Genomic DNA, 1,153,433 nt, shown 5'->3' with positions numbered 1-1,153,433 from the left:
TACACCTATGAAAGGTGCAAATAACTGATTCTATCCTACGAAGATGTCATAGATGAAGAAACCATCCAGCAAAAGCACCATTTAATGTTGAAGCAATATTAGGATGAAGTCATGAAAGGCTACTAGATCAAAGCATGGGAACAAGCAAGTACAAAGAAGCATCCATGTGAAGAGTAGTTTGAAGCATAGACAAGATGACAAGGAATAATCAGACGACAAGAGAACCTGATATGTGACAAGAAGACCACTTTCCACAAAGGAAGCAATGACATGACCAAGAAGGAAGGAAAGTGATCGATGGATGGTGCCCTACCAAGAAGAAGTTCGAACAAAGACTTCATGACATCAAAGGAAGGAAGGAGATCAAGCAGCTAAAGGACCCATGAAGAAGAAGTTGTTGATGAATGGACAAGTCCCTAGCAAAGAGGGAGTTATAACAAGTTCCCAATTACAAAGGAACTTGGAAAAGTACCTTGTCAGAGGATACTTGGGCATGTCTTCCTCAATTGAGAGGAAGTGATAGACACAACATTCTTGTCTTCACTTGGGAAGAAAGAATGGGAGGATTGGGTAATCATCTGGCATCTGATACTCTTTGAGGATGTGTAGGGCATCCAAGACAAGAGTAGGCAAGAGGACTGATATTCTTTGAGGGTTGGGAACCCAAGATAAGAATAGTCCTAGAAGGTCATACTCAGTGAACACCCGGGTGGGTATGTACCTTGAGAGACAATGACTAAGGTGTCTATAAGTCATTGGTCTCACCAACATTGTGCTCTGATCTATTGAGAGATAGAGTTGTCAGTCAAGGCCTTGCTGTGGAAACAATGTTGGTTATTATGATGCTATAATAGATGGATTGCCAATCCGGTTTCTCTTATGTGAATTCTTCAAGATTGAAACATAGCCAAACACCTTGTAATGTTGTATGAATACCTCCCTAGTTAAGAGGGAGTGTTGAAGGAAATGTAACTAGGTTCGGTCTTCATAAATGTACTTTTGATATTTGTATTTATTCAAGAAAAGAAATATTATTTTTATAATATATGTCAATGAGTTTCTTGCTCATTGAAATAGGTCTAGCACATGTTAAAGTGCTATAGGTGAGTCAAATAGTCAAAAGAAAATGTTGAAGACATTAAGGCCATGTTACACTATGTATAAAATGGTATAAAGTTCAAAGGAATACCTCCAAGCAAAGTCAAAGTCATCTCCTTGCAACGAAAGCCTTCAAGCAGCAAAATAATGAAGAAATAGTCAAGTCGGCCTAAGGATAGCAAGTCGACCTCAAGTTGGCCTAAAGGAGGGACAGTCCTCTATATATAGAGGTTGTCCACTCCTCAACATCAATAAGCAAGCTCTGAAATTAGCGAAGGTAGAAGTTGAGGAAAGTGAAGGAAAAGGCAAGTCTAAGGGTCTCCAAGACAAGCGAAGAAAGGAGGACGAAGACCGAAGTGAAGAGGATTGTTTCTAGGGCTAGAAATAGTCACACGTGCGAAGAAAAGGAGAGCAAGTCTGCGGCATAACAGTAGCTAGAGAACAATCCATGAATTATCATTGTTTGGGTGAGAAATAAAGTCTACAAGGCCTCCCAAGCCTAGTGAAGGAGTCTCTGTCTCTAGCGAAGGAAAAGAACCCTAATTCTCTAGGGTTCCTACCACACGTGGAAAAAATAGGGATGTTGTTCAGTTACATCAGTTTGCAGACCTATCTCAAGAAGAACCTCGTTGGATTAAGGGAAGGGTGTCTTCATAAGTGAAGATCATCTCTAAGTAAAGAAGAAGCATATCTCATCAAGAAGCTCACATAAGCAAGGTCTATCTCTAGACAAAGATCGAAGGAAGAAGGACGAAGTGTCAGGAAGCAAAATGTCGGGAGATGGAAGATTAAGTGTCGGGGAACAAAGTGCAGAAAGGAGGAAGGACTTGACTTGTGCTTGGAGAACATTCTAGTTAGGGGTCTAGGGTTTGGCATTGATCGAGAAAGAAGCTTCAATAAGAGAAAACTTACCACAGGGTTTTCCTCCCAAGACAAGAGAGGTTTTGGCCCTGGTAGAGAGCCAACATCTTGTGTTCATGTTTTATGTTTTGATAGCAGTTTGATGAAGCACACACACATGCATTAATAAGAGAACAAGAACATTAAGCTAACAAAGACAAATTATAAAAAGAATTCACAAATTGTTATCTAGTCCCGAAGAATCACTCTACACCTAATTGCCCTAGATTCTTCAACACTATCATGGCATCTCATCAGACTTGTTCATCTATAGCCTCCTCAAAAGTGGAAGGCTCATATTCGTTGACGCTACTCGTTAGTGCCAAATAACTAGAAAATCTCGTCGATGGTCTGCTCTTCTTGAAAGTGTTGCTAGGAGCCTCCACATGCTCCTCAGCATCCCTCAAGGTTTGCTAGGCCCATCTTGGCCTCCTCCTAGTAGAGCTCGAAGGAATATATAACTCCTCCACATCTGCTGACTGTGTCCCTGCTACGAGTCCCTGCTCAGGCAAAGGGGCCTCTCGCTCTCGATCTTCTATTGTTGTCGGCTCCTTCTCATGAGACCTCCTAAGGGTCCTGCCCTCATCAAATCTAACATTCTGATTCAGGATCACCTTCCTTTGTCCTAGAATGTAGACTCAGTAGGCCTTTCAAACCTCACTGCAGCCTGCAAATATGCCCCTCTCAGACAAGGGCTGCAGTTTACTCCTTTTTTCTGTAGGAATATGGACATATAATAGACTACCGAATATGTGCAAGTGGCTCACATTTGGTTTCACTCCTGTAAACAACTCCTCAAGAGTTACATCCTTCAATACCCTATGAGGACTCCTGTTTTGCATGTACACAGTTGTATTGCAGGCGTCCACCCACACAAAACATAAGTAACTCCCGATCATAGATCATTGCCCTCGCTACCTCCATGATGGTCCTATTTTTCCTTTCGGAAACCCCATTCTGCTGAGGGTTGTAAGGTACTATGAGCTCCTTTTTAATCCCTGCTTCCCTGCAAAAATCCTAGAACTCATTAGAGATATACTCGTCACCATTATCCGTTCTTAACACCTTAATCTTCTTCCCAGTCTGGTTTTCCGCAAGAGCTTTGAACTCCTGAAACCGATCTAAGACCTCATCCTTGGTCTTCAAGGAGTAGATCCACGTTTTCTTGGAATAATCATCTATGAACATCATTAAGTATAAGGACCCTGTGATCGACGTCAAAGACATAGGACCACAAATAGTTGAAGGCACCAAGTCTAACACACCCTTGGACCTGGTGTCGCTATGAGGATATGCCACTTTGGCTTGCTTGCCAAGCACACACCCTTTATGTTGAAAGGTAACTAGTGCCAGTCTTCATTGTTCTTGAGTCATGACTAGAGGTAATTATTGATGTACTTGTCAAAAAAAAAGGAAAGAAAAATTATTTGTAAAAAGAAACATTAGGGGATTTTTGAGGTCTAAAATGGGCCTCCTAAGGAAATTATAAAATAATAGTGGAAATAATAAAATAAGATTAGATTACATCATCAAATTTTAGAGGGAAAAAAGACAAAACTATTTTTTCAACTCGTATTTTCAACTTATCTCCATATGGGTTTACTCAAATTTCGAGCAGAAACACTCGTTGGATGCAGAATTTGATTCCTCATCCAAAGAGTACCCATGTTTCATACTTTCGATGGACCCTGCTACACGAAAAATGAGAAATACATGAAAAACGTGATTGCAATCACATTTTTTCATGTATTTGTCATTTTTCGTGTAGCAGGGTCCATCGAAAGTATGCAACATGGGTATTCCTTGGATGAATTAAATTTTGCATCCAACGAGTACCCCCACTTGAAATTTGAGTAAAAACTTAGAGAGATAAGTTGAAAATATGAGTTGAAAAAGTAGTTTTATTATTTTATTATTTTTTAATCTTTGTACTTTTTTACTCCAAAAATGGTGAATCATCCCCCATGGTTGACATCATCATCTTGAATCCTTTTGGTTCTTATAAAGTTTATTTTGGTTGTACATTTTTCTTAGGAGGCCCATTTTAGACCTCAAAAATCCCCTAATGAATTATTTTATTAAAATGGGTTTCTTGCCCATTATATTGTGGTCCTAGGTCAAAGCACCCATTGTGTGCTCTAGGGGTCTTGTTGTCAAGTCAAGAGTCAAAGTCATGATGTACTAGCCCTTGGAGGGCCCATGTAACAAGAAGGAAAAATATGTAATGTAATATGTCATGTCTAGAAGCCTCCAAGTGTCGGCCAAGAGAGGCCTAATTTGCTCTCATGGAGGCCTATAAAAAGAATAACCTCACTTCATTTGAGACACACATCGAACTACAAGTTATCTCTGATTCTATTGAAGAAGAAAAGGTTTTGATCCAACGAATTTGTGTGGGAAGAAGAGCGAATTCTTGGGAGGCCAGTGAATCTATGGAAGGAAGCAAAATTTTGTCTTTGGTGCTCACACGTGTGAGTTTGAACGAGGGACCAGGGTTTCCCCAACCTAGTTTTTGCAGAGACATAGTTTGGGATTCAGCTGGCTCATCACTTGGGGTTTGGTCAAGGTCAAGGTCGTGGTCTAGGAAGTCTTCATTCAATAGATTCTATAAAAAGAGATTTCATGGGTTTTCCTCTCTAGGAGAGGTTTTGGCCCTGGCTAGCAGCCTACATCTGGTGTTCTTGTGTTTGTGTCTTGATCTTCTTATTGGCATTTGTCTTGATGATGGACAGAATTGGATAATAATGCTAATGCTCTAATATAACTCACAAGAAAATGTCAAGAATAACAGAGAAATCAACTTTTAAATACCCTAACAGTATGCCCTAGATTTCTCAACATGGAATCAAAGCTAGGGATTTGAACTAAGGCCAATAAGAAGATCAATTTGGTGTTACATCATCATCTACCATAGACTGAATTTATGGAGGCAAATAAAATCAAAGTTCTGCGCAACCCTAATTGCAAAAGTAAGGCCGCAAGCATTGTAAGAGTATCAAGAGCACTTTGAAGACATTTCAACCCTATTCAAGGAAATTTAAAGGCTAATCTAATAGCCCTCTCCTTACCGCACTCATTAGCAAGCAGATCAAAGCTTTTTGACACCATTATCTAGCCCTAATCTCTGCATCAAGGCCACAGACCTACGTTAGCAAAGTGAAGGCATAAGGAGCATTGTTGTGAAGGGTTAAAGGATTTATCTAGCAGCATAAGAGAGGTCGCACCTCTTGACATTAGAATGAAGGTTAAAAGGGAGACCTCTAGATCTGCATCTTTCATCCAAATCACCGAATTTCTGAAGCAACTTCACAACTTTGGTATGTACATTATAGTCATTGTTGATCAGTGAATTTACCAAAGTTTTGTGAAGGGATTGTTCTCATTTTGGCAAGGCATTCAAGGTCTTCCTATTAACAACCATATCAACCCTAGAAGACAAATCTTTTGTACATAGTCCAAAATTTCTATGATATGGTTTTGTGAATACATATCATTTGTATGCCCTAGAAGAAGCATCGAAATTCTCTCCCTTCACCTGTGCAAATAATTCATCCAAGATCGATTTTTGTTGAAGAAATATTTTGAAGCATAGTCTCACTATCAAAAATATTATCTTTACCTAAGCATGAGGTTCGAGTCACTCTTCATCAAAATTTTGAGCATAATTAGTGTGCAAGTAAAGTTAGAAATGGAGCCTAGTTCTTCTCTTAGCATAAACACTTTTCAAAATTCAAAGACAAGGAGTGGAGACTCCTATTACGTTTCTGTGTATAAGGAAGAAGGCACATTAGGCCTATCATCTAAATATAGTCCCTCGTACATCCAAAGGAGAAAACAAGATCCATTCTCTCCACCTATATTCAATCACTCAAATAATTAAGATCGAGATACTGAAGCATATCTGTGGGAACTCAAGAAACTCTAAAGGATACGAATAAAAGGCTATTGTCATAGGGAGGAGCCGAGATCTCCTGCAAGATTGGCTACAAGTATATTCTTCAAAGGAGTCCTAGATCGAGTTGCTCCAGCCATATCTTGAAAGGATAGCCACCATTGCTCAAAACTCGTTGACTTGAATAAGTGTGAAAAGATTTGTGTAATCAACAATGATAAGATTGGCACATATATATATAAATACAGTTCAATCCCACCAAAAGTCAGTATGTCAACCTGTGGTAACATTAATAGGGTACATCGATTTTTGAAATAGCAGTGAATCATTCTAGAAGTCTTGTGTTGGAATCATTGGCTCGATCTTGGAAGTCCTAATTCAAGGATCCAATAATTCACTTTGGCCACATTTAGAGATAAGGAAAGTCACAAGTAGTAGCTAAGGTCACATTATTGTGACAGTGACACCATAAGTATAAGGTAATTTTGGATTGTTGACAAGCGTTACAAGTCAACTTTTATTTGAAGAAGATTTTTTGGAATATTGTTGCACCTATAACAGTCAGCTCAATGAAACTTGAGCATATCAAAGTGGCCAGCAGAGAAGCAAAGGTTTATTGACTTTGAAGAGATAGCAGTCCAGAAGCAGGTCACGATGTTATGACAGTCATCTCTTGTTGACAGTAAAAGATTAGTTATCTCTGATTCTATCGAAGAAGAAAAGGGTTTGATCTAGCGAATGTGTGGGAAGAAGAGTGAATTCTTAGGAGGCTAGCGAATCTATGGAAGGAAGAAAAATTTTGTCTTTGGTGCTCACACATGAGAGTTTGAACAAGGAACTAGGGTTTCCTCAATCTAGTTTTTGCAAAGACATCTTTTGGGATTCGGTCGGCTCATCACTTAGGGTTTGGTCAAGGTCAAGTTCATGGTCTAGGAAGTATTCATTCAACAGATTCTATAAGAAGAGATTTCGTGGGTTTTCCTCTCTAGGAGAGGTTTTGGCCTTGGCTAGCAACCTACATATGGTGTTCTTGTGTTTGTGTCTGTGTCTTGATCTTCTTATTGGCATTTGTCTTGATGATGAACAAAATTGGTTAATAATGCTAATGCTCTAATATAACTCACAAGAAAATGTCAAGAATAAAAGAGAAATCAAATTTTAAATACCCTAATAGTATGCCCTAGATTTCTCAACAATTTACACACTCCATCTTGCTCCACCCGGATCTCTGAAAACCTAGTGACCATCCTCTGCACCATAGGAAGAGCTCTGTAGTGTAGGTGCCCATCCTCCTATGCCAAATCTTGCTCTGGTTGTCACTCTCATGTATGAGAGCCTTCACCAGGTGTCCTCTCAACAAATAGATATCTCTCTCCCTTCTACAAATCACCCGCTTCTTGCTAAAATCGGTCCCTTTCGGCCCAACTACCACTTCACCTCCTGTAAAGTTGACCTCGAGTCCTTTGTCTTCCATGGCCAAAACTGAAATGAGATTCTTTTCCAAACCCGATACAGATAACACCTCGTTCACCTCCATGATGCCACTTGAGTTCATTTGGAACTCGACACTCCCAGTGCCCTCAACTGCATACTTGGCCCTGTCACCAAGCTCCACATGTACATCTTTGGGCCCTCTGGTCATGTTGGCGAAGATGTCCCAAGATCCTGTCATGTGACAAGATGCTCAACTGTTCAACCAAACACCTCTTGTGATGGTTCCAGAAATGAAAGATACCAAGGCGAAGTTTTTCTCAAACTTCTCAGCCATTTCCTTGTTGGAAATACTGAGAGGGGAGTGAATGTTTCCTTTAATTTTACAATTGATTATGTTCTTTAACTTACCAAATCATTAAAACAAATACGAAACAGTGTCACATCACAAAAACAGTGCACAGAAGATTTCTCTCAACAAAAGCTTCATTATGTATGGTTACATACAAATTCACCAATCAGGACTGGAAGGAAGTAGAATACTCCCAGGGATTTTACCAACAAGCCCTCTGCTCAATACATCACCATGGTAAAACATTGAATCCACTTAGTTCTCAATCAAATCAATAATCATATTGCAACTTGTTGGAAAATGTAACTAGTTTCGGTCTTCATAATTGTCATTGTACTCATGTCATTATGTATATCTTATGTTACAAGCAAAAGAAGAAAGAAAAATATTATTTTTAAGCATGGGTTTCATGCTCTATTTGTATTGGTCATCTAGGTCAAGCATGCATTTCATGCTCCTAGGGTTTTTCTAGTTAAAAGAATATTTTTCTTGAGTCAAAAGAGTTTTTATCATTTGTATAAGACCCTATTGGGCAAGTTGTAACATGTAAAAGATATTATTTTTGAGTCTAGAAAGTCAAGAAGACCTCCAAGACCAAGTCGGCCCTAACTATGAAAAGTCGGCCTAGAAGAGGCTATTCGACCTCATGAAAGGCATATATATAGAAGCAGCTTTGACCTCATTTGACACATTCGATTTGCACAAGAAACAAGTTTGATCTGAAGCAAGGAAGAAGGAGGAAGCAAGAGCGAAGGTCAAGGAAGCAAGAAGAAATCAAGAAAAGGAAGAAAGATTTGATTTTATGCTTGGATTCTCTCACACGTGCGAAGATTAGGGTTTCTGCAATTTTTGAGAGGACGAAAAATGCAAGTTCGAAGTTGCAGATCTAAAGTGAAGGTCGAAACCTTGTTTGAAGCAGATTTGAAGGGTTTGACTTAAGTTGACTTTGACTCACTAAAGGAGATCTCTTGGAAGGTTGTCACGTGCAAAGAAACTAGGGTATTTGCAGCTATTGCAGGACTGAAAAGTTTGACTGAAGCAAAATCTTTGAAGTTTGACTTTCGTTGACCTTGTTGACTTGAGCTTGTTTGAGGAAGCATTACTTGGAGGGCTAACTTGGTGCTTGGAGGAGGTCTTGACTTTGGTCTTAGGGTCTTGGATTTCTCATTTGAATTGATTCTATAAGAAGAGAAGAGATTATTTATGGGTTTTCCCCTTTTGGATGGGTTTTGCCCTAGCTTGGAGCCTATATTTTGTGTCCTCTGTCTTTTATGTCATTATGGTTCATGCTCTTGATAATTATTTGATGAAGAGAATTTAATAAAGAACTTGAAGAAGCTAATTCAAGTTCACAAGTAATTATTAAGGATAAGGAGAATTGTTTTAATAGTTTCCCTACTAGATTCTCCAACACAACATAGCTTCTCTTCCAGCAATATCAACAAATAGTCACTGACGTACCAACCTTAGCAACAAATTCATCTCCTCGAAAACTCTGTCATTTAACTGCTCTATACATGATGTGGACTGTAATATTTAGGTATACAAAGAGAGACAGCCTGCTAGATTACTTCAAGGATTAAATGTTGCTACAAAGGATATGACCATGAACGCTTTTCAGAGTTCTGCAAATGATATGACAGTGAAACCCTTTCCAAGTGTTGTAAAATGAAATTTAAATCCTGAACAAAAGTGCCAACAAACTACCCTTTGTCTTAGACTGAGACTTCTCTGAAATCCTCACCAAACTTAATTGTCACAATGATATGCTTAAAGAAAATTTTCCACTACAGAGAAATCAAGCATAATATAGACTAATCTATCGCCCCTGTTAAGAAATCAAGAGGCTTGCATATTAAATTAGATTTCTATTTCTTTGTTAAATGTTTGCGAAATTTGTTGGCTTCTTATTAAGTTAATTATGTTCTTCTTCATTAAACAGTTATCAAATGTAGAAACATGAAGATCACGGTACAAAAGAAACACAAGATATAGGCTCCAAGCCAGGGGAAAACCCAGAAAAAATATCTTCTTATTGAATCAGATCAAAGTGAGATATCCAAGACCCATGACCAACCTTCAAGATGCCAAGTCAAACCATCCTTCTGCACAACGAATCCGTTAGCAGATCTTCAAAAAACGATATGATAAGGTAGAACTTCCACAAACCCTTCTTCAACTTCAGACTTTGGCTTTCCTTCTTCTGCAAAATTCCAGCGAATTGTGTGCGTCCAAATGAGCTCAAATCATCCTTTATTTATATTGTCCAGAGGGGTGAAAATAGACATGTCTTTTGGGGCAGGGCCGACTTAACAAGTAGGGTCGACTTAGCATCTAGAGGGTTTTTTGAACCAAAATACATATTTAAAAATTATTTTTCATTTTTCTTTACAATAGGTCAAAATAGGACTTTGACTCTTTGACTCAACAAGCCCTAGAAGCATGAAGAACATGCTTATCTAATAAAATAGTAACAATAATAATAATAATAAATTTATTTTTCTATTTTTTCTTCTTTTTCTTCTTTTTCTTTTACATAAAATATACGATGATATAAGTACAAAGATCATTATGCAGACCAAACCTAGTTGCATTTTCTAACACTCCCTCCTAACTAGGGAGGTATTCATGATTCCACAATCGATACAAGGATATTTCTCAAATTGAAATATTCTCATAAGAAGAGTCCAGATTTGATAAGTCATCTTTAACCATTAACATCATAACCAGCGTTGTCAAATAGCAACATAGCAATGCCTTGACTAACAAGTTCTAACTCTCCACAAGATTATGGCACAACGCTGGGAGGCATACATATGGACACAACCATAGCCTCTCAAGGCACATACCCCGTACGGATGTTCACAAGGCATGTCCTTCCAAGAATATTCTTATCTTGGATTCCCAATCCTCAAAGAATATTGGTCCTCTTTGACCACTCTTATCTTGGATACCCTGTCAAATCCTCAAAGAGTGTCAGTCCACGGGACTACTTCCTATCTTGGATTCTCAATCCTCAAGGAGTACTAGTCCCTAGATGCTTATCCAATCCTTCATTCTCCCTCCCAGTGTGATACACTAGATGTACGGCGGTTAGTCCTAGCCTAGTGCATGACACATATGGAGAATACGGTGTCCACCATCACTCCCTCTCAACCAGGGAGGAGGTCCTTACTCCTCAAACATGGAGGAGATTTCTTACTCCCTCTCAATCAGGGAGACATCATCACAATCCTTAGCTGGTCTCATATTTCTTCAATACATCATCTACTTGTTCTTCCGTGGAGATATAGTTGTAGTTGTAGAGCTCCTATTTCATGTTACATCATCCCGGAGCTTTGACCAAATTCTTTCACATTCTAGTTCCATGACAGGGTTTTTTGGCTCCTAACAGCGTCATGTTATATCAAACTTCGAGCTTCCTGGATCAAATGGTTCATCTGTCATCTTCAAGAAGCTGAGCTTCCTCACAACTGCTAGCATATGTCTTCTTCCTCATAACAAAATTCTGCTTTATATTCTTCAAAGTGTCATATTAGCTTTCCAATATCAATTTTGTCCTCATGCTTGTCTAAGCCATCAAACATGTTATCCACACAATGCATGTGTTCCATGATCAAACCACGCAGTTGTAGGTACATCAATATCATCCAACAAAATATGTCAATTGTTATCCTTCCAACCTTTGCATATATTTCTGCAATATGTCTTTCCAGGGAGCCAAATCATATCTCAAACAAATCATCAATATCGGACTTGCCAAATCATAATGGCCTTAAATCAAGGTGTCAAATTTTGCTACTTGCTCCTTCTGAAGTCAACATTCCTTTGCATGTTCTATATTGCAACAAGGTTTTGCTTCATCTTTCAATTATCAATGTGTTTCTAGAATATGCTCATCAGCTGGAAGCTTCAATATCATCAGGGTTCCTATAGCTCCCTCTTTCCATCATGCTCATCATTATTAAGAAGTCACCATCAAGCACGAGTCTTCCTTTACTTTGTTCTTCCAACCTTCTCATGTTGCTTCCACAATTTTCACAGCCTTCATAATGTGCTTGCAATTATCACAAGGAAAATATACAAAGACAAGAGCATGATGTCAAATATGTCAATCTAGGGTTTCTATGATTTCTCAAAAGGTATTTCTAGGGTTCTATTTACAGACCCTAGATACTACTTGACCTAACCCTTATAAGGGTTTTTACTTTTATCTAAGAGACATAGTCTGAGGGTTTTTGACTTTCAAAACTAGGATTTTAATATCAAAGAACATCAAAACCTAGATACCAATTCCCAAGAGCTAGGGTTTACTTAGAGGGAACAATTAATTAGGGTTAAGATTTTCACTCCTAGGGTTAATCCAATCTGAACAAGGGTTTAGAAACCCTAAATACCAAGAGTCTTCAAGACTTCACAAGATGCAAGGCCTATAAACCCTAGATTCTCAAGATGCACAGGAACAACTGCAAAACCCTAGATAATCTTGACCCCTAAAATGCACATAAAAATTGTACATGCCTCTGGGACCTTAGCATACCTTCTTTGGTCTTGATCAACTTCATTCAAAAGAGATAGCTTCTAAGCGCAGGAATGAGCTTCACCGATATTCAGATTTAGTACCACCATAGTTTACAAATCTTAGTCAAGGTAACATATTCAAGCTTTCTTCAGGTCCAAACTTCAGGTTGGCTTTAATGTATATATCCTCTGTTTATGTATTTGAAATGAGGACAACGTCATAGCTCCTCATACTTGTGCTTCTCTCGATCTTTGAGAGTAGGTTTACACTTAGAGACGATTCATTCTTCTATCCATCGATCATAGTGATGCTATTGAATATAGTACTAGTGTTGTCATTGTCCAATACGATCCATTGAATAATTTGATGTCATAGAGATACTGAAAACAGTCCGAGTCACATCAACAAGTGTGATGGAATGATGTCACATATTATAAGCGAGATCTTGTAGTGAGTGCGAGATCAGAGTTCTGTGATTAGTCATGAATGCGAGTTGTAGGTCATATAACGTTGATGCCATCAATTATTATAGATCGAGACCATTGTGCATGAACATGTGATGCTACCATAGAAAATGCGAGCCCCATTTCAAATGAATGTCATTGTTATAGTAAGTGCAAGTGGCCTCAAAAGCAAGTCAGAAACAGCGAACCACAAAAATTCAACAAGTCATGGTAATGAATTAATGTTTTTACGTCCAAAATGCATCCTCAGATTTGATACTTCGTTACCGAGCCATTATGATTACTAAGGAGGTAGATCTGAAGACTGTATGAGCCACAACGAACTACAGTGCCAAAGTGATGCCAATCCATGACGCTTCATCGTGCCATAGTGAGTGTGAGCTTTGCATATCAAGCTCGTCACTGCAATGTACTGTCACTGTGTTGTATGTAAACTAGAGCCATTATATAAAAAGAGAGACTTGAGCTACTGTCAACGAGATAATGTTACGTACCGCATGATCCTGAGCCAATGAAATCCTAGAACCAGACCATTGATAAATTTCATATGCTTACAGAAAAGCGAGTCTCATAACGATGCCATGCGAGATTGAGTCATTAGTATAATTGTTGCGAGATGGAGTCAAGAATTACGAGGCCTCAGAGCCAAACATTACAATACCATAAAGCCTCGATGCCTCTAAGTAGACTAAGCCAAGAATCACGATGCTACAGAATTATGATTCTTTTGTGTGAACCATTGTGCGATGTCATAGTATATATACATAGCCAATTACAGAATGCGAGTTTTGGATGTAAACCATAGAGCGAGCTACGATATAACCACAATGTCATTGGTTATTAGATATGACGCCATTGTAGATATGTGACCACTAATAATTATAGATAGAGCCCAGAACTTTGTATGTTAAGCCACTAAAACTTGCGAGGTCAACAATGAGGAAGGAATTAACCAATAAATAGATGTGTGCCTAGGAATGTGAGCTTTTGAATCTTCTAGACAATGTCTTACAAACATTTTCACAGAGAATGCTAGGGTTACCACAAAGATGTGATTATAGGAACCTGAACTTCATGTCAATGAGCCATATATGTGTTCAGAAATCTAGAGCAGCTAGATTAGGGTGATTTCTCTTTACTTTGATAACTGCTTGTGATGTTCTTTACTTCAACTTGTAGTATTTATAATTAGCTTCTTCTTCTCTTGATTATTATAGTGTTCTTATCATCAAATAGCTACCAAAAACATGAAGATCAATAGAACAAATGGACACAAGATGTAGGCTGTTAGCCAGGGCCAAAACCTCTTCTAGAGATGAAAACCCACAAGAAATTCTTCTCTTATAGAAACTTCAAATGACAAATTCCAAGACCCTTTAGACTCAACACTGAGACCCCCCTCCAAGACCAAGTCAACCTCCTTTAAATGAGTTTTTTCTTCCACAAAGTCAACAATAGTAAAACGGCTCCAAATTTCCGATTTTGACCTCTATTTCATAATTTCGGCTTTTGCTTCAGACTCTCTTGCAATAGTTACAACTTTGCACGTGTGGGAGAAAGAGGCTAATTTAGGCCTCCTCTCTTCTTCGCTTGGCTTGATCTTCTTTCCTTAGATACTCGGCCTTAGAACTTGATCTTTCAGCAACACTATTTCGACTTCTAGAAGGAGAACTTCAATATGATCTTGTGACTGCAGAAACCCTAGCTGCAATTCGCACGTGTGAGAGAATAGAGATAGAAATAGGCTTCTAAACTTTGATTTTTCTTCCTTAGTTCCTTCCTCTTCTTCGCTTGTTTTCTTATCTTTCTTTTGTGCTTCAATGAGATTGATTCATAATCTTCTTCAAATGAGGTCGAATGCTCTTTATATATACACTTTCTTGGAGCTCAAATAGCCCTAAACAGGGCCAAATTTTCACAGTTAGGGTAACTTGACCTTAGAGGGGTACTTTAACACTTTTTAACACAAAATAAATTATTTAACTAGTTAAAAGATGCCTAATAGGGTCTATTACATATGATAATAACTCTTTTGACTTCTAGACTCTATGACAAACCCTATAAGCACACAATGGGTGCTTGACCTAGAACATTTTGTCTTTGAGCAGAAAATCCCATTCTTTATATAATAACAATGATAATTGTCTTTTTCTTTTACATTAATCACATAAAATCAAGAGTACATGAGATATTATGAAGATCGAACCTAGTTACATAATTCAACACTCCCTCTTAACTAGGGAGGTATTCATAATACATTTATGGTACATGGACATTCTCATACTGAAGAATTCTCATAAGAAGAGTCAGATTGGTAAGCCATCTCATAAGCTATCTTTTCAACTTATATCAGTGCATCTCATCATATCAACCAGCATTGTCATATAACAAGGCCTTGACTAACAACTCTATCTCTCCACTAGATTAGAGCACAATGTTGGGGAGACAATGATTTATAGACACCTTCATCATTGTCTCTCAAGGCACATACCCCATCCGAATGTTCACAAGGTATGTCCTTTTAGGACCATTCCCCTCTTGGAATTACACATCCTCAAGGAATCTCCTCTTCGACTACTCTTGCCTATTGGATGCCCTACCTCATCCTCAAAGAGAGGTATCAGTTCCCGAGAATACTTCTATCCCAAGAAGTATCAATCTCAGATGCTTACCCAATCCTCCATTCTTTTTGCACGATGTGAAGACAAGAACGATGTGTCTATCTCTTCCTTTCAACTAGGGAGGATCTACTCATTCCTTTAGAAGAAAGGAATATACCCAAGCTCCCTCTTAACTAGGGATTGTTGAAATTTGTAACTAGGTGTGGTCTTCATAATATTCTATGTAATATTGATTTTATATATTTGATGTAAAAGAGAAAGAAAATTATTATTGTTATTTTATATAGCATAGGTTTCATGCTCTAGGTAAATTTGTTTTAGGTCAAAGCACCCAATGTGTTCTTCTAGGTTTTGTCATAGAGTCTTAGAGTCAAAAGAGTCATTGTCATATGTGCAAGACCCCATTGGGCATTTTGTAACAAGTCAAAGAAATTATTTTTGAGTCAAATATGTCAAGATACTCCTCCAAGACCAAGTCGACCTAGCAAAAAGATGAAGTCGGCCTGCAAGAGAAGAAGTCGGCCCTGTCTAGGGCTATTCGTCCTCCATGAACAACTATATATATATATATGTATATGTGTGTGTGTCACTTGACCTCACTTCAAGATCATCCATCAAGCTCGCTAAGGAAACAAGAAAAGAAGCTTTAAACCAGCGAAGAAGAGGAGAACAAAAGAAAGAAAGAAAATGGAAGTTTGAAGTCTGAATTTTGGGTAACATTCTCCCACACGTATGAAGGAATTAGGTCACATTTTGTTGCAGCAAAATCAAGGAGCTGAAATTTATTGTCAATTAGATCAAGTTTGAAAGCCTTATTACCTAGAAGAAGAGAGCAAGTCTAGCGAAGGAAGAAGAAGACCTTATTCTGCCCTAATATCACCCACATGTGCGAAAAAAACAGAATTGCAGAAAGGCCGAAAATTACAGGTCTGAAGTAGAGGCCGAAATTTGTTGCATGGGTCGAAGTTGTGCAAAAGAAGAAGTTTTGACTTGGGTTGACTTTGTGAAAGAGGAGTTTATCTGAAAGGAAGTTGACTTGGTCTCGGAGGGGTCTTGTTCTAGTTCTTGGAATTCGTCATTTGAAGATTCTATAAGAAGAGAAGAATTTCTTGTGGGTTTTCCTCTCTAGGAGAGGTTTCAGCTCTGGCTAGCAGCCTATATCTGTGTCCACTTGTTCTATTGATCTTCATGTTTTGGTAGTCGTTTGATGATAAGAGCACAATAATAATCTAAAGAAAAAGAAGCTAATTATAAATACTACAAGTTGAAGTAGAGAACATCACAAGCAGTTATCAAAGTAAAGAGAAATCACCCTAATCTAGCTTCCCTAGATTTCTCAACATGGTATCAAAGTTAAGGTGACAAGGAAAGCCAGCTTGAAGATCATAAGGGACGAATATAAAAGGAGGAACATCAAGGAGATCTAGTCATCACATCACAAAGACCCTATTATCTTGAAGGAAGAACTTTTGGAAGAAGAAAAGAAGACCAAAAGGACCCCACCTACATCTCAAAAAAGAAGGACTCTACACATTTCAAGTATTTTGGGAAGCCTCCACATTTTTCATCATCATCAACGGAATCAAAGTGATCACCCTCATATTGAAGAAAAGATCACACCTCAAGCACTTATGAAGGAAGAAGAACATCACATCTTGAAGAAAAGCAATTGTCATATTGAAGAAGGAAGATCATCCCTCCCTTATTCTAAATCTCACACTCTAGTGGAAGGCATCATCTTCATGGATACATCTTGATTGATCAAGTAAGTACTTTATATTTATGTCTCATCCTACAAATCAAACAACAACTTTCTGCAAGGAGAACAATAAACTTGTTGGTACATCAAACTACCTTGCATGGAAGAAGAGAATAGATTTGATTCTCATAGAAAATGAAGTTTTTGAGTATGTCAAGGGCTCCATCACAAAGCCTCCTCAAGAACAATCTCAAGCATTGTCAAAGTATATGAAAGGAGAAATAAGGGCTCAAAGAATCCTCATTGAATCTATCAAGGATTCTCTCATTCCCTTTGTAGCAAAATTGAAGACATCAAAAGAGATCTATGACAAGTTGGTAGAGTTGTACTTTGTAAGTACAGCTGGGGAAATAATATCTTTAAGAAATGAATTATACAAGATGAAAGTATCAAAGGAAGAAGGGATAGCTTCATATCTCATGAAGGTATCTCAAATTAGAGATCAACTACAAGAGTTAGGAGAAACAATGTCAGATCCAGAGATGACCACTTCAGTACTCAATGCACTACTAGATGAATGGGGCAACTTTGTATCAAGCATCTATGGAAAGAAGGAAGCTACACCATTCAGTGATCTATGGGAATTAGGTAAGGTTGAAGAATCCAAATTAAAAGCAAAGAATGATGTTGGATCAAATTAGCAAAAACAAGCATTTGCTGCTATGATAAGGAAGAAAAAAAGTTTGGAAAATTTGAGCCTCGAAAGAAATTTCAAAAGAAGATTGACATGTTTAAGATTCAGTGTTATGAATGTAATGAATATGGGCATTTCAAGAGGAATTGTCCTAAACTCAAGAAGGGCAACAAGAAAAGGAAAGAAAGAAGTGAAGCCCATGTGACCGAAGAAGTAGAAGAACTGGAAGAGAAGAAAACAAAGAAGGAAGAAGTGAAAGACCTCTACTATTAAAGGTCTCTCATACTTTAAGTTTATTTTCAAGTCAACAGTCATGATAGAAGCATTACAGTTATGGTAGGATGCATTGTAGCAGTGATTGAGATGGCATCATTATTAGAAGTATAGAAGAATAATAGAAGTAGCAGTTTGCACAGTTGAAGTAAGTCATCTAGCAAGATTGGAAGATAAGAGCTCATCACACCTCATCATCATTAGAATGAAGTATTTGTAGAAAAGGATCATCAAGATCCTCCACCAGAATCTTTGTTGAAAAGGTTCATCTCTACTTGGAAGAAGCAAGTGTTACATATATAGTCTACATTCCACCTAATGTGGGATCCACAGTTTAGAAGGATGAAGCTATGGTGATAGAGAAGTGCAGCATGAAAATTTAGTTGAAGCATTTTCATCTTCAAGCAAGGGAAAGGAAGTTGCTAAAGGAAGTCTAGATGACCACATAAAGGAAAAAGGTATGCATGTATTTGGTAATTTTTTAATAGATAGAGTCATGTCATCACTTAGTTGCAGATGGAATGGTTAGAATACTCTATCTCATGAGCATGGTTGAAGAAGAAGGAACTCTTCCTTATGAATGACACATGAAGGCATAAATCAATATGCCTTGAACTCTTCTACATTATGAAATGATAAAATCAACATCATATGACCTCATATGATAGACAACAAATTGTCTCTATGCAAGAAGAGCTATGTGTAGAGATCTCGAGGAAGCACTATGTGAAAGGAGAGTTCGTGAAGATGTGTCTACAGCTACTTAATCAACATATGATATTAAAAAGATTGGCTATGACGTCTCCATAAAGAAGTTATGAAGACCTCCTCTAGAATATAAGAAGGTGGGTCATAAGGTTTTTAATAAGAAGGAACTATGTATAGAGATACTGAAGAAAGGAGTATGTAAAGAAGTTATGAAGACCTTGATGAGTATGATGAAGAAGGGTAACCTCAATAATGGAAGCCTTCGAAATGGATTTGTAAAAGAAGGGATGCTGATATTGCAAAAGTAGATGCCATGACGAAAGGCCATCATAAAGAGGTAATTCTATTTTTGATGTTCACTTTTGATTTATGAAAGCATCTGGTTGGATTGGAACAGGGCTACCAGCAGAACGTTGTAGAAATTCACCTACAACTAGTACACATAAATTTGATAGATGATTCTGAGAAGAACATGACTTAGAAGAGGTAGCAGTATGAAGGATAGTCAGATGATGACAAAGAAGATCACTTTCCGATAAAAGAAGGATGACATGACTAGCATTAATTGGTTCAACACTATGTTTCGTTGAAGGGAAGTAATGTAAGAGATGGTCGAAGCCCTACGAAGAAGTTATGGAAGAAGATGGCTCCACAATGTAGAAGTTGAAGTTTGTTCATGACCTGATGATGCAAAAGGAGGAGCCCTACAAGCAGCTGATAGTACCATGATCTCCACGGAAGAATAGATAGTTGTTGTTTTAAACAAGTCCCTAGTTAAGAGGGAGCTTGGGTATATTCCTTTCATGTAAAGGAATGAGCAGATCCTCCCTAGTTGAGAGGGAGAGATAGACACATCATTTTTGTCTTCATATCATGAAGAAAGAATGGAGGATTGGGTAAGCATCTGAGACCAATACCGATACTCTTTGAGGATGAGGTAGGGCATCCAATAGGTAAGAGTAGTCGAAGAGGAGATTCCTTGAGGATGTATAAATCCAAGACAGGAATGGTCCTAAAAGGACATACCTTGTGAATATCCAGATGGGGTATGTGCCTTGAGAGACATTGATGAAGGTGTCTATAAATCATTATCTCCCCAACATTGTGCTCTAATCTAGTGGAGAGAGAAAGTTGTTAGTTGTTGATTTGGGGTAGCGTTGGATGTGCTCTAGCCATGAAAATTGGTGGAGAGGCTAAAGCACATGAGATTCCAAGACCCATAAATGGTTTGGACAGATTGTACCGGGTTTGGGAGATATTAAAATAATTAATATTTTTAATGGAGTTCCTAAGTCTAAACTTAGGAAAAATAAAATATTAATGGGTATTAATATAAAACTGGGTTAGAAGGTTCCAAAATTCATGGATCAAGCGAAATCTAATCTTAGCCGTTGATTAGAGATTTAATCTCGGTCATTGAAGGGCCAACGAGAAAAGTATAAGAAGAGGCTTGAGGGTCAGTTGGAGAACACACCAGGGTGATCAGTCATTCATTTTGCTAGAGCGGGGTTGCTAAGCAAAGTTGAATCAGTGATCAGCAACGAGGGGCAGTGAGTACGAGGCAGAGAGGCAAAGACAGTATTGAGAGACCAGCGCAGAAGCAGAGAGAGCGAGAGCAACAACCAATCCAGGCTACGCAGAGCCTAGCAGAGACAGCGCAGAGGCTAGAGGGACTGTGTCATCCACGCAGAGGCCATTGGAGTGACGCAAAGGATCCCAGAGGCTGCTGGAGTGACGCAGAGGGTCCCAAAGGTTGTTGGAGTGCCTCAGAGGGCTGACGCAAAGGGTCTTGGGACTGATGCAAGTCAGCAGGAGGCTGACACAGAGGCCAGAAGGGCCAACGCTGAGCTTCAGTTGTGCCGGAGAGGGTTTCATGGGACAGGTTTTCTGAATATAGAGGTATTGCTGCCGTGTATTTTTCTCTGTCGGGTGAGTTAGTTAGGCATCCAGTTGTACTCAGAAAGATTGCATAATAATATAACCCTTTGAATAGCTACACCAGTTTTCCCGCATTGGGTTTTGTCCGTGGATGTTTGTCCAAAAATAACGGTGTCACTTGTGTGCTTGTTTTCTTTCAGTTGATGATCTGTAGATTTTGTGATTGTATTGTGTTTATTTCGGTATTTAAATGTTTTAAATAACTTGTTCGAATTTAAAAAAATAGTAGAAATAAACCAGCAAAATACAAATTAATTTTCTGATGGTTGATATGATGAGATGCGTTGATATAAGCTGAAAAGATAGCTTATGAGATGGCTTACCAATCCGACTCTTCTTATGAGAATTTTTCAATATGAGAATGTCCATGTACCTTCCATGTATTATGAATACCTCCCTAGTTAAGAGGGAGTGTTGAAATTTGTAACTAGGTTCGGTCTTCATAATATTCTATGTACTATTGATTTTATATATTTGATGTAAAAGAGAGAGAAAATTATTATTGTTATTTTATATAACATGGATTAAATCATGCTCTAGGTAAATTTGTTTTAGGTCAAAGCACCCATTGTGGGCTTCTAGGTTTTGTCATAGAGTCTAAGAGTCAAAAGAGTCATTGTCATATGTGAAAGACCCCATTGAGCATTTTGTAACAAGTCAAAGAAATTATTTTTGAGTCAAATATGTCAAGATATACCTCCAAGACCAAGTCGGCCTAGCAAAGATGAAGTCGGCCTGCAAGAGAAGAAGTCGGCCCTGTCTAGGGCTATTCGTCCTCCATGAACAACAATATATATGTGTCACTTGACCTCACTTGAAGATCATCCATCAAGCTCGCTAAGGAGACAAGAAAAAAAGCCTTAAACCAGCGAAGAAGAGGAGAACAATAGAAGGAAAAAAAATCGAAGTTTGAAATCTAAATTTTGGGTTACATTCTCCCACACGTGCAAAGGAATTAGGTCACATTTTGCTGCAGCAAAATCAAGGAGCCAAAATTTATTGTCAATTTGATCAAGTTTGAAAGCCTTATTACCTAGAAGAAGAGAGCAAGTCTAGTGAAGGAAGAAGAAGACCTTATTCTACCCTAATATCACCCACATGTGTGAAAAAGGCAGACTTGCAAGAAGGTCGAATTACAAGTCTGGAGGAGAGGCCAAAATTTATTGCAGGGGCAAAGTTGTGCAAAAGAAGAAGTTTTTGACTTGCGTTGACTTTGTAAAAGAGGAGTTCATCTAAAAGGAAGTTGACTTGGTATTTGAGGGGTATTGGTCTAGATCTTGGAATTCATCATTTGAAGATTCTATAAGAAGAGAAAAATTTCTTGTGGGTTTTCCTCTCTAGGAGAGGTTTTGACCCTAGCTAGCAGCCTATATCTTATGTCCACTTGTTCTATTGATCTTCATGTTTTGGTAGTTGTTTGATGATAAGAACACAATAATAATCTAAAGAAGAAGAAGCTAATTATAAATACTACAAGTTGAAGTAAAGAACATCCCAAGCAATTATCAAAGTAAAGAGAAATCACCCTAATCTAGCTATCCTAGATTTCTCAACAAGGACTTGTTTCCAACAACTATCTATTCTTCTGTGGAGATCATGGTACTATCAGCTGCTTGTAGGGATCCTATTTTTGCATCATCATGTCATGAATAAACTTCAACTTCTACATCAGGGAGCCATCCTCTTCCATAAATTTTATGTAGGGCTTCGTCCATGTTTCTCATCACTTTCCTTCAAGGAAACATAGTGGTGAACCAATTAATTCTAGTCATGTCATCCTTCTTATCATCGGAAAGTGACCTTTTTTGTCATCATCTGGTTATCCTTCATACAGCTACCTCTTCCAAGTCATGTTCCTTTCAGAATAATCCATCCAAATTTATGTGTACTAGTTGTAGGTGAATTTATACAACCTTCTAACGGTAGCCCTGTTCCAATCCAACCAGATGTTTTCTTTCAAAAATCAAAAGTGAACATTAAACCAAAATTACCTCTTTATGATGGCCTTTTGTCAAATCATTTGCTTCTATAGCATCAACATCCTTTTCTATACGAATCCATCTCCAAGGCTTCCATTACCGAGGTTCTCCTTCATCATACTTATCAAGGTCTTCATAATTTCTTCATGGAGATATCATAACCAATCCTTCTTTACATCAGATGTTGATTATCCATGTAGATGCATCTTACGAACTCTCTTTTCAACTTCTTCACATACTGTTTCCTTGGGATTTTTATACATAGCTCCTTTTTAAAGGAACAATAGTTGCCCACTACCTCATATTCTTCATGAGGTCATATAATGTTGATTCTACCAACATGTAGAAGAGTTCAAGGCATATTATATATATGCCTTCATGCATCAAACATAAGGGAGTCTTTTTCTTCAAATATGCTCATGAGATAGAGCATTTCAATCATCCTTTTTTGAAACAAAATGAAGACATGACTTTGTCTAATTATCAAAAAGTTATCAAACATATGCATACCTCTTTCTTCGTATGGTCATCTAGAATTCCTTTAGCAGCGTCCTTTTCCCTTGTTTGAAGATTGGAAATACTTCAATCAAACCATTATGTTGCACTTCTTGTCATCATACCTTCATCCTTCTAAATTGTGGATCCACTTGGGCGCTAGGCATAGCTTTAGGTTCAATTCGTGCCATAGGATAGTTCAACAAATCAATTATGGCAACATTTATATTTTGCTCTATCTCAAAGCAAGGACCTTTGCTTTTGCCATGATTTTAGGCCCTTTGTCACAGAGGACATATGTCAAATGTCCATGGAGATATCTCACTTACCTATCAAGAATGGTATCATCAATTGGCTTATATCGCTCAGGGATCTCCTTGAGTAAGCTTTCAAATTTTTGAGTAAATTCCTTAACAATCTCTTTCTCAGTTTTAGTAGCTTGAAGGAACTTCTCAAGAAGGATAACTCCTTCCTTGGTTTTAGCCCATCTTTTATTGAAGGCCTGGTAAAAGGTATCCCAATGAGTAATACTACCTTGGGGTAAACTAAGGTACCAATCCCTAGCACTTCAATTTAAATTCAAGGCAAATAGCCTCATTACTATATCCTCTTCCATTATTAGCTTAACACTCACTGCCCATTAAAACTCATGCATGTGTTTTCCTGCAATGGTGGCATTAGTACCATTGAACTTAGGCAACCATTTGCAATATTTCTCAGGTAACGGATGCGAGGAATCAAGGAATTGGCTTACATCCAATTGCCTAAATGCAGCTATGAGCCATGGTTTGTCCATGGTATTAAGGATGGTGATGTCTACAAAGACTTATAACCACAGAGCTTTTAGGGATAATGGGGGATGTAGCTACTTCAGTAGTTTCTCGGGTAGTCTTCTTCTTTAATGGAGTTATAATATCTTCAAAATAAATACCACGAGTTGTGATTGGATTAGTTTCAATAGTCCTCAGAAGAGATTTTGTTTTGTCATCTTAAATGTTCTCTTCAAAGAAGGTGAAGCTTAATCTTCAAATCACAAGGAGGTTGAGTTAAATCCTCCCGACAACGGCGCCAAAAGATGTTACCTCAAAATTTAGCAGGTTTGGTGAGGGAAGCTCACAAGATAGAACTAGACTAAGTGACAACACTATGAGGGGTGGCCCATTGTCACCATAGCCACTACAACACTATGAGGTGTGGCCCACTATCACCATAGTCACTACAACACTTTGAGGTGTGGCCCACTGTCACCATAGCCACTACCTCTTGCTCTTTAGTGGACTTTCACCACAAGGGAGGCTTCCTTATGTTAGGTCACCTAAAGGATATATCAAATCCAAGGGTTAGAGGTAACAAGGATAGGCTTAGGAGAGATACTCTACTTAAGAACAGGGTTCAGCTCGCTTAATATGGCAATGTGCATTCTCCAAGAGGCCTAATTAGGGCACAAAGTAACCTAAGGTTTAAGAATAGGCAAGGTTAATAGGCTTGTCTAGGATCACAAGGCCAATTCGAGGCTTGAAATAGATGAATATGATCAATTTGTGGCACAAGAAGCCTTCAGAAAGCCCTAAGTTGAAGCCTAGGGCTTCGCTAGGGCAAAATTACCTAGGGAAAAGGACATCAACCCTAAAATGGAAAAATTAGCCATGGGAAATGGTTGATTTTGAGGCAATGACCTCACAACCAAATGTTGAATCCCTTCACAAGGAAACACAATCAACCCTAGTTGAAATTAAACCCTAACCCTAGCATAGTGGCTTTCCTTAAGAGGCCAAAAATTAAATTTAGGGGAGAAAAGTGTGAGTTAGAGATATTTTTTGGTGTAATCAACAATGTGAATAAGGCTAGCACCTTGACCTTGGGTGATGGAGTCTAAGGGAGGTCTACTTAAGAGAAAAGACTAAACCCTAGCAAGGAGTAAGGGATAGGAAACCCTGATTTCAAACCCTAGCTATCATTGAATGAGGGAGCAAAGTCAATGAGGAGAGCTAGTCATAAAGATTCACTCATGGGATTGTCACACAAATTCTACAAGGGTAATGCATACAATACCATTGCTAGGATTCCATAAAAAAAAAATCAATAATAACTAGCACATAGAAACCCTAGACAATAACCATTCCATGCAATAGCCATAAAATAAATTCCAATACAAAGAGAACTTACAAGATAGATGCATGAACCAATCCTTTATTGCTCCAAAATGACATCTCCAAAACCAAAGAATAGCTCCATAAGCAAAAACTCCACAATAGATCACATCTCCACAAGATACAAGACAAATTTCAGCTAGGTCGAAATCTCTAAGAGGGTCGAATTGATCCACAAGTGATGATCCAAATGAAATGAGAGTAACCTCTACTTATATGAGGTCTACCTCAAGTAATTTAGCCTAATGAAGCCCCTAATAACAAGTTTGACATGAAATGAACTTGGGTTACAAGCCAACCCACTAGCTAATGACAAAATAGACCATAATTGCCCACACGTGTGAGTCGTAGCCTCTCTAAATGTTGACATCATGCCCAATTAGGGCTCCAAATGTCATGCCAAGGTGTGTTGAGGTGTCCAAATGTGTGAAAGTTCCTGGATGATCCAAAATTTGAGGGATTGTGCTCAAATCCTCCTCTGGGGTCCTAAGTGCAGCTGGGGTACCATCAAGTGGTCTCCATGGGTCTCCAACTCTCAAATAATGTCTCATCCTCTCTAGTGTTAGGGCTTCCTCTAGTGCAACAAGCCCTCCCTAGTCTCTCACTGAGAGACCATCTTCATCTAGGCTTTGAATCAACTTTTTCCTGTCAAGTTGTATCAAGGCCAACCTAGGGGCACACTAGATCCAGTGGTGTCATCATGAAGAATCCTAAAATCTAGGTCAAAGTTGACCTACGTTTTGGTACCTGAAGGTACTATGGGACATGTAAGACCTACACATGCTATTATGAGGCTCCAGTCTCTCAACAGTGCATCTGCTTTGGCCATGTACTTCTCTGAAAAGCCTAGCTACTTGTGGACCCTCGAGGCCTAGGCTATTGTGTACAACCTGACAAAAACAACATGGACTCAAGTGAAAGCAACCATCCATCAGAGACTAGGATCATATGTGCATCTAAGTGGACCAAACTTGAATGTTAAGGGCATGTTAATACTTCAAACAAGGATCACCTTTTGATATCTAACTAGACCAAGTCCCGTAAATGTGTTCCCTACCTTGGTAGAGGTGGCTAATGGCCAACCCTATTAGGTGCTTCCAACCCTCAAGGGGAAGTGACAGTTCCAAGGTCAACCCCTCAATCAATAGGTGTTGGTGTAAATAATGTGGTAATGAGGGGAAGAAAGCCTCATGGCCAAGTGCCATGGTCAAAGGAATCAGCTAATGGGGGTGTCCACATCCTAAGTGTATGAATGTAAAGGAGGGAGCAATCATGGAGGCATGAGTTACCTGCTCAACCTGATTTTTCCACCCCTCTTGTGTGTCTTTTACTTCTTCTTGATTATTCCTTGTATTACCGCATATAGCTCAAGGGTTAGAGCTTGCTCTTTATGATATAGCAATTTTATTACCTCTTAAGATGAGTCGGTTCATTGCTCATCAGGGTTGGGACATGCAAGGGTTCATTTTTTATGTAATGGAGCATCATGTGCTCAAGAACAAAGGGATAGAAATATGAGGAAGAGAGAGCTCATGCTAGGCTTTTGCCCACTTGCTGATCTTTACGTCTCGGCCATCTTTTGCATTTTGATTTTCTTTCTTTTGTTTTGTTGTGGCCATGATATGCTTATTCTATTTTTTTAGCTACATCAACTTTCAAGGCAAAGTTCCCTCCCCCCTCGAGGAATGTGAACATATCAGTGCCAAATCCCAAAGAACTAATGACAAGTTGGACAGAAGAATGGGGTAAGATATGGAGCTTGTAAAGTGTGATGGAAAATGGCAAGCATGGTATAAGGTTAAACGAACAAGCTATCTCAATCATGGTTTTCCAAGTAGTGTCCCTCCTATAACCCTAAGGGGTTTTAAGGGAAGTCCCAATGGACTAGCACTAAATATTAACCCCCCTAGTAAGGTGAGAGAACAAAATTACAATCAAGATTGGTAAAACTCCCAGATCACCCCTTTATCCATACTAAATGCCCAAAACAAACAAGTATAAGCACCTAATTGCAACATGATCAAAGTACCTTTTCAATAGCAGCCCACCTTCATCCAAGTGTAAATGCTAAATGGTGAGAGGCACATGGTTGATGCAAATGGCATATCATCGTCAAATAGTGGCTGGTAGGGGTTGCTAATTAGTTTAGGAGAAAAAAATTCTCCTATGGGGTTACCCATTTTGGTGGGCAATAGAACCTATAGAAGAACACATAGGGTGCATCTTCTATATTTAATTTGTCCACTCACAAAAAAGATATCTAGGGTTTTACAAGAGAAAAAAAAATCACCCCTTTCTCCAATCAATTTTCATCTTCTTTAAAAATTTCCCTAGAACTCCATTAGCCCTTGTAGGATTAGGCACTAACCAAGGTTGTGTTGATAAAAAAACATTAAAACTTAAATATTTTTCTCTTCTTACCTCTCCTACACTTTTTAAGGCAAGTTGCTCGAGGTTTTTAGGGTTGATTTTCCATAGAGTTGAGCTTGAGTGGATGCTTGTGGATGAAATTCCAAGGTTTTCCTCAATAAACCGTTTAAACGCCAAATCTAGTATTTATTAAGGTGTGACCTCCCTAATTAGGGCTAACATCATCTTTTCCAAGGTCCTTTGTGTCATTGAAACCCTAGTCATTAGCCAAGATTCAACTTGAAGCCTATTAGAGGATTCCCATATTCCTTTGTTGACTTAATCTATTGAGGGAATCCTTTCTTTGACTTCTACATGTCTAGATACTCCTTATCATTGCATATCAATAAACCCTAACTTGTAGTAGTCCTTAGCTAATCTAGGGTTAGAATACTTGTTCCTTTATAAAGAAGATTTGAGTCTATTTTGGCTTTAAGGTATCTTTCCCTAGGCCATTCATATCACCTTAAGCCCTCTATTTAGAATACCCTTATAGGTGAATACAGGGAAGCCTCCCTTGTGGTGAAATTCCACTAAATATCAAAAGGAAGGTTTCTAAGGTGATAGTGGCAACCTTTCCTCATTGTTGTCATAGGGACTAGCCCTCACCTAATGAGTCCCATCACCAGGCCTGCTAGATTTGCAGCAACAGTGATCAACCAAAATCTCAAATATCCAAAATATCTCGTTGTCTTGGCTAGTGTAAAGAAGAAAATAATCATTGCTAAAATAAGAACAGATTCTCATGAGCTCCATGGTGAAACTGGGCATTAGTCAATTGAAAATTCACAAAACACCATGGTTTCAAAAAATCTATCACCTTTGTGATGCTAGGAGGGTTGAAGATGAAAAGTACTTTCTCTTAGATTGTCCAACTTATACTCACCTTAGATCTAGATTTCAAATATTTGTCACACAACCAACCTTCTTGACCTTTTAACTCAACAAAACTATAGTGATTTTGGAACACTTCTTTTAATGCTTTTCAAGCATAAAAACAAAATTCTAAGAGAATTCCAAGCAATCTCTTACCTTCTAGTTCCAATAGACCATTTGGTCTTAGTGGACATCAAACATCATCATCAAATAAAAATAAAATGATCACTAGAGGGTGGGTGTTAGAATAGATAATTTCGATCTTTTAGAGAGAAGCGTAAAAACTGAAGTGGCTTGTTTGCTCTAAAAGAAATAAGGAAAGCTATACAGTTATACACATGCAAGAAAATGTAAAATAATTTAAAGGCTTTTTTAGGATAGAACAACTTCTTATAGGAAAAGCCAAGGATCTACTTTTATCTTCAGTGAAGAATTTGGAAACAATCATATGTTATATATATGTATCTTGTTCAACAGAAATTTACTCTTGTGCAACTGGATTGAACAAAAATAAGAGTGGTCGATGCAAAGTTGGAGGAATTCAAAGAAGAAACCGGAAAGATCTGGCAAAATTTTCCAAAAATAACAGGGTAATGTGAAATTGAATACATCTACGAAACTTGTTGCTGAGGAGAATTGAAAGATTCGAAGGACAAGGCAAATGGATACAGCAACTACCTTCTTCAGTTACCTATTTGGAAACACATACGTATTATGAAAATCACTCTCTGCAAGTTGCTCAGACAAATCTAACATGATGGGTAAAAGCAGATTTGGAGGAGCTCAAAGAAGAAACTAAAAGATCAAGCAGACCCTATGAAGAAATAACAGAAGAATGTAAAATGAATACATCTAGAAGATGGACTGTTCAGGAATATCAAAAGATTCAGTGGCTAAGGAAAATGGAGACAGCAACTAACTTCTTCAGTATCCCCTTCTTCATATCTTGATTTTCTGTTCCTCTTTGGGTGTTTTTGTGATCTTTATGCTACTATTTAAAATCTGTTTATATAGCTCATATAGAAACTTCCTAATTTAATAGCTTTCTAGGCGTTATTGTAATCTCTGAAATCAGATTTTCTGGCCTCTCTAAGAGGCTCATTGTTGCATACCATCACCTACTTATTTTATATATTTAGTCTAATAAGATCTTGTTGCCTTGTTTTTTTTTTCAAAACCCAAAAGGGAAGTCATAGGAACTTAAATAGTAAAAAAAGAAACATCAAATCCATGTTCTAGGCAAAATGACATTAAACTCAATCCTAACACTGACATGAAAGGTGGAATGCAAAGGAAATAATTTCAATCACCTTAACATTGAAACCTAGTCTGTCCAAGTCAATTATTTGGGCATGGTCAACCTGCACGTAAAGAAAGTTTAATAAATAATACCTTCTCTTTGTTGTAATTAACGATTACTTATAGATGAACATCTTTATCTTGTCCAAAACTGTCAATGATACATAGACTATCAGTAAATAAGGCTTTACCCTTGTAATTTTCTACAAATGCACATTTTTACGATATCTAAAGCTATAGGCATCAGATATAATACATAATTCATTTCATCACAATCACGTACAAAAATTCATTTATTGGGCAGGAAGGGTGTTTCCAAAATAAGTACCTTAATCGATACAAAATGTTGTACAATCAATTTTGTGTCTTCTGCATGATCTCTGTTCATATGGGACTGCTTCAAATAGCAGATACATCAGTTTCCAAACAGCTTAGCCATAAATCAAATGTTCAAATAATCATGATATACTGTCAATTAGAAATTACCGCTACAGGGATTGAAAACTGGGATATTGGATCAACTTTTGCCTTTTTATATTCTTCCCCGGTGAACTCTGCATGGATTAAAAGATTAAATTTGAAAGCTGGTGCATATCTCATGCACTAAGAAGCACATTACTATGTTGCAATGAAAATGGTAAGAAAATGTATGTGTGCAAAATAAGAATACCATTTCATTCTTATCAAAATAATTGCAAGGTACTTTACATAATGGATGAAGTGCAGGCATGAAAAACAAACATGTATGTCCCATATGCCAAAATATATTAACAAATTCCAATATACTTGTATAGGAACAAAGTCATCATATGAAAGAAAATGTTAGGTACATAGTTGGAAAATGTGCACTTACCTCCTGATCCTAGCATGGCTGTTGCAACGCCAGAAACATATCTTACACACTTTGGTTCAATACGCACAAACTGGAAATCCCCAAAGTCAACCTTGAATTGAAATATTATCGTCTCAGAAACCAACAAAGATATAAAACATACCAACCAAAATCCAATCAAGCAATCATCGACAGGTATTAAAAGATAACTGGCATGTACACTAATGGCAGAAAGAATACAGCAACTCACCCAAAATGCTTCTGGATGCTTTCTTAAGTAAGATGCCCGGCTTGCTTCCCGTTCATTTTCTGGAACCTAAATGAACAAGTGACCATTTAAATGATCCACCTCCATACACATGCCATGTTCAAACTGTCACCAAAATGAAATATAGAATTCACACCACACGACAGTCCCCTGAGGTTAATTCCAAAGCCAAGGGCAATGAAATTTACTGAAGACAGAAAAGCTTCAAACTGATGAGGGATACCTACCATACAGGTAGCTTGGACATGCAGCAAATATAATTTCAAAAGAGTTGGCAAGTGACCCAAAACCATAGTGACAAAACGTTCATTTTCTGGAAACTAAATGAACAAATGACAATTTAAATGTTCTACCTCCATACACGTCATTCTCAAATTGTCATCAAAATGAAATACATAATTCACACCACATGACAGTCCCCTGACATTAATCTGAAATGCAAGGACAATGACATTCACTAGAGACAGAAAAGGCTTGAAAAGCTTCAAACTGATGAGGGACACCAACCATACAGGTAGCTCGGAAAAGCAACAAATATAATTTCAAAAAAAATGGCGTATGACAAAAAAACATAGTTACAACATACAAATATACAAGAGGTTTTACCTGACAAACAAGCACCCTTAAATTAAAGTCCAAAAGATTGGTATTAGCATATGGGCAACTAGGGTGGAGGCCAATGTCACCTCACCAACCCTCTTCCTACTTTATGTTGGCTCTTCTCCAACTCAAAAAAGTAGCCACCCTAAGGTGAGATTGCTAATGTTTAGGCATAGATATCCACCACCTGTGGGTGACACCCATAGGAGAAATTTTTCTCCTAGATTGTCTTCAGCCAGCAACCAGCAGCCCCTTGCAGCCACCAGATAGCTTGATGTGCCACCATCTCCACCACTTGAGCCAGCCATTATGTGCCCTCGCCCATCTTTTATGATCATATGTTTGAAGTTGGGCCTTCCATCCCCAAAGGTATGGCTTTCATTATGTAGTTGGGTATTTTTTCTTACTTATCTTGGACACCTTTGGGCATGAATTAGGGGGGGGATTTGGCAGAAATAATGGGCTTGGTTTGTACTCTTGTCTGTGAAGATTCGAGAATCCCACCTAAATCTACTACTGCAACGACTGATTAAACTTCTCCTATTTGTTAATAACTAAAACAAATTATTTACTGTTTCCTATAGAAAATATCGAAGCTAAAACAACTGCAGCCTTCACTTAATTAATTAATTTTCCCAAAACAAGAACAGAACAATAGAGAAAGATACACACAAGTGACATAGTATTTTTTGGACAAATGTCCCCGGAAAAATCCAATGTCGTAAATCCAGTGCAACAGATCTGACGGTTTTTAATATTATGTATAAGTATTCTGAATACAACTTTGGACGCCCTCCCAGCAATCCAGTTACAGAGAAAATCACTTGGCAAGAAAGATTGGTGAGATTACCTCACTCAACATTGTTGATCCCGGTCGATTCGGCAGCTGAACTATGAGTTCCTCGGCTACTTCTACGCTGCCCCTACGTGGGCCTGTGTCAGCCTCTGAGTCACTGCGTCAGCTCAACTGTGAATCGATCTGCCTTCGGGAGCCTTTTCCAGCCCTCCCAGCTCAGAAACGTCGGCTCCTTCAGCAAATTCAGACCTTTGCACTACACTGTGTGGGGTCTGCATGAGCCCTTCCTGGCTCTGCGTCAACCTCTCTGCCCTCTGTGTTGCCTCCTCTGTGTGTCTCTCTGCCTCTCTACTGAGTATTCTTGGCTCCGGAGAAGATCCTCCAGCCAAAACTCTCTCTACCCCTCTCTACAACAGCTCACTATCGAAATTCCCCCGGCAGTTGCTCTGCCTCAAAAAATCGAACTTCTCAACTCTCTGTGTGTTTTCCAAATGACCCTCAAACCACCTTAAATAGTCTTTTCGTTGACATTCAACAGCCCAGATTAGAAGCTAATCAATGGCTAAGATCATTTCTGCTTGATCCTCATCTTCTTTTAGAAGTTACACCCACAGTTAGATTAATACCCATTAATTATTTTAATTTCCTAAGTTTAGACTTAGGGTCCTATTAAAAATAATTAATTATTTTAATAAAATAGTCTCCAGGTGGAATTTCCCAAAACGCTTTATGGGTTTTTTGGAATACATGTGCCCAAGCCTCCCTACAAAATTTGAGACTTAGAGAACATCTGATGATACCAGAAATCAACACTCCCTCTTAGCGACGAATGTGCTCTCGTAATGCAACCTGCTGAAGCATCACTCTGTTATGTGAAATCTCCCTTTGCGTTGCTGATGTCTGACATGCTATCCACCAACCATTGCGCAAATGTTGCATTTGTACCATTGTTGACCTTGCCATTGTCAACACTACATCCGTATTGTAACTCCCTCTGAAATTTTGCATTCGTGCTACTACTGGCACTGCCACTGCACTGCAAACTGCTGCTGCTACTGCATCAACAACGAAAAATCATCCCAAATTACTGAACTAACTATCTTCAATATGATACCATGTGAATGTTGGAGCCTGATTGCTGCTAGTCTCTATGTTGACCCTCTGAATCTACTGCGTTGTTGCTGACTACTGCTCTGTACCATCTACATTACTGCCAACTCTGCTCTATGTTGTTCAATCTTTGGCGCTCTCTATGTTGTTCAGTCTTTAGCGCTCCTAGCCACTGCAAATGTCTCTCCGACACTCCTCGGCACCATCTGACACTAGTCCATCCTGCTACTTCTGATCTGGGCTCCCGTAGCAAGGAATTGATCCAAGAGGTGGGCTCCTCAAGGATCCTGCCCATCTGTAGCTCTTTCAAACTACAGCTCCAAATTAGCCCACCTCCCTCTTGGAGGTATCTCGGCTGTCATGGCGAACTCCTCCTCGATCTTCGCGGGTGCAGCCTTTGGATCGTGCTTCTCATCTTTGTCTTTCTTCCTGAGAGGACACTGAGTTGCGTAGTGATCCATCTCACCACACCTAAAGCACTTTATCTTCGAGACGTCCTTCTTACGTCTCTGTTGCTTCTACTGCCCCTTCGATGCAAGGGCTGCATTATACTCCTCCTCCTTGGGCTTCGACCCACTGTTGCTGCTTTCGTCAAGCTTATGTTGAAATTTCTAAGTCTAACCCGTTAGAAATCCCTACTGCATCTTCTAGCTTAAATTCTCCTACTTGTTTATTACATTAACAAGTTATTTATCAATATAAATACTGAAAAATAAACACGGATGCGGCCTTAACTCATATACAGATCAGCAACTGAAATACGGAGACAAACACACAAGGGACATCGTTATTTTTGGACAATTGTCCCCGAAAAAACCCAATGCGGGAAAACCGGTGCAGCAGTTCAGAGGGTTTTATTATTATGTAGATTCTTGAGTACAACTAGGGTGTCGAAATGGCTCACCCAACAGAGATTGTTACACGGCAGTAATACCTCTTCTCAGAGACAGATATTCAGCTAGTCTACCCCATGAAAATCCTTCTGGCGCTTCCTCTCAGCTCTGTGTCAGCCTTGCTAGCCTCAGCGTCACTCCTGAAGCCCTTGCATCAGCCTTCTAGCTCTCTGTGTCAGCTCTCTGCTTTCTGCGTCACACACAGTCTCTAGCCTCTGCACAGTCTCTAGCTGCCTCTGTGTAGCTTCTGCTGCCTCTGCGTCAGCCTCTTTGGTCACAGCGCTGACCCTCAGGCACTATCTCTGCCTCTCTGCTATGTACTCACTACCCCTCGCTGCAAAATATCACTTGTTCGAATTTTCTCAGCAAGCCCCGCTCCAGACAATCGAACTGACTGATCAATCTTGGTGTATCTCCAACTGACCCTCAAGCCTCCTCTTATACTTTTCCTATTGAGTCTTCAACGGTCGAGATTAAGTCTCTAATTAACGACTAAGATTAGATTTGGCTTGATCCATGTCATTTAGAACCTTCTCACCCAGTTTTATATTAATACCCATTAATATTTTAATTTTCCTAAGTTTAGACTTAGGAACTCCATTAACAATATTAATTATTTTAATATCTCTCTGACCAGGTGGAATTTCCCCAAACCATTTTTGGGTCTTGGAAATCTTGTGTGCCTTAGCCTCTCCGCCAATTTTCATGGCTAAACCACATCCGATGCTACCACAAATCAACACTCCCTCTTAACGAGGAACGTGCTCTAGTAATGTTCCACCACTGAACAGCACATTGATCCTTCCGCCCCGGTACTTGTGTTGATGCTTGGCCTGCTGCCCAACATCCACTGCACTATTGCTTCCTGTACTGCTACCCATGACACTACCACTGCCATTGCTACATCTGTACTGCAGCTCCCTCTCAAGTTTCAACATGCTACCCATGCTGCCCATAGCATTGTCACTGCTAACTGCTGCATTGCAACTCAATTACCGAGAAGTAAGTAACTGATCTACCCAACTTCTGACATCCTTGTTAGTCCGAAAGCCTCCTGATGCTGAAGCTACCTCTGCTGCTATCCTGTGTTCCCTCTGCTGCCTCTGCGTTGCTGCAATCACCTTTGTGCCTCTCGCACTGTTGCAATCTCTATTGTGCCTCTCACACTACTACAAACACCTTTGTGCCTCTCGCACTGCTGCAACCCCTACTGTGTTGCTACAAACCTCTGCACTCTAGCACTGCCTTGTTTCTCCATCACATCTTGCTTCACCCGACCTCTATCATCCAGCTACTATCATTAAGAGCTCCCATAGCCGGATATGATCCAAGAGTTTGGGCACCTCAAGGATCCTGCCCGTCATCTCCTGTAGTCCTCTTGAGCACTCATGGCACAGTCGTCATCAGTCTCGACTTCTTTCTCCGCCTTAGCCAGAGTTGCCTTGGAGTCAGAAGCCTCTCCCTTGTTCTTCTTCCTGGGACACTGGGATGCATAATGACCCAGCTCCTCACAATGGAAGCACTTTACATTGGAGATGTCCTTCTTCTTCCTCTTCCCTTGTTGTTCCACAGATGCTAAAGCCGCATCCTCCTCCTCTTTCTTGATTCAACTTCCTTTCCCACTACTCCTCGCCTTGGTCAACTGTCTGATCTCTTCTTGGCAAAGAGCTACCCACATCTCTTCCCATCCTAGAAGAGTAGCTCTGCCCAAAATGCCTTGGAAAAATGTCTCCCACTCCTCGGAGACTTCATTCAAGGCGGTCCTCACCATCAACTCCTGATCCGGCATGGCCCCTATGGAAGTAAGTTGGTCACCAATCTCTTGCAATCTGAGGAGGTATAGATCTATCTGCTCCCCCTTCTGCATTTGATACAACCGTAGCTGATTCTCTGATAGCATCTTCCGCTACACAAAAGTGCCCTGATACAATGTCGTCAAAGTATCCCACATCTCCTTTGCTATGTTCTTTTCAGCAATATGAGGTACAACATGATCCTTGACCCCATCAAGGATTATGCACTTTGCCCTCGCCATTGCATCCTCATACTTCTCATTATCAGTTAGGTCGGCTGGGATAGTCATGGTTCTCAAGGTGAAGCCCTTGATGCGATGTTTATCCAGGATTGCCAGGATCTTGGCCTTCCAGATGACTAAGTTCGAAGCCCCGTCCAACCTGTCCTGATCCCTCAGTCCGTTCACTTCCATCTCCACTCCTCTTCTGGACTCCCTCTGAGATTCGACTTCCCTCCTGGAAATCTCCCTCTAAGTCATGATTTACCTGCAGACAATCTTCCCGCCAAATGTCGAACCGCCTCTCCAATCCTCTTTGCAACTGCAACTCGGATCTGGATTTCTTGGCTAGAAATTCGTCAAGGTAGCGACTCCCTCTACCGTGGTTCTGTCCCATTAGGTATTGCTCTGCTTCGACAGAAACAACACCCCACCTAACCACAATCTGCCCGCAGCTCCCAAGGCCCCGACAACTGAAGAAACTGAGCCTTCCAGCTCTGCACACTCCGGCAATAGCTGAATCACTCCTCTGGCCAACTGCGTCAAGCCTACCTGGATGAGTAGGATGACATGGCTCTTCGTGGGCCTCTTCTGCTTCTCTCCGCCTCCGCATTAGCCCTCTCTATGGCTCGAAATGATGATGTTGTCCCTCTGCATCAATCCTTCTCTATTGCCTTCTGCTTAGGAGTAGCTTTGTCTCTCGGGACAGCTGCCACTGCTGCAAATTTCCGATATCACTGATGCCTTCAGTCCTCCTGTGATCGGCAACGCTCTGATACCATGTTGAAATTTCGAAGTCTAACCCGTTAGAAATCCCTACTACATCTTGTGGTTTAAATTCTCCTACTTGTTTATTACATTAACAAGTTATTTATGAATATAAATATTGAAAAATAAACACAGATGCAGCCTTAACTCATATACAGATCAGCAACTGAAATACGGAGACAAACACACAAGGGACACCGTTATTTTAGGACAATTGTCCCCGGAAAAACCTGATGCGGGAAAACCAGTGCAATAGTTCAGAGGGTTTTATTATTATGCAGATTCTTAAGTACAACTAGGGTGTCGAAATGGCTCACCAACAGAGATTGTTACACGGCAGTAATACCTCTTCTCAGAGACAGATATTCAGCTAGTCTGCCCCACGAAAATCCTTTCGGCCCTTCCTCTCGGCTCTATGTCAGCCCTGCTAGCCTTAGTGTCACCCCTAAAGCCCCTGCGTCAGCCTTCTAGCTCTCTGTATCAGCTCTGCTTTTTGTGTCACCCAGGAAAGAGCTAATCAGTCATATATTGGGTATTTAATGCCTTCAGAGCAGCACGCGACTTAACGCGATAACACGGGAGCGGGCAAATTCGGCATTAAATAATATTTGCCCGCTCCCGTGTTATCGGGCTAAGTGGCGTGCTGCTTTGAGAGCATTAAATACCCAATATATGGCTGGTTAGCTCCAGCCGTGTCACCCACGCAGGCCCCTCAACCTCTGCACAGTCTCTAGCTGCCTCTGCGTAGCTCTAGCTGCCTCTGCGTCAGCCTCTTTGGTCACTGCACTAACCCTCAGGCACTATCTCTGCCTCTCTACTATGTACTCACTGCCCCTCGCTGCAACAGATCACTTGTTCAAATTTTCTCAGCAAGCCCCGCTCCAGAAAATCGAACTGACTGATCAATCTTGGTGTATCTCCAACTGACCCTCAAGCCTCCTCTTATACTTTTCCTGTTGATTCTTCAATGGCCGAGATTAAGTCTCTAATCAACAGCTAAGATTAGATTTGGCTTGATCCATGTCATTTAGAACCTTCTCACCCAATTTTATATTAATACCCATTAATATTTTAATTTTCCTAAGTTTAGACTTAGGAACCCATTAAAAATATTAATTATTTTAATCTCTCTCTGATCGGGTGGAATTTCCCCAAACCATTTCTGGGTCTTGGAGATCTTATGTGTCTTAGCCTCTCCACCAATTTTCATGGCTAGAGCACATCCGATGCTACCACAAATCAACAGTTTACACTTGACCAAGTCTCTCCTCAGCTCCTCTTGCTTGAGCGCTGCCCACATCTCATCCCAACTCAGCAAAATCGCCCTGCCCAGGATACTCTGGACAAAGACTTGCCACTCATTTAAGACATAATTGAGAGCCTGTCTAACCAACTCTGTGTCTTGAGGTGTAGACCCCACAGCTGATAACTCATTTCGGGGCTCCTGAAGCTTCGTGAGGAATGGATCCACACGCTCCCCCTTCTGCATCTGATTAGATCTCAGCTTCTACTCCAAGTACATCTTCCACTGCTCGAAAGATCCCTGATATAGGGTAGACAACACATCCCACATCTCCTTAGCAGTCCCTTTGCTAGCGATGTGACAGAGAACATGATCCTTCACTCCGTCGAGGATCATTCTTTTTGCCTTAGCCATTTCAACTCGGTACTTCTTCAACTGATCTGCATGTGCAGGCACAGCCACCGTGGTGTCAACATATGTCTTGAGGGCATGCTCAGCTAGAAGGAATGACATTCTAGCCTTCCATATGACATAGTTGGATGCTCCGTCCAACCTATCCTAATCCCTCAATCCACTGGTTGCCATCTCTGCCACAAATGTCGAAAATCTCCTCTTTGGTTCTTACTGTTGTTGCTCAACCAATAAGAAAATGGACTTCTTGACGAGAAGTCTTACTGAGGAAGAAATCCCCTCAACCATGCCTAGCAAAACGGCCTGCAAAAAAGACTGCATCCCACCAGCTTCTCCTCACGCTGAGGTTTCAGTGTTGCTCCCTCTGCCACAACAAACTTTCAAATTGGGAGTCCTTCCTCTCTGTCGACTCACTTAGAGAGAGACTGCCTCGAAAATTCAGCCCTCCTGGCTTAGACTGCGCAAACCCTTAGAGAGATTCGAACTGTTGCCTCTTGCAACTGTTTCGATCTCCTTCTCTGCTCAGTGTTGGGTTCTCTGGCATTGTTCTACTTGCTTCTCCTGCACTCGCTCTGATACCATGTGAAGTTTCGAGAATCCCACCCGAATCTACTACTGCAGCAACTGATTAAACTTCTCCTATTTGTTAATAACTAAAACAAATTATTTATTGTTTCCTACAGCAAATATAGAAGCTAATACAACTGCAGCCTTCACTTAATTAATTAATTTGCCCAAAACAAGAATAGAACAATAGAGAAAGATACACACAAGTGACACAGTATTTTTTGGACAAATGTCCCCGGAAAAACCCAATGCGGGAAAACCAGTGAAGCAGATCTGAGGGTTTTTATTATTATGTAGAAGTATTCTGAATACAACTCTAAATGCCCTCCCGGCAATCCAGTTACACAGAAAATCATTTGGCAAGAAAGACTGATGAGATTACCTCACTCAACACTATTAATCCCGGCTGATCCGGCCGCTGAACTACGAGTTCCCCAGCTACTTCTGCGTGGGCCCTGCATCAACCTCTAAGTCACTACGTCAGCCCAACTGTGAATTGATCTGCCTTCAAGAGCCTTTTCCAGCCCTCCCGACTCAGAAACGTCAGCTCCTTCAGCAAATTCGCACCTCTATGCTGGAAGCTACTGCGCTGCTCTGCGTGGGGCCTGCGTGAGCCCTTCCTACCTCTGCGTCACCCTCTTTGCCCTCTGCACTACCTCCTCTATGTGTCTCTCTGCCTCTCTGCTAAGTATTCTTGGCTCCGAAGAAGATCCTCCAGCCAAAACTCTCTCTACCCCTCTCTATAATAGCTCACTATCGAAATTAACCCGGCAGTTGCTCTACTTTAGAAAATCGAACTTCTGAACTCTCTGTGTGTTTTCCAAATGACCCTCAAGTCTCCTTAAATAATCTTCTTGTTGACATTCAATGGCCCAAATTAGCAGCTAATCAATGGCTAAGATCATTTATGCTTGATCCTCGTCTTCTTCTAGAAGTTACACCCACAGTTAAATTAATACCCATTAATTATTTTAATTTCCTAAGTTTAGACTTAGGGTCCTATTAAAAATAATTAATTATTTTAATAAAACTGTGTCTGGGTGGAATTTCCCAAAACCCTTTATTTGGAATACATGTGCCCAAGCCTCCCTGCAAAATTTGAGACTTAGAGCACATTCAATGCTACCAGTAATCAACATTGTCCCATTGTCCAACTTGGTGGTTAGCCTTGTATCCTAGTCCCATGGGATCTCCTTTATTGGCCTACTAGCTTTAGGAGTGGCATTACATGGGAAATCCTGATTTTGGTTGCGAGGTCCTGCTTTTCGACACCACATACATCACTCTCCTCCGCTCTTTATGACCCCTTTCCACATTTGTCCATTGGGTCCACAAGGAGTTAGCCCCCCCTTCCCCTTGTCCACACTTTGGGTCGGGCTTGGAACGATATCCCGATGCTTTTCGACACCACATACATCACTCTCCTCCGCTCTTTATGACCCCTTTCCACATTTGTCCATTGGGTCCACAAGGAGTTAGCCCCCCCTTCCCCTTGTCCACACTTTGGGTCGGGCTTGGAACGATATCCCGAAGGTTGATGCAACTATAAAAGAAAAGTAAAAAGCATAATTTGGCCAATCTCAACAGGAAATGTGCCATAAAATGCAAAAGATTGCTGGGACATGCAAATTTAGCACGTGGGCAAAATCCAACATGAGCTCTACCCCTATCATCATGGCCATCACCCTCGTCCCTAGGACCCCTCATATTGACCCCCTACATCATTAAGGAATCCATGATTGTCCCAACCCTTGGTGGGCGATAAACTACCCAAATTTAAAGGGGTATTCACTACTATATCATTCGCATCATGCTCTCATCCCCTAGAGCCCCAAATAGTGTTAAAAGAAAAATTAATAAAAAGCAAAAGGCATATGAAGAAGGGTGGAAAAACAAGGGTCGAGCTTACTCATGTACCGCGATTGCTCCCTCTACATCTATACACCCGAATGTGGGCTTTCCTCATCGTAGCTACCCTTGTACCATGGCATGTGACTTGGAGCCTTCCCTTGATGCCCCACTCTGTTCCATCATTATATCACATGCCACCAGCCATACGACGGATGTACCATGGACCTATCACTCCCTTAGAGGTTGAAACCACCTAATAAGGTCCTTGATTAACCTCCCTCTTGAACTTGGAGATACATGTACACTTTAAAGCCCGTTATGGAAGGGCATGCCACTACGAAGTATCCACTTGGTTCCATGATTTGTAAGCTCACTTGCTCAATTACACTAATGATTTGTTATACGGGAAGGTGAGGAGACACATTGGATCTTATACAGGATTGCAAGTAGGTCTTCATCTTGGGGTTTGGTCTCCCTATATGGGGTTTGTTGCCACGTAGCACATACACCTAAGTTAGTGAGAAAATCCCTTAACCCCACAAGGTGTGGTCGGTGGCAAAACTAAGAGGTGGGGTTGTCACCTATTACCAACTCTCACCGTTAAAGCTCTCTCCTAGGTAAGCTAAGCGGGGTGGTCCCTAATGAAAACTTATATGATATGAGTTTCTAGAAGATTAAGTTAAGAGGGAGATGTTTATAAAAAAATTAACTTGACTCCAACATGTTAACAAGCATATAATATATAAGCATTATTCAATGATGTATTCAAAGTATAGACCATTGCCTCAAAGAAAATGACAATTGCTTGCTCAAAATGAAAATCAAGATACAATGAGAAAGAATCCTACAAAATCAAATGTTAGAAAAAGATGAGCATATAAACATCAATTGCAACTATAAAAGAAATAGTACTTGAAATTAAATGCTCAAATGACAAGATAATGACATCAATTACTCATGAGCTAAATAACCATCAAAGCAACAAGCATATGAAATAACTTGAAAATAGAGTTGCACCAACGAAGGATATCCCAAGTACAAGAAAGCAAATAGTTGCAAAAGTAAGGGATCCAATACTTTCAATATAAAGCAAATGCTTCTCGAGAAAAAGATAAAATTTGCTAATAAAACTCAAATAAATTCAAGATAGAATACATAAGAGACTTATATTGCAAGTGAAAATGTGATGTAGAGATGCTCTTGGTTTATTTTATTAGTTGCATTCTAAAGCAAAGTTTCAATTCAACTCTAGTCCCCAGACATCATCCTCGCTTGGAAATCCGTATTTCATAATGAGGACAATAGGGGTGGAGGGTCCCTAAAGTCTATACAACAACTTAAGTTCAAGGTTAATTTTAGAAATGCCAGTTAGCAATAAAATGTGCCTAAGTGAGATGCATGTAAGTTACTTGCTCTTGAAATCTTGATACCAATGCTTCCATAAATGAGGAAATACCCAAAGTAAAATTGCATTAATGATTTCAAAGTAAAAAAAATGGTAGCTTAATGTCAGCAAGTGAATTAAAGTGATGCAAATAAGTTGCTTGAAAAATAAATTTTTTCAAGTAGACAATAACAATATAATGCTCCAAGGAAATATCAACAATACTTAAAATAACAATGTAGCAAAAGTTGACAAAAATGAAGCATGTACTCAAGTAGTCATGAAACAATTTACCAAGCTTAATGGAAATGAATTAATAAACTAAATCAAAGCTTGCCAAGACTGTAAAGTGCTTGCATTTAAAGAAATATTTTCTCAAAGCAAAGCGTTAACTTGTAGCTCAAAGTAACAATGAGATAAAGGATGTCAAGCTCAAGTAAAAATGTAGCAAACTTAATTTAGTAAATGAAATGAAGTTTTGAGGTTGTGTTAATTCCCAAAATTTACCATGTGTGAATGAGTATTAACAAATGCAAATTGCATGCAAGAGAAACTAAATTGTGAAAGTCAAGAATGCAAATCAATCCACCCACAAAAGTCTTCCTTCTAAATAAGGAGGTGGGATACCATGGGATGAATCCCATGCTCCCTCAAGCCCAAGAAGATTATTCTATTTAGAGTTATTACAATAAGGAGGAGGCCTTAAAAAGCTGCCCAAAAGATGAATGAGAAATTTTTACACAACCGGAACTATAGGAGCTAGATTCTCCTTCTTGTACAATGTGAAAATTTGGAAAATCAGCCTTAAGAGACCCACAGCCTAGCTTTATGTGCAGCTCTCAAAAGAACTTGGCCTTGCAGAAAATGAAGGACTCCAAATGCTCACGGCCTCCTTGGGAAATGATCCAATCATGCAATGGGTCCTGCAAACACTTGTTATGAGTTTGTAGAAAATGTCCCTCAAAAATCTGCTCCAAATGAGTTATCAAATCCTCCAAATATGGGCTGCAAAACAAGAAAAATATTAGTGGACAAAAATCAGCTAGATGAAGTGTATATGTACAATTATAATTTACAAAGGATTAAGCTAAACAGTGTGAGTAAACTCTCACTCTTTGATTAGCCATTTTAAGCTCTTAGATAGCAAATGAAAGCAATTGGAGCACAATGTTTAATAAAAGTGATTTAAATTTAAAAGTACTTGGCTTGTGTACAAGTTATGTCCCGAAACCCCTGCAAAACCACTTTGTAAGATAAGACTATGAAGGCTCAAAGAACAAATGAGAACTCCTTTGAGAATGTATCAAGAGTGGGTTGGTCTCTCCAAAGAATTCCCCTCACGCTTGATTCTTTGATCCCAACAAGATGTTCCCTCTAAAAAACTTCAATCAATAATTAATTCCATATAGATTTAGCAATAAACAATGATAAGAAACTCCAGAGATTTATTTGAAACCAGTGTGAAAAAAATCGAGATAAAATCGGCAAAGTCCAATTTTTTGAGCTAGCCGATTTTATCGACCGATTTTTTGGCAACTTTTTGGAGAACGAAAAATTCGGGATTAAATCGGGAGATTTTCCAAAAAATCATGAGTGAGGTAGTTTCTTTAACGACTTTTTAAATTTATTTTTTTTTAAATCGAGATTTTATCGAAAAAGTCGAGATAAAAACGAGAGTTTTTCCAAAAAATCATGAGTGAGGTAGTTTCTTTAACGCTTTAATGAAAATGAATATATTTGTATTTTTTTAATTTTGCTGACTTTTTCAAAAACCTTGAGATTTTAATGACTTTTTCAATTTCTGGACCCTTGTCGATCTAATCTCGACTTCGACTTTTTCCACATTGTTTGAAACCAACTAGAGAATTCTATACCTAAAGTATATTTCTAAATCAAATGTCAATGCAAGATAGCTCTACATTAAAAAATCCACAAGAGCATATGGAAACAAATTAGATCAAAACATAAGTAAAAGGAATTATACCAACGATCAACAATTCATCACACTCCAAAAGGACGAACACCTCATGAATGAAACCCCAAAGTTTTTATTGATATTTCTGAAAGTGTACAAGGCAGCAGCGTTTCTGCAAGCACAATAGCTAGTAACAATCATTACATAGTGAGAGCCCATAGCTCTATTATATAGAAATTTGGGAGCCAATCCCAAGGCAAATGATGACAATCCCAATGCTCCTTCATGCAAATTCGAATTTCCCAAGTGGCAACTTGATTTCTTCCTTAGAGGCCCACGCAATCCTTGATGAGGGAGCTCGAATTAGATGAGAGGACATGTGGGAGAGTGAAGTGGAGTGGTAGGAGACCACTCTCCACCTCACTCAAGTAAACTCTAATCCATTCTCAAGTCAACTCATGATATCTCCTTGAAGCTCAAGTTAACTTCCTCAAATCGTGGATTTTGTCACTGGAATTCATTGTCTTCTCCACAAAAAAATCGATTTGTTTGATTTGTGGCTTATGTAGAGTCCACATCACTTGGTAACTCAACTTCGACCTTTACATGAATTTCCACCTCATTTCCACATCATTTGAACATGTGTGGATATTTATTTTTCTCCATTTATTTAATAGCTGGACTAATTTATTGCCACATTTTACACAAAACTTAGGAAAAGTGGGTTTTGAGAGTCTATAACTTATTTTTTACCCCTCAAAGTGTGTCATAGTAGAAAGTTAAAGGTGAGAGGTGTAATTTTGAGTACACATACCCCATACAAATTCTTTAGACATCACTTATTACATTTTACATTCAGATTTTATTCAAATTTCCGCTCTGCAAAAAAATTTTAAAATTTTAAAAATTGACCCCTAAACCTAATCAAATTCCACAAAATTTTACGAGTGATCTAGTATGGTAATATATAATGACTCTAGACACTAGGACTCACCCAAGGCCTCACCATCAAGCTGCACTCCGGCTTTGGGGTTATGCTTGGAAGAAAAACTCAATTAATTATTAACTCCCCCGTAAGGACTTAATAATTAACCAAGTGAGAAAAACCTCCCAGAGTAAACTCACTTGATAACAAGGTCCCAAGTTACTTAGGCCTGTTACATGACTCAACTCATCACACTAGCATCACTTTACATCATCCCTGCAGGGCTTGTGGAATCTGAGTACAACATAAGAAAAAGATGAGAAGAAGAAATAGAGTTAAAAACTCTGGTGATATAGTGAACTCTGATGGTACATGAAGCCTTTGACACAACCTCGGGCATGGAGTCTTCAAAAAATTTCAAGTACACTTTAGTTGTCAACACGGTCCAAGAACTCCAAAGGGTCTTATTGGCATTTGTAGGGTGTGCGTTGAGAGCCATGGGGCTCCACTATAGCAGAGAGAAGATTGCCATGCCATGGGATCCTTCAGCACCATTCATTGCTCGCTCGTGTTCCACTTGTTTGATGATAATGATGCACCTGGACCACCTTGCCCAACCGACTACACACTTGCACCACACACTTGGCAGTTGATCCAGGGCCCAGATGAGGTTGTGTCTCACCATGGGTTACAAAGGGAGCGCTTGCATCATTGTTCTAGCCTTTGCAGATGGGATACAGGGTTGTTCGATCCACTTGGAGACCCTTGAGGATGATTTTGTGCCCTCGTAACCACTTCGGAGCACCACAGGTCATTTGCTTGGAGATCAAGGGGCCATCCCCTTCATCACTATTTTTGGAGCCCTTCTACTCACTATAAATTCCTTGGTGACCTAGTAGCTGCCTCTTAGGGCTATGCGAAGTTGCCATAATGACTCCTTGGTTTTGTAAAAGAACTCCAAAAATTGAAAGCACAATGACTCCATCTCTCCCAATAGGCAAGGCACTGATCTAATCCTTGGTGATCACCTTAAAGATTATCTCCTTTCACCTCTTTTCCTTTTATAAAATCCCTAACCCTAGAGGTCTCCTAGGGCATCAAGCAAAATTCATTGGAGCCATCCATTCTGAGGTGAGTTGAACTACAACTGCGCTGGGGTTGTCCTTAGGCCCTCACAAGTTTTGAAGGATTTTCCATGGCTAGATTTGGAAATATCTCAAGCCCTAGCACCGACATCATTCTTATTCCTAGGTTTCCTTGGTTAGTGGCTTCCTCAAGGGTCATTGCACTAAAACTCAAGTGAAATTCAATTTCATTGACCCTCTTCTTCTCCCTTGCTTGGTCTAGATCTTTTGTTTGAAGTTTCACCCGAAACCCTAGGCCTTGCTTGGGTCCTCTTGGGCTTCTTTGTGGTCCCATACCTTTATTATTCCTTATCTTACAAGGCCACCTTATAAGACCATCCTCTCTTGGGAATCTTAGGTCTAGGGCATGGCCTATCAAGTAATATCTCTAATCCTTGGGTCTAGGCCTCCTTTGAGCCTTTCTCGAAGAGCCTTACACCTTGTTTCTTGAGCAAGTAAACCTTATCATTTGAGTCTCTCCTATGAATGGGCTCTTGAAATCACTATCTATCCCATCATTGAGTTATCATTCATAGTGATTTCCCTTATACTGGGACTCCTCCCATCTGTGAAAGTTCGTAAAGATCAGGGGGCATTGACTAAGGTGGCATTGGGTCCTTGTCCCATAGTTGCCACTTGGTCTAGTAGTTGCCCCTTTGGAACCCCTTATAGGACCCCTGCTAGATTGAGTGGTAACATTTTGGCGCCATTGTCGGGGACCAAGTAGATCTAGCTCCCTTCTGAATCATTGAGGAATTGATTCATTGACGACATTTCAAAATATTCCTCTGGTGACTCCATTCACTGTCCAATGCCCTAGTTTACTTGAAGTTGACAACTTTCCTCTTTAAACTAGGGTTGTTGCAAGAAGGGGAGAACAAACTCCATCACCTGTTAGAACTAACCTTCTCGCCTGAATTTGAAAAGGTTGGTAACTCAACTCCCAATATGGTGACCAACTCCAATGCCAACCAAAATCAAAACCAACCCAAAGCCCCAAGAAGCAAGAGACACTTGGCTAGTGTTTTTGGACCTTTGAAATTGAGTGATAATCTAGAACCTTCGCCTGAGAAGTATAATGATTGGTTACCCAAATTCAAAGGGGACACTACCCAAAGCACTCATGATCATGTTGATGATTTCCCCCAAATTCATAGAAGATGATGACAGGATCATGACGTTACTTGCCTTATCTTTTGAAGGAAAAGTTTGGGAATGGTACCTTAGTCTCTCTCCCGATAGCATAGAGGACCCTGACCAATTTCAATATGTTTTCATGAGAAGATGGTCATCCAATGCCCAGGGGGTCTTCCAACATTGAAAAATTTTACCACATAAGGGAAGGGAAGATATTAAGGAGTTCATCCAAAAATTTGATAAAGTAGTTAGAGACATCCTTGATAACCTTAGAGCTCCCAATGCAAATATCCTAGACAAATTCATTAAAGTTGTGGGTGGCCACCTAACCTATGCATTAAAAGATAAGAAACCTAAGACTCTTGCTGAGGCCAAAGAGACTATTATGAAAGTTGAACTTGAAAATTTCCAAAATGGAGGTGGATGAGCATCCTAAAGCTAAGGTTGAAGCTAAGAAGAACAAGTCTAAAGACCAAACTAAGGAGACCCTTGTTGTGGTCCTTAAGAAGCTTCAAAAGCTTTCTGAAGACATGAACTCAAGGGATAGGCTTTACATGAATAAGTTCACCGCCTTAGAAAAGGCTCAAAAGTCAAGCTTCATTCTCAAAAACAAGCCTTTTCCCAAAAACACTAATGATGAAGACAAGCCAAGTTCATCCCAAGCTCCTAACACTTTAGCTCCAACTAATGTTGTGGAACAAGAATCATCTTCTGAAAATGAACAAAGTGATGCAGAAGAAAGTGAAGATGAGGAAGAGGGTGAGCAAGCAAGCATTGTGGAAACTCGTGCCTTCAAAATTATGTTAGGTGCCACTTACGACCATCCCCCAATTAGTGAGGTGACTTCCAAAGAAGAGAAAGATAAGTTGATCCTCAATGTCGATAATCGCAGAAGGTTTAAAGCGGTCCTGTTGACCACTACGTGTCAACTACCTGTAGCAATACACCCCCTTTTTTCGCAAAAGGGATAGTGCTTGATCAATGTGTCCGTGCCATTCGACTGTCATCATCAACTCGATCATGTTATGTTGTAAACCTAGTCTGCATGTGTAAATTGTAAATAATCCTAGCAGATATGAGTCATGTATGTAAATTGCCTAGGTGGACCTAATTTTCTAGTGATGATTCACGTTCCGGAAGGTTTTTTGTCTCACCGATCTATGATCGGCAGAGTTTTCCTTCAGCCTAACCCCATAGCCGGAATTGATTTTGTCATTAGAATCTTAGGGAATCCTAACGTGCTTCAAGTCTATGTAAAAGTAATTTGGAAATAATTCTGACTATTTAGTTAGGTTATTACAAATTGCTTGATCTGCTAGATTATATTTGGTCGCAGAACTGGGTGGTCTATGAGGGTCTATGTCAAATGGGTTTTCCCCCTTGAGATGTAAAATTGTAAAAGTCATAATGTAAAGTGTCTTGAGGGTTAGAAAATGTTTTAATTCCCTCATAAGTCCTAAGTCCTAGGTCCTAGGTAATTTTTCCAAAGGCTAAGTTCAAGGATCCAAAAAATAAAAATTTAAAAAAAATAAAAAATAATAAAAAAATTTAAAAATAATTTAAAAATAATTTAAAAAAAATAAAAAATAAAATAAAATAAAATTTAAAAAATAATTAAAAAAATAAATAAAAATTTGAAAAATAAAATAAAATAATAATAAGTCAAAATTTTGAGTAAATAAATGCAAAATTTTAATTTTTAATTTATTAAAATTTCGACGGATGAGATTAAAAGATATCTTGATCCTCATTGACGGTCGAGATCATTTTGACATGGATCACTCGAACTAGCCGTTGGGAATTTTTCCTTTAAATAGGGTGCTAGGGGTCATTTGAGATCAGATTTGATCTGAGAGTCTGGTGCTAAAGAAAGCTCTCTTGTAGTCATTTTTTGTGCAATAAAGAAAGACATTGGAGTTGAAAATCTTGCTGGTGTTACTCTTCTGAAAATGCTGTAAGGTGATTTATTTCTCTGCATAATTTTATTTTTAGCCATTGATAATAGCTTGATGAAGATTGATTTAGGCACAGGTATCTTGTCTAATCTCTGGGGTTTGAATGATAGTTTAGATTCCTGAAATATAATGGCAGGTATCTCCATTTGATCTGAATTCCACTATTGTTTTCTCCCTCTATGTTAATGGTTGATTGTAAGTTGTGCAGGAAATCCTTTTTCTAGTTTACCGGGCGTTAGGGGAAGTTCTCCGCTGAACCAGCCAACTCCCGAATTGTGGTTTCTGAAAGAGCCCAGCCAGTTCTTAATTCTGGGCTTATCATCTGAAATTTTTTATGAATGCATGCAGAGTTTTTCTGAAGCATCTCACATTAAATTAAAATTCTGAAAATATTTATGTGGCATAACGAGAAATCTGGCTGTTTTAGAGCCTGCAGTTTATGAATATTGTAATTATTTAGTTAGGGTTTTCAGTTTCGTTTCTTGCACATATTATTTTTGGGTTTTCTGTTCTTTGTCATTGCAGGTGCAGATCTTGAAAAATTTTTTGGGGTTTTCATTAAACAAATCTGAAGCAGGGTGATTTAAGATTTACTGGAGAATTTGGAGGGTTTTCTGGTCCTTTTTACTGCTGCTACCTGGAGTCTTCAATTTTCAGAGAAATTTCGAAATTTTTTAAAGGGTGTTCACTGTCCAAACCTTCACACAGCTGCATGTTGTTTTCATTTCTCTACGCTGCCCACAGTGTTCAATTGCTCCGTTGCACAAGCCTTACCTTGCTCTGCGTGAATTCATTTTTATTCTATTCCGCTGTCCATTCCAATTTCAACGCTTCCCTCCCTTTGTGCATCTCCTGGCTCCGTCCCTCATCAAGTTCCAACACTGTAAATCCATTCTTCAAAACTAGCAGCCCCTTCTGCCCTCATTCACCATCGCACCATCTCCACGCTACTTTCAACTATTCAAATCCTCACATGCTGCCATATCCATGCAGTATTCATGCTGACCATTGCTCCAGCTCCCTACGTCCTCCATTCATCCGTCGATTTCCCTCACTTCCCAAGCCGCCATCGCTGCCAGATCCACGTCATCTCCATATCCTGTCGACTGCATCTGCAAAGAAAACCCGCATCTCTTCTGTCGAGTTGCTTTTCCCGCAACTATCCAAAACTGCGCAGCTTTCTTCACTCTCAACGCCTGCAAAACACGTGAGCTCCTCTTTAAACCCCACACAGTCACTTTCTGCTCCATTCTGGCTTGCACGTAACCCTCACGCAGTCCATCCAGCCCTCGACATCTCCAAAATCTGCTATCCTGTGTCGAACCCTCCACCATCGAGCTCTTCTTTCCATGCTCCTGCCTGCGTGCAATCTCCAGCTCTCTGCGTGCAGTCTCCCTTCCCTACGCAGCTCCTCGTTCGCAGCCGCAGCTCCTCACGCTTTCCTTCGGCCATCCGACCTGCGTAACATAAACAAAGCATTCGATCTTCATTCGATTTTTGACATATGCGTATGGTGTTGGAGTCAGTTAAGTTTCTCATACGTTTGGTTTCATATGTATATATTCATGCGTTAGGCTTCATAACTTTTATTTAGTTTAGTGTTTTGATTTAATTAAAATCATAAATTCTTAAGTTTTCTTTTTCATTTAGCTTAGATTTCATTTCTTTTAAAATTTAGATTTTTATTTGTATATAGTTCTTTAGTTTAGAATTAGACTTTTTTTGGTTCAGATTTGTTTCATTTAAAAATATAAAGAGTCGTAAAAAGGTCCTTTTAAGTTTCTTTGATTAGCTGTTAGATTTTTATTTTTTTTTAATATCAAAAAAAAAATCATAAATTTTTTTATAGAAAGTCCCAAAAAATTATAAAAGTTTTAATCATTAGTTTTGTATAGTTACGTTTACATTTAGTTTTGTTTTTTTTTATGAATCAAAAAATCATAAAAATATATAAAAAAATAAAAATCATAAATGTTTGAAAAAAATAAAAAAGATTTTTGATTTGTTCTTTTTCCAGCTTAACTTTTAATAATTTTAAGTTTTATTTAGTTTAGTTTAATTTAGAATAGTTTAATTTTATTTATTTTATTTTTATTTAGGATTTTAGTTTTGTTTTATTTTGATTTAAAATTTTATAAAAAAAATAAAAATATTTAAAAATTAAAAAATTAAAAAATATTTTGAAAAAGCTTAATAAAAAATTGAAAATTCATTTTTTGTGGTCCATTTTCTATAGCTAAACGCACTTAAAATGTTTATTTACAAGTTGGCTATATGAAAGTGGTAGCTGGTCAGCATTTAAATTTTATGATCATTTAAAGCATTTAATTTTTCTTTAAGTTTAATTGCTGGATCATCGTTAAGGCGTTGTGCATTTGTTGAAAATCTTACATCGTTTGGGTTATTTGATGATAAATGATTGTTCTACATGGTTTATATTTCTGCAATATTCAATAAATAGTCATTTAATCATTAGCTCCTTAAGGCACTAGTCTATTAACTTAATAAAATCAATTAAGTGCTTGTTTCCCCTCGTGTCTCCCAACCCAACTGATCCACAGTTGGTCATCCATTGTCCCATAGGGTCTACCCACCTTAGCCGCGGGAGACAGGCTTAAACGGAGAGATTGGGGATCAAGGTGACAGCCCCCGGTTAGAGCGTTGTCGTGACAATCTGTGTGACAACAAGTCCAATATTCACGAAAGAACAACGAAGATGCCTCCACAAGCTCAAAGGAACCTAGCAAGAAAGAATCTACTCCTAAGCAGCCTCCTCCTAAAGAACATTCTCCTAAGAAACCTCCAAAGAAGGATCCTCCCAAGAAAGATAATCCCAAGAAGGATCCTCCAAAAGTGGAACCTAAAGGCAAATACAAAGGTAAGAAGTGTTGATTTGAGGTAGCGTCGGATGCGCTCTAGGCCTCAAAATTTGCAAGAAGGCTTAGACACATGTATTCTCCAATACCCAGAAATCATTTTGAGGAATTCCACCCGGAGACAGTTTTATTAAAACAATTAATTATTTTTAATGGGACCCTAAGTCTAAACTTAGGAAATTAAAATAATTAATGGGTATTAATCTAACCTATGGGTGAAACTTCTAGAAGAAGGCGAAGATCAAGTCAAATGATCCTAGCCATTGATTAGAATCTAATCTAGGTCGTTGATTGATTAACGAGGGGATTATAAGAGGAGGCTTGATGGGCACTTGGAGAACACACCAGAGGCAGATACTCAGTTACCCGAGTAAGATCGATTCTCTCACTAGTCGAAGTTCGACAAGAGAAAATCGAATCAGACGGAGAGTTGCAGGTGAGAAAGGAAGAGAGGGCATCAGCATTTTCAGAGAGTGCAAAGGCAGTAAGACACAGCGCGGGAACAGGGTGATGCAGAAAGAGGCAACGCAGAGGCAGATTGATGCAGAGCCTACGTGGGCAGCTTGACGCTGGGCCAGTGTGAGAAGTTTGACGCAGAGGGACGCAGAGGGATTCCGGGGAAGAAGTACTTCACTTGGGTCAGAAATTTGTCAGGAAGCATCTGTAAAATTTCTCATTCTTGTTTTGTTGGTTGTAATTTGTACATGAGAATTTGCTGAAGAATAATAAAACCCTCATTTGCTGCACCAGTTTTCCCACATTGGGTTTTTCCGGGGATGATTGTCCAAAAATAACTGTGTCATTGTGATTGTATTTGTGCCAGTATTTTTCCTTACATTTACTTTCTGCAATGTTTTAATTGTGAAGGCTGCAGTAGAATATATTTCAATATTTGTTGTAAGAACACTGTGAATAACTTATTTCTGTGACAATAAGTAGAAGAAATAATATTAATCACTATAGTAGGATTTATATTTAGAAATTTTCACATGGTATCAGAGCTAAGGGAAAGCAGACGAAAGAAGTCGGAAGACCCAGCGCTGAAAGGAGAAAGGAATTCAAAATTTTTGCAGGGGCAGTAATTCGAATCTCCAAGGGGCTTGCGCAGTTCAAAGCCAAGAGGATTGGATTTCGTGGGAAAACTCTCTCTGAGTGAGACAACGGAGAGGTAAGTCTTTCCAATCGAAATTTGTCAGTGGTAGAAGGAACAACGCAGCAGAAGATTCAGCGAGAGGGGGTGTCTCAGGTGAGACGCAATTTTTTCTACAGCAGTGGTTGGGACAGGTTAGCGTCAAAAAATGGCACAATATGGATACTCAAAGTGTCTCAGATTTATCTACGAGATTAGATCAAAAATTTGCATGCCTAGCAAATTCAGTGTCAGCAGATGTTTGGTACATTGATAGCGGAGCTTCAGCTCATATGACTGGAGTACGAGAACATTTCTTGAGCTATCAAGAAGAACAAATGGACTTCCAAATTACCATGCGAAACAGAACGAAATGTACTCCAGCAGGGAGAGGCAGCATAGCATTTCAGACGGAAGCAGGGACTAGCATCCGAGCCACCAATGTTCTTCATGTGCCAGAATTATGAATGAACTTGATTTCAGTGTCCCAGTTATAGGACAAGGGATATGATGTATACTTCATGGGAAAGAAAGTATACGTCAAGCATCCAAGCTGGAAGAAGAAAAGGAAAATTGGGATTTGAAGCAACAAGTTGTATAGATTGCAGCTTGAGTCACCAATGGCACTGATAGGCGGCAACTATAATGGTGAGAAAGAGCGAAATGAATTATGGCACAAGCGAAAGGGGCATTTACACCACGGAGCACTGAGGATGCTCAGAAAGACTGTTACAGGAGTACCAGTCCTTAATAGTGAACATGATGACTTATTCAAAGGGTGTGTACTAGGGAAGTACACTAAAGCAGTTTTTTCTAGAAGTAACAATAGAGTTGAATGTGTATTAGGATTAATACACTCAGATATCTGTGGTCCTATGTCCACAAGAGCTCTTAGTGGTGGTGAATACTTCGTCACCTTTATTGATGATCACTCCAGAAAAACCTGGATCTATTTCTTAAAGACCAAGGATGAGATCTTTAATCGTTTCCGAGAGTTTAAAGCTCTTGTTGAAAATATGACTGGGAAAAAGATAAAGGTATTGCGTTCAAATAATGGTGGAGAATATACAAACAAAGACTTCACATATTTTTGCGCAAAGTAGGGCATCAAAAGAGAGTGGACAGCTCCATATAATCCGAAGCAGAATGGAGTAGCAAAACGGAAAAACAAAACTATTGTTGTGGCAGCCAAAGCTATGTTGTATGATCAAGATCTACCTAGGTATCTATGGGTAGAAGCTTGCAACATAGCAGTGTATATCCAGAATAGAACTCCTCATAGAGCATTGGGGAAGAAAACGCCCGAAGGGGTCTTCACAAGGAAAAAGCCAGAAGTCAGTGATCTCGGGATATTCGGAAGTGTGGCTTATTGTCACATTCCAAATGAAAAGCGCAGTAAACTGGATCAAACTACAAAAAAGGGGTATCTCGTAGGATACAGCGAGACCTCAAAGGCATACAAAATCTACATTCCTAACAGCAGGAAGATTGTAGTGAGACGGGATGCAAAGTTCATGGAGGACAGAGCTTTCAGGAAATCTCGTGAGATGCCTGTAGAAGATCAGTCAGGAGATGTTCCATTAGTCCAAGAGCAGCAGGGGCAGCAAGGAGGACAGGTAGGAGGACAGACACCTAGATTAAGTACAGTGACCAGTACCAATATCTCCTCAGAAGGAGGAAATGCAAATAGTTCTCAGCAGATGGAATGACAGGATCAGGAGGAGTTGGTTGAGCCTCCCACCACCAGTGGTAGAACCAGCAAAGAAATACAACAGACATTGAGGGACGCAAAGGAGTTTGTTGGAGCTCCTAGAATCAAGAAAAGGCAGCGTAGACAACCTGATAGATATCAGGCATTGGTAGCTCAAGTTGAAGAACCCTCTAGCTTTCAGGAAGTTGTTCAACACCAAGTATGGGTGGATGCCATGGTGGAAGAATACAACTCCATCATGACGAATGATGTCTGGGAAGTAGTACCTAGACCAGAAGATAGATCAGTTGTAGGATCACGATGGATCTACAAGATCAAGTATGTTGTAGATGGTAGTATAGAGAAGTACAAGGAAAGGTTCGTGGCAAAGGGGTATGCTCAGAAAGAAGGAATAGACTATGAAGAGACCTTCGCCCCAGTTGCTCGATACACCTCTATCAGATCTGTTATATCCCTAGTAGCTCAAATGGGATGGGAGATTCACCAAATGGATGTCAAGACAACATTCTTGAACGGGGTGATAGAAGAGGAGGTGTATATAAAACAGCTCGAAGGCTTTGAAACTCATGAGAAGAAAGCCCTGTACGGGCTCAAGCAGGGACCCAGAGCATGGTATGGTTGGATTGATAGTTACTTGCAGCAGTTGAGATTTGTCAAGAGTGATGTTAATCCCAATCTCTACTATTTGATGGTAGAGAATGAGCCACTTATTCTGGTATTATATGTAGTTACTTGCAACAGTTGGGATTTGTCAAGAGTGATGTTAATCCCAATCTATACTATTTGATGGTAGAGAATGAGCCACTTATTCTGGTATTATATGTAGATGACCTGTTCCTAACTGGGTCATCCAAGCTCACCAAGATTGCAAGAAGAATCTTGAAGCTGAATTCGACATGAAGGACATCGAGTTGATGCATTATTTTCTAGGGTTGGAAGTTTGGTAGAAGAATGGGGAGATCTTCCTTGGACAAGATACGCTACAGAAATTCTGAAGAGATTTAGAACGCAGGATTGTCGACCCATGGCCACTCCCATGATCACCAATTGGAAGAAAATAGATGCATTAGGAGACAAGGAAGTAGATCCCACCTTGTACAGGCAACTCATTGGGTCGCTCATGTATCTGGTCAACACTAGGCCAGACATTTGCTTTGTTGTCAACACTCTTAGTCAGTTCATGGTGGAACAAAAAAGGGTGCATTAGGCAGCAGCTAGGCACATTCTTAGGTATGTGCGCGAAACAGTCGAATATGGGTTGAAATACTCCCGAGGGGAGGACGTCAGATTGAATGGGTTCACAAATGCAAATTGGGGAGGTAGTTCAGTAGACCGAAAAAGTACCTCGGGGTACTGCTTCAGTGTTGGAAGGATGATAGCTTGGTGCAGCAGGAAGCAAAAGTCGGTACCTCTAAGCTTAGTAGAAGCAGAATATATGGCAGCCAGGACAGCTACGTGCGAAGCTATATGGCTTAGAAAATTGCTTGTTAGCTTGTTCAGAAAAATGATGGAAGCGACCAAGGTTTACTGTGATAATCAGGGTTGTATCAAAATCTCTAAGAATCCAGTATTTCATGACTAGTCGAAACACATAGATATCCGTTGTCACTTTATCAGAGACTGTGTTCAGCGTGGGGCAGCTCAGCTACAGTATGTCCCCATAGGAGAGCAGGTAGCTGATATAATCACAAAGGTTCTCGGAAGAGCTAAGTTCACTCAGTTCAGAGAGCAAATGGGTATGGTAGAAAATCCATTTCAGTAGCAGCAGTAATTTGCAATGCAGGGACAGCTGGCAGTGGCAGTGCCAGCAACAGCACAGATGCAAAAATTTAGAGGGAGTTGCAGTACGAATGTAGTGTTGACAGTGGCAGGGTCAGCAGCAGTATAGTTGCAACAACAGTGCAATATTTGGTGGACAGCATGTCAGATATCAGCAGTGCAGAGGACGATGTTTCAGAGTCAGAGCAGTATGCAGCAGCATATATTGCTAGAGCACTTCCTCGCTAAGAGGGAGTGTTTATTTGGGGTAGCATCGGATGTGCTCTAGGCCTCAAAATTTGCAGGAAGGCCTAGGCACATGCATTTCCCAATACCCAAAAATCGTTTTGGGAAATTCCACCTGGAGAAAGTTTTATTAAAATAATTAATTATTTTTAATGGGACCCTAAGTCTAAACTTAGAAAATTAAAATAATTAATGGGTATTAATCTAACCTATGGGTGAAACTTCTAGAAGAAGGCAAAGATCAAGTCAAATGATCCTAGCCATTGATTAGAATCTAATCTGGGTCGTTGATTGATCAACGAGAGGATTATAAGAGGAGGCTTGATGGGCACTTAGAGAACATACCAGAGGCAGATACTCAGTTACCCGAGTAAGATCGATTTTCTCACTGGTCGAAGTTCGACAAGAGAAAATCGAATCAGATAGAGAGTTGCAAGTGAGAAAGGAAGAGAGGGCATCAACATTTTCAGAGGGTGTAAGGCAGCGAGACGCGGAGCAGGAACAGGGTGACGCAGAAAGACGCAGTGCAGAGGAAGATTAACGCAAAGCCTGCGTGGGCAACTTGATGCTGGGGCAGTGTGAGAAGTTTCACGCAGAGGGACGCAGAAGGATTCCGGGGAAGAAGTACTTCACTTGGGTCAGAAATTTGTCAGGAAGCGTTTGTAAAATTTCTCATTCCTGTTTTGCTGGTTGTAATTTGTACATGAGAATTTGTTGAAGAATAATAAAACCCTGATCTGTTGCGCCGACTTTCCCACATTAGGTTTTTCCGGGGACGATTGTCCAAAAATAACTGTCATTGTGAGTGTATTTGTGCCAGTATTTTTCCTTACATTTACTTTCTGCAATGTTTTAATTGTGAAGGCTACAGTAGAATATATTTCGATATTTGTTGTAAGAACATTGTGAATAACTTATTTCTGTGATAATAAGTAGAAGAAATAATATTAATCACTGCAATAGGATTTCTATTTAGAAATTTTCACAAGGGGGCAAGCTTGATATTGATGTAGGCGTTGCTATAGGAAAGATGACCATGCAAGTTCCCTTAAAAGAGTTGTTTAAACTCCCACATCAACAATGGCAAGCCAAGAAAGCATTAGGGTTTGAAGAAGAAGAGGACACACCTATCACATTACAAAACATACACCTCTCTAATACTAACTCAAGCCATGAGCCATTTTTGCTCACCTTAGCTATTAATGACCTCTTACACAATTGTATGTTGGATTATGGGGCCTCCACTAACATCATGAAATTAAAAGTCATGAAGCAGCTAAATCTTAACATTACTCGGAGGTACACAAGTGTGTGTGGTTTGAACTCCCAACCTGTTGAAGTAGAAGGCGTTATCAAGGATCCCAAGGTGTCGTTAGCTATGAATCCTGACATTTCGTTGCTCATGGATTATTGGCCCTCATTTTTTGTCCAATTTTGCTTAAGAAAACATACTTAATTCTTATATTTTCCATCCATTTTCCATCACATCCACCTCATTTTCATGTATTTTATGCATATTCAGGTATTTAATTTTAATTTTGCAATTTCTAGAAGTTTTTAAATTCAATTTCAAGTGCAATTTTTCGACAGAATCAGAAATTCTCGTAATAGCTATATGGATGTCATATTTGCAGGACACCTGGGTACGATCTGGATACATTTATGAGAAACTTGGGAACTAATACTGAGCTAACTCCAATTGGTTCGGTCAAAATAAGCTAAATGAGGCCCAGTCAAAGCTAGTCAAACAGGACCAGTCATTTAGAAAATCCTTAAGAAATAGGGTAGTTTTATGATTTCATGGGATTTTCCATATTTTTAGTGATAGGATTGAATGGATTCGACTTGGATAGGTGGATATGGATAGATATAGTTGTTAGAGATACTTTAGATCAGTTTGTTTCATGATCTTCTATTTAAATTTTAAACCAAAACTTTGAAGGCTTATGTACGTAGAATTTTGTATAACTTATGTAGAGACATTTGAATATTTGAAATTAATTTGAAGAACCTGCTCTACTTCCATTTTGTTGTTTAATGTGTGGGTGATTGACTAAAGTTGCAGTAGTTGATAACATCTTCATGTGTGCAATGCAAGGGTGGAGGGCCCCCACTCCAAGCTAAGTACACTTCATTGTTTAACTAGCTTGATTTTCATGAACTAGTTGCTTCAGATTTGTTTACTTGTTTTATTTCAGATTTGCTTACTTGAATTGATGTGCGATGATTTATGTTTGCTACTGAATCTTAGTCTATTTATCATTTTGATATGAAAAGACAACACAATGTTCAAGTTGAACCCTCTTTTTATTGAATTAATGAATAAAAACTAGAATTCATCTTTCTTGTTTTCAAGTAGTTTTTTGCAATTCCAGTTTTCTAACATGAGCATAATAATGAATGAATTTGTGATGAGGAATATCAAAGATCTCCTAAGTTAGGAGCCTCTTTCATTGTTTATTTATGCATCTTAAGCTGTGTCAATTAATGGTTTTTTATTTCTATTCATCAAATAATATTGTAGAAGAATGACACAAATGGATCTCTTAAATTAAGAGCCACTTCATCTCATATATATTACAGAAGTGAATTAGAAATTATTTAATTAGATTTATATTTGTAATATGCAGTTCCTTAATTCTTCATATTTTATCTTCTAAGCTTGCCTACATTTGATATCCATACATTGTGGACATGCCTCCAAGTTTTACAAACCTGGATTGATAATGAAATACTTGTGTTAATTTGTGTTAATAAATTAGCTCAACATTTTGGCGCCGTTGCTAGGGACGCATCCATCAACATAGTCAAATAGAAGATTAAAACAAAATCTAAAAAAAAAACAACAAAACAAAAACAATAAAAAATCAATGATGTTATGTTTTTCTTAATTATGTTTCTTTATGCCTAGAAATAGAGATCATAAAGGTAGATTTATTTAAAGAAAAACCCATCCATAGAAGTAGAACCATCAAGACTAACTACACTAGTTGCTGGTAAACCAACAATAGAGGAATTAGAAGAAAAACAAAGAACAAGACAAAGATTAACTTTAATTGAAAGACAAACCTTGTTAGCCTGGGAGGTAAAAAGGAAACAAACTCCAAAAGCAACACCTACTTCAGAAAAACAAAAGAAAATTGTTAAACCAATAGATCAGCCCATTTTTGAGCCTATAGATCAACCTATTTTCGAAAACAAACAACAACCTGAATCTCAAATTGTCATCGAAATAGTTGAAACTATGACAGAAGAAGGGAAAGGATCTATTATTCTTACTCCAGAACAAAGACTTGAATATGAAAGACAACAAAGAGAATGGAGAAGACAAAGAGAGGAAGAAGCAAAAAGAGAAAATGATAGAAAGAGAGAAGATAGGAAAAGACAAAATGATAATGAACAAGAAAATATTGATGATCAAGAAGCTACTTTTGGCTTTCCAATATTAGATACAAGTGCAATATTAGGAGAAGATGTGAAAATGAAAAGAATTCCACCTTCTGTATTGCCTAACTTTTACGGAATGTCAACAGAAGATCCTGATTCATTTATGTTTGAATTCGACATCTTGTGTAGAACTTATAGATACATAGATGACACACACAAACTTCGTCTCTTTCCTGCTACTTTGAAAGCAACAACATTAAAATGGTTCATGGGTTTAGGAGAGCGAACAATAACTTCTTGGGATGACATGAAGAAAATATTTCTTAAAAAATACCAAGCCTATTGTAGGCCTAGGGACTCGAAAGAGGATGTTTTCAGAATGACACAACAAGAAGACGAAAGTTTAGAAGAATACTTAGAAAGATTTGCTTACAATCTACAAAAGTCTAAACAACACTCGCTAAACCAAGATACCATTCGAACAATCTTTCTTAAAGGTATAAGAGATGAATACCTTGACATTCTGAATGTAATGGGCAAAGGTGACATTTCAAATTTCCCATTTAATGAAATTGCAGAACTCTGTCAAAAATATTCTAGAGGAAGATCAAAAGCTGGAAGGAGAGATGTTAGTTCAAAGGTAGCAAAATCAGCAGCGGGAGGGGTAACAAGAGCAGAGAGAGGGAGCTTGCTGGAAAACTTCAAAACTGATCTTTTAAGTACATTAGGAACACAAGTAAATGTTCTAAAAGCAAACAACAACAAAAAAAGAAAAGAACAAATCTTAGCAATCTTTTGTCCCAAATGTAGAAAGAAGCATGCATTAAGAGAATGTCCTTTAGATAGTGTTCAAGTATGTGGCCTTTGCACAGAAAACCATTCAACAAAAAACTGTCTAAAGTTGAAAGAATTGCAAATGAATCCAATGGAAGAAGTACAAGGAGCAGAAGGTTTCTATTATGTGGCACCAAGAAGGCCTTGGCAACCAAGGATTCCTCAACAATTCCCTCAGCAATTCCCTCAACAAAACTATCAATATCCTCCTCAAAACTCTTGGAATACCCCAATGCCATGGCAAGCTTGGCCTCCACAACAATATCAAAACCAACCTACACAAGGTTGGAGAGGATATAGTTATGGAAACCAGCCACCTCAACAAATGTATCCTCAACAATACCAACAGCAATACCAGCAACAATATCAACAACCATTCCCATACCAACAGTTCCAACAATATCCACAATCCATGCCATTTCCACAATAAAATCCCGCACCATTACTAACACAACCACAGCAGCTATAGCTGCCTTCAAACCAGCCTAGACCAACTCAACTACCAGCTCAGCCAGTAGCAAATCCAAGCAACAAAATGGATAAACCTACATACAATGTGGAAGAAGCAACATATTTTCCAACATACTCCATTCTTCCCATAAATGATGTCCATTTAAGGTCTGGGAAAGTACAACATAAAAATTCTCCTCCGATCATAGAAGAACCAACAGAACAAGGAGAACAACCTGAAACATCACATTTAGAAAATCAAAGTCAAAAAGGAAAAACTATAATAACTCAAACACCACCCTATCTAGAGAGGTTAATAGAGCAGAAAATTCAAATGACCCTTCCTAAATTTGATATTTTGAATGAATTAAAAAATGCTTATGTAAAAATTCCTTTATTGCAAGCGATCAAAGAAATACCAATTTATGTTAAAACAGTAAAGGAATTATGCATCAAGAAAACTAGTAAAAAGAAGAAAGATCCTACTACAATCCAAGTCATTGGAAAACTAGCAAGCCTCATGTCTACAAAGACAGCAGTAGAAAAATATATTGACCTTGGTATCCCTATGGTTACTATTTCAATAAACAATTTTTCAGTTCCAAACACATTTATAGATTTGGGAGCAACTATAAAGGTAATGACTACAGAGACAATGAAACATTTAGATTTAAACAATATTAGATCTACTACTACCATTTTAGAGTTAGCAGATAGATCTAAAGTTATACCAGAAGGAATATTAGAAGATATCATAGTCTCTTTGGATTCATGGGAGTATCCTGTAGACTTCTTCATTTTGCAGCCAAAAACAAACTTGGGAGGACATCCTCTAATCTTAGGCAGACCGTGGTTAGCAATTGTTGATGCCTTTATAGGATGCAGATCTGGAAGTATGATTATTGCACATGGGGATGAGAGAAAACACATCACACTTTATTCTCCAGCACAAGCACCTTCTTTAGTATCATTGCTTGAAGGACAAGAACAACAGCAAACTAAATCAGTTATAAGTATTAACCAAGTTTTTGATCTTAGAGAAGAAGAGGAGAATGAAGATCTATTGGATCTTTTCATCTTAGAACCAAATATTTCAGAGTAGCTTAGAGTAGATCAGTATGAAGCTGCAAGTAATCTTTTGAACCACTGTTTTCAGGAAACCTACACAAATTCAATCATTACAAGAATCATTCACACATTACAAGAATCATTCACAAATATTTTTCCTGTAAACACAATTACCAATTCAACAACTAAAAGAGTTGAAATTTATCTTGGAAAACATTTGAACATTGGTAACAACTTACAATCGTCACAAAAGCAAGAGGTAATAGAATTATTACAGAAGTACTCAAAAGCTTTTGCCTGGGATTACACAGATATGCAGGGAATTCACCCCAGCACATGTATCCACCACATCTATACTGATGACCAGATTAAACCAGTAAGGCAGCCTCAAAGGCGGATGAACCCCATGATGAAGGAAATAGTGAAAGAAGAACTACAGAAACTACTGCAAGTTGGGTTCATCTATCCTATTTCTGATAGTCAATGGGTTTCTCCCTTAGTGGTAGTACCAAAGAAAAATGGGAAGTGGAGGATATGTGTAGATTACCGGGAATTGAATAAGGCAACATTAAAAGATCATTTTCCGCTACCATTTATTGACCAAGTCCTAGATTCATTAGCTGGGAAGAAATTCTTTTCTTTCCTAGATGGGTTTAGTGGGTATAATCAGATTAGAATAGCAATGGAAGACCAAGACAAAACAACATTTACCTGCCCATGGGGAACATATGCATACAATGTTTTGCCATTTGGGCTATGTAATGCACCTGCTACTTTCCAAAGAGCAGTTCTGGCAATATTTGTTGATCTGATCCATGAATGTGTAGAAGTCTACATGGACGATTTCACTATATATGGAAACACATATGACGATTGTTTGAAAAAGCTTGAAAAAGTTCTGAAATGATGCATAGAGACAAATTTGTCCCTGAGTAATGAAAAATGCTACATGATGTTAACAGAAGGGATAGTGTTGGGACACCATATTTCCTCATCAGGAATTAAGGTGGACCCAGCCAAAATACAAGTCATTGTGAATTTAATGCCACCTACAACTCAAAAGGAGGTAAGAAGTTTCTTGGGTTATGCAGGCTATTATAGACGATTTATTGAAAATTTCAGTAAAATAGCACAGCCTCTATTCAAGTTACTTGCAAAGGATGTTGAATTCCAATGGACAAATCATTGTCAAAATGCATTTCAAATATTGAAAGAAAAACTATCAGTTGCCCCCATCCTTCGAACCAATGTTACTTGGGAGCGGGAGCGGGAGCGGGGAGCGGGAGCGAAAACGGGAGCGGGAGTGACCATTTTCAGAAGCTCCCGGTTTGGGAGCGAATCCCGGAGCGATTTTTTAAAATATATATATATTTTTTATATTTTTTAATTTTTGATACATATATGTCAACAAAAACATGTAGAATGATGAATTAGTTATAAAAAACATAAAAAAGCATAGATTGAACCATATAACAACAATCATCTAGAAGTTATAATCTTCATCAACCACGTCCGCAAGTTAGTAACATAGTAACATACAACATATTGAGTCTCATGATTCATCAATCTTAAAGTTTCAAGCTTTTAAAATTCAATATATAACATTTATCATCATTGATCACCAAAGTTGTACTTGTAAGCTAAGTGTAACCATTACAACAAATAATATCTAACATGAAATGAAATGTTATAAAATGAAATGAAATGAAACAACTTTCAACTTTCATGAAGCATCATATTCATAATTCATTACTAATGAGTTATAATTGCCAACTTCAAACTTAAATTGTCATATATTGTTTAAAAAAATATCATAATAAATATGAAAGAGTCAATAGTTATAAAAGCTACTAGAAACTAGAAAAGAGAAGTAAATCTATTATCTATTCCTTATGCTTGGGCCTCTTGCCACCACGAGAAATGTCTAATTTTTTAGTCTTGTTGCAAAATCAGGATCTTTGTCATTAATATCACCCTCCAAGCATTAATATCCAGAGGTATCTTTGTCATTACCTTTGTATCTGTATAGGGATCTTTGTCATTAATATCACCCTCTAAGCATTAACATAAGATAGAAAAAGCATAGCATGTCAAGTCAAGATTTTGTTTGAGGGATGCGTACATTTTTAGAAGGGTCATGATAGAGGAGTTCGACAACCAATGTCACTAACATCAAGGTACATAGAGGGATTGGTACTCTTGATTAAATATGAGTTCCATACCCTAACACATGACAAAATTCAATGGAAACATTGCAATCCCCCAATCCTGAAATCCTGAAAAACTGATAAGTCTGCTGGATTTTGAATGAAATCTAAAATTCTACTTTTTCCATATGAAATCCAATGAGGACGAAACCACTCTCAAACATCCTGAGTCATTTCATGGTAATGTTAAAAATTTAAGTAAAAGGATGAAAATGAAAATTAAAGAAAATGTCACTTTTACTTTAAGAATTTAACATTGCCATGAATAGCATATCAATACTAGGGCCTAGACTTGATCATTAAGTTGCCCCACTCAAAAACTATTTGTTTCTTTCAAAAAAAATTGCATTTCGAACATTACTACAAAAAAAAAAAAAAATGCAAAAAAGGCAAAACGCTCCCGAAAAGGCAGGGAGCGAAATTTTTTTTAGGGAGCGCGCTCCCGACCCGCTCCCGAGTCGCTCCCGCCCGGAGCGCGGATCGGGAGCGGGAGCGAGGGGGGGGGGGGCGCTCCCCCGCAACACTGCTTCGAACGAAGACCGAATTGGTCTTTGCCATTTCACATTTCCATTGACGCATCTGATACTGCTATAGGTGCATCACTTGGACAGAAAGAAAACCTATTTAATTATGCTATATACTTCATAAGCAAAAACTTAACACCAGCAGAATTGAACTACACAGTCACAGAGAAAGAAATGTTAGCTGTAGTACATGCAGTAAACAAATTCAGGCATTACATAACAGGCTACCAAGTGTACATTCATACAGACCATTCAGCAATCAAATACTTAATGAACAAAGCAATCACAAACGGTAGAATTACAAGATGGTTATTGTTAATGCAGGAATTTAACATTACAATTCAAGATTGACCAAGGAAAGACAATCAAGTAGCTGATTTCCTTTCAAGGCTTCATACACCTGGTGATCCAAATCTTATTTCAGATAATTTCCCAGATGAACATCTGTTTGCAATAACTGCCAAAACACCATGGTTTGCAGATATAGCAAACTATTTATCCTCTAGAAAATTACCATCCCAGTTCACAAAGAAACAAAAACGAAAAATAATTAGAGAAAGCTCTAGATATAGCTAGGTAAATGGTGATCTATTTTATACTAGCTCTGATCTGATAATAAGAAAATGTGTTAGAGAAGATGAAATACTAGAAATTTTGAAAGCATGTCATGACGAGCCATGTGGTGGTCATTTTGCAGACAAGCGGACAACCTACAAGGTGCTGCAACTCGGCTACTACTGGCCAACAATCTTCAAAGACTCCAAAGCCTATGTCAAGAGGTGTGACAGTGGCCAAAAAATAGGCCAATAATATCAGATGAAATGCCACTGAAGCCACAAGTGCTCATAGAACCATTTGAGCAATGGGCTCTGGATTTTGTGAGACCAATAAATCCACCATCAAACAGAAAAAAGTACATCTTGGTATGTACAGACTATATAACTAAGTGGGTTGAGGCAAAGGCAGTAGCAAGAGCAACGGAAAATACAGTGGTCACATTCCTCTTTGAGGAAATCTTTGTCAGATTTGGGGTACCAAGACAGATTGTAACTGACCAAGGCACACAGTTCACTTCAAAACTTGTTCGTGATCTTACAAAAAAGTACAAGATCAAACACAGAAAATCAACTCCGTACCATCCTCAAGCAAACGGACAAAATGAGTTGACAAATAAAGTCCTGGAAAATATAATGACGAAGACAGTACAGATGAACAAGAAAGACTAGTCAGAAAAGTTAAGAGATGCACTATGGGCATACAGAATAACATGGAAAAACACAACTGGGTTCAGTCCATACCAATTAGTGTATGGAAAAGAAGTCTTGTTGCCCATAGAATTTCAGATACACACATTCAAGTTAGCAGCAAAGTTAGGACTGGAATTGTCTAAAGCACAACAACAACGGATAATGGAATTGAATCAACTAGATGAACAGAGACAGCAAGCAGTAGAACACACAACTCTGGTGCAACAGCAAAGGATGAAATGGCATGATCGATTCATCAAGAACAAGACATTCAACAAGGGAGACTGGGCATTATTGTTTGACTCCAAATTCAAAGATTTCAAGGCAAAGTTTACAACTCATTGGCTGGGGCCATATGAGATAGAAGAAATCTTTGATAATGGAGTTGTTCAGATAAAAACAATTGATCAAGAATCTACTTCATTTCTAGTTAATGGACATAGGCTTAAAGTCTACAATAAGCCTATCAATAAAGAAGATTTTGTGAAACAAATGACAAAAGAGACTGACCTAGAAGTAATGGAAAACATAGCAATATGCCCTCCAGTACTCCAGAAGAATAATAAACAAATAATAATAATAAAAAAACAAGAAAAATTATAAAAAATATATATATAATAAAAAGTTTGCTTGTGAAAACCAGGCAACTGGCACAAAGCAAACATGAATTCATAGAGGAAAACCAACTAGATTGGCCTGTATGAATTCACAATTTTTGTTTTACACTCACGACAGTTTGATTTTGCAGAATGAACCTCCAAAACAAAACAAGACTTGAGGACAAGTCTTCAGATAAGCAAAGGGAAGTTGCAAAAGAAACTTAGTTGAGCAGTTGAAAGTTTAAGTCGCTGAATTGAAGAAGGAACTTGAATTGTATCACAGAAGGGACCTGAAACATTATTGGAAACATTGTGCAGAAGGGACCTGAAATGTTAAAAAAACATGTATATACTGCATAAAAATATACATGACAATAGAGACCTGTGTTGGAATGTCTAATTCCTACTTGTCTCTAGTTGTGATTCTTACTAAGTAAAGGAGTTTGTTCCTAGTAGTTAGGATATATTTCCTACATTGGTGTGTGGTTGAGATATTCTCTCAACCAACATATTGTGTGTGCATGTATATATGTAATTGCATTTGATTAATGAAGATATAGACATTATCAGAGTTTATCATGGTATCAGAGCCCTTGAGGGCCTGGCCCCTCTTGGGCTTGGCCCATCCTAGGGTGAGGAAAATAAAAAATTTAATGAGTGTTTTGTTTGTTTTTCCATTGCTGGTTTGCCCATCATTTTGTTGATGCTATGTAGATGGAGCTAGAAAGAGGGTGGTATATCTGTAGGATCGAGTCGCCAGGCGACGAGAGAAGTCAGGCTTCGGGAGCAGTGAAGAGCCCTGATGTGACTGTGAATTATAGATCTGTTTTTTTTCCTGACCCGGAGTGACATGCGGCTTGGCCTGGATGCGTTCAGAAACTCTGATTGCATTGGATCTCGTTTGGTGGATCGGCTCTTGGTAATCGACGAGCGTGATTGCAGATCCGAAGCCTGGCCGCTAAGGAGGGCTCGTTGATCTACCTAGGCGGACTTCCGTGGGCATTGTTGCATATGCGTGTGTGTGGAGCCACAGAGCTGGTGAACGGTGGTGCGTTGGATGATCGAGTGTAATTTTGTGGAAGGGGATTGGAACCTGTGGCGTCCTAAACACATCGAGTTGCAGAGGCGGAGCAATGGCGAGCTCTGTAACTGCTACCCCCTGCCATCAGCCAGCGACCATTTATTTTTACATTCGAGCTTCAAGCCTGATTTCAGAAGGCTGCCAACAAGAGTTAAGCTGGGAAGGCTCCGGTTTAAAGTCTATGTCTCGCTCGCTGAAGGCGACAGAGTAATGGCGGACAATGAAAAAGACAATCCTGACAAAACGTTCATTGATTACGTTGGCAACAGAGGAGTGTGGAACTTTGTAAAAATGACCATCCCATAGGTCCAGAAGGTTTCATTGTCGTATCCTATCTCCCTCTCCTACATTTTGCTCTGCTCCTAGGAAGGATCTCGATTTCCTTCCCTCTATACTCTGCTCTGCCTTTGATATTGTAACGATGGGAATGGGAATTCCAGTGCATTTTCCAACCATTTTGTTGTTGATTATCGTTAGAGCTTGTCTGGTTTATGGGCGAATCCTAGGTGTTTATCAGCCTGGGCCTTGGAATGAAGCACATGCAACTTTCTACAGTGGAAGCGATGCCTCGGGCACCATGGGGAGTGCTTGTGGATATGGGAACCTGTACAACCAGGGATATGCAGTTCAATCCGCAGCATTGAGCACAGCTCTGTTCAACAGCGGGCTAAGCTGTGGAGCCTGCTTTGAGATCAAATGTGTGAATGACCCACAATTGTGTCACCCGGGTAACCCTTCGATTTTGGTCACTGCCACCAATTTCTGCCCTCCCAACTATGCTCTGCCTAACGACAATGGTGGCTGGTGCAATCCTCCTCGCCCCCATTTGCGAATTAATGATGCAGGCATGTGCAAAGGTAGAGAGGATATCCAGCTTCAAAGGCATGATATTTCTGCGGGAAGAATTAGGAAAAGCCATTTTTTTATTCACTCATATTATGTGTTGGTGATTTTGCATTAATGCATAGTCAATTTTAGATCATGGCTTGTGCTTTGTTTCATATTATTTTGAAGGAGAATATCTCTTGGAAGTTTGTACACATATTGAGATTAGCAACCTCAATATGCAGTCATGTTGTTAGAATTCGCTACTCTAACTGATGACAGGTAAAGCATAGAGATCCAAGACTCAAAAGTACAAATTCCATGATGGAAATATTCAAACGAGAAAGCAGTCCAGCATATGAATGGTGTGGTATATCCAGCATAAGTGATTAAAAAATGATGGACACTCAAATTTGCTTGAGTAGTTTGTCTGAGTTTGTAGAATAGACTCATGATTGTGATAAAGTGTGAGTCACACATTGTAATCATAGCAAATCTACATTTCATAATTTTTTTTGTTTTTTGAACAGTTGTGGTCCCTAAAAAATGCTTTATGTACCTAGTATCTTCTTAAGCTTGGAGTATACTAAAAGGGCATATGACTGTAAGACCTGGAGAGGCATGCATACCCCTTTGTTATGTGTTCCCTAGTGACATCAAGTTGTGGAATCAACCATTGGGTAGGTACGAGGGTGGCAGGTGTACTCGTATCTAAGCTTGATATGTAATCAGAGAATTGAGTCTTCGATTAATGGGGGAATTGAGAGATGTAACATATCTCATAGTGTAATGGACCGAGTGAAAGAAAGTTCATTAAGAGGTTGGATGAACCATGTATGTGAAGGACTTCCTAGTAGACTGGTGGTTGCAGCGGTTGGGAACCCATGCATTCCAGTGGATGGTTGTTCCTTTATATGGACATCGACAATTGCATAAACAAGGTACAAGGTATAATTACGAGACTAGATCAGATGTAGATTTTGCAGATTGATATGGAGACAAGTACTCATTAAGGGGGAGTGTTGGAATATCTAATTCCTACTTGTCTCTAGTTGTGATTCTTGCTAAGTAAAGGAGTCTGTTCCTAGTAGTTAGGATATATTTCCTACATTGGTGTGTGGTTGAGATATTCTCTCAACCAACAGATTGTGTGTGCATGAATATATGTAATTGCATTTGATTAATGAAGATATAGACATTATTAGAGTTTATCAACCTGAACCATCAAGTACCAGTTGCAGAAGGGACCTGAACGACATCAACAATCAATGAACCTGAATCAATGATGGATGCAAGAACATGAAGCAGAAATAAAGTCTACATTTCAATCTATCCTAGACAATTCATCAAAGACATTTGACCAGAAGACATCATCAAATACTATTAGGGAGTAAAAGTACAGTGAGTACAAAGTTTTTCTCTTGAAATTTCAAAATTTTTAGAAATTTTTTTAGAGATTGTTAAAATTGAGTTAGTACCTGACATGCATATTTTATTTACATATTCATTTCACTACCCTCATCATATTATCCTATTCATATATTTATACCCATTATCCTACATTTAATCCCATAAACATCCTCCAAATATTCATTTCATATTCTATATTCATATTCCATATTCCATTTACATATTCCATATTCATTTCATTTCATAACCCTAAGTATTTTTCTTTTGAAAAGCAAAAGGGATTCAAATAGAGGGTCCAATAGTTGAAACCCTAGAACCTACAAAAACATACACAAGATTAGTATCATGAAAATAATTTTAAATATGACCTAAACATGGTCATTTTAAAATTAAAAGACATATATTGAAATATATACATATGGAAACATGCGCATTATAAAGTAATACAAAGAGAGAAATCGAAATGATTTATTTTGATAAGTTATAATTCAAAGTGCACAAGAATGATGCTATTAAGTGCAAGGGTGATCATAATGCAAATCGTGTGATGACTGTACAACGCAAACAAACATTATGAAGTGTTTCGGAGGTATAAGCCGTAGGTAATGGAGGTAATGGATATGAGGGGAGGTACGATGATAGTTAAATGGAGATAGGACCATAAACCATGCAATCAAAACTATTAAAAGCGACGATCAAATCACAATGCACCATGAAATGCATAACAATATGAGCCAATGATAATAAAATGTATGGTATGCAGACTATACGATGAAATAAGTGATATATCAGTCAAAGGTCAAATAATAAATGCTGAAGACGTGAAGGTAAGTACTATGGGTTGGTATGAAGGACGACCACGATGAAACGAAGGACAGCCACGAAGGAAGGAGTCAAGAATATGCAGCAAATGGAACGGGCAACCGAAATTTGAAAACAACAAAGCGAATGTTTCAAAACAACACCGTGAGTTTTACATTCAACAGAGCTTATGCAATATACCTCCGCCATTTTTACACACAAAGCGTTGTAAAAATCGCCTTCTCTCCACCATCACAGCCGTTTTGCAGGCTCAGGGAGAGCAATGAAGGTTGCATGAGCCATTAGCGCACAGTTATGAGCCTGAGGTGAGTGGTTTGAGAGAGGAAACACGGAAATAGAGGAAATCAAACCAAGAAGGATAAGGCAAGAGATATAGCAGTTTGAAATCGGAGTGATAAAAAGAAAACACGGAGTTGATTGAGGGATAAGCCAAAGAAACTAGCAGAGGAAGCAGAGTTAGTTAAAGAAAATCTCGTGAGCAACAAGGTAAGACCGAAACTCAATAAATGAAACAGATGTTTTATGAGAAAATCTCGAGATTTTTAAAATAAAACACAAGTTAGAAGAAGTGCTCCAACCACCGTTTATCATTTGTTAAATGTTGTCTCTGCCATCAGTCAAAGAGTAAGGTTTTTGAAACAGAGTTTAATAGTGGCAACCATTATGAAACGTAGGTTGGTTGAGCCACTGCATAGAGAGAATCAGGGCAAATCATCGCAGACAGGTAACTCAACTTGGATCCTCCACGTTCACTTATGAATCACCAAATTGATTGATGAATAGTCAAAGATTTGATTTCACAAATAAATGTTTTCGCCGAGTTAAAACAGAGTATTTAGTTGTAGTCTTGATTACAAAAACACATGTTTTTGCCGAGTTAAAACAGAGTGTTTAGCTATAGCTTTGATTATATAAACACGTGTTTTCACCAAGGACTGGGTAATGAGACAAAGTGTTAAGTTGAAGTCTGATTGTATAGACACTTGTTTTCATCAAAATTGGTCAACGAAACAGAGTGTTAAACTTATAGTTTGTTATGATTTCGTTGAAAACACAGTGAGATATTTGTGGTTGATTGCATAAACAGTGGGTCAATTGCATAAACAGTGGGTTCGATTGCATAGACAGTGGGTTTAATTGCACACACAGTGGCCTTAATTAAACAAAAAATGAATGAAAGTATGACTCCAGTATGACATAAAAATGAGTTTGATAACCATAAGTAAGGTATAAGAGGAATGAAAATTGAAAAGAGGAGATATGGTATGATTTTGTTTTTATATAAAAAAATTCAAAATCAAAACAAAGTTCGATTTCTAATTTCTTTTCTTATAAACAGTGATATGCATAAAGAGGAATACTTCATTTATATCAACAGAGCAGAGTTTTGGTGAAAAAGGAACAGAACCAAGAATGGATTTTACATCAGAATAAGTAGTTTGTTTTTGTTTTTCATTCACAAAGATTTATGTTTTTTTTAAAACAGTGATTCATTGTTGCAGTGAGACAGAGACTAAAACAAGCCTGACTTTATTATTTCTAAAGAGTATCAGAAGAAAGGTAAGCCCTCCTACAAACTGAATCAAAAAGGATTTTTATGCATGAATGGTTGTTCTTTTCATTGTTAAAAATGAATTTAATGATAGTAGAAGGGCCTATCAAGTATGTCTTTTATGTAGCTGCGTCCCAATCTGGATGGCCTGAAGCTTCTGCAAAGGTGTCAAGGATCATAATTCGCTGAAGCTTGAGCCAGTAAAGAAGAGGCTCTATCGAACTGAGAATGTGTACATCGTTGATCTGTAGGATCACATAAGAGCACCTACTGCATCTCGAGTATCACGGACCCATTTTGGAAGCTGAGGAGCTAAAGGAGGATCCTGAGAAGGTTGGGGAGGATTGTCATCCTCGATGTCATCATCTGAAGAAGAAATATTTTCAGAAGTAGAAGGGATAGAGAAAGGTGGCACATCCGCTGAACTAGGCTCGTAGGCCTATATATTTTCAGCAAACTTTACATCTCTTCTAATGATAACATTTTTGGACTTAAGTGGAATAAGTCTATATCCTTTGACATCTTCAGAATATCCAACAAAAATACATTTTTCACTCTTAGGTTCTAAAGCTCTATGTTTTTCATCTGGAATATGGGCCCATGCTTCACTTCCAAAAACACGAAAGTGACTTACATCTCGTTTAATTGAGCTCCATGGTTCTTCTGGAGTGATATTCTTTAAAACCTTAGTAAGAGTGCGATTTACTATGTAATTTGCACAGTTAATTGCTTCTGCCCAAAAATTAAGACTAAGTCCTTTAGATTGAAGCATACAATTAATCATTTCCTTTAAGGTGTGATTCTTCCTTTCAGCTACACCATTTTGTTGTCGAGTATATGGAACAGTATGTTGCATTTGAATTCCATTCTTAGTGCAAAAGTTTATGAATTTGTTGTTAACATATTCTCTGCCATTATCATATCTTAGCTTAAGAATTTGATGTCCAAATTGTTTTTCAACAAAGGCCTTAAAGGCCAAGAACATGCTAAATACTTCACTCTTGAGTTTTAAGAAGTAGACCCAAGTGCGTCTGGAGAAAACATCAATGAAAGTTAAGAAATACTTGTAGCCAGAGAATGAAATAACTGGAAGTGGACCACATAAATCACTATGCACAAGCTGTAAAGGGGCTGAGGCGTGCCAAGAGGCATGTTTTTCAAAACTACCCCGATGATGTTTTCTGAGTACACATCCAAAACAAACACCATCTCTGCAAGATACCATAGGAAGTCCTGTCACCATATTTTCTTTACATAGATTTTGAAGGGAGCAATAGTTTAAGTGACCAAATCGCTCATGCCAATGTTTGCTCACTTCATCATTATGAGCAACAAATACCGAGGGAAGAGTTGATGACCCAAAGTTGTTAAACTTATACAACCTTGTAGAATCATCAGCAATGCCAGTAGCTAAAATCTGTTTAGGATTTCTTAGGTACTTAATTACAACATGGTGAGGTGAAAATTCAACGGTTTTACCTTCACCTGAATGAGTTATCTGATATACAGATAGAAGGTTGCAGGATAAGTTTGGAACACATAATACATCATTAAATTGACCATTGTCTAGATGAACAGTTCCAATCCCTACAACACTAAGAGATCTATCATCACCAACATATATATTTTTGGTGTTACAATCATTTAAAGAAGAAAACATGGCTTTGTTTTTTACCATGTGATAAGAAGCTCCAGAATCAATGAGCCACTCATGAGAATGAGAAGAAGAAGACACATTTAGTGCATAACCAGACCGAGATGCTTGACAACCACATGCAGAAAGTGTTATTCATGAATATGAAGTTGAAGTTGAAGAGTGCTCCAAAAGGATGTTATGCTTCTTCATTGCTGCTTTCAAGGCTTCCATCTTCTTAAAGCATTTGGATTCTAAGTGGTCATCTCGATTACAAAAGTGGCAATGTCTATCAGTCTTCTTCCCTTTGTTTTTATTTGCCTTTTCATTTTGTTGAAATGATTTTTCATTTTGAAACTGAAATTGCTTAGGACCCTTGTTTGGTTTAGGACCATTGTTTTTAGGATACTTCTTCCTAGGATTCTTTGAATTTGGTTGTTGATGGGCGGCTAAGGCTTTCTTAGAAGAGTTTCCAAAATTAAGAAGACCAAGATGTAAGAGTTTTTCTTATTCTCTTACTAAAGAATCACACAAGGCATCAAAAGAGGGGGACTTGTAGTCTTGTCCTTGAGAAATAAAGGCTTCTCTAATAGAATGGAAGGTGGAAACAAACACAGAGTAGGCTGGTCCCAACTTAGTAAGAATGGAATAGATAAGGCTACCATCTTCTTTCTTAACCTTAACACCTTCCAAGAGAAGTCTAAGGGTCTTGAACTTGGACAAAAAATCTTCAATGGAAGAAAAATTATTGGGGTCCAATGTAAGCAACTCATTTTCGAGTTGATGGGCTCTAATTTCATTTTTAATTCCAAAAACTTTAGTAAGTTGTTTCATTGCTTCATTAGGGGTATCAATTTCTGTGATATGGAATCTAAGGTCTGGAGAAATAGACATCCCTATCAACACACGTGCTTAATCTTGCCTATTTTCCCATTTGGCTGTCTTATCTTCATCTTTAGGTTTAGTTTCTTGGCCTGAGGCTATTATGTAAAGACCTTTACTTCTAAGTAAATCCACAATGTACGACCACAATTGGAAGTAGTTGGTGCTGTCAAGAATAACTTGGCATGGACTTTCCGTTTTAACATAAACTAAAGTTGTAGATGTTGAAACTAAGTGTCCCAATGGAAAGATTTCGAAAAATTAGGCTGATTCAAAAAAAACGGCTCTGAAAACGGTTTCTAGATGAAGAAGTTATGGCTTTTTGAAGAAAAATTGTTGAAGATGACGACGAAGTGTGTGAATGTGCGGAAGTGAATGATAATGTTATATTTAAAAAAAAAAAAAAACATTTTCCAAACTTAATCTAATAAGCTCACTTTAAAAAAGAATTTATGTGACCCACTTTTATAAATAAGTGAAAGTCACTTTTACAATGGTACTTTATGAACTACTCACTAAATTGTAACTTAAATAAAAGATAAAGAGACTTTAGAATTATAAGTGACTCACTTTTTATAATGGGTGAGAACACTTTTACATAAAGTAACTTTAAAACATAAGTTACATGTGCTTTTTGAAAAAGTAACTCAACAAAAAGAAACCCTTGAACCCAAGACCTCTATTCTAATAAAGTAACTTTGGACCAAGTGAGCTAGTTTAAAAGGTTAGTACTTTTTGGAAAAGAGGAAGGGGGAGTTTTTTTTTTATTAGTCACCGAAACTTTGGGGTGCATGCTTACTTGAAAAAGCTCTTTTCACTTGCAAAACAAAAAATCACACAACCCAATACGGACATGCAAAAAAACCAAACCTTATGGATTGAAGTTAGCTTTCGACAGAAACTATATATTTTTCTCAATGTTTCTGATTTTCTGAAATCACACTAAGGCACGGCGGAAAAGAGCATACGCATGAGAAAAATTCTTGTTTTCTATTTCTGATTTTCCCAGATCGCATAGAGTTGCAGGGCAAAGAGCATACGTAGAAATGAAAGGTATAGATCCGATAATAAAAAACAGAGAGCTAAATAAACCGAAATAAACAGAGAGATGAATAACTAAAATTGCAAATAAAGACTGTATACCTCCAGATCTTAAAAATGGCGTAGCTAGGGCTACTGGAAAACTTTTTGCGTGAAACTGTCAAGCCAAGCAGTAACTCCATAAGGCAAAAATGATTCGTGTGTTATATTCCATCAGGTAGGTCTTCATTATATACATGAGGGAGAGACTGTTCAGTTCATCTCCCGATGACTGTTCATATTTCTTATTTATCTATTTACATATATTTACCCACTCACAAGAATTAGGTGTCAACATTCCCCCCCTTAATCTGAAGGGATGTTGGTGAGTCCAAGCATCATTCTGAATCGTTCAAGCTTTTCTCTTCCAAACGCTTTGGTGAAGATGTCTGCAATTTGCTCATTTGTGGAACAATGACGGAGATGGATTGTTTTGGCCTCAACATGATGTCGAATCAAATGATATTTAGTATTGATGTGCTTCGTTCGATCATGGAACTTTGGGTTCTTAGCCAACTTTATTGCAGAGGTATTGTCAATCATGAGTGGAGTTGATTGTACTTGTTTTACCTGCAAATCTTCAAGAATTTTCCTGAGCCACACAATTTCTTTTGTTGCTTCAGCTGCTGCCACGTATTCTGCTCCTGTTGTGGAATCTGCTGGAACTGATTATTTGCGTGATCTCCAAGAAACAGCTCCTAATCCAAGACTCATAGCATATCCTGAAGTAGATACCCCAGTTTCTTTGTCTCCATCGAAGTCTGAATCAGAGTGTCCAATTAAGCTGAAGTCGTCCACCTGTGTATACTTGATTCCGAAGTCTTGAGTTCCCTAGTATCCCTTCAAGTACCTTAGAACTCTTTTTGCAGCAGACAAATGTCCCTCACAAGGCTTTTGCATAAACCTGGAGAGGATTCCAACAGCAAACGAAATGTCTGGTCTGGTAGTAGTTAGGTAGTTGAGACTTCCTACAAGCTGTCTATACTTTGTTGCATCCTCAAATTCTTTTCCTTCAATAGATGTGAGCTTTAAGTTTTGTTCCACTGGAGTAGTAAGAGGATTGCACTCTGTCATGCCAAACCTGTTCAACAGATCTCCAATGTATTTCTTTTGAGAAAGAAATATGAACTTTGGATGTTGGGTTACTTCAATGCCAAGATAGTAATGAATATAGCCCAAATCAGTCATTTCAAAACTTTTCCCCAATTCCTTCTTTATGGATGCAATGTAGCTTTCATTGTTCCCTGTCATCAAAAGATCATCTACATATACCACAAGATATACAACTGTTTTGCCAACTTTCTTGACAAATAAAGTTGCATCATCAAGATCAAAATGTTTGAAATTGAGTTTCAAAAGATGCTCAGTTAGTTTTTCATACCAGGTTCGCGGTGCTTGTTTGAGGCCATACAAGGACTTCACCAGTTTGCATACTTTATGTTCATGTCCTTTCACAGCAAATCCTTCACGCTGGGACATAAAAACATTCTCTTTTAGATCTCCATTTAAGAAAGCAATTTTTACATCCATTTGGTGGACTTTCCAACTGTTCTAAGCTGCTAGTGCAAAGAGTGTCCGGATGGTAGCCCATTTTGCTGTGGGGGCAAAAGTCTCCTCATAATCGACCCCTTCCTTCTGTGAAAAACCTTTTGCCACAAGCCTAGCTTTGTGCTTGTCAAGTGAGCCATCAACTTTATACTTGTTCTTGTAGACCCACTTGCAGCCAATTGGTTTGGTTCCTAATGGAGGATCAACCAGCTTCCAAGTGTCGTTCTTTATGAGGGCATCATACTCCTTTTGCATTGCTTCTTTCCATTCATCATGAGAAGCAACTTCTTTGAAGGAAGTTGGTTCAAAATCTGTAGACAAGTTCAATTCACAATCATAAAAAACATCCATATCAACAGATGAATTAGAGTCATCCACATCACTTCCATTTTGCCGGTTTGAATTTCTAGTTCCTGTCTTTCTAACCTCATCAGGATGAACACTTTCAAGTGTCTTTGTCAGCCACTTTGGGGGGCCTTTTTCAGATGGTCCAGGCTGCTCCGTTGATTGAGTTGGAACTGAATCAAGATTGAGTCTCCCAATTCTATCAATCACATCACTTAAAGCATCATCAGTTGTTGGAGTTTCATGTGGGGGAGAGTGTTCTTCAAAAGAAGATTCCACATGTTGATCTAATATAGGAATCCCCCCTTCAAGATGTGGAATCTAATTATCAAATTCTTGAAATGATTTTGCTTTTGCGAATCTATCCAAGCGATCAAGTTATCGCTCAACAACATTGTCAGTTTTGGATGATTCAAGAAAAATTACATCATCTCTAGATACAACAAACTTCTTATTTACTTCATCATAGAGGCAGTATGCTTTGGAGGTGTTTGAATACCCCAGAAAGATACACTTATGACTTCTAACACCAAGTTTGTTTCTATGTACCTTTGGTATCAAGGCATAACAAGTGGAACCAAATACCCTGAGATGCTTTATCAAAGGAACATATCCATACCACATTTCATATGGGGTCTTGTTTCTTATAGCATTAGATGGACATCTATTCTTTATATATGCAACACATAGAACAACATCAGCCCAAAACATTATCTTTACATTCTTGAAGAAGAGCATGGATCGTACCATATTTAAGATTGTCCTATTCATTCTTTCAGCTACACCATTCTGTTGGGGATTATAAGGCACAGTTGTTTGATGTTTGATCCCATGTTGGCGAAGATAGTTTTCAAATTCACTTGATGTGTATTCTTTTCCATTATCAGTGCGAATAGACCCAATATGAGATTGTGCATCATTTTCAATCCATTTATGAAAATTCTTGAATGTTTGAAAAGCATCAGATTTGTACTTCAATAAATAAACCCAACACATTCTGATGTAGTCATCAACAAATGTCATGATATATTTATTTCCATTTGCAGAAGGAACAGGCATTGGACCACATAAATCTGAATGAATGAGTTCAAGTTTTCTATGTGCTCTTGAATGTGAATCATGAAAAAACTATTTGCTATGCTTTCCTAGAATGCAAGCATCACATTGCTTAAGTTTCCTAGGAATTGTAGGCAAACCAGCAACACCATTTTTCTTCAAGCAGAAATTGTCATAGTTTAAATGTCCAAATCTAGCATGCCATAATAAACTTGATGGAAGTGTACCTTCTTCATGATGAGAATTGTATGAGAAATGTTGTGCACGAGCAAAGGTTCCTTATAGCTTGAGAAGCCTTTCTTCTTCTATTCCCCTCATGACAAGTGAGTGGTCAGATGCTTTTCTTACCTCAAGCTTGCCATCAAACATATGAATGGAGTGACCTTGCTGGCGAATGTGGACCAAGGACAGCAAGTTTCTCTTGAGCTGTGGGAGATATAGAACATAATGCAGAAGAAAGTCTGGAAGACCAGGCAGTTTAAGCCTGATTGTGCCAAGACCTGATGGCTTGATTTTTGACTGGTCTGCAAAGTATACTGATCCATCAACATTGTCAGTGAAATCTTCAAAAAAACTTTTTCTATGAGTCATGTGGCAGGTTGCTCCTGAATCAAGCAACCAATCATTTTTCCAAGAAGCAAGTGAAGCATTAAATAAATCTTCATTTACTTCAATGTTACATTGTGCCACAACATAGCGAGCGGATTTAGGTGTTTTACCTTTGTCTGTATCATTAGTTTTACATTTCTGTTGGTTTCTTTTCTGCTCAATTTTGTCCCATGGTAGCTTGCATGTAGAGGCATCATGTGATCCATTTCTTTTGCAGTGTATGCAGTGCAAATCTGCCTTTTCTCCTTAAGAATGTCTGCCCCCCCTGCCTCTGAAATATCTTCCTCTTCCTCTTCGACCACCTCTTCCTCTTGTAGAATCTTAAGCAGGATGCTTTTCTTTATGAGCAAGGCACACAGCCTCTTCAGAACATTCAGGGGTTGTCTTCTTTCCAAAAGCTTTCTCTCTTTCGACAAACTTTTTCACAAGAGAGTCAAAGGTTGTATCTTTGAGATTTCCATTTGCTTGCAATGACTCAAGATAATTGGAGTAAGTAGGATAAAGTGCCTTGAGAAAAGCGATAAGAGGAATATCCAATTCAACCTTAGTGGATTTGATATCATGCATTATAGACTTTACTTCAAATGCAAGAGCAAGAGGATCATTATTTTGCAGTTCAAGAGTGAAGAGTTTAATCATGAGTTGAACAACTTCAAGTGCAGAATGTGAGTCATAGAGTTCTTTCAGCTTTTGTAAGGCTTCAAAGGCAGTTGAATATGACGAAATATGGCAACTCACCTCTTCATTTACAGATGTTGCGATTAATGCATAAGCTTTGTTGTTCTTGTTTTCCCAAATGACGAGCTCTTTGTCTGAGGTAGGCTGTACTGGTTCATTGTCTCTGTCTCAGACACACTCTCCTTTCCACAATTCATTGAAAATGAGGGTGTATTTTATCATCTGGGACCATTCAGGATAGTTCTCCTTGCCAGTGAGAACTATTCCCACCATGGATATGATTGAATGCATTCTGTAAAAAAAAACTTCTGCTGCAAAATTTTACTCTTAATGGGAAAGAAAAATATAGTGTTAATACACAAAACTCTGTAAATATACAAAACTGCACAGTGTATTCAACTGGACAGCGCTCCAACAAAGGTACATTTGCATCTTCTCAATCACCAAGGGGCGGTGAGTGTGGATTGTAAGGCGCAGTTGGCATTCTCGGCTGGTGCACTCACATGAAAATGAGAAAACGAGTCTATATTCCCAATAAGAGACCCTGAGCTTTGATACCTCCTTGGAAACTTGAATAGATGAGGCCCACAAAATGTAACTAATTATGAAAACCAATCGCACAAATGAACGAACTTCGAAGCATGTGTTTATAGTGAAACTCTAATAGAAAAAGGCATCATCAAAATTTTCGCTTCAAAATGTTTCATGGTGCCTCCACGCATGAGCTCGGAACCCCGGCGCTAAGGAAGTGAAACAGTGTGCTGTCAAAGGTGAGGTCGTGGGTTTACCCGCATGGCGCAGTGGTAACACGACTTGGGTATCCCTCTTCCGCCCCTCAGACAAGAACCAACAGGCAATCGTAATGTGAAAAACTTCAAAGCATCATTCACGCAGCAGCGTTCTGTCAGCCAGCGTTAAAAAATACCGGAGCATTTATTCGAAAGTGTAAAGATTACCAAAAAAACAACCCTTTCCGAGCCAATTGACTGCGTATATGGAGCAACGCTTTGTATCAGCGTTCAACTCTTCCAGCATTCAACTCTTCCAGCATTCAACTATATTAGCGTTCAACTATACCAGCATTCAAGTCTTCCAGGGCAACTCTTCATGTCGGGTTGAGGTCACATTTCTTTCGAGCTATTTAGGTCATGTCGTCCCCAAAAACAATGTGCAGAGGGCTAACGCTGAGCACCTCGCATTGCTACGGCGGAATCATTGTATATACACTATCAGGTTGCTTGTCTTCTCAAAATAGAGTGCAGACCGCCACAGCAAGGAAAATGGAGAGTATTTTGTCGGCAATGGAGGGCACGCGGGGTTTGAACGTATCAGACATAGTGAGTAATCAGAATCGCACGGAAAAATGAAATTCCAGAATGATGATGCTACTCAGCGTTCAAGCCAATCAAAAATCAAGCCACTGACACCAACGTTTATGAAGCAGTGCTTTGTATGAAACGTTTATGGACAGTCCAGAGAGCCAGAGAGCACAGGTAGTGTCAGGCTCTGAATTATATGGATAGCTAATTGTATGGAGGAGCAGCGCTTCTATATGGAGAGCAGACTAGGGAGTTACAAGGGACATAAGAGCTAAAAAAAGGAGCTAGCTCTGATACCATGTCAGGCCAAGCAGTAACTCCATAAGGCAAAAATGATTCGTGTGTTATATTCCATCAGGTAGGTCTTCATTATATACATGAGGGAGAGACTGTTCAGTTCATCTCCCGATGACTGTTCATATTTCTTATTTATCTATTTACATATATTTACCCAATCACAAGGATTAGGTGTCAACAGAAACGAAGGGGTTCCTCACTGGAACAAATGCTCCTAACACAATAGAGCAGTCGTCTCCACCCGAAAGCAGTAAAAAACAATAGATCTAGGAAACGACAATCGGATGCATTTGTACCGGCTTCGGATTTGGATCACCAATGGATGTGGCCCTCAAATAGCTCCAATACCATGTAGGAATTTACAGGGTAAGTTCCTCAGATAGAACACCAAAGGACACCGCTCACAAACAGATCACAGATCAATACACCAGTATTCTTAACGTGGTTAAAACCCTCAAAGAGGGAAACAGTCCACGGTCTGAGCCAACGTGGCCACTTCAGGCAATTTATTAATAAAAAAAAGAAAATTTACATAAGCCTCTCTCATGAACGATCACCCTACAAATGACCCTCCATGCTCTTTAAATAGAGATCATGGACCAATCGGGTGTTAAGCCACGGATCAAGTGTCAGTAATACCGAGGAGAGAATGAATTGTCAGATCACTTCATGTCTAGAACATATCGTGACCGTCGGATTGTAAGTTACAAATGTACATAGTAAAGAAACACAGTTTACCTAAATCTACACTAGACCAAGTTATACTTAACTATTTCCTATGTGTCGGAATATCCTAACATGTTGTTGTCTAGGAAATTGGATGCTATTGTAGGTGCTCAACTTCAAATGGATCTATCTTATATTACCATACCACAATCCGAAGAAACCACCTTCATTCTCTATAAAGAACCCTTGTACTCAACTCATGTGGTAAAGCTAGGTCCCATTCCATATTATAAGATCCCTGAGACTGAGAAAATGTCCCCTATCCTTCCCTCAAAGGGATTCGTATTCTTATGTGCCAGCCACCTGAGCCATCCATTATGTGCCCTCACCCATCTGTTATGATCGTATGTTTGAAGTTGGTGTTGATTTCGGGTAGCATCGGATGTGCTCTAGCCACGAAAATTGGTGGAGAGGCTAAGGCACATGAGATCTCCAATACCCAGAAAGGGTTTGGGCAGATTCTAAACAGTTTGGAAAATATTAAAATAATTAATATTTTTAATGGAGTCCCTAAGTCTAAACTTCGAAAAAATAAAATATTAATGTGAATTCATATAAAACTGTGTTAGAATGGTCCAAAAGTCATGGATCAAGCCAGATCTAATCTTAGCCCTTTATTAGGGACTTAATCTCGGTCAATGATTTGTCAACGAGAAAAGTATAAGAGGAGGCTTGAGGGTCACTTGGAGAACACACAAAGAGATCAAGATTTCGACTTTCTGGGGCTGGGTTTGCTGAGAAAGTTGAGAGAGTGATCAGAGTTGCAGCTGAGGGGCGTGAATACAGAAGCAGAGAGGCAGAGATAGCGCCGGATGATCAGCACAGTAGCCGGAGAGAGGGACGCAGAAGTAGCCAAGGGTTCACACAGAGCCAGCCAGGGCTCACGCAGAGACAGCCAGGAACTACGCAGTGCCTCAGAGGGCCAGCATGTGTGACGCGAGGACCAGAGGGCTGATGCAGAGGGCCAGAGGGCTGGCGCAGTGCCTCTAGAGGCTGACGCAGGCCAAGCCAGAGTGACGTTGGGCTAACGTTGGGCTAGAGAGAGGCTGACGCAGTCCCTAGAGGCTAACGCTGGGGTTTCGTGGGGCAGATTCGAGCTGTGGAGCTACCGGAGTGTTTATCCAGGGTTTCAGCCGGAATATCTGCTTCTGAGTAGAGAGGTACTAATGCCGAGATTTTTCTCTGTTGGGTGAGCCGGATTTGGCACCCAGATTGTATTCGGAAACTACTTAATGAATCAAACCCTCACATAGTTGCACCAGTTCTCCCACATTGGGTTTTTTCTGGGGACATTAGTCCAAAAACAACGGTGTCACTTGTGTGCTTGTTTCTATTTCATTCAGTTGATGATCTGTGATGTGTTGAGCATGCATTTGTATTTATTTCCAGTATTTACATGGTAAATAACTTGTTAATTAACAGAACAAGTAGGTAGGAATAAATCAGTAAAGTGCATGAAGGGTTTCTAAGGTGTCAGACTTAGAAATTCCAACATGGTATCAGAGCATGGTTGCAGATCACAGGAGAATTAAGGACATCAGCCGAACAGAGCAGCAGCAGCAGAAAACAACTGTCCCGAGTGACAGAAGTTTTCCTAGCAGAGTAGCAGCAAAGAAGGGGTGATGCAGTGCCTATGTCATCAAGATTGAGCCAGGAAGAGGCAGTGCAAAGGCTGAGGGAGGAAAAGGCAGGCTCACGCAGAGCCATGCAGAGGCTAGGAGAGCTGACGAAGTTGGCTGAGGAGGTTGATTTGCCGGTGCCGGGATTGCGCAGAGCCTAGAAGTTCTAACCTTCAGTTTGTTAGCGTTTAGGAGGTTGTGCGTAAGTTGCAGAGTGGAGCTAGTGGGGTACTGTAGTCAGAACAGTACCTAACAGAGCAATACCAAGGTAGAGGGAGTTGCTGCTGAGGTGGATTTATAGCCAAGGAATCCATACCAGTGTTGCAGTTGCACAGACGATTGGAGAGGGGCATCTCGACATTGGTAAAAGGGTTTCTAGGAGGGAAATCGAGGCTCAAAGGAGTCATACCAAGAACTTCCAAGAGGGAAGTAGAGGAGCAGCGAAATGGTAGTGAACGGGGTAAGAGACCAGGACAGACTAGACGGAGCCTCAAACTTCGTAGTCTAGAAGGCCAGAATCCTATCTATTCTAGATCGGAATCGTGTCAAGCACTGTGCCTTGAGGACGATAGTTATCCCAATTGACCCAGTTGATAACGACAAGTACGAGGAGGCAATGGCGAGGGCCAAGAGCATCATTCTTGACGGGGTCAAGGACCATGTAATAACACATATTGCCGAAAAGGAAACGACAAATGAGATGTGGGAGGCCCTAAAGAAATTGTACCAGCATACTTCTGTGCAGAAAAGGATGTTACTAGAAAATCAGCTGAGATCATACCAGATGCAAAAGGGAGAACAGATCGACCCCTTCCTCGGTCGATTGAAGGAGATCAGGGATCAATTGACTTCCATAGAGGCAACGTCGGATCCAGAATTGATGGCGAGAACAGCGCTGAACGCAGTCTCAGAAGACTGGGAGGTGTTTCTCCAGAGCATACTGGGCAGGGCGACCCTTCCAGATTGGGAGGAAATGTGGGCTGCTCTTCGCTAAGAAGAGATCAGAAGGCTGAGCAAGGCAGGAAGCAGCGGCAAGGGGATCAGAATCAAAAAGGAGGAGGAGGTGGATGCTTCCCTAGCATCTTAGGGAAAGCAGAAGAAACAGAAGAAGAAGGACCTCTCCAAGGTCAAATGCTTCCACTGTGGGGAGTTGGGTCATTATGCAACCCAGTGTCCAAGGAAGAAGAGCAAGGGAGAGGCCTGTGAGACCAAGGCAGCGCCAGCAAGGGCAAAAAAGGAAGTGGAGACAGACGATGACTGTGCCATGAGTGCACATACACCACTTGAGCGGAAGTCGGGAGACATCGCGCTATAGTCAGACGAACTATAGGCGATGAGGGGCAAGATCCTCGAGGTACGCAGCCTCTTGGATTAGACCTTGCTACGGGAGCCCCAAAGAGAAGTAGCAGTACTGGCGGATGTCAATAGAGACGGATGCGGATGGAGCGACATAGGGAGCTATAGTGCAGGATTCCCAGGACAGCGTGAGGCAGCAGTGCGAGAAGCATGGGAGTGTTGCACCAACGCAGGATGGCACAGAGAGGTGTGCAACAGTGTGAGATGCACAAAGTTGTTGCAGCAATGCAGAAGTCAGAGAGGGAGCACTTGTCAGTGACAGAGGGAGCTTCAGCATCTGGAGTGTTTCTAGCCTGATGGAGATGTCAGATTTGGGAGATCAGTTACTTACTTCTCAGTAACTGAGTTGCAGTGCAGCAGTTAGCAATGGTAATGTTATGGGCAGCACGATGCAGCATGATGAGAGGGGTTGAAGTGCAGATGCAGTAGTGGCAGTGGAAGGGCCATGGGCAGCAGCACGGATGCAGAGGGAGTTGCAGTACAGATGCAGCAGTGGCAGTGGCAGGGCCATGGGTAGCAGTACAGGATGCAACAGTGCAGAGGATGTTGGGCAGCAGGCCTAGCATCAACACAAGGACCGATGTCGGATGATCAGGGTGATACTTAGTGAGGAGTATTGCTAGAGCACAATCGTCGCTAAGAGGGAGTGTTGATTTGGGGTAGCATCAGATATGCTCTAGCCACGAAAATTGGTGGAGAGGCTAAGGCACATGAGATCTCCAATACCCAGAAAGCGTTTGGGAAGATTCTAAACAGTTTGGAATATATTAAAATAATTAATATTTTTAATGGAGTCCCTAAGTCTAAACTTAGGGAAAATAAAATATTAGTGTGAATTAATATAAAACTGTGTTAGAATGGTCCAAAATTCATGGATCAAGCTAGATCTAATCTTAGCCGTTGATTAGGGCCTTAATCTCGACCGTTGATTTGTCAACGAGAAAAGTATAAGAAGAGGCTTGAGGGTCACTTGGAGAACACACGAAGAGATCAAGATTTCAACTTTTTGGGGCTGGGTTTGCTGAGAAAGTTGAGAGAGTGATCAGAGTTGTAGCTGAGGGGCAGTGAATACAAAAGCAGAGAGGCAGAGATAGCACTGAAGGATCAACGCAGTAGCCGGAGAGAGGGACGCAGAAGCAGCCATGGGTTCATGCAAAGCCAACCAGGGCTCAGGCAGAGACAGCTAGGAGTTGCGAAGTGCCTCAGAGGGCCAGCGTGGTTGACGCAAAGGGCCAGAGGGTTGACGCGGTGTCTCCAAAGGCTAACGCGGGCCAAGCCAGAGTGACGCTGGGCCAGAGAGAGGTTGACGCAGTCCCTAGAGGTTGATGCTAGGGTTTCGTGGGGCAGATTGGAGCTGTGGAGCTGCCGGAGTGTTTATTCGGGGTTTCAACCAGAATATCTGCTTCCGAGTAGAGAGGTACTACTGCCGAGATTTTTCTCTGTTGGGTGAGGTGGATTTGGCACCCATATTGTATTCTGAAACTGCCTAATAAATCAAACCCTCAGATAGTTGCACCGGTTTTCCCGCATTGGGTTTTTTCCGGGGACATTAGTCCAAAAACAACAGTATCACTTGTGTGCTTGTTTCTATTTCCTTCAGTTGATGATCTGTGATGTGTTGAGCATGCATTTGTATTTATTTCCAATATTTACATGGTAAATAACTTTTTAATTAACAGAACAAGTAGGTAGGAATAAATAAGTAAAGTGCATGAAGGGTTTCTAACGTGTCAGACTTAGAAATTCCAACAGTTGGGCCTTCCAACCCCAAAGGTATGGCTTTCATTATGTAGTTGGGTATTTTTGCTTACTTATCATGGACACTTCTGGGCATGAATTAGTGGGGGAATTTAGCGGAAAGAATGGGCTTGGTTTGTACTCTTGTCCCCTTGTCCAACTTGGTGGTTAACCTTGTATCCTAGTCCCATGGGATCTCCTCTATTGGCTACTAGCTTTAGGAGTGGCATTACATGGGAAATCTCGATTTTGGTTGTGTGGTCCCGCTTCCTAACACCACATACATCACTCCCCTCCGCTCATTATGACCCCTTTCCACATTTGTCCATTGGGTCCACAAGGAGTTAGGCTCCCCCGCCCCTTGTCCACACTTTGGTTCGGGCTTGGAATGATGCCCTAGAGGTTGATGCAGCCAAAAAAAAGTAAAAAGCACAATTTGGCCACTCTCAACAAAAAACGTACCATAAAATGCAAGAGATGGTCGGGACATACAAATTTAGCACGTGGGCAAAAACCAACATGAGTTGTACCCCTATCATCATGGCCATCACCTTAGTTCCTAGGGCCCCTCGTATTGGCCCCTTGCATCATTAAAGAACCCATGATTGTCTCAACCCCTAGTGGGCGATGAACTGCCCAACCTTAAGGGGGTATTCACTACTATATCATTCGCGTCATGTTTTCATCCCCTGGAGCCCCGAGCAGTTGTAAAAGAAAAATCAATAAAAGGAAAAAGGCAAATGAAGAAGCGTGGAAAAAAAAAAGATCGGGGTAACTCATGTACCACGATTGCTCCCTCCTATATCTATACACCCAAGTGTGGCCTTTCCTCATTGTAACTACCGTTGTACCATGGCATGTGGCTTGGAGCCTCCCCCTGATGCCCCACTCTGTTCCATCATTATATCACATGCCACCAGCCATAAGACGGATGTACCACAGACCTGTCACTCCCTTAAAGGTTGAAACCACCTAATAGGGTCCTTGATTAACCTCCCTCTTGAACTTGGAGATACTTGTACACTCTAAAGCCCATTATGGAAGGGCATGCCACTATGAAGTGCCCACTTGGTTCCATGATTTGTAAGCTCATTTGCTAAATTACACTAATGATTTGTTATATTGGAAGGTGAGGAGACGCATTGGATCTTATACAAGATTGCAGGTGGGTCTTCATCTTGTGATTTCGTCTCCTTATATAGGGTTCAAGCCCTCTAGAGGGTCTTATTGGCATTGGTAGGTTGTGCGTTGAGAGCCAAGGGCCTCCACTATAGAAAAGAGAAGATTGTCATGCCATGGGATCCTTAAGCACCATTCATTGCTCACTCGTGTTCCACTTGTTTGATGATGATGATGCACCTCGACCACCTTGCTCAGCTAGCTACACACTTGGTTGTTGATCTAGGACCCAGATGAGGTTGTGTCTCACCATGGGAGACAAAGGGAGGGCTTGTATCATTGTTCCAGCCCTTGCAGATGGGATACAGGCTTGTTCAATCCACTTGGAGACCCATGAGGATGATTTTGTACCCCCATAAGTATAACCACTTGAGAGCACCACAAGTCAATTGCTTGGACATCAAGGGGCCATCCCCTTCATCACTATTTTTGGAGCCCTTCTACTCATTTTGGCACATGAAGGACTTCACTAGGCCTTTCAAATGGCCCTCCTAGCTATTATATTACCATTTGACTCTTTGAGCCGTCTTGAGAGGCTTATTTTTCATATTATAGAGCTATTTGCTGGCCTTGTCACCAAAGGATGTTATTTTTGGACATTATTTTATTATTAGGGGCATCATTAGGCCTAATTAGGCAAATCGAATCCCTTAGAGGATCATATATATTGATGAGAGGATCATTTCATTCCTCATCATCACTTGGATTTGTATCTCTCTCTTCTTGAGAATTTCGCACTACCTTTTGATGGACGAGTTGGAGAATCATTGATGCATTTTGATGTTTGGATAATCTTTTCTTGATCTTGGAGCTTCACTTTGTCTCTATTTGATGATTGGATATATTTGCTATACTTGTAAGTGCTTTTTCATGCTTATCTTTATCTCTTGTATACATGATTAATGTGTGGAATCTTCGCTCATGAAATCTGAAATTGCCCTATTTAAATGTCAAATCATGAAGAGTTTGGATTCGTGAGGTATTGCATATGTTTCATGTTTGTAGTATGGTGAATGAATGTTCCTAGGGGTAAATTATCTCTATAATTGCCTTGAAAAGTCATCAAATTCTGCAATAAGAAGTATAAATTCCTTGGTGACCTAGTAGCTGCCTCTTAGGGCTATGCGAAGTTGCCATAATGACTCCTTGGTTTGGTAAAAGAACTCCAAAAATTGAAAGCATATTGACTCCATCTCTCCCAATAGGCAAGGTACTGATCTAATCCTTGGTGATCACCTTAAATATTATCTCTTTTCACCTCTTTTCCTTTTCTCCAAGCCCTAACCCTAGAGGTCTCCCAGGGCATCAAGTGAAATTCATTGGAGCCATCCATTCTGAGAATGAGTTGAACTATAACTACGTTGGGGTTTTCCTTAGGCCCTCACAAGTTTTGAAGGATTTTCCATGGCTAGATTTGGAAATATCTCAAGCCCTAGCACCAACATCGTTCTTGTTCCCAGGTTTCCTTGGTTAGTGGCTTCCTCAAGGTTCATTGCACCAAAACTCAAGTGAAATTCAATTTCATTGACCCTCTGCTTCTCCCTTGCTTGGACTAGATCTTTTACTTGAAGTTTCACCTGCAACCCTAGGCCTTGCTTAGGTCCTCTTGGTTTTCTATGTGGTCCCATACATTTATTATTCCTTATCTTACATGGCCACCTTAGAAGACCCTCCTCCCTCTTAGAAAATCAGAAAGGCAGAAAGATTTTCTTATTCTTAATAATTACTTGTGATGTTCTTGATTTGTTATTATGTTTCTTTATATCTTCTTTCTTTTAGTTCATCAAGCAATTATCAAAGCAATAGCACATAAAACAATGGACACCAGATGTACGCTCACAACCAGGGCAAAACCCCTCTCTAGGGGAAAACCAAGTTAGTAATTCTTCCTTCAATGGTTTTCCGGAGATATTCTAGGACTCTTGACCTTGACACAAACTTTCCTCCACACCAAGTCAGCCTTCTTCCTTACTTGCAAATGATCCTTCTTGACCTAGCAGCAAGAGCAGCGGTGGCAACACTTTCTGCGACCTAGCAACTTCGTCCTTGCCTTAGAGACTTCAATCTTCTCTGAAAAACTTCGATCTTGGCCCAATACAGCTTCTTGAGGTGACAACATCACACGGCGACTAGCTACGACATCAACATGGCAACTAGCTACGGCAACTAGCTATGGCATCAATAAGAGAACTTCGATCTTCCAAAATAGGGCACGAGAGAGAGAGAGAGATAGTTGCACCAAGGGTTCGATTTTCCCTTTCTCATTCTCCTAGACCAAACTCGCACTTCCTTCTCCTCCTTCTATTTCGCACTTCTTCCGGCTTTAAGAGAGATCGAACTTGCTTGTGAGAGAGAGTGCTTCTAATGGAATTCGAATGGCTTCACTTATGGCCCTTTAGTGAGGTCAAATAGCCTCCTTTGAGGCCAACTTGATCATCTTAAGGCCGACTTGGTGTGGAGAAAACTTAATTCATATTTGACTCAATACTTAACCTTTTTACATGATTCAAAAGCCCAAGAAGGGTCTCTTTAAAAGTACAATAACTCTATTGACTCAGAATAAATCCTAGAAGTCCTCAATGGGGACTTTGACCTAAAACATGGTGACCCAAGCATGAAACCCATGCTTTAATAAGTCATAATAGTAATAATAATAATTCTTTTCTTTATTCTTTTGACAAGTACATTACAAGATGATTCAAGTACATTTAATGAAGACCGAACCTAGTTACATTTTCCAACACTCACTTGGGAATCTTAGGTCTAGGTCATCCCCTATCAAGCAATATCTCTAATCCCTGGGTCTACGCCTCCTTTGAGCATTTCTCGAAGAACCCTACACCTTGCTTCTTGAGCAAGTAAACCCTATCATTTGAGTCTCTCCTATGAATGAGCTCTTGAAATCACTATCTATCCCGTCATTGACTATCATTCATAGTGATTTCCCTTATATCGGGACTCCTGCGATCGGTGAATGTCCGTAAAGAGTAGGGGACATCAACTGAGGTGACAGTGAGTCCTTGTGCCATTGTTGCCACTTGTTCTAGTAGTTGCCCCTTTGGAACCCCTCCTAGGACTCCTGCTAGATTGAGCGCTAACAGGCACTAATGGCTCAAGGTAAAATGAAGAGTGGTTTTAGCAAAACAAGGGTGATAGTACAGAAAATATAAAAGATGATGGGTAGATAAAGCCCAGTGCCTATCAATTGGGCATGGAGGCAAAGGATCAAACTATGAGTGATGTTTCTACCTATGATTAAGGCATGAAAGAGCTGAATGAAAACATCTACAATCTTCCTTAGCTTGTTAATATGAAATGAGAAATATGCTTGGAGAAACCATTTAAGGAGAATCTCTAAAGATATCTTGGAGGTGTGTTTATCAAATGCTAAAAAATAAATTCCAACCAACCCAAATTAGGAGACTTGACCATCACAATGACATTTCCATCAAATAAACATTGAAGTTATTGAAAAGGAAATCAACCACCAACAAGACACTTCTAACAAGTTTCAACAACTCAAATTTAAAAAGAAAGGCGCAATCTTACCCATGCATTATCCCTTCAAAGCATATCCTCTTGCAAGCATTTCCATCAATAATATTTAACAAATTGTTAAGTTATGGTATGTTCTATGCTTATAATAGTTTACTTCTTTTTCTTATTATATTCCACCGATTAGCAATCACATGTACATAAAGTAAAGTGCAGATAGAACATTAAACGATCGACAGAAAACAAGCCAAGACAAGAGACACAAGATGTGGCGGCTAGCCAGGGACAAACCCCACAATGTGTGGGGAAACCCTTTGATCAAATCTTCTTTTATCTTCAATAATTCAGCAGAGAGAAATAGTACAATAAATCTTATTCATATCAGCAGTAGCAAACCCTAGATCAGTAGCATCAGCATTAGCGGCTTCATTATCAAACTAGGGCAGACCATATCTCACAAACCGACACTCGGATTGACTTCATTCCACCACCAAAAGTTTCGGCTTCCAGAGGAGGTTCAGATGAACCTACAGCGCAGTTCAGATGAGGAGATCTTCTAGGCCACGCAAGTCAATCTTTACTTCTGCAGTTGCAGCTTCAGTTTCAGCAGTTTCCGGCTTCAAACTAGGGCAGTCGATATCTTGCAAACCGTTCGTCGGATTGACTTCATTCCACCACCAAAAGTTGCGGCTTTCAAAGGAGGTTCAGATGAACCTACAGCGCAGTTCCAAAGAGGAGATCTTCTAGGCCACACAAGTCAATCTTTACTTCTGCAGTTGCAGCTTCAGTTTCAGCAGTTTCCGGCTTCAAACTAGGGCAGTCGATATCTTGTAAACCGTTCGTCGGATTGACTTCATTCCACCACCAAAAGTTGCGGCTTTCAAAGGAGGTTCAGATGAACCTACAGCGCAGTTCCAAAGAGGAGATCTTCTAGGCCACGCAAGTCAGTCTTTACTTCTGCAGTTGCAGCTTCAGTTTCAGCAGTTTCCGGCTTCAAATGTGTGAGAGAGAGAGACCCATTTCAGCGCAGTAGAGAAGAGACTCATATCTGCGCAGTCGAGAGAGAGAGATGTGATGAGATGAGTGAGTCCAAATGAGGAAAAGTCCTCTTATATTTATACACAACGTTGGTGGGTGAATAGATGCGACTGTTGGGCTTCTAAGCCTACATGAGTTGTAGGTTGACTTGATAATAATTCCATAATCAAAATAAATTCATATCTTCATGAATACTTATCGGAATTGGATGATCTTTATGTCAATCCTACACCTCTCGACGAGAGGAATCTAATAAAAATATTATTAGCCATGAATAAGATGACCCACATGAAGTTTTGCCCTGGTTGCCAATTTTAACACAAATGAAGCCCAACATATACACCTCATAGGAGAGAAAAACTTTGAACTTGCATTACCTTCAACATATTCAACTAAGCTCTAAGGGAAGATTCCTCAAATCCAACCACACATCAAATGGGAGGAGCCACTCTTTCTATAGAGTTTTATTCAACTACCTCTACAATTAAAAAGTAATTGTTTCCTAGATCCCTTAATACAGTAAAGGAATAACAAAAGAATATTACGTTCAAACCTCCTCAACAACTTCCTTACTAAAAGTCAGAATGATTTGTTGAGATACACTTTCTTAGCCAAGAAAAAATTGTTAATTTTTCAATACCTGATTTAAGATTCTCAGCAAATTTTTTTTTTTTAACTGTAGAATAAAAAATACACTGTTATTTAACTTAAATAATTTGCAGCAAAATTTAATAGAAAATCAGTCACAAAACACAGCAGAAATTTGCCCAACAAATTCTCCTTCACTTTTCTATTACTCAAGAAAATTAGGGCTTCCCTAACAGGAAAAATGACCCTTAGAGAATACACAGAAAATACAGCATAATAGAACTTGGATTTTTGGCCCCCATAGGAATTTCAACTTCCTGAGGAATTCAGCCCTGGAAAATCTCAGCTTCTCTGCCTGCCTAAGTAGCCTCCTCTTCCTCGAGTCTATACAACCATCCTTCACGAACTCCAATTACTCTAGCAGAGTCTATACTTGAGCGCTTGGGCCATACAAGAACTTGACCATCAACAAATGCTACTCTAGATCCTTTATCTTCCAAACATGAAATAGAAATTAAATTCTTTTTCAACCGGGTACATATAGTATGTTGCTAAAATGAACATTTTCACCTGATTCCAACTCAATGGATGTTGACCCAACACCTTTGACTGCATAATTGTTGTTATCTCCAAGCTCTACCTTTTGTGATGATCTCTTTTCCATCATACTTGAGAGATTGTCACGATCTCTTGTCATATGTCTTGAGGCACCACTATCTACCAACCACATGTCATTACTATCTGCAACAAAACTTGTAAGAGCAAAGAAATAGAAGAAATCTTTGTCACTTGGATTTTCATTCTTGGATTTCTTTGGATGTTCATCAATGTTTGTTGTGGTAGCATGTTGCTTTCCCTTTCTCTTTCTATCATTCAATCTTTCAGGACATTGGCTTCTATAATGACCAAATTTGTTACAATGATAACATTGAATCTTCGACATATCTTTCTTCCCTTGAGGAGCAGGTCTTCTACCTTCATTTCTTCTTTGGAAGCCAAACTTCTTTCTTCCTCCAGCCTTCTTGGATCATGCTGCAAATGCTTGAGAGTCACCTTCTTCAGATCTCTGAATCCTTCCTTTTGATATAAGTCTAGATTCTTCTTGAGTACATGAGGTCCATAGTTCTTCAAAACTTGGAATCTTTTCTCTGCCACAAATACTAGATGCAAACGAGTCCCATGAATCAGGTAAACCATTAAGTGTTGTAGTCACAAGTTCTTTATCAGAAATGATTTCATCAATTGCTTGAAGTTGATCTCTTAGTTGAGAGATCCTCATGAAATATGAGGCCACAATATCATTTCTTGTCATTTTAACATCACGAAGCTCATTTTTAAACTCATTACTTGACCAATGTTATTGATAGTATTAAGTATATTATCCAACTAGGGCATCATACATCTTCTTTGAGGTGTCAAGATTTGATACATATGGAATCAAATGATCTTTGATAGAATCCACAATAATACTCATGGCAGTGATGTCATCCTTCTTGTATTTTGCTTTCCCTTCATTATTTGAAGGTTCAGTAACCTTGCCCTTCACAATATCCAAAACATCATTCTTTGCAAGAATGAGGTCAATCCTTGTCTTCCAAGCCCTAAAATTTGTAGCTCCTTCCAACTTGTTCTCTGACTTCATAGAGGAACCCATGGTTATAGATAAACAATCAAATTGCAGATGTAGGTCTCTTCAAGAGTGATCTCAATGCCCTTTCCTTCACCAAAGCTCTGATACCATGTTGATTTTTCAAGTGCAATAGATACAAGCACTAATTTCTAAAAACTGATAATTACTTCTAATGATGTAGATATTCTTTTAGCACTTCCAGTTTATCATTAAGCAATTACACTTCAGAAATTCAACCATAAATGCACAAGGACAGTAGAGATCACAATGCACAAAGATAACACAAGATTTACCCTGGGAAAACCCACTTGGGGGAAAACCCTAACAACCTTTTCCTTAGAGAAATTCTTCAGTTCAACAAGAGATACACCTAATTCTTCTAGTCAAATATGATGGTCAAACTGACCAACAATACAATGGTCAAACCTGGTCAAACTACCCTCTTGTCAAGTCTCCAATCTACCCAACAAACTCAGCCCTGCCTAATTTTCTTAGGCCGAAATTCAGCTTCCCAGAACTGCCCAAAAACTTGACCCTGTTGCCCAAAATCTACCCAGATTTCACACGTGCGAAGCGGCAAGAGGAGAGAGAAACAACACATGCGAAGTCAAAGAGATAGAGAGAGATCCTTTAGATGGTTTCATCCTTCTTCGTCCTTCTTATCCTTTTTCTCCTTTACTTGGATGCCCAAAATATACCTTATTGTGTGGGAGATCGAATTGTGCTTGAATGCGGAGGTTGAGTGAAGTATATATGGATAATTGGCTGGCCGAAAGGGTGTCTCTCTGCCTAGGGCTGACTTGACTTGAAGGAGGGCCAACTTGACCTTATTTGGAGCCATAAATTCAAATTTGAAAATTCAAAATTTTTCTTTTGAAACCGACATTAAGAACATGTCTTATATTTGTTATTACATATACATCAAGGGCTAAAATCTAATTATAAAGACTGAACATAGCTACAAAATTTACTTCCTGTATGGATTTATTATTTTGATGAAAAATATGGGCGATATCCTACGCCCAATGCACACGCTCCCAAACAGTTTGATTGTAACGTGTAGGTTACAAGTCTGTGGTCCCAAGAGATTGTTAGAGTTCTCATGAACTCCCCATTACATGGGTCATGCCCTCTACAGTGAACCCATGTCCCAGTTGGAGCCAGATGTTACACACCCAATGTGGGTGACCCCATAGTAGAATTTTTTCCCCCACCATCTCTTCAGTTAGCCAGCCAGCAGCCCCTGACAACCACTAGTAGTCGATGACAACGTGACATTTATATCTCCATCACCTGCATCAGTCATATGTTTCCTCACTCCCCTTGCAAGAGCACATCTTGGAAGGTGGGCTTTTGATCAAAAGGTACTTTATTAATTTTGTAATTGGGTGCTTATGCTTTTTTGTATTATGGCATTTAACATGGATTATGGGGTAACTTGGAAGAAAGAAGGGTCTTGGTTGTGATCTTGTTCCCTCACCTTAAATGGGGGGTTAATTTTCAATCCTAGTCCAGTGGGACCTCCCCTAATGGCCCAACGGGTATAGGAGGGGCACTACTTGGGAAGCCATGATTGAGATAGCATAGCCCCATCTCTCCCTATTCCATACTTACCACTTTCCATCTTACATTACAAGCCCCTATTCCACCTCCATTCTTTGGGTTCAACTAACCACTAGTTCATTGGGATTTGGCACCCTCACGTCCTAATACCTGGGTAGGGCTCGGAAATGTTGAGAAATCTAGGGCATTCAAAGTTAACAATTTCTCTGCTTGATAATTGCTTGTGATACACTTTTACTTCTTAGCTTATAATATTTTCTTTGTTATGATATTATTGTGTTTTCTTTCATCAAGACAATTACCAATAAGCACAATAAAGACAAATGACGCAATATGTAGGCTTCTCAGCCAGGGCCAAAACCTCTCACCTCTTGAGAGGAAAACCCGATCAAAATTCTTCTTCTAGATCTTCAATTGATAAGTACCAAGACCATGACACAAACCCTTGACTCTAGTGTCCTCCCAAGAACCTTGTCACTAACCTTGATGCTTTGCCTCTTCCTTTCCTTGCCTTTCTTCTTGACCTTGAATTGCTTCACCTCTGCTCCTTCTAGAGAAACTCGGTCTCTATCTTTTCTACTGCACCTTCACAACTTCCCTAGAGAATCTCGGTCTCTAGGTCTTCTATAGATGAACTCGGTCTCTACTTCGATCACCCAAAAGATACCTTCCTTCGCTATCCCAAAAGAAACTCCACTTCGCAGGTCCCAGAAGAATCCTTCTTCGTATGCCCAGAAGAATCCTATCTACTGCCTCTTTCATTGATCCATAAGATCCTTCTTCGCTGCCCCAAAAGAGTGACTTTCGTAACCCTAGAGGAAACTATTGAAGTTTCTAAGTTTACTTAGTTAGAAACCCTCCATGCACTTTATCTGATTTATTCCTACCTACTTGTTATTTTCCTTAACAAGTTATTTACAATGTAAATACTGAAAATAAACACTAGTGCATGCTCAACATATTACAAATCAGCAACTAAAAAGAAACAGAAACAAACACACCATATGACACCATTATTTTTGGACTAATGTCCCCGGAAAAACCCAATGTGGGAAAACCGGTGCAGCTATCTGAGGGTTTTCTTATTAAGCAATATCAGAGTACAATCTGGGTGCCAAAACTGGCCTACCCAACAGAGAATTTCCTTAGCAGTAATACCTCTCTGTTTCTGACAAATCTACTGGCTGAAACCCCGGATAATCCTTCCGGCAGCTACTCAGCACCAATCTGCCCCAGAAACCCCAGCATCTGCCCAATCTAGACTGCGTTAGCCTCTCCTAGCCCAGCGCTGGCCCTGTGTCAGCCTATCTTGGCCTGCGTCAGCCCCAGGAGGCCCTGCGTCAGCTACGCTGGCCTCTCTGGTGCTTTGCGCAGCACTTCGCTGCCTCTGCGTGGCCCTGCGTGAGCACTGGGTGCTCCTATGTCACTCTCTCTGGATGCTCTGCTACTCTCCCGACACTATCTCTGCCTCTCTATCTCTCTGTACTCAATGCCCCTCAGCTACTCTCCGATCACTGATTCTATCTCTCTTAGCAAACCCCGCTCGAGAGAATAGAATGACTGATCACTCTGGTGTACTCCCCAAGTGACCCTCAAGCCCCCTCTTATACTTTTCTCATTGACATATCAACAGCCGAGATTAAGTCCCTAATCAACGGCTAAGATTAGATCTTGTTTGATCCATGTCTTTTGGACCATTCTAACACAGTTTTATATTAATCCACATTAATGTTTTAATTTCCCTAAGTTTAGACTTAGGGAATCCATTAAAAATATTAATTATTTTAATATCTCTTGAACTATTTAGAATCTGCCCAAACCCTTTCTAGGTATTGGAGATCTCATGTGCCCCAACCTCTCCACCAAATTTCGTGGCTAGAGCACATCTGATGCTACCAAAAATCAACACTGCCTCTTAGCGAGGATTGTGCTCTAGCAATACTCCTCACTGAGTATTACTCTGATCATCCAGCATCAGTCCCTGCGTTGATGCTAGGCCTGTTGCCCACCATCCTCTGCACTGTTGTATCTTGTACTGCTACCCATGGTTCTGCCACTGCCACTGCTGCATTTGTACGACAGCTCCCTCTGCATCCGTGCTGTTGTTGGTCCTTTCTCCCAACATTGCATCTGCACTGCAACTCCTCTCATCATGTTGCATCGTGCTACCCACTGCTGCACTGCAACTCAGTTACTGAGAAGTAAGTAACTGATCTCCCAACTCTGACCTCTCTGTTGGGCTAGAGACCCTCCTGATGCTGAAGCTCCCTCTGCCGCTGACAAGTGCTCCCTCTCTGACCTCTGCACTGCTGCAACAACTCCCTGCATCTCGCATCGTTGCACACCTCTCTGTGCCATCCTGCACTGGTGCAACACTCCCGTGCCTCTCGCACTGTTGCAGCCTGCTAGCCTCGCGTTGTCTCGGGACTCCTGCACTGTAGCTCTCTCTGCCGCTCCATCCGCATCCATCTCACTCAGCCAGTCATGCTACTCCTCGACGGGGCTCCCGTAGCAAGGTCTAATCCAAGAGGCTGGGTACCTCGAGGATCCTACCCCTCATCGCCTGTAGTCTTCCTGACTACAACTCGATGTCTCCCCACTTCCGCTCAAGTGGTGCGTGTGCACTCATGGCACAGTCATCGTCTGTCAAAACTTCCTTCTCTGCTCGTGCTAGCGATGCCTTAGTCTCGGAAAACTCTCCCTTACTCTTCTTCCTTAGACACTGGGTCACATAATGACCCAGCTCCCCACAGTGGAAGCACTTGATCTTGAAGAGATCTTTCTTCTTCCGCTTTTCCTGCTTTCCCTCAAGATGCTAGGGCCACATCTTCCTCCTCCTGCTTGACTTTGATCCCCTTGCTGCTGCTACCCGTCTTCGACTGCCGTCTGATCTCTTCCTGGCGAAGACCTACCCACATCTCGTCCCAAGGTGGAGGTGTCCCTCAGCCCAGTATACTCTGGACAAATACTTCCTAGTCTTTTGAGACAGCATTCAGGGTTGTCCTCACCATTAGTTCCTAATCCAGTGTCGCCCCATAGCAGTCAACTGATCTCGAACCTCATTCAGTCCTCTGAGGAAGGTGTCAATCGATTGTCCCTTCTTCATCTGATACGACCTCATCTAATTCTCAAGCAACATTCTTCTCTGCACAGAAGTATGCCGGTACAGCTTCTTGAGAGCCTCCACAATCTCAAATGTCGTTTCCTTCTCGACTATGTGTGGTACTACATGATCCTTGACCCCGTCAAGGATAATGCTCTTGGCCCTCACCATCGCCTCCTCGTACCTGTCATTATCACTAGGGTCGACTAGGACAGCTATTACCTTCAAGGCGAAGTTCTTGACACTATTCCTATTAAGTACAGATAAGATTCTGACCTTCCAGACTGCGAATTTCGATACTCCGTCCAGTCTATCCTGGTCTCTTACTCCGTGTAGTGCCATGATGCTCCTCTACTTCCCTCCTGGAAGTTCTTTGTTCAACTCCTCTGAGTCTCTACTTCCCTCCTGGAAGTTCTTTGTTTGACTCCTCTGAGTCTCTACTTCCCATCTAGAAGTTCTCTTCCCTTCTACCGCTTGTCGAGATGCCCCCTACTCTGATCGTCTTGTGCAACCGCACCACTGATCCAGGTTCCTCGGCTGGAAACCCTCGGTAGCAACTCCTCTGGCCTTGCTCTATCAGGTACTGTTCTGACTACAGTACCTCACCAGCTCCACTCTGCAATATTCCTGCAACCTTCTAAACCCCAGCAATTGCCTATCTGTGGACTGCGTCAGCCCCTCTCTGCCTCACGCTGGCCCTGCGTCACCCTAGATGGGTCTGCGTCAGCCCTGGGAGGCCCTGTGTCAACCCTCTAGCCCTCTACTTCAGCAACGCTAGCCTCTCTAAGGCTCTGCGCAGCTCCCAGCTGCCGCTGCATGGCGCTGGCTGGCTCTACGTCACACTCCTTAGCTTCTGTGCTGCTAGAAACAGCTTCTGTCACCTCGGGAAAACTGTTTTCTGCTGCTATTGCTCCGCTTGGCTGATGTCTTTTAGTTCTCCTGTGATCTGCAATCACACTCTGATACCATGTTGAAGTTTCTAAGTTTACTTAGTTAGAAACCCTCCATGCACTTTATCTGATTTATTCCTACCTACTTGTTATTTTCCTTAACAAGTTATTTACAATGTAAATATTGAAAATAAACACTAGTGCATGCTCAACATATCACAGATTAGTAACTAAAAAGAAACAGAAACAAACACACCATATGACAACAATGTCTGCAGAAAAACCCAATTTGGGAAAATCGGTGCAGTTATCTGAGGGTTTTCTTATTAAGCAATATCAGAGTACAATCTGAGTGCTTAAACTAGCCTACCCAACAGAGAATTTCCTTAGCAGTAACACCTCTCCATTTCTGACAAATCTACTGGCTGAAACCCAGGATAATCCTTCCGGCAGCTACTCAGCACCAATCTGCCCCAAAAACCCTAGCGTCTGCCCAATCTGGACTGCGTCAACCTCTCCTAACCCAACGCTGGGCCTGCGTCAGCCCCAGGAGGCCCTGTGTCAGCTACGCTAACCTCTCTAGTGCTCTGCGCGGCACTTAGCTGCCTCTGCGTGGCCCTGCGTGAGCAATGGTTGCTCCTGCATCACTTTCTCTAGCTGCTCTATTGCTCTCCCGGCACTATCTTTGCCTCTCTGTCTCTCTGTACTCAATGCCCTTCAGCTACTCTCCAATCACTGATTCTATCTCTCTTAGCAAACCCCACTCTAGAGAATAGAATGACTGATCACTCTGGTGTACTCTCCAAGTGACCCTCAAGCCCCCTCTTATACTTTTCTCATTGACATATCAACAGCCGAGATTAAGTCCCTAATCAACGGCTAAGATTAGATCTGGCTTGATCCATGTCTTTTGGACCATTCTAACACAGTTTTATATTAATCGACATTAATATTTTAATTTCCCTAATTTTAGATTTAGGGAATCCATTAAAAATATTAATTATTTTAAAATCTCCTGAACTGTTTAGAATCTGCCCAAACCCTTCTGGGTATTGGAGATCTCATGTGCCCCAACCACTCCACCAAATTTCGTGGCTAGAGCACATCTGATGCTTCCACAAATCAACAAAAAGCCTTTCACTGCCTTTACTTCACACTTTCTTCTGCACCCTTCTTCGCACTTCTCCTAGACCGAAATCAGATCGAATTCCTTGCCTTGAATGGAGGTCGAGTTCTTCTATTTATACACCTCTTCACTGGGTCTTTAGGTCGACTTGACAGTTGGAGTTAGGCCAACTTCATCTAGAATGTTCTTCCATCATTTGTAGGTCGACTTGAAGAGGATAGATGACAAGTTCTTGGAGGATACTTTACATAGACAATATTGACCTTTTACAAAGTGTAACATGACTTCATTACATGACAATGACTCTAATATTTTATGACTATATGACAAATAAATCCTAAAGACTCTCAATGGGAGTCTTGACTCAAAAAAAAAATCCCTTGCTCATGAAACCCATGAAGCAAGTCAATATAATAATTTTATTTTTCTTATTTACATCTCATTACATAAAATCATAATTACATGTCATTATGAAGACCGAACCTAGTTACACTTTTCAACACTCCCTCTTAACTAGGGAGGTATTCATAATGGTACTTGGACTTTCTCAATCTGAATAATCTCTCATAAGAAGAATTCGGATTTGTAACTCATTTGTATAGCATCATATCAACCAACATTGTTATATAGCAAGGCCTTGACTAACAACTCTATCTCTCCACAAGATTAGAGCACAATGCTGGCGAGACCAATGATTTATAGACACACTCATCATTGTCTCTCTCGGAACATACCCCACCCGAGTTCTCTCAGGATATGCTCCATGAGCACTATTCTTTCCTAGACTCCCCAGTCCCACAAAGAATATCGGTCCTCCACAACTACTCTTATTGTTGGATGCCCTATCTCATCCTCAAAGAGCATCAGATGTCAAATGATTACACAATCCTCATTTCTGTCTCCCCTGGTAAAGATCAGAACGACATGTCTATCTCTCCTTTTCAAACCAAGAGGACATATTCCATTAAAGAATGTACTCATTCCTGTCACAAAGGAATGTACCTAAGCTCCCTGCTTAGGAATTTTCAAAGTTTCTTCCAAGTAAGAAACTTCTTTTCAAGCTCCCTCTTAACTAGGGACCTATCATAGCTCCTCATGTGGAGATCCGGAAACAACCAGCTGCTTGAAGAGCTCCTTCCTTCGATGTCATGAATTTCTTTTTCGTCAAGGAGTCTTCATCTTTTGGGAACTTCTACATAGGGCACAGATCATCCATCACTTTTATCCATGAGTTATTCATGTCCTCAGCTCATTAGAAAGTGATCCATCAGATTTTTCATATGGCTTTGCTTTATGTCATTTTTCTTTCATGCCATATTTTTCGGATGCACATTACATCCTTCTATATGGTCCACTTGGAAGTCATCCACAAATTTGCCTTTGGCAGTGCTACATAAGCCCATCCAGATATTAGTTCAAAAATAACCAATGAACACTTCAAATCAAAATTACCTTTGTAATGATCTTTCACCATGACATCGTCTTGTAAGTATCATCATCCTACAAGCAGATTGACACATCTCCCACAGATATCTATTGTCAAGGGTCTTCTATCTTTTTCCGACTTCTATCAGAGTCTTCACATCCTTTCGGGAGATATTCTAGTCAAATCTTCATGGACTTCGGATGTTGAATGCCTTCTACCATCGTTGCATATTATCTCGATCTCTTCCTTTCTTTTATCACACATTTCATTCCCAAGAGCTTCCAATCAGAGTTCCTTGATTGTAGTCAGCTTCCTCGTGATTCATATGAGAATATATTATGTTGATTTCATCTAGTGCGACTTATGCTTTTGCTACAATCTTTCGGAGGAGGAGATCCTTTCTTTTCTTGATCATATTTCCCAGGATGGAAATAGTGATCCATATTATCTGCAACCATATGACATGACTTTCATAATAATCTATGCAAGCATACATACCTCATCTTTCTTTCAGTCATCCAGACTTCCTGTAGCAGCTTCATTCGAAAGAACTTTATCCTTCAAACCTGCTTTCCTGTTATATCATCATATCATCATTTCCTTGAATCCCACGAGTTGGAATTCCTAATGAAAACCTTGCCTTTCTTTCTAAACCAATGAATCCTTTGATAAGAATTTCAGCAGAGAAGCTCGAGGATGTTTGATATCCTCACCCTGTAGGTGTTTTCTTTATTGACTATGAAGGTCCCAGTTGATGATGACTTTTGTTTCCTTTTATAAGTATCAATGAGGCTTACTAAGAGCTTCCTATTCTTTGTAATCAGTAGGATTTGTACTAGACATACTTTCTTCTTCCCATGTCATGAGCTCTTACTTCTAATGCTTCTATCATGCTATTTTCGAATCTGATGCATCCTATCTTATTTAAACTGCACCCTATCTATAATTTACAAGTGGAAAGTACCTTCTAGAGAAGAAGATAATCTCATTCATAATTGAGATCTTTGACTTCTTCATTTTTAGGCTTCTTTGACTCAGGCTCTTTCACTTCTTCAGTAATGTGTGCTTCTTCCCTATTCCTCTTGTCCTTACTATGATTAGGACAATCTCTTCTATAGTGCCCAAGTTCATGACACCCATAGCATATCTTATCCATGTTCTTCCTTTTCTTTGGAGGATCGAACTTTCCAAATTTTCCATTTCTTCTTGTTATTGCAGCATATGCTTGATTCTGCGCACTTGGTTCGACATCAATCTTTGCCTTCAAACTGGTTTTTTCGATCTTACAAAGTGACCATAGATCTTGAAATGGAGTAGTCTCTTTCTTCCCATATAGACTTGAAGTGAGGTTACCCCACTCTTCCGGTAGTGCATTTAGTACCACTGTGGTCATCTCTCTATCAAACATAACTTCTCCTAGTTCTTGTAGTTGATCTCGAATCTCTAATATCCTCATGAAGTATGAGGCTATTCCATCTTCCTTGGATATCTTCAGTTTGTAGAGTTCTTGCCTTAAGGAGATTACTTCTCCTACGGTACTTATGGAAAACAGCTCTACCAGTTTGTCATATATAGCATTTGCAGTCTCATATCGGGAGGAGTCGTCTCGATATGATAGCAGTTCCTAAAGAGTGACGATTGGGTTTTTCCGGGGACGATTGTCCAAAAATAATGGTGTCCCTTGTGTTACTGTTTTTGTTTACTTCAATGCATGATATGTATATTTGTGAAGGTTTCAACCCCCACTCCGGTTATCAGTTTTCCTTATCACTCCATGCATTTAGTTTTAAATCCAAGCATGATAAAAATTCTAATATTTGGAAATGAAAATATTTTTTGAAAACACAAATTTAGAGATTTCACAACCGCTAAAATTGCAGAAATAAAACACAACAAAATTATGACAGCCACACACAGAAAATAACACAGTGATTTTTGGTCAATGTTACCCTGGAAAAACTCCCTACAACTCTTGGGGAAAACCAGTTTGAGAGCTCTTCTTTATTTCTGAAAATGCTTCTACAGAGAAACTGAAATACATAGTAAAAATTCCAGCAACCACAAATTACAACTTATCTCAATTTCCGTGCTTGAACTCCAACTCGAAAATCGTGCCAATCAGCAAACAGCCAAAATAGAAATTTTTACAACATTAAATGTTGTACAGCGTGCCTCGAAAAATGTGCCCAAAACTTGTTGTATAGACTGTACAGATTTTAGCAGTACAGCTGCCTTGAAATTCGTGCCCAAATCTGCTTCAAAATTCGTGCCCTTGCTGCTGTCCCTCTTCCTCGATTTCTATGCCTTTCTCCTATTGTACGGTTTTGCCTTGGGATGCGTGCCAATAAATGTTGTTGTCCAGATTCGCTGAAATGTATTCTTGTTGCACCAGTTTTCCCGCATTGGGTTTTCCCGGGGACGATTGTCCAAAAATAATGGTGTCCCTTATGTTACTGTTTCTGTTTACTTCAGTGCATGATATGTATATCTGTGAAGGCTGCATTTGTGTTTACTTCGATGTTTATGCAATTAAATAACTTGTTAATGTAAAGAACAAGTAGGAGATAGTAAACCAGAAATTGTAGTAGGGGTTTCTGATGTGTTAGATTCAAGAATTTTCACATGGTATCAGAGCGATTGCAGATCAAAGGCGACTGAAGGCACCAGCCAAGAAAATCTGAGAATTTGCAGCAGAGAAGCAGTTGTCCCAAGAGACAACATTGTTCCAGAGCCAAAGACGCAGAAGGAGGAGGGACGCAGTGCAAAGAAGGTGATGTAGAGGCTCACGCAGTGCCTGTGTCAGCACTCTAAGCCAGGTGAAGGTGATGCAGTAGCTACGTCAGCTATCTAGGTTAGCACAGAGGCAGAGGGGGGACAGATCAGACCTACGCAATGCCAAGTCATCTTTCTCAGCCAGGAAGGATTGACGCAATGGCCAAGAGGAGCTAATCCAGCTCTCATTGTGATTGCGCAGAGCCAGAAGAGCTCAGATTCTTCAGTTGTCGGGCTAAGGGAGTTGTGCAGATTTTGATTTGTGGAGCTGGTGGGATGTTGTTTCTATGAGTGCACAGCAGTGTCTAAGGAGATTGAACTAAGGTAAAGGGAAGCACTACCTCGACGAATTTCTAACCAATAAATCTAGATCCCAGTTGCAGCGGCAAAGGACGATTGGAGATGAGTGATTCGAGTTGGCCAGATGATTTCCGAGAGGGAAATCAGGACTCGGAGGGAATCGAGAAGAGGAGCAGAGATGGTAGTGAACAAATTGAGGGATCAAGACAAATTGGACGGGGCTTCCAATTTTGTCCTCTGGAAGGCCACGATCCTGGATAAACATCGCATCAAGGACTATGCCTTGAAAACAGTTGTTGTCCTAGTTGACCCTAATGCAAATGAGAAGTATGAGGCCGAGGCAAAGGTGAAATGCATGATTCTAGATGGGGTCAAGGATCATGTCATACCACATATTGCTGAGAAGAACACAGCAAGGGAGATGTGGCAGACGTTGACCACCTTATACCAGGGCTCTTCCGTGCAGCGGAAGATGTTATTAGAGAATCAGCTAAGGTCATATCAGATGCAGAAAGGAGAGGAGATAGATCTGTTCCTTCTCAGGTTGCAAGGAATTCGTGACCAACTTACTTCCATGGGGTCTACACCGGATCCAGATTTTATGGTCAGGACTGCTCTGAATGCAATCTCCGAGCACTGGGAGACGTTTTTCCAAAGCATTTTGGGCAAAGCGACTCTCCCCAGTTGGGAGGAGATGTGGGTAGCTCTTCGACAGGAAGAGATCAGGAGGTTGACTAAGGCGGGGAGTAGCGATAAGGGAGTTCGAATCAAAAAAGAGGAGGAGGAGGATGCAGTTCTAACATATGCGGGACAGCAGGGGGTTCAAAAGAGGAAGAAGAAATATTTCTCCAAGGTCAAGTGCTTCAACTGTGGGGAGATGGGACATTATGCCTCTCAGTGCCCCAGGAAGAAAGGCAAGGGAGAAGCTTCCGACTCAAAGGCTGCTCTAGCAAAGGCGGAGAAGGATGTCGAGACTGATGACGATTGTGCCATGAGTGCTCATGCGCCTCTAGAGAAGAGGTGGGGAGACATAGAGCTGTAGTCGAGAGGACTACAGAAGGGGGGCAGGATCCTTGAGGTGCCCAAACTCTTGGATCACATCTAGCTATGGGAGCCCTTAACGACAGTAGCATGATGACAGGTGTCGGGTGGAGCAAGGTGTGATGGAGCAGCAAGGCAGTGCTAGAGTGCAGAAGTCTGTAGCAGCACAGTGGAGGTTGCAGCAGTGTGAGAGGCACAGAGGTGTTTGCAACAGCGCAGTTGCAGCAGAGGGAGCACAGGATAGCAGCAGAGGTGGCTTCAGCATCACGAGGCTTCCAGACTGACCAGGATGTCAGTGTTTGGGTGAAGTCAGTTACTTACTTCTCGGTAACTGAGTTGCAGTGCAACAGTTAGCAGTGGCAGTGCTATGGGTAGCATGTTGAGAGGAGCTGCAATACAGAGGTAGCAGTGGCAGTGGCAGTGTCATGGGCAGCAGTACAGGAAGCAGCAGTGCAGTGGATGTGGGGCAGCAAGCCAAGCATCAGCACAGAGGACCGATGCGGAGGATCAGTGTGATGCTTCTATGGTGAGGCATTACTAGAGCACATTCTTCACTAAGAGGGAGTGTTGATTTTTGGTAGCATCAGATGTGCTCTAGCCATGAAATTTGGTGGAGAGGCTAAGGCACATGAGATCCTCAAGACCCAAAAATCATTTGGAGAAATTCCACCCGGATGAAGAGATATTAAAATAATTAATATTTTTAATGGATTCCTCAGTTTAAACTTAGGAAAATAAAAATATCAATGTGTATTAATATAAAATAGGTGAGAAAGTTCTAAGTGATGAAGATCAAGCCAGTTCTAATCTTAGTCGTTGATTAGGGACTTAATCTCGGTCGTTGAATCGTCAACAGGAAAAGTATAAGAGGAGGCTTGAGGGTCAGTTGGAGACACACGAAGAGAGATCAAGAATTCGATTTTCTGGGACGAGGTTTGCTGAGGAAATCAAGTTAGTGATCAGTTGCAACAAGGGGCACTTCACCAAGGGATTTTCATCCAAGGTTGAAAAATACATAGCAGAGAGGTAGTGAAGTGTTAGGAGAGACAACGCAAGCCCAAGAAGGGCTTATGCAGAGGCAAGAGGAGGCAACGCAGAGGATGCAGAAGATCGTAGAGGCTGACGCAAAAGCCGTAGAGGCTAACGCAGAGGGATTCAGAGGCAACGCTGGGAAGATTATGTGGGGCAGACTGAGTGCAGATCAGCCGGGAGCGGGTGACGCAGTTCCTAAAGAGTGACACAGCTCCAGAGCAGTGCTTGGAGCAGCTTTCGCTATCCAGCACAAGGAACAGTCAGAGTCACTCTGGGGTTGATCATCCGGTCGCTGATTTGCCGAAATATCTGTCTCCGGATAGAGGTACTATTGCCAAGGACATTCTCTGTTGGGTGAGCCAATTCTAGCACCCTAGTTGTATCTAAGAATCTGCTTAATAATAAAACCCTCATATATGTTGCACTAATTTTCCCGCATTGGGTTTTTCCAGGAACGATTGTCCAAAAATAACGGTGTCCCTTGTGTTATTGTTTCTGTTTTCTTCAGTGCATGATCTGTATATCTGTGACAGCTGCATTTGTGTTTACTTCAATGTTTATGCAATTAAATAACTTGTTAATGTAAAGAACAAGTAGGAGATAGTAAACCAAAAATTGCAGCAGGGGTTTTTGACGTGTTAGATTCAAGAATTTTCACACCACTAAGCTACAATCCACAATTGACACAGAGAGAGAGAGAGATTTAAATAAAACATTATCTTGCAAGAAAATAAAAATGATACACATAAATAACACTTTAGAATGTGCTACACCCCAAGGGATAACTACCTCAAAGACACCCTCACATGAGTGTATGGTTGCTGATTCCACAAGCCTTCTTGCTTGGACTCTCTAGACTCGAATAGTTTTCTCATTTTCTCCTTCAGATACATCATTGTGCTAGTTCAACTGCAATATATCAGATGCTCCACCCTCACCTCTCAGATTACAAATACACAATGAATGGTATAGTTTGGTTACAGCATATTCTTTTGTGTTACTCCATGCATTGGTTGTTTTTCTTAGATGTGATACTATAACTTCTTTGATATTTCTGTGAAAGTCGCAAACTCTAATGAAATCTAATAACACTTCGTAACATTAGACTTTTATGCTTTGCCTCCTCCTACCATGCGGGACATGGTTTTCTTTTAGAAGTTATGTCATTTCTTGGGTCAGCTTGCACTACTTGGAAACTAGTTAAGATAGTGTCTTACACATCCATGATCATACTTGACACTTTCTGTTATACCTCTTCACTCCATTCCATCCACAAAAGGACTTTCCCCTTTCATTGTTGGCTCGTCAAAGATCACAAAAGGGCCTAAACAAAGAAAATCCTCTCACTAAAGCCAACAAGCCTAAGAGGTGTAGAGTAAATCAAATCAAAAGCCAAAATCCCAAGCTTAAAATATATAAACAATAATTTTAATCATTTGTTGACAATGTTTATCATTCCTTTGTGTGTGTAAGGTGGGGGGGGCGAGGGGGGGAGGGGCTGGTGGGGGTGCTAGTACTGTGCTAGTAAGTGCCTGGATCGAATCCCCCAGACCAACAGATCCAATAGAAATGCAATCCACAAATATGGAGAAGCATCCCTTAGGTTTCCCCACAAAGTTTTCCTTGAAAATTAAAAACTATATATAAATATATATTATTTTGAATTTTTTTATATTTCCAAATTTTTTAAATTTGTCATTTGCATGTTTCCTAACTTTTTGAAGGGTAAAATTTCCATGCCATCCCCATTCTGAAAACCATACCCGCTTCGAAGTTTCATGCAACTTTTATGTAAAGCCTACAATTCATTTCAACTTCAGAATTCTATAACGCTTTATGTTTTACTCATTCCAAACATCAAGTATAATATCATTTGCAGGTGTAAGTCTTGAACCTGTATGCTTGATAGATAAAAGGAATACTAGGCTCCATTTTATATTAATTACTCAAGCAAGCAATAGAGGTTGGTTCATTTGACACAGAAACAAGACAAGCAAATGGAAGTGTAGAGAGACGCACAAAAACTGCATCACCATGCACTGTGATCACAAGTTCTGTTCTATCTGTCGGATCCTTGGTTACAAGTAATGAACATTTTGGATTTGCCAGTAGATCCTGCAATCACCAGTATACGTCATACGGGCGTCTCTGATTATGATACAAACAAAATGTTGAAATCTGTGATCTATTGCAAGCTCAATGTAATTCTTATCATCATATTTAAGATGAAATGAAAAGGATGACAAACAATACCAAAAACTCAACATATAATTTTCACTGAAACTATGCCAGCAAACATAATCATGGACAAACCTTAGTATGAACTGCAAGGCTGCTAATTGCTAATATTGGACACCCATCTTCACCACAACAAATGTCAACCATTGATCCTGATGGATAGCCCTCGTAGTGCTGCACATCACAAGTTAATAAGTCCAGGAAATGCCTTTCGTATAATGAAACATTTAGGATAACAATACAATTAGTAAGTAAATACAATTTAAGCACAAAACCCAAATCCTGACAGAAAACAAAGTGAAATTAGACACGTAAAACCTGTCTTACCATTTGGATATCTTTAAGTTTTTTTCGACATCACAAAGAATTAAATCAATTCAAAAAAGATGAATGTATATTGAAGAAATCAGACTTACTAGTTGGTAATTACTAATTAGTAACAAGAGTTTAAAAATACTCATTGTTCTTAGAGTATGTTGACTCGTGGAATTGGATTATTTGCTAAACCGCCTGCAATTTTATATAATGTGATGACTGATACCTTCTCTAGAATAAAAATCAATGACAAAAAAAAGCCAAGGATGGCACAACATTACATTGCTGAAAGCTTGTGTGTTAAAAATTCCAATATATATGAGTATGAGGTCCACCACCATCTAGGTCATTATATCAGCCTTATATTCATATCTTGGAATATATTCTCTATACAGACCTAATTAAACGTTTCAGTATTTACATGATCAATTCACACGCCATTTCAACAGAACCTAATCCTCCAGCTGTAGGATTAATTTATCAAATGCCTACCATGCAATCTATGTTGGTTGATGACAAACAGAGAATAAGAGTGTTACCCACCAAAATGGGTAACCCCATAGGAGAAAAAATGTCTCCAACATTTGACAGGCGGCCAGACAGCCCCTGATAGCCACTATTTGACAACGGCCAGACAGCCCCTGATTTGCCATATATCTCCACCATTTGCATCAGCCATGTGCCTCTTGCCATCCGGCATTACCACTTGGATGAAGGTGGACTACTATTCAAAAGGTACTTTGATCATTTTGCAATCGGGTGCTTATACTTGTTTGATTTGGGCATTTAGTATGGATAAATGGGTGATCTGGAAGGTTGACCGATCATGACTGTAAATCTGTTCTCTGACCTTACTAGTGTTGAATTTTCTACAAGATGTACAGTAGAAACCAATTTTTTGATATAATAATTACTACCTAGTGATCTTTAACAATTTATCTCATGCCACTAATATCATTGAGCAATTATACACAGAAAATATCAGCAGTAAATGCAGCGAAAACAGTAAGATCATAAAGAGACAACCATGCACAATAGAAACAACAATTTTTTCCCTGCAAAACCCAACCTTGGTAGAAAACCCAGCGATTTTTCTTCTAGGAGAAATTATTCTTCAACAAGGTTTACAAATCCAAATCGTCTAGAAATCCATGCCAATATCCAAGACCAAATACCAGCCAAACCTGGTCAACTTCCAACAAGTCAATGCTGGTCAAACCAACCAAAAATAAATAAAAAATAAAATAAAAAAAGTCAAAGCTGGTCAAACAGTCAAATTTCAGCCTGCAGTGAAGCTCAATCTTGTGATAAACTCGGCCTGCGGTCAGATCTATACTATGGTCAACTCTGGTCAATAGTCAAACTCAATGAAACTCAAACTTGGTCAAATTTCAGTCAATTCGACCTCTTTCTGTTCACACATGCAGCTGCTCTAGAAGAGAGAGGATGTGATGATTGAATGATCAAGGTGAAGTGTCACATCATGTATATATACAAGTCGAATGGGTTGAATTTTGACCAAGGGTCACGCCCTTTCGTGGTGGTGCCTGTTACCACACAGTCTAGTAGGGCCCAAAGGAAGGCAAACTTAAAGGACAACTACTAGACTAAGTGACAACAATGGGACAATGACCCATTGTCACCTTAGTCAAGGTCTCATGCTCTTTACAGAGTTTCACTGATGAGAGGAGTCCCGATAGGAAAAGAATCACTTGGAATGAATAGGTCAATGATTTAGGTGTGAAGTGATTCCACTAAGCCCATTCAAGGAGAGACACAATAATGGTCCAATGCTTCAAGGAAGCCAAATGATCTCCAAGAAAGACCTAGGAAGAGGTCAATACTTAGGGTTTAAGATATGCAATGGTAATATGTATTTCTAAGGTCAAGACTCTAGGAGATGATGTAAGACCTTTCAAAGGAGCTCTATGTGACGATTTTAATGCTACTAAAAGGTTTTGGGCTCTCTTTGAAAGATCTAAGAAAGGCTTGAACTAGACCTAAGGTTTTGTGACTAAGTGTGGGAAGAAATGCTTCCAAGGTGCTACTAGGTCAAGGGAAGGGAGGAGAAAGCATCTCCTGTGATTTATTCCACCAAATATAATTCTCATACAACCCTCAAGAATGCCACCTATCCAAGGAAATACAAGCTAGGTTTCCCTTTATAGGGCACAAGAATTTATGGATGAGTCATTGTGAGAAATCAACCAAAATTGGAGATCCTCAAGACAAGACCTCAAGGAAGAATCTTGTCTGAACGAAATCCAAAAATTCCTCCTCTAAAGGATTTCGCTTGATGCCCTAGCTAGTCGTCCAAGGAAAGAGGGGCCAAAATTTTGGGAGGAGAAAAGGAAGAAAGAGAAGTTGATCACCAAACGACCTAGGCCACTGTCTTTTCCCTTGGGTTTAGGGAGCCCTAGATGTATTAGATAAGCCAAATTTGTCTTCAAGGAGGCTAAAAGATGATGCCCTAGCTACCAACTTTCAACTATTACCTACTATTAGAAATTTGAGGGATAGAGGAAGAACCCTCAAACTCATAGTGGGGGTTGGCAGCCATCATTCTTTGTATCTCCCTCTTCCTCCCAATTTCAGCTTGTATCTCTTTTTGCCTAGTCTTTTCTTCTTTAAATTTTTCAAAGCTTTCCAGCAAATTCTTTCTAATCTCCCCAATTTGATCAGAGGGACATGCAGTAATATTGCCTTTAATCCCTGCCAAGTGTTGTTTCAGCCTATGAATCCCCCCAGGACCTGACTTAATTTTCCTATGGCAAAACTTGCAACACATCTCACTATCAACCATTTCAACATATGCCCAAGCAGGATCTTTTGCTCTAGGTGCCATTTTTTGACTAGGAAAACAATCTGAAAATGAAAAAAAAAAAAAAAAATTGATTCAATGTTCATTTATTTGACTAAAAACACTCTCTAAGCTATCTTGATATGCACCTAAAATTTACTAAGTAAAAACAGATTTATAGAGGTGGAAAAAAATACCTCCAGGCACAAACTACCTCCTCAAGCTTGCTCCAAGAATCAGCTCCTCAATGCTGCTCCAAATGGCTGCCCAAGAAGCTCCTCACTCCAGCTACAATGCTCCTCCAAGACTCCTCACTGCTGCTCCAAAACAAGCTCAAGAACTGCTCACTAACTCTCAAAGAAGACTCTCACTCAAATGCATAAGACTGTTGTGAGTGAAATGAGAGCATTTGGCTGTCTTAAATAGAGTTTGGGAGGGGGAAATGGACCCCAAAAGCATTTAACAATCTACCATTACCCTTTGGAATCCACAAACCCTACTTAACTTTACCAAATATCAGCAAAAAAGTGAATTTATTTGATAAAATACGCTGCCCAGCCGTCCTTTTAATGACTCGGCCGAGTCAATACGGACCCGGCCGGGTTGACCGAGTCATAGCTGACTCGGTCAGCCGAGCCGGGTTGCTGGCCGGGTCAATGTTTTGGCTAGTGACTCGGTCCGAAACGGCCGTTTCGGTTTCAACTCGGCCGAGTTGTAAAACACTGATTAGAATATGAAGTTTCATGAAGAAAAATAACATCTCATTACTAGGAACATTCATTGCATGTTATATCATGAATAATATATGCAACAGCCAACCAAATAGCTTTCAAATTGATCTTCAACAAAACTAGGGCACAATAGAATTTATTCTAGTTGCAACAATTACATGCATTAGAAAATTTGCAAAGAAAGATTTCATCAACAAGAGAACTTACAAAATAGTCATGCAATATATCCATCCATATTCAAGAAGTAGCTCCAAGACTAGATCAAAAATCAGCTCCAAATATCATAGTGCATCCAAGGTACTCCAAAGATTCCAAGAGAAAAAGTGTGAATTGCATAAAAGGGTCGAAAATCCTGATGAGTTCTCACAAATGAGACTTTTTTCTATTCATATGAGTTTCTCTAAATCAAATTAGCCTAATGAGCCCCCAAAATTATAAAATAATGTGCTAAGAACAAGCCTTGGTCACAAGCCGACCAAGTAGCTATCACAAGTTATGAATAAGCCATCCATATGCAAGCTGAGTTGATGATGTCATGATGATGTAGGGCCGTTGGAGGGCCACGTTGAGTCCTCTAAGTGCCATGATGAGAGAGAGGGCTCCAATAAAGATGAATTAGGGGATGGCCCCTAATTTTCCATGCAAGTCATCATGTGGTGCCCCATAGTGGGTTTGGGGCACAAATGTTGGTCTCATGGGTCTCCTGATGAAAGATAAGCCTATAGACTGCTCCAAATGAGGGCTCTGATGATGGTGCCTGCCCTCCCAAGTCTCAAACGTGAGACAAACCTCCTTTGGGCCTTGGATCAGATGCCATGATCATGCTGGGTCGATTGGGCACACTGGTCAAAGTGCATCATCTTGCGAATAATGTGGGGCAATAAACAAGTTGTTGAAGGTGTTAAGGGTGCCCATGGCATGAAATGATGCTCTAACACATGATGGAGTCCCATGGCTCTCAACGCATCCCCTGAGGGTGTCAATATGATCTTTTGGTTGGCTTGGGCCCCAATTAAGTTGCCCAGCCCATGATGAAACCACCTACCAATTACATATAAGATCCAATGCGCTTCCTCACCATCAAGTACAATAATTCAATAGTGCATCTAAGTGAACAAAGCTTGTTAATCAAGGGCATGAATGAGACTTCATAATGTGCTTCCCTTCCAAATTTAGAGCTTAAGTATGTAACAGTGTTACCTCCCTAGGTAGGAGTGGCTAATAAACAACCCTATTAGATTATTCCCAGCCCCAAAGGGGAAATACAGGTCCAAGGTACATCCTTCAATTGATAGGGGTCATGTGAATAATGATGAGATGGATGGGGACATGGGGGTCTCAAAGCCAAATGCCATGGATTCAAGGGGGGTAATGATGAGGGATGTCCACATATTTAGATTTATAGATGTAGGATGGAGAAAACGTGGATACATGAATTACCTCGGCCTTTGTTTTTCCACCCTTCTTCATTTGCATTTTTCATTTTCTTGATTTTTCTTTGTATTACTACCCAGAGCTCCATGAGATGAGAGCATGTTGTGTACAATATAAGCAGTTATTACCCCCTTCAGGTGGGGCATTTCACTGCCCACCAGGGGTTGCAACTGTGAAAATTCCTAGACTCGAAGGAACCCCTACTGCAGCAAATCTGAATCTACTTCACCTACTTGATTTTTAAATCATCAAGTTATTCTTCTAAATACTGAAGCAAAATACTTCTATAGCCTACAATAATTAAATATTTGATCTCATGAAACAGAAAACAGAGCAAAGAACAACATACATAGGACACACTTACTTTTGGACACAATAGTCCCCGGAAAAACCCAATGCGTGAAAATCAGTGTAGCAGTTCAGAGGGTTTATTATTATGTAGGAGAAATATCTGAATACAAATCTAGAATGCTCATCTAGCAATCCTTTACAGAGAAAATACTGGCGGAAAATCTAAGTGAGTTTTACCTCACTTCACCGGGCAGAATTTCAGTTGATCTGGCACAAGACTGGCTAACCCCAGTTATTTCTGTGCTAGCCCTACGTAGGCCCTGCGTCAGCCTTGTGTCACCTCTTCTACCCTCCGCGTTAGCTATCCCGGTTGTTCCGATAATTCCCAACAATTCGGTTGTTCCCCGCAGTTCTGGATTCTGCGTGACAGGCAAATTTTCTGCTCTGTGCTGGCCCTTCTGGCTCAGCATCAGGACTGCGTGGGCCCAGACTAGCCCAGCGTCAGCTCTCCCGGCTACTTCGCTGCCTCTCTACAAGCCCTCTCTGCCTCTTTGTCATTATTCTCCGGAAAGTCCTCCCAGATTCTCACTGATCCTCTGCTGCGGAATGATCACTTAGTTCAAATTTCTCAGCTTCCTAGCCCTAGAAATCAAACTCTAGATCAATTCTCTCTCTTCATGTGTCTTCTCCAACTGACCCCAAGTCTCCATTTATACTTTTCCTGTTGAGAAATCAACAACCGAGATTAAGTCTCTAATCAACGGCTAACATTAAATTAGACTTGATCCTCATCTCTTAGAAGCTTCTCACCCATATTTTCATTAATACCCATTAATATTTTAAGTTTCCTAAGTTTAGACTTAGGAACCTAATTAAAAATAAATTATTTTAATAAAATACAATCCGGGTGGAATTTCTCCAAATGATTTCTGGGTCTTGGAGATCTTATGTGTTCTAGCCCCTCCACAGAATTTCGAAGCTAGAGCACATCCGATGCTACCCAAAAATCAACACTCCCTCTTAGCGAGGAATGTGCTCTAGCAATACTTCCTAGCAGAAGTATCACACTAATCCACTGCATCGGTCCTCTACGTTGCTGATGTTCAACATGTTGCCCCTCATCCACTGTGTTGTTGCAATCTGTAGTGTTGCCATGACACTGCCATTGTCACTGTTGCACCTATAATGCGGCTCCTTCTCAATATGCTACATCATGCTTCCCATAGCACTGCCACCGCTAACTGTTGCACTTCAACTCAATTGTTGAGAAGTAAGCAACTGAAAAGCCACCCAAAATTAGTCGAACTTAACTGTGTTCAACATCATACAATGAATGTTGGATTCTGACTGCTGCTGATTCTGACCCTCTGAATCTTTTGCGTTGTTGCTAACTCTTGCACTGCTGCCAACCTTGCTCTGCGCTGATCAGTCTCTAGTCCCCTACCACTACATCTGTCCTCCAAACACTCCACTGCGTCATCTGACACTAAGTCCATCTTGCTACTGCTGAATCTTGGGCTCCTATAGCAAGGAATTGATCCAAGAGGTGGTCTCCTCAAGGATCCTGCCCACATGCAATCCTCCCAACTACAGCTCAATATCGCCCCATTTCCCGCCTGGAGATGCGTGGGCACTCATGGCAAACTCATCCTCATCAATCTTTGTTGAAGCAGCCTTAGGATCATGTTTCTCATCCTTATCCTTTTTCTTCAAAAGACATTGGGATGCATAGTGGCCCATCTCGCCACAACTGAAACATTTCACCTTCGAAATGTCCTTCTCTCGCTTTGGCTTTTGTTGTCCCTTCGATGCTAAAGTTGTGTTCTCCTCCTCCTCCTTCGTCTGTGTGCCACTCCCATTGTTGCCATTGAGGTTGACCTTCACTAGGTCCCTCCTTAACTCCACCTGTTGAAGAGCCACCCACATCTCCTCCCATGAAGGTAGTTTTTCTCTGCCCAATATGCTTTGGACGAAAACTTTCCATTCATCTGAGACTCCATTCAGGGCTATCCTCACCATCATGGTTCGTTGAGGAGTGGACCCCACTACAACAAGTTGGTCTCTAGTGTCCTGAAGACGTTGAAGATAGAGGTTCACCCCTTCTCCTTTCTGCATCAAAGTCCACTACAACTTATGCTCTAAGTACATCTTCCGTTGTTCAGAAGAGCCTTCATACAAAGAAGACAAGGCTTCCCACATCTCTCGGGCTGTATCCTTGCCCTGCAAGTGTGAGACCACATGATCTCGAACTCCATCGAGAATGAGCCTCTTTTCCTTCCCTGCTCAGCCTTGTACTTCTTCTTTTGATCGTTGTCAGCAGGAATAGCTACAACACTTTTGACGTAGGCCTTGAGATCGTATTCTTCCAGAACAGCTAAGATTTTGGTCTTCCATATGACATAGCTGGAAGCACCGTCCAACCTGTACTAATCTTTGGGCCCATGCGATGCCATCTCACCTGAATGTCGAACAGACTCCTCTTGTCACTGCTTAGTACTTCTCAGCTGCTTAGCAAGTGAGAAATTCGAACTTTCTAGAGGAAAGTTCTCTGAGGAGAAAATTCCCCTTCTACGTGTCTTTGTTCTTTTCCAGCGGATTTCTACCCTAGCAGAAACTACGCCCTTCAAGCACTGCGCTAAGGCTCTGCGTCACTCCCTCTGCCTCTGCAAACTCACGAACTGGAAATCGTACCTCTGTCATCTCACTCAAAGAGAGATTTCCTCGGATCTGCTTCCCGGCAAGGACTACGCAATCCCTTCAAGGGGATTCAAATTGCTGCCAAGTGCAGCTTTCGGCCTCACTACTCAGCACTGGATACACTCTTCCTGTTTCAAAATCAATCCTCTGATACCATGTGAAAATTCCTAGACTCGAAGGAACCCCTACTGCAGCAAATCTGAATCTACTTCACTTACTTGATTTTTAAATCATCAAGTTATTCTTCTGAATACTGAAGCAAATTACTTTTGCTGCCTACACTAATTAAATATTTGATCTCATGAAAAGGAAAACAGAGCAAAGAACAAGATATATAAGACACACTTACTTTTGGACAAAATAGTCCCCAGAAAAACCCAATGCGGGAAAATCGGTGCAGCAATTCTGAGGGTTTATTATTATGCAGGAGAAATATCTAAATACAAATCTAGGATGCTCATCTAGCAATCCTTTACAGAGAAAATACTGGCAGAAAATCTGAGTGAGTTTTACCTCACTTCACCTGGCAGAATTCCAGCTGATCCGACACAAGACTGGCTAACCCTGGCTATTTCTACGTTGGCCCTAGGTAGGCCCTGCGTTAGCCCTGTGTCACCTCTTCTGCCTTCTGCGTCAGCTATCACGGCTATTCCAACAGTTCCGGTTGTTCCCAGCGGTTTTGGATTTTGCGTGACAAGCAGCTTTTCTGCTCTGCGCTGACTCTACGTCAGGACTGCGTGAGCCCAGACTGGCTCAGCATCAGCTCTCCCGGCTACTACGCTGCCTCTCTACAAGCTCTCTCCGCCTCTTAGTGTTGCGGAGGAGCGCCCCCCCCCCTCGATCCCGCTCCTAATCCACGCTCCAGGTGGGAGCGACTCTGTCAGTATTCTTCAAAAAATCCTTCTCCCGGATTCTCACTGCCCCTCTGCGGTTGAATGATCACTTAGTTCAAATTTCTCAACTTCCTAGCCCCAGAAATCGAACTCCAGATCAATTCTCTCTCTCCCTGTGTCTTCTCCAACTGACCCCAAGCCTCCATTTATACTTTTCCTGTTGTGAAATCAACGACCGAGATTAAGTCTCTAATCAATGGCTAAGATTAAATAACACTTGATCCTCGTCTCTTAGAAACTTCTCACCCATAGTTTCATTAATACCCATTAATATTTTAATTTTCCTAAGTTTAGAGTTAGGAACCCCATTAAAAATATTAATTATTTTAATAAAATACAATCCATGTGGAATTTCTCCAAACGATTTTTGGGTCTTGGAGATCTTATGTGTTCTAGCCCCTCCACAAAATTTCAGAGCTAGAGCACATCTGATGCTACCCAAAAATCAACAACGACATGCATGGGTTCCTTAATGATGTGAGGGCACTCATGGGCCCTAAGAACCAGGGTGATGGCCATAATGAAGGGGTAGAGCTCATGTTTGGCTTTTTCCCACGTGCTAATATAATGTCCTGGCCATCTTTTGCATTTTATAATATTCTTTTCTTTTGTTTCTTGCTTGTGGCAATGATATGTTTTTAACTTTTTTTTAACTGCATCAACCTCTAGGGCAACATTTCCAGGCCCGACCCAAACACGTGGACAAGGGGAGGGGGTGTACCAACGCCTTGTGGACCCAAAGAGGGAAGATAATGAAATAGGGCTTGTAATGTGTAGAGCGGAGTGAAAAAATGTGAAATGGGAAAGCGAGATTGTGAAAATTCCAAACCGGAATCCTATTGCAGCAACTAGAAATTATTCTCCTAATTGTTAATGTAATTTAACGAATTATTTACTATTTGCCATAGCAAATTTTGAATAAATCACACAACAACCTACACAAATAAAAATGCGGAAGAATAAACGCTGGAAGAAATGCTAGCACACACACATAAAATAACACAGTTACTTTTGGGCAAAAGTCCCCGGAAAAACCCAACTTGAGAAAATCGGTTCAGCAGCTGACGATTTTAATATTGAGCAGCAGTGAAATAATCTGAGTACAACTTGATGTCGAAACAGGCAATCCTAACGAGAAATATTGGCAAGAAAAATCTAGTGAGGAAATTTCCTCACTCCATAGGCAACTTCAGGCTCTGACCTCAGCTCAAAGTGAGCCATCCAAACTGGCTCTGCGCAGCTACTGCGTCACCCTAGCGCAGTCCCTTCTGCACTCAGTTTGAACCAGATTCTCCTCAAGTCATCTGGTCTTCTGTTGTCTGGGAAAATGTCTTTCCGGGCCTCCGTAACCTCTGTCCAGCTTTTGGCATTGAAACTCGTCTTTCCCCAGCATAATCGAAATTGCCTCTAAAGGCTGCTGCGTTGCCCCAGTGTCAGCCTCACTATGGCTCTTCTACCTCTCTATAAATGCACTCACCGGATTTAGAATCCTTCCACCGGCTTCACTGTCTCTGCCCCTCTTTCACTGCTTCGATCTCACTGGCTCTCTCTCTGGCAACTGACTATTGTTACTCTGGAAATTGATCTGCTCATGAAATCGAACTACTGAAGTGTCTTTTCCAAGTGCCCATCGACTTCTTCTTATAATCCTTTGTTGGGACTCCAATGGCCATGATTAAATCTTAATCGATGGCTAGGATTAACTTGCAGTTGATCCGTGTGAGTTTCTAGATCATTCACGCCTTGACTTAATCAATATTGTTTATTAACCATATTCCCTAAGTTTAGACTTAGGCAATATTTAAAAAACCGGTTAATAATCTAATTAAGTCATTTCTAGGCAGAATTTCCAGAAACAGTTTCTAGGTTTTGGAGATCTCATGTATTCTAGCCTCTCCACTAAATTTCAAGGCTAGAACGCATCTAATGCTACAAAAACTAACACTCCCTCTTAGCAAGGAATATGTTCTAGTGCCACTGCACACCTTGTAGCAGCACCCTGTCTCTACATCATCTCTTGTCACGTTGTTGATGTCTGGCTAAACTGCTCACCAATCACTACGTAAGTTTGATATACATTGCATCTATGTTGTTGCTAACCCTGTTGAACTATTGCCAACACTGCAACTCCCTCTTCATCTATTACTGTTGCAACTGCAACATCTACAACTAAAAAGCATCCTAAATACTAAATCAACTGTGATCAGAATGATGCATCTGTCTCCCAAGTCTCTGACTGTTGCTAGTATCTGCACTGCTACTGAAGAATCTAGGTTGTTGTTGACTCTACACTGTGCCAACTGCACTGTTGGCAACTCTGCACTGCGCTCCCCAACATCTGACTGCTACTAATCTCTACAACTGTCACTTTGGAATCTGACTACATCAACTACCATTGATCCATCCTACTACTAAAAACAGTGGGTCCTCGTATCAAAGTATTGATCCATGAGGTGGACTTCCTCAAGGATCCTACCCAATCTCTGTAGCTCTCTAGGGTTACAGTACCAAGTCACTCCACCTCACCCCTGGAGGTATGTCAGCAAACATGGCGAAGTCTTCCTCCAGCCTGGAAGAAAGCCTATTGATCTCTGTTGATGCTGCCTGTTGGTCCTGCTTCTCCTCTTTGTCCTTCTTCCTAAGAGGACATTGGGTATTGTAGTGACCAAGCTCACCACATCTGAAGCAATTGACCTTCAACAGGTCCTCCTTCCTCCTCTGCTTCCCCTGTCCTTAACTGGGACACTTCGATGTGAGGGCCACATTCTCCTCCTCCTTACCTACTTCAATCTGCTACTGCTACCACTGATTGAGCTCTTCAATAGAGCTCGTCTCAACTCCTCCTCCTGCAAATCAGCCCACATCTTGTCCCACCTTGGCAAGGTATCTCTACCCAAGATACTTTGGACGAATACTTGCCACTCCTCAGAGATATTGTTTAGTGCTAATCGCACTAGCTCTGTGGGTTGATGTGCTGCCCCAATAGCTAACAACTGGTCTCAAACCTCTTGAATCCTAGTGAGGAAGGGGTTTATGTCTTCCCCTTTCTGCATCCTGATGAGCCTCAGCTTCTCCTTGAGGTACATCTTCTGCTACTCGGAAGTACCCTGGTATAACGTGGAGAGAGTGTCCCACATCTCTTTGGCATTATCTTTGCCAGCTATGTGAGAAACAACGTGATCCTGAACACCATCTAGGATCAAGGTCTTCGCCCATGCCATCTCCTTTCTGTACTCCTTCAGCGGATCTGAATCCTAGGGAACTGCTACCATTACATATATATACATCTTCAAGCCAAACTCATCCAGAAGGAAGGATCCTTGCCTTCCAGATGACATAGTTGGAAGCTCCATCCAACATGTCCTGATCACGAAGCTCAGCAGTGGCCATCTCAACAAGTGTCGAAAATCTCCTTTTTTCCTTCTGCTCAGTTGCTGCTCAATTATTCACACTCCCTTCTAGAGTGAGAAAATATGCTCACAATGATTGTTGATCTGCAAGGAAAAAATTGAACTTCTTGAGACTAGAAGTTCCTTGAGGAAAATTTTCCCCCAATGTGTGCTCTTCTTCCTTCCACCCAACATTGGCTCTGCTCTCGCAAACTATTGCAAAACCACTACATTCAGCTAGAGATCTGCTCGACGAAAAACACTGTTGCTCCCTCTGCCTCTGGAATAACTTGATCTGGAGAGATCGAATTTTTCTACCCCACTCACAAAAATTGAATCTCCTCAGGTAACTCAGCCTCTTGGCAGAGTGACTGCACTGCCTCTAGGATTTCGATCTACTTCTCACACTGAACAGCCAAATCCCTTCTCTCTTCGCCTCTGAGCTATCCGGTTGATCAACTACGCTCTAATACCATGTGAAAATTCCAAACCATAATCCTATTGCAACTGGAAATTATTCTCCTAATTGTTAATTTAATTTAACAATTTTTTACTATTTGCTACAGCAAATACTGAATAAATAACACTGCAACCTACACAAATTAAACTACAGAAGAATAAACGTTGGAAGAAATGCTAGCACAAACACATAAAATAACACAGTTATTTTTGGACAAAAGTCCCCGGAAAAAACCCAAACTTGGGAAAACCGGTGCAACAGCTGAGGGTTTTGATTTTAAGCAGCAGTGAAATAATCTGAGTACAACTGGATGCCAAAACTGGCAATCCTACAGAGAAATACTGGCAAGAAAAATCTAGTGAGGAAATTTCCTCACTACACAGGCAAACCTGGGCTCTGACCTCAGCTCAAAGTGAGCCGTCCAAACTGGCTCTATGCAGCGATTGCATCACCCTAGCGCAGTCCCTTTTGCGCTCAATTTGAACTAGCATCTCCTCAAGTCATGTAGTCTACTGCTTTATGGGAGAATGTATCTCCTGACCTCCAGAACCTTTGTCCAGCTTCTGGAACTGAAACTCGTCTTTCCCCAGCATAATCAAAACTGCCTCTAGAGGCTACTATGTTGCCCCAGCGTCAGCCTCATTGTGGCTATTCTGCCTCTCTGTAAATGCACTCACCGGATCTGGAATCCTTCCTCTGACTTCACTGTCTCTACCCCTCTCTCACTGCTTTGATCTCACTGGCTCTCTCTCCGGCAACTAACTGTTGCTACTCTGGAAATCGATCTGCTCATGAAATCAAACAGTTGAAGTGTCTTCTCCAGTGCCCATCGACTTCTTCTTATAATCCTTTGTTGGGACTCCAACAACCAAGATTAAATCTTAATCGATGGCTAGGATTAACTTGAAGTTGATCAGTGTGAGTTTCTAGATCATTCACGCCTTGACTTAATTAATACTGATTAATTAACCATATTCCCTAAGTTTAGACTTAGGAAATATTTAAAAAACTTGTTAATAATCTAATTAAATCATTTCTAGGCAGAATTTCCAGAAATGATTTTTGAGTTTTGGAAATCTCATTTATTCTAGCGTCTCCACAAAATTTCAAGGCTAGAACACATCCGATGCTACAAAAACTAACAGGGACAGTGCTACCAAAATCAGGATTCCCCAAGTAGTGCCCTTCCTGAAGCTATAAGCCAATAAGGGAGATCCCACAAGACTAGGGTTGAGGATTAACCCCCCATTTAAGGTGAGGGAACAAGACTACAGTCAAAACCCTTCTTCCAAGTCACCCAATAATCCATGCCAAAAGTGCCCAAGGAAAAACAAGCATAAGTCCTTGATTGCACAATGAAAAACATACCTTTAGGATTAGATTGCCCACCTTCAAACATATGCTCTCGACAAATGGGCGAGGGGGCATATGATTGGCTCAGGGAGCGAAGACCAAATGACACAATATATCGGCTACACTAGTGGTTGTCAAGGGCTGATGGCTACCGGTTGAAGACAAATCTAGGAGAAAAAAATTCCTATGGGGTCACCCACTTTTGGTGGGTAACAGGGTCGACTTGTCCTTTTTGAGCCTACATGATGCCCAAAAAATAAAAATAAAATTATTTTAATTTTCACAATTCTTCTAGGCGGACTTAGATGACCTCTTAACATGCAGGAATACCTCTCGATGCTACGCAAAAATCAACACTCCCTCTTGTTAGAAATTAATGGAGAATAGGTTACGTAGTTATGATTTGCTCTTTATTTGACATTCAGTTCCTATTAATTAGGAATCTGTTTTTTGCCTATGTATCTATTTTTCCTGATGATTAATGAATAAGGCCGAAGCAAATGCATTTGCTGGTGGGAGCTCCTGGTGATCTGCACCTGTGAGCTCCCGTGTGTTTGTCTAAACTTCTGTCTTCTGCATTTCTTATCATGGTATCAGAGCTAGATCTGAACCTGTGTTGTGAGGAGGTGCATCTGGATGTTAAACCTATGTAACAGCTGCTTGTTAAGAGGAGAGGACGTGGATCGAACCGGTGACCGACACCTTAAGCTTCAAGACTGACATCTTGTCGGGCGATAAATACAGGTTGGGCTTCAACAGAACCGTTCATTAGAAGCAGAATTTCGCTATCCACAGACGATCCCTCGTCAAAAGACTGGTGCACCGCAGGCCGTGGTGAGGTTCGTGTCTTCGAGGAAGGGATGGACTCCGGTTGTGATTGGAGCCAGAGATCATAAAATCGGGAGGAGATGTGTGCCAGTGAATACGCTGTGCTGCCTGGAATCTGCCGGAGAGTCGTGATAAACTTTCTGCGTGGATTGTATGCCATTTGACGTAACTCGATCGAAGACCATTCCCATTCAATTGATGAAGTTGCAGAACTCTGTTTTTTGTGCAGAGTCAGAGAGCGACCACTGAAGGTGATTGTAATGGTCGATGTGTGGATATGATCGTGTGAAATGGTATTTGGGTTCAAATGAATTTGGTTGAAAGGAGATGCCATTAAGAGTTTCGCCAAACCAGAGAAGCCGAAGAGCTACAGCCTGAGGAGTTGCTGCTGAGGATCTGTGCTCGGAGGCCGTGTTGAAGGAGCTGCTCCATTATTATCTAGAGGCCGCCTTCGATCTAGCCTGCGATTTGCAAATTGCGCTGCACGAAGGAGCGCAGAGAAATTGCCAAAGTGGGCCTTCGCCTCTGCCTTAAGATCGAAGCTGTCAATTGGGCTGGTGATCTGTTGGAGGTTGCGTTTTGGAGAAGGCCCCGAGGGAGCAGCGTAAGGCAACGGTGTGAGAACATTGCTCGATCCCTTGAAGGATCTGTGATCTGCGCTACTGCCGGGGTAGCCTGTTTTTTTTTCAAAGATGAATTCTCAGATGGCAGATTATTTAAATGAAAGCAGCAAATTGGATGGTTCCAATTACATAAATTGGAAATTTAAGCTTCAGACTTTGCTTGAAGGTCAGAATACCTACAGCATTGTCATCGGTGATGAAGGTAAGCCAACTGTTGCAAATGGTGGAACGAATGCAACAACTCAAGAATGGGAGAAAAGGGAGCTGAAGGCAAAGGTCCTACTAAAATTGTCAGTTAAAGATTGCATCATTCCTCATATTCGGGATTGCAAGACAGCGAATGAGATCTGGACAACTCTCAAAGACATGTATGAAATCAAGAACACCAGCCGAACCTTGTTCCTCAGGAAGAAGATCCTCTCAATCAAGATGGAGGAGAATGAGTCTGTTTCGTCATTCTTATCTCGGATAAAGGAAGTTAAAGATAAACTATCTGATATCGGTCAAACCGTGGCAAATGATGATCTGGTGACAATCACCATGAACGGTATGACAGATGACTATCAGATGTTTATAACTGGATTGAATGCAAGGGAAAAGCCTCCAAGTTTTGAAGAGCTTACTGGAATTTTGCTACATGAAGAGGAAAGGAGGTCGTCTCTCAAGCCTCAAGATCCAGATCTTGCATTGATAACAAAGTTCAAGCCAAAAGGGAGAGCGATGGCTGATCAGAGGAGAGGCAACACATCAGAAATGACACCACAAGCTATGACCTCGTATAGAAATGACTCTGCTCCTAAATGTTTTTATTGTGGTAAGATAGGCCATATTGCTAAATTTTGTCGCAAGAAGAAGGCAAATCAAGAGAGGTACAATCAGAAAAGGCATGCAGGTCATTTGGCAGATGCAGATGCAGATACAGACCCAGATCAGAATCTGGATGTTAGACTATTTATGGCCGAGGGTGACACTGCTACTGAGGAGGATGAATCAGATATTTGGATCGTGGATTCTAGAGCCTCCTCGCATATGTCAGGTAAAAAGCAATGGTTCAGAAATTTTAAAGAATCCAACACTGGAGTAAAAGTCTATCTTGGAGATAATAGTGGGTACGAGATCAAGGGACATGGAGATGTCCTTGTTACTCTGCCTGATGGTAAGATCAGGAATATATCTGATGTGTGGTATGTTACTGGCATTAAGAAGAACCTGATTTCTGTGTCCAAGATTACAGATCAGGACCTCAAGGTAGAATTTTTTAAATCTTATTGCATTATTAAAGATTTGTTGAATCAGATGAAGCCCATTGTTATAGGTATTCGCATAGGAGGACTCTACAAGTTGGATGTGAAAAGTACGCCTCAGCAAGCCTTGATGACGTCAAATAAGTCTGCTGAAAATCTGTGGCATCGTGGTCCTGGGAGAACTCCGCTTGACTGGACAACTAGAATGAAAATAGCGTTGGGTGCAGTCCGTCGAAGTAGCTTTGCGGAGCGAAATTCTCTCAGAACACGTCGAAGAGAACAATATGCGAAGTTGAAAGCAGATTGCCACACAATGGATTCATCTGTAGGGAGTGGTGTTATTTTAACTACACCACGGATAAATCAGGATGGCAGTATTATTCACAATCCAGAATATCCTGAAGGAGGAGGCATTGCTCGTGAATCTTCTGCAGGTACAGATAGTTATGCAGACTCCAATACATCTATGATAGAAGTCAATCTGAACCAGACAGAGGTGGAAAGTTTGGTCCAAGTGGGTAGAAAGCATGATATGGACAGAAATGGAGATGATTGCAAAATGGAAATAGCAAGTAGCATGCCTATGGACAAAGAGATCATTCAGTGGATGATTATTTTACACCAAATAGGTTTAGATGTGGTCCGTACGGATAGGACACTGAAGTTCTATGAGAATTCAAGCAATTTAGCAAAACTTTGGGATATTCTGGCAGTATATGCATGGATGGACAAAAACATTGGTTACTGTCACGGAATGAGTGATCTTTGCTCTCCAATGGTTGTCCTTCTTGAAAATGAAGCTGATGCTTTTTGGTGCTTTGAACGTTTGATGCAACGAATGCGAGGAAATTTCAGATGCACCGACACTTCAGTTGGAGTGCAGAAGCAACTTCAGAAGGCAGATATTGGAATTGCAGTGGCAGATGCAACTGATGCAGCTAGAAGTGCGTCTGATATTGTGCTTACTGAGCCAGGGCTGAGTGTTATTATTAGTGCTGTTTTAACAAGTCGGGCAATCTTTCAGAGAATGAAGAATTACACGATATATGCTGTGTCAATCACTATTCGTATTGTGTTGGGTTTCCTCCTTATTGCCTTGATATGGCAATTCGACTTTTCTCCATTCATGGTTTTGATCATAGCCATTCTGAACTACGGTACAATTATGACCATTCCTAAGGGTCGCGTGAAGCCATCCCCTCAGCTTGATAGCTGGAAATTGAAGGAAATTTTTGCAACTGGGGTTGTTTTAACTTTTGGGAACATACCTTGCAGTAATGACGGTGATATTTTTCTGGGCTATTCACAAGACTAATTTCTTTTCGGACAAGTTTGGAGTAAGGTCTATCAGGAATTCTCCCCATGAGGAAACATCTGTGCTATACTTACAAGTCAGCATTGTGAGCCAAGCTCTCATTTTTTGTGAGGAAATGGTGGGCATGCTTCAAATCGCAATGGTCTGTGTGTCCGTGCCCCCTGAGCAACGCCCAAAGATGAGTCATGTTGTGAAGATGATTGAAGAAATAAGAGGAGAACAATCGCCTATGCATGAATCCTTCGATTCGCTATCTCAATCTCCTTCGGTGTCCAAGGACACAGGAACTACAATTCACTAAGCCACTAGGAAGACTGAAGTTTGATTTGTTTAGGGACATTTTAGGTGTGTTTAAAAATCCCTTTCTCCATTAAGGGGGGATGTTAGAAATTAATGGAGAATAGGTTACGTAGTTATGATTTGCTCTTTATTTGACATTCAGTTCCTATTAATTAGGAATCTGTTTTTTGCCTATGTATCTATTTAATTCCTGATGATTAATGAATAAGGCCGAAGCGAATGCATTTGCTGGTGGGAGCTCCTGGTGATCTGCACCTGTGAGCTCCCGTGTGTTTGTCTAAACTTCTGTCTTCTGCATTTCTTATCACCTCTTAGCAAGGGAAGTATTCTCCTTGGCTGCAAAAGACTTCCCCTTAGCTGAAATTTCTCCTTCATAAGAAAAGTTCATGAGTTTGTTATGTTGACACATGTCTGTAAATCACTCCATCCTGGAGAGGCTATATGAGTATCCTAGGCCATTTACCCCTGGACCAAATTAGCATGGCTGGGCCAAAGTCCTTTATGGCTCCTTAGGTGAATGTATCATTCTCCTCTAGTCAAATCAACATAACCCAACCCAAGTCCTCTATGGCTTCCTAGGAGAGGATCTGCCCCTAGACCATTCACCCCTAACCAAATGGCCCAGCCAAGGTCGTTTATGGCTTCTTAGGTGAATTTCATCTATCTCCTCTAATCAAATCAACATGACCCAGCCAGGTTCTTCTCGCTTTTCAAGGGAAGATCTATCCAATCTGTAATTTCCTTGGGCCATTCACCCATAGTCAAATTCGTATGACCTAGCCAAGTTCTTTTGGCTTCTCAGGTGAATGTATCCATCTCCCCTAGTCAAATCAGCATGGCCCATCCAAGTCCTTCTAACACCTCAGGTGATGGTCTACTCGATCCTGCAAAGAAATCAACACTCCCTCTCAATGAGGGAGACATTTTCCATCACGCCAAGCTTGTCTTTGAAGTATACAAACTTCGCTCTAGACAAAATCTAGGTGAGAATGTCCACAATAGGCTCATTTATGGATATGTATTGAAGCTCCAATGCTCCTCTCTAGACCATGTCTCGGATGAAGTGATATTTGATCTCAATATGCTTCGACCTGTCATGAAAATTTGGATTTTTTGAAAGCTTGACACAACTTTGATTATCACAAAATATCAAGGTTGACTCAAGCTCTTGATCAAAGAGCCCTACAAGTAGCTTATGAAGCCACACTGCTTCCTGACTTGTGGCACTGGTTGCAATATACTCTACCTTTGTTGTACTAAGTGCGACAAAAGTCTACTTCCTACTAAAGTTTAAACCAAGATATCATAGTTGATCCCACACTGAAGCAGCACCCTAATGTGCTCTTTCTATCCTCTGCACTCCTAGCCCAATCTGAATCCATATATCCCTACAACTTCACTTCACAACCTGAGACATATCTCAAACCAATCCAATTGTACCACACAGGTACCTCAACAAATGCTTTGCTACAACCCAATGCATTTGCCTCGACTCAACCATATATTGGCTTACGATGTTCACTACAAAGAAAATATTTGGCCTAATGTTAACCAAGCACATCAAGGATTTGATCAACTGCTTGTACATCATGGGATCCACCAAATCTAAATCTGAAGCAAAATCACTCAACTTCTTCGAATTTGTCACCATAAGTGTATCCTTTGACTTACATTCCATCATACCAAATCTCCTCAAAATCTGAACAATGTACTTCCCTTGTCCAAGGAAGATCTCGTCTGGTCTTTGCCACACCAATCCCAAGAAATAATGCATCAAGCCAAGATCCTTCATCTCAAACTTCGAGGCTAACTCCCACTTACACCCAACGACGAGTCTCTTTGCCTCTGTGATGAACAAATCATCAACATATAGCACCAAGATCAAAGGATCACCATCAACAACCATGTAGTAAAGGTTTGGATCCGCAACACTCTTGGTGAAGCCCAAACTCATCAAGTATCCATCAATCTTGGAATACCATGCCCTAGGTGCCTGCTTGAGTCCATACAAAGCCTTCTTCAATCTGCAAACATGGGACTCCTTCCCATGTACCTCAAAGCCCTGAGGTTGTTCTATGTACACTTCCTCCTCAATCACACCATTGAGGAATGCGGTCTTTACATCCATCTGATGTATCTTCCAACCCATAACAGAAGCAAGAGAAATAATAATTCTAATAGAAGTGTACCTGGCGACTGGAGCAAACGTCTCATCATAGTCCACTCCCTCTTTTTGGGAGAACCCTCTCACCACAAACCTCGCTTTGTACTTCTCAATGCTGCGATTTTGTATTTGGAAGTCACCATTGATTTCCCCCTTGATCTCGAAACTATCTCCCACACATTATTCTTCATGAGAGATTGATACTCCTCCATCATGGCATCCTTCCAAACTTGTTGGCCTGCTGCCTCCTCATAACTGGAAGGCTCAAAATCAATGATGTGGCTCATCAATGCCATATAGCCCGAGTACCTTTATGGTCATTTGCTTTCCTTGAAAGTACCACGGGGAGTTGTGTGCCCCTCTGCATCTTGCAAAGTGTCACGAAGCCATGTTGGCCTCTTCCTGGTTTCTGCAACATCTTTGGGTGGGTTCAATAGTTCTGCTGGTTCCTCTTGATCATCTGAAGGATGAACAACTAGAATGGAAGGACATGTACCTGCATCCTTCAGAGTCTCATGGTCCTCATTATCAATCTCCATGTGGGACTCTCTAGACTTCCTAAAGGCTACCTCCTCATCAAAAATAACATCCCAACTAACCTCAACCTGACGTTGTCTTGGAATGTAGATCCTGTAAGCCTTCAAAGTCTCGTTGTATCCCACAAAAGTACCCTTCTTCCCAGAAGGTTCTAGCTTCTTCCTCTTCTCCTTGAGCACGTGAACATATATTGGACAACCAAAGATCCTCAAATAAATGACCATTGGCATCACTCCTATGAATGCCTCCTCAGGAGTCTTCTCCTCCAATATCTGGTGAGGACTCTGACTCTGAACATAAACTGTTGTGCTAGCTTCCTCTGCCCATAAGAACAAGGGTAGACCTTGATCATGAATCATCACCTTCACCATTTCCACAATAGTCTTGTTATTCCTTTACGTAATTCCATTCTGGTAAGGATTGTAAGGAACTATCCACTCCCTCTTGATCCCTGCCTCCTTGCAGAAATCACTAAAGTCCTTGGAAGTATACTCCCCTCCATTATCTGACCTCAAAACTTTTATCTTCCTTCCTATCAAGTTCTCCACCTAAGCCTGGAACTTGCTAAAAACCTCATCCTTGGTCTTCATGAAATAGATCCAAGTTTTCCAGGAGAAATCATCAATGAATGTTACATAGTATAAGTAGCCACCCAAGGAGGATGCAGTCATAGGTCCGCATACATCTGAATGTACTAGATCCAAGATCCCCTTGGATCTACTATCACAGCTCAGAAACAATCCCTTGGCATTCTTGCCAAGTGCACAACCCCTACAAACGCCATCATGTTCTACCTAGAGCTCTAGAAGACCTGTAACCATCTGCCTCAATGCAGGTAAAGCCCTATAATGTAGATGAGCAAATCTTCGATGCCATAACTCACATAAACTCATATTGTCATGTACCAATGCCTAGGTTGGTCATCCTATCAATCTATATAGACCTCCCTCTCAAACACCAATTACTTCTACTGAGTCCATGCTTGAGCCCTTAGGCCATATAAGAACCTGACCATCCATAAATGCAACTCGATAACCTCTATCTTCCAGTGCTGAGATAGAGAGCAAATTCTTCTTCAATCCTGGTACATACAAAACATCTCTCATGTGTAGTGAATCTTCGGACTCCAACTGAAACAAAGTTGACCCAACTCCTTTCACTTTATACTTGGTATTATCTCCAAGTTCCACCTACAATGTTGAATCTCTCTTTGTCAAATCAGTGAGAGCATCTCGTAAACCAATCATGTACCTAGAAGCACCACTATCCATTAACCAAACATCATTGTTATTGGTAATAGTGCCTGAAAGAGAGAAAATAAAAACTTTCTCCTCAACTCCCTCTGGCTCTAGAATAGCTTCCTTCTTAAACTTGTTTTCCATTCTAAGACTTGGGACCATTTGGCAATAGATCAGAAAATCTAGTTAAGTTGTTGAACACTTCTCTCTTAGGCTAACTTCACTGGTTGCTCTTTCAACAAAGCTCTGATACCATGTTGAATTTTCTACAAGATGTATAGTAGAAACCAAGTTTCTAATCTGATAATTACTACTTAATGATCTTTAACAATTTATCTCATGCCACTAATATCATTGAGCAATTATATACGAAAAATCTCAATAGTAAATGCAGCGAAAACAGTAAGATCATAAAGAGACAACCATGCACAATAGAGACAATAAAATTTTCCCTAGGAAACCTAGCCTTGGAAGAAAACCCAGCAACCTTTCTTCTAGGAGAAATTATTCTTTAGAAAGGTTTACAAATCCAAATTGTCTAGAAATCTGTGCCAATATCCAAGTCCAAATATCAGTCAAACTTGGTCAAATTCCAACAAGTCAACACTAGTCAAACAGTCAAATTTCATCTTACAGTCCAGCTCAATCTTGCAGTCAACTCGACCTGTGGTTAGATCCATACTGAGGTCAACTCAGGTCAACGGTCAAATTTCAGTTAATTCTACCTCTTTTTGTTCACACGTGCGGTTGCTCTAGAAGAGAGAGGATGTGATGATTGAATGATCAAGGTGAAGTGTCACATCACATATATATACAAGTTGAAAGGGTTAAATTTTGACCAAGGGACACACCCTTTCATGGTGGGGCCCACTTGTCCTTTTTGAGCCTACATGACGCCCAAAACAATAAAAAAACTTATTTTAATTTTCACAATTCTTCAAAGACGACTTAGGTGACCTCTTAGCATACGAGAATACCTCACGATGCTACACAAAAATTAACAACCAAGGGGGTTAATCTTTAGCCCTAGTCTAGTGGGAACTCCCTTGAGACCTTAGGGTTATAAAGGGGGCACTAATTCGAAAATCCAGATTGAGATAGCATGTTCATTATCCCCTATACCATACTTGACACTTTCCATCACACATTACAAGCCCCATATGCCAACTCCATTCTTTGGGTCTAACTTGTCATTAGTTCTTTGGGATTTGGCACCCCACATGTCCACACTCCTTGAGTAGGGTCGGAAAACTAATGCCTTGGAGGTTGATGTAGCTAAAAAAATGAAAAAGCATATCATGGTGACAACAAAACAAAAGGAAGAAAATCAAAATGCAAAAGATGGCTAGGGATATAAATTAGTGTGTGGGAAAAAGCCTAGCACGAGCTTTAACCTCCTCATTAGCCATCACCCTATTCCTAAGCATGTGATGCTCCTTCACATCAACAGGAACCCTTGCATGTCCCAACCCTGATGAGCAATGAACTGTCTCATCTAAGGGGTAATATAAATGCTACATCATAAAGAGAAAGCTCTAACCCTTGAGCTCTATGCAGTAATACATAGCATTCTCAAGCATAAGTAAAAGGCACGCAAGAGGGGTGAAAAAATCAAGCCGAGAAGGGTAACTCATGCCTCCACGATTGCTCCCTCCTTTACATTTGTACACTCAGGATGTGGACACCCCATCAATCGGTCTCTTTGACCATGGCACTTGGCCATGAAGCATTTTTCCCCTCCATTACGTAACATCCCTTTCTAATTAACTGGCCTAAGAAAGAAGAACCGTAGGCTAATGTCTTGATAACGCAAGAAAACCTATTTTTTTCGATGTTTGGGGCAACATTGGGAAAATTCAGGGTCGGTTGGGGCAAAAAAGCCCAAATTGGGGGTTGCATTGCAATCCCTCACATTTGAGAAACCCCTTGAGGGAATCTAGAAATAGAGGGGACTTGGAATCAAATTGGCATCATCAATTTGGATCAAAATATATTTGTTCCTTGAGTTATGGCTGTGAGGGTTTTACGATGCCTTTCTCTTTACTACTTTTGATGGTGAAAGATTCCACCCTAGTTAGGCTTTATTCTCCATTCATATTATGTTATTATTTGTCTAGCTGTTAAAATTGGCAACTAGGGCCAAATTCCACTTTGGGCAGGTCTTTTGAAGAAGATAATTATGGCATTGAATTCCTCTTTTTGAGAGGACCAAAATCGACCTAAAGATCATCAAATTTGGATAAGGAGAAATGGGTTTTTGAATTTATGCCCACTCATATGTAAATTATCAAGGTCAATCTCACCTCTATGTAGGCTCATAAAGCTAAAACATCATGTCTCTTGACCCTCACCAATTTGTATATATAGAGGTGTCCTCCCAACTCATTTTGACATATCCAAGGGCTCCAATGTATATCTGAGGTAGCAGTGCTCTAGGAGGACGAAGGGCTGTCTTGTTTTTGGGTTCTACTTCTGCAACTAGGCTGAGACGCTTCAGATAGGACAGTCGTTGGTCTTGAGGAGAATTTTGGTCTCTTTGTATGGGCAAATTCATCATTGCAGGTCTCATTTCAAGAGCAGAAAGGTTGGCCAAATTTGTGGGTTGGCTTGTGGACAATGAGAGGAAGAATCTCCCTCCTAGTAAGGCCACACTACAGATCTGTTTCTTCAGAAAGGGCCAAAGGCATTCACCATCATAGATAAAGAGGCCAAGATACCTATCAAGGGTTTTGTCCAACTAGCGAAGGGCACCATCATGTTGGTCAAGGTAAGTCGCAGCTGAGATGAGGGGTTTTGGAACAGTTCAGTGAGACAGCAGTGATTTACAAGAAGCCCTAACCAAACCTTGCTTCAGGAGGGTACGATCTGATCATTGTGACAGAATGCTAGAATTACAACCTTTGATTAGGCCATCTACTTGTCTAGGGCAGTGATATTGGAAAGTTATTTTGACTTTAAAGTATTGTACTCTCCCTCTGTTGAACATTTGATATTGATAATAAGAAGAATTGATCAAGGGTTTCCCCACCTTGGGGTTTTTACCTGGCTTGAGCCATATTATTGTGTCCTCTTGTCTTGGCTTGTCTTCTGCATTTGTTGTATATGTTCTTTCTTCAGTTACTGTCAATATGATAATGATTCTTGTGATTGCTAATGGATTAATGAATGGGCTAATATGGAATATTGAAGTAACTGTCCTAAGCAAAGAACATGTTAACCTAAAATTAACATGGTATCAGAGCTTAGGAGAGGTCAAGCCCAAGCAAGAGTAAAATCAATCACTGAAAGGTTTGTTGACAATTTTGTGTGGCCTCCTTCCTCGTCAAGATCAGTCATATCACTGGCCCTAGCAAGGAAAGAAGATCACCTCAGTTCTAGGCTTCAGAGACCGAGCTCCTTAATTCTGGGCAGTCCAAGCTGGAATCTTATCAAAGGAGAGCGAAAACTTTTGAGGGGCATACAAACCCTGATCTGAAAGACCGAGGGGCTGATTCAGTAGCCCACACAAGGTCGAGTTTGTTGTTCAAAAAATCGCAGTCCTGGGCTCAATATACAAAGTTGAGCTGAAAGAAGATTTCAGAAGGTTTGATTTGAAGAGGTCTTGAGGTACAACTCACTCCAACTCTTCAGATGATGGCACAATTTTGCAATTCTTCACATAGCTCAGTATGATCTGGAATCAACATATGAACTACACTAATTCGTTGTCACTACAGGTCTATTCTATCTTGTCTCTACTCTCTTGCAGACTTTACAGGACCACACTCAGTCTCTCTCGGATGTTTTAGATTTGCTCTCGATCCCACATAATGGACTTCTATAAGATGAAAGTCTCTCACTTCTGGTATGATCTAATCGAAATGACAAGACTTCGAACCTTTGTACAGCCTCATTGTATTGACATATCTTCGCTATACGGTGTTTGAGTTATAGTCTTTGAGCTATAGTCTCACTTCACATAAATGTCCTTTGTGCATAGTCTCGGCAGTATAATTCAGCCTTTGTTATAAACATTTATTTCAGTAAAATGTGTGTCAATGAACAGTGATCTCGGTATAATGGTTGATCTCTGCACTTTACATATATTCTCGGCATCCATGGCTCAATAATTGTTTGATAAATGGCAGTGTCATATTATTGCTTCAAAGGGTCTGAACTCAAATCTCATTCCCTTAGAGATGAATCCATCAAATTTTGGGCATTCGTATTATAAGAAAGATCTATAACAAGTATCACTCCGAAGAAGGTCGAGTATCATTTATTAGACCTGTTCTAAAGGAAAATATTCAAACTATGGCTTATATTAGTAAGGAGACTGAGACCTAGTCTTGAGGCACATATACTTTCTCAATTTGAGCAAGTTCTTCCATCCGTAAAGCCAACCTTGGGATAGTTCCTTTGACAATGTGACAAGATGCCGAAACTTATGTGGAGGTTCTCCTCAAAGCCTTATCCATATACGTCAGAGCAAAACAGAAATTCAGCTGAAGTCACATTGATAAGTCAATTGAGAAGGAATGGTCTCCCTAGAAGCTCAAAGACTCGATGCCATCATAAAGTTATTCACCATTGAAGAAACAGTTCAAGAGAAGCAGAACCTTGTACAGTGAAGATATGTTACATAGGGTTAGCTTGCCCCTTCCCCTTACCCGCACCTTGGGTCATGGCCTGGAATGAAGCCCGAAGGTTGATGCAGCGAAAAAGAAAGTTAAAAGCATATATGGCCACATTCAACAGAAAAAGTACCACAAACTGCAAAAGATGGTCGAGACAAAAACATTTAGCACGTGGGCAAAAGCCAATACATGAGCTCTACCCCATCATCATGGCCATAACCCTGGTTCCTATAGGTTCTATGAGCCTTCTTCATCATATAGGAACCCATGATCATCCCAACCGCTGGTGGGCGATGAACCACCCCATCTTAAAAGGGGGATTTCACTACTATATCTTACACATCATGCTCTAACCCCTTGAGCGATTTCACTACTATATCTTACACATCATGCTCTAACCCCTTGAGCACTGAGCACCCAATCAAATAAAATCATAAAAAAGGCAAAAGGCAAAAAGAAGGGTGGAATAAAATGAAAGCTGAGGCACCTCATGTACCACCATTGCTCCCTCTTACACATTATAAACCCAAGTGTGGGCTTCCCACTTATTAGCTACCTGTGTATCCCAACATGTGACCCAGGACTGCCCCTTCTCATCCCCTACTTCATTCACCATGTCTATCACATGCCACCGCCTTTTGAAGGATGTACCTTGAATATTATCCCCTCTAGAAGTAGAAACCAGCTAATAGGGTACTTGGTTAACACCATTTGGAGTGTGGGAGACATTGGCACATCCCGAAGCCCATTATGGAAGGGCAGGGCATTATGAAGTACCCACTTGTGGTCCATGACTAGGTAAGCGCATTTTCTCGATTTCTCTAATGACTTGTTGTACTGGAAGGCTAGGGGACACATTGGATCTTATGCAGAATTGCAGATGGTTTCCATTTGGGGTTTGGTCTCCCTATACGGGGTCCTAATCCTCCAGAGGGCTACATTGGCACATGTAGGGTGAGCGTTGAGAGCCATGGGCCTCCACAGCAGCAGATTGCACTCCATGGATCCCCACAGTCATTCAGAGATTGCTCGTGGTTCACTTATTGGACGAGGAGGATGCACCTGATCCATCATGCCCAGTTGGCCCCAGATCTACACCATACACTTGGCAGATGATCCAGGACTTCCACGATGATGTGGCATCACCTACACCATCATCCTAGCCTTTGTAGGTGACCTACAGACATCTTCAATTTGTTTGGAGACCCATGAGGACACTTGTATGCCCCCACATGTCATTTGGAGCACCATAGGTTATTACAACGGGCCAACCCCTTGTTCACTGCTTTGAGGGTCCTATTCTTCATTATGGCACCCACGGACCTCATTAGGCCTCTTATACGGCCCTACAACATGCATAGATTATTATTTGACCTCTTGAGAGGCTTACTTTTTCATGTATGAGCTAGTTTGGTACGCTTGTCACCAAAAGTTGTATTATTAGAACATTATTTTATTTTCGGGGCTTATGCCAAGGAGGTTAATTCGAACTCCTAAGTGTGTATAAATAGAAGTGAGATGAGTTCATTTCTCATTATCACTTTGGTTTGGATCTCTTATCTCTCTTGAGATTTTCGCACTTTTTCTAAGGATCAATTGGAGCTTTATAGATGAGTTTTGATATGTGAATATTGGTCTATCTTCTCTTGGAGCTTCTTTATTGTCAATTGTGAATGGTTGGATATACTCTATTACATGTAAGTACGCACTTTTGATGTTATTCTTGTTTACTTTTGTCATATATGTTGGTCTAGGATTTTCATTGTTCTAGGGCTAATTGTTGCATGCATTTACTGCTTAATATTGTGGAAATTGTCTCTATCATAGCATTTCCTTGAATGTATGGGCCATGTAATGGGAGCAAAATCTCCTAGGGGTAAAATTTGACCATGACAAGCCATTCCTCTTGCACATTGAAGTATAAAAGCAGCAAGTTTGCTTCTTCTTGACCTAGAAGGCAAACGAAGTGATCTTGTGGCCTCCTTGACTGGGAACCAAGAAATCCTACTCTTACTCAACATAGACTCCATTCTCCCAAAGAACAAGGCACAGATCTACCGAAAGTGGTCACTAAAATCCATATTTTCTTACATCCTTTCGGGACTAGCCACATTGGGGAGCCTAGGGCATCAATTTCCCGACAAGCTAGCCATCAAAATAATTGGATCTCCTAGTGTATCCTTGTGAAAATTTCATCTATTGCAATACCTGAAAAATATTCTTCTAACTGTCAAATAAATTATGTAGTTTATTTGCTACGAAAAATATCGAATAAGTTTACTACTGCAATTTTCATAATAAATTACTGCGGAAAATAAGATGTTGGAAATAGAGAAATTCTAGCACACATAGAAAATATTAACACAATTATTTTTGGACAATTGTCCCCGGAAAAACCCAATGTGTGAAAACCTGAGCAGCAGATGAGGGTTTTCTTATTAATTTTCAGCAGCAAATCTGAGTACAAGAATTCTGGCAATCTAGACACAGAAAAAAATATTGAGATATTTTATAAGAAATTTCTCTCTCCACAACAACTTCCTGACCAAGAGATGGGCCCTTTGCCCATACGTTAGTGCCTCTGCGTCACTCTCTACACAGTGACTGCGCAGTGCTCTTGTGGAATATGCTCTTCCTCATGTTGCCTCTTCCTGAATTTGGAAATCTTCCTTTCCGACTTCTGTTGCTACCCTCTCTCTCACCTGCTACTCACCCTCTGGCTCTATCTCCTCTGCTGAATCACAAACACTGAGAAAATCGATCTGCCTGGGCAACTGAGTAACTACACTGGTGTATTCTCCATCTACCCATCGACTTCTTATAATCTTTTGTTGGAGCACCAACGACCAAGATTAAACATAATCAATGGCCTAGATTATTTCCCTGTCGATCCGTGTGAGTTTCTAGAACAATTCACACGACTTAATTAATTCTGATTAATTAGTCATATTCCCTATGTATAGACTTAGGAAATATTTAAAAAACGACTAATAATCTAATTAAGTTGTGTCTAGGTAGAATTTCCATAAACAATTTCTAAGTTTTGGGGATCTCATGTATTTTAGCCTCTCCACAAAATTTCGTGGCTAGAACCTATTCGATGCTACAAAAACTAACACTCCCTCTTAATGAGGAATGTTTTCTAGTGTTGTTGCCCCCTGTAGCACCACCCTGTCTCTGCATTATCTCTTGTCACGTTGTTGATGTCTGGTTGTTGCTACCCACCAACTACTGCACAACTCTGATATACATTGAATCTGTGTTGTTGTTGACCCTGCTGAACCGCTGCCAACACTGCATCTGCACTACAACTCCCTCTCATCTGCTGCGACTGCAACATCTGCAACTGAGAACCGTCTGAGATACCTGGTATTTGCTACTGAAACAGGTTCTCCACCATACCCATCTGTTCCCTGAACTGGATGAACTTAGCTCTCCCTAGAGCCTTCGTGAGTATGTATGCTACCTGATCTCCTGTGGGAACATAATGCAAATGGACTGCCCCACGCTGTACACAGTCTCTGATGAAAAGACATCTCATATCTATGTGCTTCAACCTCTGATGAAACACTAGATTCTCAGAGAGTTTTATGCAACTCTGATTATCATAGTAGACACTGGTTGTTCCCATCCTCTACCTAAACAAGCTCACGAGCAACTTCCTAAGCCAAATCACTTCGCACGTAGTTGTGCTCGCTGCCATATATTCTGCTTCTGTTGAGCTTAGTGCTACTGACTTCTGCTTCCTGCCACACCAAGAAACCATTCCTGATCCAACGTTGAAGCAGTACCCGAAGGTACTTTTCCTGTCCACTGAACTGCTTGCCCAATCCGCATCTGTGAATCCACATAATCTGACATCATCTCCTCGAGTATATTTCAACCTATACCAACTGTGCCGAGCACATACCTCAGAATGTGTCTTGTTGCTGCCCACTGTACCCTTTTCAGCTCAACCATGAACTAACTAAGGATATTGACAGCGAAACAAATGTCTGGCCTAGTGTTGACCAGATACATGAGAGACCCAATGAGTTGTCTATACAAGGTGGGGTCGACTTCCTTGTCCCCTGATGCATCTATCTTCTTCCAATTAGTTATCATGGGCATAGTCATGGGCTGGTAATCCTGCATTCTGAACCTCTTCAGAATATCTGTAGCATATGTCCCTTGCCCAAAACTTCCAATCCTAGAAAATAGTGCATCAACCTCATATCGTTCATGCTGAATTTTGCTGCAAGGTTCCTCTTACAGTCTTTTATGAGCCCTGATGATCATGTCAAAAAGAGATCATCCACATACAAAACCAGAATGAGTGGCTCGTCCTCTACCATCAAATAGTAGAGGTTGGGATCTGCATCACTCTTGACGAATCCCAACTGCTGCAAGTAACTGTCAATCCGACCATACCATGCCCCGGGTGCCTACTTGAGCCTGTATAGGGCTTTCCTCAACCTGCACACATGAGTAAGATTCTCATGAGTTTCGAAGCCTTTAGGCTATTCTATATACACCTCTTCTTCTATCACCCCGTTCAAGAATGTTGTCTTGACGTCCATCTGGTGAATCTCCCATCCCATCTAAGCTGCTAAAGATATAACAAATCTGATAGACATATATCTGTCAACTGGGGTGAAGGTCTCCTCGTAGTCTATTACTTCTTTCTGTGCATACCCCCTTTGCCACGAACCTAGCCTTGTACTTCTCTACACTGCAATCTGCAATGTACTTGATCTTGTAGATCTATCTGGAACCTATGATTGATCTATTTTCCGGCCTCAGCACTACCTCCCAAACATCATTTGTCATGATAGAACTATACTCTTCTACCATGGCATCCACCCACACCTGATGTTGTGTGGGTTCCTGAGAGCTGGAGGGTTCTGCAACCTGAGCTACCAAGGCTTGATATCTATCGGATTGTCTGCGCTCTCGTCCGTCCTAGAAGTTCCGATAAACTCCTCTGCATCTCTCAATGTCTGATGAACTTCCCTGTTGGCTCTATCACTGGTGGTGGGAGGTTCAATTAGTTCCTCCTCTTGTTCCTATTGTTCTATTTGCTGAGAACTCCCCAGATCTCCTACCCCTGAGTAAATACCGGTCCTAGTCACTGTACTTGATCCATGTGACTGTCCTCCTGCTGGTCCCACTAGTTTTCCCTGCTGCTAGACTAAGAGAACTTATGTTGATTGATTCTGATCACTTGCAAGCATCTCTCGAGATCTCCTAAAATCTCTGTCCTCCATGAACTTTACATCTCGTCTCACTACAATCTTCCCACTGCGAGGAATGTAGATCCTATATGCCTTTGAGGTCTTACTATACCCGATGAGGAACCCCTTCTCTGCAGTTTGATCCAATTTACTGCGTTTTTCATCTGGCACGTGGCAGTAAGTTGCACTCCCAAAAATCCTCAAGTGACTTACTTCAGGCTTCTTTCCTGTGAAGACTCCCTCTGGCATTTTCTTCCCCAATGCTCTATGAGGAGTTATGTTCTGAATGTACACTGTTGTGTTACATGCCTCTGCCCATAGAAATCTGGGTAGTTCTTGATCATACAACATAGCCTTTGCAGCCCCAATTATTGTTCTGTTTTTCCGCTCCGCTACTCCATTCTATTGAGGGTTATATGGAGTTGTCCATTCTCTTTTGATGCCTTCCTTCGCGCAGAAATCTGTGAAATCTTTATCAATGTATTCTCCACCATTATCTGAGCGAAGCACCTTGATCTTCTTCCCTATCGCGTTCTCTACAAGTGCCTTAAACTCTTTGAACCGATCAAAGACCTCATCTTTGGTCTTTAAGAAATAGATCCAAATCTTTCTGGAATGGTCATCAATAAAGGTGACGAAGTATTCACCACCACTAAGAGCTCTAGTGGACATAGGGCCACAAATATCTCAGTGTATCAGTCCTAACACGCCATTTGCTCTATTGTCACTTCTCGGGAATGCTGCCTTCGCGTACTTTCCAAGTATGCATCCTCTGCATACATCATCATGCTCCGTACTGAGAACTGGAACTCCTATTACAGTTTCTCTGAGCATTTTGAGTGCTCCATGGTGTAAATGTCCCATCCTCCTATGCCACAATTCGTTCAACTCCTTTCCACTATTACTGTCACCACCTATTAGTGCCATTGGAGAATCGAGTTGCAACCTGTATAGCCTATTGCTTTGAGCTCCAATTTGTTTCACCTTCTTCCAGCTTGAGTGCTTAACATACACTTTCTTCCCTACGAAGTGTACATCATACCCCTTGTCCTGCAATTGGGACACTGAAATTAGGTTTATATCCAATCCAGGCACATGCAATACATTAGTAGCGTTGGTGCTGGCTCCTAACTCCCTCTGAAACTCTATGGTGACTCTCCCTACAGGAATACATTTAGTTTTGTTGCCCATAGTGATCTGGAAGTCCATCTGCTCTTCCTGATAACTAGAGAAATATTCTCTAACTCCTGTCACTGAAGCTCCACTATCTATATACCAAACACCAGGTGAAGTTGATGCTGATAGGCAAGAAAATTCATCCTCCAACCTGGAAGATAAATCTAAATCATCCTGATTGTTAATTTTGTCCATAATTTTCTATGTTATTTCTCTTTCCTCCCGACGTTGAATCTGCGCAGCAAACTGCTGAAAAATTACTGTTTGGCTAGAGATTTCCTCCTCTGCATCTAGACTTTCTTGATCTGGAGAAATCAATTTTTTTTGTCGCTCTCTCAAAAACGCTGATTTTCCTCAAGAATTACGGCTTCCTAGCCAAGAGACTGTGTTGCCCTCTAGTGATTCGAATTGTTGCTCACGTTGAGCAGTGAACCTCTTCCTTTCTCTACTACTGAGCTCTCTGGCTGATCATATCTACTCTGATACCATGTGAAAATTTCATCTATTGCAATAACTGAAAAATATTCTTCTAACTGTCAAATAAATTATGCAGTTTATTTGCTACGGCAAATATCGAATAAGTTTACTACTGCAATTTTCACAATAAATTACTGTGGAAAATAAAATGTTGGAAATAGAGAAATTCTAGCACACACATAGAAAATATTAACACAGTTATTTTTGGACAATTGTCCCCAGAAAAACCCAATGTGGGAAAACTGGTGTAGCAGATGAGGGTTTTCTTATTAATTTTCAGCAGCAAATCTGAGTACAAGAATTCTGGCAATCTAGACAGAGAAAAAAATATTGAGAGAAATTTTATAAGAAATTTCTCACTCTCCACAGCAACTTCCTAACCAAGAGATGGACCCTCTGCCCATACGCTAGTGCCTCTACGTCACTCTTTGCGCAGTGACTGCGCAGTGCTCTTGTGGAATATGCTCTCCCTCATGCTGCCTCTTCCTGAATTCGGAAATATTCCTTTATGACTTCTGTTGCTACCCTCTCTCTCACCTACTACTCACCCTCTGGCTCTATCTCCTCTCTTGAATCATAGCCACTAAGAAAATCGATCTGCCTAGGCAATTAAGTAACTGCACAGGTGTATTCTCCATCTACCTATCGACTTTTTCTTATAATCTTCTGTTGGAGCACTAACAGCCAAGATTAAAACATAATCAATGGCCCAGATTATTTCCCTGTCAATCCATGTGAGTTTCTAGAACATTCACACCATGACTTGATTAATTCTGATTAATTAGTCATATTCCTTAAGTTTAGACTTAGGAAATATTTTAAAAATGACTAATAATCTAATTAAGTCGTCTCTAGGTGGAATTTCCAGAAACGATTTCTGTGTTTTGGAGATCTCATGTATTCTAGCCTCTCCACAAAATTTTGTGGCTAGAACACATCCAATGCTACAAAAACTAACAATCTTGCGTTGGCCTATCCTCTAGTACTCCTGCAATTTTGAAGTTATTCCAATGGTGGAGTCAAAAGAAAAGTCAAGCCCTAGCTCCAGGATCAAAACTTGCCCTGCCATCCCCAAGGCTAGTACCTCATAGGGTCAAGACAACATCTTCAAGTGAAATTCTTTCATTGATCCTTTCCCCCACCTTGTCTAGGGTAAGAATATCATTAGTTGCTTCACACTTTCCTCGTACCCTAGACTAGGTCCACTTGGCCCCGTGTGGACCCACTCCTTCAAAGAATCATTCCTCAAGAACCATCCGGGATACCAATTCTAACAAGGATTTTAGGGTTTGGGGAACTCCTTCACAAGCCTATTCCCATACACCTACCCCCCAAAGTCCTCTTTTCCTTTGCCTAGTATCTATACTACCTTGCTTAGTGAGCAAGCAAGCTCCATCTTTCAAACTTTTCTAGGAAAGAGTTTGTTTGGGTCACTCATATCCATTCACTTATCATTCATTAGTGACTCAAATACATATTGGGTCTCCTCCCATCGGTGAAATCTGTAAATAGAAGGGAGCCTTAGTTGAGGTGACAGTGGGCTAAGTCTCCATTCGTTACCCTTGGCCTAGCATTTTCCCTTTAGAGATCCCCCTTAGGTCCCCTGCTAGTTTGAGCGGTAACAGTACCAACTCAAGGAAATCAAGTAAGTATTGTCTACAAATCAGAGGTATGTAAACACAAGGTACATATGCTCATAAGCTTTTAGATTTTCAATATATCTAATCTTAAATGGTTCATGCAATCCTTGTTTATAGCTAGTCTAGGGTAAAGATTGTAATCCCTAAATAACTATTAGAAATCAGAAAGGCAAAATGATTTTCTTCTTCTTGATAATTATTTGTGATGTTTCTTGTTATTAAAATTCTTTATATCTTCTTTCTTTTACTTCATCAAGCAATTACCAAAGCAATAGCACATGAAACAATAGACACCAGATGTAGGCACTATGCCAAGGCAAAACCCCCCTCGAGGGGAAAACCCAGTGAAAAAATTCTTCCTTTCAATAGTATTTTAGACCAAGACCAGACCTTCCCTCCACACCAAGTCAGCCTCCCAGATCTTCGACCCCTTTTCAACAACTTCGACTAGGCAGTAGCATCCGGCAACAGTGAAACTTGGAAGACTTTGATCTCCTAATCTAGGGCACGAAACAAAGAGAGAGAGGCACCAAAATTTCGATTTTCTTCTTCTCCTTAGACTCCACCCAACTCGCACTTCCTTTGAGTTCCCAGAAACAGACTTCACACTTTTCCCAACTACAAGAGATATCTAACTTCTTGTGAGAGAGTGTGTTCCAAATGAACTCGATGTGCTTGTATTTATAGGCTCCATGTGAGGTTGAATTATGGTCCTTGGGCCGACTTGGTGTGGAGGATACATAACTCACATTTGACTCAATACTTAACCTTTTTACATGATTCAAAAGCCCAAGAAGGGTCTCTTTAAAAGTACAATAACTCTAATGACTCAGAATAAATCCTAGAAGTCCTCAATGGGGACTTTAACCTAAAACATGGTAACCCAAGCATGAAACCCATGATTTAATAAGTCACAATAATAATAATAATAATTCTTTTCTATTATTTGACAAGTACATTACAAGATGACTCAAATACATTAAATGAAGACTGAACCTAGTTACAATTTCCAACAATAACATACGAAAGTCTCATATTAGAACCTTCATCCTTATCTTCAAGGGTTCACAAGTAATCTAGGATGTCAAGTAAAAGTCCTAGTATTAATTAATGGAATAACTTGAGTTTCAATATTATAGGATTCCATCCTCCATGGTTATGTAGAAGATCTAACATGAGAAATTGAATCATGTTCTTGGTATCACATGTTTTGCTTGAATGTATGTATTACAGGTATAAAGATCATGGCTTAATACAAAGAGAACGCTTCAAGGAATCCTTACAAGGTTTGTCAAGGAACATCTCCAGGTATGTCTTAGACTATACACCTTATAAAATTCTCTTAATATAAAAAGTACATTCATCTTATTTTGAAATTTGTATTACTAACATCTTTTTGTCTAGCTTCCTTGAATCTTAAAGATTCTTGATTGGGTGATTCATCATTAGATAAATCTACCCTCCTCACATCCTTAATTGTTCTCATAGAACCCTAGAAAGGTTCTCTGGAAACCCCTAACTTAAGGGTATGCTAATGATAATGTGTGAAACCCTAATTTGCTTAGGGTTATTGAAAGAAAATGTTTGATGATTTGAAGAAGTCTAAAATAACTAGCTGATGCTTTGATGATGTCTTGTTTGGGGTTTTGGTATGATTATGGAAACCCTAACTTGTTAGGGTTGAATGATAATGTCTAAAATCCCGAACCTTTGAAGTATTGGTAATTTAGGGTTTGCTATGTCCTTATATTGAAACCCTAGCTCATTAGGGTTTGGTAATGTGTAAGAAAGACCCTTATAATGTCTTAGAAATGATTTCCTTGGGATGTGTGTGTTTGTCCAATCAAACCCTAGTCTAATCAAGTTTGTTATATGTCTAACTCTTATTGATATTTGTGAAGTTGGGTTTGACTAACACATGATATGAAATGCCTATGCATGATGATGAAGTCCTAGATGTATGAGTTGACCTGTTTGTCGGTGGTCATGAATCCTAGGGTTTGGAACTAAGCCCTAGTCAAAGTTTGTTTCTCTAGGATGATAGTATTTGTGCATTCTAGGGTTTTGAAGTTAAACCTTAGTAGAAGTAAAATATCTGGTATATGATGGCAATGTGATAATTTGAGATTTGTGTAAGATTGTTGCAATCTGAGTCTTAGTTATGATTGATATTTAATTGTTTGAGAAAATCTAGGGTTTGCAACAAACCCTAGTGGAAGCTAGTCATGTTATTGATTGATATGTGATTGGTTTTGATTGTCAAATCTCATGAAATCTAAGGTTTGTATGAAACCTTGGTGGGAAATCTAACATATGAATTCTAAAAATCATTAAATACTTTGTAGATCTATGTTTGCTTGAATTTTTTTCTAGGGTTTGCTATATGTTGTAGTAGGGTATGTTATACCTTTGGAAAAAACATTGAAACCCTAGATGTAATGAAAGTTGTTATGATGAAGTAGTCTAGGGTTTATGATAAAGTCCCTAGCAAGATGTTGAAAAATATGTCTCTTGTTTGTATGTTTTGGTATCTGATATATAAAGTTGAATGCTTCTGTGATTTCGATATGGTTAACTTCATGGTTTTATAGATTTGGTTGTACTTACTATCTAAGTTGTGCAAGTACGTGATCTTCAAGATAGTGAAGATGATCGTAAAGAAAATTTGATGTGATAAGCATGATGTGAATAAATTTGATAAGAAGGATGGATGCCATGAAAGATTCTCCGATGTCATAAAGAAGAAGTAGAACTCCCTAAATTAAGAGGGAGCCTGGATGAAATCTCCCTAGGTTAAGAGGGAGCTTGAATGAAAGAAATCTCCCTAGGATAAGAGGATGGTTGAGAATATTCCTTGTACAGGATTGATTAGATCCTCTCTGATTAATAGGGAGTGACGGATATAGTTCTCTACTTCATGTGTCATGCACTAGACCAAGACTAACAGCCGTAAGTTTTAATGAAGACCATGAGTGAGAGAAGAAAATTTGAGAATGTGATCGATTTGTGAAATATGTTGTTACATGGGAAGTAGGAAAGGAAGTTGCATGGTTGAGGAATCTTTTGTCAAGATTCATTGGAAAAGCTCTAAGTCCTACTACGGAAAGTTGAGAAGCAACATCAAGTTGTCTAGAAGACCCCGGAGGTTTGTATTTGATTATGTACATTTGAAAGTGTATTACTGATTGGGGTTGTGTTTGTACAGGTAAATCTCTCGAAGTTTTGATAGCATGTTGGTTACCGATCAGTTTGATCGAGAGAGATTTGTTGAGGCTTTGCAAGTGAAGCATTGCCTGGGAGGACATCTGGCCGACACTTTGTGTTGATGTCTAGGTCCCAAAGTAGGGAGGGTGGCATTGGTCGTAGAGCTCTGACCTTGGATACACACCTAGGTCCCTAGGTTGGTGGTTAGCAAGTAAGCCTGATGGTACCTAGAGAGGCTGAAAGCTTGAGTCCACCTTAGTCCCACTTGGATAGATTGCCCTGGTTAGGAATCTAGTCCATGGCATTGCAGTGCCTAAAATGTTGAGAGACCAATGGATAGATTGCCCTGGTCAGGAATCTAGTCCATGGCATTGCAGTGCCTAAACTCTTCATTGTTCATATAGTTTGAGATCTTCCATTATATTTGTATATTATGAATACCTCCCTAGTTAAGAGGGAGTGTTGAAGAATGTAACTAGGTTCAGTCTTCATAAATGTATTTGAGTCATTATGTAATGTACTTGTCAAAAGAATAAAGAAGAAATTTTTATTATTGTATCAATGACTTATTAAAGCATGGGTATCATGCTTGGGTCATCATTATTATAGTGAAAGTCCCCATTGTGAAATCCTAGGATTAATATTGAGTCAATAGAGTCATTGTACAGTTAAAGAGACCCTTCTTGGGCTTTGGAATCATGTAAATAGGTTTATTATTGAGTAAAATATGATTTATGTAACCTCCACACCAAGTTGGCCTAAGGGACACCAATTCGACCTCACCTGGAGCTTACAAATAGAAGGAGATCGAATTCATTTGGAGCATCTCATCTCAAGCAAGTTCGGTATCTCTGGTGAAGCTGAAAGAAGTGCGAAGTGGGCCAAGGAAGTGAAAAGAAGTGCGAGTTGCTCAAGGTCAAAGAGAAAAGGAAAATCGAACTTTTGGTGTTACTCTCTCTCTATTTTGTGCCCTAGTTTGGGAGATCGAAGTCTTTCAAGTGTTATTGTTGCCTGATGTCGTAAGTCGGTGCATAGTCGAAGTTGTTGGGGTGGAAGTGTTGTTGCAAAGGGGTCGAAGATCTGGAAGGGTTGACTTGGTGTGGAGGGAAGGTTTGGTCTATGTCTAGGTTGAAGAGTCTCAAAGAAACCTATTGAAGGAAGACAATTTTTGACTGGGTTTTCCCCTCGAGAGGGGTTTTGCCCTGGTATAGTGCCTACATCTTGTGTCTTGTGTTTTTGTGATCTTCATACACACATAATATGGTAATTTCTTGATGAAAGATAAGATAATAAAGAAGTAAAAGAAGCCAACATAACTCACAAGTAATTATCAAGAAAGAGGAATCAAACCCTAATCCACTTGCATTAATTTCTCAACAGGTCCTTTTGTTGACTACCATGATACATTATCTTCAAGAGTGCAGATCTATGATATAAAGGGTTTTATATCTTATTTTGAATTAAATCAACCAGAAGGATCATCCGACTTAGAGGGAGTTGGCACCTTGGTCTAGCCTATTTCTTTGGAGAAGTTTGCTCTCTTTTGTAGATGAAGCCTGAAATTATTTCTGTGTTTCCCTAGTGAAGCTCACAGCACTACTCTGAGCATCTGAAGCACTAATCAAAGGTCAAAGATTGTTAAAGGAGTTCTCTTAAAAAGGGGCATTGTGAATTTGTCTAACAGCTGATGAAATCTTATTAAAGATTAGTAGCAGTCATTTATATCTGCATCTAGTAGCTGAAGTAATAAAAGCTCATATTGGCACCCTTGAGTATCCTTGGAAGTCTGCTAGCTGGGAGAAGACGTGCAGGGCACTTTGAAGCAGTTCCTTTTAACAACCCTGATGAGCAAGAAAACAAAGGTGCCTTGAAGAAAGTGCATGTCCTACAAGAAGGCTCTGTTCTTGGCATCTTGGAAAAATGATCTTATGCCTGAACATGAAATCAAGGATCGAGTAATTCGATGTGTTGGTAACAGTACTCATAGCAAGGAAGGATAGGGTCGCTGTTTTTTTTTATGAGAAAAATTATTCTCCCTAAAGAAGGTCCATGATGATTCCTTATTGACCTGAAGCTTCCTAAAAGTTTGTTGTTATTGTTGCCACGTGGAAAGTCTCATCTTTGTAGCTTATGATTCAAAATGATCAACTGAAGCAAGGTTTTAGAGGGAGCTATAAAATCCCTGATGACTTCTCTTGCCTAAGATAAAGGCAAGTCACAACAGTGGTATATAATGAATCTGATGATGGACTAGAGACCGCATTTGATAATCCTCTTCTTTATCAGTATAAAACCTAGCCTTGATACACTTAAAGATCTGATGAAGAAGTTGCTGATATATATCTTGTGGAATCCCTGGTAAGCACCTATTAGATGCCTTGCTATAAAGACTTTGGATGGATCTATGGATAAGCCCCTTAAAGGATAGTTGCTTATTGAGATATTCTTAAGTAAATTGCCGAAAATTGTTGTCCATGGACGAATCAAAGATTAAAATCCGGGAGCTTCATTGAGGTTGAAAGTAGCTAGCCTGACTTATTATGAAGCCATTTGAGAAAGCTCTTCAGTGAGCCATTTAAGCAAGTTCTGGAACCCTTCATTGTATATTGCAATTAGGATTCGCTTTTCAGAAAATTCATGACCAACTCAAGCATATTGGCAACAGGTACCACTTTATTTTGATATGGTACATTGGAGAACTACCAAGCTCCATCATTGTTGGGTGGATGAATAGATTTTTGTATTCATAACCACTTGATAAGGTTAAGACTATCTTCCTTCAAAAAGAGGTTGGAAGTCATGTATAGACCCTATTAAGAAGGTCCCGATTGAACATTGAGCTCTTGGAGGTCTTGGGAGCCTGAGGTACTTCTTGATGCTATGAGCGACCATAGGGGGAGTGGTTCACCTTCCCCTATAGGTATGCTAAGTATAGTATGAGTGGTTCACCTTCCCCTGTGATACCTCATGATGATATACGATGCATAGGGTGAGTGGTTCACCTTCCCCTATGGTGGTGTTAATGTGTGTAGGGTGAGTGGTTCACCTTCCCCTATGATTGATGAGATATGTATAGGATGAGTGGTTCACCTTCTCCTATGGCATATGAGCAGGATGAGTGGTTCACCTTCTCCTACGGATACCCCAACGAGAGATGCATATAGGCATCTGCTTGTTTTCACATGTGGACATATCAGTGGGAAGTGGTTCATCCTTTCCCCACATGTTGGATGTTCGTTCGCTACGATTGATGCTTGACATGTCGGTGGTATGTGGTTCATCCTTTCCCCACGTGTAGGATCCTTCCTATTACCGCTCAAACTAGCAGGGAACCAAAAGGGAAAATGCTAGGCCAAGGGCAACAAATGAAACTTTAGCCTACTGTCACCTCAGCTAAGGCTCCCTTCTATTTACAGACTTTCACCGATGGGAGGAGACCCAGTATGTGTGGGGTCACTAATGAAGGATAAGTCAATGGATATGAGTGACCTGAATATCCCTTTCCCGGAATTTGAAGGATAAAGATTGCTTGCTTTGTAAGCAAGGTACTAGGTAATCTAGGGAAAGTAAGAAAGGATTCAAGGGATAGGTTTATGGGATAAGATTTGTGAAGGAGTTTCCCAATCCTGAAAATCCTTGTTAGAATTGGTATCCCGGATGGCTCTTGAAGAATAGTCTTTTAAAAGAGAGGGACCACACAGGGCCAAGTGGACCCGGTCTAGGGTGCGAGGAAGGAATATAGCAACCGATGATATTCTTACCCTAGACAAGGTAGAGAGAGGATCAAAGAAAATATAATTGCTCAAAAATGTTGGTTTTGATCTGGGAAGTGCTAGCCTTGGGGATCGCAAGGCAAGTTTTGGTCCCGGAGCTAGGGCTTGGCTATTCTCTCAACCCCACCGTCGAAATGTCTTCAAATTTGGAGGAGGGCTAGAAGAAAGGCCAACGCACAAGACCCTAGGAGATTGAAATTTTTTAGTGCCTAACTTGTCGGGAAATTGATGCCCTAAACACCCCAATGTGGCTAGACTTGGGAGAAGGTGAAAGAATAAGAGTTTTGGTGACCACCCTTGGTAGATCAATGCCTCAATCCTTGGGAGAATAGAGTCTATGTTGATTATGTGTAAGATTTCTTGGTTCCCAATCAAGGAGGCCTCAAAATTACTTCACAAACCCCGCTAGGTCAAGTGAAAGCAATCTTGCAACTTTTATACTTCAAATGCACAAGAGGAATGGTTTATCAAGGTCAAATTTTATCCCTAGGAGATTTCGCTCACACTATATGGCCCATACATGGAGAGAACGCTATAATAGAGACAATTCCACAATATTAAGCAATAACTACATGCAGCAATTAGCCCTAAAACAACGAAAATCGCAGTCCAGTATATATGACAAAAAGTAACAAGAAAAACATCAAAATTCCGTACTTACATGCAGTAGAGTATATCCAACCATTCACAAATGACAATAGAGAAGCTCCAAGAGAAGATAGACCAACAACCATATATCAAAATTCATCCATAAAAGCTCCAATTCATCCTCTAGGAAAAAGTAAGAAATTCTCTAAAGAAGAGAGAGATCCAATCCAAAGTGATGATGAGAAATGATCTCACTTCACTTGTATTTATACACATCTTAGGAGTTCGAATTAGCCTCCTTAGCCTACATAAGCCCCAAAATAAAATAATGTGCTAATAATACAACTTTTGGTAACAAGCCCACCAAACTAGCTCATAAATGAAAGATAAGTCTCTCAAGAGGTCGAGTAATAATCTATGCATGCCATAGGGCCCTCTAGGAGGCCTAATGAAGTCCATGGGTGCCATAATGAATAGAAGGACCTTCAAAAGCAGTGGGCAAGGGGGTGGCCCCTTGTAATAACCTATGGTGCTCCAAATGACATCTGGGGGCACACAAGTGTCCTCATGGGTCTCCAAACAAATTGAAGATGCCTGTAGGTTGCCCTCAAGGGCCAGGATGATGGTGTAGGTGATGCCACATTATCGTGGAAGTCCTGGATCATCTGCCAAGTGTATGGTGTAGATCAGGAGCTGGCTAGGCATGATGGATCAAATGCATCCTCCTCGTCCAATAAGTGAACCACAAACAATCTCTGAATGGTTGTGGGGATCCATGGAGTGCAACCTGCTGCTGTGGGGGCCCATGGCTCTCAACGCTCACCCTACATGTGCCAATATAGCCCTCTGGACGGTTAGGACCCCGTATAGGGAGACCAAACCCCAAATGGAAACTACCTGCAATCCTACATAAGATCCAATGCGTCCCCTACCCTTCCAGTACAACAAGTCATTAGAGAAATCGAGTAAATAAGCTTACCTAATCATGGACCACAGGTGGAGACTTCATAATGGCCTGCCCTTCCATAATGGGCTTCGGGATGTGCCAATGTCTCATAAACTCCAAATGGGGTTAACCAAGCACCCTATTAGGTGGTTTCTACTTATAAAGGGGGCAACATTCAAGGTACATCCTTCAAAAGGTGGTGGCATGTGACAGATATGGTGAATGAAGTGGGGATGAAAAGGGGTAGAACTCGATCACATGTCAGGGTGCAAGGGTAGCTAATAAGAGGGAAGCCCACACTTGGGTTTATAATGTATAGGAGGGAGCAATCGTGGTACATGAGGTGCCCCGACCTTGATTTTTCCACCCTTCTTTTATGCCTTTTGCCTTTTTATGATTTTCTTTGATTAACTACTAGGGGCTCAAAGGGGTTAGAGCATGATGTGTAAGATGTAGCAGTGGAATCCCCCTTTTAAGGTGGTGCGGTTCATCGCCCACCAGGGGTTGGGACAATCATGGGTTCCTATATGATGAAGAAGGCTCATAGAACCTCTAGGAACCAGGGTGATGGCCAAGATAATGGGGTAGAGCTTGTTGACCACTACGTGTCAACGACCCATAGCAGTACACCCCCTTTTTTCACAAGAGGGATAGTGCCTGATCGATGTGTCCGTGTCGTCTAGCTTTCATCATCAACCTAATTGTCATGTTATAATGTAAACCCATTCTGCATGTATATGATGTAAATAATCTCAGCAGATCTGTGTCATGTATGTAATTGCCTAGGTAAACCTATTTTTCTGGTGACAATCTACATTCCGGGAGGTTTTTTGTCTCACCGATCCATTCTTGGATGGTCGGCAGAGTTTTCCTTCAGCCTTACCCCAAAGCCGGAATGAATTTTGTCACCGGGATCTTAGGCAAGTCCTAGTTTTATAGATCGAGTCTATGTAAAAGTGATTTGGGAATAATCCTAACTATTTGGTTAGGTTATTTTATTACAAATTGCTTAATCTACAGAATTATATTTGTGTCACAGAAATGGGTAGTCTGTGAGGGTCTATTTCAGATGGGTTTTCCCCCTTGAAATGGAAAAAATGTAAAAATCATGATGTAAAGTGTCTTGAGGGTTGGAAAAATAATTTATCCCCTCATAGGTTAATTAATTAGATTTTTTGGCCAAAATTAATTAAAATCCTAAACCAGAAATTTAATTAATTCTAAGTCCTAGATAAATTTAAATTCTCCGAAAGAAAAATTCGTCGGTCCTTAAAAATTAAATTTTAAGAGGTCCAAGGACTAAGGTAAATTGATTATTTTGCTAAATTTTAAGCCTTTGGTCCCTGGGGTTAAGTCAAAGTCAAAATTTTGAAGAAATTAATTCAAAAATTTAATTTTTGAATTAATTAAAATGCATTTAATTGAAAAATTCGAATTTCCTCAATAATTTAAAATTTCGACGGATGAGATTAAAATAAATTTTGATCCTCATCAACGGTCGAGATTGCTTTGAAGAAGATCACTCGAACTAGCCGTTGGAGGATTTATCTTTAAATAGGAGATCATTTGTCAGTCAATTCATCCGATCTTTGAATCGTGTACTAAGCTCTCAAGCTCTCTTGTATACTTTTTTTGAATTAATGCAGAAGTCTTTGGGGTTTCAACGTGCTATAGTGTTCCTATTCATGAATTTATGGTAACATTGTTTTAATTTCTGCTTAATATTATGTTAAAACTATCAATCAATAGCTCTCTTAGAATAATCTGAATACAGGTATCTTATTCAATTTGTTGGATCTAGGGTAACATTTTTAATTTTGATTGAAGTAGCAGGTATCTCTATTTCTTCATAATTTTATTGTTGTTCTATTTCTCTACTTGATTTGATAGTTGATCTAGTGTTTGCAGAAGATCTCTCAGGTTCTCATTGAGCGTTTGGGGATAGTTCTCAGTTGGACCAACCAACTCTCAACACATATTTTCTGAAGAGCCTACTTCATATAAGCCTCAGAATTTATCTAATGATAATCTTTTTTTTGCAAGGTGTTTTTGGGTTGGTACCTCTCTAAAATTTCAAAATATTTTAAATATTTTGTGAAAATTTTGATAGATCTGGCTATTAAGAGCCTTAGATTATCAGATATGGGAGCGGAGTTGGACTCATACTCCTCAGATCTGATAGATTTGTAAATTATTTGTATAGATCTATAAATTATTTGTATAAATCTGTTATTTACTTGTGTAGGTCTGAAATTTTGTAACACAATTTTGAATTTTAACACTTGGGTTTTTTGGGATTTTCTCTATTTTTGTACATATTGAGTATTGGGTTTTTCTCTTTTCACTTGTGCAGAAATAGATCTAAAAAATCGGCCAAGAAAATCTTCAGATCTGAGCTAGATCTAGACCCTGGAGGGCAAGATCTGGGCTCAAAGATTGTGTGCAAGAATAGATCTAACAAATCAACCAAGAAAATCTTCAAATCTGAGCTCGATCTAAACCCTGGAGGGCAAGATTTGGGCTCAAAAATTGTTTGCAAGAATAAATCTGAGAAATCAGCCAAGTAAATCTTCAGATCTGAGATTTTTTCAAGCAGATCTGAGGGTTTTGAGACAGATCTAAGCCCTGGAGGGCAATATCTTATCCTAAATCTTTTTACAAGGCCAGCCATTAAAGATTTTGCAATAAATCTAAAGATCTTAAGCAAAATAATATTTTTCAGAACAAGGGTTTCAAGTTTTGGGGCTCCTAAGCCCAGATCTGTTTTCTCCTAGCCCTGTGCTAGCTCTCATTGGCCCTAGATTTCCCTTGCTCTATTTCTGATTTGAATATTTAATTTTCTGAAGCTAATCATTGGTGGGTTTTTGCAGAAAATTTGGTAAAAATTTGTGTTTCAGGGATTGAAATTTTTTTGGCAACTTGGGCAAGTGATATTCAAGGCCTAGGGCCTAAGGGTTTGATCTCTAAACCATCTTTTTCCTCACTGTTTGCTACAGCGGTTATATACCTTTCTAATAGTGGTGAAAAACACATCTAAGTGGTTTGAAATTAACTAAAAAATTGTTAAATACATTAATAAGTCATTTATGTTTGATGTGTATCAAGAATTTGGCTTAGATCTACATTTTGGGTCACTATTATCTCTAAATAATTCTGTTTCTGAATTATAAAATATAACAGTGGAAAAATTTCATGTGGGTTAGCCTAAAATCAGTTTCTAAGTTGTCTAATACATTAAGGAATTAATTTCTTGAGTTGGGCATTCATCATTAAGTTTATTTCGTGTTTTAATTGTTGGCTGTAATAAGTATATCAAAATTGATATAATTTCGAAAATCACATCACAACAGGCTGAAAAATTTTTATAATTCATGTGGGCAAGTTTGGAAAAATTTCGGTAAATTTTTGGCATAAAGATATCATTGATAGCTTACTGTTTTCATTGTCATATTGCTACTGTCATAAAGTTTTTCTTACTGCTGTCCTAAAAATTAATTTCTGAAAATTAAGTACTCTGTCATGGAATTGTGATAAAATGCATATCCTTTGTTTCATAAACTGAGTATTTTTTTTAGCATCTGTTGACATTGATATCGAATTGCAAAGTTGTTTTTGTTCTCTTTGAGCTAAATTGTATCAAGAAGATTTGAAATAAGCTGGTGTTTTAACTATAGTATCTTCAAGAGTTTATTTTCTAAGTCTTCATCTAAAAAAAGGCGAGCATTTCATTTGGGTAATTGAGGGCTTTTGCGGCATAAGTGTTTTCCCATTCTCGAGTCTAACTTCATCTCATCTTCCGGTGCATTTGCATATAAGTTAACTTTGCATAGATAAAATTTACTTCCAAGCATAAGCTTGGTTGATAGACAGATAGATCTTCATCCGTCTTTTCTTGAGAAGCTTGTTTTAATAGTACTTAAAACGGTGACCTTGCAGTTGTCAGAGCCACAGTTCTCTGCAGCGCCGGAGGCACCGAGTATGTTAGAATTTCAGGAGAGGTATCGTTAATCACACCTTAGTGTGCTTCTCCTAATCTTCTCTCTGCCAATTACTACGAAATCAAGCTCAACACAGAAAGGATTGAAGGGTTCACATTTAAATAGGCATTTAACTAAAATTAACCAAGATTTTTGCATCTCACATTAGTTTTAGGATCTGCATTGCATATAAAATAGTCATTCATCTAAGCAACAGTTGCTAATCGATTACTTGGTCTTAATTTCCCTAGCAAGATCGTTGACTCCATAAGGCACTGGCATCAATTGCTTAAAATCTAATCAAATCCTATAAGTCTTGCTAAATCTTAATCAAGTACCTGATCGCTTCACTGTGTCTCCCAAACTGGTTGGTTCCCAACTAGTTCTTCTTCATTCCACATTTCCATAAGGTCTACCCCCCTTAGCCTGCTGTAGGGAGACAGCTTAAACGGAGAGATTGGGGATCAGGGTGACAACCCCCGATCTGAACCGTTGTCGTGGTGCCTAGACATTCTGTGCGTCAACAGAGCTCATGTATTGGCTTTCACCCACATGCTAAAATGTTTTTGTCTCGGCCATCTTTTGCATTTTGTGGTACTTTTCCTGTTGAATGTGGCCATATATGCTTTTAACTTTCTTTTCAGCTGCATCAACCTCCAGGCTTCATTCCAAGCCATGGCCCAAGGTGTGGACAAGGGGAAGGGGCAAGCTAACCCTATGTGGACCCAATGGAGGAATGTGGACCCATGCGAGAAAAATAATGGATGGGGTAATAATGAGTGGAAAGCGGGTAATATAAGCGGATAAGGGAGTGGGACCACGCAACCAAAATCAGGGTTTCCCATGAAATACCATCCCTGAAACCAAATGGTCAGTAAAAGAGATCCACGGGACTACAATCCAAGGTAATTCCTAAAAGGGGTCTTGGAAACAAAAGCACAGACCTAGCCCATCCTTTTCGCCGAATCCCCCCATTAATCCGTGCCCATAAGTGTCCATGATAAGAAAACTACAATACTCAATTTCAAAATGAAAAGGCATACCTTTAGATTCGGGAGGCCCACCTTCAAACATACGATCATGGCAGATGGGCGAGGAGCCACATGTTTGGCTCAAGTGGCGAAGAAATGGCACAATGAGGTAGCTGATGGCTGCAAGAGGTTGTTGGCTGCCGATTGAGGACCATCTTGGAGAAAAAATTTCTCCTAGGGATATTACCCACAAAATGGTGGGTAACACTTCCTACGATTGTTGGTTGGCATGCATGTAGGACATGGTTCATCCTTTCCCTACTCTCGGTGATTTGCATGCGTGTAGGATGTGGTTTATACTTTCCCTACGATGGTTGTGATATGTGATTGTAGGATGCAGTTCATCCTTTCCCTACATGTGGTTGGGAGGAGGATGTGATTTATTCTTTCCCTACTATTGCTCCAGTATCATCCTACCCATGTAGTCCGGGATACATGGGAAGTACCTCTCATCTAGCTAATGAGTTGGGAAAAATGGATAAGGACCATAACACTACCGATGGACCAGTGTTGTGAAAATCACGATTAAATCGCGCTTTCTTCCCTAAGACGATTTAATCGCGCGTTTTATGGGAAAAAAAAAACGCTAAATTTTTTTTGCCCATTTTTTCCGAAAAAAACGCGCTTTTTTCGAAAAAAGCATGGGGTGTCGGGGCAGCGGGTTTTATAATCCGATTTTTGATTTTTTTTTGTTCATTTGGACTGTGGGCGCGCGTAGGAGGAGGAGAACGTCTTGGAGAGAGCAGCTGGAGGGTTTGTGAGCAAATCTAAGTGCTTGTAGGACAAATTCAAGAGGAGACCACCAATTTCTCCATAAAAACAGTATGTGGATTAATTTTTTTTTGTTTTCCTTGTTTAAAAACATTGTTTTTCATTGTTTTTGGTTGGGAAACTTCATATGGGCACCATTTTCCTTTTGTTTTCATTGTTTTTAAAGAATTTTTTGTATTTTTTCATTGATTTGGGATGGGTAAATTGGTATGACTATGGGAACCAATTTTTTATTTTTATTTTTTCATTTTTTTTAAACATTGTTTATGTTTTTTCATTGTTTTTGGCATTTGCCATTTGGTTGGGTAACTTGGGTTTGGAACTTTGGATTCTGGAAATTTGTAACTTGTAATTTTGTAAATGCTAAATTGTAACCCTAATTCCTATTTCCTAATCCTTATTTTCCCATAGGTTTGCAAATTCAAAATTCAAAAACAAATATGCCAAGGAAATTGGATCCTTTCTGGGAATATGGTGAACCTAAAGCTCCGAATGATAGACAAAACTTGAATTGCAAGTTGTGTGGAAAGGAGATACGCGGGGGGGTGTACAAGTTGAAGTTTCACCTTGCACAAATCCCTGGACATGATGTGGGGCCCTGTATAAATACAAATCCTGAACTTATCCAAAGAGCCATGAGAGCATTGGGAGAATTAGAGCACACTAGAGAGGCCAAAGAAGAACTCAACAGGCAACTAAAAAGGTCAGCTGAAGGAAGTGGGCCAAGTGGCACTGGTTCTACTGCAGCATCAGTCAATCCGGTAGCTGCATCATCATTTTTTGTTCCTCGAACCACACCTGGTTCACAACCATCTATCGGTTCAATGCTAAAAAGAACTGAAAAAGAACAAGCTGACAGGTTGATGGCAAAATTTCTCCTCTGGAGTGATATTCCTTTCGGCATTGTAAGGAATAATCCATTTTTCCAACCTACTGTTGATGCTATTGCCAGTGTTGGCCCTGGGTACAAAATCCCTTCTTATCATGATTTCAGAGGCCAGATTCTTCAAGATGAAAAGCATGACTGCACCCAAAGATTGGAGGATTTTAGGGCATCATGGGCACAAACAGGATGCACTGTTATGTCAGATGGTTGGACTGACCAAAAGGGGAGAACCCTTATAAACTTCTTGGTTAGTTGTCCCAAGGGGACTATGTTTATCAAATCTGTTGATGCATCTCATCAAATCAAAGATGCAAGAACTTTATGTGATTTGCTGGATGTGTTTATTTTGGAGGTGGGTGAACAACATGTTGTCCAAGTCATAACGGACAATGCTGCAAATTATGTTGCTGCTGGTAGAATTCTTATGGACAGGCATCCTACTTTATTTTGGACACCTTGTGCTGCCCATTGTATTGATTTGATGTTAGAGGACATAGGGAAAATTCCCTTTGTCAAAGATATTGTTGACTCATCAAAAAGCATCACAAAATTTATATATAATCATACATCTGTACTTAGCTTGATGAGAAGATTCACCAACAACAAAGAGTTGGTGCACCCCGCCATTACACGGTTTGCCACGAGTTTCATATCTCTTCAATCCCTCTTGAATTCTATGTGTGGATGTGAAGAGAATGTTTCTTTCAGAGGAGTGGCGTGCTATGTCAATGAGCCGCAAACCAGAAGGAGAGGCCGTATGCAGACTAGTTTCATACCGGGAAGACTTCTGGGCGGGAGTGCAGGAGGTGTGCGCCGTTACTGAACCTTTGGTAAAGGTTCTTCGGTTGGTTGATGGTGAGAAGCCCACAATGGGCTATTTGTATGAAGCCATGGACAGGGCCAAAGAAGCCATTCGGGCCTACTATGATGATAAGGGAGATGATGGGTTTCAGAAACAACTCCTTCTATGGGGAGTGATTGATGAGCGATGGAACAACACACTCCATCGTCCCATTCATGCTGCTGGGCTTTTCCTGAACCCTGCATTTTCTTATGCATGTGGGTTTGATTTTGATGCTGAGATCATGGATGGATTCTTATCCTGTGTCCAGAAGATGGTGCGATCTCCAGAACAACGTATAGAGATCTCTAAACAAATTGAGACATATAAGATGGCAGGTGGCACATTTGGCTTTGAGATGGCTGTCACTGATAGGACAATTAAAATGCCAGGTATTTTTTAGTTTGTAACTTTGTTTCAAATTTCATTGTCTCTTCAAATTCCATTTTTTTCTTATGTTTATTTAAAATTTTATTTGTAATTTTGTTGTAGATGCATGGTGGAAGATGTATGGTGGCAGAGTACCCCTTTTGCAAAAGCTTGCCGTACACATCCTCAGCCAAACATGCAGCTCCTCAGGATGTGAGCGCAAATGGAGTGTATTTGAAAAAATACATAACAAAAAGCGCAACAGGTTAACACTTAAACATTTAAAATATTGCAAATTTCCAAATAAATTTTTGAATTCATTAAACAATATTTTTTTTATAATATTAATTATTAATTATTATTTCATGATCTTTGTACAGGGTGGAGTCCCAGCGACTTAATGACATGGTCTACGTCTACTACAATCTTCGATTGTGGGTGAGGCAACTTGAGAGGACACCTGATGTGGATGCCATCTCATTGGATGGGATTGACACCACTGCTGCATGGAGGGTTGAGGCCGAGAGGCCTCTCATGGATTCTGCTGATGATTGGTTAGTGCAGGATGTAGTGGAGGGGGAGGAGGAGCAGGAGGAGGAGGTGACACCGCCTACCCGGGCTACCACTGCCACCAGTAGAGGACGTGGTCTACCTCCTGTAGCTCATACTTCTAGTTCTTCAGCTTCTAGAGCACATCAGACTCCACTGCCATTTCCACCAGCACAGGCACCAGCATCTACATCTAGAGGGAAAGGGAAAGTTGTGACATTTTCTCGCAAGAGGGGTAGAGGAAATCAATAGGATTAGACTTTCATTTTATTGTATATGAGTCTATGACATTATGACATGATAAGATACATTATCATATTTTTTGTTGATATTTTGAGGCTGAGCTGGGACTCAGGAGTCAGGACTTACTATTAAGGACATGATTCAATGTTATGTGTGATTTTAGTGCTAGAAATGATATTAAACATCTTATATATTAGTTTTTTTTATCATATTTATGTGTCAATGTATTTATTTTATGTTGTAGATGGTTTAGATATTAAAAAAATTGAAAAAAAATGAATATTTTTGTACCAAACGCTTTTTTCTCGCTTTTTTCCCGATTTTTCCGATTTTTTCCGCTTCATTCCCAGCGCCGATTTAATCCCGCTCGCGCTTTTCACAACATTGCGATGGACACATTGTGTATTGTCGTACTCCCTATGTCTAGGATGCATGATGTTCAACAACTTGATCACTTGGGATCAAGTCCGATTCGGGTTCGACCCCTGGTTATGTGGACTGCCTTTTGTCACTGGAGAGTGGCAAGGTTTTGTGACTCACTCTCAATCAATTCCTCTTCATTATCTATATCAGGGTTCAGCAAAGATGAGACGAGATGTGGAGATGGTTCATGATGAGAGGATGGCATGATAATGAATGGATTGCCAGGTGGAATTCTCCCTAGTTGAAAGGGAGTGTTAAAATTGGCAACTAGGGCCAAATTCCACTTTGGGCAGGTCTTTTGAAGAAGATACTTATGGCATCTAATTCCTCTTTTTGAGAGAACCAAAATCAACCTAAAGATCATCAAATTTGGATAAGGAGAAATGAGTTTTTTAATATATGCCCACTCATATGTAAATTATCAAGGTCAGCCTCACTTCTATGTAGCCTCATAAAGCCCAAACGTCATGTCTCTTGACCCTCACCAATTTGTATATATAAAGATATCCTCCCACCACATTTTGACATATCCAAGGGCTCCAATGTATGTTTGAGGTAGTCGTGCTCTAGGAGGATGAAGGGTTGTCTTGTTTTTGGGTTCTACTTCTGCAACTAGGATGAGATGCTTTAGATAGGACAGCGGTTGGTCTTGAGGAGAATTTTGGTCTCTTTGTATGGGCAAATTCATCATTACAGGTCTCATTTCAAGAGCAGAAAGGTAGGCCGAATTTGTGGGTTGTCTTTTGGACAATGAGAGGGAGAATCTCCCTCCTAGTAAGGCCGCACTACAGATTTGTTGCTTCAGAAAGGGCCGCAGGGATTCACCATCATAGATAAAGTGTTCGAGATACCTATCAAGGGTTTTGTCCAACCAGCGAAGGGCACCATCATGTTGACCAAGGTAAGCCACAGCTGAGGTGAGGGGTTTTGGAACAATTCAATGGGATACTAGTGATTTACAAGAAACCCTAACCAGACCTCGCTTCAGGAAGGTACCATCTGATCACAGTGACAGAATGCCAGAATTACAGCGTTTGATTAGGCCATCTACTTGTCTAGGGCAGTGACATTGGATCTCCTCGTTGGCAAGTCATTTTGACTTTAAAGTATTGTACTCTCCCTCTGTTGAACATTTGATATTGATAATAAGAAGAATTGATCAAGGGTTTTCCCCATCTTGGGGTTTTTCCCTGGCTTGAGCCATATTATTGTGTCCTCTTGTCTTGGCTTGTCTTCTGCATTTGTTGTATATGTTCTTTCTTCAGTTATTGTCAATATGATAATGATTCTTGTGATTGCTAATGGATTAATGAATGGGCTAATATGGAATATTGAAGTAACTGTCCTAAGCAAAGAACATGTTAACCTAAAATTAACATTAGCAAAATCGTAAAATCTAGCATATGTCTGGTCAAGCAGAATTTGGTGGCATCTCCAGTCAAAGGCATTAATTGTATGGGACGTTTTAAGGTTTTTGAGACAGCGAAGACAAAGATTAGGATTTTGTACTGATATCAGGGCATTTGAGGCTTTTCAACAAGGTTGCAGACCAAGGGCCGCAGTCATAGCCATAGGTACAAGCTTATTCAAGCCAACTAAGTCCTATCTGCCATTTGTCCAACCACCGAGATTAAGCGCATTGTTGAACAGCGAATCTCGTACAACACTTAAGGTAGTAAGAAGTTGAGAAAGGTCTACGGTTGTCCTCAGGTCAATTCGAGCTCCTGTTGTAGTAAGTTTAGAAGTAGGACTCCTGTTGCAACAGGCTTAGAAGTACAGTGGATCAGTATAGCATAATTGGGTTGGTTGTATATCAAATCAAGGGGATATTGGATATATTCAATGTTTTTATTGGTCAGTTATCCTTGGATTATTATGTCACTGAAGGATCTAACTAATTTTTATTGCTAGTGGATTATTGAAGAATCATATTGTTATATTGCCTGCTAAATGAACAATGTGTCATATAATCATTTATGTTTTATTGGAAATCTTGGATAAATATAAAACCTTAAGGGAAAGAAAATTACCCTAGGATATTACATTATCATACATTTACACTAACACATATCGATTGAGGGGTTGACCTTGGAACTATCACTTTCCCCTAAGGGTTGGAAGCAGCTAATAGGGTTGACCATTAGCCATGTTAGTTTTTGTAGCAACAGATGTGTTCTAGCCTTGAAATTTTGTGGAGAGGTTAGAATGCATGAGATCTCCAAAACCCAGAAATTGTTTTTGGAATTTCCACCTAGAAATGACTTAATTAGATTATTAGTCAATTTTTAAATATTTCCTAAGTCTAAACTTATGGAATATGACTAATTAATCAGAATTAATTAAGTTAAGGTGTGAATGTTCTAGAAACTCACATGGATCGACTTCAAGTTAATCCTAGCCATCGATTAAGATCTAATCTTGGCCATTGAAGTCTCAACAGAGGATTATAAGAAGCGATGGGGCTTCGAGAAATCACTTGAGCATATCAATTTCGAGAGTAGCAGCAGTTAGTTGTTAGAGAGAGACCCACTAAGATCGAATCAGTAATTGAGGGGCAGGGACAGTGAGCCGGAGGAAAGATTTTCCAGATTCAGGGAGGCAGCAACAAGTGAGTCGAATTATCCCAGAGAAGCGGCGTTAAGGGACTGCGCAGTGCTTCAGTCGGGCAGAACGATTCGGTGAGGAGAAAAATTCGTTCTCAGTTCCAGAGGCTGGGAAGGAGTCCCAGAGGGCCGAAGAGGCGATTTTCTCAGCATCCAGAGGCAGAACGACTTCACTGAGCCCAATCAAGAGCAAGCCATCCAGCCAGCTACGTAGAGTAGCACAGAGGTTGACGCAGTGCTCCAGGAGGTCGAGTTTTGATAGGGAAAGTCCAGCCAAAGGTTGCCTGTGGGAGAAGGGTAATTCCCTTCAGTATTTTAATCAAATTTTCTTCTTGTTTGGATTTTCAATTTGGCATCCATAAACATACTCAAATTTCACTGGTACATAATAAAATAAACCCTCACTGTTGCACCGATTTTCCCAAGTTGGGTTTTTTCGGGGACATTGGTCCAAAAATAACTGTGTTATTTTATGTGTGTGTTAGCATTTCTTCCAGCATTTATTTCTTTCGCAGTTTTATTTGTGTAGGTTGCAGTGTGATTGATTCAGTATTTACTGTAGCAAACAATAAATAAATTGTTAAAAATTTATTTAACAATTAGGAGAATTATTTCCAGTTGTTGCAATAGGATTCTAGTTTTCGGAATTTTCACATGGTATCAGAGCGCAGATGATCAGCTGGAGAGCTCAGTAGCGAAGGAAGAGGGAGTTTCGTTGTTCAATGTGGGCAGCAGATCGAAACCCCAGAGGCAGCGCAGTCACCTTGGCCAAGAGGCCGAATTTCTTGAGGAGATTCAATTTTTCTAAGTGTGACGCAGAAAAATTTGATCTCTCCAGATCGAAAGATTCCAGAGGAAGGGGGAGCAACCAGTATTTTTCGCAGAGCAGATCTCTAGCTGGACACAGTAGTTTTGAAGCAGTTGCTAGAGCAAAGCTAGCGTCGGGTGGAAGAAGAGCACACACTGAGGGAAAAATTTCCTCAAGGAACTTCTAGTCTCAAGAAGTTTAATTTCCCTTGCAGATCAGTAGTCGTTGTGTGCAAAGTTTCTCACTCCAGAAGGGAGTGCAAATCGTTGAGCAGTAGCTGAGCAGAAGGGAAGAGGAGATTTTCGACATTTGTTGAGATGGCCATTACTGGGCTTCAAGATTAGGATAGGTTGGATGGTGCTTCCAACTATGTCATCTGAAAGGCAAGGATGTCCTTCCTTCTAGATGAATATGGCCTGAAGACATTTATAGATGCAGTGGTAGCTATCCCCACGGATGCAGATCAACTGAAGGAGTACAGAAAGGAGATGACATGAGAAAAGAGGTTGATCCTTGATGGTGTTCGAGATCACATTGTTTCACACATTTCTAGCAAAGGCACTACTAGAGAGATGTGGGAGACTCTCTCCACGCTGTACCAAGGCACTTCCGAGCAGCAAAAGATGTACTTAGAGGAGAAGCTGAGATGCACCAGGATGCAGAAGGGGGAAGGCATAGACCCCTTCCTCACCAGGATTCAGGAGGTTCGAGATCAATTGTTAGTTGTTGGGGCAGCGCCTCAACCCACAAAGCTTGTGAGATTGGCACTCAACAGTGTCTCTGAGGAGTGGCAAGTCTTTGTCCAAAGCATATTGGGCAGAGACAAGCTACCAGAGTGGGACAGGATGTGGGCTGACTTGCAGCAGGAGGAGTTGAGACGAGCTCTAGTGAAGAGCTCCATCAGTGGCAGCAACAGCGGATCAAAGCAGGTGAAGGAGGAGGAGAATGTGGTCCTCGCATCTAAGGGTCCCAGTCAAGGATAGGGGGAGAAGCGAAAGAATAAGAAGGACCTGTCAAAGGTCAAGTGCTTTAGGTGTGGTGAGCTCGGTCACTACAGCACCTAGTGTCCTCTTAGGAAGAAGGACAAAGAGGAGAAGCAAGACCGGCAAGCAGCATCAATAGAGATCGATAGGCTTTCCTCCAAGCTGGAGGAAGACTTCACCGTGTTTGCTGACATACCCCCAGGAGTGAAGTGGGGTGACTTGGTGTTGTAGCCCCAGAGCACTACAAATGGGCAGGATTCTTGAGGTGGTCCACCTCTTGGATCAATACCTTGTTACGAGGGCCCACAGTATTCAGTAGCAAAATGGATCAGTGGCATTAGATGCAGTCAAATGCCAGAGTGACAGATGCAGAGTCTAGTAGCAGTCAGATGTTGGGGAGCGCACTGCAGAGTTGGCAGCAGTGCAGGTGGAAAAGTGCAGAGTCAGCAGCAGTGCAGATGCCTCAGTGACAGCGCAGATACTAGCAGCAATCAGAGACTTGGGAGACAGATGCATCATATTGATCACAGTTTCTTCAGTATTTAGGATGCTTTTCAGTTGCAGATGTTGCAGTTGCAGCAGCAACAAATGTGGATGGAGTTGCAGTGCAAATGCAGTGTCGACAGTGGTGTCAGCAATAGCACAAATGCAGCATATATCAGAGTAGCGCAATGGTTGGTGGGCAGCAACAGCCAAACAACAGCAACATTACAGGAGATGATGCGGAAACAGAGTGTTGTCACAAGATGTGCAAAGACAAAGTGTTGTCACATTCCTCGCTAAGAGGGAGTGTTAGTTTTTGTAACAACAGATGTGTTCTAGCCTTGAAATTTTGTGGAGAGGCTAGAATGCATGAGATCAGCGTTGCGAACATCGCGATTTTTTCACCGGGCCGATTTAATCTCCGATTTTTTTATTTTCAAAAAATCGCGAAAAATCGTGGCGGGCGGAAACAACGAGTTTTAAAGTGCGATTTTGAGTTTTTTTGTCATTTTTTTCAAACACAGGGCAAGAGTAAGAGCTGAGGAGGAGGAGAAGTCATCTACAAGGGCAAAAGAGGAGAAAAGTGAAGGAATTTAGCATCCCAAGCAAGAAAAATTCAAGTTTGGACCAAGTTTCTTCAACAAAGCGTGGTTTCCAGGTATGGGCATCAAATTTGGCCCTTTTTTTTGTTTTTTTCTTGTTTTTCCTTGGGTTTCTATAACCCATTTATTTTCAATGATTTTTGAGTGGATTTGATTGTGTTTTTTTTTTCATTTTTGTTGCATATAGTGGAGAGGGTTTATTTTGGTCAAAAATGCAAAAACTTGATTGTTAGATTTATAAGTTTAATTTCTTCTTGTGCCCTAGTTTTTTTCCATCATTTTTGCTTGGGTTTGAATGTGTATTTTTTCCATTATTGTTGCATTGAGTTGAGGTTTTTGTTTTGGTCAAAAATTCAATGTGTTGTATGTAAATTTTAATTTTATTTTTTTAACTTGCAATTCTTCTTGTGCCCTAGGTTCAACTTCAAACTTCAAACTTCATCTTACATTAAAACTCAAGAGTTCAACAAAGTTACAAACATGCCAAGGAAATTGGACCCTCTGTGGGAATTTGGTGAACCTGATGGAGGGTTTGACAGATCAAACTTGACTTGCAAGTTATGTGGGCATCATATGACAGGGGGGTATATAGATTGAAGTATCACCTTGCACAAATCCCTGGACATGAGGTAGGGCCTTGCACAAATACAAATCCAGAAATCATCCAAAGAGCCCTCAGATCATTGGAAGAAATAGAGCAAACCAAATTGTCCAAGGCAGCTCTGAAGAGTCAACTAACAAGGACTGGGAGTAGAGTGTCAGGATTGGGAGGTGAACATGAGAGTGGTACTGGTTCTACTTCAACATCAGTATCTACAACCAACCCTATAGCTGCCTCATCATATTTTGTTCCTAGAACCACACTTGGTTCACAACCATCTATCTCTTCAATTATTAAAAAAAAGGAGAAAGAAAAAGTTGACAAGTTGTTGGGCAAGTTTCTTCTTTGTAGTGATATCCCTTTCAGCGTTGCAAGGAATAATCCATTTTTTCAGCCCACAGCTGATGTTATTGCAGTTGTTGGCCCAGGGTACAAAGTCCCTTCTTATGATGACTTTAGAGGGTGCATTCTTCAAAATGAAAAGGTTGACTGCACCAAGAGATTGGAGGAGTTTAGGGCATCATGGGCACACACAGGATGCACTGTGATGTCAAATGGTTGGACCAATCAAAAGGGTAGAAGCCTTATAAACTTCTTGGTTAATTGTCTCAAGGGGACAATGTTTATGAAATCTGTTGATGCATCTGCACATATCAAAGATGCACGGTTATTATGTGATTTGTTGGATGTGTTCATTCTGGAGGTGGGTCCAGAACATGTTGTCCAAGTCATAACAAACAATGCTGCAAATTATGTTGTTGCTGGCAAGATGCTTATGGAGAGGCATCCTACCTTATTTTGGACACCTTGTGCTGCACACTGCATTGATTTGATGTTGGAGGACATAGGAAAAATTCCTTTTGTCAAGGATATTGTTGAATCATCAAAAAGCATTACAAAATTTATATATAATCATGCATTTGTGCTTCATTTGATGAGAACATTCACCAACAACAAGGAGTTGGTGCGCCTTGCCATTACACGGTTTGCCACCAGTTTCATATCTCTTCAATCCCTCTTGAATTCTATGTGGGATGTGAAGAGAATGTTTCTTTCAGATGAGTGGTGTGCTTTGGCATTTAGCCGCAAACCAGAGGGAGAGACCATATGCAAATTAGTTTCATACCAGGAAATCTTTTGGGCGGAAGTGCAAGAGGTATGCAACATTACTGAACCTTTAGTAAAGGTTCTTTAATTAGTTGATGGAGACAAGCCCCCATGGGCTACTTGTATGAAGCCATGGATAGGGTCAAAGCATCCATTCAGACCTACTATGATGATAAGGCGGATGAGGGGTTTCAGAAACAACTCCTCCTATGGGAAATGATTGATGAGTGATGAACAATACACTCCATCGTCCCATTCATACTGCAAGGATCTACCTGAACCCCGCATTTGCTTACTCCTGTGGTTTTTTATTTGATTTTGAGGTCATGGATGGATTCTTCACTTGTGTTCAAAGCATGGTGCCATCTCTAGCAGAACGTGCAGAAATATCCAAAGAAATGGAGATATACAGGATGACAGGTGGCATATTTAGCTTTGACATGGTTGTGGTTGATAGGAAGACTAAAATGCCAAGTATGTTTTAGTTTGTTTCAAATTTCATTGTTTTTTCAAGTTCATAACTTCATACTTTGCTTCAACTTTCAAATTTCATTTTTTTCTTATATTTATCTTATTTGTTGTAGATGCGTGGTGCAGAAACTATGGTGGCAAAGTACCCAATCTGCAAAGTCTTGCCATTCGAGTGCTCAACCAAACATGTAGTTCCTCAGGATGCAAGCGCAACTGGAGTGTATTTGAAAAAAAACACACCAAGAAGCGCAACAAGTTAAAACTTAAAATATTCCAAATTTCCAGTTAATTTTTTGAATTCATTAAATAATATTTTTTTTGAATTATTACTTTATTATTTATAATGTATTAATTTATGACCCTTGTACAAGTTGGAGTCCCAGCGACTTAATGACATGGTCTACGTCTACTACAATCTTCGATTGTGGGTGAGGCAACTTAAGAGGACACTTGATGTGGAGGCCATCTCATTGGATGGGATTGACACCACTGCAACATGGAGGGTTGAGGCCGAGAGGCCTCTCATGGAGTCGGTCGTTGATTGGTTAGAGCGGGAGGTAGTGGAGGGGGTAGAGGAGGAGTAGGAGCAACAGGAGGAGGAGGTGGCACCACCTACCCAAGCTACCCCTGTCACCAATAGAGGATGTGTTCTACCTCCTATAGCTCCTAGTTCTTCAACTTTTAGGGCACAGCAGAGGCCACTACCAACTCCACCGCCATCTACATCTAGAGAGAAAGCTATTGCATTTTCTCGCAAGAGGGGCAGAGGAAATCAGTGGTATTAGTTATTTGGTTCATTTCATTGTATATGACATTATGACTCATGATATGAGATACAATATTATATTTTTTGTTGATATTTTGAGACTAAGTTGGGACTCAGGACTTACTATTCAGGACATGATTCATTGTTATGTGTGATGTAACATTAGAAATGATATTACACATCTTATATATTAGTTCTTTTATCATATTTATGTGTCAATGCATTTATTTTATGTTGTAGATGCTTTAGTTATTAAGAAAATTGAAAAAAAATGAATATTTTTGTATTTGCCGATTTTTTCCCCTCACTGATTTAATGGCGATGTTTGCAACACTGCATGAGATCTCCAAAACCTAGAAATTGTTTTTGGCATTTCCACCTAAAAATGACTTAATTAGATTATTAGTCAGCTTTTAAATATTTCCTAAGTCTAAACTCAAGGAATATGACTAATTAATCGGAATTAATTAAGTTAAGGTGTGAATGTTCTAGAAACTCACACGGATCGACTTCAAGTTAATCCTAACCATCGATTGAGATCTAATCTTGGTGATTGAAGTCTCAACAGAGGATTATAAGAAGTCGTCAACGGGGCTTGGAGAAATCACTTGAGCAGTTCGATTTCATGAGCAGATCGATTTCCAGAGTAGCAGCAGTTAGTTGCCAGAGAGAGAGCCAATGAGATTGAAGCAGTAATTGAGGGTCAAGGATAGTGAGCCAGAGGAAAGATTTTCCAGATCCGGCGAGGCAACAGCAAGTAAGTCGAATTATCCCAGAGAGGCAGCATTGAGGGACTGCATAGTGCTTCAGTCAGGCAGATCGATTTGGTGAGGAGAAAAATTCATTCTTAGTTCCAGAGGCTAGGAAGGAGTCCCAGAGGGTCGGATATGCAATTTTCTTAGCATCCATAGGTAGAACGACTTCATCTAATCCTAGTCCAGAGAAAGTCATCCAGCCAGCTACGCAGAGCAGCGTAGAGGCTGACGCTATGCTCTAGGGTGCTGAATTTTGATAGGGAAAGTCAAGCCAAAGATTGTCTGTGGTAGAAGGATAATTCCCTTCAGTATTTTAATCAGATTTTATTGTTGTTTAGATTTCCAGTTGGGCATCCATAGATGTACTCATATTTCACTGTTGCATAATAAAATAAACCCTCACTGTTGCATAGGTTTTCCCAAGTTGGGTTTTTCCGAGGACATTGGTCCAAAAATAACTGGGTTATTTTGTGTGCGTGCTAGCATTTCTTCCAATATTTATTTCTTCCGTGGTTTTATTTGTGTAGGTTGCAGTGGGATTGATTCAATATTTACTGTAGCAAACAGTAAATAAATTAAGCAAAGTCTTTTGGTAGAAATCACATAAGAGAATTTTTTGGCCAATGCATTTCAAACCAACAAGTAAATAAATTGTTAAAAATTAATTTAACAATTAGGAGAATTATTTCCAGTTGCTGCAATAGGAATCCAGTTTTTGGAATTTTCACAAGCCACCTCTGTGAAGGTAGGGAACACCTTTACGGGACTTGGTCTAGTTAGATATTTGAAGACGATCCTTGTTTGAAGCATTAATATGCCCTTAACATTCAAGTTTGGTCCACTTAGATGCATATATGTTCTTAGTCTCTAATGGATGGTTGCTTTCACTTGAGTCCATGTTGTTTTTGTCAGGTGGTCCATAGCAGCCCAGGCCTTGAGAGAACCCAATCCATAAGTACCCAGGCCTCTTTAGAGAGATAGATGGATTAGCAGAAGCAGTGTTGAGAGAGTTGGGCTTCCTGATGACTTAAGCAAATGTTACATGTCCCAGAGCACCATCAAGACCCAGGATATTGGTCTACATTGACCTAGCATAGAGGATTCTTCATGATGACACCACTAGACCCAACATGCCCCCAGGCTAGCCTTGACACAACCTAATGGGCAAGACTTGATTCAGAGCTCAGATAAGGATGGTATCCCATTGAGAGACTTGGAAGGGCTTGTTGCACCTGGAGACCCATGGAGTTGACATTATGGCACCTAACTGGACTTGGGACCCCAAAGGAGGACTTGAGGTGTATTTTAGGGAACTTCCTCAAGTTTTGGATGATTCTAGCACTATGACATATTTTCACACCTTGACATGGCATTTGGAGCCATAAAAGAGCATGACATTAGCACTTTTGGAGGCTACGGATCACAAGTGTGGGTAATTATGCTTAATTTGTCACTTATCTAGTGGGTTGGCTTGTAACCCAAGGTTATTTTGTGTCAAACTTGATTTAGGGGCTTAATTAGTCAGAAATTTGTTGAGGCAGACCTCATGTAAATAGAGGTCATGTCATTTGTCTTAACATCATCATTGTGCATCAATTCAGCGTCTTTGAGAGGTTTTGGCCTAGCTGAAATAGACTTGTATCTTGTGGAGATGTGATCTTTTGTGGAGTATTTGCTTGTGGAGGCATTCTCTTGCTTTGGAGACATCATTTTGGAATAATAAAGGATTGGGGCATGCATTTTCTTGTAAGTATTCTATGTTGTTGAATGCCTTTATGGCTATTGCATGGAATGGTTATAGTTAGGGTTTTGATGTACTAGTTTTTATTGAATAATTTTCTATGAGATCTTGGCAAAGTATTGTATGCATTACCCTTTAAGGTTTGTGTGACAATCCCTTGAGATCCTTCATTTTAAGCTCTCCTCAATGACTTTCTTCTCTCATAAAATGATAACTAGGGTATGAAAACTAAGGTTTTTCATTAACCCTTACTCCATTCTAGGGCTTGATTTTCCATAATTAGATCTCCCTCTAGAGTCCATCACCCAAGATCGAGCACTAGCCTTTCTACATAGGTGATCACACCTTAAAGTTTTCCCAAAACCTAAATCTCTCTCTCTTCTCTAAATTTTCGGCCCTTTAAAGCAAGCCGCTACGCTAGGGTTAGGGTTGAATTCAACTAGGGCAAGTGCATTATTCTTTTGGAGGGGTTTTACATGTGGTGTGATACTCATTGCCTCAAAATATCAACTTTACCACGTTGAATTCATCCTTTTTAGGACTGATGTCACAAGCCCTAGGATATTTTTCCCTAGGGTAAACCCTACGCTAGCCCTAGGCTTCAACTTGGGGCTCACTGAAGGCTTGTTGTCCCAAACATTGATCATATTCATCTTGTCAAGCCTTTCTCGACTTTGTGTACCTAGATAAGCATGTTGCCACATCCCTATCATGCGACTATTGCAGCTTGGTTGCATTGACGTACCTAGCTCCTCATATTACCTCTACCTGGAAACCTCGCCCTATCTCGTCTTTTGCATCTACTAAATCTGCAAGGCGCCGACCCTTTGATTGGTGACTTGACCGCCTTGGTGGAGTCTAACGACCCTAGCTGTCAGCCTACAGTCTAATAGCCTCGAGCCTATCCCCTCCCTCTTTGTGGCTCTAACAATTGATCTTTTCTTACCCACGAAACTGCCTCTTCTAGCTCCGTTACTCTATCGCCTAACGGCTGAGTGGGTCTAACAACCCATTCAACCTGTCGACCCCCACTCCTTTTTTAATAGTTGATTTTTAACTTTAAAAACCTTTAAAAAAATTATTTTGATGTTGTTGTACAGTCCTTTGTACGGCCTTCTACACTCTACAAAATAAACAAATTTTCCACGTATGATCACTACAGAACATAGCGCCTTGAGATCAGTTCTCTGAGTTTATTGCTCTAATACCATGTTAAATTTTCTTGTGAACCTAACACCCGACAAATTATTAACCTAGCAAATTACAGACCTACTGAAGGAATGCACAACTAGGCTCTTAGTGAAAGTAAAAACATAACCAATCTCACAAAAATGACACAACAGATTCTACCCAGTCAAATCAATTGTTCATTAAAATATTTTCATAACCTACTTGGGCTCTTGTCCTAGGATAATGGCCCAATTGAGGAAATTACATGTACGACAATTGGATTTGATCCAGCCGATCAAACCCTCCCTAGCTAATCTAGATATCCTTGTTGCCCCCTTCCTTAGACCCAACACACTGGAGTATCACACTCCATATTGATATGCCTCTCTCAATCTTATGTTCTTCTATGGTGTCTTCTCCCTATCCTTAGCCTTGTTTTTATAACCTTTTGTTGAGTCAAATCCCTAACCCTAATCTCCAAAGTGATTGACAGTCGACATTAAATCTCGCCTCACTTGAGATCAAGGGCTAATATTAAAACATCATTTCTAAAGTAAATACTTTACTTTTTTTAATGTTTCTTTAGGTCAATTAGCCAACATAATAGTTATGTGTTTTTCCTAAGTTAAAACTTAGGCTAAGTTACAAATGCAAATTTTTCACACTAGAGCAAATGTCTGAGGAGATCTTGGGCGACTTCTACACGCCTAGACACTTAGGCCTGTGCAAAAGTACCTACCCAAGCTACAAACACAACATACCCATAGAAATTGAGTTTGTGCATTGCAAGCTAACTATTTCACAGATTATTTGAAGCATTGTATTTCAAAGACCAATCCATGGACCGTAATAGTTCCTAAAAGACAATGCACGCCAAGACTTATGTCATTGCCCTTAGGCCTAGCAAGAATAACCTATGTACTAGTTTCATGTTGCAACCAATGTTTTTACAAGTCCTAGAACCTTGTTTCATTATTACAATTTCCATATAAGAAGTCCACAAATATTCACTCTCTTTTACCTCTTCTCTTTGTAGTTAGGAGTTGTTCTGGTAATCCCGCATTACTATTGGGACTTGCTATACTCTTTAGTCCCATTGACCTATTTTGGTTATTCATGGGCATTAATAAAATTATCTTATCTATGTTATGTTGCTAACATCTTAATGCCTGCTTGCTAAGATGTGTACCATGGAAGTTTGGAAAGATGCAGAATGCAATCTTTCAATCTAGATGTGATAAATTAGAATTTGTTGCTAAAAAGGCAAGGAAAGAAAACTTTGAAAGAACTATCCCAACTATCACATAACCTACACTAACTCCTAAACTATTTCTAATTTACATATAGACATGTACATACACACAAGTAATACAAACAAGAATGAATACACATATATATACATCACACAAAAGTGCGCACACATAAGTGCAGAAGATGTATTGTCCTCCCCTTCCATGTAAATTTTTCAAAATGAACCAACCACACTCACACCCCTACCTACAAAGTCCAACCCTCCGACTTTCATAAAGAACCATAGCAATGACGATACTAAGATATACTCACACACATGCCAAAAAGTCCAAAAGGAGGATAACGCACACCAACAATGTAATATGAAGATATTGTATACGCTGTCAGAATCATCTTCACGTGCCTAATAATGCCCAAAAATCACCCAAAGACTTCTATAGATCACCTCAGCAGTCAGTAAGGCAGTTTCTGACCAAAAGAGCCATAAATGTATTCTTTTACAGTCAACCTTCCTCATGACAAATTTGTTGCTCCATGATAAAGAGTTGTGTTTCCTTACATTTGAAGGATGAAGAATTGCCCGTAACCTACTAGATAAATTTTGGTTTATAACCTAAAATGATAAGCCTTGAAAAAATCTAAAGGTTAGCCTTAATTTATTGAATAAGTTTGTAATTTTAATCTCCTATACTTTTACAAGTTTCTAATGGTAAAACTGCGATACAAATAAATTTTTAATGTGAGAGTAAGTTGTGACTCGCAAGCGATTATGTTTACAAGAACCATGCATCCCAAACATAAGCCCATTCAAACCAATTCGTAATATTGGAAAAATCAACTGCCATGGGAACTCAAAATCAAATTATGTCAGTATGCAACAGCCTTTCTCCAAGTTAGCCTCTGCAGTAACTATCTATTGTATTGAATTAAGACAGCAAACCTGGAATTTAAAGTTTGTATGACCTGGGAAAAGGTAGAAAGCATGCCACGCAGGCTGGAGTCCAAAAGTGTTCGAATCTCTTCAACTGCTGGAAGTCGAGCTGCTGTTTTCTGTCAGATAATTCCAACTCAGTCTGTCAGATATCTTTGCACAATGTCTGTGAAAACCTACAGCTCCTTGTAAAAGTCATTGGCCATATACAAGGAAATGTTTAACCATGGTGAAAATAGTTCCAAGTAAACAAATTCTAGGCATGTTCTCCTTCTGCAAGTAATTTTCCTTATGCATTTCTTTCGTTCTCTTTCTATCAACAATAAGTTATAATTAATATTGTTTTAACTTTTAATACAAGTGTGGGAATGCAAAGTTGTCAATTAAGTCTAGCTTGTGCAATTGCAAGAATGGAGTGTTATCCTCCCTGACCAGGTTCAATTCCCACAAGTGACATGTTGAGTTCTTAATCAGTATATTGATGTAACAGCCTTGAACCCTATGTTGACACATCCTCAAGCTTCTGCAGAAACTGGTTTACCTTAAGTACCATTCTCGGAATGAGGGGAAGTGTTTGGTGGGTTTCCTCGAGATAAATACTTAAAAAAAAAGTGTGGGAATGCAAAGCTGTGCAGGAGAAGAACAGAAAACTAATACCTGATGACTTTGGACTTGCTGCCAAAGTTTTGTCTCTTCATCCATGTTATCTGGAGCCAAACTCTGCAAAAAGAAAATTTCAGAAAAGATGGACACTAGCTAAGAAAAACAAACAATGTATATGAGGTACTTCTAATTACATCACATCATAATTAAAATCCAGCAATTGGCCAAGTTCAAAAGCTTCATATCAGAATTCCAGAGATCTAGAACCTATATTTATGCATCCTGAATTTTTTTCAAAAATGTACGGTATAAAGATTAGGCTAGAATATTTTCTGGTAATGAGTTAAAGCAAGGAAGAAAGATATTGCACAGTAAAGAAGAAGCGGGTGAGTAGAATGTCCATCATTGGAATATGACGGTTCCAGATAAAGTCATAAAGAAGAAAATGATACAGAAAGAAAAATAGGATCATTTTTGGTGTTTCTGCTCTTTTATATCTCCATATGAGGTATACAGGTCTGCATGATTCTACGATTTTGCATGCAATCATCTGGGCATCTTTTTGGTGCCGTGTGACAGGAACTTTGTACTAGTGTGGGGTCTCTCTAGAGTCTAAACAAGTTTAACACACCTTGCTGCATCATGAAAGTCAAGTTCTTCAAACGAGAATTGAACAATGGGGTAGGCAGTTTCACACAGGGTGAGCTTTCATGGCTAATAACCATAGTAACAGGAATCACAGATTTTACGTAGGAAACACGAGTCTGACCCGACTTGCCAGCTAAAAGTGTAGTTATGACTCACTGACAAGTCAAAACCAGGCTTGACCAGTACCACTTGACCAGTTTTACCCAGCGACCAAAAGTCTAACCCAACTTATTGACATAACAACTGATTATGACTTGGCCATAAGTAAACTGTAAAACCCAAGCTTGGGGATACAATTCATTAACCAGTCAACAATTTGTATTTGTTAAGCCCAGATTTGACTCGTTGACAATTCTATAAAGGCTCAGAAATAACCACAATGCACTTCATTTTCATGCTTTTCTGTTGGAGATTTTCACCACAGCTGTGACAGCTCTTCCAAACCTGACAGTGACTGAAATAAGGACAAAGTTGGACATCTAGGGAATCCACACCATCAATTTCTGACACACAAAAAGCAAGTGTTGGCACATAAACAGCAACAAGGCATCTAGGGCAAACTGTTCTAGCCATTTCTCAGACCCCAAATAATTTCTAGAGGTAGAATCCACCTCTCTAATTCGTTTGTTCACAGTTGCTAGTGTTTTAGGGCTTACAATTAGGGTTGTATTTTTTTCAAATGTTTATAATGTTTTTTCTGCTGTATTTTTAGGGCTTTTTTCCTGTATTTTCTCGAGAATATGCAGCTTTTGAGGAATATATCAACTGAAAATATTTAACATTGCCTAAAAGTTATAACCATAACAGAATTTTTGGATTAAACGCTAGGATTGTTAAAAGACCAAGGTAAAAAGATTTTGCATGGAATTATTGCAAAGTTCCAGGCACTATAAATAGAGTGATGCAAGTTTTTCCATAAAGATTATAGTGGCAGATAAATACATTTAAATATTACCTCCTGGAATTTGTCAGGAAAGAAGTTACTCCTTGCCAAGCAGCAGATCAAGATGTTAAACACCAAGCAAATTTTATCTTAGACACCTTTGGCCCTTTACTGAGAATAAGGCCAAGAAGGCCAAAATATATGCAGAAATTTCATCATTAGGGGTCTGACAATCATCTTCTAATACACCATTGTCAACCCTCTCTGCAGAATCTACAATTTCAACCACCCCTCATGCTTAAAGCTAACCTCACGGTCACCCAAGCCCCATGCTACCTCATACTGCTACAAATCTTAGCAGTGGAGGTGGCACTAGACATACATTGTTTCTACCTACACACTAGCAGGTTCTCAACCCAGCTTGGAAAGCACAGCATGGAGGAAGAATGTGCATATTCAAGGAAGGCCATTGCCAGTCTTGGTACTATTTTGACATTCCCTTCAACTGTGCCAGAAGCCCTTAATGGCAAGCTATGATTGGTGGAGTTGCTTTAGTGTGTCCAAGGTTCAAAGCCCCTACATCTAAAATGCTTCAGACTATTTTGTTGGTGGAAACAATCAATCATGTGAAACAAGTACTTGCAGAATACAGTTCCTCATGGGCAGGTACAAATTCCACTGTCATGAGTGATGGATGGACAGATATAATAAACATGACCTAATGATTTTCCTTATTTTTATTCCAATGGGCAGCAACATCAATGGATGACATTAAAACATTACAAAACCATCGAAGGTATGGAGAAGAGCACTCGTGTTTAACGATGGGTTTTGGAAGAATATTGATAACACTATTCCTATGACACAGTCACTTGTAAAAGTGCTCAAGTACTTTAATTATTCAAAGTTTATTTCATTTTTTAATTTCATTAATACTAATTTCATCATTCAAGAGATCTGCTAGGGTTTCTTTGCTCTAATGTCATTGGGGATTTTGGAGCTCAATTCCTACCCTGGTTGAAGTTATTGGCCATCCTTTCTCATTTACTGAATTTTGACAGCTTGGTTGTCATACAAATTGGCATTGTGGCTCTCTTAGCCCACCATATGGAGTGCAGGTGACCATGATATGGCCACCCTGCTACCTTAACTCTTCTCTTTTGGCTAATTTGGAAGGAGATATGCATAAGGAGTAAGTGTCGGTAGCATAGTTGCAGGAAGAACCCCCCCCCATTACCCCCTTGCTCCGGCCTTGGAATCGTGTTCCAAGTAGGAGCACTTAGGGAGGATCCTTGGGAGTGCACTCTAGACATTTTGGGCATGCTCCCAGCCAATTTGAGACTGTGACACTCCCTAGGATGCTCCCAAAGCCATAGAGCGTGCTCACTGAACACTCCTATATGCTCCCCAGGTGTTCCTTGGGTGCTCCCTAGGCACTCCTTGGAAGCTCCCTAGTGGTAATGTTAAATTTTTAAAATCTTTTTTATCCTTTTAATTAAATTTTCAACATTATCATTAATTGTTTCAAGATGTTTGGGAGTGGTTCCAAACTCATTAGACTTCCTATAGAGAAAATGGAATTTCCTATCCCATTCAAAATTTAGTAGACATAACAGTTTTTGGGATTTCAAGATGAATGGGATTGCTGCATTTTCATTGGATTCTATCACATATGAGAGTATGTGATTGGCATTTAATCAAGAGCACCTAGCCTTATATGTACCCCCAATGTTGCTGGTGTTGATTGTTAAACTCCTTTGTCATAGCCTTAGCAAAAATGTACCCTTCACTCAAACCAAAATCATTGATCAGGCATGTTAAGCATTTTCTACCTTATTTTAAGGCTTGAATTAGGCAATTTCATCAAAATTGGGTGGCTTCTATTGATGTCCCTAGAGGATTGAGGTAGAGGTAAAGGCTAGACATTAGACAAAGAATGAAGGATGATACTAATGACGAGGATTCCGATATAAACAATGGTCAAACATTGCTTGTCAAGGAGTGGTGGAACATGCATGGTGGTGCTACCTCACAACTACAACATGTAATGCCCATAATTCAAAATACAGGAAACATGTAAATACTCATAAACTGGAAAACAGGAAGCATAAAAATGTAATTTGCACTTACCTGAACTGCTAACTGATTGCTGACTCTGCTATTGAACTGGTGATTCCGCTGCTGGTGATGCCGTGGCTATTTTGATCCAATCTTCGGGAGGCCAATACCACCCAACCAGACTGAGCAAACCTAGCTGCTCAATCCAGAAAGCTTCCCAACAGAAGCCCTCTGTCCCTCTGTGCCCAGAACCTCAGACCACTTAAAGCTCTTCAATGGATAATTCCCTTCTCCTGGTTTCCTCCTGGTGAATTTATGCTTCTCCTTCTCTGCTGCTCCTCTCTGGTTTCCCCCCCCCCCCCCCTCAGCGGTTCAGATTAGCGATTTATAATGGCAGGCTCGACGGTGGCCACCCTCCTGCTTCCGGCCACCGCTCTCCTTCCTCCTGACACGCCCCGCATGCAATTTAAGTCTTAGATCTTTTCCCGGCCAGGTGCGCTCTGCCATAAATTCCAGGTATGCTACAACATATGGTTGCTTTACGCTTAACCTCTGAATATCTATACTTTCAGTTTATCTTATAACATTTAAATCTATATAATATTATAAAGATCCATTTATATAGTTTATATCTTATAACATTTAAATCTATATAAATATTATAAAGTTCCATTTATATAGTTTATAAAATTTATATTATAAAGTTCAGATATATATATTTTATAAATTTAATATATGTAAATTATAAAGTTCAATTATATTTTTTTATAAAGTTTAACTTATATATGTTTATAAATCTAAATTGTATTTATAAACTTAACATATTTATTGCTTAAATTTCATCACATTTGTTTTATTATAAAGTTTAAAACCTTATATAATGGATCAATTTAGCGGGGTCGTTACATACACCCCCCCTTCTGAGAACTTCGTCCCGAAGTTTAGAATTTTAGGTTCAAGGTTTTAATGGACATGACCCTTTTCTATCCAGGTCCCCAAGCTATTCAAAATCATCCTATCCTCCCTAATCTCTTCTGCTCCCATCATATCCGTCCTCTACTGGAGTATGCCATGGCGTCAATTTTACTGACCTAACCATTCATAAACACTAAGGTGACAGCGTCGGTTATACCGACCTGATTCCCAGTAGGCAGCCGGCAGTCATCATCACACGTCTAGGGGAGCGTGACTCGCACAGTCCTCCCATGACTCCAGGGTTCGGAGGATAAACGGTGGGTAACACCTCCACCCCTCCCAGTAGAATTAGGGCTACTACCCTATCATAGGATCATTTGAGCTTTAATTGTTCTGAGGTTCTGTCATCACGTGGTCATCTCGAAAATTGGATCATTTATCTGCAATCATACACTTACCCATGCATTCGTAAAATGTGCATCAGCATATTCAAAATAACTCATGTATTATTTACATATGTCACTACAACATAACATATTTTGCCATATTCCAAGTACGTCTTTGGCGTTCATCTAGAATGTATTCACTTCCTGATTTCTATCCTATTGATCATACTAACAATAAAATAAATCAGATCTATAATATCTTAATTTTTATCGGAAGAAAACTTATTCAACTGCCTTAACTTTACTTCAACATTTATAATTTAGTAAAATAAATCACATATATTGTTTTGGTATCCATGTACCAGCAGGAATTAAACACATATTATTTTGGTATCCATGTACCAGCAGGAATTTAAACATATATTACGCCACAAAATTTCATGTTTATCCCTAATCATTCAAATGTTTTTGGGTCCCTGATTGTAGTGAAGTAAATATATACTAAACATAGCGTAAAGTTCTTCAAAATGGACATAAACTAGGGTATCTCTGACATATGTCCTCTGTATTCTCCCAAGTTGCTGATCCAGGACTATACTTGTCCCATTGGACCTTAACTTGGTCCACCAGACGGTTCCTCAACTGTCGAACTCTACGTTCCAGTATACGTAAAGGTTCGACCGTTATGACTCCCTCGTCCGATACCTGCAATTCTTTCCACTGGATGTTATGAGATAGATCAGCTACATAATGTCTTAATACAGAAACATGAAATACATTATGAATTCTATGCAGGTGGGGTGGCAGGGCAAGACGATAGGCAACAGGTCCAACTCTTTCCATGACTTTGAACGGTCCTATAAATCGGGGTGACAACTTTGTCCCTTTTCCGAATCGAATAGTACTTTTATTTGGTTTGATGCGGACGAAGACCTGGTCCCCTACTTCATATTTCCTATCAGATCGGTGAGCATCAGCATAACTCTTTTGTCTATCCTGTGCTTCTTTTAATCGTTGTCTAATCTGGCTGACCTGCGCTTCCATTTCATGGATTAATTCCGGTCCTATTATCACTCGATCTTCTAACCTGTCCCAACTTAACGGTTTTCTGCATGGTCTGCCATATAAAGCTTCAAATGGAGGCATCCCAATCGAACTGTGGTAACTGTTGTTGTATGCGAATTCGACTAAGGATAAATACTTTTCCCAGTGTGATTGTTGATCCATTACATACATTCGCAACATGTCTTCAAGTACTTGATTTACTCTTTCAGTTTGCCCATCAGTCTCAGGATGGTAAGCAGTGCTTAAATTTAGCTGAGTACCTAAGGCTGTCTGCATGCAAGTCCAGAATCTGGAAGTGAATCGCGAATCTCTATCGGATATAATCTTCTTAGGTACTCCATGAAATCTGATAATTTCATTTATGAATACTCGAGCTACGTCAGCAACATCATAAGTATCTCGTACCGGAATGAAATGGGCGCTTTTTGTTAATTTATCCACCACTACCAGAATAGCATTGTGTCTTTGAGAAGTAAGAAGTAGTCCAGTGATAAAATCCATAGAAATGGTCTCCCATTTAGACATAGGAATGTCGTGGGGTTGTAAGAGACCCGCTGGGTGACAATGATCTGCCTTTACTTGCTGACATTCCAAACATTTTGCAACAAATTGAGTGATATCACGCTTCATGCCTGCCCAAAAGAAGAGTTTCTTGGTATCCGCATACATTTTCCCTACTCCAGGATGAGCACAATATACTGCTTTGTGAGCTTCCCTAAGGATGGTATCTCGAAGATCTTTGTCATCAGGAATGTACATCCTTCCATGGAATCGTAAGATCCCATCGCCTTCTAATTCATAACCCTCAAATTTAGATTCTTTAGCCTTAATACCCTCTAGACTTGCTCTCACCTTTAAATACCAGCTGTCTTTTATAAGACGATCCAGTACTCGTTGTCTTAAGTCTACTTTAATGGGTATGAGAGAAAATATCCGAGGTCTTCTGCTTAAAGCATCGGCTACTACATTTTCTTTTCCCTTAATATATGATATTCCGAAGTCATATTCACTTAGGAATTCACTCCATCGTCTTTGCCTGGCATTTAAGTCCCTTTGGATGAACAAATATTGTAGACTTTGATGGTCGCTTTTAAGTGTAAAATTTCGTCCCACCAGATAGTGTCTCCAGATCTTTAAAGCTAGCATTACAGCGGCCAATTCTAAATCGTGAGTAGCATAGAGTTCTTCATGAGGTTTTAGCTTTCTGGAAGCATAAGCTATCACTCCCTTATCCTGCATCAACACTGCACCCAACCCTTGCTTGGATGCATCAGTACATACCGTAAAGTCTTTGCCCATATCAGGGACTCTTAGGATTGGTGCACTGGTGAGTAGTCTTTTGAGTTCAGAGAATGCTTTATTACATTCCTCGGTCCACTCATACTTAACACCTTTATGCTGAAGGGCTGTGATTGGCTTTGCGATTTTGGAGAATCCCTCCACAAATCTCCGGCAATAACCTGCTAAACCCATAAAGCTTCGTATCTCATGTGCATTTTTCGGTATTGGCCATTCCATGATCGCTTTTACCTTCTCAGGATCTACTGAAATCCCTTCACCTGATATGATGTGACCCAGATAATGAATCTTTTCCTGAAAAAAAGAACACTTGGATAGTTTTCCATATAACTGACGTTCTCTAAGGCAGGACAATACTAGCCGCAAATGCTCTTCATGCTCTTCTTCATTCTTGGAATAGATGAGAATATCATCTAAAAAGACTTGTACAAATTTATCAAGATACTGACGGAAAACACTGTTCATAAGATTCATGAATACGGCTGGCGCATTTGTTAATCCAAATGGTACCACAGTAAATTCATAGTGCCCAAAACGTGTCCGGAATGCAGTCTTAGAGATATCACTTTCAGAAATCCTTAGCTGATGATACCCTGATCGAAGGTCAATTTTTGAAAAGACAGCAGCTCCTTTCATTTGATCGAAAAGATCATCGATTCGCGGCATAGGGTATTGATTCTTTACTGTAGCTCGATTCAAGTCTCGATAGTCTATGCATAATCTTAAGGATCCATCTTTCTTCTTCACAAAAATTACAGGAGCGCCCCAAGGTGAGGTACTGGGCCGGATAAGCCCTATATCGAGTAGTTCCTTCAACTGGATTTGCAATTCCTGAAGTTCTGGAGCTGTCATTCTATAAGGCGTTTTAGAGATCGGTTGGGTACCTGGCTTTAATTCAATAGTGAGATCCAATTCTCTTACCGGGGGTAATCCAGGTAGTTCCTTTGGAAATACATCCGGGAACTCGGCTAACACCGGATATTGTTCTAAGGATGGCCCCTTTTCCTGGCTCACTTCGTGAATTGCATAAGCCTGACAACCCTTTCTTAAACAACGCTTCACCTGCATTGCCGAAATGTAGCGTAAAGAAACTTCCCTCTTTATTCCTTGAATTTGGATTACTTCTCCCTCGTCGCTTATGCCCAGAATCCTTTTTCCATAACAGTCCACCCAAGCTTGGTGAGCTTCCAGCCAATCCATACCGATGATAAGGTCATACGTTCCTAAGACTGTGACATAGACTTTTAGTTTAGTAGAACAGACCCCTAGGTCAATATTGCATTGATCCACACTCAAGCCCACGGTTTGGAGTTCTCCTGAGGCCATTTCCACTTGGTGGAAATCATTTTGTCTACGAGCTGCCAACCCACATTTGTTTAATGCATATGACGAAATGAAACTATCTGTGGCACCAGTATCAAATAAGATTTTGAGTTTTACGCCATTGATAGTACCTGAAGATTCCACTACAGTGGATTGATGGGCTGCTTGGTCGTGGTTGACTACTGCATGAATTCTATGATTACTTTGATTGGCTGATATCGGCTCCTTCCCAGTCCTTTGCAATATATTCGATGAAGCTTCTGGGCAGTTACGCTGGAAATGCGGCCCCCCGCATCCCCAACAATTGAGCTGTGCTGATCCTCTTGAGTCAAGGTGTGAATTTCTAGAGAACGAGCCGCGTCCTCCCATGTTGATTCCTCTCGCACTCCTTCCTCTACCGGTAGTCCCTCGCGATGCCCATGGTCTGGTGTTGGACGATTCCGCAGCTATAGTGTTTACTGCCATGGGAACTCTTGTCCCCACACTTGGGGTAAACCTGTTACCGTAAGGTGGCCTCGAGCTACCTCCTCTGAAAAAGTTCCGGGGAGCCTTCCCTGGAAACCCTGATTGTAAAGGCCCTGCTGGCCCCATATCCTTTTTGATTCCAAGGTGCTCTTCTGCATAACGGCTACATTCGACTGCCTCGGCTACAGATGATGGTTTCCACATACTTACCAAGGCTCTGATGCGAGGGTTTAACCCAAATATGAAGCGTTCAGCTTGACGTTCATCAGAGTCTAAGTAGGGAATGTATTTTACCAGCTCCATAAACCTTATTTCGTACTCTTCCACCGTTTTACTTCCCTGAATTAGTGTATGAAAGGCTTTGGCTTGCTGTTGTTGAAAGTATGGAGGTAAATACTTTGCGCGGAACTTTTCCTCAACTAGTTCCGAAGGAACATTATCCGATGTAAGGCGCAGCTGCTTTTCCAGGTTTCCCCACCAAATCAAGGCACTTTCCTTTAGTTGAAACACGGCAATTTTTGTTTTTGCTGAAGGTGAATATTCTCTTAACTTAAAGCACCGGTTCATCCCTTCCAACCATGCCTCAGCGCGTTCACCAGCTCGACCACCCGAAAATTCTGGGAGTCTAATTTTCTGAAGCTCTCTAAAGATGTCTTCTCTCGACCTTCTGGGCTCCAAATTATTTGGTTCCGCTGAACTGGTGGCTACATGCTGAAATTCCTCTTTGTTTTTAGCCTTAGTTGATTCCTTTAATGTCTCCAATAAGGCTTCCAAAGAGTTCATTATCACAGTCAACTCTGGCGTTGGAGCGTTTGATGTTGACGGTTGCCTTGGTGGTGACGAAGGTGATGGGGATGATGATGGTGACGGTGGCGGCATTAATGGTGATGATGCTGCCTGGTCACGTCGTCGTCGCTCATACGTCCTTACCATTGTAATGGTCCCTGAACACAAAATAAAATTTATATATATAAAAAAAAATGAGGCGGATAACCGAATTTTAACACACAATTTTCTTTGCAACTTCACATTTATAAACGGGTATAGTTTTGCTATTTTTACCCGCTAGGCGGATCTTACTGGTACCGAGGTCAAGGAGGGTGGTCTCGCGACCTCCTTGTCCTAATGCAGGGTATTCTATCCTAGAATGAATAATGCAGAAGTATGGTTATAGACTCCTAACAATTGGGATAATTTCTCTGTCTGGGATGTGATTTGCTTCAATGGAGGAATCACATGAATAATACTGTAATGAATTCATTTAAAGATTTTTTTTTGTTTTTTTTTTTTTAAATTCAAAACACCCAGATTCCTTAACTTGGATATGGTGACAAGGCAAGGAGCATTAACAAGCTTGCTCGTTTGGCCCGCAAGCAAGGTCTTTATGATGTGTCACTGAGCTGAACAAAATGCTGGCTATTTCACACGGGAGTTCAAGCACGAAAGATTTGTGAAAATAAGAGGACAAGCAAAACTGATTTAGAAATGAGAGGGAAATTAAGAACTGGGATCAATTTAATTAATAGTACCAATCTGGAAAATTGTCCTAGTCAGCACCGGGCAGAGATTTTTTGCCTTAAGGGAGAATATTTCCAGAAAATGAATAACGGTACCTATGCTAATGAAATTAAGATATCTGATCTTGTTTCTTGATGAAATATTTCTGGTTTCAACAATAATTTCTGTTATCATATGATTTTTGTGTTTTAGATTTTACTAGTTTTGATTATGACTCTTGATTTTAATTTTGTCACATATTTGATATACACACATGCATATGGCACACTTGGGACACCTACTAACCTGGATTTTAAAATTGGCATCCCCATATATACCCGTACGACCATCAATGGATTTCGACAGCCGTGGGGATTTATAGGACTATAGAATATCCTTATCAAAGTTATATTCTGTGAAACTCACTATTTATGATAAAAAAAAAATGGTTTTGCAGATGAAGCATTAGAATAAGACTTTCGGGAACAGCTGGAAGAATGTGATAAGGAGTTGTTCACTGTCCTTCAAAAAGGGACCTACTGTACCTTTCTATCGAAGATGACAAGGCTGCTTTAAAGAGAATGCAACAGATCCACAGTAAGAACACCATGGCGCTGGTGTTCTTGATCAAGAATAGAATAATTCAAAGAACGATGGCATTGATGCTATGAAAGGCAATTGTGTCCCCCATGATACTACGAGGAAAAATAAAATCATAGGTGCTATGAAGAGCTATTAGATTATGCTTTAGTATCTACCATGTTCACAATCAGCTTAGGCATTATAACATCACGTTAAAGTATCAAATCTATACCATGAGATCAGGACCATGCATCTGTCAGCTGAAGCATGAGGCTGGACAGAGTTGATACAGGATGTCTGGGGCATCTGAGAGTGATGGAAGCTCTGCAGTCATGTAACTGAGGGAGAATAAGGAAAATCTACATCTAATAGGTATGAAAAGAGACCTCATGCAAGCTGGAACATGCCACACGGTTCATTGGATGGCTTGGGATTGTTACCCGTGAAGAGGCAACATTTGCAATCTAGAAATCCCCCTTAACATGAAATAACACTTTTTATGATTACCCAGATTGTATTTAGCTCACTACAAAATTTTTTAGCATACTGTCTCAATAATTTTATAGAACTATTGATGTGAAGACTGTTTATAGGTCAATTCCTGTCCAATGGGTCACCCAGGTAATCGACTGTGGTGTCCACTGGTTCTTTTAAAGAGTCATGTAGCTACATGCCACAGTTTTAATTCAATAATGACCGCATCTCCTCTCAGAGAAGATCCTCCCGAAAACGTCTTTAACATCAATGCAAACAATTCTGACTGACGTGCTCAGTGAAAGCGAAGTCATTTCGGAGCAATTATCGTCAATATTACTTAGCAGATTAAGAAGAGAAAAAAAATGGGGATATTTCTCTGGCTGCATATAGGCTAGCCATGAATGTTATGAGGTGTGTGGCAATTAAGCTTGAGAAAAAATGTGAATCTTTTTCTTACATCGGTAATGTCAGCCAAAAGAAAATCTGCAAATGATCTATGCAATTATCATGAGATCATTTTTTTTTAACATCTATCAGTGTGCACTCAAGATATTGCGGTCTGTCATCCCGAATTTGACTCAAGAGCTTCGGTCAGAGTTGTCAGATGTGCGACTGAGTGCAGTAAAGCTTCTTGGGAGTATCACTACGATTCCAAGTCATGAACTTGCAAAAGAGTTTCAACCACTTCTCTTAGAATTTTTTAAAGAGATTTACAGACAATTCTATGGAGGTTCGATTAGCGGCTGTCAAATATGCTAAAGAATGTATTTTGTCAAATCCATTTAGGCCTGAATCATCTGGCATAGTTGCTGCTCATACCGCGTGAAGTTCCCCGCGAAAATAACATGCGGTAATGTGGATGGAACAAGCCGCCTTCACTGCTCCTCGAACGGCGGATAGCGTGAATCGAACACGCGACCGCTGATGCTATTTGCGCTTTTGCAAGTTTGAAGGTTCTCCAGTATTGATACCGGAAAGGGGGCGACTTATGAAAAAGGTCTATAAACCATTCTTTTGGCTATCGATTGTAGAGCAGATCTCTCCGTGAAGAAATAAACAAAAAAAAAAGGCGATGAACGGAGCAGCGAAGCTGGGAGTTCAGAAAAGAGAAGTTCGTATCTTAAAAAAAAAGGGCTGAGACGGTTGCAGGTAAACGGCGGTGATGATATATAGCAGGAAATTGAGGTTTCAAGTTTCCTCAGAATTCAGTTCGATACAAACCCTAAGACTGTCGTATCTACTTATTCCAGAACGAATTAAATCATGGCAGAATTAAATCACAGCGTACAGGAGCGTAGGCCTGGGAGGTCCCGAAGGTTTGAACACGGGCTCCGATACCATGTGTAATGCCCATAATTCAAAATACAGGAAACATGTAAATACTCATAAACTGGAAAACAGGAAGCATAAAAATGTAATTTGCACTTACCTGAACTGCTAACTGATTGCTGACTCTGCTATTGAACTGGTGATTCCGCTGCTGGTGATGCCGTGGCTATTTTGATCCAATCTTCGGGAGGCCAATACCACCCAACCAGACTGAGCAAACCTAGCTGCTCAATCCAGAAAGCTTCCCAACAGAAGCCCTCTGTCCCTCCGTGCCCAGAACCTCAGACCACTTAAAGCTCTTCAATGGATAATTCCCTTCTCCTGGTTTCCTCCTGGTGAATTTATGCTTCTCGTTCTCTGCTGCTCCTCTCTGGTTCCCCCCCCCCCCCCCTCAGCGGTTCAGATTAGCGATTTATAATGGCAGGCTTGACGGTGGCCACCCTCCTGCTTCCGGCCACCGCTCTCCTTCCTCCTGACACGCCCCCGCATGCAATTTAAGTCTTAGATCTTTTCCCGACCAGGTGCGCTCTGCCATAAATTTTCAGGTATGCTACAGCATATGGTTGCTTTACGCTTAACATATGAATATTTATAATTTCAGTTTATCTTATAACATTTAAATCTATATAATATTATAAAGTTCCATTTATATAGTTTATATCTTATAACATTTAAATCTATATAAATATTATAAAGTTCCATTTATATAGTTTATAAGATTTATATTATAAAGTTCAGATATATATATTTTATAAATTTAATATATGTAAATTATAAAGTTCAATTATATTTTTTTATAAAGTTTAACTTATATATGTTTATAAATCTAAATTGTATTTATAAACTTAACATATTTATTGCTTAAATTTCATCACATTTGTTTTATTATAAAGTTTAAAACCTTATATAATGGATCAATTTAGCGGGGTCGTTACACAACATTTGGCAACATGGGTGATTTCATAATTGGTGAACACTTCTTCTATAGAGAGGTGCTTAGCAACTAGCTTAGATTATTGTTTGGATGACTGCACCTTTCAGTGTTCATGCTTCAATGTGCAGATGACCTATTTTGTAAACATAACTATTTAGTCGTGTTATTGTTGATAGTTGCTAGATAACCTATTTCATTCCATAAGTTAATGGTCTACTTTCTTTTATGTGGCTTAAAAATTTGTATGTTTGTTTGTAATTGCTAGAATCTAGATGGTTGATGCTCGAATAATTAATCATTAATGTACTATGGATGCCATTTCTATCTTCATTGATGTACAGATATGCATGTTTTCATATATTCTAAAACTAATTTGGCATTTTGGATTTTTTTAAATATAAATGCAATATATATAGTCAATTGGGGTATCTCCAGTGGTTGGGAGGAAGGAATGGAATCCTCCCACCCCAGGTTCAATTCCCGCAAGTGACACGACGGATGTTGACAGTGTTGGCAGTATACATATATTCTTCATATGGAATATACAGTGTTATACCTATACCTATACCTATATATATATCTCGAGTGGTTGGGAGGAAGGAATGGAATCCTCCCCACCCAGGTTCAATTCTTGCAAGTGACAAGACGGATGTTGACAGTATTGGCAATATACATATATTCTTCATATGGAGTGTTGTCGCGCAAACTGGCACGACAACGCTCAGACCGGGGGCTGTCACTCTGATCCCCGGTCTCTCCGTTTAAGCCTGTCTCCCGCGGCTAAGGGGGGTAGTCCCTGGAAAAGATGGAGGCCAACTGCCAAGCAGTTGGGCTGGGAGACGAGATGCACGATTGAAATAAGCACCGAAAACGATTTGATGAATTGAGCAGACCAGTGCCTTAGAAGATCTAAATGATTACTAGCTGGATGATATAAGAACGAGAGCCACAGACAGCAATCATCAGATAAAGAGAGCAACGCTTTAAATATCTAGTAAAATCACAACGCTCTTCAAGCAACAATATCCAGCAAACTAAAAGAAATAAATTGCTTCAAACAACAGAGAAACCAGATATCAATTTCGTGCTCAAATCTCAGCGTGAAAGATACAGCATGCATAAAAAAGGGCTGAAACTGGCAAAAGAATTTTTCCAAGAATTTTTTATTATTATTATTATTATTATTTTTTTTTTTTTTTTTTTTTAAAACAAAAGTAAAACTAAAATCTAGAAATCTAATTAAAATCTAATCTAACAAAAGAAAACTAAATTTTTTTTTTTTTTTTTTTTTTTTTTTTTAAAACAAAAAAGAAAATAATACAATTAAACTATCACACTAAAATTTAATTCCTAAATCAAAACAAACTATTAAAATCTAAAACCAAAGTCTATTTTAATATTAAATCTAATCCTAAAGCTAATACAAAATATAACCTAAGCTACAAAAAAAAATAAAACTAAATCTAAACCTAAACTATGATTAAAATCTAATTACAACACAACTATACGATTTGGATTTTTATGGATCTTATTCTAACTCAACGAATTTATCCAAACGAGCCCGAATGAAACCTAAACAAAATGCATGCTTACGGCTCTAAAAATGAATACTGCAGTCGACCACGCGAAAGGGAAATCGAGGATCAAAGTTTGCGGCGGCAGGAGGAATGCATACACCAGGCAACGTTTAATGAAGAAGCAGAGGTTTTCGAACTGGGCTATTTCCAAAACGAATGGAAACCACGCAAGCAAAACGCTGAAGAGAAACCCGGTGAGCTTGAGCACACGTCAATGGAAGCAGCAAAGAGAACGAGGATTGGCGTGATGGCTCTATGCGTGAACCGGTAATCAAAATCAAAACAGCGGGGTGCATTCAGATTTGGGCACTGAAAATTTAAATGAAAAGAAACCGGCTCAAGGTGAAAACGCAGTTCAAACCACAAGCAAAAAGACAACGCAGTCACAATATCAACGAGTGCGTTTGAATGAAGATCGGAGGCAACCTGACCAGTGATTGAAAGCGGTAGTAAGACAAGGTTTTCGCTGACAGGAGCAAGGAAATGGGCAATGCAAGCCCCAGCAACGCAGGAAAGAAGGCCAGCAGGGTATTTCGTGACCGCATTCAAGGGGGAGACAACCAGATGCAGGAGGTGTAAAACTGAAACACGACGGCAGAAATAAATCTTTTCAATGCAGCTGCACACAGATTTCCTAACAAGTTACTGAGTTTGGTTGGACTTGTCACTTGTGATGTTTTGTCTCAAGTGTACATACAGTGCCCAGAATGCAAACCAGACCTCAAATCAACAATTTATAGATAATATTGTGCTCAGAAATTGGCGTTGACATGGAAATATAATGCATTAACATCAAGCTGGAACTTACATAATCATTCTATATTCATTGACAGAGGCTACAGCAGTAAAGAAAGAATGGAACCTGGTATACAAGACAGCGCAGTAAACTTCAATACAATGACCAGCTCCTTGTACGATATCCGTAGTGTGTTTTACTGGTGTTGTCCCCTTCAAATTTCAGTGCTTGACCCCTGCTACAGCCACATAACCGCTATATGCAAGGGGTTAAAGTGAAACCCTCCAAAATTAACCTCAAATCAAAATTTTAAAGCTCTGGAACAGCCAGATTTAACCATAATGACAGTAATGTTCTTGAAATATCAGAAGAAAATTCACTGTGAACTTCACTGTAAATCAGAAAAATTTCTCAATGTAAAACATGAAATGAACTTGAAATAATTAACCCAGGGCACAATCAGCTGGGCTCTACACAGAACAGCCTGTGGGAGTCGGCTGGTTCAGCCCAGAACTTCCCCAACGCCCACAAATAACCTTCACCTAAAAGTTTCCTGCACACCTCAGACAAGCATCAGCAAAAGAGGGCAAGAAATGCTGCTAGATTTCAAGAGAAAATGGAGATACCTGCCACTTTCCAGAAACCCTACAACATTTCAGACCCTAGCACGTGAGCAAGATACCTGTACTCACAATGCTCTAAAAAAAATCAGCTATTTTAACTGTTGAAGATTGAAATATGCAGAAAAGACAACACCTCACAGCAATTCCCGAGAGTAACACCAGCCAGTTTGAAACCCCAAAGTCTTTTTATTAATCAGAAATCAGTTTACAAGAGAGCTTTCAGTACAGACTCACAGATCAGATCCCTGAAAATGACCTCCTAAGACCCTACATAAAGGAAATGATCCCAACGGCTAGTTTTGGGTGATCCACAAAAATATTATTATTTTATTGCTTAGGGTTTTTGCTTTATGCTTTTTTATTTTTTATTATTTTTTATTTTTCAAATTTTATTTTTTTTTTTTTTTTGTGAATTTATTATTTTTATTCATTAAAAAAAAAATTTTAAATTTATTTTAAGACGGATCATCAAACCCAGCCGTTGGAATCATCACCTAGCACCTAGCACCTAGGACTCATGAGGGGATTTACAACATTTTCAACCCTCAAGACACATTTCATCATGATTTTTTTACAATTTTTACAATTTACATCTCAAAGGGATGAATCCACTTTAACATAGACCCTCATAGACCACCCAGATCTGCGACACAACTATAATCTAGCAGAGTAACACGCTAGGATTCTCCTAAAGTCCTAATAACGAAATGCATCCCGGCTTTGGGGTTGGGTTTGAAGGAAAACTCTGCCGATCCATGGATCGGTGAGACTAAAAACCTCCCGGGACGCAGATCGTCATTAGAAAGTTAGGTCCACCTAGGCAACTTTACATACATGACTCTGATCTGCTTAGATTATTTACATTTCAAACATGCAGACTGGGTTTACAACAGAAATGATCAAGCTGTCGATGACTGTAGGCTGGCACGGACATGTCGCTCAGGAGCTATCCTTCTCTGCCAACAGGAAGGAGGTGTACTGCATGGGTAGTTGACCAGTAGTGGTCAACATCTGGCTCTACTTGGGGACACGTTGCTGCACTGGTAGGAATGTGAGAATCCAGAATCTGCATCCATACAACACACAAATAAAAATAAGTAGCGTCCATTCCCAAATCATCATATGCATCAAGTACAGGAAAAATAAAAGCTCTTCATTTATTGACTAACTAATAACATGAAAAGTAAATCTAATCCTAAAAACAGAAATAAAATGCTGAAAAGACAAGGAGTAGGGATAGAAATACAATACAAAAGATGCCCCATGGCATCAGATATCATCTCTGAAGAACAGCTTGAGCATTTGGCCGTTCGCTGGTAGATGAAGTGGTTCACCATCCAATCTGCTCAAGTGGAATGAGTTTGGTCCAGCTATATCTCTAATGATGTACGGTCCCAACCACAAGCTGTCAAACTTTTTATGCTTTCCTGGTTTTTCATTTTTGCGATCCCAAAGTAAAACCATATCTCCAACCTGCAAAGATCTAGATCTAGAGCATTTATCAAAGCTTTTCTTAATATTAGATTGATTTTTGCATATATTTTCAAAAGCTGTCCGACGTGTCTCATCTAATTCCACAATCTGATCTATCCTATTCTGAACAACATCTTTATCAGTGGAAAAATTTTGGAGGAGCTGATAGGCTGGCAATTTTAGGTGCACAGGTAAGGTAACATCCAAGCCATAAACCAATTCAAAGGGAGATTTACCAGTAGACTTCTTCTTAGTAATTCTGTCTGCCCACAAAGCATACTTGATTTTGCTGTCCCAAGACTTCTTGTTATCTCCTACTATTTTCTTGATAATGGTTATGAGATTTTTATTACTTGATTCAGCCAAACCATTACCCTGAGGATAGTAATTCGACGAATGAGATAAGATAATGCCATATTTGAAACAGAAAGATGTAAACTCTGAGGAACTAAAAGCCTTGGCATTGTCCGTAGTGATTTTAGCGGGGACACCAAATCTAGTAATGATGTTATTCTCAATGAAATCCATAATCACCTTTTCAGTGGCATTCTTAGCAGGAATGGCTTCTACCCATTTAGTGAAGTAATCAGTAGCAGTCAAAATCCAAGAGTAGCCATTGCTAGAATTTTCATGGAACTTCCCTATGAAGTCCAGACCCCAATGCTGAAAAGGTGCCTCTACAATAACAGGCTGTAGAGGAAAGGCAGCAAGCTTCTGTTTCCCAGTGAACAGTTGACAGGCTTGACAAGATCTAACAAACTTGTGCACATCAGAAAAAATCGAAGGCCAATAATAGCCAGCTCTCAGGATTTTGTGGGCAGTAGTTCTAGCGGCATAATGACCACCACAAAATCCTGAATGAAATTCGGAGATTAATCTTTTGGACTCAACATCGTCAACACACCTAAGCACTACGCCCTCTGGATTTCTCCATCCAAGGCCATCCTTCATAAGGCAGTACTTAGTGGCTTTTAGTCTAAGAGCCCTTCTTCTATGAGCGACTAAGTGGTTAGGACAAGCAAGATTTGTTAAGTAGTAAACTATGTCCTGATACCATTCATGCTCAGCTAACCTTCTTAATTCTGGTGAAGAAAGATCGTCAAGGCAGAACAAACCAAGAGTCTTTTCATTACTTTCAGTTAACATTTGAGCTAATCCTTGGCCTTTGATCAGCTTGGTGGGTCTAATTTCTAAATCATACTCCTGTATCTTAGTAACCCACCTAGCACGAGTCCCTAAGCAATCAGTTTGAGTTAATATGTCCTTAACAGCAGAATGAGGGACGAAAGCAATGATCTTAGAATAACCCACATAAGTTTTAAAATGCTTGAGAGACTTGACCAGGGCATAGGCCTGCTTCTCCATGGAATTGTACTTCAACTCAGAGTTTTGAAGTGCTCTACTCATGAAAGCAATAGGCTGCTCGTGACCCTCTCTATTCTTTTGAAGTAAGACACCGGCAATGGTATCCTCAGAAGCGAAAGAAAAAATCATGAAATCTTTGGAGTAATCAGGACTAACAAGGACAGGAGCCTTCGCGATAGCAGACTTGATTTCTTGGAAAGCCCTTTTGCCCTCTTCTTGCCAGACAAATTTCACATCCTTCTTCAGAAGACTTTGAATGGGCTTAGCTATTTCCGCATAATTCGGGATAAATCTTCTAATAAAATTTATCTTTCCAAGGAAAGACTGAAGGGACTTGAGGTTATGCGGGAGAGGAATCTTTTGAATTGCTTCAACTCGTTCAGGATCGACCCTGACTCCTTCCTTAGAGATGATATGACCCAGAAGTTTCCCTTCAGTTACCCCAAAGACAGATTTAGCCGGATTCAAAGAAATTCCATATTCTCTACATCTATCGAAAACTTGCCTGAGATGATCTATATGACTGATACCATCTTTAGAGAAAACAGTAAGATCATCTTGATATATTTCGATAATTTTCCCGATCAATCCTTTGAAGGCATAGTCCATGGCCCTCTGGAAAGTAGCTCCAGCGTTTGTTAACCCAAATGGCATTCTGATGTATTCAAAAGTGCCCCATGGTGTTGTGAATGTGGTCTTGTGTCGGTCTTCCTTTTTAACCCAAACTTGATTATACCCAGAAAAACCGTCTAGCAATGACATCATTCCAGACCCAGTTACTCTTTGCAACAAAGTTTCCATTTTTGGCAAAGGGTAATTATCCTTCTTGCATGCTAGATTAAGGTTTCTAAAATCGACACAAAGTCTTATTGTACCATTCTTCTTCCTGACAATCACCAAATTCGAACACCATGTCGAATGCCTAGTTTGAGCGATGATTCCTGCTGCAAGCATCTTCGCAAGTTCTTTTTGGACCAGGGGGGCTAACTTATGATTAATCTGCCTAAGTTTCTGCCGAAAAGGTTTAGCATTTTCGTCCTTTAAGGGAATAGTATGCTCCATAATATCTTCCCTGTAGCCCTTCAACTCATCATAGGAAAAAGCCAAAACATCTCGATATTCACGAAGTAAACCAATTAACTTTTTCCTTTCCTCCAGACTAGTACCTTTACCGATTTTAACCATTTTCGGATTTTCAAAAGTACCAATGTTAACTTCAAGGTACTCGCCTGGGTCCAACTTGTCTTCTTCTCTCAGCTTCGTGGCATCATGCCGATCAAAATACTGCTCTAAGGCAACTACATTTCTGGGAGTGGGATTTATGATATGTCCTTGATCTAAAGACCCATCCTCGCCAGAAACTAGCCGGAAATCCTCAAACTCGTCTAAACTATTGAGAAAACGAACGACTTGCTTTTCATCATTAAAAACTTGCCAATGCTCTGAGTTATCTGGGACAGATGGTCTGAATATTATCTCCATTTTAATTTTATCGTTGATTAACTCATCAGACAACTGGAAAGTGCTAGCAGCTACGGCAAGTTCATCTGCCGAACTATTTAGCTCTCTAGGAATTGCTTCAAGGTTAAGGGCATCCAAGTGCTCCATAGTATCCCACACAGCATTTCGATAGTTTCTTAATCTCTGATTTCTACATGTGAATTTGTTCTTAAGCTGCATGATAACCAGATCGGAATCCCCCTTTATGTTAAGCAATTTAATCTTCAAAGCTTTGGCCAATTCAAGGCCCAACAATATGGCTTCATACTCAGCGACATTGTTGGTTGCTTCAAATTCTAGACGATAGGCAAACTTGAATACGTGACCAAGGGAAGACTTAAGCACAATCCCAGCACCCTTACCATGACTAGAGAACGCACCATCGAAATACATATACCAGACTTCATCCTTAAGATCTTTAATCTCATCATCGGGAGGAATTATGAAATTGGACATGATAGCATAGTTCCCGATGTCAGATTTTTCTTTAATTATTTCGTTATGAGGCTTTTTAGGATTTTCAACATGAAATTTCCTCTCAGGCTCTCTATTTAGTCTAACAAAACCGTCACCGCTAGGAGAAGGAATCATAGCATATGACCAATTCATCTGAATGCTTCCCCCTAGATCAGAGGCCCACTTCCTAGATAACAGCATACCCCAAGCATCAGGTACATCAACAACAACAATATCCATAACAACCATGATGTCTGGGTAAACCGAAAGATGGACTTGCAAATCCTTGATTAAACCATGAACTTCGATTTTCTTAGAATCCATGGCACATATATTATAGTAGGGTCTGGAAACTCTTAAGTTAAGCTGTTCCATAACCCTTTTAGTCATAACACAAGCAGATGCACCTGAATCCAACATGCAGTTATTCAATTTATACCCATTGACTAACAAGGTGATAAAGAAGGGTTGATGATCCTTGTTATCAGCATCTACGCTTTGCAGATAGATAGGAGCATCATGATAGTCAACCTCACGAATCTTCTGTTGAGAAGCGTTGACTTGAGGACCCTGAATTGCTTTTAGTAACTTCTCCCTTTGGGAAGGGATCTTAGCGATCTCAGACACGGGAACCCAGATTTTAGCATTATTAAACCAATTCCCCAAATCGACATCTATTCCAGAGTTTATACCGGGCTCAAAGTTCGAGGAGGAATTTGATTTCCGCTCTGATCTTTATCCCTTCTCTGGTATGTTAAACCCTTATCTCTAGCAATTTCCAGAATTTTCTCAGGAGAGGGTTTCTCACCATATAACCTGGCCAAAATGTCATCTTCGTTTTCAAGGTTATTTATACCAAAAGCAGATTGAGGATTCACAACATCATAGCTCCTTTCCTTAACCTCTATCCAATCATTCATGGGCAAAGGGAACTTGCTCCCTACTACATTTATTTGCTCACCTGTCCCAAGCATTCCATTATCGAGAAGTCTTCTGATAATGGGACAAGAGGATTCTTCGTGAAAATCAGCACAAGCACGACAGTAGGGAGGAGCATCATCCACCAGATTGGTAAGCGGATTAGGGGGCCTCTGCTCACTAGTTTGACCCTTTCTTTGCCAGTTACTATTTCTGTTATTATTATTTCGAGGCTGAAAATTTTGCGATTGCGCTCTTTCCATTTGAATTAACCTATTCTGCAAAGTGTTTATCTCCTTGTTATGATTAATTTCCATGGTTTCAATTTTCTGAAGCAATTTGAGAACAAGTTCATTTTCAGGCTCTTGGGCTGCTTTTCCCTTAGTTTCCTTCAGTTTTGTAGCAGCCCTGTCATAACCTGGGATTTCAGACTTCCCAGAAGCTGCCTTGTCCTTCTCAAGTTCTACAGCTAAGGTTTGGCAAGTTCGATAATCAGTAAGTTTAGCACGCCTTAACTCATAAGATGGCTCAGGACCAAAGGCATCAATATAAAAATCTTGGAGAGTTTTATCTGAAGGTTTATAATCTTGAGGTAGTTCTTTAATAATGCTATTAAACCTTCTATTAAATTCCTCAACAGTTTCGTCTTCTCTCTTTCTCATTAGAGTAAGAGCTCTTACAAGATGTCGTCCCTCTCTTTTATCTCCATATTTTTCTCTAAATGAATTAATGATTGATTGTAAAGAGTCAAAAGAATTAGGAGGTTTTTCTGTAAACCAGTCATGAGCATCACCTCCTAGAGTCAAGATAAAAAGGGTCATCCTGACATCCTCATGATCAAAATCAGGAGATCTAGCGTACTTAGCCATCCATATGTTGAAATCTCGCAAATGGGAATTAACAGTAATGGCATTATCTCCATGAAAGCTAGGCAATTTGTCTATCCCAACAGATGGAATATCATTGGGGGCTCCAGGAATGTTAGAGAAATCACAAGGACCCAACAGACTCATGGTGTTGCGCCTAACTTGACCCCTAAAGAGCAGATGAACGTCAGAAAGGGCTTCTTGTCCAAGATTTGTAAGGAGTGCACGAGAAGCGAGTTTGTGTGATCGCACCCTGTAAACCTTTTCAGGATCCGGAGTGGGGTTGCACAGACTGCCTGGATGTCTTCTAGTGTACACTCTCGCAGATAATAATGGAAGTGGAGTCGCCACTTGAACAAGAAGTTAAGCACAGCAGAGCTTGAAAAACAAGGACCAAGGACAGAAAAACTCTATCCCTGGCAACGGCGCCAAAAAATGTTGTCGCGCAAACTGGCACGACAACGCTCAGACCGGGGGCTGTCACTCTGATCCCCGGTCTCTCCGTTTAAGCCTGTCTCCCGCGGCTAAGGGGGGTAGTCCCTGGAAAAGATGGAGGCCAACTGCCAAGCAGTTGGGCTGGGAGACGAGATGCACGATTGAAATAAGCACCGAAAACGATTTGATGAATTGAGCAGACCAGTGCCTTAGAAGATCTAAATGATTACTAGCTGGATGATATAAGAACGAGAGCCACAGACAGCAATCATCAGATAAAGAGAGCAACGCTTTAGATATCTAGTAAAATCACAACGCTCTTCAAGCAACAATATCCAGCAAACTAAAAGAAATAAATTGCTTCAAACAACAGAGAAACCAGATATCAATTTCGTGCTCAAATCTCAGCGTGAAAGATACAGCATGCATAAAAAAGGGCTGAAACTGGCAAAAGAATTTTTCCAAGAATTTTTTATTATTATTATTTTTTTTTTTTATTTTTTTTTTTTTTAAAACAAAAGTAAAACTAAAATCTAGAAATCTAATTAAAATCTAATCTAACAAAAGAAAACTAAATTTTTTTTTTTTTTTTTTTTTTTTTTTTAAAACAAAAAAGAAAATAATACAATTAAACTATCACACTAAAATTTAATTCCTAAATCAAAACAAACTATTAAAATCTAAAACCAAAGTCTATTTTAATATTAAATCTAATCCTAAAGCTAATACAAAATATAACCTAAGCTACAAAAAAAAATAAAACTAAATCTAAACCTAAACTATGATTAAAATCTAATTACAACACAACTATACGATTTGGATTTTTATGGATCTTATTCTAACTCAACGAATTTATCCAAACGAGCCCGAATGAAACCTAAACAAAATGCATGCTTACGGCTCTAAAAATGAATACTGCAGTCGACCACGCGAAAGGGAAATCGAGGATCAAAGTTTGCGGCGGCAGGAGGAATGCATACACCAGGCAACGTTTAATGAAGAAGCAGAGGTTTTCGAACTGGGCTATTTCCAAAACGAATGGAAACCACGCAAGCAAAACGCTGAAGAGAAACCCGGTGAGCTTGAGCACACGTCAATGGAAGCAGCAAAGAGAACGAGGATTGGCGTGATGGCTCTATGCGTGAACCGGTAATCAAAATCAAAACAGCGGGGTGCATTCAGATTTGGGCACTGAAAATTTAAATGAAAAGAAACCGGCTCAAGGTGAAAACGCAGTTCAAACCACAAGCAAAAAGACAACGCAGTCACAATATCAACGAGTGCGTTTGAATGAAGATCGGAGGCAACCTGACCAGTGATTGAAAGCGGTAGTAAGACAAGGTTTTCGCTGACAGGAGCAAGGAAATGGGCAATGCAAGCCCCAGCAACGCAGGAAAGAAGGCCAGCAGGGTATTTCGTGACCGCATTCAAGGGGGAGACAACCAGATGCAGGAGGTGTAAAACTGAAACACGACGGCAGAAATAAATCTTTTCAATGCAGCTGCACACAGATTTCCTAACAAGTTACTGAGTTTGGTTGGACTTGTCACTTGTGATGTTTTGTCTCAAGTGTACATACAGTGCCCAGAATGCAAACCAGACCTCAAATCAACAATTTATAGATAATATTGTGCTCAGAAATTGGCGTTGACATGGAAATATAATGCATTAACATCAAGCTGGAACTTACATAATCATTCTATATTCATTGACAGAGGCTACAGCAGTAAAGAAAGAATGGAACCTGGTATACAAGACAGCGCAGTAAACTTCAATACAATGACCAGCTCCTTGTACGATATCCGTAGTGTGTTTTACTGGTGTTGTCCCCTTCAAATTTCAGTGCTTGACCCCTGCTACAGCCACATAACCGCTATATGCAAGGGGTTAAAGTGAAACCCTCCAAAATTAACCTCAAATCAAAATTTTAAAGCTCTGGAACAGCCAGATTTAACCATAATGACAGTAATGTTCTTGAAATATCAGAAGAAAATTCACTGTGAACTTCACTGTAAATCAGAAAAATTTCTCAATGTAAAACATGAAATGAACTTGAAATAATTAACCCAGGGCACAATCAGCTGGGCTCTACACAGAACAGCCTGTGGGAGTCGGCTGGTTCAGCCCAGAACTTCCCCAACGCCCACAAATAACCTTCACCTAAAAGTTTCCTGCACACCTCAAACAAGCATCAGCAAAAGAGGGCAAGAAATGCTGCTAGATTTCAAGAGAAAATGGAGATACCTGCCACTTTCCAGAAACCCTACAACATTTCAGACCCTAGCACGTGAGCAAGATACCTGTACTCACAATGCTCTAAAAAAAATCAGCTATTTTAACTGTTGAAGATTGAAATATGCAGAAAAGACAACACCTCACAGCAATTCCCGAGAGTAACACCAGCCAGTTTGAAACCCCAAAGTCTTTTTATTAATCAGAAATCAGTTTACAAGAGAGCTTTCAGTACAGACTCACAGATCAGATCCCACTGAAAATGACCTCCTAAGACCCTGCATAAAGGAAATGATCCCAACGGCTAGTTTTGGGTGATCCACAAAAATATTATTATTTTATTGCTTAGGGTTTTTGCTTTATGCTTTTTTATTTTTTATTATTTTTTATTTTTCAAATTTTTTTTTTTTTTTTTTTTGTGAATTTATTATTTTTATTCATTAAAAAAAAAAATTTAAATTTATTTTAAGACGGATCATCAAACCCAGCCGTTGGAATCATCACCTAGCACCTAGCACCTAGGACTCATGAGGGGATTTACAACATTTTCAACCCTCAAGACACATTTCATCATGATTTTTTTACAATTTTTACAATTTACATCTCAAAGGGATGAATCCACTTTAACATAGACCCTCATAGACCACCCAGATCTGCGACACAACTATAATCTAGCAGAGTAACACGCTAGGATTCTCCTAAAGTCCTAATAACGAAATGCATCCCGGCTTTGGGGTTGGGTTTGAAGGAAAACTCTGCCGATCCATGGATCGATGAGACTAAAAACCTCCCGGGACGCAGATCGTCATTAGAAAGTTAGGTCCACCTAGGCAACTTTACATACATGACTCTGATCTGCTTAGATTATTTACATTTCAAACATGCAGACTGGGTTTACAACAGAAATGATCAAGCTGTCGATGACTGTAGGCTGGCATGGACATGTCGCTCAGGAGCTATCCTTCTCTGCCAACAGGAAGGAGGTGTACTGCATGGGTAGTTGACCAGTAGTGGTCAACATCTGGCTCTACTTGGGGACACGTTGCTGCACTGGTAGGAATGTGAGAATCCAGAATCTGCATCCATACAACACACAAATAAAAATAAGTAGCGTCCATTCCCAAATCATCATATGCATCAAGTACAGGAAAAATAAAAGCTCTTCATTTATTGACTAACTAATAACATGAAAAGTAAATCTAATCCTAAAAACAGAAATAAAATGCTGAAAAGACAAGGAGTAGGGATAGAAATACAATACAAAATATGCCCCATGGCATCAGATATCATCTCTGAAGAACAGCTTGAGCATTTGGCCGTTCGCTGGTAGATGAAGTGGTTCACCATCCAATCTGCTCAAGTGGAATGAGTTTGGTCCAGCTATATCTCTAATGATGTACGGTCCCAACCACAAGCTGTCAAACTTTTTATGCTTTCCTGGTTTTTCATTTTTGCGATCCCAAAGTAAAACCATATCTCCAACCTGCAAAGATCTAGATCTAGAGCATTTATCAAAGCTTTTCTTAATATTAGATTGATTTTTGCATATATTTTCAAAAGCTGTCCGACGTGTCTCATCTAATTCCACAATCTGATCTATCCTATTCTGAACAACATCTTTATCAGTGGAAAAATTTTGGAGGAGCTGATAGGCTGGCAATTTTAGGTGCACAGGTAAGGTAACATCCAAGCCATAAACCAATTCAAAGGGAGATTTACCAGTAGACTTCTTCTTAGTAATTCTGTCTGCCCACAAAGCATACTTGATTTTGCTGTCCCAAGACTTCTTGTTATCTCCTACTATTTTCTTGATAATGGTTATGAGATTTTTATTACTTGATTCAGCCAAACCATTACCCTGAGGATAGTAATTCGACGAATGAGATAAGATAATGCCATATTTGAAACAGAAAGATGTAAACTCTGAGGAACTAAAAGCCTTGGCATTGTCCGTAGTGATTTTAGCGGGGACACCAAATCTAGTAATGATGTTATTCTCAATGAAATCCATAATCACCTTTTCAGTGGCATTCTTAGCAGGAATGGCTTCTACCCATTTAGTGAAGTAATCAGTAGCAGTCAAAATCCAAGAGTAGCCATTGCTAGAATTTTCATGGAACTTCCCTATGAAGTCCAGACCCCAATGCTGAAAAGGTGCCTCTACAATAACAGGCTGTAGAGGAAAGGCAGCAAGCTTCTGTTTCCCAGTGAACAGTTGACAGGCTTGACAAGATCTAACAAACTTGTGCACATCAGAAAAAATCGAAGGCCAATAATAGCCAGCTCTCAGGATTTTGTGGGCAGTAGTTCTAGCGGCATAATGACCACCACAAAATCCTGAATGAAATTCGGAGATTAATCTTTTGGACTCAACATCGTCAACACACCTAAGCACTACGCCCTCTGGATTTCTCCATCCAAGGCCATCCTTCATAAGGCAGTACTTAGTGGCTTTTAGTCTAAGAGCCCTTCTTCTATGAGCGACTAAGTGGTTAGGACAAGCAAGATTTGTTAAGTAGTAAACTATGTCCTGATACCATTCATGCTCAGCTAACCTTCTTAATTCTGGTGAAGAAAGATCGTCAAGGCAGAACAAACCAAGAGTCTTTTCATTACTTTCAGTTAACATTTGAGCTAATCCTTGGCCTTTGATCAGCTTGGTGGGTCTAATTTCTAAATCATACTCCTGTATCTTAGTAACCCACCTAGCACGAGTCCCTAAGCAATCAGTTTGAGTTAATATGTCCTTAACAGCAGAATGAGGGACGAAAGCAATGATCTTAGAATAACCCACATAAGTTTTAAAATGCTTGAGAGACTTGACCAGGGCATAGGCCTGCTTCTCCATGGAATTGTACTTCAACTCAGAGTTTTGAAGTGCTCTACTCATGAAAGCAATAGGCTGCTCGTGACCCTCTCTATTCTTTTGAAGTAAGACACCGGCAATGGTATCCTCAGAAGCGAAAGAAAAAATCATGAAATCTTTGGAGTAATCAGGACTAACAAGGACAGGAGCCTTCGCGATAGCAGACTTGATTTCTTGGAAAGCCCTTTTGCCCTCTTCTTGCCAGACAAATTTCACATCCTTCTTCAGAAGACTTTGAATGGGCTTAGCTATTTCCGCATAATTCGGGATAAATCTTCTAATAAAATTTATCTTTCCAAGGAAAGACTGAAGGGACTTGAGGTTATGCGGGAGAGGAATCTTTTGAATTGCTTCAACTCGTTCAGGATCGACCCTGACTCCTTCCTTAGAGATGATATGACCCAGAAGTTTCCCTTCAGTTACCCCAAAGACAGATTTAGCCGGATTCAAAGAAATTCCATATTCTCTACATCTATCGAAAACTTGCCTGAGATGATCTATATGACTGATACCATCTTTAGAGAAAACAGTAAGATCATCTTGATATATTTCGATAATTTTCCCGATCAATCCTTTGAAGGCATAGTCCATGGCCCTCTGGAAAGTAGCTCCAGCGTTTGTTAACCCAAATGGCATTCTGATGTATTCAAAAGTGCCCCATGGTGTTGTGAATGTGGTCTTGTGTCGGTCTTCCTTTTTAACCCAAACTTGATTATACCCAGAAAAACCGTCTAGCAATGACATCATTCCAGACCCAGTTACTCTTTGCAACAAAGTTTCCATTTTTGGCAAAGGGTAATTATCCTTCTTGCATGCTAGATTAAGGTTTCTAAAATCGACACAAAGTCTTATTGTACCATTCTTCTTCCTGACAATCACCAAATTCGAACACCATGTCGAATGCCTAGTTTGAGCGATGATTCCTGCTGCAAGCATCTTCGCAAGTTCTTTTTGGACCAGGGGGGCTAACTTATGATTAATCTGCCTAAGTTTCTGCCGAAAAGGTTTAGCATTTTCGTCCTTTAAGGGAATAGTATGCTCCATAATATCTTCCCTGTAGCCCTTCAACTCATCATAGGAAAAAGCCAAAACATCTCGATATTCACGAAGTAAACCAATTAACTTTTTCCTTTCCTCCAGACTAGTACCTTTACCGATTTTAACCATTTTCGGATTTTCAAAAGTACCAATGTTAACTTCAAGGTACTCGCCTGGGTCCAACTTGTCTTCTTCTCTCAGCTTCGTGGCATCATGCCGATCAAAATACTGCTCTAAGGCAACTACATTTCTGGGAGTGGGATTTATGATATGTCCTTGATCTAAAGACCCATCCTCGCCAGAAACTAGCCGGAAATCCTCAAACTCGTCTAAACTATTGAGAAAACGAACGACTTGCTTTTCATCATTAAAAACTTGCCAATGCTCTGAGTTATCTGGGACAGATGGTCTGAATATTATCTCCATTTTAATTTTATCGTTGATTAACTCATCAGACAACTGGAAAGTGCTAGCAGCTACGGCAAGTTCATCTGCCGAACTATTTAGCTCTCTAGGAATTGCTTCAAGGTTAAGGGCATCCAAGTGCTCCATAGTATCCCACACAGCATTTCGATAGTTTCTTAATCTCTGATTTCTACATGTGAATTTGTTCTTAAGCTGCATGATAACCAGATCGGAATCCCCCTTTATGTTAAGCAATTTAATCTTCAAAGCTTTGGCCAATTCAAGGCCCAACAATATGGCTTCATACTCAGCGACATTGTTGGTTGCTTCAAATTCTAGACGATAGGCAAACTTGAATACGTGACCAAGGGGAGACTTAAGCACAATCCCAGCACCCTTACCATGACTAGAGAACGCACCATCGAAATACATATACCAGACTTCATCCTTAAGATCTTTAATCTCATCATCGGGAGGAATTATGAAATTGGACATGATAGCATAGTTCCCGATGTCAGATTTTTCTTTAATTATTTCGTTATGAGGCTTTTTAGGATTTTCAACATGAAATTTCCTCTCAGGCTCTCTATTTAGTCTAACAAAACCGTCACCGCTAGGAGAAGGAATCATAGCATATGACCAATTCATCTGAATGCTTCCCCCTAGATCAGAGGCCCACTTCCTAGATAACAGCATACCCCAAGCATCAGGTACATCAACAACAACAATATCCATAACAACCATGATGTCTGGGTAAACCGAAAGATGGACTTGCAAATCCTTGATTAAACCATGAACTTCGATTTTCTTAGAATCCATGGCACATATATTATAGTAGGGTCTGGAAACTCTTAAGTTAAGCTGTTCCATAACCCTTTTAGTCATAACACAAGCAGATGCACCTGAATCCAACATGCAGTTATTCAATTTATACCCATTGACTAACAAGGTGATAAAGAAGGGTTGATGATCCTTGTTATCAGCATCTACGCTTTGCAGATAGATAGGAGCATCATGATAGTCAACCTCACGAATCTTCTGTTGAGAAGCGTTGACTTGAGGACCCTGAATTGCTTTTAGTAACTTCTCCCTTTGGGAAGGGATCTTAGCGATCTCAGACACGGGAACCCAGATTTTAGCATTATTAAACCAATTCCCCAAATCGACATCTATTCCAGAGTTTATACCGGGGCTCAAAGTTCGAGGAGGAATTTGATTTCCGCTCTGATCTTTATCCCTTCTCTGGTATGTTAAACCCTTATCTCTAGCAATTTCCAGAATTTTCTCAGGAGAGGGTTTCTCACCATATAACCTGGCCAAAATGTCATCTTCGTTTTCAAGGTTATTTATACCAAAAGCAGATTGAGGATTCACAACATCATAGCTCCTTTCCTTAACCTCTATCCAATCATTCATGGGCAAAGGGAACTTGCTCCCTACTACATTTATTTGCTCACCTGTCCCAAGCATTCCATTATCGAGAAGTCTTCTGATAATGGGACAAGAGGATTCTTCGTGAAAATCAGCACAAGCACGACAGTAGGGAGGAGCATCATCCACCAGATTGGTAAGCGGATTAGGGGGCCTCTGCTCACTAGTTTGACCCTTTCTTTGCCAGTTACTATTTCTGTTATTATTATTTCGAGGCTGAAAATTTTGCGGTTGCGCTCTTTCCATTTGAATTAACCTATTCTGCAAAGTGTTTATCTCCTTGTTATGATTAATTTCCATGGTTTCAATTTTCTGAAGCAATTTGAGAACAAGTTCATTTTCAGGCTCTTGGGCTGCTTTTCCCTTAGTTTCCTTCAGTTTTGTAGCAGCCCTGTCATAACCTGGGATTTCAGACTTCCCAGAAGCTGCCTTGTCCTTCTCAAGTTCTACAGCTAAGGTTTGGCAAGTTCGATAATCAGTAAGTTTAGCACGCCTTAACTCATAAGATGGCTCAGGACCAAAGGCATCAATATAAAAATCTTGGAGAGTTTTATCTGAAGGTTTATAATCTTGAGGTAGTTCTTTAATAATGCTATTAAACCTTCTATTAAATTCCTCAACAGTTTCGTCTTCTCTCTTTCTCATTAGAGTAAGAGCTCTTACAAGATGTCGTCCCTCTCTTTTATCTCCATATTTTTCTCTAAATGAATTAATGATTGATTGTAAAGAGTCAAAAGAATTAGGAGGTTTTTCTGTAAACCAGTCATGAGCATCACCTCCTAGAGTCAAGATAAAAAGGGTCATCCTGACATCCTCATGATCAAAATCAGGAGATCTAGCGTACTTAGCCATCCATATGTTGAAATCTCGCAAATGGGAATTAACAGTAATGGCATTATCTCCATGAAAGCTAGGCAATTTGTCTATCCCAACAGATGGAATATCATTGGGGGCTCCAAGAATGTTAGAGAAATCACAAGGACCCAACAGACTCATGGTGTTGCGCCTAACTTGACCCCTAAAGAGCAGATGAACGTCAGAAAGGGCTTCTTGTCCAAGATTTGTAAGGAGTGCACGAGAAGCGAGTTTGTGTGATCGCACCCTGTAAACCTTTTCAGGATCCGGAGTGGGGTTGCACAGACTGCCTGGATGTCTTCTAGTGTACACTCTCGCAGATAATAATGGAAGTGGAGTCGCCACTTGAACAAGAAGTTAAGCACAGCAGAGCTTGAAAAACAAGGACCAAGGACAGAAAAACTCTATCCCCGGCAACGGCGCCAAAAAATGTTGTCGCGCAAACTGGCACGACAACGCTCAGACCGGGGGCTGTCACTCTGATCCCCGGTCTCTCCGTTTAAGCCTGTCTCCCGCGGCTAAGGGGGGTAGTCCCTGGAAAAGATGGAGGCCAACTGCCAAGCAGTTGGGCTGGGAGACGAGATGCACGATTGAAATAAGCACCGAAAATGATTTGATGAATTGAGCAGACCAGTGCCTTAGAAGATCTAAATGATTACTAGCTGGATGATATAAGAACGAGAGCCACAGACAGCAATCATCAGATAAAGAGAGCAACGCTTTAGATATCTAGTAAAATCACAACGCTCTTCAAGCAACAATATCCAGCAAACTAAAAGAAATAAATTGCTTCAAACAACAGAGAAACCAGATATCAATTTCGTGCTCAAATCTCAGCGTGAAAGATACAGCATGCATAAAAAAGGGCTGAAACTGGCAAAAGAATTTTTCCAAGAATTTTTTATTATTATTATTATTTTTTTTTATTTTTTTTTTTTTTTAAAACAAAAGTAAAACTAAAATCTAGAAATCTAATTAAAATCTAATCTAACAAAAGAAAACTAAATTTTTTTTTTTTTTTTTTTTTTTTTTTTTAAAACAAAAAAGAAAATAATACAATTAAACTATCACACTAAAATTTAATTCCTAAATCAAAACAAACTATTAAAATCTAAAACCAAAGTCTATTTTAATATTAAATCTAATCCTAAAGCTAATACAAAATATAACCTAAGCTACAAAAAAAAATAAAACTAAATCTAAACCTAAACTATGATTAAAATCTAATTACAACACAACTATACGATTTGGATTTTTATGGATCTTATTCTAACTCAACGAATTTATCCAAACGAGCCCGAATGAAACCTAAACAAAATGCATGCTTACGGCTCTAAAAATGAATACTGCAGTCGACCACGCGAAAGGGAAATCGAGGATCAAAGTTTGCGGCGGCAGGAGGAATGCATACACCAGGCAACGTTTAATGAAGAAGCAGAGGTTTTCGAACTGGGCTATTTCCAAAACGAATGGAAACCACGCAAGCAAAACGCTGAAGAGAAACCCGGTGAGCTTGAGCACACGTCAATGGAAGCAGCAAAGAGAACGAGGATTGGCGTGATGGCTCTATGCGTGAACCGGTAATCAAAATCAAAACAGCGGGGTGCATTCAGATTTGGGCACTGAAAATTTAAATGAAAAGAAACCGGCTCAAGGTGAAAACGCAGTTCAAACCACAAGCAAAAAGACAACGCAGTCACAATATCAACGAGTGCGTTTGAATGAAGATCGGAGGCAACCTGACCAGTGATTGAAAGCGGTAGTAAGACAAGGTTTTCGCTGACAGGAGCAAGGAAATGGGCAATGCAAGCCCCAGCAACGCAGGAAAGAAGGCCAGCAGGGTATTTCGTGACCGCATTCAAGGGGGAGACAACCAGATGCAGGAGGTGTAAAACTGAAACACGACGGCAGAAATAAATCTTTTCAATGCAGCTGCACACAGATTTCCTAACAAGTTACTGAGTTTGGTTGGACTTGTCACTTGTGATGTTTTGTCTCAAGTGTACATACAGTGCCCAGAATGCAAACCAGACCTCAAATCAACAATTTATAGATAATATTGTGCTCAGAAATTGGCGTTGACATGGAAATATAATGCATTAACATCAAGCTGGAACTTACATAATCATTCTATATTCATTGACAGAGGCTACAGCAGTAAAGAAAGAATGGAACCTGGTATACAAGACAGCGCAGTAAACTTCAATACAATGACCAGCTCCTTGTACGATATCCGTAGTGTGTTTTACTGGTGTTGTCCCCTTCAAATTTCAGTGCTTGACCCCTGCTACAGCCACATAACCGCTATATGCAAGGGGTTAAAGTGAAACCCTCCAAAATTAACCTCAAATCAAAATTTTAAAGCTCTGGAACAGCCAGATTTAACCATAATGACAGTAATGTTCTTGAAATATCAGAAGAAAATTCACTGTGAACTTCACTGTAAATCAGAAAAATTTCTCAATGTAAAACATGAAATGAACTTGAAATAATTAACCCAGGGCACAATCAGCTGGGCTCTACACAGAACAGCCTATGGGAGTCGGCTGGTTCAGCCCAGAACTTCCCCAACGCCCACAAATAACCTTCACCTAAAAGTTTCCTGCACACCTCAAACAAGCATCAGCAAAAGAGGGCAAGAAATGCTGCTAGATTTCAAGAGAAAATGGAGATACCTGCCACTTTCCAGAAACCCTACAACATTTCAGACCCTAGCACGTGAGCAAGATACCTGTACTCACAATGCTCTAAAAAAAATCAGCTATTTTAACTGTTGAAGATTGAAATATGCAGAAAAGACAACACCTCACAGCAATTCCCGAGAGTAACACCAGCCAGTTTGAAACCCCAAAGTCTTTTTATTAATCAGAAATCAGTTTACAAGAGAGCTTTCAGTACAGACTCACAGATCAGATCCCTGAAAATGACCTCCTAAGACCCTACATAAAGGAAATGATCCCAACGGCTAGTTTTGGGTGATCCACAAAAATATTATTATTTTATTGCTTAGGGTTTTTGCTTTATGCTTTTTTATTTTTTATTATTTTTTATTTTTCAAATTTTTTTTTTTTTTTTTTTTTTTTTTTGTGAATTTATTATTTTTATTCATTAAAAAAAAAAAATTTAATTTATTTTAAGACGGATCATCAAACCCAGCCGTTGGAATCATCACCTAGCACCTAGGACCTAGGACTCATGAGGGGATTTACAACATTTTCAACCCTCAAGACACATTTCATCATGATTTTTTTACAATTTTTACAATTTACATCTCAAAGGGATGAATCCACTTTAACATAGACCCTCATAGACCACCCAGATCTGCGACACAACTATAATCTAGCAGAGTAACACGCTAGGATTCTCCTAAAGTCCTAATAACGAAATGCATCCCGGCTTTGGGGTTGGGTTTGAAGGAAAACTCTGCCGATCCATGGATCGATGAGACTAAAAACCTCCCGGGACGCAGATCGTCATTAGAAAGTTAGGTCCACCTAGGCAACTTTACATACATGACTCTGATCTGCTTAGATTATTTACATTTCAAACATGCAGACTGGGTTTACAACAGAAATGATCAAGCTGTCGATGACTGTAGGCTGGCACGGACATGTCGCTCAGGAGCTATCCTTCTCTGCCAACAGGAAGGAGGTGTACTGCATGGGTAGTTGACCAGTAGTGGTCAACATGGAGTATACAGTGTTATACACACACACACACACATATATATATATAGATATATTAGATGTTGTCACTCTCAAAAATGTTCCGGCTTCATGCAACCCTGATTGGTAGCCATGGTTCCATTGAAAGACTTTGGAAAATTCACTTCAAATGTGGTGCACAAGGTAACGAGATTCCACCTAATGAAACACGCACAAAGTTGGATACATATGAGTGTTTCTTTTGTCTACGATGCTCAGAAGCAATGTATCATGTTAGGCTATTTTGTCAGTCATAGTGCACCAAAGTTTGTTATGAGGGCTTAGATAAAAGACGCAAGGAAACCTCATAGCTAGTTGTGTACAACCATGCAAGGCATAACCAAAGGAATTTTCCATTTTACACTTAAAGAGGAAAGTGATTGCCATGATGTTTTTACTCATGGCACTCGGATTTGTCATAACATTTTGGTTGTTTTGTCGAAGTGATTTGTGTCGTTCTCTGAGGATTAAGCTATGCACTTCTACTACCTCGTCTAGGTTGAATTTCTAGGGTTGCTTTTGCAGCTCTAGGATTGCCTAGAGTGCATCTCTAAGTTGATATGCCATAAGTTGTTTGGGTTTTCAACCCACAACCTCAAAAAAGGGTGTGCCTCAAGTAGCCTATCAAAAGACCTTAAGGAGTTTATCTAAATTCTAGTGGAAAACAAAGTCTTATATCAATGAATCCAAAACATCTATCTCTTGAATACTTTTTTCCAGATATAAAAACTCTAATCATAGAATTATGGATTATCCTTAGATGGCCAAAGAAGAACCATCTGATTATCAACCTACTAGGACTCAACAAGTTTAGGCCTTGATAAGGAAACAATGGACTTTCATGTTGAAGGTTCCTAATGAAGTTTGTATCATGGAAAGTACGGAACCAACTAACCCTTGCCACAAATCCATGGTGATGAGAGTTCATGAAGAATTTTCAAATTTAGATATTTTGTATTTGCAAAATGTAAAAGTTGTTCCTTTAATGTTGAGAACAAACCTTCATGTAATTTGGCCAAACATTATTATTAATTAATTTGTATACTAACCATGCAAAGAGAAAAGTTGCAAAGGTAGGTCCACCACTCTAGTATCTCCTAAGTTAGCTTCTATGGTTATTAGCCATTGATCCAACCCTTCACGCTGCTTAGCATGAATTCTATTTGATACGGATACCCAAGTGCTTGGGCTAGCCAATATATATGATTCAAATAATGTAGATCAAAGTGAGCTCTTCTAGGACTAATTGACTAATACGCTTCCAAAGCCTAACTTCTTGTTGTGTGGCAACATTAATAATATTGAGACATGTTAACCCCTAAATTTGTCCCTTGCAAATTTAAAGGATTATAGACTAGCACATCTCATTCAGTTGGAGGTCCACAAACAGATATGGATACAGGCTAGGGATTGACTCCCAGGATTATTAGCCTTAGGATTGACTCAATGATGATTGAGATACATTTTTGCACAGTTTGGAGAGGGTTGTTATTTTTAGCAGGATTCCTACTTTGGAGGAGAGGGAGTTCCAAGCATGCTACAGTAGTATTGATCACATATCCAAAGTCATTATGAACTTGGGATTCCAACGAGACCTTTCCTAGTGGCATGCATGGAACTTACTATTTTTAGCAGGTTTCATCTTGCTCGCATGTCAAAGATAACGGTATATTTAGAATCATTGTGAGATTCTTAGTCCAATGAGTTACTTATGGCTGACATGTGAGTATTTTCTATTTTTGGCAATGCTCGCATGTTGATTTTGATCACGGATTTAGATTCCTTGCTGAAAGATGAATCCAACGAGTATATACACAGGTGATTTGTTGATGTTTTGTAGCATTGAGAGGCATTCTCACACATGCCATTGATGTCGGACATGTGAGAATAAATTTCAGGCACTCACTTTAGGTTGTTGCCTTGAAAATCCATTGTGGACAATGTGTGTTATGAATCTATGATAACCCATGGTGTTGTTGAAGCTAGTGGTAGCTTCAAAAGGTCTTCAACATAGGCTTGATGTCTTAGCATGTGGGAGATGATTTATTATATCTATTAGGTGTTTGCTTTATGGAGTAAGTGACTTATGTCTTCTTTCCTAAGTCTAACTTAGAAAAAGTACAATAATTTAAGTCAATTAATTATTGTGGACTATTAAGTCATTTTCTAAGGATAGATAATTTAATTATTTAAGTGACTTAGAAATAATCTGAACTGTTGATGTCCAAGATGTTTTAGAAGGGAGATTAGGGTTAGGAATTTGGACTTAATGAAGATTATAAATGAAGCCTAGCAAAGAGGTTAAGGCACTAAAGAACTCAAGAGAGCGATTCATCATAGAGAGTGATTTTCTCTAGTGCAAGTGCTTCAATGGACTAGGGCGCAAAGGAGGAGAAGTACTGGAGAATTGAAGGCGAATCCAGGAGGCTGAGTTGAGGAGATTGCAGGGCCAAATTGTTGTGGAAAGGTCGATTTGATTTGGAGAAAGTTGAATTGTTGGGGGGTCGAGTTTTCCTAAGGCGCGGTGATAGCACACAAGGAGGGCGCATGTCGATTTGCTAGTTGATTGATTGGGCCAAATTTTTCCCAGTCGATTTCTTCCAAAGGCCGATTTACAAGTGGTCAAATTCCTTGGGTCGAATTCATCATGTGGGACCGAGTTACAAATTCCGATTATTGTATTTTTCCTTGTATCTCCATGGGTGGAAAACCCAGATTTTCCAGGTTAATAGATGACAAAGTATTGTTGTGGGTAAATTATTTTTGCAATGTGTGATTGATCTCTCTTATTTCAATTTCGTTGCATATATTCATTTCTAGAAGTTAAAAATACTAGTGATTTTATTTTTTGATAATTCAGTATTTATTTGGATAATAAATAAATTGTTGGGAATCAAAGAAATTGCCCTGAGAAAATAAATATGGTTGGTATTTGGAGATTTAATAGGTATTCTAGTTTATGATAACCCATGGTATTTTCTTTGGAAAAATATAAATACAAGGCAATGAGAGAGGTTGATTATAAGATTGGGTGATTCATTCTTGTGGCAAGAGAGCAAGAGAGGACGTCTTGTGGAGGAAAGAAGGACAAGTAGGCCTTAATCTTGGGCAAACCTATGAGGAGGCAGTTCTGTGCGAGGGCCAAGGAGGGCAGGGAGAGGGTTGAATCTGCTTTGTTGTGAAAAACAAGAGGAAGAAGGAGGGTCGTAACCCTGTTTGTGTGAAAGCAGACCAAGAAAAGGGAGGCAAAGACCTATGGAAGGGCTGGTAGAGAAGGCCTGAGCAAAGGGAAAGAGGGTCACAGCCTTGAAAAGGACAAACTGAAGTTTGTACTAGTTGGTCGCAGACCTAAAGAACAAGCTGACAGCTTATGGAAGGCCGCAATAGGGCCTGAGATAGGTTGCAGGAAAAAGAAGGACAAGCCCAGGCTTGTAGGGTGCTAGCAACACCAAGTTTAAGGGTTGATTGCAAGTCTATGAAAAAGATAGTAGCACAAGAGCGACAGGCCAAGGCCTAGAAGGTGTATTTTGCAGCCCATAAAAGAGGTTGTGAGGGCTAGTTTATTGTTGAGTAGTAGAACAATTAGAGCATTGAATTTTCCCTTGACTTCCAGTGATTGGACAGCTAAAGGAGTAGCAAAAAATGAGCAAACTATGGCACAGAGACCGAGGAGGTTTTCCGCAGTAAGGACAAGGGTTTTTTGGTGCAAGTTTTCCCTTGTAATTAGCATTTTACTAAGCATTGTAAAAGGGCCATTTTCCCTTGTACGAGATCCATAGATTCTTGTTGGACTAATAAGAAAGAAAAAATTGGGGGGGTTGAATTTTTGTGTTACTATGCAAGATCTGATTGTTGATTTTATAATTTTCGCTATGCAAAATTTATTTATGGTTAGGCACATCAGTGTGTTTCAGTTAATTAGTTAATTTGAGACTATTACCGAATCTAGGGTGTGTGTGTACACTGAGCATAGTGCCCACATGCCCAAAATCTAACACAATCCGAGTACTTCCTCTTTTTAGTAGTGGTCACATGTCAAGTCTAATTACACATCCAGGTTCCCCACTGCATTCTAAATCCCATGGTATTGTTCTCATCCAAATCTGAGAAATTTCTATTTTTAGCAATCGGAGCCAGGGATTAGTGATTACATATTTGGACTTCCCATTGAGTTATTAGTCTGATGATGGTGGTTGCATCCGATTCTAAGAAAAAAAAATTTGCAATCTCAATTTGGTAGTGCTGACAACAAATTTGTGTTCCTCGTCAGATTCCAAGACTAATGAGTATTATATTGTGGACATGCGAATATATCACTATTTTTAACAGTGCCTATTTATAGGCATGTCTATTTTTAGTAGCACAAGGTGGCAAGTTGACAGGTGGACACATGTCAATAGCTAAGGATGCACATGTAACATAGAATTGGATGAGTCATTGGTGACATGGCACTTGAGAAAATTTATTTTTTCTCTTAAATTTCTCTCTTTTCCTTCCCCTATAATCTCTCCTAATTTCCCTCAATTCATTCCCCTAATATTTCTCCACCATTATCTCACATTTTCCCTCCTTTCGCTCCTTAAAACTCTCCCTACTTCCCCTCTTTTTCTTTCCTAAAAATTCTTCCTATCTTTCGTCCAAGAATTCAATTTCATAACTCAAGTGATAAAAACAAAAATTATAAGTTAACTCAAGCTATTATTCTAAAATTGGAAAATAAAGAGAAAATTAAGGCGATTCAAATTTCTTGAAGGAAAATTATGGCTAAGGAAAATACTAAATTAAGGTGGCTCGAATTTCTAAAGAGAAATAGAGAACAAACTAGTAAAAAAGGAAGAAATTGTTGGAGTCACGATTGTCGTTACACCAAAACCTGTAGGTGTTATAGTAAACAAACGCATTGCCAGAGTTAACGGATCCACGAGAGGCGGTTAAGCCATGTCGCGAAACACACGAGAGCGCTGGATTATCTAATGCCCAACAATCTCCCCCCAGCGCAAGCTGGGTGTGATTCGAACTCGAGAACTTGGCTCTGATACCACTTGTTGGAGTCGCGATTGTCGTTACACCAAAACCCGTAGGTGTTAGTAAACGGACGCATCGCCAAAGTTAATGGATCCACGAGAGGCAGTTAAGCCATGTCGCGAAACACACGGGAGCATTGGATTATCCAATGCCCAATAGAAATGAAAAAACACTCAAGTTTAAATTGCCAAAATTATTAGAAAGTGATTTTTTTCTCATGTTAACTCCGAGAGAGTGTCAGTGAGCTCAATTTTTTCTCCACTCAAGTGAACTAAGGCTCAATAATAGCCATTCAACCTCTCCTAAACTTGGGTCAAATTAGTGAAGGAAAATATTATTCAAACGAGTAGAAGGCCATCCTTCCAAATCAAATTGTCTTCAGCGAGAACAAGCAGCCTTATTTTCTTCTCTCCATTATTCTTCTCTCTCTCTCTCTCTCTCTCTTCTAGCTCTTGGTACTTTCTGTCTAGGTATCATTGTCACAAATTTTTTCAAAGTCATCTTTTGTTTTATCTTGGTTACTAGTATGTTGTGTCTTGTCTTTTTCACCTTTCATTTGAATCCTACAAGTCAATAACTTTGTTGTCCATTATGTGTTGCGAATAAAATTATGAGTCCTATCTTATCTATTCCCCCAGCCATTCATCAGCTTATGTGTAGGTCAAGCTTGGATACAGGCTATTCATTACTTACCATTGATTTTTATGTTTGATAGGTGAGTAGTGTTGAAAAGACAAATACGATAAGTCCTAAGTTACAATTTTTGTCTTGTCTCTTTAGTCTGCATTGAGTCATTATCCCCAAGTCAGTTGTTATCCCCCTGATCTAGTACTAAGGACATGGTGCCACATTATTCATACTTCTTTATGATCACTTCAGACTGAGGATAAGGAATCATCATTTCCTTTCCTTTCGGTAGGTTTTCCCTCATTGACTCTAATACCTTATTTGAGGGGTAGTCCAGAAAATTGAGCTCCTTGGTGGTCATTAGCCTCATTGGCGATCACTTCACATTTGACAATGTCAAGTCTCATTGGGCCTGTTCTGCGCAAATTGTACAAGCACTGCGACAATGACTCAGGTCGGGGGTTGTCACTCTGTTCCCCGACCTCTCCATTCTAGTTGTCTCCCAACAGCAGGCTATGGGGGTAATCCCTATGGAAATGTGAAGATGAAGGACAAGTTGGCAACCAACATGTCCGGGAGACACGATTGAATGGCCTAGCTACTTGGTTAAATTTCGTAAGGCTTAAATATTAGATTAGATTTAAATGTGAGATTAGTGCCTTATGGAGTCAACTTCTTGCTTATTATCAATTTGATGCCAAGTAACCAGATGAACAATCGTTGCTTGGATGCTTGACTATCCTAGATGAAGTGCAAATCCTACAAGCTAGGTGAAATGCAAAATCTTGGTTGATTTTAAGTTAGATGCCTATTCTAAGTGTAACCTTCCTCTTAACTATTTTGGAACTAGTCTCTAGAGTAGGTTGTGGGATAGAAGCCAACGGGAAGCAAGCAGAGGCTTGATTAACGATACCTCCCCCTGTGTTCTAACCACTCGATGCCTCTAGCGCTACAGAGACTGTGGCTCTGACGACTGCAAGGTCACCATGTTAACCACTAAAGAGGTGCTAAGCCCCTCAAGCTAAATTGAGAAAGGTGGTCTTATTCTCTATCAACCAAGCTTATGCTTGGAGGTAAATTATTAATGCAAGAGGTTATCCCTAGTATGCAAGTGCAAGAGATGAATGCTCTTAAGGTGAGATTACTTAATTTGTTAAGTACTTAATGACAATGATTTTCAATTAAGAACAATAAGGTACTTAAACAATAAATGAATAAAATCTCAACCACAAGAGAAAGTGTTCAAGCTTAATAGTGCTAGAGAAATGCGGCAGTAATATAAATAGACAATTGCTCAAAGACAAGATTAATGCTACTTAAGACAATTAACAATCTCCAAGATTATAATCAATAAATCACCAATATGCCACTTAGATACAAGAGAGAAATTTAAATCTCTTATCACAATTATGATCAGAATAGCATCCACAAGAGATATCCAATTTAACAATGAGCAATGAATCCACTCAATGACAGTAATGGCAATGAGAAATTAAGAGCATTAATCCATAACGTCACTTAGAACAATTAGTCAATTAAACACTTGCAAACTTGATTAGAGCACTTGTGTGAATGCAAGAGTGTAAAAAATGTCAATGACTAAAATTAAGCCCAAATCACTTCAACCATGAATGATTATGAATTGTAAAATTTCCTTACCCAATTTTAAAAACTTATATGTGATTTATTATCATTGCAACCTTGTATTCAGAGGTCTGCAATTTTATATCTGTAGTCGAGAAGTGATGCAAGATGCCAATGATAAGCTATAAAATCAATGCATTTAACTTCCAATGATATTCAATTGATTATAGGACTGCTTAGACACTATAGATCAGATTTATTATGCTCAGATCAAACCTCAAAATGATGTATATCAGATCTATAATAACTCAGAAAATCAGTGATTCAATCCTTAATAAACCAACAAGGTGCCTAAATATTAATGTCAAATAAGCTCCAATGATTAGCTAATCAATTTGAGTGATTTTTAGATGATATTTAGTCAATTTTGATGATTCTTATTTAGTTTATATGACTGCATAAATGGTTGTAGCAAACATATCAGATCTGGAAATTGCCCAACAGTCCTCAAAAAATAACTTATATGCAATCAATTTAACCACAAGATTAATGTTCAATGCCTTAAGTGACTTGTTAATGAATTTAGGCTTATTTTATGTGTTTATGCCCTGAATACATTGTTGTAACAATTATATCAGACCTGAAACTTTCAGATCAGACCTTGAAAATTATATGACAGCCAACATAAAACAATAAAATTGATAGATCAAACCCTTGTAATTTATTTTGATGTCTTGTATGAGTTATTAGCTTAATGTGTGGGTTCTTTAGGCTTGTATTATGATGATTATGCCACTATTATATCAATATATCAGATCTGATATAAATTATGCAGTCAATTAAAATGAGAGATGAAGGCAATAGAAGCAAACCCCAAGGCCTAATGGCCTATGCCAAGTTTGGAGATGTGAGAGAAATCACTCCTCAACACCTGCACTCACAAAATGTTAGCTCAAAACCCAAAGATCGGATCTTTATGACTGCTGCAATCACAAATTATTAGAGATAAAATGTCAATCCCTTGAAGAAACCCTTGTTTGCAATGAGATCTAGCCCTTGTAGGGCTTACAACCTTCTTAATGCTTGCAAAATAGGTCCCAAACACTAGCCTTTTAGGTTGGGTAAGGGCTAGGACCTTCAAAAAATGGGTTTCTTCCCTAATTTGAAAATAAGCAACCTGCAAAAATGGGCTCAAAAACCCTAGACGTCTAGGGTTTTTAAGGGTTGGAAACTTCAAAAGTTTACTCTTTTCTTTGATCCCTTGAGAGATTTCACTTGTACAAATAAAAAGAAAATTTTCCAAAAAAAAAAAAAACCAATATATACAAAAATAAAATAAAACCCCAGTCGCTGCACAACAAGGGTTAGAAAAAATTATCTTACAAAAATAATTTACAAATTATATACAAATATACAATGCTTGGAAGATTTTTTGAAGAATAATATTTATAAAAAAATTGACAATGGCTAGATGTATTTCGAAAGATAGATATTAACCACAGCCTTAGCGAAGTAAGAAAATCACATAAAATATTCGAAGTCCAAACAAGGTCAGTCTGTGCCCACAATCTGTGAACTTGGAGCCCAAGGGTCGGGGAACCTGCAAACTCTATATATATTTCCTAAGAAAAATCGTTAGATCATACAATGAACCGAATCGCCTAAGATAAGCCCAAAACTTATCAATAGAATGTTCCTCTCATCTACAAATGAAATAACAATTTATATGATATTGAAGCAAAATATAGGAAAGCACATACCACAGATCAATGAGACAAAGACACCATGAATTGTACCCCAAAGTCTTTTATTATGAGATTCAAACGTTCTCAGCAGAACAGTGGCTTCACACTAGCATTTTACAAAATTACATTAGACCAAAGATCAATCATGATCAATAGAAGCTCAATAGTCTTCTATTTATAGAGAAATTCCTCCAAGTGGAAAATAACGGCCAGTTGGCTTGATCCCTGTCAAAATAATCTCGACCGTCGATAAATCTTTGATGATCTTTTAATCTCTGGTGTCAAAAATATTTATTTTTGAGGAATTTTCGAATTTCTCATTAAAACTATTTTTTATTAGCTCAAAAATAATTATTTCGAGCTAATTTTCTCAAAAAATTGACTTCGACTTAAGGTCCATGGGTCCAATTTTTCTTGAAATTTTCAACATTCCCTTTGGTGGAGGACCGCCAAAAATTTATTTCTTTTATACCTACGAATTTTTCCATTTGGAGAAATTAATTTCTCTAACATTTTAATTTTTAACTCTAAATTAATTAATTTTCTGGCTTAGGATTTAATTTTATTTTGCCAGAAAAATTAATTAATTGACTCATGAGGGGATGAATTATTTTTTCCACCCTCAAATATTTTAGCCATGGTGTCTAAGTATATACTATAAGGGACCACGCACTAAAATATTTTTTACATAAGATTTTACCAATTCAACCCTCAAATAATTATCCAATTTTGCGACACAATATGATCTAGTAGACCAAGTGATTTGTAATAAAATAATTTAGCCAATTAGCTTAAATTATTCTCAAATCATTTTTACAATAGACTCGACTAAAACACCAGGACTCACCTAAGGCTTCGACGATAAATTCCACCCTATCTTTGGGGTGAGATTGGAAGGAAAAACTTTACCGATCATTTGTGTTTAGAAACACAGATGAATCCATGAGATGAAAAACCTTCTACAATGAAATTTGCCGCCAAAATCATAGCCTTACCTAGGTTGTTACATAATAAAGCAGTCATACTAGCATCATTTACATTACAAATTTGCAAAATGGGTTTACAATGACATAATAGTCTGTTGGCTGATGATTCTTAACTTCAAAAAAAATGGTACAACTGCTTCCTTGGAATTGTGACAAAACATGTGCAACAAGGCCTTAATCGAATGATCTTGTTGGATGTTCGACTCCATCACATCTTTCACAGCTAGCGAGTTGCGGTCTTACCTTAGGACCCATTAGCCTCATTGGTGGGTTCCTTCGTGCCTGGCAGGTGTTTTCTTCATTGGCATCTAACCAAGTGGTTGTCTCCCATTTATCAACTTTAGCACATCATCCACTAGGAGGAGCGTACAAGTTATGTAGTTGCAGGTTGGATGGGCATGTGTATGGATGAGACCCCCTTTTCAACCGACTAGCTGAGGTTCCATACTTGTTGACTCCATTGCCCATTGGATAGGCACATGGGACCATGATAATTTTTCAAATGATACTCTTCAGTATATAGGCACAGATTTTGGACTATAGAGTTGATGGATACATGGTGAAATTCATATAGATATGCAAATATCACTAGGTTCTTAGTATCCCACAAGGGTATTCCTCCCCTTGAGTCGCCATTGTTAACTCTTAACTTTTCCCCTTGCAGATTTAGAGGATTAAAGACTACCACATCTCAAAAAGTTGGAGATCCAAAAACCAATACGAATACTAGTCAGGGAATGGTTCCCGGGATGATGACCCTCAAGAGTGATGATTTGAGACAAATTTTTGCATAGTTTGGAGAGAGTTGTTATTTTTAGCAAGTTCCCTACTTTGTAGGAGAGGGAGTTGCAAGCATGTTATAGCAGTTACAACCACATATTCAAAGTCCTTATGAACTCAAGAATCTAGTGAGGCCTTTACGGGTGACATGCATGGCACTCACTATTTTTAAAAGGTTTCGTCCAATAGCTCGCATGTCAAAGATAATGGTATACTTAGAATCCTTGAGAGATTTTGATGAGCTACTCACAGTCAACATGCAAGCAATTTCTACTTTTGCAGCGCTTACATGTTGATTCTACCACGGATTTGGATTCCTTGCTGAAAGACAAATCCAATGAGTATACTCACATGCCGTTGTTAGGTTTGATTACACATCCAGATTCCCCTCTACGTTCTGAATACAATGGTGTTGTTCTCATCCAAATCTAGGAACTTTCTATTTTTAGCAGTAGGAACCAAGCACTAATGATTACATATTCAGACTCCCCACTGAGTTCTGAGACTGATGGTGGTGGTTTCATCTAATTCTGAGAACTTTCTATTTTTAGCAGTCTCAATGTGGCAGTGTCGACAGCAAATCTAGGTTCCCCATCAAATTTCGAGGCCAATGAGTAGAATATTGTGGACGTACATACATATTGTTATTTTTAACAATGCCTATTTTTAGGCATGTCTATTTCTAGTAGCATGAGGTGGCAGTATAAGGGGTGGACATGTGGCATAGATTTGGATGAGTCATTGGCAACATTGAACTTGAACAAATTTATTCTCTCTTTTCCTTCCCCTACAATCTCTCCTAATTTCCCTCCACTCGTTCCCCTAAATTTTCTCCTTGATTATCTCACATTTTCCCTCCTTTCACTCCTTAAAACTCTCCCTATTTTTCCCACCTTTTCTTTCCTAAAAATTCTCCCTATAGTTCCTCCAAGAATTCAATTCCCTGACTCAAGTGATAAAATGGGAAGTTATAAGTTATCTCAAGCTGCCATTCTAAACTTGGAAAATAAAGAGAAAACTAAGGCAATTTGAATTGCTTGAAGGTTATGGCTAAGGCAACTACTAAATTAAGGTGGCTCGAATTTCTAGAGAAAAACTAGAACAAACTGGTAAAAAATACTCATGTTTAAATTGCCAAAATTATCAGAAAGTGATTTTTGTCTCATGTTAACTCCGAGGAGATCAGTTAACTCAATTTTTTCTCCACTTAAGAGAACTAAGGCTCAATAGTAGCCATTCAACCTCTCCTAATCTTGGGTTGAATTCGTGAAGGAAATTATTATTTAAAGGAGTGGAAGGTCGTCCTTTGAAGTCGAATTGTCTTGAACAAGATCAAGCAACCATAGTTTTTTCTCTCCATTATTATTCTCTCTCTCTTTTCTGTTAATTTTCTACTATTCTATGCTAGTACAATCACTTAGGCCAATTCTTTCTTCAATTAGCAATCACTTTTAAATAAATTTAATCTTCCAGTAACAATGAGCAATTGTAGATGGAATAGTAATTCAAATGCAATAGAAAACAGCCAAGAACATGAGACAAGAGAAACACAAGATTTGGTCAAAAACCAGGGGAAAACGCCACAAGGGGGGAAACCCTTACAAATTCTTCTTCTATTAGATTGTCATCAAATGTTCAGCAAAAAGATACAATGTTCCAAATCATCAATAATGAGTCAAAGGTCAACAGCTTTGACTATCCAATTCAACTAACCAATATCCAATAAGAGATGAGCCCAAAAGTCAAATCTGATCCAAAGTCAAAGTCTGCAATTTTTTGTCAAAGTCAACAGCAGTCAAAGATGCCCTAACCCGTGAACATTCAGCAGTCAAATAAGCTCCAAATCAGCTCAGTCAATAGTCAAACAATTCAGCCTCCTTTGGTGGTCAAACTTCAACCAAAACAGTCCCAAAAAGACTCAGTCAAAGGAGAGAGAAATCTTCGGTCAAACTTCAGTCAACCCTGTGGTCAACCCAAGTCAAAGTGCCCAAAATAATTTGGTTCCTTCACAAAGAAATTCGACCTCAAAAAATCGAAATTTTGCAAGTCTAACCAAGTCAAAGGTGGTCAACGACTGCCCAAACAAAAAGTCAACGCAAAAAATCAGATCAGCCTCCTTCCCTTCACACGTGTGAGCTCGGACTCCTTCATTGCAGACCTGTATGAACCAATCAAGAGAGGAGAGAGAAGAAGAGATGTGTTGATGTGATGTCTAAATGAGGTGACCTTGATTTTATATGTGACTTTGGAGACCCAACTTGTCCTTTAGGCCGACCTATACTTTTGTGTACTTGTGGGTTTTCCATTAAAAATTTAAAAATAATAATTTTCCTTGACCAAATTAAATTCTTCCAAGGGGAAAGAGGGTCTTATCTGGATGAAGAAGGCTGTCCAAAGGAGGGAATTTGTCCCTGAACTACCAAATTAACATTTTCTAACTCTTGGTACTTTGTGTTCAGGTATCATTGTCTCAAGTTTTGTCAAAGTAATCTTGGTGAAGCCAACCTTTTCGCTATTGCGGAATAAAATTCAATTTTGATCCACTCACTCTAGTTTGTTTGATTCAATTTTATCTTGTACAAATTACTAAGATTTTTCAGCTATTTATTTGGGTAATTAGCCACTTAAATACACTTTCTTCTTACACTAATTTTTCCATATAAACGGCTGATTTATGAAGGACTGTTCCACACTTTAGACTTAAGGATTTGTACACACTAATTTGGCCACCAACTTGCTGGTCAAACAGCTGTAAACTTGTTGTTTTTTCAGTCATCTATTGTAGATTTATAGGTTAGAACACCAGGTACAATCATTAGGAACACACCCTTGAGGTTGCAAGCACCAGGCCAAATGGCGAAGAGGATTTGTCAGTGACAAAGAGAGCAGATTTGCTGAAATATGTAACTAGGTTTGGTCTTCATAATGACATATGTAATTATGATTTTATTTTATGTAAAGAGAAAATAAATTTATTATTGTTGTTATTCTTGAGACATGGGTTTCATGCTCAAGGAAATTTATTTTATAGGTCAAGCTCCGATTGAGAGCTTCTAGGGCTTGTCATTGAGTCTACAAGTCAAGAGAGTCATTGTCATGTATGAAAGACCCTTCTTGGGCATGTTACATATTGTAAAGAAAATTATTTGAGTCAAAGTTAGAGTCAAAAGACCCTCCAAGACCTTGTCTATGTGCTTCAATTAAATCGGCCTCCAAAAGAAGCAAGTCGGCCTATCAAGAGGACATGTCGGCCTAGGAATGATATCAAGTCGGCCTACTAGCATGGGTGAGGAGCCTATATATATGAGGACTCGGCCTCATTCAAGAGTGTATCAACCAAGCATACAAGTCAAGGAAAGAAGTGTGAATAAGGAAGAAAGGAAGCCTCTTGAGCAGCGAGTAAAAGGAAGGAGAAGATCGAAGTCTTTAAGGATAGTTTTTGGGCCATTCACCTCACACGTGTGACTACAACTAGGGTTTCTGCAGTAAGGTATTGCAGACATTGAAAGAAGTCGAGATATAGCCTAAGAAAGGATCATTCTGCTAGCCGAATTCACAAGGAGAAGAGTCCAAGACAAGCGAAGGAGAGAAACCACTTAATTTTGCCTTTAGCATCTCATAAGTATGGCCTAGAGTTTCTGAAGCAAGATTGAAAAAGTTGCAGAAAGAGAGGTCAAAGTTGCAGTCAAGGTGTTGCAGGGCCAAAATTGAAGACAAGAAAGAAGTAGCTAATTTGACTTGGCAAAAAGAGGCAAGGTTGACTTGGTCTTGGAGGAGTCTTGGTCAAGGGTCTAGGTCTTGGAATTCGTCAATTGAAGATTCTATAAGAAGAAAAATTCTTGTGGGTTTTCCTCTCAGAGTGGAGAGGTTTTGGCCCTGGCTGATCACCTATATCTTGTGTCCTTTGTGTTATTGTTCTTTATGGTTTGGTAGTTGTTTGATGAAGAGAACGCAATAATAATCAAGTTGAAGAATAATTTAATAAGTAAAAAGACATCACAAACAGATATCAAGAAAAGAGAGATCATCTATCTAGCTACCCCTAGATTTCTCAACAAGATTCACTTATATGTTTGCTGATTTTTGCAACTGTTTTTTGAAAATTATGTCAGTTGTTTGTTGATTTTTCATAGGATCTCCTAATCTGATAATTACTTCTTATGTTTTTTCATATTAATCTTTCTTGCATTCACATTTATCATAAAGCAATTACACAGAAAATCTCAACCGCAGAAAAAAAGGATGCCAGTATGATCATAAAGCAAAAGCCAAACAAGAGACACAAGAATTTTACCCTGGGAAAACCCACATGGGGCAAAACCCAGCACCCCTGTCCTTAGAGAAATTATTTAATTCAACAGAGATACATCTAATTCTTCAAGTCAAACTGACTAGTAACATAGCCCTGATCAAACTGCCCTCTAAACAAGCCAATCTGCTGCCCAAACAATTCTGCCTGGCTGATATGCTAGGGCTGAAATTTGGCCTACTTCTGCATCCAAGAATCTCGGTCCTACTGCTTTGGTATGCCCAGAAACTCTTCCTTCAATTTGTCCTTACTCTGCCTCAGATTCGTCCAATACCTTGCCTCGGATTCATCTTATTTTCTGCCTCCAATTCGTCTTATTCTCTGCCTCAAATTTGTCTTATATCCTGCCTCAAATGGTCCGAATTTCTTGCTTGAGTAGAAGAACGAAATGACTTTCAATGGTCATCCAAGTAGCCCGAATTGGTGTCACTAAAGGGATCAGGCCGACTTGTCATTTGGAGCCAAAAATTTAATTTTTAAAAATTCAAAATTTTCTTTTGAAAATGACAAAGAATATGTCTTACATTTTTCATTATATATATTTTTCAAGGGCTAAAATATGAATTATGAAGACCGGCCATACCTACAAAATTCAACACTATTAAGAGGTAAAAATTACTGCCAACAAGATGCAAGAAGACATAGCACATATACTCCATGTTAGAATGTCACCAAGGGGAAATTGGCCTGGGATGGCATGAAGGCTGGAGTAAGACTATTTGATGCTTACAAATTCCATCGTCAAAACCTAGCTTTGGTTCACTTGGTCTTACTTTCAAAATGGTAGCAAAACAGTTTTGAAATGACTTGTTTGAGCCATGCTTGCTGAGAGGAAAATTTATTTTTCTTTGATTGCAATGGGAGGACGCTTACTCAAGTTCAGAGAAAGCTCACCCTCTCTAACCATTAGTCCATTGTTTTTTCTATTTTATGGGGAGTAACAAAAAAAATGAAAAATACCAAGTTCATGCTCAATAGATTTCACTTGAAACAGCCACCATATATTGAAGCTATTAAGTGGATATGGAACCGTATGCCGCGGCAAAGAGGGCCCAAGGTTTGAATAACATGGTGGGATGAAACTTTCAGTTGGGTTGCTGTTTTTCTGCAGAGCTACGCGAAGTAGATCATCGATGTTAGGCAAATGCAGCACAAGGCAGTAAAAGAGGAGCTTGAACAACTATCTCAGCAGTTGCAATTTACTCCTTGAGATGAGCAGACCCAGGCCAAGGCAGCCAAGATGAGAGACTTCTTGAAAATCGAGGAAATTCATAAGGCCCAAGGGGTGCAAACTCACATTTCGCTCTATTGGCTCAAATTTGGGGACAAATTTACAAAGGCCTTATTCAAAAGCCCGGCTACCAAAGAAGCAGCAGAGAGAATAATAAGATAAGACGGGATAATTTTATTAACAGTTCAACGAGTTACCACAAAGTTGTTCAGTGGAACTCAAAAGTACAGCCAATGAGACCACAATGGCAGTGTGAAAGCAACTCATATCACTCCTCTACTAAAAGTTGAAGAAAAACTAACTAGCCAATGAAAACACTAGAGATAGTGTAGACATAAAACCAAAAATAAATCCTTGTCAAGCTACAATGCTTATGTCAGGGCGTGCTGGAGTTAGAAATTAACTGATGAGAGAAAGAAGAAGAGCATGGCTCCTGATCCGAGTCGTCAATTATCATGATGGAAGCAATGCACTGGTTAATGATGTCTTATGGAGAATAGATTGAGGGAACCAATGCACTGCTTGATGATGTCTTTGGGAATGTATCCGGTAATAAAAGATAAGATTTAGAATTAACTTGCCCTTTACTATTCCCTTTGCTGGAAATACCCTTTATTGACTGTCAGTAGGTGTTATATTCTCAAGTCTCATTGAGGTGATTAATAAAATTTCAATTTCGATTTAGATTCTCGTCCTTATATTCTTGAGAACCGTTTAGCCCAATTTGGTGATTAATAAAATTTTAATTTCAATTCTCGTGGGGTGGAGCGGCAAGCTGAAAGCGTCCAACCAGACTGCATTCGCCATGGCCTTCATACACTCGTCTCCAATCAGTGCAAAGGGGGAACGCAGGGAGCCAATGCATGGATAACTCATGATCTCAACCTACACGTTTTTATTCCGGAACTCCGCTGATAGCTCATGCACGTCTCAAGCTCTTTGTGCTCGCCACCTGCCAGTATATGGCTCTCCTCCTCCATGCCATCCGATAGAATGACACGTTAACTCTTCCACTATCAAGCCTCGTTCCCTGGCAGCAGCTATAAGTTTCAGTCTCTTCAAGTAGTGTGAAAGTTTGGCCAGCTTTCCTCTTCCCCTGCGCGCTCTGGCGCAGGGACGTCCCTTCTGCTCGCTTTCTCAACATTCCTTTTCTCTCTCATCTCCGGCATCGTGGTTCTGGTTTTGGTCTCGCTGGAGGTTTACTGCTGCTCTACACTCGGCATACGCTCTGTAAGAGGTGATCTTAATATTACTTTAAGTCCGGAAGAACGATGGGAGAAGTGCAGAAAGAGAGATCCGCTCTCTGATAGAATCAAGTATGAATTTCTTCACAGGAATCTTGTAGATGTTGTTCCAACCAAAATGATGCCTACGTGGAATAATGGAAGAATAGAAGAAGCCTATATTGCAAAAAGGATAGACCGGTTTATTGTCCATGTCAGCATCATTGATAAAATGGGAATGCCTTTCTCAACCATTGAAAATGCGTTCATCTCCGACCATAGGCCAATATCTCTCTGCTGGAAGGAAAAGGGGTTCAGGAGTGGGTACCCCTTTAAGTTCAACAGATCTTGCCTAGAGGACCCTGCGTTCGAGTTAGAAATATCAAAAGTCTGGAAGGAATTATCCGCTAACTGCTTGGTTCCTCCTTTTATGACTTTTAGAGATAAGATGTCCTCATTGAGAAAAGTGGTAAAGGCATGGCAACACAAAAAAAGACAATCGGACAGATTGGCTCTTCAAGAAATACAAAAGGAGTTGGACGATATCTCTAAGTTATTGAAAGCCAACTCTCTCCCCTTCAGTTTGAAATGCCGACTAAATGAGCTTGAAAGGAAAAAACAGAATATTCTAAAGGAGGAGGAAGCCTTATGGAGGCTAAAGAGTAGGGCGATATGGCTCAAAGAAGGTGATAGGAACACCAAATTTTTTCACAGGTATGCAAATGCCAGGCGGGAGAGGAACACTATATGGAAAATTAGTGATGGTCAGGGAGGTTTTCTCTTCTCTCACCAAGAAATTTCAAAGGAGGCAGTGAGACATTTTAAAGATCAATACAAAAGAAGAGAGAATTGCAGCTTTCAGGATATTCTATGGGGTATTGATCTGGTCCCCCAAATGTTTGATGATGAAAAAAATGAAGAGTTGTTCCAGCCCATAACAGAGGAGGAACTTTTAGGAGTTATGAAGGCTTTTAAGAAGGATAAATGCCCTGGTCCGGATGGCTGGACAATAGAATTTTTCATCCACTTTTTTGACATCATCAAACTAGATCTCTTGAGGATGGTTGAGGCAGCAAGAATCTCAGGCAGCATCCATCACATTACTTCATCCACGCAGATAGCCCTCATCCCAAAGAAACTGGAAGCGGACACCTTTAAAGACTTCAGGCCGATCTCCTTGTGCAACATTACTTTCAAAATTATCACAAAAATTATAGCAGAGAGGATCAAAGCGACATTGGCCGGTTCATTATCAAGGGACCAGCATGCTTTTTTGAAGGGTAGGAATATAATGGATGCAGTCGCCAACACTCAGGAAAGCCTGTTCTCCATGCTCTCTAATCGATCTGAAGCGGCCATTCTGAAAATAGATTTGCAAAGAGCTTTTGACTGTTTAGATTGGGGTTTTATCAGGTGTTTATTAGCAAAGATTGGTCTGAAATCAAATGTCATTAATTGGATTATGGCATGCATTGAGAACGTGAATTATGCGGTCATTATTAACGGGATCCCTTCCCCTTTTTTCTCAGCAGAAAGGGGGCTGCGGCAAGGATGCCCTTTATCGCCGCTGCTGTTCATCCTAGCAATGAACTCTTTGAGCCTTCATATCAATAAGGCTGTTTCAGAGAACACTTGCAGGCCCGTGAAGATATGCAGGAACAATTTCGTTTCACACAATTTATTTGTTGATGATGTGCTTATTTTTGCAATGTTGTGCAGGATTACGTGGAGATGTCTAAACGACATTCTATACAGGTTTCAAAGGGCCACTGGCTTACAAATAAACAAGTCCAAATCCATTCTATACCACAACGACGCCAATATGGAATTAGTGGAATGGATTTCCGAGTTGTTTGGAGTCGGTATAAGGTCTATTAAGGATGGAGTAAAATATTTGGGTTTTCACCTAAAGGCAAAGGGTTATTCTAAAGATGATTGGAAATGGCTTATTGATAGATATTATAAAAAGATATCCGTCTGGGAATATAAATGTCTATCTCTGGCTGGAAGAATCGTCCTAACTCGAGCAGTACTTTTGTACTTTCTATTTATTGGGCTCACATTTTCTTCCTCCCGGCAAGCATCATTCAAAAAATGAACAAGATCACTGCAAATTTCATTTGGGGTGGCAATTCAGCTCAAGGAAAATATCATCTCGCCTCTTTGGAGAAGATTTCTAGACCAAAGTCTTCTGGTGGTTGGGGTTTATTGGATTTGAGGACCTTCGGGAAGGCACTCCTGTGCAAATCCTTGTGGAGGGGTATCTACGGGGAAGGACCTTGGAGCTATACCATTAAGATGAAATACATGAGAGGAAAAGGAATGGAATACTGGTTTCGTTTAGGAAGGATTGGGGCTAAGTGCGGCTCTGCCATCTGGCTCAGTTTCCGCAAAATAGAGAAGTATTTTTTAAGGAACCTGAAATGGTGCTTTCAGTCCGGCAATAGAATCCTCATCGGAATTGATCCCATCATGAGCGGGCGTGAGATCATATCAATTCCCGATAGGATTCTATTTTTCCTCCATGGCAAAGGCTTCTTCACGTGGGATAAGTTGATTGCAGGTTGGCAAGGCCCCCTCCCTATATGGAAATCGGCTGCTGATCTTGGTTTGCCGGAGTCGTTGTTGAGCCAATGGGACTCGGTCAGGAACGTTCTGAGAAGCTGCGGGTTTCTCAGGTCCATGCCACAGGACTTTTTGGTCTGGAATCTGACAAATGCAAATTTTCAGGTATGCGTAAAGGATATTTATACTGATATGATTGGTTCAAAGTCTATGCTCTCTTATCCCACTTTCCCATCAGCGTTTTGGAAATCAGGTTGCGCACCCAAATTCATATACTTCTCATGGCTGGTGTTTTATAATAAAAATCTGTCCTGGGAGAATTTGAGGAAAAGAAAGTGGCATGGGCCGAGTAGGTGCCAAATGTGTGAATTAGAAGAGGAATCCAATCTTCACATGTTCTTCCAATGCAACTCTATTCAGCAAATATGGCGGGATCTGGCATTTCTATATGGTTTCCCTCTTCTATCTCATGCTTCTACTCCCGCTGCATTTGATTGGTGGAGTAGGCAAAGAGAATCATGGAGATCGATCATTATAATTGCTTTATGGTGTGCCTGGAGGTGGAGGAACAATAAAATTTTCAATGAAGCAAAGGAGCCTCTCATGGATATATTACATCACATAATTCTCATATATGACTCTGTCCCCAAAAAGTTTCCAAAATTGAAAACTGTCAACAGAAGTGGGCTGGCAGATTCTTTTCTCAGGACCCCGAGGGCCTTCTTTGACGGAGCTGCCCAACAAAATTCATGCGGCTGTGGGGTGGTCATTATTATGGATGACGATCTACATTATAGCCTATCCTGGAACACAGGTAAGGGAACAAACAGCTTGGCAGAGGCGAAGGCCCTCGCGGGTCTTCTCGCTTTCTGTATTTTTTTTGACATCCATTCTATCTCAATCTTCGGGGACTCAAAATCTATGGTCGATCATGTCAATGGTAAAAGCCTCATCAGGTGCCCTCACCTCGCATGCTGGATGGATAGAATTATGTTTTTTTGGGGTCTTATGGGAGGGAGTTCCATTCAGCACGTCTACAGAGCCCAGAACCAGAAAGCGGATTGCTTGTCAAAGGAGGGCCTTCTCCTCGGCTCAGGTTCATGGTCCTTGAAGGTTTCAGCTGGCGAGGAGTCCTTTTCCATTCAGGACTTCTGCATTCCAGGTTTTTAGCTTTCTTTCTATCTGTCCTTATGATCTGTTTCTGGTTTCTCCTTTTTGATTTTCCTGGTATCTGTCGGATTATGTATGGCTTTTTCTATCTCTGATTTCTTTCCCAGTTGGCGCTGGAGGTGTCCTTGCATCTGTGTATCTTCGAGTTTTGGCAATCTGGCAATCTACTCAGAAGAAACTCTCCTCTGGTTTTTGTCCTATGTCTCTAATTTGCATAATATGTACCATCTGGAACTGTTATACAGACTCAATATAATACATTTCAGCTTTTTCTTTCTGAAAAAAAAAACTCTTTCTTATTGTATAGGGCAGTGAGCTCTTATTGACAATCGAACCCTTGTAATACGATTGGATAACATGTAATGTATTATGGTTATGATCTATTTTAATACTTGTGTTCAAATTTGTGGAATATCTCCTGAAAGAAGAAAAATTGAACGTCCATGGAATAACATACCTGAGGAGCTTGAGACACGGAAGCCATGACCAGGGAACGACTCGATCCGGACAACTTACGAACAGGCTTTTCCTTGATCCGAAGTGGCTGTTGAAGGCAAAGGGGAGTGAAATCGAATTGCCTTGCAGTGGAATTGCCCACCGATCTGCTAATGCACGGAGTGTCGTTGAACAGGCGAAGGAGGTGATGAGAGTTGGTAAAGGCATTTATTGTGGTGGTTGGGGGAAGAACCCGGAGACCCATCGTGTATTTCTGCATCACCGTTTGCATGGATTGCTGGAGTCAACAGGCAGCCCTGATTCTGTCCTAGCAATCACGCAAAAATGGTAAGGTGTCTCGTAAAATACCATCTTCAATCTCATTATCAATATTCAATTTCCAATATAATTTCCAATCCCATTATCGTTAACCGCGCAAAGATGGTGAGATGTCTGGTAAAAAAACACCCAAACAACCAATGGAATCTTGTAATTGTTTTTTGTCTTTTTTAAATATTAAATTTTGTGTGGTCGTCGAAACATTTTTTCCTTATTAAGTTTTTTCCCGACATCTTTCGTTCAATATCATATCCGAATCTGAACTTTTTAATTTTAATTTTCGGGTTATTTATTATACTTGGGTAGAAATGGTATTACTTATTTAGTTTTGATTGGGGTATTAGGTTTTTTTTTTTAAATTGGGGTTTTAGTTTGCTTTTATCAAAAATTTGTGCTGATTATTTATAGTTTAATATTAAGAATTCAATTTTCTTTATTTTTTATTATTATTTAAATTTATTTATTTGTAAAGTGATCGGTTGAGGTTTTTATGATGAGCTTATTAATTTTTTTGTTTTAGATTTATTTGTTTTTATTTAATTTTTTTATTTTCATTATTTTCATTTTCCTATTATTTCCATTTTCATAAATCATAATTTAAAGATAAATCAATAAAAAGTTTCATAAATCATAATTTATAGATAAATCAATAAAAAGTAATGTATTGATAGGTTGTCAAATATTTCTTTCACAAAAAAAATTAAATATAATTTTTTAAATTAAAATTTGAGTGAAAAGTTTATATTTTAATATAAGTTAAAGATCATTTTTTAATATATAATTGTTTATATTAATATAAAATTATAATCATTTTTAAGTATTAATTTTTAAATGTTAATAAAGTTATGATTTAATAAAGAAAGAAAGAAAAAAAAAATATTTTAATGTCCACGGGACAGATTGCTTCTTCATCTGGTTGATGTATTTAGTCATTTTCCTAAAACCTCACAATAAATGTTCCTAGCTTCTCAACAAACCCCTAATTAAATGGATTATCCCAAGAGCTAGTTGTCAGAATATCTGCATAACTTTCCGTGTAGTCTTTGAAGGCCTCGCATTCTAAAATGAAATGTTTTTTGTTTCCATTTTTCCCCAAGAATAAAAAATACATATTCTTTCCTCGGACACTTCTTTTGACCTTTTCCAGGGCCATGTTTCACAACGGAGTTGATGAGAATTAGTCCTTAACTGAGCAATAAGAATTTTGGCTCTCCAAAAAATATTGGCATCTATGCAAGCTTTTTGTTAATGAAGTTAATAATTTGAACTTAGTGAGCGTCACTCGCAAATTAACAAGCCAAAGAAAGGCATAGTCTAACTAATACATTAAATATATTTTTTTTGAACTCTATTTCTAAACAATTTTGTACAAAATCATGTAAAGATTTTTAAAAATCATAAGTTGAAGTTATTTAATTTACAAAGATGGAGTTCCTCAAGGGTTTTTCAGGGCATTGAATCCATTTATGAATTTAAAAGTGCATTCTAAGCAATAAAAAACCACAATCTTACTAAAAATTGTATTGTCGGATTCCACCAAAAAGTCATTTCATCCATTAGTTACACCACGCCCTAAATAAATAATGAAGTTAATAACATGTGAGTTTCCCTACTAATATTTAATTTACAAAGAGAAATAAAATAATAATTAGGCTCAAGTAAAAGTTTTAATTAAAAAAAAATAACAAATAAAATAAAATAAAATTTATTATCTTATTAGTCTATTTCTTATTAACCAATTGCTCATTGAATTTTACCTAGACATATGGTGTCATTTACTATGACAAGGACCATCCCCATGTGCCCTAAGTAGTTGGCTCTAAATATAAGCATGTGTGTGAGGTATGAGGTTACAAAGGAAAAGGTGGTCAAGGGCTATCAATGTTGAGCAAGCATGTCCATCTTATAGTTGTTGGCATAATTTTGTTAGCATGATGATATCATGTGCCATCATGGAAGAAATGGGGACTTTAGTTCTTTTAGTCCTCTCTAATTGTAGACAAAGGGTTAGTGGAAGACAATAGGGTACCCGGATGTAGTGTTGGTGATGGTCTCATGCTCAACACCCTTGGTTCGACTTCAAACTTGCAAGTTGGTTTCTTGATTCTCTACTCTATATTATATATTTTAGCCCTCGCTAGTCATGTTGTTTGTGCTTCATATCTACCACTCACTGAGATTGGGAACATTAAACTAGTTTTTTCTATGTGATGGGAAAAAATTTCTTACATTTAGTGTAATGTCCGAGGGTAATTTTTACCCTTATGGTCGTAAAATCATACGCTAATCTCTACAGATTTGTACAACACTCTTCAACTTTAGGCAAAGATAATATAAATCATACAATAATGCAGATGACAATACACATCAAGCTATTCACATCTATATGATATTTACAAAGGCTACTAAGACTTGTTGTATCAAGAGTAGTTATCTATGCAATTTAAATTGTCCACTTTCGTTCTTAGAGCACCAATCAATATCTAAGCAACAATATTGATTCCACAAATCAAATTAACCAACTTATAGAAGGATTTGATGAACTTAACAAGCTTATTTGAGCTAGCAGAGAGTTTGACTGCCTAATGACACTCTAATTGGACCAATCGTTTGGTTGTTTACCTAGTTCTACCTTCCAGGCTCATTCAGTCCCATGTGTATCCAACATCCCTTGGGAATTATAGGTCGTTGCCTTCCCCATACTCCTTCACAACCTAAACTGTCACTAGATATTTTTCGTCACAGGTCTGCTAGCACAGGGAATGTTCAGAATTGTTTGTCGCCCTTCAATAGCCATAGGAAGGTGTGTTGTAGCCTCGGGGAGGTTTAATAGATTAATATGTTACCCTAAGCAACCTTAGGGAGGTTCAATATATTATTTTACCACCCTAACAGCCTAAGGAGGGTTAGTTGACTGCAAAAAATGCCCCAAAGCCTTCATTATGCTTGATGTGTGTTGTTGCTTAATGTTTCCCTCATGAAGAGATTAGTGGATTGAGCAATTTCTTCTCTAATCGAACCACACAAAAATCTCCTTTTGTTTGTCAGATAAACTAGATGAGGGGGCATTTGTTGTTTTGATTCCCCTCATCCAGGACATCAAAGAGACAACCTTTATTGCTTCAAGATATTCCCATAATTGCCCCGGTGTTCTAAATCAAGGGGTTTCGTGGCTAAATATTACTCTAGGGTTGACCTTTACTCCAAGAGAGACCACAGGAATGACTTTTTCTACCCTTGAATAGATTCATTTGACCAATATGAAATCACAAAGGTTAGCATCCTTGCTTTAGCCAGACCAAAAACCAAGCTACTCCAGGAGAATATGTTGTGCCAAAACAAAAGAAAAAAGGTGTATAGGTAGGGTGGGATCAGCTCCACCGAAACTAGACACGATTAGCTAGGGTGGGATCAGCTCCACCGAAACTAGACACGACTAGCTAGGGTGGGATCACCTCCACCGAAACTAATCAAGAAGAAGGGGTCTTAAAACCCTCAGAGCCTTGTTGAAGACCAAAATTGTTCCTTTTTGACACCTTCCTTAAACTCCATTCTCTTCCTTTTTTACCATAATAACTCCAATTAAGTGTCAACTTGCAAGGTTATTGGAAAAAACAGGTATTTAATCATCTTTTATTCATAGTTTCATTGTTTCTTTATTATTTGATTTAATATTTGCACAAGCTACCGAATTGCATCAATTTTGCAGCTAATAATTGATTCTACAGCTTACTTGAAGAATCTACAGGTTCTGAAACATCAGTTGAGGAATGAAGCATATGAACAGGTAGTTAGCAACTAGCACAATGATATCCACCTATTCCTATGATATGGCAAGGTGATAAGGATGCCCGTATGAGCAGGTCAACGTGGAAGTCAACCCAGCGGAAAAGACCGAAGACAAATCAGGCGAGCAAGAAGATCGTTGATTGAAGCTGATATTTTGCCTCATGATTTGCTTCTTCAATAGCAAATCATGAAGAATCATTATCTTATTTAAGCAATGTTATTTTAAGATGTTATGTTGAGAAGGATAGGCTTAGAAATCTCCAAACAGTTTAACAAAGGAGGTTATAAAACCTGCCTCTTAGCACGATGATACACATGACTGGTTATTATTTTAAAAACTCTTTGCAATCGATTAATTGAGCTCTTGATTCCACTGTGTTGTGCGTATAAATGTGTGGTTAATATTTGTTGATCTCTACATACCTACACTCATGGGAGGGCCCCCTGGGAGTTGTAAGGTTTCATTTTTATTTCTGGTTAAGTTTTTTGTTTCATAGGATTAAGTTATCACAATGATTATAACTTTGATTTTTAGAAGAACATTAATAACAATTAAGATAGAATTTGTTATAGATTTCGTAATAGAATTTGTTGTACAATTCTTTCTATAGAATTTCTTTCATAAATTTAATCTCGTTGTGTGAAGGATGAAGAAAATAATCAAAGGGATTTATTATGCACATGTAAATTTTGATTGATAGACAGAAAGTAGAATCATTTGATTTGGAATTTGCAATTAGTTCAAGGTTTTATTTCTGATAATGTGAAGAAGATTTTGATTTTGATAGTGCGATATTTATTTCTATACTTTAAGATTAGCTTTATTTTATGTCAGTGTGAACAAGATTTAGATTTGATTTTTCTATTTATTTCTGCATTTCAGATTAGCTTTATTTCTGTAAGTGTGATACTTTCCTTTCCTGCAAGAGTGACAATATTTTTACTTTGAGTGATTCTTAGATAAACATGTGCATGAAAACATCCTAATTCAATTTGAAAATTACTCCCATAATAAAGAATCCTAGCGCAAATGGTGCATATACGCTTCATCAGTTTACAAGCCCTGGTCGATAATTTATGAAGTAATTTAAGATCAATTCAATTACCAACAAGCCTCAAGCTCAAGAAAACAGAGACAATTCAATTCCAAGTCGATGATGAAAATGTGATTCCAACTCTCCTTTATTTATAAATTTCCTCGTGGGGGTTCCTCAAATGTGAGGGGTTGCAAGTGCAACCCCCAATTTAGGCTTTTCCCCCCAACTATCACAAAATTTACCCAATGTTTCCCAAAACATTGGATAGTTGAGTTTTCCCCTTTATCAATGACTATAACCTATGGGGTTGGATAGGCTACTTCGTCCTTCTGTGGATAATTAATCATTAGGGGACGTTATAGTCCCCTCTTCCTGACATTACTTGTCCTTGAGAAATTGTGTGTATGGTTGTTGCAAAATCTGTCCCCTTGTGTTCAAGAATGAAGATTTATCACTTTCCTTGCATCCTTGTTTCTTGCCATTTTCAATATATACACCATCATAGGTCCTCCACCCTAACTTGGGAGATTTTGGGCGGGTAAGAGGTATCTTGTTCAACTCGACCTTTGGTGGAGCTACTTCATGATAGAATGAGGGCATGGGAGAGCTTTGAATGGCAACATTTTTCTAAGCATCTTTATCTCATATTTTTGCAGCCCCCTTGTTTTGACTTGCAATTGATTTTTATCCACTTCCTTTACATTCAATTTTACCTCTAATTATGAAAAAAACTCTTTACGCTTCCCAACTCTCTCTTTGCATATAAAGCAAAAAATAGCCCCAGAAGGAGCATTGCCAAACAAGCCCTTAGAATATCTTATTGAATTCGCACTTGTAGTTGGGGAAAAAATGGAATGGGTATCGTCCCCTAGATTTGTATGCTTGGGTGGATCCATCTTTTGGTCATGTATATGCAAATTTTCAAAGAGCAAATGATTGCAAACAACTTGTGTATCCATTTTCACTGACATATTTCCCCTCGTAGGAGTTGAAGAGTGTGGGGTGCCCCTTGCATCAATGTGTTGGTTCATGTCACTAGCCGCTACCTTGACAAGTTGCACCCCTATGGAATCCCTTTTGTCAGTGGCAAGAACAAATCGTTGTGGAATTGTATACTTCAACCTTGCAATTACACTTGATGTTGGTTGATGAACTGAACTTCCTATAGTTGGTACTGAGACTTCCATATGTTCCAATTGAGACTTTTCTCATATATTTCCATGTGGACTCAAGTCAATGCTACTCCTTGGTGCAACCCTTTTAATCCATTTGATCAAAGTACTTGGATGAAATGGCCTTAACTTCTTCATTTGAAAATATTCATTTTTACGAGGCACACTTGAAATGGGCTTGTGTGATTTAAACTCTATCATACTTCTACTACCGATAAAAACTCTACATTTTTCTTCGTGTGCCTCTACAATTGGGTCATGTATTTCAAATTAACATTGGTGGTCAACAATGTTGTAGGTCGGTCCAACAGATTCATTAGCAGGACCATTAGGCATTGATTTCTTGATTGTTACCTTCTAAAGACTTTGATGTCTATATGGCCAACTCCCATATTTAGTAAAAGTTGATGCGGAACTTTTGTAAAGCATATGTGTTGTCGATGCAAGTGCTAGAGGTGGCCACTCAATATCACATGTCAAATTTATAGATGATGCACGAGTAGAATCGTTAGAATGAATAGAACAAGTCCCATTTAACAAATTGGAGCTCTAAACATGAGCTAAAATTGAGTTGTATGATGATGACTTCTCAGAATCATCAAAGCATGAAGAGAATTTAGGGTCTTGATCATTGGACACAGAGTAAATATCAATGTTATTATCCACAACCAATGAGCTCAAACTCTTTTCCAGGATTCTGGTTTCTCCACCTTCCTGATCTTCATTCTCATAACTTTGTTGGCTGCCATCTTCCTCTATTTGAGGGCCACTCAAGTCATCAAGGCCAAAACATTCTCTGCTATTATCTGAAAAATTGAACTTGACTTCATGAGATTTATTCTTCAGAGACTTTTGATATTTATCATTGTAGTTCTTAGGTGATATAACATCCTAAGTTTCACTCTTGGCAAATTGTTCAATTGGTTACTCTTTTTGTCTATGAGATAAATTAAGATTGTAATGTATGTCAGGGTTGTTTCTCTCATAATTACAACTGTCATGTACCTTATAGTTATGAGAGGAGGGTGCCTCTATGTTTTCACTTTTGCATACACAATTTGTACTAAAGATTTCTCACTTTGAATGGAGATGTAGAACAAAAGTTTTCCTAGGGCTGCCATGGAAAATCTTCTCACCCTATCCTGTTTATCTTGAGAACCACCAAATAGCACTAATATTATTCTAGTACTCCCCATTTCATCTTCAATAAGAGTTGCATGTCAAATCAACAAACCCATCACACACAAAGCATAAACTTTTGTTATCCTCGACATGTTAACATGCATTGTCATTACTAGACCATTGGTTAAAATTTTGGTTGCATCAACGTTGATGTTTACGGTCTTCAAGTATCTCAAGGAATTTTGCTTTTCACCAAGAGTTTTGTTCCCATTAACACTTACAACAATACAGCTAATAAATGCTTCTATCTTAACTGGCAAGAATTTCAAGAAGTCAGAAGCAGAGAAAGCATCAAATGTAAGCATGTGTACATCAAGAACATGTTCAATAGCCTTATCACTTTTCTTGCGGAGAATGATTAGTCTAACAAAAAAATCGAATGGTGTCATAGAGTCAATGAATGATTCACATATACTTTGGAAGTATTTGCACTAGCTAGAGATATAAAGACCCCTTTACCCATATCATTAGAAAAATTTGTAAGATGTTAAGCTCTCTTGAAGACCAACGTAAGGAGGCGTTGTTGGGACTTCACGTTGTTGCAAGCATGTGCATTCTTCAATAGATTTTGAAGAGTAAAATTCATTGCCATCACTATCCTATAAGAGGTTAGGTGATACCATATTGGCATGACTTTCTTCTCATTAATGTCTATCTTACAATACATTAGTTGAGCGGGCTTGCATTAGAGTCTTACCTTCATAAACAGGGGTCAAAGAAACTGAGTTTTCAAACACATCACTCTCTTCAGGTACATTAGTTTCGATACTTTTAGTAAAATCTTATCCCACTATACCATTTGTCTTTGGAGTCAACAAAGATGGTGCCCTTACTTGCACAGGTTTCCTATTAACGGTCAAACTAGATACTCCATATTGAACAAAAGGAGATGACTCCCCTCTTTGACCAATAGACATTGGAGGTATTTCCTTAGCATTAGATTGTGCAAAAGTATTAAAAGAGCTAGGATTAAGGTTGTTTCTCCCTTCAACCCCATTCCTGTTACCAACATTCAAACCATTAGCAACATTGTTACCTAGATTGTTTATGTCCTAAATAAGTTGTGTCATTTGTTATTTTCCTTGGGCTATCTGTTGTTTCCTTTGCAATAAAAAATTAGTCATTTCCTGTTGTCTATGGATTAGTACTTTCAAGAGATCACTAGGATCTTGTTCTCCTTGACCTCCCCTATCCTTCATAGCTATACTACGGACAATCATTTTCTTCGAACTATAACATAACTTATATCTTCAAGGCTCATGCGCTCACAAGCTAGCAAGATGCACAACTTTGATACCATTGTAATGTCCTAGGGTAATTTTAACCCTTATGGTTGTAAAATCATATGATAATCTCTAGTAATTTGCACAACACTCTTCAACTTTAGGCAAAGATAATATAAATCATACAATAATGCAGATGACGGTACACATCAATTTATTCACATCTATCTGATATTTACAACTACTACTAAGACTTGTTATATCAACAATAGTTATCTATGCAACATAAATTGTCCACTTTCATGCTTACAACAGTAATCAATATCTAGGCAACAATATTGATTCCATAAATCAAATTAACCAACTTACGGAAGGATTTTATCAACTTAACAAACTAATTTTGACCGATAGAGAGTTCGCTTGCCTAATGACAGTCTAACTAGACTAGTCATTTGGTTTTTTATGTAGTTTTAGCTTCCATACTCATTCATTCCCATGCATATCCGAAAAACCTTGGGAATTATAGGCCAAAACCTTCCCTGATTCCTCCACAACCTAATTTGTCACTAGAGATTTGTCCTTGTAGGTTTGCTACCACAGGGAATGTTCAGAACTGTTATGTCGCCCTTCAAAAACCATAGGAAGGTGATTTGATTTAGAATATTAGTTTCCAGTGCTAAGATATTCCTCAGGTTATAAACAAAATTCTTTCATTATGCTTAAGGATTCATCAATTTTTGCAAGTAAAATGAAGAGTTTTTATGTTAATTTTATGAGAAATTTAACATAAACCAGAAACTGAACAACAGTATAAACATATACAAAACATCATCAAAAACACATTACAACAAGCACATGATAAAGGAGTTCACCCCTCCTGGGCTACGTCTCCTCGGTCTAGCTTCCAATGGCTCGGGCCTCTCCATTATGCTCAAAAGTGTTAAAATATGTCTTTACAATGCTCAAATGCTTCTGAAACCTGCTCCAATCAGTTTAGCATACTAAAAAATGGTTATCTAGCCTCTTTTTGCATCCAATTTGATGGAAAATTAAAGAAGTTATGACTTCCCCTTGTCTTCCCATTATTCGCTCCACAAATTGCTCCACATCTGACAGGAACCCACAATTTCTCTTCAAAAATCCGCTAACTGAGCAAGAATTTTGTTGCGCGGTGGGCCATAATCCATCGGCACCGACTGTCCATCGCAAATCGCAATTGGCAGAGTCTTGCGGTCTTATGGATTGTGAACTAGGCGGGCGATATGCGATTGCGATTACGCGGACCCGACGAAACTCTTAACTTGAGCTTATAAATGTATCACGTTCGGGATCCTTTCGCAATTGGCGGAGTATCGGGGTCTTGTATATGCGGGACTTTGCACCGTGTTGCTATTTGCGATTGCGATATCACATCGCAATCCAAACCTGTCGGGGCCAATTTTATAGTGTTGTGTGAGATGTTCGATTAGATCACAACCTAATACCTATCGGGGGCCGATTCTGTAACACCTCCCTTCACCGATGTGTGATTGCAATCCATCGCATCACACCTCCGGTCGATTCTTGAATGCCTTCTCGCCTGCATGATCGCATCACAACCCTTCCTTGCTCAGGGGTCAATTTTTAACGTTGACCTGCCTGTGATTGCGATTTGCAGGGCCCAATGGCAGCTTGCCACTTGGTGCCTCCTCATTCGCTGAAGGACCTTGCCACATCATCCAATCCTACCATGTGAGCAAGTCAAACCTGAACTTTGACTTGTTATAACTTTTGCATACGAGCTCAGATTTGAGTGTCGTTCGCACCGTTGGAATCAGAATGACGAGCTCTTCAATCTGAATCTAAGTTTATCAAGATTTTGACACTTTGATGTTTGAGCTTAATTTTGAGCACCTGATCACTCCTCCCCACTAGAAGTCTTTTGGACCCCAAAAGATCAATTTCAATTGACCAGCAGGTGAGGGTACAATTCCCTCACCTTTCCTATCTTGATCCATTAATCACTAAATTTGAACTTGTGATCTCCACGATCCTTGTCATGCCTTTCTATGTACTTGCCTTTTACCTTTTCAAGTTGTTCTTGGACTGTTTGATGTACCATTTGGAGTCGTTCAATGAACTCTTTGGCCTTGTCCATGTTACTATCAATAGAAACAACCTTCTTACCAAGATGATACAATACATTATGATGCAAATGGTAAAAAATTCCTCCACTTGATTCCTTTGACTCAAGCTTGAATATACATCTTGAAATTATGTATTTTTCTTAACATAACTTTCATGTAAAACAAAATGATGATTGCGGAAAGTAGTTATACAACTATAGGCCTAGAAAGTACATCAACAAACTTGTCGCTTATACCTTTCTTATACCTTTTGATCGAGTGGAATAGTAGAAGAAAACCCATCCAATGGAAGTGCCTTTACCACTGCAACTTAAACACTTTATCATTGAAAATTCCTGAATGAAAAGAAATGGGCTTACCATATTGCAAATAGACTGCATCCATGGCATAGTCACATATAACAACCCGAAACTTAAATGACTGTCTCAAGTCTAGAAGTGCAAGTACAGAAACTATACTGATCTTCTATTTTAAAGCATCAAATGCCTCTCGTTGTTTGCCTCCCCACTGGAAGACCTTTTTCACAACTACCAACGAATGCAAATGAGCTAAAATAGAAGAAAAATTAACAAAATTTCTCCTCCAACATTGGGTTTCTCCCAAAAAACCTCTTATCCAAATGACTATCTTGAGCCTGCCTACATAAATTGCGAGCAAAGAAAGTCATTTGTGGCTTCATGGGGATGTATGATTCTTTCACCTGTGTCTGCAGGAATGGAGTCAATACCACCACAGATTGTTACGAAATCAATCTTGGAGAGGTCTAACTTTAGCTCACCTTCTCCACGTCCCACGCAGAGTGCCAAAAAGCCTTTGGGAAAATGCACATGCTTGGAAGAACCAATTTCACAGCTCAAGTACATCAAAGAACTTTTATCCAACATACTTTGACATCTTCAGAAACAAATGTTGTTGACATACAACATCAAGTATTTTTTTCTCATACATGACATGTTCATAATGAAATTTTATGAAAATGAAAATGTCATCCAAATAGACTATCCTATCTAGAAATGGCTTCAACACATCTTTCTTCATATGCGTAAAAGTTGTAGGAGCATGGAAAAGACCAAAAATCATAACAAGCGATTCAAACAAACCTTGCCTGGTTTTGAATGTCATCTTCCATATATCTCCTTCAAAATCTCTATTTTGATGAAAACCACTCCTTGAATCCCTTTCAAGGAAATTCTTACCATTCTTCTCAGGCGCCAAAACAAGAGGTGCACCACAGGGTAAAGGAGTAGGCTTAATGATCCTTTTATTTAACGATCCCTGGATTTGCGTCTTAATTTCTACGCTTTCCATCACTAACATCCTGTACATGCCAATGTTAGGAAGAAGACACTTTTGCTGCAACTGTAACTCATGTTGGATTCCTCTCTTGGGAGGTAATCCCTTTGGTTCCTGAAACATTTCATCAGATTGGTTAACAGCGTCAACCAAATCAGTTTTCAAATTTGAATCACAACCATCAAACGCTTCATAATCAATATCATTCTCGGGTTTGATCATGAGAAGCACAAGATTCTTGCTCGAATTCACTAGTCTTTTCATCTGCCCTGCATTAACAAGCGAAAGATTTGTTTTCTTGTTGTGAGCTCTCACAATATATTCTACTCCATTTTTTGAATAAATGATATTTATTTTCGTGTCGATGGAAAATAGTTTTTCCTGTCATAAAGGTACGGGCTACCCAAAACGATGCCACAGATATCTAACATGACAACATCAAGCTCCACTTCATCTATGAAATTTGCAGTAATAGTGAATTTCAATTTGTACTTTCTAGTAACCTGCAATTGCACATTGTCACATACCCATCCAAGTGGATACGGTTTATGATGTGGAACAATTTCCATATTTAAACTGTTGACAATGTTTTTAGAGATAAGATTGGCTTGAGAGCCACTATTGAACAACGTATCAAGCTTGTTATGTTTTGAGATCACCCTTATGTGAAACAGTTCTATTCTCCTCTTTTCATTTGGAGTTTCATTTTGCGAGTTTGAAGAACTAGTGCTGACAATGGATTCCTTTCCTTGAAGCCCCATGGCTGTGATTTTAGTTTCATCACCCGATTTGGGTCCCAAATCCTCTTCTTCAGTGATTGCAACTGTCTTTTATTTTCCTTTGTTGTTGAATTTCTTTCATTTCAGGATGAAGCTTCCAATAATGAGCTTCATCGTGACCCTCTCTGGAACAATGTTTACATATTGTTTTCTCTCCTTCCTTTTTAATGGATGCATTTTTCTTCCTCTTGAAATCATTTTCTTTCTCTTTACCCTTAAATGGCTTTTTACTACCTTCTTCTAGGGTGTTTTTCCCTCTTGCCTCAAGATGAGTGGCTTGCACACACACATCATCTAGATTATTGGGATTAAACATTAAGATAGTATGCCTAAGGTAACTGTGTAAACCCCCTATGTACTTCAACAATGTGTCCTGTGATTGCAAATCTACACCTAACATCAGAGACCTTTTTCTGAATTCTTGGGTGTAATCTTGCACATTTTGACCTTTAAGCTGTCTAAATTTCTGCCAATTCATGATGGCTTTCTGCATATAAGCTAGAGGGTAGAATTGTCTTTTAATTGCAACAATGAAATCATTCCAAGAAATTGAGATCTTACCATGTTTTTTAATCTGCAATTGGGTCTTTGATTCCCACCATACCAGTGTTGCACCCTCCATTCTCAAGGAAGCTAACTAAATCTTTATGGCATCCTCTTGAAGGTTTTGAATCTTGCAATAGACCTCCAACTGACGAATCCAATTATCAAGCTTCTCTGCATTCACTTCACCATTATACATGAGCAACTCTAATTTAACATCAAGTTTTAAAAAATGTGATTTACCAGCTCCTTTTGAAGTATGATGATGAGTCTGAGTAAGGGTTGTATCAGTGGAAGAGTGTGAAGATGTTTGTGAAGAAGAAGATGAAGAAGATGGTGGAGAGGGTGGAGGATTGTCTCCATTCCCATTACCTCCTCCTGGAGAGCCTTCTCCTTTGGGAGGTTTGGAACTTTCTCCTTGCAACTTGCTATTCCTCTCTTCATAGAGGACCTTCATCGTCTTTGTCATATCAAAGAAATCATTTCTGAAGGTCTTCTCATCTTTTGTCATGTTTGTAGGTTCTCCTTCATGAGACATGATCTATGGAGTCTCAACTACAACTTGAGGCTGAACTGGTGTTGGAGATTGTGGCAACCTTTCTCTTCTTCCCCTTGACCCAACTTCAGGGCTTCCAACCAGCTTTCCTTCACCTCTTTTGAGTTTTAACCTTGTAAGCATGACATAAACTTGCAAACAATTAAATCCTCTTTCACAAAGCAAAACCTAGTGCTCTGATACCAAATTTGATCTGATTTAGAATATTAGTTTGCAGTGCTAAGATCTTCCTCAGATTATAAACAAAATTCTTTCATTGTGCTTAAGGATTCATCAATTTTTGCAAGTAAAATGAAGAGTTTTTATGTTAATTTTATGAGCAATTTAACATAAACTAGAAACTGAACAACAGTATAACATATACAGAACATCATCAAAAACATATTACAATAAGCACATGATAAAGGAGTTCACCCCTCCTAGGCTACATCTCCTTGGTCGAGCTTCCAATGGCTTGAGCCTCTCTATTATGCTCAAAAGTGTAAAAATATGTGTTTACAATGCTCAAATTCTTCTGAAACCTGCTCCAATCAGTTCAACATACTAAAAAATGGCTATCTAACCTCTTTTTGCATCCAATTTGGTGGAAAATTGAAGAAGTTATGACTTTCCCTTGTTTTCCCATTATTCGCTCCACAAATTTCTCCACATCCAATAGGAACCCACAATTTCGCTCCAAAAATCCGCTAACTGAGCGAGAATTTTGCCGCACGGCGGGCCATAATCCATCAGCACCAACTGTCCATCGCAAATCGCAATCGACGGAGTCCTGCGGTCTTATGGATTGTGAACCAGGCGGGTGATATGCGATTGCAATTCAGCGGATCCGAAAAAACTCTTAACTGGAGCTTATAAATGTATCGCATCTAGGATCCTTTCGCAATCGGCGGAGTACCGGGGTCTTGTATATGCGGGACTTTGCACCGTGTTGTTATTTGTGATTGTGATATCGCATCACAACCCAAAACCGTCGAGGTTGATTCTGTAGTGTTGTGCGATCACAATGCAACCTGGTACTCGTCGGGGGCCAATTCTATAACACCTCCCTTTGCTTATGTGCGATTGCGATCCATCGCATTGCGCCTTTGACTAATTCTTGAATGCCTTCCCGCCTGCCTTATCGCATCGCAACCCTTCCCTGCTTGGGGGTCGATTTTTAACACCGACCTACCTGCGATTGCAATTTATGACATGCGGGGGCCAATGGCGGCTTGCCACTTGGCGCCTCCTCATTTGCTGAAGGACCTTGCCACATCATCCAATCCTGCCATGTGAGCAAGTCAAACCTGAACTTTGACTTGCTATAACTTCTGCAGAAGAGCTCGAATTTGAGTGTCGTTCGCACCGTTGGAATCAGAAGGATAAGATATTTGATTTGAAGCTAAGTATATCAATATTATGACACTTTGATTTTTGAGCCTAATTTTGAGCACCTGATCAGAAGGTGTGTAATAGCCTCGAGGAGGGCTAATAAGCTGATATGTTACCCTAAGAAACCTCAGGGAGCTACCTTAACAACCTCATAAGGGTTATTTGACCGCAGGAAATGTCCTAGAGCCTTAATTTCCCTTTATGTGTGCTGTTTCTTAACGCTTTCCTCATGAAGAGATCAGTGGAATGTGCAATTTCATCTGCAGTCAATCCACACAAAAAAATCCTTCTGTTTTCCACATAAACCAGATGAGGGGGCCTTCGTTGTTTTGATTCCCCTCAACTAGGACGTCACAGAGACAACCTTTATTTTTTTAAGATATTCCAAGAATTATGTTGTTGTTCCCAATCAAGGGGTTTTGTGGCTAAAGAACACTTTGGCATTGACATTTGCTCCAAGAGAGGCCACAGGAGTGACTTTCATTTCCCATGAACATATGTTAGAAACAATGGAAACCAGGGCACTACTGGCGGGGGCGGGGGGGGTGAATCAGTAGTGTGGCCAAATTATACAATTCTTCACAGCTTACACTTTTTAGTCACTTTAATAAAGATTCATGGATCAACAACCCAACTCAATCATGTAGAACGTACCATCATAAACATCAAGCACATGAGAAACATATACACAAGACACCAATCTTATTTTTATTACAAGCTTCAACTTGATTACATCAATGCCCCACAAGCTACTACTTGTAGGTTTATCAGTTGTTACTGAAAGGAATTTCTATCCCTACTCATTTATTAGCTACCACTGAAATGGAATGCTACCCCTGCTTGTTTCCCTGTACTCATTGGAAGGGACTCTTGCCCTTGCTTATTTATCACTCTCTACTAGAAGGGGCTATTGCCCCTGAACATTTACTAGCACCCGCTAGAAGGAGCTACTACCCTTGATCTGCAAGCTACCACTTGCCAGCCCTGTTGATCCATCTTTCATCCATTTTCAAACTAGAACCAATATGCCACTTATGTCATAATCAAATAAATCTTTCTCACTAAAATTGCTCACCAAAGCCACCTTACAAACACCTTCAACAGTCTTTGATTACTGATACAAAAATCTTCAAAAATATTTGATTACTGGTACAAACATTTTCAACAATCTTTGATTACTGATACAAAACACCAATAAGATCACCTTCAGCAATTTCTGATTACTGAACAAATCATGCACCAACAACACCAACACCAATCACCAATGCACTTCTTTGCATCTTTAAAAACACCTTTTAGATACCAAGATTGGTCTTTGATACACCTCTAATGCATACCACCATTATGCATCACGTTGCACCAACAACCTATAATCCACACGCTCTACTCTGCCACTCCTATTAATTCTGCTTATAACGAATTCTGGATTTTTGGATTGGATCTTTTAGTTAACTTGCCTTCAAATATTTGCATGAATCTTCAATTTTTTCCTTTGTCCTATTCATTTTAGTCTTTTGTATGTCCTCTACAATTTCTCTAACCTTGATCATCCTTTTCTATTGGTTAAACTGCTTAATTTCTCTAGTTTTAGCAATTCTAGCCTTTTACAGGTTTTAGTTGGGCTTCTTCTATTTTTATTCGTAGTTATCTTTGGCTTAACTACCAATTTTGCTGCCAAACTGATAGTTCCGTTGAATTTTGAGCTTAAGCTCCTTTCATGTTGGCACCTTCCCACTTTCCTATCATAGAACCAAGTCTCCGCGACCACCGGTTCAAGGCTTTAGGCACTTAGCCATTTTAAGCCCTTCACGGGCCAAAATGGTTTGTTAATGGCTCTGCATTATTGGTCTTATTTATATGCGAAATGGCCATGGAGAAGCGCTTAGTTGCCTTAAGAGTCTTCACAACCCATTATAACCTTCACGCCCTTGGTTTCATTTCTACACGAAAATGACCACGGGTCAAGGCTTTGCCCGTAGTCTCGTTTATCCCGACGCATTACCTCATGCCCTCTTTACAAACCATCGGGGTCTATCTTTCAGGTTGACGTGTCCCATGGGGACCGCCAACCTATGCTTTGATTAGTGTTTTCTGACTTAGCTGTCTATGCTCTGTGTCTAGGCGCCCGCTACTCGAAACTTCCGTTGTGCTCTGTTAACAAACCCTCTAGGGTCTATCCTATGAGATGAGTTGTCTTGGTGGGGTCCTCCTGCTATAGCAAGAGCCAATAGAAAATATCTCCCGGTTGAATTAGCCGCCTTGTCATCTTGACGCCTCTTTCCTGACGCATCCCTTCTACACACTATTAACAACCCGTCAGGATGATGTCATGATGACATCACCTGTGTTATTTGTCGGCCTGTGATAGGTGACACATGTCACTAAAATATGGGCCCTTTGGGTACCTGAAATGCCAAAACTGACTGCCATGTGTCCACCTTTGATTGGCCTATGTTGACATCATCACTTGTGTCATCCGGTCCAGTGGTATGTTGCCACCTATCTTCTATCATAAAGGAGAGAGAAAGGGTTCCTAGGCCTTGGTTTTTCGCCAATTTGCTTTGTTAAAACTTTAACAGGATCCTGACCCTATCTTTTGTTTTTACATGGGGTCGATGCCGCATCGTATGCCACTTTATTATATCTTTGGGTTCAAGAAACCAACCTCGACACCGCTCCATTGTGGTTTATGGTATTTGGGGGAGTGGTCCCGAAGTGGTTCTCTGTCGTTGATCTACGTGTTTGGCAGTATGGGAAACCACCTCCCGACGCCTCGAGCCATGACAATAATGATGCCCATAGTGTTGTCAGAATGTCGCTGCGTGGCCCGGTGCTTAACCTTGCACTCACCAAACAATTTTCTGGGCTCACCTCAGTGGGATGAGTTGTCGTAGTGGGGACCTCCCGCTCGACTCCTCATTGGTTGATGCTCTATTTTCGTCTCCCAGCGTCCACCACCTAACGCTTTCACTTTGTGCGCCCTTTACAATCCTTCGGGGTGCACCCACCGGGGTAAGCCCATCGGGATGGCGTCATCCCCTGACATCATCATGTTCCATTCATCTCAGTGTTAAGACTTGTGCACCATAACTATACCGCCACGGTAAATCCGTTGGGCCAAGATGTTAGGTGGTCTCCTCCTGTGCCAATAGAAATGCTTCATGCTACTGCGTTGTTGGGCACGTTTGCCCAAAGCTAGGGAAAATTTTAGGGGCTAATATTCAAAAGTGGGCTAATTTTCCATGTTTTTTCCAAAAAAATATTCGTTTATTTCCATTTTTTCTAAAAGTTATTCACCCAAATTTTTTAGTATATATATATATATATTTATTTATTATTATTATTTTTTTTTGTACCTTAAAAGTCACCAAAATTTTATATAGAAAACATATAAAATTATTAACATTTTGAATACTTTTACAAAAACATTGCCAAATAGTTTACAAATTGCATATTATGCATTAGTGATATTCGCCAAGGTTTCTAAACTTTAAAATAATTTTTCATCCTTAAAATTTTTCCTGCTCGAAGCTCTATATAGTAGTGTAGGTTTTAACCCTGTATAGAAATTACCTACAAACAAATTCTTAAAAATAGAAAATATACAATGGCAAGAAACACAAAAAAATACACAGAGATTTTCCCTTGGATCCCAAAATCTGGACTACCAGATTGATTTTTCATTATGTTCCTTTCAATGTTACAATACATATATATACATGCCAAAGAATTCATAAACCCCAATCCATTAACCCTGGATTAGAACATAATCGTAGTTCCCTTGACCGGATCTACAAAATACCATGGGAATAAAACCATGATGCCCAAAACCATGTGCAAAACACATGCACAAAACCATAGGTAGGCCTTCCCACCTAATATAGGGTCCAAAAAAAATTTACTAGGGCGTTGCGCCCCCCTGTGACCCCCTTGCTGCACCCGACGCAACAAACACAAGGGGGGGTTGTCACCCCCCCCCCCCCGCGCACGTGCCTAGTCATGGAAAGAATATAACACACACCCAATAAGCAACTCTGCCAACCTTTGCTATCAGGTTTGGCATTTGTACCAACTTTGGATAGGTGCCAAAGGCTCACCCAATCACCTTTTAACTCTGGTATCATGGACTTAAGGTCACCAAACTTTGATTGGCTCTATCTTTTGATCCAAGAGTCCATTTTCAATCTTCCACATATCACTGAATTTTTATTTTTTTTCTGAGATCTTTCCATCTATGTGGGTTCCACCTACTTATGGGATGATCTGCTACTCGAAGACTAGCTCCAAAGTCTCCACACCATTCTCATCCATGTTGATCTTCTTGTGGCTGATCTTTGCCATGCTTTGCCTTTTCCACCTTTTCCATTGACTTTGCCTTTTCCTTTGCCAATAATGATGACGCCATTATAGTGCTTTGTAATTTCCATGCTTGCCTTTGCAACCTTTGTTACTTTTTCCTTTGTCACCAGTGATAACATATTTACCAATGCATTTTTAGTTTCCATAGCTCGCCTTTGATAATATTTTCCATTTCCTTGACCTTTGCCTTTGCCATCAATGACAACATATTTCCAACAACATATTCGTTTGACCAATACGAAATCATAGAGGTTAGCTTACCTTCTTTAGCCAGAACAAAAACCGAGTTACTCCAGGAGAATATGTTGTGTCATAAAAATAAAAAATAAAAGTTGTCTAGGTAGGGTGGAATCGACTCCATAGAAACTAGACATGATTAACTAGGGTACGATCACCTCCACCGAAACCAATCAAGAAGAAGGCGTATTAAAACCCTCAGAGCCTTAGGCTCAAGAAAACAAAGACAATTCAAGTCCAAGTTGATGATCAAAATGTGATTCCAACTCTCCTTTATTTATAGATTTCCTCACGGGGGTTCCTCAAATGTGAGGGGTTTCACCCTAATTTGGGCTTTTTGCCCCATCTAGCCCAAAATTACCCAATGTTGCCCCAAACATTAAATAATTGGGTTTTCCCTTTATAAATGACTATAGTCTATGGGGTTGGATAGGTTACTTCATCATTCCGTGGGAAATTAATTAATAGGGGACATTACATTTATAACCTTTCATCTAAGGCATTAAGGCTTTCCTTTGTACCTTTCCACTACCCCTTTCCATGGCCCTTGTCATCCTGTTGCATTTAACCACATCTAAAATGGATAATGAAACGAGTTTGGAATCCAACAAGAGAGGGCTCTTATGGGGGTTGCAAAATCCCAAAAATTACACCCTTTAGAAGCCTCCTCAATTCATAATCGAAGACTTCAAGGATGCCAAAGGCAATGAGTGATTACCACAAGTGGTTTTCCCCTAAATTGAAGGGATATATGGCATAGTTGCATAACTTAGTCCCACAAAAAGCAAATATAGTTTCTAAGGACCAAATTGAAGATGAATTTGAGGGTTGGATTCCTATTATGGGTTTCTCTCATGTAAGTGATGTTAAATTATTCAATCTCACTAAGCTGCACTTGCTCAAGAAAGCCTTTACAACCCATATTATGGAGGACAAAGGGAAACAACAATAGGTCATCCTCCACAAATCATATCTAATAGACAAAAAAATTGAAGTGGTCTATAGAGTTGTCTTTGTTATTGACATCATAGTGTCCAACTCCCATAATAGTGACTATGACCACCTAGTAACAATCGGTCACACTCTACGTTCATAAAGCACACCATAAAACCCTATTCTCATTAAAATACCTCATGGTACATGAAGACACATGGAATGGATAAAAGCAATCTCATCTGCTAGCCAATATGGTTCAATTTTGTTATGAATTATGCCCAACTAAAATTAATATTCTCTTATGATATATGCTTTTGATGTCTTAAAATGCTATTATTATTATATCACCTTTATTACTTTTAAGTACCTAAAAGTTAAAATCCTTCTCTATGAATTATGCCCAAACTAAAGCTAATATTCTCTTATGGTATGTACTTTTGATCTCTTAAAATGCTATTATTATATAACTTTTATTACTTTTAAGTACCTAAAAGTTATGCCCAAACTAAAACTAATATTCTCGTATGTACTTTTGATCTATTAAAATGCTATTATTATTATATAACTTTTATTACTTTTAAGTACCTAAAGGTTAAAATTCTTGTTCATTAAATTTGAGTAAAATAATTTTATTCTCAAATTAATTTAAAAAAAAAACTTAAATCAAATTGTAATGTATCATTATATTTAATAAATATTACTAATCAACTAAAATGCAATATCTCATAATACTAAATTGTTTATCTTAATCAAATTGTATAATATTAATATTGTATCTTGATTTTTTTATTTTTATTTTATTTTATTTATTTATTTTTATTTTTATTTTTTTATAACTAAAACGGTTAATATATTTATAGATCAACGGTTGGGCCGTAGCCTAATCAACTGACATTACAAGGAGACTTAAGTTCAATAAACCTTTCTACGCCTATCAATCTTTCCTTCAAAGTTTTGAGACTTGAAAGAACTTCGCATCGGCGATTGAAGTTTACAAAGTGGCGCCTTAAGACACAAAAGGGTGCGAATTGCGATCCCCGAGCAATCGCATCGGAGAAGAGTTGTCGGCGGTGTCAGAACAAAGACCAAGTCTTTTAGCGATGCGATCGGCCCCCGATGGTTAAGGCCCCTAAATACTTATCGGGGCTTTTAAAATTGGATGTATATAAATAACACATAAAGCCTTCCGTCAATGCTAATTCCTTATAAACCATTATAAAGGAAATGTCCGCAAAACAATCCTTTCCGCCTTAGTACGATCTTGACACACATTCTGAGGTTCCACCTTAATCACAATCGAGAATCGGCACCTCCGCGGCTCACTTTACAACACTCCTCCTCCGCATCCGATATGCGATTGAGTTGTCGGACTTCAATCTTTTTAGGCTCGCGCACATAACCACATCGGGTCCACACCCATCGGCCCTTCGCAAAAGCTCGTGACGCTACCAAACCCCGATCCCCGATCGACCAACTTGCATATTGAACCTCCGCCGTTGATCTACTCTTGTTAGATCCGACGGTTCTCGTTTGTTTCAGGTTGATAACACACCCGTGGGTTAACCACCTGATAAAGCGGTTTCCCCACACTCCGTCGCTGCTACGTGTCCTCCACTTAGTGGAATCGGAGCCAAGCTCACGATACCACTTACCACTGCTAATGCCGCCCGAAAAACCACTCGAGGTTAAAAAACCGCCTTTTCGCTGCGTTAACTTCTGCGCTCTTTCACGAGCGATGACCCTTGATCTGCTCCATCGGTTGGTTCTGATAGTTCTATTAGGTTCATCTATTGCTGAATCTGGACCGTTGATCACTGAGATCCAACGGTTGCTCGGGGCATATTTTGCTTGGCGCAGCGCTATTGAGCTATGGAATGGTGATCCACACGGGCTCATCTGAGTTTTTTTTTAAGAAACCCCTGAGTCAGACAACATCCCTCGTTGGCTTTGTTATCTGCCTCCTTATTTGAGCTGCGGAGGATGTGAAAGAAGGAGGAAGAGGTAAAAAACCCAGCAGGCCCCGCAACCTCTGGAGAGTATTGTTGAGAGCCGGATTGCTAAGGTGCTCTTCTGAGTTTAATGTCTTTATCAAGAGCTCTGAGTCCCCGAAGACCTGAAGAGCTGTGTGTCCATGCTCCTGATGCGATCTGGCAGCCTTTAAGAAGCCCGAGAATTTCGGCCTGATTGTTTGTGCTCTGTCCTAGTCCCCAGCTGTAGCTATCAATACGGGAGCCGTCCTGAGAGTAGACCACTCCACCTGCACTAGAGATCCCTGGATTGCCTTTAGAGGCGCCATCGAAGAAAACGGTTACCTTTCCTTGCTTCCTCCACCAGGTTTGGAACTCTGCATTTGGTGTTCTGATGCGCCAAGCAGGATTGAATGTGGGGCGAGCAGGAACTTTCTTGCTGACCCAAATGAGAAGGGTTCCCAACCAGCTTCGTTCTTCAGTAATGAGGGTATCGTCTAACTTGCTGGGATAGTTCCCTAGAGCTTCCATCAAGGACGCCTTAGCTTTGGCTACCACAGACAAGGGAGAGGACGTTACATTGTTGAATATCCAGTTATTTTGGGCGAGCCAGAGCTTCCAGCAAATGAACTTGGGAATGGAGTGCCAAATCCGATTCCACAGAGATTGTGTGCTGAGAGCCCTAGGGTACCTAGCAGTCTAGGTGGAGAAGAGTTCCACGACTGTGCACTGGAGAGGGGTGGGTGCATCGAGACCATGTAGGACGAGAGCCCATACCGATTGTGCAAAGGCGCAACTTACAAAGAGGTGATCCACGTTTTCGGATGCCGATCTACACAAAATGCACCAATGCAGCCCTATAATGCCTTTGTGGCAAGATTTTCACCTGTCAACACTTTCCTGTGGATAAGTAACCAAGTGAAAAAATTCACCTTGGGTATACCATATGTGTCCCATGTGTGCTGCCAGATGGAAGGGTTGAGAACTTGATTTTGTGTGGATTGCAAGGCTGCAAAGCCAAGCGCAGGGGTGTAGACCCCTGTCTTCCCCCATCTCCAGAGATCCGATGTATGTAGGTTAACTGGTGCCGAGCCCTTCAGCTTATCCAAGAGAAGGTGCTTTTGGTGAAGTAAATGTGCTAGCAGGTTGGGGAAGACCCAGTCTTCCTAGTTCCCTTTGTTGTCCCAAGTAGAAATGTCGACTAGATTGTGCAATCTATGCTGGGAGAGTGTTATCGAGAAATATAGACAGGTAGCTATCTTAGAAACAAACAGATTAAAGTTACTTTCATTTTCCTTTATGAGAAGTAGATAGGAGAAGATCAAAGAATACCAACCTCAGTCCTTCGCTCGGTTCTTTGCTTGTTCCTTCTCCTCACCGACCGGTCTTTTGCCGCTTCTCCCTTGACCACTTCGCTTCAAAGAGTACCTGTAAAGTCAAAGTAACATAATACCTTCAAAGTGCAGAGATCTACAATCATAAACAACATAGGACCATATATATATTGACCACACAAATGCATATACTATCAGACATACAAGAATGTGGAGGAAAACTTGAATAGCTTTATTAATATGAAGATTAGAAGAGAGGATTACAACCCATTGTTCTGACCCAGCGTCATCCTCCTAGCATGAAAGCCCTTCTTCACCTCATGAAAAGCTTAGATCACCCAACACTATGATATTCCACCAAGAAACCAACAACACTTCCTTACAAGATACAAAATTCCAGCCTCTAGATCTCTGGGATGAGGGATCCATATATAGATGATTGCAGGGAGGTGAGTCAGCTTCTGGGATTTTGATTAGTGTCTTCTCTTTGATAGTTCTTGGTTCCACTTGGAGATTGATGATCTCTTACTCATCCTTGGGCGAATTCAGAGAGGCAAGTGTCACAGGAGAAGTTTCTGGAAGATTCTATGATCATCCACCTCGCAAACTATCTCTGCCATTCGTCCACTCTCGCCCATCACACCCTACAAAAGGGCTTTTCAGTATGCATCACACCTTTTACACTAGGCAGGTGAGATGCATCGCACCCTTAGCACTGAGCAACCTGTATGGTCCAGTTTTGACCAGTTCTGAGCAGTTTCCTGTGGAGAACTTCTGGGAGATGATGTAATCAACTGACCTTGTTCCTTTAGGGCATGAAACAACACTTTTAGGGACTCAGAAGCCCTTGGTTTATGGACATATATGATTGGGGTTGTAGTGCCCAAAAATGTCTATAACAGTTGCCCCCTAAAGCATGAGGCCATTAATCTTTTGATGTCGGGTGAAATGCTTTATCATGAGGATCCGAGGTTTTTTGAATTGGAAGGCGACCTGTAATAAGATACAATACAATACATTATCTTCATAATATTTTCATGATCTAGCTGAGGCAGGCATTTCCATGCTCAACTTTATAAATTCATTTTCATGTGCATAGGACAAACAACCGTCTATGTAGCAGACTGATGATTCTGATAGAGCCATCATCCTTTGATTCGGATGATCATCTGTGCAGCAATGATGTACATTTGATGTCTTTATTTTCCTGAATATATCGCAGCCCAGATGGATGAAACTAGATCCGGGGTCTTCAAACTCGTCCAATCTTCACCCGAAGTACAAGTCGATCCATGTGAAAAATGTTCTGGATTCGAACATGGAAAGACATCGCCTGATTACCAGCCAATGATGTAAGCTATTAACAGGCGCGAGAGGAATCATCGATAATGATGATGACCCTCAAGGTACGACAGTACAATTCGCGTGGTGTGAGAATGGGACTTGGCGTCAAACACCACGCAAAATCTCTCGGTCGAAGGCCATTGATGTAAACCTGTCGCCGAAAGTGAGAAACTTGCCATTGAGGCATGCAAGCTTCAAAGTACTGAAAGGGTTGTTCCTAGGTCGACTTCTTGGATAATGAGCTGATGTCGACAAGAAGTGACCCGTCATAGGAGGGCCTTAATGAATCCCACATCTATGACACGGAATGGAGCAAATGACTTTTGGAGGTGAAAACGATCTGATGATACAGGGTTCAGGGTGGCAGTCATGAAAGAATGAAGCGTAAAGGTATTGCAGTGGATGAGACACAAGATGGGTTGGTGAATTCTCTGATCGACTTCTCTTGAACATATCGGCGACACTTGGAATGGATTGGTAGTGTTAACCCCAAAGATGGATGGTACGATGGACCAATGGTAATATGACCGGTGAACGGAATAACCCAACCCAACTCAAACATGGAGTGAAAGTGTCATGTTCAAGAGCGACTTTGCTACCAATAAAGTTTCTTCAAGTTTTCTTCCCAATTTTTCCCCAGTCATTGCTGACCAGTACCTCTTTATTTTTATCAAGCTTGAGGAGGATAACATATTCTTGTTCTATAATTTGCCCTTCGGGCAAACCCGCCTCTATGTTTTAACAAGCCTAGCGACAGTGAGACTCGTTCTTGTCTATATGGACAAGTTTGTCGCTATTGGTTTTAATGAGTTTAACGACAAAGATAACTCGGTCCTTTTCAATTTTAGAGAGTCTGAAAGGGACATAAAGGAAACTCCAATAATCCTTTTTCGTCATATAATCCCTTAAGTCCGAAAAAGTATAAAATAATACGAAAGGGATGAATTTTCGATAATTTTAACGAGCCGAACAAAACAAGCGCTCGATCTTTTTGTGTAATAATCCCTCAGGTCCAAAAAGATTAAAATCTAAAGGAGGGATAGCACTCCCGGTAGCTTTAACGAGCTGGAGAGGCCAACTGCTCGGCAATCTTTTCATATTTTACGAGTCAGACGAAAAGAGCTTAAAGGAGACTCGTTTTTTGAGGAACGAGTGATAATTTCGGGTAGCAGCTGATTCCAGGTAAGGTTTGGAATTTTCCAATCACGGCAGTGTCACAAGGATGGCTAACAGGATCACTCTTCACAGCTGTTCCTCAAAAAGGGGTAAACAATCAAGTGGAGGTGAATGATTGGCTAAAATAGAGTGGAGGTGATGATGAGAACATGACCAAGGCTCAGGAGCTGATGATAATGCATTCACAATGGTTATTTACCGGAGATTGGTTCATTTTTTAATGAGCTTAAACTCTAGGGAAACATTTGCTCATTGCTTAGGTTTAATTTTTAATGAGCTTGAACTTCACATAAAAACTGCTCGTGATAATGGTCATTGATTATTTGATTTCACCGCTAACCACTTTGTTCCTTCGATGGTTGTACTGCTTGTTCAATTGCTTCATCAAACCGATTAGAAATGAACAATACATGTTTGAAAAATGAGTTAAAACACTAATACTTTACTCGAATTACGTGAAAAGTAATTTAAAAGTGGTTTTTACCCCTCATTTTACCATTTCATTTGAACTTTGGTTTGTTGGAGCTCTGGAGGTGCCTTTCCCCCTTGATTTTCACTAGCTGACTCTGGGAGATTCTGTGGACGATTGTTGGCGCCGTCTGGACCAGGTAGGAGCTAAACCTAATCTCTTTAGTTGCATTCCTTCCTTTTTGAATTCTGAGCATGTTTCCCTATTTCACTGAGCCCCTGGGGTTTGAAAAATTCGCCCTGGCTCGATCTCACCCTTCCTATATCGAAAGGTGCGATGCATACTGGCCTGGCCATTGGCCAGTTAGTATGCATCTCACCCAGTACACTGCTGGGGTGTGATGGGCGTGAGAAGGGAAACTTTTGCACTGTTTTCTCATGGAATTTTTGTTTGTTTTTTGCCAAATCAGGACCCTGATTCTTCTCTTGCTTGTTTTGCAGAGATTCATCGGAGCAAAATGGTTGTTACATGGCGAGAACACGAGCATGAAGAAGAGGACATGGTTTCTTTACATGATCCAGGTACGGTAACTGCACTGCGGAACTGTGGCCTGCTCAAGTTTTTCCGCATCTCTAGCATGAGGCAACAAATCAACTTGTTGCAATATTTTCTCGATGCATGGGATAGTACCAACCAGGTGTTTTAGATCAGAGGTAAATCCATCCCCTTGATTGTCGTGGACATCTATTTTTTGACCAGTTTATCGAAGCGTGGTGCCCCTCTCTCATTATCAGGTTTCGCCCGTGGGGGCGAATCCATGAGAGATTATATTCGCTGGTATTACAGAGAGGGATCTCAGCCGAGTAGGGCGGCAAGATTAATATCTGAGATGTCACTGACCGGTCCTTGAGGGCCATTTTGTTCACTTTTGCTAGACTGGCTGGTAGTGCGGCTCTTCACGTGGCTAACAGGTCCTATATGTAGTATGCCTTGGAATGCCTTGAACCAAAGGTGTTCAACTGGTGTGACGCAGTACTCCCTGTGATGAAAGAACAACTGACCAAGGTAAAAAGTGGAAAATCCAAGAATTTCGACTATGGTTCTATTTGGACCGCTTTTGCCTTGGAAAAGATCCCACTGATGCACCCGCAATACATTTCACTTAGTTTACCTCCACCGACTGAGCCACGAATGCAGGGATGGGTCGACCTCATGGCCTGACACGCTAGTCAGTCCCAGGTTTCCTTCTCTGATACCTTCTTCGAGTGGTTCAACTGTTAGGAGATGGTTTTTTCCGAGTGTCGATATGCTGGTATGGATTTCCGGGGTGACCCGGATTTGGTGCTGCTCGCTGGTGAGCAGTGGGGTGCTATCGGTAAATTCTCTGACCATATCTCTATTTATCATTTTTTATAATGTTCTCGTGCCTTCTTCTATCAAGACTAATCAAAACTCATGTGCTCATGCAGATATTGGACCAGTTCGGCCAGCAGTACGTTTGAGAGCACCAACTGTCGTTCCAGCAGGAGAGACTGTGGGGAGGGCTATCCTTCGCGACCTTGATGTGGCTAAGACTCTTTCAACATTGCAGGATCAGGTCGAGGGTCTCACTCTTGGTATTCCGAACGTGAGGACCGACGAGTTGCCTCTGAGGTTGCAGCGACATACTACTGGCGTGCCGAGTCGATGGACTAGGCTTTTACGCATGATTGCATAGGCGGTGACTTGTTATCACTAGCATCATTAGACTAGGGTGCCCCCTAGCATTTTGAGTTTTGGGTCATTTGACCGATTTTGTCTTGGTTACAGAACATTATGTATAAACCATAAATAGTTATATATATATATATTTTTTATTTTCGGAGCTTTATTTTGGTTAAGTTACATGATCTTGATGCAAATATTGATGAAATGCTTCTTTTATAAATGTTGCAAATGTCTATCTAACACATAATTTGCCAATGAGTCTATTAATGTGTTTAAGTTTATGGAAATATGTTGATATTGAATAGAATCAAACTGCCTTTCCAAAATCTTGACCCTTAGGAACATGCGATAGATAGCTGGATTTCGTACGGAGTAGATACCGGTGAGCTGTAGGATGACGAGTTGTGAGTCTAGCTTGACGACGAGTTGGCGTATGCCACGTGTGATGGCATCAGAGAGGAGCTCTATCAACGCGTTGTATTTAGCAATATTGTTCGTTGACCGACCAATACATACCCCTCTGAAACTCACTAACTCGCCGCTTGGATCAAAGATGGCCCAGGCCACAGAAGATAGGTTCCGCGAACTACGACTCGCTCCGTCGGCATATCCAACAAATGATTCCAATAGGTCCAACATCTACAACAAATGTGAAAGCGGATCACTTAACCAAAACGATTACCCTTAGCGAAAACAAAAATGTAACAAAAGCAGAGGGGTTACTATCTTGAGTCAAGCATAGTAACGCTTGAGGTACAACCTGTTGCGGGGTTGTGCCAATGGAATCCCATCATAATCCGCTAACTCGTAGGCTCCTTTTGCTAATACACGCTTAACAATATAGGGGCCCATACATAAAGACTTGAACTTACCTACTCCCAATTATCAGACTCTTGGTCGTAAAGTAAGACCAGGTCATCTTCTGAGAAGACACAGGGTTTGACATTCTTGTCGAACTGCGCCTTGACTCGTTTCTTATGGGCTTTGTTAGCCAAAGCGGCATCACGACGGGTTTCATCCAATTGGATTAGTTCCAAGAAACGAGCCTCCTCTTTTGAAGTTCCGGGGAGAAGGTCGACCGCGAGTTTGAGGGACGAGATTTCACACTGAACTGGTAAGATCGCTTCCAGGCCATACACCAGTTGAAAGGGTGTAAACCCAGTTGCATTCCTCACCGATGTCCAGTATGCCCACAAGGTTGAGTACAGGATCAGGTGCCAACTCCTTTTATGGACTCCAATCATCCTTTGCAGCATCCGCTTCAGGACCTTGTTGATTGCCTCAACTTGTTCGTTAGCCTGCGGATAATACGGAGTAGAACTGTCGTGGGACAACCCTAATTTGGCAACCAACTCAACCATCATGTGATTGCGAAAATGCGATCCATGATCTGTGACTATGGCCTGTGGAACGCCGAATCTGGAGACTACATGATTGAAAAAGAAGAGGGCAGCCGTTTCGCTGCTGTTGTTTAATGTAGGCATTGCCTCGGCCCATTTGGTAAAATAGTCTACTGCGACTATGATATACCCATGCCCCCCGGCCGAGGTGGGGCTACATGTCATGAAGTCTATGCTCCATTTGGCGAATGGCCCAACAACAACTACTAGTTGCAGAGGTGCGGGTGGTATTCTGGTTTTGCAATCGAAGATTTGACAGGCATGGCAACTTCTGACTATGGTTATGCAATCTTTGAACATTGTTGGCTAGAAGTATCCTGCTCGTAGAATTTTTTTGCGTCGTAGCGTAACCAGATTGATGCCCCCCACAGAAGCCTGAATGGCAATCATTCAGGACTTTTTCAGCCTCCTCGTGGGTGAGGCACCTCCTCAGAATTGTATCGACACCACGACAGTAAAGTGTATCACCGACGATCATGTAGTCTTTTGCTTGGTATCGAATACGTCGTTGTTCCAAGTGGGAGGTATTAGACCTATATGTTTGGGTTTGGAGATATATTATTATGTCTCCATACCACAGATTGCTTGAAGATATTAGAAACAAAGATTCGTCCACGATCGCTTCTTCTGATGTTGCATCGTTGGACGACGATGGGAGATCGCATAGTAACTCCGCGAAAACCAGGGCTTTCTTTGATTTGGATTTTTTGAATTCCAGATCAAACTCTTGCAAAATTGCTATCCATTTTGAATATTTGCCCCCCAGTAACTGTCGCGACAATATATAAGTCATGGGGTTGCAATCTGACAAAATGGTAGTTTTTCGAAAGAGGACATAGTGTCGAAATCTTTGTATCGCTTGAACAGCTGCGAGAGCTAGCTTTTCAATGTAGGAGTACTTGACTTCCGTATCATTTAAGTTTCTACTCAAATAATATATAGGATGTTCAATTCCATTGTCTTCTTGAACTAAAACCATTGCGATGGTCGTATCTGCTGCAGCCAGATACAGGTTAAAGTCTTTTTGATAATCAGGAGCATACATTAATGATGCTTTTATTAGGGATTCCTTTAAAGCATCAAAGGAAGCTTGCACGACCTGATCCCAGATGAAGGGTACTTCTTTTTTCAATAGACGAGTATAACCTTTAGCAAGTTCGGCGTAATTTGGAATGAACCTCCTCAGAAATTTTGCTTTCCCTTGGAGTTTCTGAATTTGAAGCAGATTTGAAGGTGGAGGCAAATCAATGATTACTTGAACCTTACATGGGTCGAGATGAATCCCGTCCTTTGAGACCACAAAGCCAAGTAAATGACCAGAGCTGACACAAAACACACATTTGTGTGGATTGAGCCGTATCTTGTAGTGTCAGCGAATCAAGGGACATTTGTCCAAAAATAATGGTGTTATATTTTTCTGTGTGTGTGCCATAATTTTCTCAGTTTCTATTTTATCTTCCGCAATATTTTAATTTGATGAAAATTATAGTTGTGAGTTATTTTTGTTTGTACGAGAAAATAAACTGTCAATTAATTTATATTTAGAAGAATAATTTCTAGTGACTACAATAGAGCTGATTTTTTCACATGGTATCAAAGCATTGTTGATCAGATTAGAGGCTTAGAGATGAAATGGGAGAAAAGTTCGTAGTTCAGAGGGAGATCTGAGCGAATTTTTCCCAATTCTGAGCAGAGTGCAAATTGGAGAGGTAGGGGTTCAACTTTCAGTTTGTAGCCAACAAAAAAGTCGATCAGCCTTAGTAGCGAGAGGGCTACACTACCGGAATTTGCGCGTAATTGCAAGAATTCGCAGTGCAATTACAGGAACTCGCAGGAATCAATAGATTTGCTGGATAGAGGGTTCCGTTGAGCAGATCAGAAATTTAATTGAGTAGATTTGGGCACAGAGGGTTTTGCAACAATTTTCTAGGGCATAATCCGTGCCAGTTGGAAGAGAAAGAGCACACACAAAGGGCGTTTCTCTTAGAGGATTTCTAGCTTTAGAAATCCAAACTTCCAGTTGTAGATGGCAATAACAGCAAGAAATTTTTCTCGCTCCATAAGGGAGTGCAAATAACAGTGTTAATAGCCGAGAAAGGAAGAGAAGGAGCTTCCGAGTTTATTTTCTCCAGTTTTGAATTTCGCAAATTTTGCAGCTTTGTAGGGATGACCATACGAGATTGACATAGGAGGTTATGCAAGTTAGCTAGAATGCAGATTTGGGCTACAATTTGACTTCTAGTTGTCAGAAACAAGTGTTGTATGAAGTGTGAGTTGTCTAGTGCGAGTTGTAAAGAAAGGAAGGGTCCCAGCCAGGGAATGGGCTTGAAAGGAGATAATGGGGCACCAAATAAAGTTGTATAAAACACCAGCGTGTGAAATGGATAGGGTCCAACACAGTTGCAACAAGGAGATCAATTAGATCAGTTTTGGATTGTTGCAGCGGGACCATCACCTTTTCTATAGGAGCCCACAATGTCATAGTAGCAATTTTATTGTCAGCAAACACAATGTGTCATTAGACAGTTGGAAATCTAGTTGTATTCAGTACCCAGGAGACCATTGCAGAACTAGCTGCAGTGACATAGGTAGTGTGATTTTCCTAGTTGTAGTATACAGGTGCAATTCCATCAAGGAGATTCCTAGTGCATAGATATGCAGTCTAGTTTCCAGTGAAAGAGGACAATGCGAGTTGCTAGGAGGGAGCAAAGATATTTCCCATAGGGAGATCGAGACTTAGAGGGAGTCTAATTTAAGAGGGAGCATCCCTATCGAAGCTAGTGCTTCATGATCTGGGGAGATTAGACTCATTATTTCAGTAGTTGCAGTAGCAGTGCAAAGATAACATCAGAGTCGTAGTAGCAACAATATGCGTAGATCAGAGTTCAAAGTTGCAGAGATTGGGCAAGGCCCATTGAGGTGTCCTTATCATGGATCATTACCTTGATACAAGGGCACAAAATATTCAGTAACAGGATTGATCAATGTCAGTTGATGTGGTCACATTTCAGAGTGACAATCGTAGACTAGTTGCAGTTAGGTGTTGAGGAGCGCAGTGCAGTGTTGACAACAGAGCAAGTGGCTTAGTGCAGAGTTAGCAACAATGCAAATTCTCCAGTCGATAGTGCAAAGGCTAGTAGCGTCCAGATACTCAAGAGACAGATGCATCACATACATAATTGATTTAATATTTTAGATGATTCTCAGTTGCAGTAGTTGCAGGAGCAACAACAACGAATGAGAGGGATTTCCAGTGCAGGTGCAAAGTTGGCAGCAGTATAGTAGTGTCAGAAATAACACAGATGCAACATCACAATTGCGTAGTGGTTGGTGGGTAGTGGCAGGAAGTCATAGTGGCCAGACATATGCAGTGTGACATAGGGTGACATAGGGACAGGGTGTTGTAGCAACAATGCAACACTAGAACACCTTCCTCGTTAAGAGGGAGTGTTAGTTTTTGTAGCATTGGAGGTGTTCTAGTCTTGAAATTTTGTGGAGAGGCTAAAACACAGGAGTTCTTTAAAACCTAGAAATTGTTTCTCGAAATTCCACCTAGAAGTGTCTCAATTATATTATTAGCCTATTTTTAAATATTTCCTAAGTCTAAACTTAGGAAAAGGGGTTAATTAATCAATATTAATTGAGAAAGGTGTGAATAATCCAGAAACTCATACGAATCGACAAGGAAATAATCTTAGCCCTTGATTAAGTTTTAATATTGGTGGTTGGAGTCACAATAGAAGATTATAAGAAGAAGTCTATGGGTAGGTGGAGGAACACACTCAGTATGCGAGTTCCTTCGCAGATTGAGCTACCCAGTTGGAAAGATCTAGCAAGGGAGAAGTCTGAGAAGTGAGATTGAGGGTACACTAGTTGCAGATACTCAATGATCATGACATATTGATTTTCCTGTAGCAGGTGATTCAATAGTGAGATTGAGCCAGTGATTGAGTAGTAGGTGTTAGAGGGGAAAAGTAGCAGATGTCTGGAGGAGTTTCCAGTTCTGGAAGTGTCGGGAGAGAGGAGGTAGGCTAGACTGTAGGAATTCGCATGTGACTGCAGGAATTCACACGTGATTGCAGGAATTTGTGTGTAATTGCAGAAATTTGCGATTACAGGAATTCACACGTAATTGCAGGAATTTACAATTACAAGAATTCACACATAATTGCAGGAATTCACGATTAAAATAATTCATGTGTAATTGCAGGAATTCAGAGTTATAGGAATTCGCAGTGAATTTGAAAAAGGGAGAAAAATTCTCTAGAATATTTTTGCCAGTATTTCTCTCATATTGGATTGCCAGTTGGACATCCATAGATTGTACTGAAATTTTTTTCTACTCGATAATAATAATAAAACTCTCATTTGCTGCACCAATTTTCCCACATTGGGTTTTTCTGGGGACATTTGTCCAAAAATAATGGTGTTGTATTTTTGTGTGTGTGTGTGTGTGTGCAATAATATTCTCAGTTTCTAGTTTATCTTCCACACTATTTTAATTTGGTGAAAACTGTAGTTGTGAATTATTCGTTGTTTGTTTGGGCAAACAAATTGTTAATTAATTTACAGTTAGAAGAATAATTTCTAGTTGTTGCACTAGAGTTGAAATTTTCACATTTGAATTGAAGATCTATAAACCAACTATGCAATTCATGTTTGTAGTCTTATAATTCTTTGCTTGTAGTGTTTTGTAAACACTTTTTTGCTTTACCCATTTTTTTTTTTTTTCATTCTCGCTCATCACGTTCACTTATACTCACTCACTTGCACTTGTTTCTCTTATATCACATTAGTTTGATTTTATGTCACCTCAGGTTGTCAAATACTAGCAATCATGCATCCTAAAGTGTGACTACAATGACTCAACTTGGATAACATACTTGAACTCCTTATTCAATTTTTGGTAGGTCCCTTTTACAATTTCACAAGGATTCGAAATTGCACCCCTTTTGTAATTCAATTACTCAACTTGATGGTTTAAAAACTATTATTTTTTACATGAAGCAATTGAATAGTTAGCAATGCTTCATGATGACTATAGGAACAAACAACAATTTGTACTCTTATTACATGCTTATAATTCACAATTGCAATCTACCATTGTAGTTATTTGCTGCAACGCCATTTAAATTTGTGTGCTTGTTTTGTTTACCAAAGTAAAAATGAGTATGGAAAAATTAGTCATGGAAAAAGATAAGTATCCAAGGAATTATGCAAAATTGCACACAAGTACAAACGTCCTTAGATCCCCTTATTCAATTGGGTGGATTTAGGACACATGAGCCAAATAAAAATATGATTTTATTGTGATGTTCTTCTTGTGATCATTGTTGGGTAATTTAATTGATGGTTAAATTAAACCTTAAATTATCAATATAGGTTTGTACACTTGTGAAGTACACTTACACAATATATGCTAGTAAATTAACTCTCAATCGAAAAGGAAATTAACCTATATAAATGATTGCAAGGCTAAATGAAACCTATTCACGAAAATATCTAAATGAGCACACACACACACATCCTTTCTCAAAAGGCTATATCTAATGAAGCATCAAATTCAAAACTTGAAAGGTAAAGCAATTCATAACAAGACTATTGCAATTCTATACTATGAAAGTTTTGAAATTCTATTCTATTAAACATAAAAGCAAAACCTATTTTATTGGACTTTGAAAATAAATATAATTTATCGAAATTTTAAAAAATCTAATCTATTGAACTTGGAAGTAAATTTAATCTAATGAACTTAAAAGCAAATCTAATCTATTACACTGAAAGGTAAATCTAATTTATAGAAATCAATCAAACTCTATTCTAGGAAAACAACTAAACCTCATTCTAAATCAAGAAGCAAATAACTGAGATCAAAGTGCATAAAGCCTATTGAGATTACTGACGCGTGCATACCAAGTTAGAGCCAATCATAACTATCAACTATCTATAAATCTAAGAGTAAGCAAATTAAAGAGCAGTGAAATAAATGTTTTTGGTTACTTTTGATTTTTCTCAAGTGCTTGACCTGTGGAAGATAAAAGGAAACAAATAAGTAAAAATTAGAGTATGATCTAAAATAAGAAAAACATAGCATATAATCATAAATCAAAACAAAGCATGGATCCAAAATTTATGCATGGAACAAAGCATAAGAAACTGAAAGAACACTGTTGTATGGCTCACACTTCTGTAGGGGGCCCTCTTGAGATGTATGAGTGTGTGGAAACTTGAGAGCACGAATGTAAAATTAACACCAGAACTAAAAGAAATGCCATGACAAAGATTTATATTATATGAAGGGCATAAATAATAGTTCTCTTCACAACAATAAGTTTGAAAATATACCGATTTTTGAACTATTATTCACTTCCGCATGAAGCATTTATATATAGTTTCAAATTAACAACTTCGAGAGTCTATTGCCTAATAACTAGAATCTGAATTGAAATCTTAGCTTCTTAATTAAATTCAAAATCTTTATTCTCATGATTTTTCTATCGGAGAAATGAATTGTGAGAAGACACATTATCAACTTCTATCCTTTAAATCTTCATTATTGAACCTCGCTCGATTGATATCTTGACTGTTATAGGTGTTGGAAATAATACTGAGAGGGGGGGTGAATCAGTATTATCAAGTTCTTTTAATAAATCTTCCTTATTTATTCTTTGAATTATTTTTGCATGTCAGTACCATAAAATAATGAGCATGAACAAAGAAAACAGATAGTCACACCAAAGAACACAAGATGTAAAGTGGAAACCCAATGTGGGTGAAAACCACCTGCTGCAATATGTCTCTATCTTCTTTCAAATTAGAAACTCCTTTTACAATGGTTTTGTATTGGTGCAGTCCTTTACCAGTACGCAGGCTGCAACCTGCAGAGAGCTACAACTCTCTCTCGTTTTCCAGTCTCTCCTGGAAGGGAGCTACAACCCCCTACTTCTTTTTCTTTCAAGGACCACTTTTCATAAATTTTCAAACTGGATCCAAGAACATCAAAAACCCATCAACTACACTTGCATCATCAATCTCTGATTTCACCAAAGCCAACCCGCATACAGATCTGCAAATATTTCCTTATAACTTTGCAATTGTTACATCAGACATACCCAGATCATAACATGTGTAAAATAAAACATGCATCAATAATTCAAACCCAGATTATTAGATTTATAGATCAAGCGTATGCCACATATCACAGATCAAAATCATATAGAGATACCACTATTCCAGCCTTAAGATTTTGACCCATCAATAGAACTCATCCTTCTCCTTACACTCAGGTTCCTTCTTCATTCAGATCCAGATCTGCACCAAAACCCAATCACAATATTCCAGATCTAGCACTTTATCAGATATTCGATAATTCAGAAGATGCTTTGCCAAATGATCTCCTTCCTATTTTATAGTCTTAGGCCTTTCACAATACCACGGGCCAAAACCATAGGATCAAAAAACTGTTGGACTAATACCATGAACCAACCATGAAAGTACGTGAGATCAACACTTTTGGATGCAATACCACGGGCCAAAACCATAGGATCAAAAACTGTCGGACTAATACCATGAACCATCCATGAAATTGCGTGAGATCAACACTTTTGACGAGGTACCATGGTCCAAAACCATAGGTTCAAATACCAAGGACTAACTACCATGGACCAAAGGTAAGTTCTCCAACATATATGCGCTATTTCTTGCATGAAAGTGCGTACCATGGTCCAAAACCATAGGTTCAAATACCAAGGACTAACTACCATGGACCAAAGGTAAGTTCTCCAACATATACGTGCTTTTCCTCATAGGTTCAAATACCAAGGACTAACTACCATGGACCAAAGGTAAGTTCTCCAACATATACACGCTTTTCCTCATAGGTTCAAATACCAAGGACTAACTACCATGGACCAAAGGTAAGTTCTCCAACATATACGCGCTTTTCCTTGCATGAAAGTGCGTGAACTTTTTCTCTACATGAAAAAAACTTTTCTCTGCATAAAAGTGCGTGAACTTTTCTCTACATGAAATAAACTTTTCTCTGCATAAAAGTGCGTGAACTTTTCTCTACATGAAATAAACTTTTCTCTGCATATAAGTGCGTGAACTTTTCTCTACACTATAATTTATTATCTGAGATGAGTGGGTTGCCATCAAGTACAACATATGTATCATAATGCCAACAATAGGTGCGTCGCAATAGCTTTGACCGAGATTTGACTTAAGAGATATGTTGATCTTGTGAACTTCCACCTATGGCTAATAGGTGGATCACCACCTGGGCAACATTTGGCAGCCTCCCATATACTCCATCTAATTTTTAACACATGAGAACCTATAAAGCCTTCGATTCAACTACAAAATGTTAGAGTGGTTGCAAAATATGCACAATTCGATAACTTATGTCTAATCAAGTCAATTTTATAAAGAAAAACATATAGATTTGATATGATAATGGTCGAGATGACTCTTACCTCATGGAAGAGGTGTAATGAGACGAGAATAAGTGACAAAATAGGTGAAAAGAAAAGAGAAAATTGTGGAGGCTCAACATTCCCCCATGCTCAAGGTTTTGCATGTCCTCATGCAACTGTTGTTGACAAAAATCCAAAATTGCAGTGATATTCCTTAGAGGTCTTCTTCTAAAGTTTGAACGAAAACATCCAAATTTGATTGTATTCCTCTCTTTACATTCACTAACCACCTTGGCTTCCTCGTTAATAATTGGCTTGTAATCCTTTTGTCTTTTGCTGGAGAATTTTGTTGTTCTTCTTAATCTTCTAATTCTTTTTATACCAATAACACATGTATGGAATCATGGTCTCATTTTGTGCTTTGACCAACTAATTCTCATATTTTATATGGTTATTCAATAATTCCAATTCCAATATTTCCTGCTTCAATGTTTTAATAACTTATTCTTCCTTAGGACAAGAAATATTTGTTTATAATTCAGGTTGATAAAAAATTGGAATGTCATTATGCAATTTTGGTTCAAGAGGAAATTTTACATTTTCCTGTTGTGCTCCTTTCTCCAATTATTCAAAGTAATTGTAGGCTTTTTGTTGAAAAAAAATCTACCTCTAGAGTTTTTCTTGTAGAAGATTATGGTGGCACTTTTGTCTCTGTCTCATCAATCTATATAGTCTCGGGTGGATCATGATTGATTTGTCTAGCCATGCTTCTTGTCAACCTTCTACTCTTCCTTCCTTGTTTTTCAGCTCCACTGTTCCTTGGTCATTTTTATTTTAATATTCTTCCTCTGATGCTTTCTCATGTTCTTCTTTGGAGGCTCTACTTGTTTAATTTCATTGGATTCCTTTCTTCTAATGTCCCCTGGTTCCTTATTCTTCTCTATTTTATTTCCATGTTTCCTCCTTGGTTTACCCTTGTGGGGTTTTTCTTACTTTGCCAACGCTTTAAGTGTGATATCTTCGTCCATGTCTTCAATGTTATGAACCTCTGTCTCTACTACATTGTCAATGACCAAATTCTCATTTCCTTTAATTGATTGCTTAGGGTGAGGTTTTGAGGAAACCCTTCTACAACTCCTTCTGGTTTTCTTGAATTTTTCCTCTTCTTAACTTTCAACAAAGTGATTTTTCATGAGGTAATCTCGTTAATTATCATTATTGGCCTTTAATTCCGCCTTAAAAAGAATATTCACTAAACCATGATGATATAGAGCTCTGCCTATGTTTCTTGAGTCTTGTTGAATGTTGAATGCCATTTCCTTCAGACACCACATGAGATAATATGGTAAATTTAACTATTCCCCTTTGTTGAAATGTATTAATAACTGAGCATGATAAAAGTGAAGGGTTTTGTATCTTCCTTCATGGGTGAGGAATTTTTGTAGAATGAACAACAAATTATGTCATTTTGATTTTAATGGAGAAATAGGAATACCCTTCTTGAATGATGAAATATCCATACCTGGGTTATGTAAGAAGGATATATGTTTTTCATCCTTTAATCTCTGATTTTTGAACCAACTCTCACCATTTCTTGGAAGTTTTGTTGCTTCAACAATAAATGATTTGGTCAACTTCAATTTTATGCCCCTGATCTCTGGTTTTACCCCATCGAATTCTCATGCAAATACTCTGGTCACTTCTACTTCATAGCCATAAAAATTCTCAAAGAACTTTAACCAACCCACTTTATGTAACCTCTCTTTGACTTTAGTGTAGGAAAGCAATAATTTTGCACCCACAGGGTCATGGCGGATGATGACTCCCATTGTCGTAGAAGAAGTTTTGTTCCCAAATCGCCTATTCGACAATATATCAGTGGAAGAAAATGGAAAATCGTGGATGGTGAAATGAACGAAGTTCGATGAGGGATGTCAGGTTAAATGGAAGTGAAAGGATTTTGGTGGTAGTAATATAGTAGGAATCTCCCTTTTAAAATCATAATTACCCATGAACCATTTGGATGCGATCCTTTGATACCAACATAGGTTTAGGAATTTGAATTCTTTGATTAGGAAAATGAGATTTCCAAAATATAATAGAACATAATGATAGGGAGCGAGTTCGGAGTTATAATGAGTGTCATCATTGGAATATATGTGGGCCTTTTTAAACTTTATAACTAGTCCATCAACTCAAATATCTATAGTTTCTACTTTAATAAAATTGTTTGGTTGTCCATAGAGTACTCTTTTTTTATACTTCACCTTTGTGCTTTAGTTTTTCCTTGCTTTCAGGTCCAAAATAATTTTATGATGAATCAACTATCGAATGTTGACAATGTTCAAAAATTTGTTTCAATTGTTCATATTACTTTGTTGCCGCTCAAGGTTGATTATGTTGATGACCACTGATGATGTTGATAGATGCTAATGAATTCAATTTAAAAGAGACAAATTCTTCAAAACGATTATGTTGAATTAAAAAATTATTTTGAAAAAAAGAAGGAGAAAAAGAAATGGAAAAAAAGAAGGGAAAAGGAAAATCCAAGTTGCCAGAGGATTTTGGTTTTCAATTAGGATATTCTACATAATGTATGCCATCAATGTTGGTTTTCATAACTATGCACTTATTATTTTTTTTACACATTTTATTATTATTATTATTAGTTTAGAAAATAAATTACATATCTTTTGGTGGTAAAGGAGAAGGATCTCCTTTCCCTACCAATTTCAAATTAGAATTTTCTTGCAAACTTTGAACAAATTCTTCTCTTGTTAAGGGTTTATGATAAAGATTTAATATATGCCCATTAACAAGAAAAGTAATCCCTTATTCATCAATAGTCTTAATTCTTACTGCTCCATTGTCGAAAACAATTTCTATCTCATAGGGACCCAACCAATGTGTTTGAAATTTTCCTTGAAAATCTTTAAACTTGGAATCAAAGAGAAGGGCCCAATCACCTGGCTGGAACTTTTTGAATTTGATGAACTTGTCATGCCATCTTTTCCTTTGTTGTTGGATTATGTTTGTCCTTTGTATGACATCTTGTTAGATCTCATCCAATTCATTCAATTTTTCCAATCTTTGATTTTGGGCTTCAAAGAGATCCAACCCCAATTTTGTTGTTGTCTTGTAGGTCTCCACTTGGAATTCAGTAGGAAGCAAAACTTGCTTCCCATAAACAAGCTCATAAGGAGTATGTTCAGTAGTATTTCTCCATGTCATCTGGTATGCCCAAAGTGCTTTTGGAAGTCTATAAGCCCAATCTCTTCTATGTAGATGCACAGTCTAGGTCAATATGGGTTCAAGAATGTTGCTTGCAAATTCCACTTGTCCATCAACTTGTGGATGATATGGAGTGGATTATAACATCCCCTGGTTAACTTTTCATGTAAATAAAATAAAACCAAGGTCATGGGACACATATTCCAAGTTTAATGGTGGGTAAACATTGTAGTAGGCATCACTTGCAGTTAAATTATTAATGCCTATGGAAATTGGCAAAAGCAAAGAGGAAATAAATGACATTTAATGAAGGAAATAAAGGAAAATAGGAGAAAAGGGAGATGAAGAGACACAACTATGCATGCAAGGGAAATTAGAGAGAAAATGAATGAAAATGAAGAAAAAGCAAAAAGGGAAGGAAGAGACTAGACATCAATGATAAAAAGGCATAAGAGAAATAGTTCACAACTTTTGTCAGTTAACCTTTTGACAGTTTTTGGCTCAACCCTTATTCATTCTACCTCTCTTACACTCTTTCACACTTAAAGCATTCTTGGAGCATCCTAGCATTCACTTAGACTTGAAGAGAAGCAAGCAAAGGAATTGTGGGCAATAGAAAAGAAGGTTGGATCAACAACTATAATTGGAGTTCATTGCAGGTAACATGTTGCATGTGTGATTTCCTTGCTGAGATTTGGATGCATGGTACATGAATGTGATTATTTGGTTATTTTACTGTCATTGGCATGGAATTTGCCTAGATTGACAGTAGTTTTAGTCTTGCCTTGGCCATTTCCTGGATAGCCATGGTGTAGTTGGATCTTTAGTTGATTAAGCTTTGGATGGTTGGTAGGCTTGGATCACGGTAGAGGTGGTCTCAAGAAAATTCCCAAGGGTCAAGGGTGGAGATGGGCTTTCTCCTAGAACTCTTGACAGATGGGTAGAGACAAGAAAATTCTTTTGGAGTCGGTGAAGAAAGTCGGAAGCATCCAAGCTTGTTTTGATGTTAGTGATTTCTAGACCGGTTTAGGTGAAATAACTGTGGTTGAGGATTCAGGTGGTTTTGCCTTTGGAAGCCCTGGTTGGTTCTATTTTGGTTTAACCCATATGATGCCACATTCATGATTGGAATATAGCATGGGGGTGATTGGCTAAAAGACATATTTGGTTCAACCCAATCTATGGTTGTGTGGTACGTGGAAGTCCTTAACTTGGTTGGATTTTGCATATGATTAATATGAGTTATTTTCTTATTGTGATTGATGAGCACATGTACTGATTTTTATGTTGATCTTATGGATGGTTGTCATGGATTCTATTTTGGTTATATGTTGTTATAGTCATGGATGAATGTTGCGTTCTTGCTAAGGATCTTGTTCATGATTTGAGAAATTATTGAATGGTTAATGTATGCAAGGGCTAACAAGTGTTGTTGCTGCTAGCTTGAGAGGGATTTGAGTCTGATTGATAATTATTTGATGAAGTTAAGAGGATCATGATCAAATATGCATTCATGACCTATAGCTAATATGTTTACTACGTGTTTGACGAAATGTTTATCATGTGACTGGCATGTTTGATCAATTTCTATCCTTTGTATTCATTGTAAATACTTGTTTTCATTCTAGAATTAGTTCTGAAGAGTTCTGGTGGTACTATGTAGTGGCCTATTGGCTAGCACTTAAAAAGTGGCACAAATCTCGTAACTGCACCTTCTGAACTAGAGAATTTCAGTTATAACCGCATGCATGAAGGCTCATGAGTGTGGTTGAAGCTTTCCAATTGCATGCACAGTGTGTTAAGCATGCATTTGGGGTGTAAAACTTGAGAAGTGAAAGTTCCAGCTTATGGATTGATCACTAGTGGTTGTTGTCAATCATCTAGGTGATCTAGTCTTCCTGAGGGATAGTAATATGTTTTTGGTTAATAGACCCCACTTCCATAACTAGAACTTGGAGGTCGGGTCATGTCATAGTAACACTCAACTCATGTTTACCCTAGAGAGCTTGTAAAAGTGGGTAAATGTGGGATGGGGTGGTTATAGGGTGGTACCAAAGTAGTTTTGTAGCATTGGACCTAGGGGTACATGCAGATAGTTATGGTCATTATGTGTGAAATTATTGTTATAGTTTTGTATTATTATCATGCATGCATCATGATGTTGATATGTGTTGATATTATTATATATATCATTGCTAATATGAATTGAGTTGTGCAAATGTGATAGCCTCCTTTGAGATACACCGAGGTATGATTTTGATTATGTCTTCTATTTGGTTTATCTGACATGGTATGTTTGTAGGAAATAGAAGATCAAAGATGAAGAGTAGAGTGGTGGACTACAATTCACATGACTCCCCTTACAGGCATGATGTGAAATCAATGGAATGGGAAAAGTCAGTTGAGAAATAAGGAGAAGAGTATTCTCCTAATCTAGCAGATACACTGAGGAGTCTGAGGGCAGATATTTGAAGTTGCAAGGCAAATAATAACAGGTTGATTGAGGCATAGGAAATACTTGCAAAGGCTCAAGAAAAGAAAGTAGAAGTCAATGTAGTGATTCTTCAGAGCCTTATAGATTTGTAGAAGTAGGGACAACTGGGGAACAGTCATGGAGATAGGAAGGAGGAGAGGATTAATGGGGCATATGGTAGAAGGTATCATAGGAGACACATGGTGGACAAATATGATACAACGAGAGTTGATAGATCCTTGGATACACCTGACAGGAGGGCCAGCACTCATGGATTTTATTCTAGCTCCAGTTTTGAGAGACATCATCGCCATTACCACCAACATCCTTACAAGAGGAGTGAGAGGGGATACTTTCCAGATGGGTTCAAGAAATCTAAGCTTCCTACTTTTGACGGGGAAGTGAAGAAATTAGAAGATGCAGAAGCATGACTGGTTGAGATGAAGAATCTCTTCATATTGCATGATTATTTAGAGAACATGAAAGCCAAGATAGCTACATTCAGTCTCAAGGGAAAAGCAGATATCTAGTGGGAAGATGTTAAGTGTGTCAGAGGCATTGGGGAAGAGGAGTTGAGATGGCATGAGTTTAAAATACTATTTAGGAAAAATACTTGTATGAGAGATATTATGATGGAAAGGGCAAGGAATTCTATGAGATCAAGATGGGTTCCATGGCAGATGAAGAGTACACGTCCAATTTTTAGAGTTGTTGAGGTATGTTTCCTACCTCAAGGATGAGAAAAGAAAGGTCCAAAGGTTCATTAGAGGATTTCATTTAGCATTCAAAGATAAGATTGAATATGATGAGCCTTGGTCATTGGAGGAAGTCATCAGGAAGCTGAAGGATTGTTATGAGTAGTCTAAGCGCAAGCCTAAGTTCAAGCGTGACTAGAAATGTAATGAGAAGACTAAAGGGAAATGGCCTAAGAAGCACGCAAGATCTCAAGATGCAGGTGACAAGGAGAATGTGGGACCTCATAGGAAGTTCAATGCAGCTAAGAGAGGACATGGGTCTCAGCCTGAGGAAAAACAGAATAAAGGTGATGGAAAGAAACCTTTGAGGTGTTGGACTTGTGGTGGAGAGCATCGCAGGAAGGATTGTCCATCACATTAGGGTGGAAGGCCTTAGATTTATAGTGCTCAAGAGGTGCAAATAGTTGGAGATGTAGGCTAGAGTATTCCCCATATCTATGCAGCAGTGGATAATAGGCAGGAAGATCATTAGACATCTATTATCGAGATGGAAGGTAAGCTTTGTGATCAAGTTGTTTCTATTTTGATTGATCCTGGATCTAATTATAGCTATATTAGTCTTGACCTGGTGGATCAGTGTCGATTGAGTAAAGAAGTGCATGCAAAATCTTGGTTGGTGTAGTTGGCTACAGGAACTAAGAGAAGAGTTCATCATTGGGTGAGATATTGTGCATTTGAGCTTAATGGCATGCCTACATCAACACATCTAAATGTGCTTCCTTTGGGTTCATATATCATTCTTCTGGGCATGGATTGGTTGTTCATTCACAAGACCAAGGTAGACTACTATGACAAGGCCATTGAGTGCCTGAATGATGATGGGGAAAGGAGAATCTTGTAGGGAAAGAAGAAGCCTACATCAGTGAGAATGGTTACAACTATGCAGGAAAAGCACAGTCACAAAAATGGATGTGTATTGTTTGCAGTTCATATTTCCAGTGACAAAAGGAAAGAGGATGAGGATGATGAAGTCCTAAGGAGATTTCCTATTTTGCAGTAGTTTCATGATGTGTTTCCTTTATAGATTCCAGAGTTGCCTCCTCATAGAGTAGTGGAATTTTCAATTGAGTTGATTTCGGGAGAAACATCAACATCTAAGGCATCGTACAGGATGAATACTCTAGAATTGGTGGAACTGAAGTTGCAGCTTAAGGAGATGCTTGATAAGGGGTACATTAGGCCAAGTGTATCACCTTGGGGTGCACCAATGCCGTTTTTAAAGAAGAAGGATGGTACTCTCAGATTGTGCATTGATTACAAGTAGTTGAATAAGGTGATTATCAAGAACATGTATCCATTGCCGTAGATTGATGAATTGTTTTATCAGCTAAAGGGAGCTGCAGTGTTTTTGAAGATTGATTTAAGATTAGGTTATCATCATGTGTGCATCAAAGAAGAAGACATCTATAAGACTGCATTTCGTATAAGGTATGGGCACTATGAATTTGTGGTGGTTCCTTTTGGTCTTACCAATGCTCCAACCACCTTCATGTGTTTTATAAACAATGTGTTACACCCTTACCTAGATAAGTTTATGATAGTCTTTGTTGATGACATATTGGTATATTCAAAGAATGAGGAGGAGCATGCAGAGCACTTGGAAATAGTGTTGAGGTTGTTTAGAAAGAAACAATTGTATGCCAAGCTCAGTAAGTGCAATTTATTTTAGATTCATATTCATTACTTGGGGCATGTTATTTCCAAGGAAGGGATAGTAGTGGATCTAGGAAAAAATTAAAGCTATCATGGAGTGGCTAGATTCGAGGAATGTGGACGAGGTTAGATCATTCATGGGACTAGTAGGTTATTACAGAAGGTTCATAAATAATTTCTTGAAGATTGACTATCCTATCACATCTTTGCAGAGAAAAGGGAGGAAGTTTGAATGGACTGCTGAGTGTGCAGCTAGTTTTGAGGAGTTGAAGAAATTGCTTACAAATTATCCACTTTGAAGATTGCAGATCTTGATAAGGAGTTTGTGGTTTGTACAAATGCTTGCAAGGAAGGAATTGGTGGAGTCATGATGTAGGAAGGATAGGTGGTTTCCTATTAATCAAGAAAGCTGAATAAGCATGAACATAACTATGTGACTCATGATCTTGAGTTGGCAGCTATCATTCATGTATTGAATACGTGGAGACATTATCTCCTTGGCATGAGGTTTGTTCTGATGAGTGATTGTAGTGGGATGTGGCACTTATTTGACCAACACAATATGAAGGCCAGGAAATCTAGATGGTTGGCTACCCTCAGCGAGTTTTCTTTTGAGATTAGGTACATTGAGGGAAATAAAAACATTGTTGCAGATGCTCTCAGTAGGAGAGTGCAGGTGAACCATATTTCAACTGTGACCTCTTATGGGACAGACTTGTAGGAGCGTATCTTACATTCAGGGTGGCACGATGAGAAGTACCAACAGTTGAAGCAGAGATTGCAGCAACATGGTGAAGGTGATAGGGATGAGGAGTATCACCTCACGGAAGATGGCTTGGTTAGATTTAAGAGCGGGATCTATGTGTCCGATAGTGGTGATTTGAATAAACATATCTTAAGATAATTTCATGTCAATCCATATTCAGGACACCTAGGATACTATAATACTTTGACAATTGTTAAGGAGCTCTATTATTGGCTGAATTTGAAGAAACAGGTGGCTGAGTTTGTTGCAAAGTGCTTGGACTGTCAGTAGGTGAAAGATGAATGCAAGCATCCAGCTGGTTTATTGCATCCTATTCCGATTCCATAATGGAAATGGGAGGTCATTGCCATGGACTTCATTACAATATTTTTGAGGACATAAAGACAACGTGATTCCATCATGGTTATGGTTGATAGGTTGAGCAAGATAGTTCACTTAATTGGAGTGAAGTCTACTAATTCAACTAGTGAGGTAAATCAAATCTTCATTAGGGAGATAGTGAGGTTGCATGAAGTTCCCAAGAATATTATAATAGACATAGATGATAGTTCACTTCCAAGTTTTGGAAGGAGTTGTTTGTAGGCTTGGGGACAGAGTTAGCCTTCAGTACAACTTATCATCCACAGACAGATGGAAAAACAAAGAGGGTTAACAAGATCATCGAGGATATGTTGAGGGTGTATGTCATGTATCAACAAAGGAGGTGGGAGGAGTATCTTCCATTGGTGGAGTTTGCTTATAATAATGGGTATCAAGAATCCTTGAATATGAGTCCATTTAAGGCTCTCTACAGGCAGAGTTGTAATACTCTTATCAACTGGAGTGATCCAGTGAATAGGGTGTTGATTGGACCAGATATGTTGGCTAAGATGGAGCAAGAGATGTAGGCTATTAGAAGGAATTTAAAGGCAACACTAGAGATACAAAAGAGTTATGCAGATCAAGATAGAGAATTCAAGGAGTTTCAGGTTGGGGAGAATGTGTATTTAAGCATCAAGCCCAAGAGGATCTCCTTAAGGATTGGGTCATATGCCGAGTTAGCACCTCGATATTGTGGGCCTTTTGAGATCCTAGAGAGGATTGGACTAGTGGCCTATAGACTTGTACGGTTGCCAACAGCGAAAGTCCATGATGTTTTCCATGTTTCATTGCTTAAGAGAGGATGTTGATCATGTGATTGATTGGCTTGTATTGCAGGTGGAACCAAAAAGAGAGTTCCAACCAGAGCCACAATGCATATTGTAGCAGAAATAACTCATGCTCTGGAACAAAGGAATAAAGCAGGTTAAAGTGTAGTGGAATCACTTTGGGCCCATTGAAGCTACATGAGAGATGGCAGATCAGATGTAGGCTTTGTATCCTTCCTTGTTTGTTGGTTGAGCATATGTGTTTAGTATATGTGTTTTGGTTATATATATATATATATATATATATATATATATATATTGTAAATACTGTAATGAGTTGTGTTATAAAGCTCCAATAAGTAGTATGTTGTGAATATTGCATTGAGTTGTGTTATAAAGCTCCAATAAGCAATATGGTGATCATGTTTTTAGTAGTTTAGTATATTGTGAATACTACAACGAGCTATGTCATAAAGCTCCAATAAGCAGTATGGTCATATTTTCAACAATTTGGTATATTGTAAATATTGCAAACAAGTTGTGTTATAAAGCTCCATGGGCAATATGTTTTGTTGGTCATAAGCATCATAGAACACCGAGGACAGTGTTCCCCCAAGGGGGAGGGGTTTGTAACAACCACTGGTTGATTTTTCATGAATATAAAATAAAACCAAGGTCATGGGACACTATTCCGAGTTGAATGGTGGGTGAACATTATAGTGGGCATTACTTATAGTTTATTAATGGCTATGGAAATTGGAAAAGGCAAAGAGGCAATAAATGACATTTAATGAAGGAACTAAAGTAAAATAGGAGAATAGGGAGATGAAGAGATACAAATATGCATGCAAGGAAAATTAGACAGAAAATGAAGGAAAATGAAGAAAAAGGAAAAAGGAAAGGAAGAGACTAGACATCAATGATAAAAAGGCATTAGAGAAACAGTTCATAACTTTGGTCAGTTAAGATTTTGATAGTTTTTGGCTCAACTCTTGTTCATTCTATCTCTCTTACACTCTTGCACACTTAGAATATTCTTGGAGCATCCTAGCATTCGCTTGGGCTTGGAGAGAATAAAGCAAAGGAATTGTGGCCAATGAAAAAGAAGGTTGGATCAACAACTGCGATTGGAGTTCATTGCAGGTAACAGGTTTCATGTGTGATTTCCTTGTTGAGATTTGGATTCATGGTACATGCATGTGGTTCTTTGGTTATTTTGCTGTCATTGGCATGGGATTTTCCTGGATAGACAATAGTTTTATCCTTTCCTTACCATTTCCTGGATAGCCATGATGTAGTGTGATCTCTATTTGATTAAGCTTTGGATGGCCGGTAGGCTTAGGTCTCAAAAAAATCACCAAGGATCAAGGGTGGAGATAGATTTGTCCTAGAAATCTTGACAGATGTGTGGAGACAGGAAAATTCCTCTAGAGCCGATGAAGGAAGTTAGAGGCATCTAAGATTTTGTTGATGTTAGTGATTTTTGGACCGGTTTAGGTGAAATCACTATGGTTGAGGGTTGAGGTGGTTTTGCCTTTGGAAGCCCTAGTTGGTTCTATTTTGGTTTAACCCATATGATCCCACATTCATTCTTGGAATATGGCATGGGGGTGATTTGCTGAAAGAGAGATTTGGTTCAACCCAATCTATGGTCGGGTGGTACGTGGAAGTCCCTGACTTTGTTGGCTTTTTCATATCATTAATATGAGTTATTTTCTTATTGTGATTGATGAGCACATGTACAAATTATTATGTTGATGTTATGCTTGGTTTTCGTGGATTCTATTATGGTTATACACTGGTTATAGGCATGGTTGAATGATGCGTTGTTGTTATGGATATTGTTCATGATTTGAGAAGTTACTGAATGGCTAATGTATGTAAGGGCTAACAACTATTATTGTAGCTATCTTGAGAAGTAATTGAGCCTTCTTGATGATTCTTTGATGAAGTTAAGAGGATCATGATCATATATCCATTCATGACCTGTAGCTACTATGTTTACTACATGTTCGACAAAATGTTTATCATGTGAATGACATGTTTGAGAAAGTTATAGCCTTAGTATTCATTGTAAATACTTATTGTCATTATATAATTAGTTCTGAAGAGTTATGAGTTGTGACTGGGCAGTGGCCTGTAGGCTAGCCTTGAAAAAGTGGCACATATCTCGTAACCGCACCCTCTGAACTGGATATTTTCAGTTATAACCACATGTAGGAAAGCTCATGAGTGGAGTTGAAGGCTTTTAACCACACGCACAATGTCTCAAGCATGTGGTTGGGGTGTAAAGCTTGAAAAGTGAAAGTTCCAACTCAAGGATTGATCACCAATGGTTGTTGTCAGTCACCTAGGTGATCTAGTTTTCTTAAAGGATGGTAATATGTTTCCAGTTAGTAGACCCCACTTCCATAACTAGAAATTGGAGTGCAGGTCATGTCATAGTAACACTCATCCCAAGTTTACCCTAGAGAGCATGTAAAAGTAGGTAAATGTGGGATGGGGTGGTTACATGGATTTGCGATGCTTAAACTTCTATTGCTTCATAATATTTTTTTATTAACTTGGATGTGAATTTCATACCCTGATCTCTTATAATTTCTCTTAGAACACTGAAACGAGTGAAAATATCCTCAAAAAGAAATGTAAAAACAACATTTTCAGTAGTAAAATTTAGTGGATTAGCCTTTACCCATTTGGTAACTTAATCAATGTAAATAAGTATATACCTTTTTGGTTTGGATGAAGGATTAATGGGTCCAACAAAATTTAGAGCCCATTTTTCAAAAGGTTCTACTAGTACCTATGGTTGTAGAGGCATCTCGTGTGATTGGATAGGTCTCCCCATCCTTTGACAACAATCTAATCTTTTTACATATTCCTTGGCATCCTTAAAAAGAGAAGGCCAATAATATCTCAAAAAAAGTACTTTATATGCAGCTCGTTTGTTAGGAAAATGTCCTCAACATAGTTCATCATGACATGCTTTGAGTATATCAAGTATATCATCTTCTTGAATGCATCTTCTAATGATCAGATTAGGTCTTGTTTGGTAAAATTCTTCTTCGATCCAAGAATACGGTGCACTAGATTTGACGACTATTTGTCTTTCTTTTGGTGATAGTTGAGGAGGAAATTTTCGAATAGCTAAATAGTTATCAATATTTGCAAACCAAGGTGTTTTAGTAGATACTGCAAAAAAATATTTATCAGGAAAATTATCTACTACAAGAGTATCATTATTATCATTTTGCATCCAAGAAAGGAAATCAACAACTGCATTTTCTTTTCCTCGCCTATCTAAAATGGTAATATTGAATTCTTGCAACAGGAAAATCCATCTCGTAATTCTACCATTGGTAATTAGTTTGTTCATAAGATATTTGATAACAAAATGATTTGTGTGAATAAAATTCTCATAACGAGTGATGTAATGTCTAAATTTAATAATGGTACAAACAACTGCTAAAAACCCATTTTTTGCGATTGCATAATTTAACTATTCAGAAGTTTAATTTTTACTTGTATACTATATAACATAAGGAGTTAAGTCTTTTTGTCCCAACACAACTCCTAGGGCTGTATATGAAGAATCCGTAGAAATATGAAATGGAAGGGACCAATTTGGTCCTCTTCAAAATGGTGCTTCAAAGATTTTATGTTTCAAGTATTCAAAAGCTTTTTGACGATCATAATTCCAATGAAATTCACAATCTTTAATGAGTAATTTGAAAAGTGGTGTTGGGTCACTGATTTTTCATCATTTTCACTTGTCTTTGTCATCCATTAAGCCATTACTTCCAACCATCCATTGCACCATTTCACTCACTTGCCACTATTTTTAACATAATTCTTCATGATGTGTCTCTATATGTCTAAGTGGTTAATTAACATCGTTTTCCTTTATTTTTAGTAGATTAAGGAGAATTATGCATGGTTTTACTAATGATAGTTTGACAATTCAAGTTTTTGCAGTTTAGTCAAGTTTCCGTAGCCATCTCCATGGTTGAGGTATTAGCACCACTCTAGAACAAAATATGGCACATGGAAATTGTTTCTAAAGGTTTAAATATGTATTTATGTTGGTCAAACTCCATCTCGCACGTGTGGACCTCCAACAAAAGATGAAAGGAAAAACGCAACAGTTTTGACCAGTCAACTTCAAACGCGTTTCTGAGCAAATGAAAGCGAATTTTGGAAAATGAAAACATGGGTTTTTTTCATCACAAGCCCAGTTAGGTAAAATGTGAGCCATTTTCTCAAATTCGTTAACATTTGAGAGATTTTTGAGGTTCTTTGGAGCCTTATTTTGTATATTACGTAGATAAACGGTTTTTCAATTCATCATTTAATGCACATTCAACAAAGAGGCTAGAACGAGCTGTTCTTTAACAAATTCTTGGAAAGAAGATCATTATGAACAAATATGGGGTCATCTTTTTTCCTAAAATCCTTGAAAACAGATTTGATTTTATTCTCAAATTGATTTGTTGAGATCTCATGGCCATAATTCATGCAATGAAATTTTGAGTTTCTAGTTGCTTCAGAGATCTATAAAACATTGTAATCTATTTGATAAAGGGGATTGTTATTGTTTCAAAAAATTTGTTTTGCAATTAAAACTCTGTTTCACTTAATGCTCTTGTTGTGTGTGGTATCAATGCGTATATAGTCTTGTAGAGGAGTCGTGTTGTTGCCTACATCTCTCAGGAGGGCCCCCTCGAGTTGTAAGGTTTTTATTATTTGCAGTTAGCATTTCAATTTTTTTTTGGTAGAATTTCATTAAGTTGATCTAATTGCTTAAATTTTGATTTTGAATGAATATTTATATTGAGTTTGAAGCAGGATTCTTTTATAATTTTTGTTGTAGGAATAATGAGTGAGCCAAGACCTCTTATGCACATGAAAGTAGTTTGACAGAGTGTGGATTGATATAGATTTGTAGTGTAGTTTGAGTTATTTAGTGAAGAATATTTCAATTTCTAATTGGTGTGATTGTAGAGTTAGTTTCCTTTTGAGTGATTTAAATTTAATTTCATTTTCCATAAGAAAATGTGATAATTTCCTTTCTGCAAGTGTGATCTTTCATTCAAGCAAAGTGTGATCTTTATTTTGAGCAAATGTGATAATTTTAGTGTGATCTTTCTTTTAAGCAAGTGTGGTTTTATTCTTTTGAGCAAAGTATAGTGATTTTGGTTTGCAAATAATTTCTTTTAAGCAAGTGTGATCTCTTTCATTTCTGTTAAAGTGTGACATATTTAATTTCATGTAAGAGTGATAGTTGTTAAGAAAATATGCGTATAATGATATCTCAATTTAATCGCTTGAATAATAAGGACTTCTAGCACATACAATGCACATACACTTCATCAGTATACTAGCCTTGGTTGATAATTTATGTAAGTAATTTAACATCAATTAAATTACCAAACATTTTGGCGCCATTGCCGGGGAATTGTATATAGGAGTCTTTTCTTTTCATTAAAATAAAAATAAAAATTGTAATCACCTACCACCCCCACTATATCACATGGTGTAGTAAGAACCACACATCCACATCATGAATTCTTATTTTTCCAGGTAGAAGAAGAGGTAAAAAAAAAGAGGTTAAAGAAATGGATGGAGATGATGACAATGAGGAAGATCCTTTTGGATTTCCCATTCAAGTAATTGATATCAATGTTCATATGAAGAACATCGCTCCATTCATACTTCCTAACTTCAAAGGTATGAGATTAGAAGAAACAGAAACCTTTCTTTTTGAATTTGAAATAATTTGTAGATCTTATGGCTACTCATTACACACTCAAAAATTGAATTTGTTTACGACAATATTGAAGGATAAAGATCTTAAATGGTTCATGAATTTAGGAACAAATTCTATAAGGACATGAGATGATATGAAAAGAGTATTTTTTGGAAAAATATAAAGATTATTTCATACACCATGACCTTAGAAATGAAGTCTTTAAGATGAACCAAAAAGAGGATGAAAGCCTAAAAGATTTAGTGGAGAGATTTACTTATAATATCAAAAGATATAAATTGCATAATTTAGGATCATACACATTAAAAACTCTCCTACTAAATGCTATAAGGGATGAATGGATTGATCTTATTAACCTGGTGGGAAAAGGAGATGTCTCTCAATTGCCATTTCAAGAGATTTGTGAATTGTGCAAGAACATATCAAGAGGAAAAACAAAGTATGGAAGATCCCCTCAGGATCCAGTTATGGAAAGAGTAAGTAAGTCGACATCAGTATTGGTAAGTCAAACTGAACTTAACAATTTGTTAGACATTTTTGGTAATTTAAATGAACAATTGATATGCTAAGAATGCAAAACAAGCAAAAAGTTGAGATTGTTGCTTCATTTATATTTTGCCCTAAATGTTGAAAGAAACATGCTTTTCATGAATGTCCACTTGGTAACATTAAAATTTACGAAATATGTGCAGGATTACATACTACCAAAGATTTCCCATCATTACCAGGGTTAAAGGCAGTTTACCAAGGAGAAAATCAAACACTGTAACAATCCTATTATGTAGCTCAAAGAAGACCATGACAGGCTCATCAATCTGGTATGATGCAAGATATTAATTCACGCTATGCACAACAATCTCAAAGTAATTGGAAAACACCCTTGCCTTGGAAACCTTGTCCATCTCAATCCCAACCTCAAAACCAATCTTTGCAACAAGGTTGGCAAGGGCCTTACAGAGGAAATCCACCATAACCTCAATAATTTCCTGATTATCCTCAATACCAATCTCAATGTTATCCATACCATTCACCTCCACCACAACACTAGTTTCACCATCAGTTGACCTCAATTCAACATTTCTCATTACCAACCACACAAGCACCCCAAAGATCCATTCCCACTCAACTACCTGCAAAACCATTTCGAATCCCCAACAATAAAACACCTCAATCCACTTACAATGTTAAGGTATTGCAAAATGATTCTGCAACTGCCATTGAAGAACAACAACCAGAAGGAGATGATTCACATAAGGTCCAAAAATGATGGATGCTTGTAATGTTCCAAATTTGAAGAAATAGTGATACATAAAAGCCAATTCGATTATTGCACAGAAAAAATTAAACTATCAGCAAATACTCAATACACAACAAAAATGGGAACCAGCTGAGCCATTTTATTTAGTAATGGAGAAATGTACAATAGTATGGAAAGAGCACCTGGGCTTGCCTCAAGGGAAAGCTAGACAGAACCCAGGTGTCGACAGTAATCCCAAATGCTAGAAAGAAACTGCTCCTCTAAAGCTTTGCGCTGTCTCCAAGCTACGACAACTGCTAGCTAGAAAGGTGCTGCAAGAAACCCCACCTCTGGTGCTCAGAAAATTCTGAAATTTCAGCCACAAACTCCTTGGCCAAAACCCAGAAAAACCCAGAAAGGGTTTGGCCTATCTCCAACCACCCAATTTCGACCTCCTCTATGGCCTACGCCCTCCAAGCAGCTACAACAAAACAACCTGCAAGAAATGGCCACAAAGTCCTCCTCCAAGCTTTGAAATGGAAGCAAACACCACTCCAAATATCTCCTCTAACCTCCACGGAAAATCTCAGCCTCAAGGACTGATACTCTACCCACTAGATGAGCTCCCACACACTGCTTCTGCACTGGCCCAGGAAGTGCGAAAATCACACTGCCAAACCTGAAGCCCAATCAGCCCCCAAACTCCCCCAAAGGCTGCAATCCTCCTTAGCCTCTCCTCTGGAAAATCCCACAACAAAACTCTCCTACTCAGCTCCACAAACAACTCGACTTCCTCTCTCCCTGCGTCCTCCAGAAATACGCACCACCTGGAAGGAAATGCTACTGCTGGAAACCACAACGAGAATCTCCTCCTGAAGAAATGAAGGAAACCTTCCTAGGGTGGCACTCGAAGTCCCCCAAAGAAAGGATGAGCTCTCCACCTGAAGAACTCATGCTAAACAACCAGTGACTCGGCTAAGCAACTCGAGCAACCAAGAGAAATCGATATACACTCATGAATGATTTGAGAAGAGAGAGCTGCCCTCCTTATATAGTTTTCGTGGGGGAATTTTCCCTCCATTTCGTCCTCCATCATGGGCCCCACTTAACCAATGCCATGCAAAAGTTATCTCCCTCTCTATGCATATCGAACTAGGGAGTGCGTAATTCCCTAGTGAGGGTGGCCTCCATGTGTAACTTAACTTTAAAACAAAACATATTCTCCTAGTCTAATCTCCTAATAGCATCGAATGGGGTCCACTAACTCCAAAATTGGCCCCATAATACAAAATTAAATCTTGTTCCAAAATTATTTAGGAAGGGACATTACAGTTCTCCCCTCCCAAATGTTGCTTGTCCCCAAGCAACTTCAATGCCGGATGCTCCAGAATGTGCTCTCCCTCCCAAGTGGCATCCTCATCTAGTAGATCTTTCCATTGCACCAAATGTTCTCTAATTATCCTCCTCCTGAGCTTCCTCTCTCTGGTTTCCAAGTTGGCTTTTGGTTCTAAGATCAATGCCCCTCATCATCAAGTGGAGGCAACTCCATGACTGCTGTAACCTGCTGCCCCAACACCCTCTTGAGGCATGATACATGAAATATGTTATGAATCCTGCTCCCTGGTGGTAGATCTAATTCATAAGCCACCTCTCCAACTCTTCTTCTCACTCTATACGACCTAAAGAATCTCAGTTGCAACTTTTCTACCCCCTTCTGCTTGAGTGTGGACTGTTGGTACGATTGCAATCGAAGGTAGACCAAGTCACCCTCGTCAAAATGTCTCTCTCCTCGATGCCGATCAACAAACATCTTCTGTTGGTTCTGGTCTAGATGTAAGTTATCCTTAAGAGCCTTGAGGATATCTTGGCTCTCCAGGATCCAATCCTTGGCCTTTGGGGCCTTGCTGTCTCCAAAAACAATATCAACAAAAGATAAAGCATCATAACCATATAAAGAATGTAAAGGAGTCATACCAATGGACATATGATAGGTGGCGTCGTAACAATACTCTCCCAAGTGCAACAATCGAATGTAAGCCCTCTGCTGCCCTGTCACATAATTCTTGAGATAGCCCTCTAACCACTTGTTCACCCTCTCTGTCTGATCATCGGTCTGCGGATGATAGCTGGTGCTCGGGTGAGCTCAGTGCTGACTAATCTGAAGAGCTCCTACCAGAATCCTCCCATAAATTGGCTATCCTTGTCAATGACTATGGTCTTCAGAAGTCCGTGCAGACGAAAGACCTCCCTAAAAAACAACTCCGCCACCTGTGAAGCTAAAGATCGCGTTAGTATGGCAAAGAAGTGTGAAAACTTGGTCAGCCGATCGACCACTACAAAAATGCAATCCTTCCCATGTATTGAGGGAAGTCCAGTAATGAAGTCCATAGAGATTCTCTCCCATTTCCCCTCAGGGATGGGAAGAGGATGCAACAATCCTGTTGGATGGGTCAACTCTCCCTTATTCCTCTGGCAAGCTTCACACTCTTGTACATGCCATAGTACATCTCCCTTGAGAACCTTCCAAGTGAAACACTCTCTGACTGCCATACATGTCTTCCTAAATCCATGGTGCCCAGAAAAAGGAGAATCATGAGCTGCTCGAAGAATGTGCTCCCTCAACTGTGATCCTGAAACTAGAAATATGCGTCCCTTATAATAAATGACCTTGTCCATCACCCTGTAGCGCTCATCTGCATAGATACCCTTCAAGATGTCGCACGCTCGATGATCCTTGGAGTATTCTACCAGTATCTAGGCCTTCCAGTCATGACAGATGCTTATGAGTGAAAGCCGGGCTAGTCTCTTGGATGGTGCATTTTCCACTACATTGTGCTTTCCCCGCACATACTCAATATCAAAATCATAGGCCTGCACTTTGCTGACCCATCTCTGTTGTCTGCCATTGAGGCCCTGCTGCCCCATAAAATGGCTAAGACTGTTGTGGTCCGTCTTCACCTGAAATTGATTCTCCACCAAATGCTGTCTAAATTTGGCCAATGCATGCATTATGGCTAACATCTCCTTGTAGTAAATGGAAGCTAGAAGCTTCCTACTCTCAAAAGAAATGGGGTGCCCATCTTGGGACAAGACTACCCCAATCCCTACACCTGATGCATCGCACTCCAATGTGAAAGGCTGAGAAAAATTTGGAAGTGCTAGAACCGGACAACAACTCATCACCTCCTTGAGGCGATCAAACACTGTCTGATCTTCCTCGATCCACGTAAAGGCCCCTTTCTTAGTCAGATCAATAAGGGGTGTTGCCAACTGTGAGAAGCCCTTCACGAACTTCTGATAATAAGTACAGATGCCCAAAAACCCTCTCAATGCTGTCACATCCCGGGGCTCCAGCCAATCTCGAATGGCCCGAATATTCTCCTCATGCACCTTGACCCCATTTGCACCGATGATGTGTCCCAAATAAAGCATCTCTGTCAACCCAAACTCGCACTTAGACATCTTCGCATAGAACTGCTGCTCCTCCAATATACGCAAGACTGTCTCCAAGTGCTGCAGGTGCTCCTCCCATGTCCTGCTGTAGATCAGGATGTCATCAAAGAATACCAGTACAAACCTCCTCAGTTGGCCTCAGAACACATGGTTCATACATGACTGAAAAGTAGCTGGTGCATTGGTCAACCCAAAGGGCATGACTAGGAACTCGAAATGCCCATAATGACATCTAAAGGTTGTCTTCGGAATGTCCTGCTCTCTCACCCGAATCTGATGATACCCAATCATAGATCTATCTTAGAGAAGTACTTGGCCCCTCTAAGCTCATCCATCAACTCATCAATGCGTGGAATGGGATACCTGTTCTTCAACGTCTTCTTGTTGAGGGCCCTGTAGTCAATACACATGCGAAGAGTCCCGTCCTTCTTCTTCACCAGCACAACTGAGGAAGCAAATGGACTAGAACTCGGTCTGATGTGACCCAATGCCAACAACTCCTGGATGGCTCTCTCGATCTCATCCTTATAGGCTTTGGGATGCCTATAGGGTGTGGTGATGACTGCCTGCACACCAAGCTCCAACTCTATAGTGTGCTCAAATCCTCTATCAGGTGGTTGCCCTGGTGGTATATCTCCAAAAACTACCAGATATTTATCCAGTACTACCTGTATGTCTGGATGTGGTGGTGTGGCCTTCCCCCAACCTCTGAAATCCTCAGCTCTACTGCCCATGCTATGTCTCCATGCCTCAAATCAGCCTCCATCCGGTGAGCTGAAACTGTCTGAGGGGGGTACAAATGCATGCCCCTAAGAACCATTGGCTTGCCATCTGGCCTCATAAACTCCATCACCAATTGTTTCCAATCGGTGGTAACCTGACCAAGGGAATACAACCATTGGACTCCCAGCACCACATTGGTGTCTAGTACATCCACCATGAAAAAGTGGTCTGTCATCGAATAGTTCCCCATAGTCATTGTTAGAGCGAGAACATATCGAGTACACTACATAGTCTTGTCCCCTGGTATTAGGACTGAAAATCCCTCAAACTCTGTAGTGGTGATGCCCCTCCTCTGAACCATCTGAGCATCAATAAAATTGTGGGTGTCACACTATCTACCAAGATTGAGACACGCTGCCCCTGTACCATACCTTTGATCCTCAAGGTCAAGAATTTTGGAATCTCGCACAAGGAAGCTAGGACTCCCCTTGTTGGTGCGAAGGATGCTCCTCCTTGAGGTGGTGGTGGTGGTGGTCCTTTCCTTGTTGTCTCCTCGCTATCCCCGCCACCAAACTCCAACTCCACCTCATCTTCCCGATCACTGTCTGAGAAGACTTCGATGTAATGGCCCCTGCCTGCTCTGCACCGATGACCAGGTGCCCAAGGCTCATGACATGTAAAGCATAGCTTCTTCTTCCTGAGGTCTCTCCTTGTCTTGTCATCCAACGGGCCTCACCCTTGGGTTGCTCTCTGCTCTATAGGTGCATGAGTGTCACTTCCCTTCCATGGGTAGGGAGTGCGTATAGGAAATGGAGCTCGATCCTTGGGAATGGCCCCCTGCAAATCTCGAGCAAGACACTGCCTCCAGAAGAGTCGATGGTTTGTGAGACTTCACTAGTCCTCACAATGGCTCTGTCAATCCCTCCACAAATATGTATACTCTCCTCGTATCTAAAAAATCAGGTATCATGACGGAGACCCTCAAAAACTCTGAGATATAATACTATGGATACCTTGTCTGCTTGAGGTGGGTCAATTCCTTGAAGTGAGCCTCTGGATCCTGCTGATAAAAGTGCTTCACTACTCTTCGTGTGAACTGCTCATAGGAGGTCACGCTGGCATGTCCTAGAGTGGACAAACCATGAAACCACCAATCATGTGCTTCCCCCTCCAGGTGAAATGTGGCCATCTTGATGGCTTCTACTTCTGTCATTCGATTCAGCTAGAAGTATGTGTCCAACTTCTCCACCCAAGCACGTGTTGTGCACTTGGAAGTGCCATCATATGTAGGGAAATACATTTTCCCAATAGAACGATGTAGCTCATAGTTCTGAGTACCATAGCCTTTCCCCTTCTCGTTCTGCTTGAGCTTGCAAAAGTCTTTGAAGGTCAGAGCTTCTCTGAAGTCTGCCCCCATGGATTTCCATTCTCGGAAATGCTCCCCCATCAATGATGAATCCTCACCTCCACCAGTCTCTTCCTGTGCCAAAGGTATAAAAGAGGGTAAAGTAGCTCGAGTTGGCTCACTCGAGGATGGCCGTTGCGCAGTGAAAGAAGGATGATCGAACTGTTGAGAGGCCCCAGAAGTCTCTCCAACTACGAACTCCCAGTGAGTGCTTCGCTCCTGGTTCTGCATTTTGATCTCGTCCAACATCTCCTTCTGCCCCTTTGCCAAATCATTCAAAGCCTTCAAGAGACTATCGAAAGCCATCTCCTCCTTGCTCTTGGGCTCACCCATATCTTCTGCTACTGCAACCTTCCCATGATCCTCCGTGTCTGGAGTAATCTCCAACTCCCTTTCCCTGCTCTAGTACTTCTGCCCTCTGTAAGTGATATTCTGTCGGTCTTCTTCACTCATAGAAAATTTTCCCCATGGTTGAGCCAGAATCTAAGCTCTGATACCATTGTAATGTTCCAAACTTAAACAAACCATGATACACAAAAGCCAATTCAATTATTGCATAGAAAAAATTAAACTATCAGCAAATATTCAATACACAAAAAAATGGGAACCAACCGAGACATTTTATTTAGTAATGGAGCAATGCACAATAGTATGGAAAGACCATTTGGGCTTGCCTCAAGGGCAAGCTAGATAGAACCCAGGTGTCGACAGTAATCCCAAATGCTAGAAAGCAACTGCTCCTTTAAAGCTCTGCATTGTCTCCTAACTACGACAATTGCTGGTTGGAAAGGTGTTGCAAGAAACCCCACCTCTAGTGCTTAGAAAATTCTAAAAGTTTAGCCACAAAATCCTTGGCCAAAACCCATAAAAACCCAGAAAGGGTTTTTCCTATCTCCAACCACCCAATTTCGACCTCCTCTATGGTCTACGCCCTCCAAGCAGCTACAACAAAACGACCTACAAGAAATGGCCACAAAGTCCTCCTCCAAGCTCTGAAATGGAAGCAAACACCACTCCAAATATCTCCTCTAACCTCCATGGCAAAGCTCAGCCTCAAGGACTGATACTCTACCCACCAGATGAGCTCCCACACACTGCTTCTACGCTAGCCCAGGAAGTGTGAAAATCACACTGCCAAACTTGAAGCCCAATCAGCCCCCAAACTCCCCCAAAGGCTGCAATCCTCCTTAGCCTCTCCTCCAGAAAATCCCACAACAAAACTCTCCTACTCAGCTCCACAAACAACTCGACTTCCTCTCTCCCTGCGTCCTCCAGAAATACGCACCACCTGGAAGGAAATGATACTGCTGGAAACCAAAACGATAATCTCCTCCTGAAGAAATGAAGGTAACCTTCCTAGGGTGGCACTCGAAGTCCCCCGAAGAAAGGATGATCTCTTTTCCTGAAGAACTTGTGCTAAACAACTAGTGACTCGGCGAAGCAGCTTGAGCAACTAAGAGAAATTTACATACACTCATGAATGATTTGAGAAGAGAGAGTTGGCCTCCTTATATAGTTTTCATGGGGGAATTTTCACTCCATTTCGTCCTCCATCATGGGCCCCACTTAACCAATTCCATGCAAAAGTTACCTCCCTCTCTATGCATATTGAACTAGGGAGTGCGTAATTCCCTAGTGAGGGTGGCCTCCATGTGTAACTTAACTTTAAAACAAAACATCTTCTCCTAGTCTCATCTCGTAATAACATCGAATGGGGTCCACTAACTCCAAAATTGGACCCATAATACAAAATTAAATCTTGTTCCAAAATTATTTAGGAAGGGACATTGCAATGCCTGTTGATAAAGAGTAGTTGTTGGAACCTGAGATTGAAAAGTTTCTTGCATGCCTATCACCAGATTCTATGAATGGAAATCACATCTCTGAAGACTTGCATGGCATGATAGCAGGAAGCCAAGGAAGACAAGATTACATTGAATCTTGGTTCAAGATAGTCATTGGATCCCAGTACTCAATTCTTCAATATTTTCTGACATCATCTCAATCAAGGCAGTTGGTCTCTCATATACTGGTACATATCAAAGAGTATATTTCAAACCTGCATATGAGTTTATCTATCATCTTGTTACACACATGGTTCCATTGGAAGTATTCATATACTTGAATGAGATTTCTTTTTCAAGTAGAGTAGGACATAAAAAATAAAAAAATAAAAAAAAGTAAAGAGAAAAATAAGTCCTATTGTGAAAACCAGCTTGCTGGTGCAATTGGACATGAGATTTGCTTGAAAACCAGGCAACTGGCGAGCAAAGTTCACAATAAGTTTTGCAATTTTATGATGGTTTCAATATTTTATTATGGTTCTTCAAATAATTTTTGGTTCTATGCTCGAGTTGGCTGATGTGGGATTCCTTAAGGCCCACCTTCCAACAGATCTTGTCCCATCAACCTCAACACCTTATCTGGGATCAAGATCAGAGATTATTTGGAGTGCCTTGGAACTTGCATACATCAATGGAAAGCCTCCTCATTGAAAACAATGAGAATACAACAATGTCTCTTGATTGTCAGATCTTGCAGGCGACTCGACTTCAACACATTCATTCGTCCCTATCAAGATGCACTTAGGTACCTCGACACTGATTTACATTATCGGTGAGTTGTCTTGCATTGGTTAACAATTTTTATCATTGATCGATAATCCAATGATTTATTTCCATGATTGACTTCAGCACATTCATTTGCATGGTAAGAATTGTACCATGAATTTTGGTTTTGATGAAGACTATATGGTTTTATGGAATCAACAACAACTTGCAGCAGTAAATTTTATTTGTTTCTTGTAGCAACATGTTCATCTTGTTTTCATTCAACAATAGCATGCCATTACAACTCTTTTTCATTCATTTCATTTTCAAGCAAAACAATAAAATTGGGTCTATTTCAGTCAATATGCATTATGTTTCATGGTTTCTACTTTAGCATACAGTACACAATCCAAATCAGCAGTTCAAACTCGGAGAAAACAACTTTCTGCAAAAATTGACATTTTCTACAACAACTACGGAAAGTTGCAGTTTCTGCAGCTATTGCTGTAACAACCTATTTTTTGTTGTAGCAGCTTGTTCCAGAGGTAGTTTTGGCACAAATATTGCAAGAGATTGGAGCAGAAATAAATTTTTTTGAGCTACTGTGTTTTCCCAGAATATGGTAAATTGAGCATTTCGCGGGCAAAATTCCAAAAAAGTGTAATTTTCCAGGACTTTTCAGCAGGTTTTTAAGGCAGATTTTCATTTTTCACGATTGTGCACAGATTACGCTAGATTTCGGAATTTTTGCACAACAACGTCTTTTCTTCATTAAAATGCGTTTCTAAAGGTATGTGGGGGTAAAAAAAGGTAAAAATACACCATTTCCCTCTTGAAACACTCAATTTGGCCTTAAAATGAGTTTGTGGCATATGTTTTTGTGCAACATTGGATGACATGAAAAGTCATTTTCAGAATTTTCAAAAGCCCAAGATTCAAGAATCTATTTGTTGGTAGAATGGTTTTATTCCAACATCTACAACCCCTACTTCAACATTTCAAGCTCTTCAAAAGGTAAACTTGAGGTAAAAACTTGCATAAGGCTTTTTAGTTTATTAAAAATTTAGGAAAATATGATGAATAACCACTTTTCCATCAACCATTATTAGCTTCCATCTTTTCTATCAACCATTATTATCAATTATTTCTTTGGTTGTCATTTTCTTAAATCATTCTTGGGTTACATTATTCCACTTATGTTGCCTCTTACATTTTCTCTCCACTTTGGCGTATCTTGTTGCATGTAATATTGCTTTCATGAGATTGTTGGTGTCAAAATTAGTGAGAAACTAGTAAGCTTATTCTTGGTTGGCATTACTTTCACAAGTGCTTTTGTTGGCTTATTAGTGCAAAGGTAATTTGGAGAAGAATGAGTCAATGCTCACCATTATTATTGCAACTATGTTTAAAGAGGAAGAGCTGCATGAGGAGTTGTTTTAAATTGCAAGAAGTTATTAACAAGTAAGGATTTCCATATGTTGATTAAGGAATTGCAAATTAAATAGGGAAATCTTATTTCTAAGGCATTCCCATGAACAACGATCTCATGGAAGCAATCATCATTCACATATGAAAGTGAAAGCTTGAAAGAACTAATTGTGTGATTACAATACACAAAAATACATCATCATTGGAACTATTTGCAAAACTTATGTGGAGAAAGGATGGTTGCTTATAAAGGAAATATGGTTCAATGCATGTACATAAGAAGGAAAATAAATTTTACAGAGAGCATGGCATTATGGGAATAAACAACCTTTTGGTTGTAGGTTAGCAATTTCCTCAAAATATGAAAAAGTGGAAGTTGTGATAGTACAAAAAACAAAAACAGGGATAACGATATGAAGCACTTAATATGGTTGAATTGTGAGACTTAACAATGGTTTTTTTGTACAAGAATGGCAAGCATCAAAATTTGTAGCATGCTATAAGGAAGAAGGTTATGTCATAGATCTCAAGATTGATGTCCTTGTAGTGAATCAAGTTTTGGGATTTTGAAAGAAATGCATACATGAGAAAGTGATAACTCTCATCTACTTCCTTTGCATTTCATGGATATGTTGGAGCCTGTGGAATTTCACAGTGATTTGAGCAGCAACAAATAAATGTCCAAGCTAGAATTGTTGTTGGTAATGTGAATTTCAAATCTCATCATGATCAAGAGCACATGTACCGACATTTCAATTTCAAGATAAAAACATGTTTTCTAGGCAAATAAGAGCAGCTCCATTTGAATTGATAGAAAATGAGGAGGTATATGAGTTCATTTTTTTTAAGACACTAATTTTCATGAGGACATGCAAATATCTTAGTGTGGGGGAGATGTTGGGTCACTGATTTGTCATCATTTTCACTTGTCTTTGTCATTCATTAAGCCATTACTTCCAACCATCCATTGCACCATTTCACTCACTTGCCACCATTTTTACCATAATTCTTCATGATGTGTCTCTATATGTCTAAGTGGTTAATTAACATCGTTTTCCTTTATTTTTAGTAGATTAAGGAGAATTATGCATGGTTTTACTAATGATAGTTTGACAGTTCAAGTTTCTGCAGTTTAGTCAAGTTTCCGTAGCTATCTCCATGGTTGAGGTAGTAGCACCACTCTAGAAGAAAATCCGGCACATGGACATTGTTTCTAAAGGTTCAAATATGGATTTATGTTGGTCAAACTCCACCCAGCTCGCACGTGTGGACCTCCAGCAAAAGATCAAAGGAAAACGCAACAGTTTTTACCAGTCAACTTCAAACACGTTTTCTGAGAAAATAAAAGCGAATTTCGGAAAATGAAAACATGGATTTTGTTCAACACGGGCCCAATTAGGTTTTTAGGGAGCAATTTTCTCAAATTCGTTACCATTTGAGAGATTTTTGAGGTTCTTTGGAGCCTTATTTTGTAGATTATGTGGATAAACGGTTTTTCAATTCATCATTTAATGCACAATCAACAAAGAGGTTAGAACGAGTTGTTCTTTAGCAAATTCGTGGCAAGAAGATCATTATGAATAGATCTGGGCTCATATTTTATCCTAAAACCCTTCAAAACATATTTGATTTTATTCTCAAATTGATTTGTTGAGATCTCATGGCTAGAATTCATGCAATGAAATTATGAGTTTCTAGTTTCTTCAAAGATCTATAAAACACTGTAATCTATTTGATAAAGGGGATTGTTATTGTTTCAAAAACTTTGTTTCACTTAATGCTCTTGTTGTTCATGGTATCAATGCGTATATAGTCTTGTAGAGGATTCGTGTTGTTGCCTACATCTTGCAGGAGGCGCCCCTCGAGTTGTAAGGTTTTTATTATTTGCAGTTAGCATTTCAATTCTGTGTTTTCTATAGAATTTCATTAAGTTTATCTAACTTCTTAAGTTTTGATTTTGAATGAATATTTATATTGAGTTTGAAGCAAGACCGTTTAATCATTTTTGCTATAGGAAGAATGAGTGGGCTGAGACCTCTTATGCACATGAAAGTAGTTTGACAGAGTATGGATTGATATAGATTTGTAGTGTAGTTTGAGTTATTTAGTGAATAAGATTTCAAATTCTAATTGGTGTGATTGTAGATTTAGTTTACTTTTAAGTGATTTAAATTTAATTTCATTTTCCATAAGCAAATGTGATAATTTACTTTCTGCAAGTGTGATCTTTCTTTCAAGCAAAGTGTGATTTTTATTTCGAGCAAATGTGATAATTTTAGTGTGATCTTTCTTTTAAGCAAGCATGGTTTTATTCTTTTGAGCAAAGTATAGTGACTTTGGTTTGCAATTAATTTCTTTTAAGCAAGTGTGATCTCTTTCATTTCTGTTAATGTGTGACATATTTACTTTCATGTAAGAGTGATAGTTAAGAAAACATGTGTTTAACAATATCCCAATTTAATCGCTTGAATAATAAGGACTTTTAGCACATACAGTTCACATACACTTCATCAATATACTAGCCATGGTTGACAATTTATGTAAGTAATTTAACATCAATTAAATTAACAAACAAATGGTGAAGCAATATTTTGAAGTTTTCTATAAACTTTTTATAGTAACCTGTGAATCCGAGAAAACTTCTAACATCTCTTTAGCATGTTGGTACTAAAATTTTAGAGATAACCTCAACTTTTGATGAATCCACTTTGATTCTAGCACCTGAAATATGATGACCCAAAACAATTCCTTCATTAAACATCATAAAGCATTTTTCATGACTTAATGAAATATTAGCTTCTTTACATCTAACAAGGACTTTTTCCATTTTTTCAATAGCTTCTTCAAAAGTATTCCCATAAACAGTAAAATCATCCATATAAACTTCTACACAATCATGGATCAAGTTAGAAAAGATACCTAATATTGTTCTTTGAAATGTAGCAGGTGCATTACATAAACCAAAAGGAAGTACCCTGTAGGCATACATACCCCATGGACATGTAAAAGTTGTCTTATCTTGATCTTCATGTGCAAGTTGAATTTGATTATATCTGCTGAAACCATCAAGAAAAGAGAAATATTTCTTTCTTGCTAATGTATCCAATACTTGATCAACAAAAGGTAATGGGAAATTATCTTTTAAAGTTGCCTTGTTTAATTCTCGATAGTTTATGCATACTGATGGGCCTCTAAATTAAACATAAATTAAGGCCCATGCCTCTAAATTAGACATAAATTAAGGCCCATCTAACCATCCTTTAGCACATTAAACCTCTCTTTTTGCATTAGATAATGTATTTTTAACTTTAATATGTTCATTCAGAAGGTTTATAGATAATTGCATATTTGTGCCTAATATTATTTATTTTTGTGGAATATTTTGAGAATATTGAGCAGATTATGGAGATTTGGAGGAGGAGATAATCTAGGGACCTGAGATATTCTAGAATTATGGCAGAGATTGTGGAGCTCCAATGATTGGGAAAATCTAGGAATGTGTTCCCTGCCATTTAACGCATTTTCCTAGTATTGGGAACCAAATCCACTAATCAAGGGATTTTGGTGAGGAAAGCTTCATCATTTCATGGGGAATGATTTCTAATCATTTTTATAAATACCAAGTCGAATTTTCCTCTAGGGGTTGATTTTTATTAGTTTTATTGTGGAGATAACTCATATTTTTGCAACTCCACTGTCATTTCATGTAGGGATGTAATTGTATTAATGGAAATAATGAAGATTGGTGCCATGTTTAGCTTCTAGATCTTGGCCTCCTCCATAAGAATTTGAGTTTCCTTGGGCTTTGCCATCCCAGGAGTCCCAGAGCCCTTTTGTATCATTTACTTTTCTTAATTTTACTTTTAATTCACATGCATCTCTTGTTCTTGTTTTTTCATATTTCTGCATTTAGTATTAATGATTTCTTGTTGTAGTTAAATGGTTGATGTAAGTTATTTTGCAGGATCACAAGTATCATTTCATCATTGGAATAAGTTTGGAAGGTCATAGTAATCATTGAGCTACTTAGATTAGTTTGCTTATTTCCAAATATAGATTTCTGGAAGTCCTTTGTGGCAAATAACAATAAATTTCCACTATTTTTTAGAGCATGATAACGAGCTTCAATCGAGTTAATTCCACTTGCATTAGATTAAAAAAAAAACATTCTAGTTAATAAGAAAATTACCCCTTTGCATTTTCACTTGATTAGGTTAGAAATTTGATAGATTTACTAGCTCACTAGTTCTCGAATTTCTAGATTTTAGACTAGTAATTTTCTGCCATTTTTTAGCATGGGTTAACAGAGATATTTTTGAGTGATTCCACTTTGAATGGAGACCCAAGACATCCTAGTCAATAAAAAATTTGTCCCATCCAATTTGGATTTGATTTGGTTGGTCATTCGATGAATTATAACTCCCTATAGAAACTCTGTTGTTACCTGTAGTAAACTACATGAAACCTTATAGCAGCCTTTTAACATGTATATACTTACCCAGATTCACTCAAGAAGCTTGGTTATGATCCCTTAGGGTTGAATCAAGACCCCTAGGCTCTAAATCAATTACTATATAAGACTAAAGACCACTTAGGACTTGCCTCTTTACCCATGCAAAACATTTCAATGATTTGGGCTAATGGACACTTTTATGGATTGGATAATACAATGATGATTTTCTTGATTGCCACATCCAATGAACTCTGTTAATAGATCTAAACTCTTTGAAATGTAATGGTTGAAATTTAGTTCATGATCTTTACTTTATGCAATTAGAATAGGTTTCTTTCCTTGTATTTTCTTTCTTGCAATAGGTTAAGGTTTCCATTTCGAGCATTTCATTTTTTTCAATTAGTTTAGGATCTCATTTTATTACATTCACTCCATTACATCATGAAAACAAAGGAAAGACACATTGTATGCTGCACATATAATGTCGATACCTATTAAGTTTGCATGAACCCCGGGTTGATAATTAAATTTGGTAGCCTTGGGAGTTGCAACATTCTTGTTGCAATACCGGGGCTCATCACTTTTTGGCACCATTACCGGGGTGGTGTCAAAGTATGCATTATTTTATTCCCTAGCTGATTAATTTCTTTTACTTTCTGAAAAAACAAAAAAATATTTGCATTAGGCATATCTCATTTCAAAAATAGAAAATTGCATTGCATTAGCATTCCTATTAAAGAAAAATAATTAAAAATACTTCTCCAACACCAACCCCCCCATTCATTTTTGCAGGTAGAAGAAGAAGAGGTGACAAAGAATGAAGAAGAAATGGATGGAAATGATGAAAATGAAGAAGATCCTCTTGGATTTCCCATTCAAGATACTGATGTTAGTGTGCACATGAAGAACATCCCTCCATCTTTTCTTCCAAACTTTCATGGTCTGAGGTCAGAGGATCCAGAAACCTTTCTCTTTGAATTTGAAATCCTTTGTAGATCTTATGGTTACTTACTAAACACTCAAAAGTTGAGATTGTTTCTGGCAACATTGAAGGATAGAGCTCTTAAATGGTTCATGAGTTTAGGGACTAATTCAATAAGATCATGGAATGATATGAAAAAGATATTTCTAGAAAAATATAAAGATCGTGATCTTAAAGAAGAAATCTTTAGAATGAATAAAAAAGAAGATGAGAGTCTAGAGGATCTAATAGAGAGGTTCATGTATAATGTTAAGAGGGAAAATTTACATCATTTAGGATATGACACACTAAAAACCCTCTTACTTAGAACAATTAGGGATGAGTGGATTGATCTCCTTGATCTCATGAGTAGAGGTGATGTATACCAATTATCATTTGAAGAAATTTGTGAAACATGCAAACACATATCAAGAGGAAGGGCAAGAGTAAGTAAATCAACATCAAGATCAGTAAGTCAAGCTAAACTTGGAAATTTGTTTGATGACTTTAAAACATAAATTCTTAGCAATCTAACCAAACAAGTAGAAATGTTAAGAATGCAAGATGAGGAAAAAGAAGATGTTGATATTTGTGTTGTCCATGTAGAATCACATGCTATTAAATATTTCCCCTCATTACCAAGGTTGAAGGAAGTTTACCAAGAGGACAATGGAGCAAGTCAATTGCCAATGCAACTATGTTATGTAGCTCCAAGAGGACCATGGCAGCCTATTCAACCTGATATGATGCAAGAGCCTAATTCACAATTTCAAGCTTATACACATCCATCTCAAAGTAATTGGAACACATCCTTTCCTTGGCAACCTTGGCCATCTCAACCCCAAAGATAATCTTGGAAACAAGGTTGGCAAGGAACTTATGGGAGCCATCAACAATATCCTCAATATCCTCCATACCCAACTCCATGTTATCCATACCATCCACCTCCATCACAACCACAACCCCAACCACATCTATCTCAAATATCCACTCCCACTCAACTACCTGTACCACCATTTCCAAACCCACACAATGAAGTAGCTCAACCCACTTATAATGTTGAGGTACAACACTTCCAAATATCTCCTCTTGATCTCAATGGTATTCATCTCAGCTCAGGAAAAACATTACAAAAAAGAGATTATTTTGATGCCATTATAGGGCAACATGCAGAAAAAGAAGATTCAAAAGAGAAGATCAAAGAGTCATGGGCTACACTTGATGAAGAGAAGACATCAAAATCAGATATTGAGAAAGCTCCCTCATGGTTACCACCAAATCCTCCATGTATTCAAGAGAAAAATCAACAAAAAGAAGAAGATTTGAAGGTCATGGTAGAAGAAGACATGAAGAATGATCCAGATAAGCAAGCAAACCAAGGGCATCAAAGTTATATTGAGGTTTGGTTCCATAAAATCAACAAGATGGAGCATCACTCTCTTCTTCAACTGTGCTTGATATTTTCAAAGTCAAAGCATTTGGTCTTTGAAATTTAGGTACATGTCAAATCATATATTGCAAGCCTACACATCAATTTATTTGTCATCTTGATGTGCACATGGATCCATTGGAAGTATTCCTACACTTGAAAATGATTTTGTTTTTTTTCAAGTAGAGTAGGATAGGAAAAGAAATAAAAAATGAAAAATAAGAGAAAAAAATAAAAATATCAAGTGAAAAACTCCTTTGAGGCGCCTAATATTGACTCATTGATTGAAAACCTCCATGAGGCGGTCAATGGGTTGGAAAAAAGAAAAAAAAGAGAAAAAAAAGATCTTACGTGAAAACCTCCTTTGAGGCGCCTAGGCAGACCTACAAGTTGAAAACCTCATTGAGGCGGCTAGTAGGCCTAGAAAAAAAAGAGGGAAAGAATAAAAAATGTTTGCTTCATGTATCTCTCTGATGAATGTAGGTGCTCTCCAACATCTGCAAGCAACAAAAACAGGTTGGCACCAAAAAAAAGGAAAGAAAAAATTGGTCAAAATTATAGTCAAAGGAAGTCAAACTTGGAATTTCTCCTCCTTTTCTCGGATGCTCTAGAAGGACCAAGGCCATGCCAATCCATCACCCTCATCTATTTCCACCATCTACCCATCATTCCCAAGATTTTCCCATTCATTTTCCTTGTTGTCCTAAAATACTACAGGAAAGCTCTATTTTACAACAAAAATACATAGAGCATAAATTTATTTTTGTCTTATATTGAAAACCATGCATCCATTTGCCAAGATGTTTTAGGTAGAGATGCATATGGATGATGGTAACATGCTCAAGCAATTTCAACAAATTCCAGTGTACAGTTTTCGAGAAATCGGCCTCCATCACCTACAACCATTTTTGAATTTTCTCGATATTCATGCATCCATTTAAAAAGTTGTTTCATGGGGAGATTCATATGGATGATGGTAACATGCCCAAGAAATTTCAGAAAATTCTAGTGCATGGTTTCCAAGAAATCGACCTCCATCAACTTCAACCATTTTTATTTTTTCTCGAGATTCGTGCATCCATTGGCCAATTTTTTTTTATGGGGAGGTGCATAAGGATGATGACAACATGCTCAGAAAATTTCAGGTCAATCTAGTATACCATTTGGGAGATATGGGTTTAAACAAGTTGCTACAGGGTTTCCTGTAGTACTATGTCCTAGTTTACTACAGGAAACGGGTCGAAAGGTATAAGAAGGTATGGAAGGTGAAATAAAGTGTGGGAAAGGTGTCTAATGGTGGAATAAGGTATAGGGAAGGTGAAAATCACCCATGGCCAAGCCCAACACTCCAAGAAGGCCGGATTTGACTAAGATAACTTGCTCATGGTAACTGGAAGATAGAGGTTTAGAATCACCAAGCTATGAAAAATTGTGTAGAAGAAAACAAAGAAAATTATCACCTACAGAGGACCATGGATCAATCATCAACTCAGCAGCAGCATGCATGCCTCTCCAACAACCATCAGGTAGGTACAAGTATGCAATATTCTTAACCTCTTCTCTTGAGAATATTATAGTTAGAAATTTGTTGTCAATGCATGAGAGATGAAGTTTTATAAGCTAAGGATGTGTCAATAGTCTCGACCACCTTCAACTAGTTAATTGCAACTCACTTCTTCACTCATGCAATGTGGAAAAGCCAAATTAAGAAGGGTGATGATTTCGAGGAATGGGGACAACAGTTAAAAGAAGAAATTTCTGTAAAGGCCAAGTCACCACAACACTCCAAGCCCTCCATCCACTTCATATTCACTATCTATCCATCATTCATCCGTCCCAGTTCATAAGAAAAAAATTAATGTTTTTCAAGAACAAACCCTACACTCTATCTCACTCTGAAAATTTCTTGAAAAAACACATAGAGAACATCGTCTCCATTTTCACAAACCTACACTACTCCCTTTGAGCCCTAGCATCATCCTCTAAACCCTCTACATCATTTCTCATCACTCCCATACAGTTAGAAGACCTTGAAAGAGGAGGAATGACTATTACAGGAAGGTAGAATGTTGCTACAAGAAGGAAGAAAGGAACAAATTGTGCTAAAACCCAAAATGGTAGTGCCTAAGAGAGACTTAATCAAAACAGAGAACTCCAAGGCCATTAGGTAATCATCTAGGCCACGAAAGAGAAGAAGAAGACAACAAAAGGAAAGAAGACATTCGCCATGAAAATAGAACTCAAACTGCAGTGATGAAAAGAGGCTTTCAAAAAGGTATCTGATCTCTTTCTAGCTTTTGTCCAAGGCCTAAAAGATGTTATAAAAATGGGAGAAAGGCATGGAAGTCAAGTTGAGGGCCTACCCTAGGTTGAGACTATCATTTCTGCTCAAAACAAGTTTAAACAGGGTTTCCTATAGTATTACAGGAACTGTTACAAGGTTTCCTGTAGTTAGTACAGGAATTACTACGGGATATCCTAGTTCTCATATAAAGGCATTTTGAAGGTTTTAGAGGTGTCCAAATGGTAGAAAAAAGTAGCAAAAGGTTGGAAAAGGATGTGGAAGACCTTCCCAAACTGAAAAATATTCAAGAACCCATGTTGAATAAGGGGAAGAAGGCAGTCTAATGGTCTCAAGAAACACTAAGAGTTTTTTCTATGCATAAACGATTTTGGAAAAATGAGTGAAAATGGAATGAAGGTTTACAAGGAGAGGATACGAATGAAATGGATATACAAGCCAACAAAGTTCACTTGCAAAGATGAAAGTTATTTTTTTTCGCTTGAAAAATTGTTAAATAATCATGAAAAGAACAACTACAATTTTGTGCTTGTCCTTGCAGAACTTACAACCAAGATTCTTAAGAGAAAGGACTGAGGAATGCACAAGAGAGAGGCCACCAGGGTCATAAATGAGGCATAATGAGGTCACTAAGTTGCTTAGAGGATGAGCAACACTTTCAGCAGGGGGTTTGATGGGTCTCTAAATTAGACAATTAAGGCCCATGCCTCTAAATTAGACATAAATTAAGGCCCAATCTGACCATCCTTCAACACATTAAACCTCTCTTTTTTGCATTAGATAACGTATTTTTAACTTTAATATGTTCATTAGGAAAGTTTATGGATAATTGCATATTTGTGCCTAATATTATTTATTTTTGTGGAATATTGTGAGAATATTGGGCAGATTATGGAGATTTGGAGGAGGAGATAATCTAGGGACCTGCTTCCTACTACAGGAGGATCAATATTAAATAATAAATCAATAAGATATTCTGGAATTATGGCACAGATTGTGGAGCTCTAATGATTGAGAAAATCTAGGAATGTGTTCCCTGCCATTTAATGCAAATTCCTAGTATTGGGAACCAGATCCACTAATCAAGGTATTTTGGTGGGGAAAGCTTCCTCCTTTCATGGGGAATGATTCCTAATCATTTTTTATAAGTACCAAGTCAAATTTTCCTTTAGGGGTTGATTTTTATTAGTCTTCTTGTGGAGGGAACTCGTATTTTTGCAGCTCCACTGTCATTTCTTGCAGGGATGTAATTGTATCGATGGAAATAATGAAGATTGGTGCCATGTTCAGCTTCTAAATCTTGGTCTCCTCCATAGGAATCTGATTTTCCTTGGGCTTGGCCATCCCAGGAGCCTCAGATCCCTTTTGTATTATTTACTTTTCTTCATTTCACCTCTTATTCACATGCATCTCTTGTTCTTTTTTTTTCCTATTTCTGCATTTAGTATTAATGATTTCTTGTTGTAGGATTAGGTTAAATAGTTGAAGTAAGTTATTTTGTAGGATCACAAGCATCATTTCATGATTGGAATAACTTTGTAAGGTCATAGTAATCATTGAGCTACTTGGATTAGTTTGCTTATTTCCAAATCTAGATTTCTGGAAGTCCTTGTGGCAAATAACAATAAATTTTTGTTATTTTTTGGAGCATGCTAACGAGCTTCAATCAAGTTGACTCCACTTGCATTAGATCAAAAAAACATTCTAGTTAATAAAAAAAATTACCCAATTTCATTTTCACTTGATTATGTTAGGCATTTGATAGATTTAATAGCTCACTAGGTCTCGAATTTCTAGATTTTAGACTAGTAATTTTTTTCCATTTTTTAGCATGGGTTAACAGAGGTATTTTTGACTGATTCCACTTGGAATGGAGATCTAAGACATCCTAGTCGATAAAAAATTGTCCCATCCAATTTGGATGTGATTTGGTTAGTCATTCAGTGAATTATAACTCCCTATAGAAAATCTGCTATTTCATGTAGTAACTACAGGAAACCCTGTAGCAATCTTCCAACGTGTATATACTTGCCCAAATTCGCTCAAGAAGCTTGGTTATGATCCCTTAGGGTTAAATCAAGATCCCTAGGTTCTAAATCAATTATTAGGGAAGACTAAAGACCACTTAGGACTTGCCTCTTTACCCATGCAAAACATTTTAGAGATTTGGGCTAATGGACAGATTTATGGATTGGATAGTACAATCATGATTTTCTTGATTGCCACATCCCATGAACTCTGTTAATGGTTCTAAACTCTTTAGTATGTAATGGTTGATATTTAGTTCATGATCTTTAATTTATGCAATTAGAATAGGTTTCTTTCCTTGTATTTTATTTCTTGCAATAGGTTAAGGTTTCCATTTCGAGCATTTCATTTTCTGCAATTAGTTTAGGATTTGATTTTATTACATTCACTCCATTACATCATGACAACAAAGGAATGACACATTGTATGCTGCACATATAGTGCCGATACCTCTTAAGTTTGTACAAACCCCAGGTTGATAATTAAAGTTGGTAGCCTTGGGAGTTGCAACATTCTTGTTGCAATAACGAGGCTCATCACATACTCTTCACTTTCCATTTTTCTCAGGCATGATAACCAAGGGTGAAACCCATTGGATATATGAAATGGGATAAATACAATTCAATACATTGAGCAATTTCTATCACTTTTCTTTAACAATCTCCCTTATATTAGGATTCATCCTTCTCTAGGGTTATCTTACAGGTTTGGCATTGCCTTGAATATAAATATGATGCATACATGTATTTGGATTGATTCCTTTCATGTCAGTATATTCCCATGCAATAACATATGAATGTTTTTGTAGCGTCTTTATCAACTATTTCTTTTGAAATTGTTCCAAGTTAATGCTAATGTTTAATGTTTTACATGTATAAATTTCTACTAGAGAATTTCCAAAATTTTCCATTGAGTTCAATGATATTTTAGATTGTCGAGATGAAAAGTATCCAATACTACATTCATCTTGAAAACTTTGATCTAACATCTGTACATAATAATTATGATCACAATATGAAGAAAAATCATGATTATTCATTAAACTCATTAATTGGTCTTCCTCATCATTTTGTGAGATAGTTAAAACTGATTGAATATCTTCATACTCTTCATCATCTTCTTCAATCCATTCTTCAGTCTCTATTTTAGTTATTGCTCTTGTTGGTGGATACAATGTGATTTTTTTAGTAGAATTTCCATCAAAATGAACATATCACCATACTTACAACTAATGAATGCATTAATTGTAGCTAACCATGGTCTACCAAGAATCAATGGATGTCCTCCTAGATTGAGTTAATATCATAAATCGTTAGGATACTCCCATGAATCTAGGGATACATATACATCTTCTAATACAACCTTAGGTTTAATAACACTTATGTTTGCTAATTGCAATAAAGTAGGAGTATATTGAAGATTAGTTAATCTTAATTTATCCATAGTATTCTTTGTCATGATATTTATAGTTGCACCCAAGCCAATCAAAGTGTTTGGAATTTCAATGCCATTGATATGAATCTTTACAATGGGACTCCCTCAATCCAAGTATTTTATTGGTTTTCCAATCATAATGTCTGCAAATTTTCCTATAAGTTGTACCTTTTGAATTCCTTTTCTTTTACTTTGTTTCTTAACACACAACTCCTTTATTGTTTTTGCGAAAATATTAGTTTCCTTTATAGCTTGAAGCAGTGGAATTTTGATGCATTTTTTTTTCAATTCATCTAGCATGTTATAGTCAGGTAGAATTAATTGTTTCTCTACACTTTTATCAATTTGAAGTCTCTTTGGAAAGGGAAGATTTTGTAGGGAAATAGAGGGTCGCTAAACTATAGGAATTGTGGGAGTTGGTTTTATTATGTTTTCATCAATTTGCGTAGGAATATCTTCCTTTTGGGGAGTCTTTTCTTGTTCAAGGGATTCCTCCTTTTCAGGATTTTTTTCCTCTTTATATTCTTGGATGACAACTAAGGGTGTTTTATTTTGTAAAACTCGACCAAATCTAAGTTGGACATCATTTAAATCTAGAGGAGATATCATGTAAGATTGAAAATTTTGGACTTCAACATTATAAATGGGTTGCCGAGGCACTTTATTATTGGTAATGGGGATTGGTTGTGCAGGTAATTGATTTGATTTTAGAGGAAATGAAATGGATCGTAATGGAAGGGGTTGATTTGTAGTCATTTGAGGTTAGAATTGTGGTTGGGTATGTGATTAAGAATATTGTTGGACAGATTGAGGATACATGGGATTTCTACTGTAAGAACCTTGCCATCCATGTGACCAAGATGACTTTTATGGTTGAGGTGGCTAAGTTTTCCATGGTATGCGTGTGTTCTAAATAATTTGTAGTTGTGCATAAGATTGAAATTGTACATTATGATCTTGTGCCATAAATGTTTGACGAGGCTTCCAAGGTCTTCTAAGAGAAACATAACAAAGTTGTTTTGATTGACTTGTCCCAACTTCCTCTTGGTACACAACTTTTAGTCCTAGTATTGAAGGTCAATACTTTGTAGCATGAGTCTCTGCACATATAACACAAATTTCAACACTGTGAAGAGGACATTCTCGTAATGCATGTTTCTTTCTACATCTAGGACAAAAAATAGATAAAGCAACATTTTCATCTCTTTCCTTGTTTTGTACTCTTAGATTATCAATTTTAAAGTTATGAAGCAAATTACTGAGTTCTGCTCAACTTATGATTCCCGATGCAAATTTACTTACTGTAGACATAATCAGATCTCTTGGATTCCTATCATATTTTGAATTTCCTCTTGAAATATGCTTGTACAATTCACAAATATCTTGAAAGATAACTGAGACACATCTCCTTTACCCATTAAGTTAAGAAGATAAATCCATTCATCCCTTATATATTTTAGTAAGATAGTTTTTAATGTGTCAAATCCTAAATCATGCAATTTAGCTCTTTTAACATTATATGTAAATCTCTCTACTAAATATTCAAGGATTTCATCTTCTTTTTGAGTCATTTTGAAAACTTCTTCTCTAAGGTCATGATGTATGCAATAATATTTATATTTTTATAAGAATATTCTTTTCATGTCATCCCATGTCCTTATAGAATTAGTTCCTAAACCCATGAACCATTTGAGAGCCCCATATTTCAATGTAGCTGGAAACAATTTCAACTTTTGAGTATCAAGTAAATAATCATAAGATCTACATAATACCTCAAACTCAAAGAGAAATGTTTTTGGATCCTCAGTTCTCATACCATGAAAGTTAGGAAGAATGGATGTAGAAATATTCTTCATAGTAGCAGTAGTATCAATATCTTGAATAGGAAATCCAAAAGGATCCTCCTCTTCATGAAAACCTCCATCATCTCCTCTTCTTCCTCTTCCACCTTAACCCCCTCTACCACCTCCTTGTGGTATTCTACCTCCTCTACCTCCACCAATTCATGGTCTTTCCTCTCCACTACATATATGTCCTTCTCCTTCTTCCATTGTAGATTTTTCAGAACTTATATAAGGTTATTCAACATGATTATCTTGAACTAATTCCTCTATCAATGGTTGTTAAGGAAAAGTTTATTTCTCATCTTCCTCTTCACTAGGTGTTGAGAAGTCAATATGCTTATGTATTCAAGTTTATTTCTCCATCATGGTAATTACTTGTGACTTTGTTAGATTCTTTATTAAATTTTTATGTTTTCTTCTTTCATAAAAAATTACCAAAATATATTAAACATGAAGATCACAAGATACAAAGGACACAAGGATATAATATCTAAGTCAGGGAAAAATCCCCACAAAGGGGAAAACCTAAACAACTTCTCTTCTTATAGAATCAGATCAAAGTGAGATATCCAAGACCCAAGACTAATGCAAGAATCCAACCTCCAAGATGCCAAGTCAAGCCCTCCAAATTCTGCATCATCATGGTAGAACCCATCAATTTCAGTCACAAGAGATAGCATCAATCTCAGCCACAATAACTTGCATCAATCTCAGTTCATATGTCGCAGGGAATTCACTTTTACTTCGAATCATCTGCCACAAGGAACTCACGTTTACTTCGAATCATCTGCCACAAGGAACTCACATTTATTACAGAGAACTCACATTATCTTAGATCATTTCCCATAAAGAACTCACATTATCTTAGATCTTCTCCCACAAAGAATTCACATTATCTCAGATATATGGCCTGAGGAACTCACAAGTCTTCACAAGAATATAACTTTTGAACTTCGCATATCTCTACCTCAGAACACATCACATAGAAGCACTGATTTACTTGCCATTTGATGGAGGATGTATGCCAATATATAGTTGTTTTCATATGTGAAAAGACACATCTTTTGAGTGAGTCGACTTGTCATCTAGGAGGGATGACTTGGCTTCTTGAGGTGAATTGACCCAAATTACATTTTTTGAAAATTCTTTTTCCTTTTTCTTTACAAGAAGTCCAAATAGGATTTTGACTCAATTACAATTCTTTGACTCAATAAATCCTAGAAGCATGAAGAACATGCTTAACTAATGAAATAATAATAATAATAAATTCTTTTTCTTTTTTTTTTCTTTTTACATAAAATACATAATGATAATGATAATTATGAAGACCGAACCTAGTTAAACTTTCAACACTTGCTCTTAACTAGGAAGGTATTCAGAATTACACAATAGGATATAATGAAACTCTCAAATTGAAATATTCTCATAAGAAGAGTTCAGATTGATAAGCATCATCAAGAATCATCATCATAACCAACATTGTCAATTTACAAAATACCAAGGCCTTGATTGTCAAGCTCTAACTCTCTAGTAGATTAGAGCACAATGCTAGGAGGCATACATTTAGACACCACCACCACTGCCTATCAATGCACATACCCCATCCATATGTTCACCAGGTATGTCCTTACATGACTATTCTTATCTTGGATTTCCAATCCTCAAAGAATATTGGTCCTCCTCAGGACTACTATTGTCTTGGATACCCTACCCTATCCTCAAAGAGTATCGATCCTCATGACTACTCTTGTCTTGTATTCCCAATCCTCAAGGAGTATCAGTCCCATATGATTATATAATCCTCCATTCTCTCTACCAATGCATTCACTAGGCTTACGAATGTTAATCCTAGCCATATCGCATGACACATGGAGAATATTGTGTCCCTCATCACTCCCTCTCAATTAGGGAGGAGATCTTTACTCCCTCTCAACCAAGGAGACATAACCACAAGCCTCAACTTGTCTCATTCATCAACTACTTATTATTCCGTGGATATCTTAGTAGTATCTTGAAGGGCTTATTCACTTCTAACATCATCACATCATATCGAATTTCGACCTTCCTAGATCTTGACAATATTTGTAACAGCCTCCTCCCACATCTATCCAAGCAACCGACCAACTGGGGTAAACATGCGATGAGAGGCCACTATGATATGATTCAACCTCCTAAGTTGTGTTAAGGAAGTGGAACTGACAGAAACACACCATACAAAAATTCAACATCAACATTAGTACCCTTATGAACCAACCCAACCTCGTTGCCAATTAGCCCCTGGGTCCCACTGATATTTTGGACCACTTGACCTCTAGAAGCTCTCATGCTATGGACATGCCAGCATCTAGGGGCCTCTGGATGCTCTCACAAGCCTACAAGCCAGCGTCCAGGGACTATTTTTCTCAATGTTGTGCCAACGTCCCCGGGATTTGAGCCACTTTTTCAGGACCAGAGCCTAGGTCACTGCCCATAATTGAATGACACCTTCATAATAGAAAGATAACAAGGAAATAACAATACTAATGCAATTACTTGAATAATAGCTTGAATGGACCCCTACTATCCATTATAAGAATTTCGTCAAACATATCACGAATATGTAATATACAGGTGTAAATAACAAATTTAAGCATAGGGTTCTCATACTTATCTGAGATTCGCTATGAGGCATTGTTTCCTTGTCACTTTAGTTACAGTTTCATCCATTAGGCCCTAGATACATTGTTCATTCATATACAAGTAAAAACATGATGGGAGCCATACATAGCCACTGTCATAATACATATTCATAACCAACATAACAACCACAGAAATACTAGGGATACAATAGCCATATAATCCACATATAAACCAGTATAATATTGATGAGATAACAACGAGAAATAACCTCACATTAAGGATGCAAAAGCTAACTTGGTAAGGGACTACTACATTCCACTTGACCATAGAATGGCTGAGCAAAATCTCTCTTCAGCCATTCACCCTCGTGCCATACTCCAAGCATGAATGTGGGATCTCCTAAAACACATCAATCCAAAACTGTTATGAAACCAGCTCAAGAAAAGATAGAAAAGATAGATCAACGCCTTAGAATTCAGCCTCTTCGAGGGGGCAACCTCCTTTACATTACATAAATGAACAATTCTTCGATGATACAAATGAAAAGACCTCCTTTCTATATATAGGAGTCTAAGGGGTCATAACATAACCAGAGCCGACATAACAATAATAATGTAAGGGCACAATAATAACAATAGTGGGCTTCTATGGGGCACATTAGTAACAATATGGGCACTACATGGGTACATCAATATAATAAGTGGGTTGTACTAATAAAAATAAGGGGTTACACTAGTATTATAGGGGCCTAACATGCCCCTCTCCTTCAAAAAGCGTTGTCCTCAATGCTTGAGTAGTTCTTGATGCTTATGTATAAAATTCTTGTCCTCCCATGTGGAATCTTTAGCGGGTAAGTTCTTCCACTTGATGAGATACTCTGAAATTGATCGATTTCGTAGCTGTCGGGTTCTTGTTTCTATGACTGCTCCAGGTTCCAATATGATTTTTCCTTCCATTTCAATATTTGGCAATATTGTTTGAATTGGGATCTTTTGCAAGTTTTGAATAAGTGGCCATACTTCTTTGTCCTTCTTCCATTCATCCCTTGCTTCGTTTATCCAATCTGGTTGGATAATAGAAATAGCACAAAACAATGCTTCCACATCCTCATCCTTGAAGAGTCTTCCCATTCGATAAAGTCGCCATTTTTTAAGTGCATGTAGTATTGCCAACGTTTCCTTCTCATAAATAGCTTGCTTTAGATGTAGCAGTAAAAATACCCAATCGCCTATATCAAAACATTTTTCACTACGATGTTGATCTACCTGTTGTTTCATTTGATTTTGCACCGAAGTGGCGCTATCCTTTAAAAGTTGGAGAACTTGTTGTTGATGCTCGATGTGATCTTTCACTGCTTGAACCTTTTTCTTCTTGATATGTCCTTCTATCTTTAAATTTTGAGGAGTGGTAATTTCTTCCAATCCTTTACAAGATATGGTTGGATTCATTTCTTGACGCTCGATGTGATCTTTCACTTCTTGAACATTTTTCTTCTTGATATGTCCTTCTGTCTCGCTAGTTTGAGGAGTGGTAATTCCGACCAGTGAATTACAAGATATGGTTGGATTCATTTCTTCTTTCTTGATGTGATCTTTCACTTCTTGCACCTTTTTCTTCTTGATATTTCCTTCTATCTTGAGAGTTTGAGGAGTGGTCATTCTTGCCAATAGTTTACAAGATATGTTCTGATCCATTTCTTCTTTCTCTGGGGTCGGGTCCTGGCATATATCCTCTTCTTTTGATGTTTCTTGATCCTTTTCTTCCTCCTCTTCATACTCTATGTAAAATAATTTCTTCTCAGCACACTTATGACCTTTAGTGCATTTTCTATCACAATTGTAACAAAGCCCTTTTTCTCTTTTTTCTTCCAATTGTTGTGGTGTAACCCTTGTAGGTTGTGGAAGGCTGGGAGAAACAACACTTTCATCTTTATAGTTGTGAGGGGTATGCTTCCTGGTTTCCATAATTTTTCTTTCCATTATGTCACAAAGCCCTTTTACTCTTTCCAATTATTGTGGTGTTGCTCTAAAGAAGGTGTTGCTCTTTGTATCCTCATAATGTGCTATCATTTCCTCCGTGAAAATTGACCACGTAACAAGCTTTTTACGAGAACAAAGCCCTTCATACCATAAAAATTGGTCTAGTTCTAAATATGAAGATGCAATACATACCTTTTGTAACAGTTGTACACCATGTAGATCAAAATATTGCTCCATTTGAAGTATCCAATTTACCGGATCCTTGCCATCAAACTTCCTCATCTTGCTTTTTCTTGATTTTAGGAGCTCGACCTTGAAACAACTGTAACTTTGTACTTTCAGATCTTTAAGTTATGAAATTGTGAATTATAGTAGCCCTTTGTGTCCTCTTTCTAATGCCACCAGTCTGATCCAAATTGGATTCTCTAAGAAAGAGTTATGCACAATCTCCCAAGATGACCTGATTATAGACCTTTCCAGAAGAGCGAAGTTGTATGAAGTGCCACGTGTACAATTTTCGATATTTGGTTCTGAAAAAGTTATAAAAGAAACTACAGTCCGTCCTCTTTCTTTACCTTCTTACAAAAGTTCAATCCGATCCTCAGAAAGAAAGTTATGACGATTTTCCCCAGCTCACCTGTTTTGAATGTAATTCCGGAGTCTGCAAAAAGACCAACTTCCTCAGATCATATCTCCGAAAATATCATGCTAAAAGCTCTGAAATTCGGACCCAAGGTTCAGCACGATTTCTTCTCAAATGGGTTTTTTTTTGCGACTTCTGAAACAGCACAGAAAAAAAGTTATAGCGAAAATTCCACGATGACCTGTTTGGAGCAGCGAAACCCTAGAATCCAAAGCTCTGATACCAAATGTTATGAAACCAGCTCAAGAAAAGATAGAAAAGATAGATCAACGCCTTAGAATTCAGCCTCTTCGAGGGGGAAACCTCCTTTACATTACATAAATGAACAATTCTTCGATGATACAAATGAAAAGACCTCCTTTCTATATATAGGAGTCTAAGGGGTCATAACATAACCAGAGCCGACATAGCAATAATAATGTAAGGGAACAATAATAACAATAGTGGGCTTCTATGGGGCACATTAGTAACAATATGGGCACTACATGGGTACATCAATATAATAAGTGGGTTGTACTAATAAAAATAAGGGGTTACACTAGTAGTATAGGGGCCTAACAAAAACCATCAAGGGATTCCAATGGCCAACCACCTTACCCATCAAATAGTGATTCTGCCTCATGGTCGACATCACAAAACCATCATTAGATTGGTCTCTATCCAATTGTAACAAACCTCATGAAAAGTTCATGTAATAATGTAAATAAAGGCAAAAATAAGACCACGGGTAAGGGACAAATATTCCGAGCAAAGATATCCTAGTGAGCATCATTGGATGTGTGTTTTTGGCAAAGGCTAAGGAAAAAAGGCATTTTTGGAACATTTATTTATGAAAATAAATGTTTGTAGGAGAAAAGTAAGGTAAAAGGTCACAGGTTGCACATGAGGATACAATTAAAGGAAAATAATGGAAAATGAAGAAATTAGAGGCCTCATTGATAAAAAGGCTTCTGAGGATCAGTTGGCAGGCTCTTGGCTCAAGTTTAGTCAGTGTTAAGCTCTTGGTTAGTTTAAGTTTGGATCTCTCTCGTTATTCTCTCTCTCTCACATTCTTGGTCACTTATAGTTTTCTTGGAGCACTCTAGCTTTGGATCAAGGAAGGAAAAGCAAGGAAAAGAAAGGAAAGGAAAACAAGGATGAAGGAAGGAAAAGTAGGATCAAGCAGATTCAACAGGAATACTTGCAAATAACCTTTTGCATGTGTGATTTCCTAGTTGGTTTGGAAATGCATGGCTTTTCATGTTGGTGTATGGTTCACTTGTTGTTGGTGGCATGGTTTTTCCAAGTTCTGATAGTGGATTTCAACCTAGCCTAACCTTTTTCGGATGCCATGGTGTTGGGATGTTTGTTTCAGTTTTTGAGCTGTGGTTTGTTGGATGGGTTTCAGAATCCGGGGTGGAGGTGGTCTCAAGTTCCATTCCCAAAGGCCTAGGAATCCCTTGACTGGTTTTGGCGGGATACACAATAAAGCCTGAGGGAGAAGCCTCAGTTTAAGGCCTAGTGATCCGGGTTTGGATTGCGGTAAAGCCTAAGAGACAAGGAGACAAAAAATTACTCAAGGATAATAATGGATTCCGGATGGCATTACAAGTTTAGTTTGGTTGTGATCGGAGCACCAATTTTGGTGTGATCACAGTTTGATGAGGGTGGAGGTGGTTTAACTTATGGTTTCCCTTGGTTGTTCTTGGATTGGTTGTTCTATGAGATCCCACATTCACGCTTGGAATATGGCATGGGGGTGACTAGATGAAAGAGAGATTTGGTTCAACCATGTCTACAGTTGAGTGGTACGTGGAAGTCCCAAACTTGGTCAGATTTGTTTACGATTAATAAAAGCTAAGTTCTCTTACTTTTGCATTGATTTAATGTGGATTTAATTGCTGTCATATCTTTAATATTTATATGGTTATATGTTGGTTATAAGCATGGTTGAATGACTGGTTTATGTCATGGTTATTTCATATATTTACTTGTAACTGTTAAATGGATGGATGCAAGACCTAATTGATGATGTAGTAGTTCATTTGAGAAGGAGGTAATCCTTTTGGTTATGTTTCATAATTTGTTTCAGTCGTTTATGCTCTATCTTGTATCTTAGACCTGTAGGTTGCACTGATGCCAAGTGTTTGACAAAATGTTAGTCTTGGTTGGGGATGCTCAGGCTTAGTCTTGAAGATTATTTTTGATTGATCAACATTGTTATCAGGTTTTTAATGAATTCTGGAGGTTATAACAAGTTCTGGGCAGAGGCCAGGATTCTGGGCTAAAAAAGTGGCTTAAATCCTGGGGCCGCTGGCACATAACTAGCAATTTTGGTCCATAGTCGTTGGCAAGCAGGCTTGTGAGAGCGACTTTGGGTTTTTGGTCACTCCCTTGCCCATAAAATGAGAGCGACTATGGCCTAAGAGCTGCAAAATAGCAGTGGGACCCAAGAACATGCTTTCTGGGTGACTGACTTGTCTCCTGAGGGTTCTGTTGATGATGTTGGATGACTGTATGTGATGTTCCATCGATTCCACTTCCTTAAGGTGACATAGGAGGTCAAATATAATCATAGTAGCATCTCTCCTCATGTTTACCTTAGTTGGCATGATTACTTTGGGTAGACCTGGGAGGGGGTGTTACAGAGTGGTATCAGAGTGGGTTGCACTCTCTTTGGGTCATATTTGATACCATCAAAGGGAGTTGCGCACTCTTTGGGTCATATCTGATACCACAGAGTGGTATCAGAGCGGGTTGCGCTCTCTTTAGGTCATATCTAATACCACAGAGTGGTATTAGAGTGTGATTGCACTCTCCTTGGGTGGAAGTGTCGGTCATGCATGCATGTCAGTTGCATGTGTGTCTCTTACACTTGCATTCCATGGGCTTGTTGCATTACATAATGATTGATCATGATGGTAGTAAGGTTGTCATGAGGAACTTGATGTTGATTTTATGGAATGCATTGTCATGAGTATATCACTAGTTACATGATTATATGCAGCTTGATTACATCCTTGTATGTTAGGTTGTATTCTTGGTTGTTTGATCACATGTATCAATATTGTAGGTTGGTTACAAGAATTGATCGCTTATGCTCGACTACATGCATTTATGCGTATGTGTAGTTGATTAGGCATTGCTTATGCATGTTGATATCTGCATGAGGCAATGCGTACAATGGAGTAATGGTCGTGGTCATGCATGTATGGTATTGGTTATAGTTATGCATGAATAATAGGTCAAACTTGCCTTGTGAAGTCATGCATGGTATGAAATTTAGGTCCTCAGGGTGATATTGGTATTTATGATGCTAATGTGTTGGATGAGATAGAGCAGGAGATGCAAAGCATCATAATGAGGTTGTAGCATTGGACTTTGGGGTAAGAGCAGATCGCCATACATGTATTGTATGTTTGGCATGCAGGTATGTAAGTCAATGATTGTTATATGCATTATGTTTATATACATTAGGGTTATGTACATGTATTTTGATGTTATGGTTACATTCATGATGGATGCCAGTTGATTAGTGTAGTTATATGTGCATGTGTTAGATAGTCAAGAATGATAGTAACCTGTAGTCGTGTGCATTGCTATTATTGTTTTACATTAGATAACCTGATGATTATGTTATATGTTATTGATGAAGTATCCTATAGCTTAACTTGTTGATTGTTAATTGATATTTAGCTTGATGATTAGGGTTATTACATTAAGATCTTGATGTTATAGGTATCACACTAAGTTGGATTGGCCTATGCAGATGGTTATGGTTACGATATTAAGGTATGAGCCGACATATTTTTGATATGGTGTTGTACTAATCTAGACCGATCGTACATATGTGATTGCTATGCATAAATGATAATTGTTTATGAGTTAGGATGTGAACATGTTAGTTAGAGATTGTTATGGATAACATGATCTTATTTATGTTTGAGTTAATATGTTGTGAAGTTATATCATGCTAACTAGATTGATTGTGCAGACAAGATAGCCTCCCCTAAGACACAATAAGGTACGAGTTTGATTATCTTGTATATTTGGTGCTTGACTGTTTGATTACGTCATCTAGTTGATTTATTTAACATGGTATGTTGCAAGTTGGTTGAATGTTTGATGAATTGCATAATATGAGTATGTGTTCAAATGATCTTGTTTTAAGATGATTGTGCTAATACATATGAGTTGAGATAGCTGACATGTACTTGAGTATGATAGGTGATAGTTGTAGCATTATGTATTATGAATAATGACTATGAGTTGACTATGTATTATGACATGATTTCTAGTCCTAGTAAAGGTTGATTTCGAATTGATAGATATGATTGTCTTGATATGTGGAACATGTGGTTGACATGTGTGAGAAGTTGCAGGAAACATGCTTGGTATTAGCGTGACAAGGTAATAGTTGATGTGTTTATATAACTAACAATTGGGTGATGCAACAACGCATAGTAAGCCTCGATTGCAACAAGGAAAAAGGTAAAAGAAAGGAATTGGGCAAGAATTCCTTTGGCTATGTTTAGAAACCCTAATTCCAAAGAAATGAGTTCTTTGCATACATGGAGTCTTCTTAACCTTGATTTTGTTTGACATTACGTGGATATGTGCTAGATTCATGAGCATATACTTGACATGTATATTAGCTAGTCTCTAGTTACAGGTGGATCTGTTAAGATAATTGGAGTCCCTTGAGAGATGGCGTGGATGTGTTCAGTTGCAAGGCAACAAGCTTGGAATGACAAGATAAGGTAATTGATTTATTGTTATGTTTATTTATGCACTGACATTTTTTGTTTATGGTAGTATAATGCAGGGAGTTGCATGGAAAGAGAGATTGCCATGAATCTTGAAGAAGGCTCAGGTTGAGCTTTCCTTTGGAAGCACTGGGAACCATGGGGATTGAGTGATGGTGTCTATTGTTAGTCTTGTTATTTTGGTCTTTTGCAATTGTTGCGCTTGATTTACGATTTTTTGTGTGTCTGGTGCATAGCTATGCCACTTTGTTGTGGTGTCGTATTGTTGTTATGGGTTTTCATGATCTTCTTCTTGTTTGTTTCTTGGGTTGCCTTTTATGTTTTGAGTCTTGGGAATTGGTTGGGAAAGAGGAAAGTTAGTGGAGCTCGGGGAGAGTCGTATGGTACCCAACAGGTAAGGTAAGACTTAGATGAAGCTCTGTGCATGAGTAAGTGTAGTGGAAGGTAAGACTATGACAGTTGGTTGGACTGGTTGGTCCATAGTGGTAAATGGATGGTGGCAATACAAACATGTGAAAGGTAACTAGAAAAGGTAAATTAAATGGATCTGAGGTGTCAGATGCCTTGGCTATGTTGGGAATGATTGTTCTCAATGTTGTACATGTTGTACATGGATAAAGGAAGTTCTCTTAACCTAGACCTTATGTTATCTGGTAATTATGTCATGATCATGATTATGTTGATGTTTATATATGTATGCATGTATGTATGTATGTCGTTGTCTGATAGGATGATGATTTTTTTATGCTAATGATTATATATGTATGTATGCATGTTGTCACTGTCTGACATGATTGTTAGGGATCGTTCTTGTGGGGGAATGATTGCTTATTCAGGTGAATGGCATGAAGAGATTCTTGGTTCATGATGAATCAAGTGGGAAGAATAGTTGCGACAAATATACAAGGTCAGTATCATGTTGATATGAATTTATGTTGTATACTTGTATTATGCCTATGTGTATGACAAGTAATGTGGAAGGATACATCAACGAAATGAAAGCAATGTGGTTTGCGACATGCTAGGACAAGCATAGATAAGACACCGTGGGCAAGGTTTCTTGGTAGAGACAATGTGCTTTTGGATGTGAGGTACTATTATTGTGCATAGGTTGTATATGTTGTACATGTTGCATTTGTGATGTTCTGCACATGCGGTGTTGTGTATACATAACATGTGTACATGTTGTCTATGCAATGTTATGTACATGATGGTACATATAGTGTTGTATGAATATTGCATATGCAGTGTTGGGTATAGATGGTGCTATGTACATGATGGATATGCAGTGTTGTGTGCATATGGTGTTGTGCACATGTTGGATATGCAGTGTTGTGCACAGGTGGTGCTATGTACATAATGGATATGCAGTGTTGTGTGCTTATGGTGTTGTGCACATGTTGGATATGTAGTGCTGTGCACAGGTGATGCTATGTACATGTTGGATATGCAGTGCTATGTACATATGGTGTTCTATGCATGTTTTACATATGGTGCTATGTACATATGGTATTGTGTGCATGATTGAACAAGTGGTGTTGTGAGCATGTGGTGCCATGTACATGTGGTGTTATGTACATGTCATGCATGTGATGCTATGTGTTAACACTCCTCCGGATCTCCAAGGCTGAGGAAGAGTCCAATTGAGGTAACCACAAACCAATCTTTTGACTTGGTAGCTAGCCCTACCAAGCCGGAGAGGGCTCTCTCCAAAGGATCACAGCCAAGAGGGCTGGATGGATTAGGGTCTTAGGCTAGATATAGTAGCTCAGGGTTTTGATTTGATTTGATTGGGGTAATCACTGGATGAGTGAATTAGGTCAGAGAGTGAATTAGGTCAGGGCAAAAGAAAATCAAAATTGTAGACATCTGATGGGGCAAGGTAGGCAAGTACTTTAACACTTTGTAGTATCTTGATGGAATGGTTTAGACTGATGAGGTGCTAAAAAGAGCATGGAAATCATGAATTCTTTTTAAACTGAAGAAATGAAACAAATTATGATGATTTTCCCAAAACAGAGCATAGAAGATGAATTCTGCTTATCATACTTGAAAATCAAACATATTTAGAAGTGAAATGGATCATGGAAAATAAAAAACATTCACACACATGTAATTGAATAAGAAACAATGTCAAAATACCATGCCACAGGAATCCCACCAAAATAGCTGCAACTCATCCAATATATTCCATGCCAAAGTTTGAATACAAGAATGTCTCTGATCACTAGTACAACATCCAACTGAGTCCAACCTCTGAAAAGAGTAAAGAAAGGGAAGATATAGACATCAAAACAAACTCCTATCAACCTTAGGGGTCGAATCCATGAGAGGAGGAGCAGTTCCACCAAAATCTGAACTGATAGCTAGAGTGTAGGGTGGTCAAAGTGACTCATCCCTAATTACATTGAAATTGATTCATCTGACTTGATGAAGACTATTAACCTAATGTATTTACCCCTAGGTAATAGTAAAAGACCATAATTACATTTACCATATCAGTTACATCAGTAAAAATTGATTCCCAAGGATGAAAATCAAAATTGGAGCAAAACAGTGAAAAAATCAGGCAATTTGTCCTATGCACAGCACTAGTGCTCTATGCGCAGTGCCTTTAGCCTGTGCGCAATGCCTTCTTCTAGCTGATTTTTGAAGGGGTTTTTGATGTCCAAATTGAGCTCAAGATAGATCATTGGAAATCTTATCCTGTTGACTTTCCAAAAATATGCATGGTTCTAAAAAATGATAAGATTTGACCCTCCAAAAAGTCAATCTCCCAAGGCTGCTTCTGTGCACAGCGCCTAGCTGAAAAAGAGGGCAAAAATGTGATTTTTGAGGTGCTTTTGGCCATTTCTCCCTATTAAATGGTCCAAATTTGGTGTGCCAATAGTCAAAATTGTATGTTCATGGCCTTCTGAATCCAATGGTGGTCTTGGTTTTCCATTTGGAGGCCTCTAGAAGATGCGCAGTGCCTAGGGCACTGCGCATAGGACAGTTCAACTGTGCCACAACTGTCCAATGTTGCATAAAAAACCCAAAAATGCCAAAAAGTGCCCAGAATCCTGTCAAAATTGGTGTATGAGTTGTTGATGATGTGTGTTAAGCATGGAAAGAGGCCTCAGCAAGGATGTCTAGTTTTCCTTTCTCCTCTTGCACATTTAGGTTTTCAAGCTTTGACTTCACTTTCTTGAGTTTTGACCTTGCTATTTGGCTTCTTTGGCAATAATACTTTTCCATCCTCCTATGTATGTCATTGTCTCTTTTAGCCTTGTCTAGGAGATTTTCAAGATGGTTGTTCACCCTCTCAAGCCAATGCTCCCTGTTTTCATTGATCATTATGGTCAATTGCTCATTTAGGGTAAGCTCATTTGCTAGTTCAGCTTCTTTTTGTTTCTCTAGTTCCAATGCTCTCTTTAGGCCTTTGGTTCTTGGCCTTTTCCTTGGCACTTGTTCTTCCAGCTCATCAGGATCACCATATTTTCCATATGATTCATCAAGTAAGGCCTTAGCCTTGTTCTCTTCTCTTTTGGCTTTGAGAAGGTCCACCTCCATGATCAGCTGTTTTGTTTGCAATTGTTGGTTTTCTTGCTCAAGAAATGAAATGACATATTTAGCTCTTTCCAATTGAGTTTGCAATTGTTTGATTTGGGCTTCTTTCTCTTTGATGATCAAGCTTGTTCTTTCATGATCATCATCCTAATCCAAGTCAACAAGGTCAAACTTTGTTTCTGTCTCATGGAAGTCTTCATCCTCATGTTTGATCTCTGCCTGAACCTCTGCCTCTGTCATCTTTTGCTTGCCCTTCTGTACCTGCTTTGTTGATGAAGAAGGCAGGGCCCCTCCCACAATTTGTGGGGAAAACACTTGCCTATGGCCTCTCTGATAAGTATGTGCCAATGTGCTCAAATCTACCCTCTTAGGCTTGATGACCTCAGCTCTGCTAGGTGACCCTGCATGATCATAGAATGGTGATGATGATGGTGAAATAGGCTGAGATGATGGAGGGATAGATGTAGTGGGCTGAGATGGAGGGGGTAGTTCTTCAGCATGATGATCAGTGGGATGAGATGAAGAAGGCATATCTTTAGCATGTGGAGGTTTTGGAGCAGTGAAAATATCATTGGCAATGAAAGTGTCCTAGGAGATGTTCAACTGATTAAGGTGATGGAGGACAATGATCTTGATCAGAGAGTGATGAAAAAGACTGTTCATTTACTTCTCATACATTTTTCCTTGAAATGCGTATGCCATTTTCTCAATGTTCCTGAACAAATAATAATGGATATTTAGCATTCTGACTCTTGTGAAGTGCATGAGCAATCTGATATGGTATGTGTAGAGTCTGGAAAATCTGCCTTCACAAGTGAAGTACTTTATATGATTTTCATCATGGGAGCATATGCATCAAGAAGGTGGTTGAAAGGAAAGAATCTCTTTTTCTCACTTCTGTATCGAGGCTTCAAGTATGGCTCATAATACTGATGATCTAGGTTTTGAGCTTTAAACCACCTTTCACCCACATTAGGCATTCTAGTAGCAGCAACAATAATGGCTGAGGATATGGTGAAGGTTACACCAACAAGGGTCACTTGATTGTCCTCAAGATTTGAAATGAACACTCTGGTCAAAACAGGATGGCTTTGAACTCTTTGTACCATCACACAAAAATCAAAACATCCCAAATGTTTGAAAGAAGTGACTGTCATAGGTGAGGCCATTAATTCTCTGGTGTTGGTAGGTTCAAACCTCAAGATTCTTCCTCCTTTGTGTGGTTTTCTTTCTTCTTGGTATTCTTCCTCTGAAAAATCTCTGTTTTCTTCCTCCATTATGTGTTTTCTTTCGTCTTGCTTGAAACCCTAGGGATTGGGGAATAGGAGTGGGAATGGGGTAGGAAAAATTAGGGACTGGAGGAAGGGATTAGGGAACTTAGGGAAGTGATATAGGAGTGAAATGTGTTTGGGATTTAGGATTTGATATTTAATTACAGGTATGTAGTATGGCTGACCAGGGATTTCGTTGCCTAGGACTTTGGGTGTAAGGGAGAATGCACTTGGGATAGGGATTTAGCAACACATGGGTAGGGATGGAGTTTATTGTGATGTGGGAAGGGTAGTGGTGTCTTAGGAATAGTTTTTACGAGTGTAGGAAAAAATCTAGGGTTTGCAAGGATTTAGAATTCCCAATTTCACACAATGAACTTCATAGCATGAATGATGACTTTGAAAGATGTATGGAGGGATGGACATGGTTGTACTTACTTGATAAGAGGCTTAGAAAACATGTGCTGAGGGTTTGGAACCTTTGTTTGCAGTTTGAGAGCTTGTGGACAAAGTTTTACCAGTGCGCAGCGCTTTCAGCCCGTGCACAATGCCTTGAGCTTGTGCGTAGCACCTTCAACCCGTGCACAACGCCTTCAACCTATGCGCAGTGCCTGCCTCTGTTTTTCTAATTTCGCCCAAAATCGTGAGGAATGGTGCTTTGGGGTTTGTTCAAGAAATGATAGGAGGAAAATGGAGTTGGGTTAGATGCTAGGAAGGCCTTTATACTTGAGTGAAATTGATCATTAGCTTTTAAAAACCCACTTTCTAATGTTTCTCTTCTCCTTTTTGAAATGCTTGCTAATTTCCCTTTACACTCTGACTTTCTTTTTTGCAGGTGGATGATGCTGGATTTTTGGCACTTTTCACATTTGAATTTTCTTGGATGAAGTTGGCACATAGTTTTTTTGAGTTGACAAGTATGTAATAGTAACTTATTACATATAATGAACATAAAATTACATAAATTAGAAAAAAATATTACATCTCTGTTTTTAGAATAAAATTACAATCAGAACTAAAACTGATAACTTAGAATGAAAATTAGAACTTGGGAAAGCATAATTACATGTTTGCCAATCCTCTTTAAATGACAAAAAGATATTATTTTTCTCACTCTCATACTTTTTGCTGGCTTTATGCAGTGAAATGGAGTATTATTGGACCTTGAAAGAATGAAGCCTAGTGACGTGATGGGACCTTGAATGAGCAGGCTCCATGTGGACTTGACTGACACAAAACATGATGAAATGAGCTTTTATGATCAATGTATGCTCAGTAAAACACAAGAAGGTGGGCCAGAAAATATTGATTTTTGAGAGAGAGTTGGGCTTTTGACATAGGGCTACCATCAATGAGTAAATTTGTGAATGATGATCTAGGTGGAATGACAAAAATTTCAGAATGGGACCCTAATATGATATAAAAGAGGAGTTTTGATCACTGATGGCAGTATGAAAATATTGACTCTAACACTATGTACATGTGGTGTCGTGCACATGTCATGTGATGCTATGGACATTTGGTATTGTGTACACATTGTACAATGGTGTAGTGTATATGTGGCATTGTGTACATTTTGTGCAGGTGGTGCCATGTACATGTGCACACATTGTGCAGGTGGTTGCAGTGTATAGGTGGTACTGTGTACATGTGGTACATATGGGACTGGTGTAGATGCATGTATTGCATGGTGTTGAATGATGTGTGTGGCTGTATGTGTGTGATGCACACTATGTGTATGTGCACATGGTAGGAGAAGACATTGGGTGTTTTTCGGGTGTGGCAGCCAATCCAAAGTATGTACAGAATAAAGACAAAGGTGGAAGCTAAGGATTGATTAAAGCATAAGTATCAACATTTTATTTCAGTTTTATTATGCATGTGATTTATGATTATGGTGTATGATTATTATATGTGATCTATGATTCTGGTTCTGATGGTTACATGTGATTTTATGATTTGATGGTTATGTTGTGAGATAACCTGGCGTGATATTTTTATACATGTTGATTTAGTCAAATATGCTAGTTTGACTTGTTGTGATAGGAAGTGAACATGATTACAAGTGTACCTTATTGACAAACTACCAATGATGTATGATTTGAGGTTATTTCAATTTATATGAATATAACGGAAGTTATGTGTTTGGAACAGGAATGCATGAACATGCTCGGTTGAGTGGTTGAAATCGACTACAAGAATTGGCAGCAACAACAAAAGAAATTGGAACATGCAGCAGTATGCTGGTAGAGTACTTCAGGAGCAAGGCCATTATGGGACACTGGTACCCAATAGTGTCCATTGATTTCCATGAGCATGCTATGACCAATATGATGGTTTTGAGGCAAGTATATGCCTTGGTTGTTTGATATTCCGATGCGAGGAATCCTTGCCAAGGGATGGATCGCCTGGGATAGGGGATTCTGGGGAACTTGGAAGGTGAGTGACTGCACAGAAGGGGGTGACTAGATTTCCCGAGGGACTGTGTAGCAGAGAAGGGAAGGTTGCAGATATATTGGTTTTGGTCATTAGCATTGCCAGATGGAATCAGATGAACATTGGGAGTGCGCCTAGGAACAATGAGCTGGTAATTTTTCACTGAGAGGACAAGTGGCGTGAGATTGTAGCGCTGGACATTGGATGCATCTTTGACTGTGGCAGTGGATTCTGGACTTCCTGGAAAGGAGGTGAATCCTGGTACTACTTTTGAGGGTGGAGGTGCAACCCTTTGGATTCCGTTATTGATTGATAGCAGCATCATATCCTTTTATTTTCTGGTTTAACAAATGTGCATATGTGTATATATGGTTATTGAAAATACCATAATGAGATGTGTTATAAAGCTCCAGTATGCGGTATGGTTGTTATATGATCATGTTGTCATGATGTTTTGCTTTTGAGCAGGTCTTTCATTATAAACAATGCAATGAGCTAAGTTATAAATCTCCATGGGCAGTATGTTTGTTTTTCAACAATTTTTCTGAGGTCATGGTGTGGCTTAACACCGAGAACAGTGTTCCCTAAGGGGGAGGTTTCTGTAACAGCCCCAGTGAAAATTTCATGTAATAATGTAAATAAAGGCAAAAATAAGACCACGGGTAAGGGACACGTATTCCAAGCTAAATGTTGTGCAAAGATATCCTACTGGGCATCACTGGATGTGTGTTTTTGGCTAAGGAAATTGGAAAAGGCTAAGGCAAAGACATTAAAAGGAAAAAAGGATTTTTTGGCACATTTATTTATGAAAATAAATGTCTTTAGGAGAAAAGTACGGTGAAAGGTCATAGGTTGCGTGTGAGGAGGAAATTGAAGGAAAATAATGGAAAATGAAGAAATTAGAGACCTCATTGATAAAAAGGTTTCTGAGGACTAGTTCGCAGGCTCTTGGCTCAAGATTAGTTAGTGTTAAGCTCTTGGTTAGTTCAAGTTTGGAGCTCTCTCATTATTCTCTCTCTCTTACTCTTGGTCACTTAGATTTTTCTTGGAGCACTCTAGCTTTGGATCAAGGAAGGAAAAGCAAGGAAAGGAAAGGAAAGGAAAGCAAGGATCAAGGAAGGAAAAGCAGGATCAAGCAACTTCAGCAGGAATACTTGCATGTAACCTTTTGCATGTGTGATTTCCTAGCTGGTTTGGAAATGCATGGATTTGCATGTTGGTGTATGGTTCTCTTGTTGTTGGTGGCATGGTTTTGTCGGGTTATGACAATGGATTTCAGCCTAGCCTAGCCTTTTTCCAGATGCCATGGTGTTGGGATTTTTATTTTGGTTTTTGAGCTTTGGTTTGCCGGATGGATTTCAGAATCCAGGGCGGAGGTGGTCTCAAGTTCCATTCCCAAAGGGACAGGTTTTGGCGAGATACATGTTAAATCCCGAGGGAGAAATCTCAGTTTAGGGCCTAGTGATCTGGGTTTAGATTGCGGTAAATCCCGAGAGACTGGTCTCAGTTTAGGGCCTAATGATCTAGTTTGGATTGCGGTAAATCTTGAGAGGCAAGGAGACAAAAAATTCCTTAAGGACAGTGATGGATTCCGAATGGCATTCCAAGTTCGGTTTGGTTGTGATCGGAGCACTAGTTTTGGTGTGATCATGGTTTGATGAGGGTGGAGGTGGTTTAACCTCTAGATTCCCTTGGTTGTTATTGGATTGGTTTTTCTATGAGATCCCATACTCATGCTTGGAATATGGCACGGGGGTGACTGGCTGAAAGAGAGATTTTGTTCAGCCATGTCTACGGTCAGGTGGTACGTGGAAGTCCCAAACCTGGTCAGTTTTATCTATGATTAGTAAAAGCTAAGTTCTCTTACTTTTTCACTTATTTATACGTGGATTTAATGGCTTTCATATCTCTAATATTTATATGGTTTTACGCTGGTTATAAGCATGGTTGAATGACTGGTTTATGTCATGGTTATTTCATATATTTACTTGTAACTGTTATATGGATGGATTCAAGACTTAATTGATGATGTAGTAGTTCAATGGAGAAGGAGGTGATCCTTCTAGTTATGTTTCATAATTTGTTTTGGTCGTTTATGCTCTATCTTGTATCCTAGATCTGTAGGTTTCATTGATGCCAAGTGTTTGACAGAATGTCAGTCTCGGTTGGGGATGCTCAGGCCAGGTCTTGATGGTGATTTTTGATTAATTAGCATTGTTACCATGTTTTTAATGAATTCTGGAGGTCACAACAAGTTCTGGGTAGAGGCCAGGATTTTGGGCTAGAAAAGTGGCTTAAATCCTGGGGTCGCTGGCACAAAACTAGTAATTTTGGTTCACAGTTGCTGGAAGGTAGGCCCGTGAGAGCGACTTTGGGTTTCTGGTCACTCCCTTGCCCATAGCATGAAAGGGACTATGGCCCAAGAGCTGTAGAACAACAGTGGGACCTAGGAACATGCTGTCTGAGTGGCTGACTTATCTCCAGAGGGTTCTGTTGATGATGTTGGATGACTGTATGTGATGTTCCGTCGATTCCACTTCATTAAGTTGGCATATTGGGTTGAATGTGATCATAATAGCATCACTCCCCATGTTTACCCAGGTTGCCATGGTTACTTTGGGTAGACCTGGGAGGGGGTGTTAAACCAAGCCTTCTAGGGCTCCATAGCATTTTTTCCAACCAAGGCTCCAAGACTAGTAACGCAACCCACAACGTTTACCGGACTCCAGAGCGTTTGTCCAACCAAGCTTCCAAGACTAGTAACTCAACCCACCAAGGGCTCTAGAGAATTTTTCCAACCAAGGCTACGAGACTAGTAACTCCACCCAAGTTGTTACAAGGCTCCAGAGCGTTTGTCTAACCAAGGCTCCAGGAACTAGTAACTCAACCCAAGCTAAGTAAACATGAAAACCAACCAAAACAAAACAATGAAATGAACCCACAATATCCATGGCTATCCAGGAAATGGCAAGGCTAGGTAAATCCACTGTCAATCCCGACCATCCTCCATGCCAATGACATATTGTAACCAACAAACCACATGCATATGGCATGGATGCCAAAACTTGTGAGGAAAAAATACATGCAACTTGGTACCTGCAAGCAAGACCCACTGTAGCTTCTAATCTCGATGTCCTGTTGCGATTTCCTGCTCTTCCTTTGCCTTATTTCTCCAAAACTTCAAATATTCCACACTCCTCCAAGAGTTCTCTAGAAAACTATAAGTTTCCAAGAGTATGAGAGAGAGAATAATGAGAGAGCTCCAAAACCGAACTGAAAAAAGGTTACTATGACCAAGTCCACCCACTGATCCTCATAAGCCTTTTTATTAATGAGGTCTCTATTTTCTTAATTTTCCATTATTTTCCTTCAATTTCCTCCTCACAAGCAACCTGTGACCTTTCACCTCCCATTTCTCCTAATACTTGATATTATTCATTGACGATTTCTCCAGGTTTGTCTGGTTAGGACTTATGAAGCACAAAGATGAAGCATTCGAAAAATTCAAATCCTTCAAAGCCTTGGTTGAAAATGAATCAGGTCACAAAATTAAGTGCCTCAGATCCGACAGAGGTGGGGAATTTACTTCAAATGAATTTTTCGATTTCTGTGAAGAACATGGGATAAGAAGAGAATTCTCTACAGTAAGAACTCCTCAGCAAAATGGAGTTGTGGAAAGAATGAACAGAACAGTCCAACAAATGGCTCGTGCTATGCTTGATGAGTCAGGAACTCCCGCAACTTTCTGGGGTGAAGCTGCACATGCTGCGGTTGTTATTCTCAACAAAACAAATGTCCGGGTGAACAGCACTCAAACTCCTCATGAGCTCTGGAGTGGTAGGACTCCTTCGGTAAAGCACTTCAAAATCTTTGGGAGCAAATGCTATATCAAGAATACTGATGAGCAGCTTGGCAAACTTGAACCTAGAGCAGATGAAGGCATTCTTCTTGGTTACTCTCCACATAGCAAAGCATACAAATGCTACAATAAAAGACTTGGCAGAATTGTTGACAGCATTGATGTAGTGGTTGATGAGAAGGGATACATTCCTAGGCAAGTACATCATGAAGACATCGAAGAAGATGAAGGCTACCCCCAACGACAGAATGATGAAGAAGAAGAACCTCAAGAAGAACCAGAGGAGCAAACAAGAATAGAAGAAAAGACTCCATCCAGATATGTTCAGAAGAATCATCCAGAATCTCAGATTATGGGGCAGAAAGAAGCAGGTGTACAAACAAGAAGAACAGTTGCAGAAGCTTCAAGCTATTTGGCATTACTCTCCTCTAGTGAACCACAAAATGTGAAAGAGGCATGCAAAGATGAATGTTGGGTGAAAGAAATGGATGAAGAACTTGAGCAGATCGAAAAGAACAACACTTGGGAGCTGGTTCCTAGACCAAAAGATAAGAATGTTATCGGAACAAAATGGGTCTTCAAAAATAAATTGAATGAAAATGGAGAAGTAATTAGAAACAAAGCCAGACTTGTTTGTAAAGGGTATGCGCAGCAAGAAGGAATAGACTTTGAAGAAACCTTTGCTCCTGTTGCAAGACTTGAGGCCATCCGAATGTTCCTTGCTCTCTCAAGTTTTCAAAACTTCAAAGTATTTCAAATGGACGTGAAATCAGCCTTTCTGAATGGAGACTTGGAAGAAGAAGTGTACATTGAACAGCCAGATGGGTTCATTCTTGGAAATGATCCAAATCTTGTATGTAGATTGAAAAAGGCTCTCTATGGTCTCAAACAAGCTCCAAGGGCTTGGTACTACCATTTGGACAAATATCTTCATCAACAAGGCTTTTCAAAAGGATCAGCAGATAGCAATCTTTATATAAAAGTTGAAAATGACAAATTGCTAATACTTGTTGTGTATGTAGATGACATTATTTTTGGGAGCAATGAAGAAGCTATGAGTCAAAGCTTTGCCTTGGTCATGCAGAAAGAATTTGAAATGTCCTTGCTAGGAGAACTGACATATTTCCTTGGTTTGCAAATCCAACAAAAAGAAGGAGGAATCTTTTTATCTCAAACCAAGTATCTCAAACAGATTTTGAAGAAATATGGTATGGAAGATGCAAAACCAGTATGTACACCCATGGTCACAGGATGTAGCCTCAGTGCAAATGATGAATCTGCAGCAGTACATCAACCAACCTACAGATCTATGATTGGAAGTTTACTTTATTTGACAGGTACCCGACCGGACATCATGCATGCAGTTGGAATAGTTGGAAGATTTCAGGCAAATACGAAGGAGACTCATCTTCAGGCAGTGAAGAGAATTTTCAAATATCTTCAAGGGACTCAAAATTATGGCTTATGGTATCCTAGAGATACAGATCTTACACTTCATGCTTATACAGATGCAGATTGGGCTGGAAGCGTGGATGACAGGAAAAGCACAAGTGGTGGTGCGTTCTTTATGGGTTCCAGACTGGTATCTTGGTTCAGTAAGAAACAGAGTTCGATTGCCTTGTCTACAGCTGAAGCGGAATATGTTGCTGCTGCATCTTGTTGCACCCAACTCCTTTGGATGATGCAGACTTTGCAGGATTTTCAAATCACTTGTACACCACCAATCCCCATCTTATGTGATAACACAAGTGCAATCAGCATCTCAAAGAATCCTGTTATGCGTTCAAAAACCAAGTACATACCAATCAAGTATCATTTTCTCCGGGAACAAGTGCTTGAACAGAAGGTCAAGTTGGAGTATGTTCCTTCTAAGGAACAAGTTGCTGATATTCTCACCAAACCATTGCCCAGGGACACTTTTGAATACCTTAGGCAAAAGCTGGGGGTTGTTGATGCATCATCTTATTGCTGAACCTCTTCTGATTGATGGTACAGGTTCAAGGGGAGCATATAATGCATTGTTGGCATTATGGAGGATGTGCAGAAGGAGATCTTAGAAGTAGCTGCAATATGTCTCTATCTCTTTCATGGTGGATTATGGTTCTTCGTTGCAGATCTGGTTCATATTCAGGGGGAGCATGTTCTTAGGGGGAGCATAACCCTTTGCCCTTGATGTCAAAGGGGGAGAATGAAGCTGAAGTTTTGAGGTTGCCATCAAGTCGAAAGGGGGAGATTGTTGGCATTATGGCTAAAGTGTTGTCCTTGATGGCAACCCATTCAGGTGATAGATCACAGTACTTCAAGTCAGCAGCAGAGATTGATGATCAGCTATCAAATATTGAAGAAAATAAGGGGTACGCAGGTACACCTTACATAAGGTGCATACACGCAGGTCGGTGTTACATAAAGTGCGTACATACCCGCAGTTATCCCGTTCAGGAGGTGCGTACCCCCAGTGCACACATTTCAAGGCAAAGAAATTCACAGGTGGGGTTTCTTATGTTTAACCTTTGGTATTTAGCCGACGGTTTTGTGTTATTATGGTGTCGGCTCGTGGTATTAGTCCATGATTTAAGGAAGAGCTTTCCTATATAAAGCAAAGGAGATCATTTGGCTTGTGTATGTTTTTTGGGTTGAATATCTTATGAGGGCTAGATCTGAAATATTATGATCTCTTGGGAGTATGTCTAGATCCAAATAAGGTGAATCTACTGATGGATTGAGATCTTTTCGGCGCATGTTCAGATCTGTAGATCTGACTGTCTGGGTTATTTCTGAAGTCTTGAAATCATCTATGCCTGAAGGTACGCAGGTACAGTGAAAGAAAAGTGCGTACATACGCAGGAACGAAGCGTTTCAGGTGCGCCGGTACGCAGGCACAGAAGGGTTGCAGGTGCGCCGGTACGCAGGCACAGAAGGGTTGCAGGTGCGGAGGTCCGCAGGCAGTTCAATGGACTCAGAGCGAGGTACGCAGGTGAGCAGTTGACTACAGTGCGTACGTAAGCAGGCGAGCAGTTGAGCAGGGTGCGTACGTAAGCAGGCGAACAGTTGAGTAGGGTGTGTACGTAAGCAGGCGAGCAGAGTGCGTACTGTAAGCAGGCCGTACATGGGTGAAGCTGCTTACTTCTCTTAAAATCTCTGCTTATCATTCTTATGATCTGGGTTGTTGAAGTGATGTTTGGTTCTGATATTATGTTCAGATAACAGCAGTGATTGAGTGAATGATTATGATTAACTTCAGTTTTGTTGGATGAATGGATCGGTTTAAAATGACTTATCTTCATGTGATCTGATGTACTAGATCTGGTTGATAACTCTCATAATATCATTGTATATGTATGGATCTGATGGTTGTTTGATTATGAGCTTCAGAGTTGTTGTTGGGTCCAGTATGAAAATTGGATGAAATGTGGCCTTTCAGATTATGTGTTGTGCTTCAGTGTATCCAGTCTGAAAATTGATGAAATGTGGTACCTGGAGGAGAGAAGATTGTAGGTCAGCACCTACGTACTAGTATCTAAGCTAGTACAAGAGCTAAAGGAAATCTTTGGAGCATTGTAGCAGGTAGCAGCCTGCGTACTAGTAAATGGATCGGCTAGTACAAGAGCAAAGGGGGTTGTAGCTCCCATACTAGTATAAGACTGCACCAGTACAAATATTGTAAAAGGATTTTCTTATTAAGAAGAAGATTGAGATGACTTGCAGCAGGTGGTTTTCTCCCGCATTGGGTTTCCACCTTATATCATGGTGTTCATGTGTGTGCCTTATGTGTGATGATCTATTCTCTATTACTGCATGTACGCACCAAGAGATACTATCGCGTCGCGTACTTTTACTGTGTGTACGCACCTGAACCTTTGTCGCTCTGCGTACCTACGCAGCTCTCCTTCTTCTGCTCTGCGTACCCACGCAGCTCTCCTGTTTCTACTCTGCGTACCCTCGCAGATCTCCTGTTTCTGCTCAGCGTACCCACGCAGCTCTTCTGTTAAACACCTGCGTACTTCTAATTAGGGCCGAATTGGCAGTCCACCAGAGTGCTACAGTTAGTCGGATGCCCAAATCTGATCATGCGCTCGAGAGATCACCCTTCAAAGATCATCTTCACTTTCCCTACTGCCTTTCTTCAAACAATCATATACGCGATTGTGCAGTATCTAATTCGCGTATATACGCGACTTTCCTTTATGGAGTTTGCATATGAGATTCAGGACACTGAAGTTTTGTACTTTCAGCTCCCTCTGATTCTGATATGTCTATACATTGTGCTGTGCCACCTTTTTCAGACTGCACTTCCTTTTTCCTCCATATCTTCAAGCGTGATGATGACATTTTCTCCTTTTGATATGGTGCCCACACTTTGTTCCTGCATTCCTTAGCTATATGTCCAAGCTTGTTACATGCATAACATCTTACATGTTTCATATTCCTTCTGTAACAATCAGCAGCTTTGTGACCAAACATATTGCAAGCAAAGCAATATCCATAAAAGTATCTTGATTGAGATGACTTGTCTGCATAATGGTCTTGAACTCTTCTTCTTCTACATCTAGCTGCAACATGTCCAAGATTATGACATACATAACATTCAACATTATTCATAGGAGGAGAAATCTTCAATGAATAATATCACCGTTGTAATGAATGTATGTATTGAGTCTTTTGGTGATAGGAAGGTCATTTATGATATATAGAGTCATGTTCTTCTTGTAGAACATCTTTTTGCAGTCAAGGGGAGCTTGAGCATGAACAACACTATATAGCAGAGCAAATATCTCAGCTTGTTCTCAGAAAGAGCATTATCAGATTGGAGCACCATGGCATATACAAAGGGGGAGTTCATTCAGAGACTTCAGCAGATCTGGTTTATAGAGCATGTTCTTAGGGGGAGCATAACCCTTTGCCCTTGATGTCAAAGGGGGAGAGTGATTTGGTGTTGTTGCCATTAAGTCCAAAGGGGGAGATTGTTGGCATTATGATGCATGTGTTGTACTTGATGGCAACCCTCTCATAGAATATCATCTCACTTATATACATTCAGATGAATCTACAGAAGAGACATCAGATGTGACATAATACATAGATGCAGGACAGCTCAAAGGAATCAAATGGCAAGTTCTTAGTAAGCTTTGCCATCAAGTCCAAAGGGGGAGATTGTTGGCATTATGGCTAAAGTGTTGTCCTTGATGGCAACCCATTCAGGTGATAGATCATAGTACTTCAAGTCAGCAGTAGAGATTGATGATCAGCTATCAAATATTGAAGAAAATAAGTGGTACGCAGGTACACCTTACATAAGGTGCGTACACGCAGGTCGGTGTTACATAAAGTGCGTACATACCCGCAGTTGTCTCGTTCAGGAGGTGCGTACCCCCAATGCACACATTTCAAGGCAAAGAAAAGCACACGTGGGGTTTCATATGTTTAACCTTTGGTATTTAGCCGACGGTATTTGTGTTATTATGGTGTCGGCCCGTGGTATTGATCCATGATTTGAGGAAGAGCTTTCCTATATAAAGCAAAGGAGATCATTTGGCTTGAGCATGTTTTGGGTTGAACATCTTATGAGAGCTAGATCTGAAATATTATGATCTCTTGGGAGTAATGTCTAGATCTAAATAAGGCGAATCTACTGATGGATTGAGATCTCTTCGGCGCATGTTCAGATCTGTAGATCTGACTGTCTGGGTTATTCTTGAAGTCTTGAAATCATCTATGCCCGAAGGTACAGTGAAAGAAAAGTGCATACATACACAGGAACGAAGCGTTTCAGGTGCGTCGGTACGCAGGCACAGAAGGGTTGCAGGTGCGGAGGTCCGCAGGCAGTTCAATGGATACAGTGCGTATGTAAGCAGGCGAGCAGTTGAGCAGGGTGCGTACGTAAGCAGGCGAGCAGTTGAGCAGGATGCGTACGTAAGTAGGCGAGCAGTTGAGCAGGGTGCTTACTATAACAGCAGTGATTGAGTGAATGATTATGATTAACTTCAGTTTTGTTGGATGAATGGATTGGTTTAAAATGACTTATCTTCATGTGATCTGATGTACTAGATCTGGTTGATAACTCTCATAATATCATTGTATATGTATGGATCTGGTGATTGGGTGATTTAGAAGGTTGTTTGATTATGAACTTCAAAGTTGTTGTTGGGTCGAGTATGAAAATTGGATGAAATGTGGCCTTTCAGATTATGTGTTGTGCTTCAGTGTATCTAGTCTGAAAATTGATGAAACGTGGTACCTGGAGGAGAGAAGATTGTAGGCCAGCGCCTACGTACTAGTATCTAAGCTAGTACAAAAGCTAAGGGAGATCTTTGGAGCATTGTAGCAAGTAGCAGCCTGCGTATTAGTAAATGGATCGGCTAGTACAAGAGCAAAGGGGATTGTAGCTCCCGTACTAGTATAAGACTGCACCAGTACAAATATTGTAAAAGGATTTCTTATTAAGATTGAGATGACTTGCAGCAGGTGGTTTTCTCCTGCATTGGGTTTCCACCTTATATCATGGTGTTCATGTGTGTGCCTTATGTGTGATGATCTATTCTCTATTACTGCATCTGTTATCTGATAATATGGTTGATAATGTTCTAATGCACTCATTGAAGATCAATTAACTTAATCATAAGAAGTTGTGGAAGTTGCATATATGAATCTGATCATGGAAATGAAAAAGTTTTATTAATGTGATAATACTGATTCACCCCCCCCCTCTCAGTATTATTTCCAACAATTGGTATCAGAGCAGGTCCTTTGATAGAAGCTTGATCGCTTGAAGGAGATCCGTGGAACAATGGGAAAGAAGCTTAAGAAGAAAGCATCTAAGAAAAAGAAGTCATCTCAGAGGAACTATGACAGTGGGAGAATCGATTGGGGATTAGGCATAAGAGGCTCTTCAGATTCAGAATCATTATCAGGTATGAATGTGTTATCCTCTGATGTTCCAGCTATATTTCCTTGTGAAAGAGATGAAAGTGATAGCGAAACTACTGAATTAGCTCTTATGGGTGAACAAGAAAGAAATGAGATAGAAGCAGAATTTATAAGACTAACAAGCAAAATTAGAACTCAAGAAGACCTTCTGAACATAAAGGATAGTACTGCTAAGGCTCAACGAGAATTATTCAAGGAGAAATATCAAAAGTTGCAGGATGAAGTAACATCACTAAGAAATGAAGTCATTGAAAAGAACACAACAATCAAGGAGCTCAGAGATCGATCCAGTTATTATGAAAGTCTTGAAGCCACAATCCTCTCACTAAAGGAAGAACTTGAAGAATCAAAGAAGCAGAATAAAGATCTACACCAAGCAATTGAAAAACAAGACAACGAAGTCATCAGCTTAAAATCCCAGCTGGAATGTGCCTTCCGAGTTCGTCAAATGCAGCAGGATCTGAATGAAGAACAAGAAAAGGATATTCTCAAACTAAGGGAACAAATGGAAGAAGGAAGAAAAGCTGAAGAAGATTTGAGAAAGCAATCTCTTGAAAAGGAAGAACAGCTTCAGGTTGAGGTAAATATCTTGAAAGGTAAAATAGAAGAAAAGCTCTAAAGTTTACGATTTCAAGATAGCTCTAAAGTCTTGGATGATATTCTTAGTAGTCAAAGGTCTCCCGCTATAAAGACTGGTCTTGGTTTCCATGAATCTGTTGAAGGTGAATCTAGTTCACAAGGTGAGGCAAGGAATTCTAAAGAGAAATCTAAAGTGATCAATGAAGAAATGAAAGATCAATCTCATCATCAACCAAGGAAAGAGATTCCTCAAAGAAAATCCTTTACTCCTCCTATGAATAATGTTGAATGTTATGTATGTCATAATCTTGGACATGTTGCAGCTAGATGTAGAAGAAGAAGAGTTCAAGACCATTATGCAGACAAGTCATCTCAATCAAGATACGTTTATGGATATTGCTTTGCTTGCAATATGTTTGGTCACAAAGCTGCTGATTGTTACAGAAGGAACATGAAACATGTAAGATGTTATGTATGTAACAAGCTTGGAAATATAGCTAAGGAATGCAGGAACAAAGTGTGGGCACCATATCAAAAGGAGAAAATGTCATCATCACGCTTGAAGATATGGAGGAAAAAGGAAGTGCAGTCTGAAAAAGGTGGCACATCACAATGTACAGACATATCAGAATCAGAGGGAGCTGAAAGTACAAAACTTCAGTGTCCTGAATCTCATATGCAAACTCCATAAAGGAAAGTCGCGTATATACGCGAATTGGATACTGCACAATCGCGTATATGATTGCTTGAAGAAAGGCAGTAGGGAAAGTGAAGATGATCTTTGAAGGGTGATCTCTCGAGCGCATGATCAGATCTGGGCATCCGACTAACTGTAGCACTCTGGTGGACTGCCAATTCGGCCCTAATCAGAAGTACGCAGGTGTTTAACAGAAGAGCTGCGTGGGTACGCAGAGCAGAAACAGGAGATCTGCGAGGGTACGCAGAGCAGAAACAGGAGATCTGCGTGGGTACGCAGAGCAGAAGAAGGAGAACTGCGTAGGTACGCAGAGCGACAAAGGTTCAGGTGCGTACACACAGTAAAAGTACGCGGCGCGATAGTATCTCTTGGTGCGTACATGCAGTAACAGTACGCGGCGCGATAGTGTCTATGGGTGCGTACCTGCACTAACAGTACGCAGCGCGGTTGAAGAAGCAGTGCGTGGGCACGCTGTGCAGCAGAAGGCCCTCTGCGTGTATACGCAAGGAAGCAGAAGGTGAATTGCGTAGCGACGCAGGGCAGATAAAGAAAAACTGCGTACCTGTCTTAAGACATTTATTAGCTGTCTCTTCTTATTGATATGCATGATCAGATCTGACAGATGGCACCAGTTTAGGGGGAGCATATGTTCTTAATGCATTGTTGGCATTATGGTCCTTGGTGATGATGCTTATGATTCATCTTGCTATGGTTATGAGTTGGTCACATGGTTCTTGGATCAGATTTGTGGTTGATTCTCTAATGGTGCTTGCATGGAGTCTTTATTGTTCTTGGCACATATATGGATGAAGATTGTTGGATGGATACATGGATGATTATTCAAAGTTGCATTGTTGGAGACATGATGATGATGAGATCTTACCTATATGATGATAGGTTTCATTCATATGTTGATGCAGATACTCCCATTTGATGACTCTTAGTTCATGCAGATCTGGATGGCTATGGTGTTTCTCATACCTTGGAGATTCATGCATTAATGCAAGTTGATGTTGACAGATACTATGAAGCAGATCATACAGTGTTGATTGCTGATATTTATCTTAGGTGATTGGTCTTTATGTAATAGTGTGTCTCTTTTGTAGTTATCTCTTCAGGTCATGTAACGACCTTTGTTTCCCCACTATGCCTGGGATGAATGATATCATATATAAACTTTTGATGTATCACCGTTGTAATGAATGTATGTATTGAGTCTTTTGGTGATAGGAAGGTCATTTATGATATATAGAGTCATGTTCTTCTTGTAGAACATCTTTTTGCAGTCAAGGGGAGCTTGAGCATGAACAACACTATATAGCAGAGCAGACATCTCAACTTGTTCTCAGAAAGAGCATTATCAGATTGGAGCACCATGGCATATACAAAGGGGGAGTTCATTCAGAGACTTCAGCAGATCTGGTTTATAGAGCATGTTCTTAGGGGGAGCATAACCCTTTGCCCTTGATGTCAAAGGGGGAGAGTGATTTGGTGTTGTTGCCATCAAGTCCAAAGGGGGAGATTGTTGGCATTATGATGCATGTGTTGTACTTGATGGCAACCCTCTCATAGAATATCATCTCACTTATATACATTCAGATGAATCTACAGAAGAGACATCAGATGTGACATAATACATAGATGCAGGACAGCTCAAAGGAATCAAATGGCAAGTTCTTAGTAAGCTTTGCCATCAAGTCCAAAGGGGGAGATTGTTGGCATTATGGCTAAAGTGTTGTCCTTGATGGCAACCCATTCAGGTGATAGATCATAGTACTTCAAGTCAGCAGCAGAGATTGATGATCAGCTATCAAATATTGAAGAAAATAAGGTGTACGCAGGTACACCTTACATAAGGTGCGTACACACAGGTCGGTGTTACATAAAGTGTGTACATACCCGCAGTTGTCTCGTTCAGGAGGTGCGTACCCCCAGTGCACACATTTCAAGGCAAAGAAAAGCACACGTGGGGTTTCATATGTTTAACCTTTGGTATTTAGCCGACGATATTTGTGTTATTATGGTGTCGGCCCGTGGTATTGATCCATGATTTGAGGAAGAGCTTTCCTATATAAAGCAAAGGAGATCATTTGGCTTGAGCATGTTTTGGGTTGAACATCTTATGAGAGCTAGATCTGAAATATTATGATCTCTTGGGAGTAATGTCTAGATCTAAATAAGGCGAATCTACTGATGGATTGAGATCTCTTCGGCGCATGTTCAGATCTGTAGATCTGACTGTCTGGGTTATTCTTGAAGTCTTGAAATCATCTATGCCCGAAGGTACAGTGAAAGAAAAGTGCGTACATACGCAGGAACGAAGCGTTTCAGGTGCGTCGGTACGCAGGCACAGAAGGGTTGCAGGTGCGGAGGTCCGCAGGCAGTTCAATGGATACAGTGCGTATGTAAGCAGGCGAGCAGTTGAGCAGGGTGCGTACGTAAGCAGGCGAGCAGTTGAGCAGGGTGCGTACGTAAGCAGGCGAGCAGTTGAGCAGGATGCGTACGTAAGCAGGCGAGCAGTTGAGCAGGGTGCTTACTATAACAGCAGTGATTGAGTGAATGATTATGATTAACTTCAGTTTTGTTGGATGAATGGATCGGTTTAAAATGAATTATCTTCATGTGATCTGATGTACTAGATCTGGTTGATAACTCTCATAATATCATTGTATATGTATGGATCTGGTGATTGGGTGATTCAGAAGGTTGTTTGATTATGAGCTTCAAAGTTGTTGTTGGGTCCAGTATGAAAATTGGATGAAATGTGGCCTTTCAGATTATGTGTTGTGCTTCAGTGTATCCAGTCTGAAAATTGATGAAACGTGGTACCTGGAGGAGAGAAGATTGTAGGCCAGCGCCTACGTACTAGTATCTAAGCTAGTACAAAAGCTAAGGGAGATCTTTGGAGCATTGTAGCAGGTAGCAGCCTGCGTATTAGTAAATGGATCGGCTAGTACAAGAGCAAAGGGGGTTGTAGCTCCCGTATTGGTATAAGACTGCACCAGTACAAATATTGTAAAAGGATTTTCTTATTAAGAAGAAGATTGAGATGACTTGCAGCAGGTGGTTTTCTCCCGCATTGGGTTTCCACCTTATATCATGGTGTTCATGTGTGTGCCTTATGTGTGATGATCTATTCTCTATTACCGCATCTGTTATCTGATAATATGGTTGATAATGTTCTAATGCACTCATTGAAATGAAAAAGTTTTATTAATGTGATAATACTGATTCACCCCCCCCCCCCCTCTCAGTATTATTTCCAACATTGTTCACTTAATCCATGTGCTCCCAAATCAAATCAAATAGCTTCTGGTACAATATTTCCTTTCAGGGAGACAAACCATATCCCATAATTATAATAGTTTCCAAATCACAATGGTCTCTATTCAAGGTGTGGGATTTTTCATGTCAAATTCTTGTTGCTTGTACCTTCTGAGGTCAACATTACTTCGCATGGTCTATCTTCATATTACAAGAGAGTTCTACTTCAAGATTTTCGATCACCAATCAATGTGTTCTTGGAATGAACCAATCAATTGCTGGTACAACAACATTATAACTCTTCATATTCTTTCTCTCTAATTGACTTCTTTAATGCATGTTTCAAACTTCTCCCTTCTTCTTCATCTTCATGCTTTGCCATGTTCTTCTACTTCTTCCTTCTGCTAGCCAAATTTTAGATAAAACTTGTCATGAACTACAACCTTTATTAGAAGACCATGAAAAAACAAAAAGGACAAAGTATACAAATAAAATAGCACTAGTAATTACAGAAAGTAGATATATAATACTTATCATTTTGAAGAGATTCAACTCCCTCTTAATCTTAGCCTTGTCCTCACATCAACATGATGTCATTCCTATCATTCTCAAGAGATAGGTTTTTCTTTTACATCGAAAATAATTGGTTAGGGTTTCTATTTATAGGGTTTTCAAATTTTACTAGGGTTTACAAACCCTAGATCCTCCATAGTCACCAAGACCTATTATTCAAGAATTGCAAAATTCTATAAGCATGCTGCAAAACCCTAACTATTGACATGCCTTTTATTCTAGCTTTCATATGCAATGAACTACTTGGTGTGCTAACATATCAACCATCTCTTGTATGTCATGGTCTCTAATATATATTTATGCAAACCCTTCTGCTATCTATCAAATGATCATCATCATAACCTAGTAAATGAAATGCACACAAAAATAGTACATACCTATACAACCTTACCTTACCTTTTTCTTTACAAGGATCTGGTGCTTTTTCTTGGTTCCATTATTTGACATGTATTGATTTCATTTAAGATTTCTTCTCATATTCATAAAACAAAGATGAGATTCATCAATCTTCAGATTTAATTCTTCCACAATTCGCAAAGTCTCGGTCCATTCGTGCCTAAGAGATGTGATACAAGTACTTCAAATTCTAGTGATAATATTGGTTTCTTTCAGAGATTTTTGGTTCCTTCTAAACATGTTGGCTTCATGGTGTCATTCGTTCTTCTATTATAGTTGCTTCACATATTTGTACTTCAGAGATGGACTTCATATCATGATCTTTGTTTAGGAGGATATAACACTGCTATTGATAAGTTTGCTTCTCAACATCTCCTTTAGAGATGATCTATAGTATTGTTCTTGTAAAGCTCAACTTGAATTATTATACATGGTCTCGGATGGAAATGTAAGTAGACTTCAGTAAGTTCACACAATACTTCATTCTTCAGGTATCTTTCAGATAGTATACTTTTACTTGAACAAGGGTTACTTTTGAGTTATTGAAACTAGTGTGTCTAAAAGATTCACATTATCATGTACCTTTTGGCATTTAATGAAATAGAGAATTGTATGAAGGGAGAAATGTCACAAAATTCAAATGCCACCATTGGAGTCATAGGTTTGGATATACTCTTATTGATCTATTATTGTAGATAAATTTCCTAATATTTTGTAAACTATGACACTTTAGGTCACATGTCACAGGTATACGGTATTTTGCTTCTTTTTTTCCTCAGGATATATTGATCCATTTCCTTCAATTATTTGACCAAGAGGCTTCAAAATACATTCAATATACTTTCATCTTCCTTCATAGATCACAAAGAAAACTGTAGAAGGATTTAGATGTCATGATTGGATTCATCATAAGTGCTTGTTCTTGTAGCTTGTAGATGTACTTCCTGACATCCCGTCGAAGATTCGACCAATAGAAATACTTCTGCAATACTGCCACCATTTTCTCGACGTCGAAATGGCCAGCAGCCCAACTGTAGTGTGCTTCCCAAATCATCTTGGCACACTCGCTTGAAGGAACACAAAGGTGACCCAGGCGACATAACAGGGCATTCTGGAGGTGAAAATCTGGAACATGCTAACCCTCCAAGAGTGTCTGGGATGTGTGGCTAAATTCTGGGTCTCTTTTGTAGAGAAGTGGCCAATCATAAGTCTCGTGCCCACAAGAGTTGAGCACGATGGTTAACGCCATGATTGAAGGTTGACTGAGGCAATCTGCAACATTATTGGTGCTTCCCTTCTTATAGTTGATATTCAAATGGAATTGTTGCACGTATGTGGACCACTTCTGATGGTGATCATTCTGGAATTTCCCTTGGGTCTGTATGAACTGCAGGGGTCGATGGTCTGTGTGGATGATCGCTTCCTTCCCAAAAATGTAATGCTTCCATTGTCTACAGGCCTGCACAATGGAATACATCTCTTTGTCATAAGTGGGATACTTCCGGATTGTGTCTGAAAGGGTCTCACTGTGATATGCCACTGGATGCCCGTGTTGAGTAAGGACCGCCCCAATAGCATAGTTAGATGCATCTGTCTCGACCTCAAATGGTTGTTTCGAGTCTGGTAATGCGAGCACTGGTGTCAAGAAGAGGCGATCTTTCAACTCTGTGAATGCCTTTTGTCGAGATTCAGACCAAAAGAATTTTGCTTTCGCTCCTCCCTTGGTGACTTGACTCAAGGGCAAAGTGATATGAGAAAATCCCAACACGAACCTACGTAGAAGTTGGCAAGACCTAGAAAGCTGCAGAGCTCTGTCAGAGTGGTTGGAGATGGCCAATCCCGAATTACTTGGATCTTGGCTAGATCCACATGCACCCCCCGTTCATCAATAATGTATCCCAGACGCTGAACCTGGGTCATGCCAAAAGTGCATTTCTCCAAATTGGCACATAACTTGTGTTGCCGCAGTGTTTGGAGAACCTGTCGGATGTGGTGGAGGCGCTCTTCCAAACTATGGCTGAAGATCAGGATGTCATATAGAGATGCAGCAGAAATAAGACTTCATTTCATTACTGTAAAATACTGAAATATGCTTACAAACAAAAATGGAAATAACCTAGCTAGGGCGATGGTAGCTTATCTCTGAGAAGAGATGTGGCGGCTACATGCCTCTGAACTGTGTTACAATGAGGCTCGAAGACCTATTTATTGTTGAGAAATAATGGAAAACCATAAACATCCAAAAACCTAACCCTAGAAGATGAAACGCCAAACTGTGGGCCCCGTTTGGGTAAATTGGTACATCAAATTCACGGGGTCATAACTTTGGCATATGATCTTCGTTTGACGCGCACAATATCTCGTTGGAAAGATATATCCGAGAAGTACAACTTTGGGAAGACAAACATTAGTCCATGGACCCATGTTGCTCCCAGTTTTCCCAAAAAAACGTCGTTTAGGGCCTCAAAATGGCTCCGGAAGTTCAGGACCCGAAAAACTGCTAAAAATAGTAAATTGTGCTACAATTAAGGAGGATGTGACATTGTCCTCAGTGCTGAATGGCTTCGCACTCTTGGGCCAATCACAATGGATTTCCAGGAGTTATATATGAGTTTTAAGTAGAACAACTCGACACATACCCTTCGTGGACTCCAGGCGGGAGCTCCCTCTATCATCAACTCACATAGGTTGGAAAAATTGCTAAAAAAGGGCCATCATGGAATTATAGCTCAATTTAATGCCATCCAGGCAGTTGAAACCAAGTCTCTGCCGATTCATCCTGAGATGCAACAGATTTTAAATAACCATCTGCCGGTCTTTGACAAGCCTCATGAGCTTCCACCCTCGAGAGGGGAACATGATCATAGCATCACCTTGGTTCCAGGGGCCCAACCCCCAAATGTGCGCCCATACAGATATCCGTTCACCCAAAAGAATGAAATAGAAAAAATAATCAAGGAACTTTTGGAAGCAGGTGTCATTCGTCCCAGCATTAGTCCTTATTCATCACCGGTGGTCATGGTGCTCAAGAAAGATGGGGAGTGGCGGATGTGTCCAGACTTCAGGGCCCTCAATAAGTTGACAGTCAAAGATAAATTTCCCATTCTGGTGGTTGACGATTTGCTGGATGAACTCAATGGGGCTCAATTCTTCACTAAGCTGGATATTCGCTCGGGCTACCACCAAATTCGCATGAAGGAAGTCGACATTCCAAAGACTGCTTTCAGAACTCATGAAGGCCATTATGAGTTCCTGGTCATGCCATTCGGTCTTTGTAATGCCCCCTCTACTTTTCAGAGCCTTATGAACCACATTCTCAAACCATATCTCAAGAAATTTGTCCTTGTCTTCTTCGATGACATCCTCATCTATAGTTGCACTTGGGCCGCACATCTTCAACATGTAGATCTACTCTTGCAACTGCTCCGCAAGCATAAATTATTTGTCAAGATGTCCAAGTGTTCGTTTGGCATGGAAGAAGTTGAGTATTTGGGCCACATTGTGGGGCGTGAAGCTGTCAAGGTGGACCCCAAAAAGATCCAGGCAATGCAAGATTGGCCTCAACCTAAGACCTTGAAGAGCTTGAGAGGATTTTTGGGTCTCACAGGCTATTATCGTAAATTTGTCCGCAACTATGGTTGCATAGCGAAGCCCCTCACTCAAATCCTGAAGAAAAATTAATTCTTCTGGAATGAGGAAGCACAATAGGCATTTACAGCTCTCAAAAATGCCATGTGTTCCACTCCAGTCTTAGCACTACCTGACTTCACCAAATCTTTTGTCATTGAATGTGATGCTTCGGGTACAGGTATTGGGGTAGTCTTAATGCAGGAAGGGCGACCTTTGGCCTTCACAAGCCAACAACTAAGTGGGAAGAATTTGGGCCAATCTACCTACGAGAAGGAAATGATGGCCATCTTACATGCAGTAGAGACCTGGCGACCTTACTTATTGGGGCGACGTTTCCAAATCCGCACAGATCATCACAGTCTTAAATATTTTTTGGAACAATGCCTATCCTCCCCACAACAAAATAAATGGCTCGCCAAAATGTTGGGATATGATTATGAGATCATTTACAAGAAAGGGAAAGACAATAGTGTAGCAGATGCATTATCTCGCCAATTTGAGGAGGAAAGTACTTTGCTAACAATTTCCCTCCCCATTCCAGAATGGATTGAAGAGGCTCGCAGGGAATGGTTTTCACATCCCGGGCTCTCCTAACTCATTTCTCAATTGCAGGTAGATCCAAATTCCACCAAGGGCTACTCGTGGCAGGATGAGATTCTTCGCTACAGGGACAGAGTCGTAATAGCACCAACATCCACCCTCAAAAGTCACATTTTGCCAGAATTGCACTCATCCCCCATTGCAGGACATTCAGGCTTTCAGAAGACGTATGCTCGCACTAGAAGATCATTTTTTTGGACAGGCATGAAAAAGGACATCCTTACTTTCGTAGCAGAATGCGATGTCTGTCAACGCCACAAAGGGGAGACCGTCAACACACCAGGCACATTACAACCGTTGCCCATCCCGGCATCAATTTGGGCAGAGGTTTCTATGGATTTCATTATAGGTCTTCCAAAGTCAGGAAACAAGTCAGTCATCATGGTGGTTGTGGACAGAATTTCGAAGTATGCTCATTTTTGCGCCCTACCCCACCCGTTTACACCAACTTTGGTCGCTCAATCTTTCATGGATCAGATCTTCAAATTGCATAGCATGCCCACTTCTATTATGTCCGATCGCGACCCGATCTTCACCAGTAATTTTTGGCAGGAACTCTTCAGGATACAAGGCACTCAACTAAAACTCAGTACTTCCTATCATCTGCAAACGGATGGTCAAACTGAAGCGGTCAACAAATGTCTGGAAACCTACCTTAGGTGTTTCACTTCAGAAAAGCAACATCTTTGGGTACAGTGGTTACCTCTGGATGAATGGTGGAATAACACCAACTATCATGCCACCACCAAAATGACTCCCTATGAAGCAGTATATGGTCAACTCCCTCCTTCCCCTACTTCTTATATCAAGGGGTGCTCAAAAGTACAAGTAGTGGATCAACTCCTACAACACCGCACAACCATGCTCGCCCATCTTAGAGAGAATCTTCATCAAGCTCAAACCACATGAAGCAACAGGTAGACCAACATCGCTCAGAGTGCCAATTTCAAGAAGGGGATCAGGTCTTTTTGAGGCTGCAACCATATAAGAAAACATCACTCAAAGACAAGGGTTGTCAGAAACTATCCCCAAAATTCTACGGACCACATCAAGTACTTCAACGCATTGGAGAAGTGGCTTACAAGTTGGCTTTGCCACCTACTGCAAAAATCCATCCATTTTTCCATGTCTCATGCCTCAAGAAAGTGATTGGGAACAATTGCAGAATTCAAACCAGTCTACCTGAATTGGACGAAGAAGGGTCAATCTGACTCCAACCTGAACAGGTCCTAGACACACAAGACAGGCACCTGCGGGGCCGCACGATTAGGGAAGTCCTCGTCAAGTGGAAAGACACCTCTCCGGAAGATGCAACTTGGGAACCAGCCGCTATTCTTCAGCAGTTTCCGCAGCTTCAGCCTTGAGGACAAGGCTAGTCCTAAGGGGGAGGGCATGTTAGGGTCCCACCCTAACCCCCTTATTTATGTAATGGGATCGAGTCATAGTCAAGAGTCAATAAAGCTCATATTAATAATTGTAAGTGGTTAACCTGCAATTAATGACGGGACCACAGTTAGTTGCAAATGGGCCGTAGTATTAGATAGATGGTATTAATAAAACCCATGGTATTGATCCGTGGTATTGCATGTATGAGTCATATATAAAGGATATAGACTCCCTGCGAGGAGCATCGTGTCTTATTTTGTATCGAGCTCTGCTCTATTGGAGGTTGTCCCCTCGAAGAGGCCAGTGAACATTGCTTTCTGAATAATAAAATATTTGCTGTCGTCTCTCACTATTCTATGTTCTGGGTATCCTTCTTCGCATATTCTGTATTTTGGGTATCTTTTTGCAGGTTAAGAGCATAACATCCAATATCAACCAGAGACTGGACCAAAATGTACTGAGGAACCTGCTGTCCCGATCTAAGATGATAGACTGTGGAATCCCAAAGTGTACCCACACTCATTCAAAGAAGAGTTTAGCAGTGGCTTCTGCTGTGATATTCTTCTTGCATGCCGCCATAATGTCCATCTTCGAGAACCATTTGACGACCACAAAAATATAGTCATTTCCATGCTTAGTAGAAGGAAGGCCCGAAATGTAATCCATGGAGATGGATTCCGAAGGTCGACTAGGGGTAGGCAACGGGGTATAAAGGCCTTGCTTCTTGATGGTCGGTTTGGCAATGCCACAGGCAGTGCATGATCTGATGTACTTCCTAACATCCTGTCGAATATTCAGCCAATAGAAATACTTCTGAAGTACTGCCATCGTTTTCTCGACCCCGAAATGCCCAACAACCTGACTGTAGTGTGCTTCCCAAATCATCTTGGAACATTCGCTTGAAGGAACACAAAGGTGACCCAGGTGACATAACAGGGCGTCCTGGAGGTGAAAATCTGGAACATGCTGACCCTCCAAGAGTGTCTAGTATGCGTGGCTGAATTCTGGGTTGCTTTTGCAGAGAAGTGGCCAATCAGAAGTCTCATGCCCATAAGCGTTGAGCACAGTGGTTAACGCCATGATCAGAGGTCGACTAAGGCAATCTGCAACATTATTGGTGCTGCCCTTCTTATACTTGATATTCAAATGGAACTGTTGCAGGTATGTGGACCACTTCTGATGGCGATCATTCTGCAATTTCCCTTGGGTCTGTATGAACTGCAGGGGTCGGTGGTTGGTGTGGATGACCGTTTCCTTCCCCAAAATGTCATGTTTCCATTGTCAGCAGGCCTGCACAATGGAATACATCTCTTTGTCATAAGTGGTATACTTTCGGATTGTGTCTGAAAGGGTCTCACTGTGATAAGCCACTGGATGCCCGTGTTGAGTAAGGATTGCCCTAATAGCATAGTCAGAGGCATCTGTCTCGACCTCAAATGGTTGTTGCAAGTCTGGTAATGCGAGCACTGGTGCCGAGCAAAGGAAATATTTCAACTCTGTGAATGCCTTTTGTTGAGATTCAGACCAAAATAATTTTGCTTTCACTCCTCCCATGGTGACTTGACTCAAGGGCCAAGTGATATGAGAAAATCCCAACACGAACCTGCGGTAGAAGTTAGCAAGACCTAGAAAGCTACGAAGCTTTGTGAGAGTGGTTGGAGATGGCCAATCCTGAATGACTTGGATCTTGGCTGGATACACATGAACCCCCCGTTCATCAATAATGTATCCCAGATACTGAACTTGGGTCATGCCAAAAGTGCATTTCTCCAAATTGGCACATAGCTTGTGTTGCTGCAGTGTTTGGAGAACCTGTCGGATGTGGTGGAGGTGCTCTTCCCAACTATCGCTGAAGATCAGGATGTCATCCAAGTATACCACTACAAATGTGTTGGTGAATGGCCGCAAGATGTCATCCATTAGCCTCATGAAGGTTGCAAGAGCATTCGTCAATCTGAAAGACATAACCAACCATTTGAAAAGGCCCTCCTTGGCTTTGAAGGCAGTCTTCCACACATCGGAGGGTTTGATTGGTACCTGGTGATATCCTGAATTCAAATCGATCTTGCTAAAATATTTCCCCCCTTTAGTTGGTCCAAGAGGTCATCAATCCGTTGGATCGGGTACCTATTACGGATAGTGATCTTGTTTAGCGCCCGATAGTCAATACAAAGTCTCCAAGTCCCATCCTTCTTCTGTACCAACACGATCAGGCTCCCACAGGGCAATGAACTCGGACGGATGTGACCTTTCTGTAGCAACTCTTGAATCTGCCTCTTTATTTCATCGTTCTCCAGAATGGAGCACGGATAGATTGGTCCATTGGCAATGACGCACTTGTGGTCAGATCGATGGAGTGCTTGACTTGACAATGCAGAGGAACCCCTGCAGGGGAGGTGAAGATGTCCTCATACTCCTCCATGACCTTATTCATCTGTAGTTGTCGTGCGGAGGGTCCCTGTCTGGAGGTTGTGGCCACCGTCTTCTTCTTTCCTTGAGGGCGTATCATCAGGAAAACAAATTTCCCGGTTTTTGAAATGAGCTTATTGCATTGTTTTGCAGTAACCAAAGAGATGGCGGTAGGTGGTGCTACCTCCAGTATCCTGTACAACTTATTTCCCAAAGTAACAATAACAGCACGGGGCCTTGATTCATACATAGCATGTCGCTTCCACAGGTATGGTTGTCCTAATAATACATCACAAACATCAATGGGAGCAACATCACACAATACCTCATCCGTGAAGGGCTTGATGTTGTATGGAAGGTGACACTACTGGCCCACGCAAAGATCCCGTCCTTGGTGAAGCCACCCAATGGTGTACGGTTGTGGATGTGCTGTGTTCGGTAAGCCTAGCCACTTCACGACCTCTACCGAAATGAGGTTCTTTTGGCTCCCACTGTCAACAATGAATTGTAGTGGGGAGCCCTTTACCCACATCTAGGAGTGGAAGAGACACTCCTCCTCCTTTGGATCTTCGGGTTCCTCCTTCTGGATCTTCATGGTGGCAACGGTGGCGTTGGGCTTCGCATTGATAATATGCTTCCCTTTGTCATTCCCCTTGTCGGGTTCTGACTCAGAGTCAGAACATGCATTTGATTCTGAAACCTTTAGCTCGGCCACCAGTGACTACTTGGCCCGACACTCGTGTTGTGAGTGGAGCTCTTATGGAACTCACACCACTTTCCTGTGTCCTTTTTTGGCTTCGCGACACTGTTCTTTGCTTACAGCTTTGGTGGGTTGTCTTGGGCCGCCCCGCCTTGGATTTGTCCTTTGTTCTACGGTTTGGGGTAGCTTTCCCTTGCTTCGGATTCACAGATCCAAAGTCTCGCTTCTTCTGTTTAAAATTTTGCTCAATCTTGACGGAATATCGGTATGCCGTGCTGAGCGAGGAGATGTTCAGGAAATCTATTTCTTCCTAGATGTACTTGTGTAGGCAACCGTGGTATTTGAGTACCAAACGCTGCTTCGAATCCTTGATACCCAACTTTGTGTGAAGGGTATGGAAAATATTGGTAAACTCTGACACGTCTTGGTCCCTTCCCTGTCGCAGCGTGGTCCACTTTATGTATTGATCCTCATAGCTTCCGACAGGGTAGTACTACTCCTTGATGGCAATCCGGAATGAATTCCAAGTGGGTGCAGCTGAAAATAGTGAGGTCGTATTTTCATCCTTCTGCTTGCAGTAGGTTTCCCACCAATCCTTGACGTGGGGGGTAGCTTTGAGAAGAGCGAAAGTAATCTTTTCTCGGCCGGAAAAATCATGAACAAAAAAATACCCTTCTAGTAGATTTAACCATTTATCTACGACGTCTGCATCTATTTGACCCTCAAATATGGGAATGTCAAAGTTAACTTGTACCTTAAAGGGTGTGGCGTTTCTAGAGTAACTACTGGAAGTAGATGTGTCGCCCCTGGGTAGCTGCTAAAGGATCTGGGAAAAGTTGTCCATCATCACATTCCTTTGTCACTCGAGGGCCTCTTCGAGCAAGATTTTGATAGGATCTCCTGCCCCCTCGTCTTTCTTTTCATCTGCCCTGGGAGGCTGTCGAGATTTGCGAGGCCGGTCTTGCAAAGGTTCGACCAGTTCAAGCCCTAACTCCTTATATCCCGACCTCGTTGGGGACATGTAAAGAAAGACAGAGAAATAGTAGAGTTCTCTGATACCATTGATCCAGATTTAAATAGGAACGCAACAAATTACATATATAACCGTACGTATAGAGATGCAGTAGAAATAAAACTTCATTTCATTACTGTAAAATACTGAAATATGCTTAGAAACATAAATGGAAATAAACTAGCTAGGGCGATGGCAGCTTATCTCTGAGAAGAGATGTGGTGGGTACATGCCTCTGAACTGTGTTACAATGAGGCTCGAAGGCCTATTTATTGTTGAGAAACAATGGAAAACCCTAATCATCCAAAAACCTAACCCTAGAAGATGAAACGCCAAACTGTGGGCCCCATTTGGGTAAATTGGTACATCAACTTCCTAGGGTCGAAACTTTGGCATATGATATTTGTTTGACGCACACAATATCCCATTAGAAAGATCTATTCGAGAACTACAACTTTGGGATGAGAAACATCGGTACATGGACCCATGTTGCTCCTAGTTTTCCCAAAAAACATCGTTTAGGGCCTCAAAACGGCTCTGGAAGTTCAGGACCCGAAAAATGCTAAAAATATTAAACTATGCTACAATTAAGGAAACTGAAAAATTGAAAGAAACAATGGTGGGGGTCCAAGTGGACTTGGTGGGTGGCCACGGAAATCCACCTGGATCACTTTCATGCTTGAGCACGTGCATATAGTCCTACCACTAAAAAATGGTCTAGAATTATATCTCGGATATCAAGAATTTCAATTTCATAACTTCCATAGTTTTGTAGAGCTTGAACAAGGAGTATACAACAAACCTTCACATTTCTCTGGACTTTGTTTTAGAGATCGAAACTCTCACAAGATTATAGCATACTATATCTCTTCATATAGAATAATGACCTTAAAATGATACATATCTCAGAATTCTCATAGTACTTCACTTATAGAGATAAACTTAATAGTATTTTGGCCATTAATACAAATGGATGAGCAAGACTGAATATACCCTTTTTCTTGAGTTCGAATAAAAAAAAAATTCAGACCTTCTTGATTAGATGCTTCAGGCTTCAGAACATTCTGAAGTAGCTTTGCAACTTGAATGTAGTGACTTCAACAAATGAGATAATTATTGTAGGAGTGTCCTCAAATGCCAACTAGATGTGATCTTCAATTTTCCTTTTCCTTCACCTTAGCTTTGATTCCATGTTGACAAGTCAATATTCTTATGTTTTAGAGTTTATTTGTCTATCATGGTAATTACTTGTGAATTTTTTGGCTTTTTTATTGATTTTTTATGTTCTCTTCTTTCATTAAGCAATTACCAAAATATAAAAACATGAATGTCGCAAGATACACAAAGAACACAAGGATATAGGATTCAAGCCAGGGAGAAACCCCACAAAAGGGAAACCCCAAACAACTTCTCGTCTTATAGAATCAGATCAAATTGAGATATCCAAGACCCAAGACTAATACAAGAATCCAACCTCCAAGATGTCAAGTCAAGCCTTCCAAATTTTGCATCATCATGGTAGAACCCATCAATTTTTGTCACAGGAGATAACATCAATCTCAACCACAATAAATTGCATCAATCTTAGTTCATTTGTCACAAGGAAATCACTTTTAATTCATTTATCATCTACCACAAGGAACTCACATTTATTACGAAGAAATCACATTATCTTAGATTATTTCCCACATATAACTTGCATTATCTTAGATCTTATCCCATAAAGAATTCACATTATCTCAGATATATGGCCTTAGGAACTCACAAGTCTTCACAAGAATATAACTTCTGAACCTCACATATCTCTACCTTAAAAGTCATAACATAAAATCACTAGATTACTTTCCATTTGATGGAGGATGTATAGAAATATAAAGTTGTTTTGATATGTGAAAAGTCACATCTTTTGAGTGAGCCGATTTGTCATCTAGGAGGGTCGACTTGGCTTCTTGAGGTGAATTGACCCAGATTACATGTTTTGAAAATTATGTTTACATTTTCTTTACAAGAAGTACAAATAGGACTTTGAATCAATTACAATTATTTGGCTCAATACATCCTAGAAGCATGAAGAACATGCTTAACTAATGAAATAATAATAATAATAAATTCCTTTTCTCCTTTTTTTTAACATAAAATACATAATGATAATGATAATTATGAAGACCGAACCTAGTTACACTTTTCAACACTAGGTACTTCTAACTCTTCTCCAACAAGTTGTTGACCTTTTGAAGAAAGGAAGATAACTCCTTTCATTGTAGATTTAGGTCCTTCTACCACTGCTTCTATAGATGAATTTGGTGATTCTCTAGTTTGAATTTCCGATCTTTGTACCTTAGCAAGTCTAAATGTACTTGAAAAAGATGGATGCATGTGGTGGGAAATGGTGTGGCACTGCGTGGTCTAGTGGGGATGGTTGCTGATCTTGTGATTGAATAACGTCCTCTAACAAATCTAACCTTAGAATATAGTTCTCTATACATGAATCCTAAATTATTTTGATATGAATCTTTAATTATGCATCTAAAGAATAAATGCAACTATTATGAGATGCAATTTGAAATAGCTCTGGTTAGGAAGAGCCCCACAATTGTGATGCACAAGTTCTTACCTTTCGTCTTAACACTGCTCCTAAACATAGTTGTGTAAATAGAGAGACATCTAAAATTGAAAGTGAGCACCTATGTATACTTCCTCGACAGCAACACCAAAAATGTTGGGTAATTCAATTATGGTTAAATTACTTAGCATTAAATTATCAGTCCTGGTTCGTAGACTTGTGAAATAAACTTGCATAGTATATGCTAGGAAATTAACTCTCAATCCCAAAGGAAATTAACCTAATAAATGATTGCAAGGCTAAATGAAACCTATTCATGAAAAGTTCTAAATGAGCACACACACATGTTCTTTCTCAAAAGACTATATCTAATCAAGCATCAAACTCAGAAGTTGAAAGGTAAAGCCATTCCAAAAAAGACTATTGTAATTCTATAATATGAAATATTAGAAATTATATTCTATTAAACATAAAAGCAAAGCATGTTCTATTGGATTTTGAAAATAAATCTAATCTATAAAACGTTGTAAATAAATATAATCTATTGAACTTGGAAACAAATCTAATCTATTGAACTTGGAAGTAAATTTAATCTAATGAACTTAAAAGTAAATCTAATTTATTGGACAGGAAAGTAAATCTAATTTATAGAAATCAATCAAACTCTATTTTAGGAAAGCAATCAAACTTCATTTTAAAGCAATAACTAAATAGCCGAAATAAAGGTGCATAAATCCAATTGAGATTACTGATGTGTGCATACCAAATTAGAGCCAATCATAACTATCAACTATCTATAAATATGAGACTAAGCAAATTAAAGAGCAATGAAATAAATGTTTTTGGTTATTTTCGATTTTTGTCAAGTGCTTGACCTATGGAAGATAAAAGGAAACAAATAAGTAAAAGGTAGAGTATGATCTAAACTAAGAAAAATAGAGCATATGATCCTAAATCAAAACAGAGCATGAATCCAAAGTTTATGCATGGAACAAAGCATAATAAATGAAAAGAACACTATTGTATAGCTCACACTTCTGTAGGGGGCCCTCCTGAGATGTACAAGTGCATGGAAACTTCAAATCACGAACGTAAAATTTACACCAAAGATTAAATTAATGCCATGACAGAGATTTATAGTATATGAAGTGAGTAAAACATAGTTCTCTCCACAACAATAAGTCTAGAAATATATCAACTTGTAAAGTATCATTTCCTTCCAGATAAAGCACTTATATAGAGTTTCAAAATTAAGAACTTTGAGAGTCTACTACCTAATAACTAGAATCGAAATTGACATTTCAGTTTCTTAATCAAAATAGGAATATTTATCCTCACGATTTACTGTCGAAGAAGTGAATCATGAGAAGACACATTATAAACTCCTATCCTTATTCATAATTCATTTCAGATTAATCACATTGATATTTATAGGTCAAAAAGATGTTTAAAGAAAGACATTTCGAACCATCTAATGTGGTTCATACTCAGGACAAAGATGAAGAAATAGATCTAACATTAGGTATAAATAGTAGAGATGCATCAAGTTCCATATCCTTTAAATCTTCATTCTTGAACCTCACTCACTTGATCATATATCTCGCTTGCTTGATATCTTGAATGCTACAAGTGTGCCACAATTTCTTTGACCGAGGATTATCTTAAGAGATATGTTGATCCTATGAACATCCACCTGTGGCTAATAGGTGGATCACCATCTCAACCACATTTGGTAGTCTCTCATATACTCCAACTGATATTTAAGACATGAGAACCTATAGAACCTTCGATTCAGCTACATAATATGCACTATTTAGTAGCTTATGTCTAATTAAGCCAATTTTATAAATAAAAACATATATATTTAAGATGATAATGGAGATTTACCTTATAAATGTATTTTCATGGCCCAGATGACCCTTAACTCATGGAGGAGGTGTAGTGAGATGAGAATAAGTGACAAAATAGGTGAAAAGGAAAAAACTATAAAAAATAAGGCAATTTTGGAGGCTCAACAATCACAAGGATGCATGATGAAAATGCTACAAGGATATTCATATTCCAAGATTTACCTCAAGTTACATGCCTTCAACCTTTTGCATATAACATTGTTTCTCATTTTAATTGATGAGATAGAGGGTGTTTTTTACAAATCTTTCAATCAATTACTCAAAGAATGACTTCTCCAAAAATCACTTTGTACAAAGAAAGTAAAATTCTCTCCAAAATACAACCAATGGTAATAACAATAATTAGTAAAGATGGTTAATTATCCAAATATAAATCAAACAATAATAACTAGTCATAGGCCCCATCACAATGCTATTTGAAATTTTATTATAAAGAAAGGATTACCAAAGATAGATCACGAGATTAAATAATTTGTTAGACCAATGCATTCGTGGAGCCTCCCCTTGCATTCGTACGCTCTATTTGGAATGAAAGATATTGATTTTTCATGCATCTATATGGTCAATGAGATTTGTGTCCTATTACTTGTGGTGCATGTCCACTATTTCCTCTACATTTTTAGATTGCAACCTATAAGGAGTGTTTGCTATGCCTACAATGTCTTCCTCTACCTAGTTCACAAGTGTTACTGAACATCCTTTTCACATACTCACAAAGGTGGGCCACATCCAATATCACAAAACTCTTATTTGTCATTACAATGTGTTTCCAACTATGAATGTGGTGATAATCTTGATTGTGTTGTTGTTGGGAGAGTCGTATACTTGGTTAGAGATCGTAGGACAATGCATTCACATGTTGTAACTAGAGTTCAAAATTTAACCTTAAGAATAAGGATCCAATGATGATGGAAAATTGAAACTATTAATGTTGTTGAATAATATAGATCATAAAGAATTATTGCGATTGAATGTTGAAGCAGAGCATGAATTGAGTGGTTTGCCATGTGGAATCATCTCAAATTAAATTGTCTTAGATTCTTCAGATGGGTCACTTCCTTTAAAATCACTCCATCAAATTGATTGTTGGATAAATCCAAAGCTTCAAAGATGCACAAATATTTCCAAACAACACACTAAAAGAATATATTTTAGATATGTGTAAAGAAATCACATCAACATAACCCGATTTGAATAGATTTTAAGGATTTAATTTGGGAGTTTGGCAACAATGAACCTACAGAAAAGAAATGGCCAACAATATACATGGAATATTTGGACTAAAATAATTCTAACTACAAGCATTGATTTGACTCAAATCTAAATATTGATGTGATTTTGTATCATGCATTGAGTAGGTCTACTGGAAAACTAATGTAGATTGATATCCAACATTTTATTTGATAAAGGTCTAAACTAGATCTATAATATCTAGGAATAAAGTAGATATACAATTGTTAAGCCCTATCTAAGCTCCATGTTAACTCTAAAAACCCTTATTGAGCCCCAAATATTGAGTGATTACATTTCTATTATTATATTATTATGTTTGCTAGAACCCCTCATGGTCCCATTTTGTTATAATTGTACCCATTATGTCCTATATATACACTAAGGAGACCTAGTCTTAAGATCACCAAATATTTTCTTGTACATTGTATTCATTGTAAAAGGAGGTTCTCCCCTCAAAGAGGATTGTAGTAATTGGTTTATTCATAACATTTAGTATCAGATCTCATGATATTAGGGTTTTGCTGCTTCAAAGAAGTCATCATGGAATTTCCATTATAACATTTTTATTGGGAGGTTTGAAAAGGTGAAACTTAAAGAGTATTTAGAAGACATCTCGTGAAATATTTGGTTAAAATTTTAGATCTTGGTTTGCTATATTTTTGGAGATATTCTCCAAGGAAGTTGGGGTTTCTGAATTCTTTTGAAATCAGTGTCAAATAGGCTAGTTAAGAAAAGTTTGCTATTTTTTCTTATGAGTTTTCAGACTATGAAACTTGGACCACAATGAGGTGGAATCTCAATGAACATCTGGTTCAAATTTTAGATATTGGTTCACTATAATTGCATATATTTTCTTTAAGGAATTCCAGGTTCCCAAATGCTCCTGAAATTAGTTTCAAACAAGTTAGTTTGACATTTTCAAAATTATTTTTCTTTCTGTGAGGTTTTAAATAGTGAAACTCAAACCATATTAAGGATAAATATCGAGGAACATCTCATTCAATTTTTATAATTTGGTTCACTATACTTTCAAAGTTAGACCCTGTGGAAGTTAGGGTTTGTGAACAATCCTGAAATAAATTTTAAACATCCGAACTTGGTATTTTTGCTATATTTTCCTATTTGGGACTTCTCACACTGTGAAATATTCAAGGATTTCATGAGACATAGAAGTAGCTCAGGTACAAATTTCAAAATTCTTTTTTGAAGAATTGATGTGACACACTATATAAGTTTTCTCATGGGAAGAGGCAAAAAATCAACAAGTTTTGGGAAAGTTACCATAACTTTCATTTTGCACATCAAATTCAGTTCACACCTATGGAATTGCAGAAAAGACATATCAGAGTATTAAAGAACAAATTTTTGGATCCAGAAGGGCTCAATCTCAAAAATATATCAATACACATTCATCCAAACATAACTAACTAGTGACCTAACAATTGATTATAAGATCATTTTTTTGTGATAAAGAGGAGTATTATTATTATTTTCCAACATGCCTTTAAAGAAAACTACTACAACAATTAAATATAATAAAGGATCATCCTTGACTCATGAAGAAAGTGAAGACTTAGAATTTAGGTTATCTCAATTAGACAAGAAAGTTAATGAAATAGATGGTAGTATACTGAAAAGGGTGGATTTATTAGGTTCTCAATTTTTTTTTAAAAGAGAAATGGGAAATAAGATGAATTACAATAAGGAATAAATACAAAAAATCATGATTGCCATGAAAAATATTCTTTTGGAGAGGCTTCCTAAAAGGTGTGTGGAGATCCAAGTAAATAATGGACATAATGAGAAACATGTTGTTGAGAATCAATCTCATATGGGGACTATGATATCACAATTGGAGAGTAAAAATATTGAATCACAAAACCATAATCATAAATTTTCAATCCAAGATCCACATCACCAGGGCTTCAAGTCAACACCAAGGAATTACTAAGTTCTGAAGATTGATATGAGGAAGTTAAATGGTAATGATTTTGTAACATGGATATTCCAGATTGAGAAATAATTTGATCTACACTAAGTGGCACCCATACATGGTATCAATGGCTTTGTGAAAGGAATAATGATTCTGTAATATCTTGGTCCTTTTTTATAGAGGAATTGATAGCACATTATGGGGATAATAAGAGGAACAAATTCTACAGTCAATTAATGAATCTTCAACAAAAAGGTCCAGTCATAGAGCACAATCAATAATTCCAAAAGTTGAGTCTCGAGGTAGGAATATTTCAGAGGATAATTTGTTAGACCTGTTTATGGGAACTTTAAAGGAAATAATCCAATATGACGTGCATATCTTTGAACCTAAATCTCTAGATCATGCTTTCAATCCCGCAAAGAAAGTTTAAAGTAAAAATATGGCCACTAGAAAAATGGTCACTAATAATTATAGAGAAAATCGCGCTCTCTTTCCTCAACTGACAAGGTTGACTACTCAACAAATGGAGGAAAGAAGAGCAAAGGGACTATGTTTTGACTGTGACAACAAGTATATTAAGGGGCATGAATGTAGTGAGAAGAAATTATTCTATGTATATTTTGAAGATGAAGAAGATCAAGAAGTGGAAACTTCACAAAATCTAACGCTAGAAGAGACAACTCCAACAATCTATTGTCATGCATTGACTGGTATCAGTACTCCACAAACCCTCAAGATAGAAGGATATATCAAAAAGAGAAAGATAACAACATTTATTGATTCATGTAGCACCCATACCTTAATCAATCACAAATTGGAAAACTTCTTAATTCCTTTTTATTTCCAACACCAAAATTTCAAGTGATGATTGCAGATAGAGGTATCATAAATTGTTCAGGGAAGTGCCATAATATTAAGTTGCTTATGGGGGAGTATTTATTGGTTAGCCCCATGATTGCAATCCAAACAGGTGGTGCTAATGTTATATTAGGGTTCCAATGGTTATAATCATTCAAAACAATGACCCTTATTTTTCAAGAATTTTTCATAATATTTTTCCAAGAAGGAAATGAAAGTGAGCTTAGAGGTATTTAAGGGAAACCTAGTAAAGTGATAAGCTCTAATAGCATGAAAAAATTGATAAAAAAGGGACACCTAGGTGTAGTCGCACAATTATGTTCATTAGATGTTCAAACATCGATATCCTCTGCTATACTAGATCTCCAAAAAGTTATCAATAATCATTCTAAGGTATTTGGAGAAATGCCTAAGGGTCTTCCACCTACCCAAGATCATGGCCACACTATTCATTTGCAACATGGAACTGTACCACATAAAAATAGGCTTCATAGGTATCCACATTCACAAAAGAGTGAGATTGAGCATATGGTTCAAGAAATGTTAGAGGCAAGCATCATTCAACCTAGCCAGATCACTTTCTTTTCACCAATGGTGATGGTTATAAAAAAGGATGGTTCATGGCATATGTGTTCAGAGTAAAAACAACTCAACAAAATTATAATCAAAGATAAATTTCCTATTCCTGTCATTGATGAACTATTATATGAATTGCATGGAGGAATTTTGTTTACTAAGTTGGATCTTCGTTCTAGATAACATCAAATCAGAATGAGGCAAGAAGACATTCCCAAAATAGCCTTTAGAACACATGAAGGCCATTACGAGTTTTTGATTATGCCATATGGACTTACAAATGCACCTTGAATATTTAAAATCTTGATGAATTCTATTTTCAAACCCTTCCTTAGAAAATTTGTATTAGTATTTTTTAATGACATACTAATATACATAAAATCTTGTGAAGAGCATGTACAACATGTTGAGATAGTCTTGACACTATTGGAAGAACAACAACTATATGCAAAGTCTTCCATGTGCGCCTTTGGGTTCAAGAAGTGGAATATTTGGGTCATATTCTAACACATGATGGTGTCAAGGATAATCTTAACAAAATCAAAGATATGAGGAAATGGTCAATCCCTAATACCTTGAAGAAAAAGGATTCTTAGAATAGATAGGATATTAATGTATTTTTGTTAATAATTATGGTCAAATAACAACACCTATATCAAAATTATTGAAGAAGGAAGCATTTTCTTGGACTATAGAAGCAACCAAAGCTTTTGAAAAACAAAAAGAGGCTATGTGTACAATTGCCGTCTTGGAAACACTTGACTTCACAAAAATCTTCATTGTGAAATGTGATGCCTCAGACCATGGAATTAGTGCAATTTTTATGAAGAAGGAAGCCCCCACACCTTTGAAAGTAGTGAAATTAAAGGAAATAACTTATTAAAACCTGTATATGAGAAATAAATTTTGGCCATACTACATGCAGTTAAGAAATGGTGTCCATAGCTAATAGGAAGACACTTCAAAGTGAAAATGGAACATGATAGTCTGAATTACTTCTTGGAGCAAAGAGTATCTTTAGAAGAGCAACAAAAATGGGTCAGAAAGATGTTAGGTTATGACTTTCAAATCATCTACGAAAGGGAAAACAAAATATTATGGTAGATGCACTCTATAGGAAAGAGGGAGATACAAATGGTTTACTATGCGCTATTTCCATTCCAAAATTTGATTGGGTGGAAGAAGCAAGGATAGAATGACAACAAGATGAGAAGATATGTCATATCATTCAATAAGTATAGGAGGACCCCAATGCTATAGAAAAATTGTGTGGTAAAATGATTTGTTATGGTATCAAGGTCCCCTATGCTTATGTATGAATTCTCAGCTCAAATAGAAGGTCATTTTGGAATTACACAGTTCTCCTGTAAGAGGACATTCAGGGTTCTTGAAGACATACCATAGGATCAAGAAATATTTCTTTTAAGAAGGTCTTAAAGGATATGTACAAAAGTTTGTGGAAAAATGTGTGGTATGCCAACAAAATAAGGGAGAGACTATTAAGACCCAAGGGATCCTTCATCCATTAGCCATACCAGATTAGCATTAGGAAGAAGCTTTAATGGATTTTATTACAAGTTTACCCAAATATGAAGGAAACAATTTCATTATGGTAGTGGTAGATCAAATGATAAAGTAGACCCATTTTTCTCTCTTCTCATTCTCTTAAAGAAAGTAATGTGGAAGAAGCATTCATGGAAATAGACCAAAGCTACATAGAATACCAGAGATTATTGTAAGTAATAGAGATCGATTTTTCACTAGAAAAATTTGGACTAATTTATTTTCTTGTTTGGGTACTCAATTGACTCACAAATAATCTTACCACTCTCAATCTGATGTGCAAACTAAGATTGTGAATAAATGCTTGGAAAGATATCTATGTTACTTTGCATATGATAGATAGAATCAATTGATTAAATGGTTGCCATTGGAAAGATGGTGGTACAAAAAATCCTTCCGTACATCACAAAAAATGTCACCATTTATGTCACTTTATGGTTGTCATCCACCATCCATCACATCACCCTTGAAATGGACTACAAAGGCCAAGTAGTTGAGGACCGCATACGACACCAACAAGAGGTTCTCAAACTATTGAAGGACAACTTGGTTATGGCACAAAATAGGATGAAAGATAAGGAGATCAACATTATAGTGAAAGGGAATATGAAGTGGGGAATTTAGTATTTGTGAAACTACAACCATATAAATATCTGAAGTGTCTTTTCATTGTTTTAAAAATAAGTTATGTAGTTTCATTGATGTCAAATTAAGTGTTATGTTGATGTAAAATAAATATTAATAGGTCATTGTTGCAGTGTCATGCAACAAAGGACCAAGTAGTAAACCAAGGTGTAAACCCCAAATTTTGAATGAAAATGGAAAAGCCAAAAATACAGGGGGAAATCCCGAATTTGTTAAGGATCAAACAAGTTTGAAGAAACATCGTTGGCTAGTCAAGATCAATGACCATGAATCATTTTTTTGCCCTCAACGTGCTCGCTAATTAATGTGAAATCCCCTAATTTGAGTGTTATTGCATACTGGTACTGAATATGATGATACTAGGTATCAGGTGGTTGTGTAAGCATTGAAATGGACAGGGAGGTACCAGTGTTGATTTATTTCTAAAAATAAAGGAGAAAAAAACAAAAACTATAATCAAAAGATTTTCCCACAAAAGATTTTTTGTCAATCATGTCTACTAATCATGATTAATTAACTTAAAAACCCTTAATTAATACTAAACCTAAGCAATTATTATAGTCCTAGGTACCATATGCTTTGTTGCAAGGGTGTTTCATAAAATTTTCATTATCCGGTATGATGTGGTAGAGAGATGACATGGAAAGGAGATGATGTGGCATGCCCACATGGATAACACATGTCATATAGAAAAGGCATTTGATGGGACGAAAAACGACAAAAAATAAGTGACTTGTGTCATCACATAAAGTTCGCCACATGTCAACATAGATCCAACGAGGAAATGGTGGGGTCTCATATCGAGATATTGATGTTACTGCATATAATTTCATGGTATTTCCTGCAGCTGATACGGTAAGGGAAAAGTTTGATACTAGGGTAATGGATACCAGAAACGGATAACAATGCTTGAGCACTTTGGTATTCAGTGTTCCTGTATGACGAAAAATATTATTTCTGTATTCAAGCTTCTATGATCCATAATGAATTAAATAAAGTCTTGCAGTAGAAATCACATGAGAGAATTTTTTTGGCTGATGCGTTTCGAACCAACAAGTGTGGTTCATCATCTGGTCTTGATGATGAACCACACTTGTTGGTTCTAAACGCGTCGGCCAAAAAATTCTCTCATATGATTTCTACGAAAAGACTTTGTTTGAAAAATATGATGTTAATTGTTGATTATGGCAACTTGTTTTAAAAGTTCAGTTGTTGACAGAAATGGGTACCAAGACTGTAGATAGATAATATTACAAGAGTGTTTTGGTATCTAGTAACTGGTATGATAGGGTAAATCACATAAGCTATATATTATGGAAAACCATTTGAAAAGTATTTCAGTTCACATGAAAGGGTACAAGGGTATCAAGACGATAGTTATTTGCATTGTCAAGGTCATGACACATGGTCATAGGTGCTAAATGGTTTAGATCTTGGAGTTAAAGGGTCATGAAAATTCAAATCTAGGTAATCTATATACCCAACTCCTTCTAATGTTCCTAATTTGGGATGCCAAATTGGTCAAGCCCATAGTCAGAACCCATATTTTTGGGGCACTCATGATTTTAACCCCAAAGAGGGGCTCCATTCTATTTTCTAGGCCCATATATGTGCTCTAAATATCTCAAATTGGAAGTTGTAAGTGGTGTGATTGGAAGTGATTTGAGAGAAATCTAATATGGTGAAAAATAATAGAGAAGCTGAAAGTCTGTGAGTTTGAGTACGAGAAAGGTCGAAGGATGAAGTCTGAAAAAGACATGTAGCCTACACAAGGAAATTGTCCATAACTGAGAGTCGATGTTTGTAACGAAGTCTGTAGCATGCGAAGAAGATTGAAGTCTGTAATATTGTCTGAAGTATGAAATAATGTTGTTCGAGGTAATTAGGATGAGGAAAGTCTATGAATAAGGCCTAGTGTTGAAGTGAAAATGAGTGTTGCAGCAAGTAAGAAAAGCAATGTTTAGTTGATGCAGTAGATTAGTCCTGTGATGAACAAAGGGTAGTGGCAAAGCTATAAAGTACAAAGAAGAGAGCAATTTGCAGATCAAATTTAGTGATGTGTATAGAATCGTGAAGAACATAACAAAAAAAGACTAAAAATTATTTGAGATCATAAGTAAATAAGGGGTTTGGTGTCGATTGATGTCTTTTTTAGGATGATGCATATAAATCAAGGGATTGATATCTCCTTCCAAGTTGGTGCCTGTAAATCAAGGGATTGGTGTTCCCTTCTGGTTGGTACCAGTAAATTGATGTAACAGTAGGTTGGTCCTACAAGAATATTCATATAAGTAAGTTTTGGGGTGTTCTCCCTTAAGGGTTTCCACATACACCTGGTTTTTTCATGTGGTATTTGTGTAATTGTTGTTTATTTGGTTGAAATGTTTTAATTGATATAAACTATCCATTATATTCATTCACCCCCCTCTCAATATAATCATAATTCTAACAATAAACAAATATTCATAAAGCAATAAAATAAGGACAATAAATTAGCACTGAGGTATTATGAACCATATAAGGTGTTGTAAAGGATTGGAAGTAGGGTTTATAAATTGGAGATTCCTCCATCTTCACATGTACATCGAATATTCCATGTTTCTTGATGAAAGAAGGTAATCAATGAAAGGATCCAATTCCAAAATATTATACCAGATACAAATGAATAAAGGAGAATAGTACTAGAACCATTTTTTTTTTGGAAACATGGACTAAGAAATTCAGAAATTGAGAAATTACTGAGTACCTCATCAAATGGAAGAACCTACTAATGTAAGAAGTGACACGGGAATATGATTTTTTCATGTAGAAACACCCACATATATTCAAGTGTCAAGAACAACACTTATTTGAAGGGAAGGGGAATGTTAAGCCCTATATAAGCCCCATATTAACCCTAAAACCCCTTATTAAGCCCTAGATATTGAGTGATTACATTTCTATTGTTATATTGCTATGTAGGATAAAACCCTTCAAGGTACCATTTTATCATAACTGTACCCTTTGTCTCCTACATATACACTAAGGAGACCTAGTATTAGGATCATTGAATATTGCCTGGTACATTATATTCATTGTTAAATGAGGTTTCACCCTTAAAGAGGACTATAATTATTGGTTTCTTATCAACCTAATATTTCCCACTTGTGACATTTAAATAATCGTACCCAAAAACATCACCAATCCATGTGTAGCCTATATAATGCACACCTTATTTCATCATATGGCTCATTCATACCTTTATAAGCTTGGTCAAACCCTCAATTGGTTGTTTATAAGGTGGTTTCGTTTACCATTTATTTCATACTTGACTCATCCTCATAACTATTTGTATGCTTATTTATATGATGTAGTGGAGGCACATGGACCTATTTGGAACCTTGTCTCCATAAATACCAATCATATAGCCTTCCTTAATGGCCTCTAAGATTATATATTTTCATCAATGAACGAGGAAAGTTAATGAAGAAGTTAGTTCTAGATTGGGGTTTTGTTGTTCAACATATAAGGAAGTAATGGGGATATTGTTGGAAATAATACTGAGAGGGGGGGTGAATCAGTATTATCAGATCAATAAAACCTTTTCAATTTCATACTCAGAAACATATACGCTACTTCAGTTAAGTGAACCCGCGTGTACACGCGACTGTGTCTAAAGCAACTAGCGTATATGCAGATATCTTATGATTCAGTTAATCTTATCTTCAGTAAATGCATCAGAACATTATTAAGCAATTTAGCAGTAAACAGGTGCAGTATAACAGAACAGAACATCACACAAGAGCCACACACATGAACACCATGATATAAGGTGGAAACCCAATGTGGGTGAAAACCACCTGCTGCAATTCGTCTCTTTCTTCTTTAATGAGAAACTTCTTTTACAATATACTGGTGCAGTCCTTTACCAGTATGCAGGCTACAACCTGCAGAGGGCTACAACCCTCTCTTTCGTTTTCCAACTACTTCTGGAAGGGAGCTACAACCCCCTCAGCTCTTGTACTAGCTGATCCATTTACTAGTACGTAGGTGCTGACCCTACAACCTTCAGGGACCACGTTTCATCAATTTTCAGACTGGATCCAAGAGTACAAAGCAAACATTACCGCAATACAATCATCAACTTATACTTGCATCATAATTCATTAAACAACCCAATACCGAATCATTGAAACCCTGTCATCAAGAACACAGAACCCAAACCAGAATCTAGAACTCTGCAACAACCACCAGAATCAGCAACAACCTGAAATATCAACCCTTATCATGCATACGCTACTTCACTGTACCAAAACCGCGTGTATACGCGCTTTCTCCAAAGGCAACCCGCGTGCAGATCTAGAAATGATTACTTCTTCCTTTGCTGTCAGATGCGACCCTTACCAAGCGTCCCGAACAGATAACCAGCAATACCAGATCCTCTCACTGCGTCAGCCACTCACAATCCATATCTTTGCCTAGTGATCTTCTCCTTATATAGCCTTAGGCCTTGTTCAATACCAAGAGCCAAAACCATAGAAACACAATACCATCAACCTCGAAACTAGGGATCAACACGTCCGTCGAGACATTATGGTCCAAAAACCATAGGCACAACTTCCAAGGTCTAACTACCACGGACCAAAGGTACTTTTCACATGTACGCGCTTTTACTGAAGCCAACCTGCGTGTACACGCGGATTCGCCTTGCTGAACCTGCGTATATCTCTTTCTTGTCCTGCTGTACTGAGATCTGTCCTCTGATCAAGTTGCCATCACCTGTACCAACCTCTGAGCACCTGTACCAACCTCTGAGTGAGTTGCCATCAAGGACAACACTTGAAACATAATGCCAACAATCTCCCCCTTTGGACTTGATGGCAACCACCACACCAAGTCACTCTCCTCCTTTGACATCAAGGGCAAAGGGCGTACCAAGATATGCTCTTCTTTGGTATACCTTCTACTGTCCATACTGCTGTCCATACTCCCCCTGAGTACATGCTGAAGTTTCTGATTTGGCTCCCCCTTTGTATATGCCAAAGTGTACCAATCTATCCACGCTCCCCTTGAGCAGATGCAAGTTCTAAGACCAGCCATTCAGATCTGTATCATAAGCATCAGCCTGCAATATCATTCCTTTGATCAAACAACAAGATGTATCATCAACTTCTAACCATAGTGCCAACAATGAATTATTTGAAGAATATTCTCCCCCTGAGCCTGAGCCAACCATGACTGAACCTGGGTCTGTTCTGCTGCCCTTTCTTCATATACGCGACGTTGCAGCCTGTAACTCGCGTATATACGCGACTTGTATTCATTATATCAGCGTATGCAGGATGGAATACTGAATTTCATCACTTTCAGATTCCCCTGTGTCTGTTATGTCAGCTGACTGAGTTATCCCACACCTTTCTGTCTCTGTCTTCTTCAATTCCTGCAACTGTGATGATGTATGGTCCCTTTGTCTTGAATTTTGAAATCTGCTTCTGCATTCCCTTGCTTTATGCCCATAGTTGTTGCATGTATAACACCTTATATTTTTCATGTTCCTTCTATCACAATCAATTGCTTTGTGTCCATATGCATTACAGGCAAAGCAATACCCTCTGAAATACCTGGGATGAGATGATCTTTCTTGAACCATTCTACTTCTGCATCTGGCTGCAACATGTCCAAGATTATGACATACATAACATTCAACTTTATTCAGCGGAGGAAATAATCGTCTATCACGTCCATAGTTAGGAGTAAAGGATCTTCCTTGAGGAATTTCTTTTCTTGGTTGTTCCTTGAGCATTTCAGATTTCTCATTAGAGTTTCTTGTCTCACCTTGTGAACTAGATTCACCTTCAACATATTCATGAAAACCAAGACCAGTCTTGATAGCAGGAGATCTTTGACTATTAAGAATATCATCCAAGACTTTAGAACTATCTTGAAATCGTAAAAGCTTATCCTTTTCTTCTAGTTTACCTTTCAAGATATTTACCTCAACTTGATGTTGTTCTTCCTTTTTCAGATACTGCTTCCTTAGGTCTTCTTCAACTTTTCTCCCTTCTTCTACTTGTCGCTTTAGTTTGATCACTTCATGTTCTTGATCTTCAAGATCTTCTTTTAGAGAGAGGATCTTTGATTCAAGTCTCTGAATAGTTGTGCTCTGATCTTTTGCTATATCCTGCAATTTCTCCCTTACCCTGGTTTCTGTTTCCAATAGTTCTTTTAATTTGGCAGCTTCTTCAGTTTCTGCATTCTTCTCTTCATGTGCCATGAGACTTTTAATATCCTCGCTATCATTGGATGAAGCATTCTTCTTCTTGCGCGCCATGAGACTTCTAATATCTTCACTATCATTAAATGAACTTTTAATATGGGAATAATAGCTTCTACCATCTTCTTCATATATCCTTTCTTTGTTATGAGGACATCTAGCAGCATAGTGACCAACTCTACCACATAGAAAACATTTGAAAGGCAGCTTATCTTTGAACCGTCCAGTTCCCCGTTCAAGATTCTTGACAAAATTTACCTCATCTTCTTCCTCTGACACTTCGAATGCGGCCTCTGGTGGTACCTCTAGTCGCATTTCAAAAGCAGTTAAGATCCCGTGAAGCTGTGACATGGTAATTTTTCGCACATTCTCCTTTTCTTCTATGGCAGATACTTTAGAATCAAATTTAGTAGACAGAGATCTCAAAACCTTTTGAACTAAGACAACTTCCTCAAATTCTTCACCCAGATCCCTCATACAATTCACAATCTCATCCATACGCAGGAAATAATTAGCTACGCTTTCATTACTTCGCATCTTAAGAGTTTCATACCGGATTCTGAGAGTTTGAAGCTTCGCTATTTTTACCTGATCATCTCCTTCGTAGCTTGTAACGATTTTGTCCCATATTTCCTTAGCTGATTTGAGATGCATGATCTTCATAAATTCTGATTGAGTCAAAGTACTCAATAGGACATTAACTACTTTGGCATTGAGCTCATATTGCTTTTTCTCTGCTGGATCTGTAGGAGTTGCTGATGGGAATTTGTATCCTCCTTCTATGAGTCCCCAAACTTCTGCTCCAAGAGACTGTAGATATGCAGTGGTTCTTATCTTCCAGTGAGTAAAATTGTTCCCGTCAAAGACTGGTGGCCTGATGTGTGCCTCTCTTTCTGGATTAGCCATTTTGATGGATCTTTTCCTTCAAGCGATCAAGCTTCCTCTGAAGGACCTGCTCTGATACCAATTGTTGGAAATAATACTGAGAGGGGGGGTGAATCAGTATTATCAGATCAATAAAACCTTTTCAATTTCATACTCAGAAACATATACGCTACTTCAGTTAAGTGAACCTGCGTGTACACGCGACTGTGTCTAAAGCAACTAGCGTATATGCAGATATCTTATGATTCAGTTAATCTTATCTTCAGTAAATGCATCAGAACATTATTAAGCAATTTAGCAGTAAACAGGTGCAGTATAACAGAACAGAACATCACACAAGAGCCACACACATGAACACCATGATATAAGGTGGAAACCCAATGTGGGTGAAAACCACCTGCTGCAATTCGTCTCTTTCTTCTTTAATGAGAAACTTCTTTTACAATATACTGGTGCAGTCCTTTACCAGTATGCAGGCTACAACCTGCAGAGGGCTACAACCCTCTCTTTCGTTTTCCAACTACTTCTGGAAGGGAGCTACAACCCCCTCAGCTCTTGTACTAGCTGATCCATTTACTAGTACGTAGGTGCTGACCCTACAACCTTCAGGGACCACGTTTCATCAATTTTCAGACTGGATCCAAGAGTACAAAGCAAACATTACCGCAATACAATCATCAACTTATACTTGCATCATAATTCATTAAACAACCCAATACCGAATCATTGAAACCCTGTCATCAAGAACACAGAACCCAAACCAGAATCTAGAACTCTGCAACAACCACCAGAATCAGCAACAACCTGAAATATCAACCCTTATCATGCATACGCTACTTCACTGTACCAAAACCGCGTGTATACGCGCTTTCTCCAAAGGCAACCCGCGTGCAGATCTAGAAATGATTACTTCTTCCTTTGCTGTCAGATGCGACCCTTACCAAGCGTCCCGAACAGATAACCAGCAATACCAGATCCTCTCACTGCGTCAGCCACTCACAATCCATATCTTTGCCTAGTGATCTTCTCCTTATATAGCCTTAGGCCTTGTTCAATACCAAGAGCCAAAACCATAGAAACACAATACCATCAACCTCGAAACTAGGGATCAACACGTCCGTCGAGACATTATGGTCCAAAAACCATAGGCACAACTTCCAAGGTCTAACTACCACGGACCAAAGGTACTTTTCACATGTACGCGCTTTTACTGAAGCCAACCTGCGTGTACACGCGGATTCGCCTTGCTGAACCTGCGTATATCTCTTTCTTGTCCTGCTGTACTGAGATCTGTCCTCTGATCAAGTTGCCATCACCTGTACCAACCTCTGAGCACCTGTACCAACCTCTGAGTGAGTTGCCATCAAGGACAACACTTGAAACATAATGCCAACAGATATATCTCATAAGAGGTAAAAATAGCAAATATTATGCTATCTAAATTTCAATGGAGAGATACATAACTATTATCCATATTTATTCTTTGTGTGGGTCTCTTGCCCTGTTGCTACTTGCTTCTGTTGGTGTCCACTCATTAAGGAGCTTGTTACCATCATAAACCAAATTTGTAGATTGAACATACACATAGGTAGGACCCTATCATGGAGAGGTTGGAGCCAACTTGCAACTAAAAATTATCTTCATATGGCACAATGTAAGTTATTGATTTGTCCATTGGAATAAATAAAGTATTGTTCTTTTCCCCCAACTATTTGTGCTTGAATCATTTTCAAAGTGTTGAATCCATATATTAATGTTTTTTTTTTAATTTTTATTTAGGATTAAGGGTTAATTTTGTTATCTACGTGTGAGCCTCTTTTCCTTTCATTTATTTTGTTTATAACTAATCTAAACAACCAATTAGGTTAGGGTTTTTTGCACTCTTATTTAACAAATTACCCACAATACTATTGATCTCGGTGATATTGTCAAGGTGATGGACTAACGTTTTGAACTTATTTCATGCATTGTGCATATTTTTGACTTGAAGTCTAGAAAGTGATTATTTTTGTAGTATAGAACATATTTTAAGTTGCATATGATGCGATTTAGATTTTAGATACTTCAATTTTGTTTCTTTTGATACTTCACTAATGTTTTTGGGAATTTGCTCAATTTTGTGTTAGTAAGTGCATAATTTGAATAGTTGTGATCATTTGTGATAATAGGTTTACAAGGGATGTAATTTACGAATGTGGGGAAGCATCCTCGGGGTTTCCCTTTATCCATGAGGTTTGTCTTAGATAATATCATGTATGTGTGTGTGTGTGTATTGTTGGTTTCAATTTATTACATGCATTTAGTTATCTTATATGTTGTGCTTGTGATGCATATTGGTGTTGGCATTAAAGAGGGCATCGTTCCAGCTAGATAATATTGGCATTTGTTCATGATGGAAGCTAGCTCATGTTGGAATTAATGTCAACTCTATGTAGACTAGCTTGTGTTTGGATGCCTTCCTTGTAGAATGATTGTAGCTAGTTGAGTTGAAATTGAGATAATTATGTTGGCATTGATGTAAACCTTATGATGTCAACCTATGATGGAATTGGTGGATGATGCAGATCTACATGTGATGAAGATGACGACTTAGTTTTCCATGTTGTTGAGTTGCCACACTTGATGAGTCGGAAGACTAGTTCTTCATGGTTATCCTCATGGAGATGACTTGTTGCAGTGGTGTACTGGATTGATGATGATGTCGTAGAGGTACTACAATGGTGTATACATGTGTTGAAAATTGTGTAGATGTTTTTTGGAGAGTGGAGGACTTTTTGGCACTATTTCCAACCTTGTTTGTTGGAATTTTAGGTCAACATGGCAGTGACACTTAGAAGAGTTGTTTTATCCAATTGCACATGTGTTACTGAGCTTAGCAGAGGTTTGGGGGTGAGTTTAGATGTTGGAGAAGGTTATCCAACAAGTGGTAGAGGTTATGAATTGAAGATCCATTAATTTTCCTTATGCTCTGTCCTTGTTATAACACCATTTACCACTCTTGGTAGATCTAATGCTCTGGTTATGGCCTAGGGAAATCCTTCCTTTCCAGACTTGGTCCAAAATCTAAAAAATAGTGTTTTATTTCCTATACACTACTTTTCCCCGTGTTAAAAGCGTGTACACGTGGGTCAGCATATAACCAACCCATGTATATGTGTTAAAACACTTAAAAATAATAAATCTCCTTAATTTCAGGCAGAGTTTATGAGTTTTACCTGTTACTCACCTACTATAGCCCATGGCCCAACTGTTTCCCAACTGAAAAAACTAATTTGGAGAAGTATAAATAAACCTCCATGGGAAGGCCTAAAGGAGGAGAAGAGAGGAGATATTGATATTATAGTTGATTGATCCCTGATCGAGTATGAAGAAATCCCTGTGCCTCTTGCACTCCCCAAGCTTTAGGAAACTCTTGTTTCCTCTTTTGAGATATCCTTCACCCCTCTTGTGATATCCTTGTGTATGTTGATGGAGGAAGATTGCTGAGGCCGGGACAGGATGGATCTGGAGGACGGTTTCGCTTGGAGCTGGAGGAAGACTCAGGTTGTAGTTTTCCACCTTTCATTTAGCTTACATCAATAAAGAAATGTTGTTCTGTTCTTGATATTTATCGTGTTTATGCATTGATCCATGTTGTGATTTGTTTATAAATCTTATATTAATGCGTAATTGTTCATTTTCTTATATGATCTAACGTATATATCATGAATATGCTTTCTGTTACTGTTGTTGTATATGCTTTGCTTGAATAATTTACAGGTTTCACTTAGACTTACGACTATTAGTCCTCATCAAATGTTTGACACATGGAGAATATAATGCATACATGTGATGTCCAACATCACTCCCTCTCAACCAGAGAGGATATACCTATGCCCTCTTGACCAAGGAATAAACCCTTACTCCTTTCAACGAGACTTACTCCCTCTCAAATCTAGAGGAGAAACCATACTTCCTTTCTATTTGGGAAGTCAACAAAACAAGCCTTAAAGTTTATTTCCACAAGAGTATCAACTACATGTTCCTTATAGTTGCATGACTCCCTCTTTCCTTCACTTCTCACTATATCGAGCTTCCTTCCTTCCGAGGTATCATGGAGCCATCCTCTTTCTTCAATATTGTGACAGGAACTAGGTCATTAATCTTACACATCAATTTCATCTTGACATCAATAATGAAGGCATTATATTGAGCTTTTGAAATATTCAAGCTACTCATAGCTTCCTTCTGAAAGTGATCTCCTTTGACCTTCAGGTTACCTTCTCGTATTGCCACCTTTCAATCCAAATATGAATATATCTTGACTTCATAATTTATAGGTATCCCATGTTGAGATTGCCTCAAATTTCTTTATATATATATTCCTGCAATATCCTTCTAGGTAGAAAAATAATATGTTAACCAGATAACCAAGAACAATCAAACTTAGACTTACCTCATCATGATGACCCTCTCGTCCAATCAACATCCTCATGGACATATCCACACAAATCTTCCTTCATCAATCGAAGTGCTCAAGGACCGAACTTGATTTCCAAGTCAAAAATTTCTTTCAGAGATGATATTGGATGTTAATCATTATTCTACATAATCTAGAGAAAGTCTTAATTCTTTATTTATCCTTGAGTAAGCCAAATTCTTCTCCGTAAACATCACATAATTATACAAAAAATGTTACAAGATTATGCACATATGAATCTTATCCAAGAGTTACTTTCAATATGTATTCCTATGCTTCTTATTCCATTATCTAGCTATATATCTCATAACGAGCCTGCAACCTGACCCATTGAATTCCTTCATCCCTTCAAAGGTATTGTTTCCATACTATATGGAATGTACACTAACCTTATCATAATTCTTCTTCCAAGAACATACAAAATGATGGTTCTTACAGGATCATGATGATCCACCTTAGCAAGATGACTATATCTAACATAATGTTAGATAAGGCCAGGATGAAGAACATGCAAAATGGTCTATCTGTATATCTTTAAAGACTAGATTATTTCTACAAAGAAACTTAACCAAGTAGACTTTAAGTATGCTACTATCACATGCTTCTATCTATGATGTCATACAAAATCAAGGTTCTTCTATATAAACAATAATGCATACTATCCCAAAGGAAAGAATAATCTTCTCATAGAACCTGACAATCAAGATTCTTCTATATAAACAATAATGCATACTATCCCAAAGGAAAGAAAAATCTTCTCATAGAACTTGATAGATAGGGTGCCTTCTTCAATAGTAAATATCTTTCACTTCTTCTTTCTTTGACTTCTTCTCAGGTTCTCCCATTTCCTTAACCACGCGGGCCTCACTTCTTTCCTTTATTTTGTTGTTCTCTTGGTTTAGAAAATCCCTCTTAAAGTGTCCATACTCATTACATTTAAATGATTAAACCCTGGACATATCTTTCTTCGTGGAGTTTCCAAACTTTCCCTTCCTCAACTTCTTGACTCTAGCTATAGAGGCTTGAGACTGTTCATCTGATCCATTGTCATCCTTTGCTTTGATCCCTGTCTCTTCCAAAATGCATTGAGCCCATAACTCATCAAAAGGAGTTGAGTATTTCTTAGAGTAGACGCTTGTTGCAAAGCTGCTCCATTCTGGTGGCAATGCATTCAATACATATATGGTCATTTATGAATAAGAAATTCTCTCTCCAAGCCCCTACAGGCGATCCCTTAATTGAGATATCTTCATTAGAAATGATACCATGTCCTCATTCTTCGATTTATTCATTCTATATAGCTTATTCCTCAAAGAAATATTTTGTCCTCATGTACTTACGTGGTACAAATTCACTAGCTTGTCATACATAGGCTTAGAAGTTTTCAAATTTGCAACAAATGGAACAAGAGGATCCTTAATGGATTCAATGGTGATCCTTTGTGCCCTAACTTCTCCTTTATTTTTCTTCGCTAGTTCTCAAGTTTAGTCTTTTCTTGGTTCTGTAATTTCACTTATAACATATTCCATTACTTCATATTTTGTAAGCTCTAGGTCAATACTTTTCTTCATGCTAGGGAATTTGATGAGCCAATGAGCTTAGTTCTTTCTTTGCAAAAAGAACCCATATGACCTTTGGATTCAAACATAGAGTAATAATATGATACTTACTTGATGATCAAGAGTCTTCACTTTCTGATGATGTCTCCAACTATCTTGAGGCTTTCAATATCTTCAAAGAGACTTCAATGATGGCTTCCAAAAGTGATGACACCAAAATCCTTTGATGCTTCCTTCAAGGAGGTCTTCCAATGAGTCTTCGACTAGATCCTTTCATTAAAGATACAACAACAATCTTCTTTGTAGTTTTCCTCTTCCATCTTTCTTCAGATGAGGCCCAAATTTCTTATAGATCAATAGGTCTTCACTTTCGCCTTAGAAAACCCATCTTGTGTCCACAAGATGATTCTTCCATCTACCTTCTTATTCATTTTAGCTCTGATACCATGCTATAAAATGCAAAGTGGCAGCAAATTAATTTCAATTTTCCTTTTCCTTAATACTTGTTAGTGAATTTTATTATTTTTTTTTATGTTTCTTTATTAAATCTTCTTCATCAAACAAATATCAAGAGAAACACCATAAAAAAGTGGACATGAAAGTTAGGCTCCAAGCCAGGGCAAAACCCCTCCAAGGGGAAAACCCATAAACTTTTCTCTTCTTGTAGAATTTTCTTCAAATGAGACAACAAAGACCCAAACCCTAGACCAGTCCTCCTCCAACTACCAAGTCAACCCTTCTAATATTAAAATTCAATCCTGCATCAACCAACTTTACAGCTGCAACTTCAACCACAACTTTTTACCTGTAACTGTGACTTGCAACTTCGCCTAGCAATTTCAACCTGCAATTTCAAACATGTAGCTATTGTAGAAACCTTAATTCAACTTCTTCAATAGTCCTTTCTTGAGCAAGATAGACCCCCCTAAGTTTAACGAAGTCAAGACAAAGTATTCTCTCCACCAGCAACAAGAGCCCACACTTCACTTTCCTACAATTCAAACCTATAGTTTTAGCCCTATTTTTAATTTCAAAAACCCTAGACTTTCACACATAGGAGATTAGCCCAAAAACAAGATTTTCTTCCATATTTTCACATCCTAGACCTTTGCTCTTCCTTTCTGTTGCTTCCCAGTTATATATCAAACTTTTCTTCTTGAGATCGAACTTGTTGATGAGTGAGTGCCAAATGAGGTTGAATCGCTCCTTTATATAGTCTTTCCAAGGGGTTGAATTCCCTCCTTTAGACCGACTTGTACTTTGGAGGTTTCCAGGAATTTCTAGACTCAAAATAAGTTCTTTAACAACATATATTTTGCTCGGAAGGGTCTTATACACATGATGTTTTTTTTTCTATGTAAGACTAATTCTATTAATAAAAACAAAAATATAATTACACCGAGGCCCCGCCTCAACCGTTGTTTCTAGAGTTCATCAAGGCAGTTGAAACTGCCCCAGAATGGGGAAACCAGTTTGACATTGCAAAAATACCAAACATATATCCCATAACTGTCATCAAAGGAAACCCATGCATAGGACTTGGATCCATGTTTTGAAGCAAAATCCAGAAAAAGATACAACTTAGCACCACCGGACTCGACAACAGAACAACAAACCCTCTAATCAGACAAATAAACAGCAAAAACTTCAAATGACTAGACCAACCCGTCAGCAGCAGAAGGCTGAGCTGGCTCGTGGGTGGCAACAGATGCCATGTGGTGTCATTTGTTGTCATCCTCGTCAGGTGTCTCCTCGACAACGAGGCAGGCATACTGGTCCCAATCTTCATCCTTTTCCGCCACGTCGCCCTTCTCAGCACCACCTGGAGGCCCCCATGCATGCTGGGTGCCGCTCAAACTGCCAGCGAACCCCACCGTCAATGCAACTCCTGCAGAGCTGCCACCAGCCCGCTGAATGTCACCTGCGTGAGCTTCTCCACCATGCAGTCTGCTGTGACTTGCGCCCCCGCCATCATCCTTCGACTTTTTCTCAGAACCCCTTCCCATTTCCGGAATTCTCACCTCCTGAGAGTGCTCTTCAGAATTTCTCGCTTGGTCACTGTTCAACTCATCTTCTTCAGAGAAAACGATAGTCACATTGGCAGTTATGATGGGTCTATTCAGACGGCTTTGGAACCTGAATTGGGTCGCGTGAGGGACAGGGCCTGGACGCAGTGGAGAAATTGCAGAATGGAGCCTAAAATCGCTGTGCAGAGCCATTGAGGCCGACCCTTGCCCCCGCCCACTGCGCATATGGGGATAATGACTATGCGGCGACCTGGGGGGAGGCAAGTTTTCATGGTGCTGAGGGGGAGAGGCGGGAGCTGAGCTTTGCACTGCCTGAGGGTGAGCACTGCCACCTTGGGTTCCTCCTCGGCGACTCCTCATGTGGTGACGGACCATACCAGTGAGGTTGGAGTGCAAATCAGCTGGATAAGCAGACGGGAGGGATAACTGGTTGTGAAAACAGGGCTCCTGAGCATGATTTACAGGGCAGTGCTTGGAGTGGGAGAAATGGTGCCCATTTCCGAGATCAATACAACAGAGGTGCCAACATCGTCTTCTTGTAGTAGTTCTACTACAAGAAAAATCAGCCTGAGGTGGACAAATGCTAAGGAATGGGGGATGAACAAAGGGTTCGGGAGGCGCCATTTGAATATCAGTTGTTTCCAAATCTCAGCCTGAGGGGCCATTTATTGCAGCATGCACGTTGGCCAGGTTTCGTCTGAGATGAGCCTGGATCAGAGCGCAACTCACCGCCTGGCAAGTCCTTGCACCAGCAATCCTAATGGTGACCATTAATGTTCTTGGGGTTCACCCGCATCCGGGTGCGCTTCTTCCTCCTGAGTCATTTCACTCTTCACCAATTCCTTATACTCCAGTATCTGGTGTTTAGTGGCTAGTGTAGAGAGTGTACCTGTATGTAGATCCTTTCCACTTTCTACTCCTATATTTGCCAGTAGGTCAGCTACTTTGTTTCCCTCCCGTCGTATGTGCTTGAGATTGATTGCCCTGTGGGAGGAGAGCCAAATTTCAATGAGTTTTAATCGACTCACCATTCTCCAGCTGTTGCTCACCTTACTTGAGGGTGTTCCCTGCAAGATTTTGGTGACCATATTTATAAGGATCTGCGAGTCTCCTTCTATAACAAGTGGGAATAGTCCATGTTTATGGGCTAAAATAAGACCCTGCCATAATCCTTCTAATTCTGCTGAGTTGTTAGTGTCCCATCCATTTGAGCCGAGGTAGATTAGACAAGGATTACCTTTATGATCTCTGATTATTCCTCCAAATCTAGCCTTTCCTGGATTCCCTTTCGAGGCTCCATCAAAATTTAGCTGGAACATGTGACGGGGAGGAGGAATCCACTTATCTGGAGTACTTCTTTTTGCTTGAGTTTTTCCTTTGATTATCATTTCTTGATTCCACTGTAGATTCCAGTTTGTCCATATGGTTTGTTCCTGTGGGATGGAGGGGAAGTCCTCCTCAGACCAAGTTTGAAGAAGTAAAGTTTCCCTGATATTCTGACATACTGTATTCCAAAGAGATTCCACGGGCATAGATTGATCCTTGAAGATACGTCGATTTCTCTCCTTCCAGATTGTCCACATGAGAAACCCTGGTATTAACTTCCATAAGGAGTTTAAAAGCTTGCTTTTGAATGGGTTCTGTGCCCAATTGCGAACAGTAGAGATAATATCACCTTGTATCCGTCCATCCTTTTGGCATCTAAAGTTGACCTTTTCCCAGAGCTTGTGCGCTAGTGGGCAAGAGTTCATAATATGCTGAGTGGTTTCCTCTTCTTTCTTACAGATGGGGCAAAAGGAGGGCTCATGGAAGCTTCTCTTCCTGAGGTGGATGGTGCGTTGGAGATCTGTTTTTCTTCCTCTATTTTTGATATCTTTGCTGATGTTTTTCCCGTCCCAGAGGCTTCCAGTTTGAATACCTAGTGATTTTTGTCTTTGAGCCCTGGAGAGAATTACTTCCAGATTCTCCAGCTGTCTCTCTGGAATTTTATCATAATTCTTTGTTTTGCATGCCTGCTCTAGGCCAAGAATATCCAAATCCCCAATATCTATGCTTTCTGGTTCTTCTTCCATATGCTGTATATCACCTATTCCTTCTGTTGTTTCTGATGCCTTTGTAGGGTCGGGCTGCAAGTTGTCTACCTCCATTACTTGAGAGAACCAAGTGGGGATTGTACTTTTAGCCATGGGGGAAAGATCTGTGGTTAATGATTCTTTTTGGCTTTCCTTGGGATCAGAATGTGCAGATTGTATGTTCATCAAAGGATCCTCCTTAGAGGGGGCGTGGATCTCAGGGTTGTGGATATCTTGCCGGGCTAGCGCTTCAAAACTATTGCTCGTGGAGGGCTTTGATGTACTGGCTTGAGGCTTCTTAGGGTTTGAAGCAGGTCTCTTGTGGTTTTTCCTGCGATTGGCAACTTTTGTGAAGCCGCTCAGATCCGGCTCATCCGAGGCAGAGATATTCGAGGGTTTCTGAGTTAAAGGACAGTCCCGAAACAGGTGACCCAGTGCATGGCATCTCCTGCACCGGAACAACACATGTTCATAATCAATTAACTGAACCCATTCAACATCATCGTGAAAGATACTTACCGCATCCGGGAGTGCCTTATTGAGGTGCATATAAACGCAGATTCGGGCATAGGATGTGTATCTTCGGAGTTTTGTCTCCTCTGCTGTTTTGACAAATTCACCGAGACCATTTCCTATGGTTTGTAAGGTCTCCTCATCCCAGTATTCCATGGGGAGAGAATAAAGACGGATCCAGACTGGCGCCTAGCTGAGATCTTCTTTGTCTGGATTGAAGCGCTCCACCCAACCCCTCAGATAAAGACCAACTGCGTTGAAGAAATAGGGCCCTCCATCTAGTACTCTGTTTCGGTCCTCTAAGCAGTTAAATATGGCCGTGAAGAACCCTTTAGGTCCTAGCTGCAGTGTTATGTGTCCTTTCAGCTTCCATTTAGCCACTATCCAGCCGTGCAATGCTTTTTCTGTTGGCCACATTCCTATGAATTTTCCTATCAATGCATGGTCTCTCATGTACTGGATCTGGGCATTGATCCGATGACTTGGGAGTTCTATCTTTGGGCGTTCAGCAGCTACCGGTCTACAGGTGCTCGAAGTGATCTGGGGGTTCTCTCTGTCATTCGTTTTGGTATCTTGTGGTGCTATTTCTTCTTTGTCTTCATTTGGTTCAGCTTGTTTGGTACCTTCCTCACGCCGCCATGGAGAGTCGTTAGCTCTTGGGGGAGGCGCAACGTCCTCCCCCTGGGGGGTATTCATGATTCTCTCACTGCTCCTAGTCGGGTGCGGACTTTCGAGATACTGTTGGTATGACAGTAGTGCAGAGTTCTGGTCAGATCTGCCGTTGCAGGTTTTGCAGAAACCCTACTTCGCTATACCTTCATACCTCTCCTTTCTTTCTTCCACCAATACTTAATTTCCCTATTTTATACAGATGATGTTGACTCTCTTGACTCATAACAATAAATCCTATGACCTCACAAACCCTAGAAGCATGAAGAACATTATTTTACCTAGAAGACCATCAATAAAGAGCATGAAACCCATGCTTTAAAAAAATAACTTTTTCTTTTCTTCTTTTGTTTGTTACATAAGATACATATTGAAATGAGTATAACAACAATTATGAATACCAAAACTAGTTACATTTCCAACATGGTTAATCAGAGGAAGTATGTCGAAACAATATTGTAGAGGTTTAATGTGTAGGAATGTAAATAGATAAAGGTTCATATTCCTTTAGGTGTAAATTTATTTGCATATCAGTGTCCCAAGGCACATGAAGAGGAAGAGGACATGTTTTATGTTTTGTATGCCAATATGATTGGCAATTTGTTGCATGCAATTGTTTGTGCCAGATTGGACATTGCACATGCAATGAGAGTATTGAGTAGCTATATGTCAAAACTAGGGAAGGAGTATGATACAACTATTAAGAGGTATTTTAGGTATTTTCATGGAATTATTGATTATGGATTGTGCTATCAAGAAAGACTAGGATTGGACAGAGGATTGTACATACATGGATTTTTGATGCAAACTGGGATGGAAATATGGATCACAAAATACTACAAGTGGGTATGTGTTTAACCTATTTGGAGGAGCAATTAGTTCAATGAGAGAGAGACATCTTGTATTAGCACTCTCAACTATGGAAGCTAAATTCATGGTATCCACTCATGGAAGGAAGGAAGCAATATGTTCTTAAAGATTATGTTTAATTATTGGGTTCGTACAACAAGATGTAAGGATAGATTACGATAGTTAGAGTTCAATATTTCTGGAAAAGAACCCAACTTATTATTATAACGTAAAACATATTGATGTTCAATATGAATTTGTGAGATATATGATTGAAGACAAGAAGTAGCTACTTGTAAAGGTGGACACTTTAAAGAATGTTACAAATTCATTAGCAAAATTTGTCAGCACTAAAAAGTTCTCTTGGTGTAGAGAAATATTTGGCATCACTGCCTTGGATTGTTTAGCATTTACTCTTGCAACCCTCTGTATGCAAAGAAAGCAACAAGTGGAAGAATGTTAAGTATGTGTTATATTATTTGCATGATTATCCCCACATGCAGTTTGTTGTGTCAGGCGCAACGCCCCCATTTTTTTGGCTGATTTTTTACCTCCATTTTTGGTGGATTTTGATGTACAATTTTCACTTTTAGTGGTTTTGTGGTACATGGTGGTTCATCCCATTGTTTTGTAATTATGGTTAAGGAACTAAGGTTGAAACTAGGGTTAATGGATTGGTGGTTTATGGATGTTGAAGGATATACATATTGTATTGTAACACTATAAAGTGAACATATACTGAAGAATATTTTTGGTTTTCCTAATTTTGGTTTCCATGGTAAAATCTCTATGTTAATGTGTGTGTGCACTGTTATAGCTTATTTTTACTCTCCTTTGAAGTTTTTCAAATTTTAACAGTCTCAATCTTTTCCTCATTACCCTAAGAAGTCTCCTTTTATTTTATAATCCTCCAATTATATTTTTTTATCCCTCATCTTATAATCGTTTCAACATTATTCATGGATTACAATCGTTTCAACATTATTCATGGATTACAATCGTTTAAACATTATTCATGGATCTATATATTTTTCTTTTGAATTAATATCTAAGACTTTATGATTTGAATCATTACCATAAAATTTATTGCATAACACGATATTTTTTTTATTCTTAAACTTTGTTATTACATATTAATTATTCTATTAATATTCACCCTATTTAACATAACATTTATTTTACACATATTACATACATTAATATATTACCCACTACACAAAATAATAAACCAATACATATCATAATTCACAATTATAAACCCTTGGTGGATTAGGTTGAGTTTACATTAGGACCATTTTATTTATTAGATAGAAAAAAATGATAACTCAGATGCCATCATCAAAAACTCCTTAAAATAGTTTAAATCACCACAGTAACTTCAATCCTCAACTCTTTCAATAAAATTTAAACCTCCACACCAACAAAGTGATCTACACCACCCCACCAACCCAAGTGATCTACACCCCCATAGTTAAAAAAAGAGGCAAAGGGGAAGTAATCATTCATGCCTCGAGAGGATTACATTGGATCATATCATAACTAATTCCCTGGTAGTTATCAATCCGATGCCATTTTCTGCTGTCAATCACCATGTCTACCATATGATATATCAGATATGCACATTAGCATTAAATACCATGCACTTCTTGATCCGATACTATTGTCAACCATTGATTCAAAAGGAATGAGACACTTGATGTATCATATACACATGGTTTAGACATTGCAGAAATTGAACAAAATATTTCAAATGTGCAAACTTTCAAGGGTAGAGAAACGATTGGTTTTCATGCCAACTTGGCCTTGGCAAGTGATCCTGATACAAATGTGCACAAACTTAGAGAAGGTGATGGAGAAACCTTTGCTGTTACAACCATATTAGAACAGGATCTCTGGGAACGTGATGAAATCATAAAGTGCTGGCATGGGGAAGATGAGAAACTTTTTGAATGACTTACAGAGCGAAGTGTTTTAGAAACCTTAACAAAGGTTTCGATACTAGGATTAGGAGGGATGGAAAGTGGCCAATCAGATTGTTCAGTTAGGAGAAATGGTGAAAACACAAACTCTCCGGACCAGTTAAAATTTGGAGTTGGTCCGTGCTCTCGTGTGATACTGGTAGATTTTGATTGTTACCATTATAACTTCTAAGTAAACTCATACAAGGTGTATTCTAATGCTTACTATTATAACTTTCAAGTAAACTCATACAAGGTCGATTCGAATGTTATCCGATGTGCTTACCATTATAACTTTTATGTAAACTCATACAAGGTTGATTTGATTGTTACCAAAACCTTGAGCTTATGTCGATTGCTAATTCTCAGAATATTCGGAATTGGACGGACATGGACGCGGTTAAATAATTGACAACGCTCATGTTTGTTTGATTTCGTAATATTCGGGGAATCAACAATCGACATAAAAATACCCCCACCACATATTGGATAAGTTGGTTGAAAGTATCTTCACACAATTCCAGGAGACCGATGGAACCTAAGATATACCATCTGTTGTTGTTGTTAACACAATGACGCATAAAATTTGTCTAACAAGAATAGGAGAACGGTATCCTAAATGGTTGGAAGAAAGAAAAACTACAATTACAAAAGAGGATTATGAAATCTATTCTTGCCAATATGAACTTATCAAGAAACTTTGCAAACTATAGGAGGTAGTGCCCCACAATTTTGAGAAAACAATTGAACTTATGCAGAAAATGCAAGACTATGGTCAACCTCCAAGCGATGGTGTGCAATAGCATCTCCAAGCGATTGTGTGCAATAGCTTGCTCCTGACCTTAATCTAGGAAGTGAATAAGTTCCAGTGGTCTCCGAAACATTTGTAGATAATTCCGGGTCAAATTGTAGTATCATGTAAAGTTGTATAAATCGTAGCCCAAATCATTGTGATACTACATTCTTTGTCTTACCAAAAGATTGACTTACAGGAATTCCATTATTGACAGATATATCGACATCTCCTAGAAGCCTAGGTGCTTCAATCGGGCGAGAGGAGCCTGAAGAAGAGGTGTTCATCAACCCTAATACCCATAATGAGAACGACTTCTTCTTCTCCTTGGAGCAGCCTAACTTGCAGATCAACAATGCGTTGATCTCTTCAATGATTCAGGAAGTGCTACTACTAATTCTATGGCTAACCATATCATCCTTGAATGATATACAATAAGTTAGTCTTTCAAGAAATCAATAATGGTAGCCAACCCAAAAAAAACTATGGCCATCGTAGATTATTAAAGGTGAATTGCAAAAATCCATTTTGAGGAACCGGATATTGATCTCTGTCCATTCTACAGGCTCATTTGACTGCTTGCCAATGTCTAACGCCAAAATTATTGCAATGCACACAACAAATTTCCATAGAAATCATCATATGTACACTGGAGGATCAAGTATTTCCTATCAAGATTGTCTTGGTTTTGCTTTCATGTATGAGAGAAGGAAAATCTTATATCAATGAACATATATTGACATTATATGTTAAGTTTTTTTTGCCCCAAATAATTTTTCTTGTTGCTGCATAGTATTAGCAGTTTGGATTCAACTTGTCATATTTTTGCTGTAACTGAATGGAAAAGAATGCATGACATGTAGTTGGGATGACGAGAGATTGTTTCGATTTGAGATGACCATCTCACTATTTTCAAATAATAGTAAATCTATATCCGATGTTTTGTTTTGTTTATTTTAAGTTTTTAAGCATAGTTCAGGGAGATCCATTCAAGAGCATCATAGTCACTCTTTTCAAATAAGAGTAAATCTATACACATGTTTTTTTAGTTTCCAAAGAAAATTTAGATAAATCTAGTCAAAAGCATCACATTCTACTAGTCAAACTAATCAAAACCTAACCCAAAACTTCGAGGAAAATTGCTAAAAAGAAATTGTTAGACTTGGAAACTAATCAAAACCTAACCTATAACTTCAACTTGAAAACTAATCAAAACTTAACCAATTAATCCAGTAATCTCGCATTAATAAAATACTTTAACAACCAATAATAAAATGATTTAACAATCAGTACTCAACTAAATAAACTAACATCAAGGCTAAATAAATCTATACACGTTGTTGCTCAAATACTCGCAAGTTTTAATTGAGTATTATACCACAACGTCATTGTTTTTGTGGAAAATGATCTTGACCAAATTTTGGAAATAAGCTTGAGGTAAGATGGGAAGCATTTTACATTAGTTTGTCGGATATTGTCAGATAAATTCCACTAAGACGTCTATTGTTAAGTTGGGATTATTTGTCCTAAGTTCCTTTATCACATCAAATATTTAGAATTATATACTTGTTTATGTAGACTTTAATAATTTATTATTATTATTATGTAATTGTAAATATTTTTAAATTAGTATAGATTTATTTTAAGCACGGATTTAATATGAGTTTTATGAGTTTATAGGGATTAAATTTTTTTAGGTGTAAATTTATTTTTAGAGTGCAAAAAACAATGTGTATTTTTTATTGTTTAAATTGTATTTTTAAATGTTATAGAGATTACACATGTATTGAGTCATTTTATCAGTACACATTAAATTGAGTTTTTTTTGTTAATAATATGTTTTTAAGATATGCCAATATTAATTCATATTTAAAATTTTTATTTATAACGAAATAGAAAAGCGCGCGCCTGCTGCTCTGCCTGCAGCAGCCTGCCCAAACCCTTGCGCTCTGCGACCTTCACGCCCCTCGCGTCCCCCTGCCGATCCAATGGAGGGCAGCGGGGATCTGGATCCCCCTCGAGTACCACCGGAGGTGATGGCCTTTCGCTCAATGATTGCCGCTGGAACAAAGCGCCCGCCCTCAGGGATGCAGAAGAAGTTTGTGAAGAAGCTGGATTCGATCCCTTCAGTAGCTTTACCTGAACAAGAAACTTGCAAAGCCACAATGAATCTCACGGAAAGAGGCCTCATAGGCCAGTTCACAGGCCTCTGGCCATCACCCAAGTCAATAGAGGATTGGACACAAAGGAACTGGAAGCCCCTGATCAAAGAAGGAGTCAAGAGGTATTTCGTAGGTAAGGGTTACTTTGTGTTTGTCTTTGAAAACCCAGATGATAAAGGCTTGATATTTAGAAATGGACCGTATTTTATGGGGCCACAGGGCCTATACTTGAATAAATGGGCACCAGATTTTGACCCCACTCAGGACATCCCTACTGCAGTCTCGGTCTGGGTCAGACTCCCTCATTTGCCATTGCATTGCTGGAATCAAAAATCCTTTCAAATCATAGGTAACGCCCTGGGAAAGTATATAGATCAAGCAGCGAGAAAAGACCAGTACTCATGTGCCCGCATTTGCGTAGAAGTGGACTTAGAGGAAGGGTTACCGGAAGCTATCAATCTCACAGTAGCAGGGTGGTCGTATGTTCAGGAGTTGGACTACGAACAGTTACCCTTTAAATGCAGACATTGTCACAGTCATGGGCACTTTGCAAAGAACTGCAAAAAGAGAGCAGAGGAGCAAGTAGAAAAGCAGAATGGGGAACAATGGACCCTTGTACAGAAGAATCCATCCTCCAAAAAAAAAGGAAATGGTAAAGGATCCACGGAAGGAGATCCCAGTACCAGTAAAGCCAATCAAGAAACAGAAGTAAATCCTAAAGATGCGGATAAGGATCAGGCTAATCAAGCGATCCAAAATCAGGAGAATGAAGAACAAGAGGATACCTCTATTCCAAACAAGGAGGTAGAGGAAGTAATACAGAGGGAGATTAATCAGGGCAGCCCATTGAACCCTACATATGCAGAGATAATAAAGAAAAAACCAATTGAAAGTTCTAGTTCCTCAGAGGACGAAGTTTATGAGCGCCAAGCGAAAAAAGCAGGAAGGAAATCCCGCAAAGAAAAAAGGGAGGAGGAGGCAGAGAGACTTAAAACGCAAGGAAGCCAAGCCACCATAGAAATGACTATTGGGCGAAATACCAGACCAAGGTCCTCCAAGGGAGGGCTCAACACCCCTTCAAGTAAATAATGAATATCGTCTCTTGGAACTGCAGAGGTCTGGGGAACCCCTCCAAAATAGAGGCAGTCAAGGATCTTATGAAAGCAGAACCCTCAGACATACTCTTGCTCCAAGAGACTAAAATAGAAGGGCATGCCCTTCTAGAGATCAGTAGCTCAAAGTGGAACAAAAAAGCAGGCAAAGCGGTCAGCTCAAGGGGTACATCTGGAGGACTGGCATCACTCTGGAATGAAGACCTTTTTCAGCTGGAAAACCACAAGGAAACGCAGCATTGGATCCAAACTGAATTAATGCACAAAGCAAGTAAGCTAAATATCAACCTTTTTAATCTTTATGTACCTGTCTCTTATCAGGAAAAGAGAGAATGTTGGAGATCTCTATCAGCTTATCTAGAACAGATTGCACCCAGCAACATTATCATAGCAGGGGATCTAAACATTACTATGAAAGCTAAAGAAAAGAGGGGAGGGACATACAACAGAGATCCCATGCTTGATGAGGTGGAGGATCTATTCCAGCGCTGGGACCTGCTGGACTTCAACCCCATCAGAGGTATCTACACTTGGTCCAATAATAGAGTGGGATCTGATCACATCTCAGCTCGGTTAGACAGATTCATGGTTCAAAGCTCCATAATGATGAACAAAAAAATAATAACCACAAAAATTTTGCCCAAACTGGCCTCGGACCACAAACCCATCCAACTCCTTCTAGAAGATGAAAAAGACTTAGGACCCATACCTTTCCGATTCAGCCCCCTATGGATTGAGAAGGAAGGCTTCGAAGAGACAGTAAAGGAAGCCTGGGACAAACCGGTATTGGGATCTCCTAGTTATGTCTGGGAGCAAAAGTTAAAGGCAACTAAATATGCGCTGAAGAACTGGATAAAAAAGCCAGTGCATACCCCTACCGAGCAAAGAAAGGAGTCAGTCCAGGCACTTCAAAATTTGCAAACAGAGATGGAAAACATAGATATAACTGCAGATCTGTTGGAGAAAGAAACAAAAGCTCAATGTTCTGCTCACCAAACCTTCAGAAAGGAGGAGGAATACTGGCGATTAAAATCCAGGAGCTTGTGGTTGAAGGCCGGAGACAGAAACACTTCCTACTTCCATCGACAATACATAGCAAGATTGACCAGGAATCACATAGCAGAGATTAAAACTCTAGAGGGCAGTGTATGCAACAGTTATCATCAGATCAAGGCAGCTGCAGAAAACTATTTCAGGAATCTATATAGGAAAGAAAACCACAGTAACGATGAAGAAATTGTGGACTTCATGTCTAATATCCCAAATCTGATTAGCCCTGAAGAAAATGCAGAACTATGCAGGCCAGCTACGGAGGAAGAAATTATTAAAGTAGTTTGGTCCATGGATGCAGATAAGGCTCCCGGACCCGATGGATTCACAGTCCATTTCTATAAGGCATGCTGGCATATCATAAAAGTTGATTTATACAAAATGATAAGCAGATTTATGAAAAAGGCTAAGGTAGGCGGAGGAACAAATTCTACATACCTCGCGCTAATCCCCAAAGAGACCAACCCGGAAACATTCGCCAGGTTCAGGCCGATATCATTGTGTAATGCTTCTTACAAAATCTTGGCAAAATTGATCGCTAACAGGATCAAGCCATTGCTAAAAAAATTGATCTCACCTTCTCAAGGCGGATTCGTGGAAGGCAGAAATATTTTAGACAATGTAATACAGGTCCAAGAGATTATACATTCCAGCAAACAGCGGAAGGAAAAAGGCATGCTGGTCAAGTTAGATATGGCCTGCGCATTTGACAGAGTGGACCGTTCATTCATATGTAAGGTTCTGTTGGCGTTTGGTTTTTCGCAGCAATTCATAAATCTAATTAATGCCTGTATAGGAAATCCTTGGATCGCACCGCTAGTCAACGGGCGTCCCACGAACTTTTTCCAAACGCAGAGGGGCATCAGACAGGGATGCCCCCTCTCCCCGTCACTGTACATCTTAATGGCGGAGTCTTTAAGCCGAAAACTTGCTGAAGAAAAACTAAGAGGCAACATTCCGGGCCTGAAGCCATTCCATGGAGCAGAAGGACAGAATCATGCGTTATTTGCTGACGACACAATTCTTTTAGGAGGAGCCACCATAAGAATCGCCAGATCCATAAACGCAACCCTCAACAAATACTGTAGAGTCTCAGGGGCGTTAATAAATGAAAATAAAACAGAAGTTTATAGCTGGAATATAGAGCAGAGGGAGCTATCAGACATAACCACGCTCCTGGGATTCAAAGGATAGGTAAATTGGGACAATTTCAGGTATTTAGGTCTCCCCATTACATCAGGAACAAACAAAAGATCACTGTGGAGCGAATTAATATCGAAAATAAAAGCCAAAATCGCAGCGTGGGGAGGCCACTGGCTGACGAAGGGAGGAAAGGTAATCTTAATTAAAGCAGTACTCTCAGCGCTCCCAATATACCAGGCAGCGTTCCTCCTAGCTCCAAGAAACGTGACAGAGCAAATTTCCAAATTGATCAGAGATTTTTTGTGGCAGGGAGGAAAGGGAAATGAAAATAAAATTCATTTGGTGAAATGGGATGTGGTAAAAAAAACACAGGCAGATGGAGGGTTGCAAATCAGAGATCCAGCCCTCATAAATTTAGCTCTGGGAGGAAAGATTCTCTGGAAGCTGTTACACGAACCCACACATCCGGTCAGCGAAATACTGAGGTCCAAATACAGTCCCAACAAAAATCTCAGCAATCTTCAGAATGCAAATACAGTGAATAGTACGCAGGTATGGAAACTTTGCTGCAAGAGCAGTAAGTTTTTCACCAAACATGTCTACAAGATCCCGGGCAATGGCAAGCGCACCCATTTATGGAATGACAGAATTATGGGGAAAGAACCCTTGAGGGACAATGAGGATATAGCTAACCTCAGGGACTGGCTGAAGCAGGCAGGAGTTAATACTGTTTTCGACTTGTCAAAGTGGGATCAACGTGGGGATTGGGCAGGATGGGACTTCCAAGGAGTTCCAGAGAGATTAATACATCAACAAACTTTGTTTGAAGAGTTGCTGGAGGAAGCAACGCCCATCAACAGAACCATGAAAGACAAATGGGGGTGGGGCCAGACTGGAATCTACACAACAACAGCAGGATATAGAGCAATGCAGACCTTAAATAACAGCAGAGAAAACTCGGCCTTTTGGAAGAATGTATGGGATCCTTTAGCCCTTCCGAAGGTAAACTTCTTTTTCTGGACCCTGGCTCATAACAAACTGTTAACAGGTGACAACTTGGCAAAAAGAAATATAGCAGGACCTCACAGATGTGCACTTTGCAACAGCAACCTAGAAACAACTCAACATCTTTTTTTGGAATGTAATTTTGCAAAACAGGTATGGAGCATTATCTTACAAAATTTTCAGATTACTATTCCTTCACAAACCTCTGTTGCAGATTTATATGCCAACTGGAATAGAATTTACCCCCAGTGCATCCCCTCCAAATCGTTCTGGAAAAAAATATGGACAGCTATCCCAAAGTATGTATGCTGGCAGCTTTGGTTAGCTCGAAATCAGCAGATCTTCAGAGAGATAAGTAACACTCCATTGAAAGTAGCAGCAAAAGCTAAATCTCTCCTACTGGAAGCAGCTCAACAGCAATATTTTAAAGAAGACCATCTGTTAATGCCTGAAGAAAAAAGATGGCTTGGTACGCTAGAGCCTCATCCACACAAGCAGCTTTCCTCTCCAAAAAAGGCAAACCAGGAATGGCGCATAAGAGAAGAAGATGACAAATTCCAACAATGGTGGCGGGCTCAAAATTTAACCACTATTTTCTTTGACGGAGCATCCAAAGGCAATCCAGGAAGTGCAGGAGCAGGGGGAGTCATATACTCCATAGATGGGATTGCAAAAGACTGTTTCAGCTGGGGACTCGGCCAGAAATCTAACAATCAAGCAGAGATTCTCGGGCTTCTGAAAGCATGCAACATTGCAAGAGACAAAGGAGCTAAAGATATCCAAGTGTTTGGAGACTCAGAACTAATAATAAAGAGCATGAAGATGGCAAACCCTTTTAGAAATGCTAGCCTAAACAAAATTCAGGACAGGTTGAAGAGAGTCATGTTAGACTTTAACACCTGTAAGTTTTACCATATTCTCAGAAAGTCAAACGGGGAAGCAGATCAGCTGGCAAATAAAGGCAGCTCTTTGATGAAAGGTCTCCTAATCGTAAACAACGAAAGCACTATATATATGCCTTGAAAAGCAAGCAGATCCAAATAGCAATAGGGTGAAGTATGTATTGTAACTGAAGCTGCTTGGGATCAAATCAATAAAAATATAACCGTTTGAGTTAAATTTTATTTATTTATTTATAACTCATATTCAAATATTTTATAGCTGACATTGCTTTTTTATTTAGCAAAATTTATTTATTTATTTATTTTCTTCAGAGCGACAGACATTCTTACACATCCACTTCACACTGATTCTGGAATGAACCTCGAGGCTCAATATTTAGTTCAAGTCATTAAATAAATTAGTTGTAGATTTTGATTTTATGACAATATTCTTTGACTCTGCTAAACATCCCTTAATTAATAATAATGAAATATACAATATTTTAAATTAAATGATAATTTAGGGTTTGAAAAAATAATTTTTCATGAGTGTGGTATTTATTATAGCCTATCTATTATGATAAATGTGTTTATTAAAAATCTAAATTTTTAAAATTCATGATAGTTGTTGCAAGCTATTAGATTTACATGATGGATTTATTGTTTTCACTTATGCAATAAATTTATTCATATAAACTTAATATACTTTTTCTTATTAAATTCATGAGGAAATACTCATGTTGTTTTTATTAGTGTTTGACATATTTGTGCTTCTTTATGACAAATAATACTCAAACTATTCCTTTTGACATCATTTTTTTTGAATATTTCATCTTTTAATCTTAAAGTATGTGTGTTGTGGGGTAAAGGTGGCTATTGGAGGGGCCTTGGTTCGCAAATATTAGTTCGAGTGTATTACTATCTTCAACTTGTTTTATTTCTCTATCTTTTTATTCAATCATGAATTTGAAATTTTAAAGACATAGAGTTGATCTAAGTTAAATTAGAAGTACTATTAATCATGACAATTTTAGGGTTACCCTTTTTGGTCCAAGGGGCAGCTTGAGACCTAAAGCTAGGATGTTTTCTTAATATCAATAAGATGCCTTGGCATTGATCCCTAGCTAGGATCAATTTGAGGGACAACATGGATCATTGCATATTTTCCGTTTTTATTAAGAATCTCTATGCAACAATTAACTATACATGATTAAAACCAACATGTAAGTGATGTTCATGCATCTAGGGGTTATCATGAGGATTACCTATTTGATGCCCATTTTTTTCGATATCCCTAAGCAAGTTAATTTCTACGAACTAAGAAATTTAAAGTATCTCATGTATTAATGGTGGCTTAATGTACTCTTATCTTTGACTTGTAAGCCTTTGTGTCATATGCCTAAGTGGTCTAAGTGTCTTAACTCGATTCAAACTCAAAACCTAGAGGTACTTCTGTTGTATATCCCTAAATGAACTTCTATTTTTTATTCATTTATTAATTTGGGTAGCCATGACTACCTAATTTCTCCTAACTCTATCTAAAAAGAGAAGCGAAGGGGAGATAAAAATCACCACTTACTTAGATACCAAGACTTAGTTGATAATTTTCATTAATTCTTTGTTTTCCATTTTAATATTTCTACAACTTATGACAACTTATGAGTATAGGGAGCTCACCCGCATCATTCTTTCTTTGGTGAAGTTTCTCACTCCTACTTTGTGGGTAAGAACTTGTTGTTGTTTGATTGTGTAATACATATGATGTTCCTTAACTAATCAATAACATATGTGTAAACCTATTTGATGACTTGTTTTAGTGTGTCTAATCCAAGATATTCTTATATCCCTTTATGGCATGGAATTTCCTTGAATTACTTGGTAGTAGGTTGTGTGTAGTTTGCAAATGTGTAGGTTTTAACCCCGTACAGAAATTACTTGCATACGAATTCGTAGAACACAGAAAATAAACAATGTGAGAGCATAACACATAAAACACATATACACAAAGATTTTCCCCTGGGTCCCAAAACCGGGACTACCAGCTTGATTTTTCATTATGTTCCTTTCAATGTTACAATACATATACATACATGCCGAAGCAGCCAATACCATGGACCGGAAAACCATCACACCCAAAACCATGTGCTAAAACCATGCACAAAACCATAGGTAGGTTCGTCCCACCTAATATAGGGTCCCAAAAATTTTCCTCGAGGCACTGCCCCGGACCCCGTAGAGGGGGGCTACCCACCCTCCTTAAACCCCCTGGATAGGGGGTGCTGCTGCCCCCCGTGACCCCCCCGCTGCACAATCAGCGCAACGAAGGGGGGGCTGACCCCCCCGCTGCACAATCAGCGCAACGAAGGGGGGGCTGACCCCCCAGTTAAATAGGTGGGTTAGTCGTGGAAAGAATATAACACAACCCAACATTCTCCCACTTGTTGTTTTCTTTCCACAGGGGGCCATAGGAGATCTTAGTCATTTATCCAACCCTGCAATGCCCATTGTTTCTCTACACCAAGAGAACTTCTCAGAGCTCACAAATTTTTTCAATGCATCTGCAGTATTCTTCAAAGTGTCCACCTTTACCATCAACACCTTTTTGTCTTCTATCATATCCCAAGTGATACTGAACATCAATGTGCTTTGTCTTTGAATGATAAGCAGGGTTCTTTGCCAAGAAAATTTCACTTTGGTTGTCATATTATATCCTTATAGCTCCCTGTACTAACCCCATACTTGAACACAATCTCTGCAACCAAACTGCTTCCTTGCTTGAATAAGTGGCTACCATGTATTCTGCCTCTGTAATTGATAGTGCCACTACAAATTGTTTCTTACTCATCCAACTGACTGCACCTCCAAATAGGTTAAACACATACCCACTTATAGATATTCTCTGATCTAGATCTCCAGCCCATTCTGCATCAACAAAGCCATGAATATCCAAAACTATGTCCAATCCTGGTGTTTGGTCAATTTAGAGTGTCCTAAATTGCTATATTAATTGTCAATCCAGGAGTCGTAAACTGCTGAAGTGAGGCGCACTATATATGAAAGATAATCGATTTATTACTTTATGTCATTTTTTATTTTTTAGTTTGTTTTTGGGTTTATCTTCATTGATTCCCTAATGTGAGATGGCAATCTTAAAAGACAAGTATAAATGTTCAAGGCAATGCTATCCTTTAAAATGATTTCCAAAACTTCAAACTTTTCAAAAAGGTTTTAAAAAACAGGCAATGATGAAATTAATTCCTAAAAGAGAGTGCCACTATTCTAATTAAACAAATAGTGAGCTATTGATCATGAAACCCAATATCCTTGTTGCTGTCTAAATATAAAAGAAACTGAACTCAAAGAAATCCAAAAATTGCAAGCAAAGTAAGCTAAAATCAAATTACATCAACTCATATTCTGACCCCTCACCATTCGTCTCGCTTTGGCTTTCGGAGGTAATCATAAACAACTTGAGCAATCTGATATCTAATTTGCAGAAAATAAACTACACACTCATACTTCAATCCCTCACCATTAGTCTTGCTATGGCTTTCGGAGGTAACTGAAAATGACATGAGCAATTCAATAACTAACTTGCAGAAAAATAAACTAATATCAAACTACACACTCATACTTCAATCCCTCACCATTAGTCTCGCTATGGCTTTCGGAGGTAACTGAAAATGACATGAGTAATTTAATATCTATCTTGCAGAAAAGTAAATGAGCAAAACTGAAATAAATAAAACAGTGCTGGAACTAAGAACTAAGAAAAATAAATTAGCGGAAGGACAAGAATAATTCCATATCATTAGTCATTATAAAACTATGTGCAAATGCCCGGGCTGCCTACTGTAATCTGGAAAAAACACACCGATCAATTAATAGCAATATAAAAGCATGAGAAATTATGGACAAAACTAAAACGTTAATACCATAAACAATGCAATATATACACGTGAATGATTATGGCATAAGGAACGTAAGGAAATAAAGCATGAAACTATACAACAATAAACAAAACCTCGGTATGTACAGGGACCCTCTGCACAACCTCGGGCAATCAGCAATCAACCACAAATTGAGCTTATAAACAGAGTCTTCTCATGTATTAAAGATGTAGTCATAATACAGAAATAAAGTCACGGCACAGTGGGCTCGTTAACAGTCAAAATTACATTAAAAAGGATAGCTACTATGCATATGAGAATGCATTATTTATAACAGAGGATGACATAACTAATTTCCTAAAATCTGCACTGATAAAAGACACGTGAACAACCACGTCCAGGAATCTAGCATTATGGTTGCCGTGAAGATTAAATCTATGGAGGGTGGCTGTTGGATTCGGCTTATGGAGCAGTCCACAGGTGTTGATATGTCCCCTGAAATTTAGGAACGACCACGCAAGTCTTCACGTGGTGAAAAATAGAGTTCTGTCACTGTAGGACTCTTAGGTTGACCACCGCTTGACTACCTTTGACCACGACCTTCTTTGGTGGATTCGACTGAGCCAATAGGACTCGGTCCATATCCACGTCATTTCCAACTTGCCCACGTGGCTCGATTTGACTAAAGACACCTGCAACATAGACTCTAACAAAAAGGCTGCGGAAAGTTGAACTGACTACGGAAAGTGACAAGATTCCGCAACTCAATGAGCAAAAATCTAATTCAAACAACAGACACAAAACGTAGTTAGGAAACCACTTTATATGCTCTTTTAAACTAATATGCAATGATGTTGACAGCTTAGGAGGTCCAGGTAAGTGGAAAAAGTCTAGAAAGGTGTATAGGAAAGATGCAAGTTTGGGATTCAACACCTGGTCTTCCTTGGTAGCACAAACCATAATCACTAGTGCCACGCAAATACTTGAAAACCCGCTTCATTGCTATCCAATGCTCCTTCCTTGGTTTTGACATAAACCTGCTCAATACTCCCACTGCATGTGCAATGTATGGTCTAGTATAGACCATCACATACATTAGGCTACCGACTACACTTGCATATGGAACACGTGACATGTCCTCTTCTTCTTCTTGTGGCTTGGGACACTGTTCAGTGGATAACTTTACACCTACAGGAATAGGGACTTTCACCAGTTTACTATCCTGCATATTAAACCTCTGCAATATTGTCTTGACATACTTCCTCTGGTTTAAACAGAGCTTCCTCTTTGCCCGATCTCTTTTAATTTCCATGCCCAAAATATAGTTTGCAGCACCAAGATCTTTCATGTCGAATTTGGAGGAAAATTGGGTCTTCAAATCCTAGATAATTTCTTTGTCATTTCCAACCAGCAACATATCATCCACATACAAGACCAGATAAATAACACGGTCACCAATTAATTTAAAATACACACAATGATCTACTTTGCTTCTGGTGAAGCCAAATTCCCATATAAATGTAGAAAATTTCTGATACCACATCCTTGGTGACTGTTTTAAACCATACAGAGACTTCTTTAACTTGCATACTAGTTCTTTCTTATCCTTCACCGCAAAACCTTTAGGTTGCTTCATGTAGATATCTTCTTCCAGATTCCCGTGAAGAAATATTGTCTTCACATCCATATGTTCTACCTCAAAATCAAAAGCAACAACAACAGATAAAAGTAATCTAATAGAAACTACCTTGGGAACAAGAGAAATATCACCAAAGTCAATTCCCGGCACCTGGGAATAACCTTTTGCTACCAACCGAGCTTTGTATTTCTCCACCTTTCCTTTTGCATTTATCTTCTTCTTGAACACCCATTTGCTGCCAATGGGTTTCTTTCTAGCCGACAACTCCACCAGATCCCAAGCCTCATTTTTGTGAAAAGATGCCATTTCATCAACCATGGCCTCTTTCCATAGTTTTCCATCCTTTGAATCTACTGCTTCCTCCACAGTTCTGGGATCATCATCAGTGATAGATAAAGCAAAATTTGAATAGAAAGCAGATGGACTATACCTTTCTGGCTGCCTTCTTTCTCGAACTAATCTTCTCAAAATCAGAGTTTGTGGCTCTTCATATTCTGATTCCTCTTCTGTTGTAGAGTCTGATTCTTCCTCCTTTAGCTCAAACTCTATCTTCTTAGGTTCCTTTGATGGGACTTCATGTTTAATAACATTTTTCACCTCTCTGAACACCACATCTCGGCTGTACACAACCTTCTTTGTTACTGGGTTCCAAAGCTTATAACCCTTTAAACCATCCTTATACCCAATAAAGATGCGTCACATCCAAATACCCTCAAATGTGAAAGAGAGGGTTTCTTACCAGTCCATACCTCTTGTGGAGTCTTATCCTCCAACGCTGATGAAGGTGATCTGTTGACCAGGTAACATGCTGTCTCCACTGTCTCTGCCTAGAATTCATGTCCTAACCCAACACCATTGAGCATGCTTCTTGCCATTTCCATAAACGTCTTGTTCATTCTTTCTGCAACTCCATTTTGCTAAGGTGTGTATGGAGTAGTAAATTTCGTGCTATACCACACTTCTTACAAAATTCTTCAAATTCCTTGTTGCAAAACTCTCCACCATTATATGTTCTCAGCACCTTTATCTTCTTCTCTGTCTGGTTTCCATCAGAGCCTTAAATTCTTTAAACCTGTCAAAGACTTCAGATTTCTTCTTAAGGAAATATATCCATGTATTCCTTGAGAAGTCATCTATAAATGATACATAGTACACAGACTTACCTAGTGATGGAACCTTCATAGGTCCAAACACATCACTGTGCACAAGCACTAATATCTGTTTCGCCCTCTTACCACCAAGGGGAAACTCACCCGATTCTTCTTCCCATATACACATTTTTCACATAAATCAAAATACAGAGAGCTATTAGTCATACCTTTTGCCATACCTTTACCATGAAGTATTCGAAGGCCCTTCTCTCCAATATGTCCAAGCCTTTGATGCCATAGCATGGTCTTTTCTCCAGAGACCACTAGATTTTCTGCTCCACTTTCAAGAACCACAGAACTGTTGCACCCATCAATAACAGTGCTACCTTGCAGCTTGTACAAAGTTCCAATCCGAACTCCCCGCATCAATACCAATGCTCCTCGAACCATCTTGCAGGTATCTTTCTCGAACAATGTTTTTACACATGCATCATCCAACTTGCTTACATAAATCAAATTTCTGTCTAATGCAGGAATATGCAGAACACCCGGAAGTGTTATAACCCTTCCACCTTGCAACTTCAACTTTACTTTTCCATGACCAATGATTCTAGCCTTCTTATCATCCCCTAAGAAGACATCACCACCATCGCATTTCTCATACTCGCAGAACCACTTTCTTTGGGGAGTGAAGTGAAAGGATGCACCTAAGTCAATCAACCATGCCTCATGATCTACATGTGTACTTGAAGAAGCCAAGTATACATCCCCACCCTCATCTGAGGTGGTTTTCGCCTCTACCGAAGGAGCATCATCAGATCCCTTTCCTTTGTTAGGAGCTTTAGATTTACAATTCCTTTTGTAGTGCCCTTCCTTTTCGCATTTCCAACACACCACCTTTGCAGGTTTTCCTAGAGATTTAGATCTCCCACTCGATGACTTATTTTTGTTTCTATTCTGGGACCATCCTCGTACAAACAAGGCATCACCATTCTGGCTCTCCATATTTTTCTGTCTCATCTCCTCCGTCAACAAGGATGAGACTATTTCATCAAACTACAAGGTAGTTGCATTGCTACCTATTGCAATAACCAGAATATCCCACGAATCTCGTAGAGAACACAACAAAATAATGCACTTATCTTCATCTGAAATTTTAATATCAAGAGAAAATAACTGACTTACCATAGTATTAAATGAATTCAAATGCTCTGTCACCAAGTCTCCATGTTTCATCCTCAGGTTATACAATTTTTTCTGTAGGAACAGTTTATTCACCAGAGACTTAGATTGGTACAAAGTCCCTAAATTTTACCACAAAGCCTTAGCCGTAACTTCCCCTAATACATTCAACAATACTGAATCTGAGACACACAATCGTATTGTGCTCTTTGCCTTCCAATCCAACTTCTTCCATTCTTCATCAGACACTCCCATTGGTTTAGTACACGGATCTACCATGATCCACTGATCTTTGTCCACCAACAGATCCTCCATCTTGAGTTTCCACAACTCAAAACTTTGACCCTTAAATTTCTTGATCTCTATCATTCCAATGCTCACCATCTTCTTTCATCACCAAAATTGATCCCGCAGATCTCCCACTAAACAGGGTCTACCACAGGCCCAAGCGAAACCCCTCAGCAACAAAGGCATCCCCTTGAAGCCAAAACAACTCTGGTACCAAATGTAGGTTTTAACCTCGTACAGAAATTGCTTGCATATGAATTCTTAGAACATAGAAAATAAACAATGTGAGAGCATAACACATAAAACACATATACACAGAGATTTTCCCCTGGATCCCAAAACCGGGACTACGAGTTTGAATTTTCATTATGTTCCTTCAATGTTACAATACATATATATACATGCCGAAGCATCCAATAACATGGACCAAAAAACCATCGCAGCCAAAACCATGTGCTAAAACCATGGACAAAACCATAGGTAGTTTTGTCCCACCTAATATAGGGTCCCAAAATTTTTCCCCAGGGCACTGCCCTAGACCCCATAGAGGGGGGCTACCTGCCCCCCTCAAACCCCCTGGATAGGGGGGGCTACCACCCCCCTTGCTACGTAATCGACACAACAAAGGGGGGACTCCGCCTCCCCTCTAACCGCCCGATTAACTAGGTGGGCTAGTCGTGGAAAGAATAAAACACAACCCAACAAAATGCACACCTGAAAATCACATCCTATTGACCTCTTTGCATGTGATTTTTGAAACACCCCAATTTGGGTGTATTTCTCATGTGCACGACTTATATTCTTGAAATCTTGAATCCATCGTATTATTGTTGATGTACTTGGTTTTTCTTTGATCTCTATTGTAATTTAGAACTATTCTCCTCTTGAATATTCTAGAAAAGTAATATACAATTGTAGAGTTTTATTGTCTCCATTTTTGATATTTTTTTGTTTCTTCACTTATTCATTTTGTTTATTTGAGTATTATTATTTCATGCAACTTACAACTTAATATTAAAAAATAAATAAAACATAATCTAAAACAAACATAATGTTTCATTATTGTGCTCATTGGATAATTTTGGTTTATGTTCATGCCCTATACTCCTCATAAGTTCACTAGAAATCATTTATGCATTCAATGTAGTCAATTAAATGATGCCATGTATGTTCCTTCACTTACTTTGTGATAAAAATGATCTAGTAGAGGTCACTACACTAACTTGTAATGCTTGAGTGTTTGAAAATCTAACATTAACATGTTACTTCACCATGATTTAGGGCTGATATATTCACCCCTTAGATGAAATTATTGGACCTATTTCTCACAATGCTGATTATAATAACTATAACAAATATATAAATAAACAAATAAAACTTCAAAGGATTAAGTTCCATTCCCACCTTCTACTTGTGTATCCTCATGAACATGTTCACACATGTTGATGTTCAACAATAAATTTTGACATCAACATATTGTAGCAACCAAATTAGGGAATTTTGCATATCCCAAATCTTAGTTTCTTGTATTCTATTTGACCCTATTTTTGGCTCTTGACTTGTAATATGTCTCATTTCTATTGTTTTTTCTTCATAAACACATTTTTTTGTCTTTTCTTTGTCGTTTTGGAACATTTTGATATTTTGTAAGTGTTTTTCACATGAGCTTACCTCTTGATACTTAGCTTGATTTATCTTTTGACTGATTTGTCACTTGGATATCTTGACTCAACTCCTAGATTATTTTGTTAGTATTATTGTCACACATGAATAGGGAGATGCAATTCACAAGGTCCCCTTGTGGGACTATAGATGGGTTGATAGAATCTTATGGGAAAGGTTAAACCTGTTGGACTGTGCAACAGGTATAAGTTTACCCTTGATTACACTATCTTTTTCCTCCTTTTTATGCATTTATGCCATGACGTAATAAGGCTTTGATAAGATTTCGATAGAAAGTGAATAAAACTGCTTTTGATGAAATTTTACTGACAAAACTAACTTTCGTCGTTTATTATGCAAAAATTGGTGAATGGAACAGATGTTGTTCAAACTACTGAACAACGAAGGCTAAATAGAGGAAACAACGCGCGTCTTGTGCGGATAAATCGAGAAGTGAATCAGGAGGATCAGCACAAGATAAAAAGACTGTTTGATAATAGCATTTAGTTGCGAATTCCTTAGGATCTCCTGATCCTGAGGAATCACATTTATCTATTTTCCTCTTTGACTATAAGAAGGGAAAGAAGAATAGAATAGAGGGAGAACTTTCCACCCTTTTTACTTCAATTGTAATTTTAATATATAGAGTGTTATTCTGAAAGACATTGTACTATAATGACATTTGGATTTGATGAATAATATATAATTCGTGTTGCTATTCATTTACGAGATTATGAAGTAATCAAGCAGTAGTCACTGGCAGCTTGGGCCTGGTCACTGGTGGATTTCACTGTTGTTCCCTGTCTTATAGTTTACCTTTCTTTTACTGCAAAGTTTAATTACTCTGTTTCATAGCTTCACAATTGATTTACTTTCATTAGTGTTTAATTTGTGCATTCACTGCATTGATTCTGATTTCCGTTTGATTGGCTTCATTTATTTATGTCGTGTATTGATTTAATTGTAGAATCATTTCTTGTTAATTGAAAGTCAGAGTGTTATCTATTAGATCAAGCGTATTACTTTTATGCATAATTCTAGATTCAACTGAAAGAGCTCTGTTATCACTACGGTGCACTCGGTTGATGTAAATGTAGTTAGAACTTTCAATTAAGATTGAATTGTGATTTCGATTAAGATTGAGTTTTGATGATTGAATAAGTTAATTTCCTTGAAGTTACAAGTTTGTAGTTTATGGTTTGATCCATTTACTCTTGTATTGAAATCAATAAGTTATTTTAAAGCATTACTATCTGTAGATTCAATGATTTACATCACTTGCACATATTGTGTACACTCTTGAAACAAAAATACTTACCTAGGTTGATAATTAATGTGAGGCATTTAGGAGTTCTAAAAGACACCTTATTTGCGCCCAACATTTTGGTGCCATTGCCAGGGAGAGTGTTTTCATTTCATAGAAGGTGATGCATGTTTTATGTTTGTGTGCTGTGAAAGAACTAGGTATTAAAAATTGAAGGTAAGAACCTGCGTACGAGCAAGTAAAATGCTTGCTCCTTTGCCCGATTTTTAGCACAATTGCGTAGGAATAGATGTTTGCTACGAAAGAATTGGGTATTAAAAACGACAGGTAAGAACCTGCGTACGAGTAAGTAAAGTGCTTTCTCCCTTGCCCGCGTTTCAGCAAAATTGCGTAGGAATTAAAGTAGAAATAAATGCTTGAATTTATGTGTGAATGACTAAGAAGAAAAGAGTAGAAAAAGATTTAATTCCTTCGCCCAGATCTAAAAAATCTAAGGGATCGGTGCCCCTTGGACGATCAACCTTTATCGACAAAATCATAAGGAAAGCTGAGTCTCAGTCATCAGTAGGACCCCGAATCGTTTCTACAAGAAATCCTACTGTAACCCTTCAGGTCGCAGGATCACCATTTGCAACTGATGCTGAGATTCACAACAAGACTAAAGGGTTTGAACAGAGTTTTCAGAACACTGAAAATTTGTAGTTTATCCCTTTACAAGAAGGGAATTCTTGCAATCTCCGTGAAGGAGAAGGAGAAACAGGTAGCACTGAGAAGATTAATTCATCAGAACCCAAATCTCCTGAAGTAGTAGTTGAATAGAGGACACCCAGTATTATGAACCAAGGTAGTGCCGTTAAAATAATTTTAAAAGTCTCTTCTGATTGCCCCAGAAACAGAGCTCTAGCTCCAGAAATCCCTGAAGAATATTGGCATATTTTTGACCAAATGGCCAATAATCCGCAACAGCCTCAGACCTCCACATTACAATACCCTATTGTTGATATAGCTTTCAATGCTCCCATGAAAGCTATACCATTACACAATATTTCTACCTTCCATGGGTTAACTTCAGAGAATCCTGATGCATTCTTTTTCGAATTCGATGTTTTATGTAGGGGATATGATTACACTACTGATCCCCAGAAATTGAAGCTGTTCCCCTCTACTCTAAAGGGAGCAAATTTGCATTGGTTTATGGGGCTTGGTGGAGGTACTATTAATGGCTGGGACCAAATGAAAACAACCTTTCTAAAAAAATACCAAGATTATTGCCGAACTAGAGAACTGAAGGATGAAATATTTCAAATGGGAGCTAAGACTAATGAGACTCTTGAAGAATATGTAGAACATTTTCAATATAATCTACAAAGGTCTCCCTATCCAAATTTGCCTCCTAAAGTTCTTAAAACTGCGATGATCAAATGTATGAAAGACCAATGGGTAGAAACATTAAACTTAATGGGGAAGGGTGATATTTATCAAGAGGATTATGAAAATATTATACAATTGTGCATCAGGTGTTCCAAAGGCAGTACAAGGTTGAAGCCAACCGCACGTGATGCGATCACCAGAGACAACAAAACCTCAGGAGGAAGCATTACACGAGTTGAAATCGACAATCTATTGGAAGATTTTAAGACTGATATCCTGGGGACCCTGACCACACAATTGGATATCATGCAAGCCAAACAAAAGAAGGTCGAAGTAGAACATAATCTAGCTATTTTTTTTCCACGCTGCAGAAAGAAACACAATCATAGAGAATGTCCGTTGGATACGATTCAAACATGCACCATTTGCACTAAGGATAACACTACAGAAAGCTGCCCATTGATTCCTGGATTAAAGGCAGTCTTCAAGGAAGTAGAAGAGGAAGTGGAACCAATATATTTGATGAACCAGCATCGCCAATAGCAAACACGTCCGACATGTATGCCTATAGAACCATCTTCGTTCTTTCCTTCTTCACAATTTAATTCTCAGCAGTATTCAGAAGCAACATGGTAGAACCAACCACCTTTCTCTACTTGGCCACCCCAAGCATTTTCTGTGCCACCATGGCCTAACCAATCAAATCCAAATTGGCCAAACTCCTCTTACCCTCCACCTTTTTGAAAGAACACTCCCTATTCCTCTCAATGGTCTCCTTCTACCCCGCAAAATCAGAACTGGCAACCAAATTAGCAACGATCCACAAACCAGCCTATGGGAACAGTTCCTCTACCTCAACCAACCTTACCAGTACCTTATATGTTGCAGCAAAATCCTCAACCTAATATACGACCGCAACTCCCAGCTCAACCCAACCCAAATCCTAACAACAGACCAATCCAGTCCGTCCAAATTATTGAAAGTCTGAACCCTGAAGTTGAGATGAGAGTGTGTAATGAACTTAAGTTAAGATCTGGATGCGTAATTTCTCCAGATGAGGACAAAAATCTGCAACCCGAGGTTAAAGAAATGCATCTGAATAAGCCTTCGACTGTAGATAACCAACAAATAAAACAGGGAGGAGATACATTCAGGCAGAAAGATCTCGAGAAAATTATAATTACTTCTCCCTCTTTCTCAGAAATATTGATAATACCTCAACCTATTGAATACCCCGACTTTGATCTTCTAGGTGAACTCAAAAATCTCTGTATAAAAATACCCCTCCTCCAAGCCATTCAAGACATTCCAATACATGCTAAAACCATTAAATAATTGTGTGCAAAGAAGTCTGTGAGGAAAACAAAAATAACACCAACTGTACATGTCGTTGGAACTTAGTTTGATTTATTGATCCAAAATGGATTTTGGATAGACTCCTAAGTCTAAGTGTTCCTCACTGAGGAAAAATGAAAGTCCAAGGAAGTTCCTGGAACTAGCCCCATTGCAGAGATCACCTCATTCTGAATCTACTGCAACTTGAATGGGCCAAAACTGACTTAGGATGCAGAAGTTATCATAAAATGAAGCTACCTATATCCTTTGGAAAAAGGGGAAAAATCCATTGAAAATGGGTCCTAAAAACCCTCTAAGTCTTCAAAATCTCCTAAAAGGTCAAAACCATCACAAAAGGGCAAGTTTCAGAAAATTCGGATTACACTATTGGAACCCAAAAATACGAAGAAATGGTTGGAATAAGGCATATCGGAGGCTTAAGTAAACAATGGACAGGAGCCGTCGGATCTGACCGATCAACGGTCCAGATCCTATCGGAAATCCCAATTGGCAGTGGCTATCGGAGGATATCAAAGCATAAAATATGGTTATTGCGATCGCGACATCGCAATCGACGATTGCAATGGAGCAATATTGCAATTGATGAGCACAATAGAGCGCTACACCGGCCCGGGGCATGAGCGATATGCGATTATGATCAATCGCATCGTGATATCGCAATCGGAGTTACACAGAGGAGCGGTCATACACACATATATATATGCGATGCGATCAGCCAGACCCAATAACAAATATAAACGCTATTTGATATGATTTGAGATCCGTCAAACGACGAATTTCTGTGTATTTCGTTTATTAAACGAATTACAAAGAAAATGCGCCGATGTGATATTATGGACCCGAAAGGGTTTATTAATACTGTTACATATGATTTCAAGTCTGATAAGTGGGATTTTCAATGTTTTTAATGTATTTTATAAATACAAAGGGAAAGCCACGGAACGGGAAATTGCGACTTGCGACAGCGACTAAGGGCGGACCTGATAATGTTATAAAGCACATTTATGAAAATTTTAAGTCTGTGAACAGTGTTTTCTACGGATTTTTCCCATGTTTGGGGTATTTTCCTGTGTAAGTCGAGAATGCCAAAATTTGGGGATTTAAAGCACTGATGGTTCCTTCCATTGTGGAATAGGTGGCATCCATCCCTGAGTGCATTTACCAATGATTGCTAACGCTCAGAGAAGGGATTTGAGTGGACTGTGGCTGGAAGACAGAGAGCCCGAAAGGGAAAATAAACAGACAACGCCGATTTGGCTTAAAAAGCCACAGAATGACAGAGACAAAGGTTGTTGATGGCTACTGAGTTGCAATTGGTTGTTGTTGTTGATTGTTTGGATTTTTATGCTGAAAGTAAAGCCAAAGCAGGAAGCTAAGGAAAAAGAGGCAGCGCAGAAGCAAAAGAGCAGCCAAGGGAGTCACTTGGAAGCCAAGTGAAAAGCCAAGAGGGCTGTAAACTGATAGAGGGCAAAAAGAAGCCAGAGTCGAAGAGCCAAAGAGCCAGAGCCAGAGCCAAAGAGCCAGAGTCAGAGCCAAGAGCCAAAACCAAGAGCCAAGAGCCAGAGCCAAGAGCCAAAGCCAAGAGCCAGAGCTTCAAGAGCCAGGGGATAACATGGTGTCTGAACCCACTGTTTCTGTGTAAAACAACAGGAGTTGAGCCAAGAGCTTGTAAAAAGGACCTATACCATAATCCCAGAGAGCCTAGTTGAATTAACTAGAGCTTACGGAGATGTAGCCTAAGAGTTGTGGGTGAACTCCTAATTTAATTGTTGTTTTTGTGTGATTGTATATTGCTGCATTAGTGTTTATTGTACGTATTTACATATCAGCATACACAACATATTTTAAAGCATCATAAACAACCAACAATAAATATAAGTGTACACCTATATTTTCAAGCATTTCTTAATTCCGCATTGGTTAATCAATAAGACTTGGGAATACTTAAAGCTTTGGAAGTGGGAGAGGTTCTTGTAAGTTAGACAAGAAGCCTAAGTGCCCCATTTTCAAATCAGGTGGTATCAGAGCTTAAGATTGATTAACCCCACCTTCAAGGAAGGTTATATTAGAATGCTCGATTGACAGAGCAAAGATTGCTTGTCTGAAAGGTGTTTGGGCAGTCAAGGATTGATTGTATGATTGATGTATGCTTGTTTGCGAACTGACTATTTTTTGAGTTTGCAGAGGTGAAGGGAAAGCTATTGATAGCTCAATATAGGAAGGACAAGAAGGAGAAGGGCTAAAGGCATTCTTCTATCCCAAAGGACCTCAAAGCAATCCTTGAAGCACAAGAGGTTTGTTGCAAAAGGCTGCTTGAATAAAGATCTTTGTTATTCTTGTTTGAAGTTCTTTTGTTCATTCACATAATGACAACTTCTTCAAGTGAGTCCTCAAATTCCCCTTTCTTCACAAAAGTCTTTGATCCAGAAATGAAGCAAGACTTGTTCATCATGATGGATATGGTGAGAGAAATGTATGAGGATGGAAGGAAGAGTAGCATGCTTGGAGAGCAGTTGAATTCTATGGAGGAAGAGAAGCAGTTGCTTTCTGACAAATTGCAGAAAATGGAGAGGCAAATTCATATTGAAAATATGAACCTGAAGAGGATGCATGAGTTGGAGTCACAGCTCTTTGTTGCCCAGGAAGCCTTAGTCAAGTATCAGCTTGAAGAAGAGGTAAGCCATTCCAGTTTGTCTTCAAATTCTTTTGAGAATGCTTATATTGGTTCTTTTGAAAAACATACTAAAGGCATAGGTTCCAAGCTAATGTCCAAGATGGGCTATGAAGGAAAAGGCTTGGGTAAGCATGCACAAGGTATTGTTGAACCAATAATGGTTGAGGAAAGGCCTAAATATTTGGGTCTTGGCTATGGACAACCTTATGGAGAGAATTCCAAAGCTGCCATGAAGGCCATTGAAACAGTCCCAAGAAGGAGTTTCATTTCATGTCCTCTACCTTAGAAGTGTGAAGGTTGTATTCAAGAGGAATGCAATGGCTTGAAACATCAATTGCAGGATGCAGGTGTTCAGAAGCACACACTTAAACTAGAGAGTTGGGGAAACTCTGATAACCTTGAAGAGATTGATAGTGTTCCAAAGGGAGCTACTTCTTCACTCAATTCACCTCCTCATGAAGGCAATAAAGGTGAAAGAGAAAGGTATAAATCTAGTTCTAAACACCTTCCTTTTGATTTTGCAAAGCATGATAAATTTCCACATAAGTATGAGGAAAGAGTTGCATGTTCCTTTTGTGGTTTGGATAACCATAATGTTTCTAGATGTTGGAAGAGAATGGCCACATACAAGAAACTTTTGAAGGAAAAGAAGCAGGCAGCCAAAGGTCCATTGGACAAGGAAAATCATGCTATCAAGAGGATGCACATGCAGTGCACTTACTGCCATAAGAAAGGACATCTTGCTGCAAAATGTTGGACACTGAATCCAACAATGCTTCCACCAAAGCTGAAGAAAGTGGAAAGAGAAGATGGCAGAAATGGAAAGGAAGATTCCATGAGTGATGTGTCTCAAAATGATTCACATGTTGATGCTGATGTGCAGACAAAGGTAGTACCTTTGAAAGGGATTGGTAAGAAATGGTTAGAGTTCTCATCCGATTAAGATTGCATGTCTATTGATGCATCTATTTGCATTTCTTTGTTAATGGAATGCAAGTTGCAGGATTTTACCAAGTAGGTGAATGGAGAAGTTGAGCAGGAGGCTCACTTTGTTGTTGCAACATTATATTTCATTTCAGCTTCGAAAGTACAGTGTGCTTAAGTGAAAGTTGAAAGATGAAATGCATGCATGAGCTTGATGTGCATGAACACAGAGATACTGATGATTTCCTTGTATTTGAACGTGTATGTGTGATTAGCTTGCGGGGTTGATTACTTTGACATGCATGTGATGCAATGTTGACATGGGAGAAATTAACTTGGTCTCCTATATGGGGATAATAATGAAGTGTTTCATCTTTTAAAAAAGAGTCCAAATGGTCTTTTTCTACATGATTGACTTGAATGGTCATTTGTTTTAAAGGCATGTTTTGTGAGCTTGTTGTCTAGTCCATCATTTGTATGCAGATGTAAGACATGGAGGTGTTCACAAGATGTCAAATCTATTCCTTTGTTGGAGCAGGAGTTTAGGCCATCTAATTGTTGTTGTTTTTATTTTTGTTGTTGTTGACAGCTTGCCAAACAGGTGCAAATGAAATTTCTTTGGAGCAGATGTACTTCACATTTGTTTGAGCCACCTTGGGTCAGTGATCAAGGTAGAGAAGCTCAAACTACCTTCTATAACCATTTCAGCAGGGGTTCTGCAAGAAGGCAAGGAGGAAGACCAGCCCACCCAAGGAGGGAGGTGGTCAAAAACTTTGGTTTAGAGGCACTATGTAACGGCAAGTGTAGGGAGGCTAAAAGAAGAGGGTGAGTCACTCTCATTTACTGTTCAGATTAGTGTATCAGTCTTTTGGAGACCAAAAGTTCTTTTAGTGGGAAGGCGTGATCCAAAATGGATTTTGGATAGACTCCTAAGTCTAAGTGTTCCTCATTGAGGAAAAATGAAAGTCCAAGGAAGTTCCTAGAACTAGCCCCATTGTAGAGATCGCCTCATTCTGAATCTAATACAACTTGAATGGGCCAAAACTGACTTAGGATGCAAAAGTTATCATAAAATGAAGTTGCCTATATCCTTTGGAAAAAGGGGCAAAATCCCTTGAAAATGGGTCCTAAAAACCCTCTAAGTCTTCAAAATCTCCTAAAAGGTCTAAACCATCGCAAAAGGGGAAGTTTCAAAAAATTTGGATTACACTATCAGAACCCCAAAATATGAAGAAATGGTGGAAATAAGGCCTATCAGAGGCTTGAGTCAACAATGAACAGGAGCCGTCGGATCTGGCTGATCAACGGTCCAGATCCGATCGGAAATTGCAATCGGCGGTTGCTATCAGAGCATAAAATATGGTTATTGTGATCATGACATCACAATCGGTGATTACAACGAAGCGATATCGCAATCGGCGACCACAATAGAGCACTACACCGGCCTAGGGAATGAGCGATATGCAATTGCAATCAATCGCATCGCGATATCGCAATCGGGGTTACACAAAGGAGCAGTCATACACAAATATATATGTTATAGACATTTTTGGGCACTGCAACCCCAATCATAAATGTCCATAAACTAAGGGCTCCCAAGTCCCTAAAGGTGTTGTTCCAACCCCTAAAAGAACAAGGTCAACTGATTACATCATCTCCCAGAAGTTCTCCATGAAAAACTACTTAGAACTGGTCAAAACTGGATCATTTCACTTGCTCCATGGCCAGGGTGCGATGCATCTCACCTTGTACACACGGGAAGTGCATTGCATTTAAAAAAGCCCTTCTATGGGGTGCAATGGACGAGAAAAGACAAGTGGCGGAGTTAGTTTGCGAGGTGGATGATCATGGAATCTTCCAGAAACTTCTCCTGTGACACTTGCCTCTCAGAATCGCCCAAGGATGAGTAAGAGATCAATGAGATCTCCAAGTGGAATCAAGAACTATCAGAGAGAAGACACTAATAAAAAACCCAGAGCTGACTCACACCTCTGCAAATATCTATACATAGATCTCTCATCCCAGAGATCCGGGGAGGTTGGAGGCTGGAATTTTGCATCTTGTAAGGAATTGATGTTGGTTTCTTGAGGCAACATCATAGTGTTGGGTGATCTAAGCTTTGCATGAGGTGAAGAAGGGCTTACTTGTTGAGAGGATGATGCACTAGGGCTTACTTGGTGACACTTGCGACTCCGCTGGGGAGCGACTACGTTGTTTGTTTATCTACATTTGTTTATTTTATAAACTCTCAGACAGAGCTTGAAGTTGAGCCAGGTAGCTTTCGAACTGCATTTGCTATGCAAATGCAAAGTAGATAAATGCCACTTCAATCAATCTCCGGGTTTTTTTTATGAATTAAACAACTGATTTACAAACTCTCTAATTGCTCTTGTGGTGGCTCTAGTAACCTCCTTAGATCTACCCCCATTGTTGATTTACTGATTACCACTTGCTCGGCCAAAATCCCTGAAATGAACTGCAAACTGTAACCCGGAACCCAAGCAAAGTCTCGTCTCTGGCCTAGCGCACTCTCTGTTCTGTGAATCTGAAATTCAGCGCACTTCCCGAGTGTAGTAGGTGCGCTGCATTTCAAATTCACTGTGTTACAGGTGCACTGATCAGACTAGGCATTGTTCCTGAATGTTGGTTTCTATTCACTCTTTTCAGATCTATTCAAGAATTTTGCTGCCTGTAGTCAGTACACCTCTGTTTGAAACCCCTTTCCTTGCTGTTATTCCGCCTCCATTGTGCAAAGAACTGTAAATGTTTTTGTGTATTTGTTGAGTCATTTTCAGTTCTCCTTTGCAAAAAAGTAACGTAATTGTACTGTTGTTTCTTGATTTGAAAGTGTCGCAAGTGTCGTTTTCAGTCATAGAAGAGAGTTTGATTGCTCTTGATAGTCGATTACCTTGTTACTATTGTATTTGATATGAATTAGTAGTTTTTCTAGTGTCGAAAGCAAGTCTTCATTTCCAAATTGCAAAGTGTTGTCATTGTCTTCATTTTGATTTTGAAAAGAAACTTGTTAGTAATTGTCGCTAGAAAAGTAATTCAGATTTGCGCATTAGCTTTCTTTTTATCATTCACATATTAAGAAGGCTGAAAACAAATACATGCATGTGCATTTGCATTTAGACTGTTTGATTGGTTTGATTTAGGACAGTGCATATAGTGTGTGCTCTTTGCTCTTTGTTGAAAGAATTATGTCTTTCTTTCCTTAGTAGCTAGGATTTTCATTGCACAAAGAAGATAAAAGACTGTTTATCATCTTAGATTGCATTTTAGGAATTGTACATTTACATCATGTGGTGAACCTGAAAGGCAAATTTCTTAAGCAAGATCAACTATAAAATAAATTTAATGAATTTAACAACGCTTTGGAACCTAACGCACAACATCTAGAAGTCTAGGCTAGAGACGTATTCCGGCGTCGTAAAGCCTGGTAACTGTTGTTCTCACTGTTGGTTGGGTGATTCCTCCACTTTGAGACGATAAGTGCCAGTACGGACTTGTGCTCCCACGTACCGTCGAGTATATTTTGGGAGACCACAATAGGCTTAATCCTTTATCCATAGGAAGCCGTGTCTGCCGCCCTATCGATCGCAATTCACTGAACACAGCATTCGGGAAGATTGACTGCCGTACCGTAAAAAGTATTTTGCAGTTTTGCGATTGGTTTGGTAATCCCTCTACCTAGATTTCCAGAGCAGTCCCTTTCATTCCTTTTCAGACTCCTTAACAAAAAGGTCCATCTGAGCACTTGTCACTTCAGGCTCATTAAAAATCGAAGGCGACTAGGGTCATCTTTTGTTTTTTCTCGACTCTTAAAAATTGAAAAAACAAGTTGTGTCAAAGCGTCTAAAATTTATTTTAATTGGAATAACATCACTGTTCCCTCGTTGGTCTTAGAAGTTAGTCTCCCTTCATCGCAAGTTCTTGTAGAATCACTAGGAAATCTTTTAGATAGACTAGATATGTCTGAACAACCGTCGACATCCAGGACTGTGTCATCTGACACAGTAGCAGCAGAACCTCCTGCTGCTACTCCAATAATGTTCGCCGGTATACCATCTGTCCCGTCAAGTTATCAACAACAAGCCGGAGTCCAATCAGGGACTGTTTCGACGACATGGTCAGTTCCTATTTCTTCATCTAGATTATCATCTGGTATTTCTTATGTTGAAACTCAACAAATTGATCCAATGTGTCTTCAAAGGCCAATCTACCCTTTAAGTACTGGATTACCACCATATGGAGGGCAGTATGCTTTTTCATTGTTCCCTCCTGGAGAACAATCATATGGGAGTTTACAACAAAATTTAAGTCAAACTGGAATTACATCCAGCGGTTGGGTACTAATACTGCCTCAGCAACCAAGGGTTGTATATTCAATGCAACCAGTCCACCCTGTGTCGAATATCCCTACTATACCTGCTATGGTGACTGCATCGCAAGTACAAGCACTACCTGTTGTATGTCAACCCCAAGTTTCTCAGGTTGCAATACAACAACCTCTTGTCTCAATGACTCAATCACAACCTCAGATTAGTGCCTCCTTATCTGGAGCGACTCAGGCTCAAACAAGTACTATGACTCCTCATCTTGGTCAATCATCCAGTATTGGGCAACAGCAAATGGTCCAACAACCATGGCTGATTCAATCTCAACAACCGCCATTCCAGCAATCATATCAAGGACCTGAGCAACAAGTCTTTGTAAGTAATGGGCAACCGCATTTCCAAAGCGGTTATCAACAACCATATTATAATGGTTATGCCCATCAACCTTGTCAAAGTTGCCAGCATCAAATACATTATGCTAGTATGCAAAGACCCACTGCTCAGGCGATTCCATCTTATCCTGGTTATGCTTCGCCTAACCTGAATCAACAGTTGCCCTTTGTAGCAACTCTAGAATTACCAGATCTAAACTGGCTGACGAATGATCCAATTGCTTATGCCCCTTGGTGGCCAGCGATTCCGCATAAACTTCCGTCAGATATTCCTAAATTTAATGGAAATCCGGGAGAAGACCCGTCGAATCATGTGATGACATTTCATCAGTGGTGTTCATCAAACACCCTAAACGATGATTCAATTAGGCTTCACCTTTTCCAGAGGACGTTAACTGGTCCGGAAACAAAATGGTATATCGAGTTACCCAGAGCTTCATTTGACAACTTCAGTACCCTAGCCACAACCTTTTTAACCCATTTTCAGTTACCGATAAGGTACGGAACGGGAACAGAACTTCTTACCAATTTCAAGCAAACAACGGCCACTCACATATCCGATCATATTCATGAGTGGCGACGTCGTTGCAGAATGGTAAAAAAATATGTTCCTGATCAGCTGCTAGCTGAATGGTTTATTAAGTCATTATTACCTTCTATCATAGAAGATGTGGCAAAGGGAGGAGTCGTCACTGAAGAGCAAGTTATTGCTCGTGCACAATATCTAGACTTGATCTATACTCAGTCTGGCACGCTCTACGATAAAATACCTGATGCTCCTAGACCGGAATTTTCCGTTCCTCCCCCTCCTAAATCAAACAAAGACTCTCATGCTGGTGATGGCGTGATAGGTACGACAAGCACGAAATCGACAAAGGCTACATCTAAAAAGGCCCGTAAGATTTCTAGTCAAAATGCAAATGAGGAACTTCTTGCCTCGGAAGTAAATGCCGTGTCGACTGACAAGGGCAAACAACTGAAGCAACCAGGGAGCAAGAAGAAAAAGAAAGGGAGAAAAAAGAAGCAGGATGAGTCATCTCCTGAAAAACCTTCTGCAAATCCTTCTGGGCAAAGGAAACCCCCTGCGGGGTGTCATATATGCGATGAGGATCATCAGACGAGAGATTGTCCACATAAAGCTGAAGTTAAGAAACTCTTTAAGAGTTCAAAAACCTCAGCAGTATTGATTGATCCGTTTCCAAACCCGGGAACCAAACTGGTTGCTAATCAAAATGCTTCCCGATCCCAAGTGCTTATGTTGTCTATCTCAAAGTAGCAAAATGATGCTTTGACAAGGAATAAAGATTACGGAATCCATAATTGTCGAATAACAAGGCTAATGAACAACCTAGTAGTTCGACAACAACTTTGACCGAAGTTGTGCCACCCATCATTCCTGAACCAACAATAAAACCGCCAAAGGGAGTACTATACAAGTCGACATTTAATCCTCGTGCTAGAGCAGCACAACATTATAATATAGTGGAAGATCTGGTCCAATCGCCATCCACTATGTCGACACTTGAGGTACCGTAAAATTGCCTCTCCCAAAAGCAGGATCTATTATCAGTAATAGGTGGGATTGACCCAATGGATTCCAATATTGTGGCCTTTGATCATAAAGGATATGACCCTCAGTTACCAGCTCAACTAGCTTTCCTTATTCAAGTGAAAGCCCTCAACAAAATTGTTCATCGAACAATTATTGATGAGGGGGAGTCTACATGTATTATGTCGATGAGTTGCTGGAAAAATTTAGGCTCACCACCCTTATCGAGATCGTCAACGACGTTAAAAGCATTTGATGGACGATCATACACCCCATATGGGATTTTAAGTAACTTGCAAGTTGAACTAGGGGGCAAAACAGTAAAAATTGATGTTGAAGTAATTGATGGAAACCTCGATTACAACATCCTACTGGGAAGGCCCTGGATATATGCCATGGCCGCAGTTGTGTCGACCTACTTCAGGAAGATTGCATTTCCTTTCCAAGGAGGAATTACAATCGTCGACCAACAAACATTTCTCCCCAACAGTTCACAAGTTACGGGAAGCATTCCAATGATCCATGGAAGTAATCATTCGCTTCAAAATATCGGTGTAGGTCTCCTAAAAGACCTTCCTTAATGGGTACTTTTTCCCTACCACCTCCGAGTAATCTGGCGGAAGTGGCCACAGTGGAAACCTGCAATATGAAATCTTCTATATCTAATGGATTCGGAAGATTCCTAAACATTTTTCAGTATGGATCATCGCCATTTTAGAAATATTGTAGCAATCAATTTTCTTGGCCTGGGGGGAAAACCCAAATCAATGCTCATCGAGTGTTTGGATAGCTAGGTCTAAGGAATATGGTACCTCTTCAGATCCTTGGTCGCATGTACATTCTACGGACAAAGGAATCATTCAATCAATGATGTTAGGAGAGGCACCATGGGAAGATTACCACCATCGTTCCTGTCTCCCGGATTACAATGAAGATTATTCCAACGACCTGAATCATCCTTCAGTTTTTGATTTTCTATCAAATACTGTAAATATGGTGGATTTCGAGGATGGTTCTTATCTCGTGTCGACCTCGTTAAAAAATGAAACAAGGAGTCATGAGGATAGTTCTTTTACTGTGTCAACCTCATTAAAAATGAAACAAATCCCCTTACCAAATCTCAAAGGTAAACCTTCATTCCAACCACCGAGTTGAATGCAATGAAGCTTGGGGGGCATGCACCTCAATTTGCGTTATTATGCTGGGGGCATGCAAACTTATCACGAGCAGTGTTACTGTAGGGTTCAAGCTCGTTAAAAAATAAACCCGCCACAAGCAGTGTTACTGCAGGGTTCAAGCTCGTTAAAAAATAAACCCGCATCGAGCAGTTTTAACGCGAACTTCATGCTCGTTAAAAAATAAACATAAGCAATGAGCAAATGTTTCCCCCAGCGTTTAAGCTCAATAAAAAATGAACCAATTCCCGGTAAATAATCATCGTGAATGTAGTACTTCAGCCTTTAAAGCCTTGGTCGTGTTCCCATCATCACCTCCACTCTGTATTGGCCGATCATTCACCTCCATTTGATTGTTTACCCCTTTTTGAGGAACAGCTGCGAAGAGTGATCCCGCTAGCCATCCTTGTAACACTGCCATGATTGGAAAATTCCAAACCTTACCTGGAATCAGCTGCTACCCAATTTTATCACTCGTTCCTCAAAAGACGAGTCTCCTTTAAGCTCTTTTCAACTGACTCGTAAAATATGAAAAGATTGCCGAGCCATTGGCCTCTCCAGCTCGTTAAAGGGACCGGAAGTGCTATCCCTCCTTTAGATTTTAATCTTTTTGGACCCGAGGGATTATTACACAAAAAGATCGAGCGCTTGTTTTGTTCGGCTCATTAAAAGTATCGAAAATTCATCCCTTCTGTATTATTTTATACTTTTTCGGACTTAAGGGATTAGATGACGAAAAAGGAATTTTGGAGTTTCCTTTACGTCCCTTTTCAGACTCTCTAAAATTGAAAAGGACCGAGTTATCTTTGTCGTTAAAACCTAATAGCGACAAACTTGTCCATAGCATACAAGAACGAGTTTCACTATCGCTAGGCTCGGTAAAACATAGCAATGGGTTTGCCCGAAGGGCAAATTATAGAACAAGCATATGTTATCCTCCTCAAGCTTGACAAAAATAAAGAGGTACTGGTCAGCAATGACTGGGGAAAAATTGGGAAGAAAACTTGAAGAAACTTTGTTGGTAGCAAGTCGCTCTTGAACATGAAACTTTCACTCCGCATCCAAGTCGGGTTAGGTTGTTTCATTCACCGGTCACATCACCATGGTCCCATCACACCATCCACATTTGGGGTTAACACTACCAATCCATCACGTCAGTGTCGCCGATATGTTCAAGAGAAGTCACTCAGAGAATTCACCTGTGTCTCACCCGCTGCAATACATTTACGCTCCATTCTTTCATGACCACCACCCTGAACCTTATACCACCAGATCGTTTTCACCTCCATTAAAATCATTTGCTCCGTTCCGTGTCATTGATGTGGGATTCATTAAGGCCCTCCTATGACGGATCACTTCTTGTCGACATCAGCTCATTATCCAAGAAGTTGATCTAGGGACACCCCTTTCAGTACTTTGAAGCTTGCATGCCTCAATGGCAAGTTTCTCACTTCCGGTGACAGGTTTACATCAATGGCCTTCGACCGAAAGATTTTGCGTGGTGTTCGATGCCAAGTCCTTTATTCACACCACGTGAATTGTATTGCAGTAACTTGAGGGTCATTATCATTATCAGTGATTCCTCTCGCGCCTGTTAACAACTTACATCATTGGCTCGTAATCAGGCGATGTCTTTCCATGTTCGACTCCAGAACATCTCTCACATGGATAGAATTGTACTTCGAGTGAAGATCGAACGAGATTGAAGACCCCGGATCTAGTTTCATCCATCCGGGCTGCGATATATATTCAGGGAAATAAAGACATCAAATGTACATCGTTGCTGCACAGATAGTCATCCAATCAAAGGGATGATGGCTCTACCAGAATCATCAGTCTACACTCAGACGATTGTCTGTCCTATGTACATGAAAATGAATTTATAAAGCTGATCATGGGAATGCTCACCTCAGCTAGATCATGAAAATATTATAAAGATAATGTATTGTATTGTATCTTATTACAGGTCTCCTCCCAGCTTGAAAGAACTTTGGATCCTCATGATAAAGCATTTCACCCGACATCAAAAAAAAAAAAAAAAGATTAACGACCTCATGCTTTAGGGGGCAACTGTTATAGACATTTTTGGGCACTGCAACCCCAATCATAAATGTCCATAAACTAAGGGCTCCTAAGTCCCTAAAGGTGTTGTTCCAACCCCTAAAAGAATAAGGTCAATTGATTACATCATCTCCCAGAAGTTCTCCATGAAAAACTACTCAAAACTGGATCATTTCACTTGCTCCATGGCCAGGGTGCAATGCATCTCACCTTGTACACACGAGAAGTGCGTTGCATTTCAAAAAGCCCTTCTATGGGGTGCGATGGACGAGAAAAGACAAGTGGCGGAGTCAGTTTGCGAGGTGGATGATCATGGAATCTTCCAGAAACTTCTCCTGTGACACTTGCCTCTCAGAATCGCCCAAGGATGAGTAAGAGATCAATGAGATCTCCAAGTGGAATCAAGAACTATCAGAGAGAAGACACTAATCAAAAACCCAGAGCTGAATCACACCTCTGCAAATATCTATATATAGATCTCTCATCCCAGAGATCCGGGGAGGTTGGAGGCTGGAATTTTGCATCTTGTAAGGAATTGCTGTTGGTTTTTGATTAAACATCATAGTTTTGGGTGATCTAAGCTTTGCATGAGGTGAAGAAGGGCTTACTTGCTGAGAGGATTATGCTGGGTCAGAACAACTGGTTGTAACTCTCTTGGCTCTTTCTTGATTATCAATAAAAGCTATTCAAGTTTTCCTCCATACTCTTGTGTCATTTATGTTGTATGCATTTGTATGGTCAATTTACATATGATCCTAGAATGTTTATGATAATAGATCCATGTTCTTGTATAGTGTTATGCTACTTTGATTCTACAGGTACTATTGAAGCTAGGTGTACAAGGAAGCAAGTAGCAAAGGACTATCAGAAGAGAGAGGAATCGAACTAGGAGCCAAGCGCAAGACAGAGGTTGGTCTCCTTTATTCTTCTCTCATCTATATTTCATAAAGGAAAAATGAAAGTAGCTTTACTTTGTTTGTTTCTAAGGTAGCTACCACACCTTAGTGGGATTAGCAGTTCTGCATAGACACTTTTCCCTGTAACAATATATATGTGATGCGATCAGCTGAACCCGATAACAAATATAAATGCTATTTGATATGATTTGAGATTTGTCAAATGACAGATTTATGTGTATTTCATTTATTAAATGAAATACAAAGAAAATGTGCCGATGCGATATTATGGACCCGAAAGGGTTTATTAATACTATTACATATGATTTCAAGTCCGATAAGCAAGATTTTCAATGTTTTTTAATGTATTTTATAAATACAATGGGAAAGCCATGGAACGGGTAATTGCGACTTGCGACAGCGACTAAGGGCAGATCCGATAATGTTATAAAGCGCATTTGTGAAAATTTTAAGTCCGTGAATGGTGTTTTCTGTGCATTTTTATTGTGTTTGGGGTATTTTCCTGTGTAAGCCGAGAATGCCAAAATTTTGGGATTTAAAGCCCCGGTGGATCCTTCCGCTGTGGAATAGGTGGCATCCATCCCTGAGGGTGTTTAACAATGATTGCTAACGCTCAGAGAAGGGATTTGAGTGGACTGTGGCTGGAAGATAGAGAGCCCGAAAGGGAAAACAAATAGACAACGCCGATTTGGCTTAAAAAGCCACAGAACGACAGAGACAGGGGTTGTTGATGGTTGCTGAGTTGTAGTTGGTTGCTGTTTTTTATTGTTGGGATTTTGTTGCTGAAAGTAAAGCCAAAGCAGGAAGCTAAGGAAAAAGAGGCAGCGCAGAAGCAAAAGAGTAGCCAAGGGAGTCACTTGGAAGCCAAGTGAAAAGCCAAGAGGGTTGTAAACTGATAGAAGGCAGAAAGAAGCCAAAGCCAAAGAGCCAGAGTCAGAGCCAAGAGCCAGAACCAAGAGCCAAGAGCCAGAGCCAAGAGCCAAAGCCAAGAGCCAGAGCTTCAAGAGCCAGGGGATAACATGGTGTCTGAACCCACTGTTTCTATGTAAAACAGTAGGAGTTGAGCCAAGAGCTTGTAAAAAGGACCTATACCATAATCCCAGAGAGCCTAGTTGAATTAACTAGAGCTCACGGAGATGTAGCCCAAGAGTTGTGGGTGAACTCCTAATTAAATTGCTGTTTTTGTGTGATTGTTTATTGCTGCATTAGTGTTTATTATATGTATTTACATATCAGCGTACACAACAGATTTTAAAGCACCATAAACAACCAACAATAAATATAATCATACACCTATATTTTCAAGCATTTCTTAACTCTGCATTGGTTAATCAATAAGACTTGGGAATATTTAAAGCTTTGGAAGTGGGAGTGGTTCTTGTAAGTTAGAGAAGAAGCCTAAGTGCCCAATTTTCAGATCATTTATTACTAGGTAAAGAGACACCTATAAAACACGAAGACCCGTGAAATCCCATTGTCACAGTACAAATAAATGGCTGCTCTTTTCCCAAAGCTTTAGTTGATTTAGGGGAAGCCATTATTATTCTTACAACAGAAAATTGCGAAGTGCTTGGCATCACAACCTTAAAACCAACCACTACCTTGCTGGAACTAGCTAACCGTTCAGTAATTAGGCTAGAAGGAACATTACAAGATATGATGGTTTCTGTGGACTCATGGGAATATTCGACAGAGTTTTGTATTATTAACCCGAAATCGGCTAGATGGACACCCCTTAATACTAGGAAGGCCTTGGCTAGCAACAACTAATGCTTATATAGGCTACCGAATAGGTAGTATGACCATAACCAGAGGGAATGATGTAAAGAATTTAGCTTTATACCCTCCTGCTCAGCCAAGCCTAACCATTGTAAAAACTAGGAAACAACCAACAACATATTTAAAAGAAAATATTCGTTCACCATTGACTGTGGCAGATGCGCTTGAATTCAAAAACCAAACAGAAGATGATGTCATTAATATCTTTATTAATCACCCTGCTATAGTGTATAATTTGAGATGTCACATGATTGATGCAGTCCTTGATAATGAGATTGAAGAAGATTTGTTGAGAGACATTAATGACCAACCAATACCAACAACCACTGTCTATAATAGCAAGCCTATTGAAATCGAGCAAGGGAAAATCCTGAACATTAACAGTAATCTGAGTAATGACCAGCAACAGAAACTTATCCAAGTCCTTAGGAAATATAAAGGGGCTTTTGCATGGGATTACCCAAACATGAAAGGGATTGACCCTCAGTTATGCATGCACCACATCTACACTAAAAAATATGCAAGACCCATTCAACAACCACAACGTAGATTAAATCCTCATCTAAAGGATATTGTGAAAGAAGAGCTTCAAAAACTATTAGATGTGAATTTTATTTATCCTATATCTGACAGTAAATGGGTTTCTCCATTAGTAGTTGTCCCTAAAAAGAATGGAAAATGGCAGATATGCATTGACTACAAAGAACTCAACAAAGCAACGCAAAAAGACCATTTTCCCCTTCCATTTATCGACTAGGTCCTAGATACACTAGCAGGAAAGAAATTCTTCTCTTTCCTGGATGGCTTCAGTGGCTACAACCAAATCCAAATTGCCCCTAAAGACCAGGATAAAACTACTTTCACCTGCCCCTGGGGAACATTTGCTTACAGGGTATTGCCTTTCAGATTGTGCAACGCACCTACTACATTCCAAAGATCCATACTCAATATTTTTGTAGACTTGATAAATGAAGGATTGGAGGTGTACATGGATGATTTCACACCCTATGGAGATGACTTTGATCAGGCATTACAAACATTGGAGAAAGTCCTAGATCGATGTATTGCTACTAGACTATGCTTAAGCCATGAGAAATGTCATATGATGATGACAGAAGGCCTGATTCTGGGTCATTACATTTCAGCAGCTGGAATTCAGGTAGATCCAGCAAAGATACAGGTAATCCTCTTATTAGCTACTCCTTGCACTCAAATAGAGGTACGTAGTTTTTTGGGATTTGCTGGATATTATCATAGATTTATAAAGAAATTTTCGCAGATTGTTGCACCTTTATATGCCTTGACAGGAAATGTTGATTTTATATGGACTGATAGATGTGACATTGCCTTTACAGATCTAAAACGGTTAGTATCGACAACACCAGTATTACGAGGCCCGAATTGGGATATACCTTTTCAGATTTCATCAGATGCATCAGATACAACTATCGGAGCTGTTCTTGGCCAAGAAGAAGACAAGAAACCCTATGCTATATATTACATCAACAAAAATTTAACTCCTGCTGAGTTGAATTACACAGTAACAAAAAAAGAGTTTCTAGCTGTTATTTATGCTATCAACAAATTTAGACACTATATAACCTGATACCTTGTAGTTTTGTATACTGATCACTCTGTTATTAAATATCTAGCCAATAAACCCATTACAAATGGAAGAGTGACTCGTTGGTTACTAATTTTGCAAGAATTTGACATAACTATAAAGGATCGACCAGGGAAGGAGAACCTCATGGCAGACTTCCTACCCTAAGTGCCAAGAACAGACAATACAATGGCGGTGGAGGATCAGTTCCCGGATAAACATTTGTTTGCTATGGCCGTAAAAACGCCATGGTATGCAGACGTAGCGAATTTCTTAGCAGTGGGAAAATTGCCCAAACATCTGACATCCAGAGAAAGGAAATTGATTGTGCAGTGTAGCACTCGTTTCTCTTGGATCGGAGGATACCTTTTCCACACGGGAGCTGATATGCACATTCATAGGTGCATCAGGGAGGACGATATTTATGATATCTTAAAAGCATGCCATGATGGACCTTGTGGTGGAAACTTTGTAGACCGCAGAACTGGACATAAAATTCTATAGATGGGCTACTATTGGCCCACTATTTTTAAATATGCTAAGAAATTTGTCCAGGCATGTGATATTTGCCAAAGAATGGGTTGCCTTGGCCAATCTAATGAAATTCCCCTGCACCCACAGCTGGTGATAGAACCCTTTGAGCGTTGGGAATTAGATTTCGTTGGGCCGTTCACACCACCATCCAATGAGAAAAAGTATATATTGGTTGCAATAGATTACGTAACTAAGTGGGTGGAAGCAATAGCGTTACCAAGAGAAACAGAGGAAACTGTTATTAATTTTCTTTTCGAAATTTTTGTGCGGTATGGCTTACCCAGAGAAGTAATTACTGATGGGGGGCCACAATTTGTGGGTCACAAGATTGCTGCTACACTGAAAAATCATCACATCACACATAGAATTACCTCTCCGTATCACTCGCAGGCGAACGGGTAGGTGGAGAGCACCAACAAAGTTATCGAAGCTATTCTAACAAAGACTGTCTCATCACATCGACGAGACTGGACTGCTCGACTGCCAGAGGCCTTGTGGGCATATTGCACAACTTGGAGAAACACTACTGGATACTCACTGTATCAACTGGTATTTGGTAAGGAACCCATTTTTCCCATAGAATTTGAGATACAAACACTAAAGACAACCCAAGAAATAGGACTGGATTTAACTGAAGCCTAGGTTAATAGATTACAACAGATGAACGAGTTAGATGAAATTCGTTTATTGGCTCTACAACGTATGACACTTATTCAACAGCAAAGAGCCAAATGGCATGATGCCCTGATTAAGAAAATACATTTCATGAGGGCGACTGGGCACTTCTTTACGATTCCAGGTTCCAAGACTTCCCTGGAAAACTGCAGACTAGATGGTTAGGCCCCTATGAAATAAAGCAAGTACACGATAATGGTACTCTTATGCTGGTCACCATTGATGGGTCTGGTTCTTATTTTAAAACAAATGGGCATCAGGTGCACCTCTACCAAAAGCCACTTACCAAAGAATCTTTCTATCAGCAGATACGTGAGGACCCCACCATGCAAGTTTTAGCTGCAGAAGGAAATCCTTCGGCAGCGTCATCTTCGTAAATTTTGTTCCTTCTTTGTAAAATATGTAAATATGATTGCTGATTTGATTTTCTTTTCTTCTTTTTTCTTTTTTCTCTGTTGTTCAATCTATTGAACAACACTTTCTTTCTTTTTATCATTTTTCTGTTCAATTTATTGAACAGCAACTATTCAATCTATTGAACAACACTTTGTTACTTTTTATCGTTTTGTTGTTCAATTTATTGAACAGCTGCTGTTCAATCTATTGAACAACAGTTTCTTGCTTTTTATCTTTTTGCTATTCAATTTATTGAATAACTGATGTTCAATCAATTGAACAACACTTTCTTGCTTTTGTCGTTTTGCTGTTCATTTAATTGAACAACTGTTGTTCAATCTATTGAACAACACTTTCTTTCTTTGTGTTGTTTTTGTTGTTCAAATAATTGAACAACTGCTGTTCAATATATTGAACAACTGTTGTTCAATCTATTGAACAACACTTTCTTTTCTTTGTGCTGTTTTGCTGTTCAATTTATTGAACAATTGCTATTCAATTTAGTGAACAGCTGTTGTTCAATCTATTGAACAACACTTTCTTTCTTTCCGTCGTTTTGCTATTCAATCTATTGAACAACACTTTTTTCATTAGCTTTGCTGTTTATTTAATTGAACAACTGTTGTTCAATCTATTGAACAACACTTTCTTTCTTTTCGATTGTTTTGTTGTTCAAACTATTGAACAGCTACCGTTCATTTAATTGAATAGTTGTTGTTCAATCTATTAAACAACACTTTTTTCTTTTTGCGTGGTTTTTCTATTCATTCTATTGAACAACTGTTGTTCAATCTATTGAACTTTTTTTTTTTTTTTTTTTTCTTTTGCGTTGTTTTGCTGTTCATTTAATTGAACAACTATTGTTCAATCTTTTGAATAGCCACGGTCCAATCCAGTTGAACAACAAAATTTTTCTTTTGTGCGATTGCTCTTCGCTCATCTCAGCCCCATTTTTCTTTTGTTTTCTTTTCATGGCATGAAGTACACTTGGTGCAACCCTAAGGCTGCCACAACTAATATACCTTATCGGGACTCATTTGCCCCTTTATTGGCCCTTTAAAGATTCATGCCCACATATATGCATATCGGAAGTGTTTTATATGCATTCAGTCTTAAAACCCCAAATCACCCCGCTTTACATGCTTTCTCCACAAAATATAGGCCCTTTTCCCTATCAGAACTGAAATACCTTCTGAAAACACTTAAACAAGGCTTTTCCCTTTCAGGATAAAAAAAACTCCTAAAAAGGCTAAAACAATTTTTTTCTATCTTTTTACACAGTTATATGTGTTAGCACTGTGGATCCAGATCTGGCGGATTGAACGGTCCATAATGAATTGCAATATCGGCGATAGGGGTTCTAGTGATCCACACTATCGACACTAGACTTCGGTAGAGGTTTGATGCAATAAAGCTTAATCGTTATCGGCGACAACAATAGGTGCTTAACACTTATACTCCACTCCGATGTACCGATGCGACATAATCGGCAATCGCGAATCGCTAAGGTCTAGGTCTATACCTTATAGCGATGCGATAATATGCCGGACCCGAAAAGGCCCAAAACTCCCAAACATAATATTTAAAATCTGTCTACTTGAATCCGCTAGTGTTTTAGCGCGATTTCCTTTTATAAATGGCTTTCGGCGATGTGACAAAGAAATACACAGGGTCGATGCGATTTGGGGTTCTACGGACCCGATGTCATTCAAAACCTCTATTTAAAGGATTTGAAGTCCGGATTCTCTGTTTAAACGTGTTTTGAGCCCGATACTTAGTGTATTTGGGTTTTTCCGCCTGCGACACCAGAATGATGGAATGCGCTCACCAATTGATCCTTTAACACCAGATCTCCATCAAAACATATGAAAAACACAGGTTGAAATCAAGATCATTTGAATATAGATAAAAAAAATAAGCATTCAAGGCCTCTACGGGCTGGTTATACAACTATACTCGCAACACTAGTTATTCACAATAAATCCACTATAGGTTCTCAGCCTTGCCCAAATTACAACAAAGACCTTTGTCTCAAAAGAAATGCATTCAATTACACAGTTCTATCCTCAAATTCAATTCTATGTGTACAAACACAAATACAAACTACATTCGAGGCTCTCTCCCTTCTCTGCCCTGATTCTTCTAATTAATGTCCTCTTTCTCCCATGCTACCTGTAGGCTTACAATGCTCTCGATCTTCTCCTTTCCTATCTCCCGTTCTCCAATCCCTCTTCAGAAAAGCAAGGGAATTACATATATCTCCTATCTAATAGTTTCCTTCTCAATTGAAGGGATAGACTACATATTTAGAAATCAAATCTTATCCTAATCTGAACAATTCTAACTACTTGGATTAATCTCCACGTAGGGAGGATCACTTGCCATTTATTCCCAATTCAATTCAGAATTAGGCAATAACTAACTACTTGCCTTTATTTTGAAATTAATACAAATTAAACAACCAAGTCTTCCTCCACACTTGCATTAGCCACAACATGTGACCACTTCCATCACATTTCTGGCTAGGCCTAGATGCTCTTGCATCAGACTCCCAAAGTTTAAATGAATCATGATCTCCTGATCATGTGCTTTTGATATGTGTCCTCCTGGATCCCATACTTGGTTTGATAGTTTGTCCTTATTTATTGCTGTTGTTTGTTGTTCTCTCGGTCTCCATACTTTATGTTGCAATGCCCCATTAGCTATGCTCTCACTGTCTGCTACTGTCTTTTTCATGTATGTTACTTCTGTTTTCTCATCATTACAGTTTATGACAAGGTCCCACAGCTTAATTTGCAGTTTTCCATTTCCTTCACTTGTACCATTCTTTCTAGCCAATCTTCCTTTCTTCTTTTGTCCTTTATTTGTTTTATTGGAATGTTGTTGTATGAGTCTCCACAACTCATCCAATTCTTTGTCCACTTCACTTCTCATGTGTTGAATACTATTCTCCTGCGACTGATTGTGTTCTTGAATAAGAACATCATAATCCCTGTGCCAATAATTTTCCATACACATTTCTGAAATGTACAAATGCCTTCTCCATTGATCCTCTGCAATGACTTCACTACTTCTTACTTCAATTCTCAGCATACCTGTAACTTCACAAATTTCTTGAAATCTCAGAATTCTTCCTACTTGTTTAGCTACTTGGAATATTTCTTCTTCCAGTAACTTCATTTCTGCACTCTTAAGGATTATGGTATCATATTTGTCTGCTTCTGAAATGTCACTCCCAGCCTCTTCTTCATCAATAAATCCCTATAGTATAATAGTAATTCTATTACTATCATCTCTTGAACTCATTTCTAGTTCAACACTCCCATATTGTAGATTCAACACCATTTCTTCTTTCTGAGACATTCTGATCTCACCCTTCATTAATTCGATCTGTTCTTCAGAATTAACTTCTTGGTTCAGATGGACTTCACATTGCTTTCTTCCAGCATATAAATCTTCATTAGAATTAATCAATGTAATAAACACAAATGCTTTACCCATTATACCAACACTTCTAACAACTTCTTCTCCATATTTGTCATCCATGACAACTTTGTTCTCATTCAGCTCCGGTTGTACAATTTGATCACTTATTCCTTGGTTTCCTTGCCTCGTCTTCAAAAGACTTGACTTATGCCACAAATCTGCCACTTCATTTGGAATTTTTCCTAAAATCTCTGCACAATCTTCACTAACTGCATTGTCTGCAATATTTGCCTATAATCCTTCTTTACTCTGCCTTCCTTCAAGGTCAATAGTCTTCAATGAATGTTTAATACCTACAAAGTCTTCTATATCAATCTTCTGTGGCTGCCCTCCTTTGGCTTCAGTCTTCAATAGTTGTCTAATATCTGCATAATTCACTACAACTATGTTTAACAGCTGCTCTTCCCTCTGCATCACATGATTATGTGAGTTTCCTTCCTTTAACTTCTGAAAAATCATATCTGCGCCGTTCCCTTCACTTATGACAACACTAAATAGTTGCCTTACCTCAGTGTATCCTTTGATCTCAATAATTATTTTGACATCCTCCTTTTGAATTATCCTTTGGGTGTCATCTGACTGGACATCTTCCTTCACTTGGCTGTAACTTTTCTCCCTACTTTGCATATGACTATGAGTAGTTGTTAGGATTCAGAATTGATCATTTTTGACCTTATATTTTGGCCATAATATTATCCTTTTTCAGTTCAATAGTTGTAAGCTTTGATTACATGATGACTTATTCACCCCAAGGTATGAAGTAATTCTCCGCATAGCTATATGTTTAATTGTTCATTACATGTTCATGATTATCTTTATAATTATCTTTGGAAAAGCTGACTAAGTGCCAAGTAACCATGGAACTGTCTAAAGTCTGTAGGAATTACAATTCGCAGTTGCTGTAACACCAGAAACAGCAACTACGCAGTTGCAGCAACACCAGAAGCAGCAACTACGCAGTTGCTACGTCCAACAACGACAACTATCTAAAGTGGGGAATGATATTTTGCAACAAACTGGAAACAACAAGCGGCAACTATCTGAAGATTGCCAGAATTCAGCTGATGCAGCATGATCTGCGACTGTCCAAAAAGGGCAAAACACAGTTGCTAAAATATCAGAAATAGCACGGGTTAACTAATCAGCAACCATGGGCAAACGGCAAAGGATAAGGCGAGAATCCCAAGGAGACGGTCAAAGTTCGGTTACCAGCCGTGTAACAGCAAGAAGCTCAAGAAAGAATACATTATTGTAACAGTATCCTGTAACTCTTATTTTTGACAAAAAGATCTAACTGAATGAACTGTGATAATCTATTGTAATAGATGTCTCCTCTATAAAGAGGAGACATCTACATTGGAAAAGGGGGAGAAAAATAGTTTTGTAAAAGGGAATTTTTGAAGACAACAACAAAGTCTGAACTCTCATTGTAATTGAATCTTTTGGCAGATGAATAGAAGACTGTTCTGAGCATCTAATCTAGCATTTGCGTTCTAGGGAATCTTGTGAGAGGGACTGGGCCCACCTTCCTCATAAGATTCACCCATTTACCTTTCTGTCAAGTGTGTAAGTGTGTTTGGTAATTTCTTTATGCTGGTACTCTGTTTTGGATTCTGTAGCATTGTCTCTGATAGTTTCCTTTTTGCTGGCACTCTGTTTTGTTAATCGTTTGAAACTATACTTCACCGGTGAATTAGAATTACAGTGTGTATGAGCAATCTGGTTACAGGGGCAGGTGCTGAACGTCCTTGTTTGGAGGATAGGGTCCTGATCCTCTGATAACAGAGCATCCATCACTTTTCTTTTCAGATTTGTCATCTTAATTTAACTGCTTTCATTTTATCTTTACAGTACACTGTTATCACATAATGTGAGAATTACGTATACTACAACTTTTTAATGCTTTTAGAGTTAAAGTACATACAGTACGCAGTAGCCTTTGAAATAAAATACTTTCCCAGGTTGACAATTTAATGTGGTACTTGATTGTTAATCAATAAACAAATCAACTAGCCAACATTTTGGCGCCGTTGCCGGGGAAGGCGACTAAAGATTTCTAAAAGCATTGATGATTTCTTTTTGAGAATAACAGGTGCATGAGAGGACGCAAGAAACCTAATTTCACAGGCGGCAAAGGCGGAGGAGGAAGAAAAACCTTGATTGACGAAATTATCTCCAAAGCCGAGACATCATAGAGGACGAGTTCCCGAAGGCCTCAGATCCAGCATTCCTCACAAATAGATCGACAGACAGAGGAAGTACTAGGACCTGAAAGAAAGCTGGAAGTACCAGAATATACTGAGGAACCGGTTGAAGAACCTGAAGAAACAGAAGATACAGAAGATAAAGCAAGTGATTCAGGAAAACGACCAATGGAGGATAACAGAACAGAAGGAAGAGGGGAAAATTCACTCTCTACCCTGGAATTCCCTATTGGGGAGCTCCCAAGAGGAGCAAACCCCATGAAGAACATTCCACTCTCAGCATTACCCAACTTTCATGGGTTATCCTCTAAAGACCCGGATGAATTCCTCTTTGAATTCCATATACTATGTAGAAGTTATGATTATGTGAGCCCTAATCAGAAACTAAAACTGTTCCCAGCAACACTGAAAGGGAATGCGTTAAGGTGGTTTATGAGTTTAGGAGCTCAGGCAATCACTACATGGGATCAAATGAAAGAAAGCTTTCTGGCCAAATATCAGGATTACTGCCGGACAAGAGAAAGGAAAGAAGAATTGTTTAAAATGGTTCAGAAGGAGGATGAGAATCTGGAAGACTTTGTGGAAAGACTGTAGTATAATTTACAGCGGTCTGACCACCCCAACATGAGTAAGGATATTCTGAAAACAATATTGCTGAAAGGGGTCCGAGATGACTGCTTGGACATGTTGAATATGTTAGGAAAAGGAGACATTTCTAAAGAGCCATTTGATGAAATTGTTAACCTCTGCATGAGATGTTCAAGAGGAGCAGTGAGCAGATCAAAAAGCAGGGACAATGTATATTCAAGAGTTCAGAAGTCAGCAAGTGGAGGAGCAACAAGGGCTGAAATAGGTAATTTATTAGAAGAATTTAAAACTGAAATGTTAAGCTCTTTTGCTTCACAAATTGATGCTCTGCAGGTAAAAAAGAAACAGGCTAAAGAAGAAGCTACCCTAGCTATTTTTTGTTCCAAATGCAGAGAAAAACACCCACTCAGAGAATGCCCACTAGATAAGGTACCAATCTGCACAATTTGTGAAAAGGACCATGAGACCCAGCAATGCCCTTCCCTACCTGGAATTAAAGCAGCATTGCAGTCAATTGAAGAAGAGGCTGAAGCAGTGTACCTAATGACACAAAGGAGACAGTGGCCACAAAGACAAGGTATGAATTCTAACACAACATTTAGTCGTTGGAACAATCACTCTCCTTTTCAAACAAATTACCCACCCATGAACCAAACACAGTACCCACCCTTTAACACAATGAATTTTCCTATACAGCAACCAAATCTTCCTTTTCCTGATCCTACCATATGGAATCCTTGGGCTCCCCAGCAACCGTATTTTAATCAATGGAACCCAGGCTGGGCAGCCCAGCAGATGCCATTTCCTCAGCATCAACAGTCTCTTTCCTTACCATCCAATACTCCTCCAAATAATCAGGCAATTAGACCGCAGCTGCCTGTGCAACCCAATCCTAACCTAAATAATAATAAAGCCTTGCAAGCAATTGATATTCAAAATCAGTCTGTCTCCCCCATGAAATGTAACGATATCCATCTTCGCTCAGGAAGAATTGTTGAACCAATCATTGATGACATTACTGACTCTGATAAAGAGGAAGTTACAAAAGAAAAATCAGCTAATGCTGAAGCAGTAGAGGCAGCATCTAACAACAATGATCAAACAACAGATCCACCATTTCCTGAACGGTTAGCTCTCACTAAAACACTTGAGCAACCTGCTTTTAACCTTTTAGGCAAACTACAGAATTTATACGTTAAAATCCCATTATTGCAAGCATTAAGAGATGTTCCCATTTATGCTAGGACTGTTAGAGATATTTGCATAAAAAAACCTGGAAGAAAAGCCAAGGACCCCCTCACAGTTCATGTGATGGGAGAACTGACTGCATTAATGACAGAAAAAGATCATCCTGTGAAATATGGTGACCCTGGTCACCCTACAGTAACAGTCCAAGTTGGAAAAACTTTTGTCTCTAAAGTTCTAGTAGATTTAGGTGCTGCAATAAATATTATGACACTTGAAACAACACAATTGCTTCAATTAAAAAACTTTATTAGGGAAACTCCAACCATCCTAGAATTGGCTGATCACTCTACAATTAAACCGGAAGGGGTCATTGAAGATTTAATAATTTCTGTAGAATCCTGGAATTACCCAGCTGACTTTGTGGTGTTACAAACTAAAACAAAGTTGGGGGGTCATCCGCTGATTCTAGGAAGACCTTGGCTAGCTACAGCAGATGCTTTTATCAGCTGTAGATCAGGATCAATGACCATCTCTAATGGGCAGGAAACCAAACAGCTTACCCTCTATCCTCATGCTACACCCATGATTAATAATGACAATTCTGTTTGGGTAGATTATGAGGATGAAGAAACCCAACCTATATTGACTATCGGACAAGCCTTAACCTTCAAAGACTCTACCAAAGATGAACTAATCAACAGCTTTATTTCTGAACCTTCTTCAGTCAGCCCAGAAATGTATAATCACTTCACTGCAATCTTAGAATCTGAATCCCAGCAGGACTTGAAAGATAAAAGTTTATTTCAGACAACAGTAGGCAGCCCCTCCAAAAGTACAACAATAGAAATTAAGCCTGGAAAAACATTAAATATAAATCCTAATTTAATTGATAATGAAAAACAACAGTTAATAAAGTTACTCCAGGAAAATAAAGAAGCATTTGCATGGGACTATACAGATATGAAAGGAATCTCCCCTGAGCTGTGCACTCACCGTATTTATATTAAAGAAGGATCCCGGCCAGTCTGTCAACCCCAGCGGCGAATGAATCCCAATCTAAGGGAAATTGTAAAGGAGGAACTTCAAAAACTCTTAAATGCAGGATTTATATATCCTATATCTGATAGTGAGTGGGTTTCCCCACTTGTGATTGTACCCAAGAAAAATGGCAAATGGAGAGTATGTGTGGATTACAGAGCACTGAATAAAGCCACCCAGAAAGACCATTTCCCTCTACCATTCATTGATCAGGTATTGGATAATTTGGCAGGTAAGAAATTCTTTTCATTCTTGGATGGGTTTAGTGGATATAATCAGATTAAGATTGCACCCTAAGACCAGGACAAGACCACATTTACCAGCCCATGGGGGACCTTTGCTTACAGGGTACTTCCATTTGGACTATGTAATGCTCCAACAACATTTCAAAGAGTAGTGATAGGGATTTTTTCTGATATGCTAAATGATTCATTAGAAATATTTATGGATGACTTTACTCCTTATGGAGTAACTTTTGAGGATGCACTGCAGAATCTTGAAAAAGTACTTAAGCGGTGTATAGAAGCACACCTTGCCTTAAGCATTGAAAAGTGTCATATGATGATGAATCAAGGTATTGTATTGGGTCACTTTGTCTCGTTCCTAGGAATTCAAGTCGATCCAGCTAAAATACAGGTAATTCAGACCCTCCCTATCCCTAAAACACAAACTGATGTAAGAATCTTTTTAGGACATGCTGGATACTATAGAAGATTTATTAAGAATTTTTCCAAAATAGCTTCTCCTCTATTTGTGTTATTAACAAAGAATGCTGAATTTAAGTGGACTGATGATTGTGAAAAAGCATTTAATGAACTCAAACATCAGTTGTCTACAGCTCCCATTTTGAGAGGACCTGATTGGGCACTACCCTTTCATATATCCTCTGATGCCTCAGATATTGCAATAGGAGCTGTCTTGGGTCAGGAAGAAAATAATCTTCCCTATGCCATCTATTTTATTAGTAAGAATATGACACCAGCTGAATTGAATTATACAGTTACTGAGAAGGAATTTTTAGCAGTTATTTATGCTATCAATAAATTTCGACATTATATTACTGGCTACACTACTTTTGTGCATACTGATCACTCGGCCATTAAATATTTGATGAATAAATCAGTTACAAATGCCCGAGTCACCAGATGGTTGTTATTATTACAAGAATTTGACATCACAATTGTAGATAGGCCAGGGAAAGAAAATGTAGTTGCTGATTTCCTTTCTCGATTAAAAACTGATGAAAATGCTCCAGTAGATGATTCTTTTCCTGATGAATATTTATTTGCAGTATCTGCTCACTCACCTTGGTATGCAGACATTGCCAATTATCTAGTTGCAGGAAAATTACCATCACACCTATCACACAGGGAAAGAAGAAAGATCATTCAGCAAAGTGCTAGGTACAGCTGGATAAGCGGGTGTCTTTTCCATACAGGAATCGATTAGGAAATTCGAAGGTGCATTGGTGAAGATGAAATTTATGATGTACTAAAAGCTTGTCATGATGGCCCTTGTGGAGGACATTTTGCAGATAAAAGAACAGCGCACAAGGTACTCAGAATGGGTTATTATTGGCCGTCACTCTTCAAAGATGCTAGAAAATATGTCAAGGCCTGTGATAGCTGTCAAAGAATGGGCCAGCCTAATCACAGGGATGAAATGCCACTTAATCCCCAGGTAATTCTTGAACCTTTTGAGAAATGGGCATTAGACTTTATAGGTCCCATTAATCCTCCATCCAATCAAAGAGTGTACATATTAGTATGCACAGATTACATGACTAAATGGGTAGAAGCTAAGGCACTCATTAAAGCTAATGAAGAAGCAGTACTAACATTTTTATTTGAAGAAATCTTTGTTAGATTTGGACTGCCTAGAGAATTAGTCACAGATGGAGGACCTCCTTTCAACTCTCATGGCTTCAAAAATACACTTCAGAAATATCATATCAAGCACAAAATGACTACACCTTATCACCCCCAAGCAAATGGGCAGGTAGAAAGCACCAATAAAGTCATAGAAGCCATCCTAACAAAAACAATAAAGGAGAATAGAAGGGACTGGTTTCAAAGGTTGCCCGAGGCATTATGGGCCTATAGAACCACTTGGAGGAATACTATAGGCTTTTCACCCTATGAATTAGTTTTTGGAAAAAACGCTATTTTCCCTGTAGAGTTTGAGATCAAAACTTTAAGAACTGCTTTAGCTATTAACCTTGATTTGATTGATGCACAGACAGCCAGGTTACAACAACTTCAAGAATTGGACGAGAAAAGACTGGATGCCATCCACCAAACAACCATGATACAGCAACAAAGAAGCAAGTGGCATGACAAAACCATCAAGCAAAAACAGTTCCAGAAAGGTAACTGGGCTCTACTTTATGATTCTCGTTTCGAGAATTTTCAAGGTAAGTTAAGAACAAGGTGGTTAGGGCCTTATGAAGTGGATGCTGTTTTTCCAAATGGGACAGTTAGACTTTTAACAATTGATGGAAGCAGAACACCATTACTAGTGAATGGCTATCGGCTCCGTTTATATCAGAGGCCTGTTTCTAAAGAAGATTTTAAAGCCACTTGCATGGCAATTATACAGTATTCTTTTCCAGGGGAACTTGCTGTTCCTCAAAGCACTTAAATTTCTGTTTATTTATGCATTTTTTTTCTAGATAGATATTCTTTTTAATTACTAATAATCCTTGCCAAGGGTTACCATATTATATTTTAGTATTTTGCAGATTGGAGCTGTGGAAAATAGCTGAGAAGGAAAGCTTTAAAGGAATCACTTTGCGGACTTGGTACTCCCGTTGCTGCAACACCAACTCCTGTTGCTGCAACACCAATTCCTGTTGCTGCAACACCAATTCCTGTTGCTGCAACACCAATTCCCGTTGCTGCAACACCATTTCCCGTGCTGCAACACCTTTTCACGTTACTACAACATCTTTTCCTGATGATGTAACATCACTCCCGTTGCTGCAACACCAATTCCCGTGGCTGCAACACCACTTCCCGATCCCGTAATACCTTTTTAGCAATTCTCTCACTTATAAAAACAACATCCTCTCCACTTCAGCCCCAAGAAACGAATATTTTATAAATACACCACTTCTTGTGATGATTACAATACTCCACTATCACTTCCCGTCATTACTATCAAAAATCGCCGGTATTCTCATGCTCTTAGATCCGCGGTAATCATTATGATCTAGCAAAAGATAAGACAAGACTTTTTGACGCAGCAACCAAAAAGGTAAAACATAAAGGTACGCATGATTATGTATGGACATTAAATAATAGTTAATGCGGAGAAGCTGATAGGACTACCAAATAATTGTACTTCCAATCATATCACTTACGCATAGAAAGGGGGGGGGTTACCAAAGCGCTTTCATAATTGCATACTACGCCAACTGCCGCCGCCCTTAACTCTCCCGGTAATATGTAAAAGTCACCTTATCACGGCATGTTGCCATTTGCAACGGTTTACTTTGAACTGAATTCGGAAACTCGGCTCTGAACTGTGAAATTCACTGAACAGCAGCTATGGGAGGAAATCTCATTACACATGAACCTGGCAACTTCTTGAGCTCTATCCCGAAGTTTATCAAATCTTTCTGCAAGCGGGATGGATAGATTATTTCAGGAGACTTCCAGACTTCGACGAGCAGCAAGTCCTCGAATTTGCATGCAATTTAACAGAAGGATTCTCTGTTGTTCAAGGAGTCCAAATCCCAGTCACGGAGGAAGTCATAGCCCAAGTTACCGGGCTACCAGCTAATGGCATATGGTGGTTCAGTAGAAAGCACTTGATCCTTAATGTGCAGCAGGATTTTCTTCAACCTGGCAAGTAGGTGGAACCGAAAGGCAGAGGTGTAGCACTTCAGTCATTGCCTCAACCGTGGCCGAAGGTTGCTGAATTTGTAAAGAAATACCTGACGTGCGAAGGCCGGTACCAGGTAATTTACCAGCACGATTTCGTCTTGTTGAATCATTTGAGAAATCGTCAGTTGATAAACATGCCATATTATTTATTGGGATGTCTTAAAAATATGTCACGTTATACTGTTAATGCAAAGCGTCCGCTTCTTTCCTTGAAACACCACCGTTTAGCTCAATTGCTGATAAATAGAGGCCTCGCTTTAAATAACCCTCCACCCCCCATTAATCCCCATCAAGAGGCAGAGATTCCCCAGCCAGAACATGAAGTCCCTCATCAAGAAGAGGAAATTCTTCACCAAGCTGAAGATATACCTCAGCAAGATGAAGAAATACCTCAGCAAGATGAAGAAATCCCTCAGCAAACAGAAAATATTCCTGAGCAAATACCTGAAGAAATTCCTCAGCAAGCAGACGACATTCCAGAACAAATTCCCAAAGAAGTCCTCCAGCAAACACCCCCGCAAGTTGCTGAAAATGAACAATCAGCAGTAGAAATACTCGCGGAAACAACCCCATCCCCTGATAGAACTAATCCATCCATTCCCATACTTGGTATTTCTACCGATGACTCTGAGGATAACATCCCTATTACCTTGCTCAAACGGAAAATGCAGAGGAAAATAGAAACCCCACCAAAAAGAAGAAGAACTAGGGCTTCGGCTAAAGTAGCTGCTACTTCCACCACTGTCCCTATCTTAAAGAAAGCCGGTCTGAAAAGAAAAAAGCCTGAATTCCCTGCTTCTCTACCCAAGCAAAGGACTCGGTTGTCTGCAATAGCTGAATCTCCTAGCCACACCCCTCCCAGTTCACCACCCATCACCTTAAAAACCCGCATTCCCACCAGCCCTCGAAACTCCTCTCCCTCACCCTCGGAGGCTGAGATGCAGAGTGTTCACAGTTTCGTGACATCATATTTTAAGGCAGCTGACACACAAGAACCAGCTGCCGACACCCAAGATAATATTGGCCAAGAAGCTGCAACACAAGAAACAGCCACTACCCCAGGTGACACACAAGAACCACCTGCAGAGGGTATAAGGGATCAAATTGATGTTGAAACACAACCTCTGCCTCCACTGAAACCTGCTGCTCCACAAGCTCAGCCCACCATATCGGCTCTGCAGGAAGAAATTGAATTTTTAAAAGCGCAAATTTAGGACTACCAGGAGGAAATTATAAGGGTCAAGGAAGCCTATCAAAATGAATTTAGCCTGCATATTTTAGCACGAGTAGCATCTGCAGCAGAGAAGAGTAAGGATAATGAATATGTGTGTACCAGTTGTGGTGACATATATACTCAAGCAGGATACAAGATAGTGGCAGAACCAATGAATGAAGACCCTGCTGTTGTGGTTGAAACAAAAGAACCTGTTGCTACACAGATGGAAACACCACAACCCTCCGCTCAGAAAGAAGAACCTGTTGTCACACAAGAACCAACAGGCTCTCCAGAAACGGTGCAGGAACAAAAAGAAGAACCTGTTGTCACACAAGAACCAACAGGCTCTCCAGAAACGGTGCAGGAACAGAAAGAAGAACCTGTTGTCACACAAGAACCAACAGGCTCTCCAGAAACGGTGCAGGAACAAAAAGAAGAACTTACTGACACACAAGAACCAGTAAGCTTTCCAGAAACTGCACCAGAGCAAACATAAGAACTTACTGACACACAAGAACCAGTAAGCTCTCCAGAAAATGCACCAGAGCAAACAGAAGAACTTACTGACACACAAGAACCAGTAAGCTCCCCAGAAACTGCACTAGAGCAAATAGAAGAACTTCCTGACACACAAGAACCAGTAAGTTCTCCAGAAACTATGCAGGAGGTAACAGAGAATAAAGAAGAGGAAAAGTCACCACGGCCTACCCAAATTGCCACGGAACAAGAGGAAGAAATGGTTACAGGAGAAAACAAAGAAGAGAACATGGACTCAACCAGGCCTATTCAAACTGCCATGGAAACAAAAGAAAATGAAGAAGAGAATGTAGACTCACCCCGGCCTATCCAAACTGCCATGGAATGAGAGGAAGAAATGGAAAAAGAGGAAAAAGAAGAAGGAAATATGGACTCACCCCGGCCTACCCAAAAGGAAGAAATGGTTACAGAAGGAAATGAAGAAGAAAATATGAACTCACCCCGGCCTACCCAAATTGCCACAGAACAAGAAGAGGAAGCAGATACACAGGAATCAGTACAGAATATCGAACATGAAGAGGAAACAGTAGCTGGAAATGGAAAGAAAGACATTGGATCATCCCGGCCTACTCCAATTATCACAGAGCAGATTACCCTTGTTGATGCCTTTACACAAACAGAACTTTCCTCTGTGAATGATGCATGCACAGAAACAGACAGTTTTCAAGAACTAAAAGGAAAATGGTGGAGAGAATATGAGCTGTCACAAGGCAAAGCATTCCAACAGCAAAAGGGGACCTGGTTCAACTATGCATATAAGAACTGGGAAGCACTTGAGCAGTGCAGAGCTCAGTACAAGGAAATTAAAGAATTAAAAGCCAGATTGTCCCAAATGTTTGAATTATTCCAAAGAATGCTTGCCACAAGGAAACCCTCTTTCAATTATGCGACATTTTTGAGGGAAAGACTCACATTCCTACAGATAAAGGCTGTCAAAGAAGGTAGACCTCATCAGGTAGTTACATCAGAGCAATTTATGCAAACCTTTGCAGAGGCACCTAAAAATGATCAAAATTTGTTATGTGAACTGTATCTCCATAATGAAGCCATGACCGAAGAAAGAAACATGAATATGCTACCTGTGGTTGGCGACATATGGCTGAGAGCTTTCATCTCCTTTTTAGCTAACCAACTTACATGGCAGAACACTTTTATCTCAGCTCAACATAATGAACAAAATTGCCTTCTGTGGATTAGGGCTGAACCCCAGAACGCAGCCACCTTCATTGCACAACATCAGAGAATGATAAGTGATCCTGAAATGAAGGACCACGTCAGGCAACTACAAGCAGTAGTCCTGAGAGACTGTCAGCACTATGTGAGAACTAAGGCACCATTGGCTGTCAAGGCAAATAATTTTTTTTGGGAAAACTGCCCCAAGGAGAGGCAGGAATACCACCCTTATAATCCACCTAATTTACAAGCAGCACTCTCAAGGGTTCCTTACTATGTCAGATGCATGCAACACTGTGCTGAGAATTGGATTGGATACAGATTTAAATTTCCACTTTTATGGCTATCCGGTGAACATTATAGGGGCCAATTTGGATCATCCAAGAAGGAAGAAGCAGCAGCATGGAGGAAAATACAGACTGTCTGTGGGTTCAGAGATAAGTTTGATGTCACTTCCTATAACTATTGTCTCAGTAATCTACACTGTTCATCCCAGTACTCCGATTCAGACTCAGATTAAGCATTGCATGAGGACATGCAATCTCTTCAGTTGGGGGGGATGTTAGGATTCAGAATTGATCATTTTTGACCTTATATTTTGGCCATAATATTATCCTTTTTCAGTTCAATAGTTGTAAGCTTTGATTACATGATGACTTATTCACCCCAAGGTATGAAGTAATTCTCCGCATAGCTATATGTTTAATTGTTCATTACATGTTCATGATTATCTTTATAATTATCTTTGGAAAAGCTGACTAAGTGCCAAGTAACCGTGGAACTGTCTAAAGTCTGCAGGAATTACAATTCGCAGTTGCTGTAACACCAGAAACAGCAACTACGCAGTTGCTGCAACACCAGAAGTAGCAACTACGCAGTTGCTACATCCAGCAACGGCAACTATCTAAAGCAGGGAATGATATTTTGCAACAAACTGGAAACAACAAGCGGCAACTATCTGAAGATTGCCATAATTCAGCACTGATGCAGCATGATCTGCGACTGTCCAAAAAGGGCAAAACACAGTTGCTAAAATATCAGAAATAGCACGGGTTAACTAATCAGCAACCATGGGGAAATGACGAAGGATAAGGTGAGAATCCCAAGGAGACGGTCAAAGTTCGGTTACCAGCCGTGTAACAGCAAGAAGCTCAAGAAAGAATACATTATTGTAACAGTATCCTGTAACTCTTATTTTTGATAGAAAGATCTAACTGAATGAACTGTGATAATCTATTGTAATAGATGTCTCCTCTATAAAGAGGAGACATCTACATTGGAAAAGGGGGAGAAAAATAGTTTTGTAAAAGGGAATTTTTGAAGACAACATCAAAGTCTGAACTCTCATTGTAATTGAATCTTTTGGCAGATGAATAGAAGACTGTTCTGAGCATCTAATCTAGCATTTGCGTTCTGGGGAATCTTGTGAGAAGGATTGGGCCCACCTTCCTCACAAGATTCACCCATTTACCTTTCTGTCAAGTGTGTAAGTGTGTTTGGTAATTTCTTTATGCTGGTACTCTGTTTTGGATTCTGTAGCATTGTCTCTGATAGTTTCCTTTTTGCTGGCACTCTGTTTGGTAATCGTTTGAAACTATACTTCACCGATGAATTAGATTTACAGTGTGTATGAGCAATCTGGTTACAGGGGCAGGTGCTGAACGTCCTTGTTTGGAGGATAGGGTCCTGATCCTCTGATAACAGAGCATCCATCACTTTTCTTTTCAGATTTGTCATCTTAATTTAACTGCTTTCATTTTATCTTTACAGTACACTGTTATCACATAACGTGAGAATTACGTATACTACAGCTTTTTAATGCTTTTAGAGTTAAGTACATATAGTACGCAGTAGCCTTTGAAATAAAAGACTTTCCCAAGTTGACAATTTAATGTGGTACTTGATTGTTAATCAATAAACAAATCAACTAGCCAACAGTAGTCATCTCTTCGCCTATTAAGATAACAGTTTCCAATAACTGCGTGTCTTCCCTCAAGTCTATATGACTTTCAAACACACAACAACTTTTGGTTTTTAAAATACAATACCTTTCATCTTCCTTTGATGCTTCAAGCACCCATCCTCCATCATAGATCTTTTGGATTTCAGCAGATCCTTTTTGCTGTGACTCCATTCCTTTGAGTCTCTCCTTCTCTAACAAATCAATATGAATTTGTTCAAGTTCCCTGAACTCATTATCAACTTGTCATTCCATCTCTGTTGCAATAGCTTCCACTTGACCCTTTTCTTCATTCTCCTTCTGTATCTTCGGTCTTCACTTGTCTTTCTTTGTAGCCCTTCTATTATTATATTCACTTCTGTTCTCATTACTGCCAGACTAGTCTCTTGTTCTTCATTCTGCTGCCATTTGCCTTCCTCAAATTCATTCTCTTGTTGCTGATCATCTCTTTTAAATTGTTGGTTCCTTCCATCCTCATCTTACTGATTTAATACTTCTGTCTCCTTCATGTCTCTAAGGACATAATTTCCTTTTTTCTCTTGATCTTTCATCTCACCTTCAAATAATCTCTGCTCAATTTCTCTGATTTCAACATCATATTTATTAATGTTGTCTTCCACACCTGCAGTCACATCATTAACTGAAGAGTCTAAACATTTACTTAAATCTATAAATGTTAGAGATAGTTCATCCTTATCATGCATAGTAACCATAATCTCCTCTTTATCAGGTTTTGAAAGCTTCATTTCTCCTTCAAGTTCCTTGAGTAGTCTTTCCAAAAATTCTAATTCCATGTGAAATCTCTCCAGCAATTCATCACAACTTCCATTCTCAGCTTCATTCTTTTCTTGGCAATCCTCCTGAGTTATCTGTCTTTTGCACTATGATATTGCAAGCTTCTTTCATCAATTTCATTAAACAAATTCATTTGTTTACCTTCTTGTAGTACCACTATGGCATTTTCATTAGACTTCTGGTCCATATCAACTTCAACTGACTGTCTTTCACCAAACAAAATTTCATCTATGAACTCCTTCTGCTGCAATAGATCAACACCTTCTTCCTCTAAAAGGAATTCTCCATCATACTTCACCTCAAGAGCTTCATCCCTATTTGTGATAGTTTTACTAGACTGTCCATCATCCTCTGCATATCCTGCAAACATACACAAACTATGAGAATTAAAATCACAAGGCTTCATTGCCTCATTTGCTTCCCTTGTCAACATATCTTCTAATTGTTCTAAACTATGCCAATAGTCCATGAGATATTCAACTGATCTCCCATTATCCTCTTCACCCAACATTTCACCTTATTCTGGTCTACAAATGGAAACTTCCATTTCTGCTTCTGCTTCTCTGAGTTCCTCTAGTTTCTCTTGAGCACTCAATATCTGCTCAATCTTTCTCAACTCTTCTGCTATCTCTAAATTCACTCGCTGATTTCTCTTCTCTTGTAGCCTCTGCCACTTTACTCTCCTTCTCATGGTCCGACCATGCTTTTGGTCTTCATCACTTCTCTACATCATCTCCATCAATATTCCAATCTCGAAATCTATCTCAACTCTCTCTTTGTCAAACTCTTCTTGACTCATCCTCATGCCATTTGCTTTAGCATATTTCCTTCTGCTGTGGCTTCTTTCTGAACCTCTGCTATGACTATCATTAGTCATCTTCTTCTCCTCTCTTTCCATGATCTTCTCACTCCTTTGTAACAAGCCCCTGCAACAACAAGTCCTCCTTACTGCGATCTTACCTCACTAAGCTCTCCTCACTCAATATTTTGGTAAGCACGGTCCTCTATCTGGAACCTCCTCTTGAGCAACACCTTTGCTCCTTTTAGGCTTTTGCAATCTCTCACTCTCTCTTTTGAGAGCACTTCAACTGTCCTCTCTATCCAATCTCTTGTTGGATTCCTCAGGTTCACTGCCACTTCAGAGTGCTTTCCTTGCTCTGCTTTTAAGAACAGATCTGGTTCTCCTTTCATAGCTTCCCTTGGTCTATATTGTTGCAGTCTTCACACTTTCTTATGCTGTCACCTGTGTTTTGAATGGATTTCCTCTTGCCTGCGTAAATATCACAACTTTGTTTTCAGTTCCTTCACACGGAATTTTCTCTGTTTTTTTTAACCCAATTGGTTTTAATTACAATTCTGCTCTGCTATTAGGTATTTCAATCACAAACATGCTCTGATACCAAAAATGGTGCAACCCTAAGGTTGCCACAACTAATATACCTTATTGGGAGTCATTTGCCCCTTTATTGGCCCTTTAAAGCTTCATGCCCACATATATGCATACCGGAAACGTTTTATGTGCATTCAGTCTTAAAACCCCAAATCACCCCACTTTACATGCTTTCTCCACAAAATATAGGCCCTTTTCCCTATCGGAACCGAAATACTTTCGGAAAACACTAAACAAGACTTTTCCCTTTCGGGACCAAAAAACTCTTGAAAAGGTTAAAACAAAGCTTTTCCGTCTTTTTACACAGTTATATGTGTTGGCACTACGGATCCAGATTTGGCTGATCGAATGGTCCAGAATGAATTGCAATATCGTCGATAGGGGTTCTAGTGATCCACACTATCGGCACTAGACTTCGGCGGAGGTCCGATGCGATAAATCTTAATCGCTGTCGGTGACAACAATAGGTGCTTAACACCTATACTCCGCTCCGATGTACTGATGCGACATAATCGGCAATCACGAATCGCTAAGGTCCGGGTCTAGACCTTATAGCAATGCGATAATATGCCGGACCCGACAAGGCCCAAAACTTCTGAACATAATATTTCAAATCCGTCTACTTGAATCCGCTAGTGTTTTAGCATGATTTCCCTTTATAAATGGCTTTCAGCTATGTGACAAAGAAATACACAGGGCCGATGCGATTTGGGGTTCTATGGACCCGATGTCATTCAAAACCTCTCTTTTAAGGATTTGAAGTCCGATTCTCTATTTAAATGAGTTTTGAGCCCGATACTTAGTGTATTTGGGTTTTTCTGCCTGCGACACTATAACAATGGAATGCGATCACCAATTGATCCTTTAACACCAGATATCCATCAAAACATATGAAAAACACAGGTCAGCATCAAGAGCATTCGAATATAGATTAAAAAAACAAGCATTCAAGGCCTCCACGGGCTGGTTATACAACTATACTCGAAACACTGGTTATTCACAATAAATCCACTACAGGTTCTCGACCTTGCCCAGATTACAACATCAAATACCTCTGTCTCAAAAGAAATGCATTCAATTACACAGTTCTATCCTCAAATTCAATTCTATGTGTACAAACATAAATACAAACTACATTTGAGGCTCTCTCCCTTCTCTGGCCCGATTCTTCTAATTAATGGGCTCTTTCTCCCATGCTGCCCATAGGCTTACAATGCTCTCGATCTTCTCCTTTTCTATCTCTCTTGCTCCAATCCCTCTTCAGAAAAGCAAGGGAATTACATATATCTCCTATCTAACAGTTTCCTTCTCAATTGAAGGGATAGACTACATATTTAGAAATAAAATCTTATCCTAATCTGAACAATTCTAACTACTTGGCTTGATCTCCACGCAGGGAGGATCACTTGCCATATATTCCCAATTAAGTTAAGAAATAGGCAATAGTTAACTTCTTGCATTTATTTTGAAATTAATACAAATTAAACAACCAAGTCTTCCTCCATACTTGCATTAGCCACAACATGTGACCACATCCATCACATTGCTAGCTAGGCCTAGATGCTCCTGCATCAACACTACTTTTACGAGGACAAAGAATTTATGGATTCTATTGAAAGGAGTTAATACCATTAATGTTATGCTCTTTAACACGAAAACTTCTTGATGATAGATTCTTTTCAAGAAAAGGGGCAAAACTATTTATATACTACTTTACTGTATCGTTTTCTGCTGTACATGATACTGATTGATCATCTTAAATACCAAGCCGGTTTGACCCTTCCTGGTTATAATCTTCTCTATATATAAAAAATAAGACTATGGGTATACTTTTCTATTGACATGTTCAACTTCTTCCACCATCCCTGCTCTTAAGGAGTATTGAGCCTCCCTCTATTTATCACAAAAATGTGTAAGAACAACAAAATTTTGTTTTCAGATGGAGGATAGGGGGTCTCATTACGAGCTAGCCTACCATGTTCATAAGGTTATAGCAAAGTGACATTCCCATTATGGCCACCACACCAGGGTTATGATCCATTGGATAACCAAAATATCCTTGGAAGAGGAGGTCTCATCATGAGCCGGCCTGATCACTTTTGCTACATCCCAGTGAATAACAGTGTGGTTATCTGGTTACCACACTAGCACATTGATCTCTTCTGTAGAACATCATTGGAACTCTCCATTTATAAATTGAGGATCTTGGCTCATATGTGTTAAAAGGAAACCCTGTCGAGGCTATGGACGCCTGTTGGCAACAGAGGCTCTGCTTATGGTATTGAAGTTATATCTTATCATTAATTACTACTATAATACCCTCTTCTTATTATTTCTTTTTATTGGAGAAATTATTTCCTTAATTTTTCCCTGTTTTGAACCGTTATGCATGAGATATTGTCTTTCCATCAATCATATCATTCTCACCTTTTTGGCATATTGCTATCCTTTTCTTTTTCACATAACTTATCATCAACCCAAAGCGTACTATCTCTCATTCATAACTATCGTTGCACACTACGCTCTCATTATAACCATACCTCTTTTCGTCCTATCATTGATATGCGTACTCTGCTTCATTTACTACCGTACTGTTCATTCCCTTGCCTTGCTGTTAGAACAACACTTTCCCTGTCTACTCGGTTGTAGGTGACCTCTCTTTTAAGGAGGGGGAAGGATTTCCATTATGCCTTTTCATGCGCTATATTTATTCTGCTTATTTGACTTGATATGTTGCTGTGATATCCCATGATCAAATGACATGTGGTAGTATGATAGTCCTTGAATTAATATTATTAGTTCTCATGGAAATTCCGCTTAACATCATGAAATTTAGTTGTTACATCTACTTGTTGTTCTATTTCACCAAAGAAATTGTTATTCTTTGCTGTTTCTTTTCTGCTGTGATAGTCCTTGGAATTGTAAGGCAAATATTGGAAGAATTCGAGCATTATGGGTGGAAAATCAGTCTGTCGAGAACCCTTAGTGTTGGAGATTTCTGGCAGAGCCAGGGAAATTTTGGAATGTGCAAGATGGATATCATATTTCACCAGACTTCAGGCCCCCAGCGAAGAAACCGTTATCAAGTTTTTACAACACCTATAGAATGGACAATCCACAGTAAAAGGCATAAGAGTAATAGTATCAGAGGCTATGATAGCTGAAGTTTCCAGGCTATCGACAGAAGGAGCAGTATGGCCTAAAAATCACATAATGTTGCATGATGCAGTGGAGATTTTCAGAGACGCAGACGAGGAATTAACACGAAAAGGCAAGGGCATTCAACCATCCTCTTTGGGAGAACCATGGCGCAAATTGGCAAGTATCGTCCAGTAGTACATCACCTGTTATGGTCATCGGGATGTGGTAAAACCACGACAACTTAAACTCTTAGCTGTTTTAAAGCAGAAGCTCACTGTTAATTTACCATTTTTCTTGAATTCATTATTGCATGACACAACAGATAGAATAAGATGGGCTAGACATCCTGAGATTGTAGTTAGTCATCATGGTTTGATCAGACTGATTGTTAGTCACAGTTTGGCCCAACAAAATTTAATTTGGGATAATTTTATAGCATCGCTAGAGATAGGGACAAACCCTGTAGTCCAAACCCTGCAACTGTGGAAATTGAACAACAGAAACCTGTTCCAAAGATGAAATGAACTGCTCGTACAACATCAGGACCCCATAAGCGTAGGAGTTCAGCAAGGATAAACCTAGTTCAGAGGACTTTCGTGGATCCTCAGGGTAGCATAGAATGGCTGGCAGAACCAACAAGTCCAATTACTGTGCAGGACTCTGAACCAGAATCAAAGGAAGAAGGTATTTCCGAAGCAGAACCAGAGGAAGAACCAAATTTTGAACAGGAACAGGAGGAGGAACCCAACTCTGAACCTGAACAGGAGAAGAAACCCAGTTCCGAACTAGAATAGGAGGAAGATCCTAACTATGAATCAAAACCCGAGAAAGAATGCAATTCTGACCCAAAATAAGGGGAAACACAACATTATTTTCAAAATGATGATGAATTGGAAAATGAAGCAGGGCCTCCTCAAACACCACCTATGAGCCCCCAAGATAATCTCTTGCAGGACTTTGAGGAAGGGATGGCCCAGGTTCTTGCAAATTTGAATGTAAATACGCAACCTAGAGAATCATTTGACCTGAATCTGAACAATGCTCAATCCTCAGAAGGCTTTGGTCACATAGAAATTTTGCCTTCCCTAGAAGCTATACATCGGGAAGAGGAAGTGGGCATAGAAATAATGCACGAATCCGATAACCAGTTAGGTGACACGGTTATATTGGAACATAGCTAAGACAAGCATCAGGAACCTAGATACAAAGGGTATTGACAAACCTGTTTCTACAAAGGATGCTCCTCAGGAGAAGTGAGTAGCCGAAACAAAGTTAAGGAAGCTGAGAAAGAAATACAGAAATCTCCAAAAGATGGTTAAGTGGCTACGTCGGAAATTGAAAGAGACTGCAAATAAGGAAGCTCAGAACACTACTACTGAGTTAGTCACTGTGGCCACACAAACAGAAATATGTGAAGGTAGGGCAATAGGAACCCAGACCGAACCTATTTCTACTCAGACGGTGGTCACACAAACAAGCTTTCACATAGAGTTGATAGATAAGTCTACTCAGACCAAGGGTCTACCCTCTCACAATAAAAGCACCCAGACAGAAGAAATAATCAATAACGCTCCATCATGCAGTGATCATATTCTTTTAGAATTACAAGAGGCGATGGCACAAGCCTAGCTTTCTTTAGAGCAATGTCATATGGAGACAGTTCCTCTGCAAAGGTATCAGGAGTTGCAGAAGCAATGTAGAGAATTGGCTATAACTGAGAATGAAACTTTTGATAAGTTCAGGTAGGAGGAAGAAAAGCAGAGGAAAATAAAAGCCAAGCTAGATAAGGTCGTGGGCCAGGCCGATGCTATTTGCTCTTTGTACTTTGATGTCTTATCTTGTAGGTATCATGCCACAAATTATGCTCTGTTTTTATTAGAAAGATATTTGATGTTGAAGATTAAGGTTGCTAAGGCCAACAAGTTAATTGAATTGAAGACAACTGATGAATTCATAAATTGCTGTAAGGAGCATGGGAAAAAGGTCCAACGTCTCCTCTGTGAATTCTAATTGCACAATTTTGTATTAGAAGGGGAGGTGGATAATAATCCTAGCCCTTTTTTTGGCGATATTCAGTTCCAGGCCTTTATTTCTTTTGCAGTAAACCAAATCAAGTGGTCTAAGGATTATAATGCCTTTCAAAGAAAAGAACATGGACTGGATTTGTGGGTAAGGAGTGAACCTACGCACCCCTTGCAATTTTTTATTAGACATAAAAGGCTTATGACACAAGAGGGTGTAACCAAGATTCTGGGGCCTATACATAAAGAAATAGTGCAAACGGGAAGGGAATATTTCTTATCCATTCAGGAAGGATCCTTGATTGCATCCAAGCAAAGATGGACAGTCTCAACTAATAGTGTCAAGGACAGAGAACCATTTAATTACAGGAATTTTAAATCTACCACAGGCTGTTTTGTCACTTCCAGCAATATTATCTTGAGGGAAGGACCATATTGGCTAGGATGTTGATTTAGGAGTCCTATTATTTGGTACCCACCTAAAGGATACCGTTCTAATTATGAGTTACCTGAAGGTCATGAAGGGAAAACCTTTGCAGATTTATTACAAAAGAACGGTTTTAGGTCAAATAAAGAAAAAGTCTTTCCTGCTTACTCTTTAACTGCATTACATAATAACTATTTATGTTCATGAGGACATGAAACAAGGTAAGCAGGGGAGAATGTTGGGTCGTGCAATAGGTATAAATTTACCCTTGATTACACTATCTTTTTCCTCCTTTTTATGCATTTGTGCCATGACGTAATAAGGTTTTGATAGCAAGTGAATAAAATTGCTTTTGATGCGATTTGACTGACAAAACTAACTTTCGTTGTTTATTATGCAGAAATTGGCGAATGGAACAGTCGCTGCTCAAACTATTGAGCAACAAAGGCTAAATAGAGGAAACAATGTACGTCTTGTGCGGATAAATCAAGAAGTGAATCAGGAGGATCAACGCAAGATAGAAAGACTGTCTGATAATATCATTTAGTTGCAAATTCCTCAGGATATCCTGATCCTGAGGAATCACATTTATCTCTTTTCCTCTTTGACTATAAGAAGGGAAAGACAAATAGAATAGAGGGAGAACTTTCCGCCCTTTTTACTTTAGTTGTAATTTTAATATACAGAGCGTTATTATGAAAGAAATTGTGCTGTAATAACATTTGGATTTGATGAATAATATATAATTCGTGTTGCTATTCATTTATGATATTTTGAAGTAATCAAGCAGTAATCACTGGAGGCTTGGGCCCGGTCACTGGTGGATTTCACTGCTGTTCCCTATTTTATAGTTTACCTTTCTTTTACTGCAAAGTTTAATTACTCTGTTTCTTAGCTTCACAATTGATTTAATTTCATTAGTGTTGAGTTTATGCATTCACTGCGTTGATTATTATTTCCGTTTGATTGGCTTCATTTATTTATGTCGTGTATTGATTTAATTGTAGAATCATTTCTTGTTAATTGAAAGTCAGAGTGTTATCTATTAGATCAAGCGTATTACTTTTATGCATAAGTCTAGATTCAATTGAAAGATCTCTGTTATCACTATGGTGCACTTGGTTGATGTAAATGCAGTTATACTTTCGATTAAGATTGAATTGTGATTTCAATTGAGATTGGGTTTCGATGATTGAATAAGATAATTTCCTTGAAGTTACAAGTTTGTAGTTTATGGTTTGATCCATTTACTCTTGTATTGAAATCAATAAGTTATTTTAAAGCATTACTCTCTGTAGATTCAACGATTTACATCACTTGAACATATTATGTACACTCTTGAAACAAAAAGACTTACCTAGGTTGATAATTAATGTGAGGCATTTAGGAGTTCTAAAAGACACCTTATTTGCGCCCAACAAAACCCTTACGCACAAGTTTCTTAACCTATTCTAGCTCACTTAGTTATGACTAATATTGATAGGATACAATTCAATTTAATTACTGATTTAAATAATCAATCTAACATATGTAGTTAGTTGTATGATTGTGCTTTGGATATTATAATCATTTGAATGGCTGGAAGACAATTAGTAAGTTTTGGTGAATGAAGTAGAAAGAACTAAAAGAGAAAACCCTAAGAAAAAGTTCTTATTTAGGTTCCATATTTCATATATTGACTTGATAGGTGATGGACCCACATATTGAAATCTCAGTCTCCCAATTTGGAACCTATTCCAGTTAGGATAAGGAAGAGAGATTTTAGCCATTGGTAAGATCTTCTTGAGGGTGAGAATTATTTTTTGGAATCTATATTTGAAGTTACCAATCACTTTCTTTTCCTATTAAAGCTTAACATGACTATTATTAGTGGACTCAAGGGTGTATTATAAACTCTTCCAATTCTCAAATGTATTCTAGTTAACTTATTAGGAGTATGTTTACGAACTACATTTTAGTGGTATATTCTGTTGAAATTCGAGTGCAATCTAGAATTTCTAATTATGATAATTACTTGTGACTGTTATATATGTTCTTCATTTAGTATTTACTTCATTCAATTAGGCCATAAAGCAATTATGAAAGTATAGTGCACAAAAGACCAGAAATTAGGCTAGTGGCCAGGGAAAAACCCACAAGGGGAAAAACCCAACAATCCTTTCCTTATAGAATCTTTTTTCAATAAGAGAAATCCAAGTCATAGATAAAATGACTAGTAGTCCAATTGCCAAGTCAACTGTTCTCATGTATGTCCACAATACTGTCTTTAGAATGCCACATGTTATTGCAATAAACTGTCTCAGAATTTCTCACAACACAAAAAATACATTTCCATAGTAAGATCGGATACCATAGATATATGTTGCCATAGTAGGTTTGCATCACCACAAAATATTGTCCCTCAAATAATTTGTATACCACAAAATATAAGTGCCTTGGACGATTCCGAATCTTATCCTCCAAAAATGAGATACGAATTGGTGTCCAAGTGATGAAGTATAGATGCCAATATATAGTTGTTTGTTCATGCGAAGGGAGACGTCCTTTGGGCGTGTCGACTTGTCTTCTAGAGGTTCGACGTGGTCAAGTTGGAGACATGAAATCATACTTAAAAATTTAATTTATTTTTTTTTAAATGTCCAAATGGGATATGTTAAAATCACATTTTTTCGTTTGAGTCAAATAGATTTTTTCTTTTTTCTTTTTACAATATCATAATTATGAAGACCGAACCTGATTACAATTTCAACACTTCCTGTTAATTAGGGAGGTATTCATAATCACTCTACGGGATATTCTCAAGTTGAAGATTTTCATAAAAAGGGATTATCAATATTAAGATAAGAATCATCATCAATATTACTAACATCAACCAAATTTCCATAACCTAGTTAGTACCCTTAACGTATGACACATATGCATCGTTTGATAAACAAACTAATTCTAGAAGGAGATTAGATCACAATGTTGGGAGGCTACAACCTCTGGGACCATTCTCTCTAATCTAGTCAAAGTTACATAGAGATAACCTCTCTAATAAGGTCACTATACAATGACATAGAGAGAATGACTGTCCTCTGCTGGACCATTTTCCTATACAGATCAAAGTGACATAAGGAATACAACCCTAATCAGGTCACTATACACTGACATAGGAAAATGTCTGTCCACAAGACCATTCTTCCTAATTAGGTCAAAGTGACACATGGAATACAACCCTAATAAGGTCACTATACACTGACATAGGAAGAATGTCAGTGCAACAAACCATTCTTCAACCAAGGTCTATGTACTTGACACATGGATAACCTCCCTAATCATGTCAAAGTACTTGACTTAGGAAAAATGCCAGTCCATGATGATATTCAATATTTCAAACCCTTCTCTAGCCAAAGTCATAATGACATAGGGAGAACTTCTTTAAACAAGGTCAAGATGAGATAGGGAGAATATCCATCTCATCATCTCTCCCTCTCAATGGAAGAGTTAATCTCCATAAGCCCAAGCTAATTATGCAATTGTACTTCTCAAAACATTTATGACCAACTATACCATGCTGGTTGTTGGAAATACTGGGGGGTGAATCAATATTTCTTTTCAACTGTTATTTTACCAGTTAAAACATTTATATTTAGAACACAAGATGAACAACAAGAATAAATGATTTTATTAATATAATATTTGCAATAAAATAGATACAATATATATATGGTTCCAATTTGTTGCCAAGCACCAACTTGGACTTTTGTGAGGCTCCAACCTCCAGAGCACCAACTTTGTTTTGTCAAGGCACCAACCTTGGACTTAGGAGCACCAACTCCCAGGACACCAATCCTTCTAGTTTTGAGGCACCAACCTCAAGGACACCAATCTTTCCAATTCTGAGGCTCCAACCCCAAGGGCTCCGACCCAATCTTGTCAAGGCATGTTTGATAGTGATTCTCTGCTCCCAAAACTCTTCTTTACTGAATTATGTCTATTTACAACTTCATTGTAGTCTCCATGCTACAACATCAATGGCAACCAGTCTTCATATGAAGAATTCTTTACAACTCTTCATATTGTCCACACAGAGTCTGCAAAAGTTATCTCATGATGATATCAAATAGCCATCACAATCTCTGATAATGTCTCCACACAACTTTAGTGAGTCTACTATTAGCTGCACTAAGCTCTGATTAATTCATCATAGGTCTGAGTCTTTCACAGGGTAACACGATCAATAGGGTTGCTCGTCCTTCGACTGCCTCTTGTCCGGTTGGACCTTCGTCTTCCTTCTATCCTGCTGGACCTTCGGCCTCTTTTTATCCTGCTGGACCATCGGTTTCCTTCTTTCTTCCAGTTCGCCAACAACAACTGCATAAAGACAATTCTCTATTTTCTTATCTTGATATGCCTGACCTTTGGCTTCCCTTTCGCTCGCTTGAGCTTCGGCTTCCTCAACGCTCACTCGACCTTTTGGCTTCCCTCCTCCAGTCGCTTTAGCTTCCTCTGTGCTCACTCAACCATCTATGATCGCTTGACACTTCGGCTTCCCGATCCATGGCTTCCTCTGTCTATTCGAGTGTTCCAATACTCACAGGACACATTCAGGAGAAAGAGAGGTCGAAATATAAAGAAATGTTGCTTATTAAAAAATATCAGAGAGGTCCTTTTTCCTTTACTAATATTCATACATTAGACTTCATTATTTACAGAGGATTTCATTGGAGAGACTGTACCAACAGGGAGGTCCCAAATGCCACGTCACAATCGCAATCGCAATCAGCTGTTTGACATCCCTTAGAGACTAGCGATACAACAAATGCGATATTACATTTAGTCATGTTAAATGGTGCATTCGGGTCCGTAATATATATCGCAATCGGTAGTCCGACGGTGTCAATTCTTTTGAACATTGTGATTCAACGGATGCGATATTTCAATAGGTCGTATTATAATGTTGCAGCGGGTCCGCATACATATCACAATCGGTGGTTCAGGGGTGACAACCCTTTATAACTTGCGCTATGAGAGTTCCGATAGGTGGATGTTATATAACAATAGGGCAGTTTATAATGGTGCAGCGGGTTCGCATATATATCGCATCTATATATTATATACTCTTCTGCTCTTTGCTATAACTTGTTCGGGTCCGTGTATTATTGCAATTAGCACTTTCAATGTGGCAAGGCTTTACAAGAGTCTTGCGATATGGCGGATGTGATAATATATTAAATCATATTGCAATGGTGTAGTCGGGTCCGCATACATATCACTATCGCAGTTTTAACGTGACAAGGCTTTAAATGTTGCGATACATAACTCCCGATATGGCGGATGCGATATACCATTAGGGTGCGATATAATAGGACCATCAGGTCCGCAACTGTATATCGCAGTCGGGGGTTTCAATGTGGTACTTAATAGAACCTGCCAATGTGATTTCTCCGATATATATATATACTGCTCTGCTCTTATCTACTCTTGGCTTGTCGCTCCTATGGCTTCCGATACACTGCTCCAATAGTTCTTCTCTGATATTCCTCCAATATCTCATGATATGGTTCCTCTGTTAACTGCTCTTTCACTGGCTTCTCCTCCTAATGCGTGTTCCTCTTTATTCCTTCTCTTTTGATGACTTCTTCCTCTTTGCAGGACTTCTTGGGCATATAATAGATGCGATAAACCCGATATGGCTCCTCTTGCTCCAATAGGTCTTCCTTTGGCTTTGCAATGTCTTTCAATGAACTTCTCTGATACCTTCATACCTTGATGGCTTCTGATATCTTTTCCGATATGCCTCTCTTGCTCTGATATTCTGCAATACTCCTCTCATACTCTACAATACTCTTAAGCATAAGCGATAGCTTTGATATGCCACCTTTGTTAACTCCTCCATTAACATACTCTTACTCATGGCTTGGCTTTCCTGATGGCCTTGCTCCTTGGCTTCTTGCTCCTGTTTCTTCATGGATATACTCTACTTCTCCTTGGATTCATATCATCATTTAGTATCCTAGAATATTTTCATATTGACATTAATGACAATCTAGGTCAACAGTTGGTAACACATGTTGAGCAATGCATCTTGGCTCCACCATAGACTATTCCGTTCTCTTTACTAGATCACAAATTATTTTCGGATACCCAAATTGGATGCTCCCTCTCACATTGATAGTCCATCATCCAGGAATATGAGGTCATCTTTCTCTGGAGTCAAAATAGGGCTTTTTGATTTCTCCCTTTGAAGACAATACTTTCTTAACACTTGATCCCTTTGTCAGAGACAAATTATATAGGATCATCCTTGATCCATTTACTCAAGCCCAAAGTATAAGGTCCTCTCCAATTATGAGGCTTCTTCATGCTCTTCAAAAATTTGAGGCAACTGAGGTAAACATGTTGACATGATCCTCTCCCTTTTTCTGGGAGAACTTTCTCAAATGTTGCTACCATGATGCCATCTGTTGCATTCTATATCTTGACTTCTTTTATTCACAATGAAGGTATACTTCAAACAAACCGCTCACTGTGAACTTGGGTCTTATAATATCCTTCAAGTAGAAATTCCGGAAAATCATCTCGCTTTGCTTCATTCTTCCACTTCTTCCATCTGCTGCCAAAGTATAGCCAATCTATGCCATTGACCTAAAATCTTCTTTGAGAGGATATGAAAGAATAATTTCAACCAAGCAAAGGATACTTAGACAAGAAAGTAACTAAAAATTAAAGACAATAACAATAGTCGCAATCAAAGAGGAAAATTATAGAATACTTATCTTTTGCGAAAAGTTAGTCCCTCTTACTCTTGGACTTATCACATCCATTTTGCAAATCAACTTTGTTTGTTTGATGTGATTTCTAGTTTGCATGAACTAGAGTTTTCTTCTTTTAGAGGAAACATCTCATCCAGGGTTTATTTCATAATCCTTAGAACTTATCGATCCAAGAATTTTATCTTTCTAAGGTTAGTAAACGCTAGACTTCCAATTCTGCAATTTCCTTTATCATATCCAAATATTAAAACCTTAGAGCCTTTATGCTTATGCAATGATATTCATTACTATCTCCAAACAAAAAATGATCTTCATTATTAGGTCTTCTTCAAAATATTTTATCTTTCCAAGAGAAAACCTTCAATTTCTCAACTGAAGTCACACTCATTCTCTATTCTATTTTTATCATTTTTCCTTTATCAAATTGTACTGTTTTCAAAGACATACTAGAGACAACAAGCTAGATATATCTAGTGCACATTCTTTATTAAGATACATCCAAGTGACAACGCTTTGCCAGAATATCCTTCATTCAGAAATATAATGCAATGTTTTTCTAAAGGAGACACATGACCCTAGGAATAGTTACCCAAATTTTATTATATCTCAATCATACTTATAACAATGCAAGACATAATACTAAAGAATATGTGGTATTAAACTTCATGTTTTTTCTTCATTTCAACCTTTTAATAAATTTGAAGATTGTGCAAGATTTTTTCAACTCTGTCTCATTACAATAATAGTTTTTTGTAATTTTATTATTGAGAAATCGTTTAGAACTACAAAGTAATTAATATCTTCAGTTTTGAACAATTCATAGATATAAGCTTCGACCCTTTTAATTTATGCTCAAACAAAAATATTTTAACCTTTTCAATTGACCGAACCAAATCATAATTTTCTAAATTGGTTTATGAGGTTATAAGCTCTGAGGTTTTTGAAGCTTTGGATGATTTGAGGCCTTTCAATCTATATAAGAAAAATTTGAGAATGAAATGGTTTTGAGGTACTCTGCATATTGTGACAAATGTATTGAGAATATAATATAGGACTTCAATAATTTTCAAGAAATTAAGATCATGCCTTAAATACATTAGACATTTGGAATTGGGGAATAAATTTCTAGGAAGGAAGACCATATCTCTTCTTTTATGATGAGACAATGAAACTAGGGCATCTGGGGCTAGTTCATAGGTTCTTCTTCACAAGGGCTAAGATTAATCCATCACAAGAAAAATAAGCATATTCCCCACATAGCAGCTCAGATCATCATCATAGAGTAGGGCATCACTGAACTCATATCACCATTGCAAAACTTAGATCAATTCAAGAACTTAGATCATCTCAAACTGAACTCAGATTATTATAATAGAACTTAGATCACTTCAGGAACTAAAATCATTATCATCAAAAAAATTCAAATCATCGTTACATAATTATGCCATAGAAGAATTCAGGTTGCTTCATAGAGATAACTTGAATCATAGAGAGAATGACCTCATCATGGGAATAATATGCTCTTCGAAACTAGCTTTAATACCATGTTGAAATTTGAGTGCAATCTAGAATTTCTAATCATGATAATTATTTGTGACTGTCATATATGTTCTTCATTTAGTATTTAATTCATTCAAATAGGTCATCAAGAAATTATACAAGTACAATGAACCAAAATACAAGAGACCCAAAAAATTAGGTTATTGGCAATGACAAAACCCACGAGGGGAAAAACCCAACAATCCTTTCCTTATAGAATCTATTGTCAATAAGAGAAATCCAAGTCATAGATAAACTGACCAATTGTCCAAGTGCCAAGATAACCCTCCTCATGTATGCCCACAATACTATCTTTAGAATGCCACATACTACTACAATAAAGTGTCTCAACAACTCTCACAAGACATAGATTATATTGCAAAAATATTCTCTAATACCACAAATATATGTTGCGATAGTACATTCACAACATCATAGAAGATCGTCCCTCAAATAATTCATATAAATAGAAGATAAGTGCCTTAGACAAATCCAAATTCTATCCTCCACAAAAGAGATACAAATTGGTTTCCATCTGATGAAGTACAAATGCCAATATATAATTGTTTGTTCATGCAAAGGGACACGTTCTTTGGGTAGGTTGACTTGTCTTCTGGAGGGCTGACTTGGTCAACTTGGAGACATGAAATCATACTTAAAAATTCAATTTTGTTTTTTTTTAAATGTCCAAATGGGACATGATAAAATAATTTTTTTTTTCTTTTGACTCAAATACATTCTTTTTTATTTTGTTACAATATCATAATTATGAATACCAAACCTAGTTACAATTTCAACATATTGTACTAAACCACAAATAGTTCGTAAGAAATATGCCATCTTCTGATATGAAAAATATCTTAGTGCCACGCCATGGCATGCCAATTTCCCTATGGACTTGAACTCCACTACCTTCCATTACCTAAGTTCAAAAAGCACTTCGCAAAGCTTTTGGAACATGACGCTATCATTTCAAATGAATAATTTCATGATTTTCATATTACATGCTCTAATACTAGGGATAGGGACAGGGAAAATTTTAAGGGTGGAAAATTATCTTGAAGTATGAAAACATTGGCGAATCCCACTAGTCCCTAATATGCAAACTATAAAATGTTTATTGATATATTTATAAAATTAATCAAATTTATAATAGTTTGATATATAGTCTCTATATAATGTTGGAATTTTTTAATGTTAAATAAATTAATATTATCAAATTTGGGCGAATCATTTTTATAAAAAATGGAAATTAGTGATTTTTTTTTTGTGGTAAATCATCGAAAATTAGCCCACCTGTGAATATTAGCCCCATCAAATTTTCCATGGATAGGGATAATGATACTTGTAAGTGCTGTTTCTTAACTCTCTTAAGAGAAGAGTATGCAATGTTCCTACAAAGGATAATAAAGGGTACCCAAGGAGGTACCCAAGGGGAGACTGAATGTAATGTTGCCATAATAATTGAATTGGACCACTGCATAATTAAAAGGAAATAATATAATAAGGGGTGTTTGGCATAGACCCCTAGGAATACTCACGAGAAACTATAAATATAAATGATGATCATTGTATTATATTTTTTTGTAGAAATCATGGTTTGTGGAGTGATTCCTTACATAATGAGTATTTAATGGTGTTACCCTACCTTAAGGGTTATTTTCGCTGTGTTCTTAGTGTTTCTCATGGTGAATATTTTGATATATTTGGTGTTTATCTTGGAAATTTTTTGTTGGATTATATCTTATATCTTTAAGGGTTCATTGTACACTATTCCAATTCTCAAATTTCTTCCATTCAAGCTATTAGGTGTATGTTTTCCAACTACATTCTACTGGTATCTTATTCTAAACTCCTAATGGTTCTTAAGAAGGACACCATCTTTCCATATGAAACAAATATTAGTGAAACTCCATGGCATGCCAATTCCACCATGGACTTGATCCCCATTACTACCCATTTCCTACGTTTAAATACCACCTCCCAAAGTTTTTGGAAGATGATACTAACGATGTGAATGAGAAATTTCATGGTTTTCTTATTGCATGATATAACATTGGGGATAGGGATAATGATACTTGTATTTGCATGATTTTTAACTATTTTAAGGGAAGAGTGCCCCCATAATTATTTTTCTTGCTTGACAGATACATTTCTAATTTGGGTAAATTTGTCTATTATTTCAAGGTAATCTTTAATAGCATGGATAACCCTTTTGCTGATGCACATGAGTATAATGGCTTAGCTTGAAAACTTGGTGAATGTATTAAATATTTATCCGTATGATTCAATAAATTATAAATATGATTGTAGAAGAGATATTTCTTACTGATAAGGCTGCCTTGGTCATTATTACAATATTTTACCCCTAAATATTTTTTCTCAAGAAAAAAAGGTATAATTGCTATTCATATGAATCAAATTATACAAACAAATGCTTGAGAGTCGAGAACACTCTTGGATGACCCAAAACAAGATCATATGTTTCCTAGATCAATATTTCACCCCTAAGTTGCTGTTGAAATTTTCACTGCTTCAGGACGAATTTCCCCAAAAGAAATCCAATTACCCCAAAGAGAAGCCCAACTACCCCCAGGAGAAACCATCTTGCCCAAAATAGAGAATTCAAATTGGTAAAAGGAAAATTATTATTATTAATCAGTTTAAATCAACTTGACACTCCTCTTATTATTATTTAATGTGGCATAAATTTATTTGGGCAAGAAATCATGTTGGCTTCAATATCACGAGAAAATTAAAAGGGTCTTTCTCGATTTGACCTCTCTAAATGATGGGTCACATTGGCTCTAAGGCACCCCTTGGATCCTCCAACTATTAGCATAAATAAGACCTTGGGGCTCATTGAATCAACCACATATAAGTGCATCTCATCAAAAGAAAAGAAGCAACATAAAGTAGCCAAGACAAGTTGTGTTTCTTCTTGTGTTTCATTCTAGGATGAGTAGGAGAGGTGTTCGCTGAGTTTGCAACAAGTTCTAGGCATAAGTCTTGTGGTAATTCTCTGTGATCTGGCTGCAGTATCTTTGTTCCCAGTGGAGGGATGAAACCATCGTAGTAGTTTTTCAGGAGGGACATAAGGCCTGTTTTGGAAGGTCGAGCTATCTAGCAAGATATTGGGGATATGCCATAGGTATTGAGGAACTAATGAAGGGATTACAAAGGTTGGAAGGAAGGTTTCGTAGGGTGTCAAAGAACTATAATTGGGCCACAGTTAGGGCATGTGACAAGAACCCTAAAGAGGGCCGAAAAGTTCATATTTAAAGTGCTCAAGACAATGTTCTTATATGGATGTGCAATGACATGTAAGATACTTGAGAATAGGGGCCGAGATACCTTGTTGAATAGCGCTAGAGAAAGTGCTGGTTAGAGAAGGATAAACACATATTTTTGAGGAGGTTTAGAGTCCAGATCTAGGCATGACATAATAGCTATAAGAAGCCTTAACCAAGGGCCGAAATATTCAGGTGTATGCAGAGAACCCTAGGAGTATCTCAAGGCAGAGTCATGATCCTAAAGGTATGTTGGATGTTCTTCCAAGTTTGATACTTTTCTAGGTTGATGAGGTCCATTTAGGACATACTTATATGGAAACTTATGTACGGTTTGGAGGGTTAGTAGAAAGTTACCAGAAGAATCCTAAAGTACAGTACCTTGTGAAGGACAATGAGGTATGATTCTTATGTGGCCTTGAGAATGTTATTTATGAGATCATTACAGAGATACTTGTCCTTATGACAATAATAAATGGCAATGATATTTGTCCTTATAACAGTGATGAATGGCAGTGATATTTGTCCTTATGACAATGATGTATGGTAGTGATACTTATGATTGTGATGTCAATAATACCTGACAGAGATATGTGCTACTTGTGACTATGATAGAATTGTCTTCTGCCATCTCATGAGAGTCTTATATGATCTAGGGTTGTCCCTAGGAGGCCTATCGTGATTAATGTTGAAATAATTGTGTCTCATTATAATTGTACTTTGTATCTTAGCTGAACATTTGATGAATATCTAAGAAGAAGGATAATTGATTCTGGGTTTTCCCCTTTGTGGGTTTTTTCCCCGGTCTCTGACCAAAGTTCTGGTGTCTCTATTTTGTATGCTTTTATTCTAATGTTCCTTACTGTTTCGTTGTATTGCTAATACTAATGTTCTCTCTATATAGTTTCTTATGATGATATGGGGTGAACGTAATGTGAAAATTGTTGAAAAAGTTTAAAAATGCAATTATCTACAATAAAGAACTATTTAGCCCTTAAAACGTGTTGATGGTGCTGGACCCGCCAAAATGTCAAGGGGTTCTCCCCGATAAGAAGTCCCAGTTAGACGTCAGATAGTTTGGTATAGGAGTCCCAACAGTGGATCGTAAGGTAATGCCTTGACCGCGGTGTCGCATAGAGGCAAGTAGAATAACTCTGTCAGCAACAAGGGTGTAACTGATGCAGTGAGTCAAGGAAGGTGTATGAGAGGTTCCAACACTTCGAAAGGGGGAGGAAATGAAGGTGAGTTCCAGGTTGAAAGGGAGCAGTCCCAACTCAGCTAGGAACACACAACACAAAGAACATGCACAACTTCTGGAAGAGCAGTCCACTCGGATGCGGTACTCACATCATACAAGGTAAGATAACATGTACAACACTCACAGATCAGTTTGAGATGAGTGTGATGGTTGTTATAGTAAGGTTCAAGTGAAAGGTCTGTCTGATGTCCGGCAGATAAATCGACACGGACGGTGACATCATTAACAACATATGCAACACATTAACAACAAGATTCATATAATTGCATGTGAATAAGTTCATACAAAAGTACGTAAGTTAAACAACACAAATCATTAAAGAAACCAGAGAAGTCCAACTACAATAACAACATATGCATGAAAATGTGATGGCTCTTATTATATAAAGAAGTGTAAGTCACAATTATACAATACATCTATGTAAACTTGCTAGCCCCAACAATGGAACGTTACAGCCACATCCAACTACTCCTCCAAAGAGATGTGCTAGCTCCGTGCAGTGGAGAAGCCAAGGCGCATTACAATATTGTCCAAGCGTTCTTCAAGATAGTCTTAGTAGAAGCTTGGCTGACCAAAATCCTATACGATGAGTTATGAGGGACTATTTATAGCAAAGGGTGGGGTGACCCTTGACATTCCCCTTTCTGACAGTTCAAATACCCTCGTGACTCTTCACCTACTCTATGAATGTTACATCCAACTGTTGACACTTGACTTACACTTAACATGACTCAACATTACAATGCACATGTAATCATGTGAGACAACATGGCTTAAGCAAGCCTTGCAAGACATCACTAACACTTGGTCCACTGTGGTGAGACCAACACTTTGACATGCTTGTGATGGTGAAGCTAGTGAGCTGATGTCAAGCTTGGTCATCCATGATGGTGTGCATGCACCTCATGGTGACATCTTGCTGAAGTGAACTCTTGCTTTCGTTGCAACTGGTGCATTGGTTCGACCCCTTCATCCAACTCGTCTGTTAACATGCGCATGGTCTTCTTGGGTGCGGCTGAATCAACAACACACTGATGCATAGTGTCCGTGCTGATCTTCAAGTGTGTGCTGGTGGTCATGTGCATCAACTTGCCGAAGTACCCGTTCGACTCCAATTGGACTTGCTTCTTGTCTTCGCCTTGGTGAGTGTGTTGAATGGGTTGGATTGCATGCGTGTGAATAATGACATGCATGCTATTGAATCCCTTGCATGCGATCAACCACACTGCTCACCATGTCGCCTCTGTGTTAGCTGTTGGGATGGATCTTTAACTTGTCCGGGCACAGTTTCATCTGTGAGACATGTGCCCAAATAGACCTGTAATAGTTGCACATGCAAGAAACTACTTGACTGCTAGAGAAATATGTGCATTTCTAGTTGGAAGCTAGCTAGTTGCCCAGGAGATTTACGTAATTTCTGGGTAGAATAGCTAATTGCTACCCATATTTGCGCAGATATTGGGCTGACCAACCTGTGGCTGGGAAAATTTGCGCAAATCCTGCTGGGAGGGTTGATTGGCAGGATTTCACAATCTTAGAGCTCAGCAGGCTATTAGAGAGGATTGCCCAATTCCTGGAGGGAAGGCTAGTTTCGCTCCAGAAATGCGTAATTTTCAAGGGGAATCTGCTCAGCCTGCAGCTGGACCAAGTCCGGGTGAGTAGCCTATGAGGGGAATGGATCAACTGTGATTGACAGGTTGCCTTTGTGCGAGGAAAACACTTGAAGCTTGAGTACTTAACGAAGCAAGACAAAGTGTAGTGTAAGGTTCATAGGGAGGCTCCAAAACAGGCTAAGGCAAAATTTTGGAGGGTGGTTTTTAGCCACTACAACAATTGACGACACACTAGTAGAACTCCAACTCTCTGAATGGATCTTGTTTGTGAAAATCAAGTTTAACACCTTCGGAAGTATTGTTTAGTTCTCAACTCATCTCGGCTTCACACTAGTTTGATTGTAAGATGTAGCATCTGCTAGACTCTTTGTTGATTGACACACATTCCAAGCCAAGGCAACAAATTTGTTTTGATTGGGGTTGAGGGGTATATAGGTGAACAAGCAATATATTCGTCAAAGTCTTAGTTTCATCTCTGGTGTTGCTCCACTGCCAGTAGGCCTGGACAGTACCACAGTGGACTCACATAGGAACACAAGCATGGCTCTGCTACTAGCGAGCTTGTTCAGTACCCCGGCAGAGTTACTTGCATCACCTCCGTGTGTAGGAAGCCTTTCTCTTCTTTCGCCTTATTCATTTTTCATTTTGCTTTTTTTTACTTTTCATTTTTTTCATTTTCACTGTGCATAACACTTATTAAATTCAGAGGCGGAAGAGGGATCCCGACTTAGTGAGAGAATAAGAGGTTGTTCCAGCAGAGAAGTAGTTTATTATATCTCCAATGTGCTTGTTAAGGTTTCCCCCCTCACCTTACTCTACTTGATTGAGCTGACAAGGGTTAACCCAAAAACAATCGACTAGAGAAGGTGACACTAGTTATCGCGCAAGCGTTGTGTTTACACCAAGGTTCACATTGAACAGTATGTATTTTCCTTCGACGTATCATGGACTAAAAGCAACAAGCTCATCATACAGAGGCAAGATGACATATAACCAAGTAGTGATGGTTGTACAATCCCTCTTGTACTTTATCCAGCTCGCTTCAAGAGTCATATATGGTTTCATGCAAAACTAACCTATGAACAAAACAAGCGAACGGATTAACAATCAACAAAGCAGAGCAAGAGAAGAAGCAAAAATGAAAGCGAAGCAAGTAAACAAACAAGCAAACAAAGCACATAAGCAAACAAGCATGCAAACAAACAACTGAAAGCAAACACTACTCCTACTCCTATACTAATGGTACATGGGCCTAATCACGTGAAGTGATACTTCCAATGCAGCCACCGGCGCATTGGTAGACCCATGTTGGTGAAGGCTTGGTCCACGAGCAACCTAGTTGTGTGAACCAACAAGCAAGAAAGATATAAGAATGAAGACAGCCACACTTCATGATTCAAAGTGCCCACGGGACATAAGTGAGTGCATGTCCATGATGAGAAGTCCATGGACTTAATGGTGCTGTGTGACACTACGTGCAACTTTGAAGCATAAGCACACTCTTGACTGTGACATGAAAGAAAATGAAATAAACAAAGATAACTTGCGTCACGCATGAGTGCTTGCAATGTAAAACTCCTCCAATGCATGAACAATGGGATCATGTAGTTCGAGTGGAGGAAATAAAATCTGAGTGTTGGATTGATCTTGAGTGCATACAGATGAGAGATGAGGAGCCTTGAGTGTTTGAACAATTTCCTGATCGGAAGCAAAACCAACCTCAAGACAACGAGGGTCTGACATAACCATCAGCTCGGGTTGAAGTGCCTCGACGGTCTGTGGGATTTCGACTTCGTTGATAGATGGATATTCATAGAACAGTGGCTTAGATGGATTAACAATGAGTGAATCAACATCGTGATCATATGATGAGGTGAAGAGATCATGACAACCAAGATTATAAAATTCAGGATGTTGGTCGGCACCCTCATGGTTGGATGAATCACACAGAGGGGTAGATGAAAAGCGAAAAAATCTTCCTCTGCGTTTCTGGAAAAGACAGATAAAGGATCAAGTGGATCTTCAATGGATAACTTATCCTCTCCATTGTCGAATGATGGACTAACATCCGATGAGTCCTGTGAGTGATAGAAAATGGGTGCATTTGTGGATGAAGGCACACATGCAAAATCATGGTTGGCAGGTTCACCAAAGAAGCTAGGAAAGAACGAAGGGGGCTCAGATGGAAGGGAGTCATCCTTCGCTGAGTGTTGATGTTCAAGCTCCCACTCGTACTCTTCATGAATGACAGGGCATGTTGGTTGTGGAACACCAAATCCGTCAGTGGGTTGTTCCTCGTTCACAACAAGTGAAGAGTTCGAAATGGGCGAACACAAGACAAAAAAATCCGGAGGAACACCTGAGTGTAAAGGCGGAGGTCAAAGAAAAGAATGCATATGGGAACTCGAAGGACTCACAACCAAATTTGTGTGAAAATGGAGTGGAGTGATGTTGGGAGAGTGTGAAGGATGAACATGTGTGCAAACATGATCCTCAACATCACTGGGCGATGGTGGAACTGTTGAATGAGAGGGAGGCAGATAGTCCATCGAGATAGTTCCTATTCAACCATGAGATTGCACAATTCCATCAAGGAAGAAGGTTGAGCGAGGCCTAAAATCAAGATTTCTCTTGGGACGGGTAGATTTCTTAAGACAATACTCGAATTAGTCCCAGAGATAAGCGAACTTCATCTGGCTCCTCGAAGCTTGAAACTATAAGTCACGGAAGCGCTACCAAAAATCAATAACGGATTCATGCAGAGCCCTCCATTGCTGTAACAGTTTCTGGTCAAGATGGTATGGATCAAAATTATAGAACATGTCTTCAATAAGATCACAGAAGTGCTCACATGAGTGCACGGTGTCAGCTGGTAGGCTGAGCACCCAACAAAATGGAGATTCGCGAAGTGTGAATGCAAGCAGTAGACCGACTTGTTCGTCAGTAAACTCATCTTCCTCATAAATCATGGAAAGAAAGTTATGTAAGTGCTCAGGCCAGGCCACTTTGCCTTCACCATCATACGTGTGAGTGGACAAGAGATTGAAAATATTCCCTGAGATGGAGACATCTTCACGATTCGAAAAACACCTCGAGGGAAGAAGAATGCAAGACTCCATGAAAGATATGCAAAGGTTCAAAACTGGATGAGAGGACACTGCTTGTCATCAGGCCCTCCTTCTAGCGCCAGAAATGTTGATGGTGCTGGACCCGCCAACATGTCAAGGGGATCTCCCTGGTAAGAAGTCCCAATTAGACCTCAAACCATTTGGTGTAGGAGTCCTAGTAGTGGGTCGTAAGGTAATGCCTTGACTGCGGTGTCGCACAGAGGCAAGTAGAATAACTCTGTCAGTAACAAGGGTGTGATTGATGTAGTGAGTCAAGGAAGGTGTATGAGAGGTTCCAACACTTCAAAAGGGGGAGGAGGTGAAGGTGAGTTCCAGGTTGAAAGGGAGCAGTTCCAACTCGGCTAGCAACACACAACACAAAGGACATGCATATCAGTCCACTCGGATGTGACAATCACATCATACAAGGTAAGATAACACGTACAACACTCATGGATTGGTCCGAGACGAGTGTGAAGGTTGTTATAGCAAGGTTCAAGTGAAAGGTCTGTCTGATGTTCGACAGAGTAGTCGACATAGATGATGACATCATTAACAACATATACAACACATTAACAACAAGATTCATATAATTGCATGTGAATCAATTCATACACAAGTACGTAAGTTAAACAACACATATCATTAAACCAACCAGAGCAATCCAACTACAATAACAACATATGCATGAAAATGCGCTGGCTCTTATTATATAAAGAAGTGTAAGTCACAATCATACTATACATCTATGTAAACTTGCTAGCCCCAATAATGGAACGTTAAAACCACATCTTCCTACTCCTCCAAAGAGATGTACTAGCTCCGTTCAGTAGAGAAGCCAAGGCGCGTTACAATACTGTCCAAGCCTTCTTCAAGATAGTCTTAGTAGAAGCTTGGCTGACCAAAATCCTATACGATGAGTTATGAGGGGCTATTTATAGCAAAGGGTGGGGTGACCCTTAACATTCCCCTTTGTGACAGTTCAACTACCCTCGTGACTCTTCACCCACTCTATGACTGTTACATCAAACTATTGACACTTGACTTACACTTGACATGACTTAACATTACAATGCACATGTATTCATGTGAGACAACATGGCTTGAGCAAGCCTTGCAAGACATCACTGACACTCGGTCCACTGTGGTGAGACCATCTCTTTGACATGCTTGTGATGGTGAAGCTGGTGAGTTGATGCCAAGTTTGGTCATCCGTGATGTTTTGCATGCACCTAATGGTGATATCTTGCTGAAGCGAACTCTTGCTTTCGTTGAAACTGGTGCATTGGTTCGAACCCTTCATCCAACTCATCTGCTAACATGTTCATGGTATTCCTGGCTGAAGCTAAACTAGAAGCACACTGATGCATAATGTCCGTGCTGATATTCAAGTGTGTGCTCATGGTCATGCGCATCAACTTGCCGAAGTATCCGTTCGGCTCCAGTTGGACTTGCTTCTTGTCTTCGCCTTGGTGAGTGTATTGAATGGGTTGGATTGCATGCGTGCACACAATGAAATGCATGTTTCTAAATCCATTGCATGTGATCAACCACATTGCTCACCATGTTTTCTCCGTGTTAGCCGCTGGGATGGATCTTTAACTTGTATGGGCGAAGTTTCATCCATGAACGCACGTTGTGTCCATCGCTGTTCTTAATCCTACTGCAACTCATTCGTCTGTCTGCGCAACTTCATGTTCTTCCTAAGTTTCTGCTTCAGGACATGCAACTCCTTCTTTGTTACATATTCTTCCTTCGCACGATCTTCATGTCTTGCCGTCACTCCATAGCCGGAGTCTCCAAAGTTGCTTTCATCATCAATGGACTTGCTTAAGCTTGCATCCTTGTTCTGCCTTCGTGTTGTCAACAACCCTCCTCTTGCATTCATTGCATTTGGTATGCTGTCTTCAGCTGTTGTTCATGATGCTACTCGTTGTGATGTTTCCACTTGATGTCCTTGTCTACGAACAACTTGATGTCTTTGTGAGAAGGAAATCTCTTAGACACTTGATTGACTGCATCCCCAAGCGTGGTCTGAATGGTGTCCTCATCTCTTCTCTCCTGGAAACCTTTGTACTTGTACTGCTGAGAGGCAGACGAACACTTGCAATACCTAGAGACATGGAAACACTCATAGTAAGAAATCTGTCAGTTGAAAATGAAAATTAACATGAGAACTGACTTGTAACATACCTGGGTGAATAATCATGAAGGTTAAGCAATTTCGGCCGGGAGGTCGGGAGATCGACTACCAAGACTACTCAAGGCATAGTCTGGGCTGATGGGAGACTCTATGACTACTGGAACTGCACAATGCACAGTCCAGTCTGGCTGCTGAGTGCTGGCCTAGGGACAGATCTGCACAATTTCTTGGGCCAAGCAGCCACTGTCCTCTAGAAATGCGCAAAACAGTCCTGGAGGCCAGTGCTAGGCAGGAATGTGAAAATCTAGAGAGGAAGGTGAGCCTTCCTTTCCCAGATTGCACAATGCAGCCTTGGTGAAGGCAGAGCTCAGGCCAAGGTTGGCTCGACTCACCGACGGGAAACTGAAAGCAAGTAAGTCAGTGAATGCATGGCGACACTAAGTGATAACAGAAGTGATTGACAGTGCATGCAAAACATGAATGAAAGATTCAACAAACAAATCAACATGCATGTGGGTGAGGCAGTTCGCCAGTTGGGCGAACGTCTGTGCAAAACAGTTTCATGCATGCGACAACAATGAGATAGAAATGAAAACTGAAACAGAGCTAGGAAAAGCTAGTATATATGTAAACGACAACAAGCGTTCAAAGAAATCAAGCCAACATTACTCCTACAAGCGAAAACAAAAAAAGTGACAAAAATGTTGCAGAAGGCATGGGAAGTGGGCTTACCACAAAACATCTAAGCTGAATGTGCCAACTACTCCTAGATGTGATGTGGGATGTCAGAGCTGCAAGGTTGATGTGAGGAATGAGCTCTGCAATGTCTGGCTGATGAGTTTTGATAACATCGAGGTTGTTGTTAGCGCTTGAAATTTCACCTCAGGCTGAGAAAGGTAAACCTCAAGGCAACATCAAACCACTTAGCCTCGTAGCTAGCCCTATGGGGCAGGAGAGGGCTCTCTCCGGTCTATCTTAGCAAAAAGTTTTCCAAAAGGGGCTAAGATGACTTTTTAAAAGAAACTGATTTTAGGCTAGTAAAATGATAAAAAGGGTTGATTTGGGGTTTTTAGGGTTTTTGGTGGCAAATTGAGGGGATGGCAATTTTGGGTGCGGGGATTGGACACAGTTTCTGCAGGGGGTTCTTTGGGGCGAGGTAGGAGACAGTATTGATGCCTTTGATTGAGGTGGATGGTCAGGAATGACAGGTGAGGAGCTAAGGAGAGCAAACAATAACTTTGAATTCTCCTTAAACAGTAGAAAACATTGAAATTAAACAAACTTAAAAGCAGAGCATGACAGTCATGAATTCTTACTTTAACACTTCGTTTGTTTAATGTGCAGAAGGAAAAGAAAGGAAATGATTCACATAACACACTTACAGGTACATAGAGAGACACACCATCAATACATGTAACCACAAGAATCCCAAAAAAGACTGCAAAACCCTGGTCTTCCTTAGCCAAAAATTGCAGAGATACAGTGAATAATACAATGATAGCTTCTCCCTCAAGAGTCCAACCATGAAAATGAGCAAGAAAGTACATAATATAGATCATCTAACCTCTTTCCCTGCCTCCATGGGTCGAGCTCACTATCCTAGGAGTTGTTTCAACCACTTCTAAACTAAGCACTACAAACTAGGCAGTCAAAACAACTTGCCTCTATAAGCTAGGAAACCAATTCATTCATTTAATTTTCACCTTTTTTATGAATGAATCTTCTAGAAGAGGTACATAAGTGTAAAAGTGACATAAAAGTACATTAATTACATCAAAGAGGATAATAATCCACCCCAAAAAGTCAAACATGGTCAAACTGCGTTTTTCTGAGCTGTACACTGAAATTTGGAGAAGTTTGCCTGACGGGTCGCGCACCTCTGCCTGACGGGTCGCGCGCCTTTGGGACCACATTTGGGGCACTTCCAGGTGTCCAAATTGAGCAAGAGTAGGCTTGTTGGAAAGGTCTGTGAGTCTACTTTCCAACCCAACTGGAATTTTTGAATTTGGTGGTCATTTTCCCCCCTAAAATTGCAATCTCCCAAGACTGCTTTCTGTACCTCAAAAATGTGGCAGAAAGTCATTTTTTGCTTGTTTTTTGACTTTCTGGAGGCCCAAAACTTCATAAAATCTCAAGTCCATTGATGAGCATATGTAACTTCTCATGAAAAATCTGGAAATGCTAAGTTTTTGCAAAATGGAGTTGCCATGATGAAGGGTCGCGCGGGGGGTGAGACCCGTTAATGGAGAAAACTTGTAAATTGCCTGAAAAAACCAAAATTTACCCAAAATGCTCAAAATTTCTTGGGATTTGTGCTGTGGCTAGGCTATTTAGTGCCTTGGTCCTTCAGTGAAGCCTCGGCCAAGATATGAAGGGGATCGGGCCTCTTTCTCCTTTTTTGTGCCTTGGCCAACCGCCTTTGGAACATCTTCATCTTTGCCTTGCACACGTGCATCCTTGCCCAATAATGGTTCTTCATGTTCCTCAACAATTTCTTCTCTTGGTTGGCCTTAGCCAACAGCCTCTCCAAGTGTGCATTGACCCGGATGAGCATGGACTCTCGCTCAGAAGGCAATAGATCACCGGGTCTTCTCCGGTTCAAATTGCGGTCACTACGAATCCTCCACAACTCATCAAGAGCTTGTTCATCCTCCAACTTCTTGTTGCACTGCTCCAGGTATGAGATTGTCCATTGTGCCCCCTCTAATCTCCTCTGCAAGGCATCATTTTCAGCTCTAAGGTGCTGAATGATCTCCTTTGACTCTCGGCTAGGAGAACTGACATCAAGATCAATAAGCTCTATATCCGGAACACCTGATGGTCCCTCATCAATCTTAGGCTGTTTGCTCCTCCCTGGTACCTGTGCTGCTGAAGAAAGCGAGGCCCCTTCCACCTGATGTGGAGATAACACTCGCTGAGCCGATGAAGAAGGCGAGACCCCTTCCACATGCTGTGGAGAAAGTACTCGTTGAGCTGCTGCAAATAAGGCCCTCTGGCCTCTTTGATAAGTAACCAAAGGTGAGGAGCTGACATGTCTAGTGATGGGGATGTCATGCTGCTGTGATGGTCCTCCCTCCTCATGAATAGCCTCAGGATGTGGCGGTGGTGGAGCTGTGAAAAGCTCACGAGAGATGAACTCCTCCCATGAGATGCCCTGCTGAGCCAACTGATGTAATACCACTAGCTGAATCAAACCATAATGGTAAAGGCTCCTGTACTGCTGTGCCGGGCTCTTCCTCTGCATCATGGAGACCATCCTCTCAATGTTCTGATAGAAGAAAACAGGGATGTTCATCATCCTCACTCGGGTGAAGTGCATCAAGAGGCGAATATGGTATGAATATACCTGTGAAAATCTGCCCTCACAAGTAAAATAGAGCATGATGAGCCTCATCATGGGAGCATACTCACTCCTGAGAAATCTGAAGGGAAACACTCCTGTCAAGTGTCTCATGAGTGCTGGTCTAACGAAAGGCTCAAAATGAACACTGTCCAGCACCTTGCGCTTATTCCATACCTCTCCAACATTAGGTATCCCTGTGGCCTGTGAAATCACCTCGGGTGTCAATGTAAAGTCTACCCCGACAAGGTTGACATGTCCATCATGCAAGTGTAAAACAAAAAGGCGAGCCAACTCTCTGTGGTGCTGAATCCGAGAGATCCTCTCACAAAACTCATAGCAAGACATGTACTGGAAACATGAGACTGCCATAGGACAAGCTTGTAAATCTGTCAAAGAGGTGGGCTCCTCTCGCCTATGATGACCACCCTTTCCACCCTTATGAGGCCTCCTCTGTATCTCAATCTCTGAAGCTGATGCCTGGTCATCACTCTGCTCATAGGTTTCGGTTTCTGACATTGTTTAAGGGGCAGAGTGGCCAAAATGTACTGCTGTTTCTGCCTTGTAAAATGCTGATTTATATGCTGTTTCAAGGGGACAAGGAGCACGGGGGGAATGTTAGGGGAGGGACACTTTTAAAGGGAAAATGGGAATAAATATATAAAACAGGGATTTAAGGGAAAAAACATTGCAAAAATCATTGCATATGCATCATTATATACATTGTTTACATGGGTATAATGTGAGGTAGGGTGAGGGTTTGATTTTTCATTTTTTAGGGAAGAGGGGTAGGGTTTAGTTTTTCTTTACAAATTTAAAAGGGAAATTTGCATAGGAAGACAAGGAAAATGACATGGGAAATGGGGAAAATGATTACAAGGGGAATACCTTTCAAACATCATAAAACCCTAGGCATATTTTACAAATTTAAAATGCAGCAACATAGAGCTTTTCTCTTGCACATGGAGATCCTTTAAAAATGCAATTAAGATTCCCATTGACCATAACAAGCAACCATTTTTAAGTTGGAGAGCCTACCTTAGGCAATTTGGCGGTGTCGGAGGGTCCTTGGATAAATTTGCAGTCGGTTTGGTAAGGAGGGCGCTGATGGGTCGCGCGCCTCACCCAACAGGTCGCGCGCCACTGACGGGTCGCGCCCGTTGAAAAATTACACTGCCGGAACACTGCTGACGGGTCGCGCGCCTCTGACGGGTCGCGCGCCTGTCCAACTCCCAAATTCGCTCAAACTTTCACTCAATCACTCTTGCAAGTAACTTGGATGCACAATGAGGGTAGATGAAGGGAGATTGGGCCTTTATAGCTTTGATTTGAAATAATTTCATGCCCAAACCCACTTTATAATGTTTTCCTTAGACACTTTATAAAATTGACCATTTTGGTTTCCTTTATCCTGAAATTGACTCATTTAATGCTTTTGCTCGATACTTTTTGCAGGGATATCATCTGAGGGATCTTGGCAAGGGAGCCAGGGTTACATGCTGTCCTTGGAAGCTTTTTGAAATTTCATCACTTTTTTACAAAAATTTGAAAAATGACCTTGGCTTTAAAAACAAGGTTTTTAAATCCAAGGTGAAAATTTACTGTACAAGATTGAAATTTGCGAAGAAACACCTTTAAAATCATCCCTCTGGCTTGCTGAGCACTTATTGACCTTCAGAGACATGACCTTGTAAACAAACTTGACCAAAACCCTAGACCTAGGAATTTGACCTCAAGCCAAGACAAGACAAGCTTGAAAGTGACTAAGGACTGAAATGACTTGATCCAGCAATGCCAAGAGGGGGACAAAGACACCAGCTCCTCCATCAGGGTTATGGCATGCCTAATGGGATGCAAAAATTGACACTGATGAGACACCTACTTATGCAAATGCAAAGAGCTTTGATCGCTGATGGAGGGCTACAAGACCGACTCTAACAGTTGTGACGCACATGCCACGAATCTAGGGGAAGCGACACTTATTGGGAGGTTTCATAATCACTCCTTGCATGTAACCTCCAACTACTAAACATAGATCCCTGAAACAAGGGATTCCTTTGCATGCTGCATTGGGAGAAGCAGGCGATGCATGCAAGTCTATTTTTCTCAGTCCCAAAGGGAACCGGTCAACTCAACTGCTGTTATATGGAATTTATACCTACGGATAAGTACATTTTCCCTAAGTGGGTAGTTACACTTAGAACAATAGAAAGAAATTGGTTTAACCTTTTCCTATAATAGATAGATGAGATGAAGGAACCTACTTGTGACCTTTCACTTCCTTGATCTCCTTTGAATTGCTCCAGTTGCTCTCCCTCGAACTGAATTCGCCCAATTGGTACTTGTCAACAGAAACAGAAGATGACAACGATCAAATCATATGATATATCTACTATAAATAAATGGAATTGAAAATATTTAAACATATATGCATCATAGATATGAAAACGAATATGGGAAAAGGAACAAACAACTTTATTGATTGTAGAAGGAAGAGTTACACCCAATGCGGTTCAATCCCATGTCTGATCCAAAAATGGATCTTGGATAAACCTCTAAGTCTAAAATACTTCATAGAAGAGGTGAAAGGTTCCAAATGGCACACATCCTTTGTAAATTAGAGGAAAATGAAAATCATAGGCTGCTCTTGGAAATAGTCTCATTGCAGGAATCTCCTCATTCTGAATCCAACGCAACTCGAATGGGCGAAAACAGACTTCAGATGGAGTTATCATAAAAAGAAGTCCCCCTTGTTCTTTGGGAAAGAGGCAAAAATCCTTTTAAAAATGGGCAAAAAACCCTTCAAAAGAGGAAATCACATGAGGCCAAGGGGAGGACTTAAAGTCAGGTGGAAGGCACCCCTGATCGGCGACCTCCGATGATTGGGTCGATGGGTCGGATCGGAGGCAGGAAGTGTATATGAGGCAAAGGTCCCGGGCCAAGCAATATGCCAATCGCCGATATCGGCGGATCGCAATCGGCGATGCCACGAGGCAAAGGCAGGACCCCGTGATGCGCGATATGCCGATTGCCGATATCGACGGATCGCAATCGGCGTCGGCAGCAGTCACACCATATGGCTTACCCCAGGTCCCCACGATACACGCGACTTGCGATATATATACATATATATATATATATATATATATATATATATATATATATATATATATATGCAAACTCGACGGGGCTATGAATGCCAATACATAATATTTCAGATCCGGACCAAAGCCATTTTCACGGGATTTTTCAGTATTTTAATGTAATTTTAAAATACAAAGGGAAACCTTGGAATGGGGCCAAAGCGACTTGCGATAGCGATTTCAGGCGGACCCGATAGGGATATAAAGCGTGATTATGAAAATTTGAAGTCCGGAACAGTGTTTTCTGCGGATTTTCCCGTGTTTTATAGCGTTCTCTGTGTAAATAGAGAACGACTATTTCTAAGGATTTCAAGCGCCGATAGTTCCCTCCCATTACGAAATAGGTGGCATTCATCCCCGAGGGCATTTAGCAATGATGGCTAACACTCAGAGAAGGGATTTGAGCAGATTGTTGCAGGAAGATAGAGAGCCCAAGAGGGACAATGAACAAACAACGCCAATTTGGCTTAAAAGCCATAGAACGACAGAGAACAAGGGTTGTTGGTCATTGTTGGTTGTTGTTGCTAATCATTGGGGGTTTGTTGCTGAAAGCCAAGCCAAAGCAGGAAGTCTAGGAAAAATAGGTAGCACAGAAGCAAAAAAGTAGCCAAGGGAGTCAATTGGAAGCCAAGTGAAAAGCCAAGAGGGCTGTGAACTGATAGAAGGCAAAAAAAAGCTAGAGTTGAAGAGCTAGAGAGCCAGAGCCAGAGCCAAAGAGCCAGAGTCAGAGCCAAGAGCCAGAACCAAGAGCCAAGAGCTAGAGCCAAGAGCCGAAGCCAAGAGCCAAAGCTTCAAGTGCCAGGGGATTAAATGGTGTCTGAACCCATTTTTTATGTGTAAAAACAGTAGGAGTTGAGCCAAGAGCTTGTAAAAAGGACTAATACCATAATCCTAGAGAGCCTAATTGAGTTGACTAGAGCTCACGGAGATGTATCCCAAGAGTTGTGGGTGATATCCTAATTAAATTGTTGTTTCTGTGTGTGTTTCACTGCTGCATTGTCTCTTCTGTTTTATTTACTATTATATGCATTTATATATCAGTTTAAGCACATCAACTTACAATGCAACAACAAAAATTAAAGCATGTAATCAGTTGAAAACAAATACAAGCATACACCCATATTTTCAAGCATTTATTAATTCCGCATTGGTTAATCATTAAGACTTGGGAAAATTTAAAGCTTTGGAAGTGGGAGAGGTTCTTGTAAGTTAGACAAGAAGCCTAAGAGACCCATTTTCAGATCAATGTCACTCATCCAGCTTAGTCCAAACCCTCATCACACCAATAGCACATCATTCCAGCAGCATAACATTACTTGACAATGAACTCAAGTCTCAAACCAACAATATTTCTCTACAATCTTCAAATTCCAGCCCCTGAGCACTATGATGAGTGGTTAATTTATAGGGAAATGCAAGTGGTTTTGTCATAAATAGGGTATTGAATGGTTTTCCAAAATTGGAGTTAGTTTCCATGGAGAGAGGGATGAGAGGATAGCGGGATAATTGATCCATAGCCTATCCAAAATCGACCTCATAGGATGAGATAAGAGTTGGGCATCCTTCTAGAATGTTGTAGAATCAAGGAATATTCCCAGGATCCTATCCCAATTTCGCTCATTCTCACCTAGCGTAGGTCAAAGTGGACCTAAGTGCACTATAGTGTAGGCTTGAATGGGCCTACCTGCTTTGTGGTGTAGTTACCCCTAACCAAGGCTACACTGGTGTCCCAAGGAGGCATTTCAGTAGGGTTTCAAGCTAGAAAACTTTCATGGATGAAAGCATTCAATTTGATGACTTGTCTACGGCATGTAGCAACTGAATTAGGGTTTGATGAGCCCTAATTGTACTGATCTGATCGTCGGGAGTGATGTGCCCAAATAGACCTGTAACAATTGCACATGCAAGAAACTGCTTGACTGTTAGAGAAAGATGTGCATTTCTGGCTGGAAGCTGGCTGGTTGCCCAGGAGATTTACGCAATTTTTGGGAAAAACAGCTGATTGCTACCCAGATTTGTGTAGATATTGGGCTGACCAACCTACTGCTGGGAAAATTTGCGCAAATCCTGCTGGGAGGGTTGATTGGCAGGATTTCACAATCCTAGAGCTTAGCAAGCTGTCAGAGAGGATTGCACAATTCTTGGAGGGAAGGCTGGTTTCCCTCCAGAAGTGCGCAATTTTCAAGGGGAAGCTACTTAGCCTGCAGCTGGACCAAGTCGAGGTGAGTAGCCTGTGAGGGGAATGGATCAACTGTGATCGACAGGCTACCTTTGTGCGAGGAAAACACTTGAAGCTTGAGTACTTGACGAAGCAAGACAAAGTGTAGTGTAAGGTTCGTAGAGAGTCTCCAAAACAGGATAAGGCAAAATTTTGGACGGTGGTTGTAGCCACTACAACAAAACGTTAACATGGTATCAGAGCTGGGCTAAAGAAAAGTCATTGAGATTACCCCCGTCTAGACACCTATGTTGGATTTCTTGATCAAGAAGAGTGAAAGAGATGACTATGATGGAGACCTGAAATAATTTTAGGGTTTAGAGGAAACCCTAGGGATCCCTTGTTCTGATAAGTAAAGTTAGGGTTTGGAAAAACCCAAACAGTGGCTGTGGATATGGAAAGGGCCTAGGTTCTATAGCATTGGAACCCTAGTGTGATTTAGAATTTTCATATGATCAATGAGAAGCTATTGAATATTCAAGTAGCATATTCATAGTAACCCTAGTTGGGCTTGTTTCCTACCCAATAGGAGATGGTATGTTGCATATCTAATGGTCATCTTGTACATTGATAGTTGGTCATGGCTACCTAAGAAGGAGATTAAGGATCTGGAAATGAGAATTTAGGTGGTGCTCAAGAGGAAGAATTTCTTGTTTTTCCAGACGACATTGACATATGGTTGATGGTCAATGATGCCTCATGGCTAAGAAGGAGGCAATATCAAGAGGGAGTTGATAGATTCCTACAATCCTCATTAAAGATAAGTATTTTCAAGACTTATGTTATTTCTTTGTGACACTGTTCTTGTTGAGATTGATTTATCCTCTTAAGCTACTATTTATTATTCTTGCATGAGTAATTGACTAACCAAATGGTTCTTTCCTTGACTTCTTGGATGAGGATGTGATCGAGGAAAGAAAAACCATCTTGAGGGCCATCAAGAAGAAGAGTAACGCAAGAAGAGTTAACTTCAAGAGGGAGTTGGTGCAGGAATGAAGGTGCCACTCTCATATCTAGAGAATAAATACAATAGTGTCACCTAGATGAAACTTGCAACATATGATGGAAACACATCAAAGTTCAAAATATAGAGGATTCTATTGATAGAAAGATTGGACTATGCAAAGTATTGCCTCATGTTAATTTTAGGTATGTTCTATACTAGAGCAATTTATTTAAATTTTCACAGTTAGCAATCACATCAACATTAAGATAAACTGCAGATAGAACATAAATATAAATCGCAGAAGATAAGCCAAGACAAGTGGACACAAGATGTGGCGCCAGCCAGGGACAAATCCCAATGTGGGGAAACCCTTGATCAATTCTTCCTTTATGTTCTTCAAAGTTCAGCAGAGCAAGTGAGAGGGATAGTACATTTACAATAGAATTCAACCCTTTCACTTATCTAGATCTAGCATAGATCATTTTGTATAACGATGAGATCAGTTGAAGACATTCTGCTTCAACTAATTCTCCAAGGTGACTCCTTCACCTATCATCATGCTACATCTAGTTCTCTTGCTGTACCACTGCATACTGCACCATGCTACACTAATCATGATTATCATCATGCTGCCCATGTCCATGATCTTATCCATCATCATGTTGCCCATCATGATCTCATACATCACTGTGCTAGATGACAACGTATATGTCATCAAGATCATTTCATATGCTATGCTTTCTGTGACATAGACAGATCCGTATAGTTATGCCCAGGATGTATTACTATGACCCTTCTCCTCACACCATGTCTAGATAGAGGTAGTGATCATCAAGTAATTGACCGAGACTTGATTTTCCTGATTGCAGTTTCGGTTTGTCATGACTGTGGCACCCTTATATTGACTGCGGCTCCCACTGCAGCTTTCACCCTTGATTGTGGCTCCCTTAACTGCATGGACATATCTCCAAGTGTCCCTTATACTAGCGTATAAGTGTCTCTACAACTGCGTTATATATATCATGCTGCGTTAATGTTGCGTTGTATTGCCTGTATGTATCATGGCCTGTATATATCTTGTTGCGTTGATGAGCAGTCTATTTCAGCGTCCATTTCAACATATATACATATATCTTTTATAGTGAGTAGGGTTTCTTCATTTGCCTGCGTATGTATGTCATGGCCTGTATTTAAATGTCTTCGTATATATCGTTATCATGAACTATGAACAACATAATATGTCCAGCATATAAACATCGTATCACTTCCATTATGAACTGCGTATATGAACATCATATCACATACAGCGTATCTGAACAACAAATTAAGGCATCCATTGACTGCGTTTTAATATTACAACGGTCTTCATATTACGTACACTGCCAGATCTGCATACATCGATTGTTGTGTGCCATGCTGCGTGCCATGACTGCGTAGTTACCATGACTGCGTATTTACCATATGTAACTGCGGGTTATATATGACTGCATTCCATATAGCTGCAGGTTCTATATATGACTGCGACTGTTCCTTTTATGACAATGGATTAGGGTAATAGATAGGGCATCACGTTGACTGTAACTCATCACAACATTTAGGGCTTCACATGCTTGGGATCTTCTCCCCTCATCTGCTTCTAGACTTCTTCATGACCATTGCTCCTGCGTTTTAGATCTAGGGCATCATTTGTACATAGGCCAGCATATCCTCTATGTGTTTTTCCTTCTCCAAAAACCCAAGACGTGGAGAGGAGATCACACATGAAGAGGATGTGTCTGAAATGACTTCAAGTCCTCTTCTATTTATACCAAAAACGTATAGGTTGAATAGACATGACGTTTGGGCTTCTTGAGCCTACACAAGTTGCTGGTCAACTTGATAATAATTTCATAATCAAAATAAATTCATATCTCCATAAATACTTATTGGAACCGGATGATCTTTAGATCAATATTGTACCTCTCGATGAGAGGGGTCCAATAAAAATATCCGCTGCCATAAATAAGCTGACCCACATGGAGTTTGGCCCTAGTTGCCAATTTTAACACCTCATCATCAACTACACTTTCATTATGTTTATTTATTTTGCTATTATTTCTCTTACTCTTGTTTTGGGGTCAATGGGTACATCAGATGGATGTAAGGACCAAGTCCTCAATATCAATATTTAGGAGGATGTAGAGCCACCCCATGATTAGAGTGGCGCTTGAAAAGGGACAAGAGCTTAGACCTCAAAGGAAGGATTGCAGTCTCCTAGGTTGATGAATATGACTGAAGAGGATTCCTATTCAAGGGAGTAGATTATCAGATTGAATGTAATAGTTAGATGAGAAGCTGGGAGAAATATGTCCTTCATGCAAGGACCATTCTAGAGGAAAAATATGTAGCAATGTCATATGCTTCCACGATGGAAAGTTCATCAATGAGAAAGGACTATGATAAGATTCTAACACCTATTTCTAGATGCACTATTATTAGATTTATGTGAAGTTGACTTCCTCCATGATTTTCTTAAGGAATAAGCATACTTGGAGCTACCTCAGGGCTTTGAGGTACATGAGATAAAGTCTCATGATTGCAGATTGAAGAAAGCCTCATATGGACTCAAACAAGTCCCCTAGGCTTGGTATGCTTGGACTGATGGAAATATGATGCGAAAAACAACCTCTCTTCAAGGTTGAAGGTATGTCTTTGATATTTGGTTTTATATGCTAATAATTTATTTTTGATAGGATCAGATCATCTCATCGTTCAGTACCAGAGGGAGTTGACCTCTGAGCCCAAGGTGATCCACTTCTTGAAATTAGAAGTGTAGCAGAGAGATGATGAGGACTTCCTTGAAAGTATCCTCTTGAAATTAATATTTTGGTGGATCCCACGATGAGTAGGCAGCCAAATGGGTCCTTTCTTTACAGCATGTACCTTGATCCATGTTACCACACAATATAGTAGGGACCTAGGAGGGGAACCTATGCGACAACTTCTATACCAAGTGATAACGATGGGACAAAGACCCATTGTCACCCTAGTTAGTGTCCCTTGCTCTTTATGAACTTTCACCGATGGGAAGAGTCTCGGTATGTAGGAAATCACTTGTAATGGTGATTTTAATGACATGGTATAAAGTGATTCCAAATTCCCATTCAAGGAGAGGCTCAATTAAGGGCTCAATGCTAAAGGCTCTCCGCAAAAGACTTAGAAGGAAAACCTTGAGTTAGGGTTTAAGACTCTTAGTGATTTTGAATATGCCTAAGATCCAGATTTCCAATATAGGATAAGACCTCTCAAGAGGCTTTGCAATATTATTAGACACCTTGAATATGATTTCACTATCCTTAAGAGACCATATTAGGGCCCACACAAGATCTAGGGTTTTTATGATATGCGTGGGAAGAAATTCCTCCAAAGTATTCCCTAGGTCAAGGTAAGACAAAAGAAAGGGTCTCTTAGGGTTTATTCCACTGAATACTAGGCTCATATGACCCTCAAGAAAGCCACCAATCCAATAGATTTCAAGCTAGGTTACCCTTCTAGGGCACACCTAGGGCATCAAGAATTATGAAGAATCCACCATGGGAACTCAACCAAATTTTGATATCCTCTAGAGAAAACACTAAGGAAGAGTTCTATCCAAGCAAATTCCCAAAATCCCTCCTCTAATGCAATTCACAGGATGCCCTAACTAGCCATCTAAAGGAGAGGGGTCGAATATCTAGAGGAGAGAAAAAGAAGAAATTTATAGGTAGAGGTCAAAGTTTACCATTAAAGGATATGACTAGTGCCCAAACCATTGGGTTTATGGAGTCATAGATGCTTTAGATGACATAATTTCAACCTTAAGGAGGTCAAAAGTAGAGGCCCTAACTAGCACTTTCAACAATTACACTCTTTAAGCAAGGTGAATGGAGTTTCATGGACAAATTACAATAACTTTCGACTAGGAACATTCATTTCATATTATCAGTGAGTAACAAATGCAAAATTTCCCAAGATCACAATTTCAAACCATATTCAATAAATTAGGGCACAAATCTTCACCATGAGAACAAATTCCATGCATTAAACATTACATAAAGATATTCAACAAAAAGAAGCACTTACTAGACAATATGAAGTATATCCATCCATCAAACCATGAAAAATAAGCTCCAAAATGATGCCAAACCAACTCCAAATGTCAAAGTGCATATATGCACATCCAAAACAATCCTAAGTTAAAGGTTTGAATTCTTCAAAGAGTGAAAATCCCAAGTGATGATGCTCTCTCACAATGGGAGAGAGTTCTATTTATATGAGACCTTTAGGAGGTTGAATTCCTAATCAAAGCCCCTAACATTATTTTAATGTGAAAAAAAAGTCCCTGGTGACAAGCCCCACCAAGTAGCTTTGAAATCTATGAATAAACCATCCAATAGTAGGGAAAACAATGATGATGTTATGATGAAATGAATCCGTTGGAAGGCCAAATTGAGTCTTCTAAGTGCCAATATGAGAGAGGGATCCATAAATACTGCATAAGGGGATGACCCCTTAATTTCCATGTAAATCATCATGTGGTGGTCAAAGTGGCTTTGGGGCACAAACACTAGTCTTATAGGTCTCCTAATGAAAGATAAGCCCATTGACTTCTCCAAATGTGGGCTCTGAAGATGGTGCATACCCTCCCATGTCTCAAGGGTGAGGCATACCTCATATGGGCCTTGGATCAACTTCCAAACCATGTTGTACACTGCTAAGCCATATGGGGGCAATGCTGGCCCAAGTGCATCATCTTGCGAATAATGTGTGGCAATGAACAAGCTTTTGAAGGTGATAAGGGTGCACATGAGATGATATAAAGCTATATATGTCATGACGAAGTCCCATGGCTCTTAACACATCCCCTACAAGTGTCAATATGATCCTTTGGTGGGCTTGGGCCCCAGTTAAATTTCCCAACCCATGATGAAACCACCTGCCAATTATGACTAAGATACAATGCATCTCCTCACCATTAGGTACAATAATTCATTAGTGCATCTAAGTGAACTAATCTTGTTAATCAAGGGCACAAATGAGACTTCATAATGGGATTCCCTTCCAAATTTGGGGCTTTGAGCATGTAACAGTGTTATTTCCCTGGGTAGGAGTGGCTAATAAACAACCCTATTAGGTGTTTCCATCCCCTAAAGTGAAGGACATGTCCAACATACATCCATCAAGTGATAGGGGTCATGTGGATAAAGATGAGGTTGATTGGGACATAAGGGTATCAAGGCCAAATGCCACGAGTTCAAAAGTGGTAATGATTAGGGATGCCCACACATTTGGGTGTATAGATGTAGGAGGAAGCAATAGTGGTACATGAGTTACCTCAACCTTTGTTTTTCCACCCTTCTTCATTTGTCTTTTTCTTTTTCTTGATTTTATTTTTATTATACTGCTTAGGGCTCCAGGGGATGAGATCATATTGTGTATGATATAAGCAATGATTACCCCCTTAAGGTGGGGTAGTTCATCGCCCACCAGGGCTTGGGACATGTATGGGCTCCTTAATGATGCGGGGGGGAACTCAAGGGGGCCCTGGGAACCAAGATGATGGCCATAATGATAAGGGGTAGAGCTCATGTTTTGATTTTCCCCACACGCTAATATAATGTCCCAATCATATTTTTAATTTTGTGGTATGATTTAATTTCTCATGTGGCCATGATATTCTTTTAATTTCATTTTTTTGTTGCATCAACCTTCGAGGCAACATTCTAGGCTCGACCCAGACATGTGGGCAAGGGAAGGGGGAGTACCAGAGCCTTGTGGACCCAGTGGTCATGTGTACCCAAAGGGGGAAGATGATGAAATAGGGCATGTAATTTACGACGGGGAGTGAAAATCATGAAATGGGAAAACAAGATTGCACTACCAAAATTAGGGTTTCCCAAGTAGTGCCCATTCTGAAGCTATAAGCCAATAATAGAATTAGTGTTGAGGATTAAACCTCCATTTAAGGTGAGGGAACAATATTACAGTCGAAGTTCTTCCTCCTTCCAAGTCACCTAATAATCCATAAAAAGTGTGCCCAAGGAAAAAAAGCATAAGCACTTGATTGCAAAATGAAAGACATACCTTTAGGATTGGATGGTTCACCTTCAAACATATTCTCTTGACATATAGGTGAGGGGACATATGAATGGCTCATGGAGTGGAGGTCAAATTGCACAACATCAACTACACTGGTGGCTGTGAGGGTTGCTGGCTACTGACTAAAGACAAATATAGGAGAAAAAATCTCCTATGGGGCCATTGGTGGTGGGTAACAAGCCATATAGATCCTAGACATGTATAGTGGGATGCTGCAAAACTCATATTGAGATACCTACAAGGTGCAGTCAGTCATGAATTGAGACAATTTTGTGACTAAAGAGATGTGCCGATGCCAAGTGAACTAGGAATGTTATGAACAAGAATAAAACATTGAGGTGTTGCTTCAGTATGGGTCTTGCTTTGATTTCTTGGATGAGCAGGTAACATACTTTCATTGCACTTAGTCTACTAGTGGCCGATCACATTATAACTTATATGTCTAAATTGTGAGCAGTGTAGCTTCAAAATATATCTGTAAGATTGTCAAACATGGTGCCATTGATGGAGCATTGATGCTCCAACACAGAGGGAGCGATGAGGCTCTAAAACAGAGGGGGCAGTGAGGCCCCAATAGTGACTTATTGCAGAATTGAAGGAGGGAGGGTTTAGCAGATGAGAAAGTTGTAGACATTCTCTCCAAGCCTTTACAAAGAGAATCTTAGAGTGCAAGAGAATGTATCCTTCCCTGAAAGGGAACACTGCTGATTGAGAACATTGAGCATATTCCTTTCCCCATATTTATGACCAGCCATGGAATTGGTGAAGGAGGATGAGAAACGAGGCTTCTGGGTGAGGGTACTCCTTAGAGCCACAGACTTGGCTGAGTACATACTCCAAAATTTATCCTACCTGCAAGTCACCTTTGTGTCTTTATTGACCAAGGGCCATATTGAGATGGTTAAGCTTACCGAGATTGCCACCCATCTGGCTAGTGAGTGAGGAAACTTAGGTGTGTGTGATCTTTGCCTAATGTTGGATGTAACTACCATGGACTTGGCTATTGTATTTTTATCCCCATAAGTATTGGATGTAGGTGTTCTACCACTTTATTATTAAGGATCAAGTTGGGTGAGGGCCAGTCAATGGAAATAGGGTTTGGATGATCTTTACCAAGGTCATTTTATGACTGCCATGGAATTGGTTGTGGTAAATTGATCTCCCCTATTGTCACGTGGATCATTCTTCTTCTTCTTTGGATCAAGTGATCATTGTTAAACTGAGATGAGGTCATGGAGCTTGACCTGGAGACCAGTAGGGTGCGTGTGATCTTTACTAATATCATTTATGACTGCCACAAACTCGGTTGTGTTAAATCAATCTCCCCTACCATTGATTGTGGAAAATTATGGATTATTCTTCTTCTATGAGATGAGATTCCTCATGTTGAGGCATGTACATCCAATATGAGACTTATGGTGAAATCAGAAATTTGTCCCTAGGTGAGAGGGAGAGTTATCCCCCAAGAGAAACCATCTTTCCCCAAAGAGAGAATTCAAATTGGTAAAAGGAGAATTATTATTATTGATGAGTTTAAATCAACTTGGCACTCCTCTCACTATCATTTAATTTGGCATAAATTTATTTGGGCAAGAAATCATGTTGGCTTCAATATCAAGAGCAAATTATAAGGGTCTTTCTCAAGTTGACCTCTCTAAATGAACGGTCACATTGGCTCTAAGGCACCCCTTGGCTCCTCTAATGATTAGTATATATAAGAGACATTGGAGATCATTAAATCAACCACATACAAGTGAATCTTTTCAAAATAAAAGAAGCAATCTAAGTCTGTTGAGACTAGATGAGTTGGAGGAGAGGAAAAGCTGTGTTTCTTATTGTGTTTTGTTCTAGGCCGAGTAGGAGAGCCGTTGGCTGAGTTTGCAACAAGTTTTGGTTACAATTATTGTGGTAATTCTTCGTGATCTAGCCACAAGCATCTATGTTCCTTGTGGAGGGCCAAAACCACTGTAACAATTGTTCAGGAGGGCCGTAAGGCCTGTTTTGGAAGTGTTAGAATATTATATATTACGGAGCAATGGAACACATAAAATATTGCAGATATATAAACACAGAAAATGCATAAAACAAGAGAGACACAGATATACGTGGTTCACCCAGTTTGGGCTACGTCCACCCCAAACAACCAGTCCTTCCTTTCCATTATCCAGCAAAATGAAGAGACACAACCTACAACAGATCCGCTGTAATATCCACTATTTTCTCTCACAGTCTCACCTCTCTGCTTCTCGCTCGGAGAATACACATCTATTACATAGCCTCAAATACAATGCCCTCATACAAAGAGAGGGGTTGCCTTCTAGGGCAAAAAACCCTAAACTAAACATAAGTTCTACCATCAGATCATCCACCTAATTAACGACCCAGATTGACTAGAAATTACTATACTTTTATAAGGCAATTTTACATCTGTTTTTAGCTTTGGGGGCGCTGCCCCCGAGCCCCCGCCGGAGGACCGCTGGCCCCTAGACCCCCCAGCTGGGGGGGATCAGCCCCTCCAGACCCCCGCGGAGGGGAGAAGTCCCCCCCGCACCCCCCCACGTGGAGGGGTGTACAAACTTCCTGGGGTATACATCCGGCTGAAACAAAGACCTCTGAACAATCATGCTCCACACACAACAATATCCCACTTGGAGAATGATTGTAGCAACTCAATCGGTGCTTCATTTTCTGGACAATGACTCCTCTTTGGACCTGGCTGTTTCTCATCTTCATTTTCATCCTTGAAGACCAATTGAAATTGAGCATATTCTCAGTTTCTCCCTGGTTACAACTTTTGTTATCATATCTGCAGGATTTTGGCTATTGTGTATCTTTTCCAGCTTCAACTCTCCATCTTCCAACACTGATCGTATGAAATGGTACTTGAGATGTATGTGTTTAGTCCTGGAAAGAAATGCTGAGTTCTTTGCAAGATGAATGGCACTTTGGCTATCACTGTATAATGTGCCCCTATCATGCTCCTTACCCAATTCACCCATAAACCTTTGTAACCAAATCATTTCTTTACTAGCCTCTGTCGCAGCAACATACTCTGCTTCTGTTGTTGAAAGTGCAACAACACTTTGGATTTTTGAAACCCAACTAAGAGCTGTTCCACCTACAGTAAATACATATCCTGTAGTGCTCCTTCTGTTATCTCTGTCACCAGCCATATCTACATCAACATATCCCTGTAGAGAAATGTTTGAACCACCAAATCATAATGCTTGATTTGTGGTACCTTTCAAATATCTGAGAATCCATTTCACTGCCATCCAATGTTCCTTTCCTGGATTGTTCAAGTACCTGCTTACAACTCCCACTGCATGTGCAATATCACGCCTTGTGCAGACCATTGCATACATTAAGCTTCCAACTGCCGATGCATATGGAACTTTAGAAATATAATCCATGTCTTCTTGAGTCTTTGGGCACATTTCCTTACTAAGTTTGAAATGGCTAGCAAAAGGTGTACTAACTGGTTTTGCATTGTGCATATTAAATATTTTCAACACCTTTTGTATGTACTCATTCTGAGACAATGTTAATTTGCGATTTTTCCTGTCTCTAGTGATTCTCATACCAAGGATTTGTTTTGTAGCTCCCAAATCGTTCATTGCAAATGAATTTGCCAATTTTCTTTTGAGCACATTTATTTCCTGCATGTTAGACCCTATAACAAGAATGTCATCCACATACAATAACAATATAATATAGCTAACATCATTTTGCTTTTTCAGATAGACACAATGATTAGAGTGACATCTAGTATAACCTTGTTCAGACATAAACTTGTCAAACTTTAGATGCCACTGCCTTGGAGCCTGTTTTAAGCCATACAAGCTCTTCTTCAACCTACACACTAGTTTCTCCTTCCCTTTCACCTCATATCCTTGTGGCTGCTGCATATATATCTCTTCCTCCAAATCCCCATGGAGAAAGGCTGTCTTTACATCTAACTGCTCAAGATGCAAATCTTCAACTGCTACTAGACTTAAAATCTGATTGAAGTCATTTTAAGAACAGGAGAAAATATTTCATCAAAATCAATACCTTTCTTCTGTGCAAACCCCTTCACCACAAGTCTAGCTTTGTACCTCTGTTTTCCTCCATCTTCTTCCTTCAGCCTGTAAACCCATTTATTCTTCAATGTAGTTTTTCCTGCAGACAACCTGACTAAGTCCCAAGTTTGGTTATGCATCAAGGAGTCCATCTCTTCTTCCATGGCTACCTCTCACTTCTTCCCGCTTTCATACTGCATTGCTTCTTCATAACATTCGGGTTCACCAGAATCAATCAAAAATAAATAATATAATGAAGGAGAGTATCGTTTAGGGGGTCTACTTATCTCGGTAGATCTTCTAACACCGCTTTCAGGTGTTTGGGGTGCCTATTGCTATTTTGGTGGTTGTTGTTGTTGTGGTTGTTGATTATTATTATTTTCAGGCACCTTTACTTTTTCAGTGATTTCATCAAGAACTGCGTATTCCTTGTTTTCTTTTTCCTGTTTCTTTTCCTGCAAGTGATTCTTATACAAGACTTTTTCATTGAATATTACATCTCTGCTCCTAATGATTTTGTGATTTTCGTAATCATATAAGTGATAACCAAAATCATTAACACCATATCCAATAAAGGTACATTTCTTTGACTTTGCCTCAAGCTTTGTTCTATTTTCTTTATCAATATGGACAAAGGCCTTACAACCAAAAGGCTTTAAAAAAGAGTAGTTTACCTTTTTACCTATCCATGCTTCCTCTGGAACACCACCATCCAAGGAACTTGAAGGCCCTCTGTTTATTAGATAAACAATAGTATCTACAACATTTGCCCAAAACTGTAAAGGCAAACCTGCATGCAATCTCATGCACCTTGCACGCTCCATGATTGTTCTGTTCATCCTTTCTGACACACCATTTTCTTGTGGTGTTCTTGGAACTGTCTTCTCTCTACGAATTCCATGCTCTGAACAGTACCCATCAAACTCTTTGTTGCAATATTCACCTCCATTGTCTGATTTGAGACACTTCAATTTCTTTCCTGTCTCAATCTCAACCAAAGATTTCCATTTCTTGAAAGTATCAAATACATCAGATTTATTCTTAATACAATAAATCCAATTTTTTATAGTTGCATCATCAATAAAAGTAACATAATAAAGAGAGCCACCAAGAGATGATACCTGAGCAGGTCCCCATACATCTGTATGCACAAGCTCTAATTTTTCGCTCTTCTTTTCTTTCCCAACTCTGAGAAATCTGACTCTCTTCTGTTTTCCATAAATGCAATTCTCACAAAAGTCCAAATCAACATTCTTCAAACCCGACAACAAATTCCTTGAGTGAAGAAACTTTATCCACTTTTCACTCATGTGTCCGAGCCTATGATGCCATAATGCTGCATCTGCGCCTTTGGAAGTTAAAGCATTAACAGAGTTAGAAATACCATTGCATAAATACAATGTACCAACCTTTTCGCCTTTTTCTATTACCAGGGCTCCTTTGGTGACCTTCCAAGCTTTATCTGTGAAAGTTGTCACACAACCTTCACTGCCTAACTGCCCTGTTGAAATCAGATTTTTCTTCAGATCTAGAACATGCCTTACCTCCTTTAGTAGCCATTGGTTTCCATTTTGCTGTTTTACAAGAACCTTACCCATTCCAACAATTTTACAGGGTTTATCATCACCCAAATGGACTTGTCCAAAATCTCCTTGAACATAGTCATGAAAGTATTTCTTATCAGGTGTGGCATGGAATGAGGCCCCTGAATCTACCACCCAGGAATCAGTAATATTTTCGAAATAAAGAATCAAAGCATCTTGTAACACCTCACTTGTCACATTTGCTTCATGATTGTTTTCTTGCTGTGCATCTCCTTCTTTTCCCTTTCGAGATCTATAGTCTTTCTTTAGGTGTCCTTTCTTTCCGCATTTCCAGTAGACTATCCCCGATCTGGACTTGGATCTGCCTTTCCTTGATTTACTGCGATATCCTGAGCTCTTTCCTCTTTCCATTTTTCTTCCCCTAAACTCTGCACTCAAAGAATTACCCGATGTCTCATCGGAGCTTTTCCGTCGCATTTCCTCACTAAGGATAGCACCGACAACATCATCAAACTTTAAAGTACTAGATCCAGAAACAGAGTTACTAATGGCCATTACTAAACCATTCCAACTTTCTGGTAATGAGCACAAGAATAACAGAGCTCTAACTTCATCATCAAAGTTTACCCCTATAGAACATAACTGACTTGTAACAGTATTAAAATCATTTAAATGGTCTACAACAGATCCACCTTCCGACATCTTCATATTAAATAATCGTTTCATAAGAAATACCTTGTTTGAGGCTGAGGGCTTTTCATATAGTTTCTCCAACACCTTAATCAAACCCTCTGTCGTTGTTTCCTTCGAAATGTTGAAGGCGATCGACGCTGTGAGGCACAACAGTACTGTTCCGAGTGCCTTTCTATCGAGAAGGTTCCATTCTTCATCTGTCATACCCGTCGGCACCTTTGTTTTTTCGCCCAATGGTAGGTATAGATCTTTCTGATATAGATAATCTTCCATCTGCATCTTCCACAACGAGAAGTTTTGGCCGTAAAATTTCTCGACCCTAAACTTACCATCTTCTGCCATTGCTCCCACTCGAACAAGGAACCCTTCTTTCCTGCGAGTTTATTAGCAAAATAGACCTTCAGCTCCGATACCAGTTGTTAGAATATTATATATTACAGAGCAATGGAACACATAAAATATTGCAGAAATATAAACACAGAAAACGCATAAAACAAGAGAGACACAGATATACGTGGTTCACCAAGTTTGGGCTACGTCCACCCCGAACAGCCAATCCTTCCTTTCTATTATCTAGCAAAATGAAGAGAGACAACCTACAACAGATCTGCTGTAATATCCACTGTTTTCTCTCACAGTCTCACCTCTCTACTTCTTGCTTGGAGAATACACATCTATTACACGGCCTCAAATACAATGCCCTCATACAAAGAGAGGGGTTGCCTTCTAGGGCAAAAAACTCTAAACTAAACATAAGTTCTACCGTCAGATCATCCGCCTAATGAACGACCCAGATTGACTAGAAATTACTATACTTTTGTAAGGCAATTTTACATCTGTTTTTAGCTTTGGGGGCGCTGCACTTGAGCCCCCGCTGGGGGACTGCTAGCCCCGGAGCCCCCAGCCGGGGGGGATTGGCCCCCCTGGACCCCCGCGGGGGGAACAAGTCCTCCCTCCGCACCCCCCCGCATGGAGGGGTGTACAAACTTCCTGGGGTATACATCCAGTTGAAACAAAGACCTTTGAACAATCATGCTCCACACACAATAGGAAGGTCGATCTGTCTAGAAATTTATTGGAGATAAGATGTAAGTATTGAGGAACTAGTGTAGGGATTACAAGGGTTGGAAGGAAGGTTTCATATGGCATCAAAGAACCATAATTGGTTGTAGTTAGGGAATGCTACAAGAACCCTAAAGAGGGTAAAAAATTTTAGATTTAAAGTGCTCAGGACTGTGTTCTTATATGGTTGTGTGATGACATGTAAGATACTTGTGAATAGGGGCTGAGATACCTTGTTGAATAGAATAGGAGGAAGGGATGGTTAGAGAAGGATCAACACAAATTTTTTAGGAGGCTTAAAGCCCAGATATAGGGTTGACATAACAATTATAGTAAGCCCTAACCAGGGGCCAAAATCTTCAGGTGCTTGTAGAGAACCCTAAGAGTATCTCAGGGAAGAATCATGATCCTAAAGGTATGTTAGATGTTCTTCCAATTTTGATGATTCACTAGGTTGATGAGGTCTAGTTAGGACAAACTTATATGGCATATTATGCACAATTTGAAGGGTTGGTAGAAAGTTACTAGAAGAATCCTAAAGTACAGTCCCTTATGAAGGACAATAAGTTATGATTCTTATGCGGTATTTATAAGGTCTGTTACAAAATCATTGTGACAATGATACTTGTGCTTATGACAATGATATTTTTACTTATGATAGTGATGAATGACAATGCTATTTTTCCTTATGACAGTGATCTATGGAAATCACACTTATGAATGTGATGAAAATAATACTTAAAAGAGATATGCACTACTTGTGATAGTGATAGAATTGTCTTCTGCCATCTAATGAGAGTCATGTATGATGCAGGGTTAGCCCTAGGAGCCCTATTGTGATTGATATTGAAAGAATCATGTCTCATTATAATTGTACTTTGTATCTCAACTGAACATTTGATGAATCTAAGAATAAGAAGAATTGATTTTGGTTTTCTCCCTTGTTGGGTTTTTCCTGGGTCTCTCACCAAATTTCTGGTGGCTCTATTGTGTATGCTTTTCTTCTAATGTTCCTTATTGTTTTGTTGCATTGCTAATGTTGATGTCCTCTCTATATAATTTATTATGATGATATGGGGTGAATGTTATATGAAAATTGTTGAAAATGTTAAAAAATGCAATTTTTTACAACAAAGAACTATTTAGCCCTCAAAAGTTTAACACTTACAAGAAAACTATGGAAGAAAGGAACTTTTTTACTTTGCCCACACTCAAAATTTGATTGGAGTATAAGGATCCAATAATCTAAATTGGCATCCTGCTAGAACATTGACCTAAATGCTATGACGATCCAACATATGAACAATAAAAAGATAACCATTGAACTAAAAATGACTACTAACCCCAGGTGCCCCTTTACATTAGCATAAAGGACTTTCAAGCCTCGAGCTATCTCTTCAATGAAATGTGAAACTTCTGTGATGTTGCACATGAGCCATATAGTCATGAAAATTTCCTTGTTTCCAAAGAACGAGACAAAGACAAGAAAAACAAAAGCCTATGAACAACCATCATTAAGATAGATGAAGATATTAATCTGATATTTATAACTGTTGAATTTTGTAGCTATGACCCGTCTTCATAATTCATAGTTTTGGCCCTTGAAAAAATAAATAATGAAAAATGTAAGATATGTTCTTCATGTCATTTGCAAAAGAAACATACCTTGTTGATCCCAAAGTTTCTTTTAGAAGGGAGTATCTCTAATTTTCCATACTCATTGTATAATATGGTGAATGGTTTGTTATGAATTTGAGCCAACATAAATCATTTTGATGTGTTATAATTGTTAATTTTTGTAGCATCAGATGGTTTCTAGTCTCAAACTTTGTGGAGAGGCTAAAACATATAAGATCTCCAGAACCTAGAAATAGTTTCTAGAAATTTCACCTAGAGATAACTCACTTAAATTAATTAACCGATAATTAAAATATTCCTAAGTATAACTTACGGAAATTGATTAATTAATGGGAATTAATTGAGAAAGGTGAGAATTCTCTAGAAACTCACATAGATCGACTTAGAGATTATCTCAGCATCGATAAGGACATAATCGTAGTCGTTGGTGATCCAATTGGAAATTATAAGAGGAGGTCGATGGGGTTGGAGAAGAACATACTTAGGGTCAAGTTCCTTGGCAGTGATCAATCTTCCCAGTTGTAGTGATTCAACAGAGGAGAGTTTGAGCTAAAAAGGGGACTCATAGACAATCAAGGGTAGAGATAGTGAGTCCAAAGGTGGATTTCTAGTTCTGGAGAAGAAGTGAGAGGAGGCCGAGTTATTTCTCCAGGAGGCTGTGCAAGGACTGTGCAGGCCTCAAGAAGGAAGTTCAATTTGGTTGGAGTGGAGGTCATTTCAGATTCCAGAGGACGGGGAGATTTCCCATAGGGCAACAAAGACACTTCCCAACTCAAAAATAGGAAAAACAACTGGCGCAACAAAAGATCCAGGCAGTGCAAGTTGCAGGTTGTGCAGAAGAAGCACATAAGCCCACGCAAGGGGTTTGGATAACTAGGTTTGAGTTGTCAGATTAAGCCAGGATTTTTTTTTTTTTTGCTAAGTAAGTCTAATCTATTATTCACAGTAAAAGAGTACAATTACAGCAAGCTGAGCATGGTGAACCAACTAGCCTGAGAGTAAGGCCGTTTGAGCCAGACATTGTCCAAAACTGAGAAATTGGACGAAATTTCCCATGCAGGGGATCCAGAATAACACAAACAACATACACAACAGCAACAACATACAAACACAACTGAAACTGGAAATTGATCTCGACACAGTAACAGAGACAGAATTTGACACATTGAGCCAAAAAACCTTTATAACTGGGCCGCAAAAACCGGTTGAGCAGCTACAACGCTGGATTACTCGTCAGGTGACTCCTCCACGATCCTGCACCAACCCCCTGCATTCAGGTCCTGAGCTTGGGCCGCTGCATTATCATTCATTTCTGGAGGAGCAGGAGCCATAGGATTAACATTGTCAGCGCTGGCCGGCGGAACCATCCCGAGCTGCATATCAACAGTTGGCTTTGGAGTATTGGGGTCACCCACATCCTGTTCATCCTCTGTGAGTGGCATTGGGGCACTGGTATCGCCCTCATCTTGGGCTTCCTCTAGAAAGAGGACAGAGACATGAGCCGTGATCCGAGGGTGATTGAGGGAGCAATTGAACGTAAAAATAGCAGAGCCAAAGGAGGGCGAATTCGAAGAGCCTGGAGAGCTTGGGTCGAGGAATTGACTGGGCCTCAGAATGCCCTCATTTCCACTGCGAGGTCGAGGATCCTGACTCATGGCGTCAGACCCCAAGGATGGGCGAGAAGGGTTGCCCCGTCCTGAGCCTCTACGACTGAGCATTCTCTGGCGGGACCTCGGCATTGCAGAGGGAATACCATGAACAATGGAGGGAATGCCACGAACAGCAGAGGGAATGCCACGAACAGTAGAGGGAATACCACTAACAGTAGAGGGAGTGCCACGAACAACAGAGGGAATACCACTAACAGTAGAGGGAATGCCACGAACAACAGAGAGAATACCACGCTCAGATAGCGCACTGGTTTACGTTTGTGTGCCCACCACCTGAGGTGCGGGCCGTTTAAAAGAACCAGAGCTTGACCCCCATGAAACCCAAGCGCCTGCAGAACCCGTAACCCAGATTAAGCCAGGAATTGCTTGGAGAGGAGGGTAAATTTTCCTCAGTGATTTTTCCAATATTTATCTTAGAGAGGATTTCCAATTTGGCATCCATTTTATTGTACTCAAAATTTCACTGCTGCATAAGAATAAAATCCTCATATGCTGCACCGGTTTTCCCACATTAGGTTTTTCTAGGGATAGTTGTCGAAACATAATGGTGTCATATTTTTGTGTGTGTGCTAGAATTTTCTCAGTTTCCAACATTTTATTTTCTGCAGCATTTTAATGGTGAAAATTGCAATTGTTATTTTATTCATTATTTGCAGTAACAAATAAACTAAATTTAATTTTTAATCAATTAGAAGAATAATTTTCAATTACTGCAATAGATTAAAAATTTGACATGGTATCAGATTAAGTTTGATCAGACAGGAAGCTCAAATGTGAAAGGAGGAAATCATCCAGATTCATAGGGAGTCTGTCATCTCGTTTTCTAGGTCTGCGCAGTGCCTAGGTAGGCAGTGTGAATTTCTATACAAGGGGTTGAATTTCCAGTTGCAAAGTGCAGGAAAGGTCAATTTGTCTAGGAAGTGATTCTAGCAAGAAGAGGTGAGAAATTCTGTATTTTTTGCAAAGAAGATTTTTGATCTGGGCATAATTAATTTGCAACAATGATTGCAGGAGAAAATTAGTGTCGGGTGGAAGAGAAATTTCACACACAGAGGGTTTCTTTCTCAAGGGGTTTCCAGAGCCAAGTCATTGGAGGAAATCTAAACTTTCCAATTGTTGGTAGTAGAAGCAATATGGAGATTTGCACATTATAGGAGGGAGTGTGAGTAATAGTGCTAGCATTCGAGCAAGAGGAAGGCATTCCTGTTTATATTCCAGTTGTCAGTTTTTCGGAAGATGGCCTCAATGGGGCTTAGAGATCAGGATAGATTGGATGGTGCATCTAACTATATCATTTGGAAGGCCAGAATGTCGTTCCCATTGGATGAGTTTGGTCTGAAGATGTACATGGAACAAGAAATATCTATACTTACATATCCTTACTAGTTGGAGAACTACAACAAGGATATGGCCATGGCAAAGTGGCTAACATTGATGGAGTTAGGTATCATATAATATCACACTTAGCGGTCAAGAATACACGAAAAGAGATGTGGGATGATTTTAGAGCACTATACCAGAATCCTTCTGATAATTGGAATATGTTCTTGAAGGAGAAACTTAGGACCACTAGGATGTAGAAGGGAAAATGAGTTACCACCTACCTCACCAGAATTCAAAATATCTGAAATGAGTTGTTTGCTATAGGAGAGACGCCATAAGAAGCTAAACTGGTGTGTGTAGCCATCAATGGATTCTTTGAAGAGTGGGGTACTTTCGTCCAAGGTATCATTAGATGAGATACACTACTTGGATGGGATCGTTTATGGTCATATTTCATGCAAGGGGAGATGCGACTTGCTCTAGTCAAGAGTAGTCTCAGTGGAAGCAACAGAGGATCAAAGAGTGTGAAGGAGGAGGAGAACGTAGCCCTTGCATCAAAGGGAAAGGCAAAGAAAGGTTGCATTCAGGGACAAGGCTCACAGGGATGTTAGAAGAAGAAGAAGGACCTGTTGAAGGTCAAGTGCTTCAGGTGTGGTGAGTTTGGTCACTACAATATTTAGTGTCCTCAGAGGAAGAAGGACAAGAAGGAGAAGTAGGAGTAGGAAAAACCTCCGGCATAGATAAATCAGTTGTCCTCCAGGTTGGAGGAAGATTTCCCTTTGTATGTGGCTATACCTCTGGGAGAGAGGTGGGGAGACATTAATCTCTAGATTCCAAGGTTGTGTAGAGTTGGATAAGAGCCCTTGAGGCAAGCATCAAACATATGTTTCCTCTTGGATCAATACCCTTGCTATAGGGGCCCACAATATTTAGTAATAGATGGATAAATGTTAGATGGCACAGTAAGATCTTGATGGACAATTGCAGTACTAGTTGAAGTCAGATGTTGAGGAGTACTTTGTAGTTGCAGTGCGGACAAACTCAGTGCATAGTGCAGAGACTTGTAGTAGTCAGTAGTTGCAAACAAAAACAACAATAACATGATATCAGTTGCAATGCAAAGCAGAGCTAGAAACAATGCAGGTAGTATAGTGCATTGTTAGCAACAATGCAGTTGCAGGGTGATTCAACTACAGAGTGGCTGATGAATCAGAGTTGCGCAATAGTTGGTGGATAGTGGCAATAGTCATAGATGTCACTCATCATCAACATATATGAAGGATGTTATGGGAGAGAACACTGTCCTCGCTAAGAGGGAGTGCTAATTTTTGTAGCATCATATGGTGTTCTAGTCTCAAACTTTGTGGAGAGGCTGAAACACACAATATCTCCAGAACTCAGAAATCATTTCTAGAAATTCCACCTAGAGATAAAATCAATTAAATCAATTGATTAATAATTAAAAAATGCTAAAGTCTAACTTAGGGAAATTGATTAATTAATGGGAATTAATTGAGAAAGGTGAGTGTTCTATAGAAACTCACATGGATCGACTTAGAGATGATCTCAACCATCGATAAGGACTTAATCATGGTCGTTCGTGATCCAACTAGAGATTATAGGAGGACGTCGATGGGGTTGGAAAAGAACATACTTAGGGTCGATTTCATTGACAAATATCAAGCTTACCAGTTGAAGTGATTCAACAGAGGAGAGTTCGATCCAGAGAGGGGACGCAAAGATAGTGAGGGGTAGAGATAGTGAATCCAAAGGAGGATTTCTAGTTCTAGAGAGGCAGTGAGAGGAGGTCGTGTTATTTCTCTAGGAGGCTGCGCAACGACCACTCAGAAGCCTAAATAAGGTAGTTCTATTTGGCTGTAGTGGAGGTCGTTTCAAATTCTAGAGGTCAAGAAGATTTCCCAGAGGGAAGGAGAGACACTTCCTGAGTCAACAACAGGAAAAATGACTTGAGCAGGAGAAAATCCGGGCAGTGTGAGCTACAAGCTATGTAGAGGCAGTGTAGAACCCTATGTACGAGGCTTGGATAGCTAGGTTTGAGTTGTCATATTGAGCTGAGATTTCTTGGAGAGGAGGGTAACATTCCCTCAGTGATTTTGTGAGCATTTCTCTCAGAGAGGATTTCTAGTTTGGCATCCATTTTATTCTACTCATAATTTCTTTGTTGCATAGTAATAAATCCCTCATCTGCTGCATTGGTTTTCCTGCATTAGGTTTTTCTGGGGACAATTGTCCAAAAATAACAATGTCATATTTTCGTGCGTGTGCTAGAATTTTCTCAATTTCTAGCATTTTATTTTCCACAACGTTTTAATGGTGAAAATTATAGTTGTGATTTTATTCGTTATTTGCTATAGCAAATAAACTACATTAAATTTTTAATCAGTTAGAAGAATAATTTCCAGTTGCTGCAATAGATTAAAAATTTCACAATAGTCCCATGAATAACAATTGAATCTGAATGTAACTTATACTATGCACATTCAACCTCCTCCTAATATTCCAACACATTATCCTACTACATGCACTAATGTGGATGGATAGGAAGTAGATGACAAAGTTAATGACATAGGTGGTCAGATTCCAAAGAAAATATTTTCCCCTCCTATTTATGTCACCATGAAGGTCATCTGATTTTTTTTACAAAAATCTCTAGTAGATGTGGGATTTGTTAGATACATCATGCCAAATATATTCATGGAGAGAAGTGGATTCACATGCATTAATGAGTCTAAATACATTGTTTCTTTTAACCAATAACATGAAAAATTGTAGGCGAGATCAAGCACTTGGTCATGGTTATGATAGCTTACCTAGACATTCATTATAAGTATAATATCTAGGTTATCAATATTCCTTTAGGGGATTATTCCCATGTTGTGGGGCAGGAATGGAGATTTTTATAAGAGGCTACTTAATTCTAGATAGTTAAAACATGATCATCCTACACAATAATTTAACCATAGTTATGAGGGAGAATTATATCAAGGCCTGAAATTATCAGAACCATAATATTGATTTTTGAGGTAAACATAAGAACATGAAAATTCAAACCAAAATAGTAGCAATAACATTGTTATTCAAATTTCTACCAAAACTTAATAACTTCTCAAAATTTCCCAAGGAAGAAGCATGCCTCATTGATCCCAAAGTTGTCCTTTGAAGGGAATATTTCAAAACTTCCATACTCACCATAAAATGTAGTCAATGATTGGTATAAATACCAACGAACATCAATCTTTTTGATGTGTTATAATCCCATAAATAACAATAGAATATGGATGTAACTTTAACTATCCCCTTACAACCTCCTCTTGATATTCCATTGCAGAACCCTTCTACTCCTACCACATGCACTAATGTGCATGGATAGGAGCAAGATGAGAAAATTAATGTTGTAGGTCGATTCCCCCAAAAATATTTATGTCCCTCCTATTTTATTCACCATGAGGGTCATGTGAAATATCATACATAACTCTCTTGTAGAGATGGGGTCTAGTAGATACATCATGCTAAATATATTCATGGATCATATTAGATTCACATGCACTCATGGGCCTAAATACACAATTTTGTTTAAAGAATAACATGAAAAAATTGTAAGTGAGATCAAGGACTTGGTCCTGGTTATGGTGGATTACCCATACATAGATTGCACATGTCATCTCAAGGTTGTCGACATATGTATAGGGGATTATTCCCTTGTCACAAGGCATGAATGTAATCTTCTTATGGGAGGTTATTTGATTATGGATGATCAACACATGTTCATCTCACACAATCATTGAATCAAAGTTTTGAGGGAAAGTTATATCAAGTCCTCTGCTACGAACATCCTTTTAGACCTTGTTAATTATATAGAATAGTGCTGGAACCTACACTTTGAACTTTAAGGATTAGAGTGCAAATCACATGAAATATTTGTCTCTAAGTGAGGATAATCAAGTTTTTCATACACAATTGCATGGTATTGATCATAATAACGGCAATGGTGTCAACTTTGTTGTATACTCCCCCATTGAAAAAATATTTCAACATGCATATAGGTTGAACTTTGCATACATAAATAATGTGGTTGAATTTAAGGGATATCCTTGGTTTAGATATAGCCTAGATAGTAGGCTACAAAATCCTACACGCATATGATGATTTCGAGTTTATTATCAACTTGGTCAAGACAAAATAGACCCCTTCTAAGAAGAATTATAAAATATGTGTGTAATTGGTACATGAGCTTACTACCCATATCCTATTAATCAACCTAACCTACATTCACTGAGAGGCTAATAAAGTTGAAAACCAACTTCTGGATATGTTACTAATTTCAAAAAAACATCATTTATGTGAATACCCTGAATGTCCCATTCTCTCCACCTACGAACCTATGATTCTTAATAATGAAAAATCTTGATAGCTCTTTGAGCATGATGAATATATCTAGTGTTTTGAGCCAGGAGGAGGAGAATAAATCCGTGGTCAAAAGGTGATTCAATTTAAGGACCCTATATTTTTAAAAAATTCTAATCCATTTGAAAGACCTCTTGTCACCTTTAGATTCCTAAAAGTCTAGGAATTTAAGTGAAGAACCTTCCAAGTGGAAGGTTGGAAAAATGATTTCTATATTGTGGGAACAAAAGAAGAACTTAGGATGCTATGTAGAGGAGCAAGCTGTAATGATAAGGATTCAAAGTTGACCAATTTGTTCCATGATATATTTGCTTGGATTTATAGAGATGCTTCAAGATGTGTTGTATTAGGAATAAAAGTTGTTGATAAAATGCATTAGTCTTTTTGTATTATAAGAAAAAGTATTCACAACTCGAATCACAAAACCCAAGAACAATAAATCAAAATATGTTATTTAGATTGAATCATTACAAATTTATAAATATTCAATGGATAATATGAATGGAGAAAAGGGAAGGTGGGACCCTATCATAGCACTCGACATTTTCTAACATGCCATATTTGTGTGCCTGGGTTATGATCAAATGACTCAATGAAAATAATATATCACAAATGAAATGTCACAAGGAAAAATGGATATCCCTTGTTGTTAGCCACATGTGGCTTGTGTGGTAAGAGTATGATAAATACTCTCCACATCCACACATAGAGGTGTATGCGCATGAATAGTGAAAACCAGAAAACGCAAATATTGCATATTACCCTCTTAGACACGAGAGTGAAGCTATGAATCTTGATCATAATTTTTATTGAAATACAATGCTGGGTTTTTTTAGATTTTACATATTTTTTAGTTTGAAGCCCTTGCAATTCATATACATGAAAATTTTCAATGTGAATATATATATATATATATATATATATATATATATATATATATATATATATATATATATATATATATATATATCTATATATATATATATCTATATATATATATATATATATATATATATATATATATATATATATATATATATATATATATATATTCCTCTCATGTGTGTAAAACCTGAATTCTTGAAGACATAATGAGTGACTCGTGTTTCCAATAACCATTTACATGTTTATTGTATGCATTTATATTTATTACTGAAATTGTTGTTTTAAATTTTTTTATATGTGCATGATCAAAATATAATGTTATCTCATTTTTTAAAACAATTTTTTAACTAAACATGGTGTACACAGTGAAAAATGATTCACGGTTCATATTATATGATGCTCATTAGATACACATTTCCCATATAATAAACAAACAATAAAATGCAATATACCACAATATATTCTCATGTTGACCTCATGAAGAGGCCTAAATATTTATGTTTCCAATTCTCATTGAGTTTCAAACCTTCAACCTTATTAATTTTTTTCCTATTCCACCCATTGAAATTTGAATTACATTTTATACACATTTTTTAATCCCAAAAAATATCTCTCTCATGTTTAGGTAAAGTGAAAAAATCAAAATACCTTTTCAAACAATAGACTTTCACATGTCTTGGTTATTTTCCCTAATATTTTGGTTGTGTGATCTTTAGGATACATATTTTCTTTTTGGATTTTATGAACTACAAAATAAAATTGTCTTATATATTATAAAAATGAAAATAGGAAAATGCCATGCCATTGGAAATACAACTCAATGTTGAATCCAATAATATCAATTCTACAACTCTATATGGAAGAAGGGTTTTAGCTTGTTGGAAGTTGTAGCATCCTAAAAAGCTATGAGGTCTACCTTATAAGCCATCTAATGAGATTATAATCTCAATAGAGGATTCTAAATTCATTGATTGAGGGTTTATAAATCCTAAATATATGGATTGTTAACTACTTGATGCTATTTTGGTAGTTTACGAAACCTGACTTGAGGTTTATAGACCCTTAATCGAGTGTATGTATTTACTAGAGCCTCGACTAAGGGTCCACTATATGTTTAATTGAGGTCTTATGTAACTCAATTCACTTGCCCAAAAGTGTGAGTCATCTTCATGGTTTTACCACCAACAAGAGCTACTTAATGTAAAAATGGGGATAGGTGGCAATGCTAGCAAGAGTTAAAGAAGGGAAAAGAGCAAAGAGGAAGCTATACTAAGCAGGACAACAAAGGAAAATGATTACATATTTTGTTATATAGGATGTAGATAATTTATTGGTTATAAGAGGACAAAGGAGGTATAAACTTTAGCAAGAGATAATGAAGGAAAAATATGCATGAAAAAAGAAAAAATAGAGAATAAAATGAAGATATAGCGAGGGAAAATGAGGTGATATGAAAAAGGTGACGATGCTAACAAGAAATAGTAAAATGGAAAAGGAGACAAGAGCTGAAAGGAGAGGTATAATGGTATCATGGTCACAAGATTAACCTAAGAGCCACATTAAAAAGGAATCTTTAAACAAGACCAAAATGTTGCATAGGAAATGAAGGTGGGGAAGTGTAACAATGAATCTCACCTAGGTATGTGCTATCTCAAGTTCAAGCTTATTACTATAGATGGATGATAATTGTTATGATGTAATTTGGATTGCATGGGTGTAGAGAAGGACGAGAGGAATTCATATGTTAAATGCTTGGTCAAACTTCATTATCTAATTATAAAATGGTTGGAGGCAACAATTGAGTATCTCCAACACTAATTTGAAGTAAAAAGGGGAAGAGGGTCTAGCTGCTCATTAGGAAAATGTTATAGATCAAGGTTCACTAATATTCCATTCACATAATTTGATGAGATCATGTGAAGGAATGGATATTGGGCTATTAGTAATATTATTTTAACGAAGACATGATTTAGATCCTTCATCAAATGAAGTGATGTGTCTCCAATTATGTAAGCTTGAGTGCCTCATTGGAAGATGGTATTTGGACATTAGAATAAATCAAAACAAAATTAATTCAACATACCCAACTAATGATATATAATGTAAATTATAGCCTAAGTAACCCTATATTTGAGACATTCATCAATTGTTCATAAAATTGGTGATTTAGGGGTTCCTCATCCCAATTTCACTATATGTTTTAATTGGAGCTATGAAAATCCTACAATATGGAGAGACAAGTACCCTCACGATGTGAAGTTTAGCTAAGGCCCCTATTTTTGTTCTTTAGGTTAGGGATGGGGTAGTAATGGGTATTCATAATTATTAATTCTGTTTTTTATGGGTATTTTCTTTTCTGTGGTGTCATTTATTGATTGGGGTTTCATTCCTTCTCTTCTAAGGTACTAACTACTATATAGAAAATTACAGAGCTACCATGATATAATGTGACCCAGTTTTGTGACAGAGTGCCCAACGCACTATATATATATATATATATATATATATATATATATATATATATATATATATATATATATATATATATATATATATATATATATATATATATATATATATATATCTATAGGTTTGGATGCTAGAAAACAATATATCTAAGCTGACCTCTCGAATTGATGATGAAGAATTTATAATTGTGGTGAGTTGAACTAGTATATGTCTTAAATTTCGATTTTGATTTTAGAAAAAGATAGCAAGGCTGACTTATATTTCCTGATGAAGGAGGTTTGTGACTACCATTTAGGGGTGGTATATCAATATTGTAGGGGTATTCAAGCATTACATGATACCTTTGAAAAACCCAATCGCTTCCACATCCATCTTTGGAAGAAACTTTGGGAATTTGTTAGCAAGTTTGAAGACTTTTTGAAAGATCCACGCACATTGAAGGGCCTTTGGATGCTAGATGTTGGAACCAAAATCCCTTCTTACTGAAGGTGCCCCTTATTTATGGGGTTTTGAAGTAGATTTTGTACATGTGACTTCAAAATTCCATACTTTGTAATTTTTTAAGGTTAATTAATTGTACAAGAGGAATTTTACACCCTCCATACGTTGGACTAGGGGCTTGTTCTTGGGAAATTAATTTTTAATTGTAAGAGGAAGTTGAGTCCCTCTCCCTATGAATAAAGAAACAATTCCTCTCATTTTCTCATGATTCGATTGGGGGAGAATTACTTTGCAAGTCTGGAATTTCTATAGTTGATCTTCTTTGTAAAATTGGATATGGATGGATGAGTAAAGAAACCTCTTGTAGAGGACTTGTTGATGTGGATTGCACTCTTTTCTTAGATAGATATTGGTGAGGCTTGGATGAATGCATGATAATCTAAGTAAATGGACTTCCTTTGTCTTAGTTATGTTTATAAATGATGGTAACTGAGTATTAAGCAAGTGGGCATGGTATTTTATATTAATTATCCCTCTTAAACAAGACCTTATCCGAAGTCTTTAAGGAAGGAGCGAGTGAGATCCTTCCCTTATCTCATCCTTAAAGCTTGAGAAGCATTGAACCAAATCTCTAGGGATCATTAGGGAATTTTGAGGTTAAAAATGGGCCTTGAAATAAAAAACGTACTAACAAATTTAACTTTAAAATAATAAATGAGATTCAAGAAGAAGATTTCATCCCCAAGGATAAATATTTTTGGAGGGAAAAGAAGAAAATTACTCTTTTTAATTGTATTTTCAACTTATCTCCTTGTAGATTTTCTCAAATTTCAAGTGCAGACACTTTGTGGATGTGAAATCATAGTCCACATCCAACAAGTACCCACTTTTCATGCTTTTTGAGTAGATCCACACTGAGAAAAGTTGAAAATACATGGAAAAAACATGTTCTTTCAAGAAACACTTGAGCAAACATATAAGGAGATAAGTTGAAAATACAATTAAAAAATGTAGTTTTCTTTCTTTTCCTTTAAAAATTCATAACACTTATTTGAATTTTTTTCCTTTGGACACCCATTTTAGACCTCAAAATTCCTCAATAATTGAGTGTACTTACCCTAGTCTTTTGGATTACTCCAATCTTATTCAAGTGTGTTGATCCTTGACCCCATATGCCTAAAATATATCTTGGCAAGCTAAGGCACTGAACTTCTATCTTCCATCACTTTGTTTTTTTCTAAAATCCTTTGATTTGTTTTTTGTTACAATTCACTCAATTCACTCTTATTGTAATTTCTTAATTGTGTGTGTTTAGGGACCTATGTTAAGATAATATTGGTTGACCTAACCCTTCCAATTAACCGCTAAACCATTTGAACTCAAATCGTAAAATTACCTTTGTAGCTGCCTACTTTTCATTTTGAAACATATAAGCAACGTTTTACGTGGAATCTATCAAAATAAATACAAGTACGTATATGATTATCTTGTCTGATGTCAATCCCTGGTTATTGTTGCTCTGAGTCCTCTACCTTCATTACCAAACAAACCAATTCCTCTTTGCCTATCTGGGATCAACCTCTCCGATTCCTAGACTTAGAGGACTATGAGATTAAAGTCTTTTGGCCCCAGTGCCGAAACCTCCAAGAATAACTGTTCAAGTTTCCAATTTTTCTTCTTGAATCTCAAGTCCAAGGCTAGTCCCTCAGATTTTCTCTAGCAATCCTTCCATTTGACGTGATTCTCTCTATATTTCTCTCTTTTGCCTTCATTTCCTGCAACTCCTTCTTTTTCTCCTTCGATTCCCTTATATCTCCCCAGAGGTTCCTCTCACGGGGGCTTCACTCAATGAACCTCTAACATAGCACATGCATTTGTGGAATACTAAACAATACCCTTAATTTGACTACATATTGGAAAATATCTCTAAAAATCACTTTATTTAACCCCTTAGCAATACGAACCTAATAAACCTTCCTAATTTACAAAACACCTACTTTCACAAAATATTGTAGGTATCCATTTTTTCATTAACATTTTTTATATCCTTTTATATATTTTTCATTAAATTTGAGCTCCATTTTTTATACACAACATATAAAAACCCTTTAACCCCTACTATATGCCCAATATCTTATGTCATTTTTTCCTCAATATATATCCCCTGATATGAATGCACTTGTTATGGTATTTCTCCCCTAGTTAATCCCCCGTGGTTCCCCTCCCCACTACCTACCCATAGAATTCTCCTGCAATATCAGTCAGTCACCTTCCATTTAATCCCTGTCGGTCCTTGTCAGGAGGACAAGCGTTCCTTATTATACATAGACAGTGGTCAATCCTAAATGATGATAGCTTTACAAATTTGATTTTTTTTGAAATATGAGTAAATAATATATGCCACCCTCATATTCAATGGGTTGAGAGTGCATTAACTATTTTTTATGCTATATAATATATTTTCTTTTATTCTATGTACCTATTATATTTTTGTTTTATTTTGTATGATATATATCTCTCTCTAGATATATATATATATAATTTCCCTTTTTATTTTATTTTATATAATACATATTATATTTTTCATTTTATTTTGTATAATTTGTTGTATTAACATGTTATTTTGTATAATACATTATAGTTACATATTATGATAGTCGTACACACATAACTACCTTCATATATTTATTATACTCTTACAAATTAGGTATTTTATGTAGTACTTTCAATAATTACTTCATTTATCCTATACTTGGACATTCTTCATAATCAATTATTATATATACTATTGCAGTGTAAACGATGCATGCATATGTAGCTATCATATACATGCCTCATATGCATGCTAATATTCCTATGATGCTCGTAATTCAAGATGGGTCATTACCACCTTCAAAACCCTAACAATCCTATCTTAGGGTGAACCCCCCTTAAGCCAAAGGAGAGTTATCCAAAAGTGAGAAGAGGGTTGGTGAGTGGGAAATTCCCCCCCTCTTTATTATATAGGGTCTTGCACTTGAGTTTTAGGAATTCATCTTAAGAAGTAAAATATTTTTCTATAACAAATCCCTAGCCCAAGATAACAACCTAGAAAGTATTATTAATTTATAAAATGTATAGTGTAGGATAGTTAGGAAAATGATAGGAAGAGGAGGTGAATAATGTATGAAGGAAGGAGAAAAGAGACAGAGGGTGCCCCATCTATTCCAAGGGAGATCTATAGGGATAGGAAGGAGGTCAAAAGGGGAGACCATCAAATGGATAAGGAAATAGGTGAACCCATTAAAGCCACCCTCAAGGACGAAGGAAATGATGGAAAGGAAACTATTTTAAGTGGAGCAAGGAAAAATAATGTCTTGGATAAAGATAAGAGCTGAGTACAATGAAGAAGTGAAGGTTATCTAGTGAGAAAGAATGTCATGGATGGGGAAATCCATGACGATTAATGCTAACAATGATGATAGAAGGAAACCATGGGGGTAAGTTAAGCAAAGTAGATAGGCCAAAATAGAGGTCAAAGGAGAAAAAGGAGCATGCAAAAGGACTTGGGAGGTCCTTGAAAAGAAAGAAGAGGAAGGATATAAACGGTGTAAAAGGAAATGCCACAAAGAACATCATGTGGAGAAACAGACTTCAATAAATGAAATATACAACAAAACAAGTCTATGGAAGATTGAGGAATAATGTGATGAAAGATAAACATAAAGGCACTTTTAGTAGTCAACCAATCCTTGTAGTTAGAGTGTGCCATTTGACAATAGTGCAATATTTCATTTATGATACTTACATTTCTTGTTAGGTTGAGAGGAAGGTTCTTTATCTAAGTCTTTATGATTCATTATATGATAACTTGTTATTTAAGAAGAAAAACCGTGCAACCTACATCATATAAAAGGGAGGCATATAAGATTGGATGGCATGGTCACTTTTAGTCTATTTGGTTGAAGTCTCAATTGATCCAATTTGTAGGTTTTAACTCTATACAAATAATACCTACAAACGAATTCTTAAAAAAAGAAAGAAAAAAGAAACAAAAATATACAACGACAAACACAAAAATTATACACAAAGTTTTTTCTCCTAGAACCCAAAACCAAGAAACCAAATTGAATTTTCATTATATTCATTTACAATGTTACAACACATTATATACAAGTTGTAGCATTCATAAACCCCCAATCCGTTAACCCTGGATTAGAATATAAACACAATTCATTTAACCAAATTTACAAAACCATGGGCAAAACCACCCAATTTTTTTTCTTATATATATATATATATATATATATATATACATATATATATATATATATATAGATATATATATATCTATATGTATTTCTGTTTTCTTTGGGGCATTGCCCCAAACCTCGTGTTTCCCTCAAAAACGGGAGCTATCACCCCCCTGTGACTCCCCCATCATGCCCCACACAACGTATCACACATGGACATGGTCAAGCAAAGAGTATAACACACACCCAACACAATTTGAGTTAAATTTTGAGGAATGTTTTGATGAAGTATTAAGGACAATTATTTTCTTTACTAAAACCCATGAGAGAGAAAAAGAATAAATTCACATAGCAATAAATATTGTAGTGGTATTTCTTTCGTTATTAAGGATCAATTGAAAGCTATTCTATATTCATAATATTCCAACCAACACCTTAGTTTCATGTGGATTTCCTGGGATCAAAGCCAAAGGAGGAAATATTTTATTGTTTTTTTCTACTTCCCATCCATATACTCATTTTATACTTTTTTTGGGAGACACTCCCCTTGCATGGGTCTTTATGAATAAGTTTTTGGAAATGGGTGATGTTATTTTAACAGGAAAATGTAATTCTTAGAATAGTAATTTGCATTGAGATGTTCAAGGGTCCATTAATAGGCTTTATATTTAGTATCATCCTTATGAATTGGACTAATATTCAATGAATTTAGTTTCCACACCATACTATTTGTTAGAGTCCCATAGTATGGTGATTTTAAATATTATCTCTAGCTTCTCATTGTTTTCTCATTTCACCTATTTTCTTATGTAGATGGATTTAGTGCTATGGACTATAATAGTACACATTTTTTTCTTTTTTCTTTCAATTCATATATCTTGGAATTTTCATTAACCACTCTCCTTTATATGTTTTATCATGCCCCTAGCCTTCAAAAAACGTCCATTCCATGCTTCAATTTGGTTTCTCTATAGACTCTTAAACCTCTCATTTCTAATCCTTTTCTACAATAAGTTGGACGATGTTATGTTGGCTACTTTAAACTTATGTTATTGCAACCTTAACAACAAAGGAACAATTTGGTTTCCTTGAAGGAGCTGGTATGATACCACACTTATGTTAGTTACGATACCACACTTATGTTATTGGACGAGGATTAAGTTGGATCCTATAAGCTTATGTTATTGCAACCTTAATGACAAAACATTCAACCTTTTTTGTGTGATATGGACAACAATATTAAAATGTATCCTCAACTTGTTTTCTCTTCTCCATTGTGCCTATGTCCTTCTGACTAACAAAAAAGAGAAAAAGTAATGGAAAATTGAAAAGAAGGGATACACACATCCAATTGTAAGGCCCTTTGGAATACCTTATGTTGGTGTTCAGATATGAATCATACAATTCACCCAATTCCACATTAGTTGTCAACTTAGGGCTCAACTGGTTATTTCAAGTCTATCATGCAAGGTATATGCAGGCTACAGTTTCCCTACCCAGCATTGAACATTCAGTCATAAACATAACAATGTGTAACAACAAGTAATACATATAACAACAATTAGAGTAACAAATAAACCTACACACACAACTAATCCAATAATGCCTGGTCAGGAGAGTGGGCCCAACTCCCTGATCAGGGCTGCGGAAAGATCAAGAACTATAAAATGCTTAGAAGATCAGAAATTTCATTAATAAAAATAACATTACAGAGGTCTGTTGTTACAACTCAGAATTCTTGTGTATCTCTTAGCGGTGGCTTTCCCAACCCCGTAACACTACTTATACATTTCATTTAACAATTGACAATTCCTAAGATTACGGTAGCTGTCTGCCTACAAATACATAGCGATTCTCAAGATATAATAGAATATAAAGATAACACTTGTGCTAGTTGATAAGTTGAACCACTGTTGTAGCTAATATCCAAAGATAGCGTTGCCAAATCGATAGTCATCATATGTTGAATCATGGTCTTGATCATCATTCCTTCGAATCTACAAGGAAACTTAAGTTAACAAGTCACTTTAGGAAATAATCCCCTATGACTATGCTTCATCAATTAATAATTCACAAAGACATGACAATAGGTATACCTTTGCTGTTTAGAATACAAATCAACCAACAAGGACATGAAATGAGTACATGAAAGGGATAAAAAGGTGGGTAAATAGTAGGCAAATTTAACAATGAACGTCTCCCCCCAACTAGCCTTTCTGCATGTCCTCATGCAACTCGTCTTCTGTGAAGATCTCGGTTAGAGCTACTGTGAGAAACATGGAGCTTTGAAAGGTCATATTTCGCGGCCATTTATGTTTTGGGAACCTTATATCCATCTATGTGAAGGACTTCCTTCCACCAATCCTTGTTTACCACATAAGTTGGTGTGTACTACTCAACTGACAGCTAAAAAATGGGAAACCAAAATCTTATACCCATCCATCGGGTCTGTAGTATACCTAGGGAGGATAATATGGGGTACAGAGGGAGGTACCCAAGGGAATAATGTAATAATGGGATGGGCCATAGTAATAAACAAGGTGGTTAACCCATATCATGTAAGGGACCACAAGTAGTTAGCAATAATGTAATAAGCCCATGGTATTAGATAGATGGTATTGAGGGAACCATGGTAATGACCCATTGTATTGTATGTATGAGGCCTATATAGAGGCTAGAGACTTCCCATTGAGAGATGTCAAGGATTATTGTATGAACAAGCATATGGCTTGTGGAGTGTTCTCCTTCCTTAAGGAGTGAATGTATGGTGTTGCCCTACCTTAAGGGTTTTGATCAATAAAGAGAAGCATTTCTATATTCAGATCTTGTTATTTTTTAGGTTTATATCTATTATCATATATTTTCAGGTTAGATCTATAACAAGTGGTATCAGAGCACTTTTTTGGGCAAAGCAAAGATTTTTTTTTTTGGCAGGAACTTTTTGGGGCAGTGAGTTTGCAGATCAGATCTGTATGTTCTAGTGAAAAATTTGCAGAATTTAATAGTAGATCTGAGTTCCTTGCAAAAAAAAAACCCAATTTGAAAAAAAAATCGGCTGAATCAGAGTCCGGATGAGGGAGATATCACTGATTTAAAAATCAGCTGTGTTGCAAACATTTTTCGGGGCGGCGAGTTTGCAGATCAGATCTGTATGTTCTGGTGCAAAATCTACATAATCTAATTGTAGATATGGGTTTTTTGTGAAAAAATACCCAATTTGAAAAAAAATTGGCCGAATTGGAGTCCGGATGAGGGAGATATTGCTGATTTAAAAATCAGCTGTGTTGTAGACATTTTTCGGGGCAGCAAGTTTGCAGATCAGATCTGTACGTTCTGGGGCAACATTTGCAGAATCTAATTGTAGATCTGGGTTCTTTGCAAAAAAATACCCAATTTCAAAACAAAAAAATCAATCGAATCGGAGTCTGGATGAGGGAGATATCGTTGATTTAAAAACAACTATTTTTCAGAAATTTTTCTAACGGTCCCACAATGTTGAATACATGCGATATATCGTGGTATTCTTTCCAAAGGCCGAACAAAATTAGGAATCCCAAAAGGTTCACATATCCTTATTGCTGATGACGACAACATCCATCATTTCTAATAGCCGTCTCGGGCCTCCTCCTGACAAGTAAAAATCTGCTTTGTACACATGTCAACGCACCACTTATGTGTTGCCAACATCTGAACCTTTCATCCTTCGATTTCCAAGAAGGTACAACATTTGTTAAAAATATTCACAACTTCACAATGCTCCGCTCGAATTACAAGTGGCCTGTTCACTTGGTTCTCTTCGAACGTGTCAAAGGCTTTCTTCCATTTAACCTGGTTAATCATGAAGGAGGTGAAGGTTCTCAGCTGAATATCCCCCACATATGACACTAGATTGAACGATTGATCATTCCTTAGAAAATAATAATGCATGTAGAGTTCATACATTAAGTGTTGGTTCAGGATATTGTGACCCCTCAAGATCTGCAGAAATTGTATCGAATATTGAATTTCATGACTTATCTCTTGATGGATTATTTCCAAACAAAAGCATAAGTATTGTTCATGGAGAAACATAGCATAACTATGAGTAGGAGGTTGGCACACCATTGCCTACTGTGTTAGAGAAAAAATTTCATCCTATCAACCTTCAGTAGCTGAATTTGCTCTTCTAATTCCTCAATCTTTTTCTGTTGCTTCTCTTGTTTCTACATTGATTTCTCTATCTGGGTCATATAATCAATTTCTACTTTCGCAACTTGTTCCCAAATTCCTCTCACTCCTTCCCAGTGAGCTTCAAAAGCGATAAATCCCCATTGAAGGCGAGATGCAGTAGCCTGCCATTTCTGAATTTATGCAGTGAACATGAATTCCTGCAACTCCAACAAATGCAAAAATGACTCGGTTTGTACAACTATTGAAGTTGTAGGTGTTATCACTCCAGGAAACTCTCCTAGGTTGTAGCTCAGAGATGCCTGGTAACATATAGTCTTCAATATTTTTCTTTGAACTATTGGAATAAATGAGGGTTTGGATCAAGTTAGATAACCATTTCAGCTCTATTTTCACTCAAGACATGCATGAACACTCTCACCAATACAAGGCTTTAGACCACTAATGCTCAATAATTTATAGATTCAGTAGATAGATGGAGAACACTGACTGTACCAGCAGATTGCATACATAAACATAAATGAATGGCTAGCTACAGGCAGCAAAAGAAAATACTGACTGTACTGGCAGATGCATATATGACCACACATGGATGGCTAGCTACAGGCAACAAAGAAGCTTGCAAATCTAGTTTATCAAAGCAGAGATAAGATGACAGTTATCTGGCCTTAGACATAAAGAAAACATGAACAAACTATTCAAGTGCAAGCATGGAACAACAAAGAGAATGGACATTGAACATATAATGGCAAAAAAAGCTTATATTGCTAGAATGAAGATGAGAAGCTTGAAGGAATAGAGGAGGAATAATCTCCAGAAGTTGAACCTTTATTACATTTTGCTTTCAGATATTTATAGCTCTTTATAATGATGCTAAGCCTTTTGAGGCTTGAGAGGTCTTAATCTATCCCTTTGTCTCTTCAACTGATTGATTCCCTCAATAGGTAGCATGGTTCGGAGGTTTTCTCTTCTGATAGAAGAATAACCGCAGTCAGATATTTTGGGTGGCTTGCTGCACTGTCTAGGAGCTCTCTCGTGCCAGAGATGCCCCATGATGCTTTGTTTGATGAGTTGTGTGTGTTGTGGCCTTTCTCTTTTCCTTTTCGGGCTCTTTTTTCCCGGCAATATGTCTCACGGGCTCTGTTATATGGTGGAATGGGTCTTCAGGCCCTTATAATCCCTTTAAATGGTCCCTTTCTGTTAATACATGACCGTTTTCTATTTTAAACAGAAAACGTCACGACACTGTGAAAATCCCGCCCATCTCTATCCTTTTCGGACTTAAGAAATCCTTATATATGGCTTATTATCCTCTTGGGTCTTCCCTTGCAGTGATAACATATCTCCATCGTTGATCTGGGAATCCCAGATCTGACGGTGATGATCCATTTCAGGCGCCTCTTTTGGATTGGAGTTAACTGCCTGATGAGGGTGTTTTTCTCTCTCCTGGTCCTGGACATGTGGTAGCAGCTGTATGGCATTAGGTGGAACTAGGCCTAAACCACTTACTGCCCATGGCTTGCTCGAAATCCTGCCTGTTTTGTGATTTCTTTGTTTTTTTAAAAATGCGCCAAAACATTGAGAATCATTAAAAAGGACTTGGGTGGACTTCAAATTTCATATATTCCACTTCCCAGACCCGAAAATCGCAATCGCTACCGGCTAATGCTCCCTTTGTATTTTCGTTATACAACGAAAAGACATGAAATACATTAAAAATGGGCCTTCCGCGGATTTGAAAATATATCCATTTTGCTTCCTGAAACCCTTTCGGGTCCGGGTTATATCGCATCGGCGCTGTCCCCTGTTCCCTTTGTATTTCGTTATACAACGAAAATACATGAAAAACGCTTTAAAATGGCTTTGGCGCGGACTTCAAAAGTTATCAAATATCGCATATAATTACGTCGGGTCCGGCCCATTGGGTCGCACACATGCCTGTGCCTAGGCCCCGCCCGTGGTATATTGCCGATGCGACATAGCGATGCGATAAATCACAATCGCTAATCGCTCAACACCCAGGCCTTGATATAACATAACATATGTTCTCCACCGCCACGACTGCCGATGCGACCCGCCGATCTGATCATCGGCGATCGCTGATTGACGGTGTCATGTGCCCGCCTTTAAACTGTCCCTTCTGCTTGGCCGATTGCGATTAGCCGATTAGATCTGGGCCGTTGATTGGCCAGATCTAACGGCTGCTGTGCATTTCCATGCTCAGGCCTGCGATAGTTGGTTTTTGACTGTTTTAAGGTGTTTTATCATCCCGATAGTGTATTTCTGCCCATCCAAGGGCTCTCCTCTTGCGCCGATTTTGACCCTTGGATGATTTTTGAGCAGATGCTGAAGATTTCAAGAGCATATATGGATCCCATGGGATGATTTTAAGCAATTTTGGAAACTTTAGGAGCATATATGGATCAAATTTTGGGCCTTTTGCTAGCGAGGCTAACACTGGCTCCTTCTGGGGATGAAAGCCTCCCTGTGAGGTTTCAAGGATCACAGATGAATGCCTTCCTCCCTGTGAGGTTTCAAGGATCACAGATGAATGCCTTTCCTATAAAACAAAAATTAAATCTTCCTTCTAGTGTTCCATTGGGCATGGAGTCTATTTTGTAATGAAATACAAACTGGAAAAACATTTTTACAATGATAAGGCTTTAAAGCCTTAAACGAAATAAAGTTTCAAGAATCGCCCATTTACTGGGCTACCAAAAGTATCTTCTCCTTCCAAACTGTGCAGAATGAATGTATTGTTCTGCTGAACTTTAGCGATGATAAAAGGACTTGTCCATAAGGAGTCAAACTTGCCATGATTACCTTTCCTTTCCTTAAATGCATCCCATTTAAGCACCCAATCACCAACTTGGAAATTGTCCACCTTTGTCTTCCTATCAAAGGTTTCTTTGATTTTCTTCTAATGAGCTTTTGACTTCTCAACCAGTTGCTCTCTGATATGCTGTAGTTCAACCAGGTTATTCATTATTATTACCATATCATTCTCTTCATCTCGTTCTTCTGGTGTTAGGATATTCCGACACATAGGAAATAGTTAAGTCCAACTTGGTCTAGTATAGAGTTAGGTAAAGTTTGTTTCTTTACCTTGTACATTTTGTAACTTACAATCCGACGGTCACGATATGTAGTGATCCGACGGTTCATTCTCTCCTCGGTATTACCGACACTTGATCCGTGGCTTACCACCCGATTGGTCCATGAATTCTATTTAAAGCGCATGGAGGGTCATTTGTAGGGTAATCCGTCTATGAGAGAAGCATATGTAAATTTTCATTCTTTTATTAATAAATTGCCTGAAGTGGCCGCGTTGGCTCAGGCCGTGGACTGTTTCCCTCTTTGAGGGTTTTAACCATGTCAAAAATACTGGTGTATTGATCTGAGATCTGGTTGTGAGCGGTGTCCTTTGGTGTTCTGTCTGAGGAACTTACCCTGTAAATTCCTACATGGTATTAGAGCTATTTGAGGGCCGCGTCCGTTGGTGATCCAAATCTGAAGCCGGTAGAACTGCATCCGACTGCCGTTTTCTAGATCTACTGTTTCTGACTGCTTTCGGGCCGAGAGGACTGCTCTGTTGTTTTGGGAGCATTTGTTCCAGTGAGGAACCCCTTTCGTTTCACACGAAAAGGTTTCCGGTAGCCCTAGCTGCGTCATTTTTAAGATCTGGAGGTATACAGTGTTTAATTGCAGTTTACAGTTATTTTCTCTCTGTTTATTTCGGTTTCGGTTTATTTAGCTTTTTTTATTACCGGATCTATACCTTTCATTTCTGCGTATGCTCTTTGCCCTGCGACTCTGTGCGATCTGGGCAAATCAGAAACAGAAAGGAAGGATTTTTCTCATGTGTATGCTCTTTTCCCTACGCCTTAGTGTGATCTCGGAAAATCTTTAGTTTCCGGCTAAAGCTAACTTTGAGCCGCAAGGTTCATTTTTGAAAATATTTAGTTTTTCGGCTAAAGCTAACTTCGAGCCGTAAGGTTCGTTTTCTTTGCATGTTCGTGTTGGGTTTTGTGTTTTTTGTTTTGTAGGGAAAAAGAGCTTTCTCAAAGCAAGCACGCAACCCAAAGCATCAACCCCCCCCTCTCTCTCTCTCTCTCAAATTTTTTGTATAGCTCAATTGGTTCAAAGCTATTTTAAGAGAGTAGAGGTCTTGGGTTCAAGTCTCCATTTTGTGGGGGCGGATTTTTTCATTTCTGCACATTCCCGCACTTTGTCGGCGACTTCATCAACGTTTTTCAAAAAGCCATAACTTCTTCATCCGGAAGCTGTTTTCAGAGCCGTTTTTTTAAACCAGCCTAATTTTTCGAGATCTATCCATTGGAACACTTAGTTTCAGCATCTTTAGCTTCAGTTTCCGTTGAAATGGAAAGTCAATACCAAGTTACCCTTGACAGCACCAACTACTTCCAATGGTTGTCCTACATTGAGGATTTACTTAGAAGTAAAGGTCTCTACATAATAGCCTTAGGCCAAGAAAAGAAACCGAAGGATGAAGATAAGGCTGCTAAATGGGAAAATAGCAAGATCAAGCACGTGGATTGATAGGGATGTCTATTTCTCCAGATCTTAGATTCCATATTGCAGAACTTGATACTCCTGATGAAGCAATGAAACAAATCAATAAAGTTTTTGGGATTAAAAATGAACTTAGAGCCCATCAACTTGAAAATGAGTTGCTTACATTGGACCCTAATAATTTTTCTTGCATTGAAGATTTCTTGTCCAAGTTCAAGACCCTTAGATATCTCTTGGAAGGTGTTAAGGTTAAGAAAGAAGATAGTAACCTTATTTATTCCATTCTTACTAAGTTGGGACCAGCCTACTCTGTGTTTGTTTCCACCTTCCATTCTACAAGAGAAGCCTTCATTTCTCAAGGAACAGACTACAAATCCCCTTCCTTTGACTCTTTTTGTGATTATTTAATAAGAGAACAAGAAAAATTCTTACACCTTGGTCTTCTTAATCTTGGAAACCCTTCCAAGAAAGCGTTAGCCGCCCAACAGCAACCAAATTCAAAGAATCCTAAGAAGTCATATCCTAAAAAGAATGGTCCTAAACCAAACAAGGGTCCTAAGCAATCTCAGCCTCAAAATGAAAAATCATTTCAACAAAATGATAAGACAAATAAAAACAAATGGAAGAAGACTAATAGACATTGCAACTTTTGTAATCGAGATGGCCACTTAGAATCCAAATGCTTTAAGAAGATGGAAGCCTTGGAAACAGCGATGAAGAAACATAACATCCATTTGGAGCATTCTTCAACTTCAACTTCATCTTCAGGAATGGCACTTTCTGCATGTGGTTGTCAATCATCTCGGTCTGGTTATGCATTAAATGTATCTTCTTCTTCTCATTCTCATGAGTGGCTCATTGATTCTGGAGCTTCTTATCACATGGCCAAAAACAAAGCCATGTTTTCTTCTTTAAATGATTGTAACACCAAAAATATATATGTTGGTGATGATAGATCTCTTAGTGTTGTAGGGACTGGAACTGTTCATCTAGACAATGGTCAGTTTAATGATGTATTATGTGTTCCAACCTTATCCTGCAACCTTCTATCTGTATATCAGATAACTCATTCAAGTGAAGGTAAAATCGTTGAATTTTCACCTCATGATGTTGTAATCAAGGACCTACGAGATCCTAAACAGATTTTAGCTATTGGCATTGTTGATGATTCTACAAGGTTGTATAAGTTTCACAACTTTGGGTCATCAAATCTTCCCTCAGTATTTGTTGCTCATAACGATGAAGTGAGCAAACTTTGGCATGAGTGATTTGGTCACTTAAACTATCGCTCCCTTTAGCATCTATGTAAAGAAAATATGGTGACAGGTCTTCCTATGGTATCTTGCAGAGATGGTGTTTGTTCTGGATGTGTACTCGGAAAACATCATCGGGACAGTTTTGAAAAACGTGCCTCTTGGCACGCCTCAGCCCCTTTACAACTTGTGCATAGTGATTTATGTGGTCCACTTCCAGTTGTTTCATTCTCTGGCTGCAAGTATTTCTTAACTTTCATTGATGATTTCTCCAGACGCACTTGGGTATACTTCTTAAAACTCAAGAGTGAAGTATTTAACACATTTTTGGCCTTCAAGGCCTTTGTTGAAAAACAATCTGGACATCAAATTCTTAAGCTAAGATCTGATAATGGCAGAGAATATGTTAAAAACACATTCATCAACTTTTGCACTGAGAATGGAATTCAAATGCAACATATTGTTCCATATACTCCACAACAAAATGGTGTAGCTGAAAGGAAGAATCACACCTTAAAGGAAATGGCTAATTGTATGCTACAATCTAAAGGACTTGGTCTTAGTTTTTGGGCAGAAGCAATTAACTGTGCAAATTACATAATAAATCGCACTCCTACTAAGGCTTTAAAGAATATCACTCCAGAAGAAGCATGGAGCTCAATCAAACCAGATGTAAGTCACTTTCGTGTTTTTGGAAGTGAAGCGTGGGCCCATATTCCAGATGAAAAGCATAAACCTTTAGAACCTAAGAGTGAAAAATGTACTTTTGTTGGATATTCTGAAGATGTCAAAGGCTATAGACTTATTCCATTTAAGTCCAAAAATGTTATCATTAGAAGAGATGTAAAATTTGATGAAAATATATCGGCCTGCGAGCCTAGTCCGGCGGATGTGCCACCTCTCCCTATCTCTTCTACTTTTGAAAACATTTCTTCTTCAGATGATGAAAGTGAGGATGACAATCCTCCCCCACCATCTCAAGATCCTCCTTCAGCTCCTCAGCTTCCAAAATGGGTTCGTGCTACTTGAGATGCAGCAGGTGATCTTGCCGGTGATCCTACAGATCAGCGACGCACACGTTCTCAGTTTGACAAAGCCTCTTCTTTACTGGCTCAAGCTCCAGTAAATTATGATCCTGACACCTTTGCAGAAGCTTCAGGCCATCCAGATTGGGAAGCAGCTATGAATGAAGAATATCATTCATTATTGGCAAATGATACATGGGATCTTGTTCCTCTACCAAAGGGACGAAAACTTGTTAGATGCAAATGGGTTTACAGAACCAAGTATGGACCAGATGGGAAAGTTGATAAACATAAAGCTCGTCTTGTTGCTAAAGGTTTTTCACAGGTTGAAGGCATTGACTACATTGAAACCTTCTCCCCTGTTGCCAAAATGAACTCTATCCGCCTTGTTCTTTCCCTTGCTGCCTCGTTCAAATGGGAAGTCCATCAGATGGATGTTAAATCTGCCTTCTTGCATGGGGACTTGCATGAAGAAATCTATATGGAACAACCCATTGGCTTTATACAAACAGACTCCAGCCTTGTATGTCGGCTTAAGAAATCCCTTTATGGTCTCAAGCAAGCTCCTCGAGCTTGGTATGCCAAAATGGATAACTTTCTTTTAGAAAATGGCTTTTCTAGGTGTTATTCTGACAATACTGTCTACACCAAGAAAGTGGGCAAGTCTCTTATCATTCTTGTTCTTTATGTTGATGATCTTATCCTGACTGGTAGTGATCCCAACCTTATAAACCATGTCAAGTCTAGCCTTAAAAGGAAGTTTGAAATGACAGACTTAGGACACTTACATTATTTTCTCGGTCTTCAAGTCTTGCAATCCAAGGAAGGTATTTCCCTTTCTCAGTCCAAGTATGCCTGTGATATTCTACGCCACTTTCACATGGAAGACTGTAAGCCAGCCCCTTCTCCCTTTCAGTCTGGAGTCAAACTTTCAGTCACTTGTACTTCTCCTGAAGTTGATGCTACCTTATACCGTCAACTTGTAGGAAAACTTTTGTATCTAACCCATACTCGTCCTGACCTTTCCTTTGTTGTTGGCCTTGTTTCTCGGTTTATGCAAAACCCACGTGAAAGTCATTGGAAAGCAGCTAAAAGAATACTTCGTTATGTTCGAGGTACAGTTCAGTTTGGGATTCATTACAGTGCCGAAGCAGCTCCTCTATTGGTTGGTTTCACTGATTCCGATTGGGCTGGTGACCCTGATGATCGAAAGTCTACTGCAGGTTATGTGTTCACTCTTGGTTCAAGACCTATTACATGGGCTTGCAAGAAACAAGGTGCCATTTCTCTTTCTTCAGCAGAAGCAGAATATCGTGGTGCTGTAGAAGCTAGTAAGGAAGCCTTGTGGCTTCGTCAGATCCTGTCAGAGTTTGGCTTTCAGCAGCAGCATCCGACTACACTTTGGTGTGATAATCAAAGTGCCATTCAGCTATGCAAAGATCCAGTCCAACATCAGCGCAACAAACACATTGAACTGCACATGCACTTCATCAGAAAGCTCATTCATGACCATGTTCTTGAAGTGCAATATTGTTCAACAGATGATCAAGTTGCAGACATCTTCACAAAGGCTCTCACAGAGGCGAAGTTCACTAAACTTCGATTTATGGTTGGAGTTCAGGAAGTTGTCACTAAGGGGGGATAGGCTCTAGTGCCTCCTTCCTTCTCCTATTCTGTCATATTTGTAAATCCTTCAATCCTATCCCAAGTTGTTCTTAAGGGGGGATGTTAGGATATTCCGACACATAGGAAATAGTTAAGTCCAACTTGGTCTAGTATAGAGTTAGGTATAGAGTTAGGTAAAGTTTGTTTCTTTACCTTGTACATTTTGTAACTTACAATCCGACGATCACAATATGTAGTGATCCGACGGTTCATTCTCTCCTCGGTATTACCGACACTTGATCCGTGGCTTAACACCCGATTGGTCCATGAATTCTATTTAAAGCGCATGGAGGGTCATTTGTAGGGTAATCCGTCTATGAGAGAAGCATATGTAAATTTTCATTCTTTTATTAATAAATTGCCTGAAGTGGCCGCGTTGGCTCAGGCCATGGACTGTTTCCCTCTTTGAGGGTTTTAACCACGTCAAAAATATTGGTGTATTGATCTGAGATCTGATTGTGAGCGGTGTCCTTTGGTGTTCTGTCTGAGGAACTTACCCTGTAAATTCCTACATCTGGAAAGAATTTATCCACAGGGAGAATTAGCTGGATGGGGAAAATAACATCAGCACCATAAACCAGTTTAAATGGAGAATTCCCTATGGGCTTTTTGATGGTGACTCTGTCAGCCCATAGTGCAAACTTCAACTTGGAATCCCAGCTCTTTTTGTTGTCTTCTAACATTTTTTTGATTACCTTTACTAGACTCTTGTTAGATGATTCTGCTAGGCAATTGCCTTGAGGATAATATGAGGTAGAATGCACCACTTGAATGCCCATGGATTTAGTCATGTCCATCAATTCTTTTGCTTTGAAAGTTGTTGCATTATCAGTGACTAGTTTGGTTGGGCAACCAAATCTAGTGAAAATATTCTCATTCAATAACTTTATGACAATTTGAAGATTGGAATTCTTAGTGGGTATAGCCTCAATCCACTTGGTGAAATAATCAGTGGCTACTAAGATCCATTTGTGTTGGCCACTGGAATGTGGGTTGATCTCACCTATAAAGTCCAAGCCCCACTGCTGGAAGGGACCATTGACATGTATTGGCTTCAAGGGCAGAGATTTTAGCTGTTGTCTTCCTGCAAACCTCTGACACTTGTCACAAGCTTTTACAAAAGAAAACACATCAGAGAATAGAGTAGGCCAATAATATCCAGCCCTCAAGATTTTGTGAGCTGTGGTTTTCCAATAATGATGCCCTCCACAGATGCTAGAATGGAACTGGTGTATGACCTCCACATATTGTTCTTTATCTAGACACCTCAAGAGGATTCCTGATGGGTCTTTCCAATAAAGCAGATTTTTATTAATGCAGAATTTGGTTGATCTGAGTTTAATGGCACGAGCTTGACTTGAGCTAAGCCCTGGAGGGACTTCTAGATTTTGCAAAAAATGAACTATGTTGTAATACCATTCACATGTTGCTAGATTTTCAGCCAGAGACTGATTCTGCTTGTGCTCTTCCGCTGCTCCCTCTGTCTGCTCATCATCTGAATTTGGATCTATGCAATTTATGTCTAACAAGCTGCAATTTTCTTCAGCCATAAGTTTAGCCAAGCCCTGGCCTTTGACAAGTTTAGTGGGCTTCCCCTCTATGTTAAAATCTATGAATTTTGCAATCCATTTAGCTCTCTTCCCATCAATATCTAGCTGAGTTAAGACATCCTTTACTGAGGCTAAACGCACATATGCATCTATTTTGGAATGCAGAATATAAATTCTGAATGCCTTTAAAGACTTTATGAGAGCATAAGCTTGTTTTTCGATAAGGTCATACCTTAGTTCAGCATCCCTTAAAGTTTTGCTGAAAAAGGCCACGGGGTGCTCTATGCCTTCATCATTTTTCTGCAACAGAACTGCTGCAAGTGTATCATAAGAGGCAAAAGAGAAGATGAAAAACTCCTTAGTGTAATCTGGGCTGATTAGAGTGGGAGCTTCCATGATAGCTTTCTTGATGGCTTCAAAAGAGCTTCTTGAAGCATCTGTCCATTTTATTTCTGCTCCTTTCTTCAGCATGGAAGTGATGTGCTTTACAAGCTCTGCAAAGTTTGGAATGAACCTCCTTACGAAGTTAATCTTACCCAAGAAGGATTGAATGTCCCTTTTTGACCTTGGGATGGACAATGTCTGAATGGCTTGAACCCTTGCTGGATCAATCTTCACACCTTCAACAAAAACAATATGTCCCAGAAGTTTGCCTTCTTCTAGAGCAATATGTGACTTCTTTGGATTGACTGAAATTCCGAACTGTCTGCACTTTAGGAAGACCTTCTTTAAATGCTGTAAATGGTCTTTGTGGCTGCTGGAGAAGATTTTTATGTCATCAAGATAAATAAGGACAAACTTGTCCTTTTCTCCCACGAAGGCTATGTCCATGGCCCTCTGAAAAGTAGCCCCAACATTCATCAGTCCGAAAGGCATCTTGGAGTACATGAAAGTGCCCCAAGGAGTAGTGAAGGCGGTCTTTTCTTGATCTTCAAGACGTACATCAATCTGATTGTAACTTGAAAACCCATCTAAGAAAGACATGACTCTAGCCCGTGAAACTCTTTGCAGCAAGTGTTCCATCTTAGGCAGGGGATAGTTATCTTTTTAAGAGCACTTGTTCAGATTTCTTAAGTCAACACAAAGTTTGATTTCTCCATTTTTCTTTCTTACTACCACAAGGTTAGCTATCCATTTTGAATACCTTAGGGGAACTATGGTTTTGGCATCCAACAACTTCTTGATCTCTTTCTCAATCAAAGGCAATAAGAGAGGGCTGATAGGTCTTAACTTTTGCTTAAAAGGGGTGGTATTCTTTTCCAGTGGAATCTTATGTTGTATGATGTTTGTATCATAAGTTTTAAGATCACTGTATTCCCAGGAAAAAATATCAACGAATTGCTTCATGAGGGCGCAATACTCAGAATTCTAGGTAGAAGACAAATGAGTGGACAAATTGATGAATTTCAGATGGGCTGGGCTCCCTATGTTATGTTTACAGACAGTAGACTCATTCTCTGTTTTGGTTGGCTTATAGGGCACATCATTATGATCTAAAAGCTTCTCTAGAGGCACCAATCCCTTTGGTACATGATTACTAGGCAGCTGAACAATGCTTCCTCGGCCGATCTCGCTTTTTAGCTTGGGTTGGCCGCATTCTCCCATGGCTTCATTTTCTTGATCGATGTGCATTTTAGAAAATTCCTCAACGACTTGCAAAAACCTATTAATTTTCTCATCATCTTCAAAAACTCGCTAATACTTGACATTGTCTGGCAGAGACGGTCTATATTTTACCTGAACTTCATATGTCAATTTAGGAGGCAAAGGAGGAATAAACGTGCTAGCATACACAACAAGGGAGTTGGCAAGTTGATTCTTCGTTCTTGGAATGTAAGAAATTCTAAAATTATTAAAAGTGTCCTTGAGCCTCCATACCTCATCTCTGTATGCCTTCAGCCTTGGATTCTTAGCTTGGAAAGTTTTATTTACCTGCTGAATAATGAGGTCTGCATCCCCAAACACTTTCAGGCTTTTGATGCCCATTTCTTTAGCAGCGCTTAAGCTCATAATTAAAGCTTCATACTCTGCTATGTTGTTTGTGACCTGAAAGGTTAATTTGAAAGATAAATGAATGTATTCCTATGTTGGGGACACAAGGAATACATTTGCTCCAACAACTTCCTTAGAGCAAGCTCCATCAAAGAACATGTCCCAAATCTGTGGGTTTTCTTCCTCTGCGATCTGGAAAACTAGTTTCTTGAGCTGCGTGGAGGCCAACTGGGATTCTTCAATATGAAGAATACAAGCTCCAAAATCAGTGTCAACAACATATATGGGATGATTGGTGGGATTCTTTTCATCGCTGATTATATAAGCCAACTGAGCCTCTCTGTATAATCTCTTTCTCTCACCTCTGAAAACTGGGACAGTAGCATAGGACAGATCATTTTGTAATGATCCACCTAGTCTCTTGATCCAACCTCTCGAAAGTAACATGCCAAACTTGGGAGGTACATCTGCTACCACAATATCCATCATCATGCTTTTCATAGGCAACTGAGACAAAGTGATGGCTAGGTCCTTGATTAATCCTAGAAACTTCACTTTTCTAGAGTCAAAAGAGAACAGGTCATGATAAGGCTTGGTGATGTCAAGACCCAACTCATCCATGACAGCCTTGGGCATTAGATTATGGCTGGCTCCAGTGTCCAAAAGGCAATTGTGAAGGATTTTTTCATGAATAGTCAGAGAAACATAGAATGATGGGGAGATGTCTTCACAATTTTCAATCATTGGGCTGAGAATAACAGCTAGCTTGTCATCTTGCAGATTTACATAATCAGTGGAGGCTTGGATGGCTTTAGGCTCAAGGGCCTCGAGGATGGATCTTTTGAAGGACTCATTCTTCACTAGTTCAATCAGAGGCATAGGTATTCTTAGCTTTTGAATTTCTGATTGAAAACTGAAAGGAGAAGGAGACTTGTCAAGGCCTCTTACCTCATGAGCTAGAGCTTTGAGGATGATGGGATCAACTGCCAGTTTTTTTTCTTATTAGCTTGTTGTACTGCAGGGACAACAGCTCTTTGAACAGGAGTTTCCTTGGCATTATTTATCTTTGACCTCAAATTATATCTTTGTTGATCTACAGTTTGTAGAATAGCTTCACCATCCCATTCTTGGCTGATCTGGTCATTGCATAATGACTTTTCATAGGCAGCTAAGGTAAAAAAGGAAGCATTTCCTTTGTCTTCCAGAAAATGAATCTCATCATCTTCTTCAAACTGCTCTTCTTCCATGACTGCATTTTGAAAAGGAGCCTTCACCCTTTGATATTCATTAGCATCTTTGGTTCTTTGCAAAATCTGCAACTGCTCATTTTTTCTTTTATATGGATTTGGATTTGGATTTCTAGGAGCAAAGGTATTAGGCAGTCTTCCTTTCCCAGGGTGCTGCTCAACCTTCAATTTAGAGATTTCGGAGGCTAATGACTCGATCATTTTGGTCATTTTATCTATCTTAGGATCAGAGGATGATGAAGACTCACCCCTCTGTCTTCTTCTATCAACATTTCCATTGAGCTTCTTTGCAGCCATGATGTTTGATTCCACTTCCAAGGCTGCATTCTGCATGTCAGCCAAAGTAGCACATCGCTTCTCTCTCAACAGTAGGCCAAAGTCAAAATCAAAAGCACTAGCATAGGTGAGTTTAGCAGAGGTAGTAGTAGGTTTTACTTGGATGGTATCTTGTTGTACATACGGTTAAACCTCTTATTAAAATTAGAAAACAACTCACCATTTTCCCTCTTTAAGTTCCCAAACTTAGTGTGGTAGTAGAGGAGATCCTTCTTATCCCCCCAATGCTTTAGGAATGCATCATATAAAGCTTCAATATCTGCTATAGATCTGGGGGTTAGTTCTCTGAACCATTTTCTAGCCCCTTCATCTAGGCTTTGGACAAAGACTCTCATCCACACATCATCTTCACTAACGTCCAGATTATCAACATAGTTATAGAATGACTCAAGATGTTCTTCAGCAGTAACACCTTTAGTCCCAGTGAACTTAGGCCTATATTTATGATATTCTCCAGGAGGCATGGCGTTCAAAGGAGTGGGCAATATTAGAGGTCCATACCTAGTAGCTATGATTCTTTCCATTTTCGCAGGTGCTTGTGGACCTGCCATAATTGTGGTGGCTAAAAGAGTACTGGTAGTCTGAATGATAGAGGGCTGAGGAGTGACTGACAGGACTAAAGGAGTATGATGGATAGGAGGTGAGGTTTCCTTTGGGCTTACAACAAAAGGAGAACCTAAAGAATAAGGAGCTTTATGAATCTTTGGGAGTTTTTCTTCACTGCTAGTATTAGATGCTATACTCTCAACATGTATTTGTTCTATTACAAGCCTTTCTTTAAGAGATATAGAAGATTGTTTAGGTTTACCTGAACCTGATGCTCTTTTATCTAATACCTTTCTCTCTTTGATGATTTTTTTCAGGGTCAAGTACTGGGTCAGCTTGTAGCTTCTGAGGATTTCTCTGAGTATGCCTCACAAACTGAGCCAAAACTATGAAGTGGAGTCGCCAAGAGGTTCGACCTCCAGTAGAGTCGCCAGATAGATGATTACAACCAAAAATGTGCCCAGACTTTGTCTATCATCAAAGCTGGATCTATGTCGTTTCCCAGGGAAGCTGAGCTTCAGTTTCCTCTCCTCGACAACGGTGCCAATTATGTTATCACTCCAGGAAACTCTCCTAGGTTGTAGCTCGAAGATGCTTGGTAACATATAGTCTTCAATATTGTTCTCTGAACTATTGGAATAAATGAGGGTTTGGATCAAGTTAGATAACCATTTTAGCTCTATTTTCACTCAAGACATGCATGAACACTCTCACCAATACAAGGCTTTAAATCACTAATGCTCAATAATTTATAGATTCAGTAGATAGATGGAGAACACTGGCTGTACCAACAGATTGCATACATAAACACAAATGAATGGTTAGCTACAGGCAACAAAAGAAAATACTGACTATACTAGTAGATGCATATATAACCACACATGGATGGCTAGCTATAGGCAACAAAGAAGCTTGCAAATCTAATTCATCAAAGCAGAGATAACATGACAATTATCTGGCCTTAGACACAAAGAAACACATGAACAAACTGTTCAAGTGCAAGCATGGAACAACAAAGAGAATGGACATTGAACATATAATGGCAAAAGAAGCTTATATTGCTAGAATGAAGATGAGAAGCTTGAAGGAATAGAGGAGGAATAATATCCAAAAGTTGAACCTTTATTACATTTTTCTTTCAGATATTTATAGATCTTTACAATGATGCTGAACCTTTTGAGGCTTGAGAGGTCTTAATCTATCCCTTTGTATCTTCAACTGATTGATTTCCTCAATAGGTAGCATGGTTCAGAGGTTTTTTCTTCTGACAGAAAAATAACCGCATTCAAATATTTTGGATAGCTTGATGCACTGTCTGTGAGCTCTCTCGTGCCAGAGATGCCCCATGATGCTTGTTTTGATGAGCTGTGTGTGTTGTGGCCCTTCTCTTTTCCTTTCCGGGCTCTTGTTTCCCGACAATATGTCTCCCAGGCTCTGTTATATGGTGGAATGGGTCTTCGGGCCCTTATAATCCCTTTAAATGGCCCCTTTCTATATTCTCCTCTTGGGTCCGCCCTTGCAGTGATAACACATCTCCATCATTGATCTGGGAGTCCCAGATTCGATGGTGATGATCCATTTTAGGCACCTCTTTTGTACTAGAGATCGAGCGATTTTCTCTCTCCTCGTCTTGGACACGTGGCAACAGCTATATGGCATCGGGCAGAACTAGGCCTAAACCACTTATCGCCCATGGCCCGCCCGAAATCCTGCCTGTTTCGCGATTTCTTTGTTTTTTTAAAAATGAGCCAAAACATTGAGAATCATTAAAAAAGGACTTGGGCGGACTTCAAATTTCATATATTCCACTTCCCGGACTCTTTCGGGTCTGGGGCTCATCGCAATCACTGCCGTCCAATGCTCCCTTTGTATTTTCATTATACAACGAAAATACACGAAATACATTAAAAATGGGACTTCCGCGGATTTGAAAATATATCCATTTTGCTTCTCGAAACCCTTTCGGGTCTAGGTTATATCGCATTGGTGCTGTCCCCCGTTCCCTTTGTATTTCGTTATACAACGAAAATACATAAAAAAACGCTTTAAAATGGCTTTGGTGCAGACTTCAAAAGTTATCAAATATCGCATATAATTACGTCGGGTCCGGCCCATCGGGTCGCACACATGCCTGTGCCTAGGCCCCGCCCGTGGTTTATTTTTGATGCAACATAGCGATGCGATAAATCGCAATCGTGAATTGCTCAACGCCCGGACCTTGATATAACATAACATATGTTCTCCACTGCTGCGACTGTTGATGCGACCCGCCGATCCGATCATCGATGATCGTTGATCGGCGGTATCATGTGCCCACCTTTAAACTATCCCTTTTGCGTGGCCAATTGTGATTAGCCAGTTAGTTTTGGGTTGTTGATCAGCCAGATCTAACGGCTGTTGTACATTTCCATGCTCAGGCCTGCGATAGTTGGTTTTTGACTGTTTTAAGGTGTTTTATCATCCTGATAGTGTATTTCCGCCCATCCAAGGGCTCTCCTCTTGCACCGATTTTGACCCTTGGATGATTTTTGAGCATATGCTAAAGATTTCAAGAGCATGTATGGATCCCATAAGATGATTTTAAGCAATTTTAGAAACTTTAGGAGCATACATGGATCAAATTTTGGGCCTAGTGCTAGCAAGGCTAATAGTAGGCCTGTCTTCAGTCTGCACTATGGCTGAAGTGGTTTTAGCTCCAAGATTTATAACAGTTCGACCGACATTCCTCTTATTCTTCCTCACCCATCTCTGTAAGTGTAACACTTGCTTCCTTAGCTTAATAATTTCCATTTTTAATTGCATATTCTCCTTAAATTGCGACTGATACCTTTCCTGGATGGGGGCCCTTCTCTTTGCACACTGTTCAATGAATTCCTGTTTGATAACGACCTCCTCCATTGGTCTCACGGCTGATGTTGGATTTGGCGGATTGACATTAGTGAACTCATCAATCAGCTCCTGTTTCACCCTTATTTCTTCTGTTTGCTCCACAACTCGGGGGACGGCCCCAACATCTTCTTCCGTAGGTCTTGGAACCTCCATATCTTCCCTGAATGGCTCTGGAGCCACTGTAGGCCCTTGTGGAGTAGCATTTTCAACACCCTTTTCCTGTGGCTTCTCTGTTTCCCGGTCATCTTCTTCCATTTGCTCAAAAATTGGTTCTAGCCCTTGTGGGTTGGTACCAACAACAACATTTTCTTCCAATGGCTCTGTGGAAACAACATCAGCCACAATTTCTTCAACTTGCCCTTCGGTCAACACTAGTTCTTGTGTAACAATGTCGACCACCAGTTCTTCAATTTGCCCAATTTGTCCACTAGTTGACACTGGTTCTTGTGTGACAATGTCGACGATGGTGCCTGTAGCTGTCCCTACAAATCTTAGTATCAGGGGAGAGATCTTTTCTTTCACCAAGCATCTAGGGGAGTGAAATTTTCTTTCCCCTCTTGGTATGGAATCAGAAACTAGAGAACGAGGGATATCATCCTTAATTTCCATCCTTTCAGCACCTGCTGCTTCAAGTCCTTCAATTATTTCTCCTTCCCCTTTATCTATTGGCTTTTCTACACTCTCCTTCTCCTTTTCTTCCTGTTGTACCTTAAGAAACCAATTTCCTGGCTGTGGAGAAATTGTGCTTAAGACGTTAATATTTGTAATTACTATCACTTATTTGTCACTTTATTGTTTGTTTTGTTCTCAAATGAAGGACCTGGAAAACATGGTCATTAACCCTTAATACATGTATGACCAGAGCATCTCAGAATGCCATTTGTTGCTAGATATAAATGATGAATGAAGAAAGCTTGAAGGAGAAGTTAAAGATAATATGCTACTTAACACAGAACCTACTATCCGTCACTTAGAAGAATTATGAAAATGAGAACTAAATCATAGACAATATGTTTCTTAACATAGAAACTACTATCTACGACCCTTGGAGAAGTTAAAGATAATATGCTGCCTTACACAGAAACTATTATCTATAACTTAGAAAGGAAGGTGAAAACTTCAAGTATAGGAGCGCTCTTTTAAGGAATTTTAACTTTATCTACATAAGCAAATAAAGACCTGCAGCTTCATTACTATACTTGAAAGAAGAAAACATAAGATGACACATGACAAAGAAGGTTACAAAATTATACCCAACAATTCATGGAAACTTCTGATTCTTTCATTAATCAACAGTTATATCAGGAATACAGTGGCCTAGTCTCCGGGTTCTCCAAAATTCGAACCCTTTCTTTGTAAATTTTCATCTTTTTATACATTGTGGAACAGTTGTTAATTTCTGAAACTGCCCAAATTATTTAACTGCTTCTCTAACTATATGAAGTAAAAACTATTACAAAATTTCACAGAGGGTAAAAGACACCTCAAAGAACATGAAATAACAGGAACATAACTGAATTCAGAAGAGGACGATAACTACTAGCTTGCTCTGTTAATCAGCTCTTGAGTTTCTTCTGTAGATGCTTTAACAATGATTGATTTTCTTTAACCATAATAAACAATGTTTAACTTTGACTTGATCAGAAATTTGGGCTTACGCATGTATCGGGCGCATTTCAATTGGCCAAAACAACAAGAAACCCGACCAAATGCCTTTTCTTCAGATTCAACGTTAACACTAATTCTTTCCCTTACATAGCGAAATCAACGCAACCTTTGATTATTATGGAACTAAAAAATAATTAATTCTGCTTCATAAATCCATCAGATCCGTTTCATATCGCAAAACGCAATCGACCCTTTCAAATGATATATCAACACAAAACTTAATGATATACGATATAACGGATGCGACGGGAGAGTTAAACACAATATATGTAATATCGAGTTCGAAACCCATCGTAAATCACAATCGGCGCTATCAATGGATGTATTAACCCAAACCTTAACAATCTGCGATATGGCGGACCCGCCGGAAATATAAAACATGGCATATATAATATCGGGTCCAAAATCCCAATCGCAAATCGCAATCGGCGCTATGAACCAACACATATACATAAGGCGTTCTACGGACCTGCCAGCATTATAAAATGCAATATATATGTTTTTGGGTCCGGCCATCGCATATCGCAATCGGCATACCATATACATATATATAAACATTATGCGATGATCGCGGACCCGCCGTGGCTTATGAAACATAATATATATATGCTTCAGGTCTGGCATGTTCAGTGCTTATTTCTATTATAATCCTTTATAGTAGAAATACATATAAAAAAGCGTAACCATAATGTATATGAAGGGCTTTTCAATATAGTGGACCCACTAAGACTTTACAACAATATATATATATATATATATTTCGGGTTCTCCTGTTCAGCGCTTTATTAACTGCTTATCACAATTGGCAATCAGTGATTCCCGTGGTAACTTTATACAAATGCCCACTGCATTTTGCGATTGCGATTTAATCGCATCGCTAACACACACACACACACACACACACACATATTGATTATGGCTTCATATAACTATTTATATTGCGATTTAACTTAATCGCATGGGCCAATTCTTTTATACTTGTTTCTTTTGTGTTTTGATTCCGATATGTAATTTATTACATTTCCCTCTTGCCTTATCTTTTTTTAAGATATTTTCAAGTGATTCTTGAATGAAACATGAACATTAAAGGTAACAAAAAATGCATGTTACAACGTCTGGCTCCACTTGGGGATAGTGCTTCTGCCATAGAATCACTAAGAACCGTAGATTAGTGCCTTATCCATTGGGCATGGAGTCATATATTGCTTCGCCAAACTTAACTGTGTGAAAATTTTGTACAGTGAACCCATGCCAATCTCTGCAGTGACAGGATGCTTGTACCTTGATAGCAAAATATTGAGAATTGTAGATCAGTAGCCTTAGTTGGGCATGGAGTCCAAAACTGTGAAAACCCTGAAATTTGACAACTGAAACCTGTCAATCTTGAAGTATGACACCTCTGCAAACCAGTTTCTAACTGGGAAAGTCACCCTTATTTATCCTTCTAAAGTTAAACTAAAGAACTGCAACTGAAAACCAAATGCTCAACACCTGAGCTTATTTATATACAAGTTCCTACATATGTACATGATTGATCTCCATCAGGTGAAGTCAATCTTCCAATGATACCAAGTTAGCATTTGAGTGCTTAATCTAGAACCATTCCACCAGTGAATCTTGAAAAAACAATTCATTCTGAGTTTCTCCTGAGTTCCAATGTTGTGATCCTGAATGTGTTCATCTTGTGAAACCTTCCCTGAGTCAACAACCACATCATTGGGGTTAGAAAGCCTTTCAAGAGGAACAAGTCCCTTTGGCAAAATATTATCCTTCAATTGAAAAATCTTCGGATTAGCTATTGAATCTTTTGAACCACTGATTTCTGCAACTTCTATTGTTTCTTCTTTATCCTGATCAATTTCTATGCCCTGAAACTCCTCAGCTATAGTAAAAAATTCTTTAATCTGCTGATCATCTTCAAAAGCTTGCCAATTTTTAACATTATCAGGAATGGAGGGTCTGTGTCTCATCCCTACCTCATATCTTAGTCTTGGATTAATAGGAGACTTGAAAGTACTAGTAGCCACAACCAATGAATCTGCTAATCTATTCTCATTTATTGGAATAAATTGAATGTTAAAAGCTTCAAAAAAGTTCTCGATCAAATCCCATACCTCATTTCTGTATATCCTAAGCCTAGGGTTCTTTGTTTGGAAATAATTTTTTATTTGCTTGATAATCAGCTCGGAATCTCCAAAAGTGGAAATTGACTTAATTCCCATCTGTTTAGTTGTTTGTAGAGCAATAATCAAGGCCTCATATTCTGCCACATTGTTTGTTGTTTCGAACTCTAATTTGAAAGAAAAAGGGAACATATTACCTCCAGGCGCAATTAGAAGAAAACCAACACCTATTCCTTCCTTGGAATAAGCTCCATCAAAGAAGCATTTCCATAATCCTTCAGTATGTAGCTATGTAATTACATTGGTTGAAGCAAGCTACTTTTGATTATCTTCAGCTAGCTCTGCATTATCATATAGTGTGAAACAAGCAAATTCATCCTTCTCCTGGCTATATACAGGTGAATTACTTGCTCCATTTATTGTAATTGTTTTTACAAATCTAGTTTCTCTGTACAATCTCCTCTCTTCCCCAACAAAAATTGGTATAACAACATATGTAAAATTCAGTTTCAAAACACCACTCAATTTAGCCCCCTAGGACCTAGATAGAAGCATTCCAAATATAGCAGGGATATCTACTACTACTACATCCATGACCAAGCTTCTAGCTGAAATTTGGGCTAGTGACACTGCCAGATCCTTAATAACCCCCAGACACCTAACTTTGTTTGAATCAAAAGAATACAAGTCCCTATAGGGTTTGGTAACTTGTAGATCTAGTTGCTTCATTACTGACAAAGGAATAAGATTGTGTGAAGCTCCCGAATCAAACATACAATTATGTAAGAGGAAGTCATAGACCAATAAGGAAATATAAAAAGGAGGTATTGAAGGGTCTACTTCCTCTACATGTGGACCAAAAACCACTACTGGTTTGTCTTCCTGCATATTTACAGTGTCATTTATAATCCCATTTTCTTTCAAACTAACAAACTTAGCCATATCCTTTTGATAAATAAGTATTTTTGTCAATTCTGTAAGAGGAACCTGAATTCTTACCTATTCCAACTCCTTAGTAAGACTAAACAAGTGACCCTATTTAGCAGTCCTTTTGTTCTCCTCCTCACCTTTTTCATGATTGGGATTACTTGAGGAATTGAAACAAGTCTCTCCAAAGGAATTTTTCTAGTTTGATCTTGAGAAGACTCACCTTGAAGTATCTGTGTCTTGAAATTTTCATTCTGTTGTTGCTTTCCTTTATTCACTTGTTTTGTAGACTCAGATTCTTGTGGAATCGCCTTTGGTGAGGAACTTGAAACTCGCTGCTCACTTTCATTTTCTTGATTTCTTGATGTCTTCCTCGATCTCAAGTCATATTTCTTATGTAGTTCAGCCTGCATAAAATCAGAGAATTGTTTCCAATATTCATCAATTTTATTTTCATCATGAATGGCATATGTTTCATCATATTCATACTCTTCTTCTTCGATACCAAGTTCATCTTCATCCACTGCATATAATGTAAAAATTTGATCTTCAGGATGCTCTTGTTTTTCAACAGGATCTACCTCTATATATAATGGTGCTTGAATTTGATCTTGATCTTTTCTTTCCCTTTGCAAGATTTGCAAAGGTTGTCTTCTGTATTGGGGATTAAATTTCTTATTATATTGTGTTTGCTTCTGAAAATTCTTATTTTCTAACTCTAATTTATTTACCTTATCTAAAAATGTTTTAATTACATTACACATATCCTCCAATGCTTGACTTTGAGAGGACTCCATCTTTTCCTTTCCCTTGTCTTGGATAGGCTGTGTTTCTGGTGCTTTTCCTGTAGCCACCAGATTTGATTCTATCTCTAATGCATATGTTTGGATCTGATCAAGGGTTGGAGCTCTTCTTTCCCTTAATGTGAATCCAAAATTTGATTCAAAAGCCCCTGAAAAAGTTAATTTTGCACCAGTAGGAGGAGGCTTAATCTCTGGTGGGAGACTATTGTACAATTTGTTAAATCTTATGGAAATTCAACCACAGTTTCATCAAACTTTTTCTTTATGGCATTAAACTCTGTTAATGAATACCCATGGTCTCTTTTTTCTCCCCATCTCTAAATAAACAAATGTTCCATCTCTTCCCAAGAAGGAACATTATTATTGGGAAGTCCTTTAAACCATTTTCTTGCTTCTCCATCCAAGGACTGAAAAAAATTCTTAGAGAAACATCTACATGTTCAACATCTTTGTTTTCTGCAATATTGCAAAATACTGACACATGATTCTCTGGGGTTTGTTCATCTTCCCTTTTAAAATGAGGAAGAGTTTTGAGGTAATCCTGTGGCATTTGATTTAACGGTTGTGGCAATTGAAGAGGTGCATACCTATTCGTGAAGAATGTAGGTATTGCCATGTTTATTGAACTTTTATTACCAACAGATGTGGAATCTGACTGAGAGGTAGATGGAATGTGCAGAGGTGGTACTGTAGCTATTGGTTGAGGTTAAATGATTATAGCAGATAAATGAAAAGTAACAGATTCTAAAGATTGCTCTTGACAGTTAGGTTCCTGAAATGAAGATGATGAAAAAGATGACTCTTTATCAGATGAATGTTCAAGTGAATTGTTGCTTGATGCAGAAAATGTAGGAATTGGTGTAATTGGAATCTTAGACCTTCCAACCCTCTTAGAAAATAGCCTTTCAGGATCTGAAAGAGTTTGAACCTTTTGTTGTGAAGGGTCTAATCTTGTATGGGGTCTTCTTGAAGCCAAAGTTATTGTTTTGATTCAAAACAACTGAATATTTCCTCCTCACTGAACGACCAGAGGAAAATATTGAAACCCAGGGAAAAGTGTTCTTGTCTTCTCTCCCCGACAACGACGCCAATTAATGTTTACCTTAAGAAACCAATTTCCTGGCTGTGGAGAAATTGTGCTTAAGACATTAATGTTTGTAATTATTGTCACTTATTTGTCACTTTATTGTTTGTTGTGTTCTCAAATGAAGGACCTGGAAAACTTGGTCTTTAACCCTTAATACATGTATGACCAGAACATCTCAGAATGCCATTTGTTGCTAGATATAAATGATGAATGAAGAAAGCTTGAAGGAGAAGTTAAAGATAATATGTTGTTTAACACATAACCTACTATCCATCACTTAGAGGAATTATGAAAATGAGAACTGAATCATAGACAATATGCTGCTTAACACAAAAACTACTATCTGCGACCCTTGGAGAAGTTAAAGATAATATGCTGCCTTACACAAAAACTATTATCTATAACTTAGAAAGGAAGGTGAAAACTTCAAGTATAGGAGCTCTCTTTGAAGGAATTTTAACTTTATCTAGATAAGCAAATAAAGACCTACAGCTTGATTACTATACTTGAAAGAAGAAAACATAAGATGACACATGACAGAGAAGGTTACAAAATTATACCCAACAATTCATGGAAACTTCTGATTCTTTCATTAATCAACGGTTGTATCAGGAATACAGTGGCCTAGTTTCCTCCAAAATTCGAACCCTTTCTTTGTAAATTTTCATCTTTTTATACATTGTGGAACAGTTGTTAATTTCTGAAACTGCCCAAATTATTTAACTGCTTCTCTAACTATATGAAATAAAAACTATTACAGAATTTTACAGAGGGTAGAAGACACCTCAAAGAACATGAAATAACAAGAACATAACTGAATTCAGAAGAGGATGATAACTACTGGTTTGCTCTGTTAATCGGCTCTTGAGTTTCTTTTGTAGATTCTTTAACAATGATTGATCTACTTTAACCATAATAAACAGTGTTTAACTTTGAATTGATCAGAAATTTGGGCTTACACATGTATCGGGCGCATTTCAATTGGCCAAAACAACAAGAAACCTGACCAATTGCCTTTTCTTCGGATTCAGCTTTAACACTGATTCTTTCCCTTACACAGTGAAATCAACGCAAGGTTTGATTATTATGGAACTCAAAAATAATTAATTCTGCTTCATAAATCCATCAGATCCGCTTCATATTGCAAAACACAATCAACCCTTTCAAATGATATATCAATACAAAACTTAATGATATGCGATATAACAGATGCAATGGGAGAGTTAAACATAATATATGTAATATCGAGTCCAAAACCCATCGCAAATCACAATCGGCGCTATAAATGGATGTATTAACTAAAACCTTAACAATTTGTGATATGGCGGACCCGCCGAAAATATAAAACATGGCATATATAATATCGGGTTTGGAATCCCAATCGCAAATCGCAATCGGCGCTATGAACCAACACATATACATAAGGCATTCTACGCACTCGCCAACGTTATAAAATGAAATATATATGTTTTCGGGTCCGGCCATTGCATATCGCAATCGGCATACCATATACATATATATAAAGCGTTATGCGATAATCGCGGACCCATCGGGGCTTATAAAACATAATATATATACGCTTCGGGTCCGGCCTGTTCAGCGCTTATTTATATTATAATCCTTTATAATAGAAATACATATAAAAATGCGTAACCATAATGTAGATGAAGGGCTTTTCGATATAGTGGACCCGCCAGGACTTTACAACAATATATATATATATTTCGGGTTCTCCTGTTCAACGCTTTATTAACTGCTTATTACAATCAGCAATCAGTGATTCCCGTGGTAACTTTATACAAATGCCCGCTACGTTTTGCGATTGCAATTTAATCGCATCGCTAACACACACACACACATATAAATTGATTATGGCTTCATATAACTGTTTATATTGCGATTTAATTTAATCGCATGGGCCAATTCTTTTATACTTGTTTCTTTTGTGTTTTGATTCCGATATGTAATTTATTACATTTCCCTCTTTCCTTATCTTTTTTTAAGATATTTTCAAGTGATTCTTGAATGAAACATGAATATTAAAGGTAACAAAAAATGCATGTTACAACATCTGGCTCCACCTGGGGATAGTGCTTCTGCCACAGAAGCACTAAGAACCGTAGATTAGTGCCTTATCCATTGGGCATGGAGTCATATATTGCTTCGCCAAACTTAGCTGTGTGAAAATTTTGTACAGTGAATCCACGCTGATCTCTACGGTAAGAGAATGCTTGTACCTTGATAGCAAAATATTGAGAATTGTATATCAGTAGCCTTAGTTGGGCATGGAGTCCAAAACTGTGAAAACCCTGAAATTTGACAACTGAAACCTATCAATCTTGAAGTATGACACCTCTGCAAACCCTAAACCCTAAAACCTAGTTACAATAGTTTCTAAAGGTAACAATATATATATATATATATATATATATATATATATATATATATATATATATATATATATATTTCGGGTCCACCTATTCAGCGCTTTTATTAACTACTTATCGCAATCGACAATTGGTGATTCCTGCGTAACTTTATACAAATGCCGTTGCGTTTTGCGATTGTGATTTAATCGCATCGCTAACACACACACACACACACACACATATTGATTATGGCTTCATATAACTAATTATATTGCGATTTAACTTAATTGCATGGGCCAATTCTTTTATACTTGTTTCTTTTGTGTTTTGATTCCGATATGTAATTTATTACATTTCTCTCTTGCCTTGTATTTTTTTAAGATATTTTCAAGTGATTTTTGAATGAAACATGAATATTAAAGGTAACAAAAATGCATGTTACAACATTTTCCTATGCCACCTACTCTTTTATTTCAACTACTTGCTTGGCAGTTAACACTAGTTCTTGTGTAACAACGTCAACTACGGTTCCTGTTTCTTCCACCAGTTGCTCAACCACTTTGGTAGAGGACACTGGTTCTTTTGTAACAATGTCACCTGCAATTTCTTCAATTGCCGACAATTCTTCCATCAATTTAGCAGTCAATGCTGGTTCTTCTGTAACAACACCACCTGCGCTTCCTTCTACCTCCGTTGCTCCTGCTTCTAGGTTGGTAGTCAACAATGGTTCTTGTGTAGCAGTGTCGCTTGCACTCCCTTCTACCTCCATTTCTTCTGTTTCCAGGTCGATAGTCGATGTTGGTTCTTGTGTAACAACGTCGTCTTTTGTCCCTTCTTCTACTGGCAATTCCGTTGTAGCATGTTCCGTCGCCAATTCCTCCAATTGTTCAGTAGCCGATGCTAATTCTTGTGTAACAACATCATCTACATCTTCTTCCTCCACCACTAATTATTTTTCCTCTCTTGTCGGCATCATGGCCGCAAGTTCCTCTTCTGCTAATTTAGTGAATTGTTGCCAAGCCACGCAAGTCTATTGCAGGGCTTGCACCACCACCAGCCCGACAAGCATGTGGTTTATGAGGACCACCAACGGTTGGCGCGACCGACGAGCGAATCGTGCCATTAAATGAAGGTTATTCCATAAGAAATATGAAATATTCAGAGAATGCACATGACGAAACCGAAGGCATGCAAGAAGTTTAAAATAGTATTTGAACAAGGTAGAGAGTCGACCTTCACAAGTAATGTATCGCACAATAAAATATGTGTCCTCGGCCCATGGATGCGGCAAGGATTTCCGATCATATCCCCTTCCCTTCTAAACCACAGTTTCTCCTTCCTGCAAGAATAATTCCGGAAATTCTGGTAAGGTCGATTTCCAAGCGAACCATTTCTTCCCTCCTTGTAGCAATCCAATGATAGTCAAGATAATTTCTTCAGTGATGGGAATGTCCAGCCCATAGACTCTGGAATAATTCCCGTCCAAATTCAATGCAAATTTGACTATAACGACTTCATCGAATCCTTGCAACCTCTCAAAATAGGTGTGCCATCCTGCATCTTGAAAAACTTGCCATACATCCGGATGGCGCCGGACCTGCACTGTGTCTTCTAGTTCGTGCCTAACAGCTTGCCCACCCATTTTGCCAGTTTCTTTGTAGCAGCACTCGAAGTAGCAACAAAACCGTTGAGGAGAGTGTTAGCTGGTAAAGTTGCGATGACAGGGATTGCAGTGGCAAAGGATGCGGTGATAGGGAAATTCGGGAAAATTTTATGGGGAAAATCCATGGTAGATCGTGGTAATAATGGAAATTATTACAATGCATTGGAAAGGACCATAATTCAATGCAATCATTTGTGGTTCAAGTTTCAATGTGTATGGATAAATGTGCAAGGTGTGGTGGGGATCAAAATAATGATCGTGGAATGTACAAGTTGGTGCGAGGTTCAACAATGATAATGACAAATCATCATTGCTATCAAATACATCATCTTTAACATTAAATACGATACCTCCCCTAAACTAAGGGATGACTGTTCGTGGTCATGTCTAGTCATGTCATAGTTGAAATATCTATAAAATCCATGAAGTCGGTCGGGGATGTACCTAGCGAATTACTTTGATAGAGTAACAACACCAGAGTAACAACACTGGAGAAGTAACAACATCGGATGAGTACTTAGACCGAATCACTACGAACAGAGTAACAACACCGAAGGAGTAACCAATGAAGTACTTAGACGAAATCGCCATGAACAGAGTAACAAAACTAGAGGAGTAACAACACCGGTGGAGTGACAACACCAGTGAAGTACTTAGAAGAAATCAACATTTGCAAAGTAACAATACTGGAGGAGTAACAACACCGAAGGAGTAACAAAACCAGTGAAGTACTTAGACGAATTAGCATCCGTAGAGTAATAACATTGAAGGAGTAACAACACCGGAAGAGTAACAACACCAATGAAGTACTTAGATGAAAATCAACACCCGCATAGTAACAACAGCGGAGTAGTAACAACATCAGTGAAGTACCTACAAGAAAAATAATGATAGAGTAGTAACAACATTTTATTATATATATATATATATATATATATATATGTATTTTTTATTTTTATTTTTTTAATTAAACAAGAGGTAAAGATGAATAGTTCTCTGCACTTACAATTTCAAAACTAAAATTATCAAAGAGGTGTTTAATAAAGGAGTCTTTAGAAACTGGACGATGATACAATTTGAGGCGATGCCCGTTTACAATCAGGGGAGTATGTGCCTCATCGATTGTTACGAGTCTAACAATCCCGTTATCAAACACCGTATCAATTGCAGAGTTTTCCTTTAAAATATTTGAACCAAGAGTCATAGAGAAACGTCTAATCTCCTATTTGAAACACCTTTTTCTTCATAAATTTATCATGCCATTTAATTCACTGCTGCTAAATCACAACAGTGTTTTGGACAGCTATCAAATGAAATTCATCCAACTCATTTAACTGTTCCAGTCGGTGTTTTTGGGATTCTAAAATATTCAAACCTACTTCAAGGGCTGTCCTAAGCATCTTAATTTTGCATTATACTGGAAAAGAAAGGGGATTTCCCATAGAAAACTTGTATGGTGAAAATCTTGTTGTGTTCCTCCATGTTTTTCTATAAGCCCAAAGTGTTTCAGGAAGCTTTTCGGCCAAATTTTGGTGATGGTTTGCGACAATATTCGTAAGGATATTCTTCAGCACTTTACTTGTACTCTTGACTTGAACATTCGCCTGAGGATGATATGGAGATGTCACCCTGTGCTTGATTCCATATTTCTTCATAAGTCCTGCTATCAGATGTGATGTGAATTGCACCCCTCCATTTGAAACTATCTCTCTAGGAGCTTCGTATCGAGCGAAAATTTCTTCAAATAAGAAGTCTAAGACAACTTGTTCTGTTGCTTTTGCAACATCCTTGGCCTCTACCCACTTTGTCACATAATCTGTGCAAACCAGAATGTGGACTTTCTGATGTGAAGGTAGATTGAATGGCCCAATGAAATCGATAGCCCATTTCTCAAAGGGCTTAAGAGCTAGTTGAGGTTGTAACGACATCTCATCTGACTGACTAGGTTGTCCCATTCGGTGGCAGTGATCACACCCTTGAACATATTTCCTTGCATCACGAAAAATAGAGGGCCAATAGTACCCCATCTGTAACACCTTATGACCTATCTGCTTATCTGCAAAATTCCCTCCACAGGGGCCATCATGAGCAGCTTTCAGGACATCATAGATGTCATCTTCACCTATGCAGCGCCAAATTTGTTGATCAAGTCCTGTATAAAAGAGGTATCCCTCTATCCATGAATAATGGACACTATGATGGATAATATTTCGCTTCTCTCTGTATGGAAAGTGTTGAGGTACTTTTCCTATAGCAAGATAGTTAGCAATATCTACATACCACGAAGTGTGAGTAGAAATTGCAAAAAGATGTTCATATGGAAAACTATCCTCTACAGGTGTACCTTCATCACTAGTATCTAGCCTAGACAGGAAATTTGCAACTACATTATCTTTCCTTGACTTATATACAATGGTAATATCAAATTCTTTAATTAATAATAACCATCTCATAATACGACTAAGAGTTATTGGTTTATTCATTAGATACCTGATGGTTGTATGATTAGTGTGCACGAAAGTGGGATACCCTGTAATGTAATGCTAAAACTTATTAATAGCATAAATAACAACCAAAAAATCTTTTTCAGTTACCATATAGTTTAGTTCAGCAGGAGTCAGATTCTTGCTGACATAATAGATTGCGTACGGTTTCTTATCATCCTGTTGTCCCAAGACTGCCCCTACTATTGTGTGAGAAGCATATGTAGAGATATGAAATGGGAGCTTCCAGTCAGGACCACATAATATCGAAGCTTTGCAAACTAGTTCTTTCATTTCCACGAAGGCTGTTTCACATTCTTTTGTCCACAAAAACTCGGCATCCTTAGGTAACAATTGAAAAAGTGGGAATGCTATCTTAGAATTTTTTTCTATAAAACATCTATAATATCCAGCATAAGCGATGAAACTATGCACTTGTGTTGGTGTCTTAGGTGTAGGAAAATTTAATATTACCTCTACCTTGGCAGGATCAACCCGAATTCCTACAACTAAAAGAAGGTGTCCCAACACTATTCCTTATTTCATCATCATATGGCATTTCATTGTACTAAGAGAAACATGTGTTTGCTTACATATTTTAAGTATTTTCTCTAAGTTTTTCAGACCTTCTTCAAAATAATCCCCATATGGGGTAAATTCATCCATGTAGATTTCAACACTATCATTGACTAGATTAGAAAAAATTCCTAATATTTCCCGTTGAAAGGTAGCGGGTGCATTACAGAGACCAAATGGGATGACTCAGTATGCAAAGTTTCCCCACGGGCATGTGAAGGTAGTTTTATATTTATCCTTAGGAGCTATTTGGATATGGTTGTACCCACTAAATCCGTCCAAAAAGGAGAAGAACTTCTTTCCAGCTAATGTATCAAGGACTTGGTCAATAAAGGGTAAGGGAAAATCATCTTTTTGAGTTGCTTTATTTAATTCCCTGTAATCAACACAAATCCTCCACTTTCCATTCTTATTAGGAACAATGACTAGTGGGGATACCCATTGATTGTCCGAGATTGGGTAAATAAATCCCGCATCTAATAGTTTCTGTAGTTCGTCTTTGAAAATCTTATTTAAAGAAGGATTCATTCTTCTCTGTGGTTGCGTAACAGGTCGACATTCTTCTTTGATGTATATGTGATGAGTACATAAGTCAACAGGGATTCCTTTCATATCTGTATATTCCCAAGCGAAGGCTTCTTTTTGTTCTCGAAGGACTTTCAGTAACCATTCAGACTAGGAAGGTGAAAGGTCAGGATTAACATTCAACATTCTCCCTGGTTCGATTTCTACAGTAACACTGTTACAAGGTACAATTACAGGAACATTTTCAACTTCAGTCTCTGGTTCAATGGCTTCTTGAACATTGCAACTCATAATAGATTCTAATAGCTGGCAGGTTGAATAAGAAATGAAGTTGGGGTTGCTAATAAAGGTAATAATGGCATCATCCTCCATTTCATCCTTAAAATAGAAGGCCTCACCAATAGTAAGAATTGGTCTAATTTCTTCATTTTCAGGTTCAAGCCCTTTTGTAGGTAGAGATTTTTGTATTAAGGTAAATCCTGGTTTATTTGGTGAACTTGGTTATGTAGGGGGATAAAGGATAAGATTCTTTGTAACTTCCCCATTGGATATTACCATATTTCATGACCGACACCTAATGTAAGCGTCTGTGGTCGCAAGTCACAGTCTTCCTAAAATCAAATGATGCCCACCGGTTGGGGATTGGGTATGTAATACCAAAATATCAATAAGGTACTACCATGAGTCTACTAAAATGGTTATATCTTCCAACTTCGCTACCGATATTATAGCAAATCAATCTTCCAATTATAGGAATGGGAGTTGGTTTAAGGTTTCACAGACCCACGATAATCACAGTTGCAGAGGTTATGACATTAATTGCTACCCCTAAGTCTACTAGAAAATTTGGGATATCAACCCCATTAATTTGTACTGTAAGAATCAGGTTCCCTGGATCCCCGTATTTAATAGGTGTAGCCTTCCCCACATTATGTCTGATAATTTTCCCATAACGTGAATAGTGAGTGGCTCGTTTGGTTTTCTTCTAGGTTTCTTAGAGCAATATTCTTTGATCATTTTGGCATGAATCAGTATGTCCCTCGTAGCCTGAAGTAACGAGATTTTGAAAAATAAATTTTGCAATTCCCCTAAAATGTCAAATTCAGGACGAGGACTCTATTTGCTCAAGGACAATCTCTTAGGATAAGGTGGACCAGTCTGACATCCTCTAGTAACAATTGTTTGAGAAGGGGGTTGTTGTTCCATAGGAGTTTGTGTTGGATCATCCCTAGTTGTTTCAGCAAAATTCCTAGGTTCTGATTCTAAGACTTCATCGTTAATATGTTCAACAATTATTGGTGAAGTATGAGTATTTACCACCCGACTGGACTAGAGATTTAATTAATTACATTCCACAGTGGAAATACTATATGCAAGAAGGTTGAGTGTCTCAACTTGTTGAGCCCCCCCTATTGTTTGGATTTGGGTTGGATTGAATAGGCAGTTGTGGACGAAGAGGAGGATTACTAGTGGAGGCATTAGAAGGAAACTGTAACTGCTGTTGTGGCATAGGCTGGGAGAACTGTCTTGAAGGAGGAGGAGGTCCACGCCAATTCTAGGACCATGAAGGAGTTGGACCAGATTGAGGGAACCATGGTTTCCAGGGCATTGGATATTGACAGGATTGTGACCATGAAGGTGAAAAAGGTACAGAATAAGGCCCAAAATTCAAATTATTAAAATATTGAGAGGGGTCTTGAGGCATACCTTGATTCATGTTCTATGGCCATGGTTGCCATGGTTTCCTTGATCCCATGAAGTACAACTGATCTACCTCTTCATTTTCTCCCTGAAAAACTACCTTCAACCCAGGAAGAGATGAACATGTGCTAGTGGAATGACTCTGCTCACATATCGCACAAGTCTCGATAGTATCCAATGGACATTCCTTCAGCGGGTGGTTCTTCCTGTATTGAGGGAAGAAAATGGACATAACCTTCTCTGCTTCCATCTGCTTCTGTTTTGCCTGTAAAACGTCCAGTTGCGAGGACGGTGTGCTAAGGATATTAGTCCTCAAGTTGTCCAACAAGTTTCCAATTTTTGCTTTCGTAACTCCACTGCTAGATGTCTTGAGGGTTCGGATCCTCTGCCCATGCCTCGCAACTCCACATGAACACTTAATGCACAATTCATAGATGGTGTCAAATTCTTCCTTTGATATATCTCCCTTTCCTACTATGTTCAAAAGTTCCAAAGATTCCTCCCTTAGTGCTTGGAGAAAAATTATCTTCAAGATGTCCTTATCCAGATCACTATGGCCTAATCTCTGCAAACTGTATTTGAAACGTTCCACAAAGTCCTCCATGTTCTCATCCTCTTTCTGCATAATCTTAAATATTTCTTCCTTAACATCTCAGGATTTGCAGTAGTCTTGATATTTTTTGAGGAAAATCATCTTCATATCATCCCATGTAGTAATATATTCGCCCCCTAAATCCATGAACCATCTCAAAGTTGTTCCCTTCAAAGTGGCAGGGAATATCTTCAATTTCTGGGCATTAGAAATATAGTCATACCCCTGACAGACAACGTCGAATTCAAACAGGAATGTGTCCGGATATTCAAAAGAAAGACCATGGAAGTTAGGTAATGTTGTCAAAGGAATATGCTTCATAGGCGCATCACCCTTGATACCTCCAATTGGGAACTCGATCGAAGAAGTTGTAGGAGCCATGGATATCTTCCAATATTCACTTGGAATCTCAACAGGTTCTGGTTGTTTTATAATGCACGGTTGAGGCTATTTGATAACACTTCCTCTATCAAATGGTGTAGAAAATTCACCCCCCCCTCCACTACCACTCCCCCTCCACTTCCAAAATAATCACATTCCTGTGTAGGTACCCCAACTTAGGAGTATAAATGCCCATAGGGAATGAGCCCATACCAATTCATCACCATTCAGGGTAAGTCTAATATGATCATTATCAAGAGCATTTAAATAATTGAGCCAATTTTCACGAAATACCTAATAAATATGAAAAGTTTCCACTGATAACCATCCGTGACACCAAATAGAGGTGAGCGTTGGATTATCAATATGGGATAACTATGAAAAACCTCTTATCTTTGAGATGATCAATGAGCACCTGCAACAATCTATGGGAAATCTCACATCCTGGCCAAGGGTCCTGACCCAACCTCACTTTTAGACCATTTCCAATCTTCCACGTAAGCCTCAAAGCAATGAGATCAAATGAATTAAAAAAAACACACCAAATGAGAGAAGTATCGATGTGCGTCTTGTCCCTTAGCCTTATCTAGTATTTTAGAGAGAACATATGAATGTATTTCTGATGTACCACAAGTGTCCATAGGCTATGAGTGGATAAAAGTCTCAATTTGCATTTTGCAGCTAAGGCTGTTAAGAACTTAAAAGTACTTTCAAGACCCCATCCCCAAGCATTTTCTGCAAAGCAATATGATCACATTTGACCCAAGGGAGGACAAAGTGTTCTTGAGTTCCAACCCATAGGAGTTTGAAACAATTTTTTTTGCTTTTTCTAACACTCCCCTTGGGATCCATGCCACATACATCCAAAACACAGGGATGTCTCAAGTACAAATTTGACTAGAACACGCCTCCCTGCCCTTGACAAACACCTAAAGGTCCATTCTTTTAATCTTTTCTCAATTATTGTGATTAACCATGAATGATCTTCCTTCTTTTAACCATTAGGATTCAAGTGAAAATCCAAATATTTTAAACCTACCTCCAGTTCTAATAGTTGAAAAGGGAAAATATTTCCGATATTATGTAATTCATGGTCATCCAAGTTTTGTACAGAGAGAAGAATTCCAGCTGTTAACAACCATACATGTGGCTTTCCCAAATAGGTCAATGATCTCAAATAATTTAATAACATCATGAACATAACCATTACATAAAAGTAGAATGTCATCAACAAATAATAAATAAGTGATTGCAAATGTATTAGCAATAACTGCTCCTTGGAAATCACCTCTATGCTTAGCATCATCCAACAACCAACTGAGACCTACAACAACCAACATGAATAATAGAGGAGACAAGGGGCAACCTTGTCTCAAGCCTCTCTCGGCATGCAAAAAAGGAGAGGTTGAACCGTTAATCAAAACTGCAAAGGAGACTGAATGAATATAGCCCATGACCTAATTAATAAAATCAATACCAAACCCCAAGTGCAACAAAAGGGGTCTAATATACATCCAACTTACATTGTCATGGGATTTTGAGAGATCAATTTTAATTACAACTCTTTTTAATCTAAGAGTCTTGATACCATGGAGACCTTCTTGAGCCACCCTAATGGATTCATGTATTTGCCACCCTTCAAGGAAACCAAATTGTTCATTTGATATAAAATTTATCAGAAAAGGTTTTAATCTTTTAGCAATGACCTTTGAGTTGACCTTGTAGATACAATTGCAAAGATAAATAGGATAAAAGCCTTCAAAGGAGATGAGCTTGTCCACCTTTGGGATAAGGGCTATTAATGTAGATTTGAAAGCTACCAAAACTTCCCCTTCCCTTCTTGATTCATTTACCACTCCCAAAATATCCTTACCAATAATCTCAAATAACCCTTCAAAAAACTCTATCCCCCACCCATTCAAGCTAGGGATTTTATCTTTCTGAAAGCTGGCCAAAATAACTTTCAATGGGACTCTTCAGAGATCTCTTCCATAAGAGCTCTATTTTCTTCCTCATTCACGAACTTGGGGAATAATTGAGCAATCGTGATAACTTCTGCAATACTAGCCCCTTCTGATTCCTTGAACAAATTATGAAAATGATCTCGGACTAAAGAAGCCAGACCTTGAAAACTAGAAACCTCCCCATCTTTCCCATCTTGAAGGCTCCATATTGCGTTAGACATATTCCTTCCCTTAGCAAAGGCATGGAATAATTTTTTATTCTCATCCTCGCCTTCTAGCAAAATGAATCCGCGTTTTAATATCCAAGAAGCTTCTTGCACCTCTAGGATGGCCTTCTTGCAAGATTCCATGTAGACCAAAGATTCTCTAGATTCTCCATTCATTAGCCCCCTTCCCTAGATTCACAAACAACTAATATCTCACATTCAATATCAACAATTTCCTTCTCCTCTTACATTTTGTCATAGCCCAATCAACAACAAAACTTATCACTTGTTTAAGATTCTCTTCGAACTACCGAGCAACTGAGGATCCATTATCAGGGTTAAAAGGAATCCATCCATCCTTGAAGAAATTAACAAATTATTGATCTTTAATCCATGTCGAATTTAATTTAAATGAACTACCAGGCTTGTGGCCATGTTCTTTTATTTCCACAAGAATGGGAGAATGGCTTGAATCTCCACCAAAACCAACCCACTGTAGAAGGATATTAAATCGCTCCACAACGTTTTGACCACTAAGAATCTATCAAGACATTTTTCAATCCAATCTTCCTCGATACGATGATTTCTCCAGGAAGGTTTTAGTTTAAAAGGCTCAACACTCAACAATTATTTTTCCATAAGTTTATAGTAAAGAAATTAGAAAGGATATCCGGTTTGGCCCTACGCCCCCAAGACTTAGCAACACCCAAGGAGAAATTTAAATCCCTCCCTATAATCAAGTTCTCAACTACCTTCACCTTCAGGCTAAAAAAGTAGTTCCAAAATTCCACTCTACTTTCACAAGGCCCATAGATATTTATGCAAGTAAGAGAAGCACCCAACTTAGAGGAGAAAACTTCAAGCCCTATCCCATAACTAATGCTCCAAAGATTATGGACAAGAATTTTATGGATTTCCTAGCCAACAAAAAGACCCCCAGTGACCTTAGGCAGCTGAGGCAACAAAGTGTCACCTTCCCAACAAAGATTCCAATAATTTTGAAACTACCTCACCACTACCCAAGGTTTCCTGGAGAAAAATGATATCCGGACATTCAACCATAACCAGATGCTTAAGAGCAAGTTCTTTTGAGGAACTTGCCAAACCTATGCAATTAAAGGACAATTTTTTCAATAAGAAACCACTCCTTGGGTGTTCAAAGCTCTAAGCACCCCAATAATAGATAATTGTTTACTTGATTCCATCTCCACTCTAGCTTCTCTTTGGCTTTGGACAAAGTGAATTTCCTCCCACAAATCTCAAGGGAAGAAAGCACAATTTGTCATAGATCACATGTTTGGCTAATGACGGGGAGGGGAATCTACCTAGATTGCAAGTTATAAAGGGTCTCCCAAATATCTTGTTCCCAGAACAAGCATAAGAAGTAGAGGTTCTTAGAGAGGAGAGGCCTAAAGACAGGGAGGGGTTGGGGCAATGGACCTAGGCAAAAACACAACCCTAGAATGTGTATGTGTGACATCAACCACTGGACCCCCATAAGCAAGACCCCAATCATTTCCCAAACTCAAAAAATAATTTGTAAGCATAGTTACATTAGGAAGGGATGAAGGGAAACTCGGAGAATGTGGGTCTGAAGTAGCCAAATCACTAGTGCCCTGAGGGGAATGTGCACCAACAACAAGAGAACCCTGAGATTTCAACCTTGCATCCAATAAATTGGGGCCATATGGGTCCACCATAATTTTTTACTCTTCGTCTGGGGCCACATCACCATCCATTAGACTTACCACTGGTTTATACTAAGGATCAATCTTCATTTTTTATTGTTCTTCCCCTGAGCCAACCATTTTTTAAAGGGGAGATTGTAGTGGGTAACAATGTGGCACCAATGTGGCCATATTTTTGACATATCTTACAACAAAACAATGCTCTATAACCAAGAACTTGGAATCTCTCAGCTTCTTTGCCAGTGTTTATGAATTCATGGAGACCATTGTGTAAATCCAAGCTAACAAGAATTTTGGCCAGAGACATGTCCTTAGCCTGTTGGAATGAGTAATCTGCTTCGAGGAAGGTCCCAATACTATCTCCAAGATCTCGAAATCTCTTCACATTCCACATGTGAGAGGGAAGGTTAGATAATCTAACCCATATGGGAACCACGTCAACCCACTCTCGGCTTGCATCAAAGAGTGGTGTCCAGAATTTGAACATTATGGGGGTCAAATCGATGGACCAAACACATTTTGCAATTTTCATCCGTACTCATGAGAGCTGAAATTGATTTGAATCCATCCTTTTGCAAAAGTGAAAAATTCAGGAGGATTATTTACCTTTGGGACTATTGTGGCCAGAAGTCACTCCTGCAAAGGCTTGATGCTAAATTTTCTCCTTCTGGCTCTTCTAACTAGAGATGTCTCCGCTAGGAATTCTGCTTGCTCCATTTCCACATCGTCCCTCAGAATGAGCTTGTTTGAGGTTGGGTTTTTGACACACTTTAGTACCCTATTCTTCTTTATATTTTGTCTTGAACCAGATGGCCCTTTAGCATGCATATGACATACTTCCTCACTACCACCTTCCTTGATTTTATTGCCACATACTTCATTCCCACGTTCACCACAATCTCCTTCCGCCAAAAATGATCTTAGGAAACTGCTTGTAGTAGGTTGAAAAACATCTGGCACCCCTTTTGATGCAAAAACCTGACTCGAGACTAGCGAATGGAAGACCAATTCACCAAGAAAAAAATTTAATCCCCCCCAAATCATAGAAAAGACTTGAGGGTTTCTGAACCCAAAACCCATTCGGATTCACCCCTTGAGCAAAAAGACCTAACCTGCAAAAGTAAGGTGGTTCCAATATGTTAAGAACCCTTAACACCACCAAAGACACCACACCGTCAATATCATGAGGAGTGGTAAATACTTGGGTAACTTGAGGTAAAAACCTAGAATAACCAGACCCAAAACCCTCACTTACCAACTTAGAAAAACAATATTCCTTCGAAGAGAAACCTCCCGCTGAAACCAAACCCTTTCCAAGGGCCCATCTAGCCGATTCAAAACTACCCTAGCATGTCAACTCCTCATCAGAAACGAAAATATTCCCGTGATTAGGGCTGCCAAAATAATCTATCATTTCTGGAACCTCCATCCTACCAAGCCCCTAGAGACCCAATCCATACACCTACAATACCTAGTCTCCCATCATTGTTTTGAACTCCATTTGAAACCCTAGCCCTGCCCTATGATCAAACCCTTGTGCCTGTTTCTTTGCCATTCTATGCATTTATCTGTCTATGCATTAGGTTAATCTACTACCAATCACCAACTCCTTCTGACAAACACCTCAAATTATGGTTTGTCAAACACATTTCTACTATTTTAGTTTTCCATATTGTTATTATTTTAAATTGTAGTCTCTTATGGCTTTCATACTTTCCTAGAATTTCAACGTTATCCATGTCCTTCTCAAATTGAGGTTCCACTTGAATCCATGAATCCATGTCTTATCACATGGCCATTATGTTTGGATAGTCCTAGCCACAATGTTCACCATTGCATTAGATGGGTACATTAAAAAAACTATAAATCAAGAGTTTTTTCGCAAAGAACATGCTTGTTTCAAACAAAACATTAAATAACAAATCATATCCCATCTCTTAACACTATTATAGAGGAACAACATAATAAGATAAGGAGGTCTACTATTAATACTTTGTTGATTCAACAAAATAATTCAATGACATCCCTTGACATGCTTTACTTCAAAGACTAAAGGACTTGGGATTTCTAGATGTGATTATTTCTCTTGTTATTACTTTATGCAAAATGGTTATGGGTAAAATAAAAGTTTACACAATTTCCATTGTTGACATTCAAAACATAATTGGTGTTACATAGGGTTTCCCCATGTCTTCCACTCGTTTTCTCTTATATATTGATAATTTGGAGAAATTGATTATCAACAATTTGGGCCTAACTGAAAGTTGTACTCTCTTTATTGTTAGTACTACCATCACGATTTTTTGCTTATGATATCACTTTTATGTTACACATTATTGAAGGTCTCCAAAGGTAGTGGGATGATCTCCTAGGGTTAAGTTTTTGGATGTTTAAGGTTTCCTCATTGTTGCTTTATGTTAAAAAGAGCCTTTCAACCTCATTGTAAAGTGCTCTAGCAAATGCGCAGAGCTGTCACATCTCTTCTCAAAGGTAAGCTACCACAATTCAAGTCTCTTCTCAAAGGTAAGCTACCACAATTCAAGTGAGTTTGTTTCATTCCACATTATTTACAGTTTCAACATATTCCATTTATTAATAGAAGTCAAGTTTTATTGTATCTTCGTGTTTTAGTTATAAATTTGTATTTCATTTCATTCCCGTTACTTTTATCTTGGGTGGTTCACAATTTGTTCTCAATAAGGATGGACACCAATCATCACATACCTCATGATCAATTTATATGTAAACTATGTAACACAAACCTTGAGTTGGATGAACAAGTTTCACTTCTCCTATTTTTGTTATTATGAGATCCATGGTAAATATTATTGTCCAGTTGGAGATCCTCACACTTTCAAAACTTGGATTCATTATGAAAAGTAATTTAGTGTGTTCTCCTCTTCATTATAGCTTACTCAATTACCAAGAAATTTGTTGCATACCCTTTGATATAGCACCATTTGAGACCTCTTCGCTTAGCTCTTATGCAAAGAAGACACATAGATCCTAGTGTTTATAAATCTATTCTTTAAACTTTCTTTTAAGGTTAACTCTTCCTATCTTCTCACCATAAATGCATGGTAAAATTCAATCTTGTATTTTTTTACCTCTTTTCGATTTATTTTCCTTATAAGAATATACATTAGGAAAAAATACTAAACTAACCAGAAAAAAATAAATATGAGAAGATTTTATTAAGCTTACAGTTTTATTTTTTATTATTTTTATTGTTAATAGTTTTTTATTCCACTTCATTATTATAATTTACTCTAGACCATCGGAATTTGGGGACCTCTAGATTAGAAACCTGTGGATCGTGTAAAAAGTCATTGTCTTCACCATTAAACCAGTAAATCACTAGTAACTCATTGAGAAAAGAAAAAAAACATAGGTAGAAAACCAAAAAGCTGAAAATTATTCATTTCCTTGTACATTAATTTTTAATTCAACTATTTTGAAATGTCAGAGTTGAATCTTCATGCAAAAGTAGTAATATACCAAGAAGCTTATTTAGGAAGAAAGAAAATAGATGAAAGACAACTTGAAAATTCGTTCCACCCTCTAGACATGGATACTTAACAAATTTGGTGTATGGATAGGTAAGATGGTCTTTCTTAATAGTTAGTACTGGTTCTGGTAGACTCCAACGTAATTTCCATCAGACTACAGCTCAATTGACTCTTATTTTACCAAGCATAGGATTGAGTATAGAAAAGATATCACAGCAGTCAGCGTTTAGGTGTCCTGAAATAAAATCATATTTCTAACTCGAGACAGTTTAAATTGTCTAAAGGAGGGAGAAAAAATAAGCTGATAATAGAAATTCTGTAGGACAATAGCTTCACTAATGGCAAAACTTTGCAGATATGCATCCATGTTTTCACTCTGCACAATGGAATGTCTCTACATAAACGCATATCACATACTAATATACTACAACAACAATAAATCTCACTCTGCACTATTGGATGTCTCTCCATTAAAACATATCAAATACAAATATACACAAAATAATTAATCACAATTATGTTGCACCAAGGTCCACTTATGCCACTAAGATTAAAATTCTCCACCAAAGCTGATAAACTCTGCAAAAACAATCTGTGCATACTACTCGCTAACAGAAAAGGCAATAGGAGAAGGTGCAGTCATGTTGCAGGCTTCCAATAGTTACAGATATCTATCAAACCGGAATACACAGAATGTGACTTTTCTCAAGCAATTGAGAATGAGAACCATTGATAGGTTTCATGTTCTTGCACCATCGGACATACTGAAAACAACCCAATGGATATTTGACTGAAACCCTATGCAGAACTACCTGCACTCTCTGTGAAACCAGTAATAAATAGCTTTGTCTGGTTCCAACGTCTGTATGCAAACATGAAAAAAAATTGTGAGTAAATCTGAACAAGAAGCGAAAGTCCTTGAGAGAACAGAAAAAAAGTCTCAATACTAACTACATTAATAGGAAGCAATATCAGAAGGGACACGTTGTCCTGTAAAGACATTGTGATAAATTATCCATGCTTTAAAACAACCAATCGCACGAGAATAATGATACAACAATCAACGGCCATCTTTTGTATCAGGACTCAGTGATAGGAAGATAATATTTTTCATAGCGGTAATATTCTGAATGTTTCCAGCTTCACTTTAAAGGGCCTCACAGGGTTTTATAAACAGTACTTCCTTATGCATAGATTTGCACTGGTTCCTAGTCTATATACTAGAGTCAGACTACAGATAGAGAAAAAGAAATAACACAGTGTACATGCCACGAACTCAGAATGCTACACCTGAATGTTGTAATTATTGAAAAGCTTCTATTACAACATATCGTAGCTTTTACAGTTGCGCCTTTCAAGTAAAAACTAGCCAGCCTTACTTTTTCATACGTACAATTGTTATCTCTACAAACAACCACTACGCGTACAACCTTGGTGCTGGGGTCTCTCCAGAGCTGTTTGCAACCTTGGGATTGTGGAATTCAATTTCTTATAGCTTCCCGTGTTTGCAATCTCGTAGCTATCCAACAACTTCGCTGGCCCAAAAGTTTGCTTATGATGTTACTGTAACTTGATCTCCACCTTTCATGAACAATATTTCTCTCGTCTATGGCTCCTGTGGGTCTGCAACCTGGCCCTTGAAAGGCCTACAACTTTTCGCATTGGCACGTTATCTTCCAAGTCGCTTCACAGGCCCGCAACTTTGACTTAATGGGGTCGCAACTTTTCTCACATCTACAACTTTTCTTACGGAGTCATCATGGGCCTGCAACCAGGCCTTTTATAGTCCACAGCATTTTTTACTCTGCAACAATCTCTCAATCTCTCATGAAACTTTCATAAAGGGGGAGCATGGCCCCTAGGAGGCCATAACATTTTTGTGCAGATAAAGATAAGATAAGATAATTATATTTATGTCCAACTAATGACCCCAAAGTAGGTCAAAGGGACTGTTGAGTTGATGTATATACAAAGCGGGAGAACCAAACGGTGTCCTATAAAAGATACAATGCATGAATTAAATAAAAGATACAATGCATGAAGTAAATCAACATCTGGCCCTAGCAGAGAAGATTCAGGAGCTAATAGGTATGAGGATCAGACCCATCTCTCCTAACAACTGAGGCTGAGTAAATAACATTGAAGAAAGTCAACAAAGTCTGTTGGCCTGATGAAGAGCCAATGGCAAGTGTAGACTGTCCACTAAATCGTATCTTGGGGGGTTCACACGCTGCTGAATGCTGGAGGACCTACTCTGTATCCCAGGAACGGATCTGAGATGGAACTGTTGCTGACATCTTGTGTGGTAGGGTGAGGTCTCATGGATCCTCACTGATCTAGAGTCTCGATACGTATTGCTATCAATCGATCTCTTGGTGCCCCTGTCTAAAGGTAGTACCCTGAAAAATGTTGTGATCCTCTGTGTGGGGTCTGGTCTCATGGGAGGCTGAAGAATATGTGCTTAGAACCTAAGAGCCTCAAACATATATAGGGCCAAACATCTTTGATCGGGGTACCTGAAAAAGTCGGCGAGAGTCTGAGAATCTTTGAACAAGCAATGAGACCTTCCTCTGATCTCGTAGTAGACAGGGCATCCAAGGATGAAGTGCACCTCAGTCTCCACTTCCTGTAAATGACATACCTGGCAGAGCCTGTCTAGTCTATCCACTTGGTGGTTTGTCTCTACTCGAAGTCTATGAGAAACTACTCTAAACTAGCCTAGAGGAATGTGAAGAGCATGCATCTAGTGGTGAAACGTATACTGGGGTTGAACAATAAGCCCGTCTCTCAATTCCAAAAAGTGCTTAGCATAGAAGGCTATCTTTGGGCGTAACCTTCCTGGAGGGTTGACCTAGGTGACCTGGACGAATTGCCTGTAGATGTCCTCCCTGATGATCTTGTTTAGCTCCTGTCTAGTAGGTAAAAGGTGGCTAGGAGCATCTAAGGAATATCAGAAAGGAGGGAGACGATCCAACTGAATTCCCACTGACTCTAAGAGGTTTGAAACTTGTTAAGTTTAGAAATGTTCTATGCTAGAGCAATTTATTTAAATTTTCACAGTTAGCAATCACATCAGCATTACGATAAACTGCAGATAGAACATAAATATAAAACACAGAAGACAAGCCAAGGTAAGAGGACACAAGATATGGCGCGAGCCAGGGACAAACCCCACAATGTGTGGGGAAACCCTTTGATCAAATCTTCTTTTATCTTCAAAGTTCAGCAGAGAAAGAGAGAGAGAGTACATTTACAACAGAGGTCAACACTTTGACTTTATCTAGATCTAAGCATAGATCATCTCCTATAACGATGAGACCAGTCGAAGACATTTTGCTTTAACTGATACCTATCATCATGTTGCATCTAGTTCTCTAGTTGTACCACTGCATACTACCTCATGCGGCTGTCCATGTCCATGATCTTATCCATCATAACGCTGCTCAAACTAATGTGCATCATCATCATGCTGCTGCCCTTGCTAATGTATCATTGTGCTGCCCATGCACATGATCTCATAGTGCTGCCCATCATGCTACTACCCATGCTCCATGTATTCGTTGCACAGCCCATCCATCATCATGCTGTCTCATAAATCAACACGCTGCCTCATACATTAGCATGCAATCTCATTGCCAATTATGCTGCCCCTTTACATTATCATGATCATGTTTATCTTCATAGTCCCATTACTAATCATACTCATATACATATATATTTATTGATCACCAATTATAAGTCATACCCTTACAGATCTGATTGGGAGAATGCCAAGATATATTATGAAATCATAGTGATCTTCTATACTATAATAGTTCTGCAGAGAACGTATCCCCTAACCATCGCTGACCATTATGCTGAGATTGCTACAGGAATACCACCTGGATCTACTTCATCAATGGTAAGGTGTTACATCATATAAGGTTTCCATGAACAGCGTTGAGAAGTCTCCATGACTGCGTATGGTCTTCCATAATTATATAGACAGCTCTTCCTCCAATCGAGATCCTTACAAGTGTGCCATGACTGTACCATACCTTGCGTATGAGTCTTTTATGAACTGTGTATAAATATCTTCAATGAACAACGTATAGTGTATAGGGTTTACAGCGTATCAATGTACCATGAACAGCGTATAGGTTTCCTTTCCATATATAGCGGTTCTTCTATCCCAGTGGCTTCATACATCTCCATTGCGTGGATTCATAATAGCGATGGCTTATTGCCTGCGTATATATATATATATATATATAGATATCCTGCGTATATGTATATCCGACTGTCCTGCGTATATGTATATATCTGACTGTCCTGCATATATATGGCTATTGCATTCATGATCAGCGTTCTGACTGCGGCCTTTTTATTTTACAGCGGCTACATTTATGTTGGACTGTGTATAAGTGCTCCAAGTTGTGTGTATATATATGCGCTGTGTGTAGACTGCATTTAGGCTGCTACAGGCAGCATATGAGGGCCTCTGTATAAGGCTTCTGGATAGTGTAATAATGCCTCCATATTAGACTTCTGGACAATGTATTTAGTGCATCACTTGACTGTGTAATGGAGCTTCTTTAGTTAGTGGATAGGAGCCTTTCCTTGTCTGCGGCTGAGGCACGTCTGAACTATGGCTAGGGCACAGTTGAACTGCGGCTAGATCATCACTCCACAATGTACAACAGCTAGGGCATCATCCAATGCCAACGTATTCTTCTTAGTGTCTCTCCTTCACCAATAACCCAAGACGTGGAGAGGAGAAGATCACTTGAAGAATATGTTATGTTAATGACTCCAAATCCTATCTTATTTATACTAAAAATGAGGATGATGAATAGACACGTCGGTTGGGCTTCTAGAGCCTACATAAGTGCTGGTCGGCTTGATAATAATTACATAAACAAAATAAATTCATATCTCCATAAATACTTATTGGAATCGGATGATCTTTGGATCAATCCTACACCTCTCGATGAGAGGGATCCAATAAAAATATCACCTGCCATAAATAAGCTGACCCACATGGAGTTTGGCCCTAGTTGCCAATTTAACACTCCCTCTCAACTAGGGGGAACTCCATTTGTTGATCCATATGTCCGACTGTACTATCTCTGCCATCAGTGCCCTGCACTGCTCTGCCCATCTTTGCTCAGCTCTGCTGGCTCTGCTCTACTCTGCTCAGCTCTGCTGGCTTTGCTTTGCTCTACTCAACTCTGTTGGCTCTGCTCTGCTCAGCTCTGTTGGCTCTGCTAGCTCTGCTCAGCTCTGCTGGCTCTGCTCTGCTCAGCTCTGCTCAGCGCTACTGGTTCTGCTAGCTCTACTCTGCTCAGCTCTGCTGAACTATGAAGAAGAAGAATTGATCGAGAATGTCTCATACCATTCTCCACTGACCCAAAGTCAGACTCAGAGTGCGTAACACTGGTCCCAGACCAGTCTCAACCGACCCAAAGTCAGCATCATAGTATGTACGACTCTCACTGGTCCCAGACCAGTCCTGCACTGACACGAAGTCAGTCTCGGAGTATGTACCACTTGTCCCAGACCAGTCTCAGCCGACTTGAAGTCAGCGTCATAGTATGTACAACTCCTACCACTGGTCCTAGACCAGTATCATTGATCCCAGATCAATGGAGTACATCCTAGCGTAGGGAGTACGGTAGATACAACGACACGTCCATTGGTACTACTATGGTCCCTAACTTCATTTCCCTGCTCATTGATCAGATGAGAGGTACTTCCCATGAGTCCCAGACTGCATGGGTAGGATGCCTCGACAAGAGAACTTAATCAATCCTGTCCTCACAGGAGAACACATCAATCCTGCTACAATCGCCATGGAGAACACATCAATCCAGGCCGCCATGGAGAACACATCAATCCAGGCCTCACAGGAGAACACATCAATCCTGCTACACAGGAGAGCAAATCATCCTGTTCCACAAGAGAGCGAATCATCTTGTCCCATAAGAGAGCGAATCATCTTGTTCCAGTGCGCACCACCAGGGGAGGGTGAGTCACCTTGTGGTCGTATGTTGCTCCAGTAGAACTGCAAGCCCCCCAGAGCTCCCAGAGCTCAATGTATGCAACATGCAGAACCCTTTTACAAAGGTCTCTTGATGACTCCAAGTCATTCGGGAAAATCACAAATTTGATCTTTCCCCCGGGGCTTTAGCGACCTGTATATCATCTCAGTGCGATGGAGCCTCCTTGCTCATCGACTTTCCATATCCCAGATAAGGCAGTATCTGATGTCTGTTTGCTGGAGCAATTGTCGAATACAGGATTCCTCAATAATCGAATCACACCTCTGGTTGTCACAGAGAAAAACAACTAACATAAGAAATTCCGCAACCATGCAGCTTCATACGAGATCATACTCGTAGCCATGTATTCGGTCTTGGCGGTGCTTAGTGACCGACTTCTGCTTCCTACATCGAAGCAGAATCTAAAGAGAACCAACACTGAAAAGTGCTCTAGTGATCCTCCACACTGCCTGCCCACTCATATATTTTCGGCAGTGTATCTCAATTCAGAAGATTCTTGGCACCAATCCAGTGAGGCTCAACCAAATATGAGCTCACCATGCTAACTGCAACACATGTCCGAATGGAGGTTCTCCAAGAACATCAATGCGAATGAGTTTATGAATTTCAAAGGCATTCCCAAATCAGGTCCGACATCACTACCATATAACTTCTTGAAAGTTAAGATCCTCGAGGTAGTCACAGGCTTGCAACTTATCTTCCCACATTCAGAATCCAACTCCCTCTGTCTCCTATAAATGAGAGGGTCTGCACCTGTCTGACATAGGTGCCGGTACGAGAGGTTTAGCATCCACAACCTTCGAGTAATGGTTTTGGATCGGTTTCACTCCTAGTGAATCTCAGCTGCATTAGACAACTATCAATCCTCTCATGCTATGCCTGAGGTGATTTGCTTCAAGCCATAAAGGGCTTTCTTCCACCTGTATACATGAGATACCTGATCATGAGTCTCAAACTCCTCGGGTTGTTCCAAACCTGTGAACCTGCTGCATGAGGGGAATGGTCCCCTTATAATATTTTCCTTCGGTACATTTCAGACATGTACCTTCATGCTTCTTTTTGAATTCAGGCATCCTAGTCACCATCTGACTCACAGACCTCCGGTGCTGAGTCAATGGACATGGTCCCCAGTGGACTTCCTGCAACTTGATACAACCCTGAACTCAAAAACATCTTTAAAAGATCTATTTTCAAACACATACCTTTTCATCGATAAGTGCCACCCTGTAACCTTTGACTTCCATTTCCGAGATGGACATCAGGTTCTATCAAGTACATAAAAGAGATTTTGGGGTTCCTTGCTTTCATGGAAGAGTCGACCATTTCCTTGATGACCTGCATTACCAGTCATTCTTTTGAACATTGAAGATGTCCTAGGAATGATTGTTATCTTTATCAAGAGATGTGTCTCTGCCATTCAGACACTCCTTCGCATAATGACCAAACTTATTTCAACAAGGCATCTGCCTTTCCTTCCACCCTTAGATCCGAACTTCCCAATGAAGTGATCTTAAGATGGACCATCAAAATCTTCCTCTGCGCCATTCTGATAACATTCTCTACTTTGACTTCACCCTAGGTGAATTATGAGGAACCCATTGATCCTTCTGTCTTGTCCCAACTGTCTTCGGTGATTGCTCTTTCACTCTTGCTTGGGCATTGTCTTCACCTCAGCTCTGATACCATGTTAAGTTTAGGTATGTTCTATGCTAGAGCAATTTATTTAAATTTTCACAGTTAGCAATCACATCAGCATTACGATAAACTGCAGATAGAACATAAATATAAAACACAGAAGACAAGCCAAGGCAAGAGGACACAAGATATGGCGCGAGCCAGGGACAAACCCCACAATGTGTGGGGAAACCCTTTGATCAAATCTTCTTTTATCTTCAAAGTTCAGCAGAGAAAGAGAGAGAGAGTACATTTACAACAGAGGTCAACACTTTGACTTTATCTAGATCTAAGCATAGATCATCTCCTATAACGATGAGACCAGTTGAAGACATTTTGCTTCAACTGATACCTATCATCATGTTGCATCTAGTTCTCTAGTTGTACCACTGCATACTACCTCATGCGGCTGTCCATGTCCATGATCTTATCCATCATAACGCTGCTCAAACTAATGTGCATCATCATCATGCTGTTGCCCTTGCCAATGTATCATTGTGCTGCCCATGCACATGATCTCATAGTGCTGCCCATCATGCTACTGCCCATGCTCCATGTATTCGTTGCACAGCCCATCCATCATCATGCTGTCTCATAAATCAACACGCTGCCTCATACATTAGCATGCAATCTCATTGCCAATTATGCTGCCCCTTTACATTATCATGATCATGTTTATCTTCATAGTCCCATTACTAATCATACTCATATACATATATATTTATTTATTGATCACCAATTATAAGTCATACCCTTACAGATCTGATTGGGAGAATGCCAAGATATATTATGAAATCATAGTGATCTTCTATACTACAATAGTTCTGCAGAGAACGTATCTCCTAACCATCGCTGACCATTATGCTGAGATTGCTACAGGAATACCACCTGGATCTACTTCATCAATGGTAAGGTGTTACATCATATAAGGTTTCCATGAACAGCGTTGAGAAGTCTCCATGACTGCGTATGGTCTTCCATAATTATATAGATAGCTCTTCCTCCAATCGAGATCCTTATAAGTGTGCCATGACTGTACCATACCTTGTGTATGAGTCTTTTATGAACTGTGTATAAATATCTTCAATGAACAACGTATAGTGTATAGGGTTTACAGCGTATCAATGTACCATGAACAGCGTATAGGTTTCCTTTCCATATATAGCGGTTCTTCTATCCTAGTGGCTTCATACATCTCCATTGCGTGGATTCATAATAGCGATGGCTTTTTGCCTGCGTGTATATATATATATATATATATATATATATATGCTGCGTATATGTATATCCGACTATCCTGCGTATATGTATATATCTGACTGTCCTGCATATATATGGCTATTGCATTCATGATCAGCGTTCTGACTGCGGCCTTTTTATTTTACAGCGGCTACATTTATGTTGGACTGTGTATAAGTGCTCCAAGCTGTGCGTATATATATACGCTGTGTGTAGACTGCATTTAGGCTGCTACAGGCAGCATATGAGGGCCTCCGTATAAGGCTTCTGGATAGTGTAATAATGCCTCCATATTAGACTTCTGGACAATGTATTTAGTGCATCACTTGACTGTGTAATGGAGCTTCTTTAGTTAGTGGATAGGAGCCTTTCCTTGTCTGCGGCTGAGGCACGTCTGAACTATGGCTAGGGCACAGTTGAACTGCGGCTAGATCATCACTCCACAATGTACAATAGCTAGGGCATCATCCAATGCCAACGTATTCTTCTTAGTGTCTCTCCTTCACCAATAACCCAAGACGTGGAGAGGAGAAGATCACTTGAAGAATATGTTATATTAATGACTCCAAATCCTATCTTATTTATACTAAAAATGACGATGATGAATAGACACGTCGGTTGGGCTTCTAGAGCCTACATTTGGTCGGCTTGATAATAATTACATAAACAAAATAAATTCATATCTCCATAAATACTTATCGGAATCGGATGATCTTTGGATCAATCCTACACCTCTCGACGAGAGGGATCCAATAAAAATATCACCTGCCATAAATAAGCTGACCCACATGGAGTTTGGCCCTAGTTGCCAATTTAACAAAACCCCTGTAAACCAACATCTGGCTCGGCCTGAGGGAGTAGAATAGGCAATAGTCTCAGAAGAGCAATATACCAAGTAAGGATAACGGTCCCAACTCTTTATCGAGTCTGCCAAGCCCTGGACACAATGCAAGAATGAAACTAATCTGAAGACTGTCTTAAGCCGAAAGGGCTGAGCTCCAAACTCTACAAGGATGATGTGCTGCGACACTGCCAGTTTGCACCTAATGATGTGGTGGAGAAAAAGATTCTGGACTCTCTCAGCTGAAGCCTAGTGTGACTCAAGTAAAGACGATCCCCAAATCTCTGAGCCATATAGAACCATGGGACGAATCAAGGTGTCCATGAGGCTCATCTTGGACGAGATGTCCTGGAAGTGATGTCGAAAGCACTGTCTCTCGAGAATGGCTAAGGATCCATATCCTTTGTTGATCCAAGGCTGAAGCGTTGGTCGCAAACTGAAGCGGGGCCCTGAGAATTGCACCCCCAAGTATACGTGCTGGTGATCTCAATCTCCTCCTCTATGAATAGAAAGTGAAGGTCTGAGGTTTTCTTCACCCCATTGATTCTTCAACCTCATCATTCATACTTAATTCATACTTAATCTGATGAAAGCAAGGGAATTTAGCTTGGTCTTCTTTACAAGCAAAAAATCTTGCACAATTGGAGGTATTATCCTTTTCTTCGAGTCCTAAACAAATCAAGCTCACTTTGCCTAATAAGCCTGGTTCTATAGAAATCCGAGCGAGATTAGCCTAATGGCCCTGATTTTTTGCTCCAACACATGATCTTGTCACAATAATACTTGCTAGTTGGGTAACAAGTCTTCCATTTCAGGAATCATTTAGACTCTTTATTTCGCAAGCATGTCTCAAACAACACCAATTTATCTGTAGTATACATGCTTAGAAGTACATGCCCGTCTCAAGCAACACTAGTTTATCTGTAGTATACATGCTTAGAAGTACATGCCCATATATTGTGGCCTTTCTAAAGAGTTAAAAAATCCTTGAAAGGTGCCTTGAGGATCAAGAATTTAGCACACGAACAAGAGCGAAAATGGCCCCAAGAAAACAAGCAAACATGGCAACACGCAATAAGGGACGAGCACACAAATTTATGATTCCTGGTAGCCTTGTCACAGATTTGACGTTAGGGAGCTAGGGCAACCTTGCCTCAGAAATAGTGGGACCACTCGTGTCAGGATTCACGGTGGACCCAAGGGGACTGACTTGACTCCCAGCCCATCCTTGATGGAAGGGTTGTCCCATGGAGTTGAGGTTAGGGAGCAGGGCATCCTTGCCTCATTGTGTCATTCCTAGCTAAAGCATTTTCGCCATTTTTTCCCAAAATTTCAAATTGTCCTTATCGAATGGGATTCATTTTCTTATGCAGCCCTTTAAACCTTCCCTTTGACTAGTGTAACCACACTTGGATCTCCAACTTGGAAGGTATGAAAATTTGATGTTTATCATGTGTCTCATTGTATTTAAAAAAATACAATTTTTTTTTCTCAATGATTTTACTTCTAGAACAATATCAACATCAAACTAACACATTGCTACATAAATAGGAAAATAAAATTGTACATAAATATGAAAATAAAATCGATATATAAAAAGTACAAGATGTCAAGTGATACATCAGACATCGATATTGAAATATGATATTTGTCTTGAGTCATAAGATCTAATAGAATGATACAAAATCATATCGAAACAAAAATAAAGATAAATTGTGGCAATGGAAACAACAAATTTCCCCTTGTTTGCTGGATGGAAAATGGTCACAACATCCTCAAATGGACCAAAATATTGGTCGACCAAAAAATACATAAAATATTCAAATTTTGAAAACAACATATAATTCATGTACATCCATATGAATCCAAATTATTATACTCAAATATGCAAAATTTCTCATGTATATAGCAAGGGTGCATATAACCAAAATGTCATCAAGTGCAAACCATCTTTGAATAAAAAAAGATCAATAGAGAGGCTCTAAATGGTCACTAAAGTCCAAAGAAAATCATGCTACAACAAATAGCTACATAACATAAAAATCATTTCCTATATTGGGATCCTCCTCAACAAGATCACCCTCTCAGCGTTAAAATAAGATGAGAAAGCTTAACATCCTAATCAATGATTTTTCTTGAGTGAAGTATACAATTTTACTAGGGTCATGAATAATTGAGTGAAGTATACATTTTTACTACGGTCATGAAGGAGATGTGAAAATTCCAACTATTGCAGCAACTGAAAATTATTCTCATAACTGTAAATTAATTAAAGTGTATTTGCCCTCACAAACAATGAATAATTTACAATTGCAATTTTCACCAAATTAAATTCCGCGGAAGATATACTGGAAACTGAGAAAATACTGGCACACACATAATAAATTTGACACAGTTATTTTTGGACAAAAGTCCTCGAAAAAACCCAACTTCGGAAAACTGATGTAGCAGCTGAGGGCTTTTATTATTAAGTAGCAGTGAGAAATTTTGAGTACAATAAATATTGCCAAACAGATGAATCTATCCAAGAGGAATACTAGCAAAAATTATCTGAGGGAAATTACCCTCTCCAAGCAGTCTCGACACTTGATTGCCACTGAAAAATATTCGTCCAACCAAATTTTGCACAGGCTTGCGTCACCCTAGCGTAGTCCCTTCAATGCTCTGCCTAAATCAGCTGCCAATCTAGCTTTCCTTCCTACTGTTGACTGGGAAAATGCTCCTCCGACCCTTTGGAAAACTTTCCTGACCTTTGGAACTGAAAACGTCTTCCTCTTCAGCTGGATCAAATTTTCTTCTTGAGCCTCTGCAATGCCTCTGCGCAACCTCCTAGAGAAAATCTCGACCTCCTCTTTCTGACTCTTTGAAACAAGAAGAAATTTCTCCAGACTCACTGTCTCTTCCCCTCTCTGTCTTTGCTTTCCTTCTCTAGCTCGAACTCTTCCAAAATCTGCTCTTTGGAAAATCGAACTGCCCAAAGAAATTGATCTCAAGTGTGTTCTCCATCTACCCATCGCCCTTCTCTTATAATCTCTAGTTGGGACTCCAATGACCAAGACCTTAATCAATGGTTGATGTCATATCTAGATCAATTTGTGTGAGTTTTTAGATGATTCACAAATTTCTCAACTAATACTGATTAATTAACCCATTTTCCTAAGTTTAGACTTAGGAAATATTTAAAAATATGCTAATAATCTAATTGAGCCACTTCTAGGTGGAATTTCCAGAAACGATTTCTTGGTTATGGAGAAATCCAATGTTTTAGCCTTTCCACAAAGTTTCGAGAGTATAACACCTTCAATGCTACAAAACTAACACTCCCTCTTAGAGAGGAAGGTGTTCTAGTGTTGCACTACTGCTACAACACCCTGTCTCTGTATCACCCTTTATCATGCTGCTGATGTTTGGCCACTGTGACTGCCTGCCACTGCTTATCAAACACTGTGCAACTCTGATGCTGCATCTGTGCGGCTGTACTACTTCTAACCCTGCATATGCACCGCAATTCTCTCTCATTTGTTGCTGATGTAACTGCAACTATTGTAACTAAGAAGCATCCAAAATACTGAATCAACTGCGTCTGTGTTGCATTTGTCTCTTGAGCATATGACTACTACTAGCCTCTGCACTGTCCACTAAGGAATCTGCGCTACTATTGATTCTGCTATTGACCTCCTACTCTGTTGTCAACACTGCACTATGCTCCTTAGCACCTGATTGTAACTAGTCTGCAATTTTCACTTCCGAATCTGATTGCATCAACTAGCACTGATCCATCCTGCTACTGAATACTGTGGACCCCTATAGCAAGGTAATGATCCATGAGGAGGATGTTGATTTTGAGTAGCTTAGGAGGTACTCCAAGCCCTAGGGTTCAAGGATTGGAGGATAAAGCACCACAAGAGTCACTTGTGGGCTTGGAACACAAGGTAGGGGTTTTGTACCCATCGATATTTGGGCCAAAATCATGAGCATATTTTGACATGTGATGGATGAGGATGATAGCTCTCGATGAGATGAATCTAACGCAATTAGAATCATCCGATTCTGAGTTGTAGAAATGGAGATATGAATTTTGAAGTTTATAATTGGGTTTTGCACATATATGTCTAGGTCGGATTGGAGTTAAGAAGGCATGTGACAACTATTCAAGCCCTATTATGACGTTTTGGAGGAACCCTCCTATGTGTATAAATAAGAGGTGAGTGGAGGTCATTTAAGCCATCCATTTGTGCAACACACACTTGAAGATAAGCTCGTGGAGGAGAGATAAATCTCTATGGAAGCCGCAGCAAGAGAAGGCTAGGGAAACAAGGGAGATAAGGATTGTTTTCAGGGCCAATTAAGGAGACCGAGCTACTGGAAGAAGGCTGAGTAGCCTTGCTGGGAAGGCCAAGTTAGGAGACCTCTAATGCAGGTCTCTTGGGGCACTGTTTAAGGGACATATGATTGGTTTTATGTTGGCCGTATGCTACAGGAGGACTGTGTGTTAGGCCGCAAGCCATAACACCACAATTAAGGTATGTGTAGGGCTAATTGAGGGCTTATACATGCCCAGAACAACAACATAATAAAGGAGTTGTCCCATGAAGGTGTGTCACTGGAGTTGAAGGTTGTTTGAAGACTGTTGGTGAGGATTTTAGGGCTGTTGCAATGTGACAAATTGCCCTAACCAAAATATTCAAAGGCAGGGGAATACAACAAACTTGGAGCAACATTTGTGTTTTGTGTTGGGTCAATGTGTTGACTAGTTTTGGATCAGTTTGATGAGCATCTTGTGGGAGCCAAGTTGGAGACTTGATTGGGTGATCGAGAGCCTCCATAGGTGCAGATCTTGCAGTGAAGGATTTTGCATCTTTGGAATGTTGGAGGGAAGCATGTGGATATCCAAAGTAGCCCTAGACAAGCTATCTTGAAGTGGCGAAGAAGAGTTGAAGGTTGGGTGAATATTGGTGTTGAAAGTGTAGCACTTTGATGGACAAAAGTGACAGCTAGCCTGGCAGATTGGAGCTCAGGAATCGGCCAACCTAGAGAGCAGATTGATGAGCTCGTGTACATGCAACAGAAGTGACTTGCAGCAATGTTAGGTGGCAGCCCTCCTAGAGTCTTGATGTGTTGTCCTTTGAAGGAATAAGGGGCAGCTAGTGAGAAGTACAGAAGCGAAGGACCGACAAGACAAGATACAACATAGAGTTTGTGCAGTATGTTTGTCATTGTATCTTGTATACCATAGACTGTTGTATTATTCAGATTTGGTTTAATATAACGAAGATTGGGTTGTACATTATTGTACAATATTTGTCAAAAATTGTGTACACTTGTGCATATGTGATTTACTGCTTTATATTTTCCACTGTGAAAAGTAGTTCTTGTTAAGATTCTTGGTATGGTAGCATGAAATATTTTAAGATTCTAACCTAGACCCAAGATCGTGAAAATTCAATAGATGACATCTTAATGGACCTTTCCCAAACCTCTGAACTTTGGGACTATAACTTCATATCGCCCCACCTCACTCCTAGAGGTATAGCTGCAAACATGGAGAAATCTTCCTCTAGTCTAGAGGACAACCTATCTATCTTTGCGGACGCTTCCTCCTGGTCTTGCTTCTCCTTCTCCCTGAGAGGACACTAAGTACTGTAGTGGCCAAACTTGCCACGCCTGAAGCACTTGACCTTAGATAGGTCCTTCTTCTTCTTCTTCTCCCCCTGTCCCTGACTAGGACCCTTTGATGTTAGGGCCACATTCTCCTCTTCCTTCTCACCCTTTGTGCCCTTGCTGCTACATCCGCTGATACTGCTCTTTAATAGAGCTTGTCTCAACTCCTCCTGCTGTAGGTATGAACACATCCTATCCCATCTAGGCAATGTGTCTCAGTACAAGATACTTTGGACAAAGACTTTCCACTCCTCTGAGACACTGTTTAGTTCCAACCGTACAAGCTCTGTCAGTTGAGGTGCCTCCCCAACGACTAAAAGCTGATCACAGATTTACCGAATCCTAGTGAGGAAGGGATCTATGCCTTCACCCTTCTACATTTTGATGCTTCTCAGCTTCTCCTGCATGAACATCTTCCACTGCTCAGAAGCATTCTGATATAGCTGGTCAAGAGCGTCCCACATCTCTTTGGCAGTGACCTTGCCAGATATATGCGAAACTATATGGTCTCGAACTCCATCAAGGATCAACCGCTTCACCTTCGCCATCTCTTTCCTGTACTCCTTCAGTTGATCTACACCCTTAGGAACTGCCACCACATTATCCACATAGGCTTTCAGGTCATATTCATCCAGCGTGAAGGACATCCTAGCCTTCCATATGACAAGGTTGGAGGCTCTCTCCAACCTATCCTAATCTCTAAGACTAATGGTGACCATCTTTGAATTTGATCGAAAATATCCCTCTTCCTCTGCTTGGTTGCTGAATCTACTATTCACACTCCCCTCTGGAGTGAGAAAAAACTTCCTGTGACAATTGCCAATTGCAATTGGGAAAACCAGATTTCTAGGCTAGAAACCCTCTGAGAGAAATTCTCTCTTTGTGTGCCTTTCTCTTCCACCCGACGTTGATTCTGCTACTGCAAACTATTGGAAAACTCTTCTGTGCACAAACAAGGAATCTGCGCAACGAAAATACTGGACTGCTGCTCCCTCTGCCTGCTGAAATCACTCAATCTGGCAAGTCAAATTTTTCTGCCTACCTGCACTGAAAAATCAAACTGCTCAAGCAACTTTCACTTCCTGGCTTAGGCTCCGCGCAGTCCCCCAAAAACTCATCCTGCTGCTCCCTCTGAACAATGAATTTATGCTTCTGTTTCTGAGCTTCCATGGCTGATCAAAATTGCTCTAATACCATGTGAGAATTTCAACTAATGCAGCAACTGGATATTATTCTTCTAGTTGTAAATTAATTATCAGTTTATTTGCCCATACAAACAACGAATAATTCACAACTGTAATTTTCACCAAATTAAATTCTGCGGAAGGTAAACTGGAAACTGAGAAACTAACACACACAAAATAAATTTGACACAATTATTTTTGGACAAAAGTCCTCAGAAAAACCCAACTTGGGAAAACCAGTGCAGGAACTGAGGGTTTTTATTATTAAGCAGTAGTGAGAAACTCTGAGTACAATAAATATCGCCAAACTGATGAATCTATCCAAGAGGAACACTGCCAAAAATTATCTGAGGAAAATTACTCTCTCTCCGAGCAATCTCGACCCCTGACTGCCACTGAAAATCTAGCCATCCAACCATCTTTTGCTCAACCCTGCGTCACCTGAGTGCAATCCCTTCCACGCTCTACCTGAATAAACTGTTAATCTAGCCGTCTTGCTTGGTGTTGATTGGGAGAATGCTTCGTTGGCCCTCTAAAAAACTTTCCTAGCCTTTGGAACTGAAAATGTCTTCTTCTTTAGCTGGATCAAATTGCCTTGTTGAGGCTCTGCGCAACCTCGTGGAGAAAATCTCGGCCTCCTCTTTCTGATTTTTGAACTAGAAGAAATTCCGCTGGACTCACTGTCTCTACCCTTCTCTGTCTCTGCTTATATTCTTTGTAGCGAACTCTTCTGACAACTACTCTCTAGAAAATCGAATTGCCCAAGGAAATCGATCTCAAGTGTGTGTTCTCCATCTACCCATCGAACTCCTCTTATTATCTCTAGTTGGGACTCCAACAACCAAGATAAACCTTAATCAATGACTGAGATCATATCTAGATTGATCCGTGTGAGTTTCTAGATTATTCACACATTTCTCAATTAATAATGATTATTTAACCCCTTTTCCTAAGTTTAGACTTCAAAAATATTTAAAAATAGTGTAAAAATCTAATTAAGCCACTTTTAAGTGTAATTTCCAGAAACAATTTTTGAGTTATGGAGAACTCTTGTTTTTTAGCCTCTCCACAAAATTTCAAGACTAGAACACCTTCAATGCTACAAAAAATTACAAGAGGAGATCAAAAGTCAATTCCACCAACATTGAGGTACAAAGAGGTCTTTGTGAGCTCGATTAAATGTTAGTTTCGTACCCTCGTACATCACAAAATGTAATAGAAACATTGCAATCCCGCCAATTCCGAAATCCTAAAAGCTGTTAAGTCTGCTGGATTTTGAAAGGGATCTAAAATTTTACTTTCTCCATATGAAATCCAATAAGGTTGGAACCACTCTCAAACACCCTGAGTCAATTAATGGTAATATTAAAAATTTAAGTAAAATGATAAACATGAAAAATAAGGAAAATTTGCAACATTAAACACAACACTATGTTCTTGGCAGGAGCATAATATTGATTATGTAAAGGTGCATGCATGCTCCAATTAGGAGTCTTTCTATATTGGTGGGGTATTCCAACATTTGCATTTGCTTAATTTATTGGTGGGGTGTTCCAACATTTGCATTTGCTTAATTTAGCACCATCGGCTGTTTACAATTTTCTAGAATTAAGCTGGTTTCTAGGAGACAAGCGTAATTTACAAATTACATATCCTATGCACCATCCTCATTAGGCGGGGTGAACCTCTTTAGGATTGGTATAGAGATAGAGCAATTTTTACCTTCTCCACTAGTCCTCTCAGTGTGTAAAAGAAAAAAGGGAATGTGTTATTCAATCTAGTTTGAATGAGCTATTGTACTATTTTCTTTTCTTAGTTCATAAGAAAAAATAGATTTATTTTTTCAGTGCTGCAGATTCTCTTATTTGCATTTTCATAGTTCATGTGTGTGTAGATCTAGCATATAGATCAATTGTATTGTGAATTTTCAATCTTATTGCTTTCTAGGTTTTAGATTGTAGTTCTATGTACTGAAATTTAACAAAACAATAATTAGACAAGTATCCAAGTATGAGCAAGAAAGTTGTCAGAACTGTAATGCTCATGTTGTATACTCATTTTTGTATACTCATTTATACTAACTACATGTGGGTACAAAATTGGTGAAAAAAGAACAAGTTTGACCACATCTCCATAAAATACAGTAAAGTAAGTGAACCATCATTATTTACAAAATACAAATATATTAGAATACAACGGAAATAGTACAACACTACGCTAAGTCTCATCATTGACATACATGGTTATAACCACCTCTAATTTCTTTTTAACGTCAATCAGCACACAATTTGAGTAGCTTCATTAGCAATGGAGGGGTATGGCAATAGACTCGTAGCCCCTACGGCTCTACCTAGAGATCGCTGCTAGTTCTTTCTTTGTTAAGCTTATTCCCTCGATTTGTAAGTAGGACTTTTGTAGGAGTAATTTAATCAATTCCAACTTTACAACTAATCATTAATTGAGCTAGTTAACATTAATTTTGAATTAGTGCATTCTGACGCTATGAAATATATTAGACGTTTATGATGCATAAGACACTTCCATCCAAATAGTTGAGAGGGGACGGTATATGATAAGATTGTACAATGTAGTAGCATATGCATCTTAATCCTATTTCTTTTTCCACTCATGCGAAATACACACCAAAAGGACAAATCAATTTTTAAAATATTTGAATTGCAAGGAGGAAAATTAATAAGTCCAAATCAATCATTTTATACATATCATGGAAGTCATTCGAGCAATAAGAAAGACTCACCTCTTACATATCCCAATTTGAATCCACGATCTTGCCATCTATTAAAGGATCTTTTCCTATTAGTTGGATAGGTGCATCAAGTTTAGGAGGACTCTGCATCACAAGGCAATTTGGAAAAATATTATTTTTTAAAACTCTATTAAGCAAACGAAGGGAAAGACGAATGGAAAGTATTCAACCTCTTAGAACAAACAGAATGGGATTTTTTCTACTTTTGGATATTTGTCATTTTATAGAATAAAGCTTGTATTTAGTGAAAATAACAGTTTGTATTCAAATACAAAGTGTAACATAAAACAAGGACTATATAGTAGCTAGTATCGGTGTTTTAGTTTAAATGTAATTTAATTAAAGAAAAAAATATCAAAGACAAAAATTTCATCACAAAAATAACATAACTAATAAAATATTTTATCGTACCGAATATTAAGAAATATGATTAACTAATATTGTTTATATGAACATACATATATTTATGTGTGTATTTTATTTTTATTAATATATATAATTGTTTATAATTAAATCTATTAAAATATGTTTTTAAGATAATAATAAGTCATTTTAAATTGAAAACACTGTGAAAAAATTATAATTCATGAAAATAGTAATAATAGAAAAAACAAAAAGTTAAATTAAACTAAAAACAAAAAATTAGCAAGTATTATGAATGGAAGTTACTAAACAACCCATAATAAGACCACAACCAATCACCTTACAAATAAATAAATTTAAATAATAATAAAAAATAACAAAAATTGAATTCGTAATGTTAAACTATGCATAAGTGTCATAATTTTTTGGTCAAAGACAAACTAATACCCAATCAAAGGCAAAATTGAATGCATTATACCATGCCTGAGACAGGTATAATAATGCAAATAAACTACTCCAAGGCATATAAATGTGAAGTTAAGAAGTGAAATAATTTCACATTTTTAATGCCCTTTTCTTTAAATATTTGTTTTTTTCCATCAAATGGTTACTAAGCATCTCACAAATTTGGGAGTGCTTTTTGGAATCAATGTTTCCCTATTTGGTTGTCCGAATGGTGCTTGCAAAATCTTCAATCTGAAGTGACGTTCATAATCAGAGATTTCAAGTACCCTTTACTATTAACTTAACAGTTCTTGGGTAAAGAACCAGTAAACAGTGCTTGTGAAAATTCTTTAGACTAGCAATGTTTATTATGTATTTTCCAATGTTGCCCAGTTTAATCATCTTGAAAAATTATAAGGATTATTTTTGTGGTCGAAATTTGGGGGAGAACATTCATTACATGTGGTTCCTTGGCATATCTATGCTTTACCCAAACATGAGCCCATTTTAGGCTCGATTGATATCTGTCTTTAGGGAGGCATTGTGTTTCCTAAATGCTTTGTATGGTGTGCTTTTGGAGAGAAAGCATGGAAAACATTTTCTCATGGGTATAATAAGGTCACAGTGAAGGGGTGTTTCTCATTAGTAGTGTCATTTCTTCGTTGAATGATTTTTGCATCAAGGGTTCTTCTATTTTATGATGAATTAAGAAGTGTAAAACAAATGATCCATGCACTCACTTGGCATTGAAATGGTTTTAGAGGAGGTTTTAATCCTTCTTCCCATTTGATGTAGTTTTCCACATACCATTGGGGTACTTTTGCACATGAGATTGGTTCAATGCACTTATACCAATGGGCTATCTAGGTCAGTGTTTTAAAACCAGTTCAGTTTGACTGAGAACTAGTCAAATTGGTCGAGTTGATAGGTGATTGAGTCAAATTGGCCTTCAACTTGGTTTGGGGCCGGTTTGGTTCCAAATTTGCCTGAATTAGTTGAGTTTGTTCCAGAGTAATCGAGTCACCTCCAGACCCCACTGCATGGACCCAACGACAATTTTACTTTTAAACAAAAAGTAGGAAAAACCCTCCCTAAACCCTAGAATCTTACTATAAACACTCCCTGTTGTTATCAAGCAGGAAGGTGGTGGGGAAAAGGTTGGTAATTTGCTCGTCCTGAGAGCGTCTGTTGGGGGTAGTATCTATCATGTTTGGGGCAATTAGAATGACTATTTATCAACTCTGCAAAAACTCAGTTGAGATCTTGGTATATGGAGCAATTGGGAGGGGTCTCATGGAGGGACAAGCAATTATGTGAAGTTGGTTTATGTTGTTGGCACATTGGATTGGGTTCAAAATTCGTTCTGGAAATTCAAGCCCCGAAATAAGGTATGGTTCTGTTGTCTTATCCTTTGGTGTGTCCATTATGTGCTTGGAGGGCTAGGTCGTAAGGTGCATTTCTAGAAGTGTCGGTCTTTGGGTGATATTTCTGTTAGGTTCATTTCTCTGTGTCAGTTATGGGTTATGTGGGGTTTGTTACTTTGTTGGAGGGCTGACGGGCTCAACCAGAGAGAATTGTGCTAGGACATTCTCTTGACAAGCCAAGCGAGCCCTTCAACCCTTGGTGGTGTGGTTTGCATGCACTTCTTGGTGGAGGATGTGGGAATCACTAATTTTGTTAACCTAGTCTTGAGCTCATTTGAGCCAGTCTCAAGATTTGTTATCAACCCTTTGTATCAACTTAGAGGTTTTGTGCATGATATTTCTCTTTGGGGTAGTACTGGTAGCTATGGTGAGGGAGTTAAATGCCCGAGGCTCTTGGTTTTATACTATACCCTTGGGTCTCATACAACCTCCTGGTTGGCTAGTGTTAACAAGTTTGGCCATAGTGAGGCTCCCCTGGGACTTTATCAAAGGTGCTAAGAGGCAGTTGTGGAATTTGGTTTGTTATCTAGTGGTTGGAACCGTCGCCTGTGTTAAAGTTTTAATGGCACTAGGGTGGTTGAATCGTTTACAGGGAACGTAGTTAGTTGGAAGGATGTTGTTTTTAGCTCTGAAGTTGACCAGTTTCCCATGTTGCGCTAATGTGGAAGAGTGAGAAGGGGTCCGAGCGAAAGGGGGCAACATGGAGGGAACGAGAAACATGACCTTGGCCAGGGATAGGCTGTGGACCCTGTTCTTGCTCTTCCACCTAGCACCATATGGCATCCCCTTCCCTTGGATGGTGTCTGCAGTGCATTGCGATATGTCATTATTAATCTAGACCAACTCAAGTGTGCCCAACATGATGATCGCAACACAATTATAAGCTTCATGAATAATCTCTAGAGAAACCAATGACAAATGCATGATTGATTGGCTAGCTTGATGAGGGGTCAAAGGTGCATTCAAGAGAAGTTGGATTGGCCAGATGGCAGATTGACCCATATGGAGAAGCACATCCATTGCGACTTCAGGCCTTCTCCTTCAATTGGCTCGAGATCAGACCATCCAACTCCAGTGAAAGGAAACCCAAAGAGAGTAATTAAAAGGATATGCCGATAGAAAATATATCCTCCTTTGTATACTTGATTATAGTTGTAAGGTAAACAAAAGGAATTGTTGAATTTTATTTCCAATCTGAATCACAAATCCCTCTCCATCCCTATGCGATTTGTCCTCTCAATGTCTATCCTTAGTGCACTTCCTCTTTATTATAAATTGTATTTTAACGTCATCGAGCCAGGACTTAAAAAGCAATAAGATTAAATTGAAAATGAATCCTAAACCAAAAAGAATATCAAAAATGAAAAAGAATCTAGGATATGTGAATATATAAGTAAAATCAAAATAGATTTATTTTCTTTAGATTAATAAATAAATAAAATAAAATATTAATTAGCAATTGCTTCTAAAGGTACATTGAAGGAATGCAATATTTGGAAAATTATCTCATCATGAACAGAGCCCACCACTATTAAATGCATATGCTTAAGATCTGCCAAAATCTCGAACGCAAAGATTGTTAATAGTTTCTCTAAATATAGCTAAATTACTTCTTGATAAGAATACATAGCTAAAGTTATACATGTGTAAATACATGGATTCAAATATTTTTATTAATAATTTTTAAATCTTTATTTCATAAATTATATATAACAATGAATTTATAACAAGCCCAACATTTACTATATAGATACAAACATCACATGGTGGAACCTCAAGGGCTCCAAGTCTAGTATATGAAATTTCAATATAAAGTGATGGTGGAATTCAAGCCAACTAATTTTTTTTCCCATAATTATGTAAAACTATATTTTGCAACCTATTTCCACTTTCAACCAAATTCTTTTATAAAAATTGTGTAAAACTGATTTTTTCAGCCAATTTTGCATAGATTTCCACTTCCAACCAAATTCCATAATCAAAATCTATAAGCAACTTAGATCTATCTTAACTCCGGATCTACCAAGCCTATGAACAAATCTCTTAAGATGCAAACCTCTTTTAAAGTGGACAAAGATTTGATTTCTCTAGGGGCATGGTAAATTTGGAGTTAATATAGATCTATGTTGGTTTAAAACATGAGATGGATGGATGAAGATGAATTAATGACATTTGGTTCAAGTGAATTAATGAAGTCATTGTTTAAAACATTACATAGATGGATGCATGGGCATAAAATAATTAATGAGTTGGTTATTTAATACATTGGATAGATGATGGTTAAAAATCAATAAATTATTTTACAATATTTTTAAAATAAATTTAAATTTTGTAATAAATAAATTATAAGTAAATTAATAAAGTAATTATTTTGAATAATTAAATAGATGAAGATGTATTAATAAATTGGCTATTTAATACTTTAAATGAATAGATAAAAATCCATAATTTATTTTATAGTATATTTTATATTATTTAATTTTTTTAAATTAATAAATATTCAAGATTAAAATATAACATATTATTTTGTTATTAAAAAATGTATTCTATTATAAAAATATATTCATATTATAAGCAGAAAGAAGTGGGGCAAGAGATTTAACTGACGTCTAATTTTTCTTATTACGAATCTATGAAATACATTCAATTTGATGTGTGAATTATTAGTATCTTTATGAGAAACTTTCCTGAAACGTTTAATAAACCTATGTTGCTTGCCTAACCTATGTTGCTTGCCTTAATCATTCACAATAGAGATGGTGGTGGCTCCCAACGTGGAAAGCAATTCTTGATGTGACTAAAGAAGAACCATATGGTTCTGCACATTTACAAAGTAGTTGTGGAAGGTATTCAGAGTCACTGGATCAAGTGACGTTAACGTATTCATGTTTCCACTCTACGGGCACGTGCTTTGCAAAGGTAGACAGATAGGAAGAATTCAATGTCGGATCCGGACTATCTCTCTCGCTGAAATATTAGTTTACTACTAGATCTGAGAAAAACTAAATTGATACAACATAAAAAAATCCGAACCATACTGGACACACTGTAGTTCTAACTCTGTAGTTTACCATAGATTTTTCTAATAAAAATGAAGAGTAACTCCGTTAGTTAACCAGGATCTTGACTGTTGTTTATGACACGAGTTTGCGTAGCTGTTTCCCCTCCAACTTAGATCGAAACCTAAGGATCACTAGTGATAATATTATGATGATGCTGTTGGCGAAAACACTTGGAGGCGAAGAAACAACTACATAGTCCAAACACACGAATTGGTTACACGGTCAAGAAACGACAACACACTTCATTCCATGACGTTAAGGCGAAGAAACATCGATGTCAAAAATCAAAATCAAATCGCTGTTGTGGTAAAAAATCCTTCGAGGAAGGAAGACGAAAACAAAACTTTACCTACAACCCAACATAACTTTTCAGATTGCCACGTGGTAAAATTATATTAGTCAGACGAGGACGAAAATCAAAAGATCTTATTGGTCGAATCTGCTCAGCCAAATCCATAATAGGAATACTTTCGATATAAAAATATATGCTTTTATTAATATTTAAAAAAATAAAAATTAAAAAGATGTATATTTGTGAGAAGATTTTTCCGCTTAAATTATATTAGAATGCTTTTGTCGATAAGTTTCGAACCAATGAGTGTGGTTTTGAATCAGATCCTGGCTGCATGATAAATAGATAGAGCAGAACATTCAACGGTGAAATTTGACCGGGCAACGGCTATATTTACCTGGGCAATCAAACGGCTATATTTGACAGGAAAATAACTAATTGGACTGGATCAAGAGATAAGGAAAGGAAAACAAAATTAGTTAAATAATAAGTGAGTTGGTTATATGCCTATTTAAATAAGGTAATGTGAATATATGAACTAATTTATATAAAGGTTATATAAATAAATACTAAGTTAGTTGATTTAGGAATTAGTTTAATAACTATTCTATATAAATCAAAATGAATCAAAATTACTGATATTAAACTTATATAAAAGTTATATAGATAAAGTTATTTAATTAATTGTTATGTAACTTAGATATAAGTTAGTTAATATTAAATCCATATGTAATTAATAGTTAATTAAACTTTAGTTTAATATAAGGTAACCAATTTAATTAATATGAATCAAAATTAAATTTATAAAATTTTTATATAATTAGATATTTGATGTTATTTTAGAATTATATAATTAAGTATCTAGTTAATTAATTGTAAGTTAGCTTTAATTTTATATAATTTAAAATGGGTTAATGTTAAATAAACATAGTTAATATTTTATAACAACTAACTATTGTTAAACCTGTTATTAGATCTCATTAATAAAACTATCAAAGTCAACATAAACTATAAACTATAAACTATCTAGATATTATAATAGGAATAATTCATTAAATTGATAACTTATTAAGATAGTTGAATAATGGACCTAGGATATGAGGCACAATTTCCCACACTTAACCAACCAAAGAGGATAAAGAAAAAAAGTTTGTTTTAAATTTGTTAGGTAATCTTAAGCAACTTTCATTAATATTTATAAAAGGTTAACAAACAAAAATGTTTTAAATATCAAAATCTAAAACTTAAAAAATAAGGATGATAAAAAAGGAAACGCTGATGATAGAAGGGGGAATATAGGAAGGCTCCATAGAGAAGAATGCCACAAGGAGCAGTGAGGGGGAAATGGCTAGAAAGAGAGGGCAGAGATCTAGCAACTGCTAATTTTCCAGCTGTCATCTCTATTGATATTGCTTGGCCTTTTTCCAATCTCAATTGCTTCCCTAAACTTCTAGTGGTGACACTGAGAAGCCCTAGCGATAACACTTGCCTCCCCAATACTTCTATTAATATTTAAAAAAATATGTTTTATCAATACTCACAAAAATTAAAATTAAAACACATTTATAATAATTTATTAATTAAAAATCCAAAAATTAATATCATAAAATTTCCAAAATTAGAAGAATTATAAATCATATAAAATATAAGATTTCAAAATTGTACGAAACAAAAATAAAAATATAAAAAAAATCTCATTCAAATAATTTGTGAAAGAATATAGACGAATATCTATCGCAGAATAAACTAGTACAAGTATAGCATATCGACGAAAGATATAAGAAATTTACGCAAGGAGACCCACATGTATTTTTAGATTACTTGTTTGATATTGTATTGAGAATTTCGTAGGTATAAGATCATGGAATGCCGTAACATATATTATAATGAATTTTTATAATTACTACATATTAAGTTATATGTGTTATATAATTATTATATTAAATGTGGTTGATATAGGTTGATCGATGTTATTTTCATATGTTGATTGATGTATAAAAGTAAAAAATATTGTTGATTGGTGTATGTCAAGTACGTTAGTAAATGTAGTTGTGCTAGTTATAGTTGACGTGTGTGGGTTGGATTCACTAATTAAAATTGATGAGGTTGATCAAGGTTGATGAGATTGACCATTGTGGTTGACCATATTTAACCATAGAGACCTTGGGTGACTATGTTCGAACATTTTAACCATGGTTGGCCATTAGGAGTTAATAGAGCATGGAATGTTCTAGGTTGATTATGGTTGACCAAAGATGACCATTCTTGATCATGGTTGATAATGGTTGACCATGGTTGATCATGGTTGGTGACATTCAACCATGGTTGATCATGATTGACCATATTCAACCATGGTTGACAATGGTTGACCATAGTTGACAATGGTGGATGCTTGCATATTCTCATTAACAGTGGTTGACTATGGTTGACCATATTCAACCATGGTTGACCATGGTTGATCATGGTTGACCATAGAAACTTGATTGACCATTATGGTTAACATTATTGAACCATAGAGATCTTGGTTGACCATGTTTGACCATTCTAACCATAGACATTTTGATTGACCATTATGTTTGATCATGGTTAATCATGTTTGATGATGGTCGATCATAATAGATCATGGTTGACCATGTTCGACCATTCTAATCATGTTCATCTTGGTTGACCTTAATTGACCATGGTTGATCTTGGTTGACTATGGTTGACCATGGTTGATCTTAGTTGATCATGGTTGATCATGTTTGACCATGGTTGATCTTGGTTGACCATGTTCGACCATTCTAACTATAGAGATCTTGATTGACCATAGTTGACCATGTTTGACCATTCTAATTATGTTGATCTTGGTTGAAATTAGTTGACCATGGTTGAACTTAGTTGACCATGGTCAACAATGATTGACCATGGTTGATCTTGGTATACCATGTTTAACCATTCTAACCATAGAGATCTTGATTAACCATTATGGTTGACCATGGTTGACGAGGGTTGACAATGGTTGACCATGTTCGACCATTCTAACCATGTTGATCTTGGTTGACCATTGTTGACCATGGTTGATCTGGTTGACCATTCTAACCATGTTGATCTTGAATGACCATCATTGATCATGGTTGGCCATGGTTGACCTTGGGTACTCATGGTTAACGGTTGAGCATGGTTGAACATCTCATGGTTGACTTTGGTTGATCATGGTGCATGGTTGACCATGTTGATCATGGTTGGCCATGGTTGATCCTGGTTGCCCATGGTTGACCATGGTTGACCTTCGTTGACCATGGTTTCTCATGGGTGACCATGATTGACCTTAGTTGACCATGGTTAATCATGGTTGACCTTGGTTGACCATACCAACAAGGTCTCTATGGTCGATCATGGTTGACCATAGAGACCTTGATTGACCATTATGGTTGACTATGTTTGATTATTAATATTAAAAGGTGATTTTGTTTAACCAAAGTTGAAGAGTGTTGACTACTAAACATAGTCAAACATAGTCGAACATATTTATGAGTTAAGGCTTCTGTGATGTGAATAATTTTGATTAAATTATTCTGGATCCATCACACTGAGTATTTTTGAGTCAACGTTTCGAGCTAGCAAGTGTGGCTCATCATTCTCCTGATGATGAGGCACACTTGTTGTCTCGAAACGTCGACTAAAGAATACTTAATGTGATGGATCTATAAGAATTTAATCAAAAGAGTCAAACATAGTCAACAACATTAGTAAATGTGGTTAACTAATTTTCTAAAGTCGCATTGCGATGTTGGATAGATTGCAATGTGATGTAGCATTGTGACAATGTTTGTCACTTTTTGACGTTGGTTAGATTTTTGTATCATTATGATGTTACAATATTAATATTAATATTAATATTATTTTTAGTCAGCTTTATTAATATTAATATTGTTATTAATTTGCATTTTTAAATTTTGATTGTCAATGACTAAGGATGACCTTAAGTGACTAAAGTTGACAATGTTTGATTTTGGTCAACCATGGTTGACTATAATTGAATATGGTTGAGTTATGTTGACTAAGGACGAATACGAGTGAACAAGGTTGAATATTGTTAAATATGGTAAACATAGAGTTGACCAAGTTTTATCATGATCAACTATTTAAACATTGACTATGAAAATTGACTTTGTTTGACTTATTTAATTAATGTGGTTGACTCTGTTTGACTATAAATATTAATCAATGATAATATAGGCGATTATGTTTGATTGAAGTTGAACACTGTTGAGTGTCAAATATAGTCGAACATAGTCAACCACATTAGTAAACCAATGTGTATTAAACCATATTAATATATTATTAAACATTTTTTAACATTGACTAGTGTGAGCATAATTTATCGATGGGTGAACATGGTTTGACTAATTTGACTATGGTTGACCATAGTTTTCTATGATGTATTATGGTTTTTTATATTGATATTGACGTATATCAACCATGATCAACCATTAATGTGGTTGTGCTAGTTAAATCTTGAATTTGTTTTGACTATGAATGACTGGTTAATGATTGTATGACTATGGTTGATCGTGGTTTGACTATGGTTGATCATGGTTTGAGTACGATTTACCATCGTTTGACCATGGTTTGACTATGTTCAATCACAGTTGAATATGATTGACTATAGTTGACAATGGTTTTAATACAGTTTTACTATGGTTGACCATATTTTGACTATAGTTTGTCTATTGTTGACCATGATTTGATTATGGTTATTATTGCAATGATGGTTATTGATGGTTAACCATGGTTTCACTATGATTAACCTTGACCATCGACTATAGGCCTCCATGGTCAACCATGGCCATCCACTATAGTTCAATATAGATCACCTACAGATAGACCATGATGCCCATGGTAAGTATCACTACGGTAGTCATGTCAACTATGATGCCCATGTTGACTATAGTTGACCATGTCAACATTATTTAACATGTGTTAATATATAGATTAATTTATAGTTAAGGCATTATAAATGTGTAGATTAATATATTATTAATATGTCATTAATGTTATATTAAACTCTTATTAATGTTATTTAAATGTTATAGTAATATTATTAATCTTATATTAATTTATTAATAACGTTATATAAATATTTTGTATATATATATATATATATATTGTGACCTAGAGGAACCCAACAATCCGCGTGACACGTAACTACTAGTAAACCTCTATTGTTGACCATGATTTGACTATGGTTATTATTGCAATGATAGTTATTGATGGTTAACCATGGTTTCACTATGGTTAACCTTGACCATTGACTATAAGCCTCCATGGTCAACCATGGCCATCCACTATAGTTCAGTATAGGTCACCTACAGATAGACCATGATGCCCATGGTAAGTATCACTATGGTAGTCATATCAACTATGATGCCCATGTTGACTATAGTTTACCATGTCAACAATATTTAACATGTGTTAATATATAGATTAATTTACAGTTAAGGCATTATAAATGTGTGAATTAATATATTACTAATATGTCATTAATGCTATATTAAACTCTTATTAATGTTATTTAAATGTTATAGTAATGTTATTAATCTTATATTAATATATTAATAATGTTATATAAATGTTTTGTATATATATATTGTGACCCAGAGGAACCCAACAGTCTGCGTGACACGTGACTACTAGTAACCTCTAGGTGTCTACGATATATCCTCCTCTCCGTAACCAGATTGCAAACAAGGGCATTTGAACCTAGGTCTCCCGAGTTTCAATGATTTCACATATCTAGGATTACCAATTGCGTTGCCCCTCGGGATAAATGTTTTGTATATTATTAATATGTCATTAATGTTATATTAAACTCTTATTAGCATTATTTAAATGTTATTAATCTTATATTAATGTAATAATAATGCTATATAAGTGTTTTTCCCATGGGGAGCAATGCAATAAGTGATCTTCATGTTATAAAGTAATGTGTAAACTATGAGATTCAAAGTTCAAATCCTTGTGGACCAAACCAACCAGAAAAACCAAAAAAAGAAATGTTATATATATTTCTTAATATTATATTAATTTCACAACTAAATATTAATAACATATTAAATATGAATATAGCAATTTTGTATTAAATATCGTAATAATTATGTATTAATGTTAATATATTAATTAATATTAATATATTAATTTAAACATTTTTAAATTAATATTTCAATTGATTAAAATATATGGATTAAAATATTATTTATAACATTTATCCAATAATTATATAATTCAATTATAATATGATCCATTTTAATCATGAATCTAACATGAGATGAAGGATCAAATTTCTTCATGTGAAAACTTATTTTAGAGTGCAAAAACAATGTGCAATCTTTTATTGTTTAAATTGTATTTTTGAATGTTATAGAGATTACATAACATGTGCATTGAGTCATTTTATAAGTACATATTAAACTAGGTTTTTGTCATTAAATATTTTATTCATATCACACATTAGATATTTTATTCTATACAACATTAAAATATTTTCTTTAACAATTTTTTATATATATATAGATATATATGAAGTTCATATCACGTGTTAAAATATTTTTGAAAAGTATAAGGTTTAAACATCTTACATTTTTTTTTTTAGTTCTAATTACTTTACATTAAATTATATCAGGTCATATGGACAATTAATTAATTATACATAGCATAACTCACATTGGTTTTCTATTTTGAGAATATTTTAATTTAATTTTAAGAGGGACAGACATACACATCACCTTCACACTGGGCTGTAGAATGACCATATCAATCAAGGTCATTATGGTTGATCATGGTTGACCATAGAAACCTTGATTGATCATTATGGTTGACTATATTTGATTATTAATATTAAAAGGTGATTTTGTTTGATCAAAGTTAAAGAGTGTTGATTGCTAAACATAGTCAAACATATTTATGAGTTAAGGCTTATGTGATGTGAGTCATTTTGATTAAATTCTTTCAGGTCCATCACACTGAGTATTTTTGAGTCAACGCTTTGAGCTAGCAAGTGTGACTCATCATTGTCTAGAAGATGAGCCACACTTGTTGGCTCAAAATGTTGACTAAAGAATACTTAGTGTGATGGAACCGGAAGAATTCAATCAAAATAGTCAAACATCGTCAACAATATTAGTAAATGTGTTTAACTAATTTTGGAATGTTGCATTGCGACGTTGGATAAATTGCAATGTAATGTAACATTGTGATAATGTTTGTCACATTGGGACGTTGGTTAGATTTTTGTATCAATATGATGTTACAATATTAATGTTAATATTATTTTTAGTCAAGTTTATTAATATTAATATTCTTATTATTTTGCATTTTTAAATCTCAGTTGTCAAGGACTAAGGATGACCTTAGGTGACTAAAGTTGACAATGTTTGATTTTGGTCAACCATGGTTGATAATAATTGAATATGGTTGAGTTATGGTGACTAAGGACGACTATGAATGAACAAGGTTGAATATTGTTAAATATAGTAAACATAGGGTTGACCAATTTTGATCATGATCAACTATTTAAACATTGACTATGAAAATTGACTTTGTTTGACTATGTTTAATTAATGTGGTTGACTATGTTTGACTATAAATATTAACCAATGATAATATAGGCGATTATGTTTGACTAAAGTTGAAGAGTGTTGAGAGTCAAACATAATCGAACATAGTCAACCACATTAATAAACCAACGTGTTTTAAACCATAATAATATATTATTAAACATTTTTTAACATTGACTATGGGTGAGCATGGTTTAACCATTGGTGAACATGATTTGACTAATTTGACCATAGTTGACCATATTTTTTATGATATATTATGGTTGTCTATATTCATATTGACATATATCAACCATAGTCAACCATTAATGTGGTTATGCTAGTTAAATCTGGACTTTGTTTGACTATGAATGACTATGGTTAATGATTATATGACTATGCTTGACTCTTGTTTGACTATGGTTGAATGTGGTTTGAGTATAATTTACCATTGTTTGACCATGGTTTGACTATGTTCAACCACAATTGAATATCACTGACTATAGTTGATGATGGTTTCAATGCGGTTTTACTATGTTTGACCATATTTTGATTATGGTGTGTCTATAGTTGACCATGATTTGACTATGGTTACTATTGCAATGATGGTTAACCATAGTTTGACTATGGTTAACCTTGACCATCCACTATAGGCCTGCATGGTGAACCATCGCCATCGAGTATGGTTCAATATAGTTCACCTACAGATAGACCATGATGCTCGTGGTAAGTATTACCATGGTAGTCATGTTGACTATGATGCTCATGTTGATTACAGTTAACCATGTCAACAACCATAGTTAACATGTGTCAATATATAGATTAACTTATAATTAATACATTATAAATGTGTAGATTAATATATTATTACTTGGAAAATATAATTCTTAATTGTCTTAATTGTGATGGTTTCTAAGTAAAAGTGCTTGTTCCTATTCTTTAAGAATTGTTTAGATGATTCCTGGATTAGTGTTTGGTTGAGATATTTTTTTAATTGAGTGATTGTGTGGTTAAGATAGAATTTCTATCTCCAACCAATGATTGATGTATTTATATATAATTAATCTAAGTAGGTAGGTTTTTGGTGTTCACTTGGTTGTTCGTTCAAATTGGTACCCGAGCCCATGTGGGCACGACCTCTCTCGAGGAAAAAAGTGTATATATATTTGGGAGTGCACTGAAGGAGTGTCGCGAAGAAAAAGAGTATATGTATTTGGCAGTGTATATTTGTTGTGTTTCTAGTAGGGTCTTTGCCCATTAATTAATATACGAGTTGGAACTGTACAAAGCAAAAATTATTTATTTTTCGAGTTGTCTTGGCGTTCTTTTAAAATATTTTAACCGAAGCAATCTGCTCATGAGAATTATTGGGTCGTGCAGCGATCTACGTGCAAGACTTCGACAAAGAATAAGGTGGAGGACTCTGACGATACAGATAAAGGTTTCAATATTTGTGTTGTAAGACTTTGACTTCCGTATGGCAAATTTGAATAAGGTGGAGGACGTTGACGATGCAGATAAAGGTTTCAATATTTGTGTTGTAAGACTTTGACTTCCGTATGGCAAATTTGTGAAATTACCAGCCACAAATTTGATTTGCAAAGTTCGTGGGTTTCCTCCACTTGGGGACTCACCAGAATACGACATCACAATGTTGTGATGGCGAGAGGAGAATGTTGAGCACCGTCAGCACCGCCACTTTGAGGAAATATGAGCAGCTTCATTGAGAATGTTGCCGCTTCATTCCCCAGCTATTTGGGTAATCATTTTGATCTCACCACAAATAAAGTTATCCTCTCCACGCTCTTTGTGTTGATGGACGGGCGAATTTGCCAAATCAATTTGGTTGAAAGGACGTCGAAGAGCTACAACCTGTTGATATTGCCAGTGAATGTGATGTGTGGCCGACCTGCGAGGAGCTGCAACCTCCTATTTTATTAGCTCAGTCCGGAGGTCCAGTTTGTGGAGGAAGCACGCGTTACCGGACCAGTGTGTGGAGGAAGCACAAATTGTTTGTTGATTTGAATAAAGAACAATGCCACAGGTTGCCGCAGAAGGATCTTCCCTGTTCATTGCATGTCAAACTCCACAAGATTCAAAAGTACAAGATGGAGCTTCAAAATTCATTTTTCATATGGAGTATGCTAAAGCAAATTGATATGACAATGTTCATCGTATGAGTTCAGTAGATAGGTGAAGTTTTTCTTCTTTCGGAGGTTTTGATGCTGTGCATATTTCCGATCTTATTTTTCATCTCAAGCAAAATACACTCCTTGCAGTATGGGCATTTTTTTGTTTGTCGTATAAGTTTTTAATTATGTACAATATTACTGTGTTTGTATTCTGCAATGTGAAAGAGGTAAACGAATTGAATTGATTTAATGGTGCGAAACAATTGATAAATGACATCAAGTGCATGTAAACGTTTAATATGGATGGTTGTCGAGATAGTATGGAAGTTGTGGATATAGGGAAGGGTCTCTCATTGTTGAAGATGTGAGAGTGGAAGGTTATGTGATAACTTGGGATGTTGTTCATTAATTGACTTCAAGAGGTCCGTGATTTGGGGAATTCCAAAGTGGAACTCGAGAATCCAACTTGCCAATTACACTTTTACGAGGGTTATGAAACAACTTGATTGAGCTAGTAGCCTAGAAGATTTTGAATTGATAATAATGAAGAAGTATGAAGTTATAATGGTTGACAAAACCATCTATGCGAAGGACATCCTAGTACACTAACGATTGCGACACCCATGCATTTCGGTGGATGGTTCACCGAATTGATTTAATGGTGTGAAACAATTTATAAATGAGACCAAGTGAAGGTAAAAGCTCAATATGGATGGTTTTCAAGATAGTATGGAAGTTGTGGATCTAGGGAAGGGTTCCTCATTGTTGAAGATGTGAGAGTGGGAGGTTATGTGACAACTTGGGATGCTTTTCAGTAATTGACTTCGGGAGGTCCGTGATTTGGGAGTTCGAGAGTGGAACTCGAGAATCCAACTTGCCAATTACACCTTTATGAGGGTTATGAGACAACTTGATGGAGCTAGTAGCCTAGAAGATTTCAAATTGATAATGATGGAGAGGTATGCAATTATAATGGTTGACAAAACCATGTATGTGAAGGACATCCTAATAGACTGACGGTTGCAGCGATTGGGCACCCATACATTCCGGTGGATGTTTGTTCCTTTATATGGACGTTGACATATTTTTCTTTATGTTTGTAAACACTAGGACCACAACTAGACTTTGCTGATTGAGATTGAGATAAGTAGTCATTAAGTGGGTGACTTGGAAAATCTAATTCTTACTTGTCTTAGTTGTGATGGTTTCTAAGTAAATGAACTTGTTTATATTATTTAGGGGTTGTTTAGATGATTCCTGGATTAGTGTTTGGTTCAGAGATTTTCTCAACTGAGTCATTGTGTGGTTAAAATAAAATTTTTATCTTCAACCAATGATTAATGTATTTATATTTGTGATTAATTTAATGTAAGTAGGTTTTTGGTGTGCACTTAGTTTCTCAAATTTATTAATATGTCATTAATGTTATATTAAATGTTATAGTAATATTATAATCTTATATTAATGTATTAATAATGTTATATAAATGTCTTGTATATTATTAATATGTCATTAATGTTATATTAAATTCTTATTAATGTTATTTAAATGTTATAGTAATATTATTAATCTTATATTAATGTATTAATAATGTTATATAAATGTTTTGCTTATGGGGAGCAGTGCAACGAGTGATGTCATGTTATGAAGTAATGTGTAAACCATGAGATTTAAAGTTCAAATCCTTGTGGATCAAACCAACAAGAAAAACCAAAAAATTGTTATATATATTTCTTAATATTATATTAAATATAAATATAGTAATTATGTATTAATGTTTTAATTAATATATTAATTTAAATATTTTTAAATGAATATTTCAGTTTAGTAAAATATTATTTATAACAGTTACTCAATAATTATATAATTCAATTAGAACATGGTTTATTACATATTATGAGTATAGATACATTTTAACCACTGATCTAACAAGAGTCTAGAGGGATCAAATTTCTTCACATGCAAACTTATTTTAGAGTGCAAAAAAATAATGTGTAATTTTTATTGTTAAATTGTATTTTTGAATGTTATAGAGATTACATAACATGTGCATTGAGCCATTTTATGAGCACATATTAAACTGATTTTTTGTTATTAAATATTTTATTCATATAAGATATTGGATATTTTATTCTATACAACATTAATTAATTAATTAATTTATTTATGAAATTGATATGATGTGTTAAAATATTTTTGAAAAGTATAAGGTTTAAACATCTTACAACACATATTATTTCTAATTACTTTACATGAAATTATATTAGTTCATATGGACAACTAATTAATTATATATAACATAGCCAATATTGATTTTCTATTTTGAGAATATTTTATTTTTATTTTAAGAGGGCCGAATATGCTTACTCATCGCGTTCACACTTAGCTATAGAATTTTGAGAATATTTTATTTTTATTTTAAGAAGGACGAACATGATGATGATGATGATGGTTAACGTCCGCTGAGACCAAATAATGGTCTATCGGACGTAAATAAACAAATTATCTATTTTGATTTAAGATTTTATTCCTATGCTCAAAAAAGCTTGGAGAGAAGCCTCCCGAGCTCACTATAATTTTGACATTGTAAAAGGCTAGGAAGGTTAGTATTGTAACAAAGATTGTGAAACTGAGATCTAATGTGGTTATATGCGGGGCACTCTAAGAGGAAGTGGTTTTCATCCTCGATGTTCCTATTCTCACATATATGGCAGATCCTTTCCGTCCATGGCGTTTTAGGAACTACCCAACGACCTGTTTCACTATGGAGCTCATGAGAATTCGTTCTAATCTTTGCTATATTAATTTTCTTCTTTGAGCTAGTTAAAATAGAGAGATACTTTTGATCTTCTAGGGTGGGGTTGATGACCTTCTTATAATAACTTAATTTTCTTTTAGCCGCTAAGTCTTTCTCACACCACATTTTTTCTTTGAACTTAGAAGTAACAATATCTTTAATGTTATTTATGTTTTGCAATGCATCATTTTCATTGATCTCCCAATAGTTTAACCAGGCCCTTGTGTCTTTATGCCACCCTCGATTGAGCCTTAGGTGGTTTTGGCTAGAATTTAAAGCTAGCTTAGGAAGTCTATGATCGTCTATGTTACTGATTTTGTGCTTGTACAACAGAAACCTAAGCATAGCTAGGCTCTCAATAGGGGAAAGCCCTGCTTCTATAAGGAGAATAGGATAGGGTGTATTACTTTTAATTTTCAGGTTATAAGTTATAAAACGCTTCTGGATTTGCTTAATCTTTCTCCATGATTCTCTAGAGATGCTGCAACCCCAAACCTCACAGCCATATAAGATAACAGGAGTGACTAAAGTTTCAAAGAGGAACTTCTTTTTATCCCACATTACAAGGTTTGCTATTTTACAATTATTTTCAAGACCAAAGTAAGCTTTCCACCCCCCATTAATCCTTTTCTCAATGCTATGGTTCCAGTTGAGCTTGTGATGAATATCAATTCCTAGGTACTTGTAAGAATACACTTCCTCCAAGTTATTATTGTCATACATAAAATTAGCGTAAGTGTCCTTCTTGGATTTGATAATCATAACTTTTGTTTTTTTAGTGTTAACAGTCATACTCATGGTAGAGCAGAAATCCTTAAGAAGCCTGAGTTGCTTATTAAGATCAGATGGGCACCTTGCCAAAAGAACAATATCGTCAGCATAAAAAAGAAGGATGACGACTATCCCAACTAAGATCGTGCCATCACATCCTGCTTCCTCTAAATAGCCTTCGAGCTTATCGATGTAAATGCCAAATAGGGTAGGGGAGAGGGGGCAACCTTGTTTAACTCCGATGTTACACTTAATATCTTTCGACCACCCTTCATTGCTCTTTAGCTTGGCAATTACATTCTCGTATAACCTTATAGCGGCAGCTCTCAACTCGAGAGGAACCTTTAGCTCTTCTAATCTATTCCAAAGGTTGTATCTAGGAACCGTATCGAAAGCCTTTCTAAAGTCCACAAAGCAACAAAATAAATTGGATTTATCATTACGACATTCCTCCGCAATCATCCTAAGCGTAACAAGGTGGTCTATTGTTGAGTGATGCCTTCTGAAACCTGCTTGGCCTTTAACCCGCTTACCTTCACTTTCAAGCCATATGCTTAACTTCTTTTCCAAAATACTACCATATAACTTGGCTAAGAGAGGGCTGATCATAATTTTTCGATAATTAGAGGGGTTATTTGTATCCCCACTTTTAAAAATAGGGATAATGAGGCTCTCAGTCCAAGGTTTAGGGAACCCTTGCTTGACTGCTTGATTGAAAAGCTAACACATCGCCTTCACACTAAGCTGTAGAATGAGCCTCTCAGCTAAATAATTAATTTAAGATGATTTATTTATATTATATTTTTCATAGTAAGTAAAGCTATTAATACTATAATTAAATTTAAAAATATTTATTAATATTGTAATTTAAAATTAAAATTAAAATAATAATTTAATATTAAAACACTATAAAATAATTTAATAAAATAATATAATATATTTAAAATAAGTTTATATAATAATAATAATTTAATAATTTAATATAGCTTAAAATAATAATAATTGTAGTTAAATAGTTTAATTATAATTCAGCCTAATTATCCATAGCTTTTAAGTCTAATATATATTATAATTTATAATTTAACCTTATAGTTTATTCATTATACACCTAAATAATGAAATCTAATTGTATATTATAATTTAACACTAATTGTTTATATAATCACTCTAGATCCATCTTAACTTTAGATTTACCAAGAGTCGAGAGGAATTAAATTTCCTTCCATCTTAAGATATTTGTATCCCAAGAGATTTGATCCCTCTCACGACTTGGTAGATCTGGAGTTAAGATGGATCTACATGAATATCATGGATAATAATATTATAGTTCTCATAAACTTGGAACTCAAAAACAACCCTTAACTTGACCAAGTCAAATTTACTTTAACTACCAAAAAAAATAAAAAAATATATAAGGTTATTTTTATTTTTATTTCAAACTTTACCTTAACTACTCAACAAAAATTGCTAACAAAAATGATAATGTAGAATTTTAACATAAGGTTATTTTTATTTTGATCAAGTCAAAATGTTTACAGGACTAGACATTATAACACCTCTTGCATAGTAGGCTAAAAAACTCTTCTCAACATAATAATAAAATCCTAAAATTACGGAGTTGTCTATAATGCGACTTTTTGGAGATTCCGGTGACGGAATCCGGCGGAAGAAATTGAGGCTAAATCTTGATTTGTTGCAGTTAAAATGGTTTTTTAACTGCATATTTGGATTCAGCGCCCTGGAAAACCCCTGGGACGCTTTCATTGTGCATAAACTAGCTATCAAACTTGAGATTCCAATAAATTCCTGCCGGATTTCGACCGGAAAAACCCGCCGGAAAGGCTTTCAAAAAGTCGCATTATAGACAGCTGCTAAAATTACTGGAAAAAAATCAAAATAATTCAAATACAATGTGTGTATGCGAGCAATAACAATTCAACCTGCTGTAATATGAACGAGCAAAAACAATTATTCATTATATAATAAAACCTTACCGTTTATTTATCCACTTACCTAGAGCGAACGCTCCTACGATCATACGTTTAAAACAACATAGGGATAGTTTCAAAATATGAACAACAAAACGTTTTAGAATTCAATTCATGTTTTATACATGTAGTTTTAAATTTAATGTTCACTAATTATCATAAATGTTCATCCACAACAGGCATAATCACAATTTGGTAAAAAATGATTTTAAACCTAGTTTAAATACATTTAGATATGCAAGGGTTCAATTATTATTGAAATTATCATCAATGGTCATCAAAACAGAAATAATCACAATTTAGTAAAAAAATATTATAAACATAGTTTAAATACATTTACATTCAGATATGCAAGGATTCAATTATTATTGATGATTTGGTTTATTGATTGAAACGTGTCGGTGAAAACATGCCAGCATCTTTTTTCAGTTCTAGGATTGCAATTTCTAATTAAGAAAAAGATTAAAGTGCCCACTTCCGAATACAGAGACGCCTATAGGTAGGCGTAATTACGGTGTATTCACTTAGTTTATAAGCTCCAAACTGAGATATCCCTATGTCATTAATAAAGAATTTAACCACATCAAGAAGGATGTGATGATATTGAGTTTCAAACAATGTTCAAGCATTAGTAATGATTATTGGCCGCAATAAAATAAGTGATCATGATTAACGAGGAGAAATCACTGCTAATGACTGAGAAAATGGGAAAGGTAAACAATTCCGTGACGACAACGATAATTTAAAAAAATGAACAATGCTATAAAACAATGGAATAATTATCCACGTTGAGGGAAAGCCAACAATATGAATTTGGTGTAGATATCAAATAACAAGTTAAGTATGACTTGTCTTCTGAAAAAAAATGTTCATGAGATTTAGCCTTTTAGGTTAAAAAAAGGGAAAAATTGTGTTTTGAGTTTTTACTTTTTCTTTATAGCAATGATACAACTTTCACACAAATTGTAATGTTGTAAAGACCATTTTAAACAAATTTATATCATTAATTGAAGTATATGCATGTACAGGATTACACAAACAATTAATTGATGAATAACTATGCAAAGCATAAACAGACTTACCATGCAACGCACGAGCGGCCAGTGTATCCCACGGAAGAAAGGATGTTGTTTGATTTCATGTGCTCCGCTTTTTGAGCCCAGTCTATTTGCAGGGTCTCTGTGCAACAATCTATGTATTAATTGCCTCGCAGCCAAGCTTGCCTGGCAAGAAAAAAACATACATGACGGGGTAAAGTTAAATGTGTGATTGATATAATAAAAATGTTAAAGAGCTAGATTAGCCATGATGGGTGTAGTCTTATCAAAAAAATGTTGGGTTTTTTTAATTTTGGGTTGGGATTACTAAAAATTGTTAGTGAATTTTATTTCCGCACAAAATTATTTTTCGCTATCTTTTAAAAAAACATATTATAAGAATACAAAAAAATAAAATTAGAAAAGACATTGTAACAATATACTTCTTAACATGCCATTTACATGCATTAAATTTGAATACAGGAGTGATTTCTTCCCACAGTAATTAGAAAGCCCATGGTATTTGGAGAACTGAAATAAAAAAATAAAAAAAAATTATTTAATTAATGAATTAAAGTGTTATTTTGAATTAACATGTATTTTCAAGAAGGGTTATGATAATGTATAAAAGTAGAAAATATTGGAAAGAAAGTGAGTGTGGTATCTTGGCATTTTCATCATAACTTTTTTCTGGAATGTTTCAAAAAATAAAATATTGGGCATATTGATGAGAGATCAAGGGGAACATCTGGTTATGAAGAAGTAACTTCCTTAGAGTGACTGGATCTGCATTAGACCAAATAGATATGTATGAACTAACACTAACTTGTGCCTTTTCTTTATAAGACACTCCTTTAGGAAAATTGTCTCTGTGTTGCTTTGCTAGAATCCAACTCTCATTTGAACTGAGTGGATCTTGAATGGGAGACAACCCCTCGACCATCTTCTACTCTTGCAATAGTCTAAGATCACCACAATATAGATGGCCAAACTTGAATCCCATAATAAAAAATCATCCAAGCAAGTTTCTTTTTGAACAAATGAGTCATCATGTCTATCATACTTCATGGCAAGAGGATACATATTATTCTTTGTACCTTTGGCAATCGACATATTACTAGCAAGCTTATCATATATGAAACAATCATGTCCCTTAAATATTACATTATACCCCTTTTGAGTAAGTTGGCCAACACTGAGAAGATTATCCTTCAAACTTGGAGCATAGTACACATCTGGTATGTACCTTACTTTATTTAGTGAGGATTTTAACCATTCATTTTCCCATAACATTTAGAATATTATTTATCCCCAACTTGACTTCAGTCCTTATTGATCTAGATCTGCAATTATGCTTCTGTTTAATGTCCTATGATTGCTACATCCACTATCTATAAGCCAAATATCATCAAATGACTCTTGAGCAGCCTTACATATAAGGAATAAATATTCTTCACACTTCTTAGAAGAATAATTTGCATCTTGTTGTTAAGATCAACTTTATTTTTCCTACATTTATGTGCACAATAACCTAACTTATTACAATAAAAGTACGCAATTTTCAATTTGTCATACATTTGATAAGATTACGAATTTCTGCTAAACTTCCCCTTGAACTATCAAAATTTTGATGTAATCGCCTTTCTTGTTCTGAATCATCTCTTTAATTGTTGCTTCCGTAAGAATCATCTCTTTAATTGTTGCTTTTGTTCTTTCCCTCTTCGTGTCCTTGATCCTCGTCTACCTCCTGAGATAAAAATATGGATTTGAATGCATTCTCTTAAAATTCACCTTGCTTATTTATTCAAGATTCATGGAATAACAAGGATCCAATGGTTCATCTACTAATTGTTGTGACAAGTTTTTAGACTCTTCAATGACTATGACCACAACATCAAACTTCTTAGGCAAAGTTCTTAGAACCTTCTCCACTAGTTTTTAAATTGAAATTTCTTCACCATTCATTTTTATCTAATTGACAATGTTTATGACTTGGTTCATGCACTCACGTACAAACTCTGACTCCGTCTTCCATTTCTCAAAATTCATCGTCAATATTTGCAACTTAACTATCCTCACTTTCATAATACCCTCATAATTAGTCTCTAAAATGCCCTGCATTGTCTTGGAGAACTTTGTTGTTGAGATTTTGCGAAATATAGTCTCATTGATGCCATTTTGGATTAAAAAAGTGCTTTTCCATCTTCTTTCTCTTGTTTCTGAGTTGATCCTTCTCTAGGTTTGTCAAAGCTTGTTTGTTGCTTCATTAGCTAGCTTTGTATAACCACAAACTACAAGATCCCAGACATATTGAAAATGTAATTTTTTTTTTTCATCCTAATGACTCAAACTTTAGAGTTTTTCCTGATAAAATTGGAAGCAGCCCACTGCCATATCTCTTTAACGTAACACACTTTTTCTCGTTATAAAAATAAAATAAAACCAAAACCATTATTTTTTTTCTCAATACTCTCATACCTTTTTCCTTATCTCTCCCTCTTCTTTATCCCCAATCACTTTGTTTTTTATGCCCGAGGAGAACTTCAAAAATATTATAAATGAACAGAAGTTCAATAATTTTTTCACTTCACTCTAGCGGATTGCTTTTTTTATGCCCGAGGAAAACTTCAAAAATATTATAAATGAACAGAAGTCTCGCACATAACTTCATTATTATTCCCAAAAACCATTTTGAATAAATAATTTTTTCACTTCACTCTAGCAGATTGCTCAAAAACTAATTCTTGTGAATTTTTTATTTCAAGTAATGATTGACACTTTCCCACAGCACACTTAGTCCTCCATGCACACAACGATGGTGTCTCATGGCAGCGGCTGCTAACAATAGCTCCGACTTTTTCTTGAAACTCTCAAGCACCAGTGCTCCTGACTGTAGTAAAAAGCCTGGGTTTCCTGTAGATGGCGACTGTTTCTTGCTTACAGCGGTAGCAGGTCTCTGCGAACAGCAGTACGAATTCCCAGCCTGCTCACGGCTCCCTCACAAGTAGCTGACAACTCTGGCTCACGACGGTGAGGGCGGCGATGGAGGCTCACTGTGGTGGCTCTCTTTCAGCTCTGATAACTTGGTTTCTTGGGCTCTGATACCAATATGAAGGAAAGAGGAGGAATCTAGAATGCTGCAACAATTAAACACTCAAGCTGCAACTTTCTAATTCCAATTATCATATAATAGAGCTGCAACTCTTTAATTTTAATTGATTGAATTGTTTGAGGGATCCAAAAACTCACGGAGAATGCTCTAGAAAATCTCTAAATATTTTTTTAGAACACTAGTAAAGCTATGCTCATTTTAATTTTAAGTTATACAGGCATGACTAATTGCTCCTCAATTTACACTCTACTCGAAACTACTTACACAATGACGGGGATGAAAGGTGCTCACGTAGTAGAGTACAAAAGCAGTTCATCAAGGAGGTAGCACTCAGCAAGCAGTCCGCGAGGATATGCAGTCAACACTTCGATCCCTTGAACTCACTGTATAAGTTACCAGGATTATAACACTATATTTTGGCCAAAATTGGTGCACATCACTTGCTTCTGATGGGTAGTTGTAATAATTTTTCCATGACAGTGAATTTTCCTTTTTGGTGCCCATCCAGGATTATAACACAGTATATTTTGGCCAAAATTGGTGCACATCACTTGCTTCTGATGGGTAGTTGTAATATTTTTCCATGACAGTGAATTTTCCTTTTTGGTTGCCCATTTCCGGATGTAGACACTATATATATATAGAGATATGGGAGGTAATTTTTAGTTTTGCTATCTAACATTACTTTAGATGACTAAGGAACTCTTTGACAGTTTTTTTTTGTTAAAAAAGTTAAGAGCCAATAGATGTTAGAAGCAATCTAGCTGGTAGAACTGACTATACAAAATTTCGATGGGATAACTTTGTGAGAACTGTTAATTTGAAAGAAGTAATCTAGCTGGTAGAACTGACTATACAAAATTTCGAGGGGAAAACTTTGTGAGAACTGTTAATTTGAAAGTCACAGCAGGTTTTTATTTATCTCTCTCTATTCATTTTATTTATTTTTAACTCCGAAAACATCTATGTCGCGTGGATGCCATATAACTTCTGAATAGAAAAATTGGGATCCATCAACCAAATTAAAATCCCACTGGGTGTGTGATTGTAAATCTCTGCTGTATTTCTATGCATTAATATAATCCCTTCGAGAATGTGATACATAGGAGTTGAAGCCATATCACATCTACATGATCATAAACTTTTAAAACAATTACGAAAAAAAGAACTTAAATATTTTCCATCCATGTATGAAAATGAAAATTATTGATATTAAAGGGCTACGGGTATGAAGATTACTCACCGGGATGCTACTGGAAAATGTGAGATCTTTGTGAAGTATTTTCGCAAATGTATTTTGCCTATTCTTTCCTCTAAATGGCGTGTGCCCATAAAGCAGTTCGTACAACAAGATCCCTGGATTAAAAAATAAACAGGAATGTTCAGTTAAAACACCACGAGTATATGTAATCACTAAGAAAATACACGAATGCTTTATGATGCATAATATTTAAGAAATATAAAACAATAATATCACACGATTCAAAATAATATATAGATTCTTAACTCATGGCAAGAGATTCACGAACAAAGATTTGGTTTTTTTTTTCAGCAAGAAAAATACCTCTTTTTCGTTTTTTTGTATTATATAAAACAGTACATAATTCAGAAAATTGGGCTTTTGTAGCTGCTTTCTGCAAATATCCTAATCTATATTTGGCATACATGTATATAGAACCCCATATTCATCATACAGTTCATCAACACTATGTGGCACTAATGTGTATACAAAAAAGTGAGAGTATCCATCATTATCTACTATGTACTGAAGGACGATGTAACTCAGTTTATATATGTACCATATACAAAAAAAGAATGAAAAAACATAATGATGCATACTTATCTCTTCTGGCAGCATCCTCCTTTCTTTTGTGACTGTAGAATGTGTTCAATGCCCCGGCAAGAGGAGACATCCAACACCTATAGTAAGTTTCCCCATCTTTATTTTGATGTACATTCTGTCTGGTGCATCCAGAAGACCCATTTTGGACATTTGATCTGCATTTTGGTTATGGTCCCATCCAATATGATGTATAGTGGAATCCTGAAAAGTGGACCATTGCTTTTCAATCAGACATAGCCAGCCTTGAAGTGTGTTTTGTTGAATCTTGTTTTTTCCCAGGATATGATCTATAATGATCCGGGAATCCCCAAAAAAGTGCATGTGAGGTATGTCCATGTATTTTGTGAACCAAAGTAAGCCCCACAATGCCATGGCTTCAGCTTTCATGTTCGTGCCCCATCCCGCATTCCAGTGTACCCAGTACTCTTGTACTTCTGAGAACTTAATCCAAAAACCACAAACATCCCTCCTTGGGATGCCCCATCAAAAAACCCCGCGGGGTATACTGTGCATGGAACAACTCCCTTAACAGTCTTATCCTTGGGCACGTTGTTGTTATCATTATCGACGTTGATCCATTGAGTAATACGAGCTAGTACCTTATCTTCTTTTACCTTGACATTTTCAAAAATAATTTGGTTGCGCCACCTCCAAATCTCCCAGAAGACAACCAGAGGAAGCATCCTCCATCTGGAACATTGAACGCTCCACACAGTCAAAAATATTAACATATTGCAAATATGGAATGCCCATATTAACATAAAAGTGTCTCCATATGCGAACCGAGCATGGACAATTCAAAAATAAATGATTGTTATCTTCCCCTTCATTCCAGCATAGATAGCAGATCCCCGACCCTTGTCGCTTTCTCTTTTGTAGGTTGTCCCAGGTAAGGTTTTTGTTTTTCCAAGTCAGCAAAAGGAACATGATGATCTTGGAGGGCAATTTCGTGCGCCAAAATTTGTAGAACTAGCATATCTCAATGAGGTGAAGCTCTTGCATGCAGAGGTTGTAATAGGTGTCTGCTACCTCAATCTCCCCGATATTCTTCTTACCAACCCATGTGACCTGGTCTCCTCTTCCATCATGACAGATACTAATGGATTTCATCATTGTTCTGATGCGTTCCCATTTAAGAGCCAATTGGCCAGACAATCCCAGCTCATTGGCCCTCTTCCTAATAGGTATGTAGCCAAGCCATTCTCGGATGACTTGGAAGAAAATACCTCTGCAATTGAAAATATGTAGTAAGTCAGCGGAAATGTATGTTCCCTTGCACATACCAAGGATCTGATCCCCTCCTATCATAATTCAATGTCCAATATCAAATAGCCAACATAGATTTTGAAGAAAAATATTTTTGATCTTGTTAAAACTAAGCCATATAGTCGACCCCATTGGGATGCCAATGGACCCCTGGCGCATCCAGAATACAAAGTCTTTGTCCTTATGATATTTGAATCTTATCACTTTACCCCATATGCCCTCTCCAAATATACCGCAACGTAGAGACTTCAGCAGCAATGCCCATCCAAAGCACCGAAGGTTTATAATGCCCCATCCTCCCAGCTTTATTGGTCTAGAAATGTTTTCCAATTTGACCAGGTGGTATTTAAAGTTTTGTGCAGCCCCAGACCAAATATATTGGGCCATAATGTGGTTCAGTGAGTTAATAATGAGCTAAGGAAGTCGATATAAATGAGCCCAATAGACCCCCAATTAGGTGGGCACCCACTGAGTGAGAGTAATACATCCCCCCAATGAGAGGCACCTGAATTCCCAACCCCTGATTTTCTTGTGAAATCGATCGACCAGCCACATTCAGTCGTTGTTCCTGTACTTACAAGGCTTTAGGTGATATCCCACATATTTCATGCCCACAGCCAGTGAATCTGTGCAGGCATGTTTTCCTTGCGACTTTTAAGTGCTTCACGATTGTCCTAAAATCATTGTTTTAAGATCCGGCTAGCTCGGAACCGACTCGACCGAGTTGGTCCGAGCCGGAAAAAAATTTTGACCCGGCAGAAAATTTGGTTCGGTTGGCTGAGTTATGACTGACCCGGCTGAGTCATAGCATGACTCGGCCGACTTGGCCAGATTTGTAACTACTCGGCCGGGTAGCTGACAGTGGCCAGTGAACCATAAAAACACACCTTTTTTTTATTTTTTTTTTAATTTTTCTTAGTGTGGGTGACTCCAAAGGGGTTTATGAATTAGTTTGCTGGTCTTTGGGGTCTATTTCCCTCTCCCAAGCCCTAGTATTTGATCATATTGCCCTACTAAGGCTATGCTATTCATGGTAATGTTAAATTCTTAAAGTAAAAGTGACATTCTCCTTAATCTTCATTTTCATCCTTTTACTTAAATTTTTAACATTACAATGAAATGACTCAGGATGTTTGAGAGTGGTTCCGGCCTCATTGGATTACATATGGAGAAAGTAGAATTTTAGATTTCATTCAAAATCCAGTAGACTTATCGGTTTTTCAGGATTTCAGGATTGCGGGATTGCAATGTTTCCATTGAATTTTGTCAGGTATTAGGGTATGGAACTCGTATTTAATCAAGAGCACCAATCCCTCTATGTACCTTGATGTTAGTGACATTGGTTTTCGAACTCCTCCGGAATTCGCTCCCAAACCGGGAGCTTCCGAAAATGTCGTTCCCACTCCCATTTTTGCTCCCGCTCCCCGCTTTCGCTCCCGCTCCCAAGTAACACCGAGCCAGATGATGTTGGCAACTCTAGCAGTAGCCAGTGGTACTGGTCACAAACTTTTGTTGTAGAGGCCATTTCTAGCCTCCTTGGTTATGTGTGTTTTGATCTCTATATCATCATCGTGTATGTATTGGACGGTGCACTGGGTGCCATTTTAATATAATGGATATATTCATGAGCCTACTTTGATCATATGTTGTCTTCTATTTATATTCTAATGCTGTGTGTTTGGAAACATGAATGAAAATCTTTAAAATTATGTGTTTTTATAAAAAATAAATATTTAATGTATTTTTTACAACGACCGAATCATTGAAATCGAGCCGGCCAAATCGATACCAAGTCAGAGTTTTAAAACATTGCCTAAAACCATTGATTTATAATTTCAAATAAGCTTTTAATTTGTTTGTGCATTTAATACAAATAGAATCCTATATGAAATCACAATTAAATAAAATAATCACTAGTCACAGTTACGAGAAAAAATCTTGCAAGGAATATCAAGATTATATATATATATAAAATATTCCATAACATAGAAATTAAATCATTACAATATGAAAAGAAACAATGATAATCTATTTGATCTTATCCAAATAATTTAATACATACATAATACTTCTAAATTCCCTAGACTTCCTATTATCCATCTATTCCTTTTTCACTCAATTCCAACTAGTGTCAACCAATTCTAGTTGTAATAATGACAAAATTTACATTATAACAAAGTGCTACGTAGCCATGGAAATTGATTAAACACTGTCATACAAATCAATAGTAAGGAGATATTTGAACATTGATTAAAAAAAATAGTACCATTCACGAATGACAACTCTTGAAATCAAGTCACGTGACCAAGAAATTTGTTTATTTATGATTGAGAAATTTCATATAAATAGCAACAAATTTTTAATGTTTGCATTTTGGTTATTTATTGTCCTGAAGTATTTGTTAGAGATAACAAACACTTAATTGTACTTAGACTAGTGAGTGGAGTTATGCATGACATTCTCATTATTATCATCAAGAGATCACTCCACAAGTGCATACATGAATTTTATTAATCTCTACTTGAATGAAACAATTAACTAATGATTGCATGGCCACTTAACTAGGATTAAGTGTTAGTTTTCTTCAGTGCATGTTCACATCTCTCTAGATTCATTGCTATGTTAGTTCAAACATGTAGAATATATTGCATTGAATTGTATTTTCATTTTTTCGTGCATGAATAGAATTAATTAATTTTTTCTCTTTCAATTTTCTTTCTTATTTCCTACTTGCAAGTTTTGTTCATTTTTTCTAGCTAGATCCATTATGTGCAGGTCCAACTACAATTTGACTTGGTATCAGAGCCCATGGAAGCTAGGAAGAAAGAGCATCAACACTCTATTTGTAGGTATTGAATCTTGGAGCTGTAAAAATTCAAGTTTCCACCTTCTACAATTCTGACGCTAAATAACTATTTCAAATGGAAGCCAAATATTCTACTTCAGTTCAGAAGTAGAGGTTCATATTGGATAGCCAAGCAACAACTCAAGTAGATGTTCGTATCAGATATCCATGCAACATAGATTGAACCAAATTCTGCAGTTGAAAAATCCAAATATTTCAACTGCATGGATGAGGCTTTTGGTCTCCCATGCTTAACAATTGTTCTAGAATTACTATTTCATATCGAAGCAAGCACCACTCCAAATGAAGTTTGGATCACACTGGAGACATTATTTGGAAAGCAGGATGAGATGTGGGGTTGCATCCTTGAAAAAAAGCTCAACTCATTAGATCCATGTAGTTTTGAAAACATTCAATATTTCTTCACAAGGTTCAAAGTCTTATTCATTTAGTTGAAAGAATGCTGAATCAACAAATTCAAGCAAGAAATCAAATTAATTCTTGCCATATTTTCAAAATTGGATCCAAAGAATGCCATATTTGTCTCCCCTTTTCACATAGTCAAGCTTGCAACATGAAGATGCACACACTTATGCTTTTATTGAGTCTCTCATACATGAGTAGGATAAGCTCACAAAGATGGGAACATTGGAAAGTTCCAAATCTTATGCACTTGCTATGCATGAAAGGGGGAAGGCCGACTCAAAATTCAATCAACAATCCAAAGGCAAAGAAAACGAGAAAGAACTAGATCCAAGAAAGAGAGGTAATCCCAAACCTCCATATTGTGAAAATTCTATTGCAGTTAATCTTGTTTTTATTCTCCTACATTTAAAACATATTATTTGTCCTAGCAGATTATTTACTGCAAATAACGAATAAAACATAACTGCAAATTTCACCAATTAAATAAGCTATAGAAACTCTGACAGAAAACTTGAGAAAACCAATCACACAATGGACACAATATTTTTGGACAAAAAGTCCCTAGAAAAACCCCAAAGAGAAAACCATTTTTTTAGATCCGAGGGTTTTATTATTAATCTTTAGCAAATTCTGTAATTGAGAAATATTACAACTGTTTTCTAAACCATGGCAAAGCTCCAACAAAAATATTACTTTACCTCCACAGGTTGTTCTCACCACTAGAAGACACGTGACCTCCTTATGCAATTTGACACGACCTTTCTTGCAATTGGCACTACTATTCCTACAATCTACATTTTCTGCTATCAAACTTATTGTCGCACAAAGTGTCTAAGCACCGCGACAACACTCAGAGTAAGGGTTGTCACTCTTAATCCTTACTCACTCCGTTTAGACTCTCTCCTAGACAAGTCAAGGGGAGTAGTCCCTAAGGTGAATGGATGGGGTTAACCTGTGAAACATAGGCTCTAAGAGAGTTTAATGCTGGAGAACTTGATGAATTTAAATGAATCTCGATTAACTCAGATGAATAGATTAAACGCTAATGTAACCAAGACACAACCATGAGATAGAAACAATTATAGACCAGTGCCTTTATGTTCAATTAACCACAGATAAAGTAAAAAAACAAGTTATCCAGGACAATTTTCCAATATGCGATGAATAGTGACAATCATGAATGATCAATATAAATGCCCAAATATGCAATATGCAAGATATTCTAGATTTAAAATAATTTTCATTAACTGCCCAGATCTAAATTCAATTAACTTTCTCCAATAGTCAATATGATTTAAAATGTTTATAGCATCTTGACCATAGAGAAATATAAATAATGCATTCAATCACCAAATAATACTAAGGAACTTTAGGTTTAAATTTTCAATTATCCTTAGGCAAAAATAAAGAATAAAAACAAGTCAAGGGTTAATAAATCGAATTTTTAATGGGCCACAGGCCACATTAAAAATTTGATTATGTTTTAAGCACAAATCCCTTTATTTGTTTTAACTCCTTATTTCTCACGTCACCAAGAGTTTAGATTTTTAAATTGTTTTAAATTTTTAGGATTTTTATATTTTTCAAAATTTTTATATTTTTTGAATTTAGGTAAAAAAAAAGAGGTAACAAAAAAAAAATTAAAATCAAATGTCACAAAGAAAAGAAAAAAAAACTTTTTAATTGTTTTTTAAAGATTTTAGATTTTTTAAAATTTTTTAATGTTTTAGATTCTTAAGTTTTAGAATTTTAAATCAAAAATAAATAAAAAAAAATCATAAATTACAAAATAAAAATGAAATGAAAAAAAAAAAAAATCCCCAACTCCTACGATTATACAAATACAAATGGACTAACTAAATTAAACAAGACCTAGACCTAATCGAATACACAAATAAAAGAAGCAACCTAAACTAACCCATAGAGTACAGAGATAAAGAAAAGAAAATTCGAATGTTTTTGTTTCGTGCTTGTGCAAGTTAATAGAGAGATGCTCGAGGACGGTGGAAGGAGAACGTGAAGGGTTGGATCAAAGCAGCGAGAGGACTGTGAGAGGAAATAAGGGATTGCGATGAAGGATAACGCAGGAGTTTAGAGGTCTGAGGACGGAGGGAGCTGCATCGATGGGTGAGGGAAAGGGACAGTACAGGCAGCAGAAAGGAGGGTGAGGGAAAGATCGTGGCTGCGGAGAAAGAAAACTGCGGGTTCACTTGTGGATGGGAAGTGTGGAGGGAAGAGGATCGAAGGGGAGAATGGAGATGGAGTTCACGTGGAGAGGGAGCTGCACTGCAGGGGTTAGGTAGTGAAAGATAAGGGAGGAGCAGAGATGAAGGGCTACGGAAAGGGGTGGGAGAAATGCGGAATGAGAAGGTAGTTCGATAGGGGGAGGTTGTACTGCAGTTATGGCAGTGTGGAGCAGGAAGCAGGCTGCGAGCCAGAGAAATCCACAGGTCTTGAAAGACAACCTTGGAGCCCTAAAAAAAAAACGCAAATGGCTGTGGACCTCTCCTTAAAAAACAAATTTCAAAATTTATGTCTAGAAAATATGCAAAAAGAAACCCTAGGCAGCAGACAAAATGGTGACCCAAGAACCCAAGAGAACACTCCAGAAATCTCTGATTAAAATGTTAAAATCTTTTGCTTCAGATCTGTTAATGAAACCTTCACAAAATTTCCAAATCTGAAAATAAAAAATAAATAAATTTAAACCCTTGGACTGCAAAATGTCTGAATAATGTCCTTGGAAAATGATTTTGACAAACACCAGAGATCCAGATCCTACCATCTAGGGCCTAGATCTGGAATCTACAGAGCTTTCTTCTTCAGATCTGTAGCTTCAGGACAACAATAAAACACTCAAACGATATGTACAATGACCCAAAAAACTAAACCCAGAAAACCTAAGTCAGAAAACTGAAAATAATTACAGATCTATGTACATGAATGATAGATCTATCAGATCTAGGGAGTGTGAGTCCGACTCTGCTCCCAGATCTGATAATCTGAGGCTCTCAACTGTGAAATTTATCGTTTTAGCACATAAAAAATTTAAATTTTTTAAAGTTTAAAGGAGGTGCTGAGCTCAAAACCCTTCATGCATCACCCATAAAAATATCTTATGATAAGCCCGGGATCAAATTTAAGCTGGGCTCTTCAGAAAACACGGATCGGGAGTTGGCTGGTTCAACTGAAAATTTCCCCGAACGCCTTATGATCTAAAAATCAAGAATTTCTTGCAAAACTCAATTCAACCATCAATATGGAGCGAGAAAACGATAAAAAAATTCAGATAAATAGAGATACAAAATATTATATTCAAAACTTAAATTATCATTCAAACCCCAACAACTGAGCAAGATACCTGTACTCAAATCACTCTTCAGAAAGCTATCATCAATGGCTAAAATGAAATCTATGCATGAAAATGACACATCTTACAATATTTCCACGAAGAATAACACCAGTAGAAATTAAACCCAAAGTCTTTCTTTATTGCTCATAAAAGATTACAAGAGAGCTTTTCGCTTAGCACATGATCAAAGATCGGATGAATTGACTGACAAATGACCTCCTATTTAAAGATAAATCCTCCAAAATCTAGTTCGAATTATCCTCATCAAAGAAATCTCAATCGTTGATGAGGATCAAAATTCCTTTTAATCTCATCTGTCGAAATTTTAAATTCTTGAGGAAATTCGAATTTTTCAATTAAATGCATTTTAATTAATTCAAAAATTAAATTTTTGAATTAATTTCCTCAAAATTTTGACTTTGACTTAACCCCAGGGACCAAAGGCTTAAAATTTAGCAAAATAATTAATTTACCTTAGTCCCTAGACCTCTTAAAATTTAATTTTTAAGGACCGACGAATTTTGCCTTCGGAGAATTTAAATTTAACTAGGACCTAGAATTAATTAAATTTCTGGTTTAGGATTTTAATTAATTTTAGCTAGAAAATTTAATTAATTAACCTATGAGGGGATAAATTATTTTTCCAACCCTCAAGACACTTTACATCATGATTTTTACATTTTTTACATCTCAAGGGGGAAAACCCATTTGCAAAAGACCCTCATAGACTACCCAATTCTGCGACACAAATATAATCTAGTAGACCAAGCAATTTGTAATAAAATAACCTAACCAAATAGTTAGGATTATTCCCAAATCACTTTTACATAGACTCGATCTAGAACACTAGGACTCCCCTAAGATCTCAGTGACAAAATCCATTCCGACTTTGGGGTAAGGCTGAAGGAAAACTCTGCCAACCATCCGAGAATGGATCGGTGAGACAAAAAACCTTCCGGAATGTAGATCATCACCAGAAAAGTAGGTTTACCTAGGCAATTACATACACGAAATGGATCTGCTGAGATTATTTACATTTGACATACGCAGAAAGGGTTTACAATATAACATGATGATCAGGTTGATGATGGTAGTTGAACGGCACAAACACATTGATCAGACGTTATCCCTTTTGCGAAAAAAGGGGGTGTACTGCTATGGGTTGTTAACACGTAGTGGTCAACAAAACTGATTTCCTGCAATTCGCTCTGCAACTAGAAATTTCAAACTGCTACACTGACAAGTTGTATGGCCTCTCCTGGAAATCTTGTATGACCTCTCCAAGAAATCTTGACCTCTATATGCAGAATAACTCTGGGAGATTTCCTCCACTTGATCTCAAAAAATGGAAGAATACCGATGAAAGAAACTTCTGAAATATCTACTGCTTCAACTGTTATTGAAACCCTCACTGGTGTCAAACCCCACACTATCACTGCACCCTATTCATTGCAATGAATTGATCTTCAATACTGCCCATTGATTTCTTTTATAATCTTTCGTTGAGAAATCAACGATGAAGATCTAGATCTGAAATGATCTAATCAAAGGCTAAGATCACTTAGAAACTTTACTAGAAGTCTCTACAAAAAAATCGACCATGTCTCAATTATTACTAATTAATTAATATATTTCCCTAAGTTAAAACTTAGGAAAGTAATTAAATCTGATTAATTAATTTAATTACGAAATTTACATTCAAAAGAATAACTTGGGCTTGGATATATTTTCGGCTCTTATGTTCCTAGCCTCATTGACACCACTTGAGGCTAGAACACCTATCCGATTTGCATCAACCAACACACTCTCTTAGCGAGGAAGGTGTTCTACATTCAAAAACATCATGCTCCATGCTTTCATCTGGAACACAAGTCTCCTTGAGTACCACATGGCCCATTTCACTATGCCACAACTCTCCCGGATTGCTACTGAAAGCGATGAGTGCAAACTCATCCTCCATGATCCGTCTAGAAATCTCATTTGCAACTGTTGTTGCCTCCTTCTCGCCCTTATTGTCACCTTTATTCTTATGGAGGAAATTGTTGTAGTAATGGCCAAACTTGTGACAGCCATAACACTTGATCTTCAACATGTCCTTTTCCTCCTTGGAGTTGGACCCTTTGTTGGATCCCTTCTTTGCTTTTCTTTTGTTCACTAAAGCAACATTCTCGCTATCATATCCCTTAGGCTTAGAACTAATTCTACTACCATTGTTTCCTTTTACAAGGCTTAGTTGAAGCTACTCCTATGTGAAGTCGTTCCACAAGCATTCCCAACTAGGAAAATCGCATCTTCCACTAACCATCTGTACGAAAACATCCCATTGCTTTTGAAACCCATTCAAAGTTGTTGTCATAAGCTCTTCATCCTCGACCTTCTCTCCAATCACTGCTAGCTCATCCCTGACCATTCTAATGCGAGTGAGATAATTGGAAAACATTTTCTCCCTTATTTTGTCTAGTGCTTCTGAGCTTCTCTTTTAGGATCATTTTCTGATTCATATTTTTATCCTATAAAAGTTTTTAATGGCATCCCACATCTTCTTGGCTATATCTTCTTTAGCTAAATGTGGAACTATGTGGTCCTTGACCCCATCTAGGATAATACACCTGGCCTTGGCATCATTTTTTCGGTACTCATGCAACATGATAGAATCTATTTCTACAACAATATGTACCATAACAAACTCCTTCAATCCACGCTCTTCTAAAATAAGAAGGCATTGGATTTTCTGGACACCAAAGTTTGATGCACCATCTAACCTTCTTGATCCCTCAATCCAGTTGAATCCACTACTAAAGCCCTCGAGAGAAAATAAAAATAATCTCTTCTACCAACTAAGCAAGTACCTGGAAAACTTCACAGTATCCCTCTACAAGTGATCTCGACCCTTTCCAACAATTTGCTTGGCTATCCTGCAAAATCGCACTCCAAACAATTCACATTTCCTGTAATTATAGGAACACACCCTTTCTTGCAATTCACCTTTCCTATAATTCACCTACAGGAATTCACACTTCCCTTAATCACACAAATTTCCTGCAATTCACACTTGCAATTGGAAACTCAGTCCTGGCTGTTTGCACTCCCTCTAGAAATGTGGTCTGGCAATTCACACTATTGAACATGGCCTCCCTTCTTACATAAAATAACACTAGCAAAATTCCTCCAAGTAATTTTGCAAATTTATCTGGGTATTAAACCCTTGGCTTCCTCTTCCAAAACCTTATGTTGATCTACTCCAGTAAACCACTATGCTTCAGATCTGCTTTGATACCATGTGAAAATTCTATTGCAGTTAATCTGGTTATTATCCTCCTATCTTTAAAACATATTGTTTGTCCCAACAAATTATTTATTGCAAATAACAAATAAAACACAATTGCAATTTTCACCAATTAAATAAACTGCGTAAACTTTGGTATAAAACTTGAGAAAACCAATCACACAATGGAAACAATATTTTTGGACAAAACGTCCTTGGAAAAACCCTGAAGGGAAAACCAGTTCTTAAGATTTGAGGGTTTTATTATTGATCTTTAGTAAATTCTGCAATTGATAAATATTGCAACTGCTTGCCAAACCATGGTAGAGCTCTGGAAAAAATATTACTTCACCTCCACAGGTCGATCTGACCACTAGAAGGCTCACAACCTCCTTCTGCAATCTGACATGGCCTTTCTTGCAATTTGCACTGCTATTCCTGAAATTTGTTGCAAATTCCTGCAATCCACCTTTTCTACTATCAAACTGATTTCCTTTAATTCACTTTGCAACTGGAAATTTCGATATGCTAAACTGGAAACTCGTACAACCTCTCCTGGCAATCTCATACAACCTCTCCTGGCAATCTCATACAACCTCTCCTAGCAATCTCGACCTCTCTGTCTGCAAAATAACATTGGCAGAATTCCTTCTCCGTATCTCGGAAACTAGAAGAATATTGATGAAAGAAACTCCGAAAATATTTATTGCTTCAACTGCAGCTGAAACCCTTGCTGATGTCAAACCCCATGCTATCACTGCACCCTATTCACTGCAATGAATTGATCTCCAAGACTGCCCATCAATTTCCTTTATAATCTCTCGTTGAGAAATCAATGACCAAGATCTAGATCAAAAATGATCTAATCGATGGCTAAGATCACCTAGAAACTTTACTAGAAGTCTCTAGAGGAAAATTGACCATGTCTCAATTATTACTAATTAATTAATCTATTTCCCTAAGTTAAAATTTAGGAAAATAATTAAAAATTGATTAATTAATTTAATTAAAACATTTACATTCAAAATAATAACTTGGGCTTGGAGATATTTTATTCTCTTGTGTTCCTAGCCTCACTGACACCACCTAAGGCTAGAATGCATGTCTAAACTACATCAACCAACTTAGATGAATCTACCAGCTTGAAGGAAAATAAGGGCAAGAAGAGGCAATCAAAATGCAACTGTTGCAACCATGGTTAACATCCAAAATCATCATCCATGAAGAAGAAAATTGATCTCATGGTGCAAACTCTTCTACAGAACAATGTTGGTGACTGTATTCTAAAGAGTACCAAGAAGAAGCAAGGAGAAAAATAACATGAAACAAGAGGGAATGCACATGCATTAATTGCTATTCATTCTTATATTGATACATGGATTATAGATTCTGGAGCTTCACATCACATGGCAGCCACAAAAGATGTTCCCTCAATTTTAAAACCATATGCTAGTCCTCCTATTCTCATGGGAGATGGTTCTCCATTAGAGATATCTAGACAAGGGAGGGTAGATCTTGGAGATGGAATTTTCAATAATGTTCTGCATATTCTAAAGCTTTAAGCAAATCTTCTCTTCATTTATCAAATGACATATACGGGTATTGGAAGAGAGTTGAATTCACCCTAGATTTAGTGAGCATATATAACATGCAAGATAACTCCAAAATTGCAGTTGGTAAGGTAAATCATTAGTCTCATTTGTAATTTTTTTTGAATTTGTTCATCAATCATACTCCAATTTATTACTAGCACATGCAAATGATGTAAGTAGAATTTGGTATGAAAAGATTGGACACTTAAATTGCAGATACAAGCAACAACTTAGCAAATAGGGGATGATGAAAGGCTTGCCTACCATAGAAATTTCTGATAGAGTTTGTGAAGGATGTGCTTTTGGAAAGCATCAACAAGAAAATTTTCGGAATTGGAATGCATGGAGGGCCTCCTCTCCCTTGGAGCTTGTTCACAATGATATTATGGGGCCATTTCTAGATCCTTCCATAAGCAAAGCTAGATATGGATTCACATTCATAGATGAGAGCACAAGATACACATAGGTGTACTTTCTTAAACTCAAATCTTAAGTGTTTGAGCATCTGAAAATTTTCAAATTGTATGTAGAGAAGCACTCTGGAAAGATAATCAAGATAATATGTATAGATAATGGGGGGTGTTGGAAATAATACTGAGAGGGGGGGGGGGGGGGGTGAATCAGTATTATCAAGTCAAATATTTCCTTTTCCAATTCCAGATGACATACGCTACTTCTCTTAATAAAAACCGCGTATATACGCAACTATAGATAAAGAAACCCGCCTATACAAAGCAAACTTATAATTTGATTTATCTTTCAGATGTCAGTTATTAATCTGTGATTCAGAAGCAAATAACCAGTAACCAGAAACAGTAAAGTAGAGCAGAAAGACAATCGCACACAAGAACACAAGATATAAGGTGGAAACCCAATGTGGGTGAAAACCACCTGCTGCAATTCGTCTCTATCTTTTCTTTAATTAGAAACTTCTTTTTACAAATGTACTGGTGCAGTCCTTTTACCAGTACGCAGGCTGCAACCTGCAGAGAGCTAAAACTCTCTCTTGTTTTCCAGCTTCTCCTGGAAGGGAGCTACAACCTCCTTAGCTCTTGCACTAGCCAAGATACTAGTACGTAGGTGCTGGCCTACAGAAGGCTACAACCTTCTCCACGTTTCATAAATTTTCAGACTGGATCCACAAATAACATCAATCAACCATCAAGAATTTTTGCATCAACCAATCACCTTTTCACCAAAACTAAATCAACATAAACACCTCTCTGACGACTGTACCCAGATCACAGTAACAGTACCACACACCAAAACTGAACCCAGAACACTGCAGCAATAAACAGAAGCAGCAAAAACACAACTCAAAATGTATACGCTACTTTAATGGCCTGAAACCTGTGTGCATACGCTTCTGCGTATGGAACAAACTCGTATACACTGTTTTCCTTCATTGAACCTGCGTATATACGCGCCTTAGCTGAACTGAACTTGCGTACAAATCTACAAACATAATTCACTCTTTCAAGTATTCAGGCACTGATTAACCCAGATTATCAGATTTATAGATCACGCATGTGCCAGATATAACAGATCAAAATCATGCAAAGATATTATCATTCAAGCCAAGAGATTATGACCCATCAATAGAACTTATCCTTTTTTTCGCTAAGGTTCCTCCTTCATTCAGATCTAGATCTGCTCCACAATGCTAATCACCAATATTTCAGATCTCGTATGTTATCAGATATTCAATGATAATTCAGATGATACCTTGTCACATGATCTCCTTCCTCTTTTATAGTTTTAGGCCTTCCACAATACCACGGTCCAAAACCATAATAAACCAATACCAAGGGCCCAAAACCTGGGGTCAACACTTCTGACAAGATACCTTGGTCCAAAACCATAGGTTCAAATTCCAAGGACTAACAACCATGGACCAAAAATAAGTTTCCCACCATGTACGCGCTTTTCTGTGCATAAAAGTGCGTGTATACGCATACGCATACGCGACTTCTGAATGTATAACCCGCGTGTATACGCGTCTTCGGCAAGGTGAACCTACGTATACAAGATTTCCTTCATTCTGAGCGCCTGAAATGAGGTCTGACACCAAAGTGAGTTGCCATCAAGGACAACACCTATACCATAGGGCCACACCTGTGCCAAAATGCCAACAATCTCCCCCTTTGGACTTGATGGCAACCCCACGATCCTCAAAGTCATTCTCCCCCTTTGTCATCAAGGGCAAAGGGCTGTGCTCCCCCTGAGTACATGCTGATATCTCTGCTCTGCTGTGCTGAACATGCTCCCCTTGACTGTAGGCAAGATCTGCAAAACGATGTTCTTCAAGAAGAACCATATACATCATAAAAGACCTTCCTATCACCAAAAGACTCAATACATACAACCATCACCCAACCAAGTGGGGATCATCCACCCAACCAAGTGGGGATACATCAGAATTTTACATATGACAACCAATCACATCAATCATCCCAGGCATAGCGGGGAAACCAAAATAGGCCGTTACATGACCTTGATAAATAATATACATGACATAGAGACGAAATATCAAGACTTATGCAAATGACCAATAACTACTGACAATCACTGTATATATCAGCAACCATGTTCTCCTTCTGATCTCCTTTCTGCAGCTGATCCACCTGAACCAAAAACATCTTGAGTACTAGAACCAAGAGCTTCTAAGGTAATGCCAACAATGCATTATTAGAAGATTATCTGCTCCCCCTGAACCCGTGCCTGATGGTCTCTGACAGACCCATATTAGACTCTCTTCAACCAGAGTCTGTCCTTGCTGATTTTCTCCAGATACGCGACTGCACCTGCATAAATCGGCGTATGTACGCGGATTCCCCTCATCCAACTCGCGTACACCAACTTTTCTTTGATACAGACAAGCTTCAACAGCAGGATGAAGCATCAACTACTCCCAGCTTCTGTCTGAGATATTCAAAAGTTTCCCTGGGCAGTGGTTTGGTGAGGATATCGGCAATTTGTTCCTTAGAAGGAACATACTCCAACTTGACTTTTTGCTCAAGCACTTGTTCCTGAAGAAAGTGATATTTGATAGGTATGTGCTTGGTCTTTGAATGCATTACAGGATTCTTTGAAATGCTTATTGCACTTGTATTATCACATAAGATAGAGACAGGTGGAGTACATGTGATTTGAAAATCCTGCAAGGTTTGCATCATCCAAAGAAGTTGAGTGCAACAAGATGCAGCAGCCACATATTCCGCTTCAGCTGTAGATAAAGCAATCGAACTCTGTTTCTTGCTGAACCAAGATACTAATCTGGAACCCATAAAGAATGCACCACCACTTGTGCTCTTCCTATCATCCACGCTTCCAGCCCAATCTGCATCTGTGTAAGCATTTAGTGTGAGATCTGTATCTCTAGGGTACCATAAGCCATTTTGAGTTCCTTGAAGGTACTTGAAGATTCTCTTGACTGCATGAAGATGAGTTTCCTTTGGGTTTGCCTGAAATCTTCCAACTATTCCCACTGCATGCATGATGTCTAGTCGGGTACCTGTCAAATAAAGAAGACTTCCAATCATAGATCTATAGGTTGGTTGATGCATTGCTGCCGATTCATCATTTGCACTGAGGCTGCATCCTGTAACCATGGGGGTACATACTGGTTTTGAATCTTCCATGCCATACTTCTTCAGAATCTGCTTGAGGTACTTGGTTTGAGACAAGAAGATACCGCCTTCATTTTGTTGGATTTGCAATCCAAGAAAGTATGTCAGTTCTCCAAGCAAGGACATTTCGAATTCTTTCTGCATCACCAAGGCAAAGCTTTGACTCATAGCTTCTTCATTGCTTCCAAAGATAATATCATCTACATACACAACAAGTATTAGCAATTTGTTATTTTCAATTTTTATATAGAGATTGCTATCTGCTGATCCTTTTGAAAAACCTTGTTGATGAAGATATTTATCCAAACGATAGTACCAAGCCCTTGGAGCTTGTTTAAGCCCATAGAGAGCCTTTTTAAGTCTGCATACAAGATTTGGATCATTCCCAAGGATAAAGCCATTTGGTTGCTCTATGTACACTTCTTCTTCTAAGTCTCCATTCAGAAAGGCTGATTTTACGTCCATTTGAAATACTTTGAACTTCTGGAAGCTAGAGAGAGCAAGGAACATTCTGATGGCCTCAAGTCTAGCAACGGGAGCAAATGTTTCTTCAAAGTCTATTCCTTCCTGTTGAGCATACCCTTTGCAAACAAGTCTGGCCTTGTTTCTAATCACTTCCCCATTTTCATTCAACTTATTTTTGAAGATCCATTTTGTTCCTATGACATTTTTGTCTTTTGGTCTAGGAACCAACTCCCAAGTGTTATTCTTTTCGATCTGCTCAAGCTCTTCATCCATTGCCTTAACCCAACACTCATCTTTGCATGCTTCTTTTACATTTTGCGGTTCAGTGGAAGAGAGCAAAGCCAAATAGCTTGAAGCTTCTGCTATTGTTCTTCTTGTTTGTATACCTGCTTCTTTCTGCCCCAAAATTTCAGATTCTGGATGATTCTTCTGAACGTACCTGGATGGAGTCTTTTCTTCAATCCTTATCTGTTCCTCTGGTGCCTCTTGGGGTTCTTCTTCATCATCTGTCTGATTTAGAGAGTAGTCTTCATCCTCATTGATATTTTCATGATTCACTTCCTTAGGGATGTATCCTTTTTCATCAACCACTACATCAATGCTGTCAACAATTCTTCCAAGCCTTTTATTGTAACACTTATATGCTTTGCTGTAGGGAGAATAACCAAGGAGAATGCCTTCATCTGCTCTAGGTTCAAATTTGCCAAGCTGCTCATCAGTATTCTTAATATAGCATTTGCTCCCAAAAATTTTGAAATGCTTTACCGTAGGAGTTTCACCATACCAGAGCTCATGAGGAGTATGAGTGCTGTTCACTCGGACATTTGTTTTGTTGAGAATAACAACCGCTGCATATGCAACTTCACCCCAGAAGGTTGCGGGAGTTCCAGACTCATCAAGCATAGCACGAGCCATTTGTTGGACTATTCTGTTCATCCTTTCCGCCACTCCATTTTGTTGAGGAGTCCTAGCTGTAGAGAATTCCCTTCTTATTCCATGTTCTTCACAGAAATCAAAAAATTCATTTGAGGTAAATTCCCCACCTCTGTCGGACCTGAGGCACTTAATTTTGTAATCTGATTCATTTTTGCCAAGGCTTTGAAGGATTTGAATTTTTTGAATGCTTCGTCTTTGTGCTTCATAAGTCCTAACCAAACAAACCTGGAGAAGTCGTCAATGAATAGTATAAGGTATTCTTCTCCTCGAGGTGACCTTGTCCTAAATGGACCACATACATCTGTATGGACTAGCTCAAGAGGCCTGCTAGCTGATCCTTCCTTCTTAGGAAAGTTAGTTCTGGTTTGCTTACCAAACTGACATGATTTGCATATGGTGTTGTCTAGAATTTTGATATCTGGAAGACCACGAATTGCTTGGTATTTGCATGCTTTCCTTATTTGTGAAAAGCTTAGATGCCCCAACCTCCGGTGCCATAACCAGTGTTCATCATCCTTGCTTAAATAGCATTGTTGTTGTCCTTCTTCAAATATGTATAGATTATTTGGAGTTCTTCTGCCTTTGATCACTGTTTCTCCTGTATCAAGATCACGAACACTACATCCATTTGATCGAAATATTACCTCGGTTCCTTGATCGCACATCTGACTAACACTTAGTAGATTATGCTTCAAGCCATCAACATACAAAACATTTCCAACTTTGACCTGTTCTTTCAACTGAGCAGTGCCTTTTCCTTTTATGGCTGCAGGGGTATCATTTCCAAAAGACACCTTCTTCCCCTTTTCTACTGCAGTATATGATTCAAGTTTTTCTTTATCCCTTGTCATATGCTTTGAACATCCGCTGTCGATATACCATATATTTTCCTGTCCTTCTGCATAGAAGGCTATCCCACATCTTTCTGGTTGTGGTTCCTTCATTCTCCATGTTCTGACACTTGAGGTATGTTCCTTCTGAGTTGTCTCCCAAAACCTGCTCCTGCATTCAGAATCTTCGTGACCAAAGTTATTACAAATAGAACATTCAACTTCATTTTCAAGGGCCGAAAAGTTGTTATAAGTCCTTTTCGTGATTCCATTCATATTCCTTTGTTTTTGAGCTTCTCTAGTCATGATTGTCTTATAGGCAACACATTGAGCTGCTTTGTGACCAAAATTATGGCAAGAGAAACATTGGCCATTGAAGAAACTCCTGTGATTATCAAATCTATCATCCAATCGATTGTAGTTTCTACTGACATCCATTCTTGAGGCAAACTGGGAAGATTTTACCTATGGTTGATTGTAGCTTCTGTTTGTCCTTAAGGTAGCTTGTCCCTGATTTTCTTGATAGTCTTTATTCGTTCTTGAGGTAAACTGTCCCTGATTTACCTAATGATTTCTATTAGGCCTTTGCTCACTCTTCTTTGCTGCATCAAGATAACTTTTGGAGGTAGAAGCTTGAGATGTTTCTCCATTATATCCCAGACCTGTCTTGATTAGTGGAGAACGCTGCACATTGATAATCTCATCCAGAGTTTCAGATCCTTTAACAAATTTAGGATTAATAGCTTTTGTTTTCTCAATCTCCTTTCTAAGACAAACAATTTCACATTCCAATTTTTCAAGATGTTTTTTCCTTTCAGCCAGTTGATATTGTAGAGACTCAATAATTGCACTTTTTTCTTCTAAGCAGATTTTGAGATTAGTCATCTCTTCAGAAAAACCTTCTACATCTATAGCATCTATGTAGTCATCATCTTCAAAAGCCATTAAAAGTTTATATTTATTACCTCGTTCATCTTCGTCACTATTTGAAAGTCCATCACTATCTTCATGAGGGTAAAAGCTTTTCTTATTTGCATTCTGTTTCTTGTTCCATCTAACAGGTTCCTTCCCTTTGTCAATCTTATCCTTGTGAGGACATTTGGCAGCATAGTGACCGACTCTTCCACAAGCAAAGCATTTGAAGGTAACTTACCTTGGAACCGTCCAGTACCCCGTTGAAGATTTCTGACAAAATTTGATTCTTCTTCTTCTTCTGACACGCGTCCTGACTCATAGTACTCGCCTTTGCCTGAAGCCTTGAAGGCAGCATCTCTCGTGTCTGATGGTCCTCCTTTCCTCATTTCATAAGCAGTTAGAATACCGTGCAGCTGTGACATTTTAAGGCTTTGTAGATTCTCCTTTTCTTCTATTGCAGAAACTTTAGATTCAAACCTAGGGGACAAAGATCTTAGAACTTTTTCAACCACAACAGCCTCTTTTATTTCTTCACCCAAATTTTTCATACAATTAACAATCTCATCTACACGAAGAAAATAGTTAGCCACACTTTCATCATTATACATCTTGAGATTTTCATACTGAATCCTGAGGGTTTGAAGTTTTGCTCGTTTTACCTGATCATCTCCTTCATAGCTTAGGACAATCTTGTCCCATATTTCTTTTGCTGATTTTAACTGCATAACTTTCACGAATTCTGATTGAGATAGACATCCCAATAGAGTATTGACCGCCTTTGCATTTGTTTCATATTTCTTCTTCTCAGCCGGATCTGTAGGAGTTGTTGCTGGAAAAGTATATCCTGTATCTATGATATCCCAGACTTCTGTACCCAACGATTGAAGATAGGCAGTAACTCTTACCTTCCAATATACGAAGTTTGTCCCATCAAAAACCGGTGGCTTGATTGATGCTTCCCTCTCGTAGTTGCTCATGATGAAGGATCTTCCTTCAAGCGATCAAGCTTCTTCAGAAGGACCTGCTCTGATACCAATTGTTGGAAATAATACTGAGAGGGGGGGTGAATCAGTATTATCAAGTCAAATATTTCCTTTTCCAATTCCAGATGATATACGCTACTTCTCTTAATAAAAACCGTGTATATACGCAACTATAGATAAAGAAACCCGCGTATACAAAGCAGACTTATAATTTGATTTATCTTTCAGATGTCAGTTATTAATCTGTGATTCAGAAGCAAATAACCAGTAACCAGAAACAGTAAAGCAGAGCAGAAAGACAATCGCACACAAGAACACAAGATATAAGGTGGAAACCCAATGTGGGTGAAAACCACCTGCTGCAATTCATCTCTATCTTTTCTTTAATTAGAAACTTCTTTTTACAAATGTACTGGTGCAGTCCTTTTACCAGTACGCAGGCTGCAACCTGCAGAGAGCTACAAATCTCTCTCGTTTTCCAGCTTCTCCTGGAAGGGAGCTACAACCCCCTTAGCTCTTGCACTAGCCAAGATACTAGTACGTAGGTGCTGGCCTACAGAAGGCTACAACCTTCTCCACGTTTCATAAATTTTCAGACTGGATCCACAAATAACATCAATCAACCATCAAGAATTTCTGCATCAACCAATCACCTTTTCACCAAAACTAAATCAACATAAACACCTCTCTGACAACTGTACCCAGATCACAGTAACAGTGCCACACACCAAAACTGAACCCAGAACACTGCAGCAATAAACAGAAGCAGCAAAAACACAACTCAAAATGTATACGCTACTTTAATGGCCTGAAACCTGCGTGCATACGCTTCTGCATATGGAACAACCTGCGTATATGTTGTTTTCCTTCATTGAACCTGCGTATATACGCGCCTTAGCTGAACTGAACCTGCGTACAGATCTACAAACATAATTCACTCTTTCAAGTATTCAGGCACTGATTAACCCAGATTATCAGATTTATAGATCACGCATGTGCCAGATATAACAGATCAAAATCATGTAAAGATATTATCATTCAAGCCAAGAGATTATGACCCATCAATAGAACTTATCCTTCTTTTCGCTAAGGTTCCTCTTTCATTTAGATCCAGATCTGCTCCACAATGCTAATCACCAATATTTCAGATCTCGTATGTTATCAAATATTCAATAATAATTTAGATGATACCTTGTTACATGATCTCCTTCCTCTTTTATAGTTTTAGGCCTTCCACAATACCACGGTCCAAAACCATAATAAACCAATACCAAGGGCCCAAAACCTGGGGTCAACACTTCTGACGAGATACCTTGGTCCAAAACCATAGGTTCAAATTCCAAGGACTAACAACCATGGACCAAAAATAAGTTTCCCACCATGTACGTGCTTTTCTGTGCATAAAAGTGCGTGTATACGCATACGCGACTTCTGAACGTATAACCCGCGTGTATACGCGTCTTCGGCAAGGTGAACCTGCATATACAAGATTTCCTTCATTCTGAGCGCCTGAACTGAGGTCTGACACCAAAGTGAGTTGCCATCAAGGACAACACCTGTACCATAGGGCCACTCTTGTGCCAAAATGCCAACAGGGGGATTATGTCAACAAGGATTTCCAACTCCATATTATGGAATGCTTTATTCCTCCATTAACAACTTTTGAGTGAGTGAAGATTCATTGTTTCCTTCATATTCTTTACACATAAGTTGTTGGTGTATAATTTGCAACTCTTCCAAGAATACATACAACTTACCATAAAGATGGTTCAACCATCACTTCATACGTGTTCTCTTTTTCTAGGTAGTTTTATTTTACCATACAAGGCTTCCATACTTTTCTTCCTTTTCTTTTCTCTCCAAGACTTCTAAAAATATTCTCTTCCTTTGCTTTGAACAGACAGGTATTTGGGCTTCCTTAGTCTCTTCAAGACTCTTGAGTTCATTAAATTGATTTTTATATTTATAAAATGTAGGCAACTGACTTAGGAGTGTAAGAATATTTTCCTTCTCATCCTTAATATAGCTAGCAGACCTCAACAACTCCAAAAACTTCTTTTCACATTCGTCCATAACCATATTTCCCAGCTTGAGTTCAAAAAATTCCCACATATTCTTGCCAAAGTAATGCTTAGAAATGTACTTCTATTGGAAGTACTCTTTGAACTATTTCTATGAAATTCTCCTCCTGTCGACATGCTTACCTTGTGTCAATTGTCCCACCAAATAGTAGCTTTCTCCTGTAGGTTATATATAGAAATTCTGGCTTTATATTGGATAAATAGTTATGAAATTGAAAGTACTTCCTTATTCTCAACAATGAAGCTTCAACATCCTCTCCTATCTTCTTTTCACCATCAAATATGGGTGACTTGATCTTCCTAAGTTCTTGCAACTTATTTTTCACATATTATTTCCTTTGATGTTTGTATAGAGACAATAATAAGCTGCTTTGTGACTCTCTGAATGCACACGACTCCCTTGCTAAATGTGTTGGTGTGTAATGATGTCTCCAAGTTTTGGTAGCACTTCTTGATTGTTTTGGATCTTCCATAGTTTTATCTTCTTGAATAGACTCTACCTCCTTCCTCATACCTTGAGGGTTACCCATTATTCATTTTCTTTTGCAAATGATTTAAGATTTGCATTAGTTGAGTGTTCAACTGATTTTGTTTCTCTTGAGTCATCAAAATCATCTTATTATCAGCTTTATCAACTCTAATGGACCAACCCTGTCTCTGTGCCCAATGGATTTGGTGTCCTCATTTCCTACTGATATTCAAGTCTCTATCTTCTTCTTCGTGACTATAGATATCTTCGCCATCGTCCATATTATCTCTTCAATGTTGACCTGAACATATCCATGTTGGAGCACTAACTCTTCAAGAAATATGCATACAAGAAAATTGTTAGTTATGCCTCAATTCTATGTATGTAACATTTTTTTAAGATTCAAGAAAACATAAGCATTTGATCAAATTTTCCTATTAAGTCTACACATCTCTTCTCTTAATTTCTTAATAATTTTGAAGCACTTCCCCATGATCTAAGCCATCAAAATTATTCCCCTTTAAATTATCCTTCCAATGACTGCATTGATACACAATTTGAGCTTGTAAGTTGGAAGGTATGGCTTTATATAGTTCTTTCTCCTCATGGAAATTTTGTTAAACACTTAGCATATAAACTACATTTCCCAAAATTTTCATAGAGCTAACATTGAATTCAAGCATTTTCTTCATTTACGCCTCTAGAGGCTATTGAAATACTCTAATAGTCTTCTAATCTGGTAATTGCAACACTCAATTCAAGATTTGCAATCTTCCAACACTATTTCCGTAATTATTCTCATGGAGAATTTCATCAAACACTTATCACACAAGCTGCAATTTCTTCATATATAGCTGACTTCCAGCCCATAGACCCTAGTGCTATAACCAATACTCTAATATCATTTTGTAATGAACCCAACCATCCAATTAAGATGACATCAACATTTTTAAATGGAATTGATAGGTAAAAAAACTCAACAATAGAATATACAATTCTCACAATAAATTAATTCAGTACCCAAGAGTATAATTAGCCATATCAACATATAAAACATATTTTTTGCTCATACATTGAATAATAACAATTGATTGATGAAAATTATAATAGTATACATAACCAACACTTCCCAAAAAAGGTTAATACCTTTCTTCATGATTCTATCCTTTTCTTAGGTACCTATGAGGCCATTTACAACAAACTAACATGGTTATAAATTAAATTACTTAATATATGCAGAATTATGCCCTCTCCATTACAATATATGACTGTACTAGCCTCGAACCTACATACCAATATATGCCAAACAACTAGGAATTCCCTTCCGAGCCTGTTGACCATGTGCATGTCAACAATCCAAGAAGCAAAGTATATAGCAGTGGAACAATTTTTTTATGTCAATATTATCATTGTAATCCCAAATTCTGCAAGTTTATTGTAAAAATAATTCTAGTATGAATATTAATCCATGTAGCAACACCTAGGTAAGCTTATGATTCTTCTCAAAGGGTTTCACTCTAGGGAGTTTTTTAACCTTACCAAATTATCTATGTTTATAAACACGGATAATTGGCAAAGTTTTTCTCCCAGATATACCCCAAATCTAGGGTGGAGCTCATTGACGAGGTCTTAGGTGAGTCCTAGTGTTAATCGAGTCTATGTATTTTTCATACTAGATCATGTATCTTGTTGCAAAATTTGGTGACGTCTTAAGAGTTTGTGTCTATATGTATTTTCTTCTTCTAAGGGTTGAATTTGTAATATTTTGATGTAAACATGTGTTTAGAAATATTTTTGGTGAATGGTTCCTCATAATTAGAACACCATTACCAAAATATTTTTAGATACACTTAGAGGGTGGAAAAATAATTAATCCCCTCTTGAGTCTTTTTAATTTTAATTTCTGGCAAAAAATAAAATCAAAATTAGCCAGAAATTATCCAAAAAATAAAGTTAATGGAAAATTAATTACCCTGAAAGTGGAAAATTCATCAAAAAATATTTGAGGCTATTTTCAAAGGAAAATAATTCAAGTAAAAAATTAAATGCCTCATTTCCAAGGCAGAAAGACCCAATCCAGAAATTCATTGGACCCAGAAGATTATTTTCTCTAGCAAATCGAATTTTTGGGCCAAGCAAATAATTATTTTGCACAAGTAATGAAAATTCTATTTTTTTGGAGGTCCTCCATGGTCTAAAAGTCAAAGTTTGACCCCTCCAGCACAATGGACAAGGAAGGTCAAATTGTTTTTGAGATTTGTACCAACTAATCAAGGGATTGAATTTTTTCTTTCAGGATCAAGCCATGGATCGATGCAACTAGCCATTATTTCCACTTGGAGGGGTTATTCCCTCTCATTTTTTCTATATAAGGAAGCTCTCAAGCTCCTCATTGTAACATGAACAATGTTGAAAATATTTTGTATTGAGCTAAGCTCTGCTGGAATTTTTGCATTAATAAAAAGTCTTTGGGGTTTCAATTCAAGGTGTCTCTCGCTTAATGATTCATGGTATGTGTTGAATGGGTTTAATGCTCTAATTTTATGCTATTATTGAAGATTATTGTTTCATAGCCAGTGGTTGGACTATCTATTAGCACAAGTATCTTGATTTAGGTTTTGGGCTAGAGTAAACACCTAGAAGCTGGTAAATTTAGCAGGTATATCTAGATCTCTGGTCTATATGTGTGAATCAAACCCCTATGAAGCTGATAATCTATCTTTCGAGTGTGTAGAGATATTTTCAGGGGATTCATCCCTTGGGGAAAGCCCAAGTTCATGGATTTTGAGGTGGCCACAACTTGTTTGGACTCTGAGCTTATTTAACGATCTATTGTGCAAAACTTGGGTTTGTACACCAAATTCAAAATTATTTTTCAAAATCTATTTGAGCTAAAAGGATTTATTTGCTAATTAGAGCTAGAATTTCATTATAGATTATTGTAAATAATTTGTAAAATATTTTGTAAATTATTTCTAACCTTTGTATATTATTTGTAAAGAATAATTTTGGGTTTCATTTTAGTAATTTATAAATCTTGTGTCTTGGGCTCTATTTATTTATCTTGCAGGTGCTAAAGGATCAAATTTTCAAAGAGAAACTCAAGTGTGAAGATCCTAGCCCTCACCTAACCTAGGTGACTAGGGTTTGAGAAGGTTTTCAGCCTTGGAAGAAGTCGTCCAGCCTGAATGAAGAAGTTGTCCAGCCAAGAAGGGTTGATTTGGGGTCTAGAGCCCTAAAGCTACAAGACCCAAGTGTTATTTTTGCAACGCCTAGCCTAGAAGAGGAAGTTGCTAGCCCTAAAGGGATTTTCTGTTGTTGCAACTAGGGTTTTCTTGAGTATTTGCCGTCTAAATTAATTTTGCAGGTGGTTCCTTGGTGCTCGAGGTCATTTTTGGGCCTAATACTCACACATCTTTCTTGGATGTGGTGGTTGCAGGGGCTTTGAGGCCAATAAGCGTTGGCTGCAGTCCTAAAGGGCCATTTTACCCTAGCTGCAGCCTCAATTAGGATCATAAGCCCTAGCTGTAGCCTTTGGAGACTTTAAAAATTGGTTTTCAAGTGATTTCAAGGGCTAACGATTTATTATGCAGGCTTAAAGTGATTTTGGGCAAGGGTTTATAGTGTTTTCTCATTGTATTTTTGTCAATTTGTGGGTTAATCTTGGTTTTGCAGGCTTATTAGCCATTAAGGAAGGGTTTCAAGGGCCAAAAGTTCATTTGCTTCATAATTCTAGCCCTTGGAGGCCTAGCTGCTAGCATAAGGAGGGCTAAAATCCCTAGCCGTGAGGCCTAAAGCCTCTTTCCTACTAGGTCGCAAGCCTCGTTGGGCTTCCTAGGCCTAGCCGCAACCCTTGGAGGGCTAGATCCATCATATACATTTATTCTAAGGCTAATCCATTGGTGTTGCAAATGTTTTGAAGGGTTACAAGGCCAAGACATCAAAACTCTAAGCCCTAGTCTTGTTAACTAGTCCTTGACAAGCCTGATCCATTATTTGCATATGTATTTGGGCTAATAATTTATGGTTGCATTGGTCCAAAGGGTCTTCTCTTTGTGTTTCAAGCTAACATTTTGTGAGTGCAGGCATTGGAGGAGTGATTTCTCTCTTATCTCCAAATTTGGCATAGGCCACTAGGCCTAAGGGTTTGTTCCTCGTATCCTCATCCTTCTCTTTTCACTATCAAAATTTGCATCAAATATGAAGTGTTAACAATAGTGGCATAAGAGACGACGCATAATCATTAAGAAAAGGTCCTAAAACTAATCTAAGAAACCTTAAGATCCTAAAGTAATTCACTAATAAACTTAATAGCAAATTTGTCACTGTTTTGTCTCATTTGCAATTGAAATATTGGACTGATATCATTGTTAAAGAGGTCTGATCAGATTTGAAATAAGTACCTAAGATTCAATTCTAATAAGCCTTATGGCCCTAAAAGTCATTTCATAATTGCTTAAGGTCTTTTCATTTGGAATAGTGAATGCATTCAAGTGAATTGTGGGATTGATATTGCATAAATTTGTGGGCTGATCTATAACAGGGATATAGTGTAAAAGAAGCTTTTGGATATCCTAAGTTGTATTGGTGACTTAGCAATTTCCCTCCATTGCATCTCATATCATTGCAAAACATTGTAATGACGTTAGAGTATATCTCTATTTTTGCATTTTGCATATTGCATAGTATATCTTAGCTACTCTCTTTTGCATACCAAACATTTTCATCCTTGCATTTCCATCTTTGCATTCTTGGCATATCATTTTGGTAATTGCATTAGTTTTGTTGATGTAATCACTGTTAGCAATCTCTTATTGTGCTTGTTAATAATGTGTTTGAGATCATCTATTATGCTTCATTGGATTATGATCTAAATGATAAAGTCTTCTTGTGCCTAATTGTTAAATCACATTATCATAAGAAGAATTAAATAAGATCTTATTGACACATTGATAAGCTCTAATAATTTCTTGAAGAAATTGGAATTGCTAATTGTGTTTCATTGGTATTATTTATCTTGCTTCATTGAGATAATCTCTTACTTGTTCTCTAAGTGCTTTATTTACTTGCTCTTGTCATCTTGTGTTGAATATCATTGTGAGCATTTTAATTTCAAGTTATTTAATCTTATTGAAGCACTTAACACATCTATATAATCTCATTGAAGCAATCACTGACATCTTGCATCTTCATTCTAAGTTAGAAGTGCATCTCTAAAAATTCACTTCCAAGCATAAGCTTGGTTGTAAGAAGATAAGACCTCCTTCTTCAAACAATTTGAAGATTCTAGATTGTCATTCACAGTTAACATAGGCGACCTTGTAGTTCCTTGGCGAGCAATCCCTTGTAGGAACAGAGGCACTTAGGTAGTTAGAACCTCACGGGAGGTATCATTAATGAGGCCGTATCCTCCTTCCTTTGGGCTTCTCTCTACAACTTTTGAGACTAGTTCCAAAAGCATTGAGAAGAAGGATTCACTTAGATAGGGCATCTAACTAAAATTTACCAAGAGCTTGCATCTCACATAGATTTAGGTCTTGCATTTCATTTAGGATAGAATTTGCATATTGTAGCATCTGTTCATCCGATAGATTGGAATTTAATTCACATTGTGCAAGTCATTAATTTTTGAAGACACTAGTCTCTAAATGTAGGAATTTACAGGGTAAGTTCCTCAGACAGAACACCAAAAGGACACCGCTCACAACCAGATCGCAGATCAATACACCAGTATTTTGACGTGGTTAAAACCCTCAAAGAGGGAAACAGTCCACGGCCTGAGCCAACGCGGCCACTTCAGGCAATTTATTAATAAAAGAATGAAAATTTACATATGTTTCTCTCATGCACGGATTACACTACAAATGACCCTCCATGCGCTTTAAATAGAATTCATGGACCAATCGGGTGTCAAGCCACGGATCAAGTGTCGGTAATACCGAGGAGAGAATGAACCGTCGGATCACTACATATCGTGACCGTCGGATTGTAAGTTACAAAATGTACAACGGTAAAGAAACACACTTTACCTAACTCTATACCTAACTCTACACTAGACCAAGTTGTACTTAACTATTTCCTATGTGTCGGAATATCCTAACATCCCCCCTTAAGAACAACTTGGGATAGGATTGAAGGATTTACAAATATGACACAATAGGAGAAGGAAGGAGGCACTAGAGCCTATCCCCCCTTAGTGACAACTTCCTGAACTCTAACCGTAAATCGAAGTTTAGTGAACTTCGCCTTTGTGAGAGCCTTTGTGAAGATGTCTGCAACTTGATCATCTGTTGAACAATATTGCACTTCAAGAACATGGTCGTGAATGAGCTTTCTGATGAAGTGCATGTGCAGTTCAATGTGTTTGGTGCGCTGATGTTGGACTGGATCTTTGCATAGCTGAATGGCACTTTGATTATCACACCAAAGTGTAGTCGGATGCTGCTGCTGAAAGCCAAACTCTGACAGGATCTGACGAAGCCACAAGGCTTCCTTACTAGCTTCTACGGCACCACGATACTCTGCTTCTGCTGATGAAAGAGAAATGGCACCTTGTTTCTTGCAAGCCCATGTAATAGGTCCTGAACCAAGAGTGAACACATAACTGGCAGTAGACTTCCGATCATCAGGGTCACCAGCCCAATCGGAATCAGTGAAACCAACCAATAGAGGAGATGCTTCGGCACTGTAATGAATCCCAAACTGAACTGTACCTCGAACATAACGAAGTATTCTTTTAGCTGCTTTCCAATGACTTTCATGGGGGTTTTGCATGAACCGAGCAACAAGGCCAACAGCAAAGGAAAGGTCAGGACAAGTATGGGTTAGATACAAAAGTTTTCCTACAAGTTGACGGTATAAGGTAGCATCAACTTCAGGAGAAGTACAAGTGACTGAAAGTTTGACTCCAGACTGAAAGGGAGAAGGGGCTGGCTTACAGTCTTCCATGTGAAAATGACGTAGAATATCACAAGCATACTTGGACTAGGAAAGGGAAATACCCTCCTTGGATTGCAAGACTTGAAGACCGAGAAAATAGTGTAAGTGTCCTAAGTCTGTCATTTCAAATTTCCTTTTGAGGCTAGACTTCACATGGTTTATAAGGTTGGGATCACTACCAGTAAGGATAAGATCATCAACATAAAGAACAAGGATGATAAGAGAGTTGCCCACTTTCTTGGTGTAGACAGCATTGTCAGAATGACACCTAGAAAAGCCAGATTCTAAAAGAAAGCTATCCATTTTGGCATACCAAGCCCGAGGAGCTTGCTTGAGACCATAAAGGGATTTCTTAAGTCGACAAACAAGGCTGGAGTCTGTTTGTATGAAGCCAATGGGTTGTTCCATATAGATTTCTTCATGCAAGTCCCCATGCAAGAAGGCAGATTTAACATCCATCTGATGGACTTCCCATTTGAAAGAGGCAGCAAGGGAAAGAACAAGGCGGATAGAGTTCATTTTGGCAACAGGGGAGAAGGTTTTAGTGTAGTCAATGCCTTCAAACTGTGAAAATCCCTTAGCAACAAGACGAGCTTTATGTTTATCAACTTTCCCATCTGGTCCATACTTGGTTCTGTAAACCCATTTGCATCTAACAAGTTTTCGTCCCTTTGGTAAAGGAACAAGATCCCATGTATCATTTGCCAATAATGAATGATATTCTTCATTCATAGCTGCTTCCCAATCTGGATGGCCTGAAGCTTCTGCAAAAGTGTCAGGATCATAATTTACTGGAGCTTGAGCCAGTAAAGAAGAGGCTCTCTCGAACTGAGAACGTGTGCGTCGCTGATCTGTAGGATCACCGGCAAGATCACCTGCTGCATCTCGAGTAGCACGAACCCATTTTGGAAGCTCAGGAGCTGAAGGAGGATCCTGAGATGGTGGGGGAGGATTGTCATCCTCACTTTCATCATCTGAAGAGGAAATGTTTTCAAAGGTAGAAGAGATAGGGAGAGGTGGCACATCCGCCGGACTAGGCTCGCAGGCCGATATATTTTCATCAAATTTTACATCTCTTCTAATGATAACATTTTTGGACTTAAATGGAATAAGTCTATAGCCTTTGACATCTTCAGAATATCCAACAAAAGTACATTTTTCACTCTTAGGTTCTAAAGCTTTATGCTTTTCATCTGGAATATGGGCCCACGCTTCACTTCCAAAAACACGAAAGTGACTTACATCTGGTTTGATTGAGCTCCATGCTTCTTCTGGAGTGATATTCTTTAAAGCCTTAGTAGGAGTGCGATTTATTATGTAATTTGCACAGTTAATTGCTTCTGCCCAAAAACTAAGACCAAGTCTTTAGATTGTAGCATACAATTAGCCATTTCCTTTAAGGTGCGATTCTTCCTTTCAGCTACACCATTTTGTTGTGGAGTATATGGAACAGTATGTTGCATTTGAATTCCATTCTCAGTGCAATAGTTGATGAATGTGTTTTTAACATATTCTCCGCCATTATCAGATCTTAACTTAAGAATTTGATGTCCAGATTGTTTTTCAACAAAGGCCTTGAAGGCCAAAAAAGTGTTAAATACTTCACTCTTGAGTTTTAAGAAGTATACCCAAGTGCGTCTGGAGAAATCATCAATGAAAGTTAAGAAATACTTGCAACCAGAGAATGACACAACTGGAAGTGGACCACATAAATCACTATGCACAAGCTGTAAAGGGGCTGAGGCGTGCCAAGAGGCACGTTTTTCAAAACGTCCCGATGATGTTTTCCGAGTACACATCCGGAACAAACACCATCTCTGCAAGATACCATAGGAAGACCTGTCACCATATTTTCTTTACATAGATGCTGAAGGGAGCGATAGTTTAAGTGACCAAATCGCTCATGCCAAAGTTTGCTCACTTCATCGTTATGAGCAACAAATACTGAGGGAAGATTTGATGACCCAAAGTTGTGAAACTTATACAACCTTGTAGAATCATCAGCAATGCCAGTAGCCAAAATCTGTTTAGGATCTCTTAAGTCCTTGATTACAACATCATGAGGTGAAAATTCAACGATTTTACCTTCACCTGAATGAGTTATCTGATATACAGATAGAAGGTTGCAGGATAAGGTTGGAACACATAATACATCATTAAACTGACCATTGTCTAGATGAACAGTTCCAGTCCCTACAACATTAAGAGATCTATCATCACCAACATATATATTTTTGGTGTTACAATCATTTAAAGAAGAAAACATGGCTTTGTTTTTGGCCATGTGATAAGAAGCTCCAGAATCAATGAGCCACTCATGAGAATGAGAAGAAGAAGATACATTTAATGCATAGCCAGACCGAGATGCTTGACAACCACATGCAGAAAGTGCCATTCCTGAAGATGAAGTTGAAGTTGAAGATTGCCCCAAATGGATGTTATGCTTCTTCATTGCTGCTTCCAAGGCTTCCATCTTCTTAAAGCATTTTGATTCTAAGTGCCCATCTCGATTACAAAAATTGCAATGTCTATCAGTCTTCTTCCCTTTGTTTTTATTTGTCTTATCACTTTGTTGAAATGATTTTTCATTTTGGGGCTGAAATTGCTTAGGACCCTTATTTGGTTTAGGACCATTCTTTTTAGGATATGACTTTTTAAGATTCTTTGAATTTGGTTGCTGCTGGGCGGCTAACGCTTTCTTGGAAGAGTTTCCAAGATTAAGAAGACCAAGGTGTAAGAGTTTTTCTTGTTCTCTTATTAAAGAATCACAAAAAGAGTCAAAGGAAGGGGGCTTGTAGTCTGTTCCTTGAGAAATGAAGGCTTCTCTTGTAGAATGGAAGGTGGAAACAAACACAGAGTAGGCTGGTCCCAACTTTGTAAGAATGGAATATATAAGGTTACTATCTTCTTTCTTAACTTTAACACCTTCCAAAAGATATCTAAGGGTCTTGAACTTGGACAAGAAATCTTCAATGCAAGAAAAATTATTAGGGTCCAATGTAAGCAACTCATTTTCAAGTTGATGGGCTCTAATTTCATTTTTAATCCCAAAAATTTTATTGATTTGTTTCATTGCTTCATCAGGAGAATCAATTTCTGCAATATGGAATCTAAGATCTGGAGAAATAGACATCCCTATCAATCCACGTGCTTGATCTTGCCTATTTTCCCATTTAGCAGCCTTATCTTCATCCTTCGGTTTCTTTTCTTGGCCTGAGGCTATTTTGAAGAGACCTTTACTTCTAAGTAAATCCTCAATGTAAGCCAACCATTGGAAGTAGTTGGTGCTGTCAAGGGTAACTTGGTATGGACTTTCCATTTCAATGGAAACTGAAGCTAAAGATGCTGAAAATAAGTGTTCCAATGGATAGATCTCGAAAAATTACGATGGTTTAAAAAAAACGGCTTCCGGATGAAGAAGTTATGGCTTTTTGAAAAAAAAGTTGTTGAAGTTGCCGACGAAGTGCGGGAATGTGTGGAAATGAAAAAGTCCGCCCCCACAAAATGGAGACTTGAACCCAAGACCTCTACTCTCTTAAAATAGCTTTGAACCAATTGATCTATACAAAAAATTTGAGAGAGAGAGAGGGGGGGGGTGCTTTGGGTTGCATGCTTGCCTTGAGAAAGCTCTTTTTCCCTACAAAACATAAAACACAAAACGCAACACGGACATGCAAAGAAAACGAACCTTATGGCTCGAAGTTAGCTTTAGCCGAAAAACTAAATATTTCCAAAAATGAACCTTGCGGCTCAAAGTTAGCTTTGGCCGGAAACTAAATATTTTTCTCAATGTTTCTGATTTTCCGAGATCAACCTAAGGCGCAGGGAAAAGAGCATACGCATGAGAAAAATCCTTCCTTTCTGTTTCTGATTTGCCCAGATCGCACAGAGTCGCAGGGCAAAGAGCATACGCAGAAATGAAAGGTATAGATCCGGTAATAAAAAGGCTAAATAAACCGAAACCGAAATAAACAGAGAGAAAATAACAGTAAACTGCAAATAAACACTGTATACCTCCAGATCTTAAAAATGACGCAGCTAGGGCTACCGGAAACCTTTTCGCGTGAAATGAAAGGGGTTCCTCACTGGAACAGATGCTCCGAACACAACAGAGCAGTCCTCTCGGCCCGAAAGCAGTCAGAAATAGCAGATCTAGGAAACGACAGTCGGATGCAGTTCTACCGGCTTCAGATTTGGATCACCAACGGACGCGGCCGTCAAATAGCTCTGATACCATGTAGGAATTTACAGGGTAAGTTCCTCAGACAGAACACCAAAAGGACACCGCTCACAACCAGATCGCAGATCAATACACCAGTATTTTGACGTGGTTAAAACCCTCAAAGAGGGAAACAGTGCACGGCCTGAGCCAACGCGGCCACTTCAGGGAATTTATTAATAAAAGAATGAAAATTTACATATGTTTCTCTCATGCACGGATTACACTACAAATGACCCTCCATGCGCTTTAAATAGAATTCATGGACCAATCGGGTGTCAAGCCACGGATCAAGTGTCGGTAATACCGAGGAGAGAATGAACCGTCGGATCACTACATATCGTGACCGTCGGATTGTAAGTTACAAAATGTACAACGGTAAAGAAACACACTTTACCTAACTCTATACCTAACTCTACACTAGACCAAGTTGTACTTAACTATTTCCTATGTGTCGGAATATCCTAACACTAAAGCATAATCTTAAGAAATCTAACCAAATCGTGCTTAATAATCATACTTGCCTCTTAATTTCAAACAAGTTTCTAGGCCATTCAGTTTTGTCTCCTTGACTTGTTGGTCCCCAACAAGTTGTTCATCATCTCATCCATAGGGACTATAAAAATTTCATCTAACAAAACTGGAAATTATTCTCCTAATTTTTAATTTATTTAACAATTTATTTGCAGTTTTCTACGGAAAATATCCAATAATTCACACTGTGATTTTCACAAATAAACTGCCAAAAAATAATAGCACTGGAAACTAAGAATATATAGCACACACACATATAAAAATAACACCGTTATTTTTTGACAAAAGTCCCCGGAGAAACCCAACTTCGGAAAAAAGGTGCAGCAGTTGAGGGTTTTATTATTATGCGGTAGTGAGAAATTTTGAGTACAATAATTTGGATGCCAAAATATGGCAATCCTGCAGAGAAAAATACTGGAAAAAGTACTAGAGGGAAATTACCCTCACTCCGAGAAATTCTTACACTGAATTGCTTTTGAAAAGAAAACCATCCAAATGGCCTATGCAGGCTTTGTGTCAGCCTGATGCTTCCTGCTGCAACTGCTTCTCAAACTAACTGCTAATCTAGTCATCCTGCCTGTTGCTGGCTAGGAAAATGTCTCTTCGACACTCTGGGACTCCTTGGCCTCTAAAACTAAAAACGTCTGCCCTCTTTAGCAAATCAAACTGCTTTCTTGAGGCGTTGTGCTGCCTTTGCGCAACCTACTGGAGAAATCTCAGCCTCTTTGCAAATGTACTCGTTGGATTAGGAAAACTTCCTCCAGCCTCACTGTTCCTACGCCTCACAATCTTTGCTTCCTCACTGAAGCTCAAACTCTTCAACAATTGACTGCTGTTACTCTGGAAAATCGAATTCTCCAAGTGACTTTGGCGCGTTCTCCATCACCACATCGATCCCTTCTTATATCTGCCTATTGGGACTCGAACGACCAAGACTAAATCTTAATCAATGGCTTTGATCATTTCTAGATCGATTCGTGCGAATTTCTAGAGAATTCTCACTTGACTTAATTAATTTTGATTAATTAACCAATTTTCCTAAGTTTAGACTTAGGAAACATTATATAAATTGGTTAATAATTTGATTAAGTCATCTCTAGGTGGAATTTCCATAAACGATTTTTGGGTTTTGGAGATCTCATGTATTCTAGCATCTCCACCAAATTTTGTGCCTAGAACACATCCAATGCTATAGGAACTAATATGGACTACCCCCCTTAGCTTGCATTTAGGAGACAACTTAAACAGAGAGGGCCGGGATTAGAGTGGCAGTCCCCGCCCTGAGCGTTGTCGCAATCTTGTGTACAATTTGAGCGACAACATAGCCAAATATAACTTCCAACCTTTAATCTTCAAGAAGATAAGTGCGTAATTTAATTCTTTTATATAGTAGAAACAACAACACTAAAATTTAGCACACAATAATAAAGTATATAATAATTATCTTTCTACAAAATTTTCCAATAGCTAGCTACAAAAAAGGATGTTTCCCCCAACCATAGGCTCCTTGCTAAGCCAATTCTCTCTACAACAAAGTTCATGACTCACCCCCAAGATGAGGATGTTTCCCCCGACCATAGGCTCCTTGCTACGTCATTCTCTCTAAAAACAAAGGTCACGACTCACCCCCAAGATGATGCTATGAATTCACAAAGGGCACAATCTTCCTATGGTAGGATCCAATTTCTCTTTTCATAGCCTAATTCACAGGTTCATTACTTCTACAATAATTCAAAATCCACAAACCTCTTCTCCTTCAGCTTGAACAACCAAAGAATGAGATCCCCTTTTCCACTCAGCGGTCACTTAGACTATCCTAGTTCCCTCCAAGGCTCCAACACATATTAGCCAATAGTTTTATTGTTATTATTCTAGGGAATTATCAGTTATAACTAATTCCCTGAAATGAGAACCATTATCATTCCACATAGCTACAATTCTTATTTGATTCATGGTTTTAGTTTTCCCAATTTGAATTCATTACTCACACAACAGTTCACTCTAGAACAATTTCTCCAATTCCTCAAATGAAGGATATTTCAATAGGGTGAATTCTCAATTTTTGATCAATTTGTTGCTTTGATAATTGAATGACAATCCAACATATGAACTGGTCTCTTGAACCTTCAACTCAGACAATAATAATTTGCTTCATGGACAAGATAAGGATTTTAGTTTCTTGGCAGGAAGTGGCAATGTATTTCCTTCATGCACTAATTACCCCAAGGCTTAATTAAACCCTAATTATCTAAGAATCAATGGACATAATTAAGTTTTACAAGACTTTTGGTTAAATCCCCTAATTAAGGTCCTTTTCCTTGGCCTACTTCCTCAATTATTGAGTGATAGTCCTCCTTTTTGACCTACTTCCCCAATTCTAGCGTGATAGTCCTCCTTTTGTCCTTTTTTGTAGCTGGCGATGTACTTTTTTTATTAACATTCAATGTTCAGTGAGAAATTATATTTGTTGGTTTATAAGCCATTCATCATGTACATACACAATGCCAAACCAGTGTTGAATTTACATGACCTTGGGTCTAGGTTAGAGTCTTAAAATCATTGACGCTACCAAATCAAGAATCTCAACCATAAACTACTTTGCACAACGTAAATATAAAGCAGTAAATCACATATGCACAATATACAAAGTTTTAAACAAAATTGTACAATATGTACAATCCCAATCTTCGTTATATTAAACAAACTGAGTAATACAAAAGTCTATGGTATACAAGATACAATGACAAACTTCATTACGCAACTTCTATGTCGTGTCTTGTCTTGTCGATCCTTCACTCCTGTACTGCTTACTAGTAGTGCCTTAGTCCATCAAGGCATCTAGACATTGAGACTCCAAGAGCGCTGCCTCCTATCACTGCTACTACAATGAACACGGGCTCATCAATTGTTCTCTGGGTAGGCCTAATTCCGAGCTCCAATCTGCCAGAATAGCAACAACTTTCGTCCATCAAAGTGCTGCACTTTGACACCAAAACTTCACCCAATCTCGCACCAACAAAGTCCTTCCTGTCTAATACTGTAGGGCTACTTTGGGTAGCCAACACGCTGCCCTCCAACCAGATCTATGACACCCAATAATTCACTGCTGAATCTGCTCCTAGGAAGACAACTTCCCTGGAATGTCCCCCAATTGGCTCCAACAGACTGCTCTATAATCTGATCCAAATCTGACCAAAAACAAGGATCCAACACTCATCAAAACTATTGTTCAAATCTATGTCACTATTGTTATGACTGTGACTGGTTAGGGCATCTTTGACTGCTATAATAGCCCCTAAACAGTCACCAAAACAACCTTTCTTGACTTCGGCCCACCTTTGGAGAAGTGCCCATCCACTTTGCTGATATTTTGGGCATAGCCAACCCCCAAATAACTCAACCCTACCCTCCAAAGATGAGGTAGGGCCTACGTCCCACCTACATCAAACTCCGCTGCCTCTCCAAGGATTCAACACTCAAGAAACCACCTCTACGCAAGCTAAAACAACCCTCCCTTGACTCGGTCCTCTAGGGAGCTACCTCAGCCTCCCTTACAACAAACTCAACCCTCCAAAAGACCCCTGAAACAGACCTCAATTGCCCTCGCTCTCCAGTCTCTTTTGTTGTGGCCAAATCAAAAGTAATCCTCCTCTCCAACGAGTTTTTTTCAAGTGTGAATGTTGCACATTGGATGTTCAAAATAACTCCATATCACCTTCTATATATACCATAAAGAAGGGCTCCCAAAACGTCATGTTTGAAGCAACACATCCAATGGATTCTTCAAGTCAGCCTACTTGACACACAATAATTCATACTTCATTTCTTGATGATGAACCTCAGTTGTAGGTTCGAAACGTCGATTTAAAAATCAACTTGAATGGGATGGATCCGGAAGATCAATTACAATAATTATTTCAACTTCAAAATTTCATATCTCTCTAAAAACAACTCGGATTTAGTCAATTTTCGATGCGTCAGAATCGTCTTTCCGAGCACTATCATCCTCATCCATCACATGCTATGAATCCATCATGGTTTTTCCCTAAAACACGATGGTGCCAAAATCCCATTCTTGGGTTCTAAGCCCATAAGTTGCCCTTGTGGCACTTTGTCCTCCAAACCCTGAACCCTAGGGCTTGGAGTACCTCCCAAGATACAAAAATAAACACTCCCTCTTAGCAAGGGAGGTACTTCCAAGACTTGGAAGATCAAATTGAGCCTTTCCTTCCATGGACTATAGTTGGACAGCCTATCCAATCTGTCCTCATATCAGATACCTGCCTGCAGCTTCGACATTGTAGTGAACCCTTCACTCACAATGTGACCAACTCCCTCTCACACTGTACTTTGCTATGCACAACTCTGATTTACTCACTTTCAAAGTAGCTTAGACACCCTCTGATACCATATTAAATTTCCACGACCTTGGGTCTAGGTTAGAGTCTTAAAATCACTGATGCTACCAAACCAAGAATCTCAACCATAAACTACTTTGCACAGTAGAAATATAAAGTAGTAAATCACATATGCACAATATACACAATTTTAAACAAAATTGTACAATATGTACAATCCCAATCTTTGTTATATTAAACAAACTGAGTAATACAATAGTATATGGTATACAAGATACAATGACAAACTTCATTGCGCAACTTCTATGTCGTATCTTGTCCTGCCGATCAATCGCTCCTATACTGCTCACTAGTAGTGCCTTAGTCCATCAAGGCATCTACACATCGAGACTCCAAGAGGGCTGCCTCCTATCACTATTGCAAGTCACATCTGCTACAATGAACACAGGCTCATCAACTGCTCTCTGGGTAGGCCTAATTCTTGAGCTCCAATCTTCCAGGCTAGCAGCAACTTTCATCCATCAAAGTGCTACACTTTGGCACCAAAACTTCACCCAATCTTGCACCAACACAGCCCTTCTTGTCTGCTGCTCTAGGGATACTTTGGGTAGCCAACACGCTTCCCTCCAACCAGATCTATGACACCCAATAATTCACTGCTGAATCTGCTCCTAGGAAGACACCTTACCTCCCCAGAATGTCTTCCAATTGGCTCCAACAGGCTGCTCTATAATCTGATCCAAATCTGACCCAAAAACAAGGATCCAACACTCATCAAAACTGCTGTTCAAATCTGCGTCACTACTGTTATTACTGTGATCGGTTAGGGCATCTTTGACTGCTGTAATAGCCCCTAAACGGTCACAAAAACAACCTCTCTTGACTTCGGCCCATCTTTGGAGAAGTTCCCATCCACTTTTCTGCTATTCTGGGTATAGTCAGCCCCCAAATAACTCAACGCTGCCCTCCAAAGATGAGGTAGGGCCTATGTCCCACCTACAACAAACTCTGCTGCTTCTCCAAGGCTTCAGCACTCAAGAAACCACCTCTACGCAGGCTAAAACAGCCCTCCCTTGACTTGGTCCTCTAGGGAGCTACCTCGGCCTCCCTTACAGCAAACTTGGCCCTCTAAAAGACCCCTGAAACAGACCTCAATTTCCCTCGCTGTCCAGTCTCCTTTGCTGCGGCCAAATCAGAAGTAATCCTCCTCTCCAACGAGTTTTTCTCAAGTGTGAATGTTGCACATTGGATGCTCAAAATAACTCCATAACACCTTCTATATATACCATAAAGAAGGGGTCCCAAAACGTCATGTTTGAAGCCACACGTCCATTGGATGCTTCAAGTCGGCCTACTTGACACCCAATAATAATTATGTCAACTTCAAAAAATCATCTCTCTAATGACAACTAGGAATCGTCTTTCTGAGCACTATCCTCATCCATCACATGCTGTGAATCCATCATGGTTTTTCCCCAAAACACGATGGGTGCCAAAACACCATACTTGAGTTCCAAGTCCACAAGCTGCCCTTGTGGTGCTTTGTCCTCGAAACCTTCAACCCTAGGGCTTGGAGTACCTCCCAAGCTACACAAATCAACAACCAGGAATCAAAATTGATGTATTACAAGCCATCATGAATATTTTATAGGTGTTTAAGAACAGTTTCCATAGTGTAAAAAATTGTCAAAGTTGTTTTGAGTTCCCAGGTTGATCATTACTCGGCACTGTTGGTGACCTGACTTAGCTTGGTCCTAAGTTCAACTCTCTACTAGGCAAGGCAAACTTGTCAACAACAAGTCAAAAACGTCAAGCACTAACGGTCAGACGGACTCTCAAGTCCCAGTCCTAGGCAGGGAGAAAAACACCCCTGCTTCAAATATAAACGTCAAAAAGGAAAAATAAAATCTCTTTTTGAAATATTTCTGCTTCGAGATTTCTTGAATTTTTATATTCTGTTCAAACTCTTTTATTCGGACCTTGTCAATTCATTGTTCAGGCCCAAATTCTCCACATTAATAGCGTTTACAATACTTTATGGTAAAAATATTTAGGATTTATTTTGTAGTGATAGAGATCAAAATTTGGATAGAATTCGTCATACATAAGGAGATCCATGGATCACTGTGACAAGACAATCATGTCTATATCAGATTAATGGAATAGCACGTATTCAAGACAAATTGTAATGCATTGAAAATAAAGCGTTCAAGGGATTATATTTGATATATAAATAAGATTGGAAAGCTTTCCATCTTTTTCAGCCTTAACTAGAAATGTAATTCCATCCAATAGTATTAAGCTTACCAAGGGCCCACCAATCAACAGCGCTACTATGACCTGTGCCAGTAATGATTTCCTGCAATGGTACGATGACTGAATGGGTCAGGCCGAACCAAATCTGCATAGTGTAATAAATCTATCCACAATACATTGAAAAACAAGCGGTAAACAAATTTCCTCAAGCATTTGAAGGCCAATCACAACCTGGGAGAGGAGAAATAAAAGTTATTTCTATTTCCTAAAATGAAAGAAATATTGTAAGCTTTTATAAGTGGAAACAAATTATTAGCACATTTATAGACTAAACTTAATTACCTGTACTACGCAAGTTCATTGAAGAATGCATGATAAAGTTGTAGATAAGTATGTTTGTATACATATATTTTTCAAACCTGCAATGAAACAATCTGGAGGAACGCAATGTGTTGGAGAGAGAGATTCTAAAGAGAGAAAATTTAGAATAATCATTTGAATCAATGCTGTGAGATTCAGAATTAGGCAAACACTCGACCAGCTTGGGATTTAACAAAACTAGGAAACTGGGTGAAACTTTGTAAATAGGAAAAAAAAAGAAGAAGGAAAATACAGAAAATTAAATGTGAAAAAGAATTAATAACATTTCAATCCACAAAATTAATAAAAATAAGAATGATATTTCTATTGGCTTGGAGTATGTCTTAAAATTTCTTATGCTTGGCTAAGAGCCTGTCTTCTTCAGACTTAAAGGCCCAAGACCTAAATGTATTGTGGTGAAAACTTCCCCTTTTATGGACCACCAACAGATAATTCTAACTGGCATGATTTTCCATGAATAACAGTGATGAATCAACCTGCATTCATTGATAACAGCTAATAATGACTGTCCCCATTGATGATTTGATAACTGAATTATGATAGATAATGACATTTCCATCCATTAAATCTATAAAACAACAATTTATCTATTAATTACTTAATTAAATCGGATGATATAAAATTTGACACTTAAATTTGTCTCAAAAACTGAAATATAAATAAAAATTTCAAATAGTTTACAATCCATCAAATAATACAGAGATCAACATCCCTAAACGGGCCTGCTTGGTTACCAACGGTTATCTTCGTTCCAAATTTTAGCATCACTGCATTTCGAGCAAAGGTTATGAAGAATGAATCATTACAATTTTTTTTTTGAATAGATGGAATAATGAAAATCGTAAAGTCTTTGAAATTTTGGAATTTGAATTTTGGATGGGATGTGAAATTGTATATTTTTCATATAGGGTGATGAGGTTGGAAGTATCTCAAATATACTAATGATAATATAAATTTTGGATGGGATGTGAAATTGTATATTTTTCATATAGGGTGATGAGGTTGGAACCATCTCAAATATACTAATGATAATTTAAAATATATAAAATGGGAAAAAGAGAAATATGAAAGAAAATGAAAACTTAAACGAAAATGAAAACTTGTAGGAATTTATAGGGTAAGTTCCTCAGACAGAACACCAAAGGACACCGCTCACAAACAAATCACAGATCAATACACCAGTATTTTTGACGTGGTTAAAACCCTCAAAGAGGGAAACAGTCCACGGCCTGAGCCAACGTGGCCACTTCAGGCAATTTATTAATAAAAGAATGAAAATTTACATAAGCTTCTCTCATGGACGGTTACCCTACAAATGACCCTCCATGCTCTTTAAATAGAGATCATGGACCAATCGGGTGTTAAGCCACGGATCAAGTGTCGGTAATACCGAGGAGGAGACAATGAACTGTCAGATCACTACATATCGTGACCTCGGATTGTAAGTTACAAAATGTACATAGTAAAGAAACACACTTTACCTAACTCTATACTAGACCAAGTTATACTTAACTATTTCCTATGTGTCGAAATATCCTAACATTCCCCCTTAAGAACAACTTGGGATAGGATTGAAGGATTTACAAATATGACACAATAGGAGAAGGAAGGAGGCACTAGAGCCTATCCCTTCTTAGTGACAACTTCCTGAACTCCAACCATAAATCGAAGTTTAGTGAACTTCGCCTCTGTGAGAGCCTTTGTAAAGATGTCTACAACTTGATCATCTGTTGAACAATATTCACTTCAAGAACATGGTTGTGAATGAGATTTCTGATGAAGTGCATGTGCAGTTCAATGTGTTTGCTGCGCTGATGTTGGACTGGATCTTTGCATAGTTGAATGGCACTTTGATTATCACACCAAAGTGTAGTTGGATGTTGCTGCTGAAAGCCAAACTCTGACAGGATCTGACGAAGCCACAAGGCTTCCTTACTAGCTTCTACGGCACCACGATACTCTGCTTCTGCTGAAGAAAGAGAAATGGCACCTTGTTTCTTGCAAGCCCATGTAATAGGTCCTGAACCAAGAGTGAACACATAACCTGCAGTAGACTTCCGATCATCAGGGTCACCAGTCCAATCGGAATCAGTGAAACCAACCAATAGAGGAGATGCTTTGGCACTGTAATGAATCCCAAACTGAACTGTACCTCGAACATAACAAAGTATTCTTTTAGCTGCTTTCCAATGACTTTCATGTGGGTTTTGCATAAACCGAGCAACAAGGCCAACGGCAAAGGAAAGGTCAGGACGAGTATGGGTTAGATACAAAAGTTTTCCTACAAGTTGACGGTATAAGGTAGCATCAACTTCAGGGGAAGTGCAAGTGACTGAAAGTTTGACTCCAGACTGAAAGGGAGAAGGGGCTGGCTTACAGTCTTCCATGTGAAAATGGCGTAGAAGATCACAGGCATACTTGGATTGGGAAAGGGAAATACCTTCCTTGGATTGCAAGACTTGAAGACCAAGAAAATAATGCAAGTGTCCTAATTCTGTCATTTCAAACTTCTTTTTAAGGCTAGACTTCACATGGTTTATAAGGTTGGGATCACTACCAGTGAGGATAAGATCATCAACATAAAGAACAAGAATGATAAGAGACTTGCCCACTTTCTTGGTGTAGACAGTATTGTCAGAATGACACCTAGAAAAGCCAGATTCTAAAAGAAAGTTATCCATTTTGGCATACCAAGCCCGAGGAGCTTGCTTGAGACCATAAAGGGATTTCTTAAGCCGACATACAAGGCTGGAGTCTGTTTGTATAAAGCCAATAGGTTGTTCCATATAGATTTCTTCATGCAAGTCCCCATGCAAGAAAGCAGATTTAACATCCATCTGATGGACTTCCCATTTGAAAGAGGCAGCAAGGGAAAGAATAAGGCGGACAGAGTTCATTTTGGCAACAGGGGAGAAGGTTTCGGTATAGTCAATGCCTTCAACTTGTGAAAAACCCTTAGTAACAAGACGAGCTTTATGTTTATCAACGTTCCCATCTGGTCCATACTTGGTTCTGTAAACCCATTTGCATCTAACAAGTTTTCGTCCCTTTGGTAGAGGAACAAGATCCCACGTATCATTTGCCAATAATGAACGATATTCTTCATTCATAGCTGCGTCCCAATCTGGATGGCCTGAAGCTTCTGCAAAGGTGTCAGGATCATAATTCGTTGAAGCTTGAGCCAGTAAAGAAGAGGCTCTATCGAACTGAGAACGTGTATGTCGCTGATCTGTAGGATCGCCGGCAAGATCACCTGCTGCATCCCGAGTAGCATGGACCCATTTGGGAAGCTGAGGAGCTGAAGGAGGATCCTGAGAAGGTGGGGGAGGATTGTCATCCTCGCTTTCATCATCTGAAGAAGAAATATTTTCAAAAGTAGAAGAGATAGGGAGAGGTGGCACATCCACCGAACTGGGCTCGTAGGCCGATATATTTTCAGCAAACTTTACATCTCTTCTAATGATAACATTTTTGGACTTAAGTGGAATAAGTCTATATCCTTTGACATCTTCAGAATATCCAACACAAATACATTTTTCACTCTTAGGTTCTAAAGCTTTATGTTTCTCATCTGGAATATGGGCACATGCTTCACTTCCAAAAACACAAAAGTGACTTACATCTAGTTTAATTGAGCTCCATGCTTCTTCTGGAGTGATATTCTTTAAAACCTTAGTAGGAGTGCGATTTATTATGTAATTTGCACAGTTAATTGCTTCTGCCCAAAAATTAAGACCAAGTCCTTTAGATTGAAGCATACAATTAGCCATTTCCTTTAAGGTGCGATTCTTCCTTTCAGCTACACCATTTTGTTGTGGAGTATATGGAACAGTATGTTGCATTTGAATTCCATTCTCAGTGCAAAAGTTGATGAATTTGTTGTTAACATATTCTCCGCCATTATTAGATCTTAGCTTAAAAATTTGATGTCCAGATTGTTTTTCAACAAAGGCCTTAAAGGCCAAGAACATGTTAAATACTTCACTCTTGAGTTTTAAGAAGTATACCCAAGTGCGTCTGGAGAAATCATCAATGAAAGTTAAGAAATACTTGTAGCCAGAGAATGAAACAACTGGAAGTGGACCACATAAATCACTATGCACAAGCTGTAAAGGGGCTGAGGCGTGCCAAGAGGCACGTTTTTCAAAACTATCCCGATGATGTTTTCCGAGTACACATCCGGAACAAACACCATCTCTGCAAGATACCATTGGAAGACCTGTCACCATATTTTCTTTACATAGATTCTGAAGGGAGCGATAGTTTAAGTGACCAAATCGCTCATGCCAAAGTTTTCTCACTTCATCGTTATGAGCAACAAATACCGAGGGAACTGATATTGGGACTGAATATGAATCTAATGAGTTCCATGATTTTTGTAAGGAGGCTAGCATCAAGAGGGAGACTACTACACCATATATTCCTGAACAGAATGGGGTGGGAGAAAGGAAGAATCACACAATTATAGAAGCTGTCCAGGCCATGCTACATGATCAAAGACTTCCGAAGTTTCTATGGGCTGAAGCTGCAAACACTGCCGTATACGTACAAAATCGATGCCCTCATCAAGCATTGGGTTCCAAGACTCCTAAAGAAAAGTTCACCAGTAAGAAACCTGATGTTTCTCATTTTAGAATTTTTGGAAGCCCTGTATATTTTCATGTGCCGAAAGAGAAAAGAAATAAATTGGGTGCATCTAGAAAGAAGGGAATTTTGTTGGGCTATGGTGAAAATACTAAAGGCTATAGAATCTATGTAGCCGGTCAAAGGGAAGTCGTAATTAGTCATGATGTCACCTTTGATGAAGATATGGCTCTCAGCAAGGTGAACAATCTTCTGACTTTGAGGAGCTCTCAAGAAGCCGACACCAGGGAACTGAAAGAAAAGGATGATGAATCAATGCCTGATGTAGAAGAACCAATGGATCTGATTGATCCTCCTCCACATGAGCCTTCCTCTTCTAGGAAGAGGCCTTCATGGCTTATGGGGCTACTTGATGATGCTGAAGGACATGCTGCACCCCGAGGAACCTTTCGTGAAAGTAAGAAAACTAATAGGTATCAGGGATACCTGACCATCATGAGCACGATCATACAAAATGAGCCTTCATCATTCTCAGATGCTTTCAAGCATCAAGTATGGAAGGATGCTATGACCGAAGAATATGAGTCTATCATGAAGAATGATGTCTGGGAAGTAGTTCCCAGACCCCAGGACAAGACAGTTGTTACTTCCAAATGGATTTACAAGATAAATCATGTAGCAGATGGAAGTACGGAAAAGTATAAGGCTCGTTTTGTTGCTCGTGGTTTCTCCCAGAAGGAAGGTATAGACTATGATGAGATATTTGCACCTGTTGCCAGATATACGACCATCCGCTCGATCATAGCCCTTGCCGCTTCACAAGGATGGAACCTACATCAGATGGATGTCAAGACTGCGTTCTTGCATGGCTCGATCAAAGAAGAGGTCTACGTGGAGCAACCCGAAGGATTTGAAATTTATGATCGAAAATCTCATGTATGCAGGTTGAAGAAGGCTCTCTATGGGCTGAAGCAAGCACCTCGAGCATGGTATGAGAGGATCGACAGCTACTTGATGAAGTTGGAATTCACTAGGAGTGAAGTCGATCCTAACCTTTACTTTAAGGTTGAAGATGATAAACCTCTCAAACTGGTGTTGTATGTGGATGACCTCTTTCTAACAGGTGTAGACCCTCTCATTCTCAAATGTAAGAGGGAGTTGGCTTCTAGATTTGAAATGAAGGACCTAGGACTGATGCACTGTTTCCTAGGACTTGAGGTATGGCAGAAGCCAGGAGAAACTTTCCTATCTCAAGGAAAATATGTGGTGAAGATATTGGAAAGATTCGGTATGGTGGACTACAAGCCTGTAACTACCCCGATGGAGCTTGACTTCAAGAAGTTAAGCGGTGGTGCTGCTGGACTTGTTTTACGAAATGCTACCAAGTATCGGCAACTCGTCGAAGCATTAATGTTCTTAGTGAACTCCCGTCCAGATATATGCTTCACAGTCAACATGTTGAGTCAACATATGGTTGAACCCCACCACATACATTGGATTGGTGCCAAGAATCTGTTGAGATATATTCGTATACACTGCCGAAGATGTGAGACTATTTGGATACACAGATGCTGATTGGGCAAGCAATGTAGAGGACCGTAAGAGCACTTCCGTGTGTTGTTTCTCCTTGGGATCTGCTTCGATATCCTGGATGAGTAGGAAATAGAAGTCGGTGGCCTTGAGCACCACCGAAGCAGAGTATATTGCTGCCAGCATGGCCTCCTGTGAGGCAGTTTGGTTGTGAAAGCTCTTCAGTGAGCTGTTTGGATTTACATTGGATACCACTGTGATCCTCTGTGACAACCAGAGTGGGATTCGTTTGTCAGAGAATCCCATATTTCATGATTGCTCCAAGCATATCGATATCAGATACCACTATATTTGAGATATGGTGCAGAGGGGAGCTATAAGGCTCCATCATATCGGTACAGATGAACAGGTCGCCGACATTCTGACAAAACCCCTTGGGAAAGTAAAATTTCTGACTTTCCGAGAACAACTTGGAGTTGTTCAAAGACCCTCCGATGAGGGTCATGTATGATGCATTGAGCTCTGGGAGCTCCAAGAGGGTGCGGGGTGCTTCTTGGAGCAGCATATGACCATAGGATGATTCACTATCCCCTGGTGGTATACATGTACACCCCGTGGTGACATTGTAGCGGGATTGATGTGTTCTCCTGTGAGGCCTGGATTGATGTGTTCTCCATGGCGATTGTAGCAGGATTGATGTGTTCTCCTATGAGGCCTGGATTGATGTGTTCTCCATGGCGGCCTGGATTGATGTGTTCTCCATGGCGATTGTAGCAGGATTGATGTGTTCTCCTGTGAGGACAGGATTGATTAGTTCTCCTGTCGAGGCATCCTACCAATGCAGTCTGGGACTCATAGGAAGTACCTCTCATCTGATCAATGAGTAGGGAAATGAAGTTAGGGACCATAGTAGTACCGATGGATGCATCGTTGTATCTACCGTACTCCCTACACTAGGATGACCTCCATTGATCTGGGATCAATGATATTGGTCTGGGACCAGTGGTAGGAGTTGTACCATACTATGACACTGACTTCGGGTCGGTTGAGACTGGTCTGGGACTAGTGGTACATACTTTGAGACTGACTTCGTGTCAGTGCAGAACTGGTCTGGGACCAGTGAGAGTGGTACATGCTATGACGCTGACTTCGGGTCGGTTGAGACTGGTCTGGGACCAGTGGTACACTCTTTGAAACTGCGATACTGGTATGGGACTAGTGGTAGGAGTGGTACTTACTATGAAGCTGACTTTGGGTCCGTTGAGACTGGTCTGGGACTAGTGGTACGCACGTTGAGACTGACTTTGAGTCAGTGGAGGATGATACTGGTCTAGGACCAGTGGAGTTGTACTCACTATGATGCTGACTTCGGGTTGGTTGAGACTGGTCTGGGACCAGTGGTACATACTTTGAGACTGACTTTGAGTCAGTATGATACATCCTCGATCATTTCTTCTTCTTCATAATTCGGAAAAAAGCAGAGCAGAACAGAACAATGCAAAAGCAGAGCAGAACATAACAATGCAAGAGTAGAGCAGAACAATACAGATCAGTACAGGGCAGAACAAGACAAAGCAGAACAGGCAGAATAGAGTAGAGTAGGGAAAGGGACAGGCTGGACAGGGCAGTGCATTTGATGGATGAATAGACAGATTCCAGATGAAGTTCTCCCTAGTTGAGAGGGAGTGTTCAAATTGGAAACTAGGGAAAAACTTCATGTGGGTAATCATATTCATGGTTGATAATTTTTTTATTAGATTCCTCTCATTGAGAGGTGTAAGATTGATATAAAGATCATCCAATTCTGATAAGTATTCACAGAGATGAATTTATTTTGATTATGGAATTATCATCAAGTCAATCCGACGGACAGTTTGCAAGATATCGACTGCCCTAGTTTAAAGCCAGAAGTTGCTGAAACTGAAGCTGCAACTGCAGAAGTAAAGATTGACCTGCGTGGACTAGAAGATCTCCTCATATGAACTGCGTTGTAGGTTCATCTGAACCTCCTCTGGAAGCCGCAACTTTTGGTGGTGGAATCAAGTCGATCCGATGGTCGGTTTGTGAGATATCATCTGCCCTAGTTTGATAATGAAGTCGCTAATGCTGATGCTGCTGATCTAGGGTTTGCTATTGTTGATATGAATCAGATTTATTGTACTATTTCTCTCTACTGAATTATTGAAGATAAAAGAAGATTTGATCAAAGGGTTTCCCCACAAATTGTGGGGTTTGTCCTTGGCTAGCCGCCACATCTTGTGTCTCTTGTCTTGGCTTGTTTTCTGTCGATTGTTTAATGTTCTATCTACGCTTTACTTTATGTACATGTGATTGCTAATCTGTGGAATATAATAAGAAAAAGAAGTAAACTGTTATAAGCATAGAATGTACCATAACTTAACAATATCGCATGTGATTTTGATCCTTTTATGGTCGATGTTTCTAGGTCTTATCAAGCATTGAAGAGCTGCATCGAATCATAAGGGATCTTCATCGAGCATTTCGTGAAAGAGGTAAGAGACTCATCCATTAACTTTAATTCTTATAATTCAAACGAGTTTGACTTGGGGAAAGAGTCAGTTCAATTGTCTTGCTTGTTTCTAGTTTCCATCAAGGATCTAGGGAGATCACTCTTGTCCGCAAGAGGGATTGTTCGGTGTAACAGTAGTCCTAGAGTGCTACAGATGGGGAGGATTCTTGAGGAGGTCCACCTCTTGAATCAATTACTTGCTACGGGAACCCACAAATTTCAGTAGTAGGATGGATCAGTGGCAGTAGATGTAGTCATATGCCAGAGTGACAAATGCAAAAGTCTAGTTACAGTTAGATGTTGGGGAGCGTAGTGCAGAGTTGGTAGCAATGAAGAGTCAGCAACAACGTAGATGCCTCAGTGACAGCGCAGATACTAGCAGTAGTCAGAGACTCGAATGACAAATGTATCATACTAATCACAATTGATTTAGTATTTAGGATGGTTCTCAGTTGCAGATGTTGCAGTTGCAGCAACAACAGATGGAAAGGGAGTTGCTGTGCAGATACAGTGTTGGCAGCAGTTTAGCAGCAAGACAGATGCAACACATATTAGAGTTGCGTGGTAGTTGGTGGGCAGCAGTAGCCATCCATTAGCAGCGTGACAGGAGATGATGCAAAGACATGGTGTTGCTGCAGGAGGCAACAACTCTAGAACACATTCCTCGCTAAGAAGGAGTGTTAGTTTTTGTAGCATTGGATGTGTTCTAGTAGAGGCTAGAATACATGATATCTCCAAAACCCAGAAATTGTTTATGGAAATTCCACCTAGAAATGACTTAATTAGATTATTAGTCATTTTTTAAAATATTTCCTACGTCTAAAGTTAGGGAATATGAATAATTAATCAGAATTAATTAAGTTATGGTGTGAATGTTCTAGAAAATCACATGGATCGACTTCAAGTTAATCCTAGCTGTCGATTAAGATCTAATCTTGGTCGTTGAAGTCTCAACAAAGGATTATAAGAAGAAGTCGATGGGGCTTGGAGAAATCACTTGTGTAGTTAGATTTCATGAGCATATTGATTTCATGAGTAGCAACATTCATTTGCCAAAGAGAGAGCTAGATAAATAGAAGCAATGAGAGAGGGGCAGGGACAATGAAGTCAAAGGAAGATTTCCAGATCCGATGAGTGCATTTGCAGAGAGGCAGAGAAGCCACAGTGAGGCTGATGCAAAGCAGCACAGTAGCCTCTAGAGGCAAAGTCGAATTGTTGGGGAGAAGCCGAATTTCAGTGCCATAAGCTAGGCAGAGGTTCCAGAGGCCAGGAGAGATGTTTTCCCATACAAAAGCTGGTCAGACGACCTGAGTGTTAAAAAGTGTAACTAGGTTCAGTCTTCATAATGACATGTAAATATGAATTTATGTAACAAGATGCAAATGCGAAAAATAAAATTATTTTATTGACTTGCTTCATGGGTTTCATGAGCAAGGGATTTTGTTTTTGAGTCAAGGCTCCCATTGAGAGTCTTTAGGATTTATTTGTCATCTAGTCATAAAATGTGAGAGTCATTTTCATGTAATGAAGTCATGTTACACTTTGTATAAAGATCAATCTTGTCTATGTAAAGAATCCTCCAAGAACTTGTCATATATCCTCTTCAAGTTAGCCTACAACGATAAAGGAACTCTGTAGAAGAAGTCGACCTAACCTCCAACAGTCATATTGGCCTAAAGGACATGGTATGAGGTGTATATATAAGCACACTCGACCTCCATTTGAAGCAAGCAACTCGACTTAATTTTGACAAGAAGAAGTGCGAAGCAAAGGGATAAACAAAAGTGCGAAGTAGATGTCAAAAAGAAGTGTGAAGAAGTAAGGAAAGGTTTCTTCTGGGGCAGTGCAAAGGAAGTATCATCTCGACAGTGCGAAGATAGGTTTCTTTTGGGGAACAAAGTTTCTTCTGGGCAGTGCGAAGATAGGTTTCTTCTAGGGCAGGTTCCTCTGGGCGAGCAAAGGAGAAGGATTCTTCTGGCAAGCCGAGATAGAAATCTTGAGACCGAGTTTCTCTAGAGGAGACCACTGAAGACCTAGAGACCGAGATTCACTAGAGGACGTCAAGGAGTAGTGTGAATGATAGAGACTGAGTTTCTCTAGAAGGAGCTGAGGAGAGTTTCTCTAGAAGGAGCTGAGGAGAGTAGTTCTAGATCAAGAAGAAATTCAAGGAAGGGAAGAGGCAAAGCATCAAGGATAGTGACAAGGTTCTTGGGAGAATACTAGAGTCAAGGGTCTGTGTCATGGTCTTGGTACTTATCAATTGAAGATCTAGAAGAAGAATTTTGATCGGGTTTTCCTCTCAAGAGGTGAGAGCTTTTGGCCCTGGCTGATAAGCCTACATACTGTGTCACTTGTCTTTTATTGTGCATATTGGTAATTGTCTTGATGAGAAGAATGCATTAATAAGCTAACAACGAGAAGACTATAAGTTAAGAAGTAATAGTATAAGTGCGGTCCTTACCATCATCTCCTCATCCGGCATGGCCCGTATGGGAGTCAGTTGGTCCCGGATCTCCTTCAACCGACCGACGAAGTGATCTATCTACTCCCCCTTCTGCATCTAGTATGACCTTAGCTGATTCTCAAGTAACATCTTCCTCTGCACGAAAGTATGCTGGTACAATGTCTTCAATGTGTCCCACATTTCCTTTGTCGTTTCCTTCTCGGCAATATGTTGGACCACATGATCCTTGACCCCATCAAGGATGATGCATTTTTCCTTGGCCATTGCCTCCTCGTACTTCTCATTAGCTACCGGGTCAACTGGGATAGCCATTGTTCTCAAGGCGAAGCCCTTGATGCGATGTCTATCTAGAATGGACAGGATCCTGGCCTTCCAGACCACAAAGTTGGACGCCTCGTCCAGCCTGTCCTGATCCCTCAACCCATTCACGACCATCTCGTTGCTCTTCTGTCGACTCCTCTGAGTCTCTCTACTTCCCTCTGGAAGTTCTCCTTTCGACTCCTACTGAGTCTCTCTACTTCCTGCTTGGAAATTCTCTGTTGGACTCCCTCTGAGTCTCGATTTCCCTCCTGGAAATCCTTCTGCCAATCGTCAAGACACCCCTCTCTGATCATCTGTGCACCCGCAACGTTGATCCGGATTCCTTGGCTAGAAATCTGCCTCGGTAGCAACTCCCTCTACCTTGGTTTTGCCCTGTTAGGTACTGTTCTAACCACAGTACCCCACTAGCTTCGTTCCCACAAATTGCCATAGCTTCCTATGCCCTAGCAACTGAAGTACTGGGCCTCTAGGCTCTGCACAAACCCGGCACTGGCAAAAACAACTCCCTCAGCCATTGCATCAACCCTCCTAGTCTCTCTGTGGCTCTGCATGAGCCTCTCTCTGCCCTCTTCAGCCTCTGTGCTAGCCTCTCTCTGGCCCAGACTGATGACGCAGTCCCTCTGCGTCAACCCTTCCTCTGTCGTTTTTGCAAGGATAAACTTCTGTCACTTGGGATAGATGATTCTGCTACAAATGCTCTGCTTAGCTGATGCCTTCAGCTTTCCTGTGATCTGCAACCACACTTTGATACCATGTTGAAATTTCTAAGTCTATCCGTTAGAAATTTAATCTGTATTCTTCTAGTTTATTTCTTCTACTTGTTAAATTTGAACAAGTTATTTAAAACATATAAATAATGAAATAAACACAATACAATCTCAATCTCTATAGATCATCAGCTGAAAGAAAACAAACACACAAGTGACACCGTTATTTTTGGACAAATGTCCCTGGAAAAACCCAATGTGGGAAAACTAATGCAACTATTTTGAGGGTTTATTATTATGCAGTATTTCCTTGAGTACAACTGGGTGCCAAACTGGCTCACCCGACAGAGAAAAATAACTAGCAGCAATACCTCTCTATTCAGAAATAGGTATTTAGAAAACCTGTCCCACGAAACCCTCTCCAGCGACTCTAAAGCACTGTGCTGGCCCTTCTGGCCTCTGCGTCAGCCCCAAACCCCTCTGCGTCAGCCCTATGAGGCACTGCGCAGCCTTTGGGACCCTCTGCATCACTCCAACTTCTCTCTGCATGGATGACGTAGTCCCTTTGGCCTTTGCACTGTCTCTGCTGGGCTCTGCATGGCCTGCTCTGGCTGTTGCGTCTCACTCTCTGCCTCTACGTTGGTCCCTCTGGCCTCTACACTGTCTCTGCCTCTCTGTCCAGTACTCACTGCCCCTTGCTACTAATCACTTATTCGACTTTGCTTAGCAACCCCGCTCTAGCAAATCGAATGACTGATCACTCTAGTGTGTTCTCCAACTGACCCTCAAGCCTCCTCTTATACTTTTCCTGTTGGTCCTTCAACTGCCGAAATTAAATCTCTAATCAACGGCTAAGATTAAATTTGGCTTGATCCATGACTTTTGGAACCTTCTAACCTAGTTTTATATTAATACCCATTAATATTTTATTTTTCGTAAGTTTAGACTTAGGAACTCCATTAAAAATATTAATTATTTTAATATCTCCCAAACCAGGTACAATCTGTCCAAACCATTTTTGGCTCTTGGAGATCTCATATGCTTTAGCCTCTCCGCCAATTTTCATGGCTAGAACACATCCGATGCTACCCAAAATCAACAATTCACACTATATTTAATTAATAACCTTTAATTAATCACATTTCCTAAGTTTAGACTTAGGAATACATTAAAAATGATTAATTATTTTAATTAAACCATCTTTAGGTGGAATTTCCCCAAACAATTTCTGGGCCTTGGAGAATGCATGCATCTTGGCCTCTTTGCAAAACCTTGAGGCTAGAGCACATCCGATGCTACAGAAATCAACACACCCAATATTGATTCTGCTTTTGTAATCATTGTTGCAAAAATTACTGCACCCAAATCTGCTCAATGAATTCTTTGTTTTGGTCACCGAAACTATGTCCTAGCTACACCACTGCCTGCTAGAACTTTTTTTGAACAAATCGAATTCTTCCTGCCACCTGCAACTGGAAAATCAAACCCTGTACAACAATTTGAACTGCCTAGCTAGCCTCTGCACAAACCCAGAAATTTTTTTCTAAGACTCCCTCTGAACTACGAAATTTTTCCCTCTGTCTCTAAGCCTTTGATGTGTCAAACTAGCTCTGATACCATGTAAAATTTTATTCTATTGCAACAACTGGAGATTATTCTTCTAACTAATTAAAAACTAAGTGTAGTTTATTTGCTACAACAAATAACGAATAAAATCACAACTGCAATTTTCACCATAAAAACACTGCGGAAAATAAAAATATTAGAACTGAGAGATATAGAGCATAGACAGAAATTTGACACAATTATTTTTGGACGAATGTCCCTGGAAAACCCAATGCGGGAAAACCAGTGTAGTAGATGAGGGTTTTATTATTATTATGTAGCAGTGAAATAATCTTAGTACAATCTATGGATGCCTAGCTAGCTATCTAATCAACAAATATTTGACAAAAATACTAGAGAGAAAATTTTCTCTCTCCACAAGCAGTCTCGACACTGGCTACTTTGGAAAAACTGGCTTTCCAAACCCTTGCGTAGGCCTTCTGCGTTGCCTCTGTGCAGACCCTCACACGTGTGGCTCGATTTAGCCTTTGATCAAGTTGTCCTCGCTGTCTTTGCTGCTGGAAGTGACTCTCCAACCCTTTGGAAAATTTTCTAGGCCTCTGGACGCTGAATCAACCTCCCTCTTAGCTAAATCGAACTGCTTACTGAAGCTATTGCGTAGTCCGTGCACAACTTCACTGTGGAATACTTCTGTCACTTGTTGCTTCCTCTCCGGAACCAGAATCTCCTTCAGAATCATTGTCTCTTGTTAGCTTTTGTAGCATCGGATGTGTTCTAGCCACGAAATTTGGTGGAGAGGATAGAGTACATGAGATCTCCAAAACCCAAAAATCGTTTCTGGAAATTCCACCTAGAGATGGCTTAATTAGATTATTAGCCAATTTTTAAATATTTCCTAAGTCTAAACTTAGGGAATATGGCTAATTAATCAGAATTAATTAAGTCAAGGTGAGAATTCTCTAGAAAATCACATAGATCGATCTAGAAATGATCTGATCCATCAATTATGATTTAATCTTGGTTGTTGGAGTCCCAACAGGAATATATAAGAAGGGATTGATGTGGTGATGGAGAATACCAATGTTCCGCTAAGACTCCGATGTGGGGAGACGCGGGTGCGGGGAGGCGCACAAGTGGGACATGTGGGAGTACCCTCAAATTTTAGGGAAATTTCAGGGGTGCAAGGAGGCACACAAGTGGAATGTGTGGGAGTACCCTCAAATTTTAGGGAAATTTCGAGGGTGCGGGGAGACGTCGGGGTATATAATTTTTAGTTATATATATATAATTCAAGTTCATATTCATTGTTCAATAATGAAAGAAAAATATTAAATAGACTAATAGTAATATGGATACCAATACATTGAAAATTGAAATTTGATCCACACATAAAATTTAAATTCATAATTGAATTAAATAATGACATACATTGATCCATCCTCATCATTCATTTTGATACATACATCATTCATATGACATACTCATTATTCATCCATACCATGAGATTCAATAAAAAAAATTCAATAATGAAATATTCAAATACATTGATCCATATCATTCATCATTCATCATTCTAGAATCTAAATTGAAAGCAAAACATACTAGTATATTACCATATACTATATACTAGATACTGAAGTTTTGAGGGGGGCGCCCAGACGCACCCCTTTTGGGGAGTCTCATCCCCCACACTGGGGAAACGCACCCCCTTGCGTCTCCCCAAGACTCCCCAAAAAGGGTGTGTGGGGAAACACACCCTGAGTAGACTCCCCGTCCCGGGTGCGTGGGGTGCGAGGGGTGCATGCACCCGACCCTGGGGGACGCATTCCCGTGGAACAATGGAAAATACACCGAAGTCACTTGGAGAATTTGATTTTCTATACTAGCAATAGTCAGTTGCCTGAGAGTTCAAGCTTCAGTGAGGCAACAAAGATAGTGAGGGGCAGGGACAATGATCCAGAGGAAGTTTTCCAGATCCAGAGAGGCAACAGCAAGAGGGCCAATTTATTCCCAGTGAGGTAGCGCAGAGGACTGTGTAGTTGCTTTAGAGAAGCATTTCGATTTGCCAGAGAGAAATTCATTCTTAGTTCCAGAGGTCGGGCAGAAGGTCCAGAGTGCCGGAGAGGCGATTTCTTCAGTAAAGACAAGCATAACGACTTCATCAGAGGTAGGTTGGAGGTTTGACGTCATAGGGTCTGCGCAAAGCAATGCAAAGGCTGACGCAAAGGGTCTAAGAGGTCGGGTTTTCTGAAGGAAATTGTACCGGGATTGCTTGTGGAAGAAAGGTAATTCCCTTGAAATAAAATTTCTCAAATTTTCTTGCTGTTTGGATTGCCAGTTGGGCATCCATAGATTGTACTCATATTTTCACTGTTGCATAATAATAAAACGCTCACAGCTGCACTGATTTTCCCAAGTTGGGTTTTTCCGGAGACATTTGTCCAAAAATAACGGTGTCATTTTTATTTTGTGTGTGTTAGTATTTTCTCAATTTCTAGCGCTATTATTTTCCGCGGTTTTATATGTGAAGGTTGCAGTGTTCATTTCACAATTTCCGTAGCAATAAACTGAATAATTAATTTATCAGTTAGAATAAATAATACCAGTTGCTGCAATAGGATTCCAGTTTGTGGAATTTTCACATCTTTGCCCCACTGAATGCTTCCCCTTTGGCTCAAACTCCTCTTCCTTGCTTCGCTGTTGTTGGATAGCTCGATCTGCCAAGGAAATTGATCTCTCAAGTGCGAATTGCTCCAACCCCATTGACCTCCTCTTATGATCTCTAGTTGGCTCACCAGCGACCATGATTAAATCCTCATCAACGGCTAAGATGTCAATCCATGTGAGTTTCTAGAGAAATATCACCTTTCTCAATTAATTCCTGTTAATTAATCACTTTTCCTAAGTTAGATTTAGGAAATATTTAATTATTGACTAATTAACTTAATTGAGCCATCTCTAGGTGTTTTTCTGAAACTTTTTTTGGGTTCTGGAGCTCTAGTGTTTCTTAGCCTCTCTGACCAAAGTCGAGACTAGAACACCTATCCGATGCTACAAAAATTAACAATTGGAAATATTGCATGAGGTCTTCGATTTGCCACCATGAAATCTTCCCCATGAAAAGAGTCCGGCATCTATAATTTGGATACCAAAAGAAGGTGGAGAGGAAACCTCCCAATGATCAATATAGGAAATGAAACCAACACCTGATCTTAAAATAGATGGGACATATTAAATGAGGTGCTCCTCCAACTCTATCTACTAATAAGTACATTGCTAACAAGTCCTCTCATGGCATGGAATGTGGTTATGTATCTTGGCCCAACGTTGATGGGAGGCCAATTTGCAAGGACTAGGGGCTACCTAAGGGCACACATCCAATGTCTACAAGTAGACACAAGTCTGACAATAATAGTGTCTCATAGTTGCAAGAAGTGCTAAAAATAAAATGCAATCTTAGGGATAAGGCCCTTTTGGCGGGTGAAGGGTGTATTCCAAGTTACATGGATGTTTTACCTATAGATATCCTCCCCAATCACTTGGTTCAGTTCTTATTTTCAGGTTAGGAGGTGACTTGGAGTGTCTGAATGGTACATGAAAAGGGGATGCCAATCAATAGAAATGGCTACTCACTAACACAATTGAGAAGCCTCTGAAAACTAGTAATAGTGCCATATAGGGGAGCTATGGAGGCAATGACCTCTCAAGAATACAGCTATGTAGAGGCATATCTCTCTCTGAAACAGAATGTATTCCAAGGTCTGGATTCTATGAAGGAGAGAAGTCTAATATGGCCTCAAGGGCACAAAGGATGAGCCCTAAACTCCCCCTAAATGAATTGGGGAGTTGTCTATTTGCAACAAATGATGCACTTTAAAAAAAGATATAGAAATGTCAAATGGATATTTAAATGTGTCTCTTTCTTCCCATGAAGATCATAGTTCACCAAGCTGAAAAACCAACCTTACATAATCAATGATGTGATCTAAAAGTAAAGAATTCTCTAGCTCTAACAACAATATATCTGCAACTTTCATGACCACAAAAATGTAAGAATTAGACCATAATCTATAAATTTTAAAAGAAAAAAAATAACATAACATGGATAGATTGCCATGCAAAAACATGGGACTTTCGGTCAAAGAATTAATGAAACCGATAAGAAAAGACACAAAGGAATATTGTAATTTGGTTACACAGTATAATTGAATGGAAGATAATGAATAAAATATCTGTTAAGATGGCCTTAGGTTAAAGCAAAACACAAAAGACTCAAGCTGGAAAACAATTTTTATACATTCGTAATATCGTGTTAGGATTGTACTTGAGATAATCTTCACTTATAATTCGTCAAGTAAAAATTCCAAAAATTGTGGTTCAATATGGTCAAAGAAAGCAACACAAAGGAAGAAGGAAAAAATTACCGGTGCTATATATTCTTCTGTCCCTACAAAAGAGTTTGAAGCAATTGTTGGTTCTGCAACAAATGTTGGAGGTGGTTCATTTTTCATTTTTCTTTTCTTCCCTGGAATCTCTGTATACTTTATTAACTGCACATTGCCATTAATATATACATTAACACAGACACCCACTAACAAATATATAAAATGTTATATAATTAAATATAGTAATGTTGGAAAAACAAGAAAACCTAGAGAAACTCCCAACTTTTAAGATTTTACCTAACTAACTTCAAGAAAAATGATCACTACTTTTCTGTATACTTTAATAACTGCACATTGCCATTAAATATATAAAATGTTATATAATTAAATATAGTAATGTTGGAAAAACAAGAAAACCTAGAGAAACTCCCAACTTTTAAGATTTTACCTAACTAACTTCAAGAAAAATGATCACTACTTTTCTGTATACTTTAATAACTGCACATTGCCATTAATATATACATTAACCCAGACACACACTAACAAATATATAAAATGTTATATAATTTAAATAGTAATGCTGGAAAAACATAAAAACCTAGAGAAACTCCCAACTTTTAAGATTTTACCTAACTTTAAGAAAAATGATCACTACTTTTCTATTATAAGACACTTTTAGAATCAACACACTGATTTTACCATACCACACTAGATGCATATAAGACAATAACTTTCAAAAATGCCTAACGACAGGTGTGCTCATTCTTAAGTTATGGTAGAATAAAACATGTCAAGTAACTTTTCTTTCTTAGATTATGGCACAATAAAACATGTCAACCAATTTTCCAAAATGACCGTTGTTACAAAGAAAATCTAATGGGATTCAAAACAACTTAATAGAGTACTATTACTTACTTTACATTTATAGAGAAAGAAACAATTTAGAGCTATTCTCTACCATACTTACCCAATAATAATTAGCATGTCCAATGTATTTAGTTAAATGTAAGAAAATAGGTATTATCCTAAAATCAAAACATGAAAGAAAGATCATCATATGCATCATCATTAAAACACCAAGGAATATTTTCTGAAGAGAGTAATGAATTATGCAACTGTCATTCTTATGAAAAATGTTAAGTTCATCTACTCTACTAATTCTAGTGAACAAAATAGGAAACATGTCATGTTGCAATGAAAATTGCTTACATAGTAAGCTAAGATGCTCAAAACACCCAAAAAGTCCTTTGTAACACTATGTTTGTCCTTTATCGAAATTAGTCATCCTACAACCAACCCAACTTATCGTGGATGCCCTCAGCCAACCTCCTATAGGCTATGAATAAAAGTCTAAATCTATATCAAATCAACTATCATAAATCCAAATTGCATTGGGCATTCCCAAAGGATCTTCAAGTGATGTGTTTTCTCAATAATACATCTAATGGAGAATAAACACATAGGTTTAAGGCAACTTTACTCATAGGCTTTTGTTTTGTTGGAAGTTGAATATGACTTGAGGGGATGCACCATATATTATGAACTTCCTTGGGCTTATATGTAAAAAGTATGGGGTGTACCTATTCAGTCAAATTCTCCCTTAGAACTTACATTTTTATTAAGCAAGCCTACTAGGACAAGTTATGGCAAGAACCTCATGAAAAGATAGCATGGAAGTCCCATTTTATTGTCTTGTCATTATTAATAAATAGCAGTAATTATTTTAAGAACCGCAACACTATTAAATCTCAATTAAGTACCTTACAAGCTGGTGTAGGTTGTTGACATCATGAGTGATGTTTGAAACTTTTTTGCATTAATTATAAAAATTACAATCTTAACCAATTAAATAGAGAAAAATTGGAATTAAAAATAGAAAATTTAATAATTATTTTATATCTGACTTTAAGTATAGTAAGGTATATTTGCAAATTTTTTAGTGTGCTAGAAGACTAATGCCAAAAGTGAAAACAATAATCTCCACCTAATAACAAGATTAATGAAATTAGACTTCTGCCTTCATTCACATTTTGTTTTTTAAATTGTGAGAGATTTTATCTTCCATCCATCTCGTACATTCTCTATCTATCCTTGGTTCATGTCTAATTATCTTGCACTTCCTAAGGGTTAGAAGAGCACTTTTGAGTGAGATGAAATTTTGAATGGATGGTAGGGTTTACTCTTGATATCTGAGGCTTGATATCGTTTCTCCTCCCCCCTTGTCTTTATTCATATTTTCATTTTTGTTATTATTTGTAGATTTGATGTTTTCTTATAATAATTCTCTTAGTTTGTCATAGATAACTCACTAGTAGACACTTTGGAGGTTGGGGATTGTCAAGAGAATTCGGGGATTAACGTCCCAACATTCATTCAAAATTTGTCATTTATAATTTCCTTTTTTTTTCCTATTTGTAGATTTCACATCTTCTTATGACAATTTTCATAGTCTGTTATTAACTTTCTAATAAGCACTTGGAAGATTGGATATCACCAAAAGAATTTGAAGCTTAATGACCAAGTATTTATTTAGCACTTGTCATCCAATACAGTAGTACTAGGTGGATTTATCTGGTAACTTCCTAGACTTGCAATGCATCTACAAGAAATCAGAGAAAACAACTTTTCTACCTATGAGGTTGATTTTGAGTGAATACATCATTCTTAAATCTAACCCATGCCCCTTCTCCTTCTTTATTCCAACATTAATTAATCATGCCCTTTCATGTATTTATTATTGAATTTACTTTATGCTTTTGAAGTATGTTGAGATATGAAAGCAATGTTCATGACTCAATATTTTAATCCCATGTTGAATCTTATATATAAATGCATATATAATAACACAACAAAATATATTGAATAATAAATATTATATATGTTTATAATAAGGGTTAGTTAATAAATGGACAAATTCAATAAGTTTGACAAGTTCATTCAAATCCATCTTTAACTAATGTTCATGACTCAATATTTTAATCCCATGTTGAATCTTATATATAAATGCATATATAATAACACATAAAATATATTGAATAATAAATATTATATATGTTTATAATAGGGGTTAGTTAATAAAGGGACAAACTCAATATGTTTGACAAGTTCAATTTTTTGGTTAGATAAAATTTTATCCACTCAGTTTTCTCAGCTATAGAGATTTAAATCTTTTTAAAATAAAAACAAAAAATTATAGAAAGCTTTCATTAATATGAAATTACAATTTCAAAACTTTTCAAAACTTTTCTTGTGGAAAAAAAAAATTAAAAAAAAAATTGAATTTATCCACTTATTACTCCTTTATAACATTTTTTTTTTTTTCAAAAGAAAAAATCAGAATGTAATTATATTAAGATGATATAATTGATCGTCATTACAGTTGTCTCCTTGGAGACATGTTACTGATTGTATGCTATTTTCCTCATAACAGAGAAGATCCTGGACAGAGAAAAACATCATAACATACCATTTAAAACATCATAAAAAATTATACACCAACCATTGCCCAATAATTACTTTTATCATCTTATTATTTAATATACAACGATGTGCTTGCTTCGTTCATCCAAACTCTGTGCAACAAGATTTTTATGCAAAATGCTATTGTCATGTTTGACAAGAGCATTATAAAAACCATCTGGGGACACCATAACATAGACATAATTGCACAATGGGATTCACCCTATCACAATTTACTCTGTGTTATATGCGAGATGGAACCTCCTCTATGCATACACCATACTATGTTGCGATAAATCTCAAACAAGTTCAAGATCATTATAAATGATATTTAGCTGGCATATTATTTAATGAATATATTACTTTTTATGTGATTAAATAATTTTTTATAATATTATAATATAACAGTGGTTTAAATTATTAATTATAATGGCTAAACATTTTATGAAATGTTTTTTTTCTTTTCTCTTATGTAATAAGAGTATTTGGCTTGTCATTTATCAGGTTAGATTGATGAAATATTAAATATTAATAATGTACAATATAGTTGTAGTAGGGATCATTTATCAGGTTAGATTGATGAAATATTAAATATTAATAATGTACAATATAGTTGTAGTAGGGATATTTGGGGACATTCAATTTATTTTTATATTAAGAAAAACAATTCTACCAATCCAATAGTGCAATTTTTGACAAAAATTGCCTAACCAAATTCTAATAATAACCCTTAAAAAAAACAAAAAAAACATTTAACCTTCTTCATGGTTAATTACATATTATTTAATAAACATATTTCCATAATACTCACTATATTTCTATCTTCATATGATATTTTTACATTTTCTATATTTATATTTTCATTTTTTTTTTAATTTAAAAAATAATAATGATATCTAATCCAAACCTAACTCTCAAATATTTTCTTTTATTCTCACATTTTTACCTATAACCTTTGGTGCACAATAATTATGCTTAGTAACCTAAAATTCCTTAACAACAAAAAAGCATGGCTCCTCTTAACCTATCTGAAATTTCCACTTGCTTGAAATGTGGCAAGCATGTTAAAACATCATATATAAAATTATAGGAAAATAAGAAGTCAATCATAATAGAAAACATTTGGAGGATGGTATCAATTTAAATATGTACATAAACATTATTAATGGTAATTATTATGTATCCTATAGTGTTTTATTAAATATTAATATATTTTGAGAAAGGAAATTTCCTATTTCAATGTTTTAGACAATGTTCTAAAACATATTGCAATGGATGCATCATTGTGTAGTGTGTTACTATTCAAATTTACACCACGGGTGTCAAAGTTTAATGTCACTAAATGTGTACGTAAAGAAAATTTGAAGGGGTTACCCACTACAGTTGAGGTTGATTGAATTGTCAATATAAAAGGGAAAACACTAAACCACTAAGTTTTTGATGAAGGAAAGGGATTTGAAAGGTTTTGAACGACTTAGTGTTTATTTGACTTGTTGTAGATGTATGATTTGCTTTGACTTGTTGTAGATGTATGATTTTAATTTTAGATTTTATGTGAATTAAATTGATCCTATATATGATGAGCTTCTTTGGTTTAATATAAAGATTAAAGGTTGATATAAACGACCAGCTTTAATACATTTCACAACTACTCAATGGAAACTATATAGATGAACCAGGAAAATGTTAATTTCCCAAATCGTTAGTTATGAAATACAGATTTTGAGATAATAAAAGAAGGAATATTTTGGCCACAAATAAGAGATATATTGTGAATAATATGCTGTTGTAAAATTTCATATTTCATATAGCCAACATGTGACAAGAGTAGGAAATAAACTAGAAATTATGATTTATTATGCTAAGTTTTTCACATTTATATTTCATCCAAGAAAATGTTTGTTTACAATTTTATAAAGGGTTGGAAGTGAAAAATAGTGCCTATATGTTACAGGTTTATAGATAAAATAACAATAGGAGAACAGAACTGTCTCAAAGAGACTTTTTATTAATTTAGGCTCACACCCACATGCCAAATACATGATAGAGTCTCATTATATAACAATAATATCGATAGATTGAATAAACACAAAAACTTGGAGGATAAAGACTCCTACTCAGCTACAACTCACTTTTACATTGGAAAACAATACATTTTAGAACACAAGCTCAAAACTCTATCTATCTAGAACTTTCATTTCTCTATTATCTCTAACACTACTCCTTAATGGAGAAATAAATTATTTACCACACCTAACTTGTCTCTACATAGTGTAATCTTATATTTTCCTAGAGGATTAGTAAATATGTCCTCATTATTATTTGTATTACAATAGAATAAATCAATTTCCCTTTACTGCATCATTTTTTCTCGTACAAAATGATGATGTGTTTCAATATGTTTTGATCTTGCATGATAGACTGGGTTGTTTGCTATTTTGATAGAGATTTGATTGTCATATTTGATTATTGTTGGTCCTTCATGTTTTTCTCCCATGTCTTCAAGAATTCTTCTTAGTCAAATTTCTTCATAGGTTGCACTGCATAAGGCCTTGTACTTAGCTTCAATGGAAGACATAGAAACAATTGGTTGTTTCTTATTGCTCCATGATACAATACCGAATACATAACCAAAGGTGGATTTCCCCTCATCTGGATCTCCTGCCCAATCAAAATCTGAATAACTTGTCAACTCAACATTCAAATCATTAGTATATTCAATACCAAAATTTTCAATCTCCTTCAAATATTGAAGGAATCTCTTGGCTTCTTCCAATGACTTTCATGTGGCTTAGCCATGAATTGACTAAGTATGTTGATTGAAGATGCAACATCTAGCTTGGTTTTTAGTTAAGTAATTCAAACTTCCCACCAGTTGTCTATACAATTCACTTCCTTTGTTTCATTATCACAGTTGAATTTAAAATTCTGTTCCAATGGTGTAAATATTGTTGAGAAATCTAGCGCATTAGCATTAGGTGATTTCTCTTCCATTAGTGACTGCTTGTGAATGATTTTTACTTGTTTAGATTAGGATCTTCTTCATGCAAGATTATTAGTGTTCTTCTTCATCAAATAGTAACCAATGCATGGACATAAATAGACAAGAGACAGAACATGTAGGTTATAAGCTAGGGCCAAAACCGCTCACTCTTTAAGAGGAAAACCCGCACAAATTCTTCTTATAGAGATTCCAATTGACGAATACCAAGACCAAGACCCTTGACCTATTATCAAATCCAAGACCATGCCACAAGTCCTCTAGATTGTCTTTTCTTCCTTTTGAATCCTCTTCCTCTATGATCCTCTGAGCATTGAGACATTGACATCACTGAGATCTCATCTAGATCTCTTCTCGTGAGACCTACTTATTGTCATCAACAATGATCTGTGGTTATACCAAACTGTCATGTCTTCAAGACTACTTCTCTACACTTGATGTGATACCTAGACAAAGAGACACTTCGCTGTAGGTAGCATCTTGTTGTCCCTTCAACTTCCTTCAAAAATGCATATGAACTTCGAATATGTCTTGTTGCCATTATGTACCGAGATTCAGAGATATCCGAACTGTGCTATCCTAGACAATATTTCGCTGGCCCTTAAATACTCCTTGTTATCACTGTAATCTGAACATTGATTCCATGAGTAAGGAGTATCCTTTTTTAGGAGGTCATTCATGGGTTTGACGATTTCAGCAAAATTTGGCACAAATCTTCTTATGAATTTTATTTTTCTAAAAAAGGATCTTAGAGCACCTTGGTCTTTAGGAGGGGAAATGTCTTTGATTGCTTGGATTCTCTCAGGGTCAATGTTAATCCCATCCTTGGAGACCACGTGCCCCAATAGTTTACCCTTGTCAACACCGAATATTGAATTCTTAGGATTTAGGGAGATGTTTTATTGCCTACATTTCTCAAATACTTTTCTTAAGTACTTGTGTTGATCGTGTCTTTCTTTAGAGGCAATAGTCAAGTCATTTTGATACATCTCCATGTTTTTCCCAATGAGGTCCGTAAAATAAAAATTCATGGTCCTTTGGAAGGTAGATCTAGCTTTAAGGAGACCAAAGGAAATCCTAAGATAAATGTATGTTCCCCATGGCGTGCTGAAGGAAGTTTTTAGCCGATCTTCTTCTTTCACAATGACTTGATTATACCCGGAGAAACCATCAAGAAATGACATCATTTGGGATCCCATTATTCTTTGTAAGAGATTCTCCATATTGGGTAAGGGGTAATTGTCCTTTAGACACACACGGTTGAGATCCCTAAAGTCAATGCACATCCTAATGTTACCAGTCTTTTTACGAGTGATCACCAGATTAGAGACCTAAGATGAATGTCATATAGGAGCGATTATCCCAGTGTCAACCATTTTTTGGAGTTCGTCTTTGACCAAAGGGGCAACTTTGGGGTTTATTCTTCTCAGTTTTTGCTTATCAGGCTTTGCACCTTCCTTGAGTGGGATGGTGTGTTGGATGAATTCGGGGCTATAGGCTTTCAAATCATCATAGGACCAAGCAAAAATATCTTTGAATTCCTGTAGTAACTTTTCGAGCTCATTTATTTCTTCTTTAGATAAGTTTTTCCTGATTTTGATCATTTGGGGAGAGGTTTCGGATCCAAGATTGAGGTCCAATGTATCAGGTGATTCTTGGTCATCATGCTTAGTGATACTAATGTCATTCCTATCAAAATGTTGTTCATTGATTATATCTTTACCTCTCCTAGCGAGATCCTCATGGTCTTGAAGGAAATTGCTTATGTCTTGGTCGTCTTCAAAAACAAGCCAATGATCTTCATAATCAAGGATGGAGGGTCTATGGATTGTGTCGATTATACACTTCCCTCTCTTGGCGATGTCACTACGAATGATTGAGGATGTGGATGCAGCTATGGCTAAGGCATTGGCCATGTCATTTAAACATCGATCTAGAGCCCTGAAATGTAGTTCTTTAAAGCCCTTGATCATATGAATGATCCTTTCCCTATAAGGCTTCAACTTTTCATCCTTTGTATCAAAAGTTCCCCTTATTTGTGAGACAACTAGGTCAGAATCCCCAATTATGACTAATTGTTGAATTTTCCTTGATTGGGTTGCTTCAAGCCCCAATAATAGGGCCTCATACTCAACAATATTATTGGTGCAAGTGAATTGGAGTCTTAAAGCAAATAGTAGGTACTCTTCGGAAGGGGATATGATGACAATGCCAGCCCCAATCCATAATTAGAGTGAGCTCCATCAAAATACATCACCCAAAGCCCAGGGGGAGAGGGGGTATTGATATGTTCATTCTTGAAAATCCTCCATTTCCCAAGTTTATTATTTTCTTCTTCTAAGTCATTATCAGATTCTTGGGAGGCAGCGATCATGGGGGTAGAGAATTCTTGTCTAGGGATGGACACATAGGAGTTTTCTTTCCAAGGGAGGTATATAGTGGAACTATATTCACTAATGGACAAGTTTAGATCTTCGACCAATTGTTTTGATAGAACCATCCCCATGTCGGATCCGTTTCGACTATGACAATGTTCATAGAGAATTCTTTCTCGGAATATGTATGGAGAAAAACCCTTCTTCCTTCTACTAGCCCACACACCCTAAGTTCTTCATAGTTTAGGATCATCTTGCCTAAGCACTTCCTTGATAAGGTGACTATGAGTTTTTTCATAATACTCAAGGGCATGATGTGGATTGGGCTCCTGGAGTTTAGGATGCAGTTTCTCAAGGTGTGTCTGTTTATCTTGAGGGTTATATAGAAAGGGTCAGTCATGCTTACAACCAACCTTAAAGGAATTCTTGTGGTGAGGTCAATGTTGGAATTTCTAAGTTTGACACGTTAGAAACCCTTCATGTACTTTACTGATTTATTCCTACCTACTTGTTTTGTTAATTAACAAGTTATCTACCATGTAAATACTGGAAATAAATACAAGTACATGCTCAACACATTACAGATCATCAACTGAAGGAAATAGAAGCAAACACACAAGTGACACTGTTGTTTTTGGACTAATGTCCCCAGAAAAACCAATGCGGGAAAACCCGTGCAGCTATCTGAGAGTTTGATTTATCAAGCAGTTTCAGAATACAATCTGGGTGCCAAATCCGGCTCACCCAACAGAGAAAAATCTCAGCAGTAGCACCTCTCTACTTAGAAGCAGATATTCTGGCTGAAACCCTGGATAAACACTCCAGTAGCTCCACAACTCCAATCTTCCCCACGAAACCCCAGCGTCAACCTCTAGGGACTGCATCAGCTTCTCTGTAGCCTAGTGTTAGCCCAGCGTCACTCTGGCTTGTCCTGCATCAGCCTCTAGAGGCACTGAGTCAGCCTTCTGGCCCTTTGCGTCACCCATGCTAGTCTTTTGAGGCACTGTGCAGCTCCTAGCTAGCTCTATGTGAACCCTTGGCTGCTTTTGTGTCCCTCTCTCTGGCTACTACGCTGAACCTCCCGGTGCTATCTCTGCCTCTCTACTTCTGTATTCATTGCCCCTCAGCTGCAACTCTGATCACTCTCTCAACTTTCTCAGCAAACCCAGCCCCAGAAAGTCGAAATCTTGATCTCTTGGTATGTTCTCCAAGTGACCCTCAAGCCTCCTCTTATACTTTTCTCGTTGACAAATCAACGACCGAGATTAAGTCCCTAATCAACGGCTAAGATTAGATCTGGCTTGATCCATGACTTTTGGACCATTCTAACATAGTTTTATATTAATTCACATTAATATTTTATTTTCCCTAAGTTTAGACTTAGGGACTCCATTAAAAATATTAATTATTTTAATATCTCCCAAACTCTTTAGAATCTTCCCAAACCCTTTCTGGGTATTGTAGATCTCATGTGCCTTAGCCTCTCCACCAATTTTTGTGGCTAGAGCACATACGATGCTACCCCAAATCAACACTCCCTCTTAGCGAGGACTATGCTCTAGCAATACTCCTCACTGAGTATCACCCTGATCATCCGGCATCAGTCCCTGTGCTGATGCTAGACCTGCTGCCCAACATCCTTTGCACAGTTGCATCCTGTACTGTTACCCATGGCCTTGCCACTGCCACTGCTACATCCGTACTATAACTCCCTCTACATCCATGTTGTTGCCCATGGCTCTGCCACTGCCACTGCTGCATCTGCACTGCAACCCCTCTCATCATGTTGCATCGTGCTGCCCATAGCACTACCACTGCTAACTATTGCACTGCAACCCAGTTACTGAGAAGTAGGTAACTGATCTCCCAACAATGTTACTTGGGAGCGGGAGCGGGAGCGGGGAGCGGGAGCGGAAGCGGGAGCGGGAGCGACCATTTTCAGAAGCTCCCGGTTTGGGAGCGAATCGGGGAGCGATTTTTTAAAAATATATATATTTTTTATATTTTTTAATTTTTGATACATATATGTCAACAAAAACATGTAGAATGATGAAATAGACATAAAAAACATAAAAAAACATAGATTGAACCATATAACAACAATCATCTAGAAGTTATAATCTTCATCAACCACGTCCGCAAGTTAGTAACATAGTAACATACAACATATTGAGTCTCATGATTCATCAATCTTAAAGTTTCAAGCTTTTAAAATTCAATATATAACATTTATCATCATTGATCACCAAAGTTGTACTTGTAAGCTAAGTGTAACCATTACAACAAATAATATCTAACATGAAATGAAATGTTATAAAATGAAATGAAATGAAACAACTTTCAACTTTCATGAAGCATCATATTCATAATTCATTACTAATGAGTTATAATTGCCAACTTCAAACTTAAATTGTCATATATTGTTTAAAAAAATATCATAATAAATATGAAAGAGTCAATAGTTATAAAAGCTACTAGAAACTAGAAAAGAGAAGTAAATCTATTATCTATTTCTTATGCTTGGGCCTCTTGCCACCACGAGAAATGTCTAATTTTTTAGTCTTGTTGCAAAATCAGGATCTTTGTCATTAATATCACCCTCCAAGCATTAATATCCAGAGGTATCTTTGTCATTACCTTTGTATTTGTATAGGGATCTTTGTCATTAATATCACCCTCTAAGCATTAACATAAGATAGAAAAAGCATAGCATGTCAAGTCAAGATTTTGTTTGAGTGATGCGTACATTTTTAGAAGGGTCATGATAGAGGAGTTCGACAACCAATGTCACTAACATCAAGGTACATAGAGGGATTGGTACTCTTGATTAAATATGAGTTCCATACCCTAATACATGACAAAATTCAATGGAAACATTGCAATCCCCCAATCCTGAAATCCTGAAAAACTGATAAGTCTGCTGGATTTTGAATGAAATCTAAAATTCTACTTTCTCCATATGAAATCCAATGAGGACGAAACCACTCTCAAACATCCTGAGTCATTTCATGGTAATGTTAAAAATTTAAGTAAAAGGATGAAAATGAAAATTAAAGAAAATGTCACTTTTACTTTAAGAATTTAACATTACCATGAATAGCATATCAATACTAGGGCCTAGACTTGATCATTAAGTTGCCCCACTCAAAAACTATTTGTTTCTTTCAAAAAAAATTGCATTTCGAACATTACTACCAAAAAAAAAATGCAAAAAAGGCAAAACGCTCCCGAAAAGGCAGGGAGCGAAAATTTTTTTAGGGAGCGCGCTCCCGACCCGCTCCTGAGTCGCTCCCGCCCGGAGCGCGGATTGGGAGCGGGAGCGAGGGGGGGGGGGGCGCTCCCCCGCAACACTGTCTCCCAACTTTGACATTTCCGTCAGGCTAGAAACACTCTTGATGCTGAAGCTCCCTCTGTCACTGACAAGTGCACCCTCTCTGACCTCTACACTGCTGCAAAAACTTCATACATCTCGCACCATTGCACACCTCTCTGTGCCATGCTACACTAGTGCAACACTCCCGTGCCTCTCGCACTATTGCAGCCTGCTAGCCTCGCATTGTCCTGGGAATCCTACACTGTAGCTCCCTCTATCGCTCACATCCGCATCTGTCTCTATTGACATCGCCAGTACTGTTACTCCTCTTCGGGGCACCCATAGCAAGGTCTAATCCAAGAGGCTGGGTACCTCGAGGATCCTACCCCTCATCGCCTGTAGTCTGTCTGACTACAGCTCGATGTCTCCCCACTTCTTCTGAAGTGGCACATGAGCACTTAGGGCACAATCATCGTCCGTCTCCACTTCCTTCTCTGCCCTTGTTGGCATTGCCTTGGTCTCAGAGGCTTCTTGCTTACTCTTCTTCCTCGGACACTGGTCTTCATAATGACCTAACTCCCCACAGTGGAAGCATTTTACCTTGTAGAGGTCCTTCTTCTTCCGTTTCTCCTGCTTTCCCTTAGATGCAGGGGCAACATCCTCCTCCTCCTCCTTCTTGATTTTGATCCCCTTGCCGCTGCTCCCGCTTTGCTCAGCCTTCTAATCTCTTCTTGGCGAAGAGCAGCCCACATTTCCTCCCAATCTGGAAGGGTCGCCCTGCCCAGTATGCTTTGGAAAAACACCTCCCAGTGTTCTGAGACTCTGTTCAGGGTTGTTCTCACAATCAATTCTGGATACGTCGTTGCCCCTATGGAAGTCAGTTGATCTCGGATCTCCTTCAATCAGCCAAGGAATGGATCGATCTATTCTCCCTTCTGCATTTGGTATGATCGCAACTGATTTTCTAGTGGCATCTTCCTCTGCACAGAAGTATGCTAATACAACTTGGTCAGGGCCTCCCACATCTCCTGTGTGGTGTTCTTCTCGGCAATATGTGGTACAATATGATCCTTGACCTCGTCAAGGATGATACTCTTAGCCCTCGCCATTGCATCCTCGCACCTGTCATTATCAGCCGGTCAACTGGGATAACTATCGTCCTCAAGGCAAAGTGCTTGACACGATTCCTGTTTAGTATGGATAAGATTTTGGCCTTCCAGACTACGAAGTTTGAGGCTCCATCCAATCTGTCCTGGTCTCGTACTCCGTGTAGTGCCATTTCGTTACTCCTCTACTTCCCTCCTGGAATTTCTCGGTATGACTCCTCTGAGCCTCGATTTCCCTCCTGGAAACCCTTCTGCCGATGTCGAGATGCCCCTCTCCAATCGTCTGTGCAACTGCAACACTGATCTGGATTCCTTGGCTAGAAATACACCTCGGCAACAACTCCCTCTACCTTGGCCTTGCCCTGTTAGGTACTGTTCTGACTACAGTACCCCACCAGCTCCACTCTACAACTTACCACAACCTCCTAAACCAGCAAATTGAAGGTTGGAGTTCCTAGGCTCTGCGCAATCCCGACACCAACAAATCAACTTCCTCAGCCAACTGCGTCAGCCCTCCTGGCCTCTGTGTGGCTCTGTGTGAGCCTGTCTTTGCCTCCCTCAGCCTCTGCGCAACCTCTTCTTGGCTCAATCTTGATGACGCAGGCACTACGTCACCCCTTCCTTGCTGCTACTTTGCTAGGAACAACTTCTGTCACTCAAGACAACTGTTTTCTGCTATTGTTGCTCTGCTCGGCTGATGTCCTCAGTTCTCCTGTGATCTGCAACCACGCTCCGATACCATGTTGGAATTTCTAAGTCTGACATGTTAGAAACCCTTCATGTACTTTACTGATTTATTCCTACCTACTTGTTATGTTAATTAACAAGTTATTTACCATGTAAATACTAGAAATAAATACAAGTACATGCTCAACACATTACAGATCATCCACTAAAGGAAATAGAAAGAAGCACACAAGTGACACTGTTGTTTTTAGACTAATGTCCCTGGAAAAACCCAATGTAGGAAAACCGGTGCAACTATCTGAGGGTTTGATTTATTATGCAGTTTCAGAATACAATCTGGGTGCTAAATCTGGCTCACCCAACAGAGAAAAATCTCGGCAGTAGCACCTCCCTACTCAGAAGCAGATATTCTGGCTAAAACCCCGGATAAACACTCCAGCAGCTCCACAGCTCCAATCTGCCCCACAAAACCCCAATGTCAACCTCTTTCTGGCCCAGCATTAGCCCAACGTCACTCTATCTTGGCTTGCGTCAGCCTCTGGAGGCACTGCGTCAACCTTCTGGCCCTTTGCATCACCCACACTGGCCCTCTGAGGCACTGCGCAGTGCCTCGCTGCCTCTGCGTGAGCCCCGACTGGCTCTGCGTGAACCCTTGGTTGCTTCTGCGTCCCTCTCTCCGGCTACTGCGTTGATCCTCCCGGTGTTATCTCTGCCTCTCTGCTTCTGTATTCACTACCCCTCAGCTGCAACTCTGATCACTCTCTCAACTTTCTCAGCAAACCCAGCCCCAGAAAGTCGAAATCTTGATCTCTTGGTATGTCTCCACGTGACCCTCAAGCCTCCTCTTATACTTTTCTCGTTGACAAATCAACGACCAAGATTAAGTCCCTAATCAACGGCTAAGATTAGATCTGGATTGATCCATGACTTTTGGACCATTCTAACACAGTTTTATATTAATTCACATTAATATTTTATTTTCCCTAAGTTTAGACTTAGGGACTCCATTAAAAATATTAATTATTTTAATATCTCCCAAACTGTTTAGAATCCGCCCAAACCCTTTCTGGGTATTGGAGATCTCATGTACCTTAGCCTCTCCACCAATTTTCGTGGCTAGAGCACATCCGATGCTACCCCAAATCAACAGTCAAGAGGTTCCTTTGCTTCCTTGCTAATTTCATGTAGAGTGTCATCTTTGTGAGGGGAAATATCCTCTTTAGTTGAAGGGGGGGGGCCTCATCTTCAATTTGTAGCATGTTGATGGAGTTGTGCTTCATGGCCTGGTTAAGGCCAAACATCCTATTTTGAGAGGGGTTCTTATTCCTGACATCAAAGACTAACTTTCTTGTGAAGGCATTGAGATAGGCAGCCATATCTACTTCCTTTGGGGGAGATAGCTCTTGAGGGAAGGATCGAATAATCATGTTGAACCTTTGGTTGAATTCAGCAATGGTTTCACCCTCCCTTCTTTCGCTAGACAAGAGGCCTTTGTATATTTGGACCACGTCCTTTTTGGGAAACCATCCTCTTTCAAATGTTTGGACAAATCCCTCCCATGTAGAGATGGAGGATGGGGGAAGAGAAAAATACCATTCTCGGGCATTTCCTATCAAGGTTGTGGCAAAGGCAATCATTCGGCTATACTCATTGTACAATTCATCACATGTTCGATACTCAAATTTCATAAGATGCTCTTGGGGGTCTTCTTCCCCTGTGAACATAGGCCTATCAGGATCCTCGGGTATGGAACTAAAGAGAGCCCCAATCATATTGGAGAGATTTAGAGGTCTAAAGAGCTTGTGTTTCCTTTTCAACCTATTGATCCTCTTGTTAAAGAATGGAGTATGGGGTTCATCATCTCTTCTTCGATGGTAAGTCATAATCTTAGGGTTTTCCATCTAGAAAAAGAGGTTGTGGGGTCGCCGGAGGAATGTTAGAAATGTTGTCGATGAACCAATTCCTCAATGATTCACTAAGGTGGTAGACCTTCTTCCTCTCTGACAACGACACCAACATGTTACCACTCAAACTAGCATGGGGTCCTAGAGGGCCACTTGCTAGGTCAAGAGCACCAATGAAGCTAAAGCCCACTGTCACCACAGCTAAAGCTTCCTACTCTTTATGAACTTTCACCGATGGGAGGAGGCCAGAATATATAGAGAAGCACTTATGAAGGATAGATCAAATAAGATGGATGTGAAGTGATATCTGTTGTACCTTTGTAGATAATTCTAGGTTAAGGAATTATGTCAAAGCATCTAAAATGTTTTGTTTGTTTTGAGTTTTGGATGACCAATGCTCTAAACTATTTAAACAGGTGCAATTTCTTAATTACTTATGATGTATTAGAAGGGCTGACTCTTCACCTCTAGCAGAATTTAGCTTTTGAAGAGATATGTAAGGTTGAACTTTAAGGAAATATATGATTGATTAAATCTTCAAACAAATTATTTAACTTAGTCATATACAAATGAAGTGTGTAAAATGCTTTTACAGCCAACAAAATATATTTAAAACTTAAGGGGAAGTGACAATTTAAAGATGTAGAGGAGTTAATTAAAACATATAGTCTAATTAACTAATCTCTTTAATTGATAATAACTTCGTACGGGCTTTCAGATAAATTGAAATTCAATATTATCATACCCAGAATTCCCATTAATTTCAAATATATGCAGATTTAAACAAAGTGAAAATATAATAACATAGAAGTACTCATAGAGACACAAGCTATTTCAAGATGAATCCAGAATCCTTTTATTACTTTCAACAAATAATTTTAGATGATTACAAGTTTGCTCAAGAGTCTATCACAATGGTTCAACCCTTTATACTTTGATCTACAAAGTATTTATACAACTTTCCTAAAAATATCTTGATTTATTTACAAAATATCTCAAAATTGTTTACAAAAATAGATCTATAATATAGGAAAATAAAACTTCTTAGGCCTCTTGGCACTAAATTCGAGGCTTCTAGTGATGACTGGGCTGAAAAGGCTGTTGTTTTGTTGCTCCTGAAAATATACATCTTGTTGCTAAAAACCTGTTGTTTGCTGCTAGAAATATGTCTCTTTATTCGAGAAGCTGGCATATCTTGTCCCATCTTTCTTCATCTGGAGTGGAATATTTAATTAACTTTCTGAATGTTTCATCCACTTCAGTGTATTTCTGAAAAGTGGGCTTAATTACAAACAGATGATTGATCTCATGCTTAATCAATAAATCAAAACTTAAACCTTCAATGAAGGCTTTTCCTGTAATAGTTCCCCTGATCTTGGCAAATTTGGATTTGTCTGTAGCTATAGCATGCAACCTGCGTTGGTATTCTTCAAGGGGAATGAGTCTGTTTGCCATTCCTCTTAAGCCTGGAAGTCCCTTTTGATGCAAAATATTGAACTTCTTGTGAAATTTCTGAATGTTGGCTTCTAGATTATGACATTTATTTTCCAGTTGTAGCATAAGATTTCTTTTAGTGAGAATCCTTCTCACTTCCAAGATTGTTTCAGTTATGTCCTCTATTTCAAATTCTTCCAGTTCTTCCCTTGTCTTTGAATTTAGAATTCTAATTAATGTTGTAGCCTCTCCTAGTTTTTGACCTAGGTCTTTCTTTACTTCTATAATCACTTCCTTCGATCTTTCCAATAGCTCCTCCTGTTCAAAAATAATTTCAATAGAAGGCCACAATTTGGTCATAGACTCATTAATATCTACCCATATGTTTTCCTTGGCTTGTGCAATGGTCTGAGCAATAACAGTCTCATTTTCTAGACACTATTATTTGAGTTAGCCTATGAGTTTTCTGAAGCTCTGCTAAGTAAACATTATCAATCTTTAACTTCTGCTCTTGGAGATTGTTGAGTTGAGCCTTCAACTTCTCAATCTCTTGATCTTTGATGGACAAATATCCCATTGTTTTGGCTAAGTCAGTTGTTGAGTCTGTGGACTATGTTTCCACTGCTATAGTTGCTCCAATAGAAGTTCCTGCAATAGGAGTTGTTGCTATAGGAATAGCTGTTGCAATAGAAGTTCCAACAATAGGAGTTGTTGCTATAGGAATAGCTGCTGCCACATCTGCTTGTTGCTCTTTTTCCTTCAATAAACCTTCTAGTTTAGTCTCCATCCTTTGAATCTGTAAGTTCTATTCAACAATGATTTTGAACATGTTCTCCTTTTCCTTTTCTAACTCACCTACTTCTTTGGTCTGAGGATCTTTAGTAGTAGGGAGTTTCAACTGTTTTCTTAATGCTTGTATATCAACATTTTTCCTCTTAATCATCTCCTCGGCAACTTTAACATTACTAGGATCATATCCCAGTTTAATCACTAGATCCTCTAAAGATTTTATTTTAGTATCTTTGGCAAGTGATGAGATATTTTCAAGTTTTAACTGGGATTGAATGTTATTCACTGAAACCTGCAACCTGGATGCTTCCATGGCTGAACTGGTCAAGGTGGAGTAAATCATTTCTCTAGCTTGTTTGTGCAAATCAATTTGGTCAATAGGATGGATTTGTTTAGTGTCAAAGGAAAAAATAGATTCTTTGTAATCTGCTGTAGTTTTTGGAAAAGGAACCTTAGGCTCTAAGAGTGCCATCTGAAACTGTCCCTTCTAAGTATCTAATGTTGAGAGAAGCCTGTGTTGGGAAGCTGAAGTTTTCTTCCAAAACTCTGAATAAGTAGTGGCCTTGAGTGCCTCATTCTTCTTCTTAATTTCCTTGTACCTAGAAAATATACTATGTTCTGTAGTAGTGTGAGCTAGCTCTCCTGTCTGAACTGATTCTAATGGATCTTGAGTGACTGAAGATACAGGAGAGCTTGAGAAAATTTCTTCAACTCTTGGGAATGTTGCAACATAAGGACCTGATAAAACTAATGTAGTTTGTTCCTGTGAACTCTCTTCCTGAGATGGCTCTTCAAGAGGGTTCTTTTTCTTCTTTTTGTACATAATGAATTCAGACTGCTAAATTTTTGAAACAAGAGGGGAAATACTTTCCCTTTCCCTTTTTGCATGTTTTTCCTGTGGTGTTGGAGTCTATGCTGTTGTAGAAATGAAAACTTGCTCCTCTGCTTCCTACAATGTGTTCTCCTGCCACTCCTCTTGGTTCATGTATTGTTTGATCTCTGGTCTAGGAGTGTGTGCATAAGGAGTAGTTTTTTGTTCTACCCTTAGCTTAGAAATAATCCCCAAGGGATCATAAGACCAGGTAAAACTCAATTTAAATTTCATTTGCTTCAAGAGGAGGTTTGCTTCTTTTGTTGCTGCTCTAGTATTACAAATAAAAGGTCCAATCTGAGCCTTTAATTTAAACTGAGATTTCTTCTTAGCTGACACAAAGTGCAGCTCATCCATGTTCATCATCTGCCTAATATATTCAAGTGCAAAAATCCTAATTGGTACAAACTTAGGCAGTTTATATGGAGGCAACTCACATCCATATACTCTGATCTCTATATAATTTTGGTACAAGTACCAATATCCAATCTTTGTTTGCTCACTGAGATGGAGAATTCTCTTGATTTTAGGGGAAATCCTAGGAACAACATCACTGTTAACTAAACATGAAACCAGGTATAAAAACTAATTGGTGTAATCACTGACGGAAAATTCGTTGGTATTCTTCCTTACTAAGGAAGTCTAATGAATCACAGATTGAGGATTACCTTGCTTATCTAATTTCTGCAACTGAAACTAGAATTTATCTGCTTGATGGAATAAAAACAGGTATACAAGAACTGACTGATATTTGAAAGATCTTTCTCTTAAAAACTTTAAGAATTGGTCATGTATTTCTTCGGACAAAAACTCACTGCAATTAAATATCATGGAGAGTTTTCCACCTGCTGAAAACACTGATAGAAATCCTAAAATAACCTCATCTACCCATTGATCAATTGGATAACCTAACAATCAAGAAAATTAGCCGTTATTGTTCAAATATAGGCGTTACTTGAAATTATGTCTCTACATTGCTCTCTATTTAAGCCTTTGCCATGGTCTGCCTCTTCATCTAGTCCTGATGATGAACCACACTTGTTGTTTCGAAACGCGTCAGCGAAAAAAAAATTTCTCTCATGTGATTTCAACCGAAAGACTTTGTTTAAAACAAGAAACTACTTAGATGACTTGTTTGGTCATTTCTGGGAACATAGAAGAGGGATATGGAGGATTTTTCCTAGGAAATTTTGCATTTTCAGGCAGGAATATTTAAAAAAATTTAGCTCTTTGAGGAAAGGTGAGCTTCTTATATATTTCCATTAGGGAATCAACAGAGAAAGGGTGCAGAGGGCCTGAAGGTTTTACTTGAAGCATTTGGCATATTGATTATGGGGATATGGTAAACAAAACATCATTATTTTGAGCGATAATGGCTCTCTAGCTCAGGATGTATTTGAAATGGCACCAGGTTACAAATTCAGGAAAGAAATGAGTCCGAGGAAGGATGAATTGAGGCAGGAAGGAGTACCACATGCTCAATTCATCGCTGTCATCAAGGAATTTTTTTTGAGCTCACTTGTGGAGTTCATACAGGTCGAACTCACATTGGGTCTCGGCAATTTTGTATTCCTGGTCAACAAGGGCTAGTCTGTCTAAATCTATGACAAGGGGAATCATTGGGCTTTCCTCTATCATTTTGGATTTTCCCTTTGAAGACATATTGAAGGTATACAAGGCAAGGGTGATGATTACCAGGAAATTAGCAGATTGTTGTGTGCTGAAGAAGTGGTCTGATGTTGGTTAGGTTGTTTGGTTGCACTGAGCCTGGATGTATAGTTTTGCAGAATAGAATGGATAAAAGGAAATAGTGGCAAAAAATGTCTTTATTTATAAAGCGGGAGGAATTACCATTTCAGAATACTCGTTATGGGAGTGGGTCATTTATTATGGCAACAATTGAGGGAATGAATGGGTGGATAATGGTAAATGAGTTAACAAATGAGTGGAGGATAGTTGGCAGAAGCAGGATGGCCGTTAGCTTTTGGCGAGAGCGGGAGATGACGGTTTTCGGGGGGGGGGGGGGTACGAAATAGTTTAGATGCGGACACGTAGCATAGGCGGGACTTTTAGAAATGACTTTTTGGACCCCCCCCTTGGTTAAATGTCAGAAGGGCTGGGGGGGAGGTCTGAAGTACATCTCCGCCATTGATTTGGGTGATTGATTGATGTGCCCACGTTTACACAAATGACAAAAACATCAAATCAAATTACTTTATTACAAAGTTTGATTAATTTCTTAATTAAGCTTAAACTAATTAAACAATTAATTAACCATAATGTGCGGCATTTAAACTAGCGTGCAAATTTGCTTTGGGATTATTCATTTTTTTCCAATATTTTCTTCTTTTTTTGTCATTTTTTCTATTTTCTCTTTTTTATTTATCCCTTTCATTTTTTCATTTTTTTTCCTTTATATATATATATATATATATATATTTCTTTCATTTTTCAAAAAATAAATGTAAAATAACATCAGCTCCATCTGGGGACTACTTCTCCATGTGAGATGCATAGAATGTGCAGATTCATGTGCCTTCTCCTCGGGCTATGGAGACTTTGCTGTGAAAATCACACTTTGACAATTAAATGTAAATAACATCAGTAATGTACAATGAACGATCATGTAACAACTTCAATACTGAATATAGTGCTTAAGATATTGTCCAATAATAGGCAATGAAGAATATATTCCTTCTAGATTATACAAGATAAAAGTATTGTTTCCCTTGACTTCTGCAATGCTGAATGGTCCTAACCAGAGATTGTTGAATTTATCATGTTTTCCTCTTTCCTCTCTACGGGCATCCCATTTTAAGACTAGATCTCCTTGCATGAAGTCTCTTTCCCTAGCTTTTTTGTCAAACAAATTTTTCATCTTGTTTTGGTATTGGTGAAGCTTGTACTGAACTTCATCTTTGTCTTGATTTAATTCAATAATTTGATTGATTCTTCTTGAAAAATCATCAGGCTCTTCATATGATTCCTGCAAAAACTTCATAACAGGAAAAGCTAGTTGTGTAGGAAAAATGGCCTCAGTGCCATAGACAAGTTGAAAAGGGGATTTACCTATAGATCTCTTAGGTGACACTCTGTTAGCCCAAACTACATACTTGAGATGATTGTCCCAATTTCTCTTATGGTCTGAGAGTACCTTCTTAATGACTTTGACCAAACTCTTATTTGATGACTCTGCCAACCCATTTCCTTGAGGGTAATATGGGGTAGAATGATGCAATAAAATCTGATACTTTTGGCAAAATTCTATCATTTTAACACTGTTGAATGCCTGTGCATTATCAGTGACTATCTGTTGAGGACAACCAAACCTAGATAATATATTTTCTTCAATGAATTTGATGACAACAGTGTCTGTTGCATTTTTGACAGGGATGGATTCTACCCATTTTGTGAAGTAGTCTGTTGCAGTTAGGATCCACCTGTGTTGATTACTGGATGCTGGAAATATCTCTCCTATGAAATCTAGTCCCCACTATAGAAAGGGTGCTTCAATTAATACTGGAACAAGAGGGAGTGTTGCTAACCTTTGCTTTCCAGCAAAAATCTGACATGGAATACAACTTCTAACTTTTGCTCCAACTTGTGAAAACAACTTTGGCCAATAGAAACCTGCTCTCAGAATTTTATATGTTGTTTCTCTCCAAGCATAATGCCCTCCACATATTCCCTCATGAAATTGATCTATAACTCCTCCTTTTTTACTTTCTGTTAGACATAATAGAAATATGTTCAATGTATCTTTCCAATACAGGTTAGCATTGATGATACAATATTTCATAGCCTTTAATTTGAGGGTTCTACATTGATTCTTTGTGAATCCAAGAGGATACTCAAAATCACGAAGAAAATGTACAATATTAGCATACCATTCAGATAATAGGAACTTTTCATCAATATGAAGTGGAAGAGGAGTTGAATCTGTAGTAGAGGAAGGTTCTTGTGTATTCTTCTCTGTTGAACTTTGAGAAGGTTCTTGTGTATTCTTCTCTCCTGATACTTGCATGATAGAGTTTATTCCCAGAACTTTACAATTTGATTCAGCCAAAAGTTTGGCTAAACCTTGTCCCTTTACTAACTTGGTAGATTTGATATCTAAATCAAATTCTAGTATTTTTGCAATCCATCTTCCTCTCCTACCATCTGTATCAGGTTGGGTCAAGACAGTCTTGACAACATTATTTGGGACATAGGCAGTAATAGGGGAATGGAGGACATAAGTTCTGAAGGCTTTTAAGGCTTGCACAAGGGCATAGGCTTGTTTTTCAATGATATCATATTTCAACTCAGCATCTCTCATAACTTTTCTGAAAAAGGCAATAGGCTGGTCATCTTCATTATCATTCTTTTGCAATAAGACAACAACTAAGGTAGTATTAGAGGCAAAAGAGAAAATGCTAAAAGGCTTTGAATAATCAAGATTGGCTAGTATTGGGGCTTCAAAAATAGCCTTCTTGATTTGTGTAAAATAAAACCTTGCCTACACTGTCCATTTGACTTCATGATCCTTCTTTAGCATATCAGTAATATCCTTGACTATCTCAGCATAGTTTGGTATAAATCTTCTTAAAAAAATAATCTTTCCTAGAAAAGTTTGAATTTCCTTTTTATTTCTAGGTAAACTGATTACCTCAATGGTTGAGACTCATTTTGGATCAATCACTACTCCTTATTTTGAAATGATATGGCCAAGTAGCTTTCCTTCCTTTATAGAAAATAGAGATTTCTTTGGATTGAGCGAAATTCCATATTTCCTGCATCTATCAAAAACCTTTCTCAAGTGTTTTAAATGTTTCTCATCAGAATTTGAAAATACAGTTAGATCATCCAGATAAATAACAACAAACTTGTTAAATTTACCAACAAAATCTAGGTCCATTGCTCTTTGAAAGGTAGCTCCTGCATTGGTTAGGCCAAATGGCATTCTAGCATACATAAATGTTCCCCAAGGAGTTGTGAATGTTGTTTTTTCCCTATCTTCTAGACTTACCATGATCTGATTGTATCTAGAGAAACCATCCAACATAGAAATTCTATTAGAGCCTGAAACTTTTTGGAGCAATTGATCCATCTTGGGCAATGGATAATTGTCTTTTAAAGATAGTTTGTTTAGGTTTCTAAAGTCTACACACAGTCTTATTTCACCATTCTTCTTTCTGACAGGAACTAGATTTTCTATCCAATCAGAATATCTAAGAGGAACAATAATTTTGGCATCCAACAATTTCTTAAGTTCTTTTTCAATAGTTGGAAGCAAAATTGGATTTATTCTCCTCAATTTCTGCTTGAAAGGTTTAGCTTTTGGTTTGAGAGGAATTTTATGTTCAATAAGTGTTGTGTCATAGGTTTTGAGCTCCTCATATGACCAGACAAAGACATATTTGTAATGTTTGAGAAGATTAACATATTTGTCTTTTGTTTCCTTAGGTAATGATGCATAAATCTTTACATTTCTGATTTCTTCATGGGTTCCAATATTACACTCTTCAACATCCTCTTGTTGTGAACTTACTAATGAAGTTTTTGAAACATCATTATTATCAAAAAAAAATTCAAGAGGAATTAAACCCTTTGGAATGTAATTATTGGACAACTGAATGATATTATGATCAGCTATCTTATGATTTAATTGTGAGGTTTCATTTTCATTATTTGACTTATGATCAATGATTTGTTCTTCTTCAATTTGCAGAGCTAAAAATTCATCAATTGCTTGTAAGAAAATCTTCAATTTCTCATCATCTTTGAAAATTAAAGTTGTCGGGTATTGAAGGCCTATACTTTACTTGCATTTGGTATTGTAATTGCGTTGGATCAGGAATTTTAAAAGAACTGGCAGAGACTGCCAAAGAGTCTGCGTAAATGTTTTCATCCCTAGGGATTGTTGTAATGTTAAAAGCTTGAAAGTAGTTATCCACAGAATCCCATACCTCGTTTCGATAAGATCTAAGCCTAGGATGTTTTGCTTGGCATAAATTTCTTACTTGTTTTACAATTAGTTCTGAGTCACTGAATACACTTAAGTTTTGAACTTTCAGACTTTTAGCTAACTCTAGCCCTAAAAGTAAGGCTTCATACTCTTCTATGTTGTTTGTAACATGTCTAACTTAAAAGATGGAGTTATATTTTCTTTATCTAGAGAGATAAGTACAATTCCAGCTCCAGCTCCATCTTTAGAAAAAGTTCCATCGAAGTATAACTTCCAAACATCAGTTTTTATACATTTAGGTTTATTAACAATCTGTTCAATGCTAAGTTCAGAATTTTGGAGATCATTAGTTGATAAAGAAAAACATCCAAAATCCTTATCAATAGCATAAATAGGATGATTTATGGCTTGATCAGCTTTACAAACAGTATTAATAAATTGCACCTCTCTGTATAATATAGGATGCTCTCCCCCATAAATCGGAATTGTAGCAAAAGGCATATCCATTTTCAAACTTCCTAACTTGGCACAACAAGATCTGGATAATAACATTCCAAATTTTGGGGGAATATTTGTAACAACAATATCTAAAACTACACTCTTAACAGGGATTTGTGCTAGAGTTACAACTAAATATTTGATTAGTCCAAGACAAGGTACTTTCTTCGAATCAAAAGTGTATAGATCATGATAAGGTCTTGTAATTTCTAATTGAAGTTGATCCATAATTATTTTAGGCATTAGATTGTGAGAGGCCCCAGAATCTAACATACAGTTATATAATAGAAAATCATGGATTTTTAAAGTAACATAAAAGGGAGGAAAATTTTCATCAATCATATCATAACTAGGACCAAAAACCACTAAAGGTTTTTCATCTTGTAAATTGATCACCGCTCCCTCAGCATCAATACTTGAGGATTGAATCCATTTTGACACTTGATTCTTGTAACCTAGGATTTTGGAGAGTCTAAATAATGGAATAGGAATCTTGACTCTTTCTAATTCTCTCTCAACATTAAAAGTTGTTGGAACAGTCTTTTCGAATGTGTTCTATTCATTTGATTGATTTAATGGTTGAATCATTGTTGTCTGTGTTTCAGCTGTTTTGACGAGTGGTTCATGTTGGAAATACTGAGAGGGAGGGTGAATCAATATTTCTTTTCAATTGTTATTTTTATCAGTTAGATCACTTATATTTAGAACACAAAATGAACAAAAAGAATAAATGCTTTTATTAATTTCTTCTTTACAATAAATCAAGTACAATTATGTGTAGGGCTCCAACCCTAGATGAAGACACCAATATTCAATTCTTCTAGGCACCAACCTGTACTATGCCAAGCACCGACATGGACTTCACGAGGCTTCGACCTCTAGGGCTCCAACTCTATCTTCCAAGGCACAAACCTTGTCACTTTGAGGCACCAACCTCTAGGGTTCCAACCCTATCTCTGGTACAGGCTCCAACCTGGTCTTCTTGAGGGCTCCTATCCTCTAGGGCTCCAACCCACAACTTCAATTCATCAAGATTAGTAATTGTTCACGTCTCCCAATATCTTCTTCAACGAGCCCTGTCTATCTTCAACAATGCTTCCTCCAAATCACTTCATCAATGACAACCTTGTCTTCTCAAAAGGTGTCACCATTGCTCTTCATGTCACCCAAACAATTTCTCCAAGGTTACCTCATGATCACTTCAGTGCATCAGTGTCCAAGGGTGTCTTCAAGATTAGCTCAGGCTTCTCAACAAGATTTCTTCAATAGGTTGCACTAAGTCTGCATACCATGTCCTTCAAAGGTGTCTTCAATAATGTCTTGTCATTTACACAACGGTCTTCTTCAAGGGCTCACTCGGTTACTCTTCAAGGTCAACAAGACTGCTCTTCGGAGATCTTCAAACACACTTTAACAAGAAGTTCCACAATGTCTACAAATAGCTCCAAGATCTGATCAATGTCAGCAACAATGGTCTCTGTTACAACTTCATCCAATGCTTTATGAATGCTCCAACAAGTTGTTAAAGATTGTACTTCAAAAATATTCAATACTCTGCTCAAGGTGACTGTCCAAAAATCTGATTCATGTCTACTTCAAAAAGCGTGCTCTCAAATGATCTCAAACTCTGCTGTAGACTGTGCCTATAAGGTATGCAATACGTTGTCAATCCAAAACATGTGGCTTTCCTACCACAAGTTTGAGTCTTCAAAAAGGGAAAACTCTTATCTATTAGTAGATGAATAGCCCTATGATCTGTCCTCAAATAGACACCTAATGGATAGTCTTCTAAGAGGTGCCCAGGAGATCCTTAGCACGCAAATCTGATCCTTTCAACCAAGGTACCATAGGAAGGCAGTCTTTTATCACCAAGCTGCCACTAGTCAACTGAACCTTCACAAATATCCTGCAATTTCCGGATTCCTATAGTGTGCCTTCCTGTAATTTTCAGATTCCTGAGGTGTGCCTGCAATTTTCGAATTGAGATGTTCCTGCAGTTTCAGATTTCTGAGCCACAGTCCTATCACATGTTTGCCCAAAAACAAATCTCTCCTTGACGTCTTTCTCCTCGGCCTCCTTTTGTCACAGTCTTTTTATATCTTCTCTCAGAAGAATATTTCACTGAAATTGCTTGCTAGAAATGAGTGTTAAGACTTCTATTTATAGTGATTTTGTCTTCCAAATGAAGGGACACATCTTCAGGGAGCAGGCCGACTTGAATGACTGTTTTTTTTAGGTCGGCTAGGCTGCCAAATAATTTTTTCTAACTTAAAAAATCAATTTCTCACTAACTACTGGGAGTTTTTGGGCAAGTAAGGGCTCATTAGAAAGACAAAAAAAGCCTCTTTAAGATGCTCTAGGTTCCATTGAGAAAAGATGCCTCTAAGGTGGAAAAAATTGTTTTTCTTTGTGACTGTCCTTAAATTTTATGCATAAAAAGTTTAGGACAGCATGGCTTCTCCATTGTTTCATCATTGGATCATAGTCATCAATCATAGGATCATAGTGTCATCATGTAGGACATCCATGTCATCATGATAGTATCCAATTATCCAACAATGTCATCATATACTTGTGAAGTGATAAGTCATAGGCAACATCATTAGGAAAGTTTCAAGGTAGTCTTCCAAGCATCAAATGAGATCGTCCACGTCATCATCTAGTCTTCCAAACTTCATCAAGGCCATCACCAATTGTGGTCATTCATTTAGTGTATGACTCCATATGTCATCAAGGGTTAAGGTCTAGATATACAACATTATAGTTAGTTCAAGGGCTCCTTAGGACTTCTTCATTAATGGTTTGACATCTTCGTGGCTTGACATCTTCATTGATGGTATCCTTGTCAAACAAGAGTCCTGACATCATCATCTGGAACCAGGCATCTCAAGAATATTGAAATGCCATATTGACATCAATGACAACCTTGATTAACAATCTCCCCCTTTGTCATTGATGGAAATATTCTTTCCCTTCCAACATTCTCTCCCCCTTTGACATCAATGGCAAAACAAGGTGCTCAAGTACTCCCCCTGTCAAGTCGCTTCTTTTCTTCATCAATAGTAGTTATTCATAGGTATGTTACTCCCCATGTCAGGGTGCTCTTTCATCAGGCATTATGGTCCAAGTTGCATTTCTTCATGGATGAACCAACTCCCACTGTCTTCATAATCTCCTCTAGTTCAAGAAAGATTACTTGCTTAGTGATAAAAAAGAAGAGATCCTCAACAATAGTCCATCGGACGAGAAAGGGATCATATTCTTCAATGGAGTTTCTCTCGAGAGATGATCTATCAAAGGATGATTTTCCATGTATGACTCATCAAGGATTTCATAGGGCCCATTTATGGATAGCTTCTCCAAGAATGCTCAAGAATCACAAACTCCCCCTAACTATATGCATGGTCTCCTTTTTGGCAGAGTCTCACCATCAAATACTTGGAATATCAAGGATGACTTCATCAAATCAATAACATGTATTGTTGGCTGGAGTGATCAAGAGACTTCCAGATCCAATTTTCTTCCTTCTCCATACTTGTGTAACTTTCTTCTCTGGCTTGGTTGACATAGTTTTAGCTTGTTGAGGGACCCAAGTCAAGTTACAGTCATGTGCCATATGTCCAATGTTATGGCAATTGAAGCACTCCATCTTGTTCATGAATAAGAAATCATGACTTCTTCTTGCAAAATTGCTTCTAGGAGATTGATGGGGACCATTATATTTGTCTTTGTGATATGCCCTACAATCTTTTGCCATGTGCCCAAAGTTTGTACAAGAATAGCAATAACCAAGAAATATACTTTGATACCTGGGAGATGAAGATTTCCTTGATGTACTTCTAAAGTCCTTTTGCCTTGGGATTCTTTGATGATATTCATTAACTTTTGTATTCTTGACACCATCTGCAAGTCTCCTTGAAATATGATTTCTTCCATTTTTGTCTTGACCCTTCTCCTTGCCTTTGTTGGAATTGGGAGCATCAACATTTCTTCCCGGCTTCCTCACCTCCTTGTTGTTTGAAGCATTATCATTCTTGCTTGAGGATTCACATGCATAGCCAAGACTTGATTTATCAAAAGACCTTTGATGACTTAGGATGTCATCTAGGGTTTGAAAACTTTTCAAGTTCTTACTCAATAAGTCAACTTCCTTTTTAAGAAAGACAATTTCTTCCTTTATTTTCTTGCATTCTTCATCCTTCTTTGATAGAATGATCTCCATTTCTTCCTTCATCTTGGTTGCTTCACATGATTGGGATTTAAGAGAAGTGATTTCTAATCATAACTTAGTGATGTCATCATCCTTTTCTTCTAGTTGGCATATCATGGTGTTTCTCTCCTTTTCTGCTTCATCAACTTGTCCTTCTATGAATTCCAAAGCTTCCATCACCTTCTCAGCTCCTTGTTCTTATTTCCTTGCTTCTTCTAGTTGAGATCTAAGGGAGGAGACCTCTTCTCTGTATTGACCAATCTTTGTTTCAAGTTTGTTCAAGCTCTTGAGTCTTTGTTCAAGGTGGCTTGACAAAGTTTCTTCCCTTTTCTTTGCCTTATCCAATTGATTTGTCATGGATATGACTTCTTCATGATGCTTTCTTTTGTTTTGATGAAATTCCTCCTTAAGTTTGGTGAGCTCCTCATCTCTTTCTAGTACTTGAAGCTTGAAAAGGTCAACTTCCTTCCTTGTCTTATGTTGGTCACCATCTTGCGCTTTCTTCTTAAGTTCCTCATTTTCCTTTTTCAAACTAGTAATCTCTTCCATGGCAACTATAAGTTTAGTTAAGGGATCTTCTTAAAGTCTTCTTTGCTTTCTTCTTCTTCTAGGTCTTCTTTGGCCTTGATGTCATCATTCTTATTTTCAACTTCCTTGATGGGTTCTGGATTTCCTTCTTGCTTTCCATCATCTTCTTGACTAGTGGTCATGGTCAATGCTCCTTTTGAGTGAAGGTCATGAAGTTTGTCCCATATACCCTTTGTTGACGAACATTTTTCCAAATTGGCCTTTATAGTAGCCCATTCAAGATTGCCTTCATCGCTTTTGCGTTGTACTCCTTGGATTCTCCATTTATCATGTTATCAGTGTTCACTGATTCCCATACTTCAATGCCTTGAGCCATTAAGAAATTTCTCATTCTTACCTTCCATACATCAAAGTTTCCATTGAACATTGGAACTTTCCCAAATTGATTATCTTCATTTTTCACGATCGAGAAAGAGACACCTTCAGAAGGATTTGAGGCTTTCTTCCTGGGCTTTGCCATTTGTGTTCTAAGGATCAACTTTCAAGCTTTTAGGCTTTGACTGAAGGTACTGGCTCTGATACCAATTGTTGGAAATATTGAGAGGGGGTGGGGGTGAATCAGTATTTCTAACTGGTAAAAATAACAATTGAAAAGAAATACTGATTCCCCCCCCCCCCTTTCTCAGTGTTTCTTTTCAATTGTTATTTTTACCAGTTAAATCACTTATATTTAGAACAGAAAATGAACAATAAGAATAAACACTTTTATTAATTTCTTCTTTACAATAAATCAAGTACAATTATGTGTAGGGCTCCAACCCTAGATGAAGACACCAATCTTCAATCTTTCCAGGTACCAACCTATACTATGCCAAGCACCGACTTGGACTTCATGAGGCTTCGACCTCTAGGGCTCCAACCCTATCTTCCAAGGCACCAACCTTGTCACTTTGAGGCACCAACCTTTAGGGATCCAACCCTATCTCTGGTATAGGCTTCAACCTAGTCTTCTTGAGGACTCCTATTCTCTAAGGCTCCAACCCACAACTTCAATTCATCAAGATTAGTAATTGTTCACGGCTCCCAATATCTTCTTCAACGAGCCCTGTCTATCTTCAACAATGCTTCCTCCAAATCACTTCATCAATGACAACCTTGTCTTCTCATAAGGTGTCACCATTGCTCTTCATGTCACCCAAACAATTTCTCCAAGGTCACCTCATGATGACTTCAATGCATCATTGTCTCCAAGGGTGTCTTCAAGATCAGCTCAGGCTGCTCAACAAGATGTCTTCAATAGGTTGCACTAACTCTGCATACCATGTCCTTCAAAGGTGTCTTCGATAATTTCTTGTCATTTACACAACGGTCTTCTTCAAGGGCTCACTCGGTTACTCTTCAAGGTCAACAAGACTTCTCTTCGGAGATCTTCAAACACATTTTAACATTGATCTCCAAGATCTGGTCAATGTCAGAAACAATGGTCTCTGTTACAACTTCATACAATGCTTTATGAATGCTCCAACAAGTTTTTAAAGATTATACTTTAAAGATATTGAATACTCTGCTCAAGGTGGCTGTCCAAAAATCTGATTCATGTCTACTTCAAAAAGCGTGCTCTCAAATGATCTCAAACTCTGCTGTAGACTGTGACTATAAGGTATGCAATAAGTTGTCAATCCAAAAAATGTGGCTTGCCTACCACAAGTTTGAGTCTTCAAAAAGGGAAAACTCTTATCTATTAGTAGGTGAATAGCCCTATGATCTCTCCTCAAATAGACACCTAATGGATAGTCTTCTAAGAGGTGCCCAGGAGATCCTTAGCATCAAATCTGAGCCTTTCAACCAAGGTACCACAGGAAGACTGTCTTTTATCACCAAGCGGCCACTAGTCAACTGAACCTTCACAAATGATTTCTGTTGACTGTTCAAAATCTGTAATAGGGTTGCAGCTTTGGTCTTCCATAGTAGTTGCCCAACTTCAGGTGACTGTCCACTCTTTTTAGGCTGTTAATCCGAGCTTTAGAAGAAGGGTGAGCTTCAATTAGTTAACTGTCTTGAGCCATCCACACAAGACTGTGATATATGCCTTCTCCACAAGTCCGAGCTTGAGGGAACACACAGATTTTAACCAAACAATTAAGCTTTTAAGATCTTCTCGGCCTCCTTAAAAAATCAAATAGTCCACATTGTGATATCCTGCAATTTCCAGATTCCTGTAGTGTGCCTTCCTGTAATTTTCGGATTCCTGAGGTGTGCCTGCAATTTTCGAATTGAGGTGTGCTTGCAATTTTCAGATTCCTGAGCCACAGTCCTGTCACATGTTTGCCCAAAAACAAATTTCTCCTTGAATTCTTTCTCCTCGGCCTCCTTTTGTCACAGTCTTTTTATATCTTCTCTCTGAAAAATATTTCACCAAAATTGCTTGCTAGAAATGAGTGTTAAAACTTCTATTTATAGTGATTTCATCTTCCAAATAAAGGGACACATCTTCTGGGAGCAGGCCAACTTGAATGACTGTTTTTTTTAGGTCGGCTACGCTGCCAAATAATTTTTTCTAACTCAAAAAATCAATTTCTCACTAACTACTGGGAGTTTTGGGGCAAGTAAGGGCTCATTAGAAAGAGGAAAAAATCCTCTTTAAGATGGTCTAGGTCCCATTGAGAAAAGATGCCTCTAAGGTGGAAAAAATTATTTTTCTTTGTGACTGTCCTTAAATTTTATGCATAAAAAGTTTAGGACAGCATGGCTTCTCCATTGTTTCATCATTGGATCATAGTCATCAATCATAGGATCATAGTGTCATCATGTAGGACATCCATGTCATCATGATAGTATCCAATTATCCAACAATGTCATCATATACTTGTGCAGTGATAAGTCATAGGCAGCATCATTAGGAAAGTTTCAAGGTAGTCTTCCAACCATCAAATGAGATCTTCCACGTCATCATCTAGTCTTCCAACCTTCATCAAGGCCATCATCAATTGTGGTCATTCATTTAGTGTATGACATCATCAAGTGTATGACTCCATATGTCATCAAGGGTTAAGGTCTAGATATACAACATTATAGTTAGTTCAAGGGCTCCTTAGGACTTCTTCATTAATGGTTTGACATCTTCGTGGCTTGACATCTTCATTGATGGTATCCTTGTCAAACAAGAGTCCTGACATCATCATCTGGAACCAAGCATCTCAAGAATATTGAAATGCCATATTGACATCAATGACAACCTTGATTCACAGTTCATTAATAGTGACAGTTTTAGGTGGTCTACCAGGTCCTGGTCTAGGTCTTAAATCATATCTTCTATTTAATTCTGCAATAAGAAATTCAGAGAAGGCCTGATATTTAGAAACCTGAGAGGCTTCTTGACTTTGAAGTGAAGGTTGATCATGAGAAACTAGAATTATAGAATTTTGATTTGATGGATCATCAAAATAATTGATATCATTGGTGACTAAAGGACCAGTTTCTTCAGGTTCCTGATCATCAATCATTAATGGGGGCTGAATTTGTTGATCGCATTAGGTCTCTGCAAGATTTGGGGTTGAAAAGGTCTTTTATACTGAACTTGAGGTCTGTTTGATGCTTGTTGAGCTACCCTAGGTTGTGCTTCCATTTTTGAAATTCTATTAGAAAGATTTCTTAATAAAGAAGTAATTTCATCTATTTTATGATCCTCACTCTTACTTTTAGATGAAGAAGTTCCTTCTTCCCTAGCTTTCATTTTTCTTTCAGCCTTTTCTGCCTTTGCTTTAAGTTTGGCTGATGCTGATCTATTAGCCTCAACTTCAATGGCATTGGTCTGCATGTCTGCTAGGGTGACAAATGTTCTTTCTCTAAGCATAACAACAAAATCATCATCAAAACCTTTGGAAAATCTAACTTTAGCAGCAGCCACTGGTGGTTTACAGTGTGGTGGCATTTTATTATAAATTTTATTAAATCGTTTTATGAAATCAGCCACAGGTTCACCAGGGTTTCTTTTTAGGTCACAAATCTTTGTAAGATAGTATCAACACTATTTGCTGAAGGACGAATTGGAGCATTTATGGATGAATTTTCATGTATGGTTATTGGTTTGTCTTCTCTTGGAGCTTTGTTATTGTCATTTGTGAATGGTTGGATATACTCTACTGCATTGTAAGTACAATTTTTTTGATGCTATTCTTCTTACTTTTTCATATATGCTGGATGGGATTTTCGTTGTTTTAAGGCTAATTGTTGAATGCAAATTGTTGCTTAATATTGCAGGATTGTCTCTATCATAACATTCCCTCCATGCTTTTGTCCTTGTAGCATAAGAGAAATCTCCTAGAGGTAAAACGTGACCTTGACAAGCCATTCCTCTTGTGTATTTGAAGTACAAAAGCTGCAGGATTGCTTTCACTTGACCTAGAGGATTTGTGAAGCAATTTTGAGGCCTCCTCAACTAGAAACCAAGAAATCTTACACATAATAAACATAGACTCCATTCTCCGAAGCATTAAGGCACTGATCTGCCAAGGGTGTGTTGATTTGGGGTAGCATTAGATGTGCTCTATGTTGAAGAAAAGTGTAACTAGGTTCGATATTTGTAAATGAAATTTTGATCTTTATACTTATCAAGGAAAATAAATGTTATTTTTGTAAATTATTCGAATGGGTTTCTTTCTCATTCCATAGGTCTAGGAAAGGTCAAAGAATCAAAGTCATGTTCTTGAGCATGAATATGGGACACCCTAGTCAAGTAGCCCTCCAAGACCAAGCACCATCCTCCAAGACGAAGACTGCTAGCAAAACAATGATGAAAACAGTTAAGACGGCCTCAAAATGAATATTGAAGAACAGTCATGTCGGCTCAAGTTGAAGTGACATATCTATTCATGAATTCAAGTCAGCTTGCCTACAGGACAAACCACTATATATAACCAATAGGATCTGCGCAAAAGTAAGTGAAGACATCTCGGATTCTTCTGAGGTATAGCTATAGGATCTCGGACAATTACAGTGAGAAAGACCTTGCAATCTCAGTTCTTCGGATGGGTAATCTAATAAATAATTTCATAGCAGGCAGACTTACTCTTGGCATATAAGATAGACACAGCACATCTACGATGATAGGAGGATGCAATCTTGATCTCAGTGTAATAATCTCGGTACAATGAAAAGAACTCAGGCATGGTGATCTATATTGACATTCTTCATTAAAGAAGTTCCTCTGTCTCGGCATGCATGTGACATACCAATAGTCTCAACGTAATTATATAATGAAGATCCTAGGGCAAGGAACACACTCCATGTCTCGGTATATTTATGATCTTTGTCTCAGTACAACTGTGATCCCACAGTATCACATTCGCAGCATATTTTGTCTCAACATATTGGTAATGAACCAGTGATACCACCTGAACGAAATCATGATCTCAGTCTCAGTATTGATCATGAAAAGATCTCGGTGCAGTTGTCACATCTATATATATATATAGATATCTATATATATCTATATATATATATATATATCTATATATATATATATATATATATATATATATATATAGATATATATATATATATATATATAGATATAGATAGAGAGAGAGAGAGAGAGAGATCTTAGTGTTATAGTTATGATTTCTGTAAAAGCACAGAGATGATCTTACTAAAAGGATAGTGAAGATCTCATTGAAGATGTGACAATGAAGCAACAATAATAATCTTCTTGTTATAATGTATATCTTAGTGAAGGTGCAGTAATGATAACTTCGATGAAGCGATAGTAATGAAGATGATCTCATCAGTAAAGAAGAAAAGGATTGATGTCTTGGTCTTGGAGTGGCCTAGTAGGTCGAGGGTCGTGGTCTTGGTATTCATCAATCAGAATCTCTATAAGAAGAATTTCGTACGGGTTTTCCACACACACTAATAATAAGAAGAAGATCAAACAAAAATAAATCGAAAAAGCACTTCACAAATTGTTATCAAGTCTAGAAGAATCACATTAATTCCACTTGCCCTAGATTCTTCAACATGGTATAAGAGCTAAGGTGCTAAAGTCAAATGAAGGGTAGAAAAAGAGACATGCTAGGATTTTTCTTCAAGGATATCAAAGCACGCTAAAAGGAGTAAAGGAGAAAGTATACAACAAGCAGATCAACAACAGTCATAGAGTATCAACTTCAGTAATTACAGTCATGCACTCAACCCATGCTCAGTTTGATGAAGTATGTCAATGAGGCTCACTTATTGAACACTGAACTTTGTCCATGCCATAAAAGATAGTCTCAGGTATATATATATATATATATATATAGATATTGCAGAAGTAATCCAAGGAGTACCCCTTACAATCCGTGATTACTTCATTGTCTCAGTATAGTTATTACATCAAGGCAGTTTCAGTGATGAGACGGTCTATCTATACAGTGCCACCCACAGTTTAGTTATGTTATTCATTAACAAGTTTGGGCTCTTAGTACATTGCCTCTCTACACAATGCACATAGACATCACTGTGTAGTGCCATACCAATATACTTATCACAGTCTCGAATTTTGTCTATGATTATGATCTCAATAGCATGGTGCTTGGATCAAACCAAAGTATCATTAACATGTCAACAATATGTTGAAATCAAAAGTACCTCAAAAATGAATTGGGAAGGTCGTGAAGCAGTCTCGGTGATGTCAAGACCACTGATGTCATGATGCTAGAAGGCCTCCAAGGAAGTTGTGCTAAAAGGATACTAATGATGGGCAATTGAAGCAAAATAAGCATCAAGGTGAAGATCTCCTCTTCACACACCAAGTAAGTATCTTTCAATTTTATAATCAAATTTGATTAAATTATTTCATGATTGCAAGGGGATTTATAAATCGATTACATAATCAAAAGTCCTTCAATAGAATAAGGAGGATTGTCATAATCCTCATAGAAAAGAGAAATCATTGATATCTATGAAAAGGTCTATGAAGGTCAAGCATTGTTTGAATCCATCAAGAGATTCATAGGATTCATATGATATCACTCAAAAGTCCTCTCATACGTAAATAGGAGAAGATGAGACATAAAGGGAGATATATGAAATGCTAGATATACTCTCGGAAATCAAAGTAAAGAAGGTCACTTAGACCTACACAATAGTAAAGGTATCAAAGAATGAAGGAACAACTTCATGAGGATCTAGAAAATATGATGAGAAGGCACTCATCACTGATGAGCAAGGCAAAAAATATCAATAAACAAAGAAGGTTACCTCACTCGACAGTTTGTGGTCTCTATGCTAGATAGAGAGAGACAAGTTGCAATCTGTAGAATAAAGGAATTCAACTCTGTGCAAAAAGGAAAAGCAAGGTTGGTCCTCAAGCAAAGGCAAAAATAAGTATAGTGAAGATTCAATGCCATAGAAAGATTTTAGAAGCTCATATCATTGAAAGATAGAGGAACCTAAAGAAAAGGGCCAAGGAAAGAGGGAGTATCAAATCTCTCCTATGAGTAAGATAGTATTCCTCACAAAAGGGTCCTATCATAAGCTCCTAAATCTTGTGTTATAAGATATGACAATGATAATAAGATGCATCATGGCATCATGGAAGCATTAGAAACAAGAGATTGTGACATCACCATGGGAAAAATGAAGTACAAAATCCATGGCAGACAAACATGTAGGGTATATAGCTCTTGGGAACCTCAGTGGATATTGAAGAAAAGAAATGAGTCATCTAAGGCTCATCATACATCAAGTCAAAATGCAAACATCTGCCAGTTGGGGATATACAAGATCCTAAAAAATTATCTCATGGAATCCTCATCTTAGGGCTCACTAATCTAGAGAGGAAGCAAATGTTTCAACAAGAACTCCAACTTATGGAATCCATGATATAATGGTGTGATGACATGAAGCAGATCAAGGGATTGAAGGTCTCTTCAATCAAGGAAGCTGCTGGAAGAAGCCTAGATGACCTAAAGGTAAAATGAGGTATGTATGCGTGTATTTAATTTTATAATGTCATGTCGTATGGTTGCAGGTAATATAGATCATCACTTATCTTAAGAAGCATGATCAAGAGAAAAGGATCTCCTCCTCTGAAAATATACAGAAAGACATAAGTCACACTAGATGAAATCAACATAATATGTCCTCATATGAAGTACAAGGTGGTTGAAATGCTAGATATACTCTCGGAAATCAAAGTAAAGAAGGTCACTTAGACCTACACAATATTAAAGGTATCAAAGAATGAAGGAACAAGTTCATGAGGATTTAGAAAAGATGATGAGAAGGTAGTCATCATTGATGAGCAAGGCAACAAATATCAATAAACAAAGAAGGTTACCTCACTCGACAGTTTGTGGTCTCTATGCTAGATAGAGAAAGACAAGTTGCAATCTATAGGATAAAAGAATTCAACTCTGTGCAAAAAGGAAAAGCAAGGTTGGTCCTCAAGCAAAGGCAAAAATAAGTATAGTGAAGATTCAATGCCATAGAAAGATTTTAGAAGCTCATATGACTGAAAGATAGAGGAACCGAAAGAAAAGGGCCAAAGAAAGAGGGAGTATCAAATCTCTCCTATGAGTAAGATAGTATTCCTCACAAAAGGGTCCTATCATAAGCTCCTAAATCTTGTGTTATAAGATATGATAATGATAATAAGATGCATCATGGCATCATGGAAGCATTAGAAACAAGAGATCGTGACATCACCATGGGAAAAATGAAGTACAAAATCCATGGCAGACAATCATGTAGGGTATATAGCTCTTGGGAACCTCAGTGGACATTGAAGAAAAGAAAGGAGTCATCTAAGGCTCATCATACATCAAGTCAAAATGCAAACATCTGCCAGTTGGGGATATACAAGATCCTAAAAGATTATCTCATGGAATCCTCATCGTAGGGCTCACTAATCTAGAGAGGAAGCAAGTGTTTCAACAAGAACTCCAACTTATGGAATCCATGACATAATGGTGTGATGACATGAAGCAGATCAAGGGATTGAAGGTCTCTTCAATCAAGGAAGCTGTTGGAAGAAGCCTAGATGACCTAAAGGTAAAATGAGGTATGAATGCGTGTATTTAATTTTATAATATCATGTCGTATGGTTGCAGGTAATATAGATCATCAATTATCTTAAGAAGCATGATCAAGAGAAAAGGATCTCCTCCTCTGAAAATATACAAAAAGACATAAGTCACACTAGATGAAATCAACATAATATGTCCTCATATGAAGTACAAGGTGGTTGAAATGCTAGATATACTCTCGGAAATCAAAGTAAAGAAGGTCACTTAGACCTACACAATATTAAAGGTATCAAAGAATGAAGGAACAAGTTCATGAGGATTTAGAAAAGATGATGAGAAGGTAGTCATCATTGATGAGCAAGGCAACAAATATCAATAAACAAAGAAGGTTACCTCACTCGACAGTTTGTGGTCTCTATGCTAGATAGAGAAAGACAAGTTGCAATCTATAGGATAAAAGAATTCAACTCTGTGCAAAAAGGAAAAGCAAGGTTGGTCCTCAAGCAAAGGCAAAAATAAGTATAGTGAAGATTCAATGCCATAGAAAGATTTTAGAAGCTCATATGACTGAAAGATAGAGGAACCGAAAGAAAAGGGCCAAAGAAAGAGGGAGTATCAAATCTCTCCTATGAGTAAGATAGTATTCCTCACAAAAGGGTCCTATCATAAGCTCCTAAATCTTGTGTTATAAGATATGATAATGATAATAAGATGCATCATGGCATCATGGAAGCATTAGAAACAAGAGATCGTGACATCACCATGGGAAAAATGAAGTACAAAATCCATGGCAGACAATCATGTAGGGTATATAGCTCTTGGGAACCTCAGTGGACATTGAAGAAAAGAAAGGAGTCATCTAAGGCTCATCATACATCAAGTCAAAATGCAAACATCTGCCAGTTGGGGATATACAAGATCCTAAGAAATTATCTCATGGAATCCTCATCGTAGAGCTCACTAATCTAGAGAGGAAGCAAGTATTTCAACGAGAACTCCAACTTATGGAATCCATGATATAATGGTGTGATGACATGAAGCAGATCAAGGGATTGAAGGTCTCTTCAATCAAGGAAGCTGCTGGAAGAAGCCTAGATGACCTAAAGGTAAAATGAGGTATGTATGCGTGTACTTAATTTTATAATGTCATGTCGTATGGTTGCAGGTAATATAGATCATCACTTATCTTAAGAAGCATGATCAAGAGAAAAGGATCTCCTCCTCTGAAAATATACAGAAAGACATAAGTCACACTAGATGAAATCAACATAATATGTCCTCATATGAAGTACAAGGTGGTTGAAATGCTAGATATACTCTCGGAAATCAAATTAAATAAGGTCACTTAGACCTACACAATAGTAAAGGTATCAAAGAATGAAGGAACAACTTCATGAGGATCTAGAAAAGATGATGAGAAGGTAGTCATCATTGATGAGCAAGGCAACAAATATCAATAAACAAAGAAGGTTACCTCACTCGACAATTTGTGGTCTCTATGCTAGATAGAAAGACAAGTTGCAATCTATAGGATAAAGGAATTAAACTCTGTGCATAAAGGAAAAGCAAGGTTGGTCCTCAAGCAAAGGAAAAAATAAGTATAGTGAAGATTCAATGGATAGAAAGATTTTAGAAGCTCATATGACTGAAAGATAGAGGAACCTAAAGAAAAGGGCCACGGAAAGAGGGAGTATCAAATCTCTCCTATGAGTAAGATAGTATTCCTCACCAAAGGGTCCTATCATAAGCTCCTAAATCTTGTGTTATAAGATATGACAATGATAATAAGATGCATCATGGAATCATGAAAGCATTAGAAACAAGAGATTGTGACATCACCATGGGAAAAATGAAGTACAAAATCCATGGCAGACAAACATGTAGGGTATATAGCTCTTGGGAACCTCAGTGGACATTGAAGAAAAGAAAGGAGTCATCTAAGGCTCATCATACATCAAGTCAAAATACAAACATCTGCCAGTTGGGGATATACAAGATCCTAAAAAATTATCTGATGGAATCCTCATCGTAGGGCTCACTAATCTAGAGAGGAAGCAAGTGTTTCAATGAGAACTCCAACTTATGGAATCCATGATATAATGGTGTGATGACATGAAGCAGATCAAGGGATTGAAGGTCTCTTTAATCAAGGAAGCTGCTAGAAGAAGCCTAGATGACCTAAAGGTAAAATGAGGTATGTATGCGTGTATTTAAATTTAAAATGTCATGTCGTATGGTTGCAGGTAATATAGATCATCACTTATCTTAAGAAGCATGATCAAGAGAAAAGGATCTCCTCCTCTGAAAATATACAGAGAGACATAAGTCACACTAGATGAAATCAACATAATATGTCCTCATATGAAGTACAAGGTGGTTGAAATGCTAGATATACTCTCGGAAATCAAAGTAAAGAAGGTCACTTAGACCTACACAATAGTAAAGGTATCAAAGAATGAAGGAACAACTTCATGAGGATCTAGAAAAGATGATGAGAAGGTAATCATCATTGATGAGCAAGGCAACAAATATCAATAAACAAAGAAGGTTACCTCACTTGACAGTTTGTGGTCTCTATGCTAGATAGAGAAAGACAAGTTGCAATCTATAGGATAAAGGAATTCAAATCTGTGCAAAAAGGAAAAGCAAGGTTGGTCCTCAAGCAAAGGCAAAAATAAGTATAGTGAAGATTCAATGCTATAGAAAGATTTTAGAAGCTCATATGACTGAAAGATAGAGGAACCTAAAGAAAAGGGGCAAGGAAAGAGGGAGTATCAAATCTCTCCTATGAGTAAGATAGTATTCCTCACAAAAGGGTCCTATCATAAGCTCCTAAATCTTGTGTTATAAGATATGATAATGATAATAAGATGCATCATGGCATCATGGAAGCATTAGAAACAAGAGATCGTGACATCACCATGGGAAAAATGAAGTACACAATCCATGGCAGACAATCATGTAGGGTATATAGCTCTTGGGAACCTCAGTGGACATTGAAGAAAAGAAAGGAGTCATCTAAGGCTCATCATACATCAAGTCAAAATGCAAACATCTGCCAGTTGGGGATATACAAGATCCTAAAAAATTATCTGATGGAATCCTCATCGTAGGGCTCACTAATCTAGAAAGGAAGCAAGTGTTTCAACGAGAACTCCAACTTATGGAATCCATGATATAATGGTGTGATGACATGAAGCAGATCAAGGGATTGAATGTCTCTTCAATCAAGGAAGCTGCTGGAAGAAGCCTAGATGACCTAAAGGTAAAATGAGGTATGTATGCATGTATTTAATTTTATAATGTCATGTCGTATGGTTGCAGGTAATATAGATCATCACTTATCTTAAGAAGCATGATCAAGAGAAAAGGATCTCCTCCTCTGAAAATATACAGAAAGACATAATTCACACTAGATGAAATCAACATAATATGTCCTCATAAGAAGTACAAGGTGGTTGAAATGCTAGATATACTCTCAGAAATCAAAGTAAATAAGGTCACTTAGACCTACACAATAGTAAAGGTATCAAAGAATGAAGGAACAACTTCATGAGGATCTAGAAAAGATGATGAGAAGGTAGTTATCATTGATGAGCAAGGCAACAAATATCAATAAACAAAGAAGGTTACCTCACTCGACAGTTTGTGGTCTCTATGCTAGATAGAGAAAGACAAGTTGCAATCTATAGGATAAAGGAATTCAACTCTGTGCAAAAAGGAAAAGCAAGGTTGGTCCTCAAGCAAAGGCAAAAATAAGTATAGTGAAGATTCAATGCTATAGAAAGATTTTAGAAGCTCATATGACTGAAACATAGAGGAACCTAAAGAAAAGGGCCAAGGAAAGAGGGAGTATCAAATCTCTCCTGTGAGTAAGATAGTATTCCTCACAAAAGGGTCCTATCATAAGCTCCTAAATCTTGTGTTATAAGATATGACAATGATAATAAGATGCATCATGGCTCATGGAAGCATTAGAAACAAGAGATTGTGACATCACCATGGGAAAAATGAAGTACAAAATCCATGGCAGACAAACATGTAGGGTATATATCTCTTGGGAACCTCAGTGGACATTGAAGAAAAGAAAGGAGTCATCTAAGGCTCATCATACATCAAGTCAAAATGCAAACATTTGCTAGTTGGGGATATACAAGATCCTAAAAAATTATCTGATGGAATCCTCATCGTAGGGCTCACTAATCTAGAGAGGAAGCAAGTGTTTCAACAAGAACTCCAACTTATGGAATCCATGATATAATGGTGTGATGACATGACGTAGATCAAGGGATTGAAGGTCTCTTCAATCAAGGAAGCTGCTGGAAGAAGCCTAGATGACCTAAAGGTAAAATGAGGTATGTATGCATGTATTTAATTTTATAATGTCATGTCGTATGGTTGCAGGTAATATAGATCATCACTTATCTTAAGAAGCATGATCAAGAGAAAAGGATCTCCTCCTCTGAAAATATACAGAAAGACATAAGTCACACTAGATGAAATCAACATAATATGTCCTCATATGAAGTACAAGGTGGTTGAAATGCTAGATATACTCTCGGAAATCAAAGTAAAGAAGGTCACTTAGACCTACACATAGTAAAGGTATCAAAGAATGAAGGAATAACTTCATGAGGATCTAGAAAAGATGATGAGAAGGTAGTCATCATTGATGAGCAAGGCAACAAATATCAATAAACAAAGAAGGTTACCTCACTCGACAGTTTGTGGTCTCTATGCTAGATAGAGAAAGACAAGTTGCAATCTATAGGATAAAGGAATTCAACTCTGTGCAAAAAGGAAAGGCAAGGTTGGTCCTCAAGCAAAGGCAAAAATAAGTATAGTGAAGATTCAATGCTATAGAAATATTTTAGAAGCTCATATGACTAAAAGATAGAGGAACCTAAAGAAAAGGGCCAAGGAAAGAGGGAGTATAAAATATCTCCTATGTGTAAGATAGTATTCCTTACAAAAGGGTCCTATCATAAGCTCCTAAATCTTGTGTTATAAGATATGACAATGATAATAAGATGCATCATGGCATCATGGAAGCATTAGAAACAAGAGATCGTGACATCACCATGGGAAAATGAAGTACAAAATCCATGGCAGACAATCATGTAGGGTATATAGCTCTTGGGAACCTCAGTGGACATTGAAGAAAAGAAAGGAGTCATCTAAGGCTCATCATACATCAAGTCAAAATGCAAACATCTGCGAGTTGGGGGTATACAAGATCCTAAAAAATTATCTGATGGAATCCTCATCGTAGGGCTCACTAATCTAGAGAGGAAGCAAGTGTTTCAACGAGAACTCCAACTTATGGAATCCATGATATAATGGTGTGATGACATGAAGCAGATCAAGGGATTGAAGATCTCTTCAATCAAGGAAGCTGCTGGAAGAAGCCTAGATGACCTAAAGGTAAAATGAGTTATGTATGCGTGTATTTAATTTTATAATGTCATGTCGTATGGTTGCAGGTAATATAGATCATCACTTATCTTAAGAAGCATGATCAAGAGAAAAGTATCTCCTCCTCTGAAAATATACAGAAAGACATAAGTCACACTAGATGAAATCAACATAATATGTCCTCATATGAAGTACAAGGTGGTTGACTATAATTAAGAAATTCTGATTGAAAGATCATGGGAATGGAACGCGTGAGGAAGGAAGAGATCGATATCTAACCCTGATGAAGACGATCAACATCCAAAAGATCAAGAAGACTTGACTAAGGAAATCTCCCGGAGAGATATGAAGGCTCTGATAATGAAGACCCTTGATAATGGATATCTTTGGGAGGTGTGTTAACATGTATGCAGGATGCTGATACCTATAGGAAGATGTCATGATGAAGAGCCATCTCATAGATATGATTTGATTTAATATGATATTTTGATTTCTTGAATAATATTCAGTTGAGTTCATGTAGGGCCACTAGAACAAGACTTGTAAGTACAAGTACAACCAACATTCATGTGATGGATGGAAACTCCTGAAAGAAGCATGGAGAGAAAAAGAAGTAGCCATATGAAGAAAGTTCTATATGTATACCAAGAAGGCCACTTTCCATGAAGAAAGGAATGACATGATGAAATAAGAAGGAAAGTGATTGATGGTTGTTGCCCTACAAGGAAGAAGCTCAACTAAATTTCATGACATCAAGGAGAGAAGTTAATCAAGTAGCTGAAGAACCCACGAAGAAGAAGTTGCTAATGTATAAAAGAGTCCCTAGCTAAGAGGGAGCTCTGATAGGTCCCTGATCAAGAGGGAGTTTGAATTAGATCACCCCTGATTACAAAGGAGTGACAATTCTGTTTTTCCATGTCATATGTCATGCACTAGACTGGGACTAACAACCATAAGTGTAGATGAAGGCCATGAATGGAAATGTAGACACATGATAGACACCTCATTCTTGTATTCACCTAGGAAGAAAGAATGGAGGGTTGGGTAATCATCTCGCATCCGATACTCTTTGAGGATGTGTAGGGCATCCATGATAAGAGTAGGAAAGAGGACCAATATTCTTTGAGGGCTGGGAACACAAGATAAGAATAGTCCTAGAAGGTCATACTCAGCGAACAACCAGGTGGGTATGTACCTTGAGAGACAATGATGAAGGTGTCTCTAAATGATTGGTCTCGCCGGCATTGTAGTTGATGGTCTCATAGAGAGATGGAGCTGTTAGTCAAGGCCTTGCACTATCACAATGCTGATTGATATGATGCTATACAGATGGGATTACCAATCCAATTCTTCTTATGAGAAATTCTTCAGATTGAAAATGACCAAGTACCATTGTAAATACCTTCCTAGTTAAGAGGGAGTGTTGAAGAAAAGTGTAACTAGGTCCGATATTTGTAAATGAACTTTTGATCTTTGTACTTATCAAGAAAAATAAATATTATATTTGTAAATTATTCGAATGAGTTTCTTGCTAATTCCATAGGTCTAGGAAAGGTCAAAGAATCAAATTCATGTTGTTGAGCATGAATATGGATCAACCTAGTCAAGTAGCCCTCCAAGACCAAGCGCCATCCTCCAAGAAGAAGATTTCCAAAAAAACAATGACAAAAATAGTTAAGACGACCTCAAAATGAATATTGAAGAACAGTCATGTCAGCTCAAGTTGAAGTGACATATCTGTTCATGAATTCAAGTCGGCTTGCCTACAGGACAGACCACTATATATAACCAATAGGATCTGTGCAAAAGTAAGTGAAAAGATCTTGCATTCTTCAGAGGTATAGCTACAAGATCTCGGACAATTACAGTGAGTAACACCTTGCAATCTCAATTCTTCGGATGGGTAATATAATAAAGAATTTTGTAGCAGGAGGACTTACTCTCGGCATATAAGATAGACACAGCAAATCTACGATGTTAGGAGGATGCAATCTTGATCTCAGCGTAATAATATCGATTCTCGGTGCAATGAAAATAACTCAGTTACGGTGATATATATTGACATTCTTCATTAAAGTAGTTCCTCTGTCTTGGCATGCATGTGACATAACAACAGTCTCAGCGTAATTATATAATGAAGATACCAGTGATCTGAAAATGGGTCACTTAGGCTTCTTGTCTAAGTTACAAGAACCTCTCCCACTTCCAAAGCTTGAAATATTCCCAAGTCTTATTGATTAACCAATGGAATTAAAAATGCTTGAAAACAATGGTGTATGCTGGTATTTGTTTTTAACTGATTATATGCTTTAAATTCTGTTGTTGTGCTATAAGTTAATGTGCTCACACTGATATATAAATACATATAACGGTAAATAAAGCAGCAGAGACAATGCAACAATAAAACACACACAGAACAGTAATATTAATTAAGAGTTCACCCACAACTTTGGGGCTACGTTTCCGTGAGCTATAGACAACTCAACTAGGCTCTATGGAATTATGGTATAAGTCCTTTTTACAAGCTCTTGGCTCAACTCCTAGTGTTTTACACAAAAATAGTGGGCCCAGACTGTTATGCTCTTAACCTGCAAGACGATACCAGAATACCAAATATGCGAAGAAATATACCCAGAACATAGAACAATGAGCAATAACAACAAGTATTTTATTATTCAGAAAGCAATGTTTACTTGCCTCTTCAAGGGGGCAACCTCTAATAGAGCTGAGCTCGATTACAAAATAAGACACGATGCTCCTCGAAGGGAGTCTCTATCCTTTATATAGGATTCATACATGCAATACCATGGGGCAATACCATGGCCCATTTGCAACTAACTGTGGTCCCGTCATTAAATGCAGGTTAACCACTTACAATTATTAATATGGGCTTTATTGACTCTTTACTTAACTATAACTATGACTCGATCTTATTACATAAATAAGGGGGTTAGGGTGGGACCCTAACATGCCCTCCCCCATAAGAATAGCCTTGTCCTCAAGGCTGAAGCTGCGGAAACTGCTGAAGAATAGTGGCTGGTTCCCAGGTTGCATCTTCCGGAGAGGTGTCTTTCCACTTGACGAGGACTTCCTTGATCATGCAGCCATGCAGGTGCCGTTCTCATGTGTCCAGGACCTGTTCAGGTTGGAGCCAGATTGACCCTTCTTCATCCAGTTCAGGTAGACTGGTTTGAATTCTGCAATTGTTCCCAATCACTTTCTTGAGGCATGAGACATGGAAAACTGGATGGATTTTTGCAGTGGGTGGCAAAGCTAGCTTGTAGGCAACTTCTCCAATGCGCTAAAGTACTTGATACGATCCGTAGAATTTTGGAGATAGTTTCTGACAATCCTTGTCTTTGAGTGATGTTTGCTTATATGGTTGCAGCCTCAAAAATACCTGATCCCCTTCTTGAAATTGGCGTTCTGAATGATGTTGATCTACCTGTTGCTTCATGCAGTTTTTAGCTTGATGAAGACTCTCTCGAAGATGGGCCAACATGGTTGTGCGATTCTATAGGAGTTGATCCACTGCTTGTACCTTCGAGCACCCCTTGATATAAGAAGTAGGGGAAGGAGGGAGTTGACCATAAACTACTTCATATGGAGTCATTTTGGTGGTGGCATGATAGTTGGTGTTATACCACCATTCAGCTAGAGGTAACCACTGTACCCAGAGATGTTGTTTTTCTGAAGTGAAACACCTAAGGTAGGTTTCCAGACATTTGTTGACTGCTTCAGTTTGACCATCAGTTTGTGGATGATAGGAAGTACTGAGTTGTAGTTGGGTACCTTGTAGCCGGAAGAGTTCCTGCCAAAAGTTACTGGTGAAGACTGGGTCACGATCAGACACAATGGAAGTGGGCATGCCATGCAATTTGAAGATCTGATCCATGAAAGATTGAGCGACCAAAGTCAGTGTAAAAGGGTGGGGTAGGGCGCAAAAATGAGCATACTTAGAAAGTCTGTCCACAACCACCATGATGACTGACTTGTTTCCTGACTTTGGAAGACCCGTAATGAAATCCATAGAAACCTCCATCCATATTGATGTCGGGATGGGCAATGGCTGTAATGTGCCTAGTGATTTGACTGTTTCTCCTTTGTGGCGCTGACAGACGTCGCATTCAGCTACAAAAGTAAGAATGTCCTTTTTCATGCCTGTCCAAAAAAATGATCTTCGAGTGCGAGCATACATCTTCTGAAAGCCTGAATGTCTTGCAGTGGGAGATGAGTGCAACTCTACCAAAATGCGGCTTTTGAGGGTGGATGTTGGTGATATTACAACTTTGTCCTTGTAGCAAAGAATCTCATCCTGCCACGAGTAGCCCTCTGTGGAATTTGGATCCGCCTGAAATTGAGTAATGAGTTGGGAGAGCCAGGGATGTGAAAACCATTCCTTACGAGCCTCTTCAATCCATTCTGGAATGGGAAGGGAAATTGCAAGCAGGGTATTTTCCTCCTCAAATTGGCGGGATAATGCATTTGCTACAATATTTTCGCGCCCTTTCTTGTAAATTATCTCATAATCATATCCTAGCATTTTAGCGAGCCATTTATTTTGTTGTGGTGAGGATAGGCGTTGCTCCAAAAAATATTTAAGGCTTTGATGGTCTGTGCGGATTTGGAAACGTCACCCCAATAAGTATGGTCGCCAGGTATCTACTACATGTAAGATGGCCATCATCTCCTTCTCATAGGTAAATTGTCCCAGATTCTTCCCACTTAGTTGTTGGCTCATGAAGGCCAAGTTCGACCTTCCTGCATTAAGACCGCCCCAATAGCCGTACCCGAGGCATCACATTCAATGACAAAAGATTTGGTGAAGTCGGGTAGTGCTAAGACTGGAGTGGAACACATGGCATTTTTAAGAGCTGTAAAGGCCTGTTGTGCTTCATCATTCCAGAGGAATGAATTTTTCTTTAGGAGTTAAGTGAGAGGCCTCGCAATGCGACCATAATTGCGGACAAATTTGCGATAGTAGCCTATGAGACCCAAAAATCCTCTCAGGCTCTTCAAGGTCTTAGGTTGAGGCCAATCCTGCATTGCCTAGATCATTTTGGGGTCCACCCTGACACCTTCACGCCCCACAATGTGGCCCAAATACTCAACTTCTTCCATGCCAAAAGAACACTTGGACATCTTGACAAATAATTTATGCTTGCAGAGCAGGTGCAAGAGCAGATCTACATGCTGAAGATGTGTGGCCCAAGTGCTACTGTAGATGAGGATGTCATCAAAGAAAACAAGGACAAATTTTCTGAGATATGGTTTGAGCAGGTGGTTCATAAGGCTCTGAAAAGTGGATGGGGCATTACAAAGACCAGATGGCATGACCAAGAACTCATAATGGCCTTCATGAGTTCGAAAAGCAGTCTTTGGAATGTCGACTTCTTTCAAGCGAATTTGGTGGTAGCCTAAGTGAAGATCAAGCTTAGTGAAGAATTAAGCTCCATTTAGTTCATCCAGTAAATCATCGACAACCAGTATGGGAAATTTATCTTTGAATGTCAACTTAATAAGGGCACTGAAGTCTGGACACGTACGCCATTCCCCATATTTCTTGAGCACCATGACCACTGGTGATGAATAAGGACTAATGTTGAGACGATTGACGCCTGCTTCCAAAAGTTCCTTGATTATTTTTTCTATTTCATTCTTTTGGGCGAACGGATATCTATATGGGCGCACATTTGGTGGTTGGGCCCCTAGGACCAAAGTGATGCTATGATCATGTTCCCCTCTTGAGGGTGGAAGCTCATGAAGCTTGTCAAAGACTGCAAATGGTTATTTAAGATTTGTTGCATCTCAGGATGAATCTGAAGAGAATTGGGTTTGAAGGCCTGGATAGCATTAAATTGAGCTATAACTCCATGGTGCCCCTTTTTTAACAATTTTTCCATCCGATGTGAGCTGATGATAGAGGGAGCTCTCGCCTGGAGTCCACGGAGGGTATGTATGTGGTTGTTCTGCTTAAAGCTCATATATAACTCCTGGAAATCCATTGTGATTGGGCCAAGTGTGCGAAGCCATTCAACACCTAGGACAATGTCGCACCCTCCCATGTGTATGGCAAACATGTGGGTCTTTAACTGATAATCCCCCATTTGAAGTTTGACATTTTCACAACGGCCTTCACATTTCATTGTTCCCCCATCAGCAATTTGGACCTGGAAGTTAGAAACTGCTCGTACAAAACAATGCACTGCTTCCGCGACTCTTTGATGGATAAAATTATGTGTACTTCCACTATCAATCAAGACTACTACTGGGCGATGCTTAATAAAACCTCTGATTTTGAGAGTTTGAGGCGAAGAAATCCCTGCCAAAGCATGCAGCGAGATAACTAGTTCTTCAGGTACATTGTCCTGCTGGTTATCCTCTTCTTCCTCCTCTGGTTCCTCAAGTGGTGGGGCTTCCTCCGATGAACTATGATCAGTAGCATCTATTTGAAAGAATTTGGGCTCCTTGCATTTATGCCCGGGGGAGTATTTTTCATCACAGTAGTAACATAATCCTTGCTTTCTTCTTTCCGCCATTTCTGCAGGGGACACCTTTTGAACCTTGAGTGTTTGGGTAGTGCTTTGAGCCTATGGGGGGCGACCTTTGGCGGTGAAATGTGGGCGATTGGACTGGGCCGCTAACGCACGTTCTACTTCACGAGCTATCCTGCAAGCCTGTATCCATGAGCTAGGGTGGTGCAGTCGAACGTGGGCTTGTATGGCTTCTTTAAGACCACTGACAAAACATTCCGTGTAGAACTCATCTTGTAGACCTCCAGTGCGGAAAGCTAAGGCTTCAAAGGCTATAATATATTCATCCACTGTTCCTATTTGTCGGAGCTTAGTGAGACGACCCAAAAAGGTAGATTCATGGTCAAAGCGATCCATAAGAGTTTTTTTTAATGTCTCCCAAGTCAAGGGCCTTCCATAGCAACGTTGATGCCATTGCCACCATTGCCATCTTTCACTGTCCAAGTACATGATACCCACACTAAGTTGAGTGGCATTATCCAAGATGTAATTCAGATTGAAATATTGCTCCATTTGTGCTATCCATGCGGCCGGGTGAGAGCCATCAAATTTATACGTGTCCAGCTTGGGTGGTCACTGATGGGATTGTTGGTGGGTGCCAAAGAGGTGAAGAGACTAGCTAGACTCACCCTCACTATGTTCAGTGTCAATATATGCCTCCTCGTGTGCCTCCACCTTGCCCTTAGAGAGTGTTGCATTTAATTCCTTCAGCTGCGGCACTACATCTTTCAAGGCTGATTCAAGGCTTTCCATCCTCTCATTTGCCATTGCTTGAGCTCTAGTTTGTACCATGCACCGAGGCGATGTGCTTGAAATTTGGGACCACCCGAATTTTTTGGCACTAACAATTGAATGGTACCACCTTGCTCAGCTTGTTGTCCTGATTCTTATGGGCTAAGTCACCAATAAGCGCCCCGGGGGGTCTCAGACTTTTTTTTTTTTTTTTGAACTCTGAACGAAATTTTACTCCTTCCTTAGGAATACTATAGTAGCCAAATCCCAGAAATGTCAATGCTGCCAAAAGTCCTATGAAAATCACGCCCAGGTATAGGAACCCACACAACTACTCAAATCTAGATGGTGGATCTGATGGATCTGAGAGATCTGAACGACGGAACTGATTGCTGCTGCAGCTCTAATGGATCTAAGAGATCTGAATGGCTAATCTGATAGATCTGAATGGCGGAACTGATTGCTGCTGCGGTGACAAAAACCCCACTTGTGAGATTTGATCTGGAAAAGATTATGTGTGATCCAGAGATAGATCAGGGAACTATGGTCTCCAGGAGTGTTAGGTGCTACAGATCGCAATATACATAAGGGACTGACAGTAGTACTCGACCCAATTTTTCAGGGCACTAACCAAGGAGGATCAACCGTACCATTAGCCGTACACCCGACTACCCTATCGTATGCGCGAGTAATCTTTCCGAGTGCTGTTCTCGGTGTACTGTAGCAGCAAGACGGCCGACGGTTTATCTATGGCGAGGTTACCAAGGGAGCTAGGGGGCTTCTGATATACCCAGAGGGTACTTGGAAGATAGTCCGTGTGCGATTCTGTCTAATGCGCTACTACTCGAAGGGGTACCCATAGGCGTTACAAGGGAGTCCAACAAGCATGACCACCTCTTGTATTTCCTGTGTGCATGCTTCCCCAAATCCGCAGGTTTATGCACTCAACGACAGATCCCATGGTTTAAAGATGATGGAACACGTCTCTAGCCAAAAAAAAAAAATTGCTAACAATTGGAGATCCCACCGGCCCTGGAAAGCGCTCTGATACCACTTGTTATGCTCTTACCCTGCAAGACGATAACAAAATACCAAATATGCAAAGAAATATACCCATAACATAGAACAATGAGCAATAACAGCAAGTATTTTATTATTCAGAAAGCAATGTTCACTTGCCTCTTCGAGGGGGAAACCTCCAATAGAGCTGAGCTTGATTACAAAATAAGACATGATGCTCCTCGAAGGGAGTCTCTATCCTTTATATAGGATTCATACATGCAATACCATGGGGCAATACCATGGTTCTTATTAATACCATCTATCTAATACCAAGGCCCATTTGCAACTAACTGTGGTCCCGTCATTAAATGCGGGTTAACCACTTATAATTATTAATATGGGCTTTATTGACTCTTTACTTAACTATAACTGTGACTCGATCTTATTACATAAATAAGGGGGTTAGGGTGGGACCCTAACATAAACACCATGTCATTCCTTGGCTCTTGAAGCTCTCGGCTTTCTGGCTCTCAACTCTCACTCTGGCTCTTGGCTCTTGGTTCTGGCTCTTGACTCTGACTCTGGCTCTTTGGCTCTGGTTCTAGCTCTGGCTCTTCGGCTCTGGCTTCTTTGGCCCTCTATCAGTTTACAGCTCTCTTGGCTTTTCACTTGACTTCCAAGTGAATCCCTTTGCTGTTCTTTTTCCTTCTACGCTGCCTCTTTCTGCTCTTTTTCGCCTTAGCTTCTTGCTTAGGCTTCGCTTTCAGCAACAACCCCCAACAGCCTTCAACAACTTTTGTCTCTGTCGTTCTGTGGCTTTTTAAGCCAAATTGGCACTGTCGGTTCATTTTCCCTCTCGGGCTCTCTGGCTTCCTGCTTTGTCCACTCAAATCCCCTCTCTGAGTGTTAAATAATCATTGCTAACACCTTTAGGGGAGGTTGCCACTTATTCTACAACGGAAGAGTGCATCGGCACTTGAAATCCCCCAGAAACAGTTATTCCCTGTTTACATAGAGAAACGTTGTAAAACACGGGAAAAATTGCCAAATTTCTATTTATTGGACTTCAAAAGTCCTTAATCCCGCTTTATAACACTATTGGGTCCGCCTGAAATTGCTTATCACAAGTCGTAATGCCCATTCTGTGGCTTCCCTTTGTATTTAGAAAATACGTTAAAAACATTGAAAATATTGCAAAAATGGCTTTATGCGGACTTGAAATAATATACATTTGCATTTAGGAACTCCTTCGGGTCCGGATTCATCGCATCGCATATATCACGTGGACCCGGGGTAAGTCATATGGTGTGGCCTATGCCAACGCGATCCGCCGACGCCAATATCGGCGATCGCGGTATTGCTTGGCCCGGGGTCCCGCCTCTGCCTCATGGCATCGCCGATTGAGATCTGCCGATTTCGGGGATCGCACCATCGCGTCGGCCCGAGACCTTTGCCTTGGGTATACACCGCCTGTCTCTGATCCGACCCGCCAATTCGATCATCGGAGGTCGCTGATCGGGGTGCCTTCTGCCCGAACTTAAGTCCTTCTCTTTGCCTCATGCGATGCGATTTTCCCTTATAAGGTTATTTTGCCCATTTTTAAAGGTTTTTTGCCTCTTTTCCCAAAGCACAAAGGGGAACTTCTTTTTGTGATAACTTTTCCATCTGAAGTCCATTTTCACCCATTCAAATTGCGTTGGATTCAGAATGAAGGGATCTCTGCAATGAGACTATTTCTGAGAGTAGCCCGCGACTTTCATTTTCCTTTGATTTACAAAGGATTTGTGCCATTTGGCACCTTTTACCTCTTATATGAAGTCTTTTAGACTTAGAGTTTTATCCAGGATCCATTTTTGGATCAGGCCTTCCCACTATGAGAACTTTTGGTCTCCAAAAGACTAATATACTAATCTGAGCAGTAAATGAGAGTGACTCACCCTCTTCTCTCAGCCTCCCTACACTTGCCTTGCATAGTGCCTCTGAACCAAAGTTTCTGACCACTTGCCTTCTTGGATGGGCTGGTCTTCCTGGGAAGAACTGTCCTCCTCCTTGCCTTCCTGCAAAACTTCTGCTGAGATGGTCATAGAAGATAGTTTGAACTCTCCTACCTTAATCATCGATCCAAGGTGGCTCAAACAAATGTGAAGTACATCTGCCCCACAAACTTTCATTTGTACCTGTTTGAAAAGTTGTCAACAACAACTATTAACAACAACAGAAACACAGACAACAACCGGATGGCATAAACTCCTGCTTCAACAAAAGAAATAGATTTTCACATCTTGTGAACACCTCCATATCTTATATCTGCATACAAATGATGTACTAGATAACAAGCCCACAAAACATGCCTTTAAACAAATGACCCTTCAAGTCAAGCATGTAGAAGAAGACCATTAGGATTCTTTTTCAAAAGATGAAACACTTCATCATTATCTCCATTTGGAGACCAAGTTAACTTCTCCTAGGTCAACATGGCATCACATGCATGTCAAAGCAATCAACCCTGCAAATTAATTACACACACATGTTCAAAAACAAGGAAATCATCAACATCCCTATGTTCATGCATCTCCTGCCCATGCATGCATTTCATACTTCAACTTTCACTTAAGCACACCGTACTTTCGAAGCTGAAATGAAATATAATGTAGATGTAACAACCTATCTCAAATCATGAGCAACTTAGCAATATTAGCATGCATGTGAGGCATTCATAGATAGCTACATATGCATGCATCATATACATTGCACTAGTATATATATATCAACTATTCATGGAGAATGTCTAAATATAAGATAAATGAATTAATTATCAAAAGTGTTAATTAAATACCTAATTCTCGTAAATAGAAGGAATATACATTTAATAAGAAATATAGTGAAAATGTTGAGTTTATTCATAGGTTTACCAGCTCATATATAACCCAAAATGTATATTAAATAAACTAAACCCATAAACCTTATTATTAAACCTGATATGTTATAAACATAAAATAATATTTAATATTTAAAATCATTATGGCCATATACTATTTAATAAATTAAAACACCAACCGTCATAATTGAAAGTGATACCACTCGATGTTGTAAGGGGATCTAATTCAATTAAAGGCAAGAAGCATGACAAAGCAATCACCGCTTAACAAAAAATAATATCCTTTCATAAAGGCGGTGAATGGATACGTAGAGGTGAAGGGACCTCTACTATTTAAAGGGAGGAAGGAGGATTTCAAAAGGAGGAAGAAAAATCTTTTGGGCGTTAAGGGAAAAACACAGTTGCAAGAAGGAGAATTGGTAATAAAAGATTATAGACAGTAAGGGCTGAGCTTAATTGTTCTCATGTTTTTGGGCATGGGGGAAATAGTTTGCATCAATTGAGAAGCATCTTGGACTGAGTACCTAGGTTGTACTTAGTTTGGTTAGGAGGTTATGGTCTTTTGGTAATGGGAGCGAGAGCTGGACCAATTCTAAAGCCTCTTCATCCGCAGGAATTATACGATATATCCAACCATATCCAACATTAAACTTATGATATACACCATATCAAATATGCAATATATTTATATATGTCATATGATATATATTGGTATTATCCATGGTAAAACAACAGAGATGTTGGGCGGGGGTTTCGACCCGCCGACCTCCCCACCGTATATACGCTTTCGACCCGTCTTTGCAATGAGAATGAGTGGGTTAAAGCAGATGAATGGGTGGGTTTTAAAAGCAGATTTAACACTATACCAGAATCAGTTAAGGTTTCGAGCTCTATCGCTCTCCTTTACAGTACGTGTTAATGATGAGTTTCTGTATCATCTTATTTTTTCTTCTTTTTTTTTTTCCGAGCTGAAGAATTTCCTTTCTATATCTCTACTTTTTGTTCAAAGCTGACCGACCAAGCATCTGTTGTGACTATGGTATAATCAGTGTCTGACATGTTCACGTTGTATAGACCGTAGTGCATATAATAATGAAATGTCACATTCTCTTTTACTGGTATGCTCTTGATTTGCGATGGTTCTTTTCGGTGACGTTGTGTATCACTTTGTGGCATTGACATTCAAATAAAATCGAACTTTTTAAATTTAATTTCAGATGGTGTGCTTCTTTTTGGGATTGATTTTGGAATAAAGTTCATCTCAACTACAGATCTGTAAGAAGTGGGCTATTAATTAACATATATAAGAAGTAGCTATCTGTCCACTGTCCGTAAAGTGTTTTTAATTGTTAAAACAAAATTGAAGTCAATTTTAACAATAAATATAATCACTATTTAAAAAAATATTTTCAACATTTCTAAGCTGTGTCTTTAACATGGGAGTCAATCAATCAACCACTGTTTCCCTATTTTAAGTATATATTCTTTAATCACGCACTCTTTTACACAAGTATTTCTACGCATATATTTTTTAACACTAAACTCAAATCGGTTAGGGTTTTGTAAAGAGTTTTTTTTAATGCTTAAACAGAGTTAAATTCAATTTTAATAGTATATTTAAAAAAAAAAATGTTTTTAACATTTAATTATTAATTCAACTTATTAATTGTTCCATTGTTAATTTATTAATAATGTTCTATTATTGGGTCCACTGACCCATCACCCACTGTTCCCTTATGGCACAAACCATTATTTTGCACAAATATAACAAGTGCTTATTATAAAAGCCAGCCACGCCTATAGATATAATTATTTCTAATAAGAATCTCATTTGCAAAGTGTGACAAATGCACATGATATTGTTTTATATAGTTTCAAAATTTCAGTTGTATAGTCCATAGACCCTAATATAGGCCCAAAACACAAATTGGTCTTAACCTTATGCAAAATTGTCCAATGCTTCTTTATATAATATATTCTATAAAACGTGTCTTTATTTTTAAAATAGTCCTGAAAAATATTTAATTGAGCAATAAACATAGTGGGTGGTAGCACCCCCCAAACCTGTACTTGCTGATTTAGCTTCCGAACTCACGGGTACCATTTCCTTATAAATTGATGTATCCTTCTATAGATCTGCTCCTTACGAGTTCGCTGAAGCCCTTTGGTTCAAAGTTATTGACTGGTCAACATTATTTAGTTTAAGTGTCAAATTCTGGAGAAGGTTGCATTGAGCATCCTCAACTGCTAATTGATATTTCAAGTCCACCAAGAACTTTTTTAGAATTTGGAAGACTAGTAGATTCACCATTGAGGTGGTTTCCCTGGCAAATTCTTGATGCTAGGAGACCGACAAAGGAAGAGATGAGAAGTAGTAAGAAGGATTACCTGGCTAAGCAGAGTCACAGAACCGTGTCTAACCCACAATAGCACCATCATCCCACAATAGACGAGTTGAAAATTCCTTGCGTTTGAATTCTCTAACTCTCTGACTCAAGCATATTGATAACACCTACAAATTCTACTATGCTTTAGGTTTATCATTTCTCTAATAATCAAACAGGCATTTCTCCCAATTCCTCCACAGAAACTTCTCAGAGTTTCACTAAAGTTATTTATTTACTTATTTTTAGACATGCAATGGCAATCTTTATAAATGCACTGTTGCAGAAACTTCATCCAGAGCATATGTAACATGCATTCTTCCATCATTTTGACTGGTTTCATCCAGTGACGAATATAAACTATTGCTTCTCCCACCAACACAATAATTTTCACAAGGCTTTTGCAGGGATAAAATTGGACTTTGGACAAACTACCTCAATTACTGCATTCTTACTTTGAACAAAGAACCATAGAGATGGCACACTCTTCACCATCATCTGGGAACACACTACCTAGTGAGAGCCCACATTCTCCAGTTGTAATGAAACAAATTCAACACCAATCTCTGATGTCTTGACCTTGAATTTTTCTTTCTCAATCTATTCTTCATCTTTGTCAGCAACTTCTCTGTCATGTATGGCACATCTAACTGTAGGAATTTACAAGGTAAGTTCCTCAGAAAGAACACCAAAAGGACACCGCTCACAACCAGATCACAGATCAATACACCAGTATTTTTGACGTGGTTAAAACCCTCAAAGAGGGAAACAGTCCACGGCCTGAGCCAACGCGGCCACTTCAGGCAATTTATTAATCAAAGAATGAAAATTTACATAAGCTTCTCTCATGCACGGATTACCTACAAATGACCCTCCATGCGCTTTAAATAGAATTCATGGACCAATCGGGTGTCAAGCCACAGATCAAGTGTCGGTAATACCGAGGAGAGAATGAACCGTCGGATCACTACATATCGTGACCATCGGATTGTAAGTTACAAAATGTACAACGGTAAAGAAACACACTTTACCTAACTCTATACCTAACTCTATACTAGACCAAGTTGTACTTAACTATTTCCTATGTGTCGGAATATCCTAACATCCCTCCTTAAGAACAACTTGGGATAGGATTGAAGGATTTACAAATATGACACAATAGGAGAAGGAAGGAGGCACTAGAGCCTATCCCCCCTTAGTGACAACTTCCTGAACTCCAACCATAAATCGAAGTTTAGTGAACTTCGCCTCTGTGAGAGCCTTTGTGAAGATGTCTGCAACTTGATCATCTGTTGAACAATATTGCACTTCAAGAACATGGTCGTGAATGAGCTTTCTGATGAAGTGCATGTGCAGTTCAATGTGTTTGCTGCGCTGATGTTGGACTGGATCTTTGCATAGCTGAATGGCACTTTGATTATCACACCAAAGTGTAGTCGGATGCTGCTGCTGAAAGCCAAACTCTGACAGGATCTGACGAAGCCACAAGGCTTCCTTACTAGCTTCTACGGCACCACGATACTCTGCTTCTGCTGATGAAAGAGAAATGGCACCCTGTTTCTTGCAAGCCCATGTAATAGGTCCTGAACCAAGAGTGAACACATAACCGGCAGTAGACTTCCGATCATCAGGGTCACCAGCCCAATCGGAATCAGTGAAACCAACCAATAGAGGAGATGCTTTGGCACTGTAATGAATCCCAAACTGAACTGTACCTCGAACATAACGAAGTATTCTTTTAGCTGCTTTCCAATGACTTTCACGGGGGTTTTGCATGAACCGAGCAACAAGGCCAACAGCAAAGGAAAGGTCAGGACGAGTATGGGTTAGATACAAAAGTTTTCCTACAAGTTGACGGTATAAGGTAGCATCAACTTCAGGAGAAGTACAAGTGACTGAAAGTTTGACTCCAGACTGAAAGGGAGAAGGGGCTGGCTTACAGTCTTCCATGTGAAAATGACGTAGAATATCACAAGCATACTTGGACTGGGAAAGGGAAATACCCTCCTTGGATTGCAAGACTTGAAGACCGAGAAAATAGTGTAAGTGTCCTAAGTCTGTCATTTCAAATTTCCTTTTGAGGCTAGACTTCACATGGTTTATAAGGTTGGGATCACTACCAGTAAGGATAAGATCATCAACATAAAGAACAAGGATGATAAGAGAGTTGCCCACTTTCTTGGTGTAGACAGTATTGTCAGAATGACACCTAGAAAAGCCAGATTCTAAAAGAAAGCTATCCATTTTGGCATACCAAGCCCGAGGAGCTTGCTTGAGACCATAAAGGGATTTCTTAAGTCGACAAACAAGGCTGGAGTCTGTTTGTATGAAGCCAATGGGTTGTTCCATATAGATTTCTTCATGCAAGTCCCCATGCAAGAAGGCAGATTTAACATCCATCTGATGGACTTCCCATTTGAAAGAGGCAGCAAGGGAAAGAACAAGGCGGATAGAGTTCATTTTGGCAACAAGGGAGAAGGTTTCAGTGTAGTCAATGCCTTCAACCTGTGAAAAGCCCTTAGCAACAAGACGAGCTTTATGTTTATCAACTTTCCCATCTGGTCCATACTTGGTTCTGTAAACCCATTTGCATCTAACAAGTTTTCGTCCCTTTGGTAAAGGAACAAGATCCCATGTATCATTTGCCAATAATGAATGATATTCTTCATTCATAGCTGCTTCCCAATCTGGATGGCCTGAAGCTTCTGCAAAGGTGTCAGGATCATAATTTACTGGAGCTTGAGCCAGTAAAGAAGAGGCTCTCTCGAACTGAGAACGTGTGCGTCGCTGATCTGTAGGATCACCGGCAAGATCACCTGCTGCATCTCGAGTAGCACGAACCCATTTTGGAAGCTCAGGAGCTGAAGGAGGATCCTGAGATGGTGGGGGAGGATTGTCATCCTCACTTTCATCATCTGAAGAAGAAATGTTTTCAAAGGTAGAAGAGATAGGGAGAGGTGGCACATCCGCCGGACTAGGCTCGCAGGCCGATATATTTTCATCAAATTTTACATCTCTTCTAATGATAACATTTTTGGACTTAAATGGAATAAGTCTATAGCCTTTGACATCTTCAGAATATCCAACAAAAGTACATTTTTCACTCTTAGGTTCTAAAGCTTTATGCTTTTCATCTGGAATATGGGCCCACGCTTCACTTCCAAAAACACGAAAGTGACTTACATCTGGTTTGATTGAGCTCCATGCTTCTTCTGGAGTGATATTCTTTAAAGCCTTAGTAGGAGTGCGATTTATTATGTAATTTGCACAGTTAATTGCTTCTGCCCAAAAACTAAGACCAAGTCCTTTAGATTGTAGCATACAATTAGCCATTTCCTTTAAGGTGCGATTCTTCCTTTCAGCTACACCATTTTGTTGTGGAGTATATGGAACAGTATGTTGCATTTGAATTCCATTCTCAGTGCAATAGTTGATGAATGTGTTTTTAACATATTCTCCGCCATTATCAGATCTTAACTTAAGAATTTGATGTCCAGATTGTTTTTCAACAAAGGCCTTGAAGGCCAAAAAAGTGTTAAATACTTCACTCTTGAGTTTTAAGAAGTATACCCAAGTGCGTCTGGAGAAATCATCAATGAAAGTTAAGAAGTACTTGCAACCAGAGAATGACACAACTGGAAGTGGATCACTATGCACAAGTTGTAAAGGGGCTGAGGCGTGCCAAGAGGCACGTTTTTCAAAACTGTCCCGATGATGTTTTCCGAGTACACATCCGGAACAAACACCATCTCTGCAAGATACCATAGGAAGACCTGTCACCATATTTTCTTTACATAGATGCTGAAGGGAGCGATAGTTTAAGTGACCAAATCGCTCATGCCAAAGTTTGCTCACTTCATCGTTATGAGCAACAAATACTGAGGGAAGATTTGATGACCCAAAGTTGTGAAACTTATACAACCTTGTAGAATCATCAGCAATGCCAGTAGCCAAAATCTGTTTAGGATCTTTTAAGTCCTTGATTACAACATCATGAGGTGAAAATTCAACGATTTTACCTTCACCTGAATGAGTTATCTGATATACAGATAGAAGGTTGCAGGATAAGGTTGGAACACATAATACATCATTAAACTGACCATTGTCTAGATGAACAGTTCCAGTCCCTACAACATTAAGAGATCTATCATCACCAACATATATATTTTTGGTGTTACAATCATTTAAAGAAGAAAACATGGCTTTGTTTTTGGCCATGTGATAAGAAGCTCCAGAATCAATGAGCCACTCATGAGAATGAGAAGAAGAAGATACATTTAATGCATAGCCAGACCGAGATGCTTGACAACCACATGCAGAAAGTGCCATTCCTGAAGATGAAGTTGAAGTTGAAGATTGCCCCAAATGGATGTTATGCTTCTTCATTGCTGCTTCCAAGGCTTCCATCTTCTTAAAGCATTTTGATTCTAAGTGGCCATCTCGATTACAAAAATTGCAATGTCTATCAGTCTTCTTCCCTTTGTTTTTATTTGTCTTATCATTTTGTTGAAATGATTTTTCATTTTGGGGCTGAAATTGCTTAGGACCCTTGTTTGGTTTAGGACCATTCTTTTTAGGATATGACTTCTTAGGATTCTTTGAATTTGGTTGCTGTTGGGCGGCTAACGCTTTCTTGGAAGAGTTTCCAAGATTAAGAAGACCAAGGTGTAAGAGTTTTTCTTGTTCTCTTATTAAAGAATCACAAAAAGAGTCAAAGGAAGGGGGCTTGTAGTCTTTTCCTTGAGAAATGAAGGCTTCTCTTGTAGAATGGAAGGTGGAAACAAATACAGAGTAGGCTGGTCCCAACTTAGTAAGGATGGAATAAATAAGGTTACTATCTTCTTTCTTAACCTTAACACTTTCCAAGAGATATCTAAGGGTCTTGAACTTGGACAAGAAATCTTCAATGCAAGAAAAATTATTAGGGTCCAAGGTAAGCAACTCATTTTCAAGTTGATGGGCTCTAATTTCATTTTTAATCCCAAAAACTTTAGTGATTTGTTCCAATGCTTCATTAGGAGTATCAAGTTCTGCAATATGGAATCTAAGATCAGGAAAAATAGACATCCCTATCAAACCACGTGCTTGATCTTGTCTATTTTCCCATTTAGCAACCTTATCTTCATCCTTCGGTTTCTTCTCTTGGCCTGTGGCTATTCTGTAGAGACCTTTACTTCTAAGTAAATCCTCAATGTAGGACAACCATTGGAAGTAGTTGGTGCTGTCAAGGGTAACTTGGTATTGACTTTCCATTTCAACAGAAACTGAAGCTGAAGATGCTAAAAATAAGTGTTCCAATGGATAGATCTCGAAAAATTAGGCTGGTTTAAAAAAAACGGCTCTGAAAACAGCTTTCGGATGAAGAAGTTATGGCTTTTTGAAAAAAAGTTGTTGAAGTTGCCGACGAAGTGCGGGAATGTGCGGAAATGAAAAAGTCCGCCCCCACAAAATGGAGACTTGAACCCAAGACCTCTACTCTCTTAAAAGCTAACTTTGAACCAATTGATCTATACAAAAAATTTGAGAGAGAGAGAGAGGGGGGGGGGGGGCCTTGGGTTGCGTGCTTCCTACAAAACAAAAAACACAAAACCCAACACGGACATGCAAAGAAAACGAACCTTATGGCTCGAAGTTAGCTTTAGCCGAAAAACTAAATATTTTCAAAAATGAACCTTGCGGCTCAAAGTTAGCTTTGGCCGGAAACTAAATATTTTCCTCAATGTTTCTGATTTTCCGAGATCACCCTAAGGCGCAGGGAAAAGAGCATACGCATGAGAAAAATCCTTCCTTTTTGTTTCTGATTTGCCCAGATCGCACAGAGTCGCAGGGCAAAGAGCATACGCAGAAATGAAAGGTATAGATCCGGTAATAAAAAGGCTAAATAAACCGAAACCGAAATAAACAGAGAGAAAATAACAGTAAACTACAAATAAACACTGTATACCTCCAGATCTTAAAAATGACGCAGCTAGGGCTACCGGAAACCTTTTCGCGTGAAACGAAAGGGGTTCCTCACTGGAACAGATGCTCCGAACACAACAGAGCAGTCCTCTCGGCCCGAAAGCAGTCAGAAACAACAGATCTAGGAAACGGCAGTCGGATGCAGTTCTACCGGCTTCAGATTTGGATCACCAACGGACGCAGCCCTCAACTTGCTCTGATACCATGTAGGAATTTACAAGGTAAGTTCCTCAGAAAGAACACCAAAAGGACACCGCTCACAACCAGATCACAGATCAATACACCAGTATTTTTGACGTGGTTAAAACCCTCAAAGAGGGAAACAGTCCACGGCCTGAGCCAACGCGGCCACTTCAGGCAATTTATTAATCAAAGAATGAAAATTTACATAAGCTTCTCTCATGCACGGATTACCCTACAAATGACCCTCCATGCGCTTTAAATAGAATTCATGGACCAATCGGGTGTCAAGCCACGGATCAAGTGTCGGTAATACCGAGGAGAGAATGAACCGTCGGATCACTACATATCGTGACCGTCGGATTGTAAGTTACAAAATGTACAACGGTAAAGAAACACACTTTACCTAACTCTATACCTAACTCTATACTAGACCAAGTTGTACTTAACTATTTCCTATGTGTCGGAATATCCTAACACTAGCCCTACTACTGTTACTTCCTTGATGTCCTTTCAAAGGTTTTCAATGACAAAGTTTTCCTCCACATTGTGTACTCGGACTCATTATAATAAAATGGCCCAAGCAACGTCACAAGGGATTACTCTGCACCACCTACAAGGATATTAAATGTTAAATAAACTATTTTAATAATTAACTCTTAACTCCATGCCATTTTTAAGATATAGGAATAGCCATTCCTTCAGAAATATTTTTATCAGTAATTGCAATATATATCCCTTATATATATATTTCAAATCATATTGCTTAAATACTTTCCAGGTCATTAAACAAAGATTTAAAGGTTGTCCTCTATTTTAGAACAAGTAAAATACAATTTGAACAAATGTTTTCAGAGAGGCTAGAACATAATAGAAACATATATGTGCCGAAAATATGGGCATATCTAACCTTTTGACCAAACCATCCAACTAAGCTTTATCCAATTCGCGTATTGTTACCAAGATTCGCATGCTAAATATGTGCCGAGGAAAGACATACCCAAGTAAGCACAAAGATCAAATTATCTATTCAACTGGGCATATCAAACCTGAACTCTAATGCCTGTTAACTATGCAACTTCAAATGGCAATGAGAACCAATTTTACAATTACTTCAATATGAAATTATGATGCATTATTCAGTACACGACTTCAATTGTTTTCCATCTTGTGATGTTCTTTCAAATGCTCTACAGCTTTCATTTAATTAACATTGTTAGGATATAAATACTAATATGAAACTTGCTATAAAATCTAAATCATGAATTATGTTATGAATTAAGATATCTATAATTTTGTTTCATTTATGCATATCAATATGAGTAGGATATGGCTAAGTATGTTATATTGTAGATAGCATGTATGAATTATACATAAACTGTTTATTTTGAATATATTGATGCATATTTTATAATGTATGGACAAGTGTTTATGTTACAAATAACATCGTTACCAAGATGACCACGTGATGACAAAAACTTCAGAACAATTAAGGCTCAAAGAGATTCCATGATAGGGTGTTGACCCTGGTCCCACTAGGAGGGGTGGAGGTATTACCCACCGTTTATCCTCCAAAACTTGGAGTCATGGGAGGACTGTGCGAATCACGCTCCCCTAGACGTGTGATGATGACTGCCAGATGCTTACTGGGAAATCAAGTTGATATAATCGACACTGATACCCTTGAGAGCCTATGAATGGTTAGTCAGTATAGCTGATGCCTTGGCACACTCTAGTAGAGGATGGATAGGATGGAAGCGAAAGAGATTAGGAAGGATAGGATGATTCTAGAATGGCTTAGGAGATTGGTCAGGGTCAGACTTAACTATTAAAATTATAAACCTATCAACGTTCAAATCACAAATTTTAGAGTCTCCTCACAATTATAAATGAAAATTCAATCACAAAACACAATCCTTACATACCCTAAAGGAATTATTAATATACTCTATAAACCCTTAACTTCAAGACAAAGTTTTCTAAAGGAGGGTTGTATGTAACAACCTATCTCGAATCATGAGCAGCTTAGCAATATTAGCATGCATATGATAGCTACATATGCATGCATCATATACATTGCATTAGTATATATATATCAACTATTCACGGAAAATGTCTAAATATAAGATAAATGAATTAATTATCAAAAGTGTTAATTAAATACCTAATTCTCGTAAATTGAAGGAATATACATTTAGTAAGAAATATAGTGAAAATGTTGAGTTTATTCATAGGTTTACCAGCTCATATAAAATCCAAAATGTATATTAAATAAACTAAACCCATAAACCTTATTATTAAACCTAATATGTTATAAACTAGGAAACCGGATTCGTCCTAAACCCCCTGCGAATCCCGAATCCGGCAAATCCGACACGATTCGGTCCAGATTCGTGTCCAAATCACAGGACACGCCGTGTCCGTTTCGGACACGTCGTGTCCGAGGGCGTATCGCGATTTTCAGGGGCGTGTCGCGATTTTAGGACACGTGTCCGATTTCCAGGACTCGCTAAGCTTAGCGCGGGTATGAAAAGGGCGTGTTTGCTCATTAATATTTTCATTTGGTAAGTGATTTGTGCTGTTGCAGCAAGGAGTAGAGCATTTTGGCAGCTTCATAATCAAGTCTAGGCCCTAGTATTGATATGCTATTCATGGTAATGTTAAATTCTTAAAGTAAAAGTGACATTCTCCTTAATCTTCATTTTCATCCTTTTACTTAAATTTTTAACATTACCATGAAATGACTCAGGATGTTTGAGAGTGGTTCCGGCCTCATTGGATTTCATATGGAGAAAGTAGAATTTTAGATTTCATTCAAAATCCAGCACACTTATCAGTTTTTCAGGATTTTAGGATTGGGGGATTGCAATGTTTCCATTGAATTTTGTCATGTATTAGGGTATGGAACTCGTATTTAATCAAGAGCACCAAACCAAGAGCTTCTGAATATGTCGCTCCCGCTCCCGTTTTCGCTCCCGCTCCCCGCTTTCGCTCCCGCTCCCAAGAAACACTGTTCCTGATGATATGGGTCTGGACACCATTTTGTTGAGTTGGCATTGGCCAACATGGATCTCAATGATCCAGTGCTAGAGCCTGTTAGATTTGATGACTTAGAGGGGTCAGCCTCCATACCAGCAGATGCAAAGGCGACTATGGATACAGGGGAGGAGGAGGATGTAGAGGAGAGCAGTGGGGACCATGATGATGGGGACAGTGATGCTGATTCTGATGCTGATTGATGCCTTGAGGCTTGTATACCTGTAGTTGTTTTATATTTTCTATTTCTATTTGCCATTGGCATTGCACCAACACTACCTATGTAACACATTTTGATTTGATGACTTAATGAGAAAACTACAGTTGTCAGTGTGTTTATCTTACTATGTTGTAGTTGTAAGTTGTCTTTCAGTTATGAATTATGAATCATGATTTAAATTTTTAATAGATTTATCATTTATGTGACCAGTACCATTGACATTTATTTGAATTTTGTATGTACTACGCATGCTAATAGCTATAGATGAAGATCTATGTTTGAAATCAATAAATTTGTATCATTAATTAAAATTTGTGTAAGAAATATGATAATATCTAATTTTTAATATATATATATATATATATATATATATATATATATATATATTTTTAAATATATTATATATATATTTTTTAATAAAATAATATATAACGTGTCCTGTTCCGGGGGGTCAGCGTGTCCCGAATCCCCGTTTCAGGTGACTTAGGTTATAAACATAAAATAATATTTAATATTTAAAATAATTATGGCCATATACTATTTAATAAATTAAAACACCAACCGTCATAATTGAAAGTGATACCACTCGATGTTGTAAGGGGATCTGATTCAATTAAAGGCAAGAAGCATGACAAAGCAACCACCGCTTAACAAAAAATAATATCCTTTCATAAAGGCGGTGAACGGATACGTAGAGGTGAAGGGACCTCTACTATTTAAAGGGAGGAAGGAGGATTTCAAAAGGAGGAAGAAAAATCTTTTGGGCATTAAGGGAAAAACACAATTGCAAGAAGGAGAATTGGTAATAAGAGATTACAGACAGTAAGGGCTGAGCTTAATTGTTCTGAAGTTTTTGGGCACGGGGGAACAGTTTGCATCAATTGAGAAGCATCCTGGACTGAGTACCTAGGTTGTACTTAGTTTGGCTGGGAGGTTATGGTCTTTTGGTAACGGGAGTGAGAGCTGGACCAATTCTGAAGCCTCTTCATCCGCAGGAAACCAGGTAGGTACTTCTCATAAAATCAATCAATTTGATATATGAAATTGTTAAATTTTAAAGCAGGTTCATGAAGATTTCATATTCTGTTCATAGGGAATAGCTGTTTAAATTATTTACAGTCCTTACATTTATAGCTGTTTAAATTATTTACAGTCTTTACAGTAGATGCATCAATAGACATGCAATCTTAATCGGATAAGAACTCTACCCATTTCTTACCAATCCCTTTCAAAGATACTACCTTTGTCTGCACATCAACATCATCATGTGAATCATCCTGAGACACATCATTCATGGAATCTTCCTTTCCATTTCTGCCATCTTCTCTTTCCACTTTCTTCAGCTTTTGTGGAAGCATTGTTGGATTCAGAGTCCAACATTTTGCAGCAAGATGTCCTTACTTATGGCAGTAAGTGCACTGCATGTACATCCTCTTGACAGCATGATTTGCCTTGTCTAATGGACCTTTGGATTCTTGCTTCTTTTCCTTCAAAATTTTTCTGTATGTGGCCATTCTCTTCCAACATCTAGAAACATTATGGTTATCCAACCCACAAAAGGAACATGCAATTCCTTTCCCATACTTATGTGGAAATTTATCATGCTTTGCAAAATCAAAAGGAAAATGTTTAGAACCAAATTTATACCTTTCTCTTTCACCTTTATTGCCTTCATGAGGAGGTGAAGCAAATGAAGAGGTGGCTCCCTTTGGAACACCATCAATCTCTTCAAGGCTGTTGGAGTCTCCCCAACTCTCTGGTTCAAGTGTGTGCTTCTGAACACCTGCATCCTGCAAATGATGTTTCAAGCTATTGCATTCCTCCTAAATACAATCTTCACACTCTGTAATGCAACTCCTTCTTGGAGCTATTTCAATGGCCTTCATGGCAGCCTTGGAACTTTCTCCATAAGCTTGTCCATAGCCAAGACCCAAATACTTAGGCCTCTCCTCAATCATTATTGGCTCAACAATACCTTGTGCATGTCTATCCAAGCCCTTTCCTTCATAGCCCATCTTGGGCATTAGCTTGGAACTTATGCCTTTAGTATGTTTTTCAAAAGAACCAATATAAGCATCCTTAGAGGAATTTGAAGACAAACTGGAATGGTTTACCTCTTCTTCAAGCTGATACTTGACTAAGGCTTCTTGGGCAACAAAGAGTTGTGTCTCCAACTCATGCATCCTTTTCAGGTTCATATTTGCAATATGAAGTTGCCTCTCCATTTCCTACAATTTGTCAGAAAGCAACTGCTTCTCTTCCTTCATGGAATTCAACTGCTCTCTAAGCATGCTGCTCTTCCTTCCATCCTCATACATTTCTCTCACCATATCCATCATGGTGGACAATTCTTGCTTCATGTCTTCATCAAAGAATCTTGTGAAGAAGGCAGAATTTGAGGACCCACTTGTAGAAGTTGTCATTATGTCAATGAACAACAAAAAAAACTTCAACAAGATAAATAAAGAGCTTATTCAGCAACCTTTTGCAACAAACCTCTTATGCTCCAAAGATAGCTTTGAGGTCCTTTGGGATAATAAGAGTGCCTTCAGCTCTCTTTCCTTCTTGTCCTTCCTGGACTGAGCTATCAACAACTTTCCCTTTACCTCTGCAAACTCAGAAAATAGTCAGTCTGCAACACAAGCATACAATCAACCTCTGACTGTTTAAACACCTTTTAGACAAGCAATCTTTGCTCTGTCAATCAAGCATTCTGATATAACCTTCTTTGAAGGTGGGGTTAACCAAACTTAAGCTTTGATACCACCTGATCTGAAAATGGGTCACTTAGGTTTCTTGTCTAAGTTACAAGAACCTCTCCCACTTCCAAAGCTTGAAATATTCCCAAGTCTTATTGATTAACCAATGTGGAATTAAAAATGCTTAAAAACAATGGTGTATGCTGGTATTTGTTTTTAACTGATTATATGCTTTAAATTCTGTTGTTGTGTTGTAAGTTAATGTGCTCACACTAATATATAAATACATATAACGGTAAATAAAGCAGCAGAGACAATGCAACAATAAAACACACACAGAACATCAATATTAATTAGAAGTTCACCTACTACTTTGGGGCTACGTCTCCGTGAGCTCTAGTCAACTCAACTAGGCTCTCTGGGATTATAGTATAAGTCCTTTTTACAAGCTCTTGGCTCAACTCCTATTGTTTTACACAAAAACAGTGGGTTCAGACACCATGTCATTCCCTGGCTCTTGAAGCTCTCCGCTTTTTGGCTCTTGGCTCTAACTCTGGCTCTTGGCTCTTGGCTCTGGCTCTTGGCTCTTGGTTCTGGCTCTTGGCTCTGACTCTGGCTCTTTGGCTCTGGCTTTGGATCTGGCTCTTCGGCTTTGGCTTCTTATGCCCTCTATCAGTTTACAGCTTTCTTGGTTTTTCATTTGACTTTCAAGTGACTCCCTTGGCTATTCCTTTCCTTCTACGCTGCCTCTTTTCTGCTCTTTTTCGCCTTAGCTTCCTGCTTTGGCTTTGCTTTCAGCAACAACCCCCAACAACCTTCAACAACCCTTGTCTCTGTCGTTCTGTGGCTTTTTAAGCCAAATTGGCACTGTTAGTTCATTTTCCCTCTTGGGCTCTTTAGCTTCCTACTTTGTCTGCTCAAATCCCCTCTCTGAGCGTTAAATAATCATTGCTAACGCCTTTAGGGGAGGTGGCCACCTGTTCTACAATGGAAGAGTGCATCGGCGCTTGAAATCCCCTAGAAACAGTCGTTCCCTGTTTACACAGAGAAACGTTGTAAAACACGGGAAAAATCGCCAAATCTCTGTTTATCGGACTTCAAAAGTCCTTAATCCCGCTTTATAACACTATTGGGTCCACCTGAAATCGCTTATCGCAAGTCGCAATGCCCATTCTGTGGCTTCCCTTTGTATTTAGAAAATACATTAAAAACATTGAAAATATCGCAAGAATGGCTTTATGCGAACTTGAAATAATATACATTTGCATTTAGGTTCAGATTCATCGCATCACATATATCGCGTGGACCCAGGGTAAGTCATATGGTGTGGCCTATGCCGACGCGATCCACCGACGTCGATATCGGCGATTGCAATATCGCCTGGCCCGGGGTCCCGCCTCTGCCTCGTGGCATCGCCGATTGCGATCCACCGATTTCGGCAATCGCACCATCGCATCGGCCCGGGACCTTTACCTTGGGTATACACTACCTGCCTCTGATCTGACCCGCCGATCCAATCATCGGAGGTCGCTGATCGGGGGTGCCTTCCACCTGACCTTAAGTCCTCCTCTTTGCCTCATGCGATGTGATTTCCCCTTATAAGTGTCTTTTGCCCATTTTTAAAGAATTTTTGCCTCTTTTCCGAAAGAACAAAGGGGAACTTCTTTTTGTGATAACTTCTCCATCTGAAGTCCGTTTTTGCCCATTCAAGTTGCGTTGGATTCAGAATGAAGAGATCTCTGCAATGAGACTATTTCAGAGAGCATCCTGCGACTTTCATTTTCCTTTGATTTACAAAGGATGTGCCATTTGGCACCTTTTACCTCTTATATGAAGTCTTTTAGACTTAGAAGTTTATCCAGGATCCATTTTTGGATCACCCAGTGCAAGGAACACAATCACTGTCTCAGTATATTTATGATCTTTGTCTCAGTATAACTGTGATCCCACAGTGTTGCATTCGTAGCATACTCTGTCTTGACATATTGGTAATGAACCAGTCGTACCACCTGAAGGAAATCATCATCTCAGTCTCAATATTGATCATGAAAAGATCTTGGTGCAGCTGTCATATATATATATATATATAGAGAGAGAGAGAGAAAGAGAGCGAGATCTCAGTGTTATAGTTATGATTTCAGTAAAATCACAAAGATGATCTTACTAAAAGGATAGTGAAGATCTCAGTGAAGATGTGACAATGAAGCAACAATAATGATCTTGTTGTTATAATGTATATCTTAGTGAAGGTGCAGTAACGATAACTTCGATGAAGTGATAGTAATGAAGATAATCTCAACAGTAACGAAGAAAAGGATTGATATCTTGGTCTTGGAGTGGCCTAGCAGGTCAAGGGTCGTGGTCTTGGTATTCATCAATCAGAATCTCTATAAGAAGAATTTCATAAGGGTTTTCCTCTCCAAGAGGGAGAGGTTTTGGTCCTGGCAGAAAGCCAAACATCTTGTGTTCTTGTCTCTTTGTTTTGGTAGCAGTTTGATGAAGCAAACACATGCACTAATAATAAGAAGAAGATCAAGCTGAGATAAATTGCAAAAGCACTTCACAAATTGTTATCAAGTTTAGAAGAATCATATTAATTCCACTTGCCCTAGATTCTTCAACATGGTATCAAAGCTAATGTGTTATAATGTGTTAAAGTCAAATGAAGGGCAGCAAAAGAGACATACTAGTCTTCAAGGATATCAAAGCAGGCTGAAAGGATTAAAGGAGCAAGTATACAACAAGCAGGTCAACAACAGTCATAAAGTATCAACTTCAGTAATTACAGTCATGTACTCAACCCATGCTCAGTTTGATGAAGTATGTCAGTGAGCCTCACTTCTTGAACACTGAACTTTGTCCATGCCATAAAAGATAGTCTCGGGTATATATATATATATATATATATATATATATATATATATTGAAGAAGTAATCCAAGGAGTACCTCTTACAATCCATGATTACTTCACTATCTCAGTATAGTTATTACATCAAGGCAGTTTCAATGATGAGAGAGTCTGTCTATATAGTGCCACCCATAGTTTAGTTATGTTATTCATTGACAAGTTTGGGCTCTCAGTACATTGCCTCTCTACACAATGCACATAGACATCACTATGTAGTGACATACCAATATACTTGTCACAATCTCGAATTCTGTCTATGATTATGATCTCAATAGCATGGTGCTCAGATCAGAACATAGTATCATTGACATGTCAACAATATGTTGAAATCAAAAGTACCTCAAAAATGAATTGGGAAGGTCGTGAAGCAGTCTCGGTGATGTCAAGACCACTGATGTCATGGTGCTAGAAGGCCTCCAAGGAAGTCATGCTGAAAGGATACTAATGATGGATAACTCAAGCAAAAGAAGCATCAAGGTGAAGATCTCCTCTTCACACACCAAGTATCTTTCAATTATATAATCAGATTTGGTTAAATGATTTCATGATTGCAAGTGGATTTATAAATCAATTAGATAATCAAAATTCCTTGCATAAAATAAGGAGGATTGTCATAATCCTCATAGAAAGGAGAAATCATTGATATCTATGAAAAGGTCTATGAAGGTCAAGCATTGTTTGAATCCGTCAAGAGATTCATATGATAACACTCAAAAGTCCTCTCATACCCAAATAGCAGAAGATGAGACATAAAGAGAGATATATGAAATGCTAGATATACTCTCGGAAATCAAGTAAATAAGGTCACTTAGTCCTACACAATAGTAAAGGTATCAAAGAATGAAGGAACAACTTCATGAGGATCTAGAAAAGATGATGAGAGGGTAGTCATGACTGATGAGCAAGGTAACAAATATAAATAAACAAAGAAGGTTACCTCACCCAACAATTTGTGGTCTCTATGCTAGATAGAGAAAGACAAGTTGCAGTCTATAGGATAAAGGAATTCAACCCTATGCAGAAAGGAAAAGCAAGGTTGGTCTTCAAGAAAAGGAAAAAGTAAGTATAGTGAAGATTCAATGCTATAGAAATATTTTGAAAGCTCATATCACTGAAAGATGATGGAAGCTAAAGAAAAGGGCCAAGGAAAGAGGGAGTATCAAATCTCTCCTATGAGTAAGATAGTATTCCTCACAAAAGGGTCCTATCATAAGCTCCTAAATTTGTGTTATAAGATATGACAATGATAATAAGATGCATCATGGCATCATGGAAGCATTAGAAACAAGAGATCGAGACATCACCATGGGAATCATGAAGGACAAAATCGATGGCAGACAAACATGTAGGGTATATGGCTCTTGGGAACCTCAGTGGACAGTGAAGAAAAGAAAGGAGTCATCTAAGGCTCATCATACATCAAGTAAAAAAGGAAACATTTGCCAATTGGGGATATACAAGATCCTCAAAAATTCTCTGACGGAATCCTCATCGTAGGGTTCATTAATCTAGAGAGGAAGCAAGTGTGTCAACAAGAACTCCAACTTATGGAATCCATGAGATAATGGTGTGGTGTCATGACGCAGATCAAGGGATTGAAGGTCTCTTCAATCAAGGAAGCTGCTGGAAGAAGCCTAGATGACCTAAAGGTAAAATGAGGTATGTATGCATCTATTTAATTTTATAATCTCATGTCGTATGGTTGCAGGTAATATAGATCATCACTTATCTTAAGAAGCATGATCAAGAGAAAAGAATCTCCTCCTTTGAAAAGATGCAGAAAGGCATAAGTCACACTAGATGAAATCAACGTAATATGTCCTCATATGAAGTATGAGGTGGTTGACTATAATTAAGAAACTCTGATTGAAAGATCCTAGGAATGGAATGTGTGAGGAAGGAATAGATCGATATGCAACCCTGATGAAGGCGATCAACATCCAAAAGATCAAGAAGACTTGACTAAGGAAATCTCTCGGAGAGATATGAAGACTTTGATAATGAAGACCCTTGACAATGGATATCTTTGGGAGGTGTGTCAACATGTATGAAGATACTGATACCTACAAGAAGATGTCATGATGAAGAGCCATCTCGTAAGATATGATTTGATTTAATATGATGTTTTGATTTCTTGAATAATATCTGGATGAGTTTAAGTAGGGCTACTAGAACAAGACTTGTAAGTACAAGTACAACCAACATTCATGTGATGGATGGAAACTCCTGAAAGAAGCATGGAGAGAAAAAGAAGTATCCATATGAAGAAATTTCTAGATGTATTCCAAGAAGGCCACTTTCCATGAAGAAAGGAATGACATGACGAAACAAGAAGGAAAGTGATTGATGGTTGTTGCCCTACAAGGAAGAAGCTCAACTAAATTTCATGACATCAAGGAGAGAAGTTAATCAAGCAACTGAAGAACCCACGAAGAAGAAGTTGCTGGTGTATAAAAGAGTCCCTAGCTAAGAGGGAGCTCTGACAGGTCCCTGATCAAGAGGGAGTTTGAATTAGATCACCCCTAATTACAAAGGAGTGACAATTGTGTTTTTCCATGTCATGTGTCATGCACTAGACTAGGACTAACAACCGTAAGTCTAGATGAAGGCCATGAATGGAAATGTAGACACATGATAGACACATTATTCTTGTCTTCACATTATAGACACATCAAAGTCATGTTCTTGAGCATGAATATGGGTCAACCTAGTCAAGTAGTCCTCCAAGACCAAGCACCATCCTCCAAGATGAAGACTGCCAGCAAAACAATGACGAAAACAATTAAGACGACCTCAAAATGAATATTGAAGAACAATCATGTCGGCACAAGTTGAAGTGACATATCTATTCATGAATCCAAGTCGACTTTCCTATAGGACAGACCGCTATATATAACCAATAGGATCTACGCAAAAGTAAGTGAAAAGATCTCGGATTCTTCTGAGGTATAGCTACAAGATCTCGGAAAATTACAGTGAGTAAGACGTTGCAATCTCAGTTCTTCGGATGGGTAATCTAATAAAGAATTTCATAGCAAGCAGACTTACTCTTGGCATCTAAGATAGACACAACACATCTACGATGATAGGAGGACGCAATCTTGATCTCAGCATAATAATCTCAGAACAATGAAAAGAACTCAGGCTCGATGATCTATATTGACATTCTTCATTAAAGCAATTCCTCTGTCTCGGCATGCATGTGACATACCAACAGTCTCAGCGTAATTATATAATGAAGATCCCGGTGCAAGGAACACACTCACTGTCTCGGTATATTTATGATCTCTGTCTCAGTACAACTGTGATCCCACAGTATCGCATTCGCAGCATACTCTGTCTCGACATATTGGTAATGAACCAGTCATACCACTTGAACGAAATCATGATCTCAGTCTCAGTATTGATCATGAAAATATCTCGGTGCAGTTGTCATATATATATATATCTCGAGATCTCAGTGTTATAGTTATGATTTCAGTAAAAGCACATAGATGATCTTACTAAAAGGATAGTGAAGATCTTAGTGAAGATGTGACAATGAAGCAGCAGTAATGATCTTGTTGTTATAATGTATATCTTAGTGAAGGTGTAGTAATGATAACTTCGATGAAGCGATAGTAATGAAGATGATTTCAACAGTAACAAAGAAAAGGATTGATGTCTTGGTCTTGAAGTGGCCTAGCAGGTCAAGGGTCGTGGTCTTGGTATTCATCAATCAGAATCTCTATAAGAAGAATTTCGTACGGTTTTCCTCTCCAAGAGAAAGAGGTTTTGGCCCTAGACGAAAGCCAAACATCTTGTGTTCTTGTCTCTTTGTTTTGGTAGCAATTTGATGAAGCAAACACACACACTAATAATAAGAAGAAGATCAAGCTAAGATAAATTGAAAAAGCACTTCACAAATTGTTATCAAGTCTAGAAGAATCACATTAATTCCACTTGCCCTAGATTCTTCAACACCCTAAGCCTTAAATTTTGCAGGGAGGCTTGGGCACATGCATTCCAAAGAACCCAGAAACCGTTTTGGGAAATTCCACCTAGAAACTATTATAATAAAATAATTAATATTTTTAATGGAGTTCCTAAGTCTAAACTTAGGAAAATTAAAATATTAATGGGTATTAATCTAATTGCTAGTGAATCTTATAGATAAAGACGAAGATCAAGTCAAAATGATCTGAGCCTTTGATAATGATTTAATCTAGGCCGTTGGTTGTTCAACAGGAAGATATAAAAAGGGGCTTGAAGGTCATTTGGAAAATACACCGAGAGATCAAAAGATCGAATTTCTGAAGTAAGAAGTTTTGAGGAAGAAATTTTGATCGAAGAGATATTTTGTAGTAGAGGGGCAGGGACACTGATCCGGAGGAAGATTTCTAGATCTGGAGATGCAGTAGCAAGAGGCTGAGTTATTCCAAGTGTAGGAATGCGCGAGTACAAGAACGCGCGAGTGTAGGAACGCACGAGTGTAGGAACGCAAGTGCAGGAATGTGCAAGTGCAGGAACTCACGAGTTCAGGAATGCGTGAGTATAGGAACTCACAAGTGCAGGAACGCACGAGTGCAGGAACATGCGAGTGCAGGAACTCACGAGTGCAAGAATGTGCAAATGCAGGAAATCGCAAGTGCAGGAACGCACTAATGCAGGAACTTTCAAGTGCAGGAATGTGCGAGTGCAGGAACGTGCAAGTGCAGGAACGCGCAAGTGCAGGAATGCAAGTGCAGGCAACACGAGTGCCAGGCTTACTTAGGGAATATCTCTGCTAGATTTTCTTTCTGTTTGGAATCTGGATTGCCAGTTGGACATCCATAGATGTACTCAAATTTCACTACTGCATAATAAAATAAAACCCTCACTGTTGCACCGGTTTTCCCAAGTTGGGTTTTTCTAGGGACATTTGTCCAAAAATAATGGTGTCCTATGTGTTTGTATTTCCTTGCTCAATTTCTATGTTTCAAAATCATATTTAATTTGGTGTAGGTTGCTTCAGTGATTTACTTCAATATTTCAGGAAGAAATATGAAATAAGTTTGTAGTGTATTTTATGATCTAGGTGAAATATATTCAGTTGGTTGCAGTACAATTCTTGAGATTGTTAGATCTAGGAATTTTCACATGGTATCAGAGCTGTTGATGTGAAACAGGAAGAGCAGATCTAACACTGAAGCAAGGGGCAACTTGCTGCAACAAGAAATAGTTTGAATCCCCTGAGGGATTGCATAGTTCTAGCCAGGAGGGCTATATTTTCGTGGGTGTCTCTCTCTGAGTGAGCTAACAGAGAGGTAAGACTGTCGGACCAAGAATTTGCAAAGGCAGAGGGAACGACGCAAAGCATTAGTACAGAGCTAGAGGGACGTCGTTTTCCGCAAGTTGCGTGTTGGGTAGAAAAGCCATCGGAAGAAGGAAACAGATCGCATAGTGAGGGAATACTTCCTCAGTGATTTCTTGATGAGGAAATCAGTATTCCTCATTTGCTGAGCAGCAGTGGAGAAACAGACTTACCAGCTCCATCAGGGAGTGAGTAAGCCAGCCTACAAGCTACATAGTAAGGAGAAAGAGGGAGTTGTTCGACAGTTTTCAAAGGATATGGCAACCAGTGGCTTCGAGGATCAAGATAGGTTGGACGGAGCTTCCAACTACGTCATTTGGAAGGCTAGAATGTCCTTCCTTCTAGAGGAGCATGCCCTCAAGACGTATGTTGATAGTGTGGTAGCTTTCCCTGCGGATGCAGATCCACTAAAGAAGTATAGAGCTGAAATGGCAAAGGTCAAGAGGATAATCCTGGATGGAGTAAAGGATCATGTGGTGTGCCAAATTGTTAGCAGAGCAACTCCTAAGGAGATGTGGGATGCTTTGGCCACATTGTATCAGGGATCTTCTAAGCAGCGGAAGATGTACTTGGAACAAAAGTTGAGATCTGCGCAGATGCAGAAGGGAGACTGTGTGGATCGATTCCTCACAAAGCTGAAGGAGACCCGTGATGATTTGTTGGCTGCGGGGCATACACCTCAGGATTCAAATTTAGTGAGATTGGCTCTAAATTCTGTCTCGAATGAATGGAAAGTCTTTGTCCAGAGTATCTTGGGCAGAGCAGCATTACCAAATTGGGATGAGATGTGGGCAGCTCTAAAACAAGCAGAGTTGAGGAGAGACCTGGTCAAGGTCAAACTTGAGGGAAGTAGCAGCAGCAGTGGATCGAAGCCCAAAGTAGAGGAGGAGGATAACGTAGCTCTTGCATTGAAGGGGTAGCGTGGGCAACATAGAGGAAAGAAGGACATCTCCAAGGTGAAGTGTTTCAGATGTAGCGAGATGGGCCACTATGCATCCCTGTGTCCTTTGAAGAAAAAGGACAAGGATGAGAAGCATGATCCTAAGGTTGCAGCTGCAAAAATCGAACAAGAGGATGAGTTCTCCATGACAGCCAAGATACCTCCAGGAGGGAGGTGGGCTGATTTAGAATTGTAGTTTGATAGAGCTACAGATGGGTAGGATCCTTGAGGAGCCCACCTCTTGGATCATCACCTTGCTACGGGAGCCCATGATCAGTAGTAGCGGGATGGAGGAGTTCTCAGTTGGTGCCATGGAGTGTTGATTCGATAAATGCAGTAGTTAGTAGCGCTAGAATGTGAGCAGCGCAGAGCAGAGGCAACAGTGCATGGAGGCACAATGCAGAGCTTCAGCAGCGCAGTGGCTTCAAAAGACAGCGTGGGTCTAGCAGCAATCAGACTTTCAACACCAAGGTGTATCCACAGGATACTTATCTAGTTTTGGGTGTTTTCAGTTGCTTCTCTCAGCAACTGAGTTGTAGTATGGATGCAGTGCTAGCAGTGGCAGTGCTAGCAGCATAGCATATGCAACATTTGAGAGGGAGTTGTAGTAAAGATGTAGAATTGGAAGTTGCAGTGTCAAAGGTAGTAGTACAGTAGCAACAATAGTGCAGTCATTGCTGGACATCATGTCAAACATCAACAGTGCAGAGGACGATGCTTCAGAGTCAGAGCAGTATGCAGCAGCGTATATTTCTAAACCACATTCCTCGCTAAGAGGGAGTGTTGATTTGGGGTAGCATCGGATGTGCTCTAAGCCTCAAATTTTGTAGAGAGGCTTGCGCACATGCATTCCAAAGAACCCAGAAACCATTTTGGGAAATTCCACCAAGAGACGATTATATTAAAATAATTAATATTTTTAATGGAGTTCCTAAGTCTAAACTTAGGAAAATTAAAATATTAATGCGTATTAATCTAATTGTGGGTGAATCTTCTTGATAAAAATGGAGATCAAGCCAAAATTATCTAAGCCTTTGATTAGGAGTTAATCTAGACTGTTGGTTGTCCAACAGGGAGATATAAGAAGGGGCTTGAGGGTCATTTGGAAAATACACCGAGAGATCAAGAGATTGAATTTCTGAAGTGAGAAGTTCTCAGGAGGAAATTCTGATCGAAGAGATATTTTGCAGTAGAGGGGCAGGGACAGTGATCCGGAGGAAGATTTCTAGATCTGGAGATGCAGTAGCAAGATGTTGAGTTATTCCAAGTGCAGGAACTCGCGAGTGTAGGAAGGCCCGAGTGTAGGAAGGTGCGAGTGCAGGAACGTGCAAGTGCAGGAACGCGCAAGTGCAAGAACGTGAGTGCAGGCAACATGAGTGCCGAGGTTTCTTAGGGAATATCTCTGCCAAATTTTCTTGTTGTTTGGATTGCCAGTTGGGCATCCATAGATGTACTCAGATTTCACTACTGCATAATAAAATAAAACCCTCACTGCTGCACTGGTTTTCCCAAGTTGGGTTTTTCCGGGGACATTTGTCCAAAAATAATGGTGTCCTATGTGTTTGTATTTCCTTGCTCAGTTTCTATGTTTCAGAATCATATTTAATTTGGTGTAGGCTGCTTCAGTAATTTACTTCAATATTTCAAGAAGAAATCTGAAATAAGTTTGTAATGTAATTTACGATCTAGGTGAAGTAGATTTAGTTGGTTGCAGTAGGATTCCTGAGATTGTTAGATCTAGGAATTTTCACAAGGTGGTCATGAAAATTCCTATTCTTTCATCTTCTCCCAAGTCTAGCCACATTGAGGTGCCTAGGGCATCAATTTCCTGGCAAGTTAGCCACTGAAAAAATTGATCTCCTAGTATCTCCTGACATGGCCTTTCCTCTAGCCCTCCTCCAAATTTGAAGACATTCCGACAGTGGAATTGGAAGAAAAGCCAAGCCCTACCTCCAGGATCAAATCTTGCCCTGCCATCCCCAAGGCTAGCACTTCCCAGGGTCAAAACAACATCATTGAGTGTAATTACTTCTTTGATCCTTCCCACCTTGTCTAGGGTAAGAAAATCATTGATTATTTCATACCTTCCTCATACCCTAGATTGGGTCCACTTGGCCCCGGGTGGTCCCACTCCTTCAAAGGACCATTCTCCAAGAACCATCCGAGATACCAATTTTAACAAGGATTTAGGGTGTGTGGAACTCCTTTCAAAGCCTATTCTCGTACACCTGACCCCCAAAATCCTCTTCCTTTCGCTAGAAGAGCATAGTAACTTGCTTAGAAAGCAAGCAAGGTCCATCTTTCAAAACCTTCTTGGAAAGGGTCTGGGTCACTCATATTCATTGACTTATCATTCGTTGATGACTCCATACATGTCGGGTCTCCTCCCATCAGTGAAAGTCCGTAAATAGAGGGAGCCTTAGTTGAGGTGACAGTGGGCTAAGGCTCCATTTGTTGCCCTTGGCCTAGCATTTTCCCTTTAGGGATTCCCCTTAGGCCCCTTGCTAGTTTGAGCAGTTACAAAACTCACGAATCGACACCACTATGATCCTAGCCCTTGATTAAGGTTTAATGTTGGCCACTGGAGCTCCAACAACGGATTATAAGAAGTCGATGGGCACTTGGAGAATACACCAGAGACACTTGAGTAGCTCGCTTTCCTTGGAAAATCAATTTCCAGAGAGCAGCAACAGTTGCCGGAGAGCCAGAGATCGAAGCAGAGACAGTGAGTCCGGAGGAAGTTTTCTAGATCTGGAGAGTCAACTATAAGAGGGGTTGAGTTTCCTCAGTGAGGCTGCGTAAAAGCTTTAGAGACAAAGTTCAATTTGGTGACGCAAAGGGTCAATTCAATCGCTCAAGGCTGGGAAGATTTCTGAAAGATGCCAGCGAGTCATTCTCAGAGGCTAGATTGGGCAGACGACTTGATCAGTTGCAATTCCAAGTAGAGCATCTTAGTGCCTGCACAAATTTGATGCAAAGGCTGACATAGGGGTTTCGTGGATTCCATTCAGAGCCAATTTCAGAGCTGGATCAGTGTCGGGTGAGAGAAAATTTGTCTCACTAATTTTTTTGGCGAGTTTATCCTATAGTGGATTGCCAATTTGTGCATCTAGATTGTACTCATAATTTCACTGTTGCATAATAATAAAACCCTCAGGTACTGCACCAATTTTCCCAACTTGGGTTTTTCCGAGGACTTTTGTCCAAAAATAACTGTCATATTTTTAGTGTGTGCTAGATTTTCTTAGTTTCCGACACTATTTTTTTCCACAGTTTATTAGTGAAAATCACAGAGTGAGTTATTTGATATTTGACGTAATAGACAACAAATAAATTGTTAAATAAATTAACAAATAGAAAATAATTTCCAGTTGTTGTGATAGATAAAATTTTCAAATGCAGGCGGGTTTTCATCTTGGACTTGGCCTCCTATAAGGGATCCAAGCCCTCAAGAGGATCACATTGGCATTTGTAGGGTGAGGGTTGAGAGCCATGGGCCTCCATCCATGCAGAGCATTGATTGCCATACCATGGGCTTCTTTAGCACCACCATTTTCTTGCTCGTGCCCCAGTTATTCAAAGATGATGATGCACTTGGACCACGTTGCCCCAACCAACTACACATTGCACCTAACATTTGGCAGCTGATTCAGGGCCCAATGGAGGTTATGTCTTTCCTAGGGAGACATGGGAGGGCATGTGTCATCTTCTAACCCTCATTGATGGAGCATTGACTTGATCTTGAGCCACTTGGAGACCCATGAGACCCATTTGGAGCCCACAAAGCCCAAATAGGGGTTTGGAGATGTTTTGCAGCATATGGAGGGCATGCCCCTCTTCTTCATGATTTTTGAGGCCTTCTCTCTCATTTTTAGCAAATGCGGCCTCAACGTTGCACCTCTAGGCCTCAATGCATGCATGATGTCAGCCTTGCGTGGGCTTGAGAGGGTAATTCGATTTTATTTTGGAGCTATCATGGTTGGCTTGTAACCATGGGTGGGTTACTTGACATTTTAGGCATTAGAGGTGCTTTGCCTTTCATAATTTGAACTCCTAACACTTGTATAAATAGGAGAGAGCTAGCCTCTTCCTCTCATCATCACTTGGATTTTCGATATCTCTCTTGAGAATTCTAGACCTATAATTTGAGGATGAATTTGGATGAATTTTGATGTTTGGATAAATTACTCTTGGAGCTTCTTTTTTGCATTGTGATGGATATGTTCTTCATTGTCTTGTAGGTGCTATTTAATGCTATATTTATGATTTGATTCTAATGGATGGAATATTGTCTCATGGTTATAAATGTGCCCTAATTGCATGTGTTACTCATAGATGATGAATGAATGAATTTTCCTAGAGGATTTGTTGCATATGTATCCTTGAAACTCCATTAACAATTGCCATCGAAGTATAAATATCTAGAAGTGTTGTATATTTTCTTCATTAAGTGTAGCGAAGCTCGTTCTAGGTCTCCTTGAATAGCGAGCTTTCATATTATGATCATCTTTGACTCCAATTCTCCTAATTCATAGGCACTAGTCTTAAATCCTTGGCGATCACCTTTAACTTGAAAAATCATCTCTCTTTTCACCTCTTTTACTCGTCCCTTTAAGGATAAGGAGGCCTCTCTAGGGCTTGGTGTGAAATCTATTAGAGGAAGGTGTTTTGTATTTCACTTGGATAGAACTCTTCCTTAGTGTCTCCTCTAGTGATCTTCAAGTTTTCGTGGATTTCCCATGTTGGAATCTCCAGAAATTTGATGCCATAGCCATCATTTCAAGAGGGAACCCTAGAAGCTAATCCTTCAACTTGGGGATTCTTTGAAGGCATTTGCTTTAGTACTCATTCGGGTAGATCTTACATTGCCTTTTCTCTTGTCTACCTTGACCTTCGATCATCTCATATCTCATCATATATATCAACCCTAGGTTTTGTGTAGCTATCTCTCAAAGGGGTTTTTCATTGAAAGTCTTATTAGATTCTCCCAAAGTTTGCACATTTGTTGAACTTTTCCATTGAATGAGCCACCTTCCCTCACTTCAAACCTACTATAGATACATATCTATCACAAGTGAGTCATAATGGGATTCCTCTCATCGGTGAAAATCTGAGAAGAGTAGGGGGCTTAGGTTGTGGTGATAGTGGGCCTCTGTCCCAAGGTGTTTTTGCGTCCTCTAGCTCTTGCTTCTTTACAAGGCCTGCTAGTTTGTGCAACAACACATTCGACTGCAAAAATGATCAAAATACCTGTTGTGTGGTAGCCCACCTTCATCCAAGAGGAATGCCAGATGGTGAGAGGAAACTGGGATATCATCATCAATGAGCAAGTGTGTAGGGCTGTTGGTTGGTTGGCTGGCTAAGATAGGAGAAAAGTTTTCTCCTATGGCATTACCCATTTTGGTGGGTAACAGATCCAGAAAGTGAAAATGGAATGGTTGCTCCAAATACTTTTAAAAGGGTTTAACTTTCATAAATATTTTCCTCCAAATGAATTATTTTTAAGGTGGATGTACCTTTTATGTTAATACTAACAATTCAAAGACATGCTTTATATAAATACCAAAAATCAATGCAAATTATTCCTTGTTTTTAAAGATCTTTGACCTCCCCTTATACAGTATCTTTTGCTCTTTTCGTTGGTGCAGATTGGTGGTTTTCACTTAGATGGAAATTCACAGCAGTGTCACGCAATGGCCAATGGTGGCTAGGGCTTCTCAATACTCACGGTGGTGGTTGTGACTTAGGCTTAAGGTGGCAGCGACTCACAATAGTGGAAAAAACACCATTCACTAGACAACTCTCAAAACCTTTAAATTTGTGACCTTGCTGTACACAGTGGTGATATGAGGAGGGTGGTTGAGCAACTCGCAGTCGTGGCTGGCAGACAGTGAGCTGAATTCACAGTAGTGACAGCTTACAGCGGTGACTCTAGGTTCATGGCGGAAACCATATTTTTACTACTCGATTCTCCTTCTTCACAATGTACTCTCGACTCTGCGAAGAGTCTTAAGCCTGCTATGATACCATGTTAAAACTCACAAGCAGAGACATGAAAGAAACCAATTGGAAATTCATGGGGCATTGCACACCCTTCTCACCATGGCATAAATTTTACAATAAATCAAGGACATTCTAGAATCTATGACTAACCACTTTTAGGGATATTTAGGACCAACAAGAACATTTTAAAAATATCTGCACTAATAGTTTCGAGAAGTATATTTATAAAAATATCTTGAACTGACAACTACCTGTGTGACTACCTCAGTTAACAGGAGAGATTTGTTTTTAACAGCCCGAGGGCCCAAGTATTGTAAATGAATGTTCATCTATGCAAATATAGATTCATAATTATAAGGAAAATATCCAAATAAAAACGAGATAAAATACTTCGTTAAGGTTGGTTCTATGACACTAGTCCCTTTACAAAGGAAGAAATAAGTCACTTTTCACAAGGAAAGTGGCTACAATTAATGTTAAATAGGGGAAGGCAAAAAACAATGGTGTTGCATTAATTCATGAATAAGTATCCAAAACAACAATTTGATAATAACAAGGCAATATGGGATTACTAAGATGACCTACAACATGAAAAAAATTAGAACTCAGACCAACATAGACATAATCACTTGGGCGCAATTGTACACATTCAGCAAGATTTTCTTTTGAAAAAATATGCAACAGTTTTTTGTTCTTATAATTCCAATATAAAACCCTAAAGACGATGTGGACAAAGAGGATATCATATATAGAAATGTTACCAAATGGGTGGATCATATAAAGACCCTCAATCACTGATAGAGTGAGTCAAAGATGGGAGTTGAATAACTAACAAGATAGGTGACTTACAAGAGTTGACATTAATGGAGATCACCTTGCTCTAAATTAGCTCTACCCAGCAAGCATGCGATAATCAAGAGAACTCACATATTGAGACAGGTGACTTACACTGAATATATTAAATGGGGATCACCTTGTGCCTTTAAATTAGCTATGAGCAGCAAGCATGTGCTATTCAAGACAGAACTCACATATTTTCTGTGTTCAATGTGGAAGAAAAAAGACACAAGCATATTTTCTAAAGTCTGGTTTTGTTTGATCCTGGAGAAAAGAATTAGCACTGTTTTAACCCCTTTGTTCTCCTCCCTCTCCACTGGAGGGAAGACCTTCTGGGTGATTCAACAGAGCATTGTAGTCGCCACTCCTTTATGCTTAGACTGACAATTCTCCATTTTCTCTAATTAAATTGATGTAATTCTGACTTGACTTTTCTTTTTCATAGGATTTTCAATGAACTTGCAACTCAAATAACTGCTAAAGGTCATGGTTGTAGAAAGTATAACAGGGACTTTGATAAACTGTAATATAACTGTTAGATGTTTCTGCCCTTTACTAGGCATTTGTTCCAGTCAATTTTGCCCAAAATTCAGAATGGATTTCTTGGAATCTTAAATTTCAACTGTGTAATCTGCCCAATTTGAGTGCCCTGGGGGTTTTCAGGATGCTGAATACATTTATGCATTTAAATATGCATTTTAAACAACTAAAATTCACAATCTTACCAAAAGTTGTATTGTCACAGTCCAGCAAAAGAATCAAATACATCTAATAGTTAAACTGTGCCCTTTGATAATGGAGCCTAAAAATGACATGGTGGCACTTTTGGCCCAGGCTGGAAAAGGGAGCGAAGCTCTTAACGATACATGATATATTTTTATAATTGTGTGATATAGGAAGCAATTTTCACAAAAAAAAATAATAACAGTTCACAAAAGATCAATGGTTACATTTTGATGCTGTCCAGAAACAACTTATTTTGAATTTTTAAACCAATAATATTTTTAGTATTTTATGACCTCATACCTGTGGTTTACAAGATGCCAAATATGATAAGTCGAAATCTGTCAATAATAAATGCCCGTCGCTTTGAAGCAACAAGTTTTCAGGCTTCAGATCTCTGTAAACAATCCCTGGACAAATCAGGGTAAAAAGAGGTATCGGATTAGAAAAACAGTTCAGATTTAAGATATTAACATGCAAACATAATTTTAAAATACCTGCCATCATTTAAAAAAAAAACCAAACCAGAGTGAATATGTATACACGTGTTTCTTGATAGAAATAAATGAACCAAAAGATACGAACAAAGTTCAAAAACCTTACTAAAGACATTTTTTTCGCTGAGCAATCAATGTTAAAAACAATAAAAAGAGGATCCCTTGTTCTTAAAATAGTTTACTTAGCTTACTTCACACAAAGGATGTAAATGGTTAAAATTTATTTTAAAAGAAGCGAACATTCATTATCTTCAACATGCCTTTCAGCGTCATTGTTCATTCTAAATCTTATGGTCAGTTGTTACAACGTAGCAAAAATGTTATATTACATTTAAAATGAGGTCCAAAAATAACATATTTTCCTCCCAGGAAGGTGCATGTCGAGGAGGTGTCGCATGAACCTATCTCAAGCTGTGTCTTCGTAAACGAGTTCAAGTTGACTGGATTGGAGTTGAGATTTCGGATGGTATACTATTGGCATGATCCATTTTGGGCTACTAAGCACTGTTAGGGAAATGGAGTTGTTCCTGCAGTGGTTCCTTTGCTACAGGCTTGTTTGATATAATTGGGATCTAGGTCGATCTCACAAATGTGTGTGGGCTACTTTACTCCTTGCTGGCATCATATTTGGTTCTACTGCATTTACTCACCTATTATCTTTGAGGATAATGTTGCAATATGAAATTGGATCCCCTCCTCCCTCTTCATTGTTGAGTGGGTTTTAGACATAGATTTCAACATGGTAGAGTGTTAGGGTGACAAAGATGGTGGTAATGGCTGGCAAGCAATGAATATAGTGATAAAGTTTCTTTGCAGTTTTTCAATCAAAACTGGAGTAAACATGCCTATATTTATTTACACATGTTTACTCCAGTTTTGATTGAAAAACTGCAAAGAAACTTTATCACTATATTCATTGCTTTCCTATATATATATAATCCTTATCACTTTTGGGTGACTTAGTTTCAATTGATAACTCAACTTATTAGTGTCCAACATTAACTACTTAAATAGCTTCAACAGGTCACAATTCATCACTGAATCAATGGTTGTACAAGACAAAAGGCCCAGTCAAAATGAATTACAACCAACTTGCTCCAAAATATTGAATCATCCATACATTATGGGTTTGATCTTGTTGTGAGTTCCCTTGAACATGTCTTCGGAAATGTGCATCCATGCCAAATCACAAACACAAATGCATAGTGTTACCACAAAATCTAGCAGGGCCCTAAGGGGAGAAAACCTATGTGACAACTACTAGACTAAGTGACAACAATGGGACAATGGCCCACTGTCACCACAGCCAAGGTCCCTTTCTCTTTACAGACTTCCATCGATGGGAGGAGTCTCAGTATGATTGTGATCACCTATAATAGATATTCAAGGTTTGAAGGTTCAAGGTGATGGAGCTAGAGCTCATTCAAAGAGAGGATCCATAAAGGTACAAGGCTTCAAAGATGCAAACCACTCTGTAAGAAAAACCCTAGAAAAGAAGGCACAAGACCTAGGGTTTTGAGGTTTCTCGATGGTAATATGTATTCACAAGGTTAAGGCTAGAGAGAAGAAGTTTCTTATGATTTACTCCAAGGAAAACTAAGCTCATACAACCCTCAAAGAAGTCCCCAAGGTGAGAGAGAAAGACCTAGGTTTTCCCTCTTAGAGTAGCACCTAGGGCAAGAGATTTTATGGATGAAACTCAAGCGAATGTCCACCAAACTTGGAGCATAAGTAGCCTAGACCATGAGATTGATGCTTGGACCCTCAAATTCCCAAAAAATAACCTCCCTAAAATTTCGCTGCAAACCTTAGATTTCCACCGTACCTTTAGGGGACCGAAATTTAGGAAAAAATATGGAGAAAGAGGAGTTTCACCATCAAAATCCTTGGACTAGTGCCTAGTCCTTTGGGCTATGGAGTCATTGATGCATTAGATTAGCCAAATTTGTCCTCAAGGAGTTCAAAAGTTGATGCCCTAGCTACCAACTTTCAACAATTACCTACTATTAGAATATGGAGTGTCATGAAGAAAAATAACATTTCATCACTAGGAACATTCATTGCATGTTATATCATGAGTAATATATGCCAGAGCCAACCAAATAGCTTCCAGAAAATTTCTTCAACAAATTAGGGCCCAATAGCATTTACATTAGTTGCAACAATTACATACATTAGGCATTTTCAAGAGAAGGATTTCATCAACAAAATAACTTACAAGATAATCATACAATATATCCATCCATATTCAAGAAGTAGCTCCAAGACCAAATAAAAAATTGGCTCCAAATATCATAGTGCATCCAACATACTCCAATAGCTTCCAAAGAAAAAGTGCGGGTTCTTTTACAAGACAAGAATCCAAGTGAAGATGATGAGTTCTCACAAACGAGACTCACTTCTATTTATATGAGTCTCTCTAAATTGAAGTAGCCTAATGAGCCCCCAAAATTATAAAATCATGTGCTAAAAACAAGTCTTGGTCACAAGCCGACCAAGTAGCTCTCACAAGTTATGAATTAGCCATCGATATGTAAGCTGAGTTGATGATGTCATGATGATGTAGGGTTGTTGAAGGGCCATGTTGAGTCCCCTAAGTGCCATGATGAGAGAGAGAGCTCCAATAAAGATGAATTAGGGGATGGCCCCTAATTTTCCATGTAAGTCATCATGTATTGCTCCATAGTGGGTCTGGGGCACAAATGTTGGTCTCATGGGTCTCTTGATAAAATATAAGCTTGTAGATTGCTCCAAATGAGGGCTCTGATGATGGTGCCTGCCCTCCCAAGTCTCAAAGGTGAGACAAACCTCCTGTGGGCCTTGGATCAGTTGTCATGGTCATTCTAAGCCGGTCGGGGAACATTGGTCCAACTGCATCATCTCGTGAGTAATGTGGGGCAATGAACAAACTACAGAAGGTGCTGAGGGTGCTGAGGGTGCCCATGGCATGAAATGATGCTCTACACATGATGGAGTCCCATGGTTCTCAACAAATCCCTTAGAAGTGTCAACATGATCCTTTGGTGGGCTTGGGTCCTAGTTAAGTTGCTCAACCCATGATGAAACTGTTGAGAATTCAATAGGTCAATGCATATGTTAATATTCTTAACTTGATAACTATTTGTGTTACCTTTTCACTTATTATCTTTGATCTTTATTATTCCAACGTGCAAGACATCAAACAACTACCAAAACAGTAAGAACAGTGACACAGTATATAGGCTGCAAGCTAGGGCCAAAACACCTCCTCTTGAAGGGAAAACTCGAAAGTCTCTTCTTATCTTTCAAATCTTTCAATTGACAAATACCATGACCTAGAACTAGACAAATACCCTCCAAGATCAAGTCTTCCTCGACCTTCCAATAAATCTGAAATTTTGCTGCCCAACAATTGCTGTAATTGTTGCTTCTTCTCTAGGAGACTTTGATCTCCCTCTAGCTGCTCTTCCCTTGAATTTTCTTGCCTTTCTTTGAGTCGTAGGGCTAGTAGGAAACCCTAAGAGACCTTCGCTTTCCTTCTTTCTCTTCTTCCTTCCAAAATCAAACCTTAGACTTCCCTAGTGTAGAAACCCTAACTTCGCACTTCCAGAAGAATTTGCTGCTCAGACGTCACACTGCCCAAAACATTTTGTTGCCTAGATTTCGCACTGCCCCAGAAGATTCTCTTGCCCAGGAGAAACTGCTGCCCATATTTCGTACTGTTAGAAGAATGTAGAGAGACCCAAATGTGAAAATTTCTAAACTGAAATTCTACTACTGCAACAACTGATTTATTTCACCTACTTATTATTCACAATAAGTTATTTACGAAATCCCTTCAGCAAATATTAAAATAAATTCTACTGCAGTTATCACACAATTACCCAGAGAAAAATACATGCACAAGAACCAATCACATCAACATAGTTATTTTTGGACAATTGTCCCTGGAAAAACCCAATGTGGGAAAACTGGTGTAGTAGATGAGGGCTTTATTAATCTTCAACAACAATTGCTTTTACAAGGAATGATTTTACAGAGAAACTGAAAGAAAACACCTGAGACTTTCCCTTTGAGACCTTCTGACACTTTGGAGACCCTGCTCCCACTTCTGCGTCACCCTTGCATCACTTTGTGTGGCCCAATGTGGCTCTGAGTGGCTCTGTGTCCCTCTGCGTTAGCCTTCATAAGCTCTGCATCTCTCCTCTAGACTACATCTCTCTCTGCACTGCCTCCCACTATCCCTGCGTCACCTCCTCCTCAATCACTACCTGCTGTTGATGCCCTCCTCTTCCTCCACCCTGCAACTCTCCCTCTGAAATCAATCTCCTCTACTTGAGAATCGATTTTTCTTGAGATACTGAGTATATGTCGGTGTGTTTCCAAATGATCCTCAAATCTTCTCTTATACTTTTCTTGTTGACAAATCAACGGCCGAGAGTAAGTCCCTAATCAATGGATAAGATTAAAATAGACTTGATTCTCATCTCTTAGAATCTTCTCACCCTTGCCTTTATTAATACCCATTAATATTTTTATTTTCTTAAGTTTAGACTTAGGAACCCATTAAAAAATATTAATTATTTTAATAACTCTTCATTTGCGTGGAATTTCTCAAAACGATTTTCGGGTCTTGGAGATCTCATGTGCCTTAGCCTCTCCTCCAAATTTCAAGGCTAGAGCACATTCGATGCTACCAAAAATCAACACTCCCTCTTAGCAAGGAATGTGCTCTAGCAATGTTTCATTATAGAAACATCACACTGATCTTCCGCATCGGTACCTATGTTGATGCTTGGCCTACTGCCTCAAATCCCTTGCATTGTTGCTTCCTGTACTGCTGCCCATGACACTACCACTGCCACTACTGCACCTGTACTGCAACTCCCTCTCAACATGCTACATCATGCTCCCTAGAGCACTGACACTTCTAACTACTGCACTGCAACTCCTAACACTTATCCATTTTTGCTACTGAAATGGATTCTTTACCATCCCCATCTTCTCCCTGAAATAAACAAACTTTTTTCTACCTAGAGCCTTGGTGAGGATGTCTGCCACCTGTTCTCTTATAGGAGTGTATCTCAATTGTATTGCTCCTCGTTGGAGATAATCTCTGACAAAGTGACACCTGATATCAATGTGCTTCGACCGATCATGAAATACTGGATTCTCAAAGAGCTTGATGCAACTCTGATTATCACATATGATCCTAATCACTTCCATCCTTCTCCTGAATAGGTTCACAAGCAATTTCCTAAGCCATATGGTTTCGCACAAAGTTGTGCTAGCTGTCATATATTCTGCCTCAGCTGAGCTTAGAGCCACAGATTTTTGTTTCCTACGACACCAGGAGGTCATTCCTGATCCAATGTTGAAATAGTACCCAGATGTACTTTTTTGATCTACTGAACTTCCATCCCAACCTACGTCAGTGAGCTCACTCAGCCTGATGTCATTGCCTCTAGTGTACAATAGTCCATGCTCGATTGTTCCTTGTATATACCTGAGAACATGTTTGGCTGCTGCCCAGTGCGCCCTCTTAGGTTCCACCATGAACTGACTGAGAGTGTTGACAGTGTAACAAATGTCTGACATGGTATTGACCAGATACATCAGGTACCCTATAAGTTCCCTGTACAAGGTGGGATCAACGTCTTTATCTTCTGATGCATCAATCTTCTTCCAATTGGTGATCATTGGAGTAGCCATAGGACTACAGTCTTGCATCTTAAATCTCTTCAAGATTTCTGTAGCATATCTCCCTTGTCTAAGGAAGATCTCACCCTTCTACTGCAAAACTTCCAACCGCAAGAAATAATGCATCTGTCCCAAATCCTTCATGCTGAATTTTGTGGCTAGGTTCTTCTTGCAGTCTTTGATGAGCCTGGATGACCCTGTCAGGAAGAGATCATCCACATATAACACTAGGATTAGAGGTCCAATCTCTACGACCAGATAGTAGAGATTATGGTCTGCGTCACTCTTGACGAACCCCATCTTCTGCAATTAGCCATCAATTCGGTCGTACCATGCCCTAGGTGCTTGTTTAAGCCCATACAATGCTTTCTTTAATCTACATACATGAGATTTCTTCTCATGTGTTTTGGCTATTCAATTTATACTTCCTCTTCTATTACCTCGTTAAAGAATGTCGTCTTGACATCCATCTAATGTATCTCCCACCCCATCTGTGTTGCAAGAGATATCGCGATTCTAATAGAAGTATACCTGGCTACTGGGGCGAAGGTTTCTTTCTAGTCTATCCCTTCCTTCTGAGCATACCGCTTTGCCACAAATCTGGCTTTGTATTTCTCCACATTGTCGTCTGCAACATATTTGACCTTGTAGATCCATCTCGAACCTACCACTGATCTGTCCTAAGGCCTAGGTACCACTTCCTAGACATCATTGATCATTATAGAGTTGTATTCCTCCGCCATAGCATTCACCCATACTTGATGTTGAATGGCCTCTTGAAAACTAGAAGGTTCCCCAACCTAAGCTACTAATGCCTGGTATCTGTCTGGCTGTCTTCCCTCCCTTTTACTATTCCTAGGTGCACCAATGAAGTCTCCTACATCCCGTAGAATCTGTCAAAGTTCCCGGCTTGTTCTTCCAATGGTAGTAGGCACATCTATCAGCTCTTCCTCTCACTGAGATTCCTCCTGTTCTGAAGCTTTGTCTTTAGGAGAATTTCTGGTACTAGTTTCCATTGGTTGAAGTGGTTTGACCAACAGCTCGTCTTTGATTGCTCCTCGGAAGGAATTTCTCGGGATTTCCTAAAAGCTCTATCCTCCATGAACTTTACATCCCGCCGAACTACTACCTTCCTAATCCTTGGAAGATAGACTCTATATGACTTAGAATTCCCGCTATATCCCACAACATATCCTTTCTCAGCAGTTTGATCTAATTTCTTCCTCTTCTCCTCAGGTATAGGACAATACGCTAAACTCCAAAATATCTTGAAAGGACTGACTTCAAGTGTCTTCCCGGTGAAGACCTTCTCCAGAGTGATTTTTCCCAATGCCCTATGAGGAGTCCTATTCTGAACATAAAATGTTGTGCTGCATGCTTTTGCCCACAAGAATTTAGGCATATCCTAATCATATAGCATTTCCCTAGTTTCTTCCACAATAGTCCTGTTTTTCTTTTCTGCTACTCTATTATGCTCTAGATTGGAGGGAGATGTCCACTCTCTTCTGATGCCTTCCTTAGCGCAAAAATCAGTGAAGTCCTTGTCAACATACTCTCCACCATTGTCTGAGCGCAACACTTTTATCTTCTTTCCTATCAGATTCTCCAATAGAGCCTTGAACTCTTTGAATCGACTGAAAACCTCATCCTTGGTTTTTAGAAAGTAAATCCAAGTCTTCCTAGAATGTTCATCGATGAAGGTGACGAAGTATTCGGCACCACTAAGAGCTTTTGTGGACATCGGTCCGCAGATATCTGAGTGTATCAATCCTATCACACTCTTAGCCCTCTTGTTACTTCTAGAAAACGCTAATTTGACATACTTGCCTAGAGCGCACACTCTGCATACATCATCTCATTCAGTACTAAGATCTAGAACTCCTGATACTGTTTTCCTAAGAATTCTTAGAGCCCCATGGTGTAAGTGTCCCATCCTCTTGTGCCATAGTTCATTCAAATCTTTGTCTCCATTACTGCCTATCAGTGCCATTGGTGATTCTCGCTGCAACCTGTACAACATGTTACTTATAATTCCAATATGGGCCTTCTTTTTCGAACTCAGGTGTTCGACATATACTTTCTCCTTAATGAAGAAAACGTCATAGCCGTTTTTTGAAGTTGAGATACGGAAAGTAAGTTCATCCCTAATCTTGGCACATGCAGCACATTGGTTGCTTGAATCCACTCTCCTGCTTCGGTTTGAAAAGTTATAGTGCCTCTTCCTACTGGAGTACACTTTGCCTTATTCCCCATGGTGATCTGAAAATTCATTCTTTCTTCCTGATAATATGAAAAACATTTTCGGATTCCTATCATATGCCAGGAAGCTCCACTATCTATATACCAAACCTTCAAGGAGGCAAAGCTTGCTAAGAAAACGACTTCTTCTTCCAATCTAGAAGCTAACATAGAATAATTGTAATTTATGTCCCTTGTGCATTCTTTTGGAAAAATCTACTCAAGTCCCCTTGAGTGGATGCCTCTGCATCATGCTCTTGACCCATAATCAATTTTCCTCTTCTATTGCTGGATCTATGCTCTCATACCATGTGAGGATTATAAAATAAAATTCTACTATTGCAGCGACTGATTTATTTCACCTACTTATTATTCACAATAAGTTATTTACGAAATCCCTTCAACAAATATTAAAATAACTTCTATTGCAGTTATCACACAATTACCCAGAGAAAAATACATGCATAAGAACCAATCACATCAACACAGTTATTTTTGGACATTTGTCCCCGAAAAAACGAATGTGGGAAAACCGGTGCAGCAGATGAGGGTTTTATTAATCTTCAACAAAAATTGCTTTTACGAGGAATAATTTTACAGATAAACTGAAAGAAAACACCTGAGACTTTCCCTTTGAGACCTTCTGACACTTTGGAGACCCTGCTCCCACTTCTGCATCACCCCTGCGTCACTTTGCGTGGCTCTGAGTGGCTCTGCATCCCTCTGTGTTAGCCTGCGTAAGCTCTGCATCTCTCCTCCAAACTGCATCTCTCTTCACACTGTCTCCCCCTGTCCCTGCGTCAACTCCTCCTTAGTCACTGCCTGTTGCTAATGCCCTCCTCTTCCTCCACCCTGCAACTCTCCCTCTAAAATCGATCTCCTCTACTTGAGAATTGATTTTCCTTGAGAGATTGAGTATCTGCTAGTGTGTCTCCAAATGATCCTCAAGTCTTCTCTTATACTTTTCCTGTTGACGAATCAATGGCCAAGATTAAGTCTCTAATCAATGGCTAAGATTAAAACAGACTTGATCCTCGTCTCTTAGATGCTTCTCACCCTTATCTTTATTAATACCCATTAATATTTTTATTTTTCTATGTTTAGACTTAGGAACCCATTAAAAAATATTAATTATTTTAATAACTCTTCATCCGAGTACAATTTCTCAAAACGATTTCCGGATCTTGGAGATTTCATGTGCCTTAGTCTCTCCTCCAAATTTCAAGGCTAGAGAACATTCGACGCTACCAAAATTCAACAAAATTCTATTGCAGTAACTGATTTATTTCTCCTACTTATCTTTCACAATAAGTTATTTATAAGACCCTTCAATAAACATTAAAATAAATTCTACTGCAGTTATCACATAATAACATAGAGAAAATAACAATGATATACAAGCACAAGAATCAATCACATCAACACAGTTATTTTTGAACAATTGTCCCCAGAAAAACCCAATGCGGGAAAATCGGTGCAGCAGATGAGGGTTTATTTATTAATCTTCAACAACAATATCTTTACAAGGAACGATTCTACAGAATATTGAGACACTTCTAAGAGAAACACCTAAGACAATTTTTCCTCCTCTATCCGGAGAAGTTTTGACACCCCGGAGACCCTCTTTCCTTCTCTGCATCACTTTTGCGTGAGGCCTGCGTGAGGACTACGTCTCCAACTGCATTGCCTCTCTGATCTTCCCTTTATGTTGTCTCTAGGATGCTCTGCGTCACCTCCTCCTCAGTCTCTGACTGATGTTGATGCCCTCCTTTTCCTTGACCCTGCAACTCTCCCTCTGAAATCGAACTTCTCCTTGAGAATCGATTTCCCTCGAGTTACTGAGTATTTTCCCGGTGTGTCTCCAAATGATTCTCAAGTCTTCTCTTATACTTTTTCTGTTGATGAATCAACGGCCGAGATTAAGTCTCTAACCAACGTCTAAGTTTAAAACAAACTTGATCCTCGTCTCTTAGAAGATTCTCACCCATATCTTTATTAATACCCATTAATATTTTTATTTTCCTAAGTTTAGAGTTAGGAACCTCATTAAAAATATTAATTATTTTAATAACTCATCATCCGGGTGGGATTTCTCCAAACGATTTATGGGTCTTGGAGATCTCATGTATTCTAGCCTGTCCACAAAATTTCAGAGCCAGAGCACATCCAATGCTACGCAAAATCAACAGTCCCTCTTAGCAAGGAATGTGCTCTAGCAATGACTCCCAATAGAAGCATCACATTGATCCATGACATTGGTCCTCTGCGCTATTGATGCTCAGCCTATTGCCCTCATCTACTGTGCTGCTACAACTTGTACTGCTGCCCATGACACTGCAATTGTCACTGCTACATCTGTACTGCAGCTCCCTCTGAATATGTTGCATCATGTTGCCCATAGCACTGCCATTGCTAACTGCTGCACTGCAACTCCCTATACTATCTGCTTCTGCTACTGAAACAGATTCTTAACCATCCCCATCTTCTCCCTGAAATAAACAAACTTTGTTCTTCCTAGAGCCTTGGTGAGAATGTCTGCCACCTGTTCTCCTGTCGGGGTGTACCTCAACTGTACTGCCCCTCGTTGGACACAGTCTCTGATAAAGTGACACCTAATGTCAATGTGCTTCGACCGATCATGAAAAAATGGATTCTCAGAGAGCTTGATGCAACTCTGATTATCACACAAAATATTGGTCGCTTCCATCCTTCTCCTGAATAGATTCACAAGCAATTTCCTAAGCCATATGGCTTCACATGAAGTTGTGCTAGCTACCATATATTCGACTTTAGCTGATCTCAGAGCTATGGATTTCTATTTCCTACGACACCAGGAGGTCATTCCCGATCCAATGTTGAAACAATACCCAATGGTACTTTTCTGATCTATTGAACTTCCAGTTGAATCTGCATCAGTGAACCCACTCAGCCTGATGTTATTGCCTTGGATGTACATTAGTCCATGCTCGACTGTTCCTCGTATATATCTGAGAACATGCTTGGTTGTTGCCCAGTGCGCCCTCTTTGGTTCCACCATGAACTGACTGAGGGTTTTGATAGCGTAACAAATGTCTGGCTTGGTATTGACCACATACATCAGGGACACTATGAGTTGCCTGTACAAGGTGGGATCGACTTCTTTATCTTCAGATCCATCAATATTCTTCCAGTTGGTAATGATTGGAGTAGCCATAGGTCTACAGTCCTGCATTCTAAACCTTTTCAAAATATCTGTAGCGTATCTCCCTTGTCCCATGAGAATCTCATCCTTCTGCTACCAAACTTCCAACCCCATCAAATAATGCATCCATCCCAAATCCTTCATGTCGAATTCTATAGCTAGGTTTTCCTTGCAATCTTTGATGAGCCTGGATGATCCTGTCAGAAAAATATCATCCACATATAACACCAGGATTATAGGCTCATTCTCTACAACTAGATAGTAGAGGTTAGGATCTGCGTCACTCTTGACGAATCCCATCTTCTGCAAGTAACCATCGATTCGACCGTACCATGCTCTAGGTTCCTGTTTAAGCCCATACAAGGCTTTCTTCAACCTACATACATGAAATTTCTTCTCATGTGTCTCAAAATCCTCTGGTTGTTCAATGTATACTTCTTATTCTATCACCCCATTCAAGAATGCAGCCTTGACATCCATTTGGTGAATCTCCCACCTCATCTATGCTGCAAGGGATATCACGGATCTAATAGAAGTACACTTGGCTACTGGGGCGAAAGTTTCTTCGTAGTCTATCCCTTCCTTCTGAGCATACCCCTTAGCCACAAACTTGGATTTGTATTTTTCCACACTGTCATCTGTAGCGTATTTGACTTTGTATATCCATCTTGAACCTACAACTGACCTGTCCTAAGGCCTAGGTACCACTTTCCAGACATCACTGACCACTATGGAACTGTATTCCTCCACCATAGCATCTACCCATACTTGATGTTGAACGACTTCACGAAAACTAGAGGGTTCTCCAACCTGAGCCACCAAGGCTTGGTCTCTGTCTGGCTGTCTACGCTCCCTTTTCTCATTCCTGGGCGCACCAATGAAATCTTGCGCATCTCGTAGTATCTGTCGAAGTTCCCGGCTCGTTCTTCCACTGGTAGTGGGTAGATCTATCTACTCCTCTTCCTGAGACTCCAGCTGTTGTGATACCTCTGGAGTTTTGTCTTTAGGAGGAATACTGGTGCTGGTTTCTGCTGGTCGAAGTGGTTGGACCAATGGATCACCCTTTGACTGCTCTTTGGAAGGAATTTCTCGAGATTTCTTGAAATCTTTGTCCTCCATGAACTTTACATCCCATCAAATTACGATCTTCTTATTCCCTAAAAGATAGATTCTATATGCCTTAGCATTCTTGCTATATCCCACAAGATATCCCTTTTCTGCAGTTTGATCCAATTTCTTCCTCTTTTCTTCAGATTTATGGCAATATGCGAAACTCCCAAATATCTTGAAATGGCTCACCTCAGGCTTCTTACCGGTGAAGATACTCTCCGGAGTAATCTTACCTAATGCCCTATGAGGAGTCCTATTCTAGACATAAACTGTCATGCTGCATGCTTATGCCCATAGGAATTTTGGCCTATCCTGATCATACAACATCGCCCCGACTGCTTCCACAATAGTTTTGTTATTCCTTTCTGCAACTCCATTCTGCTCCGCATTATAGGGAGCTTTCCATTCTCTTCTGATGCCTTCCCTTGAGCAAAATCAGTGAAGTCCTTGTCAATGTATTCTCCACCATTGTCTGAGTGCAAAACTTTTATCCTCTTTCTTGTCAGATTCTCAACTAGAGATTTGAACTCTTTGAATCGACCAAAAACTTCATCCTTGGATTTTAGAAAGTAGATCCAAGTCTTTCTGGAATGGTCATTAATGAAGGTGGCGACGTATTCGGCACCACTAAGAGATTTTGTGGACATGGGTCCGCAAATATTTGAGTGTATCAATCACAGAACACTCTTAGCCCTATTGTTACTTCTGGAATAAGCCGCTTTGGTGTACTTGCCTAATGCGCACCCTCTGCATACATCGTCTCGTTTGGTACTTAACTCTGGAACTCTTGTGACAGTTCTTCTGAGATTTCTTAGAGCCCCATGGTGTAAGTGTCCCATCCTCCTGTGCCATAGTCCATTCAAATATTTTTCCCCACTACAGCCTATCAATGCCATTGGAGATTCTAGCTGTAACTTATATAGCCTGTCACTTCTGATTCCAATTTGAGCCTTCTCTTTCCAACTCAGGTGTTTGACATATACCTTCTTCCCAATTAAGAAAACATCATAGCCCTTGTTTTGTAGCTAAGATAGAAAGAGTAAGTTCATCCCCAATCCTGGCACATGCAGCACATTGGTTGCTCGAAGTCGATCCCCTGCTTTTGTTTGAAAGACTATACTACCTCTTCCTACGGGAGTACATTTGACTTATTTCCCATGGTGATTTGGAAGTTCATTTGTTCTTCCTGATAATTCGAGAAACATTCTCGTATTCCTATAATGTGCGCAGAAGATCCACTATCAATATACCAAACCTCAGAGGAGGCATAACTTGCCAAGCAAGCGACTTCTTCTTCCAGTTTGGAAGCTAACATAGAATAATCGTGATCCATGTTCTTCGTGCTTTCTTCTTTCCCTGGAGAACTACGTGAGTCCTTTTGAGTTGCTGCCCCAACATTATGCTCTTGACTCATAGCAGATTCTCTAATTTTGTTCCCTGATCTCTCCTCTGATACCATGTGAAAATTTATAACACAAAATTCTACTACAGTAACTGATTTATTTCTCCTACTTATCTTTCACAATAAGTTATTTACAAAACCTTTCAGTAAAGCAGTGATCACATAATAGCATAGAGAAAATAACAATGATATACAAGCACAAGAATCAATCACATCAACACAGTTATTTTTGAACAATTGTCCCCGGAAAAACCCAATGCGGGAAAACAAGTGCAGCAGATGAGGGTTTATTTATTAATCTTCAGCAACAATCTCTTTACAAGGAACAATTCTACAGAATATTGAGACACTTCTGAGAGAAACACTTGAGACAATTTTTCCTCCTCTATCTGGAGACATTCTGACACACGGAGACCCTTTGTCCTTCTCTGCATCACTTTTGCGTGAGGACTGCGTCTCCAGATGTGCTCTCTATGATCTTCCCTCTACGTTGTTTCTAGGATGCTCTGTGTCACCTCCTCCTCAGTCTCTGAATGATGTTGATGCCCTCCTCTTCCTTCACCCTACAACTCTCCCTCTAAAATCGAACTTTTTCTCCTTGAGAATCGATTTCCCTCGGGTTCCTGAGTATTTGCCCAGTGTGTCTCCAAATTACTCTCAAGTCTTCTCTTATACTTTTCCTATTGATGAATCAATGGTCGAGATTAAGTCTCTAATCAACGGCTAAGATTAAAATAGACTTGATCCTCATCTCTTAGAATCTTCTCACCTATATCTTTATTAATATTTTTATTTTCCTAAGTTTAGATTTAGGAACCCCATTAAAAATATTAATTATTTTAATAACTCATCATCTGGGTGGAATTTCTCCAAACGATTTTTGGTTCTTGGAGATCTCATGTATTCTAGCCCATCCACAAAATTTTGGAGCTAGAGCACATCCAATGCGACCCAAAATCAACACCAGACACTTCAACTTTCCTCGTCCTTCTCTTCTTTGTATTTCCCTTTTCGACCTTTTGTTGCTTCTTTCTCTACATGAGAGATGAGTGAATGATTGATCCAAATGGAGGATGAGTTCTTCTTATATATAGGCTTCCTTCAAGGGTGAACATGGCTCTTCATGTAGGCCAACTTGATCTTGGAGGTATTTTTGACATTTTCAAGACAAAATAAAGTTTTTTTTACAATTTACAATGTGCCCATAGGGTCTTTCATATATGACAATGACTCTTATACCTAGGAGAAACCCTAGAAGCACTCAAGGGGTGCTTGACCTATAAAATAAATTCCTTGGGAAAGAAGCCCAAGTTCAATAATAATAATAATAATTTCTTTTTCATTTTATATATATAAGAGTAGATTTCATAATTATGAAGACTGAACCTAGTTACACATTCCTCAACACTCGATCTTAACTAGGGAGGTATTCATAAGAGGTACATGACTATTCTCAATCTAAAAAGATCTCATAAGAAGAGTTGGATTGGTAACCCATCTGTCTAGCATCATAATAACCAACATTGTCACATAGCAAGGCCTTGACTAACAACTATATCTCTCCAAAAGATCATAGCACAATGATGGCAAGACAAATTACATATAGACACCATCATCATTGTCTCTCCAAGGTACATACCCCACCCGGGTGTTCACAGAGTATGCCCTCCCATTGGACTATTCTTATCTTGGGTAGATAATCCTCAAAGAATATCGGTCCACAACTACTCTTATCTTGAATTCCCTACCACATTCTCAAAGAGTATCGAGTGCCATATGGTTATCCAATCCTCCATTCTTTCTTCCCAAGTGAAGACAAAAATGTTGTGTCTATCTCTCCCTCTCAATTAGGGAGGACAAATCCACCAAACCAAGCTTGTCCCTTAAGTATACAAGCTTCTTGTTTGGAAATGCTTTTGTCAATATGACAGTTACCTACTCATTAGTGGAGATATACCGTAGCTGCACCACACCATTTTGTACTAGCTCTCGTATATAGTGATACTTGTAGTTGATATGCTTTGTCTTCCCATGAAACACTGGGTCCTCAAACAAACAATACAACTGGTGTTATCACAACGTATCACTATAGGGTTCATCGGTCCTTCAAATAAGTCAGACAACAACTTCCTTAACCAAGCTGCTTCCCAACTAACTTCACATGCTGCAACATATTCTCCAGTTTCCTTTTCCTGTTCATGGCCTTCACTCAGACTTATGGTTGTTAGTCCTGGTCTAGTGCATGACACATGAAGAAGAGAACCATATCTATCACTCCCTCTCAACCAGGAAGTACCTCTTTATCCAGACTCCCTCTTAATCTTAGGGAGATCTGTTCTATTCATGCTTCCTTCGGGAGATTAGCTTCTTCTTTTTGACATCAGAGAATCTTTCGTGGCTTCCAACCATTTCATCAGAGTTATCATCATTCCCATCATGCTTATCACATCAATGAACATCTTCACCAAGTTGATGATTGTGTACCTGCACAACTTTAATAGCAAGTACAACCAATTCTACAAAAGCATGATGTTAGCCATATCAGAATCATGGAAGCATTTCAACTTTATACATATCAGATACCTAGCCTTAATTACGAACAAGAGACATATACTTGTTAACATCTTCGCTAGGGACTTGTCATAACAATATTTCATTCCATCTAGGGTTTCAATGTTTCTTCCAAAGGTATGACATACCTTACTTCAACATTTTGCAAACCCTAGAAACACTTTACACAAATATAGATCTACAAAGCATCTAACAACCTTTCAAAATACATATGTTAGACTTCTCACTAGGGATTCATACAAATCCTAGATTTCATACAAAAGGATCAATCAAAGTCAATCATAGCTTAGTCATTATCTTGACTAGTTTCCACTAGGGTTAGTTCCAAACCCCTAGATTTTCAATCAACCATTAAACAGTGAATAACATGACCAACTACTACTAGGATTAGTTGCAAACCCTAGATTTGCGAGTAATCATCAATCCCAACCAAAATTTCAAATTTCAACAAATCTCTCACACACATCTCAAGTTAACATTCATCGTAGATTCAACTAAGGTTCAACTCCAAAACCCTAGAATTCACAAATTCATCAAACTTTATACAAATCTCAAATCATCATATTCCAGAGATTTTTACTTTGACTAAGGTTTAATTCCAAAACCTTAGAATTCCATTTTCACAATCTCAACAATCATTACATACATAGATCTCAGATTGTTACATTTCACACTAGACAATGTTACTACTAGGATTTAACTGCAAAACCCTAGATTTTCATTTCCAACAATCACTTAATAGATTTTGGATTGTTATATTACACACACTAGACAATTTTAACTTTACTAAGGTTTAGCTATAACACCCTAGATTTTCAGATATCATCATCCTAGAATCTCAGACAAGGACTTCCATTAAATCCTAAAGCTCATGACCATCAATGACTAGGTCAACACATATCTAGGAATTCATAACCATACATAAACATATCATATGTCTTAACAATATTAATACATCTTGACCTAGACCAACCTAGGATTTCAACCAAAAGGACATATCTATTTCATGCAAATACATTTCATATCATGTGTTAGTCAAACCCAACTTCTCAACAATATCAAATAAGAGTTAGACACTCAATCATTTCGATCACACTAGGGTTTGATCAAACAAACACACACATACCAAGGAAATCATTTTTAAGACAATATAAGGGTCTTGTTCACACATTCCACCAAACCCTAATGAGCTAGGTTTCCAATGTAGAACACAACAAACCCTACATTACCAAAACTTCAAAGGTTCAGGATTTTGGATTTTATCATTCATCCCTAACAAGTTAGGTTTTCCTGATCATACCAAAATCCTAAACATGACATTATCAATAAAACTTCAACTAACATTTCACAATATCCCTAAACAACTTAGGGTTTCAGACATTCACAATAGCATACCCTTCGGTTAGGGTTTTCCAGAACCTGTCTAGGGTTCTACAAAAATCAAATAAGAGTGGGGTGGGTAGATTTATCAAGATATGAATCTCCCAAACAAGAATCACTAAGATTCAATATGGCTTATTCATAACAAGGTTAGTAATAGATCATCAAATGAATAATCCTTTCAATCAATGTATTCAAAGCATACCTTTGTTTCTTGACTAACCTTGTTTTGAGAGATCCTCCTTCTTGCAAATGTTTTTCCTAATCAAGACAATAGAGGGAGAAAGGTGATTAGTATTTAATATAATCAAAACTAAATGAGTACATGAACCCAAAATATGAGATACTTATCTTTGAGAGTTGTTGGGGGCTTCCTCTGAAGCTTGAGGGAAACCTACAAACTGGAACAAATAGAATGTTGTTGAGGTGGATGTTGCTTCCATCTTCTAGCTTTATAGATGATGATCCAATGCCTTTCACTGGATAGCTCTTGTTGTCTCCAAGTTCCACAGAATATGCAAATTTTCCTTTTGATAAGGTCTTCAATTGGTGGGAGTGACCAGTCATGTGCCTTGATGCACCACTATCAATCACCTAGATGTCTACATCTTGAAATGTCCCAGAGAGAGCCGAGAAGAGTCCTTCATCCCTTTCCTTGAGTGATACCTTCTTTGAAGAGAATATGAGATTCCATACTTCTTTGATACCTTTGAGATGGCTTGCAATCTTCGTGATGACCTTCTTCATTGTAGAGGAAATCTTCATGATGCCCTTAGAGAACCAAAGCTCTGATACCATGTTGAGAATCAATAGGGCAATGTATATGTTAATTCTCTTAACTTGATAACTGTTTGTGTTACCTTTTTACTTATTATCCTTGATCTTTATTATTCCAATGTACAATACATCAAATAACTACCAAAATAGTAAGAACAGTGACATAGTATATAGGCTGCAAGTCAGGGCGAAAACCCCTCCTCTTGAGGGGAAAACCCAAAAATCTCTTCTTATCTTTAAGATCTTTCAATTGACGAATACCATGACCTAGAATCGGACAAATACCCTCCAATATCATGTCTTTCTTGGCCTCCAGCTACAATATCTTCGACCTTCCAGCAAATCCGAAATTCCGCTACCTAGCAACTACTACTTCTTCTCTAGGAGACTTCGATCTCCCTCTAACTTCTCTTACCTTGACTTCAGTTGCCTTTCTTTGAATCCTAGGGCTAGTAGAAAACCCTAAGAGACCTTCACTTGCCTTCTTGCTCTTCTTGCTCCCAAAATTGAACCTTAGACTTCCCTAGTGGAGAAACCCTAACTTCGCACTTCCAAAAGTATTTGCTGCTCAGACTTCGCACTGCTCTAGAAGATTTTGCTACCCAGATTTCACACTGCCCCAGAAGATTTTGCTGCTCAGAAGAAACTGTTGCCCAGATTTCGTACTACCAGAAAAATGTAGAGAGACCCAAACACTTCGACTTTCCTTGTCCTTCTCTTATTCGTATTTCCCTTTTCTACCTTCTGTTGCTTCCTTCTTCGCATGAGAGAGCTCATTAGGCTGACTTGATCTTGGAGGTATTTTTGACACTTTTCAAGACAAAATAAATTTTCTTTTACAATTTCCAATGTGCCCATAGGGTCTTTCATATATGAAAATGACTCCTATACCTAGGACAAACCCTAGAAGCATTCAATGTGTGCTTGACCTATAAAATAAATTCCTTGGGAAAGAAACCCAAGCTCAATAATAATAATACTATTTTTTTTTTTCATTTTATATATACAAGAGTAAAATTCATAATTATGAAGGTCGAACCTAGTTACACATTCTTCAATGAAAACCACGTGCCTGTTGATCTAGATTGTTATTGATGTCAATATGGCAATATTTTGGATACTAAATAATGATGTGAAGCCCAGCGGAGCAAATCCGTGAAGAAACAGGAGTAGTACACCCTAGAACGCCCAAGAAGGAAAGATATCGGAAGTCACCAAAAGAGAAGCCAAAGAGTAAGAGGAAGAAGTTCATCGGAAGGAGAAAAGAGGAACATGCAGCGAAAAAGGAAAGAACTAAGAAACAAAGAGGAACACGCAGCAGGTCAAAGTTCTGTTGCAGGGAGGCTGAAATTCTGCTGCTGCAAGGCCAAAGTTTTAGGTCGAAGCTGTTGCTGGGAAGTTATCATTTGGAGAAGAAGGAAGGGTTGACTTGGTGATTGGAGGAAGTCTGTGTCTAGGTCAAAGAGTCTTGGATTATCTCATCTTGTCTTTGAATCTACTGAAGGAAGAGTTTTGACTGGGTTTTCCCCTCATAGGGGTTTTTCCCTGGTTGTCCGCTTACATCTTGTGTCTCTTGTTCTTGTGATCTTCATACACATATAATTTGATAATTGCTTGATGAAACATAATTTAATAAAGAAGTAAAAGAAGCCAACATAATTCACAAGTAATTATCAAGAAGAGGAATCAAAACCCTAATTCCTACTAGCATTGATTTCTCAACATGGTATCAGAGCTAAGGTCAAAAAAGGTTGGAGATCACTTTGTTGGCTTAAAAAAAGAAGGCTACTCCCTCTATGACAAGTTACTTGAAGATGGGGTTCAATATCATAAGAATTACAGGAAGCTGGATTGGAAGGATCATCTACAACTTATCTAAGAAAGTCAAAAGCGAAGGGTTCTTGGCTGCACTTACAAGTACTCTTGATGATGACAATGCATGGATCATTGATAGTGGAGCATCAAGAAATATGATATGAGAAAGCGAACAACTTCATACTCTATCAATGGAACAATCATCTCATGCAATGGAGCTAGGAGACAACAACAATTATGTAGTCAAGAACCTTGGATTTACATCTTTGAAGCTAGAAAATGGAGCAAAGCTACATGTCAACAATATACTCTATGTTCCAGGTTTGAAAAAAAACTTACTTTCAATTTCTTGTTTAGAAGATAAAGGAGATAGGGTCACCTTTGTAGATGGTAAAGTCTTGGTTTGGGGAAAGGATTCAAGCATTGAAAACGCAAAGGTGATTGGAGTTCGTGAAGGAAGACTATATAGAGTTATAACACCATCTCCTCAAGCCCTAGTTTACATGGAAATCAATCCTATCGAACTATGGCATAGAAGATATGGGCATATACACTACAAGATCATTCCCTCTCTCAATCAAATGGTAAATGGCATCCCTAACATCCCTAACATCAAGGAAGATCGTGAAGGAGTGTGTAAGGGATATTCTTTGGGAAAGAATACAAGGAAGCATCCCCCTTCCTCATTTAGAGGAGGGATTCTTGTGGGTGGCCTAATCTTGCTTTTAGTTTTTTTCTTAGCTTTCTAGTTTTTAAATTTCATATTGTGCATGCTTAAGATCGATACATTTCACTCCACATGCAAATTTTTACTAATCTTGTATTTAAATTCCCACATGCATATGCTCTCAAGTTTTGCAAACTATTTCTCTTTGAAGCATTTGCATGAGGCATTAGTTTAATTTGGGGAATCAACACAATTTGCACTTCACCTAGGCATTTTAGTATATGAAGGCCCCAAGTCTCATTAAAACTTACCTCCAACTTAAGTTGGTTGAATATACTTTTAGGGACCCTCTACCTCTATTGACTCCTCATTGTGAGATCCAAACATTTGGGCGAGGATGAGGTGCGAGGACTAGAGTTCCATTGTAACTTTGTCTTAGCACTAATTAATAAAATAAACCAAGAACTCACTCCATCATATTTGCTTTGTTTGCAAATTTCTTAAATTTCTTGCTATCTTGATGGTTTAAATTCTCACATGCAAATCTTATTTCAAGAGGCACTTTGGATGCAAGCATTGTAATTCCTTTTAATCTTGCAACAAGTTTAATTTTTCTTGTACTTGGAAATTGACTCATCTTGTGGTTTAATTATTGTCATAAATGGTCGATTTCGCTTTCAAGTACTATTATTTTGGGTTGCAAACTTAATTGCATGTTGTCATCTCAATCTAACATTTGAGTTATTTTTTATCCTTTTGAGCAAGATAGTTTCCATGTTTCGATTTGTAGACATATTCATCTTGAAAGCATTTATAATATCTTGTGCTAAAAATTTATTGTTTCATTTTCAAGATTATTTTGGCTTTCCATTTGAAGGCACTGGTTGTTTATGTATTTCATGCTTATCTTATATATTTATGGTTATTGCTCATATCAGTTTTGCTTATAAATCTTAAAGAAATAATCTATTTAACTAACACTTCTCCTAGAAACTCACATCCTTTTAAATTAACTTTTCGTTAGGGACCACCCCCCGTAGCTAACCTAGGAGATAGCTCAAACGGAGAGAGTAGCCCCTTCTCTGAGTTCCCTGCCACCAACCACACCTTGTGGGGTTGAAGGACTTTCTCACTAACTTGTAGGTAGGTGTAGACGACAGGGTCAACAAGAATCATGCCTACAAAAGATCCAAGGATATTCCAATTGATTCCGATGACAAAGATACACCACTATTTGAAGAAGAAGAACATCATGATAAGACAACTACAAACCAAGAAGAAGAAGATGAAAGACTAAGTGAGCCGATTCAACCTATAACAAGGAAGAGGCCAAATTGGTTGAAAGCTACTCTTAAAGATGCTGAAGGACATGGAGCTGCTAAAGGAACTTTTAGAGAAAGAAAAAGACCAAAAAGATATTTAGGATATGCAACATACATGACAAAATTGATAGAAGTTGAACCAACTACATTTGAAGAAGCTTCTCATCAAGAAGAATGGAAGAAGGCGATGCAAGAAGAATACCAATCCATCATGAAGAATGGAGTCTGGGAAATCGTTCCTAGGCCAAGTGACAAATCAATTGTCACTTCAAAATGGATTTACAAAATCAAACATGCTATTGATGGAAGTATAGATAAATACAAAGCTAGATTTGTTGCAAGGGGCTTCTCTCAAAAGGAAGGTATAGACTATGAAGAAACCTTTGCACCTATTGCTAGATATACTACTATAAGATCGTTGGTTTCGCTAACTGCTACAATGGGATGGAATATTCATCAAATGGACGTAAAAACAACATTTCTGAATGGGACCATTGATGAAGAAGTATACATTGAACAACCGGAAGGCTTTGAAATAAATAGCAAGGCCACACATGTTTACAGACTTAAGAAAGCTCTATATGGCTTAAAACAAGATCCTAGGGCATGGTATGCAAGAATGGATGCATATCTCTTCAGAATTGGGTTCGTCAAAAGTTTTGCAGATCCAAATCTCTACATCAAGGTAGTAAACAATGAACCAGTCATTAAGCTACTTTATGTAGATGATTTGTTTATTACAGGTGTGGAGCGCAGAATACAAGAATGCAAGAAGACGCTGACAGCTGAATTTGAAATGAAAGATTTGAGACTTATGCACTATTACTTGGGTTTGAAAGTTTGACAAAAACCTGGAGAAATATATCTGGGTCAAGGCAAATACATAATCAAGATTTTACAGAGATTCGGTATGATGGATTCCAAGCCTATGACTACTCCCATGATCATTAATCTCAAGAAGTTGAGCCTCTTCGACTCCAATGTCATCAATCCCACTAGTGAGTTATCGTAGTTTGGTGGGCTCTCTCGTGTAGCTATTAAATACAAGACCTGAAATATGTTTTGCTGTAAATATTCTTAGTCAATTTTAGTTGGAGCCTCGTCATGACCATTGGATCGCTGCAACAATCCTACTTCAGAGATTGACTAACCTCATTGAGGTTTCATGGCTCTCATCTTCAAAGTTTTGGTACTTCTGCATTATGTACTTCTTGACTGGAGCGGGCCCATGTCTTGCCATTTAGTAGATCGTTATGGGATCTGCAATTTCAGCTCCATGATAATTTGAGCACTGGCATCTTTCTCTCTTTTTTGGGGGGGAGTTTTTTCCTATAGGTTTTTCTCTCTTTCTCCACTTATGAGAGTTTGTAAATGGGTACTTAATCAGGCCTTATTGCCAGGACCCATTCGTTGTTTTCTTTCTTTTTTAGTTACTCCCTATGTTTCGCTTAATGGGGGGTGTTAGAGTTTGTCTTTTCCAACGCTTCATTTCACTATGAGCTTCATATCTTTTTTTAGTTATCCTTATCCGACACTGGGCTTCCTCCATTGCTATATAATGGAGGTCTTCTATGTACATTTACACAACAATATGAGTAATATAATACTTTTACATGGCCCAGGGTTGTCCCTTCTCATTCCCTACTCCTTTCAACTCTTTATCACATGCCACCACCTTTTAAAGGATGTACCTTGGACATATTATCCCCTTTAAAAATAGAAACCACCTAACGGGATACTTGGTTAACCGCATTTGGTGTTTGGAGACATTAGCACATGCCAAAGCCCATTATGGAAGGCTAGGCCATTATGAAGTCCCCATCTGTAGTCCATGGTTTGTAAGCTCTTTTACTCAATTTCCTTGATGACTGGTCATACTGGAAGGATGGGGGACCCATTGAATCTTATGCAGAAATGCAGCTGGTCTCCATCTTGGGTTTAGTCTCCCTATATGGGGTCCTAACCCTCTAGAGGGATACATTGGCACATGTAGGGTGTGTGTTGAGAGCCATGGGCCTCCACAGCAGTAGATAACACTCCATGAATTCCCAGAGATGTTTAGATATTTCTCGAGATTCACCTATTGGATGAGGAAGATGCACATGGTTCATCTTTTCCTAGCCAGCCTCACAAATGTACCATGCACTTTACAGTTGACCCAAGACTTGTAAAATTATGTGGCATCACCTACAACATCATTTGAGCCCTTACAGATGGTCTACAAGAATCCTCGACTTACTTGGAGACCCATGAGGTGACTTGTGTGCCTTCACAGCCATTGGGAGCACCATAGGTTTATTATGTGGAGAACAAGGGACCAACACCTTGTCCATTACTTTTGGAAGTCCAACTAATCATTTTTGCACTTACGGACTTCATTGGGCCTCTTAGAGAGCCCAATGAAATGCATTATTGATCATTCGACATCTTGGGAGGCTTATTATTTTATTTGTGAGCTAGTTTGGTGGGTTTGTCACCAATAGATAGTTATTTGCACATTATTTTAGTTGATGAGCTAATGTAGGCTCAAATTAGGTAATTTGAACTCCTAATGAGTGCATAAATAGGAAAGACATGAATTAATTTGTATAATCACTTTGGATTGGATCTCTTCTCTCTCTTGAGAATTTCACTTTTTCTTGGAGGATGAATTGGAGCTTTATGGATGAATTTTGATGTTTGGATTTGGTTTATCTTATCTTTGGAGCTTCTCTATTGTCAAATTGTGGATGGTAGGATATGTTCTATTACATGTAAGTACACACTTTTAACGCTATTCTTATTTTACTTTGTCATATACATTGGATTGGGAGTTTCACTATTTTTAGGGCTAATTGTTGCTTGCATTTACTGCTTAAATTGTGGAATTTTGTCTCGATGTAGCATCTCTCAATCTATGGGCCATGCAATTTTGAATGAAATTTCCTAGGGATAATTCTATCAACGAATTCATCTTGATAAGCTATCACCTTTTGCAAGTTGAAGTATAAAGTTGTAAGGTTTCTTCCCTTTGCCTTAGAAGGCAAGCGAGGTAGTATGAAGGCCTCATTGACTAAGAAAGAAGGTCCTCATTCATATTTATCTTAGAATCCATTCTACCAAGACTAAGGCATTGATCTACCAAGAGGTGGTCACTCAAAAATCAACTCGTTTTCACCTTCTTCTAGGTCTAGCCAAGTTGGGTCACCTAGGGCATCATTTTCTCGACAAAGTAGTCTTCCAAAAAGTTTGATCTCCTAGCCTCTCTTGCGTTGGTGTGTCCTCAATTCCTCCTCCAAATTTGAAGCTATTCTGACAATGGAGTTGTGAGATACCCAAGCCTTAGCTTCGAGATCAAAATTTTCCTTGGTACACCAAGGCTAGTGCCACATAGGATCAATTTGACATCTTTCTTGCTTTGATCCTTTCCCCCTCCTTATCTAGGTTAATAACATCATTGGTTGCTAAATTCTTGCCTCTTAACCTAGGCTGGGTCCACTTGGTCCCATGTGGTCCCACTCCCTTGAAAAGATAATTCTTCAAGAACCATCTGAGATACCAATTTCAATAAGGATTTTAGAGATTGGGAAACTCTTTCACAAGTCATATTCCCTAAACCTAACCCTCAAATCCCCACATCCTAAAAGACATTGTATATTGCTTAGAAAGCAAATAAGCTCCATTCTTGACCCTCTTCTGGAAAGGGATTGTTTGGGTCACTTTATATCCTTTTGTTGATTTATCCTTCATTTGTGACTCTATATATACCAAGTCTCCTCCCATCAGTGAAAGTTCGTAAGTAGTAGGGAACCTTAGTTGAGGTGACAATGGGCTAATTCTTCGTTTGTGTCCCTTGGTCTAGCATTTGACCCATTAGGAATCCCCTTTAGGTCCCTTGCTCATTTGAGCAGTAACATTTTGGCGCCATTGTTGGGGACACGAAACGTGTGTTTTGTTCCCCATACAACACATTGACATATCATTATTAGCGACTCCATTGGAAGAACGGAGCCCTAGTTCACTTTAAGGTTGATGCTTGTAGGGTGAAGCAAGCATTTTTCTAGGCATCTTTAATTCACCCTAGCAACTTCATTATAATCCTAATATGAAAAATCATAGAAAATGGAGATTTCTCTTGGTCCTATATTTACAAAACTCAATAACCAAGAGATTCAGGAATTGCAAAAGAAAGCGGTGGAATATGCAGAATCTTATCAAAATATATTGGAAGGTATGGATATGGAATTCATGCTCAAGTTTTATAGGTCGCAAGAAGAACAACTCGACATAGTAAGGTGTGCTTATGAAAAGGATCCTAGTCGTCTCCTTGATCTTGCTCACATAACCTGTGCTATGAATATTCTGGATAACCTGATCAATAACAATGAGAAAGGGAATACCCCCTCTAAGGATGATGAAGAGTTGGATCCTCTAAGCCTCCAAATCACACAAGAAAGAATGGATGAATATACTAGGTCATGCAGGGAAGTAATAAGGGAATATAATTCTAATAAAGTTTTCTCCCATTTATATGATGAAGAGGTGAAGCTTCATAAGATGAAATGTGAATATAAAGAGAACCCTACTAATGCTCTCCTCCTAGAAGCATATTACCAAAATCATGTAACAAATACCTTATCCATTGTTCTTCAAGAGAAGAGAGAAGATGAGAGGTCTCACTCGTCAACCAACCAAGATGAAGATGACCTTAAGGATCTCGGTTATGAGAAGGAAGATGAGTCCTCGTTGGGGCTGCAAGATGGACAGGATGCTATTGAGAGCACATGTGTTGAGGAGAATGAGGCCAAGACTGGCCTTACCTTTCTTAAGGGTATCACTCCTAATGACCCTCGTTTGGAGAACCTTGAGGAAGGTAATCCCATGAGCTCCTTGGAAGATAACATTGGAGATTATTTCCACATCGAAAAGGAGAAAAGGGAGATTGTTGGGCTTCAATTTGATCGTGCTCCCATTTATGATACTAACAAAGAAGATGAGATTGAGACTGGTTTTTCCTTTATCCAACGCATTTCTTGCGATGACATATCAATCAATACCCTTGGGAATGAGAATTATTATTTTCCCTTGCATGAAGAAGGACAGTTGGAAGTGATTGATTCTCCTTTTAATGAAAGCCCAATCTTTGATGATTATAATGAGGAAAGCAATGAGGCTCCTACCTACCCACCTTATGATTATGTATTCAAAACACTTAAGCCTTTAGATTGTGGGGAAGGAAAACCCGTTGAATATGGCACTTCACCCTCTTCTTTTCCTTTCCCTCTTGTTCATCACCTTGAGTCTTCCTCAAGTGAGTCCCCTGTCCCTTTGGCTATGACCTCAAGTGACCATGCCCCTTTTTCCCTTCTTGAATATGGTGTCAAGGAAGAACCCTCCATTGAATATACTTTATCCCCTTTGACTCATCCTCAGGATTATTATCACTACACGACCTTTCCTCCCCAATGTGACCATCACCATGGGAGAGCTGTTTGTTGCACTCCTCCTATCCCTCGCCCTTCATTCCCTTCTCATCACGACCTTGTGGCATCTACAAAGCATAATATTATAAACAATGACTATGAGAAGGAGTTCTTGGGAGTGATCATTCATTCCACCATTATGTACCTAGAAGGACAGCCCGGGACCTTTAGATTGACCTATTTTCTTTCTCCTAGAACTTTCCTTTACATCGAATGGATATCATGTTTTCCCACCTCCTACCCCCTTCATCCTCCCTATAATTGTATCCGCATTCGCTTTAGGACTGGCGGCATGACTAATCATACTAGCAAGCATATGTATATTGATATGATGATATGTTGCTTGCATTGGATTTATGATTACAATTAGTACTACTATAGGCATGGTAGGGTAGGATGCATGGCATGTTGATTTTTGCATTAGAACTAATGTCATATGCTATTTCTCATGGTATACTAGATGCATCTTTGCATATTTTATTTTTCTGTTGATTTTATGGCCTAACATTATGCATGTGAGATCATGAGACACCACAAAAACATGTTGCCCCGTGCTCTTCATCTATTATATGTGCAGGTAACAGGTCAACGGTAACTAAGAGATTGTTGGAGTTCTCGTGACCTCCCGTTCGAGTAGCTTTGTCCACTTCGAGAGAGATCACGTCCCAATTGGAGCCAGATGCTATGCACCATTTTGTGGTTGATATCCCTAGGAGATTTGTTTTCTCCAAGATGGTCCTTAGCTGCCAGCCAAAAGCCCCTTGCAACCACCAACTAGCTCCTTGTGCCATTTCTCTGCCACCTAAGCTAGCCATGTGGTCCCTCACCCATTTGCCATGATCGTATGTTTGAAGATGGGCCTCCCGAACCTAAAGGTGTGCCTTGTCATTTGGTAATTGAGTATTTGTAGTTTTCTTATCATGGACACTTCTAGGCATGGATTAATGGGGGAATTTGGCAAAAAGAATGGGCTAGGTCTATGCTCTTGTCCCCTAGAACCCTTTTGGATATTAACCTTGGATTCTAGTCCTGTGGTATCTCTTTTATTGACCATTTGGCTTTAGGGATGGTATTTCACGGGAAACCCTGATTTTGGTTGCGTGGTCCCACCTCCTCATCCACATATATTTCCCCCTTTCCACTCATTATAAACCCATTCATCATTTCTCCCACCTGGGTCAACATTCCTCCACTGGGTCCAGATAGGGCTAGCTCTCCCCTTTCCCTTCCCACACCTTGGGTCAGGCCTAGAATGATGCCCCGGAGGTTGATGCAGCTAAAAGGAAAAATAAAAGCATAATTGGCCACATTCAATCAGAAAATGTACCACAAAATGCAAAAGATGGCTGGGACAAACACATTTAGCACGTGGGCCAAAGCCAATACATGAGCTCTACCCCATCATCGTTGCCATCACCTTGGTTTCCACTGGTTTTGTGAGCCTCCTTCATCATATAAGAACCCATGATTGTCCCAACCCTTGGTGAGCAATGAAACGCCCTACCTTAAAAGGAGGTATCCACTACTATATCTCACACATCATGCTCTTACCCCTTGAGCGCGGAGCAGTTAATTGAAAGTCCGTAAAGAGTAAGGGGTTTTGGTTGAAGTGACGTTGGGCCTCTACCTCAATCTTAGCATTGTGTCTAGCTTTTTGTCTTGTAGGGTTTGCCTCTCCAAGGCTTGCTAGATTTTGTAGTAGCAGGCACCACTAGTTGCATGGACTTAGGGTTTCTCTTATCCATTGAGGGTTTGTTTCCACTACTTAGGGGTTGAGTTAGATCACTACATCTTGAAAATGGAGTGGACATGTCAATTGTGCCATCTTTCAGATATTGGGATGGGAAAACTCTTTGGATTTATATGTTTTCTAGATATCTTATATATTTTGAGACCCAAGAGAGACATCATTTCTTATCTTATGAACTAGGAGGATTTCTTGCCACATTCTCTTTCTATTCTAATGAGAGATATCTAGATTTATACATAAAAAAGGTGATTACTTATAGGAGGGAGAACTTGGGGGACCTTTCCAAATGCTACACCACGAGGCTCAGTTGCTCTTTTTTCTTTCCCATCTTGGTGATTGGAGTTATAGACCACCATGGAAATTTCCCAACCATGGGTGCAGATGATATCGATTTTGTTATACAACCTCACGCTCAACACGGAAATTTCCCATCTCTATGAGATCACAAGTCATACACAATCCTTGCTTTGTACTACCCCCCAACCTAGTTCAAGTAACCGAGTGCACATTACTACATTTTCTCTTTGGCCTCAAATTTTAGAAGAATTTCAACGAACTAATCTTATGCTCTCCCCAAGATAACCTAATCAAACTTTTTCAACCTTGGGCACTCCTCAAAGGACATGACCAAGCTTTTCATTTTCTCCTTCATAGTGATAGTGGATGACAGAGGCATTTGTGTTACCCCTTTACTTGTTGGGTATCCTCTCTTCCTAGAGTTTACCTATATAGTCATCTTTTCTTGCGTACTTCTCTTTTCTTTGTATCATTTTATCTTTTAACATTTAGAAATGATATTGATTCTCCCATAATATGATGTTCTTTGCCTATAATTGATCCCCTTCAACTTATTCTTTGGTCAATGTGTGGACATTAATAATATTATTTTACGGTTACTTACCTTATCTAAACAGAAAATATTCTCATAAATGAGTTAAATTAAACATTTACAGAACTTCAAAATTATAGGGAAAAATAAATATATATATAACTAACAATTTAATTCGAAAAGCTTATGATCCTTATTGCCAAACCCAAATTTTTATTCCTTGCTCATTTTATATTGTCCTAAATTAAACATTTATTTAAACTTTGATGCCTGTTTTCAACCTTTCCAATTTTTTATATATATTTAAATATTGAGAAAATGAAACATTTAGATTAATTGATACCTTTTTTGTACTTTTCTACGAGTAACAGTGGATTCAAATTCAATACCTTGGCAATGAAGATACTCCAAAGCGACAACAACCTCTGCTACATAGAATCTGGATAAGGATAAATGTATTATTTTTTTAATGCAGAAAGATAATAAAAAACAATATAAGGTTGAGATTCATTTGGATTGTATATCGAACATAAATTCTCCTTCTAAAATTGAAAATTAAGAAGCACTTCATAATCATTTTATTTTTCTATTCTTGAACAACAAGGGTATCACTAATAAGAATAAACCCACCCATACAAATAAACTCGAAAAAAACTATTTTATCGATTTTATAATGATGCATGATATGTCAAGAGATGTAGTTTAATGAGCCTACTGAAAAAAAGTAGTGTGTGCTATGAAAAGAAGAAAGGCAGCGTGACTATTACCGAGCAGCATCTTCACGAAGAACCTTCATAGGTTGTCTGTCTACGAGCATGAAAAGCTCTCCTCCAGGGGCAAAATCAGTAATTAAGCACACGTGTGTCTTCGTCTGCAAAATGAAATATGGAAAGATAAGAATATAGCTAAATCGTGTTTACGGTAAAATATTATATATTGAAGAGTTAGCTATATTATATATTATATATTAGCTAAATCGTGTTTACGACAAGGAGCTAGGGAGAAAGAAAAAGTACTATATTGAAGAGTTTAACCCCACTCTTGAGTCTTAATCATCAACAAAAAGCGTATATAGGAGCCAATATTTCTTGGAGAGCCAAAATTCGTATTGTTCAGTTAAGGAATAATTCTCATCAACAACTCTGTTTCAAACAGGGCATTGGAAAAGGCCAAAAGAAGTGTGGGAAGAAAGAGTATGTATTTTTTTCTCTTTTGGAAAAGTGGTAACAGAAAAACATTTCATTTTAGGATGTGAGGCCTTATGCAGATATTCTAGCAACTAGATCTTGGGATAATTTATTCAGTGAGGGGTTTGTCGAAAATGTGGGAGCATTTATTGTGAAGCTTCACAAGAAAAGGGTTGAATACATGAATCAGATAGTGAAGCAATCTGTCCCATAAGCTATACTTAGCCTCGTGGACGTTAGAAATAATTTCTTTCTTTCTTTCTTTCTATACTAATCATCAACTTCAAACATGAAGAAAAAGAGTGGTCATGGACAATTCTCCAAGGTGGAATGTGTATACATTTATCTAAACTTTTCTCTTGGATATCGAATTATTAAATTTAGTTGATGGTGGTGATGAAGTTTGGAATACAATCTGATGGTTTTGTGTTTTGGTAACCCAATAGTTTCTTCCACTTTGTCAAAGTAACACCATCGTTATTAATGTGTCTATAGGGGTGACGATCATAATTAAGGTAGTCAAAATACATGCTTGACTTGACGCCAATCAAGCACGTGTTACAAAGAAGACTTCAAAAGAGGGATCTTGTATGTTGAGGATCTAATAATAACTTCAATGTGTGTAAAGGTCCTTTCACAACACCTTATATAAGCAATTATTAACAATTAGTGAAGACATTACTTTATGATAAAGTGTGATTCTTTTAATTTGACTAAATGTGGTAGGATTTTACCTTATATAATAATTTAACAACGACGCATTATTTATTTAATAAGTTTCTTGGTGAAGCAACAATGGATTATTTATTTAGTAATTGTCTTGGTGAAAAATCTTATCAAAAGATAAGTTTGTGTTGATTTGAGGTAGCATCGGATGTGCTCTAGCCATGAGATCTCTAAGAACCAGAAATGGTTTGGGTAGATTTTAACCAATTTGGGAGATATTAAAATAATTAATATTTTTAATGGAGTTCCTAAGTCTAAACTTAGGAAAAATAAAATATTAATAGGTATTAATATAAAACTAGGCTAGAATGTTCCAAAAGTCCTGGATCAAGCCAAATATAATCTTAGCCATTGATTAGATATTTAATCTCGACTGTTGATGGACCAACGAGAAAAGTATAAGAGGAGGCTTGAGGGTCAATTAGAGAACACACTAGAGTGATCAGTCATTTTATTCTCTAGAGCAGGGTTTGCTAAGAGAGATAGAATCAGTGATCAGCAACGAGGGGCAGTGAATATATATCAGATTGGCAGAGTTGGTACCAGAGAGATAATGCAGAGCCCGGAAAGGTTGACGCAAAGGCAGTTGGGTGCTATGCAAAGGCAGCGAAGAGAGGCCAGTGTGTGAGACACAAATGGTCTAGGGGCTGACACAGAAGCTCCAGAAGGTGACGCAGAGGCTATTAGAGCTGACACAGGGCCAAGAGGCAGCGCTGAAAGGAGTTCGTGGGATAGACTAGGTGCTGGTGAGCCGGGTAGGGTGAAGCAGTCCCTATCAGAGTGACGCAGAGCAATGGGAACTACAATTGTTGCTGTGGGATAGTTCATCCAGTGATTAATCACTCGAAATATTTGTTGTGGGATAGTTCATCCAGTGATTAATCACTCGAAATATTTGTCTCCGAGGAGAGGTACTACTTCCGAGGTCATTTTCTATTGGGTGAGCCATTTCTGCATCTTGGTTGTATTCAGAAAACTGCATAATAATAAAACCCTATGAATAGTTGCACCGGTTTTCCCGCATTGGGTTTTTCCGAGGACATTGGTCCAAAAATAATGGTGTCACTTGTGTGCTTGTTTTCTTTCAATTGATGATCTATAGATGTTGATACTGTACTTGTGTTTATTTTTAGTATTTACATGGTAAATAACTTGTTAAGTAATTAAACAAGTAGGAAAAAATAAACCAGATAGTATAGGAAGAATTTCTAACGGGTTAAACTTAGAAATTTCAACATGGTATCAGAGCGTGGTTGCAGATCATAGGATAACTGAAGGCATCAACTAGCAGAGCAGTAGCAGCAAATTCAGTTGTCCCGAGTGACATAGCTGATCCGTGCAGAAGGCGACAGAGGAAGGAGTGACGCAGAGAGACTGCGTCATCATTCTGGGCCAGAGAGAGGCAGCGCAAAGGCTAAGGGAGGCAGAATCAGGCTCACACAGAGGCCAAGAGGGCTGATGCAGTTGGCTAGGGGAGCTGATTTGCCGGTGTCGAGATTGCGCAGAGCCAAGTGGTTCAATCCTTCAATTGCTGGGGTATAGGAGGTTGCGGGTAATTTGCGAAGCAAAGCTGGTGGTGTACTGTGGTCAGAACAATACTTAACATGGCAAGACCAAGGAGGAGGGTTTTCCAAAAGGGAAATCGAGACTCAGAGGAAGTCGAACCGAGAGCTTCCAGACGAGAAGTTGAGAGACTCAGCAGGAGTCGAACAAAGGACTTCCAGATGGGAAGTTGAGAGACTCAGCAGGAGTCGAACATAGGACTTCTAGGAGGAAAGTAGAGAGACTCGGAGGAGTTGGAACAAGAGCAGCATAATGGCCGTGAATGGACTGAGAGATCAGGATAGGTTGGATGGAGCATCCAACTTCGTGGTCTAGAAGGCCAGGATCTTGTCTATTCTAGACAGATTCGCATCAAGGACTTCACCTTGAAAACAATAGTGATCCCAGTTGACCCAGCTGAAAATGATAAGTACGAGGAGGCAATGTCCATGGAGAAGTACATCATCCTTGATGGGGTCAAGGATCATGTGGTGCCGCATATTGCCGAGAAGGACATGCAAATGAAATGTGGGATGCCCTGTAGAAATTGTACCAGCATACTTCCGTTCAAAGGAAGATGTTACTTGAAAATAAACTGCGGTCATACCAGATGCAAATGGGAGAGCAGATAGATGTCTTCCTCGGTCGATTAAAGGAGATCCGTGACCAGCTTGAACGCAGACTCAGAGGATTGGGAGGTATTTGTCCAGAGCATACTAGGCAGGTCGAGCCTTCCAGATTGGGAGGAACTGTGGGCGGCTCTTCGTCAAGAAGAGATTAGATGAGTGACCAAGGCAGGGAATAGCGGAAAAGGGGTCAGAATGAAGGAGGAGGAAGAAGAGGATGCGGCTCTAGCATCTGCGGGAAAGCAGAAGAGAAAGAAGAAGGACCTCTCCAAGGTCAAATGCTTCCATTTGGGGAACTGGGTCATTTTGTGAACCAGTGTCCTAGGAAGAAGAGTAAGGGAGAGGCTTCTGAGACCAAGGCAGCGCCAACAAGGGTAGAGAAAGAAGTCGAGGAGGATGACGATTGTGCCATGAGTGCTCATGTGCCACTTGAGAAGTGGGGAGACATCAAGCTGTAGAGGAGGACTACAGGCGATGAGGGGAAGGATCCTTGAGGTACTCAACCTCTTGGATTATACCTTGATATGGGAGCCCCAAAGAGGAGTAGCAGGACTGGTAGATGTCAGTAGAGACGGATGTTGATGGAGCAGCTGAGAGTGCTATAGTGCAGTAGTCCTGGGACAGCGCGAGGCTAGCAGGCTACAATAGTACGAGAGGCACGAAAGTATTGCACCAGTGCAGGATGGCACAGAGAGGTGTGCAATGGTGCGAGATGCGGGGAGTTGTTGCAATAGTGCAGAGGTCAGTAGAGGGAGCACTTGTTAGCGGCAGAGGGAGCTTCAGCATCAGGAGTGTCTCTAGCCTGACAGGGATGTCAGAGTTGGGTGGATCAGTTACTTACTTTTCAATAATTGAGTTGTAGTGCAGCAGTTAACAATGGCAGTGCTATGAGTAGCATGATGAGAGGGGATGCAGCGCAAATGCAGTGCTGGGAGAATGGACCAGCAGCAGCACAGATGCAGAAGGAGCTACCGTACAGATGCAGCAATGGCAATGACAGGGCCATGGGGAGCAGTACAGGATGCAGTAGTGCAAAGGATGTTGGGCAGGGAGGCCTAGCATCAGCACAAAGATTGGTTCTGGATAATCATGGTGATACTCAGTGTGGAGTATTATTAGAGCACAGTCCTCGCTAAGAGGGAGTGTTGATTTGAGGTAGCATCGGATGTGCTCTAGCCATGAAAATTGGTGGAGAGGCTAAAGCACATGAGATATCCAAGACCCATAAATGGTTTGGGCAAATTCTAATTGGTTTGGGAGATAGTAAAATAATTAATATTTTTAATAGAGTTCCTAAGTCTAAACTTAGGAAAACTAAAATATTAATAGGCATTAATATAACACTGGGTTAGAATGTTCCAAAAGTCATGGATCAAGCCAAATCTAATCTTATTCGTTGATTAAAGATTTAATCTCAGCCGTTGATGGACCAACGAGAAAAGTATGAGAGGAGGCTTGAGGGTCAGTTGGAGAACACACCAGAGTGATCAGTCATTCTATTCTCTAGAGCAAGGTTTGCTAAGAGAGATAGAATCAGTGATCAGCAGTGAGGGGCAGTGAATACATAGCAGAGAGGCAGAGTTGGTACCAGAGAGACAACACAAAGCCCGGAGAGGTTGACGCAAAGGCAGCTGGGTGCTACGCAGAGGCAGCCAAGAGCCACGCAGAGCCAGGAGAGGTCAGCGTGTGAGATGCAGAGGGTTTAGGGGCTGACACAAAAGCTCCAAAAGCTGACACAGAGGTTAGCAAAGCTGATGCAGGGCCAAGAGGCAGTGCTGGAAGGATTTCGTGGGACAAACTGGGTGCTGGTGAGCCAAGTAGGGTGACGCAGTCCCTATCAGAGTGACGCAGAGCAATAGGAGCTGCAATTGTTGCTATGGGATTGTTCATCCAGTGATTAATCAGCCAGAATATCTATCTTTGAGGAGAGGTACTACTGTTGATGTCATTCTCTATTGGGTGAGCCATTTTTGGCACCCTGGTTGTATTATGAAAACTGCATAATAATAAAACCCTCTGAACAGTTGCATCGGTTTCACTTCTGTGCTTGTTTTATTTCAGTTGATGATCTATAGATGTTGATATTGTACTTGTGTTTATTTTCAGTATTTACATGGTAAATAACTTGTTAAGTAATTAAACAAGTAGGAAGAAATAAACCAGATAGTATAGGAAGAATTTCTAACGGGTTAAACTTAGAAATTCCAACATGGTATCAGAGCATGGTTGCAGATCACAAGATAACTGAAGGCATCAGCTAGCAGAGTAGTAGCAGCAGATTCAGCTGTCCCGAGTGACAGAGTTGATCCGTGCAGAAGGCGACAGAGGAAGGAGTGACGTAGAGAGATTGCGTCATCATTCTGGGTGAGACAGAGGCAGCGCAGAGGCTAAGGGAGGCAAAATCAAGCTCACGCAGAGGCCAGGAGGGCTAACGCAGTTAGCTAGGGGAGCTGATTTTTTGGTGCTGGGATTGCGCAGAGCCAAGTGGATCAATCCTTCAGTTGCTGGGGTATAGGAGGCTACGGGTAATTTGCGAAGCGAAGTTGGTGAGGTATTGTGGCCAGAACAGTACCTAACATGGCAAGACCAAGAAGGAGGGATTTCCAGAAGGGAAATCGAGACTCAGAGGGAGTCGAACCGAGAACTTCCAGACGGGAAGTTGAGAGACTCAGCAGGAGTCGAACAAAGGACTTCCAGACGGGAAGTTGAGAGACTCAGCAGGAGTCGAACAGAGGACTTCCAGGAGGATAGTAGAGAGACTTGGAGGAGTCAGAAGAAGAAGAACATAATGGTTGTGAATGGACTAAGAGATCAGGATAGGTTGGACGGAGCATCCAACTTCGTGGTCTAGAAGGCCAGGATCTTGTGCATTCTAGACAGATATCACATCAAGGACTTCGCCTTGAAAACAATACCGATCCCAGTTGACCCAGCTTGAAATGAGAAGTACGAGGAGGCAATGGCCAGGGCAAAGTGCATCATCCTTAATGGGGTCAAGGATCATGTGGTGTCGCATATTGCCGAGAAGGACACGGAAAATGAGATGTGGGATGCCCTAAAGAAATTGTACCAACATACTTCCGTGCAGAGGAAGATGTTACTTGAAAATCAGTTGCGGTCATACCAGATGCAGAAGGGAGAGAAGATAGATGTCTTCCTCGGTCGATTGAAGGAGATCCGTGACCAATTAACTTCCATATGGGCCATGCCGGATCAGGAATTGATGGTGAGGACCACATTGAACGCAGTCTCAGAGGATTGGGAGGTATTTGTCCAGAGCATACTAGGCAGGTTGAGCCTTCCAGATTGGGAGGAACTGTGGGTGGCTCTTTGTCAAGAAGAGATCAGACGGGTGACCAAGGCGAGGAATAGCGAAAAAGGGGTCAGACGAAGGTCAAATGCTTCCCCTGTGGGGAACTGGGTCATTTTGCGAACCAGTGTCCTAGGAAGAAGAGAAAGGGAGAGGCTTCTGAGACCAAGGCAGCGCCAGAAAGGGCGGAGAAAGAAGTCGAGGAGGACGACGATTGTGCCATGAGTGCTCATGTGCCACTTGAGAAGAAGTGGGGAGACATCGAGCTGTAGAGGAGAACTACAGGCGATGAAGGGCAGGATCCTTGAGATACCCAACCTCTTGGATTATACCTTACTACGGGAGCCCCAAAGAGGAGTAGCAAAACTGGCAGATGTCAGTAGAGACAAATGCGAATGGAGTAGCAAAGAGTGCTACAGTGCAGGAGTCCCGGGATAGCACGACGCTAGCAGGCTGCAACAGTGCGAGAAGCACGTGAGTCTTACACCAGTGCAGGATGGCATAGAGAGGTGTGCAACGGTGCGAGATGCAGGGAGTTGTTGCAGTGGCGCAGAGGTCAGTAGAGGGAGCACCTATTAGCAGCAGAGGGAGCTTCAGCATTGGGAGTGTCTCTAGCCTGATAGGGATATCAGAGTTGGGTGGATCAGTTACTTAATTCTCAGTAACTGAGTTGTAGTGCAGCAATTAGCAGTGGCAGTGCTATGGGTAGCACGATGCAGCATGATTAGAGGGGATGCAGTGCAGATGTAGTGCTGGGAGAATGATCCAGCAGTAACACAGATGAAGAGGGAGCTGTCGTATAGATGCAACAGTGGCAGTGGCAGGGCCATGGGCAGCAGTACAGGATGCAGTAGTGCAAAGGATGTTGGGTAGGGAGGCCTAGCATCAGCACATAGACCGATGCTGGATAATCAGGGTGATACTCAGTGTGGAGTATTACTAGAGCACAGTCCTCACTAAGAGGGAGTGTTGATTTGAGGTAGCATCGGATGTGCTCTAGCCATGAAAATTGGTGGAGAGGCTAAAGCACATGAGATCTCCAGGACCCAGAAATGCAGCAGCGTAGTGGATGAGTTGGAACAAGCCAAGCATCAGCAATGCAAAGGACCGATGTCGTGGATCACTGTGATACTTTTGCAGGGAAGTATTGCTAGAGCACATTCCTCGCTAAGAGGGAGTGTTGATTTTTGGGTAGCATCGGATGTGCTCTAGCTCCGAAATTTGGTGGAGGGGCTAGAACACATGAGGTCTCTAAAACCCAGAAATCGTTTGGAGCAATTTCACCCGGAGTGCATGTTATTCAAATAATTAATTATTTTTAAATGATGCCTAAGTTAAAACTTAGAAAATTAAAATAATTAAAGTGAATTAATGTAAATATGGGTGAGAAGCTTCTAAGTGACAAGGATCAAATCTAATTTAATCTTAGTCATTGATTATATGATGACCGTTGATTTCTCAACAGCAAAAGTATAAAGGAAGGCTTGGGGTCAGTTGGAAAACACAGACAATGAGAGCAACACTTGAGCTAGATTGAAATTTTGGGGCATGGTTTGTTGAGAATTTCAGAGTAAGATTATAGTGCAGAGAGGGGCAGTTCGGCAGCGGGACTTTTTTCCAAGGCCGAGAATACATAACAGAGAGGTAGTGCAACATCAGAGAGAGACAACGCAGCTCTAGGAGGGTGACGCAGAGGCTGTAGGGATGACCCAATCACTTACAGACAACGCTGGGGTGTCTACGAGGCAGATCAGGCATCAATTCAGCAGATCGATTTCTAAGCCGGGAAGGCTCACTGGGAGGGTGACATAGCTCCTAGAGGAGGTGACGCAGTTACAACGCAGAGCTGGGAGAAACCATCACTACACAACATTGGGGACAACACAGTCACCTGTGGGGTTTGTTCATCTAGTTGTTGGATCTGCCAAAATATCTGTCTCTGGATAGAGGTACTTCTGTCGGGTTTATTCTTTGTTGGGTGAGCCGGATTTGGCACCCTAGTTGTATTCAAAAATTTGCTTAATAATAAAACCCTCATATCTGTTGCACCGGTTTTCCCACACTAGGTTTTTTAGGGACGTTTAGTCCAAAAATAAGTGTGTCCTTTGTGTGGTTGTCTCATTTATTTTTCAGTACTTGATCTGTATATTGGTGTAGGCTGCAGTGTATTTGCATTAATATTTTTTGAATAATTCTGAAAATTGTTGGTATTTCTAAGTCTGACACGTTAGAAACCCTTCATGCACTTTACTGATTTATTCCTACCTACTTGTTCTGTTAATTAACAAGTTATTTACCCTGTAAATACTGGAAATAAATACTAGTACATTCTCAACACATTACAGATCATCAATTGAAGGAAATAGAGACAAGCACACAAGTGACATCGTTGTTGTTGACACCTAATCCTCTGCGGTTGGGTGAATCTGGAATGTGAAAAGTCATCAGAAGATGAACTGAGCAGTCACATTCTTGTATATAACAATAGCTACCTAATGTAATAAATCGAATCATCTTTTCTGCCTAACGGAGTTACTACCTGGCCTGACATGGTATCAGAGCCAGCTCCTTGTTTTAGCTATTATGCTCCTTGTAACTCCTCTGTCCTGACCTCTGCCTCTGCCTCTGCTTTATTCCCTTCTGTTCTGAAATAATCTGCCTCTGCCACTGCGCTCTGTCCATAACGCTTGTCTCTGACCTGCATAGGCCTGACAATAAGTGCCCACGCTGCGCACTTATTCTCGTCAGAGAAACTGCAAGAGAAGAAAGTGGCGTTGCCGCGCTTTCTTTATCACTGTCACGATGGATGATTGAGCATTGAATGCCCACGCTGCGCTTTCTTGTCGGAGAAACCGCAGGAGAAGAAATTGGCGTTGCCGCGCTTTCTTGCAGAGTGCGCAGGAAAAGGGGATGCCATTTTTTTCCCAATCGAAATCCATCGTTTTTCCCAATCCCTATGGCGGTTTGAGATCATTGTGTGGGTTATTGTTTTTACTGTGGATGAAGTGCGCCTCCCCCCTTTTCTTCTTGCAGCATTTTGAAATCGATAACTTGAGAGCGATCCGCTATAGGTTTTCTTGAAATCCAATAGAAGCGAACCGCCCAAAAAAATGGTCAGCCATGCTATGTTGTCTGCAATCTTGTTCTCTCTTCCCTTGTTCGTGGTGCTTTCAAACAAATGCTGTTGTTTTCAAATAAGTGTTGTCGCTGTGGCTCAATGGTGTAGCACTGTACTGGTTTAAGGTTGGCGGAATGATGCTGCTGTTTTCAAATAAGTGTTGCCTGCGCGTTTTTTAAATTACTGCTGCGAAACTCTCATAAGTTTTGAACGCGGTTTTGAATGCTGCTGACATATATTTTGAATTTTTCAAATAAATACGCTTGCTGCCTGTTTCAAATAAGTTCGAATGGTATTTTTGACATGCCTGAATGGTATACAATCAAAAGGTGTGGTGAATGGTTTCAATACATTTTGAATAGTTCGAATTTCAAATAAGTTTTGTGCGCTGGCCTCCATAACTTGGTTCACCCATAACTTGGTTTAATGCTTTGCCGAAGTTGACCGCTGTAAATTACAGTTCAAAGAATGTGCATGACCATGATATTTATAGGTGAAGTTTTATGAGATTTATATAAGATTTATAAGGTGAAGTTTTATGAGAGTTATATGATGGACTTCTATGAAACTTATATGAGGTTTATGTAAGGTGAATTTATACAATGATGGATTTATAGGGGTCACATTGTGGATTTGAAATCTTTTGAGTTGCCCTTTTGAGTACAACTTCATTGTTTATCAGCAGAAAGTTTTTTATCAGCAGAAGTTTTTTTATCAGTAGAAGTTTTTTATCAGCAGAAGTTTTTTATCCGCAGAAGTTCTTTTTATCAGCAAAAGTTTTTTTTATTAGCAGAAGTATTTTTTACAGAATGCATTCAATCTTCTCTATGGTAGGAATAGTTCTCACTGGCAAGGAGAACTACCTGAATGGTCCCGGATGATAAAACACACCCTCATCTTCAATGAGTTGTGGAAAGGAGTGTGTGTCGGAGAAGGAGACAATGACCCAGTGCAACCTACATCAGACAAAAAGCTCGTCATTTGGGAAAACAAGAACAGCAAAGCCTATGCATTAATCGCAACATCTGTAAATGAAGAAGTAAGTCGCCATATTTCATCATATTCAACTGCCTTTGAAGCTTTACAAAAGCTGAAAGAACTCTATGACTCACATTTTGCACTTGAAGTTGTTCAGCTCATGATTAAACTCTTCACTCTTGAACTGAAAAATAATGATCCTCTTGCTCTTGCATCTGAAGTAAAGTCTATAATGCATGATATTAAATCCACTAAGGTTGAGCTGGATATCCCTCTTATTGCTTTTCTCAAGGCACTCTATCCTACCTACTCCAATTATCTTGAGTCTTTACAAGCAAATGGAAATCTTAAAGATATAACCTTTGACTCTCTTGTGAAAAAGTTTGCTGAAAGAGAGAAAGCCTTTGGAAAGAAGACAGCTCCAGAATCTTCTGAAGACACTGTGTGCCTTGCTCATAAAGAAAAGCATCTTGCTCAAGATTCTACAAGAGGAAGAGGTGGGCGAAGAGGAAGAGGAAGATACTTCAGAGGCGGGGGGGCAGACATTCTCAAGGAGAAAAGGTAGATCTGCATTGCATTCGCTGCAAACGAAATGGATCACATGATGCTTCTACATGCAAGCTACCATGGGACAAAATTGAGCAGAAAAGAAACCAGCAGAAAGGTAAAACTAATGATACAGACAAAGGTAAAGCACCTGAATCCGCTCACTATATTGAGGCACAATGTAACATTGGAGTAAATGAAGATTTCTTTAATGCTTCACTTGCTTCTTCGAAAAATGATTGGTTGCTTGATTCAGGAGCAACCTATCATATGACTCATAGAAAAGATTTTTTTGAAGATTTCACTGACAATGTTGATGGAGCAGTATACTTTGCAGATCAGTCAAAAATCAAGCCATCAGGGCTTGGCACAATCAGGCTTAAACTGCCTGGTCTTCTAGACTTTCTTCTGGATCATGTTCTATATCTCCCACAGCTCAAGAGAAACTTGCTGTCCTTGGTCCACATCCGCCAGCAAGGTCACTCCATTCATATGTTTGATGGAAAACTTGAGGTAAGAAAAGCATCTGACCACTCACTTGTCATGAGGGGAATAGAAGAAGAAAGACTTCTCAAACTGCAATGAACCTCTGCTCATGCACAACATTTCTCATATATTACTCATCATGAAGAAGGTACACTTCCATCAAGTTTATTATGGCATGCTAGATTTGGACATTTAAACTATGACAGTCTCCGCTTATTGAAGAAAAATGGTGTTGCTGGTTTGCCTACAATTCCTAGGAAACATAAGCAATGTGATGCTTGCATTCTAGGAAAGCATAGCAAACAGTCTTTTCATGATTCACATTCAAGAGCACATAGGAAGCTTGAACTCATTCATTCAGATTTATGTGGTCCAATGCCTGTTCCTTCTGCAAATGGAAATAAATATATCATGACATTTATTGATGATTACACCAGAATGTGTTGGGTTTATTTATTGAAGAACAAATCTGATGCTTTTCAAACATTCAAGAATTTTCATAAATGGATTGAAAATGATGCACAATCTCATATTGGGTCTATTCGCACTGATAATGGAAAAGAATATACATCAAATGAATTTGAACACTATCTTCGCCAACATGGGATCAAACATCAAACAACTGTGCCTTATAATCCCCAACAGAATGGTGTAGCTGAAAGAATGAATAGAACAATCTTGAATATGGTACGGTCCATGCTTTTCTTCAAAAATGTAAAGATAATGTTTTGGGCTGATGTTGTTCTATGTGCCGCATATATAAAGAATAGATGTCCATCTAATGCTATAAGAAACAAGACTCCTTATGAATTGTGGTATGGACATGTCCCTTCGGTAAAACATCTCAAGATCTTTGGTTCCACCTGTTATGCTTTGATACCAAAGGTACATAGAAACAAACTTGGTGCTAGAAGTCGTAAGTGTATCTTCCTGGGGTATTCAAACACCTCTAAAGCATACCGCCTCTATGATGAAGTAAATAAAAAGTTTGTTGTATCTAGAGATGTCATTTTTCTTGAATCATCCAAATTTGACAATGTTGTTGAGCGGCAACTTGATCACTTGGATAGATTCGCAAAAACGAAATCATTTCAAGAATTTGATAATCAGATTCCACATCTTGAAGGGGGGATTCCTATACTAGATCAACATGTGGAATCTTCTTCTGAAGAACAATCTCCCATGCATGAAACTCCAACAACGGATGATGCTTTAAGTGATGTAATTAATAGAATTGGAAGACTCAATCTTGATTCAGTCCCAACTCAATCAACAGAGCAGCCTGGACCATCTCAGAAAGGTCCCCCGAAGTGGCTGACAAAGACACTTGAAAGTGTTCATCCTGATGAAATTGGAAAAACAGGAACCAGAAACTCAAACCAACAAAATGGAGGTGATGTAGATGACTCTAATTCACCTGTTGATATGGATGTTACTTATGATTGTGAATTGAACTTGTCTACAGATTTTGAACCAACTTCCTTCAAAGAAGCTGCTTCTCATGATGAATGGAAAGAAGCGATGCAAAAGGAGTATGATGCCCTCATAAAGAACGGCACTTGGAAGCTGGTTGATCCTCCATTTGGAACCAAACCAATTGGCTGCAAGTGGGTCTACAAGAACAAATACAAAGCTGATGGCTCACTTGACAAGCACAAAGCTAGGCTTGTGGCAAAAGGTTTTGCACAGAAGGAAGGGGTCGATTATGAGGAAACTTTTGCCCCCACAGCAAAATGGGCCACCATCCGGACACTCTTTGCACTAGCAGCTCAGAACGGTTGGAAAGTCCATCATATGGATGTAAAACCTGCATTCTTGAATGGAGATCTAAAAGAGAATGTTTTTATGTCCTAGCCTGAAGGATTTGCTGTGAAAGGACATGAACATAAAGTATGCAAACTTGTAAAGTCCTTGTATGGCCTCAAACAAGCAATGCGAGCTTGGTATGAAAAACTAACTGAGCATCTTCTGAAACTCAACTTCAATCATTTTGATCTTGATGATGCAACCTTATTTGTCAAGAAAGTTGGCAAAACAGTTGTGTATCTTGTGGTATATGTAGATGATCTTTTAATGACAGGGAACAATGAAAGCTACATTGCATCCATAAAGAAGGAATTGGGGAAAAGTTTTGAAATGACTGATTTGGGCTATGTTCATTACTATCTTGGCATTGAAGTAACCCAACATCCAAAATCCATATCTTGGCATTGAAGTAACCCAACATCCAAAATCCATATTTCTTTCTCAAAAGAAATACATTGGAGATTTGTTAAACAGATTTGGCATGACAGAGTGCAATTCTCTTTCTACTCCAATGGAACAAAACTTAAAGCTCACATCTATTGAAGGAAAGGAATTTGAGGATGCAACAAAGTATAGACAACTTGTAGGAAGTCTCATCTACCTCACTACTACCAGACCAGACATTTCATTTACTGTTGGAATCCTCTCCAGGTTCATGCAAAAGCCTTGTGAGGGACATTGGTCTGCTGCAAAAAGAGTTCTAAGGTACTTGAAGGGAACTCAAGACCTTGGAATCAAGTATACACAGGTGGACGACTTCAGCTTGATTGGATACTCTGATTCAGACTTCGATGGAGACAAAGAAACTGGGGTATCTACTTCAGGATATGCTATGAGTCTTGGATCAGGAGCTGTCTCCTGGAGATCACGCAAACAATCAGTTCCAGCAGATTCCACAACAGAAGCAGAATACGTGGCAGCAGCTGAAGCAACGAAAGAAATTGTGTGGCTCAAGAAAATTCTTGAAGATTTGCAGGTTAAAAAAGTACAATCAACTCCACTCATGATTGATAACACCTCTGCAATAAAGTTGGCCAAGAACCCAAAGTTCCATGATCGAACAAAGCATATCAATACTAAATATCATCTGATTCGACATCATGTTGAGGCCAAAACAATCCATCTCCGTCATTGTTCCACAAATGAGCAAATTGCAGACATCTTCACCAAAGCACTTGGAAAGGAAAAGCTTGAACGATTCAGAATGATGCTTGGACTCACCAACATCCCTTCAGAATAAAGGGGGGAATGTTGACACCTAATCCTCTGCGGTTGGGTGAATCTGGAATGTGAACAGTCATCAGAAGATGAACTGAGCAGTCACATTCTTGTATATAACAATAGCTACCTAATGTAATAAATCGAATCATCTTTTCTGCCTAACGGAGTTACTACCTGGCCTGACAGTTGTTTTTGGACGAATGTCCCCGGAAAAACCCAATGCAGGAAAACCGGTGCAGTTATCTGAGAGTTTGATTTATTAAGCAGTTTCAGAATACAATCTGGGTGCCAAATCCAGCTCACCCAACAGAGAAAAATCTCAGCAGTAGCACCTCTCTACTCAGAAGCATATATTCTCGCTGAAACCCCGGATAAACACTCTGGTAGCTCCACAGCTCCAATCTGCCCCACGAAACCCCAACGTCATCTCCCTCGGCAATTCCGGCTTCTGCCCTCTGCGTCAGTTTTCCCAGTTGTTCCGACAGTTCCTAGCAATGCCGATTTCTACCCTCTGCATCAGCTTTCCCGACTGTTCTGACAGTTCCCAGCAGTTCTGGCTGTTCCCAGCAGTTCTGGCTTCTGTCCTCTGCATCAGCTTTCCCGGTTGTTCTTGCAGTTCCCGGCAATTCTAGCTGTTCCTGGCAGTTCTGGCTTCTGCCCTCTGCGTTAGCTTTCCCGGCTATTCCGGCAGTTCTGGCTTCTACCCTTTGCATCAGCTTTCCCAGTTGTTCAGACAGTTCCAGCTGTTCCAGCACAACACTGCCTAACCCCAGCTATTTCTGCGTCCCTCTCTCCAGCGACTACGGTGATCCTCCCGGTGCTATCTCTGCCTCTCTGCTTCTATATTCACTGCTCCTCAATTGCGACTCTAATCACTCTCTTAACTTTCTCAACAAACCCAGCGCCACAAAGTCGAAATCTTGAGCTCTTGTTATGTCCTCCAAGTGACCCTCAAGCCTCCTCTTATACTTTTCTCGTTGACAAATCAACGGCCAAGATTAAGTCCCTAATCAATGGCTAAGATTAGATCTGGCTTGATCCATGCCTTTTGGACCATTCTAACACAATTTTATATTAATTCACATTAAAATTTTATTTTCCCTAAGTTTAGACTTAGGGACTCCATTAAAAATATAAATTATTTAAAATATCTCCCAAACTGTTTAGAATCTGCCCAAACCCTTTCTGGGTATTGGAGATCTCATGTGCCTTAGCCTCTCCACCAATGTTCGTGGCTAGAGCACATCCGATGCTACCCCAAATCAACACTCCCTCTTAGCGAGGACTGTGCTCTAGTAATACTCCTCACTGAGTATCACCCTGATCATCCGACATCGGTCCCTGTGTTGATGCTAGGCTTGCTGCCCATCATCTGCACTGCTGCATCATGTATTGCTACCCATGGCCCTGCCACTACCACTACTGCATCCGTACTGCAACTCCCTCTGCATCTGTGCTGCTGCCCATGGCCTTGCCACTGCCACTGCTGCATCTACACTGCAACCCCTCTCATCATGCTGCCCATAGCACTACCACTACTAACTGTTGTACTGCAACTCAGTTACTGAGAAGTAAGTAACTGATCCACCCAACTCTGACATCTTCGTCAGGCTAGAAACACTCCTGATGCTGAAGCTCCCTCTGCCACTAACAGGTGCTCCCTCTACTAACCTCTGCGCTATTGCAACAACTCCCTGCATCTCGCACCGTTGCACACCTCTCTGTGTCGTCCTGCACTGGTGCAACACTCACGTGCCTCTTGCACTGTTGCAGTGATCTAGTTGGATGTTGGTGGCCACCCACCTATCCCATTTGGACCCCCACAACTGTCTCTTTCAGCTTTTTCAGTTTCCTAAATTGTAGCACAGTTTACTATTTTTAGCAGTTTTTCGGGTCCTGAACTTTCGAAGCCGTTTTGAGGCCCTAAACGACGTTTTTTTGGGAAATCTGGAGCAACATCGGTCCATGAAGTGGTAGTACTCGGATAGATCTTTCTAACGAGCTATCGTACACGTCAAACGGAGATCGTATGCCAAAGTTATGACCCCGGGAAATTGATGTACCAATTTACCCAAACGGGGCCCACAATTTGGCGTTTCATCTTCTAGGGTTAGGTTTTGGGATGTGAAGGGTTTTCCATTGTTTCTCAACAATAAATAGGCCTTTGAGCCTCATTGTAACACAGTTCGGAACAGTTCAGAGGCATGTAGCCGACACATCTCTTCTCAGAGATAAGCTACCATCGCCCTAGCTGGGTTATTTCTCTTTCTATTTGTAAGCATATTTCAGTATTTCCCATTAATGAAATGAAGTATTATTTCCGCTGCATATCTGTCTTTATGGTTATCTCTATATTTTATTGCGTTCCTGTCTAAATCCGGATCAATGGTATCAGAGCGGTCTGCTTTTTCTCTGTTTTTCTTTGCATGTCCCCAACGAGGTCGGGATATAAGGAGTTAGGGCTTGAATTGGTCGAACTTTTGCAAGACCAGCCTCGCAAATCCCGACGGCCTCCCATGGCGGATGAGAAGAAAGACGAGGGGGCAGGAGATCCTATCAAAATCTTGCTCGAAGAAGCACTCGAGCAGCAAAGGAATGCGATGATGGATAGCTTTGCGCAGATCCTTCAGCGGCTACCCAAAGGCGACGCATCGGCTTCCAACAGCGACTCTGGAAACGTCACACCGTTTAAGGTACAAGTTAATTTTGAAATCCCCATCTTCGAGGGTCAAATAGACGCAGATGTCGTAGATAAATGGTTAAATCTGCTAGATGGGTATTTTTCTGTTCATGAATTTTCAAGTCGGGAAAAGATTCTTTTCGCTCTTCTCAAAGCAGCCCCCCATGTCAAGGACTAGTGGGAAACCTACTGCGAGCAGAAGGATGAAAGTACAGGCTCACTATTTTCAGCCGCACCCACTTGGAATGACTTCTGGGATGCCATCAAAGAGCAGTACTACCCTGTCGAAAGCTATGAGGACAAATACATCAAATGGACCACACTGCGGCAGGGACGAGACCAAGATGTGCCGGAGTACACAAACATTTTTCATACCCTTCGAACATAGTTGGGTATCAAAGATTCTGAGCTGCATCTGGTACTCAAATACCGTGGCTGCCTACACAGATACATCCAGGAAGAGCTGGTGTTCTTGAACATCTCCTCGCTCGGCACGGTGTACCGATACGCTGTCAAAATCGAGCAAAAGTTCAAACAGAAGAAACGAGACTTTGGATCTGCAAATCCGAAGCCCAAAGGACAAAGCCAAGGCGGGGTGATCCAAGACAACTCGTCGAAGCCGCAAGAAAAGAACAACACCATGAAGTCGAAGAAGGACACAGGGAAGTGGTGTGAGTTCCACAAGAGTCCCACTCATAACATAAGTGAGTGTCGGACCAAGCAGTCGCTGGTGGCTGAGTTGAAGGCTTCCGAATCAGATGCATGTTCCGACCCTGAGCCAGAGCCCGACAAGGGGAATGGCAAAGGGAAGCAGATCATTGATGCGGATCCCAACGCCACTGTTGCCACCGCCAAGATCCAGAAAGATGAGCCCGAAAATCCAGAGGAAGGGGAGCGTCTTTTCCACTCACAGATGTGGGTGAAGGGTTCGCCGCTAGAATTCATTGTCGACAGTGGCAGCCAAAAGAACCTCATTTCAGCAGAGGTCGTGAAGCGGTTGGGCCTACCGACTACACCACACCCACAGCTGTACAGTATCTGGTGGCTTCATGAAGGACGAGATCTCAAAGTTCGCCAGCAGTGCCGCCTTCCCTACAGCATCAAGCCCTTCACAGACGAGGTATTGTGTGATGTTACACTTCTGGATGTTTGTGATGTATTATTAGGCCAACCATAATTGTGGAGGCGACATGCTGTGTATGAGTCAAGGCCTGGTGCTGTCATTATTTCTTTAAATAATTCATTATACAGGATACCGGAGATAGCCCCACCTACTGCCACATCTTTGATCACTGCTAAGAAAGGCAGTGTTGTCGCACAGATTGACACGACAACGCTCAGACCGGCGGCTGTCACTCTGATCCCCGATCTCTCCGTTTAAGCCTGTCTCCCACGGCTAAGGGGGGTAGACCCTATGAAATGAAGGAGACCAACTGTCGACCAGTTGGTTTGGGAGACACGAAGCACTAAAATGATTTTATTAAGTTAAAAGACCAGTGCCTTGTGGAGTTAATGTTTAAACGATTAATTATCAGATGCTGCAGAAATATAAACCATGAAGAGCAATCATTTATCATGAAAAGCTTAACTTTTGCCAGATACAAGATAACCATAAAGGCTCAATAGCTCAGCAACTTAAAAGAGTAAATGCTTTAAACAACCACCAGAGATCACATATATGCAGTCAATCTTTAAATGAACATTTAAACACGATAAAAATTAACTCCCACGCCAAAATATTAGCCTCAGCACAAAAGATGAAACCTAAAAAATTTCTCGGGCTAAAACTGAAATTGCAAAATTTATTTTTTTATTTTTATTTAAAAAAAAAAAATTAAAGACTAAGGGAAACTTTAATTAAATCTAAACCACAAGAAAAGAAAATCTTTTTTTTTTTTTTTTAGATCTAAAAACAAAACTTTAATAAAACTAAAATCTAGACAATACCTAAAACTAAAAATAAAAGAGATTTAAACTATATAAAAAAAAAAAAACTTATTTCTAAATTAAAAATCTAAATTAAAATCTATTCTAAAGTCAAAAAACTAAACTAAATAAAAAAATTAAATCCTAAATGAAAACCCTTTATTATTACCCTTTTTTTTTATATTTAATAAAATCAAAAAAAAAAGAAGGAAACTATGAAATAAATCTAAAATTAATTTTTTTTTTTTTTTTAATATAAATTATAACTAAACCTAAATCGAATCTACAAACTATGCAAATGAAATATCGTAATGTCAAAATTTAAAACAGTAAATCTACCAAAATACCGATATCAAAACGATAGCGTAACCCTAGACGAATACTCGGGCTTCATTCACGCTGAGAAGATAAAACGTTACGCAGATTTTGCAAAGGAAATACCTGGCCTGATGGTGAATATGGCGGATAGCTTGTGATTTCAGATGTTACCAGGTTAACCCAAAGCCTCCACACGAAATACTCACAGCTGGTTCACTTGAAATCTTTTCACGCTGGATGGAGTAAACACGTTTTCTTTGTCCAGCCAACGCACTGATGTATGAAAAAAATCGCCCAGGATTATTCAGTGTATGCGTTGCAGCCTCTGACAAGACCACGTGATGGTGGCGATTAATAAAACGCGTGGGTATTTTTTTTAAGTTTTGAGACCACCGTTTGCTATCCAAGTCGAAATATTTGCGGGTGAGTTTCAATCGAAGGCGGACGCAACAGTGGATTGCAACTCCCTTTGATTGAAACTCGATTTGCTTGTAACTCCCTTGATAACTGAGTTGCATTTGGCAGCGAAAAATGAGTGTATTGGTTCAACAATGGAGTGCCAGCTACAAATTAACTGATAGTTGCAGAGAAGCGATGCACAGACAGGGAGTTTAGCACATAGAAATGTTGAATAATGCGTAGCAGGAGTAAAAATTTGGGTAGCGCTGTTAGTAGGAAAAAGAAAGGGTTGCACGGATGGAGAGAATGGCCTGTAGAGAGAGCTTGAATGGCAGATTTTGAAGCGAATGGAATTGATGTGAAAAATTTTCAGATCTGCAAAACCCTGGACAGCGAAATGATGACCCTACAGAACTTAATTTTTCCTCCAGATCTTGTCTTAGGCCTGTAACCTGCAAAAAAGCCCGGCAGATATATGCAAAGTTTTAAAGTAAAACTCTTCAAAATTAACCTAAAATCACAAAAATTCACAGCTCTAGAACAGCCAAATTTAGCAATAACAGCAGTAATATTTTCAGAAAAATTTTAATATAAAACGCTTCAGAAAACCCTGCATGCATTCATAAAAAATATATTTCGAATGATAAGTCCGGGATCAAGAACTGGCTGGGCTCTTTCAGAAAACACAACCCGGGAGTTGGCTGGTTCAGCAGAGAACTTCCCCTAACGCCCGGTAATCTGAAAAAAGGATTTCCTGCACAACTTAAAATCAACCATCAACGTAGAAGGAGAAAACAATAGTGAAACCCCGATCAAATGGAGATACCTGCCAATATATTTCAGAATCTAAACTATCATTCAAACCCCAAAGATCAGACAAGATACCTGTGCCTAGATCAATCTTCTTTAAGCTATCATTAATGGCTGAAAATAAAATTATGCAGAACAAATAGAACAATCTTATAGCATTTTCAGAAGAGTAACACCAGCAAGATTTTTAACCCCAAAGTCTTCTTTATTGCACAAGAAAAATGAACTACAAGAGAGCTTCTTCAGCACAAGACTCACAGATCCAATCTGATCTCAAATGACCTCTAGCATCCTATTTAAAGGAAATGATCCCAACGGCTTGTTCGAGTGATCCATGTCAAAATGATCTCGACCGTTGATGAGGATCAAGACATCTCTTAATCTCATCCGTCGAACTTGTTAATTCTTTTAAAAAGTAAAACTTTGCATGCATTCACTCAAAATATTATTATTTTATTATTTTTAGGGTTTTTTGCTTTATTTTATAATTTTTATATTTTATTATTTTTTATTATTATTTATTTATTTTTTAAATATATTATTTTTTTTTAATTTTTAATTTATTTTGAAATGGATCCTCGAACTTAGCCTTTGGAAAAAATCACCTAGGACCTAGGACTTAGGACTCATGAGGAGATTTAAAACATTTTCCAACCCTCAAGACACTTTACATCATGACTTTTACAATTTACATCTTAAGGGGGAAAACCCATTTAAGACAGACCCTCATAAACCACCCAGTTCTGCGACACAATTATAATCTAGCAGATTAACACACTAGGATTCTCCTAAGATTCTAACGACAAAATCCATCCCGGCTTTAGGGTTAGGCTGAAGGAAAACTCTGCCGATCATGGATCGGTGAGATGAAAAACCTTCTGGGACGTAGATTATCACTAGAAAGTTAGGTCCACCCAGGCAAGTTACATACATGACTCATATCTGCTAAGATTATTTACATTTCATACATGCAGACTGGGTTTACAACATAAATCGATCAAGCTGTTGATGACTGCAGGATGGCACGGACATGTCGATCAAGCGCTACCCCTTTTTTGCAAAGAAGAGGGGGTGTACTACATGGGCAGTTGACCGGTAGTGGTCAACATCTGGCTCTACTTGGGGACACGTTGCTGCACTGCAGGAATGTGAGAATCCAGAATCTGCATCCATGCAACACACAACAAAATATAAGTAGCGTCCGTCCAAAAAATCATCATATAACATTAAGCACATGAAAGATATAAGCTCTTCATTTATTAACTATCTAATCCTAAAACAGAAATGGAAATGCTGAAAAAACAAGGAGTAGGGTTAGAAATACAATACAAAAGATGCCCCATGGCATCAGATGTGTTCAATATAGTGTATACTGAGCATTTGCCTGCTTTCAGGCAAATCTGTCGGCTGCTTGTCGGATGTGCCATGTCCAATTCTGCATATGGTAGGACTTTTTCCTATCCGAAAATCAAGCTGCTCGCGGCCGTCTGATGCATCAAATCTTCTTCTCATTTTCTTTCTCTTGCGCTTTTTCTTTGTGGCAGGCTGTATCACTGATGACATGGAACTTTCTGTTTCAAAGCTATCAGATGAAGTATGTAAGATATGCATGACATGTCTTTCTTTATCCTGCCTCTGATCTTTATCATTTTTAAGTCTATCTGGATCACCTTCAATTAACCATCTTTCAATCGAACCAATGACCTCCTCATAATAAGATGGAGCTTGTTGCAACAAATGAGAAGGCTCCTGATCTGTTGATGTCCCCTGGTTTCTCTCATCCTTTGACCATTGTTGAAACTTTTGAACCTGTATTTTAATGGCATCCATCTGACTAGAGTGTTCAACCTTTATAGCACTGATTTGCCTGACATGGTCTTCTTCGATATCTTTTATTACTTTATCGTTCTTTTCCTTTATATTCATCAAGCAATACTGCATGGAGTTTATTTCTTCTTTATGATTTGCTTGCATGGTAGCTAACTGGTTATTATGATTAAACGTCATGATAGTCATTTCTTCATCCATAGTTAATAACTTGTTTTGCATAGAATTAATTTCCCTATCATGATCAGCTTTCATGGTCGTCATATTTTCCTCTAAGCCTGACATCTTGCTTTGCATGAACTAATTTCTATGTCATGATTAATCTTCATGGCTTCAATTTCCGTGGCGTAATTAGTTTGATTTATCTCCATATTTCTTACCAGTAGCAATAGATCTTGTATAATTTGCTTATGATCTTCCTTTTCATTGTCAACACTACTATGATCTTCAATGGTACAAGTGGATGGCATATTCTGATATGAAGAATGGTCTTGGATAGCTGGACCTTTTACAAGATTACTTTCATTTTGTTGCACAATTTTAGGGGCACAAGGCGAGCTATCTAGATCACCATATCTATCTTTGAAAGCATTGACAATGTCTTGCAAAGAAATGAAGGAATCTTTAGGAAAACTATTAAACCAGTTCAAAGCATCACCCTTTAAAGAATGGACAAATAGACGCATCTTGAAGTCTTCATGATTATATTGAGGAAGTCTACAATATATGATCATTACACAAGTAAACCTGTTTAAATGCTGTCTAACAGCGACCGAATCACTACCTGAGAACTTAAATAATTTAGAAATGGCCCCTTTCGGAAAATCATGGAGATTATCAGTAAAATGACATGGTTTAAATGAATAATCCATGATGAATAATAAGGGATCAAATGGATGATAGAAAGAGATTTCTGCTCAAGAAAATTAAGAGATGAAAAAAGTGGAGTCGCCACTTGAACAATGAATCTCATTCTAAGATCCAAAAAGCAACCAACAAGCAGATATGAGGAAGGCTTCTTGTCTGGGAAAAATAAGAAAATGGAGTCGCCACCCAACAAGAAACAAACCGAAGAGAAGCTGCTGATATGACGAAAGATCAGGCAATAAAAGATCCAAATGATAACCAAAAAGGTTGAATCTGCCAGCTCAAATGAGAGATGAGAAAGATGAGAAGACGAATGTCGTTGAAACGCCAGGAACAGAAAAACACTATCCCCGGCAACGGCGCCAAAAAATGTTGTCGCACAGATTGACACGACAACGCTCAGACCGGGGGCTGTCACTCTGATCCCCAATCTCTCCGTTTAAGCCTGTCTCCCGCGGCTAAGAGGGGTAGACCCTATGAAATGAAGGAGACCAACTATCGACCAGTTGGTTTGGGAGACACGAAGCACTAAAATGATTTTATTAAGTTAAAAGACCAGTGCCTTGTGGAGTTAATGTTTAAACGATTAATTATCAGATGCTGCAGAAATATAAGCCATTAAGAGCAATCATTTATCATGAAAAGCTTAACTTTTGCCAGTTACAAGATAACCATAAAGGCTCAATAGCTCAGCAGCTTAAAAGAGTAAATGCTTTAAACAACCACCAGAGATCACATATATGCAGTCAATCTTTAAATGAACATTTAAACACAATAAAAATTAACTCCCACGCCAAAATATTAGCCTCAACACAAAAGATGAAACCTAAAAAAATTCCCGGGCTAAAACTGAAATTGCAAAATTTATTTATTTATTTATTTTTATTAAAAAAAAAAAAATTAAAGACCAAGGGAAACTTTAATTAAATCTAAACCACAAGAAAAGAAAATCTTCTTCTTCTTTTTTTTTTTAGATCTAAAAACAAAACTTTAATAAAACTAAAATCTAGACTATACCTAAAACTAAAAATAAAAGAGATTTAAACTATATATAAAAAAAAAATTATTTCTAAATTAAAAATCTAAATTAAAACCTATTCTAAAGTCAAAAAACTATACTAAATCAAAAATTTAAATCCTAAATGAAAACCCTTTATTATTACCCTTTTTTTTATATTTAATAAAATAAAAAAAAAGGAAACTATGAAATAAATCTAATTTTTTTTTTATTTTTTTTTTTTTATTTTTTATAAAATATAAATTATAACTAAACCTAAATCATATCTACGAACTATGCAAATGAAATATCGTAATGTCAAAATTTAAAATAGTAAATCTACCAAAATAACGATATCAAAACGATAGCGTAACCCTAGACGGATACTCGGGCTTCATTCACGCTGAGAAGATAAAACGTTACGCAGACTTTGCAAAGGAAATACCTGGCCCGATGGTGAATATGGCGGATAGCTTATGATTTCAGATGTTACCTGGTTAACCCGAAGCCTCCACACGAAATACTCACAGCTGGTTCACTTGAAAGCTTTTCACGCTGGATGGAGTAAACACGTTTTTCTTTGTCCAGCCAACGCACCGATGCATGAAAAGATCGCCCAGGATTATTCAGCGTATGCGTTGCAGCCTCTGACAGGACCACGTGATGGTGGCGATTAATAAAACGCGTGGGTATTTTTTTTTAGTTTTGAGACCACCATTTGCTATCCAAGTCGAAATATTTGCGGGTGAGTTTCAGTCGAAGGTGGACGCAACAGCGGATTGCAACTCCCTTTGATTGAAACTCGATTTGCTTGTAACTCCCTTGATAACTGAGTTGCATTTGGCAGCGAAAAATGAGTGTATTGGTTCAACAATGGAGTGCCGGCTACAAATTAACTGATAGTTGCAGAGAAGCGATGCACAGACAGGGAGTTTAGCACATAGAAATGTTGAATCATGCGTATCAGGAGTAAAAATTTGGGTAGCGCTGTCAGTAGGAAAAAGAAAGGGCTGCACGGATGGAGAGAATGGCCTGTAGAGAGAGCTTGAATGGCAGATTTTGAAGCGAATGGAATTGATGTGAACATTTTTCAGATCTGCAAAACCCTGGACAGCGAAATGATGACCCTGCAAAACTTAATTTTTCCTCCAGATCTTGTCTTAGGCCTGTAACCTGCAAAAAAGCCCGGCAGATATATGCAAAGTTTTAAAGTAAAACTCTTCAAAATTAACCTAAAATCACAAAAATTCACAGCTCTAGAACAGCCAGATTTAGCAATAACAGCAGTAATATTTTCAGAAAATTTTTAATATAAAACGCTTCAGAAAACCCTGCATGCATTCATAAAAAATATATTTCGAATGATAAGCCCGGGATCAAGAACTGGCTGGGCTCTTTCAGAAAACACAACCCGGGAGTTGGCTGGTTCAGCCGAGAACTTCCCCTAATGCCCGGTAATCTGAAAAAAGGATTTCCTGCACAGCTTAAAATCAACCATCAACGTAGAAGGAGAAAACAATAGTGAAACCCCGATCAAATGGAGATACCTGCTAATATATTTCAGAATCTAAACTATCATTCAAACCCCAAAGATCAGACAAGATACCTGTTCCTAGATCAATCTTCTTTAAGCTATCATTAATGGCTGAAAATAAAATTATGCAGAACAATCTTACAGCATTTTCAGAAGAGTAACACCAGCAAGATTTTTAACCCCAAAGTCTTCTTTATTGCACAAGAAAAATGAACTACAACAGAGCTTCTTCAGCACAAGACTCACAGATCCAATCTGATCTCAAATGACCCCTAGCATCCTATTTAAAGGAAATGATCCCAACGGCTAGTTCGAGTGATCCATGTCAAAATGATCTCGACCGTTGGTGAGGATCAAGACATCTCTTAATCTCATCCGTCGAACTTGTTAATTCTTTTAAAAAATAAAACTTTGCATGCATTCACTCAAAATATTATTATTTTATTATTTTTAAGGTTTTTTGCTTTATTTTATAATTTTTATATTTTATAATTTTATTATTATTATTTATTTATTTATTTATTTATTTTTTAAATATATATATATATATATATATATATATATAATTTTTAATTTATTTTGAAATGGATCCTCGAACTTAGCCTTTGGAAAAAATCACCTAGGACCTAGGACTTAGGACTCATGAGGAGATTTAAAACATTTTCCAACCCTCAAGACACTTTACATCATGACTTTTACAATTTACATCTTAAGGGGAAAAATCCATTTAAGATAGACCCTCATAAACCACCCAGTTCTGCGACACAATTATAATCTAGCAGATTAACACACTAGGATTCTCCTAAGATTCTAATGACAAAATCCATCCCGGCTTTGGGGTTAGGCTGAAGGAAAACTTTGCCGATCATGGATCGGTGAGACGAAAAACCTTCCGGGACGTAGATTATCACTAGAAAGTTAGGTCCACCCAGGCAAGCTACATACATGACTCATATCTGCTAAGATTATTTACATTTCATACATGCAGACTGGGTTTACAACATAAATCGATCAAGCTGTTGATGACTGCAGGATGGCACGGACATGTCGATCAAGCGCTACCCCTTTTTTGCAAAGAAGAGGTAGTGTACTACATGGGCAGTTGACCGGTAGTGGTCAACAGGCAGCAAGCCCATCTCCCAGACCAGGGAATTTATCTGTCTAGTTCACTCCCAAAGTAAGGGGAAGATCGTTGCTACATCCATGACCCCTGCAAAGGGTTCCTCCATGCAGCAGCAGCAACAAAGGGATACAGTCATGACAGAACACATGATAGTACTCGGATAGATCTTTCGAACGAGCTATCGTACACGTCAAACGGAGATCGTATGCCAAAGTTACGACCCCGGGAAATTGATGTACCAATTTATCCAAACCAATGTGGAAAAAGTCGAAGTCGGGATTAAATCGGCAAGGGTCCAAAAGTTGAAAAAGTCGTTAAAGTCGGGAGTTTTTCGAAAAAGTCGGCAAAATTAAAAAAAATACAAAAATATTCATTTTTTAAAAAATCCAGACTTTTTCAATAAAATCCCGATTTTTTCAATAAAATCCCGATTTTTTCAATAAAATCCTGATTTTTTCAAACAAAAAAAAAATCATTAAAAAAATACCACGATTTTTTGGAAAAAGTCCTGATTTAATCCCGACTTTTTCAATTTAATCTCGATTTTTTCGACTGGGAAAAAATCGGCAAAAAATCGACCAGCCAAAAAAATAAAAAAATCGGGATTTAATCCCGATTTTTTCCCGACTTTTTCCACACTGATCCAAACGGGGCCCACAATTTGGCGTTTCATCTTCTAGGGTTAGGTTTTGGGATGTGAAGGGTTTTCCATTGTTTCTCAACAATAAATAGGCCTTCGAGCCTCATTGTAACACAGTTCGAAACAGTTCAGAGGCATGTAGCCGACACATCTCTTCTCAGAGATAAGCTACCATCGCCCTAGCTGGGTTATTTCTCTTTCTATTTGTAAGCATATTTCAGTATTTCCCATTAATGAAATGAAGTATTATTTCCGCTGCATATCTGTCTTTATGGTTATCTCTATATTTTATTGCGTTCCTGTTTAAATTCGGATCATGCAGCGTGCTAGCCTCACGCTGTCCTAGGAATATTGCACTGTAGGTCCCTCTGTCGCTCCATCTGCATTCGTCTCTACTAACATTTGCTAATACTGCTACTCCTCTTCGATGCTCCTGTAGCAAGGTCTAATCCAAGAGGCCGGGTACCTCGAGGATCCTGCCCCTCATCGCCTATAGTCCGCCTGACTACAGCTCCATGTCTCCCCACTTCCACTCAAGTGGCATGTGTGCACTCATGGCACATAGAACAAAAAGGATCCTGACCTTCCAAATGACAAAGTTGGATGCCTCATCCAACCTGTCCTGATCCCTCAGCCCATTCATGGCCATCTCTATGCTCTTCTTGTTGACTTCTCCAAGTCTCTCCACTTCCTACCTAGAAGTTCTCTGTTCGACCCCTGCTAAGTCTACTTCTCGTCTGGAAGTTCTCTGTTCGAGTCCTGCTGAGTCTACTTCCCATATGGAACTTCTCTGTTCGACTCCTGCTGAGTCTCTCTACTTCCTGCCTGGAAGTTCTCGGTTCGACTCCTGCTGAGTCTCTCCACTTCCCGTCTGGAAGTTCTCTGTTCAACTCCTGCTGAGTCTCTCTACTTCCCGTCTGGAAGTTCTCTTCTGGATTCCCTTCAAGTCCTGATTTCCCACCTGGAAATCCTTCTGCCAACGTCAAGTTGCCCCTCTCTGATCGTTTGTGCAACAGTAACACTGATCCAGATTCCTTGGCTAGAAATCCGCCTCGGTAGCAACTCCCTCTACCTTGGCCTTGCCCTGTTAGGTACTATTCTGACTACAGTACCCCACCAACTCCACTTTGCAACTTACCCACAGCCTCCTAAACCCCAACAAACTGAAGGTTAGAGCTCCTAGGCTCTGTGCAATCTTGGCACCGGCAAATCAGCTTCCTCAACCAATTGCGTCAGCCGTCCTGGCTTCTGGGTGGCTCTACGTGAGCCTGTCTTTGCCTCCCTCAGCCTATGCGCTGCCTCTTCCTGGCTCAATATTGATGACACAGGCACTGCGTCACCCCTTCCTTGCTACTATGCTAGGAACAGCTTCTGTCACTCAGGACAACTGTTTTCTATTGTTGCTTCTCTGTTCGGTTGATGTCCTCAGTTCTCCTATGATCTCCAACCATGCTCTGATACCATGTTGGAATTTCTAAGTCTAACACGTTAGAAACTCTTCATGCACTTTACTGGTTTGTTTCTACCTACTTGTTCTGTTAATTAACAAGTTATTTACCATGTAAATACTGGAAATAAATACAGGTACATGCTCAACACATTACAGATCCTCAACTAAAGGAAATAGAAACAAGCACACAAGTGACACCGTTGTTTTTGGACTAATGTCCCCGGGAAAACCCAATGCGGGAAAGCCGGTGTAGCCATCTGAGGGTTTGATTTATTAAGTAGTTTCAGAATACAATTTGGGTGCCAAATCCGGCTCACCTAATAGAGAAAAATCTCGGCAGTAACACCTCTCTACTCGGAAGCAGATATTCTGGTTGAAACCCCAGATAAACACTCCGACAGCTCCACGGCTCCAATCTGCCCTACGAAACCCCAACGTCAGTTCTCCCGGCAGTTCTGGGTTCTGCCCTCTGCGTCAGCTTTCCTGGCTGTTCCGACAGTTCCCGACAGTTCCGGCTTCTACCCTCTACGTCAGCTTTCCTAGATGTTCCGGCAGTTCCTGGCAATTCCGACTGTTCCCGGCAGTTCCAGCTTCTGCCCTCTGCATCAACTTTCCTGGCTGTTCCGATAGTTTCCGGCAGTTCCGATTGTTCCCAGCGGTTCCGACTTCTGCCCTCTGCAGCATATTTCTCGCCAGTTCCAGATGTTCCTAGCAATTCTAGCTTCTACCCTCTGCGTCAGCTTTCCCGACTATTCCAGCACAACACTGGCTAACCCCAACTATTTCTACGTCCCTCTCTCCACCTACTATGCTGATCCTCCTTGTGCTATCTCTGCCTCTCTGCTTCTGTATTCACTGCCCCTCAGCTGCAACTCTGATCACTCTCAACTTTCTCAGCAAACCCAACCCCAGAAAGTCGAAATCTTGATCTCTTGGTGTGTTCTCCAAGTGACCCTCAAGCCTCCTCTTATACTTTTCTTGTTGACAAATCAACGACCGAGATTAAGTCCCTAATCAATGGCTAAGATTAGATCTGGCTTGATCCATGCCTTTTGGACCATTCTAACACAATTTTATATTAATTCACATTAATATTTTATTTTCCCCAAGTTTAGACTTAGGGACTCCATTAAAAATATTAATTATGTTGATATCTCTCAAACTGTTTAGAATCTGCCCAAACCCTTTCTGGGTATTGGAGATCTCATGTGCCTTAGCCTCTCCACCAATTTTTGTGGCTAGAGCACATCTGATGCTACCCCAAATCAACAAAAATAACTTAGTAAACTGAAGAAAACAAGTAGGTAATGCAAATCAATTTAATGTAGTAGGATTTCCGATTTGTTGGATTCAGAAATTTTCACAGTTTTTCCGTTGCTGATAGAATAGCAGCGACAGTGTGCAGTGCAGTGGTAGTTCGCAGTGACAGTGCTAACAACAGCACAGATGCAACACTTGAGAGAGAGATGTAGTACTGATGCAGCATTGGCAGTGGTAGTGTCAGCAGTAGTACAGTTACAACAGTAGTGCAATATTTGGTGGACAGCATGTCAGACATTAACAGTGTAGAGGATGATGCTTCAGAGTCAGAGCAGTATGCAATAATGTATATTGCTAGAGCACATTCCTCGCTAAGAGGGGGTGTTGATTTGGGGTATCATCGGTTGTGTTCTAGGCCTCAAATTTTGCAGGGAGGCTTGGGCACATGTATTCCAAAGAACCAGAAAGCGTTTTGGGAAATTCCACCCATAGACAATTTTATTAAAACAATTAATATTTGTTAATGGGACCCTAAGTCTAAACATAGGAAATTAAAAATATTAATGGGTATTAATTTAATTGTGGATGTAACTTCTAGAAAAGGACAATGATCAAGCTAAAATGATCTTAGCCATTGATTAACTTTTAATCTGGGTCATTGAATGTCAACGAGAAAATTATTTAAGGGAGTTTGAGGGTCATTTGGAAAACACATCGAGAGATCAAGAGATCGAATTTCTAAAGTGAGAAGTTCTTAGGAGGAAATTCTGATCGAGTGGATTTCTTGTAGCGAGGGGCAGGGATAGTATCCGAAGGGAAATCTTTCCTGGTCAGAGGATACTCAACAGAAAAGGAAAAGGGAGATCCAGCAGTGGTAGCGCTGAGCCAGAGGGGTTAACGCAGAGCCACGCAGAGGCAGCGTAGAAGCCAAGAGGGAGTCCAAAATTTGCATAGGGAATTCGAGTTTCAGAAACTGACAGCCAAGGTGTAAGACTGGGAGGAAGAAATCGAATCACCTGGGCAGCAAATTGACCAGCCAGAGGATTGACGTTGTCCCTAGTAAGTTTGATGTTGGGATGATGCAGACAATGCCCAGAGGCAGCCAGAAAAGCCAAGGTGCAATCTGTCTGGGGCTGGATCAGCCAAGATTCATAGTGATAGTGTGAGGTAATCTCACAAATCTCGCTGTCAGGATTATCCTTCGTAACTGGATTGCCGAGAGGGCATCCAAATTTGTATTCAGATTTTACTACTGTTTAATAATAATAAACCCTCATAGCTGCTACACCGGTTTTCCCACATTGGATTTTTCTGGGGACATTTGTCCAAAAACAACAGTGTCCATTGTGTTGTATTTTCTTTCTTGCTCAGTCTCTTGTTTCCGCATATAATTTAATTAAGTGAAGGTTGTAGTGTATGTATTACGATATTTTCTGTAGTAAACTGCAAGTAATTTGTTTAGAGGAATTTAACAAATAGGAGTAATATCATCAATTGTTGTAGTAGGGATTCTGGTTTAGGAATTTTCACAACTGAAACTTGTAAGAGAGAGGTGGTTTCTGTGTAGGCTAAGATTGTGAAGATACACTGTGTTTTCCAACAAGGTTTGCATGGAGGAAGGGAGTTGAGTTTTCTTAGTGCGAGTGAAAGCCAAGATTTTCCAGGGCCTAATTTTCCAGGAGGGTCAAATTTCCATATGCCAAATTTCTTTGGAGGTTGAAAATCTAGTGGGCTGAAATCTAGGTTCAAGGTTTGTTGTAATTTCTATGCATTCTCTATGGATCGAGGAAATAATCTTTTAGATTTAATAAATTGAATGAAGATTTGTTGGGCAGAAATTTCTATTGTGGATGTAGTTGATTTTCGTATTTTATTTCCACTGCAATTTATTCTTGAAAGTTAAAAATAACAATGTATTTATTTTCCAACAGTGTTCAGAATTTTATTTGAGTAAAATAATTTTTGGGTATAAAATAATTGTGGAAGAAAATTATCAGACATGGTATTAAAATTAATGCCTAAAGGGTGAAGAGACAAAGGGAGCAATAAATATTTCTTTTTGCTTGAATTCTATCAATGATGGTAGATTTTCCAACAAGCAAAGAAGCAATAAATGATATTCCCAAGTTTTATAATATTCCATAATGTGGATCATCTTGGATAATAAGAAAAAAAGAAAAACCTCAGAGTAATCATTATGGGAATTTAAAGCAAAAGGGGCCTCAAAACAAAAAATGTACTAACAAAATCAACTTTAAAAGAACCAATAAAATTCAAGATGATGATGCCATCCCTAGGGATAGATATTTTTTGGAGGGAAATAAAGAAAACTACTATTTTTAATTGTATTTTTGGCTTATCTCTTTATATATTTACTCAAAATGTCAAGAGAAGACATTGGTTGGATGCAGATTTAGATTCAACATCCAATGAGTACCCACTCTACATATTTCATTTTTTTTGGGGTTTGGGGCTATTGAAAACTATACAAAGTGGGTACTCATTGGATGTAGAATGGAAGTCTAGATCCAACCAATGCATTCACTCGACATTTGATTAAACCCACAAGAAGATAACCCAAAAATACAAATAAAAGAATAGTTTTATTTCTTTTCCTTAAGAAATTCATCCCTTATTTTATTATTTTAACTATTATTTTATTATTTTCCTTAAAAGACCCATTTGAGACTTCAAAATTCCCGTGATGATCTTAATTATAAATGATTACTAATAAACTAACAGGAAAAACAAAAAACAAAAAAAACAAAAAAACAAAAAAGCAAAAAAAGCAAAAAAAAAAACAAATAAACAAACAAACAAACAAAACAAACAAACAAACAAATAATACACTTTCCATATTCCCTTATAACATTCAATCTTACACCCATTTTATCAGTATAAATAATACTTTCGACTCAAAATTTCAATAATAGTAGAACTCACATGCAAAACACGTGCACCATTATATATGATAACTTTGTTTATCAAGGCTTTCTTTGTGGTTGAGAACACCAAATTAATCTTGTTGGACTACGTTGATTGATTCGTAAATGAACCATATTTTAGGAGGAAAGGGAAACAAACACAACCTGAAAAGATGCATAAAGTGTTGGAAGGAAAGGATGGTCCAACGTTGCCATTATTTCTCTTTCCATACAAGCTCGATGCACCTGTAAGATTGGAGATAAAATTAGACTCAATAGATGGTAAAACACTATGTAGAGATATTGTAATTGTTAAAAACATTGGCCAAAAACTAATACAACGTATCAATTGATTCTCATTCAAAAATTTGAAATGGCTCTATATCAAAAGAGTTGAATAACCTAATGATTTACTTGATAATGAACATAATTTTCATAGAAGTAAAATGATGGTGCAATTCCAAGTTAATATTTTCCTATTAGGTAAAAACTGTATAGAGGTTATCATTTTTTTCTTTCCTTTGACAAACAATATTTAGTGGAAGAATATCGTACAATACAAAAATGTCCATAACCTTGCATCATTCTTGATGCTGTATAATATATGAAACATTCTTAGGGGAAAATTCCTAACGTGAATGATATAGCACCCTAATATTCAATATTTGGAAACCCTAAACATATGGGAGACAAATTTAACGAGTGACTTCACAAGGTAGACTGGGTATAGAAAAAGTGCTATGGCAGCAATTTGTAAGGGCAGGTAGTTATGGAACTGTTAAGAAAGGATGGGTTACAGAAAGAGACAACTCAGCGGGAGGGATAGGTTGTGAAAGGGGACATGCAGTCTGCAATGAGAGGTTGCCAAAAGATACATGCCGTAAACATACTTTGTATAAAAAGGTACAGGTAGCTACAGGTACTCACTGTACAAATTTTGATAGAAATAAAATAGGAATGACTTTGACTAGTGTTGCAAATATCATCAATGTATTGGCGACATCACAGTATATCTTAGTTCTCTCAACCTGGAAAAAATTATCAATTTAACAAATCATGAATTTTACCAATCTTTGAATATATTGCTCTATATCACCAAAAAGTACAAGTTGATAGAAAAAATAGCTGGTCCATGACAAGTGGGCTATAAAATCCACTTTTAGGACATTTTTTGGCTCATTTTGAAAGCAGAAACAAGGGATTGATATCAAAGGAGAAATTCATCATATTCTAACAACATAAGGAGGGAAATCAAATGTTGTCATTGACATTATCAGATTTATTGTGGAATGCTGATTGATTCCCATTTTACCATTTCCATATTCCTAGGTATGTGAGAATTTTAACATTTTTAACTTTTTTGTTTGGTTTCCAAGTTTTAATATAGGGTTTTCAATGTCCATTGAATTTCCTTGTTGATTTTTAAAGGGAGATTTATATAGGTCTGATTTCTTATTTGCAGAATTCTTGTGTTGGTTTCCATGCCTTTTTGTGTCTTCGGTTTATTCACCCCCCCTCAAAAATTTCTAAGGATTTAGACCCATTATGGGAATATGGTGTGCTTCTTGAACTTAATAATAAACCAAAGTTGGCTTGCAAGTTGTGTAGGAAGGAGTGACTAGAAAAATCAGCTACTTGAAATACCAGCTTGCAAAAATTCCTGGGCATAAATCTGAATATGTGAAAAATCAACCCCATAAATTTTCCATATTTCTAGCCAACATCTTAATGAACTGTGTAAAATAAAGAAGAGAACAAGCTTTAAGACTTAAGATTCTTGCAAGAACAACAAGAACATTCAGGGGTCAGGGAAAGAAATGGGCTCTCCTCTACCTCACCATCCACAATGTCTTCAATAAGCTCACTTTTTGCATCTTGAGAACCACCATTAGGGAAAATACTTCTATTAGGCCAATGTTTAAAATAAGGGAGAACCAAAAAGTAGAAAAGCTTGTAGGTAGATATTTTAGCATTGCTAAGAAGAACCCGTCTACTATGCTATGTTTGATGTTGTTGACCCAACCTACCTACATCTAACAAGTTGAGAGGGCTTGTACCTAAAATGAAAAGCTCAATTGCACTCACAAATTTAAGCTTAGGAAGTCATGGAAGTTACCGTATGCATCATGATGTCAAATGGTTGGATATGCTACCCACCAAAATGGGTGACCCCATAGGAGAAAACTTTTCTCCTACATTTGACAACCAACCAGATAGCCAACCAACCAACAACCCTTGACAACTACTATTTGATGATGATATGCCATGTGCCTCCACCACCTGCATCAGCCACATACCTCTGACCATATGGCATTACCACCTGGACAAAGGTGGGCTACTATTCAAAAGGTACTTTGATCATTTTGAAACCAAGTGCTTATACTAGTTTGTTTTGGGAATTTAGCATGGATAAAGGAATAATCTGAAAGATTGACCGATCTTGATTGTAAATTTGTTCTCTCACATTACTAGGGGGTTAATCTTTAGCCCGATTTCAGTGGGACCTCCCTTGAGACCTTAGGGTCATAGGAAGGGCACTATTTGGCATAGTTTTAAAAACTATGACCGGTGATCGGACCGGTCCACCTAATAAACTGGGTTTCAAACTAGGACTGTTGAGGTCTAAATGAACCAGTCTTTAAAAAGATACATGAAATAATTAGTTTTTAATTAAAAAAAACTATTTTTAAGATTTAAGACCACGATTCCAAACCAATAGAGGCAAAATATGCAAGGTTTGCTCATCTATATACCATGTAAAGGTGAATATATCAAAATGGCATCAAGTGCAATACATATCAGCAACAAAATACATAATCATTGAGAATTTAAATGTGAAAATTTCTAACACGAAATTCTACTACAGTAACTGATTTATTTCTCGTACTTATTTCTCACAATAAGTTGTTTACGAAACCCTTCAGCAAACATTAAAATAAATTCTACTGCAGATATCACATAATAGCATAGAGAAAAATAACAGTGATATACAAGAACAAAAATCAATCACATCAACACAGTTATTTTTAGATAATTGTCCCAGGAAAAACCCAATGCGAGAAAACTAGTGCAGCAGATGAGGGTTTATTTATTATTCTTCAGCAACAATCTCTTTACAAGGAATAATTTTCCAAGACATAGAGAAACCTTCAAGAAAACACTTGAGATAATTTTCCTCCTCGGCTAGGAGAAATTCTAACACCCCAAAGACCCTTTAGCCTCCACTGGGTCACCCCTGCATCATCTGCCTGACGACTACGTCATCTGCGTGAGGGGCTTCGTGAAAACTCATCCCTGCCTGCGCTGTCTCTCAAAGCTCTCCCTCTGCGTTGTCTCTCTGAGGCACTGCGTCACCTCCTCCTCAGTCCCTGACTGATGCTGAAACCCTCCTCTTCCTTCACCCTGCAACTCTCCCTCTGAAATCGAAGTCTTTCTCCTTGAAAATCGATTTCCCTTGGGATACTGAGTATTTGCCCGGTGTGTCTCTAAATGACTCTCTTCTCTTATACTTTTCCTATTGATGAATCAACGACCGAGATTAAGTCTCTAATCAACGGCTAAGATTAAAACAGACTTGATCCTTGTTTCTTAGAAGCTTCTCGCCCATATCTTTATTAATATGGGTGAGATAGAGTTGTTAGTCAAGGCCTTGCTATGTGAAAATGTTGGTTGATATGATGCTAAACAGATAGGTTACCAATCTGACTCTTCTTATGAGAATTCTTCAGATTGAGAATGTCCAAGCACCTTGTATGGATTATGAATACCTACCTAGTTAAGTGTGAGTGTTGAAATATGTAACTAGGTTCGGTCTTCATAATGACATGTAATCATGATTTTACGTATTTAATAAAAAGAGAAAAATAAAGTTATTATTGTTATTCTTGAAGCATGGGTTTCATGCTCAAGAGAAATTTATATTTAATTCAAGCACCCATTGAGTGCTTCTAGGTTTGACATAAAGTCAATTGAGTCATTGTCATGTATTGAAAACCCATTGGGCATGTTACATATTGTAAAGAAATTTTATTTGAGTCAAAGTAGAGTCAAAAGACCCTCCCTCGTCATGGCATAAAGATCAAGTCAACCTACATGAAGGGACAAGTTGGCCTAAAGAAAGCAATTCGTAACCCTCAAAATCCTATATATAAGAAGGGACTCCAACTCATTTGGAAATACACTCAAGCAAGTTCAATCTCCTCAAGATAGAAGCTGGAAAAGGACAAGAGTAGAAGAAAAGCAAGATCGAAGTTTTAGGCCTCTCTCTCTCTTCTTGTGTTAGGGTTTCTACATTTGTTGGGCAAGTCCAAGTTTTGAAGAGCTGTTGCAAAAGCCAAAGTGCTGGAAAACTGTTGGGTTGAAGTTCCAGAAGAATTTTCTAGGCAAGTCGAAGTTGCAGAAGAATTTGTTGGGCAGGCCGAAGTTGTAGAAGAATTTACTGGGCAAGTCGAAGTTGCAGAAGAATCTGTTGGGAAATCGAAATTGCAAAAGTTACTGGAAAGAATTGAATTGATCTTGGAGGGTCTTGTTCAAGGGTCATAGGTCTTAGAATTCGTTAATTGAAGGCCTATAATAAGAGAATAATTCTTGTAGGTTTTCCTCTCACTTGGAGAGGTTTTGGCCTTGGTTGATCGCCTATATCTTGTGTCCTTTGTCTTATTTTTCTTTACGGTTTGGTAGATGTTTGATGAAGAGAATACTAATAATAATTAAGAGAAAGAAGAAAGATAATCAAGTTAAGTAAAAATACATCACAAGCAGTTATCAAGTTAAGAGAAATCACCAACTCTAGTTGCCCCTAGATTTCTCAACAGCTAGGACCCTGCTAGATTGAGTAGTAACATACACCACTAGACCTAGCATGCCCCTAGGCTAGCCTTGAAACTACATGATGGGCAGGTCATGATTTAGAGCCCAAATGAGGATGGTATTCCATTGAGAGACTAGGGAGGGCTTGTTGCACTTGAAGGAGCCCTAACATTGAAAAGGGGAGGCCATGTTTTGACCATTGGAGACCCATGGAAATGACATGGAGACATCCTAGTTGTATTTAGGACCCCAAAGAAGGATTTGAGGGAAAATCCTCAAATTTTGGATGATCTTGGCACTGTGGCACATTTTCAAACCTCGTCACACCACGACATGGCATTTTGAGCCCTAAAAGGGCAGGATATCAACATTGTTTAGGATATGGCCCACACGTTTGGGCATTTACGGTCTATTTTAACATTGCGCTAGTGGGTTGACTTGTAACCCAAAGTTTATTTCATGTAAAACTTGTTTTAGGAGATTCATTAGTTAGAATTCATTGAGTTAGACCTCATATAAATAAAGGTCACCTCATTTTCATTTCTCATCATCACTTGTTGATAACTCAGCCTCCTTATAGGATTTTGGCCTTAGCTGAAATAGTCTTGTATACTTGTGGATATGTGATCTATTGTGGAGATTTTTCTTTTGGAGACCTTCTCTTGTTGTGGAGACATCATTTTGGGATAATAAAGGATTGGTTCATGCATTTCTTGTAAGTATTCTATATGTTGAATATCTTTTTATGGTTATTGCATGGAATGGTTGTTGTTACAGTTTCTATGTGCTAACTTTATTGCATATTTTTCTATGAAATCTTGACAAAGTATTGTATGCATTATCCTAAAGAATGTGAGACAATCACTTGAATGAATATTCATGTTAAGCTCTCTTCAATGACTTTCTCCCCCATAAAATGATAGCTCAAGTTTTGAAAACTAGGGTTTTTCTTGCCCTTACTCCATAATAGGGTTTGATTTTTTCATTAGTAGGTCTCCCTTAGACTCCATTAGCCAAGTATCAAGCAGCGGCCTTCACAAGGTGATCACACCATAAAAAAATATTTTAAAAATGAGCTATTTCTTGCATTTTCAACCCTTCAAGGCAAACTGTTAGTCTAGAGCTAGGGTTGAATTCAACTAAGAGTGCATTGACTTATGGAATGGTTCTACACGTGGTTTGTGTCTCATTTCTTGAAACTCAATTCTTTCCCATGGTAAATTCCTCTATTTTAGGTTTGACATCACAAGTGCTAAGTAATTTTGCTCTAGGGAAAGCCTAACCTTACCCTAGGCTTCAACCTAGGGCTTCATGAAGGAATTTTTCTCCATTTGTTGATCATATCTATCTTTAACAAGACTTTTCTTGGCCATATGCACCTTGGTAAACCTTCATCCTTGCCTATTCATTAAACCTGAGGTCATAAGTACCCTAGATAAGCCTCTTGGAGGGTACACTTTGCCTTGTCTTCATTGATTTTAGCCTTGTCCTTAAGCTGAGTGCCTTTCCTCAGCCTATCCTTGTCACCTCTAAGCCTAAGACTTTGAATACCAAATAGGTGACCAGATAGGGAAGCCAACCTTGTGGTGAAAATCCACTAAAGCATAAGAGGTGGTGAGCTGTGGTGACAGTGGGCCTCCACCTCATAGTGGTTTCCCTTGGTATAGTCCTTGTCTTGTGAGCCCTCTCACAAAACCTGCTAGATTTTGAGGCAATGGTCAATGGGAAAGGTAAGACCATTTTTAATTTTAGGGTTAATGTCCTAGGAGGACAATGTTTATTAGACTTGTCAATTCATCTGCATATGTTAAATATGTGGCATTATTACGTGGGTTGTTTGATGGGTTCATCTAAGAGATAGGTTTAAAGAATGTTGTCAATGTCATAATAGATAATGCTTCTAATTATGTGACTTCCGATAATTTTCTTATGGTGAGGCATTTGACCTTATTTTCGTCTCCTTATGTTGCTTATTGCATTGATTTGATTTTAGAGGATAGAGGAAAAAATTATTATATCAAGGATATCATTGAATAGGCTAGTAACATACAAAGTTTACATATAATCGTGCTTTTCTTCTTAGCTTGTTGAGAAAATTCACAAGCAACAAGGAGTTTTTGCATCGCATAGTCACACATTTTTCCACTATCTTCATTTATTTCCAGTCTCACTACACTTGCACATTGGAGGTAAAGAGAACATTTATTTCAGATAAGTGGTACCCTAGTTCATTTTGCAATAAAGTGGATGGGTAGACCATATTTATCTACTATTCCAAGAGACATTTTGGGAGGGAGTGGATGAAGTGTGTGCCATTACTAAAATTTTCATAAAGGTTCTTCAATTGGTTGATGGAGACAAACCCTCAATGGTGTTAATTTATCAGTACCGGGTTCAGATTTAAGTTTCCTAGAGCTATTTTATCCCCATAAATTACTTTAATTCAACAAATAAATTTTTGCTGTAAAATAAAATCTAAAAAGTGTAAAACATAAATACTATGGTAGTTTTAACTTAGAAATCCACAAAATCACAATGAAATTCCCCTAAACAAGTTCTACTACATTAATTTTTTTTTGGAATTAGAGGCTCTCTTACTGGAGAAATTGATTGTCAGAAATACATAAATTAGAGTAGAAATGAACTTGGAAATATTCAAAATATTTCCAGCAATAGCAATCTCATTCTCCCACACATGACACTTCCTAAAATCCTCATGGCTCCTTCCCATGTGTCAAAATATCCTACTTGGTCTGACACATGCGACACCTAGAAAAATTTCTTCAACCCCTACTCGACCTCCCATGTGTGTCTGATCACTATACGTACACTTTGGTAAATTTTTGTAACTCTTTCCTTGTGCCTTCAACCTCTTAAACCTGCGATTAGCTCTCACAATTGTGCTGGAATCTCTCCAAATGAATGTGTCTTCATCCTCTCCCTTAGGCTCCTTATATAATTTCATATTGAGAAAAAAATATGAATCTTCAATCTCCAAAGTGATAAATGGATAGGAGTAAATCCAAACCAACTTAGATCAATGGATCAGATTAGATCTAAGTACTTAAATAATTAATTATTTATCCATAGAAATTTTCTCATTTTTTTTTTGTAAATTTCAAAGCCTAGTATTAGTAAACAAAAAAATAGACATACATGGATAGACTAATGCGGGCCGAGGGAATTTCAATAGAACTCCACCCTCTTACGCATAGACCCAACAAAAACTGACGACTTCCATACTAATATTTACATAATCACTGCCCAAAGGGGCTTACAGACTTTTGCCAGATACACACAGGAAAACCTAGAGCCATTGCATACTACAATTGGACATACGAGTGGCCAGAGCCTTCTCTCAAAACCCACATAGTAGGAGACGCATTGAATTTTGGAGCCATAAAAAATAACATCAACATTACAAACAAAGTCGCAACCATACCAAACACTAGGCCTTGACACCATATGTCATCATAATCCCACTGGAGAAGTGCCCATCCTGGGAAAAAACTGGACACGAAAACCACCATCTGAGAAGTCAACCAACCCAACTAGCTTCAGCCCTTCAACACTAGTCTTCATCAGATGAGGACATTGTCGCTAGAGCACGAACACTAGAACCAGACGACTCACCATGGTCACCACCTTTTGACTCGTAGGGTACACGGCTTTCAACATGTCTTAGGCAGGCATCAATTCCATCCACACTGAAGCGCAGGTTCCTCAAAATTCTCTTGACGTTCTCCATAGACACAAATAGATTGTATTTCTCCACTTGTTTGTCTCTGAGAACGAGGCCCAACAGTGTTTTCATTTGCCAGTGGAGGGGCATTGAATTTAAGAACTGTTTTTTCCCACCTCTAGTGTGTCCCCGATTCAACACCCATTCGCCCAAATCTTCAAGTGATTCTGAATTAGAAAGTGACTTCCTTTCTTCTCCCACCTTCACCTCCAATTCCCTTATTTCCAAACGCACATCAGGAGGGATGACATTGAAATAGGATGCCACCAATTCATGGGCAAACAATCTCGCCCCCCTCTGACCAAGCTGATCAACACTGTCCCCACCCCTCCTGGTTCTCTATCGTTGCCTTGGAGGCATGTTGGAGTCATAGAGGGGTTGAATAAAATCTTTATAGCGATTTCCCCTACATGCAAAAGGACAAACAAACCAACTTCTCTTTTTTTCGACTAGGTTAGGACACCAACACAGAGTCGTCAAAATAGCCCCAAATGAAATGACTGAATTTGGAAAGAAGACCACCAACACAAACGAGAGGCGACTCGAACTCCACAACCAACTTAAAATCCTCCACCAGTTGACCCATACAATGCCCCTTCCTGGCACCAGACCAACCACAAACTCCAAACCCAAGGACTACAACACAACTCTTAGACACAAGCACAAAACCTCGGGAGGCAAGCACAGCGCTCCACAAGAGACCACTTACACCTACCACCCACAACGCGACACAAGAAAAGTTGGCTAGACAAACACCCACGATGTAACACAAATAGAGCTTGCTAACAAAACCCGAGACCCAAGGCCAAACATATAGAGGACACTTAATTATGAAGCTATTAACAAACTAGCTAAGATAGATATGCCCAAGAAAATGGCAGTACCAAATGAAAGCGGAAAACTAAAAGCTTACCAAGACCTAAAGTTAGAGCTGAGGACCAGAACTTATATTCCCAATATGCCAGACCACAAGGACGAGCTCGCCACCATGATAACTAGCAAAAATCCTGAACCCAAAACTTCATCATCACAAAACACACAAGGGGTGATCTCCAATTCAACCTCTCCCACAGGAAAATCCCTTGGAACAAACACACCACGAGAGCCCCCGCGAACCAGAAATCAAACAATATGCTACATGAGGCCGAGGAATAAACCTCGACTCTTGTAATCTCTATCTCACAATGCGCCATCATTCAAAACCACCTCCAATATAACAACATGCTCGTGCATGCGAGGGAGATGGCACGTGTTATGCAACGAGCTCACAAAATAGAAGAAATGATAGATCAATGACTTCAAATTCAACCTCTTTGAGGGGGAAACCTCCTTTACATTACACAAATGAACAATTCTTGAATGATACAAATGATGAAACCTCCTTTCTATATATAGGAGTCTAAGGGTCACAATATAGTCAGAGCTGACATAAAAATAATAATGTAAGGGCACAACAATAACAATAGTGGGCTTCTATGGGCACAATAATAATAATATGGGGACAACATGGGCACAACAATAACAATCAGGGGCTACAATGACAATAATAATAAGGGAATACACTAGTATTATAGGGACCTGACATGCCCCTCTCCTTCAGAAAATTGTTGTCCTCAACGCTTGAGTAGTTTTGGATGATTCTATATAAAATTCTCATCCTCCCATGTGGAATCCTCAGCGAGTAAGTTCTTCCACTTGATGAGATACCCTAAAATTGATCGATTTCGTAGCTGTTGAGTTGTTGTTTCTGTGACTGCTTCAGGTTCCAATATGATTTTTCCTTCCTCGTCAAGTTCTGGCAATATTGTTTGAACTAGGAGCTTGTCACATATAACCTTCTTTAAGCATGAAACATGGAAAACTGGGTGCACTCGGGAAGTTACAGGAAGATCCAATTTGCATGCATAGTACCAATCTTTTGCAACACCTTTTACGGACCATAATACTTTGGTGATAATTTATTATCCTTCTTAGCTTGCTTGAGGGACATTTTTTTGTATTGTTGTAGCTATAGAAATACTAGTCACCTACATCAAAACTTCTTTTGCTGCGATGTTGATATGTCTGTTGTTTCATTCTATTCTGTGCCAAAGTGAGGTTATCCTTTAAAAGTTGGAGAACTTCTTGTTGATGCTCGATGTGATCTTCCACTTCTTGAACCTTAGAATTTTCTCTTAAATATGATGTGATGGATGGTGCAAGATATCCATAAAGTGCCATAAATGGGGTCATTTTTGCTGCAGTATGGAAAAAGGTGTTATACCAACATTCAGCCAGAGGCAACCATTTGACTGTTGAAGTTTCTAAGTCTAACAGTTAGAAACCCTCCATGTACTTTCTGATTTATTCCTTCCTACTTGTTCTGATTAATTAACAAGTTATTTACCATGTAAATACTGAAAATAAACACAAGTACATGCTCAACACATTACAGATCATCAAATGAAGGAAACATAAACAAGCACACAAATGACACCGTTCTTTTTGGACTAATGTCCCCGGAAAAACCTAATGCGGGAAAACCGGTGCAGCTATCTGAGGGTTTGATTTATTAAGCAGTTTCAAAATACAATCTGGGTGCCAAATCTGGCTCACCCAATAGAGAAAAATCTCGATAGTAGTACCTCTCCTTCAGAGACAGATGCGCTGGCTAAAACCCCGAATAAACACTTCAGCAACTCCTCAACTCCAATATGCCCCACAAAAAACCCCAGCGTTAGCCTCTAGGGACTGCGTCAACCTCTTCTGCCCTCTACGTCAACTTTCCCGGCAGTTCTTGGCAGTTCCGACTATTCCCAGCAGTTCCCGGCAGTTCCGGCTTCTGCCCTCTGCATTAACTTTCTTGGTAGTTCCGGCAATTCTGGCTTCTACCCTTTGCATTAGCTTTCCCGGCTGTTCCAGCAGTTCCGGTTGTTCCCGACAATTCCGGATTCTACCCTCTACATTAGCTTTCCCAGTTGTTCTGGCAGTTCCCAGAAGTTCCGGTTGTTCCCGGCAGTTCCAGTTGTTCCCTGCAATTCCGTCTTCTGCCCTTTGTGTCAGATTTCCCGGCTACTGCACTAATCCTCCCGACACTATCTTTGCCTCACTGCTTCTATATTCACTGCCTCTCAGCTGCAACTCCAGATCACTCTCTCAATTTTCTTAGCAAACCCAGCCCCAGAAAGTCAAAATCTTGATCTCTTGGTGTGTTCTCCAAGTGACCCTCAAGCCTCCTCTTATACTTTTCTCGTTGACAAATCAACGACTGAGATTAAGTCCCTAATCAACGGCTAAGATTAGATCTGGCTTGATCCATGACTTTTGGACCATTCTAACACAGTTTTATATTAATTCACATTAATATTTTAATTTCCCTAAGTTTAGACTTAGGGATTCCATTAAAAATATTAATTATTTTAATATCTCCCAAACTGTTTAGAATCTGCCCAAATCCTTTCTGGGTATTGGAGATCTCATGTGCCTTAGTCTCTCCACCAAATTTCGTGGCTAGAGCACATCTGATGCTACCCCAAATCAACATTGACCCATTGTGTCTGTTTATCAGATACAAAGCAATGAAGATATCCTTCCAAACATTTGTTCACTATCTCAGTTTGCACATCAGATTGAGGATGATATGATGAGCTATGAGCTAACTGAGTACCCAAACAAGAAAATAATTCTGTCCAAAATTTTCCAGTGAAAATGGGATCTCTATCACTTACAATAAACTTTGGGTTTCCATGTAGCTTTTGAATTGTTTCCATAAATGTAGTAGCAACTGTAATGGCTTTAAAGGGATGAGATAATGCAAAAAAGTGTTCATACTTGGTAAGTCTATCAACTACCACCATGATGACACTCTTTCCTTCGGACTTGGGTAAACCTGTGATATCTATGAGCTTGTCCATATCTATGAACTAATAAATGGAGTCTTTGACTTTAATCAAAGCAATAAAAACAAATATGGAATAATGATTGCATTCAAGACTTGTCTAGAGTTGGACGAACTGAAGGAAATATACGAGCGATTTCTAAATTTTCTTTAGGGGATTTCAACACTTGAGCTAAAACACCTCCCATGCAAAGATAATATTCCCAAACACAAGTCCATTGTGTATATACCTCAAAATGGTTATCAGTTGTGCCTTTCTGGACTAAAACTCGATGACAATGAATCGGAAAGTCTTCAAGACATTGAGTTTTCTTTTGCAAGTCAAAGGATCAACAAGAAGTGTACTTCTATCGTACTTCAAAGACAAAAGAGTTGTATCTTCTTTTAGGAGACGTCTATTATAAAATGTTAGATATGGAAACAATGATAATAAGAGATATGGAATTGTAGCTTCAACCTTTCTCAATCCGATTGCATATGACATAAAATTTTGTTGGGACTTGGATTGCATGCTCCCATTGGCATTAGTTGCACAACAATACATGTATTTCAGTGTAGTGCGCACTGCAGAGGATTTTATTGAGATAAAAAAGGAAGGCACTCATTTTCTATATGGAATAATGCCTTCTCTCTCTCAGAAACCCCTGCAAGTGTTGACAATCATCTGTGATGGCACTATTGACTCTGTGATAAAAGGGTAAATACATAAAAAATGGATATTAAGGAATCTAATCAATCCTGGGCTGGTTGCGTCCAGATTGCTTATAGCAAAAAACCATCAGACATTGAAGAAGGGGATCCTATTAAGTCTAGCCTTGGAGTATTAGCCAATAGCAAAGTGGCAACCAACGAAGTGGAAGATATGAATGCAGAAAAATTACAATTTTCTATTTCTAATGAAAAGGGTAGTACATTAGTACAACTTCCTCCAGTCCAGGTTATCATAGAGATGTATCATATGCATGGAAAAAAACTATCAACAACTAAGAAAATGAGTGGTGACACTTCCAAACATACTCTATGCAGAGGAAGTGAACCATGACTATGCTTTACGTTTGAAACTTCAGAATATTGCTAGTGGAAGTAGGCACACTTCCTAGGCATGGATCAAGGAGAGATCTTCTGTTGGAAAAAGGAATCGAGAGGTCAACTGTGGGCATGGAGTGACTCAATGCCGTATCTCGGATCCTGGTATTAAATTCAGTTCGGGTCAATTGCTGAAGTGGAGATTGGTGATGGCATTGCTTGAGGACAAGGAATCTTTGGGGGCAGGATTGTGATGTCCTCAATCTCCTAAGCATGGTGATATATTCCCACTAGAATAACTCATCTCCAAAAAAGGAAGTTATTATGGGCACAAAAGGAGGTTTTTCCCAACTCACTATGATAATACTATTATAATAAAAGGGGAAAAATTATTATTAATAAAAGAATGGGGAAACAGTTATTTGGGGAGGATAAGTGAGTTAATCAATAAAATAATAAAAAGGAAATTTTTAGAAGATCCAGAAAATTCTTTTAGAGGGATGATGGAGACCATTTTGGATCATTCTATTCTTGGTAATTTCTCACTGTGTTTGGTTCGAGCTCAAGTGAGTTCCTACAAGAGGGTTTCAGGCGAGATCCTCAACTGGTGTCGATGGACAATCTCTACCACCATAGATAGTACCTTGCCAATTTTCATGGATTCCCTATGCCACCCTAGTTGGTCCATTGCAAAAGGTGACTTATTTTCTTATCAAGTTTGGATTTGCAGCAGGTACCAAAGAAAATATTTTGCAGGGTTTATATAATTTGTAGGTGTCGATCACTCTATTCCTAAAAGGCCAAGTTACTCTTACAGTTCTATCAATTCTAGGAGTCCTAGTTCCAAGAATCTTTGAAGAAGAAATTAATTTCCCTTTAAGAGGATGAGTTTGATCCACTTGGAGGTTGAGTACTTAATTTCTTTGGGGGCCAACTATTGCCGCAACTGGAATTAATTCTTCTAACTATAAAATTAATTGTGTAGTTTATTTATTATGGAAAACAATGAACAATTCACGACTACAATTTTCACCAAAATAAATACTGTGGAAAATAAAAGCGCTGGAAATTGAGAAATGCTAGCACACATACATAAAATTGACACCATTATTTTTGGATAAAAGTCCCCGGAAAAACCCAATGTGGGAAAACAGGTTGCAGCAACTAAGGGTTTATATTATTATTTGCAGCAGAAAATCCAACTACAATAATTTGGATGCCAAAGTAGCAATCCAATCTGAGAGAATCATTGGAAAAAATATTGTGAGGATTTTTCCTCACCCCATAGCTGATTTCGGCTCCCAAAACTAGCCCCTTAGCAATTCTCACTCCCTTCTGCGTAAACCTCTACGCAGGCCTTACTGTTGCTACTTCTCGAATTTCCTAAAATGCAGTTCTGCTTCTCTTTGGCTCTGGAACTGATTCACTAGACCCTCTGATCAAAATCCCGACCACCAACTACCGAATTCATTGCTCCTCCATCTAGATCAAACTGCACTACTGTGTTGGAATTTCTAAGTTTAACACGTTAGGAATTCTTCTTATACTATCTAGTTTATTTCTTCCTACTTGTTTAATTACTTAACAAGTTATTTACCATGTAAATACTAAAAATAAACACAAGTACAGTATCAAAATCTACAGAGCATCAACTGAAAGAAAACAAGCACACAAGTGACACCGTTATTTTTGGATCAATGTCCCTGGAAAAACCCAATGCGGGAAAACCGATGCAGCTATTCAGAGGGTTTTATTATTATGCAGTTTTCAGAATACAACTAGGGTGCCAGAAATGGCTCACCCAACAAAGAATGCCCTCGGCAGTAGTACCTCTCCTCGGAGACAGATATTCCGGATGGACGAACCCACAGCAACAATTGCAGCTTCCGCTGCTCTGTGTCACTCTAATAGGGACTGCATCACCCTACCCGGCTCACCAGCAACCAGTCTATCCCATGAAAGTCCTCCCAGTGCTACCTCTTGGCCCTGTGTCAACTCTGCTAGCCTTTGCACAGCTACTGAAGCTTCTGCGCCAGCCCTCAGACCCTCTGCGTCACACATGCTGGCCTCTCCTAGCTCTACGCTGCTCCCAGCTGCCTCTGCATAGTACCCAGCTGCCTCTGCATCAACCTCTCCAGGCTCTGCGCTGTCTTTCTGGTACTAACTCTGCCTCTCTGCTATGTATTCATTGCCCCTCGCTACTAATCACTGATTCACTTTTGCTTAGAAACCCTGCTCTAGCAAAATGAATGACTGATCACTCGGGTGTATTTTCCAACTCACCCTCAAGCCTCCTCTTATATTTTTCTCGTTGGTCCTTCAATGACCGAGATTAAATCTCTAATCAATGACTAGGATTAGATTTGGCTTGATCCATGACTTTTGGAACCTTCTAACCCAGTTTTATATTAATACCCATTAATATTTTATTTTTCCTAAGTTTTAGACTTAGGAACTCCATTAAAAATATTAATTATTTTAATATCTCCCAAACCGGTTAGAATCTGCACAAACCATTTTTGGGTCTTGGAGATCTCATGTGCTTTAGCCTCTCCACAAATTTTCATGGCTAGAGCTCATCCGATGCTACCCCAAATCAACACTCCCTCTTAGCAAGGACTGTGTTCTAGTAATACTCCCCACTGAGTATCACACTAATTATCCGGCACCGGTACTTGTGTTGATTCTAGGCTTCCTTGCCCAACATCCTCTGCACTACTGCATCTTGTACTACTGCACATGGCCCCGACACTGCCACTGCTGCATCCATACGGCAGCTCCCTCTGGGTTTGTGCTGCTGCTAGTCCATCCTCCCAACACTGCGTCCCCCTCTCATCATGTTGCATCATGCTACTGCATACTGCTACTACACTGCAACTCAGTGATTGAGAAGTAAGTAACTGATCCACCTAACTTCTTACATCCCTATCAGGGTAGAATCACTCCCGCTGCCGAAGCTCCCTCTGCCATTAACAAGTGCTCCCTCTACTGACCTCTGTGCTGCTGCAACAACTCCCTGTATCTCGCATCGTTGCGCACCTCTCTGTGCCATCCTGCACTGGTGAAACACTCTCGTGCCTCTCACACTATTGTAGCCTGCTAGCCTCAAGCTATCCGGGGACTCTAGCACTATAGCACTCTCTGCCGCTCCATCTGCATCCATTTCTACCGACATCCGCTAGTCCTACTACTCTTCTTCGAGGCTTCCGTAGCAAGGTATAATCCAAGAGGTTGGGTACCTCAAGGATTCTGCCCCTCATCGCTTGTAGTCCTCCTGACTCCAGCTCGATGTCTCCCCACTTCTTCTCAAGTGGCACATGAGCACTCATGGCACAATCGTCATCCTCCTCGACTTCTTTCTCCACCCTCACTAGCGCTACCTTGGTATCAAAAGCCTCTCCTTTACTCTTCTTCCTAGGACACTGGTTCACAAAATGACCCAGTTCCCCACAATGGAAGCACTTGATCTTGGAGAGGTCCTTCTTCTTTGTCTTCTCCTGCTTCCCGTAGATGCGAGAGCCGCATCCTCTTCTTCCTCCTTCTTGATTCTGACCCCTTTGCCACTCTTCCTCGCCTTAGTCACCCTTCTAATCTCTTCTTGACAAAGAGCCGCACCACATTTCCTCCCAATCCGGAAAGCTCGTCCTGCCTAGTATGCTCTGGACAAATACCTCCCAATCCTCTGAAACTGCGTTCAGTGCGGTCCTCACCATCAATTCCTCATCCGGCGTGGCCCCTATGGAAGTTAGTTGGTCACGGATCTCCTTCAATCGACCGAGGAAGACATCTATCTGCTCTCCCTTCTGCATCTGGTATGACTGCAGCTGATTTTTAAGTAACATATTCCTCTACACGAAAGTATGTTGGTACAATTTCTTCAGGGCCTCCCACATCTCATTTGCCGTGTCCTTCTCGGCAATATGTGGCACCACATGATCCTTGACCCCATCAAGGATGATGCACTTCGCCCTGGCCATTGCCTCCTCGTACTTCTCATTTTCAACTGGGTCAACTAGGATTGCCATCACTTTCAAGGCGAAGTCCTTGATGCGATATCTGTCTAGAATGGACAAGATCCTGGCCTTCTAGACCACAAAGTTGGACGCTTCGTCCAGCCTATCCTGATCTCTCGGCCCATTCACGGCCGTCTCGCTTCTCTTCTTTCAACTCCTTCGAGTCTCTCTACTTCCCTCCTGGAAGTCCTCTATTCGACTCTTGCTGAGTCTCTCAACTTCCCGTCTGGGAGTTCTCGATTCGACTCCCTCTGAGTCTTGATTTCCCTTCTGGAAACCCCTCTGCCAACATCAAGTTGCCCCAGTCCGATCATCTATGCAACTGCACCACTGCTCTGGATTCCTTGGCTAGAAATCCGCCTCGGCAGCGATTCCCTCCACCTTGGTCTTGCCCTGTTAGGTTCTCTTCTGACCACAGTACCCCACCAGCTTTGCTCCACAAATTACTGATAGCCTCCTATACCCCAGCAACTGAAGTATTGAGCCATTTGGCTCTACACAATCCTGGCATCGGCAAATCAACTCCCCTAACCAACTGCATCAGCCCTCCTGGCCTTTGTGTGGCTCCGCGTGAGCTTGATTCTTCCTCCCTTAGCTTCTGCACTGCCTTTCTCTGGCCCAGAATGATGACGCAGTCCCTCTGCATCACTCCTTCCTCTGTCGCCTTATGCAAAGATCAGCTCTGTCACTCGGGACAACTGAATCTGCTGCAAATGCTCTGCTCGGTTGATGCCTTTAGTTTTCTTATGATCTGCAATCACCCTCTGATACCATGTTGGAATTTCTAAGTTTAACCCATTAGAAATTCTTCCTGTACTATCTGGTTTATTTCTTCCTACTTGTTTAATTACTTAACAAGTTATTTACCATGTAAATACTGAAAATAAACACAAGTACAATATCAACATCTACAGATCATCAACTGAAAGAAAACAAGCACACAAGTGACACTGTTATTTTTGGACCAATGTCCCTGGAAAAACCCAATGCGGGAAAATCGGTGCAGCTATTTAGAGGGTTTTATTATTATGTAGTTTTCAGAATACAACTAGGGTGCCAGAAATGGCTCACCCAACAGAGAATGCCCTCGGCAGTAGTACCTCTCCTCAGAGACAGATATTCCGGCTGATTAATCACTAGATGAACAATCCCACAGCAACAATTGCAACTTCCACTACTCTGCATCACTCCGATAGTGACTGCGTCACCCTACCCAGCTCACCAGCACCCATTCTACCCCACGAAAGTCCTCCCAGTGTTGTCTCTTGGCCCTGCGTCAGCTCTGCTATCTTCTGCGCAACTACTGAAGCTTCTGCGTCAGCTCTCAGACCCTCTGTGTCACACACGCTGGCCTCCCCTGGCTTTGCGCTTCTCCTAGTTGCCTCTGCTTAACACCTAGCTGCCTTTGCGTCAACCTCTCCAGGCTCTGCATTGTCTCTCTAGTACTAACTCTGCCTCTCTGCTATGTATTCACTTCCCCTCGTTGCTGATCACTGATTCACTTTTGCTTAGCAACCCCACTCTAGAAAAATGAGTCACTGATCACTCCGGTGTATCTTCCAACTCACCCTCAAGCCTCCTCTTATACTTTTCTCTTTGGTCCTTCAACGACCGAGATTAAATCTCTAATCAACAGTTAAGATTAGATTTGGCTTGATCAATGACTTTTGGAACTTTCTAACCCAGTTTTATATTAATACCATTAATATTTTATTTTTCCTAAGTTTAGACTTAGGAACTCCATTAAAAATATTAATTATTTTAATATCTCCCAAACCGGTTAGAATTTTCCCAAACCATTTCTAGGTCTTGGAGATCTCACGCACTTTAGCCTCTCCACCAATTTTCATGGCTAGAGCACATTCGATGCTACCCCAAATCAACATGTTGCCCTTGCAATCCTTGTGCAGACCCTTTAGGCAAACTTGCACTCCCTAAATCTGACTCTCTGGAACTATAAAATCTTCCTTCGGACACTGTTAATGTCTCCTGCCACTTGCTACTCACCCAGTGGCTTGACCTCCACTGTTGAATTACTCCTGCTACTGGGAATTCGACCTGCCTTGGCAACTGAGTATCTGCACTTATGTATTATCCCTCTACCCATCAACCTTTTCATATAATCTCCATTTGGGACTCCAACGGTCACGATTAAATTTTAATTGATGGTTGAGATCATCTCCAAGTCGATCGGTGTGAATTTCTAGAGAATTCTCACCTTTCTCAATTAATTACTATTAATTAACCATTTTTCCTAAGTTAGACTTAGGAAATTTTTAATTATGGTCAATTAATTTAATTGAGCCATCTCTAGCTAGAATTTCCAAAAACAATTTTTGGGTTTCCGAGAATGTTTTAGCCTTTCCACAAAGTCTCGAGACTAGAACACCATCCAATGCTACAAAAAATAACACTCCCTCTTAGTGAGGAAGGTGTTCTAGTGTCATGCTGCTACAACACCCTATCTCTGCCACATCCTCCAACCATGTTGCTAAGGTCTGACAATTATAGCTCCCTACCACTATCCATCAACCATTACTCTAACTTTGATTCATATGCCACTGACTGTACCTGAACCAAACTACTACATCTGTGTTGCTACTGACTCTGCATTGTACAACCTAACCGCTTCCAACTCTGCATCTGCACTGCAACTCCCTCTCAACTGTTGTTACTTCTACTGCAACTATTACAACTGAAAACATCCAAAATATTATGTCCTTGCTACTGACATGGATTCTCCACCATACCCATCTATTCTCTGAAAGAAAGGCTTAGTGTCTTTTCGGGGTCATTGGCTTTATAGATACATGTGTTTATTGGTCGTTTACCAACTAACCTCCCATACGGTTAGCTGCTTGCTTTCGAACATCCTCTCTTTGCTCTTGGTTCAATCGCTTAGACGACCTCTCCATCTTTCTCCGTTTACTAGGGACCATGAAACGGGTGAACGAACTTAGCTCTCCCTAGAGATTTCATGAGTATATCCGCAACATGCTCATCTATGGAAACATACTATAGCTGAACTGCTCCACGTAGCACACAATCTCTGATGAAATGACATCAAATTTCTATGTGTTTCGACTTGTCATGAAACACTGAATTCTCAGAGAGCTTGATGCAACTCTGATTATCACAGTAGACATTGGTCGTCTCCATCCTCTGCCTAAACAAGCTTACCAGCAGTTTTCGGAGCCATATGGCTTCACACGTAGTTGTGCTAGCTGTCATATACTCTACCTATGCAGAGCTCGGTGCTACTGACTTTTGCTTTCTACTACACCAAGAAACCATCCCTGATCCAACACTGAAGCAGTACCCAGAGGTACATTTCCTATCCACTGAATTTCCTGCTCAATCTGCATTTGTGAATCCACATAGTTTGATGTCATGCCCTCTGGTATATTTCAACCTGTACTCTATTGTGCCACGTACATACCTCAAAATGTGCCTCAATGTTGTCCAATGTACCCTCTTCGGGTCCACCATAAACTAACTAAGGGTATTGACTGTGAAGCGGATATTCGGCCTAGTGTTGACCAAATTCATGAGAGAGTCGATGAGTTGTCTATACAAGGTGGGGTCAACATCCTTGTCATCTGATGCATCTATTTTCTTCCATTTGGTGATCATGGGCATCAACATGGGTCTAAAATTCTTCATTCTGAATCTCTTAAGAATATCTGTAGCGTATCTGCCTTAACCAAGGAATATCTCCCCGCCCTTCTACCAAACTCCCAATCCTAGGAAATAGTGCATTAACCCCAAATCCTTCATATCAAATTCTGCTACCAGGTTCCTCTTGCAGTCCTCTATGAGCCTTGATGACCCTGTCAGCAAGAGATCATCCACATACAACACCAGAATGAGTGTCTCATCCTCTACCGACAAATAGTAAAGGTTGGGATCTGCATCACTCTTAACGAATCCCATTTGCTACAAGTAGATGTCAATCTGGCCATACCATGCCCTCAAAGCCTGCTTGAGCCTGTATAGATCTTTCTTCAGCCTGCACACATGAGTGTGCCTCTCATGAGTCTCAAAGCCCTCTGGTTGTTCTATGTACATCTCCTCCTATATCACCCTGTTTAAGAATGTTGTCTTGACGTCCATTTGGTGAATTTTCCACCCCATCTGAGCTACTAGGGATATAACGGACTGGATAGAAGTGTATCTGGCAACTGGGACAAAGGTCTCCTCATCATCTATTCCTTCTTTCTGTTTTACCACGAATCTAGCCTTGTACTTCTCCAAGTTGTCGTTTGCAACGTACTTGATCTTGTAGATCCAACGAGATCCTACAACTAACCTATCCTTAGGCCTCGATACTACCTCCCAAACATCATTCGCTATGATAGAGTTATACTCCTCTACCATGGCATCTAGCCATACCTGATGCTATGCGACTTCCTAAAAGATGGAAGGTCCTGCAACCTGAGCCACCAATGCTTGGTACTTGTTAGGTTGTTTGCACTCTCTCTTGTTTGTCCTAGGAGCTCCAATAAAATCCCCTGCGTCTCTCAATGTTTGAGGAACCTCTTTATTGGCTCAACCACTACCGATGGGAGGTTCAACTAACTCCTCCTCATACTTCCTCCGTTGCTCAATCTATTGAGGACTCACTAGATCCCCTGAGAAAAGCTAGTATTGGTCACTATACTAGATCCCTGTGACTGTCGTATTAGCAGTCCCACTAGGTGCCCCTACTACTGGACCAATGGAGGTTTTGATGTGTCACTCTAATCTCTTGCTGGCATCTCAGAGACCTCTTGAAGTCTCGGTTCTCCATGAACTTTACATCTCATCTCACTACAATCTTCCTATTGCTAAGAATGTAGATCCTGTATGCCTTTGAGGTTTCGCTATACCCAACGACCCCTTTTCTACAGTCTAATCCAATTTGGTGTGCTTTTCATATGGCGCATGGAAATAAGCAATGCTGCCAAAAATCTTGAAGTGTATAACCTTTGGCTTCTTCCCTGTGAAGGCTTCTTCTGACATTTTCTTCCCCAATGCCTTATGAGGAGTCTTGTTCTGAATATACATCGTTGTGTTACATGCTTCTGCCCATAGGAACCTGTGAAAATCCCAGGCATATAACATAGATTTTGCAGCCCCAACGATAGTTTTGTTTTCTACTCCGCTACCCCTTTTTGCTGTGTATTGTATGGAGCTGTCCGTTCTCTTTTGATGCCTTCCTCCACACAAAAATCTGTGAAGTCTTTATCAATATACTCTCCACCATTATCTGAGGGAAGCACCTTGATATTCTTCCCTGTCGCATTCTCCATGAGAGGATTAAACTCCCTGAAAAGATCGAAGACCTCATCCTTGATCCTTAAAAAGTAGATCCAGGTTTTCCTAGAATGGTCATCAATAAAGGTGACAAAATATTCAGCCCCACTGGGAGATCTAGTGGACATCGGGCCACAAATGTCTGAGTGTATAAGTCCTAACACGACATTTGTTTTGCTGCATTAGGGGATTTTTGAGGTCTAAAATGGGCCTCCTAAGGAAATTATAAAATAATAGTGGAAATAATAAAATAATATTATATTACATCATCAAATTTTAGAGGCAGAAAAGACAAAACTATTTTTTCAACTCATATTTTCAACTTATCTCCATATGGGTTTACTCAAATTTCGAGTGGAAACACTCGCTGGATGTAGAATTTGATTCCTCATCCAAGGAGTACCCATGTTGCATACTTTCGATGGACCCTACTACACGAAAAATGAGAAATACATGAAAAAACATGATTGCAATCATGTTTTTTCATGTATTTCTCATTTTTCGTGTAGTAGGGTCCATCGAAAGTATGCAACATGGGTACTCCTTGGATGAGGAATTAAATTTTGCATTCAATGAGTACTCCCGCTCGAAATTTGAGTAAAAAATTAGGGAGATAAGTTGAAAATACGAGTTGAAAAAGTACTTATTATTTTATTATTTTTTAATCTTTGTACTTTTTTACTCCAAAAATGGTGAATCATCCCCCATGATTGACATCATCATCTTGAATCCTATTGGTTCTTATAAAGTTTATTTTGGTTGTACATTTTTCTTAGGAGGCCCATTTTAGACCTCAAAAATCCCCTAATGTCACTTCTTGGGAATGTTCTCTTAACATATTTCCCAAGCACGCACCCCTTGCACACATCATTGTGTTCTGTGCCAAGTTCTGAAACTCCTGTTACTAGTCTCCCTGAGCATTTTGATTACTCCATGGTGTAAATGTCCCATTCTCCTATGCCATAGCTCATTTAGTTCCCTCCCCACTGCTATTGTCACTGCCTACTAGTGCCATCAGAGAATTGAGTTGTAACCTGTAAAACTTGTTACTTCGAACTCCAATCTGTCTCACCTTCTTCCAACTCGGGTGTTTGAAAAACACCTTCTTTATGAAGTGGACATCATATCCCTTATCCTGTAGCTAGGATACTGAAATCAATTTCATACCCAATCCTGGCACATGTAATACATCTATAGCGTTGGTACTTGCTCCTGACTCCCTCTGAAAATAGATGGTACCTCACCCCACTAGAGTACACTTTGTTCTGTTTCCCAACGTAATCTAGAAGTCCATCTTCTCCTCATTGTAGCTAGAGAAATATTCCTAACCCCTGTCATGTGAGTTGATGCTCCACTGTCTATATACCAAACACCTTGTGAAGCTAAGCCTGATAGGCAAGTAAATTCATCCTCCAATCTGGAAGACAATTCTGAAGCCCCCTGAATATCACATTTGTCCATGGCCATACTGGAAATACATGAAGACATCCTAAGTATAATTTTGTGTGCCACTTCTCTTCCATCTGGCGTTAATTCTTCTCTAGCAAATCTTCTAAAAAACCCTTTTGTGCCTACATAAGAAATCTACTCGGGGAAATACTTATTTGCTTCACTGTAATTGCTTCCTGGCTTTACTACTGCCTGCTAGAATTATTACTGGGTGCTAAGAATTTTTCCTTGCCATCTACACTAGAAAAATCGAACCCTCTGCCCAACAGTTTGAACAACAAGCTAGCCTCTTTTCAAATCCGTAGATCAAACTGATAGACTCCCTTTGAATCTAGACAATTTCTTCCTTCCACTTCTGATCTCCCCATCTAATCAAATTCTCTCTGATACCATGCAAAAATTTCAACTATTGCAATAACTGGAATTAATTCTTCTACCTGTAAAATTAATTGAGCAGTTTATTTGCTGCAGCAAACAACGAATAATTCACAACTACAATTTTCACCAAAATAAATATTGCAGAAAATAAAAGCACTGGAAACTGAGAAATGCTAGCACATACACATAAAATTGACACAGTTACTTTTGGACAAAAGTCGCCGGAAAAACCCAATGTTGGAAAACCGGTTGCAACAACTGAGGGTTTATATTATTATTTATAGCAGAAAATATGAGTACAATAATTTGGATGCCAAACTCGCAATCCAATCTGAAAGAATCACTAGAAAAAATATTGTGAGGATTTTTCCTCACCCCACAACTTATTTTCAGTCCCGAAATTGCTCCCTCAACAATTCACACTCCCTTCTGCATCAACCTCTGCACAGTGCTTACGCAGGCCTTGCTGTTGCTACCTCTGGAACTTCCTGAAATCTGCAGTTCTGCTTCTCTCCGACTTTGGAACTGATTCACTAGAACCTTTGATCACAATCTTGGCCACCAGGTATCGAATCGACTACTCCTCCAGCTAGATCGAACTACATTGTTTTTGCTACCTACGCAGTCCTTGCACAAACCCTATGGGAAAACTCACACTCCCTCAATCTGACTCTTCGAAACTGGAAAATCTTCCTCCAAATACTGTTGACCTCTCTTGCCACTTGCTACTCAACCACTGGCTCGACCTCCACTACTGAATTACTCCTGCTACTGGGAATTCGACCTACCTAGGCAACTGAGTATCTACACTTATGTATTCTCCATCTGCCCATTGACCTCCTCTTACAATCTCCAGTTATGACTTCAATTGCCACGATTAAACTTTAATCGATGGTTGAGATCATCTCCAAGCCAATTCGTGTGAGTTTTTAGAGAATTCTGGCATTTCTCAATTAATTACTATTAATTAACCACTTTTCCTAAGTTAGACTTAGGAAAATTTTAATTATGGTCAATTAATTTAATTGAGCCATCTCTAGGTGGAATTTCCATAAACAATTTTGGGTTTTGGAGAACTCCTGTGTTTTAGCCTCTCTGCAAAGTCTCAAGACTAGAACACCATCTAGTGCTATAAAAACTAACACTTTAGAGGCCAAAATCTGGTTCTTTGAAGACCTATTTGTTGAATAGTGGAGGGACTAAGGGCCGAATTGCCTGAATCTTGTAGAGGCCGAATTGATAGGAGCACCAAGTTTTATCCATATTAGAAACCAGATTGCATATCCTTGGAGGTTTGCTTACCCAACTGGGAATTGATTTGTTGGAGCATAAACTTGCTATTTGAATATTTCACGAGGCATAGTATTTACATCTATGGGCCAAGTTTCACCTTCAAATTCCTAATGGAGCAGAGAATTATCATTCAGTGATCGAGTTGTTCATCTTCTTGCTGGCGATTCACTGAAATTCTCAGCCAAGTTATCTATTGGTCAGACCGAGTTATTGATATTGCAAACACTATTTCTCAAGATGAGTTATCTTTGAAGATGTGTAATTCTAGTTTAGTGGCCAAATTGATCCAGCCTTGTAGTAGTGGGTTCCCAGGTTCTATTATGGTTTTTGCACTGTAATATCTTTCCCACCAGTTAATAAAATTTTGAATTGCCCCTATATATCTTTTTGTTGTAAGTGTTTAGTATCTTGTTTATCAAGTGTTTTGATGGAAGTTTTGTTCAACTGTTTGTTAAAAATCATCAAATAAATTTTTCATTATTTGTTGAATTAAATTGGAAAATTCTAGTTTTGGTATATTACACGATCTCATGATATTGTTTGAGCTTAAAGCAAATATGCTTGCTAGATTTTCTCAATTTTATGAGATAAAAAAATAATATATATATATATATATATATAAAGGAATTGAATGATAGGATGCTTGTACTACAATGCGGGTCCCCATTTAAATATGTGTAAATGGGTGTTCAATACCTTTTATGAAGGTCATGTCCTTTTATTAATTATTATTTTATTCAAATATCTTTTCTTTTACTTTAATATATCACTAACCTAGACTATATATACATTTTTTATTATTATATTTATATAACATTTTTCCCCTTTAATAATTATTTGTCCTCAAAGCAATCTTGGATGAATTTCTCTTCCATTTGAAGAAGCATCTTGCTTTCAATTTTGTTTTTGAATACTTGTGAACTCTTTTTTGTATATGAAATTGGATTTTGACCCATCAGTAAATTCGTCTTGTAAATTTGTGGCATAGGTACCCAATTGCATCAACCACTTTGCACCTAGCACCATGTCCATTCCACTAAGGGTAGAGCATAATATCCAAATTGTAGTTCCAAATATTGTATCTTTACAAAAGCCTTATGGTATTATCCTAGTCTTTTGATTTGTTGAACATCAGTTGTTGTAACCACTAGATTCTTTATAGGGTATACAAAATATTTAATTGTCTAACAAGATTAATATCCACAAAGTTGTGTGTGTTGCAGAATCTACTAAGATTGTGATATTTTTACCCTTAATGCTTCCCTTGAATTTTTGTTAGATCCCTATAATATTAGTTATTACCCCATTACTATTGTAGTTGTATCTCTTATTAACATTGTTGTGCCCCTATTGTCCCCATATTGTTATTACTATGCCCCATAGAATCCCTCTATTGTTATTTTTGTGCCCTTATATTATTATTGTTAGGTCGGCTGGGTTATATTATGACTCCTTAGAGTCCTATATATAGAAAGGAGGTTTTGTCATTTGAATCATCAAAGAATCATTCATCTGTGTAATGTAAAGGAGGTTGCCCCCTCGAAGAGGCTGAATTCCTATCTTTTCTATCTTTTTGTGAGCTGGTTTCATAACATTTGGTATTAGAGCTTTCGATTCTAAGGTTTCGCTGCTCCAAATAGGTCATCATGGCATTTTTGCTATAACATGTTTTCTACGACGTTTCAGAAGCGAAAAATAACCCATTTGAGAAGAAATCACACTGAACCTCGGGTCCAAATTTCAGAGCTTTTCACGCTATATTTGCGGAGATATGATCTGAGGAAGTTGGTCTTTTTGCAGACTCCTGAATTACATTCCAAATAGGTGACCTAGGGAAAATCGTCATAACTTTCTCTCTGAGCATCGGATTGAAATTTCGTAAGAAGCTACAGAAAGAGGACGGACTATAGTTTCTTGTATATATTTTTCAGAGCCAAAGGTCGAAACAGGGACATGTGGCACGTCGTACAAGTTCGCTCTTCTGAACTAGTCTATAATCAGGTCACTGTGGGATATTTGGCATAACTCTTCCTTGGAGAATCCAATTGTGATCAGACTGGTGGCATTGGAAAGAGGACACAGAGGGCTACTACAAGTCGCAATTTCAGAACTGGATGATCCGAAATTACAGCAATACAATAGAGGCAATATCGAGCTCCTACAAAGTGAAAAAAGGTGTGTAGATTTTTTTTAAATTTTTGCTTAAGCTTGGTTTGAAAATTTATTTTAAAGGAATTCAAAGGGCATAGTAGAGCATTATTATTGGTAACTGATGCCCCGTGGAAGGAAAATGCAAACACCTAGTAAGCAACCTGAAATCTCTAGCATGACTCATGAAGAAGATAAAGAAATGCTACATGATATATCAAAATTACAAGACCAAGTGCAACAAATTTCACTCTCACAAAAGCTAACAGAAGCTAAGATAAATGGCGTGGAATCTAAGATAAAGGGCGTGAAAGCTAAGATTGACGATTTGAAGATAGATTTGACAACTTTTCTACAAGAAATACTTAATAATGGAGAAAGGGTAGTAAAGGAAACTCATGATGCGAACAAAAGAAATGTTAATCATGATTTCATAGCCTCTAATGTTGGATCGAAGACCCACCATATTCCAAAAATCGATATGAGGAAGTTTGATGGCAAGGATCCCGCAACATGGATATTACAGATGGAGCAATTTTTCGATCTCAATAATGTGCAAAACACACAAAAGGTACATATTGCAACTTTATATTTGGAACCAAATCAGTTTGTATGGTATCAATGGCTTTGCTCTCGTAAACAAATTATCACTTGGGAAATTTTTACGGAAGAATTGACAGCACATTATGAGGATACAAAAAGCAACATTTTTTTTAGCCAATTGATAAGTCTCAAACAAAAGGGTTCAATAATGGAGCACATTGAGGAGTTCCAAAAATTGAACATAAGGGTAAAAAATATTCCAGAGGAGCATAGGATTGATGTGTTCATAGGGACTTTAAAGAATAATATCCAACATGATGTTCGCCTTTGGGAACCTGATTCATTAGAGAAGGCATTCAAATTAGCAAGAAAAATGGAAAGCAAAATTATGGCAACCAGGAAGCATACCACTCACAACTATAAAGATGGAAGTGTTGTTGCCCCTAGTCTTCCACAACCTATAAGGTTGACACCACAAAAATTGGAAGAAAAAAAAAAACAAAAAGGCTTTGTTACAGTTGTGATAGCAAATACACTAAAGGTCATAAGTGTGCTGAGAAGAAATTATTCTACATAGATTGTGAAGAGGAAGAAGAAAAGAAGCAAGAAAGGTCAAAAGAAGAGGATATACTCCAGGAAAAAAGCCTAGATAAAGAAGAAATGAATCCGACCATATCTTGTAATGCACTGGCTGGAATTACCACTCCTCAAACTATCAAGATAGAAGGACAAATCAAGAAGAAAAAGGTAATAGTGTTGATTGATTCAGGAAGTACCCACAATTTTATTCATTGTAAGGTAGCAAAAAAATTGAATTGCTTCCTATATCCAGCACCAGAGTGTCAAGTGATAGTTGCAAATGGAGGAACAGTAAATTGCTTCAGAAAGTGCCATAATATCAAGCTATCCATGGGAGAATATGTATTGACCAGCCCAATGCTTTCCATTCCAATGGGAAGTGCTGATGTTGTACTAGGAGTCCAATGGCTACAATCCTTGGGTACAATAGCTTTTAATTTTCAAGAACTTTTCATGAAATTTTCTGCGGAAGGAAAGGAAGTTGAATTAAGGGGTATTGTAGGGAAACCGGGAAAGATAATCAGCTCTAACAGTATGACAAAGCTTCTAAAAAAGGAACAAAGAGGTGTAATTTCACAATTATGTTCGCTAAATGTTTCCACATCGAAATCATCTATTTCTCCAGATCTCCAAAAAGTCTTGGACAATCATTCCAAAGTATTTGAGACTCCCAAAGGTCTCCCACCTATTTGTGATCATGATCATGCTATTCATCTGATTCCAGGAAGTGTTCTTCCAAACATCAGGCCGTACAGATATCCCTATGCGCAAAAGAGTGAAATTGAACGTATGGTTGCAGAAATGCTAGAGGCTGGTATAATTCAACCTAGTCAAAGTTCTTTCTCTACTCCAGTAGTATTGGTGCACAAGAAGGATGGATCATGGCGCATGTGTCCGGATTATAGGGAGCTCAACAAGCTCACTATTAAAGATAAGTTTCCCATTCCTGTCATTGATGAATTACTGGATGAATTGCATGGATCAATTTACTTCACCAAGTTGGATCTTTGTTCAGGATATCATCAAATCAGAATGAAGACTGAAGACATTCCAAAAACAGCATTTAGAATTCATGAGGGTCATTATGAATTTTTGGTCATCCCTTTTGGCCTTACCAATGCACCTTCTACATTTCAAGGTTTGATGAATTTCATTTTCAAACCCTTCCTTAGAAAATTTGTGTTAGTATTTTTTGATGATATACTAATCTACAGCAAGTCTTGGAAGGATCATGTTGAACATGTTGACAGGGTGCTACAACTATTGGAGGAGAAACAATTATATGCAAAAAGATCCAAAAGTTTCTTTGGAGTACAAGAGGTGGAATATCTACGTCATATTGTATCTCATGAAGGAGTTAAGGTAGACCCTAGCAAAATTAAAGCCATTAAGGAATGGAAAATCCCCATAAAGCATCTGCAAGGATTTCTCGGGTTGACAGGGTATTATCACAAGTTTGTTAAGAATTATGGGAGAATAGCAACACCTCTAACAACATTATTGAAGAAAGATGCATTTTCATGGACTCCAAAAGCAACAAAGGCCTTCAAACATCTTAAAGAGGCAATGTGCCAAGCACCGGTCTTAGCTACATCGGACTTCACAAAAACCTTTATTGTGGAATGTGATGCTTTAGGAAATGGAATTGGTGCGGTTTTAATGCAAGATGAAAGACCCATTGCTTTTGAAAGTCGTCCAATCAAGGGAAAGTTTTTACACAAAGCTATTTATGAGAAGGAAATGTTGGCAATACTACATGCACTTAAGAAATGGCGACCCTACCTAATGGGAAGACACTTCAAGGTAAAAACGGATCATGATAGCCTTAAATACTTTTTAGAACAAAGATTATCCTTTGAAGAGCAACAAAAGTGGGTCACAAAGATGTTGGGTTATGACTTTGAAATCATCTACAAAAAAGGGAAGCAAAATATGGTGGCAGATGCACTCTCAAGAAAGGATGAGGATGTGGAAGCATTGTTGTGCGCCATTTCTATTATCCAACCAAATTGGATAAACGAAGCAAGGAAGGAATGGAAGAATGATGAAGAAGTGTGGGCACTTATTCGAAAGTTACAACAAGATTCCAGTACATCTGATACATTTAGCTGGAAAAATGATTCGTTATGGTACAAAGATCGCTTATACCTCTGTAAGAATTCCCAACTCAAACAAAAGATTCTTATGGAATTGCACACTTCTCCCTTAGGGGGGCACTCAGGATTTTTAAAAACTTACCATAGGGTTAAGAAGGAATTTTTTTTGGGATGGCCTTAAATCGGATATTCAAAAGTTTGTGGCGTAATGTTTGGTTTTCCAACAAAATAAGGTTGAAACAATTAAAACCCCGAGTCTATTACAACCTTTATCCATTCCAAGCCAACGTTGGGAGGAGGTTTCAATGGATTTTATCACAGGTTTACCCAAGTCTGAGGGAAAGAGTGTCATCATGGTGGTAGTTGACAGACTTACCAAGTATGCACACTTTTGTGCATTATCACATCCATTTAAAGTCAGAACAATTTCTACTGCATTTATGGAAACAATTCAAAAGCTACATGGAAACCCAAAGATTATTGTAAGTGACAGAGATCCCATTTTCACTGGAAATTTTTGGACAAAATTATTTTCTTGTCTCGGTACTCAGTTAGCTCATAGCTCATCTTATCATCCTCAATCTGATGGGCAAACTGAGATAGTAAACAAATGTTTGAAAGGACATCTTCGTTGCTTTGTATCTGATAAACAGACACAATGGGTCAAATGGTTTCCTCTGGCTGAATGGTGGTATAACACTTCCTTCCATACAATAACAAAAATGACCCCATTTATGGCACTTTATGGATATCAGCCACCATCCATCACATCATATTTAAGAGAAAATTCTAAGGTTCAATCAGTGGAACATCACATCGAGCATCAACAACAAGTCCTCCAACTCTTAAAGGATAACCTCGTGTTGGCGCAGAATAGAATGAAACAATAGGTAAATCAACATTGCAGCGAAAGAAGTTTTGATGTAGGTGATTGGGTATTCCTACGGCTACAACCATATAAAAAATGTCCCTCAAGCAAGCTAAGAAGGATAATAAATTATCACCAAAGTATTATGGTCCGTACGAGGTGTTGCAAAAGATTGGTACTATGGCATACAAACAAGCTCCCAGTTCACCCAATATTCCCAGTTTTCCATGTTTCATGTTTAAAGAACGTTATAGCCAACAAGCTCCCAGTTCAAACAATATTGCCAGAACTTGACGAGGAAGGAAAAATTATATTGGAACCGGAAGCAGTCACAAAAACAAGAACTCGACAGCTACGAAATCGATCAATTTCGGAGTATCTCATCAAGTGGAAGAACTTATCTGCTAAATATTCCACATGGGAGGATGAGAATTTTATATAGAAGCATCCAGAACTACTCAAGCGTTGAGGACAACACTTTTTTGAAGGAGAGGGGCATGTTAGATCCCTATAATACTAGTGATTACCCCATTACTATTGTAGTTGTATCCCTTATTAACATTGTTGTGCCCCTATTGTCCCCATATTGTTATTACTATGCCCCATAGAATCCCTCTATTGTTATTTTTGTGCCTTTATATTATTATTGTTAGGTTGGCTGGGTTATATTGTGACTCATTAGACTCCTATATATAGAAAGGATGTTTTGTCATTTGAATCATCAAATAATCATTCATTTGTGTAATGTAAAGGAGGTTGCCCCCTCGAAGAGGCTGAATTCTAAGGCGTTGATCTATCTTTTCTATCTTTTTATGAGCTGGTTTCATAACAATTTTCAGGTTCTTGGCTCTATTTTTCTTGTAATTTCTGCAAGCTATAGTATGGTTTTCCATCTTGACTATTACAAATCATATGTTGCATTTGTAATGGGTTGTTTCACCTTTATAGTGATGTGACACTCACTTGAGGCAACCTAGAATAATTGATGATGATGTGGAACTTCTTGGTGATGAGACATGACTCTTAGATGATACCTTGCACCTTTTCAAGAGAGACATGACCTTTGCAAGTTTTTTACCCTATTTTAGAGGAGAAACCACTGTCATTATCCTATTCTTTTCACATGTGTGGGGATAATTTATTGAGGACAATTTGATGATTGAGTATTAATTCTTCATTGTAGAGGAATAATTTTGGGTCGGGCTTAGACCTATTCACCTTGTATCATGGATTTGATATGTTTTAGGGTATTTTAATGGATATTAGCTCTTAGAGAGGCAAAGTGCTTGGAGTGCTCAACTCATTTGGATCATTGCTACTCGTGGAGGATTAATACTATTTTTCTACTTCTATTTTTTATCTCTGGCTATGGATGAATGACTTATGTGACCTCTTGGAGAGATGTTTTTCCGATTATATTTCAATTTTGATGGATAATACATGGTTAGGGTCTATGGATGAGTAAGGATTTACCTATTAAGTACTCTTCTTAAGTATGTGGATTTATTTGTTGAATGTATTGTGTAAAAATGTGTTTATCTAAGGGTGAGGGTGCATTCTCTTTATAATATTCTTAGATAGATCCTATATTGTAAAATGTAAGAATAGTTCTAGTGGAGAACCTTCCCTTGATTTTGTCTCAAAGCTTGTAAAGTTCAAGAGGTGGATCTTCTAGGGTTACTAGTGGACAACCCTAGTTATTCCCTAGGTTTTTCCTTACACTACTTTAAGAGATTCCATGGTTTGACTCCATATGCTCCCCTTAAAAAAATAGTAGGAACTAGTCTAACTCTCAATAATCAATCATTAAAACAAAAAATTACTTTTTTACCTATGTTTTAGGGTTAAATTAGGGTTTGTAAAATAAAAATATGCATTTTCAACTGTAAATAGCTAGATGTTTAGGAATTTTGAGCACTGCATATGGTTAAAAATTCGTCTTATCATTCATCTATTGAATTGCTAGTTTGTTTTACAGCCTCTTAGAGCTTGAAATTTTGCATTTAGGGCTGTTATATCTCATTTAACATTCAGAAATTTGTAGTTGTATAAACCCTAGTTTAATTGATATTTTCAGCCATCATGTTCACTTCTTATTTACCTATTCAAGGGATGAATTGTTTGTTGTTTTTGTAACATGATACATTGCTGAAGTTTACTATCTATTGCAAATGTTTTACAACAGCCATATCTTTTTTTAATTTGCAGTGTTTGAGGTACCCTCTTCCCTATTTGAACTTGCTAACTATCATAACATGTCTTGAATACTTTAGCCACTCAAATTTGGAAAATGCTTTGAATGAACCACCTTGTTCTCACTTTGAATACTTTATCTTAGTTGTGGTATATTGAGGAGCTAATATAGGAGGCTGTAGACTTGATTCCTTCTTGCTATAGGATTCCTTGAAGCTACTGGGAAGGATACCTTGGGTTGGATTTATCCTTCACTAAAATGAGCGAAGTGATCATTGGGGTGATAGTGGCCTAGACCTTGTGAAAGGCTTTTCACTAAGGCGATAGAATTTGTGATAACATTTTGGCATTGTTGCCTAGAATTAAGTGAGTTTCCTTGGAAATCCAAAGTCTATGCTTCAACCTAGTTTTGATGAGCTTATTTCAAAGCCTTATCTAGTGTGCTCATCTGGCGACTCCAAATCAAAAGAACCCAAGTGTGGAAAACACTAACGTGATATTTATTCAAAAGTACAAGGTCTATAAAAGGAAATCCCCTCATAACTCTATGGTAAGAAAATCCTTGTCTAATAAGTCTCTTCCTTAACTCCAATGGATTTTCATCCATGGGTTACCCATGCTTTCAAGCCTTTAGACATGCCTAGAATAGAAGCATACGAGCATAACATGCTTGAGAAATTTGATAAATGGTTACCTAGGTTTTTTTAGCAATAATGACATTATTGTTGAAGAACACTTATCCCCATTTTTCAATTCCTTCGAACTTCATTCTAACCAAAATACGTATGAGGATGTTGTCATGAAACTCTTTTTTGCATATTTGATAAAAGCTTCTGGTATATTGATACGATAGTCATCTTAACAAAAGTATTAAGACTTGCCAAGCTTTCCATGGTTCTTGCATTAAAAAAAGGGGAAATTAAGAAACATGGTAGACTTCATTTCAAACAATTCAATGAGGTAATGAAGAAAGAAGTATAGTTTCTTGAGGAATTTAATATCAATTTTAGCACATTAATAAATAATTTCCCGAGGATTTCAAACCAAGAGATGGAACGATCCTCATACAATATATTCATGCCTTGATAGAAGCTAAAAAATAAGAATCTAAGATTAAAACCAACATGTTGGCATCCAAAATAGATATACCCCATGCCAAATTCGAGGCTAACATTAGGATAATTTTTAGGTCTATAATGAGCCTCCTACAGAAAAAAGTGAAATAGTAATAAAACAATAAAATAAGAGTAATGAACTTTTAAAGGAACTAAAAAGAAATTATTTTTTACTTGTCTACTTCTAAGTTTACTCAAATTTCAAGTGTGGGCATTCATTGGATGCAGAATAAGATTTTTCTTCCAATGAGTACCCACTCTACATGCTTTCAAGTAGACCCACACAAGGAGAAATTGAAAATACATGAAAAAATGTGTTTCTTGAAGTAACCACCTTTTTCATGTATTTTCAATTTCTCTTGGTGTGAGAATACATATGCAAAGTGGGTACTCATTGGATGTCGAATCTAGTTTTGTATTCAGTGAGTGCAAACACTTGAAATTTGAGTAAACCTATATGGAGATAAGTCAAAAATAAGATTAAAAAAATAAATTTCTTCTTTTCTCTCCAAAAACATTAGAGAAACTTTGAGGTGAAAAGTGAGTCTCAAAACAAAAATGTACAACAAAAATCAACTTTATAAGAACCAATAGGATTCAATATGATGATGTCAACCATGGGGGATGATTCACTACTTTGGAGTAAAAAAATTAAAAAAACAAAAAAAAAAAACTATTTTTTCAACTCGTATTTTCAACTTATCTCCCAATGGATTTACTCAAATTTCAAGTGGGAACATTGTTTGGATGCAGAATTTAATCCATGATCCAAAGAGTATCCATGTTGCATACTTTCGATGGACCCTACTACAGGAAAAATGAGAAAACATGATTGCAATCACATTTTTCATGTATTTCTCATTTTTCGTGTAGCATGATCCATCAAAAGTATGTAGCATGGGTAATCCTTGGATGATGAATTAAATTATGCATCCTGCTTGAAATTTGAGTAAAACCATAGGGAGATAAGTTGAAAATACGAGTTGAAAAAGTAGTTTTTTTTTTTTTTTTTTGAAATTTGAGTAAAACCGCAAGGAGATAGGTTGAAAATACGAGCTATAAAAGTAGTTTTTTTTTTTTTTTTTCCTCTAAAATTTAATGATGTAATATAATTTGATTTTATTATTTCCACTATTATTTTATAATATTCCTTAGGAGGCCTATTCTAGACCTCAAAATTTCTCTAATGCATTTACCCTTTGGATGAAATCATCATATTCAATCCTACTGGTTCTTTTAAAGTTGATTTTTAGTACATTTTTGAGGCCTATTTTTACCTCTAAATTCCCTCAAGGAAGTGAATGATGATGATCCCGCCCTAGGTTCTGTAAATTTGTTAAATCAAAAGTTTGACCAAATAACCATCCAAATAAAAAATAATCAAATAACCCTTTTGAGAAAGTTGTATACATTGGAAAAGGAAAAGGTCCAAAGGCATAATTTTTTTATACCTCAAGGGAGATCCTAACACTTTAGATCACATGAACCTAGTTGAAGAAGTGGATTCCATATATCCTATTCCTTCACAAGAAACTTTTACTATCACTAAAGAACAATGCTAACTTGAAAATACCAAAGCTGCTATAATGGCTAGATTGGAGGTATTGAATGTCATGGACTAAGAGTGTACGGACAAGCTTAGGAAGAAAAAGGACTTGCAATATACTAAGAAAGGTAAAGAAGCTTTTCAACCTAATAACCCAAGACTCTCTCTATACGAAGCAAGAACTTCCTTACCATTAGATAGCAACCTTACCCCTCCTCCAACTTTGCACAGGAATGATAAAGACATAGACTTAAACATTGACTTGATGAACATCTTGTTTAATTTAGTAAATGATCCTATTCCTCTGCACTTTATTTACATCAGAGATTTTAAATTTCAGATTGAACTTGAGCATATAAACTTTCGTTTTCACATCATAAACTTGCTTAAACATCAACTTTCGGCAAATCTGAATATTACAGCCAATAATAATATCACTTACATAAGATTTGTAACAAGTGTAGATATCTATACACGTACCTACATAGACTTACATGTTGGTTTGTGAACCTGAAATTTACTTTGCCCAAAACACATAAACCAAATCACAAGCCAGATTTAATTAAAGTTCAAAACATTACATTTCAAACCTCAAACCCTGGACTTGAACTTACCTAAAGGAAGCCTCGTGTTAGAGAAAAGTTGGACTAAAGATAGAGGAAGAGCTGCCGTGCTGATGGTGGCCAGCCTTCCTAAGTTCAACTTGAGCCTTCATCTTAGTGATTGGGACTTTTCCACCTTGAGTGTTAGTACTTGTTGTCACAAATAATAGTGATGATTTTGAAAGGATATGTATTTTGGATATGAATGTGTATTTACTATTGCCTTATTTATTGTAGTCAATTAAAACTGATATTTTGAACAGGTATAATGTGTGGATATCATTAGCAAAAATTCTAAGAACAGACATTGCAAAAACATTGCAAATAAATGACTAAATAGAATAATGAGTCGAATTATGCCATCAAAATATTGTTAATTCAAATATCATATCTTACAAACTAGAAAACAAAGCGTACATATTACTATGTGCAACTAGAGCACAATTTGCTTTAACTAGGAGGCTTTGTCATGGCCAACATTATAATCTCAAGATCCATCTAATTGAAAGGAAAACAAATTAGAAAATTTGAAATCAAACGAGGTATTATAAATAATTGAAGTAGATAAGTAATGTACATGCATGGACCTTATTACGGTTTAACATCACTTCCTTGTCCATTGCTTTCATTGCAAATAATTCACCAGTTTCACGCAATTCTACCAAATGAACACTGCATCACAAGAAAGCAAAGTTTTTCAATAATTATTAATTTAATTTGCTTTGCTATTAGCTAATATGGTACATGATTTAGAAATAAACCTTGTAAAGCTAGGATGCATGATACAGCGAAACAGAAACCTGTATGTAAACCGAAATGTGCTAGAAACGTGACGCCTCAAAAATTAGGAAACGGGGAAATGTGATACATACATACATAATATAAGGTGTTATTTTAGAAAATTGTATTGGAACTTTGAAAGAAAACATTTCGATATTTAAGTTTTAACATTATGATTTAAAATATTTTTTTAAAGTTTTAGAGGTTACTAGAGATCTTCCAAAAATATTATTAAAACTTAATCACTAAAAAGTTTAATTTTTAGTCAATTAAAAATGAATTTTGGTGTGTCGCAGGCCAAAAATAGGCCACAGAAGTGGGAGTTGTCTATAATGCGACTTTTTGAAGATTCCGGTGACGGAATCCGGCGGAAGAATTGAGGTCAAATCTTGATTTCTTGCAGTTAAAATGGTTTTTTAACTGCATATTTGGATTCAGCACCCTGAAAAACCCCTGGGAGGCTTTCATTGTGCAGAAACTAGCTATCAAACTTGCGATTCCAATAATTCCTGCCGGATTTCGACCGGAAAAATCCGCCGGAAAGGCTTTCAAAAAGTCGCGTTATAGACAACTGCACAGAAGTGTGCCATACGGACCTACACGTGTGGTAAGGGCATCGAAACGCAGTGTACGGTCCCGGAATGCATTTCAACTGGGCTAAAAGGCGTTCAATCATTTCAACTGCATTTCGAAGTTTCCGTACCGAAACACAGTTGGTATTCGTTGGGAGGTGTCCATGTTTCCTACAACATAGTTGTAAATAATACATCACTAAATTTATTTGAACTTCTACCACTTTCCTTGTATGGAAAGTCTCGTTAAATATTTAAAAAAAAACCCTCTATAATTGGACCAAATGATATTGTTATTTCCTGCTTGGTAAAGTTTCCAATGGGCCAAAAATTCAATGCTAAAAGTATCCATGATATTCCAAAATCTATTTCAAACCAAAAGTTGTCTTTAATTCAACCAAATTGATTATTTAACATCTTTGGAATCTCCCTTTGTTTCAAGCCTTGTTAACAAACTAGTGGAAGATGGTGATACAAAGGATGGAGAAGAAAATTGAAAATTATATCACTAAGACTTCAATTAAGACGTCTTAGTGTTAAAATTTTTTGAAACTTTTTCTTCTCATTATGAATTACAACTGTGGAAATTTGCATTCAAAAATTCTTGAATACATTTTCTTTGAAAAAATGTTGGAGGAAAATGATTCTATAGAGTCTACAGAGCCTTTATGCTAAAAGGGATATACATGCTTTAGAAGGTGAATGTCATGTCCCCAGTTATAAATTTTGACAAGGAAACTCTCAATTTTGCAATTTTGGCAATTAATATATATATTTAGATAAATAAAATTAGGAGAAATAAGTTGTGAAAATATTTAATCAATTTTGAAGAAAAGGCAATGGTTGGGACTTAGGAAAAGAAGAAAAATTAAAGTGAAGCTGTGGAGATTACCAATCATGGAAATCAAACCATGGGAAGAATCAAACCATGGTAGTGTGAAAGAAATTGAACCATGGTATGAAAACCAGAAAGAAAAAATAAAAGGAAAGTTAGAGCCCCATTTTCATCATTATGGTTTTGACATTTCATTTCTGAATTGGAAGGTTTTCTTAAGTTGTTGAGCTAAGTCAACCAGTGGTGCTTAGCATGGATCTCCAAGTGGAGAATCCCAACTCTCTCTCAATGAACCTAGAGTGTTACCCTAGGAGAGAAATTTGGAGTTGATTTGATACTTCTTTTCCTACATTTTGTGAGACATTTCATCTATGCAACAGGTGGTACAAATTTTCCAGGAGGATGTAGTAGCAGAAGTAAAGTTGCTGGGAGGAAGAGATTGTCAGGGATATTTTCCTTGAGAATTTGCAAGAATTTCCCTTGCAGGAGAGCGACTTTCCTTGTGGAGTTTCAAAGCCCGATACTATTGCATTTGTGTGGGCTGTACTATTCTTCCTTTGGGCCTGCACATGGGTTTTCTAGGAATTTTTGATGAAGCATTTGTTGCAACCTTGTGCCGTGAAATAGCTGGAATTTCAGTCTATCATTTCAGTGCTACCGTTCAATGGTTTCTCAATTATTTTTGTGGAGGATTTTAGGTGGAGTAGTTGTAAATTTTCTAGTGGGACGCAAAGCTCGGCAGTGGGTGATTTCACTTGAATTTTGGGTAATTTTGGGAGGTTGGAATTAGCCCAAAATCTTTCTAGGTTTTGTTGGTCGTGGGTTGGAAAGCATTGTCCTAATTTTTCAGAATTTTTGGAGCATATTCTAGGCCTCAAATATCAATTTTCCTTTGGTAGCGGTAACAATAAATTTATGGGCAGAAAAGCGAGTGAGCCGTTTCAACGTGGAGTTTCTTTATTCTCACCTGGCTTTTGTGTGATTGCTTTAGCAAGCCCATGTGCACACATTCCACTATATTTGTGCTCAACTTGTCATTGGATATTCAATAAAATGGCTCAACTCCATTATTTTTGCTCAACAATGTTCTAAATTTGTTGTTCTTGCAGAGTTTTCAAATTGCATGTTTATTTGTTTGTTGTAGGTAGTTCATGTTTTAATATTTCACTGTATTTATCTAGTTAGAATATTGCAATGAATATACCTAGAAATTTCTCTTGTGTAATTGCATCAAATAGTGGCTAACCTATGCCAAAAAAATCAATGTAAAAGTGTAGATCTTCAAACCTTTAATATCAGGTCTACTATGGTGAAGGTTAAGGAACCTTTGTGGCCCAAAGCATTTGGAAGCATTTTGAATCTCTCAAGGCATTTTTAAATTTCCAGGGCCTTAAAAAAAATAATCTTCTCATTTAATGAACATCCATTATGGTGGGTACCAAATTCCAATAAAATCTTTCTAAATCACCTTGGATTTTGGTTTTCATAACACTAAATTTGCATTTGGCATATCTAGTGTTAATGATATAGGATGTTCCTAAGTAATTCAAGATTATGCCAAACTCTATTTTGGGCAACGTTCCACCAAATTTCTAGGATGTATAAGCAGATGAGTGGGGAAATGTACATTGGGTATGTGTTGAGATACCTCCAAATTTCAAGAAACTTCTTGGAGGGTAGTGGGACATCTGGGTCCCTAGAATAAGGAGACTTGTCTCTAAAATTATAAAAGGAAATAGAAACTTGACAATAATAATTCATACTATTGCCTCCTCAAATCAAGTCTAATTGGAAAAAATGCAATCCACATATACTATTGCCTCCTCAAATCACGTCTAATTGGAAAAAATGCAATCCACATATACAAATTTGAGGTAACTATCATGAGTTGTATCACTATCACCTCAAAACAAATTCCTCCACTTTTGACTCTCTCTAAAAGATAAGGCAGTATCCCTGAATTATGTGATGATTATGACAGCCCAAGAAAGTAAAGCTTAAGATGACTAACCACAAATGCAAAAAAATTACTTGAATGATAAAGAATTAAATCCAGCCATAAGATATAAATTTGCAAAATAAAATATTCAATGCTTAGTGATGTGATACTTCATACTAGTTGCATTTAACCTCAATGAAACTAAGCATACATCAAATGATCCACTTAGATATATTTGGGTCAGAGCTCAAATCTGATTTTATCTGATTAATCAGGGAAAACCACTTAGTCAACCTTTTCCAATTATATAAAACTAACCTCAAAGGGTTAAATTGCAAAGCTGATTTATAGTGTGTGTTACACCTTATATTGTATTATTGGTAAACTTGTGACTTTCATCACATGATAGGATTTTTAGTGTAATATATGGGGATGTTGATGAAATTCAAGTATACACCTTCGTAATTGCTCAAAGGTTGTGCATTTTGATTGAGAAACTTCATGATTATGGATCCGCTTACCTCATCACAGTGATTGGATGGGATGTTATACATTGGTTCATGCATGATGGTTCTATCCCCAAGCGTTGGATACTAGTATTATGGGATGTGAGATGGCTTATTGGTGGATTGTTTTGGTACTTGGTTCTCTCTCATGGTTGCACTTCATACTTAGATAGTCCTGATATTTTCTTTGGTGCTATGGTGATATTTTTAGGGTTAGAGTTTGCTTTGTATGATGTAGCAGTGGTATTACTCCTTTAAGATGAGTCACTCTTTTAAGATGAGTCAGTTTATCACTCATGGGGTTGGGACATGCAAGGGTTCTTTCTTTTGATGTAGTGAAGCAACATGTGTTCAAGAGTATTGATTTTATAAGTTATTTTCGAAGATCAATATAGGTAATCTAGATGATAGCATTGTATGCATTACTCATTAGTAGAATGTGAATGGAAATCCCCTTGGTGTATTTTTCAGCAATTCAAAATTTGTTTTGGTTAATTAAATTTAATAACTGTTGTGAGAAAATAAATCTAAGTTGGTATTAGGAGATTTAATATTTTTTTTACTATGTTGATGTAAATATATTTACATGATGATGAGAAGTATATATATATACATATATTTGTTCAAGCTAGGTCACAACTTGTTTTAATACTAATGATAACCATTACCTTTAAATAAAAAAGATTAAGGTCATCATATGAGGATTGCCAATTACAATCGAGAATTAAGGGTTCAAGCATCAAGGTAAGAATTGTGACCACAAGTCAAGAGTTACATGTGTCACATGAAAGGTTAAGGGAGACAATGATAATAAAATTCACCTAGAATCCCAAGGGTCAAGGTCAAGAGACCATATTAACATGATGCATGAATCTTACAGATTACTCAAGAGACCATATTAACATGATGCATGAATCTTACAGATTACTCTCTCCAAATCATTGTGCTTTTGTGAATGTGTTTGTTGTGTATTCTAAATTTCTCATGACTAGATTCCAAATTAATTCCAAAAAAATGAGCTTGTGATTTGTCTATTTAATCAAATGTGTTACTTCTTTACTTCTTCAACTGGTGTTGCTATCTAGGATATGTTTTCTAAGAGCTTTCATAGACTCAAAACGATATGAACAAGCTTATGACATCATGCATATTAGCATAATAACTTTTTTTTCGACACATTCCATCGTGATCAATTTTTCTATCTTAAGCTACAAATAGAAATCTATACATATTAATTCTCCATTCTCAAAGCTTTTACACTTTTCCTTAGATGATCAATCTAATATTTTGTAAAGATCATTATTAATAGTAAATAGAAGCAATACTAGAAATCTTCCCCAGGGATGGTTTCAAGCTGTTATTCATAAATCAATCGAAATTACTTGGAGAATTACCTAGTCCAACGAGAATATCTACCAATTCTTAGGATCTATACAAAACATAATGCATGGTTGAGGAGAATAGTTTAAAGGGAATGACATTCTACTGTGAACTGTTTTCATTTCCACATGTAACCATTTTTTATGGCTATACAGCTCATAGCATTAATGTGTTCTAAACTTCTACTACTAGTATAGACTTCCATATCATATTTTTGAGTTTATTATAATTTACTTTCCCGAGGCTTAGGAATTAAGGGACGTATTAGTCAGAAATCATGGATTACTCTGTAAATAATACCAAAATTAATTTGGAACATCCAGAAGGTGATATATCAAGTAATTCAAGTCTAAGACGTGGAAAATACATAGAAACCTACCTCCCTGTGTCACCGGACCCTAAAGGCCTGATAGGTTTGAAATGCTTCAAACCTATTTGCTCGCCAATCTCTTGTATCTGCAACCAGAGAATGCTCTATTGGTATCATAAATGGCAAAACTAAACTTATTTCTAACATATAAGACAAATAAAATGCTTTAAGTACTTTGACATTTCACAGAAAAGGAGAAAAGTATACCAAAGTTACATTCACATGTAATGTTACAGTTTCCTTCATTATGAAAAATATAATTTAAATTCAGTTCTAAAAGAAACGTTTTATGATTCCCAATATTCCGAATCTAGATGAACATTTTCATAATATAAGCGTGTAGGTGATATTTTGTGCAAGAGTTTCATTGCTGATACAAAGAGCCTGAAAAATCAAAGTGATCATTTTGTAAATGTGCAAAACTTTTGGTAATAAAATACATTGTCCCAAATATTTCAAGCATAGTCAAAGACAAATATGTCAATAAGAAAGATGGTGTAATGCCATACAATTGCCACAATAAAGTGCAAGGAATAATGATATCTTATTATGAAAGTTGTCTTGTAAATATATTTCTTTAAGGACATTTTATTGTACTAAATGAAGTATGAAATTCATTCAAGGGCGTATTTTAAGTTTCAATATAGATGCAAAAGAATCTTTACACAAAGCACTTTTTAAATTCTACTCTATCAAAGGAAAAGTACTATTAAAACTAGAAAAAAAAGCTTATTCATGGAGGAAAACATACCTTCTTTATTGCTTTCCAAGAAGGGTTATTCATTTTATGGGGCTTGGGAATAGCTATGGTTGAATGCACTGCCCATAGGTCCTCAGGTCTCTATACATTACAACATAAAATATTATAAAATTTTCATATAAATGACGAAAATAAAAAATATAAATAACATCAGATAAAACATTGACAATATGAGAAAATTCCAAGAGAAATATTCACAATATTCTGATTAATTTCAATTCATAATATAATACAATTTATGTGATGTTATTAGTTTTAAAAAAATCCCTTATCCACAAATTGTATTGTTCACTAATTTAAAATTTTAGCACAAAATTGCTTCACTAATGTAACAACTACTTTTAAAAATCTTATTGAAAATAGAGAGTATACCTTCTCTCATACAGAATAAAAAAATAAAGAATTGTCAATAAAGTCCTTTCTCAAAGGATTCATGAAGGAAGAAAAACATGAAAAGAAACTTGAAGTCTCTTCTAGATTCCCAGGGGATATGAAAAACATCCTTAACACTAAAGGTCTGCTTTTTATCTTGAATTAGCTTAGAACTAGGATGAATAGTGTAAAGATCAATGGTGAACCCATGTGTACATATGGGCACATAGTGGAACCCTAGCTTAGCACTAGCATGAATAGGGAAAATATCAAAGGGGAACCCATGTGTACATATGGGAACCCATGATAGAGAAGACCTTTAGTGTCAAGGATGTTTTTCATATCCCGTAAGAATCTAGAGAGACTTCAGGTTCCTTTTCATCTTTTTCTTCCTTCATGGATCCTTTGAGAAAGGACTTGTACTATTAAGAATTCCCCATCAAGCATGTTTGTAAGATTACTCACCTCCCCAATATGTGGATCACTCTAGTCACCCTCAAAGCAAGCAAATTGTGCCTCATACTGGTCAACTCACTTATAAAATTCCATATCCCACATTGTGAGTCAATTGCACTTAAACCAAACTTTTGTAGTTGATCCTACACTAACCAAAACTTTCAAAACCACCCAGCCTTTTATCATCTAAAAAGTCCTCTAAGTCATCCTCCATAATTTTAAGTGCAAAAGAACTTTTTATCACTACTCCATACCTTATGCTTCATCACAATCCAAAGAAGACAATGAACAAGGAATTTAATCCTCAAGAATGTGATAACTGGGTAAATTAGCAAGCAAAGGTTTTTACATTTGAACAAGGAAGTAGTTTGTTGGCTAGTCACTTTGTTACCACCCAAAGTTGCACTTAAGTGAATGCCCTAAAACAAAAAGTACTAGAAACCTATGGGAACAACAGAATGTTGCCTATTTTCACCACAAAAACTCTTCCTCTCACTTCAATCTAGATCTCCTTTGACATAAGGTAGATATCCCTAAGCAAAGTGTTTGTTGAACCTTAGAATAAAGTGGAATATGGGTTGACAAAACTAGTGCCAATCCAAAGGGGTGAATAAAGTCAACTAATAGGGTTCAATGGGTATGGAAAGAGGCTGAGTTAGCCTATTACAAACATGCTTTAACCAACCACATGAATTATTTGATGTGCATAAATTAAAGAAGGGCCCTTCCAAAGGTGCACACTTCAACTATTACCAATCTGTAGTAAAGATGTGAAACCATTGAAAAATATAAGATACCAATAGCCTATCATGGAAATGACATATAACAAACCAAATATTGATAATGATGAGCAGCAAGTTACACGGAGGGTTTCACCTCACTTATTTTATTCTTAAATGGAAAAAGTATCTTTTATGTGAAGGTAATTATAATTAGAAGAACAACTTCAATACTCAAATGAAAACATACAAAATATAAAAGAAGATTATGAACCTCACATTTATTAGCCCCTTATCTTTATCCTCCCATGGATCTACCATTAAGTTTGAAGTGATCTCCCTATCAATCCAACCATCCAAAAATAATGGAGAGAGATTCTCTTTATGTAGAGGTTTAGCTCAATCTCCTAACAACAAAATAATATTAAAATGGATCTGGATTGATACTCTTTCCAAGGAATAACAATATAAAGACCATTTTCCATAGATATAGTAGTCTACATTGACTAAGGAGGATTTTTCTTTGAAGATCATATTCTCATTTGGTCACTCCATCAAGGGATCAAGCCCTAATCCTTGAAGATTCTAAAGAACTTGTTTGTAGAGGTTAGGACATTTGGAAATACTTGAAAGAATTTTGAGCTTCACCTAGCAACTCCATAGCTGTGAAATGAGGTATAAGGTTATTTGTTGCATATTGATTCTCATTTTGAAGGACGCAGTAAACAAGGATGGAATTCATGGAAGCATCATGGATGAAGGGTTGGTTCAACTCATTGGATTTTGTGGGTATCTAAATGTATTCAAATAAATTCCATGATCCAAATTGGGACAAGCACATCCCAAGGTTTCATGGACATAATGATTTCACTATTGTACATGCTACATCTTACATTGAATTAATTTCAAGATTCAAGGTTTTCCACAAGGATGTTAGGATGAAAATGTCTATAAGTTCCTTAAATATGATCCAACAAATTGATTTTATGATTGTTTTCCAAGGGAGACACCTTCACTCATGGGTTTGGTCAAAAAATTTTACAAGAATTGCAATTTGAGTTATGAAGAATAAGAATGGATTGATTTATGATCTAGATCCCTCTTAACAATTTTTGATTGTAAGGATATTGAGCTATACCTCTATATAGTGAAATATTTATCCTTAAGGTTGACAGAGGGAGATTTCCTTCATATTACACTTGTTAAAACAAGTGACCTTTTCCATCATCCTTCACATATTCAAGAAAAGAATTACGCCCTCACAAACTAAAGGTACAAAGAGTCAATGGCATCACCTTTGGCACTCATCAAGAGCGAATTCTCTTATGCATGGACCTTTGAATTCCCTTTTCAAATCTCTATCCAATGACTTAAATGGCCCCACTCTTATTCACATGTGACTTATATGAAGCTACTCACTTGGGATGCTAAAGTCATCACATGCTAGGTCCTTAATGAGGGAAGTGAATCACTAAACATAAACACAAATAAGTTGATGACTCACACTTCACTTATAGAAAGGGAGTTAACCTAAAGGTGAATCCATTAGCATTACATTGATTGATTCCCCTCCCTAGATCTAATATTCTATCTTACCTCTATCGATATGAACAAGAAGAGGGTTCTCACCCTTCACTCAACCAAAGAGCGAACACACATTAAAAGGAAATTGACTTGTATCCTGAAAGAGCGATTTTTAAACTAGGAAATATAATTGACCCACAATAATTTATGGTCAACAGTGTATTAAAATACTTCTTCATTTAAAATTTCCCATTAAGGCATATGTTTTGTCATTAAAGCATTAGGTGAGTTGGATTTCTTTTAATATGGAGATGCTTAACTAATTTTGTGCATTTAGAAAGTGTTATAAATGTAAATAACATAAATATATAAATAATATAACTAACAAATAATAATAATTAATTAATATAAAGACATCATAATGAAAAGATGTGTCTTATCAACAAGATATGACTATTAATGATGATAAAAAGCACTGTTGATAATATCGGCGATATATCGGCGATATTCGAAAATATCGCGATATTTTCGGCAAAACGATATATCGCCGAGAAAATATCGCGATATTTTCTGTTTTGAAAATATCGCGATATTTTCAAAATATCGGCAAATATCGGAAAATATCGGCAAAATATCGCGATATTTTGAAAATATCGGCAAAATATCGGCTATATTTAAAAATTTGAAAAAATTATTTTTTATGCTTGCCGATATTTGTCGATATTTTGCCGAGATTTTTGCCGATATTGCCGATAAGATATTTTCTGGACCCTTGCCGATATTTTGCCGATACCGATATTTTCAACACTGATAAAAAGACATTACTATTAATGAAAGGACACTTCCACCTAGTATTTATAATGGGGCCCTCATTTGTAATATCATATCATTTTTACTCATAACATTTATACACCTACTGTCCTTATCGATATTTTATTGGTGAGCTATATTTTGGTTATCACATTTGATATTAGAGTTCCATTGGCCACACAAAATTTTTGGAGTCTCCATATTCTCTAGGTCCTTTACCACATTTAGGCTTTTGGCCACTCTTATTTTCGTAATTAAGAAATAATAAGAAAGAGTAAAAAGTTAAGGACCGTGGCTAAAATAAAAAGGTTTCCAAATATTGTTAAGAAGTGCATGTGAAAAAATAAAAGTGAATTTCACTAGTATCTTTAAGAGTGTATGAAGAAGAAATATTTTGTGATTTGTTCACCATTGGTGGTTTATAAGGTCGTGGTTTTGGTAACCCATGGTATTTGCAAGCTAAAGTAAAATAAACGAAATATAAATATCTCTTTATAAAGTTGTATAAGTGGATATATATTTAAAAGAAAAAAAATATTATATACCAAAAAGTTGAAGGAAATTACTTATATAAAAAAGAAAGTTTTTAATTTAAAAAGGGGTGTTTTAAATTATATCTATAAATTACCAAGATTACAAATCAAATTTTATTAAAGAAATTATTTAAGTTTCTAGATTGCTAAACTATCAAGGAAAAGTCATATATATATATATATATATATATATATAAAAGGTGGAAGTAATAAGAGTGAAGGAAAATCCCTTGAGGGATAGATCACTTGGAAACACATGTAAACGTGTTGTGTAAAATACTATGTGGTCCTTGGTTGAATCTCCTCGATTAACCCATGTCCACATTAGGGGCAAGTGTTGTGCACCTAGTGCTTATAGTGGTGGCAGATGGAATCAACCCCATGTCATCCAAGTACAAGACTGCCATAGTTTCAAATTCCACTAGTCATAAAAAAAGAGTGTAGGGAAGAATTTGAATTCAAAGATTTTACGAAGAAAAATAAGTTTAAGAGTTTATAAGTTTTAGAAATCATGACATGACCAATGGGATCAATGATATATGAAGAACTTGATAAACTCGTACAAAAATTTGAGCAAAATAACTTTCCCGACAATTAAGTTAGTGAATTAACACAAGATGTGACAAATGACAAAAAAAAAGCATATGTCGAAGACCCAATATAACATACAATTCAAGCACCAAACATCACTCCTACAAAACAACATAATCCAATGTACTCAAAAATTACAATTGGAATATGAAAATAACTCAAATAAAAAAATTAGAAGACAAGCTAGACAAGCATCAATGAAACAAGAAGGCATCGCAATGAAAATATAAAGATCTCAAGGATATGTTTTACAAGGAATTAATAAAAAAAAAAAAGAGAAAATCTACACTTAAAGATTACAGACAAAAACTACTTGCACAAGTCAATAAGTCTAAGGCTATAAAGCAAAATTATCAAATATTAGAACAAAAAAATGAAGATATTGAGAAATAATTCAGTAAGAACCTATTAGCAAAAGATGAAGAAAATTCTCACTTGAATAACATTAATAAAAAGGTATTGGAAGAAATTAGATCATTAAAAAATGGGAAACTTGAGTATCAAAACATTAAAGATAAAATCCATGATTCAAAAACTGAAGAACTCTCAAGTCTTAGGAATGATAATCAAAATCTACATACACAAGTTAAGAAGCTTAAAAAAGATAAGCAAACATTTGGAAAATAGAATTGAACAATTTATCTAGAAGAAACGATCACACTCTTCAAGTAAAAAATTCCATGTTGAAGAAAATGAACAAATATAAATCTAGTTAATATCATGACTTTGAAAGATGCCAATCTAATTGAAGTAAATACAAACTCATATGTTGCAGTAAAAAGGATGCAATTTCCAAGTGAATATCCGATATCCAACCAAAAACATCAATATGAAAATAAAATCATATAAATCAAGAAATTCTCAAGGAAAGTCATCCTACTAAGACAACTTATTGACATCCTAATAATAAAAGAAAATATATTAACTAGTCAGTCTATCAACGTCACTAAAAAAAGAAACAATTAAGTTATCTTATGAAGAATATTGACACTAATAAATCTTGGGAATCTTATAAGTGCAACTATTTGCTAATGGTTATGAGTTTAGGCTTCTATGATTCAAAATCTTTTGATTTAGTTCTTCCAGATCCATCGTATTGAGTAACTTGGGTTGATCCATCGTATTGAGTAACTTGAAATGTCATTGAGTAACTTGGGTTGACGTTTTAGACTAGCAAGTGTTGTTCATCATTAAGACAATAATGAGAATCCTCATGCATAAATAGGGTAGAGATACAAGAGAAAGGGATAAACCAAAAAAAGTCAAGAACCACAAAAAAGAGTCAAAAACCAAAATTGAATGTTAGAGAAAAAGTCAAGATTAAGTAACCAACGTCAAAAGTAAATCTCAAAAAACATAAATAATATATAATATGTGACTTCCTTAATTAATAAACCCTAAAATTAATAAACAAAAGCATATAATCATAAAGTATAATTGATGTTAAGGTCCACGAACATGACACATACCAACCCAAGCTCATTAATATTGTTAATAATATAATTAATGATATTATTTATATAGTATAATAGTAAGATTAATATTTAACAATAATTTTATTAGTATTAATATTTTGATAGACATAACCAATAAGTGAAAAAATAAATAATATAATTTTTTGAATATAAATCCTAGTAACCAAAGTTCAATAATAAAATAGGATAATATTAGTAAATCATATAATAAAACTAATAAAGATCCTATCCAAAATAAACAATTAAAAGTTTTGAGATTTACTTTTGATGTTGGTTACTTAATCTCGACTTTTTCGCTAACATTTGATTTTGGTTTTTGATCCATTTGTTGTGGTTCTTGAAAAAAAAATTCGGGGGAGGGGAGTGGGGTTTCTTCCCTTCTCCTGTATATCTTCATATGGACTTGATCAGATTTTTCATTATTGTCCCGGTGATGAACCACACATGTTGGTTCAAAACGTCAAACCAAATTACTCAATGTTGATTTTGAGTAGCATTGGATGTGTTCTAGCTTCGAAATTTTGTGAAGGGGCTAGAATACATGAGATCTCCAGAACCCCGATAGTGTTTGGATAAATTCCACCCGGATGAGGAGTTATTAAAATAATTAATATTTTTAATGGATTCCTAAGTCTAAACTTAGGAAAATAAAAATATTAATGTGTATTAATAAGAATATGGGTGAGAAACTTCTAAGTGACGAGGATCAAGTCTGTTCAGCAGTGAGAGGAGCTGTTCGGAAGAGGGACTTCAGTCCAAGGCCAAGAATACATAGCAGAGAGGCAGAGAAGCACCAGGAGAGCTCTCAGTGATGCAATGTTGTAGTGACGCAATGTCGCAGTGACACAGTGACACAAAGGGAGAGCTTTGATGCAGTGACGCAAAGGGAGAGCTTTGACATAGTGATGCAGAGGAAGAGCTTTAACGCAGTGACGCAAAGGGAGAGCTCTAACGCAGTGACGCAGTGAAGGCTAAGGGGTCTCAGTGACGCAGCTCCTAGAGGAGGTGACACAGTTCCAGCGCAGAGCTTGGAGCAGCCATCATTGCCCAGCACTGGGAACAACATAGTCACTGAACAAATAAACTCATATAAACATCATCATGCTCTATATTCATATTATCTTCCAAATCTAGAAATGCAGCTAGATGATCTTTTGCAAATTAACCAGTTTCACCATGAAACCTGGGCAAGTGTTTCAAATACCCATAAGGAAAATTGTTGAGCTGTTTGGGAAGATGTAGGGCAACATATCTAGCTTGAATTATAGGTTGAAAGGCCATATCCAATGATAAAGAAGAAGATGATTCAGTAGAATAGGTAGGAGATAATGTAGTGGAGGATTAAGGGGAAGGTGGTGAAGTAGTGGGTGAAGATGGAGGTGTAAAAATGGGAGGAGGGGAATGAGAAAGTGGAGGATTCCTAAAAGTTTTCAAAGGTGTTTTAATTACTAACTTCTGAACTTCTGTTTCAACCTTCTCTTTACTTTCAAACAGTGGGTTGGAATATACAGAGAATATTTCTTCAGGTTGGGCAGAAGTGGATGGAAATGTATAGTGAGTGGGGGAGATAAAATCAGTTGGTTTTAGCTTCGGTAAATGTACATCTAGTTCTTCCTCTGACTTGGGTGAATCTGAAAATATTTCAGGAAGTTTATAAGATTCCAAAGATTGGACTAAGAGAGCTGACTGCAGATCAACTCCTTTAGATAAAAGTTCTAAAACCCTAGGTGTTAGATCAGCCAAATCTAATTGGGATGGAACAAAGCTAAAGGGATCAAGATGGAATATATTCACGCTATAATGGTACAGAAGAAGAAGCAAAAGCTTCAAGTCTCCTTCTAAATGAGGCCTCTCTCACCAGTCTCTCAAGATCAGATAAAGGAGATATAATTTGAGAGTCAAAGTGAGATCTGGTATGTTTTGAAGGAGCCATCTTGGTCTAGTGGAGTCGCCAGGTGAATGATTTTTAACCTACAATTTCTTTATTCACCTTAAAGAAAAAAATTAATCGTTGTCCCAGGGAAAATAGTTCAATTTTCGCTCCTCGGCAATGGCGCCAGTCTGATGTTGTCCTCTGAGATGACTCTAGGTCAGTTAGTCATGCCAAAGCATCTAAAATGTTTTGTTGGTTTTTAATTTTATGGATGACCAATGTTATGAATTATTGAAAACAGGTGCTTAAGCCTTAACAATTACTAAGCTAGATGAAAGGGTTTCTATTTGTCTAGCTATAGTTAATTGATTTAAAATGTGTGAATAACAGAATATTGATGAAGTATAACTTGCTAAATATTCAGACAGAATATTTGATTGGTTATAAATACAGGGAAACAACGATTCCTGTAGAACAAAATATATTTAAACGAATGCAGATTTGTGTGACAATTAATTGATATAGGGGAGTTTATAATAACAGATAGTCTTATAAGCTAGTCCCTAGTTATTATTGATAACTTCACAGGGGATTTAAGATTGACTGATACTCAGTATGATCTTACCCAGATCTCTGCATAAAGACTTAAATATATGAAGAAATACATAATGAAATAAGCACATATGAAAACTTACAAGGAGACAAAACTATAGAAGGCAAATTCAGAATCCTTTCATTAACTTGGAAAATCTCCAACTCGGTTACAATTATGTTCTCAAAGCTCATCCAAGGGTTCAACCCTTAATAACTCGAAGGAGGAGTTATTTATACAAAAATTCTTCTAGATATTTTCAAAACAAAAATACAAAAATAGTACAAAACTATAGGAGTTTCAAACACTAATAATTGTTGGCACTATCCTTTAGGAATCTGTTGATGATGTGGTCCCCAAAAAGTGTTGCCCAACTATCCTTCAGTTGTTAATGAAAGTTACTCAATAACTTCACACAAGTGATCCCATTGGTCTTCACTTGGTATGGCAAGATTTACCAATTTCTTGTAAACTTCATCAACCTCGATGTACTTCTCAAAAGTGGGATTATTTACAAAAAGATGTTTAATCTCATGCTTAATATTCAAATCAAAATCTAAAGCTTCTAAAGCTTGTTTCCCTATAATATGACCCTTTATGCCTGCAAAGTTTTCTTTATCAGTTGCTATAGTATACAACTTTTGGCAGTATTCTTCTAAACTGATCAACCTGTCATTTGGGGCCACTAATCCTAGCAGTCCTCTCTGATTAAGTAAATTAAACTTAAAATGAAACCTTTGGACAGAAGTCTTCAAGGTTTGACACTTAGTCTTTAACTAAGTCATCAGGTTCTTTTTCTGCAAAACCTTTTTGATCTCCAAAATGGTTTCTATTTTGTCCATAATCTCAATCTGTTCCAACTCGGCCCTGGTTTTTGAATTTAGAACTCTGATCATATCTGAAGCTTCACTTGGTTTGTCTTTAAGAAGTTGCTTCACTTCATCAATGGTTACCTGATATCTGTTTATGAGTTCCTCATACTCGAAAATGATCTGAATGGAGGGTCATACTTCAATTATGGCTTGACTGATGCCCAAATGCTTTCCTTGGCTTGGGCCAAGGTTTGAGCCATCAATGATTGGCTCTACAACTCTTCAATTCTTCTGTTCAACCTGTGTGTTTTCTGCATTTCCTCAACATACAGAGTATCATTCTTTATCTTCTAAGCTTCCATATTCTTGAATTTCTTATGAAGCCTTTCATTTTCTTGTTTCTGGTGAGTCAGCTCCTGTGAGAGTTTGTTCAAATCCTTTGCTGTCGATGTAGATTTTGTTGTGGCTGATGTAGATTCCCCTGCTATTCTAGACACTGTAATAGGAATAGTTGTGATGGGAGCTATATCTAACTAAGTAAATTGCTCTTTTTCCTTAAGCAATTTCTCAATTTGCTCCTCCATAGTCTTTATCTGTACATTCTGCTCAATTATTAGTTTGAGCATTTCTTCCTTGTGTTGTTCAGCCTGTGTGTTTTCTGCATTTCCTCAACATACACAGTATCATTCTTTATCTTCTGAGCTTCCAGATTCTTGAATTTCTTATGAAGATTTTCATTTTCTTGTACTACTTATGCTTTCAATGAGGTAACCAAGAGCTACTTTCTTTCTATGATGACTGCTACATTCATGTAGACTTCTACTTCAGTTATCCTTTCAAGCTTCTATAATGATGTCATGAGCTCTTGCCTCAATTGTATGTTTTCAATATGATTCCATCTCCTAATATGATGCATCCTATCATACTTACAATGCTTCCTACCATAACAACTATTATTTACAAAACTGAAAAGGACTTAGTGAAGGAGATTATTTCAGTCATAGTAGAGATCTCTCACTACCTCGTTTGATTTTTCTTCTTAGGTTCTTCCACTTTTTTGGTGATATGGGTTTCATTACTTTTCTTATTGTCCTTCTTTAATTTAGGACAATCTCTTTTGTGATGTCCATATTCCTGACAACCATAGCATTGGATCTTTGACATATCCTTCTTCCTCTTTTTCTAAGGACCAAACTTTCCTAATTTCCCTTTCCTCCTAGCCATGGCAATAAATGCTTGAACTTTCTCGTTTGATCCTACATCGCTTTTTGCCTTCAACCGAGTTTCTTCAATCTTACACAATGACCAAAGTTCACTGAATGGGATAGCTTCCTTCTTCCATAGATGCTTGAAACAAAGTTGCCCCATTCCTCTGATAGTGCATTGAGCACAACTGTGGTCATTTCTTTATCAGACATTATTTCCCCCAACTCTTGTAGTTGGTCTCGTATTTCTGACACTCTCATTAGATATGAGGCTATTCCTTATTCTTTTGATATGTTCATCTTATATAGCTTGGTTCTTAGAGATATGACTTCTCTATCGGTGCTTATGGAGAACAATTCTACTAACTTCTTGTATATTCCTTTTGATGTTTCTAATTTTGCAACATAGGGTCTGAGGGGATCCTTGATGGATTCTATGAGAATGCTTTGAGCCCTAATTTCCCCTTTCATATACTTAGCTAGAGCTTGAGCTTCTTCCTTTGTAGGCTTAGTGATTGAACCCTTAACATGTTTATTGACTTCATTTCCTATGAGGATAAAATCTATCCTCTTCTTCCATGCAAGAAAGTTTGATGACCCAACCAATTTGTTGCTTTCCTTGCAAAATGAAGTCATTTTGATAGCAGACTTAGACATTAATATAGAGATACTTACTTGTCAAGTGAATATGCTTCCTGATGATGATATCTTCAACTTGATGCATATCTTGATAATGTGGATGATAGAAGATGTCTTCTTGACTAATATGTCTTCCTTCAAAAGTGATCCTTCAAAGAGAGGGAAATCACCTTGATTCCTTGATGATGATGACAACACTTATTCTTGCTTCCCTTGGATGTAGAGATTTCAAGATGCTTCAATGTGTAGAACCTTTCTTCAGATGAGCTAGGGTTTTGAGTTCTTCTCTTTGAGATGTGATGATCCTTGAAATGTGATGGATGGTCCTTCCTCAAGCTGCCTTTCCTTGATGTAGTCACCTTAGCTCTGATACCATGTTAAGAAATCTAGGGGCAACTAGACAGGTGATTTTTCTTACTTTGATCACTACTTGTGAGGTATTTTTACTTATCTTACTTATATTATTTTTTATCTTGATTATATTTAGTGTTATTTTAATCAAACAACTACCAAATCAAAAAGAACAATAAGACAAAAGGACACAGTATGTAGGCGTTCAGCCAGGGCCAAAACATATCTAGTTAAGAGGAAAACCCACAAGAATTTTCTCTTCTTATAAAACTTCAATTGACGAATTCCAAGACCTATGACCCTTGACCAAGACCCTCCAAGACCAAGTCAAACCTTTATTTGATGTGCTACCAGCAACTTCTCCAATTTCGACCTCCAGCAAGTTCTTTTGTAATTTCGACCCCCGAACAGATTCTTCTGCAACTTCAACCTCCTAGTTGATTCTTCTGCAGAAAAACTAGTTCACATGTGTGGCTAGAATAAGGATTAATTTGTTTCCTCTCTCCTTTGCTTGTATTGACATCTCTTCCTTGATACCTCGGCTTGTAAAGGAGACCTTCCTTGACCAAAAATCAGCCCTTGATGATGACTACAATTCAATACTTGCTACTGCAGAAAGATGCCCTAATCCACTTCCCACGTGTGAGAAAGATAGCCCAAAAATAGTCCCAAATAAAAGACCCAACTTTCTTTACTCCTTTCCTTCCTCTTCTTCACACTCTTTTCTCTTTCTTGATCGAACTTGAGGGAAGTAAGTGATTGTCTTCCAAGTGAGGTTGAAGTTTCCTTTATATAGGCCTTCTACTAGGTCAAATTGATTCTTTTAGGATGACTTATCCACTTGAGAAGGCCGACTTGTTCTTTGCATTATGACGAGGTCTTGGAGGGTCTTTTGACTCAACTTTGACTCAAATAAATTATTTTTACAATATGTAACATGCCCAAATGGGTCTTCCATACATGAAAATGACTCTCTTGACTTGTAGACTCAATAACAAGCCCTAGAAGCTCTCAATGGGAGCTTGACCTATAAAATAAATTTCCTTGAGCATGAAGCCCATGCCTTAAGAATAACAATAACAAATTTATTTTTCTCATTACATTGAATAAATAAAATCATGATTACATATGTCATTATGAGGACCAAACCTAGTTACATATTTCAACAATAAAGGGGGGAGGGGCTTAACTTTTAACGATGATTATTGATCTCACGATTGGCAGTTTGGGCAATCCATCCAATCGCAGGTCCCCCTGTTTTTTAACCCTTGGGCGGGCATGGCCCCCACTTTTCCTCTGATGAGTTAGAGGTGATGCGTGGCACACGATCCACCCACAAACTTGCCCGCAGTTTAACTCTCACTCCGCCAATTTTGGAGAACCTTGCCAAACTTTCCAACATTTTGTCGTGCTCCAATTCTAACACCAAGTTTAGCTATGTAGTTTTTTGAATTTTGGTATGGTTCCTTGATTTGCAATAACTTCGGATCCAGGGGGTCATTTGCAAACTTCCATATAGCACTGGAAATCTCTTTCTGATCTCTATCCATCTGAGTAGTTTCCAAACGTTATTGAGATGATATTCTAAACTAGAAATGGCACAAATTCTCTTCTCCTTGACTAATCTACTTGAAACCCACCTGTTGCTTTGCCATTAATGACAACTTATGTCTAATATTCTCCCCCTTTGGCATTGATGGCAACACCAAAAACACAATCATACAAGAAAAGCGTACTTCACTTCTCCCCTTTTGTGTATCTCTCCCCCTCCCTTGGTGTACCTCTCCCCCTTTGACATAGATGGAAAAGAAAATAATATGCTCCCCCTGCAACCAATCTCCCTGTCTTACTGATTTTGTGGAGCTAACAACTTCATTTTGATATGTTGAGTGCTTGCTAGTTGTCTTTCTTCTTCTTGAGCAAGATCTAGTGGAGAGAGGTAAGAGTAACTACTCCCAATATTTTCCTTAAGTACTCAAATTGATCTTTTGGGAGACGTTTCATGAATATATCAGCTACCTTCTCTTTTGTAGGAGTACACTCCAACTTGACAATCTAATTCGCAACTTTCTCTCTGAGGAAATGGTACTTGACTGGAATATGTTTTGTCTTGGAGTTAAAAACAAGATTCAACATGTTGATTGCACTTGTATTATCACAAATGATTGGTGTTAGTTTTTGTAGCATCAGATGTGTTCTAGCCACAAAATTTGGTGGAGAGGCTAGAATACATGTATTCTCCAATACCCAGAAATCGTTTTTGGAAATTCCACCTAGAGGCAACTTAATTAAAATAATTAATCAGTTTTTAATATTTCTTAAGTCTAAACTTAGGAAATATGATTAATTAAAGGGTATTAATTAAGTCACGGGGAGAATATTCTAGAAAAATGTTGGAAATACTGAGAGGGGGGTGAATAATATTTCTTATCAATCGTTGTGTTTACCAGTTAAGATTCTTCACAATCATAATCAAAAAAATAAATAATAAGGATTTTATTATAAACAAGTGAGGACACCAATCCTCTTTTACAAAAAATTGAGTACAATGATGTTGGAGGGCACAAACCCTTCAATCTTCCATGCTCCAACCTATTGCTAAGCACCAAGTTGGAATTTATGAGGATCTAACCTCTAGGTCTCCAACCCTATGCTTCTCAAGGCTCCAACCCTATTTTTAGAGGCTCCAACCTCTAGGGCACCAACCCTCCAATTTTCAACTTAGAATGTATAAATGACTTACTTTCAAAAACTTTAAGACTTCCTTCAATAGTCAAACAGTCGCTCCACAAAACTGCCATAGAATCCTAATTTTGTCCACTGCCCAAGATCCGAATAGGAGTGTTCTTCACTACCAAAGCTTCAAGTTCTTCACTGTTCAAACCTCAAAGTTCATCATTGTTCTAGTCTCTAGAATCTTCACTGTTCAATCCTCCAAATTTATCATTGTTCAAGCCTCCAAAATCTTCACTATTCAAGGCCACGAGTTCTTCACTATTCAAGAGTGCGCAGAGGTTTCAAGTCTGAAGTGTCACACATAAATCTGCGACAGGTTCGACCTATAATTGGTTCAAACCTCCACTAATCGAGTCACCACAGTTACGAGCATATGTGTGCCACAGATCCATAGGTCTAAACTGCGTAAGACACTAATCTGAACTGTATGCAAGCTACAAATCCGAACTATAAGCCACAAGTGATTGTCCTTAAAGTAATCACAGATCCGATGTGTAGTCTGAGCTCCACAGGTGAACCTAACTTCAAGCCTTTAAGCTATAGGTCTGAGCTTCCATAGATAACTACCCACACACCTGTCCATAGGTCTGACAGATTTTGTTTCATCAATTTTTAACCCAATCATAATTTGCTTCTTTTTCTCAACCATAAGCTTCCTTTCCTCGATGTTGTAAAGTTCATGAGTTGTGGACTGTATCTTACTCTCTGTGATAGATGACCAAGATCGATACTTGAAATGAAGTATTTGACTTGTGTTTATATGAGTTTCGCTAATAAACAAAAAGACACGTTCATTAGAGGAGACGCCGACTTGTGCATGAGGTGGCACATTGAAAATTTATTAAATAGCTGCCGAAGGGGTATTTGTTAATAATCGACCAAATATAACATAGTTTCATTGTTATGGAAACCATATTATAATAGCAAGATAGGAGGGGCCATAGCTTTTAATCAAACGAATACATTTAAACAATGCGAAACCATATTATAATGGATGTCGGAGGACCCACATGCCACGTCATCACTTTACTTCCATACATCGAGACCACGTGGATATCAGAGATTTTTAGGTTGTGCACATCCCAAAGTTCTGATAAAGTGGCAGATGTGATTTGATCATTAAATCATTATTAAATCAGGTCGGGTCCACATATCAGAAGTCGAAGAAAATCGGAGGTTATCACATATCGAAGATCGGCGGTCCATGTCGCATATCGGAGATCAGATGTTCATAATGAATATCGGAGATCGGAGGTCCATATCACATATCGAAGATCGGAGTCGAAGATTAGGGATCAGAGTCAGAGATCGAGGTTCAGAGTCAAAGATCAGAGATCGAAGTCAGAGATTGAGGTTCGAAGTGAGAGATCGGAGATCGGAGTTTTGAGTGGTGACACACAATAAAAACGCCGATATGATATATGTCATCAAGTGTGTTATCAATTATAATCCTCCAATAGTGCAACATCCATCGTGCTTATATTTCCATCAATGGAGCTTATATTTCATCAATGACAATTATTGACCAACAATCTCCCCCTTTGTCATTGATGGAAATATTTCAACATTCTCTCCCCCTTTGACATCAATGGAAAATGGGGTGCCCAAGTACTCCCCCTATCAAGTTGCTCCCCCTGTCATGTTGCTTCTACTCTTGTCAATGTGTTCTCTTAATGTGATGCAAGAGAAATGACCCCCATCTTTTGGCGAAGATATTCAAATGCTTCTCGTGGAAGGGGTTTTGTAAATATATCTACAATTTTCTCCTTTGTATTGATGTATTCCAACTTGATATTCTGTTCAGCAACTTGTTCATGGAGAAAGTGGTATTTGATTGGAATATGTTTGGTCTTTGAGTGCATTACCAGATTCTTTGAAAGACTGATGACACTAGTGTTGTCACAATAGATGGTGATTGGTTGATTAGTCTTTATGTTAACATCTTTCAATGCTTCCTTCATCCACAGAATTTGTGTACAACAATCTATAGTAGCTACATATTTAGCTTCAGCTGTGGAGAGAGATGTAGAAGATTGTTTTTTGCTGAGCCAAGATACTAGACAATCTCCCGTGAAGAATGCATTTCCATTGGTACTTATTTGATCATCTACTCTTCCAGCCCAATCCGCATCGATGTAAGCTATCACAGTAAGAGTTGTGCTTTTGGGATACCATAGACCAAAACCAGGAGTAGCTTTCAAGTATTTGAGAATTCTCTTCACTGCCAACAAATGGGATTGCTTGGAGTTGATTGAAATCTTCCCACCATCCCTATTGCTTGCATAATATCGGGTCTTGTAGCCGTTAAGTATAGGAGAACTCCAATTATTGACTTGTAAAGAGTTGCATCTACCGAACGAGATTCATCATCTTTGCTCAATTTGCAATCTGTGGTCATCGGTGTACTCTTAGGTGCACATTCTTTCATCCCATATCTTTTAAGCATGTATTTAAGGCATTTTTCTTGAGATATGAACATACCTATTGTAGTTTAAGTTACTTGTAGTCCAAGGCAGTAAGATAACTCACAAATCATTGACATTTCAAACTCTTTCGACATATTTTGAGCAAATTCATGGCTCATCCCATCATCATTGCTGGCAAAAATCAGATCATCAACATATACAAGAGCGACTAGCAGTTTGCCTTTGTCCATCTTCATGTAGAGATTGCTTCCTGCCACTCCCTTTTTGAAGCCTTGTTGTTGTAGATAATGATCCAATCTTGCGTACCAAGCTCCAGGAGCGTGTTTCAATCCATATAGTGTCGTTTTCAACTTGCATACAAGTCTTTTCTTTCTGCTAGGTCAAACCCTTTTGTTTGCTCCATGTAAACTTCTTCTTTTAGATCACCATTTAGAAATGTTGATTTTACGTCCATTTGATAAACTTTGAATCCTGTTGACACCTAATCAGAGGGATTGGGTGTACAGCTGCAATTAATGTAAATAAATAATAGAGAAGATGGAGAGTCATCGGGAGATGAACCGAACAGTCACTCCTTCTTGTATATAATAATGAACAACCTGAATGAATAATATGAGTTTGATTTGAGGAGTTACCTCCTGGTCTGACATGGTATCAGAGCAGGCGCCATTTTTTGGCTTCTTTTTTAATTTGTAACTCCTATTCTATTTTGCCTTTGTTTTGCATCTTTTGCAGGCTAACATCTCTATCAAATCCCTGCGAAATCTCATTTATCGTTTAATACATTCATTGAAGTGCATTGCATTGGAGCTAGTTGTTGAAGCCGAAGGTGCTGTAATGACTTGGATTTCCTCCTGCTCTGAGTATGGTATATATACCCTTTCGCATTGAAGAACCATATATCCTTTTTCGTATTCACATATATCCTTTTTCGTATTCCCTTGAGCCAGATCTCAAGTATTATAAACCCATATATATAAATATCGTCGGGTCCCTTTTTAATCGCATATCGCAAATCTCTTGCCCTGATCAATACCGCTGCATGTTTGCAATGCGATCATACCCTTCATTAAACCCGCTCGGACACAGTTCCCGAGGTTTCACTTTATCTGGCTCGTTCTCCATCATTGATCTCAACCTCCAGATTCAACGACTGACATTGATTTTGGGGGGGACCACTTGCACGGCAGTTACCTGCCTGAAAAGTGCCTTTTAATCTCCACCATGGATCATCACCTCCAAATATGATAGTTTACAGCGATTTCGGGTGCATTAGTTGCACGAGAGTTACCTACCTAGTACGAGTGGTTTTTCTCTCTCCCCTAGTCGCTACGTGTCAATCGCCTAGTGGAACTGGCGATCCCCTCTCAATACCACTTACCGTTTTTTATCCGCCCGAAATCCTGCTTGTAACACGAAATCCGCCTTTAGCCGTGGTTATCGCCCCGACTTGTTTTGCTTGCAATAACCGTTGATCGCTTACCATCGACGGCCCTCCTCCGTTCATCTCCTCCACTCATCTCCACCGTTCATCTCTGCCATACAAAGCAACAAAAGAACTATAGCTACAGTCAGACTCTGATATTCAGGTGAACGTTGAATGTTGTTAAGTTGAACGTTGTTGGTATAACAATCATTTTACGAGTAAAATTTTGCAGCAGCAATATTTTTCTCCACTGTACACAGATTTTACAATGCATTCAATTATATCTATTGTGGGAGTAGTTCTCAATGGAAAGGAGAATTATCTTGAATGGTCGCGGAAAATCCAACACACTCTCATTTTTAATGAGCTATGGAAAGGAGTGTGTGTTGGAGAAGGAGATGAAGTGCCAGTCCAGCCTACCTCAGACAAGGAGCTCGCTGATGAGCCCCAAAAATGGGTAACTTATTGGGCTCATTTTGCCTATTGTTCTCCGTTAATCCACCACTCTTCATAGTTTATGCATGCTTTTGAGTATATTTATGTTGATTGAACGAATGAGGATAGTCACTTGACCATGAAGACTAATACGTGTTTATTGCAGATTTTTGGACAACTTTTGGACCAAGGTCAAGCATTTATGAGCCATTTGACAGCTGAATGCAAGGGGACAAGGCTGAGGATTCGTAGGAAGGGTGCCTCCTGCACTAAATGGCCTCTTCCTCGAGTTCTCCACCATCAGCTCGGAGTTCAACAACCCACCAACATTGATTCCCAAGGGCAGCCGAGCATCTTTTATGAAGTGATTGAGTACTAGCAGTTTGGGCAGCCAAGCCCCTCGAATCAAGGAGGACTGTTGGAGGTCCTCGTGGTGCATAAATAGGAAGGCTTCCAGCCTTCGTAGGTTACTTTTTGAATAGTTGTATTATGCACTATAGTGCTGCTAGTTTCTCAGCTCATTTTGTAGCTTCTGCTGTACAGCTTCTTTTGTGACATGGTTATTTTTGAGTAATAGAAAGCAGTTTCATTTGGCACCAGTTCTGAGCTTCTTCTCAGGAGCCTGTAGCTCTTGGGGTTGGGCCCAACACAAGTGCCAAGGCTTCCTTTGTGTACTGTTATGTGTTGTTGATGTCTTTATCAAATAATTTCTGTTAGGTAGATTAAAGTCTTGCTTGGTTACCTAGATCATTGTTGATGATTAAAAAGCTTTTCATGTTCAGATTGGTTTGATAGGTTGATAACAGAGAAGATCTTCAAAAAAAGGCTATCAGCACCCTTGATCTCACCTCTCCCTCCGTGGGACCATAAGCTGGGACTAAGGCGTCCTTGCCGCCACCAAAAACACTGCCTTTGCTTCGTCATGCAATTGTTTTGTTAGATTCTCATTTGTGGAAGTTGATACCAGTTGCGGTTACATGTTCAGGTCCATGATTGCTTAGTTTGCATAGCTATTTCACATGATTTTGTTGCCAATAAACTTTTGTTCATTTTCTTTGCTGATAATTAGATCAGATTAGGTTAAAGTAGCCAGGTCTTTGCCGAGTCTTTGTTTGAATAGTTTGGAAAATAACTTGCAGAGCACCTGTGATACCTCTTTGCCTACCCCTACTCCATCAATACTGCCTGCTCCGTCCTCTTTGGCACCAATCACATTGGCTGATATATCTCTTCACATCTTGATAAAGAGTGGGCCAATAGTAACCTGCTTGCAAAATTTTGAAGGCAGTCCTCTTTGCTGCAAAATGGCCTCCACAAGGCCCGTCATGACAGGTCAGGAGAATGTCAAAAACCTCCTCCTCCCTGACACATCTTCTCAAGATCTGATCTGGGCCAAGTTTGAAGAGATTGCCCCCAATCCAGGTGAAAGGGGCACTTTTCCTCACGATCTTTCTCTTTTCTTTTGAGGACAGGTGTGGTGGGAACTGTGCTGAAACCAAGTAATTTGCTATATCAACAAACCATGGAGAGAGTACTGAGATAGCAAATAGGTGTTCATCTGGCATTTGATCATCCACCATTCCTTCCTCACCTGCAGGCAAATCTATTCTAGACAAAAAGTCAGCAACAACATTTTCTTTACCAGGCTTATCAACAATGGTTAAATCAAACTGCTGCAGTAAAAGCAACCATCTAATAATGCGAGCATTTACATCTGGTTTATTCATTAAATACCTAATTGCAACATGATCGGTGTGTACAAAGGTTTGATAGCCTGTGATGTAATGTCTGAACTTATTTAAGGAATGCACTACAGCTAGGAGTTCCTTCTCGGTGACCATGTAGTTTAACTCTGCCTTGGACAATTTTTTACTTATAAAGTATATGGCATAAGGTAACTTTTCATCAACTTGCCCTAAGGCTACTCCTATTGCTTTGTTCGAGGCATCTGTGTGAATGTGGAAAGGTAGGGCCCAGTTTGGGCCTCTCAAAATTGGGGCAGTCACAAGTTTACTTTTCAAGGTATCTAGGGCTTCTTGACAGTTGTCAGTCCATATGAACTCGACATCTTTTCCCAAAAGACCAAACAATGGAGAGGCTAACTTACTGAAATCTCTAATGAATCTTCTATAATATCCCGCCAAACCTAGGAAACTTCGGACATCTCTCACCTTTTAAGGAGGTGGGACCCTTTGGATGATGGCAATTTTGTTGGGGTCCACCTGCAATCCTTGTTGAGATATTGCATGACCTAGCACGGTCTCTTCAGTCATTAATAATTCACATTTTTCTGGATTGAGAGACAGGTTCATTTCAATACACTTGTCCAAAACTTTTTCTAGGTTAGATAAAGCTTCCTGGAAGTTAGAACCATAAGGAGTAAAATCATCCATATATATTTCCACTGCATCATGAACCAGTTCGGAAAATATACTCAATACTGCTCTCTGGAAAGTGGCGGGAGCATTGCACAACCCAAAAGGAAGGACCCGATATGCAAAGGTACCCCAAGGACAAGTGAAGGTGGTCTTATCTTGGTCTTCTAGGCTGATTTGAATCTGATTGTACCCGCTAAACCCATCTAGGAAGGAGAAAAACTTTTCCCCGCCATACCATCTAATACTTGATCTATGAAAGGCAAAGGAAAATGGTCCTTTTTGGTGGCCTTGTTCAGTTCTCGATAATCGACACAAATTCTCCACTTACCTTCTTTGGCACTAGCACCAAAGGAGAGACCCATTCACTGTCGGAGATGGGGTAGATGAATCCTGCATCCAGTAACTTTTGCAATTCTTCCTTGATAATGTCCTTAAGGGCTGGATTCATCCTCCTTTGAGGCTGCCTGACTGGTTTGCAATCTTCTTTAATGTAAATGTGATGAGTACAAACTGAAGGGTGCACTCCCTTCATCTCCTTATAGCTCCAGGCGAAGGCATCTAAATGTTTTCTCAATAAGCTACACAGTTCCTTCTCCTGGGAAGTGGATAGGGATGAGTTGATTTTCAAGGTTCTTTCTGGGCCGAACTCTATATTCTTAACACGGAGAGAGGTTGGGTCGACCACACAGAGACTAGTTACGGGATTGTCTTGGGTGTCTTTCACTAGATCTTCTAATGGAAAAATACTGGGGGGTGGATTCTGAATTAGATTTTCAATGATATCATCCTCATTTTGTGGTTTCCCCCTCATAACAGTTTCTACTGCACACAGTGGTGCAGAATAGACTTCATCCTCATCCTCCTCCTCCAACCAGAGAGGTAGATCATGTTCTAGCAAGGGTTGGGCAGGAGGGTATAGGATTAGCTGCTTGGACATATGCCTGTTCTTGATTGTCATGTTCCCAACTCGACAGCTAATGTAGGCATCTACAGTAGCCAACTAGGGTCTTCCTAGGATGAGAGGATACCCAGTGAGCTTTGCTTTCGGCTGGAGAACCAAGAAATCAGCAGGGTACTCCCAAGAATCAATGGAGACCATCACATCCTCCACAATCCCCTCAGGGGTCACGGTGGAGCGATCTGCTAGCTGCAATACTGTTGTGGTCTTTCTCAAGGAGCCCTGGAGTTTGAGCTTGAGCATGGTTTCCTTTGTCATCACATTAATGGCAGCTCCCAGATCAATCAAGGTATGTGGGATCATGGTGCCATTGATGTGGACATCAACTACTGGGCTTCCAAGGTCTAGATATTTCGGACAGATTACCTGCCCCAACATCAGGTCGGACAGTTGTCCTATGACATTGATGGTTGGGGCATCTCTCTTGCGCCGCCTGGATGCCTAAAGCACTTCTCTTTGATCATCTTATTGTATATAGGCACATTCTTTATGGCTTGGAGAAGTGGTATCTTTACACACAGCTGTTTCAATTCTCCCAGAAGTTTAGTTTCTTCCGGGGTAGGCTGTGTTATTCTGGATAATCTCTCCGGAAAGGGTGGAATTTCTTTCGGTTCACTTTCCTCTTTATCTTCCTCAACCTCCTGAGGGGGAGGCTAGTTATCTGGGAGAACCTTCCCAAATCGTAGGTTAATCTCCTGAATCTCCACAACATAGGTTGGGCATGATGGTTCCCCACTGTATACTTGCTGAGCCTGTCTGTTGTTCGGGTTCGGGTTCGGTTGAGCAGGCATTTGGGGTTTCCTTGGTGGAGCAGGAGGCAATGGTTGCAGTTGAGCAGGTGGTGGAGGAAAAAGAGCAGGAGGAGAGTTGTACTAGGGCCTCCACCCCTGATGAGATGCATTCCACTGAGGTTGTGGCTGAGTATAGGAGTGAAATGAATGAGCGGCTGGTTGGGCATGATATTGAGATGGGTATGACCAAGGAGGAGGTGTGGACCAGGAAGGATGAGCAGGGGGACCCCAAGAAGGTATGGAAGTGGCTTGATTGGGGTTGTAGAATGCCTGAAATGTCCCTTGCATTCCCTACTGGTATGGTCTAGGCCGATGCGGTCTCCTTTGGTTCATGAAATAGAGTGGTTCAGTGGCTCTTTCGGCCCCTTGGTATACAGCTTTAAGTCTAGGCAAGGAAGGGCACTTATCTGTAGAATGATCTTTTTCACAAACTGAAAAAACCTCTATAGAGTTCAATGAACATTTGTTCCTAGGATGCCTTCTGGTGCACCTAGGACAAAAAATGGCCAAATCTCTCTCTGCTTCCTCTTGTTTCCTTTTGATATGCAAGGTAGCCATTTGCATGGCAAGAGTCTGCAGCATCTCACTCTTGCAGTCTTCAGCATGTTTCCAAGTTCACCTTTAAGGGATGAACCGGATGAAGAGGTACTAGCTATGGGTTGACTCCCCATACCTCTCTTTCTGGCTGCCTTAGAATGGTTTCTAAAAACAGTCTTTATGTCTTCATAAGGTAGTTGGTAGATGTCTCCCCCAGCCAGTAAATGGAGGGTGTCTAGAAGGTCTTCTGGAATTCTTCTGAGTAGGACCAACTTCAAAGATTCGGGGTCAAGTGTGCACTTGGCCCTTTTATAACTAAGTTGGAACCTTTCTTCATAATCTTCCAAGGATTCATCACTTCCCATGGTCATTCGAAAGATTTCTTTCTTGGTAGCTTTTGACCTACAGTAGTCTCAATATTTGTTATTAAAGGCTTGCTGCATCTGAGCCCAAGTTGTAATGCTGTTGCCAAGTAACCCCATGAATTAGCGCAATGCTGCATCCTTGAGGGTACAAGGAAACAGTTTCAACTTTTACTCATCTTCCGCATAGTCATAGGTTCGACAAATAACAGCAAACTCAAACAGGGAGGTGTCAGGATCTTCTGTAGTTAATGCATGGAAGTGAGGTAGGGCTGAAGGGCTTACGTTCTTCATTTTAGTGTCCCCATTGGTCTCTCAGATGGGAAAGGTACCCTCTACTCTTTCTCCATTCCCTCTAGCATTTTTGTTTTCAGCCATTGTCTCAGGAAGGATGTTTTCTTCCTCTTCTCCTATAGGTTCTTCAAATATCTCTGGCTGTTCACCTAAAGGTTCTTCTGGATCATTGCCACCGAAGAAGAGAGAAGGGTGGATTTATGATGTGGTGGGGGTATTGGGTAAGAATTTCCCTAAATTATCTCTGTTCCTATGAGGCATGAAAGGAAATCTCTTTTTGGGTGATTTTTGTTTTTTTTTGCTTGTACCTGCAAAACTGAAACTGATTGAACAAACAAATTGCAACTACTGAAATGAACTTGCTGAAAGGAAATTTCAAAATTGAAATGAAAGCAAGGAAATGACTAATTTGGAATGAAAATTGCAGAATTGAAAGGACTAATCTACTTTTGCTGAAATGGAAATTGCAGAATTGAAAGGGCTAATCTACTTTCCCTGAAATGGAAATTGTAGAATTGAAATGAAAGCAAGTAAATGCAAAAATTGAAAGAAACAACTACTCTACTTTTGCTGAAATGAATTACTTAGCAGTAAAAAATAGAAGAAAAGCAGTAATCACAAAATACTCTGACACTTCCCCGGCAGCGGCGCCAAAAAGTGGTGAGCACCAGTATTGCAGCAATAATGCTGCAACTCCTAGGCTTCCTACTTTACTTTTATCAACCCGGTAGTTCATAACAAACTTGGAAGCGATGGTGCTGTATGCACAAGTACTAGTTCTTACTGCAGGCTGTCACTTGGTCAGCTGGCAAAAGATCACTAAGAGCTCAAGCCAACTTCTATGAATTCTAGAAGAAGCTTTATATGTGATGAAAGAAAGGAAAGCTTACTCTACAGAGGCTATTCTACTTGCAAAAAGAGAAAGAAGACTGAAATGTGAAGTAAACCTAGCAAACCCTAATTTACCGACTAACCCTACTTTTGCAAAAAGAGAGGTGAAAATCTAGGAAATGAGTGCCATTACCTACTGAGGAAGTAAACTACACTTATTCAAGCGATTTCTAGAAGAAAATAAGAAAAAAGCATCTTTTTTGGATTTTTATGTATTCTATGTGAAATTGTTATGCACGTAATTTATTTGTTTGTGGATGTGGCAGAAATTAGGTGGCGATGGAGGGCGACTTTGGGATTTGCAGAGGTGTAGGGAGGTGCGGAGGGGTCCTAGGAGGCCTCTAGTAACCTTCTGGAGGCTTTCCCTGCTATCAGACTTCAAAAAGCCACTTATAGGAAATTCTACAGGAGGCTCCAGGGGATCTATAGGAGGATTCCAAGGGCTGTTTTGGAGGTTTTAAAAGTGGAAAAATGGTGGGAAAGGGTAGATGAAGACTAGAGGGATGTGTTAAGGTGTCTGAGGTTCATCAAGGAGGATTAGGAAAGAAAATGATGGTTGGATTTGTTCAAGAGTCGAGAGTAAAGTTTATCTGAAAAGTGTAGAAAATTAGGGCAGATTTGCGAAGAGCTGTGAATGACCTGTGAAAGATGTAGCAAAAGAGATGGTGATGGCTACGTTATTGACTTATTATGAGCAGAGATGTACTGCAAGAGAGCTGCAAATCAAATCCTGAAACTGAGCGAGAAAGAACTAGCTGCACCAAAAAATAGAACTATATCTCATGTTAACCTAAATTCTGATCTAGGAAAATAAAATGCTGAACAGTGCTATATGGAAAGGAAAGCATGGAAAGAGATTTATTGCAGAAACAGAAATGAGCATGGCCAAATGGATCTGAAGCAAAGCATTAACCTCTAAATCAAATTGTAACACTAGAAATTGCATGGAGGAAGCAAAATTGTGCTTTTATGGCAGCCAGAGTGTCTTAACCTCAGCTCATGGTCCCAAAGGGAGGAAAGGAGGTCAAGGCTCTGTTGATGGCCTTTTTGTATCTTTCTCCTATCACTATTTAACCTACTCCAGCAAACTAAAATGGAAACAGCTATGTAAATCACCAAAAAGCAACCTATTCTACTAAGGAAGAAATCTATCTAACAACAACTAATTCATGAACTGCAACAAGACATATAAATACAAAACAAGAGGTGCTGGGCAGCTTGGGTTGGGCCCTAACCCAAGAGCTTCAGCCCTCTGAAAGAACTCAGTGCTGGCTCAGAAAATATTTCATCTCCATTATCAAAATAATAGTCACATTACATAAAATTGTTCACAAAAGTAAGCTCGAAATGAGCTGAGAAAAAGCTGCAACAAAAGTGCGAAAATTTGACTAACATCCAACAACCTAATGAGGCCCTAAGCCTCTCTATTTATACAGTTGGAGCCCCCAACAGATCTCCTAAAATCATGGAGGCTTGGCTCCCAAGACTTGAGATAGACAGCAGTTCCTCTTCACTTGCTCGGCTGCCCCTTTGATGCATTGATGTGGCTGCTTGTGCTCCGAGCTTTCTGAAGGAGGATTCAAAGTAGGGGGTCATCAATGAGGGGGACACCCTCCTATAAATCCTCTCCCTTGTCTTCCTCGAATATTTGCTGCCAAATGCTCATTAAACCTTTGACTTTGTCTCAAAATTGACCAAAAATCTGCATAAAGCACACATTAGACTTCATGGCATAATGACTAACCCAACTCACTCTATTAGCATAAATATAATAAAAAACATGCAATAAACTAATGAGAATGGTGGATTAATCTAAGTTAGGAGGCCAAATGAGCCCATATAATTGCCCATTTATGGGGGTCATCACCAGCGAAGGCGGAGAAGGAGGTCGAGGAGGATGACGATTGTGCCATGAGTGCTCACGTACCTCTAGAAAAGAGGTGGGGAGACATCGAGTTGTAGTGAGGAAGACTACAGGCGATGAGGGGCAGGATCCTTGAGGTACCCAACCTCTTGGATTATACCTTGCTACGGGAACCCCGAAGAGAGAATAGCAGGACTAGCGGATGTCGATAGAGACGGATGCGGATGAAGCAGTGGAGAGTGCTACAGTACAAGGGTCCCCGGGCAGCGCGAGGCTAGCAGGCTGCAAGATTGCTAGAGGCACAGAGAGTGTTGCACCAGTGCAGGATGGCACAGAGAGGTGTGCAATGGTGCGAGATGCAGGGAGTTGCTGTAGCAGCACAAAGGTTAGTAGAGAGAGCACTTGTTAGCGACATAGGGAGCTTCAACATCGGGAGTGTTTCTAGCCTAAGAGAGATGTCAGTAGTTGGGTGGATCAGTTACGTACTTCTCAGTAATTGAGTTGCAGTGCAGTAGCAATTGGCAGTAGCACGATGCATCATGATGAGAGGGGGTTGCAGTGCAGATGCAGTGTTGGGAGAAAGGACCAGTAGCATCACAGATGCAGAGGGAGCTACCGTACGGATGCAACAGTGGTAGTGGCAGGGCCATGGGCAACAGTACAGGATGCAGCAGTGCAGAGGATGTTGGGCGGGGAGGCCTAGCATCAGCACATGTACCGGTGCCATATAATCAAAGTGATGCTCAGTGAGGTGTATTACTAGAGCACAGTCCTCGCTAAGAGGGAGTGTTAATTTGGGGTAACATCGGATGTGGTCTATCCATGAAAATTGGTGGAGAGGCTAAAGCACATGAGATCTCCAAGACCCAGAAAAGGTTTGGGTAGATTCTAACCGGTTTGAGAGATATTAAAATAATTAATAATTTTAATGGAGTTCCTAAGTCTAAACTTAGGAAAAATAAAATACTACTGGGTATTAATATAAAACTGGGTTAGAAGGTTCCAAAAGACATGGATCAAGCCAAATCTAATATTAGTCATTGATTAGAGATGTAATCTCGGCAATTGAAGGACCAATAGGAAAAGTATAAGAGACTTGAGGGTCAATTGGAAAACACACTAGAGTGATCAGTCATTCGATTTTCTAGAGCGGAGTTGCTAAGCAAAGTCGAATCAGTGATCAACAGCGAGTGGCAGTGAGTACTGGACAGAGAGGTAGAGACAGTGCCAAGAGACCAACACAGAGTTAGAGAGCGAGAAGCAACAGCCAGAGCAGGCCACACAGAGCCCAGCAGAGAGCACAAAAGCTAGAGGGACAACGTCAACCACGCAGAGAGAAGCTGGAGTGACGCAGAGGGTCCCAGAGGCTGCGCAATGCCTCAAAGGGCTGACGCAGAGACCAGAAGGGCCAGCGCAGAGCTTCATAGTTGCTGGAGAGGGTTTCGTGGGACCGGTTTTCTGAATACCTGTTTCCAAATAGAGAGGTATTGCTGCCAGTTATTTTTCTTTGTTGGGTGAGCCAGTGTGGCACCTAGTTGTACTCAAGGAAATACTGCATAATAATAAACCCTCAGAATAACTGCACCAGTTTTCCTGCATTGGGCTTTTCCGGGGACATTTGTCCAAAAATAACAGTGTCACTTGTGTGTTTGTTTTCTTTCAGTTGATGCTCTGTAGATGTTGAGACTGTATTGTATTTATTTCGTTATTTATATTTTTTAAATAACTTGTTTGAATTTAACAAGTAGAAGAAATAAACTAGAAGAATACAGATTAAATTTCTAACGGATAGACTTAGAAATTTCAACAGTTGGCACAGAGCAAAGTCAACAGTGGCTTCAGTGACAACATAGACACTAGTAGCAGTTAGAACTCCAGCAACTGTTGCATCACGTTGAATACCTTTGGTTTAGTGTTTTGGATGTTTTTTCGTTGTTGTTGCAACAACAATAGCAGTAGGAGAGAGTTGCAGTGCAGATGCAATGTTGGCAGTGGCAGGGCCAGCAGCAATACGGATGCAGCATTTACCCCCTAGTTGGTGGGCAGTGATGTCAGACATCAACGACGCAGAGAGAGATGTTACAGAGAAGGGTGATTCTTTAGCAAGTTGCACTACTAGAGCACACTCCTTGCTAAGTGGGAGTGTTGATTTCTGTTATCATTGGATGTGCTCTAAGCCTCAAAATTTGTAGGGAGGCTAGGACACATGTATTCTAGAATACTCAGAAATTGTTTTGGGAAATTCCACCTAGAGAAGGTTTTATTAAAATAATTAATTATTTTTTAATGGATGCCTAAGTCTAAACTTAGGAAATTAAAATAATTAAAGGGTATTAATTAAACTGAGGGTGAAACTTCTAGAAGAAGACAAGGATCAAGCCAAAATGATCTGAGCCATTGATTAGAATCTAATCTGGGTCGTTGGTTACTCAACGAGAGGATTATAAGAAGAGGCTTGATGGGCATTTGGAAAACACATCGGGTGAGAGCTCAAGAGATCGATATCTAAAGAGAGCAATGCAGTAGTTTCCAGAGAAGTGATCGAGGTGATTTCTTGCAGTGAGAGGCAGGGATAGTTTCCGAAGGAAGTTTTCCTGATTTGAAGAGTACAAGGCAAAGAGAGCAGAAAGACGTCCAGAGAGGCTGACGCAGAGCTTCAGTGGGAGCTCGAAATTCTGCTGAGGAACAGTCGGGATCAAGTGTCGAGCCAGGGTGTGAGAAGGAGGAAAGAGAGCCGAAGTTTCCATCCAGTTGAGGATCAAAGGAGGTGCAACGCAGTCCTAGCAGCAGTGACGCAGTGATTGCGTGGGTGTGACATAGTACTGCGCAGAGGCAATGCAAAGGCTCACCTCCAACACAAATCAATGCCGAGTTTTCTAGTGACAGGGTGAGATCATGTCACTATCATTTTGTCCAGTTAGATCTTTGTATAGGATTGCCAGTTTGGGCATCTAAAGAATTGTACTCATAAATTATTGCTTAATAATACAAACTCTTAGTTGTTGCACCAGTTTTCCCACATTGTGTTTTTCCAAGGACATTGTTCCAAAAACAACAGTGTCACTTGTGTGTGTCATTTCTTTCTTTCTCAGATTCTTGTTTCCGCATATTATTTAAAGTTGTGAAGGCTGCAGTTTTATTTATTTCGATGTTTACCATATAATACAATAAATAACTTGATTCAGTAGGAGAAATATAATCCGTTGTTAAAGTAGTGATTCGGGGCTTCTCGAATTTTCACAAGATGCATATCACTTACAACAATACCACACCCAACATTCATCTAGACATCATATAGGAAGAAATATCTTTGAGATGTATCGAGTGGCTCACCCCACTCAAACATTTCTCAACAATTAAAAGGCTCACCCAAGGACTTTTCAGAAAGGAGATCTTGTTTTCATGTGTAATAAAAGAAATGAAAAACCAGGAAAGCATGGCATGTTCAACAGATTTTGGTTATAAATCAGATCAGGGAAATTTTTATCGGGTTACAAATTATACTCATATGCACTTCCATTGAGTGCTGACTCATATTTTTTGAAATAAAATCACAGATATATTCATCGTAATTCACCAGTCTAGAATAGTCCAAAAGAAATGTCCATTCAAATACTTGTTGTCAATGAAATATCAATTTTGTTGGAGTATCAAATTGAGGTGTCATTTTGTTTGTTGAAAAGTATATTTAAATATCTCTATGATGAGATGTCTTTTGAGGGATTTCTTGAAGCAGGGACAAAGTTACTACCTCTAAAAATTGCTTCATTTCAACCTCACAAGCCTAATAGAAAGGGGAAAATCATCACAACTTTCAATTGTGGTAAGAAACTCAAATGTCATATTTTGTGGTTGGAAGAAAAAATCCAGATCTACTTGAACACCAAATCTTAGCTTGAGATTTCATTAGAAAGGGGATGTATTGGATCTGAATTATCCTACATCCTTTGTATCAAAGCCTTGCTTGAAAAACTGTTGGAAAAAAGGAGCAAAGCATCATCATATAAGGCTAATATAAAAGCGTTGCAAACAATTTTGAATGCATTTGATAAATGCATTCTTAAGCTACATAATTGCATTAAAAAGGGGGATCCATTTCATGCAAGCTGTCTTTTATTTTTTAATCAAACCCTCTCCTGAAGAAAATTGTGAAAAAAAGGAGTAGGGCAACTTCTAGATAAGGAAAAGATAGAGGTGTTTCAAGGAATATTGAATGCATTCGATAAATTTATTCTTGAACTTTAGAATTGGATTAAATTCAATTGATTGTTTGTTTTTTGTACGGAAGACTTGCTTGAAAAAGATGTTGGAAAAAAGGACCAGAGCATGTTCAAATTATAAGGCTAAGGTAGAACTGCTGAAAAGCATTTTATATGTTTTTGATAAATTTATTATTGAACTTGATATTTTCAAAAGGGGGAACGATTGAACGTAAAATAATTTGTATTTTTTATACTAAAACCCTCACTTGAAAAAAATGTAGTAAAAAAGGAAAAGGGCATCTTTAAATAAGGGTGCGGTAGAATTGTTGAAAGGAAAGTTGAATGCATTTGAATAAATATAATCATGGAAGCAATATACATGGAGAGTATAGAAAATACAACATCTATATATGTAAAGATAAATTCTTTGAGTATATTTCGTGGAATCTTCGACTCTCTCTCATAAATCTCCTCGTGAAAAGAATTTACAAGAAGCAAGGAAGAGCTCCCATCTTCTCTTCAACCAGTTCCTTCCTCTTTATGATTAATCTCCTAGTGAGAAAGTGTAATAAGTACTGGTTGAAATGGAAATCATTGAATTCAATCACAAGCAAGTGGTGAAAGAGAGTTTTTAGCTTGAATCTCTTCCCTGGGGATTTCCTCCCCCAACCCTACAACCAAATTCTTACATCTATCTAGATGGAATTTTTGTATTACATGATACATAGTCTCTTTCTTGAGCCATTTTGGACCCTCATGACCCCGTTAATCATGATTAGAGGAGTACATTGAATGAATTCATTTAGTTCATTGGAGAAGATAATTTCTAAATCATTTATCCATTCAAGTGGGTGCATATGATCATATTCAAGGAAAGGCCAAATAAGTATCAAAAGAAAAAACCATATGGAAAATTTACTCTTTAGTCCACAAGTTTTGGGGACAAAGCTTCCAAGGAGGGGTATTTTTCTATCTAAAAATAACATTTTTGTTACATAGATAATTTTATGCACGAGAATTTTTGTATGTGAGCCATAATTTTACAATAATACTTAGTTCTTTAAGGTTTTGAGCAAGTCCACTTATGTTAAATAATGTCTCAAATGGATAATTAGTCTATTTAGGATTAATTAGCTAAATAAGAGGCCAAATTCTTTATAAAGGTAACTTGCTGCCACAAGTTAGGCATTTAGTCACTGTTTTGTAAATAGAGGTTTTGGCATTTAGTCACTCTTTTGTAAATAGAGGTTTTTTCCTCCTTTGTAATCATTCATATTTCAATCAATCAAAACATATTACACTTTTAAGCATACTTTGGATAAGTCTTCATCCATTATTTGAATTTTCAGGTGAAATCCACTCTTGGGTGTGAAGGAGCCCCACTCCCTTATTCTCGTCTCTCGTTTTGTAATTTGTTATTCACTCCTCTCATATCTATTATTTTATTTCAATTCAGATATATATTTACATTTAGAATTAAAATGCATCCAGAATAAGCAATAGACATACAACCACCCAACACATTGGTCAATTGTTCGAGCCACTTATGCACAAAATGAAACTTAATATCATCCACAAGACCATCAAACTCTTCCACCATGTACATAGTGATACCATTCAATTGATTACATTAGTGATAACATAATAGCCAACTAATGGTCACATTTTATCAACCGCCCACTAGAATGACAAACACTCGTCATTCCCCATTGATCACCAACCATCAACATTGTTGACACCAACACATGTTTATGTTGTCACCAACACTCAACATCAATTTTCTCGTGGAACTTTATACTAATATGGATCCATACCTTTAACATATTGACACACAAACTTAGGTCATTAGCACTGATATAAACCTTCAACTCAAACCTTATGCTCATTACCAAAACATCATCAATAATGGCTTTCTTATATATACACAGAGTTTGACATAATCCTATAGCAAATGATTTTTCTCTTTAGTTTCCTCCAAATCCCCATACCAATGGTTAGAATCGAGAATCAAGTATAGGCAAAGACTTTATCCCCTTATGTTCAAGCCAAACTAAGCATAATAATGGGGTTCATGCCAAACCAAGCAAAAGCTCAGTTCTCACCTTTAATTGGATTTTCCACTACCAATGCAAAATCCCTATGCCCCCCCTCAATGTACATGATCATAACAATGCATCAACTATGCATAAATCCATTATCATGTATGGTAAATGCATAGTCATGGCTCATAGGCTGTAGATGTGCAAGAAAACACTTCGGATTTTATCTAGTAGATGCAATCTATATCTATGTACGCTGTAGATGTGCAAGAAAAGACATGGATTTTATCTAGTAGATGCAAGATATATCTATGAATAATTATAAGATATTACATTGTTCATTCATATATAAATTTTCATGCATTAATTCCCCCATTAATGCTTTACGGGTTCTTGATGGAGGAGATTTTCAAGACTTTAGGCAAGTTTTCTAGTATAAGCCACAAATAAGTGTTTTTCCCATGCCCAAATACTGAATAAGCATATATATTTAGTCTGGAATGTATAAAGACCTGAATAAAACCATAGATAATGAGGTTGATGTCAACATTATCAAATAAAATGCTGGATGTAATCAATCAACAAAGTTTATAATATATGCTAACAAATTAGTTACAAGATCAAAAGATATCCAGGCACGTGTAAACACAAACTTAAAGTACCGTCTGAGAGTTATGCATTGCACAAATAATGTTAACATTGTTCATTTCCATGCTCTTTTACATACACTTTTCATTTTATTACCTTCATAATCATCCTTATCTATATAGGAACTTTGGAGTGTAAATTGAACAAGCATATAATGTAAAAGTAAATGAAAATGAAAAATGTTCTATAAGTTTCATAATTAAAGCTATGTACTTTACCAAGTTTGCATCAGGAAGCTCTCTCACAGCATCATCAACATTCCCAGCAGTTGCCTTAACCTGAAAAGTGAATGATTCAATAACATGTAAGGACTTAGACATTTACATATGATCATAAGTTTTTGTTTTTGATCTATACAATGGAGTGACAGAATTTCAATATGTAAGTGTATATATATATATTATAGTATGGTAATTCAAAGCAGGTTAATAGCATATTGTCTGTCTTAGTGATACTTTCTTCCAATAATATGAACCTTGTTAGATTAAAATATCACTATATGCAGTGAAAAATTTTATACTACAACATCATCAAGGTATTTGATGTAAGGAAAAAGATATCCATTATATTTGCACGGAGAGGCGCTCTCCAGCCCAGTGTGGTAGAGATGTTGTAATGTTTAACATTTTGACTTGGTCAAACTAAAACAGAATTAAATTAAACTAAAAAATAAAATAAAATAAAATAACATTTTCACACTACAACCAATGGTTTTTCCCATGGTATTCTTAACCCATGTTTTTCCCCATGGTATTATTCCCTAATGTGGCCTATTTAATGGCTAATAATTAAACCATCCTAGATCCATCTTAACTCCTGATCTACCAAGTGCCAAGAGGGAACAAATATCTTTTCACCCTAAAAGAGGTTTGCACCTCAAGAGAGAGATTTGATCCCTCTTGGCACTTGGTAGATCTTGAGCTAAGATGGATCTAGGATGGTACAATATCAGTATCCCATTTCATAAAAACATCCTATATAAATCTTCTTAAATTAGCACAGCAAACCACATATTTTCGCTCCTTTAGCATATGACCTCCCTTGTTATATAATAAATGCTCACATATATATCATTTTGTACTTGATATTTAAGTTTCTTTTGAAAAATATTATGAGTATATATTACATATGTACGTCATCACGTGGAGCCCCAACTTTTACACAACAAATTAAATAAGAAATAAATAGTCAAGCACTTAGAAAAATTCAAAAATGTAATACAAATAAATTTATGGGGTAATATTTTTTAATTTGTACAATTTAAAAAATGTGATCCTCGAAACTCTGACTAAAGGTTCTTTATTTCCTCGAAAAATGGAGAATTTCTCTGCATACATAAGGTTATCCATATAATTTTGTTCTTAACAATATTATTAAAAGGGATTACCAATTTTGCACTTTCTAACTCTGTGGTCTCTGAAAGACGATTTTTATGTGGTTCCACATGCTCACTTCCATCGAGTTGAACTCCAATGAAGTATTGTAATTCACCCTGTAGTACGGACAAAATGTTAATATATAAGATGTTGACAAGACAAGATTTGTGATGTTAAAGTAGAAAACAGCTCTTATTCATGAAAACACCAAAATATTTAAACAAAAATGTTAATATCTAAGATATTGACAAGACAAGATTTGTGATGTTAAAGTAGCAAACAACTCTCATTCATGAAAACACCAAAATCTTTAAACTGTCAATTACCTTTTGATCATGCATAGGTTGTAAGTGGAATAAGTTCCAAAACTTCTTCCCTGCATGGGATCATTTGATTACAATTAAGAGTAATATAGCAAAAAATGTAGGTCAATGAAATTTCATAATCTTTTCTACAACAAACATAATGTCAACATTACTTCTATTCTATCTATATATATAATCTACAAAAAATAAAAAAATATTTTGAAGTTACAAAAAACATGGCTGATGAAATAGAACTAGTTTATTACATAAATTATAAATATAAACTTTTAGATTGATGATAATTTTGTAAAAGAGATATTAGAGCCATAAAAGATTCAAGGTATATGGTGAAAATTTCAGTGAAAACATAATTCTACAACAATTACAAAATGGAAAAAGATACTTACAATAAACTTGCACAAAATCACCATAGGATCATGTTGTCGCTCAAAGTGTACACAGGAATGCGACAACACTCAGTGCAGGAGTTGCCACTCTGATCCCTTCCCTCTCATTTTAAGTTGTCTCCTAATTGCAAACTGAGGGGGGTAGTCCCTATGGAAGAGATGATGAACAACCTGTTGGGAACCAACAAGTTAAGGAGATACAACTGAATGGCCTAGAAACTTGGTTGGAATTAAGAGGCAAGTATTATTATTAAGCACACTTTGATTATATTCTTCAATATTTTAAGTTAGATACCATTGCCTTGGGAGATTAATTACTTGCTCAATTAGAATTAGATTCCAAGTTACCAGATGAACAATGTTGCAATATGAAAATTCTATCCTATATGATGTGTGGGACCTAAAACTATGTGAGATGCAAGCTCTTGGTTACTTTTAATTATATGCCTAATGTAAGTGAGTCCTTCCCCTCGATTCTTTTGAAGCTAGTCTCGAATGCAAGTTGTAGAGAGAAGTCCAAGAGAAGGAGGCTAAGGCCTCATTAACGATACCTCCCATGGAGTTCTAACCACCCGAGTACCTCCATTCCTACAAGGGATTGCCCACAAGAGAAGTGAAAGGTCACCGTGTTAACTATGGATGAGGATATAGACATTGCAAATTATTTGAAGAAGGTGGTCCTATATTCTTACAACCAAGCTTATGCTTGGAGGTATATTTTATAGATGCACTTCTAACATAGAATGAAGTGGCAATTTATAAGTGATTGCTCCAATGAGATTATTAAGTGAATTAAGTACTTCAACAAGATAGATTATTTAAGATCCAAATGCTTATAAATATATCCAATACAAGAGCAATTTGATGAAGCACTTATAGAGGAATTGAAAGATTCTCTCAATGAAACAAGAGAGAAAGATATCCAATACGTACTAGCTCATCATCAGCCGACTTCTCTCCAAATGCCGCAAGTTCGTCTCTGACAAACTAAATCTTGGTGAGATAGGAAGTTACATCCTCGCCCTTGTTCATCTTCATGGTTCTCAACTTTTCTTTGAGAATAATTTTCTTGTTCTCTAACGAATCCTGGTACAACTTGATGATGGCATCCCACATCTCCTTCATTGTTCCCTTTTCTACGATATGTGGAACGATGTGATCCCTGACTTCATCAAGAATCATCCTCTTGGATTTGGCATTGTCCCTCATGTACTTATGAAACTGGATGGGATTTGTTGGTACAACAATAACTGCTGTAGAAAACTCCTTCAGACCATGCTCATCCAATAGAAACAACATAATGGCCTTCCAAATTCCAATGTTGGAGGCCCATCCAATCTATCTCGATCTCTCAATCCTGCTACGACCATCTTTGCAAAATCTGCGAACTCAAATACATTGGAGAAAATAATAAATTGGTTTATAAAACCCGGTGTGCTCTCTTCCAAGACCTTATTTACTCCTACAAAACCTCTTTGCAGCAAACCCTTTGTGCTAGATCTACTTTGAAACCATGTGAAACTTCCAAAAATGCAATAACTGTAAAATTTATCTCCAGAGTTATGCATTTTATTTGTCTTCTGTAAATTACTTTTGAGGCAAATAATGATAAATTCACTCCTGCAATTATTCACAAAATTAAATACTAGAATTAAGAAAACAATGCACGCTTAAAATTGGACACCAATATTTTTGGATAATAGTCCCTTGTAAAACCCCAAAGGGAAAGCTAGTGCAGCAGATGAGGGTTTTATTAATATTAATTCTTCAGCAAAATAGAGAATACAAGTACTTTCCTATTCACTGGCAAAGATTCCGACAAATTTATCTCAACTAGCAAAATAGTTGGAATCACAAAGATCCCTACTCATAATCAAATTGGCCTCCTTCCAGACACTCACACTCTTGCCTGCAAGTCGCACTGGCTAACTAAACTACGTAGATCTACTGCTGGGGAACTCGCACTACCTCCGAAAACCCTCTCCGGAATTCGCACTACCTTCTGTTGCTCTTTGAGACAACTCACACTTCCTTCAAATCACTTCCCTAGACTGGAAATTGATCGCCTCTAAAACACACACTGGTTGACTAGAAACACACATTAGAAATTCTCATTGTCTGCTTCGGCCTCCTTTGCTGGAAATCTCAACCTCCTTTCCTTTCACTAGAATGTTGGAAACCTCCTACGAATTTATCTAGTAATTCTCCCTGCTGAAAACCCCGTTGTTGGTGTCTCCCTCTGCTTCAACTGTGTTGATTTTTGAGTAGTTTGGGAGGTACTCCAAGCCCTAGGGTTCACGATTTGGAGGTTCGATCACCACAAGAGTCACTTGTGGGCTTGGAACCTAAGGTTGGGGTTTTGTACCGAAAGGAGTTGGGCCAATACCATGAGGAATTTGAGCATGAGAAAATTTGAAGTGATAGAGGATGTCGAGACAAAACCAATCTTTTGCGAATCACTCAAATTGGAGCTCTAGATCATGAGTTATGAATTTTTGAATGTCACTGTCATGATTTGTGCAAGTCAGCTTGGCTTTAGAAAGACTTGTTGACAATTGGCATGAATTTGTTGGAGCCACATGTGAAGAATATAAATTAGGCACATGTGTGAGTTCATTTCATCATCCACAAATGCACAATTCATAGCATTCTTCAATTTGACATATCTGCAGCTTTGGAAGGGAGGCCAAGGGTGGAAAAAGGTGTTGTTTCAGGGTTGTTCTTACCTTTTCCATAGGCTGAGTTGGAGCAGAAGTAGGCCGAGGCCTCAAGGGACAGATCTAGGCTATTTGGAGGTGTGTTTGTGGCATATGTCAACACTTTTTAGGGCTGTGGTCATGTACAGGAGGCTGGACAGGGAGCCGAGGTCTGTTCATTAGTGAACAAAGAGTTGTTTGGTGTGAACAGTGGTTGGTATTTAGCCCAAAAAGCCAGCAAGTTACAACAGCTAAGAGGAGGAGCTATGTCACAACTGTAGGAGGCAATTTGGAGGTAGAAAAGAGGGCTGACAGGTAGTTGTTGGTGTTGTCGCGCGGATTGACACGACAACGCTCAGACCGGGGGCTGTCACTCTGATCCCCGATCCCTCCGTTTAAGCCTGTCTCCCGCGGCTAAGGGGGGTAGACCCTGTGAGATGATGAAGACCAACTGTCGACCAGTTGGTTGGGAGACACGAGATACGATATAAAAAGCACTCGATGGATTTGATTAATTTAGCAAACCAGTGCCTTAAGAGATTATGGTTAAGATGATTACTTGTTAGATGATATAAAAAACGTGAACCATGAACAGCAATTATCTATCATCAGCTAAATCACAATGCTCTTAGAATGACCAAAACGATATCCAGTGACTGAAAATTTTTGAAAAGATGAATGCCTTAAACAAAGAAACTGAAAACCCTAATGAAAACTACATAGAACAAAATTTAAAACCCTAATGAAGAAAATATTAAAACCCTAGATCAGCCTAATAATTTACAGATTTAGGCCCTTAGCAGCCAGATTTAGCAATAAGAACAGGAAAATTTTCAAAAAAAAAAAAAAAAAAAAAATTTAAATGTAAAATGCTTCAGAAGACCCTGCATGTATTCATAAAAAAAAATTTCGAATGATAAGCCCGGGATCAAGAACTGGCTGGGCTCTTTCAGAAAACACAACCGGGAGTTGGCTGGTTCAGCCGAGAACTTCCCCTAACGCCCGGTTATCTGAAAAAAGGATTTCCTGCACAGCTTAAAATCAACCATCAACGTAGAAGGAGAAAACAATAGTGAAACCCTGATCAAATGGAGATACCTGCCAATATATTTCAAAAATCTAAACTATCATTCAAACCCCAAAGGTCAGACAAGATACCTGTGCCTAGATCAATCTTCATTAAGCTATCATTAATGGCTGAAAATAAAATTATGCAGAACAAATAGAACAATCTTACAGCATTTTCAGAAGAGTAACACCAGCAAGATTTTTAACCCCAAAGTCTTCTTTATTGCACAAAAAAATGAAATACAAGAGAGCTTCTTCAGCCACAGACTCACAGATCCGAATCTGAAATGACCCCTAGCACCCTATTTAAAGGAAATGATCCCAACGGCTAGTTCGAGTGATCCACGTAGAAATGATCTCGACCGTTGATGAGGATCAAGACATCTCTTGATCTCATCCGTCGATTTATTCACTTAATTTTTTTATTATTATTTTTTTTAAATTTTTAAATTTTAAAAAAAAAAAAATTATTATTTTTTATTAATTTTTAAATTTTTTAAATTTTTAAATTTTTATTTATTTTATTATTTTATTATTTTTATTCATTTTTTTTAATTTTTTAATTCATTTTAAAATGGATCACTGAACTAAGCCTTCGGAAACATCACCTAGGACCTAGGACTTAGGACTCATGAGGGGATTCAAAACATTTTTCGACCCTCAAGACACATTTCATGATGACTTTTACAAATTTACATCTTAAGGGGGAAAACCCCTTTAATACAGACCCTCATCAATCACCCAGTTCTGCGACACAACTATAATCTAGCAGATTAACACACTAGGATTCTCCTAAAGTTCTAATAACAAAATGCATCCCGGCTTTGGGGTCAGGTTTGAAGGAAAACTCTGCCGATCCATGGATCGGTGAGACGAAAAACCTTCCGGGACATAGATTATCATAGAAAGTTAGGTCCACCTAGGCAATTTTACATACATGACTCAGAGAGTCAGATCTGCTTAGATTATTTACAATTCATACATGCAGACTGGGTTTACAATTGAAATGATCAAGCTGCTGATGACTGTAGGCTGGCACGGACACGTCGCTCAGGTGCTGCTCCTTTCTGTCAAGAAAAACAGGGTGCTGCACTGCATGGGTAGTTGACCAGTAGAGGTCAACATCTGGCTCTACTTGGGGACACGTTGCTGCTTGCAGGAATGTGAGAATCCAGAATCTGCATCCATACAACACAAAACAAAATATAAGTAGCGTCCGTCCAAAATCATCATATACATTAAGCACAGGAAAGATAAAAGCTCTTCATTTATTAACTATCTAAAGCAGAAATGAAAATGCGGAAAAAACAAGGAGTAGGGTTAGAAATACGATACAAAAGATGCCCTACGGCATCAGATGTGTTCAATAAAGTGCATACTGAGCATTTGCCTGCTTTCAGGCAAATCTGTCGGCTGCTTGTCGGATGTGCCATGTCCAATTTTGCATATGGTAGGACTTTTTCCTATCCGAAAATCAAGCTGCTCACGGCCGTCTGATGTATCAAATCTTCGTCTCATCTTCTTTCTCTTACGCTTTTTCTTTCTGGCAGGTTCAATTACTGATGACCTAGAACTTTCTGTTTCAAAACTATCAGACGAAGTATGTAAGATATGCGTGCTATGTCTTTCTTCATCTTGCATCTGATCTTTATCATTCTTAAGTCTGTCTGGATCACCCTCAATCAACCATCTTTCAATCGAATCAACAACTTCCCAATAATAAGATGAATCTTGTTGCAGCAAATGAGAAGACTCCTGATCTGTTGATGTTTGTTGGTTTCTCCTATCCTCTGCCAGTTGCTGAAACCTTTGAACTTGTATTTTAATGGCATCCATCTGACTAGAGTGTTCAACCTTTGTAGCACTGATTTGTCTCGCATGGTGTTCTTGCATGTCTTTTATTACTTTAACATTCTTTTCCTTTATGTCCGTCAAGCAATGCTGCATAAAATTTATTTCTTCTTTATGATTCGCTTGCATGTCAGCCACTTGATTATTATGATTGAACGTCATGATAGTCATTTCCTCATCCATAGTTAATAACTTGTTTTGCATAGAGTCAATTTCCTTATCATGATCAGCTTTCATGGTCACCATATTTTCCTCTAAGACTGACAACCTGCTTTGCATGATTCTAATTTCTGTTTCATAATTAGTTTTTATGGCCTCAATTTCTTTAGCATGGTGACTTTGCGTGACCTCAATCTCCCTGTTACGTTTTTCCAGATGGGTGCATAAAGTTTTCACATCATTGACATAATTAGTTTGATTGATTTCCATATTTCTCACCAGCATCATTAGGTCTCGTAAAATTTGCTTTTGCTCTTCCCTTTCGTTGTCATTTGTCCCTGATTTTTCACTATCATGAACTTGATCTGCAATATTTCCAGTGGATGACACATTCTGACATGATGAATCGTCTTGGGATCTTTCAGCTGGACCTCTTATCAAATTACTTTCATTCTGTTGCACAATTTTAGAGGCAGAAGGCAAGCTGTTTGGATAACCATATCTATTTTTAAAAGCATCAACAATGTCTTCTAAAGAAGTGAAAGATTCCTTTGGAAAATTGTTAAACCAATTCAAAGCATCATCTTTTAAAGAAAGGACAAATAGACGCATTTTGATATCTTCATGATTAAACTGAGGGGATCTACAGTATATGGTCATAATGCGAGTAAACAAGACTATATGCCTTCTAACATCGATTGGATCACCATCCGAGAAAATAGGTAACTTAGGAATGGCATCTTCCGGAAAATCATGGAGACGTTCAGTAAAACGACATGGCTTAAATGAATAATCCATGATGAATGATAAGGGATTAAAAGGATGATAGAACTAGATACCTGCTCAAGAAAATCAAGAGATGAAAACAGTGGAGTCGCCACTTGAACAATGAATCTGATTCTAGGATCCAAAAGGTAACCACAAGCAAATATGAGGAAAGCTTCTTGTCTGGGAAAAATGAGAAAGTGGAGTCGCCACCCAAACAAGAAACAAATCCAAGAGATGCTACTGATATGGCGAAAAATAAAGCAATAAAAGATCCAATTGATAACCCAAAAGGTTGAATTTGCCAGCTCAAAATAAGAGATGAGAAAGATGAGAAGATGAATGTCGATGAAACTTCCAGGAACAGAAAAACTCTATCCCCGACAACAGCGCCAAAAAATGTTGGCGTTGCCGGCTCAAACGAATGATAGAAAGATGAACGATGAATGATGAAAAGATGTTGAAACACCAAGGACAGAAAAACTCTATCCCCGGCAACGGCGCCAAAAAATGTTGGCGTTGCCGAGCCAGATGAAAAGATAAAAATGAGAAGGATGATTGTCGATAAAACCCCAGGGACAGAAAAACTCTATCCCCGGCAACGGCGCCAAAAAATGTTGGCGTTGCCGGGCCAGATGAAAAGATAAAAGATGAGAAGGATGATTGTCGTTGAAACACCGAGAAAACAATGTCCCCGGCAACGGCGCCAAAAATGTTGTCGCGCGGATTGACACGACAACGCTCAGACCGGGGGCTGTCACTCTGATCCCCGATCCCTCCGTTTAAGCCTGTCTCCCGCGGCTAAGGGGGGTAGACCCTGTGAGATGATGAAGACCAACTGTCGACCAGTTGGTTGGGAGACACGAGATACGATATAAAAAGCACTCGATGGATTTGATTAATTTAGCAAACCAGTGCCTTAAGAGATTATGGTTAAGATGATTACTTGTTAGATGATATAAAAAACGTGAACCATGAACAGCAATTATCTATCATCAGCTAAATCACAATGCTCTTAGAATGACCAAAACGATATCCAGTGACTGAAAATTTTTGAAAAGATGAATGCCTTAAACAAAGAAACTGAAAACCCTAATGAAAACTACATAGAACAAAATTTAAAACCCTAATGAAGAAAATATTAAAACCCTAGATCAGCCTAATAATTTACAGATTTAGGCCCTTAGCAGCCAGATTTAGCAATAAGAACAGGAAAATTTTCAAAAAAAAAAAAAAAAAATTTAAATGTAAAATGCTTCAGAAGACCCTGCATGTATTCATAAAAAAAAATTTCGAATGATAAGCCCGGGATCAAGAACTGGCTGGGCTCTTTCAGAAAACACAACCCGGGAGTTGGCTGGTTCAGCCGAGAACTTCCCCTAACGCCCGGTTATCTGAAAAAAGGATTTCCTGCACAGCTTAAAATCAACCATCAACGTAGAAGGAGAAAACAATAGTGAAACCCTGATCAAATGGAGATACCTGCCAATATATTTCAAAAATCTAAACTATCATTCAAACCCCAAAGGTCAGACAAGATACCTGTGCCTAGATCAATCTTCATTAAGCTATCATTAATGGCTGAAAATAAAATTATGCAGAACAAATAGAACAATCTTACAGCATTTTCAGAAGAGTAACACCAGCAAGATTTTTAACCCCAAAGTCTTCTTTATTGCACAAAAAAATGAACTACAAGAGAGCTTCTTCAGCCTTAGACTCACAGATCCGATTCTCCAATCATCTGAAATGACCCCTAGCACCCTATTTAAAGGAAATGATCCCAACGGCTAGTTCGAGTGATCCACGTAGAAATGATCTCGACCGTTGATGAGGATCAAGACATCTCTTGATCTCATCCGTCGATTTATTCACTTAATTTTTTATTATTATTTTTTAAATTTTTAAATTTTTAAAATTTTTTTTTTATTATTTTTTATTAATTTTTAAATTTTTTAAATTTTTATTTATTTTATTATTTTATTATTTTTATTCATTTTTTAATTTTTTAATTCATTTTAAAATGGATCACTGAACTAAGCCTTCGGAAACATCACCTAGGACCTAGGACTTAGGACTCATGAGGGGATTCAAAACATTTTTCGACCCTCAAGACACATTTCATGATGACTTTTACAAATTTACATCTTAAGGGGGAAAACCCTTTAATACAGACCCTCATCAATCACCCAGTTCTGCGACACAACTATAATCTAGCAGATTAACACACTAGGATTCTCCTAAAGTTCTAATGACAAAATGCATCCCGGCTTTGGGGTCAGGTTTGAAGGAAAACTCTGCCGATCCATGGATCGGTGAGACGAAAAACCTTCCGGGACATAGATTATCATAGAAAGTTAGGTCCACCTAGGCAATTTTACATACATGACTCAGAGAGTCAGATCTGCTTAGATTATTTACAATTCATACATGCAGACTGGGTTTACAATTGAAATGATCAAGCTGCTGATGACTGTAGGCTGGCACGGACACGTCGCTCAGGTGCTGCTCCTTTCTGTCAAGAAAAACAGGGTGCTGCACTGCATGGGTAGTTGACCAGTAGAGGTCAACAGTTGGAAGCCCCAACCAAGAAACCTCATCAACAAGAAGTTACATCATTCCAGGAGCAGTCAAAGGTATGTGTGATTGTTGAATTGGTGTTGAATTTGTTGCTAGGTGGATGATCCATATGTGGACAGATTTATGAGCAGCCTGTGGGAGCCAATTGGAAGGCTTGTCTTGGTGGATGAAATCCTATACTAGAAGCAGATCATGCAGTGGAGTATTGGGCATCATTGGACTAGTGGAGGGCAGCGTGTTGATGGCCCAAAGTAGCCCTTGACAAGCAGTCATAACGAGAGCTTGACAACTGAAGGTTGGGTGAAGGATTGAGCCTAATGTGTAGCTCTTTGATGGACGAAAGAGGCTACTAGATTGGTAGATTGGAGCTCAGGTGTTGGCCAGCCTAAAAGAGCAGATTGGATCAGCCTGTGTTCATTATAGCAGAAGTGACTTACAACAGTGATAGGTGGCAACCCTCCTGGAGACTCTGTGTTTTCCTTTGATGGACTAAGGGGTAGCTAGAGAGAAGAACGGGAGCAAAGGACCGACAGGACAAGATACAACATAGAGACTGAAGCAAGATTGTCGGTGTATCTTATATTCTTGTACTTGTGGATAATTGAGGGTCATTATCCCTTCTATGGGAATCCCTACACTATTTTATTATTCAATTGGTTTAATATAACGAAGATTGGGTTGTTGTACATATTTGTACAATAATTTGTAAAAAGTTGTCTATACTTTATTCAATTGGTTTAATATAACGAAGATTGGGTTGCTGTACATATTTGTACAATAATTTGTAAAAAGTTGTCTATACTTGTGCATGTGTGATACACTGCTTTATATTGTTCCACTGTGCAAAGTAGCTTTGTTGAGATTCTTGGTTTGGTAGCGTCAGAGATTCTAAGATTCTATCCTAGACCCAAGATCATTGAAATTCAACAAACTGCACCCTTGCTGAATCACTACAACTGGGTAGGTTGAACTGCATGAATGTCTTGTGTGTCTTCTCCAAACCCCATCGACTTGCTCTTTATAATCTATCATTGAGCTATCAACAACCATGATCTAACTATAATCGATGGCTAATATCATCTTGACTCCAACTCACTTTTCCAGAAGTCTCTAGAGAAACATCAATTTTCCTATATTAATCTGATTTCATTAACCAATTTTCCTAAGTTAGACTTAGTGAATATTTAATTATTGGCTAATTAATCTAATTGAGGTGTTTCTAAGGCTTTTCTTGTGAAATATTTTTTGGGTTTTGGAGATATCGTGTTCCTTAGCCTCTTAGACACCATAGAGACTAGAACACCTATCCGCTCCTTCCAAAAACTAACAGGTACCCAAGGAGAATTTTCTCTCGATCATCGTCTTCTAGCCAACAACCACTGAAAGCCACCTTGTAGCTGATGTGATGTGCCATTTTATCTCTGCCAAATGCATTAGCCATATGTTTCCTCACCCATTTGTAAAGAGCACATGTTAGAAGGTGGGAAATCTGATCCAAAAGTCATGTTATTCATTGTGCAATTGGGTGCTTATGTTTGTCGAAATTAGTGAGACAAAATTTGTCTCACCCGACACAGATCTAGCTCCACAATTGGCACAAATAGGTTACACGAAAGCCTCTGCATCACCCTTGCACAGGCCCTTGAACACTCTACCTAGAAGCTGCAACTGATCAAGTGGTCTGCCCAATCAGCGTTTGAGAATTTCTCGCTGGCCCTTCCAGAAATTCTCCTGGCCTATAACAACTAAATCGACCCTCTATCAAGCCAAATTGAACTTTGCCTCTGAAGCTTCTGCACAAGCCCTACGCAGCGTCATTGAGGAAACTCGACCCTCCTATAGTTGACTCTTCGGAATTGGAAAACTTCCTCCGAATTAGCTAACTCTTCCCCTCTGCACCCCTTTTGGCTCGCACTTTCTTCGTCTGCTCAACCTACCAAGGAACTCACTCTTTTGGTGTACTCTCCATCTACCCATCAACCTCTTCTTATAATCTCCAGTTGAGACTTCAACGACCATGATTAAAACTTAATTGATGGTTAAGATCATCTCCAAGTCGATCCGTGTGAGTTTCTAGAGAATTCTCACCTTTCTTAATTAATTATTATTAATTAACCAATTTTCCTAAGTTAGACTTAGGAAAAGTTTAAATGATGGTCAATTAATTTAATTGAGTTATCTCTAAGTGGAATTTCTAGAAACGATTTCTAGGTTTTGGAGATCTCCTGTGTTTTAGCCTCTCCACAAAGTTTGAGACTAGAACACCATCCGATGCTACAAAAACTAACAAGATCTTGGTCTTGATTTTAGAAGGGGATCTTTGTTTGAAGTATTGATATGCCCTTAGCATTCAAGTTTGGCTCACTTAGATGCATTATTGAACTGTCTTTGATGGGTGGTTTCTTTCACTAGAATCCATGTTGTTTTTAGTCAGGTGGTTCAATAGCCCAAGCCTTGGGCATCCACTCCATAGGAACCTAGAGAAGTACATTGTTCTAAGCAAGTGAAGCGTTGAGAGATCTTGGCCTCTTGACAACACTAGCAGATGACACATGTCCCAAAGTACCTCTAGGACCTAGGACATTGGTCAACTTTCACCTAGTTTTGAGGATTCTTCATGCCCTAGTATGCCCCCAGGCTAGCCTTGACACAACCTAATCGGAAGGAGTTGATTTAGAGCACAGATGAGGATGGTCTCTCATTGAGAGACTATGGAGGGATTGTTGCACCAGAGGAATCCCTAACGTTGGAGAGCAGGAGGTCTTATTTAACAGTTGGAGACTCATGGAGACCACTTTATGGCACCTTGGTTGGATCTTGGGACCCCACAGGAGATATTGAGATGAATTTGAGGGCCAACCCTCAAACTTTGGATCGTACAAGCATCTACGCACATTTGGACACCTCATTTCACTTTGGCATGGCATTTGGAACCTACATTAGGCATGACATCAACAATAAAGGAGGTTATGGCTCACACGTGGTAAAATTAGGCTTTTTTTGTTGTTAGCTAATGGGTTGGCTTGTAACCCAAGTACATTCAAGGATCAAACTTGTTTTTAGGTGCTTTATTAGGCATAATTATGAGGCCTAAGGCTCATATAAAAAAGGATAGCCTCACTTCATTTCTCATCATCATTTGTGACTATTTTGCCCTCCTAGAGAACTCTCCCTAGCTGAATTGTGACTTGTATCTTGTAGAGATGCGATCTATGGTGGATGTTTGCTAATGGAGCTATTCTTTGGCTTTGGAGATGTCATTTTGGAGAAGTAAAGGACTTGTTCATGCATTATATTTTGTAAGTGTACCCTGTATTTGATAAATCTTTGTATTTTGTGGCTATTGTATGGAATGGTTGATTATCTAGGGTTTCTATGTGCAAATTTATTGTTGAATATTATTCTATGGACTCTTGATGATAGTATTGCATGTATTACCCACCTATAGAATGTGAATGACAATCCCATGTGTGAACCGTTCAACTATCTCTCCCCATTAACTTTGTTCCCTCGCAAAAGTGATAGTTAGGGTTTGAAACCTAGGGTTTCATATTCCCTTACTCTTTTGCCAAGGTTTGGTCACTTTTAACCATCCCTTAGACTCCATCACCCAAGTTTAAGGCATTGGCCCTGGTTACATGGTTGATCACCTTGAAACTTTCATAATATCACTCTTCTCTACCCTAACCTAGAACTTTGGCCTCTTAAGGGAAGTTTCTAGCTAGGGCTAGGGCATCTTTCTCAACTAGGGTTTGAAACGTTTGATAGAGGGATTCAACACATGGAGGTGAGGTATTTTCCTCAAAATCAAGTCATTCTTGTGGCTAATTTCTCTATTTTAAGGAAAACGTCCCCTGCCTAGGTATATTGTGCTCTAGAAAATCCCTAGTTTTGGGGCTTAATGAAGGATTCTTGTTCCATAAATTGAAGGTAAACATCTATTAGAAGTCTTTTCTTGGCCTTGTGATCCTTGATAAACCTACTTACCTTGCTATTTCTCAAGCCCTAGGTTACATTATGCTCTAATTAGGCCTTTTGGAGGATGTGAATTGCCTTGTTGTGCTAGTTGAGCCCTATTCTCAATCCTTACGCCTATCTTGTCACCTTATCCCTTGTACTTGATAAATCCTTCAAGTAAATTAACATAGGGAAGCCTCCCTAGTGGTGAAGTCCACAAAAGAGGAGGTAGTGGTTGTGGTGATAGTCGGCCATGTTAGCCACCAAAAGTGGGTGACCCCATAGGAGAATTTTTTCTCCTTCCATCTCTTTAACAAGAAACCCCTAGCAGCTCCTAGTAGTCGATGATGACATGCCATTCATATACCTACCACTTGCATTAGTGATATGTTAACTCACCCATCCAGCAAGAGCAGATGTTGGAAGGTGGGCTTTTGATCAAAAGGAATTTTACTCATTTTGCAATCAAGTGCTTATGCTTGTTTTATTTGGGCATTTTACATGGGTTATGGGGTAACTTGGAAGAGAGAAGGGTCTTGATCGTGATCTTGTTCTCTCATCTTAAATGGGGGGTTAATTTTCAATCCTAGTCTAATGGGACCTCCCCTAATGGCCCAATAGGTATAGGATGGGCACTACTTGGGAAGCCATGATTGAGATAGTGTAGCCCCATCTCTCCCTATTCCATACTTACTACTTTTCATCTCACATTACAAGCCCCTATTCCATATCCATTCTTCAGGTTCAACTGACCATTGTTTCATTGGGGGATTTGGCACCCACACATCCTCATCCCTGGGCATTACCTAGAAATATGCCTTGGGAAATTGATGCAACAAAAAGAAACAGAAAGAGAATATGATGTCCGCAAACAAAACAAAACAAAACAAAAATAAACATGTAAAAGATGGCTGCGACATTCAAATTAGCACATGGGAAAAAGCCAAGCATGAGCTCTACCTCACTCATTATGGCCATCACCCAGTTCCTGGGCCAATGTTTCCCTATCATCATAAGATAAAGGAAACCCTACATGTGTCAACCCCTAATGAGAGATGAACAACCTCATCATAAAGGGGGTAGATAACTGTTACACATCATACAAAGAAAGCTCTCATTCCTTGAGTTATGAGTAGCAATAAATAGAAGAATCAAGAAAAGGAAAAAGGCATAAAAGGGGTGGAAAAACAAAAGCCGAGTTGGTGACTCATGCATCCACAATTTCTCTCTCCCCGCATCTATACACCCAGGACAAGGATCCCCATCAGGGTGGTCCTTTCGACTATGACACTTGGCCATGAAGTCTTTTCCCCTCCATTCCATCATTATTCACATGGCACTTATCGATTGAAGGATGGACGAGGACATGTCACTTCCCCTTGGGGGTTGAGAACACTTAATAGGGTCATCTATTAACCACTCCTACCTAAGGAGGTAACATCATTACGTGACCAAAGCCACAATTTTGGAAGGGAAGCCATGTATGAAGTGTTAATTTTCCCATTACTTTCATGCTTGATTCACTTAGAAGCAATAATGATTAAATGTACCTAATGGTGAAAGCGTAGCACTAGATATTGTTTGTAATAGGAAGGTGGTTCGATCTATAGGTCTAGGAAACTTTATTGGGGTCCAAGTCCTCCATAGGGACATATTGACACCCACAGATAAAGCCTTGAGAGCCATGGGACTCTAGACAATTGTAGAGCATCATTTGCATCCTTGGGCACCTCTAACACCCACAGTGTTCCAACGCTTTGCCCCACATTTTTTACTATTATGGGATGATGCACTTGGACTAGTACGCCCCCAACCAGCTTAGCACTAATCAGATGGGATGGCAGCCAATATGGGGCCCAGATGAGGATGGTCTCACACATTGAGACATGGGAGGGCTAGCAGCACCTTGAGAGTCTTCAAAGGTGGAGCAAAGACATGCATTTTGGTCACTTGGAGACCCATGAGACCACTTTTTGTGCTCCAAACCAAAATTGGGGCCCACAAATAGATTATGCCAGAGATCTAGGGGCCAACCTATGAAATTTTCCTTGAAATGCAACAAATGGAAATTTATTTTTGTAACAGATTAATTGTGCAATTTATTTGCTACGGCAAATAACAAATAGAACACACTGCAATTCTTCACAAATAAAAATGTTGCGGAAAATAAAATGATGGAACTGAGAAATATAGAGCACAAACACATAAAAATATGACAGTTATTTTTCGACAAATGCCCCTGGAAAAACCCAATGTGGGAAAACCAATGCAGCAGATGAGGGTTTTATTATTATGTAGTAGTGAAAATATGAGCACAATCTATGGATGCCCAGCTGGCTATCCAATTAGAAAATATCTCACAAAAATAATTAGAGAGACAATTCTCTCACTCCACAAGCAATCTTGGCCTCTAGCTCCCTTTGAAAATTGGTCGTCCAAAGTTCAAATCCTTGTGCAAGCCCTTTTGCGTTGTCTCTGCACAGAACCTAACATGTGTGAATTATTTCAACCACAGATTAAGTCATCTTGCCTATGTTTGTTCTTGGAAGTGACTCTTCGAACCCCTGGAAGACTTTCCCAGCCTCTAGAAGCTTAATCGACCTCCTCTCCAGCTAAATCGAACTGCTCTGCTAAAGTTACTATGTATCCCCTAAGCAGCTTCACTGTGGAATACTTTTGTCACTTTTTGTTGCCTCTCCATAATTGGAAATCTCCCTCTGGACTCACTGTCTCTGCCCCTCACTGGCTCTGCATCCCCTCTGGCTCGAACTTTCTCTGCTGAATCACTGCAACTGGGAATCTTGATCTCTGCCAAGGAACTTGACTCTATTGGTTTGCCGCACTCCAACCCTATCGACCTTCTCCTATAATCTCTCGTTGGCTCACCAACAAACATGATTAAATCCTTATCAACAGCTAAGATCATCTCTAAGTTGATCCATGTGAGTTTCTAGAGAAATCTCACCTTTTTCAATTAATCCTGTTAATTAATCAAATTTTCCTAAGTTAGGCTTAGGAAAAATTTAATTACTAATTAATTAACTTAATTAAGCCATCTCTATGTGTTTTCTCCTTAAATGTTTTCTAGGTTTTGGAATTCTAGCGTTTCTAAGCCTCTAACCAAAGTCGAGACTAGAACACCTATCCAATGCTACCCAACAATAAAAAAAATAACACTCCCTCCTAGCGAGGAAGATGTTCTTGACGATCTCATAACATCCTCCCATACACAATGTTGATGTCCAACAACTGTGACATTTTCCACTGCCCAACAACTACTGCGCAACTTTGATTCATCTGCTACTATGAGTTAAACCAAAATTACTTCTCTGTTGCTGCTAACACTACACTGAACAACCTATACTACTACCAACTCTGCATTTGCAATGCAACTGATCTCATGTTGTTGTTTCTACTGCAACTGCGAACTGAATCTCTAAATTAACTGTGCCACTGGAGTGGATTTGCAACTATCTCCTGTGTCTCTGACTTCTACTAGCCTCTATAATGTCCATTGATTAACTGTCTTCCATGCAACTGCTCTGTGCCCCTCAGCATCTGATTGCAACTAGAATTGCAATTGTCCACTCAAGATTTGATTGCGCCATCCTAAACACTGATCCATCAACTATTGAACACTGTGGGCCCCTGTAGCAAAGGTAATGATTCAAGAGGAAACACTTGCACGATGTTAAACACTTGTCCGATGCTCAACACGAATCTGATGGTCACCTCGAAGGATCCTGCCCAGCTCTCTACAACTCTGAACTCTAATCTACTCATACTACTACTGTTACTGCTCTACCGCTGTTGCAACTACTGCAATAATGAGTCTGATCTCTCTAGATCCTGGAGCGCTAGCTTCCATAGGGTTGCTCCCATTGAAGCTAGACTCCCTTTGAGTCTCAATCTCCCTATGGGAAATCTCTCTGCTCCCTCCTGGCAACTCGCATTGTCCTCTTGCACTGGAAACTGGACTGCCTATCTCTTTGATGGGAATCTTTTGGCTGGAACTGCACCTGCATACTACAACTAGGCAATTCCCACTGCTTGTGTCACATCAACTAGTTCTGCAACTGTCTCACATGTACTGACTGCAACTAGCTATGAAATTGTAATCTGAATAACTGACTGCACCTGCTGACACTAAACCTGCTACTATGATACTGTGGGCCCCCTTCACAAAGGTGATGGTCCTACTGCAACAACTGCAATTGATCTAACTGATCATCTTACTACATCTGCACTAAACCCTGCCCATCTTGACACACTGAAGTATCAAGCTCCACCTCTACTTGGATCTGGTGCTCCACTATCTCCTTTCGAGCTTCTTCCCTGGCTAGGACCTTTCTTCGCTTTACAACTCACACTAGACAACTAGTACCTCCTCCGATTCTTGTCTCTGGCCACTGGAAGTCGAAATGTTGCCTAGATATGTATTTTGGCTAACTCGTACAGTCTCCTCTAGCAATCTCATACGGCCATCTCTAGAAAGCTGCAAAATCTGTGAACTCAAAAACTAGGAAAATGAAGAGAAATCTTCTACTCTCTTGCTTGGCTACCTGCTCTGCAATTCACACTCCTTTATGGAATGCACAGTCCTGCCTGTTGGTTCTGCCTATGCAACTGGAAATTTTGGATTTCCTTCAAGATTAAAACTGGAAACCCTCTGAGAAAAATTCCTCAATGTGTGCAATTTTTCTTCCACCTGGTGTTGATCTTGCTACTGCAAAATTGCTACAAAAACTACGCCAATATATATTTTGTAAATTCACTGATTTGCTTCACCGAAATTGCTTCTCGGCTTTACCACTGCATGTTGGAACTACTACTAGGCTCTGTGAATTTTCCTGCCACCTGCATTGGAAAATCAACCCCTCTGCCCAGCAGTTCGAATTGCCTGGCTGGCTCTACGCAAATCTGGAGAAATTGTGTTGTTGCTCCCTTTGCACTACGAATTTTTCCCTCTTTGTCTCTGAGCCTCTGATCTGTCAAACTAGCTTTCATACCATGTGAAAATTTCGATTGAAATGCAGCAACTGGAAATTTATTCTTCTAACTAATTAATTATGCAGTGTATTTGCTATGGCAAACAACGAATAAATCACATTGCAATTCTTCACAAATAAAAATGTTGCAAAAAATAAATTGCTAGAACTGAGAAATATAGAGCACACACACATAAAAATATGACAGTTATTTTTGGACAAATGTCCCCAAAAAAACCCAATGTGGGAAAACCGGTGCAGTAGACAGGGTTTTATTATTATGCAACAGTGAAAATATGAGTACAATTAGACAATCAGCAAATATTTGACAAAAAAAATTAGAGAGAAAATTCTCACTCCACAAGCTATCCCCGCCTCTGGCTCCCTCTGAAATTTAGTTGTCCAAACCCTTGCGCAAGCCCTTCTACGTTGCATTTACGCAGACCCTCACCCGTGTCGCTCATCTCAGCCACAGATCAAGTTGTATTGTCTGTCTCTACTGCTGGAAGTGACTCTCCACACCTCTGGAAGACTTTTTCGGCCTTTGGATGCTGAGTCAACCTCCTCTCCAGCCAAATTGAACTGCTCTGCTGAAGCCCTTGAGCAGCTTCACTATGGAATACTTTTGTCACTTGTTGTTTCCTCCCTAGAAATGGAAATCTTCCTGCGGACTTACTATCTTTGCCACTCACTAGCTCTGTATCCCCTCTAGCTTGAACTCTCTCTGTTGAATCACTACAACTAGGAAGCTCGATCTTTGCCAAGGAACTCGATCCTACTAGTCTATCTCAGTCCAACCCCATTGGCCTCCTCTTGTAATCTCTTGTTGGCTCACCAACGACCATGGTTAAATCTTTATCAACAGCTAAGATCATCTCTAAGTCGATCCATGTGAGTTTCTAGAGAAATTTCACCTTTCTCAATTAATTCTTGTTAATTAATCATTTTCACTAAGTTGGAGTTAGGAAAAATTTAATTACTGATTAATTAACTTAATTAAGCCATCTCTAGGTGTTTTCTCCTGAAATGTTTTCTGAGTTCTGGAGTTCTAGTGTTTCTAAGCCTCTTTGACCAAAGTCAAGACTAGAATACATGTTCAATGCTACCCAACCATCAAAAAACTAACACAACCACTAGTGTTGATTTTAGAGGGCTTCTACACACATTATGGCACTCATTTCCCTCAATGTCAACCCCAGAACGACCTCCACTTGCATGACATCAACACCCTCTCTTATTTCTTCTCACAAGTGTGGAGAGTTACTATGTTTTTCATAGGCTACTAGGTCGGCTTGTGACTTACGTTGTTTCTTGCACATTATTTTATGATTTTAAGGGGCTAATAGACTAATTAGGCATTCAGATTCCACATATAAATAGAGGAACATCTCATTGTAATTTCTAGTCATCACACACTTGGAGATTTTGGTCTCTCTCTCTCTGTCTAGAGAAATTTCAGCCCTCTTTTCTTGTGGTAGAGATTGGATCTATAAATGCACTTTGATATTTGGAGTTGATTTTGGTTATCTTTGGAGCTATTCTTTGGAAAAATGGATGGAATCTTTGCATGTTATCTTGTAAGTGCACCTAATTGTTGAATATCTATTTTCTTCATGTTTAATGTATGGAATAATGTTGACTCTAGGTTATGCTAAGTGTGCCCTAATTGTTATGCTATATAGATGATCTATTGCATGAATTACTCATATAACATGTGAATGAATTGTCCTATTGGTTAACTCCTGGTAGATCTCCCATCAAAATCCACTATCCATTTCATTGGTAATTGTTAAAAGATTGTTGCTAGGGCATCAAAATCTCAGCATCCTTGGAAACTTATTGGCTAGTCTATCACATTATAAACTCCACTCACCAAAGAATAAGGCACTGGCCCTCCTTTGGTGGTGATCACTTTAACTTTTATCCATAAATTTTCTCTTTTATATTTTCCCTAATTCAGCCCCTTTAAGGCCAAGCGGCCAATCTAGGGCTTGGTGTGAATTCCTAGGGAAGAGGAATTTTTGGAGGTGGAGAGTCTAATTGTCAAAATGATAGTTGTTGCCACAGAATCCCTCCATTTTGGTATGCATTCACTTCAATTTCATCCATAATTTCCTTGCCCTAGTTACTAGCCCTAATCTAACCCTAGTTTTGGATTTAGCTTCAACTTAGGGGCTTTTTGAATGTTTCATGTGCCTTGTTATTATTGAAAATCATTATTGGAAACCCTTTCTCTTCACTTGTACCTTTGGCCGCCCCAACTATCAACTCATTGATCAAACCCTAGGTCTTGGTTTATTTATAATTGGTCTTTCTAAGGAAAGCGTATTGCCTCCTCTTAGATCCTTGAGCCTAAAATTGTGTCTTCCCATTGTATACCTTGTTGTTGCACAAAGTGTCTAGGCACCGCAACAACACTCAGAGTAAGGGTTGTCACTCTTAAATCCTTACTCCGTTTAGACTCTCTCTAAGACAAGTCAAGGGGGGTAGTCCCTAGGTAAATGGATGAGGATAGCCTATGAAAAACAGACTCTAGGAGATTTTAATGATGGACAACTTGATGAATCTAAATGAATCTCGATTAAATCAGATGAATAGATTAAACGCCAATGTAAACAAGACACGACCACAAGATAGAAACAATTATAGACCAGTGCTTTTAATATTTGAATTAACCATCAACTAAATAAAACAAGTTCTCCAGAACAATCTTCAATATGTGACGAATAATGACAATCATGAATAATCAATATGAACGCCCAAGACTGTATCACACAAGATATTCCATATTTGAGATGATTATTGTTACTGACCAAGATCTAGAGTTAATTAACCTTTTCCAACATTCAATATGATTTATCGCACCTTGACCATAGAAGAATCATACAATTTAAGATTTATCATTTAACATCAGAAACACCAAAGGACTTTCATTTAGGCAATAAACATTAATGAAATAAAACAAATCAACGGGTTAAAAAAATCAAAATTTTTAATGGGCCATAGGCCACATTAAAAATTTTAATGTTTAAGCGAAAAACCCCTTAATTTATTTCATTTTAAATCCTTAGTCACAAATTTAAAATTTTTAGAATTTTTTTTAAAGATTTTTAAATGTTTAGGATTTTAAATTTTTTTAGATTTTTTAATTTTTTAGATATTTTTAGTTTTTATGATTTTTAATGTTTAGATTTTTTTTTTAATTTTTAAAGGGTTTTTAAATGTTTTTTAAATATATTAGATTTTTTTTTTTAAGTTTTAGGTTTTTTCAAAAAAAAAAAATGTTTAACTGTTTTTAAATTTTTTAGAACTTTTTAATTTTTTTATGAATTTTTTAAATTAGAAATAGAAAAAAGGAAAAAAATAAAATGCCAAAAGATCAGTTTTTTTTTTTTAGATTTTTCGAAACTTTGAAATGTTTTAGATTTCTTAATTTTTTAAAGTTTTAAATTTTAAAAATTTTGTTTTTTTTTTTAAATAAAAAATGAAAAATGTAAAAGGTCAAATGAAATCAAATTAAAAAAAAAAAAATCAGAACAACAATCCAATGAACTGACTAAACTAGACTATATAAGAAAATAAAAATGAAACAAAAGAAAATCGAATTCTATGTAAAACCCAACCTAACCCTAACCAACATACATAGATAAAATAAAAAAGGGTAAAATGAAAGTCGATTTTCTTTGTGTTTGCAGGTCTGAGGGTATTCGATGGCAGAAGGAGGAGAGAAGGCCTGCAGGCTTGAGGGATGGATTCGATGGAGAGTTGGAGAACGCTGGAGCGGATGAACTAATTGTTGCGGGTTAGACGAAGGGTGAGGGATAGGATGGATGTAGGTTGAAGGCTGCGTGGACTGCCATGAAGGCAGTGGGCTCACGCAGAGAGCAAGTGATGAAGCGATGGAGGCAGAGGGAGGATAGCTATGACAGCGGAGCTATGGCAGTGAGGAAATTAAACGGAAGGAAGAAGGAATGAAGGAGCAAAACGCTGAGAGGGAAGTTGCAGGTGGAAGGCTATATGCAGGTTTGCAGGTGCAGCGTTTGAGGAGTTGGACGCAGAGGGAAAGGCAGTCTTTTGTAAGCAGCGTATGGGTGGCCAGAGGCCAGAGGAAGAGCTAGAGGCAGGGCAGCGTATTTATTTATTTTTTTTATTTTGTTTGCAGGTTTAGGGTCAAAGTTTGTTTGCTGTGTATGCAGGTTTGCTGGAGCAGAAGCTTGGACTTGAGCAGCAGATCAAATGCAGAAGACAGAGGAAAAACTTCAAGCAAACAAAAATTTCCAAATCCTTCAAAAAAAATAAAACCCAGATAAAAAAAGTTCGAAATTTTTCCAGAAAATGGCAGGCAGCAAAAGAAATGCATCTAGAAACTTAAAATAAACCCAAGAAAACGAATTTCACACTAATGTGTTTTAATGCCTCAAATTTATGAGTGAAACCCTAGTGAAATTATTTCCAGATTCAAGAAAAGAATTTAAAACCCTGGACTGCAAAATTCTTTTGAATAAAATCCCTGCAAAAGGATATTGATGAACCCCAGAGATCCAGATCTTACCCTCCAGGGCCTAGATCTGGACTCTACACAGTTTTCTCCTTCAGATCTGTAGCTGCAATACAACAAGAAACACCCAAACAATATGTACAATGACCCAAAAAACACCCAAGTCAGAAAACTAAAATTAATTACAGATCTATATACATGAATGGCAGATCTATCAGATCTAGGGAGTGCGAGTCCAACTCTGCTCCCAGATCTGATAATCTGAGGCTCTCAACAGCCAAATCTAACGATTTAGCACAAAAAAATTTAATTTTTTGAATTTAGAGGAGGTATTGAGCTCAAAACCCTTCATGCATTACCCATAAAAAATATTTTATGATAAGCCCAGGATCAAATTTAAGTTGGGCTCTTTAGAAAACACGGATCGGGAGTTGGTTGGTTCAGCCGAGAACTTCCTCGAACGCCTGATGATCTAATAATCAAGGATTTCCTGCAAAAACTCAATTTAACCATCAACATAGAGCGAGAAAACGATAATAAAATTCAAATAAATAGAGATACCTACTATTATATTCTAAACTTAAATTATCATTCAAACCCCAGCAACTGAGCAAGATACCTGTACTCAAATCACTCTTCAGAAAGCTATCATCAATGGCTAAAAAGAAATCTATGCATGAAAATGACACATCTTATAGTATTTCCATGAAGAGTAACACCAACATAAATTAACCCCAAAGTCTTTCTTTATTGCTCATAAAAAAAATTTCAAGAGAGCTTTTCACTTAGTACATGATCCAGAGACCGGATGAACTAACTGACAAATGACCTCCTATTTAAAGATAAATCCTCCAACGGCTAGTTCGAGTGATCCTCGTCAAAGCAATCTCGACCGTTGATGAGGATTAAAACTTCTTTTAATCTCATCCGTCGAAATTTTAGATTATTGAGGAAATTTGAAATTTTCAATTAAATGCATTTGAATTAATTCAAAAATTAAATGTTTGAAATAATTTCCTCAAAGTTTTCACTTTGACTTAACCCCAGCGACCAAAGGCTTAAAATTTAGAAAAATAATTAATTTACCTTAGTCCTTGGACCTCTTAAACTTTAATTTTTTAAGGACCAACGAATTTTTCCTTTGGAGAATTTAAATTTACCTAGGACCTAGAATTAATCAAATTTCTAGCTTAGGATTTTAATTAATTTTGGCCAAAAAATTTAATTAATTAACCTATGAGGGGATAAATTATTTTTCTAACCCTCAAGACACTTTACATCATGATTTTTATATTCTTTACATCTCAAGGGGAAAACCCATTTGCAAAAGACCCTCACAGACTACCTAGTTCTGCGACACAAAATATAATCTAGCAGATCAAGAAATTTGTAATAAAATAACCTAACCAAATAGTTAGGATTATTCCCAAATCACTTTTACATAAACTCGATCTAGAACACTAGGACTCCCCTAAGATTCCAGTGACAAAATCCATTCTGGCTTTGGGGTAAGGCTAAAGGAAAACTCTGCCGACCATCCGAGAATGGATCAGTGAGACAAAAAACTTCCCGGAATGTAGATCGTCACCAGAAAAGTACGTTTACCTAAGTAATTACATACATGAAACGGATCTGCTGAGATTATTTACATTACACACATGCAGACTAGGTTTACATTATAAGATGATGATCAAGCTGATGATAATAGCTGGACGGAACGAACACATCAATCAGGCACTATCCCTTTTGCAAAAAAAAGGGGGTGTACTACTATGGGTCGTTGACGCGTAGTGGTCAAGATCTGGCTCTACTTGGGGACATATTGCTGCACTGGAGGAATGTGAGAATCCAGAATCTGCATCCATGCAACACACAACAAAACATAAGTAGCGTCCATCCAAAAATCATCATATAACGTTAAGCACAGGAGGTACAAGCTCTTCATTTATTAACTAGTCTAACAACATGAAAAACCAAATCTAACTACAAAATGAAATACTGAAATAACAGGGCATAAGGTTAGAAATACAATACAAAGATGCCCCATGGCATCAGATGCGTTCAATATAGTGCATACTGAGCATTTGCCTGCTTTCAGGCAAATCTATCGGCTGTTTCTCGGATGTGCCATGTCCAATTCTACATAGGTAGGACTTTTTCCTATCCGAAAATAAAGTTGCTCACGGCCATTTGATGCATCAAATCGCTTTCTCATTCTCTTTCTCTTGTGCTTTTTCTTTGTGGCAGGCTGTATCACTGATGATGTGGAACATTCTGCTTCAAAACTCTCAGATGAAGTATGTAAGATATGCATGACATGTCTCTCTTCATTCTACATCTGCTCTGTCAAGAATGATGGATCAGTCTCACAGGTGTCATGAGTTATAACTTGATCTTCTATGACTGGTGGATTAACCATGTGAGCGTCAACTTGATTCTTATCAATTTCAATTTTATCCGGGTCACCTTCAATTAACCACTTTTCAATGGAACAAATGACCTCCTCATAATAAGATGGAGCTTGCTGCAGCAGATAAGGAGGCTTCTGATCTGTTGACGTTTCCTTGTTTCTTTCATCCTCTGACCGATGCTGAAATTTCTGTACCTATATTGTTATGGCATCCATCTGGCTAGAGTGTTCAACCTTCATAGCGTTGACTTCCTTGACATGGTTTTTCTCCATGGTCAATAACTTATTCTGAAGACATATCTGACCAGCTGCCACATCTTTTATTACTTTTTCATTCTTTGTTTTCATGTCCATAAAACAGTTTTGCATATAGTTTATCTCTTTCTTATGATTTGCTTGCATGGTAGCTAACTGATTATTATAATCAAATCTCATGATGGTCATTTCTTTGTCCATAGTTAATAACTTGCTTTGCATAGAATTAATTTCTCTGCCATGATTAGCTTTCATGGTTTCCATTTCCTTAGCATGCTGAATTTTCATGTCGATTACGTGATCAGTGTTTAATTTTCATGATTTCCATCTCCTTATCATGTTTTTCCAGGTGGGTGTATAAAGTTCTCATATCCCTGACGTAATCGGTTACAAATTTTTCTTGATTAAGCTCCATATTTTTTACCAGTTGCGTTTGACTGAACTGCATGTCTCTAACCAACTGCTTTAGTTCTTCTATAATTTGCTTATCATTTTCCCTTTCATTGTTGACGCTGATTTGACGACTTTTCCCTATTTTCCCACTGTCATGGATTTGGTTTGCAATGACACAAGTGGATGGCACATTCTGATATGGAGAATTGTCTTGAAATCTTTCATTGACAGCTGGATTCTTCACAAGATCATTTTCATTCTGTTGCATAATTTTAGGGGCACAAGGCAAGCTATCTTGATAACCATATCTATCTTTATAAGCATTGACGATGTCTTGTAAAGAAGCGAAAGAATCTTCACGGCAATTATTAAACCAATTCAAAGCATCACCCTGTAAAGAAAAGGCAAATAGACACATTTTGACATCTTCATGATCATATTTGGGAGAACGACAATATCTGAGTATTTTATGAGTAAATCTGTATAGATGCTTTCTAACAGCGACTGAATCACCACCCGAGAACAAAGACAATTTATGAATGGCCACTTCTGGAATATCATGGAGAAAATCAGTAAAATGACACGGGGTAAACGAATCATCCATGATGAATTGCCTGAAGGATTAATGAGGGACCAAATGGATGATAGAGAGAGACCCCTGCTCAAGAAAATCAAGAGATCCACTAGAAGCGAGCTTCTAGTAGAAATTCTTGTAAGAAATGAAAGAAGTGGAGTCACCACTTGAACATGAATCTAACTCTAGGATCCAAAAGGCAACAAACAACCGAAAATAAGGGAGGGCTTGTTGTCTGAGAAATAATAAATGGAAGAAGTGGAGTCGTCACCCAGCCAAGAAACGAACCGAAATGTGTAGGTGCTAAAAGTGCAGATGAAACAATTAACAAGATGACGAAAGATAGGGTGATGAAAAGATCAAATGACGCTGGGAAAAGTTGTGCCGCTTAACAGGCTAATAAATGGCGAAAAAGATGAGATGACTGAAATGATGAATGATGAGGAAATGTCATTGAAACACCGAGAATAAAATGACCCCGACAACAACGCCAAAAATGTTGTCGCACAAAGTGTCTAGGCACCGCGACAATGCTCAGAGTAAGGGTTGTCACTCTTAAATCCTTACTCACTCCGTTTAGACTCTCTCCTAAACAAGTCAAGGGGGGTAGTCCCTAGGTAAATGGATGAGGATAGCCTGTGAAAAACAGACTCTAGGAGATTTTAATGACGGACAACTTGATGAATCTAAATGAATCTCGATTAAATCAGATGAATAGATTAAATGCCAATGTAAACAAGACACGACCACAAGATAGAAACGATTATAGACCAGTGCCTTTAATATTTGAATTAACCATCAACTAAATAAAACAAGTTATCCAGAACAATCTTCAATATGTGACGAATAATGACAATCATGAATAATCAATATGAACGCCCAAGACTGTATCACACAAGATATTCCAGATTTAAGATGATTATTGTTACTGACCAAGATCTAGAATTAATTAACCTTTTCCAACAGTCAATATGATTTATCGCACCTTGACCATAGAAGAATCATAAAATTTAAGATTTATCATTTAACATCAGAAACACCAAAGGAATTTAACTTAGGCAATAAACATTAATGAAATAAAACAAATCAACGGGTTAAAAAAATTGAAATTTTTAATGGCCATAGGCCACATTAAAAATTTTAATGTTTAAGCGAAAAACCCCTTAATTTATTTCATTTTAAATCCTTAGTCACAAATTTAAAATTTTTAGAATTTTTTTTTTTCAAGATTTTTAAATGTTTAGGATTTTAAAAGTTTTTAGATTTTTTAATTTTTTAGATATTTTTAGTTTTTTATGATTTTTAATGTTTAGAATTTTTATTTTATTTTTTTAAATTTTAAAGGGTTTTTAAATGTTTTTTAAATATATTATATTTTTTTTTAAGTTTCCAAATTTTTTAGGTTTTTTCAAAAAAAAAATGTTGAAGAGTTTTTAAATTTTTTAGAACCTTTTAATTTTTTATGAATTTTTTTAAATTAGAAATAAAATAAAAAAAGGAAAAACATAAAATGTCGAAAGATTAGTTTTTTTTTTAAGCTTTTTATAATTTTTTAGATTTTTTTGAAACTTTGAAATGTTTTAGATTTCTTAATTTTTTTAAGTTTTAAATATTAAAAATTTTGTTTTGTTTTGTTTTGTTGTTGTTGTTGTTTTTTTTTTTTTAAATCAAAAATGAAAAAGGTCAAATGAAATCAAAATCAGAACAACAATCCAATGAACTGAGTAAACTAGACTTTATAAGAAAATAAAAATGAAACAAAAGAGAATCGGAAGCCATGTAAAACCCAACCTAACCCTAACCGACATACATAGATAAAATAAAAAAGGGTAAAATGAAAGTCGATTTTCTTTGTGTGTTTGCAGGTCTGAGGGTATTCGACGACGAAAGGAGGAGAGAAGGCCCACAGTCTTGAGGGATGGATTTGATGGAGAGTTGGAGAACACTGGAGCTGATGAATTGGTTGCTACGGGTTAGACAGAGGGTGAGGGATAGGATGGACGCAGGTTGAAGGCTGCGTGGACTGCGATGAAGGCAGTGCGCTCATGCAGAGAGCAAGTGATGAAGCGATGGAGGTGGAGGGAGTATAGCTATGGCAGTGAGGAAATTGAACGAAAGGAAGAAGGAATGAAGGAGAAAAACGCAGGTCAGAAAAACGCTGAGAGGGAAGCTGCAGGTGGAAGGCTATACGCAGGTTTGCAGGTGCAGCATTTGAGGAGTTGGACGCAGAGGGAAAGGCAGTCTTTTGCAAGCAATGTATGGGTGGCCAGAGGCCAGAGGAAGAGCTAGAGGTAGGGAAGTGTATTTATTTTTTTATTTTTATTTTGTTTGCAGGTTTAGGGTCAGAGTTTGTTTGCTGTGTATGCAGGTTTGCTGGAGCAGAAGCTTGGACTTGAGCAGCAGATCAAATGCAGAAGACAGAGGAAAAACTTCAGGCAAACAAAAATTTCCAAATCCTAAAAAAAAAAATTAAAACCCAGATAAAAAAATTCGAAATTTTTCCAGAAAACCACAGGTAGCAAAAGAAATGCATCCAGAAACTTAAAATAAACCCAAGAAAATGAATTTCACACTAATGTGTTTTAATGCCTCAGATTTATGAGTGAAACCCCGGTGAAATTATTTCCAGATTCAAGAAAAGAATTTAAAACCCTGGACTACAAAATTCTTTTGAATAAAATCCCTGCAAAAGGATATTGATGAACCCCAGAGATCCAGATCTTACCCTCCAAGGCCTAGATCTGGAGTCTACATGGTTTTTTCCTTCAAATCTATAGCTGCAATACAACAAGAAACACCCAAACAATATGTACAATGACCCAAAAAAACACCCAAGTCAGAAAACTAAAATTAATTACAAATCTATATACATGAATGGCAGATCTATCAGATCTAGGGAGTGTGAGTCCAACTCCGCTCCCAGATCTGATAATCTGAGGCTCTCAACAACCAGATCTAACGATTTAGCACAGAAAAATTTAAATTTTTGAATTTTAGAGGAGGTACTGAGCTCAAAACCCTTCATGCATCACCCATAAAAATATCTTATGATAAGCCCGAGATCAAATTTAAGTTGGGCTCTTCAGAAAACATGGATCGGGAGTTGGCTGGTTCAGTCGAGAACTTCCCCGAACGCCCGATGATCTAATAATCAAGGATTCCTACAAAAACTCAATTTAACCATCAATATAGAGCGAGAAAACGATAATAAAATTCAAATAAATAGAGATACCTGCTATTATATTCTAAACTTAAATTATCATTCAAACCCTAGCGACTGAGCAAGATACCTATACTCAAATCACTCTTCAGAAAGCTATCATCAATGGCTAAAAAGGAATCTATGCATGAAAATGACACATCTTACAGTGTTTCCATGAAGAGTAACACCAACAGAAATTAAATCACTCTTCAGAAAGCTATCATCAATGGCTAAAAAGAAATCTATGCATGAAAATGACACATCTTATAATATTTCCATGAAGAGTAACACCAATAGAAATTAACCCCAAAGTCTTTCTTTATTGCTCATAGAAAGATTACAAGAGAGATTTTCGCTTAGTACACAATCCAGAGATTGGATGAACTGACTAGCAAATGACCTCCTATTTAAAGATAAATCCTCCAACGGCTAGTTCGAGTGATCCTTGTCAAAGCAATCTCGACTGTTGATGAGGATTAAAATTTATTTTAATCTCATCTGTCGAAATTTTAGATTATTGAGGAAATTCGAAATTTTCAACTAAATGCATTTTAATTAATTCAAAAATTAAATTTTTGAATTAATTTCCTCAAAATTTTGACGTTGACTTAATCCGAGGGACCAAAGGCTTAAAATTTAGCAAAATAATTAATTTACTTTAGTCCCTGGACCTCTTAAACTTTAATTCTTTAAGGACCAAGGAATTTTGTCTTTGCAGAACTTAAATTTACCTAAGACCTAGAATTAATCAAATTTCTGGCTTAGGATTTTAATTAATTTTGGCCAGAAAATTTAATTAATTAACCTATGAGGGGATAAATTATTTTTCTAGCCCTCAAGACACTTTACATCATGATTTTTATATTCTTTACATCTCAAGCGGAAAACCCATTTGCAAAAGACCCTCACAGACTACCCAATTCTGTGACACAAAATATAATCTAGCAGATCAAGAAATTTGTAATAAAATAACCTAACCAAATAGTTAGGATTATTCCCAAATCACTTTTACATAGACTCGATCTAGAACACTAGGACTCCCCTAAGACCCCAGTGGCAAAATCCATTTTGGCTTTGGGGTAAGGCTAAAGGAAAACTCTGCCGACCATCCGAGAATGGATTGGTGAGACAAAAAACCTCCCGGAATGTAGATCGTCACCAGAAAAGTACGTTTACCTAGGTAATTACATACACAAAACAGATCTGTTGATATTATTTACATTATACACATGCAGACTAGGTTTACATTATAAGATGATGATCAAGCTGATGATAATAGCTGGACGGCACGAACACATCGATCAGGCACTATCCCTTTTGCGAAAAAAAAGGGGGTGTATTGCTATGGGTCGTTGACACGTACTCGTCAACAGACCTCATTGTGTCACCTCACACCTCAAACCTAGAACACCTATTAGGTGACCTTCCATAGGCAGAGACTCCTCCCATTGGTGAAAGTCCATAAAGAATAGGGGGTTTTGTCTATGGTGATAGTGGGGCACTACCCCATTGTTGTCTCTTTGTCTAGTGTTAGCCTAGCTGAGTATCCCATTTCTAGGTCTGCTAGATTTTTCAGCAACATTTTTTAGCATTGTTGCTAGGGACGAAGTGAGTCTACCTCCCTATAAATTTGAAGATTGATCTTCATCCCTAATGACAAGACACATCCTTTCTGGCGATCCATTGGAAGAAGGAAGCCCTTGTTCTTCATTGAGATTCAAATTCAATGCTTGTAGGGTGAAGTAAACATCTCTTAAGGCATTTTGAATTCACCCTAGTGACTCCATAGTTGAATTTTTTTTTTCCTAGCTTACGCTTAAATTTTTATCTTAAAAGCTAGCAAATCCCTGAGGTTTTATGTTTAGATCTAACTTTTATCCAAAAGAAATTCTACCTTCTTATTTTTCAAATACATCAAATTTCATGAGGGTATTCAAAGGTATTTTGTAGAACTGCAGTTAATTATAGCAAAAATTACTACAGATCTTGCAAAAAACCTCATCCAAAGTGCGTGGTTAATTTCAAGATTGTTGGAAACTTCATTTTACTTGCAAATATGAAGTGTTGGGTCATTATTATCATTATTAACTTTCTGCCCAAGCTTCCCCACCCACAGATCTATTGATCTAGTGCATTTTCACACTTGTGGGTGGCCTCCAATGGAACTTTTGATTGCTGGTTTTCTGCATTTTTCCCACTTTTGCAGGTATAAAAGCATAGGACAGCTATATATCTGTCCACTTTCAACTAGTCAAAAAGTATTTCAAGGAACTCTTCTTATATTTGGTAAGGGCATCTATCACTCACCTTTTGGTGTTATAATAGATAAATATTTAAAGGTTTGAGTGGTTTTTTTGCTTGTTGGTCTACACTTTTCTGTAGTTTATTTTACTATTCCATATCAGTAAAGTTAATAATTAACTCCATCCTTCACCTTAGGCATCAATACTAGGCAATAGTATCCTTAGCTTGGGTGATGTTTTATGTGTGTCGATTAGAGAAGTCTCCCATATCCTTTAGTAGAAGTTGGCTTAAAGAGGGGATTTGTGCCAAGGTGATGACATGCACTTATTTTGTGTGGTACCACCTTAGCACCTTGAGAGGACCTTGTTGAGATTGATAAATTGGGTGGTAATAGGCTATGTTACCAGATCCGTGATGCTGGGTGGCTGGATCTGTGGATCCCTGAATCAGACACGAATCCACCAATATCCGCTTGGGATCTGCTCTGTGGTACTGCTACTCGATTATCTGTGAATTTGAAACACTTGCACAATGTAATTTGGAGGGTTTGTCCCCAACGATGTATGTTAAATGATATGAATTAGTTTATCTAAGTTTATAGGCATCACATGGAGGCTCTCCAACTCACTAGTACATGGCGCGCATAGGGGTATTTTCAGTTTTGTTATGTAAGCCCCTACACCGACTGGAAGTTATGTGCTAGGTTTATTTTTATTTCCATCTGATGGAAGGGAATAGAAGAGTCTTTCCACCTCGCTCGCATATTTCCAAGCACGTCAGCATTTCTGCTTGTTTTTGCTCACCCAGTTCCATTTCAACATCCCATTCTTCTTATTTCCATTGGTAATGGTGGGGAGGTTTAGTGCTTCGAGGTCGGGGAGACCAAAGAACAAAGAGTGCATACAAAAGATGTGTGGTAGAGGGCCTAAACCTGATTGAGCGGGCCAGAGTGAAACCAAATAAATAGCAGGGCACACTTACCATAGCTGGGGAAACCAAACTAGAATAGCTAGGGGAAGAAATAAAGATTTTATATAATTATTGCAAATTACAAATATATTAATTCATAGATGACATATTACTTAATTAATATATTGCATATTAATTATTAATGTTAACATGATTAATTCCAATTCTAATCTGTTAATCTTTATTAATCTAACTTTAATAAGTATTTCATATTATAAATATTTATAAGTTATACTTCATAAAATTTATAATTTTCATATAATTTTTTTTTGTTTAAATTATAAAACATATATTTTTATTATTTGTACTTGTCATTTCCTTGCCGTATCCGGATCTTGGATTTTCAAAAAACTAGCGATCCATAGCCGTATCCGGATTAGAATCCTAGTAACTTAGGTAATAGGCCTTCTTCATGCAATTAAAAATCATAACCTTGGTTTCCCAAAGTTGACCATCAACAGTGGAAAGTCTTAGAACCTCAAAAGAGTATCCAATTGTCTTTTAAGATCATTAGGAAAAAGTTAAAAGAGCCACATCATTAGAAAAAAGGAGTATGGAGATCGGAACATGGTGGAGGAGACAATGAGTCACCTCATCAGATGTGCTCATGTAAAAATGACTTCAACTAATATATGTAGATCCAAAATAAGTTGGGCAAGAAAGAGAACCCCTGCTTCACCCCAACGATGTTCCTAATGAAATATGACAATCATTCTGGTATGCAAAGGTGGCCAAGGATAACCTCATAGAGGCACAAAATACCAACATCGAGAATATTTGAAACAAGGCCTCCCTTGGAATTGAGTTAAAGTCTTTCTAAAAATCTGCAAAGTAGAAAAATAATTTCAAAGGGTGATGCTTTCCTCCTCAATAATGGCCTCCAAGGTGAGGATATAATCCATAGTTTGATACCTTTCTCTAGATCTCTCCTATTCTCTACCCTCAAGGTATCTCATCTCAAGCTCCTTAGGTAGCAAAAAATGAAGGGCAATGTCATAAAGCTTTGAGAATGCAAGTCCCACTATAATCATCCTATAATTGTTTGGACCAACACTAGATTCTGATTTTGTGAATTATGAGGATAGTATGGTGGGACCAGGTTAATGGAAAACCTGAGCATACAGCATGGTTATAAAACAATGTTGCAAACATCGGCATCGGGATCAAATCGGCAAGGGTCCAAAAAACCAAAAAATAGTAAAAGTTGAGAAAATATCAGTTAAAAATCGGCAAACATCGGGAAAATTAAGATACCATAAAAATATCTTTAGAAATCGGTAAACATCGGCTAGGCCAAAACATCATTATTTCAAGATAAAATCGGGATGTTATCGAGATGTTCGCAACACTGTTATAAAAAGCATCGATGTGATGCACCATTGAGTGTGTAGTGTAACTTTGGAAGGTAACTAAATCACTTCATTCCCATGCTCATGGAATTCTACATAGACAATTGAATAGAAAAAGGTGAGGGGCCATTCTTTTATTCTTATTAGGTTAGAACTTTTATCCTTATTAGGATTGAACTTTTCCTTTACTACGTTACGTGCCTTCCAAATTGTATTTATCAGGCTTCTTACACGAGCCCCACCTTAACATTAATAATTTTAATATATGAGCTCAAATGTCATGGGTATTAAATAGGAAGCCAAGATAATCTTTCTTCTAATGTTTGAATCATAACAGGTCTCCACCCTGAAAGTCTCAACAACCCTACTGAGGCCTTATTCTCTTGTAAAGGAAGCAGATTTCCAGGAGGCCAATGTAAACGCACAGGTTAAAAACATCTTGTGTGTGTGTTATTTTGGTTCTTGGTAATTGAGGGGTGTACAATGCATCCATTCCATACACAATTGTCCTTCTCAGTGTTTCAACTAATGCAGGAAATAAATTGAGTCTGTGTAAGTGACAACCCCGCTGACCTCTATGTGCACTTGTCAACCTTGATTCTTGTCACTAAGTCAGCTTGATTCTGTCTATTACATGGTAGAGACATACATGGAACTCCATGCAAAGGGAAATGTGTCACCTAAACATATTTGTTCAATAGTTATCTTGAGATTTCTATAAAGAGAATAAGATCTATGTGTTCTCCACCAAAAGGTTCCTTCCAACATAATTCAATCGGCACTAACAAAAACCCGTGTGTGCTTAATATGATTTAAATATGTAAAGTTTGTTTCACATCAATGTAAGTATTCTAAGGTTCCAGGGAAGAATCTGTAGTGTTCCATATGAGCGAAAGAATAACTCAATTCATACATTCATGAAGATGATGGTGGAGAGAAAAACTGAAAAGATATATGTCATGAACGATGCTGCAGCAATACATCTCTCACAGTTTTACAACATGCATCATTATAATTTGTAATTACTAATAGACAGTTTTTATGGTGGTTTAACCACCTAACCCTCGATCTTAACATCCAAGTGTTGAATTGGTCACATATTCAACATAAAAAATGCATAAATACTAATGACTCCTAACAACACTTTCTTGGTTGTTACCACTAAGAAATTCTCCTAAGGATTATGTAATAGACATCCTCCATAATTAACGATTTTGTTTTCACTATTTATACATGAATATAGATTTTATGATATTTCTTATAAGAGGTCATTTGACAATGTTAAGGGTAATGCATCACACATGCCCCACATCAAGATTCCAGCAATATTTCAAGCCTAGATACAAGAAAGGATTATAGACAACAACAAGAAAATACCAAAGTAAGACATGAAATGTGTTTACAAAAATTGAATGTTATATTTCATACCACTCTTGGTATAGTTGATCAACTGCACAGTAATCTCCCTTTGATCCCTAATAGCATCTCTTATTTGTTGGACAGTATCTCTGTCTGTTTCAGGCCCTTGAAGAAAGCTGACATAGAAACATCACAGAAAATTAAAATAAGATTTGTTGCTGGCTTTTTGTCATGATCATCCATAAAAACAACCACTTCAGAGGCATACACTTCAAATATAATGAATGATGATGCATGCTATATGGTAAGGCATGGCTTAAAAGCCATAGCAAAACGAAAAATATGTAATTAATTATGAAAGCATTGCACAATGCAAAATAGTTCAGTCTATTCTTTAATGAATATTTTTTCTCAAAATATGATAAGACATCGTCCATATTTCCAACTGTTTAATATGAACAAAGTAACTAATACAAATCATGAAAATATTGGCAAGTTGAATGATAAAAAGATGGTTTTGTTCTCCACAGACTAAAATTGTAATTTTCAGATTCAGAATATATTAGGGTATTTCAGAGAGAATTTTGAACTTAAAAGGTCTTTTCAATACATTTAATAGTAAAACTCATATGTTTAGATGCTCTTTAGAGAATGAAGAAAGCTCTATTCATTAAAATGGTTGAAAACACTAGTAGATAGTGATATAAGTTCTGTCACCTGTTACCCCTTGACATCTAGGGATAACTTGTTAGTTTTTGTAGCTTTGACAGGTGTTCTAGTCTCAGATTGTGTCTATGAGACTAGGGAACACATTTTCTCCAATACTCAGAAAATGTTACATGGGAAAAGACCTTCATTAAAATTAATTAAGAAGTTAATTAATTTTCCTAAGCTTAACTTAGGGAAATAGCTTAATTAATCATAATTAATTGGGGTAAATCAATTTTCCTCTAGAGACTTCCGGAATCCAAAAAAGTCATTTGATTTGGTCAAGATGATCTTAGCCATCGATTGAGATAAGATCATGGCCGTTGATTCGTCAACGAGAGATTATAAGAGGAAATCGATGGGTCATTTAAAGAACACACAAGATCAGCGAAAGATTGAGACACAAAATTGCATTGATAGCAAGGGCGTAGAGGCAGTGTAGGGGCATTAACAGAGAGAGATAAACAATGGTTGGAGATGAGATGTAATATCCCATATCAGGAATATACCCCAAAAACAAGCAAACTCCAACCAGAGATGGACTGGGAGGGCATTTACCAGATATGTCGCCTCTAAAAAGAGGACGAGATCCGAAGGCTACTTGGCCCTTTCCAAACTCTGTCTAAGAGTATAATAGAAACACACAAGTGGTATAATAGCCGAGAATGCTCACAGAGATACAAGTAACAATGATACTATATGTATCAAATAAGCCGTAAACAGATACACAAGAAATGAAGAGAGAATGCTAAGCCATTTTATTATACTGAATAATAAAATGAGTACAGGAGGTGATCAGGAAGATGGCACCTCTACTTGCACAAGGCAAGTGAAGAAATACACTCAGAATAGCAAAGGAATGGCCCCTCTCTGATCTGCGTCCAAGCTGCTGGGAAAACTGCTGCTGCTAGAAATCAAACGAGGATTTGGGACTGCTCCCCTCCTTAGAAAAATCTGAAACTCTGGAATCAGACTCTACTCAAGAAACCCAGAAAAACCCAGAAAGCTTTCCTGGAATGGCCGACCCCCGAAAATCACCCCCTTGGGGTTCTGCGCAGTTCCTCACTGCTCTGCGCTGCCACTGAATAGAACCCTCCGAAACTCAGCCCAGAACTCTGCCAAACTCCTCCAATATGCAAGAGCTGATCTCTTGCTCAATCCCTCGGCTCAAATCCTCCACAAACCCTCAATCCAGACTGCTCCCAAAAAGAACTGCGTCCCTCTCCCAGTGCTGCGCAGTCCTCCAGAACACTGATAAAACCACTGCTGAAATGCTGAAGATACTGCTACTGAAATGCCAACGAAAATACCTTGCCCGAGCAGGCACTCAAAGTCCCCTGGGGCTAAGGGTGAGATCTTCGAACGGAGACACTCAATGCACTAAACAGTGCTACAGACTAGCTAAACAGCCAGCGTGCTCTAAGCCAAAACGACTATCACAAATGCACATAACCGAATGATCAAAATGAGGGGGCTCCTCTCTCTTTTATAGCTTCTGCCTCTCTCAATCCCAATGCTCACCTTCTCCTGTGTGATTCCCCTTTTGCCACGTGTTCCTCCCCTCTTGCGCAGTCCCTCCATGTGTCTGCGTGGGCTCCATTTCTGCGTCCCCCTTTTGGCCCCCTTGGCTCTCCCTTTAAGTCACAACGTTGTGCTACTAGGAAGTGACTTTTATTCTAAAAGTGAGTTATGTCCCCCTTTCTCACTTTTTTATTTACAAAATAACTATAGAAGGCAAAATTTGGCAAAATCAAATATTCCAATTAGCTGGGGCTAATTAGGAATATTACAGTCTCCCCCGGCAAAATGTTGCTTGTCCTCAAGAAACTGAAGTGATGGATGCTGTAAGATCTTCTCATTCTCCCAAGTGGCATCCTCATCTGGCAAATTCTTCCACCTCACCAAGAATTCCCGGACCGTCCTACTCCGCAGCTGCCTCTCCCTGGTATCAATGATAGCCTCCGGCTGCAATACCAAATGCCCCTCATCATCCATAGGTGGTAGCTCATCTGTCACTGTTACCTGCTGCCCCAATGCCTTTTTCAGGCATGATACATGAAAAATGTTATGAATCTTGCTACCTTGGGGCAACTCCAACTCATATGCAACCTGTCCAATCCTGCGTATCACCCTGTATGGCCCATAAAAGTGGGGCTTGAGCTTTTCAGCCCCCTTCTGCTCCAGTGACGACTATCGGTATGGCTGTAATCGTAGGTAGACCATGTCCCCCACCTTGAACTGCCTCTCTTCCCGACCCCTGTCGGCATACAGCTTCTGCTGGTTCTATGCTGTAGCCATGTTATCCTTGAGAGCTCGAAGGATATCCTGACTCTCTTGGATCCAAATCTTGGCTCTAGGAACCCTGCTGTCACCAAACATCACGTCAACAAAAGATAAAGGATGATACCCACATAAGGCATAGAATGGTGACATACCAATGGATATGTGATGTGAAGTATTGTAGCAATACTCCCCCAGATGCAGCCACTTCAGCCATGCTCGCTGCTGCCCACTGACATAGTTACGCAAGTAGCCCTCCAGCCACTTGTTAACTATCTCTGTCTGCCCATCCGTCTGTGAGTGATAACTGGTACTCGGAATCAACTCTGTCCCCACCAACCGGAAAAGCTCCTGCCAAAATCCGCCCATGAAACGGCTATCCCTATCACTGACGATGGTCTTAGGAAGACCATGTAGCCTGAAGATCTCCCTGAAGAACATCTCGGCCACCTGTGCTGCTGTGTAGTGTGCGTATATGGAAAAGAAATGCGCGTACTTTGTTAGTCGGTCAAGGACGACAAAGATACAATCCTTGCCCTGTACTGTGGGCAATCCTGTGATGAAGTCCATCGAAATGCTCTCCCATTTCCCCTTCGGAATGGGTAGCGGTTGCAATAAACCCGCGGGATGGCTCATCTCTCCTTTGTTCCACTGGCAAACATCACACTCCCTGATATGCCGAAGTACGTCCTCCTTGAGGCCCTTCCAGGAGAACCTCTCTCTAATGGCCCTGTAGGTTTTGGTAAACCCTTGATGGCCTACCAATGGTGAATCATGTGATGCCTGAGTATCTTCTTCTTGAGCTGAGACCCCTCAGTCAAGAAGATCTGATCCATGTAATAGATGATCTCATCGATCACCCTGAACCTGTCATCTGCCACCTGCCCGTCTAGAATCTCACATGCAAACCTGTCCTTGGAGTACTCTACTAAGAGTCGAGCCCTCCAGTCTGTATCCAAGCTCATAAGAGACAACGTGGCTGGTCTACGTGAAAGGGCATCTACTACCACGTTGTTCTTACCCTTGACATACTCAATGTCAAAGTCATATGCTTGGATGTCAAAGTCATATGCTTGGATCTTACTGATCCACTTCTACTGCCTCTCCTGCAACTGCTTCTGCGCCAAAAGGAACTTGAGGCTATTATGATCAGTCCTCACCCTGAACCTGTTCCCCACCAAATACTGCCGTACTTAGCCAATGCATGCATGATGGCCAGCATCTCCTTATCGTATATAGAATACAACCTCTCGTGCGGAAGGAGCTTCCGGATCTCAAAGGCTATAGGGTGACCTACCTGCATCAAGACTGCACCGATCCCCTCTCCCGACGCATCACACTCCAAAACAAATGGCTGCGTAAAATCTGGCAATGCAAGCACTGAGCAGCAGCTCATAATCTCCTTGAGCCTGTCAAAGGCTCGTTGCGCTGTATCCGACCAACTGAATGCCCCCTTCCTCGTCAAATCTGTCAGGGGTGCAGCAAGTTGTGAGAAACCTTTGACGAACTTCCAGTAGTAAGTACAAATGCCAATGAATCCTCGAAGTTCTGTCACGTTTCTCGGCTCCGGCCAATCTCTAATGGCCTTAATCTTCTCCTCGTGGACCCTCACTCCATCCACTCCAATGATGTGTCCCAAGTATAACATCTCCGTCAACCCAAACTCACATTTGGAGAGCTTGGGATAGAATTGCTACTCCTCCAAGATGCGTAATACTGTCTCAATATGCTGGAGATGCTCCTCCCACGTCCTGCTGTAAATGAGTATATCATCAAAGAACACCAACACAAACTTCCTCAAGTGACTACGGAAGATGTGATTCATGCAAAACTGGAATGTAGCTAGGGCGTTGGTTAGCCCGAAGGGCATCACCAAAAACTCAAAGTGCCCATAGTGACATCCGAAGACGGTCTTGGGAATGTCTTGCTCCATCACGCGAATCTGATGGTACCCTGATCTCAAATCAATCTTTGAGAAGAACCGTGCTCCTCTCAACTCATCGATCCTGGGTATGGGGTACCTGTTCTTCAACGTCCTCTTGTTCAAGGCCCTGTAGTCAATGCACATCCTCAATGTACCATCCTTCTTCTTCACCAACACCACAGAAAAAGCAAAAGGACTCATGCTCGGTCGGATGTGCCCAAGAGCCAGCAACTCCTGAATGGCCCACTCTATCTTGTCCTGATAGGCCTTGGGATGCCTATAGGGGGTAGTAATCACTGCCTGTATGCCTTGCTCAAGCTCAATAGTGTGTTCAAACCCCCGATCCGGTGGTTGACCCGGCGAAATCTCCCCAAATACATACCGGTCAAGGATGGACTGTATCTCCAGGTGCGCTGTCTGCCCTGTAGTCCCTGCCTCTGATGCACGCAACTCTACTGCCCACTCTATGTCTCCCTTCCGGAAGACTGCCTCCATCCGATGAGCCGAAACAGTCTGAGGCGGATACGTATGCTGTCCCCGTGTCTTCTCATGCCTTACTGTCCTCTCATCATCCCACTCCATCTCTAGGGTCTTCCAATCCGTCGTGACCTTCCCTAGAGTGATGATCCATTGAACATCCAGTATCATGTTGGTGTCCAGAATATCGACCACGAAAAAGTGGTCAGTCAATGTGTAGGTGCCTATTGTCACAGAAAGCTCTGGAACATATCGAGCACATGTCATGGTCTGATCTCCTAGGACCAAGACTGAAAACCCATCGAAGCTCTCTCTCTGTATGCCTCTCCGCTCAACCATCTGTGCATCGATGAAGTTGTGGGTCACCCCACTGTCAACCAAAACTGACACTCGCTGGCCACGTACCGTCCCTCATACGCATAGCGTCATATACTTGGGAATTCCTTGCAATGCGGCAAGGGCCCCTCCGGAGGGTGCAAAAGATGCACCACCTGCTGCTGGCGGTGGAGGTGGCAAAGGTCCCTGTCCATCATGGCTATCTCCTGCCTCCACACCATCCTCATCATCCTCTTCTCCACTGCTTTCGGAGAAAACCTCAATGAAAGGTGCCTTGCCAGCAGCACATCTATGTCCTGGTGCCCATGGCTCCTGACATGTGAAGCACAACCGCTTCTTCTTCAGCGCCCTCTTGACATCATCGTTAATCTGCACTCGTCCTGGATTCCCCTTTGGAGGTGGAATCCCCACATACTTCCCCTAAGACTGGAAAGTCTGTCTCTAAGGGTAAGGTGTCCGAGTCCTGGGTAAGACATCCTGTAGGTACCGGGTCCTGTTGATAGCATCCTAAAGGGTGGTCAGTCTAGCAGATCTGACTAGACCCCGAAGTGGCTCTGCTAACCCCTCAACATAGATATAGATCCTCCGTGTCGTGGATAGATCTGCCACCATCACTGAGACGCTAGAGAAATCTGCAATGTAGGTCTCTGGGCTCCCTGTCTGTTTGAGCCTTGTCAGCTCAACAAAATGCTACTTTGGATCCCTCCGATCAAATCACTCCATCAATCTCCTGGTGAACTCAACATATTCGTCACTATGGAGTGTCCTAGTGTAACCATCCCATGAAACCACCAATCCTGGGCCTCACCATCCAAATGCAATGTCGCCACCTTAATGGCCTCTGTCTCCGACATCTTGCTAAGCTGGAAATAAATGTCCAACTTCTCCACCCAAGACCTTGCCGAACTGTTTGATGAGCCATCAAACGTAGGCAAGTGGAATCTACTCACTGCACAGTGGGTGTCACAATCATGATAATGTCGGTACCCTCTGTGATGGTCGCGGGGTCTACTATCCTACTGGAGCTGAACAAAATCACGAAATGAGAGGGCTTCCCTGAACTCCTGCCCATAGGCCTGGTACTCTGCAAAATAATCAGCCATGGTCTAGGCTCTGCCTCCTGCTGGGCTACGGCCCCCCTGTCTACTCCTAAGAAAGTGGACATGGTAGAGCATGTAGGGGCATGTGAGGCCACCTGCTGCGCAGTATCACGCTACTCTGGCAAATGGTGGGATGCACCCGATCCCTCACCAACCTGGAAAACCCATGGGCTCTCACACTGTCTAGCCTCTACTGCCATGAATCTCTGCCCCATCACCTCAATCTGCCTCGACAGATCCTGCACTGATTTGAGGAGCATATCAACAAATCTCTTGCCGTCATCATCTGCCATTGGAGCCTCCTGCTCTGCGTCCACCACCGGCTCCTTCTGTTCTGCGTCCACCACAGGCTCCTCCTGTTTTGCGTCCACCACCGGAACACAGTCTCCCTCTCCGTAAGTATTCTCCAACCTACGCCCAGCGTCTCTGTATCTCCGACCTCTGTAACAGATATAGAGTTTCTACCCCGGTGTCATAGATTGTTAGCTCCACGGGCTGAGCCAGATCTATGCTCTGATACCACTGTAATATCCCATATCAAGAATATACCCCAAACACAAGCAAACTCCAACCAGAGATGGACTGGGAGGGCATTTACCAGATATGTCGCCTCTAAAAAGAGGACGAGATCCGGAGGCTACCTAGTCCTTTCCAAACTCTGTCTAAGAGTATAATAGAAACACACAAGTGGTATAATCGCCGAGAATGCTCACAGAGATACAAGTAACAATGATACTATATATATCAAATAAACCATAAATAGATACACAAGAAATGCAGAGAGAATGCTAAGCCATTTTATTATACTAAGTAATAAAATGAGTACAGGAGGTGATCAGGAAGATGGCACCTCTACTTGCACAAGGCAAGTGAAGAAATACACTCAGAATAGCAAAGGAATGGCCCCTCTCTGATCTGCGTCCAAGCTGCTGGGAAAACTGCTGCGCTGCTGCTACTACTAGAAATAAAATGAGGATTTGGGACTGCTCCCCTCCTCAGAAAAAGCTGAAACTCTGGAATCGGACTCTACTCAAGAAACCCAGAAAAACCCAGAAAGCTTTCCTGGAATGGCCGACCCCCGAAAATCACCCCCTTGGGGTTCTGCACAGTTCCTCACTACTCTGTGCTGCCATTGAATAGAACCCTCCGAAACACAGCCCATATCTCTGCCAAACTCCTCCAATATGCAAGAGTTGATCTCTTGCTCAATCCCTCGGCTCAAATCCTCCACAAACCCTCAATCCAGACTGCTCCGAAAAAGAACTGCGTCCCTTTCCCAGTGCTGCATAGTCCTCCAGAACACTGATAAAACCACTACTGAAATGCTGAAGATACTACTGCTGAAATGCCAACGAAAATACCTTACCCAAGCAGGCACTCGAAGTCCCCCAGGGCTAAGGGTGAGATCTTCGAACGGAGACACTCAATGCACTAAACAGTGCTGCAGACTAGCTAAACAACCAGCGTGCTCTAAGCCCAAAAAATATCACAAATGCACATAACCGAATGATCAAAATGAGGGGGATCCTCTCTCTTTATAGCTTCTGCCTCTCTCAATCCCAATGCTCACCTTCTCTTGCGTGATTCCCCTTTTTCCACGTGTTCCTCCCCTCCTGCACAGTCCCTCCATGTGTCTGCGTGGACTCCATTTCTGCATCCCCCTTTTGGCCCCCTTGGCTCTCCCTTTAAATCACAACGTTGTGCTACTAGGAAGTGACTTTTATTCTAGAAGTGAGTTATGTCCTCCTTTCTCACTTTTTTATTTACAAAATAACTATAGAAGGCAAAATTTGGCAAAATCAAATATTCCAATTAGCTGGGGCTAATTAGGAATATTACACGAGATTACCAAAGAGATTCTTCACGGCGATTTCCAAGGAGAATTGGAGATCAAATTTTCTACAGAGAGGCTGAATTTCCAGTGGTGCAAATTACTCCAGGCAAGGGTTCGAGTTTACCCTAATTGCAATGTGATATTCTCAGAGAGGTCGAAGTGCCAGAGCAAGGAGAATTTGCAGGAGAGATCGATTTGCCAGCTAAAGTCAGATTCTCCAGTGGACATCGTGCTAATTTCTCAGCTAGTGCGAGTTTCCATGAGGGCCGAGTTGATCTGCCAGGCCGCACGTGTGAGCCAGTTCGAATAGGAAGAGGGAGGCCGAATTTGATATGAATGGTCAAGTTGCTTCTACAAGGTCAAATTGATTTGCAGAAGTGATCATAATATTTTTCCAGAAGTTTTCTAATTTGAGGCAAACGATTTTGTAATTTTCTCCATCACATATTTGCTGAAGAATAATAAAACAACTCATCTGCAGAATTGGTTTTCCTTTTCCAGGGACATTTGTCCAAATAAATTGGTGTCCATAATTTGTGTGTGTGTGTATAATTTTCTCATTTCCTGTGGTTATTTATTTTTCAATGAAGTTGCAATCATGTTTTATTCAGTATTTGCCGCAAGAATATTGCAAAAGACAAATAATCTAACTTGATAGGAGAATAATAACCAGTAATTGCAACAACATTTAAAATTTCACATGGTATCAGAGAAGATTTGAGGGTAGAAGAAAGATCTGCGTAGGCACAGGGAGTGAAAAGACAAGGGATTATAACCCAGTGTGATTTCTTCAGTTATTTCTCCAGTTTATTTGAGTTTCGCAAATTTCCAAAGATGGCTACAATAGGTTTGAGAGATCAAGACAGGTTCGGTGAAGCCTCCAACTTTGGCATGTGGAAAGCCAAAATGTCATTATTATTTAATGAGTGTGGACTGAAGGAGTATGTCGAGAATGTTATTGTTGTAACAATAGACCCGCAGTAGCTGACCACCTACAAAATGGAGAATGCCAAAGCAAAGAGGATAATCCTTCATGGAGTCAAGGACCATATTGTTTCGCATATCACAGAGATGGACACAACGAAGCAAATGTGGGACGCCATAGTAAAATTGTACCAAAATCCTACATAGAACAGGATGTTGATTCTCAAAGAGAAGTTGAGGACCATCAACTAGCGAAAAAGAGAAGACGTGACTTCCTAACTTACCAGAGTTCGACTTGCCAAAAATGAGTTAGCTGCAATAGGAGACAAGTTGTTGGGTGTGGAGCCTAATTATCTTCCTGATTATTCAGAGGTTTTTTGTTTCAGCCGCTTTCGATCTCTTTTTCTAGTGGGACAACAATGTCACCATATAATCGGAATCACTAGCAGGGGTTCGGGGGCAGTGCCCCCGAAGCTAAAAATAAATGAAAAATTGCCTTGTAAATATTGTAATTTCGTAGTCAATCTGGGCCATTCATTAGGCATATGGTATGATGATAGAAGTTTTGTTAATTTAGGGTTTTTTTCCCTAGAAGGCAACCATTGGTTTATTTGAGGGAATTGTATTGCGGTGTGTATTATTATTCTAAGCGAGAAAGAGAAAGGAAATTATGTGAGAGCAAAGAGGAAATTACAACAGATCTGTTGTAGGTTGTATCTCTTCATTTTGTTAGATAATATAAAAGGAAGAATTAGTTGTTTCTCCGTGGACGTAGCCCAAATTGGGTGAACCATGTATATTTGTGTCTCTCTCATTTTAAGCATTTTTGCATTTGTGTTTCCACAATATTTTATGTGTTCCATTGCTCTGTTAATTAATTTCTAACACAAACCTAGTGATGACAAGCTAGAGCGTATAACACTCAATGGGTTTTCCAAGATGAAGTATGTTCGTCCAAGTGATTTTTGGGCGAGATACACTTCGAGGATGGGATCACCTATGGAGCGACTTAACTCAGGAGGAGTTTAGGCTTAGCTTAGTGAATGGCACTAGTAGCAACAACAAGGCACCGAAGGTGAAGAAGGAGCAGGAAAATGTTGCCCTAGTAGGAAAGGGAAAGGCGAAGAAGGGGTCTAGTAAGGGATCTAACTCAAAAGGAGAGAAGAAGAAGAAGGACCTATCAAAGGTCAAGTGCTATGGTTGTCACAAGTTTGGCCACTATGTCAGTGATTGTCCTCACAGGAAGAAGAAGGGAAGAAGCAAGTTGCAGCTTCAGCAGATGCAGATGAGCTCTCCAACAAGATGGAACAGGAATTCACATTGATTGCTTGCCTGTCTAGCTCGACTTCATAGGGTGTCTGGTATATAGACAGTGGATTATCATTTCATATGACAAGGTTTAGATAGTAATTCTCTAGTTATAAGGAGGAGGATATCAGGTTCCAAATTCAGATGGGGAACAAGTGCAAGTGCAACCCAGTTGCAAGAGGGACTGTTCTATTTCAGAGGGAGAATGGCAAGTAGATTCCTATTCATGATGTGTTGCATGTGCCAGGCTTCAAGATGAATTTGATCTCTGTATACATCCTTCAAGATAAAGGATACGATTTTATCTTTAAAGGAGACATTTGCTCCAGTGGCCAGGTACACATCTATCTGAGCCATGATCTCATTAGCAACACAGATGGGATGGCAAATCCATCAAATGGATGTCAATATGGCTTTTATGAATGGTGAACTGGAGGAGGACGAGTATATTGAACAACTAGGGGGTTTTGTGGTACACAACAAAGAGACCCATGTGTGTAGATTGAAGAGAGATTTGTACGGGATCAAGCAACTGACCAAACAACATTTTCCATAGCTTAGAGCCATGCACTACAAGTTGTTCAACAATTTCAATAAATTGTTTAGCAAGCTTGTCCTTACCTGCACTATCAATAGATTGGTATAACAAGAATTTTGATGATGACGAGAATCCTATTCCTCTAGCGAACTATTGCAAAAACCTCTGCGTCCAGCTAGAGATCTACTCAACGAAAGTACTGAGATGCTCCCTCTGCCTCTGGAATCACTCGATCTGGAGAGATCAAATTTTTCTACCCCTCGCTCATAAAAATTGAACCCCCACAAGTAACTCGGCCTCCTAGTAGAATGACTGTGCTGCCCTTAGGAATTTTGCCGTGTTTCCCACATTGAACAGTGAAATTCCTTCTCTGTTCGCCTTTGATCTCTCCAGTTGATCAACTGCGCTCTGATACCATGTGAAAATTCCAAACTGAAATCCTATTGAAGCAACTGGAAATTATTCTCCTAATTGTTGATTCTATTTAAGAATTTATTTGCAGTTTTCTACGGAAAAAACTAAATAAATCTCACTACAATCTACACAAATAAAACTGCGGAAGAATAAAATGTTGGAAGAAATGCTAGCACACACACACACAAAATTAACACAATTATTTTTGGACAAAATTCCCCAGAAAAACCCAACATGGGAAAACCGGTGTAACAGATGAGGGTTTTATTATTTTGCAACAGTGAAAAATCTGAGTACAATCTAGATCCCTGAAACTGGCAATCCACAACAAGAAAATATGGGCAAAGTACTTAAGGGAATTTCCCTTCTCCCACAGGCAATCTCTGGCACGACCTTCCTTCAGAAAACTAGCCGTCCAAACCCCAGCGTGAGCCTCTTCTGCGCTGCCTCTATGTTGTCTGTCACACGTGTGGATCGAAACTGCATCTGGTGAAGTCGTTTTTCCTCCAGCTGCTGAGGAAATTATCTCTCCAAACTTCTGGAACCTCTGCCCGACCTCTGGAACTAAGAATGATTTTTCTCACCAGCAAATTGATCTGCCTTGCTGAAGCTACTATGCAAAGCCTTTGCACTACCTCTCTGGGATAACTCGGCCCTCTTATTGTTGTCTCTCCGGATCTGGAAATCTTTCCTTCAGACTCACTGTCCCTGCCCCACTCACACTGCTTCAATATCTAGCTCTCTCTCCGACAACTGACTATTGCTACTCTAGAAATCAATCTGCTCAAAAATCGAACATCTTAAGTGTACTCTCCATCTCCACATCGACCTCCTCTTATAATCCTTTGTTGGAGCACCAATGGCCAAGATTAAAATTTAACCGATGGCTAGAATCATCTCTGAATCAATCCATGTTAGTTTCTAACTTTCTAGATGATTCTCACCTTGATTTAATTAATACTAATTAATTAACCATATTCCCTAAGTTTAGACTTAGGAAATATTTCAAAACTGGTTAATAATCTAATTAAGTCATTTCTAGACGGAATTTCCATAAACAATTTATGGGTTTTGGAGATCTCATGTATTCTAGCCTCTCCATAAAATTTCAAGGCTAGAACACATTTGACGCTACAAAAACTAACACTTTACGCTCTGCCAAAAGGACAACTAAAAACACACAAGGATTATTTGCATGATTTTCTAGCTTGTTAAATGAAGGACCTTCAGTAGAATTTGAATAACTAACCAAAGAACATGCTTCAAAGACTTGCTTCAATGTTTCCAGGTTTGGGATAAACAACAATACATGTCTCATTTAATAAATCCTGAAGGTAAACCCCTACTTTTAGAACTTATTGGACAAGATTTCCCTTAGTATAAATGTGCCCTTTTAATTGTATCACCGAGTGTTCCAATTTTAAATTTTCCTGAGATATTTTTACAAATGCAAAGTAATTAGGATGCATATTACAATGCAATTCATCATCAGATGTTGCCTTCATGTCTAATAGTTTTGGGCAAGGTCGCCTTATTCCCTGGACCTATATTTGAGATACGTCTGTTAAGGTTACTTCAAAAGCCAACTTCGAGCCAACTGAAATTAGGAGAATGTTTCCTATGCCACCCTTACCTTGATCAAAAAATGTGATTGTCGAAAGTGTCATGGGATGCCTCTATGTTTCACATGATTTGGGTTGTTCAACAAATAAATGAAAGACGACAACAAGACCTCCTATATCTTGATCTTGGGGAGCAATCCTCATGTGAAAATTCCAAAACTGAAATCCTATTGCAGCAACTGGAAATTATTCTCCTAATTGTTTATTTTATTTAACAACTTATTTTGTTGTTTGCTACAGCAAATACTAAATAAATCACACTGCAATCTACACAAATAAAACTGTGGAAGAATATACATTGGAAGAAATGCTAGCACACACATAAAAATAACACAATTATTTTTGGGCAAATGTCCCCAAAAAACTCAACTTGGGAAAATCAGTGCAGCAGATGAGCGTTTTATTATTATGCAGCTGTGAAGTAATCCGAGTACAATCTGGATGCCAAATACTGGCAATCCTGTAGAGAAAATACTGGCAAAACTCTAGTGATGAATTTTCCTCACCCCACAAGCAAATCCGGACTCTGACTGCAGCTCCAAGTGAGCCATCCACACTGCCTCTGTGCTGGCTCTGCATCACCCTAGCGCAGTCCCTTCTGCGCTCAGTTTGAATCAGCCTCTCCTCAAGTCGTCTAGTCTGCTGTTGTCTGGGAAAATGTTTCTCCTGGCCCCTAGAACCTTTGTCAAGCTTTCAACAATGAAACTCGACTTTCCCCAGCAGAATCGAAATTTCCTTTAGAGGCTATTGCGCTGCCTCAGCGTCAACTTTTCTGTGGCTCTTCTACCTCTCTGCAAATGCACTCATTGGATCTGAAAATCTTCCTCTAACTTCACTATCTCTGCCCCTGTCACACTATTTCAATCTCTAGCTCTCTCTCCAGCCACTGACTGCTACTACTCTGGAAATCGATCTGCTCAGAAATCAAACCTCTCAAGTATGTTCTCCATCACCACATCGACCTAGTCTTATAATCCTCTATTGGAGCTCCAACGACCAAGATTAAAACTTAATCAATGGCTAGGATCATCTTTGGATCAATCTGTGGAGTTTCTAGATGATTCTTGCCTTGACTTAATTAATATTGATTAATTAATCATATTCCCTAAGTTTAGACTTCAAAAATATTTAAAAATTGGCTAATAATCTAATTAAGTCATTTCTAGGTGGAATTTCCAGAAACGATTTCTGGGTTTTGGATATCTCATGTATTCTAGCCTCTCCACAAAATTTCAAAGCTAGAACACATTCAATGCTACAAAAACTAACACTCCCTCTTAGCGACGAATTTGTTCTAGTGCTACTACACACTGTATCTCTGCATCATCTATTGTCACATTGTTGATGTCTGGCCATCTGCCCACCAACCATTGCGCAACTCTGATATACATTGCATCTCTGTTGTTGCTGACGCTGGCATACTGCAGCCAACACTGCTTCTACATTGCAACTCCCTCTCATTTGTTGTTGTTGCAACTACAATATCTGCAACTGAAGAGCATCCAAAATACTGAATCATCTGTGATCAGTATGATGCATCTATCACCCGAGTCTCTGACTGCTACGAGTATCTACACTGTCACTGAAGAATCTATGTTGCTGCTGACTCTGCACTATGCCATCTGCACTGTTGCCAACTGTGCACTGCGCTCCCCAGCATCTGACTGCTACTAGTCTGCAACTATCACTCTGGTACTGACTGCAGCAACTTCCACTGATCCATCCTGCTACTAAATATTGTGGGCCTCCCGTAGCAAGGTATTGATCCAAGAGGTGGACTCCTCAAGGATCCTTCCCATATGTAGCGCTCTAGGGCTACAACTCCAAATCACAGCAACTCACTCCTGGAGGTATGTAGGCGATCATAGCGAAGTCTTCCTCCAATATGGAGGACAACCTATCGATCTCTGTTGATGCTCCCTGCTGGACCTGCTTCTCCTCCTTGTCCTTCTTTTTGAGAGGACACTGGGTACTATAGCGACCAAGTTCACCACATTTGAAGCACTTGACCATCGACAGGTCCTTCTTCTTCTTCCTCTACTTCCCCTATCCCTGACTGGGACCCTTCGATGCAAGGGCCACATTCTCCTCTTCCTTCACCTGCTTCTGTCCGCTGTTGTTGTCATTGATGGAGCTCTTTAGAAGAGCTCGCATCGATTCCTCCTGCTTCAAGTTAGCCCACATCCTATCCCAATCTGGTAGCTTTTCTTTGCCCAATATACTTTGGACAAAAACGTGCAACTCCTCAAAGACACTGTTGAGTGTTGATTTGGGGTAGCATCGGATGTGATCTAAGCCTCAAATTTTGTAAGGAGGCTTGGGCACGGGTATTGCAAAGAACCTAGAAAGCGTTTTGGGAAATTCCACCCAGAAGTGATTTTATTAAAATAATTAATATTTTTAATGGGGTTCTGAAGTTTAAACTTAGGAAAATGAAAATATTAATAGGTATTAATCTAATCAGGGGTGAAACTTCTAGAAAAAGCCATGGATCAAGCCAAAACGATATGAGCCTTTGATTATGTTTTAATCTAAGCTGTTGGTTGCTCAACGGGAAGATATAAGAAGGGACTTGAGGATCATTTGGAAAATGCACCACGCAGATACGCAATTGCCCAAGAGAAATCGATTTTCTCACTAGTCAAAGTTCGGCAAGAGAAAATCAATTCGGAGGGAGAGTTGCAGGTGGAGGAGAGACAGAGAGGGTTCAACATTAGTCAAGCAGACAGGGACGAAAACACAGAGCAGTAGAAGGAACAACGTTGGGCAGATTGACGCTGGGAGTGGTAGCGCTAGCCTGGGTGATGCAAGCATTGCGCAGGCCAGTCCAGAGGCCAGAGAAATTGACACTGAACAAGCCGGAGATACGCGGAGGGTCAAGGAACCTCTCTCTCGGGTAAGACACTTGTTTAGGAACGTCTGTAAATATTTCTTAGTTCTATACTGTTGGGTGAAAGTTTATACATGTTGATTTTTGTTGAAGAATAATAAAACCCTCATCTGCTGCACCGGTTTTCCTGTATTGAGTTTTTCCGGGGACAATTGTCCAAAAATAACTATGTCATTGTGTTTGTATATGTGCCGGCATTTTATTCAATTTTTGCAATGTTTTAATTGTTAAGGCTACAGTAGAATATGTTTCGATATTTACCGTAAGAGTACAGTAGATAACTTATCTCTGAAGTAATAAGTAGAAGAAATCCTATTAATCACTGCAGTAGGATTTCCTTTTTAGAAATTTTCACATGGTATCAAAGGTACAGGGAAGCAGAAGAGAAAAGATGGAAGATCCAACACTAAGAAAAGAAGGGAATTTGGAATCCCTACAAGGGCAGAAATTCAAATCTCCCAAAGGATTGAGCAATTCAAACCAAAGAGATTGGATTTCGTGGGAAAACTCTCTCCGAGTGAGCTGACAGAGAGGTAAGTCTTTTCCAGTCAAAATTCATCAATGGTAGAAGGAACAGTGCAGTAGCAGACTCAACAAGGAAGATTAATTCAAGTGGGACACAGTTTTTCCTACAGCAGTTGCTAGGATAGGTTAGCGTCAAAAATTGGCACAATATGGATACTCAAAATATCCAAGATTTGTCTACCAGATTAGATGAAGAATTCACATGCTTAGCTAATTCAGCATCAGCAGATGTTTGGTACATTGATAGCGGGGCTTCAGCTCATATGACTGGAGTACGAGAACATTTCTCGAGCTATCAAGAAGAACAGATGGACTTCCAAATAACTATGGGAAACAGAATGAAGTGTACTCCCGTAGGGAGAGGCACCATAGCTTTTCAGACGGAAGCAGGGACCGACATCCGAGCCACCAATGTTCTGCATGTGCCAGGATTAGGGATGAATCTAATTTTAGTGTTCCAGTTATAGAACAAGGATATGATGTATACTTCATCGGAAAGAAAGTATACATTAAGCATCCAAGCTGGAAGAGGAAAAAGCAAATTGGGGTTCGAAGCAACAAGTTGTATAGGTTGTAGCTCAAATCGCCAATGGCACTGATAGGCAGTAAATATAATGGTGAGAAGGAGCGAAATGAATTATGGCACAGGCGAATGGGGCACTTACACCATGGAGCATTGAGGATGCTCAAAGAGACTGTTACAGGGGTACCATTCCTAAGCAATGAACATGATGACTTATGCAGAGGATGTGTACTAGGAAAGTACGCTAAAGCAACTTTTTTGAGAAGCAACAATAGAGCAAGGGATGTATTAGGATTAATGCACTCAGATATCTATAGTCCTATGTCCACAAGGGCTCTTAGTGGTGGCGAATACTGCATCACTTATATCGATGATCACTCCTAAAAAACCTGGATTTATTTCTTAAAGACCAAGGATGAGGTCTTTGATCGTTTCTGAGAGTTCAAGGCTCTTTTTGAAACTATGACAGGTAAAAAGATAAAGGTATTGCGTTCAGATAACGGTGGAGAATATACAAACAAGGATTTCACAGATTTCTGCACAAAGGAGGGCATCAAAAAAGAGTGGAAAACTCCATATAATCTGGAGCAGAATGGAGTGGCAGAACGCAAGAACCGAACTATTGTTGGGGCAACCAAGGCCATGTTGTATGATCAGGATCTACCTAAGTATCTATGGGAAAAAACTTTCAACACAGCAGTGTATATTCAGAATAGAACTCCTCATAAAGCATTGGAGAAGAGAACGCCCAAAGGATTATTCACAGGGAAGAAGCCGAAAGTCAGTCATCTCAAGATATTCGGAAGCATGGCTTATTGTCACATCCCAAACGAGAAGCGCAACAAACTGGATCAAACTACAGAGAAGGGGTATCTCGTAGGATACAGCGAGACCTCAAAGGCATATAGAATCTACATTCTAGCGAACAGGAAGATTGTAGTAAGACGAGATGCAAAGTTCATGGAAGATAGAGCTTTCAGGAAATCTCGTGAAATTCCTGCAGAAGATCAGTCAGGAGATGTTCCGTTAGTCCAAGAGCAGCAGGGGTAGCAAGAAGGACAGGCAAGAGAGCATACACCTGGGACAAGTATAGTGACCAGTACCAGTATTTCCTCAGAGGGAGGAAATGCAGATGCTTCTCAACAGATGGAACAACAAGATCAGGAGGAAGAATTGGTTGAGCCTCCCACCACCAGTGGTAGAACAAGCAGAGAAGTGTGGCAGACATTGAGGGATGTAGAGGAGTTTGTTGGATCTCCTAGAGTCAAGAAGAGGCAACGCAGACAACCAGATAGATACCAAGCATTGGTAGCTCAAGTTGGAGAACCCTCTAGCTTTCAGGAAGTTGTTCAACACCAAGTATGGGTGGATGCCATGGTGGAAGAGTACAACTCCATCATGACAAATGATGTCTAGGAAGTAGTACCTAGACGGAAAATAGATCAGTTGTAGCTTCACGATGAATCTACAAGATCAAGTATGTTGTAGATGGCAACATAGAAAAGTACAAGGCAAGGTTCGTGGCAAAGGGGTATGCTCAAAAAGAAGGGATAGACTATGAAGAGACCTTCGACCCAATTGCTTGTTACAACTCTATCAGATCTGTTATATCCCTAGCAGCTCAAATGGGATGGGAGATTCACCAGATGGACATCAAGACAAAATTCTTGAATGGGATAATAGAAGAAGAGGTGTATATAGAACAACCCGAAGTCTTCAAAACTCATGAGAAGAAGTCTCATGTTTGCAGGTTAAAGAAAGCTCTATACAGGCTCAAGAAGGCACCTAGAGCATGGTATGGTCGAATTGATAATTACTTGCAGCAATTAGGATTTGTCAAGAGTGATGTTGATCCCAATATCTACTATTTACTAGTAGAGAATGAGCCACTTATTTTGGTACTATATGTAGATGACCTATTTCTAATTGGATCATCTAGGCTCATCCAGGACTGCAAGAAGAATCTTGACGTCAAATTCGACATGAAGGACTTGGGATTGCTGCATTATTTTCGAAGGTTGGAAGCTTGGCAGAAGAATGGGGAGATCTTCCTTGGTCAAGGAAGATATGCTACAGAAATTCTGAAGAGATTCAGAATACAGGATCATCGACCCATGGCTACTCCAATGATCAGCAACTGGAAGAAAATAGATGCATCAAAGGATAACGAAGTAGATCCCACCTTGTACAGACAGCTCATTGGGTCGCTTATGTATCTAGTCAACACTAGGCTAGACATTTGTTTTGCGGTCAACACTCTTACTCAGTTCATGGTGGAACCAAAAAGGGTGAATTGGGTAGCAGCTAGACACATACTTAGGTATGTATGAGGAACAATCAAATATGGGTTGAAGTAATCTAGAGGAGAGGATATCAGCTTCAATGGGTTCACCAATGCAGATTGGGCAGGGAATTCAGTACACTGAAAAAGTACCTCTGGGTATTGCTTCAGTGTTGGATCAGGGATGATATCTTGGTGCAGCAGGAAGCAGAAATCGGTAGCACTGAGTTCAGCAGAAGCATAATATATGGCAGACAAAACAGCTATGTGCGAAGCCATATGGCTCAGAAAATTTCTTGTGAGCCTATTCCGGAAAAGGATGGAAGCGACCAAAGTTTACTGCAATAATCAGAGTTGCATCAAACTCTCTGAGAATCCATTATTTCATGATCGGTCAAAACATATAGATATCCGTTGTCACTTTATCAGAGACTGTGTTCAGCATGGGGCAGTACAGCTACAGTATGTTCCCATAGGAGAGTAGGTGGCCGATATACTCACAAAGGCTCTCGAAAGAGCTAAGTTTACTCAGTTCAGGGAACAGTTGTGGTATGATTGAAAATTTGTTTCAGTAGCAGGAGCAGGGTGCAGTGCAGATGCAATGTTGGCTGGCAGGACTAGCAGCAGCACGGATGCAGAGGGAGCTATAGTACAGATGTAGCATTGATAGTAGCAGTGTCAAAGGCAGCAATATAGTGGCAGAAATAGCACAGTAGTTGATGGACAACATGTCAAGCATCAGCAGCGCAAAGACGCTGCTTCAGAGTCAGAGCAGTATGCAGAGAGGCAGTGTATTGCTAGAACACCTTCCTCGCTAAGAGGGAGTGTTGATTTGGGGTAGCATCGGATGTGCTCTGAGCCTCAAATTTTGCAAGGAGGCTTGGGCGTAGGTATTCCAAAGAACCCAGAAAGCGTTTTGGGAAATTCCACCCAGAAGTGATTTTATTAAAATAATTAATATTTTTAATGGGGTTCCTAAGTATAAACTTAAGAAAATGAAAATATTAATGGGTATTAATCTAATCAGGGGTGAAACTTCTAGAAAAAGCCATGGATCAAGTCAAAACAATCTAAGCCTTTGATTATGTTTCAATCTAGGTCGTTGGTTGCTCAACATGAAGATATAAGAAGGGACTTGAGGGTCATTTGGAAAATGCACCAGGAAGATACTCAGTTGCCCAAGAGAAATCGATTTTCTCACTAGTCGAAGTTTGAAAAGAGAAAATCGATTTAGAGGGAGAGTTGCGGGTGGAGGAGACACAGAAAGGGTTCAACATTAGTCAGGGAGACAGGGACAAATACATAGAGCAATAGAAGGAACAATGCTAGGAAAATTGACATTGGGAGAGGCAGCGCTGGCCTGAGTGACGCAAGAATTGCACAGGCCAGTCTTGAGGCCAAAGAAATTGACGTTGGGCAAGCCAGAGAGACGTAGAGGGTCAAGGAACCTCTCTCTTAGGCCAGACACTTGTTCAGGAACGCCTGTAAATATTTCTCAGTTCTATACTACTGGCTGAAAGTTTATACATGTTGATTTTTGCTGAAGAATAATAAAACCCTCATCTGTTGCACCAGTTTTCCTGCATTGGGTTTTTTGAGGGATAATTGTCCAAAAATCACTGTGTCATTGTGTTTGTATATGTGCTGGCATTTTATTTAATTTCTGCAATGTTTTAATTGTGAAGGCTGCAGTAGAATATGTTTCGATATTTACCGTAAGAATACAGTAGATAACTTATCTCTGAAGTAATATATTATCACTGCAGTAGGATTTCCTTTTTAGAAATTTTTACATTGAGTGCAAATCTCACAAGCCCTGTTGGTTGAGGCACTGCCCCAACTGCTGAAAACTGATCTCGTACCTCCTGAATCCTTGTGAGGAAGGGGTATATGCCTTCCCCCTTCTGCATCCTAATGCACCTCAGCTTCTCCTCTAATTACATCTTCCGCTGCTCGAAAGTGCCCTGATATAACATGGCGAGAGGATCCCACATCTCTTTGGCAATACCTTTGCTAGCTATGTGTGAGACTGTATGGTCCCAAACTCCATCCAGGATCAACCGCTTCACCCGTGCCATCTCCTTTCTGTACTCCTTCAGCGGATCTGCATCCAAGGGAACTGCCACAACATTGTCTATATAGAGATTCAGTCCATATTCATCCAACAGGAAGGACATCCTGTCCTTCCAGATGACATAGTTGGATGAGCCATCCAACCTATCCTAATCTCTGAGCCCAACTATAGCCATCTCAACAAATGTCGAAAATCTCCTCTTTCTTTCTGCTCAACTTTTGCTCTGCTATTTGCACTCCCTTCTGGAGTGAGAGGATCTTCTCACAATGACTATTGATCTGCAAAGAAAAAGACGAACTTCTTGAGACTAGAAGTTCCCTAAGGAAAATTTTCCCTGTGTATGCTCTTCTTCATTCCACCTGATGCTGTCTTTGCTCTAGCAACTACTGCAAAACCATTGTGTCCAGTTATAGATCTGCTCCATGAAAATTCAAAATACTAAGCTTCTCCCTCTGCCTCTGGAATCACTCGATCTAGTAGGATTGAATTTTTCTGCCACACTCAGAAAAATCGAACCTCCTCAAGTATCTTGACCTTCTGGCAGAATGACTGCGCTGCCCCTGGGAATTTTGATCTGTTGCCCACAATGAACAGCGAAATCCCTTCTCTTTTCACCATTGAACTCTCCGGATAATAAAATGCGCTTTGATACCATGTGAAAATTCCAAAACTGAAATCCTATTGCAGCAACTGGAAATTATTCTCCTAATTGCTAATTTTATTTAACAATTTATTTGTTATTTGCTACAGCAAATACTGAATAAATCACACCGCAATCTACACAAATAAAACTGAAAAAATAAACGTTGGAAGAAATGCTAGCACACATAAAAATAACAAAATTATTTTTGGACAAATGTCCCCGAAAAAAGCCAACTTGGGAAAAACGATGCAGCAGATGAGGATTTTATTATTATGTAATAGTGAAATAATTTGAGTACAATCTGGATGCCAAATATTGGAAATCCTGGAAAGAAAATACTAGAAAAAATATAGTAAGGAATTTTCCTCACCCCAGAAGCAAATCCGGGCTCTGTTTGCAGCTCCAAGTGATCAGTCCAAACTGCCTCTGTTGGCTCTGCATCACCTTAGCATAGTCCCTTCAGCGCTCAGTTTGAATCAGCCTCTCTTCAAGCCATCTAGTCTATTGTTTTCTAGGAAACGTTTCTCCTGGCCCCTGGAACCTCTGTCCAACTTCGGGCACTGAAACTCGGCTTTCCCCAGCAAAATCGAAATTGCCTCTAGAGGCTATGTGAAAATTCGAGAAACCGAATCACCACTACAACAATTGATTAATTTTCTTCTATTTGTTAATTACTGAACAAATTATTTAATGTTTCCTACAGTAAACACCAAAAATAATACATTGCAGTCTCCACCAATTAAATTATAAGCGCAAACAAGAAACTGAGCAAGAAAGAAATACGCAACACATTACACCGTTGTTTTTGGACAAAACTCCCCGGAAAAACCCAATGAGGGAAATCGGTGCAGTAGCCGAGGGTTTTAGTATTAAGCAGTAGTACTTCTAAGTACAATTCGTTGGATGCTCAACTGACTATCTGATATAGAGAGAAACTAGGAAAAACAAATATTGAGATGACCTCACCCTGTCACTGGGAGAACCGACTCTGATCTCGCTGGAAATGAGCCTCTGCGTCCCTTCTGCGTCAGCCTCTGCGCAGAACGGCTTCAACCCCATGCAGTCTCTGTGTCACCACTACTAGGACTATGCTTCCCCTCCTTTTGATCCTCTGCCAGCTGGAAACTTCAGCACTTAGCCTCCCGGTCTCACACCCCGACTCCCGACTTCTAAAACTCGATTTCCTCAGCAGGAATTTGATCTCCCTCTCAAGCTTTGCATGGCCCAGCATCAGCCTCTCTGGACATCATTCGGCCCTCTCTACCTTGTACTCTCTGACTCAGGAAAAACTTCCCTCCGGATACTATCCCTACCCCTCACTGCAAAAGATCACTTCGAATTCCTCTTCCAGCAACTGCTGTGCTTCAAAAATTCGATCTTTTGATCTCCACTCAATGTATTTTCCAAATGCCCCTCAAGTCTCCTCTTATAATCTTTCTGTTGAGAACCAACAGCCCATATTAGATCCTAATCAATGGATCAAATCATTTTGGCTTGATCCTTGTCTTCTTCTAGAAGTTTCACCCACAGTTAAATTAATACCCTTTAATTATTTTAATTTCCTAAGTTTAGACTTAGGCACCCATTAAAAATAATTAATTATTTTAATAAAACTGATTCAAGGTGGAATTTTACCAAAACGATTTCAAGGTATTGTGGAATACATGTGTCCAAGCCTCCCTGCAAATTTTGAGGTTTAGATCACATCCGATGCTACCAGAAATAAACACTCCATCCTAGCAAGAATGTGCTCTAGTAATGTGACTTGTTGAAGCATCACCCTGCTCTGTAACATCTCCCTCTGCGTTGTTGATGTCTGAAATCGCTGCCCACCAACTACTGCACAAATGCTACATCTATACTGCTGCTGACATTGCCACTACCAACACTGCATCTGCATTGCAACCTTTTCCAACTGCTGCGCAAATGCTACATCTATACTGCTGCTGACATTGCCACTGCCAACACTGCATCTGCACTGCAACCTTTTCCAACTGCCTTTGCTACTGCATCAGCAACGAAAAAGCATCCAAAATTACTAAACTGGTGTTCATCATGATGCATCTATTATTGGAGTTTTGACTATTGTTAGTCTCTGCATTGACCCTCTGAAGTCTTTGCATTTCTTCTGACTCTGCACTATGCCAACTACACTACTACCAACTCTACTCTGCGTTGCTCAATCTCTAGCGCTCCTAGCCACTGCAACTGTCACTTCAACACCTTTGCACAAACTAAAACTATTCCATCTTTCTACTTCTGATCTGGGCTCCTGTAGCAAGGTATTGATTCAAGAGGTGGACTCCTCAAGGATCCTGCCCAACTATAGTTCTATATCACCCCACCTCTGGGCAATCATGGCAAACTCCTCCTCATCGATCTACGAGGATGTAGCCTTCGGATCATGCTTCTCGTCCTTGTCCTTCTACTTGAGAGGACAGTATGTAGCATAGTGACCAAGTTTGCCACATCGAAAGCACTTGATCTTCGAAATATCTTTCTTCTTCTTTTGCTACTCCTGCTACCCTTTAGATGCGATGGCTGCATTTTCATCCTCCTCTTTCAGCTTTGTCCCACTGTTGTTGCTACTACTATCAAGTTTGCACTTGACTAAGTCTCTCCTCATCTCTTCCTACTAAAGAGCGGGCCACATCCCTTCCCAATTTGGCAATATTTCTCTGCCCACGATTCTCTGTACAAACACTTGCCATTCTTCTGAGATTGAATTTAGAGCTAGCGTCACCATCTCAGTAGGTTGAGGTGTTGACCCCACAACTGCCAGCTCATCTCGGGTTTCCTAAAGCTTTGCAAGGAATGAATCAATGTGTTCCCCTTTCTACAGCTGCGTGGATCTCATCTTCTACTCCAAGTACATCTTCCATTGCTCGTAAGATCCTTGATATAGCATGGACAAGGCATCCCACATCTCCTTGGCAGTCGCATTTCCTGAGATGTGACATACTACACGATCCTTCACTCCGTTGAGGATCATCCACTTAGCCTTCGCCATCTCTCCCTTGTACTTTTTGAGCAGATCTCGATCCGCTGGCTCGGCTACCACACTGTTAATGTAGATCTTGAGAAAATGTTCGTCCAGAAGGCATTACATCCTTGCCTTCTAAATCACATAGTTGGATGCACCATCCAACTAATCCTGATCTCGTAACCCACTGGCTGCCATCTCTGCCAACAAAAGTGTCGAACTGCTTCCTCTCTCCTCTACGCAGCACTGGGCTGGCCTATGCACTCCCTGCTGGAGTTAGTAGATCTGCTCTTCTCTGTTGTTGCTCAGCAATAGAGAAATCGAATTCCCTGGCTAGGAATTCTTTGAGGAAGAAATTCCCTCAATAGTGTCTCCCTTCTTCCTTCTGACGATTTTTTGCCCCAGCAACTGCTGCAAAAAACTGCGTCACACCAGAAAATTGCCTCTTCGCTAAAGCTACTGTGCCACTCCCTCTGACACTAGCAAACTTTGTTCTAGAAGTCTTACCTCTCTGTCGACTCACTCAGAGAGAGACCTTCCTTGAAAATCTTTTCCCTCCTGGCTTGGAATGCACAATCCCTCTAGGGATTTGATTTGTTGCCTATGTAGCACTTCGACCCTCCTTCTCTTCAGCGCTAGGCTCTTTCGGCTCTGCTCTCTTGCTTCACCTGCAGCTCTGATACCATGTGAAAATTCGAGAAACCGAATCACCACTATAACAATTGATGAAGTTCCTTCTATTTTTTAATTACTGAACAAATTATTTATTGTTTCCTACAGTAAACATCAAAACTAATACACTGCAACCTTCACTAATTAAATTATAAGTGGAAACAAGAAACTGAGCAAGAAAGAAATACACAACACATTACACCATTGTTTTTGGACAAAAGTACCTAGAAAAACTCAATGTGGGAAAGCCGGTGCAATAGCTGAGGGTTTTATTATTAAGCAATGGTAATTTTGAGTACAATTCGTTGGATGTTCAACTGGCTATCCGGTACAGAGAAAAACTAGGCAAAACAAATAGTGAGATAATCTCACCTGTCACTGGAAGAACCGACTCTGATCTCGCCGGAAATGGGCCTCTACGTCCTTTTTGCATCAGCCTCTGCACAGAACTGCGTCAACCCCACGTAGTCTCTGCATCACCTCTACTGGGACTGCGCTGCCCCTCCTTCTGATCCTCTGCTGGCTAGAAACTTCAGCTCTCAGCCTCCCGGTCTCACACCCCGGCTCCTGGCTTTTGAAACTCGATTTCCTCAGTAGGAATTCGATCTCCCTCTCAGGCTCTGCACTGCCACAACGTAGCTCTGCATGGCCCAGCGTCAGCCTCTCTGGACGTTGTTCTTCCCTCTCTGCCTTGTACTCTCCGGCCTAGGAAAAACTTCCCTACAGATATTATCCTTGCCCCTCACTACAAAAGATCACTTTGAATTCGTCTTCCGGCAATTGTAGTGCTTCAAAAATTCGATCTTCTGATCTCCACTAGATGTATTTTCCAAATGCCCCTCAAGCTTCCTCTTATAATCTCTCTGTTGAGAACCAATAGCCTAGATCAGATCCTAATCACTGGCTCAGATCATTTTGGCTTGATCCTCATCTTATTCTAGAAGTTTCACCCACAGTTAGATTAATACCCTTTAATTATTTTAATTTCCTAAGATTAGACTTAGGCACCCATTAAAAATAATTAATTGTTTTAATAAAAATGATTCTGGGTGGAATATCCCAAAACGATTTATGGGTGTTACGGAATACATGTGTTCAAGCCTCCCTACAAATTTTGAGGCTTAAAGCACATCCGATGTTACCAGAAATCAACACACTACTTTGATGCCCCAACATCAGCCTCTCTGTGGCTCTTCTGCCTCTCTACAAATGCACTCACTGGATTTGGAAATCTTCCTCCGGCTTCACTATCTCTACCCCTCTCACACTACTTCGATCTCTAGCTCTTTCTCTGGCAACTGACTATTGCTACTTTGGAAATCGATCTGCTTAAAAATTGAACCTCTCAAGTGTCTTGTCCATCACCATAGTGACCTCCTCTTATAATCCTCTATTGGAGAACCAACGACCCAGATTAAAACTTAATTAGTGGCTAGGATCATATCCGGATCAATCTACATAAGTTTCTAGATGATTCTCACCTTGACTTAATTAATACTGACTAATTAACCATACTCCCTAAGTTTAGACTTAGGAAATATTTAAAAACTAACTAATAATCTAATTAAGTCATTTCTAGGCGGAATTTCCAAAAACGATTTCTGGATTTTGGAGATCTCATGTATTCTAGCCTCTCCACAAAATTTCAAGGCTAGAACACATTCGATGCTACAAAAACTAACACTTCATAGGAAGGTTGGATATTGTCGCCTATTCTTTGGCATCATTTCCCTTTAACGGTTCCCCTAAAAAAACAATGTTTTCATCACTACCATATTGCCTTATGTAGCCACAATCCTCCAATTCTTTGCGAGGCATATCTAAAGATTGATTATAGGAAAATCGATAAATTTTTCTAGATCTGGGTCATTAAAGAAAAATCATTTAAATTCTAAGATTGTGAATTGCTTAGCATTTGAATTTCATGGTTCTTCATGGTATTTAGATATTTCAGAATTTAATTGCTATACTATTTTGCATGTTAAGATCGTTATTTCTTCTGAATAGTTTGATTTTGTTTCTTCAAGTAGGTTGGCGGTTAATTGAACATCTAAGGCACTGGTCTAAAAAAGACATTTCTATCTTGTGGTTGTGTCTTATTCATCTCAATTAATCATAACTTGTCTCATTTTCATTAAGATATTAAGCCTTAAGTCTCCTAGATCTTGTGTTCTACAAGTTTCCTTGATTTGTCTAGGAGAGAGTCTAAACGGAGTGAGTAAGGATTAGAGTGACAACCCTTACTCTGAGCGTTGTTGCGGTGTCTGGACACTTTGTACAACAACATTTTTTGTCATCGTTGCCAGGGACCAATTTATTGGACCTTGGCTTTGAGACATTCATCTTAATCATCTTTATCTTCTCAATCTTTCATCATCTCATTGATCGTTTCATATGCACTTTTACCACCTAGACATTTTGGTTAGTTTCTTGTTTGGGTGGCGACTCCTCTTATTCATTCATTATTTCTTAGACAAGAAACCTTCCCTGATATCTATTTGTTTCTCCCTGACTAACATTTCAAATTTTTCCTTTTGGATCTCAGATCTATATTCATGTTCAAGTGGCGACTCCACTTCTTTCATTTCTTACAATAATTTCTACTAGAAGCTCGCTTCTTGTGGATCTCTTGATTTTCTTGAGCAGGGGTCTCTCTTTAGCATCCATTTGGTCCCTCCTTATCCCTTTAAGTAAGTCATCATGGATGACTTGTTTGCCCTGTGTCATTTTACTAACTTTCTCCATGATATGCCGGAAGAGGCCATTCATAAATTACCTTTGTTCTCGAGTGGTGATTCAGCTGCTGCTAGAAAGCATCTATCCAGGGTTACTCATATAATAATCAGATATTGTCTTTCTTCCCAATATAAACATGAAGATGTCAAGATGCGTCTATTTTCCTTTTCTTTAGAGGTTGATGCTTTGAATTGATTTCATAATTGTCCTGAAGATTCCTTCATTTCTTTACAAGACATCATCAATGATTTTAAAAATATATATGGAGATCAAGGTGGCTCACCTTGTGCCCCTAATACTATGCAACAAGATGAAAGTGATCATGTAAAGGATCTAACTGTCAACAAAAGATTTCAAGACAATTCTCCATATCAAAATGTGCCACCACTTGTACCGTTGCAAGACGAATCAATGATAGTGGAAAATCAGGAACAAGTTGTCAAATCAGTGTCGACAATGAAGGCGAAAATGATAAGCATCTTATAGAAGAACTAAAACAATTGGTTAAAGACATGTAGTTCAGTCAAATGCAGTTAGTAAAAAATATGGAGCTTAATCAAGAAAAATTGATAGCTGATTTCGCTAAGGATATGAGAATTTTGTACACCCAGCTCGGAAAACGTGATGAGGAGATGGAAATCATGAAAATTAAAAACTCCAATCACGTAGCCACTGTAGTAGAAAAGTGTGCTCAGAATATGAAGGCTATGAGGACTGACATGCAGAGCCATCATGAGAAAGAAATGAGTGCTATTCAAGTAAATCATAACACAATGATGGAGGCCATGGAAGTAGGTCATGACAAAGAAAGGACTTCCATGCAAAACTATTTACTTGTCATGAGATAAAAACATGCTACAGAGATGGAAACCATGAAAGCTAATCATGACAAAGAAATGAGCTCTATGCAAAATTGCTTGATGACCATAAACGCAGATAATGACAAAGTAATAAAAGATATGGAGGCTGGTCAGATATGTCTTCAGAATAAGTTATTGACCATGGAGGAAAACCATGCCAAGGAAGTCAGTGCTATGAAGGTTGAACACTCTAACCAGATGGATGCCATAAAATTTGAAAAAATCACTCTTCAGAATAAGATACAGGTACAGGAATTTCAGCATGGGTCAGAGGATGAAAGAAACAAGGAAACGTCAACAAATCATAAGCCTCCCTGTCTGCTGCAGCAAGCTCCATCTTATTATGAGGAGGTCATTTGTTCCCTTGAAAAGTAGCTAATTGAAGGTGACCCGGATAAAATGGATATTGATAAGAATCAAGCTGATTTTTGCAAGGCTGATCCACCAGTAATAACATATCAGATCACAAATGTCTTGAACATTCCAAGTTTTCCGTATAAGCATTTTTTGGATCAAGAAGGAAGTTGTGCACCGACCACATCATCATTGACATCAAATCCTAACGAAAACAAACATACAAAGAGAAAGAGAAGAAGGAAGAGGTTTGATACATTTGATGGCCGAAAACAAATCGATTTTCGGATAAGACATAGTCCTATGATATGCAGGATCGGGCATGGCACATCCGAAAAACAACCCACAGATTTGCTAGAAAGCAGGCAAATGCTCAGCATGCACTACATTGAACGCTTCAGATGCCATATGGCATCCTTTGTATTGTATTCCTAACCTTACACCCTTCTATTTCAGTATTTTATTTTGTAGGTAGATTTATGTTTTTCATGTTATTAGGATAGTTAATAAATGAAGAGCTTATATCTTTCCTGTGCTTAATGTTATATGATGATTTTTGGATGGAGGCTACTTATGTTATCTTGTGTGTGTTGCGTGGATGTAGATTTTGGATTCTCACATTCCTCTGATGCAGCAACGTGTCTCCAAGTAGAGCCAGATGTTGACCACTACGTGTCAATGACCCATAGCAGTATACCCCCTTTTTTCGCAAAAGGGATAGCACTTGATTGATGTGTCCATGTCGTCTAGTTATCATCATCAATTTGATCATCATATTATAATGTAAACCCATTCTGCATGTATATAATGTAAATAATCTTAACAAAACCATGTCATATATGTAATAACCTAGGTAAACTTATCTTTCTAGTGACGATCTCCATTCTAGGAGGTTTTTTGTTTCACCAATCCATTCTTGGTTGGTCAGCAGAGTTTTTTTCCAGTATTACCCCAAAGATGGAATGCATTTTGTCACTAGGATCTTAGGCGAGTTTTAGTGTTCTAGATCGAGTCTATGTAAATGTAATTTTTAAATAATCCTAACTATTTGTTAAATTATTTTATTACAGATTACTTGGTCTGCTAGATTATATTTGTGTCGCAGAAGTGGGTAATCTGTGAGAGTCTATTACAAATGGTTTTCCCCCCTTATGATGTAAAAAAATAATAAAAATCATGATGTAAAGTGCCTTGAGAGTTGGAAAAATAGTTTATCCCCTCATAAGTTAATTTATTAAATTTTCTAGCCAAAAATTAATTAAAATCCTAAGCCAGAAATTTAATTAATTCTAGATCCTAAGTAAATTTAAATTCTCCAAAGGCAAAATTCGTCAGTCCTAAAAAATTAAATTTTAAAAGGTCCCAGGACTAAGGTAAATTAATTATTTTGATAAATTTTAAATCTTTGATCCTTGGGGGTTAAGTCAAAGTCAAAATTTTGGGGAAATTAACTCAAATTTTTTATTTTTGAGTTAATTAAAATGCATTTAATTAAAAATTTCGAATTTCCCCAAATATTTAAATATTTCGACGGATGAGATTAAAAAAATTTTTAATCTTCATCAACAGTCGAGATTGCTTTGACAAGGATCACTTGAACTAGCCATTGGAGGATTTATCTTTAAATAGGAGGCCATTTGTCAGTCGATTCATCCGATCTTTGAGTCATGTGCTTAGCGAGAAGCTCTTGTGTAATTTTATTCTGGATAATAAAGGAAGACTTTGGGGTTAAGTTCTGCTGTCATTACTCTTCATGAGAATACTGTAAGATGTGTTGTTTTCGTGCATAATTTTTTTTTTCTAAAGCCATTATTGGTAGCTTCTGAAGAGTGATTTGAGTATAAGTATCTTGCTCAGTCGTTGGGGTTTAAATAATAATCTAAATTTTGAATGTAATAGTAGGTATCTCTACTTGTCTGAGTTTTATTATTATTTTCTTTCTCTATTTTTAATGTTTGGATCGAGCTTTGCAGGGAAATCTTGATTTTAGATCCTCGGGTATTAGGGGAAGTTTTCAGTTGGACCAGATAACTCTCGATCTATGTTCACGGAAAAGCACAACTAGATTAGCTCCGAGCTTATCATAAGATTTTGTTGCTGATACACGAAGAGTTTCGAGTTAGCACCTCCTTATAAATTTGAAATTAATTTTTGTGTGGCATAATGATAGATCTGGCTTATTAGAGCCCGCAATTTGTAAATATTGTAATTATTTTTCTAGTGTGGGTTTTTCTGGGTTTTATTTTTTATATCGTTTGGGTGTTTTTTTGGTATTGTGCAACTATAGATTTGAGGAAGAAATTTGTGGAGTCCAGATCTAGGCCCTAGAGGGTAAGATCTGGATCTCTGGGGTTTATCAACATAATTTTCCAAGAATATTATTCAATTTTTTTTGCAGTCCAAGGGTTTAAAAATCCTTGGATCTGGAAATTTTCATAAGGGTTTCAAGGATAAATCTGAAGCAAGAGGATTCAACATTTTAATCAGAATTTCTGGAAATATTTTAAAGGGTTTTCTAGCTACCATTTATCTGTTGACTGAGTTTTCTGATCTGCTCACTGGGTTTTTCGATTCACTGCAAAATTTCGAATTTGTTTTTTAGAAAAAACCCTTTCCTTTTCTTCCCTCTATTGCTGCCTGTGTTTTCCATCAACACTGCCCTCTCCTCCTTGACCTGCAAACCTGTTGCAGCTCCCTCGAGCTCCCTCCTCGCATCTTCCTTTTTCTCCTCCATGTTTCCTTTCCCTGCGTTCTTTCCATCCCTCATTCCTTTGCTGCCTGCAAAACGCAGCTCCAAACACTGTCCATTTTCCCCACAGTTCTTGCCTCACCTCTGCATCTCTTTCCCTGCAGCATCTCCTTCACGTGTTTCCTCCCTCACCCGTCGACTTTCTTCCTCAAGCTCCCTCGCAGCTTATCCTTGTCCCTCTGCGCTGTCATAAACCTGCTCTCTTCCCCGTTGCCTGCATCTGCAACCTGCAAAACCCCTATCCGCGTCCCTGCTTCTCCTTTTCCATTCCCCTGAGCTCCCTCTCTCGCTGCTCTTCTTCTGCGCGGCTCCCTCTCCTCATTGACCTGTGTATCTCCCTTCTCTGTCACTGCCTAAGCTCATTCGAGCTTCTCTCCTTCGAGCTTCCTTCCTGTCGTCGTCCTGCAAACAATAACTTTCGATTTCATTTTTTATTTGTTTTAACTTTGTTTTCTTTTGGATATGCGCTAGGGTTTGTTTTATTTACCTTTCATATTTTTGTTTTAATCTTTTATTTAAATTAAAAAGAAATCTCAAAAATAAAATTTTTACTTTTTATTAACTTCGATTTGGATTTCATTTTTGGTTTGTTTTCATTTTTTTATTTTATTTTTGTTTTGATTTTTTTGATATTAATTTATGACTTTGATTTATGTTTTGATTGCCTTTTTTTTCTAAACATTTAAAAACTAAAAAATAAAAAAAATATATATAAAAAATTCATTTTTTTATGTGACTTTGATATTCCTAGAGATTTAAATCGAAAAAGGACTTTGCGCTTTCACATTAAAAATTTAAATTTTTATGTGGCCTTTGGCCCATTAAAAATTTAGTTCATTAAGTCTTTTTTTATTTTTTTACATTTGTCACATTAAAAGATTTAATTGATCATTTACCACATTAAATTTTCTTCATAAGCTTAACACATTAAATTTGCCTAAGGAATAATTAAATTGTTAATCTAAAGTTCCTTCTTGGTGTCTTTTTGTGTTAAAGGTAAAATTTAAAAGGAAAATTGTGTGGTATTGATATTTTCATTTCTCTATAGTCAAACACGCTTAATAATCGCTTAAAATCATATCTAAAGATTGACTATAGGAAAATCGATAAATTTTTCTAGATCTGGGTCATTAAAGAAAAATCATTTAAATTCTAGGATTGTGAATTGCTTAGCATTTGAATTTCATGGTTCTTCATGGTATTTAGATCTTTCGGAATTTAATTGCTATACTATTTTGCATGTTAAGATCGTTGTTTCTTCTGAATAGCTTGATTGTGTTTCTTCAAGTAGGTTGGTGGTTAATTGAACATCTAAGGCACTGGTCTAAAAAAATCATTTCTATCTTGTGGTTGTGTCTTATTCATCTCAGTTAATCAAAACTTGTCTCATTTTCATTAAGCTATTCAACCTTAAGTCTCCCAAAGCCTGTGTTCCACAGGTTTCCTTCATTCATTTACCCCTAGGGACTACCCCCTTGACTTGTCTAGGAGAGAGTCTAAACGGAGTGAGTAAGGATTAGAGTGCCAGCCATTACTCTATGCATTGTCATGGTGCCTGGACACTTTGTGCGACAACAGTAGCTTCGAATTCTGACTTTGGTTGTCTATTTCCCCTTCTTGGAGGCTTTACTTGTCTTCAGGCCCACAACTGGTCAAGACCATGCTCTAATACCATTGTAATGTATTAAAGCTAAAACTATGCCAAAAACTTATACTTCAAATTCTTCAACGATTTTAAAACCATTATTATGAGTTTCAACAAACAATTAACATATAGAATTGTCATCAAACATGTGGTAGACCACCCAGAAACATGTGAATAGTAATGAATATAAAGGGGAAAATTAGATGCTCTATTTATTTATCGAGAAGGGATAAAATGCATTAGCATTCAAGAACCTGGTTACACTTGATATAATTGCTCAACTCCAACCATAAGAAGGAATACAACATGTTGTAGATGACACGAGGAATTCTAGTCTTTTTAATACATAGACCTAGGCCTCTAAATAAAATATTAGATCAGGATTATGGAAAAAGCAATAGGACTTGACTCCTCCTAGATGATGATATTAATGAGCTCCCAGATCTGCATGTTCAAACCTCAGTAAGAAATTGACCCCAAAATGCTCTCGTCCAACTAGGAAAGGATGCTCTTAGCCTTAATAAGTTGCTCTGAGGTTTGCTCTTGGTCTGCTTCAGGAAGTGAGCATTTAGCCTGCAAATGTTCAGTATTGCCCAAGAATATAAGGGTCTCAGCCTTTCCCAAATAACTTATGGTCCTTCTCAGGAAGATAAGTAAGTTTTAATCTACCAACAATTGATAAACACATCTAGATATCACGGAGAATCACACCCAGAAATAAGTGATTGATATTGTTTTGCTAACAAATAAGAAATTCGCCCAGGAGTGCATTAGATCTTGTCTTCCAAGCAAGATAACTAGCCCAGAATACAAGAGAATTCACCCAGGGGTATAAACACAAAATTTGGCTTGCCAAGAAAGAGAGAAATATGCCCATGTTACTAAGAATTTTGGCCTACCCAAAAATATGATGGATCACACCTGCTAAACAAGGGTAAATTAGCCTAGAATACCATAGATCTTGCCCTGCCAAAGAAAAATAATCTCGCCAGACTTGAATTGAACTCTGTTGATCAGTGGTTGTCATTGATGTCAACCTAAGCAGCACCAAGGGCTACCCCAATCTTGCATGGGAATTTTGACTTGACAACTTACTCTATTCTGAGTCAAGGATCTTCTAGATGGATTCTACTCGTCGAGATGTTTCCATTGATATATGGCACGCCAAGTAATTCTTCACGGTTTGAGAGATATTCATGTTTGAAGTTAGTAACCCCAGTTAGTGGGCTAAAACCCTATGGGGTTGTGGCATGGCACTCATAATTGGTTGTGGTCATTGAATAGTAAATAATTTTTATTTTTTTTGCTCCTAAAATCCCTCCAACAGTCACTTGTTGATGACCCTCTCAACTCAAGACATTCATATAAATAATGACCCTCATATCCTCCTCTAGTAGGGATTTTGTAGCTACAAACAAGTCATCATGGAATTTTCGCTATAACTTTTTTTCTGCGACGCTTCAAACGCTGAAATTAACACCCATTGGAGCCGAAAGCTTGATGCACCTCGTGAGCGAATTTCAGATATTGGTTCACTATATGTTCGGAGATGTGATCTGAGGAAGTTAGGGTTTTTGCAGGCTCCCGAATTCCATGTCAAACAGGGGGCATTGGGAAAATCGTCATAACTTTCTCTCTAAGTATTAGATTCAAATTTCGTAAATAGTCACAGAAAGCGAACGGACTTTAGTTTGTTGAGTACCGTTTTAAGGGCCGAAGGTCGCAATAGTGACACGTGGCACTTCGTACAAGTTCGCTTTACTGAACCAGTTTATAATCAGGTCATCGTGGGAGATTTGACATAATTGTTTGATGAAGAATCCAATCTTGATTAGAACTATGTGGTTGGAAAGAGGACTCAGAGAGCTACCACAGGACGCAATTCAGACCCTGGAGATCCGAAATTACATAGATACAACAGATTCAATATTGAGATCCTAGAAGGCAAGAAAAAACATGCATTCAAGGATCACTACAGTAAGGACCACACATCAATAGTCAAGGGTAAGTCTCCTACAACAAGGTATGTATGATTAGTGTTTACATTTGAAATATGAGTATCATTTCTGACATATGTTTTTGCAAGACAACATAAGTACATACAGGGTCTCGGTTATATCTCTATGTCTCTATATGCCACAGTTAGTTTTGATACCACATTTCGGATGTCCTATTCTTGATACTACACATTTGATGCTACATATTCTTGATGCTACACCAAGTCTGCTAAATCTATATGATGTTGTAAGTTCATGTTACTTGTCTTGTCATAGTTAATAGAATGGTCTCTGTTGTTGTACTTAGAACTTGGTCCATCACAAGTCTAGGGTCTGTCATCAATTTTTATTGTATATATCTTTAGGTCAGTTTTGGATATAGTCTTGCATAGAATCCAAGCCTATATCAAGAGTGGGAGTCTTTGTCTACTGCTGCAACAAGTCAACAACAAAAGTGACAAGCATAGTTCAGGTACGCATTGTAATTTTAATTTGTATTTAGTCATTATTATGTACTTACATGTGTTTTGTAGGCAGTGTTAAGTTGAAGGGTATTTTGTTTTGTTTTGGGATTGGTTTCGCAAGGAAAATTTTGCATGCAAGTAGAAGAAGATTCAAGTACAACTTCAAGCAAGAATTCAAGAGCAGAAGTATCAAATCAAAGGAAGCGTTGCAGCAGGACATCCTTTGAAGACATGATAGCCATCCATATATTGTGAAGAAGTGTCAAGGCCAAGAGTCGTCACTGTAAAGTTCTAAAAGTCATTTGTAAAAGTGTCATCATTGGAAGAGTCATTATTGTAAAAGAGTCAATCTGCCTATAGTTGAAAAGGAATTATTGGGAGGTATAGGAGTCTTTGTTGGGATGATGTCATGGTTGGGTTGTAGTTCATAGTGTGATTTGGTGTTCGGTCAGAATCATTGTAAATCATATTGAATCATGGATCGTTGTCCCTACTACATGAATCCACACTCTTGTCTCATTTCAGTCATTATAGGGTGGCAGGGAGGTGCTAGGCTGGTGCATGAAGTCGCCTACAGGTTGGAGCCTGTGAACATGTTAAAATTGGCAATGTAATATTCCTAATTAGCCATGGCTAATTGGAATATTCGATTTTGCTCAATTTTGCCTTCTATAGCTATTTATAAATAAAAAGGTGAGGAGAGGGGGACGTACTCACTTCATGAATAAAGACACTCCCTAGTAGCACAACGTTGTAACTTAAAAGGTGAGCTAAGGGGGGCCAAAGAACCACGTAGAGGAGGGGCCCACGTAGACACTTGGAGTGACTGCGCAGATGGTGAGAAGCACATGGCAAGAGGAAAGCTACGTTGGAGGAGGTAAGCCTTGGGATTGAGAGAGGCCAATGCTATGAAGGAGAGAGGAGCCGCCTCATTTTGGCATTTGATTATGTGCATTTGAGCTAATCAGTTCGACTTAGAGTACGCTGGCTATTTAGCTAGTCTGCATCACTATTTAGTGCATTGAGTGTCTCCGTTCGGAGATCTTACCCTTGGCCACGGGGGACTTGGAGTGCCTGCTCGGGCAAGGTATTTCCATCAGTATTTTTGCAGTAGTTTCATCAGCATTTTGGCAGGAGGATTGAGAATCTTAGATGACTGCACAGTCTTGAGAGGGATGATGCAGTTCTTTCTGGCAGGAGTTCTGGATTGAGGTTTTGCAGTGGGATTTGTGCTGGGAGGTTGAGCAGGGGATCATCCCTTGCAGATTGGAGGATTTTGGCTGAGTTTCAGGCAAAGTTGTGGTGGGTTTATTTCAATGGCAGCGCGGAGCCTTGAGGGATTGCGTGGGTCCTCAAGGGGGCAATTTTTGGGGGTCGGCCATTTCAGAAAAGCTTTCTGGGTTTTTCTGGGTTTTCTGAGTACAATCCAATTCCAGAGTTTCAGCTTTTTCTGAGGAGGGGAACAGCAACAAATCCTCATTTGATTTCTAGTAGCAACAGCAGCACGGCAGTTCTCCAGTAGCTTGGATGCAGTTCAGAGAGAGGCCATTCCTTTGCTATTCTGAGTGTATTTCTTCACTTGCCTTGTGCAAGTTGAGGTGCCATCTTTCTGATCACCTCCTATACTCATTCTATTACTCAGTATAATAAAATGGCTTAGCATTTCTCTCTGCATTTCTTGAGTATCTGCTTATGGTTATATTGTTATATGTTGCACCATTGTTATTTTTATCTCTTTGAGCTTCCCGACTACTATACCACTTGTGTGTTTTCACCTATACTCTTAGACAGAGTCTGGAAAGGGCCAGGTAGCCTCCAGATCTCTTCCTCTTTTCAAAGGCGACATATCTGGTAAATGCCCTCCCAGTCCATCTCTGGTTGGAGTTTGCTTGTGTTTGAGGAATATTCCTGATAAGGGATATTATAGGAAACTAGGGCCAAACTCCTTGTGGGTCATCTTATTTATGGCAGCTAATATTTTTCTTGGATCCCTCTCATCGAGAGGTGTAGGATTGATCTAAAGATCATCCGATTCCGATAAGTATTCATGGAGTTATGAATTTATTTGCATTATAAGACAATTCATCAAGGTCGGCCAACAACCAAATAAACCCCACATGTGCTCAACGTTTTAGTATAAATAGAGGTGGCCTTCAAGTCATTTCAACACACTTGGGATCTCTTCCTCTCTCTACTTGTCTTTGGGTTTTAGTAGGAGGAGAGATCCTAAGGAATAAAGTTGCCCTAATCCAGAGGCTGGAAAGCCGGAAAAGCCGGACTGCCGGAAAAGCCAGAAAAGCTAGAAAAGCCGGAACTGCCGGAAAAGCCGGAACTGCCAGAAAAACCGGAAATGCCGGAAAGGTCGGAAAAGCCGGAACTGCCAGAAAAGCCGAAAAAGCTGGAATTGCCGCAAAAGCTGGAACTGCCGGAAAAGCCAGAAATGCCAGAAAAGCCGAAAAAGCCGGAACTGCCAGAAAAGCCGGAAATGCTGGAACTATCGGAATTGCTGGAAAAGCCGGAACTGCTGGAAAGACGGAACTGCTGGAAAGACGGAACTGCCAGAAAAGCCGGAAAAGCCGGAATTGCCGAGACTACCAGAACAGCCGGGAACTGCCGAAACAACCGGAGCATCTGTCTCCGAAAGAGAGCAGCATGCAAAGGATAGCTAACTAACATTGGGACAGTTGTATGGTACTTAGCAGCAAATACACCAAGCATGCAATGTTACAACTAGCATGCAAGGGACAACTAGCATGCAACAACAAGCATGCTAAGGACAACAAGCATGCTAGGGACAACAAGCAAGCAAGGTGCAGCCAACACATAGGTCAGGATGGCAACATGGTGCAGCTGTGGCACATAATGCAGTACAGTGATGGGTACAGTCATGATTAATGAAGCGTGATGAGATGCAGCATAGTGATGATGGATGCAACATGGTGCAGCGCTGTGAGGTGTAACATGATGACGAAATGCAACACAATGATAGGTGAAGGAGTCACCTTGGAGAATTAGTTGAAGCAGCATGTCTTCAACTAATCTCATGTATCATCTTCTTAGAGATGATCTATGCTCTTATCTAGATAATTCAAAGTGTTGACTTCTGTTGTAAACGTACTATCTCTCTCTCTCTGTGCTGAACTATTGAAGAACATATAAGAAGAATTGATCAAGGGTTTCCCCACATTGGGGTTTGTCCCTAGCTAGCGCCACATCTTGTGTCCTCTTGTCTTGGCTTGTCTTCTGCGATTTATTTTTATGTTCTATCTGCAGTTTACTTTAATGTTGATGTGATTGCTAATCTGGAAAAGATTTGGAGCTAACTGTGAAAATTGAAATAAATTGCTCTAAGCATAGAGCTTACCTAAAATTAACATGGTATCAGCACTGAGGTGAAGACAATGCCCAAGCAAGACAGAAAGAGCAATCACCGAAGATAGTTGGGAAAGGACAAAAGGATCAGTGGATTCCTCATCCCTCTTCAAATTCACCAAGGGTGAAGTCGAAGCAGAGAATATTATCAGAATGGCGCAGCGCAATATGGCCTACCTAATGATCACTTCATTGGAAGACCGGATCTCAGGGTGGAAGGAAAGGTAGACAACTAGTTCGGCCATTATGCGAAGGAGTGTCCGAATGGCAGGGACACATCACTTGATGATGATAGCAATCATTCCAGGGACATCTTTAATGATCAAAGGAATCACAGGTAATGCAGTTCATCAAGGAAATGGCAGCCTCTTCATAGAAACCAAGGAACCCCAGGTATTAAGAATCAAATGTTGTTTCTGATAAGATAAAGAAGCGTTATCTTGTATTGGCCCTCTCCTTCAGATTCTTTGGGAATCTAGCTTATAGATTGTAGTGCTTAAAGGCACTTCATTGGATAGATGGGTGCACTCTCTAATTTGGTAGAGATGGAAACAATCGTGGGATTATACTTGGAGCCGATGCCACCTATCCCGAAAAGGGTGTAGGGAATGTTAACTCTCAATTGAACAAGGGTAACTCGATTCATTTACAGAATCTCTTTTATGTACCTAATCGCAAGAAGAAGCTGGTGTCCATCTCGGAAATGGAAGTCAAAGGTTTCAGGGTGGCATTCATCAATGGAAAGTTACATGTTAAAAAATATAATTTTCAAAGATGCTTTTTCTCATGGGTTCAGGGTTGGCAATTTGTATCAAGTTGCAGGATGGTCCATTGGGGATCATGTCAATTGACATATCACATCTATAACACCGGAGGTCTACCTATGGGGCCCTACCTGATGTGAGTCAAATGGTGATAGGGATGTCTGAATTCAAGTAGAGCATGAAGGTACATGTCTGAGATGTACCGAAGGAAAATCTTATAAGGGGACCATTCCCCTCATGCAGCAGGTCCACAGGTTTGGAACAACCCGAGGAGTTTGAGATTCATGATCGAGAATCTCATGTATACAGGTGGAAGAAAGCCCTCTATGGCTTGAAGCAAAACACCTCGGGCGTAGTATGAGAGGATTGATAGCTGTCTGATGAAGCTGAGATTCACTAGGAGTGAAACCGATCCAAACCATTACCCGAAGGTTGTGGATGATAGACCTCTCATACCGGCACCTTATGAGGACGACCTATTTCTGACAGGTGCAAACCCTCTCATTTGTAGAAGTAAGAGGGAGTTGGATTCCGGATGTGGAATGATAAACTGCAAGCCTATGACTACCTCGAGGATCTTAACTTTCAGAAGTTATATGGTAGTGATGTCAGACCAGATTTGGGAAATGCCTCTGAGTTTCATAAACTCATTCGCGTTGATGTTCTTGGTGAACTTCCATCCGGACATATGTTTTGCAGTTAGCATGGTGAGCTCATATTTGGTTAAGCCTCACTGGATTGGTGCCAAGAATCTTCTGAGATATCTTCGGGGCACAATCTCTCATGGATTGAGATACACTGCCAGAAATATGAAACTGCATGATTATTCGAACGCTGACTGGGCAGGCAATGTGGAGGATCACTAGAGCACTTCTCAGTGTTGGTTCTCTTTGGATTCTGCTTCGATATCATGGATGAGCAGGAAGTAGAAGTCGGTTGCTATAAGCACCGCCGAGACTGAATACATAGCTACAAGTATGATCTTGTGTGAAGCTGCATGGTTGCAGAAGCTCTTAAGTGAGTTGTTTGTACACATGATGAATACCACTGTGATTCTTTGTGACAACCAGAGGGGGGATTCAATTATTGAGGAATCTCGTATTCGATCGCATTGAGACTGATGTACAGGTCGCAAACATTTTGTCAAAGCCCCGGGGAAAGGTCAAATCTGTGACTTTCCCGAATGACTTGGAGTCGTTGAGAGACCTTCTTATAAGGGTCCTGCATGTTGCATGCATTGAGCTCTGGGAGCTCTGGGGGCTTGGGGTACTTACTGGAGCAACATACAACCATAGGGCGACTCACCCTCCCCTAGTGGTGCGCTATGAACAGGATGATTAGTTCTTCTGTGGGCCGGGATGATTAGTTCTCCCGTGGCAACTGTGGAACAGGATGATTAGTTCCCCTTGTGGGCCAGGATGATTAGTTCTCCCGTGGCAACTGTGGAACAGGATGATTAGTTCTCCTGTGGGCCAAGATGATTTGTTCTCCATGGAAACTATGGAACATGATGATTAGTTCTCCTGTGGGCCAGGATGATTTGTTCTCCGTGGCGACTGTGGAACAAGATGATTAGTTCTCCTATGGGCCAGGATGATTAGTTCTCCGTGGCATCCACTGACAGGATGATTCGTTCTCCTGTGGACAGAAGGATTAGTTCTCCTGTCGAGGCATCCTACCCATGCAGTCTAGGACTCATGGGAAGTACCTCTCATTTGATCAATGAGTAGGGAAATGAGGATAGGGACCATAGTAGTACTATCGATGGACGCATCGCTATATCTATCGTACTCCCTATGCTAGGATGACCTTCATTGATCTGGGATCAATGAAACTGATGTGGGATCAGTATGAGTGGTTTGAGACACTCTCTTGTGACATTGATCTGGGATCAATGAAACTGATCTGGGATCAGTATGAGTGGTTTGAGACACTCTCGGGTCAGTAAGAATGATGTGACACACTCTCTTCAGATGAAACTGACTTCGGGTCAATAGAGAATGGTATGAGACATTCTCGATCAATTCTTCTTCTTCATGGTTCAGCTAAGCAGAGCTCGGCAGATCAAAGCAGAGTAGAGCTCAGCAGATCAGAGTAGAGCAGAGTAGTGCAGGGCACTAATGGCAGAGATAGTACAATCGGACATATGGATCAATGGATGGAGTTCTCCCTAATTGAGAGGGAGTATTAAAATTGGCAACTAGGGCCAAACTCCATGTGGGTCATCTTATTTATGGCAGCTGATATTTTTCTTGGATCCCTCTCATTGAGAGGTGTAGGATTGATCTAAAGATCATCCGATTCCGATAAGTATTCATGGAGTTATGAATTTATTTGCATTATAAAACAATTCGTCAAGGTCAGCCCGCAACCAAATAAACCCCACATGTGCTCAACGTTTTAGTATAAATAGAGGTGGCCTTCAAGTCATTTCAACACACTTGGGATCTCTTCCTCTCTCTACTTGTCTTTGGGTTTTAGTAGGAGGAGAGATCCTAAGGAATAACGTTGCCCTGATCCAAAGGCTAGAAAGCCGGAAAAGCCGGAAAAGCTGGAACTGCCGGAAAAGCCTGAACTGCCGGAAAAGCCGGAAATACCAGAAAAGCCGGAAAAGCCGAAATCGCTGGAATTGCTGGAAAAGCCGGAATTGTCAGAAAAGCCGAAAAAGCTGGAAAAGCCAGAACTGCCGGAAAAGCCGAAAATGCTGGAAAAGCTGGAACTGCCAGAAAAGCCAGAAAAGCCGAAACTGCTGGAAAAGCCGGAACTGCCGGAAAAGCTGGAACTACTGGAACTGCCGAAAAAGCCGGAACTACTAGAAAAGCCGGAAAAGCCGGAAAAGCCAGAGCTGCCAGAAAAGCCAGAACTGCCGAGACTACCAGAACTGCCAGGAACTACCGAAACAGTCGAAGCATCTGTCTCCGAAGGAGAGCAGCATGCAAAGGATAGCTAACTAACACTGGGATAGTTGTATGGTACTTAGTAGCATATACACCAAGCATGCAATGTTACAACTAGCATGCAAGGGACAACTAGCATGCAACAACAAGCATGCTAAGGACAACAAGCAAGCAAGGAACAACAAGCAAGCAAGGTGCAACCAACACATAGGTCAGGATGGCAACATGGTGCAGCTATGGCACATAATGCAGTACAGAGATGGGTACAGTCATGATTAATGAAGCGTGATGAGATGCAGCATAGTGATGATGGGTGCAACATGGTGCAGCGCAGTGAGGTGTAGCATGATGACAAAATGCAACACAGCGATAGGTGAAGGAGTCACCTTGGAGAATTAGTTGAAGCAGCATGTCTTCAACTGATCTCATGTATCATCTTCTTAGAGATGATCTATGCTCTTATCTAGATAAGTCAAAGTGTTGACTTCTGTTGTAAACGTACTATCTCTCTCTCTCTGCTGAACTATTGAAGAACATATAAGAAGAATTGATCAAGGGTTTCCCCACATTGGGGTTTGTCCCTGGCTAACGCCACATCTTGTGTCCTCTTGTCTCGGTTTGTCTTCTGTGATTTATGTTTATGTTCTATTTGCAGTTTACTTTAATGCTGATGTGATTGCTAATCTGGAAAAAATTTGGAGCTAACTGTGAAAATTGAAATAAATTGCTCTAAGCATAGAACATACCTAAACTTAATAGAACACTTTAGGGTGGTAGGTTGGTTTAGGATGTTGAGGCATCCATTCAGTTGACCACTGAAGAAATTAGGGCGTTGGGGCGTCCTTCCAGTGGGAGCTGGAGAAGAATGTTTTTCTAGAATTCTAAGAAGTTGTTGCTTTCATTTCAGTTGGGGCTGAAGAATAAAAAATTTATTAGAAAAGCGTTCGATGGTTTTTGACCCGAAGGGGGTTTTCCACCTAAAATTCTTGTGTCTACTATGTTCTTTTATTTATTGTTATTACTTCATAAACATTAATAATAATTGAAGATTAACTAATACTCTTAAAACATTTAAAAGTGATAATTTCTAAGGAATACTGATTCACCCCCCCTCTCAGTATTTCCAACAAACTCAACCTGATCACAAGAGAAGGAATTTGGCCTTCCAAGTATAAATCAATCCCTTCGAGAGTAATTGAAATATGTCCCTAATAATGAGAAGAATTCAGTGTTTCTTGATAACAAATTCGTCCTCTAATACTTATAAGATGTAGTGAGGTTTAACCCATAATTTGCAAGGAAATCGATCTGATTCAGAATATAATCTCATTCATCAAGTGGGGGGGAATTCGACTTGTCAAATAAGAGAGCCTTTGCCTCACAGTTGAATAAACTCCTCCTCAATAGATTGATTCGACATGTAGGGAGAAATTCGATCTTCTCCACTATAACCAAAAAATGTCACTTGGTCTGCTCCAACAAAATGTAACTTGATTTGCTCTAGGAACACCTGCAAATAAACTCAATGATAGACAAAACAATCTCTGTACAATATGCACAAATAGACAATCTGAATGATCTTCTCTAATGGAAAACTAGGGTGGTTGTGGAGGACCACTAAAATTGACTATGAACCAACTAGGGTGGCAACGTTGTCCACTGAAACAAGTGTGAGGATCTCGCCTGAAACCCTCGAGCTTGACTCCCTTGACGCAAATCCCCAAACACAAGAATGATTACCAAGACTAGAATGACATGAAATTACTTCCTCCTTTTATAATATTTTTCCGAACCTTCTCTAACCTTCTAGATATCTCCTTTTTAATTATTTTATTGATGATGTAAATTTTTCCCCCTTTTTATTAATAATGATTTGACCCTTTAATAATAATAATATCTAAGAGAATTGGGCAAACCTCCTTAGTAATTTCCCTTCTTGCTAGCCTAAAGGAGATAGTTAGGAAAGCGGGAATGATATTTCCGTGCTCACAAAATCAGGGACATTACACATCCAATCCTAATAACAAAGCTTCATACTCAACCAAATTGTTGGTACAATCAAACTCAAGTTGCAAAAAAACAATGTGTAATTTTCAGATGGTGAAATCAAGACTATACTAGCTTCGGAGCCCACCTTTGAGCAAGCACCGTCAAAATACATAGTCCAAATTCCCCCAGGCTCGGAGTTGGGGCGAGAGTCATTTTTATAAAGCTTCCATTCACCAAACTAGTAATCCTCTTCAAGCAATTCTTCTTTGGAAACACAAGAATGTGGGACCATAGGCCTAGTAAAGGTTTGTCTTTATATGATAGCATAGGAATTTTCCTCCATAGGTGTCTTAATGCAAGACCTATCCTCAAAGATGGTTCCTTTAAGGTCAGCTACCCCTTGCTTGGAGAGAAGTATCTGTTGATTTCGGGTAGCATCAAATGTTCTCTAGCTCTGAAATTTTGTGGATGGGCTACAACACATGAGATCTCCGAGACCCAGAAATTGTTTGGAGAAATTCCGTCGGGATGAAGAGTTATTAAAATAATTAATATTTTTAATGGGTTCCTAAGTCTAAACTTAGGAAAATAAAAATATTAATGGGTATTAATAAGAATATGGGTGAGGAACTTCTAAGTGACAAGGATCAAGTCTGTTTTAATCTTAGTCGTTGATTAAAGATTTGATCACGGCCATTGATTCATCAATAGGAAAAGTATAAGAGGACGCTTGAGGGTCAGTTGGAGATACCAAGAGATAAAGAATTTGATTTTTTTGGGGGCGTTGTTTGCTGAGAGAGTCGAGCTAAGTGATCTGAGTTGCAGTGAGAGGGGCAGTTCAGCAGAGGGGCTTCAGTCCAAGGCTGAGGATACATAGCAAAGAGGCAAAGCAGCAACAGGAGAGTCAGTGCAGCTCCAGAGAGGGTGACGCAGAAGCTAGAGGGGTTGACGCAGTTCCTTAGAGGCAGCGCTGGGGTTTTTTGTGGGGTAGAGAGAGCAGCAGTTCATCATATCAACTTCTGAGCAAGGGAGGCTCACTCAAAGGGTGTCACAACTCCTAAAGGAGGTGATGTGGTTCCAGCGCAGAGCTTGGAGCAGCCATCGCTACCTAGCATTGGGAACAACAATTGTCATCTATGGGGTTTGATCATCCAATTGCTGGAATTGTCAAAATATCTATCTCCGAATAGAGGTACTTCTGCTAGGTTTATTCTCCATTGGGTGAGCCGGATTTGGCACTCTAGTTTTATTCAAAAATCTGCTTAATAATACAAACCCTCTATATGCCACCGGTTTTCCCGAATTAGGTTTTTCCGGGGATGATTGTCCAAAAATAACGGTGTCCCTTTTGTGATTGTCTTAGTTTATTTCAGTTCATGATCTATATGTATGTATAGTCTTCAATAGTGTTTTCATCGTTGTTTAAATATTTAAACAACTTGTTGAATGTAAAGAACAAGTAGGAGATGATAAACCAGTGATTGCAGCAGGATTTCTATGTGTAGATTCAGAAATTCTCGCATGGTATCAAAGCATTGCTGATCATAGGAGACTGAAGACACTAGCTGAGAAATCCAGAGAATTTGCTGCAGAGAAGCAATTGTCCCAAGTGACAACGTTGTTTCAGAGGCGTAGGAGAAGCTGCATGAGTGATGCAGAGCTAGAGGAGGTGACGTAGAGGCTCATGCAATGCCTACGTCAACATTTCGAGCCTGCAGAAGGTGACGCAGAGCCAGAGAGGAGCCCACACAGTGACTGCGTCAGCTCTTTGGGACAGCGCAGAGCCTGAGAGTTTCGAATCAATCAGTTGTCGGGGCTGAGGAAGCATAGCAGATTCCATTTGAGGAGATGGTGGGACGCTTTTTCTGTTGGTGCAGAACAGTGTTTGTGGAGACAAAGCCGAGGTATAGGGAGTCACTGCCTTGACAGATTTCTAGCCAAAGAAATCTAGATTCGGGTTGCAGCAGCAAAGGAGGATTGGAGAGGACTCAAAGGGAGTCTAGAGGAGCTTGTACCTTAGAGGGTTTCTTGCGCCAAAGAAATCCAGATCCAAGTCTTGCTAGATTGGCAATAGGAGAGGGAGAAGAGAACCAATCCTATTTTGGAGTAGAGATGGAAGTGAATGGGTTGAGGGATCGGGACAGATTGGATGGAGAATCGAATTTTGTCATTTGGAAGGCCAGGATCCTAGTAATCCTAGACAAACATTGCATCAAAGACTATTCCTTGAAGGTAGTTCCTAAGCCGGTCAATGTTGATACATTGAAGAAGTATGAGGAGGCCCAGGCTAAGGCCAAGTGCATGATCCTAAATGGGGTCAAAGATCATGCAGTACCACACATTACTGAGAAGAACACAACAAAGGAGATATGGGAGGCACTGACCACCTTGTATCAAGGCTCTTCCGTCCAACGGAAGATGCTATCAGAAAATCAGCTAAGATAGTACCGGATGCAGAAAGGAGAGGAGATCGATCCCTTCCTTCTCATACGAGAGTCAATTGGTGCGAGGGATGATGGAGCAACAGTGGCAGAGCTAGAGTGCCAAAGTCTGAAGCAGCGCAGTGGAGTGTTGCAACAGTGCAAGAGGCACAGAGCAGATACAACAACAGCGCAGTAGCATCAGAGGGTCAACAAAGATTAGCACCAGAGGTAGCTTCAGCATCACGAGGCATCCAAACTGACCAGCATGTTAGTTTTGGGTGAAGTTTCAGTTGCTTACTTCTCAACAACTGAGTTGCAGTGCAACAATTAGCAGTGGCAGTGCTATGGGCAGCATGATGCAGCATTTTGAGAGGGAGGTGTAGGACATATGTAGCAGTGTCATGGGTAGCAGTACAGGAAGCAGCAGTGCAGTGGATGAAGGGCAGCAGGCCAAGCATCAACAACATAGAGAACCGATGCAGTGGATCAGTATAGTACTTTTGTTGAGAAGTATTACTAGAGCACATTCCTCGCTAAGAGGGAGTGTTGATTTCGGGTAGCATCGGATGTGCTCTAGCTCCAAAATTTTGTGGAGGCGCTAGAACACATGAGATCTCCAAGACCCAAAAATCGTTTGGAGAAATTCCACCGGGATGAGGAGTTATTAAAATAATTAATATTTTTAACGGGTTCCTAAGTATAAAATTAGGAAAACAAAAATATTAATGGGTATTAATAATAGTATGGGTGAGAAACTTCTAAGTGACGAGGATCAAGTCTGTTTTACTCTTATCCGTTGATTAGAGATTAGATCATGGTCGTTGATTCATCAACAGGAAAAGTAAAAGAGGAGGCTTGAGGGTCAGTTGGAGATACACCAAGAGATCAAAGAGTTCGATTTTCTGGGGCATGGTTTGTTGAGAAAGTCGAGCTAAGTGTTATGAGTTGCAGTGAGAGGGGAAGTTCGGCAGAGGGAATTCAGTCCAAGGGCGAGGATACATAGCAGAGAGGCAGAGCAACAACAGGAGAGTCAGCGCGGTTCCAGAGAGGGTGATGCGGAAGCTATAGGGGCTAACGTTGTTCCTTAGAGGCAACACTAGGGTTTTCTATGGGGCAGAGAGAGCAGCAATTCAGCATATCGACTTTTGAGCAAGGGAGGCTCACTGGGAGGGTGACGTCACTCCTAGAGGAGGTGATGCAGTTCCAGTGTTGATTTGGGTAGCATCGGATGTGGTCTAGCCATGAAAATTGGTGGAGAGGCTAAAACACGTGAGATCTCCAAGACCCAGAAATGGTTTGGGCAGATTGTACTTGGTTTAGGAGATATTAAAAGAATTAATATTTTTAATGGAGTTCCTAACTCTAAACTTAGGAAAAATAAAATATTAACGGGTGTAAATATAAAATTGGGTTAGAAGGTTACAAAAGACATGGATCAAGCCAAATATAATCTTAGCCGTTGATTAGAGATGTAATCTCGGTCGTTGAATGACCAAAAGGAAAAGTATAAGAAGAGGCTTGAGGGTCAGTTGGAGAACATACTGAGGAAGACCAGTGAGTTCGATTTTTGGAGCAGGGTTTGCTGAGAAATCCAAACTAGTGGTCTAGATTGCAGCGAGAGCTAGTGAGTATGGAACAGAGAGGTAGGTACAACACCAGAAGATCAACGCAAAAATTAGAGAGGCAGACGCAGAGGCAGCAGGACTGTGCAGTCACTCGAGGTCCTGCGTGGGTGACGTAGAGAGGCCCAGTGCTGACGCAAAGAGGTAGGAGTTGACGCAGAGGGTCTGTGAGTTGCACAGAGGCCAGCAAGTCTAGCGGTGAGTCTGGGGGAGGGTGCTATGGAATTTATCTCTATTGGGTAAACCAATTTGGCACGCAGTTGTACTCAAGAATAGCTGATTAATAAAATCCTCCTCTACTACACCAGCTTTCCCGCATTGGGTTTTTCCGGGGACAATTGTCCAAAATATCTGTGTTGATGTGTTTGATTCTTGTGCATGTATTTGTTTCTATATTATGGTGTGATCTTTGCAGCAAAATTTATTTTAATTTTTACTGAAGGGTTTTCATAAATAACTTATTGGAAAATAAGTAGGTAAAATAAATCAGTTGTTGCAGTGATAGAATTTTCACATGGTATCATAGCAAGTAATTAGAGACGGGAAGGGAAAATCAATTATGGGTCAAGACCATGATGCAGAGACATCTACGTCAGGAGACTCGCACCGATTTTCAGAAAATTGCACAAGAGACAGTGATTTCGATTTCTCTATGTTGGATTCCAGATTAGAAGAAGAAGTTGCTTGTGTGACAAGCTCTGCATAATAAGAGGTATGGTATACAGACAGTGGAGCCTCCTGGCATATGACAAGAATCCAAGAATGTTTCTCAGATTATCAGGAGGAAAGGATGAATTTTCGGATCACCATGGGGAATAAGGCAAAGTTTACTCTAGTAAAGGGTACCATAGTTTTTCAAACAAAAACGGGAGAGCGGTTCCGTGCTACCAACATGTTGCATTTACCAGGACTAGGGATGAAATTACTTTCCATATCGCAACTTGAGGGCAAGGGCTATGACGTTTTCTTCATCAAGGAGAAAGTATACGTCAAACACCCGAGCTAGAAAAAGAAAGTGCAGATCGGGATCAGAAGTAACAGGTTGTATAGATTACAAGTAGAATCACCAATGGCACTGACAGGCAGTCATGGAAACAAGGATTTGAACGAAATATGGCACAGAAGAGTGGGACATTTGCACCATGGGGCTCTAAGAATTCTCAGGAAAACTGTAACAGGAGTTCTGAATCTTAGTACAGAATGAGATGACGTATGCAGAGGATATGCTCTAGGAAAGTATGCCAAAGTGGCATTTTCTAGAAGTAAAAACAGGGCCAAGAGTGTACCAGGATTGATACACTCGGATATTTGCGGACCTATGTCCACTAAATCTTTTAGTGGTGCCGAGTACTTCGTCACCTTCATTGATGACCACTCAAGGAAAACTTGGATTTATTTTCTGAAAACCAAGGATGAGGTTTTCTGTCGATTCAAAGAGTTCAAGGCTCTGATGGAGAACCTGACAGGGAAGAAAATAAAAGTTTTGCGCTCAGATAATGGTGGAGAGTATGTCGATAAGGACTTCACTGATTTCTGCGCTAAGGATGGCATCAAAAGAGAGTGGACAACTCCTTACAATCCGGAACATAATGGAGTAGCAAAAAGAAAGAACAGAACTATCGTGGAAGCAGCTAAGGCCATGATCTATGATCAGGATATGCCAAAATTCCTCTGGGCAAAAGCATGCAACACAGCAGTCTATGTTCAGAATAGAACTCCTCATCAGGCATTAGGCATGATTACTCTAGAGAAAGTCTTCACAAGGAAGACACCTAAAGTCAGTCATTTTAGGATATTTGGGAGCTTAGCATATTGCTGCATACCCGAGAAAAAGAGGAAGAAGCTGGATCAAACTGCAGAGAAATGATATCTAGTGGGATATAGCGAGAACGGTAAGGCATACAAAATCTATCTTCCAGGGAGAAGGAAGGTAGTAGTTCGACGACATGTGAAATTCATGGAGGATAGGCCCTTCAGAAAATCTCGAGAAATGCCTTCCAAGGAGTAGTCAAAAGATGAGTTGTTGATCAAACCACTTCAACCAACGGAATTAAAGAATTCTTCCTCGGATCAGGAAGAATCACAAGAGGAGGAGGAGCTAACAAAAGCACTTGCTACCAGAGGAATAACGAGCAGGGAACTTCGTCAGATTCTGCGAGATGCAGAGGATTTCATCGGTGCACCAAGAAACAATAAAAGGGAGCGAAAACAACCAGATAGATATCAAGCATTAGTAGCTCAGGATGGGGAGCCTGCCAGTTTTCAAGAGGCTGCTCAACATCAAGTTTGGTTGGATGCAATGGTAGAGGAATACAATTCCATAATGGTGAATGATGTTTGGGAGGTAGTGTCGAGGCCTCAAGAGAGATCAGTGGTAGGTTCGAGATGGATATACAAGATTAAATACACTGGAGATGGCAGTGTGGAAAAATACAAAGCCAGGTTTGTGGCTAAGGGGTATGCTCAGAAGGAAGGAATTGACTACGAAGAGACCTTCGCCCCAGTAACCAGGTATACATCTACTAGTACCGTGATATCTCATGCAGCATAGATGGAATGGGACATTCATCAGATGGATGTCAAAACGACATTCCTAAACAGGGTGATAGAAGATCGAATTGAATGATCAATCTTGGTGTATCTCCAACTAACCTCAAACCTCCTCCTATACTTTTCCTATTGAGTCTTCAACAGCCGAAATTAAGTCTCTAATCAACGGCTAAGATTAGATTTGGCTTGATCCATGTCATTTAAAACCTTCTCACCCAGTTTTATATTAATACCCATTAATATTTTAATTTTCCTAAGTTTAGACTTAGGAACCCAAATTAAAAATTTTAATTATTTTAATATCTCTCTAACTGGGTGGAATTTCCCCAAACCATTTCTGGGTCTTGGAGATCTCATGTGCCTTAGCCTCTCCACCAATTTTCATGGCTAGAGCACATCCGATGCTACCACAAATCAACACTCCCTCTTAGCGAGGAATGTGCTCTAGTAATGCTCCACCACTGAACATCACACTGATCCTCCAGCACCAGTACCTGTGCTGATGCTTGGCCTGCTGCCCAACATCCACTGCACTGCTGCTTCCTGTACTGCTGCCCATGGCTCTGCCACTGCCACTGCTACATCTGTATTGCAGCTCCTTCTCAACATGTTGCCCTTGCTACCCATAGCACTACCACTGCTAAACGCTGCATTTGCAACTTAGTTACCGAGAAGTAAGTAACTGATCTACCCAAATTATGACATCCTTGTCAGTCCGAAAGCTTCCTGATGCTAAAGCTACCTATGATGCTATCATGTGCTCCCTCCGCTGCCTCTGCGCTGCTACAAACACCTTTGTGCCTCTCGCACTGCTGCAACCACCTTTGTGCCTCTCGCACTGCTGCAACCCCCACTACGCTGCTACAGACCTCTGCACTCTAGCACTGCCTTGTCACTCCATCGCATCTTGCTTCTTCCCAAAATTCGTCATCCTGCTATTGTCATTAAGGGCTCCCATAGCCGGATATGATGCAAGAGTTTGGGCATGTCAAGGATCCTGCCCTCCTTCTGTAGTCCTCTCAACTACAACTCTATGTCTCCCCACCTCTTCTCTAGAGGTGCATGAGCACTCATGGCACGGTCGTCATTAGTCTCGACTTCTTTCTCCGCCTTAGCCGAAGCTACCTTGGAGTCAGAAGCCTCTCCCTTGTTCTTCTTCCTAGGACACTGGAATGCATGATGAACCAGCTCCCCACAATGGAAGCACTTCACCTTGGAGATAACCTTCTTCCTCTTCCCCTGGTGTCCCGCAGTTGCCAGAGCCACATCATCATCCTCCTCTTTCTTGATTCAACCTCCTTTGCTACTACTCCCCGCCTTGGTCAACTATTTGATCTCTTCTTAGCGAAGAGCTACCCACATCTCTTCCCATCTTGGAAGAGTAGCTCTGTCCAAAATCCCTTGGAAAAATGTCTCTCACTCCTCAAAGACTGCATTCAGGGCAGTCCTCACCATGAGGAGGTATAGATCTATCTTCTCCCCCTTCTGCATCTAATACGACTGCAGCTGATTCTCTAATAGCATCTTCTGTTGCACGGAAGTGCCCTGATACAATGTCATCAAAGTATCCCACATCTCCTTTGTCGTGTTCTTCTCGGCAATATGTGGTACGACATGATCCTTGACCCCATCAAGGATTATGCACTTTGCCCTCGCCATTGCATCCTCATACTTCTCATTATCAGTTGGGTCGACTGGGATAGCCATGGTTCTCAAGGTGAAGCCCTTGATGCGATGTCTATCCAGCACTGACAGGATCTTGGCCTTCCAGATGACAAAGTTGGAAGCCCCGTCCAACCTGTCCTGATCCCTCAGTCCGTTCACTGCCATCTCCGCTCTTCTTCTGGACTCCCTCTGAGTTTCGACTTCCCTCTTGGAAATCTCCCTCTAAGTCCTGATTTCCCTGCTGGAAATCTTCTCGCCAACTGTCGATCCGCTCCTCTCCGATCCTCTTTGCAACTGCAACTCGGATCTGGATTTCTTGGCTAGAAATCCATCAAGGCAGTGACTCCCTCTACCTTGGTTTTGTCCCATTAGGTACTACTCTGCTCCGACAGAAACATCACCCCACCAACTTCCCAATCACAATTTGTCCACAGCTCTCTAGGCCCTGACAACTGAAGAAACTAAGCCTTCTAGCTCTGCGCAATCCCGGCAAAGGCTTAATCGCTCTTCTGGCCAACTGCGTCAAGCCTACCTAGCTGAGTAGGATGGTGTGGCTCTTCGTGAGCCTCTTCTGCCTCTCTCTGCCTCTGCATTGGCCCTCTCTCTGGCTCGAAATGATTGCACAAGCCCTATGCGCTAGCCCTCTCTCTGGCTCGAAATGATGAAACAGGCCCTCTGCGCCACTCCTTCTTTGTTGCCTTCTACTTAGGAGAAGCTCTGTCTCTCGAGACAGCTGTTATAGCTGCAAATTTCCGATATCTGTTGGTGCCTTCAGTCCTCCTGTGATCTATAATCCTTTGATACCATGTTGAAATTTCTAAGTCTGAAAAATTAGAAATTCCTACTGCATTATCTAGTTTATTTCACATACTTGTTTATTCCATTAACAAGTTATTTATACATATAAATACTGAAAATAAACACAAATGCAGCCTGTTGACCACTATCGGTCAACCGCCCATAGCAGTACACCCCCTTTTTCTTTGCAAAAAGGGTAGCGCTTGATCGACATGTCCGTGCCATCCTATAATCATCGACAGCTTGATCAATTTATGTTGTAAACCTGGTCTGCATGTATAAATTGTAAATAATCTTAGCAGATATGAGTCATGTCTGTAAATTGCCTAGGTGGACCTAATTTTCTAAGTGATAATCTACGTCCCGGAAGGTTTTTCGTCTCACCGATCCATGATCAGCAGAGTTTTCCTTCAGCCTAACCCCAAAGCTGGGATGGATTTTGTCACTAGAATCTTAGGAGAATCCTAGTGTGTTAATCTGCTAGACTATAGTTGTGTCGCAGAACTGGGTGGTTTATGAGGGTCTATGTCAAATGGGTTTCCCCCCTTGGGATGTAAAGTTGTAAAAGTCATGATGTAAAGTGTCTTGAGGGGTAAGAAATGTTTTAATCCCCTCATAAGTCCTAAGTCCTAGGTCCTAGGTAATTTTCCCAAAAGCTAAGTTCAAGGATTCATTTAAAAATAAATTAAAAAATAACAAATAAATAAAAATATAAAATATAAAAATATAAAAAATAAAATATAAAAATATAAAAAAATAATAAAAAAATATAATAAAGTAAAAAAAACCTAAAAATAATAAAATAATAATATTTTGAGTAAATAAATGCAGAATTTCAATTTTTTAATACATTAAAAATTCGACGGATGAGATCAAGAGATATCTTGATCCTCATCGACAGTCGAGATCATTTTGACATGGATCACTTGAACTAGCTGTTGGGATCTTTTCCTTTAAATAGGGTGCTAGCGGTCATTTGAGATCATTCGATCTTGAAATCTTGTGCTGAAGAAGCTCTCTTGTAAACTTTTCTGGTGCTAATAAAGAAAGACTTTGGGGTTCAAATCTTGCTAGTGTTACTCTCTGGAAGTGCTGTGAGCTATTTTATTTTCTGCATATTTTGATTTTTAGCCATTAGTAACAGCGTATTATAGAGTATTGTTGAGCACAGGTATCTTGTTCACATGCTAGGGTTTGAATGGTATTAGGTTTTCTGAGGTAATGGCAGGTATCTCCATTGCTGTCGGGATCTAGTATTGTTTTTTCTCTCTTTATTGACGGTTGAAATGAGTTGTGCAGGAAACCCTTATTAAAGAAGACCAGTGGGCGTTTGGGGAAGTTCTCGGCTGAACCAGCCAACTCCCGCAAGCATTTCTTGCAGAGCCCCGCTAGTTTTGATCCTGGGTTAATCATTTAGTTTGTTTTCTGATTTGCATGAGAGATTTCTTAAGTATTTTCATAAGTAAATCTGAATTTCTAAAATATTGTAGATCATAACTAACAAATCTGGCTGTTGCAGAGTCACAAAACTGTAAATAATTTTTCTGGCTCCTAGGGTTTTATTTATTTTTATTTTTTTTAGGTTCTGGTTGCTTGTTTCATTGCTTTCAGGTCACAGGTGCAGGTTTTGTGGAGATTTTCAGTGGTTTTTTCTGAGCACTCCGTTCCATCTCTGCGTTGCTGGCTCTTTCAGAAATCAAATCTGTAGCTGCAAACTCCTCGCCAGTCCATTTTCATCAGACCCTCATTCTTTTCGTTCATCCTGCGTCAAAATTACCCCTGCTTGCTCCATCTGTTGTGGCTTATATCTGCGTTCACTCTCATTTACGTTGCCAATCGCTCCTCAATCTTGACACGCATACCTACGTCATATGCTTATCTGCTCAAGTCGTGCCCACAGTTTCGTTCTTCTACCGTGCACACCCGCAAATGCAAAAAGCGAGCAAACAATACGGGCCAGGTGACACACTTGGTGGTGTTGCATGTGTTTCAAAGTTTAAACTGTGTTGCGTGCTCACTTATCCGCTATACCTCCAAACTGCAATCGTGGCCTTGCCCACCCTCATCACCTGCAAAAACAACAAAAGGACGCAATCCTTCAATACCCACGCCGTCGCACAGTTTTATCCTCCCTTTTTCGTCAAGTCCTGCAACCCTCGTGCAGTTCTGAGCTGCTCATACCTTTTGACAGAGAGACATTACCTGCGAATCGCGCCCCAGCCTCTATTCTCCTATCGCGTGCAACCTGCACTCACTCAGACAGGAAAGAAAACTAAAAAAAAAAATCGATTTTTATGATATATGCATGGCGTGAGTTCAAATCTTTTATTTTTTTTAATTTTTTTTTTCTTTTTTCTTTTACTTAAAACATTAGCTCACGTTTCTTTTGTAGGTTTGAATTTTAAAAATTTATATCGTAGGTTTTGTAAAGAAATAAAAAGGATATGATCGAGGCTTTTTCTTTTTATATATATATAACTTAGGTTTCATTTCATATTTAAGTTTAGGTCTTAGACTTTAGATTAGATTATATTAGATTTTATTTCTCTAGTTTTGAGTTTAAGGTTTTAAAAAAAAATAATCAAAAAATAAAAGCGTTTTTATTTAGATTTTATAGTCTTGTTTTATTTTGAAAAAGCATAAAAAAATATTTTGGAAATATTTTGCCAGATTCAGTCTTGGCTCAGGGATTTTATCACATTTTATCTTTTCAGCTAAGGCTAAAATTTTTGATGTGGAATGAATGTTTATCATTTTATGCGAGTCTGCACATGAATGATCATTTTGAAGATTAGCTGCATGAATATGATATCTGGTTAATGTTCATAATTGCGTGGTTGTTTAAAGCAGTTCATCTTTCGAAATTTTTAATCGCTGGATATCGTTATTGAGCTTTAATCATTATAAGAACATTGTGGTTTTACTGGATATCTTGCATCGTTCAAGTTGTTGATGGTAAATGATTGCTGTACATGGTTTACATCTCTGCAACATCTAGTAAATAATTGTTTAAACATCAAGCCCACAAGGCACTGGTCCATTAAATTAATAAAATCTATTTAGTGCTGGTTTCCTTTCGTGTCTCCCAACCCAACTGGTTCACAGTTGGTTTTCATCATCTCATAGGGTCTACCCCCCTTAGCCGCGGGAGACAGGCTTAAACGGAGGGATCGGGGATCAGAGTGACAGCCCCCGGTCTGAGCGTTGTCGTGTCAATCTGTGCGACAACATTTTTTGGCGTCGTTGCCGGGGATAGAGTTTTCTGTCCTTGGTTCTTTCATCTCAAGCTTTTTCGTGTTTTACTTCTTGTTCAGGTGGCGACTCCACTTCATATATTATCTTCAAGAGTGTACACTAGAAGACATCCAAGCAGTCTGTGCAATCCTACTCCTGATCCTGAAAAGGTCCTCAGAGTACGTGTTGTCGCGCGAATTGGCACGACAACGCTCAGACCGGGGGCTGTCACTCTGATCCCCGATCCCTCCGTTTTAAGCCTGTCTCCCGCGGCTAAGGGGGGTAGTCCCTGTGAGATAATGAGACCAACTGTCGACCAGTTGGTTGGGAGACACGAGATACGATATGAAAAGCACTAGATGGATTTTGTTTAATTTAGCAGACCAGTGCCTTAAGAGATTATTGTTAAAATGATTACTTGTTAGATATAGAAAAATAAACCGTGAACAGCAATCATTTGTCATCAAAAGGTATCAGCTAAATCACATAACCAAAACGATATCTAGTGACTGAGAATTTTAAAAGATGAACGCTTTAAACCACCACGAATCATAAACCACTAACCAGATATCATATTCGTATCTCGACTTGAAAATTTAGCATGAAAGATATAACATGATAAACAACTGAAACTGGATCCAAAAAAGAAAATTTTCCAAATTTTTTTTATTTTTTTTTTTTTTTAAATGAAATCTAAAGATTAGTCTAAAACTAAACTACAAATAAAAAATTAAACTAAAAAAAATTTTGCTTTTTTATTTTTCTTTTTATTTTCATATAATAAAAATCTATACAAAAGAAACTAAACGATTTATTAAAAAAAAAGTTTAAAATCTAAAAAAAAAATTAAACCAAAATCTAACCAAAAGAAAACCTAAAACACTAACATTTTCATTTTTTGATTTTTATGAAACTATTTAGAAGGAAAATTAAAATCTAATTAAAATCCTAATTCTAAAGACTAATTAAAATCTAAAACAAAACTATAAAAAATTTAAATCTAAATCTATTTGAAACCTAAACTAAAGCGTAACTACTAAATAACCTAAAATTGTAACTATAATAAAACAAATTAAAATCTAAGAAAAACATCTAAAATCTAACATGTATCCAATCTTTTTCATGAAAAAAATACAACCTAACTCTAAATGCGTTTGAAATAAAAATACAACCTAATTCTAAATGCGTGAAACGCATCAAAGACTGAAACGCATCAAAAGCATCAAAACGAAAATGCAAGACGTAACCCTAGCCGCAGAGGATTTCCTTTCTTTATCTGTGCAGGTCGGACGATGAAGGGTGATTGAGAAACCAGGCAGCGGAAGACTCACTGAAAAATACTTACCTGGAACCTGGCTCGGAGATTGAATGCGTTGATCGATATTTTTACCTGGTCTGCACGATTTCTTTGTGTATTTGCGGGTGTATTGACAGGCGTGGAGGCGGACTTTTGAGAAAACGCGTGGAACATTTTCAAGTGACGGCGGTGGGTAGCAGTATGAATCAATTTCGAAACTCACCTGTGCGTTTATGTATGGAGCGGTAAACACTGTTAATCCTGAATACGCAGCAAAACTCGTAACCCTGAAATCACTGTAATACGTGATGCAATCCCACGCAGATTTTCCAGTGGTAGCTACACGCTACGCCTTCGAACTATGCCACTCTTACCACTGTCCATGTACACGTCAGAGCTTTACGCCATTTTTGAAACCGATCACCAGACGGCAGAGGAATGAACGCGTGGGTATGAGTAATACACCGCAGTGACAGCAGCTATAGAATGGCAACTGATCAAAAAATTGCGTTTGCGTGGCAAGTATGTGCGGGTGAGGGGAAGTATGGAGATGGCTCAGCAAGTGGATGGCAGCCAGTGCAGAGGAAAAGGGTTTGAATAGCAGATTTCCCAGCAAATGAGTTGATGTGAAACCCTTCCAGATCTGCAAAACCCTGGACAGCGAAATGATAACCCTGCAAAATTTTTCTTCCAGATCTTATCTCAGATCTGCATCCTGCAAGAAGGAAAACAAAACCTGGCAGATGCACAAAATTTTAAAGTAAAACCTAAAATTACAAAAAGATGCAGTAAACTAAATCAAAACCCTAGGTCTAACAAAAAAAATTACAGATATGGCCCCTTGACAGCCTGATTCAGCAAATGATAACAGAAATATTTAGAATATCATGTAATCTTGAACTTCACTGTGAACAGAAAGAAAATCTCTCAATGTAAAACAGAAAAGAAACTTTGAATGATTAACCCAGGGAACAATCAGCTGGGCTCTGCACAGAAAAGCCAGTGGGAGTCGGCTGGTTCAGCCTAGAACTTCCCCAAACGCCCACAATTTCCTTTAGAAAGGTTTTCCTGCACATCTCAAGCAACCATCAGCAAAGAGAGAGAGAATGCTGCTAGATCTCAGGAAATAATGGAGATACCTGCCATTATTTCAGAAACCCTAGCAGCCCTCAAACCCTAGCAGGTGAACAAAATACCTGTGCTCACACTACTCTAAAAACAAGCTATGATTAATGGCTGAAAACTGAAATATGCAGAAAATTAAAGATCTCACAGCAATTCCAGAGAGTAACACCAACACGATTTGGACCCCAAAGTCTTTTTATTAAACAGAAAATCAGATCACAAGAGAGCTTTTCAGTACAGACTTCACAGATCAGATGATTTGAAATGACCCCCTAAGACCCTATATAAAGGAAATGATCCTAACGGCTAGTTCGAGTGATCCATGTAGAAATGATCTCGACCGTTGATGAGGATCAAGACATCTCTTGATCTCATCCGTCGATTTATTAACTTAAAATATTATTATTTTATTAGTTAGGGTTTTTGCTTCATTTTTTAATTTTTTATTATTTTATTATTTTTATTCATTTTTTAATTCATTTTAAAATGGATCACTGAACTAAGCCTTTCGGAAACATCACCTAGGACCTAGGACTTAGGACTCATGAGGGGATTTAAAACATTTCTCGACCCTCAGGACACATTACATCATGACTTTTACAAAATTACATCTTAAGGGACAAACCCATTTAATACAGACCCTCACAAAACACCCAGTTCTGCGACACAACTATAATCTAGCAGATTTAACACACTAGGATTTTCCTAAAGTTCTAATGACAAAATCCATCCCGGCTTTGGGGTCAGGTTTGAAGGAAAACTCTGCCGATCCATGGATCGGTGAGACGAAAAACCTTCCGGGACATAGATTATCATAGAAAATTAGGTCCACCTAGGCAATTTTACATACATGACTCTGATCTGCTTAGATTATTTACAATTCATACATGCAGACTGGGTTTACAAAAAAAAATGAACAAGTTGCTGATAATGGCACGGTCATGCTGATCAGGTGCTGCTTCTTTCTGTCAAGAAAAACGGGGTGCACTGCATGGGTAGTTGACCAGTAGGGGTCAACATCTGGCTCTACTTGGGGACACGTTGCTGCTTGCAGGAATGTGAGACTCCAGAATCTGCATCCATACAACACAAAAATAAGTAGCGTCCATCCAAAAATCAGCATATACGTTAAGCACAAAAAGCTCTTCATTTATTAACTATCTAAAACAGAAACGAAAATGCAGAAAAAACAAGGAGTAGGGTTAGAAATACGATACAAAGGATGCCCTACGGCATCAGATGTTTTCAATATAGTGCATACTGAGCATTTGCCTGCTTTCAGGCAAATCTGTCGGCTGCTTGTCGGATGTGCCATGTCCCATTTTGCATATGGTAGGACTCTTTCCTATCCGAAAATCAAGCAGCTCGCGGTCGTCTGATGCGTCAAATCTTCTTCTCATTTTCTTCCTCTTGCGCTTTTTCTTTCTGGCAGGTCGAATTACTGATGACCTGGAACTTTTTGTTTCGAAACTATCAGATGAAGTGTGTAAGATATGCATGCTAAGTCTTTTTGTGTCTTGCATCTGATTTTTATCGTTTTTAAGCTTATCTGGATCACCTTCAGTTATCCACCTAATGACCTCCTCATAGTAAGATGGAACTTGCTGCGGCAAATGAGAAGGCTCCTGGTTTCTCTTATCATCTGACCATTGTTGAATCTTTTGAACTTGTATTCTAATGGCATCCATCTGACTAGAGCATTCATCCCTTATAGCACTGATTTGCATGGCATGGTGTTCTTGCATGTGTTTTATTACTTTATCATTCTTTTCCTCTATGTCCATCAAGCAATGTTGCATGAAATTTATTTCTTCTTTATGATTTGCTCGCATGTCAGCCAACTGATTGTTATGATTGAATGTCATAGAGTCAATTTCCCTATCATGATCAGCTTTCATGGTCACCATATTCTCCTCTAAGACTGACATCTTGCTTTGCATGCTTCTAATTTCTGTTTCATATTTAATTTTCATGGCCTCAATTTCCTTAGCATGCTGATTTTGTGTAACTTCCAACTCCCTATTATGTTTTTCCAGGTGGGTGCCTAAAGTTTTAACATCATTGATAAGACTAGTTTGATTGCTTTCCATGTTTCTTACCAGCATCATTAGATCTTGTATAATTTGCTTTTGTTCTTCCCTTTCACTATTATTTGTCCCTGGTTTTTCACTATCATGAACTTGATCTGCAATATTTTCGGTGGATGACACATTTTGATCCTGAAAATTTTCTTCAACAGCTTGACCTTTAATGTGATTACTTTCTTCTTTTTGCACAGTTTTAGAGGTAGAAGGCAAGCTGTTTGGACTATCATATCTATCTTTAAAAGCATCGAGAATGTCTTGTAAAGAAGTGAAAAAATCATTAGGAAAATTATTAAACCAACTCAAGGCATCACCTTCTAAAGAATGGACAAATAGACGCATCTTGAAGTCTTCATGATTATATTGAGGGAATCTACAATATAAGATCTTTACACAAGTAAACATGTTTAAATGATGTTTAACAGCGACCGGATCATCACCCGAGAACTTAAATAATTTAGAAATGGCCTCTTTCGGAAGATCATGGAGATTATTAGTAAAATGACATGGCTTACATGAATAATCCATGATGAACAGTAAGGGATCAAATGGATGATAGAAAGAGATTTCTGCTCAAGAAAATTAAGAGATGAGAGAAGTGGAGTCGCCACTTGAACAACAAATCTGATTCTAAGATCCAAGAAGCAATCAACGAACAGATATGCGGTAGGCTTCTTGTCTGGGAAAAATAAGAAAAATGGAGTCGCCACCCAAACGGGAAACAAACCCAAGAGGTACTGCTGATACGTGATGAAAAGATGCAAAATATTGAATCTGCCAGCTCAAATGAGAGATGAGAAGATGAGAAGATGCATGAAAAGTCGTTGAAACATCGAGAAAAAGTTTCCCCGGCAACGGCGCCAAAAATGTTGGCGTTGCCGGCTCAAACGAATGATAGACAGATGAACGATGAATGATGAAAAGATGATGAAACACCAAGGACAGAAAAACTCTATCCCCAGCAACGGCGCCAAAAAATGTTCTCGCGCGAATTGGCATGACAACGCTCAGACCGGGGGCTGTCACTCTGATCCCCGATCCCTCCGTTTTAAGCCTGTCTCCCACGGCTAAGGGGGGTAGTCCCTGTGAGATAATGAGACCAACTGTCGACCAGTTGGTTGGGAGACACGAGATACGATATGAAAAGCACTAGATGGATTTTGTTTAATTTAGCAGACCAGTGCCTTAAGAGATTATTGTTAAAATGATTACTTGTTAGATATAGAAAAATAAACCGTGAACAGCAATCATTTGTCATCAAAAGGTATCAGCTAAATCACATAACCAAAACGATATCTAGTGACTGAGAATTTTAAAAGATGAACGCTTTAAACCACCACGAATCATAAACCACTAACCAGATATCATATTCGTATCTCGACTTGAAAATTTAGCATGAAAGATATAACATGATAAACAACTGAAACTGGATCCAAAAAAGAAAATTTTCCAAATTTTTTTTTTTTTTTTAAATGAAATCTAAAGATTAGTCTAAAACTAAACTACAAATAAAAAATTAAACTAAAAAAAATTTGCTTTTTTTATTTTCATATAATAAAAATCTATACAAAAGAAACTAAACGATTTATTAAAAAAAAAGTTTAAAATCTAAAAAAAAATTAAACCAAAAGAAAACCTAAAACACTAACATTTTCATTTTTTGATTTTTATGAAACTATTTAGAAGGAAAATTAAAATCTAATTAAAATCCTAATTCTAAAGACTAATTAAAATCTAAAACAAAACTATAAAAAATTTAAATCTAAATCTATTTGAAACCTAAACTAAAGCGTAACTACTAAATAACCTAAAATTGTAACTATAATAAAACAAATTAAAATCTAAGAAAAACATCTAAAATCTAACATGTATCCAATCTTTTTCATGAAAAAAAATACAACCTAATTCTAAATGCGTTTGAAATAAAAATACAACCTAATTCTAAATGCGTGAAACGCATCAAAGACTGAAACGCATCAAAAGCATCAAAACGAAAATGCAAGACGTAACCCTAGCCGCAGAGGATTTCCTTTCTTTATCTGTGCAGGTCGGACGATGAAGGGTGATTGAGAAACCAGGCAGCGGAAGACTCACTGAAAAATACTTACCTGGCACCTGGCTCGGAGATTGAATGCGTTGATCGATATTTTTACCTGGTCTGCACGATTTCTTTGTGTATTTGCGGGTGTATTGACAGGCGTGGAGGCGGACTTTTGAGAAAACGCGTGGAACATTTTCAAGTGACGGCGGTGGGTAGTAGTATGAATCAATTTCGAAACTCACCTGTGCGTTTATGTATGGAGCGGTAAACACTGTTAATCCTGAATACGCAGCAAAACTCGTAACCCTGAAATGACTGTAATACGTGATGCAATCCCACGCAGATTTTCCAGTGGTAGCTACACGCTACGCCTTCGAACTATGCCACTCTTACCACTGTCCATGTACACGTCAGAGATTTACGCCATTTTTGAAACCGATCACCAGACGGCAGAGGAATGAACGCGTGGGTATGAGTAATACACCGCAGTGACAGCAGCTATAGAATGGCAACTGATCAAAAAATTGCGTTTGCGTGGCAAGTATGTGCGGGTGAGGGGAAGTATGGAGATGGCTCAGCAAGTGGATGGCGGCCAGTGCAGAGGTAGTGGAAAAGGGTTCGAATAGCAGATTTCCCAGCAAATGAGTTGATGTGAAACCCTTCCAGATCTGCAAAACCCTGGACAGCGAAATGATAACCCTGCAAAATTTTTCTTCCAGATCTTATCTCAGATCTGCATCCTGCAAGGAGGAAAACAAAACCTGGCAGATGCACAAAATTTTAAAGTAAAACCTAAAATTACAAAAAGATGCAGTAAACTAAATCAAAACCCTAGGTCTAACAAAAAAAATTACAGATATGGCCCCTTGACAGCCTGATTCAGCAAATGATAACAGAAATATTTAGAATATCATGTAATCTTGAACTTCACTGTGAACAGAAAGAAAATCTCTCAATGTGAAACAGAAAAGAAACTTTGAATGATTAACCCAGGGAACAATCAGCTGGGCTCTGCACAGAAAAGCCAGTGGGAGTCGGCTGGTTCAGCCTAGAACTTCCCCAAACGCCCACAATTTCCTTCAGAAAGGTTTTCCTGCACATCTCAAGCAACCATCAGCAAAGAGAGAGAATGCTGCTAGATCTCAGGAAATAATGGAGATACCTGCCATTATTTCAGAAACCCTAGCAGCCCTCAAACCCTAGCAGGTGAACAAGATACCTGTGCTCACACTACTCTAAAAACAAGCTATGATTAATGGCTGAAAACTGAAATATGCAGAAAATTAAAGATCTCACAGCAATTCCAGAGAGTAACACCAACACGATTTGGACCCCAAAGTCTTTTTATTAAACAGAAAATCAGATTACAAGAGAGCTTTTCAGTACAGACTCCACAGATCAGATGATTTGAAATGACCCCCTAAGACCCTATATAAAGGAAATGATCCTAACGGCTAGTTCGAGTGATCCATGTAGAAATGATCTCGACCGTTGATGAGGATCAAGACATCTCTTGATCTCATCCGTCGATTTATTAACTTAAAATATTATTATTTTATTAGTTAGGGTTTTTGCTTCATTTTTTAATTTTTTATTATTTTATTATTTTTATTCATTTTTTAATTCATTTTAAAATGGATCACTGAACTAAGCCTTTCGGAAACATCACCTAGGACCTAGGACTTAGGACTCATGAGGGGATTTAAAACATTTCTCGACCCTCAGGACACATTACATCATGACTTTTACAAAATTACATCTTAAGGGACAAACCCATTTAATACAGACCCTCACAAAACACCCAGTTCTGCGACACAACTATAATCTAGCAGATTTAACACACTAGGATTTTCCTAAAGTTCTAATGACAAAATCCATCCCGGCTTTGGGGTCAGGTTTGAAGGAAAACTCTGCCGACCCATGGATCGGTGAGACGAAAAACCTTCCGGGACATAGATTATCATAGAAAATTAGGTCCACCTAGGCAATTTTACATACATGACTCTGATCTGCTTAGATTATTTACAATTCATACATGCAGACTGGGTTTACAAAAAAAAATGATCAAGTTGCTGATGATGGCACGGTCATGCTGATCAGGTGCTGCTTCTTTCTGTCAAGAAAAACGGGGTGCACTGCATGGGTAGTTGACCAGTAGGGGTCAACAGTACGATTACACAAACTCGCTTCTCATACACTTCTTGTAAACCTTGGACAAGAAGCCCTCTCTGATATTCATTTGCTTTTTAAAGGTCAAGTTAGGCACAGCATCATGGATATGTATGCCCCTTGTGATTTTTCTAACATTCCAGGATATCCCAACGATATTCCATCTATTGGGATCGATAAATTGCCTAACTTTCAAGGAAATAATGCGATTAGTGCTAACTCTCATTTGCGAGATTTTAGCATATGGATGGCTAAGTACGCAAGATCTGCTGATTTCGATCATGAGGATGTCAGAATGACTCTTTTCATCTTAACTCTAGGAGGCGATGCTTATGATTGGTTTGCAGAAAAACCTCAGAATTCATTTAACTCCTTACAGTCGATCATTAATGCATTTAAAGAAAAATATGGAGATAAGAGAGAAGGAAGACACCTCGTAAAAGCTCTTAGCCTAATAAAAAAGAGAGAGGATGAAACTGTTGAAGAATTTAATAAAAGGTTTAATGGTATTGTTAGAGAATTACCTCAAGACTATAAACCTACAGATAAAACTCTCCAAGATTTTTACATTGATGCCTTTAGTCCTGAGCCATCTTATGAATTAAGGCGTGCTAAACTTAATGATTATAGAGATTGCCAAGCCTTAGCTATAGAGCTTGAAAAGGACAAGGCCGCATCTGGAAAGTCTGAGATCCCAGGTTTCGATAGGGCTACTACGAAACTAAAGGAACCTAAAGGGAAAGCAGTTCAAGAACCTGAAAGTGAGCTTGTTCTCAAATTGCTTCAAAAAATTGAAACTATGGAAATTAATCATAATAAGGAGATAACTACTTTGCAGAATAGTTGATCCAAATGGAAAGATCGCAAACGCAGAATTTTCAACCTCGAAATAATAATAATAGAAATAACAATTGGCAAAGGAAAGGTCAATCTAGTGAGCAGAGACCTCCTAATCCGTTAACTAATTTGATTGATAATGCTCCTCCTTACTGTCGGGTTTGTGATGCTCTTCATGAAGAGGCCACTTGTCCCATCGTTAGAAGAATTTTAGATAATGGAATGTTTGGAACAGGTGATCAAATAAATGTGGTAGGCAGCAAGTTTCCTTTGTCTATGGATGATTGGATAGAGGTCAAGGAAAAGAGTCGTAATGTTGAGAATCCTTCATCAGCTTTTAGTATAAATAACCTTGAAAATGAAGATGATATTTTGGCTAGGTTATATGGTGAAAAGCCCTCTCCCGAGAAAATCTTGGAAATTGCTAGAGATAAGGGTTTGACCTTTCAGAGAAGGGATAAAGATCAAAGCGGGAACCAAATTCCCCTTCGAACTTTTAACCCTGGTGTAAACTCTGGAATAGATTTCGATTTGGGAAGTTGGTATAACAATGCAAAAATCTAGGTTCCTGTCTCCGAGATTGCTAAAATCCCTTCCCAAAGAGACAAGTTACTAAAAGTGATTCAAGGCCCTCAAGTCAATACTTCTCAAAAGAAGACTCGGGAAGTTGACTATCATGATGCTCCCATATATCTGCAAAGCTTAGATGCTGATAACAAAGATCACCAACCTTTCTTTATCACCTTATTAGTTAATGGGTATAAATTGAATAATTGCATGTTGGATTCTGGTGCATCCGCTTGTGTAATGACTAAAAGGGTCATGGAACAGCTTAAGAGTTTCTAGACCCTATTATAACATATGCGCCATGGATTCTAAGAAAATCGAAGTGCATGGTTTAATCAAAGATTTGCAAGTTCATCTTTTAGTTTACCCAGACATCATGGTTGTCATGGATATTGTTGTTGTGGATGTGCCTAATGCCTGGGGTATGTTGTTATCTAGAAAGTGGGCCTCTGATCTAGGAGGAAGTATTCAAATGAATTGGTCATATGCCATGATTCCTTCTCCTAGGGGTGATGGTTTTGTAAGACTAAATAGAGAGCCCGAAAGAAAATTTCATGTTGAAGATCCTAAGAGACCTCACAACGAAATAATCAAAGAGCAATCTGACATTGGGAACTATGCCATCATGTCTAATTTTATAATACCTCCCGATGATAAGATTAGGGGTCTCAAGGATAAGGTTTGGTATATGTACTTCGATGGTGCAGCGTCTAGGCAGGGTAAAGGTGCTGGAATAGTGCTTAAATCTCCCCTTGGTCACATTTTCAAGTTTGCCTATCGATTAGAATTTGAGGCAACCAACAATGTCGTTGTATATGAGGCTATATTGTTGGGGCTTGAGTTGGCCAAGTCCTTGAAGGTTAAATTGCTTAGCATTAAAGGGGATTCTGATTTGGTTATCATGCAGCTTAAAAATAAATTCACATGCAGAAATCAAAGATTAAGAAATTATAGAAATGTTGTGTGGGATACTATGGAGCATTTTGATGCCCTTGACCTCGAAGCAATTCCAAGAGAGCAGAATAGTTTGGCAGATGAACTTGCCGTAGCTGCTACTACTTTCTAGTTATCTGATGAGCTAATTAACGACAAGATCAAAATGGAAGTAATATTCAGACCATCTGTTCCAGATAACTCAGAGCATTGGCAGGTCTTCAATGATGAAAAGCAAGTCATTCGTCTTCCTAATAGTTTGGATGAGTTTGAGGATTTCCAGATAGTTTCTGAGGAGGATGGATCTTTAAATCATGAACATATCATAAATCCTACTCCTAGGAATGTGGTTGCCTTTGAGCAACATTTTGATCAGCATGATGCCACGAAGTTGAGAGAAGAAAATAAGATGGACCCTGGCGAATATCTCGAGATAAACATTAGTACTTCTGAAAACCCAAAGATCGTTAAAATTGGTAGAGGTACTAGTGTGGAGGAAAGAAAAAGGTTAATTGATTTACTTCGCGAATATCGAGATGTTTTAGCCTTTTCTTATGACGAATTAAAGGGCTATAGGGAAGATGTCATGGAACATACTATCCCCTTAAAGGATGAGAATGCTAAACCCTTTCGTCAGAAACTTAGGCAAATTAATCCTAAATTAGCCCCCTTGGTTCAGAAAGAACTTGCGAAAATGCTTGCAGCAGGGATTATCGCTCAAACAAGGCATTCGACATGGTGTTCGAATCTGGTGATTGTTAGGAAAAAGAATGGTACGATAAGGTTGTGTGTCGATTTTTGAAACCTCAATCTAGCATGCAAGAAGGATAATTACCCTTTGCCAAACATGGAGACTTTATTGCAAAGAGTAACCGGCTCTGGAATGATGTCGCTGCTAGATGGTTTTTCTGGGTACAATCAGGTATGGGTTACGAAGGAAGATCGTCATAAAACCACGTTCACCACACCATGGGGTACCTTTGAATACATCATAATGCCTTTTGGATTAACAAACGCTAGGGCTACATTCCAAAGGGCTATGGATTATGCCTTCAAAGGGTTAATCGGGAAATTTATTGAAATTTACCAAGATGAACTTACTGTTTTCTCTAAAGATGGTACCAATCATGTAAATCATCTTAGGCAGGTTTTCGATAGATGTAGAGAATATGGGATTTCTTTGAATCCAGCTAAGTCTGTTTTTGGAGTAACGGAAGGGAAATTACTCGGCCACATCATTTCTAAGGAAGGAATCAAAATTGATCCTGAAAGGATTGAAGCAATCCAAAAGATTCCTCTCCCTCATAATCTTAAATCCCTTCAGTCTTTCCTCAAAAAGATAAATTTTATTAGAAGGTTTATTCCAAATTACGCAGAAATAGCTAAGCCTATTCAAAATCTTCTAAAGAAAGATGCGAAATTTGTTTGGCAAGAAGATGGCAAAAAGGCTTTCCAAGAAATCAAATGTGCTATCGCAAGAGCTCCTGTCTTAGTTAGTCCCGATTATTCCAAGGATTTCATGATTTTTTCTTTCGCTTCCGAAGATACCATTGCTGGTGTCCTGCTTCAAAAGAATAAAGATGGTCACGAGCAGCCTATTGCTTTCATGAGTAGAGCACTTCAAAATTCCGAATTGAAGTACAATACCATGGAAAAGCAGGCTTATGCCCTGGTCAAGTCTCTTAAGCACTTTAAAACTTATGTGGGTTATTCTAAAATCATTGCTTTCGTCCCACATTCTGCTGTCAAGGATATATTAACTCAAACTGATTGCTTAGGGACGCGTGCTAGGTGGGTTACTAAAATACAGGAATATGATTTAGAGATCAGACCCACCAAGCTGGTCAAAGGCCAAGGTTTAGCTCAGATGTTAACTGAAGGTAACGAAAAGACTCTTGGTTTGTTCTGTCTTAGCGATCTATCTTCGCCGGAGTTGCAAAGATTAGGAGAGCATGAGTGGTACAAGGACATAGTTTATTACTTGATGAATCTTGCATGTCCTAACCATTTAGTTGCTCATAAGAGAAGGGCTCTTAGACTAAAAGCCACTAAGTATTGCCTTATGAAGGATGGCCTTGGATGGATAAATCCTGAGGGCATAGTGCTTAGGTGTGTTGACGACATTGAGTCCAAGAAATTAATCTCTGAGTTTCAATCAGGATTTTGTGGTGGTCATTATGCTGCTAGAACTACCGCCCACAAAATCCTGAGAGCTGGCTATTATTGGCCTGCGATCTTTTCTGATGTGCACAAGTTTGTTAGAGCCTGTCAAGCCTGTCAACTATTCACTGGGAAACAGAAGCTTGCTGCCCTGCCTCTATAACCTGTCATTGTAGAGGCACCTTTTCAGCATTGGGGTCTGGACTTCATAGGGAAGTTCCATGAAAATTCTAGCAATGGCTACTCATGGATTTTGACTGCTACGGATTATTTTACTAAATGGGTTGAAGCCATTCCTGCTAAGAATGCCACTGAAAAGGTTATTATGGATTTCATTGAAAATAACATCATTACTAGATTTGGTGTCCCCACTAAGATCACTACTGACAATGCCAAAGCTTTTAGTTCTTTGGAGTTTTCATCTTTTTGTTTCAAGTATGGCATTGTCTTATCTCATTCGTCAAATTACTATCCTCAGGGTAATGGTCTAGCTGAATCAAGTAACAAGAATCTCATAACCATTATCAAGAAGATAGTAGGAGATAATAAGAGATCATGGGACAGCAAAATCAAGTATGCTTTATGGGCAGATAGAATCACTAAGAAGAAAGCTACTGGTAAATCTCCCTTTGAATTAGTTTATGGCTTGGATGTAACTTTACCTGTGCACCTCAAATTGCCAGCTTATCAGCTCCTCCAGAATTTTTCTACTAATAAAGATGTTGTTCAGAATAGAATAGATCAGATTGTGGAGTTAGATGAAGCTCGTAGGACAGCTTTTGATGCCATATGTAAAAATCAATCTAACATTAAGAAAAGCTTTGATAAATTTTCTCGATCTAGATCTTTGCAGGTGGGAGATATGGTATTGCTTTGGGACCGCAAGAATGAGAAACCAGGAAAACATAAGAAGTTTGACAGTTTGTGGCTGGGACCTTACGTCATTCGAGATATAGCTGGACCAAACTCATTCCACTTGAGCAGACTGGATGGCGAACCACTTGATCTACCAGCGAATGGCCAAATGCTCAAGCTGTTCTTCAAAGATGATATCTGATGCCATAGGGCATCCTTTGTATTGTATTTCTATCCCTACTCCTTGTCATTTCAGCATTTCATTTCTGTTTTAGATTAGATTTACTTTTCATAGTTAAAGAGCTTCTATCTTTTATGTGCTTAAATGTTATATGATGATTTTTGAATGGACGCTACTTATTTTTGTTGTGTGTTGCGTGGATGCAGATTCTGGATTCTCCCATTCCTACAGTGCAACAACATGTCCCAAGTAGAGCCAGATGTTGACCACTACCGGTCAACCGCCCATAGTAGTACACCCCCTTTTTATTTGCAAAAAGTGTAGCGCTTGATCGACATGTCCATGCCATCCTACAGTCATCGACAGCTTGATCAATTTATGTTGTAAACCCGGTCTGCATGTATAAATTGTAAATAATCTTAGCAGATATGAGTCATGTCTGTAAATTGCCTAGGTGGACCTAATTTTCTAAGTGATAATCTACGTCCCGGAGGGTTTTTCGTCTCACCGATCCATGATCGGCAGAGTTTTCCTTCAGCCTAACCCCAAAGCCGGGATGGATTTTGTCACTAGAATCTTAAGAGAATCCTAGTGTGTTAATCTGCTAGATTATAGTTGTGTCGTAGAACTGGGTGGTTTATGAGGGTCTATGTCAAATGGGCTTTCCCCCCTTGGGATGTAAAGTTGTAAAAGTCATGATGTATAGTGTCTTGAGGGATAAGAAATGTTTTAATCCCCTCATAAGTCCTAAGTCCTAGGTCCTAGGTAATTTTCCCAAAAGCTAAGTTCAAGGATCCATTTAAAAATAAATTAAAAAATAATAAATAAATATAATAAAGTAAAAAAACCTAAAAATAATAAAATAATAATATTTTGAGTAAATAAATGCAGAATTTCAATTTTTTAATACATTAAAAATTCGACGGATGAGATCAAGAGATATCTTGATCCTCATCGACGGTCGAGATCATTTTGACATGGATCACTTGAACTAGCTATTGAGATCTTTTCCTTTAAATAGGGTGCTAGGGGTCATTTGAGATCATTCGATCTTGAAATCTTGTGCTGAAGAAGCTCTCTTGTAAACTTTTCTGGTGCTAATAAAGAAAGACTTTGGGGTTCAAATCTTGCTGGTGTTACTCTCTGGAAGTGTTGTGAGCTATTTTATTTTCTGCATATTTTGATTTTCAGCCATTAGTAACAACTTATTATAGAGTATTTTTGAGCACAGGTATCTTGTTCACATGCTAGGGTTTGAATGGTATTAGGTTTTCTGAGGTAATGGCAGGTATCTCCATTGCTGTCGGGATCTAGTATTGTTTTTTCTCTCTTTATTGACGGTTGAAATGAGCTGTGCAGGAAACCCTTATTAAAGAAGACCAGTGGGCATTTGGGGAAGTTCTCGGCTGAACCAGCCAACTCCCGCAAGCATTTCTTGCAGAGCCCAGCGAGTTTTGATCCTGGATTAATCATTTAGTTTGTTTTCTGATTTGCATGAGAGATTTCTTAAGTATTTTCATAAGTAAATCTGAATTTCTAAAATATTGTAGATCATAACTAACAAATCTGGCTGTTGCAGAGTCACAAAACTGTAAATAATTTTTCTGGCTCCTAGGGTTTTATTTTTTTTTATTTTTTTTAGATTCTGGTTGCTTGTTTCATTGCTTTCAGGTCACAGGTGCAGGTTTTGTGGAGAGTTTCAGTGGTTTTTTCTGAGCACTCCGTTCCATCTCCGCGTTGCTGGCTCTTTCAAAAATCAAATCTGCAGTTGCAAACTCCTCGCCAGTCCATTTTCATCAGACCCTCATTCTTTTCTTTCATCCTGCGTCAAAATTACCCCTGCTTGCTCCATCTGTTGTGGCTTATATCTGCGTTCACTCTCATTTACGTTGCCAATCGCTCCTCAGTCTTGACACGCATACCTACGTCCTATGCTTATCTTCTCAAGTCGTGCCCACAGTTTCTTTCTTCTACCGTGCACACCCGCAAACGCAAAAAGCGAGCAAACAATACGGGCCAGGTGACACACTTGGTGGTGTTGCATGTGTTTCAAAGTTTAAACTGTGTTGCGTGCTCACTTATCCGCTATACCTCCAAACTGCAATCGTGGCCTTGCCCACCCTCATCACCTGCGAAAACAACAAAAGGACGCAATCCTTCAATACCCACGCCATCGCACAGTTTTATCCTCCCTTTTCCGTCAAGTCCTGCAACCCTCGTGCAGTTCTGAGCTGCTCATACCTTTTGACAGAGAGACATTACCTGCGAATCGCGCCCCAGCCTCCATTCTCCTATCGCGTGCAACCTGCACCCACTCAGACAGGAAAGAAAACTAAAAAAAAAAAATTCGATTTTTTTGATATATGCATGGCGTGAGTTCAAATCTTTTATTTTTTTTCTTTTACTTAAAACATTAGCTCACGTTTCTTTTGTAGGTTTGAATTTTAAAAATTTATATCGTAGGTTTTGTAAAGAAATAAAAAGGATATGATCGAGGCTTTTTCTTTTTATATATATATAACTTAGGTTTCATTTCATATTTAAGTTTAGGTCTTAGACTTTAGATTAGATTATATTAGATTTTATTTCTCGAGTTTTGAGTTTAAGGTTTTAAAAAAATAATAATAAAAAATAAATAAATAAAAGCCTTTTTATTTAGATTTTATAGTCCTGTTTTATTTTGAAAAAGCGTAAAAAAATATTTTGGAAATATTTTGCCAGATTCAGTCTTGGCTCGGGGATTTTATCACATTTTATCTTTTCAGCTAAAGCTAAAATTTTTGATGTGGAATGGATGTTTATCATTTTATGCGAGTCTGCACATGAATGATCATTTTGAAGATTAGCTGCATGAATATGATATCTGGTTAATGTTCATAATTGCGTGGTTGTTTAAAGCAGTTCATCTTTCAATTGTTGGATATCGTTATCGAGCTTTAAACATTATAAGAACACTGTGGTTTTACTGGATATCTTGCATCGTTCAAGTTGTTGATGGTAAATGATTGTTGTACATGGTTTACATCTCTGCAACATCTAGTAAATAACTGTTTAAACATCAAGCCCACAAGGCACTGGTCCATTAAATTAATAAAATCTATTCAGGGCTGGTTTCCTTTCGTGTCTCCCAACCCAACTGGTTCACAGTTGGTTTTCATCATCTCATAGGTCTACCCCCCTTAGCCACGGGAGACAGGCTTAAATGGAGGGATTGGGATCAGAGTGACAGCCCCCGGTCTGAGCGTTGTCGTGTCAATCTGTGCGACAACACAGCCTTAACTCACATACATATCAACAATTGAAATACTAGACAAACACACAAGGGACGCCGTTATTTTTGGACAATCGTCCCCAGAAAAACCCAATGTGGGAAAACCGGTACAGCAATTCTGAGGGTTTTATATTATGCAGATTTCTTGAGTACAACTAGGGTGCCGAACTGGCTCACCCAACAAAGATTGTTACACGGCAGCAATACCTCTTCTCGAAGACAAATATTCAGCTTCTCAGCACTAGTCTGCCCCACGAAAATCCTTATGGCACTTCTCCAAGGCTCTACGTCAGCCCTGCTAGCCTCTGTGTAGCTCCTGAACCCTCTGCGTCAGCCTCTTCAGTCACTGCGCTGAACCTCAGGCACTATCTCTACCTCTCTGCTATGTACTCACTACCCCTCGCTGCAACAGATCACTTGTTCAAATTTTCTCAACAAACCCCGCTCCAGAAAATCAAACTGACTCTTCAATCTTGGTGTATCTCCAACTAACCCTCAAGCCTCCTCTTATAATTTTCCCGTTGAGTCTTCAACGGTCGAGATTAAATCTCTAATCAACGACTAAGATTAGATTTGGCTTGATCCATGTCATTTAGAACCTTCTCACCCAGTTTTATATTAATACCCATTAATATTTCAATTTTCCTAAGTTTAGACTTAGGAACCCCATTAAAAATATTAATTATTTTAATATCTCTCTAACCAAGTGGAATTTTCCCAAACCATTTCTGGGTCTTGGAGATCTCATGTGCTTTAGCCTCTCCGTCAATTTTCATGGCTAGAGCATATCCGATGCTACCATGATACTCTGGACAAAGACTTGCCACTCATCTGAGACAAAATTGAGGGCCAGTCTAACCAACTCTGAATCCTAAGGTGTATGCCCCGCAGCATGTTAGCACTCCTTAGTGTCCCAAGGCTGAGAAAGGAGACCAATGGAGGTAACCTCAAACCAACTTTGGATCTAGTAGCTAGCCCTACCAATTCAGAGAGGGCTCTCTCTATGGTCAAAGCCAAGGATTTGACTGGTGCAAGAATAGATTTTAGACTAGATAGTTCAGCTCAATTTGGGGTTTTTGATTTTAGCGTTTTTGCTCGATGATGGTCTAGGTCTAGGGGGCTGCTAACGGGATTCTATAAAGACGATGCTTCCAAAAATGAGTTTGCAGAGATATAATGGGGCAAGGTAGGCATGCTCAGTTAGCATTCTTGATTTGTTACTGTGTATAGGGTAGAAAAGTAAGGTTTCAAAATGAGCATGAGTTCATGAATTCATTTTTATCAGAGGAAAATGTAACAAAAATATGAGAGTTTCAACAAAATAGAGCATAAACATATGAATTATGTTTAATACTTATGAAACAATCACAAGAAAGCATTAAGATGGAAGTAGAGAGGACAATACATTCATATTGATGATAACAGAAGAAAAAACATTGCTAATGAACATACCACAAGAATCCCACTATAATAGCTACAACTCCTGTATATTACTCCTGCAAATAGTCACAAGTACACTAGCTCCACAAAGCCTTGACTAAACAGCATCCAACCCTTCCCTTGAGTTTGATTTGGGTAGATATAGACCAAAACAACTCTTTCCCCCTCTCAGGGGTCAAATCCCTCATGATAGGAACAATTTACATGATTATCTCTAACCAAACCTAAACCTAGGGAAGTTAAAAACAAACTCCCTAATTAGACCAACTGATTCATTTTGACTTTACAAACATAAGTAAGCATGAATCTACATGAAATTTACATTGTCCACCTCATTTACATTTAATTACATCACATGATTACCCTGGAGGAGTAATTTGACCAACATATTTGACTTTGACTGGAGAAAATCCGAATTCCTACCGCGAATTCTGGGAAATGCGCAGCGCCATCTGGAAAAAACGTAGCACCAACTTGGATGACAGTTTTGAGTGACTTCCATTACTCCAAATTCTGATCTGAAGGCATCATTGGAAAGCTTAGGATGTCTAGTTGTCCATAGAGTCCTTAAGCATGCAAAATGGCCTCTCCAAGGCTGAGAAAAATGGATTCTCCCAAGGTCACTCTAAAAGTGCAGCGCCAGGGTGAAAAAAGTGGCAGAAAGTGGTTTTTTGGCATGTTTTTGGCCCTCTTCTCCCAAAATGAAGGATGACATGGCACCCAAGTGGCATAGATGACATGTGCAAATGATAAGGTATCCAAGCATGCAAATTTTTTGTCATTTGGAGGCCCAAGGAAAAGTGCAACGCCAGGGCGCTGCACTTTTGGTTGTGAGACATTTCCAAAAATGTTGGGTTTTCTACAAACATAGGGCTCACAAATGGAGCCATATCTCTCTAACCATAAAACGTTTTACAAAACGGAGAGAGGTTTTTGTTCTTTGGTATGTTATGAACGAAACCCTTCTCCAGTTTTCAAAAATACGTTCCCATTTGTTCATAATCCAAGTTTGAAGTTGGTCACTAAAAATTGCAAAAGCGCAGCGTGCTCACAACAAAGCGTAGCGAAAAGTTTGGAGAGTGATTTGGAGGCCTTCCCAGAGGAGTTTTGGACTGCAAGTGGTATGGTTGGAAAGCTGAGGATGTCAAATACACAATAGAGTCATCAAGCACTGCAAACACCTGCTCCAAGACACCTAAAAATTCAATCTCCCAAGACTACTCCAGAAGTGCAGCAACTCTCCTGTAGCAACTATATTTTGGGCATTTCTCCCAAATCATAACACCTGTGTATAAACTGAAGGAGGTTTTTGTTCCTTGGTCTATTATTGACAAAAACCTCTTTCACTTTTGTCAAATTCATCTTCCTTACTTCAGAAACTAATTTTGAAGTAGAATTGTCCCTGTGTGCAATGTAAACCCTAGCAAATGATCACAAAACTCTAAAAATGATGCCAATCACCTCTACTAATACCATGAAGTCTATCCCTGCTATGGTGGTTTTGTCCCTCCTGAAATTAGTGGCAAAGAGGCTTTCCAACTTGGCATGGAAGCCTACCTCTTGAATCTTTTCACAAAAACCTAGACAACCCATATCCTCAAAGGCTTTCCTGATGAAAGATGAAGCCATGATTTCTTGGACTTTGGTGGGCTCATACTTGATAATATGACCTCCTTTATGCTTCCTCTAATCAGTGGTTGTGGTCTCTGGATCCATTGTGAAACCCTAGCTCACTAGGAAGGGGAATTAGGGTTTAGTGTTAGGAAAACAAGGGATTTGGGGCAGTTTTGTGAATGGAGGGAGATGAAGGGGTTTGAGAGTGTCTAAATTCTTGGGGAAATTTTGGGGGGTAGGGATAGATGTTAGGGAGTGTAGGGAGGTGAAAATTTGGGAAATGAGTGAGGGGAATGGGCATAGAAATGAAAAACACAGTCCTAGCCTAGGAAAGTGTAGTGTAGGCTAGGGTTTGTAGGGAAATGAAGGAAATGAGGGAAATGGGTGAGGGGAAGTTTCAAGGAAGGTGTATGGAGGGTGAGGGAGGGTGTTTGAGCATGAAATTTAGGGTTTTTCATAGCAAATGAATTAAAAACACTATGAGACCAAAAGCACAGCAAACCCTAGGAGAGGGTGATTTTCTGAGCTTTCAAGAATGAACTGAAGAAAAATAAAGGTAGAGGAGGGGAAAATGAATCCCACTTACTTGTTACTGATGTGATGGAACCTATGGTTGATGAAGAAACCCCTTGAAAAGGTAGATTTTTCTCCCTTGAGAAAAATGCAGCAATTTGGAGAAAAGCACAGCGCAGCTGACAAAAGTGCAGCGAGGGAGGAAATTTGGCACTTTGTTGGCAAGAAATTTATTTTTAGAGGGTGGAAATGCTTCTTGCTGGTGGAGTGATGTCTTATGAGGGTGGAATGAGAAAATGGTTTGCTCCTTTGGTCTTCTTATAGGTTGGGGGTCGATTTTCTCTTAGGTGGTGATGTGGCCCCACCTTGTCTTTTCACAAAATGATATGAAATGCTAGTGTACTGCAACTTCAAACCTTATTATACATAATTACATCTTAATAAAGATCAAAATGCACTTTAGAGATCATTATAGAACACTTTTCCCTATTACTACTCCCACAATGATGACCTAGATGATGTCATGACTCTTTGACCTTTTTGATGACTTGACCTAATGATGACATCTAATGGAGTATGAAACTGATGATTTGGACCTTTGTACATTGTAGTATGAGTGACCATGAGATGATGACTGAGGTGATGATCAAGACACTTTATTGATGACTCATCAGAATGAATGATGGCATGACCAAGATGGCATTTTGACCATGGAATGGAGGGAGTAGTAACCTACCTAGACATACTAACCAGTGACCAATTTTTATTTGAAAGCCTATTGAAAATATAAAAATTTGACCTAAGACCCTAATAAAATTTTTGAAAGAGTACATTTGATCACTGGTGACTGACAGGACTAACAAACACTAACACAACAGACAACTCATCACGGGTTTCCTTTAGCTTTGTGAGAAATGGATCCACACGCTCCCCCTTCTGCATCTGAGCAGATCTTAGCTTCTGCTCCAAGTACATCTTTCGCTACTCAGAAGATCCCTGATATAACGTGGCCAAGGCATCCCACATCTCCTTAGTCATCCCTCTGCTAGCAACGTGACACACCACGTGATCCTTGACTCCATCCAGGATCATCCTCTTGGCCTTCGCCATCTTTGCCTTGTACTTCTTCAACGAATCTGGATCTACTGGTTCAGCCACCACGCTGTCGACATATGTCTTGAGGGCATGCTCATCTAGAAGAAATGACATTCTAGCCTTCCAGATGACGTAGTTGGATGCTCTGTCCAACCTATCCTGATCCCTCAAGCCACTGGTTGCCATATCTACCAAAAAAAAAAGGTCGAAAATCTCCTCTCTCTTCTGTGCTGCTACTGGGCTAGCTTATGCACTCCCTGCTGGAGCTAGTAAAATTGTTGCCCTTTGCTGCTCAATTCTAGAGAATTTCAACTCCTTGGCTAGGAATTCTTTGAGGAAGAAATTCCCTCAACTGTGCTTCTCCTCTTTCTTCTGACGATCTTTCGCCCAGCAAACTATCTGCAGAAAAAGAAATGCGTCTCACCAGCTCTCTCACGCTGACTCTTCAGCGCTGCTCCCTCTATCCCAGCAAAAACTCAAAGTTCTCTTTGTCAACTCACTCAAAGAGACACTGCCTCGAAAGTCTTTCATCCGGCTAAGAACTGTGTCAACCCTCTAGGGTTTCGAACTACTGCCTCTTGCATATTTTTCATACTCCCTCCTCTACTCAACATTGAATCTACCGGCTATGCTCTTCTTGCTTCACCTACAACTCTCATACCATGTGAAAATTCCTTGACCGGAATCCCTACTGTACCAACTCATGATATTACTCCTATTTGTTAAATTCCTTTAAACAAATTACTTGTTGTTTCCTGCGACAAATATCGTAATACATACACCGCAGCCTTCACTTAATTAAACATTATGCAGAAGCAAGAGACTGAGCAAGAAAGAAAATACAACACAAATGACACCGTTATTTTTGGACAAATGTCCCTGGAAAAACACAATGCAGGAAAACTGGTGCAGCAGATCTAAGGGTTTATTATTATTAAGTAGTAGCAAATTGTGAATACATCTCTAAATACCTCTTAGGTCATTCAGTTACAGAGAGAGAGATACTAGCAGAAAGATTTGTGAGATTACCTCACATAATCACTGAGAAAATCTCGACTGGTCCAGATACTGAATGAAGTGCCTTTGGTAGGCCCTACGCTGCTATGCACGGTCCTTGTTAGCTCTGCCACATATTTTGACATTTTGAGAATCAAATGCAAACTTAGCCGTATTGTCCATGTTCAAAAGAGAACTCACACCAGTCATCTTCCTCCCTCTCCCTCACTCCGCTAACTCTTTCATAACCCCGCTGCCTCTGTTTTTCCTCCAAAACCCTGGATAAACACTTATTTCTCAAAGCCCTGAACGCTTAATCCCATACCCCATGACCCTGCGCCCATACAACCGCGCACCCTCGCAGACCCTTCTGCCGCAGCCTTGGATGTTGACCTCCATCACCCTAATCCAACGGCCCTCCCGTCACGTCAAACAAACTGACCCACGCAATTAAATCCCCACCGTTCGATCATCTCCGCCGCGATCGGATGGCGTTCGCTCTTCCCGCGCCCGCGAAGTGACAGCCTGTTAACGCGCGATGGAGAGCGGTTTCCGCTGCCACGCGTCACACTCTGAGTGGTATCGCGCGCCCTTGTACCTTTACCGCCCAACCCCCAACGCTGGTGCGATCAATACCGCCTGCCGCCAAAACCGCCCTTCCCGCCTGATAAACTCCGCGCATCTTCGATGCCTGATGACCGTTGGATTCATCCGCCCGAGATCCAATGGCTTGCGTCCACTCCGCTTCCATATCTCCCGGTACTCCTTGCCAAGCAATCCCCGCCGTCGATCCGCCCAATCTAACAGCCAATCTCGCTCCGCCATCCGACTATTCCACCCACTGTGCAGTCCACGTACCTTAACCATTCCATGCTCCCGAAAGGATGAAGATGACCTGTTTACCTATACCCGGTGCATTTTCTCCTCAACCACTGCCTTCAACAGACAGTATGGCTGAGAAAGAAAAGGACAGGGCTCGAGCAGGTGAAGGCATTGAATAGTTACGAAATTTCATTCTGCACGACACTCCACCCACTCGAGAGGACAACAGAGCGCAAGAAAAGATCACATCCATCAACTACAGCAAGCAATCGCACTTAGAAGTTCCTCCAAGCAGTTAAAGCGGTTGGTGGTTAATTATGACCCCTCCATACTTAGAATGGCCGAGTGCCTTTGTAATGAAACTCTATATATACCCAGAAACAAGATGTAATCAGGGTTGATGGTTGTTGTTTTGATGTAAGGTTCAACTTCTGGAGACTGTAACTACTTTGATACTTGCAGCATCTCGTCTTCATTTTCAGCTAATACAAGCTTCTTTTGCTGTTAGTTTCTCACTTTCCATTTCTATTCTGTTCTAGGTTGTGCCTGATATGCGGTTTTTCCTAAACTCTTGATGTTTAGCATTAGAGGAGCTATCATCCTACCTCTGTGTTAAAATCTTGTATGTATCAGTGAATGAGTTATTCAGGTTTCTTTTCACTTAGTGACAGAGAGCTGTCATCCTGTCTGTACACTAGGGAATTAGATTTGCAGACCTCTTTACTGGTTGCAGCCGGCCATCACAAGGTCTTGTGCATCTGCTGGTGTGGTCAGTATTCTCCATATTCACCCAATCTCTGAACTGTGAGTAATTGGTGGTCTAAAGCCTTGTAGTCTGGGGGTGTTCATGCATGTCTGGAGTTAAGCATAGTAGAAGTGGTTATCTGGCTTGAACAAGCATCATTCCTTCCATTCATCCATTTCCAACATTAAGTTGAGTTTGTAATGTTCCCGAGCATCTCCGAGCTACAACCTAGGAGAGTTTCTTGGGGTGATAACATTAATTGGCGCCGTTGCCGGGGAGAGGAGATTGAAGCTCAGCTTCCCTGGGAGAACGACACAGATCCAACTTTGATGATAGACAAAGTCTGGACACATTTCTGGTTGTAATCATCTATCTGGCGACTCTACTGGAGGACCAACCTAGTGGCGACTCCACGTTACAATTCTGGCTCAGTTTGTGAGGCATACCCGGAGAAATCCTCAGAAATCACCAGCTGACCCAATGCCTGACCCTGAGAAGATTGCTAAGCAAAGGAAAACATCGCAGAAAGGAGCATCAGGATCAGGTAAGCCTAAGAAATCTTATGTATCTCTGCAAGAGAAGGTTATAGCTGAGGATATACAGTTTGAAGATTTAGAGCCTAGCATTGTTAGTAAAGAAATACCTTCAGAGATTCATAAAGCTCCTTGTTCAGTCAGTTCCCCTTTGGATCTCAGTCCAAAGAAAGCCTCCCATACAGTCCATCATATTCCTTTGTGTCTGCCATCTATTTCATTGCTTCCTACTATTCAAGCTGCCAGTATCCTTCCACCTATCCCAGTCATGGCAGGCCAGCAAGCTCCCACAAAGATGGAAAGAATCATAGCTGCTAGGTATGGACCCCTGGTCTTGCCTGTTCCTTTGAATGCCATGCCTGCAGGAGAATATCATAAATATATGCCCAAGTTCACTGGTACAAAGGGAGTAACAGCTGAAGAACACCTTGAATCTTTTTATAGCTATGCTGATAACCTAGATATCAGTGAAGATGATGTGTGGATGAGAGTGTTTGTCCAGAGCCTTGATGGAGAGGCTAGAAAGTGGTTCAGAGAATTGCCCCATAGGTCCATAGCAGACATTGAAGCATTGGATGATGCATTCCTGAAGCAATGGGGGGATAAGAAAGACCTGCTCTATTACCATACAGAGTTTGGAAACCTAAAGAGGGAGAATGGGGAATCATTGCCTGATTTTAATAAAAGATTTAACCGTATGTATAGTAAGATACCAGCTGAAGTAAAGCCTACTCCCACCTCTGCCAAACTCACTTATGCTAATGCTTTTGACTTTGATTTCTACCTGCTTTTGAGAGAAAGAAGATGTGCCACTCTAGCTGAAATGCAGGATGCAGCTCTAGAGGTAGAATCTAATATCATGGCTGCAGAAAAGCTCAAAAGTCATGCTGATAGAAGGAGGCAGAGAGGTGAGGCTTCTTCTTCCTCTGCTTCATCTTCAGAACCCAAATTAGATAAGATGACTAAAATGATAGAGTCATTGGCTGCTGAGATATCTAAGCTGAAAGTTGAGCAGAGCTCTGGAAAAGCAAGGCTTCCAAACACATTTGCTCCAAGAAATCCAAATCCATTCAGAAGAGCAAACGAACAGTTGCAAATCATTCAGAGGGGTAAAGAGGCCCATGAAGAACAAAGAGTGAAGGCTCCCTTCCAGAACGTAGTCATGGAGGAGGAGCAAGTTGAAGATGAGGATGAAATTCATTGTATGGAAGATAAAGGCAGTGCTGCCTTTTTGACATTGGCTGCATACGAAGAATCATTACTACAGAACCAAACCAGTCAAGAGTGGGACAGAGAGGCTGTTCTGCAGACTGGTGAACAACAAAGATATAATCTGAGGTCAAAAGCAAACAGTGTCAAGGAGAATCCTGCCCAAAGAGTTGCTGTCCCAACAGAGCAACAGAATATCAGGCAGAAAAGACCAGCAGTTGATCCAGTCATCTTCAAAGCACCAGCTCAAGAGGTAAGAGGTCCTGACAAGTCCCCTTCCCCTTTCAGTTTTGAATCAGAAGTCCAGAAGTTAAAAATATCTGTACCTCTGATAGAACTAGTAAAGAGTGAAGTTTTTAGAAAGCCTATCCTTGATGCTCTTGAGCTGAAAGCCTCACAAAACCCCACTGACTACGTCAATTTGCAAGATGATAAGCCTGCAGTTGTGCTTAGCCCAATGACTAAACCTGCTGATGATAATTCTCCATCATTTTATGTCTCCTTGACCATTCATGACAAAATCCTCCACAATTGCCTACTAGACATAGGGGCCAGCCACAATTTGATGCCTAAAGCTGTCATGGAAGAGTTAGGCCTTGATATCACTAGACCATATCATGAATTATTCTCATTTGATTCAAGAAAGGTAAAATGCCTAGGATTAATCAAAGACCTGGCCATTACCCTAACTCAGCTGCCCATGAAGAGCATGATGATGGACATTGTAGTAGCAGATGTCCCTCCTAAGTTTGGCACATTGTTGTCCAGAAGGTGGATCAAGAAACTAGGTGGGACACTACAGAATGATTTATCCTATGCCACTGTCCCAATATTTGGAGGAGAAAGCAGGAGATTGTACAGAGAAGCACAGCTGGCCTACATCATCAGTGATGAGAGGAATCCTTCTAATCATCCCATATATGCTGTGGACACTAATTTTGGAGCTTGTATTCTCCAAATTGAAGAATCCCAAAAGGCCTCAATGCAGATCAAGAAACCAGTAAGTCAGGCCGAGGGAGAGCAAGGAAGTCTGGTTTGGGAGATGTTCTTTGATGGAGCATGTTCTAGGGAGACCGCGGGAGAAGGGGTGGTGCTGATATCTCCAAAACAAGAAAGCACACATTTGTCTTTTAAGCTGGCCTTTCAAGTTACCAACAATATAGCAGAGTATGAGGCTTTGATATTGGGTCTTAATGCAGCTAAAGACAGAGGAATCAGGAACATAAAAGTGTTTGGAGATGCTAATCTTATCATTCAGCAAGTGAATAAAACATTCCAAGCAAAGCACCCAAGGCTGAGAGCATATAGAGATGAGGTATGGAGACTCAAAGATTCTTTTGATAGTTTTTGTATCTCATATATCCCTAGAGTCAGAAATCAGCTTGCCGATTCCCTTGTTGTGTCTGCTAGCATGTTTATCCCTCCCATGCCTCCCAGACTAGTTTATGAAGTCCAGATGAAATATAGACCATCCTTGCCTGATAATGTCCAGCATTGGAAAGTTTTTGAAGATGACGATGAAGTGAATAGGTTTCTGCAAGTCATTGATGAATTTTCCGAAATGCAAATTGACCAAGAGAATGAAGCCTTGGAAGAAAACCCCCAGTCCCAGCTTAGAAACAGAATTGGTAAAGATAGCATTGTCCAACTGCCCAGTAATCATATACCTAAGGGTCTGGTTCCATTAGAAAAGTTGTTTGACCAAAATGATGTGCCTTATAAGGCTGCCCAAAAAGAAGACCAATTTGCAATTTGTAAGCATAATATAGGGAGTCCAGGACAACCAAGATATATAAATCTGTCCACCCGTCTATCTGCTACCCAAAGTGCTAAATACTGCAATTTAATGAAGCAATTTGCTGATGTCTTTGCCTGGGAATATAGTGACCTGAAAACATATGACAAAAAGATCATCCAGCATAAAATTCCTTTAGAGAAAGACACCATCCCTTTCAAGCAGAAGCTGAGACCAATAAATCCTTTGCTTCTTCCACTGATTGAAAAAGAAATCAAGAAGTTACTGGCTGCCAAAATCATAGTCCCTCTTAGATATTCAAAATGGGTAGCTAATTTGGTAGTGGTGAAGAAGAAAAGTGGAGAAATCAGGCTCTGCGTTGATTTCAGAAACTTAAACAAATGTTCTAAAAAAGGCAATTATCCTCTACCCAAGATGGAGCATTTGCTGCAGAAAGTCTCAGGAGCCAAAGTGATGTCTTTCCTAGATGGATTTTCAAGGTATAATCAGGTTGTTGTACATCCAGATGACCAAGAGAAGACTGCATTCACCACTCCTTGGGGCACCTTTATGTATTCCAAGATGCCTTTTGGGTTGATGAATGTTGGAGCCACCTTTCAGAGAGCTGTGGATATAGCATTTGTGGGAGAGAAGGATAAGTTCGTCCTTATCTACCTAGACGATATAACAGTGTACTCCAGCAGCCATCAAGACCATTTACAGCATTTGAAAAAAGTGTTCCTGAAGTGCAGAAGGTTTGGGATTTCAGTCAATCCTAAAAAGTCACAGTTTTCTTTAGAAGAAGGCAAGCTACTAGGACATGTCGTTTCTGCTGCAGGTGTCAAAATTGACCCAGAAAGAGTAAGAGCAATACAGACCTTGTCTGTCCCAAGATCAAAGAAAGACATCCAGTCCTTTCTAGGCAAGATAAATTTTGTAAGGAGGTTTATCCCAAGTTTTGCAGAACTTGTAAAGCATATTACCTCCATGTTGAGAAAGGGGTCGGAGATCAAATGGACTGATGCAGCAAGGAGATCCTTTCAATCCATTAAGAAAGCTATTACGGAAGCTCCCACTTTAAGAAGTCCAGATTACAGCAAGGAGTTCCATATATTTTCATTTGCCTCTGAAGACACCCTTGCAGTAGTTTTATTGCAAGCAGATGAAGAAGGCTCAGAGCATCCAGTGGCTTTTTTTAGCAAAACATTAAGGGATGCTGAGCTGAAGTATGATATCATTGAAAAACAGGCATATGCTCTTATCAAGTCTTTGAAAGCTTTCAGAATTTACATTCTGCATTCCAAGATAATTGCATATGTACCCTCTGCTTCAATAAAAGATGTTCTAACGCAGCCTGATGCTGATGGAAGAAGGGCTAAATGGATTGCAAAGCTTATTGAATTTAACATAGAATTAAAAACCACCAAACTGGTTAGAGGTCAGGGCCTTGCCAGACTGATGGCAGAAGGAAATTGCAGAATGCTGGACATCAATCTCATGAGCACGATTTCAGAGAATGGTCAGACAAAAGAAGAAACAGTTGAACCAGGGAAAAATCAGTCATTGGCAGAAAATTTAGCTTCTTGTGATTGGTACTCTGCAATAGCTCAATTTTTGTTGAAGCTAGAAATCCCTCCAGGTCTTAGTTCAAGCCAAGCCAGAACTATTAAGCTCAGGGTAGCCAAATATTGCATTCATGAAAATCTGCTCTACTGGAGGGACCCCTCGGGAATTCTTTTGAGGTGTCTGGACAAAGAACAATCCATTGAAGTCATGCAGCAGTTTCATTCCAGCCTGTGTGGAGGGCATCATTATTGGAAAACTGCAGCTCACAAAATCCTCAAAGCTAGATACTTTTGGCCCACCTTGTTTGCTGATGTCTTTTCATTTGTTAAATCATGTGATAGGTGCCAAAGATTTGAAGGGAAGCAGCAATTGAAGTCCCTGCCCTTAAAACCCATACATGCTAGTGGCCCTTTTCAACAGTGGGGCTTGGACTTCATCGGAGAAATCAATCCACATTCCAGTGGCCAGCACAAATGGATATTAGTAGCCACAGATTACTTCACTAAATGGATTGAAGCCATCCCTACCAGAAAGGCTAACCATAATGTGGTCATGAAGTTCTTGACAGAGTATCTTCACCAGATTTGGTTGTCCACATAAATTGATCACAGACAATGCAGTAGCCTTCACGGCAAAAGAATTGGTGGACATGTGTGACTCAATGGGCATTAAGCTGGATCATTCCACCTCATATTACCCTCAAGGCAATGGTCTAGCAGAATCTTCCAACAGAAGCCTGATAAGGATAATTAAAACGCTGCTGGAAGACAACAAAAAGAATTGGGATTTGAAACTCAAGTATGCACTGTGGGCTGACAGAGTAGCCACCAAGAAATCCATAAGGAATTCTCCTTTCAAGCTGTTATATGGCACTGAGGCTGTATTCCCAATTCAGTTAACCCTCCCTGTGGCAAAGCTCTTACAAGAAGAGCAGGATGAGGAAGAAGACATCGCAAAAAGGATCACTGATTTAGCAGAGGTACATCAAATCAGGGAACAGCTGGTTGAAAGGTTCGTGGCACACCAGAAGAAGATCAAGGAAGCCTTTGACAGAAGTACAAAAACAGATAAATTTCAGGTTGGGGACTTAGTTCTTAAGTGGGATGCACTAAAAGAGAAGAAAGACAACCATGGGAAGTTTGACGCTTTCTGGACAAGGCCTTTTATCATTTCTCGGATCCAAGGGAACAATACCTTCATACTGCGAAGTATGGAAGGGGAGGCAGTTTTTGATAGCCCAATTAATGGGCGTTTTCTAAAAGTTTGTCATTTAAGGCCTTTGGTCTTAAGTCTGTAAATATGTTATTTTATCAGTTTTTAGTATGGGCTCAGTTAGACTCCATGCCCAATGGAACACTAAGAAATTTTGCTAATTTGGTTTTCACAGGAAAGGAAATGATCTGCAGTTCTTGAGACCTCACAGGGAGGATCTCATCCCCAGAAGGAGCCAGTGTTAGCTCTGCCACATATTTTGACATTTTGAGAATCAAATGCAAGCTTAGCTGTATTGTCCATGTTCAAAAGAGAACTCGCACCAGTCATCTTCCTCCTTCTCCCTCACTCCGCTAACTCTTTCATAACCCTGCTACCTCTGTTTTTCCTCCAAAACCCTAGATAAACACTTATTTCTCAAAGCCCTGAACACTTAATCCCATACCCCATGACCCTGCGCCCATACAACCGCGCGCCCTCGCAGACCCTTCTGCCGCAGCCTTGGACATTGACCTCTGTCACCCTAATCCAACGACCCTCCCATCACATCAAACGAACTAACCCACGCAATTAAATCCCCACCGTCCGATCATCTCAGCCGTGATCGGACGACGTTCGCTCTTCCCGCACCCGCGAAGTGACAGCCCATTAACACGCGATGGAGGGTAGTTTCCGCTGCCACGCGTCACACTCTGAGTGGTATCGCACACCCTTGTACCTTTACCACCCAACCCCCAACTCTGGTGCGATCAATACCACCTGCCGCCAAAACCACCCTTCCCACCCAATAAACTCCACACATCTCCGACGCCCGATGACTGTTGGATTCGTCCGCCTGAGATCCAACGGCCTGCGTCCACTCCGCTTCCATATCTCCCGGTACTCCTTGCCAAGCAATCCCTGCCGTCGATCCGCCCAATCTAACGGCCAGTCTCGCTCCGCCATCCGACTATTCCACCCACTGTGCAGTCCACGTACCTTAACCATTCCATGCTCCCGAAAGGACGAAGGTGACCTGTTTAACTGTACCCGATGCATTTGCTCCTCAACCACTGCCTTCAACAGACAGTATGGCTGAGAAAGAAAAGGACAAGGCCTAAGCAGGTGAAGGCATTGAATAGTTACGAAATTTCATTCTGCACGACACTCCACCCATCCGAGAGGACAACAAAGCACAGGAAAAGATCACATCCATCAACTACAGCAAGCAATCGCACTCAAAAGTTCCTCCAAGCAGTTAAAGCGGTTGGTGGTTAATTACGACCCCTCCATACCTAGAATGGCCGAGTGCTTTTGTAATGAAACTCTATATATACCCAGAAACAAGATGTAATCAGGGTTGATGGTTGTTGTTTTGATGTAAAGTTCAACTTCTCGAGACTGTAACTACTTTGATACTTGCAGCGTCTCGTCTTCATTTTCAGCTAATACAAACTTCTTTTGTTGTTAGTTGCTCACTTTCCATTTCTATTCTGTTCCAAGCTGTGCTTGATATGCGGTTTTTCCTGAACTCTTGATGTTTAGCATTTGAGGAGCTGTCATCCTACCTCTATGTTAAAGTCTTGTATTTATCAGTGAATGAGTTATTCAGGTTTCTTTTCACTTAGTGACAGAGAGCTGTCATCCTGTCTGTACACTAGGGAATTAGATTTGCAGACCTCTTTACTGGTTGCAGCCGGCTATCACAAGGTCTTGTGCATCTGCTAGTGTGGTCAGTATTCTCCATATTCACCCAATCTCTGAACCATGAGTAATTGGTGGTCTAAAGCCTTGTAGTTTGGGGGTGTTCATGCATGTCTGGAGTTAAGCATAGTAGAAGTGGTTATCTGGTTTGAACAAGCATCATTCTTTCCATTCATCCATTTCCAACATTAAGTTGAGTTTGTAATGTTCCCGAGCATCTCCGAGCTACAACCTAGGAGAGTTTCTTGGGGTGATAACACCTCATGTAGTCTCTGCGTCAACCTCTCTAGGCTCTGGGTCATCGAGTTTACTGATCGATTTGCTGCCCGGAGTCTCTGTGCTCAGCCTCCCGATCTCACATCCCGGCTCCCAGCTTCTGAAACTGACTCTCCTCAGCTAAATCTCGGACTCTCTCTCACCTTTTGCGTTGCCTCTACGTGGCCGTTCGTGGCCCTGTGTCAGCCTCTGCGTCAAGGCTACTAGATAACTCTCTGTCTCTCTCTCTCTGCTGATGATTCTCCGACTAAGAAAATCTCTTTCTCCAAATGTTATCCCTGCCCCTCAACTGCAAGAAATCTCCTTGGTCGAAATTTCCTCTTGATAACTTCTCACTTCAAAAATTCGATCTCTTGATCTCTCGGTGTGTTTTCCAAATGACCCTCAAGCCTCTTCTTATATCTTTCTGGTGGACAACCAACAGCCTAGATTAACTCCTAATCAAAGACTTAGACCATTTTGGCTTGATCTTCATCTTCTTTTAGAAGTTACACCCACAATTAGATTAATACACATTAATATTTTTAATTTCCTTAGTTTAGACTTAGGGTCCTGTTGTCGCACAAAGCGTCTAGGCAGCGCAACAATGCTCAGAGTAAGGGTTGTCACTTGTCACTCTTAAATCCTTATTCACTCCGTTTAGACTCTCTCCTAGACAAGTCAAGGGGCGTAGTCCCTAGGTAAATGGATGAGGATAGCTTGTGAAAAACAGACTCTAGGAGATTTTAATGATGGACAACTTGATGAATGAATCTTGATTAACTCAGGTTGATAGATTAAACGCCAACGTAATCAAGTCACGACCACAAGATAGAAACAATTATAGACCAGTGCGTTCGATATTTGAATTAACAAGTTATCCAAAACGATTTTCAATATGTGACGAAAAGTGACAATCATAAATAATCCATATAAACAAAACTCTAAATTTAAAATTATTTTCGCTAACTACCCAAATCTAGATTTAATAAATTTCCTTCAATAGCCAAATATGATTAAAAATGCTTATCGCACCTTGACCATAGGAAAATCATAAAAATTGCATTTAATGACCAAATGACACTAAGGAACTTTAGGTTAAAACTTTTTTTAATTATTCCTTAGGAATCTAAATTAATCAAAGGGTTAAAAAATTAAAATTTTTAATGGGCCACAGGCCACATTAAAAATTCTAAAGTTTAAGCGAATAAACCCCTTAATTTTATTTATTCTCAGTCACAAAATCTTTTTTAGATTTTCTTAATCTTTTAGAAACTTTTAATGTTTTAAAATGTTTTTTGGATTTTTTTTTAATTTAAATTTTTTATGTTTAGAAATTTTTTAATGTGTTTTTTTTTTTTTTTTTTTACTTTTGAAAATTTTAAATTTTTAGGATTTTTTTAGAAAAAAAATTTTAAATGTTTAGGATTTTAAATATTTTTAGATTTTTTAATTTTAGAATTTTTAAAATAAAAATCATAAAAATAAAAAAATAAAAATAAAAATGAAACTAAATAAATCCTAACTTAAGTTTGGATTTTAATTAAACTAAAACACATATACATATTGAATAAAAGAATTGACCTAAACTAATGCACAGTATGCATGAAGAGAACAAAAAAAAAAAAAAAATTAGAATGCCTTTTTTCGTTGTGGTTTGCAGGTGCAAGTCGACGGCAGCGGAGGAAGGAGCAGGTCGAGGGTAGGTTGAAACTGCGTGGAGGACGCGGAATGAGGGTAGCACGCAGGAAGGGTATGAGGATTGCTTTGCAGGATGCGTGGAGCTGGGAGTGCGATGAATGGAGCGGAAGACTGCGGATTTGAACAGCAGCGAAGAGGAGCAGAGGGCTGTAGCAGCGGATAGAGGGTTATACCGAGGGCATGAATGGATGCCAGAGGACGCAAGTCAAAGGAAAATGAGGCAGCGTGGAGGGCTGGGGCTACGAAAAGGGAAGACGGCAGTGGTAGCAGCGTTGACAACAGAAGGGTGTAGCTGTGGGAGCCGTAGGTGATCCAAGGTAGCACGCAGGTATATCAGAGAGGCAGTAAGAGGATGCAGGTTTGGTAAGCTGGGCAGCGAAGAAAGGGATTTGAGGAGGTTTTCTGTTCTCCTTTTGCAGGTTTGGAATGGTGGCCAGCAGTGCGGATTTGAAGAGAAAGCAGGTAGCCGGGCTGGGGCGTTGAAAAAAATTTCGAAATGCACAGTGAAACCCAAAAAACCAGGCAACAAATCCCAGAAACCAATCAGCAAACTGGTGGCCGAAAAGCCCCTTAAAATTTACTAGAACTCCTTTAAGAATTTTCCAGAAATCTTAATTTAAAATTTTGAATCAGCTTGCTTCAGATTTGATCCTGAAACCCTCACGAAATTTCCAGATCTGATTTTAAATTTAAATCCTTGCAAAAAATGATGCTGATGGACCTCCAGAGATCCAGATCTTACCCTCCAGGGCCTAGATCTGGACTCTGCACAGCTTTCAGCTTCAGATCTGCAGCTGCAATACAACAAAAAAACACCCAAATGATATACACAATGACCCAAAAAACACTAAAACCCTGAAAACCAAAGTCAGAAAACCAAAATTAATTACAGATCTATGTACATAAATGGCAGATCTATCAGATCTAGGGAGTGTGAGTCCGACTCCACTCCCAAATCTGATGATCCGAGGCTCTCAATAGCCAGATCTAACAATTTAGCACAGAAAAATTAAAATTTTTTGAATTTTAGAGGAGGTACTAAGCTCAAAACCCTTCATGCATCACCCATAAAAATAATATCTTATGATAAGCCCGGGATCAAATTCAAACTGGGCTCTTCAGAAAACATGGATCGGGAGTTGGCTAGTTCAGCCAAGAACTTCCCCAAACGCCCGATGTAATAAAATTCAGATCTAATAGAGATACCTGCTATTATATTCAAAACTTAAATTATCATTCAAACCCCAGCGACTGAACAAGATACCTGTACTCAAATCGCTCTTCAGAAGCTATTATTAATGGCAAAAAAGAAGTTACGCACAAAAATAATACATCTTACAGCATTTCCATAAAAAGTAACACTAGCAGAAATTTAACCCCAAAGTCTTTCTTTATTGCTCATAAAAAAATTACAAGAGATGGCTTTTCGCTTAGTACATGATCAAAAGATCGGATGACACTGACTGACAAATGACCTCCTATTTAAAGATAAATCCTCCAACGGCTAGTTCAAGTGATCCTTGTCAAAGTGATCTCGACCGTTGATGAGAATCAAAATTTCTTTTAATCTCATCCGTCGAAATTTTAAATATTGAGGAAATTTCGAATTTTTCAATTAAATGCATTTTAATATATTCAAAAATTAAAATTTTGCATTTATTTCCTCAAAATTTTGACTGACTTAACCCCAGGGACCAAAGGCATAAAATTTAGCAGAATAATCAATTAACCTTAGTCCCTGAACCTATTAAGATTTAATTTTTTAAAGGATCCACGAATTTTACCTCTGGAAAATTTAAATTTACCTAGGACCTAGGACCTATGAGGGTATAAATTATTTTTCTAACCCTCAAGACACTTTACATCATGATTTTTACATTTTTACATCTCAAGGGGGAAAACCCATTTGCAAAAAGACCCTCACTTACTACCCAGTTCTACGACACAAATATAATCTAGCAGATCAAGCAATTTGTAATAAAATAACCTAACCAAATAGTTAGGAATATTCCCAAATCACTTTTACATAGACTCGATCTAGAACACTAGGACTCCCCTAAGATTCCAGTGACAAAATCCATTCCGGCTTTGGGGTAGGTTGAAGGAAAACTCTACCGACCATCCGAGAATGGATCGATGAGACAAAAAACCTCCCGGAATGTAGATCATTACCAGAAAACTAGGTTTACCTAGGTGATTACATACACGACACGGATCTACTGAGATTATTTACATTATACACATGCAGACTGGGTTTACATTATGAGATGATCCTCAGGCTGACGATGATAGCTGGATGGCAGGAACATGTCGATCAAGCGCTATCCCTTTTGGAAAAAAAGGGGGTGTACTGCTATGGGTCGTTGACAAGTAGTGGTCAACAGGTCCCATTAAAAAATATTAATTATTTTAATAAAATCGTCTCTGGGTGGAATTTCCGAAAACACTTTATGGGTTCTTTGGACTACATGTGCCCAAGCATCCCTACAAAATTTGAGGCCTAAATCACATCTGATGCTACCCCAAATCAACACTATTTTCCCTTGTAACTCATGAGTAATTATACTTGTTATTATGTGGCTTTAATGGTTGTTCTATCATTGTTATTTATCTGGTTATATGTTGGTTATAAGCATGGTTTTATGACAAATTCAAGTTATGGCTCTTATCATGTTTTCATTTGTAAATGAATGGTTATTGAATGCATGACCTAATAGATGTTATTGTAGCTATTGTGAGAGGGCATTAGACCTTCTTGATGATTCTCAAATAAGTTTCAGATCTTTATGTTCATATATGCATTCATGACCTGTAGATTTCATGTTCGCCATGTGTTTGACAGAATGACTGTCATGGTTAGGCCTTGTTAGGTCAAGTTCTTGTCTAAGTTTTGTGTTAATGGCTTTGTCCTGGTGTCATTCATTGTTCTGGAAAGTTTCATCAAGTTCTAGGCAGGGGTCTAGAGACCAGCCCTGAAAAAGTGGCTTGGATTTCGCGGTCGCATGCATAGAACTAGGTAAAAAAGATTGCATTTTCTCTCATGCAGGCTTCTGCATGCGACTGGAGGGTTACAGTCAAGTTTAGGCAGTGTTATGCCAGTGTCTGGGAGTCCAGACCAGTGAAAAGGAAGTTTATCTCAGGGTTTGAACACATGGAAGGTTGGTTTAGTTCTTCGGGGTCCTGTAGCTCCTGAAGAAGGTCAGTAAAGTTTCATTTTGTCGACTCCATTTCCTTAAGGTGATCTAGGAGGTCGGGTCATGTCATAATAGCCCTCAACTCATGTTTACCCTAGCAAGCCAGTTAAAGTGGGTAGATATGGGAGGGGTGGTTACAACAAGTTCATATGTATATCTCATGAAATGTTGCACTTTGGATGTGTCATTTGAGCCTCAACACCCCCTCTATTTATACACTTCTATTGGGTGCCAATGATTAGCCCTTAGGGCACACTTAAGCCTAGCCGACTAGTCCTTTGTGCCACAAGCCCACTAGAAATATATACAAATTAATATCTTCCATTGTAGAGCTCCTCTCTTGGTGTTCTTTGCGCCCCCTAACTCCTTTTAGGGTCCTCTACAATCTCCAAGGGTTACATGTCCAAAAATTCTTGTGGTTTCACACCCACAACCTTGGGTGCAAAGCCCACATGCTTGGGTTCTTACCTCACAAGTCCATTTGTGGCGCCAATTCCTCCAAAACCCTAAACCCTAGGGCTCGGAGTACCTCCCAAGCTACAAATCTCAACATTACACACTCAAGGAATAATGGAGTTTATGGGAAGAGCTACGAAGAGTTTCACCACTAGGAGAATTCTTACAATGTCTTGTATGAATAATGCATGAAATTTTCTTCTAACTAGCATAAAATAGATACTTACGAAAATTTAGGGCACAATTTAGCATAGATTAGAACTACTCGTTCCATACATTAGACATGAAAAGAAATATTTTCAACAATAAAGAAATTACAAGGCAATTTAGCAACAAATTCCATCCATTATGACAAGAATAGCCCCAAAAGATGTCCAAATGCGAGTCTCTCTAAGGTGGTCGAAATCCCAAGTGATGATGATGAGAGATTCAAATGACATCTCTATAATATATATGAGTCCTAACATGTGCTATTATGCCTATAAGCCCCTAAAATTATAAAGTGATGGGCTAAAAACACCTCTAAGTCATACGCTGACCTAGTAACCAATGATAAAATCTCCTAAAGGAGGGTCGAAATGTTGATGTCATGCATGTGTAGGCCTCTAGAGGGAAGGCAATGAGGCCAAATGATGCCATGTGTGATGTAGAGGGCCTCTAAACATTATGGAGAGGTTGGCCCCTCTGTCTCTGTGCAAATCATCCTATGGACCCCCAAATATGGTTTGAGGAACAAAAGTTGGTCTCTTGGGTCTCCTGGTGATAGAATGGCCTATTTTTACTCCAACATTGATGGCTTTGAGGATGGTGCTAGCCCTCCCATGTCTCCAAAGGTGTGACAAACCTCATTTGGGCCTCGGATCAGCAGCAAAACCATGTGATCACTGCTAAGTCGGTTGGGGCACATTGGTCCAAGTGCATCCTCTCATGAAGGATGTGGGGCAAAGTACAGACTGTTGGAGGTGTTGTACGCGACCATGGAATGGATTGATGCTCTGCAAGTGATAGGAGTCCCATGGCTCTCAACGCTTCACCTGTAGGGGCTCAATATGATCCTCTAGTGGACTTGCGCCCAAGTTAAGTTGCCCAGCCCATAATGAAACCACTTGTCAATCACACACAATATCCAGTGTTGCAACTTATATCATCAGGTACATTTAATCATTTTTTGCATCTAAGTAAGCCAAGATTGCAAGTAATGGGCAACGTGACACTTCATACAAGGTTCCTCTTTCAAATTTGGGGCCTTAGTCACATAACGATGTTACACCCTGTTACCCACCATTTTGTGGGTGATATCCCTAGGAGAAAAAAATTCTCCATGATGGTCCTCAGCTAGCAACCCCTTGCAGCGACCAACTCACTCATTGTGCCATTTCTCCGCCACCTGAGCTAGCCATGTGGTCCCTCACCCATCTGTCATGATCGTATGTTTGAAGATGGGCCTACCAAACCTAAAGGAATGCCTTGTCATTTGGTGATTGAATATTTTAGTTTACTTATCATGGAAACTCGTGGGCATGGATTAATGGGGGGATTTGGTGGAAAGAGTGCACTAGGTTTGTGCTCTTGTCCCCTAGGTCTCTTTTGGATGTTAACTTTGGACTGTAGTCCCGTGGGATCTCTTTTACTGACCTTTGGGCTTTAGGGATGATACTACATGGGAAAACCTGATTTTGGTTGCGTGGTCCCACTCCCCGATCCACGTATATCACCCCCTTCCACTCATTATAATCCCATTCATCACTCCTCCCACCTAGGTCCACATTCCTCCACTGGATCCACAGAGGGTCAACCAGCCCCTCCCCTTTGCCCACACCTTGGGTCGGGCCTGCAATGATGCCCAAAGGTTGATGCAAACGAAAATAAAAGAAAAAGCATAATTAGCCACATGCAACATGAAATTGTACCACAAAATGCAAAAGAAGGTCAGGACAAACACATTTAGCACATGGGAAAAAGCGAATACATGATCTCTACCCCATTCCATGGCCATCACCCTGGTTCCTATAGGCCCTAGATGAGCCTCCTCTATAATTCAAGAACTAATGATGTCCCAATCCCTGGTGGGCGATGAACTACCCCACCTTAAAAGGGGTATCCACTGCTATACTTTACACATCATGCTCTCATTCCCTTGAGTCCCGAGAAGTTAACCAAAAAATGAAAAAATCATAGAAGGCAAAAGGAATATGAAGAAGGGTAGAAAAATCAAGGCCGAGGTAACTCATGTACCAATATTTCTCCCTCCTACACATCATTTTCCCAAGTATGAGCTTCCCTTTCATTAGCTACCCTTGTACCATGGCATGTGACCCCGGTTTTCCCCTTCATCCCCTACTCTGTTCGATCACTTTATCACATGACACCACCATTTGAAGGATGTAACATGGGCATACCACCCCCTTTAGAAGCAAAAACCACCTGAGAGGGTGCTTGGTTAATGAGCTTGAAGACCTATGTTGAACGAAACTTCAAGGAACCCGACGTTTCAAGCCGTACCCGTACCCAAAACTCCGAAACTCGACCATCATGTAATCACCTATGAGAGTTAATATAGACTTGTTTTTCCTTCTAAATTGTCATCTATGAGTCTTATTCCCTTTTTTCTTGCAAAGATAATGTGTTAGTCGCTTATTTATTTATATATACATATATCATGTTTCGATTGACGTTTCCATTTTTGGGAGGTGATGTTTCTAAACGTACCCGTTTCGGAAACTCCGAAACTTTTCGGTGTTTCGTGCAACTTAGTTGAAGACATTCGCACATGACAAAGCCCACTTGGAAGGGCATGCCATTATGAAGTGCCCACCTGTTTTCCATGGTTTGTAAACTCTTTTACTTGATTTCTTTAATGAATCGGTGTACTAGAAGGCAAGGGGACACATTAGATTTAATGCAATATTGCAGATGGTTTCCATCTTGGGTTTGGTCTCCCTATATGGGGTTCTAATCCTCAAGAGGGTTACATTGGCACATGTAGGGTGTGTCTAGAGAGCAATGAGCCTCCTCAACAATAGACAACATTCCATGGATCCCTAGAGTCATTCAAAGATTGCTCGTGGTTCACCTATTGGACAAGGAATATGCACCTGGTTCACCATACATAGCTGCCTCCACAGTTGCACCATATACTTGGCAGATAATCCAAGATTTATATGATGATGTGGCAACACTTATATCATCATCCTAGCCCTTGCATATGGTCTATAGGCATCTTTGATCTGTTTGGAGACCCATGAGGACATTTGTATGCCCTTGTTGAATTTTCTAAGTGTATCTGTTAGAAAATTAATCTGTATTCTACTGGTTTATTTATTCTACTTGTAACTTCTGAACAATTTATTTAAAACATTTAAATATCGAAATAAACACAATACAGTCACAACATCTACAGATCATCAACTAAAAGAAAACAAGCACACAAGTGACACCATTATTGTTGGACAAATGTCCCCGGAAAAACCCAATGCGGGAAAACTGGTGTAGCTATTCAGAGGGTTATATTATTATGCAGTCTTTCTGGGTACAAATGGGTGCCTAACCGACTCACCCGACAGAGAAAAATACACGGCAGCAATACCTCTATATCTGGAAACAGGTATTCAGAAAACCTGTCCTACAAAACCCTCTCAGGCACAACTAAAGCTCATTGTTGGCCCTTCTGGCCTTTGCGTCAGCCCTCTGAGGCACTGCGCAGCCTTTAGGACCCTCTGCATCACTCCAGCAGCCTCTGCGTGGATGACACAGTCCCTCTAGCCTCTGCGTTGTCTCTGTTGGGCTCTGCGTGGCCTGAACTGGCTGCTACTCTCGCTCTCCCTGCTTCTGCGTTGGTATCTCAATACTGCCTCTGCCTCTCTGCCCAGTACTCACTGCCCCTCGCTGTTGATCACTGATTCAACTTTGCTTAGCAACCCTGCTCTAGCAAATTGAATGACTGATCACTCTAGTGTGTTCTCCAACTGACCCTCAAGCCTCCTCTTATACTTTTCTCGCTGGTCCTTCAACAGCTGAGATTACATCTCTAATCAATGGCTAAGATTAGATTTGGCTTGATCCATGTCATTTGGAACTTTCTAACACAGTTTTATATTAATACCCATTAATATTTTATTTTTCCTATGTTTAGACTTAGGAACTCCATTAAAAATATTAATTATTTTAATATCTCCTAAACCGGGAAGAATTTGCCCAAACCATTTCTGGGTCTTTGAGATCTCATGTGCTTTAGCCTATCCTCCAATTTTAATGGCTAGAGCACATTCGATGCTACCCCAAATCAACACTCCCTCTTAGCGAAGACTGTGCTCTAGTAATACTCCTCACTAAGTATCACCCTGATTATATGGCACCAGTACCTGTGTTGATGCTAGGACTCCCCTCCCAACATCCTCTGCACTACTGCATCCTGTACTACTGCACATGGCCCTGCCACTACCACTGCTGCATTTTTACGACAACTCCCTCTGCATCCGTGCTGTTGCTGGTCCATCCTCCCAACACTGCATCTGCACTGCATCCCCCTCTCATCATGTTGCATCGTGCTACTGCACTGCAAATCAGTTACTGAGAAGTAAGCAACTAATCCACCCAACTTCTGACATCCCTATCAGGCTAGAAACACTCCCGATGTTGAAGCTCTCTCTGCCGCTAACAAGTGCTCCCTCTACTGACCTTTGTGCTGCTGCAACAACTCCCTGCATCTCGCACCGTTGCAAACCTCTCTGTGCCATCCTGCACCATTGCAACACTCCCGTGCCTCTCGCACTATTGCAGCCTGCTAGCCTCGCGCTGCCCGAGGACTCCTGCACTGTAGCACTCTCCGCCGCTTCATCCGCATCTGTTTCTACCGACATCCGCCAGTCTTGCTACTCTCTCTTCGGGGCTCCCATAGCAAGGTATAATCCAAGAGGTTGGGTACCTCAAGGATCCTACCCCTCATCACCTGTAGTCCTCCTAACTATAGCTCGATGTCTCCCCACTTCTTCTCAAGTGGCACAGAGCACTCATGGCACAATCGTCATCCTCCTCGACTTCTTTCTCCACCTTCAATGGCGCTGCCTTCAAGTCATAAGCCTCTCCCTTACTCTTCTTCCTCGAACATTGGTTCGCATAGTGACCCAGTTCCCCACAATGAAAACACTTGACCTTGGAGAGGTCCTTCTTCTTCCTCTTCTCCTGCTTTCTCGTAGATGCTAGAGCCGCATCCTCTTCCTCTTCCTTCTTGATCCTGAACCCTTTGCTGCTACTTCCCGCCTTTGTCAGTTGTCTGATCTCTTCTTGACAAAGAGCCGCCCACAGTTCTTCCCAATCTGGAAGACTTGTCCTGCCCAGTATGCTCTGGACAAATGTCTCCCAATCCTCGGAGACTGCGTTAAGTGCGGTCCTTACCATCAACTCCTGATCCGACGTGGCCCCTATGGAAGTCAGTTGGTCACAGATCTCCTTCAACCGACCAAGGAAGACATCTATCTACTCTCCCTTCTGCATCTGGTATGACCTTCGTTGATTCTCCACGAGCATCTTCCTCTGCACGGAAGTATGCTGGTACAATGTCTTCAAAGTGTTCCACATCTCCTTTGTCATTTCCTTCTTGGCAATATGTGGGACCACATGATCCTTGACCCCATCAAGGATGATACACTTTGCCTTAGCCATTGCCTCCTCGTACCTTTCATTAGCTATTGGGTCAACTGGGATAGCCATCACTCTCAAGGCAAAGCCTTTGATACGATTTCTGTCTAGAATGGACAAGATCCTGGCCTTCCAGACCACAAAGTTTGACACTCCGTCCAACCTGTCCTGATCTCTCAGCCCATTCACAACCATCTCGCTGCTCTTCTGTCGACTCCTTCGAGTCTCTCTACTTCCCGCCCAAAAGTTCTCGGTTCGACTCTTGCGAGTCTCTCTACTTCCCATCTGGAAGTTCTCGGTTCTACTCCTCCGAGTCTCTCTACTTCCCGTCTGGAAGTTCTCTTCTGGACTCCCTCTGAGTCTTGATTTCCCTCCTGGAAATCCTTCTGCCAACTGTCAAGTTGCTCATCTCCGATTGTCTATGCAACTGCAACACTGATCCGGATTCCTTGGCTAGAAATCCACCTCGGCAGCAACACCCTCTACCTTGGTCTTGCCCTGTTAGGTATTGTTCTAACCAAAGTACCCCACTAGCGTTGCTCCCGCAAACTACCCACAGCGTCCTTCGCCCCAGCAACTAAAGGATTGAGCCTCTTGGCTCTGTGCAATCCCGGCACCGACAAAGCAACTCCCTCAGCCAACTGCGTCAGCCCTCCTGGCCTCTGTGTGGTTCTGTGTGAGCCTCTCTCTACCTTCCTTAGCCTCTGCGCTGGCCTCTCTATGGCCCAAACTGATGACGCAGTCCCTCTGCGTCAACCCTTCCTTTGTCGCTTCTGCAAGGATCAACTACTGTCACTCGAGATAGTTGATTCTGCTGCAAATGCTCTGCTCAGCTGATGCCTTCAATTCTCTTGTGGTTTGCAACCACGCTCTGATGCCATGTTGAATTTTCTAAGTCTATCCATTAGAAAATTAATCTGTATTCTGCTGGTTTATTTCTTCTACTTGTAAATTCTAAACAAGTTATTTAAAACATTTAAATACCGAAATAAACACAATACAGTCACAACATCTACAGATCATCAACTGAAAAAAACAAGCACACAAGTGACACTGTTATTTTTGGACAAATGTCCCCGGAAAAACCCAATGCCGGAAAACCAGTGCAGCTATTCAAAGGGTTATATTATTATGTAGTCTTTTTTAGTACAACTGGGTGCCTAACCGTCTCACTAGACAGAGAAAAATACACAGCAGCAATACCTCTATATCCGGAAACAGGTATTCAGAAAACTTGTCCCACGAAACCCTCTCCGGCACAACTAAAGCTCAGCGCTGGCCCTTCTGGCCTTTACGTCAACCTCCTGCTGACCTGCGTTAGCGCTCTGAGGCACTACATAACCTCTGGGACCCTTTGCATCACTCCAACAGCCTCTGCGTGGATGACACAGTCCCTCTGGCCTCTGCATTGTCTCTGTTCAGCTCTGCGTGGCCTGAACTGGCTGCTGCTCTCGCTCTCCCTGCTTCTACACTGGTCTCTCAGTATTATCTCTTCCTCTCTGCCTAGTACTCGCTGCCCCTCGTTGCTGATCACTGATTCAACTTTGCTTCGCAACCCCACTCTAGAAAAATGAATGACTGATCACTCTGGTGTGTTCTCCAACTGACCCTCAACCCTCCTCTTATACTTTTCTTGTTGGTCCTTCAACAGCCGAGATTACATCTCTAATCAACAGCTAAGATTAGATTTGGATTTATCCATGTCATTTGGAACCTTCTAACCTAGTTTTTATATTAATACCCATTAATATTTTATTTTTCCTAAGTTTAGACTTAGGAACTCCATTAAAAATATTAATTATTGTAATATCTCCTAAACTGGGAAGAATCTACCCAAACCATTTTTGGGTTTTGGATATCTCATGTGCTTTAGCCTCTCCTCCAATTTTCATGGCTAGATCACATCCGATGCTACCCCAAATCAACAACCCTCACATCCATTTAGGAGCACCACAGGTTTATTACTTGGAGAACAAGGGGCCAACCCCATGTACATTATTTTTGGAGTTCTATTTCACATTATGGCACCTATGGACTTCATTAGGCCTCCTCTAAGGCCCAACGACACGTGTTATTGATCATTTGACCCTCTTGAGAGGCTTACTCTTTTGTTATTGGGCTAGTTTGGTGGCTTGTCACCAAAAGTACTTGTTATTTTGCACATTATTTTATTCTAGGGGCTAAATTAGGCCAAAATAAGATAAAACGAATTCATTAGGCATTGTATAAATAGATGATGAATTTATTCATTCTCTCATCATCACTTGGATTAATAATATTCTCTTGTGAGACTTTCGCTATTCTCTTTGGAGGATGAAATTGGATGGACGGATAAATTTTGATGTTTGGATATCTTCATTTTTGTCTTGGAGCTTCTATAATGGCATATGATGATGATTGGATATACATGTTCTCACATTTAAGTGCTCTTTTAATTCTATTTTGTCATTCTTTTCTATGTCACATAAATGATGTTGGGATTTTCACTACACTAGGCTGAAATTTTGCTGCTTTTCTTGGATGAAGGGGTATAAATTTGTCTTTTATTAGTGTTGCATCATGTTATGGGCCATGTTTGAATAAGTGAATGTTCGTAGAGATATTTCATTGAAATTTATCTTAACAAGTCATCACATATTGCACATCAAAGTATAAAGACCTTGAAGCAATTGTCCCATGCCCTAATTGCCATGCAAAATTGTTCTAAATGCCTCCTTGACGAAGTGAAACCATCCCAAACATCGGAATAATCTTGACTCCATTTCTCCTAAAGGATTAGGCACTAGTCCTCCATAGGTGATCACCCTAAAGCATATTTTTCTCACCTTTCTCTCTTTCCTTCTAGGTCTAGCCTACATAGGTCACCTAGGGCATCAATTATCTCACAATCTAGCGATCCAAACACTTTGATTTTTGGTCCACAACTACGTTGGAGTTTTCTCTATATTTCCTCCAAATTTGAAGCAAATCCGACGATGGGATCTCAAGATATTGCAACCCCTAGCTCGAGGACCGTTTCTTGCCCTAGGTTTCCCTTGGCTAGTGACCTCACTGGATCATTACATTCCATTCCAAGAAGATTTTTCCATTGATCCTCTTCTCTTCCACAATTATGTCAAGCCCCTCCTTGAGTGACCAATTCCTCTTGACCTAATTTTGGGTCCACTTGGTCCCATGTGGTCGCGAAACTTTTTGAAGATAATTTCACAAAGGCCATTTTGGAACCAAGTTTTCACAAGGGTTTCTAGGACTAGGTCCCTCCATAAGCCTTATTTTCAAACCCTAGCCCTTGAAATCCCCTTGGACCTTCTTAGAGAGCCTTACACCTTGCTTCTCAAGCAAGCTATTTAATTGAGTCTCTCTTGTGAATCATTCAGGAATCATTCTTTTCCCTTTATTGACCCATTTATCTAGGTGATTCCCTTCATACCGAGTCTCCTTCCATCGGTGAAAGCCCGTAAAGAGTAGGGAGCTTTAGCTGAGGTGACAGTGGGTTATTGCTCCATTGTTTCCCTTGGCCTAATAGTTGCCCCTCTAGGATCCCCTTCTAGGAGCCCTACTAGTTTGATTGGTAACACACCCCTAGGTAGGAGTGGTTAATAGACGACCCTATTAAGCATTTCCAACCCCCCAAGGGAAGTGGCATGTCCTTAGTCCTCCCTTCAATCGATAGGTTTCATGGGAATAACGATGGAACGAAGAGGAGCAAAAGGGGTTTCAAGGCTAAATGCCATGGTCAAAGGCGTAGCAATAATGAGGAAATCGACATTCTGAGCATACACATGTGAGGAGGGAGCAATCTTGGATGCATGAGTTACCCCGACCTTTGTTTTTCCACCCCTCTTATTTTCTTTTGTTTTTTCTTTATATTACTATTCGAAGCTCTAGGAAATGAGAGCATGCTTTGAATAATGTGTAGCACTGGTTACCCCCTTAGTGGTGGGGTAGTTCATTGCCCACCAGGGGTTGGGACATGCAAGGGTTCCTTTCTATGATGCGATAGGGCAACATTGGCCCCAAGAACCGAGTGATGGCCATAATGATAAGGGGTAGAGTTCATGCTTGGTTTTTGCCCACGTTCTAATATTAATGTCTCGTCCATCTTTTGCATTTTATAATTTTCTTTCTTTTGTTTCTTTGTTGTGGCCATGATATGCTCTTTCCCTTTTTTTGTTAGCTACATCAACCTCCCGGGGCAACATTTCCAGGCCCGACCTAGATATGTGGAAAAGGGGAGGGGGTGTGCTAAATCCCAGTGGACCCAGAGAAGGGAGGTGGAGTAAGGGATCAAAATATGTGGAGGGGAGCGATAAATATGGAAATCGGATAATGGGACACACTTTCTCAATCATGGACTCCCAAGTAGTGCCCCTTCAAGGTTACTTGGGAGCGGGAGCAACATTTCAGAAGCTCCCAGCTTGGGAGCGAATCCCGAAGCCTTTTATATATATATATATCTATATATATATATTATATTTTTTATATTTTGATGCATATATGTCAACAAAAACATGTAGAATGATGAATTAGATATAAAAAACATAGATTGAACCATATAACAACAATCATCTAGAAGTTATAATCTTCATCAAACACGTCCACAAGTTAGTAACATACAACATATTGAGTCTCATGAATCATGATTCATCAATCTTAAAGTTTCAAACTTTCAAAATTCAATATATAACATATATCATTATTGATCACCAAAATTGTACTTGTAATCTAAGTGTAACCATTACAATAAATAATATCTAACATGAAATGAAATGTTATAAAATGAAATGAAATGAAACAACTTTCAACTTCATGAAGCAACATATTCATAATTCATTACCAATGAGTTATAATTGTAGAAATTTGAATAATATAACACTTATTCACAGAGATTATCCTGATTATACACTATTTGCAGAATGCATGCATAATACATAACCTCCTCTACGTTGATCATCAATTTGCGAAATTAAGAAACAATCGCATGCGCACATTGAAACATCAATCACACATATCAACACAGTATGTAACGGGGAAAGCATACAGCTGAAAACCCCCAACTATCTGTATATTATAATGATAGAGAACATGTAACAATACATAGTACAATACTCCTCACAAGTACTCAGTACTATCTCCACTTGCTACACACAAACTAGCTCCAATCTGAACAAGTCACGGGTTCAAATCTCCTCCACTGTTTGCCTGCCTCTACTGCGCAATCCAAGTAGAGAATAGATCTGATCCAAGTTCGAATTCCATTGGTTTGTACTACGCAATCCTCATTGGCAATCTCAATCAATGATTGTGCAAATCTCATGCACAAATATAGTCACAACTGATAGTAGACTCACCCTTTCACCCACCTCTAACACTTGTCTCCACTGAACTGTCCATGCACTGAGTTAACTAATGTATTCTTTAGTTGATTTATGAGTTAATAATTAGTGAATTAATTAATAATTAATTCACATCACTCACCACTAGTGTATTTTCCAGTTAGACTAAATAAAACTAGTTCAACTAAGTCAAACTGAACACAACTCCATCAACTCCTCAATCAACTCCACCAAACTCAATCACTTGAGTTCTAACTGAAGTCCATCATGCAATAGCTCAACTAACCCATAGGAAAAGCGTATTTCCTTCTGGCAGTTGCATGTGCCACAGCCATAGCTCGAACTGAAGTGCTGCAAGAGGATAAGATAATGTTTATAGTCCAAATATTATTAAGAGCTAATAATATTCCACTGTTCTATTTTTAGACTGGCAGTCTAAAAATAGACTCCTCCCATATGTCTAAGAATAGAGGTCCATCTATTTTTACCAACATGACCAATCATCCATAAATAGCATCCTGCAACTCATAGACCATGATCCATATGTCTAAAAATAGACATAGTCTAAAAATAGACTTTGCGCCAAAAATAGCCTGCAAGCCCACTTAGTGAAGGCGACTTCTTTTCACTAAGCTCCATCATCTTGTTGCATTTTCAACATTCCCTCTCAACAAGATATGGATTATCTGCAACCTCTATCCTGCCTCTGTGGTATTCGAATTTGCTCCTGGTGAGCGCCTTCGTCAAGATATCAGCATCCTGATCCTCCGTGGGAATGTATGAAAGTAACATGATTCTCCGCTGCACACAATCTCTAATATGATGGTACCTGATGTCGATGTGCTTGGATCTATCATGAAATACTGGATTAGCCGAGAGTTTAATGCAACTCTGGTTATCACAATAAATCACAGTAGGCTCCAAGTGTGACCCGAACAACCCGACCAGGATCTTCCTCATCCATATAGCCTCGCATGCAACCAAACTTGCTTCCATATACTCGGCCTCTGCTGAACTGAGTGCCACGGATCTCTACTTCCTGCTGTACCAAGAAACTGTTGTCGACCCGATACTGAAGATCCCTCCAAATGTGCTCTTTCTGTCCATTGGGCTCCCTGCCCAATCTGCATCCATGAAGCCACATAGCTTCACCTCATCCTCCTGTCTGTACCACAATCCATATCCCGATGTGCCTCTGAGATAACGCAATACATGCTTGCCTGCCTTCCAGAAGAGCTTGGTTGGCTTAACCATAGCTTGTGAAAGCTGGTTAACAGCATAGCATATATCGGGTCGTGTATTGACCAGATACATAAGCGACCCCACCAACTGTCGATAAACAGTGGCATCCACTACCTCCGCTGAAGTAGCATCCTCCTTCCTCCAACCTCCAGGAAGAGGAGTATCAACAGGCTTGCAACCATGCATGTTGAACTTCTCCAGTATCTCCCGGGCATACTTACCCTGAGAAACAAATAGTTCATCATTGCGCTGCCAAATTTCCAATCCCAGGAAATAATGAAGGAGGCCCAAGTCCTTCATCTCAAACTCTCTAGCAAGATCCTCCTTACATGAAAGTATCAACAGCTCATCTCCCGTCAAAATCAAATCATCTACATAAAGTACAATGATTAGCAACTTACCCTCCAGTCTTGGGACAATCTTCCATGCACTGTTTCTGACAATCGAATCATACTCTTCCACCATGGCATCTACCCATGCGGGATCCTCCACAGCTTCCTCGAAAGAGGATGGCTCAGTCACGACACATTTGCTCAGAAGAGCCATGTATCCAGTGTACCAATCAGGTGACTGTCTCTGTCTGCGCTGTGCTGTAGGTGGTCCTACAACCTTCTCTGCATCTTGAGCCAGTCGCTCAGCTTTTGTAGTGCGCTTTCGCCCTCTGATGGTTGGCGCTGCATGAGTGGTCTCTTCCAGTCCATGAACTTCATCTTGTGGCTGATCCACATCCTGAAGCTCATCCTTAGGAACTAACAGCTCCTCATCTGCATGCAAGTGTGGCTCCCTCTCAAGCGAACACTTCATGGCTTTCTCCTCCTAAAATTTGATATCCCGTCGCACAAAAGTCTTGCGACTGTCTGGCAAATACACACGATAGTTGTGGGGCATATCAGTGTACCCCACAAATATCCCAACCTCTGCGGTCGGCTCCTGCTTCTTCCTGGCATCCTTTGTCACATGCATGTAAACAGGAGAACCAAAAATCCTCAAATGGGAAATATCAGGCCTCTTACCAGAATAAGCCTCCTCGGGTGTACTCATGCCAAGTATCTTGTGAGGACAACGATTCTGCACATATACTGCAGTATTGCATGCCTCTGCCCACAAGTGAAGGGGTAGGCCCTGATCATGCAACATCGCCCGTGCAACACCTACGATCATTTTGTTCTTCCGCTCAACAACCCCGTTCTGTTGTGGGTTATGGGGAGCTATGAGCTCTCTTCGAATCCCTTCTACGCTGCAGAAGTCCTTGAACTCGCCAGAGATGAATTCACCACCATTGTCACTCCTAAGAGCCTTCACCTTCTTCCCCGATTCCTTCTCGACCAGTGCTTTGAACTCACAGAACTTTGAGTATGTTTCGCTCTTCTTCTGCATAAAGAAGATCCAGCACTTTCGAGAGAAATCATCAACAAAGATCACATAGTACTTGTGCTTTGCTGTTGAAGCTACTGAAAAAGGTCCACACACGTCTGTGTGAATTCTCTCAAGGATCGTCGTGGCGCAACTATCCTTCTCGTGAAAGGTGGCTTTCACAAATTTTCCAAAGTACACCCCTTGCACTGATCTGACTGCGCAAGAGTGCCTTTAGGAAGCCCAGTAGAAATCAGTAGAAATTTGCTGCAGTATCTTCAAGGCTCCATGGTGAAGGTGGCCCAATCTCCGGTGCCACAGCTCGCCATCATCCCAGCTCACCAATCCTTCTACCTTGCATGCCATTGCTGCGCAGCCATCTACATGCAATTTATAAAGGTTCTTGACTCGAACCCCTATCTTCCAAGTTTCTCCAGTTGTCTTACTGCGCAGGAAAGCCTTTCCCTCGCTAAAGACAACATCATATCCCTTGTCTTCTAACATCGCCACAGAGATAAGATTCTTCTTCAATCCTGGAACATGCATCACTTCCTTCAATACGAAGGGTTTACCAGACTCCCTCTCAAAGGAAATGGTACCGATACCGGTCGCACTGTATCTACCATCATCGCCCATCTCGATGTGCACTCCAAGATCTTTCTCATCCAGATCAGAAAACAAATCTCGATCTCCTGTCATGTGAAAAGACGCACCACTGTCCAAGAACCATACTGATCCCATCACACTTGATACCAAGCATGCGATCAGCGAAAAATCCAGCTCAAACTACGAGGCTAAGGCCTCTCCCGCTGCAGATCCAGCAGCTTGCTTATTTTTCTTCTTCTGCAGACAATTTGTGGCATAATGTCTGTGCTGGTGACAGTGAAAGCACTTCACCTTGGACATGTCCTACTTCTTACCTTTCGCACCGAAATGAGAAGCTTTCTTGTTCTTCCCCTTCTTTGCTTTGGCAGCCAAAGTGCAATTTTCTTCATCAGATGCCTTTGATGAAGATCCGTCCCTGGTATTCCGCCTGATCTCCTCTTGCACAAGATCAAACCAAAGTCTCTCCCATCCTGGCAATTTCTCCCGACCATTGACAGAGTCCTGATAGGAATGCCAACTCTTCGAAAGACCAAGGAGAGCCAAGCTCACCAAGTCCTCATCATCGACAGTCACCCCCACACTTCCCAGCTCATCCCGGCATTGGGTGAACTTCGTGAGATACTTGGGCATACTGTCTCCTTTCTCACACTTAATGTTTCTGAGTTTATCCTTGAGCGCCAACTTCCTTTGGTCGCTCTTGCTTTGGAATAAATCTGTCAACGCTTTCCACATCAAGTATGGAGAAGCCTTTCCATGCAGGCTGGATACAATGTGATCCTTCACGCCCTCCAACAGAATCCTTCGACACTTTGTTGTCTTCTTTTGCCAAGCCTCAACGTGAGCAGCATCAGTAGGCTTTGGGACTCAGCCTCTATGAACTCCTTCAAACCATTGTCATCTAACACCGCCTCCATCCTGTCTTTCCATGCAATATAATTCGAGTTGCCTTCAAGGGCATACTCCAATCGCAATCCGTTGAAAGACATTTCAACTTCGACACCAAGAAAACACTGCTGCAAATTCGAATTCCACCAGCTCAAAACTCAACCGCTTCTAATCTAAAATTCGTGAGAACAAAGTATTTCCCATATAGAGATTGACTGTATGGGCATTTACCAGATATCTCACCTTCCAAAAGAAGGATGAATCCAAAGGCTACCTGGCCCGATTACAGACTCTGCCTGAAGAAATAAAATGTAATCACTTTCTGAATAATAGATCTGATGATCAACTTCGCTCCGATACCATGTAGAAATTTGAATAATATAACACTTATTCACAGAGATTATCCTGATTATACACTATTTGCAGAATGCATGCATCATACATAACCTCCTCTACGTTGATCATCAATTTGCGGAATTAAGAAACAATCGCCTGCGCACATTGAAACATCAATCACACATATCAACACAGTATGTAACGGGGAAAGCATACAGCTGAAAACCCCCAACTATCTGTATATAATAATGATAGAGAACATGTAACAATACATAGTACAATACTCCTCACAAGTACTCAGTACTATCTCCACCTGCTACACACAAACTAGCTCCGATCTGAACAAGTCACGGGTTCAAATCTCCTCCACTGTTTGCCTGCCTCTACTGCGCAATCCAAGTTGAGAATAGATCTGATCCAAGTTCAAATTCCCTTGGTTTGTACTGCGTAATCCTCATTGGCAATCTCAATCAATGATTGTGCAAATCTCATGCACAGCTATAGTCACAACTGATAGTAGACTCACCCTTTCACCCACCTCTAACGCTTGTCTCCACTGAACTGTCCATGCACTGAGTTAACTGATGTATTCTTTAGTTGATTTATGAGTTAATAATTAGTGAATTAATTAATAATTAATTCACATCACTCATCACTAGTGTATTTGCCAGTTAGACTAAATACAACTAGTTCAACTAAGTCAAACTGAACACAACTCCATCAACTCCTCAATTGTTAAAATTGGCAACCAGGGCAAAACTTCATGTGGGTCATCTTATTCATGGCTGATAATATTTTTATTAGATTCCTCTCGTCGAGAGGTGTAGGATTGATATAAAGATTATCCGATTCCGATAAGTATTCATGGAGATATGAATTTATTTTGATTATGGAATTATTATCAAGCCGACCTACAACTCATGGAGGCTCAGAAGCCCAACAGTCGCATCTATTCACCCACCAATGTTGTGTATAAATATAAGAGGACTTTTTCCTCATTTGGACTCACTCATCTCATCACATCTCTCTCTCTCCACTGCGCAGATATGAGTCTCTTCTCTACTGCGCTGAAATGGGTCTCTCTCTCACACATGTGAAACCGGAAGCTGTTGAATTTGAAGCTGCAACTGCAGAAGTAAAGATTGACTTGTGTGGCCTAGAAGATCTCCTCTTTGGAACTGCGCTGTAGGTTCATCTGAACCTCCTTTGAAAGCCGCAACTTTTGGTGGTGGAATGAAGTCAATCCGACGAACGGTTTGCAAGATATCGACTACCCTAGTTTGAAGCCGGAAACTGCTGAAACTGAAGCTGCAACTGCAGAAGTAAAGATTGACTTGCGTGGCCTAGAAGATCTCCTCATCTGAACTGCGCTGTAGGTTCATCTGAACCTCCTCTGGAAGCCGAAACTTTTGGTGGTGGAATGAAGTCAATCCAACTGTCGGTTTGTGAGATAAGGTCTGCCCTAGTTTGATAATGAAGCCGCTAATGCTGATGCTACTGATCTAGGGTTTGCTACTGCTGATATGAATCAGATTTATTGTACTATTTCTCTCTGCTGAATTATTGAAGATAAAAGAAGATTTGATCAAATGGTTTCCCCACACATTGTGGGGTTTGTCCCTGGCTAGCCGCCACATCTTGTGTCTCTTGTCTTGGCTTGTTTTCTGTCGATCGTTTAATGTTATATCTGCACTTTACTTTATGTACATGTGATTGCTAATCGGTGGAATATAATAAGAAAAAGAAGTAAACTGTTATAAGCATAGAACATACCATAACTTAACATGGTATCAGAGTTGAGGTGAAGACAAAGCCCGAGCAAGAGCAAGAGCAATCATTGAAGAGAAGATTGGCAAGGCTATCCTAAAAGAACTATGGGGTCCTCAACACTCTTTCCTGCCGAAGACAAGCTCCGTGAGAAAGCTGACTATCACGAATGGAAGATGTCTATCGATCTAACCCTTAAAGATCAAGGAGTGCTGGACCATGTAAGAGGCAATATTGTTGAGCCTTCATCAAATGCATCTGCTGCTGCCTGGAACAAATGGAAAAATGGAGAAGTCAAAACAAAGAAGATCATCCGGGACTCTATCGACAAGCGCTTGGTGGCCTACATCTCTGATCTAGACACCTCCAAGGAAATCTACGACAGACTGGTGACTTTATTTAAAGTTAATGATGCAAATCAAGTTTTGCTTCTTAGAAATAAGTTGAGGGAAATCAAAAAGGGTAAAGATGAAAGTATGCAAGCATACTTCTTAAGAATCACCGAGATCAAGAACGATCTCCTATCTATTGGGGAAACCATTACTGACAGAGAAATGGCACTCACAACTCTTGGAGGATTACCATCTGAATGGTATGTGTTCAGGACTACTCTTCTGAACAATAATGTAATTCCTAATTTCGAGGAATTAATGGCTAGATGCATTCAAGAAGAAACAAGGGAAGAAGAGCAAGAAATGCCCATGCCTAAAGGTCCTCCTGCTGCCTTTTCTTCTCATGCTAAGAAAAGAAATAATTTCGGGACTAAATCAAAAGGAAATGCTGGACCTAAGGGTGGAAGAAAAGGATGATGTTACATCTACGATAAAGAAGGACACTATGCTAGGGAGTGCCTTGATAGAAAGGACTCACACCGGGATGATGATCAAAATCCCTCTGATGGCAAATCAAAGGAATGACAAATTCAACAACAAAGGTAAGAGGAGAGCTGGGGATCGAGGAAGAGGACAACCATTCAAGAAGGCTAGAAAGTCCAGGATGTATTAAATGCACCTGACCTCAAAAGGAACCTAGTGTCCATCTTGGCAATGGAAGACAGAGGCTACAATGTAACCTTCAGCAATGGAAAGGTATGTATATGGAAAAATAACGTTAAAGATGCCTTTACTCTTGGGTTTAGTGTTGATTCATTATATCAGGTCGATGGAAGTCTGCTAGGTGTCATGTCTTATGACACATCTCTTCAGTTCGAACTTTGGCATTAGAGGTTTGCCCCCCTTCATTATAAAGCTATACTCGGTGTAAGACAAATGGTGTCAGGGATGCCCGAATTTTGAGTAGAGAAAGAAGGTGTATGTCCGGGATGTGCCGAAGGAAAGCTCAAAAGGGGACCATTCCCCTCAAGCCAAAGCAAGACCTCCGATATATTACAATTGGTTTACTCAGGCATACCTGAGGTTGGCATTAAGAGGGAGACTTCTACACCACATACTCCTGAGCAGAATGGTGTGGTGGGAAGGAAGAACCACACGATGATGGAAGCTGTCCGGGCCATGCTACATGATCAAAGACTTCTGAAGTTTCTATGGGCTGAAGCTGCAAACACTGCCGTATATGTACAAAATCGATGCCCTCATCAAGCATTGGGTTCCAAGACTCCTGAAGAAAAATTCACCGGTAAGAAACCTGATGTTTCTCATTTTAAAATTTTTGGAAGCCCTGTATACTTTCATGTGCCGAAAGAGAAAATAAATAAATTGGGAGCATCTGGAAAGAAGGGAATTTTCGTGGGCTATGGTGAAAATACTAAAGGCTATAGAATCTATGTAGCCGGTCAAAGGGAAGTCATAATCAGTGATGATGTCACCTTTGACGAAGATATGGCTCTCAGCAAGGTGATCAATCTTCCGACTTTGAGTAGCTCTCAAGAAGCCGACACCAGGGAACCGAAAGAAAAGGATGATGAATCAATGCCTGATGTAGAAGAACCCATGGATCCGATTGATCCTCCTCCATATGAGCCTTCCTCTTCTAGGAAGAGGCCTTCATGGCTTAAGGGGTTACTTGATGATGCTGAAGGACATGCTGCACCCCGAGGAACCTTTCGTGAAAGTAAGAAACCTAATAGGTATCAAGGATACCTGACCATCATGAGCACGATCATACAAAATGAGCCGTCGTCATTCTCAGATGTCGTCAAGCATCAAGTATGGAAGGATGCTATGACCGAAGAATATGAGTCTATCATAAAGAATGATGTTTGGGAAGTAGTTCCCAGACCCCAGGACAAGACTGTTGTTACTTCAAAATGGCTTTACAAGATAAAGCATGCAGCAAATGGAAGTATGGAAAAGTATAAGGTTCATTTTGTTGCTCGTGGTTTATCCCAGAAGGGAGGTATAGACTATGATATTTGAACCTGTTGCCAGATATACGACCATCCGCTTGATCATAGCCCTTGTGGCTTCACAAGGATGGAACCTACATCAGATGGATGTCAAGACTGCGTTCTTGCATGGTTCTATCAAAGAAGAGGTCTATGTGGAGCAACTTGAAGGATTTGAGATTTATGATTGAAAATCTCATGAATGCAGGTTGAAGAAGGCTCTCTATGGGCTGAAGCAAGCACCCCGAGCATGGTATGAGAGGATCGATAGCTACTTGATGAAGCTGGGATTCACTAGGAGTGAAGCTGATCCTAACCTTTACTTTAAGGTTGAAGATGACAAGCCTCTCATACTGATGTTGTATGTGGATGACCTCTTTCTAACAGGTGCAAACCCTCTCATTCACAAATGTAAGAGGGAGATGGCTTTTGAATTTGAAATGAAGGACCAAGGACTTGAAGTGTGGCAGAAGCCAAGGGAAATTTTCCTATCTCAAGGAAAATATGTGGTAAATATATTGGAAAGATTCGGTATGATGGACTGCAAGCCTGTGACTACCTCGAGGATCTTAACTTTTAGAAGTTATATGGTAGTGATGTCGGACCAGATTTGGGAAATGCCTCTGAGTTTCATAAACTCATTCACATTGATGTTCTTGGTGAACCTCCATCCGAACATATGTTTTGCAGTTAGCATTGTGAGCTCATATTTGGTTGAGCCTCACTGGATTGATGCCAAGAATCTTATGAGATATCTTTGTGGTACAATGGGTTAAGATACACTGCCGGAGATATAAGACTACTTGGATATACTGATGTTGATTGGGCAGGCAGTGTGGTGGACCGTAAGAGCACTTCTGGGTGTTGTTTCACCTTGGGATCTGCTTCGATATCCTGGATGAGCAGGAAGCAGAAGTCGATGGCTTTGAGCACCGCCGAAGCATAATATATTGCTGCTAGCATGACCTCGTGTGAGGCAGTCTGGTTGCAAAAGCTCTTCAGTGAGCTGTTTGGATTTACATTGGATACCACTGTGATTCTCTATAACAACCAGAGGTGGGATTCGATTATTGAGGAATCTCGTATTCGTCGATTGCTCCAGCAGATAGACATCATCTGGGATATGGTAAGTCGGTGAGCAAGGAAGCTCCATCACATTAAGATGATGTACAGGTTGATACACCTTGTCAAATCCCTGAGGAAAGATCTAATCTGTGATTTTCCCAAACGACTTGGAGTCGGCAAGAAACCCTTGTACAAGGGTCCTGCATGTTGCATACATTGAGCTCTGGGAGCTCTGAGGGCTTGCGTTTCCTATTGGAGCAACATATGACCACAGGGTGACTCATCCTCCCCTGGTGGTGCACACTAGAACAAGATGATTCGCTCTCTTGTGGGACAAGATGATTCGCTCTCTTGTGGAACAGGATGATTCGCTCTCCTGTGTAGCAGGATGATTAGTTCTCCTGTGAGGCCTGGATTGATGTGTTCTCCATGGCAGCCTGGATTGATGTGTTCTCCATGGCAATTGTAGCAGGATTGATGTGTTCTCCTGTGAGGCCTGGATTGATGTGTTCTCCATGGCAATTGTAGCAGGATTGATGTGTTCTCCTGTGAGGCCTGGATTGATGTGTTCTCCATGGCAATTGTAGCAGGATTGATGTGTTCTCCTGTGAGGATAGGATTGATTAGTTCTCCTGTCGAGGCATCCTACCCATGCAGTCTGGGACTCATGGGAAGTACCTCTCATCTGATCAATGAGCAGGGAAATGAAGTTAGGGACCATAGTAGTACCGATGGACCCATCGTTGTAACTACCGTACTCCCTACGCTAGGATGACCTCCATTGATCTGGGATCAATGATACTGGTCTGGGAGCAGTGGTAGGAGTTGTACCATACTATGACGCTGACTTCGGGTCGGTTGAGACTGGTCTGGGATCAGTGGTACATACTCTGAGACTGACTTTAAGTCAGTGGAGGATGATATTGGTCTGGGACCATTGGAGTTGTACTCACTATGACGCAGACTTTGGGTTGGTTGAGACTGGTCTGGGACCAGTGGTACATACTCTGAGACTGACTTTGAGTCAGTATGATACATCCTCGATCATTTCTTCTTCTTCATAATTCGGACAAAAGCAGAATAGAACAGAACAATGCAAGAGCAGAGCAGAACAGAGCAAAACAGTACAAATCAGTGCAAGGCAGAACAAGACAAAGCAGAACAGGCAAAATAGAGCAGAGCAGGGCAAGGGTCAGGCTGTACAAGGCAGTGCATTTGATGGATGAATAGTAACGACCGATAGACAGATTGTAGATGAAGTTCTCCATGGTTGAGAGGGAGTGTTAAAATTGGCAACCAGGGCAAAACTTCATGTGGGTCATCTTATTCATGGCTGATAATATTTTTATTAGATTCCTCTCGTCGAGAGGTGTAGGATTGATATAAAGATCATCCGATTCCGATAAGTATTCATGGAGATATGAATTTATTTTGATTATGGAATTATTATCAAGCCGACCTACAACTCATGGAGGCTCAGAAGCCCAACAGTCTCATCTATTCACCCACCAACGTTGTGTATAAATATAAGAGGACTTTTCCTCATTTGGACTCACTCATCTCATCACATCTCTCTCTCTCTCTCTCTACTGCGCAGATATGAGTCTCTTCTCTACTGCGCTGAAATGGGTCTCTCTCTCTCACACATGTGAAACCGGAAGCTGTTGAATTTGAAGCTGCAACTGCAGAAGTAAAGATTGACTTGCGTGGCCTAGAAGATCTCCTCTTTGGAACTACGCTGTAGATTCATCTGAACCTCCTTTGAAAGCGCAACTTTTGGTGGTGGAATGAAGTCAATCCGACGAACGGTTTGCAAGATATCGACTGCCCTAGTTTGAAGCCGGAAACTGCTGAAACTGAAGCTGCAACTGCAGAAGTAAAGATTGACTTGCGTGGCCTAGAATATCTCCTCATCTGAACTGCGCTGTAGGTTCATCTGAACCTCCTCTGGAAGCCGAAACTCTTGGTGGTGGAATGAAGTCAATCCGACTGTCGGTTTGTGAGATATGGTCTGCCCTAGTTTGATAATGAAGCCGCTAATGCTGATGCTACTGATCTAGGGTTTGCTGCTGCTGATATGAATCAGATTTATTGTACTATTTCTCTCTGCTGAATTATTGAAGATAAAAGAAGATTTGATCAAAGGGTTTCCCCACACATTGTGGGGTTTGTCCCTGGCTAGCCGCCACATCTTGTGTCTCTTGTCTTGGCTTGTTTTCTGTCGATCGTTTAATGTTCTATCTGCACTTTACTTTATGTACATGTGATTGCTAATCGGTGGAATATAATAAGAAAAAGAAGTAAACTGTTATAAGCATAGAACATACCATAACTTAACATCAATCAACTCCACCAAACTCAATCACTTGAGTTCTAACTGAAGTCCATCATGCAATAGCTCAACTAACCCATAGGAAAAGTGTATTTCCTTCTGGCAGTTGCATGTGCCACATCCGTAGCTCAAACTGAAGTGCTGCAAGAGGATAAGATAATGTTTATAGTCCAAATATTATTAAGAGCTAATAATATTCGACTATTCTATTTTTAGACTGGCAGTCTAAAAATAGACTCCTCCCATATATCTAAAAATAGAGGTCCATCTATTTTTACCAACATGACCAATCATCCATAAATAGCATCCTGCAACTCATAGACCATGATCCATATGTCTAAAAATAGACGTAGTCTAAAAATAGACTTTGCGCCAAAAATAGCCTACGGGCCCACTTAGTGAAGGCAACTTCTTTTCACTAAGCTCCATCATCTTGTTGCATTTTCAACAATAATTGCCAACTTCAAACTTCAAACTTAAATTGTCATATATTGTTTACAAAAAATATCATAATAAATATGAAAGAGTCAACAGTTATAAAAACTACTAGAAACTAGAAAAAACAAGTAAATCTATTATCTATTGCTAATGCTTGGGCCTCTTTCAGCCGTGAGAAATGTCTAATTTTTTAGTCTTGTTGGAAAATCAAGATCTTTGTCATTAATATCACCATCATTAACATAAGATACAAAAAACATAGCATGTCAAGTCAAGATTTTGTTAGAGTGACGGTTACATTTTTAGTAGGGTCATGATAGAGGAGTTCGACAACCAATGTCATTAATATCAAGGTACATAGAGGGATTGGTGCTATTCATTGAATACTAGTTCCATACCCTATTACATGACAAAATCCAATGGAAACATTGCAATCCCCCCAATCTTGAAATCCTGAAAAACTGATAAGTCTACTGGATTTTGAATGAGATTTAAAATTCTACTTTCTCCATATGAAATCCAATGAGGTCGGAACCACTCTTAAACATCCCGAGTCATTTCATGGTAATGTTAAAAATTTAAGTAAAAGGATGAAAATGAAAGTGACATTCTCCTTAATCTTCATTTTCATCCTTTTACTTTAGAATTTAACATTACCATGAATCGTGTATGAATACTAGGGCCATAGGCTAGATAATTAAGCTGCCCAACTAAAAAATTATTTATTTCTTTGAAAAAAAATTGCATTTGGAATGTTACTACAAAAAGAAAATTGCAAAAATGGTTAGGGAGAAAAAATTTCGCTCCCGAAATTCGCTCCCATGCGGAAGCGATTTCAGGAGCATGCTCCCTGGTCGCTCGCGAGGCGCTCCAAAAGGGAGCGCGATTTCGAGAGCGCACTCCCTGGTCGCACTTGAGACGCGCGATTTCGAGAGCGCACTCCCTGGTCGCACTTGAGACGCTCCCAAAGGGAGCGTGATTCGGGAGCGGGTTCCAGGGGGGGAAGCCACTCTCCCGCAACCTTGTGCCCCTTCATAGAGCAGTAAGCCATTAGAGGCAGTCATGCTGGATTATAATAAAAAATTAACCCCCCATTTAAGGTGAGGGAACAATACTATGGCCAACACCCTTCTTTCTTCCAAGTCGTCCTATAATCCATGCCAAATGCCCAAAATACAAACAAGCATAAGCACCTGAATGCAAAATGAATAAAGTACCTTTTGATCAGAAGCCCACCATCCAACATGTGATCTTGAAAAATGGATGAGGGGACATATGGCTGATGCAAGTGGCGGAGATATGAATGGCATGTCACGTTGGCTACAAGGTGGCTCTTAGGGGCTACTAATTGTTGGCTGGATGAGAGGAATAGGAGAAAAATTTATCCTAGGGGTCACCCACTTTTGGTGCGTAACAAAAAGAACATGATTACAAAAATGGTTAGTGTACCTTGTAATTGATGACCCACCTTCCTTGAAGTAGTATGCTAGGTGAGGAAGAAAGCACTGACCAGACATATGTCGAGAGATCTAAGGCATAGCTATTTGTGGGTCATCCATAGGGCTACTGGTTGGAAGGCTGGTCAAAGAGGAGAAAGATTCTCCAAGGGGTCACCCACTTGTGTGGGTAATAGGTACTATTAGGGGGCTTGATAAGGGTAACGTTCCCATATCATTTCCATACTTAACACATTCCATTGTTACCCTTCTGTTGTCCTTTCTTTTGGTTGTTTGTTACATGTATCCCAAAAAAGGTGTATACCTTGTACTCCTATGCGAAGAAGCGTCTAGGATGCTTAAGGTTGATGCAGCTGTATATAAAGGAAAGACTATGGTATGAATTTCAATATCCAAAAGAAAATGAAAGAGATAAATTATGATAAGTCAAAAGATAAATAAGCTTAAACTCTATCCATTTGCCATGAGGCCATCACCCCAGGTCATAATGCAATGGACGCATAACTAAAGAAAGGAATTAACTAAATTATCCCCATGCATTTGAAATGAAATGCACACACATCAAATTGGACTTGCAAAGTGAAACAAAGAATACAAAGAAAGAGACAAAGAGAGAGGTGGAAAGACACAGTGTTGAGGAATGGGTAACTCAATGCATGAAGCATTCCCTCTATAAGGTTCCCAATACACGAGGCTACTATTGTGATAGTGGGTAGATTTCCTAAGTTTCCCGGGTTCTCAAAACTTGTCCTTAAGGGACTTTTACACAAAATGAAAACCTAGGAGGTAACAGAAATCATTATTTCAAATACATTTCAACTCTAGTCATGATAGTAAAAAGTATTTATTATTCAGTGTTCAAGAATATTAAAATAAGATTACAATTTTCTTTTATTTTTGAAGGTCTTTTCTTTTGTGTGTGCATATTTTAGTGTCAGAATTTCAGCTCTGTAGACATTTAGAAATTATTTCATCTGATATTTAAGGGGCTTTCATGCATCAAGGCACCAGAAAACTGAAAGTATAATAATGTTTTCTATTGTTGTGAAAAGATACCAACAAAAAAATTAAAATAACCATTTTCCGAGTACATTCCATATATGAAACATGCAAAGGATAAGCAACTTACCGACAATTTTTTCCTAGAATTTCTTCACGAGAATACTCTGTCAGCTCCAAGAAACTGTCAGATGCAAATATCTGCAACGCAGAACAATTTCAGCACATTTGTTTACGATACTGTATTTGTTTATATCCTTCATCTGAATGTTATTTGGTTTTAGCTTTTTAGCATCATGTGTAACCTTTAGTTTATGTTTAAGAAATAGCAATGTGATTGGGTTTTGAACCAACAATAGGATTGTCAGGAAGCCTTGGGTCTGTGATCACAAAATTTTTCTCAATACGCTCAAGTGTTGTTGCTAAATCAATGCCTTGCCGAAGTTCTTTCTTTCTCTCCAAAATATCAAAGCTGTCAGCTTTGTCTTCATCCTTGGTCATTAAAACCTCAGGTTCAATAGCTGGCTCGGTTTCATGGTTCTTCATAAGACTACGATTCTTTCCTGTTAACCTGCAGCTTCACAGAAAGACGTGAATTCATCAGGCTGCACTGCATAACAAAACTTGGGAATCCACATTAAAATAAATTAATCCTAGACTTGTATAAATGCAGTGAGTTTCGAGATGATATTTGACATGTAAAAATTTTAAAACTCTACAAGATATTCAACTACATGAAAAAGTTTTATGCATGATTTTATCTATTCCAAATTCGACTCTGAAAACCAAATGGGAAGTAGCACATATAAGTCATAACAGAAAAAAACAAGTATTCACATCAGGATGCTCATTTCTTAGTGAACACAAATAGAAATCAAGAAGATCTAATCAAACTTAGACACTACCAACTGAAATAAACAAGCAAGATAAAAGCGTGCCTTAGTAAGGCATTAGACCTTAAGAAGACCTTTTTGCGGGCAGTCTAGTAGAATGAAATTAGATCAAATACCCTCAAATTCTCCCTGTTTATTGATTATCACATCATTGTACATCATTAGTTCTAAAATTTTCCCAAATGTCTTTGCAAAGCTTAAGATATTTGGAATGAAGTGAGGTATTTTTATATAAAGAACTAGGACAACTTAGAGGATCTAGAGATGATATTTTGCTATTTTTGGGCCTTTTATGGTTGAATTTCCCCTACAGCAAGGGACTACTGTCCATTATCACAGAAACCATTTTTTGTACTTACGAAAATTTAGAAGTTCTATAAGGGTGGTATGCATATGCCATATGTCAGTCGCTCAGAGAAAAGTGACTAGATCTCTTGGAGAAAAATATCTAGGGAATTGTCATTTTACAAAGGTTCAACCTGACAAGCATAGAAATGATCAATATGTTTGACACGGATGATAGTTAAAAAGAAAAGCTACAAAAGGGTGGATATTATGTTGATAATATAGAGTATGGACAAATGTACGCCTCTTATTATACTCTCCTTCCAGTTAGTCCATGTATTGTTCCTAATAGGAAATTAACAATGAATAACAGAAAGACATGCTCATGAACAATAACCAAAAATGGAAAACATACATAAATAGCAGATACACATATATTGGAACCAAAGTTGGGTCTTTATATTAAATTCGAGCTGAATAAGTACAATATAGTGAGGGAAAGAGGAACCTGAGCTTGCTACAGCAAGCAAGCAAAGGCCCAGGTTGAGAAAACACTGCCCAATTGCTCAAATATCAGCCCATCTAAGCTCTGCGCAGACCCAGTAAATTCCTACTCCTGCTGCTGGAAGAAAATGGTGATATCTACCACTCTTGTGCTCAGAACCTCCCAAAACTGTAGTTGGTGCCTCTCCACAGTGTCCTCAACCAAACCCCGAAAGGAATCTACCCCAAACCAAACACCCAGAAAACCCATAAAATGGTGCAATTACCGACTGAATAATAAAACATACTGCTGGATAAAAAGGGGATTTTTGGCCTAAATACTGCCCAGAAAATTCTGCAAATTTAACCCCGCACTCCTATCAACAAACCCACAAAAACCCAGAAGGGTTTTGGCTAATTCCGACCTTCCAAAATTGTCCTATTTTGGCACTACGCCCTCTTAAACAAAGACTACATCCCCCAATGATGAAATCTGCTGAAATCCTCCTTATTTCTCCTCAATTTGCAATAGGAATGCTAAAGGAAGTTTTCCCGGATGTAGGGGAGAAGTCTCACATCAAATCCCGGCACAAGGTAGTTGAACCCAGCTCCACAGACACGTTGTCCAATGACCCCCTGCGTAGGCCTTAGGAAGATAAATTTATTCCCCTCAATAGCAGTCACCTCCAGCTCCAAAACTTTCCACAAAGGCTGATCTCCCCCTCAAGCAACTCCACTAATTTTCTCCCGGCAAAATACCTCAAAAGCTAGCTGAAATGAGTGGTACGATTTCTCTACTGCGTCCTCCTTGGAGTACGAATTGGCTAAAGGAATCTTGTTGAGATGTGCTACAATACTCCACAACCCTATCACCAAAGTAACAATAGTTTGCCTCCCTAGGGTGGCACTCGGAATCCATCAAAAGATGAGTGAGTTCTCCCCTTGGAGAACTCTGTGGTCAACAATACTAGTGACCCAGCTAAACAACTTGAGCAACAAAGGAAATAGATGAGTGAACAAAAGACCCCAATAGCTTCTATGATCCTATATATCACTTTTTTCTTGCCTCCTCATGTGGGTGCCTCCATCCAATATTTCAACCTCCTTCCCTTAGCAATTCAATTTTCTCTCCAATTGTGTATTTCGTATGGCTGTGGCCCCCACATTCCACTAGCAAATTAATTTTCTCCCTCTCCTAAGTTCCATACGCCAAAAATGTCTCCAATGCTCAATTTACAAAATTGTGTTATGCTTAGCACCTCTCCAATAAACTCCATTAACTCCCTCGGATGAAAAATCAAAATTGGGGACATTACAATTCAGGTTGCACTTCAATATTGTTTGGTGGTAGAATGTCCATTGGTATCGTCTAGATGAGGCATCAACATGGTTGAAGAGGATTAACAATGGTTTGATCACCCTACCTTCAAACTCAAACACTTGGTTAATTTGTTCTTCTGCATTTCTCGGTAAACAAACAAATATTTGCTAGGATTGGCCTATCAAGGGGTTTGTGTGTCCGTTGTGGAAAGAGTGAGGGCATTAAGCACATTTGTTGGGATCATGACTTTCCCAGGAAATTTTGGAATCATACTATTTAAATATTTCATGATCTCTTGGAGAGCTACTATATTTGGTGGTTCAAGTGAAAAAGGCTTGGTAGTTTTGGTTTTTGATACTTCTTACCACCATCACTATTTTTCTCTCAAATGTAACTTACTCTTGAAGAATCTAAAAGGAATTTTGTAAATGGGATATGTTACCTCCAAACATGTACTAAAGCTCTAATCCACAATGTACATTTTGGAAGGGCACTAATAGGACAATTACTATTGTCACCTAAGAAACCTATCTTCACTTTAGGAAATCTCTCCTCCAACTCAAGGGAGGTGTCCTTAGTAGGATTACTAAAGCTAACCAATGAGGGTAATTTTACGATCCTTATATGAGGGTAACCCCTTATATTGCATGAGGGTAACCTCTTATATGGCATGAGGGTAATTTTTGTGATCCTCATCACACGACAAGATTTTCAGGATAACATTTAGGGTTTTTGAAAGATTTGGGGTACACAAACCCTCATTCTTTGCTCAAAGATGATGCTAATGTTTGATGGCTTATGGATCACCCTCTTGGTATACTTTTTTTATTATGGAGCCTACTACCTTGTCATGGTGTGTTGCATGTATGATGTTTCTAGCCCCCAATGTGTTGGGTACGGAGCCTGATTATCTTCCTAGTTGTTCAGAGGTTTTTGTTTCAACTGTGATTGGATCCCAGTCCCTGACAAGGGGGGTGGGGGGACTTACCCCCCCACTATTGCTGCCAGGGGGGTCCAGGGGAGGGCAGCTGAAATTCTTTGGAGCTCAAAATTAGATGAAAATTTGCCTTGTAAAATATTGTAATTTCGTAGTCAATCTAGGTCATTCATTAGGCGAAAGATCTTACGGTAGAAATTATGTTAATTTAGGGTTTTGCCCTAGAAGGCAACCCTCGATTTATATGAGGGAATTGTATTGCGATTGTGCATTATTATTCTATGTGAAGAAAAGAGGAGACTCTGTGAAATCGAAGAGGAAATTACAACGAATTTATTATAGGTTGTATCTCTTCATTTTGTTGGATAATATAAAACAAAGGATTGGTTGTTTCTTCGTGGATGTATCCCAATTTGGGTGAACCATGTATATCTGTGTCTCTCTTGTTTTATGCTTTTATGTGTTTGTTTTTCCGCAATATTTTATATGTTCCATTGCTCTGTTAATTAATTTCTAACACAATGGCTGGATACTAGTAAAGTGGGATGAGAGGTGGCTTATGAGGTGGATTGTCTTAGTTCCTGGTTCTCTCTTCATGGTTGCATATATTTGGTTGACGGAGTTTTGGGGTTAGAATTTTATGGTCTTTATGCTTTGGTTGATGGTTGTGAGATGCTCTTTGATGCTATGGTATAACATTAGTGGATGCTTTTCTTTTTATGGTTGACCTAGCCGAACACTCATACATCTCATGTTCTACTTTTATTATGACTTTGGCTTATGATGGGGTGTACTAGAAGATATCACTTTTATTTTAGTGCTTCGGAACTTTTATGGACTATGCTACTTGATGGCACACATGTGGAGACACTTATAATATTTTATTTGGCCATCCCCTTTTTAACTCATGAAGTGATACTTTATACCAAGTGGGAAACTTTAGTTATAAGAGGTGGGCCACTCACCTTACGAGCTCAAGTTCTTGTTATAATATACCATGGAGGTGCACTTGTTAAAAGGTATTAATTAAAGGTTTGGAAGCCACAAATGCATTTGTGAACCACCCCCTTCATATATGTAAGTATTAGCCATATATTTATTTTACCAAGTGCTTGAAAAGGGCACATATGTGGAAGAAGGTAAAACATACATTATTATTGGCTCATATTTACAAAGCCATGGGCCTTCATTCACGAGAATGCCATACAAATCATACCATGGAGCATCACACATTTTATATTGTGGAAGTCACCTTCATGTCTTAGCTCATGAAGGTAAATAAGATGGAGCAATATACCATATGATATAAAGTTGTGGGGTCTGTTGAGCCTCAAACCTGCACCTTCCTATACACCCTCTCAGCCTTCTTTTTCCACTTACTTCATCCACCAAGCTGTTAAATCATTGCATTATAGTCTAAAAAGAGCTTCTGACATAGTTTTCTAACTATGCTTATGACTGTTGTTTGGTTTAGATTTTTGTTCAGGCAGCTGCGGAAACTTGTCAGTTTCCGCAGCCAGCACAGGTTTCCGCAGCCATTTTGTTAAAGGCTATGCTACAGGTGTCCTATGAAGAAACGAGCCACATGGGTAAGCTACAGGTGACGTGTACATGGAACATGTCCCTTCAGATCAGCCAAATCATCCATAAACGGTCACAGTCAACAAGGGTCAAAGGAAAAGCCAACCAAGGAATTAAGCGGTGGCACGTCTCTGTTTTGAGCACATGAAGGTTTACGTGGCACAGTCCTCAGCTCACGGAGATATCGGCACACCTAGAGATCAACCCTGTAACCTGAATCCAGTAGCTACCACTCCGAGGATTTAATGGACATGATGACCATTACGCTAGATCTCGGGCTGAGGAGATCTACGTGTCTCTGGCAACGCAGTTAACAGCATAGGATTTAGGAGTTAGTTACAGCACTTTTCATTATAAATAACGCGTTGATAAACGTTGTGTGGTTAAGCTTTTGAGATGTAATTTTGACTATTGTTATCACCCCACTGTACTCTGTTTTACGTGTTTTGTTGTTGCTTTAATACATGAGAAGACTACTTTCCTGAGCTCGTTTTTGTGACTGTTCATTGACTGGCCGAGGTTGCAGAGGGCCCCTGTACACCAGAGCCTTGTATAGTTTCTACTTGCTTTCATTTACTGTTTTCTTTCAATCATTGCTTGTATATATAGTGTGTTGTTCTAATGATCATTGTTGTCTATATTTCCTTTATGTTTCTTTTCTAACTGTTAGTTGATCAGTGCTTCTTTTACAGGTTTTGTTGTAGGTAGCCCGAGCAGATTTACATATTTTTTTTAGATAACTACTGACATATGAGATCATCTTGTCCTTCCTGCTAATTTTCATTTTCTGAAGTTTAATTCCAGCACTGTCATTTTTCAAATTGTGTTTTGCTTATTTATTTTTCTGCTACTTAGACATCATACTACTCATTTGTTTATGGTTTCTTTCTATAGTCAAGTGACTCTATTAGTAAGGAATCAGAATATTACTTATTGTAGTGTGATTTAGTTTGCTTTCTTGCAATTTAGATATCATATTGCTTAACTTGTTCATGATTGCTTCCCATAAGGCAGATTGAGTTGAAGGGTAAAGGATCAGAAGAGTTGAAGTAGTGTGATTAGTTTCCTTTATGCAATTTAATTTCCTGCAATTTAGATATCATATTGCTTAACTTGTTCATGATTGCTTCCCATAAGGCAGATTGAGTTGAAGGGTAAAGGATCAAAAGAGTTGAAGTAGTGTGAATTAGTTGCTTTGCTTTCAGTCTTTGAGTTGCTTTAAGTTCAGTTTTTACTTTCTTTTTCATACAGCAGTAAGGATACTGGGCCATTGTCATTAGTTCATTGTTTGATACATTTACTTCCTCTTAAGAATTGATTTCATTACAGTTATTTTAGAGCTTTCTTTTTGAACACTTTTAAGTTTGAAAAATCACTGTAGAAATCACCATTACCATCCATACTTAACTTTCATTTTCGCCATCACACACTAGGGAATCCATAAAAGATAAATCCAAAAACAAACTAAAAAAACTCAAAACGACAAAAGACTAAGAAAATGGTTATCTTGTACATATAGTACACTTCACTTCGTCAGTTTACGAATCCCAGATTGACATTTTAAATCAGCAATTTAGAACACACTAAATTGACCAAACAGGGTCCTCATTTACCATGGAAAGAGAGTGCCATACATAGCTCTAATTCTTTATGCAACCACCCTTATAACCTTGGTTCGACTTGGTACCATCCATGTCATGAAGTCACTGATCTAATATCATATGGAATCATTTTATGGAGCCAATTATCTTCGGAGTTGTCTTGTGTCATAATGATCCATGGGCCATATCAACCACCTTGGTTATAAGGTTGAAGGTTCTCATTTAGCATGGAAAAGTGATCTAATCCTTGTTGCTGCAAAATGTAGTAGACCTTGTTAGGGGACTCAAAAGGTAAGGGCCAAACCCTATGGCCACAATGAGGAAGGACTGCCACTGTCACCTTAACAATCTTCCTCTTATTGTTTAGTCGAGTTTCGCCACAAGGGAGGCTTCCCTACATTCACCTATAATGTGTGAAAATTCTATCACTGTAACAACTAATTTATTTTACCTACTTATTTTCCAATAAGTTATTTACGAAAACCCTTCAGTAAATATTAAAATAAATTCTACTGCATATATCGCATCATAATACAGAAACAAATACATGCACAAGAATCAAACACATCAACACATATATTTTTGGACAATTGTCCCCGGAAAACCCAATGCAGGAAAACCAGTGCAACAGAGGAGGATTTTATTATTAAGAAGCTTTTCTGAGTACACAGGATGCCAATTTGGCTCACTCGACTGAGATAAATTCTTTGGCACCTCCCCTAGGCTCAGCGTCAGACCAGCTAGCCTCTGCGTAGCTCCCAGACCCTCTGCATCAGCACTCTGCCTCTTTGCGTCACCCACGCAGGCCCTCCAGTGACTGCGTAGTCCTACTGCCTCTGCATCTTCCTGAGTGGCTCTGCGTCTGCCTTTCTGATCTCTACGCTGATCCTCCGGCACTGTCCCTGCCTCTCTTCTCCGTACTCACTACCTCTTGCTGCAATTCAGACCTCTAGTTCGAATTTCTTAGCAAACCCCACTCCATAAATCAAATTGACTGGTCTCCCTTAGTATATCTCCAACTAACCCTCAAGCTTTCTCTTATACTTTTCTTGTTGATGAGTCAACGACCGAGATTAAGTTTTCCTGTTGATGAATCAACGACCGAGATTAAGTCCCTAATCAACGGCTAAGATTAAAATAGAATTGAGCTTCGTCTCTTAGAAGTTTCTCATCCTTATCTTTATTAATACCCATTAATATTTTTACTTTCTTAAGTTTAGACTTAGGACCTCAATAAAAATATTAATTATTTTAACAACTTTTCATCCGGATGGAATTTTCCAAAACGATTTTTGGGCCTTAGAGATCTCATGCTCTTTAGTCTCTCCACCAATTTTCATGGCTAGAGCACATCTGATGCTACCCCAAATCAACATAAGGATATTCTATTTAGAGGGCTTAAGGTGATATGAATAACCTACAAAAAGATACCTTAAAGATGAAATAGGCTCAAATCTTCTTTGTGAAGGAACAAGTATTCTAACCCTAAACTAGCTAAGGGCTACTACAAGTTAGGGTTTATTGCTATGTAATGATAAGGAGTATCTAAACATGTAAAAGTCAAAGAAAGGATTCCCTCAATGAATTAAATCAACAAAGGAATAGGGGAACTCTCAGATAGGCTTCAAGTTGAAGCTTGGCAAAGGACTAGGATTTTAATTACACAAAGAAGCTTAGAAAAGATAATGTTAGCCCTAATTAATGCTATATCTTGTGTTTAAAAGGTTTATTAAGGCAAACCTTGGATTTTTATGCACAAGCATCCACCCAAACTCAACTCTATGGCAAATCGGCCCTAGAAAATCCCTAGTGACTTGCCTTAAAAATCCTAGGAGATGTAAGAAAAGGAAAATATTTAGGTTTTGATAGTTTTTTATCAACACAACCCTAGCCAGTGCCTAATCCTACTTGGGCTAATGGAGTTTTAGGGAAAATTTTAAAGGAAAATGAAAATTGATTAGAGTAAGGGGGAAATAATTTTCCTCTTGTAAAACCCTAGCTATCTTTTTTGTGAGGGGAGAAATTAAATATAGAAGATGCACCCTAGGAGTTATTCTATAGGTTTCAAGGAAGAATAATTTTAACATGCAAAATTTCACCAAGATTTCCAATAAACAATATGCATTTAGTCATGGAACATTTAGAAACCCTAGCATAAATTCATTCACATGCAAAATATAGAAAAATAAGCAATAAACTTACAAATTCCACCAAGAAACCCTTCTTTCAATCCCAAAAAGACATCTCCAATGCAAAAATCAATCTCCAATATAAAGATGCTCCACAAAAATCACATTTTGCCAAGTATCGAAATAAACAAAGGAAAATTTCACTCTCTCTAAGGAGGTCAAATTCATGTGTGTGATGATGAAAAGAAGAAGTGGAGGGATCCTCTATTTATATGAGGTCTATCCCTTCACTTTTACAAAATAATAAGCCTACAAGCCCTAAAACAAGTTTGACTTTGAGTGTTTGACAAGACAAGAGGTTAAAAGCCAACCTGATAGCTCAAAAAAATAAAATAATTCCATAAATGCCCACATGTGCAGGTTGTCTACAAGCATTATGTCATATCCTTTTGAGAAATGAATGCCACCACAAGGTGTGGAATAGGATAAGGAGATAATTCAATATCATAATCAACTTTGAATCATGAAGGGAAGCCTCAAGAAATGTCACAGGTTGCCTCCATGTCCAAAAACAACGCTCTAGGTGACCTATGTCGCACTTTAAAAGGATAGATGGGTGATGTGGCACTATCTCTCACTAGCATTGGGGCTCCAAGAATGAGTACAATTCCTCCCTTGTCATCAGGGGATGATCATCACCATCTGGACTCTGGAACAAGCAACTTCCATCAAATAGTGTCAAGGCCAGCGGGGGGCATCTTGGGTCCACTAGGTATAACATCAAGTAACCAACACCAAGCAAGAGGAGATCAATGTTTAAGCATATCAGGGTACCCTAGGATGTCAACCATCATGCAGAATCATCAAAGTGCCCAACGGAGGGGCAATATTGCATTTGCAAGGTCATCACTGCTCTCTAGAAGGTGCAAAACGAGCTAGGCATGTTGTACAATGGAGTGATGTAACGTGCCCTCAAAGGCCTCACCTAACAAAACCATCTAGAGATCATGTGAAAGTGACCAATCATTAGGGACAATGACCATGGATGCATCATAGTGGACCATACTTAATTGTTAAGGGAATAATAATGCTTCAAATTGAGATCATCTTCAAATATCTAACTAGACCAAGCCTCATAAAAGTGTTCCCTACTTCTGTCAGGGATGGCTACATAGTTAACCCAATTAGGTGTTTCCATCCCCTAAGGGAAGGTGACAGATCCTCGGTCAACCCTTCAATCCACAAGTGCTTGTGATTATAGTGTAATGGAGGGGAAGGACTTTAGGGCAAGGTGCCATGGCCATGTTACTATCTAATAGAAGTCCATCATGGGAGAAATCGTGGAGGCATGGGTTACCCCTTTCCTCAACCTAGTTTTTTCACCCCTCTAGTGCACCTATTACTTTTTTTTTATAATGCTTTGAATGGGAGCATATCTTAGGAGCCCAAGCTTACTATAATAATTTAGCATTTATTTACCCGTTAATGATGAGTTAGTTTCTTATTCATTAGAGCTGGGACATGCAAGGGTTCCTTTATTATGTGATGGAGCATTAAGTGCTAAAGGAATTGGGTGATGGCTAATGATGGCGGAGAGCTCATGCTAGGATTTTTCCCATATGCTAATTAATGGCCTTTCCATATTTTGTATTTTAACTTTCTTTTTCTTTCATTGTGGAAATTTTATACTTTTAACGTTTGTTTAGTTGCATCAACCTCTAGGCAAAAGTTTCCAGCCCAGTCTGAAGGATGAGGATAAGAGAGTGCCAATCCCAATGAACCAATGAACACAAGCTCGCAAAATGGAGATGAAATGTGGGAACTGATAGAAAGTGGGTATGGAATATCATGGACACATTATTTCAATCCAAGTCTCCCAAGTAGTGCCCCTCCTATAACTCTAAGGCCTAAGAGGAGGTCCCACTAGACTAGGGTCAAAAACTAACCTCCCTAGTAAAGTAAGAAAACAAGTTTACAAACAAGATCAGTCAATAATCTAGATCGCCCTTTAATCCATGTTTGAATGCCCAAAACCTTAAGTAAAAGCACATGATTGCAAGATGGTTAAAGTACCTTCCAAATGATGACCAACCTTCCTTCAAGAGGAATGCCCGATGGTGAGAGGTGCCTGTTACCACTCAAACTAGTGGGGGTCCTAGGAGGGGTTCCTATAGAGAAACTAATAGGTCAAGCGGCAACAATGGAGAAATAGCCCAATGTTACCTCAGCTAAATCTCCCTGCTCTTTACAGACTTTCACCGATGGGAGGAATCCTAATATGAGAAGAATCACTAGGAAAGATAGATCAATGATAGGACATAAAGTGATTCCAAAGCCTATTCACAAGAGAGGCTAAGATGAAAAGCTTACTTTCTTTAGAAGCAAGATGTATGGCTCTCTAAGAAGGGATAAGAGGATACTTGGGTCTAGGGTTGAGAGGTATGTCTTGATAAGAGGTGCCCTAAACCAAAGAATCCTAGAAGAATAGGGTTTCTAAGCAATCCTTGTGGAATTTGAATGTCAAGGTTGTGGGACCACAAAGAAGCCCTAGTGGACCCAAACAAGGTCAAGGGTGTGGAGTAAGATTTGACTTGAAATTTGGATGTAATGATCCTTGATGAAACCACTAACCAAAGGGCACCTAGGGAAGAAATGGTCTCCGAGCTAGGGCTTGAGATATCTCGAGATTCCACTGTCGGAATAGCCTCAAATTTGGAGGACCTCAAGAGGACTCACCAATGCATCTCTATACCAATTTTCATCGATTTTTTATGGATACAATAGAATTCATGTGATGCCCTCACTGACCTTCTATGTTAGGGCTTAAAAAAGAAAAGAGGGAGGCGTAAGAAATCTTCGTTTTAATGATCACCTAGGACTAGACCAGTGCCCATCCTATTGGGAGAATGGAGTCAATGTAATCCAATGCTTAGAGATGACTTATACCCAATCAAGGAGTCTCCTAGCAATTTCGCATAGCCTAGAGACAACAACTAGGTCACTATGAAAATTTATACTTCTTTAGGTGATGCAATTGGTTACTTATCAAGGTAAATACGAGCAATCCTATGTGAAAATTCGGAAACCCCAAATCCTACTGTAGCAATTGATTAAGTTTCTTCTATTTGTTAAATAAACTGCACAAATTATTTATTGTGTGCTACGGTAAAAATCGAAACTAATACACTGCAGCCTTCACAAATACAATACTACAGAAGAAAAATAATGTTGGAAGAATAGATGCACACACACACAAATAACACTATTATTTTTGGACCAATGTCCCCAGAAAAACCCAACTTGGGAAAACCGGTGCAATAGCTGAGGGTTTTATTTATTATGCAGTAGTAAATATGAGTACAAATCTATGGAAGCTCAAATCTAGCTTTCATACAGAAAAATAATTGACAGTAGATCTAGTGAGAAAAATCGCACTCCCACCGGTGATCCAACACTAACCTTGGCTCAAAATGAGCTGCCCCTTGCTGACTCTGCATCAGCCTACACAGATCTACATGTTGGAATTTCTAAATCTAACCCGTTAGAAATTCTTCCTATATTATCTGGTTTATCTCACCTACTTGTTTAATTACTTAACAAGTTATTTACCATGTAAATACTGAAAATAAACACAAGTACAATATCAACATTTACAGATCATCAACTAAAAGAAAACAAGCACACAAATGACACCGTTATTTTTAGACCAATGTCCCCAGAAAAACCTAATGTGGGAAAACCAATGTAGCTATTCAAAGGGTTATATTATTATGTAGTCTATCTGAGTACATCTGGGTACCTAACTGGCTCACCCGACAGAGAAAAATACACGACAACAATACCTCTATATCCGGAAACAGGTATTCAGAAAACCTATCCCATGAAACCCTCTCTGGCACAACTGAAGCTCAACGCTGGCCCTTCTGGCCTCTACGTTAGCCTCCTGCTGACCTGCATCAGCCCCAGGACACTCTGCATCAGCCCTCTAAGGCACTATGCAGCCTCTGGGAGCCTCTGCGTTCCCTCTACCCTCTACGTGGATGACATAGTCTCTCTGGGCTCTGTGCTGCCTATGCTGGGCTCTGCATAGCCTGGATTGGCTGCTGCTCTCGCTCTCTCTGCTTCTGTGCTGGTCTCCCAGTATTGTCCCTGCCTCTCTGCCTCGTACTCACTGCCCCTCGCTGCCAATCACTAATTCACTTTTGCTTAGAAACCTCGTTCTAGCAAAATGAATCACTGATCACTCTGGTGTGTTCTCCAATTGACCCTCAAGCCTCCTCTTATACTTTTCTCGTTGGTCCTTCAATGGTCGAGATTAAATCTCTAATCAACAGCTAAAATTAGATTTGGCTTGATCCATGACTTTTGGAACCTTCTAACCCAATTTTATATTAATACTCATTAATATTTTATTTTTCCTAAGTTTAGACTTAGGAACTCCATTAAAAATATTAATTATTTTAATATCTCCCAAAAAGGGTACAATCTGTCCAAACCATTTCTGGATCTTGGAGATCTCATGTTCTTTAGCCTCTCCACCAATTTTCATGGCTAGAGCACATCTGATGCTACCCTAAATCAACACTGACCACAATACCCCACCAGCTTCACTCCACAAACTACCCACAGCCTCCTATGCCCCAACAATTGAAGGATTGAGTCTTTTGGCTCTACACAATCCCGGCATCGGCCAAACAGCTCCCTCGGCCAACTGTGTCAGCTCACCTGGCCTCTGTGTGAGCTTGTTTCTGCCCTCCTCAGCCTCTGCGTTGCCTCTCTCTGGCCCAGACTGATGATGCAGTCCCTCTACGTCACTCCTTCCTCTGTCGCTCTCTGCAAGGATTAGCTCTGTAACTCAGGACAGCTGATTCTGCTGCAAATGCTTTGCTTAGCTGATGCCTTTAGCTCTCCTGCTGACCTGCGTCAGCCTTCACAAATACAATACTACGAAAGAAAAATAATGTTGGAAGAATAGATGCACGCACACACAAATAACACTGTTATGTTTGGACCAATGTCCCCAGAAAAACCCAACTTGGGAAAACCAGTGCAGTAGCTGAGGGTTTTATTTATTATGCAGTAGTAAATCTAAGTACAAATCTATGGAAGCTCAAATCTAGCTTTCATACAGAGAAATAACTGACAGTAGATCTAGTGAGAAAAATCTCACTGCCACCGGTGATCCAACACTGACCTTGGCTCAAAATGAGTTGCCCCTTGCTTTCTCTGCGTCAGCCTACGCAGATCTACGTGCCAGAGCTCAGACCAGCGTCTCTCTCACTAACTAATCAACTGCTACCTGGAAAATCGATCCTCCTAGCCTCCAGGCTCCCACTTTGGCTTCTAGCACTGAATTTTGGCTTCTCCTAAGCAAAATACGAATCCCCCTCCGAAGCTCTATGTTGCCTCTCTGTGGCACTCACTGCCTCTATGCTATGCACTCACCGGACTAGAGAAACTTCCTTCTAGTGTTACTATCCCTGCTCCTCTCTCACTCCTTCAACTTTACTAAATCACCTCCGGCAACTCACAGCTGCTTATCTGGAAATTGATGTCCCAGCAAAATCGAATTTTTGGTGGCTCCAAGTGTGTTCTCCAACCCCCATCGAAATTCTCCTTATAATCTCTCGTTGAGACATCAACGACCAAGATTAAAACATAATAGATGACTAATATTAACTAGAACTCGATCCATGTCTTCTTCTAGAAGATTCTCACCATGACTTAACTAATACCCTTTAATTAATCAGTTTTCATAAGTTTAGACTTAGGCACCATTAAAAAAATAGTAATTATTTTAATTAAGTTATCTCTAGGTGAATTTCCAGAAATGGTTTCTGGGTTTTGGAGAATACATGTATTCTAGCCTCTCCACCAAATTTTGTGGGTAGAACACAACCGATGCTACAAAAACTAACACTCCCTCTTAGCAAGGAATGTGTTCTAGCGCTGTAACCCACTGAAGCAACATCCTATCTCTGCACCACCTCCTATTACGCTGTTGATGTCGGCTGCTACTGCCCACCAACTACTCGCAACTCTGAAAAACATTGCATCAATGTTGTTGTTGGCCCTGCTGAACTGTTGCCAACACTGCATCTGCACTGCAACTCCCTCTCCATCTGTTGTTGTTGCAACTGCAACAACGAAAACATCCAAATACTGAACCAACTGTGGTCATTATGATGCATCTGCCACTTGAGTCCTGACTGCTGCTAGAACCTGCGCTGCCCAGTATCTGACCTACTACTAGCTACTACATTTGTCACTCTCACACCTGACTGCATCAACTGCCATTGATCCATCCTGCTACTGCATGTTATGAGCTCCCGTAGGAAGGTATTGATTCATGAAGTGGACCTCCTCAAGAATCTTGCCCATCCTATAGCTCTCTGGGGCTACAAAACCAAATCACCCCACCTCACTCCTGGAGGTATATCGGTGGTCATGGAAAACTCTTCCTCCAATCTAGAGGACATTTTATCAATCTCCATGGCTGCAGCCTGCTGATCCAACTTCTCCTCCTTTTCCTTCTTTCTGAGAGGACATTGAGTGTTGTAGTGGCCAAGCTCACCACATTTGAAGAATTTCACCTTGGAAATGTCCTTCTTCCTCCTGCGTTGCTCCTATTGCCCCTTTGATGCGAGGGCCACATCTTCCTCTTCCTTTACTTGCTTCATCCCACTACTGTTGTTGCTGCCAGTGATGGTGGTCTTCACCAAATCTCGCCTCATCTCCTCCTGCTGCAGATCAGCCCACATACGATCCCAGTCTAGCAACTTTTCTCTACCCATAATACTCTGGACGAAAACTTGCCACTCTTCGGAAACATTGTTTAGAGAAAACCGCACCAACTCAATAGGCTAATACAACACAATAATAGAAATAGATGCCAATACGATAGTTGGGAATGACCCTCCAAGATAATAATGCTAATGTTGGCCTTTAAACTGAAACAAGAAATCAATCACTACACCTGTGGATTTTGAATGAATCCACCAAGGGGAGATGGGTGCTCGCCCAATCTCACTGAATCACCCGAGGGTTTCCGTCCTAGGGCTACCAATGGAGTAGAGAACCAAGTTCTCAACCTCTCATACAAGAAACAATATCAAATCCAAGATGTCTCCAAATGACCTTCTCCTCCTCTTTTATAGATCTCATGGATAGATCTCCAAGCCTCTAGAAGCATCTTATTTTATTATTTTATTATTATTCTAGAAGCTCCTCCATTGAATTTATCAAGTGACCTTTTAATTTTATTTTATTTCACTTAAGTCACTTTTGGCCCTTTTTCTCCAATTAATTATTTTTCCTTAATTAAATGACTAATTAAAGTCATTTTTAACTAAGGAAAATGGAAAATCACCCACCATACTCTCTTCATCCACTGGAAGTATCTTCTCAGCATCCCATCTTGTAGATATTCTTGTTCCAGTTCCAACGAGCTATTACGCTGAGGTGTTCCATCAATTAATATCCCCGGAATGCCACCTCAAACTTAATTAAGTTATGCCCAATAATAATGCTGATTTTTAAAGTTGTTGGAATGCGACGGAACGAAAGGAAAATTGTGCGGATGATGGAATATGCCAAGCGAATGCCATCAGATCCCATAAAAACTCCTCAAAACTCCATTGGGACCCCTGATGACATAAACCTACTCCACTGACCTGGGCATCCCCTGCCCTAGAAATCCACCCTGGCTGTACTATGAAGAAGAATAAAAATGGGGACATGCAGTCCTCCCGCCCCAAGATTGCTTTCCCTCAAGCAATCCAAATCTCTGGACCAATCTCGTGGCTCAACGCAACTGAGACCCAATGCCCGGATCCCATACGAACCACTAGGTGATGCTCTGCTCCTGTGTCAACCCATCATGAACGAACCCTCAATGCCCGGATCCCAAACCAATCTCTGATTGAACCTGTCATCAATGAATCCTCCTGGATCCCAATGCCACCAAGAACAAATATCAAGGCTCCATGGCTCCTGCTCTGCTATAACTCCAACCAGGAATGTTGCTCCATCCACCACGTACCAACTCATCACCTCTCTCCAATCCAACTCTTGGCATAAACCAAGGTCAATCTCATCATGCTGATGTTGTGATGAGATACTGATGAGTGGCTAGCCTATATCCTACTGCCAATTGAAGCATGTAATATCCCTCACCTCTAAGGGCTCCTGCAATACAATGCCTCTGACTAAAAATTATACTCCATCAGTAGGATACCGACTGATGATCTCTCACCAATCCAATGCATGGACTCCTATGCAAGGAATACATCTGCTATGTTGATACTGGTCCATGCTCAACTCTTGAAGCTCTACCTGGAGAATCAAAACATGTCCAAGAAATCCTGCCTCTCTCCCTCTAATGGGAAAAAGTGGAAAAATTATGGTGTAAGCCCTGTCTATGAACTCCTGGAGAGGGTTGTTTCCTGAATATGTTGCAGCTTTGCTAGCTGCAACTACATCTGTTTGCACCTCATCAATGGGTAGACCCAAAGATGGATGCACTACCACCTCCAACAGCTACTGCCATCTACTAGCCTCCTGCAAGACTACCGTGTCAATCTCCTGTGAAAATTCCTAGATCTAACAATCTCAGGAATCCTACTGCAACCAACTGAATCTACTTCACCCGGATTATAAATTACATTACTAGCTTATTTCAGATTTCTTCTTAAAACATTGAAGTAAATTACTGAGGCACTTACACTAATTTAAATATGATTTTGAAACATAGAAACTGAGCAAGGAAAATAGAAACTAATAGGACACCGTTATTTTTGGACAATAGTCCCCAGAAAAACCCAATGCGAGAAAACCGGTGCAGCAGCTCTGAGGGTTTTATTATTATGCAGGAGAAAATCTGAGTACAATTCTAGGATGCTCAACTAGCAATCTGATACAAAGAGAACACTAAACAAAAGACTGGTGAAATGATCTCACCCTATCACTGGAGAATCAGTGATTGAACCTGCTGCACTAGAGGCTCTGCATCACCCTCTGCATGGTATCTACGTCACCCCTCTTGGGTATTACGTCGCCCCACTTCCGGATCCTCTGCACGCTGAGAAAATCGAACTTCTGCCTTCTGGACTCACACCCCGGCTCCCGGCAACTGAAACTCGACTTCCTTCAGCAGGAAACTCGACTTCCCCTCAAGGACTACATTGCCTCTGCATCAGCACTGCGTGGGCCAGCATCAACCTTCCTCTAGATGTCTTTCTGTTCTCCCTCTGCCTCGTACTCTCCGGAAATTCCTTCTTCCAAATTCTCACTGCCCCTCTACTACAAGAAATATCCTCAATCGATTTTCCTCCTGAGAACTTCTCACTTCAAAAAAATCGATTTCCTTGATCTCTCAGTGTGTCTTCCAAATGACCCTCAAGCCCCTTCTTATATCTTCCTATTGGACAACCAACGACCTAGATTAAATCTTAATCAAAGGCTCAGATCGTTTTGGCTTGATCCATGTCTTTTTCTAGAAGTTTCACCCCTGATTAGATTAATACCCATTAATATTTTAATTTTCCTAAGTTTAGACTTAGGAACCCCATTAAAAATATTAATTATTTTAATAAAATCACTTCTGGGTGGAATTTCCCAAACGCTTTCTGGTTTCTTTGGAATACATGTGCCCAAGCCTCACTGCAAAATTTGAGGCTTAGAACACATCTAATGCTACCCCAAATCAACACTCCCTCTTAGCAAGGAATGTGCTCTAGCAATACACTGCTACTGCATACTGCTATGACTCTGAAGCATCCTCCTCTATGCTGCTGATGTCTAACATGCTGCCCACCAACCACTGGGTTGCTACTCCAACTATACTATTGCCTTTGACACTACCACAACCAGTGCTACATCTGTACTACAACTCCCTCTCAAATGCTCCATCTGATACGTTGTTAGCATTATGACTGCTAACACTGCAACTCAGTTGCTGAGAGAAGCAACTAAAAACACCCAAAACTGGACAAGAATCCAGTGGATACACCTCGGTGCTGAAAGCCTGACTGCTGCTAGTCCCACGCTATCTTCTGAAGCTACTACGCTACTGAAGCTCTACACTGTGCCTCCACGCACTGCTACCTCTCTGCTCTGCGCTGCTCACGTTCTGGCGCTACTAACTACTGCATTTGTCAAATCAACACTCCATGGCACCAACTGAAACTCCTCCATCCCGCTACTACTGATCATGGGCTCCTGTAGCAAGGTGATGATCCAAGAGGTGGGCTCCTCAAGGATTCTGCCCATCTGTAGCTCTATTGAACTACAATTCTATGTCAGTCCACCTTGCTCCTGGATGTATCTTGGCTGTCATGGCGAACTCCTACTCATGTTGGATCTTTGCTGCTGCAACCTTAGGATCATGCTTCTCATCCTTGTCCTTTTTCTTCAAAGGACACTTAGATGCATAGTGGCCCATCTCACCACATCTGAAACACTTCACCTTGGAGACATCCTTCTTTCGTCTTTGTTGCCCCTGTTGTCCTTTCAATGCAAGGGCTACATTATCCTCCTCCTCCTTGGGTTTCAACCCACTGTTGTTGCTGCTTCTTGTGAAAATTCCTACACTCAAGGAACCCCTACTGTAGCAAAACTGAATTTTCTTCTCCTACTTGATTTTAATATACATTATCAAGTTATTTATGAAAAATACTTAAATAAATTACTTCTGCAACCTACACCAATTTAATTTGATTACATGAAACAAGAAACTGAGCAAAGAACAAGATACATAGGACACCGTTATTTTTGGACAAAATAGTCCCTGGAAAAACCCAATGCGGGAAAACCGGTGCAGCAGCTCTAAAGGTTTTATATTATTAAGCAGTAGTTCTGCATACAATGCTGGATGACCTCCTGGCAATCCAGTTACAAAGAAAAATATAATGGCGGAAAACTGAGTGAAATTACCTCACTTCACCTAGCAGTTTCTGGCTGATCCGACAACAGAACTGGCGAACCCCGGCTATATCTGCGTTGGACCTGCGTAGGCTCTGCGTTAGCTCTACGCTGTCTCTTCTGCCTCCTGGAGCTTTTGCGTCAACCTTCCCCGACTATTCTAACAGCTCCCCGGTAAAATTCTGGATTTCTGCCCAGGATTCCCAAACTATCCCTACCCCTCTGCTGCAGAATGATCACTTAGTTCAAACTACTCAATTTCCTAGCCCCAGGAATTTTGAACTCTAGATCAATTCGTTCTTTCTGTGTGTTTTTCAATGAGCCCCAAGCCTCCTTACACTTTTCTCGTTGAGACTTAAATGACCGAGATCAAGTCTCTAATCAACGGCTAAGATTAAAAACTTGACTTGATCCTCTTTCTAGAACATTCTCACCCAAATTTTGATTAATACCCATTAATACTTTAATTTTCCTCTATTTAGACTTAGGAACCCCATTAAAAATATTAATTATTTTAATAAAATACAATCTGGGTGGAATTTCACCAAACGGTTTCTGGGTTCTTTATAACTCATGTGCCTTAGCCTCTCCACCAATTTTCATGGCTACAACATATCCTATGCTACCAAAAACTAATACTCCCTCTAAACGACGAATGTGCTCTTGCAACAATGTCCAACTGCATGTTGCTCTATCTCTGAAGCATCTCCTGTCCGCACTGTTGTTGCCATCAACAATGTGCTACTGTTGCTACTGTACTGCTGCCCATGACACTGCTACTACCACTGCTGCATCTGTACTACAGCGCCCTCTCAAATGTTGCATCTGCTATGTTGCTAGCACTGCCACTGCTAACACTACATTCGTACTGCAACTCAGTTGCTAAGAGAAGCAATTGAAAAACACCCAAAATTACTGAACTAATTGTGTTCAGCATAATACCATGTGAATGTTGGAATCTGACTGCTACTAGTCTTTGACCCTCTGAATCTTCTGCGTTGTTGCTGACTTTTGCACTATGTCATCTGTGAAAATTCCTAGACTCGAAGGTGTTGATTTGGGTAGCATCAAATGTGCTCTAGCCATGAAAATTGGTGGAGAGGCTAAAGCACATGAGATCTCCAAGACCCAGAAATGGTTTGGGGAAATTCCACCTGGTTAGGGAGATACTAAAATAATTAATATTTTTAATGGAGTTCCTAAGTCTAAACTTAGGAAAATTAAAATATTAATGGGTATTAATATAAAACTGGGGGAGAATGTTCTAAATGACATGGATCAAGGCAAATCTAATCTTAACCGTTGATTATAGACTTAATCCTGGTCGTTGAAGACTCAACAGGAAAAGTATAAAAGGAGGCTTGAGGGTCAGTTGGAGATACACCAAGTTGATTAGTCAGTTCGATTTTCTCGAGTGGGGTTTGGTGAGAAAATTCGAACAAGTGATTTGAGTTGCAACGAGGGGCAATGAGTGCATAGCAAAGAGGCAGAGATAGTGCCAGCGCAGTGATTGAGGAGGCTATGCAGAGCCAGCAAGAGCCACGCACAAGGCCAGAGAGACTGCGCAGAGGCTAGTAGGGCCTGCGTGGGTGACATAGAAGGCCAAAGAGCTGACGCAAAGGAGCAGAGCGCTGACGCAGGGAGTTTCATAGCTACGCAGAGGCTAGCAGGGCTGACGCAGAGCCTCAAAGAAGCGTTGGAAGGATTTTTCGTGGAGAAGACTTGCTGAATATCTGCTTCCTAAGAGAGGTATTACTACCAGATAGAAATCTCTGTTGGGTGAGCCAGTTTGGCACCCTAGTTGTGCTCAAGAAAGCTGCTTAATAATAAAACCCTCAGAACTGCTGCACCGGTTTTCCCACATTGGGTTTTTCCGGGGACGATTGTCCAAAAATAACTGTGCCCTTGTGTGTTTGTCCGTTATTTTAGTTGATGATATGTAGATGAGTTGAGACTGCATTTGTGTTTATTTTCAGTATTTATAAGGTTAAATAACTTGTTAAAGGAATAAACAAGTAGGTGAAATAAACCAAAAAATGCAGTAGGAATTTCTGACGTGTCATACTTAGAAGTTTCAACATGGTATCAGAGCATTGCAGATCACAGAAGAACTAAAGGCACCAACAAAAAACAGAAAATTTGCAACAGAAACAGTTGTCCTGAGAGACAAAGTTGTTCCTAAGCAGAAGGCAACAGAGAAGGAATGACACAAAGGGCCTACGTCATCATTTCGAGCCAGAGAGAGGGCCAACGCAGAGGCAGTGAGAGGCAGAAGAGACTCACGAAGAGCCACATCATCCTACTCAGCCAGGTAGGAGTGATGCAGTTGGCGAGAGAAGCGACTCAACCTTGTCGGGATTGCGCAGAACTAAGAGGCTCAGTTTCTTCAACTGTTGGGGCATAGGGAGCTATGGGCAGATTGTGGATTGAGAAGTTGGTGGGGTGTTGTTGTTGTCAAATCAGAACAGTACCTAACGGCACAGAACCAAGGTAGAGGGAGCCACTGCCTTGAGGGATTTCTAGCCAAGAAATCCAGATCCGAGTTGCAGTTGCAAAGAGTATTGGAGAGGAGAGGATCGACAGTTGGCATGAAGATTTCCATCAGGGAAATCGAGACTCAGAGGGATTCTAAGAGAGAACTTCCAGTAGGGAAGTCGAGACTCAGAGGGATTCTAAGAGAGAACTTCCAGTAGGGAAGTCGGACTCAGAGGGAGTCCAGTAGAAGAGCGGAGATGGCAATGAACAGACTGAGGGATCATGACAGGTTGGACAGAGCCTCCAACTTTGTCATTTGGAAGGCCAGGATCCTGTCTATTCTAGATAGACATCACATCAAGCGATTCGCCTTGAGAACCGTGGCTATCCCAGTCGACCCAATTGATAATGAAAGGTATGAGGATGCAATGGAGAAGGCAAAGTGCATAATCCTTAATGGGGTCAAGGATCATGTAATACCGCATATTGCCAAGAAGAACACATCAAAGGAGATGTGGGATACCTTGACGACATTGTATCAGGGCACCTCCATGCAGAGCAATATGTTGTTGGAGAATCAACTTCGGTCGTATCAGAGGCAGAAGGGGGAGCAGATAGATCTATACCTCAGCATGTTGCAAGAGATTCGGGACCAACTTACTTCCATAGGGGTTACACCGGATCAGGAGTTCATGGTGAGGACTGCCCTGAATGCAGTCTCCGAGAATTGGGAGACATTTGTCCAAAGCATTTTGGGCAGAGCTGAACTTCCAAGATGGGAAGAGATGTGGGCAGCTCTTCGCCCAGAAGAGATCAGACAGTTGACCAAGGCGGGAAGTAGCAGCAAAGGAGGTCGAATCAAGATAGAGGAGGAGGATGCGGCTCTGGAATCTGCGGGACAGCAAGGGAAGAGGAAGAAGGACGACATCTCCAAGGTGAAGTGCTTCCATTGTGGGGATTTGGGTCATTATGCAACCCAGTGTCCCAGGAAGAAGAATAAGGGAGAGGCTTCTGACTCCAAGGCAGCTCCGCCTAAGGCGAAGAAAGAAGTCGAGACTAATGACGACTGTGCCATGAGTGCTCATGCACCTCTAGAGAAGAGGTGGGGAGACATCGAACTGTAGTCAGTAGGACTACAGAAGATGAGGGGCAAGATCCTTGAGGTACCCAAACTCTTGGATCATATCCAGCTACGGGAGCCCCGAATGATAGTAGCAGGATGACGGATGTCGGTATAAGCAAGATGTGGATGGAGCGACAAGGTAGTGCGAGAGGCACAGAGGTGGTTGCAGCAGTGCAGAGAGGCACAAAAGAGATTGGAGCAGTGCAAGAGGCACAGAGATGCTTGCAACAGCGCAGAGGTAGCAGAGGGAGCACAGAATAGCAACAGAGGTAGCTTCAGCATCAGGAGGCTTCCAAACTGACAAGGATATCAGTAGTTGGGTAGATCAGTTACATACTTCTCGGTAACTGATTTGCAATGTAGTAGTTAGCAGTGGCAGTGCTATAGGCAGCATGATGCAGCGTTTAAGAGAGAGTTGTAGTGCAGATGCAGTGTTGGGAGGAAGGACCAACAGCAACACGGATGTAAAGGGAGCAGCAGTGCAGTGGATGTTGGGCAGCAGGCCAAGCATCAACACAGGTACCGATGCGGAAGGATCGGGGTGATGTTCAATGGTGGAGCATTACTAGAGCACATTCCTCCCTAAGAGGGAGTGTTGATTTGTGGTAGCATCGGATGTGATCTAGCCATGAAAATTGGTGGAGAGGCTAGAGTACATGAGATTTCCAAGACCCAGAAATGGTTTGGAGAAATTCCACCCATTTAGGGAGATACTAAAATAATTAATATTTTTAATAGAGTTCCTATGTCTAAACTTAAGAAAATTAAAATATTAATGGGTACTAATATAAAACTGGGTGAGAATGTTCTAAATGACATGGATCAAGCCAAATCTAATCTTAGCTCTTGATTAGAGACTTAATCTCGGCCGTTGAAGACTCAACAGGAAAAGTATAAGAGGAGGCTTGAGGGTTAGTTGGAGATACAACAAGTTGATCAGTCAGTTCGATTTTTTGGAGCGGGGTTTGCCGAGAAAATTCAAACAAGTGATCTGAGTTGCAATGAGGAGCAGTGAGTGCATAGTAGAGAGGTAAAGATAGTGCCAAGGGGTCAGCACAGTGATTGAGAAGGCTATGCAGAGCCAACAGGAGCCGCGCAGAAGGCCAGAGAGACTACGCAAAGGCTAGCAGGGCCTGCGTGAGTGACGCAGAAGGCCAGAGAACTGCAGAGGAGTAGAGGGTTGACGTAGGGGGTTTCAGAGCTACGCAGAGGCTAGCAGGGCTGACGCAAAGCCTCAGAGAAGCACTGGAAGAATTTTTCGTGGAGCAGACTTGCTGAATATCTGCTTCCGAAGAGAGGTATTACTGCCAAATAGAAATCTATGTTGGGTGAGACAGTTTGGCACCCTAGTTGTACAAGAAAGTTGCTTAATAATAAAGCCCTCAAAACTCTGTTGCACCGGTTTTCCCGCATTGGGCTATTCTGGGGACGATTGTCCAAAAATAACAACGTCCCTTGTGTGTTTGTCCGTTATTTCAGTTGATGATCTGTAGATGAGTTGAGATTGTATTTGTGTTTATTTTAAGTATTTATATGGTTAAATAACTTGTTAAAGGAATAAAAAAGTAGGTGAAATAAACCAGATAATGCAGTAGGAATTTCTGACATGTCAGACTTAGAAATTTCAACAGAAGGAACCCCTACCGCAGCAAATTTGAATCTACTTCGCCTACTTGATTTTTTAAATTACATTCATCAAGTTATTCTTCTAAATACTGAAGCAAATTGCTTCTGCAGCCTACACTAATTAAATATTTTATCTCATGAAACATAAAACAAAGCAAAGAACAAGATACATAGGACACACTTATTTTTTGACACAATAGTCCCCAGAAAAACCCAATGCAGGAAAACCGGTGCAACAATTCTGAGGGTTTATTATTATGCAGGAGAAATATATGAATAATATCTAGGATGCTCATCTAGCAATCCTTTACAAAGAAAATACTGGAGGAAAATCTGAGCGATTTTTACCTCACTTCATCTGGCAGAATTCTGGCTGATCCAGCAAAAGACTGGCTAACCCCGGCGATTTTTGCGCTGGCCCTACGTTAGACTTTTAGGCTCTGCGTTAGCCTTGTGTCACCTCTTCTGCCCTCTACGTCATCTATCCCGGTTGTTCCCGGTAGTTCCGGCTTGCAGTTTTTCTGCTTTGCGCTAGCCCTTCTGGCTCTGCATCAGGGCTGCGTGGGCCCAGACTGTCCCAGCGTCATCTCTCCCGGCTACTGCACTACCTCTCTACAAGCTCTCTCCGCCTCTCTGTCAATGTTCTCTGGAAAGTCCTTCTCCTAGATTTTCACTACCCCTCTGCTGCAAGATCTCCCCAATCGATTTTCCTCCTGAGAACTTCTCACCTCAGAAAATCGATTTCCTCAATCTCTCTACGTGTGTTTCCAAATGAACCCCAAGCATCCATTTTATACTTTTCCTGTTGAGTCTTCAACAACCAAGATTAAGTCTCTAATCAACGACTAAATTAAAACATGACTTGATCCGCCTTCTAGATCATTCTCGCCCATATTTTGATTAATACCCATTAATATTTTAATTTCCCTAAGTTTAGACTTAGGAACCTCATTAAAAATATTAATTATTTTAATAAAATACAATCCGGGTGGAATTTCACCAAACGGTTTATAGGTTCTTTAGAACTCATGTACCTTAGTCTCTCCACCAATTTTCAAGGCTAGAGCACTTCCGATGCTACCAAAAAATAACACTCCCTCTTAGCGAGGAAAGTGTTGTAGCAACAATGTCCACCTACATGCTGTCCTGTTTCTGAAGCACCCCTTTTCCGCACTCCCGCTGCCACCAACACTATGCCCCTGTTGCTACTGTACTACTGCCCATGAAACTTCCACTGCTACTGTTGCATCTGTACTACAACTCCCTCTCAAACATTGCATCTGCTATGCTGCTAGCACTGCCACTACTAACACTGCATCCATACTGCAACTCAGTTGCTGAGAGAAGCAACTAAAAAACATCCAAAATTAGTTGAACTTAACTGTGTTTAGCATCATACGATGAATGTTGGAATCTGACTGTTGCTGATTCTGACCCTTTGAATCTTTTGCACTGTCGCTGACTCCTGCACTGTGCCAATTGCCCTGCTGCCAACCTTGCTTTGCGTTGATCAATGTCTGGTCCCCAGCTACTGCATCTGTCCTCCAAACACTCCACTGCATCATCTGACACTAAGTCCATCTCCCTCTAACTCCTGATTTCCCTCCTGGAAATCCTTTGAGGAGCTGTCGAACGCTACTCTCCAATTCTCCTTGCAACTGCAACTCGGATTTGGATTCCTTGACTAGAAATCCGTCGAAGTAGTGACTCCCTCTACCTTGGTTCCATCTCCTTAAAGATTGTTCTGTATCGACAGAAACATCGTTCCACCAGCTCCTCAAATCACAATCTGCCCACATCTCCCCAACCCCGACAACTGAAGAAACTGAGCCTTTCAGGCTCTGCACAATCTCGGCAAAGGTTGAATCTGCTCCTCTTGGCCACAAGCATCGATCCTTCCTGGCTGAGAAAGATGATTGGGCACTGCGTAGGTATGATCTTCCCCTCTCTGCCTCTACGCTGACCCTCCTCCTCGCTCAAAATGCTAACGCAGGCTCTGCATCACTTCTTCTCTAGCTGCTTCTGCTCTAGAACAACATTGTCTCTCGGGACAATTGCTACTACTGCAAATTTCAGATTTCTGTTGGTGCCTTCAGTCCTCCTGTGATCTACAATCCTCTTATACCATGTGGAAATTTCTAAGTCTGACACATTAGAAATCCCTACTGCATTATCTGGTTTATTATCTCCTACTTGTTCATTCCATTAACAAGTTATTTATTAATATAAATATCGAAATAAACACAAATGCAGCCTTCACACATATACAGATCAACAACTAAAATAACTGAGACAATCACACAAGGGACACCGTTATTTTTGGACAATCGTCCCCAAAAAAACCCAATGCGGGAAAACCGTGCAACAGATATGAGGGTTTTAACTTTTATTATTATGTAGTTTCTAAATGCAACTAGGGTGCCAGAAATGGCTCACCCTTTAGAGATTTTCCTTGGCAGAAGTACCTCTCCTCGGAGACAGATATTCCGGCTGATCAGCGACCGGATGATTGATCCCACAACAACTTCGACAGTTCCTTAGCTAGACAATGAAAGTTGCTCCAAGCTTCTCTCTAGAACTGCGTCACCCTCCAGGGACTACGTCACCCTCTATGGCTCTACGTCTGCCTCTCAGCTCCCAATCTACCCCACGAAAATTCCTTAGCGTTGCCTATTCTACCTAGCGTCAGCTCTGCAACCCTTTGTGTAGCGTCTGCTGCTACTGCATCATCCTCTTGGCCCTCTGCGTCAGCCTCTTGGCCCTCTACGTCTTCTGCGTTGGCTTCCTCAGCCTCTGCATAGGTCTTGGCTGCCTCTACGTCAGCCTTCCTAGGCTCTACGCTGTCTCTTCGGCGCTTTCTCTGCCTCCTAGATATGTATTCTCGGCCTTCTGCCGAACTGCCCCTCGCTACAACAGATCACTAACTCGATTTCTCAGCAAGCACTACCCCATAAAATCAAATTGACTGATCAATTTGGTGTCCCTCCAACTAGCCCTCAAGCCTCCTCTTATACTTTTCCTATTGATGATTCAATGGCCGAGATTAAGTCTCTAATCAACGGTTAAGATTTGATTTGGCTTGCTCCTCGTCATTTAGAACTTTCTCACCCATTTTATATTAATACACATTAATATTTTAATTTTCCTAAGTTTAGACTTAGGAACCCCATTAAAAATATTAATTATTTTGATATCTCTCCATCTGCGTGGAATTTCCCCAAACGATTTATGGGTCTTGGAGATCTCATGTGCCTTAGCCTCTCCACCAATTTTCATGGCTAGAGCACATCCGATGGTACCAAAAATCAACAGGATCACGATGGATCTACAAGATCAAGTATGCTGCAGATGGAAGTATAGAGAAGTACAAGGCTAGGTTTGTGGCAAAGGGGTAAGCTCAGAAATAAGGAATAGACTATGAAGAGACCTTCACCCCAATTGCTCAATACACCTCTATCAGATCCATTATATCCAACGTTGCAGTAATCGTTATCGGTATAATATTGGCGAGGGAAAAAATCGTAAAAATCGGGAAAAAATCGTAAAATACAAAAATATTCATTTTTTCCAATTTTTTTAATATCTAAAGCATATACAACATAAAATAAATACATTGACACATAAATATGATAAAAGAACTAATATATAAGATGTGTAATATCATTTCTAGTGCTACATCACACATAACAGTGAATCATGGCCTGAATGGTCAGTCCTGACTCCTGAGTCCCAACTCAGCCTCAAAATATCAACAAAAAATATAATAATGTATCTCATATCATGAGTCATAATGTCATATACAATGAAATGAACCAAATAAATAATACCACTGATTTCCTCTGCCCCTCTTGCGAGAATATGCAATAGCTTTCCCTCTAGATGTAGATGTTGGTGGAGTTGGCAGTGGACTCTGCTGTGCTCTAGAAGCTGAAGAACTAGGAGCTACAGGAGGTAGACCATGTCCTCTACTGGTGACATGGGTAGCCTGGGTAGGTTGTGTCACCTCCTCCTCCTGTTGCTCCTCCTCCTCATAAAAATGTCGACAAAATTAATATATATATATATATATATATTCAAGATTTTTTCCCAAAAAAATGCGTTTTTTCGTAAAAATCGCGATTATTTCAACTTATCGCGATTTTCTGATATTATTGCGATTTTCGCAACACTGGTTATATCCCTAGCAGCTCAAATGGGATAGGAGATTCACCAGATGGATGTCAAGACAACATTCTTGAATGGGGTGATAGAAGAGGAGGTGTATATAGAACAGCCCGAAGGCTTCGAAACTCATGAAAAGAGAACTCATGTTTGTAGACTAAAGAAAGCCCTGTATGGGCTCAAGCAAGCACCCAGAGCATGGTATGGTCGGATTGATAGTTACTTGCAGCAGTTGGGATTTGTCAAAAGTGATGTTGATCCCAATCTCTACTACTTAATGATAGAGAATGAGCCACTTATTCTAGTATTATATGTGGATGACTTGTTTTTAACAGGGTCATCCAGGCTCATACAAGATTGCAAGAAGAATCTTGAAGCTGAATTTGACATGAAGGACATGGGGTTGATGCATTATTTTCTAGGGTTGGAAGTTTGGCAGAAGAATGGGGACTTTGTTGGCAAGGAAGATATGCTACAGAGATTCTGAAGAGATTCAGAATGCAGGATTGTCGACCCATGGCAACTCTCATGATCACCAACTAGAAGAAAATAGATGCATCAAGAGACAAGGAAGTGGGCCCCACCCTGTACAGACAACTCATTGGGTCACTCATGTATTTGGTCAACACTAGGCCATACATTTGCTTTGTTGTCAACACTCTTAGTTAGTTCATGGTGGAACCAAAAAGGGTGCATTGGGTGGCAGCTAGACACATTCTCAGGTATGTGCATGGAACAATCGAATATGGGTTGAAATACTCCCAAGGGGAGGATGTCAGATTGAATGGGTTCATAGATGCAGATTGGGCAGGTAGTTCAGTAGACTGAAAAGGTACCTTGAGGTACTGCTTCAATGTTGGATCAGGGATGATATCATGGTGCAGCAAGAAGCAGAAGTCGATAGCTCTGAGCTCAGCCGAAGCAAAATATATGGCAGGCAACACAACTACGTGCGAAGCTATATGGCTTAGAAAATTACTTGTTATCTTGTTTAGAAAAAGGATGGAAGCGGCCAAGGTAACCTGTGATAATCAGAGTTGTGTCAAACTCTCCAAGAATCCAGTATTTCATGATCGGTCGAAACATATTGATATTAGATGTCACTTTAGCAGATACTGTGTTCAGCGTGGGGTAGGATAGCTACAATATGTCCCCACAGGAGATCAAGTAGCAGACATACTCACAAAGGCTCTAGGAAGAGCTCAGTTCATTCAGTTCAGAGAGCAGATGGGTATGGTAGAGAATCTGTTTCAGTAGCAGAAACAGGGGATTCCTTAGTTACAGTGGCAGAGGGAGTTGCAGTATGGATGCAGTGTTGACAGTGGTAGGGTCAGTAGCAGTACAGATGCAGCATTTGAGCAGTGGTAGGTGGACAGCATGTCAAACATCAACAGCGTAGAGGGAGATGTTACAGAATAGAGTGATGCTTCAGCAGGTTGCAATGCTAGAGCACATTCCCCGCTAAGAGAGAGTGTTGATTTCTGGTAGCATCGGATGTGCTCTAAGTCTCAAATTTTGCAGGAAGGCTTGAACACATGTATTCTCCAATACCCAGAAATTGTTTTGGGAAATTCCACCCAGAGACAGTGTTATTAAAATAATTAATTATCTTTAATGGGACCCTAAGTCTAAACTTAAGAAATTAAAATAATTAATGGGTATTAATCTAAACTGTGGGTGAAACTTCTAGAAGAAGGCGGAGATCAAGTCAATATGATCCTAGACATTGGTTAGGATCTAATCTGGGCCTTTGATTGATAAACGAGAGGATTATAAGAGAAGGCTTGATGGGAACTTGGAGAACACACCAGAGGTAGATACTCAGTTACCCAAGTAAGATCGATTTTCTCACTGGTCGAAGTTCGGCAAGAGAAAATCGAATCAGAGGGAGAGTTGCAAGTGAGAAAGGAAGAGAGGGCATCAGCATCTTTCGAGAGTGCAAGGCAAGAAGATGCAGACCAGGGAGAGACAACGCAGAGGCAGGTTGACATAGAAAGAGGTAGCGCAGAGGCAGGTTGACACAGAAAGAGGCAGTGTAGAGGCAGGTTGACGTTGGGCCAGTGTGGGGAAATTGGCGTAGAAGGACGCAAAAGGATTCAGAGGGAAGAGGAGTACTTCACTTGGATCAGAGATTTGTCAGGAAGCGTCAGTAAATTTTCTCACTTCTGTTTTGTTGGTTGTAACTTGTACATGAAATTTTACTGAAGAATAATAAAGAAACCTTCATCTGCTGCACCGGTTTTCCCACATTGGGTTTTTTTCGAGGACGATTGTCCAAAAATCACTGTGTCATTGTGATTGTATTTGTGCCATTATTTTTATTTGCATTTACTTTCTGCAAAATTTTAATTGTGAAGGCTGCAGCAGAATATATTTCAATATTCGCCGTAAGAAACTGTGAATAACTTATTTATGAGATAATAAGTAGAATAAATAATATTAAGCACTGCAGTTGGATTTCTATTTAGAAATTTTCACATGAAGAACAGTAGATAATACAACTGCTGGAGGCAATCACAGCAACTCCAATTAGTTACCGCAGTACTCTCCAAACAGTAGGGACACTAAACACTAAAAGAAAAACCTAAGATGCAGACTCCTACGTATCATATCAGAACCTATATGTTGCAAAACATAAAGCCTTAATTCATTTTGAGCAATCTGTAAATGGTACAATATCTGTCTTATGCTATGGCTTAATAATGAATTCACCATCACTACATGTAGGACCGAACTCAATCACAATGGAAATGTAGATTCGGTATCAGAATATGGAATACATTAATCCAGTGGAAGTACAAAGATCGTGAAAGAAAAGTAGAAAAATTAGTCAAGGTGGGAATAAAGAATAAGATAATTGAGTCCACTACTTGATGGAAAGAAGTCAAAGATGAGTGAGGATAAAGTTGAATTGAGGAGAAAATTGGTCACAAGTTCTTCATCCTAGAACAAATAATAAAAGCAAAGTAAGACATTGATACAAAAGATATGATGTTCAGTTAAACCAAGATGTAGAAAGCGCTATATTTGCAAATTCTTCAAAAAGCTATCTTGAAATTGGAAAAAACTCACAACAGAGTCACAATAGTTCCTTTTACGCATCCAAATTGTGAAAAGGATGAGCGAATATAATATATATTTTAGGCATAGTTAATGCTAGATAATATGGGTGGCAATCTTCAAGGAGGCAATATACCCAATCATAAAGTTTTTTGCTAGTCTTCAATAGCCACCTTTACAGCTTTTTAAAGTTATCATGCTTTAGATTTTTATTTTATTCTATTTTGATGAAGAGAATCTCCAGATATACAAACTTGTCAAAGATATAAGTGATCATTCTTTCCTCTGATAACTAAATATCACGAGTTTAGCAAACAATAAAGCATTTTCAGGGAAATCTTTGACTCAATAAATGGACTGAGCAGCGAAGTTTAATTATACAAGTAAACTAGAGAATTATTATAAAAAAAAAGACTAAAATAAGGCAATACTTTGGAAATCGACATGTAATCTGCTTTGAAAAAAAATGTTGTAAAAGCAAATCTTAGAAGGCATAATATTTTTGCAGGAAGTAGGTAAGCATGAACCAACCCCATTAATGAGAGTCTTCCTGATTTCCTCTGTTTCATCCCAGCATCACTTTTTCTTGATATATCATTTGTTAGGCTCGTTTGGGAAGTAGGCCCACTAGAAGCATCAGAATTAATCTTCTCAACTTTCGTGTCTGCTATAGATTCAAGATGCAGTGGTGATAGAGTTCCCTCGGAATGGCATGCACTCATTTGAGTTGTAGACTGTGCAACTGAATGGGGATACTTTACAGCCTGCAGAACCTCTGTGGCAGAATTCACGGCTATGTCTTTCTGACGGGCTGTAGGAAAAGAAAAAAATTAATTTAAACTTGCATAGCACAGAAAAGTAGGTTTTCATCCTTCTTGGCTGAATCTATGAAATTTTCCCAAGAAGAATTTTATGTTTTCTTAAAAGTATCAAAATACAACATATAACACAAGGTAAATAAGAATCACAGAGCAGAAAATCTTGATAAGAATCAATCTGGTACTTACCATCATATCGAATTAAAGACTCTGGTAATCCATTAGGCCGTAGTGCCCCATTCTTTGAACCTTCTGTATGCTTGCTCACCTCAACTTGCATTCTACAATACCAAAAGTGAGTGGCTCGACCAAAAACTAATATAAGTACACAGATATTTCTATTTATTTTAATTTTTAACATGTTATGCTAGGCAAAAGACCATTTCTATTTCAAAGTGATTTGCAAGGTTGAATTGCCATGTAGAACATGTGTGTAAATGATGAATACGGTCATCTTTACAGATAACTACACAATTTAACTAATATATGAGTCTGTGAAAGATTAGATATGGAAACAAGTGGACAACATTCAACATTCACCCAATAATCTCTTGGAAAATATTTAATAACCTAACAATAAATTTTGATGTATACATGCAACATCGAATTATTACATAGTTCTGTTGGCATGGCTACTAATTGAAATGAACATACAAGCATTTGTCCTGCTTTCATTCAGACCTAAAGAGCAGCTTTGAATAGTCAATAGAAGACTATATGGGTGAACATTTACTTTCAAGTTTCAATCAGCCTCCTTTGCACTAGGGAATGAAAGGTAAAATAAGTTTAATATGATGTAAAGACTTAGGAAACTGATCTACGCTTTCAGAAAATCTTATGATGTTCACAGGTAGTTCTTCATCGAAGGGATGAGGATGTGTACAAAGGAAGTGATTCATGGGGAAAGACAGTCCGGTGCTGCTGTAAGGTAAGTTGTCTACAAAAATATCATTTCTGTAAGTGACCTACCCTATGTATTTAATAACTTTCCCACTGCCATCCTTTATGGGTGTGATAGTAAGAAGGTTCCAAAACGGCTTCCCCTCCTTCTTATAATTCAGCAAGCGTCCACAGTAGCTTTTCCCTGTAGCCACAGCTTCCCGTATCTTTGAAACTTCAATAGAATCTGTACCAGCACCCTGAAGAAAGCGGCTGCAATGTAAAAGAAAAAAGAAATAAGACAATCATAAACATGTTTTGGACCAAGCAAATAGCTTGTGGTTTTTGAATTTCTCTCTTTGTCTCAAACTTATTAACAAAGAAAATCTATGTATAGGAATCACAAAGAAGCTATATGTACAAAGAAATTGTAGAACTTGATGATGCAATAACACAAAAATGTAATCATAACTTTTGAAAGGACAGTTTTCTTACCAGACTCGTACCTGATTAATAATCAAATTATATCTACAAAATGCTTGAAGTTTCCAAACAAATGCATTCTGGACATGTGAAGATTCAAATAAAAAACATACGCAGCTTCACCCAATGGACATTAATCAAATAAATAAAAAGAAGAATCCTATAAATGAGAATGGGACTAGTACTAATTCTTGATTCTGTACATTATAACATGGATCCTTAGAGAAGATAAGTACTCAAGAAACATCCTATCAATAAAACAAAACAAATATCACAAAATCTATGCATAACACTTCATGAAGCCACAAAATATCGATTCAATATTGACATTACATTGACTTCAGGATTGCCTCGCAGTTTCTGCAAGCAGTTATGGGATATGGTAACCAAAACAAGCAACTGGGGAACAACGTTTGCATTGCCGTCTATTGTCTTATTAGGGCTATCTCAGGGTATCTTTCTAGTGAAATTCATAATAGGAAATCTGTACTAAACAATTCTTTGTGTTGAGGACTTAGTGAGTCAAGTTACAACAGTCAGTTGAACATTAAGGCCATCCCTTCTAATTTTCTTTTGCTTTTGTAAGCATCGATTATAATAATGTTTAATGAATTTTGTGAACCTTTTTTTCAAAATTCCGGAAGTATCCCATGTTAATTCATTCAAAGATACTACGTTAATCCTCACATGATTATCCAATCACAAAAAGAGAACGAAAGACATAGAGACACACATACATAGAAATAGGGAGCTAGAAGAAAACACACCAGTTTCTTCCAATAACTTCTTTTGGAGAGTAGCCAGTCATGTTGAAAAATCCAGCACTAGCATATACAATAGGATAATCTGGTTTGGTTGCATCTGATACAACAAATGTCTGTTGTAACGTGGACAATGCTTCCTTTAAGTCCTTTGAAACCCGTTGAACAGATGTTTCACTCCCACGATCAGATCCATCAGATGTCCTCATTGAGCTTCCTGATCCCCTTTGAGTTTGACCTCGTACTTCCTCATCTGATGTCCTTACACCCACACCCTGAGGTTTCCCTGTCCCTACATCTGTTTTAACAACCAGTCCCCATGCTGCTGCCCTTTCTGCCATGCCAGATTCAGATAAGATTTGTCCAGAGCCTAAAGACTCCACATTTGCTTTTTCTCTTTTTTCATTCCCATTCTGTTTGAGCAATGCCACGGCCACTGCTTGTCTGTTTCCCACTTCATTTTGGTAGTCTTGGGGTCGTCCATAAGAGATCTCTGATTGTTCTCCTATACCTAAAGGAAACTCTTCCATCAGTAAAGCATCATTTGCTGGCTCACTTTTGATGGCGTTTACAGACTCAGTGTTTGTTAATGCCATCCATTTACCAACCGGTCCCCTCAATCTTCCAGATTGTGAACCATGCCCATGTTCAAGGCTCAGATTATTCTCCGCATTTGCTTCATCTCTCCTGTTAGAAGGAGATCCATCATATAGAGACCTGTTAACGTTTGATATCACCTTAGAAGCAGAAGTGCCTGTTGGATTGAATACTTCAAGTGAACCTCGCGAATCTCGGGAAAGTATATAAGGCTCATAAGGGGACTTTTCTAAACTATAAACAGTTGGTATTGCAGCACTTGAATTCGGTGGCTTTGATGAATCCATAGCAAGAGTCTATAGACTTTTTTACTGCAATCAAATTGTCAGAATCATATGTTAAACTCCGACATATTTCATAATTGCAAATATCATCGCTTTGAATGTGAAGAAACAACATACTTCACAAAAGACGTTTTATAACTAAGTGAGTCTATATGCATTGTTTGCAGTAAAACACCAGTATTTCTTTTTGTAATAGCCTAAGGGAAATTACTTACAAAAATGTCTTAAGTGCACTTTCTAGTTAAATCACATTAGAACAATGGGGCTTGTATATATTGTTTTTTATGATAGCAATTTATTCAACATAGAAGAAGAAGTTTCATAGAAAACAATGATGACAATGTTAGACACCTAATCCTCGGGATTAAGTTTGGGTTAGCGTGTGTTATGGTGAGTAGTTATTGGAGTCCAAGAAACTTATGAAACGGAATCAATGGTTTACCTATTGTATTAATATGGACACACTATGTACATCATTCTTAGACACCAATCTTAATAATACAGTTGAGTTGGTGTCCAATTTGTTGTTGTTCTATAGTGGTATCAAAGCGGTTACAGGTCATACCACAAGAGATGTTTGAGAGAATTGACAAGTCTTGCAGTGAAGTGTACTTCATCTTCTCACCCTGTATCTGACAAGGGGGGAATTGATGGAATTGATCGTCTGCTACAGGTTCGAAGATTTGTCAAGCAACCCTGAGCCAGAGGTAATCAGAGTTGTACTGCTACAACCTAGAGTCCGAGTTCAGAAATCAGATTTAGAGTTGTAGACAGAGTTGTTTTGATTTATGCTCTATGAGAATGAGCATGATTGCATGTTTTTGGCATGCTGAGATTTGTGAAGGAGCACTTCCACTAGTAGAAGATGTTAGATTAGGAATTGTTCCAGAGTTGGTTTGTTTGAGGAACTGCTATGATAGTTCCAAAGTTGATGGTCATCCTTAAACCATCGTGAGACCTTGAGTTCTCCCATCTTTTGTATCGTTTGTGGTTTTCTATTAAAAACCACCATCCTTGGTTTGTGGTCATCCTTTGAAAACCATTTCTGAGAGACATTCAGCTCTTGGCTGAGATGCATTTTTGCATTTTTAGCTCTCATTCTTGGACTTTGATACATCCCTTTGGATTAAGGGGGGAATGTTAGACACCTAATCCTCAGGATTAAGTTTGGGTTAGTGTGTGTTATGGTGAGTAGTTATTGGAGTCCAAGAAACTTAGGAAATTGAATCAACGGTTTACCTATTGTATTAATATGTACACTATGTACATCATTCTTAAACACCATTCTTAATAATACAGTTGAGTTGGTTTCCAATTTTTTGTTGTTCTACAGATAAGATAGATAATGTTGATCTATTCTGTCATTGGAAAACTGTACTTTATTAGAAGAAAAGCCTCAAACATCAGCAGACCTTGGCTAAACATAGCCCCCTTTTCAGAATATGTTCTCCATTTCTTTAAGGCAATGGATGTTCTCTGCTCGGAGGATATGATGTAGGAATACAGAAGCTTTCTCTTGACTTGCTACGGGGAGCCTGGTCATGCTTGTTTTTCTCATATTCCAGTTCAAAGAGCATTTCGACGATGGCAAAATTAGTGAGCAAACTTTGTAGTGGAGGTAAATCTCCCTGATTGCATGCCATTCCTTTTTTGCAAGTCAAAGAGAAAGCAAATTAAGTTGAGACAAACTTCTGTTCTAATAAATTTAATTTGGTGGCATACAGATGTTGTTGATATGCAGAGATGACTGATGGACAGAATTAAGATAATTGCTCACAAACAAATCTGAACAAACCTTCCCTGAATATATGCTAAATCTTAAAGCAAGGACTCACAAACAAATTCGAACCAAACCTTCCCTGAAAATATCTTGAATGTTAAAGCAAGTACTCACAAACAACGTCTTACTTTGAGAACATAACATCTCTAGGGCATCACATGCAACATTTTGATGCTAAATAATACTTGCTCTTATATTTAACAAGAAACTGAAGAAACCAGAAGCTAAATGCTGATTAACAGGACAAATTCGTACAAAGAAATCATATAATGTTGCCATCATCTAGGATGCTATCTTATGCACAGAAATAACCTATTGAGGAAATGATCGGCAGTTTTATCATAAAGTTCATCGTCAGGATTATCTCTTATGGACTATAAAGTTCTTGAAGTAGGTGCTCTGCTTAGCCAAAAGATAAACTTCACTAGCAATCCGCTCAAATTCCCTTACTTTCAATTAGAATACAGTAAATTATTTACACCTTACTGCTATCAGGGCTGAAATTTCATAAAAGGAACGTTTCTGCAAACGTTTAGTACTTTAAAGGCCCCAACGCAGCACCAAAGCAAGCAAAGAGAAGTTCTTCATTGATGATAAAGGCTCAGACAGAAATTTCACTGAATTCCGTCCACAATATGCAATCCTATCAAATCCCCTTAGTTTTATCCAAAAACAGATGAAATCGCCACGTCTTTACTGCTGTCAGCGCTCAAAATAGTAAAAAGATCGTTTCTGCTACATATTTAACTCTTCAAAAGCCGAAATGTGGCACTAAAGCAAGCTAAGAGATGCTCTTCATTAATGTCAACTGCTCTGCCTGAGACTAAATTTCACCAAATTCCGATCACAATCCGCAATTCTCTGAAATTCTTTTGATTTCATCCAAAAACAGTCTATCCGACCGTTTCTACTACATCTTTAATATATCACGAGCTTCAGTGCAGCACAAAAGCATGCTAAGAAATATTCTTCATTAATGATAAATGTTTAGCCAGAGACTAAATTTCACTAAGTTGCTTCGACAATGTACAATCCTCTTAAATTCCCTTGATTTCACCCGAAAACAGCCTAAATTGTCACACCTTACCGCTATCCCTGTTCATATTTCGTAAAATGAACGTTGCTGCTACGCATTTAATACTTCAGAAGCTAAAGCGAGGAAAGAGACGTTCTTCATTCACGATATATGCTCAGAAAGAGACGAACTTTCACTAAATTCCATCCTTAATATTCTTCAATAACAATAAATTCTCAGGCACAGACTAAATTTCTCTAAATTTCTTCCACAAGGTGCAATCCTCTAAATTTCCCTCGATTCCATCTGAAAATGGACTAAATTGTTAAACCTTTAACGCTATCGGGTTAAAAAAATTGTTTAGCTCCCATTTCAAAATATAATAATTAATATAAGAAATACCGAGCTCCTGCAACATATTTAATACTTCCCCGGCCCAAAGCAGACTCAATTGTCAAACGTTTACCGCTGTCGGCGCTCATAATTCGTAAAATATCAGTTACCAGTTCAAACAATAACAATTAATAAATAAATCTATCGAATTCTTGCGACACATTTAACACTTCAAGATGTGCGTAAAGCAAGTTAAGAGACACTCTTCATCAATGGTACTTTCCAGCAAGCGCATCTATAAAGAACTAAATTATTTATTATAAAGAACTAAATTATTTATTATATGCTAGTAGGCATTACCTGTTCCGGTTATGCACGTATGACCTTGTGCCGAATTTTTCGAATTAACTGTAAACATAAACATTAAGGTACCAGCGTTTCACACACAGATATTCGAGCAGACCAATTTTTTCCAATTTTGGCATCGTCGGAACTCACCGCACGCTACGAAATGTGGTCCGGGTGAATTTAGGAAGCGAAACACAGACACGCAACTCTCGTTTGCCGGCTCTTCTGGCCACCATTCAATACGCGGAACTTCAACTACTCTGCTAGCATAGAGTCTCGAAATTTTTCTTTATTTATCTCCTCTTTTAATTATTATACTTAAATAAACGGGACAGGACCTGACAGTGATTTTACAGCCCTGTAAGCTTGATGCGAGGTACACGTGAAACTTTTAGCCGAGTTTTATCCATTTTTATCCGTTTTATCCAACTTTTCACAAGTCCCCGGCTCAAATATCAACCAACATCTTATCCTCGGTGTGCATGGTTTCATCATGATGAATATCTTTTGCATGTGCACCCCGAGGGGGTAGTCGTGAGTTGTGCCAGCAACCACAATTATCGATGGATGTATAATAATAAATATTTTTTCTTTTCCAATAGAATATGTATATACACACACAAGGATGCGAATATGGAATGGCTAAGGATCCTGATGACGTTAAGGATCCAAAGAATTCAACCATGCTTTCGTGTACTCATATGTACCGTGCGTTAATTTTGTGGCGTTGCTGCTCTTTAGTTTTTCGTACATGTAGCTTTCCTTGACATATAATATGTGGCTACTAGTGAATCTTGTATTTGAAAGCCTTTTGGCGATTCTTCTCTTCCCAAACATGTTCTTCTTAAGACATAATATACACATTGAACAATTTTTAAATGGTTTGACTATGCAAGATAACTTTATGAGCAGGTTCCCAAGGTTGACCTTCTCTTCTTGGTCAACACTGATATTGAACTCTTCAAGGTACAAGAGGTAGAGATGGGTATCAAGAAGTTGGGTGTTGGAAAAGCAATAGACTTAGCTGAACTCCAAGCAGAATATCTAAAGTGGGGCTCAAAGATTCTTGCACCTCACATTACAAAAATCTTCAACAACATCATTCAACAGGGGCTCCCCACAGATTGGACAACTAGCTTGGCAATACTTCTTTTCAAGAGAGGTGATGTCAATAATCCCTCCAATTAGCTATTTGGAAGCATGCTAGGAAACAAAATTAGCAAGTGGGCAGAAGAAAGAGATAAGCGTGCTAAAGGGCAAGCAGGTTTTAGACCTAAACATTCCACAGTTGATCATTGTATAACTTTAAGGAAGAAGTCTTGTGTTGCTTTGTTGATTTCAGAGAAGTGTTTGACTCGGTTCCTAGAGATAAGCTTTGGCACAAAATGGAGTAACTTGAGTTCCTAAACATTTGAGAGTAGTTGTGCATAGGCTGTATGAAGAGGTGAAAGTCAAAATTAGAACTTCAACAGGCATTTCTGAAAGTTTTAGAAGTGATATCGGGGTCAAGCAAGGTTGCCCACTGTCTCCTACCCTTTTTGGTTTATATATCGACAAGCTTGAGGAGTGGTTAAATTCGCAAGGGGGTGATAGTATCTATTTGGGCAAGTTTGTTATAAGGCTTCTTTTGTATGCAGATGACCTTATTCTGATTGCTAAATCGGCTCTTAGTTTGTAAGAGCACTTACTATCCCTTGAGCATTTTTGTAGAAGTGTGGGGATGCAAGTCAATATTAGCAAAACGAAAGTAGTGGTTTTCTCTATGAAAAGAAAACATAACCAGCATAAGTTCTACTTTGAAGGCAACATTCTAGAAGAAGTTGCGGATTACAAATACCTCGGAATTGACTTCAACAAAAATCTAAGTTGGAATGGTTGTAGAAAGAAAAGAACTTTGGGGGGTTGGAAAGAATTTTATGCTTTTCAAAATAGGTGTAGAGAGGCAGAGTTATGAGACTGGAAAACCACTCAAACTCTTTTTGGGCTTCTAGTGATTCCGGCGATTCTTTATGGTTGTGAACTATGGGCCAGCAGTACATCTGACATGCAGTGGAGACAAATTGAGAAAATTTAGATGATTACAAACAAATTCAAGATTAAAAGTGCAGTCCCTTATGCTATCTTGTTAAGTGAAACAGGGACTACTCCTATTGAAGCAATTGCTATGGTGTGAGTCATAAGGTATTTAAAAAAAAGTGAACAAATGGAAGAGGGTAGATGGACTAAGGTCGTCTTTAATGATAGATTGTGCAAGAGCAAAAAAACTTGGATGCAACAAAATAACAAATGGTTTAGTAAATGGGGTACTTGCTTGAACGCGTGTCCCATAAACAACAAAGAGATAAAAGTTTTTGTTATGGAAAAGTTCCACAAGCGTACTTGGGATAAGGAGCTAGGAAGAAAGAAAAAGTACTATATTGAAGTGTTTAATCCCACTCATATTCATCAACCAAAAGCATACATAAAGGTCAATATCTCTTGGAGTGCCAAAATTCTTATTGCTCAATTAAGGCCTAATTCTCATCAACTCCGTTGTGAAACAGGGTGCTGGAAGAGGCCAAAAGAAGTGTGGGAGGAAAGAGTATGCATTTTTTGTTCTTCCGGAAAAGTGGAAACAGAAAAAACATTTCATTTTAGAATGTGAAGTCTTCAAAGACAACAGGGAAAGTTATGCAGATATGCTGGCAGCTAGCTCTTGGAATAATTTATTTAGCGAGGGCTTTGTCGAGAAGCTAGGAGCATTTATTTTGAAGCTTCGCAGAAAAAGGGCTGAATACATCAAGCAGATGAAGAAGCAATCTGTCCCATAGGCTATCTTTAGCCTCGTGGACATTAAAATAATTTCTTTCTTTCTTCTTCTTTCTTGATTTGAAGGAAAATCAATGTTCATAACGATGGTGTCAATATGTAACGAGAAACCTTTAACAAAGATAGTGCACTTTCTAGGTCGATAAAAGCATGGCCTACCTCCATTATCTATTTTACTCTTTCTATGAAATTGTGAAGATTATTTTCCTTGTTTCCACTTTTCACATCACATTTATCTGAAATACGCAAATTATTTTCTTGGTATGAGATAAACGATCACCCATTACCTCTTTTTATCATGTTTACATGGTGCTTTACTTGCATGATAGAATTTTGTCCTTTGTTGTAAAGGGTGAAAAGGTGTTGCATGTTTTATGAAAAATGATCTAATCTCTAAAGTATAGGCGATATGTTCCTTTGGTTACCAATAAACAAAGAACACTTAAATGCTAAATTGCACATTATAATTTGTTATTTCTTTTATCTTATTCATGTTATAACAAGTAAGGTGAATCCTCATTTATTAACTTATCCATTAAGACATGTGTGTCTTTTTCAATTTGTTATTCATTTTATCTTATTCATGTTATAACAAGTAAAGTGAATCTTCATTTATTAACTTATCTATTAAGACATGTGGGTCTTTTTCAAGGGTTGTCATTGGTCACTAGAAACAAGGGGCATTATACTCACCTAGGTTGATTTCGATATAATGATGGAACCAATGTTTCGAAGAAGAGCCAAAGAGCATGTTTTGAGGATCATCTGTAGTTAGCATTTGCTAACCTCTAACTCACAACCAAGGTTACTTTTGGAGGCAAAAGGGGATGGAAATTAGAACAAGGTAGTGATAGGCAATGATATGGACATATACAAACAAGTAGGGGGAATAACTCTAAGTGTTTATCTATAGTTGATGTTATTAACTTAAGAGACTTCAATGCTTCTACCAAAAATATGTGATGCTAGTGATATGGTACAATTTCAAAGTCACTAAGGCTACATGAGTTGGGATAAGAGGAATTGGCCATTTACAGATAGTGTGTTGCTTCTATATTCACACCTTATGGTAGGCACCTTATTGGGCCTAAAATCTAATTACATGATAGTGCTAAATGGCCTTCCATATTTCCTAGGGTATGGTGTCTTTACTTATTATCCTTGTGATGGTGGAAAGAGTGTTATGGACTATGTTATGAGTAATTTGTTCACGATGAGCAAAATATTTGACCTATCTATAGATTATCTACCTCCCATTGCAAATTATGCGCTCGTCACATTCAAAATTTGATCTTCCACTTATAGAATAAGATCAATGATGGGAGCAAAAGGAGACAAATCAAATGTGGATGCAAGTCGATCAAGCTAAAAGAAACCACAACCATGAGAGGATCTAAGAGGGGGGAACCTCAACAACTTGAAACCTACTATAAATAGACTATTACTAGTTCATAGAATAATAATGAACATGAAAGAAAATACAACACACATTCAATAAAATAGATACTAAAGCTAATGAAGTAGTTCATTGACCTTGGCATGTATGAAACAACATTTATCGTAAACATTTAAAGATTAGTCTTACAACATCCACGATACATGCATGAAAGTGTGTTGGATCTGAGAGCTTCTAATAATTGAGTGAAAGTTCCAAGTACACAATACAATGATATGACACTAGCTCCAATAGTGGAACATGAAGTTACCACTTGCTTCTCCAAAGAATGATATTCACTCCTATGCTAAGCTAGAGAAGCCAAGGCTACAAATTCTAAGTTCCAATCCCTTTGCTTGAGTTATAAGGGTTTATTTATAACAAATGAGGTGACCTTTCACCTTCTCTTGTGACCTTTGAGCTTCCTCATGACTCTTGAGCTTCTTTTGTCCCTATTATACCTAATAACTCTTCATATTCCCTATGTAACTATTATATTTCCACTTACATTTACATTAATTATTATTTTTCGAAATACAAAATTACATAAGACAAAAATGTGGCTAGAGCCTAATAAGACAAAACTAATACATCATGGTTGAACTTGAGGAAACTGTAGCTTGACAACCTCTACATGTAGTTCTAATGTGACATATTGATACCAAGCCTTGTATTGCACTATTATGTTTTCAAACTTTGATGGAAGATCTGGATTATGTATGGCTCTTCCCTCCATTGCATCAGGATAGATGGTTTTGGAACCAATCTGAATGTTGTTCCACAATAAGAATAGCTTCATATTTAAATTGGCGGGTTTAACCACAAATTGTAGAACATTCTCTTTTGTAAATTCTAAATCTTCCTTAGTGGTCACCTGTCTCAGGTTGCTCAAGAATTCTTCTATCTCTTTCTTGATAACATTTGTACCCTTTGTTTCCGTAAATTCCCTGATGGAAGGTATCTTGTGTACTCTTACCAAGGAATCCAACCCATGATACAGCCACAAATAGGCGAATATGGTATTGACCACGTAAGTGTTGAGTTGTTTATTCCCATGTATAAGAATTATGACCTCAGCTCTATGCAAATCAACATATCCCTTTGTCTTCCTAACCAACTCTAGTGGTGCCTTCCTATACTTAGTGCCCCATTCTTGGATCGCATCAATGGCTACATAAATTATCTTTAAAACTTTCACATTCTCTCACAATTGCTTTTGTATTGTTTGCAAGGGCACTACCACCTTATGAAGGGTGATCATTTCCTCATATAGTTGTCACATAATGTCTTCCAATGACTGAATCTCCTCAAATATTGTTGCCTGTAGCTCCTTTCTATTAGAACTATCGAAATACAACCTTTGATTCTTAGTGAGGAGATGATCGATTTGTTCCTTGTAGATTCCAAATCCTTTGTTAATTTCTTATTTTCTTTTACCAAGAAATCAATGTTTACTTTCATAGCTTCTGCAAAAGTCACATTTTCTACTGCAATTGTTCTCAGATTCTTCCTTGTGTTTGGAATAATTACCCTTTCTGTGAATAGAAACAGGATGAACAAGGTCATTTGGAAAATACCTTCACCTTTCTTGCATTATTCTGTTCTTCAATTGATCAAAGGTAAGATTGGAAATATCCATGACCAAGTCATCTTGTGGAGGAGATATTCCCATCTCACTGAATGGGATGTAGCCACCAATAAGGGGAGGTGGAGGTTGATAGCTATTCTATCCTACAATGGGAACGATGTCTACCTCTTGGTTTTTCTCCCCTTGTTCAGCCTTTATGGCATGAGCCTGCATCTCTTCCTCTATCTCTCTAACAAGCTCTTGATCCTAATCCTTCTTGCTTTCTTCTTCTTCCAACTGGTTTTGGTTCTCTTCTTCTTCAAACTGCCTCTATCATTGTTCTTCTTCTCTCTTCTTCTGCCATATTTCTTCCTACTACTTCTTTCTAGTTTCCTCTTCTTTCTTTCTTAACTCTTCATGTCTTCTTTGCATCTCTTCCCTTTCCTGTTGTTCTTGTTCTTCTTTATGCTTCCACTCAAATTATTTTTTTTTTCGCTCGTCCTACTTCTTCTTGTTTCTTTTTCTATGATTCCTCAAGCTCCTTTCTCCTCTTTAATGGCCCTTTTAGTGATGATAGGATTTGCTTTAAACTTATGGCTCCTCTCTACTTCAGGATCATGCACAACTTTCCTCTTTGGCTTGGAAATGCTGACTGGAGTGGGCACTTCCTGTTGATTCCCTTCCTGGACAACATGTTTCTCATGGGCCATGTTGGAAGGGCCTGCCTCATCACCTAGCACATGTGCTTGGGAAGCATTGTACCGATTCTTTATCTTCTCTTCCTCTTCCTAGGAATAATACTCATAAGTCCAAGAAAAATGTAACTTAACACAAAGTTGTCTGCACACACCCCCAAAAAACGTCATTTGATGCCTCAAAACGCTCCCGAAAGGTTTTGGACCTCGTTTCGCCAAACTACGTCCTGCCGGTAAAAACGGTCTCATGCATTGCTTCCTCCACTTTTTTCCACTGCAAGTGCATTGAGATGGATGACAAACAATATAATGATCCAATTCAGATCAAAAAGTGGGATAAATAATGTGGATCTATAAATCAAAGGACAAGATTTACTACATATCAATGGTTGCTAAGTCACTATCTTCCATAGGCCATATCTTAAGCTCTCGATGTCCAAATTGAACAAACAAGAGCTCGTTGGAAAGATAAAGACACAAAGAACAAATTGAAACTTTTTCAATGTCTAGAATAGTAATTTTCATTGCATAAAAACTAAATAATAGTCATAACTATTCCTAGCTTGGTTACAATTTATTTTGGAAAAATGATTTATTAAAAAAAAATCTTGAACTTCTAAAGTGCGACCCATTTTGGAGGATGAATATCTAAGTTCAAGACCTAATTTTTCTGTTTTTTTATTACATCAATCACCTGCCTCTGCAGGACTCGAACCTGGGTGGGGGGAGTGACAGCCTCCGCCCCTACCATTACACCATGCACGTCATGTGCTAATTCAAGACCTAATTTATTTAGCTCAAAAAATGAAAAAACCCTAACCGTAAAGTAGTTCCAAGAAGATGAAGACAATATTATAAAAAAAATGTGAACAAAATTAGAGAGAGATTATTAATCCATCCACCATTTCTCTACAAATTTTGTTACTACAATTATTTTATTTGGTCCACATTAGCTCCATCCCAATCCATTTGGATGGGGGCACTTGTTTTAATAGTTTAATTATTAAGAACATTGTTTTGTGTGATAGGTACACACGTTATTCAAACTTGAACATCAATTTATAATGATTTTACTTTTGTAGAGAGTTATTCCATGGGTTCATAACATTTTTAGTTTCAATACTTTATATAAGCATGGTATCTAACGTATGTTCCTCGTATGCATCTTATGATTTTGAATGAATGAAATCATTTAATTCTCTATGAAATCTTGGGCCATCAATCTTATTTTTGTTTATGAATATTGCTTCACAAATGTTTCCCTCATTGTGTGAATGGATGGATGTGATGGAATGGATTTAGTTATTTATGTTTGTCAGACTATCATCTTTAAAATATAATTTATTTGTTACTTTTTATTTCAACTACATGGTCCAATCACAGGTGTAGATATATTCAAGGCTTGAATTTATTTTTTTCAAAAGTATATTGAAAATATAACTGAGAAAGAGGACTGCTACCTCTATAAAAATTTAGAGGGAAACTTTAAAATTACCTAGGAGGTTGACTCTTGTCCTTAATAGCAAAAGAGATCAAAAAATATTTATGAGACTATTATTGGTAAGCCATGAACAAGAACTTCTGTGGAAAATGATGTCCATAGTACCATAAGAGTTAAACAAGGGCACCTACCTTCCCCCATAATTTTTTGGGTCGACATGGATTAGCTAGAGGAAATCATACCCAACACATTGGGTGCCATAGATGGATGTTCACTGTTAGGAATATTTATTTCCATTATTCTATTTGTTGATGAAATTATCCTAAGGTATCACTTATTGAAGGGTCCCCATAGATAATTGTTGGAATAAGGAATTACTGAGAGAGGGGGTGAATCAGTGATAGTGAGGTTCTTAAAACTTTTTATGAATAAGTCTTTGATTATTTCCTCTGCTGTCAGTTACTTGTGAGAGCATTCATACACAATACAAATGAACATCAAGATAAGGCATTCACATGTACATATAATCCATCACATGAGTAGCATACACATATTGACACATGTATTTTTTACATGGAAACCCAAAAGGAGAAAACCACAAATTTGTTTGTTGTTATGATGTAAATTAAGCACCTACTTAATTACATCAATTTGTTTGTGAGCACCCATTCGTAGTAGGAACTGAGCCCCTTAAGATAAAAAGAACCTACTTTCCAAGAGGAACCAACCTCTTATGAGTGCAGGCCACCACCTTCTCTAGCCACTGTTCTACCTTTCATACAATTTTCAAACTAAAAATAGTGGGAAATACATATACAACGAAATACAAATATGATTCACAGTAGTATCATACTTATGCTCTCATCCCTCTACTATTCCATAGACTCTCTCGGCCTCACATTGTAGCACCAACCCACTCTACCCCTTTTGTCTATAGTATAGGCACACACGACCTCTTTCTAGAGCACAGGCACACTTCGCCTCTCCTTAGCAATGCACACTTGCACACATCTCTCCACATTGTTCCTTGACAACAATACAACTTCCCCCCATTTCTCAACTGCAATCTTGGGTTTTGTTTCACTATCACACAGTGAAAAATGCAGTCTTTTTCAACCATCACTCTGTCATTCACACTATCAGAGTGTACCTCTACATGGCTTCTCCATCTTGTTGTTGTGTCTCTTTTCTCAAATTTTGTCGTTGCCACATTAAATTGAAGAATGAGCTTTGTTCATTCACCAATTGTGGTTGAAGCATAATCAATTCAGAGAATGGGTCACTGTGTGATTCTCCATGTTGAGAATTAAATCTTAGTCAGTCTGTACTCCCAGGAGGTTATTCCGTGCTTATTAATTGCTCACAGAGCTTGAAATGAAATTCAGCATGGATTCTTTGAACTGTAATCAAATATTTTGTTATGAGGCTTTGTTCTTCATTTAATCCCTTGTAGCATGCCCGGGAGTTCAAAGACAACTTGTCTCAGCTCATAACAGACTCCTTTAATTCATCCTGCGCAATCATGGTCCTTGTTGCCTTGACTCAACGATCTTTGCAATCGCCATTACTCCTGCAACACCAACTCTTTTGTGCACACTTACTCTCAGCTATCGACCCATTCATCTTTAATACACCTATGTGCTATAATCTTGGAGCCCCACATATCGTAACTCTATTAAGGAAATGTTATGAAAATGCGACATTTTGAACTTCCAATCTTGGCCTTTATCCCCTTTTGTTTCGCCTCTTATTGTTTTTCTACCATAGGACCAGTTGTTGTGACCGACAACTTCATACACCTCTGTGTTGCAATTTCAGAGCTCCACATATCGTAACTTTATTAAGGAGATGTTACAAAAACGCGAGATTCTGAAATTTGCCTTTAGCCCCTTTTGCTTAGCCTCTTATTGTTTTTCAACATAGGACCGGGTGCTGTGACCAACGACAAAGCACTTAGGATCTAATCCCTTCAATATTCTACCAGGGGCCTATCTCCTTGTGTCTTTGCTCTATGCCCTTGGTTCTTTGGGCTCCACGACCAACCACCAACAACATCAGAAGCCCATGGTATTAGAACTCTCTCAAATTTCAATTAGATCAGAGTTACGAAATATCCAACCTCTGAAATACCCATGTGGCGTCTCCATAGCACTTAGATGCTAAGCCTTACTCTATGCCCTTGGTTCTTTGGCTCTATGACCAAGTGCCAAGCACACCAGATCTACCTGTATGAAAACTTTCTCACAAAGAAATTACATCGGAGTACGAAATCCCCGACCTCTGATATGCTTCCAAGATGACATCATGCTCTTATCATCAACCCCACGTGGCGTCTCTTTAGTGGTGATACGTGTCACCAGGATTTGCGCTTCTAGGATGATATCATGCTCTCTGTTGAAATTTTCTAAGTCTAACCGTTAGAAATTTTGATCTGTATTCTTCTGGTTTATTTTCCTACTTGTTAAATACAAACAAGTTATTTAAACATATAAACATCGAAATAAACACAATACAGTCTCAACCATCTACAGATCAACATCTGAAAGAAATAGAAAACACACAAGTGACACCGTTATTTTGGACAACTCGTCCCTGGAAAAAACCAATGCGGGAAAACCGGTGCAACAATTCTGAGGGTCATATTATTATGTAGTATATCGTTGAGTACATCTGGGTGCCAAACTAGCTCACCTGACAGAGAAAAATAACTGACAGTAATACCTCTCTATTCGGAAGCAAGTATTCAAAAAAACTGCCCCACGAAACCCTCTCCAGCACCACTGATGCACTATGTCAGCCCTCTTGGCCTCTGCATCAACCCTCTGAGGCAATGCGCAGCCTCTGGGACCGGATGCGTCACTCCTGCTTCCTTCTGCGTGGATGGCATAGGCCCTTTGGCCTTTGCGTTGCCTCTGCTGGGCTTTGTGTGGCTTGTCATGGCTTCTGCATCTGCCTCTCTGCCTCTGCGCTGGCCTCTCGGCACTATCTCTGGCTGTCTGTCCAATAATCATTGCCCCTCGTCACTGATCATTGATTCGACTTTACTTAGCAACCCCACTCTAGTAAATCAAATGACTGATCACTCTGGTGTATTCTCCAATTGACCCTCAAACCTCCTCTTATACTTTTCCAGTTGGTCCTTCAACGACCGAGATTACATCTCTAATCAATGACTAAGATTATATTTGGCTTGATCCATGTCTTTTGGAACCATCTAACCCTGTTTTATATTAATACTCACTAATATTTTATTTTTCCTAATTTTAGACTTAGGAACTCCATTAAAAATATTAATTATTTTAATATCTCCTAAACCGGGAAGAATCTACCCAAACCATTTCTGGGTCTTGGAGATATCATGTGCTTTAGCCTCTCCACCAATTTTCAAGGCTAGAGCACATCCGATGCTACCCCAAATCAACACTCCCTCTTAGTGAGGACTGTGCTCTAGTAATACTCCACACTAAGAATCACTCTGGTTATACAGCACCGGAACCTATGCTGATGCTAGGCCTCCCCACCCAACATCCTCTGCACTGCTGCATCCTGTACTGCTTCCCATGGCTCTGCCACTGCCACTGTTGCATCCATACAGAAGCTCCCTCTGCATCTATGTTGTTGCTGGTCCTTTCTCCCAACATTGCAACCCCCTCTCATCACGCTGCATCATGCTACTGCTAACTGCTACTGCACTGCAACTCAGTTGCTGAGAAGTAAGTAATTGATACACCCAACTACTGACATCCTTGTCAAGCTAGAAACACACCACACCCGATTCTGAAGCTCCCTCTTCCACTATCAAGTGCTCCCTCTACTGCCTCTGCGCAGCTGCAACAACTCCATGCCTCTTGCACCGCTGCAAACCTCTATGTGCCATCCTGCACTATTGCAACACTCTCCATGTCTCTTGCACTGTTGCAACTTGCTAGCCTCACGTTGCCCGGGGACTTCTGCACTGTAGCACTCTCTGTCGCTTCATCTGCATCCATTTCTGCCTACATTCGCTAATTCTGCTACTCTCTCTTCGGGGATCCCATAGCAAGGTATAATCCAAGAGATTGGGTACGTCAAGGATCCCACCCCTCATCACCTGTAGTATTCTTGACTATAGCTTGATGTCTCCCCACCTCTTCTCTAGAGGTACATGAGCACTCATGACACAATTGTCATCCTCCTCTACCTCCTTTTCCACCTTCGTTGGTGCTGCCTTGGAGTCAGACACCTCTCTCTTGCTCTTCTTCCTCGGACACTAGTTTGCATAATGACCCAGTTCCCCACAGTTGAAGCACTTGACCTTGGAGAGGTCCTTTTTCTTCCTCTTCTCCTGCTTTCCCGCAGATGCCAAAGCTGCATCCTCTTCCTCTTCCTTCTTGATCCAGACTCCTTTGCTGCTACTTCTCGTCTTGCTCAGCCATCTGATCTCTTCTTGGTGAAGAGCCGCCCAAAATTCTTCCCAATCTGGAAGATTTTCCCTGCCCAAAATTCTCTGGACGAATGTCTCCTAATCCTCGCAGACTGCGTTTAGAGCGGTCCTCACCATCAACTCCTGATGTGTGTCTCTTGGAATTTACCATTACATTACATTTCATTACAACAAGTATGGCCCATAGTAGCAATGTGGCCGAGACAACTCATGACACAACTCGACATGAAACTATTGACATGTACTCGCTGACTATGGTGTTTGTGTCGAGCTGTTATGCTGCTGAGTGATGGGTGTGCTCTCGGTGTATAATGTCTTCACCTCCGCATGACAAAGTGTGCAGGGCCTTTGATGGTCTTGGCCTTTGCTTGATGTTTCACGTGTATGTGTCCCTTTCACTTGTTGCTTGATGTGCTTCGTACATTCATTCAACTACGAGCAAGCCTTCTAGCATGCATTCCTTCTTCATCACATTCGTTTTCACACCATGTTTCATCAACGTACCTGTTCCTGTAATCACTCATGACGAGATGACATCAAATCCAAAAATATCCTAGTCTGGCATGATCCATTATTTTCTGCTTCGGGTGCAAGTGACCGGGAGAGAGGAAAAGGCACTGAAACTGCGCAGAGCACAACTTAGGCCGGGATGAGAGGCTTCGAAGCACCGTCAGGAAAAACTACACAGATGTCACTGGGAGGAAGATTTACGTAATCTAGGACAACAGTGATAGCTGTAAGGTAGAACCTAGCTGGGCACAATTGCACAGTTCCTGGGAGGAAGAGAACGCAGGGTGTTGGGAGGAATTTCTAGGCAATTTTGCGTATTTTTCAAGATGAGGACTGGGCAGGTCATCCAGGGATCTAGCTAGGAATCTGCGCAGTTTCTCTGAAGAAGACAGAGTGGGCAGCAGGGGGCACTGGCAGACATTTATGTGTAGTTTTCCAGAGCAAGGCTGGATCGCGCTGCAGGGAGTTGCTGGTCATAATTACGCATTTCTAAGAGACAGTATCATACATTCAGTTGCTGCGCAGTTTTCAGGATGAGTGCAGAGCGGGGAAACAGTGAGAGTTCCAGTTAAATCTGCACAATTTTTAGAGGGAGAGTAGGGCAAGCCAGCAGGGGAGGCTGCCAGTCATATCTGTGCAATTCCTTGGAACAATGCAGTGATAGGCAGCAGAGGTTTGACTCACATGACTGCGCAATTTTTGTAGACAATGCAGGGAAAGCAGCTGGGAAACTTCTCTACATTTTTGGGGAGCAGTGCAACCTCGGGTCTTAGTGTAATTCAGGTTTTCTAGTAGATCAAAGGGAGGCTTAATCAGTGATCTTGCGAGAAGTGCAAATTGGGTCGGACTTGGGGACAACTTCTACACAATTCTGGGAGACAATCGGCTTGCTCACTTCCAGGATTTTGTAGTGCATGCTGCCTTCGAGGAAAACCTCAAGATTTGTGCAGTCATGGGTAACAGAGCAGGGTCACTGAGAGCTGAGACTACGCAGTGCAGCTCAATCGGGATCTAGTTGAAGGACGGTTTTCCGGTCGATATATTGTTAGGAAAAATGGATAAGTGTGAGAGCAAGTGAAATTGTGCATACATGACATTGTGATAACACACTTAGCATGACTCGACGACAAGACACCTCAAACCAACAATACAAACATGTTCTCAGTGAGACTGTCTTAAAGGTTAAGAGCGACAAGTGTGACACTTGAGATAGATCTTCGAACGACCGCGACGACACTTGCACAATAGTGCTTGCAACTTTGTGTGTGAGTACAACCGATGTTCACAGAGAAAAAACAACTCATGCACACAAAGATAAACCTTCAAAATGGCCAGAACAAGATCACAAGCTTGACATAGCAATCAACATGCCAGAAGACAACTGGTGGTCAATCAAGCAAAAAGGGTATAAATACTCGATAAGAGCTAATGGAATGAGCCCGAGTGTTTGCAACCATTAGGGGAAAAACCAAGGAAGGCTCCGAAATTTGGATGGCGACCAAATTTTGGAGGGTGTTGCAGCTGCTACAACACTTGGTGACACACTAGTTGAATACTAAGTTCCCTGTTTCAATTCATTTTCAGCACAGGGCCTTGGCCTTTCAGGGAGTATGGATTCATTTTGCAGGTTACTTTGGCTTCCCCACTCACCCCATGGAAATACATGGTTCACCTTGTACCAACTCAGTCAAACACAACAAAATTTTCAGCTAGATCATAGTGTTTCAAAATCGGGAAGGGTAGTTTGGCTCACGAGCTTAAGATTTTCAAAGTATAAGTTTTCATCTCTGGTGTTGCTCCATTGCCAGCCGGCCTGGACAGTACCCTGATGGAGTCACGTAGGAACATAAGCATTGCTCCACTGCCAGCGAGCATGGTCATTACCCTGGTGGAGTTGCTTGCTTCACCTCTCTACACAGGAAGCCTTTCTCTTCTTTTGCCTTTGTATTTTTTTTGAAAGATAATTGTGCATAGGCACTTATTTATTTTTGGGGTGGAAGAGGGATCCCGACTTATTGAGAGCAGAAGAGGTTGTTCTTTTAGAGAAGCATGTAAGACCTCTGATTTAGGTTTGCTCATTTAGATTTCCCCCTTCTCCATTTCTACTAGTTGGATAAGCTTGAACACACGAAGCAGAAGACTAAGTACAAGCATTGGGTTTCCCAATTTGGACACAGGTTCATGGTTTGAATAGAGCTTCCCTTACAAACGGGTTGTATTTTCTGTTAAGACTTCATTGGCCAAAAGTTACAACCAAGCACAGAGAAGATGGACACAGGACTGACTAAGCATTGCACTATCACAAGACTCCTTGAACTTCAACCACACACTTATTCAAAAGGCAGAACACAGTGCAGGACAACACTTATTTACAAAACGAAATGACAAGACATCAAAACAAAGCAAAGAAAAACAAAGAAAAAATAACAAAGCAAAACAACAGAACAACAATAAACATGCTATGTACATAGGGTGGGGTGCGACCCCAGATCATTGAAAATAACATTTTAAATCTTGGCCATTAACAGGAAGGTTGTCAATCCTCCCGTTAAGTGATTGTAGACGATACATGTGTTGGCCAAGTTTTTCATGAACCGTGAAAGGACCAATCCATAGGGATTGGAACTTCATGTGTTTGCCTTTGTCTTCGTGGGGTTTATCCCACTTCAAGACTAAGTCACCCACAACAAAGCTGGTGTTCCCTGCAGAATTTCGATCGAACCATCTCTTGATATGGTTTTGGTGGAGTGAAATTTTTTCTTTTGCTTTCATCTGTTCTTCCTGTAACTTGTGTAATGTGTCCATCCTACACTGAACCAATAGACACGGCTTGCCTTGGGATTCTTGGGATAACTAGAGAGTAGGAAAGTAGATATTTGGTGGAGGATGGCTTCTTTTCCATATACAAGGAAGTATGGAGATGTTTTCAGAGAGGGCTTGGGTGTAAATCGGTCAAACCAAAGAGCATTCACCATAATGGAATTCCAATTTTGTTGTTAAGAGTAAATGGTCTATTTTATGATGTGGATGAGGTTTTTGTTTGTAGATTCGGCAAGACCATTTCCCTATGGATAGTAGTTAGATGAATGCTTAAGCACAATACCATATTGCAATGAAAAATCATAAAGTTTCAACAAAGAGAAGTAATTTTCATTGTCAAAAACAAGTGATACAAGAATGCCAAACCTCGAAATGATGTTCTGTTGAAGGAAGCTGATGACTTCCTGGTCATTCACTTGTTTGAGTGGAACTACTTCTGTCCACCGTGTGAAGTAATCTGTAGCAGTCAAGATGTAGCGGTGCTGCTTTGATGAATGTGGGAATATTTCCCCAATGATTTCTAAGCCCAATTGTTGGAACGATTTGTTCACTGCAACAGGCTGCAACACAGTTGCTAACCTTCGAGTTCTATCGGTGCATCGCTGATAGATCGGGCACTTGCAGACATAAGCGTGTGCATATTTAAACAATGTGGGCCAGTAGAAACTATCTCTCATGACTTTATGCGTTATTGTGTTACCCGCGAAGTGACCTCTGGCTGGTCTATCATACAAATCACGTAACACTCTCTCTGAATCTTGTGCTTCCAGGCACCTGAGAAAAATTCCATTGTTGTGCTTTCTGTAAAGCACTTTGTGCACCAACTGGTAAGATAAGGCTTTGAGTCAGAGTGCCCTCTTCTGTCGCATGGAAAAGTGAGAGGGCATGGTGTCGTGCTCAAGGTATTGGCACACTTCTTCGTACCAAGAGTTGTCGTGTGAAGTGGGTGGTGCTCGCTCTACATTATACATATCGATTTCTTGCTCCCATCCAACGAGCTCTTCTTCTTCCTCTTGTGCGTGTACCGCTTCTGTTGCAAGTCTGCAGAGACCGTGACCCTTGACAATGTGAACTAGCTTGATATCAAGATCATACTCTTGTATTCATGTCATTTGATTCGCATGTCTTTCACCCAACTCTTGTTGAATAAGAAACGACCTGACCGTTGGGTGTGGCACAAAGACTATGCAATGATTTTTCAGCAGGTAGGATCTAAAACGTTTCACCGCCTTGTATACATCGTATGCTTGTTTATCCATGGTGAGATAGTTGAGCTCAACTCCTTGCATGCTCATGTTCATGAAGGAGATGGGACGCTCACTATTCAACTCATCCTTCTGTGTGAGCACTACAATGAGTGAATTGTCGACAGTGAATGTGTAAAGCAAGAAATCTTTGTTGAAATCTAGGTTGTATAATACGGGTGCATCTGCTATCGCCTGCTTGATATGGGCAAACACATCCTTTTCCTTCTTTCCCCAGCTATAGAATGTGTCCTTCCTGATCATCTCTTGTAGAGGTTTTACGATCTACACATAATCTGAGATGAACTTCCTGAGGAAGTTGATCTTCCCCGAGAAGGATTGCATAGCTTTCTTGTTTATTGGGTGAGAAATCTGCGTGATAGTCCGAACTCGGTTCAAATCAACCTTGATCCCACTCTTAGAAATGATGTGCCCAAGGAGGTTCCCCTCAGACACTGCAAATATGCTCTTCTTGAGATTCAAGGATATCCTGTACTTCCGACATCGCTCAAATATCTTCTTGAGATGGTCACGTGGTATGACCGTTTTCTGGAAAATATTGTCACATCATCAAGGTAAACCACCACGATTTGTCTGATGAGCCCACGGAAGGCGATGTCCATAGCGTGTTGAAAAGTAGTGCCTATGTTTACCATCCCAAAAGGAATTCTTCAATAAACGAACGTACCCCACTTGGTACATATTGCAGTTTTAAGCTTGTCAGGTTTTACTACAAGAACCTGGTTATATCCGAAAAAACCGTCAAGCAAAGAAAACATTTCTACTCTAGATATTGTCTGCAAGATGTGCTCCATACACGACATAAGGTAATTTTCTTTGTCCGAGGCATGATTTAGATTTAAGAAATCAACGCATAGGCGAATCTCCCCAAAATTCTTTCTAACAAGAACTAAGTTTGAAACCCAAGTAGAATGACGAACCTTGTAAATGATTCGAGCATCCAACAACTTAGTCAGTTCTTTATGTATGAGGGGTTCAAGTGACGGATGGACTTTTTTGAGCTTCTGCTGAAATAGCTTGATCCCTTCTTTCATCGGAATGATATGTTGGATTATTTGCATGTCATATGTTTTCAAGTCATCGTATGTCCACGCGAAAACATCACGGTATTGTCTGAACAAGCGGACAAAGGCTTGCCGCTCTTCTGGTGTGCAATATGTACTGATATTTACAAACTTCGGATCTCTGTCTATTCCCAGATTAATTTGTTCGTGCATCAATGTTGAACTGTGGGTTTTAGTGTTCCTGGGTCCCTTGAAGAGGTTCTGCAAGTCATATAGCTTCTCGAGTGAAACCACACCCTTGGGGATGGGGTTGCCTTTACTATCATTAGTTGTGTCTTACAGAGACTGCTCGTGCATGTCTTCATCTATCGTTGTGTCCTTGAAGACATCAACGTTGGCCATGAAATGCAGTATCTGTTCATCATCATAAAAAACATGCAAATTAGTGATGTTGTCAGGGATAGATGGTATATACAAAATTTCAATAGTAAATTTATCCCCAAGGTGTGTCATCCTAGTAGCTGCATTTTCCAGAGCATATGTAGGTGCATTGCACATTCTTGGTACAAATATGATATTAAAAGCTTGGAAATTAGAGATAAGCCGTCATACCTCTTGTTGGTAACTCTTAAGATGAGGTGAGACACAGTGTATGGTGTTACATACCTGACGTATCACAATCTTTGAATCACTTACCACTTTCAGCATAGCAACATTGAGGCTGAGGGATTTCTGTAAGCCCAAAATGAGTGCTTCATATTCAACATTATTGTTCGTGCACTCAAACTCCAAGCGGCTTGAGACTAAGTGTTTCCTTTGCCTTGGGTCTATCAAAACACACTCGGCTCTAGAGCCATCCTGTGTTTTGGATCCATCGAAATACAAGGTCCACAAGTCATCTGTACAAGGACCGCTTGCTGCGCTAGTACTGCTAACACTACTGCTACTACTGTTACAATGTACTGTACAAGTTTCATTTCCGTCAATTGGGCAAGGAAGGAAACCCAACTGTGTATCTGGTGGGGTGGGGATCAACTGTGCACGGTAACACCCCAGTTGCGTTTCCAGAAAGAAATTGCTAAACAAAAGTTCTGCAAAATCCAACAGTTCATTTTGACCATTCAAGGGAGTAACATTATGTTTCATATATCTCTCCGACAACACCCAGATCTGGTTGTTTCTGCCTTGGTACGGAAGCCATAAGTGTGACCATGTTAGGATATTCCGACACATAGGAAATAGTTAAGTACAACTTGGTCTAGTGTAGAGTTAGGTAAAGTGTGTTTCTTTACTATGTACTTTTGTAACTTACAATCCAATGGTTATGATATGTTCTAAACATGAAGTGATCCAATGGTTCATTATCTCCTCGGTATTACCGACACTTGATCCATGGCTTATCACCCGATTAGTCCATGATCTCTATTTAAAGAGCATGGAGGGTCATTTGTAAGGTGACCGTTCATGAGAGAAGCTTATGTAAATTTTATTTCTTTTACAGACCAGTCTCTAGCAAAATATCCTTGCAACTTTCTAGACTAGCCTTTGCTCAATAATAAGCCATATGCTTTTGGGATGTCCGCGATCACAATGTTAATGCATTGGTGAACTCGTCCGTCGGACGATAACGGGATGATCACATCCCGGAGTTCACTAATGGGTACACATGTTCAATCAAGTTGGATGATCTGCATAGTTGTACTTATCCATTGCACATTGATCTGTTTAGCGATGGAGAGTGGCATGACATTGACTGATGTGCCAGAGTCAACCAAATAGTTGTGGACATTGAAGTTGAATATTTCAAATGATAACAAAAATGGTGGGCAGAGTGAGTTCGCTTCTTCCATGCGAAGCACGTTGAGCACAGATGCAAGTGATTTGGGAGACTTGCTTGGTCCCTTGCTAGAAGAGGCAACATTGTCTATGGAGGTTTTCCCCAGTGCATGCAAAAGAATATCTCGCTGACCCGTGAGCTTGGTTAGCTCGTACAGAGAAATGTTTGCACGGGTCTTCTTCATATCTTCAACAATATTGTAATCCAAAGCGGGAAGACTCACTGAGTTGTCTGGGGGAAGACTTGTGTTTGTACTGTCCGGTGGAGTGTTTTGGAGTTTGTTGCTCATGGACATATCTTTCGCTATAGTTGTCTTCCCGGACTTGCTTTGTGTTTTCTGTGTTGAGGAGGCCGGTGGATCAACTGTTCTGAGCAGTTGTTTAAATTTTTCTTTCAGTATCTCAAACACAGTGGGAGCCCCTTGACTTCTCAAGTTGTATCGACTGTTCTACTTTGGGGGCTCCTTCTCAGTGGTTGTTTTCTTCTAGGTAGCATTAAGACATTGATACATGTTAATTACATGCCTAGAACTTGGAGCTTCATTAGATGCAACATCCTCTTCTTCATCTTCATCCTCTAGCTGAACCTGCTCATTGGCTTTAAAATGATCATCCAACCTTGAAGCCATAGTGCTCATAACTCGGTTCCATTCTGGACAAGACTTCTCTGAATGTCATTCTTCGTGGATCACGTAGTAGTTATCCTTCGCAATTTGGTCCACTTGGAACACAACATTGGAGCTCTATGAAAATTTAGTCGGGTGGCTATTGCTGCTACCTAATGTCACATTCTTCCTTTGTGCAAATCGAGGACATCTGCTTCTCACTACTGTCTCGGTCGTCCGTTGCTTAAGTTCAGCTACTTCAGTTGTCAAGGACTTGAGGAGACAAGTAAGGGTCTCAATTTCACTTGTTTCCTTTTCTTTACCTTACTCGCAGCAGTCTGAGACCTCCTGCCTGTGTCTTTGGAGTCCTTAGCTGGTTCATCATCTATAATGACTCCAATCGCGCGCAGGTATTTCTCCACATCAATTGCTTCTTGGCAATTTTCTAAAAGTGTTGGTTTCGCAGCTCGTTTGACAAACTGCACAATACTGGTTGGCAGTGCAGATGTGTAGTAGTCAACTATGATGGAGTCATGAGGTTTAGTGTCTGTAGTGAACATATTCAGGATATAATTAAACCTCTGGTTAAAATATTTCACCTTTTCTTTCTGCTCCATCTTGAGACTACCCAACTCTTTTAACAACATGGCGGGGGTTTTGTCCTCAACAAATTTCTTAAGGAAAATTATTTTGAACATCCCCCAGTTTTGAATGGATTTGACAGGAAGGCTATGGTACCATACAAGTTCTCTTCCATCCAAGGTACATGGAAATAATCTACATGAAACATCGTCATAACATACCTCGATTGTCTGCAGATGTAGGTAGAACGTGTCCAGATGGTCTTCTGCCTTCACTATTTTGTCAGAGTCATACTTCGTTAACAACTTCTCTGTGTGTCTTGGCATCTTTTGCAAGATACCCTGGAGTGCCAATGGGCCCTGTGTCATCCATTCCAGATTTTGATAAGCCATATTGTCCTCTTCTTCATCCTCCTCCTCTTCTTCTAAATCTAACGGTTCAACCTTTGAATTTGTTGGTTTGCCTTCCCCTCCGCTGCCTTCGAGGGAACCTGAGCCCAAGAGTAAGTTATTAACTTCTTCTCCTTCTAGAAAAACAGGAGGTTCCTCTTCGTTCTCAATAACTTCTTCCATCTCTTCAAGAGTGGCGAGGATTAATTCCTCAATAGACGAGACTACCACTCCTGTGGGTGTACTCTTTTGCTTCCTCTGGGAAGAGAGAAGATTGTGTAATCCTGGAATCAATCCAAAAACTTTAGCAAACTGACAGGTGATGGGACACACAATGTGAATGTGATGATATGAAACTTCCTGTTCGGGTCTGGGAGGTGAGGAGTAACCAACTTCAGAGTTGCGCGTGAGAGAGAGGGAGTCTATGTTATTGCCTTCAACAGATGATGGATAAGTGGGGTTAAGAGGACATTCAACCATATACTATTTGCGGTCCTCCTTCTAGCACCATAAATGTTGATGGTGCTAGATCTGCCAACATTCAGGGGATATCCCTGGTATGAAGTCCCAACTATACCTCACACCATTTGGTGTAGGAGTCCCATTTGGTACGATGGCCCGGTTGCCATTATATTAGATATTTGCCTTAGCTCTTGTTGTTCATCACATGAGAGTGTTATGATTGTAACTTCAAGAAAGCGAGGTGGGTATGCCTAGTGAGTGTGTAATGTAACTTTGTGTTTGGGTTCTCTTACTGTAAGAGAGAGGGTAAAAGTGAGCCTCTAGATGAGAGGTAGTAGTACCACCTAGGGAGAGACACACGTGAAAACAACAAGGGTTTGCCCAACATCCAACAGAATAATCCATAGTAGATGCTCCAATTGTTAAAACTAAAGTGCAAGGGAAAACACGTGCACCGTCCAATGGAGTAGTCCACACGGGGGTGACGATCGTTATAACCAAGAAAACACAAGAATGGTTTGTCTAATGTCCGACGGAGTAGTCCACACGGATGAGACAACAGTGATAAACAATACAACACATCTTCAACAATGTAAGTACTAAAATAACCGAAGTAGTTGAACTACCTTAGTACAGGTTAAGCAAACATGCATTACAAACATTTAAAGAATAGCCTTACAAATGGATACAAAACATGCGTGAAAACGTGCTAGTCTGAGACATGATTTTGAATTAATCAAAAGTTCCAAGACGCATCTGTACACCATACATCACTAGCCCCAATAGTGGGACATTGGAGCCACTCCTCGCTCCTCAAAGAACAAACTACAGACTCTCAAGGCTATGTGATGGGCCTCTAAATTAGACATAAATTAAGGCCCATGCCTCTAAATTAAACATAAATTAAGGTCCATCTAACCATCCTTCAGCATATTAAACCTCTCCTTTTGCATTAGATAATGTATTTTTAACTTTAATATGTTCATTAGGAAGGTTTATGAATAATTGCATATTGGTGCCTAATATTATTTATTTTTGTGGAATATTATGAGAATATTGGGTAGATTATGAAGATTTGGAGGAGGAGACAATTTAGGGACTTGCTCCCTACTACAAGAGGATCAATATTAAATAATAAACCAGCAAGATATTATGGAATTATTGCCCAAATTGTGGAACTCCAATGGTTGAGTAAATCTAGGAATGTGTTCCCTACCATTTAATGTAGATTCCTAGTATTGGGAACCAAATCCACTAATCAAGGGATTTTGGTGGGGAAAGCTTCCTCCTTTCATGGGGAATGATTCTTAATAATTTTTTATAAGTACCAAGTCGAATTTTCCTCTAGGGGTGGATTTTTATTAGTCTTATTGTGGAGAGAACTCGTATTTTTGCAGCTCCACTGTCATTTCTTGCAGGGATGTAATTGTATTGATGAAAATAATGAAGATTGGTGTCATGTTCAGCTTCTAAATCTTGTTCTCCTCCATAGGAATCTGAGTTTCCTTGGGCTTGGCCATCCCAGGAGCCTCAGAGCCCTTTTGTATCATTTGTTTTTATTCTTTTCACTTCTTATTCACATGCATCTCTTGTTCTTGTTTCTTTCTATTTCTGCATTTAGTATTAATGATTTCTTGTTGTAGGATTGGGTTAAATGGTTAATGTAAGTTCTTTTTCAAGGTCACAAGAATCATTTCATCCTTGGAAAATATTTGGAAGGTCATAGTAATCATTGAGCTGCTTGGATTAGTTTGCTTATTCCCAAATCTAGATTTCTGGAACTCCTTTGTGGCAAATAGCAACAAATTTCTACTATTTTTTAGAGCATGCTAATGAGCTTCAATCAAGTTGATTCCACTTGCATTATATCAAAAAAAAATTCTAGTTAATAACAAAATTGACCCCATTGAATTTTCACTTGATTAGGTTAGGCATTTAATAGATTTACTAGCTCACTAGTTTTCGAATTTCTGGATTTTAGACTAGTAATTTTCCGTTATTTAATAAATCTTTCCCATGTATAGATGCAGAAAATAATGTGTTTTTGTAGGATCTTATACATTGTAGGGAGACCTCATCTCATTCTCCTCATCCAAGCCTCATCCACCCATGTCGTCAAAATCCACTAAAGTCTCAATCTGAATTCTTGTTTTATAAGAAAAATTGCCATTTCCATTGAGCAAATCTACCCATCTTGAAGCCCTTGTTTGAATTCTGGGTAATTTCTACCACCTCCATGCCTTATTATTCCATTATACACCTTTCCCAAGCTCCATTCCACCTCCTAGACCACTTCCTAAGCCTTCGGTTTGTTCTTGTAATAAAACAGGGGATCTTGTAGGAACTAGTACATCCTATAGGAAATCCTGTAGCAGCCCGTTTTGAGCTCAAATTGAGAAAAATCATCATTGAAGTTGGGATTAGGCCTCTTCTAGACCTCCAAGCCATCAAAACCATTGTACTCCTCTTCCTCCACACTTGTCTCCCTTGCCAAAGAACAAGGAAATATTAGCATTTTCATTTATAAAATGAAAAGATGAAGAAAAATAGTTCCTTTTTTTCTTAATTTGCAAATGCATGTGGCAGTTAATACTCCCTAGATCAGATTCCATGCTCAGTTAGTTTAAATCATCACATGTGATAAATAGGGTTAATTTAGGTTTCTTTCACATTTAGTTCATGATCTTTATGCAATTAGAATATGTTTCTTTCCTTATACTTTATTTCTTGCAATAGGTTAGGGTTTCCGTTTCGAGTAGTTCATTTCTGCAATTAGTTTAGGATTTGATTTCAGTACATGCACTCCATTACATCATGAAAACAAAGGAATGACACATTGTATGCTACACATATAGTGCTGATACCTCTTAAGTTTGTATGAACCCTGGGTTGATAATTAAAGTCGGTAGCCTTGGGAGTTGCAACATTCTTGTTGCAATACCGAGGCTCATCACTTTTTGGCGCCATTGCCAGGGAGGTGTCAAAGTATGCATTGTTTTCTTCCCTAGTTGATTCATTTATTTTTACTTTTTGCAAAAACAAAAAATAATTGCATTAGGCATATTTCATTTCAAAAATAGAAAAGTGCATTGCATTAGTGTTTTCATTCAATCATAAAAACAAAAAAAATCTCCAACACCAACCCACCCCCCCATTTGATCACGTGGTGCAGTAAGAGCCACATCACCATTCACTTTTGCAGGTAGAAGAAGAAGATGGCAAAGAATGTAGAAGAAATGGATGGATATGATGACAATGAGGAAGATCCTCTTAGATTTCCCATTCAAGACACTGATGGTAGTGTGCACATGAAGAACATCCCTCCATCGTTTCTTCCAAAATTTCATGGTCTAAGGTCAGAGGATCCGAAAACCTTTCTCTTTGAATTTGAAATTGTTTGTAGATATTATGGTTACTTATTAAAATCTAAAAAACTAAGATTGTTTCCGACAACATTGAAGGATAGAGCTCTTAAATGGTACATGAGTTTAGGGACTAATTCAATAAGATTATGGAATGATATGAAAAATATATTTCTAGAAAAATATAAAGATCATGATTTTAAAGGAGAAATATTTAGAATGAATCAAAGAGAAGATGAGAGTCTAGAGGATCTAATAGAGAGGTTCATGTATAATGTTAATATGGAAAAACTACATCATTTAGGATCCGACACACTAAAAACCCTCTTACTTAGAACAATTAAGGATGACATTTGTGTCATCCATGCAGAATCACATGATGTTAAATATTTCCCCTCATTACCAAGGTTGAAGGAAGTCTACCAAGAGGGCAATGGAGTAAGTCAATTGCCAATGCAACTATGTTATGTAGCTCCAAGAGGACTATGGCAGACTATTCAACCTAGTATGATGCAAGAACCTAATTCACAATTTCAAGCTTATGCACATCCATCTCAAAGTAATTGGAACACACCCTTTCCTTGACAACATTGGCCATCTCAACCCCAAAACCAATCTTGGAAACAAGGTTGGCAAGGAACTTATGGTAGCCATCCACAATATCCTCAATATTTTCCTCAATATCCTCCATACCCAACTCCATGTTATCCCTACCATTCACCTCCACCACAACCACAACCCCAACCACATCCATCTCAAATATCCACTCCTACTCAACTAATTTTACCACCATTTCCAAACCCACACAATGAAGTAGCTCAGCCCACTTACAATGTTGAGGTACAACACTTCCAAATATCTCCTTTCGATCTCAATGGTATTCATCTAAGCTCAGGAAGAATATTAAAAAAAAAGAGATTCTCTTGATGCCATTGAAAGACAACATGCAGAAAAAGAAGATTCAAAAGAGAAGATCAAAGAATCATGGGCTGCACTTGATGAAGAGCAGACAACAAAATCAGAGATTGAGAAAGCTCTCTCATGGTTACCATCAAATCTTCTATGTGTTCAAGAGAACAATCAAAAAAAGGAAGAAGATTTGAAGGTCATGGAAGAAGAAGACATCCAAGATGATCCAAATCAACAAGTGGACCACAGGCATCACAACTATATTGAAATATGGTTCCAGACAGTCGTTAAGTTGCAACAACACTCTCTTCTTCAACTGTGCTTGATCATTTCAAAGTCAAATCATTTGGTCTCTGAAATCTAGGTACATGTCAAATCATATATTATAAGCCTACACATCAGTTTATCTGTCATATTGATGTGCACATGGCTCCATTGGAAGTATTCTTATACTTGAAAATAATTTTGTTATTCAAGTAGGGTAGGGTAAAAAAAAAAGAAGAGGAAAAAAATTCTCAGGTGAAAACCTCCTTTGAGGCACCTGATATTGGCTCATTGATTGAAAACTTCCATGAGGCAGTCAATGGGTTGGGAAAAAGAGAAAAAGAGAAAAAAGAGAGAAAAAGAAAAGATCCTAGGTGAAAACCTCCTTTGAGGTGCCTAGGCAGACCTACTAGTTGAAAACCTCATTGAGGTGGCTAGTAGGCCTAGAAGAAAAAAAGAGAAAAAATAAAAAATATGTGCTCCATGTATCTCTCTAATGAATGTAGGTGCCCTCCAACATCTGCAAGCAACAAAAACAAGTTGGCACCAACAAAAGAAAAAATAGGTCAAATCTAGTCAAAAGAAGTCAAATTTTGACTTTCTCCTCCTTTGCTCAAATGCTCCAACATGACCAAGGCCATGCAAATCCATCACCCTCATCTATTTCCACCATCCACTCATCATTTCCAAGCTTCTACCACTCATTTTCCTTGTTGTCCTAAAAAATTACAGTAATGCTCTGTTTTACTATAGGAAACAAAAATACATAGAGCATAAAACTATTTTTGCCATATCTTGCAAACCATGCATCCATTTACCAAACTGTTTTAGGGGGAGATGCATATGGATGATGATAACATGCTTAAGAAATTTTATCAAATTCCAGTGCACAATTTTTGAGAAATAAGCCTCCATCACCTACAACTATTTTTGAATTTTTTTTGATATCCGTGTATCCATTTAAAAACATACTTCAAGGGCCGATGCATATGGATGATGGTAACATGCCCAAGCAATTTTAGAAAATTCTTGAGCACGGTTTCCAAGAAATTGGCCTGCATCATGTTCATCCATTTTTAGTTTTTCTCAAGATTCGTGCATCCATTGGCTAAGAATTTTTTATGGGGAGGTGCATAATGATGATGGAAACATGCTCAAAAAATTTCAGGTCAATCCATTCTACTGTTTGGGAGATATGGACAAAACAAGTCTGCTACAAGAGGTTGTCCTGAAATACTACAGGATCTCTACAAGAAGGCTGAGAAGAAGCTACAAGAGGCAATATGATGGAGAAGTGGGCCAAAAGACCAGGTATTCTTTAGGTAAGGTTGATATAGGTCCACCAACAACTGCACAACAACAAGAAGACAACCCATCAACAAAATGAGATCAACAAAAAAGAAAAATCCAGTCAAGAAGATGTACTTGAGTCATTAGCAGCACAACAACATCAACTCAGCGGCAGCATGCATGTCTCTCCAACAACCATCAGGTGGGTACATGTATGAAATATTATTGACCTCTTCTCTTGATCATATTATAGTTAGAAATTTGTTGTTAATGCATGAGAGATGAGGCTTTATAAGCTAAGGATGGGTCAACAGTCTCGACCACCTTCAACTAGTTAATTTCAGCTCACTCATTCACTCGTGCAATGTGGAAAAGTAAAATTATGAAGGGTGATGATTTCAAGGAATGGGGACAACAGTTAAAAGAAGATTTTTTTGCAAATGCCAAGTCACCACAACACTCCAAGCCCTCCATCCACTTCATATTCACTATCTATCCATCATTCATCCATCCCATTTCATAATTTCAAGAACAAACCATACACTCTGTCTCACCTTGATTTAAAAAATAAAAAAAACAAACAGAGCATCCTCTCTATTTTCACAAACCTACACTACTCCCTCTGAGCCCTAGCATCATCATCCAAATCCTTTACATCCTTTCTCATCACTCGCATACAGTTAAAAGACTCTAAAAGAGAAGGAATGGCTGCTACAGGAAGACATAATGTTGCTACAAGAAGGAAGAAAGGAACAAATGGTGCTAAAACCAAAAAAAAGAAGGTAGTGCCCAAGAGAGATCTAATCAAAACAGAAAACTCCAAGGCCATTAGGCAATCATCTAGGCCACAAAAGAAAAGAAGAAGACAAGCTAATGGTCTCAAGAAACAATGATTTTTCTATGCACAAACATGTTTTTGGGCTTGTCCTCGTAGAACTTACAACTAAGATTCTTAAGAGAAAGGACTGAGGAATGCACAAGAGAGAGGCCACCAGGGCCATGAATGAGGCATAAGGAGGTCACTAAGTTGCTCAAAGGATGAACAACACTTTCAACAGGGGCCATGATGGGCCTCTAAATTAGACATAAATTAAGGTCCATGCCTCTAAATTAAACATAAATTAAGGCCCATCTAACCATCCTTCAACATATTAAACCTCTCTTTTTGCATTAGATAATGTATTTTTAACTTTAATATGTTCATTAGGAAGGTTTATGAATAATTGCATATTTGTGCCTAATATTATTTATTTTTGTGGAATATTATGAGAATATTGGGTAGATTATGAAGATAATTTAGGGACTTGCTCCCTACTACAGAAGGATCAATATTAAATAATAAATCAACAAGATATTATGGAATTATGGCACAAATTGTGGAACTCCAATGATTGAGAAAATCTAGGAATGTGTTCCCTGCCATTTAATGCATATTCCTAGTATTGGGAACCAGATCCACTAATCAAGGGATTTTGGTGGGGAAAACTTCCTCCTTTCATGGGGAATGATTCCTAATCATTTTGTATAAGTACTAAGTCCAATTTTCCTCTAGGGGTGGATTTTTATTAGTCTTATTATGGAGAGAACTCGTATTTTTGTAGCTCCACTGTCATTTCTTACAAGGATGTAATCGTATTTATGAAAATAATGAAGATTGGTGTCATGTTCAACTTATAAATATTGTTCTCCTCTACAGGACTCTGAGTTTCCTTGGGTTTGGCCATCCCAGGAGCCTTAGAGCCCTTTTGTTTCATTTGTTTTTATTCTTTTCACTTCTTATTCACGTGCATCTCTTGTTCCTGTTTATTTCGATTTCTGCATTTAGTATTAGTGATTCTTGTTGTAGGATTGGGTTAAATGGTTAATTTAAGTTCTTTTGCAGGGTCACAAGCATCATTTCATCATTGGAAAAGATTTGGAAGGTCATAGTAATCATTGAGATGCTTGGATTAGTTTGCTTATTCCCAAATCTAGATTTCTGGAACTCCTTTGTGGAAAATAGCAACAAATTTACGGTATTTTTTAGAGCATGCTAACAAGCTTCAATCAAGTTGATTCCACTTGCATTAGACCACAAAAACATTCTAGTTAATAGCAAAATTTACTCCATTTCATTTTCACTTGATTAGGTTAGGCATTTGATAGATTTACTAGCTCACTAGTTCTCGAATTTTTGGATTTTAGACTAGTAATTTTTCGTTATTTAATAAATATTTCCCATGTATAGATGAATTTGTGGATAGATGCAGAAAATAATGTGTGTTGTTGCAGGAGCTTCCACATTGCAAGGAGATCTCATCTCGTTCGCCTCATCCACCCATGTCACCAATATCCACTAAAGTCTCAATCCGAATTCTTGTTTTATAAGCAAAATTTGCCATTTCCATTGAACAAATCTACCCATCTTGAAGCCCTTGCTTGAGTTCTGGGTAGTGTCCACCACCTTCATGCCTTTTTCTTCCATTATCCACCTTTACCAAGCTCCATTTCACCTCCTAGACCACTTCTTAAGCTTTCGATATGTTCTTGTAATAAAATAGGGGATCCTATAGGAACTAGTACATCCTGTAGGAAATCCTGTAGCAGCCTGTTTTGAGCCAGAATTGAGAAAAATCATCATTGAACCTGGGATTAGGCCTCTTCTTGACCTCCAAGCCATCAAAACCATTGTACCCCTCTTCCTCCACACCTGTCTCCCCTGCCAAAGGACAAGGAAAGATTAGCATTTGCATTTATAAAATGAAAAGATGAAGAAAAATAGTTCTTTTTATTTCTTAATTAGCACATTCATGCAACAATTAATACTCCCTAGATCAGATTCCATGATCAGTTAGTTTAAATCATCACATGTGATAAATAGGGTTAAGTTAGGTTTTACATTTAGATTACGATCTTTATGCAATTAGAATATGTTTCTTTCCTTGTACTTTATTTCTTGCAATAGGTTAGGGTTTCCATTTCGAGCAGTTCATTTTCTGTAATTAGTTTAGGATTTGATTTCAGTACATGCACTCCATTACATCATGACAACAAAGGAAGGACACATTATATGATGCACATATAGTGCAGATACCTCTTAAGTTTATACGAACCCCAGGTTGATAATCAAAGTCGGTAGCCTTGGGAGTTGCAACATTCTTGTTGCAATATCGAGGCTCATCACTATGCGAGAGGAGCCAAGGTGAAAAGTCCTTTGCTTATATAATGAGGGGGCATATATAGCCCAGGGGAATAACTAACCCTTGTGACTCTTCGACTTCCCTTATGATTGTTTAACTTCCTATGAATTTTCAACTAACATGACTCTTCAACTTCATATGTGCGTCTCTTGGAATTTCACATCACATTACATTTGATTACAACAAGTATGACTTATAGTTGTGATGTGGCCGAGACAACTCATGACACAACTCGACATGACACTGCTGACATGTACTCGCTGACTGTGGTGTCTGTGTCGAGTTGTTATGTTGCTGAGTGATGGGTGTGCTCTCGGTGTATCATGTCTTCACCTCCGCATGACAAAGTGTGTGAGGTCTTCGATGGTCTTGGTCTTTGCTTGATGGTGCATGTGTATGTGTCCCTTTTGCTTGCTTCTCGATGTGCTTCATATGTTCATTCAACTGCGAGCAAATCTTCTAACATGCACTGCTTCTTCATCCCGTTCGTTGTTGTGCCATGTTTCATCAATGTACCTGTTCCTACAATCACTCATGATGAGACGACATCAAATCCAAAAATATCCTAGTCTAGCATGATGCATTGTTTTCCGTTTCAGGTGCAGGTGATCAGGAGAGAGGACAAGGCACTGAAACTACGCAGAGCACAATTCAGGCTGGGATGAGAGGCTCCAGAGCACTGTCAGGAAAAATTGCACAGATTTCATTGGGAGGTAGATTTTCACAATCCGGGACAACAGTGACAGTTGCAAGGTAGAACCCAGTTGGGCAGAACTGCGCAGTTCTTGGGAGGAAGAAAAAGCAGGGTGTCGGGAGGAACCACTAGGCAATTCTGCGTAGTTTTCAAGATGAGGACTAGGCAAGTCATCCAGGGGTCCAGCTGGGAATCTGTGCAGTTTCTTTGAGGAAGAAAGAGCGGGAAATAGGGGGCATTGACCGAAATTTCTGCATAGTTTTCTAGAGCAGGGCTGGGTTGGGTTGTTGGGAGCTGCTGGTCATAACTCCGCATTTCTGAGAGACAGTGTCGGATAGGTAGTTGTTACACAGTTTTCGGGATGAGTGTAGAGTTGGGTAGTAGGGAGAGTTCCAGTCAAACCTGCACAATTTACAAAGGGATAGCAGGGAAAACCAGCAAGGGGGCCTGCCAGTCAGATTTGCGCAATTCCGTGGAACAGTGCAGTGACAGGCAATAGAGACCCGACACACATGACTGCGAAGTTTCTGCAGATAGTGCAGGGCAGGAAACTGGGCAACTTCTGTGCAGTTTTGGGTAGCAGTGCAGCCTCGGGTTAAAGTGTAGTTCAACTTTTTCGGTAGACCAGAGGGAGGCTTGATGAGTGATCTTATAGGTAGGTGGGACTTCGGGACAAATATTGCGCAATTCTGGGAGACAGTCGACTTGCTCACTTCTAGGATTGTGCAGTGCAGGCTACCCTTGAGGATAGCCTCAACCTCTGCGTGGTTATGGGTAGTAGAGCAAGATCACTGAGAGCTGAGACTGCGCAGTGCAGCTCAGTCAGGATCCGGTTGAAGGAGGGTTGTCCGGTCAAAATATTTTCAGGAAAAATGGCTAAGTGTGAGAGCAAGTGAACTTGTGTATACATGAAATTGTGATCACACACTTAGCATGACTCGACGACAAGACACCTCAAACCAACAAGACAAACATGTGCTCAGTGAGACTGTCTTAAAGGTTAAGAGCGACAAGTGCGACACTTGAGATAGATCTTCGAACGACCGTGACGACACTTGCGCGATAGTGCTTGCAACTTTGTGTGTGAGTATGACCGATGTTCATAGAGTGAAAAAAATCATGCACACAAAGAAAAACCTTCAAAAGCCTAAACAAGATCACACGCATGACATAACAATTAACATGTAAGAAGACCACTGGTGGTCGATCAAGTAAAAAGGGTGTAAAGACTCGACAAGAGCTCATGGAATGAGCTCGAGTATTTGAAACCATCAGGGGGGAAACTATGGAAGGCTATGAAATTTGGATGCTGACCAAAATTTTAGAGGGTGTTCCAGTGGCTACAACATGTGCCTGGGATCAAGAACCTAAGACGACATGTCCTCCAAGATTTCTGAAGTGGAATGGGATTATCTCTCAACTCATTCTTGAGTCTCTAATTTATGAATTTCCTTCCTTGTAGATGGAAAAATAACATTGAAGTAAGTGGCAACTGAGTCATGAGCGAAGAGTCTCGCTCCTCTCTACCCTTGCGGACCACTATCCCCTCCCCCCACCTGTAGAACATTCGCTATCTCGATGGCGTGGCTGAGACTGGGGGGACACACTTAGAGAACCAATTATAAATTCCTCTTCCTACAAAGAAACAAGAGAAAAAGCTAGACACACCCATAGCAGACCTGAGTCTCAAACACACTAAATCATCCCCAAAACTCAAGACATAGACCTCAGCCTCAACAAAGGTGCCTGCATAATGAGTAGAGGTCATGACAACCTCTATAAAGGACCCATTCCCTAACCCATTAAATAAATGCACAAGTAGATATAAAGCAGACAACCTAAGATGCCTAAGACTCCCAAGCACTCAAGAAAACCAAAACCTAAGATCGCTTCAGACCTTTATTTATAATTCATGCAACAATACCCAAATTCATTAATCCATACAATAGCCACCTACCCAGAAATTAAAAATTCAAAGACGCCCTGAAACAAAGGATGCATACATGCTACCAATCCTCAACAAACCCAACCCAAGGACTGAGGCTAAAACTCACAACACAAAAACACTAACCCTAACACCTCAGACCTAGACACATAACTGCCATTAAACAAAATAGCCAAACAAAGAAAGAAATTGACTTGAATTTACACATTGCGAGAAGCAAATGATGCCCTCACCATCCCACTACATTTCTAGGATCCAAGCATCTAGAACCAAGCCAATTTTTTTTGGATACTCCATTGCTACTACCAACACCCTCATGTGCTAGAGAGCTCTCACCTCACTGACTCAATTACAAACTCAAGCCCAAACACAAAACTCGCTACACTATCAACTTGAGTAGAATGCATGCATTGGGAGGTCGAGGACCAACCCTTGCCTCAACTCAAACCACAACCATCAAAGTAGAGACACTTCATATGATAAGTTATTGTAGCTGCTACAACACCCACCCAAAATTTTGGCCGAACACCAAAATTATAGGTCTCCCTATGCTTGTCAAGGTTCCGGTGGTTAAGTTTGTGTTTTAATTGGTCAAATATCCAAGTGACTCAATTCCCATCAAGCCTCATTTATGCACATGTACTCACAATGTATATTTGTTATATCCTATCAACTTCATCCTTATTATCATTTTCTTTGACCAAGGCGATCTCGCACATTTGCAAGTCTTCCAAATTCCTAGTAGTTGTCTTATGTTGATAATCATTTCCAACCTCGGCCCTCATCTTCTCGAATACATTAGGATTTTAATAATTTTCACTTCATTTAGACACTATAATATCATGATGGCATTTTTTTCACTACCATTAGTCACGTGCTCGGATGCTAAATTAATGAAGGACTTTCAATTATGCTAGTAAAATCGGTTCCTATAATTTTATGTATTTTGTCACACATCTTTCTTTTGAAATATTTATCTGAAGCATCCTAAGCATTTGCATTGGTAAGGATACATAAAAGTTCCTTGTGGCTCTTGTAAAATTCACTTTTATTTTGACTTTAATCACCTTATCTAGTATATATATAAAATTTTACATTGAAGTTTATAAAAAATTTATGTTATATGATTTGACTAATTTATAATTTATTGTGGCATGTAGGGCAAGCAAAGGGAGCACATCACACAATGTTATACCAAAGTGTAGAAATCATTGATAATGACCAATACACTTAAATTTCCCATTAATTATTTGCTAGGGTCAACATATATATTAGAAACAATGATTGACACTATATAGTGCTACCCTAATTCAAATGATGTGTTCCCTTGACATATATATGTAAAAAATGCTACATTAAGGTGGTGTTGCGACCATAAGGCAAAAAAAACATGCGATATGGAAATGATAAAAGGGGTAGCATCATGCCACAAGCTCACATGCCGATATTGAATGATTTATCAAACACGTATACACCAAAACAATGGAGCTAGAGGATGTGACTTGTGATACAGATGGAAAATGCGACCGGAGAGATTGCAGATGGTAATGCGACTGTAATGCAACTTTACATTAATTCAAAGATACATGTTAATGTGTTGGGAGTATGGTGAAATGCAGGTGCATTGAGAAGACAAAGGATCATGCGCAGTTCATGACAGTTGTAAGTAAAGTGGAAGAATTGGTTGTACTTTCAATCCTTCCTCCATCTGTCATTCAAAGAATACATCAAGTACAGGCCCGTTGTATACAAATTTTATATCTTGGCAATGCTAATCAAGGGCTAGAATAACATGAGTTGCTGCAATGATAAAGCTAGAGCAGCCGCTTTATTCCTGGAGATTATGTGTAAAACAATATGTAATTAAAAAATATATGTTATACACTGAATGGAAGGAAAACTAAAGCAATTGTAGGTACATAACAAGGAAGGACAAGGCATGACGTGACACAAAGCATTGCATGGCACAAAGATACATTGAGTCAAAACAAGTACGCAACCGATGTCAATACTAAGGCAACATAAAATGATGTGTTGGTATACCAAATGGTGTATCGAAAGGGTTTATTGCTAGGATGACTAAGAGAAGTGTAGCCACATTGCAAAGCCATGGAAAGCCACCAAATCAACATGAATAGATCAAATTATGAGGAAATCACAATGGGAAATGTGACTAGCCCCAGTGACAAATGTTAGCGCATTTCACAGTGAGACCCATCACCCATGTCTTTGAAATTTGTGTGTGCGATTTACGACTTATCCAATGGCAACATGAATCTGCAAATCACATTTCAATCCTTTGACCTCACTAGATCGAGTAGACGTGACCCAATTACCATGGAATTGTTAGTTTTGACAACGAATTAGGTAAATTGTAAATAAACAGTTACATACCGAATGTTTAGTTATTTAACGGTAGTTAGTGACATAAAAATATCGAATGCTCATGTAGAGGAGTATCATTCTTGAATAAAGTCCGATCCAATTCAGTTTCGTATCTCTTGGTCATTCTGTTTTGTTTTTCTTCTCCTATTTTCCTGTTGTTCTTTCTACAATTGGTATCAGAGCCTGAGCGTGGAAGGAAGGAAGGGCATCCAGCGAGAGTCCAAAACTGGTGAAAGAAAGCAGCCCAGAACCGGTGCACGTTTCAGAACCTGCGTAAGAGGAGTTTCAGTCTCTGTCAGGCATCCAGCGTGAGAGTTATCTCTGTTCAGCGTTCCAGTTTTTTCAGGCATCCAGGGTGAGAGTCTCTGTTCATCGTTCCAGTTTTTTCAGGCATCCAGCGTGAGAGTCTCTGTTCAGCGTTCCAGATTTTCAGGCATCCAGCGTGAGAGTTATCTCTGTTCAGCGTTCCAGATTTTTCAGGCATCCAGCGTGAGAGTCTCTGTTCAGCGTTCCAGATTTCAGAACCTGCGTGAGAGGTGCACGTTTCAGTCTCTGTCAGGAGGTCAGCGTTCCAGACCGGGTATCATTTTTCCATTGCTAAATAATTCTGGGCTTGAATTCACAAATTGTTTCAGGATTTGTTTTTTAAAGGAATGTGTGAGTGAAATAGGAGGAACAGGAGACAATTTTTTTTTGAAGAAAAGAAAATTTTAAGGGTTTTTTGGAGAAATAAGGAGACAGTTTTTTTTTAATTATTGAAGAAAAGGAAATTTTTTAAAGGTTTTTTTTTCTATTTGGAGAAATAAGAAGATATACTCCTTAGGGTTCTTTCTATTTGGAGAAATAAGGAGATATATTCTTTAGTTGAAGGAAAACCTAAAAAAAAAAAAAAAGGAAATATAAAACCCTAGAAAGACTAAAACCCTAGGAAGGAGGAAAAATGGCCAACATGTCGAATGCAAGATTCGAGGTGGAGAAATTCACTGGAAAGAGCAATTTTGCTCTTTGGAAACTGAAGGTTAAGGATCTGCTTGTGCAACAAGGGTTGCACAAGGCATTGGATGGGGTAACTAAAAAACCTACAACCATGACTACTTCAGACTGGGAGGACTTGGATGCTCGAGCTCTCAGTACCATCCGGTTATGCTTAGCAGATGAAGTTCTCTTCAACATTGTTGAAGAGACTACGACGTCAAGATTGTGGGAAAAACTTGAAAACCTCTATATGAAAAAATCATTAACCAACAGAATTTATCTGAAACGACAGTTATACAGTCTTCGAATGAAAGAAGGTTCAAACGTTGCAGAACATTTGAATGTTTTTAATACACTAATTTGTCAATTAACAGATATGGAAGTCAAGATACAGGAAGAAGATAAAGCCATAACCTTGCTGTGTTCTCTGCCTGAATCATGGGATCACTTCGTAACTTCAATCAGTTTTAGCTCTGTTGATTCTTTGAAGTTTGAATCAGTCGTGGGAGCTCCTCTGTCTGAAGAAGTACGAAGGAAATCCAGCACTGAAACAGCTGCATCAGAAGCCATGGTCGCTAGAGGAGACTCAAAGGAAAGAGGAGAAAAACCAAGGGGGTCTTCCAGGTCGAAATCGAAGGGCAAGAAGTGTAAGGCAAAATGTTGGAACTGCGGTAAAGTTGGACACGTGAAGAAGGACTGTTGGAAACGGAAGGAATCCGAAAACCCGAAGAACGAAGCGAATCAGGTTGATTTAGGTATGGTAGACGAAGTTTTATCTACTGAAGAATTGTGTATGATAGATGAAACTTCACCTGAATGTAATGTCTCTCAGAGTTTTGATAGCTGGCTGTTAGACTCTGGTGCTTCGCATCACATGTGCCCACATAGAAATTGGTTTACTTCGTATGAAAATGTAAACGGTAGTTCTGTGTTTATGGGTAACAATATGTCATGTCAGACTGTTGGGATGGGAGATATCAGGATTAAGATGTATGATAACACAGTTAGGACATTAACTAGTGTTAGACATGTACCTAATTTGAAGAAAAATTTAATCTCTTTGGGAGTGTTGGATTCAGATGGTTATAAGTTTACAGGTCAGGATGGCATCTTGAAAGTCTTCAAAGGAGCCCTTATGGTTATGAAGGCAGAAAAGGTCGGAAATCTTTACAGGTTAAAAGGAAGTACTCAGGTCAGTGAAGCAGCGGTTGCGTCAGAAAAGGAAGAAGCAGGTACTCGTCTGTGGCATCAGCGTTTGGGTCATATGAGCGAGAAAGGTCTTCACATACTGATGAAACGTAAATCTCTTCCCGGTCTGAAATCCTTGAATTTAGATTTCTGTAAACATTGTGTGTATGGAAAACAGTGTAAACAGAGATTTAAAGTTGGCAATCATAATAGTAAAGATGTTTTAGACTACATTCATTCTGATCTGTGGGGGCCTTCCCCTGTTATGTCATATGGAGGTGCATTGTATTTTTTAACGTTCATTGATGATTACTCTCGTAGAGTTTGGGTCTATATGCTAAAAAGGAAAGCTGATGTATTAAATGTCTTTAAACAATTTAAAGTAATGGTAGAGAAAAGAACAGGCAAATCTATTAAATGTCTAAGAACTGACAATGGTGGTGAGTTCACTTCTGTTGAATTTGAACAATACTGTAAGGATGAGGGCATTGTTAGACACAAAACTGTTGTTTATACTCCTCAGCAAAATGGTGTTGCTGAGCGTATGAATCAGACTCTTATGGAAAGAGCCAGAAGCATGATCAACAATGCTAACTTGCAAAAGGAGTTGTGGGCAGAAGCAGTATCTACTGCTTGTTATTTAGTTAACAGATCACCTTCAGTAGCAATTGATTGTAAAATTCCCGAAGAAGTTTGGACAGGTCAGTCTTGTGACTATTCTCATTTGAGGATATTTGGCTGTGATGCTTATTCTCTTATTCCGAAAAATCAGCGTTCAAAATTAGATCCAAAGTCGAAATGTTATGTCTTTGTTGGGTATGACTATGCAGTGAAAGGATATAGGTTGTGGGATCCTACATTGCGGAAGATAGTCATTAGTAGAGATGTAACATTTGATGAATCCTCTTTTTTAAAATCAAATGTTGAAAGAATTGAACAGGAACAGGTATCGCCGAGTCAACGAGTTCAGTTGGAGGCTAGATCTTTCGGTGACAGTCGAAAGGAAGGAGAGACTTTTGGAGACAAAGGTGTTGAAGATGTTATCACTCAGATTGTCCTTAAGCTCTAGAAAAGGATACGGCCGAGGTAACCACAAACCAACTTTGGACTGCAGGTTCTAGCCAACCTACAATCAGAGAGGGCTCTCTCTTTATGATTTAGCTTTGTTTGAAAAGGATTTTAGGCTAGGTCTCGAGTTCAGAGGGTTTTTTGTTTTGTTTTTGGTGGGAAAATTGATTTTTCAGGTAGAGAGGCAGAGCATAGTCTAAGGGTTTCGAACCATTGGGCGTGGAGTTGAGGAGAAAAACTGTTGGCGCTTTTCCTTAATAACAGTGAGGGAAAATGGAGCAAGATAGCTGAGCATGAAACAATGTTTCAGGTTAAAGGGATGGAAAGAAATGCTAAGTAATGAGAGGCAATTAAGAATCTCTCAATTATGCTTAACAGGGGAAGATAACAGGGCGCTACCTAGGGGCAGTTAAGAATCCCTAGATAATTGGCAAACACAGGTGAATCGGGGTAAACATGAGCCAGAAGGAATTCATATTCATAACCAATTCAATAAGAAGAAAACATAAAGAAGTAGCAGAAATTGAGCATAGAGAGTATTTAAACTAATTCTAGGCTATTCTTTCTTCCTGCTACTTAGATAGTGGTAAACAATAAACAGAGGTAAGATGCACTTATTGCTTCAGGCTGCAGCACAAGAATTCCATCTTCATATCTCCATAAACATTCATTCACAACAGACAGTTTGCTCTCCAAGCTTTCGACAATCTTTGATTATGGAAAAACTTAGGTATACACAGCGAGTCTCTAGTGAAATTCTCAATTTACCAACCCTTAAAACAGTGCTCAGGGTGGTATATATAGGGCAAAACTTATCTACAGAGTTCTTTATTACATCTTGACCTAATCAGGTCATAATTAAATGACCTAACTCTACCAGAAATAAATGCATGCAATAACTCGGGCTGCGCTGGGGGCGGCCATATCAAAAACTGAATAACTTATGTAGTCCTTGGTGCCTTAGTGCAGTGTATTTTGAAATAAATGTGCATGGGTTTCTGCTCCTTTGCTGTCCTGTGCTTTGAATGCCTTAATGGTGATTTGAGGGTAAGGATGGGCTGATAATGCATTATTTGACTTTCTGGGGGCTTCATTAATATACTAGTGCTTCGAGCCCCTAAAAAAATCTTTGCTGATACTCTTTGGCGTCTTTTCTTCCTTCTGATACTCTTTGACAAAATCTGGACAGCTGTTCTGATGTGCTGTGGGTCTAATCACGCATTGATGGCCATTGTTCGTCCTCTGTATCCTCTGAAATTGTTTTCTGCTCCTTTCGGTATGCTTTGTGAAGAAAATGGATCATTTTTGGGCCTTTCGGGCTTCCTGGGGACTACGTAACGAAAGATTCCCTGAAGATTCCCTAAAGATTCTCCATTTCGGCCTAAAAAATCCTGCGCATCAAAAACTGCCTCAGAATCGGATTCCGGGGCTCCGAAGTGCGATTTTTGCGCCTTTGCGCCCAAAAAGTGCTAATGACATCAGCATGATGTGACATTGTACGGCGGGTGACGTCAGCAGGACGACGTGGCGGGATGACGTCAGTGACGTGGCAGGAGGCGACGCATGCAGGTGAATCAACATGGTGACTGGACAGGGGGGTTGACGTAAGAGGCGATTGTGCAGGGGGTGACGCGAGATGTGACGTCACGGGCGGTAAGTGGTTTCGTGGCGCATCGCTTATGGACAACGGTGGTTTCGGGGGAGAGGGCTCCGCCACAGCCCAATGCTTGACGCGTGGCGGGAGGCACGGCGGTAATACCGCCCATCTCCCGGACGCTAAACGTCGGGCAGGTCGGGGATGGGACGGCCCGCCCACCGTTGATTTGTGGGGCGGGCGATCCAACGGCTGGCGGGGTGTGTGATATGACGGAGGGATAAGGGGCGGAATATGCGCAGGAATATTCCTTTAATATTTGCGCGGGTGGGTTTAAACTTAGGGAATGGGGTTTTTATGTGTTAAAAAGGCGCAGTTTGATACATTTACATTCGGTTTTTAGGGACAAGGGTGGAATATGGGTTTTTTGAGGTTTTTGAGGGGTTTTGGGGCTAGGGGAGAGGTTACTAGCTGACCAGATGTCAAACTAGCTCCTTAATGATTCAGATGGGCTAAAGACAGCCCCAGATGGATTTTGATTTCCCAGACTCAGCAGAATTATGGCTATAATGCCCGGGAGGGAGTATTTACATAAGGGAGTTTTATATACATGATTTAATAGGGGAAGGGAAAAACTAATAGGGAGTTATATAATAAAGTTAGTAGTTAATATGGAGATGAACAGAGGGCGCTAAGGTATGAGACCTTAGGCTTTGTTGGGAAAAGAAGGCTCACAGAAGATGAGTGAGCAATCCTTGGGTGAAGAAGATCCTCACTAAGGCGAATGTCATGGAAATGATGAAACTAAGAGGCTCAAGCAGATCTTGACCTCTTGGGGGATGTTAGTAAGTGACTTGGGGGGAAATGAGAAGAAGGGGAGGTTAGTGAATTCCAGCTTGAGTACCTCCTTTGAAATAAAACTGCCTGATAACTGTGATCTGAAAAGATACTACATTACGAGACACAAAATTTATCATCAGTCATCATTCTGCCACCAAACAACTACCTACCCAGCCTATTGTCCTAACATTTTTTCTTCTTTTCTAAGTAGGGTGCACTTAGACTTGCAGACCCGGAATTACAATTTTTCTTTTGAATGTTTCCTATCTAAATCTGCACTTATTTCTGCCAAGGCCCAGATTAAACAGTTGGGTCCCTTTGGTTCTCTACCTATCTACAAATCTGACCAAGATTAAACTGTTTGGACAGATGCATTCTCTATATTCTACAACAGGAAATTGAAACCTAGGGAGACCAAGATTAGACTGTTTGGACCTCCCTTAAATGAAAAACTCTTCAAAACTGGAACAACTCATCAAAATGGGACCTCAGCAGTGGCCTTTGGACTAGCACACTCTCATCGTATCTTCTGGAAATATGGAACACTGCAGCTTGCCAAGTATGACATATTTGGCATGTAAAAATGTCAATCATGAAAAATGAAACCCTGTTGCAACAGGAGGCTAACAGTGGCTCCACTTGGGGATGGCTTTTCCTTATGAAAAGTCAAGAACAGCAGGTCAGACTGCCTTGTTTTCAATTGCTGCTATATTCTGCAAAATTTGCTTGGTCGGTTGCCTTATTAATCCTACCTACCTACCCTAATCAGCACTTGTTTGCCGGTTAGGTAAAATGAAACAACCAGTGCAACCATTTTAGCATTTGTAGAAGAAAACAAACTGCTTGACTGATAGTCGGTGAAATCAGAAACATTGTCAGGTCATGTGCTTTCAGAATCCAGATTGTAACGTATGAAGGTATTTGCTGAATGTCTTGGCCTTCATAGAGAAAATATGTTAAAAATTTTGAGTTGAAAAGATCCTCCATGTACTCTGCTACAGGATCAATGAAAGCATGATGTGCGAGAGTCTCTTCTAGACTCTCTCTATTTGATGGAACAGTTGCCTCCTTAATAATCACCCCCGCAGCCAATACTTCTTTCTTTCTCTTGAAAGGATGATCATCTTTAATCTGTAGGTCAGAAGGTAATACAATTTTCCTATGACTAGGAGAAGGAAGATTTTGAAAAAACTCTTTAGGATTAGGAAAGTCATATAGCTGAATTTGAGAACGCAAAAATTCAATCTCCTTCTCATGCTCTTTAACAACTAGCTCCAACAAACTCATTTTGATTTGTGGCTGCTCTATTGTTTTGACCTTTAGCAGCACAGATCTAACAAAATCTTCATCAAGCTCATATTGGGATAACAACTTCCTGAATTCATCTAAAGCTTGCTCTATTGCAAGATTTTTCACACATTCACTCATCTTGACTCACTATTGGCTCTTTGACATGGAATTGATTGGCCGAAGGGGTGTTCTAGAACTTTGAAGCTTTAGATCTCTAAAAAAAAAATTAGGCATTCCCATTTCAGGTTCGCTCCTCCAGTGGAGTCTTGTTTGAAAATAAGGTGGAGTCGCCAGGTGAATGATTCAACTCTGAAGTGTCTGATCTTTGTCCACCATCACAGATCAGAACTGAACTTGTAATAATACTCCTGAAGGTCTGGTTCTCTCAGTGGAGCTTTCCAACTTTCTTTGTGAAACTTTGTGAAATTATCTGAGGAAGGTCCCCAGTGGAGTCGCCATTATGTTATCACTCAGGTTGTCCTTAAAGCTCCGGAAAAGGATACGGCCGAGGTAACCACAAACCGCTTTGGATTGCAGGTTCTAGCCAACCTGCAATCAGAGAGGGCTCTCTCTTTTAGATTTAGCTTTGTTTAAAGGGATGATTTTAGGCTAGATATGGTGCACAGGGGTTTTGATTGAGTTTTGGTGGGAAAACTGACACTTTCAGGTAGAGAGGTTGAGTATAGTCTGAATGTTTCAAACCATTGGGCGTGGAGTCGAGGAGGGGAACTGCTGGTGTCTTTCCTTAATAACAGTGAGGGGAAAATGGAGCAAGATAACTGAGGCAGAAGAACCTTTTAGGTTCAAGGGATGGAAAGAAATGCTAAGTAATGAGAGGCAATTAAGAATCTCTCAATTATGCTTAACAGGGGAAGATAACAGGGCGCTACCTAGGGGAAGTTAAGAATCCCTAGATAATTGGCAAACACAGGTGAATCGGGGTAAACATGAGCCAGAAGGAATTCATATTCATAACCAATTCAATCAGAAGAAAACATAAAGAAGTAGCATAAATTGAGCATAGAGAGTATTTAAACTAATTCTAGGCTATTCTTTCTTCCTGCTACTTAGATAGTGGTAAACAATAAACAGAGGTAAGATGCACTTATTGCTTCAGGCTGCAGCACAAGAATTCCATCTTCATATCTCCATAAACATTCATTCACAACAGACAGTTTGCTCTCCAAGCTTTCGACAATCTTTGATTATGGAAAAACTTAGGTATACACAGCGAGTCTCTAGTGAAATTCTCAATTTACCAACCCTTAAAACAGTGCTCAGGGTGGTATATATAGGGCAAAACTTATCTACAGAGTTCTTTATTACATCTTGACCTAATCAGGTCATAATTAAATGACCTAACTCTACCAGAAATAAATGCATGCAATAACTCGGGCTGCGCTGGGGGCGGCCATATCAAAAACTGAATAACTTATGTAGTCCTTGGTGCCTTAGTGCAGTGTATTTTGAAATAAATGTGCATGGGTTTCTGCTCCTTTGCTGTCCTGTGCTTTGAATGCCTTAATGGTGATTTGAGGGTAAGGATGGGCTGATAATGCCTGATTTGACTTTCTGGGGGCTTCATTAATATACAAGTGCTTCGAGCCCCTAAAAAAAATCTTTGCTGATACTCTTTGGCGTCTTTTCTTCCTTCTGATACTCTTTGACAAAATCTGGACAGCTGTTCTGATGTGCTGTGGGTCTAATCACGCATTGATGGCCGTTGTTTGGCCTCTGTATCCTCTGAAATTGTTTTCTGCTCCTTTCGGTATGCTTTGTGAAGAAAATGGATCATTTTTGGGCCTTTCGGGCTTCCTGGGGACTACGTAACGAAAGATTCCTTGAAGATTCTCCATTTCGGCCTAAAAAATCCTGCGCATCAAAAACTGCCTCAGAATCGGATTCTGGGGCTCCGAAGTGCGATTTTTGCGCCCAAAAAGTGCTGATGACGTCAGCATGATGTGACATTGTACGGCGGGTGACGTCAGCAGGACGACGTGGCGGGATGACGTCAGTGACGTGGCAGGAGGCCACGCAGGCAGGTGAATTGACATGGTGACTGGATAGGGGGGTTGACGTAAGAGGCGATTGTGCAAGGGGTGACGTGGGATGTGACGTCACGGGCGGTAAGTGGTTTCGTGGCGCACCGCTTATGGACAACGGTGGTTTCGGGGGAGAGGGCTCCGCCACAGCCCAATGCTTGACGTGTGGCAAGAGGCACGGCGGTAATACCGCCCATCTCCTGGATGCTAAACGTCGGGCAGGTCGGGGATGGGACGGCCCGCCCACCATTGATTTGTGGGGCGGGCGATCCAACGGTTGGCGAGGAGTGTGATATGACGGAGGGATAAGGGGCGGAATATGCGTAGGAATATTCCTTTAATATTTGCGCGGGTGGGTTTAAACTTAGGGAATGGGGTTTTTATGTGTTAAAAAGGCGCAGTTTGATACATTTACATTCGGTTTTTAGGGACAAGGGTGGAATATGGGTTTTTTGAGGTTTTTGAGGGGTTTTGGGGCTAGGGGAGAGGTTACTAGCTGACCAGATGTCAAACTAGCTCCTTAATGACTCGGATGGGCTAAAGACAGCCCCAGATGGATTGTGATTTCCCAGACTCAGCAGAATTATGGCTATAATGCCCGGGAGGGAGTATTTACATAAGGGAGTTTTATATACATGATTTAATAGGGGAAGGGAAAAACTGATAGGGAGTTATATAATAAAGTTAGTAGTTAATATTGAGATGAACAGAGGGCGCTAAGGTATGAGACCTTAGGCTTTGTTGGGAAAAGAAGGCTCACGGAAGATGAGTGAGCAATCCTTGGGTGAAGCAGATCCTCACTAAGGCGAATGTCATGGAAATGATGAAACTGAGAGGCTTAAGCAGATCTTGACCTCTTGGGGGATGTTAGTAAGTGACTTGGGGGGAAATGAGAAGAAGGGGAGGTTAGTGAATTCCAGCTTCAGTACCTCCTTTGAAATAAAACTGCCTGATAACTGTGATCTGAAAAGATACTACATTACGAGACACAAAATTTATCATCAGTCATCATTCTGCCACCAAACAGCTACCTACCCAGCCTATTGTCCTAACATTTTTTCTTCTTTTCTAAGTAGGGTGCACTTAGACTTGCAGACCCAGAATTACAATTTTTCTTTTGAATGTTTCCTATCTAAATCTGCACTTATTTCTGCCAGGGCCCAGATTAAACAGTTGGGTCCCTTTGGTTCTCTACCTATCTACAAATCTGACCAAGATTAAACTGTTTGGACAGATGCATTCTCTATATTCTACAACAGGAAATTGAAACCTAGGGAGACCAAGATTAGACTGTTTGGACCTCCCTTAAATGAAAAACTCTTCAAAACTGGAACAACTCATCAAAATGGGACCTCAGCAGTGGCCTTTGGACTAGCACACTCTCATCGTATCTTCTAGAAATATGGAACACTGCAGCTTGCCAAGTATGACATATTTGGCATGTAAAAATGTCAATCATGAAAAATGAAACCCTGTTGCAACAGGAGGCTAACAGAAGACACAAAGGAAGCCGTTGAAGCTTCTGAACCAGTGCAAGTTTCTGAACCAGTTCAGCAACCAGTCGCTCTGAGAAGGTCTACAAGGGAAAGGAAAACTCCCAAAAGGTATGAAGATTCTGCTTCATCTGTTGCTTTGGTTACTGAAGATGGGGAACCTTCTTGTTATCAGGAAGCAGTAGATGATACAGATAGCAAGAAATGGAAGATGGCTATGGAAGAAGAAATGGACTCCTTAGCCAAGAACAATACCTGGGATCTTGTAGAGATTCCTGAAGGGAGAAGTGTTGTTGGATGTAAATGGGTCTTCGAGCTGAAACGGAAAGTTGATGGTAGTATTGAAAGGTATAAGGCGCGACTGGTAGCGAAAGGGTATTCTCAGGTTGAAGGTATAGACTTTCATGAGATTTTTTCTCTAGTTGTAAAACTTGTTTCTATACGTACTGTGTTGGCACTAACTGCGTTGCTTAATCTTGAGTTAGAACAGTTAGATGTTAAAACAGCTTTTCTACATGGTGATTTGAATGAAGAGATATATATGGAACAACAAGAAGGTTTTGTACGAGGTCGCAGCAGAAGATTAGTTTGCAAGCTCAGGAAATCATTGTATGGTCTGAGGCAGTCTCCCAGACAATGGTACAAGAAGTTTGATTCCTTCATGGTGAGCCAGAACTTTATAAGAAGTGAGTATGATCATTGTGTGTACTTCAAAAGTTTCAATGGCATATTCATTATCTTAGCTTTGTATGTTGACGATATGCTTATTGCAAGCAAAAGCATGGAAGAGATCAACAGGTTAAAGGCTCAACTCTCTAGGACATTTGATATGAAGGATCTTGGAGCAGCAAAACATATCTTGGGCATGGAGATACACAGAGACAGGAAAAATGGTAAGCTTTGGTTGTCACAGCAGAAGTATGTGGAGAAGGTACTTGAAAAGTTCTCTATGAATAATGTGAAACCTGTTAATGTTCCTCTAGCTTCCCATTTTAAGCTTTCTTCGATTTTGAGTCCTAAAGCTGATGAAGAAAAGCAGTATATGTCTCATGTACCATATGAAAATGCTGTAGGCAACTTAATGTATGCGATGGTATCTACAAGACCTGACATTTCACATGTAGTTGGAGTTGTCAGCAGGTTCATGGCAAATCCAGGTAAAGAACATTGGCAAGCAGTGAAATGGGTGCTTCGATATCTAAGAGGCACAAGTGACCATTGCATCGTCTTTAATGGTAGTGAAGGATCAGTCTGTGGATATGTAGATGCTGACTATGCAGGTGATTTGGACAAAAGAAGATCTACTACAGGTTATGTCTTTACTCTTGCAGGTGGAGCAATTAGTTGGATGTCAAAGCTTCAAGAAACAGTTGCGTTGTCCACTACCGAAGCTGAATATATAGCTGCTTCAGATGCCAGTAAAGAAGCAATCTGGTTAAAGGGTCTGCTCAATGAGATTGGAAGGACGCAAGAGAAAGTGAATGTACTTTGTGACAGTCAAAGCGCTATTCACTTGGCTACAAACCCTGCCTATCACAGCAGAACCAAGCACATTGATGTAAGGTATCATTTTCTGAGACATGTGATCGATGGCGGAAAAGTAGCTCTTAAAAAGGTCCATACACGAGAAAATTGTGCAGACATATTCACAAAGCCGGTTACAGTAGAGAAGATGCGGTGGTGTTTAGCTTCTCTTGGCTTGCAGGAAAGATGATGAATGGGAAAATTGTTGTCAAGGTGGAGTTTGTTAGTTTTGACAACGAATTAGGTAAATTGTAAATAAACAGTTACATACCGAATGTTTAGTTATTTAACGGTAGTTAGTGACATAAAAATATTGAATGCTCATGTAGAGGAGTATCATTCTTGAATAAAGTCCGATCCAATTCAGTTTCGTATCTCTTGGTCATTCTGTTTTGTTTTTCTTCTCCTATTTTCTTGCTGTTCTTTCTACAGGAATCCCTTATTGTGACCTCCTCCAATCTTATTTACTAGGACATGCAATCGTTTTACCTACCCCTTCCTTACTCTTAACTCACCTTTCTGCTTATGTTTCCGTGCGCCCAACCTTGACGTGTGATGCCCCTCCTTCATGAAAATTGTTCTCAAGATCTCATGTGGTTTGGATCACATGTAAGTATCTAATACAAGGCTATGTCTTGGATGAATCGAGCTATATGGTTTATTGAGAATGGTCCAGAAATTTGGCAAATAGATCTTTTACACTGCCTTTTTCAACAGAGACATGAGGTTGAGAAATCTAGTGGCATCAACATTAGAATGATTTCTTTTTCTTCATTAGATTAGCTCCATCTTTCACTTGTTATTATTAGTATTTTATTCATCAAATAACTACCAAACCATAAAAAAAATAACATAAAGGACACAAGATATAGGCAATTATCCAAGGCGAAAATCTCTCCGATTCTGAGAGGAAAACCCACAATAATTCTTCTTCTTATAGAATCCTCAATTGACGAATTCCAAGACCTAGACCCTTGACCAAATGACCCCTCCAAGACCAAGTCACAATTCTTCTTGAAGAACTTGACTTTTAACAAAGTCAACCCAAGTCTCTTCCTTACATCATGAGTTCAAACCTACACCTTGACTGTAACTTTCGGCCTCTTCCAACCTGCAACATTTTCGATCTCTTCAGAAACCCTAGGACAACACATGTGATCAAAACATGGGCAACTTCATCTTCTATCTTCTCCGCTTATCTTCACCTTTCTTCCTTGACAACTTGGCTTGAGAACGAGACTTCCGAAGAATGATATTTCAAAATTGAATATATAGGTGCCATTCTTAAAGTCTACATTTCAAGTCATCAACTGGACTCACCACCATGGCAGGTATGTCAAGAGAAGAAGATAAGAAAATGAGAGTATATAATAGGAAAAGGAAAAAAGAAAAATGAGGGTTAATAAAAATGAGAGTCTGCTTTGAAATAAAATGAAAACAAAACAAAAACAAAGGCCAAAAATAAAAATAAAAATAAAATAAAAAGTAAAATATTCAATAAAATAAAGTTAAAAGATATTTTTTTTTTTTTGGTCGGTAAGCACTCACGGGGGATTTGAACTAGTGACCTATCGCAAGGAGTGCCTTAACAGTGCACCCATTCACCGTCAATTCAAAGCCCCACGGGCCAAAAAAAAAACAATAAAATTATTAAAGTTAAACAAAAAAATAAAAATAATAAAAAATAATAAATAACAAATAATAAATGAGAATAATAAATAATAAAATAAATTATAAACAGTGATGATATGAACAAAACAACAAAGTTAAACAACAAAAAATAAAAAAAAATAAAAAAAAACATTAAAAACCTAAAAAAACAAAAAATATAAGAATAAAATCTAATCAAATAAAAAAAAACAAGAAGGGATTAAAATTTAAAAGAATAATTGAAAAAAGAAAAAAAGAAAAAAAAAGTTAAATTATAGTAAGAACAAGAATATAGAACAAGTGCTATGTAGTAGCTAGTATCTGTCGTTTAGTTTAAATATAGTTAATTGGAGTATGAACTGTTGATATGGTGTGAGATCATCAATTAAAGTCTTCGTAAAATTATAAAAATGAAAGTGAAAATGTTGTGCTAAAATGTTGTTTTTTAGTGAGCACCCGTGGTTGTAATGAAGCTTTATAGCTTTATTTTTTTTGGGAGTATTTGGTTCAAATTGATATGGAGAAACTTAGTTTCAGATGTCAATACCAAGAAACTTGTTTTTCACAACCAATTGTCTCATACAAAGTTCATGGGAATTGAACATGATCGATATAGAGTTGAATGCAATTGTGTTTGTGGTAGTCAAGACATGAGAGTATGAAACCAAACTTTTATTGTTATCACTCAAATAGCGTCTCTTTCTTTTGTAGAGAAAATTGAGTTGAGATGATCTATAATATGTGATTTAGTATTAAATTAATTTTTAAATTAAATTGTAAAGACATGTTAATTAATATTTATGAATAATTCGTAATAACAATTGTTTAAATAAAATATATCATTATCCATTTTCAATTTTTTTATAAATATTATAAGTTTGTCTATGATTTGTGATTTAGTACTAAATTGATTGAATTTGATAGTCACTTTGAATAAAATCAGGAATAAAGTTGTAGTAGATTAAACCACTTTAACAAAATTCACACATTAACTTTTTGCATGGTAACTGAGACCAATCTTCTATGTTTGATTCGAGGAAAGAAGATAAAACAACTTTAACAAACCAATTGAAACATATGAGAAATTGAACACTAACCTCCCAATAAATGTCGAACAATCTCCAACAACTTGAAACATAATATGGAACTTCAAAGTGGATCATGTTGATATCCCAGCTGGAGTTTCAAATCCTTTGACCTTCGATAATAATAGACATTAATCACAGACACATAAAAAAACTATACTTGCAAGCAAAAATTATAAAAACTATGTTTAAATAAAACAAATTCAACAAAGTTAGGAAAAAAATTCCCACGAGATCCTAAAACTTTCTTAATATAACTTTCAGCGGCTATACATCAATAAAATTTTCTTAATAAAATTAGGAAAGAAATGCTCACAAGATTCTAGAAACTAATAACTAATTATCATAGTAGTTATTAATTATAAAAGCTATGTGTAAACAAGAAACAAAATTATGATTAATGTAATTGGAATTGAAAATAGAGAGAAAAAAAGAAGAAAAAGACAAAAATAAATATAAGTCAAATTAAAAAAGTAAGAAAACTAAAAAAATAATTATTGGGAAAATATTTTTTAATTACTTTTTTCTTTTTAAAATTTGTCATCTTAAAAAAACATAGAAAAAGACAAAAAAATATATAAGTCAAATTAAAAAGTAATAAAACTAAAAAAAAAATTATTGTAAAAAGATTTTTAAATTATTTTTTCAATATGGAGTAAAAACCATAATTCATGGAAATAATAGGAAAAAAGAAATTTCAAAAAGTTAAATAGAAGGAAATAAAACTAAAAACAAAAAATTAGTAAGTTGTGGCGTAGGATGGAAGAACTTGAAATTCCTTTACATTATAGAGTTGTTGTCCATAGACTTTATGAAGAGGTGAAAGTCAAAATTAGAACCTCGGAAGGTATTTTAGAAAGCTTTAGAAGTGACATTGGAGTCAAGCAAGGTTGCCCTTTATCCCCTACTCTTTTTGGTTTATCACTTAAATTTTTATATTTAAAATTTTAATTTAAATTAAATATTAAAAATTAATATTTTAAATTTAGGATTAAAATTAATGATATAAAGAGTTTTAGAAATCATTTTATTTTTCAAATTAAAAAAATGCATACTTGTAATTTTAAACATTATACAAATTTATCATATTTCATTTTTTTAAACAATGAATTTTGTGTTTTTGTTTAAGGGATTTAAATTTAATTGTAGAAAGTGAGAAGCTTTTCACCAATGATAAGGTTTAATTTCCTTCAAGATTTACCTTGAAATCATGGGTTATCTTAAGATAATGATTAAACGTGTGGTTGCACCTAGAGAGATTATGTTACATGATCTCGTGACATGTACACACATAAGTGGATCAAAGCTCACACATGTATCCTTCATAATTTTTAACATTCCATTTGGGGAAATTGTTGGAAGCATGAACAATATTGAGAGGGGGGTGAATTAGTATTATGCTCTATGATTCAAATTGACTGCTTTTTTCCTTTTCTTAAACAATAACTGAATCATGCGTTAGCATATATAAACGATACATACATAATCATAAACATAAGAAATGATCATCATAAGCACAAGTAACCATGGGCAACAACACATCAACAAAACAACATGCACATCATCCCACATATAAACACTGGATGTTGGTGGAAAACCCAATTCGGAAAAACCACCATTGTTGTTGTCTTCATCTTATTTTATTATTATCATTAAAATCTTCTTTTACATATGGTCACTAGCCACCACCAGTGTGCAAGCCACAACTTTCCAATCATGTGAGTCGCTAATCGCTCCAAGTCACTATCTGTATGAACTTTGCAGGCCATCACCTACTGGAAGCCACCACTCCCACGACGTTTGTAGGCCACCACTTGCTAGAGCCCACAACACTCTTTCCAGCCACCACTCCCAAGTTCTCATGCCTCTACCTAAAGGATGCCGCTACACCATGTCACAACAAGCCACTACTTCCCTCACTAAAG

General features: G+C 39.0%; 2 protein-coding genes across 6 annotated transcripts; both read right to left on the bottom strand.

Annotated features, from left to right (window-relative positions):
* Positions 1-29,748: 29,748 nt before the first annotated feature.
* On the bottom strand, positions 29,749-238,300 carry LOC149155678 (non-canonical heme oxygenase HOZ, chloroplastic-like). Its single transcript, XM_089441040.1, has 10 exons — positions 237,876-238,300; positions 179,887-179,949; positions 179,262-179,348; positions 111,698-111,796; positions 111,404-111,499; positions 30,883-30,948; positions 30,654-30,744; positions 30,287-30,354; positions 30,129-30,194; positions 29,749-29,862 (listed from the first exon to the last, which is right to left on the bottom strand). Exons 1-10 carry the CDS (start codon positions 238,143-238,145, stop codon positions 29,764-29,766), a joined length of 1,005 nt encoding a protein of 334 aa, XP_089297166.1. The 5' UTR covers positions 238,146-238,300; the 3' UTR covers positions 29,749-29,763.
* Positions 238,301-565,147: 326,847 nt separating this feature from the next.
* Positions 565,148-1,101,194, bottom strand: LOC149155677 (phototropin-2-like). 5 transcript variants are annotated; one of them, XM_089445887.1, is made up of 24 exons: positions 1,101,040-1,101,194; positions 1,096,539-1,097,440; positions 1,095,379-1,095,561; positions 1,094,599-1,094,690; positions 1,094,123-1,094,402; positions 1,061,351-1,061,573; positions 1,061,127-1,061,197; positions 938,805-938,911; positions 903,033-903,082; positions 902,718-902,822; positions 901,549-901,608; positions 867,383-867,472; positions 866,641-866,717; positions 860,837-860,921; positions 822,843-822,923; positions 789,144-789,247; positions 788,766-788,815; positions 758,000-758,106; positions 670,822-670,947; positions 652,366-652,417; positions 610,355-610,467; positions 606,045-606,185; positions 584,104-584,196; positions 565,148-565,567 (listed from the first exon to the last, which is right to left on the bottom strand). In XM_089445887.1, exons 2-23 carry the CDS (start codon positions 1,097,414-1,097,416, stop codon positions 584,107-584,109), a joined length of 3,165 nt encoding a protein of 1,054 aa, XP_089302013.1. In that variant the 5' UTR covers positions 1,097,417-1,097,440; positions 1,101,040-1,101,194; the 3' UTR covers positions 565,148-565,567; positions 584,104-584,106. The 5 variants fall into 5 exon arrangements, with proteins under 5 accessions (XP_089302013.1, XP_089302011.1, XP_089302015.1 ...); XM_089445885.1 differs by having other exon boundaries at positions 1,100,902-1,101,187; XM_089445889.1 differs by having other exon boundaries at positions 1,061,351-1,061,567; positions 1,100,902-1,101,186.
* Between the last annotated feature and the right edge of the window lie 52,239 nt (positions 1,101,195-1,153,433).

This window comes from Pinus tabuliformis, chromosome 9 (assembly GCF_031772625.1).
Source record: "Pinus tabuliformis cultivar Carrire ecotype Pingquan chromosome 9, CPIR1, whole genome shotgun sequence".
In the NCBI taxonomy this organism is placed as follows: domain Eukaryota; kingdom Viridiplantae; phylum Streptophyta; class Pinopsida; order Pinales; family Pinaceae; genus Pinus; species Pinus tabuliformis.
Note: the sequence above shows the minus strand (reverse complement) of the source record. Positions and strands in the feature narration are given on the sequence as shown.

Excerpts from the sequence above, each read along its gene's own strand:
- LOC149155677 (XM_089445887.1), bottom strand. The coding sequence starts at position 1,097,416 with ATGGATTCATCAAAGCCACCGAATTCAAGTGCTGCAATACCAACTGTT. Across the intron at positions 1,094,691-1,095,378 it reads AAAGTTATTAAATACATAGG|AATGCAAGTTGAGGTGAGCA; the intron begins GTAGGTCACTTA and ends TTGGTATTGTAG. Across the intron at positions 670,948-757,999 it reads TGGCATCTTGTAAACCACAG|TTAATAAAGTATACAGAGAT; the intron begins GTATGAGGTCAT and ends GGCAATGTGCAG.
- LOC149155678 (XM_089441040.1), bottom strand. The coding sequence starts at position 238,145 with ATGCAAACGGTGATGCAGAAATACACGATGGGTCTCCGGGTTCTTCCC. Across the intron at positions 179,349-179,886 it reads AGCAAGTCCAAAGTCATCAG|AAAACAGCAGCTCGACTTCC; the intron begins GTATTAGTTTTC and ends ATTATCTGACAG. Across the intron at positions 29,863-30,128 it reads AACATTTTGTATCGATTAAG|GTTGACCATGCCCAAATAAT; the intron begins GTACTTATTTTG and ends CTTTACGTGCAG.